This window comes from Dromiciops gliroides, chromosome 2 (assembly GCF_019393635.1).
Source record: "Dromiciops gliroides isolate mDroGli1 chromosome 2, mDroGli1.pri, whole genome shotgun sequence".
NCBI lineage: Eukaryota > Metazoa > Chordata > Mammalia > Microbiotheria > Microbiotheriidae > Dromiciops > Dromiciops gliroides.
The window spans coordinates 163,354,123-164,464,061 of record NC_057862.1 but is presented as its reverse complement, the minus strand read 5'-3'; the positions used below and the strand labels follow the sequence as shown (position 1 = coordinate 164,464,061).

At 37.1% G+C, this 1,109,939-nt stretch overlaps 2 protein-coding genes, 1 non-coding gene and 1 pseudogene across 4 annotated transcripts; 1 reads left to right on the top strand and 3 right to left on the bottom strand.

The window, feature by feature from the left end:
- Window positions 1–142,164: 142,164 nt before the first annotated feature.
- On the top strand, window positions 142,165–858,958 carry UNC13C (unc-13 homolog C). Of its 2 annotated transcripts, XM_043984189.1 has the most exons (34): window positions 142,165–142,866; window positions 186,337–189,571; window positions 320,026–320,048; window positions 320,654–320,715; window positions 390,001–390,079; window positions 391,583–391,588; window positions 393,414–393,485; window positions 410,830–411,049; window positions 438,174–438,401; window positions 443,889–444,030; window positions 480,860–481,029; window positions 487,050–487,165; window positions 490,316–490,479; window positions 523,386–523,542; window positions 537,471–537,539; window positions 539,762–539,851; window positions 542,363–542,491; window positions 607,801–607,934; window positions 633,528–633,613; window positions 706,296–706,422; window positions 707,069–707,165; window positions 708,025–708,168; window positions 718,749–718,826; window positions 728,168–728,245; window positions 728,815–728,844; window positions 756,712–756,800; window positions 762,783–762,932; window positions 775,134–775,257; window positions 778,905–778,961; window positions 791,519–791,599; window positions 801,943–802,090; window positions 849,008–849,100; window positions 851,157–851,316; window positions 854,549–858,958. In XM_043984189.1, the coding sequence occupies exons 2-34, from the start codon at window positions 186,580–186,582 to the stop codon at window positions 854,832–854,834; spliced, it is 6,681 nt and encodes a 2,226-aa protein (XP_043840124.1). In that variant the 5' UTR covers window positions 142,165–142,866; window positions 186,337–186,579; the 3' UTR covers window positions 854,835–858,958. The 2 variants fall into 2 exon arrangements, with proteins under 2 accessions (XP_043840124.1, XP_043840125.1); XM_043984190.1 differs by lacking the exon at window positions 728,815–728,844.
- Window positions 419,843–420,235, bottom strand: LOC122741602 (annotated as a pseudogene).
- A 25,856-nt stretch (window positions 858,959–884,814) lies between the features above and the next one.
- On the bottom strand, window positions 884,815–885,604 carry LOC122739820 (cytidine deaminase-like). The gene has a single exon (XM_043981521.1). It carries the CDS (start codon window positions 885,521–885,523, stop codon window positions 885,059–885,061), a length of 465 nt encoding a protein of 154 aa, XP_043837456.1. The 5' UTR covers window positions 885,524–885,604; the 3' UTR covers window positions 884,815–885,058.
- Window positions 885,605–911,164: 25,560 nt separating this feature from the next.
- LOC122744826 lies at window positions 911,165–911,271 on the bottom strand. The gene has a single exon (XR_006355168.1). It is a non-coding gene; the product is annotated as a U6 spliceosomal RNA (small nuclear RNA).
- Window positions 911,272–1,109,939: the final 198,668 nt, after the last annotated feature.

Sequence of the window (1,109,939 nt, the reverse complement as noted above, 5' to 3'; positions counted from 1 at the left end):
CTACACATAATATTGTTGATACTGTGTAAAATGTTCTCCTGGTTCTGCTCATCTCACTCAGCAGGTTGACGGTAACTTATAAAGGATCTTGAATTCCAGATAATGAGTTTAAACAAATTAAAAGAAGCCGTTGAAGGGTTCCAAGAAAAATAAGGAAAACATAATTACTTGTCCATTGAAGGGAAGGATTGGTATACATCTTTCAAAGTCTTGTAGTTATTAATTTTATCTAAGCTGTAAATTCTACCTTTCATTCATGCTATTTTTCCTGTGTGATATTTCAACATTTGGTGCCATTAATCCCAAGCCTACCTTGGCCTCTTAGAATTTCTTGCTTCAGCTCAAGGGTCATCTCCCACTCCTTAGGCCTTCCTAGACCTTCTCCTAGGTCATTTTCTTCTTAGGTCATTTTCTTCCTAGGTCTTCTCCTAGCTAGGCCTTCCCTAATCCCCTCTGTTGCTAGTGCCCCCTTTCTGTGTAGTTGCTATGAATAAATACATTTTGCATTTACTTTTTTTCCCTCTATTGTATACCCCAATAGAATGTATGATTTTAGAGGGCAAGGATTATGTATTAATTGCATCTTTATCCCCATCTGGTCTAGTGAAGTACCTGAGTAAAAATTTAATGAATGTCTATTTAATCAGTGAATGATGATAATGACAACAACAGTTAACATCTATATGGTATGGTACTTACTGTGTGCCGGGTACATGCTAAGTACTTTACAAATATTTTCTCCTTCTATCTTCACAACAACACTGAGGGGTACATGCTATTGTTATCCTCATTTTCCAGTTGAGGGAGCTGAAGCAAAAGATGTTAAATGACTTGCCTAGAATCCCCCAGCTAATTAGTGTCTGAGGCCAGATTTGAACTCATGTCTTCCTACCTCCAGGTCTGGATTTTTATCCATTGTACCACCTAGAAATTCCAAAACAACATTCTTGCCACCTTCCCATTGTACTCTTCAGTTTCTTCTCTCTTCTATTCAACATACAACTAGCTTGCAGTTCTATCTTTAGGGCACACCCTCTGATTTCCTCCACCTTACCCACTCCTCCCCTCCCCAAATCACTTTTTCTCCCTTCCTTCTCCATAGCCTTCCCTTCCCCCTCCATTCCCTGCCTCCAATCATACTTATCTTTAGAAACCTTATATAGCACAGTGGCTTTTTTCAAAGGGAGATTATAGGGGATTTCAGCTTTAGCCAGTTTTTGTGTGTGAGTAGAACATGTGAATTTCACTCTGAACTTTATTATTCCTCATGTCTGGCACAACTCCAAAGTATTTAAGACTTCAGAACATCTTTTTCACTTGAGAAAGACTGACTTGGAGTTTGTAGGATTATAAACAAATGGAAGTATCTCAATAAATATACTGAACTCCAATTGTTTGTTTTTTATTATTATCTATTAGCCCCGCATTCTTATAGGCAAAAATTACCTGAAGGTTAGAAAGTCTGATTTCACAAATGACTGACAAGCCTTTCACATCTATGCTATCTCTTCACCATGGGTAGGGGCCAAAGATAGAGAAAAAAGGAGGGTGGTTAAAGAAATTGATGACAAAAGAGTAAAGAGCATTGTGACGCTGAAAATCATTATTATAGGGGTGATGTGGGATGGAATTTGGGGTCAAATTGATTGTGAGTTGTTCCAAAAGAATTACAAGACTCAGTGACTCAGTTTCCCAAGTTTTATTGCAATACTGTGAGTGACCACAGGGAGAGAACCAGAATAGTGGAAAGGTAACTCTTGAATAAGGAAAAGGAAAGACAGTTACATTCATAGTATGGATAAATTGATTATCAGTCTCAGTATAATAATCTACACCTTAGGGAGGTACAGGGGAGGGCCTGTCCTAATTTGGAGTTCCTGGGGTCCTAAGCCAACCCCTGAGGCGGGTACCTTTTTCAGTGGAGGTGTGTTTTGGGGGTTTACACGTCATAAGGTGAATCTGGGGGACAAATTTGGCCTTTTCTGCTCAAGTCTCTTTCTGGTTCCCATGGCTAGTTTCGAAACATCTTCATTTTTCATTTATTTCGAGTCTAAGTTTCTATAGTCTGTCAATTCCTTTATTGTTATAGTTTCAGGTTTTCATGGCCTCTTTCCCTCTGTTCCGTTATGGGCACTGATTTCTGTGGGTAAGAGAACCTAGCATCCTGACTTGTAAGTTATCCATTAACTGGGGTCTAACTTCCTTTTGGAGCTAATATCTGAATTAAAGCTTGGGTCTTAGGTTTTTCTGTTAACCCTTTTTTTCACCTCCTACATCAGGGGTAGCTAGGTGGTACAGTGGGTAAATGTCCGGCCCTGGATTCAGGAGGACCTGAGTTCAAATCTGGCCTCAGACACTTGACATTTACTAGCTGTGTAACCCTGGGCAAGTCACTTAACCCTCATTGCCCTGAAAAAAAAGAGAGATTACTATAGACACAAGTTTTGCATAAGCTTACGTTAATTTATCAATATTTTACTAATAAGGGATTGACCACACGTCTCCCTAACTTCTCATGGTCCTAGGCCACATGGTAGAGAAAGCAGGGAGAGTTTTAGCATGCCAGTTAGCATGAGCAGGAAAAAAAGCCCCAAAAGACCCAGGCTATCTCCCAGAGAGATAGCATGTGGTCTCTAGGAGACCGGAGAGCGAGAGTGAGAGAGAGAGATTGAGCGAGCATGTGGTCCCAGAGAGCCAACATGGCTACCTGGTCAAGATTTTTATTCCTTTTGATAAGAGGTGGGTTATTATATATCAATCAAATCTAATTGGTTAGCATTATTCAAATCTAATTGGCTGACATGACTTGAAGGTGGGCTATATTATAATGAAGTCCAAGGCTGACATCAGAAAAAGGAATACCCCCCCCCCCCCCCACACACACACATACACATACACACACAGTCAAGATGGTCTGGGCAAAATCCATTCATCTAGGTGTGGTTTAATCTCAGTAAAAACCTTGGGCTATCTAGACAAAAGAATCTATCTCCATGCAAAGTTCCTTTTGTGAATTTAGGATTTGGGTGGGTTTTACCTAGATGAGATTTGATAGAATCTCTCAAGGAGAGCTGGCCTTTTGAGTGGAGGGGGAGGGAAAACTAAAAAAGTGATGTCTGGGTCCCCCAATATATCAATTATTAATGGCTATTTTCTCACAGCATAAACCTATAACAACAACAACAATATAAGACATGTATATAATATTTTAAGGCTTGCAAAGTATTGTACATATGATATTATATTTGATCCTCTCAACAACCTGGTGAGGTAGGTGTTATTATTTACCACATTTTATGGATGAGGGAACTGAGGCAGACAGAAGTTAAGTGACTTGCCCAGGGTCACACAGCTCATATGAGCCTGAGGCCAGGTTTGACTTCAAGTTTTGAGATGCAAACTTGGGTGTTATTTAACTGTTACCTAAAGCAGAAAGCACTAGACAGGGGTTTCTAGTCTTGGAATCACCACTGATTAGCAGGACATCTGGGGCCAATTCTTTTAAATGATGTGATCTGGAAAAAGTTTGGTGTGAGTGTGGAGAGTTTTCTAATCCTCAAGGAACTATCTATGGAATGTTCTATTCAACATTTTAATCAAAGACTTAGTAAAAAAAACCCATAGATGTCATGCTTGTAAAAAATGCAGATAACAGGAAGTTAAGTATAATTTGGAAAAAAAAATCTTGGGATTTGGTGGACCGATTGCAAATTCACTGAGTCATGACAGTACCCCACCCCTTCACCGAAAAAAGAAAAGCTAATGCAAAGGAAAGCTGCATTAAGAGAATCAGGGTGTATAGGATTAGGGAAGAAATAGTCCCAGTGTACTTTAACTCTCCCCTTGACAGTATTTTTTTTTTTTTTTTTTTTTTTGTGGGGCAATGAGGGTTAATTGGCTTATCTTGGCTTGCACAGCTAGTAAGTGCCAAAGATTTGAATTTAGGTCCTCCTGAATCCAGGACCAGTGTTTTATCCACTGCGCCATCTAGCCGCCTTGTGCAGTATAGTCTTAATTTCTGGAAGTCACATTTTAGAGGACATTGCTGATGAGGAGTCTATCCAAAGGAAGGCAGCAAGAATGGTGAGGGGCCTAAAGATCATGCTATATTATGATCTGTTGAAATAGATAGAATGTTTACTCTGGAGAGGAAAGGACATGAGAGGTGGGAGAGGGGGGTGAGGCATGAGAGTTCCCTTCAATAGTTTTAGGGTTATTGAAAGAAAGAGTAGACTTGTTTAGGGGAAGAGACAACTAGGAGCAATGGGTATACAACAGTGGAATGGGATACCTCAGTAGGTAGTGGGCTCTCTCTCATTTGGAGTTTTAGAGGAACTATTAGATGACTACTTGTTTATATATTGTAGTAAAGATTTTTCAAGGATAAATTGGACTTGTCTCCAGAGGTGCCTTCCAATTCCAAGGCTCTATGATTCTGTGATTTATCTTCTCTGGGACTCATTTTCTTTATCTGTAAAAAGGGTCATGGACCAGACGATTTTAATGTGATTTCATTCAGGTTGTAAAGGCTGTATTCTCTGACTAAAGGACAATTTATCTAGGCAGAAGGAAAATATAATGAGAAAGTCATGGAGGAGGTATGCTAGGACCATCTCATATATGGTAAATTATTTCATGTTTAAATTCAGGGTGCACCCGAAAAGGTTTTGTGCATAGAAAAAAAAAAGATTCTCCCATATGCTTACAGATGCCAGAATTTCCTTTTAGGTTTTATTCTGTTAGCTTAAGACTTTGATCTTTATAACACATACATTCTATTGAAAATTTTCACCTTTAGCTTTTAGCCATTTACACTTTAGAGAGAAATTATGGAATGAGGACTAGGTTTGAATAGTTGGTAGGGGAAATAGAGGAACAGACGGGGAGGGACAAAGTGTAATCTTCACAAAGGTCTCAGATCCCCTCCTTCCCCTCAGGCTAACAAAATCACATGGTTCAAGGAGCCCTGGTCTCAATAAGGTCTGCTCCTGAGTTGTGTCCATATAAGGAAGAATAAGGTCCACTCCTGAGTTATGCCCATATAAGGAAGAACCATTTAGGGATGGGAATACTGTGTTCCAATTAGCTCATTTTTTTGTGTAGATTGTAACCCTTGAGTAATCGGACCGATGATGAAAAAGGGTTCACTGGATTTGAGGGTGGTCTGGAACAGTGTGTGCTGATATACAGGGCCCATATTAGAGTACGGATCCCTCGAGGGGAAAAAAACCTTCAGGTAGGTGTGGTTTTAATCCCTATTCAGAGTCCCAGGTCCCACTTGGTGGAATCTGGGCCAGTCTTAAAAGGTCAGGCAGTTAGGTCTTCCAGTGAGGGTGTTTCTGGGAATCCCAAAACCCCATTATTTTCTCACACTACTAAATGAGTTAAGAGAAGTACACACATGATTTCAGTATAAGGAAATTATTTTTCCACATGACAGTTTCTTTTCTTTTTTTTTTTTTGGCCGGGCAATGAGGGTTAAGTGATTTGCCCAGGGTCACACGGCTAGTTAGTGTCAAGTGTCTGAGGCTGGATTTGAACTCAGGTCCTCCTGAATCCAGGGCCAATGCTTTATCCACTGCACCACCTAGCTGCCCCTACATGACAGTTTCAAACATTTGAAGACTACTCTGATCTGAATAACTGACATATGGAAGATTAATTAAATTTTTTCTACTTGGTCCCAAAGGGAAGAACTAAGCCTAATGAGTAGAAGTTACAAGGAGACCAAATTCTGACAGTTCTTACAAAACTGAAAAGTCCAGAAGGACAAAAATGCAATACAGGCTGACTAAACTCTGCCTCCCCCTTCCCCCCATTTATTAAATGCGAGGTACTTGTGGACTGGCAAAAAAGAACACTAGTTCTAGGGTCAGAGGATCTGAATGCAAGTCCCATCTCTGACACTTTCCACTTGTGTGCCCTTGGACAACTCACTTCAGCTTACTTGGCCTGTTTCCTCATTTATAAAATGAGAGATTTAGACTAAATTGTGTTTTTCAGCTTGAGATTTACTCTTAGAATTGACACAGAGGACTCAGTGAGAGGTAAAATAAAGACTCCAAAGTCAATGTATTTAGAATGTCATGGTTAGGGGATGAAGTAGAGAGAGGAGATACAGGTAGAGAGATAACTATGATCCAAGGTAGAGTGAAAAGGGTGCAAAGGAAAGAGCCAAGTAAAACCACATGAGAAATTGCAGGAAGAAACGGGTACCGAATGTTCATGGTCAAGATCTGGCAGGTTTTTCTATATAGGAACTGCTCAAGCATGATCCTAATGACAGACTATAATTACTTACTGAGGTACTAGCTTACTATGGAGAAGCTTATTATAATCAGTGCAGTAGTAAAGGGTTTGTAATTCACAAATTTCAATAAAGGTTAAGATACAGAAGCTTTATTGTTATAAGACATGAAAGGGAAAGTTTGATCAATAGTGTTCCTTTTTCAATCAAGTAAGCTCTGCATAATCTAATGTTATTAACCTAATAATATTTATAAACTGTCATAAATTAATATAATAATTGAAATAATATAATGCATATGTGCATATGATAGCAGAAAAAATGGAGTATAGTCAATCTGGGGCTACAGTTGACTTTGTTTTTGATTTTTTGTTGTTGTTGGTTTTTGCAGGCAATGGGGGTTAAGTGACTTGCCCAGGGTCACACAGCTAGTAAGTGTCAAGTGTCTGAGGCCAGATTTGAACTCAGGTACTCCTGAATCCAGGGCCAGTGCTTTAACCACTGCGCCATCTAGCTGCCCCTATAGTTGACTTTGGATGAGGGGCAGAGGCTTATTTAGTATAGTTTGCCATCATAGGAGCAGAATAAGCCACCTCTCTTTTGTTCTGTGTCTATCATAACAGGTGCAACTGAGACACAGTGAAAATAAACTCCAGGCTGGGATGGACCTAATCATTCATTTTATTCTAAAATGGAGGCAGGTTTAAAGATGAAGTTACTTGTGCTAGGAACAACAAAGATATAGGGTCTCTTTTCCTTTGCCTCTAAACCCCTAGGCTGGAGTCTCGGTAAAGAATCCTTTGGATATGGAAACCCATTAAAAGAAAAATACAAAGTGATTCTCAATCCTGTGTAGCCTCTGCAGGGATGGTAGCAGAGAAAGAGATAAAGGGTATATTGGGAATGACATTGATTTTAGAACATTTTAGCTCTTGGTACTTTATGAGGGGTGTCTTCTAATGACCAAGAGAACCTTCTACAGTAGAAGTTGAATCATATTCATCTTGACATTTTCACCATCAATAAACCAAGAAGACAAAAGGAAGTTGCAGCTCAATGGCAATATGACCCGTAGGTTCTCCTTGGTAAACTAGTGGGGTTGGCTTTCTCAAACATGTAGAGGCAAGAAGAAATATTTCATGGGTCATTTGGTTAACTCATATTGTAAGATTAATGACAAGCATCTCAATATTCTCATTTTATGTGCCCATATCCCTTTCAGAAGATGAAGAAGTAGAGAAATCCTCTGAAGAACTTGATAAAATCTTCCAAGTTAAATCAACATTTATTTTGGTGACTTGGGGCAAAGATGAGTATAGGGAAAAATACCTTTCAGAAGTGATAAAAAGAAGTCAAGGATAAGAAGAAAATGTTTTTTATCTTTTTTTAGTAACTTATTTTTGTGTTTTTGTTTTTGTTTTTGTTTTTGTGGGGCAATCAGGGTCTGTGTGCCCAGAGTCACATAGCTAGTAAGTGTCAAGTATCTGAGGTTGGATTTGAACTCAGGTTTTCCTGAATCTAGGGCTGGTGATTTATCCACTGCACCATCTAGCTGCCCCACTTATTATTTTTATTTCCCAAGTAATAAATATTTTAATTAATCTGTTCCTATAATTAGCACCTCCTCCATTCAGCAAACTAAAAACAAAAATAGGGGGCAGCTAGGTGGCACAGTGGATAAAGCACTGGCCCTGGATTCAGGAGGATCCGAGCTCAAATCCAGCCTCAGACACTTGACATTTACTAGCTGTGTGACCCTTGACAAGTCACTTAACCCTCATAGCCCTGCAAAAAAAACATTGCTCAATAAATAGTCATATAGTCCAACAAAATAAAATATCCCATTAGCCATAGGTGAATATATCTCTGCATAAATTTTAGGTTCATTACATTGGAAGCAAAGCATCACACCAGGGTAATGAAAATATTAAAGGCATGACCATCTCTGAATGTAGCTAAAGTGGATTGGAAGAATTGGTGGAGGGATTGAGTAGATTGATGAGCTAGGAAGTTAAGAGTATTTGAGAGAATATCACTCTATATGTTGAAATCCCCTAGTATGAGAACAAGGGTCAGGATGGAAAAATAGTAAGATCAGCATTGAATTCATTGAAAAAGGAACAAGATAGATAATGTTCCCCTAGATTTAAATGGGTGATAATGTAAACCTCAAAAGAAGAGAGCTTTTCTAAATGATAATGGTAGAGGAAGAGCCTTGGCAATGGAGAATAAATTCTATCATGCTCTACTCCCGCACCAGTAGTTTCAGAGAAAATGCAGTTGGAAAGGGTGACCAGTGAAGCAACATCATCAGGAGGGTGTCAGGTCTCAGTGAGTGCCAGAGGATAGAAGGGGTGAAAAAGAAAAAGGTTTAAGATGGAATCTAGTTTGTTAATTATGGTGCAGGCATTCCAGAGGTACAACAAAAGGGCTAAGCAGATATTGAGTGGGACATGGGTGGAGTAGGGTCAATTTAGATGGAAATAAGGGAGTGAAGAACTGGGGTAAGGAAAAAGAATTTTTTTCTTCAGCAGCTGGAGATGCAATACTACTGGGAGAGAAAAGGGGGTGGGAGTATAACGATCATTAAGGAATGAGTCCTACCAGAGCATATATATATTAAGAGAGATGATTGATTAAATAGTTCAAAATTGTCCCTCAAGGCATCACCTCATGGAAGGTGATGTTGCAGAGTCTGGGAATCAGATCAATAGGTAAGAGATGGAAGTGTGACGTGGGACCAGCAGGAGTTCCCTAGAAACAGGAAGCTGGTAGCTGGTTATACTCGGTTGACTTTTCCTGGGACAGTCTTGGGTACTCTCCTGGGTGAATCTGCTGCTGGAGGTGGAACCCACACGGAGATGGATGCTGCTATGGATCTAGCTCATTCTTGAGGGCCTCACTAAGGTAGGTCTGGTGCTGGAACTGGAGTTGGGTAAGGAGAAACCAGGAGCTGGAAATAAGAATCTAGAAGCCAGTGGGGATGGGGTGTGGGGGTGTGGGGAGGGCAGCTAGCTCTCCACATAGCTTCATATCTATTAGGTGTTTATGGGGAGGAAAAGGAGGGAGAAAGATGGAAGTGTGGAGAGTGGAATTGAAGGGATAGAGATAATAGGCTATCAAGATATCAGTTACTATTTTTTTTTTTTTAGTGAGGCAATTGGGGTTAAGTGACTTGCCCAGGGTCGCACACCTAGTAAGTGTTAAGTGTCTGAGGCCAGATTTGAACTCAGGTACTCCTGACTCCAGGGCTGGTGCTCTATCCACTGCGCCACCTAGCTGCCCGATATCAGTTACTATTAAACAATTCTTTTGAACATTTTCCCTTATGTTCCAATACCTGTGTTTTTAGCTTTAGGCTTTTTAGATAATATAGTTAAATTTTAAGGCTTGTGTTGAGTAAAAGCTGATCACAAAGTCAGGTCATTCTTTGTTGCACTGGTAAATTGTAGCATATACAGATACACATGTATTTTTTTCCAATTGCCCAATATCTGTTTTGCTTGAGGTTACTAGAGATGTCTGCAGTAATCTGTCATTTACTGAGCTGCTTGATAGCAAGTGTTAATTGATTTTTATAAATATTCATGATTTTGTTTTGTTCTCATGGCACTTCAGGAACAGGAGCAGCTCATTAATATTCCCCTGGCAGGAACTGCTCATTGTGTTCTGTTCTGTTCTGTATGGAATGGAGTGAATCCAAGGAAATTTCCTTATGAACACTCAGGTTTTAGCCCACACATTATGATATATTTCTTTTTCACTTTCAAACATTTCAAAAAGAAGTCCTTGTATTTATATAGCACCTTTCTTCCCACAGCATTTTCAATTTGTTATCTCTTTTTATTCCAACAATATTTCCATTACATGAAAATCAGGTCTTCTTGGATATCTCCATCCATCATATACATTACATCTCTGTTGTCTAAATCTTTCCCCACTGATCCATAGTTGGAAATATGTTTGTTTTTTTCGTTGTCTCACCCACTTTCCACCCATCAATAATTCCTCCCTTTTACTTCTCTCCGCTGCCCTAGGAAAATGGATAGTGAATGACCAAACTTCTCAGTCCTTTTTTTCTCCTGGCTCTGTTCCTGGTTTCTGGACTTATCCTGGAACTTCTCTCAGCACCTGGGGCCTCCTGGACATGGAACATCCAACAGTCCCTGCATCTTTTTAGACCTGGAATATTCCTCTGCAAGGTTCACCCCTTTTCCCATTGATAGGTTCTTCCTAGGGTATCTATTTGGGGGGGGGGACCCAAACCAGTCTTCATTCCCATCCTGACACTGTTCCTAACTCCTGAACTTTAAAACCATGCTACCTTGAGGATACCTTCATCTTCTGCTTCCTTTCCCAATCCTCTTCAGCTCTCTTTTGTCTGCCAACTTTCCCCAATAGAATGTAAGCTCCTTTAGGGTAAGGACTGTCTTTTTGCTTGCATTTGTAATCCCCAATACTGAGCACAGTGCCTTGCACACAGTAAATGCTTAATAAATGCTTATTTCCTTCCTTCTTTTCCCCTAAATCAAAGTGGTTTTAATGCCAAGTTTGTAGATGATGAGGCAAAGATATCCTATAAGTCCAAATCTTTGGTTGTGCCAATTACTGAATTAGTAAATTCCAGAACCTGGGAAAGACTGAAAATCCTGGTGCATTCTCCAGCACAGCACTTATGCTGTCCAATAGCATGCCACATCTGTAGCATTATGGTCTGTTCTATGTACCAAGCATTAGGAAGGGCATAAATAAACTGAGATGGATCTGAACAATAGTAATCAAGGTAGAATAGGACATCAAGATCAAACTATATAAAGACAAATTGAAGCAACTGAGCTAATTAGCCTAGAAGGGGGGAAAAGGCTTAGGGGGCATATAACTGCCTTCAAATGTTTTAAGGGCTTTTATATAAACAAGACATTAGATTTGATGTGCTTGGTTCCAAAGAGACAACTAGGAGAAGTAGAAGGAAATTGTGGAGAGGAGGGTTTCAGCTAAACAGAAGGAACATTTTCTGATAATTAGTTCTGGATATTTAATATAGAAGGGGCTACTTTATGATAGAATGGGTTTCCCCTTACTAGAAGTCTTTAAATGAAGGCCGGATGATCACTTGCTGGGGATATTGTGGAAGCAATAGATGAAATGCCCCCTGAGGTGCCTTCCAATGTTGATATTCTGTGGTTCTTTGAAATTTTCTGTCCTTCCTCTCATCCCTGTTTTGAGCTCTTCTTCCATCCCCAATAGCAATACTAACAAAGGTTGCTCTAGCCAATTTATTTCTCTGCCAAAATTTCCCATTTCCATTTTCTACTGTAGTATAGTAGAAATAGATTCTAAAGTAGAATTAGTTGCACGAATAGGTACAACATGAATTGAGCAGAACCAGGAGAATAATATACACAATGATTAACAACAATGTAAACAGAAATAATTCTCTGAAAGGCAACTAAACTTTTATTAATTAGAAGAGTGAAGCTCAATCCTGAAGAACACATGATGAAATACAAAATAAATCTTTCAATAAATACATTAGGCTCAAGAAACTGGGATTCTAGGGCTGGCTCTGGACTAACTAGGTCTATGAACTTGGGCAAATTGCTCTATCGCTTTGGGCCCCAGTTTTCCCATGTCAAATGTGAGCTTGGGATGTACTTGATCTCTAAGGTCTTTTATAGCTCTAATATCCTATGGCTTTGTACCTCTGGAGGCATCAATCTCCTCATATGTAAAATGAGAGGCTGGACTTACATGATCTCTAAAGACCTTTCTGGTTCTAAATATTATGAGGATGAGATTGCTAAGCTCCATTCCAACTCTAAATTTTATGATCTTATGACCTTTCCAGTTCTGAATTCTTTGATTCTGTGCTTTTAAGAGATGAGTCAAAGATGACTTTGACATTCAAATCTGGATGATCTGTCAGAAAATGCAGTTACCATTCACCCAAATAAGGAAGTAAAAAAGCAAATTAGTTGTGTGGGGGTTTTTTTTGGGGGGGGGAGGAGAAAGGGAATGGCCATTCAAGGATTTGAACTCTGCTCTTCTGTATTCCAGTTAAATTTTTTTTTCTAATTGTTCCCTTTCCCTAATACCCCACATCTAATCAATCACAATTTCCTTTCTCTTTTTCACAATTTATCGCATTTTTCTCTTCCTTTTTCTTCTCACCATTACTAATGTTGCTCCATCCCAACCTACTTTATAATTTCCTGCCTGCACTCATTGTAGTAACATCTTAACTGAACTCCCTCCCCCAGTCCTGTATTCCCTTTCTTTGCTCAGTCTTACACACCGCTACTAGAATAGTCCTAAAATATTGCTTTTATTATATCACTCCCTGATTCAAAAATGTCCAATGACAGTTACCTACTGGGAGAAACTCCTATTGCCTAGGCTGACATATAAGACACTCCATAATCTGTGCCCTTCCTTCTACCCCCAACCTTATATTCTTTTTTTAAAATCATAAAAGTATTTTATTATTTTCCAGTTACATGTAAAGATAATTTTCAACATTTGTTTTCATAGGACTTTTCGTTCCAGATTTTTCTCCCTCCCTCTCTTCCCTCCCTTTTCTCCCCCTCCCCCAAGATGGAAAGCAACCTGATATAGGTTATTTATATACAATCACAATTAAATATATTTCTGCATAAGTCATCTTGTGAAAGAAGAAGCAGAACACAAAGGAAAAACCTCATAAAAGAGAAAAAAAATCTAAGAAGTAGAAACAGTATGGTTCAATCTGCATTTAGAATCTACAATTCTTTTTTCTGGATGTGCTCTTTGAAATTGTTTTGGATCATTGTATTGCTGAGAAGAGCTAAGTCTATCATAGCTGATCATCACACAATGTTGCTGTTTCTTTGTACAATGTTCTCCTGGTTCTGCTCATCTTGCTCAGCATCAGTTCATGTAAGTCCTTCCAGGTTTCTCTGAAATCCTCCTGTACCTCATTATTTCTTACATCACAATAGTATTCCATTATATTCATATACCACAACTTGTTTAGCCATTCCCAAATTGAAGGCATTCTCTTGATTTACAATTCTTTGCCACCACAAAGAGAGCTGCTATAAATATTTTGGTGCATGTGAGTTCTTTTCCCTCTTTTATGATCTCTTTGGGACACAGACCTAGTAGTGGTATTACTGGGTCAAAGGGTATGTACAGGGGCAGCTAGTTGGTGCAGTAGATAGAGCACTGGCCCTGGAGTCAGGAGTACCTGAGTTCAAATCCGGCCTCAGACACTTAACACTTACTAGCTGTGTGACCCTGGGCAAGTCACTTAACCCCAATTGCCTCACTAAAAAAAAAAAGTGGTATGTACAGTCTCATAGCCCTTTGGGCATAGTTCCAAATTGCTCTCTAGAATAGTTGGATCAGTTCACAGCTCCACCGACAATGCATTAGTATTCCAATTTTTCCACAGCTTCTCCAACATTTATTATTTTCCTTTTTTTTCTTATTAGCCAATCTGATAGGTGTTGGGTGGTACCTCAGAGTTGTTTTAATTGGCATTTCTCTCTCTCTCTCTCTCTCTCTCTCTCTCTCTCTCTCTTTTTTGATGAGGCAATTGGGGTTGTGACTTGCCCAGAGTCACACAGCTAGTAAGTGTCAAGCGTCTGAGACTGGATTTGAACTCAGGTACTCCTGATTCCAGGGCCCCAGTGCTCTATCCACTGTTCTACCTAGCTGCTCTGGCATTTCTCTAATTCTCTAATTCTCTAATTCTCCTGAATCCAGGGCCGGTGCTTTATCCACTGCACCACCTAGCTGCCCCCTCTGCCTGCCTTCTAATTTTGGCTGCATTGCTTCTGTTTGTACAAACCCTTTTTAATTTAATGTATCAAAATCCCAATCTTATATTCTAACTTTATATAAAACTACTCTTATATAAAATACTTGCTATAATAAGACTGGTTTATTGACTGCTTTTTGATGACACCATGCCCATTCCTGCCTCCATACCTTTGTTTAGATTGTGCCCCTAACTTAAAATGACCTTCCTCTATTTTTTCTAATGATCTGAATTCTATTCATTCTTCAAGTCCTAGCTCAAGTCCCTTTTCTCTTTTAGACTTTCCTCCTTTTTATTGTGCACACTGATCTCTCTCTTCCCCAAACCACAATAGCATTTAGTGTCTCTATCAATTCAGTTATTATATAAATTATGCTGCCCAGATAGCTCTAACATTGGTACCTTTGGTTATTATATAATTATGAACTTATTATTATTGCTAAAATTTTTACATCTATCATAGCATCATATATCTAAACATGGAATGGAGGGAAGTCATCAAATCCAAAATTCTTGTCTTTCAGGCAAGAAAAATGAGACCCAGATGAGTTAAATAAATTGCTCATGATCACAGAGATAGTGTAGCAAGTGTCAGAGTTGGGATTTGAACCAAGATCCCTTGAACCCATGCACTATATTCTTTCTGCTATTCCAAGGCTTTGTCCCTTTTATTGTAAAATAGAGGTATAACTAGACAATTTTCTTCTTATACCAAGTACCATTAAGTAAACCAGAAAATAAATATTTATTAAGGGCCCATTATGTTCAAGGCAATATGCTAAGAAAGGCAAATGATAGACTATGTCCTGGAGAAGCTCACCAATGACTTGGGAAGGAAACGTGCAAGCAACTTTGAACAAGCAAGCAATTTATAAGATGAATTACAGAAATCACCAAAAGAGGGGAGGCTCTTGCATTAAGAGAGATTGAAAAACACTTCTATAGGAGGTAGGATTTTGATTGGTACTTCATAGAATCAAGGAAAACCAGGAAGAGTGAAAGCATTTCAGACATGGGACAAATAGTAAAAGTGCTCAATGTAGGGAAATGCAGAGTCTTGTTAGAGGATCCAATGTAATACAGTGGAACTGGATTGAAGACCATGTGGGGGAGGTATAAGTTGTAAAAAGATTAGAAAGGTAGGAAGGAGGGGCAGCTAGGTGGCGCAGTGGATAGAGCACTGGCCCTGGAGTCAGGAGTACCTGGGTTCAAATCCGGCCTCAGACACTTAACACTTACTAACTGTGTGACCCTGGGCAAGTCACTTAACCCCAATTGCCTCACTAAAAAAAAAAAAAAAACCAAAGAAAAGAAAAAAAAAGAGAAAGGTAGGAAGGGGCTAGGATATGAAAAAAGCTTTAAATGTCTTACAGAGCATTTTGTATTTCATCCTGGATGCAATAGAGACCAGCTGGAATTTATTTTTAAATTTTTATTAAAAAAATTTTTTTTTGCAGGGCAATGAGGGTTAAGTGACTTGCCCAGAGTCACACAGCTAATAAGTGTCAAGTGTCTGAGGCTGGATTTGAACTCAGGTCCTCCTGAGTCCAGGGACAGTGCTTGATCCACTGCACCACCTAGCTGCCCACAGCTAAAACTTATTAAGTAGAAGTAACATGGTCAGACCCGGCACTTTAGGAAAATCTCTTTAGTAGCTGAATGGAGGAGGATGGACTAGAGAGACTTGGTAGTATTAGAAAGGAGAAAAGATACAGAATAGATAAAATCAACAGGCCTTGGTAATGGATTGGATATGGGATGGGTGGGTTGAGAGAGAGTGAAGCGTAGAAGATGACACCTAGATTGAGAACTTGAAGGTCTGGGAGGGTGATGTTGTACTCTATAGTAATAGGGAAGGTGGAGAGTTTCGTAGGAAAGCATGAGTTTATTTGGGAACATATTGAATTTCAGATATACACTGGACATCCAACACTGGATATCTTAAAGGCAGTTGATGATGTGGGATTGGAGGTTAAGGCAGGCTAGATAGATCAGAAAATCATCAGCATAGTGATAGTAATTAAATCCAGAGGAGGTGATGTTATCACTAAGTGAAGTAGTATAGAGGGACAAGAGGAGAGAGTCTACGATACCCAGAGTTAGAGGATGTGAACTTCATGAGAATCTAGCAAAGGAGACAGAGAAGGAATGCTCATATAGGTAGAAGAACCAAGAGAGAGTGGTGTCCTAAATGGGTGATCAACAGTGTCAAAGGTTGCAAAAAACAAAAATGGAGGAGAATGAGGATTGGGAAAAGATAATTGAATTTGGCAACTAAAAGATAGTGGCAGAAGACACCTCAGTAATGTGGGATAAAGAAGAGAGAAGAGGGCTCTCTCAGTAAATGGCCATACATTTTTCAGTAAAATATGAGTCAAGATTCTCTATATATTTTAAAAATCCAAGTTCATACATAGCAAGTTAAGAATCTCTGTTTTAGAGAGTGTTTTCCTTAAAACAATCCTGTGAGGTTTCTTGTGTATTTTTATCCTTGAGAGCAAAAATTGTTTATTTATTATATTTGGATCCCCAGAACAAAGGACAGTTCCTGGCATCTAGTAGACACTTCATCAATGACTATTGATTGATTAATCTCAATTTTACAGATGAAGAAACTGAAACTCATGGAATTCAAATGGCTTGACCAAAGGTCAAGGTAACCTTACCCATAAGGTAAGTGTCAGGACTGATTTAGTACAAGGTGCTATGTAGTTAGTGATACATATATACATGATTATAAGAAAGGACCTAGATTTATGTGTCCTGAAAATGTATAATACTGAGGGAATCCTGACCTAGGAGTATGTTTCTGGCTGACTTTGTTCTAAGACATTTTGCTTTAAATGAGCTTTCTTTAAGATAAAGTTTTAGCATTTTCCCTTCTTCCGATTTCCATGTATTATATGATCTAAACTTGCCATTACTGGTTTTTTACATGCTATCATATTATAATTTCACCTTCAGGAAATAGATTTAGCTTGATGAAAAACTATATTTTCTCTTTAACACTTTCAAGTGTTTTTTTCTGACTCCTCTAAACAAGTAGCTAAGATCATTGTGTATCAGTCAGGCTTTATTATACTTGGACTTTCTTTTAAAAATATTTCCTTAATTTTTAATTTATGGAATAAAACAAGCATTTCCCTAACACTATAATAAAAAGATTGCACATGAAACTGTAAGTCTATTATATATAAGTTGCTATTCCTTATATATATGTATATGTGTACATATGTATATATATAGTTATCATGTAAAATTATTTTCCCTTTTTTCTCTCTCCCCCCACTCTAGAGATGGCTACCATTAGATACAAATATGTATATATATGGAAAATTATTGTATACATATTTCTATTTGCCAATTCTTTCTCTGGATGCAGATAGCATCTTCTTTCATATGTCCTTTGTAGTTAATTTGGGGATTTATAGTAGTCAAAATGACTTAGTTGCTTAATGTTTTTCTTAAAATAATATTGCTGTTTTTGTATATAATGTTCTCTTGGTTCTGCTCATTTTGTTCTTCATTATTTCATGTAAGTCTATTCATATTTTTTCTAAGATCATCGAGCTCTTCATTTCTTATAGCACAGTCATATACCACAACTTTTTCATCCATTCCCCTAGTTAATGGGTATTCCTACAATTTCCAGTTCCCTGCCACCACAAAGAGAGCTACTATAAATATTTTAGAACATATAGGTTCTTTTCTTTATTTCCTAATCATCTTTGGAAATAGTATTGGAAATATAAATAGTATTGGAAATATAAAATCTAGTATTGGTATTGCTGGATCAAATAACTTTTTTGGGCATAATTCCAGATTGCTCTCCAAAATAGCTGGATCAGTTCATGATTCCACCAACAATGAATTAATAGCCCATTTTCCCACATTCCTTCTAACATTTTTCACTTTACCCATCAATAATTTTAGCCAATCTGATATGTAGAAAATAATATATCAAGGTATTTTAATTTTACATTTCTCTAATCAATAATAATTTGGAGCATTTTTTCAAATGACTTTAAACTGTTTTGATTTCTTCATTGGAAAACTGCCTATGGGGCAGCTAGGTGGCACAGTGGATAGAGCACCAGCCCTGGATTCAGGAGAACCTGAGTTCAAATCTGGCCTCAGACACTCGACACTTACTAGCTGTGTGACCCTGGGCAAGTCACTTAACCCCAATTGCTTCACCAAAAAAAAAATAAAAAAGACTTGGAAAACTGCCTGTTCATATCCTTTGATGATTTATCAATTGGGGAATGATTTACATTCTTATGTATTTTACAAAGTTCTTTATATATTTGAGACATGAGACCTTTATTTAAGAAACTGTCAACTGGAAAAAAATAAGAAACTGTCTACAAAATCCACTCCCCTCCAATTTTCTACTTTTGTTTTGATCTTGGCTACATTTGTTTTATTTGCACAAAACCTTTTTAATTTGGTGTAATTGAAATTATTCATTTTACACTTTATTTTGATCTCTACGTCTTGTTTATTCACAAATTATTCACTTATCCATAAACCTGATAGGTAATATGGTTTATGTTCTTCCATTTTTCTTTTATTATCTTTCTTTATATCTAGGTCATGTATCCATTTTGACCTTACCTTTGACTTTCAATCCCACTTCAATGCTGAAGTGGTCATCTTCAGTATATTTCACTCTAACAACAATACCTTGATAAAATTTGATTCTTCTATCATTCCTGACCATTGATTAAATGGAATTTAGTCTCTTTGCAGTATTTGGGAACTTTGTGACATCATATTAAACACTAAAAGGTTAAGGTATCATTAAAAAGCTAGAAGGACTATGGAAAATGGGTCAATCACTTCTTTAATAGGACTCAAATGTCATGGCTTTTACAAAAAGCTGTTCTGTAAGCCAAGTTATATAATCAGGGGATTTTAAACTTAGCAATAAAACAGTGTCTTGGTTCTAGACAGTTTTATAGTGTAATGATTGGAATGACGCCACCTACTGGAGACTTGCTGTGGAGAGCTCCACCATGAGGAAAATGCCTCAGAGGCATTGTGGCTTTTCCTTGGCGTCAAGAAATGACGTTTGCTCATGGGTGCTGTCTATCAAGTCTACCAGCCAATCAACTGGAGGAGCCTCCTATGGTCTGGGAGGAGACAGGAAGGAGGAAAGCGAGCCTGCGCAGAGAGCGCTGGCCTTTTTGGCTTCCGGACTTGATGGTGGTGGCGGCAGAGGACTTCACAGGAGATTTGAGGAAAGATAGGAATGCCAGACTGTTAGAATTCTGTTCTCAATCTTTTTCTTTCTATTTTCCAATAAACCCTTAAAAAACCTAAACTCGTTTTATCAGTGATTTTTAGTCAGTTTCCCCCAAACTGGGGGAACACATTAGAATCCACATTTAGAATCTTAAATTACACAATAGTATCATTTTAAGCCAGTTCTATCTATTTTAGCATTCCCTTGAGAATAGGAGGAACAGAGTGGGTATGGACTATTAGAGCTTTCATTCATCTCTAGTTCATCCTATTAGAATACACTGGCACATGATTTCTAAGTCTCTGTATTTTGATATACAGCCTGACATTTCTTAGATTCTTGGAGCTTTGAAGAACTGAGAATATCTGGACCTGGATCACTGAGGGACAACATTGCTATGTGGCCCCCTTTGTCCCTAGTTCCATGAGAAAACTGGTGGCTCAGATATACAGCAAGATGTTCAGCCCTCTGATGAAAAGCCCTAGTCACTCTGGGCCCAAATTTATATAATGTTTTTAGACAAGGAGCCAATGTGGAACTACTAGGAGAATGCCCTATAACCAACAAGGTGAGTCAATGTGGTATGGTAGGTGACTGAAATGAGGTAATTTTATGAATTGCCTAAAAACAAATGAGGGATGAGGGGATGGGAATCAGGAAAGTTAACTCTAGCTGTATCATACTATAAAATCGGATGTTGCAGGTGGGGGTGGAGATCTCAAGTCTCCAGGCCAATTTACCCTGAGCATGTTGGTATCTTAGGGACTAGAGTTGAACCATTAAGACTGGGATTCACTGGTTGACATCAGAGGATATTGATGGAGCACACACTGAAGCATGCTATTTTTCACTTTCATGTTTTTCTTTTATTCAAGTTTTCTTATACAAAATGACTAATATGGTAATGTTTTATATATTTGTACATGTATAAAAAGATAATATTAAAACAGTGTCTGACACATGAGGTCCTTAATAAATACTTGGAGTTTCCTTCCTTCTTGCCTTCCATTGGACAACTATTTTATGAACAGTCACTGAATCAAAGACTTTAAGCTGGCAAGGACCTGAGATTTGGAATTTAATTCTCTCATTTCAGAGATGAGGAGAAGGCACTGGGAGGCCAAGTAATTTGTCCAGGGTCACATATTTAGTATATGTCAGAGGCAGGATTTGAACATATATTTTTCCTGATTTCAAGTCCAGTGTCCTCTGCTATACCAAGGAACAGAACAACTGATTAATGCCAATACAGAACAAACCATGCCAATGGATATTCAAATAGACCTGTGATCTCATCGGTGTAGATGTTTTCTCCAATGATGTAGATTGCAGTTCATTGATATCTGTCCATCTTCTATGAATATTGTCCCCAACATCTCCCATGTTTCCCACAGCAACCCACCTGATATGCTGAAAACCTTCTAGCTCTCTCATCATTTTAAGAATAAACATGGAGCACATGGACAATCTGCTGGTTGTCCTTGCTTTGCCACATAACCAGCCCATTTTCTTTCTTCATCATGTTTCTTTTCTTTTTAAATTTTATCAATACTTTAAATTTTGGTATCATAGTCTTTTCTAGAGATTCTTCTCCCCCTTCAGTTATCATCTTTGATGATAATCACTTTAAGTGAGGGAATTAATTTGTGTTGGCACATTTTTGTTAAGTCTGCTATCAAAAAAGAAATAGCACTGTGCTATTCCAGTCATGTTGAGTTCCCTTATTTACCTGATCCAAAGGTAACTATGAGTCATTATTTTGGTGACAGTGGAAAAGGATTTTAGATGGAACATAATTCCTGTTAAGATGAGCTTGGGGGGAGGGGAGGGTAATCCCAAATCTAAATCAATTCTATTATGCCAATAACCCAAGACTTGCTTAGAATCAAGGATTTCTTTTTTTACCCTTTCCCCTATCTGAAAAGGAGCTGCTTTTCATTATTCTTTTGTTTTAAAAAAAGTATCACAAAAAAGTCACAAGATAATCATTATCTTGAACATATTTTGACAGATCATATGTGCAATAAGTTTCAGGAGACTGTTCTTTTAATTCCTCTGCCACCTCTACCTCCCACTCCACTTAGAGAACAGAAAACCTGATTTTCAGGAAACAAGGACTTCATTTGAATGTTAATGAATAATAAATGGGGGAGGGGGTGCTGAGTCTGTGATTTCTGTGAATATACTAGATGAGTGAACAACAAGGACTAAGAGAGAAGAGAATCCTAGGACAGAATAAGATTTGAAACAAAGAAGGAAAAGTCAGCATGGTAGAGTAGCATGTGTATTGGATCTATAATCAGAGGGTCTGAGTTTGGATCCCAGTCAGAGATGTAACTAGAAATTATGGTGTCTGAGGTGAATTCAGATGGGAGCTAGGCAGACAACTGTCCTCCTTAGGTACAGTTGCTCTTGGAGATGAAGTAGATGTTCCCCAAAGAGTACAGCTCCAACCCAAGTGGCACAAAGAAAGGGGCAGGTGAGGGTATAATGTAGGGCAGAGATTGTTAAACATGCCATGCAGGCAGTAGGGCATGAGGTTCATGTGGCCAGCAAGAACCCTTAAGTATTGTGGGAACCAGATTAATTTGGAAATATTTTTTAAAAACAAGTTTAAAAACACATAGAAAACATTACATTTTAAAACCAAAATTTGTCCTAATGTATGGATTAGTGGTCCCTATTTATATTTGAATTTGATATGACTGATGTAGGAGAACACGGGTGCCAGGATGGGGGGGTGTCTTGGGGACAGTTCTTGAGGGTTCTCCAGCAGAGGAACTGGAGGCAGGGGAAAGTCAAGTTTCAAAACTGCTGAAAGGATGAAGTGCAGCTACCTCACTTAGATGCTGGTGCTCTGGGGTAAGTCCTAGCTTTCTTTTTCAGTTATGCCTGATTCTAGCTTTGGTACTTGCAACCCATTTGGCCCTTGTGAAATAATTGGGGGCTTAGTTTTCTTATCAGTCAAATGTTATCTAAAGTCCCCACCAGCTATAAATCATACGATCTTTTCCCATTGTCCCAAATAACTTTAACCCTATCAAAACTCATTGAGCCAGATTTTTAACAGTACCTAAGATACCAAGGTAATGATGAATTTATCAAATTGTGTATTTAGGGAAGGATGAATAAATAAGGATAAATAAAAATTGATCATTTAAAAATAAAAAAACCAAATTCAATTAAATGGTTTATTAAACATTTAAACAATGACTACTATGTACAAGATTTTATGGTTCTGAAGATACAAAGAACACCCCTCCTCCACAAAAAAAAAAAAATCAATCCTGTCCTCAAGGGGCCTATAGCCTATTAAAAGAAATGTGATATATAAAGAGATAAGTGTAATACAAAGGAAATTCTGACATGTACAAAGGAGGTCCAGAAGAAGTGCTCTAGGAAAACTTGGAGAAAAAGATCTTCAACATATTATTTCCTAATGAGTGATGGCTTCATGAAAGAGCACTTTATTAGATTATTTCATTTGTTTATCTGTCATTTGCATTTTAACTTTAGTTCTACTTTTCCGTTCATGTTTTTGGTTAAAAGAAAACTACACAACACATTTATGTAGTTGCTTTAAGATTTACAAAACATTTTCCTTAGAATTGCCCTGTGAGAGAAGGCCAGACAGGGATTATTATTTATCCCTTTTTACAGATAAGGAAATTAAGGTTTGGGGAGCTTGTTCATGGTCACCCATCTAGTCATTGAGAGGGCTGGGAACAGCATTTATGGTCTTCTAACCTAAGTTCAATGTGCTTCTGTTTGTTGTTGTTTGTGATTGTTCAGTCATTTTTGGTCATATCTAATTGCTCATGACCCCATTTGAGGTTTTCTTGGCGAAGATACTGGAATGGTTTACCATTTCCTTGTCTAGCTCATTTTATAGATGAGGAAACTGAGGCAAACAGTATTAAGTGACTTGCCCATATTCATTCACATGGTTCATAAGTGTCTGAGGCCTGATTTGAACTCAGATCCTCTTGACTCCAAGCCCAGCACTCTATCTACTGTGGCACCTAGATGATCATGCTTCTATTATATCACAATAATAATATATGTTAAAACGCAAAGATACAATTATACAATAGAGGTTACAGCTTCATATCACATCTGATTTAAGAAAAATTAATATAATTCTTTAAGAAATATTCCATAGGGAGCAGCTAGGTGGTGCAGTGGATAAAGCACCGGCCCTGGATTCAGGAGAACCTGAGTTCAAATGTGGCCTCAGACACTTGACACTTACTAGCTGTGTGACCCTGGGCAAGTCACTTAACCCTCATTGCCCTGCAAAAAAACCCCAAACAAACAAAAAACAAAAAACATCTAAAAAGCCCCAACCCAAAACAACAACAACAAAAGGAATATTCCATAGGGTCAAAACTCACTTTACCAAATCCATTGTATAATAATCCAGATTTACATAAAAGATGAACTAGAGTTGATTCTCGTCTTCCTCAAATTTATGAAAACTAAAATTATATGCATATTTTTAGAACATGTCTTTGTGCAAAGTTAGATCTATCTTTATATAGGTCAACACAGGTTATGAATTTATTGAGAGCAAAAGCCTACAGTGTTCCCATCACCTGCATTATGGGTTTTGTTGTTGTTGTTGTTGGCCCAGACCTCTGATTTCATCTATATGGGGGGCTCCCAATGAAAAAATTATCTCTACAAATGGATATTGGTCATTGTTTTCAACTTTATCATCTTAGAGAGTTGCCTGGGGCAGAGAGGGGGGAGAAAGAAACTAATAAGTTAAGTAACTTAATCAGGGTCACACAGCTAGCATGTGACAGAGGTGAGACTTGACCTTTGGTCTCCCTGAAAATCACTCTACCCTGGCAAGTCTAGAAGAAGTTATTAAATATTAAATATGCATCGGGTAAGTTTCCCCAAAGATATGTCTGTATCCAGGGATAATAAGCCTTTTATGAATATAGACATCAGAGATGACATATTAACTCTGGTACCTAACACAACTGTATCCCATTCAATAGGATGCAGAGCCAAAATAGAGTGTCCCAAATCCAAAGTTCTCACTCAGAAGGTAATGAAGAGACTTGCTGACTGTGATATAGATTTAAGAAGAGTTGGATGATAAGTTAGCAAAAAAAAACCCCAAACGAAACTTTTAGCCAAATTTCCCTTGTCTTGAAGGATTCATTTCCTAACTATAGACTGTGACTTTGTGGTCTAACGAGGGAGCGACACAAAAATAGGAAAATCTCTCACGGCAGCAAAATATAAAAGATACTTTGGGAATATTTTAATAAAGTTAATTTCTCTATGAATGAATTGGGTAGAAATACAAACTACACGCAAGGCCTGTTTGCAGGAGGAAATAACATTACAAGAAGCACTACAGGGGCAGCTAGGTGGTGCAGTGGATATAACACAGGCCCTGGATTCAGGAGGACCTGAGTTCAAATCTGGCCTCAGATACTTGACGCTAGCTGTGTGACCCTGGGTAAGTCACTTAACCCTCACTGTCCTGCAAAAAACCAACCAAACAAACAAAAGAAGCACTCCACCTTAAGATGCTACTTTTAGGATGAATCAACAATTTCAAATTAACCAACTTCTATAGACATCATTACTGCCTATAGAGAACTGTTTACAGCATTGGAGTAAATATTCAGTTAAGATAGTAAGTTTACTATATCATGATATTGTATTGAGATTTAAATATCCATGTTAGAGCACATATTTAAAGCTGAAAAGGACTTTCAATGTCACATAGGTCCTCCCTCTATTTTATAAATCACACTAAAGTTCAGAGATATTGAATGACTTGCCCAAAGTCAGGTCTCCTGAGTTGAAGTCTGGTCTTCCTTCCACATGCTGCAGGGGATGTGTCCAAAGTTGGAAAATATAAATAGGCCATGGAAGAACATTGAGATTTAAAGGGCAAAACAAGGAAGTGTAGTTAAAGGCCAGGCAAGAACCCAAGTTCCTGGGAATCTAAATGGATGTGATCTCATAAAAAGTGTGATTATATTCCCTTCAAATCCTAGTATTTGAGGTTCATTCTCCTACCTACCCCCTCCATGATCTTATGTAAACTTCATTTGTGGATAGCTTCCTACTGCTGGTGATGTTTCTTACAAGGAAATAGCTTAGTACACGTCTATATCTGTGAACAAGTCCAGGATCGGTAAGATTTTTGGGGTAGCCAAAGTCTGAAGCAGGGGTCATAACAGGTCAGGATGGGATACCAGCATGGATGATGCCTAGATGGTTATGGGGCTTTGTGAAAAGGAACTAGACTCCTGGGATATGAAAGGTAGGATGCACAATTAAGGGAAAATGGGAGGGTATCAAAGATAAATTTTGACTCTTTCCAAGGGAATTGAGTGTAAATCACTCAAGCAAAGATCTTGCCTAGGGTCTAAGGGAAGTTCAACTACATTCTGGAAACTGAGTAGAGGAGGGTAAGGACAGGTTACTTCAGGCAAAAAAATTGAAGCAGAGAATGAAGGTCATTACCAATGTAAACTATTTGCAAATGTGCTCTTATCTTATTTGTATTAGAGGTTGTCTACATTTAGAAGCAAGTCAAACTGCTGTAACCTGTTACTATGTAAGTTAAACACAGATCTAGGGCTTCTACAAAGACAATGACTGTTTAATCCATCATTTCAATCAGGCTTTCACCAGATATCTAGGTCAGATAGCTTTTGCATTATCATAGCATGATTTTATAAATGTGTGCTAAGAAGTAATGGTGGTCTATGTAGTTTACCCATTGACTAATTAGTGTGATGGATGTCATGCTGATGCATAGACCGCTCACCAAAGGTATTTTCTTACTCAGTTTAAATTGTACATTTGTCCTTTATGATGAAGTTTGCTCATTGCTATGAGTAAGATTTCCTGTTCATGAATCTGGTATTGAAGAAATCGCAAGTCTGAATTAGAGATTTAGAAAGGATATAGTCAGTAATGCTTGCTTTTTTCTTTTGGAATAACTGCTGAACTATAATTCTTGGAAAATGATTGAGCCTACATTTGAAAAAAATTCTCAGAAGCTTAATATTGAATAGACAGATAGGCTGAATGTATTGGTCCTAGAACGTTAGCATTAAGCTAAAGACTAGGATGAATAGGACAATAGCAATGCTATTCATGTTAAACCATACAAGATTTGTGCACATGATTCATCTGGTAGTCAAAGCAATGCATTTATCACCCCATATCTACTTTTCCCTACACTTCACAAGTAGTATTTCAGTAAATGGCTATACAGAGTCATGCACTGAGTACAACCACAAATAGTCCATGATACAAGGCATTTGAAAAGAATTCTCTATACAGTTTAACAAAGTTCAATTAAGCAAAGATTTATTAAGCCACTATTCCATAGGTCATAGCACATCATAATGGATACTGTTAGCATAGGAGTCAGGAAGATCTGAGTTCAAACTCTGATAGTTAGCAGATTTATGACCCTGGGGAACTCATTTATCTTCTATGTGCCTCAGGCAACTCACTAGCACTTATCTACTAAATCACTGGAGGGTTGTGTTTCTGTGAAGAAAATTCTTACACTAGGAGTTCCCTAAGCTAATAAAATCACAATTTTCATATAGCCCAGTATGTATAAAAGACTGGAGCTAAAAAAAAATGGACTATGTTCTTACCCTCAAAAAATGTTCGTTCTACTGTAGAGGTATGTTTTTGTGTGTTCAAAGTACAGCTAGGGGCAGCTAGGTGGCGCAGTGGATAGAGCACCGGCCCTGGAGTCAGGAGTACCTGAGTTCAAATCTGGCCTCAGACACTTAACACTTACTAGCTGTGTGACCCTGGGCAAGTCACTTAACCCCAATTGCCCCGCAAAAACAAAACAAAACAAAACACAAAACAAAACAAACAAAGTACAGATAGGTGGCACAGTGGATAGAGCACTGAATCCAAATCCAGCCTCAGAACTGTGTGACCTTGTCACATAACCTCTGAAAAAAATGGCAAACCAGTCCAGTATCTTTCCCAAGAAAACCTCATGGACCTCTCTCCATGGGGTCAGGAAGAGTCAGACACGACTAAAACTACTGAACAACAATAACAAAATATAAAATAATTTCAGAAAAAGAGAGAATAATAGTAACTGGAAACACTCAGGAAAAGGCTTCATTGAGATGTGAGGTGAGGTTTAAAGCAATTCTATTCTGGAAATTCATTTTTGAACAATCCTATAACATATTATTTATTTTCATATTTAAGTTCATAATTCTATATCCTCATAAGCTAAAGGAAGGTGTGCATCTTTTTTCAGATAGTTTTCTTCATTGTCAGGAAACAGAAGCGATTTTGGTTTAATGTTTTTGTTCTGCTAGTATCCATAAAAGGAAACAAAATTGTACCCATGTTAACACTTTAGTTCCAGCCAAATGTTTTGTTTATTTAACTGCTGGACCCTTTAAATATTATCGGTTGGTTGTGTATCTAAACATTCTGAAAGTAGAAAAGAGATGCACTGTTCTAGTATTTACATTGTATACAAGGCTAAATGGTGGAGGGCAGGAGGGAGAGAGGGTTTTTTAAAGTCCTTTTTATGTGTCTCAATGAGGGAAATACAATAAATAAAACATTGGGTTGCTAACCTAAATATTGATGTGGGTACAATTGACCTGGCTATGTAATGGATATTAGTCAATTGTCATATATTATCCATAATCCAGATATCTTATAACAAAACCAAACCAAACCAAACCAAACCTTTCCCTCTCTAAGGTTTCTATTATTTAAATGTAAAATAAGTTGAGAAGTCTCATCTATTTCAATAAAATATTCAGGTACATACTGGACCACTGAATACCTTTTGGATTCCACTGTGTACATTCAGGGAGGACTAACACCTCTGGTATGAGGGCTTGCTGAGCCTTTTTCAGAGCTGCTCATCAACCTTTGGTGTCCACCTGTCACTCAATCTCACTTCTGGCTTCAAGCTGTATCATGAGCAGCAGCCACAACCCAGTAAAAGCATCTTGGCAGAAGGGCTAAACCAGGTTGAGGGTACCCAACAGGCCTCAAACCTGTTGGTGAATTGGAGGGATGTCTACCCCAAACATATGAAGACTTCTGGTAGAATAGGTGGGTGAGAACAATTTGTTCCGGTGGCCACAAAGGTGGCTAAACCCGATACTGTGGAACACTTAGTGCTTAGTCAGACATTGAAGATGTCGAAGTCATCCATTGCATCCTGATCTATCACCAATTATCTTGACTTTTGTCTTGCCACTGAACTTCAATGACTCTGAGGGAGTGAGACTGATGACTTTGTGCAACTCTGCCTCGTTTAAATCTAATTTGTGGGCAAATCAGGACATCACACATCATCTACTATTTTACCCCAATATCTTGATTTTATTGGTCTCATTCGAAAATGAAAGACAAACAACTTAGCTGTGACATTAATTTTTTTGTTTATGTTATAGTAACCAGAGTTCAAACAGATGAGCTAGGCCTGAATAAGAGTTATGTCAGATCTAAAGACACGAAGCCTGATAATTCAACTGATCTAGGGTTAAGGAAAACTGTCAAAGTTATTTTTCCATGCTACTCCAGCTCCTTCATATAAAATATGGTAACATTCTAAGCATGGAGGACTAGCAATTGAGTGGATCAGAGAAGGGAGGAATGAAAATGGAGAAAAGGGCAATGAAGTATTATATCTGGGGCCTTGGACATTTGGTACTAAACAGGTGGTATTGTTGATATCATAACTTTACTTCTTTGTTGTCATTATAATGTTATTTTCCCCCTTTGATGTGTTGAGGCAGCTGTAAGAATGGCAACAGATGGGGGCTGGATCTGTGATTTCATGGTTATAGGGAACTTCTAGGGAAGGGAATTCCCTCTACCAGGGAAAATCAGCACTTTCTCTACAGCTTAGTCTTCCCTAGAGTTCCAAGATGGTGCCCAGGGTACCACTGCCTGTAATGCCAAAGGCAAGACTACATCCCAGGTCTTCTTGGCTCTGAGGACAGCTCTCTAGCCTTATCTGCAACAAATCTGAGTGGGACCTCAAGCCCCCAAAAGAGAATGCAGACCCCTCTGATCCAACCCTTAAGCTCCTTTTCATTATCCAGAATGAGAACACCAGATGCTATGTATGCTGCACTTCAAACATCCTTTTAAAGAGCTGTTTGTGGAGTGATCCAATGCCTTCGTGACAAAAATGATAGATGTGTGCAGAAGCCATGGCTATTTTATGCAAGTGGGGTCAAGATTTCCATGAGATGAGATTTTTATGACAAGCTTCTTTTGTTATTACATAATGTAGAACAGTAATTTGTCAAGGAAGCAGAATTTGTTTTCATGAGTTGCACAAACCCTAGAGCAAAGATCCCAACATGCTCTGTTTGACTTGTTAAGAAGCAGGCTCACCTGATGCAGTTGAAGTGATTTCTTTGACAATTGGTCTTATTAGGACTTTCAACACTCCACTTCTTTTTTGAGCATCTTAGTATTTGGAAGACAAATATGAGCAGCATTGCTGTTTTCTGGTGATATTTCTCTGCTGCTCAGGATCTGCAGCTGTGCTTGGATCCCCTGGGAAAGGATGAGGGTATGCTGGACTTGTTTCTCCCCCTTCCCTCCTCCTGTTCTCTGCTTTGCCGGCTTGCCTGACTATTGTGGAATACTGTGGGGGTTGCTCCTGTAATCACTGCACAGCTGTGTCACTGCATGGGAAAGCCTATCAATCAAACACATCATCAGTGGTCCCTTTTCCAATGGCCAGGGAAAGATAGTTTCTGATACTTCCAAAAATGCATTCAATTCCATTTGATAAGCATTTGTTGTACTGACTAGGAGAAAGGTGGATGGCTAGTTGGCACGGCGGATAGAGCACTGGGCTTGGAATCAGGAAGACTCATCTTGCTGAATTTAAATTTGACTTCAGACACTTTTTAGCTGTGTGACCCTGGGAAAGTCACTTAATCCTGTTTTCCTCAGTTACCTCATCTGTCATATTAGCCAGAGAAGGAGCCCTGTTTGTCACAGTTTCATCATCTGTAAAATGAACTGGGGAATGAAACCACTCCAGTGTCTTTGCCAAGAAAACCCCAAATGAGGTCACGAAGATTTGGACATGACAGAACAACAACAGCATAAGCAAGGCACTGGGGATGTGGAGACAAAAATGAACAGTCTTTGCCATCAGGGGACATATATTCTACTGGGGGATGCCAAATTTCCACGGAGAACTGAGTTACACAGGGACACAAAGTAATTTCAAGAACTAGATGACACTAAAAGTGTGGAGATGGGTAAAGGCCTCTGGTAACTCAGGCGGCACTTGAATTGTGCTTGAAGGAGAGAACATGACATAGTGACTATGAGTCTTCTGGAATCTGCCTCAGAATTAGGAAGATGTAACTTTAAGGCCTGACCCTTTCCTGCATTTCAAAAATACACTGATTGTGCCATCCTGGGGGAAGTCACTAAACTTATTAGTGCCCTTGAGTAGCTCTCTATGACTATAAATTGCAGAAAACTTGTTTATCTGCTTTGGTGAGGAGAATGAATGAATGAATGAATGAATGAATGAATGAATGAATGAATGAATGAATGAAATATTTATTAAGCTCTTACTATGGGTGAAGCATTATACTAACTACTAAAGATACAACTACAAAAGTAAGACAGTCCCAGCTCTCAAAGACCTCATGTTCTAAGAGAGGAGACAACAACATACATGGAAGGGTTTAGCTCCAAGTCACAGGAGTTTCCAAAGTGAGAATTCTCAAAACCAATGAAATCATAGATACAGACCGAAAACAAAGTAATATTAAGAAATGGTCATCACAAACAAATCAGAAGATCATGAAAAACCTCTGTGTTGTAGGAGATGGCACCTGAATTTTGCTTTGAAGAAAGCAAAAAATTAAAGGAAAGGTGAGAGATGGAATATCATATACAGGAAACAACTAGGAGGCCAGCGTGTCTGGAATGGAGAGTCTGTGAAAGAGAAAAATATTAAATAGAGCTAGAAAGGAAGGTAGAAGCCAGATTGTGGAAGTTATAAGTGCCAGGCTTAGCATTTTGCAATTTATCTTAGAGGAAATAGGGAGACATTGAATATTTTAAAATGCAGGAGTAGGTCAGAGCTGCTATTTTTAATTTTTTATTTTTTTAAAGTGAGACGATTGGGGTTAAGTGACTTGCCCAGGGTCACACAGCTAGTAAGTGTTAAGTGTCTGAGGCTGGATTTGAACTCCGGTACTCCTGAATCCAGGCCCGGTGCTCTATCCACTGCACCACCCAGCTGCCCCTGAGCTGCTATTTTTGTACTATCAATTTGTCAGAGCTATTTTGGTGTGGGGGGGTGGGGTGGAGGAAAAAGAGAAAGACTAGAGACAGGAAGCCCAGTTGTAATAGTCCATTTCAAAGGTGACAAGAACCTAAACTCAAGTGGAGATAAGAGGACATTCTGTCTGTCTATGTAGGAAATTATTACACAGTAGAGTTGCCTTTCTAGGTTCCAATTGAGGTTAGATACTCATCAACTCTGCTTTCCTTCTTTCTCATGAAGCTTTTTCTCCTGTGTGAATATTTTTAGCAGCAAATTGAGGTACTTTTAAACATACCAGTGTATTAGTATTTATTAGCAGAGATTCTCCCAGCACTGCAGGGAATTTGGAGAGAGTCTGTGTTCTTCCAACTTCCCATTCACCATCTGTACCCATTTATATCCTCTGATACAGCTTAGGGCAGGGAAGCTACTGGTGCAAAAATCTTCATCCCATCAGAGATCCCTAAAATACCTCCTGTTTCTGTATGTGAAAGATGGAAATCGAAAAAAAAAATAACTGTACCCTGGGGCTACAATACCATTGTTCACTCCACAGTGTGAGTTTACAAGATTCAGCCTTTGTCCATTATCTGTAATAACAACAACAATAATAATCTGTAACAACTTCAGTAATGATAAAGTTACACAAATGCTCTTACAATTCTCCAACCCCTTCCCCTTTCTGCTATAAAGCTGGGTGGTGTTTCCTCTTGGGCTAGCTGTTGGTGGTGTTAGCTAGCAGTGTTTCCTCTTGGGCTAGCTGTTAGTGGTGTTAGCTAGCATCTAGGCCATAAGGAGTTAAGAATTAAGCACTATGGACAACATGTTACCATGATTAGGTAAGTTGGAGAGGAGAAAGAGAGAGAGAGAGAGAGAGAGAGAGAGAGAGAGAGAGAGAGAGAGAGAGAGAGGGAGGGAGGGAGGGATAAGTGACAATCACTGTGTGAGCTGAGTTCCAGAAGTTGCCTCTGACTCAGCTGATACCAAGGTTCTGGAGACCTGATTCTCTGGGGACTGCGGCTGTGTCTGCACAGTATGGTCCGGATCTGCACTCCATTCTCACCCCAGTATGAGACCTTTCCTGCTGATCTTTGGCTGGAAAATGATCCCACCCATCCTTTTGTGGGTTCTGCTGCTCCAGGAATTGTTCTATGGCATTATCTGAATGTATTTGGAGGGATTTGGGGGAGAGCTCTGAGGAGTCATTGCCTGTCCTCTGCCATCTTGGTTCCTCCCAGGAAGTCCTCATTGCTATAATTTTTAAGAACCCAAGGTCATAAAGAGCCTCTGGAGCTGGGTTTCAGTGCAAGATATTGCTACAACATAAAAATATGATGCTGGATCCTCTTTCCCATTGGTGAGTTTATTTTGTGGGCTTCCATTTTGGGAATGGGCCCAGGCCTTCCTTGCCTCATTCCTTTCTCACCCCCATTCATGCTTCTGACACTGGGACTTCTCTTCTCCCTGTAACGATTGGAATGATTCCACCTGCTGGAGACTTACTGTAGAAAAGCTCCGCCATAAGGTGAAGGTCTCTGAGGGCAAGACCATGTGTCTTTTCTTTGGTGTCAGGAAGTGACGTTGACTTGTGGGAGGAAGAAGGGGGAGCCTGGTGTTCTGACTCTCTCTCTCACCTGAGGGCTCTGGTGGAGAAAGGGGCTACAAATGTGCTCTCCCTTTAATAGATAGAGGAATCTAGGCCTTTCTCTCTCTCTTTAAAAAATTCTTATTCTCCTTAATAAATGCTTAAAAGTCTAACTCTTGCTAAAGCTTATAATTTATTGGCGACCACTCAGATATTTTAGACAGACTAGCTAGAATTTTAGCCCTTACACCCTTAAGCCCTTTTAAATTAGTTTTTTGTGTTCTTCCTGCATTAGAACTTAAGTTTCTTGAGGGCAGAGACTTTCTTTTTTGCTTATTGGTACCCCCACTGCTTAATGTGATTTCTGGAACATAGTAAGCACTTAATAAATGCTTGTTGCCTGTTGTGTATGCCATTCATTTTTTTTTTCCTCCTCAAACACTGAGCATGACATACAACCTTGTCTGTAAATATACATTCTTAAAAATTATGTTCCCATTTGGTAGTTGAATTAAGTCCAAACTTTTCTCTCTGGAAGCTTTGTAACTTCTCCTTTGAATACTTCATGGTCACCATCTGAATAGCTGCTGTCTGTAATGTGGCTAAAATTCTATCTAGTCTGTCTAAAAATTCTAATGAATGGTTGCCAATAAATTAGAAGCTTTAGCAAACTCCAGTTGTCACACCTTAATCTACAACATTACACAATATACTACTAAGTACCTATTATGTGCCAGGCAATGTGCTGGTTGGGAATATATGTAAGAAAAATAAAGGCAGTCCCTGCCCTCAAGTAGCTTGCAATCTAATGGATGAAGACAACACACAAAAGGAAGCTGAAAGGGGAGGTAGCTAGGAGGGACAGGTGTCAAGTTAGGGCATGATGCTGGTGGAGTCAGATACAAAGAGTGTAACTGGTGAGAAATCAAGTTGGCTAGACTTCTTTCTTTCTTTCTTTCTTTTTTTTTTTTGTGGGGCAATGGGGGTTAAGTGACTTGCCCAGGGTCACACATCTAGTAAGTGTCAAGTGTCTGAGGCCAGATTTGAACTCAGGTCCTCCTGAATCCAGGGCCAGTGCTCTATCCACTGCACCATTGGCTAGACTTCTAAACTGCCCCATTGGCTAGACTTCTAAACTCTCTTTAAGTGGAAGTTTTGGGAGGAGATTTTTGCTTTGCTATGTAGGCCTCCAATCAGAGGGACAGAGATAACTGAGGGTACTGATGAGGCATGAGGAGCAAAGTTGATGTAATCTCTGTGAAGATGAGTTTCTTGGTCCCATTTTACCAATTGAACTTTATCTCCCATAACTTGGCAACATAAATGAGACAGGCAGACTGATCTTGCCAAGCCCCTAACAATCCAAATTAATTTCCTCCTCTCTGTTTTTGTATGTGGTATTTCTCCCATGTAGAATGGGTTTCTCCCTTCTTTCTATCTTGCCCAAATTCTACTTATCCCATTAGATTCAGGTCATTTTCCATTTTCTATAGGAAGCCTTTTCTAACTACTTCACTTTATATTGGGTTAGTTTTTCCTCTGGGGCAACGAGTGGCAGAGTATAGAGTGCTGGGCTTGGAGTCAAGAAGGTTCTTGTTCCTGAGTTCAAATCTGGCCTTGGACACTTACTGTGCTACTCTGGGCAAGTCAAGTAACTTAACCCTATTTGCCTCAGTTTCCTCATCTGTAAAATGAGCTGAAGAAGGAAATGACCACTCCAGTATCTTTGCCAAGAAAACTCCCAAATGAGGTCACAAAGAGTTGGACAAAACTGAAAATGACTGAACAACAAAGTTCTTTCACTGTACCAATCACTTTGATCCTTAACCACATCATATTCTAATCACTGCCTTGTGTTTATTTCCCCAATAAAATGGTGAGTTCTTTGAGAGAAGGAACTGTGTAATGTATTTTTTTTATTACTAATAGCTATTGTTACAGAACTGACCATGTGCATATCCTCAATGAATAACAGAATAATGTACTGTGCATTTAATTAGTATCCTTACAAGTTATTGTTGTTGTTATTTTTAATACAATTACATGCTGAATATACATTATTGCCATGGACAATGTTTTGATTTCAGTCCTGGTTATCACTCTGTGTGTGTGTGTAAAATTTCTGCCTGTATGACATGCCCCCACATTTTGTGTTAGTTTTTCAGAAATGCTTTCTAAAAGTACCTTCAGGCACTAAAACCATCTCTGAAAAACTGATAGAAAGTCTCTGACAAGCTGTTGTTGAATGCTTAATATCTTCCTTATAAAATTGCAATTTCACTGAAACAATCCCATTAGCAAGGAGGATGTCTAGTGTACAGGTTCTGTATTCAAAAGATTTAGGTTTGAACTCAATGTTGTTACTTTACTGTGCATCCTTGGGCAAATTAAGTTACTTCTCTTCAGTTATCTATTCTTCAAAAAGAGGGGATTAGTCTGGACTAGCAGTTATCAAACTTTTTTGTCTCAGGACTCTTATATAATTGCGAACCCCCAAGAACTTTTGTTTATGTGAATCACATTTATTGATATTTAACACATTTGAAATTAAAATTTATAAAATTTCAAAATTATCCAATTCATTAAAAAGAATAGTAAACATATTAAATGTTGAGAGAAATAACATTTTAAATAGAAAATAAGTATATTTTCCAAAACCAAATGCAGCTAGTGAGAAGAGTGTCATTTTACATATTTTTGCAACTTTTTTGTATCTGGCTTAATAGAAGATGACTAGATTCTTCTATCTGCTTCTGCATTTAGTCTTTTTCTACATGCTATTTTGGTTGAAGTATGTGAAGAATATTCTGCTTTACACAGATAGGGAGTTGGAAAAAGTAAGGGATATATTAATAGACAAATAATATCTTAGTAATATTAGTTTTGACCTCTCGAGCTCCCAGAAAAGATCTCAGGGGATTTTCCTAAAATAATCTCTGTAGTTCCCAGAATATACCTTAAGAACTGCTGGTCTAGATCATCTCAAAGATTCCTTTTAGTCCTTGGTTTGGGGCTCTTCCTTTATTAGAATAAAAAGAATACTAGCTTTGAATTCAGAGGATTTAGGTTCAAATCCTACCGTTGATAATTCCAACCTCTATGACTTTGTACAAATCCCCTTGGTTTAAATTTCTTTATATATAACAGGAGGGTGTTGGGATATATGACCTCTGAGGTCCCTTTGATCTCTCTAGATCTATGGTCTAACAATTCTATGATACGTCTGGTTTTGTGATCTTACTGATGTGAATATTTCTTCACGTTGATCACAAACCATCCATACCTTCCCATCTGGGATAATTGTTTTCCATGTCCTTCCACCTAGGGCAACACAATGGATAGAGTTTGCGGCCTTGAGTCAAGAAAACTTAAGTTCAAATCCATCCTTGGATTTGACTATGTGACTCTGGGCAAGTCACTTAGCCTCTACCTGCCTCAGTTTCCTTGACTATAAAATGGAGATATTAATAGCATATATATCCTAGAGTTCTTGTGAAGATCAAATAAAATATTTGTGGAGTCAAGATGGCGGAGAGGAAGCAGCAAGCTGCCTGAGCTCTCCTTCTGTTCCCTCAAAACGAACATTAAATCAAGCCTCTGGACGGATTCTGAAACTACAGAACCTGCAAAGAGACAGAGAGACACAGTCCTCCAACCAGAGATAATTTAGAAGACTTCAGGAAAAGGTCGGTCTGACTCGGGCAAAAGGGAGGCCCAGCGCAGGGCAGCAACCCAGCGCCGAGGGGGTCGGGGCAAGTCAGCAGGAGCTGCGGGCCACAGCCGAACAACTGAGGCTCCCAGAACCTGGTTCAAAAATCTGGTGACCAAGAAGGACAGTGGAAAAACTTACCTGCACCGGCCGAGAGGGCCACGAACGGCGGGATCAGACGCCGGGGTCTGGCGCCTGGCTGGCCGAGCACAATCATACAGGAAGTGCAGGGCGGGGCATCTCCACACACCATAAAGGCCTCAGAGTAAAAGCCCGGTCACACAGCACCTATACACCTGCACAAGAAGCCCAAAACAGGGACCCTGGTGCCCCCAGAGCAGACCTCAACTTAAAGAATAAATAAATAAGCTGCAATAATGAGTAAGAAGCGAAAAAGAGCCCTCTCCATTGAGAGCTTCTGTATCAATAGGGAAGAAGCCAACACAAACTCAGATGAGGACAATAGCCTCAAATTGTCTACATCTGAAGCCTCACAAGGGAAGGTGAATTGGTCGCAAGAACAAAAAGCCTTCCTGGAAGAGCTCAAAAAGGATTTTAAAAATCAATTGCAAGAGGTAGAAGAAAAAATGGGGAGAGAAATGAAAGCAAAACAAAAAAACTATGAAAAAAGAATCAGCAGCTTGGAAAAGGAAGCTGAAGAAAACAAAGCCTTAAAAAATTCATTTGGCCAAATGGAAAAAAAGCTGCATAATCTCACTGAAGAAAACAATACCTTAAAAAATTCACTTAGCCAAATGGAAAAAAAGGTGCATAATCTCACTGAAGAAAACAGTACCTTAAAAAATTCACTTAGCCAAATGGAAAAAAAGGTGCATAATCTCACTGAAGAAAACAATGCCTTAAAAATTAAAGTGGGACAGTTGGAAGATAAGGAATCCATGAGACACCAAGAATCAGTCAAACAGAATAAAAAAAATGAAAAAATAGAAGAAAATGTGAAATACCTCATTGGAAAGACAACTGATCTGGAAAACAGATCCAGGAGAGACAATTTGAGAATCATTGGACTGCCTGAAAGCCATGACCAGAAAAAGAATCTAGATACCATATTCCAGGAAATTATTAAGGAGAACTGCCCTGATATCATAGAATCAGAGGATAAAATCATCATTGAAAGAATCCATCGATCACCTCCTGAAAGAGACCCCAAAAGGAAAACTCCAAGGAATATTGTAGCCAAATTCCAGAATTATCAGGTGAAGGAGAAAATACTCCAAGCAGCCAGAAAGAAGCAATTTAAATATCATGGAGCCACAGTCAGGATTGCTCAGGACCTGGCAGCTTCAACATTAAAGGACCACAAGGCTTGGAATATGATATTCCGGAAGGCAAAGGAGATTGGATTGCAGCCGAGAATCTATTACCCAGCAATCTATTACCCAGCAAAAATGTGCATTTTCTTTCAGGGGAAAAGATGGACATTTAATGACATCGGGGACTTTCAATCTTTCCTGGTGAAAAGACCAGAACTGAATAGAAAATTTGATCTCAACATACAAGACTCAAGAGAAGTTTAAAAAGGTAAACAGAGGGGAAAAAAAAGTTACCCTATTAGGTTAAACTGTTTATATCCCTACACAGGAAGATAATACTCATAACTCTTAAGAACTGTAAATGTATTTGGGCAGAGAGAAGGACTTTATATAGAGGATATAAATATAAATTGTCTTTGATGTGATGATACAAAAGAATTAAGGGGATAAAAAGGGAGTCTATGGGGAGGAGAGGAAAGGGGAGGTGGAATGGGATGAATTATATCATATGAAGAGGTGGAAAAAAACCTATTATAATAGAGGGAAAGAAAGGAGGGGGGAACATGGTTTCAACCCTATTCTCATTAGATTTGACTCAAAGAGGGAATAACATATACGTTCATTGGGATAAAGAAACTTAACTCATTCTTTAGGGAAACAAAAGGGGAAGGGAAAGGGGGGGACTGATAGAAGGGAGGAGAAAAGCAAGGGAGAAAAGGGTAAAGAAAAGAGAGGGAGGTGATAAAAAGGGAGGGCAGATTGGGGGAGGCAGGGGTAAGAAGTAAAACGTCGATGAGGAGGAATAGGGTGAAAGAAGGGGGAAAAGTACAAAGGGGGTAAATAGAATGGAGGGGAATAGACAGTCAGTAATAATAACTGTGAATGTGAATGGGATGAACTCTGCTATAAAACAGAAGCGAATTGCAGAGTGGATTAAAAACCAGAACCCTACAATATGCTGTTTACAAGAAACACATTTGAAGCAGAGAGATACACACAGAGTAAAGGTAAAAGGCTGGAGCAGAATATATTATGCCTCAGCTAAAGTAAAAAAGGCAGGGGTAGCAATCCTTATCTCAGACAAAGTGCAGGCAAAAATAGATCTCATTAAAAGAGATAAGGAAGGAAATTACATCTTACTTAAAGGTACTATAGATAATGAAGTAATATCAATATTGAATATGTATGCGCCAAGTGGTATAGCATCCAAGTTCTTAGAGGAGAAGTTAAATGAGTTACAAGAGGAATTAGACAGTAATACTATACTAGTGGGGGATCTGACTCTCCCCCTCTCAGAATTAGATAAATCTAGCCAAAAAATAAATAAGAAAGACGTGAAAGAGGTGAATAGATTACTAGAAAAGTTAGACATGATAGATGTCTGGAGAAAATTGAATGGGGATAGAAAGGAATATACCTTTTTCTCAGCAGTACATGGCACATTTTCAAAAATTGACGATGTATTAGGGCACAAAAACATCATAGTCAAATGTAGAAAGGCAGAAATAGTAAATGCATCCTTCTCAGATCATGATGCAATAAAAATTACATGTAAGAAAGAGCCAGGGAAAAGTAGAATGAAAATCAATTGGAAACTAAATAATTTCATTCTAAAGAATGAATGGGCCAAACAAGAAATCATAGAAACAATCAATAACTTTATCCAAGAGAATGACAATAATGAGACAACATACCAAAATCTATGGGATGCAGCCAAAGCAGTGCTTAGGGGAAAATTTATAGCTCTAAATGCTTACATGAATAAGAAAGAGAAAGAGGAGATTAATGAATTGGGCATGCAACTTAAAAAGCTAGAAAAAGAACAAATTAGAAATCCCCAATTAGACACTAAATTAGAGATCCTGAAAATTAAAGGAGAAATCAATAAGATTGAAAACAAAAAAACTATAGAATTAATCAATAAAACTAAGAGCTGGTTTTATGAAAAAACCAATAAAATAGATAAAATATTGGTTAATTTGATTAAAAAAAAGAAAGAAGAAAACCAAATTACCAGTATCAAAAATGAAAAGGGTGATGTTACCACCAATGAAGTGGAAATTAAAGCAATAATTAGGAAATATTTTGCCCAACTGTATGCCAATAAATTTGACAATCTAAATGAAATGGATGAATATTTACAAAAATACAAACTGCCCAGGTTAACTGAAGAGGAAATAAAATCCTTAAATAAACCCATATTAAAAAAAGAAATTGAACAAGCTATTAATGAACTCCCTAAGAAAAAATCCCCAGGGCCAGATGGGTTTACGGGTGAATTTAACCAAACATTTAAAGAACAATTAATTCCAATATTATACAAATTATTTGGAAAAATAGGTGAAGAAGGAGTTCTACCAAATTCGTTTTATGACACAAATATGGTGGTGATACCAAAACCAGGCAAAGCAAAAACAGAGAAAGAAAATTATAGACCAATTTCCCTAATGAATATTGATGCTAAAATCTTACATAAGATATTAGCAAGGAGATTACAGCAAGTGATCACCAGGATAATACACTATGACCAGGTGGGATTTATACCAGGAATGCAGGGCTGGTTCAACATTAGGAAAACTATTAACATAATCAACCACATCAATAAGAAAACCAACCAAAATCATATGATTATCTCAATAGATGCAGAGAAAGCTTTTGACAAAGTACAGCACCCATTCCTAATAAAAACACTAGAGAGTTTAGGAATAGGGGGAGCTTTCCTTAGAATAATAAACAGTTTCTACCTAAAGCCATCAGCAAGTATTATATGCAATGGAGATAAATTAGAGGCCTTCCCAATAAGATCAGGGGTGAAACAGGGATGTCCATTATCACCCCTATTATTTAATATTGTTCTAGAAATGTTAGCTTTAGCAATCAGAGAAGAGAAAGGAATTAAAGGAATTAGAATAGGCAAGGAGGAAACAAAACTATCACTCTTTGCAGATGATATGATGGTATACTTAAGGAATCCTCGAGAATCAAGTCAAAAATTACTTGAAACAATTAACAACTTTAGCAAAGTAGCAGGATATAAAATAAATCCACATAAATCATCAGCATTTCTATACATGACCAACAAAGTCCAGCAGCAAGAGATAGAAAGAGAAATTCCATTTAAAGTAACGGTAGGTAATATAAAATACTTGGGAGTCTACTTGCCAAGACAAACCCAGGAACTCTATGAACACAACTACCAAACACTCTTCACACAAATCAAATCAGATCTAAATCATTGGAAAGATATCAATTGCTCATGGATAGGCAGAGCTAATATAGTAAAAATGACAATACTGCCTAAATTAATTTACTTATTCAGTGGCATACCAATCAGGCTACCTAAAAATTATTTTATACAGCTAGAAAAAATAATAATAAAATTCATCTGGAAAAACAAAAAATCAAGAATATCCAGGGAAATAATGAAAAAAAATTCACAGGAAGGTGGGTTAGCGGTACCAAACCTGGAGCTTTACTATAAAGCGGCAGTCATCAAAACTATCTGGTACTGGCTAAAAAATAGAGTGGTAGATCAATGGAATAGGCTAGGCTCAGGAAATGCAGTAGTAAATGACACTAGTAATGTAGTGTTTGATAAACCCAAAGACTCCAGCTTCTGGGATAGGAACTCAGTATTTGACAAAAACTGCTGGGAAAACTGGAAGATAGTATGGCAGAAATTAGGCTTAGACCAACATCTTACACCTTATACTAAAATAAGGTCAAAATGGATACACAATTTAGACATAAGAGGTGATACCATAGGTAAATTAGGAGAGAAAGGAATAGTGTACCTATCAGATCTTTGGAAAGGAGAACAGTTTTTGACCAAACATGAGATAGAGTATATTATAAAATGCAAAGTGGATGATTTTGATTATATTAAATTAAAAAATTTTTGTACAAACAGAAGCAATGCATCCAAAATTGGAAGGGAGGCAGAAAGCTGGGAAACAATTTTTGAGGCCAGTGCTTCTGATAAAGGCCTCATCTCTAAAATATATAGGGAATTAAATCAAATTTATAAGAATCCAAGTCATTCCCCAATTGAGAAATGGTCAAAGGATATGAACAGGCAGTTTTCTGATGAAGAAACCAAAGCTATCTATTCCCATATGAAAAAATGCTCTAAATCTCTAATGATTAGAGAGATGCAAATTAAAACAACTCTGAGGTACCACCTGACACCTATCAGATTGGCTAAAATGACAAAAAAGGAAGATAATAAATGTTGGAGAGGCTGTGGGAAAATTGGAACACTAATGCATTGTTGGTGGAGCTGTGAGCTGATCCAACCATTCTGGAGAGCAATTTGGAATTATGCCCAAAGGGCGATAAAGCTGTGCATACCCTTTGACCCAGCAATCCCACTTTTAGGTCTTTTGCCCAAAGAAATCATGGAAGGGGGAAAGGGACCCACATGTACAAAAATATTTATAGCGGCTCTTTACGTGGTAGCAAGGAATTGGAAGTTGAGGGGGTGCCCATCAATTGGGGAATGGCTGGACAAGTTGTGGTATATGAATACAATGGAATACTATTGTGCTGTAAGAAATGATGAGCAGGAAGAGTTCAGAGAAACCTGGAGGGTCTTACGTGAGCTGATGATGAGTGAGATGAGCAGAACCAGAAGAACATTGTACACAGTATCATCAACATTGAGTGTTGACCTACTGTGATGGACTATATTCTTCTCACCAATGCAATGGTACAGAAGAGTTCCAGGGAACTCATGATAGAAGAGGATCTCCAAATCCAAGAAAAAAAAAAGAAAGAAAGAACTGTGGAGTATAGATGCTGATTGAACCATATTATTTCTTTTGTTTTGGGTGCTGTTGTTTTTTTTTTTCTATTTTGAGGTTTTGCATCACTGCTCTGATTCTTTCTCTTGTAACAGGATTAATGCAGAAATAGGATTAATGTTATTATGTGTATATATATATGTGTGTTTATATATATATATGTATATGTATAGAGATATATAGATATAACCTATATCAGATTACCTGCTGTCTAGGGGAGGGGGGAGGGAGGGGAGGGAGGGAGAAAAATCTGAAATTGTAAAGCATGTATAAACAAAAGTTGAGAACTATCTTTACATGTAACGGAAAAAATAAAATATCTCATAAAAAAAATATTTGTAAAGTGCCTACCACATTGTCCAGCACATAGTAGGTACTTAATAAATGGTTGTTCCCTTTCTCCTCCCAGCAATCCTTTATATATACTTCATCCAACATACTGGGGGAACTTCTAGATTCTTGAAGTTACATGAAATTACATGAATACTGAGGGAACACATGAACTATCCCTTACTTTAAAAAAATTTTTTTGGCAGGACAATGAGCGTTAAGTGACTTGCCCAGGGTCACACAGCCAGTACGTGTCAAGTGTCTGAGGCCAAATTTCGACTTAGTTCCTCCTGAATCCAGGGTCAGTGCTTTATCCACTGTGCCATCTAATTGCCCCTGTCCTTTACTTTTACCACATCTTCTAGCCACCTCTTTTTCCAATTATACTTGATCATACTTAAAGAGAAGTTTGGACTTAATACCTTGAGATGTCTCTAGAAGTAACACATAAAGTATCTTTGATAATGGAGTGGTAATAACCTAGCTTGTGAAATATTTTACTTTTGCTCTTTAAATGATAACATACATATATAATATATTAATGGCTATGTCAATTTATTAATGATTTAATTTTCTTTATTCTTTGTATGACTAGCACCTAGTACTTAATATATGTTTGTAGAAATTAATTGAGTGTCTCTCATGTTATATTTTCCTGAAATTCACATTTCCTTTCTCCCATTCTCAGAAGAGGGTTAAAGAGGAACTTTACTATATGATTTGATCAACCTTCAGTAAGAATGAATATATGGTCTTTAATCACTGACTCCAAGAAGCATATTCCTTTGAAAAGATAAATGTTCAGCAAAATGATGAAGAAATAAATGGATTTCTCTATCTCTGAATTGTTACTAATAAAGGAATTGAATTTTCAGTATTAATATTAGTTTTTAAAATTCAGTTTTTCTCTCATAAATTATAATACTCCTAGGGAATTTACCCCAAAGATTTATTTGTCTGGCAAGGATCATTTGAATGAAAATTATAAATGCTTTTTTATACATGTCTAGCTTAGGTGACAGATTTTTCTATTGACTATAGGAGTATTAAAAAGTCAGTTTTAATTTGCTGGCTCATAAACTTATTTCTGAGGGATAAAATGTAAATGTTTAGGGTTAGCTGTGAACATACATGGAAGCAACTGCACTATAGCATATTGATGACTGAACCAGGAGTTGAAAGCTGAGTTCAAATCTCAATTTTACCTATTTACTACCGGGAAGGCTCTCACCTATGCATTTCATCTTCACTGAGCTTCAGTTTCATAGAATCTAAGTGTCAAAAGTGATCTCAAAAGTCATCTAGTTCAATCTCTACCTGAACAAGATTTCTCTGCTTGGGGACCCCTAGAGATGGGAGAGGGGGACACTTTCTTATGGCTTTATCCAAATCTTTAATTAAATAGCATAATAGAGATATTCTAGAAGTGAATTTGTATTCACATGTGGCCTCTGAGATACCATGAGGCAGAAAGATTTCCTTCTAGATTCACATTTGTAAAATGGGAGTCACAATATGCCTTCACAAGGTTGTTGTTAGGTGATAATGTGTGCAAAGTGTTTTGTATATCATAGGACTTCTCTCTCTGAGTGTGTGTCTATCTCTGTCTCTCTTAGATATAGATAGATAGGGAGATAGATGATATATAGGGAGATAGATGATAGATAGATAAATAGATAGATAGATAGACAGACGACAGACTTCTATGGTATACAAAACACTTTGCATACATGCACATATATGGTATATCTTATGAAATATTTTACTTTTGCCCTTTAAATGATAAAGTACATATATATTAATACCTGTGCCTTAATTTATTTACTCTTTGTATCCATAGCGCCTTAGTACAGTGTGTTGAGTATAAAGAATACTTGTAAATTTACATACATATTGTTGTTACTATAATATGTAACATATAAAAAATTTGAGAGATACAGTTTCTGGAAAATTAATAATTTTATGAATCATGCTAGTGCATAATTAATAAAGGCACTCTCAAAAGCCAAAGATTCATCATGGAACCCATGGAACCCACTCAATGCTTATGTACTCTTTGAAGAGTTGCTGTTCCTGAGGGTGGAAATTCACTTTGATTGTTAACAAGTAATGAGAGAATGAATAATATAATAAGAGGTGGATTTATTCTAATGAGGGTTTGGGAGACATGACTCTGATCACTCAGTCTTGGTCAAAGAAACTTATCTATACTCATATCACCCTAGTCTAGGTCAGATTAGACAAAAGAGGGAATCCACTTCCATTCAGACCTGTCTGACTAAAACACAATGGGCCAAAATCCACTAGTTCACCTAAACTAGTTTTCTTGGTTGGGTGGGGTCTGAACAAGATGGAGGAGAATGTTAGAGAAGAAGAAAATAGGAAGGGAAAAAATTCTGGATCTCCCCAATAGTAAATGGTTACTAATATAAGAGAAAAATTATCATTTCTCTCAAAGTAATAATAAAAGCACTCCAAATGGGTTGTATCAGCCTGGAACAATGAGTAGTTTTCTTAATGGGGAAGTGACAGAAGGGAGCAAAGAGGCCAGTCATGCTCAGAGTGATATGAAAACAGGTTTCAGGTTCCTAGGTTACAGGATGATCTCAATTCAATGACAAATTGCACATTTATTTATTAAGTCCTGTCTCTAACACTTTAATATATGTATAAGGTTGGGCAAGTCATTCCTTGGGCCTTGGTTTCCTCATTTCACAATGAGAAGGTTTGTCTAGATGTTCCCTTCTGGCTCTAATGATCCTATTCAACTATGGTCTTATGAGTGAGGCACTGTTCTAGGGGATTGGGATAGAAAGAGAAAAAGAAATGATCCTCTGCAAGGTGTTTGCTTACTATTGGGGATATACAATAGGCACACAGAGAATGGAACACCAAATTATACAAAGTAATTTCAAGTAGTAGAGAGACCTAACAATTGAACATGTGCATATAGTGGCAACAATGGTCTCATGTAGGAGATGGTACCTGTGCTATGTTTTAAAGGGAACTAGGGATTCCAAGAGGAAGTACATTTCAAATATGACAGATATTCTTTACAAAGGCACAGATGCTAAAGATAGTATCTTAGCAGTGTTTGGTCTAAGGGGAATGGATTTCAGAGAAAGGAATCCTCTTCTCCAAGTGTAGTGATTTGGGAGTCATCTGCATAGAGTAGATAATTGGATCCATGGGAATTTCTGATAACCCCAAAAAAGAAGGTATATAAAGAGAAGGGGGCCCAGGGAAGAATGTCTGGGGATTGAGAAACCAATACATAGTGGGGCAGAAGCATGATGATGATCCAAAAACCAAAAGGATGATGAAAAGGAAGAATAAGATAGGTAGGAGGAGAAATTGACAAAAGCTAGGTATGGGACCAATGAATAGCTCCTGGCTGCAGCTGAAAATGACACTATGGAAATGAAAAGAAAGGAAAATGGATAACCTTACACATATCCTCAAATTGCCTGCCAATCAGTGAACACTCTCTCAGTAAATTCTAACCTGTTCTCTCCTTCACACTCTTAAGATGATGGAAGAATGGCTAGAGTACCAAGCACTAATCCAAATTCCTGATCCCCTGACAAAATGAAAAGAAAAAAGAAAAGAAAAGAAAATATCATCTTATGCTCCTATTTTACACTTGAGCCCAGTTGTTCAGTAAATGTTTCCATCTCCACAAATACTCTCTTCCTTTGTCCTTTGTGAGAATGTATACTGCAATAAGCATCATTTAAGAAGGGTGAAAAGAAGTCAAGAGATAAATGAAGCTCCAAGCTGAAATGAGAGGAGACCTAACTTCTCAGTGATGATTTTGAACATATTAAGGCCATTAGGGATATAATGGTTCTGGAGTCAGGAAGACTTGAGGTCAGATCTAACCTCAGATACTTACTAGTTGTAGGACCCTGAGCAAGTCATAATCTCAATTTGCCTCAGTTTCCTCAACTATAAAATGAGGATAATATTAACACCCACCTCACTGAGTTGTTGAGAGGTTCAAATGAGATAATTTTTGTAAAGTACTTAGCACAATGCCTGGCATAAAGTAGGTGTTTAATAAATGCTTGTTTATTTCCCCTTTCCTTTCCCCCAACATAGGGCAATGGATGAATTAAGACAAGCTTTTTGCCTTCTGCTATTATTCTATTGTCTTCTACTACTATTGGTTTATGACCAATGACTCCTCTGTGCCTGAGTCAATCCTAGGTGTTATATCAATGTAGTTAAGGAAGTAAACAAACTTTCAAAGGTAGATATTTTCTATCCCATAGAAGGTAGAGACTAAAAGGTACCCATGGAAAAAATGGGATCTATTTGATTTTATAACATTAGCAAAATATGAATAAATGATTGATTTTGCAAAATAATTTAAATATGATAGAGAATGAAAAAATCATATTGTTCTTTTTTTGCTTTGAGTTTTCATTGCCCTGAAAGCAAGAGGACTAAACCAGTATTAAGTATATTTCAATATCAAAAGGATCTGTGGCCTCATTGATTGACTGATCTAGGCATGTGTTCAAGAAATACAGATTGCAACCCATCCTATGCAATTTTTGTTCATCAAATCTCTTTTCTATCAATCTCTCATTGAAGAACAATAGGAATTGAGGCATAAAACAGTGTGATATGCTTAGCAAACTGTATACCAGTGTCATGGAGGGCATCCAAATGGAAGAGCTCTTTCTAGGTTATCCAGATGCTCTTGATTGAAGATGAGATTATACTGATTATGCCAACCCCTCAGACTCCTCAGTGAGAATCATGAGCACCCAGAAGAAATTGGTCTAGGAGGGGAAAAAAAGAAGTGGATGAAGAATGCTTATTGATCATTTTATTTATTCATTGACTTGAATAAATAATCTAATGACAGTTCGTAAGTACACAAATCTTAGAGACTGAACATGGACACTGAGCTGAACCTCAAGTTAAATAGGACCAAGGAGAGTAGAGTACATAACATTTGGGAAAATATATAGCACTTTCAGTTATTTCAGGTAGCTTCCTGCTACCAAAGCACGTTTTTTCAAGATCAATATTCTCCTGTAAAATTTCATGATCTCAGAAGATTCAGAATTACAGGAGACCCAAAAAACAATGGAAAGACATTATGCGAAGTGTTGGTCAGCTGTAGCATGTTACCAATGACAATTTGCTTTTAAAAAGTGGCATAATCCATGACTGGAAAGGAAGGCAGAAGGGTCACATAGAGAGGATCATATAGAGAGAGCTGAAAGATAACCCAGGTACTAGAATTCACTAAACAATAAAAGAGGACAGTTCAATTGAGGATAAGAGAAGGGGCAATTATTTGTGACTCAAGGAAGACAATTAGAAATTGAATACTGGGATCAGAGAGAGATTATCATCAGTCAATGTGTGAAGCAACAGAGCCAAAAAGAAAATCAGATCATTGAAGAATCGAGTTACTGTTCTGGTAGGGATGGCAAAAGAGTAAAAAAAAAAAAAGTCAGTAATATCACATGCACAGGAGTAAGCAGTCTGATAGAGAAATGTGAAAAGAGCAAAGCATCAGGACAGGCCAGAAGGTCAAGAAAGTTGGGGAGAAAGTCAAGTTGGGAGAAGAGCAGTTTGAAAAAAACAAAACAAAAATTGGGCTTTTAAGAATAGCCTTAATGGAATGGTGTGGAGATTCAGATTATAGGTACAAAGTAGATCCATAATACATGAGTGATCTAAGGTGGAGAGACATAGATATACCACAAGTAAGTCCACGTTTCCATGCCATGCTTTATCAGTGGATTATCCCATTGACTGAGCACAGCAAACAGTTGCAGGAAAGGGAAAACTCATACAGCTGCAGTGATACCTTTACCCATAAGCTGAAAGATTACTTGGGTCTGTGCTCTTTACTGCTAAACCAATTCTACTCAAAGGGAACACAATTGTGACTACTATAATTGTCTCCCAACAATAGTTGCTACCTTCTCTTATTAAATCTTCAAGCTAAAGACGAGTGCTATGGTGTAGAATGGTGGATCCATTACTTATGATGTACTTCAGCTGTTCCCCTTGCTTTTGGAGTCCTACTGAGTTCCCCTTAGTTACCAAGTTAACAGGAACTATGAATAGAATGAAAGTTTGCCACAGTACATACTGCAGCATAGTCAGGGCATGCAGGTCACCTTCAATTCTGCCTTCCAACAGGGGAAGAACTGCTAGAAACCAACACACCTGCACAAGTACCAGGAATAACTGATGTTTACAAGGCGGCACAATGGAGAGGGTGTTGGATTTGGAGTTGGGAAGGTATGAATTCAAATCCTGTCTCAGACACTTATTAGCTGTGTAAATCTGGGTGAGTTTCTTAATCTCTTAGTTTCCTCATCAATAAAATGGTGATAATAGTAGCACCTACCTTATAGGGTATTATGAGATTTAGATGAAATAACATATGTGAAGTACTTTGTAACCTTAAAACACTATTGAAATGCTAGCTGTTATTATAGTTGCATTCTGAAAGTAAGTGGTAGTAGTAGTAATAGTAGTAGTAGTAGTAGTAGTAGTAGTAGTAGTAGTAGTAGTAGTAGTAGTAGTAGTAGTAGTAGTAGTAGTAGTAGTAAGTATTGTAGACTTGACAATTTGTGACCTGGTGAAAGGAAAGACTAGTTGTAGTGATTATAAGAGATGAGTGCTAGAAATAGCAGCAGCAACAAACCAGGAGTAATTGCAGAGTTGGTGGCTGGAAACTGTCATGGCAAGTCAGTTTCAGGAATCACAGTATCTTAGAATTTCAGATTTAGAACAGACCTCAAAAGCCACCTAGTCCAACCAGACTTTTCCACTTCTACCATAGCATCCTTACCACCTTGGAAATTTCTTCTCCCCTGCCTCCTTTCTTTCCCATTGGTGTGATCCTGCCCAGGTAATTTATACTTACTTCTCATCTTACTTCATTCCAGACTCTTCGGATTTTTCTATTTTGTGTGGGTATACCCATCCCTGATTTTCAGCTCTGCCAGCAACTCAAACTTAATATGCCCCATAATGTACCTTTTATCATTCCTCCCAAATTTCCCTTTTCCGTAAATTCCTTATTTCTTTTGTTGATGCTTCCTTGTTGCCAGCCACATAGACTCATTACCTTAGAGTCATTTTTGACCTTTCCTTTTCAATCACTCCATATAACTATTAGGTTGCCAAGTCCTCTCAATTCTATCTTTACGGTATCTCACATTCTTTTCCTCTCGATGCCTACTGCGACCAGTCTTGTCCAGGAACTCCTCTTACGCTATTATAATAACCTCCAAACTGGTCTTTATACTTTCCAGTCAATCCCTGCCCACTTATTCTTTTTTTTTCTTTTCTTTTTTTTTTTTGGTGGAGAAATGAGGGTTAAGTGACTTGCCCTGGGTCACACACCTAGTAAGTGTCAAGTGTATGAGACTGAATTTGAACTCAGGCCCTCCTGAATTCAGAGCCAGTGCTTTATCCACTGCCTCACCTAGCTGCTGCCCCCCACCCCCCACTTATTCTTAATGTTACTCCATGAGTACTGAAACATTTTTAATCAAAGTCACTTCTTTCATATCTTTAGTGACTTCCCATCAACAACCAATAAATAAAGTAAGAATCCTTCATCTTTGGATTCAAGGTTCTCTATCACCTGGTTCCCATCTTCACTTCCAGCTTTCTTATAATATACCCAACATTTATCTCACCTCACACACTTATTAGCTGTGTGACCCTGGGCATGCCACTTAACCCCAATTGCCTCAAACATCTAGGGCCATCTCCAGTCATCCTGATGTATGTCTTGCCACTGGACCCAGATGGCTCTGGAGTTAAGAGTGACCCTGATGAATTTGCCTCACTTCAATTAAATCCAATTTAGTGCAAGTCATGACATCACCCCAATGTCATGGTCCTCTTCAAGAATGAAGGACAAGCAACAACAACATTCCATTCTGGCATGTCCTGCTTTTTGTTCATGCCATTTCCTCATTCCTCAGTGGACTTGTTGATCCCATCTTCCATTTTTAGAAAACTCATTTTCTTCAAGCTCCGACTTCCCTGAAGCTTTCCTAGGCTTCTTTTTCTCAGGTGAAAATAATCTCTCCTACCTCAAATTTCTCTTGACACTGCCTAGACCTCTCTCTAGTGCACTAATCTTACTCTCCCTTGTATCATACATGCTAATATAATCCCCTTTATTAAATTGTAAGCTCTCAAAATGGTTTCTATGTCGTCTCTCTCTCACTCTCACTCTCTCTCTCTCTCTTTCTCTCTGAACATAGACTCTTACTTTACTTGTGATTTTTGATGTTTGGTGACCTCCTGGTATTGAAAGTCCCTCCACTGATATAAATCATCAAATTGCCTACAGTTTATAGTCTTATTGCCTAGGGCACTAAGTGGTTAAGTGACTTGCTCATGGTCATACAATTAATATTATACATACTAGGCAGGACTTGAGCCCAAATCTTTCTTACTCATAGGCTGATTCTGTCTATCAATTATGCTATCTTGTCTCTCACACATATGTCTTGTGCATCATATGCACCTACTAAACATGGAATCAGAGTACTGTAGATAGAGAACAACTAGGAACCTTAGAAGTCATCTACTTTAACCCCTTTATTTTGCCAATGGGGGAAGATGAGTCTAAGAGAGATTAAATGACACCTAAGGTCACACAAGTAGTAAGTGGCAGAGTAAGGATTCAAAAACTGATTCCATGACTCCAACTTCAGCACTTTACATTTGTCAAATTGATTCACTTTACCTTTTCAGGGAGGGTACAAAAGGGCTTTATGATTCAGCTAAAGGGTTGGACTATGTGGTGCATGAGGGTCTCTTCCCAATTCCAATGCAGATTTTGTGATTCTATGAATTGCATCTATGATGACATAAGCTAAACTAGAAAGAAATGGATGATGGTGACAACTCATGTGGTCAGGAGAGCTGTGGCAGCTGGAGAATCCATAGTAGCTTGATGATGGACAGAAGATTTAAATAGACATTGTGATAATAAAAGTCCAACAATTCAGCATCCGGAAACTGCAGCATCAGGAGACTACAGCATCAGGAGACTGCAGCATGCATCCTGATGGGAGTGAACTGTCCCTCAGAAAAGTAACCTGCTGTGATAACATCTGCAAACACAATCTTGATTCTGCTGGAAATAAAGCCAAGAAGACTCAATGTCATGTTTGGGTTTCTGAACAGCTTCCTTGAGCCATCACCCAAAGTCATCAAATAAAGCTGCCAAAGACAAATGAACACTAGCAGAACATGCTGATAGAAGAATCTTAGAGCCCCATTTGACAAATGGGAAGACTATGCAAATAGTACAAGGCTTCCGGCCAAGCCCAGATCTCGAGAGATCATCTTATCACATAGAAGACATAACAGAGTGTGGCATCCTACTGCTAAGAAAAGGGCTCCAAAACATCACTCTACATTAGGTGCATCTTTGGTGCTGCCAGTTGAAATCAACCAAAAACACATCCATCACCTGCCACTAGGAGAATTTCAGGCTTTGATATCTCAAGAAAAAAATTCCTTTTAATATTTCACACCATGTGAAACACAGCTGGAGATATTAAATAAAATCAACAAATATTAAATACTCTCTTCTGGGGCGGCTAGGTGGCGCAGTGGATAAAGCACTGGCTCTGGATTCAGGAGTTCCTGAGTTCAAATCTGGCCTCAGACACTTGACACTTACTGGCTGTGTGACCCTGGGCAAGTCACTTAACCCCCATTGCCCTGCAAAAAACAAAAAACTCTCTTCTGTGTGTCATGCATTGTGCTGGGTATTTAAGTAAGGATATAGAAAACTTCAGATCATGAATCCTGTCTTCAAGGATCATTCAATTACACTGGGGGAGTTGGGAAGAAATGCACATAAAAAATAAGTTACATTGGGGGCAGCTAGGAGGCACAGTGGATAAAGTACCAGCCATGGATTCAGGGGGACCTGAGTTCAAATCTGGCATCAGACACGTCACTTGACACTTACTAGCTGTATGACCCTGGGCAAGTCACTTAATCCTCATTGCCCTGCCCCCCCCCAAATAAGTTGCATTACAATACTCAAGTCATTATTGAAGCAGCAATAGAAGAGATGTCACAGTCCAGTCTATTGCTAATATCTAAATGCATGACAATGTGTTAAAAAAATTTAGGATGGGGGCAGCTAGGTGGCGCTGTGGATAGAGCACTGGCCCTGGATTCAGGAGGACCTGAGTTCAAATCTGGCCTCAGACACTTAATACTTACTAGCTGTGTGACCTGGGCAAGTCACTTAACCCCAATTGCCTCACCAAAAAAAATTAAATTAAATTTAAAAAAATTTAGGATAATAACTTCTTCATTTGTAAAATGAGAGTCTTGGTTTGATTTGATTCAACAACTCAAAAACTCAACAAATTTTTTTTTTTTAATTAAACACCTACTATATGTAAGTCTCTATCTTAGAAGCAGGAGAAAGAAAGACAAAATGAAAAACTCTCTCTCCCCTCAAGAAGCTTACACTCTATCATTAATTTCACAGGTCCCTTCCTGGTTTACATTCTATGAATCCTGTGATGATAAAGGCTTTTTGGTGGAAGCTGAACCTTGAAGAATACTATAGTTCTCACTCTTTTTGAATGAGAGCTTTGTGAGAGCAGGAATTTTGCCTTTTTTCTTTTTTTTTTCTTTTCTTTTCTTTTTTTTTTGTTTCCTCAGCCCTTAGCATGGTGTGCTGCCCATGACAGATGCATAGTAAATGTTTATTGACTGACAGACTTCCCTGCAGCATTTGACATTGTTCATCATTCCCTATCTCAATTCCCCCTTCTTCCTTGGATTCCTTCCTCAACACTGAATTGATCTCATTCTCTTTTCTGGCTGTTTTTCTCCTGATTTATTCTCTTCCTCTCCCATCTGTTGAGTGTAGTTGTCCCCACACTCCTTGCCTGTCTTTGTCTCTCTTCTAGACTCTTTCTGTATTCTCTCCCTTGACAATCAATCTCATCCATTCCCATGGCTTCAATTATCCTCTCTATGCAAATCTATGTCTCCAGCCTCAACCTCTCCCCAGAGCTTCAGTCTTGTATTTCCAATGTCTGCTAGATGTCTCTCCTCCTTTTCTCATATTTCTTATGGTAGTGTGTTTGAATATTTGCTTTACACTTAGTACATTTTGCATCATATACATTGTCTTGTGTAGAATAGGATTTGTAAACTCCTCAAGAGCAGTGTCTGTGTTAAATATTTATTTATTATATTCCAGGCATCAGAGGCATATAACTTTCTGCCTCTGATGCCTGGAATATAATAAATGGCTGTTGAATTGAATCACGTAATTTTGCATGTCTGTTATCCCTTGAATTTATTTCCCCCATTTTAGACTGCAAATTACTTGATAACAGCTGACTTTTATGTAGCAGTTTATGATTTACAAAGCACTTTACATATCATCTCATTTGAGCCTCACAAACACCCTGAAAGGTAGATGCCATAGATTTTATCTCCATTTTACAGATAAGGAAACTTAGACTCAGAGAGGTTAAATACCTTGCCCATGGTCACAAAGCTAGTAAATGCCAGAGGCATATTTCAGACCCAGGTATATTTTGTTGACTCTAAGTTTTTCACTAAGGGGCACTGACTCTAATATTTTGGGGGAATAATCCAGTTGTTTAAAATACAGATATTTTAGCGGTGAGTGCTGTTTGAGCATGGGTGGATGACATCCAGCTGTGACTAATTTACATAAAATTGGAAGTGGGGGAGCAACCTGGTGCTTCTGGCCATAAAATTCATACATACATAGGCAAAGAAACAGTCCTGCAGAATACATGAACTCTGTGCAGAACTCAGACCCTCTGGAAGCCTAGGGGAATGGAGAGAAGCTGAGGTATGTGGAGGGAGAAATATCTACATTTTACCCTTCATTGGGGGCACCAAAGAAAGTGTGTGCTGTCTACCTGTGTACCAAGAGACAGAAACCATAACCCAGGAAGGTGATGCTTTATCCTTTTTCATTTCAGCCTCACTTGACTCCAGTCCTGGTAATCACTCTAGTAGCCACCCCCATTCTTCATTCTGCCTTCCTCCCAGGCTACTTACTTTTTATGTGTATATCTTGGAGGTTAGTTGTGTACTGGTGCCATTTTTTACATTTATGTGCTGGTTTCATTTTGTCTACACAACTGTAAATTCCTTGATGGCAGGGATCATGTCTTTGGCAAATCTTCAGTAGATGTAGCACTGGACTCTGTGGTACTATGGGCACCAAGTAACTATTATTTGGCCAGTCAGTTTATATTAACTTTGTTCTTCGGCCTTGACTCTTGGCATCTTGTCATTCTATACTTCTGAACCCTATATGCTCTCCTTACTATTGGGGTTGTAGATGTTAATGTGGTTTTGCTAATCAAATGCTTTTAGATTTTCTCAGGAAAGACCCCATCAGCTGTCTCAGCAAAGATGGGAAACAAAAGAAAAATAAAGAGACAGAAATAATCAAGCTCGTTTGGGGGCTTCAAAAAGGGGCACATGATGACATGTAAAATGGTGATCTTTATCTTGATTGGTTAGTGTAGTCTAGTTACATTTCAATTAGCATGAAAATAGGCACCATATATGACTGATTTCAGAATGGGGGGCATATTACAGTGATGTTTTTTAAACATGAAAATTCCACTGACTCCCAAATGATAAGGGTGATGGTGGTGATGATGACTCAGATTTTTGTAGCATTGTATTCTTTATAAAATGCATTCACATAAATTATTTTGTTTGTTTCTCACCAGTCTGATGTGATATAAAGGGAGTTCAGACCCCATCAACAACTATTTTTCTTTTTTTGCTTCTTCCAGTCAACAACTATTTTTCCCCATGTTCTTGTTCCTTCTCTGACGCCCCCGTCCCCCAAACTCCTGTCATCTCTGCTTTCTAAATGGGAGAATTGCATTTTTTTTTGTAACCAAAAGTGAAAAGAAAAAAGAAAACCATCAAAAATATCTAACTTTTCATGGATACCTCTTGGCAGATTTCCTGTCTCCCAGAAGGGCATCTTTCAATATCTCTGGTAATTCCAGCCCCTGGCTAATATCTCTAGCCCCTGCTTCCTAGGACTCCTGAGCCAATGAGGGACATCAGTGCCCTGTCCTATCTCCTGCTGCTAATATTATACATCATCTGGCCTTTGACAATTGGGACCAAGACTGCTTGTGATTGCATTGCTATTGCTTGGTGATTCTAAGGCCCCTGGGGGGTGTATGGCTGTAATTGGCTAATATCTAAGTCAAACAATAGGAGCAGAAGGGGGTTTATGTAGCTATATTGCTTCTTCCTGCAAGCATCTGCCAGAGGAGTGCTTATATCTTCCCTCGCCACTGATATTGCCCGGCAGCATATAAGTATATGGGCAAAGGTATTTGCCTGGGGTGTTAGTCTATAGCTAGGGGTCTTTTCTTCAGAAAGACTGTGATATTGACAGATGCTAGTCATACTCTTTGAAATTGGGTCTTGGCGATTTTGCTTTGTACCTTCATAGATAGTGATCATAGATTTAGAGTTATGTTAAGTACCATAAAGGTAGGTCATATATAGCTCTGATTTCAGAATAGAGGACATATTATAATAATGCTTTTTAAGCATGTAAATCCCACTAATCCCAAGAAATACATCATGGAAACAACAATAACTTAATTGTGTGCTGTTTTATTCTTTACACAATGCTTTCACATAGATTAACTCATTTGTTCCTCACCAGTATGGTGTGATAGAAAAAGGAGTGGCACTTGGGAGTTGTCAGAGACCTGTGTTTAAATCCCACCTCTTGCAACATGCCCATGGTGAAGTAATTTTACATCTATGAGCTCCAGTTTCTTTTTCTATTGTAAGGGGCTAAAATTCTAGCTAGTCTGTCTAAAATATCTAATGAGTGGTCGCCAATAAATTATAAGCTTTAGCAAGAGTTATACTTTTAAGCATTTATTAAGGAGAATAAGAATTTGGTGAAGAGAAAGAGAAAGGCCTAGATTCATCTATCTATTAAAGGGAGAGCACATTTCTTGCTCCACTCTCCACCAGAGTCCTGATGAAAGGGAGGGAGAGAGCCAGCCTCGCCCTCTCTTCCTCCCACAAGCAAACATCACTTCCTGATGCCAAAGAAAAGCCACATGGCTTACCCTCAGGTGTCTTCTCTTCATGGCGGAGCTTTCCTACAGTAGCTCTCCAGCAGGTGGCGTCATTCCAATCATTACACTATAAAATGGGAATAACTGGGATGAACTATCTCATAGGGTTGTTTTGAGAATTAAATGAACCATTGTACCGTAAGGCATTTTATAGACCTTTGTCAAATACCATCTCCTAATACTATTTTTACAACAACCTGCAAGAGAGGTAGCACATGTATTAGCCACATATTATAGATGAGAAAACTGAGAAAGGAGGGTAGAATATTTTAAGTGTTTTTGTTTTTGTTCTTTCTCCTTCAGTTCTTATATTCTGTTTGGGAGGATAGGGAGCTACAGGAAGTTGTATTGTGCATTTTCATGAGATGGGGACTGAGACCAGGTCTTTTCTAGCCACCCAAATTACCTAAAAATTTTAAGGATGTTCCAAAATTAGAAGGGGCCAACTACCCTGGAGCCTAGGAAGGCCTTACTTTAAACTACTTTTCTATGTATATTTGGTATAATTGTTATAGCTATAATTATCCCTCTACAAGCTGGACATGAATTTTGTTTTATCTAACCTAGTCATCTGTCCTAGGACCTATATCAGTGCTCTTGCACACAGTACATTAAAAAAAAAAATCTTTGTGAAATCTAATTAAGCTTATACTGTCCCCAGCATTGCTTTCTCCAAGCACTCCCCACCACTTTGGATGAGAAGCCATTCCATAAGAGTTAAGAAAAGGTTGAGGATGCCATGTTAGATTTAGTGAAATGTCAAGGGCCTTCAGTGAAATGCTAAGAGCTATAGAGGATGGCTTTGCATTTCTTTTTTTTTTGCAGGGTAATGAGGGCTAAGTGACTTGCCCAGGGTCACACAGCTAATAAGTGTCAAGTGTCTGAGGCCAGATTTGAACTCAGGTCCTCCTGAATCCAGGGCCGGTGCTTTATCCAGTAAGTCGCCTAGCTGCCCTCCTGTCCCATCTACTTGCAACAACAACAATAACAACAACAACAACAGCAACAACCTGTTTGTTGTTGTTCTTCAGTCATTTCAGTCATATCCAACTCTTTGTGACCCCATTTGCTTTTGTTGTTGTTTGTTCCTTTGTTTTTGGCAAAGATATTCAAGTGGTTAGCCAGTTACTTCTCTAGCTTATTTTACAAAAGAGAAAACTGAGGCAAACAGGGTTTAGTGACTTGCCCACAGTCACACAGATAGTTTGAACTCAGGAAGATGAATCTTTCTGTTTCAACATCAGCACTCTATCCATTACACCACTTATCTTCCCAACTAACATTTAGATAACACATTAAGGTTTACTTTACATATATTATCTCATTTCCCCTCAAAACTATCCTGGCAGGTATATATTATTATTATTCTCATTTTAGAGATGAGGAAACTGAAGCAGACAGCATCTAAGTAACACAGCTAATATCTGAGGCAGGATTCAGATTCAAAAGTTTCATAGTCTTATTTTCTTCATTAGAGAAACTTCAAGCTTTTTAAAAAGTGGACAAAAAAAAGCATTTGTTCACAAGTTCTTACCCCCAGATACTTGCCAGGCTTGCTTATTAGTGGTAAGTCAGAGAATGGCAAAAATAACTAGAAAGCATTCATGCATGAAGAACACAGCATGGCCCAGTACCTTCTAAAGTGGGGATGATCATGTTTAAGGTTTTTTTTTTTTTTCTACCATTCTTTGGCATAAGTCTAATTTCAGGGGTCTCTAGACTTGGACTATTATGCCAAAGCTAATTATACAGATAATCCAGTGAATTCAGGCAGGTCTTGACAGTTACTCTTGATAAACACTAATAAGCACACCGGACGAGTATCTGCTATCTCTGAGAGTGGGTGCTGATAGTAGCAGCACCCTTTGCACTGAATATTTTGTGATTTGGATCCCTAAGGACCAATGGAATCAGATACAGAAGGTTAGAGTAAAAGTCTTAAACACAGCTGTTGGTCCTGCAAGAGGCAATCATTTCTATGTGGGGGCCAGGAAAAAAAAAAAAAAGGTCCTCTCTTTCTCTTTTCTAAGAAGGTACATTGCAAGCCTCTTTCTGTATATGTAGAGATTAATAACACTACTGTATTTGTAGCCTGGAATTTCTTAAGAGAAGAGTGTTATATATGTAGTTTTATGCCAAGGTAAAACATTGTTTTTATGATGACTGCTTTTGAATTCAGAAAAGTTAATTCAAATTTTTTTGTTGTCATTGAACTTGTAGGCATCTCTGTATATTGTGTATAAAAAGAAGTTAAACACTTTTAAAAAATCTTTTCTTCCCAGAACACTCCAATCTAATAACATCTTTCTTGTTGATTCTAGGTGGCATAGTGGGGAAAACACAGGACATCAAGAAAGGAAAACATGAGCTCAAATCTTGCCTCAGACAATTGCTTAAACTCTTGGTGCCTCAATTTCCCCATATTTGAAGTGGGAATGATAATAATTGCACCCACCTTACAGGACTATTGGGCCAATCAAATGGGATAATACATGAAAATGGCTTTGCAAACTTTAAAGCGTAATATAAATGCTAGTTATCATCATCAGTCTCATCAACATCATGTTTGTGAATGTCATAACCCATTATAGGCTCTTTCAACACATTATCCCCAGGACTCTGGTAAATCATAAATTGTCTGCCCTCTTACGGCAGTCAGCAGGTAATAGTGAGTGGAACTTGCATTGTTTTTTTATGGGGAGGGGTGGATACAGAGATATATATGATTGAGGAACTGGACGATAATGATCGTTGATATTTAGATAGTGCTTGAAATTTTTTGAAACATCTTGGATACATTCTCTTATTTTGAATCATGGAATGCTACTACTAGAAAGAATCTTTAAAATCATCGAGTCCAACTAATTTTCTAAATGAGAAAACCATGGGCCAAGTAGCTAAATGAGGTGGTTTACCCATGTTCACCTAGCTGGTCAGTGTCAGATATAATATTCTGATGTAGATCTCCTGTTTTTAGAGTCACATTTCTTTCCAATCTACAAGTCTGTCCCTCAGTAAGTTAGTGATTCTCAGAATGAAAACCAAGCCTTTCTGCTTCCTAACCTAGGTTACTTTCAGCTACAGTCTAGTTTCTTAAACTGTGGGTCTTGACCCCATATGGGGTCACATAACTGAATGTGGGGGTCTAGAAAAATTTGACAACAGTAAAAGGTTATGTATACCTATTTTATATATCTATATACCTGGAGTCATGTAAAAATTTATCAGGCAAAAAGGGGTTGTGAGTTTAAAAATTTTAAGAAGCCCTGACCTACAGCATTTTAGTTGGACTTGAACAAGGCAGGATGAGTTTGAAGAGCTTCAACCTTGGCCTTCCTGATCAATGGAAATCTAGAGTCACAGAACCTCATACCTGGTTATATGTCTAGTACAATCCTTACCTTACACATGAACCCTCTCTGTAAATGGCTATTACAACCCTTCCTATTCCCATTAATTCATACAAGAAATTAAGTAGGTGCTCCCTGTGTTCCAATTCCTTTTGGCAATACATTCTATTAATCAACTATGGCAGGAAAAAAATGTGTCCCTTGAAGTGCGTTCTGGATTCCTGGCCTAGTTTCTGCGTCTTCTATGATTAACTGCACCTATAGAAAATTGTCTTCACATTATTCTAGGAGCCTTTTCATCCCTCCTTTGACACTGTGAAGGATGATGCCCTATGGCTTTGGGATTTGATGACTGCAGTAGTTTTCTATGGGTTTAGCTCCTGGGAACATAGCCAGAACACCCTTGCCCTTTGCCTAGTGTCATTCCAGTCTCTTCTCCTTTTGCTGATCTTTAACACAAAGCTGAAGATGTGGAGGCTCCAGTCCTTTTTTGGTCACATAAAACTTGCTTGTCTTTCTAGGACAAGTTCTGTTGCACTGGATTCCTAATGAACATCTCATTTCCCACCCCTTTTATCTGCTGCCATTTTGGTGCCTGGTACTAGCACCCAGCCTTCCTTCTTACTCTTTCTACCACACAATATAGATCACAAGTGCTTGTTTTCTAGGGGTTATTCACAAGGAAAACAATATAATAAGGATTGATAAAGACTAGGTTTATAGTCAATTAAAAGTGCATAGGTGGTGTAGAGTTGTGGAAAGAAGCAGCTTTGGATTCAGAAAATCAAGGTGATCTTGTAAGTTACTTTACTTCTATAAAGCTATTTCCTCATCTGAAAAATGAGAAGGTTGGGCTAGATGATCTCTTATAATTCATCCAGATTCATATCTTAGGGTTCCATGAGAAAGTCACTCAGAGACCCCTACATTTTATTTTTGCAAAAAGATATTTGGATCAAAGATGCTGCCATTTTTTGAGCACATTTTTAGCTTTGGCTTAAGGTGATTTTTATTTGGTGTACATCTTAGGGATGCCTCTCTAATCCTCTTGTCTCATGTACAAAAGCTAAAACCTTAAAAGTCATTTATTCCACATCACAAATTGATGTGACACCAGAGATGGCCTTTGCTCAGAAATCCCGCAAGGAAATATGTCCTTTCTAACCCCCAAGAAACAAAGGTCCATCCTTTTAAACAATATTCTTTTGTTGATGCTATAGGGCTGTGAGTCATGGAATGCTGTAGCATTCAAAGAATAAAAGCTGATGATCACCCAAAGGGCAGTGGAGAGACCCATGGAGGGTGGGAGCTGGCTAACACACATTACCAATTAATAATCTTGTAAGAGAAGTGGTGTAAAGGAAAGGTAGCAAACACACACACACACACACACACACACACACACACACAGCCCACAATACTCCCAAGTGCAGCCTGAAATAGATTAAACTGTAATGGGTAATTATTTAACAAAATAAAGACAAATGTAACAAAGCATAGATAATATTACATTAAAAAAAATTCAACATGTGGCTCACAGGAATCATTATGTGTGATTTAATGGTCCCTATTTCTATGTGGGTTTGATACCACTGGTGAAAAGAACAACATCATACAGATGTAGGTAATGGCAAGGGACAAGTGTTAGGCTGTGCAGTCTGCTGGTGTCTAGGGAACCCTCCAGCATCTGGGGTAGACTTTCTGTTTATTGGAGGACATGGACTGAAGTTGTAAAAGAGGACAGAGAGTGAATGGGTTTCAATCTGCATTGTTGAAGGCAATACATTCATTGAGGAAATCGCACATGTGTTGGAGCATTGCAGTTACCCTCAAGAAAGCCTAAGGCATACTTGGAAATACTTCCACCACAGGCTATTTTGGATTAATGTGATTAATACTTTTCACCTTGTATTGGAAATTATCTATCAGTATGTGCACTTATAGAAGGAACATCACACTTATTCCTATATTATGGCATGGTGGAGATAATACTGGAGGAGGAGGCAAAGAAGCTGCTTTTTAAGCCAATCAGGCAGTCATCTCCTTTTTAACATTAGGTAAATCACTTTGCTTTTTTGGATCTCAGCTTTCTTATCTGTAAGATGGGAGGGTTGGATTAGATGATTTCTAAGAATCAGGTAACTCTCATCTCTGAATCTGTGATCCTTGATGAGCTATGATCAATGCACCATGCACAAGGGTCTGTATGAGTACCTCTCATTGGAAATCTGTTTTGTGCTAAACTTTAAATAACTAGTACTGGATTTTGAAAGAGAACAGTATCTGTTTAATAGGAGAGAAAACACTGTGCAATGTTAATCTGTCAGCCAGTTAGCATTTTTTGTTGTTTTTCAGTCATTTTCAGTTGTGTTTGACTCTTTTTTTTTTCTTTTCAGGGCAATTGGGGTTAAGTGACTTGCCCTGGGTCACACAGCCAGTAAGTGTTAAGTGTCTGAGGCCAAATTTGAACTCAGGTACTCCTGAATCCAGGGCTAGTGCTTTATACACTGCGCCACCTAGCTGCCCCTATGTCTTTGACTCTTTGTGACTCCATCTTGGGTTTTCTTGGCAAAGATACTGAAGTGGATTGCCATTTCCTTCTCCAGCTCATTTTACCAATGAGGAAACTGAGGCAAACAGGGCTAAGTGACTTGCTCAGGGTCACACAGCTAGGTCTGAGGCCAGATTTGAACTAAGGAAAATGAGTCTTTCTGACTCCAGGCTCAGTGGTCTATCCACTGAGCCACCTATTAAATGTATCAGGCATTGTCTGAAATGCTAAAAATACAAAAAAAGACAAAAATGGATCCTGCCTTTAAGAAGCTCACCTTCTAGTTGAAGAGAAATCATGTAAATAACATAACAAGATATGTATAGAATAGATGAAAGGTAATATGAATAGGGAAAGATGACAGCAGTTGGGAGAACTGGAAAAGCCTCCTGTAGAAGTTATGCTTTGAGCTGAATCTTGAAAGAAGCTAAAACAAACAAACAAACAAACAAAAAAACCCCAAACCAACCAGGCAGAGATCTGCTAGTAAATGTCAAGTGTCTGAGGCTGGATTTGAATTCAGATCCTTCTGAATCCAGGGTCAGTACTTTATCCAGTGTGCCACCTAGCTGCTCCCCCTTTTTTTTTCTATTTCAAGGGTGATCCTTGCAACCACTTTGTTAGCTGAATTGGGGCATCTAGGTGGCACAGTGGATAGAGCACTGGCCCTGAAGTTGGGAGGACCTGCGTTCAAATCTCACCTCACTTATTAATTGTATGACCCTGGGCAAGTCACTTAACCCCAATTGCCTCAAACATCCAGGGTCATCTCCAGTAGTCCTGATGTATATCTTGCCACTGGACCCAGATGGCTCTGGAGGAGAGAGTAAGGTTGGTGACCTTGCATAGCCCTCTCTTACTTAAATCCAATTCACTGCAAGTTATGTCATGGTCCTCTTTGAGAATGAAGGACCACAACCAACAATTTTATATTTGGTCATCAATACATCAACCAGTACTGGTTATCTACTATGTGTCGGGTACTGTGGAGATACACAGCAAAAATTAAACAGTCCCTACTCTCAAAGAGTTTAGGATTTAGAATTATCTTATTTGGGGAGACAGTATGTACTGTTAAACAGAAACCTGTCCCCCACAAAAACATAAGCAGAATGAATCATAGTTGTAAAGAAAAGCACCCATTTTGGTTTTTTTCTCCAGCAACCAGTTACAATCATGAAATCTCTCAAGAGATTCCATTGAAATGGGGACAAGATTATTTAAACAATTGAATGGTTTGGGGGAGGGGTTGTGCAGTCTCAGGATCAGGTAGGTCAGGACTGATTAACTCCTAGCTTCCTGGGTTGCAAGAGTATGCTTTTAATTCCATTTGCTCAGATGCAAATGAGTCTTATAGCTCACTCCTGGGGATCAAGCAATAAGATTGAGCACGTGAAGTAGGAAGTTTCTAGAAATATTTGCAGATAAGGATCATACCTTCCCAAATATCTCAGGAGAAGCCTGCTTGGTTTGGGCATCTATTGTTCTCAGGAATGTCTGATTATTTGAATATCAGCCAGGTTCAATCTCTCTTACCATAAGGGACTTTTGATTTGTTACACTAGGTTTTCATATAGTTCCTCTGAAAAAAAAGGGAATTTTAACAAATAATCCCTAATTTATTTATGTGCTAAAAGAAGAAATATACAAAATAAATATACAGAAGAAATACAGGATCATTTTTGAAGGGGGAAGCACTAACAGCTGGAGGAGATAAAAAAAAGGCTAGGGATGCAGAATGGATGGGGTTAAAAGGCAAGTACTACAGTCTGTGGAGAGGAGCCAAAAGCAAGACACTGTTTTGTTTGGGCCCTGGTAAGATTTCTACTCCCAAAGGGCTTGTGTTTGGCAACACAGCCTCTCCCTCCCAAAGGAGAAGGAAGAGATTATACCTGCTTTGTTTTTATTTGTGTTTTTCCTGCAACAATTAGCCTTAGTCTTAAACCTGAAAGGAGCAGGCAGGGACTGTTTTCTTTTTGTCTCTCTATTCCCAGGGCTTAATACCAGGCCTGGCCCATACTAAATTCTTCATAAATGCTTGTTGTTAATATGAACGTATGGATCAACTGGATTTGACGGAGGTGCCTTATTATCCAAAAGTATTTTTATGAAACCCAGAGTTAGTAGGAGCAAAATGTCCTTCAACTGAAGTCCAAAACTGAACCCAGATAGACAGCAGATAAAAGTAGCTACCTGGTGATTTCTTTCATCAGGATAGTAAGTCCCTATTGTGAGAAATATCACTCCAATAATTTCTGGAACTCAGTGTTGGTGATGTGTCAAATGCTCATTTATTGTTGTTCTCGTGAGAATGGGTTACCCCTTGTCCATCTGGTGGGTAACCCAAAAATGAGGGCTCGCAGGCCAGTTTTTATCTCCTCTCATTCCTAATGTGAAATGGCCCCTCCCCTTTTCACCATTATTTCCATTACTCAAGGGTTACAATCTATGCTCCCAAAACTAGCTAATCCGAACTCAGTATTTCTTAGCCAATGGGGGAGGTGATACAGGGAAAATTCTTCCATTCCTTTCTTATATGGACACAGTTCAGGAGCAGACCTAATTGGGACCAGCCCAGGGTTTTCCTGAATCATGTGATTTTGCTTCCCATAGGCTGGGGAAGAGGGGGGGGTCATTGGGGGGGGATAGAGAAGGAGACCTTTTTCTTCAAACAGGTCTGGATGAGTGTAATTTGAATGGTGACTATTATATTCTTTTTTTTTTTTTTTTGGCAGGGCAATGGGGGTTAAGTGACTTGCCCAGGGTCACACAGCTAGTCAGTGTCAAGTGTCTGAGGCTGGATTTGAACTCAGGTCCTCCTGAATCCAGGGCCAGTGCTTTATCCACTGCACCACCTAGCCACCCCCATGACTATTGTATTGTTGAGAGGAGACCAATCCCCATTTCCCCACACCTATTTTATGAGGACATATAGACATCCTCATCCTTGACAAAATCCCATTTGGAATCCTGTAATCTTATCATGGTGCTTCTATATTTCCTCCATACTTGTTATAACTGAAATTCTTAAACTGCATTTGCTTTGGGTTGATTTGTATGATGTTAACGAAGTTAACCTGTAACCCGTGAGCAAAGAAAGTTTAAATACCCTTAGGAAGAGGGAGTCTTTGAGCTCTCTTCTTAGGAGGGGGTCTCCACATGATCATGTTTCTTTCTTCTTGGGACAAATAAGTTGGTATTTTGTTTTTTCTGTCTGTCTTTGATCTGGTTTTTCCTGTAGGAGAAATTATGAAAAATAATTTCTCTGATTTGATCTGCTTTTGTCCTGTAGGAGACAAGTTCTCTGATCAATTTTTTTTGTAGGAGATATTATAAAATTAATTTCTCTGATCTGTTTATTAATTACTTTTTTTACAGGAGACAGGCAGATGAAAACTATATTTAATTTTCAACATTGTTGATTGACCAGGGGTGAGGGTAAATAAAGTTTTCAAGTTTTGGGATAAAGCAAGATAATTGTCTTTGCCTTTTCAATCTCAAGGCAGAGTTCTTGTGCCTTCCTTCAGATCCTCAGTTATAGAGGGCAGGGTTGGCCTTTTTGTTGAATTTCCAGACATAGTTTACTAAGTAAAATTACAGGCTATAAAACAGAGTCTGCCTCATTTAATTTGTGATGCCAGGAGAAACAATCCCCTGTGAAAATGTAAGCGCCACACTGTTATTTACCAGTGGCATTGGATCTCAGCCTAATCTTTGCTAGTGCCAAAAAAATTGCCTTTTAACTCTCATGTCCCTCAGATGTTCCTTGTTCATGTCTCATCAAAGAGCATGTGTATTTCCCGGTGGCTTGTTGTTTTTATTCTGGCTTCTGGCTGTGTGTAACATGGCCTGCAAAGCAAGAAAGATAATAATAACACATGAAGTTTGTCGGGTCAAAGTATCACATATTTAGCCTTATGCCTGAGTAAATTCCATTGGGATTGGTCACAGAGATTGATTCTGTGGAAACAGGTAGATGAATGTGGAAAGGAGTTTGCCACCTAATAGGTAGGATAGTAAAGAAACTCAGAGCTGGAAGAGAACTTTGAGGTCATCAATTCCACTGTCCACATGTTATAGATGAGGAAACAGAGACTTAATCAACTGGTCAATAAGTACTTACAAATCTGGACAACATACTAAAAAGCAGAGACATTACCTTGTCGACAAAGGTCTGGGGGCAGCTAGGTGGCATAGTGGATAAAGCACCGGCCCTTGATTCAAGAGTACCTGAGTTCAAATCTGCCCTCAGACACTTGACACTTACTAGCTGTGTGACCCTGGGCAAGTCACTTAACTCTCATTGCCCTGCAAAAAACAAAACAAAACAAAACAAAGGTATGTATAGTCAAAGCTGTTGATATGGGCCTGGGGTAACTCAAAAGTTTTCTCCCTGAGAATCTAAACTATAGGACAGACACACTTAAGAAGGGGAGATAAGTGGCACCTGGCACAGGGATAACTCCAGAGGTCAGGACCACCACCCCTTATTCAAGCCTTTCCTACCCCACCCTTCATTCAAGCTTTCCCTACCCCCAAAAGGAACTTTCCATTGTCAGGTGGCTGTGCCATCTATCCTCTATAAAAGCTTTGGCCTTTCTTCTGTTCTCAAAGGAGAATGTTTCTAAGTCATCTCCTTCCCTTGAGGTGGACTTCCCTCTCTGTCACTTTTTCTAGTGCCCAAATAAAAGACCATTTTATTCTAATTGGACTGTGTGAGAGTTGTAATTCTTTACAGAGGAATAGCTACAGATCCCCACCACCTATTTCCCTGTGACAGCTTTTGTCTTTCCCATAGTAACATATGGCTGTGAGAATTGGACTATAAGGAAAGCTGAGCACTGCAGAATCAAAGCTCTCAAAATGTGGTGATGGAGAAGAATTTTGAGAGTCCCTTGGACAGCAAGGAAATCAAATCAGACAATGTTTAAGGAAATTAATTGAAGCTGAAACTTAAATACTATGACCAAGAGGGGTGGGAAGAATAGATTCATTGGGGAAAGACCCTGATGTTAGGAAAGATTGAAGGTAAAAGGCAAAGGGGAAAGCAGGAGATGAGATGGAGAGAGAATGTCATAGCAACAATGAATGTGAACTTAGACCTTGAGAGGTAATGTAGGACAGAAGGGCTTTGTGTGCTATGGTCTCCCGGGTCACAAAAATTCAGACATGACTGAATGATTGAATAAGAGCAAGAACAACAACATCCCAAGCATTGTGCTAAGGACTGGGAATACAAAGATGCAAATATATGGTTCCTGCCCTCAAGGAATTAACAATCTAATTGGGGCAAGGGTGGGTGGGAGCAACATGCAAATAAGTATGTAGTTATAGACACTGCAATTGGGAGATAATCTCAGAGGAAAAACACTGTGGGGGGGGCGGGGTAGGGGACTGGCAGAGAGGGGACTGGGTGGAAAAGGTCTTTTGCAGAAGGTGGGAATGGAATTGAGTCTTAAAGGAAGCTAGGATGTGGAGATGAGGAGGAAAAGCATTCCAACCAGTGAAAAGGCAGGAATATGGGCAGGGGAGTAAAATATAAGAATACTGGAAAGATAGGAAAGGATTAGCTTGTGAAAAGCTTTAAAAGCCAAACAAGATTTTACATTGGATGCTAGAGGTAATAGGGAGCTACTAGCGTTTATTGAATAGGGGAGTGACATGGTTAGTTGTGTGCTTTATGGAGATTACTTTGGCAGCCAAATGGGAGATGGACTGGATTGGGAAGAGACTTGAAGCATAGAATCCAACCTAAAAGATATTGTAGTAATTCAGGTGTGAGGTGATGAGGGCCTGCACCAAGGTGGCAGTTGTGTATATAGAGAGAAGGGGTCATACATAAGAGATATTGGGAAAGTAGAAAGGACAAGGTTTAGAAAAATTGTAACTTGCCCTTGGTCTCAGAGCTAGTAAAGGTCTGAGGTAGGATTCAAATCTAGGTCTTCTTGACAAAAGTTCAATCCACAACACAACCAGAGAACCCCTTGGCATATCCACATATTCAGGATTACAAAAGAAATTTTAAAATGGTCTTAGAAATGAGTCAATTTTTCCAAGGCCAGTTATATTTGTATTGACTAAAGCTTGGTGTTCAATAATATATATATATATATGTGTGTGTGTGTGTATACACACAAATACATACATTTATATCTATGTGTATATGTGTGTGTATATGTATATATATATTATATATATAAAATTTTTTAGACTGAGAAATTCCTTTCTATGTAAAAACAACAAACCCCAAACCGAAACCTAAAACATGTGATATGTAAGAGGAGGGGACAGTTTATTAAAAACACTAACTGGAGTCTGACTTACTGAAAAACTTGGGCAGTTGCCGGTGGTGGCTAGAGGAGAAGGTGGTGATGATGATGAATAGATAGATATTTATATGGTGCTTTAAGATTTACAAAGTGCTTTACAAATACAAATCTTCAGAATAACCTTGAGTGGTAGGTGCTATTATTATTATTCCTATTTTACAGATGAGGAAACTGAGGCAGCTGGTGGTAAAGTGACTTGCCCAGGGTCTCACGGCTAGTTAATATCCGAGAATGAATCTGAACTCAGGTCTTCCTGATGCCAGGTCCAACACTCTCTACACTGTATGGATCAGCTACTTCAGCCCAGAAGGTAGCTGGGGAAGTGATATTACTGGGCAAATATGTAACTTGGTCTTATAGTTGAAACCCAATGGAAATGGATGTGTTTGACCAACCAGTCAGGCAAGTTGATATCCCCATGAAAGAGTATTTTTAAGGGGAGAGATAGATGAATCTGGCCTGTCTCTATCTTCCACCAAGCTGTCAGAGTGATTTCCTTAAGTCCAAATCTAACCATTGTTACTTCCCTACCCAATAAACTCCAGTGACACCCCCCCACGCCCCCACCCCACCCCGCCCATGCCCCATCACCTCTGAGACCAAATAGAAACTCCTCTTCTTCCCTTTAAAGGCCCTTCACAGCCTGTCCTCAAATTACTTTTCAAGCTTCATTGTACAGTATTCTCCTTTGCACACTCTGATCCTGCCAATCTGACCCTCTCTTTCTCACATATGGCACTCCAAGCTCTTGCACTAGATCTCCTCCATGCCTGGAATTTACTCCTTCCTCACCTGTGTCATGTGGAATCACCTTCACTTAAGATGAAGGGTAAGCACAACTTTCTATGTGAAGTTTTTCCTGACTTTCCACTGCTAGTGCCCTCCCTCCCTAACCAGCTTTTATTTATTTATATCTATTCTTTTTATACTTTTTCTATACACACATATATATATGTATAGATACATATAAATATATCTAGAAATAGAAAGACATAAATATATTACACATACATGTATGTATATGTGTATAATATAATACAATATAATGATATGATGCAGTACAATACAGTAAAAATAATGCAATACAGTATAAAAATATAACACAATATAATATATTATAAATATGATCTCCTCTCTTAAAATGTAAGCATTTTATAAGTAGGGATTATGTAACTCTTTAATTTGCATCCCCAGCGTCTGTCACAGTGTGGCACATAGGAGGCACTTAGTAAATGCTTATTGATAGATCGAAATTAATCAATTGATGGACATCCATGGATATATTGATAGATATTTGGCACTTAAACATTCAGAATAAGAATTCTACTAATATGTATAATACATATATGATATCTGTGTATATATATATGATACAAAGAACTAGAATCTGTTTCGATTACTTGGGAAAATTTACTTGATTGTACTAGCATTTGGTTTAGTTTTGAGAACAGATATATCACAGTAGATTGTTTCTGGTGGGATTTTTTTAAAAGTCTGTGCTTGACAAGCTATTTTGTTTGTGTAAGGAACTTCTAGTTGGGGGATTTCTTCAATCAAAAAATATCTGCAAATTTTCTTCAATGTGCAGTCTTGGAGAATGGCTAAGTGTGCTGCCAGGAGGAGGAGGTGACATTTTCCCATGGCTGGTATATGTCAGAAACAGGGCTTGAACCCAGGTCTTCCTGTCTTTGAGGCCCATTCAACCCACAGATCCAGAATACTGTACATTTTATGCAAAATCGTTTTGGGGTCAGGTTATCTAATTTGCTGGAAACATTAATGCCAACTTTTCAACCAACTATCATATCCCATGGAATTGATGAAGAGTTTCAATTATTATATGATAAATGAATACAAAAATATCCTTAGTATCAGAAGGGCAATGCGTGATTCTTTTTTTAAAAAAATAAAAATATTTTATTAATTTCCAGTTACATGTAAGATGAGTGATTCCAAGGACTGGTTAGCTACTGTCTTAGAAGCATCATTGCAAATACAACCACCCCCATCACATGCTATTGGAACTGGAATTTTTTTATAATGAATTAATATACAAGATGCCTTGTATAAATGACAAAATAAATAACTTTCCCCCTATTATTATGTTGGCTATGTATCTTTTGGAAAGATGCCAAGCAAAAATTGAGGCTTCTGGGGGGCGGAGCCAAGATGGCGGAGAGGAAACAGCAAGCTGCCTGAGCTCTCCTTCCTGTCCTCTGGACAGATTCTGAAACTACAGAACCTGCAAAGAGACAGAGAGACACAGTCTTCCAACCAGAGATAATTTATAAGACTTCAGGAAAAGGTTGGTCTAACTCAGGCAAAAGGGAGGCCCAGCGCAGGGCAACAGCCCAGTGCCGAGGGGGTCGGGGCAAGTCAGCAGGAGCTGCGGGCCACAGCTGAACAACTGAGGCCCCTGGAACCTGGCTCAAAAAATCTGGTGGCCAAGAAGGACAGTGGAAAAACCTACCTGCATCAGCCGAGAAGGCAAGTTGCCAGCGGTAGGGCTACGAACAGGATAGGCGCGACCAGGCACACAGACGCAGCACGCTTAGACAGGAAGTGCAGGGGGGTGAACTGCACACACTATAAAGGCCTCAGAGTAAAAGCCGGTCACACAGCACCTATACCCCTGCACAAGAAGCCCAAAACAGGGACCCTGGTGCCCCCAGAGCAGACCTCAACTTAAAAAATAAATTAATAAGCTGCAATAATGAGTAAGAAGCAAAAAAGAGCCCTCTCCATTGAGAGCTTCTGTATCAATAGGGAAGAAGCCAACACAAACTCAGATGAGAAATCAATTGAGAGAGGTAGAAGAAAAAATGGGGAGAGAAATGAAAGCAAAACAAGAAAACTATGAAAAAAGAATCAGCAGCTTGGAAAAGGAAGCACAAAGATTGACTGCAGAAAACAATTCCTTAAAAAATTCATCTGGCCAAATGGAAAAAAAAGGGCATAATTTCACTGAAGAAAACAATGCCTTAAAAAATTCATCTGGCCAAATGGAAAAAAAGGTGCATAATCTCACTGAAGAAAACAATGCCTTAAAAATTAAAATTGGACAGTTGGAAGATAAGGAATCCATGAGACACTGGGAATCAGTCAAGCAGAATCAAAAGAATGAAAAAATAGAAGAAAATGTGAAATACCTCATTGGAAAGACAACTGATCTGGAAAACAGATCCAGGAGAGACAATTTGAGAATCATTGGACTGCCTGAAAGCCATGACCAGAAAAAGAATCTAGACACCATATTCCAGGAAATTATTAAGGAGAACTGCCCTGATATCATAGAATCAGAGGAAAAAATCATCATTGAAAGAATCCACCAATCACCTCCTGAAAGAGACTCCAAAAGGAAAACTCCAAGGAATATTGTAGCCAAATTCCAGAATTATCAGGTGAAGGAGAAAATACTCCAAGCAGCCAGAAAGAAGCAATTTAAATATCATGGAGCCACAGTCAGGATTGCTCAGGACCTGGCAGCTTCAACATTAAAGGACCCCAAGGCTTGGAATATGATATTCCGGAAGGCAAAGGAGCTCAGATTGCCTCTAAGAATCTATTACCCAGCAAAAATGATCATTCTCTTTCAGGGGAAAAGATGGACATTTAATGACATTGGGGACTTTCAATCATTCCTGATGAAAAGACCAGAACTGAATAGAAAATTCGATCTTAACATACAAGACTCAAAAGAAGTTTAAAAAGGTAAACAGAGGGGGAGAAAAAAAAAAAAGGTTACCCTATTAGGTTAAACTGTTTATATCCCTACATGGGAAGATAATACTCATAACTCTTAAGAACTGTAAATGTATTTGGGCAGAGAGAAGGACTTTACACAGAGGGTATAAAAAAAATTGTCTTTGATGTGATGATACAAAGAAAACTAAGGGGTTAAAAAGGGAGTCTATGGGGAGGAGAGGAAAGAGGAGGTGGAATGGGGTGAATTATATCATATGAAGAGGTGATAAAAAAACCTATTACAATAGAGGGAAAGAAAGGAGGGGTGAACATTGTTTCAACCCTAATCTCATTAGATTTGATTCAAAGAGGAATAACATATACGTTCATTGGGATAAAGAAACAGCTCATTCTTTAGGGAAGCAAAAGGGGAAGGGAAAGGGGCGTGCTGATAGAAGGGAGGAGAAAAGCAAGGGAAAAAAGGGCAAAGAAAAGAGAGGGGGGTGATAAAAAAGGAGGGCAGATTGGGGGAGTCAGGGGTAAGAAGTAAAACATTGGTGAGGAGGAATAGGGTGAAAGAAGGGGGGAAAAGTACAAAGGGGGTAAATAGAATGGAGGGGAATAGACAGTCAGTAATAATAACTGTGAATGTGAATGGGATGAACTCTGCTATAAAATGGAAGCGAATTGCAGAGTGGATTAAAAACCAGAATACTACAATATGCTGTTTACAAGAAACACATTTGAAGCAGAGAGATGCACACAGAGTAAAGGTAAAAAGCTGGAGCAGAATATATTATGCTTCAGCTAAAGTAAAAAAAGCAGGGGTAGCAATCCTTATCTCAGACAAAGCACAGGCAAAAATAGATCTCATTAAAAGAGATAAGGAAGGAAATTACATCTTGCTAAAAGGTACTATAGATAATGAAGTAATATCAATATTAAATATGTATGCACCACGTGGTACAGCATCCAAATTCTTAGAGGAGAAGTTAAATGAGTTACAAGAGAAATTAGACAGTAATACTATACTAGTGGGGGATCTGAATCTCCCCCTCTCAGAATTAGATAAATCTAGCCAAAAAATAAATAAGAAAGAAGTGAAATAGGTGAATAGATTACTAGAAAAGTTAGACATGATAGATGTCTGGAGAAAATTGAATGGGGATAGAAAGGAATATACCTTTTTCTCAGCAGTACATGGCACATTTTCAAAAATTGACCATGTATTAGGGCACAGAAACATCATAGTCAAATGTAGAAAGGCAGAAATAGTAAATGCATCCTTCTTAGATCATGATGCAATAAAAATTACATGTAAGAAAGAGCCAGGGAAAAGTAGAATGAAAATCAATTGGAAACTAAATAATTTCATTTTAAAGAATGAATGGGCCAAACAACAAATCATAGAAAAAATCAATAACTATATCCAAGAGAATTACAATAATGAGACAATATACCAAAATCTATGGGATGCTGCCAAAGCAGTACTTAGGGGAAAATTTATAGCTCTAAATGCTTACATGAATAAAAAAGAGAAAGAGGAGATTAATGAATTGGGCATGCAACTTAAAAAGCTAGAAAAAGAACAAATTAGAAATCCCCGATTAGATACTAGAGATCCTGAAAATTAAAGGAGAAATTAATAAGATTGAAAGCAAAAAACTATAGAATTAATCAATAAAACTAAGAGCTGGTTTTATGAAAAAACCAATAAAATAGATAAAATATTGATTAATTTGATTAAAAAAAAGAAAGAAGAAAACCTAATTACCAGTATCAATAATGAAAAGGGTGATGTTACCACCAATGAAGTGGAAATTAAATTAATAATTAGGAATTATTTTGCCCAACTGCATGCCAATAAATTTGACAATCTAAATGAAATGGATGAATATTTACAAAAATACAAACTGCCCACGTTAAATGAAGAGGAAATAAAATCCTTAAATAAACTCATATTTGAAAAAGAAATTGAACAAGCCATTAGTGAACTCCCTAAGAAAAAATCCCCAGGGCCAGATAGGTTTACGGGTGAATTTTACCAAACATTTAAAGAACAATTAATTCCAATATTAAACAAATTATTTGGAAAAATAGGTGAAGAAGGAGTTCTACAAAATTCATTTTATGACACAAATATGGTGGTGATACCAAAACTAGGCAAAGCAAAAACAGAGAAAGAAAATTATAGACCAATTTCCCTAATGAATATTGATGCTAAAATCTTAAATAAGATATTAGCAAGGAGATTACAGCAAGTGATCACCAGGATAATACAGTATGACCAGGTGGGATTTATACCAGGAATGCAGGGCTGGTTCAACATTAGGAAAACTATTAACATAATCAACCACATCAATAAGAAAACCAACCAAAATCATATGATTATCTCAATAGATGCAGAGAAAGGTTTTGACAAAATACAGCACCCATTCCTAATAAAAACACTAGAGAGTTTAGGAATAGGGGGAGCTTTCCTTAAAATAATAACCAGTATCTACCTAAAGCCATCAGCAAGTATTATATGAAATGGAGATAAATTAGAGGCCTTCTCAATAAGATCAGGGGTGAAACAGGGATGTCCATTATCACCCCTATTATTTAATGTTGTCCTAGAAATGTTAGCTTTAGCAATCAGAAAAGAGAAAGGAATTAAAGGAATTAGAATAGGCAAGGAGGAAACAAAACTATCACTCTTTGCAGATGATGTGATGGTATACTTAAAGAATCCTAGAGAATCAACTCAAAAATTACTTGAAACAATTGACAACTTTAGCAAAGTAGCAGGATATAAAATAAATCCACATAAATCATCAGCATTTCTATACATGACCAAAGTCCAGCAGCAAGAGATAGAAAGAGAAATTCCATTTAAAGTAACGGTAGATAATATGAAATACTTGGGAGTCTACTTGCCAAGACAAACCCAGGAACTCTATGAACACAACTACCAAACACTCTTCTCACAAATCAAATCAGATCTAAATAATTGGAAAGATATCAATTGCTTGTGGATAGGCAGAGCTAATATAGTAAAAATGACACTACTGCCTAAATTAATTTACTTATTCAGTGCCTTACCAATCAGACTACCTAAAAGTTATTTTATAGAGCTAGAAAAAATGACAAAATTCATCTGGAAAAACAAAAAATCAAGAATATCCAGGGAAATAATGAAAAAAAAATTCACAGGAAGGTGGGTTAGCAGTACCAAACCTGGAGCTCTACTATAAAGCGGCAGTCATCAAAACTATCTGGTACTGGCTAAAAAATAGAGCGGTAGATCAATGGAATAGGCTAGGCTCAGGAAATGCAGTAATAAATGACACTGGTAATGTAGTGTTTGATAAACCCAAAGACTCCTGCTTCTGGGATAGGAACTCAGTATTTGACAAAAACTGCTGGGAAAATTGGAAGATAGTGTGGCAGAAATTAGGCATAGACCAATATCTTACACCTTATACTAAAATAAGGTCAAAATGGACACACGATTTAGACATAAGGGTGATACCATAGGTAAATTTGGAGAGAAAGGAATAGTCTACCTATCAGATCTTTGGAAAGGAAAACAGTTTATGACCAAACAAGAGATAGAGTATATTATAAAATGCAAAATGGATGATTTTGATTACATTAAATTAAAAAATTTTTGTACAAACAGAAGCAATGCACCCAAAATTAGAAGGGAGGCAGAAAGCTGGGAAATAATTTTTGTGGCCAGTACTTCTGATAAAGGCTTCATCTCTAAAATATATAGGGAACTAAATCAAATTTATAAGAATCCAAGTCATTCCCCAATTGAGGAATGGTCAAAGGATATGAATAGGCAGTTTTCTGATGAAGAAACCAAAGCTATCTATTCCCATATGAAAAAATGCTCTAAATCTCTAATGATTAGAAAGATGAGGTACCACCTGACACCTATCAGATTGGCTAAAATGACAAAAAAGGAAAATAATAAATGTTGGAGAAGCTGTGGGAAAATTGGAACACTAATGCATTGTTGGTGGAGCTGTGAACTGATCCAACCATTCTGGAGAGCAATTTGGAATTATGCCCAAAGGGCTGTGAAGCTGTGCATACCCTTTGACCCAGCAATATCACTTTTGGGTCTTTTCCCCAAAGAAATCATGGAAAGGTGAAAGGGACCCACATGTACAAAAATATTTATAGCTGCTCTTTATGTGGTGGCAAGGAATTGGAAGTTGAGGGGATGCCCATCAATTGGGGAATGGCTGGACAAGTTGTGGTATATGAATACAATGGAATACTATTGTGCTGTAAGAAACAATGAGCAGGAGGAGTTCAGAGAAACCTGGAGTGTCTTGGGTGGGCTGATGATGAGTGAGATGAGCAGAGCCAGGAGAACATTGTGCACAGTGTCATCGGCATTGAGTGTTGATCTACTGTGATGGACTATATTTTTCTCACCAATGCAATGGTACAGAGGAGTTCCAGGGAACTCATGATGGAAGAGGATCTCCAAATCCAAGAAAAAAAAACTGTGGAGTATGGATGCTGAATGAATCATACTATTTCTTTTGTTTTTGGTGCTGTTGTTTTTTCTATTTTGAGGTTTTTCATCATTGCTCTGATTTTTCTCTTGTGGCGTGACTAGTGCAGAGATAGGATTAATGTTATTGTGTGTATGTGTATATATATATATATGTGTGTGTGTGTGTGTGTGTGTGTGTGTGTGTATAACCTGTATCAGAGTGCCTGCTGTCTGGGGGAGGGGGGAGGGAGGGGAGGGAGGGAGAAAGATCTGAAATTGTAAGGCTTGTATGGACAAGGGTTGGGAACTATCTTTACATGTGGCAGGAAATAAATAAAATACTTTATTAATTAAAAAAATTGAGGCTTCTGGAAGGTTATGACTACTGGATGATTTAGGAGTTAGTAATTGCAGAAAAGGATATTCAGTTATGTCTGTTGTTTCTAGAAATTAAAGCAATTTCACCAGGCCTGCCACTGGGTGAAAGTGATGTTGCTACTCACCTTGATGAATTTAAGCACCATGTCATTTAATTAAGGAATTCATGTACTCCTATCAAGAAAGAAAAAACAAATTGGTATGTTTTAAATGGAATTTATGTTTTTGATAAGGACACATTCACACCCTAATGATATTTAATGACAGTGACTGCAGCTTAAAGGAGAGGAAAATGTTAGATAATTTAGGCAGATTTTTTTTCTGATTAATTAGAACATTTTCATTAAGCATTGCGGGAGAATATTTTGTTTTTATGTCCTTGTGTCTAATCTCACGCATGTCTTTGTTTGGCACTAATGGGCACAGATTTCTAGGGTCCCCGAACTTCTGATATTTGAGTCGATTACAACCTTAATTGAACATTTTCACTAAAATGAAAAGATACATTTACTGGTGGGTAAATCTAGTTTACAAACAAAAAAAGCTTGGGAGAACTTATGAGAGGCTTGAGATAAAGGCCATCTTAGGTTAGTTTAAGTGTTTTTGAAATAATTGTTTTTGTTATATGTTTACATGCAAGTATATTGGCAAATTATGATTGTTATTTTTTCCAAAAAATTCTTAGAAAAGAGTCAATTTGACCAAGGTCAGTTGTATTTGTGCTGATTTAAGCTTGATGTTGTGTAATATTTTATTTTAATTTTAGTCAGAGAGACTCCTATCTATGTGAAACAGCATGTGATATGTGAGAGGAGGGGGCTAGTTTATTAAAACCCCTGGCTAGTGTTTGACTTATTGCAAAACTTGGGTAGCTAGTGGTGGGGGCTACGGGAGAGGGTAATAATAGTACATGCTTGACTCAGAAAGTCATCTAGTACAATTTCATCATTTTGGAGATGAGAAAACTGAGGCTCATGTGGGTGAAATGATTTGCCCAAGATTATAGAATTTATATGAGCAAATTATATGAGGTCTTGTATCCAGGTCTTCTGACTCCAGAGTCAAGGCTCTGTCCTCTATATTATAATATCAAATTTCTTCAAAAAATAAAACAAACACTATATCCTTATTTATCATAGAGTCACTAGCTTCCATTTGTTCAATCCTAATTCTTAGGCAATTATTTTCATCAGAGAGCTTTAGTATCTTCTTTTCCATTTGTTTTTCAAGCTGTTGACTTTTTTCTCATGACTTTCCTGCATCACCCTCATTTCTCTTTCCATTTTTACCTCTACCTCTCTAACTTTATCTTCAAAGTCCTTTTTGAGTGTCTCTGTGGCCTGAGACCAATTCCTATTTTTCTTGGAAGCTTTAGATGTAGGGGCCCTGATATTGTTATCCTCTTCTGAGGGTGCCCCTCCATCTTCCTATATCCTTATTTATCAACATCAAGCTCTAGTAGCCTTCTTATCCTAGAAGATCCCTCCATGGAAACCTGTTCATGCTGAAAGACTCCTATGTTGGGACATATGTCCAATCATGAGCCTACTATGTCAAATGGTATAAACAGTTTAGATAGTTTTCTCATGTTTCCAAATGGATATCTAGGAAAGTTGACTAATCCACATATAGTATCATGCCTCCTTTCCTACAACCTTTCCAATATTGAATATTCGGTTTTTGGTGATCTTTGCTAATCTTATTTTAAAATCTTATTTTATTGATATCTTTTGTTTTTACTTCATTTCCAAATATAATCAGCAAACCATTACTTGTAGCATTTTTTAAAAATAGAGACAAATGGAGCTGTTCATCAGGATCAACACATCAACCATGTGTGACAGTATGAACAAAATTTCATACCTATAGCATTTACTTAACTTTTCTCTGTGGTGGAGCTTTGTCATTCACAAACATACTTATATAGACATATAGACCTATGCACACACATGTTATGTACATATCTTCATTTATGTGTATAGTGCACACAGTGCATGTTTGTAGACAAACATGTGTATATACATATATGTGCAAATTAATTTATGTATATGCATACATGCATGCATGCATGCATTTAAAAATTTTATGTTGGGGACTTGCTCAACCAATGTCTCGTTTTGGTGGATAGGTTGTACTGGGTTCTTGAAGACTTTACTGAAGGGAATTAATTAAAAAATGGGAGGTCTTACCAATCTTCACCCAGTTATGGGCCTAGTGATAACTTATATGTCTGTCATCTGAAAACCAGTCCAGATCATTTAGGAGAGGCATATCATAGAATGTGATGGGATTTTTTTCTTCTGCTGATTAATTTTTCTCAACTACAGCTAAAAATCATGAAACAACCTTCTCAGGTGTGGAGGAGTTGTTGTCTGCATTGGTAGAAGGAGTAGTATATAAGACTTTAAAAAGTCATAGATCCTTGAAGTATTGATGGCAGTAGTCCTCAGATTTGCTTTATTGAAAAAAAATCCATAGTAAGCCTGCTTTTTCTCTTCATTTACCTCTTCTCAAAAAGGTGGAGTGGAACATGTGTGAGATGCATGACTTCCCGGGCAGTGTAGCATGGCTGTTTTTCTACAGAATTAATTATAGATGACATTTACATAGTGCTACAGAGAAGGCTGAATGAAACCACCTTCTTTACAGAAAATCATCTTCTTTACTGTTACAATTGGTGTTCTTTAATGTGTAAGCACCATTTTCTGTTTTGTTGTTGCATTTTTCCATGATTTCTGCTTTATTAATGCAATGAAACTGCAGGTATCTCTTCATTAGCTTAGACACTCCTCTCACTTGGAGAAGGTTGGTTTGTTCATAGGGAATGAAGGAAGAGTATTCCTCATTATTCCAGAAATATGTTTAAGCTCCAAATCTAGGAGGTTTATTGCCAGCTGCATTTGCATGAGAAAGGCAAGAATTTAGAACAGAAGAAATAAGATGTGAGCGTAAACTTTGGGGAAGCTGAAGTTGACTTTTTTTATTCTTACTTTCCTCAACTCATTTATTTACACAGCAGATCTTCATGACTGAGGAATGCTGCGAGGCCTCTGATCCACATAGCGCTTTGTAGTCTATTGGAATATATCCACCAAAATGGTCTGAGAGGGGATCATAGGTTGACAATCATGACTGCCTAGAGGTAGAGGTGACTTTCTAACCCGAAGTCAAACAGAGACCTTCTACAGGGACTTGGATTGTCAAAGCAGGAAGAAATAAGTTAAAAAAATTAACTAAATGCTTGTGGGTTCTAATTAGCTGGCTGCCTTGTCTACATGGGGTTGATCGTGAGAGCTGCCAGACTACTCTCCTTGCGGAAAGAAAGCGGCTAAAGTATTTTCTTAGTTCAGTGCCTATAAAAGGATTTGCCCTCCTTATTAAAAGAATAGAAGTTTAGCCATTGTGATATAAGCTGAGAGAGAAAAAGAGAGAAGGCAGAGCCATCTTCTCTTGTGGCAAAAGAGGTAGCCCCTCCACTGAAGACTTCAAATGAGGCCCTAGTAGGTGGCAGCAGTGAGAACAGCTTAGTAGACCTTGGGAACAGAAAGTGGAAGTAGTAACTGGAGGTATGTTTACCTGTGGAACTAAAGAGCCCCCAAATACAAGGTAGGGCAGAGAAACATTATGATAAAAATATTTAAAATTGCTTCCAGGAGAGTAGTGTTGATGTGGAAGGATAGTGCCTGGGAGAGGCTATAGGATATGTAGACATCTTATATTCTGAAACTACTTTGGTTCAGTTAAAGAAGAGGCTCTTTGGTTGGCTTGGGAGGCATTCAAAAAGGCATTTCAACTTCAGGTGCTACTTTTGGAAGAGATGAATGAATGAGGAAGGGAATGAAGCCCATGATCTTGTAAATTTGGAAGGTTCAAAGGGTTCCTCTCTATATCCTGGTATTCTCTGGTATACACTCTTGCATCCAGTACAACACCAATGCCTAGTGGAACAAGGAGGGAACTTTGGGAGAGACCCTTTGGACCCTAGCTCAGAAGTAGCTGAAACTTGGGCCCATCTGGAAACCATACTACATCTAGATATGAACTTGGTGGGATCAATGCTATATAGAAATTTTATTTTTAATTTTATTTTTAACCTTTTTTTACTGTATAGAAATTAAATTAAATTTTGATCCTCCCCCTCCAGAGACCTGGATCTATGAAGAGACCTAAAGGGAGTTAGGTAATTCTATTAGATTAAAGCTTTGGGCCTAGAGTCAATAAGACCTGAGTTCTAATCTGGCCTCAGACACTTACTAGCTGTGGAACCCTGAGCAAGTCATTTAACTGTATTTTCCTCAATTTCCTCAACTGTAAAATGGAAATAAAAGTAGCACCAACCTCCCAGGGTTGTGAGAATTAAAGGAGATGATGATGAAGAAGAAGAAGAAGAAGAAGAAGAAGAAGAAGAAGAAGAAGAAGAAGAAGAAAGAAGAAGAAGAAAGAAGAAAGAAGAAAGAAGAAGAAGAAAAAGAAGAAAGAAGAAGAAAGAAGAAGAAGAAGAAGAAGAAGAAGAAGAAGAAAGAAGAAGAAGAAGAAGAAGAAGAAGAAGAAGAAGAAGAAGAAGAAGAAGAAGAAGAAGAAGAAGAAGAAGAAGAAGAAGAAGAAGAAGAAGAAATGCCTGGCACATAGTATGTATTTAATAAGTGCTTATTCCCTTACCCTTCCCTAGGAGATATATGAGAGTATGTCCCTGATGGGTTGAGATCAGGGAGAGTATGATTGTTCTTGCTATATCTTTGAAGTAAATATACCTTTGTAAAAGCCAAATAGAACTGGGGGTGCTAGTCATTGGCCTTCTAAAATGGGGGAAGGGACAGAGATAATGGGGGCTCAAGCTAAGAGCAAAGATATATTAGGTAACCTAGAACCCTGAGGGGCAGAGGTAGCAAGTTTGGCCCTCAGAGAGTGAGCCAAAGACATAGATGTTATGCCATAAAAGCATCAAGGCATACACATAATATGGATCAAATTTCTCATGAAATTTCATTTTTACTATTCTTCTATATTTGTTAATAGTGTGTTAGGAAAATAGCAAAAATATCTCAAGAGAGTGATCCTATTTCCTGGTCTCCACAATTGTCTGGCAATAGAATGAAAAGCTTTGCTATTCTTAGATAAATTTCAGGATGTTTTTGAAATTGTCATTGAAAATAGAAAAAAGATGTCAGAATGCATCAGAAAAGAAATTGTCTGCACAAATGATAACTTGATTTTTGTAAGCAACTAGTGAATGCGACATCCTTAAAAGTTCTAGGACAGGAGTTTTCTTAATTTTTTAATTTAATTTTATTTCATTTTTTGTCATGTACCCCTTTGGTATTCTGATGAAGTCAATGGACTCCTTTGTAGAATAAAGTTTTTTTAAATTCATCAACTAAAATACTCGGGATTATATAAAAAACACCCCACAATTATTCTCTCTGTCTCTGTCTCTCTCTGTCTCTCCCCCTCCCTTCCTCTCCCTCTCTCTTACCACCCCCTCCCCATTTTATATTCATGGACCCTGGTTTAAGAACTACTCCAGGATGATTTAGTTTTAAATGTGGTCACCTACAATTTTATAAATTGCAGTATTAGCATGTCACTATTTTAATCCATCTTTATTCTGTTTAAATTCAGTGGGAACTTGACTTAATCATCACTAATTCCTACCATGATAGCCACTGACAAGCAACAAGGAAAATAAATTGCTTTTATCAGCTTTCAAAAACTGATCAGAACATAATGTGGTCAAAAATGAGTTCACTGAAAAAGTCTCAATATTTTCCTACAAATTTGCGATCTGCTGATTCTTTTTTCCTATAGAGGTATTTGGCTTTCAAATTCCATGTTTAAAGTTTAAAATGCCAAAGCCACTCTTCTGAAAATACACGATCAATTTTTTAAAATACCTAGTAACAAAAGTAAACATCTATTACTTCCGTTATTTGACAGTTTTAAAGAATGGGTCTTTACAAATCTTTATAGAATCTATATGTGTATACATGTGTACACATATCATACCTGTGTACACATACATATATACTTATGTATAGATATATGCATACATGTATATATATGTATGTATGTGTACATACATATATTTTCAATGACCATTTTGTCAGAGATGGCAATACCTAGTGATCTTTTCATTAAGAACCATTCATAGAATATAGATGCTCCAGTTTAGACATGTAGTACTTTTTTTTACAGCTTTACATGATTCAAAGTTTACAAATAATTTAATCAGTGGTCCTTTTTTTTTCTTTTCCTTCTTTTTTTGTTTTTTGGTGGGACAATGAGGGTTAAGTGACTTGCCCAGGGTCACACAACTAGCAAGTATCAAGTGTCTGAGGCTGGATTTGAACTCATGTCCTTCTGAATCCAGAGCTGGTGCTTTATCCACTGTGCCACCTAGCTACCCCATCAGTGGTCTTTTCTGAACCATGCTATATAATTTAGGGTCCCCAACAGAGCAACATTGTGCTGATCTCTATTTTCCTGGGATCATTTTTTTTCATGTTATGTATAGATATGCATTAAAAAATTTTAAGATTAGCACACTGTTTTCTACTTATGCTCTTTTTCACTACAGGAAGATCTGAATCCAAACCAAAGGACAGTGTATTTAATAAAACAACCTTTGAGAGGATTACTTTTGCATTCATGTATGTCTAGGCTAGGAATTCTAAAAGTGTTAGGTCTCAGGTGCTCTTTACACTCTTAAAAATTATGGAAGCCACTTTTACACTCTTAAAATTTAAGAACCCCAAAGAGATTTTGATTATGTGGGACATATATATTGATATTTACCTTATTAGAAATTAAAACTCATAAAATTTCAAAATATTTATGTATTAATTCTTTTAAAATAATAAACCCATTAGATGTTAACATCAAAATTTTTCTCATTCGTTGCTTTTGTTTCAGAAAATATATTGTTCATAAATATTTATTTCCATGAAATATATTAAAAAACAATTTATTTCAAATTATTATATTCATGAAATATTTTAAGAAAATATATTTTCCAAACAAAAATAAGTAGTGAGAAAAATGTTATAGTTTTACATATTTTTGTAAATTTCGTTAATGTCTGGCTTAATAAAATACAGATTCTTCTGTTTTTGCTTTTTAAGTGTTGTGATGTTGTTTCATTGAAGAAAAACTGGCCTCATACAGTTATGTAATTGGAAATGGGAAGAAGATTTTAACAGGCCAATAATATCTTAGAATTATTATGAAAATAGTTTTAAATTCAAAGAACCCTTGAAAAGGACTCACAGATTCACATAGGTCTGCAGACTACACTTTGAGAATTGCTAGTCTAGGCTATATATCTCTACTACATTGTGACTTATTTTGTTTTTCTTTTGCTCTGTACTATATTCTATTCAGTGAATATCACCAGACTAGGGAAGTAGACAGAGCCTTTTGCGAAGATGGCGGGGCGGGGGGTGGGGTGGGGGGAGGATGCAATGTAGATAGATGTCTTCTCCTCTTCCCCATGTAAAAGACTTCTTTTTTTTTTTTTAGTGAGGCAATTGGGGTTAAGTGACTTGCCCAGGGTCACACAGCTGGTAAGTGTTAAGTGTCTGAGGCCGGATTTGAACTCAGGTCCTCCTGACTCCAGGGCAGGTGCTCTATCCACTGCGTCATCTAGCTGCCCCTCAAAAGACAGTTCTTACCTATAAATCTGACAGTCATATGGTGAGGTATAGGAGACTCAGGCACACACATACCTAACCCTACTCTACTCTAGCTTTTCCATCTTTATCGTACCTTCTTCTCCACTGTTGTGTCTGCTGTTTACCATCCTCATTGCTACTTCCATCTTTTCTCTCATCTCCCTACTTTTCTTATATCTTGTCTCTTCTGTCCCTGGTTGCTTTTTCAATGTGTCTTGATTTCATGCAAAGGCTAGCTTTTCATCAGCACTACTACTTAATCTAGTTGCACTCTTGCTTCTACTTTATGACCTAAGCATAGATTGTCAGGTATAATTACCTACACACCAAGAGGAATGGAATTTCTGGCAATAAAAATGTATGCATTTATAAATGAATCTCATAGAAATCCATTGTTGCATTGCTTCCTTTCACCATGTATTATATAGTAGGTGGCTTTTTATCTTGCCTACTCCTCATCCTATCTCAAGGCTGCCTTTTAAAACTTTCTACCCTGGGGCAGCTAGGTGGCACAGTGGATAGAGCACTGGCCCTGGATTCAGGAGTACCCAAGTTCAAATCCGACCTCAGACACTTAACATTTACTAGCTGTGTGACCCTGGGCAAGTCACTTAACCCCAATTGCCTCACTAAAAAAAACAAAAACAAAAACAAAACTTTCTACCCTGACCTCCCAAGGCACAAGTAGACCCTGCCTCTCAGGACTGGTAGCATAAGATAAGGCAGTCTGTGGCATAGGATTCCATTCAGGAAATTTGTACTTATGGCTTTTGTGGAAGGAAGGAGTTTTCAGTGTGGTTCCAGATGCCCCCAAATACTCCAGGGTGGTTATAGCCCATATATGGATATACTGTCAGCTCTCAAGGATAGCCCCTCTTACATGAGGTCTTAGCTCAGACCTGTGAACAGTCCCAATCACAAAGGCAGAAGGCAATTTTGCTATGAGGGTCATCCTATATTCTTTTTTTTTTAAGCAGATAAGCAGGTAGCCTATTTTAGAAGATTCTTCCTTGTGAAGAGTTATTTGCTATGTGTCCCTGAGACTCCATTATAATCAGGCCACATTATGATGGATACTCTGGGTAGAGCCAATCCTAATATATCCACTAGATAAAAAATCATCTTCAGCCATAGCTTTGTCAACAGGATTGATTTGCTGTCTAATTCAGGAGTGAAACCAGATGATTATGTACCAGAGGTGAATGAGCAAGGGCTAGAAGTAAGCAAAAGGCAAAATCTGTGTCAGTACAAGCCAATATAAGGGCTTTGGCCGAAACACAAAGTTTTCCTTGGAAAATACAGTTGTTGGGAGAAGAAAAAAAAAACCCTTCAAACCCATAATGCTAGGTAATTATAATGCCTAAAACTTGGCCCTAAAGATGAGATGAGAAAATCTTTTTGTAGAGATGGAAAAGTATGGTTACAGAAAATCGTGTATACTTTCAAATATGATTTCTGTCTTGCTAAACTGTTTTTCCCCTTATTCTTTCTTTTTACTTATTTATTTTTTGTTGAGGAATAACTATAGTTACAGACTCTGTGTCCCTGGGCAAATCACTTGATTTTTCTCAGCCTCAGTTTCTTCATCTGTAAAAGAGGGATAATTGCAGCAGTCAATAAATATTTATTGTTAATAAATTTATTAAACACCTACAAAGTATCAGGCATTTCACTATAAGCACTGGGGATACTAAGAAAGGCAAAAGGGAGTTCCTGCTTTCAGGGACCTCACAATCTAATGAGGAAGACAACATGAGAACAACTTTATGAAACCATATACAAGATAAATTGGAGATAGTCGATAGGGAAAGGCACTAGCACTTGTTGTTCAGTCATGTCTGACTCTTCATGACTCCATTTGGGATTTTCTTGACAAAGATACTGGAGCAGTTTGCCATTTCCTTCTCCAACTCACTTTACAGATGAGGAAACAAAGGCAAAAAGGATTAAGTGACTTGCCCAGGGTCACACAGCTAGTAATTGTCTGAGTTCAGATTTTAACTCATATCTTCCTGACTCCTGGTCAATGTTCTTTCCGCTGTGCCACCTACCTCCTAGGGTTGTTCTGAAGATTAACTGAGGTAACATATAAAGTTCTGTATATTAAGATGCTATACAACTGGATTCTTCTCACCAATACAAAAGTACAAGAAAGTTCCAAAGGACTCATGATGGAAAAGGTTCTCCAAATCAAGAAAAAAAAAAAAGAACTGTGGAATATGGATGCTGATTGAACCATACTATTTCTTTTGTTTTTGGTGCTGGTTTTTTTTTTTTTAAGTGAGGCATTTGGGGCTAAGTGACTTGCCCAGGGTCACACGGCCAGTAAGTGTTAAGTGTCTGAGGCTGGATCTGAACTCAGGTACTCCTGACTCCAGGGCCGGTGTTCCATGCACTGTGCCACCTAGCTGCCCCTTTGGTGCTGTTTTGCTTTTTTGAGGTTTTTCCTTTTTGCTCTGATTCTTCTCTTATAATATGACTAATGCAGAAATATGTTTAATTTTATTATATATATAAAACCTATATCAGATTACCTGCTGTCTAGGGGAGGGGGGAGGGAGGGAGAAAAATCTGAAATTGGAAATCTTATAAAAACAAATGTTGGGGGGTGGCTAGGTGGCACAGTGTATAAAGCACTGGCCCTGGAATCAGGAGTACCTGAGTTCAAATCAGGCCTCAGACACTTGACACTTACTAGCTGTGTGACCCAGGGCAAGTCACTTAACCCTCATTGCCCTGCGTAAAAAAAACCATCCAAAAACCAAAAAAACCAAAAAAGCCTCCAAATGTTGAAAACTATCTCTACATGTAACTGGAAAATAATAAAATACTTGTATTCAAAAATGCTATAGAAATGCTAATTATTATTATTATTATTGTCATTATTTCTCATTGGTGACATAGTGCAAAGAAATCTACACAGAACCAGGAAGACCTTAAAGTATGGAGTAAATGCTAGCTATTATTATTTATGCTTATTATAATGTTAAAAGGATGGCTCACCAGATCGAGGAAAGGGATATATTCAGTGATGAAGAACATTCAACATAGCCATTTAAATTTTTTAAAAAATTGTAAAAAGAAAAAAGATGATTATGAAGTTACTTTATAACTTTAAAGTGGCATAGGAAGATGTTATTTATTATTCTATTTATTCATTTATTTGAGAAATATTTATTGAGCACTGTTTGAGTATTTGGGGGAATAAAAGAGGGTATGATTACTGTCCTTTAGATGCTTAAGAAATCTTTTGATTGAGTTCTCAAAATATGCTCAGTGTAGAGTAGGGTTAAGGTAGGGTAGTGGAGAAAGCTCAGATTTTTCTCCAGAAGATGCCTCTTGACACAAGCAAACCCCTAGAGATATAAGAGCATCAGGCTTGCCAAGCTAGAGTGTTTAGGGACAGACCACATGGCTGCGTAGCTAGTAAGTGAGGGAGCTGAGACTAGAACTAATGTCTCTTGACTCCCTGTTCTCTTCCCTTCCCACCACACCACCTACCTCTCTATGGGATTTTTCAAATTAATGCAAAACAAAACATCTTTCTGTATTAGTCAAGTATAAAAATAGACATTCAGGTTCAACTCAGTTATATAATTTTTTCCATGTACTGACTGTCTCAGCTGAAGATTTAGCTTAATTGGCTTTGGTGGTGGTTTTATAGATTGCTTCCCTGCATTTTTGTTTTTGTTGTTGTTGTTTGTTTTGTTTTTGCAGGGCAATGAGGGTTAAGTGACTTGCCCAGGGTCACATAGCTAGTAAGTGTCAAGTGTCTGAGGCCAGATTTGAACTCAGGTCCTCCTGAATCCAGGGCCGATGCTTTACCAATGCACCACCTAGCTGCCCTCTGCATCTTTGTTTTTAGAACATTTTGTCAAGTTTTTGACCATTTGTCCTCCTTCATTAGTTGAAATCCTATGGAACTCTTGGCTTTAAAATTATTCCCTATAGACGTATGTTATGAATAATAGCACAGATCAGACTTAAAAAATTAGACTTTTGATTTCATTGGTACAAGGAATTTCTGGTGAAGAAACTACCTTTTCCAGTGATGATTAGAACCTGTTCTGCAGTTTACAGTGTAGAGAGTTATCTGGGGCCAGAGAAGTTAAGTGACACACCCAGAGTCACACAACCACTGGTATCAGAGAGAAAACTTTAATGGTCTTCCTGGTTCTGAGGCCAGAACTCCACTCTATCTACTACCTACCAAATGCTTCTTATTTTATGGGCATGTCAGTTTTAGAGGTGCTCCAAATGCCCCCAAATCAATCATCTCTTACAATTTATGTAGTTAAGATCCAGTTAGAATGCTGCAATAATTGAATTTGTTGAATACCTAAGTAGTTTAGTAGAAAAACTCAACATTAAAAATCTACTTCAACAAAACTGAATGATTTACTAAACTAAACAGAAAATGGTTTGTTTGTTTCTTCCCTTGCGTTTTGAAAAATTTTCTAAAATCTTTTGTTTTACTATGGTCTATGTAGAATTTCAGGTCCAGTTCAAATGATCTCATATGTTCATTAGACAGCATCTCTAGATCCCATCCCCTTCGAGTAGGGAGGGCTTGCTATTATAAAGTGTGTTTGTGTGTGTATGTGTGTGTGTGTGTGTGTGTGTGTGTGTGTGTGTAAATGGCCTCTAGTGTGTTTGACCTTGAAAATCACCATAGTCATGTTTCCATTGATATTTTTGGTATCATTGTCCTCAGTGACAGAGAAGCAAGCAGGGGAAGATGGATCTGCCAATAAACAGCAATGTTTCTAAAAAAATGCCCAGGACACTCTTGGCTCAGTACCCTGTCATTAGACATTTCCAAAGTTTCCTATTGGTAGTCTCAAGAACCAAGGAACTCCACTGCAAAGCAACTCCTGAAAATCAATGGGAAAGAAATAATTCTTTTACTCTGTGTTCCCAGCATGTGATGGAAAGTCAAAATGTCATATTGTTAAAGAATACAAACAAAAACCTGAAGAGGGAAGGTGGATTTCCAATCTTCTCTTCCCACTCTCCCTCTCCCCTTCTCTCTCCCTGTTTCTGGAGAGGAATACCTTTTCTCCCATTCATTACTTTTGCATTTTATTTTATTTTTTATGAAATAATAAATGTATAAAAGATAAAAAGTTAAGCCAAAAGCACTAAAGGACTCTACTTGTAGCAAGCATCACATTTTTAGAGATTCCTTCAAGTTATTTTACACACACAAACACACACACACAGAGACACACACACACGTGTACTTTTATAAACACTGGCTTTTACATTCATCTATGCTTATTTGCTATGATGTTAGGCTATAATGCTGATACTTCAAGAATCTGTGATTTGGAAGATATAGGTCTCAAATTTCCTATATCTTTGTACACAGTTTTCCAAGTCAACAGGTTAACAGGCATTTATTAAGCATTTATGTGCTAGGCATCATACTAAGCACCAGTTACAAAGAAAGTCAAAATGTGTGTGTATGTATTTTTCTCCCTCCTCTTGTATTTTATTCATTCATTCATTCATTCACTTATTTATTTATTCAGTAATTCATTCATCCATTTATTTATTATTTATTTATTTATGTAAGGTTTTTGTTTTGTTTTGTTTTGTTTTAGGTGAGTCAATTGGGGTTAAGTGACTTGCCCAGGGTCATGTGGCTAGTAAGTGCCAAGTGTCTGAGGCTGGATTTGAACTCAGGTCCTCCTGACTCCAGGGCAGGTGCTCTATCCACTGTGCCACCTAGCTGTATTTTAAAGAGAAAATCAGAGCTGCCACCAAGGTTTTGTTTTGTTTTTTTCTTTTTTTTTTTAATTTTCAATCTTAATAGGATTTTATTTTTTTCCCAGTTACATGTAAAGATAGTTTTCAACATTTGTTTTTATAAAATTTTGAGTTCCAAATTTTTCTCCTTCCCTCCTTTCCCTCCCTCCTCCCTAAGACAGAAAACAATCTGATATAGGTTATATATGTATAATCACATAAAACATTTTCCCACATTAGTCATGTTGTGAAAGAAGAATCAGGACAGAAGGGAAAAACCTCAAAAAAGAAAACAAAAACAAAAACAAAAAATTAGAAATGGTATAGTTCAATATGCATTCCGATTCCACAGGTCTTTCTTTTGAATGTGGAGAGCATTTTCCATCATGAGTCCTTTGGAATTGTGTTGGATCATTTTATTGCTGAGATTTGTTTTGTTTTTCCTAAAGAACTTAATTTCTAGTGACTAACTTAAGGTTAGCCCTTTTACTTGAGTAATTCTGTAAGTCATCAAGTTTTTGATAATTCTAAACATGTTCTTTATGCATTTTAGTTATCCCCCTCCCTTGAATTCACATAAGTTCCACTCATTTTCCCCCTACAATCCATGAGAATAGAGGGCAAAGGTAGGGTGGATCGATCTGATCAGTAGACAGCCCAAGTCTCTTATCCCTTCAAGAAGCCAACAAGTATTTACTGAATATGTCCTCTTTGCTAATGTGGCTGGCTACTCTCTGTCTCTCATTTAAGCAAAGAGAACATGGGATGCTGCATTGAGAAAATTATGACTTTTATCCTTACAACCTGGAACTGAAACACAGAACCAGCAAGAGACAACCAGAGACTATGGTTTCTCATTCAGGTCAAACTATTGAAAAAATAGTCGAATCAGGTTGAAGACCATACTTGTCACTTATTGTTAGCTCTTTCACTGTTAATGAACATGTAAATACAGGAAGGATTTGTGATTTTTTAAAAAAACTTGGGTGGGTCTCCCATGTGGGGATTCTATTACATCACCACCTGTCTATGATTTGGTAGATTTGGGAACTGCCAGGGGCCGATAGAGTGACTCTGGGTCAAACAGATAAAATGTTGGAGGTGGGATTTGAGTCTAGGCCTTCTATCTGCTGTCATGTTGTCTCTCAACACTGAATATCTGTATGATTTTTTGGGTGGGGTTGGGCAATGAGGGTTAAGTGACTTTATCCATTGCATCACCTAGCTGCCCCTGTATGATTTTAATTAAGGGATAAACTGCATATTACTGACAGTGTAATTGGAACTTTGAGAAGGAGCAAGAAGTATATGATGGAGTATTTGGGGGAGGCTTCATGGAGAAATGGGACTTGAGCCGTGCTATTGAAAGATAGCTAGGATTGAAATATTTGGAGGAAAGAAGGGAAGGTATTACAAGTGAGGGGAAACAAATGGATGAAAACATGGGAGCTGGAAACACTATGGTGTCCTTGTAACATAGCAGGTTCTTAAAAAGACTCCACTGATAAGACTGGATTTATTAGAAGAGAAGCTGTATGTTGGCCAGTAAGTTTGAAAAGGTCATGTGTAGCAGGAAATAAGCAGGAAAGAGCAGAAAGATTTTGGTGGCAAAGTAACAAAAATGAGGAAATGGGGTTGTTTAAAGAAGTCAAATCAATCAATATTTATTATGCACCTACTATCTGTGAGGCTCTGTGCTAAGTACTGGAGATACAATGAAAGTCAAAAGGGAGTCCCTGCCTTCAAAGACTTCACAATCTAATGGAAGAGACAACATAAAAACAAATACATACAAAGCAAGCTATATACAGGATAAATAGGAAATAAATAAAAGAGGGAAGGCACTGCACTTAAGAGGGGTTGGGCATGGCTTCCCATAGAAGGTAGGATTTGAATTGGGACTTAAAGGAAGCTAGGGAGGTCTGGAGTCAGAGCAGAGGAGGGGGAGCATTCCAGGCATGGGGGACAGACAAAGAAATTCCCCCCAGAGCTAAGAGATGGAATGTCTTAGTTGAACAGACAGGGGGCCAGTGTTACTGGATTGAAGAGTACATATTGGGGGGAAAAAGGATAAGAAGGGGGCAGCTAGGTGGCACTGCAATGGAAGCATTGACCCTGGATTCAGGAGGACCTGAGTTCAAATCCGGCCTCAGACACTTGACACTCCCTAGCTGTGTGACCCTCAGAAAGTCAATTAACCCTCATTGCCCGGCAAAAGAAAAAAAAAAGAAAAAGGAAAAAAAGGATAAGAAGACTAGAAAGGTAGGAAGGAACTAAGTTATGAAGGGTTTGGGATGCCAAACAGCATCTTGTATTTGCTCCTAGAGGCAATAGGAAGCCAGGGGAGCTTATTGAGGAGGGTGACATGATCAGACCTGTGCTTCAGGGAAACCATTCTAGTGGCTGAATGGAGAATGGATTGGAGCGGGGAGAAATCTGAGGCAGGTAGACCCACCAGCAGGTTACTGCAGTAATCTGGGTATAAGATGATAAGGGTCTGTACTAGAGAGGTGGCAGTGTTAGAGGAGAGAAAGGCATATACAAGAGATATTGAAAATGTGAAATCGGTAGGCCTTGGCAACAGCTTGGATATGGGGGGATGACAGATAGCAAGGAATCCAGGATGTCTCAGACTGTGAGCTTGAGGGACTGGGAGGATGGTACTGCCTTTTACGGTAATAGGGGGCTTTCAGGGGGGACTTAGGGGGAAAAGATAATGAGTTCTTTTTTGGATCTATGGAGCTTAAGATGTCACTGGGCATCCAGTTCAAGATGTCTGAGACACAGTTGGAAATGTGAGGTCGGGAAACAGCAGAGAGATTGGGGCAGGAAAAGTAGCTGAATATGATCATTGTAGAGATGATCATGAAATCCAAGGAATCTGAGATCTCCAAGTAATATGGTAAAGAGGGAGGAGAGGACAGAAGTTAGAGGAATACCTGCAGTAAGACAATGGGATCCAGAGGAGGATGGAGCAAAGGAGACAGAGAAGGAATGGTCAGATGGGTAGGAGAAAAGCCAGGGGAGAGTGGTGTCAAGGAGAAATATTTGCTCCCACGGCCATGCAGGTGCTATGGAGCACATAGAGCTTGGTCAGACATGAAAGAAGCCAAGGTCATCCATCCACTGCATCCTGGGCCATTGCCAGTTGTTCTGATTTTTGTCCTGCCACTAGAATTCAATGACTCTGGAAGAGAGAGTGAGGCTGATGACTATGCAACTATGCCTCACTTAAATCCAATTCAAGCACGAGTCAAGACATCACCTGTGATGTCACTGATCTTCAGAAACAAAGATCAAATAATAACATCTATGACTAAAATCTAGAGGAGAAGAGGGATAAATAGTACCAGTTATGCGAGTTTATTTCTCCTATATTGACATTTTCTTCTGATAATTCTTTTCTTTTCTTTTTCTTTCTTTCTTTCTTTCTTTCTTTCTTTCTTTCTTTCTTTCTTTCTTTCTTTCTTTTCTTTTCTTTTCTTTTTCTTTCTTTCTTTTCTTTTCTTTTCTTTTTTTTTTTTTTTGCAGGGCAATAAGAGTTAAGTGACTTGCCCAGGGTCACACAGCTAGTAAGTGTCAAGTGTCTGAGGCCAGATTTGAACTCAGGTCCTCCAGAATCCAGGGCTGGTGCTCTATCCACTGCGCCATCTAGCTGCCCCCCTCTTCTGATAATTTTTTTTTTTTTGGTGAGGCAATTGGGGTTAAGTGACTTGCCCAGGGTCACACAGCTAGTAAGTGTCTGAGGCCGGATTTGAACTCAAGTACTCCTGAATCCAGGGCCGGTGCTTATCCACTGCACCATCTAGCTGCCCCTCTTCTGATAATTCTTGATTTTCAAATATTAGATGTTCACCAGTGGATGTCTGATGCATTGCAACCTCTGTGTTCAACTTTTCATTTAACCTTTGCCTCTACCTCTGTGGCTGCCTCCCAGCTCCCCTCAGAACCTGTTTAGAACCTCTATTTGAGGAAGTCTTTGGACTAGTCTTGTCTACTTTTCTTCAAGATCTGCTCTTAACTCTTGTTTTTTTCTACCTTATCCCTATGGGTATCTTCTCTTCCTCCCTCACTGCTATTCAGCTCCATCTTATGTCTTCTATTTCCTCGTTAGAGGAAAGCTTCTTGAGGGTAGGGACTTTTTTTTTTGCTTGTTTTTGTATTCTTAGGCCTTATCACAGTGCTGGGCACAAGATAAGCACTTAATAAATGCTCCCTGTATTCTATCTTTATGCATCTATCTGTTGTAACTTCTATTTCACGCAAAACTCCCTTTCTTAATTCAACTATTCTACCTTTTTAATCACCTGTAAATGTTTCTGTTGAGCCATGCACAGAGCCAATCACACAACCCAGACTGGGGCATTTCTCTTTTTCTAATTAGCCACATGATAAATGTTGGAATGTTAAGCAAACAAACTTTACAGTGCCCCTATATTCAGTTCCTATGGTCACAGCCTCCTTTCCTCAAGGACAACAATTTACTCCCATTTTAACCATTTCAAAGGAGATTGTGGCTCTTCTTTTTCCCTATTTGAAATTCAAAATGCTATCATTTAAGCACTACCACCTCCTATTAAATATTTTCCTAAGGATTTTTACAGCAGAGATAATAGACACTGACTAAGTCCTCCTAGGCTTTTCCCAAATCTACCACACAGTCATCTCCCCAAAAATGAGCAATCCGTGAAACACTTTTCTTGCACTGAGGTTCAGTGAAAGGAACACTAAAGTCAGTGGACCTGGGTTTAAACCTGATTACTCTACTTAGTACCCTCTAGGACTCTGGGCAAGTCACTTTATATCTCTCAGACTCAGTTTCCCTGTCTGAAATATTAGGTTCCAAACTATGTACCTCTGAAGTTTTTTCTAGATTGTGATCCTATGATCCCCAATGTCCTCTTGTACCATGGCATTTTGAGGGAATAATTTGAAGGAAACTTTCATTTATCTAAATATTTCATCAACCCCACATAACTCTCTGGCTAGCATCTACATGGGAAACACAAAATAAAACAAAAAACCAAAACCCTTGTACAACCATGGCTCCATGTTCCTTCCCTTCTGAGTTGTTGCGCAGTGGTTGCAATCACATCCAATGCTTCATGACCCAATTTGGAATTTTCTTGACAAAGATATTAGAGGACTTCACATTCACTAGGCCACACTTCCCTCTCCTGTACTCTGCATGATGCCTACAGACATGATGCCTTCCCTCCCTCAGATGTCTCCAGGTATCCCACCAATGGTGGTATTTTCCCTCATTATAATATCATTGGTAACACAATTTTACATAGGTCCCTAGTCTCTGGATAGGCCAGCAGGGAAAGGGATTTTCTTTTGAACTAATAATAGTCTTGTGGCACTTGTTGGTTTCTCAGTTTGTTCATCAGTTCATCATCTGATTATTGCAACCTTTTTTTTTAACTTTTAAAATTTTTATTTTTATTGGTATTTCATTTTTCCTATTATATTTAAAGATACTTTTTCACATTAATTTTTACAAAATTTTGAATTTCAAATTTTTCACCCTCCATCTCCTTCCTTCCCCTCTTCCTAAAATGCTAAACAATTTGATATAGGTTATATATGTGCAATCGTGTAATTTTTCCATGTTAGTCATGTTTTGAAAGAAGGAACAGGCCAAAGGAAAAAAACCCCACAAAAATATAAAGTGAAAATATTATACTTCTTGTAACTTGATCTTTTCGTATTCTTATGGTTTGTGTGTGCGTGCATGCGTTTGTGTGTGTCTATTTTCCTCCTGTAAGTGTTTGGCACACCTTATCAATCCTGTTTTTCCTCTCTATCAGGTACTCCTGAGATAATATGATAATATATTCTTAAATGTAGCAATATTATTTCAGATACCATTGACATATCCCATCCATTATGTCACAGACAGCTAAACCAGCCTTCGCAATGGCTTCCCTACCCCCAAGCAGTATTAGTCTTAGGCTCCTGTAACACTGTTAGGTAATCTGACCTGGATAAGCAAGTGGACCTCAGTTTCTTCATTTGTAAAAAAGGAAGCCATTTGTATATCTTCCGAGGCCCCTTCCAGCTCTAGATTTATGATTCTATGATCATGCATCTGTCTTTCTATTTTCTATTTATTGGTCTTAGTTCTGTCCTCTGGTGCTAAAGAGAAACAGTTTATTCTCTCGTCTACATGATGATCCTTCAAATATTTCCAGATAGATCATGTCGTGCCTTATTTTCTTTTCCTCAAGCTAAACATTCCATGTTCTTTCAACCAATGCTATATATATCTGTATGTATATAATCATAATAGAGGACATTATCAGGAATAAGATATGAAAGGATTTTAAATGATTTTTAAAAAATGAAAACAATACTGAAACTTTCAAAAATCGTGCTCAGTGACTCCCAGGAGAAATTTCCTTTTACATTTGGGATGAGACTATGTAACAGGGTGTTACTGAACACTTTATTACATACAAAGGACTGATCAAAATTTGTTTTGAAATAGGTTCTCATAAGTAAAAATTTAGTTCTTGGCAACCTAGACAGAACAAACATAAGGGGCTAGTATAAATAAATATAGTTAATAATGAATGGTGGGGCAGCTAGGTGGCACAGTGGATAAAGCACCAGCCCTGTATTCAAGAGGACCCGAGTTCAAATTTGACCTCAGATATTTGACATTTACTAGCTGTATTACCCTGGACAAGTCACTTAACCCTCATGGCCCCAGAAAAATAAAAAATTTTAAAATTTTAAAAATAATGAATGGTGGTCATATTATCCTGGCTTTTAAGGGTTTGGTTTTCTTTTGTTTGTTTGTTTGTTTTTTAGTGAGGCAATTGGGGTTAAGTGACTTGCCCAGGGTCACACAGCTAGTAAGTGTCAAGTATCTGAGGCCAGATTTGAACTCAGGTATTCCTGACTCCAGGGTCGGTGCTCTATCCACTGCACCACCTAGCTGCTCCCTTTTTTTTTTTGTTTTTACTGTTTCCAGTAGTCTTGTGATGAGGGCAGGGAGAGTTTAAAAAGGTCATAATGCTCGGTAACGCTGAAGTTACTTTCTTTCTCTGGGTGTCAGTTTCTTCATCTTTAAAAGAAGGTTGTCAGACCAGATGATTTCCAAGATTGCTTCTAGTTCTAAAATTCTTATATTTCCATAAATAAGTTTATATAAATCTATGAAAACCATATAAAATTATATAAAAAATGAGAGGTGATATGGTGAAGAGACAGATGGTTGTGGAGTCAGAAAAGTCCTTGGGGGATTCAAGTCCTGACTCTTCCACATACTGCTTGTGTGAACTCAGTCAAGTCTCTTAACCTCTTGATGTTCCAGGCAATTCTCAGTCTATAAGTTATAGATGAGAAGCTGATCTGTATCAGTGGAAGGAATTTCCATAATAGAAGTTCTCAATACTGAAAAAACCAGAGGTTCAGACTTTTAAAAAAGTTTTTAAAACTTTATACATTTATATAAACTTGGTCAGTAACTTACCAATTATAAAGGAAAAGGGCTGAATAGGAATTTCATTCATAATACCTCATAGAAATTGGCTTTCACTGAATTTAACTAAATTAAACATTTACTATATGTTAGGTTATGGAGACATCAAGATAAATGACAAACATATGCTTTCTTTTTATAATCTATTTTCAACTTATGAAATAAAACAAGCATTTTCATAACATAGTACAATAAAAAAGATGACTGTCCATGAAATGGCAAATTATTTAGCAATTCTCTTCAAATATACAACATTATCATGCAAATTTCTATTTTCTTCCCTCCCCCCCCAGGTGTACCAATAAGTGTGTATGCGCGTGTGTGTGTGTGTGTATGTGTGTGTGTGTATTCAAATGTATCTAAAATTATACTATACATACTTCTATTTATCAGTTCTTCCTCTAGATGCACATAGCTTCTTTCTTCAAATGTCCTTTAGAGTTAATTTGGGTATTTTAAAAATAAACAAAATAACTTATTTGCTCATAATTGTTCTTAAAACAATATTGCTGTTACTGTAGAAAATAGTCTCTTGCTTCTTCTCATTTGCTCTTCATTTTTTTTCATGTAAGTCTTTCCATATTTTTCTAAAATCATTGAGATCATCATTTCTTATAGCACAGTAGCATTCCATCACAATCATATACCACAACTTGCTCAGACAGTCTCCATTGATGGGCATTCCTGCAATTTCCAGCTCTTTGCCACCACAAAGGGAGCTGCTATAAACATTTTAGAACATACAGGTTCTTTTCATTTTTCCACAATCATCTTTGGAAATAGACCAAATTGGATATTGCTGGATCAAAGGGTACAGGCAGTTCAAAAACTTTTGGGGCATAATTACAGATTGCTTTCCAAAAAGGTTGGATCATTTTACAATTCTACCAACAATGAATTAATGTCCCAATTAGAGAAATACAGATTAAAACAACCTTGGGATATCATTTTACACCTGCCAGACTGGCTAAAATGATAGAAGTGGAAAGTAACATACTTTTTTTTTTTTGGCAGAGTAATGGGGGGTAAGTGACTTGCCCAGGGTCACACAGCTAGTAAGTGTCAAATGTCTGAGGCCGGATTTGAACTCAGGTACTCCTGAATCCAGGGCCGGTGGATTTATCCACTGTCCCACCTAGCCACCCCCTCATAACATACACTTTTTTTTTTTTTAGTAAGGCAATTGGGGTTAAGTGACTTGCCCAGGGTCACACAGCTAGTAAGTGTTAAGTGTCTGAGGCCAGATTTGAACTCAGGTACTCCTGAATCCAGGGCTGGTGCTCTATCCACTGCGCCATCTAGCTGCCCCCCTATAACATACACTTTTAAAGAAAAATCTTTTTTTTTTTGAGACTATTTTGCACAGCTGAACATTGAGTGGCCACTCACAGGCCAGATGCTACTACTGATTGACATGGAAGCTTTGACCTGCTCTATTTCTAACCTGGATTGAATCCATCCTTAGACAGCCTGGAGACTCATAATGTTGGTGCCAGACTTAATATTCAGTTTTATCTTTAATATAGCTCAGAACTCCCAAGCTCAGGCAATCCACCAGCCTTAGCCTCCCTAGGGCGGGAATTAAAGGTTGTTACTTCATGCCTCTGAGCTTATATTCAAAAAGGGGAATAAGACATTTATAGTAATTATGAAACAGGAGAAAACATGTTCAGTACAAATAGGAGGGCCAGAAATACACAGCAAGAAATTTAAGGAGGGAGATATGTCATAAAAAGGCTTGGGGACAATGCCTTCATGGGGCTAATTTAGGCTTCCTTCTAAATATGGTTTAGACCTTTGATGTGATGTGTGGATTTTGGAATAAAGTTTCAGAATTCCCCTTGTCTTTAGTTAACATAGCAAAATGACCTGAAGTCACATTTTCATCTTATGTGAAGGATCTTCATTGATGTAATGTAAAGTAGACACATTTGGAATGCTAGAGAAATGTAGAGTTGATGGGTCTTAAAAAGAGCATTCCTAACATATGTCGGGTAAAACTGAAACCGGGGTGGGCCAATAGGCATCTGCTGTCTAATGCTCTAGGTGATTTCCTGCAGGAAGATACTAAAAGTCAAAGCAAATTAGTGCTATTTCTCCAGCTATCATAGGAAGTAACCTTAAGGGATACTTTCAGCCAATAGATATTTCTGGATTGGTAAGATTCCAGGCTTGCTGGAGAACTTGACAAGAATAGAAAGAACAAAGTTTTGTAAAAGTTTGATTTCTGAGCTAGAATCAAATGATGGTGCTGGGCTTGATTCAGGTCCAAAGCGTGTTAGTGTGATAAGATGTTGGGGAACAGGGGCAGCTAGGTGGCACTGGCCCTGGAGTCAAGAGGACCTGAGTTCAAATCTGGCCTCAGACACTTAACACTTACTAGCTGTGTTACCCTGGGCAAGTCACTTAACCCCAATTTCCTCACCAAAAAAAAAAAAAGATGTTGGGGAACAATAAGGCCTTCCTTGCCTCCATATGGAAGTGTGTCTGGTCAGGCGAGTAAGGTACAATGACTTCCATGGTACTGGATATTCACAAAGTCTGAAAGATCCTAACCCTGCTTGGGATGGGTCTTTTTACTCCCTTAAGTGAAAAAGGAACCCTGTAACCTGGCCAGAGGATACCAGGAAATCATGTCAAGGGAGAAACAGCATAAGCCTTTGGCCTTTGAGACATTCAAATTCTTGGGACAGTTTTGGTGCCTTTTGGGGAAAAGGTATGTTAACCCATAACATGGGTTGGGGGTGAGCTATAGTAAATAGTGGTCCTCTCCTATCAAGCTTTGTTTTTTGTTTTGTTTTGCGGGGCAATGGGAGTTAAGTGACTTGCCCAAGGGTCACACAGCTAGTACATGTCAAGTATCTGAGGCTGGATTTGAACTCAGGTACTCCAGGGCCAGTGCTTTATCCACTGCGCCACCTAGCTGCCCCCCTATCAAGCTTTTATAATTCTGGTCTAACAGATTTTGAAAGTTAGAAGTAAATGAAACTCACGACCATGGTGTCTATTTAAATATGAAATACATGCCCATTAGGATTTGTCATGACATAATAAAAATCCTGTATAAAGCAAAGCACAAAATCATAGAACTAGAAAAGGACCGTATCTAAGCTACTTCCAAGCAACAATGCATAAACCGTATAGGACAGAGGAATATTTTCCATTTCCTCTTTGATTTTTGATGCCAGGCTAAGGAAGAAGTATAGGAGGAGAGGTCAGCAGCACCTTGAGAGTTAGCCTGCTGATGCTATATTTATTCTAGGTAGTATGTAAAGCACTGGACCTAGACGTAAGAAGTTGTTGGGAGGATCAACTGAGACATTTGCAAATCCCTATGAAAACCTGAAAGCTCTACAAAAATCATTGCAGTAATCGTAGTAGTTGTTGTTATTCTTTACCATGTAGTGGAATTCAGACCAATACATGTCTAATTCATCTTTTAGGCATGAAATATTGAAACTTAGTTGACATTTCAATTTTCAGAGTAATAAAATCTAGGGCCCTTGTACAGAGAATGTTAAACAGGCAGTGATGGCCAATAGGTTTCTTGTTACCACACTCAGGAAGGCAGAACTATTGATCTATATGAGGGAAAAAAAAAGTAGCAGCTGCTGTCAATAGTCTTAACAAGTGTATCAGATACACCTTAAGGAACTTATAAAAACAGGGGCTTTTCTGTTGACAGTGTAGTGATGTTTGCTAGTTGTGACTGGAAAACTGAGGTTTAAAAGCAGGAGACCAAGAGAGATGGGCAAGACATTTCTGTGGCAAAGCGGTGTGGCTCTGGTGAGTGTGAGTACCTAGGTGTCTTTCTTGTAAGGCGGTGTTTGCCTTCAAATATGTTGTAAGTTCCTGAGGAAAGTATCATGCACTGGTCTGTACTTTGAACCACAGGAGTTCTCAATAATCAATAGGTAGCAGAGGGCTGGGTAATAACAATATTGGGTCAAAAAGTTAGCATCAAATGTTTCCTTGGAAACCTTTACAAAGTCCCTGTTTTTTTCTCTTGGGTATGCCTACCTCTGAGGTTGCGGGGCTCTGGCAGTCAGAGATCTTGAAACCCTTATCCTCTGAAGATCTAGACTGTAGAATCTGATAAAACTGCTCAGTCCCAGGGGACTTCGGAAGTAAACCTGGAGGCATTTTGATTGTGTAAGATCACTCCCCCTTATAAAGGGTAAGTAGTAACAAGTGATAGCTTTTCTTTTGAGATAACAAAGACAAGACATTATTTAAATATTTTTGAATCTTTCCTTGTTGGCATCCACATACATGTCCATATTTTTGTATCTAGCACCCAGTACAAATATTGACACACTGGGATAGGGGTTGCACCTGTGATTTCATCGATATTGGAAAAGCCTGGGTAAAGAGACTTCCCTTACCAGCTCAGGTCAGTGACTTCTTTGCAACTCAGAGACTCACAGAGACCGTAGGAGCTCAATAGATTCTTGCTGATTTATTGACTGATGATGTCTGAATATAGATTTCCATTGAATGTAAAACATAGAAATAGATCTTACCATATTCTTTCTTATTCCTGTTTTATAATGACTCTACCAGTGGCTTATTTGTATGTGGTTGTTGGTATGCTGCCCCCTCCATTATACTCTAAGTTCCTTGAGAAAGGAGACTGATTTTTTGTCTCTTCTTGTATCACAAGCACTTAACACAATGCCAGGCTTATAGCAGGTGCTTAATAACTGTTTGTTGTGAGGTTATTTTTATGTAACTGATGACCCCCTTCACTAATAGTTTTTGACCTATCCAGTGTGTTATAGAATTTTAAGGTTCTTAAGATGATGTTAAAATTGTATCAGAGGATTCCTTTTCAGTTTTTTGGTTTATTATTTGAGAGCAGGGATTTCTCATTGTCTGAAATTTGGAGAGTCTCTACACGAGTTCCAAACTAGTATAAAAAATTGGCTTTCAGAACAAAAGGTATTTTTCGTTATAATGAACAAAGTCTGAAACTTTCTTAACTTTAGTTGGATGTCAGTGGGTAGATTGTTTTCACATAAAGAGCTTCATTTTTTGTGATAATTTGCTTTATGAATGGGAGGTAAAAATAAATGGACAGATACTCTTAGCCTATGTTTCTTGTTAAAGGATGATTTACATATATATATATATATTTCAAGCCAAATCTTCTTATATGCAGATAAAAATCATTTTATAATAGAAATAAAAATCCATATAGTGGATACTTCTGGATCTAGTCTGATGGGGGATAGAAAGTAGGCAGGGAATGATTGCTACATCTTAGTGTTACTAGTGTATTTTCCCCCTGCAATATACAGACAATTCAGACCAAAATAAATAGAAAACTGAAGCAGTTTTCCAAGTGATTAAACTTCCCCTATCTCTTACTATTTAATTCACTGTGTTTTTCAGGCAAAAACCAATATTAGTCTGATTTATCAAGAAAATAACTTTAATTTCTTCCTTTAATTTTTTTTTCATGTGTGTGGGTTCTTTTGTGTTTTTTGGTCTGCCCTTAGTCTTTGGGTAACTCTGGGAGAATTTCTTTAATTTTTTTTTACATCATCCATATTTCTCTTTGTATCACTATGCTCTTTCACTCTGAGAGAGTCATCCCTTATAACAAAGAATAAAAATGGAGGGGGAAAGTTTATTAAAATTAACGTATCAAAAACGGTGATTCCATATGCAGTGTCACACATCTATAGTCCCTCAGTTTTATATTTAAAAAAGCAGGAGGGATTTGCTTTCTTATATATTTTCTTTGGGATCAACCTTGGTCATTATAGTTTTGCAGAATTCAATTTTGATAATTTTGCTCTTTTTATCCCTTACATTGTTGTAGTCATTAAGCATATTGTTTTCCTAGTTCTGTTCCTTTATATCCATTCTTATCTTTCTTCCCATATATATCTAGTTTCATCATATTCATTGTTTCATACATCACCATTTATGCCATTACACTTATATACCATCATTTTTTCCTTTTTAGTTATTGTTCAACTGATCGCATCTTTGTTTCCTGGTTCTTTGGTAAAAGTTTTATTATAAATATTTTTCTGTATATTAGGCTTTTCTTCTTTGATTTCTTTGGGGTCTTGGCGTAATAGAGCTGTTACTAAGTCAAAAACTCTACACAGTCAGGTAAATTTGATGGAATGGTTTCAATTGCTTTCCAGAATACTTGATCAATTCACAGTTCCATCAACAGTGCAATAGTATACCTGTTTTCCCATAGCCCCTCCAACATTTGTTATTTTCTTTCTTTTTCTTTTTCTTTCTTTCTTTCTTTGTCATCTTTGCCATTCTGATAGGTATTAATTAGAACATCAAAGTTTCTTTAATTTTCATTTTTCTGAATTACTAGTAATTTATTTATTAGTAATTTAAAGCAGTTTTCATATGGTAGTTGTCGGATTGGATTTTTTTCCTTTGAAAACAACCTGTTCATATCCCTTGATTATGTATCTACAGGGAATTGGCTCCCAGTTTTATAAATTCTTATAAATTCAATCAATTTTCTATGTATCTTGGATATGGGATAACTTTTGTTTCTTTCTTTTTTTTTTTGTGGGGCAATGGGGGTTAAGTGACTTGCCCAGGGTCACACAGGTAGTAAGCGTCAAGTGTCTGAGGCCGGATTTGAACTCAGGTACTCCTGAATCCAGGGCAGGTGCTTTATCCACTGCGCCACCTAGCTGCCCCCTTAACTTTTGTTTCTTAACAGGAAAATTTATGTGAATTTTTCTAACATGTTATAACATTTCTGGGTCTGGCTACAATGGCTTCAACCTTAACTAAGAAAAAAACCACAATAAGAAAAGAACAATATGGAAGTATAGGCAGTACTTTTGTTTACAATGAATTAAAGGATAGAAAAATGGCAGAACAGAGGATGAGCATAAACATGCTTCTCTACTGCTTGGGTTCCTGTTACTTCATTAGAATTAAGAGATTTAAGAAATTAGAAAAACTGGGGGAAAAAAATGACTCCAGTCCAAATGAAGCAAGCAATTCTAATAACCATAATTGGTGGGTATCTAACCAGAGAGGCTTGACTTGTGAAATTCTACCTCTTTAGAATTTAGTTGTAGTCTGAACCTTTTTTAGGATCCACTAAATTGGAGGCAATTGTATTGCTGCCAGACCCAACTGCTCGAAACTATAAATTGAGAGCAATGGAGCAGTATATGGTCCTACCAACTGCTTCTAAAAAAAAAAAAAAAAGGACCAGAGGCATTCATACTTGAGTAAGACCAGGCAGAATTAAGACTGACTTGACAACAATTCCACCTTGCTCCTTTCTACACCTCACAGGCTGAAAGTTTCTCTTTTGTGGCATCATTTCCTATTATGTCCTCCATTTTGTAAACCATCCAAGCTTTCCCTTCCTTTCACAGTGCCCCATGTTTCAACATTATCTTCAGCCAGATCATGTTGTGCATGTAATTAGGAGCAATTTTTTAAACCTGAGGGAGAGAACTATCATGTTGGGGGAGGGCATGGTCTAAGTCACAGTAGAGAGGACAGATAAATGCCATGTCAGGTCAAGCTAGGAGTTATAAGGGAGATCATTCCTAAGGATTAGACTAGAACCATGAAGGAATCAGTAACTACCTGGTCTAAACCTGGGGTGGGAATGAGGGATAGTTTTTGGAAAATATTTCAAATGGAACAAGTCCAGGTGTTAGTGAAATAACTTTATGTAACTTCAGCAAAGTTATTAATCACTTCCTCTATGAAAGCTATGATGCTAGGTCTTGGGGATAAAAGACAAAAATGAAACAGTTTCTATGGTTGAGGAGTTTACATTCTATTATAAACAATATGCTCCCTCTCCACCATTCAAAAGCATCCCACTAGGACACAAGTATCTTCTTCCTTTTTCTTCTATCAAAACTCTCCTCCTACATCACTGAAGCTGACTTGAACTAGATATTTAAAGTAATTTGATTAAATTAATTCACACTAATGAGAGAATGACTGATATTCCCATTATCCTTCTAGAAGTATTACATTTTTAATAAGACCCTCTTGTTGCCTCAATTGAAGTTGTAATTGATAGAATTTCTTCTTTTTTTTTTAATTGATAGAATTTCAAGGACAGAGGTGAGTAGAAAAAGAAAATAGCATACACGAGGGAAGATTTTTTTTTTTAATTTTAATTTTGGCAGGATAGCCATCATGGATGGTTGTAGTCTAGCTTTTCTTAAGAGTTTGTTATACTAGGATGTTTTTGACTTTCATAACTTTTTCCTTCTTTCACCTCTAAATCCAGAGTTTCTCCAAAAGCCTTATTCTCTCCTATACCCTCCTGTGGCTGGGTGTGGTGTGGACAGCAGCTTTTTAATTTCTGAGTAATTTCTAAGTTGGTTGTTTATAAATTAGCACATCCCATTCTTTAAATAGCTTTAAATGGTTGTCAGAACCCAGTAGGACACCATATGGGCATTTAAATATACATGAACTTTGTCTATAACAGGCAGGTTTTTACATATGGACCATAAAGCCTGTACTTCTTTAATTATGACCCAATGGGAACTGTGACTATATGGTAATATTTAATGTATCATTACAAAGTAGTATTATCAGAATAAACCTATTTACATAAGGAACAGGAAATATTTTACTGTGGATATCTGACATTGAGAATTTAGTATTTATAGAGGTGAGAACAGTTATTTTTAAAAGCTATTTATGTTTCTCCTTTGTTTATTTGGGATTCAAAGATACTTTCCCCTTTGACCTTATGTCCCACAGTGTTCAGACTAGCTTGAAAGATCAGCAGAGAAAGAACAAGCAATTCTGTCCCTTGGAGGGGAAATAGAGACATGAGACCTGCAGAGAAGAATGGAGAGGGGTGGGAATGGGAAGTATTTACTTTGGTGGTAGTCACTTCGTATACAGGGAAGAAGCCAGCCATTTGGTAGCTTCCCATTTTAACTCTTTTTGCTAATGTGGCAAAAGGGCTATAATACACAAATTTAGGGCACCAATCAGTTAAAAAAAGATTTATTGTAAGTCAAAGAACTGAGAAATCCATTGACTGACAGCTTTCCTGCGTTGGCCTGAATATAAACAATTTCCTTCCAATCTAGGAAGAAAGGAAAGATGGAGAGCCATCCATTCAATGCTTCTGTTAACCTTGAAGGTGAGGTGTTAGAGCATATTAATTTGTTGTTGGTCCTAGGGAGAGCTGAGCACAGTAACTTTGTTTTGTTTTGTGCCTAGAATAACATGGGGACTTGGGAAGAGTAGAAACATAAACAGTAAACCCAGTACTGTATGTGACTGTTCATTTCATACTGAAGTGGAGACTGGTTTTAAGATGGTCATTCAATTCAGAACAAGTTAATATGTAGTTCCTTGTCCTTTTGCCTCTACACCAATTAATTGCTATTTCATTGTTTCTATTTGTTGAAGATGTACAACTACTGTCAGAACCACCTAAATTTCAGTCCTTTGTGCTGCCCTTTAGTAGCTGTAAATAAGAGTACCAGTCAGTAGGTACTTAATGGCAATCTGTCGTGACATTGAATTGGTAATCCAGAATTCTGTTCAATTACTTATTTGCAATTTAGGGAAATTTCTTCCTTCTATTTTAAGAACACTTTTGGAGTACAAGGTCAACTCTATATTTAAACTGACAGCATGAATTGTGAATACTTAGCTTAGGGCTGTCCAAATTTGTCATCTGGAAGGCTGAGTCCTAGCCTTCACTACAAAGGCGTCTTTCTCTTCCCTATATCAGGTTGATCATATTCTAAGATTCTATTCTCAGTTAACTCCAGAGTGAATTTGGGGTATGATCTAAGAATGGCCATTAATAAAGACAAAGCTATTTGTTGAGAAGGATTACCATTGGTTTTCCCTAGCAGCCATTTTGAAGATGGTGATTCCAAACGTTGATGTTTTCTTCTGAAATGTGTTGGTCATGACAAAGTATCTTCAACTTCAAATTTACTCTAGTGTCACATAATTACTATGGTCATATTGCCTATAGACTAGTTTTTATTTAGCAACTCCTAGATTGGATGATAATGTAGGGGAGGGGAGGGAGACTAGTGGAAACAGAGGTAAAATGGAGTTGGAAATTTGTGATAAGTATAGCATATGTTGTACCATAATACGTGGCTACCAGGGTCTAAGAAGAAAGTCTTCTGCCCACTACACCAAACTGATTCCACCAGAAGCCATCTTCTGTTGAGTCCTAAAAGAATTTTTGCTGAGATTCATAAAAGTACTGTGACATCCCTCCAAGCAAGTGCCCATCATTATATTAAATAAGAGCACAAGAAGGAAACTTTAATGTGTTGAGAATCATATGATCAAAATAGACTAAAGTTTTCCTGAATTCAGGATTCCAACAAGCACCTTCTATGTGTAAGGAAAAGTATGCATTTTTTTTTTCTTTGGTTTTGTTTTGTTCTAAGCCAGTATCAATCGCTGCTCATTTGGTGCACAACCCTATGTCGGACAGTCAGCAGAGAGGATTAGGTGCCCTGTTGAAGGACTATTATCTCCAGACTGAAAGTAGCTCCTGGGAGCTCACAACAGGCTTTCAGACAGTACTGTGGATACCTTCATGCATAGGGCCTCATTATTTACAATATTACCCTACCGAGGTTTCATGGTATTCTTCTGTGTACCCACACTGGAGAATAAGAACTGAATCTTGTCAACAGAAATACTTAGGGGAATAGGGATGACTAGAAGGAGAAAATATAAGGAAGTTATTTTTGGGGGGAGAAACCTTCAACCTAATTCTCCAGTATACATTCAGCTTAAAAGTCTTAAAGGGTACATAAAGTTAATTATCTATCTCATTCCTGCTCACATATGTGAATAAGAAATGCATGTCAAACAAGGCAGAAATTTCTATCCTCCATGAGTTAAGATGGGGAAATAGCACAACTGCTCAGTTTGCTTAATTTTAATACTTCAGGGCTTAAATAATTTTGAAATTCACTTGGGCCATTAAAGTATTATGTATGAGAAATGTATTTGCTGGGGGAGAGAGGGAATGGGGAAGAGAGTACTTAAAAAGGACCAAATAACTATTATTTAGTACAGAATTCTATGTACTATGACTTTTGGGGGGAGGAAGTATTGACACAACATAAAGGTGAAAGTCACTTAGTTGATTTGCTCTGTGGAAGGTAGCCAATTCAGGTTCCTAAGTGAGAATTCTACATCAAGAATTATTCAAGTTAACACTGCACAATCAAATTCCTCAAAGAATTTGTACTATTTTTATTTGGCCAAAATCGAATTCTGACCCTCTCTTTTTAAAAAAAAATGTATATATGTATATATATATATATATGTGTGTGTGTGTGTGTGTGTATAGTAACATATGTATATATTATATAAACATTGTTATATATTACATATACATTATGTACTATATAAAGATGTAAACATGCACACATATGCAAATATATAAATATATATATTTTGGGGTAGTTAAAAAATTTCCCCTTTAATTCATACCATGATTTCCTCTGGGGGGATTTATGGGTTTTCTGTGAGTCAAGTGCATTAGCTTAACTTTTTTCTGTACCTCTTCACAGGTTTATGTAAAAGTAAAATTTTCTAGTCAAGCAGATCGCATATTTCTGAAAGCTCAAAAGTCATCTAGTCCCATTCCTTTCTTTTGTACATAAAGGAAGAGAGGACCAAAGAAGTTAAATTTCATGCTTAAGACAAATACTGGTAACAGAGATCAGAAACATGATTCAAACCTACATCTTCTGACTCTACTTAGTACTATTTTTACGATGTGTGATATTGACTCCTATAAGCAATTCTTCTGGAATTTAGAATTCTCTTAATGCAGATGTGTGGAACATCACAGTGTTCCTGAATGCACCAGAATCAGATTAAAATTTAATTGGGAAATATTTAAAAAATATCTCTATATATCTATATCTATCAAAATGCAAAAGAGAAATAATGTTCACATGGTTTTCTAAGTTAATATGTGACCCACAGGAATCCTTATGTATGATTTAGTGGCCACTGTTTCTGTTTGAATTTAACACCATACTCCTAGTGGTTTCTGCTATCCCTCCTTCCTTTATTCTTGAGGATTTACTCTGATAGCCATTGAAATCTTTTCTGGGACAATCCAAAGAACTGAGCATGGTGCAGTTGAGAAATTGTACATTCTGTTCATCTGACCTGAGCCCCAACCACTTTTTCAGTGATGCCAAGAAATCTCTTGAGCCTTTTGTGTTCAATCATTTCTCATTCAGAAGACCCTTCCCTGGCAACTCAATTTCAGCAATCTGTCTAATAAACTCAGACGCTCTTTGAAGGTGGGAGCCATGTCATTTTTCATCTTCATATCCACAGTTCCTGGCCTATAGGTGCTTCATAAGTATTTATTGAATCTTTCTGAGAATTTTCTGCTCTCAGGGAATTGGGGTGTGTGTGTGTGTGTGTGTGTGTGTGTGTGTGTGTGTGTGTGTGTGTGTGTGCGCGCGCGCGTGCACCAGTGGGGATTCTAACTACTGTTTCTTGTAAAGAATTAATTCCTTACAGTCTATAATAGTCATTATAAGATAATGCTACAATTCTAGGTATGTTAAAAGAAGCAGATGAAAAGAAGCTTGAGTACTAGACTAAGGAAGATTTGGGTTCACCTGGGAGCTGTGTAATGTAACTTCTCACTGCTTCAGTCAGATGCCAAGGATTTATCTAGAAAGGCCACAGATGATCTGAGTTCTGTGTTGATGGAGGGAGTTCAGGTAAATTGAGAAAATTGCAGATTCTTTTCTGTGTTTTCATGTGCATGAGAAAAATTAAGCATATCCATGACTAGATGCCTACTTTTCTCAATGAGGAAATATGGCAAAATCATGCTTTAAATATGCAAGGTCTTCAGCATATGCACAGCATTTAGAAACCCCAAACCCCTTGTTGAGAGAGGTTTGATAGGGAAGAAGAACACATAGAAATCAGAAAAGTGCCCCCCTTTTTTTTTTTTGCTGAGGCAATGAGGGTTAAGTGACTTTCCTAGAGTCACACAGCTTAGTAAGTGTCTAGTGTCTGAGACCCGATCTGAACTCAGGTCCTCCTGAATCCAGGGCCAGTGCTTTATCCACTGCACCACCTAGCTGCCCCTAAAGTGCCTTTTTTATTATCTGCTCCTCTACCTTCCCTTAGTTTTTTTTGTTTATTTTTTGCTACCGTTCAAATGACCAAACTTCAGGAAATCATAAAATCACAGAATCTCTGAATAGGGAAAGACTTGAGAGGACATCTAGTTTATCCAGTACTTGAACTAAAATCTTTTCTAACTTAATGGGTTATATTTTAGTTGTACTTAGTTAGACATTTTCCTTTATAGAAACTTGGCGAATTTGAGGGGGAAGTGAGGAGTAGAGCACCTTCTTCCACTCCTATTTACCAATAAGAAAACTGCTTCCTAGGGAGGTAATGTGATGTCCTAGGTCACTTAGGCAGAGAGCATGAAGCTATGCCAACAACCACTATAGTGTCTTTCCATTAGTTTCAAAATGGGGAAGCTTAAATTTAAAAACAAAACAAAACAGTTTGCTGATTGTTAGTCATTAGTTATTTTAAAAACTATTATTAATTATTATTATTTCAAGCATTATTGTGGATTTAAATTTCTTTAAAATCTGATTAAAAAGAAACTTTATTTCTAAGTATAATGCTATTAGTGCCAGAGACCAAGAATATTTCTGAGAGAACCCTTCTCTGATTTTCATAATCAAGTCAATGGAGAGCTGATTCACTTAACAGCCAGTCTTTTCACAGCAAACTCTGCTGTAACATCTATTCTGTTAAGTGATATACTGATAACAACTTTATAATGCTGAGTTTTCCATCTCCATATTGCAGCATTTATCTGCCATGTGGATGCAGAAAGAATGCTGCATTATTGAATTTCTGCTAAGGGAAAGCGAGTAATAAATTAAATTAAACCTTCCCTCCTCTGGAGCAAGGTTTGCATCCCCTCTCTGCTTAATTTATCCAGTCTTCAAACCAAATCATATGGACACCTCTGCTCTGGTTGATACTAGACTCACCTTAAAGAAGTAGATATTTGAATCCTCAAGGACAGCTACCCTCTTCCCTCTTTGGGTTTGGTGTAATTCTTTTTGCATACAAATCAACTATTGGTGACTTTCCCTGCTTTTGCAAAAGGCTCATAACTTCCATCTGTTTGCTTGACTTTCCCCATATGATGTTCTCTAGGTCAGGATACATCTTGTCTTAATTTTATTTTTTGCTATTTTCATTATAATCTGACAGAAGAAACACTTATATTTTCATGAGTGCTCAAGTTTTCCTGAAATCTGGACTGCATTCTTGAGCACAAACTGCGTTAACCAGCAGGGGGCGTGCATCAGCTACCAGAGCCACTGTCCTCAGATTAAAAAGTTAATTCTTCTGTTTATTTTTAAATAATTCATATTTCAAAAGGTAGTTTCCCCTGCCATTTACTGGGGCTTAAATCCTGAAACTACTTTCCTTAAAGATCACTGAAATGTAAAGAGATATCGGCAAATTTGGGAGTGGCAAACTTAAGGTGAAAGAAACTGAAGCAACCAAATGATTTCTGAACACAAATGGTTATTTGAGAGGTCATCTAATCGACCTAGTGCCTGAACTAGTGACCTAACTCATTAACTCAATCATAAATTTCCATCAAAGGTTCCTAACTTTTTTTAAAGGTCCTGGATCACTTTATCATTCTGGTGAAGCCCCTTTTCAAAATGTCTTTAATGAACAAAATAAAATACACAGAATTAGAAGGGAATCCAATTATGTGAAGCTACTGAAATATCTTTTAAAAAGTTCCTGGACTCTTGCTCTATAGAAATTAAAGAATTTCCTTCTGGGGTGGGGAGGAGAATTTCAATGCTCAAACTGAAGATAGAGAAGGAGTTTTCCTGGCATATCAAAGTGCCAGATACCAATGGAAATAAAACAAGCTGGACAATTTTATTGCTAGAGATAAAATTTGTAATTAAACAATTGGGATAAGACAGGGATTTTCTTCCTGTATTCTTTCTTTCAGGCACACTTCCTTCTTCTTCTTCTTCTTCTTCTTCTTCTTCTTCTTCTTCTTCTTCTTCTTCTTCTTCTTCTTCTTCTTCTTCTTCTTCTTTTTTTTTTTTTTAGGGCAATGAGGGTTAAGTGACTTGCCCAGGGTCCCACAGCTAGTAAGTATCAAGTGTCTGAGGCAGGATTTGAACTCAAGTCCTCCTAAATCCAGGGCCAGTGCTCTATCCACTGTGCCACCTAGCTGCTCCCATCAGGCACACTTCCTTGATGAGAGAATTCAGGGAAGGATTAATCTTCTGGAATTTGGCAGTATTCAGTGTATCTGCGTTTCTGAAGCACAGAATATTCCCTATTGTTCTTGCAGAGTCTGATAGACTCTGAACAGATGATGCAATTTAAGGAGGACAACTGTGTGCTCTTATTACAAGAATAAAACTACCACCAGCAATACTAAAGGGTCACTGTATGATTGTCTGTCATGCCAAACAAGAATTGATTAGAGAATGTAGGAATATGCAGCATTGGGAGATAGTCAATGCTGAGTGACAACTTCTTGGAAAGTTGTGAAGTTGGTCAGTTACTGGTTGACTTTGGTGATTTCTGATGTCCTTTCCTACTATGAGGTTCTGTGAAATAACAAGTTATTATTGACCTTCATATATAATTTAAAAATGCTATATTATTAAATTGCTTTATAATCCTGCCATTTGATCTTGACAACAACCTTGGGAGATAGGGGCTATAGAATTTTTACCTGAATTTTACAGATCAGACTTAAGTGGCTCACTGATGGTTATCCAGTTGACATCAGCCCACCAAAACTATAACTTGACTCTCATATCAAATGCTTTTCAAAAGACACTGATGATGGTGGTTTGGGGGATGCCATCTTTATAATGAAAGTGAAGGATATGAATAGCCAAGGAATACCAATACACACATGAACTTGTGGAGAGTAAACTAAACCAGGTTTTACTCTTTGCATTCCTTTGCATTCCCACTGCCCATGAAGACCTGTGTGACTTTGAACAAGTCACTTCACTTAGCATCAATTTCTTTCTTTCTTTTTTTTTTTTTGTGGGGCAATGGGGGTTAAGTGACTTGCCCAGGGTCACACAGCTAGTTAGTGTCAAGTGTCTAAGACCAGATTTGAACTCAGGTACTCCTGAATCCAAGGCCAGTGCTTAATTCACTGCGCCACCTAGCTGACACCCAGCATCAATTTCCACATCTGTAAAATGAGGGAGTAGGACTCGGAAGACTGAGGTCCTTTCTAGTTCTCTATCCAGAACCCTATGAGGTGCTTCAAGCACTGAGATTGACTTGACCACTATCATACTGATAGCGCGTGTGTGTGTGTGTGTGTGTGTGTGTGTGTGTGTGTGTGTCAAAAGTTGAACTTGGGTCTTTTGTTTTATTCATAATCAATACTGTCTCTTGGCAATAGGAAGATTTGAATTCAAATACAAATCTTGCTACTTAATATATGCAATACTAAACAAGTTTTGTATAGTATATGTTCCTTGGTCAACTTTTGAGAACTCTTCTAGTAATTCATAGATTGTGTTCTGGGTAAGTGGAGGAAATTACCATCTTGGGAGTTCCCTATATTGCTGAAATAGGTTAGTTAGAATAATAAAATGCTCTCAGAAATGTTCTCACTGTGGGAGCGATTTTGTTGCTATTGTTTTTGTGACAGGTACCATCGTTAAAGATGCCTTTTATTTTTATTTTATTTAATTGCAATTTTGGGGGTTAATTTGTATTGCTATCATTTACTACCACTTTGAGTTCTGAATACAGTCCTCACCTGTCCTTTACTCAGTGAGCCATCCCTTGTAACAAAGGCTAAAAAAAAAAGGTGGAGTGGGGAACAGCAAAACTAAACTTTGACCAACCAGGTATACAAAGTGCCTGTGGTCATTCACCTTTACAAAGAAGGGAGAGAGGTACATTTTTCTCATCTCTTCTGGACCGAGCATAGTCATGATAATTACTTGACATTAAGTTGTGGGTTTTTTTCTTTGTTTGTTTTGGTTTGGTTTGGTTCTAGCCATTTACATAGTTGTAGTCATTGCAAATATTGCTTTCCTGATTCTGCTTCATTCTGAATCAGTTTATATACTTTGCCATGCTTCTCAGAATTATTCCCATTAATTTCTTGAGGCCTATAATATTCTCTTATATTCCCTTACATTCACTTATATTCGTACAGCTATTCCCTAATCAGTGGGAATCTTCCTTGTTCCCAGCTTTTTCCTGTGGTGGAGGGGAGTTAAGAGAATCAAAGTGTTTAATGATTATAAAATTTCACAGACTTCCTGGTTATTTTGTTAAGGTCTTGGGTTTAATATGGAACCAAGATGATCTAGATGAAAAATGAGAAAAAATTCACTTAAGCAGGTTAAATTTTTTTTAATAAATCACCTTTTAGTTAATCCAGTCACTCTCAGTATTCCAGAATCATGCATTCATTTCACATTAAAGAGAAATCTTCATGTCCAGCAAACAACACTTAAGCATCCCTCCTATGAAAGTACTCTACAGGTCTAAAAAAAAAAAATAATCCATAGCTGCCTCAGGCAGGAACTTCATTCAATAAAGAATGACCTCACCTCTTTCTTATTCAGTTTTCCAAAAACTAAAAATATGTTCGACATGCCATGTTGTTTTTCTCTCTATCCCCTTCTTCAATCCTCAAAAGGTATTTTTATTTTTAGGAATTGGATTTCATCTATAGCCAAACTTTGGTAGTGTATGAATAATTTGACCAGTAATAAGGAAAAGGTATAATTCTTTAGCATATCAGAGTCCCTGGCATCAGGGTCACTGAGGAGAAGAAATAGAGGAATTTAGAGTTATATTGTCGGCTACAATCAAACACATGTACACATTAAGATGATTTCTGAACCTTCTGGTTTCCTTCCCCCTCCCTCCCCCCTTCCCCTTCCCCTTCCCCCATTCCTCTTCCTCCCCCCTTCCCCCCACCCAATCCGCCATGGAGTCATGTTCCAGGAAAAAAAACATCTTCCCATTGCAGTAAGCAGCCTTTGTCATGTACACAGTCCTTATTTGAAACTGGGTGCTTCTGTATTGAAAGACCTTCACCAAGGCTACCCCAAAGTAAGATCTCATCAGAATGTAGAAGTTTTCTGATAAAGCAGACCCACGTTTGGCTTTGTTCTCACTCTCAATGAGGATCCTCTGGGCAAGATTAACCCAGTGACAGACGAAAACAAAAAAGCAGCTTCCCAGTTGGGGATTTCATGCAGTGATTGTTATTTAGTATACCACTCCCCTTCTTCCAGGTTCTTAGCACATGATTATTGGTCTTAATTTGGAACCAAAGGATGTCGGATCGAATCCTAGCCCTGCCACTTATTATCCTAAGGTATCCAATTCATCCAAGGTAATGTATAGAGAGCTTGAAACAGAAACAGATGGAGTTTTCATTGCTCTTACTAGTAGCCTCCCTCAGCTGAGGCCACTTAAGCACAGTAGAAAGCAGGTTTTACCATCCCTCTACTGCCTTTGTATTCAGAGGCCATACTCTTGTCCCTCCCACTGAGACCCTCAGAAAGTTATTTGTAATAAGAGAAGGACATTCTCTGTGTTATAGAGACTTCCACATTCAGAATAACTGGAACTAACCTGCTTCCTTAGTGCCCTCTCTCTGCCTCCAGGCACAAACTGGCCTGGATCAGTTTGTTTGAGTTTACCTAAAATGGTCAGTGCTCCACAGAAAGCAAGGCAGAAAGAGATTTTTTTAATATTTTATAGAAAACAAGGCAGAAAAAAGTTTAAAATAATCTTTACCATTAAAAAGACTCAAAGCAGCCTAGATACATAAGATTGTAAGTGAATATAGTTTTATTCCAGTGAAATTTATGTTGGATGATTTCAGGTACATACCAAGGCAAATAACTGAGTTAAGAGGAAAACAAGGCAACTTCGGAAAGACATTTCCAGTAAATAAATATTCTTCCATTGGAATGGATCTGTTTTGTAGAAAGGCATTTTCAGTAGATAAAGACGCTTCTATTGGAATGGATTTATTTTGTAAATGCCACAAACTGAAGGGGAAGCTAACATGTTGGCTATCAGGGTGCTGATCTTGACAGACCCAAACAGGAATTGTTAAGCTTTATTGTACCACGGACCCTTTGACTGTCTAGTCAAGCTTATCAACTCATCCTTAAAATACTGTTGTTGATTTTTTTTCTTGATAGTATTTTATTTTTTTCCAGTTACATGTAAAGATAGTTTTCAACATTCGTTTTTATAAGATTTTGAGTTCCAAATGTTTCTGCCTCCCTCCCTTCCCTCCCCCCTCTCCAAGAGAGCAAGCACTTTGATATGTTATATATGTACAATTACATTAAATATATTTCCACATTAGTCATGTTATGAAAGAAGAATCAGAACAAAAGAGAAAAACATCCAGAAAGAAAAAAAATTTAAAAGTGAAAACAGTATAGTTCAATCTGCATTCAGATTCCACAGTTTTTTCCAGATGTGGGGGGCATTTTCCATTGTGAGTCCTTTGGAATTGCCTTGGATGATTGTATTGCTAAGAAGAGCTAAGTCTATCATAGATGATCACACAATATTGCTGTTACTGTAAAATACTGGTTTTAAATTAATAAATAGGATTATGAAGGAAACAAATTATATTGAAATGCAATTTTATATTTATATATACATATATACACAAATATACACACGCACACATGCACACATGCACACATGCACACACATATACACATACAGTTCAAAGAGCCTAGATTAATAATATATGGCTTAGGGGGCGGCTAGGTGGCACAGTGGATAAAGCACCGGCCCTGGATTCAGGAGTACCTGAGTTCAAATCCGGCCTCAGACACTTGACACTTACTAGCTGTGTGACCCTGGGCAAGTCACTTAACCCCCATTGCCCTGAAAAAAATAAAATAAAATAAAATAAAATAATATATGGCTTAGAATAATGCCCTGAATAAGGATAAACTTAGTCTTTGCCATAAGGATTGAACCTGTGATTTCATTGGTATATAGAAACCTACCAGTGCCAAGTCTGTACATTTTCTGTAATTAATAGTTGTAGAGATTTGTCTAAAGCCCTGTTTGGTTATCTGAACTTTTAAGTTGAATATTAACTGATTGGCTTGAATTTTTGAATAATTAACATATACACTAAGTAATTTTAATTAGGGATAGGGATTTGACCTATGCTTTCTTTTGTATTCTCTTGGATCAGAAAACTACCTCTAAGGATGTTTTCTTCTCTGCAACTTAGAGTCTTAGAAAGTTGCCTAGAATGCTGGGTGGATCAGTGACTTGCCCTGGGTCACATAGCTAAAATGTATATATCTTACTTGTAGGTAGTTGTTTCTCCTGTTGAACTCTGAGAAACTTGAGAGTAGGGCCAGTCTTTAGCCTTTTTTTTTTCTTTTCTTTTCTTTTCTTTTCTTTTCTTTTCTTTTCTTTTGTTTTCTTTTCTTTTCTTTTCTTTTCTTTTTTTTTTTTTTTGCAGGGCAATGAGGATTAAGAGACTTGCCCAGGGTCACACAGCTGGTAAGTGTCAAGGGTTTGAGGCTGGATTTGAACTCAAGTCCTCCTGAATCCAGAGCCGGTGCTTTATCCACTGCACCACCTAGCTGCCCCTTTAGCCTTTCTTTATATCCCTAATGCTTAGTACAGGGGCTAGCACATAGTAGCTATTTAATAAATGTTTGTTTATTGACTCTGAGACAGGGCTTGAACCAAGGTTGTCTTGACTCCAAGGCCAGCTTTCTATCCACTGGGCCACAAATCCTTTTGAATGTCACACACATGTTTAGGGGGAAAAAGTTCTTAAATATAGGTTGAAGGGAGGAATAACAGGAAAGACACTGAACTAGAGTTAAAATGAAAACAAAACAAAATAAACAACTAAGGGTTTTAATAGACTATAAGGCTAATACAAATCCATAGTGTGATATGGCAGCTTTAAAACCTAATGTGATGATGAATGCAGAAATATATTTAATGTGATTGTACATATATAAGCTATATCAGATTTCTTGCTTTCTTGGGGAGGGGGAGGGAGAAAAATTTGGAACTAAAAATCTTATGAAAACAAATGTTGAAAACTATCTTTACAGGTAACTGGAAAATAATAAAATACTTTTACGATACAGAAAAAAAGAAAGAAAAAGAAAAAAACCCCTAATGTGAGGGGCACCGCGGTGGCATGAAATGGATAGATCACTGGGCCTGAAGTTAGGAGGACCTGAGTTCAAATGTAACCTCAGACATTTATTAGCTATAAAACCCTGGGCAAGTCACTTAATCCAGATTGTCTCCTGAAAAACAAAGCCTAACTCCGGAGATAATAGCCCCCATTGTACTTTTCATCGTCAGAGTCCTGGATACCATGTTTGAAGGACTGACAAAATCAAGAGAATTTAGAGGGAGTGACCAGCCTGAACTTCAGATCATGACCTGTGAATGTGTGAATGTTTAGAACATGACAGGTATGTTCCAATTCTTTGAAGCACATGGTAACTAGAGAGGAAGTATATAGAGGTCACTGTAGAATCTGGACCTCAGCAGAATGGGGAAGGAGTCAGTTTGCCTTCAGCACTTTCTTGTTTTGCCCTTCTCTTTCTCTCTTTTTTTTTTTCTGTCCTCACTTGTCCAGGCCTGGGTTCTCATGCTCCTCCTTGTCTGCCTAGGGTTCTCACTGATCTTGTCCTGTCCTCTCGGGCAGTGAAAAGTGCTACAGATTTCCTTCTAAATTCCTCTTCTGCTTCCTTCCCCTTCCCCCAAGCAAAACAAGAAAGCCTGACCACACAAAACTATAGCTGTCATGTATCTAATGGGGCCAAAGGTTCTCGATCTTTTTTTTTTTTTGGAGGGGTTTGAGGGTCATAGTACAGTGTTATTCATGGCCTGGAGGAGTCTTGCACAAATTCATGCATTGCAAGAATAATGAGCTTCCTCCCCACCCCAAAAAGAGGGCACATACTTGAAAAACCAGTGCCAGGGAACTGTTTTCTACATCACAATGAAAAAGCTCTGGGCTACCCTAGCCCGGCAATTCAATGCAACAAACATTTATGAAGGGCTTACTATGTGGGAGGCAATAGCATATAGATGCTCAAAAATATTGGAAGTAGATAAACTTATGATACTAACTGACATTTATGTAGGGATTGTACATTTATTAACTTTTTCCATATATTATCTTATTTGATAACCTTTCAGTTCTGACACAGTTGAGGAAAATCAAGGTTCCTAGTACTTAAGTGACTCCTTTAGAGGAACACAGCTAATAAGTATTTTGGAAGGTCATGGAATATAGAACTAGAAATGAACCTTAGAGATCATGTAATCACAGCCCTCATTTTACTTGTGAAGAAGCGGCATTGAAGAGTTTAGGTGACTTGCCTAACCACACAGTTGGTTAGTAGCAGAACAATTTGTATTTTGACCATAAATCCTGTGTCCTTTCTACTGTACCATGTTTTCTGAGATATAAGGGGTGTGGAGGAAGACTAGCCCCTCTAGGGTGAGGGCTTGCTGTGCCCTTTTTGGGGCTTTTCAGGACACCTGATTCCCCCAGCTCTCACCTATGGCTCCAAGAAGCTACAACGTGTGGATTGGCCACAACCCAGTAAACAGGCCAATTGATTAAACTGACAAGCCTCAAACCCGTTGGTGAGTTAGTTTGGGGAATGTCTACCCCAAATATGTGAAGACTTTCCCTGGTGGAATGGGTGGATCAGAACAATTTGTTTCAATGGGCATGAAGGTAGCTGAAGTAGGTGCTAGGGAAGCTTGTTGTTTATCCTTTGTTCTCTAAGAGGACCATGACATCTGAGTGATGTCATGACTTTCAGTGAATTGGATTTTAAGTGAGGAAGGGTGACATAGAAGAGACCAGGGCCATCCATTGCATTCCTGGCAATGATGTGAGTGAGTGAGGACTGCATAAAGCTCTGCCTCACTTAAATCAATTCGTGTGCAAGTCATTATCTGTGAAGTCATTGGTTCTCTTAGAAAACTAAGGACAAACAACACCACTATTCTTTCAGTCATGCTAAAATGTTTGTTTTTTTTAAAGGGGGAAGCTAGGTGGCACAGTGAATAAAGCACCAGCCCTGGATTTAGGAGGAGCTGAATTCAAATGCAGCCTCAGACACTTGACACTTACTAGCTGTGTGACCTTGGGCTAGTCACTTAACCCTCATTGCTCTGCAAAAAAAAAAAAAAAAAAAAAAAGGAATAAACATTTTTATTTATAGTTTTGAGTTCCAATTTTTATCTCTCCTTCCCTTCCTCCCCTCCCCTCCCTGAGGTGGCAAGTAATCACATATGGGTTACACATGTATGATTATGTAAAACATTACCATATTAGTCATTTTGTACAAGAAAACTTGAATGAGGAAAAAAATGAAACAAAGTGAAAAATAACATGCTTCAGTCTGTGTTGAATCAATATCAGTTCTTTCTTTGGAGGTGGATAGTATTTTTCATTGATAGTTCTTTGAGATCATCTTGGTTCATTGTATTGCTGAGAATAGTTAAGTCTTTCACAGTTCTTCATCAAATAATATTGTTGTCTCTGTGTACAATGTTCTCTTGGTTCTGCTCACTTCAATATACATCATTTCATACACATCTTTCTGAAATTCTCCTGATTGTCATTTCTTATAGCATAATAATATTCCATTACCATCATATACCACAGCTTATTTAGCCATTCCCCAATTGATGGGTATTCCTTTGCTTTCCAATTCTTAGGCATCACAAAAAGAGATGCTATAAATATTTTTATACAAATAGGTCTTTTTCTCTTTTGGGGGTTGTCTTTGGGATATAAACCTACATGCTAAAACATTAATAGTTAATAAATAGCTTAATATGGTAGACTTTCTGGGGATATTGCATTTTAACAAGACAGAATTCCTTAATCAAAAAAAAAATGTTTAAAGGTAAGATTTCGGGCCCTAATTTTTTTGGAGAGAGATATTTTCAGGCAGATATTCCTAAAACCATTCCATTTGCATGTAGGCATTTTGGTACTGAAAACAACAAAAATTTTAAAACAACAAAAATTTTGGTACTTGAGATACAGCTGTGGAGTAATCAGTAGGGAATTAAGAGACAGGTCTTGCTTTGGATACTTAATAGATCTGTGATCCTTTAACTTCTTAACTTTAAATCACTAAATCTCTCTGGACCTCAGTTTCCTCATTTGTAAAATCAAAGAGTTGTGTTTAATGGCTTCTCAGGTCTGTTCCAGCTCTAAATCTGTGATGCTATTAAAAAAAAAATCACCTGAAGAAATGAATGAAAAAGTATTTATTAAATGCTTAATTATTTATCAGGCAGTGTGCTGAGAATTCAATTTCAAAAGGGAATGCAATTCCTGCCCTCAGGAAGCTTCTTTACATTTTAATGGGTGAGATAAAAGGAAAGGAAAAAGGAAAGGTAGGGACTGCTAAAGGAGTAGTTTAGTTGTTTAAAAAATTACATGGATGATGGATGAAGGGAGCTTTAGAGGACTAGATACCAAACCCTTTCAAGTAGCAATGGACGCATTGATTTGATTAACCAGGAGGAATTTTTGAGTGTATAGGAACTCAAAGGCATGGTGACAGATGAGTAACACAGACAGGGAATAAAACATAGCCCTAGACAGCTTATTTGTAGAGAGCCATGTGAGCCAGGACATTGGAGGCCCCTGGAAGGAAGTATGGGGTTAAGTTCACTGAGAATGATGACACCACCCTGAAATGAACACTGTATAGAGTAAAGAAACCAGGTTTTTTTTTTTTTTTGAGTCCAGTTCTGCTCATGTGACTTTGAGCAAAGTGCTTGACCTCTCTTGGCCTCAGTTTGTCCATTTATAAAATGGTTGACTTACATAAGATGGTTCATGGAACAAATAATAACTTGCATTGAATAAAATAGCTAACATTTGTATAGCAAAGTTGGGAATTGTGCACTCAAATCCCAGACTTCTGATGCCAAGTCACTTGGTATTGTCACAATGTGTTTGCTATCTGTGTCTCCCTTCCAAAATTATACTCCTAGGATTCTGTTCTATGAATCAAATTTGTCTCCTGCTCCTGGGTACCACACTGAGAAAATTCATTATTTTGTTATCTCAGGGTTGTTCTGGTTTTCAAATTATATTATGAATATAAAATATGACATAACCACAAGCTATTATATTATTACTATTATGTTAATAAGAATAACTGCTATTTCAATAGCACATCAAGTAGGAAAAATCACTTTATATGTCTTTACACATTTGACCCTTGCAATATCCACGAGGTAAGTGCAAAAGGTATTGTTCACATTTTATCCACGAAAAAACTGGGGCTAATTTGCCTGTGGCTATACAGCTGGGGGGAGAGTGTGATATTTAAATCCAGATTTCCTTTGGTCTGTTTAGCACCCAGGTTACTATCCCACAGTACAATGACATCACTTTCTTCTTTATATACACAGAAGAGTTTCCCAGATGAAACCTCTTTTATAAAACAGATGTTCTTGTATTTCAGTACTTTCTCTTGCAGCCATTGACTCCTGACATTGCAAAAAATGTTTAACAGGGCTATGAAATATGGTGGAAAGGGTTCTGAACCAAGTATCTGGAGAGGACTGGGTATGAATCATGCCTCTAACACCAGTTGTGTGGCTATGGACATTGATGAAGCAGAAATAATTATACCTGTAGTATTGGTCTCACGTGGTTTTCATAAGGATAAAATAAAATAATGTAAAAAAGCACATTAACTATTGTAAATTGCTCTGCATACAGGCTATGCAACAGCTAGGTGGCATAGTAGATCGAGCACTGGCCCTGAATTAAAATCTGATCTCAGACACTTACTAGCTGTGTGACCCTGGGCAAGTCACTTAATCCCAATTTCCTTAAACATCCAGGGCCATTTTCAGTCACGCTGATATAAATCCTGCCACCGGACCCAGATGGCTCCAGAAGAGAAAGTGAGGCTGGTGACTTTGCATAGCCCTTGTTCACTTAAATCCAATTCATTGCAAGTCATGATATCTGTGATGGTCCTTTTAAAGAATGAAGGACAAACAACAGCAACAGCAGCAACCACTACCATCACCTCTACAGGGTATTCCAAAAGTTTTAGGGCAATTTTAAAAGCACACTAAGATTTTTGGAATATCTTGTATAACTTTTAATTATATAAGATAAAATAATATTTTAGTATTTTATTCTATTATTTGTAAACATATTTTATTCTGTACTAAGAAATAAACATTGCTATAACATAATAGAATAGGGGCAAAAAGATGATTGCACAAGAAACTGCAAATCTATTTGGTTTAAAGCTGTTGACAAGGCCTATAATGGCCAAATCTCCAGGTCAAATTTATAGAATTCATAGATATGTATATATGTGTATATTTATAGATATATATAATCTGAGGTATATATATGTGTATATGTATTGTGACACTTGAGATATATATATATATATATATATATATATATATATATGTCTCGGTGTCTTTGTTTTCAAAATGGCTATGAGGGCAGAACTTGGAGCAATGGGTGGAAATTTCAGGTAGGTAGCTTTTGACTACATTGAAGAAGAAACACTGCAAAAAAGTGGATATCCGTAAGTGAAACGGGCTGCCTAAAATAGTCATAGATATCCCCTCTCCCTAAAGATCTCTGAGTCAAGGCTGATGACTGCTTTCTGGGGAAATTGTAGAGGAATTTCTCAGTCAGATATAAGTTGTTCTGCATAGCCCATGATGTCCCTGCCAATTAAATAATTCAATTAACACAGGAGGGAGTGACAGCCTAGACAATTACTCTCCTCTGCTTTAAAGTGAATGTCAAGATGATACATACACTCTGATACCTTAACCAGATGAGAACATATATCTTTAGAATCAAACTAGCATACAGTAGACTAAGCACAGAAAAGGCACTTAACCAATTTAGATATTTTTGAAAGCTATTGGATAAAGTGGCGATTCATTGTACAGGAAGCTTGTCCATATGGGTTCAGGAAATTTGGTCACCTCCTGTTGGTTATGGATGAAATAGAGAATCTAGAATTTAAGCAGCAGAGGACAGGGATGAAAGGAGAGGGAGAGGGAGGGGGGGCAGGGGTGGGGAGGGGGGGATGGAGTGAAGGGAGAATGAGAGACAGCCAAAGCCCTGAGAAAAATTTGCTTGTGAAGGGAGAAGAACTTTGGCATCAGCCTCAGTCTTGGCCTCCCATTTCCCCACCTTTACCAGAAGAGGACTTTGCAAACTTTGGAGGACTATAATATCTGGACTTTTGCATCAGCATCCTAGTAGTGTTCCTGGATCAGTTAACAGAATTGCTTGCATTTGGAGCTGAAGGGAGACTGGATGCAATGAGGGAGTACATATTTAGGGCTCCACAAAGCCCAGTAGAGAACTATATAATATCTTAAGGGAACATAGAGGACTGCAGCAAAATGACTTATAGGAGATATGAGTTGCCCCCTTTCTTGCACCTGATGGCTAAGCTTGAGTCCACTTTCTCAAGGACTTAGTTTATACTGGTGAATGAAGGTGTAACAGATTTGGGGGGAGAGGTTTTATGCCAAGTATGTCATCAAAGTAAACTCCAAAGTAAATATCATTTCTGAAAACTAATCAAATATAACAGCATAATTGATATTAACCCATAATAATGGGGGAGAAGTATGTAAGTTAGGGTTTATGAACTCTCATTTTAGAAAGACCCTGTTACCTCAAGGGTAAGGGAGGTGTAGTTGCCTTACTCTGGGTACTCAACCTGCTTGTAAGAGTAGGCTTTGGTAAAGTGAGCCCAGAGAATGTACTACACTGTTAATATTTGTGTTGCATTGAAAGTTGAGCACTTTTAAGATTTTTAAATGCTATACAAAGGTGACACAATAATTATTTATTAATTGCTTTATCACTTGTGCCTTGTATACAGGCAGGAAAACTATAAAGTCTTTGACCAAAGGACATAGTAAAGTGGAGAGAATGCAGAAGCTGGAGTCAAAGACTGGGTTCAAATCCTAATTCTTAACTACTACCTGTACGATCTTAGGCAAAATACTCCTCTCTTGGCCTCGGTTTCTTTGCCTGTAAAGTGTTATTAGATGAGATGAGTTTAGACTCTTTTGAGATAAAGCATATGCTTCTAATGAGCCTGTTTCAGATAGAATTCTGCCTTACAGAATTATGAACCTGCTTTGTCTTTTTTTAATGTTGTCAACTGTACCTGCTCCTAGAAGAAAAAGCAGGTTATCTCTAAATTGAGTGAAAGAGAAGATGCTTCTTTTTAGTCTTCCAGGCAGAACTCCAACGTAGCCAAGGGAAGGAAAGGAGGTTGTGCTTTTCAACTGTCTCATCAGAGACTGTAATTATTGTATCAATTATTACTGCGTTATGTTCCTGGAAGTGTTGAACTAGAAGGTAGACTTTACTACAGGCTTGCAGCTGGCAGGTTCTTTATCACTGAATCATTATAGTACAAAGTACCAACTGTAATTGTGTATAGATATGTTCATGCTTGGTCAGAGAATTGCAATTAACCACCCCTCCCCCTTTCCCTTGTGGAATTGTGTTCCAGGATATGCCCACATATTTGCCCATATATTCCCAATCTCCACATCCTACTCCCATCCCAAGAGAGAATTTGTCAGTCTGCTCTTTAAGTAGCTCAGGTTCTCTAAATGTAAACTATCATAAATCTCTTTGAGTTATAGCATAAAGGATGGAGGGTAAGCCTGGGACTCAGGAAAACTGGGGTTCAATGCTAGTCTAACCCGTACTAGCTGTGTGACCCAGTGAGTCATTTAATGCCTGAGGCCACTTTCTGAAACTATAAGTCACAGATGAGTTGCTAGTCTGTATTGGTGGAAGGAGTTCCATACCTGGAGTTCCTAGCTGATGTATTTCCAGGGACTTCCCTCTCCCTCAATAGCTGTCCTTACCCATAACAGAGTGGGTCAAGAAGGCTTGCTGGAAAGGCTCATCTGACTAAAACAAATGAATCACAAACTTTCCAAGTGTCCTAGTGTCTACCTGAAATTCCCTAATTGAGTCAGATTTATTCCATTGCTTTCTTTTTCCTCCTGGTCAGTACCTTAAACTGATTCACAACAAGAAATTTGTTAGTGCAGATCATGAGATGCTTTATTCTCCTGAGGCAGCAAGAGCAGCCTGACAGGTAGGAGAAGGTGAAAGCCTAAGGAAGGAAGTAGACAGGTCTAGAAAGGAGTTGAGAGGCACTAAAAACAAACTTCATTAACTTCACAATTTAGCTTACAGCCAGATCCTGCTAAAATTCATGCATGCTATGACTTGTCTAAAGCATAGAAACTATTTTCTTTCCTTCCTTCCCTCCCTCCCTCCCTCCTCCTCTCCCTCCCCCTCTCTCTCCCTCCCCCTCTCTCTCCCTCCCCCTCTCTCTCCCTCCCCCTCTCTCCCTCCCCCTCTCTCTCCCTCCCTCCCCCTCTCTCTCCCTCTCCCTCTCCCTCTCCCTCTCCCTCTCCCTCTCCCTCTCCCTCTCCCTCTCCCTCTCCCTCTCCCTCTCCCTCTCCCTCTCCCTCTCCCTCTCCCTCTCCCTGTCCCTCTCCCTCTCCCTCTCCCTCTCCCTCTCCCTCTCCCTCTCCCTCTCCCTCTCCCTCTCCCTCTCCCTCTCCCTCTCCCTCTCCCTCTCTCTCTACCTCCCTCCCTCTCTCTCCCCCACCCACCCTCCCTCTCTCTCCCTCTCCCTCCCATCCTCTTTTTCTCCCTCTTTCTTCTAAAGAGGGCATTGTTGGGCTCTGTGGGTTCAAAAAAGTAGAATTTTTTAACCTAGGAAATGTCAGGAAAAAGATGGAAACATTTACTAATTTGTATAAAATAATTGAATACTCCGAAGAGATTTTTTTGATGCAGGTTATTCAAATCCAGACATTTTCAAGGTTTGTGATTCACTGAGTAGTTGATACATGTAACGTAAAACTTTTGTTCAGAACAGGGGGAAAAAACACGAAAAACCAAAGCTGTGATGAATAAACTATACAGATACAAATGGATTAAATGGCTTACAGTCTAGCAATCTTATTTGATAGAAATTGGAATAATAAAATATCTTCAATGTTGAAAAAAGGGCTGTGTTTTTAGAAGCTTATGAATCTAGGGTTTGGCTCTTCAAAATAGTGAATACATTCAGTTTGTTTTTATTTTTTTCTTAATGTTGGTATTGTCCAGCTCTGTTCTTATGCACAACTCATAAGAGGTTTTACTTCAGTAAAGGTATTTAGATACATAGCACAAAGTTAGGCCTGGAGGTAAATGGGTTTTTCTTTACATAAATACACACATTTTGATTTTCCCTGTTTTTGAAACATCATTCACTTCCTACTGGCCTCTCTTCATCTTCTTCACGTTGTCATTTTTCAGTCATGTCTTTGTGACCCCATTTGGGGTTTTCTTGGGAGAAATACTGGAGTAGTTTGCCATTTCCTTCTCCAGCTTATTTTGTAGATGAGGAAACTGAAGCAAACAGGGTTAAATGACTTGTCCAGGGTCACATAGGTAGTCAGTGTCTTAAGCCAGATTTGAACTCAGGAAGATGAATCTTCCTGAACCTAAGCTTGGAGTTCTATCCACTGCACCACCTAGCTGTCACTAAGAACCCTCCCTTGTACCAAGGAAGTATAAACAAAACAATACATTGGCATCTTCTGACAAGAGGGACATCATTATTATTTCCTATAGTCTACCAGCTTTCTCTCAAGGCAAGGGAGGCCTATGTCATTGTCAGTTCTCTGACGTTGACTTATGACTACATTGATCATTGATGATTTCCAGTGTTGCTTGTAAATTGTTGTCTTAGCTTATCTTTCTATGCATCAATAAATGGTGCCAGGATTCCTAATCTGGGGCCCAAGGACCCTCAAATGGTCTGTGGATAGATTACAGGGAAATTGGATTAGAAAAAAAATTAGAAAAATTAGAAAAATTAGAAAAAAATTAGAAAAAAATTAGAAAAAATTAGAAAAAACAATTCATCTTTATTTCCCCCATCCACTGGAAGTTTCATGTTTCCTTTAGTTATTTAAAAACATTATTGTGAGAAGGGATCCACCTGAGTGCCCCCCTCAGAAGTCCATGATGCAGAAAAAAATGTCAAGAATCTGTAATTAATACAAATACTACTCTTTCCTGTTCTCATTCCTTCCAAAGCCCCAGAGACACCATTAGTGGCAGTTCTGAAGTTCATTGTCCCAAGAGAACAAAGACAGGAGATGTAGCCTTGTGTGTCCAGTAGTGTCTGCCAAACCCACAGAAAATACAAAATATATAAGGATAGAAAGCTGGTATTTCCCAGTACTTCCTTGGCTATGTCAGCAATCCCAGATACTTTTATACACAGACTGCTCTGCTCTTTGTTTTATCTCTGCAGAATAGAGGTGGGATAATTAAAAAAAAAACAACTGCCTCCTAACTGCTTAGGGTCCTGCATTAATACTAAATAGGTAATTACCTCCTTCCTCAGGACTGGAAGTCTTAGCGGGTGTTCTAGCCAAGTGACAGCCTCTTTCTGCTTCCACTCTTCCCAGGCCATACAGCGATGTTGTTACCCTTCCTATCTGCTGCTGACAGAAATTCCATATAGGTCATTTTTACTGTTTTTTTCCCAAGTCAGCAATGCAGTAAGAAACAGCTTTTAAAACACTGGCCTCCTGAATGAAGCTGAGTTATGACATCTCAAAATTGCAGGTAAAATAATGTTTTATTTGGAAGGGAAATTAGAGATCATCTAATCTAAATAGCTTATTTTACAGGTAAAGAAACTTAGGCCAAGGGAGATATATGACTTTCACAAGGTCACACAACTATTTGGTAGCAAACTTATTACTCTTAACAGCTATCCATCACTCTTTACTATTCTCTCTCTTTTTTAAAAAAAACAGAACATTCCTTTAAAGAAAATTGAGGGGGCAGCTAGATGGCACAGTGGTTAAAGCACTGGCCCTGGATTCAGGAGTACCTGAGTTCAAAGCCGGCCTCAGACACTTGACACTTACTAGCTGTGTGACCCTGGGCAAGTCACTTAACCCCCATTGCCCCGCAAAAAAAAAAAAGAAAAAAAAATTGAGTTCCAAATCCTCTTACTAAGTTCAGCCCCTTCCCAACCCATTAAGAAGGTGAGCAATGTGATATCAATTACATATGCAAAATCATGCAAAATATATTTTCATATTAGCCATATTGCAAAAAATCAAGGAAAATAAAGAAAGCAAATATATATATATATATATATATATATATATATATAGTTTGGTTTGCACTCAGAATTCATCAGCTCTCTCTCTCTCTCTCTGGAGGTAGGTAGTAGCATTTTTCATCATGAGTCAGAATAGTCTTGAATCTTTGTATTGATCAGAGTAGCTAAGTCTTTCACAATTGATCATCATTATAATATTGCTGTTTTTGTGTTCAGTGATCTGCTTTCTTTGTTATTGTTGAGTCATTTTGCACTTGTGTCCAACTCTTTGTGACCCCATTTGGGATTTTCTTGGCAAAGATACTGGAGTGATTTGCCATTTTTTTTTTCTGAAACCATCTCCTTTGCCGTTCCATCACAATTATATACCACAACTTGTTCGGCCATTCCCCAGTTGATGGGCATCCCCTTGATTTCCAATTCTTTGCCTCCACAAAAAGAGCTGCTATAAATATATATATTTTTTTAACATATGGGTCCTTTTGCTTTTCCTTTCATCTCTTTGGGAGACAGACCTAGTTACATTACTATTCTTAACTTCCATAGATAGGAAAGGGCGGGGAGCATTCTCAGTATTTTAAAGTAAGGAAATCCTAAGAGCTATTGGTTGCTATACATCTTACCTGGGTCTAAATATGTGATGTTAGGCAGGGGTTCTTAATATAGAGTTTATGAACTCTTTTTTAAAGGGGTTCTTAGGCTTCACCAGCCTGACACTGGATTCCATGACAACCAAAAACTGGTTAAAAGACTCTTCTCTAAGTCATTTCTTCATCAAAACTGTTCATTTGATTTAGAGAAGAGTCTTACATTATGATTGAGTTTAACTACTGTGGTCCAGCATACTTTGGCAAGAAAGGTCTGGTAGAGATCCTATTTAATCAGTGTAAAAATTAAAGATATAATGTATCTTAGTTAAGCAAAAATTTTTCCACTTAGAAGTATTTCCCCCAGTTACACATAAATATAGTTTTCAACATTCATTTTTGCAAGATTTAGAGTTCCAAAATTTTCTCTCACCCTCCCTTCCTCCCCTCCAGAAGCTAACAAGCAATTGGATATAGGTTATACAGTACAATCATGTTAAACATTTTTCCACATTATTCAAGTTGTGAAAGAAAAATCAGAACAAAAGGGAAAAACCATGAGAAAGAAAAAGCAACAAAAAGTGAAAATAGTATGCCTCAATCTTCATTCAGACTCCATGGTTCTTTCTCTGGATGTGGAGAACATTTTCCATCATGGGTCCTTTAGAATTGTCTTGGATCATTGTGTTGCTGAGAAGAGCTAAGTTTATCATAGTTGATCATTGCACAATGTTGCTGTTACTGTGTAGAATGCTAAGCAAAAGTTGAAACCTATCCTTGCAAATCTGAACAGATTAGTTAAATGATAATCTCATGCTCAACAGTGTGAATTGAGAGAAGGTTAGTGAGTGATAGAAGATTCTGGTAGTAAAACATCTAGTGGGTTGTGCAATTTGAAGATGTTTACTAAAAGCATTATTTTAATATTTAATGATTTCCTAAGTTTACAATAAAGGAAAAAGGAATAAGAGCATTCAATAGTTTTCATTGACATTTCTCCAAATGTTGTACTTTCATTGCATTTTAAGGTATCACCATCTCTGATATCCTTCCCCTATCTCTAATTTACACTCAGAGGTCAGGTTCCCTGAAGTATGATTATGGCAGGTTAAATATATTCTGTGGCCTCATAGTCCTATAACGATCTCATGAGCCCCCATTGGTGTGTTTTGCTTAACTCCAGTTAGCCAAAGTACATAATTGGCTTAAAGTAAAGGCATCTACAAAAATGATATAGTAAGAACAGTAGCAATAAAGCATCTACCACATAAACTTGGGGTAAGCTCTCCTACAGATTTCCACAGTATTGATGGAAATAGTAGTAGATAAAAGTTTACAAGCAGAGAGGTACACATGTATGGAACACATGTGGCTAAGTCACATGTCAGGTTAAGTAGCTCATGTTTCTGATGCTGAAGGGGTACAGAGGCATTGATACTGTTTCCCTGTTCCCTTTGACTTTGGTCTTGTAGTATTTGCAGAATGCCATTTTACAGCTTAGCTATAGTCACCACCACTTCTAGGTTTTAATTTAAATGATAGCCCAGACTAGGGTACTGCTAAATTCTTTCAAAAAAGAGATGCTACTGGGGGCAGCTAGGTGGTACAGTGGATAAGCACTAGCCCTGGATTCAGGAGGACCAGGGTTCAAATCTGGCCTCAAACTCTTGACATTTATTAGCTATGTGACCCTGGGCAAATCACTTAAACCTGAGAGAGAGAGAGAGAGAGAGAGAGAGAGAGAGAGAGAGAGAGAGAGAGAGAGTGAGAGAGCGCGCACAAGCATACCTTTATTTGCAGCTCCCCCTCTACAGCACAAATTATGTCAAAGTTGACTCTTCCAACTTTTGGACTCTTTCAAAGAAGATCCACATCTCGGGGTAATTCTGCACTCTGACAATTTTCAACCTAGTTTCCTAATCCTTTCATAAGCAAATGGAGAAGTTAAATTCTGAAAGGGGAATGCTGCAACAATGTGCAAATTAGGACACTGAGAAGCGTGCAACTTTACATCACATTTTTATAACTTTTTTTTTATAACTTTTAAAATAATTTTATCAAGGGGATTTGGTGGATATGATTGATCAGGAATCCCTTGATTGCTTCCTTCCCCACTACACTTAAGGTTTTTCTAAAATTGTATCAGTATTTTAATCTCCTATGTAGGTTGATTGTAACATTGAGTCTAAATGTTATATTAGAGGGGCAGCTAGATGGCGCAGTGGATAAAACACTGACCTTGGATTCAGAAGGACCTGAGTTCAAATCCGACCTTAGACACTTGACACTTACTAGCTGTGTGACCCTGGGCAAGTCACTTAACTCTCATTGCCTTGCAAAAAAACCCAAAAAACAAAAACAGATAGGTAAATGTATTATAAGAAAATGAGAAGGGCAACAGAATGCAATGGTGGATGTGGTAGCACTGTGTGTTTTTTGAGTCAAACATATCACCAGTGTGGGCCTGAAGAGGCCTGCATATCTGATCTGAGGCCTCTCTAGATGAATTCATAGAAGCTCACCAGTAGCTTCACTGAAGAGTAATGAACTCTTTGGTGACAATGACTAGGAAGATAGCACAAAAAGGCATGAAAGGGTTGTGATCTTTATTAGTGAAGGGGTTAGACTATATCTCTCAATAGAATTTAAATTCCTTGAGGACAAGGACTGATTATTTGTTTGTTTGATCTTCATATTCCTAATGCCTTGCGTGCACACACACACACACACACACACACATTTGCGAGGCAAGGGGGTTAAGTGACTTGCCTAGGGTCACACAGCTAGTAAATGTCAAGTGTCTGAGGCCAAATTTGAACTCAGGTCCTCCTGAATCCAGGGCCGGTGTTTTATCCACTGCACCACCTAGCTGCCCCCTATAGATTCTTTATGTACCTCTTGCACCAAGGACCCACATTAATGAAATCACGGAGCCATAGAAATATTATGCTGTTCACCAACTGTATCTTGGTGACCTTCCACTTGACTTAATCACCTTTTCTTATTGAGGAAGATAATCTTTAAAAATATTTGGTATTTAGAAACAGGACAACATTATATACACAGTAACAGCAACATTGTGTAATTATCAACTATGATAGACTTAGCTCTTCTCAGCAACACAATGATCCAAGACAATTCTAAAGGACCCATGATGGAAAATGCCCTTCACATTCAGAAAAAGAACTATAGAATCTGAATGAAGATTGAGACATACTCTTGTCACTTGTTTTTTCTTTCTCATGGTTTTCCCTTTTGTTCTGATGATTTTTTTTTTTTTGTGAGGCAATTGGTGTTAAGTGACTTGCCCAGTGTCACACAGCTGGTAAGTGTCAAGCATCTGAGGTCAAATTTGAACTCAGGTCCTCCTGACTCCAGGGCCAGTGCTCTATCCACTGCGCCACCTAGCTGCTCCTGTTGTGATTATTTTTTCACAGCATGACTAATGTGGAAAAATGTTTAACAGGATTGTATTGTATAACCTCTATCAGATTGCTTACCCTCTTAGGGAGGGAAGGAAGAAAGGGAGAAAAATTTGGAACTCAAAATCTTACAAAAATGAATGTTGAAAATTACATGTGATTGGGGAAAAATAAAATGCTATTAAGTGAATAAGATAAAAAAGAAAGGTAAAAATATTTTTGCTGTTGCTTTTGGTGAGCATTCACAACCATGGCAACCTTCTTCCTTTAGCATCTTAAAAATAATAATTGCAAGCATTTATACAAGGTGTCCCTAAGGTCTTAATGCAGTTTTAAGTTTTGATAGTATAAAATTGCACTACGATATAGGGGACCTCCTGTATATGGAGTTAAGGGTTAAGAACTTTACATATGTTATTTCATTTAATAATTACAACAATATTTTGATGTGAGTGTTATCTCCTTTTTACAAGTGAAAGAGATAAAGGGCCTTGTCATAGGCCACACAATTAGAGTCTGAGGAAGGATTCACACTCAGGATTAAATCCTGCACCTAAAGATATTACAGAATCCAGTATGATTAAGGTATATGTATTTTTTTTTTTGAGTTTCTGCAGTAGCAGTGATAGATTTTCTTGTATTCATCCTTATTCTTTTTTTGTAGGATCCCTCATGGGAACAAATGTTAAAAGGTTTATGAGGGGGCAGCTAGGTGGCACAGTGGATAAAGCACTGGCCCTGGATTCAGGAGCACCTGAGTTCAAATCCAACTTCAGACACTTGACACTTACTAGCTATGTGACCCTGGACAAGTTACTTAACCTTTATTATCCTGCAAAAAAGAAAAAAAAGATTTATGAAATAGCCCCAAATGAAGGGTATCAGCTCTGACCATGTACCTATGAAAACTCTTTCATTCACATAGGGACTGAGCCAGTGACTTTGGTCTTTCTCTCAAACTCCCTGTTTATGTTCTCCAAGCAGATGATCATATACATGATACATTTATGTTTATGTGATTCAAATTTTGTTGCTAAATGCCTTAAGTGACATAAAGCTTCATGTATCAGGATCATTTCAGATTATGACTTTTGAGGTTGAGTGAAAGGGTGGCATGATATTGACATAATTATTTACGTAATTTCATTTGAGCCTCACAATAACCCCGTGAGATGGGCTACACGTTTTACAATCAGGAAACAGGTTCAGAGATGTCAAGCAAATTGCCCATGTTTACTCAATACTAAGTGTCAAAGGCAGTATTCGAACACAGATGTCTCCTGATTCCAGGTCCACCCATCTTCTGCATGACAATGACTATGTTGCATTTCAACTATTTGGCATTAAGACCCTGACAGCTCATAATCCAGAGATGAATTTAGATTGAATGGTCCTAATTTTCTGTCTTTGAAAACTCACATGTAACAGTAAAAATGTTGACCTACAATTTCATCACAAGCATTTGCTTTGAAACCAGCTTAAAGGTATTATTTATTATAGAAATGCATCAGGCAAGCTTTTTCAAGCTGTACCATATGGTTTATTCCCTGACATTTGTCCCCCTTGGGTATCTGTTTACACAGAGCTAGACAAATAGCTGGCTATTTTAGGTGAAGTCATAATTTTTACCTCAATTATCTTGATATGTCATTCCTCCATTACATTTTTTCATGGAAACACATACAGTTAATGATCTGGGTGGGTGATGGGTTCCTTGGAATAGGACCTGGAGTGCTTCAAAATGAGATTTAAATTTGCAAAAGTTTGCTATATCCACTTTTCTGAACTTTTATTTCTTCTTTTTCTTTTTTTTTTTCCAGGGCAATGGGGGTTAAGTGACTTGCCCAGGGTCACACAGCTAGTAAGTGTCTGAGGCTGGGTTTGAACTCAGGTCCTCCTGAATCCAAGGCTGGTGTCTTATCCACTTCGCCACCTAGCCGCCCCTTGAACTTTTATTTCTTAAAACTAGTTGTTGGATTCTGCTACAAAGATTACTTTGACATGATATTCTTTGGACCAGTCCCAACTCATCAACTAATAAAATGACATCTCTGAGAAACCTTGGTATTCTTTTATCCAAACTATAATTGGGCCAGAACACATCCAATCTAATCTAAACATAGACAAATGAAAAAAAATAATCCTGCCTTTAAGGATGTTTGCATTTTCTTGGGTTGATTGAAAATGTTTACAGATAAGTCAGTATGCACATAATTTAAAATGGAAGAAAGTCTAGCAAGTAGAGGGATCAAGCTGATGGTGCGGGTTAGTGGGCATTGGGGAGCATGCAAATGAGGCGGCACAACATTGTCTTTGGTACTCCAGAGAAAGTTAGTGGTGTCATCCAGAGAGGGGAAAATAAATGTCAGAATTTACCAGTATCAATCAATTAATCAATAAGCAATTATTAACATCCACTTTCTCTTCAGTGCTATGCTATGAATGGGAAGCAAGCAGATATCCCTGCTTTTCAGATACATGATAACTAATAAAATGAATCAAAGTTTTTGTAAAGCTCGTTACAAAACTCCCCATTAAAAGATTTATGAAATAGCAGGCCCAAACTGAAGGGTATCAATAGTTGATACAAATTTACAGTAATTGTAGATGTTCTACTACTTATGACTGTGTGTAGCCATAGGATTCAAATCAGATTTTCACCAGATAAATTCTTCTCCACAAAACCAAGTCCTTTGGGGAATTTTAATGACTATAGGTAAGTAGGCAAAATTTCTTCTTTCTGTCAGTGACATGTTTTATTAACAATCAGATGTTATTTAGCACTAACAGTTTCAGTACTTTTTTGAGAAGTAAATAACTTCCATTGTGAAATATGTTGGTGGTTATTACCAGAAGTTTTATTAGCAAAACCAAAAAGTCCCTTTATTAAAATACAGAAATTGTTTTTGAAGAATTTACTTCCTAGGTCTCTTTGTGTTTATTTCCCAATGTGGGGAAATTTAAACTTTTTTTTGATAACCCTTTGTATCACAATTGGAACTTGATCATTATATTCTCTTGGATTTCAGATCTTCAGCCTCATAGTCATGTGTAAGTCATAGGGTCTGCTTATGAAAGGATCTTGTTATCTTTGTTGATTTGTTTTGCATTTCCATCGTAGGTTATATGAACTAAATCCTGAGGTAGCAAATTAATAAAGAGGTAGGATGGTTTAGGAAATAAGAGGGCCAGCCTTAGAGCACAGAAGACTTGGATTTAGGTCCAGTCTCTAACATGCTAGCTCTGGGACCATAAGCAAGTCACTTAATCTCTCACTGCCCCAGGTAAATCTGAAGGTTGGTGGACCCCTGAGGAACCCATGAATTGATTTCAGGGACATCTGTGAACTTCAATAGAAAAAAATACATCTTTAATTTCTAAGACTCATTGGTTTCATTTTGAATCCTATATATCTTTATGCATTTAAAAACATTATTCTCAGAAAGGCTTTACCAGACTGCCAGAGGTGTCCATAATGCAAAAAAAAAAAAAGATTAAGAACTGATCGAAAACTATATTTTAATTATGAATTGCCAATAAGTATTAGTATGGGGATTTTCCAGAATAAGAGCTATCTAAATTGATTAAATTACAAGTCTGGACAGAAAAATGAATAAATCAAATTTGAAAAATATTGATTAAAGACCTACTGGAGGTGTTTCCATCCTATACATATTAAGATATCTAATTGAATGTATCTATGAAGGATGTACATAAAGATTTCTTCAATAATTTGAAGATAAGTAATTTTATAGGTATAATAACATCTCCCAATCCCCAACTCCTATGCAAATGACAACAATAGTACAGATAACTTGGATGGCCTCTGTGAGTTGCTGTGGCCAAGCCATTCATCACCTCTCACATCATGGTCATGAACCTTCCTGAATTTATCTGGGCTGGTGCTTGGACAACATATGTAGTCCATCCATCAAAAGGATTTTACCTGAATCCTTTATAGCTTTTATCTACGATCTTCAGAGCTTGTATTCTTTGTAGTCTTTTGGAATTATTTCCAAGAGCCCATAGTCACTTCTATGACCTTTTGAGGCATCTAATTATTAGTTTAATGAAGGTTACCAAAAAACGTGTGGACCAAAACCCATTCACAATGAAATGACATGGAGGTTGTGACCTGCATCAATGGAGGGAATAAGCACATTGATACATTCATGGAATCCATCTAAATACTTGGGGGCAAAGTGTTACTGATATCCAGAGCTATGTTGTGGCCAGATAACACATCTGCCCTTTGTCTACATTCATAATTTTACAGTATCATCTATGTAGATCTAGAAGGGACCATCTCAAAGGCCTTGTAGTCCAACCCCCTCATTTAGAAATGAGGAAACTGAAACTTAGAAAATATAAATGACTTGCCTCAGGTCACATAAAGTAATAAGACTCATAGGGGGGATTTGACTCATGTCCTTGGTTCTAAATTTAGCACTCTTTCTACTGTACCATGTCAGGTACAGTGTTTATTGAAAGGGCTCTCTTTCATTAATGATACTGGGTGTTCCAAAAGTCTTCGTGCACTTTTAAGCTTTAGTAGTTTAAATGATTATCAAATTTATTTAAATTTGTAATATATTAAGTGATATTATTTAAAACTATTAAAACATTTAAGATTTGTTAGCTCTTTGTTTTTTCCAACTCTTTGTGACCTCATTTGGGGTTTTCTAGGCAAAGATAGTGGAGTGGTTTGCCATTTCCTTCTCCAACTCACCTCACAGATGAGGAAACTGAGGCAAACGGGGTTAAGTGATTTGTCCAGGGTCACAGAGCTAGTAAGTGTCTGAGGTGGGATTTGGACACAGGAAGATGAGTTTTTCCCAACTCTGGGCCTGGCATTCTATCTATTGCCCCACTCAGCTGTCCCTTAGCTTAATACTGAAGATTTTAGAACACCCTATATACTTAAAGATAGAAGCCAATTTGGTTATATGGAAGTTGACCATAATTTTTTATTTCCAAAAGTTGAGGTTTGAATAGATCTAATAGGTCCACCATCTTCCTGCTGTTGTGATTGTGCTGCTGCTCCCAGCAGCCACAGCCAAGGGGCAGCAGAGGTTCCCCTAGTATTCTGCTTAAGTGGCTGCCAGAAGTGGAGAACACACCAGTTCAAATTCTGACCCCCTGTTGCTGCTTGTTAGACCATAAGGAGCTGCTTTAGCACATTAGCAATTGCTTAAGTAGCAGGCCAAGGTAGGTTCTGCTGCTGTTGGGTTTAGGTGCTGCTGAGAACAAGATTGGGTAGGGCTACCTGGCATTTAAATCGATCTCAATTTAGGAGATTTTGTTTTTAACTGTTAAAGGTTTCTCTCTCTCTCTCTCTCTCTCTCTCTCTCTCTCTCTCTCTCTCTCTCTCTCTCTAATTTTTGACATATAGTTTGCACAGTTTGGCTTATGGATTACTGTGAGTTGGAAAAAAAAACCACACACCCACAACAAACCTATGACATGATCGACCTATCAAAAGTTAGCTAGCAACACCTTGGTTTGATTACATAATGAATACTCTTTGGGTAATTGCTCTTTTCAAGGGAAATACAAAAGTAATTCCACTAAAAGTCTAATGATTTATGTGAAATAGGTGAAATGGAGTTTATTTTAACCCCGGAAGGAGAGATTTATTTATCTTTGAATATTCTCGCTATTGTCTGATACTTAGTTGGATTTCTGTACCCTGAAGTATGGTTAGATTTCCCAAACACTGAGAAATATAGTATTTTTCTCCACCCCCACACCCAACCCTTTAGACTAGAGCCAGGGTTTAAATGTGTACCAGAGAGACTTTAAGCTCTATTATAAAAACTAATATATTGTTTTTGCTTTGACTGAATGGGGAAGAAGTCTGGGTAATATGTTTTGTTGTTGTAAGGTGGGAGAGATGGATGACTTTTCCTGGCCAGATATGAGTGGGGCTGGGAAGGGGAACAATGCTAGTGTCATGTGAGAACTTCTTTTTCTTTTCTTTTCTTTTCTTTTCTTTTCTTCTCTTTTCTTCTCTTTTCTTTTCTTTTCTTTTCTTTTCTTTTCTTCTCTTCTCTTCTCTTCTCTTCTCTTCTCTTCTCTTCTCTTCTCTTCTCTTCTCTTCTCTTCTCTTCTCTTCTCTTCTCTTCTCTTCTCTTCTCTTCTCTTCTCTTCTCTTCTCTTTTCCTTCTTTTTTTTTTTGACTTGAGGAAGAAATCACAGAATTCCTAAGTTTTGGCACGGATTCGTAGTTTAAAATACATGTTTCCTATTCGTTTCCCCATTTGCTTGGGTAATTTTTAAACTTAGTAGTCTGGAAAACATGATGAAAGGGTCCCTTAGAATATGTACCAGCAAGATCCCTAGGGATGGGACTTCAGTACCTCCTTTCCCAGACCCTCAGTGTTATCAGCTGCTTCTCAGGGACAATAATTGGAAAATGTACCTCATTTAAATGCATTGTACTTCCCCCCCTCCTCCCCCGGTGAAATGAAAGCCCCGTTAAATTCAGAACGGTGATCATTAAATTATCCACCAGCCCCATTACCGAAATGACCAACTGCTGATGCGACTAAGTAGAAACCGGTAGAGACCACTGCCACCATTGGGGTTATGGGACAGAAAGGTTAGGTTACCAGTGGCCCTAGCAACGGATCTTCCCACCTCAGATGCGAAGCTATGTTCTTCCTCGCCCCCGCCAAGTTATCTGCATGGTGACCAAGGATAACACCTGCCAAAGCTTGGTACCTGCATCACTTGTGATAATCACACAGAGAGAAGGACTTTTTTTTTTTTTAAATTTCTTAGTCTCTCTCCCTGGGTCTGTGTGTGCAGCAGCAGCAGTAGCAGCAGCAGAAGCAGCAGCAGCAGCAGCCACCACTGCCGCGCTGTTAGCTTTCCAGAGGAGGGCTAGGGCGAATGCAGTCAGTGCTGCATTCAGAAGCAGTGGCGGGGGAACAGTGATGTGTGAAGTTGCCAGCCCACAGCGCACCAAGAGCCTTCTGCTACTCAGTTGTTGATGTGGCAGGGTGGTGGTGTCTCCTCCCGAGCAGAGGCGCGGATGGGCTCCCCATCTTGCCCTCCTGGAGCAAGGGAGGAGAAAGGAGCTGCTAGTGGGAGTCGGCAATAGGAGCCAAAGGCAGTTTGGGGCCAGCAGCTAAGTTGTGAAATTGAATTGGATGCTGCCTCCGAGCACGATCGAATCGACAAGAACAGATACCCTTGCAGACTAACAGCATGCCTGATTGCACTTGAGGGGAATCACTGGGGAGCAAGCTTCTTGCTTGGTACTAGCCTTTGTCGCTAAGTAAAGACAAGGAGAAACAAGAGCAGGGTTGTGAGTGATTCCCCTGCAAAGGAGAGAGGAGGGGATACTCTCTTCTGGTATATACCTTTTTTTTTTTGAACAGAAGAATCTCTCAGGTACGTACTCTTCTCCTCCGATCCACTCTACCTCCTTTGCTTGTATTTGTTTGTTTTTATTTGTACTTTGATGTGCTCCCTTCTGTAAGGCATGCATTTGCAGATGCTTCCCTTCCTAACGCTGTCATTCAGTTGATTGCTGTGGCTGGTTTGCTTACTTGTGAATCAGGCTTCATTTCAAAGGTCCCTCACTCATCTACCCTTCTAACGTTGTTTCCTTTTCCCTCAACTTTCCGTAGAATAGCTGCATAGGAACCAGTAGTTTTTTTGGGTGGGTGGGAGTGGGGGGTAGAGGCTATTATGGGCATTACTATGATGACTGAACCACGTTTTAGCTGTGAGACACTTAAAAAAATTAGAGGAAAGCAGAAAAATCAAAGTCAGTGGGCTGCTAAGTCCGGATTAGCAAAGCAAGAGGATGTCATTGGGTTGGGTCACGTCACCCCAGTTCCTAGTTCACAAAAGCATCAGTAACAAATGAAGCTTTTGCAGCTGGTTCTGCATTTCTAGGTTTTGATTAATTGTCCAAGATGAACACTCTGCAGCTTTGTTTTCAGGAAGCAGCCTGTTTCAAGTACATTTTTAAAAGATGTATTTCACAACTAGATCAAGATATTCAAGAAAGCTATCTTTTAAAAAAAAATACGGAAAAAAAAACCCTTCAAAACAAACCCAGACCCAAAACAAAAACAACCAAGGTCCATGTTCCAGCAGTAGGAGTTACCATTAACTTCTGCAGCTGGGTCAGCTATATATTGGGAACACACACACACACACACACACACACACACACACACACACACACACACATATGAACAATCGTGGTAGTATTTCACCCTTAGGTTCTAGGGTTAAAGCTTAAAGTTATGCTTTCTTTCTTTCTTTTTTAAGAAAAACTAGGTAACACGGTGTATGCCAAAGTGAGTTTTTTTTTTTTTGAGATACACAGTGTTGAAATGCTAAGAATTTCAAGATGTCACTTTTGATTGAAAAGTAAATTTGGTGTGGGCTTTTGAATCCAGAGTTTTTAACCTGTCAAATTGGATGCAAAAATCCTGTGATAGACATAAAACTATACAATGAGCAATCTCATAAAATCTTTCTAGAATTTAGTTGTTGATACATATATTTGGGAATGAGGTGGGAAATAATGAAAACACATGAAAGTTTGCTCAATTTTATAATTTTTTTTTCAAGAGCACATGGATCTAACAGGGAAAGAATACTCATGTTCTTAACCAAGATTTAGTAGAATCAAGAGTTAATAGTAGAGCTAAAGAAACTGAATTACTAAGTTCCATTATTCTTAGTCACAGTTTCCCATGAATGGAAAATCCAAGTAGCTCAGATATTTTTTCCCCTAAAACTAAAAAAAAAAAAAGAAATGATAGAACCTTTTGTAGTCTTCATTGTTGTTTATGCAAACCAAATTACTTCCCCACTTGGGGTAAAGTAAAACAAAACACTGATATTTACCAAATGCCAGAGGGTTTTTTTTTTTTTAACACTAAGTGGATTGCATGACAAAATGATGAAATCAGAGCTTCTGACAATCATTCTAATGACAAGAATTGAGCATCTAGTTCAGGAAATGCTAGGCTCCTTGGGAAAGTACCCATAAAGAGTTAGATTGATTGGCAGATGAGGAAAGGTATTTTTATTCAGTGTTGTTTTGGGGGTTGAGGATATGAGAAAGAATATGTATGCCCACAGAGTGTAAGACAAAGGATGTTTGCATTTTGTATTTCTCCCTTCCACATCCCCCTCAATTAAATTAGTCTAAAATGTCTAAATATTGAAAGTGGTGTTTCTCTGTCTTCCTGTTGTTTTTTTTTCCAAACTAGAAGGGCAGTGGATTCCAACTGATGGAAAGGATTAAGGTAGATTGGTGTCTGTGTGTGAGTGTCTGTGTGTGTGCACATGTGTGTCTGTCTGTCTTTCTATAATTTTATTATTCCTACCCCTATCCTTAGCTCTTGAACCTTAGAACCATTAGTCCTTAGAACCATTAGAACCTTAGTCCTTAGAACCATTGGTGGCTAGTTCCTGTGGTCAAATTCTGCCCTAATTTAGGAAATATGATCATAAGAATAATCTTTATAAGTTGAATTGGGGACTATCTTAGGTAAAAGGACTTATATATATATTCAGTGTCAAGAGATATAGAGGAAAATATCCCCACCCCATATAATGTAATTCCTTGTGGTGAGTTTATGGGAAGACATTGACAAGGATGAGTTTTGTGATCTTCATGATTAGATGGAATGCCCACAGATCTGCCAAAGTACAAATTGTTTCCAATTGTGTTGGTCTTAAAATGTGAGAAAGCTAATTATGTTGAGCATATTGCTACTAGTGTATTTCCCCAAATAGAAGTAAATATTTAATACATAGTGACTTTGAGGATTTTCAGCTCACATACTAAGTACCTTGGCCAGGGCAGTCGGGACAGATGGAAGGCAAAACACATTAGCATCCTCCCAGATTAAAGGAAAGAATTACATTCTTTAATATTAACTCACATTTATATAGTGTTTGAAGGTTTGCTAAGTACTTCCTCTGAAAGGACTTTTTGAGGTGGGTAGTGCAAATCTATCTCCATTTTGCAGATAATGAAAGTGGGGCCCTCAGAAGTGATATGACTTGCCCTTGACCATACATTTGAGGTAGAATTCAAACCCAGGTCTTTGCCTCCAAGACTGGCATTCTATTTACTCATTTACTTTTACTTAAGACTTGTCATCTTCAAATAACTCAAAGTATTTTTACACTAATCACAATTATCTTTAATAGTAACGATGAGGATGATGATAGCTAACATATAGTACTTCCTATGTGCCAGGCAGCATGCTAAGTGCTTTGCAATCAGTATATTATTTGAACCTCACAACAACCCTAGGAGGTAGGTGGTATTATCTTAATTTTACTGTTGAGGAAACTGAGGCAAACCAAGGTCAAATGACTTGCCCAGAATCACACAGCTAGTAAGTGTTTGAAGTTGGATTGGAACTCAGGTTTTCTTGTCTATAAGATCAGTGCTTTATGCACTGTACCACCTAGCTGACCCTATATATAGCATAGCCAACTATGCTTTAAGGCCCCCCCCTTCTACCCCCTCTCCTTTGCCTCCCCAAGACTTCTCATTCTCATCCCCAACTACTCTATGGTATTGCTGCTATAAGTCTCCCTTAGTTCCCTTCTCATCCCACCCCCATTCCTACCTCATTAATGGAGGTGTACAATTTCCAGCAATTTTGAGATTAGGGAAAAGATTGCAATTTTTTTCTTGTTTTTAAATTGAATTTTTTTTTTCCTTTTAGAAAAGCAAAATATATGCAGCTCTTTAGAAACAGAAAGTACTCTTGGCAAATCTAAAGTCTCTGTCAGTTTAAGGATATTCAAATGTATTATGTATAGCTTCATTTGCTTATAAATTTAATGTTTGTTTTATTACATGTTTAAAATGTAGTTAAGACTATAAAATGAAATTACAAGCTTACTAATTTAACTTAGTTTTAAAATGATTTAAATTTGAGCCATGAAGTTATAAACTCCTTATGGATCTCAAGGTCAGTAGGACCTTAGACAAGGTCAAGAACCAGGACAATATGGTTTCCAATTTTTTCTTAAAATCCAACAACTTGGATCAAATATATAATATGTATGGCAATAAATGGATACTACTGCCTATATGCCCACTCTGCTTTGTGCTTTAAATCTTATTCAAGAGGAGAGGGATATTTTTGCCAACCATTACATCAAAATTCAACAAAAAGCCCATAAGCAAAGTCTTTCTATTTAAAAAAATAGTAGTGCCCCCTAGAGGCAGAAATTAATTTTGCTTCCACATTTGTACTCTATACTTATTCTCAGGGTATGGGAATTATGCCACATACTATAGATGATACTTTTATATAAAATATCTATTCATAGGATTTATTTCTAGAAATTAAAGGCCAGGAGACAAAACATAATCACCATGCCTCAAACATTTTATCATTCACACAGACCATTAAAAACCTCTATTTTTTAGAAATAGAAGTAAAATATCATTATTAAATCCTTTGTTTCATATTTTCTTTCCTTCCCCTCAAACTTTGACATCTCTATTATGTCTTCTTTTTCCTCCCTTTCTATTCCCCTTGACTATCATCAAATTTCAGAGACAGAAGTACAGTATGCTTAGTTTCTAAATGTTCTTATTGTCAAATAACAAATTATAACATTATTTTGACTATTAATTTCTATTTAAGATTTAGTCTCACATTTTTAATTAAAATAGCATTCTATAAACAGTGAAATCAGGGACTGAGATTATTATTTGTCTTTTATATTAGGGGAGAGTGAGTTAATGGCTAAATGTCTAGTGAAGTTAAACAGTATTCCACTTGAAGTATCAACATCTATATAAAGAGTGAAAAATAAACTCCAGATGTTTAGAAGCATGCATTTGTTAAAAATCACAAAGACAATTTTTTTCTTCATCAAATAGATATGTAGTCAACACAAGGTAGGTCATCATAGAACCTGACCTTTTGAGTCCTAGTTGCAAAGTTGAACCACTAAAGTATGATATGAACTTTAAGATACATTTTTCATACCAAAGTTTTTGATATAAAGTAGATTATATCGAATTCATTCCACTTGAAATTTATCTTGAATAAAGTTCCTAAAATGTCTTTATATGAAAGACCCTGTCTGGTGATAGGTTACAAATACCCAGCCAGTACCTGCCTCCAATGTTTGGTTGTTTCAGTAATGCCTGACTCTTCGTGACCACATTTTGGTGTTTTCTTGGCAGAGATATTGGATTAGTTTGCCATTTCCTTCTCTAGTTTATTTTGAAGATGAGAAACTGAGGCAAAAAGGTTAAGTGACTTGCCCAGTGTCACACAGCTAAGTGTCTAAGGCTGGATTTGAACTTATGAAGATCTCTTCTTGATTCCAAGTCAGTACTGTACCCACTCCACCACTAAGATGCCTTACCTGCCTCCAAGATCATAGTCAAATAAAAGGAAATAAGCAACAAAAATAAGTTCCCTTGGGCAGAAGCTGCACTTTTTTTTGCATCTGTTGGGGAGGGGGTGGAAGACAAATTCCTCCCCTTCCCCAATTTATTCCATGAATAGCCAACTACTTTTTTGTTTTGTTTTGAAGAGTTGCTCACTGAAAAACAGAAAAAAAATCCAATAAGTTTAAAAATCCATAAGTTTAAAAAAATCAAAATTTAGTTCTAGTTCAACAACGTCAGTAAATGTAGGTGAACAATTTATTTTTATCTTCAAGCCACCTGCCACAACAATATAGAGTCATTGGGCAGTTAATGAAAAATAACTTTAGTCCCTGACTCCTTCAATAGCTCTTCTTTCTCCTCCTACATCTTACATGTAGACAGTCCCCAAGGTTTACTCTTGCAGCCTTTTCTCTATAGACTGTCTCCCTTAGAGACTTTCATTCCCTTAAATGGCTTCAAGCATTATCCCCAGGCTGATCACTCCAATATCTCTGTCTTTAGCTCTGTCAGTTTTTTGATGGCATTTCTAATTGGATAGCTTGTCAGTAACTCTAAGTCAACATATCTGAAACTGAACTTCTTGTGTTATTCACCAAACTGACTTCCCTGTTAATGGCCCCATCATTCTCTCAATATCCCAAGCTTAAAATCTGATTTAGATTTGACACTTCCTTCACTCTCACCCCAAATCCTACAAGTCATCAAATTCTGTCATTTTTGATATGTTTACATCTTTTCCTTAATTTATAATTTCTGCCACCAACTTTAAGGTCTTTGATCAATTTAATTAGTCTCCTTCCTGGACTATTGTAATAATTTCCAACTTAGGCTCTAGCCTCCTCTCTTTCCAGTTCATCTTTTATGCCATTGCCAGATTAATCTTTTCAAAGTACTGATTATATTGTGTTACTCATCAGCTCAGAAACCTTCAATGGCTCCCCCATTGAGTGCAAGATAAAATTCAAGCTTCTCAACCTGGCAGAGAAATCCTGAGCTGGCTGCCCTTCCTTCATAAAGACCTCTTGTATCTTTTATGTCACCTTCCCATATCCTTTCAGGTCTGCTATTGGGGTTGATTTATCATTTATGTATATTAAGGAATATAGTTAAACTTGTATTCTCTGAGTTATCAATAGCAATGGACTTAATAAAACTACTAAAGTGTCTTTCTCATCTCCTTCCTTTTTTTTTTTTTTTTGATAACTTTAGAATGTTCATTGAATTGAATGAACATTAACAGATTAAATGTCTAGGACATGTAAAGTAATATTTTTAACATGGGAGACATAAAAAACAGATAAAACCATAGATCTTTTCTTTCTGAGTGTGTAGGAACCAGTTATGGCATGATGAGGGCATATATTTAGAAAACTAATATAGAAATACACATAAGTGTATTTAATATAGAAATACACATAAGTGTATTTCTATATTAAAAAGTAAAATTAAAGTAAGAGAACAAACAAAAGTCATTATTGATTATGGTGATAATGAGTTGGGAAGACAGAGATTATAGAAAATCTCCTTGAATCGTCTTTGAGGTAGGTCTTCAAGGGCAGATAGGAATTCCATAAGCAGCCAGATGATAAGAAGGCTATCCTAGCTATTAGGAGTGATGTGAAATTGTGGTAAACACAAGGTTAATTGTGGAATTTGCCTGGAACATAAAGTTCATGGAGGGAAGTGGTATAAAGCAAAATTTTTAAAAAGGTAGAATAGTGTCAGATTATGGGAAACCTTGAGAGCCAGGCTAAGAAAACTGAACTCTATTGGGTCAAAGTTATAGGAAACTATCAGAGAATTCTGAGCAGCTAAATGAAAGTCAGATATATGTATATCATTAGTATTGTTGCTCTGTGAAGGACTGATCATCCAGGGGCAAAGAATGGCAATGGAAAGTCTTTTGGGAATCATTTAGAATACTCTAGGACTGGGCTTCTTAAACTTTTTCTACTTGTGACCCCTTTTTGCCGAAGACATTTTTCCTCAATCCTAGGTTTATAGGTATATGAAATTGGTATATATAACCTTTTCCTCTTGCCAAATTTTCCATGTACCCCAGATGTCAGTTACGTAATCACATATGGGGTGGTGACCCACAGTTTAAGAAGCTAGGCTCAAGGAGATCATGAGGAGAGAACGGCTATGAAAATCCTCTGATAACAATCAGCAGGACTTGATAGTTGATTAAAAACCTCGATGTTATCTTTGACTTTCACTTCATCTCCAACCATGGAGGATGGTGGTTTGCTGACAGAAGCAGTGGAGGCAGGAAGAAATTAAGTCTATGCAGGAAAGATAATAAGCTCATTTGGGGCTACGGCACACTTGGGGTGCTGGTGAAACATAAAGGTAGAGATATCACAATGGAAATCTCAGGTATAGATCTTAAATTCAGGAATATTTACAATTAGAGATATAGATCTGTTGTTCATTTTTAAAGAAATCAGTTGCATCTATAGCAGTCACTGAGATTAGCAGGGGAGAGAAGGAAGAAAAAAAATGAGAGAAATTCTTGGAAAATAGACACATTAAAAATACATTATAAGGGGCAGCTAGATGGTGCAGTGGTAAAGCACCGGCCCTGGATTCAGGAGGACCTGAGTTCAAATCTGGCCTCAGACACTTCACACTTACTAGCTGTGTGACCCTGGGCAAGTCACTTAACCCTCATTGCCCTAAAAAACAAAACAAAACAAAAAACAACAAGAAAAAATACATTATAGGGGGCAGCTAGGTGGTGCAGTGGATAAAGCACCGGCCCTGGATTCAGGAGTACCTGAGTTCAAATCTGGCCTCAGACACTTGACACTTACTAGTTGTGTGACCCTAGGCAAGTCACTTAACCCCCATTGCCCCGCAAAAAAAAAAATACATTATAAAAAATCAAAGAGAGATTCTTGGGAAACAGACATGTTAATAGTTTGGGAAGAGGATGAATAACCAATGTAATAGGGGGCAGCTAGGTGGCACAGTGGATAAAGCACTTGCCCTGATTCAGGAGGACCTGAGTTCAAATCTCACTTCAGACACTTGACACTTACTAGCTGTGTGACGCTGGGCATTGCCCTGCAAAAAAAAAAAAAAAACCCACCCAAAAACAAAAACAAAAAATCAACAAAACAAGAAAGGAAGGAAAGATTTATGAAATACCTACTATGTGCCAGGCACTGTGCTAAGCACTTTATAAATATTTTCTAATGTGATCCCCATAAAACAACTCTGGGAGGTAAATGCTATTATTATCCTCATTTTATAATTGAGGAAACTGAGGCATACAGAAGTTAAATGATTTGCCCAGTCACAAAGCTAGTAAAAGTCAGTGACTAGATTTGAACTTGGTCTCCCTGACTCCTGTCCCAGTGCTCAATTTACTGGGTAACTAGGAATGATAAGAGATGACAGTAACCCATTTCAATGTGTTTCTGAAGTCAAGGAATGAGTATATTCAGGAGTGGGTAATCAACATTGTCAAATGGTAGAGAAATGAAGAAAGATGAGGACACTGCCTCACAAGGTAGAACTAAGATCTTTCTGGATTTTATAATGAGGGCTGATTTACGGTTGACATAAAGAAAAACTTGCTAGCAGTAGCAACTGCCCAAAACAGGAGCAAAGAAGCTATCTCGGGGGAAGTAAGTTCCTTGTCATGGAATATATTTAAGCAGAGGTTGGTTGATCACTCGGGGCTGTTGTCGATAAGATAAATTATTTGAGTTGCAATTGGACTAGGTGATTTGCAAAGTCTGTCTCAATTCTATAATTCTGTGACTCTAGGAAAAAAGCTATAGTGTTAATACACTTGGTACAGTGCAAGCTGCCTAGTTATTGTCTGTCCTTTGTGTTTTTTTTTTGTTTTTGTTTTTGTTTTTAGTGAGGCAATTGGGGTTAAGTGACTTGCTCAGAGTCACACAGCTAGTAAGTATTAAGTGTCTGAGGCCGGATTTGAACCCAGGTACTCCTGACTCCAGGGCCAGTGCTCTATCCACTGCACCACCTAGCTGCCCCCTGTCCTTTGTTTTTAAAGAGGATCAGTAAAAGTACGATCTGAAGAGAAACCAGAGTATTTGGTACCAACACTTCCTCCTCCCTCAAGAACCTGTTTCCTCTCCAGGCTTCTGTGTCACAGACTTGGGATCTTGGGATGCCGCTGGCCCTGTCATTTTATCCATCTCTGAGGGTTCGGGCCTATCCTGGGGGATGAGGGGGCTTGTCCTTTTCCCTAACAAACCAATGGTGTCCTTTTTCTCCCCCTTTTCTCTCATTCACAAGGGGGTGTCCTGTGTATTTTGTTCATGGGATGACAAATAAGTAATGTACCTGCATGGAAAAAAAAATAGAGGATCAGTGATACCATGGGTAATGTCATCAATTGGTTTTAAGTGAGGCAGAGTTGCACAGTCATTAGCTTCTCTCTTCCTGAGTTATCAAAGTCCATTGGAAAGATGAAAGTCAGGAGAACCAGTGAAGGCTGGGGATGGGGCAGATAACCTTGGCATTTTCAATGCCTGACCAAGCTCTAAGAGCCCCACAGTGCCCGCTTCAGCTGCCTTCATGGCTGTTGGAACAAATTGTTCTCATCTGCCCTTTCTGCCAGGGAAAGGGCTTAATAATGCTTAGTGACTTTGTATATAATGACTATAGCTAAATGCATATGAAAAAGAATAAGAAAAACAATCATGCCCTTAAACTTCATAGGAGTAGAATCATAAGTGGGTGAGAGTGCTTGGAGAACTGGACCAGGAGTCAAGATGCCTGGCTTAGAGTCTTGACTCTGCCAACTAACTAGCTGCTTGACTCATTTTGATTTCAGTTTCCTCAGCTGTAAAATGAGGGTGTTGTGTTAGATTGTCTCTAAGGTCTTTTCCATCCCAGAAGTGCTAAGATTGTAATGCATGGAAACCCTTCAAAACAGACTCTAGGAAAAGGCTTTTGCCTCTTTCTAAGAGACTGAAACAAGGCTAGCTCTCTTTTGGGGAGAGCTGGTGCTCTGAGACTGAAGGTGGCTTGTGTGTCTACCTCGCTGGAATAGAAAGACCTCTGTGGAACCTGATATTGGGAATTAGTCTCTGAGGCATTCCTGGAAATTTCACTGGTCTTAATTGGGGATTTGATGGAAGGGAGGAAGATACAAAGATTAGGCCCTCTGCTATGAAATGAGTGGTAAAAAGGAAGACAGGCTAAATAGAATATCACTTAGCTCCTTTTCAGGAAGCTATAAGGAGGGGTCAGATGGATGGCAGACTCACCATTGTAGTTATCTTTTAGTGTTTCCTTGTAGGGATTTTTGAACACCCAATGAGGAAATACTCTTAAGGAAAAAAAAGGAAGATGGTATCTTTTCTGTAATTTAAGGCTTAGAGTTGTACCTAGAAGCTGAGACTTAAACATATCTTCTTCTTTCCTAGACTGGCTCTCTATCCATTGCATTGTGCTGTCTCTCTCCCCATAGAAATAAAAACACTTAGAAAACCTTAATAACAAAGTTTTTGATATCTATTACATCTTTGCATCAATAGATGCAAATTAATCATTCTAGGCAGCTAATTGGCATAGAGCTCTAGGCCTGGAATCAAGAAGATCTAAATTCAAATACAGCTTCAGTTACTAGCTGTGTGACCCTGGACAAGTCACTTAACCACTGTCTGCCTCAGTTTCCTGACCTGTAAATTAGGCAGCTAGGTTACACAGTTAATAGAGTACTGAGATTGAAGTCAGGAAGACTCATCTCCCTGAGTTCAAATCTGGCCTTCAACATGTACTAGCTGTGTGACCCTGGGCAAGTCACTTAAACCTGTTTGCCTCTGTAAAATGAGCTGGAGAAGGAAATGACAAAACACTTCAGTGTCCTTGCCAAGAAAACTTCAAATAGGGTTATGAAGAGTCAGGTATGGCTGAAACAACTGAACAACAATGGATAATAATGCCTTCCTCCTAGGATTGTTGTGAGCGTCATATGAGATGCTATTTGTCAAATGTTTAGCACAGTGTCTGGCAGTAGAAGCTTAGTAAATGCTTGTTCCCATCTTTTCCTTCCTCATTGTCTGCCCCCTTCCTACCTTTGACCCTAAAGGAAGGTTGTGCTTATTTTAGAAATGGCAAGACTTGGGAGACATTGGAAATTTTCAGTGCTCTTCCCCTCCCCTCCCCTCTTCTCTCTCTCTCTCTCTCTCTCTCTCTCTGGAAGACTTGGGAACCCAGGTGGAAGAGAGAATCTTAAGTCTAGGGTAATAATATGAAAGATCAGCCTATAAACCAACCCTGGACTCCCTAATGAAAAAAAAAATAGAACCCAGGAATCTGAAATGTCTCTGGGAATTTAAAATCCTTGATGGCTGCTTAATGCTGACACCATACTTTCTTTGTCAATAATACTGAATATTGATGATAGTCCATCATAGTTGAAGACCTGAAGAGAGAGAGAGAGAGAGAGAGAGTGAGAGCAAGCAAGCTCGAGCCGAGCAGCCAGAGCACCAGTCAAGTAGTTTGTTGTATGGAAAACCCAGTGACCTTAGAGTCACATGAACAGAGATGGAAGCCAGACACAGGTTACTTTGCATATGACCTTGGACAAGTCACTTAACCATTTTGGATCTCAGTTTTCATCCATAAAATTCTAGGATTGGAGTAGATAACCTTTAAGGCCCCTTCCAGCTTAAAATTTATGATCCTGTGTTCATTATGATTTTAATGCTAAAACAGTTCACAAGGTACTCCATCTCCCATCTGTTGTGTCTTTGCTTTAGCTTCCCTCATACCCAGAATGCACTCCTTCATCAATAAGAAGCTGTCATTTACTTCAAGTCTCAGTTCACACATCACCTTCTTCTATGTGAATTGGTGTTGATTTCTATCCTCCACACCAATCAGCTGCTACCTCCCCTGTACTGCAGAATTACCTTATATATAAAGTTATCTCTTCCACATCACAACTTTCCTCATCATGCTTTTGATATATTACAGGTTGGCATAAGAAATGAAATGGGAACTTTGGGGGAGTTTTGTGGTAGCCACTGATGGCACATGGAGACCAGGAGATGACACAGAAAAAGTTTAGTAACTCTGAAAGAAATAAAATATATGTATACTTACTAGCTGTGTGACCCTGGGCAAGTCACTTGTGTAATTGAAAATCTAAGTGTGGGTTCTAATCTGTCCCCTCAGTTTTGTGGGGAAACTGACTAAAATCACTGATAAATGGGTTTAGTTTTTTTTTTAAGGGTTTATTGAAAGATAGTAAAAGAGAGAGGAAGATTGAGAACAGGTTTTTTATAGCCTGGAAATCCTTGCCTTCTTAAACCTGTCACTTCTGAAGTCCTCTGCCACCAAGCTGATGTCTCGCACCAAAAGAAGGAGAACCGTCTCACCAGTGTCCGCTTCCTCCTTCATGTTCCCCTCCCAGAAATGGGAGGTTCTTCAAGTTGATTGGCTAGCATCATTCAAATTCATTGGTTCACTGGACCCAAAGGTGGTCTCCATGTAAAGTTCAAAGTTTTTAGCTTCAGAGAACAATACATTCTTAAGTACCCTCTTAAGTACCAGTCAGATTGCTTACAATCTAGTTAACTGGAAATAAGCCAGTCGTAGTCAGTCATTCTCACCCAATTCAAACAGTTTTGATCAATCTCCAGGTGGGCCCCTGAGTATCTGCTAAATCTCCTCATCTACCACATTCTATTATCTCGACACACACTTAACCATCATTTCCCCCCACACACAAAAATCCATGTGTAGTATTATATAATATCAACATATTTTCTCTTTTAATACCTTAATAATTCAGACTTCTCTGGTACAAAGGGAGGGTCAAAACAGTTTTATGTGGTTTCCCCAGATCATGGGGATACTGCACCCCTAACCCCCATGATGTGGAAGGGATATAATTATTTCATATTTACTTCCATGTATAAATGTTGTGTCCCCATCAGAATATAAGCCTCTTGATGGTAAAGGTTGTTTCATTGTTGTTGTTTGAGACCCAAGTGCCTGACACAGTGTCTGGTGCGTAGTAGGTCTGTAATAAATGATTGCTCGATTATTCTAATTCTTGGAAAATTGGTAAAGCAAGTAAGTTATATAGGGAAATGGTCAATTCACTGAAATATTCGATTTCCCAATGACTGTCTCTGCTTTTCCACAACTACCTATTATACCGAGAGGGGAAGTCTCAGGTTGACATTTCTCTGCCATGTTCTGAATTCACTGAGTCACTAATATTCATGGCCTATTTCCCATGTGAACAGAAAAGGCCTCATCTTGTTTCAGGCTCAGTTCTTCTACCGACAGACCAAAAAGACAAACAGGGAACCCTGTTCCCTTGAAACACATGCAGATGGGGACTCTGCAGGACTCTTCCTGCAGCTGAGCTTATGGCCAAGTTCAGGCTCCCTAGCTACTGAGCTTATTTCAAGAGCATATTCCTTTCCATGCCCCACACCTCCCCTCCCCGATTTCCAACATGCTCCCTTCTCTCAGCATTAATTCCTTTCCATTACCTCAGTAAACATAGAATGCTTTGCATTCCTCATTCTTGAGTGTCTTTGTGCCAAGGAGCACTTTGCCTTGTGTTCTGTCTGGGGCGGGGCTGCCACTCTCCATTTTGATTCTAACATCAGCAGGCTGGCATCTCTCCTGCTGTTGTGCCAAGTATGGTCCCAAATGATTCCTTTACTCTAAAACTGCTCATAGAATCATTGACACCATTAACTAGAGTACTCCATTCCCTCCCCATCCTTCATTATACAGAAGCTTATTCTATAAATTAAGTTTAGAGCTAGGGACTTGACTTATGCTTTCATTGGCATACGGAAGTTTAGATGAGGAAATTCCCTTCACCAATGTAGTCTGGCACCTTTTTTTTTTTTTTTTGCAGCTTGTCTTAGAGAGATGCTCAAAGCAGGGAAGGGGTTAAATGGCATTCTCAGGGTCACTTGCCAATCACTATGTGTCATGGGTAGGACTTGAACTCTGTTTCTCCTGGTTCCAAGGCTGATTCTCTCTCAATACTATGCCATGCTATTTCTCAAAATAAGTTAAATGTGTAAATAATGTAAATATAGTAAGTTGTCAATTATGCAGGGTAATGGAGTGTGACGATCCCCAAATCAGAGGTATTTGATTATGTAAGGGAAAGAACATTATGAACAGCAAAATGTTCATATCCCATGTGAGGCAGTTAGCTTCCTTCACCCAGAAAGTGATTCTGTCCCAAGGCCACAATGCACCCTGATTACAAACATCCTTCTTGCAGGATGCTCCTGTCTCCATAATGTGTCTCCTATCTAAAGTCTCACTGTGCTCTCTATTCTCACAGCTACCCTTAGTCCAGGCCCTCATTACCTCCTGCCTACATTATTGCAACAACTTCCTAACTTGCCTCCCTTCTCCAAGTCTCTCCTGATTGCAGTCCTTTGAGCTCACTGCTGCCAAAGTGATTTTCTTGACTAGATCATTAGTTTCCTTTTTTTATGTATCTTCCTTTCTTTTATCTTAAAAATATTTCATTTTTTTCCAGTTACATGTAAAGATAGTTTTCAACATGTTTAAAAAAGATTTTGGGGGCAGCTAGGTGGTGCAGTGGATAAAACACTGGCCCTGGATTCAGGAGTACCTGAGTTCAAATCTGGCCTCAGACACTTGACACTTACTAGCTGTGTGACCCTGGGCAAGTCACTTAACCCTCATTGCCCAACCCAAAAAAAAAAAAGATTTTGAATTCCATATTTTTCTCCCTCCCTCCTTTCCCTCCCCCCAATAAACATATTTATGCATTAGTTATGTTGTGAAAGAAGAATCAGAACAAAAGGGAAAAACCTCAAAAAAGAAAAAAAAAAGCAAAAAAGTAGAAACAGTATGGTTCAATTTGTATTCAGATTCCAGAGTTCTTTTTTTCTGGATGTGGAGAGCATTTTCCATCTTGAGTCCTTTGGAATTGTCTTGGTAAATCATTTCTCTTTTCTTTCTCTCTCTCTCTCTCTCTCTCTCTCTCTCTCTCTCTCTCTCTCTCTCTCTCTCTTTCTTTTCTCCTTCTTTCCCTCCTTAGCAACGAGAGTTAAGTGATTTGCCCAGGGTCACACAGCTAGTAAGTGTCAGGTCTTCCTGAATTCAGGGCCAGTGCTTTATCCACTGCTCCACCTAGCTGCCCCAAGATCATTCCTTTTCAATCAATGCTAGTGGTTCCCTCTTGCCCCTAGGATAAAAGCGTTAGCTTTTTTTTTTTTTTTAATAAAAGCTCCTTTGTTGAGCTTTTCAATCCATTCACAACTTTGCCCTAGCCTACCTCTCCAGCTTCATTGGGTATTATTCCCCTGCCTGTACTCTATGATCATCTAAAATGGCCTTGTGTCTGGTGCTCACTCATAGGCCATTTTGCCTCCCATCTCTGTGCCTTTGCCCTGGACATACCTGGTATTTATTATGTGTTCCTTCCTTACTCCTATACCTTCCTTCAAGATGCAACCAAACAAAAAACAAAAAAAAGATGCAGCTCAAGCACCATCCTCTACAGATCTACCCCTAAGTGCCACTATTCTTCCCCCTCAACTACCTTGTATTTAACTACTCTATATTAATTTTTTTCCTATTTATTCTGTACAGGCTTATGTGTATACTTGTCTCCCATATTTGACTTTAAGTTCTTTGTAAAGAGAGGTTTTTTATTCTTGTCATTTGCAATACCTAGCACAGTGTATGTCATGTAGTGGACATTTAATACTTACTGATTGATGGTGAAGGGATGTGTTGAACATGGAGAAATGGATATAACATCAAAGCTCTTCAATCCAACAATTAATAAACACATTTTTATGAGCTAGGGAGGCAGCTAGATGGCTCAGTGGATAGAATGCTGGGACTGGAGTCTGGAAGACCTGAGTTCAAATCCAACCCTAGACACTAGTTGTGTGATCCTAGGTAAATTACTTAACCTCTGTTTACTTTAATCCACTGGAGAAGGAAATGGCAAACCACTCCAGTATCTTTGCCAAGAAAACCGCATGAGTTAGACATGACCAAACAACTGAACAACAACAACATTATGAGCAAGGCAGTGTGATAGATGTTACAGGGGGAAAGACTGGTGAAAAATAGTAGGAGTTCATATTCTATTAGAGTATATGTGTAAACATAAGAAAATTCAAGGTAATTTTTTGGGGAAAAATGCACAAACAACTAGGGTAGATCAGGAAGCTTTCCTGAAGGAGGAAGCATCTGAGCTGAGATTGAAGGAAACAGAATTTTAATCAATCAACAATCAGTGATCAACCATCTCTTCCATGTTAGGAAATTTGCTAAGTGCTGGGGAAATAAAGAGAAAATGAAAATAGTCTTCTTACCTCTGTAGGAAAGACACAATATATGTGAATAAAGTAGATATCATTACAAAGTAATTTTTTTTGGGGGGGGTTGTTACAGTATCAGCTGGGAATGTCTGGGAAGGCTGCATGTAATGTGTGACATTTGAGCTGATTTTTTTTTTTTTTTGGTGAGGCAATTGGGGTTAAGTGACTTGCCCAGGGTCACACAGCTAGTAAGTGTTAAGTGTCTGAGGCCGGATTTGAACTCAGGTCCTTCTGACTCCAGGGCCGGTGCTCTATCCAGTGCACCACCTAGCTGCCCCCTGAGCTGATTTTTGAAGGAGACAAGTAGTTTTCAGAGGCAGCAGGGAAGAGGGAGTGCATTCTAGGAACAAGTTACACAGATTATGCAAAAGCACACAGGTGGGAGATTGCCTAGTTCAGGAACAGCCATTGTAGTCCAAAGCACATATATTGACAGACAAGGAACCGTTTTCACCTTCAGAGGGCACCATGTTTAAACAGTTCTATTGGAAGGGTTAAGTTCTGAAGTTCTTGGGTATATGCAAGCTGGCAGTGTTGAGACACCCAGGAGTGTTTTAAATGGCAGGAGAAAGTCATATTGGGATTTAAAATTTGCCTTAGATAATCCATAATGCAGACAACGTCCTCTTCCCCCCAGCAAGCTGACTATGTTTACATTTTCCCATTTTGCTCTGTTACCTTAGGTACTATGCCTGCTCATTTCTGATTAAGAGGTGGATCTCCTGCCATCTGCGCTGATGCCCCTGTTCTAATTAGTCTCGGGGAAAACACTTTCAGTCTAGGGGATTACTTCTGGGTTAATTACCGAGTTCCTAACAACTTTTGAAGGAAAAATGAAACCACTTGCATCTCAAATTGGGTTCCCAAATCACAGCCTAATCCTCTGTCACCTGTGCTGCGACGCCCCTTTGTCCTGCTGGTGATTGTGTAGGTGCAGGTGCTGAAGAGACCTGGAGGATGGGAGTCACTGGAGTTGGGTGAGGTTAGTCATCAAAGGCTTCCCAAGAGATGAATTTCTCCCAATGTTACGAAGGGCAGGTTGAACAGAGCAGGGAGGGTATTTTAGGCAGTAAAAAGTTAACGCAGGGAGCAGCTAAGTGGCGCGCAGTGGATAAAGCACCGGCCCTGGATTCAGGAGGACCTGAGTTCAAATCTGGCCTCAGACACTTGATACTTACTAGCTGTGTGACCCTAGGCAAGTCACTTAACCCCCATTGCCCCGCAAAAACAAACAAAATTTTAAAAAAAGTTCATGCAGAGATAAAGACAAGAATAAGTAAAACTTATGTGGGGAGGACAAATAGGTTATCTTGTTTAGAGCAGAGATTTGAGTTCCAAGAAGGTCCTTGGAATGGAGTATTCAAAAATGAGGCAGAGAATAGAGACTAGGGTTGGGGAGGAAAACAAGGGAGGCCTGTGAGGAGTTTGCTCCAGCTCTTCCACACCCATCATTGTTTGCTAGAGGTTCTGCCATGGAGATGATACATCCTGGTTTTGTTATGAGCATCTTTATATTCAATGTAAAGGTCATATCCTTCATTGTTGAGATGCTTCTTATAAGTAAATGGAACTTTTTCTTTGTCACCAACAAATATTTATTAAGAATCCATTATCTGTAAGCCACTGGAATATTAAACAGTGGGAATAAGAAGCTCCTGCCCTTTATGGGTTTATTGACTACTTAGGTTGGTAGGACATGTACACAAAAAGATAGATTCTGAGATAAGGTGACATACTCTGAATGTCTTTTTAAAGTGCCCTAACGGCCTGGGGCTGATCAGGGTCCATAACTGGAAGAGAAAAAGGAAGGGGATTGTATCAGTAGGGCAGCAAGAAAATTCTTGGACTCTTGGTACCCTTAGCCTTCCCTTTCCAAGCTGAGCAAATCCAGCATAAGCCAACATAGGTCTGGATAGGACCCTAGAGATAATTAAATCATACTGTCCTCACAATTTTATGAGTGGGAAAAGAAGAAACTGAGAGCCAGTGCAGTGGAGTGACTTGTCCAAATTCAGCAAATTATTAATTATAGCAGAGGATGACTAACATTTATACAGTGCCAAACATTGTGCCAGTCACTGGGGATACAAAGAAAGCCAAAAAACATGGTGCCTGGCCTCTAGGAGCTCACATGCTAATAATGTAGGAGACATCATCTAAAACACTGTACATCCAAGATATTTAGAATGTAAAGGTAAGATCATTTCAAAAGGAAGAGGTCACAAAGTCAGTAAATAGATTCAAATCCTCTTCTCTAGATCTATAGCCTATAGATGCTAGGGCTCTTTCCTCCATAATAATTGATGCCTGTTTACATGGGGAATGATGCTAACCACAGAGTCTTCCACTTTTTAATCAATGAATCAACCAGCATTTATGGAGACCTACTATGAGCGAGGCAGGGCTGTTTACATTACTTTATGGCACTTCAGTAATTCAGTTGAACAAGTCTACAGATGCATCTGAAATAAATCCATTATCATGATTTCTTGTAGGGTTAAATCATCTTTATTAAAAGGCTTATTTTACCCAACTGTAGAAAGGGAGCAGGGGCACATAAAAGAGCACTGGATTTAGAACCAAGGAGAGATGAGGTTCGTGACCTTGGATAAACTATTACAACATTTGAGCCTCAGTTTCCTCGTCTTTAAATTGGGCATGTACTTTGATACTTCAATGGGACCTGTGATCTCATTAGTTAGGATTAGTGGATACGTCATTGGACTTGGAGCTGGAAAGACTTGGGATTAAACCCTACCTTAGATGCTAAGTAATTATGTAGTGCTGGATAATCTTTACTTGTGCCTGTATCCTCAACTGTAAAATGAGGGGGTTGAATTCAGTGACCTCTTTAAGGTCCTTTTGGGTCTAAATTTTTCTGCTGGATTTCTTTATACATTTTTCTGTGTGACTTTTATCTAAAGTTTGGTAAGATCCTACAAAGGAGGTGGTCCAGCCAACCTTCTGGGCCCAGTTTCAGGCTCTGAAATTGGAGATATGATAATATAAAAGGAAAGTGCTTTGTAAATCTTAAGGCGCTCTCTAAAATGTGGATTGCTCTTAACTTTTAAACTTCCTTTTCCTTCTCTATAAACTGAGGGTAATAATATGTGTGTCTTCTACCTCCATAGGGATTTGGTGAGGACTGTGTTTAGTAATCTTTGGCACATTGTTTGAATGAGATTTACTAGTGTCTCTTCAGGTCAGGGAAGTAAAGGAGCATTATATCTTTTCATTTCTCTTGAAGGTAGAGTTGCCCCAGGACCTAACTCAACCTCAAGGGAATTAAAACCAGATCCTTCATAGGGTTATGAATAAGGGCAATAACTCCCATTTATACGATGCTCTAAGGATTCCTCATCCCCATTTTTGAGATTGAAAAAACTGAGGGTTAGAGAACAGTCAGCAATAAGATAAGGATAGAAAAACATAGGGACTTAACCCAAACCCCAAAAGTACAGTTATAAAAGATGAAGGCTGGTTCTTTGCCACAAGGTGCAGATTCTTATTTAAGGATAGTTAAGGGCTACCCCAATATGTAGAAAGTGCAGTATGAAGACATCTATAATAAATGTGTGTCGATCCCTAGCCGACATATCAGCATGATGATTTACACTCTGAATGTCACATCCCGCAAAGTTGTAATCAGAAATAAACTCTGCTGAACTCTAGTAATTCTGCTTGCATTTGTCAATATAGGCAAGGTTATAGGACCCCAATTACAAAGTTAGGAAGCTGTCAACAAAATCTGATTAATAACTACTATTTAATTGTTAAAGACCCAGGCAATCTTTCTTAGTTTATGCATGAAGTGATTGCCCTGTAGAAAACTCAGGCCTAAAAATAGAAAAAAAAAATTAATCTACCCAAATGATTCCTTAAGGCACCAAGGCAGTGACCTTAAAAGAAAATTGCAGTTGGGTACTCCCTAATTTACTATTAAATCAGTAGGTTGTTACTTTGTCACACATGAATGGGTTTCCGTTTTACTTGGTACTTTATGGGAAATAATCCATCTGATTCTTCAACCTGGTCAGAGACCTGGCCAATATTAATCTATGAGAGAAGCTCCCTGGTGGTTTGAGAGGGAGGCGAGGACCAGAATACCTATGCCCCAGTTTTCAAAATGTGTGCTCCTACCAAGTTGTAGGTAAAGTAAATCAGATTTCAAATGCATTACTGATATTCCTGTGTAAAACCAAAACCAAACAGCAACCCTGGATTAAAATTATTTGGGAGGCCAAATAGTTACCCTCAAATTTATCTATTGTGTAAATGAGGCAGTATGGTGGAAGGAGACCTAGACTAAAATTTAGGAGAACTGAGACCTGGAAATTCATCTTGGGACTGTCATTTTCTTTCTGTGTGACCTTGGGCAAGTCATTGAATCCCTTAGGACATTCATTTCCTCATCTGTAAACTGAAAGAAGCCTTCTCCCAAAACTTAGCATGGTACCTGGTACATAGTAATTGATTAATAAATGCTTGTTGATTAACTCATGAGATGATCTGTAAAGTCCCTTCCATGTCTAAAATTGTAAGTGTGGATTTTCCCATATTGTTATACGTGGAATGTATCAGAACTTAGCTGTTCTTTTTCTGTGTGTTCTCTTCTTTGTAGTGTTCTTCTGTGTACTTCTGTGTAGTGTTCTCTTTCTGTGTGTTCTCTTTGTAGTGTTGGACTCTTACAGTAAGCATATTTTTTGACATTCAGTGAAGACACTCTGAATTCGAATCCTGTAACATAGGGGTAGCTATGTGGCACAGTGAACAGAGCACTGGGCTTAGAATCAGGAACATGAGTTCAAATCTGCCCTCAGAGTTACTATTTGTGTGACCCTGGTCAAGCCACTTAATTCTATTTGCCTTAGCTGCTCACCTTTAAAATGAGTTGGAGAAGGAAATAGCAAACCATTTTAGTATCTTTGCCAAGAAAATCCCAAATGGCATCTTGAAGAGTTGGGCACAACTGAACAACAAAACCAACAAACACGGAGGTGACAGGGATCAGATGTTGAGAGCACAAAGGGATGTTCTGCACATCTTGTAGATGTAGAGCTCAAAGTGATGTTCTGGTTCAACTACACAATTTGTAGATGTATAAATTGAGACCAGGTGAGATTAGATGATTTGCCTGGTGATTATCACCACACAGATGGTAAATAGCAGAGTCAGAGTCTGGACCTACTCTTTCAATTCTAAATCTAGAAAGTCTTCATTGTATCACATGGCTTCTCAATGGTCTTAAAGAATCTCTAGAATATTCCTCAAATCATTATTTCCCTATCCCCTAGTTAGTAAGACCAGAAGAGAACACAAAGAGTTAGCTCTGGGAAAAGAATAAAGTAGGTATATATGGTCAGCTCTGGACAAGTCTGGAAAAAACAAACAAACAGAAGTTTATCTCATAGTCTTCTCAACCTTCCTGTTAGGTACTCTCTTTCTCTTGGTGTCCTTCTCTCTAAGTACTCAGCATTCTCCTGTGTCTTCGGAGATTGTGCCTCCAGCTGTCTCCACCCACTTCCCACTTGCAATCTCTACTTTTCCCCTGACTTGTTTCTACTATTAAGATCAGGAAATTCCATTGGCTGTGACTGTGAACGTCCTGGGGAATACTTTCCCCACCCTCCAAGGTATGTCTGGGAGGGATTTTAAGTGACTAGGCATTCATACCTCTAGGATTATGCCCAACAAACAGATCTTAGGTGCACCCTCAAATGCAGCCAAAAAGGGTGTTTAGTTGTGACAGATGAGACCTATGAGGGGCTCTCTGTTACATGCCATTAATCTTGTGAGGTTTGGCCCTTGAGAAGCCCTGGGGTAAAGTTGCTGATTCTGTTGGATTCTTCACTTGAGATCATGGCTGGTGAGTTATTGAAGGGAGAATGGTTGCAAGGGAGGGGAGGTGCGTGGGTCATAGCCCATGACTCCTTTGGTAGAATTTAAGTTCCTTGAGGAAAGGACTTTTTTTTTTTTTCATTTTATCCCTAGTGCCCAGCACACAGTAGTTGCTTAAAAATACTTCCTGTATTGGATTAGCTTTCTGCTCTTAAACTTTCAAATATAGATTGAATAAATCATGAAATGATTCTAATTAGGTACCCTACACATTTATGCCAACTTCATCTGGCCCCTCACTGCTGCACGACTCTCCTTTTATCTACCTCTTTTGGACTCTTTATTACATTGTCCACAAATGTTCCAAAACTTTTTTTTCCCCGACTCTCTAATTGTGTTTCTTTTCTTCCTCAGCAAATGACTTTGACTCTTGTTTTCTTGAAAAGATGGATGCTATCCATTGTTAACTCCTTTAACTGCATTGGCCAGCTCTTCTTAACCAATCCTCTCTCCTCTTTTCTGAAGATGAGGTGACACTCTCTTGCTGAAGTGACACCTTCTCTCTATCCCATTCTCTCTTGTCTTTTCCATGTTTTTGTTCCTTCAGTTCTTCCTTTGGTCTTGTAAAAGGCCAGCTCATCTTTTCTGCCTGCTCCTTCTCTCTAGCTTTAAACACATGCTCCTATTTTCTCCACCATAAAACAATTTTGTCTTGATCCTGCCTGTCCTTCAAATTATTCTTAATCTTTTCTCTCCTCTTTATTAACCAGAATCCTAGAAAGAATAGTTTATTGTTGCTTTCTTGCATATATACCACTGACTCCTCAATCTTTCACAATCTAGCTTCCCTGACAAGAATTTTACTGATAACACTTTCCAGGTCACTAATTACCTCTAATTGCAAAATTGAATGACCTCTCTTCTTCCCTGATTCTCCTTGATGTCCCTGTGACACTGGGAATGTCTAGATACCCTCTTATTCTTCAACTTCTGTGACAATGCATTTGGTTGGTTTGCCTACCAGTTTGGCTATTCTTACTCTATTTTGCTGACTCATCTTTCAGTCTCTTAAATTTGAGTACTTCCCAAAGTTCTCTCCATGTCTCACTCTCCATCTCACTATCAGTCTTTCTCTCTGTGTGTGTGTGTCTTTCTGACACAATCTTATGGCTTCAATTACTTCTGTGAAGATCACTCCTATATGCCTATACTTCCATATTCAACCTATCACCAAAATAACAAATCCTTATTTCCAACTGCTTTCTGAATATCTCCACTTGAATATCCTACTAGCAACTTCAAATTTAACATATCCAAATCAAAACTTATCATTTAATCCCCCAATCCAACTAATAATACCATTACTTCCTTCATATCTTGTGATTGATTTTTGTAGGGAAATCCAAAAAGTACAGTTATACTTGTTCTTATGTTTTGGAAAAATGTTCAAGGTAGTCCTCGTGTGTATTAAGAAAGTTTCAGTAATTTAGGGTTAAGAATAATATTAACTCTGGGAAATAATATAGAAAAAGAAGGAAAAAAAGTCTCTTCGATAAGTGCTCAGGGAGCAAGTGTTCCCAAGTTGAGATAGGGAGAACAAATAATATGGTTATGAGTCGACCATAATTATTAAAGAGAAAAAAATAATGTATGATTTGCTTGGTGTATCTTGATACATACAGCATTTTCATGCTGAAGTATGAAGTTTATTTAACGATTTCCTATGTTCATTTTTTTGTTTTTGTTTTGTGGGACAATGAGGGTTAAGTGACTTGCCCAGCTAGTTAGTGTCAAGTATCTGAGGCTGGATTTGAACTCAGGTTCTCTTGAATAGAGGGTCAGTGTTTTATCCAATTTCTTATATTTATATTCAATAGCATGAATAAATAGAACCATAGTTATCACCTAAAATAATCATTCAAAACTTAAAAGTTCATAGATTTAGAATATTATGGCATTTTTGTTTTTGTTTCATAGATTTAGAATAAAAAGGGATTCCTCAAGTCTCTTCTGAGAACTTTTCCTTATTCCCCCTTAAGGTAGTATCTTCGCTCTATTGATTATTTCTGATTCATCTTAAGTCTTATTGATATTTTTTGTTGGTTTTACTGTCAGAATTTTCCCCAAAGCCCTCCTCCTGCCCATTCAGGGTACCATCCTAAATAACACAGTATTTTATCTCTATACTCTTTTTTTTTTTTTGGTGAGACAATTGGGGTTAAGTGACTTGCCCAGGGTCACACAGCTAGTAATTGTTAAGTGTCTAAGGCCAGATTTGAACTCAGGTCCTCCTGAATCCAGGGCTGGTGCTCTATCTACTGCACCACCTAGCTGCCCTAACACAATATTTTATAAGAAAAATAAAACAAAAAGAAGAAAAAATCAGAGGAACAGATCAGGACATTGAAAACATCTAAAAACATGTGTAAATATATATACTATATCTATGGACCTCTCCACTCTGAAAAGAAGTAGAATAGGGATGTCTTCTCATTTCTCTTCTTTGGGGAGGTCATGGTTTTTTTATTTTTTCATTTTGCAACATTCACTTTTGGTCATTTTGTGGTTGCTTTTTAAATTGTTTCAGTCATTGTATATGTTGATTCTTGCCTCTGCATCAGATCATGCAGATTTTTTCATGCTTCTTTGTATTCATCATATTCACTGTTTCTCATAGCACAGTAATAATCCTTTACATTTATGTGTCACAGTTTGTTGACCCATTTCCCAATTGATGGGGAACAACTTTGTTTCAGACTCTTTGCTGCCATTAAACATGCTACTATAAACATTTTGGTGTAGATGAGGAGTTTGTTCTTATCAATAACCTCTTTGTGGGATAGGTCTAGTAGTGGATCTCTTGGTCACAGGGTGACCCATTTTAATTGTTTTATTTGGATAATCACAAATTGTTTTAAAAAATGGGTGTACTGCAGGTAGCTAGGTGGCACGAGCACCAGCCCTGGATTCAGGAGGACCTGAGTTCAAATCCGGCCTCAGACACTTAAAACGTACTAGCTGTGTGACCCTGGGCAAGTCACTTAACCCCAATTGCCTCACCCGCCCCCCCAAAAAAATGGGTGTACTGCTTCCCAGCTCTACCAGCTCTGTATCAATGTGGCTATTTTCCATAACCCCTCCAACACTGACTATTTCATCTTTGTTCATGTGTGGGGTAGGTTAGGTGAGTTTATAATCGCTTCACAAATTAGGACAAGTTGGATTCAGGGTAGAGTTTCCAAACTGAGCAGAGACAAGGCAATGGTGGTCCAGACTGGAGGATAGAAAGGAGGGAAGGGGCAGCAGCAAGGCTGATACATGGCAACATGCACAAGAGTGGATGTCATCACTGAAGTATAGGGAAAATATTATTAGGGAGCAAGAGCATAAATTGGAAAATATTCAGATAAACAATGATATAAACCAAAGAAGCAGCCCCTGGATGCTAAATGTACCCTTGCTCTCAGATCCATCTTATGTGGGAAAGAGCTTTTTTTTTTTTTAATGGAAATTCCCTACAAACCATAGGCATGAAATTGGAGATGAGGTAAAAATTTCAGCAACTTAGCACACTGAGCTCTTCTTTCTATAAATCAAAGGTGTTTAGCCTCCAAACCTGAAATTTGGGAAGGAGAGGGAATCTTAAACTTTAATTCCACCTTTCAATCATCTTGAAAATCACTTTGTGTTCTTTCATTTCCTGCTCCCTAATATTTTTTGTTTTTTAACATGGTAAAAAGCCAATTTTCTTCATTTATTTCAAGTGGAAATAGTGCATATTTATATATCTGTATCTGTATGTGTATGCTTCTATATATCTCTCTATCTCTATTTTATCTATCTCTACACACATATGCATGGTAGATATAGAGATACAAATAAGTGCATTTAAAAATTTTACAGTTTTAAAATCATGAAAAGTTTTAGAAATATAAGTTTAAATGTATACTGTACCTATTAAATCAGAAACATTTGGGTACAATGAACACATGAGAAATTAAATCTAATATTCATAGATAACTCTTTAATAGAGTCAAGTAAGGACTAAGAAAGATGTAGGATGCAGTTAGTCATCTATTTTCCTTTGAAAAGGACTTGTTTTCTGCCTATCTCCTGTCTCAGGAAGAGAGTTATTGCTGCTTAAGACACACAGAACACTTGCTAGCTCACCTATACTGATAGTCCACCAACAATATCCTCTTTATAATTCCATGATAGTTTCTATTCTGTAAAGCATTTTTCAAGAATATGAAACATTATTGTGTTAGCAGAAAAGGAAGGGCTCCAGTTTCTAGTTAATATTGGCACTGATTGCTGTATAACTTTGGCTGTGTCTTTGTTATTTAGTAAATGTAGGTGAGACTCCTAAGCTTTAATGGATATTTAAAAGGATGGCAAAAGATCAGAATACAAGCATTCACGTAATTATCTTCCTACCCCACCCAATTTTAGAATGAAAACATTGGATTTATTATAATGCTTTGCTCATAATGGGAGATAATTTGAATCTAGATCTTGGACAAAGACCAATGATGGATAATTCAAGACTCTCAATCTTAAATGGTGTGTGTGTGTGTGTGTGTGTGTGTGTGTACGTACAGAGGAGTGTTTTAAGTGAAATTAAGATTAGGATTCCTGAACCACTTAAATTGTCTCCTTCATTAGCATCACTGATCTTTTTTTTTTTTTTTTAAAGAAAATCCATAAAAATGATCAACATTTTAAACTGCCTAATCGCTGAAGTAAACTTGCTTTTGTTAGCATTAAGATGATGCTCTTAATAACATAAAGGATTAAATTGAATACTTTTGATTCTTTATCATGGCATGTACTTCATTAAACATGCAAATCACCTACCTCTGGATTATAGCTAGACCATGATTAGAATGTGTTAAATCTGATTTCATTGAAAAGGGAAAGATAAATGCTAACTAGCAAATGGGCAGGTTGGATTGTAGCCCATGAATGCCTTATACATAAGTAAAGTCATTTTAGGAAATCAATAAGAAATTTTGAAAGAAACCAACACTATTCTGAAGCTCCAAATAATTATGTGAAGAAGGCAGTTTGTCTGATACACATTACTGTTCATCTCTTGCCTAATGTCATATGCATTTATTTCCCAAAATAATTATACAGGGAATTCCTCCCAAAGAATAATAAGCATTTAAATGTGCCCCCTTTGTGTATCAAGCCCTGTATGTATTCACCTTTGGTCAGTATATTCATCTATTCTTTTAGGCACTGGATCCTTTGCGTGTGAAAAGAATGTTGGATTTGGTGTCAGAGAACATGGCTCTGGTCATTGCTATCTGTGTGATTTGAGGCCAATTGCTTAACCTCTTTTTTCCTCAGTCTCCTCATCTATAAATGAGAGGATGGCGGTAGATGACCCCTAAATTCCCTTCTAACTCTATCTTTGACCTTATGATACAATAATCTGTAAGATCACACAAGGAGACTTCTTTTGGGGAAGAGCATTTTTGCAAGTTCAAGGTTTATTTTCTCTTGTAGTTCCAATTGTGCCTCTGAAAATGGGGGCTTCTTGTCCTTAGAGAACATGAAGAAGAGTTCTTGGTTTCAGAATACAAGTGGTAATTGGTTCCAAATTAACTAGCTTTGTGATCTTGGACAAGTAATAAACTTTGAACAGTTTCTTTTGCTATGAAATGGGGAGAGTAATACTTGCATTATTTGCCCCACAGTGTGGCATATAAAAACTTATTTTGTAAACTTTGAAGGGACATACAAAAAAGAATTCTTTTTTAAAAAAGATTACTAGAATCTAGCCTTGGCTAAAAGCATGGGGCGGGGGAGGTTCCTGAACTATGACATCAGAGCAATGTTAATAAGCATTTATTAGTTACTTATTATATATCCCAGGCACTGAGAATATATCCATAGTGTACCTGGATTCTAACAAATCATTTGACAGTTTTTGTGAAGAAAAGATGGAAATGTGGGCTCGATGAAAGCATAGCTAAGTCAATTCATAAATGGTTGAATAATTGGATCCCCAAACTTCTGACTGGAGTGACATCAACCTGTAGGGATGTTCATAGTGGACATCCATAGTAGAGCGCTACAGGCCCTATTCTGCTGGCTTCAACATTATGTAATAAAAAGGAATAGTTTATCATTTTTCAATTCTTTAATGATAGAATCAAAACAAATCCCAATGGCCTAAAGCTCATAAGTTGAAATATTTGGGGAAAATAATAACTCACTTTCACATAGCACTTTAAGGCTTAAAAATACTTTCTTCACAACTCTTCTATAAGGTAGGTAGTGTAAGAAATATTTCTAGTTTATAGATGAAAAAATGGAAGCTGAGAGAAGTTAAGCAACTTCCTAGGGTTACACTACTGACCATTGGTTGTGCTGATATGAGTACAGGACTCTTGATTACAAGTCCAGCACCATTGCCACTGTGATAACTGTCCAAAGGAGTTAGCTATTTCTTCATAATGAGGGTTGCTTTGCAGCATTGAGGGATCAGTTGAAATTAGAGACTGCAAATTTGCTGTGAGCCAAGTAGTCACTTTCTCTAGCTTCTTCTTCTTTTTTTTTTTTTTTGGTGGGGCAATGAGGGTTAAGTGACTTGCCCAGGGTCACACAGCTAGTAAGTGTCAAGTGTTTGAAGCTGGATTTGAAGTCAGGTCCTCCTGAATCTAGGAGTGGTGCTTTATCCACTGCACCACCTAGCTGCCCCTCTAGCTTCTTTAGGGTTGCAAATGGTGAGAATAAACTAGGTTTGGGATTTGGCAGGGTATGAGCAACCATAGAATGGGGAAAAAATACTTCAAAAGTTGAGGAAAGTGAAGAGTTGATTAACCAAAGAGCTGAGATTGAAAAGAAAAGGAAACGAATTTAGAAAGGAGGTGATGGTTTAGGGATATATGGAGGGTCATGGTGAAGATGAAGCTCTATTTAGGTAGAAGACATAGAGAGAGATAAGGAATTTCAGAGTTCTTGGTCATGACAGTGAAATCATTATGGGTGATAACATGGTCAAAGATAGGACTCTCTCAGTGTGTAGTTGTGATGGAGTGGAGGATTAGGTTGTGGTTGTTTAATGGGTTGAAGAACTGGGAGGTTTGGGTATTTAAGAGAAAATCAACACATGTAGAAGTTCCCTAGTGTAAGGGTAGAGGATGTGTTAGAGAAGGGAATTTTGAGCCAGGAACCGAACTTCTTGAGAAAGGGGACAACAGGTGATGAATTTTGATAGACTGAACTGCAAAGGAGAAGAATGATGGGAGAGTATAGAAATCATAATAGAGAGTAAGGAATATTCCGACTCTACTCTAGCACCAGTATACCTGGGATTAAAGAGAAGATATAATCAGAAAGGATGGACACAAATGCAATGTTTTCTGGGGGAAGTCCATTGTTTGAGTCCCAGTAGATGGAAGGGTGATGTGGTTGTCAAAAAAAGCAAACACAAAGCCTGCATTAATTAAAATTTTTAGAGTAAGAAAGAACTTATTCTTTTTTTTTGTTTTTTTATTTTTTGCAGGGCAATGGGGGTTAAGTGACTTGCCCAGGGTCACACAGCTAGTTAAGTGTCAAGCGTCTGAGGCTGGCTTTGAACTCAGGTACTCCTGAATCCAAGGCCAGTGCTTTATCCACTGCGCCACCTAGCTGCCCCCAGAAAGAACTTATTCTTACCATGCTCTCCCCCGGTCAGAACACATTTGAAGTATTAATTTTAGTTTTGGGCACTACATGTTAAGAAGGATATCAACAAACTATAGAGGGCCCAGAAAATGGTAACCATAATGGGCAAAGGGACCCAAAACCATGCTATATAAAGAATAGTTGAGGGACTTGGGTATATGTGGCCTGGAAAAAGGAAGACAAAGGTAAAAGATGGTTATTATCATCAAGTACATGAGGGGATATCATGTAGATGGATAGAGGGTTAGACTTGTTTGTTTGGTCTCAGAGGAAAAAAAAAAAGTAGGAGCAAAGGATGGCAATTGGGAGATATAGGCTTGTGGTAAAATTATTTCCTTGAAGTCCCATTTGAAAGATTAGACTCAGTTTTGTTGGGTAGCTGATTCTTGGTTGGGTGGCAAATTTCAGACTATTATTTTTGTGGAGTGGGAATGGGAAAAGATCAGGAAGGGCTTCTCAGAAATCTTTATCACACATTTCATCAATTCAAAACTCATTTAACATAAGTTATTCCTTGATTATCTTCTCCAGTCTCCTAAAACCTCACTGATAGGCAGCATGGTGTAGTCAAAAGAATATGAACTCCAAGGAGTCCTGGGTTCATATCTTATTGGATCCTGTGATCTAATAAAATAGCATAGATTTAGGGGTGCAAGGGGGTCTCAAAAGTCAGTTAGTTTCTCATTTTACTGATGTGGAAACAGATCTAGAGGATAACTAGTCTAGGGTCACACCTATAGTAAGTTAGCAGAGCAAGAATTTATATTTATGACACAGACTCATTAGATCATAAATTTAGATCTGGCAGGGATCTCTGATGTCATGTGGTTAGACACTGTCATTTTACTGATGAGAAATTTGGGTCCCATCGCCATTCAAGGTGACGAAAGCAATAACTGGCAAAACTGGGACTTGAACCTTGGCTGTCTGAATCCAGATTAGATATTTGTTCACTACATTTGATAGGGTTCTTTCCTTCCTCCTTCTGCCTTACTATACTTTCAATGAGAATTGCATTAACCAAAGATTTACTTTACGATGAAATTTGATTAAAATAGTACCTTAGCGACTTAGGATCACAGCTATAAATATCACATTATCTAACCCTTTCATCTTACACATAAGAAAATTGAGAAATATAATGTTGCCCACATATTAGCTCTCTGACCAGAGACAAATCATTTATCCTTTCTTTGTTTTTTGTTTTTTGTTTTTTGTTTTTTAGTGAGGCAATTGGGGTTAAGTGACTTGCCCAGGGTCACACAGCTAGTAAGTGTTAAGTGTCTGAGGCCGGATTTGAACTCAGGTACTCCTGACTCCAGGGCCGGTGCTCTATCCATTGCGCCATCTAGCTGCCCCCATTTATCCTTTCTTATCCTTCATTTACCCATATGAAAATGGGGACAGTATGTATGACAGCTACCTCATACATAGAGATGCTTTAAGGATCAAGTGGGATGGTGCTAAATTAATAAATAATTTTATTAATCATTAATAAAACAATTTTTATTCATCATTGTAATTTAAATAAAGTGCTTTGCAACCCTTAAATATACAAAAGATATGAGATTTGGGTGGGCTGGCACTAATAAAGGGGGTAATAGGACAGATCTCATGGGGAAGATGTTGTCTAAAATGAGCATTTAAGGAAGGTAGGGATTGTAGGAGCCTGAAGTCAGGAGAGAATTGCACTCCAGGCTTGGGGAAAAGGCAAAGCAAGAGGCAAGGTGAAGGGAGATGGAGCACAATATGTGAAGAACAGTGCCATAAATGAAAGGCCAGTTTGGCAAAAATATGCAATAAGGCCGGGAAGGGAGGACAAGGCTAGGCTGGGAAGGGCTTTAAATACTAAACCCTCATTTACATTTAATTCTAGAGGTTAAATACAGAGCCAATGAAGTTGAATGAGTTGGGGAGTGTCAAGGTTCGCCTTACATTTTAGGAAAACTGCTTTGGTGGCTGTGTGTAGGATGGGTTGGTGAGGAGAGCCAGGATTGGAGAGGCAGGGAGACCAATTAGGAGGCTACAGCAACACTCCAGGAGATAGATGATACAGGCCTGAATATGGTTGGTGGCTGTGTGAGTGGAAAGGAGGAGACAGATGCAAGAGCCCCTGACACTTACTAGGTATGTGACCCTGGGCAAGTGACTTAAGCCCTGTCTACCTAAGTTTCCTCAACTGTAAAAAAAGGAATAATAATAGCAGCCACTTCCTAGGGTAGTAGTGAGAATCAAATTATATAATATTGTGCTTAGCATATCACTTAGCACCTAGCAAGTGCTTAATAAATGTTTGTACCCTTCTTTTCTCCCTTCCCCTCCCCCTTGAAACATTGTATGTCAGCTAAAATAATAATAATAATAATTATTGTTTTCTTGTAAAAAAATCTTTTTTTTTTTTTTGTGGGGCAATGAGGCTTAAGTGACTTGCCCAGGGTCACACAGCTAGTAAGTGTCAAGAGTCTGAGGTCGGATTTGAACTCAGTTCCTCCTGAATCCAGGGTTGGTGATTTATCTACTGTGCTACTTAGCTGCTCCCGATAATATATATATATATTTTTTTTTAGTGAGGCAATTGGGGTTAAGTGACTTGCCCAGGGTCACACAGCTAGTAAGTGTTAAGTGTCTGAGGCCGGATTTGAACTCAGATACTCCTGACTCCAGGGCTGGTGCTCTATCCACTGCGCCACCCAGCTGCCCCGATAATAATTATTTTTATATAATTTTGTTTGTTTCTTTTGACTCCCCTTTATTTCACCTTTGCTTCCCTCTTGCTCATCTGCCCCCTTTCTCCAGGTTTCTACCCATCCCTTGTCCTTTTCTATAAAGGCTTCTTAGTTGCTCCTGCATTCCTGTCATTCCTACATCGGTTCAACCCAGAGGTGTCAAACTCAAGAAGCTGCAAAACTCCCAAGTGCATCTTGAACTAGATTAAGACTCATTTGGGAAATATTTTCCAAAATAAATAAAAGTACAAAACAACATAGATAATGTTATTTTGTGATTTCTTAAGACATATATTTGAATTTGACATCACTCTTCACCAACATGTATAATATGATGTTATGGTTCTAGCATTTATGTTTCTGCTTTTAAAAAATCTGTTAAGTCCATTTGCTGACTAATCAGTGTTTGGCCTTAATTTTAAGTCTTCTTGGTTAAGCAGACCAACCAATCCCAGATTTTTTTGGAAATTTTATTTAAGTTTCTAGTCATTATTCTCAAAATCATTACTTTGGAACTGGAGGGAACCTTAGAAGTCACCTAGTACAGGGCTTCTTAAACTTTTTTCTACTTGTGACCCCTTTTTGCAAAAGAAATTTTTGTGACCCTGGGTATATAGGTATATAAAATAGGTATACATAACCTTGTACTGTTGTAAAGTTCTTTGCAACACCCACATTCAGTTATGAGACCCCATATGGGGTCACAAACCACAGTTTAAGAAACTAGGACTTAGTGCAACTATCATTTCACTGATGAGAAAGTTGAGGGAGATCCAGGGAAGTTGGATGGCTTGCTTAAGGTGCAACACATAGTAGGGAACAGAGGTCTCGGTCCTCAGACTCTAAGTCAATGTTCTTTCCAGTATACCACCAATAGGGTGCTTTTCTTCCACTTGAAACTTCTGTCCTTATATAAATTATGTAATGAAAGAATTTCCTTACCCAACGATTTACTCTATCTATGATGGAATTTGAAGGATATAATACTTTAGGATCATAGAATTGTAATTGGAAGGGGCATCAAATGTTATCTAGTTGATCAAGAAAGAGCTCATCAAAGAAGGCACTGTGCTCTGTGAACAAAGCAGAATTGCAATAGCTCAAAAGAAATGTGAAATGAGCAAATTTAGAAACATCTCCATCCCAAATGTTCATGTGGATTCTTGGTACACAACCTGTGGCATGGCCTTCTGAACTTTTATTGGTCTGATCAGCCACAGTCAGACACACTATACCTTGACTCCAACACAGTGATGTTATTTGGTCCTCTCTGAGAATGAAGGACAAGAACCAACCAACCAGGCAAACAGATGCCTAGAGAGTTCGTGAATTGCTGACGATTAAAAATAAATGACAAAGCTGGGTTTTAAACTTAGGCCCTCTGCCTCTAAATTGTTCTCTTTGTATTTTAAAGGAGAATACCTTCCAAATATTTTAGACAATTGCAATACTTTATATATTTTATAGTTCTTAAAAATTTTAAAGCACTTTCTCATATATCATCTGATTTTTATAAATATCAATGTAGTATGATGATGAGGCCTTTCTGATGAATCCATTTGGTGGAATTAGTCATAGTTAATAGTCCCAGGGAAAGAACATCCAACTATATGATTAAGCAGTAAGATTGCCACAATGGTTTGAGGTAAGGCAGATGCCACACACTGGAGAAAAGCTGGGGAACAGTAGGTGAGAATCAGATTGCCAAAAGTCAGGAATATGAAAAAGCAAAGTCACATTAATAAGGGAAAGTTCCTGATTAAAGTGCAAAGCAAAAAACAGATGAGGGCTGGAAGGGAAGATCACCAATAGGAAAAAAACCAACATCTACCTAGCTGGCTCTGGTGGTGGTATCTTTTGCTTCAGCTGAAGCTATAGGCTAACCCCTCTCCCTCCTCAGACAGTCTTTACAGCAATTTTATGTATGATAAGCAACATAAATAATAATTATTTATTAAATTCATTAAACCAAATCCTAATAATGAAGCAGGAGTAAATTATGATTTGAAGCTTCATTAACTCTTATGTGAGGATACTCACATAGCAAAGTGGGCAACATATAACATTAAGTGATTTTCTATTTAAAATCAGTTTGTTTATTTTTAAAAAAAAATTTTGGCTTTTTTTTTAAGCAACAAACATTTATTTTATTTTTTCCAGTTACATGTAAGGGTAGTTTTCAACATTAATTTTCATGAGATTTAGAGTTCCAAATTTTTCTCCCTCCCTCCCTTTCCTCCCCCCTCCACAAGATCGCAACCAGGTTATATATGTACAATCCACAAGTGTTCTTTTTATCAGTTCTTTCTATGGGGGTGAATAGTAAGCTTCCTCATTAGTTCCTTGGGATTGTCTTGTATCATTGCATTGCTGAGAGTAGTTAAGTCATTCACATTTGCTCACTGAACAATACTGCTGTCACTATGCACAATGTCCTCCCAACTCTGCTCACTTTACTATACATCGATGTTCATTAGTCTTTCCAGGTTTTTCTGGGATTATCCTATTTGTCATTTCCTATAGTTCATGACCATTCCACCACAATCATATACCACAGCTTCTTTGGTCATTCCTCAGTTGATGGACATTCTCTTGATTCTCAATTCTTAGCCTCCACAAAGAGTTGCTATAAATATTTTTTGTAAGATTTTCCCCCTTTTGTCTTTTTCATGATTACTATTGTTAACTGTTTCCCTTCCATCCTATTCCCTTTCCCATGATATTCTATTATCCATCTTCTTTCATCCTATCACTCTTCAAAAGGGATTTGCTTCTGTCTGTCCCCTCCCCCACTCTGCCCTTCCTTCTTTTGCCCCTCTCTCTTTATCCCCTTCCCCTCCTATTTTCCTGCAGGGTTAGAGAGATTACTCCACCCAATTGAGTGATTCCTTCCTTGAGCCAATTCTAATGAGATTGAGGTCTTTCAGCCAATTTTGATGAGTGTTAGGCTCATTTACTGCCCAGATTAAATAGATTACTCCACCCAGTTGGGTGTGTGTTAGTTCCTCCTTGAGCCAACTCTGATGAGTTTAAGGTCTTTGAGCCTTTTCTGTTGAGTGTAAAATTCATTTATTGCCCTGCTCCTCTTCCATCTCTTCCCCCACTCCATAAGCCTTTTCCTGTTTCTTTCTTTTTTCTTTTTTTTGCGGGGCAATTGGGGTTAAGTGACTTGCCCAGGGTCACACAGCTAGTTAGTGTTAAGTGTCTGAGGCTGGCTTTGAACTCAGGTACTCCTGAATCCAGGGTGGGTGCTCTATCCACTGCGCCATCTAGCTGCCCCCTGTTTCTTTCATGTAGGATCTCACCTCTGTCCTTCCCCCTCCCCTAGTGCATTCCCCTCACTCTTCAATTTAACCCTAAGGATGTCATCATGGGGCAGTGGACAACCCCCCCCCCCAACAGTCACCCACTGTATGACCCCAAACTCCAATTTTTTATAGTTCTCTAGGGTCTTGTATTTGAAAGTCAAATTTACCATTCAGTTCAGGTCTTTTCATCACAAATATCTGAAAGTCTTCTTTTTCATTAAAGTCCCATTTTTTTTCTGCTGAAAGATTATGATGAGTTTTGCTGGGTAGGTGATTCTTGGTTGTAATCCCATTTCCTTGGCCCTCTGGAATATCATATTCCATGCCCTTTGGTCCTCTAATGTAGAAGCTGCTAGATCCTGTGCTATCCTGACTGGGGCTCCACAGTACTTGAATTCTTTCTTTTTGGCAGTTTGCAATACAGTTTGTTTCTTTAAAAAAAAAAAAGATCTTTTTGCCTCATTTAGCATCAGTGTTGAGTTCAGTAAACTGGCAGCTCCAAATACGTAGATGACTAAATGGAAGTTACTCCTATAACGTTTTTTTTAATGGTTGTTAAAAAATTTTTGTGGGGCAGTGAGGGTTAAGTGACTTGCCCAAGGTCGCACAGCTATTAAGTGGCAAGTATCTGAGGCTGGATGTGAACTCAGGTCCTCCTGAATCCAAGGCCAGTGCTTTATCCACTGTACCACCTAACTGCCCCACTCCTATAACTTAACAGTCTTGTATTTGGCTTAAGCCCCGTAGCCTGCTACCAAGCATCTCAATGTGCTGCATAGTTTTAGAAAAACTAAGAGAATGGACAAAGTACTGTGCTTGAATTAATATGTGATAACCAGATACAGTTTAATTTAACAAGCATTTATTAAGTGATTACATGCCAAACATTCTGCCAAACGGTGGGGATGCAAGGACAAAAGCATCTTAGTTGCCACCCTTGAGTAATTTATATTCTACTGTAATTGTGCACTGCTTTTTTTAACTTGACTTTTGAAGGTGAGGATGCTAATTTGGTTGGGTTAATACTTTTTGGTAAGTCTAAAACTCCAGGATGCACTTTTTTTTGGTTATACTTTTGAGGAAGAATCAAGCAGATTGAGGGCATAAAAGTTTATATATATATATATATATATGTGTGTGTGTGTGTGTGTGATTTATTTATAACATATAATTACATGTAATTTTATGCACACAAACATATTTATAGGTCAGGAACTGGAGCAATTATTTCATTGGTATAAGGATCAATCACTTGATTATCTTCTGTGTAATTTGTAGTCTTAGGAAGCTACCTAGAGCACCGAGGGGTTAAGGGACTTGCTCAGGGTCATAAAGCCATTATGTGTCAGGGTGGGACTTGAACCCAGAAGCCAAGTCTTCTGGATCCAAGGTCAGTTCTCCATCCATAATAGTAATAGTAATAGTAATACTACTAATAACAGCATTGACATAGTGCCTACCCTGTACCAGACACTCTACTAAGTGCTAAGTATTTCAGTTGTTCCTCACAACAACCCTGGGAGGTAAGTGCTATTATTATTATTATCTCCATTTTACAGATGAGGAAATGGAGACAAACCATGGTTGAATGACTTGACCAAGGTCACACAGCTAGTGTCTGAGGCCAAATTTGAATTCAAGTCTTTCTGATTTCATGCCCAGTGCTCTATCCACTGTGTCTCCAGTGCTCTATCTACTGTGTCTCACATAATCTTTTATAGGATTATAAATTTAGGGCTGGAAGGATCTTAGTCCATCATCCAATCTAACCTTTTTATTCTATGTAAGGACAAAACAAGGTCCCCAGAATAGTCATATACACATAAACAGATATACACATACACATACATATATGTGTTTTGAGTATAAGAGAATCATTTAATGCTATAGGTTGCCAACGTTGCTATGTAAGTATCCTCACATAAAGAGTTAGTGAACCTTCAAATCATAATTTATTCCTCCTTCATGATTAGTATTTTGTTTATTGAATGTAATAATATATGTCTATGTGTATATAGGCTCTACGAGTAATATATAGATATATAGAGACTATACATATTTAGACATGTCTATACCTTGTGCATATATCTACAAATATATGTACCTATATTTCTATTTATATTTGTGTGTATAAATGCCTAAAAGTATATCTATCTATATCTATATATCTATATCTTGTTTATATATAGTTGTTTTCATGTTGTCTCCTCTACTGGATTTTGTGCTCCTTGAGACAGACTGTCTTTTGCCTTTCTTTCCTTATCACATGGCACAGTGACTGGCATGTAGTAGGTGTTCACCGAGTGCTTATTCATTGACTAGCTATATGACCTTCCCAAGGTCAGCTGTCAAGAACTGCCATGTAACCTCACTTCCTCTGATTCCAGATATAGGACTCCTTCCAATACACCACTAATAAGACTCTTTATAGTTGCTTATTTTGGACAGCCTCCCTCTCTCATGGCATTTTTGCCATGGAGCCAAGCTTCCCAAAGTGCCAGTAAAGTAAGTAAATGTAGATGTAAGCACACTGGGATTCTCTTTCAGTAGTCATTCTACCTGCAATTAGCAGTGATGCCAGCTCCAAGTGCCAGGGCTGTAAAGTTTCATTGTATTTTTATTTGTCACTTTTATATAACTGAGAGAAATCTATGGGCAGAAGAAAGATGTATGGCTTAAAAAGAATGTCACTTTATTATTCTTTGATTCCACATCTTTTAACCCATTCCAAATCTACCTAACTGGACTGCACGTATCTCTCTGACTTTTCCAAAAGACATGATGAATAATTTTGCCAAATGCCTCAATGAAGTCATCTGTTCTTAAGACCAAAAATTTTTGAAGTCCTGTGTACCTCGCTCACCAGTGATGTTGGACTTGGTGTTCCAACATATAACATTTCCCTCATCTATAGCGCTCATGGTATTGTTGAGAAAGAAGCATGGTAAGCTAGCATGGGCTAGTTTTGTTCTATCTATGCGGGTTCTAAGCGAACTCCTCATTCCTTGTTAAACGGGGTTGTTTTGTGAGCATTTCATAAAAGATTCTGGAATTTTGCCTACAATTGAAGAGTATGGAAGATTCCATACTTTTTCCTATTTTTTAAGTTGGTAAAACATTTGTCCTCCAGATTTATAGTGTGCCTCAGTCTTCAAAGGTTTTTTTCAATGACAATTGACCATTGATCACTTTTTAAATGATCAATACTGATTAACCACCACTGCTTGCCAGATCTTTCAATACCTTGAGATGAAGCTTATCTCAGCCTTGTGATTTGAAGTCATTCAATTTAACAAATTTTTGAGGACCTACTGTGTTCCAGGAGCTATGCTAAGTGCTGAGACTATAAAGACAAAAGAATATGGTTGTTCTCTCTCTCTCTCTCTCTCTCTCTCTTTTTTTTTTTTTGGTAAGACAATGACGGTTAAGCGATTTTCCCAGGGGTGCTTTATCCAACTGCACCACCTAGCTGCCCCCATGAATAGCATTGTCCTCAAGGAGTCATATTCATTGAAAATAGCCAAAGCATCTTTCTATCCTCTTTCCACTTGTTTGGAGTTTCAGCCATTTTTGTACTATCCTGAACCCTAAAATCATTTCCCTTGGCAGGAAAAATGAAAATGAAGTAAAAATTTTTATCATTTTGCATTCTTTCTGTTATCCAACATTATTCTTTCTCTACTTAAAAAATCTACCTCTTGCTAAAAAACAGCTTTTACCACCTTTAATCTTGTCCTCAGAAATCAAACTAACGGTAGTTTCCTCATCCTCAAGTTCCTTGAAAAGAAGGGCATGTGTTTCCAATAACACGTTCAACTCAAAGAGAGACCAATTGACTAAAACTCTACATACAGCTTCCTGTCTAGCCATCTAGACAGTGTCAGTGACAGGGCTGAGCCTGGGAGTCAGGAAAAACTGAATTCAAAATCAGTGTCCTACAGTTCCTAGCTGTGTGTATAAGGGCAGAGTCACTTATCCTCTGTCTGTCTCACCTACCTCTCAGGACTGTTGTGAGGATCAAATGAGATAATATTTGTAATATACTTTGCAAACCTTGAAGTACTATACATATAATAGCTATTATTATTACTTGACAGACTTTGCTATAAGTTTGTGTTTCCAGAAGCCTCAGTACAAATTAGAATAGATGCTGGCACATTTCCAAGAATATTCAGCCACTAAGAAAGAGTGGTGGATCAATGGAATAGGTTAGGCACAAGAGACACAGTAGTAAATGACTTTAGTAAGGTACTATTTGCTAAATCCCAAAACTCCAGCTTCTGGGATAGAAACTTGGTATTTGACAAAAACTGCTGGGGAAAACTGGAAGAGAGTATGGCAGAAACTAGGCATAGACCAACATCTTACACCTTATACCAAAATAAGGTCAAAATGGGTACATGCTTTAGACATAAAAGGTGATACCATAGGTAAATTAGGACAGAAAGGAATAGTCTATCTTTCAGATCTTTGGAAAGGAGAACAGTTTATGACCAACCAAGAGATAGAGAATATTATGAAATGTAAAATGGATGATTTTGATTACATTAAATTGAAAAGTTTTTGTACAAACAGAAGCAATGCATCCAAAATTAGAAGGGAGGCAGAAAGCTGGGAAACACTTTTTATAGCCAGTATTTCTGATAAAGGCCTCATTTCTAAAATATATTGGGAACTAAATCAAATTTATAAGAATGCAAGTCATTCCCCAATTGAGAAATGGTCAAAGGATATGAACAGGAAGTTTTCTCATGAAGAAATCAAAGCTATCTATTCCCATATGAAAAAATGCTCCAAATCACTATTGATTAGGGAAATACAAATTAAAACAACTCTGAGGTACCACCTGGCACCTATCAGATTGGCTAATATGACAAAAAGGGAAAATAATAATAAATGTTGGAGAAGCTGTAGAAAATTGGAACACTAGTGCATTGTTGGTGGAGCTGTGCATTGATCCAACCATTCTGGAGAGCAATTTGGAACTATGATCAAAGGGCTATAAAGTTGTGCATACCCTTTGACCTATCAATACCACTATTAGGTCTTTTCCCCAAAGAGAACAAAAAACGGAAAAGGACCCACATGTACAAAAATACTTATGGCTGCTCTTTTTGTGGTGGCAAAGAATTGGAATTTGAGGGAATACCCATCAATTGGGGAATGGCTGAATAAGTAGTGGCATATGAATGTAATAGAATACTATTGTGTTGTAAGAAACGATGAGCAGGTGGATTTCAGAGAAGGACTTACATGAACTGATGCTGAGTGAGATGAGCAGAACCAGGAGAATATTCTACACAGTATCAACAACATTGTGTGTTGATCAACTGTGATTGACTTGACTCTACTCAGCAATACAATAGTCTAAGATAGTTCCAAAGGACTAATGATGGAAAATGCTTTCCAAATCCAGAAAAAAAGAACTGTGGAATCTAGATGCAGATTGAACCATACTATTCCTACTTTTTTTGTTTTTGTTTTTTGAGGTTTTTCCCTTTTGCTCTGATTCTTCTTTCACAGCATGACTAATGCAGAAATATGTTTAATGTGATTGTACATATATAACCTATATCAGATTACTTGCTGTCTTGGGGAGGGGGGATGGAGGGGAGGGAGGGAGAACAATTTGAAACAAGAAATCTTATAGAAACAAATGTTAAACTATCTCTACATGTAACTAGAAAATAATAAAATACTTTTATGATAAAAAAGCAAAAAAAAAAAAAGAATGTTCAGCCACCAGGAAATCTACAGATGGACTCCCCCCCCTACCCCCAGGTATAACAACAATAATTCAAATTTACATGGTGCTTTACAGTTTTCAAACAACTTGCATACTAGTTTTTCTTATGCATTCTTAATGTCTTCTAAACAAAATACATGCTTAAATACATTATTTAATTAATATTTGAGAAATTTAAGAAATCAAGCACATACCCCAAAAATAACAGAGCTTGGGAGTTTCCTTTTCTATTTTCCACAAGTTTCAGGGATAGCCATTATGGGCCTCAGTTTGCTTTAGTCATGGTAGCACAATGGGAAGAGCACTGAATTTAGAATCCTAGGCCTAAGCTTGAGTCTAGGCTTTGGCACTTATGTGACTTTGTACAGGCTACTTAACTTCTCCAAGCCTCAGTTTCCTCATCTGTCACATGAGAGGTTTGGATGAGATTTTTGTCTAAGGTCCTTTTCTACTCTAGATTTGTGTTCCAGCTTTCTAGTTGTGTGATTGTGGGCAAGTCACAGCCTGTGTTTGCCTCAGGTTGCTCATCTTCAAAAGGAGGGGTTAGAGTTGATGATCTCCAGCATCCCTTCCAATTTTATATTTTGTTATCCTATGGTTTATATTTCTGTCTCAAGAAAATGAGATTACATAGTCCAAGGAACAACATATACCCAGTGGTGGATGATCATGGCACCTAAACATATCCTTGAATTTTCAACAGTCATTTTGTATTTTTTATTTATATATTTTAGATTTTTATTCACATAAAATGTGAAAATGAACCAAAGTCTTCTGGACTCTAGCTCCCGTAACCTTTCCAACATTATGCAGCCTTTTGATATTTTACTTAAAGTAAACCATTTTTTTATTCATGCAATTTAAGAAATAGATAACTCAGCAAATGATTTAAAATAATAGAAGAAAGGTCTTACAATTCCATAATACCTGGGCCCAGTGGAATGTAAGCTCCATGAGGCCAGGACCATAATATGAACTTGATAGTTGTTGTATTGAATTTAATGAAATAACAACCTTCATGGATCATGTTTTATTTAGCATTATATTTTCCTCTGTACATAGCAATAGTGCCTCTATACATGGTATATAATATTTAAAGAGTTTGTGTTGACTCCAAATTACAAATCTTGGAAGGGAAAGAACCTGAGAAAGTCATAATATTAATTAATAAGTACAGTTATGATAATAATGACAATAGTAGGTTAGCTATAGCCATTTATGTCAGATGTGGGACCAATGATATCCATTTCTTAATATTCTATAGATACTTATTAGTAGTGTCTTCCTTTAGGGGAATGGTTGAATAGTTATTAATAGTTATAAAATAATTTCTTTGTAAAATAATTGGTTATTAGATGATCACTGACCAGTTATTGAACTCATTTCAACTTTGTTTTTCAAAATAAGAGATTATTTGAATTCAATCACTTAAAGACATTTTTCATACTGACATAGACAAAGTATAATGGGTACTTCAATTGTATTTGGTGCAGTACTAAAGTCAACAATCATTTATTCAGTGCCTACCATGTAGCAGGCATTATGTAAGGTAATGGAGATGCTAAGGCCAGAAATGATCCCTACCCTGAAGGAGCTTATATTCTACTGGGAAAATAAAATAAATAAAGATGCATAAACACAAAATACATGCAAATTCATACAGGGGTAGAGAGAGTCTTCATACTATAGAGTCTAAGAGAAGCCTTATGTTGTGTATGCCACTTAAGCTTAATCTTGATTTTAGGGACCCTAAATATAGAGAGTAGAATGAGTTTTTGCTTTTAATATATTCATTTTAACAAAATTCCTTCCCTTTTAGACACTACATCAAGCCATGGAAAGAAGAGAAAGAATAATGTGGCTTCCCTTCAAAATAAATTGTCTTTTATGAATGGAACTTTGCCCTTCTTCATCCAAGGACAAGAAACTTGCAGTACTTACCATCTCAACTATCTTCAAGTGACTGATAAAACACAGTAATGCTTGGGTTGGAGTTTCATATTTCCATCTGGGTATATCATTCGGTTTTTACAAACATGAAGGAACATGTAGATTACCCTCCATGGTGTCTGACCTTTTTAAGAGCCTGATCTTACCTTATCTCCATAAGCTTTGTAAAGGAATGTTTACAAAGAAATTGGGAAATCCTATAAAAAAGAAAGAAAGTTGCCCTAGCAAAAAAGAGCAAGACGCTCTCCTCTCTGGCCAGACCAAACCCCCTAAATTTTCTAGCACTTTGAAGAGCACTGTTAAAAAAATTGCCAAGTGTTCATCTGCTCGCAACTTGTCCACAGAAGACGACGAAGTCAATAGAGAATATTCCCTCTCTCCCACATTCAGTTATCGTGTCGCGATTGCTAACGGACTGCAAAAGAATATTCTTGTGACAAACACCAGTAATGAGGATCTGGTTCAAGAGCTATCATCCATTGAGAGCTCCTACTCAGAATCATTAAGCGAGATCAAGGGCAGCATTGAAATCAAGGAGCACTCTTCATACACGATGCCAGTGAGACGCAATAGAAAGAGTTTGAGCAGCCTTGCTCCTTCTGAGGGAAGTTCAGATGGGGAGCGCACATTACATAGCCTGAAACTAGGAGCTTTACGCAAATTGAGGAAGTGGAAAAAGAGCCAAGAATTTGTCTCCTCTGATTCAGAGTTGAGCACAATGAAAAAAACATGGGGACTTCGAAGCAAATCATTAGACAGAACTGCCCGTCCCCAGAAAACAAATACTCTCGAGCCTGGCTTTAGTTCATCGGGCTGCATTAGCCAAACCCATGATGTTATGGAAATGATATTTAAGGAACTTCAGGGAATCAGCCAAATTGAAACAGAACTTTCTGAATTAAGAGGCCACGTCAACGCGCTCAAACACTCCATTGATGAGATCTCTAGCAGCGTAGAGGTTGTTCAGAGTGAAATAGAACAGCTACGTACTGGCTTTGTCCAGTCTCGAAGGGAAACCAGAGACATTCATGATTATATTAAACAAATTAGTCATACTGGAAGCAAAGCAAGTCTGAGATTTTTAAATGTGCCCGAAGACAGATTTGAATATGTCGACAATGTCGTATACCGGATTCTCATAGATAAAATGGGGTTTTCAGACGCACCCCTTGCTATAAAAATTGAATTTGCTCAAAGAATAGGGCAGCAAAGGGACTGTCCAAATGCAAAACCTCGCCCCATATTGGTATACTTTGAAACACCTCAACAGAGGGATTTCATATTGAAAAAGTCTTATAAACTTAAAGGAACAGGCATTGGGGTATCAACAGATATTCTAACTCATGACATCAGAGAAAGAAAAGACAGAGGCATGCCAACCTCCCAAACCTATGAGAGTATGGACATAAAGCTCTCCACTGTGGAGCCCAAACTCAAAAGGAGCAGTTGGCAGTCACCAGATGATAGTGATAAAGATCTGGATTCTGATCTTAATAAAAACAGTTATGCCATGATATCAAAGTCAGAGTTTCAAACCAAAGCAAGTGGTCCAAAGTCCAATTCAAAATCTCATAATGTTAGAAGTAGGAATAAGACTGCCGACAGCAGCAAATTTTCTAATAAATCAGGCTATGATGAAGAAACCCCACAGTTCCCTGCGTCAGAGAACTTGGAGAAGGAATCTAAGGCCTATTATGCTGACGTGGCTCCACTCTGGCACTCACAAAGTGATTTTCTCACTCCCAAATTGAGCCGTTCTGAATCTGATTTTTCCAAACTATGTCAATCCTATTCAGAAGATTTTTCAGAGAATCAGTTTTTTACCAGGACAAATGGAAGTTCTCTCTTATCTTCTTCCGACAGAGAACTTTGGCAGAGGAGACAGGATGGTACATCCAATTGGTATAGTAGCTCCCAAGACCAGAACCTTAATAGGAGTATTCAAAATGACCAAGGTCCCAATGAAATAGAGAACACTGAAACAGTGGACAGCGGTGTCAGCAATGGAGTAGTGTGTGTCTCAGGAGACAGAAGCAATTACAGTGATTCTCAGCTCTCTTTAAGAGATGATCTCTCACCATGGAAAGATTGGAATCAGTCAGAACAAGGTGCAGATTTGGGCCTCGATTCATCCACACAGGAAGGTTTTGACTATGACACCAACAGCCTATCTGATCCACAGTTGGATGGTGACAACAAAGATCTGGATGACCTAGGAAAGTGCCACAGTGACCTTCCAGATGACTCGGAGAGCTATGATTTTACCTTAGATGACAATTCTTCCCCATGCCCAGGGTTGGATAATGAGACACAAGGTCAGTGGGTTGGTCCATTTGATACTTATGAAGAAGCTAATTCTAATGAACTTTACCAAAATCAAAATCAACTACCAATGCTGTATCGGAGTCAGAGTGAATTACCAAGTGATGCTTCAGAGGATGCTGCACCCAAGTCTTGGCATAGCAGATTGAGCATAGACCTTTCTGATAAGACATTTAGTTTTCCAAAGTTTGGGTCTACCCTTCAACGAGCTAAATCAGCTTTGGAAGTTGTATGGAACAAAAGCACTCAGAGCCTAAGTGGTTATGAGGACAGTGGGTCATCCTTAATGGGGCGATTTAGAACTTTATCCCAGTCTACAGCAAATGAGTCAAGTACCACCCTTGATTCTGATGTCTACACTGAACCATATTACTATAAGGCAGAGGACGAGGAAGACTACAGTGAACCTGGAGTTGAACATGAAACAGATTACGTAGAAGTGATGGAGCAAGTTCTCGCCAAACTAGAGAATAGAACTAGCATTCCTGAAATGGATGATAATGTCCCAGAATATGAACACCTTTCATATGAAACACCTTATGAAACACCACAAGATGAGGGGTATGATGGGCAGGTAGATGACATCATGAGTGAAGAGGGATTGGAACCTTTAAATGGAACAATAACTGAATTGGAAGTAAGGGAAGATGAAAACCAGAATGTCCCTGAAAAGCCTCCAGAAGTACCAAAACCCAAGAGAATTCGTCCCTCTTTTAAAGAAGCTGCCTTAAGGGCATATAGGAAGCAAATGGCAGAGCTGGAGGAGAAGATTCTAGCTGGAGGTACTCAAATTTAAATGCTACATTATAAATGTAATATTTCTATAATGCAGAATGGTGTTTCATCATAGGTATTGTCTATATTTACTTTGGGGAGACATAATTTACCTTTGTCATATAGCCCTGCTTCATCCAGGTGGGATTACATGTTACTCATGCTAAAATTGAGGCCTAAAAAATTAAACCTAAAAAGTTAAAACCATAGCACACTTTAAATGTAGCCTGCTAAGTTAAAATCACCTTTTAGCTCCCAGTTATGTGTTGTGGAAGAATGATGTTTGCTCCAGGCATAAAGAAATGAGTGAAATTATGGGTATCCTCTCCTTGCCCCATAATGGATCTCTAAAACATATTCCTTGGCTGTATTATACTCATTAAGCTAGAAAGAAGGGAGGAATTGATGCTTAATCAACATCCTAGTTGAAGGCAACATAGACTTGGAATATGGGAAAAAAGAAAATCCCCAAAACAGCAGAAATTTTTCAGTACATTTCATGGGTAGTACATACAGTTAGGTGTCCCATTGGTAAAGGAAGGGAAGGGAAAGGAATAAGCATTTATATAGTGCTTGCTATAGTTCAGGTACTGTGCCTTGGCACATAAAGGAATGTTCAGGCTTTGGCTTCTGCAAGAGTGACTTTATACTGTTTAAGGAGGCAATTTGATTTTGTTTCCTTTTTTTTTGATGGGAAAAGTCAAGCCTTCTTAACAGAAAGAAATTTTTAATGATGTAACTTTCCGAATTATGACCTTTCATATAAATTTAACTTCAGCTTATCTTGACCTCGGTGATTTACCCTCCTGACAAATCTCCCACTATTTATCTCAGTGATTTATCTTCGACAAGTGGCTCAGTATTTTTTGTGAGGTTATATATACATGGTGATAGGTTTTTTAAATGAATTAACATTATTCTTTCCACTACTGAATAATGAGCATTTATTAGTCATTGTTATCATGAAGATATTTACTTCATTTAACTGCGTGTTTTGGGGATGATTCATCAGGTCAAATTTTATTGGCAAGTAATTAGAAGGTAATTAATATAATGATTAAATTAAAATAGCTGGCAAAGAGACCTTTTTTCTTTATTACTAGAGCGAGAATTCTACATCATTTTCTGGTTGGCTCAGGCAGATCATTGAGCACTTGGGTGAATTTGCTTCATGACTGATCCCATTCAGTTACTAACATGGTTGAAAAGTGTCAGGGTGCTTTGTGCTGATACATATAAACTAGCTTGACTACTTTAGCCAAATAGCAATAAAAATGAAGGAATTTAATATGTGTGAAGACAGTATGGTGTAGTGACTAGAGAGCTGGAATTGAAGCCAAGATTTAGGTTCAAGTCCCACGTCTGACACAAACTGGATATGTGACTCTGCTCAAGTTATTTAATCTCTCTTCTGTGTACTACATCTCTCTAAAACTTGCAAAGAAAGTGACACAGGAAGTGTTTCCTCCCCTAGGAATTCCCAATAACAGTGAAATCACAGGACCATTCCTTATCCCTCTACCTACCGCAACTCTCTGATAAGATCTGTGATAGCGCATCTATCATCTCCTAAATCTACTCTTTTTATCTAACTATCAAGATCAAGGACTTGCCTGATTGGTTTTCTACTATCCCCAAATTTTCCCAAATCAATACATCTTTGCTCTGAACTTGTAACCCTCACTGTCCTAATTTTATTTAGAAGAGAATAGATAAGCTTTTTATCTATCTGTCTGTCTGCCTGTCTGTCTGTCTATCTATCTATTTAACTTTGCTCCTTGAAACTAGAGAACACTCAATACATACATATATACACAGGTAAACTCAACTACGAAGCATTAAAGGTATCAGAAAAAAATAATGACCCTAGTAGCCTTCCTGACCAGCTAAAATACATTCCAGGGAAGTTCAAAAATCCGAGTCAGGGAAGTTGAATTACTGTCACAGTAAAATTGACAGTAACAGAGCCTAAAGCTCCCTTTCTCACACAATGCAAGTTTGAATATCAATTCTTTGGCCAAGTTCCCAGGATTCTTCCCTGCTACCCGCCTCTAGCATGAATTAGCACCAGTCCTTAGGTACAGAATCCCCTTTCCATCTGCTAATGCCTGCTCCTGCTAAACCAAGGTAAAAACCTTGTTTAAAAACAAACAAAACAAAACAAAAACCTTTGGACTTCATTGGTTTGGCAGAGGATTCCCCATTCACTCAGACATCATAGAGAGGTTCCTTACTCCATCTAATACTCCAGCAGAAGGTCTATTTTCCCTGACCACCTCTTTTATTTTGTGAGTAGCTCCCTCAATAAATCTGACAGCCTTTATTGGATTGTTTGTCCCATGAGTTCCTTGTATTTGACTTTGGCATTCCAAACCTTCCTGTGTCTGCTTTAAGACAACATTCAATCACCAGGTAGTTCTATCTTCACTCTGTGTTTTTCTTCACTAGCTGTCTGACACATCATAGCCTTGGAGGTAGGAGAATCATTCAAGGACTGGATGCTAGATCACATTCAAAGATCTTAGTCTATAGATTTGTGGATTCAATTTGGTAAAATTGGTTAGTGTTGACTCTCACTTTTCTTAGAATCTGCTTTCCCATACTGTGGCTCTGTGTATGGGAGTCCTAGGCTAGTTAGAGGCATACTCCTGCTATGGTCTCTCTCTTTCCCCACCTTCATTTCCCATAAGACACTATTTCTCCTGGGATTCCGGCCTGTAAGGAACTTACTATACTTATCACCCACCTAAGTTAAGTGGCATTCTTGCCTCTTGCAGGGCTCCTTAAATGAGCAAAATCCTGCCCTATATGATCTCTGAAGATTTCAGCTCTTGGAAATAGGCTTTCAGAATCTGGTACTTGTTGCCCTTTAACCCCTTAAGATATTCATTTTAAATCCTGGAACCAGGTGCTCATTCATTTTCTTGTTCTGGTTGGTTAGGGTGAACAAGTCACTTCCACTCTCTGGGTATTAGCTTCAACCTCTGTAATATGAGGTTATTGGAGTCCATAGCCTCTTAGTTTCCCTTTACCTCTATGTTGGCAGGTAGGTGGAATAATGGAGAGCAGGACCTAGAGACAGGAAGACCTGAGTTCAAATCCTGCCTCAGATATCTACTAACTGTCTGATCCTAGGCAAGTCATTAAACTCTGTCTACCTCAGGTTCTTTGTTTAAAAAAAAGGATTACAATAGAACCAACCTCCCAGGATTGTTGTAGCTCAAATGTGATAATATTTTAGAGGACTTTGCAAACTTTAAAGCCCTATATGAATGCTAACATTTATTAGATTAATGGTCCTGTGATCCTAACATCTCTAGTCAAATTACTAATTGCTGTCATGACTTTTTGTGATGTGGTTTCCTTCTCTAGTAGTTGCTATAGATTATTACCAGTGACCACTATTTCCTAGAGTTTATAGGAGCTGGAGCCCATAAAGCAAGGTGTGTGGTTCTTTCTCCTGAATTTAGCATACCATGATTTCCCAGAATGTCATCTCTTCCTGGGGCCAACTTTCTTTTCTCTATTTTGAATCTGTACCCTTTGGTTGATCTCTTGGCTTTTGACTTGCTCACAGACTTAAATAAGACATCTTTAGGTTAGACACTTGTCTCTGGCTAGTGACATACTCCAGGCAGCTTCATCCCTTCAAGTTGAATTGTGCTTCATGTCCTTCTCCTCAGATGAATGGTTTTCCAGAGTCCAGGCTAACAGAGATATTTCTTATACTTAAAGTAAGCAACATTCTCCAAATCTGTGTGCAAAGATATGGCCCTATACTGTTTTAGAAATTTTTGTTATGGATTGGCTTTCTTCTTTGGGAATTTTATGTAAATGTATGGCTGATTTGAAAATATAAGGAAGTCAAAACCCGCCCTGAAACCTACTTGGATCAGATGTTTATCTTATTTTCAGAGTAGGAACTATCTTTTTTGTTTTCAAATTTCAGTTAATGATCGTTACATTTTGTTACATTACCTTGTACAAAAATCAAATGTATATGTATATGTATATGTATATGTATATGTATATATATATATATATATATATATATATGCTTTTTCTAGGTTCTTATTCCTTGATATGAAAACAAGTAGAGAAGCACCATATCTTGGCGTTGTGATAGAAAGTCAGATAACATTGTACAAAATACAAATCAGATGACAGAACAGGGACAGAGTCATGAATTTCATATTCCTTACTTTTAAAAGATGATTCATTTTGGCAAAACATGTTTAAAGAAGAGGCCTTTAGGGGCAGCTAGGTGGCGCAGTAGATAGAGCACTGGCCCTGGAGTCAGGAGGACCTGAGTTCAAATGCAGCCTCAGACACTTGACACTCACTAGCTGTGTGACCCTGGGGAAGTCACTTGACCCCAATTGCCTCACTAAAAAAAAAAAAAAAGAAGAGGCCTTTATCCCACAAGAAAATATTTTAAATTAAGAATTAAAATAATCATACTTTAACATATTGATAACAAATTACTTACAATTTGATTTTTAAATAGTATACATTTCCTTTAATGCAATAATGACAAAAATGTTGTGTTTGCTTCCATGTGCCTATCTCTTCCTTTCCATGTGCCTATATGATGCCTTCTGTGTCCCTTTGGAAAATTACATGAAAAGCACAAACATGCAAGCAGCTGTCAAAAACCAGAATCTTTTAAGAGAGAAAAGCAAATTCTTAGGCTGAGTAACTGCCTTGTTTGCTCTGGATATAGGGAATTGGACTACCTTTAACATTTTAGAGTCTAGATGCTGTAGAAGAACTTTCTCTGGAGTCTGTTTTAAGTGCCTTGAGGGAATTATTCTGAAGTAATTTAGCACATGTATCTATAAGTTAGTCTCGTGTTGATAATGGGTTCACTAGACTGATGACTTAATAGGCTGAAATAGCCTAATTTTCTTTTTTTTTTGTTTGTTTTTGTTTTTTTTCTAGTGAGGCAATGGGGGTTAAGTGACTTGCCCAGGGTCACACAGCTAGTAAGTGTTAAGTGTCCGAGGCCGGATTTGAACTCAGGTTGTCCTGAATCCAGGGCCGGTGCTCTATCCACTGCGCCACCTAGCTGCCCCCAAGTAGCCTAATTTTCAAGAGAACATGCCCCCTTTCAGCCAGGAGCTAGGCAACCTTCCCCATCCTACATTGTCAATATGCCTTGGCTTTTTGGGAGAAAAGCTAGCCAAGGAAAGGTAATGAGTCAGTCTCCAGCTCAGATCTCTGTTCTTCATCTGTGCTGAGAAAGCCCCCAAAATTGCAGTGTATGATGGTTTTTGTAACATGGACATCTGCTTCCTTGGCATTGGCTTGAGGTCATCAGATTTTCTTACTCTGGCCAGCATAAGGCAGTCATGATGTCTTTTATTCATTTCTCTTTCTTTCTTTCTTTCTTTCTTTCTTTCTTTCTTTCTTTCTTTCTTTCTTTCTTTCTTTCTTTCTTTCTTTCTTTCTTTCTTTCTTTCTTTCTTTCTTTCTTTCTGCAGGACAATGAGTGTTAAGTGACTTGCCCAGGGTCACACAGCTAGTAAGTGTCTAGTGTCTGAGGCCAGATTTGAACTTGGGTCCTCCTGAATCTAGGGCTGGTGCTTTATCCACTGAATCACATAGCTGCCCCCATCTTTTATTCATTTCTAACCTAGGTCAAATTGGACCCTGAGAATCTTGCTATGAAATCCTATGACTCAGCATTCCCTGATAGATCTCTGTGGAATTATAGAATAATAGAAATTAGTTACTTCTTTGTTTTCAACTATTTGGGGAAGCTAAGTTAAAAGTGGATCTTAAAGTATTAAAGTGTGCGATATGTTATTTCAGTGCTACACAGTGTTAGCATTCTAAATAATTTATTTAGCAAACTGAAGAGATCCTAGAAATGCTTCTAGCCCCCACACTGGGACCTCTTTTACTCCTTAAAAGATAAGAGATAGAGGAGGGATTGCTCCTGTATGCATGGTAGGAGCTAGATTTCCCTCAAGTCTTAGGATTGTAAATTGGACTATTCTTGCTCTCATAACCTATAGCTACTTCATTGAATATTACAGGTAAAAAGGTGGGGTAGAGGTTACCTTGTTCAACAAACCTGGGGATTACTACTGTCAGATTTAGATATAGACAAAATTCTGAATTAATTGTTTATTTTGGAAGCTCCTCCCACCAACATTCCCTTTACTTTCCATTGCTGTGTTGTTCTTCCTTTCCCTCCACTCCTGGTAGCCTTAAATGCCTAGGGACTTCATACAGCTCATGGTATCCAGTGTACCCATCAAAACTTCTTCAATGATAAATTTTCTTAGGGTTCTATTATCTGAGAGACACTGGGTATTGATAGTAGGACTGCAATGAGCAAGACCTGAGTTCAAATCTGGACTCAGACACTTGCTATCTGTGTGAAACTCAGTCAAGTCACTCATTCTCTGTCTACCTCAGTTTTCTCAACCATAAGATGGGGATGATAACAGTATCTACTTCCCAGGATATTTGTGAGGATTAAATGAGATAATATTTGTAAAGTTTTGAAATAGATTCTTAATAAATACTTGTTTTCTTCTCTGTGAGGGATAATCTAATAAACTAGTTGATGGTAAAGTGTTGGGGTCTGGCAATATCTTAATTTACTTGGCAGAGGAAATATTATATTTTAATAATGACCTTTAATGCCTTATTCCCTAGAGAGACACTGTGGGAATTTAATGAATTGTGTTAGGGCAGTGGAAGGGACAGTTCTGTAGGACTCTCCAAATCGGACCACCAGCTTTGCCTAGAAGCCCTGATCTTACCTCTGTGCCATAGCTAGTGATCCATCTGTCTTCCAGGGAACCTGGAAATATATGTGTTTTGTGATGATTAACACACCATACTCTTTTCAAAATTGTAGAGTTTTCTGAAATCATGGCAATGGGATTTAAATTGATGTCATACCACAAATACATCACTGTTCTGCTGCTTCATTGCTTTGGGCCACCGAATTTTCACTAGTTTTACACCAATGTCATTTTGTTCCTGTTTTGATATGGAATAGATTATTAAAAATTCAGAATGCTGTCTGGAACAGTTTATTCCCACTAAACAAATGTCAACAGGAATTGTAAATGATGAAAAAACCTCGAGTTTTCTAGACACACCAAGATTTTGAAGTAAAAGATTCAATTCTTAATTTTTCCAGATTTAAATCCTAGTCTAGTCAGGGACTCCTAAAATGCTGATAAATGGAGTATTACAGTTGCTTGAATGGTGATGAATTTGATGTTTAGCTTTGATATGCCTAAAATTAGTTTAGTGTTTCTTTCACCTGAATTTTTTCCTAGCAGAAGAATGTACCCCACCTCTTACTCAGAACTCTGCCTCCAGTCCCTATTCATATAGCCTCTGAAATGGTGATATTTCTGAGTAATAATTTATATTGCTAATAGATTAGTTCTCCCACCCATCCACCACTACCAGGCTAGGCATTTTGTTTAAACTATTTTAGTTTGTGTTAGAATGAGCAGTATGCATTGCATTGAAATTGAATGTATCATTATTCACTTTAAGTTGATCTGTTCCCCAGATCTAGTAGCTTACATTCTCTTGTGCAGAAAATAACATGAAGACACTAATAAACATACATTTTTTTCAAAGCAATTCCATTGTTGAATGAGGGCAATAATCATTCAAGAAAATGTATTAAATACTTGTCATGTGCTAAAGCACTGTCCTTATTTCCTGGGAACACAAACAAAAAAGCAAAACCAATCCCAGTTCTCACATTGTAATGCGGAGAGGGGAGACTCACATTCTCTAATAGGTATATACAAGAACATACACTCAGAATGGATAGAAGGTAATCAGAGAGGGGAAGTCATAAACAACTTGGGAGAGCCAGAAATAAGCTTTTTGTACAGATGGTACACCAGCTGAGTTTTGGAGGAACCAAGGATTCTAGAAGTTATACCATAGAGACATCTACTTGATGCAGTGCATTCTTGGAATTATTGTTTAATAGTCTTAAGAAAACTATGTTTAATAAACTTAAATTTACTCCTTTGAGTTTAGGATGGTAATATTTGACTTCTCAAATAAGCTTTGTTACATATTACTTGTGTGACTTGAGGCAAATTATCTAAATGCTCTCATTTTACTGATGAGGTAATGAATGCCCAAAGAAATTGATTATGATTGATCTTAAAGGTCAGGTTCACGCCATTTCTATTTGGTCATTAAAGAAATAGGTGCACATGAAGAAATAAGGGAGTTCCCATTCCTCTGTCCTTGTTCTATCCTTCATTCAAGCTGGACTATATCCCTTGCATTCCTTTAAGGTATAGGGTTTCTAACCTAATCTTTAATTTTGTGCATTTTTTTTTTTTGCACACTCCTAATGGCTGAGAAGATACTTTCCTTCCAGCTTTCCCTTTCTTCACCCAAGAGTAATAGCCTGCCCAAGAATCTGGAAACTATACCATATGACAGTTGTTGCAACACTTTGGTCACACAATGGCTAGAAGAAATGTTTACATCATATAAAAACATGACAAGTTCAGTTGATCTTCTTTGGCTGTCACTTCTACTATCATGACCAAAAGTCTTTGTAGCTTTTCTTTTTAGGGACTATGGCCTTGGGTGTATAGGGAAATGTTGACAGCAAAACACTTTGAGGTAAATTTTTTTGAGCACCTAAAAGGTACTTTACTCCAAGCATGGAAATTGTTCAAATTATGGACTACATACAGGTAAAAGAAAGCTGATAAAAGTTCAGCTACACTCAGAGTAAACAAAATCTTACTTAAAAATTGCTTGTGCTTGGATATAGTTTTTCAAGCCTAACTTGGGTCCCAGATAAGATCTTTCTTAAGCTCATAGAAATCAGAAATCTTTCTCCCTGGTCATCTAATTTCTACTTGGTCATTATGTAAAAGGATATTTCCCCCAATTCCATGTTTGGATTCATGCTGGACTGTGTTCCTAGAATTCTCTTAGGTACAGATTTCTAAACTGTCTTCCATTTTTATAGAAATCTCCACTTTTATCTTTTTTCCCCTCAGTCTTCTAGCTATCAATCCTAATCTTGATATATTCTTAAGAAAAAACAACAACATTCTTCCATGTTTCTAAGACCACATGCAGATTCTGTATCTGGCTAAATGAAAAGAAGGCTTAAAGCATTTCTTGAGATAGGAAAGCAGAGGTTGGGGACACTAAATAGAAGTACCAAGATTCCCCCCTTCAAGTTAATTCATTTAGTTCTAACTACAATAATTTTGTTTCTGCATTTTATTTTCTACATGTAATTCTACATTTTATATTCTATCATACTAATCTGTTATTTAAGAACTCCTCCCCCCATATATATCTGTGAAAGGTACCTTCTTTTGTTCTCTAATTTTATTATGATGTGATCCTTTCTATTTATGTCACATATCAATTTGGATTTTTTTTAGAATATGGTATATGATATTGATCTAAAATGAATGTCCAGTAGAAAGTTTACCAATTTTACTCACGGTTTTTCTTGAATAGGGAATCTGTGTATTGGTAGTTGTTGTTGTGTTTATTGAAGACACAACTAAAGTTTCATTGCTTCTGAGTTGTACTTGTCTAGTCTGTTCCATTGACCAGCTATTCATTAATGCTAGGCTCCTTTATTTACTTTGTTTTACTATTTTTCCTTTCAGATTCTTGACCTTTTCTTTCTCCAGATGAATTGTGCTACTATTTTTTCCTTGGTCTATAAAAATAACCCTTGGTAGTTTGATTGGTAAAGTACTAAATCTGTAAATTGCTTTACAAATATTGCCTATGTGGCACAATACATACAATACTGAACTTGGAGTTAGGAAGACCAGAGTTCAAATCTGCCCTTAAAAATTTACTAAATGTATGATGCTAGGCAAGTAACAGTCTCTCCTTCAATTGTCTCATATTATCGCATCTGTAAAACGAGGATAATAACAGCACTTACCTCCCAGGGTTGTTTTGAGGACAAAAATGAGACAAAATTTGTAAACCAATAAAGTGCTATGCAAATGTTAGTTATCATTATCTTTATCACAAATAACACCATATCTAGGTGGCTTATTGGATAGACTATTGGACTTGCACTTAAGAAGACTAAAGACTCAAAGTTCAAGACCTCTTTGAGTCTCAGTTTCTTTGTCTGTAAAAGAAGGACAAGAATAGTATCTGTCTTAGAGTGTGATGAAGATGAAATGAGGTAACGTAAAATAATTTGCAAACAGTAGATCACTACATTAAAAAAATCACTAGTTGTTTCCCTCAATGGGTATCATAGTTATAGTTATATAAATCCTGGGTACTTCTTGGTAGATCGACTACCAGACAATTTATACATTTTTAATTAGTTAGATCCTGATTTGTGAAAATAATAACTCCTGGTTGAATTTGAGTACATGAGACCTATAGGAAATTAATTATTCCCACTAATCACAACTCAGATTTTTGGATGAAATATTTTTCCTATCTATTCCTACTGTGTTTGGGTATCAACTTTCCTTCTAGTTCTTTACTACTAAAACTATTTTCCCATAAATATTTTCATACATATAAAACCTTTCCAACTTCTGCCTCCTTGAGGAATAGTATATGCCCAGAAGTGCTATAATTTAACCTAAGTTTGGGTATATTTTAATGACAATATAATTATTCCTTTTGAGAATAGTTGCATCAATTTATTACTTCACCTGTAGTGTTTTAATGTGCCTAACTTCCCTCAACCCCTCCAATACTTAACATTTATCTTTTGCCATCTTTCCCAATCTATAGAGTACAGTGATCTTGCTGCTTTCTCTTAAATTACTATAGGACTTAAAATCAGCACCACACAAATTTGCATTTAATTGTGCTTTTTTTTTTTTTAAATGTGGGCTAATTGTTGCTTTGCAATGCAGGCTATGTGCTCTTGAGTACAGGTACCATGCTATAAGAATACTTTTGTATTTTCCACAGCTTCTAGGACAGAGTTGGATAAACAAAAACACTCAATAAGTACTTCAAGTGATTTACTTGATTGAAGAATACATATACAATAGACAGCATTTTATCACCTGTATTTTCAAAGATGACCCATGTTTTTAAGTCTTGTCAACTAGATCAGAACTGGTCTCTAATCTATGAATGGCTGGAGCTGAACAGAACAGGCCAGAGACAGGAAAGTAAGAAATTAAAGTTTTATGAGGAAAAAGGCTTGCAAGCAAGGAGGAGCTATAGACACATATGCTGGGGCCCCACCCCCATGGTGGTGGTTGGGGGGGAAAGGTAGTGTGGAGAGATCTCAGTCCTTATATTAGTGGTTGCCCATTGAGCTATGGCCATGACAATGAGGGAGCAGCAAGCATGTGACAAGTTTGATTCATTGCAGGATGTTCCAACTTTGTCTACTGCTTGTCTTTGATCAAAGAACACCTGGTGGATTGTGTGACTAGTCCAGAGGTTGAGATCATCCAGAGGATAATTGCAAAGGATTGTTGTCCTGCCAAACTCAGGGCAGAGCTTGCTTGCTGAGCCTTAGCTTTGGAAAACAGGAGGTCTGTCTTTTTTTGTCAATCTTCATCTTTTGTTTTCAGTACCATTGAATCAGACTATTAAAGCTTACAATTACTTTAGGAATGATTTAGTCCAACATTTTCATTTATAGAAAGAAGTGGGGCCCTGAGAAGGGAACAGACAGCATAGAGATAAAAAAATAATTCATTAAGATCCTGTTTGAATATGATACTATGCTAGGGAGGGTTTTGAAAGCATAATAAAGACACAGGTCTTCTCCACATGGAAATAAAAAAAATGTAGGGAACTTTCAGAAAGAGTACAAACATTGAATACAAATATATCATATTAATAAGATGTCCATTGTCAATATGGAAACGTTTTGCATAACTATGTATGTATAACACATTGAATTGCTTGCTTTCTTAAAGGGGGGATAGGGAAGGAGGAAGGAAGAGAATTTGGAACACACCGTTTTTAAAAATGGATGTTAAAATTGTTTTTATATGTAATTGGGGAAAATAAAATTCAAAATAAAATAAGATGTTCATAGTTATATATAAATAAAAATTTGGGGTATCCAGAGTAGATGGAGATTCTGTAGGACTCATGCTTTTTTCTGCGGATGTCAATGGAATGGAACAGGGAAGTGTATAATACATATTAATGTGGGCTGAAAATAACTTACAATTGATTTTGAAATGTATCATATAATGCTTTAATAGAACATTCATGTGTCCTTAATATTGAGCTAGGGAAGATATAATTTTGTGTAAGAATTCAGTGAGTGGTAGAAATGGGATTTAGGAAAGAGTCAGGACAAGCCTGAAAAGATTTGTAGTTTTTCTCAAGGATGTTAGCCATCAGCTTTGCAACTGATACAAAAGCAGAAGAACTAATATACTGGTTGTGAGAATCAAGATTCAAAATTAGCTTTATTTATATAGTATTGTTTAACTAAAACCAAACAGATGAAAAGTAACATGGATAAATAGAAAGTCTTGCCTTTACATTAAAAAAATCAGTATATTGATATTGGAATAGGGGAATGCTCATTTGGTAGTTGTTCACATAAGAAGTTTGGGGATCAGTATAGTTTGGGGTTGCAGAAAGGCACACTGATGCATTTTTGGTGAAGCTGTGCATTAGTAATCCCTTTTGGAAAACAATTTTATATTATGCAAATGAAGTAACTAAAATGTTCATACCATTTGACCCAGAAATACCACCCTTAGGTGTACTCCCCAAGGTGTTTATTCAAAAATAGAAAAGCTTCTTATATACCAAAATATTTGCAGTAGCACTTTTTGTGGTAGCAAGGATTTGGGGGAAAATAGACATTAATTGAGGATTGATTAAACAAATTGTGGTACATGAATGTAGTAGATTATTACTCTACAAAATGGTAAATATGATGAATAAAGAGACACATGGAAAGACTTGCATGAACTGATACAAAACAAATAGATCTGGGAAAAATACACAATGACTATGACAAGGTAAATAGAAAGATTAGCCACAAAGCAATGGAAAAGCATATGTTGCAAAATTGCACAGAATAAGCATGCAAAGAACCAGCTCCAAAAAAGTGATGAAAAGACACCCTTCTCCCCTTTAATGCTTTAGGGAAATGGGGAGTCAATTTCTTTGGAACATTGCATCAAATGACATTTTTTTCCCTCCAATATATCAATGATTTTTACTGAACATTTGTTTCTATGCCTTCTTTTTCCTTTCTTTTAAAGAATTCTTTGTTATAAGGAATGGCTCTCTGGAAGGGGAAAGGATAAGGTCATGGGGAAATCTAGGCAATATAAAACGAATGAAATAAATATGGCCAAATATTACAAAAAATACAAAACAAAATGAGTAAAAAAATATTTTAATCAAAAGATCTATGAAGTTTCAGCTCTTCTAAAATCTTAATCTAGGCCAAAAATATATCTGGCAGCTAAGGATGCTAACATAATCTTAGGTTGTAATAATAGTATTATATCTGGAACAAGGGGAAGAAGAGTGTGACTTGATGGTCAAACTATATTTAGAAAATTTTGTTCAGTTTTTAATGCTATTTTTTAGAGACTGACAAGCCAGAAATAGGGTATGGGATCTGGCAACCATATAATATGAAGAATAGTTGAAGGGACTGATGAATTTTTGGTGATAAGAATTAGAGCTGGAATGGATCATAAAGGTCATCCAAAGGTCATTCCAAAGTATAAAGCAGAGACCCAGAGTGGTTTCATCCCACTTACCCACATTCACTCATTACTTAGAAGAGCAAGAGTATAAACCTAGATGCTCAGATTCTGAATCTACCATACCATAGGTGTTTGCAAAAGATAAGACTAAGACTAGTCATGATAATAATTTCCAAATATTTGAAGGGCTTTATTAAGAATAGGGAGTAGTACTCTGTATTATACCAGATAGGACAACTACAATCAAACCTCTAGGTTTGTAAGTAGTAAGAAGAGCTTACTAAGAATTGAGACCTAACAACAGATTTGGTAGCTTTTGATGTAGTGAGTTAGGTATCGCTGGAAGTATCCAAACAAAAGACTGTCTGACCTTCTTTAAGTAGTTAGGTGTCAAAGAGTTATAGCTCTGAATCTGGATTCAGGAATACTAAATACTTCTATATGATGCTGAACAAGCTATTTAACATTTTTTCAGCCTGGGTTTCCTTATATATAAATTTGAGATAATAATAGTACCCACCTTACATGATTGTTGTGAAGATCAAGTAACACAACATATGAAGCATTTTGCAAAGCTTAAAATACTAAATGCTAGCTATCATTATTTCTGGTATGCTGTGGAAGGGACTCCTGGAATGTGTGGGGGGTAGTGCCAGATATATGCACAAGCAAAATAAATTACAGTTTGGGGCCCAGAAATAAAAATAAAACTCCTTAAATTTCAAGTTTTACATAATTAACTAAAAGATGTAAAAACATACTCAAACCATCAAGGACTATATCGATGAAAGATTTTTTTTTTTTTTTTTTTTTTTTTGGTGAGGCAATTTGGGTTAAGTAACTTGCCCAGGTTCACACAGCTAGTGTGAAGTGTCTGAAGTAAGATTTGAACTCAGGTCCTCCTGAATCCAGGGCCGGTGCTCTATCCACTGCACCACCTAGCTTCCCCCATCAAGGACTATATGAAGTTGCTATCCACAATAAGATTCAGTAGATTTTTCAGATATGTAGAAGAGGATTATAGTTCTTTGGGAGTTGTAAGATAACAAACTACCCAAGAGTAAGGCGATTTTCAAAACCTGTAAAAAGTCCAAGATAAACGGTGGGAGGGAACAATGGGGCAAGAAAAATTGTACACAAAAGTCCTATGTGGATCGAAAGTGAGAAACTTCAAAGGTTGTTAGCTATTGATATCAACTGATGCTCTCAAAAATTGACAAAAGTACTTTAAATGTTATGTCCTAAAAACAATGCATAAAGAGCAAGGCATATTAACTCCATTTGGTAAACATCAGAGTGCACAATTCTTTTTGTTTGGATGTACATGAAGAGTTTTTGTATGGGCTATTGGAAATCTACAAAACATTCTTATTTATAGATACTTTTCATGCAAATAGGCTCATTGCAGAAATTTGTTTTAGCCGACCTTTTATTTTATTTTATTTTATTTTTTTGGTGAGGCAGTTGGGGTTGTGATTTGCCCAGGGTCACACAGCTAGTAAGCATCAAGGGTCTGAGGCTGGATTTGAACTTAGGTTCTCCTGAATCCAAGGCCAGTGCTCTATACACTGCGCCACCTAGCTGCCCCTTTAGCCAACTTTTAATCACATTCTAGCCCATATTATGATTTATCCAAAATGCAATATTTTATGATTTATTTTCATCATTCATTTTTAATATTTATTTAGAAAAAATTCTCATATATAGATAATAGGTTCCTAAACTGGACAGAGCTTCAGATTCCAATATATTTTAATTCAGTCTTGACTAGGAGTTGGATTAGATGTCTGTTTTCCTTCCGCTTTTAATAATCTTTGATCCTAAACTAGTAGTACATTGTTAGAGAAATTGGACAGCTTTCTTAATCAGAATGACTATAGGAAAATTACTGCATGTTTTGACTTAGCAAGGACCCAAGTGAAACAGCTTCTAAACTCTCATTTTGAGTGGAGAAAAATCTATAAATGAGTTCAAACTGTTCAGATTAGCTTCTTCAATGAAGGGATATCTTCTAAGGCAGCTGCTAGATACTTCAACCTCCACTAAGTCTGTATTAACCTCATCCCTAAAGAGCCCTGAAATGACCTCTTTGGTTGCAATGTGGATTTAGGTTCAAAGAAGTCTGAAAAAAATTGTTAGGTGACAGATGAAAAAAAAAAACATTTTTATTTCTCCCAGTTAGATTACAGATCACTATAAAACAGTAGCCTGCTCGGAAAACTCCTTTATATTTCTGTTTGTTGGTTTCTATTTAAATTATTTTAAAATGATGTTTTCTAGGAAAATGGGCATAGTCTCTTTAAAAAGAAAGGTAACTGATCCTGTCCGAGGCTGCTGACAAAGTGACCAATTTCATGTAAAGGTAAATTAATCTGTTAGTATAAGCTCAAGCTTCAAAAGGCTAAATATGAGAAGTTGGCAACTAGCTGTGAAACCCCTTTTTAGTGGAACAACATAATCAAATGTGTGTGTGTATGTGTGCATATATATGTATATATATATGTTGTTGATATGCAGATGCCCAATTTGCTTATTACATTTTTTCTTGAGTTTTTCTGTCAAACCAAGTGGAAAAGGAAGTTAGACATCTGAAGAGATGGTAACTAAAATGATATGAGGAATTATTTTTAGCTAAAACAAAGAATTTCTGATAATATAGTCAGAGATAAAAATCTAACCTGTGGGTATTAAGGTTCAAACTCTACATTTTGTGTGTGTGTGTATGTGTGGGGGCAATGGGGATTAAGTGACTTGCCCAGGGTCCCACAGCTAGTGTCAAGTGTCTGAGAGTCGATTTGAAATCAGGTCCTCCTGAATACAGGACTGATGTTGTATCTACTGCAACACCTAGCTTCTCCTAAACTCTACATTTTTTAAAATAAGGAGGGGAAATGTACATTTAATGGAATAGACAATTTAAAGGCATTTCTGTGTGGGTTTTTTTTTTTTTTTTTTGGTGAGGCAATTGGGGTTAAGTGACTTGCCCAGGGTCACAGAGCTGGTAAGTGTCAAATGTCTGAGGCCGGATTTGAACTCAGGTACTCCTGACTCCAGGGCTGGTGCTCTATCCACTGTGCCACCCAGCTGCCCCTAAACTCTACATTTTTAATTGAAATCATAGCCTAATCATATACAGACTTGGGACGTTAACTAGTAAGGACAAAAGTATTAGGATATGAAGTGGTTCTCATTCTTTAGCATAAACTGAAGCTTCTGTCAACCTGATTAGTAGGGCTCTTACAGGGAATAACAGACACTGGACAAGCCTAGAAATGTTCAAGATGAGTATAAAAGGTGAATTGTATTTATGGCTATAGAAGGAATCAATGTTATATTAACAGTGTTTAACAACAATTGAAGATTAATAAACCCAGGTAATAGTGTTTCTTTAAATCTTGATTCAGAGTTGATATCTTAATAAAAGTGATCATATTTATTTTTCAGTCCTTAGTGAGTTCTGTTTTGACAGTAAAAAAATCATAACTTGGTAGAAAAATATGTTACATTCTCTTCAACTTAGAAAACTATAACTCTAAGAAACCTATCTGTTCAGAATAGGAGGCTGGCCTGTGTATCACTGGCTTCATCAAAGGTAGCATTTTACTCAAAATCCAGGGATCGTGTTTAGGAGAAAATGATGGCCTCTGAAATTTTAGATTTGGAGCCCTACACCTATAAAGAAAAAGCAAATATTAAACTTAACAAAAGACAACTGTTATTGAGTAATATTTTCCTGACCCTAAAGGTAAAAATTAATCTAAGAAGAATCTCTGTTTTTTGTTTTTGTTTTTGTTTTGCAGGGCAATGAGGGTTAAGAGACTTGCCCAGGTCACACAACTAGTAAGTGTCAAATGTCTGAGGGTGGATTTGAACTCAGGTCCTCCTGAATCCAGGGCTGATGCTTTATCCACTGCATCACCTATCTGCCCCCAGAATCTATTATTTTAAAAATAGTAGCAAATAAAAGACAGATTGTTCTTTTCTCTAGGGGAAAGTGATTATATTATGTAAAAGCTTGAGAGGATTATGATAAAAAGCCATAAATCCATGTATAGATATAAAACAAATGTGTTACTATTATGAAATATGCATAGTCTTTTTTGGGTGAATAAATATATTTTAAAAGTCCTAGTTGCTCATGATGGCAATCCTATGGCAAATCTTTTTGAATATTAAAAAAATCCCCACTGTATAACTGAAAGAGTACTAACTCTGAAGTCATGATGTGTTCTAATCCCAGCTCTGTCACTAATTTTCTGTGTAAATTTTGGCAAGCCTCTGTTAAGTGACTTGGTCCTCATTTTACTCAGGTAGACTAAATTACCTTGAAGGTCACTTCTAACTATAAATTATTATAATGATCATGTCTATTTTATGCTTGCACTTTCATATATACATATGGATTTAAAGCAATTTCATCATGTTTGAATTTTCATAAACATTATGTATGTATGTATATATGTGCACATAGATGCATGTGTATATATACAATACACATGCATATATGTTTATATGTATGTGTGCATATGCATATATTTATAACATCCATAATGTTAATAACAGAAAAAGTGATTTTAGGAAGTCCAGGTTAAATGTCATGCTTTTAGTTTACTTTTTTTTCTTCTGAAGTGTTTGAAGCCAACTCTAAATAATGTGAATGAATTTATGATGTGGCATTTTAACACAAGGGGGCAAGGGTGTTAGTGGTGGTGTCGATGATGATAGTAATCAAGCCAAGGTGTGTTGTGCCATTTCAATGTATGGTAGAAGAAACTTCAAGGTCAGCTATTCAGTCATTATTAGAAGTTTGTGTCTATATCAGATCATATTATTTCCGGTCACTGTGAAAACGAATGACCATTATTTAAGGCCAAAAAATTACTATCAAATTTTGTGTACAGTTAAAGAAATTTGAGAGTAGGCACTTGATATAATAATGAAAATGTCTGTGATCAGGAAGGAATTATCCAGTTACCGATGAGACTGATGAAAAGGTCAGAAATTTAGTTCATTCATATAAATGATTAATTATGAGAGATGTTAGGAATTGCCTCAGTAAAGAAATGGGCATTTTAGTAAAAGAAAACTTGATCATGAGCAAGAAGTTTAGAAAATTCCAGAGAAAGAACTGATAAATAAAAGTAGGTATAGAATGATTTTACATGTGTGTATACATATTCCCACATTCATATATCTGTATATGTACATACATGTGTGCCTAATAGTAGCCATCTCTAGGATGGGGGATGGGGGGGATTTCCAGTAACAGATAACTTACTACTTACTTAGGTAGCCCATCCTACTTCACAACAGCCTAATCCTAAGTAGACTTTTCTTACATTAGACCAGAATCTGTCTCTGTGCAACTTCTCCTCATTGGTCATACTTTTGCCCAATGGGACCAAATAGAAGAAGTTTCCCCCTCACTCACATGTCAAACCTGAAAGTACTTCAATAAAATTACCATATAAAGCCCCCCTCCCATCTCACCCCCATTCTTCCCAGGTCTAACTGAAACAGAATCTGCAAAAATTTCTCGACACAAACACCATTGTGAATCTGGGGCAATCCCAGGGTGATCTGTTATGTTATGCTCTCATCCTGGCTTGAGACACAAAAAAAGCTACATATTAAAGCACGGAACTAAAATGGGTAATGTACAGCTCTTGGATCTCTAAAACTGGGACTTAGAGAGTGATAAAAAATAGTTTCTTAGCTGACTTGCCCAGAAGTATTTTCTGCATAGGAACTGTGAGTTTTACAAAAAAAAATGTAGTTAATGTTAAAAAGTGACTTGGGTTTTGTATTTTCCATTTCATTTCTAGAGATTTCTACATCCCTATAGAAAACACTGCCAAGTATTTTCTGTCAAGGAGTTTCACGGTGAAGATAAAAAATGACAGTCTGGGACAAGCTGGAAAAGGGTTCCAGTGTTCTGTGAATTATTTTAAAACACCATTCATTTAAAAAATATTTTAATTGAAATCTGCTTTTATTCTACCCAAATTTCAGCTATATGATTTCCCCTTCCCAGAGAGTTATTTCAGATAGGCAAAATTTTTAACAAAACAGGAAGAAGAGAAAACAAATTAGAAAAAAAACCCCAAGGAATATATGCAATGTTCCAGATTTGTGGACCTTTTACCTCTGTAAACATAGATGTCTTCTTATGTCTTTTCTTGAGGGTTATACTTGTTCTTTGTGATTTTGTAAATCTAACTTTTGAAATTTTTATGGCTTTCCTTTACATTTCCATTATTGTAGTCATTGTGTATATTATTTTCTTGAACCTACATATTTCATTCTGTATCAGGTCATTTAGGTATTTCTATGTTTCCATTCATCATACATGAATTTATTTATGTAAAAGAGTAATCATATTTTTCCATTATAACCTAACTTTTGTAAAAAGTCATTACAGCAGTCTTCTTCACTTGTGTATTAGAAGGTCCTCATTAAACAATGCAGTTGTGTGGGTACACAAGAGGAAGAATGATGATATTCCCATTAAATTCCTGTGTTAGGTTGTAATAAAACATAGTGTACAGGTGGCCAGTCTGTCCCTATTACATGTAATTAGGGACAGCCTCTGGTGAATATAGATAGGATTCTGAAGATACTAAAAGTTATACAAATCATACTTCATGTCTTCCCCTCTAATGAAATGTATATTCAATCCAGCAAGCATTTAAGCTATACCTATGGGGAATACACTGTCCTAGGTGCTGGAGATACTAGGACAACATAAATACTCCCTGTCCTCAAGAAGCATGCATTTTGCTGGGGGTGAAGGAAAGCTGTCCAAATATAGAATATAAACATCAGCATACATACTTGAATATTCAAAGAAAAAGTACTAAAAACTAGAGGAATAGAAAAGCTTTCACAATGGACATAGCATGTGGGCAGAGCCTGGGAAAAACAAATAACGGATCTTGGAAGCCTTACATTGCTTGGTGCTTGGTAGATGCTGAGCTAATGCTTGGTGATTGATTTGATTAAAAGGTAGAAGTGAGAAATAAGTGTGTTCTAGACACAGGGCACAGAAGGTTAAATACTGAGTTTGAAGAGTGGCAAGCAGGCCTATTTAGCTGCAACATGAAGTTTGTGAAGAGGAGACATATGAAAAAATTCTCCAAAGGTAGACTGGAGTCAGACTATAAGGTGACTGTTGGAAAAGAGGAGCTCACTTGAAGTTAAGAGGTCATCTAGTGCAATACCCACATTTTACAGATTTTACAGATTGGGAATCAGTTTGATGCAAAGCTTTATTGCCAACAATGGGAAAGAGACAAAAGGGGAAAGAGGACAAGGGACCCAACATGTAACTTGTTTTGTTTTGTTTTTTTAGTGAGGCAATTGGGGTTAAGTGACTTGCCCAGGGTCACACAGCTAGTAAGTGTTAAGTGTCTGAGGCCGGATTTGAACTCAGGTACTCCTGACTCCAGGGCCAGTGCTCTATCCACTGTGCCATCTAGCTGCCCTATTCCTAATCTTCTAATGGGAGAGTTTTATTAGGTAGTTTCTCATAAAGAATGCAGCAAAATGCAGAGACATATAAAATAAAAACTGCTTTACTATAAGATTTTTTTTTTAATTTTAAGAGGGGGCCCTAGATCTAAAGCTAGAAGACTATCTAATCTAAACTGCACATTTTACAGAAGAGGCAACCGAGGCCCATAGAGGTTAAGTGATATGCCTAAGGTCACAAACATGCTTGCAGTTGGCTGTGGGGTGGCAGAGGGCCCCTAATACCAGTTAAATGACCAGGAAGGCAGTCAATATGGTGTGATGCTCCATGGACTTTTGGTTTTTGTGAGGCAATTGAGGTTAAGTGACTTGCTCAGGGTCATACAGCTAGTAAGTGTCAAGTGTCTGAGCATGGATTTGAATTCAGGTCCTCCTGACTCTAGGGCCAGTGCTCTATCCACTGCGCTACCTAGCTGCCCTTCCATGGACTTTTTATTTCATTGATCTTCTCTTGCCTCTTAGAGATATTAGGCAGAACCAAATCCTATAGTTTCTATCCTGCTGACTGCCTTAACTAACAATAGCTTACATTTCCATAATGATATACAGCTTACAAAGTATTTGCACATATATTATCTCATTCAATTTAAACCTTACAATGACTCAGTAAGGCAGAGAGGGGAAGGATATAGGATTGTAGAATTTAGAATTGAAAATGACCTTAGAGTTAGTCTACTGCCAATTCCCTCCCTGCCCTTATAAATATGAGGAAATTGATTTAAAGACTTACCTAGGGTCATAGAAGAAGCAGACAGGTTCAAATCCAGGTTTTCTGACAATAAATACAGTGGTCATTGTACTATGTCACCCTGTGCCCATTTTGTGAATTGAGAAACTGAGTCTAGCTTTGTAAGTGCATTTTCATTTTTGAGAATGCATGAAGTGGGGATAAAGGGAATGGTATGAAATTGGCCATCTAAACATTCTTTATCTCCCTTAGGATTACAGGGTGAGCTAGGGTGCCTGAGTACCATTTACTTCCTACATCTACATCCCAACTTGCTTGGGCATAGTACCACTCACCTGGGGACCCTACTGCCATTCTCTCCCTTCATCTTGTTCCCTTCCTCAGCCACTCCTTTTCTTTTCCTACAACCTCTCTTCCTTTTTCTTCCTAAACCCTTTTTTATTTCTATTTCTTCCCTCTCCCATCAAGGTCTTTACAAATAATTATTACTGATACTTAAAAAATACCTTCTTTATGGTAATACCCCTGATTCTAGATAATAATAATAGCTAGCATTTACATAGTACTTTAAAGTTTGTGCCATGCTTTGTAAATATTATCTCATTTTATCCTCACAACTCTGGGAAGTATTATCCTCATCTTATGGGTGACAAAGCTGTGGGGCAGTCAGAGGTTAAGTGACTTGCCCACATAGCTAGGAAGTATTTGAGGCATGACTTCAACTTGGGTTTTCCTGGCTCTTTTATGTCTAACACTCCAGTTACTGCACCATACAGCTGTCCCTTGAAACTAAGAAAAACAATATGTGATGTGGGAATGACCAATGAGGCCCTACTAGTCCTAGCAACTAGTATAATACATTCTACCTACTGGTAACCCACATGGGGTTTAGGGCACCTGCTTTTGAAAGAGTACTATTGATGTATAATAGAGCACTCCTGCCTCCAATTTAGAGCCCATGCAGGTTTTCTGTGACTTTCACTGTGCAGTAGAAAAAGACCTTTTAATTGGGTTTAATGCAGAGTATACATACAGAAAGGGCACGAAAAGTCAGATTTCATGATTGTTCATGTTGTGGTTTGAGGAATGACAAGTTAACTTGCTATAAGTCTCCTGAAATAGGGGTAAAGGAAGACCTGCTAGAATGTTTGTTAGGAGAGTGAGTTCAGAAAAATGCCAGATTTTCTCGATGGCATCTTAAAAACAAGGAAATCCAACAAAGTGGATTCCTGGGTAGCGAATCTCTCTTGTGGATGGATCCCTGCGAATGGTCCAATGTTTATCCCAGACAAACTTCTACAGAGTGATTCAGGACACATTCTCCCAACTTGCATGCCCATTAGCAGATGGTGTTCTCAGAGCTTAGCTGCCTAAACCTTTCCTTTAAAATTTAGTGGTATCCTGAATGGTAGTGAAGTTTTTCTAATGCTATTTGTTAGCTATTAGCTTGAGCCACCCACCATTCCAGTGAATTCTATGCAATATCATTTGTTATTACTTAGTGCCTCAATATCATATAATCAATTAGATATTAGAAAGGGATAGTTACTGGAAAGACATAGCAAAATACCTCACTGAATTGGAGCACAGATTTGCTTTCTTTCAACTTACTCCTTGAAGCAAGTGACTTAAGTTCATTCTGAGGTAGGTCATGGGTACTAGGTGAGCAGCCTTGATGCTGAAGATATCTTGCCTATCCAGTTAGTCTGCTGCCTGGATGGATTTTTACAGGTTGTTCTTAGGACTGCATTTTCACAGGGTTCAGCTGTGGGAAAACTCTAGTATGGTCTCTAGACTTGTACCTTTTGTTGCTATTTCAATATTTTGAAGCTCACAAGATTGCGGCCTAGGCAGCTGCACCTTAAATACTCATCCACCTAACGGCAGAAAGAGCAAAGAGGCAAAGGAACAGAAGTGCCACGTATTCACAGTCTACATGGAACCTTGGGGAGAGGTATGGGAAGGGTACACAGCTTATCTCCTCCTCCTGGAGGCTTCAATATTTCATCTCTCCATTTCCAACAAAAAAGAGCATAAGGTTCGACCCTTTGCACTGCATTCACTTTAGTTCCAGCATAGCAACCAAATAAGAGTTTTCTTCACCAAGTAGTAGATAGACAGGAAAACAAGAAAAAGTAAAAGAATGTTGATGCATTATCTGACTGTGTACAGTCCCTGCATTACCCATCATCTTATATTTCCCGACAGAATCTCACTACTCCAGTGGGTCAAAGGCAGGCAAAGTTGATTGCCCCTACTCCCAGGTCAGGCCCTTGACTGTCCAGCCCACTGTTACAAATACTGCAGATGCAGCCATTTTATGACAAAGGATGAGGGATATTTAGGCATACGAGTTGAGCCTTGAAGCAAGAGAAGGATTTCAATAAATAGAGATGAAGAGAGGAATGTGTCCTAGGTGGGAGAGATCAACAGCAGAAGTATGTGGAAGAAGTTGTCAGGACAAGATCAGGGAACAATTACTAGTCCAATTTGGTTGAGCAGAATTTGCAAATAAGTCTGGAAAAGTAGGCATTAGGGAGATGGTAGTGGACTTTAAATGTAAGTTTAAAGAACTTGGCTTTTGACTGACATAATAAGACTTCTTCATTAGAAAGATTATCCTGACAGAATTACAAAGGAGGTAGTTGATAAGTATAGAGAGCCAACAATTTAGGCTATCCTGAAGAATTTATTCTCATTTATCATTAGTAATGAAATCGAAGCAGTGCTACTGGAGGCAGGGGAATGAGGATTTTGGATCATTTAGACTTTATCAATCATCTATCAATTAAGTGGATTGGGGAAGGCACAAGGGAATACCAGAAAATTATGTGTAAATGCACGTACTTGAGGCTGGATGTTAGTGATAGGAAAAGGAAAGCTAGCTGCTGTGAAATTGTTTCCTGGGTTGTATAGTGTCTGAACAAGCTATGTTATCTTTAATGAGAAATGAAGTATACAGGATATAGGAGGAAACAGCTGATATTGGATTCCATTTTTACATTTTGGAGAACTACTAAAATAGAAAGAGAAACTGTAAAAGTGAATTTGTCTGTGGAAAAAGTAATATTATAACTATTTGCATGAAAGACTTATTATTAAATACAATTATGCAAAATATGTATAAAATTAATTTTGTTGTAAACTTTATTTTTTCATAACTGCTCATGTATCTATCTTCATGGCTTGTTGCTCAGAAAGCATATGTGGCTGTCTGCTGGAAAGGAACAAAACTGAAATCTCAGCTTTGAATTCTGAGAGGCAATTTGGAGCTTGACCTAGAGGAAGAAAATAAATTCAACCCAAGGTCCACTGTCAAATAATGGCATTATTCTAAGCAGTCTTTCTGAGTTATGAATTCAGTAATTCAGAATCTTGATTTGAATACATTGGTACCTTTGGATCATTTGCCATTTTTCACTTCTAGGGTGAATGATTTACAAAGAAAACCAGGTTGTAGGAAAAGCCTTCATAAGATAGTCATCTCTATGTCAAGCTAAATCAAGTGGGTTTGATAAGAAGAGATTCTCACTGATTATACAGCTGAATAAACATGAGTTTTACTTGGACAGCCTTAGAAGCAAACTTTCCTAAGAACATTTTCTTTAAAATCTCTGGTTGCAAAATGCCTACATGATTTGAAATGTAAATAGACTATTAGGGAGATGTTTACTTATCCTATCTTAGCATGTGACAGATCCAATTTGTAGAGCTTTTGCCATGACCCTACCTTTACTGGAGCAATAGCAGAACACCAAGATACATTGGTTTTATTTGGTATTTAAAGTCACTGACTCTCATAGCCAATAGCAGAAGCACATGATTTGGTGCAATAAATAGAGGCTTCCAGAAAAATAGTTGCTCCCTTAAGTGGAATTTTAAAGGCAATTAGTGAAGAGATTAATCACTTTTAAGCCACCATTTAATTTAGAAAGGGAAACACAGATGCAAACCATTCAATCTTTCTATGTATTTATATTGGGATTGAAATCTGAAAAAAAATTTCCCCAAATTAAAATCACATTAGTATTAAATACTGGAGGAACACACCTGTCTCCTGTTTTTCCCCTAATCTAGATTTATATTCTTCATTGTCCCTCAGAAATACTTAGTGATGCCACAGTTTCTCTTGTAAGTAAATAGTATAATCAGACATGAATCTAGAATTTAAAATCTCCAATGAGAACATTGTCCTGTATATCATGAGAAAATTTAAAGGCAGTGAGAGGAAAGGCAAGGAAAAAGAACCATAAAGCTAGAGCTGGAAGGAACCTCAGAAATCAACTTTTCCAACCCTCTTATTTTATAGTTGTAGAAATTAAGACTCCCAGATGACTTGTTGAAACTCATACATGTAAAGGATTAGAGTCAGGATTTGAATCCAGGTCTTCTGCTGTAACAGACTCCCTCCTGTGTCATCAATTATGCATAACTCATGTCATTTCTGTAGCTTGTGATTTGCTTCTGCCAATAAAACAGCTCCTCTGGTTTCTTTGACTCATTTGGAATGTCCAAATAATAATGATGAACATATTTAGATTGAGGATGAGGTCAGGGCTACCCCTCTGAATTAATTGACATAAGGGACTTCAAGGTTAAAAGACTCCCTCAACTGATAGTTTGGCAAATTCTCTGCAATTTATAGTCTTAGAAAATTTACTTAGAAGACTTAGGGGTTAAGAATCTTGCCCAGTGTCTCATAACCAGTATACATCAGGGGTGTGGCTACTTTTTATCCAAATACTAGGCTGACTCTTTAACACTTAATAAATACCTGATTAAATAATTGCTTGCCTACATGCCTCGACTCTAGCCTCCAGTTTCTGGTTTGAATAACAACATGCTATCAAGTATAGGCTATTATATTTTAAAACTTGTCAAGTGGACAGCTAGGTGGCACAGTGGATAGAGCACTGGCTCTGAAGCCAGCTGGTCAAGTCACTTAACCCCAGTTGCCTTAAACAAAAACACCTGGGGCCATCTTCAGTCATCCTGATATATATCTTGCCATGGGACCCAGATGGCTCTGGAGGAAAGAGTGAGGTTGGTGACCTTGCACAGCCCTCCCTCACTTAAATCCAATTCAGTGCAAGCCATGATATCACCCTGATGTCATGGTTTTCTTTGAGAATGAAGGACAAACAACAAGTGGAATTTATTAAAAATCTTATCCATGAGCCTGAAAAGGGCTTTAGCAAGCCTCCAATTTACCCTTCTGTGATTGCAGATAAAGAAACAGATTCAGAGCAGTAAAATCAGTACACATTTTCTGTTTATAATTTCCTATTTGGGGTTCTTTCCATTATACCACATTGCCTCTTTCTATAACATTTTTTTAAATTTAGAATTTTCCCCAAGTTACATGTAAAAAACCACATTTTTTCACATTGATTTTTAAAAACTTTGTTCTAAATTTTCTTCCTCCCTCCTTAAGAAATCAAACAATTCAATATGGCATACATGTCTTATTTCAAGTATCCTTGAAGGAAGCATGTCAGGAGACAAAGAAGCTTGTTCTTTGGAGTCAGGGTACCTGGATTCGAATCCTGTCTCTTTCCCTTACTACCTGTGTGACTCTGAACAAATTACTTCACCTTTTTGGGCTTCAATTTACTCATTGGTAAAATGACAGAGCTGAATTAAATGACCATTAAAGTCCTCTGTTGCCCTCAGTCAGTTATTAAGTGATCATGAAGGATGGATTTATTGTTGATACTTAAGATGGTTCTTGAATTCATTGACAAATGAAGGCTTGTGTCCTAGCCCTATCTCATGGGAGGTGTAAAGTGATTGTTGCAGATGATGGGGAAGTTTTCCAGTTAAATTATAGCAGCATTTTTAGATGGGAATGGATGAGAGCATAACACTAAACAAAATGGGGAAAGTTTCAAGAATTATCTGAAGTCATCTCTTTCCTCTCTTGCCCCTAAACACACACACACACACACACACACACACACACACACACACACACACACACACACACACAATGCAGCATGTTTTTAGATAGAATGGAAATTAAGTAACAATCAAGCTGAAGGATGATGTCCTTACTATTCAATTTTTTCTTAAAGGGAGTCTGTGATGTCTTATTTTTTATAACCTGATCTAGAAAAGGTTGAGGTTTTTTTAAAACTCTAAAGAATTTTTGTCACTGTTCAAGCCTAGGAGCTGGAACTCTGACCCTAAAACATTGTTAAATGTGGTGTGTTGGTGACCTCCTACCTTTTCCTTTAATGCCCCATACCTACCCAGGTCCTTGTCCTGTGTCAAATTACTATAGGGTTGGTGTTGACTCTGATGTAAGACTTTAGAGAGCATTTGGGATGATCATTTCTAAGCGTGTATAGGAGAATTCAGCTACTTAGGAATTACTTGATTCTGTCTACACAAAATATTATTTGTCAAATTAATTTCTCATTATTTTACTTGACATCATTTGTAGTTCACAAAAAAGGAGTCATCAGAGGAAGGCTTCCAACCTCATTCTCATGTCTCTCTTTGGTCCAGAGGCTTAGTCTTGTCAATGTTACTAGTCATTAGACACAAAGACTTTTGAGTCCTTTGTCCTGTCCATCTCAAGCTAGGGATTGAGGACAATGGACTTGTAATGGTAGAAATCAATATGCTTCTTGTGGCAAGTCAGAGGCAAGTGTTGAACCTTTAAACAAAAATTCCTTTTTACTAATTTAAGTAAAAGGGATGTCAGACAACTTAAGTCTAGATTAAATGTGCTGATTTTTAATTTCTCTGGAGTCCAAAGATCTTGATTTGAATGCTGTCTCTGATAATAATTACAACCCATGTGACCTTGGACATCTCATTTAACTTTCCTGAGGAAGGGAATTAAAACAAACTCTGAGTTTTTTCCCTATTTTTAATAAGAAGGATTTGAACTAGATGACTTTTGAGGTCCCTTTTTGGTCTTTGATCCTAGGAAAAAGAAAACAAATATTTAGAATTGAAAAAGAATATCTATCGAGTTCAATTCAATATGAGTATGATAGGAGGAGGGAGGGAGGTGTGTGTGGGGGAAACACCAAGAGACAAGAGAGAGGCAGTTGAAATGAGGAGAACTTTTATAAAAACATTTGTAGCCGATTTTTGGTATATTACGCTGCCTTAGCCCTTTCCTTCCTCTCTGTCTACCTTTCTTCCCCTTATTTGCCCATTACTTTCTTTTTTTTTTTTGGTGAGGCAATTGGGGTTAAGTGACTTGCCCAGGGTCACACAGCCAGTAAGTGTTAAGTGTCTGAGGCTGGATTTGAACTGAGGTACTCCTGACTCCAGGGCCGGTGCTCTATCCACTGCACCATCTAGCTGCCCCTTCCCATTACTTTCCATTTTTTATGTTGGCCTGAAGAGCACAGAGATATTTTATTGAATACATTCAGTCCACACTAAAATTGTAGTGACTAAATGTGTTATTTCTGACACCAGGAGTATTTTCATTTTTAAAAGAGGTCTCTTAGGAATCATACTTAATTAAAAGGAATTTGTTGTTAATGATGATGCAAAGCAGTTGGTTGATACTTAGATGGCAGGGGACTTACTAGGGTCTTTCAAATTATATGAGGTAGGCAACCATCTATTCTGCCTCATCTTTTACTTGATTTTAAACTCTCCATTGGGGGTGGGGTCTGCTTCTCAGCTCCACTCCTGTTCCCAGCTTCAGAGGGTCCCAGGTGTTTTGGTTTGAGGGAAGGCAGGTTTTGCTCTCACCTGGCCTATTCTCTGGTCTGGAGATAACCTCAAGCCCACTTACTAAACAACCAACCAGCAAAGCTTTCTGTGGTGTTGCAGTCCTGTCTATATAGGCACAGAGAGAGAACATGTGAAGGATAAGCAAGACAGTCAGATTGCCTGGAATGTAGGACATGTGAAAGGAAATGCTGTTACAATGAAAAAGAATGGAAAGATGAATTGATGCCAGGTTGTGAAGGACTTTAAATGATAAAAAAATTATTTGACCCTAGAATCATATGAAATCACTGGAGCTTGAGTATAGAAGAGTGACCTATTCATCTGTGTGCTTTAGGAAGATCATTTAGGGATCTCATGTGGAAGATGGGGTGGAAAGGGAAGGACATTTAGGAGTTTATTAAAATACTCCCAGTCAGGGGCAGCTAGGTGGTGCAGTAGATAAAGCACTGGCCCTGGATTCAGAAAGACCTGAGTTCAAATCCGGCCTCAGACACTTGACACTTACCAGCTGTGTGACCCTAGGCAAGTCACTTAACCCCCATTACCCAGCAAAAATTAAAAAAAAAAGAACAGAGTAAAATACTCCCAGTCAGTATAATGAAGGCCTGAACTAGTGGTGGTTGAGTGTGTAGAAAAGGAGAGAGATGGATGGGATGTTGTGGCCTCGGCAACTGATTGTATATTTGGAGTGAGAGAAAATGAATAGTTGAGGATGACTTCCAGATTAGGAATTTGGGAGAATGGAAGGATCATGGCATCTTCTATAGAAATAAGGAAATTTAGAAGACATATCAGTTTGTGAAGAAAAATAATATGCTCTGTTTTGTGTATGTTAAAACTTTTGAAGTGCCTGCTGGACAACCAGTTTAAAATATCTAACAGACTGTGAGTGAGGATGATAAATCAGACTAAGAAACCTTCCTTGCTTCTGTCTGAGATGCCTTGCAGCAGAAGTTCTGTGTGTTTCCTTCAAAACAGCAAATTAGCATTTGCTAAAGAAAAAATAGAAAACTCAAGGGAATTTAAGCATAATTTAAAAAATCTCTGCACAGTGAGTTTTTCACTTTTATACCTCTCGCTTTGACAATCCGACTGTCTGGCCTTCCTGAACTACCTGAGAGAGAGGAGGGAATTAGTACTCTTGAAGTGACCTGTGGGAAGTGCCAACTTTGAAGTGCAATAGTGGGTTGAAGTAGACCTCCCTTCAACTTATGTGAAGCAGAGGAAGGTAGGGGAATAAAGTTATTCTTTATTCTTACAGATCAAAAATAGTGGCCATATTGCAAACATTTGTATTTGAGAGAGAGAGAGAGAGAAAGAGAGAGAGAGAGAGAGAGAGAGAGAGAGAGAGAGAGAGAGAGAGAGAGAGAGAGAAGGAGAGAGAGAGAGGTATTTCCCAGGAATATTTATATTTTAAAAGAGGCCACCAGAGATGAGGCAAGATTATTAAGTCTCTCATAGTATTTTTGTGGGGAAGATGGAGAAATAGCAGCTAGATGATATCACAGTGAAATGGATTCAGAATTGGTTGAATGTCCTGAGCCAAGGAGTAGTTATTAATGTTTTGATTTCAACTTGGAAGGAGGTTTACAGTGGAGTGACCCAGGTGTCAGGGGAACTCTTTTATATTTTTAAAAAGACTTGAATAAAGTCCTATTTGAAATGCTTCTCAAATTTGGAAAAAAAATGACACAAAGCTAGCTAACATACCACATCATATTCAGAAATATCTTGACAGGCTAGAACATCAGCTCAAACCTAATAATATAAACTTTATATTTAGATTAACAAAATGAAGTTACAAGTTTAAGATAGGGCAGGCATGTCCAGAATATAGTTAAACTGAAAAATAAAACTACAAGGATTTTAGTAAAGTACAAGTTTATTATAAGACAACAGCAAAATTTGACTAAGAAAATGAATGCAAACTTTAACTATGTTGAGAGAGGCAAAGTGTACAGACATAAGCAGCCAAAATGCTATGATACTCTGTCTTGGACAGACCACTTCTGGAGTACCACTTCTATTCTGACCTCAACATTTTTTTTTGGTAGGGCAATGAGGGTTAAGTGACTTGCCCCAGGTCACATAGCTAGTAAGTGTCATGTATCTGACGCTGTATTTGAACTCAGGTCCTCCTGAATCCAGGGCTGGTACTTTATCCACTGTACCACCTAGCTGCCCCATGGCCTCCACATTTTAAGAGAATATAGAAACGTCTATAAAATATTCGGAAGAGGCAATCAGAATGCTGTGGGGCCTTGAGAATATGCCATATGAGTTCTGATTGAAGGGCTTTCCCATATATTACAGCCCTAGAGGGTAGAATTAGAAGCAAATTGGTAGAAAGTACAAAGATATACAGAAAGAGAAAGTTGTTTTTCCTTATAACAATTAGCCATAGTCCAGATTGGAAGGGGATGCCTTGAGAGGTAGCAGTTGCCTTGTCACTGAAGGCTTTTAAGCAAACATCAGGTGTGACAATGTGTCGAGAATCACATAGAGGGATTCCTGTTCTGTAATGGGTTGGACTTGTTGACCCATGAGTTTCCTTCAGACTCTGAGATTCTGTGATCCTGTTAAAAGAGGAATGAAATGCAAATGGGACTTTCATCTTTAGGGAAAGTATTTTGGGGAATGAGAAATATACATAAATATTGAAAACCTTTTATGGTTGGTACCTCTATAATTGTGTCGGGGATTGAAGTGACCCTGCAATTGGATTAGAAGGCAAGAATTCAAGTCCTGGTTCTTGTCACTTACTATATCTGTGACCTTCATCACCTCCTTTAGGGCCATAGGTTTAGATCTATTGGGATCTTGGAGGCCACTGAATCTGACCTCTGATCTTCTAGATAAAGAATTTGAGGTCCAGAGGAGGGAAATAACTTGTCCAAGATCAGATTGGTAGTAAGCAAGTGGGATTTGAAATATAAATTGAACCCAAGTACTCTGAATTCCTGTTCAAAACCCTTTATGCTACGTGCCTTAATTTCCGTGATTCTTAATTTTCTTATCTGTAAAATGATACTGGACAGCTAGGTAGTACAGTGGATAGAGTGCCTAGCCTGGCATCAGGAAGACCTGAATTCAAATCTGGCCCCAGACACTAGCTGTGTGACATTGGCATGTCATTTAACTGTGTTCACTTCAGTTTCTTCATCTGTAAAATGAGTTGGAGAGGGAAATAGCAAACTACTCCAGGATCTTTGCAAGAAAATCCCAAATGGGGTCATAAAGAGTCAGATACAACTGAAATGATTGAACAACAACATATACACCATATTCCTCTTATAGCACTTTGTAATTCTTGTTGGATTGACTTATTGTAGGGTCAAATTAACCAAAGTATATGAATATTATATTATCTTTATTATATTATATTATCATATATTATCTTTATATGGAAGATACTGTCATTATCCATAAGCAAAGCACCTGCCAATTGTCATGTTTAATACTTCAATAGACTAAAAATTTAATCATTTGTGAAAAACCATCTAATATGCTTCATATTTTATGAACAGTTAGGCATACCACATGCAATATATCTTTTGGCCATGCCAAGCACTTTACAGATTCATTCATTTAAACCAATTTTAGTGTACTTTCCTGCTGAATTCACTATATTGTATGCCATGCCTGGTGTGAAGATAGGTTGGGGGTTTGTTCATTTCAGACACAAGAAGGAGACCTTGGTCATAGTCTACATCATATCTACATTGAATAACTGTAAAGTGAAGCAATTCATAATGCTTTTTATAGACTAAATGGAAAGTTACTTCTTTAGGGTTGCTCAGGCCTCCAGAATCACTGCCAAGTTTGGCAGGACTGAGACTAATCTAATTGGTTACAACTCATCTGTACAGCTGTGCCACCTGGCAGGGACTAGGTAATGCCATTTCTAATATGTGCCATAATTAAGGCAGTCTCTGGTAATTGGATGTATTGACTGTTTCAGCGCTTTGTGTAATTTCCCCGTGCCATGTAGATCTGGCCTTAGATAAGACAATGTACAGTATTGTCCACTGATATAGAGGTAATAGAAATGAAGAATGGCGTCTCAGGTTTAGAAACAGCTAGTAATCAAATCTGGTTGGAACACACTTTATGAGAAGAAAGAAAAGATAAGTGGGAGCCAGTCTATGGAAAGTTTATCAAGCTAAGGAGTTTAGATTTTATGTTATAGTCAACAGATAAACATTGAGACTGTCTGAACAAGGGAGTAAAATAGTCACATTTGTGCCTTGGGAAAAATAATTTGCTATCTATGTGGAAGATGGAGTAAGGGAATAAAGACTAGAAACAAGGGTATCAATTATGAGGCTTTCATGAGAAGATGTGATGAGGGCTTGACCTAAGATAGTGACGCTACAAGTTGAGAGGAGAAGATAGAAACACGATGCTATGGAGTTAGAAATGACAATATTTGATAACAAACTGTATGGGACTAGGGAAAGGGACTAATAAATGATGATGTGAAGTCCTGAGTCTTGCAAAATGGAAGCATGCTGGTGCCCTTATCATAAATGTACATATATATTTCTTTATTTATGCAGAAGATGCCTTATAGTTAAAGATGTGGAATGAGGATCAGGAGAAAAATCTCGGTGTCTCTATAAATTTGGGAGTCATTTGCGTAGATATAATACTTAAAAACATCAATGAAATAACATTTATTAAAAACCTATTTTGTGTCAGGCATGGTCTTAGCACTGATAATGGTAAAAAGAGATAGACTTTGTCCTTCAGGATCTTGTATTGCAACTCTGGAGGAACACAATATGTACATTTATGTGTATACAGAAAGCAGATGCTAAATAAAAACAATGTGATTACATTTTTGATTCATAAGCAGGTAGTGGATTTGAGTGAATCTTGGAGTTAAGGAATTTAATGAGAAAGAGATGAAAAACAGTTGTATACTAATACTATAAATATACAATAGAGTCAAATGGCTTCACTTGATTACTTTGAATAATATACCTGGCCTAATCCTCTGATCAGAAGCTGGATAAAGTTATTATAAATACTTAGAGGGAAAATTTTGAATTCAGAGAATTCATTTACCCACTCTGTTACAAAAAAAGAAAGCACTAGAGGTAAGGGTCAATTAAATTCGATGCATTTTTATTGAGGATCTGCTATGTCTGAGGTATTGTGTTGAGTATAACAAAACATGTGTGGAGGGACAAATCATAGCCCCTATACTTCCAGATGTTACTGTGTAGTAGGTGAGATAAGATGAGCTCACAAATAATTATTATATGAGTAGAGTGTGAATGTGTATTAGGAAAGGTATAAACATCGTATAACTTCAGAGGAGGGAGAGATCATACCTCTGATAAAGGGATCGGGGATTTCTTCAGGATGAAGATAGAATCGGAGATGAATTTTGAAGGCTTGGTAGGAAATAGAGGTATGGATCTTAGAAAGGTATTCCAGGGGTGTGATGGAGTAAGAATATGAGCAAAAGTATAAAGGTAGGAAACTGAAGTATTTGGAGGAAGAAGCAAGTATAAATGTCCAGTTTCATTGGAGGCATATTTATATGAAGATGGAATAGAATAGGAGATGGAGATAGTGACAGATACATTTTTCCCTGAGGGAAATGGCAGACAAAAATGGCACTGAGTATAATATGTGAGGAAATCAAAGGCGATATGGACTGTATGACAGCTAAAAAATATTTTGAAAGTGAAGAAAACAATATTTATCATGGTTCCCTGAGTGTTAGATTTCAGTCTTGATAAAATCCATGAAATCTACCATTTTCACTCTATTTCATTAAGACTGTCAAATAGGTTCATATCTTCTCCCCTTTCCCTGCTGCCAAACTCTATTTCCTTTGGCCTGGGTTCCAGGGCTTACTATTTAATTGTCCAGAGGTTGAAGCTGATAAAAAAAGAATGGACATTCAAATGCAAACCTTACTGAAATAGCTCTTTGTAGAATGCAATATGAATACTAACCACTAAATACCACAGGATATCATAGCTATAGGGGTAAATGAATAGGTAGATGGGAATCCCCCCTACACTATCTAGATGAGAGACCATCTAGCTTCTGCTTAAAGAACTTCACTGATGCAGAAACTACTTAAGTTTATGTACTGTAAGATGGTGAAAATTTCCTCAGAGGATCAAGATCATGTAATAAGGCTCCCTGTTTATAAAAGATCTCACCCACAAAACTGTATATTTTTTGATAAATTTTTTCTAGTAATAGTGTGAATGGGTGGAAAGAGCAAAATAAAAGATGTTGACTCAAACATTTGATTCATGACTTCATCAAGAACAGGTCATGCTAGACTAACTTTATTTCCTTTTGGTTTGCTTGTTTGACAGGGCTACTATATTGGTTGGATAGATCAGTAGAATGCTGTAGACATAGATTTTCAGATTTTAGAAAAGCATCTGGCACAATCTTTCATGCTATTCTTGTTCACAACACAGAAGAATTTGTCTAGATGACAGTATAGGAAGATTTGTGAATTGGTTGGATCCTGTATTGGACCAAAAGAGTAGTAGAAGAAGCTGGTTGGCATAATAGAGAGAGAATTGGACCTGGAATCAGGAAGACCTGAATTAAAATCCTGCCCAAGATAACTCCTAGCTGTATGATGCTGAGCAAATTATTTAGCCCATCTCAGCTTTAGCTTCCTTACTTATATATAGGGATAATAGTAACACATACTTCCCAGGTGGTTGTCAGTGTCAAATGAGACATGTAAGCATTTTGAAAACCTTAAATGCTATATAAATATTACCTTATTGATTATGAAGACTGATATTATGTTGAATATTAGTCACTAATAGTTGGTGTCAGCTTTGTAAGGAAATGGCAAGTGAATTGCCCTACAGATGTAAACTTCTTCCAGATTTGTTTGAAATTTTTATCAATTACTTGGATGAAGACAAAAATGGTATGCTTTATCAAATTTAATATGATGAAAGCTGCAAAGGATAGCTAAACTGTTGAATAACAAAGCCAGGATATAAAAAGATATGACAGTCTGGCCGAATCTAATAAGAGGAAACTTGATAGGAATAAATTTCAAGTTTCATGTGAGGGTTCAAATAATTAACTTTCATAAGTAAAAATGAGGAAAGCATAGTTATTGAACAGTTTATCTCAGGAAAAAAAACAGAATCAATGAAATTATTATTACAATACCACCAACTTTGTTTCAATCTTGATTAAGTATTTTTCTGTATTAATCATTTACTTTATTCCTTCCTTCATCCTTCCACTGTCCTACCATTTCCAAATCATTATTTCCCTATTCTTGTGTCCTTGTTGGGTAAAAAAGAATGAAAATAAGGCTTTGACTAAGATACTTTGTTTTCATGCTAACCCCATCATTATACTGAATGAATTATTCTATAGTGAATTGTTGTTTTTTGAGGGGTAAATGGCCAGTTGCCGTGCAATTGATTGGATCAACTAGGTGGGTATCTATGTCACATGTAGTTGTCATAATCAGACCATGGCTCTTTTTGGTCTTATAGATTTGACCCAGATGATATCCCTTACACTACTTCATTTTTTAAAAATAATTTTCAAACTTCTATTTGAGTTTTATTTTTACACATACACATGCACATATAAATAGTAATTCTAAGAAAAACATAGCTATGATACAAGTAAACACATAGATATTTTTAACATATAGACTTTTGCATATATGTTTATACCAGATTGTCTCAGAGACACATGTCAATAGTTCCCTCTAAGATTTCTCCTTTCAAATTGTAGCTAGCATGATTCTTACCTTAATATATTTGCAAATGATTTTAGCAAAATGAACTGCATGGACATGAAGCAATGGCAAGTGATGAGGGAATATGACAAGACAATATAGAATGAAGTTCTAAATTTAATATATTCAAATGTCTAGGATATGATAGAGAAGTAAATATTATTGCAATTCAGGAAAGGAGGGATGTGATGTAAGTTTGGATATATAGGTTATGCATATATTCAGCCTTACACTACTTCTTGCATATAAATCATCACTAGTAATAGCTAGGAACCTCCTCATGCCCACTGCATATCTCTCCATTGCTTTTAGGATCATTTGTCATCTAAAAATTTCCTTGACTATTGTAATTTTCTATAATTTTCTTCCACATAGCATCATTAGGAGAATATAGGTTTAAAACGGGTTTCGAATAGGGAGTGTTAATTAGAATCATTGAGAGTGCTAATAAATAAATAATAGACCAATAAATAAATAAGAACTTTTAAAAAAGAGAGTGATTTTTTACCAAATGCAGTCTATCCTACTTTTCCCCCTATTATTTAATATTGTGATCTACTTATTAATTACATGCTGTCCAAGATATATGCATTAATGGACCATTTCAATGGGTTTACTAAACAATCACATTATGAAATCTGAAAAAATAGGTTCTTTTCATAAATTTGGTTTTTCCTCTGTATGTATGAATGGATAAAGCATTTATCAGTCACTCAGTGGATGAAAAGCACAATGCTAAGGACCGGTATACAAGTAGAAAAGTAAGAGTCCCTACTCTCAAGGAGCTCCTATTCTAATGAGGAGGAAAACATATATGGAAGATTTCACTTGCAAGTCAGATGGAAAGGTCCCATGATCCTTAGAGTAAAGTGGCAAAGGTAATGCCTCTTCTTTAAAGTCAGTTTCACTGATAAAATCATATTAGTTTCTGATGTTGAGACATTTATTTGAAAGTGCCAAGAACTCTGATGATAAGGACTTTTTTCCAGGTCTTTGGTAGATTCAGCTATTGCACCTACAAATCTGTACCTCCACAGGTTTGCTTTCCGGGATGATGGTTCAAGGCACAGGGATGAGGATATTGCCATTCCTTGGGTTCAGGGTCTTGAAATGTCTCCACTGGGGTATGAGGTGAGATTGGGGTCAAAGTGGTTATGGTAGCCTCATCTGCCCAACACATTCTGTATCTTGTCCTTTCCTTGGGGTGCCTTGCTTCTTCAACCAGATTGTTGAGTGGTCTTTTGTTTCATTGAGGAATTCTTTTAGGATTCTAGAGTTTGAAGCAATGAAGACATCATCCTAAACCTGAGGCATTTGTAATATTGTATCATCTATTGGAATATCTGTTACATTAGGACTTATGCAGACCATTCTTCAAGGCAGTCTCCCTGCTTTATGCCTTTCTTGACATTTATAAATAGGAGATTAATAAGTAAAGTTATATCTGTGGTTATATTCATCATCAAAGACTCTTGTATGATGTTAATATATGTATAGGAGATTCTTTGTTGGAGTAGAGGCTGCCTTTAAGGCTGTATTTCATTCTCTTGAGTTACATGCTTCAAAAAATTGTCAATGTAAATAAAATCCAATTGGATTTTACGATATTTACATCAACTGATTTTTCTATTGCAGAAAGTCGTTGTGATAACCTGTCTCCTCATATATATATATATATATATATATATATATATATATATATATATATATATATATTTGGTGAAGCAGTTGGGGTTAAGTGACTTGCCCAAGGTCACACAGTTAGTAAGTGTCAAGTGTCTGAGGTCAGATTTGAACTCGGGTACTCCTGAATCCAGGGCCGGTGCTTTATCCACTCTGCCACCTAGCCGCCCCCAAACCAGTATTTTTTTTTCAGGGCAATGAGGGTTAAGTGACTTGCCCAGGGTCACACAGATAGTGTCAAGTGTCTGAGGCCAGATTTGAACTAAGGTCCTTCTGAATCCAGGGCCCGTGCTTTATCCACTGAGCCACCTAGCTGCCCCTCTCCTTACATTTTTAATAAGGATTTCTCTCCTACATATGTAGATCCTCTTTAAACAGATTTTTAAGAAAGTAGGACTATAGAGTTGTAGTGACCAAAGCACCATGAACTTCTTGTTTTTGGTAATAATACTCTATAATTTTTCTCCTCTTTGGGATGTCTTGAAAATTAATCCCTTATTATTTTTTTAAATTGTTACTTTCAGCATGAATTACTTCACTGTGTATTTGTCAAGGTCCATACACATTTCCCCAGAATATCATTCAGGAAATCTATGGTCAGAAAAGAAGGTGGGTTGCCATGAAGAGACTATTCTCTCTAACATTCTAAATGGCCTCTTAATGGCTAAACCTATTGGCCTTTTCTCAGTTCTCATTTTCTCTGATTATTTAGTAACTTAACCATCTTGTCTAGCCTTTCCTCCTTGATTCTCTTTCCTTCCTGGACTTTTGTAACACTATTACTGTTGTCTCTTGGTTTTATTCCTTCCTGTTTGACTATTCCCCTTTACTGGATTATCATCCTCTAACAGTGGGTATCCCTTGAACATCTGTATTGGGCTCTCTCATTTTTTTTCTATCCACATTCTCTTGCTGATCCTCTTGGCTGCCCTGAATATACCCCATCATATGGAAATGTGTCCAGTATGAAGATAGGATATAGTGAAGGATGTGGTGTCTTGTATGATCTTCAAAAAATACAAATCAGAGAGACCTTGACTGCACATGGTTAGTCAGTAAACTATGTGCCTACAATGTACCATGCATTGAACTAAGTTCTGAGGATATGGTGAAAAGCAAAAGATAATACCTGATCTCAAGGAACTCACAATTTAATTGAGGAACACGCACACGCAAATGATATATACAGGATGGGACTTGTTATGCCTTTAGGTGACCAGGGAGCTGTATCAGGGGAAATGGGACTATTTAATTCCTGAGGACAGCTTTGCCTTCTTTTAGGGAAAGCTAAAATTCCTGAGAAAGACAAAGGGCATGGTCCTAATCTATGTTGTTGTGGATTGGTAATAGTGGGGAGAAGCTATGTCATAGAAATGCTGGGCAATATTAGTCCTATTCCAATTAACTTTGCCAAGCAAATGTGTTTGTGATGTTATAATAAGCATTTTCCTAGTTATTAGTCTATTAAAGTATTTTTTTCATGTGGCCATTGATAACTTGTATTTACCCTACTGAAAAAATGCTAATTCATATCCTTTTTCTCAACTATAGTCTTATTAATTTGAATCAGTTCCCTCTAAATCTTAGAGAATAAACCTATACTGGAGAAATTTACTATACAATATGCCTCCCTCTTCACCTCCACCTTTTATAATCCCTATCTTCCTTCAGGTTTAGCTCAAGCGCCTTCTTTTATGTGAAAACTTCCCTGATCTCCCCATACTTTCTTCCCACAAATGACTTTGTATCTATTTGTTGGTGTCAGCAATTCCATCTGAGAGGCATCTGTTCCATTAGAGCAGAGACTATTCAACTTTTCTTCTCTATATCCCCAGTGCTTAACACAGTACCTTGTACACAGTAGGAATTTAACAAATTCTTGAGAGATAAATGAATGAATAAAAGGATAATAGAAGGATGGCCCACATGTTTCATTACTACTCATGGGATGTAAAAAAAAAACACAGGAAGGTTCTCTATTACTTTGCTAGATCATTCAGCTATTGAGCATTTATGGGAGCATATGAACAAGAATTGTCTTAGATGCAAAAGCATAGATGGTTTCTCTTTTGCATCATTGGAGGTAGTAATGACATCAGTGGGTTGGTGGAACAGTTGTATAAGTTTTGACCTGAATAAGAAGTAGAGTAGTTTTGTGCAGATCAATATAGTATAACATTGCAAAGATCAATATATTACAATGTATATTACAAAACCATCCCAACAAAACAAACTGATTTTATCAAATTAAGTAAGACCACTTGTGAAATTCAGTTGAAATAGTTTCCTTTAGACCAACATGGTGTAAAATATTTAAATGTTCAACTTCTTAATTGGTTGTTTTGGTAAAATGCGAATATAGTCTTTGTAGTATTTTAAATTGGCAGGTTTCTTGTTGGTACTTGGCTCTTGATGAACTGGCTCTTATAGATAGCAATTTCTACGTTTCCTTTTGTCATCTGGTACATATAATATGGTTATATTCATCCACCTTTTTGATCATTCTTTAGTGGTTAAGGAAATAAATTCCTTGAGATCCAACTTTTCACTCCTATGTTCATCTTTTTGACATGTGCTGCTACAAAATTTAAAAAGTAAGTACTATTGTTGGGCAGATGACAGAGATTTATTTGCTACTTTAAGCTGATCTAACTTGGGGAATTTAATTCTGTAACCATGTCTAGACAAAATGCAAATGGAGGTATTCGATATTTCCTTCCAACAGGGTCATTGTGAATTTGGGGAGCTGCTGGAAATTGGCTACTCAACTAATTGTTTTACATTACTCATTATTAAGACTGGAAAATCTTTCCATTTTCCAGAAGGGGTGATGACTCAGGTTTGCCTTTATAGAATGTTTATCCCAACTTATTCTATTAGATAAGAACTATAAAGACTAAATCTATGCCATGATGAAACAAAATTAAGGGGACTCTAGTGAAAGCTGTCAGGTTATAATGTCAATTGGAGAAAAAAGTGTTATCTCTATTATATATTTAAAAGGAGTAGTAAGTTGTACAAAATAGATTTGCAATTTCATGTACAGTCATCTTTTTTTTTTCTATTCTACTATGTTATGGCCATGCTTGTTTTATTTCTTAAGTTCAGAATAAAATAAATAAAAATTTAAAAAATGTTATTGAGACTTGTGCATGACTAACAGAAGATGCTTTACAGAACCCAGGATTCAGGTCACTGGTACATCTAGAAGTTTTGTTGTAGGTTATACTACTTTTGATAATAATTATTTGCTAGTCTTGATATATAAAAAATTCTGTGATTCCAACAGCATGGAGAACTTTCAGTGTGGGGACTTCTACCAGTGCCAATGTGATTTAGTAAATGATGAAGACAATAGCTGACCTCTATATGGCTAATTCAGGTTTTCAAAGCATTTTATATACATTATATTTTGTTTGAGTATCTTGACAATCCTGTGAGGTGAGATCTTTAGGTGTTATTATTTCCATTTGACACGTAAGATGGAAGTCAAGACTCAAATTAAATGATACCTCTCTGGGTCACATAGCAAATAAGAACTAGATGTTTTCTGGGGCACCCATAAGTTAGATGGCTTGCCATGGAATACACAGCTTTATGTCTTTATGCTATAATCAATTAAGAATATGCAAGTCATTTAAGCCCAGACTCTTCACTTGTGAAGGAAGGATGATATATGTCCTACTTACCTTGTTAAGCAATTGTAAGGATTAAATAATAAAGTCAGAATATAACTGTAGAGCAGGAAGGAGACCTTGGAGAACATGTCATCTAACCTGCTCATTTGACAGACAAGGAAACTGATGAGGGAACAGAGTATACAGGAAAGCACATTTGAAAGCTGAAAGCGATATGCAAATTGATTGCTTAAAGCTAGGAGACTTTAAAGAAGCTGTTACATATAACTTTAAGAAAAGGTTTGTAATTGATCAAAGAAGAGAAGACTGCGGCTCTTCTATCTTCAAAGTAAACAATTTGGGTGCATTTGTGCATTGTCTTGAATCAGAGTGCCACCCCCTTGCTGAGAAAGACATTGTGAGAACTAGAGCAGCTCCGCTCTGAGGAGAAAGCATGTGACTAGCATTTGGACATTACATTTATTCATAGAACCACCTGTAAGTCATGTCAATCAGTGCTACCAGCCAATTAGCTTGGAGCTGTGTGTGGGGACCACACCTAAGTGGGCAGTAGGGAGCTTCCACTTGGGGAATACGAAGATCAGGTGTAGGGACCTAGGCTCTTTCCTATTGAACTACATGTGTTCTTCCTCTCTCTTTTGCTAACTTCTAAATACTTTAATAAATGCTTAATGCCTCAAAGACTGGTGCTATGAGCTTCTAATTTAAGGTGACCACTCATTAGATTTTAATCACAATTAGATTTTAAACATCACATATTGTTTATGCCACCCTTGGATGCTGCTACACAGCTAAATGTTGTTACCATAAAGGAAGACATCTTTATAAAGTCTACACTCTTTCATTCAATATGCAGGTGAGAACAGTGATACAATTCAGTATGGCTGATTTCCCAAGGGAAGTTGCTAGCTAGTAACAGAAGTTTACCTGGAAGAATTAAAAGGGATTCTTCTAAACATTGTATTTACTCATCTAATTCTTACCCAACTTTTCCCCCTTATAGCTATCACATTAAAAAATGTAAAATTGCTTAGGTATGTTTTTGGCAACATTCATTGCCAAAAATCTGGAGTAGAATTCCTTGAGTCTTTTTTCCCTTAAGTCCTGTTTTTCTTAAATCCTTTCTCTCTCTCACAAATCCAGCTTGAGTATAGGTATAAGGCTTGATAAAAAATAGGTAAATTCATGAGTATGCCAGCACATCTTTCATTTGCTTTTTGTGAACAGGTTTTAATTAAATATAATTCATGCTTCTTAAGAGGCAGTTATTAATCTAATCTAATAAAACATTCATTAAGTGCCCTTTTTTTCAGGGAATTGTGTTAGGCACTGGAGATGCAAAGACAAAAAGAAAAAACTGTCCATGCCCTCAAGAAACTTATCGTCTATCAGGGAGATACAAAATATAAAAACCATACATGTGAAAATGTGAGAAGGGAAAGGGCCTTAAAAAATATGGAGATCAGGAAAGACTGAAAGGAAGCTATGCATCCTGGGCAGTTGGTCAGGTAACAAGCATTTATGAAATGCCTACTAGGAGTCTTTTGCTGTAGCCAAGGCAAGAAAGTCTGAGCTAGCATGGTGGCTGGGCAAGTGAAGGAAAGCTTCAGATGTTTAAGCTTACTATTTGCTGAGACACTTCAAAATTAGAGGCAAGCTTAAGCACATTGACAAGTGTATACAGGCATATGAAGAATATGTGAAATTATTACAGTTTGCTAATATTACAGTAGTGAAAATAAACTACAATTTTCTCAGATTCTTTCCAATTCACGGTCATGGTGGAAATTTCTTCTACTATTATCCATGTCCCTTGCTATATGTGACATCTGTAATGTCTTCTTCCAAGCATTGAACTGCAAGGGATATTACAATTTGAGACTGCCAGGAACCTATGGAGAAGCATGCAGACAACATACAGGGGTTAACTTCCTAGACATGGTCTGGTGGTTATCAAGTATTTAAACCCCCCAGGCACTAGCCAACCCATTTGAAGATCTCCCCACCACTTTCTTTGAGCCGGAACAGTAATATTTTTATTATCCTATTCTTCCCTGTCTCACATCTCTGGAGTTCCTGACTGTATTCTAAGAAAGCAGGGTTGAAGTAGCCATTTAAACAAGGCTTCAGGTATCTCTCATCCAAGGGCAACAAATAATGGTTACAACAGTGGATGAATCCATTTACATTACTATATCTTTGCATAGTTTGCTATATTTTATTTCTCCTTCAATAGAGGTTAGGGACTTTTCTCCGTAAGGCCACCACACTTTTGGGGGAATTTTCACATCATTGGACCATCAAGATATTGCAAAATAGTCATGACACCCATTCACACTGTAATGATTGGAATAACGCCACCTGCTGGAGACTTACTGTATAAGAGTTCCACCCATGAAGTGAAGGTCTTTGAGGGCAAGACCACGAGTCTTTTCTTTGGCGTCAGGAAGTGACACGGGCTAGTGGGAGGAGGAAGGAAAAGACTGGCGCTCGCTCTCACTCTCTGGCCTTTGGACTCTGGTGGAAAGTGGAGCTAGAAATGTGCTCTCCCTTTAATAGATAGGAATCTAGGCCTTTCTCTTTACCAAATTCTTATTCTCCTTAATAAATGCTTAAAAGTCTAACTCTTGCTAAAGCTTATAATTTATTGGCGACCACTCATTAGCTATTTTAGACAGTTTAGCTAGAATTTTAGCCCTTAACACACAGTTCAGTCAGTTTTGTTGCCTCCTTTGCACAGGCCAAAGATCATTTTCATTGGCAGACAAAATTATTGGAAAATAAGTAGTTTGTACATATACCCTTTTTTCTATCATCCATCATAATCATCCATTTCCTCCACACCAAGCTGGAGTCCTATCCCTCTCTGATCCTCTACTTTCCCTCCAACAAAACTTTGAAACTACCTTTTAAAACTATATTTGGCAGTGGATAAAGCACTGGCCCTGGATTCAGGAGTACCCGAGTTCAAATCTGACCTCAGACACTTGACACTTACCAGTTGTGTGACCCTGGGCAAGTCACTTAACCTCATTGCCCCGCAAAACCAAAACAACAACAACAACAACAACAACAACAAAAAACTATATTTGGTATTTCCCACCAGCATCAGCTAATTATAAGTTATAATGTTCCTAATATTGTTCTTAGAGAGTGGTGCTACACCTTTGTATTCACCTTCTACTATCTTGTCTTGCCTTTCATTTTCTCTACATCTTTAAAACAATATAAGTTTATTGGTGAGTTCCCTGTGTATCCATATTTGTTTTCTTTAGATAACTCCCCCTTTTTCCTCCACAATAAAATTATTTCTCTTTGCAAAATGAATTCCAATTTCATTTGATATGATCATAAATGGAGGAAACAAGTGTAGAAAGTGAATGAATACCAAAATGACCTCTTTCTATCCCTTCCCTCATTCATTCTATTCAAACTCAAAGAGTTAACACAGGTGGCATCTGAGAATAATTTATTCCATTCATAGAGTTATCATTTTACTTCTCTGATGCATCTTTCACATAGTTTCCAAAATAATATTCCTAAAATATTGCTCTGACCACAATATTCCCATGAACCTTCAGTGTCTCCCTTCTTAAAGATAAAATAAAAACTCAGCCTGGTATTTAAGTCCTGCTGCAATGTGGCTCTCATTATACCTTTCCAGTTTTATTTCATATTATTCCCCTTGATATGCTGTATGTTCTAGCTCAATCAGATAATTAACTGTTTCTTGATCTTATCATTGCATTTCAATCTTCTATACATGTGTGTCACAGGTGGGATGGTTCTTGGATATCCTTATTTAAAGAATTAAACTCACACACATAATTGAGATAAAAGTAGGATTTGTTTTTTTTGCAATAAAGCAACTGGTTGGGAGGAGAGATCCTATATCTCAACCTCCTGGAAGCAAAGAAACTGCTAATTTTTTATAAGACAGAGTAAACAAGAGGAATTATGCAAAGGGTCTTCCCTACTGCTTGGGGCCCCCCTCACGTGGCACCTTAGCAGAACGTTTTGTCTAACAAATATCAGGGACTCTGTCCTTGGTCTGGGCTATATATTGGAGCAGATATCAAGATGCTCTATTGGCTCTAAAAGGATCCTTATTCCCCCAGAGGTTGACATATTTCAGCTCTTCCTTACTAAGGGAGAAGGCCCTTTCATGCTATGGAACTGAAAACAAAAACAACCAGGCCAGTCAGGCCAGCACAGCTCTCTCCCTCTCAATGCCATTTTGCTACTTTTTTTTTTTTAGTGAGGAAATTGGGGTTAAGTGACTTGCCCAGGGTCACACAGCTAGTAAGTGTTAAGAGTCTGAGGCTGGATTTGAACTCAGGTGCTCCTGATTCCAGGGCCAGTGCTCTATCCACTGCACCACCTAGCTGCCCCCATTTTGCTACTTCTAATCCTGTCCCCTACCTCATTCTCCCCACTCCTTTAATTTCTTAGGAACAGGGGTAAAGATTAATTATCTGTAACTGCTTCACACTGGTAAGGATGTAGAACTGGCCCTATGAACATCAGCAATAGAAGTTATGATGTACATGACCAAGGGGAATCTTAGTAGCATCAGTAACCATGAGTTGAAGGTTTTGATTCTAGAAGACACAAACTTAACAAGCATGTCAAAGAGGCAAGGGCCAAAAATCAAAAGGACAAGAACCAATATTTACTATAGGGAGAAAGGGGGCCAATCAAGAGAGAATTCAGGAAATTCAGGATCCTGTGTTAATAACAGAAAGAAATTCATTTCAGAAAATTACATCTTATCTTGATGTAACTAGTACTCAGGCTAAGCGGATACTTTTTTCATCCCTAAATTCAATATTGCACAAATGATTTTGCTTAAAAATGCTTAATAACAGGCAACAAAAAGACTTGGGATGAGAAGTATAAATCTAATAATCCTAAATCATTTGAGGGGAACAGATTTGACAATGTTTCATATAATAGCATGTTCCCTTCATAAAATAGCTTAAAATATGTCCTGATTTTAAACTATTCCACTACAAAAGATTTTAAAAGTGGCAGTATATTAACTATATTAACTATATTAAATCTTTTTTTCCCTGGGGCAAGGAGGGTTAAGTGACTTTCCCAGGGTCACATAGCTAGTAAGTGGGATGTGTCTGAGGCTGGATTTGAACTCAGGTCCTCCCGAATCCAGGGCCGGTGCTTTATCCACTGCATCACCTAGCTGCCCCCTATATTAAATTTTATTACATTTAGGAACCAGTTATTATCAGATTCCTTCCTTTCCCTTTAGCACAAAATGCCACATTTGCACCAATTATCTCCCATAACCGATATGTATCATCTTAATTCCATCTCTCAAATTTCTTAATTTCCATTAATTGCTCAGCTTGGATGGCAGGGGGAAGTCATGTCCTCCATGAAGCTATCCCTGACCTCCCGCTTGTAAATACTCTAGTCTTCAAATAATTTTGTATTTATTTAACTTCATATAGGTTATATTCTCTCAATAGAACATAAGACTCTTGAAGGCAGATAATTGTTTTTAGGTTTTGTCTGCGTCTCTAGCTACCAGCACAGTACTTTGTAGGTAATAATTGCTCAATGAATGATTGTTGAATTGAACTGAATCATCACAGAAAAGGTGCTTAGAGTTTCATGTTTTGGTTAGTATTCAGCTGGCTTTTCAGAATAGAATAGGAACTGACTTATTCCTGAGCCCATTTTCTGTTTCTGAAGATTGATGGTTCCTCTGAAAATAGATTTCTCAAATAAATGTGAACTCAGTCTTTTAAAAAGCTTTCATAGTTGAGCCTAAGTTCTCAGTGACTTAAGTAAGAGTTGAGAATAGTTGCATTCTGATCATTCAGATGGTCTTTAACAGCACTGATGTGACAAAGCAGGAGAGTCATGACCATCTTTTATTATAGATGGAGAGTAACCAAAGACATCAACATTGGGGTAAAGATTGGGTATTCTGTATGCTTACAGAATTATTGAAATGCTGGTGGCTTTTAGCAATGGCTACTTTTGCTTCTCATTGATGATAGATAGTTAGAATTCATTGCTGTCTCTCATGATCTTCCAAAGTTAATTTCTTGACCTACATTATTTGTTATTCCTAGCTCCACTTGTGCAACTCAAGAGAACTCAGACATGAAGGCTCATAGAAATCTGGAGCTGGAAGAGACTTAAGATGTCATGTATTTTATTCCTCCCACCCCCATTTTATAATCCTGCAAATTGAAGCAACTTGCCTAAAGTAAGTTAGTAAGGAGCAAAGTCAAGAGTTGCACTCATATAGTGCTGATCACTTCAACTTCATTTTTTCTTCCAGTGTACAATAATGCCTCCCAATGAACAAGAGACCGAGAAATGCTAGCTATGGTGGCTGCTATAGCTGTTGGAGAGTTTCTTCTCTGCTCCATGTCCCAGAAGATGGAGTAGTGTTTTTCTTAGAGGAGAGGCAGTGTGTGGACATTATTGTATCTGTCCAAGAGATTGGTCTGTGCTAGTATGAGGGAGAACTGGGCTCTGTTTTGACTTTGGGCTGACTTGTACCTTGTTATGCTTGTGAAAAGGTACTGTGCTTACTCCCTTTGGTGTCTGTATACTTTCAGTTCATGTTTCCTGCTGACACGGATGTTCTCAGTCAATAATTTTTCTACTACCTTCCTGCTTTGGTCAATTTGATGACAGAACACGTTTTCAATCTTGGTTGAATATTCTTGGAAGCAGCATTAACTTCCAGATAATTGCTTTACCTTAAAGAAGATGAGACTGTTCACACATAAGCGATATTGACAACATAGATCAATGTCTTATTTAAAGGAACTTTTAAAACTGCTTGTTAGCCTGATAAATTGAGAGGCCATGAATAAATCTCTTAACCTCTCTGGGCCTCAATTTCCTCATTTACAAAATGAGAATATTAATACTTATAGTAAAATTGTTGTAAGGCTCAAACGAAATCACATAGTATTTGGCCACTTTAAAGCAGGGGTAGTGTTATAGCACAAAATATAACCTAGTTTGAACCAGATTTAAATATAATTGGGAAATATTCAACAAAATAGGCAAAAATACAATGGAATACAGATAATGATACATGATTTTTTTAAATGAATATGTTGCCTACAGGAATCCTTATTTAGAATTTAGTGGCTCCCAGTTTATATTTGAGGTTGACACCATTACTTTAAAACACTATGCAAATGTCAGCAGTTCTGGTTTCCAGCTTTTAAGATTTGTTTTTGTTAAAGGCTAAAATTCTAGCTAGACTGTCTAAAATATCTAATGAGTGGTCACCAATAAATTATAAACTTTAGCAAGAGTTAGACTTTTAAGCATTTATTAAGGAGAATAAGAATTTGGTAAAGAGAGAGAGAAAGGCCTACATTAATCTATCTATTAAAGGGAGAGCGCATTTCTAACTCCCTTCTCCGCTGGAGTCCTCAGGAAAGCGAGAATCAGAGTGCCAGGCTCCCCCCTTCTTCCTCCCACAAGCAAATGTCACTTCCTGAAGCCAAAGAAAAGACGCATGGTCTTGCCCTCAAAGACCTTCACCTCATGGGCGGAGCTCTTCTATAGTAAGTCTCCAGCAGGTGGCGTTATTCCAATCATTACACTTCAGATTAATATTAAGTATTGAAACAATGACAGTTGTGTGAGAAATACTAAAAACAAACAAGCAGAATACCCAACTCCACAGAGAAAAGATTGTAACATAGAATAAAGATAATTGAAATGCCCTATTTTCTAGCATTGAATTTACATATAATAGATATGAGGACTTTAATATTGAAAGCTAGGAGACCCTAATACTAAAAATTATTTGGAGGCTATGGGACAATTATATTTTACCTAATTTTTGGTATTCTTAAATTGGAAATGGGGCTTGTGATGCAGTTGCAAGAACATATGCTAGTGGGTTGTAGTCTAACAGTTAATGATTTGCTGGATTAAATACTTCTTATTGGTTCTCTCTGGTCTAAGGAATATAGAAGGAATGTTAGCCAAGATAACTTTAGACAATTTTTAAAGTGGCCTAGGAAGGGTAGTTGTCATGCTAATAAAATCAGCATTGGAATTTTGTAATTTTACTGAAATGTGCATGAATCTTCCAAAAAAAAGTTCATAAGAAAAATACACATATGTCTTTCAGTGCTTTCTAGAATATGGTTTGATATTTGATTTGATTCTTCTGAGACTTGACTGGCTAACTTGAAGTTATTCAAGGATTTTTGTTTATTTTACTATTTTTGAAGTTTTTTGTTTTTGTTTTTTTTTGTTTTTTTTTTGCAGGGCAATGAGGGTTAAGTGACTTGCCCAGGGTCACACAGCTAGTAAGTGTCTAGTGTCTGAGGCCGGATTTGAACTCAGGTACTCCTGAATCCAGGGCTGGTGCTTTACCACTGTGCCATCTAGCTGCCTTGAAGGTTTTTTTTTTTTAATACAGTAGAGATAATAGTGACACTGCAATATAGTTTATTTTATTTTTAAATTTTCATTTATTTATTTTCTTATATTTTGGGTTCTAAGCTGTCTCCCTACCTCCCTCCCAAACCCCACTAGAGAAGGCCAACTTTTGACAGAGATATTTATGTGAAACCATACAATGCGTACTTCCACATAGTTCTTTCTCTGAAGATAGATAGCATTTCCTTCATAGTCCTTTATGGTTTATCTGAATATTCATATTGTTCAGCATATCTTAGACATCCACAGTTACTTTTAATAATATTGCTGTTACTGTAGGCAACATTCTCCTGATTCTGCTTGTTTCATTCTTCATTATTTCATGCAAGTCTTTCTATGTTTCCCTAAAATCAACCTGCTCATCATTTCTTAGGGTACAGTATTATTCCTTCACAGTCATATATCGCAACTTATTTAGCCATTCCCCAATGGATGGGCATCCCCCTCAATTTCCAGTTCTTAGCCACAACAAAGAGAGTTGCTATAAATATCTTAAAACATATTGTTTTTTTCCTTTTTTCCCTAATCACCTTGGGAAACAGACCTAAAGGTAGTATTGTTGGGTTAAAGGGCTGTTCTAGGGTTCTTTGGGCATAATTCCAGATTGCTCGTTAAAATGGTTAGATCAATTCACAGTTCCACCAACACTGTGTTAATGTCCCAATTTTTCTAAATCCCCTCCAACATTTGTTAATTTTCCCTTCTATCATTTCAGCCAACCTGATAAGTGTGAGATGGTGTCTCAAAGTTGTTTTAATTTGCATTTCTTTAATCTATAATAATTTAAAACATTTTTTTCATATGACTTTATATAACCTTGGTTTCTTCTTCCAAAAACTACCTGTTCACATCCTTTGACCATTTAACAAGTGGGGAATGGTAATACAATTAAAATCGAGTACTACTAGAACTCCTTCCTTTATATTTTCAGTAATTCCTTTTATATTCCTTTGTTATTCCAACTGAATTGTATTATTATTTTGTCCAACTCAATAAAATATTTTTTGGTAATTTATTTGTGATGGCACCATAAAGTAGATCAGGTAGAATTTTCAATTTTATTATATTGCCTTGGACAACCCATAAACAATGAATATTTCTCCAATTATTTAAAACTGATTTTATTTGTATAAAAAGTATTTTACAATTATGTTCATATAGTTTTTGGGTTTGTCTTGGCAGGTGTACTCTCAGGTATTTTACATTATCTATGGTTATTTTAAATAAAATATCTCTTACTATTTCTTCTTCTGAGGCTTTGTTGGTGATATACAAAAACACTTATGACTTATGTAGGTTTATTTTAAATCCTGCTACTTTGCTAAAATTATTAATTGCTTCAATTAACCTTTTAGCTGAATCTCTAGGATTTTCCAAGTATACCATTATATTATCTGCAAAACCATATAATTTTATTACTTCATTGTGCAGTCTGATTTCTTTATTTTCTTTTTCTTCTCATTGCTATTGCTATCATTTCTAGTATAATACTGAATAATATGGGTGATAATCAGCATCCTTGTTTAATTCCTAGTGTTTTTGGGAAGGCTTTTAGCTTATATCTGTTACAGATAAAGCTTGCAGATGATTTTAGATAGATGTTTCATGTCTTCTTAAGCAAAAATCCATTTATACTTATGCTTTCAAGTGTTTTAATAGGAATGAGCTTTATTTTGTCAAAAGTTTTTTCTTGCATCTATTAATATAATCATATGCTTTTTGTTATTTTTATTATAAATAAAACTAATTCTGTTAATAGTTTTCCTAATTTTGAACCAGTCCTATGTACCTGGCATAAATCGTACTTGATCATGATGTATAATTTTTGTGATATATTACTGTAGTCTAGGTAGTATTTTATTTGGGATTTTTGGATCAACATTCATTATTTTTCTATTTTTTGGAATATGTTTTTCTTATATATTTTTTGTTTTTCCTGGTTTTACTGTGATTTCACCTTTCAATTGTTTTTCAGTTGTCTAACTCATTGTGACCACATTTGGGATTTTCTTGGCAAAGATACTGGAGCAGTTTGCCATTTCCTTCTCCAGCTCATTTTACAGATGTGGAACCCGGGGCACACAGGGTTAAGAGACTTACCCATGGTCCACAGTTAGTAAATTCCTGAGTATAGATTTGAACTCGGGAAGATGAGTCTTTCTGACTCCAAGCCCAGTGCTCCACCTATGTGATTTATTATAAATATATATTTTTAGTAAGGCAATTGGGGTTAAGTGACTTGCCCAGGGTCACACAGCTAGTAAGTGTTAAGTGTCTGAGGCTGGATTTGAACTCAGGTACTCCTGACTCCAAGGCCGGTGCTCTATCCACTGCGCCATCTAGCTGCCCCTATGTGATTTACTTTAACATTATCTACAGGCTTCTTTTATACTATGACTATTCATTTCTTGAAATTGATTTAATTTGTATGACAGAAGAATGTTATATTAGTCCATACTCTCACCTAATACAAATGATCCTATTTAATTGAATCTGATCACATGGAAATGCTGATGAGATTTTTCTGTATACTTCCTTACAGCACTAAAGGGAAGAATAACAACAACAAAAAACAAAAACTTAAAACAGCCAATTTGGTTGATTGGTAAATGTGAAGTACATTGATTGCTGTGGGGCTTAGGAGCAAGAGTTATGAGTAGTGGGAATTGATTCATCGTATTAGGTTTATTCCTAGGACCCTGAGAATAGGTTGTAGCAATATTGCCTCCCACTTTAGACACTTATGATTTGCCAGCACAAGTGAACCAGACCCTTACAAAGAGCAAAACTGGGGAGAAGAAATCAGAGGAGGTAGAGGGAATGTGGAAAATGTCAGGGCCCACATGTCATGGATGAGTTATTCCTTGAAATCTCAAGCCAGACTGACACCAATGCAGAGCTAGTATCCATGTCTTCTGCCATCTCTGTCTAGGAATCTTTCCATTCACACTGCCTTGTTCCTCATTCCAGCAACATATTCTGGTAGAAAAATCAATTAACATCAATGATTGTCAGTGTTAGTATTTGAGAATGAATTTGAATTGTCTTATCTGTTTCAAAATGTTTTCTGCTGTCATGAAAGGAATTTTCCAGACACCCCGCTGGTTGACTGGTTCTGCTTTGCTGTCTTTTTACTACTCTACTACTTCCACAAAGACAACAGAGAAAGACAAAATATTCTGAACATTTAAAAAATCTTGGATCGGGTCTTCATGGATCGATTGTCCCAGGTCTGTTTGAGATTGAAAAACAAAACAAAAAACAAAACAAAAACAAAAGGCAGCCTTCTGGATCTCCTCCCAGAGAACAAGCATTTACTTTTGACTCTGTAAGGATTTTCTCCCTCACTTACCTGTAGGCAAAATTTGAGACAAAGGCAAGTTCGGGACAAAATGAACCCACAATTAGATGTGCCTGGGAAGTGTCTCCATTATTGGAGTTGCTATGTTTCACACCAATTTTTCACTTAAATGGACTAAATAGGGCATGAAAAAGTGAAAATTGTGCATATGGCCAAAGTAGATTGAGAAGTTTGTCTTTTTAGAAACCCTTCCATGGTTTTTGGTTTGTGGATACTATTCAGGGCCTCTCTTCTCTTTTTATTTTAAAGGATGACATGTTTGTGTCTTCGCTTTTATTCTGCAATGATATTTAATGGATGATCCACTTTGTAGTAGAAGGAGGAAATGGAATTTAAAGTAAATGGAATTGAAAGAACCTAGGAATCCTTTACAAGAAAAAGCAACTTCATCCTTATTTCTCCTGGGAATTGTTAATATTCAGTTCTTTGAGCTATAAAAGGACATTTTACTAATAGTTATTTTAATAATGCGTATTGAGTAATGAACTTGTTAAGCCTTGATAGGCTTCCTTACAAACTGCACTGAATTAGACTGGGGTGTAATAATTCCAAAATCACAGCATCTCAGAGTTGCTAAGGTACCTCAGACATCAACTAGTCCAATATGCATCTGAATAGTCTTGAATAATAAACTCAAAAGCTTCCCCAACAGACTTTCCCCAGAAAACTATTGGTGAAATGGAACTTACTGTCACATGGGGCTCAAAATCACAGAATTTTGAGATTTGGATTGGGACTTCATTGACCACCTAGTTTAATCCGTGTACAAAAGAAATTTCTGTTAATACAAATGTTTACCCAGCCTGTTCTCATTTTGTACAGCTCAGTTTTTTAGAAAGTCTTACGATGAGTCAAAATCTACCTCACTGCAGATTGCTCTCATTTTTCATGGTTCTACCCTTTGGGACTGAGCAAGACAATTCCAAGTCCTCCTCTAATTAATACTTACCGGCTACCATTTTGGCATACTATTGGTAGAACCACATCTTTACTAAAAAAATTGGATTAGCAATCCACATGGGAAAAGCAAATAAAGAATTCATATTGCACATATAGTTTACTGGAGAAGTCCATTTAATTAGTTCATTGTTTCAGGTCTCTTGGACAAGCAGTAGAGTTGGGTAAAGATCTGAGCCCAGAATTCAGTAAGTGGAGATTGGATTGACTCATTTAAGGAAGAAATGGTTCAGTTTTCCCAATAATCCCAAATTGCTCCCTCCTGACAAAGCCCCTCATTGTTTTCTCCTTCAATTTTAGGGAACAACTGGAGTCTATAAATGTGATTTAAGGCTGAGGGAGATACACAATTTAGATAACATTGGGATTGTTTCCTTCATGAAGCTTATCAAGGTAAAGAGATCCCCTAATTTGGCCATGTGGATTTGCAGTGTTGACTCGGCAGAAGGATCTGGAACTGTAGAATACCTAGAGGTTCTGGCACATTTTACCTTGACTTATTTGTATGTGCTACCTTTTGAATATTCAGGATCATGCCAGAAAGTCTTTACAGGGATTACTTCAAATTACATATGAGTTACAAAGGGTGTAAATGAAATTATTAGTCCATTGCATTCACCTGAATTTCTATTTAAATAGCTAGTTAGGCAGTATTCATCTGTAAAGTCAAAAACAAGAGAATAAATTATTTTTCTAAATGCATGATACATTGGAAAACACAGTTACCGGACAATAGAAAATTATGTAGCTGAGTTCTCCCTATGAGATGAGTACAACTAGCAGTATAATGTAAGAAACTCTACTACTCCCACACCAATACTGGTACCAGTCGGACCTCTTTACATGACAACTAACTGTTAGATGTACCGTTCAGGCATGTTAGGCTGCTGAATGCAATTTTTTTCATCCTATTCTTTCTCCCTCCTCACCTGTGCCTATCAACTACCCTGGCTTCCTTTAAGATGCACCTCACATCCCACCTTTTACTAGAGATCTTACCTCCTCCTTCACCCATGCCTTTACTTACGAGGTAATTTTCCATTTTCTTTGTATATATGATCTGTGTACTTGAGTTATATACATGTTATCTCCCATTGGAATGGCAGGGACAGTGGTTCTGTATTTCTTTGTATCCTTAGTGCTTGTTGACTGAATGACAAATTCTCAATGCCGCAGGTAAGTCTCTAAGATCATAAGTTGGGAAAAAAGGACCAATATATATAGGTAGATGGAATTCTTCATAGATACCTCCTCTTGCCAATGAAAACAAAGGTCTAGTTTAAAGAAAAAAAGAATGGGACGCCTTTCAAAAGTGGAATATGCCATTTTAATAATATGCTATTTTAGAAGAAGTAAATGAACTTCCCATCACCAACAGTCTCCCAGAGGAGAGACTGAATTGCCACTTTCAGGGATTTTGAAATTCTTTCTCAGAATTATGTGATTTTGTTTTGTTTTGTTTTTTTGGTGAGGCAATTGGGGTTAAGTGACTTGCCCAGGGTCACACAGCCAGTAAGTGTTAAGTGTCTGAGGCCGGATTTGAACTCAGGTACTCCTGAATCCAGGGCCAGTGCTTTATCCACTGCGCCACCTAGCTGCCCCAAATTATGTGATTTTTGATATTCCTTTCAACTCAGATCCTGTTTCACAGTGATATGCTTACAAACCTGGTGCTGCTGAGCTATTCAGACAATAACAGAAACAAAAAAGATAGAGTGGTGATGTGACAAAATAAGGTGAAGGTAAACCAGACAGGTCCATTTAGTAAACAGGATATTTCTCATGTATTTGGTATGTGATTATTGTTATTATGTTTAATTAGATATTGTGGGACCAATAAAGCTGTAACTAACTACTTGTGCCAATTAGTGGGTTAAGACCAAGAATTCAAGTCTTGATGAAGTAAAATGAGCAGGTAAAAACCATGTATTTAAAATACTGGTAGAAAGGAGAATATTGTTAAATACTGTATATACTAAGGCTACAATTCTGCCCTGAATGATTTGAGTAGTCTAAACCAGGATTATGGATAGAAGGAGCCTGGCTCACAAGGGCATGCCTGTCCCTTCTTCCCATGCCCCTTGAAGGCCATTTGAAGACTAGAAGAGAACATATTGGGAATTTCTATGTACGTATAAATATGTACATGCATGTAACACATATTTGCTCTTGCTTGAACACAATATTTCACCTCCCAAATCTAATTCTTGTCTTTTTACTTTGCTATGATCCATGCCTGGAATTATCAGCCTCCTTACCTTTGCCTCAGTTTCCATGGCTTCCTTCAAAATTTAGCCCAAATCCTACCTTCTGTAGAAGGCCTGTTCTGGTCCCCCATGCAGCTAGTGCCTTTCCTTCTGAGATTACCTTCCATTTACCTTAACATCCCTGAAAGTGGTCATCATTCATTCAGTCTCTCTGGAAGACCATTGGTGATGGCAATCTCATTTTCTTCTAAAATAGCATATCCCACTTTTGAAAGGTGTTCAATTATTTATTTTTTAAACCAGATCTGTGTTTTCATTGGTATGCAGAGGTGTCTAGGAGGGATTACCTTTACCAATACATATTGGTCTTTTAAAAAAATTCATAGTCTTAGAGACTTGCCTCGGAAATATAGAATTTGGCATTCAGTCAAAAAGCATAATTAGAGGCTTGCTACATACCAGGCACTATGTTAAGCACTAGGGATACAAAGAAAGATAAAACCACTGTCCCTTCTAATGGGAGATAACATATAAATAGTTAAGTATACAGATCATATATACAGAAAATATGGAAAGTGAGCTCAGAGGTAAAGACATGGGTGGGAGAGAAGGTAAGATCTCTAACAGAAGGTGGGATCTGAGGTACATCTTGAAGGAAGCCGAAAGGCACAGCCGAACAAGGAGATAATTCTAGGCATGGAGGGGACAACCAGTGCAAAGCTACAGAACAGAGAGAGAATGTTAAATTTGAGGAACAGAAAGAAAACCAGTGTAGCTGTGTCAAGAATGTTTGGAGAAGAGGAGAAAAAACAAATGGAAATAAAAAGGCCAAGGTTTTGATCACCGAGGAAAACTACAGAGAATCTAATTTTGGCAATTAGAACTATAGAAAGGTTTAGTGGTCTGCCTGAGGAAGTAGTGAGTTCTCCTGCACCTTTGATAACCTTTAGGTTATCAAATAGGTTTGATGGCCATTTGGGGAGAGGATAATTGTTCTGGTACAGGAAGGATGTTATGGCCTCTGTTCAGTCCCTTTCAATTCTAAAGGCATGGGAGATGGTGAATAGTGCTATGTAGCTAAATGATATGTGGAGAAAAAGAATGAGGTAAGGTGGATGGGTAGAGAGGTACCAGATTTTACAGGGCTTTGAATGCCACATAAATGAACTTGAATTTTGCATGATAGGCAGTGGAGACCCACTAAAGAGGGATATCATGGTCAAATGAAGGAGATAATTATTGCAGTTGTGAAATCTATTGAGGTGGTTCCAATGGGTGATAATATGGGTTTGTACTGGGATGATGACAGTGGCAATTGAAATGAGACACATGAGAGATCACACAAGGGTTTTGTTGACAGTACTTAAGTGATTGAATATGAGGAAAAAAAGATAATGGAAGAGCCCAGGGTAGTGAATAATTCTGCCATTAGTGCATATGGAAGAACGGCACCTTTGAAGGTGGTGAACATAATTTTGACGATACACAAAAGAGATACAGTTAGGATCAAGGGCTGAGGAAGATGCATTAATCTTCTCAAATGGGTCAATGCCGTGTAAAAGAGCAAACTTTGTTTCACTTTAAAAAGGGTAAAGGGCTCTTCTCCCCTTGGTAAGAATGGTACATCCATTTTGGGGAGGGGACCAGGGCAGCAACTTTCATTCCTCTCTGGGCTGTACTTCTGACTTTCCAGATTTCAGTCCCATTCCATTAAATGAGTACCTCCTCTCACTGTTTTGAACCACCTTTGCTATGTTGTCTTACCCTATTAGAATGTAAGCACTTTGAAGGCAGAGACTGGTTTTTGTTATTTGTTTTGGTTTGTTATTTTGCTTGACTTGTATCCCCAGCACTTAGAGCAGTTAATGGCACATAGTAAGTACTTAATAAATTCATGTTGCCTCTATTCTAACTTCTAGTGTTAATCCAGTATATTTGGCCATGTATCTGGGCAGTCAGGTGGTACAGTGGCTAGAATGATCAGCCTGGTGTCAGGAAGACCTGAGTTCAAATTGGTTTCACATACTTCCTAGCTATATGACCCCAGGCAAATCATTTCATCTCTGTCTGCCTCAGTTTTTTCAAGTGTAATTTTCCAGGACTTCAAAGGTCATTGTTATAAATTTACCTTTTAAATATCTGAAATTGTCGGCAAATACTTTTTAAGAGTTGTTCAATCTTTCCCATCTAGTATATAGCTTCTTTTTTCATTTCATCTGAAAAGAAGCCTTTTTAAAAGTTTCCACACTGAAAAAAGGAAGATGTCTCTTGGCTTGGCACAGCCAACAATGGTTTTTAAAAAGTGAGCAATGTTTTAGACTCCTTAAGACATTGACAGTCATGTGACCAACCAACCAGCTTATCAGCAAAATGATATGAACAGGGAGCTAAGATATTTAATAGTTTTTTTCCAGATATGCTGGAAGCTCTTAGATAAACTCTCCCCCCACCCCCATTAATCTAAAGAAAGGAAAAGCTGAAGATTACTTAGAGTGATTAGAATTGTATAGTAATCCCTACCTCAAAACAAGAGAATACACATTTACTTTTTAGAAGTGATAATAGAGTAGTATATAATTACAAAATACATGTATTCTTCATGTATTTAGAACATTACCATTAATCCCCAATATGTATATGTTACTAATTTTCTTACAATGCTTTTGAATAAATGATAGCATTATTTCCATTTCTCCCATAACCTAACTTGATCTTACCTGTATCAGACAAATTTCACTTACCTCCTCTGCTGTTTTAGCAAGGAACACAGTGCTTGAAATGGGAACAGAACAGTAGGCCATGTTCTCCTCCCACAACACTGTCCTTAAGGCCCCTATGTTCCCTGGTGTGATGACAATTCTCACTTCAGGATATATTCTGTGATTTTGGTTGTTTTGCAGCAAGCCATCAATTTAGAATCTTTGAATTTGCGAAGGACACTAGAGGCCTTCTAATCTAGTTCAATGTTTCATTCAAGGCAAACAGTCCTGATAGCAAAGACCTGACAGATGATTATCTAGCTTGTTTGAACACATTGGATTATACCACATCCCCTTCTCAGTCATGATGCATCCCAAGCCGCTGTTAGAAAAGTTATCCCTCTATTGAGCAAAAATCAGCCTCCCTATTAATCCACCCATTTGTAAGACTCTTGTATGTTTTATAACTAAATGTATTCATTTTGTCTTTACTTCTAAACAAATAAATACTAGTTTAAATTTATTTCATGATCAAAGCCACAAAGGTCAACAATTATGGACTCTAATAGATTAAAATCATTGTAGTTCTTATTGACATAAATGTTTAAATTTGCTTGCAGAGAAAAACACCATTGCTGCCAGCCAGTTATTGTTGTTGAAATATCAGTTATTAAGCCTACCATTGCATGTGGAACAAAGTGGTAAAATCAGAGCAGGCATTATCATCAACACTATATTAAGCTCCAGGGACCAAGTAATAAAACTAAGGAGTATAGTCCTTGACCTGAAGAAACTTCCACATGGATAGAGGTGTTCAAGCTATGGAAATATCATGTTTCATCTCTACCAAGCTGACTTCTTTCCATGGTTCAAACTCGTTAGTGATGAAATTATAATATTAAAGCTGAAAGGAACTTTAGAGGTCACTGAGTCCATTTTTATAGTCAAGATGGGAGTGAGAGATGCTAGAGCCTGAATTGGCCAAGTTTGAGGTTTTATGTTTTTGAAAACATAATTTTTATGATTGTTGCCAGTTGTGCAAATAGAACACATATCTTCTGATGTGTTCATATTATTAGGCCCCAAAGGGACTCACCTGAGAAACGAAAGAAGCCTTATGATGTACTAATGTAATAGAATGTGGTGGGTCTCAAGAGGGTATGGTGAGTCTGTCTTTAAGGGGGACATTTGCTTTTAAGTGTTCAGGGGTCTAAGATGGAAATATGTATTCTGAAGATGTACACTTTTGTCCTGATGGATGGCAAGAAGAAAGCTGGCCAAGCCCACGAAGGAGATAAGCAGTGTCCTTTGGACATTCACATTTGCTGACTAAGACTCTCAAGTAATAACTGTGCTACCTTGTAAGGAGATATTGAAACAGTCAATGACCTTGTTCTCTAGGTCAATTGATTGACATGTACAATGTCAGATTCACCTAGAAGCTGACTAAGAGTTGAAAGCTAGATGTGAACATCTATAACCTAGCTAACAATGGGAATATGGTGACATGAGAGTATAGTGAGGCATGTTGGTGTCTGTGGAATTATTGAATTAGTAGATTAGGAAAAGCAGTTTAGGCAATCGAGACAGCAGGGCCCTAAAGAGGATGTTTCTCTAGGGTAGCTAGGGCCTTGGTAAGGCTGTGGAAAAGATGGTTGGGGCGTGTTAAACTTGGAGCCATTGGAACTGAGTTCAAATTTTAGCTCTGTCACTTAGTACCACTGTGATCTTGGGGAAAATTATTTGGTCTCTTTCAGTCTCTCTTTAAAATAAGGAGTTTGGATAAGACAGCTTCTGATTTCCCTTCCACTTAAAGAACAATGATCCTATGGCAAATTGAAACCCCTTAACTCATCTTTTCCACACATACTGTTGCCAAGCAGGTTTCCTCAATACTATATTCACACCCACAGGTAAAACTCAACATTTGTTCCATTATATTTTATCTTATTGGTTCCAGTTCCCCATTCTAGTCAGTTGGGATCATTTTGGGTCTTGCTTCTTGTCATCTAGTGCCTTTGTTTTATTTCCTTGTTTTTGTGACATCTGCAAATTAGGACAATCCATTAGCAAGCATACATGAAGTAACTAATACATGCTAGGCACTATGCCAAGGTCTAGGAATGTGGAGACAAAAGTAAAACTCTCCCTATCTTCAGAGGGCTTACCTTCTAATAAGGGAGATGAAAAATACATTCATACCTATACACAGAGTACATGCACAATAAATACATGATAATTTGGGAAAGATGATTGAGTAGCAAGATAATGAAGAAAACTTTCATGTAGAAGTGGATGCAAGGGATTCTAAAAAGTAGAAGCATGATGATGGAGTGCATTTCAAGCATGTGAAACAGCCAGAGAGCAAAGTTTTAGTGTCAGGACATGGAGGGCTGTGGGCAAGAAGGCAAGTTTAGCTGAACTGGTGTATGAGAAAAAAATAAGGCCGAAAAGGTAGTTTGAAGTCGAGTTGTGAAGGATTTGATGTGCCAGACAGAGAAAATTTAAGTAGTCACTGGAGTTGATTGAGTTTGGTGGTTGGGGAGGAGGATGCAACATGGTAAGAGCTCTGCACTAGGAATATCATTTTGGTAGCTGAGTGTAGTATAGAAGATAGAGAGGAGAGACATGTGGTAAAGAGACCAATTAGAAGCTATTGCAGTATTCCAGGGTAGAGCTGTGATAAGGGGCTAAACTTTGATAGTCACCATGCCACTAGTAAGAAGAGGTTGGATATGAGACATGTTTTGATAAGGCTTAGATCATGCCTTTTGGGAAATATGAAAGCTTTCCAAGAATGCTCAGATCTCTGCTCAAATCTTCTTCAAATATTATTCATTTGCTTGTGAACCCAGTAAAAATTATATAAGTTAATATGGATGTTTATTATGGATGCATGTGATTCTGTTGCTAAAAGATTATATGCTTTCCAAAGTCAATTATAAATATTTTAAATTAACTGTATGTAGGTAAGTGATTGGGCTTACAATTAAAAAACTGAGTACATGAATAGAGGCTGTGAGGGTCTCTAACTCAAATAAAGAATCTGTGGTTTAGTTGGAGCACATTGTCTCCCATACAGCCCCCAAAAATCAACCCTCAAAACTATTGTGAAACCCAAAACCTTTCTTTGTATGTGATTTTACTAGGTCATTGCTGATTTATATTTGGAAACAACGTTTTTTTTTTCTTTTTTGTATTCTCCATGTTGGTCTATCCAGTTTAAGAATTTTCATCCAGGTGTTCAAATACCATTGGCTCTGAAGTCAACCTGAGTTCAAAATTTTCTTTGAAAACTTGCATTTTCCATCATTTGGTGCAAGTCATTTAATTTCTCTGGGTGTTGGTTTCCTAATTTGTAAAATGATGGTGAAGGTGGGGAATGGTTGATAGGTTTGGATTAGATGACTATTAGGGCCCTACCCTGTTTAGAGCCATAATCCATAGCTAGTCTCTGTGGTCCCTTCCATCTCTATATCTGGGGTCCTACAATCTTAAGGGAACACCACACGTATTTTTTTCCTTACAAATTTTCTTTCAGTTAAATAGAAATTTAGAAATAAAATGGATAGTGCAGCTAGGTGGTGCAGTAGATAAAGCACCAGCCCTGAACTCAAGAGGACCTAAATTCAAATTTGGGCTCAGACACTTGACACTTACTAGCTGTGTGACCCTGGGCAAGTCACTTAACCCTCATTGCCGTGTGTGTGTGTGTGTGTGTGTGTGGAGAGAGAGAGAGAGAGAGAGAGAGAGAGAGAGAGAGAGAGAGAGAGAGAGATGAAAATGGAAAACAACAACAATATGATCTTTGTCTATTATGGGGGAAAAAAGATTTCAGTCCTTTGTAACTAAACGTCCAAAAAAACTTTGACCCTTTTACGATTGTATTAATAAAAATCATACTAACAAAGATACATTACTGTTTGCTTTGCTACTGACCTTAAGTACTACAAGGACTTTTTACCTCACTAGCTGTGTGGCCCTGGGTAAGTTATTTCACCCTGTTTGCCTCAGTTTCCTTATCTGTAAAATGAACTGGAGAAGGAAGGGGAAAACTACTCCAGTATCTTTTATCAAGAAAACCCTAAATGGTGTTACAAAGAGTTGAATATAACTGAAAGGATTGGACAACAGCAAAAGCAGCTGACACCTACTGTATCTCTCCCTTACTTGAATGTGAACTCCTTAAGAATGAGAAAAGTCTTGCCCAATCAATCAACTAACATTTTTTAAAGCATTTCCTACCTGTCAGGCCCTGGATTCACCCTTGGGGATACAAAAAAAAAAGGCAAAAGAATTGTCTCTGCTTTCAAGAAGTCCATGTGCTAATGGAGGAGACATATAAATACATGCATATATGTACATATTCATATATGCACATGTATGTGATATATGTGGATATATACACATGTATATAATATATACGGTGCAGATGGAACACCATCTCAGAAGGTGGGCAGCAGTAGTAGGTTGGGGGGCAAAAATGGCTTCTTTCAGAAGGTGGTATTTAAGTTAAATTTTAAAGGAAGTCAGAGAAGTTAAGGGGTAGAAGAGAGAGGGCAAGCATTCCAAGAATCAGGAATATCCATTTCAGAGGCATGGAGCTGGATGAAGGAATGTTATGTCTTTGAAGTAGGCCACAAGGGCAGGATTGCAGGGTGCCTTGGAAGAGAGGGAAATAGTCTTGTTTTATTGTTGCTGTTGTTATTTGTATTCCCAGCACTTAGCACAGTACCTGGAGGATACATAGTGTTTAATAAAAATGCTTTTTAAATTCATTCATTCTTTAGTTGAAGAATGAACATGATGGATTTTGTAGTGATATGTCATTGTTGGTCATAAAGAAATCATGAGTCTTTCCTAGCATACTGGCTGGTAAGAGTGAACTATTTTTGCATGGTAAGGGTGGGGTGAAGATAATCTCTGGATGTAGTAGTTTTACTAACCCCTGGGGACCAGCAGAACAAATACTGGGGACCTGCCCAGTTCTTCCTGTCTTATGGCTTAGGAAATTAGGTGGAGAAAAGTAATGACAATCTCAGTGCTTTGATTCTGGGGCATTCCAGAATGCATTCAAATGCCAGTCTCACTCTTCGAGTTCCTTGCTAAGGAAAATATGATTTTACCATTTTTTTTTTAAATTTGTAGAATTTCTGAGTTAAAGGGGAAAGTTACCATTTTCTGGTTTAACCCCTTTGCTTTCACTTGTGGGAACCCAGGTAACATTCCCTTCCTCCTATTCTCTTCAATATCATTTCCTCCTTTCCATTACTGTTCCCTTCCTTGTTTTCCCCTTTACTATACTACTGTCTTCTTTCCCAAATTACCAGAGGTTCCTTTGTTCCTGAATTAGTATTTAAAGACAGAGCTTAAGTTTTAAATAGAATTCTTTGTGAAAAACTCACAGAAGTTCATGGACAAGAGTTGCACAAGATTAGCAGGTGAGCATGGGCTGCAATCTCTCTCCTTGGATGGTTCTTCTGAATTGATGAGAAGATTGATCTATTTAATTAATGAGTATAAGTTGAATATGTTTATATATCTTTCCTAATAGAATGTCAACTCTTTGAAGGGCCCTCTTTCTTTTTTGTCTTTTTAGGTGCAGCATTTAGCATTTGGTATTTAATAGATTCTTATTGATTGATTATATTTTCTCAGTAAGGCTAGTACAACTAAGCAATACAATTCAACAAATATTCAAGTGCCTACTAGACAGATGATGATCAAAGTGCTAGGGCAGAGAGTATATTCTTAATCTTTATCTGTTAATTTCCCTTTTCTCAAATTATAAATTATTTTTGGTAAAGGTCTTTCTTATTGCCCAATACAGTTCTGTTAATTTCCTACTTAAATACATCACTAGACCATTCTCTTGGAAATAAACAACTACTCTTGTACCATTTACACCGGGATACAAAGTACCAATCATCTCTAGAGTCAAGAGAGAGAAGTACAAAGACATCAGAATAAAACAATTCTGTACAATTCTTCATAGTAAAACAAACAAACAAAAATATAACCCGAACCAAAAAAAACAGCAGAATAAGTAGATCCAGACTTCTCTTAACCCAAAGGACTATCAAAGCCTAGCTGTGATGAGAAATACTACTTTACCACTGACGGTTCAGTCAGAGTTGATTACACGTGGATAATAGTGCATCTGTGCATGGGTTACATGGGAAAATTAGCCTTGCTTTTGATAGAGCGCAGAATCTTGGGATAGCTAGATTTCACATGCTAAGGATATATTGTTCTGGAGTTCATATGTGCCACCTTTGCTAATATTCAAAGAAATCTTATGAAATAGGCTTCAGATATCTTATTCAATATGCACTGACTTGCTAAAGAGTTAGGACATACCAATGACAGGGAAGAGAAACTTGAAAAGAAGATCCCCTTGGAGAGAAAAATAGGATAAAAGGGGAAGAGGGAAACTGTGTTTGCTTATCATAAAGTTTACAATTTAAAACTTAGAAAAATCAGTCAGTCATTTGGATATATAGTCTATGTTTTCCCAAATATTCAGAGATTTTTCCTAGATTTACTATTTTTTAGGTTTCATCTCTCATGGGATTTTGATGCATAGAATATTTGAAAGGGCAGACTAATCATGTAGGATTCTGAGGGAGGTTTGGTAATCCCTCCCTCAGTTGACTGTCAAAGGTACCAAGGAATGCTTCACCTTGAAAAGATATATTCATCTTAGTTCCTTTTGGTCTCATGCTCAAGGTCTCTATGACTTTTTAAATCACAGGTCTCATTTATTATCACAGTTTCAAAATAAATAGTAATATTTTTTGTGGGACAGTGAGTGTTAAATGACTTGCCCAGGGTCACACAGCTAGTAAGTGTCAAGTGTCTGAGGCTGGATTTGAACTCAGGTCCTCCTGAATCCAGGGCCGGTGCTTTATTCACTTAAATAGTAAATTTGAATGGAAATAGACATGTTTGAAAGTTTGAACCTGGTTAGAATACAATGGCTGAGTTCAGTGTTGACTTGAAACTGATGAATAGAAAGGTGCTTTTTAATGAAAGAAAGGCTGTTAGGTTTCCAGGGCCAGTATACCTAATTAAATGTGAGTAGTTTGCTCCAAAGGGGTTTTTGCTTTCCTTAATATGGTTTAATAGGCAATTTTACTTCTCCATCTTCATGGGTATTTTGTTTTCAGAATACTTACCCTGCTTTGGGTTTAGGACATCTGCTGTGTCTACCCAGAAAGATTGGCATCTGAAATGGATACATCAAGACCATTTTTAATTAAATAGAATTCTAGTCCTATGCCTGGTTTTCACATATCTCAGGCAATTATTCAGTTTTTGTTGGGCTTTTTTAGGTCATGTCCAACTCTTCATGGCCCCATTTGAAGGTTTCTTGTTAAAGATACTGAAGTGGTTTACCATTTCCTTCTCCAGATCATTTTGCAGATAAGGAACTGAGGCAAACAAAGTGAATTGACTTCCCCACGGTCATAAAGCTAGTAAGTGTCTGAGGCAAGATTTGAATACATGAAAATAAAGCCCCGTGTTTCTGTCCACTGTGCCCCGCCCCAGGTGCCCTAATCTCAGCCAGTAATAGCATTTGGATAGCAATGGGGCTACAGCATGGGGTAGTGGACAGAAAGCTGGCCTTGGAAGTCAGTAAGACCTGGGATCAAGTCCTCCTTGCACTCAGACTACTTCTGTGACCCTGAGAAAAGCTCTTGAGCTCTCAAATACCCAGGTAATTCTTTAAGACTATATATTGCCCTTTGATCCAGCAATACCACTGCTAAATTTATATCCCAGACATTCCAAAAAAGAGAAAAGCACCAATTTGTACAAAAATATTTACAGCAGCTCTTTTTGCAGTGGCTAAGAATTGGAAAACAAGGGAATGACCATCAATTGGGGAATGGCTAAACAAGCTGTGGGATATGATTGTAATGGAATATTATTATGCTATAAGAAATGACAAGCAGGATTTCAGAAAGGCCTGGGAAGACTTATATGAACTGATGTATAGTGAAGTGAGTAGAACAAGGATAACATTGTATACAGAGACCACAATATTGCTCGATGGAGAATTGCGAATGACTTAACTGTTCTCATCAATACAATGATCCAAGATAATCCTAAAGGACTAATGATGAAGCATACTATTCACCTCCAAAGAAAGAACTGATTTGATTGAACATAGAAGCATGCTATTTTTCACTTTCTTTCATTTGAGTTTTCTTGTACAAAATAGCTACTATGATAATGTTTTACATAATTGCACATGTATAATCTATGTCTGATTGCTTACTGACTCAGGGAGGGGGAAGGAGGGAAGGAAGAAAGGATAGAATTTGGAACTTAAAACTTTAAATAGAAATGTTTATTATTTTTTAAAAAAGACCCTATGTTGTACAGAAGGTGCTTGACTATGTATTGACAGAGGGAATCAACTCATCCAGGAGTTCCTTATACCAATGAAATCACAGGCCCAATCCTTAGTCAACCCACAGTATTCCCAAAGGAAGTGATAATGAATTCTTTCTTACAATTTTCTAAAGTTATTTATTTTTGTTTGTTTTTAACATCTTTTTAAAGTTCACAAATCTCTCCTCTCTTCTTACACCTTTCCCCTATCCACTAAGAAGGCAATCAATATGTCAATCATACATGTGAAGTCATGCAAAACATATTTTTGTATTAGCCACATTGCAAAAGAGAACACATGTAAAGACAGTTGTAAAAGTATGCTTTAAACTGTAATTAGTTCAGGTAGATAGTTTTGTTTTATTTTTTTATCATGAGTCCTTTGGAATTGTCTTACATCATTGTACTTATCAGAGTATCCAAGTCTTTCAAAATTGGTTGTTATTAAAACATTGCTGTTACTTGTGCACAATGATCTCTTGGTTGTTTTCACTTCACTTTGCATTATATAGGTCTTGCCATATATTTTTCTAAAACCATTCCCCTCATCATTTTTTATAGCACAATAGTACTCCATCACAATCATACACCAGTCATTCAGTGATTCTCCAATTGATGCGCATTACCTCCCATTCAAATTCCTTGCCACCACAAAGAGCTATTATAAATATTTTTATACATATAGGCACTTTTTCTTTTTCTTTGATCTCTTTGGGATATAGATCTACTAGTGTTATTGCTGGGCCAAATGGTCTGCACAGTTTTATAGCCTTTTGGGCATAGTTTCAAATTGTTCTCCAGAATGTTTGGACCAGTTCATTGCTCCATCAGCAGTTAATTAATATATTTTCCCCCCACATCCCTTCCAACATATGTTGTTTTTTATAGGTGTGAGGTGGTACTTCAGAGTTGTTTTAATTTGTTTTTTTAATCAATGCACATTTAGAGCATTTTTCATATGACTAAAAAGAGCTTTGATTTCTTTTTCTTCTGAAAAATTCCTGTTTATATCCTTTGACTATTTATCAATTGGGGAAAGGCTCCTATTTTTATAAATTTGACTCAGTTCTATACTCATTACATATGTGAGAAAAGAGAGTTTTATCAGAGAAACATAAAATGTTGATATTAATTACCTGTGGTACTCTTTAGCATAATGTAGTTTCCCTGATTATATCTTTTAAGAGGTCTATTTCTGCTTATGCTTTAGGTCTATCTCTTGTATGGCTTTGTCTGAAATCATGATTGCTACCCATACCTTTTTTTTTTTCTTCAGCTGAAGCATATTAGATTATCTTCCATCCCTTTATTTTAACTCTGTCTTTCCATTTAAGTGTGTCTTTTGTAAACAACATATTATTGGATTCTGGTTTCTAATCCATTTTGCTATCTGCTTCTATTTTATAAGTAAGCTCATCCCATTCACAGTTATGATTATTATGTATTTCCCTCCATTCTATTCTCTCTCTCTCTCCCTCCCTCTCTCCCTCTCTCTCTCCCCTTCCTCACTCCCTCTGAAATCTATTTTACTTCTAATTTCTGAGTTGCTTAATCTGCCCTTTGCCTTCCATTTTATCACTGCCACCACCCCCTGACCTGTTTCTTGTCTTGTTTCCATCTTATTTCCTCTTTGGGTAAGTTATATTTCCATACACAATTGAGTATATGTGGGTATGTATTCATTCTCACTTTGAGCCAATTCTGATAAGAATGAGGTTCAAGCATTTCCTTTCACCCCACACCTATTTTCCCTTTCGTTATAAAAAATCTTCTTGTGTACCTCTTCTATGTGAGAAAAATTTCCCCATTTTACCTCTCCCTCTCCCCTTCTCCTGGTCCATCCCTCTTTCTCAGCCTTCCCCCTCCTCCTACCTTTTTTGAGATCATTCCAACATAATTGACTAATCACCATGCCATCTATGTAAATTCCTAATAACGATAAAGTACTTGGGAATTATATGTACCATCTTCTTATAAAAGAATATAAATAGTTTAACTTTATTATATCCCTTATGATTACTCTTTCATGTTCACCTTTTTATGCTTCTTTTTATGCTTCTGTTTGAATATCAACTTTTCTATTCAGTTCTGGTCATTTCATTATGCATGCTTGAAAGTCCTCTATTTCATTAAATATTTATTTTTCACCTGAAGGATTACAGTTTTGCCTGGTAGATTATAATATTTGCCTTGGTTGTAATCCTAGTTCTTTTGCCTTCTGGAATATCATATTCTAGGTCCTCCATTCCTTTAACATGGAAACTTCTAAATTTTATGTGATCCTAACTGTGTCTCCATGATATTTGAATTATTTCTTTCTGGCTGCTTGAGAGTTCTGGAATTTGGCTATAATATTCCTGGGAGTTTTCATTTTGGGATCACTTTAAGGAAGTGATCAGTGGATTCTATTTTTCTCTCTGGATCCAAGATATCAAGTTAATTTTCCTTGATAATTTTTTGAAATATGATGTCTAGGTTATTTCTGTGATCATGGCTTTCACGTAAACCAATTCTCCTCCTCCTCCTCCTCCTTCTTCTTCTCTTTGTGGGGCAGTGAAGGTTAAGTGACTTTCCTAGGGCCACACAGCTAGTAAGTGTCAAGTGTCTGAGTCTAGATCATTTTTTAGATTTTGTTTTCTTTCTTGATGTCTCATGGAGTCATTAACTTCTCGCCCAATCTTTATTTTGAAGGAATTATTTTCTTCAGTGAGCTTTTATACCTCTCTTTCCATTTGGCCAATTCTGCTTCTTAAGGAGTTCTTCTCTTCAGTGAATTTTTGTGCCCTTTTTACCATTTGGTTAATTCTGGTTTTTAAGGTGTTATTTTCTTCAATACTTTTTGTGCCTCTTTTACCAAGCTGTTAATTTTCTCCTCACAATTTTTATTGCATCACTCTCATCCTCCCCTGTATTTCCTCTTATTGGTCTTTGGTCCAAATAGCATTTTTTCTTTGAGACTTTGCTTGTAGGGCAGCTAGGTGGTGCAGTGGATAGAGCACCAGCCCTGAAGTCAGAAGAATCTGAGTTCAAATCCGGCCTCAGACACTTCACAGCTATTAGCTGTGTGACCCTGGGCAAGTCACTTAACCCCAAATGCCTCACCAAAAAGAAAGAAAGAAAGAAAGAAAGACACTTTGCTTGTAGCTGTTTTCACATTGCTGTCTTCTTCTCAGTTTAGGTCTTGGTATTCCCTGCCACCATAGTAGCTTTTTATGGTCAAATTCTTATTTTGTTGTTTGGTTATTTTCCAGCCTGTTTCTTAACTTTGAACTTTATGTTATAGTTAGGCTCTGCTTACCTGAGGAAGAAGAAACACTGTCCCAAAATTCAGACTTTTTTGTGCTACTGTTTTCAGAGCTAGTTATGGTGGTCTGTAAGTTTTTAGTGCTTTTGAGGTGGCATTATCCTGCGGGAGATCATCTCTGATAACTACTGATCTCCTGTTCTACACTCTGGTTTTTACCCAAGTAGGGTCCCTGGTCCCCTGTAGCTGCAAGTGCTAATGATCCTCTTTGCTTTGAAACTGTAACTAGGACTCCTGCTCCCTTGTGATTGACCACCAGAATTCCTCTCTGCCTTAGAACTATGACCTAAAACTGCATATAGACAGTAGAATTGCTAATCAGTACCAGCTGTACCAAGTATAAGCAGAAGGTTCCCTGTAAATCTCTTTCTGACCAGTCGTGTGAGCCCCTTACTATCTCTGACCCAAGAGCTCCTGAAGTTGCTGCCTATCCTCTAGCTGTGTGTGTAGGTTCCAGATGGGCCCTCCCTCACTGTCACAAACTTCTCCTGCTAATTTCATTAGTTTTCTTAGGCCACAAAAATGTCTCATCCAGACCTTTTGTTAATTCTGTCACTCCACAATTATATAATGAGGCATTATTTTAAACTTGTTTGAAGGGGAATGTTGGGAAAATTCAGCTGGGTGGCTACCCCTAATCTGCCATCTTGCCTCTGTCTCATAATGATTACTCCTTAGGAATAACATCTACGGCTTGTCTTTTCAGCAGGACTATTTAAGATCCTGATGGTGGAAATTATATCAAAGCACACAATTCCATCAAAGGTCATATGTCTACTACAAAAGTGAGTGGATAATGCAACAATTATTTAGATAATTGTAGCAAAAACAATCCACTTGGACTTCATTGTCCAGATATTTCAGGAGTAATGTTATTTTTTAAAGGAAGTTTCCATTAACAGCTGGTTTAAGTCTCTCATTCCCATTTAGTACTATAGGCTATACTCAAAAATGAACCTGGGAATCCTATAATGTGGAATCCACAGTCAGCATTTGTGCAATTCAGAGCCCTAAGTCTTTGGGGGAGGGTTAGGTACAAAGAACTTAAACTTTTTTCTATCTAGCTTGCTTTTTTGTTGTTGTTCTTATTTTTCTCAAATTTGCCAAGTATATTCCTCAATTTTCAGTGTTCTCATAATTGCCTGGAGTTTCCTTTTTTGGCTGTATCCATATTCCTTTTCTTAATAATTTTCCAAAACTTGAAAAAGAGTTATATGGAACTAAATTAAGATTATAGTAAAAGGTGTTGAAGGATTGTTCTCATTAAACGTTCCATCTGTGCTAAGTGCTGGAATGAAAAGCATTAATTGGATAGAAAAACCAAGTGTTCACATGTTGCTATGCAATTCCAAATGTGTTAGGTAATTTGGTATATTAGCCACTTAATTTTCTATGTGTGAATATCACAAACAAGTGTTGTCATAATCACATTCATATGACCCTATAAATCATCAGACTAAGTTGGTTAAAGAATTAAGAATCAGATCTGAGTAAATAATACAAAATGGACAAGACATGGAATAGATTACTCAATAAGCTTTCATTTTCTTTTGTAACCTCTGTAATTTTACTGTATAGGGGAATCTGGGAGTTGTTAAGTTAATATCTGGGGCCATGTGGTTGGCTATGGCCTCAACAAATTTTTTGACATGGATTCTGAAATCTCTTTCTTGGAGAGCTGATTTTTAAATATATCCATTTATTGATTAATTACAAATCATGACACAAATGAGGTCACAATGAATTTTTTTTTGGTGAGGCAACTGGGGTCAAGTGACTTGCCCAGGGTCACACAGCTAGTAAGTGTCAAGTGTCTGTGGTCAGATTTGAACTCAGGTCCTCCTGAATCCAGGGCTGGTGCTCTATCCACTGTGCCACCTAGCTGCCCCCACAATGAATTTTACAAAGAAAATTTAATGTTGTTTACCACTGTCAAAATATTTTGTTAACTAGGTCTAATTTGGGGGGCTGAAGCTGACTGGAGGACTAAACTGGGGACTTTTGACTATTTGGCTCTCTGACTTCGTTAATTTAATGTGGGCTGTTTATAAAGTTCCACCACACTGCTCTCAAACTGATAGACTAAAGATTAAGAAGCCTCTTAACCAAATAATCCAAGCAGAGTTTATTTATGAGATACTATTTCAAATTAGGAATACAGGGAAATAAAGTACAACCTGACTGCTTTCCTGGTCTCTTTCCACTGCCTCTCTTTCCCACCTACTGCTCTTCAAACTTCTTGAATACAATAAGGGCCTTAGCAGCCTCCGGCCTCAGGGCACGTTACACTTTCCCTGATTTGTATTAAGTCCTGTAACCTTGTCAGCCGAGTCTCTCCTTTTCTGAACCGAACTCTCCTCTGTCCTTGTCCACTTTCCCCTCTAATCACCCCTCTCCAATCTTGTCTCTCTATCTAGTCCATCCTATAGTCCTTTTCCTGCTGTCTAACTCCCAGGTCTACATATACCTTTTCTTTTCTCCACTCAAATCTCGGGGATTCCTTCACCCCCACAGACCAAGCTAATCCGCCAGCCAGGGCTGCGGCTGGTTGGGGGGGAGGGGTGCAATCCCACTTCATGTGCCTCAGCACAGGCTATCCAGGATCTTTCAGGTAGCTCTGCTCAGGTTGGAGGGAGCTGGGGGCTTTTTTTCCCCCCAGCTGTCTGGTCTTGTATAGCCCACGGGGCTTTTTCGCTCAGCTGAAGCTGAGGGAGGAGGGGGAGAGACCCTGAGGGCCTAAGGCTTTCTAATCTCAGCCTAAAGGTAGGGTCCCCAAATCAAAATAAATTTCCAAACCACAGAAGTGATTCAATTGAATCCAATAAACATTAGCACCTAAAATTTGCTTATTAAACAGTAAAAACATGAAAAATGCTGTCCTTTCCTGGGGACAGGCGTTTCTAGTCTATTAGGAGGAAAGTGTATACAGAAATAAATAACATAAAAGGAATAATTAATGTGATGTGGACAAAAGTGAGAATCCTTCAAATAATTCTAGGAGAATTTGAGAAAGGAAAAGTCATTTTAATGCAAAGGTTGAGGAAAGAGAAGGTTTCATAGAATAGGAAAAACTTGAGTTGGGCCTTGAAGAAAAGAATCTCAGCAGTCAGAGATGTGGAGAGAGAATATATTTGAACTGTAAGTGATGCTTTCTGTGGTCTCATGTAGAGAAGAGAATGCAAAATATGTCTGAAGAATGGTAAAGTTGGGCTGGAGCATAGTGTATGGAAAGGGGAATGATATTAATTAATCCTGGAAGGCAAAAAAGAGTCAGATTTTAAAGAACCTTAAATATCTACAGAATTTGTATTTTATCCAATATAAAATCAAGTATTTCTAAAAGTTTTGGGGCTGTGAAGTACATGGTCACAACTGTGAGTTGGGAAGTCTATCTTGACATCTATGTGAAAATCGTATTGGAGAAAGGAGAGACTGGAATCAGAAAGACCAGGTAGGGAAAATATAATAGTCTACATGAGAGGTGGTAATAGTCAAGAGTAATAGGGAGTGTGAGGGAAGAAGAGGGTACAAATATGAGAAATCTCAGGCCACTATTGACCAAATATGGTAAATGATTGGACAGTGGGTTTGAGGGTGAGGGAAGCAAAAATGTGCCTCTGAAATTTAAAATTTGGATGGCTGTGGGAAGAAGAAATGGTGATGAAATCAAAGAAATAGGAAACTTGAGAGGAAAAAGTTTAATAATACATTTAGCTTTGGACATGTTGAATTTGAGGTTACCACAATACTTCTACGTGGAGATGTTCATTGAATCATTGAAGATGCAAGACTGTAGGTTTAGGAATCATCCAAATAATGGTAATCGCTGAACTCATGAAAGTGAATGGGGGTGGGGGAAGAAGGGGAGGGAGGAGAGAGAGAGCATCCCAGGGAATATGGATATGAATGTGGATATCTTTGACAAAAGAGAGGGTAAAGATATATAGTCAGGTGGATAGAGGCAAACCAGAAGGTAAGAGCTTCAGGTCAGGAAAAAACAGTCAACTATGTCAAGTGCTACATAGTGGTCAAGATTAAAGAGGACTAACTAAAAAACTATGCAACTTGGCAATTTGGGAATTAGAAATATGTGGGAAAACTGAGGTGAGGAAAATTGACTGAGGAAGGCGAAAGATTTTAGACCACAAAGCATCTTTACACTTTTATACAGGGTGGCCCAAATGTCACAATGTTTTAATCACTTTTTGAAAATTATTTTTTCTTTATTTTTTTTTTACTATTTATGAGATTTGATTTTTCACATATAATATAAATTCATTTCCTATACATATAATGTATATGACTATAGTATTGTAAATTAAAAAAACATAAAATAAAGGAATTATTAAATATTGAAATTCTTTTGTAATTTTTGGCCCTCCCTGTGTAATGAATCCTTTCTTGGAGTAACGAATTTGTAGGTGCTTAAAACAGCAGGCCCAATTAACATAGTGAAATTGAAGTAAATTATGCATTTAAAAAATTAAATTCTATTTTTATTCAACAAAAATATGCCTTTTCTCCCTCCTTTCTATCTCCACCCATCAACTGAGAGAAAAAGGAAGAAAAAGCTCTGTAACAGCTATGCATAGTCAAATAAAAAAAATTCCCATATTGACTATGTCCAAACAAGTATGTCTCCATCTGAACTCTGAGTCTATCACCTCTCTGAAACATGGGTAGCATGTTTTCATCAGAAGTCCTCTGGAATTTTGGTTGGTCATTGCTTAAAAATTGTTTGTCTTACACTATTATTGATATTATGTAAATTGTTCTACTGTTTCTGTTCCCTTCACTCTGTGAATTTTCATTCTGATAATTCACACTTGTCTTTCGAGGCTACTCTGAATTGGTCCCCACCACTATTTCTCATAGCATAGTAGTATCCCATCACATTTATATTCTATAATTTTTTCAGCCATTCCCCAATCAATGAATATGCCCTTAGTTTCCAATTCTTTGCCACCACATAAAAGCTATTTTTGTATATCCTTAGAATTTGTTTTGTTTTGTACTAATCCTTCCTTTAATCTAAACTCCCCCTTACTCTCTCCCTCCCTCTCTTCTACTCTTTTCCTCCCATTTCTCTGTCAAAGAAAATATATGTGCATATTCTTCCTTCCTTTGATCAGGTCAGACCAGAATGAGGTTCAAGTGTTCTCTGCTCCATCGTATTTCTCCTTGTTTATATAAACTCCTACTTATACATTCTAATAATGTAAGATAATTTTCCCCATCCTTCTTCAACCTTTTTCCCCCTAGTGTATTCCTCTTGACTTCTATTTTGATTCTTTTTTCCTTTCTTCTTCTTCTTCTTCTTCTTCTTCTTCTTCTTCTTCTTCTTCTTCTTCTTCTTCTTCTTCTTCTTCTTCTTCTTCTTCTTCTTCTTCTTCTTCTTCTTCTTCTTCTTCTTCTTCTTCTTCTTCTTCTTCTTCTTCTTCTTCTTCTTCTTCTTCTTCTTCTTCTTCTTCTTCTTCTTCTTCTTCTTCTTCTTCTTCTTCTTCTTCTTCTTCTTCTTCTTCTTCTTCTTCTTCTTCTTCTTCTTCTTTTTTGCAGGTCAATGAGGGTTAAGTGAGTTGCCCTGGGTCACACAGCTAGTAAGTGTCAAGTGTCTGAGGTCAAATTTGAAATCAGGTCCTCCTGAATCTAAGGCCAGTGTTTTATCCACACTGCCACCTAGCTGCTCCAATTCTTTTTTTATGATCATCAAAATGGATCAGCCATCAGAATGAAGTCTTTCCCAGACCCTCCATCTAATTAGATCTCCTCTGTGATACATAATGATTATAGGATTCAGAAGGGAGACACGTTTCATCTCCCCATTTTAGAATGTAAACAATTTTATCCTTGTTTAGTATTTTATGATTGTTTGCTTATGTTTCTCTTGACTCCTGTGTTTGTATTCCAAAGTTTCTCTGAAGCTTTGGTGCTTACAAGACATCTATTTCAATAAAGATCCATTTTTTTTTTCAACTTGTAGGATCATAGTTAATATTACTGGTTGAGTTTATCTGGGTTATAGAACTTCATCCTTTGTTTTCTGAAAAGTCTTTTCTTGTAGATATTTTGGAGTCAGCTAGGTTTTTGTCTTAGGTACCCTTGCCACCATGATAGTTTCTCTGGTGAAATTATTGTTGCCCCCACTTATTTACTTGTTCTTCCAGTCTATTTCCTGCCTTTGGACTGTGTTAGGTTTGGGGTCTGCATACTTTTTGGAGGGAATCTTTAGAATGTTTGTTCATTCTTGGGTCCTTCTGTTGCTTTCTAGGGGTTATTAAAGGTCACATTATTCCAGAACCTAAGGGATAAATCAGATTGGGCACCTGAAAAGTTTCAGTGCTCTCTAAGTGCTGTGATCCAGTACAAAGTCTGATAACTGCTGTTCTAGAACCTAGCTTCTTAAACTGCAGGTCTCGACCCCATATGGGGTCATGTAGCTGAACATGGAGATCACGAAAAATTGGGCAATAGTAAAAGTTTATGTTATACCTATTTTACATACATAGCTGGGGTCATGTAAAAATTTCTTCAGGTGAAAAGGGGTCATGAGTGGAAAAAGTTTAAAAAGCCCTGTTCTAAACTGAGTTCTGAAAAAATTTCTTACCTTGTTTTGGGTCTGAGGAACACACCTATTGGCTTAAACTGGTTGGAATTCAAATAGACCGCTGCTGGTTGCAGTCACTATCTGCCAACTGGAAAACTGCTCATCCAGAGTGACAAGTATAGTTTCCTCTTTGGGCTAGCAGTCCTTCCCTGGTTAATCAGTCAGCTTCAGATAGGACTGAGGCAGCTAGGTGGCACAGTGGATAAAGCATGGGCCCTGGATTCAGGAAGACCTGAGTTCAAATCCAGCCTCAGACACTTGACACTTACTAGCTGTGTGACCCTGGGCAAGTCACTTAACCCCCATTTCCCCGCAAAAAAACCCCAAAACAAAAAAAAAACCAGACAGGACTGAGGGTTGGAATTCAAATGCTGGGCTACACACCACACAGCTGCTACTTGTTTCCAAACTTTCTTTTTGCTGAATCCATGGCATGGGGACCATGACCACTTTTCACTCTGGATCATCACCCCTAGGTCACTTTTTTAGTCAGCCTTATATTGTGACTCAAGTGGGTAATGAAAAATAAAGGTGCCATTTGGGACCTATGCCTACATCCTGCATAAATTTAGGCTGCTCTCTAATGGATTTGGGATAGCTTCTTTTTCTGGGATATGGTCATGGCTCTTTTTTATTTCCTGAAAGCCTCTGCTCTATTTGGAAGTTCTATGGAGGAAGTAATGGCAGTACTTATTCTGATAATCTGCCTGCCACCTTGGCTCCAAAATAGGTTGTATTTTGATTGGAAAGGGTTTTATATTAATGTGGTATGTATATCTGAATTAGCTGACCACTGACTTGTCAGAACAAAGATGAGAGTCAGTAAAAAGCCAAGAGAAGGAATGATAATGAGAAAAAGATAGGACATAGGATCAAAGCAGCTCAGTCTTGAATTACTTAAGTAAGTAATAAGATGAGAAATGGACCTCAGAAACAACATTAACCTCAATTATATTATCTTTATGCCAAAATTTAGCTAACACGAATTAGTTGCCAAAGAAGAACAAAAGAATAATTTTACTTATTTGCCATGAGAGATTCACAGGCAACAGTGGCTTCAAATATAAACTCATTTGTAAAATTTCTTGAATAATGATGATTTTGAACAGCACCATCTCATATAGCCAAGAAAGACATTAGAGAGTAACAGCAGTTAATGATAGCTTGGCGAGAGATCCAACCATCTGAAATTATCCTGAGGGTATTTATTGATGAAAATGGCAGGACAGCTAAAAGAAGAAAGATGGGAAAGATTTATCAGTTTCACCAAGAAAGATTTTCCACAATTAAGGGCAGTAGAACCAACAAAATTGGACCTTAATATTGTAGGAGGATCACCTACAGTACACTGGCTGAGTGGCAAATTTATGGGAGGAAAAGTATAAGAATTACAGGAGAGAGACATGTAGAGACAGGCTTTAATCTACATCATTCTAGCTAACTCCCAAATCAATGAGATCGTATATTCATTTGGATATCTGAGTGTTTTTAGGGTAGAGCAGATGAATATGTTTTTTGGCAGTGAGAAAAGAACCAGTAAAGAGAGATTGCAAAAGAAGGGGGGACAAAGTGCCAGAGAAGATATGTGGGAAAAGGATCAAATAGCTTAAGTGAGAGGTTAGAATTAGAAAGGAGAAGGGCTAACATCTCCTGAAGCTTAATAAAAAGAGTGAGAATTTGAAGACGTTTGTTTTGATTTTTTCAGTGAAGTAGGAGGTGAGGTCATACACTGTCAGTGTCAATTTCAAGTTCTAGGCTTAAAGAGAAGGGGAAATTTTGGAGAAACTGTTATCGGAGTAGGCAAAGCAGACAAAGATAGGCGTGTCCCTGGGTTGAAGATTGAGGTAAAAATAGGGAAAGGTCCAGGGGTAAGGGATTCGAAGCAAAGGAGAATGCCTTCTAAACATAACTAAGGGTCAAGACTGAGAAGTTAAAGGGAGTAAAGACAAAATAATTGTGATGGAATTGGACAATAGGGAGGGACTGAAGAATGGGGACTAGATATTGAGATTAAAGTAAAGATTAAAATTAAAAGGAAAGGCAGTGATGGAAGTGATGGAAGGATAGGTAATTGTGATGAGATAGGGGAACAAAATTTCAGAATCTTAGAGGTGTAGTATTTTGAGATATAATGCTTCTTCCTCTGCCCTTTTTTCCCACACCCTCCCCATGACTGGTATTTGTGTCTAATAGTAGCCGTCTCTAGGATGGGGGATGATGGAGGAGGGGAGAAAAAGGGGGAAAAATAAATGTACATAAGAATTTTGTTGTAAATTTGAAAGGAATAGCAAGTTGTGCATAGTACATAGATACTAGAAAGGTTTGCTGGGAATTGTGTCTACAAAGGGAAATCAGATTTCAGTTAATGATGTGGCAACAACTTCCCTTTCCTATTAGAATGAAAAGGATATAAACAGAAATCCTTTACTATCTCAATTTAAATTGGCCTTTTAGCCAGCTGTCTACTCCTCCCTCCTGATTAGTATCCAGAACCTTAATGCCCTTTCCTGACTTCCCATATATTTCTCTGAATTGGTCTCTGTTTCAGTCCTCCCTCTTCCTATATTTATGTAGTGTTATTCTTCCCCAAGGCTTTGCTTACACACTGATAAAACACATGGAGGGAAGTCTTTAGTTTCTGTTTTTAAATCAAGCAAATGAATGTTTCATTGGTTTCTTCCAAGGCTATTTTATAGGATCATAGATATAGAATTAAAAAGGGACATTAGAAGCCATCTAGTCCCCCCCCCCATTTTATAAATGAGGATGTATGCCCAGGGGTTTTACATGACACATACAAGGTCATATAATTAGCATTTAGTCTAGCTATGATTTTTTTAGATGTTTTGCTTTTGCATAACAGAAATTTATAGAATATAACTATTGTATGAGATATTTCTTGTAACAAAGTAACAGTTAAGTAAAACTAATTACCTCATCTGAAAGTGCTTGCAACATTTCACATTGATAGCACCTGCCTATACCTCTCTATCATTTTTAAATGATAAGAAATCATTTTCCCCCCTCCCACTGCTCATCCCTTTGGGGGAAAAAAAGAAAACCCAAATTCCTTATTAGAAATATACATAGTTTTCAACATTTGTTTTCATAAGATTTTTAGTTCCAAATTTTTCTCCCTCCTTCCCTTCCCTCCCCCCTCCCCAAGACAGAAAGCAATCTGATATAGGTTATATATGTACAATCACATTAAACATATTTCTGCATTAGTCATGTTGTGAAAGAAGAATCAGAACAAAAGGGTAAAACCTTAAAAAACAAAAGCAAAAGTAGAAACAGTATGGTTCAATATGAATTCAGAACTATCTTTACATGTAACTGGAAAATAGTAAAATACTTTTATGATTAAAACAAACAAATAAAAAACCAATACAATGATCTAAGACAATCCCAAAGGACTATTGATGAAACATACTATCCACCTCCAAAGAAAGAACTGATATTGATGGAACAGACTGAAGCATGCTATTTTTCACTTTCTTTTTTTCCTTTTAAGCAAGGTTTCTTGTACAAAATGACAAATAGGTTAATGTTTCACATAATCACACATGTATAACCCATATCTGGTTGTTTGCCACCTCAGGGAGGGGAAAGGAGATAAAAAGAGGGATACAAATTGGAACCCAAAACTATAAATAAAAATGTTTATTACAAAAAATTATTGTTAAAAAGTTTTACATGTAATTAAACATGTTTAACAAAATAAATTAAAATATATTTAAAAAGAAGGAAAAAAGAAATATACATCGTTAAGTAAAAAAAAATCCCTTTATAAACAAAGTATATATGTCACATTTTGTTTCCTAAACCCATCACGTCTCTGTCTGTCATTGTTTGTCTGGAATCATGAATTATTATTGCATTGATCATAATCCTTGCAGCTTTCAAGTTTTTTACAATATTGTTCTTATTGTATACATTTTTCTTCTAGATCTCACATTTCATTTTTCATCAGTTTATTAAAGTCATGAAAAGTGTTCATTTTTATCATATTGGTGTGACTATGAATAGTTCTTATTTTGGTAACCTGATTCCGTTCATATTCATTCCATTTCTTCTTTAAACCATTTATTTCCTCAATTCTTATAGAAAATGGTATTTAATTGCAGTCATATACCATTATTTAGCAACTTCTCAACTAATGAGCACACTCTTCTAGTTTCTAGGGTTTTTGATACCACTAAGAGAAGCCATAAAAATTTATTTACATAAAGAATGTTTTCCTCTTTCTATGATCTCTTTTGCAGACTGATGAATAGTGTACCACTGTGCGTGTTTTCCCACAGCCTCTCCAACATTTTTCATTTCCCTTTGTTGTCATCTCTGCCACGTCAATAGGTGTAAGGTAGAATCTCGGAATTGCAATGATTTGTAATTCTCTATTTAGTAGTGATTTGGAGCATTTTTATGTCTATAGATAGTATTGGTTTCTTCCCTTGAGAACTGCCTTTTAATATCCTTAGACTATTTAACAATTAAGAATATCTTTTTTCCTATACATTTGAATTAGTTTCTTATATTTTAGAAATGAAATGATAGGCAGAGAAATTTGATGCAAATTTTTTCCATTAGTTTCTTTGTTAGCCTGCTTTATTCAATTTGTACAGAACCTTTGTGTAATCAAATTTTTATTTTTTAAAATTTTTTTATTTTTTTTTGCGGGGCAATGAGGGTTAAGTGACTTGCCCAGAGTCACACAGCTAGTAAGTGTCAATGTCTGAGGCTGTATTTGAACTCAGGTCCTCTTGAATCCAGAGCTGGTGCTTTATCCATTACACTACCTAGCTGCCCCCAAAATTATCCATTTTTTAATGTGATCTCTATTTCTTGATAAATCATGAGCTTTTCTTCTATCCATGAATCAGGTAATTTTTTCCCTGTTTTTAAATTTTGTTTTTGGTGTGACTAAGAACTTTTTTTTTCCTGAATCTTCAGTGTCTTTGGCTGTAGCACTTGCAGAAGTAGTTACCAAGCTGCATCTTCAGAGGGAATGCTACCTAAGGTATGGCTGAGGGCACTGGACTGGAAGCATTGCTATTCCCTAAACTCTTTGATTCTGGGTCCTGGGCTGTCTTCACAGTGTCTGAGGAGAGATGGTCTTCAAGTTGGTGGTGGTAATGCTTTGACTAGTCTGACAGATGCGTCCTCCTGTTTCTCTCCCAGGGTGCCTTACTTCTTCAATTAGCTTGGCCTTCCTTCTCTGTCTTTTGACAGTTTGTTGGCAGTTGTTGGGTATGGTTGGCCCTTTCTCCATAGTAGCTTCTTACTTAAATGATGTCTGTGAGGGCTGGAAAGCAGGAATGGGAGGAGGGGGGAGAAAAGATGCCTACCCTTGGGACATGATGAAATCCAACAATCAGTTTGAAAATAAAGAGATAACTGGCCTGGGTCCTCTCCTTAAATGGAGGTTTTTGTAAAGTTATTGATTCCACCTTCTTTTAAATGAGGTCTCAGGAGCAGAGGGATGCTAATGAGATGTGAGTACCAAGACTGAAATGGTCTTTCAGTATGATGAGGTTTGTTGGGGTCATGGATGATGTTCACCAAAATAAACTTAATTAAAAGAGATGAAAAAGGAAACTACATTTTGTTGAAAGGTAACAATGAGTTGATTTTAATGTTTAACATATAGGCACTCAATAAATGCAACCATGAAAAAAAACATATAGGCACTCAAAGACAGTTCTAAACACTTAAAGGAATATCTAAATGAATTCTAAGGAAACCTAGACAATAAAAGTACAATAATAGGAGACCTAAATTTATACCTGTCAGTCCTAGATCAATATAACAAAAAAAGAAAGAAGTTAAGCACTTGAGATGTTAGAAAAAATTACATGTTATAGCACTCTGGCTATCATATCTAATTTATAATTATTCAATAGAATTAGAAAGGAGTCTGCATATTTCTTAGCTGTGCATGACACCTATAAAAATTGATGATGCTTTAAGACATGAACTCACAAATAAATGCAGAAAAACAGAAATATCAATATTTTACTGATCACAAGGCAATGGAATTTTATCAGTGTGTAAGGGGCTAAAAATCTAGCTAGTCTGTCTAAAATATCTAATGAGTGGATGCCAATAAATTATGAGCTTTAGCAAGAAGACTTTTAAGCATTTATTGAGAATAAGAATTTGGTAAAGAGAGAGAGAAAGGCCTAGATTCATCTATCTATTAAAGGGAGAGCACATTTCTAGCTCCCTTCTCTACCCGAGTCCTGAGGAAAGAGAGTGAGGGCCAGCCTTGCCCCCTCTTCCTCCCACAAGCAAACGTCACTTCCTGACACCAAAGAAAAGCTGCATGGTCTTGCCCTCAGAGGCCTTCTCCTCATGGTGGAGCTTTCCTACAGTAAGTCTCCAGCAGGTGGCATCATTCCAATCATTACAAGTGAAAGGGCTACTGGGAAAAAAAAGGTATTAAAATCAACTGGAGAGTAAATAATCCCAAAGAATTTTTCAAAGAGCACACCATAAAATAATAGTTGGTTTCATTAAAGAAAATGACAACAGTAAGACAACATTCCAAAATTTGGGGAATGAAGCCATACCAGTCCTGAGGGAAGAAATTATATCTTTCAAAAAGTTGGGGGAGAAGAGGAGGGAGGGAGGGAGGGAGGAAAAGAGGGAGGGAGGGGGAGAGAAGAAAGGAGATTAAGATTGATTGAGATTAACTGGCAATGCAACTAAAAACCTAGCTTGTATTCAATCTGACATTTACAGACTACAAGTCCACTACTCTTCCCACTACATCACACTATCTGTACAAATGGTTGATTCCATCCAAAATAGTGTTTAAACAACTGTTTTATGTAGTGCAGACAAAATGACTGGTAGACTTATTCATTCTCCAAGAGTTTCTTTGAGGCCTATGGAGATGGAATTTTGTAGCTAGAGCAAATGAGTTTGGCTGATCAGGATTCATTCTGAATTGAGACACATTCCTGCCATCTTCCCTTCCTTAAAGGTGCAAATTGGTCATTTGGAGTTAGTGAAAAAAGCTGTTTATAACTTCTTTCAAACTGGGAGTAATCTGGCTAAATACAAATGAACAATTTAATGGGAGTGTATTTTACTTCTTCACATGGATTATTCAATCCATGCTAAAAGGAAGTTTCATCAGTAAGAGTGGATGCTTTTTAAAACCTCTGGGTTGTACTGTACTGTACTGCATTAGGAGAAAGAATAATAAATGCCTTGGAGAAACATCCTCTTGCCTCCATTTAGCTTTTATCTAAGGCCTTCTTAATTCCACACAGTTCTTTTGTTCTATTCAGTGCATTTCTGATGCACTTTTTTCAATTCGGATTAAGGATCTGAAAAACATACAAAAGCCAGAACATTTCTCATTATTTTTGACACCTCCATCACTTACTTGATGTGTGACCTTAGGCAAGTCACTTAACCTCTGTTTGCCTGTTTCCTGAGCTGCAGAATTGGGATAATAGCACCCACATACCCATGTTGCTATGAGAGCAAAATGAGGTATTTTTAAAAACACACTATAAAACCTCAAATCACTATAAACATGCTAGTTACATAATAATAATGATAATAGAATCAATTTGCCTATGATTGCTTCAATACTTCAGTGGATCTGTGATCTCATCAGTATGGGTATTTTTTCTATCACCTGAGATAATAATCCCTCTATGCTTTCTTATCCTTTCAATTCAGCAGACATACATTAACCACTTACTGCATACATAGCCCTGTTAGGACTTGTATACGTATACAAACATAAGACAGTCCCTACCCTCAATGAGGTTACTACTGGAAAGATATATTATGTATGAGTATAAGTAATAGAGAGTATTTTTTCAACTTGATTTATGATTTTGTTGGTATAAGTAATTCCTGGTAAGAAAATTCACTTTACTCATGCAAATTGGCACTTGTTTAGAAGCCTATACAGTTGGCTGGGAGAAACTCAGGGTAAGTTGGTCACATAATGTGTTTCAGAACTAGAACTTCAATCCAGGTATTCCTGACCAGATATCATTTGGCTATAATATGTTGTTTCTCAAATAAGAAAGCATGTATAATGTAAAACAAAGTAATTTTTTGAAGAAAGTACTAACACCTAAAGGATAGGGAAAGGTCTTATGCAAGAGGTGGTACCTGAGCTGTGCTTTGAAAGACCCTAGGAATTTGTAGAGATGTAAGAGAGAAAATTACTTAGGGGATTGAAACTTTGGGGATCCATTTATGCAAATGCATGGAGGTGGGAGATAGATTATTATATACTGGCCTTGAGTTCTATCCACTAATGGATGAGAAATTCAGGTAGAGGTAGGTATCCAGAATCTGGTCGGTAATGGGGGAGTAGATATCAGGAGACATATTATGGCTGGAAATATAGTTTTGGCAGTCATCTGCATATAGGTCCTAAGTGAATTCATAGGAAATCATGAGATTATCCAAAGAAAGAGTGCAGAGAAAGAATAAGAGAGATCCTTGGACAGAGATTCTGGGGATGCCCATACTATATGTGAGGGAGGAGGAAGGTGATCTAGTAGAGAAAGGGAGGCACATCATATAAGATGGGGAATCAAGAAAAATCTGTGCCCGAGAGAATCAGATGGTGGTGGTGCATGAGTTTCCAGAACTGCAGAAAGATACAACAAAAGGAAGACCAAAAAAGGCCACAGGAAATGGTAAAATGTTGATAATCTTAGAAAGAAAAGTTTCATGTGAGTAGATTAGCAATTCTCACTCATGAATTTTTTATCACATGATTTTTTATCAGTTTTCCAAAGAGAATTCATCTAGATCTGCATAAGAACTTCCAGAAAACTAGAATTAAATTCCCACTCATATATAGTACATTATGACAAAGAGTGTCTCTCAAACAACACTTGTTATTTCCATTATGCATTTGCTTTAAAAAAAGTATTTATCTTAGAATCAGATAATCATAGATTTATACATTGAAAAGGTCCTCTTAGGTCATTAATCAAACCCCCTGATTTTACAGACAAGAAAACTTGAGTCACAAAGAGCTTATGTGACTTGCTTGAGGTCATATGGGTAGTAAATTACAGAGCTAGAATTCAACCAAAGGCCCGCAACTCCTTATCTAGCATTCTTTCTGCTACATTAATCTATAACCTCTTAAAGTAAATTAGTTATCACTAGCTCCATTTTACAATCTAGAGAGAGATTTCTGAGTCCATAGAGTTTATAGGGTGCTTTGGGATAACTGAAATTATTGTAACACAGAATTTTTACTCTACTGATTTGGGAGCTAGCATTTTTTCAGCTAGGGCCTAACATCTTAAATGTGGACAATCATTAAGCCTCTAGGCCCTAGGCTTGACCCAGGGGTAAAACTACAGAAATCAAACAATCTTTGTGCTTTCAAAGTTTCCTGTTGTTTTCAAGGGCATCACCATCCTACCAGCTACCCAGGTTTGTCATTCTCAACTCCTCTCTCACATCCCTATATCCAACCTGTTGCCAAATTCTGTCAATTCCACCTATGTCATATCTCTCCTATCTGCTCTCTTCTCTCCTCTAAGACAGGTCCTAAGCCTAGTGCAGACATCTTACCTTATTCCCAGACTATTGTAGTAGCCTGCTGGTGGGGCTCTCTGCCTCAAGTCTTTCCCTACTGCAGTCCATCTCAACTGTCAAAGTGATCTTCCTGAAGAAAAGAATAGAAATTCCTCTTTCCAAGATTACCAATTATCTATGATTTGCCAAATCCTATGGACTTTCCTCAGTCTTCACTCTGGTTCTGCCTGACGAGCAGACTCCAGTTGTCCGCCTATTTCCTGCAAGATCAAATATAAAATCCTCTGGTTTGCATCCAAAGTTCTTATTAAACTGGCTTCCTCCTGCCTTTTTTTTTTTTTTTTTACTATTTTTACACTTTACTGTCCCTATGTATTCTGTGATGCAATGATACTGGCTTCCTCCCATAGGACCCTCCATCTCTAGATACTGTGTTTTAACTGGTTCTCCCCCATGTACAGAATTCTTACCCTCCTCATATCTATCCAGCTTCCTTCAAGTCCATATAAAACTTTACCATCTACAAGTAGATTTTCCCAATTCCCCTTAATTCAGGTGCTGTCTCTATTAATTATCTCCAATTTATTCTGTATATATCTTGTTTGTATAATGTTCTTTGCATGCCATCTCTTCTATTAGACTGTGAGTTCCTTGAGAGCTATTTTTTTGGTCTTTCCTTGTATACTCACTCAGTGTTTAGCCTAGTGTCTGACACACTGTAGGTATTTATTGTTTTGTTTTGTTTTTGTTTTAGTGAGGCAATTGGGGTTAAGTGACTTGCCCAGGGTCACACAGTAAGTGTTAAGTGTCTGAGGCTGGATTTGAACTCAGGTCCTCCTGACTCCAGGGCCGGTGCTCTATCCACTGTACCACCTAGCTGCCCCACACTGTAGGTATTTAATAAATGCTTGTTGACTGTCTGCCTTTATTGGATGAAATGGTATGTATATAAGGAAGTTTAAAGCATATACCGAGTGGATCTAAGTTAAATACCTGGTGCTTAGGGAAGAGCAGAATAGATTTCCTGAAGGAAGTGATGTTTGAGAAAAATTTTGATAGAAGGTAAGAATTATAAGAAGTTGAGATCAAAAGGTAACTCCTAGAGGGGCAGCTAGGTGGTGCAGTGGATAGAGCACTGGCCCTGGATTCAGGAGGACCTGAGTTCAAATCCAGACTCAGACACTTGACACTAGCTGTGTGATCCTAGGCAAATCACTTAACCCCAGTTGCTTCACAAAAAGAGAGAGAGAGAGAACCCCTAGGAACAGGTACTATCTTTGCCCTTCTTCATAACCCCAGCAGTCAGCACAGTTCCTGGTGCATTGTAGGTGCTTAATAATTGCTTTTTGATGGATTAACATGTTACATGTGGGTGGGGCAGTTTGTACTATACATTAAGATGGTAGAAATTTTTGAGAAGCTGGCTTCTACAGAGAGTGTAAACTCTGGAAAATTATCAATCTGGGTTCTTCATTTCATCTTTATGGACCTCCAATTTCTCTCTCTGTAAAAATGGGTTATTGAGGCACAGAATAGGGATCATTGTCTGGGATCATTGTGGTCTTATTTTCTTGAGCTCCTATTTATACTTGTTAGGCTTTGAGAACATCCCAGACACAAGGTTCTGAATCCTAATTCAGGAACAATGGTATAAAGTAATGAAGAGAGCTGAGACTTCTACATGGAGAGCCCTGCCACTTTTGGACATGTTTGCAGTATATTCTTTGCCTCCTGGGAGCTCACTGAGCTGTGCTGTAGTGAAACTAAATCCCAGACAGTATTCAGAGTTCTAGGGGTTTGGAGGAAATTCCTATAGTGTGACGTGGAGAATTGGGCTTGCTGATGTGAGGATAGTAGACTCTTTTAGCACCCTCCTCTCCAGTAGGGCAGGAATAGCTTTTAAAGTGTTCTTTCTAGGTGTACAAGGACTTTGGGAACAAGTTGTAGAGGGTATATCTGCTAGGTAGGTGATCTTAAAATGGAAAAAAATAATACTTCCCAGCTCATCTCCTATGCTTCATGTTGAATCACACATTGCCACAAGGTTACAAGGGTCCCTTTCAATTTGAGATGGTGAGAAGAAATATTGAAATAGTCAAAACAAAGTTACTAAATTTATTGAAGTACTGTGTAAATTCCATCCACCTACAATAATCCAAATTCTTATCCCAGTGAAAGGAATACCTATTGATTTATATTTGCAACCCATAGACATTTGAAGAAAGATGTTTTAGAGTCAAGATGAGGGCATGGTCTTGAATCTGATCTCTGACACAAAGTACTTTTATAAGTGTTAACTCTCTGAGCCTCAGTTTCTTCATCTATAAAACGAGGAGAAAAAGGATGAACTCTGAAAATCCTGCCAGTTTTAAGTTTAAGATTTTATAAGACTGTGGAAATAGCTTTCTGTTCTTAAAGTCAGTAGATCCTGCAGTGATACCATCTTGAATTGTGTATACTGTAGTGGGTGTGTACTCCTCAAGGACTTAATGAATTTGGATGTACTTTATGTTAAAATCAGCATGGGGAGGGAAGCTAGGTGGCACAGTGGATAAAGCACTGGCTCTGGATTTAGGAGGACCTGAGTTCAAATCTAGCCTCAGACACTTGACACTTAACTAGCTGTGTGGCAAGTCACTTAACCCTCATTGCCCTGAAAAAAAAAAAAGATGAAAAAAAGTCAGCATGGGGCTGTGAATATAATGATGCACACTAGTAAATCCTGCTACTAGGGCAGTGTGATGGGTGAAATCTGAAATAAGTGAGGAAACAAAGGTTTGAGCTTCCAAGTTTATTGATTCATTAATTAATTCATGTCAATTGTATAACAAATTAGGATCAGGTGTCCTCAGCTTGACTCTGGACCCTGATTACTGGGGGAAACATATTTTTATGCATTAAAAGCAAGCAATTAACAGGATACAAACAAGGATAGAATATTAGGTAATCTGATTTCTAATTGGAGGAAAAAATTAGGGGTTTTCTGAGTTGGGAGAGGGATGAATGAGTTTCTGGATTTGGGAATGGCAGGGAAAGAGTGAGCAGGTACAATTCCCTGAAATCAGGAAAAGAGGTGTCACACTCCTCCCAAATGTCTGTATTCAATGAAAATAAACATGGAAACAGTAACTGAGTGACCAGCACAGGACCAATTTCAGATAAGACATAGGACTTTTTTGAGATGTATAAGTGTGAGAAAACTCCTTGTATCAGTCTTCAGATGTGATTGAGGTTCTGGTCAACATAATCTAGGTCCTTAGTTAAGGGTCTTTAAGCAACAGGTAAAGGTAGTCCAGCTTCCCAGCAATGCAAAGCTAGGTTCAAAGAGTACAGTAAAGTTTTCTTACAATTCTCATAATTAGTTTTTTTCACAAGAAACAAATTAGCCTAAGACTCATAATTGAATAGGAAGAGAACTAGCTAGATCCAGAATTGAGTTACGAGATAGTCCAATGTGGTTCACTCACAATTACCACAGTAGGCTGAGATTGGTGGATCACTTGTTTGAGAGTGCTGAGCTATAGTGGGGCTAAAGCCAATTGGATGTCATCTTTGAGTTCATCACCAATATAGTAAGCCCCGAGAATTGAGGGAAGGAGAGGGTAATGCCTGGTCATCTTAGGAAGGGCAAACTGTAACAACTCAGGAACAGAAAGACCAAAGCTTCTAGACCAATAAGCAGTGGGTTTGGACCTGTGTGTGATCAATGAGGGTTAAATGACTTGCCCAGGGTCACACAGCTAGTAAGTGTCAAGTGTCTGAGGCTGGATTTGAACTCAGGTCCTCCTGAATCCAGAGCTGGTGCTTTATCCAAATATCCACATAGCTGCCCCTAGGCTGAACTTTTAAGTGATTTTGGATCTCTGTTATACTAGGAGGCTCAGTAGTATTTTATGTCTTTATTTGTTGATGAGTTGACAAGTTGGGGTTTTGATGTTTGTGTATTTTATGTATATGTGTACGTGCCACACAATGCAACATCAAAACTGCAACCCAGTGTTAATTGCTTTAGTTGTATTTGTGTGCATGCAAACTCAACCGCAATATTGTTTTAATTCTTTTCATTTATGTTTATACAAATATAAAAATTAACAGGTAGCCAAGGATGCCAATGACCAGCCTGATTATTATTAGCAAGTTTTTTAGAACCGGTGGTGTAACCATGGGAGAAAACACAGGAGAATAGGTACAGGACATGGAACCCATTGGGTTAGTTTGTGTTTCTCTTTCTCTACTTCACTGTGTAACTGCTGCATTCCCCAAATTGTTCCTTCTTTTCATGCCTTCCTCTTTTTCATTCTAGTTCTTGAATTAGGGACTGGTAGGGCCCAGGTGTTAATTTTAAATCTGCTATGTTTGCTTACAATGGAATAAAAAGAAAAAAAAAAGATGCAGACTGTTAGGTTGAACAAATAATAAGCTGTATTGAATTACAGTTTTTCAATTCATATTACAGCAGGGAAATGGTGTATACTATAAAACCTTTTCCACAGGAACATTTCCAAACATTGTTAGGAAAAAACATTTTGACCCAGGAAATTCAATGCTGGCTATTTTCTTTTTGGGTAATTTGCAAACTATGATCTCCTAATGGTGATCTCGACATTCATCAAATGCCAAGGAATTCCTATAGGGAAACTTTCATTCTGCAGTTCACTCTTAAAGTAGGTCAGCAAGGAGTTTGTAAGCATTGAAGTTTACAATTTGTGGCTATAATTGCCCTGTAGGTCTAGGACAGGAAGTGGAGACCATCATTTCTTTTTTTCTTTTCTTTCATTCAGTTTTTTTTTTGTAGCCTTTAAGATTTGCAATTTTGCCTTGTGGGTTTCATGGACTTAAATGATCCTTCTGGGAGAAGGCTTATCAACAGTTCCACAATCCTTTTGTTTTAAGACAAAATGATTGTGGTGTTTTGGACCTTGCCAAAGAGTTTATTTGATCAAAGCAGGAGCCCATTACATTCCACCCATAGAATGCCTAGTCATTCAGCACTTCAGGAGAATTCCCATGGTCCTCTGACCTCTGGCCACCTTTCTTCCTAGTGAGGGACTATAAAACTTGTGATGGATGAATAATATAACTTGTGAGCACTAGTGCAGAGACATACTGCTGTCTGCTTAAAACCATATAGTGGTTCCGTATTGCCTACCATTGAATGTAAAATCTTCTGCTTGGCTCTCTATTATTTGCTGCTGCCACCCTCTCCCCACCCTGGATGGAGGGGTTCTTTACTTTTTTATGTATCAATCTGGTGAAGCCTATGGAACTCTTCTGAGAATAATGTTTTGTTTCCTACATTCATTATTAAAGAAAATTGGAAAGAAGTTAGTGAAAATGAAGATGTTATTTTTCCCATCCAATTTTAATTCCCTTGGGTTAACCACAAGTTAAGAACTACTGCTTTAGACCTAGCCAAATTATCTCTAGCATCCGTGGATCAGGCCAGTTTCTCTCTCTTCTGATAACAAATCACATTGATTCTGCCTTATTTCATGTTATTTTTCCCTTACAATACTAGTCATAACCTATGATCCTTCAAGGCTATCATCAACTCAGCTCATTTCAGATCAATTCAATTCAATTCTTATCTCCCCAAATGGATTATAATAAGTTTGAAGTCTGGGGCAAATGTTTCACCCTTCTTTTTTATTCCCCAGGGTGCTATAGGACTAGTGTTGATGAACTGCTGGATTTGAATTAATAGGAATGGAGTTCAAACTCAGCTTTACTACTTAACTACTATAATTTTTGGAAGGGAATCTTGGTCTACTATTCTGAAAGGGAACATTGAGAGGGAGGGGAAGATATATAGAAGTCAGGAAAGAAAATATAGCAAGAAATATACAGGGATTGAATTAATGGGTTGGCTCTGCCCAGCAGAGTTTTCTTTTTTGGCTAAGTGGTAGATGGGTTTTGGGAAATGTTTCCCTTCAGAGCATTAGAGCCTAGTTTTCCACTAAGCCTCTGGTCTTTGATTAGGAAGGTTGCTTTTAGAGACAAAATGGAATAAAAAATGAAGTATTAGTTTCTAAAAGGGTACAGAAGGTTTCATGATCTCACTTGAAAACACCAGGACATGATCCTGAATCTCTTAGTCTTTATCTGGATAGACTGGATATGGCTACATCTTTTTTGTGTGTTTTCTTCAGGAGATATGAGTGGGCAAATAGAGGTACTGACTGAACACACACATATGAAAGTATATGTACTATGTGAAGGAATTAATATAGTAGGGAAGAAGAAAGGTATTACATGGGACTAAAAGTAGAAATTCAAGGTCAAGAGAAGTGTGATCGTGTGATTTTTAATGTTATAAGTGTCAAAGTTGTGTGTATGTTTACATACAGGAGGAAGTATAGCATAATGCATAGGTCTTGGAGCTGAGAAGACCAGGACTCAAGTGCTGTCTCTGACACTTTAGCTGTGTGGCAAGTCAGATTAAAAAGGCTCATAGAGCTAGAGCTGGAAGGAGTTACAGTGGCCAACTCATCTACCCATTCACTTTACAGTTGAATAAACAGATATAGAGCAGTTAAGTGACTTGACCGAGACCATTTAGGTAATAATTATCAGGCATTGGATTTGAACCAAGGACTTCTGCATCTAGAGCCAGTGATCTTTTTACAAGACCATACCACTTAATATCTCAGTTCTTATAGGCTACAATCTGAGATAAGTTACAGATATGTTGCTGATTTGCATTAATGGAGAAAGTATCCATGCTTGGAGTATATACACACATACATATATACACATCTACACAAATACACACATATCATACATGTATATATATATATATATTATATAAAATATTATATGTTTGTTGTTTGTGTCTGTTGTGCTTGACTCTCCATGACTCCATTTTGGGGTTTTTTTGGCAAAGATATCAGGATGGTTGGCCATTTCCTTCTTCAACTCATTATACAGATGAACTGAGGCAGTTTTAAGTGATTTGCCCAAGATCACACAGCTAGTAAGTGTCTGAGGCTGGATTTGAACTCATGAAGATGAGTCTTCCTGATAACAAGCCTGTTGCTGAATCCTCTGTGCCTACCTAGCTGCCCCATAATATCATATATCTACATGATAGACATTGGGGTGTCCAATCACAGCCTTCATTTTATTACTCCCCCACTAAAATAAAATCCTACACAAAAACAAGTGTGCATATGTTCATGTACACCCACAACGTGCAACATGGAGCACTCAAATCTTGTTCTGCAGTCCTCAAACCCACAGCAACAACAGTCAACCTTTGGATGGTGTTTTTATTTCCTGGGACATCTCAGAGTCTCATGGTCCTTTTCCCTCACAAGTCTTTGTGAAAGCAGTTGCTTCTGCACAAACTAGGAGAAACTACTCTTAGGATGTTAACTCATAACCTTCAGTTCTGTAAGGTAACATAGAAAAGTTGGCTGGCCCACTGTCCTCCTCCTCTTCTGTCATTTTCTTTTTCACAACACTAAGGGAAAAATTCTATTCATTCATTCATTCATTTGCCTCCCCCCCAAAAGACAAAATGTATTTTTTAAAAAAAGATTTAATCTCCCTATACCTAGAAAGTCTGCATGGTATAGTAGAAAGAATAAGGGAGGAGAGACAGATTCTGGATTCCAATTCTAGCCCTGACACTTACAAGCTATATGAGTCACTTAATCTTTCTAAGTCCTACTTTCCTAATTTATACAGTGAAGACAATTCTTTTACTAATTATCTCACAGGGTTATTATAAGGAAAGTACATTGCAAAGCTCTCAAAAACTTACATGAAAATGAGTTGTTACTATAACAGCCTTGAGGAGACTAGATAACAGATGTAAATTCTTTTCTTTGAGTCCCATGTTCTCGCGGCCTTTAATGTTCACTTTTCTAAATTTTGGGGAGGTACAAAGGAATTAGACATGATTCGTTTCCTCAAAGAACTTTCTAACTGTGTGTCATGGCATAAATCATCATCATCATCAATAGCTAACATTTATATAGCATTTTAAGAATTGCAAAGCTCTAAAAATATTATCTCATTTAATCCTTACTACAACCTTATAAGGTAGGTGCTATTATTATATCCATTTCACAGACAAGGAAATTGAAGCCGAGAGAGTTTAAATATTTTCCCAGGGTAACACAGCTAGCAAGTGTCTGAGGCTGGATTTGAACTCAGGTCTTCTTGACTCTAGGCCTAGTACCCTTACCCACTGCACCAGTACACAAAACTGAAAATCATGAAGCTATTTATGATTAAGAGCTCAATGGTTTTAAAAAGGGAAAAAAAGTCCTTGAAAGAATTGTGTTGTTAACCATATAAAAGAATTTCTGAATGACTAATAATAAGAGAAATATAAACCAAACCAACCTTGATATTTCATTTTACATCTAGCATATTGGTAAGGATGACAAAAGATGGGAACTGTCAGTCTTGGAGGGATTTTAGAAAGACAAGCACACTACTTCATTGTTGGTAAAACTATGAAGCAGCACTAAATTTCTGGAAATCAATTTGGAATTATGCAAATAAGAGGCTAAAACATCCATACCTTTTGAACCCAGACATTTCGTTGCTAAGCATTTGCCCTAGTATGGCCATTGAGAAAAAGAAATATTCTGTGTATATAATGCACTGCTACATTTATAGCAGCAATTTTTTGTGATAAATGTAAACAAAGCAGAGGCTAGTTAATTGAGGAATGGCTAAATAAATTGTGATACATGAGCAAAAATAATATAGGAAGTAGAAAAGCCAGAATTTGAATCCAGGTCCACTAAATCCAGATTCAGCTATTTTTATCCTAACTTTTTAAATGTCTTCCCTATTTGAAAGGGCAAATGAATTCAGCTTTATGGCTAGAGTCTTCCATAGATATAGAATTGGAATTACTTCCAACATACTATTTGTAGTGTCAAAAGCCCTTTATGATAAAAACATTTATTCCATTTGCAGGTGTACTTCCTAACATTTAATTGACTTGACATATAATACTAACACTTTCTTTGTGTAAATATGTGGCACGTCTTCAATTGCCGAATCAGCAGTTTCTTTATGTTTAAAATGAGCTCAGATAATTCCTGAAATTTTCTCTCTGGTTCAGCCAGACTCTGATTTGATAATTATACACTGTGATTAGTATTACTTTATTAGCTTTAATTGCTTTAATAAAGCATCATATTTTTAATTAAAATATAAGCATTGAAAAGTAAAAAAACACTTGGTTTGGTACAGATTATAAATGCAATCTCTAAGTTCAGACTAACATGAAGGTTATTGAAGGCTGCAGAGGTGAGGAAAAGTGTCAAGGAGGAGGTAAGAACTAATCTAGGTATTGAAGAATGAATTGGTTTTTTGTAGTCTGGAGGGAAAACCCATTCCAGGCAGTGGCAACAGGAGTTTGAATCAACTTGCCTCATAGTATGGACATTGCTTCCTTTAGATTTCTATAAAAAGAGAACATTTATTCCCTTTTCAAGGGAATAGATTTAACCTACCAAATTCAGTGCTTATGATAATGGAAATTAATTTTAAATCAGCTTTAGTACTTAATTGAAAAGTCCCATTATGGTTGAATTGAGCAAACAGCATGGTGTCCTGGAAACAAAACTGGATTGGGAGTGAAGAGAAATGAGTTCTAATCTTGTCTGGAATTAACTAGGTTTGTGAATTTGAGGAAGTTACTGTACCTCTGAGACTCAGTTTCCTTATCTATTAAAGGAGTTGTAGATCTTAGGTTTTAATGATCTGTGACTATTTTGCATCTGTTTATATTAAAACCCTTAAAAGGCTAATTTGAGTTAATTTAATGCATTCATTAAAGTAAATCCCATAAGGATCACTACTAGGTAACTCTTTGTTAAATACTGTGTGGATTCAAAATAAGAGGATGACATTTATATTTTAAATAGTCTATAATTCAGGCTGGCTTTTGCTCATTAGTCAAAATTACCAAGTGTTTTTATTACTTACTAGAGCTTTCTTTTTTATGGTACCTTTCATTTGTTGGTAGCTAAGATCTTAATAATGAGGCAAGGGCCCAGTAGCATGGCTAGATCTGACTTCCTATTATAATAGGTCATGATATTCATTTAGCAGAGTTATATTTAAGTAAATTAATGTCTTCATCAAAAGACAATTACATTTGCCTTTTAGAGACTGCAATTATAGGCAGAAAAATGATGCTGAAACTATAATAAACAATAACTAGAATTGTAATGATTGGACAGGATTCATGGACAATGACTTAATTTATTATCTGTAACCTTATACTCCAGAGATTTAATTCTGTAACACTAATGTAAGTATTGATCCCATATAGGTACAGAGCATTTGGGCTAGGGATTTCTTTTTTAGAAGAAAGAATATACCTTTGTCAGAATAAAAATAGAGTTGTTTGGATTACAAAAGAAATCTTCTGGATGTTTGTTCTAAATCTGAGAATAACTTTTTTGATTTTTTTTTTTTAGGATTGACTGATTTACTTAAATGAGTTTTTTTCTTCTTTTACTACTTATTAGTAAAGGTGATACATGTCTATGTTGAGAAAAGTTATTTTAATTCTTTTTCTAATTTAAGTAGAAGCAAGAGTTGCTACATATTCAGTAGCATCCAGGTGGTACAGTAGATAAAGCACCAGGCCTGGATTCAAGAAGATTCATCTTCCTAAGGTCAAATCTGGCCTCAAGCACTTACTAGCCATATGACCCTGGGCAAGTCACTTAGCACTGTGTTCACCTCAGTTTCCTCATTTGTAAAATGAGGTGGAGAAGGAAATATCAATCCACTCCAATATCTTTACCAAGAAAACCCCAGTGGGGTCACAAACAGTCAGACATGACTGAAACAACTGAATAACAACAATGAGAGCCTCCTCTCATGAAAGCTCCATCAGATATGTAAAGATATTTGTATAGTTTTATGTAGTCTTCTTTGCCTTTTTCTTTGTCTTCCTCCTCATCTTTTTCTTCCTTTTCTTCTTCCTCTTCTTCTTTTTCTTTTTTCTCCTCCTCCTCATTTTTTCCTTTTCCTCTTTTTTTCCTCCTCTTCCTTCTCTTCCTTCTTCAATTTTGGTTTGAAAATTCCTTCCACCCATGCAGATGGGTAACCTGAATGAAACTTGAATCCAGGGCCCTGAGCTGTGTGTCCCTTGGTTCACTAAGTTAAACTGCTTCTCTCACACACATTTGTCTAAAATTTTTATCTCTATCTCTATGTATCTGTGTATTTGTTAATTTCTTCATGAGATTTGAATACCTCAGACTGATTTTCTTGGATAGAACTGGGTGGTTAGTGATATCCTAGTCTCCCAGAACATCTACTATCACTGTGTTACTACATACTCAGTAGGATTCCTGAGCAAGATGCTGACATACTGTTTGGTATTTTTCAATTTTGCCTACTCTGGCTGATTGAGAAGCAGAATATCTATTTTGAAAAGATACGGTAACATCAGTGGCAGTGGCAGTTTAGTTCCTGTGGTCAAGGATTGCTAAGTCCTGTCAAAGTACCTCTTCCAACCCTGCAACAATCCATTTTACCCAAACCTCAGTGGTTTCTGGCACTCAGGTGGCCTTGAAGCATATTTTTAAGATGGCATCATGCCACTGGCTAATAACCCTGATTAAATAAGGACTGCAATGGTAGAGGACATGAAGAAATGTTTCATTTAGTGCCCACACAATGACATTGCTTATCTCCAGAACCAAATCTTCTGGCTCCATTCAATGGGACAAATTGGCTCTATAAAGGAAATTCCAGATTCCAACCTGGGTAAACCAATCCTTCCCCCATTTAAAAAAGCAAAACTTCAATGCTGAAACCATAAAGGTGAATATACCTTACCCTGATCTTGTCTATCAGTTAGCCATTGTTTGCAGAATTCTCTGAGCACCTGCGACTTGTCATTATATAAAGTATAAATATTTTGAGTTTGAAACCACTGCCTATACCTTTATATTGTTATATTTGAATTTTTCTCATTGGGAATTAAATTTTGAGTAGCAAAACAGTAACCACTATAAATTTAATTTAATCAAGGAAATACCATTGAAACTATAAACTTGGATTTCAACAAAGTATTTGGCAGTCTAGCTCAACTTCCTTTCTCATAAGATAGAGTGATAGTTAAGTAGAGTCAGAACTGACTGAATGATTAAATCCAAAGAGCATGGAAACATAGGATTCTAGCTATAAAGAAAGAAGGACATTTAAAAGTTAATTCCCATCCCACCATTTCACAGATAAGAAAACCGAGGTTCAGAGAAATTAATTAACTTACCCAAAGTCACACAGGTTGCAAGTGATGTTAATAGAAATAGAACTTCAAATCCAGCACTCTTTCCACTGAATAAATGTCAGTCTGGAGAGATGTCAATACTGGTGTGTGGTAGGGATTTTCCCATTGCCTTTTTCTGTCCTTTTTTCCCCAGTGATTTGAAAGAACAAAATTATAAAATCTCCAAATGTCAGTTAGAATGAGTAGCTAATATGTTGGGCAACCAAGTAAAGAGCCAGAAAAGAACCTGACAAGCTGGAATGATGGGTAAAATATAGCAAGATAAAATTTATCCCCCAAAATTAAAAGAATCAACTATTTAGCTTTAAGGAACCAACTGCTGAAGCACAGAGGAAGAAAGAGAAATGGAGAGAGAGTTCTTTGAAAAATATTAAAAAAAAAAAACGGTAAGCTTTCTATTAGTCGACAATGTGAAATGAAATTTTTTAAAAGATAATGCAATATTAAACCGCATCATTAAAATTATGACATCCATGATAAGGAAGGTGATTATCCTATATTCTGCACTGGTATTATTACATCTGAATTAGTGTGCAGTTCTATATGCCAAAATTTTAGGAGGAATATTGAGAAAGAGAGATGATGGAAGTGAGATAATTAAAAATAAGCTTATAAGAAGACTTATTGATGGAAGTCAGTGCTTACATCATAGAATAGAAAGCGACATATTACCATAGTCTCAAAATAATTAAAGGGTTTTCATGTGTAAAATGGATCTTCCCCACCCCTACCTACTTTGTGGATGGCAGAAATGAGACTAATCAGTAGAAGTTAAAAGCAGGCAGACATTAGATCGATATGAGAAAGAATTATTTAATGGTTGAATTAATAAAAAAAGAGACTGAATTAGAAGGCAGTGAATTTTCCATTGCTAGAGGTGACTGGGTAAACACTTTTGGATGTTACAAAAGAGAGAATGTCTCATGTAGGGGTCAAAGTCACTAACTACTAAGGACTTTCCAACTGTGAGGATCTAGGAGTCTATGAAATATGCACAAAACTATTTTTTCTAGTTAACTGAATATGTATGCCACATTATGGCCTCAGAAAGTAAATTCTAAGAATCCTCTAGGATTGCAGGTCTGAGTAGTTTAGCTCATACCAGTTGTATTCTGATTTCAAATAATTTTTGCATCCACTCTAAGCTTCAAAGGACAGGTAGTAGATGAGGAGAAGCAGTTGGAGAAAAATTACTCCTAACTGAATTGAAAAGAATCTGCTCAAGGAATTCATCCTAGGGATACATAGAGATTGCTGCTCATTTTCTCTTTTGGGCTTAATCAAACTTTATACAACTAAAAATGAGTTTCTTACCACGGAAAAAGACATATAGGAAATCAGTAGAGAGAGCTGAGCACTCATGAACACAATCAGAATACCCAAGATGCTGCTGGGACCATAGATTTAGCAATATCAGAAGCCCTTGTCCAACCTCCTCATGTTACATATGAGGAAACTGAAGTTCAAGGAGCTCATGACTTATTCAAATCACACAGGTAGTGAAGCAGTTTGGTGTAGCATGAGAGGTAATACAGCTTAGTGGACAGAGTAATGGCCTTGAAACCAGGAAGACTTGGGCTTACATTTTGGCTCAGATACTATCTGCGTGATTATAGGTAAGTCATTTCTGTGCAATCTTGGACTTTTTTTTTTCAATTTCTCTGCTCCTTTACCTCCCTACATCTAGTCATTTGCCTAGGTTTTTCCATTCTCGTTCTCATATTTTCCGGCTTTTCACCAATCACAATGCCACCATTCTAATTCAGTCCATAGGACCTATTGCTTAAAGTATTATAATGACCTCTTAACTAGTCTGGTTCTAGTTCCTTTCCACTGTGATGTTTAAAATCTAATTTGTGTCCTTACCTGCCCCAACTCAGTTTTTTGGGGGAAACTAGCTAAGATTTACTTATAAATTCAGCAAAAATTTAGGCTTTTAAGCATTTATTAAAAAGTAAAGATAACACATGTAGTACAGTAAAGCAAGAAAAGCCTATCTCCTTTCCTCTCTCTCTGCCACCAACCCAAAGACCCAGAACCAAAAGGGCGATCCTCAGTGGCTTCTCCCAGAAGTCCCCTGTGAAACAGAAAGCAGGGCAGTCCCCACACATAGCTCCAAGCTAATTGGCTGGTAGCATTGATTGACATGACTTACAGGTGGTCTATGAATAGATGTAACTTCCGGAAGCCAGGCAGCTTCCTGGAAGGTAGTCACGTACTTTCTTTTCAGGGGGGTGTTGTCCTGGTTCTCACAATGTCTTTCTCAGCAGGGGGTGGCACCCTGATTCTCACACTTCTCTCATCTATCCTTTTCATGGCTACCAAAATATTACTCTTAATTCATATGTCTAACAATACTACTTCCCTATTCAAAAGCCTTCTGGGGTTCACCATTGTCTGTAGCAGAGGTCTCCCAACTTTGATTATTTACCCTTATAAATAAAAAAGAGCATGCACTTGCAATATGTACATATTTACTTACTCATGAATTATATATGTACTGCTATATTAATAATTCTATATATCATGACACAAAATAGAAATTGAAGATGTAATAAAGATGAAATATTTGATCCTAGAGTCATTATGAATAACATAGAGTTGAGTGAATAGGGTACTAGGTCAGACACTTTCTTCAGGAAATTCAATTTATCAACTGTGTAGAAGACATTATAGAGGGATACAACTTGAAGCAGGGATTCAAATTAGGAAGTGATAGCAATTTTCTAGAGGAAAGGTGATAAGGGCCTGAAAATAGGGAATTGGTTGTTTGAGTAGGGAATGGAATGAATGTGAAAAATGTGGAGGAAGAACTAGCAATATTTGGCAATTCACTGGATATGGAAGGTCTGGGGCACAAGGGAATGCAAGGAGTTGATGCTAACAGAAGGCTCGTGAGACCCTGGATGACTGGAGTGACAGCGGTTCTTTCAAAGCAATAAAAACATTGGGGGGGGGGGGGTTGGCGGAATGTTTAATGAGTTCTGTATTCCAGATCACAACCCAGCCATCCCTGTTCATCTTGGATTACTCACTCTGTCCCCACCCCAAATGGGAAAGGGTTGGCAGGGCTCTTACTCATATTCACTGCTGCAAAGCACAAAACCTGCTTGTTGAGAGTTGACAGGCAAATCCAAGCGATGATCTGGGAGGCAGAGGATAGGGGATAATTGTCTAATGGTATCTGTAGAGCTACTACATCTTTGGGTACCTGGGATCCCTGAGACAGACCTTTGACTCAAAGCAGGTGGTGGGCCACTGGGAGCTTATACAGCACAGTGAGGGGTCAGATTGTTCCAACATTGGAGGATAAAGGTAGCTGTGGGTGTGTTAAAAAAAAAAAGAGCCCAAGATGTTATTGTAATAATGCCAGGATGTAACCCATCTTCTCATTCTCTTAACGACTGACTCTTGGTCTCATTTCAGGGATTCTCTGGGATAAATAAGACTCAGAGCCCTCACATAGGGTTATACCTCCACTTGGGGGACAACTGATCTATAGAATAAAATACTCTTCAACTTGGCTTTGAAATCCCACATCTTAACCCCCAATTTGGCTTCAAGCTATGTTTCCCACTTTATTTTGCTTTCCTTTCCTTCACATAATTTATATTTCAAGCAAATTAATCTATCTGTTCCTTGATCTCTTCCTGCCCTGCCCTGCCTCTGTGCATCCACATAGGGCAGATTTATACTCCCATCACATTTCTGCCTGAAATAATTTTCCTTCAAGGCCTAGGCCAGATGTCCCCTCTTTCTTTAGATCTTCTGTAATTTCTCCTTCCATATTTTTATTAAGTAAACTTATATTTTTTCTGTTTATATTCTACCTTATACTTGTGTATGGGTCATTTTTTTCTCTATTATATTTTAAGTACTTTAAAGACAGGGACTATGTTGTTTGCTTTTGAGTCACAAGGTCTATAATGATATCTTAGAAATGGGAGGCATTTAATACATATTTATTAAAAAGGAATTTTATTGTAGTTAATTGTGTGTAAGTCTTATTTCTTAGTCTTATCTTAAATTGCATAATTTTCTTAAAACATTATTTTTTGTTAAAGGAAACATCATGGGAAATAGCTTCTTAGGCATACAGTCAATTAGTCAAGGGTTCAAAGCCAGCCTCTTAACTTGATACCTCATGTGACCCTTGCAAATTCCTTAATCTCTTTGTTACTCATGGATTTTTAGTAGAATTTACTAGCATTTATTAAGTTGGAACATTTGGATCTTTGTTGTTGGATAGAGGTCTTACTTTGGGAATTCAATACTTTGAGTAGTCACATGGTTAGGTAACAGATTATATTATCCTGTTAATAAAGTGGTTATATAGAAAAGCAAAATTACTTGAAGTGTATGGTAATCTGAGACTCAACTAAGCCTACTGGGAGTTTTTTTCTTTGGGATCACGTAGCTGTAATCAGTCACCACTATTCACCTGAAATATTAGCACAAGGCCTAGGAAAATAATACTTTATTTAATGCCTATAGTCTTATAAACCTGAGCCTATGAAACAATGGAGAAATTATAGGTTATTTATGAGGGAGAGAATATTGATTTATACAACAAGGTATAGGGCCAGCTAGGTGTCAAAGTGAATTGAATACAGGACTTAAAGTAAGGAAGACCTGAGTTGAAATCCTGTCTCAGACACTTATTATCTGATCCTGAGCAAGTTACTTAACTTCTCTGTCCCTCAGTTTTCTCATCTGAGAAAAAGGCATAAAAATAGCACAACCTACCCCAGGGTTGTGAAGATCAAATGAGATAATGTGTATATAAAGTGCTTTGCAAATCTTAAATGCTAGCTACTATACATGCATGCTGAATAGTGATATAGACTAAGTATCCTGAGGTTTTGTGACCCAAATTTGAAAATATATGCATAAATGTTTCAAATATCACTGTATTTTTTAAAAAGTTTACCTCTTGGGGCAGCTAGGTGGTACAGTGGATAGAGCACCATCCCTGGATTCAGGATGACCTGAGTTCAAATCCTGCCTCAGACACTTGATACTAGCTGTGTGACCCTGGGCAAGTCACTTAACCACAATTGCCTCAAAAAAAAAGTTTACCTCTCAAGGAAAATGACTTGGTTTATTTTTTGTAATTTTAAATGGATTGCTGCTATGTAACTTTGGAGGGAGAGGATTTTTCTTGTTTTTTTTTCCTGACATATAATTTGATATCTTTCAGCATAAGTGATCTTTTGTCTCCTTTACATGGAAGTGGGTTCTTACTCCCCCCCTCCCCCCACTACTACTTTGGGAAACACACCCAGAACAACATAAATTTTCCTATTTTGAAGTTATTTATTCATATCTGTTGAAATCTTCTTTAAAGTTTGAATGGTTGATTCCATTTGGTATGACAGTCATTAAAAATAATATTCAAAAAATTTAATCCCTCTATTTCTATCCTGTTAAAATGATGCTTATCCCATTTACCTTGGGTCATTCACTTTCCAATAGCAATTCCAATAGCAATGATCTTGATTCAGAGACTGTCTCATTTATTAGAATTGTGTGAGTAAAAATGCTTCTGAGACTCATATTTACAGAAATATGAAATAAAATACCAAGAGCATGATCTATGGCTTAGGGTAGGGACATCTGAGAGTAGATAGTTTTCCTCCTGATAGCAATGAATGAGGACATGTCTGAAAGAATCATTGAGAAAAGGAAGTATCAAAATGAGAAATCAAAACCTACAAATGATCATCTAAATATCTCTCATCTCAAACCTTTAATAACTACTGTAAATCAAAATAATTTTCTGCTACAAAATGACCAAGATTTTAGATTTTGTGCTTTCATGATAGAAACCTGTAGCAGGCCATTAACACATTGAAAAATAAATCCCAGAACACATATAAAAAGAATCTATTGATATCTTAGGAGAAAAAGTAGTGTCATGAAAATAGAACTAAGAATAAATAAACCAAGTTGTTTTTTTAATCACAAATGTATTTTATTATTTTCTAGTTACATGTAGAGAGAGTTTTCAACATTTGTACTTATAAAATTTCTAGTTCCAAATTTTTCTCCCTCTCTCCCTTTCCTCCCCCCTCCCCAAGACAGCAAGCAATCTGATATAGGCTATATATGTACCATCACATTAAACATATTTCTGCATTAGTCATGTTGTGAAAGAAGAATCAGAACAAAAGGGAAAAACCTCAAAAAAGAAAAAAGAGAAAGAAAAAAAAGTAGAAATAGTATAGTTCAATCTGCATCTAGATTCCACAGTTCTTTTTTTCTGGATTTGGAGAGCATTTCCCATCATAAGTCCTTTGAAACTATCTTAGACCATTGTATTGCTGAGAAGAGTCAAGTCTATCACAGTTGATCATCACATAATGTTGTTGATACTGTAGCAGCAGCCTGGTGGGCCTGGGTCCAGTTAGGGATGCTCTGGCCCTGAGGGGGACACAATGACCATGGAGCAATGTGGTTGCTCAGCTTTTCTGGGTCAGTTAGAGATTACTCTTTCCTTGGAGAAGCAAAGTAGTTGATTGACCAGGCAGTTGTTGGTCAAACAGATAATAAAGCAGCCACCCAGAAAGCTGGGCTCCTTGAATTTACAACCTGAACTTAGTTGGGAGCCAGTTGTGTTTGCTGTGTGATTAGGACAAGGTAGTGACAATAATCTCAAGTTAGAAATGTGGAATTTTTATTATTAATATATCCAAGTAGCTAACAACATCATTTTCAGATGGCTGTAACTTTTCAGTCTTAGGTCTCTCCCCCCACCCCCTTCTCACCTCTATAAAATTGTCATCTTCTCCATTGTTCTGGGAGTTGAAGTTAAACTTCTTCTCTCAGCCATGCCTCTGTGTGCCAAATAATAAAAAAACCTTTTACTTAAATTCTGATTGGAACGCGTAGGCAAGTAATTCTTTGAAAGAGGAATGTTTTCAAGAACCCAAACTAGCGGTAACAATACTGTGTACAATGTTCTTTTGGTTCTGCTCATCTCACTCAGCATCAGTTCATGTAAGTCCTTCCAGGAAATCAAGTTGTTATCACCCATACCACCACTACTTAAGCTCTTGGAGCCTGTGCTCCTTCAGCTAAAAGCAGTGCATTGAATTTCAAGATATATGTGAATATGATACAGGTTCCACCTGCCCTCAGTGAGTTCAATACCAGGTCCAGATGATCTGCAGTTGGTGGCCTTTTGATTTGCTCTTGTTTTTATAGGAAAATCACTCTACAGATTGGTATTCTCTCTGTAATTTAGAGAGCTGCCTGGAGATACGAGGAGGTTAAGTGACTTGCCTGGGGTCACCCACTCAATATGTGTCAGAGGCAGGGCTTGAACCCAGATTTTCTTGACTTGAAGGCCAGCTCTCTAGCCCCCATACTATGCTGATTCATATTATTGTCATTGCCATCATCATCATCCTCATATCACCATCCTTTTTCTCTTCTTGTTTTTTTCTTCTCTATCTTGTTCCTCATCTCCTTCCTCAACACTCAAAATCCTTCTCAGATGCCTTACCATAGAATGAAGATGACCCTGGATTAAGCAAGTACAATAGAAATGCTGGTTAGTTCTACCACACTCAAAAGGCTTCAAATACAATCACTGCAAGAATCTGACTCCATCTCTTGAGGACTAGCGTAGCTAAGTACTGAGAGGCTGATCAGTTGGAGATAAAATCTTTGGTTGTGTAATCTATGAAAATAAAAAACCCAGGATGATACTAAGTCCTATACATTCCCTTTTGGCTCTCATAATGATCGTGGTAAAGTGGTGTGAAGTGGGGCAGAGGGAGCTAAGAATCACATTTTTAGACCATCTAGAGACTACAGTCTATTTAGCTCTTCATAATCTTGATGAAGACCTCCTTGGTCTTCTTAGCTTTCACTGCTGCCTTCCTTCTCTGAACATTTATGGCACATGTTAATAATACCACTCATCTTGGCACTGATTGTACAGGGTTTTCACTGCTATCACGTTATTTGATGTATGTAATCCCTATTGCCTCAATGGGATGATCAACTCATTTAGAGTAAGCATCCAATTTTTAAAATATCTGCATAAGAAACACTTGGCACACTCTTGGAACATAGTAGTTAAATGTTTAGCAACTAGCTGATGAATTAACAAGAGAAAACAACTAACCAAGGTGGAGAGCAATTGAGGCATAAAGGCAGAAGGCTGAAAAATTTAAACTTTTCTCGATTGATGTATGTCCTTTGCCAAATGTGTTTTGTTTTCTAGTTTCTTTTTATTTGTATTTCACAGAAGGAAGTCTAATGGATAGGAAATGTTATATACATTTGGTTTGCTTGAGTGGTTTCATGTTATTAGAGCAGTAATTGTGTAAATGTGTTCTAGTTCAGGGCCCGAGTCTCATTAGTAAATTGCCTAATCCCTACCAAGTCAGTGGTTGACTTAAGGATGAAAAATTCCAGGGGAAAAATATTACTGAAAGATAAAAATGTTTCTTGTAGAGGCCTATTAAGTAAGGCCTTATTTACATTGTGGAAAGAAACCTTGCCAATTGTGGAACAGTAAAAAGAGCCTTGGATTTGGGGTCAAAGCAACTAGGTTTGAATACTGACTTAGCATTTACTACATACACAGAAAATCATGCTATCATCTTAATTCAATTGGATATCATTGAGGTAGAATATTCTCATAGGGAACATTTGATGATTCTGGAACATAGTTTCCTGATTGGTAAAATGAGGAGAATAGATTGCATCTGTAAATCAAGGCAGCATGGTATAGTGGATCAAGAGTAAGAACTGAAGTCAGGATAACCGAGTTCAAATCTCAATTCAGGTACTTATTAGATGTCCGACTCTAGGAAAGTCATTTAAATTCCCTATGATTCAGTTCCTCATATGTGAAATGGGAGGATTGGATTTAATGGAGTCCAAGATACAGTTTAGATCTAAATCTATGATCTGACGCTGAGGTGATCACAAATGTTGTTTCATGTCCTACATTCTATGATTCTATGAAGGGGAGCTTAGATTGGAAGGGGGAAAGAGATATGGTATAGTGTATATAGCACTTGACTGATAGTCAAGGGACCTGGATTCTAATAACAAACTTCTCTGAGCCTCAGTTTATTGCTGCTCAGCCATTCAGTCGTGTCTTACTCTGTGACCCTGTGGGCCATAGGAAGCCAATACTGTTCATGGGATTTTCTCGGTAAAAGATACTGGACTGTTTTGCCATTTGCTTCTCCAGTTGAATAAGGTAATCGGAGGTTTTGACTTCTTTGAGTCCTCAGCACTTCATTTAATGAGTGACCTAGCTGCCTCCCGAGCTTCAGTTTATTCCTCTGTAAAACAAAGGAATGATCAAAGAGCACTAAATGAATTCTAAAGTTCCCTTCCAGGTGTGATATTCTAATGATTCTAAGATGAATAGAATGTATCACCATGTCTAAAAAAATAGTATTACTTGATTGAATACAAATATGCTGTAGTCAAGGATAGCTTTCAACATTTGCTAGGGCCCAGACAAATAATAGGATAGTAAAGAATGTTTGATGGAGACTTTTGCATCAACATCACAGGTAGGGATACTTGAGTCTACTTGGAAGGAATAATTAATTTCCAAAATGCAAAAAAGAGGTTTTTTTCCCCCATTGCTAAGAAAATAAGCTTCAAGCATAGCAAGAAGGAAAGTGTCAAGAAAAAAAGGAGATCAGCTGCTGTCAGAAAATCACCCTAGGCCCCTTAGGTCCCTCCTAATTTAATTACAGCAGATCCTCTGAGCAAGCCTGTTGGTCTGTTTTCTGTTTATTTAATTACTGTTGACGCACTGGGCAGTTTCTGTGACAGCATACCGTTGGGGTGTGTGTGTGTATGTTTTTGTGTGTATGTTTATGCATGCATGTTTGTGTGCAAGAAGGGAATGGGAAGCAACAAATTATTAGTGTCTGGATTATGGGCGGTTCCATAGATAGTTTCATCCTTTCCTTTTCTAAAAGGAATATGTGCAGCCCTCAGTTATATTTCTAAAATTTAATTAGTTTACTTTGGTGTTTACTTCATCCTAGGACTAATGTTGTAGCATCTAATTTCAAACCACATATTTCAGTTCATTTTATTTATTTGGTGAAAGCAAATGCTTCTCCCTCATTCTGTCTCTTCTAGCTGATAGGCAAATGGTCTTAGGCACTTGCTTGTGTTCCACAAGCTGTGTCTAGAATCATGTTAACTGTTGATAGGAGCTCCTGGGAGAACAGTGTAGTTGAAGGAAAATAGACCAAGAGATAGGTGGCTATTGCAAATCCCACCTTACACAGGCTAATTGTTTGATCTTGGAAAAATCTTATTATTTTTCTCAGACCCAGGATCCTCATCCTTGAAATGTTAATGTCTCAGAAGTTGTAAACAAAGTCCTTTGTAAACCTTGAAATGCTGCTTACATATGAGTGATCATTACTGTTTCAGTTATCAGCTGAATAATAGCCAGGACTCCCTCCCAACTCAAAAAAGCATAGCAAAAAAGTCCATAAATCTCTTCTCCAGGTGAACAAATAACCCCAACAGTAAATGCATCTCCTTAAATATCTGAGGAAGTGTTATGGAGGCAACTAACTAGGATCCAGAAGACCCAAGTTTTCATTTTGCCTCTGCCATTGACTTTTTGACTTTTGGCATGTAAGTTACCATCAGCTCTATGCTTCAGTTTGTCCCTAAATAAAATGAGAGAAGGAGGATGAGGAAGAGGCTGGTGATGGTGGTGATGATGGTGATATATTACCATGGCCCAGACACTGTGCTAAGTGTTTTATAAAGATTATCTCATTTGAACGTCACAACAACCTGGAGAGGTAGGTGTTGTTATTATCCCCATTTTACAGACAAGGAAATTGAGGCAAATGGAGATTAAGTGATTTGTTCAAGGTCACACAGCTAGTAAATATCCGAGGCAGCATTTGAACTCAGATCTTTCTGACTCCAGGCCCAGCATTCTCTCCACTGTGCCACCTAGCTAAAGGCATTTGATTCAGTGGTCTAACTCCTTCAGTCAATTACTGTTCATTTCTAAAGAGCCTACTATGTGTCAGGCACAATGTTAAGTCCTGGGGATACATAGACAAAAAATAAACAATCTCTTCCCTTCAAGGAGCTTACACGCTATACAGGGAAATAACCTGTTGACATAATTAAATACAAATGTAGCAATCTGTTTGAGCTAACTTCCCAACTTCCACAATCCCTGACTGGGTCATTCAACAGATGACTGACTGTTCTCAGGAGTCTCAGAGTTAAAATGAGAGGCTGTGATTTCCAGTGCTAGAGCTTATGAGGCTTCATTTGCCATGCTCTGCATTAGTTACTAGTCAGCCATACCTAATTAGCTTTTAATTGGAAGTATTTATGAAACAGAATAAGAACATGGGACAAATCTAATTCTCCCACAAGCTCGGTATATACTCTCCCACAAGTATATATAGGGTGTAGGGGAAAGTAGACTCAGGCTTAATGAGCCCTTGTGGTAAATAGGTAAAAAAAACTTCAGATTTTTGGAAGTTTTTTTTCTTCTCTTTGTGGAGTCCTCATGAAGTTGCTCTTTGGTGTATCATTTTCTACTGGTCTTTGAGGATTGATGCCCTTGGGGACTGAAATGGCCTTTCCTCAGTATCTCTAGTTTGTCCATAGAGTCCAATACATATACTGATGTCAGTCTCTGCTATTCAGGGATGCTGCTACAAATGCAAATGAGGTGTTTAAATCTTCTGACCTTTTGAAGTTCAGGCGATTGTCCTTTCATCAAGTGATTCTCAAAGACATGTTTGGGGCTCTTCCATCACTAGGTTGGCCTACTATTGTAATGGCCAATTATGAACCAGATTGCTGTCTTATCCAAGTCTCAAAGGGCTTGAAGGACGTGACTCTTCTTGTGGTTATAAGACACAGCCTCCAGTGTGGAAGTGTCATCTGCTCTCATTCATTTCATACCTAGGTACATCTATAGCTGCGGGGAGGTAGTTGGATGGTTCAGCAAAGGAAACTGACAAGCAATAATATAGGTAGAAGAAGCAAGAATATCACTAATACCCAGGAAGAAGTGAGTATCCAGGAGGTGAGGGATAGTTAAATGTCAAATGCTTCAGAGAGGTCCAGATTGGCCATGTATGTCATAAGCATGGTGAAATGGCCCTAAGATCCAGCTGGCAGTGTTGTTCACGGGGAAGAACACAGGTGATCTCCAGTGACAATTTATAATTCATAAAATCTATTAATAGAAAATCAGAAGGTGAAGAGAGAGATGGTATGTTGAATAACAATGAAAAGCTGTAGAATCTCATTCTCTTAAATTTTTAAAAAATGGCAAGCATTTCCATTATTTTAGGATGGTTTGTCAATTCCTGTAAGAAGGAAGGAAGGTGAGCTGTTAAGATTTTTTTTTAGTCCCAGGATTACATGATTTTTAAAAAACTTCCAGTAGCTAACAAAGAAAAAAGAAAAACAAAATTAAAAACCCTCAAAGACCCTACAAAGAGACTTATTTTATTTTTGGATGAAGTTAAAATTTAAATTAGAGATGGGGGGAAAGGTAAATTTAAAGATACAGTACTATGATTCCATTGGTGGGGATGCTATATCTATCAGTGGCCCAGCGACTCCTCGTTTTAGTAGATATAAAAACAGCTTAGTCTGAAAAAGATTCATCTCCCAAAGGCCAGCCCTCTAGTGATGATTTCTGTATGTCAAGGATCAGCAATTTCATAGATGTCTCTGTGCCTTCTATCAATGGGTCAAAACTCATTGACAAGCTAAGATAAGAAAGAAAGCCTTATCTCAGATGGCATTCATAAATTGCTATGTTTGGGGAGGGGAGGGGCGGAGATTACCTTTTCATCCACTTTCTACTTATGGTTCCTTTCAAAGGTAGTCTGGTCCTGAACCATTAACTATCATCATGTCCATAAATGAATTTTTCTTTCAACTTAATTGACTTGCTAAATTAATTGACCTGTTAAAACTTGAATTCTGAGAACCTAAGGTCACCTCCCTATAATGATGCAACATTATAATGAGCAGGACATTAGTGGATGAGGAACTGATATTATAGACATGACAAAAAACCAACAAAACAGAATGACATAATATCTTGTGATTGGGAGAACCCATTACTTGAACATAAGAAAAACAATTTGAGACCAAAAATCATTCAAGGGCATATCAAATGGGTCTATTGTTTTTCTGGCTGTTCTTTCATCTAAAAATGAATTTTTAAACCTAAAATATCTATAGCAAATACTTTTAGATCTTGGTTAGATGCTGCTTATTCTCTTTCATTGTGGGAGTTTTTCCAAATATATTTGAGTATTTTCATTAGACAATGCTATTTTTGGACACGTGAAGAAAAGGAACCTAGACTGAGATGGAATTATATGGTGCAATCTTCTTACTGCCTAAATAGTTTTATGTATTAAAATAATTTGTCCCCCTCAATCTGACTTGCTAATATCAGCATTTATATTTGATATTTTGGGATAAAGAAAGATTTTCTAATTGGGAAGAGAAGAATAATTAAATGTTGGTGGAAGGTTCAAACTGAAGGCAACTACTTTCAAAACAGAAATTTACTAGACCATTCCAAGCTTGAGGGCTTTTAAATAAAAGGAAATCAATATCAGTGTCCAATATCAGAAGCCATGCAAGAAACAGAGTAGTGATATAATTCTGTTGTGTGAGAAGAAATGGTATATCATAATCAATACAAAGCAAGCCTTGAAATCAAGAAGGTCTGTGTTCAAGTCTCATCTCTGACACTGACTTTGTGATCTTTCGAAATTCACTTAATAGAGCAATGCTTTTGACAACCCTTTAAGTCTATAACTTGCTGATCAACATTACTAGAAGGAAGTTCCTCATCCAGGAGGTCCTAACTCCAGTGAAATCACAGGTGCAGCTGCCCTATCCCTATTCCTCTATTTGCTGGAGTGTCAAATCTCTGCAGAAATGTTCTGTGGATTTGATATCTAACTTCAGAAAGTACAACCAGTTCTGGTATATGTAAAAATTGCATCAAAGATATTAGAGCTAACACCATTAAGAGGAACCATGGTAGATAGTGTTGGATTGGGAGTCAAGGGACCTGCAAGTGAAATGAACCTCAGAACACACTTTGTACCTGGGTGATTCTGGGCAACTTAATTTATCAGAAATTCAATTTCTTTTTCTACAAAATCAGACTAAGAATATTTGTATTACCTACTTCACAAGATTACTGAGGTGGAAGAGCTCTACAAACCTTATAGAGTTATATGGATATGAATCATAATTATGCTAACAGCATAGTTATGGGGAATAGTGGGGCCAACGAGAGGGGAACTTGATTTTGCTGCTATTACCAGCATCCAAGTATAACGGTTCATCCAGTAAATATTTAAGGAATGGGAAGAGCCCTGGAGAACTTGGATTTGAATTCTGTTTCTGCTACTTTTATGATGTTGAACATATGTTCTTCGGATTTCAGTTTACCTTGCTGTAAAATGAGCTAGCTGGGTCTGATCATATCACACTCAATAATATCTCCCTATTATCTCTATGAGGGGCAGGTAGGTGGCCCAAGTGAAAGGAGTGCCAGGCCTGGAGTCAGGAAGACCTAAGTTTAAATCCTGCTTCAGATATTTACTAGCTATGTGACCCTGGGCAAATCATCTAACCCTGTGTGCCTCAGTTCCTCATCTGCAAAATGAGCTGAAGAAGGAAATGGTCATCAGGAGTACCTGAGTTCAAATCTGGCCTCAGACACTTAACACTTACTACCTGTGTGACCCTGGGCAAGTCACTTAACCCCAATTGCCTCACTAAAAAAAAAAAAGAAGAAGGAAATGGCCAGCCACATCAGTATCTTTGCCAAGAAAAGCCCAAATGGGGTCACAGAGAGTTGGGTATGGCTGAAATGACTGAACAACAGCAACAATCACCTCTATGATCAAATAGAAACTTTTCTGTTTTGCATGTAAAGCCTTTCCCAAACCTGGCCCCTAACTTTCTAATCTTCTTGCATATTATTCCTCCTATTTTTTCTCCTGCCTGTGCCTCAGATCCCATCTTTTTGCCTTTGTCCTGACTGTTGCTATCTTGCAATGCTCTTCCTTCTCTCTGCCTCCTAGAATCCTTGGTTTCCATTAAGACTTAGCTTAAGCAGGAGGCTCCTTATGGTTCCTTGTGCTGCTGGTATCTCCCCAGTAACGTAACCCTCTATATACTGTGTGTCTTACAGAGGTTATTACTTAGGTCTTCACGAGCTTTTTGTGTTTTGTTTTTGTTTGTTTGTTTCAGGGCAATGAGGGTTAAGTGACTTGCCCAGGGTCACACAGCTATCCACTGTGCCACCTAGCTGCCCCCAGAAAGTAAGCATTTCAAGGGCAGAGCCATTTTTTCCTTTTTTTTTAGACTCTCTATAGTACCCAACATTTTATAAGTCCTCTGATTGAAGAATCCATTGGTTCATTTCAGTTCTCAACTTCTGCTCCCTAATTGTGAGTAATGCTGGTATATTATCAGGCTGGCCATAAGCTTATTGCCTTTGGCCAGATTTGGTTATATACAGAGTGATAATCGGACCTCAGTAAGCCTCATAGGTGGATAATTAGAAGTGATCATCTAGTCAGTGTTACCTTGAAGATATTTAAGATGAGGCCTAGGGAGTTTCCAAGGTCACATAGGTAATAAAATAGGGCATGAATGCCATTGTCTATGTTTCTTAGGAAGTTTCACTTATTAGGGTTATATCTCTGTGTGTTTTCCCCCAGTAGCTTATCTGTGGGAAGGCAGCCAGCACAACGGTGTGTTGTATCCATGTTGCCCACCCAGACCAAGCATCTTGTAAGCTATGGCTGGATTTAGAAATTTACTGCATGATAGAGGATCAATTTGTTGCTATAGGCAAGTCTACAATGACTTAGGTGCTTAGATAACAGTCTTGGCTACATTTCTGATAGAGCAAGAACAGTTATACATTAATTCTACCCATCATCCTATGGGAGTCATTGACAGCCAGACATAATAAATGACAGATTATAGAGTCGATTTTGAAATTATTATTTAAGGTTTCTACTCATTAGGAAAACATATAATTATCTACCATCCAAACAATGAATTCCTAATTCTAGCCACATGTTTAAATGAACATTTTAATTTAAATGAACAACCATTATTTCTTTATTTTTTCCCAAGGCCTACTTAGACAGAGCTGAGGATTGAACTCAAACTTGGTTTGAGTTCTTTTTTTTTCTTGTCTGCTCTTGAATATAGCAAAATTGTCCCCTATTTTAAATGGTTTCCTAGAATGAAGCTGATTAAAGCATTGAATTAATGTCTGAATCTAGCAGCTGGATGGGTGGCTCAGTTGAGCAGTTACTATATGCAGGCTCTTATACCACATTACTCTTACTTTAACTTCAGAGAATACTAATGATTGCAATGTAACTCTGGGAAGTAAGGCTAGCTATCCATTAGTACTTGTTGCAAGACTTACAAGTATTACATGAGTTCACAATCATAGTCCAAAAGAGACATTATTATATATCTTATCACACTGATTTACTTTAATTTTTATAGAGTACAAAACAGACCCGCACCTTGGAAGCTCCAAACCATCCCTCTACACTGTTCCTTCCTGATCCTTTTTGTACACAAGATTTGAGGAAATAAATGAGAATATTGACTTTTGAAACTAACTTGATGCTTACCTAAAGGAAGAGCTTTAAGAAGGGGGGGGGGGAAGTTAGGTGTCACAGTGGATAAAGCACCGGCCTTGGATTCAGGAGTACCTGAGTTCAAATCCGGCCTCAGACACTTGACACTTACTAGTTGTGTGACCCTGGGCAAGTCACTTAACCCCCATTGCCCCGCAAAAAAAACAAAAGGGAGGGGGGGGGTGGGTCTTTATTGTTAAATTGTTTTCAGTTGTGTCTGACTCTTCTTGACCTCATTTGGGGTTTTCTCTACAAAGCTATTGGAATAGTTTGCCATTTCCTTCTCCAGATCATTTTGCAGATGAAGAACTGAGGAAGACAGGGTTAAATGACTTGCCCAGGGTAGCACAGCTAGTAAGTGTTTGAACTCAGGTAGATGAGTTATTCTGACTCCAAGTCCAACAGTCTAACCACTATGCTACCTACCTGCTCAGGAAGAAGTACCCCAATTACAGCGAAATATAAATATCAAGATTTAAAAAAATAAATTTTACTACAGGCATTTTACATGTAGCTAAATTTAACTTAAGAATTATATTTTATTTTAATTGGTGTACTTTGTAATATTTATTTTATTTTATACATTTGAAGAAGGGATTCGTAGGTATCATCAGACTGCCAAAGGGGTCTATGACCCCCCAAAGTTTAAGAATCCTTGTCTTAGATCAATATTAAGGCATCTATAAGGATATGAATTGAGGGATGCCAAAGCTATGGACCCTCCAAAAGATTTTTGATCAACTTGGTAAGTGTTCCAAAATTCTTCCATCAGCATCAAATTGGTTCAACTTTAAGTGGCTAACGTACCTTGGGGGAATCAATATCTGAGCCTCAGTTGAAGATTTGAGATTATAGATTTAGAGGTGGAGCAAAAAAAATAGAAGTCATCTGATCTAAACTCTTTTTTTCCAAATAAGGAAACAGGACCACAGAGTTTCTCAAGGTTCATATAAATAGTAAAGGATGGAGCTCATTTCTCATTTTTAAAATGGCTGAGTTGAGCTGGATGATTTCTAAAGTGCCTATAATCACAGACAAGTCACTTAACTGTTCAGAAATTAAATTTTCTCATCTTAAAGAGGAGAAGATAATGATACAACCTCACAGGATTATGCTGAAAAATAGTTTCTATGTCTTAAAGTACTTATTATTACAGATACGCTATTCATCCTTCAAAGGCCAAGTCAACTGCCCTCTTTTTTAAAATTCTTCCTTCATCCAGGCCAAACTGACCTCTCCCTTCATTAATTGGCTTCTGGAGCCAAGCAGAGCAAGTTAAATCCTGGTTCCAGAGATTTAACTTCTTCAAGTACTTAAAAACAATGATCATATATACCTCATAAATCTACAAGTTAAACATCCCCTGCTCCTAGTATGGAATGATCTCCAGGCCACTTACAGGCCACTTACCATGTTCGTTACTTTCCTTTTATCATTCTCTGGGTTGTATATATATTTACTAAAATGTGGTGCTCAGAAATGAACATAACATTCCAAATATACTCTGATTGTGTAGAGTAAGGTTAGACTATCCCCTTCCTTATTCTGGGCACTGTGTTTCTCTTATCTAGTCTTAGTTGTCATTGGTATTTTTGTTGGCCATATCACATTGTCACAGACAATAATTGCAAGAGAATTAGGGAAGGGAGAGATTACTTTGGACTAGCAGAGATGTTAAATTTCTGAGTTGGAGGGGTGCGGTTAGGGGAATTATATTACAATGTAACTGGGAATGTTTAATAAAATACAATACAACACAGATCATGTTAATCTGTGGTTTTCTGTGCAGCCTACAGGGATCCATTTCCATTTGAGAATGACACCATGGTAGAGGATGGAAGAATTCACAAAAGAAATGATAGTTGACTTCGGGTTTGAAGGATGCATAGAGTATCAGTGATAATAGCTCACATTTTTAGAACACCTTAACAAATGGAAACTATTTTATCACAGACCTATGAGGTTGTACCATTATCCCCTCCTCACTCTCCTTTTATATGAAGAAATTGAACTTTTTATAGGAAGAAATTGAGCAGTTAAGTGCTGGTATGCACTTTACAAGTCACCTAGTTTAGGCAATTCATTTAACAGATAAGAAATGCAAAGTCCTCCAAACCTAAGTCAGGCATTATCATTCCTGTATAGTATGCCTCCAACCTGCTTTTTTAGGTGTTTCCCCTAGTTCTCCCTTTCACACTCTTTTTGAGCTAATTGGACTGATAGTTCTTCCCTGATCTGGTCCTGAATATCCACACTTCCATCTATCCCCAGAATGTTCCATCTCATCATTTATGCTGTTTGAAAACCTTTTCTTCCTTTCAGACTTATCTCAGGTGCTGAAAACTTTACTGGTCGCCCTAGCTAAAAGTGATCTGTCTTCTTAAACATTCCTGTTGCACTTTGTCTGAATCTTTCCTTTGCTTTTATCACACTGTATGTTGTACTGAATATGTTGTGCATACTGGAAGGACCTATGGCATTTTTCATCCCTCTACTGAGTTGGTGCATAACAAATTTTTCTTGGACTTGGATTTCTTAACAGTCTCCTTTATGGCACTTAGAACATAACCTTTTTGATATGATGGAGCCCTACTTAGTTAACCCTACCTAGGCTGCATGGTAGATAGAGTGCCAGACCTGGAATTAGGAAGTTGGTGGTGGTGGTTGTTGTTTCATCGTCACTTTTCAGTTGTGTCTGACTCTTCATAATCCCTTTTGAGGTGTTTTTTGGCAAAGATCCTAGAGTAGTTTGCCATTTCCTTCACCAGCTCAGATGAGGAAACTGAAGCAAACAGTTATATGACTTGCTCATGGTCACATAGCTAGTAAATGTCTAAGGCCAGATTTTAGCTCAAGTCTTCCTGACTCTAGCCTGGGCACTCTATCCACTGTGCCACCTACCTGCCCTGGAGTCAGGAAGACCTGAGTTCAAATATAGCTTGACCCTTGGCAAGTTAGCATCTCTTTGCCTTGGTTTTCTCAACTGTAAAATTGTGATTTAAAATAATGCCTATCTTATACCCAGTTGTGTGTAAAGACCAAATGAAATACTTATAAAGTGCTTAGCATGGTATCTGACCTATAGTAGGCATTCAATAAAAGCTTGTTCCTTTTCCTCTGTTGCCCCTTGGCAATGGAGTGAAGCCTATAAACCTCTTCTCATAATAATGTCTTTATATAAAATGTATCACACTTCAAAAAAGTAATATTATTATCAAAATATTAAAAATGGAAAGTTCACAGGCCACCCCACAATCTTTTTATGGACAGATTACGAAACCCTGCCCTGGTATGTTTCTACACATTCCATTTCTTATTTTCTAATCATTCTTTCTTTTCTCACCTTGCCTTCATCCTTTCCCTCCCCTTTTTCCTCTCCCCTATTTTTTAATTCATAGATATGCTTCAGATAAGCAAAATATAAAATGTAGTTGATTACTTACAATTATGAGTGTTTCTGGGTCTATACCCCAAAGAGAAAAGAGAAAAAGAAAGGTACCCCTATATACAATAATATTTGTAGCAAATCTTTTTGTGGTGGCAAAAAAATAGCAACTGAGGTTTTGCCTTTCAATTAGTGAATGGTTGAAAAAGTGCTGGCATATGAATTTGATAGAATAGTGTTTGGACGATGAAGGGGACAGTTGTAGAGAAACCTGGGAAGATGTATGTGAACTGATATAGAGTGAAGTGAGCAGAACTAGAGGAATATTTTGTATAATGACAATAATATTGTAAAGAAAACAGACTTTGAAAAACTTAGCAACTCTGATCAACCCAATGACCAACCACAGTTCAAGAGAACTCATAACTAAATATACTATTTAACTCCTGATAGAGAGGTAATAGAATCAGTTATAAATTGAAACATTTGTGGGGAGGGGCAGGGAGAGGACATTGTCAGGGTGGAAATTCATTTTGCTTGACTATACATGCTTGTAACAGGAGCTCTTTCCCCTCCTTACTTTCACCTTAGGGGCAAGGGAAGTAGGTAGGAAGAAAGAAGTGTGAATCTGAAAATAAAGTTGAATTTAAAAAAAAAAAAAAGAAAAAAATCAGGAAAAATAATTTAAAGTGCTATAGATGGACCCTAAAAAGACATAGCATGCACTTGGAAAACAGTGTGAGACGGTGAACAGAGAGCTGGCCTCAAAGGCAGGAGTAGGGAGGATTCAAGACCTTCTGCCTCTTATAAAGAGTGGCTGTGTGACACTGAATGTCTCAAATACTTAATGTCTCAGGTAGCTCCTTTAAGACTGCAAGTTGGAAGGGAGATCTTAATCTGCATTGATAAAGGAGTTTCTTCATTGAGACTTCCCTATAGCACTGAAATAATGTCAACTACAAAAAGAAGGGAAAATATTATGCAGTTCTTATTATGTACAACTAGGGAATAATGCTAAAAAAAATCATAGGATTATGGAATTTTGAGTGGGAAGGGCCAAAAGAAACCAAGTCCAGCTTCCTCATTTTGCAAATAAGATCAATATGCTCATTTTCTCTCGCATTAAAAAAATTCCACCTGAGAGACAGAATATTTATTGGCAAAGCCATCTCCTCTCTCCACATTTTACTTCTGTGCTCTACAGGACCTGTGCCTATGGTTAATTAGCAGGAGTAACATCTGTGCCAAGAAATTGTGCGCACAATTTTTTTTCCTTTGGATAACCATTCATTGTCCTGAAAGAAGTAATTTATCAAAGCAGTTTACTCCTGGATGGCAGTTTATTCACCCCTTATACTTTATCATCATGGCCCATTGTTTCTGTGACTGAAGGTTAGGGAAGTTCCAAAAAGGGGGTAAAGAACAGAATTAACAATTGCTAACTTGGATCTGTGTACAGCTGCGACTGACCCCAGTGAGTCTGAAAGATTTCCTGCCTAGATTCAAAGGAGGGTAGTCATGCTAGGGGTAGAGGCTTGGATAGAGAACTGGACTTGGAGTCAGCAGAACCTGAGTAGAATTTTGCTTTAGATACTAGCTTTGGGACCTTGGGCAAATAAATCATTTAGCCTCTCTCAGACCCTGGTATTTTTATCTGTAAAACAGGAATAATAATAATAATAGTATCTACCTTACAGGGTTGGAGTGAGGACCACATGAAATTATCTATGTCTGTCCATCTATCCATCCATCTATCTATTCATCTGTCTATCTTTCTGCCCATCTGTCTATCATAAACCTCAAGGTACTATATAAATACTAGATATTATTGTAAATAATAATAATAATAATTTCGGTCAAGGTAACAGTGGCCTGCCCAAAGAATAATAGATTTAAACCGGGAAGAGACATTAGAGGCAATTTCCAACACTCAGATTTTACATGTAAAGAAACTGAGGCACAGAGGGGTTAAATGATGGTGAAATTGATGGTGCTAAGGGGCAGCTAGGTGATACAGTGGATAAAGCACCAGACCTGGATTGAGGAGGACCTGAGTTCAAATTCAGCCTCAGACACTTGACACTTACTAGCTATGTGACCCTGGGCAAGTCACTTAACCCTCATTGCCCCACAAAAAAAAAATAAAGAAAATAAAAAAAATTGATGGTGCTAGTACGACATAGCAGAATTTCAAACCAGTGCTTCCTCATTCCAAGTCCAGTGCTTTATTCAGTATATAATGCTACCCTGTCTTAAAAGGTCTTATTTACCAAAAGGAGGCCTGAGTCTTTAGGCCCATAGTTTTATTTTCATCCATTCAAAAATTTTTTCAAGTCAGACGTTGGAGGCAACAGAGTACAACAGAGTACAAGGGTCTTTACTGACACCAGAATCTATGAAATTTCTTCATATATCCTTAGGATGATTATTGATCCCTAGACAGAAATGGTCTCCTTTTTCCTCCCTTTATACCATGTAATATTGTTTGATTCTCTCTCAAGATTGGATTATAATTGTCATAGAGTTACTGCATTTTTGTCAGAGACATTTCACTATTGGCAAATTGTATACTTTGAGGATACAGAAATGTGCTCTTCATTATCTTTGTCTTTTCCCCCAGGGGATGGTACAGTGATTTGCACATATCCACCACTGAAGCAATGGTTTTAAATGAATTAATGAATGAAAGAATTTGAGGTTCATTTTCCAGGTTTGAAGCTAAAGGGTCAGTAATGATAGGAGAGATTATATGATAACTGAATTATTTAAGGTAACAAGAAATTCTGTTTTATAATGAAAGGTATGAAGGTGAGAAAGCATCTAAACAGAATTCTTATGCATTTTTTAGGGGGAGAAAGAGACTAAGCATATAGCTCAGATAAACTGTAGAATACTTTCAATTTTTTTGTGAATTGATGCCACTTAACTAAATCAGTGGGGGTACATTAAGGACTACAATATTCAAACTTAATAGCAATAGTACAGGTTCAGGAAGGGAAGAGTAGTGGTTGTCCTGGGATAATTTATTTATTTTTTTGGTGGGGCAATGAGGGTTAAGTTGACTTGCCCAGGGTCACACAGCTAATAAGTGTCAAGTATCTGAGGCCAGATTTGAACTCAGGTTCTCCTGAATCCAGGGCCGGTGCTCTAGCTACTGCGCCACCTAGCTGCCCCCGTCCTGGGATAATTAAATGACATTTCTGTCCATGACAAGCCAGTAGGTAGCCAGGAAATTTCAGTGATAAAGACTGTGCAGTACTTGCATTGAGGGCATGAGAGTTAGACCTCTTATGCATCTACAGACAGAAATTACATAAGAGGAGAGAGAGAGAGAGAGAGAGAGAGAGAGAGAGAGAGAGAGAGAGAGAGAGAGAGAGAGAGAGATGGATGGATGGATGGAGTTAGGATGACTGCAGCAATGGGGCAACATGCTTGTGGTGGTTCATGGACCTACGCATTCCATTGTGTTTTGCTCTGTTGGTACTTGTCCCCTCTGGGAAGGGAAACTATCAAGGGAAATGACAGCACCACCTATGGTTCCATAGTACATTTCTTGCTGTTATGTTGCTACTGTCTCAGCATCAGGTTACAATGAGCACATAAGGAGTAGTCCCTAACGAGTCTGTACTTTCAGGCACAACAGCTTCTATATAAACTGACCACTGTTGTCTATATCTGAAGTTATTTCTGTCCTTTGAAGAATGCTGATGGTAGGGGCTAGCAGTGGTCACAATGTTTTGATTCTACAAATCAACTTCAGTTCTCCTTAGTGTCATAAGAACGTAGGAATAGATATCTTCCAAGAAGTTGGAATCAGAAATTTCACATCTTACCTTTATCCCTTGCTAGATGTAAGATCTTGGGCAACCTCTCTGCATCGGTTTCCTCATTAGTTAAATGGGAAATGTTTTGTATGACAATGGTATCAAGATATTTTGTCCTAAGAATCAGAATTTCAAAATTGGGAGGGATTTAGGAGCCATTTAATGTGATCCTTGCCTGAAAAAGAATTCCTTCTAACAATATATGGCAAGTGTGCTCATAGAACTTTTGCTGAAAGACCAGTGGACTGGGAGACCCCTTTCTTCTGAAGGCAACCCATTGCAATCCTGGATTGCTTTGCTTACTAGGAAGTCTTTCCTGTTGTTGTTCAGTCGTTTCAGATATGCCCAACTCATCATGAACCTAATTGGGATTTTCTTGGCAAAGATACTGGAGTGGCTTGCCATTTCCTTCTCTAGCTCATTTTGCAGGTGAGGAAATTGAGATAAACAGGATTGAACTATTTGCCCAGGGTCACACAGCTAGTAAGTGTCTGAGGTTGGATTTGAACTCAGATCTTTCTGATTCCAGGCCTGGCATTCTATCCACCTAACTGTCCCAGTCTTTCCTGATGTCAAGTCTAAATTTAAGCCTTTTCATCTACTCAGCGTCACTACTAGTTTTTCCCTCTGGGGACAAGCAAGATAAATCTAATTCCACCAGCAACCGTCAGCTATTCAAAGGTAGCTACTAAATCTTCTCTTCTCCAGGCTAAACATTCCCCTCTTCTCCTCTCAATAATCCTCGGGAACTCAGCAGAGAGGTGAAAAAAGGCTTTTTATTTCCTTCTCGTGAGGAGACACCCTAGTGTGCAGCTAATGGGGGCCCCATTTTATCCCCTAGTCCCTAGTGCGAATGGACCCTCCCCTTTTTCATCACTAATTAATTACTCAAGGGTTACAATCTACTAGCAAAGACTAGCTAATCGGGACCTAATTGAGACCAGTTGGACCTGAGACCATCCCGGGCTCCTAGAACCATGTGATTTCGTTTGCCAGAGGGGGAGGAAAAGATCCGAGACCTTTGTCCTACAAGCAGGTCAGGAGGGGTATGATTAACTGTTATATCCTCGCTGAGAGAAGACAACTAACTACCCATTTTCTCACAGTCCATGATAGCAGCCTCAGACAGCTTGGAAATGACACCAAAGATGATTTTTGTCAATATCCTATCCAAGCATTTATTCAAACTGTAATTAATCTAGTGATGATTTCAATCTTTACTGTCTCTTGCCATATTCCTTGTTTATTCCTATCATTGTGTGCCAAAGTAAAGTAATAATTCCTTTATTGTCATAAAACCAAGATCTACTGACTTGTAGTCAAATACTTTTGCTATCACATTACACTGTCCATCTTTAAGTTCTAAGCTATGATTTATATTTTAAGTATTTCAGAATTTGTTGAACACAATTAGGACCACTCTAGACATATGCACCTCTCAATACCTAGAATTCAATTACATTCCCACTGAACCTTCATTTTTTTTGACTACTGAAACTATTATTATTATTATTATTATTATTTTTTTTTTTTTTTTTTTTTTGGTGAGGCAATTGGGGTTAAGTGACTTGCCCAGGGTCACACAGCTAGTAAGTGTCAAGTGTCTGAGGCCGAATTTGAACTCAGGTACTCCTGACTCCAGGGCTGGTGCTCTATCCACTGAGCCATCTAGCTGCCCCTAGTATTATTTTTTAATAATTTGTCCTCAATGGAGCTCCTTTCATCTTTTTTGATCATATAAAGTATTCCTCTCTGAACCTCCTCTAGCTCCTACAAATATTCTTTGACAAAAAGTAAAGCACAATCTTTGATATGAATTATGCTAAAGAACAACACAAATTACTTGCAGGTGACTAATACAAAACATTAGTGTTTTTCAGAGCTCATAATGGCCAACACATTCCATCATCTCCAAAGGCCTTTGATTTGAAAAGATTTAATGGTAGCCTTGGGTGAGAAAGGAACCTAGAATTTATTTTCCTTAGATATTATATTCCTTAAATATTTTTACACATTTAGTCTACATAGAGCACTGTGGTAGTCCCTGAAAGTAAAAATAAAACTTAGATTAGTGATGATCACTTCCCTTATGGAGTTTAAAGTCTGAGAGGGGATTAATACACACAGATAACAATATATTATAAGATTATCTGATAGGTTCACTGGAGAGTTACAGAACAAAGTATTATGTGAAGTCTGAGTGGAAGGTCATTATGAACAAGGTAAAGCAGAGGCAGCTTCATGGTAGAGGTGGTGTTTAAGATGAAATTTAAAGAATGGATGGGAATTCCATTAGCAAAAGAAGACAGGAAGGATATTTCTGGTGGCAGGAACAACATGAGAAAAGTTATGGGGAGGGGCAGAGAAAAGAGTTTACCTTAGGTCATATTCCAAGGGCCAAGAACAGTTTAATTTTGCTGAGGTCAGTGAGTGAGTTAACTTAAATAAGGCTTAAGGGTAGCATGGAATTATATTTTAGGGGACCTTGAATGCCAGGAGAAAGTGTTTAAAATTTACTTGATAAAGGGTGGGGAGTTAGGGAAGGTTTTTGAACAGAGGAGTGACATGATCAGAATATCAGAAGTAATGAATTTTAATCTGGAAGAAACAAAAAAGAATATTTTAGAGCAAAGAGAGAGAATGGAGGTATATATAACTGTTTGAAGAAGCTATTGTAATAATCATGGAAATGGTAATGAGTGTGGTGGCAGTGGAAATAGAGGAGATGGATGTAAGAGATTTTACATAGAATTTTACAAAAGTAGAATCCACAGGGCTCTCTGTTTTGATAGAAGAATTAAGAGAGATGAACAAGTGAAAGAATAAATCCAAGGTTTGAACATAGGAGACAGGGAGAATATCAGAGAATTGACAATGTTTGAAATGAGGAGAAGAAGAAAGTTTGGAGAAAAAGGTGGTTTTTTTCCCCCCAGTTTTGGATGTGTTCAGTTTGCAATGCCAGTAGAAAAGCCAGATGGAGCTGTGACTGTGACTTACTGCCCCTTGCCAGTATCATACATAAACATGATTAATGAAATAGGAATAACCTACTGAAGGGGAAAAAAAAAAAAGGTTGTGATGTTCTTCCCCTCCCCCCACCCCTTTGGAAAAAAGGTAAGCTTTTTTAGAATGTATGTACAATATAGATATGAAATTGCATTTGTTTTGTGTGACAATAATGAGAGAATAAAAATTGCCAAATATAACAAAAAACGTAATGAATATGAAACAGAAAAACAAAAACATGGGATTTTAGAGCTGAAAGGAACCTCAAAAATCCTCTAGAAGGGAAGCATGTTTTAATGGGAAAAAATATCTCCTAATGAAAAAAAACTCATATAATAAATGTCTTTAAAAAAGAAAAATAAAACATTGGAATTGAAATCAGGGAACAGGGACTCTTGTCTGGGATCTGGTACTTATTTATTTACCATGTAACAATGGGCAAGTCAGGGCAGTTGATAGAGTGCCAAGTCAATAGTCAGGAAGACTCATCTTCCTGGGTTCTAATCCAGCCTCAGACACTTACTAAACTGTGTGACCCTGGGGAAATCACTTCACCCTGTTTGCCTCAGTTTCCTTATCTGTAAAATGAGCTGGAAAAAGAAATGGCAAACCACTCCAGTATCTTTGCAAAGAGAATTCCAAATGGGGTTATGAAGTGTTGGACATGACTGAAACAACTGAACAACAATTGGCAAGTCATTTAACCTGTGAACTTCTCTTTTCTCATCTGTAACATAGGGATAATATAGTAGTTACCTTTAGTACAGATTTCAGGGAAGTTTTTTGTTTTTGTTTGGTTTTTTGGTTTTTTTAGACATTAAAGCACTGAATACATAGGAATTCTTATCATGATCTGGTCCACCCATCTTCTTTTGTAGATGACACTGAGGCTTAGGCAGGCTGAACAATATTCTTAAGATCACACTGATAAACGGCAGAAACAGAAGTAGGTCCCAGGTCTCCCAACTCTCCTCCAATGCTTGAAAGCCACACATGTCTATCTATGTGTGTGTATACAATATACATCTGAATCCCTTACTAAAGAGAAAATGATAGTATTCTTTTGTCTTAGAAAATAGAAAGGATAGGTTAAATGTATATAGGATTGAAGATATGAAATTGAATTGTTTTTCTATTATTTTGTGGGATAACAGTTGATGAATAAAAATGGTTATTTATAGTGAAAAATCAGTGACTGGTTTCCCATGCCATCTCCCAATAAGTATGAAATTATATCTGCAGGGTGATGGAAGAATATAGACTATTTACAGATTAAACCATTTATCAGTTATTCTCCTGCATGAAGGAACAAAAGAAATATTTCTTTCTAATCACAAAACTTTTCTGAATATTCTGCCATGCTCATAAAATTCATGTACTGGATAGCAGTTCTAATACTAATTATTTATGTCAAAAAATTCAGCATATGGTCTTCGGCCCCAGAAGATTTACTTATAGGACTACCAGAAGAACCTTGTTCTTCTGTTCATTGGAAAATGATCCAATGAAGTGGACTGAGGCTTCAGTGTTTTTTAACTACATACTATTTAATCTAAAAAGGAGCTATAAGACCTCTGTATTAAACTAAACTTTGTTTAGCATTCTTCTTTTTCATATCAAAATAGAATTCATAAAAAGTAAGATAATGAGGGAGAATTATTTATTTTTTTAAAAAATCAGATTTAGAAAGAGCTGTAAAGGACATTATATAAATCATCTAGTTAGTTCAATTACTTTTTTTTTCTTTTTTTTTTCTTTTCTTGTGAGGCAATCTGAAGTAAGTGACTTGCCTAGGGTCACACAGCTCGTGTTTGAGGCCAGATTTGAATTTTTGAATTCAGGTCCTCCTGACTCCAGGGCTGGTGCTCTATCCACTGTGCCACCCAGCCGCCCCGTCCCCCCGCCCCTCAACTACCTCATTTTACTGATGAAGAAAGCAAGGCCCAAAGAAATTAATTGACTGTCCCCAGAGTCACACACAGCTGGTATGAGGATCAGTGGGACTAGAACCCAGATTCCTAGACTCTTAGAATTGTATTGTGCAATTCTGTAGTTTCCTTGAGCTAGTTACAATTGATTCTTAGGTCCATCACCTTCTGAATCCCCATCTATATGTACCTGTACTGTCTAATGAAATTGATATTTAGAATAGCAACCTTGGCCTATCAGAAAATCATCAAAAATAGACCAAAATACAATTGATATGGAATATAGTTAATAAGTAAAATAAAAGGATTGAGAGATTATTATTATTTTTTTTGCCACAAGGGTCAAATTAAAAAGAGAAAAATTAACTAGAATACCTCTTCCCTTCCCATCTTACCCTATCCATTTGATTAGTTCCACTTTTGTTATTAGCATGAATAAATACAATCACTTTGAAAACAATAGTATAAAATGCTTCTGGGTAAAATAGATAAGTAGACTGTGAATTTGATCATGTTAGAATCAAACATGACCTAAAAATTCAATTTGTTGAAGGTACTCAAATACTGAAACTGTAACCCATGGGGGTGGTTTAATTAGCTGTGGAGAACTGATAATATTGGATTTTAGAGTAAGAAACTCTCAATGTAAATACCGGGTTAATATGGGTCAAGTCACTTCATATCCCTGGGCCTCAGTTTCCCAAAAATTGTATTGCTAATGGCAGGGGTGGGACTAGAACTCATATCCCTTGGTGAAGGGTTGAGCTAGTTTACCTTTGGCACCTTTCATAAATTTCAATCCTTAGTACATAAGTTTACTGTCTGGTGTGAATTTTGTGACACATGCAGAGATGCCCAAAACAGAAAAATCATTTTATTCCCCCAATGTGACAAAACTTTGCAAACATTTGGCATCTTTTCAGGTTCTCATAATATTATCAGTCATATGTACTAGGAGCATGAACCATTCATGTTCCCTGGGATATTATGTAGTAATTTTCACTTTCATTTATTATTTTAAAGGAATGTAACAGTGTAATAGTTTATTCATTTATAAATGCATATATTTAGATTTTTTCTTGGAAATTCTTTCATCTAACATTTATCCCCTCTTTTCCTGATTCTCTTTCAGATAGCAGTTCTGTGGATGAAAAGGTTTCAAAATCACATTTTTTTTTTCCTAAGGGAACTTGTCTATTGTCCTTGTTTGTTTGTGATATATTTGACCTGTTTTTTGGTTCGTTTTAGTTTTGATATCTGCATGTTTCCCAGCTTTCCATCATTTGGTTGTCCTTTGAGTGTCTCTCCAATATGTTGCATTTATTAAGATGTTAGCCTCTCACAGCTGTGCTTCCTTTATTTCATATTTGCCAACTTAGGGGTCTGCTACGGTCAAACATGGAATCTGTTTTTATGTCTGACTAATCATGTCCTTCCTGAATGCATCACAATCTTCACCACATAGTTCAAGATTTGTAACAGAACTACTATGGGGGAGACAAGCTATTGGCCTGGATTTTCCCAGTACTTTTTGTAAATGCTGACAGCCAATTGTCAAAAAACCCCAGGACAAAAAAAACCAAAAAACAAAAAACCACTCTACCACACAAAAGTACAGTAGCTTTGACTTGCAGCTGACCCTGCCTAGCATATGTCATCCTAGGTGTTACATGTATAGTGAAGTTGACCTGTGTTCCCAGGACACAAATATGTACCTGTATAATGCTAAATGTCTTTTCTTTTCTCATTCTTCATTTAAGGCTCGAATAGTAAGTGGGAGTGGTCTGGATGCTTCCCAATTCAGTGCGCTCCAAGCATTTGGGTAAGTGTAAATCCACTGCCTGTCTTATCCTTTCTTATGCTTTTTCCATCTCCTGCACAATCATTATCTTCAATGAGTTTTGCACTCAGAGTTAAAGGATTTTAATTTTTCTTGAGAAAGCAGTTGAAATGCAGACAGTAGTACAGTGAGATGGTTGGTAATCTAATCTTTTATTTTCTTAGATGCATATAATCTAAAGGAGTGGCATGATATTTGTGGTATGTGGATAGGAGAAAAGCCATAAGGACATGGGTTCAAATCCATTCTCTAGCTTATACTAGTTTTGTGACCAAGGGCAAACCATTGAATTCATTGAACATTGATCCCTTAGGCAACTCTCCCAAACTATAAGTTCTGGACTATTTTACAGTTTTTGTCAATGCAAGTGGTAATCACAAGGAGAGTTTCCTACAAGAATGAAATCAAAAGCGTGTGATTTGACTCCCCACAAATACTAAGAGAGTGACAGGGTGGTATGTTGAATCCATCTTGGGACTTGGTCCATGTCCCACCTCAGACTCAGCTCTGTGACCATAGATAAGTAATTTAACATTTCTGAGCCTCAGACAGCTTTCTAATTCTTATCTAAGTTATACAGTGTTTGAAAATTAATAAGTTTTGATAACTGTTTTTTAATTTATTCAACCCATCAGTCAACAAACACTTATTAAATGTTTTCTACATGCAAGGTTTTGTGCTAAGGATATTAGGGATATGAGTCCACATTGGTGGATGGAGTTCTCCCACCTATGGATTCACAGATACTTGACCAAATAATCATTGTCATTCAGGAAAATACCAAATGGCGAGGTGAGTTTTAGCTTATTCCAAAGTTCAATATCTGTATGCAAGATTCTAAATAGATTTAATTATTTAGAGCCTCCTGCTACTCATAAATATATTTTATGGTCAAGTATTAACAAACTGGGGGGCTTGCTCAATTATTTCTTGACTTGGATGTCTTACTGGGATATTTTTCCTTGCACCATGGATACTAATCAAAATGTCAGAATGATAATATCCAGCATGACCAAATGCCTTTGGGGTAAGGCCTCTGTCACTTTGTGGAGTAATGTATTTGCACACCATGCTACTTCTGCTTGAAAGTGGAAAGAATCACCAAACCCTGGTAGGGTTGGGTTGTGCTGCTAACTCAAAAATCTGATGATTTCAGAAAACTAGCAGAGTTCTTTGATCTAACAGGCATTTCAGTTAAACCCTGCAGTTATAAACTCGTTCTAGACTTCAGAATATGAAATAAACTATCCTAAGATCAAATTGAAGAAATCTCCTTTCTAGTTTTATTCATCAGCAGATTAACAAAGTCAGGAACCATTTCCCAAGGTGATTCTAATAAAAAGAGATCTATCTTATATATCTATATTGCCCTGGGCAGAGTAAAATGCTAGAAGAGTAGTAAACTAAGAGTTACTAGGATCTCAGTTGTGCTACTACTACTATGTAACTCTGAGAAGCAGAGGTATCAAATGACTTCTTCCATTTCTTTTCTTTTCTTTTCTTTTCTTTCTTTCTTTCTTTCTTTCTTTCTTTCTTTCTTTCTTTCTTTCTTTCTTTCTTTCTTTCTTCCTTCCTTCCTTCCTTCCTTCCTTCCTTCCTTCCTTCCTTCCTTCCTTCCTTCCTTCCTTCCTTCCTTCCTTCCTTCCTTCCTTCCTTTCTTTCTTTCTTTTTTTGGTGAGGCAATTGGGGTTAAGTGACTTGCCTAGGGTCACACAACTAGTAGGTGTTAAGTGTCTGAGGCCGCATTTGAACTCAGGTCCTCCTGACTCCAGGGCCAGTACTCTATCCACTATGCCACCTAGCTGCCCCTTCCATTTCTCTTCTTGAGAAATATGTAGAATACAAACTTGTCCTGCTCACTCTCATTACATGGAAGAGAGAAGGAGAAGAAAGAAGTGAGTATTTATTAAATGCCTACTATGTGCCAGGCATTTTGTTAAGGGCTTTACAAATATTATCCCATTTGATCCTCACAACAACCCTAGGAGGTAGGAGCTATTATTACCCAGAATTTACAGTAGAAGAAACTGGAGCAGACTAAGGTCATGTAACTTCCCTAGGGTTGCACAGCAACTAAGTGTCTGAGGCTAGATTTTTCCATCTAGCATCATTTTCCATCATTTTTACATCTTCTTGATTATATCAAACTTACTCCAAGCATTACTTGGGAATATGTCACAACCCATCTATACCCACTATACATCTCTCCATTGTTCTTTTGGTGATATGCAACTATAATTCTTCAGACACTGGGGTTCTATCACACATACACACACAGACAGAGACAGAGAGAGAGACAGAGAGACACATACAGAGAGAAAGAATATTACTAGAAAAATATTGGTGATAAAAACTGAGGTTTTGTTTCAGGGGTATGAAGATTCAAATGTGGGCTTTCTTGATTGCTGATGACATCCCCCTTAGAAAGAAGTTGGTAGTATCTACTGCCTCCTGAAACTCCTATTGCAATCTTTGTTTTCTCTCCTTTCCTCCTCATTCCCCGTTTGAGAGTCAAGGCAAAAGTATCTCACCTTTCTGCTTCTTTTGTGACATAGAATCCATAATGTAGACAATACCAGAATCATATAATGGAGCTGTCATGGTGTCTCAACTGAAGCACAGGATTTGGAACCAAAAGACCTTTATTTGAACCTTCAGTTTCCTCATCTATTAACTGAGCAGGTTGGACCAAATGATATCTAAGGTTGTTTCTAGTTTTAGACCCAGTGACTGAATTCCTTGCCTTCCTCCCTGGCCCCCCCCCTTGCCTTTTTTTTTTCTTCTGATTTCTATTCCTTCCAAGGAAATGAATATTTGGGCCAGTGGATTTTGTATTACTTGAATTTTTGGCCTCAGAAATGAATGCCCGGATTTTAATCATTAGTAATTTCCTAGCGATGTTATATGGCTGAGAATCAAAAACTCCTAGTCTCTCAAGAAATAGAGTTATATATTACCCAGAGAACGAAAGTGGAAAGATTCCCAATGAAGTATCACAGGTGAAAAGCAGTGAGTGTATAAGAATTCATTGAAGACATGTATAATTGGAAAGGGAGGAAAGTCAGTCATATAGCAAGAGCAGTAAGAGTTATTTTATTCCATTAGTACCTATATAATGTTAAGAGACAAAGAAAGCACTTAGTATATTGAATGAAAACCCTGTGGAAGACTGAAGGGAAGACATGAACATGAGTCACATAGGATAATGCATGGATTGGTCGTGATCTTTCCTTCGAGGTGAGTGTCCATAACTATAAAATTCTGCATCTGTAGAATTTGGTGTTATGTCGGGAGGGGGGGGGAACTTTCACTGTTGGCTATTATATTAAAAAAGTTTTATCTTGTTCTAGGCATTTGTAAGTCAGTGCCATGCTGAGGAGGGTGTGCACATCTTTCCTAAGCTATATTAAGGTTGTCTATTGAAGACTTCCTCATTTTTTCTACTCTCAAAATAGCAGCCTTGACTACACTAGAATTTAATTATAGAATGAAGTGAATAAAATAAGAAATTGAAACTCAAGAGAAATAAAGAGATGGCAAAAGAGCTCCTGGCTGTCCCCAATTAAATTTAATATACCTGACCCAAAGGAATTAAATCCAACAGGAGTGAAAGAACTGCTCAATAAAATTACTCTGAACTATTGTCCCTAGCTTTTGAAGAATAGCAGATTAGACAAAGTGCAACCACACTGGAAATAAGCAAGCAGTGTTTTGGGAAAGATGGGAGGAAGGAAGAAAGGAGATGTTAAGGGTTTACAATGTGCTGGGCACTGAGCTAAGCTCTAGGATACAAATACAGGTAAAAAGAAAGATAATTCCTGCCCTCAAGGAGCTTGCATTCTAATGTGTATGTGTGGGGAAGACAATATACAAAAAGAAGCTAAGAAAAAAATGGAGTGATAGTGGAGTGGTACTAAGGTATCTGGTTCTGGGGAGTGGTTTTTAAATGGACACAAAGTCAGAAACAGACTCAGGAGGAGAATGAAGACATTCCAGCCTTGATGTTTCCACAAAAATCGAAGTTCTGGGAACTCAACGATGATTGAAAGGGGAAAGAAGGTAGATGCTCCAAACTGAAGACCTGTAAATTTGATATGTTCTTGGAAAAATTCTAGTGAATGCTAGAAAGGAAAGCCATAAACCTTAAGATTACCATGATCTTTCTAAGAACAAGCCACTAATATAATTTTTGATAGAGTTATTTCATGAGCGCTACATCATAGGCAGAGTATTTCAGAAGGCTGTGATTTCAGAAAGGCATTTGACAGTCTTTCCTGAAATCCTTATTAAAAATCTGGTACTATGTTAACCAGGTCATAGGATAATTAGGGTTTTTCAGAACTAACTTAATGACAGGACTTGGGGTTGATGGAGTGTCTCTGTACTCAGTTTTTATTATGTTCTGTTTAACATTTTATCATTAATTTGCATTAAGGCACTTATGACTTGCTTATAAAATTTGGGAAATCCAAGAAGGATAGATATTTAGTTGAATGACAAAATCAGAATCTAAAATGATCTCAGTAAGCTGAAATAATAAGCTAGATCTAATAATATAAAATGTAAAAGGGATAAGTAAAAAAGTCCTACAGTCTTATTAAAACACACACAAGACACACACACACACACACATGCACAACTGTAAAATTACAGGATAGGAAAGGTGTGCCTAGACAGTTGTTTAAGCAGAAAAGACCTGAGAGTCTTAATTGACTATAAGGTAAATATGACATAGTGGCCAAAAAGTTACTCCAATATAAACTCAAATCCAGAATTGAAGTTACATTCCCATTCTTTTGTGCCCTGGTCTGGCCACAATTTGACTATTTTATGGAGACACATTTTTTAGGAAAGATACTGATAAGCTCTGGACTTCCAAAGTGACCAAGCATGGCCTTTTAGGTAGGAGTGGTGGCATGGTTGTTGGAATATGTTGGTTCTGTCTTAGGGGTTATGCTGTGTCCATGGCCTCATTTCCAAAAATAGGACTCTGGTTTTGGCAATGGAAAGTGTGGCCCACTGGGGTGTCCTGCTTCTCCACCCCCATGCAGGGTGGCATTTGGCTTCTTGGAATGGCAAATTGGATGCAAAGCATGTCTTTGCAAGCCTATCTCACTGATTAAGTAGGGTCTTTGATTGTTTAGCCTATTAAATAGTAAGGATTTAGTAAATGGGCCACCATTTTTTTTTTTCTCTTCCGCGGACATCATTTGTTTCTTTGGGATTAGCTGCACAGATCTAGGTATATCAGTTAAAGGTTTTCCCCAGCATCTCCCAGTATTTGTGGAAAGAACATGAAGTCTAGTTGTTTATTTTCTATTTACTTCCTTGTTTCATGGGAGGACACTCTATCTAATGCTCATGGAAAGACAAACCAGAAATATATAAGATAAACAGGTATGTATGGGTTGCAGAAATTACAGACACATTTGAGCTTTTACTTCTTTTTGTTATTGTTCAGTCATTTTTCAGTCATGTTTATGACCCCATTTTGGGGGGCGGGGAACAAAGATGCTATAGTGGCTTGCCGTTTCCTTCAGCTCATTTTATAAATTAGGAACTGAGGCAAACAGGGTTAAATGACTTGCCCAGGGACACACAGCCAGTGTGTCTGAGGTTAGATTTGAACTCAGAAGAGGAATCTTACTGACTCCAAGCCCACCACTCTATCCACTGAATTATCTAGCTTCCCATTTGTTTCTTTAGTCCCTTCTTTTCCTAATTTATTGTTTTTGTTCTAATATATAATATGGTTTAAAAGTATTTACAAAGATTGTGATGGGTTAATTTCCTACAGAACTAAGCAAAAATAAAATCTAGAATTAAATAGATTTCATTCATATAATCCAAAGAAATTAGTTTTTGAAAATACATATTCATAAGTAGAGCTGAAAGGGAATATATAAATAATATATAAGTAATAAATTGGGCTGTTAAATGGCACAGTAGTTAGAGCACCAGGCCTGGAGTCAGGAGGATCTGAGTTCAAATTCAGATTCAGACATCTCATAGCTGCGTGACTCTGAGCAAGTCATTTAACTTTGTTTGACTCACTTTCCTCATCTGTAAAATGAACTGGAGAAGGAAATGACAAACCATTCCAGTATCTTTGCCAAGAAAATCCCAAATGGGAACACAAAAAAACAGACATGACTGAAGTGATTGAACAAAATAAACCAACTTGCATTTTTTTGTAGATGTGGGATGGGAAGGGAAGTCATTCATTAAATACCTGCTATTCCAGGTACTGTAGTAAGTATTTTATAAATAGGGTAAATTGAAGCCAAGAGAAGGGAAATTACTTTCCCATGGTTTCATAGTATTAGCCTTATGTCTTTAACACAAGTTTCCTTCTGTCCAGGCCAGCTCTTTTTTTTTTTGAACTTCAGATTCTCTTAATTTTGTTTTGAGACATTTAAAATTATAAGGCGTTGTGATAGCTAGGTGGTGCAGTGGATAAAGCACAGGCCCTGGATTTAGGAGGACCTGAGTTCAAAATCCAGCCTCAGACACTTGACACTTACTAGCTGTGTGACCCTGGGCAAGTCATTTAACCTTTACTGCCACACTAAAAAAAAAAAATTATATGGGGTTGCCCTATTTCTGTCCTAAGTTTTAGGGAAACATGGCTGGGGGCTTCTCATATATAGCTACTTAGAAATTAGAGGCTACTACACCAGTTTGGGGCATTAAGCATTTATTAAAGCATATTAAATATTAGTAAAGAGATAGGGCACATGACTCAGAAAGATCAGAAGCCTACCTAGGAAAGAGGGGAGAAAGAATAATCTGCACCTGCCTCCTTGACTGTTAAAAACCAAGAGAGTGTGTGAGAGCCCATAAACTTCCAGCAGTCAGGAGCAGAGGCGGCCCTTACACACAGCTCAAAGCTAATTGGCTAGCATCATTCAAATCTATTGGCTTACTGAACTTGAGGGTTGTTCGGTACTGTATGGAGCCTTTTGAGGGGAAAAAGCCTTTAACTAGGTGTGGTTTTGAGTAAGGTAACTTCTATTGTCGGTATTCACAGTCCAAAGTAAAACTCCATTTCCTTTGAAATTCTCCTGACTCTGGACTTGCCTTAAGAAAGGTTTGGCCAGGCTCTCTGGATCTCCTAGAACCCCATTATTTTCTCACAATTTCTTTAGCCTATAACTATATTTGAGGGTGATTGTCCCTATGTAAGAGATTCTGGGGACTGTACATTCAAAACTATTAAAGTATGCTTTACTTCAGTTCAACTAAATAAGATCTGAATCTTCTGATGTTTCTACCTTGACGTAACTATCATAGTCCTTCTTTCCCTCTTTGTATCTTCCTCAGTCTGTTCTTTCCTAAAATTACATCACCCTTGAAAATTTGCTTGCTAAATCTGCTGATACTGGAGTTGCCTTTTCCAAGAAATCATTCCATAGATTAGTTAATAAATATGTATATTATGCCCACCATAAACTGCATTTGGTGGGAGGTCCAGTAGGAAAGTTGCCTAATCTCTTTCAAAACTATTTAACATTCAATAACATCTTATGTTCCTGGTTATGAAGAAGAAAGGGTTAAAGATATAGTGCAAGTTCTCCCTGGCTTTCTGACAATGCAGTGTTCATATTTCATATAACTAAGTCTAAGTTTGGTGGGTAAGAGAATTATAATCTTTCTTCTTGAATGTAAAATCTAAAAATTCCTGTCATTTTTATAGTTAATCTTAATCACATAAAATTCTTTAAAGCATCAAGAAAAAGGTTAAAGAGTAGGAAAGACATTGCAGTTGATCCTATCAAAAAGAAATCAAATAGATGTTAAAATATGTGTAAGATATAAAAGAGAAGTTGGGTCTTAACTAATGCTACTTATGAGCTCTGAGAAAATACAAGGCGCCATGACAGTGGATAGAGCATTGAACTTGGAGCCAGAAAGGAATGAATTCAAACCCACCTCTGATATTTACTACTTTTGTGACATTTGGGAAAGCCACGTAACCTCTCTGTGTCTCATTTTCCAAATTTGTAAAACAGGACTAGCTATATCTGTAGTACTTGTTTCACAGGTTTTGGGGGAGGCTCAAATGCAATATGTATAGTTCCTTGAAAACCGCAAATATGATTAACATTATATAATTATTAATTATAATAATTAGCATACAATAATGATATCATTAATATGATGAAACCATGATATTAAATGAAGTTGTGTTATTGGGGCCCTTAAGTCCATGATCATATTGTTTTAAGTAGTAAAACAAGCACATGACTGAGTAACATTCTGGTTAGTTTCCGACATTATGAATTCAGGTAATAAAATTCATTGATTATGCATTAATAACATTATGGGAAGGTGGAATTCATCAGGGTCATATTTATTGTTATGTAAATGTGACCATGACCAAGATGTATCCTTACTGGTATTTTAGCTGGCTTTAACCTTGCTTCTAATTTACTTTGTTTCTCCAAATCAGCCAATCTCTGGAAGTAGCATTAATGTTATCATGCATATAATTAGGTCTGAAACAGTGCAAAAAGACATGAATCATTGTAGTCCTCTTTAGCATTTGGGAAGCTTGTTGAGTAATGGGGAATTCTATAATATTAATAAACCCTAAAATCTGATATGTGAACTTTAATTTTAAGATAACAAATTTTTATGTTTTTTTCTAAACTAGCTTTTTTTTTTCTCTGTACATTTACCTTCTGTGAATGGGGTGGGGAGAACCTAATCTTTAAGATCTCTTCTAGATATGAAATTAATTCTGTAATCATGGTGTTTGACTCACTTTAGGAAAATGTAGAAGACTCTTTGATCTGACTGAAATGTTAGTTTCTCTCATGTGCGTAGATGAGATATACTCACTCTCTTCCTTGATTACAGCATTTACTCACTGATTCCCACCAGAATGTCTGACTGCAGCAATATTAACCACTCAGCTATAAACTCACTGTTTTGAGACTTATTGCTAGTTTTATAGGGAAAATGTGCTTCCCATACCTATAAAGTACTTTCAGTTTTCTTTAGATGACACTGTATAGGAATTCATTTATTTGGGGAAGATATTTCTTTCCAACAATTTAGTAGACTTTTAGAGACATTGGTTGCTACTCCTTTTGGATGTTAGTTTTATATTTCCTTTTACCATTTCTAGAGATTTTTTTTCTGATTTGTGGTTATTTTGCTGATCACATACCTGAAGTTTGAATTGTGTTTAGCATCATTTCCTAAGAATGATAAAAACTAGTCTCCATGAAAGTCCTATTTCCATGGTGTAGAATGACCCTTAGTTTTTCAAGGGTAATGCCATAAACTTGGGCAGCTTCAACTGTGTTAGAAAGGCATTGACTGTGGTTTCAACCACAGACTTTGTCTGATTTCCAACAACTAGTCTAAGTAACTAGAATCTTAGCACCAAAAGGCTGCCTTCTTTGTGATTGATTCTTTGGTTGTGTCAAACAATAAAGCTAACTATAACACCAAAGGGGCTATACAAATTTGATTTGCTGCTGCAGAGATGATGCTAGAGTGGTAGGAAAAGTAGGCTCAAAAATCACATGATTTTTAGGTGATCTATAAACATTTACTTAACAGTTGGTTCTTTAAATGTGAAACCCTTGTCCCAAAAAGCATTGAATCATTGGGCTACTGGAAGAATTGTAGTATCAATTTTGACATTATTCCTCCTTTAACTGAAACAATACGGTGCAAGGAAGTTGCTGTTAAATGGAAGGATAGACCATAATATCTCCTTGGAGAGGCAAATAAAGGACTAAGTTCCACTGAGTGCTCAAAGGCAATAAGAAACATCACTTCATGCAACATTTGATTATCCCACCTTGAAATCAGGCCACTCACTGCAGCTATAGACTCTCTCTATAAGTTCCTACATTTGGTTGTGTAATGACTGATTATGTGGTAATCCAACATCTGCACTATAGAGAACAAAAAGGAGAAAACCCACATATGAATCTTATATGAACAAAGGAAATTTATTAAAGTGCATTCTTTTCAGCCTGTCAAAATAAAGAATACAATGTTTTGGAGTGCTAAAATGTTAATTCAGATTAGAATGGTGGTGTGGCATCTCCAATGACAACTTCTTGTTTTTTCATATTTTTTTTACAGCAATTTCTCTCTCTGGTGTTTGTAACAGATGTTCTCTTCTTTCCAAGGATTCCAAGATGATTATTGATAGAGAGCTAGTTGTCTTCAATTTCTTCCGGTTCCAGAACAATGTTTTAGATTTTTGAGCATAAGAATTGGTTGAGAGGATTAAGAAGATGAGAGTGGAATGTTTTCCTGTATACTCAAGGTTACATAATTGGGAATGTGTAGAGGATTTAGTCTTTAACATTCTGGTGCTATGAAGTCATTTAGCACATTTGGATACTTAATCTCGAAGTATTACTTGTGCAAATAGGGTGTGGGGTGGGGAGGGGGGTTGGTGGTGCCAAATCTGTTGGTTTTATGGCTGAAAGCAAAATAAAGTGAGAAGCAATTAAAATTGCATAAATCCATAGGATATTAGTCCTATGGATATGTGTCTTCTCATAGAGAAGACTTAATCTTAATATTAAGAAATGTAGAGGATATTGGCTTAAGTCTTCACAGGGAGTTCTGCTTCTGAATTGCCTGATTAGTACCAGAAAAATGGCTTTGTGTTAATGGGCTTCCAAGGAAAAGTCAGACTTTATGGGGTGCTTATATCTTCTCTTTGGACTCTAGACAACTTTAATTCAAATTCTATAGGATGGGGCAGTTTGGTGGCCTGCTGAATAAAGCACTAGCCCTGGATTCAGGACGACCTGAGGTCAAATCTGGCCTCAGACACTTGACACTAGCTGTGTGACCTTGGGCAAGTCACTTAACCCTCATTGCCCCACAAAAACCCCACCCCAAACCAAAAAAACAAAAACACTCCCAAATTCTATAGGAGGAGAGAATAAAATTTCAACATACAGTTAATCTAATCAGGGAGAAAGCCCTTAAGTATTGTAACTGTATAACTATGTAGGCATTTGCCAACAATCAATGTCAATTAACTTTCATTCAATAATAATGTTTACAGTTATGAAATTCTAAGAAACAAACCTATTATTCAGCAAGGTTATAGAAACAATGAGGCAGACAACAGTTTAGAATAAAAATTCCTTTGCCAAATCTTATGGAGGAGGAATATGTAATATTATAAACAACACTGCCTAACAAAATAGTGAGAACTGATAGAAGGAAAACAAATTTGCAGAAAATTTGGTGAGAGTCTAATTTAATTAAGATTATTCATAGAAAAATCGAAAGCTAATATCAGAAGACAACATATGAAAAATATTTGTCAACATTTCTGTAACTATTTTCTTCATCAGTGACAAAAGAACCATCTGCAGTTGGGCTCTAACATCATAGCCATAATATTATGCTTCATAGTGAAGAGCAAATGGCATTTAAAAATGAGAAGAGCAGCTGGACTTGAACAAATATGAACAGGGAATATGTATGTTGGAAACAAAACTATTTTCTGAGTATATTGAAGGATGAATTCTCTAAATATTTGAAAGCAAGGAAAATTCTGAACAACTGGACAAAACTAGTCATTACTACTGTGAAAGGACAGTCTGAGGGCATTGGTATTTCTGGATTGGTATGCTTACTTTCTCACCTTTACAAAATCTTTTTGAGGTAATCTACAAGCATATTTAGGATGCCTTTAACAAAAATTTGAGATGGGAATAGGCAGACTTTCACAAGTTATTTTCTACAACAGACTATATTTTTAATCACATAACTGACTGAAAGGTACAGAGAATATGGAGTTCCAATGATTTCGTTGAGTATTTTTTTGAGTTTTTTTTGTAAGGCAATCAGGGTTAAGTGTCTTGCCCGGGGTCACACAGCTACTAAGTGTTAAGTGTCTGAGGTCAGATTTGAACTCAGGTCCTCCTGACTCTAGGGTCGGCGCTCTATCCACTGCGCCACCTAGCTGCCCCTTGAGTATTTTTTAAAGCATTTGGTTCAGTAGAACAAAATGGAGCCTCACAGTTTGGCTTTTAACGTAGGATGCCCCATGAAAATCTTAAAATCATAAGAGCTCCATGAAAAGGTGAAATGGAGATATTTTTGTTCAATGATCTGATTCTTAATTTTGTTCGGTATAAAACAAGAAATGTTTCTTCATCAAGTAAACTTGCCACTATCATGGAGTATTTCCAGACTTGAGTCCAAATAAAAGAGATTTCCTATAAATGGAGAGGTCCACCAGATATTCTTATTTATAGATGTGGTAATGATTACACATGGTCCCAGAGCATGGTGCAGTCTCCTTAAATGAGATTCACAAACACTCAAGAGTTTGACCTAACAATTCGCAGAAAAAAATCATGTATAAAATATAATTCTTATGTAGACTATAATAAATAGTTGGTCGAGGAACCCAAATACATCTTAGATAGATACTGTTAATGGCCAAAGAATTAGTCTAAGAATTGAACAGGAGAGAGAACGTGGGCCACATTTTGGAAATTGTACACCATATTCAATGATCCCAAGCTTCTCATTAAAACTAAAGTCAGTCTTATTCATGCCAGCATTATTCTTCCAATACTATATAATTGTGCCATAGAATACCACAATTTCTGAAGATCCAAATTTCCAGGTCACCCAAGGGGGCAAGAGCATGATATGTGGTGGGTGTAAATATGTTATAACACATTGTCATGTTAGTTTACTTGTAAGGAGTAGCACAAAGCCTGCCAAAGAATTGTATGACTAAGAAAAGTGAGAAGTCAGTTGTGTAATAAGAGTGATGGTCCCCAGAAAATGCTAAGAACCCTAAATGAAGGCTCCCAGTACATCAGGTGAACCTTTTTATGGAGAAATTTTGGAAGGAAATGGATGAGGATATGCATATATAGTGTCTGATCTCTACCATAGGAAGGAGTAACCACATCAATGAGATCACAGAGCACAAGTAATCATACCAACTATATGTAAAAAGTCCCTTTCTACCATCTCTACCTATACTAATCCTATCCATTCTTCTAGATATAATTCAATTCAATTATATTTTCCTTTATACCTTTCTCCCTGATCCCCATCCCCATGTTGTAGGTAGAGAAAATCACTTATCTCCTCAGAATTCCCATAGTACTTCTAGTCAAGTCTTCTTATGTCATCTCTCCCCAGTTAAAGCTATAAGATCCATGAGGACCATATCTCACTCATCTTTGAATGTTTTGCGTGACTAATAAAATCCTTTACTTGTAGAAGTTGTTTAATGAGTGTCTTGTGAATGAATGAAAATGTCTTCTAATTATATTATAAAATTCATTTTTTCATGAATGTTACCTATAGATTATTAGTCTTATTTGTGGCACATAGATACTTATGTGTTTCAGTTAAAGGAAATGTCCCAATCTTGGGTCAGTGTCCTATTTTTTTTCTTAAAGATTTTCCACAATCCTATTTTACACTTTGGGCTCTAACTTAGTTAGAAACATATGGGTCCTGTTCACTATGACATTCCTGAATATGTCACTTGCAAAAAAAAAAAGAGGTTAACAATAATTGAAAGACAAAAATATTTCATTAAAACGTTCCCAAGGTTCAGACAATAAATTCAGCTTTCAGATTCATGATAAGACCTGAGAGAATGTATATTTTTGAATGTATAATTCTCTCATGAAAGACTGATGTTGAAAAAGAAATTTAAAATTTCCTTTAATGCACAAGTATGATATGGTTTTAATTTTTGAGAACTTTGATATTAAATTTAAAATTAAAGTCATGGTTTAACACAGAGGTATAATTTCCACTTTGCTATTTGGAGCAGAGAGAGGAACTACTAAAACATAGAGAATATCTTAATGTGTTATAAGCATAGAAGCTTTATTATCAGTGGTGTCTCTTGACTGAATTCTCCAAGATAATAATTATTACCTTACTTTAAAATGTCAAAAGATCCTTACTTTTATCAGTGCATGATTTTTGCCAATGTTAATTAAAAGCCTCCCATACCTTCCTATCCTGGGCAATTTTTTTTAGCAGGATACATCACATAAATTCTCTATAGAGGGTCCCCCCAAACATCCTAGAGATCTTCCTCTCATTGTTTTAATATATTAGAGGTACTAGTGGAGTACTAGCCATCTCTTATCTCTCATTCTTACTACATGATCTGTCTGTTTCCTTTCCCCCTCTCATATATTCTATCAGTTGCACTTTTTAATGCCATGGTTCACATGGAAACTGTTAATACTTTTTCTATGTATCTTTCCATGGACCTTTGAAAAACTTAAAATTTTGAATCTTTTAAGATTTTGGTAATTCATGATTCAAAATTATCATGAGGAGAAGAGGATATTAGTATTAAACAAATGGACTTTTGCTTCATCAAATAATTTGGAGTCATTGAAAGTATTGAGCATTTTTGCAAGCAATACCTAGCCTGATTTCTTACTGTGCTCTTCAGGACCTAGTTCATTATGCATCTTCAACATCCATCCAAGATAGTTGAAGGGACTCCTACTCAACTATATGTTATTGTCTGGCTACTGTGAATTTTTAATCTTCTCTAGTTTTCTAGTGTGAATCATTAGGCCAGTCTCTGTTGTACTTCCCTTGATTTCACTCAGTGTTTTGTGGTGTTTTGGAACTTGGTGAAATTGACAATAATGCTATCTGCAAATACATATGCTTAGAGTAACATGCCGTTGATATGGAATCCTTTAATTTGCACAGGATACTTATATAATATTATTGACAAGCACCTTAGGTAAACATATATCTTTTTGTTTTATATTTTCTTTGATGTAAATATTTAGTGGATTATTGACCAAAGTTACATTTGTATTTGTCATTGTATAAATTATGATTTAAACTATATGCATGAAGGACTCCTTGTTTGAAGGGTGCCTTCGAGTATGCCTTTTGTTCTTTCAAGTCAAATTCTTTTTGAAAAATCAACAAATAATAAACACATCAGAAATTTATGTTTTTATATCTTTCATTCCACCTTGTGGCCATAAAAATGTGAACTGATGTAGAAAATCATTTGCAAAAAGCCAGCCTATTCTCACTTCAACATTTTTTTACTGTGATAACTGAACATTTTTTTGTTTTCTTTAAAAAATAAAGCAAATACATAGTTTAGTGTTAGTTTATGCCTTCTCAGTCACCATTAATTTTGATGATCTTTTCCATTTTTGGGGGGGCTTGTGTTCACTGTGCAATATCTTAAAACTGGATTACTGAGTGATTATTTTGCATAGTTCTAAACCTGTGATTTCCTTTCTTCCCAAACTTCAATTTGCTGTTTTCTGAGATGGTATTGCTCATTATACTTTGTCCTTACCATCCTTAATGGTTTTCTAACTTTCTTATACCCTAAGTTACTTAAAATACTTAATATCACTATCTAATTTCCTCAGGTCTCTCCCATGCCCACTTTTACATTAAAGTTAGTGACTATGAATGTATATTATTACATGGTTTGCAGGATATTGTCTGGTGCTTCATATGATTTATCTTTATTTTTGTTCTATGAAATGGAAGTTACCGCATAAATTGATATTGTCTTACTGCATGTGACTACCCTATCCATTAAACTCCAGTGGTTCTCTATTAGCTGCAGGATCAAATACACAATTCTCTGTTTGAGTTTAAAGGCCTTTGTAAGGCATCCCTAATTATCTTTTGAGTTTTTATATATCTTATGTTTCTCCACAAACTCTGATCTCCTTGCTGTTCCTCTCACTCTATCTCTTGATTTCCTGGCTTTTGACCATGCTTGGAATTCTTTCTTTCCTCATCTTTACTTCCTATCTTCTTTAGGTCTTAGCTGAAGTCCCACCTTATATAGAAAACCTTTCCTGGTCCTTATTCTTACTTCCTTCTGAAATTTTCTCCAGGTCAGCCTGTATATCTTGTTTGTACACAGTTGCTTGTATGTTATTTATCTCATTAAGTTGTGAACTCCTTGAGAATAGGGACTAGATTTTTTTTCCTTTTCTATCCCAAATACAATACTTGTTGTTTGTGCATAGTAATGATATTACAAGGTAAGATAACCAGTAGTCTATGACAATATTCTTATTTTTAAATTTTTGCATTTTCTTTTTGGAGGCAATTGGGCTTCAGTAACTTGCTCAGCGTCACCCAGGTAAGTGACTGAGGCTGGATTTTAACTCGGGTCCTCCTCACTCCAGGGTTGGTGCTCTATCCACTGTGCCACCTAGCTGCTATTCTTTTTTGAAAGCTCAATGGAAACCATCTTTACTGAGTCTTTAATCCATGTCTATGAAGAAAACATGTAAGCTATCTTTTCTTTTAGCTGCAACTCCTTTATGTCTTTTAAGGCAATAGATAGAACTCTGGGCTTGGTGTCAGGAATACTCAAATTCAAATCCAGCCTCAGATACTTCCTAGCCGTGTGACATGGGGAAAGTCCCTTCACCTCTGTCTTACTCAGTTTTCTTAACTGTGAAGTGGGGATAATAATAGGGCCTACATCTCAGGGTTTTTATGAGGACTAAATGAGATAACATTTGTAAAGCACTTAGCACTGTCCCTGGCATATAGGAGAAGCTTAAGAAATATTTATTCCATTCCTCTTCCTTTTCCACTTTTATTGATAATAGTATATTTCTAACATTCTTTTTAATTGGAATATCAATGAAGACCTGGATCAGGGCCTCTAGATGTCAACTCTTTGATATCAACCACTAAATGTACCAACAGTTGAATCCACATTGGCAGGTGATCTTTTACACCCTTGATGATTCTTAGCTCCCTCTACCATCTTTCTCACTACTATGCAGTCATCACTGTGAATGAGGAAGAAAATAATACAGGCCTGGAATATAATCTTGTAGTTTTGTTTCTTGGGTCCCTGGAACCAAAAAAAAACTCACCTTGTAGGCAACCTTCTGGTGATTAGCATCTTTATATTGAGCCCAACTTGTCCTCTACCAATTGACAGAATACATCACAGGGTTTCTATTTGAAGCATTTCCAGCTGGATAAGACCTGCCAGATATAGAATATTAGTGGCATAACATTTGAGAAGGCAGAGTCACCTCCATGCCCTGACCAAGCAAACATGAAGGCTTGTAGAGAGGTTATTAAATAGGTCCTCAATTTAAGAACTCCTCCTGTACCTCATCGTGGTACCGAGGTGACCACATTCTCAAAGTCATACCATGGTTCTAGTCAGCAGTGGCATACAAACGAGTCACATTTACACCCAGATCAATTGCATATGCCTAAAATATTGGAGCAGTGTCAAATGATTAAATTATGGGTTACCATGTACTCAAGATGGTCGTTCCAAACCTCTCTCCCCAACCCCCAAATTAATATTTTTCTCAGAACTAAGCATATAAAAATGATAGGTGCATCATCCTCATTCCTTTCCTTTCTCCCCTCTCCCCAAACCAGAGGCATTCTGCAGAGTGATTTTTAAAATGTGATATTACATGAGAGATGGTTTCAGGACTACTTGAGTAGGAGGCATAGAGTAAAATAAGGTACTCAGAATAGATTCTTTGAATCTATACATTGCTATAATAACATAGAGATAGCCAAAAAACAAATAAAAGGAAATTGAATCAGAACCCATCTTCTAGGAGTAAAAATGTATTTTAATGGTGGCTAAACCTCTCGGTCCCAGGCTGGCATCACCAATCATTGACAAACACAGAAACAGAATATGAAAAATGATCTTTACCTGGGGGCACTTTCCATAATTACCCCTACACACACACACATACATATACACACACACATTCAGACTCTTAGTCTGAGTTTGCTATATCTGTATTATATTATTTTGTTTATTAACTGATTGAATTTATATGTTCCTGATAGGTAATTTAAAAAATAATTTTAGATCCATGCAAGCTCAAAAATTCATGATCCTCAAACTTCATCCCCATCATAGAATATATGTTTCTTGAGAGCAGGGCATGTTTAATATTTGTCTTTGTATCCCCAGCACCTTGCCCCATGCTGAGCCATAGTGGATGCTGGATAAATGTGTGTTGAATGATTAATTTCATTTTCAGAACATAACCCAAAAGGCCATGGGCTGACTTATTTTTTATAAAAATCTAGGTGTCACCCTGCCCCAAACACCATATGCCAAAACAAATCAAACTAATAACTTTTAAGGCAGGAGGAGGAGAATGGGGAAGAGAAGAGGGGGAAGAAATGCTTGTAGAAATACAGTAGCATTAAATTACTTGTGCTGGGGGCCAGGGAGAGCCTTACTTTATAGATTAACAATATAATAGTCTTTTACAGTATGTAGTTATGTTTTGGGGAAATCCATTTAATAAGCTATTTTATATCGGAGTTCTACTCCATTAGATTTGAAGGCTGCGACAAGTGGCTATAGAACATGGGCAGTTTGAGGAGACCACAACAATCTAAGAAAAGAGTAGTCACTGCTTATACATGCTCTAACAGAATTAATACAGTACGGCAACTGACTAATTTTATTCCTAGCAATGTGATTCCTCTACCGTAATTCATAAATTTTTACATTCCAATTGGTGCTTTAAGTTTTTTTTTTTTGATTGAGGCAATTAGGGTTAAGTGACTTGCCTAGGGTCACACAGCTAGTAAGTGTTAAGTGTCTGAGGCCAGATTTGAACTCAGGTACTCCTGACTCCAGGGCTGGTGCTCTATCCATTGCACCACCTAGCTTCCCCTGCTTTAATTTTTAACATTAGCGACTTGAAGTCTCTGTAGTGGATCTTGAAACCACAGATTCAGAGTTAGAAAAGACCTTTGAGATCATCTCTGGTTCAATCTCCTATTTTTACAGAAGAGGAAACTGAAGCTCAGATAAATTAAATGTCTTGCTGAATAACCAAGATTTGAATTGGACTCTTCTGACTTTAAATAATTTTTTCTTTCCATAGCACCATTCTTATCACTTTCTTTTATGAGTATAGCAATAATGTGTTCGAGATTGTACAACAACTATTATCCTTATTTAACAAATGGGGAAAATAAAGGCAAATGAAAACCCTGGGAGCCCTGGGATTTGAACCTATTTCTCTTGGGTACAAATTGAGTGTTGTTTTTTCACATGTTATAGTACTTATGGTGTGGTGTCATCTTTTAATCAAATATACTTCTATATCTAGTCATAAGGCAATAATCTGTGATTTTGATTTTTTTCATCTTGCTTTACTTATCTACAGCTTAACAAAGTTAAACTATAACAGCCCTCATGCACATCCAATTAAATGTTTTGTTTTTAACCAAAACATTACATTGGGTTCCAGAGGAAATTAGTCAAGTGCCTCTCTGATAGGAAAATCTCATTGGTTGCTTCATTGTAGTTTAAGTGATGTGAACAAATCCTACTAAGTGGAAGGAATCCCGTGGCTAAGTATCTTAGAGAATACTAGTTTTCAGGCACAGAAGCCAGACCACTATCAGCCATTATGAAAAGGAAATTGAGCCACATTTTTCTTCTTCCCTTGGTGCCTCTAAATCTCTCAGGATTCTAAATATTTTTCATTCAGTGTCCATGGCCCTGCAGTCTACATATTAGACTCGTACTTGATGTGAAAAAAATCTAGTTGTCACGTAAGCTTAAGTGGTTCAAAGCAATGTGGCTTATTAGTTAGGATCCCACATTGATTGGTCAGTTGGTTGCAATGTCGTTAACTAGCATTATCACCTTGTACAAGTTATTTTATTTATCTGGGCTTCAGTTTTCTTGGCTTACAGAAAGGGCATTTGTTGTTCAGTCATATCAAACTCTTTGTGACCCCATTTGGGGATTTCTTAGCAAAGATACTGGAGTGGTTTGCCATTATCTTCTCATTTAACAGATGAGGAAACCGAAGCAAATAGGGTTAAGTGACTTTCCCAGGGTCACACAGCTAGTAAGTGTTGGAGGCCTGGATTTGAACACAGGTCTTCCTGACTTTAGGCCCAGCACTCTATTCACTGTACTACCTAGCTGCTTGGAGAAGATGCATTCATACTCTAGTACTAAAATTCTGAGTCTAGTCTGAGCTGTGCTACTAATTACTAATTGAATATATGCCCTTACAACTCATCTTCAGATGGGGGTTGGACCTGATTGACTCCAATCTCCAAAGTCTTTTCCAGCTTTACAAATAGGATTTGAGTCCATAGTCATTTGTCCTGGGAAAAGTATTTATGTCTTCTTTGTGCTTGGCTGCTATGAGTGTGTATGGCATGGTCTAAATAGAGCCATTAGACCCCAAAAAGTCCAGGTTCATTTGAATACAACCTTTGGTGCATACTGGCTATTTGACCATGAGTAACTCATCTAACCGTTTATTGCTCTGGGCAATTCTCTAAGATTCTGAATTACAAAGAAAATATTGATCTGCATTTTTGTGAAAAAAAAAATTCTACCCTGGGAGTACAGGAAGAAATTACAAGTCTATTCATTTACCTCTTCTCCCCCAATCCTGCCCAAGGGTTTGGCTTCTATTTTTCATGTATTCCATATATTTACATGCATATACCTGAATATTTCCATATAAGAAAATGGAAATTTTATTGAATTGAGATGCATCTTAAATTAGTATTATGCCCCAGAAAAAGCACTAGATGCTGGTAAAATAAAATCATTGCAAAGATGTTTAGCAACAGAGAGCTAGTGAATTTCAGAAACTGAAGTAAATAAGTGACCAAAATGATTCTAGAAGTGATGAAGTATCTGAAATTCCCTACATAAACATGTTAATCATATTCTTTAGAAATATCCCTGAAAAACTATTCATTATCTTAAAAAATAAACTTGTAAAATGTTTCTCTTAGAATGCTCATTGATGACATCCCCCCACATTCCCTTTTCTGAAGGGGTCAATGTATACTCTATGTATTCCCTTCATACACAACATTTAGTCCAATTTATTTTAGCTTTGGGCTTGTTTTCTTTCTAGGGGAAGAAGCACTAATAAGAAAAAAGCAAACGACAGTTTCCTATGCTGACATTGTCAGTGTTTTTCTATTATGATGTATTAGTCCATTTACAATAGTCTATTGTTTAAAGCATTTTCTGAAAGTAAACTGAGCTAATAAAACATATCCTAGAAATATTTTGACAGTTGAAAAATTATTTCTCAAGACACAGAATAACTATGCTCTAAATCATCAGTTTATACTCATCAATCACATGCACTAATGCTCAATACACTTTTTTCTTATTATACAGTCTTATATTTCAGAATTAGTAAAAAAAAAAAACCCAAACCAAATCCCTCCCTTAATTTTAGGGCGCTTGGGTTTCATTTTTTCTAGAAGCAAATAGCTCAGATTACCATTTCATTATGTGTGGATTCAATACAGATTGATCACAGATCTCGGAAAATCAGGTCAAAGATGTCCTGTGGATGATGTGTTTTTGTGTTTGTATATCAATTCGTCTTATTTACAAAAAGGTAAGGTGGTGTGACATGGCGGATAGTCTGCCCAGAGGAGTCAAAAAGAACTGGGTTGGCTTTTGCCTCTGGCACTTCCTAGCTGTGTAAATCACAGCCCGGGCAAATCATTAAACCACTCTGAGTTTCAGGAAAATGACAGACTTCAATTTAGTTATGGATGGGGTGTGAGGGCTAGTAGAGCTAGTTCCTACAGTAATTTGACTTTATTAGCCAATGTTTACTATATTTGACCTTCAAAATTTCCTCTGATGTAGGCAGTGCAAATATAACCTTACCTTGCAGATTAGGGAACTGAGGCCCAAAGAGGTTCAATGTCTTTCCCCAAGTCATTGACCTTACAGACCAGTTTCTTGGGCTGTTTCCTAATATCCCTGCTAACTTTGGGGATATAACCCTGATCATTCTGCTTATTTTATCTGACTGGGCAAGTTTAATTAAGGACTCGTCCACTGACCCATGTAAGTCCCCTTAGTCATCTAGAAAGCTATGGAGGCAGCTAAGTGACTCAGTGGCTAGAGCACTGGCCTTGAAGTTGGAAGGAGCTGAGTTCAAATCCCACCTCAGACACTTAATAGCTTTGTGACCCTGGGCAAGTAACTTGCCTTAAACAATCCATGCAATTTTATATATATATATATACATATATATAATATATATATACATACACATATATGTTATATATACATATATAATATATACACACATATATACATATAACACACATATATACCTATATACATACATATATACATATATACATATATATACACATATATACATATATATATATTCAGTGCACACGCATATATCCAGTTAGTTGTTTTTCAGTCATGTCCTATTCTTTGTGACCCCATTTGGGGTTTACTTGGCAAAGATACTGGAATAGTTTGCCATATCCTTTCTATTTCATTTATACAGATGAGGAAACTGAGGCAAACAGGGTTAAGTGACTTGCCCAGAGTAACTCAACTATTAAGTGTCTGAGTCTTGATTTGCACTTAGGCCTTCTTGACTCAAGACCCAGTACTCTATCCATTGCACCACTTGGCTGCCTCTGTGTATATATAATATAACCTTAAAAGGTAGAGTACTCATATATAGCCTATGAATACATTTACTGATAGCCATTGTTCATTTTATAGTAGGCCTTGCAGACCAGTTTCTTGGGCTAAGTTTCCTCCTATCCTGGCTAAATTTGGGTGTATAATGCTGATAATTCTGCATATTTTACCTGACTGGCTAAGTTTAATTCAGAACTTGTCCACTGACCCATGTAAGTCCCCTCAGTCACCTAGAAAGCTATGGAGGCAGTATTAGACACTATGAGGACAGGTCCTTGTGCAGAAAGAAAATGATGTATCTAACTATAGCTTTCCTTTCACTCCCACACACATTTCTTCTTTCTTCTTTTCATCTGGTCTCCGAGGGTAAAGTATCCCTATTTATTCCTACAGCTAACCCTTCTACCATTTTCATCAGCTCTAGGATATCGTTCTAGTATTTATTAGCCTTCCCTCAGGTATCTTTGATCCTTCTCTCTTCACCAGCACCATACCTCATGCCTACAGACTGGCTTCTATCTGCCTGTAAGCATGTTCAGGTTTCCTGAATCTCTCACCAAACAATTCTTTCCAGTGCCCTTATTATCCATCTAGGTAATATCCTAAATTTCTCTCCTTCATAGACATATTTCTTGGGGGAAATTGTCTATAATGACTTTCATATCCTGACCATTTATTCTTCACTAACATTTTGACTTCTCTTCTTACCACTCTATTAAAATATTTCTCATAAAGGTCACTAACAATATCTTCTTCAGTAAATTCAGTGTTCAGTTAGGCAGCTAGGTGGTACAGCACATAGAACATTGACACCTAGAGTCAAGAAGACCTGACTTCAAAACTAGCCACAGATACTGAATAGCTGTGTGACCCAGGGCAAGTCACTTACCCTCTGTCTACCTCAGTTTTCACAACTATAAAATGGGGGTAAATAAGAACAGCACCTACTTCATAGTGTTGTTGTGAGCATCAAATGAAATAATATTTGTAAAATGCTTAGCAGAGTGCCTGATGCATAGTAAGTACTATAGAAATGTCTTCCCCCTTGCCTCTTGACACTTCTGGAGCATTAGACTGGTAAATAACACCCACTATACATACATCTTTTCTTCTATATACTCCCTAACTTGACTTTGAAGCTATCAATAAGCATTAATTATACTAAGGTTTGGGAATACAAATCCAAAAAAGAAATAATCTCTGCTCTCAGAGTTTAGAAACATCAAAGTCTCCATATTCTCTTCCTACCTCCTTAAATAATTCCATGTTTGTCTCCTTCCATAGTTGCTCATTTTCTTCCCAGTCATTTAAGGTGAATACACAAAAAGTCAGGGCATATGTGTTGTATAGTAAATAGAGTGCCAAGCCTGGAGTCGGGAAGACCTGAATTTAGTTCTGGCTTCAGGCATTTACTACCTCTATGACACTGTGCAAATCGCTTCACCCCCTTTGCCTCACCTTCTTCATTTATAAAATGAGCTAGAGAAGGAAATTGCAAAGAACTCCACCGTCTCTGCCAAGAAAACCCCTAAAAGGGATCATGATGAGTCAGACAACTGTAATTGACTCAACAACAACAAATTCACAAAGTTCTATCCTACACCCCCTTTTTCTCCATTACTCTTTCCTTTTCCTTCTCATTCATTCCAAGGTTTTAAGCACAATCTTTATGTAACTGAATCATAGATCTCTTCTTAACCCTGATCTCTCTCCCAAGCTCTAGGTATACATTTCCATATGATATCAAATCCAGCCTTGAACATTTAGTAGCTGTGTGACCCTGGGCATGTCATCTAACCTCTGTTTGCTTCAGGTTTCTTCATGCATACAGTAGATGTTATAATAGCACCTATCTCTCAGGACTGTTGTAAGAATCAAATATGATACTATTTATATAACACTTAGTATGGTACCTGACATGTAGAATGTACTGTATACAGGTTAGTTATAATTACTACTTTTATTTCTTGATCTAGAAGTATCAATAGTACTCCAAACTCAGAATGTCTAAAACTAAGTTTGTATCTTTTACCAAAAAACTATTACTTGGGGTTTCACTATCTTTTTTAGTAGTACCCTCTTAACCTCTTATGTTAGCACTCAGTTGCTAGTAATGCCTATATTTCAGGGATTCTTTTGTATTTCTTTTGCATATATTTTCTTCATATTTATGTATATGTTATTTACCTCCAATAGAATGTAAGCTTCTTGAGGGCAAGAACAGTTTGTTTCTCCTTCCTTCCTTCCTTCCTTCCTTCCTTCCTTCCTTCCTTCCTTCCTTCCTTCCTTCCTTCCTTCCTTCCTTCCTTCCTTCCTTCCTTCCTTCCTTCCTTTTGTCTTTTTATCCCCAGGTTCATAGTAGGTATTTAAAAATTGTTTGTTGAATGAACGAATGTGACTTTTAAAACTTTTGGGGGGTCCCTTTGGGCATCCTGAGGTCAGAGTTTAAAATAACATTAATTTTTTTTTGTGGGGCAATGAGGGTTAAGTGACTTTCCCAGGGTGTCACATAGCTAGTAATTGTCAAGTGTCTGAGGCTAGATTTGAACTCAGGTCCTCCTGAATCCAGGGCTGGTGCTTTATCCACTGCACCACCTAGCTGCCCTAGCTTTATAAACTTTTAGCTATGTTTGCTGCTCTTTGGGCATTTTCCTCTTCTTTCAACATTACCCTTAAGACACAGAGTTCCACTCACCAATGCAATGACACAAAAGAGTTCCAGGGAACTTGTGATGGAAGAGGATCTCCAAATCCAAGAAAAAATAAAAAAAGAACTGCGGAGTATAGATGCTGAATGAACCATACTATTTCTTTTGTTTTTGATGCTGTTGTTTTTTTCTATTTTGAGGTTTTTCATCAGTGCTCTGATTTTTTCTCTTATAACATGACTAATGCAGAAATATGTTTAATGTTATTATGTGTATGTGTATATATATGTATATGTATATGTGTGTGTGTATATATATATATATATATATATATATATATATATATATATATATATATATATATATATATAAAACCTATATCAGATTACCTGCTGTCTAGGGGAGGGGGGAGGGAGAGGAGAGAGGGAGAAAAATCTGAAATTGTAAAGCTTATATAAACAAAAGTTGAGAACTATCTTTACATGTAACAGAAAAAAATAAAATACTTTATTAATTAAAAAAAAAGACACAGAGTTCCAAATTGGAGAGTAAGCACCATGCTTTCTATAGGAACCAATATAGAACAATGCATGGGTACAATTCAATAATCAAAAATGAGAGGTTTGGGGTAGAATTTATTGTGCTACAGCTGATACATAAAAGGCAGGGTAGCAATTATTATCTCAAAGTTATGTATAAAATAGATTTAATTATAAGAGATGAACAGAGTAACTACATTTTTCTTTTTGGTGAGGCAATTGGGGTTAAGTGACTTGCCCAGGGTCACACAGCTAGTAAGTGTCTGAGGCCGAGTTTAAACTCAGGTCCTCCTGAATCCAGGGCCGGTGCTCTATTCCACTATACCATCTAGCTGCCCCGAGTAACTACATTTTGATAAAAGCTATCATAGACAATGAAACAGTATCAACACAATTTATATGTACCAAATAATATAGCATCTACATTTTTAAAAAGAAAAGGTTAAGTGAATTACAGATGGAGATAGATTGTAGTACTATAATAGTTGGGGACTTTAATATTCCCCTCTCAGACAAATTTAACCAAGAATAAATAAGAAAGAAGTTAAGGAAGCAAATAAAATTTTAGATGAACTAGATATGACAGATATCTTCAGAGACAGAATTGAATGGAAATAGAAAGGAATACACCTTTTCTCAGTGGTGTATAGAACCATTACATATACTCTCTATAGATCTTATTAATTGCTTATACATTTTCTTATCTGTGATGCATGTATTTTCTTTGATTATCATTTTATTTTCTTCATCAACTGTTTATCTCCTTAAGACCAAGGACTTAAAAATCTACAGCACTTAAAAACACAAGACATAGCAGAATGATCTAAAGATGGTAGGCATTTAATAAGTGCTATTGATTGATTCATAGGCAGTTAGGTAGTGCAATGGATAGAATGCTAAGCCGAGAGTCAGGAAGACTCATATTCCTGAGTTCAAACATTATGCCTCAGTGGGCGGCTAGATAGCACAGTGGATAAAGCACCAGCCCTGGATTCAGGAGTACCTGAGTTCAAATCTGGCCCCGGACACTTGATACTAGCTGTGTGACCCTGGGCAAGTCACTTAACCCCCATTGCCCCACACACAAAAAAAAAAACAACAACAAAACAAAAACAAACACTATGCCTCAATTTCCTCATTTGTAAAATGAGCTGGAGAAGGAAATGGAAAACTACTCTAATATCTTTGCCAAGACCCCAAAAGTGGTCAAAAAGATTCAGATACAGCTAAAAAATGACTGAGCAACATTGATTCACATATGATAGGACTGATAGGTAAAGATATCAAAAAGTCCACTTCTGTCCATTCATCTTTTTGGTAATAATATATTTAGATTAAGAAAAACATTGTCCTGTTCATTTAACTCATGGGAAGGTCGTGATTCGTTATATCCTGAAATCTTTTTGTATTTATATATAGTATATTAGTATTACTTTCCCCCTTTTACAAATGAGGAAATTAGGGCACAGAAGTGAATTGATTTAAGATTATATAGCTAAATGCTTCTTACTCTCAGTGCTTTGGGCCAAAGTGATCGTCATTTGCCCACCATCTTAAAGCAAATAGCGTAGCTTAGATGTGAACTCAAAACCTTTGATTTTAAAGTTTTTTTTTAGTGTATCTTTCTGCTTTTCAGTATTTTGAGGCAGGTGATCTATGCAGATATTTCCCTCAAATCACTGTACAAAGATGGATTCTGTCTTCTTAAAAGGCTGGCTATAGAATAGTTAATAGTGAGAAGCCTTTGCACAAAAGCAGTAGTTTGATATTATTTTTTTTAATTCACCATGATGTAGGAGTAAATTTCACCTATCCCAAGATGACCCAAATTAGCTATTTTTCAAAGATAGCAAACCTAAAATTCACTGTGTGGGGAAACATGTAATAAACAATTAACCTTGTGGCTGATTACTGACTTAGTGAACTGAAAATAGACGGTAATGTTTCTATAAATGAAGATTTAATTTGTTCTTGTCAAGAAACAAAATAACAATTTTCATATCATATTTGTTAGGGAACTTTTTCAGCTGATTTCCAGAAGTAGATTAATGAAATATATAATTCACTTTAGGGCAAAAAAAAGTTGACTTTTTCTTTTCCCAGACTTTGCCTTTTCTTGGGTGACAGGCAAGCAGCAGTAGCTAACTTATTCTTTCACTGTGTTAATTTTCACCCTCTGGCAACAGTTAATATGTATATATTTTAGAAGGGGCTGTCCAGTAAAATGGCAGTAGGAAAATGTCTGCATGAAATTATAGTCAAATCTAATGCCAAAGAGTAGATAATTTGTTTTCTTAGAAATGATTATTATAACTATAAAAATCTTCCACTGCTCCATCCCCATGGTAGTATTTATTACTCCAAAACTATAGCTCTTCCAGCTTAGAAATGATGGAGGCTTTCTTTTGACTGTTATTTCAAACTAGTGGTTTGTCTTTTAGTTGTGACAGGCTCATTTTCTACATCACTGTTACTCATTCCTGAAACTCATTATAGACTTTAATGAGTACCTACTATGTACTAGAAAGCACTGTGCTCAATTTTGAAGGATATACAAAGATGAATAATTCACTACCTCTAGCCTTTAGAAGTTCTACAATCTACTAAGAAAGAAGTTATTCTATTCTGATAACTTGGCATTGAATAGAAGTGACTCTAGGTTCTCAAAGGTTACAGCATTTGAACCAAAGCTCAGTAAATTGCTACCAATAGTTATAACTCAATTTATTACGCCCTTTAAAGTTTACAAAGCATCTTTCCAACAAGCTCTCAGAGGTAGATAGTATAAGTATTACTATTCCCCTTTTACAAATGAGAAAATTAGGGCATAGAAGTAAACTGACAATATCATATAGCTAAGTGATGAAATGGAATTAAGTTGCAAAGGCATTGAGTCCTGTGAAAATTGATATAGGAAGGATTTCTTTTCTCATCAGTCACTCTAGAGATCCTGAGCACTGCCAGGATAGGTTGAATCTTATTGAATAAATAGATGTAAATTTCCTCAAGACAAAGGATATTTAATGAGCATATGGTGTTTTGGGGAAATTTCTAACGTTAATTACATGTAGATCTATCAAATTATTTTTATCAGTTGAGAATATAAATTTTAGCAATAACTCCCAAAATATAAGCATACAAACACTCTGCAAATAGGACAAATTTGTATTACAAATATGCCCTCTTTCTGTGGCTCTGTTGGGCTCCAAATCCCAAATATGATGCCTTAAGGAGATAAAGAGAAGAGAGAGAGATTACAATATGGAGGACAGAAATAGAAAAATAAAAGAAAACATATGACAATTCGACCAATGATCTGAGAAATGGTGAGAGAGAGAGATTTGGGTTACATAGAAGGAGTAACATACTGTAGGTGATCTGGCAAAGAGCCTGATTCAGAAGCAGAGCAGAAATCCTATTTCCATTTTCTCTATAACCTCATAGCTACTGAGTTAGTAGGATCATATGTTTAAAACAATAACAAAAAAAAGTACCTTCCTAGTTGCTAAGGTATCCAGTCCCTCCTGTTCAGCTACCCCTGAGGATTGGAGGCAAAATTGGATCTTCTGTCTTCTGTCTTCTATCTGATGTGACTCTGCAAGAGGGCCTGAGGGGAAGTGGAGTCACCCATTTCTGAAGAACAAGTCAGCTAAGAGTTAAAGAAGTCCAACTATGTTGAGGACAGAAAACCAACTCAGTTTAGTCACATGACCTTAACTGATGCCTATTCAGGCTAAATCTGGGGGCAAAGTGAGGAATATTTATATCTACACATACACATACTAGAAGATAATTATTTGTCAATCAAGGGCAATGTTGTCAAGTATAGCTAAGCATATATGCTCTTTTTTTGTTTTGTTTTGTTTTGTTTTTGTTTTGCAGGGCAATGAGGGTTAAGTGACTTGCCCAAGGTCACAAAGTTAGTAAAGGGCTGGTGCTTTATTCTCTGCGCCACCTAGCTTCACCATATAGGTTCTTTTTTTCTGTTTGTTTTGGGTGAGGCAATTGGGGTTAAGTGAGTTACTCAGGGTCACACAGCTAGTAAATGTCAAATGTCTGAGGTCAAATTTGAGCTCAGATCCTCCTGATTCCAGGGCCAGTGCTCTTTCTACTGCACCACCTAGCTGCGCCCCCATTTAGGCTCTTAATAGCAAAGTAATAGACTGCATTTTTTCCTCTGGGTTTGAGGACCAGCTTCATTAAGAGATACACAATACATCAAAAATTGTCTATTAGATTGTAACTATTTTAGACAATGTCAAATCAAAAAGACTGTTAAGTGGTAAGAAAAAGGTTGTAACCTTCATTGGTGGAAGGAATACTAACACAAAGGCACAAATATTTTGTAATGTTTGAAGAAAGAAAGATGAGACAAAAACACAGCTAAGTAGAATGTGAGGAATACCATAAGAGGTTTACAAAAAACTGCCTTGACTGTATGAAGATTCATAGGACTGAGAGACAATGTGAGGTTGAGGTTCTCAGGAAAGGCATCATGAAGGAAGGAAGTATCATTCAGTCTTAAAGGTTAAAGGATCAGTAGATCAAGCTGCTGTAGAGGCAGAGGGAATAGAATGAGAAGAGGAAAGTTAGAGTGAATAGTCCAGTTTTGCAGAGTGAAAGGTGAGTTTTGTGAAGATAGTGGAAGATGAGGGTGGAAAAGTATATGCTTAAATGAGGAGTCTAGATTAGGTGCTTGGCTTAAAGGAATTATTTCTCTACACTTTTCTTGGGAAATGAATGTTCTCTGGATACAAAGTGGAGAATTGCTCTTAATGATGCAAATGTTCAACCTATCTTTTCATATTTTCTTTTTAGTTTTATTTCTTAAAAAGTCCTATGATTATTATAATTAAAGAAACATTTTAATAGTACTTTCAAAAATCTCACAGGGAAATGAATGTCCTAAGTAGTCAACTAAGTAAAAGACATCAGAAAATTTTTAGAGTTTATAAAGGTGAGGATGTCTGCTACTTTTTCTCTTTCTAGTTCTTTTTTTTGGAGCTTTTATTTTATTTATCATTTCACTTCTTCATTTCTTCTGGGCATTCATGTGTGAAAAATAAATTTTTCTCTCGTAATCTGTGTTTACATTTGTTATGGAGATAGATGTGATAATTTTTAATACTGATTGGTATTTTCATTGACTACTCACTCATGTGTCCAGTTTTTGTCCCAGGATTGAGACTTTGTGCCATGGCTAAATTCTGCCCTCCCCATCATTCTTTGAGCTGAGGAGGTTGGCTTACTATTAACCTGGGGCCCCTGGAATCTTGTGCTGTTCCCCACCTTCTAGCTTGGTCACCCTGGTTCTTTGAAGTTCAGAAAGTGAGATCTTGTTTTTTTCTTGTTTTGTTTTTGTTTTTTGGTGGGGGAAATGAGGGTTAAGTGACATTCCCAGGGTCAGACAGCTAGTAAGTGTCGAATGTCTGAGGCCGGATTTGAATTCAGGTCTTCCTGAATCCAGGGCTAGTGCTTTATCCACTGTGTCACCTTGCTGTCCCAGAAACTGAGATCTTAAGGGCTTTCTCTTATATCTGTAGTATGGCAGTGCTCTTTGGTCTGAGCTGTCCTTGCACCACATTGTTCGAGAGCACATTGAACTGCTTAGTGATGCTCCATGGCTTTCCAAGGTCTCCATGCTGAAGCTTTCACTCTCACAGGCAATACGTGTCTCGTTTCTGGTAGTTCTGGTGATTTTTTTTTGCTTGAGGAGTCCCCTTTCCCATTGACCATGTGCTTCTCAATGACTTTTCTGCAGTTCGTGGGTGAGAGATGTTAATTAGGGTAGTTGCTCATTGAATTTCTTGATTTTAACTTGATCTAATATAAATTTCAGGATAAGATGATTCCTGTGGAGACAATCATCTTGGCTAGAAGTATCTCTTCTTCCTCTGCTTTCTTTTCTCTCCTCCCTTTTACTTTGTTTATTTGCAATACTCTTTTGAAACATTTAGTAACTACAAACTCTTGCATTTTGTAAGGAAGTAGCATATCTTTTTTATTTTTTTATTTTTTATTTTTTTGGTGGGGCAATGGGGGTTAAGTGACTTGCCCAGGGTCACACAGCTAGTAATTGTCAAGTGTCTGAGGCGGGATTTGAAGTCAGGTACTCCTGAATCCAGGGCCGGTGCTTATCCACTGCGCCACCTAGCCGCCCCGGAAGTAGCATATCTTAATTTGACTTATGTGAATTGTTTAAAATTACTCATATTTGGGGTTTAGAAGTTCAACTGTTGTTTAAAGACTACCCTAAAATACATATGCCTCTTAGCTATTTTCTTTTTAAAGTTTTGAAAAAAAACTTTTTTGCTCATTTTTATATCAGCTTCATTTCTGAATACATCCCTTCCCCATTCTACTCAGTGAGCCATCCTTTGTTTATTTAATTAAATGTTATTCTTTTCAATTAACTAAAATTAATTTTCTCTATCTCTCCCTATCATTAGAGAAAAAAAACAAGAAAAACAACCCCCTTGTAACAAATATGCAGAATAGAGCCAAACAAATCCTCAGGTTGGTCATGTCTGACAAATACATGTATCAGTTTGCATACTGAGTCCAACACCATTTTTTGTCAAGAGCTGGGTAGCATGCTTCATTTTTTCCCTCTGTAATCATGGATGGTCATTGAATTATCCAGTTGTTTATTTTAACAGATGTATTATTATATATCATATATTACATTATGTTATGTTATATTTATTATTATTATTATATAAATTGTTCTCTATTCTCTCTTGCTTCAATTAAACAAGTCTTCCCAGGTTTCATTGAATCATCCTTTCATCATTTCTAATGATATAGTAATATTACATCATATGTATATACCATAATTTATTGTTATTTCCCCCAGCAGATGGGTATGCTTTTAGTTTCCAGTTCTTTGATACTACAAAAAGAGCTATTATAAATATTTTTGTAAATATAGGTCCTATTCCATTTTCTCTGAATACCTTGGAATATAGGCTAGTAACGGTATTGCTTGATTAAAGATATTAATAATATAATGATACTTTTGGACACATTATTAAGTGGGTGAACCATCCCCTGTTGTGAGGGAAAAGAGAGAAAGAGAGAGGAAAGAAAGCAGTACAAGAAAGGGAGTAGAGAAAGGAGGAGGAAGAATAAAGAAGTTCAACATGGCTAAGCAAAGCATTAGTGGAATCTGATAGTATGTGTGTACAGTGTTCCACAGCTTCTCTTTTCCCACCTGTGAAGGAAAGGAAGGGAGATAATTTTTGACACTTTCTCTCCAGTGCCAAACAATCATAATGAAACAACATTTTGATTTTGTTGTTCTTTCCATTTACATTATAGAAATAATTATATATCACTTTGCTAATTCTGTGTATTCCATTTTGCATCAATCCATATCATCCCATGTTATTTTGAATAGTCCATTATATTCATAAATTCCAGTTTGCTTTTTCCATTTCTCAATCAGTGGAAATCTATGTTTCTTATTATTTCCAACCACAAAAATGATGCTATGAATAGTTTGTCATTTTTAAAAATCTTCTCGGAGGTACATTCCTAGCAATGGTATCTCTGGGTCAAAGGGTTTGGAGATTTTAAATACTTTTTTAAAAAACACAATTAGTTTGGGAGACAAGATAACGGATTAAGAAGTAAATTGCTGTAATTTTCCCATATTCACCTCCAAACAGCCATAAAATAGTGCCCCAAAACAAATCCTGGAAGAGCAGAACCATCAAAAAACAAACAAACAAAACTGAGTGAAACAATCTTTGAGCACAAGAAACTTGGAAGGTCAGCAGGAAAGGTCTGTCTCAATTGTGTAAAAGTGAAGCAAGCCCAACTTCAGCAAACCACGGGTAGATCCTGAGGCTCAGTGCAGTGGAGCAGGTAAAATCCAGCACTTTACTTCCCATGTGCTTCAGCATATCCAGCAACACCCACAGACCACTGGTCCTCCTAACTAATTTCTTAAAACCATTGTCTAGGAAAGCAAGGACTGTGAAGATACAGTCTGTCCACCATTTCTGCAGAAAACCCAGTAAAGAAGGTTCTTCCCACCAAAGTCCTTGGCACCATCAAATGTCAACATCAAAAAATGACTTAGCTTTATCAGTGGAAATGGCACTCAGATGGCCAAGGCGCCTTTATACCTGACCAGCAACTCAAGGCTTTTATGCATGTTCTCTCTCCTATTAGAATGTGAGTTCCTTGCAACCAAGGACTTATCTCTGCTTTCCCTTGGTAAATCTATCACTTAACATAATGTTTGATACACAGTAGTCCCTTAATTATTGCTTTTTCATTCATTTATTTGTTCATTTTTTACTGTCTTTGGAGTTACTTTCCTAGTAATTTGAAGTAATCTTTCATTAACTTGTTGATTATTTTTCTTATTTTGAGAACTCTTGGTTCATATCTTTTGACCACTTTTCTATTGAGGAGTGGTTTTAGGTTCTAATACAGGATATACCAAAAATCTTACTGTAGGTTTAAGCAATTAAAACTTTAAAAGCTTTTAAGCAATTAAAGCTTAAAACTGCACCAAGTGGGGGCAGCTAGGTGGCGCAGTGGATAGAGCACCGGCCCTGGAGTCAGGAGGACCTGAGTTCAAATCCGGTCTCAGACACTTAACACTTACTAGCTGTGTGACCCTGGGTAAGTCACTTAACCCCAATTGCCTCAGTAAAACAAAAACAAAAACAAAAAAAAACTGCACCAAGTGGGGCAGCTAGGTGGCGCAGTGGATAGAGCACTGGCCCTGGATTCAAAAGGACCTGAATTCAAATCTGGCCTCAGACACTTGACACTTACTAGCTGTGTGACCCTGGGCAAGTCACTTAACCCTCATTGCCCCACCAAAACAAACAAACAAACAAACAAAAAACACCACCACAAAACTGCACCAAGACTTTTGGGACTCTATGTATTTATGTTGGTTGTTTCTATATCTTGGATATCAACCCCATATCTGATGATTTTTCCCTAATCAATAACTATCTTTATAATCTTAGTTGCACCAATTTTGTTCATGCAAAAGCTTTCCAACTTCAAATAGTCAAAATTATCAGTTTGACTTTTGTGATTGTCTTCACAGGATATTTAGCTCAGAACTCTTTCCTTAATTGTAACTGTAAAAGATACATGATTGATTTCCTTTATCACATTTTTTTTATGGTGTGACTTTTCATTCCTGTGGCTTACACTTATTGTGGTTTACATGATATATATGATGTAAGAGGTTGGTTGAAAGCTAATTCCTGCCAAACTGGCTTTTCAGTTTTCCCACAGTTTTTCTCAAAGTGGAAATTATTCCCCTAATCATTTATGGTCTGTGGCTTATTGAACACTGAGTGTCAGCAAATGTTTAAATATCTCTTATGCAGCAAACTAAGTTTTGTTGGATAGATAATTCTGCTTTTGTGGCCCATGCTTTTTAATTATGCAATATTCCTATCTTCATGATAAAACCTTGTCTTTCTTGAGGAATGATCATAATTCACATTCTTGCAACACTATGTCTTTCAGTATTCAATTTTTCCTTTTTATAATGTTGAAATTTACAATGTACTGAGGGGATTTGACCCTGCAGAATCAATCCATGTCCATTTTCAATTGTTTTTGTTAATTTGGTGTTGTTTTTCTGATTTACCGGAATATACTGTTCAGATTCTTCTGATTTCTGACATTGTCAGAATATCGTTAACCCTGGGGTGACCATGAGGGCAGCTAGGTGACTCAGTACACAGAGCGCTAGGCCTGAAGTTAGGAAGATTGAAGTTCAAATATGGCCTCAGACACTCACTGGTTGTGAAATTCTTAACAGCTGGCTTAATCTATGTTTGCCTAATCCTTTGGGAGAAGGGAATGCAAAACCTCTCCAGTATCTTTGCCAAGCAAACCCTATATGTGGTCATGAAGAATTAGACACAACTGAAAAATGACTGAACAATAACAACCACCAGCACCACCATCAAATCGACATGACTACATCTTGATCTATCTTTAAGGTCTATTGCTGGAATCATCATGTTTTCAAATTCTTTTGACAATTCAGTGCTTTTCTTAGGTTTTCTTTCAAGTTGGTTAGAATTGTCTACAATCGGTTTGACTCTATAGCAAAATACTTCTTAGAGATCAATTAACTTTGTTTCCTCCAGATATTTCCCAAACATTATTTTTTGTCCTGGCTTCAGTTCCTTCTATCATTAAACTTTTTTATAATTTCTACTTTTATGTGGCCTTGTGGTTTTTTTTATTAGTGTTATTTTTCACTCAATCTTAAAATGTGACCTTTATCTAGTTGAAAATGTTTCTTGTGGTGTCCTGTTATGTTTCTTCCGATTTGTATTTCTCTTGCTCTCAGTTTCAGTTCTTCTGTGGTATTTTAAAGAATTTTTATTGATGTGTTTTTTTATATATCACCGTCATTTCCAAACATTTCTCTCCACAATTCTGCAGACCATTTCTTATAACAAAGAGAAAAAGAGAGCAAGAGAGGAAGAAAAGGCAGCTCAATAAGATTAAACAATATATCAAATGAGTAATACAGTATTTGTAACTTTCCATATATATAATCCCTCATCTCTGCAAAGGAGAGGCACATTTTCTCTTCTCTTCTCTTCTCTTCTCTTCTCTTCTCTTCTCTTCTCTTCTCTTCTCTTCTCTTCTCTTCTCTTCTCTTCTCTTCTCTTCTCTTCTCTTCTCTTCTCTTCTCTTCTCTTCTCTTCTCTTCTCTTCTCTTCTCTTCTCTTCTCTTCTCTTCTCTTCTCTTCTCTTCTCTTCTCTTCTCTTCTCTCCTCTTCTCTCCTCTCCTCTCCTCTCCTCTCCTCTCCTCTCCTCTCCTCTCCTCTCCTCTCCTCTCCTCTCCTCTCCTCTCCTCTCCTCTCCTCTCCTCTCCTCTCCTCTCCTCTCCTCTCCTCTCCTCTCCTCTCCTCTCCTCTCCTCTCCTCTCCTCTCCTCTCCTCTCCTCTCCTCTCCTCTCCTCTCCTCTCCTCTCCTCTCCTCTCCTCTTCCTCCCTCCCTCTTGACAAACTTGCTCATTTCATAGCATTCAGTTTCCTTTTTGTTCTTTCTGTTTATATTGTTGATTGTGTATATAGTTTTTCTGCTTCTGTGTACATCACTCCTCATGAGTTCATACAAGTCCTCCTATTCTCTGAAATTTTCACATGTATTGTGTCTTTTGGTGCTAAACTATTCTATTACATTCATGTATTATAGTTTGCTTTATTGTTCAGTAGTGCTCTACTCTTTATGACCATGTAATTCATACTGTACTTTAGTTTTTTTTGGAAATGATATTGGAGTAATTTATCATTTCTTTATCCAGTGGAGTAAGGCAAATGGAGGTTAAGTGACTTGCTCAAGGTCACACAAGTAGTGTGTCTGAGACCAGATTTGAACTCAAGTTTTCCTTACTCCAGGCCTAGTCCTCTATCCCCTTGGTCATCTGGCTGCCTCCTACAGTTTGTTTTACCATTCCCTATTTAATGGACATCTACTTTGTTTTTCTTCTGTGGTATTAAAAAATCATCACCCTTTATTTGACTTAGTTTTTAATTTTTTCTTTGTTTTCTGTTTTTAAGTCATTGTCCTACCCATTTGTGTTTTTGTCTTTGTCTTTGTATTGGAGAATACAGTAATCTGGCTCCCTTCAGTAATTATTGCACCTTGTCATTTTGACTGGTGTCAACTCTGGTAACAAATGACCAAAGAGTCACAGATCTTTTACAACCACCATTAACTCCAAAAATACTGAAGAACTCACACAGGTTAAAAGCAAAACATTTTCTTTATTCCACTGTGGGAGAGAAATTAGATGCATGTTGGGGCCTCCACTAATAGGAGAACCAAGTTAGTGGGGCTAAACCTTGATTTATATAATTGTGACTAGACAAAGAATCAAAGAATGTAGCAACAGTAGTAAGGCATAACAGCAACAGTGAGGCAAGGTTGTCTAGTAATAAAAAGTCCATTCATAGCAGGGCTTCATATCTAGACCTGTTGCTGCTTACCTGGGCTCAGGAACCATCATTTCTGTGATTTGGTTGTAATAAAATTCATCCAGAAGGTGAACGCAAAGGATTGTTGTTATGCCAAGCTCAGGGCACAACTTGCTTGCTGGGCCATAGCTCTGTAAAACAGGGTATCTCCTAATAGTAAAAAGAGGAGTAAAAAGATTGGGATGGTCTTGGATCCTAACACTGGAAAAGCCCTATTACAACATTTTAGATATCACAGGGATGTAGATGACCTTTTTAAAAAATTAGAACAGTATCCCTGTTGATAATATTTCTCTTTTCCCTCCCTACCTCAAATTCTCTAAAATAGGTTTCCTTTTATTATGTCTCTGACAGACTCACTTTTCCATTGTTATTGGGTATCTCCAAATATAATATTGTAGGTATTTTAAATTCTTCTTTTGCCTTTGCCCCATCTGCCTTACCAAATCCTTTTGATTCTATTTTCTTAGTTCACTTTGGTTTAATAATTCAATTCAACTTGTGTTTACTGAGGGCCTACTCTCTGCTGGGTCAATGCTAACTCTCTTTGACCTTCTTTATTATTTTCCATGTCCCAATTGAAGTGCCAAATATTTAGTAAAACTTTCCCAAGCATCTGGCACCGAATGCTTTATATAAATCATATGAAATTATATCCTTTAGAAAGCATCTTTCAGTACATTCATCTCCCTTTTCAGGTCTTTTAGGTTTTATTAAAGACTAACCTTCCTCACCATATTCAATCACTACAATGCTTGATTCCAATTTATGCAGGACCCTCATAATTTCCCTATAAATCAGCTTAAATACTCATTTAAGTAAAACAAGTTCAGTTGAATACTGGAACTGTTTTTTGGTTTTTTGTGTTTTTTTGTAATAACATTTGAATTATCCGGAGCTTAATCCTTCCATGATAAACTAGCCTTGGCTGCTAACCATTCCTGAAGAACATTAGTATATTAAATTGTTTTATTTGATCAGGAAAGGGATAGTGGTTAATGGAGAAGAAACCATGAATCTCAATTCTAAAGGAATCTTCAATGATTCCTGATTCTAAAGAAATGCATTAGTAGATTCTATGAGTCATAACAAATCTCCAGGCCTAGGTGGTAAAGCATGCACAGGCGTGACCCAGAGTGTGGTAGTGGCAAGAGTAATAAAACCACAGAGAGCAAGACACTGGCAGTATATGGGCCTGTCTAGACTAACCAATAAATTACGCTAGAGATAGTGGTGAGGCTTGTAAGCAGAAGTAATAAAAGGATGGGAACCTTATGATGACAGTAAAATAAAAGACAACACACAGTAAGTTGAAGGAGTCAACTCTCCATGTATTTGGACCATTGTGATCTGGGAAATGATGAAGCAAAATTATAAGCAAAGGACTCTCTCTCCCTCTCCCCCTCCCCTTCCTCTTCCCCTCTCCTCCATCCCCCTCTCTCCTTCCTTCCTGTCATGAATGAAAGAAGTCTAAAAGGTTGTGGCCTCCATTAAATTTATAAATCCCAATACCACGGAAATATGCAATGTGGGGAAAATACAACATCCTAATAGAAAATTATACCCAAGGTGTATCCCTGGATGGCAGCACCAACTTTTGTTCTAAATAAAAGTTATTGAAGGAACTATACCTCACAGGGTCCTAAAGTCCCTTTAGAGTAGATTGTGTCCTTCTCAGCAGTCATATTTTGAAGATTAATGATGATGATAGGCTCAAAAATAAAGGGAATGGGGGCAGCTAGGTGGTGTAGTGGATTGGCTCTGGATTCAGGAGGACCTGAGTTTAAATGTGGCCTCAGACACTTGACACGTACTAGCTGAGTGACCCCGTGCAAGTCACTTAATCCTCATTGCCCGCAAAAATTAATTAATTAATTAAAAATAAATAAAGGGAATGGATGTGCAGAAAAGCATAGAATAAGGTCATTTGCTTATGCTTATAATCACACACACACACATACACACATACACACATACACACACCATGTTTCTGGCATAGTTGGGAAATGAGAGTTTCCATATAAGTATCCTTCTTAATAATCTGGTGTCATCATTATGAATATCATATATTATACAATGTTGTAGCCCAGAGATGAGTTCTGAGACCATGGAAGTATATGCATTCTTTATCTTTACATTAGGTGGTTCTATATTTAAATAAAGATAGAGAGGTACAGAGATACAGGGATACAGAGCTAAAGAGATAGATAGATATTTGTGTGTGTGTGTGTGTGTGTGTGTGTGTGTGTGTGTGTGTGTGTGTGTGTGTGTACTGTTCATCTTTTACAATTTTGAGGGATTTTTCCCCCTCAATAACATTGTCTTCTATTACTTTTTTCTGCTATACATTCATTGCTCATGCTTTAAGCATAATCCCTACCCACCCATTTTATTTTTTTGCATCCAATAATCTTTGGACTGAATGGGAAACCAGATAACCAAGCTTGTTAGAATTGTGACAAAAATAAGAGTAAGGATAAACTTCCTTTGAATACCAAAAAGCACTCTCCCATGAGTAAATGAATGGACTTTGTGATATCTATTTTCACTACCTCAGTGGTGTTTTTTTCTTATTTCTTGTTTCTTAGCCTTGTTCTGAATGGTTGAAGCTCCTAGAAAAGAGACTTTTTGATTAGTTAATAACAAAGTCTATAGTTTAATTCTTTTATTTTTCTTAATGCCCTTCAGAGATTATGGAACTCCAAGGAACAATAATCCCTTCTCCCTGTTTCATGATGTATGTATTTTGTCTAACAGTTCTGAGTCTCAGAATATAAGCTCCTTACAAGGAGGGATTGTTTCATTCTTTGTCTTTGTATCCCCAGACCCTAGAACAGGCCTATCACATTAATAAATGCTTGTGGATTGATTGTTTGGGTAGGCTATATCTATATTGTCTGTCCCACAGTAACCTGTATATTCAAGAAGTCTGTACTTGGTACTCTGGTTCTAATATTTTGGTTAAAATTTTAAATCATATCTTAAAATATTAAGTTTTATTTTGTTGGGTTTTTTTGGTTGCAAACATTTTTTTTTAGTCAGACAATTGGGGTTAAGTGACTTGCCCAGGGTCACACAGCTAGTAAGTGTTAAGTGTCTGAGGCCAGATTTGAACTCAGGTACTCTTGACTCCAGGGCCGGTGCTCTATGCACTGCACCACCTAACTGCCCCCTGCAAACATTTTTTAAAAAGTAAAGATAAATATTTACTAGGACTTATAAATAGATGAACTTTTGGAGTTGGTGAGAACAACCCTAGTATGTCATAAATTTGTAAGGCTATGACCATATGAATGTTTGGTTTTATGGGAGACTACCATTAACTTCATTCTTGAAAACTGGTGTGTCTTTAATGCCTCTAGCATTTGAAGACAGTGGGGTATAGAAAAGATCATAGAAGTGATAGTCATGAGACCTTAGTCTGAATCCTCATTCTGTTACCTGTTTGCCTTGGGCAAGTAACTCTTCTTCTCTGGGCCCCAGTTTCCTTATCTAAAAAAATGAAATAATTGGAATAGGTAATCTCTAATTTCCTTACCACATTTAGATGCTATTTATTCAATATCTGCACAAACTTGGTAACTCAGATTAAAGATAACAGAACAATATCTGGGCTAGATATCCAAGCTTAGCTGAGGAAGTGAAAAAAGGCATTATTGAACTGTATTTTTCTCAATAGTGCATAGATATGGATGGCTTATACTTAGGAATAGCCCTTGGACTATAAGGCACCAAACATATGAGCCTCTCAGTAGAAGTCTGGTTGGATCTTTATGATAACAAAAGGCTTTCCTCAGAAGGCTACTGAATTTGCTACTTGTGTTATCGAGAAGGGCCTGATGTTTCTGTTATATAGCTTCTAGAAGTGTCAGCTTCTATGCAAGTTCTTTGACAATAGACAAAAGCAGCTACCATATAGTAGCAGTTTATGGAGATAATATTGTTGAGGTCATAGTCTGCCATGCATTTATGCATAGCTAAAATCTTTTATGGTACTTTGTAAATTGCATGCCTATTAATTCAATTACTTGGGTACCACTTTCCATGTTGGTAATTTTTGATAAAAAAATACACACATATTTTTCCAATTTGTTGTCTTTTAATTTGGCTCTAATATTTATTATATTATTGCATTTTTAATTTCTATTTCATCCTTTCTTTAGACTCCCCATTACTTTTCTAAGGTTCCTCAGATTTTCTTCCAGGAATTCTTGTGAATTTTTTTTTAATTAAAAAATTAAAAAATTAAAAAAAATTAAAAAAAAGATTCCAATATTCTTGTTTCCTTTGTAATCCTATGTATTATAAATAATGCATTCAAAAACACTATTTTGAGAAGTGGTCCAGAAGTTTCACCAGATTGACAAAGGGGTCCATGACACACTAAAAGGTTAAAGAACCTATATGTTATTGTTTCCTGTTTATTTCACTACTTTTTTTTCTTTCTTTTATTAGGTCTTCTGAAAGCTACTGGAGTTTATATGGCTATTTCATATTCCCCTGAGGTCTTAGTCCTTCCTTCCTTCCTTCCTTCCTTCCTTCCTTCCTTCCTTCCTTCCTTCCTTCCTTCCTTCCTTCCTTCCTTCCTTCCTTCCTTCCTTCCTTCCTCTCTTCCTCTCTCTCTTTATCTCTCTCTCTCTCTCCCCCTTCTCTCCTTTCTTCTCTTTCTTTTCTTTCTTTCCCTCTTTCCATATGGGGAACCATCTCCTTACCTGACAGCACTCTGCCCAAAGGAATACAAATTCCTCTGCAGAAATATCACAGGATTTCTCAGGGTTTACCTGTAAGATGCCTTCTAAGGACCACTCCTTAAACCCAATTAACTCTGGCCCTCAATTATTGGCAACATTAGGTGCCAGCCCAGGCCTCATTTTGCCATTGTTTAGCCTCTTGGTGGCTCAGGGTGTGCCATTAAATAGCAATTTATATCTCTTTAGGTCAGATCAGAAACCTTGAACATCTTCTCCCCTACTGCCCCCCCACCTTATCTTTTTTTAAAAACTAGTTAAAAGAGGTCTTTCTTTGCCTCCTTTCTTACCTAACCATAATCACTTAATGGACTTGTCTCAGACAAACTGAGACCCATGACAAGCCTTAGCTTTAAAGGCCAAGGTCTCCCACTGCATCTGGGTCATCTCCAGTTGTCCTGATGTATATCTTGCCACTGGACCTAAATGGCTCTGGAGGAGAGAGTGAGGCTGGTGACTTTTCACAGTCTTCCCTCAAATCCAATTCATTGCAAGTCATCACATCCATCATGGTCCTCTTCAAGAACAAAGGACAAACAACAGCAAGGGTTCTAGTTGCATTTGTTAAGGAAGTATTCTTTTCTTGAACTTTATTTTGGGGTTCTCAACTTATATTCTTACATTATATCAGAATTTTTCCATTTGGTCATTTCTCCAGTTTCTTTGATGGATTCCCCACCCACCACAGGGAGATTCCAACTATAAGGAGTAGAGAACTGTGGCTGAATATTTTCTTAATGGATTCTCTGATAGGGAATGGTGTAGGAGTGTAGGAGCTGGTGTAGGAGCTTAGTAACTGAAAATAACTGGTGTAGGAGCTTAGTAACTGAAAATAACTCTGGTTATCATTTTTTAAAAAAATTTAAAAAAAAACTTTCTTTTACTCATTTGGTTCTGAAGACACTGTCACATAGAGCTTGACTAAATGGGCCAACAGTTGGGGTTGAAGGTGGTAATTCCTACAACAGACTCTAAAACTGGAGTAGGCCAGTGTTTAGAGCATGAAACCTGTACCTTATAGATGAGGTGAACATAAAGGTCTTTAGAGATTGTTCTCTTTCCTTCTCTTCAAAGCTATTTTTTAAGCTTTTGTTGGTTTAGGAGCTGCTGCTCTAAGGAACCCACTGTGTCACACAACTGTAGAAGTCAAATATGGAGAATGAGCAGAATGTGGCACCAATAATAGACTCTTAAGTGGAGGCAGGAGCAGATGCAAGTGTAGGATCCTGGATCCATTAACACAGTTCATTATGTTTGTTTGTTTTGATTTTCTATGGTATTATTTTGCAGAAATTAATTTCTTTTTATTCTTTTTATTTATTTATTTTTATTAAGTAATTAATTCTTTTATTTTTTTTTTATGATCTCAGCCCTTTTATTTATTTATTTATTTTTTGAGAGACATTATGGTAGGGTAGAATCATTAGATTCAGATTGATCCCAAGCCTGGATTCAAATTCTGTCGCCTATTTTGTAAAGTTTTATTGGCATGTTTTATTTTAAAATTACAAACATTTTCATATTATCCCCACTCAGTGAAAGGTCTCTTGTGACAAAGTAAAAGAATTAAGCTAAATCAACAATACAGTGACCTTATCTAAAAGTGCATGAAATTTTCCATACCAATATTCTATAGCACCCCACCTTTCTATTTTAATTTTGTTTTAATGAACAGAAATTTATTTTCTCTCCCTCCTACCCTATTAAAAAAAGGAGAAAAAATTCCTTGTAATAAATATGTATACTTAAGTAAAACAGATTTCCTCATTGGCTATGCACACACCTACAGATGTGCTTACATCTATGTACATATATGTATAATACCATTCTTTAGCCTCTTCGTGGCTCAGAGTGGGCCTAAACTGCAATTTATATCTCTTTAGGTCAGATCGGAAACCCTGAGGGTCTTCTCCATCACTGCCCCACCTTTTTCAGGTTGTGCATGTGTTTTTCACCCACAATAAAAGAGCTACTATCAATAATTTTGTACACAAAGGAATTTGTCTTCTTCCTTTGTTCTCTTTTGGGTGTAGACCTAATAGTGGTTTAGCTGGGTCAAATGGCATGTACTGTTCAAATACTTTTTGCATTTTCTAGAATGGTTGTACCCATTCACAAGTCCACCAAGAACGAATCCTTGTTTTGGTCATTTTTGCCAATCCAATGTGTAATATGGAATCTCAAAATTCCTTTTGTTTGCATTTCTCTAATTTGTAGCATCTTAGAACATTCCTAGGTGTTTTCATTCAGCATGTAACTGGTGGAGTCTTTCATTTTCACATTGTCCCCTTGTTCCCCTTGTTCTGTCTGGGAAATATCTTTAATTATTTCTTGAAATACGATATCTAAGTTTTTTATTCTTTTTTGTCATGGATTTTAGGCAACCCTGTGATTCTTAAAATAACTCTCTGTCAGTCAGTTGTTTTTCATATCAGATGGCTTACATTTTTCTCCGTTTTCTCAATCTTTTGACTTTAAGAATTGCTGTTTCTTGAAGTCATTACTTTATATTTTATCCATTCTAATTTTTAGGATGTTTGTTACTAAGACAAGGTTTTCTACCTTTTCTGTTAAGCTTTTATTAGTTGTTTTTCAGTTATTATCTTCTTCTTTGTGCCTTGATCACCCTTCACATCATAACAGTCTTTTATTTTGTCATTCTTTATTTATTTTTGTTGCTTAGGTTTCAGGAGTTGATCTCTAACTCTCGCTTACTCTGAAGATGACAAATCAAGCTGAGGCCCTTTCCTTTGTTTCAGGGATCTCCATTTCTTTTGGGTTAAGGTTTTAACCTGACTTTTCCTTTATCATAGACACCAAAGGTATCCTCTTCTGTCATTACACTTAGTCCAAGCCCTTTCCTTTTACTAATGAGAGAGGGAGAAGAGAAAACTGTTCTTAAATCCAAGGTCACTCTCATGTGGAATATACAGAGTTGAGGCCTTTTCCTTGAAGGGGAAGAAAAGGAAGGAGGACTTCACTACTATTTTCCTTCCTTTTCTTCCACAACCATATAAGGCCCACTATTTTCTTGCCATTCCCCTTCCCTTTTTTTGTTTTTATCTTACAACCAAAGTATTTTCATTTCAGTAAGTCAGGGGAAATCCCATGAGGCTTTTAGTGCTAAAATCTCACTTTTGTTTATTACCTTTCTTACTTTGGATTTGTCATTTAACCTCTTTGAGTCTCTGTTTCCTCATCTGTAAAAAGAAAGCAGTTGAACTAGTCCAACATCAGATGGAGTCTGTAATCCAGTGCTTCATTATGATACTTCCCTAGATTCCATATGGTAAATTTTGAACAGAGACAACTCCTACCTTTAGGACTATTAAAGATTTATTTGAAAAATGTGGTGTCGGTAGCAAGGAGATTCAAAAGAGAAGAGGTTAAAATTCTTTTTTGGATAAAAAATGACCGGGGCGGGGGGGGGGAGGGCAACTAGGTAGTGCAATGGATAAAGCACCGGCCCTGGATTCAGCCCTGGATTCAGGAGGACCTGAGTTCAAATCTGGACCTCAGACACTTGACACTTACTAGCTGTGTGACCCTGGGCAAATCACTTAACCCCCATTGCCCTGCCCCCCCCCAAAAAAAGACCAGGGCCTGGAATAAATTGTGCCTAGAGGCTTTAGGAAGAGAACATAGATTTTGAAGATGTTGTGATGATCCAAATTAAAGATGTGCCATGTGAAGGTCACTAATGTCATGTCATAACTCCCTAGGATAGGAATCTAGCAGTGGGAGGAAGAATGTGAGAATAATCTAGTAACTCATTATTTATCCAGTTGAATTTGAATTGATATGGAGACATCTATTTTCTTATACTACATAAATAACTGTATAAAAATGGTCCCAAAAATAAAGTAGATGGGGGCAGCTAGGTGGCACAGTGGATAAAGCACCAGCCCTGATTTCAGGAGGACTTCAGTTCAAATCTGGCCTCAGACACTTGACACTTACTAGCTGTGTGACCCTGGGCAAGATACTTAACTCCCATTGCCCCACAAAAATAAAAATTAAAAAAAAAAGTAGAGGGATATTAGATAGGTTTTTGTCATTGTTGATTGTGGGGAAAATGCAGAGTGGTGTAGAAGACTGTTGACTTTGAAGCCAGGGGTATCTGGATTTAGTCCTGCCTCTTACACATATCGCTGTGCTCTAGACAATTCTTCAAAACTGTAATTGTAAAAAGATGTAAATCTGCATTAATGGAGTTTTTATCGAATAGTTCTCTACACCAATGAAATCATGGTGTCAGTCTCTATTCCCTGTCTCTATCCCTTATATTTTCTTGGTGCCAATATCCAGAAACCCACCTATTTACAGATAAGCATGGAATTTGCAATTGACTAGATGACCAGCTGCCTAACAGCAAAGAACTCTTTAGGGTCATTCAAAACTAACTGCAGCATTAACACTGCTTAGAAAGGTGGCTGAAATTACCTCTAATATGAGCTTAGCAGAATTAAACAAATCTGCTGAAAAGTGAGCTATGTCTGTACACTCCTTCCTCAATTTTCTTGGCAAATTTTAAAAGCTTATGCAGTCTCACAAGTATCTTTTACTGGATTCATGTTGGGTGTTATTTTGCATAGCTCAGCTGAAGAAACTTGACATTTATATTGCTGTTAGCCCTCTATCAAAGTGTGTTGACACTGAATTTGATCACAAGTGGTTTTAAATTAGGAGAATTACTAGGGGCTCATACTTATTACAAAGGACATACTTACCTTGAACTGTTAGGTTTCTGCATTTTGTAGATAGGATGTACTTTACAGGTGATAATTGAGCCCAGGAGAGGGGATGATAGAAGGCATTGCCCTTTGGTGTTCACTTTGTCATTATGTGGGTGACTTAGATATTACTCCTGGCACAATATTGGCAGAGCATTAAGTTTGGTTAGACTGTGAGACCTGTGTAGCTACAGAAAATAGAAGGATAGTCTTTTAGCTTAGCAGAATAGGTTATTTGCTTAAGCTCTGGAAAGAAATTATTGTCCCAGTGATGATAATGATTTTGTTATGGTTCTTCCAGATTTAAGATTTTAATTCAGTAAACATTTATTTGATCTCTAAGTGCCTAGCATCTTACTAAGTGCTGAGAGTACAAAAAAGAAAAAGGAAGACAGTTCCTGCTCTCAAAGAGTTTACAATTTAATGGGAGGAAGTCAACAAACAAAGAAGGTGTAAAAATGGGTGTAGGCTTTGGGGAGCAATGGGGAGAGGGCACTAGAAGGGACTGAGTGTGAGGACATGATGTTTTATGGAGTGTGGAACACGAACAGAGCTGCTGATGGAAAATGGAGAGTTACTTAGAAATTTCTGAGACCTCTATAAAGGAATATATTTCTCCAACCTCAAATCAATGGGGAGAAACAACTGAAGGAGTTTAGAAGATGCTGAGTATTAAAACTGAATCATGGGGTGGAAATTTCATGTCATGAGCTGATCCAGGGATGGGCATAATGTTCTCTGGTACAAACCAGGGCTGCTGATAGAAAATGGAGAGTTATTTTATTCATTTCATTTCATTGGTGTAGCAAATGAATGTCCTGTCTACATATTCTGTCCATCTCTTCAGATCAGCATAGTATGAAAGAATTGTCTGTGACCCTGATAGCTTCCATGGATTGCATGGGGTCATCTGGTCAACAATTGTCACAAGTAGGACTTGAACTCTTGTCTTACCTCTACTATCACATCTCTGGTGGATTTGAGTAAGAATCAGAAGTAACATTTCAGATCCTGAGCTGAAATTAGGAAACTTCTGTGAAAATGATAGAGAGAAAACACCAGGGAACTCCAGTGTCATATGTTTACTCAGTCTTGTGACTACAACGACACTTTAATTAGTTCTTCTTAACGGGAAAACAACAAAAACCCACCATGCTGTGTTTCAAAAGTGTTGGTAATATAAGTCTGACAGTGTACTGGCAGAGTTGATTACACATTAAGCTAAACTTGGAAGGATTTGTCTCTGTTTAAACACCTATAATTAGTTGTGTGTGTGTGTGTGTGTGTGTGTGTGTGTGTGTGTGTGTGTTAAGTTTTACTTCACTTCCAAGAACTGTACCTGAAAATGCAAGTCATTCTCACTAGGCAAAAACAACAGTGAATTTCCTGCTTAAATCCTGATTTATTCTAGGATGCAAAGTGCTCACACAGTAAAAACAGGAAGAAAAGCAATGTACTAGACTGCTTAATAATGAATGACTTGCAGTCTTCCCATGGACTCTTACGAGTACCCTTCATCAAGCCCCAAGCTCAGGGAAAAGAAAGGAGACCTGTTAGTACCTTGGATTCAGTAGACTCACACTTTACAATACATTCTTCTCAGAAAGTAATATTTTAAAACAAAATTATATCATTTGGGGATTTGCTTTCACTGTATTTGTGCTTTGGGATTTAAAGTCCACTCAGATAGTGTGCAGACCTAATTAAGATTAAGAGAATCAGCTTGACATAATGGCTAGAGTCAGAGAGACTTTTAATCAAGTCCTTCCTCAGACTAAGCATTAGAAAAGTCCTATATCTCACTGCCCAGGCACCTCTACAACAGTATTATTTTATAGACTAGTACTTGATGTGCATTGGAGGAAGGAGTTTTCATGGCAGAGAGATTCCTACATCAGTGAAATCACTGATTCAAACTGTATTCTCCTCTTCTTCCTTCCCTTCCCAAAAGAAAAGCTTGGTAATAAAGATAGTGCTGTCATAGATCTCATAGTCTCACAAAACAAATTTCTACATTGGCCATATCCTAAAATGTATTATATACATACACATGCAAACATGTATATGTATATCTATGTGTATAAATGCATATGCACATGTATAAAATGCATAAAGTTCACATATACATAAAATGTATGTATATGAATATGTGCTTTTAATATACTGTGTATATCAAATGTGATATATACATGTAAAAGGATATTGTATTACATTTCCATAATGTTACATATATTCTTTTCTCAGAACCCTTCACTTTTCTCTTTCTTGATCTTTAGTCCTCTAGAGTCATAGTTGGTTATTATTCTGGAGAGTTCTTAAGTCATTCAAAGTTCTTTGTCTTTATTGTGTGATTTGTTTTCCTGGTTCTATTCACTTAACTCCACTTCACTTCATATAAGTCATTCCAGGTTTCTTTGAAACCATCTCCTTCACATTTCTTATAGTACAATAGTATTCTATCACATTTATATACTGTAATTTGTTCAGCAGTTCCTGAATTGATGGTTATGCCCTCAGAATCCCATTCTTTGCCATCTCAAAAAAAGCCATAAATATTTTTGTACATCCTTACAGTTTGTTTTGCTGAGAACTAAATCTCTTTTCCCTCTAATCCTCTTTTTCCTTTCTCCTTTTCCCTTCTATTTCCCTATTGAGTGAAATATGTTCTGGGCTCACCCTATTCTACATCTGCTGTTCTCCTTGGATTTAACTCCAATAAATAAAATACCTCCCAGATTAAGCTCTTCACCTCTAATCTTGTGACTATGCTGTTGCTAATACCACCTCAGTGAAGGTTAGAGTGTGGAATCTCAAACTCCTTCCAATGCCCTCCTTTATGGAGGGTTGAAACTGGACTTTATGGGCTCACTTCAGTCTACATCTGCTGCTATGCCTGGTTTCAACTCCACAAAATGACATGGGTACATGCTGGGTACTCCCTGATGTTCCATCCCCTTTCCCCATCCCCATTTTCTGCCTCTTTTTCTGTGTTGTCTTCCCTTTCAGATTGTAACCTCATTGAGGGCAGGGACTATCTTTCTTTTTATTAATTGTATCTCCAGGATTTAGCACAGTGCGTGGCATGTCATAGGCACTTAATAAATATTTACTGGATTGGATTACTCCCAATTCTATGTGTAAATTTGTTTTTTTGCCTTTTGCTAGCTCAGATGAGAGGAGGTTCAAGTGTCAATTGCTTACCACTTCCTTGTTTGTATGAACTTTTACTTACCCCATTATGTGAAACAATTCTCCCAACCTTCTTTTCTACTCTCTTAACATTCTTCTCTTAAGATCATCTAGACATAACATAACCATTCCCAGACCTTGTCTAATTAGACTTCCTTTGTGAACTCTAATGATAGTTGGGTACAGAGGGAATGTGCATCATCTCACATTTGAATACAAGCAATTTTTCCTTGTTTAGTCCCTTATGATTGTTCATTCATATTTATCTTTTTATGTTTCTCTTAACTCATATGTTTGAACTTCAAAGTTTTTAATGTAGCTCTGCACTTTTCATCAGAATTGTTTGGAAGTCCTCTATTTCGTTATAGGTTTATATTTCCCCTGTAGCATTATACTTAACTTCTCTGCATACATTATTTTTGACTCTAAGCCTTCATTTTCTGCTGTTTGGATTACTAGGTCTGAACTCTCCACTCCTTTATATTTGTGGCTTCTAAATCATGTTATCTTGACTCTAGTGTCTCTATACTTGAATTTTTCTGGAAGCTTGCAGTATTTTTTCATTAACCTGGAAGTTCTGGATTTGGGCTATAATATTGCAGAGATTTTTCATTTAAGGCTTTCTTTCAGGAGATAACCAGTGTACTCTTTCTATTTCGATTTTTCTTCCTGGTTCTAAAAGATAGAAGCACTTAAAATAAGAGCCTACATATTATATTTTTGGTCATGACTTTCAGATGATCTAATGACTCAATTTTTTTTCTTTGATGTGTTTTCCAAGTCAACTGTTTTTGTTGTAACTTTACATTTTCTTCTACTTCTCAGCCTTTTGACTTTATTTTAATATTTCTTGCTTTCTCATGGAGTAGTAGCTTTCATTGGGTGTATACTAATTTTACTTGGGTAAAGTTTTATATCTTTTATGTCAAGCTCTTAATACCCTATTAATATTTCCATATCTTATTTCTTTTCCAGTTTTTCTTCCTCCAGTGATCACATTTCATTTATTAAAAGAAAAGAAACCTTAAAAAACCACCTCCTTAAGCCTCTCATCTTATCTCTTCCCAGAATTCAAATTGAACTTTTAAACAACAGTTATTGAGTGTTCACTGCACTGAAGTCAATGACCTAATATTATGCTATAGCTAAAATGCCCAATACATTTCTGAACGTCATTAGGAAGTGTTGAAAACAGCCTTTTCCTATCTTGGTGTCCTGATCCATAGTTCATTTATACCTGGAATATCATGTTGTTCTGGTTGCTGAACCTCCAGAAAACCGTAATAGGGGTGAACCAGATCAAAAGAAGGGCAGGTAAAATGATCAAGGGGATTGAAAGGCTTCTATTTGAGGAATTTATGGTAAGGTATGGAAGTGAAAAGTTAATATGATTAAAGCAGATAAAACCATGAAGGTTATAAAGTCAACAATAATTTATTAAATAATCCCCAGAGTTCTAGAAAAATGCAACAATTCTCAAGTTTGGAAAAGGTAGCTTTATAACAAATGAAAGGAAGCATCACTTCATATGACAAGTTAGAAGCACTTTTAGAGAACTTGTACCCCCTTGAGTTATGGAGCTCAAAATATACATTTCAATTCAATTCTATATTTACTAAATGTCTTGGGCAGGGTTCATTTTTTCCAGTCATGTCTGACTCTTCATGACCGCATTTTGGGTTTTCTTGGCAAAGATTCTGGAATGGTTTCCCATTTCCATCTCCAGCTTATTTTACAGAGGAGTAAACTGAGGCAAACAGAGCAAAGTAACTTTTTCAGGGTCACATAGGTGGTGTCTGAGACCGGATTGAACCCAGGTCTTCTCAGGCTCAATGCTTTATCCACTGTGCCACCCAGCTGCCCCAGAATACTGAAGGGGACTACAGTGTCTACCTTTTGCAAATCACTATTAGGTGGGTGATGGGGAAAACAAGAAAGGAACATCCTTGCTTTCAAGTAGTTTGTACTCTATATTTGTGTTGGTGGATAGTGGTTTTTGAAGATGATAGTTAGCATTTATATAGTGCAAAACACTTTACAAAATCTCAGTTGATCCTCACAACACCCCAGTGAAGTAGATGCTATTATTTTCCCCATTTTACAAATGAGAAAATTAATGCAAATAAGTTAAGGATCTTTCCTAGGGACATACAGCTAGTGAGTGTTGGAGGCAGATTCAAGTTCACTTTTTCTTGAATCAAAGTCCAACATTATGCATTGTTTCTCATTTGTGGAAGGACAGATAATTAAATGGGAGTAAAAGGGAATGTTTAGTGGATACAGTGATACCTGAGCTGAGCCTTGAAAATCTAAGTATTCTGAGAAATGGGGGGAGGAGGGGATGCATTCCAGCAAGCAAATGCTAGGAACCAGGCAAGCATTTCAACCTTATACAATCTGATATTGGTGGTTTGAAAGGAAGAAGGGATGTTAGAAAGTATAGGGGCATTAAATATGCTGTCAAGTTCTATAGCATTGTATAATTTAAAGAAATCTAAACATTCTGCTTTCAGAAATATATTTTGCCTGTAGTCGAATATTGGATTCTGTTTGTCCAAGTAATACCTAAGTAAAACATTTTTAAAAGTTGACCTTCCATTAGCTTGTGAATGAGCTTATGATTTGAGACTACTTCAAATGGATGCTAAGTTTGTCCAGAGGGAAATAATATGGAAATGAGCTTTAATGCCAAACCAAAATAATATAGGCATTTTCAGCTTACTGTAATTCCATACTTGGCCAGGGTCTTTTTTTTTTTTAATGTTCGCCCTGCTATTTCACAGATTTAGGGAACTAACAGTGGAGAATGGAGGTAGACTGGAAACTCATTTGCAATTTATAGCCTTAGAGAATTTTCTGGTATCTGAGATTTGTTGAGGAGGAAAACAAAAACACCTCCAATTCTCTTTAGCATTAGACCAATTAGGTATTTTTAAATTATATTTCATGTAATCCTAAGGAGAGTTTCATAGGGGCAGCTAGGTGGCACAGTGGGTAAAGCATTGGTCCTGGATTCAGGAGGACTTGAGTTCAAATCCAGCCTCAGATACTTGACACTTCCTGCCTGTAGGACCTTGGGCAAAGTCACTTAACCCTCATTGCCCTGCAAAAGAAAGAAAGAAAGAAAGAAAGAAAGAAAGAAAGAAAGAAAGAAAGAAAGAAAGAAAGAAAGAGAAAGAAAAAGAAAAAAAAGGGAGGGGAGAGTTTCAGACCAGGAAAGTAGTTTACTGTATATCTAAGAAGTTTGAGTAACAGCCATGATTAAGATTATAAATTCTCTAGCTTAACCTGTGTCAGATATTCTTAACTTGGACATTTAAAAATATGTTGATAACTGTATTTCAATATAACTTACTTCCCTTATAATCCTATGTATGCAATGTCCATCTCCAGTCATGCTGATATGTATCTTGCCACTGGACCCAGATGGCTCTGAAGGAGAGAGTGAGGCTGGTGACTTTGTGCAGCCCTGCCTCATTTAAACTAATTCACTACAAGTCATGACATAACCTTCCCCATATTATGTTAACAAACAACAACAATATATCTTATGTATTTTATTTTATTCATTTAAAATATTATTCTGAGGCATCCATAGCCTTTGCCACCTGATTTCTAATGGGGTCCATGATGAAAAAAAATTAAGAACCCCTCATCTAAGTTTTTATTTCTCATTTAACATCCAGATTTAACATGTTAACAATCAAGATAAAATAGTTTGTCTCATAGAAGTAGACTCAAAGACCTTTTTTGTAGTATTAACAAGATAGGCTATAGTACATATTCTCAAGGAACTCCTGATATTAGAACTTAATAGTTACACATTTCTAAAGAAATGGCTTTTGTTTCTTCTTCTCCTCCTCCTCCTCCTTTCCCTTCTCCTTCCCCTTCTCTTTCCCCTTCCCCTCCTCTTCCTCCTCCTCTTTCCCCTCCTCCTTCTTTTCTCCTCCTCCTCCTTTTTAATATAAAACTTTTCTCTTTCATTCTTTCATTCTTCCTTCCTTCCTTCCTTCCTTCCTTCCTTCCTTCCTTCCTTCCTTCCTTCCTTCCTTCCTTCCTTCCTTCCTTCCTTCCTTCCTTCCTTCCTTCCTTCCTTCCTTTTCTTACCATTCTTCTCCTTCCCTCTCTTCTAGGGCAAACACAAAGTAGCTTGACTACACCTAATTTGTTTCCTCAATTTCTTAATGTCTACACAGATTTTATGACTTGCCCATGGTCATCACAGACACAAACTTTGTTCCTGTGTTTATGATTTATCCACTAAGCAATGTTATTTTTCAGGGTGTATCTTAGGAGGAAAAGACCAAGATTTTATTTTGCCACTATATTTATAGGGAAAGAATTCATGTGTATGAAGTAATTAGAAGGTAGATGTGGCTCTTTTCTCCCCCTTTGATCAGAGGTAAATGTAAGTTCCTTTGAAAGTTATAGTACTTTGTTTTAAGATCTATGAATCTTCCTTTGTATCTGCAAGTAAGCTCTTTGAAGGCTATTTGAAACTCTTTGTTTTTGTTTTTTCCATTTTTACTATTTCTTAAGCATCTACAACAGCACCTTGCATATTGTGTTTAATGTTTGTTTACTTGAAGTGAATTGAGTTGAAACTAATACTCTTGAGAGGAATTTTAAAGAATTATTTTTTTCTTTGCCTTAACACTCAGAATAAAACCAATACCTGAACAGGATTAGTTAATTTTATTTGCTTTGTCAGAAAAATGCAGACATTGAATGATAAGTGGAATTTTGCCCCCCTACTGGAGGAGTAAAATTTTAATGTCTTTTCCCCAACCACCCACCAACCCATCCACCTTTAATCCTTAGCTGTTATAACAGTCCTCTTGGAAGCAAGAGCTTACTGCACATATGAGGATTCATTCTGGAGAGAGACCCTTTGAATGTAATGAATGTGGGAAATCGTTTAGGTAGAGGCAGTAACTTACTGTGCATAAGAGAGTTCATACTGGAGAGAAACCCCTTTGAAGAGAATGAAGGTGCTAAAGTCTTTAGCTAACATTAAGACCTTACCAAACATAAGAAAATTCCGATCAGAGAATCATTTGAGTGTGTTAAGTGTGAGATCTTTTAATTGGAGTATGCACCTTACTGAACCTTTTGGCCAGACTGGATTGAAACTCCACTACTGAATGTAAACAGTCCTTTAGCTTACATCAGGGCCTTTCTCAGAATGAGAGTATTCATGGGGGCAGCTAGGTGGCGCAGTGGATAAAGCACTGGCCTTGGATTCGGAAGGACCCTGAGTTCAAATCCAGCCTCAGACACTTGACACTTAACACTTAACTAGCTGTGTGACCCTGGGCAAGTTACTTAACCCTCATTGCCCTGCCAAAAAAAAAAAAAAAAGAATGAGAGTATTCATATGAAAGGGAAAATTATTCTGGAGAACATCAATGTTATTGGATTATACATCACCTTGAAATGACTATGTATAATACCATCTTTTAATGCCACATATAAGGTGTTAATAACACTTTTTTGTTGCTGTTGGACAGATACTGTGATTTCATTTGTCTAGGAAACTTCTTCAGTAGTCCCAATCCATACCTGTTCTGCAATTTAAGTCTTAAAAAGTTTCCTGAGGAACACAGAAATGTCTTAGCCTAACTAGAGTTACAGCTCATACATCAAAAGTCATACTTGAACTTAATTCTCACTGGATTTTGAGGTCAAGTCTTTGTCCCACTCTGAGTGAAGAAGAAAAGTAGGTTTGAGGGTTCAATGGCCATTTTGTGGCCATGTTGAAATTGAAATGCTTATGAATAAAGTGCACTCCAAAAAAAGCAAGACTATTCCTTTGCTCAAGGGGCTTATTATATTCTAAAAGAGAGAACATATATAGGAGTGTTGAACTGTAAGGTGAAGGAAAAGTTCAGTGGTCTTTAGCTTCTAGCAGCAGTGTGGATAGATAATCAAGATGTAGCTGCCTAGCAGACAGCAATGCATGAAAGTTTAAATGTTGTAGTTGTAGGGAATAAGGTAAAGTCCAGTGGTCCTTCAGGAATAGTAAAAGGGCAAATGGCTGCCATCTTTTCAGAAAAAATTGTAGTAGCTGTTCCTGGGCCCAGGACCATTGGGAAGGCAGGAATGGCCTGAGTATTAAAGTTGAATTGACACTCTGGTTTCTTTCCCATGATCAGTGGGATAGAGGATTGGCATCCAGTTAGGAAAAAGGGAAGGATTTTGTCAGGAAGGTCAGGAGGGAGAAGTGATGCCAGTGGAAACTAAAGAAAGGGTTCTATGCCTTCCAGTTCAAAATAACCAATTTTGGTGATGAGAGACTAGAGTTCAGGAGAGGGATCAGGGATAGATACATAGATCTGGGAATGATCTTCAGAGATGTGTTGAATGAGATCCCTATTATGAAATTCAAGGTATGAAATTTTCATACAAATGCTATTTAAGCTTCACTTGACCATCACAGTCAAGAAACATAGGCCCTGGAATTCAGTATGTTTGGGTAAGAACTAGATAAATTTTCAGATATTTTCAAGCACTCAAATTATATGATTTATTGACTACACCAAGTAAGGCTAGGGCACCTACTTTGCTCTAGGATCAGTAAGAAAGTTTTCTATCATTATGTAGTTTTCACAGTTTTATTTTGATGACTACTTCAGAATCAAAGCAATATCCCCAATTTCCTTTTGTTCTCAGTATAGAGTTTGAGGGGGAGAAAGGAAACATTCATTTAACAGATATTTATTGAGCACCTACTATGTGTAAGGTTCCATTAGAAATATAAAGATGAATAAGATATAGTGCCTTCTTTCCAGGAATTTATAATCTAATGAAGAGATAAGCCTTATATGTAGACAGATGTCTTCACTATAAGAGCTAGTATTCATATAGCATCTACTGCATGCAAGGAATTGAGCTAGGCACTTTACAAATAACTCATTTGATGTTTACAACAACTCTTTGAGGTAAGTGCTATTATTTTCATCAGAGATTTAGAGCAGGAAGGCAACTCAGAAGCCATTTAGAGAAAGGTATATTCCTTTGTCAGTGCTGTATGGATTAGATTCGAGTGGAAAGAGACTGAATGCTGCTTCTCAGATGAATTATCCAAGTAGACTAAAATGATAGTTTAGTGTTCATCAGCCTTAGCAACCTACTCTAAAAATGATGGCTGCACTTGCCTACAATGAATTGAAGACCCAGGAGGTTTGGGGCATCTCTTCTGTAAGCATTACTAGTATGGTGGGGCTTGCCAGACAGTTTGCTAAACACCATAGCAGTGATAGATTGTAAGAAATGGCAGGACGTATATTTTATCTTGGGAACAGCCAAGGAAGAAATCCTTTCATATTCATCTTTGTGAATGATGTACTCACCAGACAGCAAGAACCAAAATAATTTCCTAACTATTTGTTTGAATCATTTTGAAATGACTCAAAATCCTTAGTATATAAAATCTTCAAGGGAATGATGGGCAATTCAGAAGTCATATGTTTCTTGGCAATAGTGTAGTATTAACTCCAGTAAGACTCTATTCTTAGATGGAATTATCTCTTGAATTTATCATGTAATGCATGATATAAAAATAACTATTATTATAGTTATTATAGTTAATATTTTAGATCTAGAACTGGAATGTACTTCAAGGTCCACTTAGGCTATTGTCTTTAATTTACAGATGAGAAAACTGAAACCCAGAGTGATTAAATAGCTTGTCCAAAGTCACATAGGTAGTAAATATCATATATAGGCTTTGAACCCATGTCCCTTGACAGCCAGAGTTTTTATCCCCTAATTCAAATTAGTACAAGTAGATAAAATTCTGGGACTGGAGGGAGCCTTAAGTTAAAATCAGCCTCTGACAATTACTAGCTATGCGACCCTGGACAAGTCACTTAGCCTTTGCCTCAGTTTCCTCAAGGGGAATTTAAATATTGGCATTTACGTCCTTGGGCTGTTGTCAGGATCACATGAGAAAAAGAAATTGTAAAGTGCTTAGCACATTGCCTGGTACCTAGTTGGTGCTTAATAAATGTTTTTCCTTGAGAGTAAATTCCTTGAGAGTAGTGTCCATGTGTAATCTAAACTTTGTATCTCTACCATAAACTAGTATAATCTTCTGTACACAATAGGCATTTAATAAATGTTCTCTACTTAACTGATTGCATTTGCCTTTCAATATTAGAGTCATAAGATGACTAGAGATATCTAGTCAATCAATATGCATCCATTTATTAAGAATCTTTGAAAAACAGTCAATTTGTGTCATGTTGGGAGGATTGGAATTTACTCCTACATCATGGTGAATTTTTTTTTAAAAATAGTATAGTAATTATAGAGATACACAAATAGGAAATAGTGTCTGGCTGCAAGCAGGTTCCATTCTATTGGGAGAAATGATCTTCAAATCTACAAATACATGTAAATGTTATATATGTGTATATGTATATACATACATATATTACATATACACATACGTATATGCATATGTATGTATATGAAGAGTAATGTCAGGTGAGCATTAGCATTTCTGCTGGTGGCTGTTAAGGAACAGCCTCATGTGGGAGGTATCACTTGAGCTGAGGTTTGAAGGGAGAGAGGGTTTCTTTGAGGTGAAGGTGAGGAGGGAAGGCATTCCTTGCATGGAAGATAACCTGTGCAAAAGCATGAAATGAGATGGGATATTGTTTACAAGGAATAACAAATAGATCAGTGTGCCTAGATTGTAAAATGCAGAATAGAGCAATATGTAATAAGACTTAGAAGTTAAGCTGGAGCCAGTGTCTAAAGGATTTTGAATATCAAACACAGGAGTTTGTATTTGATCCTAGAGAGAATGGGAAACCACAAGGACTCTGACTAGAAGTATGACATGTACTCCAGGAATATCACTTTGGCTGCTCTGTGGATGACAGATTGGCATGAGGAAAGATTTGAGGCAGAGAGTCCCATCAGGAGACTCTTGTAATAGTCCAGGAGAAATGTGATAAGGGCCTAAATGAAGGTGGTTTTCATGGAGTGAAGCAATTCCATTTCTTTTTCTCTTTAAGGTTCCTTATGGCTAATCACTATATAGTGTTTTCCTATTTATTTTCATGTTGTCCTTCCCCTCTCCACCCTAATCTAGTAATGTAAATTCTTTGAGGACCCAGAAAGTTGTTACTTTATCTTCCTATTCCCAGCATTTAGCATGGTTCCTGCCATGTGGTAATTACTTAACAAATACTTTATTGACTGAAAAGGGAGGAAATAGAGGGGGTGCCATTGAGGTCATTTGTCCATTGATTGAATTGGGTGGTGGTGGTGGGATAAAGCAGAGTAATGAGTTAAAGATGATTGCATTTACAGAACTGGGTCACTGGAAGGATGATGGTATCTGCAATGCAAAAGAAAGAAGGATGGATTGAGGGAAAATATGGTGTATTTATTCTTTTTTTGATACATTAATTTTTGGTTGCCTATGGAACATCAGTGGGATGAGTCCAATAATAATTTTTAATAAAAGCTAGCATTTAAATGGTGCTTTAAGATTTGAACAGTGCTTTATGTATGTTTTCTCCTTTGATCCTCACAACAACTCTGTGAGGGAGAGGCTATTGTTATTTTCATTTTACAGATGAAGAAACTGAAATAGAAAAAGGTTAGGTGATTTTCTCCAGGGTCTCAAAGCTAGGAAATGTCCAATTCAGGATTTGAACTCAGGTCTTCCCGATTACAAGTTGAATACATTATCCACTACATGAAAGGTGTCAAACACCCAGCCAGTAGCTGTATCCCAGTCCACCACACTCCTAATTGCAGCTCAAACCATATTAAAATTTAATCAGGAAAATATTTAACAAGATAAATAAAAATACAATAACAAACAATGTTAATTTGTTTTCTAAGTCCATATGTGGCCCCAAGAGATCTTTATGTATGGTTTAGTGGTCCCTATTTCTTTTTGAGCTTGATACTACTGCATTACATCATCTATCTACAGTAGGGAGTTAGTGGTGCAGGACTGAAGCTCAGAAGAGAGTCCAACCAGAGTTTGTATATCTGAGAATCATTTTCATGGGTATGATCATTGGAACCATGGGAGCTGAGGAGATAACCAACAGAGAGTATGAAGAGGACCAAGGACAGAGCTACTTACTCATTGTCTTGCAGCTTGGCAAACCATGGAAACTTTTAATCCTTAGTTTTCTCATATGTAAAATTAAAGGACTAGATAATGTCTAGTTCCTTTTCATCTCTAAACTCATAATCAAACGATTATCACCATGTATAATCCCCTTCCATCGTATCCTCTATTTCAAATTCAGTTTAAATCCCATAAAAATCTAACCATGTGAAAATGTTTTTTCAGTTGCCTTTTTATTTCAAAATGGCACACTGCATCAGAAATTATGCTGGTTATATCTCAGAAGACTTTAATACTATATAACAAATTGTTCGAAACAATCAGCTTTTTTGAAAGTTCTTGTAGAAAAGGGGCAACTAGGTGGCACAGTGGCTAGAGCTTGAGGCCTAGATTCTGGAAGTCTCATACTCATAAGTTCAAATCTGGCCCCAGGCACTTACTAGCTGTGTGACCCTAGGCAAGTCACTTAACCCTGTTAGCATGAGTTTTCTCATCTATAAAATGAACTGGAGAAGGAAATGGCAAAACACTACAGTACCTTCGTCAAAAACCAAACAAACAAATAGAGTCAAGAAGAGTTGGATGTGACTGAAATGACTAACAACAAAGCAACAATAACAAAAACCCTCTAAATCTGTTTCCTCGTTTGTAAACTGAGATTTGACTAGATGGTCTCCAAGATTTCCTTCCATTTCTAAATTGAATTAGTTTCTTAAGCTTATTCTTAAAAACATAAGGGTCATCTTATTATAAAGTAGTTCTGCATATGTCTATAGACTTCTTAAAACTACTAAATATTCCAAAGACTACTAAGCAACCATTGCAATCAATAAGTCTTAGTCTGAAAAGATAGGCTGGAGTCACATTGTTAAAGTTTTAAATAGTGTGTTAGAAATACTTTTACATGATTTAGTAGACAGATACATTCTGCTATTTTGACATTATAAAAACTGTTTTGTATGAATCCTTGGTAACACGTGAAGCTTGATTCAGTCAGCACAATGTCATTGGAAAAGAGAAGCATCTGTATAGGGATCCATGTCTGGATCTAGATACATTCATAAAAATACATATTTAACATCAATATGCCTATTAGGTTGGCTGAAATGATTAAAGTGGAAAGTGAAAAAATTGGAGGGGATGTCAAAAAATTGGGGCATTAATTCATTGTTGGTGGAATTGTGAACGGCTCCAACCATTTTGGAGAGCAATCTGGAATTATACCCAAAAGAGTTATTGAACTGCCTTTACCCTTTAACCTAGCAATATTAAATCTATTTCCAAAGATTATTAGGGAAAAAAGAAAAGAGCTTAGATGTTCTAAAATATTTCTAACAACTCTCTTTGTGGTAACAAAAACTAGAAATTGCAGGGATACCTGTCAACTGTGGAATGGCTAAAAAAGTTTGGGTATATCACTCTGATGGAATACCACTGTGCTATGAGAAATTATGTGTTCAGTGATCTTAGAAAAATATGAAAAGACTTGGAAAAATAGTAAAGAGTGAAATGAGCAGAACCAAGAGAGCATTATATACAGTAACAGCAATACTGGGGTTTTTTGTTTTGTTTTATTTTGTTTTTTTAGTGAGGCAATTGGGGTCAAGTGACTTGCCCAGGGTCACACAGATAGTAAGCGTTAAATGTCTGAGGCCGGATTTGAACTCAAGTACTCCTGACTCCAGGGCCGGTACTCCATCCACTGCGCCACCTAGCTGCCCCAGCAATACTGTTTTAAGATCAATTGTAAGCAACTAAATAATTTTTACTATTATAAATACCCAAAGTCACTAAAAAGGACCTATGAAGGAAGATGTTATCAGCATCCAGAGAAAGAACAGATGAAGAGACGTATTGTCAATAGTAACAGTTGTTTCTTGCTTCATCACATGATAAGTTGGAAAAAAACAAGGTAGCTTGGTATAGTAGATAGAACACTGAGCCTGGAATTAGAGAGATTTACTTTTTCTACCTTTGCTATTTATTAGCTGTTTGACCCTGGGCATGTCACCTAATATCTCTCTGTCTCAGTTTTCTCATCCATAAAATTAGAGGGAAGTGGGATTATACTTGATTACTTCTAAGAATCATTCTGGTCAACTAGATGCCACAGTGGACAGAGTGGAAGACCTGGAGTTAGGAAGAATAATTTTCCTGAGTTCAAATCTGCCCTTAGATATTTATGAGTTGTGTTGACCCTGGACAAGTCACTTAACCCTCTTTTCCTCAGTTTCTTCATCTGTAAAAATGAGCCAAAGAAATAAATGACAAACCACTCTAGCATCTTTGCCAAGATAACCCCAAAAGGGGTCATGAAGAGTCAGATACAACTGAAAATGACTGAACAACAAAGATTCTTTCCAGTTCTACATTATCGTGTTCCAATGTATTCTAGCACCCAGTATATTTAGATGGGAGGGGGGAAGACAATGAAAAGTAAATTACTGGCTCAACTAAGACATTGTGTGGTCTTTTGCAAGCATGCTATCAATACTTTTATGAAGGCAGTGTATTTATTTCTCTTCTTAATAATATCCTTACTACTGAGATTTCTGGATTAAAAGGAATGATCAGTTTTTAAACTTATTCAAGCATATTTCTAGCTCTCTATCCAAAAAATTTGCACCAGGGTGTAGCCCTAATCAACTGTAATAGAATGCTTTTCCCCTGAAGTCCCAATTATATTTAATTTTATCCCTTTTAGATTTTATATTTTTGCTCATCTGTTGTATACAAGTTTTTATACTAAAGTTGTTTAATTTGTATTTTTATCACTAGTAACTTTTAAGTGGTTACTAACAACTTGTAGGGTTTTTTTCCTCTGAAAATCGCTTGTTCTTATCTTTGACCATTCTTTCCTTTGGAAAACAGGTATTGTATTTGTAGATACTCTATGTATAGTATTGATTTCCAGAGTCTCTTCTAGATCTAAAATCCTATGAAGATGAATTCACTATAAATTTGCAGTTAAAAAAATTCTCCAATACCTCCCCCCTTTTTTCTGACTTAGTGAATTCTAGCTTGCAAAGTTCTCCCTGCCCCTATTCTCCCCCCCAATATATTTTGTTCCCATGAATTTCTTCCATGCATTGAATGTATATTTTTTCCTTTATATGATTGAGCTGTTGCTTTTTCTTCCATAATAAATGATTTTATTGAATATTTATAGCACCAACCCAATTAGTTTATTTTTAGCATCTGGTATAAAATGAATCTAAGATTATTTTTTGGAAACAGTGCTATCCAATTCTTTTCAATATTTTTACTGGATGAGTCCTTTTTCAATATTTCTAACCATGAGTTTATAAAACATTAATCTCTTGAATATATTAGGAGTTATCACTTACTTTAGCAAATCTTATAAATCCTTTATCATACACCACAAATAATGAATGTTATACCTCTAGGCATATTTGGACTTTATTTGGCATATTTAAATTAAGGATCTTTTTAGCTTAAGATAATCAGACATCCCAAGTTTGGTTTGATTTATTAAATTCGACCAAGGCTACTGGTAAGTCAAGGTCTTTTTTGGAAAAAAATATTGTTTATGAATTGTTAATATTCTTTTCTTTTTAAATTTTGAGTTCCAGATTCTCTCCTTCCCTCTTTCCCACCCCTCCCCTACTCACTGATGAGGCAAGCAAAATGATACCAATTAGACATGTGAAATCATGCAAAACATATTTCTACCTTAGCAACGTCATAAATGAGCATCAAAAAGCAAGAAAATTATACTTTAATTTATACTTGGAATTTTTCAGTTTTCTCTCTGTAGGTGGACATTTTTTTTTATCATGAGTCCTTTGAAATTATTGTCTTATATCATCATATTGATCAAAGGAGCCAAATCTTTCACAGTTGATCATTATAATATTTTTGTTACTGTGCACAATGATCTCCCAGTTCTTTTCTTTTCACTTTGCATGAGTTCATATAGGTTTTGCCATGATTTTTTTTCCTTCTGAAATCAAGCCCTACCACCATTTCTTCTAGCAAAATAGTATTCCATCATAATAATATGCCACAACTTGTTCAGAGAAAGAATGTAATACCACTACCCAAAATACTTGATACTTTTCTATATAGGTGTAGGTCAATCTTATCAGTAATGTCCTTGGGCTATCTAGACAAAAGGATCTGTCTTCCCTCAGGACTCCTTTATGATGCTGGGTCTGGTTTGACCCAGATGAATCTTACTTTCAACCAGAACTTAGAACTTGAGTGTGGGAGGAAGAAATGGCTAAAAAAGAGGGGGAAGATCACTGGGTCCCCCAAGATATCTATTATTAATAATTATTTTTGCATAGGTGTGAATCTTTAATCAATAGTGATTTAGAACATTTTATGTGACTATAGATAGCTTTGATTTATTTTTCTTAAAATTCTGTTCTTATCGTTTGACCATTTAACACTTAGGGAATGGCTCTTATTTTTATGAATTTAACTCAGTTCTCTATATATTTGAGAAATTAAACTTTTATCAGAGAAACTTGCTGTAATTTTTTTTATATTGCTTCATTGTTTATGGTACCTTTTAGCAAAATGTAGTTTCCCTGATTATCTCTGTTAATTGGGTCTATTTTTGCTTTTCCTTTATCTGAGATCAATGATTGCTACCCTTTTTTAACCTCAGCTGAAGAATAATAGATTCCACTCCAGCACTTTAATTTAAATCTGTGTGTGTGTTTCTGTTTCAATTGTTTCTCTTGTAAACATTGCAGTGTTGGATTACCTATTTTGGTATCTGCTTCCATTTTATGGCTGAGCTTATTCAATTTGCACTGACAGTTAATCATGAATTTTCTTCCTTCTAATTTTCTTCTGTTTATCATGCTTTCTCTTTATATAATGTCTTTCCTCAAAAACCTGTTTTGCTTTTGACTGCTGCCTTTTTTTTTTTGGTGAGGCAATGAAGGTTAAGTGACTTTCCCAAGGTCACACAGCAAGTACATGTCAAATGTCTGAGGCTGGATTTGAACTCAGTTCCTCCTGAATCCGGGGCAAATGCTTTATTCAGTACACCACTGCTGTCTTTCTTAATCCAACCTCCCTTTTTTCATTTCCCTTCCCTCTACCGTCCCCCTATACCCGATAGATATCCCTTATCCCCTTTCACTCCTTTTTTTTTCCTGTTGGGTGAAGTAGATTTCTACACCCAACTGAGCATGTATATTTATTCTTCCCTCTAAACCAGTAGAGATGATAGTGAGGTTCAAGCATTGCCTTACCATTCCTCCTATTTCCCCCTCCATTATTAAAAAACAAAACAAAACAAAACAAAAAACTTCTTTGCAAGCCTCATTTATGTGAGAGAAATCTCCCCATTCTTCCTCTTCTTTCTTCCCTTTCCCAATTCAACCCTCTTTCTCACTTCATTTTTTAATCATAAAAGTATTTTATTATTTTCCAGTTACATGTAAAGATAGTTTTCAACACTTGTTTTCAAGAGATTTTTAGTTCCAAATTTTTCTCCCACCCTCCCTTCCCTTCCCCTTCCCCAAGACAGCAAGCAATCTGACATAGGTTATATATGTACGATCACATTCAACATATTTCTGCATTAGTCATAATGTGAAAGTAGAATCAGAACAAAAGGGGGAAAACCTCAGAAAAGAAAACAGTGTCAAGTTCTTTTTGATGTTGCTGTTGATCATTTTTCAGTCTATTTCTTGACTTTGAAATTTATGTTAAAGTTTGACCCTGCTCACCTTGGTGTAGGGAGTCCCAAGCTTCAAGCTTTTACAAGCTATTGTTTATAAAGCTAGTTTGGGGCAGGGCGGGGGGCAGTCTGTGAATTTTCAGTGCTTCCAAAGTGCTGTGATCCAGGGAGAAGTGTGGTTACTGCTCACCTAGTCTATGCTTTGATCTTTAAACAGTAAAGGCCCCATATATCCTGCAACCATAAGCACAAGAACTTGGTCCTGGAATGGTGACCAGGTTGCCTACTCCCTTATGATGTACCGCAAGCATTACTCTCTGTCCTGGAACTATGAATGAGCAATAGAGCTGCCAATCAACACCAGAAAAAGGTCCCTTGTAATCTCCTTCTAACAAGTTTTTCAACTCCCTTATCCTCTCTGGTCTGAGCACCCATGCCAGTGGCAGAAATCTCTCCTACATCTTGACCTAGATCAGGTACTGTACCCAAGTTAAACCATTTTCCAGAAAATATTCTATAGCTCAGTCTTGTTTCTCTACCACACTTCAACTTTCCATAAGTTTTCCTAGCATTTCTTCTCACAGTAGTTGCAGTATGTTGTAATCTCATCATATTCTTCCCACTTCTTGCTTATAGTGGGTGGAGAGCACTCTAGAGTCTGATTGAATGGTTGCCAGATATTACAATGTTAGTTGTGGAAGAAGCAAGTGATTGATGGTGTAGTGTATCTGCTTCTTTAATTACTGAAGAAATCAGCATCCGTTTCAGGGAATTTTTAAAACTTAAAATGTAAATTTATTTATTAGGTTATGAGTAAATGTTTGCCTGGCTTGATTGAGGGGATTGTGAGGGCCAAAATTTGATATACGGAGCGTTATTTGGGTGACTCACCTTAATATTGGGGTCCCGGAAATATGAGGGACCTTTTAGATTTAACCCTCCCCTCTGAACTGCCCTTTTTAGATATTTCTCCCAGGCCAATAAGGAAGGAGCCTCTAAACTTTAGTTCAAAAGACGATCAGATTTTATTACTCAGGAATTAAACAACAAAGGTGAAACTAATAAAAATCAAAGATAAGGAAATAGGAAAATAGAAATATAGATAGATATTCTTAACTCTAAATTTAGCCTATGCAATCCCCAGACCGTTTTCCCATTAATCTAGTTCAAAGGAATTTAGGGTTTTCCGTCATTAACTCACCAAACACCTGAACAGCCCGCCAGTCTAAGGCTGTTCCTGCACCACCAGGACAGCAGTCCCCGGACAGAGAGCTAACTAGCATTCCGGAAGTGCCCTCCATCCTCCCTTCAGGGAGTGTTCAATCCTTTCTCCTCCGAAAGGGAAGGTCCTTCAAAAACTGCCTATACCACAAATAATTTTTACCACAGGATAAAGTGGATATTGCCTGATACTTCAGTTCCCAACTTGGTGATTAAGGACATTTCTTGAACTCTTTTTAAAAAAGTAATAAATGATAGAGCTTTTGTTTTTGCTAAAAGGGCCCTTAGAACTCCAACCTTTTTTCCCCTTTATTCCTGTCTCTATTCTTTTCTACCTCTAATTTTCTCCATCCACCTTCTCATATCTCCTTGTTCATCTTATCTCCATATCTCTGTTAACCTCTTTTCCTGTTTTTTAAATCTTTTTACCTCTACCTTTCTAACTTCTGAATTGCCTAACTTTGAAATAATAGTTTATTTGCTAGGAGTGTATAAATGGAATCTGTCTGTCACTGCCTAGGGAAAGCCAACTAAGAAATGCATATGTGTGTGTATACAGACACATACACATACGCATATGCATACACACATGCACACACACATACACACACACATACATGTATGGGGCAGCTAGGTGGCACAGTGCATAGAGCACTGTCCCTGGAGTCAAGAGGACATAAATTCAAATCCAGTCTCAGGTACTTGGTACTTACTAGCTGTGTGAACTGGGGCAAGTCACTTTACCCCATTTGCCTCAAACATCCAGGTCTAACCTCCAGTCATCCTGATATATAGTTTGCCATGGGACCCAGATGGTTCTTGAGGAGAAAGTGAGACTGGTGACTTTGCACAGTCCTCCCTCATTTAAATGCAATTCACGGCAAGTAATGATATTTCCTCCTTATGTCATGGTTTGCCTTGAGAAAGAAAGAAAAACAACAACAATATGCATACACACACATATATACACATAAACATACATATATACATACAAACATCTATATATGCATATATATTTACTATATTCTAAGCACTCTCCTTTCTTCCCACCATCTACATTGTAGACAAACTGGCAAACAGGTATCAAAAGGCATTATTACAACCTCATTAGTACATGTAGAAGCTAGACAGGGCAAATTTTATAATTCCTACCCTGTTACAGTGCCTTCATAAAACAGACTTCATGAAGGATTTAACTATCTTCTTTGTGTGATACTTCTAAAGTAATTTCCACAAAAAAACTTGAGCAAATTATATCCATCCTATTTTATTTTACTTTATCCAGACTTGTGACTTTAAGGGTGTGGAGAACTTCTAGGTGTAAAAACTCTGCCCAGTGATGCACATATACAATAATGATTTCATAATGTTGCTTCTAAGAGAGTTAATGGGGCCCTGGGAGGTTAAGCAACTTGTCTATGGTCATACAGCTACTAAATGACAAAAATAGGATTTGACCCAGATCTTAATAATTCTGGGGCCTACCATATATCCATTATGCCATATAAATTATTTTTTAAAATAAATGATATATGCCTATTCAAGATGAGTTTTAAAAGTTTTAACACTGGTGGAAGAGCAAGGGTAGGAGGGAAGTAATTTCTAAACAATTGATAATCTTCTTATAGTTGCTGATAATTTAGGCCTAGACCAAAAGCATTGTTCACTTTGGTTTCAAAAACAACAAAATGTTTTCTGCTCAGTATGATTTTGTTTCATAAAGAGTGACTCAATCCAAGAAGAACATGATTTATAATCCCAAAGTGTTAGATTACTTCATGCATCAGTTGAGTAATTTGGGGAAGCTGGAAAGGAAAAGCAGTGGATCTTTATATTAATATCTTATTTCCCTCGTCCAAGTTCAGTGTTGTTGTTTTTTAAATGTGTGACATTTCTTGCCACCAGAGCTAAAATTATACTTCTGATGGAACATTGTTTCGCCTGCTAAAATAATGTCTTTTTTACAGGGTTGGGAAAGGACTGTATGGTATTGACAGCATGCCTGACCTCCGCAGGAAAAAAACCTTGCCCATTGTCCGAGATGTGGTAAGTAACTTCTGGGCAATTATCCTATTACATGTATTGTTTCCTATTTCATTTTTTAAAATTGCCTTTTGGATTAACTTTTTAGCCTACAACTGTTGCATGGATAAAAATATCCAAGATGGTGGATTCATCTAAGTGTTCCATTTATATTTTCTTCCTTCTCCTCAGTGAAGGTATACATTCTACATATTTAGATGTGCTAGTAACCCAACTTTATGCCTGCTATTGATGCAACTTGAAATTATGAACTGAAGCAAAAATCATCCTACAGTTAAGTAAGAAAGTATTCAGCAGAGTGCCATATGAACTGAGGTGAACAGGTGTATTTTGGTCCTTTTAAAATGGAATTGTCTGCATTAAGGGGGAAAAAATCATCATGAGTTTAATATACAAGATTTAAAGACTTATTCAAGTTTTCAATACACTCAGCATTCATTTATTACTGTGGAGCCAGGTAATAGTAATTGAGGTAAAGAAATCAGTTCAGGTAGGGCATATGAGAATTCTGACTCTTCTGGTGAGGTCTGTTCTAGACAAAATTAACTAGAAATTGTCTTTCACTGAAGAATATTAATTACCACTGGAAATTCCTGTGGTACTCTAGTCATTCAAATGCTCATTAGGCCATGCACATTACAGAGCTTCACAGTGATTAGTAATCTCCTACAATTTTCAATGAGAGCTGAGTAGTGGGAAAAGTAAACAGAATAGGAATCTGAAAATGCCAGCTTAAACTTAGGACATATGCAAGGAAAGTATAGTAAAAGGAATCATCTACTTGTATACTGCTCACTTTGTGAGTAATATACCTCCTTCCCTATCCCTCTTTTTCTTTCTTCCTCTTCTTCCCTCCCTCCTTTCCTCTCCCTCTCAGTCTCTTCCTCCCCTTCTTCTACTCTGTTTCCATCCATTGTTATGTTTACTCCTTATTAAACTTCCCTTAATATCTTTGAAATGTGATTAAATGTTAATTAATGAAATAATAAATAACTAAGGTAAGAAATCAACTTCAAAACCAGAATAAAATATGTTCCAGATTAAAGAGTATAGAAATACACTATTTAATATTATCTGTATGTTTCCTTCTTCCAGAATATCAGAAATCTTCATTAAAATAAAATATAAGTTAATAAGTTATAAATTATTATGTATTTTTTCATGTCTGACAAAATATTTTCACATTTTTCCTATGTATTTGTTAGAATACACCATTTATTTCTGGTAATGTATAAAAATTTGCCGTTAATATCAGGGATTTTTATTTCTGCTAATGATAATCTTTGTAAAAGTTATCACTATAGTTATAAGGTAGAAAAAAATGAGTTCAAAATGCTTATATTATAAAAGAGGTGGTTGTGTGTACATAAAAATAATTATCTCACATTCCTATAATAGAATGTGGAATTTTACAAATGTTTTATGTTTAATATCATTATACGTTTTTCCACCTTTAAATAGCTAATTATTCATACTCTGTTTCTTCTCACTGCTGGAATTTTTCAGGCCATGGTAAGTGTTTTTTTTTAATTCATTCAATTAATGTTTGTTGAGATCCCAAGGGTACATCATGAGGGAAAACTAGATTGTAATATAAGGCAGAGTTAATAAAAGAATCTATCACCTCATTCAAAAACAACAAAGAAATGGATAAAGACTAAGTGTAATTTTTGAGAAGGAGTGGCAAACCATTCCAGTATCTTGGCCAAGTAAAACCCATATGGGGTCACAAAGAGTTGGACCCAGTTGAAGAATGACTGATCAACAACATAATTTTGTGACCAAGAATAGACAAATCAACCCCTGTAAATTTGGGGGGAGGTGTCTTCAGGGATAGTAGATCAAGCTGCTGGAAAAAAAAACTTTGAAGGTAAGCTTGCTTTGGTTTTTACTCAGGGAATCTTTCTTCTTTAGATAATATAGTAGAAGCCATAGATCACCAAAGGGAAATTATGTTTGCAGTAGAGCTTGGTTCAAATAGTGATTCTCCTGCTTTTCCTGTGTTTGATGGCCACTTTTAAGGTAGTTATAGTTGTCATTTTCTGTCATTAAAACAAATACACACACACACACACACACACACACACAAAAAAAAAACTTTGCATGCCTTATATATCCTAAATCTTCATAGGTGTCTCATTTTGACAATCAAGCCAATCGGGCTATATCCTCATAATGGCAAATAAAAAATGCAACCCTGGTATTTTGACACATAATCTTGACTCATTCCTTATTAAATCAGGCTATTTTTGAAAAAGTATTAAAGCATTTTTCAGGTTGGATCTAAATGACCATTCAAATGAGGTTATAAAATAAAATTTAAAAAGTCCCAAATCAATGCTCCATATCCATCATCTATTAACATGAGCTTAGTTTGCAAAAAATTCATATAATATATCAATTTCATGTAATAAATCAAGTTTTATCTAACAAAATGATTATTTTAAGGGATTCTTTAAAAAAAAAGCTATAAATACCATTAAGTTGTGGTATAATCTTGGGCACATCAGTTAGTAGTATTTACACCTTACTTATTCTATGCCGTTGTTCTATGCTTTGGCATAGAACATTATACCCTTCCATTTAATTTCAATCCCATTATGTCATTTGATACTCAACTCTTGGTGTTAAGCAAAACAGGGATTTTCATCTCTATTGTACATGAAAGGAAACAGGCTTATAGGGGTAAAGTGGTTTTACCCAAGGTCACATTGATAGTAGGCATTAGAATTGGAACTCAAGTCTCTTGACTAGTTCTTCCCTAATATCATGGGCCCCATTGCTCTCCTCTGGAAGCTCTTAGGGAAATGGTCTAGATGGTGGTAGCTAGGTGTCTCAGTGGATAGAATGCTGGGCTTGGAATTAGGAAGACTCATATTCCTGAGTTCAAATCTGGCCTCAGACCAACACTTACTAGCTGTGTGACACTGAGCAGGTCATTTAACCCTGTTTGCCTCAGTTTCTTCATCTGTAAAATAAGCTAGAGGAAGAAATGTCAAACTACTTCAGTGTCTTTGTAAAATAAACCCCAAATAAGGATCACAGAGAGTCAGACATGAATCAAATGACTGAACAACAACTAAATGCTTTCAATTGCCCCCATTTATCTATAATATTGTATCATTCTGTATTTATAAATGTATAAGTAAAGGTCTTATAAAGATCTTGTTAAAATAAATAAACGGCCACTCTGCCTAATGCTACCAAAGGAAATAGAAATGGAGATGGCACATGTTAGTGTCCTCCTTTTAAGGTCAGGAACTATTAATATTTCACATATTGTAATCTGCTCTTCTTGCTCTATTTATTAGTAATGGTTTTCTGATATTTGCTTTAGACATTAGCTGCCCGAAAATCTGGAATCTCCTTGGCCATGGTTATTAGGACATCTCTGAACAATGAAGAATTGGTAAGTGTGATCTAATGGAAAAATGAATTAAGTTATCCAAGGGCTTACTAAGAGGGAGGGAGTAGGACAGAATCCTACAGAAAGTTTATCTCTTTAAGTTTTGATGATCATGTTCGCCAATGTATAACTGAGATGAAAAATAAACAAGGCTTCACTGGGGCATTCTTCCCTGAGATGAATTATATGCAACACATCATATGTAAATGATATAGCACCGTTTCTCATTAGTCCCTCAACTTTCTTGAGTAGTAATTTTTAGGTACTGTCCCTGCATGCACTTGTGGATTATAAGCACCTTCGTGACAAGTCATAACAGGTCCTCCCTACATAAAGTCCTCTGCATGGAGTGTGGCTGGCACCACTCTCTCTGTCCCCTCAGATCAGGATCTCATTTTGGATAATCACAAGCTATCAGCAACATCCAGTCTGAGCACTTCTCTGTCCCTTTTTATTGTCACAGATAAACATTTGTTTTTCATATAAGCCATATTGGTCCTATACAGCCTCAAGCCCTGCGCCTCTCCAAACTTGCCTTTTCTCCTCTGTTTCTTTGTTTCTCTGTCTCTCTCACTCTCTCTCTGTCTCTGTCTCTCTGTCTCTCCACACCCCCCCCATCTGTCTCATTGGACACAGGAACATAGATACTTTTACCACTTTTAGTGGTTACAAACTCTTTTGGGTGGGGGGAAGAGGAAGATAAAGAAGGGTGGATCTAGACTTGTCATTTTATTTGTAAAGGGAATTCTGGGTTATAGAAGTCCTGCTACTAAGGAAGATAAGAAAGTCTTCTATAACATGGTTTAAGAAAGTTTTCTCAGGGTGTGATAACATAAGGGATAGAAGCCAAGTCTCTACCACAAGTCTGGTTCTCTGTTTATTAATAATAATAACAAAAATAATAACTTAAATTTCTATTATTTAATAATATGCTCTTATGCATTATTATAATTATTATTAGAATTAATATTTATATAGCAATTTAAGGTATATAAAGAAGCAGTTTACTTACATTAACAAATTTGATCCTCATAACCACTATGTGAGGTAAGTTCTATTATTATTCCCATTTTCACCCATGTATAAACTGAAGCTAGAAGAGGTCAAGTAACATTCCCAGGGTCATGCAGCTAGTGTTGAAGGAAGAATTTGAGCTCAAGTCTTCCTGTATCTTGTTCTAGAATTTTATCCACTTTAGCAACTGCCTGACTCTTCTCTATAGCAAATTTAGGTACTGAGCAATATGGCAAAAATATGCCCAGGGAGCTGGAGTATAGACAGTGTAGATGACTAGGGGCCTACGAGGCTAGAAGGGAAGTCTTAAGACAATTTTGGCCCAAGGACTGAGGGTGGGGTGGGAGCTGGAGTAGGTAAAGGAAGAAGGATTTGGGGGCAGCTAGGTGGCTCAGTGGATAAAGCACCGGTCCTGGATTCAGGAGGACCTGAGTTCAAATCCGGCCTCAGACGCTTCACACTTACTAGCTGTGTGACCCTGGGCAAGTCACTTAACCCTCATTGCCCAACCAAAAATTTTGAAAAAAAGGAAGAAGGATTTGGTGCATGAAAGTATGGGTGCTCTCTGACATTTCTATTATTCTTCCCCAGGATTAGGGGATAGGAGACTTCCCCATCCCTCCCTAGTGCTACTTCCTTCATCAGTTGTAAAACAAGAATATCCTTCACCTGGGTTTTGGGGAACTCCTTTATATTGTCTTTGGAAATAGGGAGTTTGATTTTTATGCTAGACGTGTGTTCTCATGAAGGTTAAGGAAAAAAGAAAGGAAAATGCAAAGACTATTAAATTTAAGCTTCACGTTTGCTAATTTCATGATTTTATTCATTTTTTTTTGTCACAGCTATGCTTTAGCCTAGAAATGACCACTCAGCTTTGTGATGTGGCTGAAGGCATGAGGAAAAGCTTCTGGTTTGTGGGGTGGTAGAGGTGAGGTCAGAGACCACAGAACACCCTTTCAAAAGCCTCAGATGTCCATTTCCTAAGGGCACATGTATGGCGATGTAAATGAAATGTGACTTCTGTAACACAGCCCTATTTCAGCGTCAGACTTGACAAGCTGTCACATTCAGTTGTTACATGAAAACCAACGATAAATGTAAAATAGAATAAAATGAGTTCTTCGTTGTCAGAACTCTTCAGTGGCATCCTCAGGGTGAAAAGAGCTAGCTAAAAGTATTTGCTTTTATATAAATGATAAAGGGCTGACCAGGTGAAAAAATAGCAAGATGTTGATTTTCTGTTTTCATAAAAGCAAAGCACTGTTTAAAAAAACAACAACAACAACAAGTTATACCTTCCAAAGAAATTGAAGATTTCAATGATTGATCCAAAATCACAGGTCATATTTTACGGTCAACTTCTTCATTGAAATTGTGTCAGGCGTGAAAAAAAGTAAGGCCAAGTGCTGCCTTCTACCAAATAATTCTTCCCCTTTATGAATGAAAAGGGTTAATTTAAGTTTGGGATAAGTGAATGAATTGTATTCTCCAAAGATGTTCTGGACTAAAATTTAATGTTAAGATAATATACAGGGGGCGTCTAGGTGACTCAGTGGATAAAGCACTGGCTCTGGATTCAGGAGGACCTGAGTTCAAATCCGACCTGAGACACTTGACACTTACTAGCTATGTGACCCTGGGCAAGTCACTTAACCCTCATTGCCCTGCCAAAAAAAAAAGAAAAAAAAAGATAATGCACAGAGGCATGATTTTTTCTCACTTAGCCAGTATGGTAAACCAGTTCAGAGACAGAAAGAACATGATTTAAGTTCTGATTGACACATACTAACTGTATGACTCCAGACAAGTTGCTATAGGTTGGTCTCTTAAAGAGGCTAAGTTACAGAGGAGTTGGCAATCTGATTTAATGGAAGCAGTTTCCACTTTGAATTCCTTACACCAATTGTAATCACAGGTCTGAATATCAGTAACAAAACATCTGAACAGGAATTGGTAAGGAGAGTAAAATTTTATTTTTCATAGACATTATTTTCTTTTTTAACTTTAATATTTTTAAAAAAAATTGATTTCCAGTGCTCTCCCTCCAACCTTTCCCCCACTCATTGAAAAGGCAAGCTATCCAGAGCAACTAGGTGGCAGAGTGGATAGAGCACTGGCTCTGGATTCAGGAGGACCTGAGTTCAAATGTGGCCTCAGACACTTGACACTTACTAGCTGTGTGACCCTGGGCAAGTCACTTAACCCCTCCCCCCCAAAAAAAAGAAAAAGAAAAGGCAAGCAATATGATGCCCATTATACAGGTGAAATCATGCAAACTATATTTCCATATTAGCAACATTATTTACTTTCACTTTAGACATTACTATGTGCAGCTCATTACTATGTCTGAATAGGTAGTTGTCACCATTCCTGCAATATACAATTGGTAAGATTTTTTTCATATCTTTAATATAAAGTATTTGGAAGATGTGCTTGAATTCAACTCACTCAGCAAGGGTTTGTTAAATGCCTACTATGTGCTAGGTGCTGAGCTAAGTAGTAGGGATGCAAAGAAAGGCAAAAGCAAAAATTGTCCTCAAGGAGTTCATATTCCCCACCCTGACTCCTGTCCTCCCAGACCCATGCCTGAGACTATAAAGAGTAGAATTTGTACATTGCTTCAGTATTGGCAGATTCTCAGAGGAAGGGCAGGAAGATAGACCCTCTGTGGGTATGATGTTCTGTATCCATGTGAACTACAAGTCACCCTGTGCCTCAGTCAATCACAGGGCTTCCCAGTGACTCCTGCAGCTAAACACAAAGTCTATTTCCTGTGCTGATAAAATCAGCTATTATTGGTACAAGTACAGTGTCAGCAGCTGACTGACTAGGAGACATTCTAATCATAAATGCTGTTGGCTTTACTCATCTATTACCACTAGCCACCCTTATTTCATAATTATGCATCTGGGTTATGTGAAGACAAATAGAAGGTTATATTTCCTCTATTGTATCCCTGGGGAAAAGGAAAGAATCTCTCCCTACGCTTCCTATCCCTGCTATACTTGCACCTAGGAGTAGATCTCTGGAGGACTTGGCTTGTGCATGTGTTTTTGTATATGTGTGTATACATACATATATGCATGTGTACATATGTGTGTGTAGTAGCCCAGGCTCTGGGAATAAAATAAAACCCTACATTTATATGATTTAAAATTAATACGGGGACAGCGAAGTGGTGCAGTGGATAAAGCACCGGTCCTGGATTCAGGAGGGCCTGAGTTCAAATCTGGCCTCAGACACTTAACACTCACTTAAATCTCATTGCTCCACAAATATATGTGTGTGTGTGTGTGTGTGTGTGTGTGTGTGTGTGTGTGTGTATAAACTTGCTCCAATGGAGTAGATGTCCAAAGATACCAAAGAGCACAATTTCTTTTTTTAAAGATACACACACACACACACACACACACACACACACACACACACACACACACATATATGTATAGAGAGGCGGGGGAGAGTTATATCACCATTTTATTTTCAAGACAATCCTAGTGTCACTTCTCGATATCACTAATCTGGATCTTTTTTAAAAAATAAGTATTTTTATTTAAAGTTTTGAGTTTCTAATTCTGTCCCTCCTTCGCTATTTCCCCCCTTCCTCAGGCAGTAAGAAATCAGATATAGGTTATACATGTAGTGCCCTATTTCTAAACTCTGAATATGCATATTTTTTCATTGAAAGTTTGAATTTGAAGGGGGGGAACCTCACCACAGTAAAGCGTTTGGGGGTGGGGGACATATCAGACCTTTTAGGAAATCCATTTTCAAATTATGTTTTTGACCATGACTAAAAGTAGGTATCACTTCCTGATATATAATAGATGATTAATAAATATTTATTGATTAGTTTATTGAATAATGAAGATTAGGGCATACTCCTAGCCCAACATGGCTGTACTTGTAACACTGAATGAGATCATCTACCTTACCTTTCATTCTGTCTTACATATCTTGAACTCCCACATAATTATTATTTTTTTAGTAATTTTGACTTATGGTCACTGTAGAACAATGCTGGGATATATATATATATTTTTTTGTCTGCCATGATTTTGGATATAGTTTTTAGAGTCACTCTTCGTATTGACTGCTTCAAAAGTCATAGCTAAGAGTATTTTAGACACTGTCCTTAAATCAACAGAGTGATGGGTTGACTTAATGGCTTCTTTTATGAAAGAAGCTCTGAAATATTACCTTTTTTGACACTCTGAAATTCACTTTCTTTCATGTTTTGATCTTGATAACTTCATTTAAAGGTCACATTATACATAGTCTTTACTCTGAGTCTTGTATAGCCTTTGGCCAAGAGCAGTACGGTCCTGACCTGAACTGTCGGCCATGCAATCATTTACAGATGTTTCTTTCACACTCTCTGCTCGTCTTTCCCCCCACTTCCCCACCAGCCTTATAATAATAAAACCAGGCTATGAAAACAAAAACTAAGCTATTAAACCAAAGCTCTAGAATGAGCTATCTTGTTTATACCAGAATCTTAGAAACTTGTTACTAGGAATTCAGGAAAAGAAATGATCAAGTAAATGTAAAAATATAGAATATAATTAAATAAACAAACAAATAAATGAATAAATGAATGGATAAATAAACGAATGAAGGAATAAATAAATAAACAAGCAAGCAAGCAATCAAATAAATGATGACGATGATGATGATAAATTTACAGAGGGCTTTCCTCACTGTAACCTTATGAAGCAGGTTGTACAAATATTATTACCTTTCTATTGATGAGGAAACCTGCTCAGAGAATTTGAATGGCTTATATGTCCTCATTCACAACTAGTAAGTGTTAGAGCTAGAATGTGAATCTAGGAGTCTCCTGACACCAAGTTCAGTGCTCTGTAGTATACTGGTATTTTATATGTCATAAAGAAGAAAGGGGAGCACTATTAAATGAGTTGGAAGAACAGGAATGCTGAATTACAAAGGATACTGTCTTCATTTCAATGACAATTCTTAACATTTGGAAGATTGGCTAGTGACCCTAATATGATATAAAAGAGCACATTATTACCCTTAGTAAAAATCCTTCTTGGGGCAGCTAGGTGGTGCAGTGGATAGAGCACCAGCCCTGGAGTCAGGAGTACCTGAGTTCAAATCTGACCTCAGACACTTAACACGTACTAGCTGTGTGACCCTGGGCAAGTCACTTAGCCCCAATTGCCTCACTTAAAAAAAAATCCTTCTTGATTCATGCTCTTTATTATACAAATAGGGTGACAGTGCATAAATTATTGTATTTGGAGTCAGGACCATCTAGGTTTAAATCCCAACTCAGGCACTTTAGAGCTTTATAACCCTGGGGAAAATCACTTAATCTCTCTGAACCTCAGATTCTTTATCTGTATGCTACTGCTACTGCTTGTGTAATTTAAGATTCTAAATGTGGGTTCTAATCTGTTCCCCCTGTTTTGGGGGAAACTGACTAAAATCACTGATAAAACAAGTTTAGGTTTTTAAGGGTTTATTGAAAGATAGAAAGAGAAAGATTGAGAACAGAATTTCAGCAGCCTGGCATTTCTATCTTTCCTCAAATTTCCTGTGAAGTCCTCTGCCACCACCACCACCATCAAGTCAGGAACCAAAAAGACAAAGAGCTCTCTGCGCAGGCCCTCCTTCCTCCTTCCTGTCCCCTCCCAGAAAATAGGAGGCTCCTCAAGTTGATTGGCTGGTAGCCTTGATAGACAGCACCCATGAGCAAACATCACTTCCTGACGCCAGGGAAAAGCCGCATGGCCTTGCCCTCTGAGGCATTCTCCTCATGGTGGAGCTTTCCTATAGTAAGTCTCCAGTAGGTGGTGTCATTCCAATCATTACAGTCCCCCCTGGGGAAAATCACTTAATCTCTCTGAACTTCAGATTCTTTATCTGTATGCTACTGCTACTGCTACTATTTTGATTGTTTAGATGGGAAGACTAACAAATTAATTATGCCATAAGAGGGGCAGCTAGGTAGTGCAGTGGATAAAGCACTGGCCCTGGATTCAGGAGTACCTGAGTTCAAATCTGGCCTCAGACACTTGACACTTACTAGCTGTGTGACCCTGGGCAAGTCACTTAACCCCCATTGCCCAGCAAAAAAAATAAAATAAAATAAAATAAAATAAAATAAAATAAAATAAAATAAAATACACATAAGAGGGGGCAGCTAGATGGCACAGTGGTTAGAGGACTGGCCCTGGAGTCAGGAGTACCTGAGTTCAAATCCGGCCTCAGACACTTAATACTTACTAGCTGTGTGACCCTGGGCAAGTCACTTAACTCCAATTGCCTCACTAAAAAAAAAAAGTATAAAAAAAAATACACATAAGATACAACCTATTTATAATTTAGGAGAGTCCTAGGGAGTTGGTACAAGAATGAAGAAGTTAAGGGACTTGGTTATAGTCACACAGGTAACATACATCTCTGAGACAAGATGTAAACCCAAGTCTTTCCGACTCCAGTACCCCTTTTAATAACACGTTGTGTTTAATTGAAATTATAATTAGAGTGCATAACTAGATGAAAAAATGGACCTGTGGCAAGTAAAACTATATGTGGTCGCCTTATTACGGTCCCAAGAATAGGGAAAATAAGCTGGGGTTTATGATATATTTGTTACTTTAGAAATTAGAGGCTACTGTACCAGTTTGGGGGCATTAATCATTTATTAAAGCATATTAAATATTAGTAAAGAGAGTGCACATGGCTCTGAAAGATAGGAAAGCTTAGTTAGGAAAGAGAAGAGAGAGAAAAGAGAAAATGGGGAACCTTAGTGGGCTGTGTCTGCTCTCACCAAGTTCCCTGGGCCCAAGAGAGAGATCAGGGAGTATAAGCTCTCTGAGGGAAGGGGCAGAGCCCACCCTAACACACTGTTTAAAGCTAATTGGCTAGCATCATTCAAATCTATTGGTTCACTGGATTTGAGGGTGCTTAGGCACAGTTGTGTTGATGTCAGAGCCCAGAGAACAGATCTTCTGGTGGGAACAAGGCTTTTAGGTGGGTGTGGTTTTGAATGAGGTAACTTCCTGACTCTGGGCTGACCTTAAGAAAGGTCGGGCTGGGGCAGCTAGGTGATGCAGTAGATAGAGCAACAGCCCTGGATTCAGGAGGACCTGAGTTAAAATCCAGCCTCAGACACTTGACACTTATTAGCTGTGTGACCCTGGGCAAGTCACTTATCCCCAATTGCCTCACCAAAAAAAAAAAAAAAAAAGGTCAGGCTAGGCTCTCTCGGCAGGAGCCTCTGGGAGTCCCAAAAGCCCTGCTATTAATAATTTTCTCACAGACCCCTCACTTATCATGAGTCAAAGACAATTGGTACATAGTTACAGTGCTTCCCAATGAGTATGAAGAGAAAATGAGAAAAAGATTCCTAGCTCATTAGTAGATCTCTTGTGGCAAATTTATAGAAAGGCATGGGTGAGAGTCATATGAGATGAGGAGGAATTATTGAATTATGATTTGTATTATTTAAGAGAATGTTCATTTTCAATGAGAAGGCTGGTCCATTGGTGTATTGACATAAAAATGTTTAAAACATTCTGTGATTCCCCCGCAATTCGAGCATATAAGACCTTGTGGATCACTTCTACCCTCAGAGACCAATAAACTTACACTAATTACCCTTAGCTGTTTGAATATCTATCTCAACAGGTACCATATGACTCTAAACCAGTTTTATCTCTTTTAAAATGAATATACCTGAACAGTATCAGAATAAATATCATTCCCTTTGTAATATCACCTTAGAAGGTCATGAAAATACTTCAGTAATACTGTCACTGACTGTTCAGAATATTTTTGAGATACTCTCTAGAGTTTCAAAGCATATTTATTTAAATAATTCAAATGATGATAAAATAGCCAAGTCATTTGGAGTCAATTCTAGTAAATTAGATGGGTAAAACCATTCATGGTCACAAAGTGCTTATTGATACTGGAATACTTTTCTTGGATTATATGTTAATAGATCTCGGACCCTTTTCTAGAAAGGTAGCAAGATATAGCAGAAAGAGTAATGGGCTTAGAATTAGGAAGACCAGAATTCAACTACAATCTCAGACCCTGACTGGCTATGTGACCACAGGGAAATAACTTAAGCTTCTATGTCTCAATTTCCTTTTCTGTACATGAGGATAATAATGGCTGAAGCAATTATCTCAGAGACATGTTTTGAGACACAAATGAAGTAATACTTAAAGACTTTGCACACTTGGAAATATTAAATAAATGCCAGGTTGTTGTTTTTTATCACAATTGATTCACATCTCATCCTGTCTTATAATTTTTTTATGGTTTTTTTTTTCTCCCATAAGCCCTCTGAGAGGAGGGAAGGCAACAATCATTTATTAACTAACCCCTGGCACCTTACAAATATCATCTCATTTAATCCTCACAGTTATACTGGGAGGTAGGTGCTTTTATTATAGCCATTTCACAGTTGAGGAAACTGAGGCAGACAGAGGTTAAGTGACTTTTCCAGGGTCAGACAGCTAGTAAAATTTTGAGGCTGAATTTTAATTCAGGTCTTCCTGAATCCAGCCTAAGTGCTCTATTCACTGCATCCCCTAACTGCCTATATAATGGAACTATGAAATATATTATAGAACTTACTCTGGATCCTTTTTTATGAACTCCAGTATACCACTTGAACTATTCATCTTTTATTACATGACTGGTCACCTCATTTTTCTGGGAATATAAGTCATAGAGGTTATCTTGCATGCCACTTGTCATTTATAAATCACCACTAGGGTTATGCTGCTTCCAATTTACACAAGTCATTTATAAGGCCATTGGGGTCTCTAATAATTTAGAGAACCCACAGATTACACTGTCTCATGATTCAGAGGCATATGGTATCATAGGGATTTTTGACTATAGGTAAGTAGTTCAGGATTTTTGGAAGTGCTGCTCATTTCCCAAGTGAAATACAACCTGGTATACTCCTCCTGTTCAATCCTATGTACAATTTATTTTCTTTTTTGGAGAACCTATCCAATATTTAGTGTTCTGAAAGTCTTAGTGATGTTTCAATGCACTAAAGCTACTTATGCTATCAATCAGGTTAAACTTGACATGGCACTAAAACTTTAGGGACAGGCTTTATATATTTTTATGGACTAACATGGTGTTCATACCATAGTCTTATTGATTTGCATTCTTCACTTATTTGGTAGCATGTAGGGATTATGAATATAAACTCATTTGACTGACTATGGTCTCACTGATATTGTCGTGTGTCAGTGTCAATGAAAGCATTGTAAAACTTCTCACATGTAATCTAAATTCCTCCTATTTATTTCTGCACCCACTGTCATACATTTGAAATGCAGTGTTTATTAAATATGTGCACATGTGTGTAATGTATACTGTATGCATATGTGTACATGCTTAAATATACATATATAGATAGATGACAAGTATTATCCCCATTTCACAGATGAGAAAAAGGAGGTATAGAGATATTACTTTCCTGTGGTCATATTGAAACTTAGGTTATGACTCGAAGTTCAACATCTGAGCTACTGTACCATCCAATCTTTCTAGTGGAGAAAAAAGCCCATATAGCTTCATAAGCTTTACATGCAGATAGATTTGTAGTTATTATACATAACATATGTGTATATACATAGAGAGACATATTTATACTCATATGCATGCGTATGTGGGCATACAATGCATACATATATGTGTGCATTATACATGCACATATGTAGATACACAAGTACATACATGCATATAGACACCTACATACATTCATACACACATAGAACAGATCTATGAGCCATCCACCCAGGTATTTATCATAGTCTGGGCAATAAGGATTCTTTTCCCACTTCTTTTTTTCTCCTGTACAACTACTTAGCTTGAGCTCTTTTCAGTGATTGTAGAACTGAATAGGGAGGTTCTTCAATATTTGGGGATTAATACAGTTGATGCAATGTCACTTACAAATAGGACCTCATTGCCTATAGGGAATTGATTTTTAATTTGAACTCTGCACTAGATCCTCTAGGACAGTAGGAAATATCTTTGGCGAGTATACCCTCTTTTTCTTCTTTTTTTTTTGTGGGGAAATGAGGGTTAAATAACTTGCCCAGGGTCACACAGCTAGTAAGTGTCAAGTGTCTGATGCCAGATTTGAACTCAGGTCCTCCTGAATCCAGGGCTAGTGCTTTATGCACTGTGCCACCTAGCTGCCCCGAAACTCTCTTTATCTTCTTATTCTTACATCAAAAAAGTGAGTTTTGCATACTTTAACATTTGAATATAGATACCTTGTTGGAGGATTACCTTTAAGGTTGAATTTTGCTCTAACAAATCAAATTCTTTAAAAAAAGGATCAACAAACAATAGGATGTTGTAGGATTCTTCAGAGAGTTGCATGACTGTTAAAATGTAGTTGCTCTACAATATTGTTTTTTGAAAGTCTGCCTATAGGAATAGTCATTCTTCTATCTTCAAGGATGTTCTCAATACATGTGCAGATTAAATGGGCTAATTCTTATTCATATATTCTGGATCATCTTTTTTGTTGGTGGTAATTCATGATTTTTGCAAGTAGGATAGATATTTTAGGAATTGATTCATTAATGTCCTCACAATGGTTGCCCTCAGAGTAGATACTTGCTGTCCATATTTTTAGCATATATTTCAATCAGACGAGCCATTCTCATTTTTTTAAACTTTATTTCTTCTTTGTGTAGCACAGTTGTCTCAAATAGAATTACTTGTTGCTTTAATAATTAGACTAGAACTTTTCCATTTTTCACCTATTTCTTGTCATTCAGATTTCATCCTAAAGTTCTCTGGGAATGATCTTGATTGAGTCTTCTGTCAAGCTTTCTGTAACTGTCTTTACCTCTCTGTTGCTTCTGCTTTATGAGATGGTACAGTTCACGTTATTCCACCACCTTCTATAATAAGATTTTATGAGTGAGTTTAAATTCCCAAAACATTGCTGTCCTGTGTGTAAACTTGGCCAGGAGATCAAATATTTGCTAAGCAAGGCCATGTTGGATTCTTTTGTTCTTCTCTTTGTAGTATCTGATTTATTTCAGTTAATGTACTTTGGAAATGGTGATGGTCTGGATAAATGATTGTATTTTTCAGAAATTCATTTCCCAATTTTGTCATCAATAGTTGTTTTTTTAAAAATAGGTCATTGGAGTTATTTCAATCACACTCTATAGCTTCTCATTTTTATTTTCCTAATTTGATATTGATTTTTATTTTTGCTCTAACAAGTTAATGGTCTGACTATACATATAGATAATTCAGACATGAATCCTATATTTATAACCAATATTTTTCTATTAAGTTATAATCAATTTTAATTGTTATGTTATATCATATTATGTTATATACACATATTACATATGTGTATATTTGCTATGTACAGTGGCTCTAAACTATCTTTTTGATTAAAACATTCAGGATGAATACACATGAGCTTTCTTTGCAAACTACCAACCTTTGCCCTCCTTTGTTTACTTTTTCACTCTTCTGACATATTTTCCAGCATGTTTAATTGCTGTACCCCATGCCTATCTTTGATCAAAGCCATCAAATATTAAAACATGTACATTTACTTTTGAGGGCTTAATTAGATTCTTCATATAATTGCTACCTCCTGATGGTCTTCAATGAGCCTTGGACCATAAGATGTCATCATCTTCATTGAGGAGTTTCTATAAATGGTCACCAGGAATATATCAATGAAAAATAACCAATTATAAAGCTGTTTGTTATTACCTTTGGATACATGACAAAAATAACTTCCTCAACCTTTATTTGTTTTACTGGGGAAGACTTGAGAGCTATCTTTTAATTTAACTGCAAATTATTTTTTCTACTAGTTTTTTTTTATGGAATAAATGCCAATATTAACAAGATTCAATCCTTTTACTATTATCACTACTTATTGATCAGTGGATCTCACATTTAGAGTAATTTCACATTTACTGGAAATGTCAAAACTGTGATTATTAGCACCATCTCTTGCCTTTTGCAAAATTCTTCCATGGCTAGTACTCCAGAAGTAGAAATGGATTGCATATAAATAAGGCAATTTTTAAAATATGTCTGGTTTCATGAGTTGCTATGACCAAGCAACTTATCATTAAGTAATTAGCCAAGTAGTAATGAGTCGTACCATGCCTAGCTCTACTTTTCCTTGGGAAGCAAACATAATCTGTTACCAGGAATACCAGCAGTCTTTATAGCATGTAGAACTTGCCACAGCTTGCATTCCGATGCTTTTACCCAGTATTACCTCTATGCCACAATAAAGACATTGAGTTGCCTGACCTTTTATACATCTCATATTACCTACTTTTTCTATTACACTGGAGTACCACACATCTCTCCAAGACATCTGTTTTCAACTGAAGCTTCAGCTTTGGCTAATTAATGCTTATAATTTCCCAAACTTAAAAGCAGAAAAAAGATTTTTTAGATTATCCATCTCTCTTGCCACTGTGGATGAATTTTTTTTCAATTAATTGTCTAACATTTTTCTCTCTAGCGTCAGTACTTTTAAATGTTGAGATTTGCTTTAATGTCCCATTCAATTGATTTTCAATGTACTATCCAGCAGATTTTCCATGTTCCTTTTAAAAATTAACTTGACTCTCTTAGATATAAAGGGTCATGGCACTTAAACAAAAGAAAATATAAGAAGTGAACAATAGCACATTAGTCTCTTATTTAGAATTACTTTTTATTCTTTTTCCTATCACCTGTGATGATGTAACAATTGCTGCTGTTGTTAAATGAGGATTCTATTATAAAGTAATTGCTTTATTGAAAAGGTAAATATCTATTATTAAATAAAATTTATCTGCAAAGCATGCAAAATAATATGTTACTTAATCTTTTTTTTTTTTGGTGGGGCAATGAAGGTTAAGTGACTTGCCCAGGGTCACACAGCTACTGAGCATTAACTGTCTGAGGCCAGATTTGAACTCAGGTCCTCCTGAATCCAGGACTCGTGCTTTATCCACTGTCCCACCTAGCTGCCCCCTGTGTTACTTAATCTTAAAAGAAGAGGCAAGGCCCTTTAGATAACTAAGAACATCTCTTTATCTATTATGGTTCTTTAGATATTTGAACTAATGGCAATCCATGTCCAACTGTTCTTCCATAGGTTTTGCTGCTGCCTCTGCTTTATGCCCACTGGGCGTGCTATAGCAATACATTTTGAGATTGCTATGGTGGTATTTTTTTCCCCAAACTATCACAATGATTTTCTGCCAGACCGTTCTAGACAGAGTTTGACTCCATTCTTATCTCTTAGAGCAAAATAGCTAAATTCCAAAAAAAAGTAATAGCATAAAGAAGATTTTGTTGAAGACTGGCTGAAACCCTATGGCACAATGTTTAAATGAAAAGCTTGATGACATTTTACACTCTAGCAGGTGAAAAGGTTTTCTCTAAGACAAGATCAACACAATTGGCTGAAAAGTTAAGCATGGCATATTCATTAAACAAACATCATGTCTATAATATGAATAGAACTCTGTTAGGAATTGAGAAATCAATCCACAAGCATCTATTAGAAATAATTTATTGTTCTAGGCACTATTGTGGGGCTTAAAATTGTATAACCTACAATAAAAGAGACTGAGGCAGAGCTATGAGTCAGTGGCACTTTATTAAAGGATCCACTGCTCTCCTCTAATGAAGTGGACTACAGATCTTCCTCATGATTCAAGATGCCCCCTTCTTCTGGGGCCTTATCTTTATAAGGTTTGATACCAGATCTATTGCCTGGATGTTCTAAAGTGGCTATACAAAGAACAGGATTCCATCGCTTGACATCTCATGCATGAGCTAAAATATGCAAAAATGGTATGGCAGCAGGGTCATGGGTTGGATGAAACAGGGGGTATCTCCACGGACTAGATAGTTATGAGATAACCACTTGCTCATGTTGAACAGAAGAGAATGGTCCAGAGGTACGAAAATAAGTTGGAAGACTTTCCATGTACTTGAGTCACCTCCACCACACTGGGTTTGGTCACCATGACTAGGAAAAACAAGGGTACAGGGCTTCTAGTTAGCTTCCTATGCTTAAGCAAGTGAACTTACAACTTGTAATTCTTAGCTCTGGGGTCTAATTCATACAACTTATAATCACTACACCTATGAAACCATATCAAACTGATTAAAACTGATTGGAATAGAGTAGTGATGCAAATGAATTATTTCTCACACTGTGTTAGATGCTAGTTATACAAAAATAGTAGTCCCTGCCCTCAAAAGGCTTACATTCTGTAGGGAGAAAATGTGTACACCTATGTGGATGAAAAATAATTTCATTGGAGAATCCCTGGTAGCTGGGAGGATCAAGAAGGATCATGTGGGAGTTACTACTGATGCTTGAGAAAGATTAGGGAAACAAACTTGAATCCTATTCTCAGGGAGTTTATAGTTTTGTAGGGAAAATAGAATGTACACACATATGTTATTTTAATTTTTATCATTTCGTCATGAAAATATATAGCAAGACATATATACAATTTTGCAAAGCATGTGTAAGAAGCCTGAAAGGGAAGCCAAAGCCAGATGGTAAAGGACTTTAAATGCCTTACAGGGGAGTTTGTACTTTGTCTCAGAGTCAATAGGGAATCACTAGAACTTCTTAAATAGGAGGTGTGACATAGTTTGGCCATGCTTTAGGAGTCTCACTTTAGCAACAGTGTGAATAATGGATTAAAGGACATAACTCCCCAAACATCTCTTCCATCTGTTGGAGGGAATGGCAGCGTCAGAGAGCTCATTGCTCCTTTGAAATGTTGAAATATTATATTGAAAGGCATAATTTAATTCATCAAGCATATATTATCTGCTATAGTTTTGGGGCATACAAAGATAAAGGCCTAATCCTTGCTTTCAAGGCATTCACATTTTACTGGAATAATATATGCAAGACTGGGAGAAGATTCATATAATAAGAAAATTACATCTCTGTGTACAAAACTGAAGTTTATATGGCAAACAGATTCCCCAGCAGAATCAAAAATGGACATAATCTGAATTTGTACAATGAACAGAAAGAAATTTGTAGCTACCGTCATTGTAGAAAAATTTGGTTGGTATAATCATTTAAACTCGGTCGTTCAAAAATTTCTATAACTAAGTATGTGCTGCCAAAGGGAATAAAAAATATAGAAGGGGAAAAAAGGTGCCGGAAACACCAAATTATTCCATAGAATGTTTTGTTACAAAAAAAAAATGAACTGAAAAATGTTGATGCCCACTGACATGGGAATGGCCTGATAAATTATGATATGTGAATATAATGGAATATTACAGTTCAACATAAAATAGTGAATATGGAGGATATAGTAATGCTTGGAAAGATTTATGTGACTTGATACAGAGTGAAGTGAGCAGAAGTAGGACAAGATGGACAACTACAACATTGTAAATGGAAACAAACAAACAAAAACCCAAAATGAGTACTATGTAACTCTACTGATCAAGATTGTTCCTGAAGAAGAGATATGAAAATCATTTCTCTCCCTTCTTTGTAGAGGTGGGGGATAGGTTTGAATTTAATTACAGAATATCTTCTATGTAGTATTATTATTTAAGGAGCACCAGGACAGCCCCTTTAAAAATATCTTTCCTTCACTATAATGTGCTGAGGGTAAAAATTCTATCATCAGAAATAATTTCCCTTAGATTATTAATGAATATACCCATTGAATTGCCAATAGTGCTTGTAGAAGTGATAGAATAAATCTTGGCAGTTATTCACTTCTGTGATTAAATTGATTAGAGTTTTTCTAAATGACGACTTGTTGAGAGCAGCTTCCTAAAAATTCAGTGAATTTTGATAGGTGAGAGGACAGCCAAATTTAGAATTAGAAAGTACAGGCCTGAGTAGGTTTTACAGTAGGGCTTTTCTAGACAATCACGGAATATTATGAAGGTCCTTGGAATTCATGGAAAAAGAGAGATTGCTATGAAGAGAACAAGAGATGACCTACAAGACAGACTTATTCTGTTTCATAGTTTGGGCCATGTATGGAAATAATTATATGAATATATTTTCAAATGATAAGTGAGTTTGGGTCCCTGGCAAATATACAAGAATAAGACAGTGTATGGTCATCCTATTCCTGTGATCGTTATGTGTGAGACTCGTGAAGAAGTATGATTTCTATCAGAGCAACAATTCTGAACCAAAGTGGGAAATTGGTCTGTTGTAATGCTTTATTTGTCGTCTCTGTGCAACATCATTTTGCAAATTTCCTCCAAAAGATTGATTTCTTTTGTTTTGTTTTGTTTTTTCCTTTTTCCTCCCACTCAACAGAAAATGCACGTCTTCAAAAAGACTCTACAGGCATTGATCTACCCAATGTCATCCACCACTCCTCATAATTTTGAGGTGTGGACAGCTACCACCCCAACTTACTGCTATGAATGTGAAGGTCTTCTGTGGGGGATAGCAAGACAAGGCATGAAGTGCATGGAATGTGGTGTCAAATGTCACGAAAAATGCCAGGACCTTCTTAATGCTGACTGTTTGCAGAGTGAGTATTCAGCCAAATGTTCTTCATTTTCAAGCAATATGGTGCCCATACGCTTTCTAGCCTTGACAATTCTTATATTTTATTTAGATTGGTCGATTAAACAGTCACTGAGTGAATATTTGGTATTTTCCATGAGGTGTTCAAGTAGTTTTATATTGTCATTCCCACAGAAGGGCAAAGTTATAATTAGCTTGAGATAAGGCAGACTCTATCCCATCTCACTTGGATTTAGAGGGCACTGAATACACTTGCATTTCTTCAATAAGTATAAAGAACTGAGCTTATTGCCTGGGCTTGGCCTTTCCCTGCTTCCTCCCCTTTAAGAAGCCTCCTTTGTAGCAACCTTACTTTTCTCTTAGATTCCCAGCCTGCAGAGGCTTTTGTCCCAAGTTCTCTTTCTCTTATGTCCCAGAATCTCGCCACAACCAACTGATTTTGTCTTAAAAAGCTTGTTTGAAGGACCACTTTCCACCTCTCCTGAGCACCAAACCATAGTGATGGTTCTGTGACAGCATCCTGGTTTTATAATAGAAAAGGGCAACCATAATGTGAAAAGTGGTTATAAAGGATTTTGGCCTCAATTCAATGAGGTAGGCATTCTTAAAGCAAAATGACCCCAGAACCAACTGTTTAGCCATGTGCTGTCACTGTCACTGAGGGAGATATTTCAATATCTTAAATTTACATAATTTTTTTATTATTTTTTTTTGTGGGGCAATGAGGGTTAAGTGACTTGCCCAGGGTCACACAGCTAGTAAGTGTCAAGTGTCTGCGGCCGAATTTGAACTCAGATCCTCCTGAATCCAGGGCCGGTGCTCGATCTACTGAGCCACCTAACTGCCCCAAACTTACATAATGTTTTATACTTTTTCTCCTCCAAAGTATATTAACCTCATTTATGTCATCTTAATCCAATAGCCCTATGAGGAAGTAGATAGGTAGGTAGCATACACAGTCCATTATCAGTGGCCAAGTTATTCCCATGGAATTGTAGCAGCATAAATTCTTGCCTGAGCTTCCAGATTGAGGACAAAGGAACGATTTCCACAGTCTCACCTGGCAGCTATGATCCTGCCATGGACAGCTCTTCTAGTGATGCATGAGTACCTGCTGTGGCCTTTTCTAACAGATTACCTAGAATTGTGTACTTTAGAGAATTCATGCAGCACTCTCTTTGCCTTAGTTAACCTTTGTCTAGCTACTGAACCACCACAATTCTGCACTATGAGATATGTTATATTTTTTAAAAATTTTCTGATGAGATGCTCAGTTGCATCTGTATGCAAAACAAAAGGACCTTTCTAATCTAAAACGCTAACAAAACTGTTTCCAGGACTTCTTTTTAAACGCTGATATGCATTTATAAATCGTGCTTTCTTTGACCCATTTGCTCATGACCTGTTCCATTTCTGTTTACACAGAATGTCTAACACAGAGTTTGGGTGAATTGAGCAGATTCCTTTGTGGGAAACACAGGGAAATGTCAAAGGGAAGATGAAGTCAGAGATAGGGCCAGTGCCTGTCATAATCTCAGCCATATACATTCCATAACCTTTTTACCTGATTAAAATTCTCTCTGCATGACCACGCAGAAGCTATGTTAATGGTAATGAATACATATGAATATATTTTCAGCTAAAGGAATAGAATTGTTCTTTTGAAAAATCTGCCATTTGGTGTGCCAGCTTATAAAGGAAACAAAGCCCCTTTACAATTGATGTTATTTGTCCAGTTTATTTGGAGGAACAAAGACTCAATTAAAATCTGATCCACTGAATAAAAATAATTAATTGTATATAGTTCTAAGAAATACTCCAATCAGAATGATAGGGTGGGTTAAAGTCAATGGGGGGTATGTATTTGCAGCATATAATAAATGATTAGTGTCCTTAGAGGAAGATGGTGAAGATCGCACATAAATAATTACTTTACTCCCCTTTTCTTCTTTTGTGTAGAATAGATGATACGCTGCTCATTAAATATCAAAAAGCTCTATATATTTTCCTAATATTCACTGTTTGTAAGTGGATAATATTTTATATTGGTTTAATAAATTGTGCAATTCTTTAAAAGACTAGTGGAATGGGGACAGCTAGGTGGCACAGTGGATAGAGCACCAGCCCTGGATTCAGGAAGACCTGAGTTCAAATCTGAACTCAGACCAATGACATTTACTAGCTGTGTGACCCTGGGCAAGTCACTTAACCCCAATTGACTCACCAAAAAACCCCCAAAAGACTAGTGGAATGAACTCAGATTATTGGAGGAGGAGGAGGAGGAGGAGGAGGAGGAGATTTTCATGTTTAAATGTATATATGAAACTCAAGAATAAAAGAGAATTCATGCTCTTGGAGGCCTGTGCTGAAAGTCTCAGTTCTAGCTCTGCCACTAGTCTATTGTGGCTCATTCCTTGGTAAGTCACTACCCTTCTCTGCTTCAGTTTCCTCTTATATTAAATAAGTATAATAATATATCCCCCATATCTCTTATAGGAAATGATAAGAATAAAAAAAGAGTAAAGAGAATAAATATTTTTATTATATTGATCTATACATATGCATATAATACACACACACACACACACACATATATATATATATATGTAAAGAAAGAATATATATAAGGGAGAAGAGACAGAGAGGTCAAAGGTGTGTGAGGGGAATGAGTGCTCTTTAATTGTATGTGTATATATGTATATGTGTATGTATGCTTATATGCATGCATGCATGTACACAGGTAGGTAGGTGTATATATAGCAGCCAGCTAGGTGGTATAGTGGATAGAGCATAGGGCCTGAATTCAGGAGGACCTAATTTCAAATCCAGTTTCAGACACTAGTTGTGTGACCCTGTACAAGGCCCTTAACTCTTTTTGCCTCAGTTTCCTTATCTGTAAAATGAGCTGGATGAGGAGTTGCAAAACACTCCGGCATCTTTTCCAACAAAACCCCAAATGGCTCACAAAGAGCCAAACATGACTGAAACAAATGAATGACAACACCACGTGTTTTTCTGTCTGTCTATCTATCTTTCCATCTAGATATATATGTATATAGATATAAATATATATATATAATATCTATAGATTTTTCTCTTAGTTTTCCATATGCACTTTATAAGCAGTCTCATCTCACTAAAGAACAAAAAACAGTGAAAGGAACAACTAGCCTGAAGAAATTTTCTTCTGAAACTTACTTGTCAGTTCTTCCCAAGGTTGCTTATAGCTGAAACTGAAAGAGTAACAAATACATATGAAGGGAAACAGATCTGCCAAAATATTTATAGAAATTTAATCCCTTAGAACCCAATATGTTGTGTGAGAATGTGGAGTTAATAATCAATTATAGGAGGGGCAGAGCCAAAATCGTGGAGAAGAGGCAGTGACTTTCCCGACCTTTCCCTATGAATAACCAAGTATAATCTAGAAAAGTGGCTAGACTTATTTGAATCTGTACTAGAGAAATATGTTTTTGAGGGACATAAGAGGACAAAGGCATTATGTTTCAAGTTTTTTCAAAGAATGAAACAAATGAACAACATCACAGATGATATTGTTAAAATACCACAGATGATATTATTTGGTTGCTCTTCAGGCATCCTAAAATAGACTGGAAATTGCCAACTCATATACCTATTTCTCATCTCCACAGAATCTTTATTAGAAAGGTGAGAGGGTTTTCTTAGGTAACACAGGTAAGTGAACAGGCAGATTTCCACAGATGGTTTTCTACAGCAGACCACAAACCGAAAAAGGATATCTCTATGATTTCTGTCAATTAATAAACATTTATCAAACATCTAATATGTGCTAGGTATGGTGCTGAGTACTGAAGATAAATAGAAAGGTAAAAAGCCCCTTCCCTCAAGGAGCTTGCTAACTAATGGGAGAGATGACATGCAACCAAATATTTACAGATAAGCTACAGACAAGATAAATTAAAAATAATCGACAGAGGAAAGACACTAGAATAGAGATTGGCAAAGTCTTCCTGTAGAAGGTAAGGGTTTTAGTTGAGACTTAAAGGAAGCCTAGAAAGCCAGAAAGCAGAGATGAAGAGCATTCCTGGGGGCAGCTAGGTGGTGCAGTGGATAAAGCACCACCCCTGGATTCAGGAGGACCTGAGTTCAAATCCAATCTCAGACACTTGACACTTACTAGCTGTGTGACCCTGGGCAAGTCACTTAAGTTTCATTGTCCCCCCCTAAAAAGAGCATTCCTTGCATGGAGGACAACCAATGAAAATGTCTGGAGGCAGAAGATAGAGTATCATGTTTGAAGAAAAGCAAGTGTCATTGAATCACAGAGTACATGGTGGGATGTGAAGTATAAGAAGATTAGAAATTAGACAGGAGGCAGGTCATAAAAATCTTAGAATGCCAAAAAGAGGATATTTTATTAGATTTTGGAGGGTATACAGAGGCACTGGAATTTATTGAGAAGGAGGGTGGCATGGGAAGGCCTGCAGTTTAGGAAGATGAACTTGACAGGTGATTTGAAGATTAACTGGAGTGAAGAGAGACTTGACCAGATGGGAAATAGTGGGAGCCTGTAAAAGGGTGGTGGCCATGGAAGAAGAGAAGAGTGTATAAGAAATGTTACAAAAGGACAATCAACAGTCCTTGGCAACAGATTGCCTATGAGGATGAGAGAGAAAGAGGAGTGAAGAATGATACCTAGGTATCCAGTATGGGCGGCTGGTAGGATGCTGGTGTTCTCAACAATAATAGGAAAGTTAGGAAGAAGGGATGTTTTGGAGGGAAAGATAGTGAGTCCAGTTTTTGACATGTTGAGTTTAAAATGCCTATGAGACATACAGCTTGAGGTGTCTAATAGGTAGGTGGATATTTGAGATTAGAGGTCAGAAAAAAGGTTAGGGATGGATAAGTACTTTGGGAATTATCAATGTTGAGATGATTATTCAATTCATGGGAGGGGATGAGATCCCCAAGTGATATAGTATAGAGAAAAAAGAGACGAGGCCCCAGGACAAAAGCCCTATGGGACACCCATGGTTAATGGGGGAGGGGGTGTGACCTTGATGAAGAACCACAGAAGGATACAAAGTAGCAGATAGGAGGGGAACCTGGAGAGAGTAGAACCTAGACAGAAAAGAGTATGAAGAAGAAAAGGTGAACAGCAGTGACAAAGGCTACAAAGTTGTCAAAAAGCATTAAAGTTAAAAAAAAAAGGCCAAGCAATTTGGCAGTTAAGAGACCATTAGGAGCTTTGAAGAAAGAAGTTTCAATAGAATGGTGAGCTCAGAATCCAGTCCATAGAGGCTTAAAAGTGAGCAAGAGGAAAGGAAATGGAGATAATCCATTCAAGGCAGGCTTCTCCGGTTCAGTAACAAAAGCAGGGAAACTTTTTGCATTGACACTTGTCTGATATCTGTCCTCTTGGCAATGAGCTTGATGATTTGTAAATGAACTCTAGTGAGAATGAAAGGGAGCACTCAGGTAGTGGGGAAGCCAAGAACGAGTAAAATCACAAAAACCCAGAGAGTGTCAGAGAGATGGGGTAATAGCTTTTGGAGATGAATAGATCAAATTTATTATGGAAACAGCACATTCTTGTGACCTGCTTAACAATAGGGCTTCTCATAGCAAGCATGGTCATTGGGATCCCAAACTTCTTAAATTCACAATGTCAGGAATTATCCACCAGCACAGTATGGTTGTGTCCTTTAATATACAGGGTAGACCAAAAGTCATGAAGGGGTTTCAATATTTAATAACTCCATTATTTTTCATTTTAATTTATACTACCATAGCTTTATATATAGTATATATTGGAAATGAATTTCCATTAGATGTGAAAAATCAAATTTCATAAATGGAAAAAATAAAGAGAAAATAATTTTCAAAAATTTATCAAAACATCATGACTTTTGGCCCACTCTGCATATACATATGTATATGCTTACATGTATATATATATATTCACATATATTTGTCCCTCCATATATATATATATATGTATGTATGTATGTATATATATATATATATCCTCACCTAAGTCCAAATAATATCATTATTAACTACAAAACAATAATAATGTAAGAATAATAACAAAACAATAGCTACCACAACAGTAAGAATATGAATAATGAGAAAAAACATGGCATAGTAAATAGAAGACCTGCCTTGGAATTAGAAAACTTAGTTGCAAATCCTTCCTCTAGCACATCATATCTGTGCAACAGTGGGGCAAGTCACTGAACCCCTCAGCACCCCCAGACAACTCTAAGTCTTCTGTTGCAAGTCAGTGGCCAATTTGCATCAGTAGAAATTCTATCCTAGGAGATCTTTACAGTAAAGAAATCACATGTCCAGCCCAACAGCTAGAAGTGAAATAAAATCTCTCATGTAAATGGTGTTTTGGGATTCAAAAGCACTTTCCAGACAATGACTTTGTGAGGTAGGTTATTCCCATTTTATAAATGAGAAAGTTGAGGCCCATAGAGGTGAGGTGACTTGCTCAATGTCACTTGGCAGAGCTGGAGCTCAAACTAAGCTCTCTTGGAACCTCATAATTTATTTCCCCCACACCATATTGCCACTTGGTGTACCCATGCCAAATGGCCATCTGCTTCATTAAGGACAATTTTGGCAAATACAATGACAAAGAAAATAATAATAGCTAACATTAATATAGCACTTACTATGTGGCAGGAACTATGCTATGATCTCATGTGATTCTCACAACAACCATGGGAGGTAGGTGCTATTATTATCTCCATTTTACAGATGAGGAAACTGAGGCAAACAGAGGTTTAAGTGACTTCCCCATGGTCACACAGCTAGTAAGTATCTGAGGCTAGATTTGAACTTGGGTCCTTCTGACTCCAGACCCAGCACTCTATTGAGTGTGCCACCTAGTGGCCCCCAGAATTTTTGCCAAGAGGTTTAACCAAACAACCATCTGATGGTTCCCCTGATAAATCTGATTTTGTCTTAGTTACCTATGATATATTTTAAAATATAAATTTTAAAAAGAGGCAACATTCAGGGGCAGCTAGGTGGCGTAGTGGATAAAGCACTAGCCCTGGATTCAGGAGGACCTGAGTTCAAATCCAGCCTCAGACACTTGACACTTAACTAGCTGTATGACCTGGGCAAGTCACTTAACCCTCATTGCCCTGCAAAAAAAAGTAAAAAAAGAAGCAACATTCATTGCTTTCATGCTAATATTCAAAGTCTATTATGGTAGATCTCCTTGTTGATAGGAATATTGTTTCCTTGTCCTCTACCCTACCTTTAAAATAGCTGTACATAGTTTTAGGTTAGCCAAATGGCACAGTAGATAGAGCACCAGGCCTGGAGTCAGAAAGATTCATCTTGCTGAGTTCAAATCTAGCCTCAGACAGCTGTGTGAGCCTAGGCAAGTCACTTGACTCTGCCTCATTTTCCTCATCTGTTAAATGAGCTTGAGAAGGAAATGGCAAACTACTCCAGTATCTCAGTCGAGAAGACCCCAAATTGATTCACAAAGAGTTAGACAAAACTGAAACAACTGAATAATCACAGATAAATTTATTTTTTATTTTTTATTTTTTTGGTGAGGCAATCGGGGTTAAGTGATTTGCCCAGGGTCACACAGCTAGTAAGTGTCAAGTGTCTGAGGCCGGATTTGAACTCAGGTACTCCTGACTCCAGGGCCGGTACTCTATGCACTGCACCACCTAGCTTCCCCTATCACAGATAATTTCAAGAAACGTTTCTTAAAAACTGATAAAAACAAAGCTTGCTTTTAGGCAAAGGAACTTGAGAAACTAACCAACTAACTAACTAGAGAAACTAACAAAGAGCTAACTTGAGAAAAACTCTAGGATGAGGACTAATATTAAATGTAATTAAAAAAAAAAAGCTAAATGGACTATATCAAAGTACATGACACACCCAAGAGATTCATGGGCTACTTTATTTAGATCTGCATTTATTCATTTATTCATGCATACATACATGAATGTATTCATCCAGCTAAGTTGTATTGTGCACCTACTATGCATAAGCTAATAGTACTGATTAATGATGGGGTTCAAATATATATATATGTGTGTGTTTGTGTGTGTGTGTGTACACATAAATGTATATATATGGTTCCTATATTAAAAAGACTTAGAATATAATGGGGGTAGAGGGTAAGATAAGTAAATAAATAACCAATACTAGTCTGTTTACTTGTTTACATTCCCATAGTGTTCTCTCTGGGGAAGAGAATCAAGCCTAGATAATAAGGGTTGGAGGGCACCTAGAGACTAGATTTCATCTTGCATCCTCCCTACACTTGTTTACAGCCAACAGGGAGGCAGCATAAGCGCAGCTGGAAGTGGTCTGAGCTCTCACTTTCATTTCAAAGCCTTCTTTTGTGCTTGGTAATTGCTGTTCAGAGAAAATAGTAGGATAGAAAAGGGAACATGAATGAAAATGACAGTGTGGCTGACATCCCTATAATCTGTCAGTTAAGCAGTATTAGTGTTTATATTTGACTGTTTCCGAGATGAAGAAGGGCTAGGGAAGAGCATTGCAAGGATCACAAACCTCATTCCACAATGTAAATCTCACCTCCGTGACCTGGGACTGCCTAAGAACTAAGAGAGGTTCTTCCCTGAAAGTCCTTAGGTCAATTAAACACGTATCTTATTTCTAAATGTGATATTAATATAAAGAAGAATAGAACTGGAAAGTCAGATTTATCCCAGCAACCAGAGGGACAAATCATTTTCCATGATTTAATTAATTAATTTTTTGCATTTTTGATAAACATTTTATTTACTGACCAACAGAGTAGTTCTTAAACCGTAGCTTCTGGAAAAACCACTTGTTGGTTGGCCTTGACCTTGGCCTCCCTTCTTGTCTTCCATTTTAGTGCAGGGTCACAGAACACATCCTTGTTGACAACTGTTCTGTCCAATGGGATATCCACAGAGTATCTGGTGGGCATGAGGTGGTTGTAGTTATAAACTTTCATGAAGGATTTGATTTTCGATCTCTTGGCAATCTTCTTTTTGCCCATTGCTGCTGTCACCTTTCGAGGGTAGCGGTCGATGTCTGACACCAAGGCATGGCTGTAGGACCTGTCAGGTGTCCCATCATCAATGTTCTTGATGATGATGGCAGCTTTGCGCCCTTAGTACCGCCCGCCCAGGACCAGCACCACCTTCCCAGGTTTCATGAACTTGCCCATTTCGACATGAAGCAGGACGCTCCTACAGTCAAAAGCTCCATGCTTTATTTTTTTTTAAAAAGCCTGTTTTATATCCTTTTCATTCTTAATATAGGAATAAAGCATTCTCTGATTTTTAAATGTTTGTAGAAGCATTAAAAAGTAGAAATAAAGTACCTTCCCTTTCAGAAATGCCTGAGCACCTCTATCTTCTTAAATCATCAGGATAGGGGCAGCTATGTGGTACAGTGGATAAAGCTCCAGCCCTAGATTCAGGAGGACTTGAATTCAAATCTGACCTCAGACACTTGACACTAGCTTACCCTGGGCAAGTCACTTAACCCTCATTGCCCCACAAAACAAAACAAAAAACATCAGGATATTAGGTGTCCTCTTACCTCTCTCTCTCTCTAAGGCCTGTCTTTCCCTATATGACATATGAAATGGTATGGGGGTTCTAAGAAAAGATAAGAAAAAGAAATTAAGTGGGAGGGAGTCTTCTTCCTTTCCAAAATCCTACTGGATAAAGATGCTTTTTCATAAGATCATTATTTTCAGAAGTATTGTTGTTGTTTGGGGCAGGTAGGCGGTACAGCAGATAGAGCACTGGGCCTAGAGTCAGGAAGACCTGAATTGAAATTCAGCCTCAGACACATTAGCTGTGTGACCCTGGGCAAGTTGCTTAATCGTATTTGCCTCAGTTTCCTTATTTATTAAATGAGTGAAAAAAGGAAATGTCAAACCACTTCAGTATATTTGTCAAGAAAACTTCAAATGGGGTCATGAAGAGTCAGGCATGACTGAAACTACTGAACAATAATAATATCAATAGCAATAACTCCTTCTCTAAGGCTTGTCTTTCCTTTCTCCAACTGGAGGAAGCTATACAAGAGAGATGGGCTGGTATGGGGGTTCTAAGAAAAGATGGAAAAAAAAAAGAAATAAGTGGGAGGGGATTTTTCTTTCCAGAGTCTTATAGGGTAAGAATGATTTTTTCAGAAATTGACACCAAATGATATTTTATTTCTGTTTAATTTAAGAGCACAATTTCATTTTGTAAGCACCTCTGTGTCTTCACAAAATTAAGAGTGAGGGAAGAAAAAGGACCTGGCACATCTCCCTTCAGGAATTCTTCTCATCCCTTGTTTCATTCAAGGAATGAACAGTTAGAGAGAACTTCTATGAAGATGTAGTATGACTATGTCACCATTAAGGAGCTAGAGTGAGGATGAGCAAATGAAAGTTGGGAGGGGTATCTAGTCTAGCTTTCCAGTATATGTATCCCTCCCATGAAGACATAATCATCTGGTTAATGCTTTAAAATTTTCTGTAGCAGTGGACCTGGTATCTCATGAAATAGTTCTACTATTGGACAACCTTGATTAATTGTTCTAATATTAAACCAAGATTTTCCTTTAAATTCCTTTAACTTATTGGTCCTAGTTCTCACTTCTAGAACAACAGAGAGCAAATCTAATGACTCTTTTACATGGTATTTTTAATGTTTAGGTGATATATGTCATATCTCTCCTTGTTCTCCTTTCTTCATGTTAAATATCCCTACTTTTTTTATCCATTCCTTTATGACCTAATTTCTAGACCTTTTAACATCTAGATAATTATCCTGTAGAGTCTTAGTTTTCACTGACCTTAAAATTAGGTTTCCAGAAATAAATAAAAAATTATGTTTTCTGATCAACAAAGAGGAGAGAATATGAGGAAGAGTTTTGTGAAATGATTTTAAGGTACAGTTTACATTTAAGAATCATTTTCTTTCATAGTGTTGGGTTTGGGATTTAAGTACCTTTGACAGAAGAAAAAGCAGCAGGAAGATGTTCTGAAGGCATTCATTGTTCTGGTGTCTCCATGAAGTGTCAAAGATACATTGGAAATGGGAACACTCTTCCAAGGAATCACCATCAATTTTTTCCTTGGAGGACTCTGCTTAGCAGTAGTTTCTATAGTTCTCTGCCTTCCACACTCGGTCCAATAACCTAAAGCAGAGTGAGCAATCTGTAGCATCCTCAGCATGTGCAATTCTTTCTTGAGCATATTTGAGGCTTATTGTGCCAATTTTTAAAAAAATCTGTACTGCTTTGTTAATTCTTGAATTAGCATGAGTAGAATTCCCTATTTAGGATAGTGTATCATTTTCCTGGTAGGTAAGTAGAACTCAAGCCTAGAACTTTTATGCTTTAAACCCTCCACCACTTAAATTGTTACGAATGCCCTAATGGGTTATAACATGTGGCTCTCTTTTCCTTAGGCAATATTCCCTTTCCCCATTCTCTTCCAGTCTTTCAGTAACTCCCCCCTTTTTCTGTCTCTGAAGGTCTCACTTAACTAACAGATTAAATTTATTGTAGGCACATGTTAACTGGAGAAGGCTATTCAAATCCTCAGAGCCCATACTTCAGTTCTTAGGCAATATATTCATTATGACAAGGATCTCTTGGAAAGGACAAATAGCCTTTCTATGATATCAATGTTGGTAAATTTAATCAAATAATACAAATCTGTAAACCACTATAAATAAAACGGGCATAAAATTTCTTGAAATCTGTGTGTGGTGGTATGTGTGTGTCTGCATGTACGCAAACATTATTGGAGAAAACTTGTATGAAAGCATAGCATATATTTGTCAGCATTAATGAGGAAAAGTGAGCATGACCATGAACAGAGGCAGAATACATAGTAAATTCAGAGTCATTACAACCTGGCTTCAAATTCTATCTTTGACCCTTATTATCTGAGTTGTTTTAGACAAGGCTATTTTATCCCTCTATATGACAGGAATGGGGGTGGGGGTGGGGGTGGAGAGGGGCAATAAGTATTTATATAGTGCCTCCTATGTACCATGTACCGTGCTATGTGCTTTACACATATGATCTCATTTGCTTCTCATAGGAATCCTGTGAGATTGGTGCTATTATAATCCCCATTTTACAGTTGAGGAAACTGAGGCAAACAGCAATTCAGTGACTTGCCCAGAGAACCAAAAAGTTATTCCAAAGTAGAAGAACAGTTAAAAACAAAAAGAATAGGGAAAACATCACTATATTCTTTAAATCATGTCCCAAGCTGTAGACATGATCTTAAAAAACCTCAAGAATAGCTTATTATTGGGGCAGCTAGATGGCGCAGTGGATAGAGCACCGGCCCTGGAGTCAGGAGGACCTGAGTTCAAATCCGGCCTCAGACACTTAACACTTACTAGCTGTGTGACCCTGGGCAAGTCACTTAACCCCAACTGCCTCACTAAAAAAAAAAAAGAATAGCTAATTATTTCAAGGAAGAAAATTGTCTGTTTGACAGGTCAAAGAGATTATGTGGGAAAACATTTTTTTCTTTACTTTCTTCCTCAATGGGGGAAGGGAAAAATATATCAGAAAGAAGCATATGTAAATTATTGATCAAAGATCTGTAGCTAGAAAGGCCCTTATGTCTTCTAGGTTAACCTTTTCATTTTATAGATGAGGAAACTAAGGAAGGTTAAGTGATTTGTCCCAAGTCATACAGGTGGTAATTGTCCTACTTGGGATTTGAACTCAGGTGCCCTGAATTCAAGGCCTGTGCTCATTCCTCTGTAACATATTGGCATCTTTATGCTGGCTAACTGAGTTGTCTATTTTTTTTTTAATCTGGCTCAAAAAGATTTCACAGGCTCCTTGATTGCACGTCCCAAGGACTCTAAGGCGCAAGAACCTGCCTATAGCTAGAAATAATTCCATCAAAGATATGGGAACAAGATTTCTTTCTCAATTTATATACTCCCTCCTATCTTAATCTTACAAAGCACTTAACATATATCTCATATAATATTCCTATAAAATAGATTATCTTATGTAATACCATGTAATGTGTAATATTCAGTATATATTACCTAATGCACTTAACACTTAATTGAATTAATGAAATCTGTTTGATATTCTCTTTTTTATAAATCAGAGATAAGGTTCAATTTATTTTTACTTCCCTGGTTTTTATGTATTGCAGCAGCACCACTTTAAGTCCATCAAGCAGTACTTATTGGGGATCATAAGTTTTTATAGTGAGGTAGCATACAAACAATTCATAGTTAGCAAGGATAGGAATCTTGGCTCTAATGTGTAGTTCAACAAGAAGATAAGGGAGACATGGATAGAGATGGAGATGAGCTCAAAAGGAATTTAGAAAGTCACATGCATCCATGTACATTGGCACAAGGTTATGCACTGAAGTACCAAGTATTGGGAAGATAGAAAAGAAGGAGGATAAAGGATGGAGAAAGATAATTGGAGTGACTGGAAATAGAGCATCATAGAGCTAGGGCTGAATGGGATTTCAGAAGTCCAACTCCTCACCTCAGAAGGATTTGCTCTGGAGCCCAGAAAATTCCTATTTGCCATTCTGCTAAAATGCATCATTACCTTTTTGTTCTGTAGGCCAGTTCTCCTTACAAACTCTATTCAAAAGTCATCCCTTTTGGGGCAGCTAGGTGGTGCAGTGGATAGAGAATTGGCCCTGGAGTCAGGAGGACCTGAGTTCAAATTTGGCCTCTAACACTTACTAGCTGTGTGACCCTGGGCAAGTCACTTAACCCCAATTGCCTCACCAAAAAAAAAAAAGTCATCTCTTTTAAATGGATGATGCCTAGCTACTTAGCATGGCACAGTGGAAACAGGAGACCTACGGTCAAGACCCACCTCTGCTGCTGGCTATCTACGTCTCCTTAATTGAGTCCCTTCATTTCCTGACATCTCCCTTTGGAGATGAGAAAACTCTGGGCTTGCAGGAATGCCTTCCCTCCTCCTCATCACCACCTCCTGGTTCCCCTGGCTTGCTCCAAGTCCCAGCTAACATACCACCTTCTACGTGAAGCCTTTCCTGACTCTAGCCCCCACTTAATTTTGGTAACCTCTCTTTCTTGATTAGCTTCCATTTATCCTTTATGTACATTGCTTGAAAATAGTTGTTTGCATGTTGTCTCCCTAATTAGAGAAGGGGCCTGTTTTTGACTCTTTTTATGGTCTGAATGGTTAGCACGGTGCCTGACACACCATAGGTATCTAATAAATGTTGACAGACTGACAAAAAGAAGGAAAAAAAAGAAAGAAAACTATGGGCCCAGCTAATGAAGTGATATGGATTGCATAGGCACTAAGCACCAATGGTGAGATTTGATCTCAGGTCCTTTGATTGTCCAGCCAGTACTTCATCTTCTGTGTCATGCTGAGTAGGAAGTTTTACCTATTACAGAGAAGGCGTGTTTTGAGAAAGTGTGAGCAGAGAGCAGTCAGTTTGACAATGTGGGGAGAGTAATAAGGCATCTCAGCAGAACTATAAGTAACAATTCTGGTTTACTTGGAAATGTGGCATCTAATGCTCTGTTTGGCATTCAAAGCCCTTTATAATCTAACCCTCTCTTTCCTTTCCAGTCTTCTCATGTCTTACTAGAGTGATTCTGGTTTCCTGGCTCTTTATTGAACAAAAGACTTGATCCCTTGACTCTGGGGATTTTCTCTGGCTCTCCCCCATGCCTACATTGCACTTCCTCCTCCACTCTAACAACTGATCTCCATGGATTCCTTTAAGTGCTAACTCAAATCCTACTTTCTATAGGAAACATTCTTGGGCAAAGACCCTGGTCAACCCATCCTGGTTATGGCTTTACATTTTATGTTGGGCAAATTGTGTGAACTGGCTGAGAGTGTGAGAGGTAACAGTATACCATATTGTTTATGAAGCCCTCTCTCATCACTCTCCCTCTCCTTGTTAATTATCTATCCCATTTAACTTCACATAATGCATGATTTTGCTGTTCCTTAACATGTTTATAATATGATGATGTGTTACAGTTTTCTGCTTGTCACATTTTCCCTCTGCTTGACTGTCAGCTCCTTGAGGGTAGGATCTTTATTTTTTCGAACCTATTAAGTACCCCAGTGCTCAGAACCCAGTAGGTATTCAAGAATTCTTTATTGTACAAAATTTTACAAACGGGATTGCTTTTCTGGAGCAAGAAATTGAACTCTAGTTTCAAGGGATGAACCAGTAACTTTCATTTGGTGGATGTCCCCTGATGATCAGTACTCCTTTTGATGTTATGGACAAGGCTCTAAGCCAAAGCTTCTTAAACTGTGGGTTGCAACCCTATGTGGGGTTGCATAACTGAATGTGGGGGTCGCAAAAAATTTAGCAGTAAATGTTTGATTTGTATGCCTGTTTTATATACATCCTATATACCCAGGGTCATAAAGATTTCTCAGGCAACAAGGGGTCTCAAGTGACAAAAGTTTAAGAAGCCCTGCTCTAAGCCACTCAACCCAACATTCCCTGGATCAGGAAGACTCTTCCTCACCCAGCCATTTCCCACTTTGACAAAAGACCTCCCATGCCCTTCTAACCCCTATCAATGACAAATGTAATCAAATCAACATTACTATTATAGTATTGCCTTTTAGTTGTTCTCGCTATATTTTTAACTTGAGACTCTAACTCCCTCCCTGAGCTATAGTTCTTCTATATGTGTATACACACAAACACACACACACACACACACACACACACACATAGACACACACACACACCCCATCTTACCCTGTCTACCATTAAAATGTAAAGTAGGCTTGACCCACTGAGCATATACTAGCTCCATGACCTTGGTTAATTCCCTTAAGCTCTCATTGCCCCAGACAACTCTCTCAAGACTATAAATTGTATAGCAGGTTCAGGTCTGCAATGGTATGTATGAGATGTTTCATCATAGCCATTTTCCTATATCAATGAAATATAATACCCTCTCCCCTAAATGAGAGGCAGTGACTGCCCCCCTTCTCAGAGCTCAGCAAAATGTGCAGCACACAGCATACACCCTTAATGAAAGCTTTTTATTCATTGTAATCATTATCTGATTGATATGCTATGGTGATGTTAAACAGGCTCTATTGACTTCTGCTGTTCTGGGAAGACATATAAGATAAAAGCACTGTCATATTGTCATGCTTGCAAAAAAAAAAGTCTGCAAGAAATGCCACCTTACTATATTATTAATATTCTCTTTTATAGTCATTGTTTCAGTGAATTACTAGTTCAGAGTTTTGCTTCCATTGCATGCTTTGTTAACATTTCAAACACAATTTTAGCTCAGCTCAGTGTGGATAACATTTTCCAGAATAAAATATTGTTACCTTCAGTGTTTTTTTAAAAAATGGACAAAAATTAAGGAAAGTTATGGGTTGATTAGTCTAAGGAAATGGAGAACAGTCCCCTAAATATAATATTATCTGTTGATTTCCAGAGAGATCATGTTTTTACAATACCTGCATTTGGCATAAGATTTGGCAATTTCCAAAGTGCTTTCAGATATAGAATCTCATTTGATATCTCAATAATCCTGTTAAGTAGGCAGACCAGGTATAAATTACTCTGATTTACAGAAATGTAAAGTGAGATGCAGAGGTTACATGACTTTCCAAAGGTCACACAGCTACTGCTGCAGCTAATAACAGTAATAATAATAATAATAATAATAGGCAACATTTAAGGTTTACAAAACACTTTTCACTATTAGCTTATTTGATTTTCACAGAAACCCTATAAAATAGGCTATTATTTTCCTTATGTTACAACTATTCATTAGAGGTTGACCTTGAACTCAGGAGTATTTTTGAGTGTGTGTCTAATACACTAAGGAATATTAGTACAGCCACATGGAAAAAAATGCCTAAACTATTGAGCTATACAGAAGTAGCAGGTTCTGCATCACTTGAAGTCCTCAAATGAAAGCCAGATGATAATTTCTTGGGGTCTTTTCTCCAAGACTCCTAATCACTTATGGATTAAGTGGATATAGTGTTGGACTTTGAGTCAGGAAGATATGAGTATGAATTATGCCTGAGATATTTACTGTGTGATCCTAAGTAAATTACTTAACCTTTTTCAGGTATTAGTATTTTATTATTATGATATAGGCATTTTCTTATTGCTCTCCTATTTCCCTTTTGGTAATAATTTTCACCTGGTAACTCAATACTCAGGCAGCCCATAACAGACATTCAGAGGTCTCCTCCCAATATGCAAACCTTTCAAGGCCTATGCAACCTAGGCTGCTCCACAAATTCTAGACTTCTTTCTCCTTCATGAAAGCTGACTTATCATGTATACTAATTGGCTCTATTTATTTACTTTTATTGGGTGGAAAACAGCCTAATAAAGAGGATACAGTTCCTTAATAAAAAGGAATATAAAATTTCTTTCCCCAATTCCTATAATTTTTCATAACATTGAGTTATCTGAGTCCTCTTTTTAAAAAATAACAATCATTCCAAGCCCTGCCACCTATATGACCTGGAACAACTCACCTATTTTGAGTCTCATTTTATTCATCTGTAAAATGAAGCAATTGAACTGGATCGCTTCTACTAAGGTCTCTTTCTATGCTCCTACAATATTTTGGAAATTTAGGAGTTCAAAGATTACAGTTAAAGTGACTCCCAAATCTCTGGATTATTATATCAAAGAAATAAAAAAAAATCTCAGCATTAAATGTGATACCAGGGATAATGATGATATCAACTAGCATTTATATAACACTTTTTGTTTCACAAGGTAACATTTATATATGTTACCTCATTTGATAATAACTGTGAGTCAGGTGCTATTATCTTCATTTTACCAATGAGGAAACATGCTGAAATAGTTTAAATGATTTTCTCCAGATCACAGTAAGGCAGGATTCATATTCATGGCTTCCTGAATCAAGGTTCAACATCAAATTCACTTAATCCATAAGTGAATGGGAATCTTAGAGAAAAGACTTTAAGAAATGGTCAAATAGCTTTCATTTGAGAACTTTTAGTGATGCAGAACTCACCACTTCTGCATAGCTTAACAGGTTAGGCAATTTTTCCTTGGATTGAACCTAGATATCTTCCTCCTCGTATTGCCCCCACCCCCCCTTTTTTTTTCTTTGTGACCAGAGATAACAAATCTAATTCCTCTTCCATCTCATAGTCCTACAAATATTAAGTGTTCTCCAGGCCAGTATTCTCTCATTTCTTCAAGGAAACCCATACATTATCTCTCCCGTCTCTCTTCTCTTTCTTCTCTTTTCTTTGTTTTCTCTGTTCAGTTTCTGTCTCTGTCTTCATTCTTCTCTTTCTTCTCTTCCCTTTCCTCATAAGGGAAGTAAAGTTAGTCTAGCACGACCTATTTTATCTCTATAAATTCAGGCTGGTTTTTACTGATCACTTTTCCCCCTTTCAAAATATTTTCATCATTTCTAACTTATAATATTGTAAGGCTACATGTCATAACTATAATCCCCTAAAAATTCAAGTTGATTATCACTCAAAGAGCAATGAAGAGGGTTCTGGTGGGTTGAAATAAACTGTAACCAATTATAAAGTTACAGATTATTATAATTGTAAATTGCAAATTATAAATTGTAATTATCAAAATTACAAAGGGGAAACATTGTAAAGGATGTCATCAAATCAATGCATGAGCTCTAAAGAAAAGTCATACTGCACAAGTAAGGATAATTGATGGATGATGTGTGAAATACATCAGTATCCTTTTATTTTCATAAAATCAGGGGAGGCCTCAAACATGTTGAGTGATGACAGGAGGACATGGACAAAAATCACATAGGATGGGCCAGCACAGATGGGTTGTAATATTCATTAGCAGAAAGAATGTCCACATGAAGGATATCATAGAAAAGTCAGAGAACTAGAGTAACAGACATTCTTGACCATTTTTGTGTTGTGGAATCCTTTTCAGAATAATGATTTTGAGTGCATTAAGTAAAGTGCATGGGATTATCAAGCAAACCAATTATATTAAAATTCATATATCAAAATACTTTTTAAAGTAGTTCATGGACCCCAGATTTAAACCAATGATCTTTAGAAATGTGATAAGTTCTTGAGATGGAGCTATTACTTTGGCTGACAATATTGAAAAGGCATTTGAAGCTTTGTACTACTTTATGTTCAGATGATTTTCCAAGTACCTTAACATTGTTGACATTTTGTCATATAATCATAAAATAGTTAGAACAGTAACACATTGGTGATTGGGAGGGAAAGGTATTTTTGTTCTGTTTTATTTTTATTTTTCTGTGGAGGGAGGATAGTGTTTATTAACACTGAATTTGTTTGGCTGAAATGAATGATTTGTTAATGGACCAATAACTGGCCAATAATTTCTTTTGCATTTGACAGGATTAGATAGTACCATATGTCCTTGTGGGTCATAGTGTCTAAGTACCCTGCTTCTTTTAAACACACATTCACCCTCGTGACAGAATTGGAGTCTTCTATTGTTTTCAAGAAAATGTGTGGGGGCTTTTTTGCTTTGATTTCGTGAGGAAGAGGAGGAGGGGGAGGATGAATTTGGGAATGGGGGAGTTGTAATTCTGTTCCTTGGAAGAATTTGAAGACAAGTTAAAGGGGGAGTGGATGAGATCATTTGTATGTGAAGCAATTAAAGTAAAGGGGAGAAAACACCAAGCATTCACCCACCTACAGCCTTTCACAAGAAATGAGAAAAAAAAGCAAAAAGATGCTTAAAAACATTGTGCCTTAAATAAGAAAAAAACACAGTATGTGAATGATATGATGATCTGAGATCCACCATGTATGTAGGGCAATGTTGCTTTCTACTTTCTGTCAAACTGAAATGTAAGTAAGGCTCCAAAACAAAAAAGAACCTTTCCCCCCTCCAATTTCTTCACATGTTAAATCTCCAAATTTTAAATTATTAATTTAATGTAAATTTATTCCATACCTACTATGTTTCAGGAAGTATTTTTAAGAGTTCTAAAAGACTTGGAGTAATTATAAGGATAAACGCCTTGAAATTTTTTTTTCAATTTGAGCCTCTCTACACCTTCCCCCTTCTGCTCCTCCCTCCCCTTCCTGAGTTTGCTTGTCTAAAAGTAGTTCGTTTTTTAATGCAGCTCCTCTTAATTGCACTAAACATCAGGCTGGTTCTAAGCATTTGTACTTTCTTTTCTTTTCTTTTTTTTTAATACATGCTGCATATGAGCCAAGTTTTGCTTTCTAGTCATGTGTGCATGACCTCTTTTTTCTTGAAAGATACAAATCTAAAGCCAATGGCCAGATTTATAGCAATTTTCAATAGTATTAGGTCAGAGAAACTCCATAGGGTAGTGAATAGAGAGCTGGCCTAGAAGTCAAGAAGACTTGGGTTCAAATGTGACCATACCAGATATGAGGTCATTTTTGTGCAAGTTATTTAACCTGTGAATATCATCCAGGAACTCTCTAAAGTTTGGAACAGTCATTGCAAATGAGTATTGATAGATTGAGTTTCCTTCTGTGGAATTCCCCATACCATTTAATTCATAGGTCCATTAAAATAATTTTACTAATTCAACAGTGTCACTTTAAATTGAAACTGGCGTTAATTACAGAATAAAGGCACATAACCATAGTTTAAAAGAATCTGATCATTTCTCTGTGTTAGCCATGACTTTGATTTGTCTGTTGATCTAGGATGGCCACAGAGCCAGTTCTAAGATTTTGCCCCAGGAAATTGAAATCTAGAGCTATGGTAGCACTACCTTGAGGCATACTTCTCTCCCTCAATGCCCACAATCCCAATAATACCATCCTTCCCTTCATACATACATGACCTCCCTAGCAATAGCCAGACCTTTAGCAGCATAGAAACTTCATCTGGATATATACATTCTCCTCATATGCTGGCTTATGGCTTTAGTTTATCATGTGATGAGTTATGTCACAAAAGGTGGTATAGGATGTTTTTTCTATCCCTATCATTTCAATATTTCTTTAGCCACAGCTCTGTGTAATTTATTTTTATTTTGCATTGCCTCTTTTGCTGTTGGATTATAATATCTTTACACTTTTTTGTCAAGATGAATTTCACTTTCTTATACTTCCTTTTATTAACACCTGGAGAAGGTTTCTAGATGTGTATGGACCTGAGCTTTTGCCATCTGAGAATCAGATGAAAGAATTGTGTATTTTTAGCCTAGAGAAGAGAAGACTTGGGGGGTAACATGATAGCTAGTCTCAAAGATTTGAAGTACTGCATTGTGTGAAAAAATAGATTGGACTTGTCTTATTTGCTCCCATGTAGCTTATATAGTAAAAATGGATAGAAGTTGTAAAGTTGTAGATTTTTAAAATCTGGTATGAGGTTGGGGGGGGGGCCTTCTGACAATTAAGAATTATCCGAAAGTATGATTGCATCAGAGAATCGTAGAGGTCTTCAGGTGTTGACTGGATGACCACTTGTCAGTTACATTATAGAACAGATACTTATTAAGATAAGGGGTTAGACCAGTTGAATTCTGAGTTCACTCAGAACTCTGCTATTCAATGCTTCTGTAACATTCTTTAAAAAAACAAAAACCCAATACAAGAAGGTTTCTACAGACCACTACTGAGTAGTGTGGTCTCTTCAGAGGTATTCATTCATCTAAAGCAATGTCATGTACAATTTGTTTTGTAGAAGAAGTATTTCTGGAAATGTTCTTCCTAACTCACTTTGTTGAGTCATTTCAGTCATATATGACTCTTTGTGATCCCCTTTGGGGTTTTCTTGGCAAAGACACTGGAGTGATCTGCCATTTTGTTCTCCAGCTCATTTTATAATTGAGAAACTGAGGCAAATAGGGTTAAGTGACTTGCTGAGAGTCACACAGCTAGTAAGTGTCTGAGGCCAGATTTAAATTCATGAAGATGAGTCTTCCTGGTTCCAAGCTCAGTTCTCTATCCACTGTGCCACCTAACTGCCCCACCAGATTCTTATTTAATCCAAGATGGGAATCTTGCCATATTTTTTTAATATAATTTCCTATAGCTTTCCTTTTTACCAATAATCAGTGAAAAGCTACCTTTGGTCATATGACTATGCTCAAGACACGCATCTATCAGTCATTTACTCTGTGGAAATCACAATGACCCAGGTCCTAAAAGGGTATAAAAATGAAATGGGGGCAGCTAGGTGGCAGAGTGGATAGAGCACCGGCCCTGGAGTCAGGAGGACCTGAGTTCAAATCCGGCCTCAGACACTTAACACTTACTAGCTGTGTGACCCTGGGCAAGTCACTTAACCCCAATTGCCTCATTTTAAAAAAAATGGATCTCATGTAAGTAAACCAGCATATTCGTTTCTAATTCATTTTGGCAGTGCTGAAAGAACAAAGGATTTGGAATTAGAAAAGTTGGTTTTGAATGCCAGCTCTGCTACTTATTACTTGTGTGTGGCTGGCCACTTCATTTTATCTCAGGACCCAAGTTTCCTCATCTGTAAAAGAAAAGCACCAGACAAAATGGCCTTTGAGGTCGCCTGTTGCTTGAAATCCATGATCATATGATGTCTGGATATTGAATTCTACTTTTCCATTGACTTACATTACAATACAAGAGATGTAGTCCTCTGGAAATTTGGGGGGCACTAAGAAATATGGGAAACCTTATATATATATATATATATATGTGTGTGTGTATGCGTATATATATCTCTATATATTTATGTGTGTGTGTGTGTGTATATATATATACACATGTGTGTGTATGCATATATATATCTTTATATATTTATGTGTGTGTATATATATGTATGTGTGTGTATGCGTATATATATCTCTCTATATATTTATGTGTGTGTGTGTGTATATATATATATATATATATATATATATATATATGTACATAAAGGGATAATACTGATGGCAATAGTAATTTACAAATTGCCTGTGGAAATTAAGTACAGTTTTAAAAAAATATTTGACACAGTTGTTTAATTTGAATGTGTTATTGAACTTATTTCACATAACATGATAACATGCTTTTTTTTTTTAAGAATTCAAGAAAATTTCTAGTATGGGCACAACAATGACCACAATATTATATAGCTATAGATCACTACCCATGAGCATGATCAGGAAGGAAAGAAATATCTTTTAATACTAGTGTTCTGGAGCCAATATTGATTGATCATTGCATTGGATCTAAATTCTATTGGCTTTATTGATGTATTCATTTTCACTATTAGAGTCTTTCTGCGTATTGTACTAATTCTGTTTTCTAAACTATGCATCAGTTTTTTAGATTTTACCAACTTTTAAAATTCCTTATATTCATCATTATTTATGATTTATTAATATTCAGTAATTCTCATATGCCATAATTTGTTCATCCAGTCTACAGTCAATGGGTACCTTCTTTATTTTTAGTTTTTTTGTTGCTACAAAAGGTTCTGTTGTTACTACTTTGTAAAAATGCCTCTTTATCATCTATGATGGATTTCCTTGGTATATAGGGCTAATAGTGGGATCATTTGCAGTTTAGTAACTTCTTTATGATCCCAAATTGTTTTCCAGAGTTGTTGGGCCAATTTAGAACTTTAGCAGTGGCACAATTGGTTTGGAGTGAGGAGAAATTGTAATTAAAACCCTGCTCTTGTATTTAGAATACAAAGGAGAGCTAAGCCATCCCCTATATTCAATTTTCATTGTTTTTTATATCATTTGGTGTCCATATTGAGATATTTTATAGTAATGGAATACATAAAAGAAATATATATATAAAAGTAAGAATTACTGGTTGGAGCTTCAAAATGGGTTCCAGATGCTTCCAAATGAAAGGATACTCACAATTCCCTAGCGTAATTACATTCCTGACCCTAGATAATATCCCTATTCAACCAAAATTCATGTGCCATAATCACAAGCATTTGTTACTACATTTAGAAAGGGGGTAACTTGATCTTTGTCTTTCATCAAAAGACAAAAATATAATAGGCCAGGCCTTAATAGGACTAATCTCACACCTCAGATTCAAATTTGGAATGAGATGTTACACCTATAGAACACTTAGTGTTTAATGAAAGAAGGCTGCTTAGTTACAGCTGGGGAAGAAAATTCAGTGAGGATACAGAATTGATTTATTTGAACGTAGCTATATTGTGCCAGTGTTGGTCATGATGTTTCCTGATCTACTGGTCAGAAGACTCAGGAAGCTGCTACAACTCCCTGTATCCTGAACTTTTTTGTATTTGAATGACAAAGAATTTAAACGTTCATTATTGCATTAGGAAGGACTCCAGTTCCTGAAGGTAACCATATCCTAAAAATGTCTTAAGTAAAACATGATGAAAGCTATCATCTGATGTTCAGTAGGAAGCCAGAAGGAATCAAAGATTTATCTTCTTTGTTTTAAAGTTTGAAAAGCCCATTGATGGGTCACAGCTAGACTGCAATTGAATCACTAAATACATTAACATATTAACATAGAGGGGAAAATATAGTTAAGTAAAAGTTATTTCTAGTAAAACTAGAGCTTCAAAAATATTTAAACATTTTCCTTAAATAAGGGTAAAGTTTAGGAACAAGTACCATTAATCCTTGTGGTAGAAGGAACATGTACCAGGGTACTGTTTTATATTATAAGTTAGGCTACTACTTTCCATTAAAGTCTTGAAACCATCCTTGTTATTTAAGGAATTCTGGGATTCAGAGATTTGGAACATTAACATAGCTTTCATTTATCTCTCCATATGCTTCACTTTTCCTAAACCTATTCTTTGATATTCCTGTGACCTCCAGTTCCTCCATCCCTAATTATTCCTAAAGACTACTATGATTACATTGATCTGCCTTCCCGATTTTGACCTTGTATTGACCCTGTTGAATATTTAACTGTCCTTCATTCTCAAATTCCTTGCCTTCTCTGTGGAGGTATGTCCATTTTGTTAAGTCATTTACACTACAAATTGAGGTTATCCTATGCCACATATGACCTCACTGCAGGAAGGAAATCATTTTTCTTCTCCAAAATCATTCTCAGCCCACTTTTTTGTGTGTGTGAGGCAATTGTGGTTAAGTGATTTGCCCAGGGTCACACAGTTAGTAAGTGTCAAGTGTCTGAGGCCGGATTTCAACTCAGGTCCTCCTGAATCCAGGGCTGGTGCTTTATCCACTGTGCCACCTAGATGCCCCTAGCCCACTCTTTATATAATCTAAATCTTCACTATTGTCCTCAAGGTTCCCTCCTCCACCCTTTCAGTTGAACCTTAGCTTCTTCTTGTTCTTCCTTCTCAAAGATGACCAAAGACAATAGGAATGTGATGTCTTGATTTGCAAACTTACTGGGAAAATAAATTCAGTTTGCTCTGCCTCTTCTCCCACTCCACATTTCGAAACTTCTTAATAGCATCTTTCATTCATACTTCTTTACTCCAGTCTCTGGTGAAGAGATGGCCCTTTTCTTCACCACTTATTTGTATAATCTTATATGTGTATAAGTTGTGAATGCTTCTACCCTCTATAGAATGTAAGCTTCTTAAGGGACAAGACTGTTTCATTTTTGCCTTTGCATCCTAAGAACCTAGCATAATTCCTGACAATTTCCAGGTGCTTGAGGCCGTAAACATTTTAATTCTTACAACATTCCAGAAACCATGTCAAATGCTTGGAATACAAATATAAGCAAAAGGAAAGACAGTCTTTTCTCTCAAGGAGTTTATACTCTAATAAAGGGAGATAACACATAAAAGGAAACTGAAAAGTAGGGTAGGGGTGGAGAAGTTACCTGCATATAGACATGGTGGAGAAAAAAGTCAAGAAGTAAGAGTGGGGCCTAAAGAGGAACTAAGGAGTAGACATAGGGAGCCTGGGCACTTCCCTTAAAAAGGAAATTCTGGGGGCAGCTAGGTGGCACAGTGGATAAAGCACTGACCCTGGATTCAGGAGTACCTGAGTTCAAATCTGACCTCGGACACTTGACACTTACTAGCTGTGTGACCCTGGGCAAGTCACTTAACACACAATGCCCCACGTTAAAAAAAAGAAAAAAGGAAATGAGACTCAGATCAAGTGCCTCATTCAAGGTTGATAATTCAATGAAAAAAAAACATTTATTAAGACTGCATATATGTCAGCAACTGTGTTAGGCAATTAAAAAAACAAAGACAAACCTTACTCTCAAGGAGCTTACCTTCTATTAGAGAAGGCACATCAATAAGTTCATATAGGATAAATATGAAATAAGCATAATAAAAAAATTCAAGGAGAGAGGGACCTTGTGAAAAATCTGGCACTTATGCTGAATCTCCAAGAAAGCAAATGATTCTGGATTCTAAGGCAAGTTGGTTATGCTTTTGAGTTTCCTGAGTCCTAGGCTGTTACTCTTTCCATTGCATCATGTTGCCCTCTCATATCTCTGTACTTCATTGTCTCTATTATTTCATTGACATCTGTATAGACAAAACCTACTTATGCCACCCCATCCTGCATAACTGTTATCCATATTTTTTCCATAAATGCTGGCATACACCCAATGACCTGGGTACCAACCTTGAACTCTCACAATATCAAGTATTAAATGGATACAAATACAGCAAGTGACCTATTGTCAACCAGTTATCTGTTACTTTTACTATGTGACTGATGTGAGGGTCATAAATCTCCATCAGTCAGTAAACATTGATTAAGTGCCTTCTTTGAGAAACACATTATGCTAAGTACTGAAGAGACAAAGAAAGGTGCAACACAGTCCCTGCCCTTGAGGATCTTATAATCTCTCTCAAATGATATCATTAACATTGTTAGAATATTCCTTGTCAAAAAAAAGAATATTCCCCATCTCTTCACAATAGGGTAATCATCTTATTTATACATCCATGATGACTTCTACCATCAATCCAATCCAATCAAAATTTATTGAGTGCTTCCTGCATGCTAAGCACTGGGGATACAATTAATAAAAGCTCCTCCAGGATCTTACAATCTAATGGTGGGGGGAGGCAACACACACACACACACACACACACACAAAACCAGGAAGGGGGGAGATGGGACACCAGAGGGTACTTGATGCAAAGGTGTCATGTTTGATGGAATAGAAACCATGCAGAGCAAAGTAGATATACAACCATCAAAAACCAAATACTGATAATGCTTAACTCTTTATTCTAGGAGCTGCAGAGAAGAGTTCTAAGCATGGTGCGGAAGATAAGACTCAGACCATTATTACAGCCATGAAAGAACGGATGAAGATAAGAGAGAAAAATAGACCAGAAGTGTTTGAAGTGATTCAGGAAATGTTCCAGGTTTCCAAAGAAGACTTTGTACAATATACAAAAGCTGCCAAACAGAGTGTGTTGGATGGGACATCTAAGTGGTCAGCAAAAATAACCATCACAGGTGAGAAGATCCAATCAAATAGATCTCATTTTCTATTTGAATTTGGGAAGGCTAGAGTTCAAATCCTGTGTTGAAAATTTACTAGATGTGTGACTTAACCTTTGTCACCCTCAATTTTTCTCATTTGTAAAATAGAGATAATAAAAGAGATAATAAAAACACTTATCTCATAGGTTGTGAGAATCAAATGAGATAATATATATAAAGTACTTTTCAAACTTTAAAGTGCTATGTAAATGTTAGTTTTTTATTATTGTTATTTCATAATGAGATTTTTTTTATCCCAAAGTTTAGAATTACACAAAAAATAGCTTATAGTAGATAAAACTATTGCAAATAACAACATCAACAGCAATAATAATACAATCCAGATTAAGGAAGAACATTTTGCCACTGTGCTCTCCCTCAGAGGAGAGAAGGAGGCATATCGGAGGGATATTGCAAGGTAAAATTAATAGGCCTTGGCAACAGATTGGATATAGAGAAGCAAGAGATAGTGAGGAATCCAGAATGGCTCTAGGGTTGTGAGCCTGAGGTACTGAGAGGGTAGTCTTGTCTTCTAATACATAAGTTAGGAAGAGTGAAGGTTTATGGGGAAAGACAATGAGTTCTGGCATTTTGTGATTCTGAAATGCTGTGGTTTTAAAATTAAAACCTAAAATATGCATGGTTAGCACAATACATCAAACAGAAGCTTTCTGTTATTATCAAATTCTAACACAAACCATATGTAAAGACAAGAAAGTGACTCTTTCTATCCCTCTGGCCTGAAGATAGTCTGTTTTGTATTTGAGGCTATTTGCTTTTTTTTTCCATTTTAAAAATCCTCCTCTACCTATTCTGAGTACCAGATAAATTGTAAAAGATGCTACCTTTTTTTTTTTTTGCTGGCCATTGCTAAATTGCAAGAATAACTGATATTTTCAATGGGTTTCCTGATAAAACAAAGATCACCTCCATGTAGCACTTGAACATAGAAGTTCAAGATTCTCTATCTGTTCTTACTTCTTGAGTTTGTTTAGAATCTTTTCCATTTTCCTGTGTCACTAAGAACAACTGCTGTTGCATCTTGAAAATGCTAATCAAGGTTCTTGAGTCACTTCTGTTGACTTTACATAGTGGGAAATAACATGAAGATTTGCTCTTACCTGATTAATTTGATCAAAGAGAGCAAAGCCATTTAATTCACAGATATAGGAGAATCATAAGAGTTAGAGCTGGAAAGAGGTTTTAGTGACCATTGGGTCCCTCATTTACATATTATAAAAATTGGCCCAGAGAAATTAAATTTTGCTGAATGTCATATAGATAATTAGGTTCAGAGCTGGAGGTTGAATGCAAATCTTTTAACTCCTTTTTCAGTGCACTGTCCACCATTCCCCTTTAATTCACTACCTTATTAATAAAAACTTGAATGGATTTGTGATCTCATCAGTCATATTCCCTGAAATGATAGACTGATCCATGCCTGAATATCTTGTAGTTACTCTTATCCATGTCTGAGGACAGATTTGAACTCAGGTCCTCCTGACTCCAGGGTTGGTGATCTATCCATTGCACAACCTAGCTACCCCTGGGGAGTACTTTGTTGAAATTTCCTGATATAAGAAGGATGAAAATCCTTAACTATTCCATCATTTTTATTATCATTTTTATGATATATTGTACACTAGTTCTTTGTAGTTCCTTATTTGCTATATTGGGCCAGCTAGGTGGGTTTGCATTCAAGAAGACTCATTTTCATTTTAAGTATAAATCTGGCCTTAGACACTAACTGTGTGACCTTGGACAAGTCAGTTAACCCTATTTGCCTCAATTTCCTCATCTGTAAAATGAGCTGGAGAAAGAAGTGAAAAATACTCTAGTATCTTTGTCAAGAAAACTCCAAATGGGGTCATGAAGAGTTGAACACAATTGAAAAACAGCTCAACAACATTTGTTATGTGTTGTCACCTAGCAATTTCTACCACTCACCTTTATGTTGCCTTCTGGGTGATTCTCAAATTTAGTTCCTTAGAGATACTAGTGGTCAATGACTTTTTACCTTAGAACACTAATAGATATTAAGATAGCAAAGTTGGGCCTTTCTTTTCTGGGATAAGTTTAGGAGCATTGATGGAAATTTGCAATTCCCCAAAGGCAATCCAATCCTCTCTCCTCCTCCTATTCAATTCTAGGCCCAACCCATTGTCCATTTTTAGTGTCAGTGCAAGACATACGTACTGATAGATAATTCCCACAGGTCAAACCAGCTAACAACATGCCATAATCTGGACAATAGGAATTCTTCAACCCTGTGATAGTTTTCATATGTGTATGGTTAGACCAAAATCCTTTGAATGTTTCCAAATCTTACACAGGAGGCTCTGAAATATTCTAAGACTTGATATAACAAGCACACTGTCACCCACATACAGAAGTTTTGGGAGGGATCCACAACCATAGAGAAACTTTTCAGTATGGATTGTGTACTGTGTACATACTGTGATAATGGCAGATACTATTAGAGAAATACAGCTCTCCTTTTTGAATGCTTCCTCTTATATTTGCATCAATGTTACTTCTTTTTTCATATCTTGCAAAGACCCTTGTGTAAGTTTGATATATTTTGACATTTTATTAAAAGAGAGCCTTTAATGTGCTCCTCTAAAGAAAATTCCTTTTTTATATCACCAATTCACAATAAGCACAGTGGGATCTTGCATTCTCTACATCTTTCTGTCAGTTGTGTAATGTCAAAGATAATGAAGCTTAGATGGTACAATGGATAGAGAGCACTGGGCTTGGAATCAGGAAGGCTCATCTTCAAATCCAGCCTGAGCCACTTATTAGCTATGTGACTGGACAAAAGTCACTTAATCCTGCTTGCCTCAGTTTCCTCATCTGTAAAATGAAATGGAGAAGGAAACTGTGAACCCCTCCAATCTCTTTGGAAGAAAACCCCAAATGGGGTCATGAAGAGTCAGACATGACTGAAATAACTGACAACAAAAGAACTACTGTGAAATATCATCTGTGAAAATCTGCCTGTTTTCTATTAATATCCATTTTTTGTATCAGGAGCTTATTATAATACCTGAAAATGACATTGTTTTAATTGCTTGCCACATATTTTTCTCATTTTTTATTGATCTATCTTTGTATTAATTTTTTATCTTTGAACCAAGTCAGTGGTCTGACTATATATATATATATATATATATATGATTCTGGTATGATTCCCAATTATAATGAGTCATTTCCTATCTCCTAAAATAATATTAATTTTATTTTTTAGTGATTTTATTCAATACTCATTGAATACCTTATACCTTCTAACTCTCCCTCTTGATAGAAATATTTGTCGTGGACCATATAGCCACAAGACTTATTGTAGTCTACAAGTCTGGCCCTTCTCATTACTTATTCCTGATCCACATTTTATTACATTTTTTCAAATTCCTTATTTTTCCTATTTTTCTACATAAAGGTAGAAGCCCCTGAAAATCAAGCATTTTGGAAAGTTGTTTTTAGAATTTTTTTATCTCTGAATCCTCTGCAACATGTCATACGATAGGCAGCAATTATTTTCATGGTGGTCTTTTTGCATATACTTAGGAATACTGCAATAGGAGATGACCAGATGCCCTATGGAACATTCCTTGTTGCCACTGGGCACAGGGCCAAGGCAACCATGCCAAGGAAAACCTATGAGCCATCCTTCCATTTTGCTGCAATGTACTCTGATTTTTCTTATAAGGAAGATGCCAAGACTCATAAGACGACCTATAAAAAAAGAGAGAGAATTCCTTGCATATTCTATGTTAAAATATTTTTTCCTATATATACATCTATAGAGGCAGGGTTGACATAAGCATGTATAGGTGATGCACAACAAGAGACTAATAGCAAGCCTTGCCAGAGGAGATTTCTAATGTTTACTATTAACCACTCACTTGAGATATGCATGAACCATTGAGTTCATGAATTTGTTTTGACTGAGTAAATTAAACTGGCTCAAGGGAAAGGAGGTCATTGTATTCTGGAATATTCTGAATATTAAATAGCCCCTTCAAGTCAATGTTATATATTAACTTGTTGATCATTAGTTGTAATAATACACATTTACTTTATTATTAAGGTTTTCACTGAACTAATAACAATTGGATCAAATTTAGAATCCAGAGATAGCTTTTTCTTTTTTTATATATATATATATATATATATGGAAAAAACCACACACTGATTTCTTATTTAAAATACTGCTCTGTACATCTCTTGAGTTAGATTTAGTTCCCTGTTTATCATTGCCATCACATTGGAAGGAGTTGAAAGCCATGGATTTTCATAGAAAATAATGAAATTAATAATATTAATTATTATGATCATTATCGCTATGTTATAGCTAATCTTTATATAGTGATTTCAGGTTTGCAAAGTGCTTTGCTCATATTATCTCTTTGGACTCATAACAAACCTGTGAAGTAATTGCTACAGGTAAGAAAACCTGTGAAATTATGCTTGATGGAAAGCCTGAAAATATTTAGGTGGCAAGGCCTAGGCTAATGGGGACTTCATGGATATTATGGTGATCTTGAGTATTGGTGTCACTTGTGAGTGCTTCATTGGGTCCATATTGTGGTTTCAGATATCTAGAACTTTTTCTCCTTATAAGGTTATAAGCTCTAAATGAAGTCTACAAGCCATCTAAATTTTACTCCTATAGCTAATTAAAGATAGACAGCTGTTATTAAGCCCACTCCTTTCCCAAATGGAAGAACTATAAATCCCTTTGGATTTGAGGCCAAATTAGGAATTTGCTGCGAAGGCATTTTAATTTGGAGTATGAGATTGGGTATCAATGAAGAATTTTGAGTTGATAAGTGATGTGATCAGATATGTACTTGAACAAGATCAGTTTGAGAGGAATAGAGAGGAAAAATTGGAATGGAAAGAAAAAGTAGAATGGAAGACCAAATGGGAGTTTATGGTAATAGCATATTCAGGATGTAATAAGGGCTTACACTATGGTGGTAATAGTGGGGAAGAGAGGAAGGAATGGACAGTGAGACACACGAGGGAGGATTTGGTAAACCACCTGGATATGAGAAGTGAGGGATAGTGAACAGGATAGTGAACAGTCAATGACAATGTTGTTTCCAATATGAGACTAAGTGAATAGTTGGAACACTAACCCAAAATAGTAAAGCCAGAAAGAAAAATGGGTTTAGGAAATGTATTGAGTTTGAAAAACCAGTGGGGCACCACCTGGTTCTTCTTCATCTATCCTTTGAATAGATGAAGCTATACTGTGTTCTAGGGTAAGTAACATTACTTAGAAATAAAATAAGGGAGTACAACAGGATAACTACGTCTAGCTAAATAGCCATTTTACAAGCCTCCATGTACCTACATTCTTCTTTTCAGTGAATCGTTGGGATACTGTGTGTTGTCATAATCCTCTGAATTTCTTAATAGTAAAAGGCCTTCATTTTGGTTTCATTTCAGTGGTTTCTGCCCAAGGCTTACAGGCTAAGGACAAAACAGGATCAAGTGATCCATATGTTACAGTTCAAGTTGGGAAGAACAAGAGAAGAACCAAAACTATTTTTGGAAACTTAAATCCAGTCTGGGATGAAAAATTTTATTTGTGAGTATGCAATATGAAACAAAATTATTTTGGAGGGCACAAATTAGACAAAGACAGAAGACAAAAAAATTCATTTTCTTTTTAAAAGTACTCAGTAAAAATAGTAATAGGAACTTATTTTGTTGGTTTCCTGATACAAAAATTTTAGCTGTAATAAGTAAAGATTTTTTTTAATTTGTAAAAGTGTGATATGATAATATTTATAGGGAATTTTAGGATATTATGTGGTCCAAAACTTGGATAACCCTGCAGGATACATCAATAAACTGGACCAAAGTAAAATAATTAAATGAATTGCTGTATGCATTCAATCATATAATTCTAACAGCTTAAAAAAAAACCCTAATATGTAGTATTTCCTACCTCTGTGACAAACGTGTTTTACATGTAGCATTGTGTACACAAGATTTTGACAGTTTTTGTTTAATTCTTCTTCATGAAACTACATATCACATTGGTTGTTTTACATATTTCTGTACTGTCCATATTTCTAAATCTAGCCTTCCATATAATAAATAGGCTATTGGAGCTCCTAGGGAATTGAAAAATGCTTTTCTCCAGCCCTTACCTAAGATTCCTTACCTTTTTGTGGCATGTTGCAAAGTTATGCTACTGTGTGGAGCAGTCTTCTGAGAGTCAGAAAGTGGTGCTGATGTTATTAGGTCTTTGATTCTCACTGGCCATTCTCAGTTTTATAGTTTTTACTCATATTCTTGCCTGAGAAAAGATGTCAAGTTTTTATTATACTGTGTGGAGTTGGGAATTCAAAGAGGGAACTGGAGAGAGAGACAAAGAGACAGACAGACAGAGACAGAGAAAGACAGACAGAGACAGAGACAGAGACCGACAGACAGACAGAGAGCTCCAGTGAAGCTATACTTGTTCCTATTGGTGACACCTTGTTAATCCTTTTCCTCCCTCTCTGTTTTCACTCCCATTATTACTCCATAATACTTTACCCTTTACCTGCCCTCCTTCATGCCATGGAGTTACCAGAACCACTTTCTGATCTAGAGATGGGAACTACATCAACACATCGATATATTCATCAGATTTCATCATTCCCTTGGTGGGGTCAAGATTTCTATGACTACAGGAAATTTTAAAAGTCCCCCAAACATGTTCAGAAGTGAATGTTTAACAATCTGATAAAAATATGCAGATCTTAGAGACTTCTTCTTTCAACAGTCGTTTGTGGTGTAGTCTTGAATTTAAAAAGTGATTTTTGTCAGTTTTTTAGTACTCCAGTCCTTGTATTGCTTTACTCCCTTGACAAGTTTCTTTTTTCTTCATAGAAATGGTTATTATTGTTGTTGTTTTCTGATTCTCACTGTTTTTCCCACTTCGAAGCCCAGCCGCTAGGTTCCTCTGAATGGATTTGCTTGCTTTAAGTTTAAATAGGCTGTTCAGTTTTTGGTGTTGGTTTCTCACTTCACTTTGAGTTTTGATGTGACTGATTCTATTTCATTGTGGGTTTGAATGTTCCTTGAAACACTTGGCTTCCCTCCCCCAACATCTGCAGTATTTCTACTAGCAACTGAAATAACTTTTTAAAAGCTACAACCTTTGCACTCTTCCTTGGACTAATATCCACTCTTAAAAACCACAGAATTAAAAACACAGTTTTTTAAAAAAGGCAATAGAATGTGTTCATGGCAAATAATCCAGCACTCCACTGACAGAGAACTACATAAAGGTGAGCAATTCAGATCAATCTTGTTTATCTGGTCAAGGTCAGAGTTTGTGATTCAGCTTAGAATCATCAGAGGAACTCCCTCTTCCTCTCCCCTTCTCTTTCAATTTCTTTCTCTCCCTTTCCTTCTCCCCCTCACTCTCCCGCTCTCACATTGGAAGTATGCCTCTATGCAGCCTTTGCATGAAAGTAATGGAGAAGAATGTGTTCCCAAAGAGTCTTGAGAATGAAAGGTACCTCAGGAAGTCAGCCTTTCCATCACATCCAGCTGACCCACACCTGCACCAACATAGACTGAGGAGATGTCTAGATTGTTTTTAATCATCTCTGAAAAGAGATTGTCCAGTTTCTCTGTAACCTATTAAATTCACAGAAGGTTTTTGTTAGAGAATTCTTTCTTAAATATAACTTATCTTGTAATGCTCCTACGGCCAGCAGCTGGAATAATTTTTCTCAAGGGTTCTTTACTCTGTTCCTTTGCTGAAAAGAATATTTAAAAAAATGACTACCAGTAACATATTAGGGAGAACAGAAAAAGAAAATGTTCATCATAGATTTAAGACTCTACAAAAACTGTTTCTCATGGCTCATATCCTTCACACAAGTCTAGATGACCTGTTTACTATTTCCGGCTTATATCTAGCTTTCTCCTTTCTATGCCTATATCCATCCACCATACCCACTACTCACCCCCAGAGATTATTCTTGTCTCTTTCATGAAACTACTCATGACTACCATTACAGTTACTGTAGCTATCTTTTAGCATTCATGGTTGTTACATGTGTTTTTCTTTCATGATTCTCACTTGTGTATTTCGTCTTAGCTTTTTGCTATGCATTCCTGAAAATCTTTGTTGTTGTTGTTTTTGTTTGTTTGTTTCTCTTGTTACTTTCATTACTCTGTAAGTAGTTGAAGGGTAGGTCTTGTCTTTTGCTGTCTTTTATTTTTAGTCCTCAGTTAAATATTGTTGACTCTTGCAGCTATATTAACAATTCTTTATTACTTGTAGTATTTTGCCTGTATTCCTTATGATGATAAAGTTCTAAACACCCAGGAAAAAAATGTCACTTCATTCTCCCACACCTAGAAGCTTCATTTTGGAAGTACAGACCTATGTAAAGTAGTATAGTATAAATTAGACTCCCCTTGCATGTGCATATTCATAATCAACTTTTGTCCTATTGAGTTATTGCTTATCCTCTGATAATGTATGGTATGGAAGACATATGAAAATCTACTATGGATGGAAAAGTCCATACCGATCTTCCTTAGGGTTTATCCAAACTTCGTGGGCTCCCCCCCCCCCCCCCGCCCCAATTAAGACTGAATTCAGTTTCACCATGTGGGATTGAACTAAACCAGAGCTATAATTTGGAAGAACAAGGGTTTTTTTTCTTCTTCTTCTTGTTTTTTCCTGGTGCCTGATATTTGGGAAGATATTTTCTTTCCCCTGCTTTCCTGCCAAGCTGCTTCTCATTCCTTTTGCTTCCCCTAGGCTACAGAATTGCTATTTACAGCTCTGAAGTAGTCTAGGTGTGGGAAAGGCACAAGTGAGGCAATACTGGAATTTACTAGACCAATTCCTCTCTGGGTGAGTTGGAAAGAATATTAAAAATCATTCCTTGCAGTTAAGTAGAAAAATAAAAATGAATAAGATTGCCAAATCATCTCAATTAGGAAAGGGAAGAGTTTCTACTTAGTCAAAGTCTTAGATTCAACCCTTTATCCCATCCCCATTCTTTAGATGATTTTTATGGGAATAAATAGTGAAAATATGAATAATTTGTGTCTGTGTATCTTGGTTGAGATGGATGCCACTGTGTTTTTGTTTTCTTTTTACTAAAGGGTTCTAAATTATATTGACATTGCCTATGTACCCCATTTTGTACAATTTCAGTGGCATTCTTTATATAGTTTTTATATAGTATATATATACAGTTTTTATTTAGTATATATATTATACTTTATGTACTTTTTATATAGTTCAACAAAGCAGCGGGAATTCCAATTTAAAACAGTGGTACCCTGTCATCCATGTAGAATCCTGTAGATAAAACAGATATGCAAGAAAAAAGTCTCTGGTTTAAAATGTTAGTGTTTTATTTGGTTTCCCTTATGGAAATTATCCAGAGAGTTACTAAAATCATACTTATTTTTGCAAGTTTTATTTTCATTTTCTTTTTCATTGTGATCACTGTCTCTGAGTTATAAGAAAATCTTGAGAGAGAATCATTTCACTCATTCCGCTAGCAACATGATCTAGTTGGAGAAAGTGCATGGAGAGAGTGATGAACTTAAACCCAGGAAAACCTGAATTAAGATCACACCCCTGAACCTTACAACCCTCAGCTAAACCACTGTGTGTGTTTAACTGATTAGGACCTGTTGTTAAGTTAGAATCAGTCTAAAGTTGGTGGAATGAGATCTCATTTCAGGATTTCACCTCTAAATAAGTCACATATCCTTTGCATATTTGCATTTTTTTCTAACTAGGATATTCCCAATGGATGCCATTATTATCTCTTAACTTGCTTAACTTTTTGTCATATCTTTTTGTAAATTCTAGGGCATTGTAATGATCACAAAAACTTAAGTTACTTTCATAACTGATCTATTGATGTAGGTGTTCATTTTCCCTATAAAATGACATGGGATATAACAAATTTATCTCTCTCATTCCAAGGGGTTTCTTCTTTAAGCAGAGGAAATTAATTCATGTTGGGTTATTTTAAAATATTTTTTTTCTCAAACACACTCGTGTTACTGGCAACCTATTCCAGTCCTAAAAAAAAAAACACTAATCTAGAAATCCTGTCCTGGGTTATTAGGGGTATGCTTGGGTTTCTAGGTTGCTCCAGGCAAGACAAACCCAAGATCTCCTCACATTTCATCCACTGTCATCCATGACAAACTCCGGACTAAACACAGCAGTAATATGTTTATCAAGCCAAAAATATCACATGATACAGAGGGACTATGTAACTGTGAAGTACTATTGAAATGCTAAGTTATAATTGGGCCAGGGTAGAAGGAAATAAGAATGTTTGAGGTAATTTCAAACATGGCCTTTGAAAAGGCTTTGGCCTTCCTTTGTCTTTGTAAAAACTTTAGGTAAAGTCAACCTGCCTTGCCTTTGGGAAAACTCTATTTGTATGCATATCACAGTGGATCATAAAACTAATCAGATGGAGGGGTCATTTAAACAGTCTGTGGAATTTACATTTAAAGTTTGAGTTGAAATCTCACCTTGTACAGATGACATACCAATACTCTTTTCATAGAAGAGGTAAAATATTCAGTGGCATGTAATATTGTCCTCTGTATCTTAGCATGAATAAAGAAAAGTGGCATGATTTCTTTTAACATTAGCTCGTTCTCTGTGTTCTCTCTATTTCTAATCACTTAACCATGTAGGCCTGCCTTGATTCTACAGTGCATAATTCATTTCCAATCAAAGTTAGTTACAATGTTAGAATATAAACAATCTATTATATATTCATCAGATTTGCCAGCATTCTGGAGAATCCCTTGTAAGTGTTTCAAATGCTTATGACATGTTTCTTAATTTGCTGCTAAAGACACAAGGAATTATGCAGTTGTCTATTAGAGAGAAAAGATCAGCATCTGTGTTGTTCTTTGAAATGGATAATGGTAATTTCGTAGTCTTGGTAGGAAGGGAAATTTTAATCAGCTCAGTTATCACAGCCAGAAGATGAGAGAGTTGGCCAGTGGAGCTTGATGGGATGATCTGTGTATAAAACGGTGATTAAAGAGCACTCTCCATGTTGACTCTCTAGGGCTCCCAGGACTGCCTATAATTTCAATATGGAATCCATATTGCTATGGTATAGTCTCTTCTCTGCTTTCCTTCTTCAGTCCTGGGCAAATAATGAGTATTGTGGCATTGTGGGAAGGCCCCTGGAGTAGGAGTTAGAAGACCTTGGTTTTCATTCTCCTCCAATACCATTATTTGTGTTTTCTTAGTCAAGTCCCTTAACATCTCTGGGTCTCCATTTCCTTATCTATAAAACCATGTTTGCTTTGCCCATCCAACAGGACTTAGAAAAGGGAGAGAAAACAAGGAATAATAATTTGGATTTGTTTTGTTCAATAAGGCCAGAGATAGTATTGTATGGATTTAAGGGGCTGTGTTTTGTGGTAAGTTAGAGAAGAATTGTAAATATGAATAATGTTTCTTTGCCTTTTCTAATAAAATCCTGTGAAGGAATAATAAAATAACAAGTGAAAGTACTTTGAACAATATCAAGTACTATCCAGATATAAAGCATTATTTTTTTTATCTTTGATCCCAGTACAGAATTTTAAAAGTACATCATTTCTTAATTAATTATAATCCCCCCCCCATATTTAACTAGTACTGATATCTGATACTCTGGACATAGGCTGTTTCTTTAGAAGCAATGGAACTCATTGTTTCCTTATGCGTGCTAGAGAGACTCATTTTGGCATTCAAGTAAAACAGTTTGGGAATTAGAAGGATTGGATTATATATTTACATTGTCATAGAGCATATACAAGAGAAGTGAATTCAAGGTGGTTTAGAAAAAGATAGTGTCCATTAACAGCTAGGAGCTGGATGGGTAGGAATCAGGCAGGGCTTCAGAGAGGAGCTTGCTAGCATCCTCAGCTAAAATCAGAGATTCTGAGAACTAAGAGCAGAGAGTGCATTTCAAGCATGGAGACAGCTTTTGTAAATTCACTGAAACACCAGTGATATCTGCTTGTTAGTTCCACTTGAAGCATGTGCCAGTCACACCCCTGTAATAGCTTTGGCATTTTGTGAGTACGGTGTAGATGCTTAGGTCTGTAGCCTTATTCACAAAGGTGAAACAATGTACATCCGCATAAGTACTCTCGGAATGGCCAACCCCTTGTGGTTTTATCTTACTCCAACCTATGGGGAAAAAAAAGTGGAGCCGACTATGAATCAAGCACATAGTAATCTTTGTTGCAGAGTGCATATACTATGGTTTTGCTTACATCTCAATACATTCAAGACTAAGATTAAAATGGCAATGTAAATGAAATCAAGGATTTAAATCAGTTAAATCCTGCATCGAGAGGAAGTGCAATATAGTGCAGAAACAGGTGGATTAAAAACTAGGAAAAGGTCTTTTCAAATGCTGATACGTAATACATGTGACCCTTAACAAGTCACTTAAACTCTCAGGGTTCTAGAAAACTCTCTAAAAATACAAATTGCAGAAAAGGTCTTGACCTGCATTGCTACAGGGGTCTTCCTCACCTTAGAATACCATCATATTCTCTGTCTCTAAATTCTAAATTGGGAGCATGGAAGTTTGTGATATAGTAGTTGGAGTTCTGGGCACAAAGTCAACAGGACCTGAGTTCAAATCCAGTTTAGTCACTTATTCTTTGTATGACTCTGAGCAAGTCACTTAACTTCTGTCTCCTTCAATTTCCTCAAATGTAGAATGGGGATTATAACAGCATCTACCTCCCAAGGTTATTTGGTGTATGAAAGAAATAGAAATTTTTAAGTGCTTAGCACAGTGCCAGCACATAGTAGATGCTTAATAAATGGTTGTCCCCTTCCCTCTTCTTCTTTGTCATATAGTAGGCCTCCACCAGTCATGGACAACCATGGATCAGCTCCCTGAAGAGCCACAGGCCACAGTGTGGCTGTGCAGTCCTATATGGGAGCCGCAGCTCCTGAGTGACTTATAACCGGTAACTGCCAGTTATATCCCATGGTTGTATCTACCCCATGAGGAGTAGCTGGAGTGTCCTCTCCAGGGCATTGGCCTGGGCGGATCAATATGGAAAACAAGCTGTTGCCCATGCAGTAGGTTTTCCCTCTCCCTGACATTGGTGGATCCAAAGGAGAGGCAGAGCCAATACAGTTTGGCATCAGTGCCGCCGCAAGAGTTGCCAGAAGGATGTGATGTCCAACATCCAACTGCCTAAGGGACTCTGACTCCTGATTTTTCCTCGGGGTTAACTCCCGAAGCCTTTCCCATATATGGGTATAGCCTCAAGGCAGCGGGGATTTAAAATCAGGGTTCCTTCCCCTAGGTGGGTTGCCTGCCATGGCTAACAAGCCACACCTGCCCGAAGCGACTGGTTTTAATGTGCCAGTGGCTCCCCTTCACCCCTTCTCCTGTTGGTGGAAACAGTTCCTCCATGAGAAGGCCAGGAGTTGGGTTTCAGTTGTCAGAGGCTATTTGAGACTCACGCCATTGGAGCATTTTATAGAGAGTGGGAGCTTATCCCCACTCCCACCTCGGCATGACAAACCTTTGGAATCAATTTTTTTTTTTTTGGTGAGGCAACTGGGGTTAAGTGACTTTCCCAGGGTCACACAGCTAGTAAGTGTCAAGTGTCTGAGGCCAGATTTTAACTCAGGTCCTCCTGAATCCATATCGAAAGTGAAAATGTTTTTAAGTCATCTGCATCAAGTCATAATGATCCCATTAATACCATCCAGTCATTTCTCATACAAGATTGTACTACATATGTCTGCAGTGACACTAGACTATAGAGGATATTAATCACACTTGATTAGGTTGGAAAGCTTGAAAATGATTTTTCTAGGAATGTGCCACATAAAGCATATAATCACATGGATTGCTCTTGAATGTAGTAAAAAAAATTAATGAGTTACACTTGTACCCAAAATATACCTTATGGAATATCAGTCATTTCTTTTCTTTTCTTTTCTTTTCTTTTTTTGTGGGGCAATGAGGATTAAGTGACTTGCCTAGGGTCACACAGCTAGTAAGTGTCAAGTGTCTGAGGTCAGATTTGAATCTAGGGCCAGTGCTTTATTCACTGCGCCACCTAGCTGCCCCCAGAATATCGGTCATTTCATCGGTCATTTCAATAAATAGAGACATTGTTGATTTGAGAAGCAATATGGTATAGTAGCAAGAAAATTGTGGTAGAAGTCAGGAGATCTGGGTTCTAGGTTCAGGACTCACCAAGTAGACCTGCACTAAATCATGGTTATAATCACAGAAGAGATCACAGCTGAAACCCTCACAAAAATTGACTGTGACGATCCTTCATTAGTCCTTTGGGTCACTGTTGGACACATACACGCACACATTGTCAGAAGTGTGGTCATCATTGAGTAAAACTATCTGAAGGGTCATTCATTTGTCTATTTAAGTGTCTGTTATGGGAAGAGGAGCATGCTATGTGTAGAGTGTGATCACATGATTTAGAAAAGATGCTATTCGGGGCCTCACACATCTTATAATACAGAAAGATGAAAAGATAAACAGCAAACTTTCATAATGACATCGTTAGACATGAGAGACCATCTGAGCAGAGGTACAGAGGTAGAACATAAAATATTGTGAATGGAGGAGAGTTGCAGGGTAGTTTGCAACAGAGACCATGTGAATGGGAATAATAGGAAATGAAACTCAAAAAAGTAGGAGGGAGTCATTATGGAAAACTGTAAATTCCCAGCTGAAGAAACAACATGGCTTAATGATTGGATAAGATACCCAGACTTGGAAACAGAAATACCTGTGTTCAATCAATGTCTTTGACACATGGTATCTGCCTGACTACAAGAAGGTTACTGAACTGAACCTCTTAGTCCCCCAAGCAACTGTTTAAGGTTATAATGGGCTAGTTACCAATCTATATCAGTACAGTTCCTTACATTATGAAGTACCCTCCTCCACTACACATAAACATACACACATATACACATTCATATGCTTTCTCACACACATACACATACATACACACACACACATACACACACACACACACAATCCTAGAAGCAATTGAGAGCCACTAAAGAATTTTTAAAGTGAAAGGTGATATTTTCAGAACTGAATCTTAAAAATATTACTCTGGCAGCTGTATGAAGGATGTTTGTAATATTGAATAAATTTTCCATTTACACCTCATAAATATATTCATTACCTCAAAGTAATTTAGACACCATCTAGGTCACTGCCTAAATTAAGACTATACAGAATTATATTAATTAAAGCATAATGATAGTTCTGAAAATTCTCTCAAGTTTATTCCATAACTCATTTTTTTTCCAAAGTAGTGATTCTAAGAGAAAATGATCTTTTGAAAATCCACTGAGATGCTTGGAGAGTATCACATAATTGGCCTTGTAAACAGAAATTATTTTTTGTAAGGCTTACAGTTTTTTGGGTGTTTGTATGAGCCATTAGTATATGATAAGCTCAGAACTCAATTGTATGCTTAATTGTTTCTTGTGTTATATCCCATTTAAACTGAAATTTCTGAGAGTACAAGTTCTTAACCTAGCATCCATGGAGAGATTTCTAAGGATCCTTGAAGCTGGATGGGGGAAAAAAATTGCTTCATCATTTTCTCTAATTTCTAATTAAAATTTTCCTTTCCTTTTGATCACAAAAGTTGATAAGAAATCATAATTCTGAAGTGTCCATAAGCTTTATCAGATGGCCAAAGAACTCCATCTCTCTCTCTCTCTCTCTCTCTCTCTCTCTCTCTCTCTCTCTCTCACACACACACACACACACACACACACACACGAGAAAAAAAAAACATCAAGAACTCTTGTCTTAACACATGGCAACCACATCTTATTCTATTTTGGTTCAGATAGCCCCTAGTACAACAGAGGGCACATTATGGGCCCTTGATTCACTTTCATTCTTGGTTAAAAATAGACTTTTGATTCTTGTTCAGTTGTTCAGTTATGTTCAACTCTTCATGACCCCATCTGGGGTTTTCTTGGCAAAGATACTGAGGTGATTTATCATTTCCTTCTCCAACTCATTTAACAGATGAAGAAACTGAGGCAAATAGAATTAAGTGATTTGCCCAATTACACAGATAATATATGTCTGAAGCCAGATTTGAACTCAGGAAGATGAGTCTTCCTGACTCTAGGCCTGACACTGTATCCACTGTGCCACCTAGCTACCCCTAAAATGTACTGTCAAGTTAATTTTATATCCTACCAGCCCATGATTTGCTTTGCACTTCTAAACATTTTTTGTTTTCTTTTTATTTAATATTTTATTTTTTCCCAATTACATGTAAAATAATTTTTACATATGTATACTGTAAGGGGCTAAAATTCTAGCTAGTCTGTCTAAAATATCTGAGTGGTCGCCAATAAATTATAAGCTTTAGCAAGAGTTAGACTTTTAAAAAATTTATTTATTTATTTATTTGCAGGGCAATGAGGGTTAAGTGACTTGCCCAAGGTCACACAGCTAGTAAGTATCAAGTGTCTGAGCCCGTATTTGAACTTGGGTCCTCCTGAATCTAGGGCTGGTGCCTTTTCTACTGTGCCATCTAGCTGCCCCAAGAGTTAGACTTTTAAGCATTTATTAAGGAAAATAAAAATTTGGTGAAGAGAGAGATGCCTAGATTCATCTATCTATCAAAGGGAGAGTGCATTTCTAGCTCCACTCTCCACCAGAGTCCTCAGGAAAGAGACCAAGAGCTCCAGCCTCACCCCCTCTTCCTCTCACAAGCAAACGTCACTTCCTGACACCAAAGAAAAGCTGCATGGCCTTGCCCTCAGAGGCCTTCTCCTCATGGCGGAGCTTTCCTGTAGTAAGTCTCCAGCAGGTGGCATCATTCCAATCGTTACAATGCGCACGCACACACACACACACACACACACACACACACACACACACACACACATATATATATATATATATATATATATATATATATATATATATATATATATATATATATATTTAGAGAGAGGGAGGGGAAGGGGGAAGGGAGAGGAGCTCCAAATTCTTGCCTCACTCTCTTTCTTCCCTCTTCTTTAACAACGCAAGCACTTTGATATGAGTTATACATGTGCAGTCATGCAATACATATTTCTATATTAGTCAAGTGTACTTAATAATTAAATTGTTCTTGTTCTTCTCTTAAAAAGCCCTACTGCTATTTGCTTACTTGCTGTAACTCTTCATAACACTCTCTTCTAAGAAATCTCAATGACCAGCTTTATATACCCCTGCTTCATCACTGGTGCAATGTTTTAAGAAGTGCAGTTGTTTTTGTATGAGTGGAAACTTTTTTCCCCTTGAGATTCTGATGATGCTTTCTTCCCTTATGTGATATTTGTAATTCTGTTCTGATACATTAGCTTACCAGTAAACTTTGATGCTGTTATTGATTAGAATTGAACCCCTTGGAGAAATAAAAAGCTAGGGGCAGGAAGAGAAGCTTTTCTAAATATACTTGAAGAACTAAGATAAATAATAAAAAGTAAACTTTTCTCCTTTATTCTAGCTGGATCCACATGCTTTAAGTATTGCTAAACATATAGTTAATATGTGTGCTATACACCAGTGCTGTCAAACTCAAATGGAAATGATCCCTTTGAGTGTCATATAGACTAGAAAACCACAAATTAATATAATTTAGATTGTATTTTATTTTACTAAACATTTCCCAGGTATATTTTAATCTGGTTCAGTTGTAACCAGGAGTTTTGCTGGTCTCAAGTTTGACGCTTCTTTATACTAAAACCAAAAAAAGTAACTAGCTGTCAGACAGTATGGAAAGTTGCCCTTATTGTCAACCAATCAAAAGACTTTTTGGGGAAAATTTCATAATTTTTTTTTCAAATCAAGTCTAAAGGGTCCAGTTACTCTATAGGGAATTATCTTCCTCTCTTGGCTTTTATCAACCTTGGAAACCTGGGACAATACATGTGGGGTACTCTCCCACTATAATGAGAACAAGTCCCCACATATTAAGCACAGAGAAAGAATTCACTATCAAAGTTATAATACACACACCCACATGAATATATGTGTATATATATTAAAGTCAATGGACATGAGATTAAGAAACCCTGCCTGCTCTAGAATCTTCCAGTCTTTTGATGACATCTCTCCAGTGCAAGATAAGGGCAAAAACTTCCACAGATTTAGTCTTCTCTGGCTTCCACTGTTCTTTCTCCCTGGGCTTTTTGTCTTCTCTGCCTTAGAATAATAGTTCTAGAACTGAAAGAAACCTTAGGTGTCATCTCATTGAAACTCAATTTTAAAAAAGAAACTGAAGCCTTGAATAATTAGGTGACTTTCCTAAGGTCACACAGATAATAAGTAACAAAAATCAGGCTTTCTGACTCCAGACCCAAATATCTTTCCCCTATAAGGCACTGCCTCTATCTCAGTTATCAGCCCATCTGTCATCTGCATTATATTTCTTGTGACAGAAACACTTTATTTTCTCCAGTTATTCATGAGGAAAAGAGCGAAAATTTCCAGCACTCAGTAAAAACAATCCCGGAGACAGTCTACATAAGGGCAATGCATATTCTTGTTCCTCAAAAGGACTTTAAAATGATTAAATTGCTATATCTTCAAAAAGTATAGCCAAATATCCTATAGAAATTCAGAAAACATAAGTCACTAAACATCACAAAGTGAACAATTTTGTCCACAAATGCTTAATATGGGGAATATGTCTATACAAGGCCAGAAAAGAAAGTGATGGGGCTGGTGGACACATTTACATCTGGCTGTTCATGCCCTGGTTCCTTTCCTTTCTGACTACTGTATTGTCAATTGATTGACATGTCCTTTCTGGGATAGTGGAGCAGGTTAATGCTGAACTGGAAAAGGGGGAAGATAGAAATGACAATGGTTGGAAGATGGTCGAAGTGTAGTGTGATGAGTGTGTGGGTGCCTAGAGATGTGGTGAGTTAAGAACATGGGTCCTAAGTCAGGAGGAGCTAAAGTACCAGGTCCCTATATGAGGAAGACATGGGTGAAGCTCAGCAATATGGAAGGGAGGAGTTGTTCCATTCAAAATATGCTATAATGTTGAAAGAAAAAAAGGTTTGAAATGGTTTCTGGCAAGTTATGTCTTACTGCCTGTGTTACTTTGGACAAGTTAGCCTACTTCTCTGGACCTGTTTTCTCACCTACAAAATGAGTGGGGAGAACTACATGCCCTTTGCTGTCCTCCCCAGTTCTAAATTGGAGCCTCTGAAAGTTATCTGAATATAGGCTTGAAAGGGAACACTTTGAATCCTATAACCTCAATTATGGTTTTCTAATAAAATATCATATGAGAAGAGTTTAAAAAAATAAAAAGCAGACTGACTAATTCTTGATGAGAAATTATTACCTTTCTTAGAAGATAGGAGTAAGTAGAGAACTCTTGATCTGGAGGGATCAGTTAATGGAAGAGAGAAGTTGGAATTTTGAGAGGAAATGATCCTATCATTTTAGACCTCATTATAGTGAAAAAGGGGAGTGCTAGGCATAATCAGCCATGTATCTTATACTTTTTTTTAAAAGCAAGTTTCAATAAAATGAGACAAAAGATACTCATCATTTGGCCTAATACTCAGAAAGGGAAGATGGTCAAATGAACCAGATGAGGAAAAGAAAAAGAAAGGAAAGGCATATAAAATCAACATTATCTTACAGGGAGTTTTCTAATCCATTTAAAAATGACATGTATAAAAGATGGAAGCAGAGATGCTCAACCAAAGAAGAATACCAAAGACCAGCATGGATAAGTCAGAATGCTGTCATATCATAAAGAACAAGTTGTAGAATAAGCTACAGGTAATAAAAATTATAAATGTTATGCCATAAATTCCAGGCTTTATATGCATTATGCTGATTGATCCCCATAAAAAACAACCCTAGATTAGAATTTTCAGATTGTGGATTTATAGGGGAAAGTGGTAAACACTAGAAGCCAATAGGGTTCGTTAAAAACAAATCATACAAAAATGACTTCATTTCCTTTTCTTTCAGAGTTACTAGAATGACAATAAGGGAAATTCATAAAAGTGAGTTTCATTTAAAAAAGCACTTGATAGTCTTTTAAGAAGTTAGTTCAAAAACTTAGTTTTTTGAGACAGTTTGTTAACAGTGGTTAGGGTATTTGATTTAGAATCAGAGGACTAAGGTTCAAATCCTCACTCAGTTACATAATTTTTTTTTGAAATGTTGGGTAAGGGACTCATCTCTGATAAAAGACTCACTTTCTCCAGTTACTCATGGGAAAAAAGAGCAAAAATTTCCAGCAGTCAGTCAAAGCAGTGATGGAGAATAGTCTATGCTACAGTAATGAATACTCTTTGTTGTTGTGTCCAACTCTCTGTGACTCCATCTGCGGTTTTCTTGGGAAAGGTACTGGAATGGTTTGTCATTTCCTTCTCCAATTCATTTTACAGATAAGGAAACTTGCCCAGGATCACAAAGCTAGTAGATGTTTAAGGCTGAATTTGAACTCAGGACTTCCTGACTCAAGGCCCAGTGTACTATTCACTGTGCCACTTAGCTTCCCCTATGCATACTCTTGCCCCTCCTCAAAAGAATTTTAAAATGGTTAAACTGATATTTTCAAATAATACATCCAAACCAATCAATTAAAAAATATATTACCAAAATTAACAAAGTAACCAATTTTAGCCACAAATGCTTAATTTTGGGAATATGTATATATAAGACCAAAAATAAGATAACATCAAGGGGTTGGATTAAATCAATAGATTAGCATATTTCTGGCCTTCAGACCACATTACACTCTTTTTTTGGGGGGGGGGCAATGAGAATTAAGTGGCTTGCCCAGGGTCACACAGCTAATGAGTGTGAAGTGTCCGAGGCTGGATTTGAACTCGGGTCCTCCTGAATCCAGGGCTGGTGCTTTATCTATTGCACCACCAGCTGCCCTTACTGCGCCCCTAGCTGCCCCACATTACCCTCTTAAAAATGCTTGGAGATGCTCCAAAGAGCTTTTCTTTATGTAGTTTATGCCTATTAATTCTTATTGTATTATAATTTAAATATCTTACTATTGTTACCAAAGTAATTTTGATCTTTATAACTTATCTGGAATGTATGTGACTATGCTCAAGATAGATTGTGGAAAAACAAGTCAAGAATATGCTAGAATTAATTGAAAACACCCCATGGAGAAATATTTGGGACCCTCCTGTGATTGCACCACACTTTGAGAATTGTTGGAATAGATGATCACTAAGACTTCCTCCACTTCTAAATCTATGAACCTAGGGTGTTGGAGAAATTTTGGTTGGATGATAATATGGTAAGATAGATTCATACCTGGTTAAATGACTGGCACCAAAGAGTGTTAAATGGGAGATTGATTTCAATGTGGAGGGGGCAGGGTTATCTATTTGTGAGAGGACATAATATGATAAATGGTGCCTAATACACCCAATTTCTCCACTATGTGAGTGTGTGTTTGTAGTCCCACACCATTAGTACTTCTTTTCTCTCTCTCAGTTTTGTTAATGTTATTGTGTGAAATTCAGTAAACTTCAAGAACACGGTGAAGGTGGCCCAAGATTCTTTTTCTATCCCTCTTCTATCCAATTTTTAAAAAATGATTTGGAAAAGGCATAAATTTAATATTTGTCAAATTGGGTGAGTGTTGAAAAGAATGGTAAATACAGTGAATGTCAGAATTAGGATAGAAAAAAATTTTCCAACAGGCTATAAATATAGGTCTAATCTAATAAGATGAATTTTAATTGGGTAAAAGGCAAAATCCTGCACTTGGATTGAAAGGTCATTGGCATGAGTACAGGAACAGGGAGACTTGACTAGCAAGCAGGTACTGTGAAATAGTCTTTGGGGTTTTAATGAACTGTAAGCTTGATATGGCTGCCAAAAAAAGGGTAATGCAGTCTTAGCATATGCTAATGGAGGAAGGATGCAAGGAACCTCTACTTACAGGAGAAAAACAGAAAAATGAAGCAAGCCTCTTAAAATAAGGAAGATAATCATCTCAACCTACTGTGACAAGCCATACAAGAACTAGGACATTGTGGTCTGTGATGGATGTCATATTTTAAGGGGGACATTGACAAAAATGCAATACAACCAATTAGGACAAGATGGTAAGTGATCTCTAATCAATATTATATGAGGAACATTTGAAAAGATTGAAGATGATGACTGCAGAAGAAAAAAATAAAAACAATATAATTGCTGTCTTCAAAAATTTGAAGATCCAATATGTGAAAGAGGAATTAGACTTGTTCTTTTTTAAAAATTTGTTTGTGCCAATGAGGGTAAAGTGACTCGCTTATGGTCACATAGATGTATCTGAGTCTGGCTTCGAACTCAGGTCCTCCTGACTTCAGGGCTGGTGCTCTATCCATTGTACCACCTAGCTGCCCCTAGACTTGTTCTGTATGGCTCCAAAGAGGAGAATTAGAATTAAAGGGTGAACGTTATATGAAGGTAGTTATTTCAAAATAATGAACTATTTTCTTACTATTTGAACTGTCTTAAAAAAGGGGAAAGAATTGCCATATGATGTAGTAAGTTCTCCATCACTGGAAGTATTCATGTACAATTGTTTGAAATTAAATACTGGTCAGGGAAATAGATGGGTCACACAGACTGCCCAAATTATAGCAGGAGAGTTGGTCATGAGGATGATCCAGGGAATCAGATAAGTAGATGGAAGGGACCAGAGATCAGTCTCCAAGCTGGGAGGCTGGGGAAGGTGCTCAGTGAATGTAGAGGCTGACAGCCAGGGTAGACAATAGGCATATATTAATCATTCCTTCTGTTCCAGGCACTGTGCTAAGCACTGGAAATACAAATTCAAACAAAAAGAAAGACTGTAACTGCCCTCAGGAAGGTTACATTCTAAAGGGGTGGGAGGTAAGAAATAATACCTACAAATGAAGAGAGTAGAAGAGAGTACCCTTTTGAAGGTATGGCATTGAAGTCCAGAAAGTCAGAGGCACAGCTGGGAGGGGAATAAAGGTTAGGTGGCTTGGGTCCCTCCCCAAATGGAGGAGCTTTCTAATGGGGGAAATGATGTTCCAGATGAGATGTTCAAAGGAGAAAGATGGGTGTTCCAGGGTGAGGAGGTCCCAGGTGCTGGGCAAAACTGAGAATGCTTTTGAGGTGGGGTGCTAAGTCCCAAAAGTCAAAAGCGTACCCAGAAGGAGACAGAGTGGTCAGGGAATCTGTCTTATAGCAGAACAAATGCTAAAGAATATCATGTCTCCTTGAGAATAAAGAAAACCTAAAAGAGTCCTGATGGGTCTAGAGGGCTGACCTACAATGGGGGAGACAGGTAATGCCAGATGTTGAATAAATACTCCAAGGTGCAGATAGTTAGGTCAGAGAGGCCAGCTTATGATAACAGGCAGAAGTTAACCACTTAGATGGACAAGTCAGAGAAGGAATCTAACATCGCTGAATGGGAAATGAGTCAGGAATCTTTTGTTCAGTTTAGAGAACCTTGTTTATTCAAAAGTCCCTAAGCAATTTTATTGAGAGGAGTGGCCTGGTTATCCAGGAAAGTGCTGTTTCAGAATTGAAGTTAAATGCTTTGAGCTAAGGGTCATGCCCCTATCCCTTGTGCAATACCAGTGCTTCTAACTTTGGCCAGGAGTGGTAGGGGAGGTGTCCATCATCCCAACATTGTAACAGCGATCACCCCCTTTTTTCCAAATAAGACATTAAAGAGATTTGTGTGGACAATGCCTCCTTCTGACTCGGGAAGAATCTCTAGACTCTCTGAGCTGGGATAGCATTGCCTGTTTCTTTTCTGTCTACTTGACTCTTTGGCTATACAGTTGCCTTGTAAATCTGTAGATTGAGTCTGTCTGGAATAGTGGTTAATTCCATATTACTCCAAATTAGATACTAGCATTTTCTCATTTGATTTTCCATTTTAACAATCAGCCTAAAATTGTGTTATAAGGAAGAAAAAGCATTTTAAACAAAAAAATAAATAAATAATCATCAGATTATGGCAAAATGAATGAGCTGATTTTTAAAAAACTAGAAACTAGTGTGGGAATGTTAAAAAGGATGACAAAGCACTTTGAATGTCTCCTTGTGACCTTCTCCCTCTAACTAGCAAGACTTTGACTTGTTGGTTGTATTAGGGTATAATTGCTAGCTTTTGGTGATTTCTTCATGGCAGGGGCATCAAAATTGTGAGAGCTGTGTCAAAGGTAAAAAAAATATTCATGTATCAAATTAACTTTCTCTAATTACTACATGCATTCTTTTTGTTCAGTCATTTATCAGTCATGTCTGACTCTTCATGGCCCCATTTGGAGTTTTCTTAGTAAAGATACTGAAGTGGTTTGCTATTTCTTTCTCCAGAATTACTGCACATAGAAATCCTGAAATTAAATATTTTAAAATCATGATATGAGTATACCCTACCTGATAGAAGAAGGATAATTATCCATTGAGTTGATGAAGGAGTATATAGTACAGGGTTCTTAGCTTTTTTTTTTTTTTTTTTTTTGCAGGGCAATGGGGGTTAAGTGACTTGCCCAGGGTCACACAGCTAGTAAGTGTTAAGTGTCTGAGGCTGGATTTGAACTCAGCTACTCCTGAATCCAGAGCCAGTACTTTATCCACTGCTCCACTTAGGTGCCCCCAGGGTTCTTAGCTTTTCATTGTTGCATGGGCCTTTTTGATAGATTGGTCAAATCCATGGTCCCCTTCTTGGAAAAAAAATGCTTTTAAATGCATGAAACAAAATATGTAGTATTACAAAGGAAATCAATTATATGATTATCAGAATTTTTTTTTAAGTTCACAGATTCCAGGTTAAGATGATAATAGTACTTTTACATAGTACTTTATAAATATCAACTCAAGACAACTCTGGGAGGCAGGCACTATTATTATCCCCACTTTACATATGATGGAACTGAGAAAGATAAAGTTAGGTGACTTGCCCAAGGTCACACAGCTAGTAAAACCAGATTGAAACTCATCTTCCTGATTTGAGCTCCAACACTGTATCCACATAGCCACTTAGCTGATATGATCAAGAACCCCTGGTAATTTAAGAATTGCTGATACAATCAGACTCCTTTACTAAATATTAAATTGGATTTTTTTGGTGCCTTGGTCACTTCAGAATTTATATTAACTTTTCTAGGTCATGTCTAACTGAATTAGTGTATACTGGACTAGTTTTAGCAGACCAATTCCCTCATAGGTTGAGTTTGGTACTGGAGCAGAATGCAACACTCACAGGTCATTTAATAGTTATCAAAAAGAGATTTGTTTAGTCAGAGCAGGAGAAAGATACTCAACAAGGATTGGCATTGAGGACAACTTGAGTGAAATTAGTTGAGGGAAGCTCCCTTGCCTTGATTATCCATTGTGACCCACCAGCCAAGAACCAGAGCCCCTGGCCTAGAGCTCCTCATGCCTGCTTTGTACTCGGGTGATGAGAAAATGTCAACAGTCTGAGCCTTCTGAACCTTGAGTCAGCCAAATGATGAATGTCTCAATGCCTTTTAGGGAAAGATTAACATAACTTGCATGGGAGATGAGGTTAGGCTATTGCTCCTTCCATAGCTAGTAAGTTGATAGGGAAAGCATAATATTGTGGCAAATTGACAACTCTTGGAATCAGGAGATATTCATTCAGATCCTCTCACGTTTTCATACTATGTGATCTTGGCCAAATTACTTAAACCCTGAGAATCTCAGCTTCCTTATCTTTAAAATATAAATAATAATACTTGGATTGCCCACCTCATAAGAGATGGTAGATAGAGAGTTGGCCTTATAGTTAAAAAGGCCTGGGTTCAAGTTCAGCTTATATAGCATCTTATGCCTAAGTCTGGACAGATGCAGGGTGATAGCAAAGATCTGGGACTTGAATTGTGTTGCACAGCAATCATCCCCTATGTAGAAATGCGACACAGAAAGCTAAGAGGAAGCAGAAATACAGTGGACATTTAGCCCAACACACACACACACACACACACACACACACACGCACGCACATATACACACATATACACAAGCACATACGCATGCATGCATGCACACACACACATATACACAGTATTTTCAATTATCACTTTGAAGATCCAGTTCTTTCTCCTTTCTGTTTTTTCCATTAGTCTTTTGCTGAGTATTTTAAGGAATTTTAATTTCTGCCATTGCCTCTGAAGAAGTCATGTTATAGAAATAGAGGTTCTAAATTCTGCTTGAAATATTGTTAAACTTCAATGTTCAAATAGAAGCAGTAGCTAAAGCTTGAAATTCTACAAGTTTTTTTCAGTCAAAAGTTCAGTGGGTCAGGCAGTAAATTTTCATATGCATGTCCTGGTTTCATTTCCTCTCTAATGGGTCAATGCTATATTTAGGAGGGAGAGAGAGACAGAGAGGCAAAGACAGAGAAAGAGACAGAGAAAGACAGAGACAGAGAGACAGACAGAGAGACAGAAAGTGAGACAAAGAGACAGAGACACAGAGAAGACAGAGATAGAGAGACACAGAGAGACAGTGGCAGAGAGAGACTACAGAGAGCTGTGTTCTTTTTTAGAAACTGTTTTGTGGCCCCCCTCATTTTCCTCCTAAATTCTATTTATAGTATATTCCACAGGATCCCTTTCTACTCTGAAGACAGGTTTTTTTTCTGTTACCCATTAACATTTTGTAGCAAAATGTAAGTTTCTATTGATTTCTCTCCCATACTACTACTGCTGCCCTACAAAGACTTGGAGATGCAATCCTTCCTAAGCCACAAGCTCAGGACCACAGTCCTTTGTACCTTGTGATGCTATCTATAGGAGGTCCCTACTAGACTGTAATGTGTGTGAAGGCAAGGACCATTTCTTATCTAAGCTATGTAACCTATTCAGGCCCTACCACAGTACTCTGCCCAGGGTAGATTTTAATAACTTTAGAATTGTACTGTATTGCTCTCAGACCCAGGCTGACCTCCTGTACCCCTGTTTCCACTTATTCCCAGACTTGACAACACCCCCAGGACTGGCTTGGTTTTCACTGACCCCCACCTCAGCACCATTTCTCTCATTTCTTGATTCTCTTCTTCACTCAGTCCTCCTGCAGAATATGACATCAATATTAAACATCTTCTCCTATGTTATTCTGTCTTAAGAGTAAGCCCTCAACCCTCCTTTCAGTTTTTAAGAGTTTTGTCTCATTGTCAAACTGTTTATTTGATCGTCTTTTTGGTTTTTTCTTTATAATTGTTCTTTTTCTCCTCCTGCCCCATTCACCTGTATTCAAGTTAGACTACTTTCAATTATTCTGCTGCATCTTCTCTTCTAAGCATTCTATTTGCCTTTCTCTCTCTCCTAACCTTTCCCTAACATTACCATATGCAGGTGTAAAAATTTAATAGAATTCAGAAAGGATGGTATCATGTCTGCGAAATTGCTAAGAAAGATAGAGAGATAAAGCTATTTCATCAAAAGCATTTCTTTTTTATTTGGAAGCAGAAAAATGCAAAATTCTAATGGATCCACTTTGTGAAAACTCAGGCTTTTACATTTTTAATATTAGAAAATTATGAGTTTAATAATTGTTCATTGACAATCCACTTAGAATAAACACTATGCTAGTGCAATTCAAGTGAATGAAGTGGCCAGCACCTCCACCCTCTTCTTCCTACCCACTCTTGCCTCTAGAGATTTAATTTTCCATTCCCTATTACAATTAGTTTGTATTCGTTAAAGACGTGTGTACGTGTGTGTGTGCATATGTGTATTTCTGTGTGGTTTGAGTGGGTAATGAGATAGTCTATGACCTTACAGAATAATAATATAAATCTAGAACTAGAAACTATCTCAGAAGCTATCTTGTCCAACCCCTTCAATTTCCAGATGAGGAAATAGAGGCTTGGGGCATTGAAATGACTCATCCAAAGTCATACAAGTAGTTGGCATCAAAAGCAAAATTTGAACTGACTACTGAACCTGTGTTTTTTCAATTAAGACATATTATCTTTCTATAATCTAATGGGATATGGGTTGGGGAGTGGGTAGAAAAGAAAGACTATAAGGGCAAGGGAATAGATTGGATGATGTTTCACAATGCGTTACAGCCTTTTGCATCTGTTCCAGAGTGTTACAAGGTGCCATAAAGCTTTGCAGCATCCTTCAGATGCTATTTTTAATGCTACTGGTCTTTGTCAGAAAATGATCCTAATCATGAAATTCAATACCTATTTCTATTCATTTATTCATTGTGTCTTCTCTCTCTCTGACATGGGGTTATTTCTACATGGTACAGCCCCAAACCACAAAGAAAACCTCATCAAAAGTAAATTGTTGGGGACTGTTTGTAAGCCTCGGTTATCCTATTTGTACAGGGTGTCATTATTGAATGAAACCACGTTTGTCTCCAGGATTTTAACCGAACATCTGCTTGTGTCCTGTAATCAAATTTAAAGATTTAGCATTTTGGACTCAATAATAAGTTGGATGCCAATATTCTAATTGAAATGGGCTACTTGCTTCATAATTAATCAATAACAGGAAATATGAAAGTTGAGTATCTCACAGTATTTCCATTTGGTAGGTCAGAGTTGGAGGGATTAAGTTGTAATGAAAGAATTGAATTGCTATATAAAAGGCTGATGCTGTTTTGAATCCGGATGGCTCCTTCCACTGGGACTATGATGATAATGTCTTCCTCTATGGATAACTTCCTTCCTCCAGGCTAAGATCAAAGGACATCTATTATGTCCAGGAACAGTTGCTCAAATGTGCTTGAATGTATGGTGTGTGTTTGTTTAATAAAGCTAGCATAAAGGAATGACTTCTCATTCCTGGAGGGGCATTGTGGAACAACAGATAAATTTCCAATTGATTCAGGAAGATTTAGGTTCAAGTCCTGCTCTGACACATACTGGCTACTTGACCTTGGGCAAATCTTTAAGACTACAAGGTACAAAGCAGGTCCAATCTGTCTTGGTAGAGGGAGTTACTTTCCTGGGAACTCCATGCCTGGATGAAATTACAGAACACAAGAAAATAAAAATTTAGGCATGAATTAAGGTCAGGATCAAAAAAAAGTCACTGCTTGCTTAGTCTGGTTTAAGTTATAAGAGAGAAGAAGAATGAATAGATTACCTTAGATATATGGCAAGAGAAAGGAGTATGATATCCTTGGTCTTATGAGATCCTTCAAGTGTTCAATTTGTCTCTGAGATACCTGAATTAGCCCTGTTTTGGAGGGGATCTTTTTGCAGTAATAGGAAGACAAAGTTTTCAAGCTTGTGTTCTAAAAATAGCAAAAAAGATTTGTACCATGCATAAGTTAGATATTCAGGTACACTTTATTAAAATTGACTCATCTTCATTTACACAGCCAATTTCCATGGTGTGAGGTCAATTAAAAGAACAAGCTAAGTCATTCTAAAACTCAGTCAGTCAGAGGCCCTGTTTCTTAAGTCTTGAACTTCATTTCTGTGGGGTTGGGGTTGCTGTTAACTTTTGATTTGGGGGGCAGTTGTTTTAGGGATTTTTGAAATAAAGGATTGAGATGAGAAGGCTAGGGTTTGGGGGAAAGGTTAGAAGTGTAGGTATCAAGAAAGAAGAATGTTCTGTAAGTATTGAGGACAAATAAAAGGGTTTTAAAGCTTTAGGTGTGGGAATTCTGGGTATGTGGTGTAGGATTGACATAGTCATTCAGCCAATAAACATGTATTGTGTGCTAGTTACTACATAAGCACTGGGGATACAGAAAAGGTCAAATGACAGTCCCTGTTCTCAAGGAACTCAAAGTCTAATAGAGAAGACAATATGCAAACAATTGGGTATTCTTTTTCTTTCTTTCTTTCTTTTTTTTCATGGGCAATGAGGCTTAAGTGATTTGCCCAGGATCATACAGATAGTAAGTGTCAAGTGTCTGAGGACAGATTTGAGCTCAGGTCCTCCTGAATCCAGGGCCAGTGCTTTATCCACTGTGCCTCCTAGCTGCCTCCAATTGGGCATTATTTTTTTTTAAGCTATAACAGGATGAATTTGAAATAATAAAAAGAGGGAATGAAATAGAATAAAAAGGGACCCAGGAAAGGTTTGCTGTAGAAGGGGATATTTTAACTGCAACATGAAAGAAGTCAGGGAAACCAGAAAGCAGAGATAGGGAAAGAGGCCATATAGGACTGTGGACTTTGGAGGAAGGTTTAAGACTGGGTATAAGTCATTGGGGGAAAGTGAGGATTGTGAGCAAAAATGAAGGAGATAGCTATGGGAAAAAAGATAAAGTTTGGGGGTAAGGATGGGAGTGTAGGGGCAGAGGAGTAAATGTTGGGGTTAGGGGAAAGGAAATAAGGATTGGATTCAAGGTATGAGATTTGGGCTAGAAGGGAGAAATGAAATATGAGGATGCAGAGAGAAATGGTTTTGATGGGATTAAGATTGAGGTGTAAGAGGGGAAGAGTGTGGCTATTGAAGGATAAGAAAGAGTTTAAGATATTTGGTTTATAGGAAATATTCAGATAAAGGGGAAAATCTATGAGTGCTTAGAGAGTAAGGAAGGGTATCAGGCTGTGAGAATTCGGCATAGAGCAGTTGGGTATGAAGTTTGTGCTGTGAGAATAGAGGGAAGGATATGAAGATTGTTCTATAAGAGAGTGGAAATTTTCATCTTAGGGAAAGGGGATAGGCTGTAGCTTAAGTGGTAATAAAGTGAAAGGGGTAGGAAATTGGTATTAGATTTGGGTTTTTTCGTCATTACTGGGGCTTTTGAACATTGATGTATGACCAGAACATGGAATATGGAAGGGTAGGAGATAGATTCTGTCAAGTTGAGGTAAGATAATGTAAAAAATAATAGAATGAAGGAAAAGCATTTGTGGAGATTGGAAATAAGGGAGATACAGTGTGGTGTGTTAGAAAGAAAAAAAAGACTTGGAGATAGATCTAGCATTTCTGTAGCATGGTATGGTCTTCAAAATACTATGAGTGGGTATGTTATCTCATTGGATCTTTACAACAACTTTGAGAGGTAGGTGACAGCAAGAAAGGACCTTAGAATTCATCTAGGCCAACTTTCTTCTTGCACAAAAGAAAGAATTGAAGCCCAGGGTCCAACCCTGGACTTCGTGTCAGGAGGCCTTTGTCTGAATCATGCTTCAGGCATTTACTAGTTGTGTAAGACTCAATTCCCCTGTATGTAAAATGGAATAATATTTCTACTAATTACTTCATATCATCATTGTGAAAAAATTCTTTGTAGACTTTAAAGAAACCATAAATGTGAGAAGTTATGGGGGTATATGGGAACACATTCTAAACTTAAGTTTGAGAATAAACATGAGTTTTTTAAGAATTGGAAGACATTTTCTTGACCTGTCGTGGTTCTATACTGCAATATAAATTGGGGTTCTTATCATTTCCACGGTGTGCCAATTTAGACCCTTTTTCTAACAACAATGAAGGGAACATGTTTTTGGGGTTTCTTGTTGTTTGTTTTTTTCAGCTCCTGAAGAAACCAATACTTACTTCAAATGGTTTAACAAATCAAATCCCTGAGATCAAGGCCTTTAGTGAAAAGCAGAGCTATTACTAGGGTGGATTGATACAGTTTTGTCCTTGGTTTAGAGGGCATTAGCATTTGTACCCCTTTCAAAGGTAGAAACAAATTTAGTACTTACAAGAATAATTAGTTGAAAAAAGAAGTTAGCCTCTGTTTCATTTGCCTTGGGGACTTGGGTATTGAGCTCCTAGGTCTCTTCACAAAGTCTCTCTTCCCTTTGCTTCAGATATGATTTTGATCCTCACCCTAGAATACCCAGAATTTCTAGTTACTGTTTTAGAAAGGAGACATAGGATAGCTGTTGGAAGGTGGACATACTGGGATAGTGAAGAAGGACACTTTATCCAGGAAAGTAACTACATAATAAGAAAGAACTCTGTCATTACATTTTAAAATTTGATATAAGATTTTGCTTGTTTTAACTCCATGTTGATACAATTTTGTGGTATTTTAAAATCTTCCCAAGAAAGGCAACATGAAGGTTTTTATGTGTTTTGTTTCATTAGCTAGAAGGGTTTCATTTAAACACAAAGACATAAAACTCAATTTGAATTCAAAATTTTCTTACTTGAACCTAAGTCACAATAAGTAAACCAACCTGAATGAAATGTGCTGTGCAGAAATTGGCATTTAGAGAAATTATAAGGCATACAAATGATCCTTTTAATAGCATCCATAAAGATAAATTGACCCTCAATAAGAAATTTATAAGGTATACCAAGGAAATAGCTTAGCAACCCTTACCAGAGTTCTTAAATAAGGAAATAAATATAAGATTATATGTGATCAAAATGCCATTAATAATAAAATAGCTAGCATTTATAGTTATTCTTTATAAAGTATTTTATACATGTTATCTTGTTTGATCCTCCCAATAATCCTTTGACATATGTGTTATGATTATTTTCATTTCATAAATGAAGAAATCGAGGTTGAAGAAAGTTCAATGACTCACCCAGGATCACATGGCTAGTAAATGTCTGTGGCAGGACTTGAACCCAGGTTTTCCTGACTCCAAGTCCAGCACTCTGTCCACTGTGACACCTGGCTGCTAAAAATCTATTGGTTTTTTGTTGTTTTTATTTATCTATCCTTTTATCTATCTATTTATTATTACTTTGGTTTTCCATGGTCTACTCCATGTCCATGTCTTTGTATGACCACAGGTAGACAGGCATGGATAGGTTGTAGTCTGCATTGCTGGAGGGAGTACTCACATCCATGAAATCATAGATCCATTCACCTATCATAATATGAAATTTGTGTTAGAGATTGGGAATTTTAACTTAAGTTGCCGAATTTAAAAACACAAACAGGTATGCAATCCTTTTTTCCTTAGATCTCTCAAGAACACATAGTTTCTGGTATAATATCTTAAATTTCACACTAGTATTTATACTTTGCTATTTTTCATATTCTTACTGCTTACTTTAAATATTTCCATCCAGACCTTTATGTAGGGTACTCCCCTGTAGAAATTCTCTCAAATGATGTAAATAAATGATTCATTCATAATTCAAAGTTGCCAATGGCACTGAGAGCTTAAATAAATGGTTTTTGTTGTTGTTGTTGTTGTTTGTTTGTTTGTTTGTTTTTTGTCATCCTACAGCTAGTAGGTATGCATCAGAGGTAAGAATTAAGCCTGAGACTTGTAGTTTCCAAAACCAACTCATTGACCTACTTTACCATGCTACCTTCTCATTACAAAATTACCATGATTCCTTCAACATGAGAGGCAACATGGCACAGTAAATTGAGAACTGGCTTCCAAATCAGAAGGAAGTGGGCTCAAGTTCCCACTCTGACACATGCTGGCTCTGTGATCCCTCGGCAACTAACTTAACCTCTCAGTGTCTCCAGACTAGTCCCCAAGACTCTGAGGGTTTCATTTAAACATATGTGTATCTACATTGATAGAGTTCATTTCCTCACTGTGGAAGTTCTTTATTTCAGTGAAGTAATAGGTCCAGTCCCAACCCCCTCCTTCATTAAACACAGGATGAACAAATCTGTTGTATCCTTAAATGATATTTGTCTTACATCTTGGTATGGACCCATTATCTTTTGGAAGTAGAGGAGATCCATAGGAAAATGAAAGCCAAATAGACACCAACATATTAAATGGTAGGAATGTCCCATTATAGGCCCAACATAGACATGTCTACTTCTCTTTAAAGTCTCCAAGTGTTTTATATACATTACCTCATTTGAATCTCACAATAAGCCAGGGAAGTAGGTATGGTTTAATCTCTATTTTACTCTTGGGGGAGGCTGAGTCAAGGAGAAGTTTAGTGACTGAAGGTCACTCAGCTAGCATCTGAGGCCGGATGTGAACACAGATCTGGAATTGAAGTTCACTATTATCTCCATTATACCACATTGCTTCTCTGAAGTTAGAGAAAGGATTTGGGTTAGCAGGGCAGCAAGTTGGAGCTAAAAAGAGAATTCTGTAACCACCAGTGATGATCAATATAGCTTCTAGCAGTTTCCTGTTTCACTGTCCCCACAATCTGATCTTGCTTAGGGGAATGGGACGAGTCATGCTGAGACTTTCCAGGTAGTGTCTCATCTTTTCTATTAAGTGAGGGATAGATATATATGTATATGTCAGTATCAATGGTCAAATTACTTCAGAGACAATATAAATGCTTTTGGAATAATAAAAGGAAGAAATAAATCTAGTACTACCTGCTTCAAAAGTGATCTTATAATTTTACATGACAAAGGATTTTATTATTACAGGAAAAAAAGCTATTTGTTAGAGACAAAATTGTATCAGATTGTTAAATATAATAGTGAATGCTCCAGAGTAGAAATGTAACAAAGGATATATTTTTTCAGTTTTAGAGGAACAAAGATGACATGACCTAATTCTTAGTGGGTTTTTTCAGTCTACTTTAATAAAATGAACATACACATTAACAATAGACAAATTCTGGCTGCAGCTATAAAAATTATCATCTTATACTCACCTGTCTACATATCCAAATCTCTTTAATCGGACATCTTATTATTTAGTTAAATATTATTTTTTAATTACTTAATTATTTAGTGAATAAAATATTAAAGGGTTTTTGGGGGAAAAGGGAGGGAAATGTGTAGATATATGAATTAATGGCATGGAGAACTCCCAGTGGGGCAATTCTTTCTACCAATGAAGATCAGCAACTCATGTGCAACTTATGGTTATTGATCATTGTCTGGGACCTAAAGAGATTAGGGAACTTGTCTGTGGTCATACAGTAACTATCAGAGGCTGGGTTTGAACCCAGATCTTTGTGACTACAAATATACTTTCCTGTACACTATTCCAGGCATATTAGTTACAAGCCAGTTTCCATTTCCAAGGCTTGGCTCAGTGCCCAGCACACAGTAAGTAAGCACTTAATAAATGCTTGATGACTAACTGATGGCTAACCTATAATTTGATCCAAAATTAGCAAGCCAGTTGTACATTTAACACTTCTGTCCCTTGAGGTTATATTCATATAAATCTACCCATTTAAGACTAAGTATGTGGCAGCTAAGTGCCACAGTGAATAGAATGTTGGGTCTGGAGTCAGAAAAACTGATCTCTGTGAGTTCAAATCCAGCTTCAGACACTTGACTAGCTGTGTGACCCTAGGTAAGTCATTTAACCTTATTTGCCTCAGATCTTCTTCTGTAGAATGAGCTAGAGAAGGAAAGAGCTATATTTTTTAAATCTCTCTAGCTCCCACCCAGAAGTTCTGGGAAAATTACCCTATGGCACCATACATTGATGACAACAGGTCTCCTTGTAAGTACATAGATCTTTATACTCAAAGGCAAAGTGTCTTATTAACAGGCCAAGGACAATAAAATACAGTTCACGATAGAGCTCTTGGAAAATGAAAATATCTCTCAGCCCTCTTACTCCCAAGAGATCTGTCCAGTGTCTCCTTGCAGTCATGAACTAGGTAAGGAATGGGCTAGGTTTCTCCTCTAACACTATGTGACTCTTGGCAGATGCCATTGTCATCCTTCTTCAAGAGATCCTAAAACCATATGAGGAAAACTTCAGAGTTTCCCCTTCTTGACAGATTCAATTTGTTCTGCATCATGCTCTTAATGCACTGCCTGATGAATGACCACTGCTTGGCAGTTTTGTCCTTGTTTTTGATGGTGTTGATTTTTGGGGTTTTTTTTGTTAAACCATGCATTATATTTCTTGCAGGCACCTGACTTCCTAGAAATTTCAAAAATATAGCATCCCTGTCCTAGCAAGTCAGAGTCCCCCACAGCAGGTTCAGGTATTGTAACCCCAAAGCGTGAAGATCACTCTCTTTACTGTTCTTTGGTGACCCTTGAATAAGTTTCCGACTTATCTTTTTTTTCCTTTTTTCATCTGTTTGGAGAAAGCTTATATTGCGCATGTCCACACTGTGCAAAGAGTAATTGACTAGAATGAATTCTGTTTTGAACCTGGTTATTTATGCTGTCAAGGCTATAAAGAAATAGGAGGAGGGGGCGGCTAGGTGGCGCAGTGGATAAAGCACCGGCCTGGGATTCAGGAGTTCCTGAGTTCAAATCCGGCCTCAGACACTTGACACTTATTGGCTGTGTGACCCTGGGCAAGTCACTTAACCCCCATTGCCCTGCCAAAAAAAAAAAAAGTAAAGAAATAGGAGGAAGAAGATGGTTTAGATCTGACAATCTGATGAGTTCTGTCTTCAACAAAGAGCTCTCTTCTCTAAGATGGAATCACTTTGAGGTGCCCCGTCCTTGTCACATTTTATACAAGTGAAACAACATCGAGACCAGTCTTAGTTGGTATCATAATACAGGAGAATCAGCAGGAAGAAGTTGCCAGTTAGGAGAAAATGTCTCAACTGGGGAGAATGAAGCTTAAGGCAAGGAGAGTGAAGGCCTTGCTACTCTGGCCTTAGAAACACCAAGATGATGTTTGTCTATGGATTTTATATGAATGTTTCACATCACTACTAGTGCTTGCTTTCACCACTCACCCAAAGAGTCACTGTTCAGTCCTAACCACCCAGTGTCTTTTAAGAGCATATATCACAGGGGCAGCTAGGTGGCACAGTGGATAAATCAGCCGCCCTGGATTCAGGAGGACCTGAGTTCAAATCCAGCTTCAGACACTTAACACTTACTAGCTGTGTGACCCTGAGGAAGTCACTTAACCTTCATTGCCTTGCCCCCCAAAAAAAAAACAAAAAAGAGTACATATTACAACCACATGTCTTTGAAACTGAAAATGGGAACATAATTACTCTTAATTAAAAATACATAGAAAACTGTTGTACCTTATCTTTCCATTTCAAACTATTCATTCAGGTTTGGTTTTGAATCTTTAGTCACCCTAAGAATGAATACCTAGAGAAAGAATAGTTCATGTTTCTTTAATTAACCAAGTCCCTATTTGGTTGTGTTGAAAATAGATACTAAAAAGTAAGAAGAAGCAATGATCACAGCAGGTCATATTTTAAAATATTCTTTCCTTGTAGTAGTCTTCTCTGAGGATTCTTGGAATATGATCTAAGATAAACATACATGCAAAAATATACACATTTACATACAGACATATTTCTATGTCTATGTGTACCTACATACTGTATGGTGTGTTTACACACATGTATATTATGTGTATATGCCTCTACATACATACACACAGACAGACAGTTTTCTCCCCTTCATGATTCCCAGAATCTGCACAGCATTAGCCACTGCTGATTGCAAACTTCAGGTTAACTAGAGTCACAGATATTCAGAGTTGATAATAGGTACTTGAGTAACCTTTTTTCCCATTAGATACATGATAAAGACTGTATAGCATGGAGCCCAGAGGAGGCAGAGGGTTGGGGGTTGACACATAGAAAAATGTCAATTAAGAGAGAAGAACAAAATTGTAGAGAAATGTATTCTCTACATAGCTCATGGATTAATTTCAGGCATCAGAATTTTACAGATGCCACTATGTCCTATCAACAGACACTAAATAGAGGCAGTATCTGTTGATAGGACATAGTGGCATCTGTAAAATTCTGATGCCTGAAATTAATCCATGAGCTATGTAGAGAATACATTTCTCTATAATTTAGTTCTCTCTTAATTGACATTTCTCTATGACTCTAGGTGAATTTCTTATTGTTCTGGGTGTCCTAGGGGGGAAGAGATCCTTGGAGATGGAAACACTGTCATGGCAGAATCCCTCCTCCAACAGCTTTTTCCATAGAATATTGAGGACAGAAGTCATATTGCAAGGCATTGAGGAACAAATGGGTGTTGAGGACCCAAAAAATGTGCCCCAAGATTACAGAGGCAGTTTCCAGTTTCTGAACATCCCCCCCACCACCCTCTATCAGTCATCTTATGGGTTCTTGTCACATGTTGTTACAGCTCCAGTACCTTATGTTTCCATCAATGTCAGGCAGCAGTAATTTTGATAAAACCTCAGAATATTTCTATATGTGGAGTCATCCATCTCAGGCTAGGTTAAGCTGTACTTTCTTGTGCTAGAATGAAAGAGGAAATTGGATCATGTTATATAACAGAAAACACCTGAATCTTAGAAAATCAATTTGGTTTTGTGTGTTTGTACTTGCATAGGATCAACCATGGAGCTGATTCATTGATTATAAAAACAAACAAAAAAAGCCCAATAGTTTGAGTAGCCATTTATTTATTTATTTGTGTGTGTGTTTGTATAAACACAGATATCTATCTTATTAAAAGCTTAAGCTGCACTGAGACATTTGGGACATCGTGTGTGTGGGTTACACAAATACATGTATATAAACACACATATATACATATATAATTTCAAATGGAAGACATTAATTTTAGGAAAGATATGAACACTGAAAGGTAAAGTGTTTTTCTTGGTTCCCCCAAATAGTTCTTTAGAAATAAGGAAAGAAGAGACTATGATTAAGGGAAATTGGTTAAAATATAACTCAAAAGAATTACAGAAACCTGGACTTTCTATAATAAAATGACAGAGATTATAATTTTTCCATTATCAACAGAGATTTTCCCTTAAACCTTTTAGATGTTGTTATTCAGTCATTTCAGTCATGTATGACTCTTGGTGACCCCATCTGGGGTTTTCTTGGCAAAGATACTGGAGTGGTTTGCCATTTCCTTCTCCATCTCATTTTATAGATGAGGAAACTGAGGCAGAGTTAAGTGACTTGTCGAGGGTTACAAAGCTAATAAGTGTCCAAGGCAGATTTGAACTCAGGAAGATGAGTCTTTCTGACCTCAGGCCTGGCACTCTATCCACTGCACCACATAATTGTCATTGGATCTGAGTAGGGACTAGCTTTTTTAGTGGAAGGTTATTACAAACAGCTTATTTCTAAGAATTCTTTTTCTTTCTTTTCTTTTTTTGATCTCCAGTTTCTTATCTCGTTCAGGCTCAAAGTGGAAAGATTACTCATGTTTCTCTGTCCAACCTGGACTGCTTCATCTTTCCTTAGATAATCTGGTGGTCCCTTATTCTTGTGGACCACGATATTGATGCTGTACTTAAGGACCACACCCAATTGGCTTAGCCCACTGCAATTTAGAGCTCCCTAGCTCAATAGATCCACCAGCCTCAGTCTCCTGGTAGCAGGACAAGGCCCACCATAGCCAGTGAGAACAAATTGTTTAAAAACCCAAAATTTATAATGAAACTGAAAGGAGGAAACAGCATTTATTCAGCAAGTTTGCTTTGCCATTGTCACAGAAGAATTAAGAATTCTCTTTACTCCAAGAAGGCAACATCCACTGTGATAGACCAGAGTTTTTTTCAGTTGTTTAACGTAACTCTGATTAATGCTCTTTTTTTTCTTTAATTGTTATTCCTTGGACTCTTATATAGTACACTGTTAACTCCCCAGCAAATATTGTTGCTTTGTTACTAAAGGACTGGAAGGTTGCTGCCTCTGGAACCAGCTAATAAAACTTCCTTTCTGCTCATTGTGTTCTGTGAACCAGATCAAAGGTTTGTTTTCATCTGGACCTAATTAGAGGTAGTGTCTGTTGATAGGACATAGTGGCATCTGTAAAATTCTGATGCCTGAAATTAATCCGTGAGCTATTTAAATGATTTGTACGTGGAGTAGAGCAGTGGACTTGGAGGCAGAGGTCCCAGACTATTGTCTTAAATGTGACACTAACTAACTATGGAACCTTGGGCAGCTCCACCTCCCTGGGCTTCAATTTCCTGACCTTTAAAATGAGAGGATTGGCCTAGAAGTTCTCTAGGATCCCTTGCACTTCTAAAAACTCTAGAGAAATTGCTATATCCAATGGGGTATTTGCATTTTTTAACCATTGGAGAATGATACCAAATGTTAAATGCTCAGTCTTGAATGCATTGTGAATATATATTAAGTTGTCTTAGAAATAGTACTTTGAAAAATTCACCTTAGAAAACCTTTTTTTAAACTTTCAATTCTATTTTCTTCTGTGTTTTCCAGATGTTTCATAGCAGACATACAATTATAAATCTGGAGCTAGCTTTTCTCAAGGTGGATATTGGACTTATTACATTATTACTTTAGTGGTCTGCAATTTCATGGGTGTAGCTACTCTGTCTGAGAATAGCCATTGATTCCCTCCTATACTTTGGCAGACAGTCCCTCAAAGTTAATAGTCTCTTGGATTTTTAGAGCTGGGAGGAATGATAGAGGTAGGAGTGCGCTGGAGCCAGGCCAAACTGACTTATAAGATGATTGCTAAATTTTCAATGTGAGCATTTATACCTTGAAAATAATGTTTTTTGTTTTGTTTTTGGTTTTTACTACATATCAGGAACTGATTTACTGTTTTGTTTCTTGAAAGTAATAGGAAAATGCCAATGATGCAAATTATTAAAAGTATGTCATATTTGGGGGCAGCTAGGTGGCGCAGTAGATAAAGCACTATCCCTGGATTCAGGAATACCTGAGTTCAAATCCAGCCTCAGACACTTGACACTAGCTGTGTGACCCTGGGGAAGTCACTTAACCCCTGTTGCCCCACCAAAAAAAAAAAAAAAAAAGTATGTCATGTTTACTTTTTTTTTTCCTTCTAGAGAGCTAGTGGTTAAACATTTACCACCATCAAACTGGTTGTTGTTATTCAGTTGATTCAGTTGGATCCAACTCTTTATGACCCCATTTGGGATTTTCTTGACAGAGATACTGGAGTGGATTGCCATTGCCTTCTCTAACTCGTTCTATAGATGAGGAACTCTAACAAACAGGGTTAAGTGACTTGCTGAGGGTCACACTGCTAGTAAATATCTGAGGCTGTATTTGAACTCAGGTCCTCCTGAGTTCAGCGATGACACTCTATAAACTGTACGACCTACCTGCTATCTAATTCAGTCTTTTCATTTTATATATGAGGAAATTGAGATTTAGAACTAAAATCACTTGGGATTCAATAGAATGATCAAGAGAATTTCCTTTTCTGATGGACTGGGGCATCTCCCTTTTAGGTGAGGATGTTCTCTTCTGACTCTTATAAGGATGGAGATACATACACACATATATACATAGATATATAAACACACATATATCTGTTCATGTATGTATGCATGTATAATATATGCTATATGTGTGCACATACATGACTGTACATATCTCCACAGAGCATTATTCCTGCTTCATGTCAGTAATAAAAAGAACCTTTATTTGACTTTGGGCTCACCTTTAGGATTTTTGCTTCTTTATCATGTTGTTATATCTGTTAACAAAATCCATTACCTGTTGGCCAACTTTCTGGAAATTAATCTCTTCAAATTTAGTCTGGTCCTAAGTTGACAGATATCTCACTTCCTTTCTTCATGCTCTCTTTCGATCTGTCTTTCTTATTCCTTTCTCCTGCAACTGGATGGATGGATGGATGGATGGATAGATGGATGGATATAGATATTCTTGCATATATAATATAGGTATTTACAAGGTGGCCCTCCCCATTGGAACTTGATCTTTTTGAAGGCAGGAACTGTTTTTATCTTCAATTTTATCCCTAACACATGGCATAATTACTAGAACATAGGAAATGCCTAATAAATGTTTTTTGACTAACTGAGACGGGCAGTCTGGTGTCAGGTCTCACTTCAAATGTTTTCAACCTTTTAGCATCTGCTGGAGCAGCTTTAAAAAATACATTCACTTTTAGGTCCCAATGAGGTAGGAATCAAATTAAACCTTTGATGGCTGTTGGTTTAACATATCCTCTATGAATTAAAAATGTCACAAGCTAAATAATGATAATTATAAGAGTTAACCCAAATAGCACTTTGAACTTTGCAATGCATTTTACACAATGCTATCTTATTCAATCCTCACGATGGCCTTGTGAAGTGGGAGCTACTACTATTTCTGTTTTACATATGAGGAAACTGAGGCAAAGAGAGGGGTTTTTTAAAATTGATTTATTTACATAACTGGTAAGTATCTGAGGCAAGATCAAAGTATATGTTTTTCCTGGTTCTAAAAATAGTCTTTTATCTACTTTGCTACCTTGCTGTCGAAAAGAAAGTTTCTGAATTCTATTTGATTATATATGGTTCAACTATGTAAGGTGATATATTATGGTGGTCAAGTTAGAAGATGTATCTCTAAGTCAAAGAACCTGTTTGGTTCTATGACAATTATGCTACTAATATAGGGGACAAAAAATCTTAGTGTAGCTTTAAGGTATTAAAAGCTAATATGTATGATTATGATTTGCTATGTATCTTCATATTACCATGAATGGAATCAGCCTAGTTGAAAACCTCCTAGGCTATGGAATTTAATACTTCTTCAAGAGTCATATGGATGTAAAATAAATTTTTCCCCCAGAATCCTTTTGAAGCTATGAAGAATGGTTGTTAACCTACATATTTATTTTTAGTGAATGCCATAATTCTACTGACCGCATCAAAGTCAGAGTGTGGGATGAAGATGATGACATTAAATCAAGAGTCAAGCAACATTTCAAAAAGGAATCAGATGATTTTTTGGGACAGACAATTGTTGAAGTAAGGACACTGAGTGGAGAAATGGATGTCTGGTACAATCTAGGTAACTATCTTTATAAGTTTCATGAATTACACAAGGGTCCCTAACTGGAGACATGTACCAAAATTTCCATAGGTGAACAACTATGTGATATCCCCTAATGTCAACTGCTCTTGGATTTTTGAGTTTCAGTCTGTGTTTGGAGACAAAGCAAAGTAATTTAACTGGAAAGTAAAGGTGATGACTTTCCTGTTCTTTCAGAGGAAGGGGAAATGGGGTTATAACTCAAGGAAAGACTTAAACGTAATACATAATAAAACCACTGGTGGTGTTCTAGGATCTGTGATTTCATTTAATTTAAGGGACTTCCTATGCAGACAATGTTTCTATTTATGTACATCTGTAGTTTATAGTATTAGAGGCATGTTGCCTAGGGTGCCAAGCCCTGTGCTAAACCAACAAGGATATAAAGAAAGGCAAAAATAATACCTGTCCTCGAGGAGTTAATATTCTAATAGGGGAGACAACATGTATATAGATATGTACATACAAAGTTCAGTAGCTGAGGGAGCTCAGGCCAGGCTTCCCCCAGAAAATGTATTAGAAACTGGTCTTTTAGACTCCAAAGCTCACCCTCTCTCTATTCGCTATGCCAAGCTATATTTCAGGGCAAGTTTAAAATAATTATATCATTTTTTTAAAAAATACCTCCAAGAAGTAAAATGCATTGGCAAAGATGTGGGTCAAATTCCAGGAAAACAAGTATCAACAAATGTGCTCTTGCAGGTTGGGACTGATTTGACTGTGGTTTTCTAAATGGAACTTGATGACACTTTTAAAAAATGTATTTTCGATTTGTATTTTTACCTATATATCAGGAAATAAATTTTTGTATGCTTGAGGACAACCATCCTTTGGGCATCATAAAGAGGTCTAATAGACTTCAAGTTCTTTTCTTGAGTAGTAATAAAGACATTTGAGAGGCTTGTGAAAGCTAGAGTTCTGTATGTGAATTCAGGGTGACTTGGGTCTGAACCTTGTCACTGACCCTCAAAAGCTTTGTGGCGGTGGGCAAGTCAGTTAACGTGCAAGCATCTCAGTTTCATTATCTTAAAGTGAGGATAAAAATAACTGTAGTATGTATACCTTAGGGTTATTGTGAGACCTTAATGAAATAACTGATATAAAGCACTTTATAAAGTACAAAACTTTAAGTAGTCCAGTGGATTAAGTGATAGACTTGGAGACGGAAACATCTGACTTCAAAGTTGAACTCACTAGCTGTGACCATGGGCAAGTTATTTAACCTGCATCAGTTTCCTCCCTCATCTGTGAAATAGAGATAATAATGATATCTACTAACTAGAGTTATCATAAAGATAAAATGAGATTATATCTGCAAATCCCTATACAAATGCTACTTATGATTTCAGTTAGTATTATTATTGATACTATTTTCAGTTTCTCTTTAATTTATAATCTTAGAGAGATACTTGGGACACTAACAGGTCAAATGACTTGCCCAGAGTCACAAAGCCAATGTTTTAGAGGTATGAATAAGTCTTTCTAACTTTAAGTCCAGCTCTCTATACATGATATCATCTGTATTGGCAGAAAATGGACCTTTTGATACCAATGAAATCACACATCCACCCTACTCCCCCACCCCGAAAGAAAAATTAGGTCACTTGTTAAGCAAAAATTGAGGAAACAAAACACAAATCTAAATTATATGTGGATAGCTTTTCCTTTGACCACTGGCAAAAATTGAGAGGTGATACCTATGCAAAAAGTTGTTTTAATGTCCCATAGGACAATTAAAAAGGACATCTCAATTCGCCAAAGCTCCTGTTGAAGAACTGATCCTAGGGACTTATATTTATCCAAAGCATTTGTTTGTTTTAATTATATTGCTCTCAGTTAGCCTTCAGTGAATCATTATCCAATAAGAAATAACAGTGTCCTAAAGTGTACTTATTAGTCTATTAATACAATTGCAGCAAATGAAAGAATGCTTTTTTTCTTCTTGAAAAATTTCATGCTGGATGTAATTTCACATTTGACAAATTTAAAGGAAAGCCATTGGAATGAGTGAGAGTCTATATTAGAAAGGTGATTTTAGAAGTTTCAGGCACATGCTATAACTCAAAGTAGGTTTGAGTTAAGTTCCCTAGCAAAAATTTTCAGGGTACCTAGTTTGAAGAATAGTTTTGGAAAAGACTTTACAATATTTCTTTGTATATAAAGATACTTTCAAAATACTTATGGTTACTTGACAATTTTTCCCTCTTTTTCAGTTAATAGAATGCCCTCTGTTCCCCCAACCTCTTTTTTAAAAATAATACTATTGGGTGCAGCTAGGTGGCACAGTGGCTAGAGCACTGGCCCTGGATTCAGGAGTACCTGAGTTCAAATCCAGCCTCAGACACTTGACACTTACTAGCTGTGTGACCCTGGGCAAGTCACTTAACCCCCATTGCCCCGCCCCCCCCCCAAATACTATTAATTTTCTCTGTACTTTGGGGATGAGTTTGCAAAAACAAGAGTGAACTTTAGCTCAAGCACTATCCAATTATCTGGAATTACTGAAATCTGAGTAATTGAATGTTTAGAGTATTTTTCTTTCTATGTGACAAAACTGCTTGACTGTCTTTAAATGCATTCCAATATGGTTGTGATTTAGAATGTGGGTTTCCTCAGTTTGCTATTTGGATTCATTGCCCGTATGAAGAATAAACTACAGTTATGTAGAGCTTTGCTGAAGAACCTGAGAGTGCTCTTAATAACAATAGATTCTCATACTCCAAACTAGAGTTTGCTCTTTAACTGGAGAATACAAAGGATCACAGCAGAGGAAACTTTTGTGTCCTCCATTAACATACTTTCTTACCCTTGTTTCCTAATGTTCTTAAGAGTTATTTCTTTTTTTTAAAAGAAAAAAAAAGGGATTTTTGACTAGATGGCACAGTGAATAGAGGGCAGAATCCTGGAAAACCTGACTTCAAATCCAGACTTTGACACTTACTGGCATTGTGGCTCAGTAAACCTCTGCCTCAGTTTGCCCCAGTAATTACTTAACAGGGTTTAGCATGAGGATAATGTAAAACAATATTCGTAGAGTGTTTTGAAAACCTTGAAGTGTTGTAAATGCTACTTATCATTATGATTACTCATATTCTTCTTATTATTATTTCAATAAATAAAATTCCTTGAAACACTGAATCCACACAAATACTTTATCCTTAATCCATATACTTTTCATTCAGCACCCATGCCACTATACTGAATAGAAGTCCTAAAAAACTCACAAACAACAAAAAAATTAAAAAACAAGAACAGTGCTTTCAAAAATAGAATTTACTTCTGTAAAAGGTGGAAGGTGGAATGGGTACAAAGGGGATTGGAATAATGATGATTGAAATCAAAAAACTGAAAACAGCTCTCAGGCTCTGAGAGGAGTATCTAGTGACTAATCTATCTCAAGTTGTTTGATTTTTTTTTTTGCCTTCAAAATTCCCAGAAGAGACTTCAGACTTAGGCTGGAGACAAAATAAAATAAAATAAAAGGTTTTCTTTTTAGCAATCAAGATCTTTCATGCTATTGATATACCTCAAGGGAAGTGTCAGTGAAATGTAATTCCCTTTTTAAAGTTCAAATAAAAAGTAGGAAGTAATAATTATGCAGAATCTCAAGATAAATGGTTAGGGACTCCCTCCACCTATGAATTTCAGAGCTTTCTTGGCTACTTAGTCTTAGAGAACTGTCTAGGGCACTGAGAGGTTAAGTAAATTGCTCAGGGTCACACAATTAGTATTTATTAAGGCAGAGTTTGACTCACAGAACAATTTTCTCTTCACTACACCATGATACTTCTTGTGACTATGGCTAGGTCCCAATTAGTGCCAATAATAACTACACCTGAACTGGTCATGTTATTTCAATTTGCACTGTATGTTTCCATTGTTGGAATCAGTTATCATATTATACATAATTATAACTTTAAATATTATGAATTGTAATGTGCACAATTACTTCAGGGAATTCATAATTCACTCTAATTGGAATATATAGCAGGAAATCTACTTAGGTTTAGGCAAAGATGGAGAAAGTCAGTGAAGAAAACATCCTACCACTGACTTTGTCATTTCACCTTTTTTGCGGGGTCCTATTTTCTAATTTGTAGTGAGGCTATCATGATTTTACTTCTATCCCTCCTTTCACACAGGATACTAGAATTCACATTCAGAGAGGGAAGAGGGAGGGAAAGAGTGAGTGTGTATATATGGAAAAGAGAAAGAGAGACAGATGGAGAGAAAGGGGGGAGAGAGAGAGAGAGAGAGAAGGAATGTATGATTTATATTGAATTGCTTGATATATTAGGAGGGTTGAGGAGGAAGGGAGGAAGAAAATTTGTAACAGAATTTTTAAAATTCATGTGAAAAAATTGGGGTTTTTTTAACATGTAACTTGGGGAAAATTCTTAATAAGATATTGATGAAACAGGGAAAAAAAGAAGGAATGCCAAATCTAGAATATGAAACCCAGGTTTCAGTTTCTTTTCTGCCAGTCTACTAGTTTTATATAGTTCTATAGCAAATTATTTTAACCTATCTGAGTAAAATGCAGAATTTAATCTGGATGATCACTAGCTCCCTTCCATTTGTTTTTTGTTTGTTTTGGGGGGGGGCAGGACAATGAGGGTTAAGTGACTTGCCCAGGGTCACACAGCTAGTAAGTGTCAAGTGCCTGAGGTTGGATTTGAACTCAGGTCCTCCTGAATCCAGGGCCAGTGCTTTATCCACTGCACCACCTAGCTGCCCCCTCCCTTCCACTTTTAAATCTGTGAATGTAACTGGCAGTTTGTTTGATTGAACTGAATATTACAGAATTCTACAGTTTTAATCTGGTTGTCTTCTTTGTAAGCCCAGGCTATGTGTTTGAATAAAACTCAGTTCCCTGACAAAAATGCTGTGAAAGTTCAATTATTGGTGGATAATTATTTACTATGTGTATTTTCCATTTTCTTTTCTTGATCTCCCTTCTGCTTTCCCTTTTAACTTTAATTATAAAAGCTTCTATCTAAGTGCCTGCTATCTTCCAAGAACATTGAAACAGGGGCCAGGAAGAGAGAGAGAGAGAGAGAGAGAGAGAGAAAGAGAGAGAGAGAGAGAGAGAGAGAGAGAGAGAGAGAGAGAGAGAGAGAGAGAGAGAGAGAGAGAGAAAGTCCCACTCATTAATTTTATTTGCTGAAGCTTTAAAGAACAAAATGAATCTTCTTTTTTGTCCATAAACATCAATAATCTTGCCTTCGTTGGCCCCATTAGCATGGATGACTTTCCTTATTATCCAAAGTATCACCTTTGTCAGGAATCCTAAACATGATAAATATACCTATATCTGCAGAAGTGCCTGACATTGTTAAATAAACTTAGGTTAACTTGTATTAATGATAGTATTACTTCAGTAGTTAAAGCATCTGTGATTTCATTGGTGAGGAACACCTATGGTGACTTCTCTGCACCCTAGTTGAGGATATTTACCAATAGTATGGCTAAAAAATTAAATTCATTAACTGTTGGCCTACCTTATCCTTCATGATGAATTTCTCTGACATGATTTTGACCTTGACCTGAACTGAAGAAGAGTCTCTTGTAGCTGGAGGACTATGGGTATGGGACTATACAGGTACTGTCAGACTCAGTTGATATGTTGGTTAGTTTTGTTGAACCTCTTTTTTTCCTTTCTCTTTTTTTGTTCTTTGTTACAAGGTATGACTCTCTAGGTAGAGAAAGGGGAGGTATAGATTTGAAAATGAAGGTGATGCAAAAACAAAATATATCAATTTTAGAAGCATTTAGATATTAAAGGGGATCTTAGAGATCTTCCTACCACAAATCACAGAAACAGAGGGATTTCATTTTAGAATCTGACTTCTGTGAATCATGATTACTCAATTGACATATCCGACAGAGTTAGAAATATTCACTTTTAATATCCATTGTTTGCTTTGAGCTTATGAGCTCTTGTGACAGAATTATGGTACTGTTGAAAATTACTGACCAATTTCTTTTCCGTTCATCAGAGAAACGGACAGATAAATCAGCTGTGTCTGGTGCCATTAGATTGAAAATCAATGTTGAAATAAAAGGAGAAGAGAAGGTTGCACCATATCATATACAGTACACATGTCTGCATGAGGTAAGTAAATCAAATAATAACGATAATAAAGTTCAGATAAATCTAACTTAATTGAATATCATATGTGAACCTTCAGGCCATTGTGTTTATTGAACATCTACATTGTGTAGAATATGGTGGTAGGTAATGGGAACTATAAAGGAAGAATTAGCTTTTTCCTAGCACTACCTTCTCCTGGATTCCTTTGATGCTCAACCCAGGCCTGAGTGCTCCTCCCTTCTCCAAATCACTTTTTATTTACTTATATATGAATTATTTCCACCAACATAGTATAATCCCATTGACCCCCAAAACATTGCTATTTTTGTCTTTCTACCTCTTGTGCCTAGTATAGAGACTGCCACATAGTAGGTGCCTAATAAATCCTGGATGCATGAATGGATGAATAATGAGGCATAGCATTTTGCTAAGAGAGCTTGCAGCATAATAAGGGAAATTTAACTAGCATAAGAGTCAACTATTAATGAAGGTTTTTTAATCTTTTAGGGACGGAAAGGGATTATAGAGAGCCTGAAATTTACTTGGTTTATAGAACTGCTGATATTGATAATCCTTCCACCAATGCAGATAAGCAACTCTTCTGTCATTTATGATGTTAAAGAGTTTCTTGCAACACTAGGAAGACCTAAAACACTAGCAATGTGCCAATGGTATCACATAGGTCAGAGGCAGAAATAAGTCTTCCTGGTTACACAGTTGGCCCTCTATTTACCCTACACTTTCTCATGAAAAGAATTATGAAACTGAAAACTATTAAAACATATTAATATATTTGGAAGACGTCATGGAAGTGGTGAATCTTGAGTAGTCTTTTGAAGGAAAAAAGTAACAGTGGTATAACTAATGGTAGTTAGGAGAGGAGCCAGTTGATGAAAGTCCTTGAAGTTCAAAATTTATAGTTTGGAATCAATTCAGAAGTCAATTGGAAGACCTTGTATAGAACTAGAATAATAAAATGTTCATAAATTTATTAATGACTCATTTCACAACTTTTCAATAGAACAGTGCCTCTCTACTGGAACCTACTTGCTGGAAAATTTCTTTAATATATAGTTTTTCTTCTCTTCCAAAAGTCTGAAGTAACTCATAAATATTGAGTTAAAGTCAGTCACTAAACATTTATTAAGCACCTTCTACGTAACAGGCACCGTGCTCTTATATTCACCCTAACTCTTTTCTTATAATTGAGGAATGACTGTCACTTTTGTGAGAGGTTCTCCAGTGCTACTGGTGTCTCAAAGGGGTCGATTTGTATACACTGGGCCTTCTCTTCCAAGTGTTTTGCAGATCAGGGCAAACCTACAGATGGAGTAAACCATTTTTGAACATATATAAGCATGTAGTCAGCATGTAAATGTGGTAAGGGTCAAGAATGGACAGAGGCACCTATCAAGATGTCATCACCTTTAGATAGGCACACAGCTAGTAGCTTCCTAGACACGTAAAGAAACTTAAAAGAATGGTGTCTATATTTTTTTCTGACAATAACTTTGGGAAATGTAGAGGATCACAGATTTAGAAGGTAAAGGTCATTTAGCACAACCACCGCTTTTTTTATTTTTTAATAAATGAGGATGTTGAGCTCAAAGAGATTAAACGATTTCCCTAAAGTCACCCAAGAAGCAAGTGGGCAGAGGCAGGATTCTAACCCAGATCCTTCTGCTGACTCCAAGTGGAGCAGCTTTTTAACTTGTCTAAAACCAATCTCTTGCTATTCTACAGAATTTAAATGATTTAACTTACAAAGTTACTTAAGAATGGAGCCTAGATTTCAAGTCATACTATTCACAGCAATAATACCAACAATAATAGTAGCAATAAATCATGTTTATATAGTACTTTAAGGTTTCCAAAGTTGATTATATATATATATGTATGTACATATATATATATATATAAAATCTCAACCTTATTATGTAAGTGTTGTCATGATCTTCATTTTGTAGATGATGACACTGTGATTCAGAAAGAGATTAAGTGATTTGCCTAAGGTCTCACTGATTACATATGTTTAAGGCAAGATTTGAACCCAGATCTTATTGACTCCAAATCTAATGATCTTGTCCTATTGGACAAGCGGTTCTTAAACTGTTTTTTGTGTTGTAAACCCCTTTGGCAGTCTTGTAAAGCCTGTGGACCCTTTCTCAGAATAAATGTTTTAAAGTACATAATAAGGATATATATATGACTATAAAGGAAATCAATTATATTAAAATGCAGTTATAAAAGTTTATTATTTTTTTTAAAGTTCATGGAAATCCCCACTCCTTCCCCACACCAAGCCAAGGGCTTCTATCTAAACCATGGTGCCTTTCTCTTCCAGAAATTTAAATCGGTTGCTTTTTTTTTTTTTAAACTTCCCAAAAGTACTTCAACTTGCATGAGGTCAAAGGAATTCTAACACCAAAATATAGGAAGGGAAGAAGCAGACTAAATGGAACCATTTATATAGAGTTCATTTTTTTATTCCTTCATGCTGGTCCCAGAACCAGAAGAAGATATGATCCTAGATGGCAGTCTCCAGCTGAAAGCCTGTCTACACTAAAACCCCTGAATATGATGGAATATGGTAGAGTACTTGACTGAGTGATTAATAAGAATCCAGAATATTTACTATTAGTCTTGCCCGGACTGTTTTGCCACCACTGTACAGTATTTACATAACTATCTTCTATATCAATAAAGCCATAAATGCCAAATTGTTCCCCCAGGCTCAGTAATTGACTGGGAGCTCAAGGAAGTCAAACCAGTGAATCAACTTGTGCTTAGCAATGCAAAAGTGTATACCTTGTCAGTAATTCTCAGTTGCAGCAAATTTCATTTGTAGTAGTCTTCCTGTTCTACTGAAGATGTTTTTCTTGCAGGGAAGGTTGATATCAAAAAACATTTTTGAATAAACCATTTGAGCAAGTAGTTCCATGTAGATGGTTAGAATTGAAAGTCAGAATGGTTCTCAGGGAAAGGAAAGAGTGGATTAAGAACATGCTATGCTCTTGCTGCTATTTCCCCAGGGGATGTAGAAGCCAGGCATTTGGTAAGAAACCTTTAGAAGCAAAGATAAGATGAGTGGATTTCACTATGAGTTATATTTAAACAGTTCTGGCCTCCATTGAGGAATCCCTGAACAATTGAAAACCCTCTTATCTTTAGAACCTGTTCCATTACTTGACTGAAGTTAAATTTAATGGTGGAGTGAAAATCCCAGAAGTCAAAGGAGATGAAGCCTGGAAGGTTTTCTTTGATGATGCATCCCAAGAAATAGTAGATGAATTTGCAATGCGTTATGGAGTTGAGTCTATTTATCAAGCAATGACGTGAGTACAACACATTGTTTTTGGGTCTGTTTTTTAAGCTCTGTGAGAATCTAAAGGAAAAGAAAGAAGGCTCACATCTCTATTGCCCCTTTTCTAATGAAATTCTGATCTGAGTTGATAATGTCATATCAACTACAATTTGAAAAAATAGAGAGAGATACAGAATCTGGTAGTCTCATCCAGCCAGCTCACATCCTTCATTTGTTTTTCTCCTTGTGGCACCAGTTGTTACAGGATGGAGACATGTAAGCCTTTTTAGAACCTATATTGAATATCTTTAAATTAGCATTGGGACATTAGACTTGGTTTCCTAGTTATTGTTACTTTCAGCTTTTTTTTTTAAAGAATGTTTTGAAATTCTAGAAATCTGTAAAACCTAGTTTAATCTGAAAGTACATTTTAATTTCAAATATAACATATATGAAATGTTTACTTACCAAAAGCATAACTTGAGCATTTATTTTTATTTATTGGGGGGGGGAGGAAATGAGGGTTAAGTGACTTGCCATGGGTCACACAGCTATTGTCAAGTGTCTGAGACCAGATTTGAACTCAGGTCCTCCTGAATCCAGGGACAGTGTTCTATCCACTGCACCACCTAGCTGCCACCCTGAGGATTTATTTTGATATCCACAGGCCATATTTTGTTTTGTTTTTAAACATGACTCCTGAAAAGATCCTTCCTCTGATGATCTATTCATTGAGTCTATCTGAATGCTGTGGGGTTCTGCAATGCTGAAAAATTAGTCTAGCTTCAATCACTGGCATCAACCTCAAAGATTGCCTGAATTTATAGAGCTGCCATTTTTTTTCTTTGAAAAACAAATTTTACTAATGTCTTTTACCATAAGATTTTTTAAGAAAAAAAAAAAAGAAAGGAATAAAATAGTAAAACAAACACAGTTGGCAGTGACTGAAACTAAAGGCATTTATAATGTTCTACTGCTGTACAATTCCCCACCTCCCCCTGCTTCACAAATGGAAGGATAACTGTTCTTTTCCACTGGGATTGGTCATTGCATTTCACCTGAGTTCAGCTGGATTTTAATCTTATTTTCATTTGCAATATTGTAGTCATTGTTTGATTGTATTCCTGTTTCTGCTTTTTGCATTTTGTGTCACTTCTTATGAGCTTTTCTATGTTTTTTAAGGAATAATGTTCCATCATATTAATATAAGGATGACATCTTAAAATGCAAATGTTGATTCCCTCTCCCTCCATTTGATCTATCTTATTTCTTTTAAATAAAGGATGTAAATAATTAAAAGTTAGTACCTCCTCCTACCTTGCTCCATTCTTTAGCAATGGGATGTGCATATCATAGTTACTAAACTCCTGTATAATAATATTTTAATTAATTAATTAATCTATCCATCATTTATCTATCTATCTAAAGTTCTGAGTTTTAATTCTATCCCTTTCTCATTCCCTCCCTCCCTCCCTTCCCCCTCCCCAAGGTTATAAGCAATCAATATATGTTATACATGTGCAATTATGTAAAACATTACCATATTAGTAATTTTACATAAAAAGACTCAAGTAAAAAAAAAAGAAAGCATAAAATAGCATGCTTCAGTCTGTGTTCAATCAATATCAGTTCTTTCTCTGGAGGTGGATAGTATGCTTCATTATTAGCCCTTTAGGATTGTCTTGGATTGCTGAGAGTAGTTAAGTCATTCATAATTGCTCATAGAGCTATAATGCTATCACTGTGTACAATGTTCTCCTGGTTCTGCTCACTTCAGTATACATCAGTTCATATGAGACTTTCCAGGTTTTTTCTGAAATTATCCTGTTTGTCATTTCTTATAGCACAATAATATTCCATTACAATCAAATACCACAGCTTGTTCAGTCATTTCCCAATTGATGGACTTTCCTTTCAATTTCCAATTCTTAGCCACCAAAAAGAGTTACTATAAATTTTTTGTACAATTTTTTTCCTTTTCTCTTTTTCACAATGACTATTATTAACTGTCCCCCTCCATCCTATTCCTTTTCCCATGATATTTATTCTATTATCTATTTTCTTTCACCCTATCACTCCTCAAAAGGGATTTGCTTCTGACTGCCCCCTTCCCCAATCTGCCCTCCCTTCTCTTACCACTCCCTCCTTATCCCCTTCCCCTCCTACTTTCCTGCAGGGTTAGATAGATTACTCCTACAAATTGAGTGTGTATGTTAATCCCTCCTTGCACCAACTCTGATGAGATTAATGTCTTTGAGCCTATTCTGATGAATGTAAGGTTTATTCATTTCCCTGCTTCTCCCCCATCTCTCTACCTACTCTATAAGCCCTTTCCTGTTTCTTTCATGTGAGATTTCACCCCACTCTACCTCTTCGCTTGCCCCTCCCCCAGTGTATTCCTCTCATCTCTCAATTATACCCTAAAGATGTCATCATGGGGCAGCTAGGTGACACAGTTGACAAAGCACCCACCGTGGACCCAGGAGGACCTGAGCCCAAATCCAACCTTAGACACAAGACACTTGCCCACTGTATGACCCCAGGCATGTCACCCAACTCCAACCACACCACAAAAAACAAAGATACACAAAATATACTTCACAGATACCATCCCTTCATATTCAGTTCAGACCTATATCCTCTGTTTAAGGATATTTCTTTCAGCTGCCCTAATACTGAGAAAGTTCTTATGAGTTAGAATATTCATTTTCCCATGTAGAAATGTAAACAGTTTAAACTTTTAACATCCCTCTTAATTTCTTTTTCTTGTTTACCTTTTTATGCTTCTCTAGGGTCTTGAATTTTATTTTATTTTTTTAGCAACAAACATTTATTTTATTTTCCATTTACGTATAAGGGTAGTTTTCAACATTCATTTTCATAAGATTTAGAGTTCCAAATTTTTCTCCCTTCCTCCCTCCCTCCCTTTCCTTCCCCCTCCACAAGATTGCAATTAGGTTATATATGTACAATCCACAAGTGTTCTTTTTATCAGTTCTTTCTATAGGGGTGCATAGTAAGCTTCCTCATTAGTTCCTTGTGATTGTCTTGGATCATTGCACTGCTGAGAGTATTGCTCATTAAACAATACTGCTGTCACTATGCACAATGTCCTCTCAGCTCTGCTCACTTCACTATACATTGATGTTCATTAGTCTTTCAAGGTTTTTCTGGGATCATCCTGTTTGTCATTTCCTATAGCACAAGACCATTCCACTACAATCATATAACATAGCTTTTTCCATCATTCCTCAGTTGATGGACATTCCCTTGATTCTCAATTCTTAGCCTACACCAAGTGTTGCTATAAATATTTTTTGTACAATTTTTCTCCCTTTTCTCTTTTTCATGATTACTATTGTTAACTGTTTCCCTTCTATCCTATTCCCTTCCCATGTTATTTATTCTATTATCCATCTTCTTTCATCCTATCACTCTTCAAAAGGGATTTGCTTCTGTCTGTCCCCTCCCCCACTTTGCCCTTCCTTGTCTCGCGTTTTAAAGTCAAATTTTCTTTTCAGTTCAGGTCTTTTCATAATACCTGAAATTCCTCTTTTTCATTAAAGTCCAATTTTTTTCTCCTAAAAGAGAGTTTTGCTGGATAGGTGATTCTTGGTTGAAATACCAATTTCTTTTCCCTCTGGAATATCATATTCTAATGCTCTCTGATCCTTTAATGTAGAAGCTGCTAGATCTTGTGCTATCCTGACGGTGGCTCCACAGTACTTGAAATGTTTCTTTTTGGCTTCTTACAATATTTTCTCCTTGAACTGGGAGCTCTGAAATTTGGCTATAATATTCCTGAGAGTTTTCATTTTGGGATCTTTTTCAGGAGGTGATCAGTGGATTTTTTCCATTTCTATTTTACCTTCTGCTTCTAGAATATCAGGAAAATTTTCCCCGACAATTTCCTGGAGGATGATGTATAAGCTCTTTCCTTGATCATGCTTTTCAGGTAGTCTAATAATTTTCAAATTATCTCTCCTGGATCTATTTTCCAGGTCAGCTATTTTTCCAAGGAGACATTTCACATTGTCCTCTATTTTTTTTTATTCATTTGGATTTGTTTTATTGTGTTATGATTTCTCATAAAGTCATTAGCTTCTATTTGCTCAATCCTAATTTTTAAGCAATGATTTTCTTCAGAGAGCTTTTGTACCTACTTTTCCATTTGGCCAATTTGGCTTTTTTTCATGTTGACTTTTTTTCATGACCCTTCTGCATCACTCTCATTTCTCTTTCCATTTTTTCATCTACCTCTCTTACTTTATCTTCAAAGTCTTTTTAGAGTGTCTCTATGGCCTGAGACCAATTCATATTTTTCTTGGAAGCTTTAGATATAGGGGCCCTGATGTTGCTATCCTCTTCTGAGGGTGCACCTCAATCTTACTTGTCAGTAAAGAAGCTTTCTATGGTCCTCACCTTTCTCTGTCTGCTCATCTTAGCTATCTTTTACTTGACTTTTAGCTCCTTAAAGTGGGGCACTGTTTCCAGGCTGCACTTTCCCAAGCTTTAGGGTGTCCCAGATGGTATGATTTAAGGAGGGGCAGGTTCTTCATTAGCCTGGCCTATTCTCTGGTCTGTAGATAACCCCAGGACAACTTGCTAATTAACCCTGACAACAGAACTTTATGTTCTGTGTTTGTTAGCTCCAAAAAGCCTGTGCCCCGGGCAGCTAGGTGGCGCAGTGGATAGAGCACCGGCCCTGGAGTCAGGAGTACCTGGGTTCAAATCCGGTCTCAGACACTTAACACTTACTAGCTGTGTGACCCTGGGCAAGTCACTTAACCCCAATTGCCTCACCAAAAAAAAAAAAAAAAAAAAGCCTGTGTGCCCCTCCCCCACCTGGGCCACTGCCACTCCAGCCTACTTTCTGGTGCCCAGCAAAGGTGAAAAATCCAAGTTCTACCTCAGCACCAGCAGAGACCCCTGTAATATCCCCCGGCCAATCTCTCAGTTCTATCACTAGATTATCAGTTTATTTCCAGATGATACTGGCACTGCAGCTGATTCAGAGGCTCTGTGGGTCTCTTTCTCTGGTGAGGCCTGACTGGGACTGGATCTATATCAGCATGACTGTGGAGTTGGTCTCCACTCCTGCCCCAGCACAGCAAGCCATCTTTGGCTGGAAATTGATCTCAGCCCATTCTTTTGTGGGTTTTGCTGGTCCAGGAATTGTCCTATGGAATTATTTGGAGGTTTTTGGGGAGTGATCATGTTGTGGGTTCTGAGAGCTTACTACATTTCCTCCACCATCTTGGCTCCAATATTTGTATTTTATAAGTGGGGGAATCCTACATGGAAAATTTTATTATAGATCTCAAAGGGTAAAGACCATTCCACCTCAGAGTTTAAGATAGAGGATAGGAAATTTGGCTACAATCTGACAGGTACTCTAGATTTTAGGAAATCAGATTTCAGTGGATCCATAGGAAATATAGGTAGAAATAAAACATTCCAGGAGACATTGGTATAGAACAGATAGATGAGAGATGCTCCAAAAAAAATATTCTGAAAACACTAAGAGAAAGTTATGAGGAGGGGAAAAATAATTTGTCTGAAGAGACCAATATATATGTAAAAGAAAATTATCAACAAATTTAGATTTGAAAATATATATATATATGTCCAGAAGAAAAAAGCAAGACTATTTAGCACAGTAAAAAAATATGATACTTTAGTTGTGGTTCTTGTTCAGTTTTTTAGTTGTGCCTGATTCTTTGTGACCCCGTATGGGGTCTTGGCAAAGATACTGGAATGGTTAGCTATTTCCTTCTGCAGTAGATTAAAGCAAAGAGAGATTAAGTGACTTGCCCAGGGTCACACAGCTAGAGAGTGTCTGAGCCCAGATGACTTCCTGACTGGTGTCCTACAAAAATAATGTCAGGAGTTGTTAATACACAGAAAACTGAGTTTGGTGAGGAATAAATGACAATGAGAAAAAGGAACACTTTTTTTTTATTTTGAGAAATATACTGTAAAAGAAAGCGATCTTTATACTTGAAATTACAGAACAAAAATGACTAACAGGAAGGTAATATCAGAGATATGAAAGGAAATAGCAAGAGAAAGTATAAGTGCCTTGAAGAATTCAAGTCACCTGGTTTAGGTAACTTATATCCCTGGCTCCTGAAAAACCTTGTAGCTACGATTGAACTTCTATCAGTTGCATTTGAAAGATCATCCAAAAACAGGAGAGGTACCACAAGACTGGAGAAGGGCAAATATTGTTAGGGTTTTCAAAAAAGTGAAGCAAACAGAGTTGGCAAAGTCTAGGCCACTGAACTGGACTTTGATTCCTGGGGAAAGTCTAGAATGAATCATTAAAGTAATATTTGGTGAACATCCAGAAAGTTGATTACAAAGAGCTAGAATACTTTGATGAAGAAGGTCATGCCAAGGAACTTAATTTTCCTTTTTGACAGGATTGCTAAACCTTTACATATGAGGACAATACTGTAAATATAATTGACCTAGGGGGCAGCTAGGTAGCATAGTAGATAGAGCACCAACCCTGGATTCAGGAGGACCTGAGTTCAAATCTAGCCTCAGACACTTGACATTTACTAGCTGTGTGACCCTGGGCAAGTCACTTAATCCTCATTGCCTTGCCCCACCCCCAACAAAAGAATATAATTGAGCTAGTTTTTAGCAAAGCTTTTGATAAATTTGCTTCCTCTTATTCTTATTAAAAAATGGAAAGATGTGGATAAGATTATAATCTAGTCAAATGGATTCAGAATTGGTCATTTATGTATAGACTCAAAGAATGGTGGTCAAATGGTTCAATGACAATATGACCTGAGTTCTCCATTAGCATCTCCCTATAATCTGTAAGTGGACCTGTTCTGTTCAATATTTTTCTTAATGACTTTGATAAAGGCATAGAGAATATGCTCATCCGATGAGATAAAGCTGGCAAAGATATCAGTTGTGGGATGCCAAAGATAGGACAAAGACAAAATGACATTGAAAGCTAGCACATTGGGCTGAATCAAATAGTATGAAACAATTGGATAAATGAAAAGTTTTGCTCTTCAGCACAAAAAATAAGCTTTACAGGCATAATATAGGGAATATTTGAGTGGTATTGCACTGAACAAATAGATTAACAGATAGAATTGTCATTTTTATTATATTGCCTCATCCTACCCTTGAATATGTGTGAAGTGTTTTATAATTGTGTTCATGTAGTTCCTGGGTTTGTCTTGGCAGGTAGATTTCCAAGTATTTTATATTATTTATATTTAGTTAACATGTAATTTTATCTTTCTATCCTTATCTCTCTCTTTTTTGTGAGGCAATTGGGGTTGTGACTTGTCCAGTGTCACACAGCTAGTAAGTGTCAGGTGTCTGATGTCGCATTTGAACTCAGGTCCTCCTGATTCCAGGGCCAGTGCTTTATCCACTGTGTCACCTAGCTGCTCCTCCCCCTTATCTCTTTTTATTGGATTTATTTTTTATTTTTGCTTTGTCTAATATCATGATTGATCCAACTTTTTTTTTTTTGCTTCATCTGTAGCCCCTTACTTTTACACTGTATTTGCCTCTGTGCTTCAAATGTGCTTCTCGTAAATAACATATTGTAGGATTCTGGTTTTTAATCCATTCCACTATTCCCTTCCGTTTTATGGAAGGTATAGATAGACAGTCATTGTTCTTAATAAAATTTAGACTTTTGAGTGGACTTCAAGCCTAATATGAGTTAAAGAAAAGTGACTTCCGGAAGTGTTTATATAATTTTGGGATGTAGGAAAAGGCAAAACCAGTAGTAATACAGAGGTAACAATTCCTTTCTACTCTACTATCATTCATCTTGAGTATTGTGTTTTGTTCTAAGCACCAAGGTTTAAGAAGGATACTGATAAATTGTGTCCAGAAAAGGGCAGTCAGAATCTTTTTTTTTTTTTTTTCAGTGAGGCAATTGGGGTTAAGTGACTTGCCTAGGGTCACACAGCTAGTAAGTGTTAAGTGTCTGAGGCTGGATTTGAACTCAGGTACTCCTGACTCCAGGGCCGGTGCTCTATCCACTGCGCCATCTAGTTGCCCCCAGAATCTTTTAAGGCATTGATCCCATGGTATATGTGGCTCAATTGAAGGAACTGGGTATATTGAATGGGGAGAAGATGCAGGAGTGACATGAAGCCATCTTCAAGGGAGAAAGAATTAGACCGGTTCTGGTTTCTTACAAAGGATCAAACCAGGAACCATAGGTGGAAGGTGACAAGGAGGTTAAAATTTAGGAAGTTGACAATTTACTTTAAAAGTCAAGAAAATGGGGCAGCTAGATGGCGCAGTGGATAGAGCACCGGCCCTGAAGTCAGGAGTACCTGAGTTCAAATCCGGCCTCAGACACTTAACACTTACTAGCTGTGTGACCCTGGGCAAGTCACTTAACCCCAATTGCCTCACTAAACCCCCCCCAAACCCCCCCCCCAAAAAAAGTCAAGAAAATTCCCTGATGAAATGAGCTATCTGAAATGGAAAAATCTCCCTTGAGGGGTCGTGGGTTTTGCCTCTTTGATATCTCCAAACTGAAGCTGAACAGTCATTCATTCTGTTTGTTATAATGGGCTTTCCATTTGTGTATGGGTTGGATTAGATTGCTTCTGAGTCCCCTTCCATTTCTCAAATTTTGTGAGTCCGGGATATGACACAATTTATTCAGCCACTAAGCAATCAGAGGACACTCATGTTTTCCCAGATTTTTCCCACCATAAAGAAGTGTCAAACTATTTTTTAATTTGCTCTTTTCCACAGATTTCTGGCTATAGGTTTCCTTTCTTGCTCTGTAGCATAGCTCTAACATAAGCCTCATACTGCGCTCAGCATTTATGCTCCCCTTGTAATTTAGAATAACGTACTATACGGGTAGGTGTTTTCTGTTATTGCTAGAAGATGGGTACACTTTTCTAGTTCATGAGATCTGGTAATGATAATGTACTGTGCTCTTGAATTCTGCCTTTCACTATGCCAATTATTATAGCTCTGCATATTGCTAATGGTAGAATTTGAATGCAATTAAAGTAAAAGAATAACTGATGGTTTAGAGTAAACATCTTCCTGCTGATATAACTGAATAAAAAAAAAAACTGCTTCAAAAAAGGCTCCCAGGGACAGCTGTTGGCTAAACAGTTTTTTAAAATCAGGTTGGCTATATTGTTTTCATTGCTATTCTTAACTACTCACATAGAAACATCAAAATTCACCCCTCTTCACATAGATTAAGATAAGTAGTCAAGTTAAAAGGAAGAGATATAACTCTCAGTTCCATATAGTATTTTTTTTAAGTGAGGCAATTGGGGTTAAGTGACTTGCCCAGGGTCACACAGCTAGTAAGTGTTAAGTATCTGAGGCTGGATTTGAACTCAGGTACTCCTGGCTCCAGGGCCGGTGCTCTATCCACTGTGCCACCTAGTTGCCCCTCCATATAGTATTTTTATCACAGACTCTCTTGACTTTCGATTTCTGCCTAGCAGGAGCAGTGAACACTTACTGATGCCCACAGGGTACAAAGTACAGGGCTGGGTGCCCTCAGGCTGACATAATTTTGATTATACATAGTCCCTCCCTTCATGGAGATAACAATTGAGGAGAGAGGAAAGTTCATAGGCAAAAATGTAAAAGGTCATATCTACTAATCAGAAAATCTGTATCAACAGTCTATAAAGTAGAAATATGGTTTTGTTTGTTTGTTTGTTTGTTTGTTTGTTTGTTTAAGTGAGGCAGTTGGGGTTAAGTGACTTGCCCAGGGTCACACAGCTAGTAAGTATTAAGTGTCTGAGGCCGGATTTGAACTCAGGTACTCCTGACTCCAGGGCCGGTGCTCTATCCACTGCGCCACCTAGCTACCCCTAAAGTAGACATGTTGATGCCTCTGTTTTGTTTTTTGTTTTGGTTTTTGTGTGTGTTTTTTTGTTTTTTTGTTTTTGTTTTTGTTTTTTGCAGGCAATGAGAGTTAAGTTACTTGCCCAGGGTCACACATGTAGTAAGTATCAAGTGTCTGAGGTCACATTTGAACTCAGGTCCCCCTTAATCCAGGGCTGGTGCTTTATCTACTGTGCCACCTAGCTGCCCCTGACACCTTTGTTCTTAAACTGTTTCCTTATTTTCCTATTCTCATAACCCTGAGGTGAAATATGCTAATATGAGCAGAGGGCTATTTATTACAGTTTGTCACTTTACCAAGTAGCCTCACCATGATTATGGGTGATAAGTTTGTCCAATAGGCTATCAAGTTAAAAACAGAAGGCACAGCTTCTAAGTTTTTGAATCATGTTCAAACAGTGATGAAAAATTTATGTAGTATGAAAGTCATACTCTCATGCTTCATCTCAATGTGGAGGTAATCATGACTTCTTGATGGTTGAGTCAACAGAATGCAATATCTAGCAGGTTCTACCATACTGGAAAAGTTTTGAGTATTGTCCTAGTAATGGACAGGTTATTTCTTCTTTCTAAGGACCATCCCAGCCAAATACAAAGAAAAGTTTCTCACTAGTAGGTGAGGCAATAGATGATACATTTGTTGACTATGGTAATCCATTAAACAAAGAAAAATACAAAAAGGTCCACGGTCTGTCCAAAGCATCTTTACTTCTTCAGTAATGGTGGAATAGTGTTCTAAGATTCACATATTTTATACATCATTTATAGATCTGTAGACAATACATCTGGCACTATCAAGGAAATATCCTTGTCCAGTTTAAGTAGAAATGTCCCTAGAGGACGTGAATCATCATCCTTGAAATTCTTGCTGTATATGAAAACAGAAGATAAAAATAAGTTTTAGGTAAATGGTTTACAATTTCACCTTGGAGAGACAAATGGAAGGGTTAGTATTTTGGTTCTCCTGTGCTTTCAGAGGCAAAAAGAAATCTCATTTCAAGGGATATGTTACCACATTTTAGTGTAGTGTTCATGTTAAATATCAGCAAAAAGATTGCCATGAAGGTAATTACAATTTGTGCTCCAAAATCTATTTTAGAAGTGGAAAATTCTACAAATAACTTGACAAGATTCTACAAATTAAATCAATGTATATTTAATTCTCGCTGATTTCAGTGCACGAATGAATATAGTGAAAGATGTTTGCAGATGATTGTGTACTCAATGCAGCCTCAGAGGCTGAGATGCAACAGTGTATAGATTAATTTTCTGCTGCTTGTGCTAATTTTGGCCTGACAACTAATACCAAGAAAACAGAGGCTCTCCAACTAGCCATCACCATTACCATTCATACACAGAACCATTGGTTACAACAAAAGGAGAGATTGTCAGTCCTGTGGATAAGTTCATTTACTATAGCAATATACTTTCTAGGGATGTCTCCATAGGTGATAAGTTTCATGCACACATTGCCAGAGCTAACTTTGTTTGGGTGGCTCTGAAGGAAAGTATTGGAGAGAAGAAGCTGCCTACCAAACTGAAGGTCTATAGAGCTATTGTGCTGACCTTGTTATATTTCTGTGAAACCTGGACAGTATACCAGTGCCATGAATGTGAACTGCTTCCATTTGAATTGTCTTAGGAAGATTTTGAAGATCACCTGTGTGCTGCTTAAAATCTATATTGTGTGATCACCTTAAATTAGAAGTTTCAGCACCAGTCTTTGGGCATTAAACATTTATTAAAGCATCCAGGTATTAACATGGAGTTCAGAAAGTTGAGAAAAGGTCTATCCAGCCTAGAGTTCCAGCCTGGTTGGGTTCTTCTTCAAGTCCTCCTCCCAGGAGCCTGCTTTAATCAGGAACTCTCCAGCAAGCTGATTGTGGAAGCTTTTTATAGGTCTGGAACAGAGGTGGTCCTTACATACTGCTTCAAGCTGATTGGTTGGCGTCATCCAAATCCATTGGTTTTGAAGGTGTTCTCAAGTTGAGTTTACAATCTAGCTTCTGAGAACAATATCTTCTTAAAGGATAGCCAGGTGTGATTACAATCCAGTTAATTTGAAGTAGGCTAATCAGCAGTCAATCACTCTCACTTGATTCAATCAGTCTAGATTAATCTCCAGGTGGGTCTTTAAGTATTTGCGAAATTCCATTATTTCATCACACCTGTCAAGATAGATACACTGAAGTACCTTCTCCAGCTGAACTGATTGGCATTCAAACTCTACTGCAGAAAACACAACTCCAATAGGTTGGCCATGTTGTTTGAATGTCAAACATATGTTTGCCTAGAAGACAATTTTACAGAGAACTCACACAAAGTAAGCACTCACAGAGAGATCAGAAGAAGTAATACAAGGACACTCAAAGTCTTTGAAGAAATTTGGAATTGGTGGTGAGACATGGCAGACACTAGCACAGAATCACCCAACATTCTGTGCCTGCATCAAAGGCACCATGCTCAATGAGCAAAGGAGAATTATGGTAGCTGGGGTGGGGGGAAATGTGTGATGTGGAAATTTAGAGCCATCTCCATTTCAAATGTTCAGATGAATTATTTGTGCCCAACTTCAGGTAGAACCTTTCAAGCTCATATTGGTCTGATCACTGTCAAAAACACTGAACCTTGACCCCAACATAGTGATGTCATTTTGGTTTTCTTTGAGAATGAATGCCAACCACCAACCAACAGTTATATTATTGATTATAATTTTAGAGAATGTAGTATCCCACTGCCCTTGTTATTTTTTTTAACGGAGATGTGTGTTTGTCAAAAGTGTTTGCCCCCATTGTGGAGGACCTAAAATACAGTCAGAATTGTCCCGGAAATGTCTAGGGATTCCCTAGAGATGGTGAATGTAACCAGATGCTTGTGTTTGCATGTCACATTATAATGATCACATCAAGCCATGAAACATTTTACATAGTCCTCCATTGAGTATGACTTAAAAAAACCACATAGGAAAAACCAAATTGATGGAGGTTATACATGTTCCATATTGCAATAGTCAATTCCATCAGTACCTATATCCTGGACATACACCACAGAAGGAAAATTTACTTGGCTCAAAAAGAAATAGGAAAAGAGAGCAGGCTAGATTGCATTTAGAAAATGCTATTGTGAATGAAGTCAACAAAGCCAAGTTTCTCTCTGAAACCCTAAAATCATATTTAAAAATATCAGTACTCTAAGTTGAATACCCCTAAACAACAAAAGATATAATCACAAATATAGAAACTTACTCCCCTAGCTGTGGGAGGCATAATCCTTCTACCCCTTATCACTAATTATTAGCTCAGTTTCTATATAGTCTTGTCCCAATTCCAAATCCAAAATCCCTCTCAGACTCGAGTCTCTGGCATCCTGGATTCTCTCTTCTTCCCAATCGGATTGTCTGACTGAAACATCCTTCCTAGAATATTGTCTACAAGGTTTGCCATGGCTCATACTCTCAATTCCGGGTTCTTTTGAGGATCATTGCTGCCAGCACTGGAAACTGAGGAAAGATAACATAGAATAGAAATATACGCCCTCAGACTCATTTCTCAGAGCCCAGAAGCTAGAATGATATCTCACCAGTTTTAAAGACAAACCTTCTGATCAAAGAAGGCAGCCAATCAAAGGAGGCTAACCCCACCTCCTCCATGTAGTAAGCAATCTGGAAAACTGAAACTAATTCCATTTGCTAATAGAAGATCAGATTAAGTTGGGAAAAGTTAGTTATCCTGATTCTTCATACCTCATAGTAAGGAAATCTGGAATCATCAATATAGATGCATTTATTTTATTTCTCATACTGGGCTAAGATTTGTTTACCATATAACATGAGGGTTTTTTTTTCAATTCTTCAATGTAGTCCATTGTGATTATAATTACACAAAGACTTTGTTTTAATTTTAATATGTATTGGTAAAATATTTAGTGAAAACATTTTGAGAATTTAGTCTTATGCTCATTGATAGTCATAGAACATTTAATATAACTACCTTTCATATGGTCTTTTTTTTCTAGTCAAATGACTTAGCTATCATTCCCTATGAATGACATTCCCTATCTTGCCTCTATTCCTTTCCTGAGGCTTTCACCCATGTCTAGATTGTACTTACCTCTGTCTCTTAGATTCCCTAATCTCCTACAAAGTACAGCTCCTGTGTTACTATTTACATGCGGCTTTTCCTGATCTGTCTACTAGAATGTAAGCTCCTTGAGGGCAGGAATTGTTTGATTTTCATTTTTTACTTTATGTCTGGCACCTTTCATAGTGACTTGGGCATATTAGATGCTTAATAAGTGTTTATTGCATTTAATTTAATTAATTTAAATTTCATTTAATTTAATTGATTTAATTAATTTTAGAGCAGTGGTGCCAAATTCAAATAGAAATGAGTGGAGAAGGCCTTAAACCATAGTAAGGATTCCTGTGAATTGCATATTGACATAGAAAACCATGTACTGATGTTTTCTATGTTTTGTTATATTTTTGTTTTGTTTTATATTTCCTAATTATATTTTAATGTAGCTCCAATGGCACTGTGTACCCGACATGCCCCACAGGCCACGTATTTGACACCCCATTTTAGAATACTGGTATTTTTCTATTAAATGTTAGAATTTCCTTTGCTGAGATGCCTTTGATTATATATAAACAACAAAGCAGTTTTGAAAATGCAGCATAAGTATTATTCCCAGTATCCTTGGACTAAGAGTAAATCAGTATGCATGAATGAATCACAGGATCATAGACTTAGAATGTGAAACATGTTAGGAGATATCAAATCCAAATAGCCTCACATAATAAATGAGAAAACTGAGAACTCAAGAGGTTAAGGGACTGGCCTAAGGTCACATAGATATTAAATAAAAGAGTGTGGATTTAAATCCAGGCTTTCAGACTAGAAGTCCAGCATGGATTCCACTATGCCATGCATAGCGGTTGAATAATTAATCAAATAAAGTTTCTCATGTTGTCTTGAAGATTTTTTTTTTCTGGCAAAGATAGACCCAGAGAGTGAACAAGTCCAGGTCAGATATATAGCAGGTCAAAGCTTCCATGTTAATCAACAATGGGATTGTGTCTATGAGTGGCTGCTACACTTCCAAGCTGGATAAGATAGGGCTACCTGGTCTCAAAAAAAAAAAAAAAATAGGGGCAGCTAGATGGTGCAGTGGATAGAGCACTGGTCCTGGATTCAGGAGGACCTGAGTTCAAATCCAGCCTCAGACATTTAACACTTACTAGCTGTGTGACCATGGGCAAGTCACTTAACCCCAATTGCCTCACCAAAAAAAAAAAAAAAAAAATAGACCCAGAGGAAATGCATCCTGCTTAGGTTACTTATTTTTCAAAGTTAATCCATCTTTTTTTTTCTTTTTCTTTTTTTATTGATTTTTGTATGTGAGAGGCAATTGTGGTTAAGTGACTTGCTCAGGGTCACACAGCTAGTAAGTGTCAAGTGTCTGAGGCCGCATTTGAACTCAGGTGTCCGCTGCTCTATTCACTGTACTACCTAGCTGCCCCTAGTTAATCCATCTTTAAAGAAGATGGCAAGCCTGTGGTTACAGACCTATGCATCAATCCAAGAGTCACCTTCATATGAACATGGACAGAAATAGATTGTTTGGACTTCGGTGAAAGGCTGCTCATTTACATAGCACCACTTTGATACAAGACCTGCCCCTTTAGGTCTTTAAAATATCATGTAATAAATGAAAGATCTTCTCTTTGGTTATCATTCCAATTCTTTCTTTACCATCATGTAGTGGCTATGATCTTCTACCCCTTTATTAAAGCTTTCTTGTGCTTCACTCCAAACATGTAATTATCACATTTTCATGTTTTCAAAGGATTGGGGCAAGAAAGGAAGAATAGGATAGTACTTATTAGAAGAAAAATTCTTAAGGTAAATGATTAAATTTCCTTTCTGTATGTTTGTCATAAAGAAAAGGAGAACAATCTATTTGCTAGTAAACAACCTGAACACTAACAACATACTTCCTAGTTACCTAGGGTCCCTCAAGTTTACTGTAAATGGACTGCCCTTTCCCCACAAAACATTCCCTCTGGGGCCCCAATTTATTAGCTCTATCTATTACATGAGAAACATATTTTTTGTTCTGGAACATTTATAATAACAGAGAAAATGTGTGTGATTTCCCTGTTTGGACAAGTGATTGATCAAAGACTGCAAAGATTAGTTCCCACATGACAACTACAATTATCAATCTGCAATAAAAACAATTTTCTAATTAAAGAAAGAATAAAAAGTCTAATCCTCTTTGCCAAGAGGAGTGCCATTGATTGTAAATATTTTATGTCCTGAGGTCAGGCATGGAGCCTATTTCTATTACAGAGTTTTTGGGACCCCCTTACACTTTTTGTGATACCAAAAGGACAAACCAGAAAATCTGAAATGTATTGTGTCTCTGCAAGAAAAAAAAGCTTATCATATGTAAGTATGTACCAAGTAAATCTTCTCTTGCCTTTGTCAGAGACAAAGGACTGAACAAAATTTTTTAAATCATCTAGAGGCACAAATTGGAACTATGCCCAATGGGCTGTAAAACTGTGCATACCTGGGAGCAGCTAGGTGGCACAGTGAATAGAGCACCAGCCCTGGATTCAGGAGGATCTGAGTTCAAATCGGGCCTCAGACACTTAATACTTACTTATTAGCTGTGTGACCCTGGGAAAGTCACTTAACTTTCATTGCCCTGCCCCCCCCCCCAAAAAAAGGAAAAAAATTTGTGCATACCCTTTGATCCATCCATACCATTGCTAGGTTTATATCCCAAAGACATCCCCCCAAAGGAAAAGCACCTATTTGTACAAAAATATTTATAGCAGCTCTTTTTGTGGTGGCTAAGAATCAGAAATCAAAGGAATGCTCATCAATTGGAGAATGGCTAAACAGGCTGTGGTATAAGATAGTGATAGAATATTATTGTGCTATAAGAAATGACAAGCAGGATGATTTCAGAAAGGCTTGGAATGACTTGTATGAGCTGATGTATAGGGAAGTGAGCAGAATCAAGATAACATTGTACATAGAGACAGCAATATTGTTTGATGAAGAACTGTGACTTAACTAGTCTCAATAATACAATGATCCAAGACAATCTGAAAGGACTAATGATGAAACATACTATCCACTTCCAAAGAAAGGACTGATATTGATGGAACACAAACTGAAACATGCCATTTTCCACTTTATTTCATTTTTTATTTGTTTTCATATTCAAAATGACTAATATGTTAATGTTTTACATAATCATACATGTATGACACATATCTGATTGCTTACCACCTCAGGGAGAAGGGAGGAGAGGGAGGGAAGGAGGAATAAAAATTGGAACCCCAAACTATAAATAAAAATGTTTATTACTTTAAAAAGTAAATAAAATCATATAGAGGCAATTCATTATTTAATGTTAAAATATCCTTGATAAAGATAAAAAGGAGTTCAAGTTTCTTCACAAAATTTGATTTTTTCTTAGATGAGCTACAAATAGGGGAGACTGACCAGAGCTTTGGGCCAAGGTAGTCAATTGAGAGGACACTGAGAGCACTTTAGCAGGAGAGAACCAGCATGGTTTAGCACCATGTTAGCAAAAAAAATTATACTTAAAATAGAAACATACCATCTGATGCGCTCCTCCCCTGCCCTGAGCCACCTTTAGGAGAGGGATTTTTTTCTTATCTCTTTCCTTAGATATTGTTCATGGAACTTCACATGAGTTTTAAAATGCTTACTCATCTCTCTATTAGGTTATGGCCTTACCTGTAGAACAAAATAAATGAGTAAATGGAGAAAAACAAAAGTATCTGTTCACTCTGCTTAACTTTGATTTGCTTAACAACTATCTTCCATTCCTGAGGGTTGGTAAATTGAATCAAACTAATGTTTTTCTTTGGAAAATATAAGGAAGGTTCACTGACAAAGGTAATCCTTCTTAGCTGATTGTACAAAAGACATTTATTATGGCACATTGCAAAGGATTAATGGGAAAAGTGTTAAGAGTCCTACTTTATTGCCTTTGTGGCTAATATTGCCTATTCATGCTGCCATGTTCCATGATGCCTCCCTTTGTCTCACAGCCAGGAGCCTAACCTTCCCACCTGTTTGCAAATTGGCTTCATCTGGTTCTATAAGCAGCCACAATGCTTGCTGAACAAGGAGAAAGGGTCTGGGAATTCTACACAACTTCTCAGGTGTCTAAAACGGATGCAATATTATGCATAGAATGTTCTATAGGCTTTGTAAAAAATGGCAATGCATAAATATTCAGTGTTTCTATTGCTAATCATTACAGCTAATTTTTCCTTTCATCTACACAAGTTTTCCCCTAGAGTGTCTTCTAAGACAGACTAGAGACTCATTGATCTCTCTTCAGTGCTTCTATCTTATTATGTTCATTTTCCCAAATATTTACTTCTCATTACCTTCTGAAGCAAAAGAAAGCCAATCTCTTGACTCATTATGCAATTGGTGACAAGCTCATGTGGGAAATCTTGTGAGCTCGATTATAATCAGAGAGGCAGCATAACATAAAGAAAAGAAAACTCTTGAGTTTGGTTCCATTTCCAGTTCTGGTACAAAGTAGCTGTTTGACCTTGGGCAAATCACTTTATCTTTCTGGGTTTTATTCGCTTCACATGTAAGGTAAGGCAGTTGGTAAGGTCTGAAAGTTTTGATTACTAGTGTTCTCCATCTTGCTAGCTATTAATCATTAGGGAAATTAGAAGTCATATATGCTTTCCAATTTGCAAAAAGTGTTGGCAGAATTTTCTAAGTGCTTTCCAAGATTCACAGAAAATCCTAGAATTGAAAAGGACATCTGAGGCTCTATATTCCAATCTGTGCCTGAACTAGAATACCCCCTGCAACCTGCCTAAGTTATAACCCAGCTTTTGCTTTGATACCCCAAATAAGAAGAACTAACTTCCTCCACAGATGTGCCTTTTTACTTTTGGATATCTCTCATTGTTAGAAAGGGTTTCCTTGATTCAAGTTCAAGTTTGCCTCTCCAGCCCTTCCAGACAAGGCTCCTAGTTCCACCCTCTTGGCAAAAGAAAAAATGATTCCTTTTTTACTGTACAACCCATCTTATTCTTGGATATCGCTGTCTTACATTCCTTAAATCATTTCTTCCTCAGGACAAACAACTGATATTTCCATGGCATGTTTTTAAGATTCTTCACATTATCAGACTGTCCGTATTATCATTGTATTTCCTGAAATCTATTGCCCAATTCTGATCACAAGGTTCTAACTTGAGAGTATGTATCTCTTTCAACATGTACAGGAAAGGAATCTCCACTATGAATAATACTCTACAAACATTTTCTAACCAAGTTAGAGTACAGTGCAACTGTCAGTTCCATAGTCTTTCAAACTACTAGTTACTGCAGGTGGTTATCTCATTAGATTTCTTGTCTGCCACATTACATCAGTGACTCAAATTGAACATTTGTTGTACTTTTTGGCACTAGATCTTTTTGTTGTTTAGTTATTCGAGTCAGGTCCTTACTCTTCATGACCTGTTTGAGGTTTTCTTGGCAAAGATACTGGAATGGTTTGTCATTTCCTTCTCCAGCTCACTTTACAGATGAGGAAACTGAGGCAAATGAGGTTAATTGACTTGCCCAGGGCCACACAGCTAGTAATTGTCTGAGCCTCATTTATTTTAGATAAAGCACTGTCTGGTCAGGTCAACTGCACCTATTCTTATGATGCTGGGCCCAATTTTCTATCTTGTTGAAATCTCTTTACAATCTGACCAACATGTTAACTCTCCTTTCTAGCTTTGTGATACCTGCAAATTTGATAAGCATTCCACCTATGCTTTTGTCCATGTCATTGATAAAAATGTTAAATGACACAGGTCCAAGCACAGATCTCTAGGAAGCTGAATTAAGAAACATGACTGCAAGGTGATATAGAAATAGTAATGACTGCTTTTTGGTCTTGCCCACTCAACCAGTTCCAAAGTTATGTCTAGAACATATCTTTACAACTTTTCCGCAAGGATAGCATGTGGGATTTTACACAATACTTCATAAATTATATGGTGTTTTCTTGATCTGCCAATCTAGAGAATCATTCCAAAAAGGAACTAGACTAAGTAGCATGAAGCTATGCTGACTGTTATAAATTTGCTTTTCTATATAAAAATCTGATTGACTAAGAGGCCCCATAAGATATTGGGACAAGTGAAGTTTCCATCTTTACTATATGTAGTCTCCTTGCTAGACTTTTGGGCTGTTTGCCAAATTCTGCATGTTTTCTTTCTTTTTTTTTTTTTAGGCAATGGGGTTTAAGTGACTTGCCCAAGGTCACACAGCTAGTAAGTGTCAAGTGTCTGAGGCTGGACTTGAACTCAGGTACTCCTAACTCCAGGGCCGGTGCTTTAACCACTGCGCCATCTAGCTGCCCCTGCATGTTTTCTTTTTATCCACACAGCCTAGAGTATGCTTTGTTAACAAAAGCACTTTTTTTTCTTCTGCCTCAGTTGATTTTTTACCCAAATCCTTTAGCTACCCCAGTTAGTTAGATTTTCTCACTTGAATATATATTCTGGATGAACAGTCTTATTCTGGCTCCTCTTTTTGCTATCCTGCTTCTTTTAAATAAGGTATGGATATTACAAAACCATGTTCCAAGTCATAGATCTCATGCTGTGAGGCTTTAGTAACATAGGGGAGGTCAAATTTGTCTCCTTGCAGTAGGAGTTCCCTTTCTTCTGGCTCATTACCAATATGTCTTACATTGCATATAAACACCGGATCCTTTTTGTTTCATCACTGGCTCCTCTCTTGGATTTATTGCCTTAGACTTTCTTATCTCCTCTGCTGTTATTCTCTTTCTTACTTTGTCACTAATCTCTATATTGTTTAGCTAGGTGGATTTATAAAAGCAGTTTTCTCACTCTCCCTTCCTTTTTTAGTTTAAATGCTTTTTGATTGCATTTTCAAGACTCTTAGCAAATGTGTTTACCTTTCTTTGTTAGGGGTACTCTATCCTTGGTCAAGAATCCATCATTCTCGTATTTTATCAGTGGCTAAGAAATCCAAATTCTTTTTTCAGATAACATCATCTTTACAAGTTATTTCCCAGCCCTCTCTTTCTGGGATAAAACCCTTGCATTCAGTCAATAGAAATGATGAAAGTAGTATGCCGTCAAGTCTTTCATTTTTGTTTTTCTTTGCCCCCACAACTAAATAATGCTCTGTGATATTTTCTGAGTTCCACAAGAACAGGAACTATTTTTAACCTTTTTTGTATCCCCTCATGCCTAGCACAGTTCCTTGCATCTTTTAGGTCTCTTACAAAATTGCTTGTTGCCTTACAGACCAATCCCTTCTGACAGTATTATTTGATTCCATATGAATTACCAGAAATGGGTAATGCTCCTAGGACATTTGTTGGCATATCTTAGACACATATCCAGTGAAGACAGCAGATCCTTATAGAATCAAGCTGGAAAATCTCTAATTCAGGAACTTCAGCAGGGAATTCCCAACCACTGCTATTCATCTCCTCTTCCTCTGAACCTTACTGAATGAATGTCTTACTGGCCATTCCCTATAGTCTCCCATCATCAGTAGATGATCTGAATCTGTTTTTTGTCCAAGAAGTCCCTTTCTCATCTCTTCTAGAATTTTTTACTCTTTAGTATTTGCGTTACTAACATCAGTTCCAATACTCATGATTCTTGAGAATATTGAATTTTTAAAGGTAGCAATTGCAGCTGTTTTTCTGAACAGCAAAAATGCCTCTAAACCCTTTCATTAATAATGATTTAAAAATCATCTTTGTTATAATTTTGTGAAACTGGAATTTCATTTGTTAATTTGTTTTGAGACTAATTTTATTGTAAAACTGAAGCCAAAGTGTTTTAATACCCTCAATTCATTGTCTTTTAGTCATGTCTCATAAGGGGTAGGACAGAGATTTTAAATTTTCCTGAGAGTCTAAGGAAGAGATTTGCAGAACAGATTACTTCACTGCTTACTTTGCAATCATCAGGGTATAATATTCTTATTCTGGGTCTCACAAAAGATTTCTTATGCAGGTACACAGCATGGTTCTCCCTACTCTCACCATCCCCAAAGTTAAATCATCTTTGATGGAGCTGAGTAAGAAATAACAAATTTGGGGCAGCTAGGTGGTGCAGTGGATAGAGGACCAGCCCTGGAGTCAGGAGTACCTGAGGTCAAATCTGGCCTCAGACACTTAACACTTACTAGCTCTGTGACCCTGGGCAAGTCACTTAACCCCAATTGCCTCACTAAAAAAAAAAAAAAGAAAGAAATAACAAATTTTCCTCAGGCTTGGCCTCACAACTCAGAGCTCATACACTTATTCCATTATAAAACTCAGTAGCTCACAGCTCTCAGATGAGAAAATATAGTTTGCTTTGTTTTGTTTGGTTTTTAACAGCCTATCCCCTTTCTTTTTGCTACCTCATTCTAGGCTCCAATATAATTGAATGATGACATTAAAACACCAAGCTAGAGAAAGACCATTACCTTACTTTCTTAGATAATTAGAAGTAAAAATGACCTGAGAGATTTCTTTGTCTAAAATTTGTACAAATGAGGAAAATGAAGCCATAAGGGGTCATGTGACTTATAAAATGTCACCCAGTATATTGGATTGATCTACTAACTCTTGCTTCATTCTTTCTATCTTGGGGCAATGAGGGTTAAGTGACTTGCTCAGGGTCACACAGCTAGTAAGTGTCAAGTGTCTAAGGCCGGATTTGAACTCAGGTCTTCCTGAATCCAGGGTTGCTGCTTCATCCACTGTGCCACCTAGCTGCCCCACTTCATTCATATTTTAATAATTCTAGGTCACCTAAAACAAAAATCAGGATGGCTACAGGAAATCCAGGAAATGAGAGAGCTTCTAATTAGCCATCCTCTAACAATGCAGAAAATCCTCAGGCATGTTTCTTCAGAGTTATTCCAGAAATATACACACTGACAACCCCATAGAGTTACAGAATCTCTGAGTTACAGAATTTGAGAATTGAATGGGCTCTTTGGTAATTGTCTAGTCTGACACATACACAAAAGGAATTCCCACTATAACATACCCATCAAGTAATCATTCATCTGCTTGAAGGCCTTCACCATGTCACAGGGCATCCCAATCCACTTTTGGACAATTCTAATTCTCAGGAAGTTTTTCCTGACAGTAAGCTTAAATTTTCTTCCACCCAAACCTCCTATTCCTACCAGTGAGAACCTGGCTGTTGGTAAGTGTTCTTGGCAAGCTCTGTCTCTCTCTTCAATCATCTGAGATTGTCTTACAATTGCCACCTATAGTTAGCCATATCAGTTCGTTATTTTACATTGTGCGATGTCAGGGAAATTGAACTTTTTTGTCTGGCAAGTGCCAGCCTGGGGCCATTAGTCTGCTCCTGGGAAGCTATTTTGACTCTTAGACATCCCATATATACTTCCCAGTTTCTAGAAATAAAAGTACTATTGAGAAAGAGCAATGGTACTTGTTATTTTGCTATTATCTTTAACATTCCCCTTCAGCCATTAGATTATACCCAAAAGTCTTTGTGCAATTTTAAGCTATTGAACCTTGAAACTGCACTAAGACTTTTATTATAATGTGCATATGATTCATAACAAAATGTTCTTTCTTATGAATTACTAGAGCCATAAATCAAAATTCTGGAACCTAGGAAAATAGGTCTGGGGGAAGACCTCATGAATGATGACAGAATTTAGTATCAGTGGAAAAGAAGGACTTTAGGATACTTACTGCATTCAGGGACAGAGAACGAGACTGTGGATCACTGTGAGGCCACTGCTAGTGAGTCTTAAGTCCAGTGAAAAGTTTCACTGATGTGCTACCACTCAGGGGTCAAAGCAAAAGTGAGAAAATGCACCATCTCATAATTTTGCATTTTAATGAATTATTCTTGGGTCAGTGTGTGTGAAGTTCAATTATTTTTACTTACTTAAGGAAATACTATGAGCCTTTTAAATTTTAGAGCCTTGAGGCAAAGTTTCATTCTCCCACACTGGAAGAAATGACTAATCCTAGTAAGGACTGTTCACACTATTTGTTTTATGCCCTATTTAATATTTCTCTTTAGTCCTTAATGTAAAAACAATAGTAAATGAAATAGTTCATTTAGTTTTCTCAAAAGAAAGTGTCAAAAAATTTCACATACCATCTAGTTCCCTGGAAATTCAAATGCTAATCACAAAAATACTTGATTATATATAGGTTACCATTAACACTCAAAAGCATAAAATATATTACAGCATTAACTACTATATATGCCTACTAAATGTTTATAGGAAAATTGGATGATATGATAAACTATCACACTAAAAGCAGCTAAGTAAGTATTCTGGATATGTTAGCAGTAAATAAACATCTGCTTATGACCCCTTGGATTTAATATTGAAATATGAAAAAACCATAGTAGAAAAAAAGCTAAAACTACAGTAGTAAATACATTTTGTGATAATGTATTGGTTATGACATTGAAATTACCACTTTTTTTTTTTTTTAGTGAGGCAATTGGTGTTAAGTGACTTGCCCAGGGTCACACAGCTAGTAAGTGATAAGTGTCTGAGGTCGGATTTGAACTCAGGTACTCTTGACTCCAGGGCCAGTGCTCTATCCACTGTGCCACCTAGCTGCCCCACAAAACTACCAGTTTTAAAAAAGAAAAGAAAGAGATTGAAATTCTTTTGGGATTTTTTTTCTTGCTATTTTTTCCATGCATCCACATGTATTTTACTTGTGATAAAGGAAAATTCTATGCTACATATTAAACTGAATGATCAGTAATTATTTCTATTTTCATTTTTCTATGTCCAATTCATAAGGTTTCCTAAATCAGCTTATTAAGTCCCACACCACCAGATGTAAGTCTAAGGAGAGATATAGGAGGTTAAGCTTTTTACTGAATTCTTAAAAATTGCCGGAGCAGCTGGGTGGCACATTGGATAAAGCACCGGCTCTGGAGTCAGGAGGACCTGAGTTCAAATGCGGCCTCAGACACTTGACACTTACTAGCTGTGTGACCCTGGGAAAGTCATTTAACCCCAATTGACCTCACCAAAAAAGAAAGAAAGAAAGGGAGAAAGAAAGAAAGAAAGAAAGAAAGGAAAAGAAAAGAAAAGAAAAATTGCTGCAGGATGCCATAACCATTATCTCCTAGGATCTTTTCATCACAAAATTAAAGACTAGAGCATCTTTAGTCAAACATCATGAGCCACAATTTCCTTTCGAATTCCTTCCAATCTTATAGTATAAGATTATAGTGTCATGTATCTAGAGTTGGAAAGAACACCAGAGGTCATCTGGTATAACCCCCACCCTATTTTATATAGATAAGGAAACTGATATCTAGGAAGGTTAAGTGACTTTCTTCTTCCTCTTCTTTTTCTTCTTCTTCATCATTAGTCATCGTCTTTATCTAGTGCTTTAAGGTTTGCAAAGTTCTTTATATATCTTCACAACAACCCTTGGAGGAAGGTGCTATTATTGTTCCCATATTTGGCAATGAGAAAACTGAGCCTGAAAGTGGTTTGCCTAAGGCTAGATAGCTATTATCTGAGACAGGATTTCAGTTCAATTTTCCTAATTCAAAGTCTAAACTTCTATCCATTGTATTACCCACTTGTCTCATAAGTGGGATTTGAACTCAGGTCCTCTAACTTTAAAGCCATTTTTCTTTCCATTGCTCCACAATGTATGGAAGTAAAAAATGAAGCCATTATTTATTTTCTAAGTAAGCAATTTTATGAAGTTTGTGTAGTACTCCCTTGTTACTTCTATATTCTTAAAATCTAGTTCTGGCTCTGTCTACTCAAAATAATGATCATGATGACCCTACCCTACTAATCTCTCTGAATTTGTTTCTTATGACCAAGATATTTACTCTGTTATATGACATAAATGACATAACATAATAGTGGTGAAAATGGATGATACTCATGTATGCATATATAGATATGTGTATACACACATGCCTACATAAACATACACACACAGGTATATGCACATGTGTGCACGCACACACACCCTCAGTAGATATATTCATTGTTCGGTCATTTTTTCAGTCATGTTAGATTCTTAATGATCCCATTTGAGATTTTGTTGGAAAAGACACTGGAATGGCTTGCCATTTCCTTCTCCAGCTCATTTTATGGATGAGGAAACTGAGTCAAACAGTTAAGTAACTTGCCCAGGATCACATAGCTACTAAGTATCTGAGGCTGGATTTGAACTCAGGCCTTCCGGACTCCAGGCCAACTCTCTATCCACTATGCCACCTAGCTGCCCTTCCAATAGAAATATAGCATGGTGTAAATAACAAGGAATACAACTCTACCCATTTCCTAGACTACAATTACATTATTCTGCAATTCCCAGGAGAAGAGAAAACTAGAGCTGGTAAGTGACAAGGGTCTGAGACCAGATTTGAACTCAGATCCTCCTGAATCCAGGGCCAGTGCTTTATCCACTATGCCACCTAGCTGCCCCCATATTTATCTTTTCACTGTTATTAGTATGTTTTCAATGTTGGAATCTTTGGTTGTAGTTCAAATAGAATGGATTTCTTTGTAAGGAGTCCTAGAATTAACTCTTTGGGTCTTTGATGCCTGAAGACAATGCTATTTGAGGTTCTGAAAGAAATGGATTTTAAGCATATAGCTGAAATAACACTGGTTGTCTTCCCTATTTAATCAGCAATCTCATGTTCGCCTAATTAAATCCTGGTTGTGACAAAATGCTTAGCAAACAGAACTGCATGTGTAGGAATCTTCCACTCTGGGGAAAGCTTTCACACCTGGGTTAGAGTGAGATTCTTCTGTTGACTTGACCAATTGAGATGCAACACTGATTATCATAGATAATGAGAGAAGCTGCTGTCATATTTAATGTCAGGATGATGAAAATGCTTCAGAAAAAGATGTACACAGCATAACTTATCAATAATTAAGATATAAATATGTGTATATATAATTATTATTTTTTACTTATTTAGTAGTTTACTTATTTACTCATTTATTCATCTTTCTGTTATCTATCCATTTACAAAGCATAGGCTTATTAACTATTTCAGGGACAATTCATAAAAACAATTTTGCTAACCACAGTCCTCTGCTCTTCATTCTTGCTGTTACTCTGATAGCAAAATGTGTTGGTTATATTTGCACCAGAATTTAACAAACTGAGATACATAAGTCAGAACCAAGTTTAAAAAGCAAAAAAAAGTCATATCTCTGGGCAAAAATCCTGAAACAAGCAGTCCCTAGTTTATGGAGTATATTTTTCTTTGATGAACCTTATTGAAAACCTTACCCTATATCTATCAGCACAAACCCTAAGGGATGTGACTACCTAGTATAAAAATAGAAAATGGAAAACACCAAGGTATTAATTATGGTCATTCAGCATAGATAATGAAGCCTATCACTGATATTACTATGTTTTAATTATCAGATTAACCAATATCATATAAAGGTCAATTATCAAGATACTTTTAAGAAGATTCCAAAATATTTTAAAATATGATAAATAATGCCTTTACCAAAGAGAAACAAAAGCAGGAAAGACTTATCAATACAATAACTGCCAGCTTATATCAACTTTTGATATCTAAAATTAAAAAATATAATTTTATATGAGTAGTCTATCAATGTTTCAAGAAGTCTTGATGAAAACATGAAAATGGTACAGGGAAGTTGTTATAAAAATATTTCAGAAAGGGACTAAATTTTTCCAGTTACCCGATTAACTGGCATGTATAGGGAATAAAATATCAAGAAAGTCCTGAATGTAATCATAAAGTATTGTTTTATGCAGGTGTCAAGTAATTTTCCTATCACTGCACCACAAATGTGAGACTTTATACTTAATCACCTCTGTGAGGATTATATGACCTTCTTTGACCATTCAATAAAGGCAATTGATAGCTCACAAGAAAAAAAAATATATATATATATATAATTTGCTGGGTAATGAGGGTTAAGTGACTTGCCCAGGGTCACACAGCCAGTAAGTGTCAAGTATCTGAGGCCGAATTTGAACTCAGATCATCCTGAATCCAGGACCGGTGCTTTATCCACTATGCCACCTAGCTGCCCCCAAGAATATATATTTTGATCAATTCAGTAACACTTATTAAGTACCTACTATGTATCAGGCAATGTGCTAAGCATTTGGGATACAGAAAAGAAAAAGAAAGACAGTCCTTGCCCTGAAGGAGCATACAATATAACATAGGAAGTCAACACACAAAAGGAAACAGGAAAGTTAGGGTAAAGGGATGAAGATTGAGAGAATCCATCAGCCTTTGAACCAGTATATAAAAGCAATAAGCAACTCAATAGTTAGGGATTCCACGCTTGGGAGAACTTTATGTAGACATAGCCTATATTAGAGGACAGCAAAGTTACTGTTGGAGGAGAGTGACTTCACCTCTTCTCTATCAGTCATGTAATCAAAGGTACTGAATATGTGAAAGATAAGGCATCCACCACCTGAGCAGAGAGATACAATGAAGACAAAAACAGATGAGGAAAAAGTCACTAGAGGAAAGAGGCAGCTTCTGATAGCATGATGCCTCTTGGCCGTGGACTCAAGAATGAAGCTGACTCTTGGGGGTCAGATAGGTAGCCTGTTCATTAAAATGCTGCTTTCAAAGGATGCTATGTGAGGACTATGCAAAGAAGGAAAGAAATTCCAGTACCAGGATATGTGATTCCAACCCATGTATTCATTGCACTATAAAGTCAACTCCACTCTTCCTATGTATTTGTTGGAAAGTATGTCCTCAGGTTACTGAGAGGAATGCTTTGTGTAAATTCTTATTATGCCGTCTTGGTAAATGCCTTTGCAGGAAATTAATAGCGTCTACTGGCTGATAGTTAATGAAAGCAAACTGCTTGGAGCTTTAGAGCTATAGGAGTAGGAGCAACAACCCATAGAATTACTCTAGAACCTACGAATAGCAGAACCCTTCTGGAAATACAACTAGTTAATGAAAGTACAAATTGAGGGGAGTGGCCCCAGAAGAGATATTATACAAAATAATGATATTTGTTTGTTTAGTGATTTTAAAAAGTCATTTGATATAGCAGAAAAAAATGTGACCTAAAGACATTTTTCCCCATACCATGGAGAGGAAGAGTTGGGCCCATGATTTTATACATATTGGGAACTCCCATTGTAGAAAATTCCTTTACTCATGCAGATTGAAAATTAGTCATTCATCTTTAAATTGTCCTTATTAAATGCATGCATAAAAATCACATTTTTCAAATGAACAATTGTTAATTTCATATATAAAATAAATGCTTCAGTCACTCCAAAAATACATCTACATATTGCTTACTGGACAAAGATTGCACAGTTAGATCTTCAACTTGGGAATCAGAACACATGGTCTGTCTTTTTTTTCCTTGTATTTGTCAAACAATTGACATCACTGGAAAGGCATATGGGTAGACAGGTATAGGTACTATGAAGAAAACAGAGGAGGTAATGAGAACAACATCAACAGTAATTGCATGTACATAGTACTTTATTGTCCGCAAAACACTTTACAAATATTACCTGGTGTGATCCTTATAACCACTCTAGGAAGTATGTGCTATTATCCCCCCCTTCAGTTTCATCCACTGTAAAATTGGGATCATAATAGGTGTGTAATTTAAGATTCTAAATGTGGATTCTAATCTGTTCCCCCAGTTTTGGGGGAAACTGACTAAAATCACTGTTAAAACAAGTTTAGGTTTTTAAGGGTTTATTAGAAAATAGAAAGAAAAAGATCGAGAACAGAATTCCAACAGCCTGGCATTCCTATCTTTCCTCAAATTTCCTGTGAAGTCCTCTGCCACCACCACTATCCAGTCAGGAACCCAAAAAGCCCCAAGAGCTCTCCGCACAGGCTCCCTTTCCTCCTTCCTGTCTCCTCCCAGAAAATAGGAAGCTCCTCAAGTTGATTGGCTGGTAGCCTTGATAGACAGCACCCATGAGCAAATGTCATTTCCTGACGCCAAGGAAAAGGCACAATGTCTCTGAGGCATTTTCCTCATGGTGGAAGTTTCCCACAGCAAGTCTCCAGTAGGTGGCATTATTCCAATCATTACATAGGGTAATGATACCCACAATTAGTATGAGGATCAAATGAGTTAATATCTGTAATGATAATATTTGTTATATTTCTGTCTGTAACATAGTAGGTGCTTTATAAATGTTCCCTTCCTTCCCCCCTTTAGAAATGAGGAAACTGAGGCAAGCAAAGATTTAATTACTTGCCCAGGATCACATAACTTGTAAATGTCTGAAGCAGGATTTGAATTCATTGCTGACTTCAGGTCCATTGCTATATCCATTGTACTACCTACTTGCCTCTAAGAACAATGCCCTTAGGCACTATAATGTAAAGCAAGTACTTGTACCTCTTCCTAAAATGTCAAAATCCCAAATTATGGACTGGGTCCCATTAACCATACTTTCTTTAGTCTCTTAACTTTGTACTTCCCTTTTCTACCATGATACAGACAGCACTATAATGGGGCAAGGCACATCAGAATGGGAACACAAACAAAATAGTTCTATTCTTGCTGTTTTGCAGTAACAAAATCTGATTGGGAGAAAAGTGGTCAGAGGATGCTAAGAATCTCACAGTTCCTAAACTGTCAACAAATATTAATTTACTTTTTTTCAGTGACTATTGGACACCAATGAAAACCACTGACAGTGGCCTCCTTGTTCCTCACACATAACATTCCATCTCCCAAATCTGGAGATTTTCATTGGCTCTCCTTTATGCCTAAAATGCTCTTCCTCTTCACCTCTGCCTCCTAGTTTTCCTATTTTCCTTCAATTCTCCTTTAAAAGTGCACTTTGTACACAAGACCTTTTCCCAATCCTTTTTTTTTTTTTGGTGAGGCAATTGGGGTTAAGTGACTTGCCCAGGGTCACACAGCTAGTAAGTGTCAAGGGTCTGAGCTGGATTTGAACTCGGGTCCTCCTGAATCCAGTGCCACTGCTCTATCCACTGCACTACCTAGCTGCCCGCCCCCCCAATCCTTCTTAATCTTAGTTCCCTCCTTCTGAGATTATCCTCAATTTATCTTGTACATATTCTGTTTGTACATAGTTTTTTGCATGTTATCTCTCATTAGACTGTGAGCTCCCTGAGAGCAGGGTTTATGTTTGATTTGGAGTTTGTTTGTTTGCCTTTCCTTGTACCCTCAGTGCTTAACACACTGACTGGTTACTTAATAAATGCTAGTTCACTGACCAACAAGTTGGATGTGCTGAGCCAGGTTCATTTCAGTATTTTAACATCAATGAAACAAAAAGAAGTTGCAACTAACTGGGAAAATAGCTTGTTCACCTAAGTGAATAAAGTTTGTTGGCTTAGTTGTTTTCCCAGGATATCTAATGGTAACAAAAAGGATCATTTCATTGGATGGTTTGTCTTGCACAGCTCATGACCTGTATAGCAAACAAACCACCACATACGTAATCACATTTTATATGCCAATACCAGTTGCAGAGGATAAGAAAGTCACTACATCTATGAAAATCTTTGTGAGAACCTTCAAATTAAGAAAATATGTACCTTGATAATTGGTAACTTTAGTGTTAAAGTGGGCACAAGGGAATTCTTGGGAAAATGATTGGAAGGGACCAGATAAAGCACCTACCCTGCATTCAGGAGGACCTGAGTTCAAATCCAGCCTCAGACACTTGACATTTACTAACTCTGTGACCCTGGGCAAGTCACTTAACCCTCACTGCCCTGTCAAAAGAAAAGGAAAGGAAAGGGGAAAAAAAAGAAAATGTATTGGAAAACATGTATTGGGCTCAAGAATGTCTGTGGACTACTCTGGAACTTTGTACCTTTAATGGCATGAATATTTTTTTCAAGAGAGTATCACAAGGCAGTGGATACAGAGAAGGCTGGTGATCATTTTTTTAAAAAAATGAAATTGCTTGTATCTTAAGTTACTTGAAAATCATCTCTCTGTATACAGCAGACCAGTTATAGTATTTGAATCAAAGGTTAAAAATCAATTGCCAGTTAGAAGAGAAAAAAAAAAAAAGAAGGCACTGAATCAATTTATCAAGCACAACCTTTGAGTATTTAGACTAACCTCTGTGCCTACCAAGTAGAACAAGTTAAGGAGCACAAATAGGGCTTTTGCGGGGAATGGTCATTTTACTCCAAATCAGCATCATGTACAAGAGTTGAAGAAAAGATGGCCAGGTTGAATATAATGGTCACATTTGTACAAAAGATGCTATCTTCTAAATAAATGTATTGAGTTTTTATTTTTTTCACTTGACCAGTGATAGTGTGCTTTAGTGAATAAAGAAATGGCTTCAAATCTAAGAAAGCCTGGGTTCAAGTCATGCCTTTGGCACATACTGGCTATATGCTCCTGCTCAGGTCACTCAAACTTAGTGCTCCTGGCAATTCTCTAAGACTATAAACTGTCAAAAAGGTGCCAACCTATTTTGGGAAATAGTTTACTCATTTGGGAGTTTTCTATAGCAAGGAAATCACAGGTTTAGTCCTGACCCCTAAAGCTTAATTATGCTGAATGGTTAAAGTAGCAGAATAAGTATATGGGGGGAGACCATTGAGAGGATGGCATTCAAGGAGCAGAAGTTAAAGAAAGACCTCAATCTTTTTGACAATCCCTGTATGTCTATAGAGATTGGCCCTTTTGCTTTTTGAATACTTAATTCTAACCCTTCTCTCAAATAGAAATGAATCATGTAGTATTCAGAGAAACAGAGCATGGCACTAATTAGTTATCTTGAACTTGAGACAAGAGAATTTGAAAAGGTCAGATTTGATAAAGAAATTCTTCTTTGTCTAAGAAATGGTAGTTCTATATATTTTATCTTTCTTTTGTGTGTGTGTGTGGGGGGGCTATGTTGGAAAAACTATTTTCTAGCTTTGGGTCTAATATTGACATCCTTTGTTCAATAAACCTGCCATGTATTAAGAGCTTTTAATCCCTTTGTGTTGCAGGCACTTTTCATGTCTGTCTTCCAAGTACATGTGCCCTGGTGTCCCAGCAGTGATGAGTACCCTATTGGCAAACATAAATGCTTTTTATGCCCACCCAACTGTCTCAACTAACGTGCAGGTGTCTGCCTCAGATCGGTTTGCTGCTACCAACTTTGGTGTGAGTATTTTTTAGTACATTACAATGACTGGCTTTTCTGAATTGATTTTCCCATTGTTATCTATATTATTACTTCCTATGGGGCTATAAGAGGTGGACCTGACAACACCACCTTGTGAGAATTGAAATACCACCCCCTGCTAGAGAGATACTGTAGGGAAGCCCCACCATGACGAGAAGCCTAGTGAGGACAAGTCAGGTGGTCTTTGGCGTCTGGAAGCTGGTTGGCTTGCATTTGTAGAGCCACCTATTAGTTCTGTCAATCGGGGCTGCCAGCCAATTAAATTATCTTGGGGCTGTGTGTGGATGGCCCTATTTCCTGTGGGAGAGGGGGTTTTTGGGAGAAAGTGGGGGAGGAGAGGGAGCACTCTGGCACATGAGGGAGATGGAGAGAGAGAGATGCTATGCAGCTGGTTCTCCTTGAAACTGTGGATTCCATGTGGTGGTGAGTTTGCAGGTCATATTTTTTTCCTTCCCCTGTTCCATTTTTCATTGTCCCTAGCTCTATTAACCTCACTTGTGTTTTAAATTTGTTCCCATTAATTAACCTTGTTTTGTTTATTGAAAAGAATCTTTAATCTCCTTTCTTACCCCAATATTACAGTGAGCCTCCCAATTAACTCCCCCCATACTAAATTTGGCCCTTACAACCTGTTAGTGGTAAGTTGTGAGTTATTGAACAATTAACAAAAGGATGTTTACTTTGCCCTAAACCACCAAGGATATACAGCAAGCATTTAGTTTCTGTCCATGGTACCCACTCACCTTCATATAGAAATTCATCTGATCAGAAAAGGAAGGTTTAGTGTCACTACTTATGTGGTCATTAGATATCCATTAAGTTGAAGGAGTCCTAACACTGTATGAGTGGGAATTTTTCAGTCCTTAGGTCATCAAATAGCTTTTCAAGCTAGGCAGGGTCCAGGGTCCAGGAATAGCAGTGTTGCTTCTTAGGGAAAACTAAACCCTCTTTGCATGTATTTAGGGGAAAGCTTGATGCTGGTCCTATTCCCAGGGCCTTAGGATGTTAGTTGTTTCCAGAATATCTTTATAGAATTCTCATGCCTGTTCCTATCTAGCATATAGAAGTTTAACACTTATTTGAATATTTTTAGTGAGATTCACTTATGGAGAAAATTTTTGATGAGTCAGAGAAGAGTCTAAATTTAATTAAATCTAAGCCTTTAGAATGGCCTTTGATTCCATTTTCAAAAAATGCATTTTTTGTATTCTCATTTTTAAAAAAGTGAAATATGTAATTGTTTACTAATGCCTATTACTGCATCCACCACAACTGTTGCCCTTGTGGCAACTCTGAGTATATTCAGATGTCCTAGATTCCTCTTCCCCCAAATCCATATATATGAGCATTTTCAGGTATTAGAGATTTTAGTCAGATTAGCTTCTGATTAAGGCCTTCCTTATTTGCAACTAGTCAGAGGCTTTCTACCTCTCCTGAGCAGAATAATTTTTTTTTTTGTAGGCAATGGGGGTTAAGTGACTTGCCCAGGGTCACACAGCTAGTAAGTGTCAAGTGTCTGAGTCCGGATTTGAACTCAGGTACTCCTGAATCCAGGGCCGGCGCTTTAACCACTGCGCCATCTAGCTGCCCCCTGAACAGAATAATTTAAAGAGCATTGAAGAGAATTTGGGGGAAGCTTAGCACCACGATCAAGAGAATGTTGGGCCTGAAGTCAGAAAAACATGTCTTCCTGAGTTCAAATACGACCATCCTTACTAGCCATGTGACCCTGGGCAGGTTACTTAACTCTATTTGGAACAGTTTCCTCATCTGTAAAATGAACTGGAAAAGGAAATGACAGACTCCAGTATCTTTGCCAAAAGAACCCCAAGTGGAGTCAAGATGAGTAGGACATGACTGAAAAGCAACTGAGAATAACACAAGAGATTTTATAGCTAAAAAGGGAATTTGATCCATTTTCATCCTAATTATTATTACTTCTATTGTCTGGACTTTTGATTTCATCAGTGTAGGACAATTCCCATATACTGATCCACAGAATTGAAATCTGTGAACCTGAGAGGTTAAGGGACTTGCTACTATGTATCAGAGACAAAATTTGAACCCAGGCCATCTTATTTCCAAGGCTGGCATTCTATTAAATCACACTACCTCTCTTCTGGACTATACTTGAAGGTATACCAGTCACTGAATAGCTATGAATAAAGCCCTCATGTGTCAAGGTCATTTAGCTATCTCACTAAAGTTAAAAATAATAGTTTTAGGAGGGCATGAGATAGAGGTTAAGGGGAGGGATGCAGGAAGAAAAACTTATAGTAATGTTTTCCTTCTATTCCCACATATATAAAAGGTTAGTGACAATTCCAGCTATTAAATAGCAGGCAACCAGCACTGAATTCATGACATGTTTATTGGGCACCTTGTTAGGCATATTGAGCTTTGACCTATAACACACTTCGCTCTAGAAATGTAAAAGTAATTCAAAGTCCTTTCCAGTCCTGGAAAGTGAAGTGAAGCTATAAATGGAGTTATCTGTATCGTTCAACCCAAACAGGTTGATTTGGTGACTGAAGTAAAAGTGTGCTTGCAGCTTAAATTAGCTGGGTAATTGATTAAATTCCCTTTTTATTGCCATGCCTATACCAACACCTAATTCAACAGGGAACTCTTTTCTATTCTTGAACATCAAATATCCAATTAAAGCAACCTTTGTGTGTTGAATTATTAGAATACTTGATTATGCAAATTGTGTTCCTGTGTTTTTTATTTTTTTTAACTGAATGATGGGATAATTCATTTTCAAGTGAAAACAAACTGTATCTTTGAAAACTTTGCTTCATTATCATCCATTTTAATATAGAGAAGAGTAAATACCTGAAGTGATAGATAAGAAAAATAGGGACATGGTTGTTAGAAGTGAGATTTTGGACAGATACCACTATATAATTTCAATAGATAGTAAATTGTTTAAATACATGCTGCATGGCCATATTAAAAGATTTTACAATTTAATATTGTGTTAAAGGCCATATGTTTGTAGAGATGTGTGTCTACCCTATATCTGGTTTTAAAAAATCCTCTTTACAGTCTCTCTCTCTCTCTTTACATATATATATATATATATATATATATATATATATATACACACACACACACACACACACATATATACGTGTGTATATATATATGTATGTATGTGTATATGTATGTGTGTGTATTTATGTATGTGTGTGTATTTATGTATGTGTGTGTATGTGTGTGTGTATGTGTGTAATAGAGTGAATGAGGAAGTGAAGTCTGAATCTGAACCCAGTATATATGAAGTAGGGATATGATATAGCCCTAGTCTGTTTTCTCCCTTTTTTGGGAGGGAAGGTGGCAGGGCAATGAGGGTTAAGTCACTTGCCCAGGGTCACACAGCTAGTAAGTGTCAAATGTCTGGAACACAAGTCCTCCTGAATCCAGGGCCAGTGTTTTATCCTAGCTTGCCCCCATTTTCTCTTCTTAATGTTCTTGTATATATGTTTAGGTGTCAGCAATCAGAGTTTATAGGATTTAGGGCAGGGGTGGGGTTTCTGTTGAGAATGTCTGGAAAGGGGGAGGGGCATAAAGTAGTAGAAAGGGGCAAAGCTTAGATAGACTTCCACAATAGGAGAAAAGTCCTATAAATCAAAGGAAGGGAACATAGCACTGGGATTCATTAGATCTGTTTATTTTAATAATGAGCTATGTGACCTAGGTGAGTCAGTTAATTCCTCTGTGTTTCAGTTGCCCTGACTGCCAAATTGGAAGGGGTAAGTTCCTTATCTAGCCTATAGTTTTATGATCCAGATCAAATAAAATAATAGAAATGGAAACCTTTTAAATGTAAAATTGTTAAAACATATGCAAAGCATCCTCATCCTTTGAACTCAGGTTAGCTCTCTTCTGGTCTTTGGATCACACCATACAAACAGCCACGGGCCAGTAGTTTAGTTATATGTATTGACTCTTGCATGGCCAGGGACCAGAGAATTGGCTGTAGCTATATCAACATAGTACAGTTATTTATGGTCATCCACTGGAACCCAGCTGAGCTTTGTTATACAAACCCTATGTTTGGAATGGTATCAAGGGATTTTACCTGTCATGTGAAGCAGGCTATGTTTTATGCCCGTTCTATTTCTAATATTGTGCCTGGCTATGCTATAAGGAATAGCTTAACCTTGTGGAACACTAGGCCTTTCTCCCTTTAGAGAGAAAGGCTGTTAATGTTATCATCAACCATGAAACCTACTTATATGGAAGTCAGGTGAAGAGTCCCTTCATTCAGCATAACCTGAAAGAGAATGCAGAATGGATTTCAATAGAGCCCAGTGCTTTAGCTGAAATGTGAATGGGAAAAAAAAATGTTCTTTCAGAGGAAATAACAAACCAGGCAGGAAATAGAAACTCAATTCATTTTAAAAATTCAATCCTGGTTTGTTCTTATTAGTTGATTATTCCACTCTCCCATTGTTGAAGAAAATGTGTTTTATTTGTGAAATTTTATTGATACCTTTTGTTTTTTACATCATATTCATTTCTAAATATATTGCTTTTAACTCTTCTACTCAGAGTCCAGCCCTAACAGTTTTATAAAGAGAAAACAGTGTTACCCAAAGTAATATACATATTGAGCAATCTGACAATATGTGTGTGTGTTTAGACACACACACACACACACACACACACACACAGTATTTTATGTCCTTAGACCCTACCAATTCAATGAAAAAGAGAGAAGAGCATAAAAAATACATTTTTTAATGGGATGAAACTTTTTCTGCAAGTAATCTAAGACAAGCAAGAATTTCTTAGGCATTTGACGCACTTAAGAAACACAAGAGTACTGGACTTGGAGTCATGAAGAGAATTCAAATTTAGCCTCAGGCACTTGTTTATCCTTTGTTCAGAAAGAGGGACAATGACTTCAAGAGACTGATGACTTGAAAGGGAATTGGATTTAGGTGAGGCAGGGCTGTGCAAAGTCATCAGCCTCTCTCTCTCTTCTCCAGGGTCAACTTGCTAAGTGACTGTGACTGTAGGCAAGTGACTATGCATAGGTTTCTTCATCTGTTAAGTGGGGCTAATGATAGCATTATATTGCTTATACTGGGGAAATCCCAAGTAGGGGTTGGGGGAATTTCAGCATTCCAGCTTGTCTTCATGTTATATGACTTGAAGTTGTCTGTTTCATTTGGGACCAAGCTACCTCATTACAGTAGTCCTCAAATGTTGGCTAAACCAGACAGAATGGTTTCCACATTTTCAAACTGGCACAAATCTGACAGGGGCTTCTAACTCCTTTTGATGGAAAATATCTGGAACTCATGTGATTTCCTGAGCAAAGGAGACTGCCTCCACACAATGTGTCCATCATAGTTGAACATTACAACAATGTTGCTGTTATTGTATACAATGTTCTCCTGGTTCTGCTCACTTCACTCAGCATCCATTCACCTAAGTCTTTCCAGGTTTTTCTGAAATCTCCCTGTTCATCATTTCTTATAGCACAATAGTATTCCATTACCCAATTTATGGTCATTCCCTGAATTTCTAATTGTTTGGCCACCACAAAAGAGCAGCTATAAATATTTTTGTACATGTGGGTCCTTTTCCCTTTTTTATGGTATCTTTAGGATGCAGACCTAGTAGTGGTATTGCTGAATCAAAGGGTATGCATAGTTGTATAGCCTTTTTGGCATAGTTCCAAATTTCTCTCCAGAATGGTTAGATCAATTTACAACTCCACCAACAATGCATTAGTATTCCAATTTTCCCATACCTCCACATCTATCATTTTCCTTTTCTGTCATATTAGCCAATCTGATAAGTGTGAGTGGTACCTCAGAGTTGTTTTGATTTGCCTTTCTCTAATCAGTAGGGATTTAGAGTATTTTTTCATATAACCATAGATAGCTTTGAATTCTTTATCAGAAAACTGCTTGTTCATATTCTTTGACCATTTACCAATTGGAGAATAACTTGTATTCTTATGAATTTGACTCATTATTTTATATATTTGAAGAATAAGACCTTTATCAGAAACAATGGCTGTCAAAATTGTTCCTCAGCTTTCTGCTTTCCTTCTAATCTTGGTTGTATATTGGTTTTCTTTGCCTCCACACAATCCCTTAAGGAGATGCCTGAGGCATATAAGGGTTATGTGACTGGTTCACAATCCAGAGCTACTAAAAGTGGGAGGCAAATTTGACACCAGGTCTTCCTGACTGAAAGCCCAGCACTCTATAAATTACAGTGTGATGCTCTTTTGCTAATTGTAAAACAACTATGAAGACATTTCAAGAGAATAGGAGCATGAATGACAAAGGAAAACCAGGAAAGGCCTTGGGATTAGCTAGTACCTGATAGACATAAGGAGGGAATGCTTTTGGGACAAGGAAGGAACAGATAGCCTGTGTAAAGCAACGAAAACCAGAAGGTAAAAGGTCATATAGGAAACAATCAGCTAGTCAACATTACTGAAACAAAAGTGATATGAAATAAAATCATAAAGGTAGATGGGAGCAAGATTGTGAAGGACACTAAATGTCAGATTGAAGATTTTGTATTTTATCTTAGAGGTAATAGGAACCCTGATGATTTTTTAGTTTGGGAGCAACAGTCAGATCTAAATTTAGGAAAGTCAACTTAGCATCTATGTATAGGATGAATTTGAGAGGAGAGAAACTTGAAGCAGAAAGACCAGTTAGGATGCTGTTGCAATATCGCAGCTGAGAGACATTGAGCTGGGTACCAACTGAGTGGAGAAACGAGAGAAAGGGACAGGCTGGAGAGATGTTGTGGAGCTAAAAATTGGTTAAAGACTTAGAAAATTATTGGATATTTGATATGATGGAAAGATTCACTTATAAAAAGGGGAAGGATACCTCAGTTTTTATAGACAGAAAATATATGAAATGTGAGTTATTATTGTCTCTATTTGAAACAGTAACATGATTGATAAAGAAAAACGGTAAAATAATATGGGCAAATTCAGGTATCTTGGCAGGACCAATCTAGGGAAACAGAAATTGAGTAGCCATTGTTCTTAACCTGGAGTCCATAAAATTTTCTTTTTAAAAAATATGTATATTTCAGGGGGCGGCTAGGTGGCACAGTGGATAGAACACCAGCCCTGGAGTCAGGTATACCTGAGTTCAAATCCGGCCTCAGACACTTAACACTTACTAGCTGTGTGACCCTGGACAAGTCACTTAACCCCAATTGCCTCACTAAAAAAAAATAAATAAATTTGAAAAATATGTATATTTTAATAATTAGATTTCTTTGTAATCCCATGTATTTATTTTTATTAATTTAAAAACATGATTCAGAGAAGGGATCCTACAGACTTCACCAGACTGCCAGAAGTGTCCATGGCAAAAAAATTTTAAAACTCCTGAGTTAGAGGGAAATTTGGTACCCCTAAAATTAGGCTATGTAGGTAGGTAGTTGCTGAATCTACCTTTGCAAAACAGTTCCTACTTTTTAATTAGAAACAAATACTCTGTCAATCAAAATTAAACTCACCTGGTATTTGTATATTCACTAGGAAAATTCAATCAGAAAACTACTTTTAATTTCACAGGTTCTAAGACTATTGGGAGCACAGTATCAATCTTCATAGTTTAGAAAACTAAGCATTGCTTTTCTACAGTATTGCTGTCTCTTCCTTTAGAGCACTTGTCTATCATTCTCTAAACACTGAGGAAGAACCAATACTTAGATTAAAATTGTGTCTACAATGCCAAGATGGGCATGGTCTATGGACTGGTCAATTTCAGCCATTCCAGTTATCTTGTTGATTTGTGTCAATCACTGAGGTCAAATAAATCATGTGATGGTCTGCACTGGGAGGCAGCAGGGTGTAATGGTAAGAAAAGAGTTCTTAGAATCAGAATATTTGGATTTCAGTCCCAGTCCCAGCCCACTCAGCTATGTGGCCTAGGAAAAATTGTTTAAAAAAACCTTTTGAATCTGTTTCCTCATCTGTAAAAAGGGAAATATATGTACTACCTAACTCATATGAAAAACCTTATGACATAATGGATAGAGAATTGGCCTAATGGGAACACCTAGGTTCAGATCTCCCCACTAACAAATTACAAATCTAGGCAAGTCACTTGACATGTATCTTAAACCACACTCTAAGACAATAAGTTGCAAGCTAGTTGCCTCTATGAATCGGTGTATGAAGTTTTCACTTTGGGAGTTAGCTACACAGATGAAACCATAGGTCCAAAAATATATTTTTTTTAACCTGCTTCATAGGGCTGGTGCAAGGAAAGCATTTTCTAAACTTATAATCTCCATATAACTATAAACTACTATTATTTATTATTATTATTATATTAATCATTACAATTGGTCATGTCCTTAAAACATTTATTCCAGGCATAAATGGAAGATTGTATGTAGGTTAGAGTCCAGTTTTTGTTTTTCTGTTGAGGCCATAACTTGTAGAAAGAAATAATTAAAATGTGATATATCTATATAATTAGTGTAGATATAAAGATATGTGTGTATAAGTATATATATACATGTATACACAATGTATAGTATAATATATAACATATATATAATTTTAATTTCATATACAGATGACATTTAAATTATTTTATGTTGTATATGGATGACATTCAAATTATTTTATGTCATATGTCATCTATCTATATAACATTAAAATGTTTTTTCCTAGGGGTTTAATGGCCTTGAAAGAAAATAAGAAAATAATAAAACCTATGAACTTATCCTATACATCTTGATCTAATTATGTCTGGAATGTGTGTGTTTTTGTGTATATGTGTGTATACAAATATATATACTTCCCCCATACACATCAGGATCTAATTATGTTGTATTCATTCTCATTTTCTCTCTCTCTCTCACACACACACACACACAGAGGATTTATATGTGTGCATGTGTATATATATACACACACACATACATATGCACATACAGCTGGTTTAGTTGTTTGTTTTTCTATTTCAATTAAAAATACTTATTGGGGGCGGCTAGGTGGCACAGTGGATAAAGCACCAGCCCTGGATTCAAGAGTACCTGAGTTCAAATCTGGCCTCAGACACTTGACACTTACTAGCTGTGTGACCCATGGCAAGTCACTTAACCCCCATTGCCCCACAAAAAAAAAATACTTATGGAATGTCTATTGTGGTTGACATTAATCTGCAGCTAGAGTATTTTGAGCAGATATTCCTATCAGTAAATTGTTGAAGCTGTACTCACAATATATGTATAAGTATTTATAATTATATACAGGCACTACTGTGCCATTTACTCTGTGTAACACAAAACCAAAAAACAAAAAGTGTGGTAGTAAAGAGACTGCAATCTTACTCACCTGTGACTTCCCTGGAATACAGAGCATACACTTCAAGAGACACAGCCAGGTGGTAAAGTGAAGAGGGAGAGGGGGGTACACAAGGTTGGATATGCAGGAAATGGGGGCGGGGGGGGGTTCCCAGTAGTAGATACATAGATGCTATGGCAGTGGGTTGCCTTATAGAAGTTAGCTTATAATTGTGCTGAAGGGGTGACTGGAAAGAAATGAGGAGGTTAGACAGTCTCACAGCAATGGAAGAAGGAGGAATGGAGTACACTGGTAAGAGAACAGGGGATTTGTTAAGAGATGCTTGATGAAAATAGGTGTGGTTGTATTAGAAGCAAATCCCACATTAGTCCTTGAAGAGGAAGAGCCAAATTTGGACCCATCTTCTGATTGGTTAATTTACACAACTCTTGGGGTCTTGCTACAGCCACCCTGGGATAATGACACTTAATTGAAGAGCAGTGAATAATGATTAGTCATTTTATAAATCTATGTTGCTGGTGACACTCATTCAGTCAACAAACATTTACTAAACACCTACTATTATGCCCAAGGCAATCTACTAGGCACTGTGTATACAAAGACAAAAAAGAAATAATACTTATTCAACAGGACCTTCCATTCCTCATTATAGTGAGGAAATGACATGAATACAGATTGGATTAAACAAAACACAGATAAAGTAATTACAAAGTAATAATAAACTGTTTCAAAATATTCATAACTTGTGTTTTGTGTGTTTGTGGAATCTTAGAATAGTGGAACTAGAAGGAAACTTAGAAATGATCTAATTTAATCCCCTTAAAAATGAAATGTCTCTGAGATCCAGTGAATTTGAGTGATTTATTGTTTGCTCATTGGTGGCTTTATATTTTCTTTGTTCTTGTTTAATATATGTAATACCAGCCTAGGATGTAACTGCTATATGCTGCGAGTACCATCCTCTTATATGTGGAAAATTTCTTATTTACTATTTTCACGCTCTGTGTAAGTGTATGGATGTAGGGACCTATTCAATTTGGATACAGCCACAGGAGGATTTTGGAAGTGAGAGGAGGCTAATTTAAAGTAAAATCCTTGGGATTAAAGCGTGAGCACTCATTTAAGGAAATGTTGCTCTTTCAGAGAATTGACATTTAGTAACTGTGTTAACCAAAGAGGTTCGACATTACTAACAGTTACAACAAAGCACATTATTTGATATGGTCAGTGACAAAAAGACAGAAGTTGCTGTTACCTCTACAGAAAGAAGTAGGTTAAAATTTGAACTTGTTAAGGGAATGTTGATTTTTCTTTCTGCAGTGGTGATTTTACTAAAAATACTCTTGTGCTAATAATAAACTGTTCTGAAGAGCTGGACAAAAAGGGCACTGAGTCACTTTACTACCATAGGATCATAGGGATGTGGGACCTTGAAGGCCATCTTATCCAAACCTTCTCATTTAACAGCTGAGGATCTGGAGGCCATGAGAGGTTAAGTGATTTGCTTAAAGTCTCAGGCAGAAAAATAGGCAAGTTCTGTAAAGGGGGAAAATGGGGTATGGGTTGGGGTCAGGGGGGTTGGGGTTCTTAGAATTCCTCTTAAAGAATTATACCCTCTTGCACACAAAAGTAGTTAGAATAAGGTGGTAGTTTATTTAGGAGCAAGGGAAGGGAAGGGTGGGGGGAGGGGAAACCATGAAGAAATCCTTGGACTTCTCGTGGGGAGATAGGCACAAAACACGTGGTTCAGAGGTACCAGTCTCCTCAAAAAGGAGACTGGAAGGTATCTGGAGGACTGATGGGGGGTGGACCATCTGCCTGTGAAAGTTCCTTTAGTGAGGGAGGACCATCCCCCACTGGGGTAGCTGGGGGAATTGGGTGAGGAAGTGGAGGACCATCCCCCACTGTAGTGACTAGAGGAATTGGGTGAGGGGTGGCTCTCTCTTCAGGACCCAAAGGCTGCAGCCACACCCAAGGGAGACAGAATGAAGGGTAGGAATCCAAAGCTAGCTCAGTCTGATTTGGTTTCCACTTATCTCTCTAGGCGTTATCTGTCCTCTGTTATTTTTTTTCTCAAGGAGAAGATTCCCGGTGTGCCCCAGAGAAAATCTGGGGTGCTCTCTACCCCATGACAATTCCAAAAGCAACCTAAAGCCTTTTTTAAGTGGTGAGGGGGGAGAGGGCAGAAGAGACTTCTGGCAGGTTTTTCATTTGTTTATTTTGACACAATCTTGGCATTCTGTCAATGATTTGCAACCATTGTGTCAAATAAATCAATGGTGAATTCTCATGTTGTCCTTCTGTACAAGAAGCAACAGATTCCACACTACTGGTACAGTTTCCCACTTGGAAAAAATCACTCTAGAAGAAGAAACTCTTATTGGACAGACTGAAGAATTTTGGTAACTCTCTAGAATTCTAATAGAGAAAATTCATTGGATACAATTCGGTCAAACCTAATGAACAGCCTACATGGTGTATGCATAATGGCTTTACAGCATAACACTCCAGCCAGAAAATCACTTATTTACTCAGTGAATCTTCAGTGGAGTTTGGTGTTTATCAGTGGGTCATTGTTGCTAAGAGTATTTTGATTTATGGAATATAAACTCTTCCAGAGCAGGGTCTCCATCAATCTATTTACAGGCACAGGACTGCCCAGCATGACATGACACGTAAAAGAAAGTTCTGTGCCCTATGAGCAAAGGAGGAATTTCAGTGGCTCAAAAGAAATGGCGAAATGTGCCAATTTAGAGACATGTCCACTCCAAATGTTCATATCTACTATTTGTGCTCAATCTCTAGTAGAGTCTTTTGAGCTCTTATTGGTCTGATTGGCCATAGTTGGACACACAGTTCCTTGACCCCCACCTAGTGATGTCATTTTGGTCATCTTCAAGACCGAAGGACAACAACCAACATATCTAATACTAGCACAGTGCTTCATTTATACATATACCACCTTTCTTGATAGAATTCAGAATTTCTTTGATGGTGACAACTTCTGTTTTTTGTCTTTTCATCCTCTGCTCCTGGCACAAGCCATAGTAGAGCCTTAATAAACACTTGTTGAATGACTAATCATTGGGATTAAGTTTGTTGAATCAAATGATACATTATCAGACTCAACTGATCCATAAAGACCAAGTCAGTCTGTAATAATGGTCAAGGTACTCAGGGAGGTAGTGTATGAACTCCAGAGATTTAATTTATGAAATAACTCTTGGTGGTCTTAAAGTGTCATTTATGCTTAGGGAAATAGCTTTCTCTCCAATGAGAGCTCATATTTAGCTGAAGGGGCAGGGATTTAGAAAGTTCTGTCTTTTTTTTCCCCCTTTGGGCATCTTGAGGTCAGAGTTTAAATAACATTCAAATAATTTTTTTTTGACAGGGCAATGGGGGTTAAGTGACTTGCCCAGGGTCACACAGCTAGTAAGTGTCAAGTGCCTGAGGTCACATTTGAACTCAGGTCCTCTTGAATCCAAGGCTGGTGTTTTATCCACTTTGCTACCTAGCTGCCCCCCAAATACACTTTTGAGAGAAAGAAAAAATTTGTGAGTCCTGTTAACCTGGAAATTAAGGAAATAATCAATATAGGAGAAATAAGGTCTTTAATCAGGGCAGAGGAACTATAGTTCCTGGTATTGCAAAGCTCAGAAGCTAGGAATACCCAAAGATGGGAACAGAGGACAGGGTTTTTAATGGGGTAACAGAACAAAAAGGGAACCAAAAGATTGCTCCAGAGTGACATATAGCTAATTAATGTAAACGAACCTGTGACAAAAGAAATAATAGAACAGCTCCTAAATTAAGTATGGACCTTACTGACTCTGAATAGAAACTATTTAATGTAGGTGGACCCTTTTTACATAATAACATAAAGTCCAGGGAGTAAGGTGGGGGAACATAGGGAGGGGATAAGTTGCTTGGGGGAAGGTCCATAAGTCCATCAAGAGTCTGGAAATGACAAAGACAGTCAGCCCCAGGCAACTCATTTGTCTGGGAAAGAGGGGACTGGGTGGGGAATCAGTTCTCAGTAAATTTTGTAGTTCTCGATCCATAAGAGTTTTAGGACAATCCTCTGGACTTTAATTGGAAATGAAATTATCATTTATTCAGGTGGTTCAAAACCTTTGTTTTTTCAACATTTGCATGTTTTCCCCTTCCCAAGGAGATTATGCTTGTTTACCTCACAATGGGCTGGTTAGTGAGATAAAGAACAGAAGAGGAGGAGAAAGGAAGCTCTTGGTGCTTGCTAATGCATTCTAATCTGAAGGCTACTGGCTGGGCACCAGGAGTATTTGTACTGCATTAGGAGAATGGTGAAGTATGGCAGCAGGCATAAATGGAGCTCAACAAAACACGTTTTGCAATTTCTGATACACTTCCTATTATCTCCTAGCAATGCTTGTATGACTATAAATTGAAAACAGTGTGCATTGCAAACAGATCCCAAGAGGAAGGCAGTCAATCCATGCTTTATGTTAGGCATTTTCTATGGCACATTTACCCTTGATAGGATTAAAAAAAAATTATTCATTCAAATTCCAATGAACATGTGTTCTTTTTCTTTTTTGCTTTACACAGAGAGAAAAGTTCATAAAACTACTGGATCAGTTGCACAACTCTTTGAGGATTGATTTATCAAAGTACAGGGTATGTACAAAACTATCTTCCTAAGAGGAAAATACAGAATTGGGGCTAACTGGCTGCTTGTCATATTATAGAGTAATCACTTATAGAGTAGAATCTTAAAGCCTCCAACTAATTTGAGGAGTTTGGTATTTTCTAAAGTTAGAAACAGATCTCTTTTTTATCAATTTTTTGTTGTTGTTGTTTATTTGTTTTATAAACATCCCTTAAATCTCCAGTTATTAAAAATCCTAATTGGATTTAGCTAAGTTTTTTGGTGGGTTTTAGCAACTATAAGCATTGGAGAGTCCACATAGAATGGTGTAAAGGGATCTGGCCTTGGACCAGAAAGACCTGAATTTGCCCTACTTTTGATACCTAAGCTATAAGGTACAAAAAAAAAAAGGTGCTGGTTTGCGTTTGTAGAGATTCCTCATCTGAGGCTCCATAAGCAGCCAATGAAATCACAGGTCTAGTTCCTGTGCCCTTCTGGTAAATTGAGCTGGTCCACAGTTTGTCTTCCAATGCTTATCCATTTCCAAAACAACTCTCTCAGGTACCCAGAGTCAACCATAGCCCTCATGAGGCCTGTCTCACTGGCTCTACCATCTTTGATTGAACATCTCCATGATGTTCTCTTCTCAGCAAGAGATGATTGCTACTCTGTCCTCTACTTCATGCCCACTAACACACCTGACCTATTGAACATCGTCCTAGTACCAGACTCTATACTTGACAGGTATACAATTAGCCAAGCATGTAAACTAGTCAGTGATGATAAGAGAAGACTAGAAGAGACCCAGGAACCTTCTTCAATATTCTAGTAATATAAGTAATTTTAATAACAATTACTAGCTTATATTGAGTCAACTAGTAACACAATGGGCAGAGTGCTGAGCTGGGAGTCAGGAAACCCTGAATTCAAATCCATCCTCAGGCATACTAGTTGGATGACCCCAGGCAAGTTACTTAACAGCGATTTTCTCATGTTCTTCAAATGTAAAATGGGGCATCAAATCAGATATTTGTAAAAAGCACTTAGCACAGTGATTGTTGCTTAGTAGGTGCTATGTAAATGCTTATTCTTTCTCCCTTTTCTTCCATATAGCGTTACAAATATTATGTCATTTTGTCTTCATAGCAACCCTAGGAGATGAATGCTATTTTTATCTCCATTTTTGCTCACGAGATACCCACAACAAACAGAGGTCAAGTGACTTGTCCAGGATTACACAGCTTATATGTGTCTGAGGCTGAATTTGAGCATCAGGTCTTTTTGACTCCAAGCCCAGAGCTCTAGCCACTGTGAAACCCACATAATACCCCCAAATGGGGACATATTGCCCCAAAAGAAATGATTCTTAATGGACCTGATAGCACAGCTACCTCTCCTTCCTCTCACCCTTATTCCTGGGAGTAGACCCCTAAATGCAAAATATATTGCACACTGAAAAAATTCTTTGCATTTCATCTCCAAAGAAGTCAGCATTTTTTGGCATTTCTCAGACTATATTAAAAAAATAACAATCCTAAGCATCTACATGAAAATTATAAATGAAGTGTACAAATAACTGGCTTTTCTGAATTATCAGTATAATCTTTTATTTCTGATTTATGTTTTTTATGCTTTGATTATTTCTTTGTGAGTTTGATAGCCTACATAGTGATATATAAAGTCTATTTAAAAAGTCTATAGTCTGTAAAGACTATAGGGTAGAAGAGGAGGGTGGATTTTTTTTCCTATCATTGTTGGTCACAATGACTCATGATTACTAAGAATTGGGGAGGATTCAAATTTACATTTGTAAAGGGAGTATCCACTCTTTTTAAATCATAGAAGCAAAGATTAAGAGCTAGAAGAGTTTTTAAAGGTTATCCAATTTTACTCTTTCATTTTACAGATAAGGGAAATGTGGCCCAGGGAAGTTGTGTGACTTGTCTAGGATCACACAGATAGCAAGTGGCAAAATCAAGACTAATACAAGTCTTTTGATTCCAAATCCATCTCTTTTTCAAGAGGACCACAATAATACATGAATCTTTTTGAAGTTTTTTTCTTCTAAATTGAAGTCATATATAAATATTGAAATATTTAATGGAAAAACATTTTAATCTTAATATCTCAGTCTTTTTTTTAAAAGGACGCCAAATTTATACTTTCCTTTAAAAAAAAAAGTTTCTCTTTCTTTAGAGTTTGATGCTGATAACTTTACCCTACACATTTCCCCTTCTCTCTAATTAACTAGGACAACTTTCCTGCTAGCAATTCAGAGAGACTTCAAGATCTGAAATCAACTGTTGACCTCCTAACAAGCATCACCTTTTTTCGAATGAAGGTATCTCATTTTATTTCTGTCATTGTCTTGGTGAGACAGGGAGCACATTTATTTTTTCAGGAAAAGTCATGTTTTACCATCTCTTCCTGCTCTCACACTACTCAGCCTCAGTGATTAAGGTGCCAACCTCTGCCTTAACTTGATGAATCTTCCAATAAAGTTTGATTTGAGGAAGCAAATGTCCTTACCGCTTACGGCTTTCTGATATATTCAGGCTGACTTAGTTTTAAATCAAGTCCATCTTGAGCAAGGTTCTCTGAAAAATCTAAGCAGATGTGAATCTTCTGAGAAAGAAATTAAAGTCAAATTGCAGTTCTTTCCTGGCAATGGTTGAACTCAAAGGGCATCACTGACATTCACCCCCAAGAAAGAGAGGGCAGCTCCTCCAGTTTCAACCCATGTTCTTCAATATTTAGACCGTATTTCTTGGTTTAGTATTTGTCACACTGACCGCTGCAAACTCTGGCCTTGATTATAGACAAATGAAACAGTACAGTCTTCTTACCCAGAAGGCTTGTTTCCCATCAGCTAGTGCTTTTGTTCCTGATGTATTCTGACATTTTACTTTTAGGTTTTTGTCTCCTTATCTTACCCTACTTTCTAGTAATTACTTGGTGCGATGATGATTTTGGTGATGGTACAGCTCATGCAGTGCCTGAAAAAAAATCTTTTTAAATGATTTTCAAGGACACAGATTAAAAAACGTTGCCTCTTGATCAATATCATACTAGTTCTATTGCTAAATCTGAAGAATACTGTAAAGTTTTTTTGGTTTTCTTTCTGGATACTTAGGTCTTATATTCACCGGAAAAATTAGAAATTATCATGGAGGGGGAAATTACAAGGCTTTTAAAAAACTGGATTAAAAATTCTGCTTCTACATTAAAAGTCAGAAGTACAATGGGTGACTAAGTTAAACAGTTGCAGAGTCTACTAGACAGAAAGCATTTAGGAAACCGATAACCCTATTAGTCATTGTAACAGGAATTATTTGAGATAACTATGATATATTTCTTATAATGTTACTATTGTGGGTTTTAAAAAAATCTACCCTATAATAAGTCCCAAAGAAAATTCCATGTTAAAAAAAAAATTCTGATTCCTTTAATTCAAAGAACTAAAACTCAATTTGAACATTGTGATTATATGTAAACAATTAAAATATATGTATGTATACATACATACACAAAAATAAATACTCATACATACACATTCCCTTCTTCATTGCCCTTTGGGTGATCTTTAATTTCATTTCTTTAGAGAATGCCACATACTGTGCCTTATAATTGTGATGATTAAAAAATTTAAGAGACAGTTTCTGGGCATTTTAATGATTTTATTAATAAAGCCAGCATGTTATCAATAAAAGGATGATCATTTGGCCATCTCTCTTAGACCAAAGACAATCATGGTGACAGGCTCAGAGCTTATATGTTTTTGTGGAAAAGGAGTAGCAGCCAACTCTGATTGGTTAACTCAATAGGAGATGAGCTATATTAAAATGAGGGACTGAGAGTGATATATCACCCTTAGACAGAGAAACTATAGTCAGACCACCCTCAGCCTTGGCTGATCTAGATAAAAGGATTTTTTCCACCTAAGCTTGATTCACTGGAATTCACCTGAGACTAGATTCCTTGTAGGGTTGAGTTGGGTCATATAAAAGAGTTCAATCCCATCAATAATGTCATTCAAGAGACAGAACTTTACACTTTTTTAAAATCAAGACTTTAGAAGAAGGGGGGAACTCTGAATCTCCTAGACTCATTGGTTATTAATAATCATTTCTCTCACAGATTAACAACATCATCAAAAAGGGCAATGGAATTGCATATGGTAGCCAGGATGAAGTGCTTGAAAAGTAGTCATTGCAAAGAATAGGATCACAGAGACACAAATCTAGAAGAAAAAAAAAAAAAGAACGAGGTGATCACATACTGAGAGCAAGAAATGACCTATGGAGAGCTAGATATTGGTACCAGGGAAATGTCAAGTGATCTAGAGGAAGGCTACCAGGATATTGGGTGGATCTGTTATGTGGAATTTTCAGGAAGACAAGGACAGGAAGATACATAAGAAGGGATGGTTCATGATCTGCATCTCTGGAAAGGGTATCCATATGAGTGAGACCATAGATCTATTCAAGTATCTAAAACTGATGTAGATAAATTTTATTTATTGTTAACATGATAGACACTATAAATAAATGTTGTATATTTCTTATTATACTATATTTTACATGTTTGTATAACTTAGATGGCATTATGATGGGATAGAGTTGGCTGCAGAATCATAAAGACATAGGTTTAAGACCCATCTCTGGAAGATAGTAGCTCTGTTAATGTGGGCAAATCACTTAATCTCTGTGTCCTAGGAAGGTAAGACTACCAATGAAAATATAGGTACACTTTTTATTGAGTATTAATAGTATATTTAAAAGGATGGATGATTATTATTCATAATTCTTCAAGTTCCAGGATGTTCAATTGATGAAAATCTTCTCTTTCTCAGGTTTTAGAACTCCAAAGTCCACCAAGAGCCAGCACTGTTGTGAAGGACTGTGTCAGGGCTTGTTTAGACTCCACATACAAGTATATTTTTGACAACTGCCATGAACTCTACACACAGCTAATAGATCCGGTAAGAGCAAACGTATGCTATTTGTTATTTATCTGCTTCCTTGGATTTAAAATAGAATTAAAATAGAATGAAGGTTTTGTTAATTTTACATCAATCAAGATCTTAGAATTATATCATGTTATTCACAGAGGAGAAAGAATAGTAGGGGAAAATGAAACCTTTGTTCCTCTTAGGAAAGGTTAATCAAGCTACCTCATATTAAAGCAAGATAAATTAAATTAAGTAGTAGTGTTAATCAGATGTTTTGCCATATGCCATGCACTTGGGGGTGAAGATTAGATTAGATAAAAACATATATTAAAGATTCACTATGTGCCAAGCTCTGAGAATAAAAAAGTAAAGAAATGAGAGTCTTTACCTTAAGAGAACAGGAGGTAGGGGGACAGGGAATCAGAAAGTAGTCTAAAGAGTTGGGAGCTGAGTCAAGTGGGAACTGAGCATGGTTAACATGGGTAAGTCTTCAAATGGAGGTTTTAAAGAGGAACTAACAAACCAAAGAAGAAGCCCAAAGAGAAAAGCATTATCAAGTGAAAGGTCAGTGGGTAGAGGTAAAACGTTGTAGTTCTTGTGAAGATATAGTTTTTTAAACTATTAAGCTCCAAAAAAATTACAACCAGAAGGTATTTTAATTAACATGCATTCTACATAACTTCAATATAACTATTCCCAAGCTCCTGGGGAAGGGTGGCTAAATAAGAAAGATTTATTTTATTTTTTGTTGTTTGGCTTTTTTACTTGTAATGACAGAGTCTTAGAGTTTGTGCCTATTCTGGATCATATCAACAACGTCAGTCGAAAACAAAAATCAGTCCAAATCAAACTAGTTGTTTGATAACCTGGAGATCAGGAAAATTGTGTGACTGAGTCTTCCAAAAATATTTTTAAGTTATTGTTGGGTCCCATATAGATGTCAATATAACCTTCTGAAGAGAACCTGAAGACAGATAAAAAAAATATTTCCCCCCTTAACGATGCTTGTTTATTAAGATGAAATACACAGGCCTTATAGCCAGTTTTGGACCATTACCTGATACTTTAGCATATGTTCAGATGAATGTTACTGGGTAGGGGTTAGAAAAGAGCATGATTCTAGCTGTATCTCACATTTCACCAGAAAAGACTCACTACTGGTTGTTGATTGATAGGAACTGGTCACATAGGTGAGACTACTTGTGTCTTTTAGTACTTATGCTCTTGGGTATCTCTGCTGTTGTGTTGCCTCTGTTTCTGTTGTCCATGCCTAAATAACTGCTAGGTTCTGACCCATTGACTGTCATTCAGGAAGTTTATTTGTTTTCTGGGGCAAGACAGATATTTTTAAATAGGGTGGAACTAGGTGTGAAGGTAAGGTGCCACTATAACTAACTATACCCTAAAACCATAATTCATCCATGAAATCAGTCTAGGCATTCATTCCATTAGTGAATATTGCAACACATACATTTTTTTCTGATTCTGTTTCGTTTCTCCATGAGGGGAGGGGAACAAAGTAGGATAGAATGGGTGATAATAGAGAATGTTTACTATGTCAAGGGAATCTTTTGTCATGGAACAGGGTATGAGAGAAGGCTTGTGATTGAAAAACTCTGTTTGCATAGGAAAGTAGGAGGTATGGTCCGCTGCTGATAGAAGGAAGGAATGGGAAGGGGGTTGAAGAGAGAGAATAAGTATTGAAAGGGCTGTTGCAGCAAAGCATGACAGTCAGTATTCAACTTTATTAAATTATATATAATAATATACAAATATACATATACTACTTATACAAATATTTTACATCTTAAATTGTATAGCAGAAGTTCATTTTCTTTTAGTCTCTGTTCTTTGCACTTGAAAAATTTGATTATTAAATTCATAATAAAAAATGTAAAGACTATTTTAATTTAAAACAAACATGATGAAGAATAAAAATATTGTTCTGTAATAATAATGACACTATGGATATTAGGATACCAAGAATTTGTATGTCTTCCCTTGGGAAGAAGCTAAAATTTGAATACATCCAAGGTTGGGAGTTGTATGAATAGTTGTAGATCAAACAGGCAGAGAATTAAGGCAGAAGGATAGTGTGTAGTTGACCTCATCAACTATAGGGTCACAACTTTGGAGAGGCAAAAAAGGACCAGCATAAAACTGATATTGTAGGGAAATAGGAAGGGAAGAGGTACTTGAGGTTGTAGTGGAAAAGATAAAATTGAGTTCAGAAGAAGCAGAACAGTAGGGGAAAAGGAAGACTGGAATACTCAGTCACTTAACATCTCCAGGTCTTGGTGTCACCATCTATAAAATAAGGAAGGAAATTGAATTAGATGACCTCCAAAGTCCCTTGTAGCTCCAAATTTAGCCTCCTTTGATGTCATGATTGAAGGGAAGAATTTTAGAATTCAAGATAATGGATGGTGGTGAGATCCAAGGTAGAATTACACTTGTGGGTGGCTGAGGTAGAATGTGTGTATGTATGTGTATATGTACGTATGCATTTGTGTACTGTAGAGAATTGATAGGGACTCCTGATCAGTTGAGTCCTCTACTTCCCCATTCTACCTGTTGAAAGTACAAAAGGAATGGATAATCAAGACAATAAGGCCTTGTTTCCCTCTTTGTTTCAGTGTCTGAATTCATAGTTTGTTAAGTGTGTGAAACTTTCACTTGCCCATAGGCTGAGTGGCCTCAGATTGTAGAGTGGAAAGGCAAAGGAAAGAAGTAGTTCTCTCCCAATTTTCTATGGGTTCTAAGGGCTTATCTTCCTACCCTTCTTAAATAACCAGAAGGAAATGGGATCTTCCTGTGCTTTGGAGAATAATTTTCTTGATCCCTAGAGTTTGTTTCAGATTCTACACATAGCTACACAAACCTAAATGCTAATTGGCTTTGACCCATTGATTGGAATATGTGTAGCTTTAAAAAACAAATCTGTCTTTGCTTCTGTCTTCTGTTGTTGTTGTTTTTCAGTAGGAAACTTATGTAAAGAAAATAGATAGGTGGAAACAAAGTAAAAACAACCAATAACTGAATCTTGTCCAATATGTCTTCTTGGTGCTTTCCCCTGCTCCTGGGGAAGGTGGCTAAATAACAAAGATTTATTTTATTTTTGTTGTTTGGCTTTTTTTACTTTAATGACAGAGTACTTAGAGTGTGCCTATTCTGGATCATTTCAACAATTTCAGTGGAAAACAAAAATCAGTCAAATCAAACTAGTTGTTTGATAACCTGGAGATCAGGAGTGAAGAAAACCTGAATACAGATGAAAAAAAATTTTCTCCCTTAAAGATGCCTGTTTATTAGGATGAAATGCACTGCTAAATTTTAAGCCCTATACTCTGTATACTAAGGAGTTCTATGGTCTGCAGATAGACACGCTTTACCTTCCTACATATACTTTTATATACAGTGATACACTTACAAAGTTGAAAATCACATTTAAAGTTGAAACTCACAATTAAGCCTAATTTTACACCTAGTTGGAATTTTTTAACACATAAAGAAAAACCCACCCACAAATTAAATGGAATACTTTGGGATTTATGTAATTGGTTGTTTTGAGAATTGGTTCCTTAAATATACACTATGTTTTTAGAAGGTGGCATGACTGACAGATGAATACAGTGGGAAATGAGTTCCCTAGCAACAGGGGTAAAACTATGAAATCAGAGTAAGCACATTTTCCCCTTTATTTTCCAAGGTTGGAATTTTTATACACCACAATGGCTAAAAGTTAGATAAGACAAGCATTCTTTGTTATGGTTTATAAAAGACTGAAGAAAGAAAATATTCTAGTTAGGAAATGTTAACTGCAAAGGAATAAGTGTTTGTGTACTGTATGTGTGGGGCAACTAAGTGATGTAGTGGATAAAACACCAGGCCTGGAATCAGAATGACTCATCTTCATAAGTTCAAATCTGGCCTCAGGCACTAGCTGTGTGACCCTGGCCAAATCACTTAACCCCTTTTGCCTCAGTTTCCTCATCTGTTCAGTGAGCCAGAGAAGGAAATCACAAACCACTCAAGTATCTCTGCCAAGAAAACTCTAAATGGTATCATGAAGAGTTTGAAAAGACTGAAAAACAACTGAACAGCAACAAACTGTACATATGTACTTGAGCGCATATATAATACATAAGCTTAAGTCTCAAGGATCTTGGAGGATAAAAAGATAGAGTTGGAGGAATATTCTAAAAAGGTTCCTTCAACAAATCCTTATATGTCATGTACACAAAGTCCTTAGAATCCTGGCTGTCCTCATTGGGACACTCTCTTGCTTATCAATGTCCTTCCTAAAATGTGCTATCTAGGACTGAACGCAGGACTGCAGATGACATTTGACAAAGGCTGAATGGGACTCTTACTTTCTGATTCCTGAATAAAATACAGTGCTTTATGGAAACTATTACTGAATCAACTTTCTTGTCTACCATAACATACTATATTCTCATTTTGAGATTGTAGGCAGGCAAAATTCCTATCATCTTAGAGATAAGCTACTGCCTGTCTCTGCCTCTCCTGTCTCATCCAAATAAAGTTGAACTTTTGAACCCATGTTTAAGACTTGATGGGAGCTAGGTGGCTCAGTGAATAGAGTTTCAGGCCTGGATTCTGGAAGACTCATCTTCAGGAGTTCAAATCTGTCCTCAGGCACTTACTAGCTATGTGACCCTGGGTCACTTAGCCCTGTTTGCCTCAGTTTCCTCATCTGTAAAATGAGCCAGGGAAGGAAATGACAAACCACTCCAGCATCTTTGCCAAGAAAACCCAAAATGGGGTCAGGAAGAGTTGGACATGATTGATATGACTGAGTAACAACAAAATAACAAAAAGACCCTCTAAATCTGTTTCATTTGTAAACTGAGGAGATTTGACTAGATGTTCTCTAAGATTTCCTTCAATCTCTAAATTGAATTAGTTTCATAAATCTATTCTTCAAAACATAGGGGTCATCTTATTATAGAATAGTTCTACATATGCCTAAAGACTTCTTAAAACTATTAAATATTCCAAAGACCACTAAGCAACCACTGTAATAGTGGTCTGGGAAGATAGGCTGGAGTTACACTGTCAAAATTTTAAATAGCATGTTAGAAATTCTTTCATGGGGGCAGCTAGGTGACACAGTAGATAAAGCACCAGCCCTGGATTCAGAGGACCTGAGTTCAAATCTGGTCTCAGACACTTGACACTTACTAGCTGTGTGACCTTGGGCAAATCAGTTAACCCTCATTGCCCTGCAAACAAACAAACAAGCAAATGTTTTCACATTATTTTGTAGACTTAAATACATTCTTCTATTTGACATTATAAAATCTGTTTTATAGTCACCTTTGGTAACATTTGAAGCTTGATTCAGACAACACAATTGTCATTGGAAAACAGGAATATCTGTATAGGGATCTATGTCTAGATCTAGATGCCCTTATTAATATTTAATATCAATATGCCTATGAGATTAGCTAAAAATGATTGAAGGGGATATAGAAAAATTGGGACTGAATTGGGACTGAATTGGTCCAACCATTTTGGACAGCAATCTGAAATTAAGCCCAAAACAGTTATTGAACTGCCTGTATTCTTTGGCATGACAATATCATTACTGGGTCTATTTCCAAAGATGATCACAAGAAAAGGAAAAGAATGTATATGTTCTATAATATTTCTAGCTGCTCTCTTTGTGGTGGAAAAGAACTAGAAATTGCCAGGATTCACATTAGTTAGGAATGCCTGAACAATTTGTGGTATATGATTGTTGTTTTGTTTTGTTTTTTGAATAATAAGCATCCCTTTATTTGTTGATCAGTACATGCAAGAAGTCTGACATTATATAATGGGTTCCACATCCATAATCCTCCTACTCTGGGAGCAGGTAGGTGACACAGTGGATAAAGCACCAGCCCTGGATTCAGGAGGACCTGAGTTCAAATCTGGCCTCAGATACTTGACACTTAATAGCTGTGTGACCCTGGGCAAGTCACTTAACCCTCATTGTCCTGCAAAAACAAACAAAAACAAAAAAAAACTGAATCATAATCCTTCTACTTTGCAAAGAAGGCTGGGAGGTGCCTTCTCTTGTGTCTTTGGGATGAATATTGGTCATACCTATTTCACATTTGTCACATAATATTGATTATTTTATTGTTCTTTCCATTGATAAAATTTTGGGTTTTGGGGTGGCAGGGCAATGAGGGTTAAGTGACTTGCCCAGGGTCACATAGCTAGTAAGTGTCAAGTGTCTGAACCTGGATTTGAATTCAGGTCCTCCTGAATCTAGGGCTTGTGCTTTATCCACTGTACCACCTAGCTGCCCCTGTGGTATATGATTGTGATGGAATATGATGATGACCTCAATGATCTTGGAAAAACATGGAAAGACTTGCAAAAATAATGAAGAGTGAAATGAGAAGAACCAAGAGAACATTGTATACAGTAACAGCAATGCTGTTTTGGTAACAACTGTGAGTAAATTAAATCATTTTGACTATTATAAATACCCAAATTAACAAAGGACATATTGTGAGATTAAAATTGGATATTAGATCATAAATCTCCCCTACTTAACCTTTCCCTTAATTTATCTCCCAGACTAGTAAATGGAAGAAGCTTCTGGTTTTCTAGATAGAGCTTTATATTGTATGGTAGTCACAAGGTGATGTTGATTAGAAGGATAGGAAAGTAGAAATACAATACAAATCATCTTAAGTCTAGGCTTAGTCTATATTCCGCATAAAACTCACCAAAAACGGAAGGCCACCTTTGGGGCGAGAGACCGAGTCAAGCACGTGCTATTAACTGAGAGCTGGGCCGAGTCAAACTCCAGTCTGCGTCTGTCTGTGCAATGCAGCCAGGAGACCAGCGGAGCAGGAAAAAAGGCCCCACTTCTGTTCTCTCCTTGCCTTTTAAGCTTGCACCCCGGAAGTCAAGTGCTCAGCAGGCAATCTGGCCTGCGTTGCAGATGGACTGGTGTGCATAGCTCATGCTGTTGGTCTCCTCCCCAAAAGGGTGGTCCTAAAAAAAAAAAAAACTGGTGTCTCTCCATTATCTAACCGACTGTTAAAACTTTTTACCACAATATGAATGAAGATGCTATATACATCCAAAGAAAGAACTGATAAATCCAAGTATGTACCGAATGATTTTTACACACACATACACAAACATTTAATTGTGTCTAATGATAGCCATCTCTACGGTGGGGGAGGGGAGAAAAAGGAAAAAAAGAAAAAAATTTACATGATAACTTTATAATATATTTAAAAGGAATAGCAAGTTGTACATAGTACCTTTACAGTTCCGTGGACAATCATCTTCTTAAAAAGTTTTTTTTTATTATACTGTGTTATGGAAATGCTTGTTTTATGACATAAATAGAAAATAAAATAACATTCAAAGATGTAATATTAGGCAACCTATGGTAGTAGATAGAGTGTTGTCTTCCAAGTCTAGAAGTTCTAGGTTCAAGTGTTGCTTCTGACACATGCCACTGGCTTTAGCAAGTCATTTAATTTCTCATTTAATCTCTTTATATAACTATAAGTTGCAGAGCATGCATAGAGGGGTTTTCTTATATAAATGAAAATGCAGTCTAGTTAAAAAAAAGAGATAAAAAACCCCGCCAATCCATAAATATACATCTTCTCTAGTAAAGTTCTACTCTGATGCTTGCTTCAGCACAGCACAGCACAGCACAGCAAGAAGCTATATTTGAGAAGGTCCTGCCAGCAGACTACAGACTCCAAAGCAGAGCTTTAAGGATGGCTCTAGTGTCACACTGGATCTTTGAGGTAGACCATGTTGTCCGAGATATATATGACAGATTTAATTACTAGAGGGTTGGTCCTCATGGGCTTCATTTGTTCAGTTACAACTTATGAAGACTGTCTACTAAGATATAGAAGACGTTGACATTTGCATTTGTGGATCTTTGTGAAATACCCATCAAGATGGAATAATAAATCCTTAATGTGTACATATATACATACATGTATATGTCCACATACAGGTGAGTAGGTACATCTATACACAGCCTAAATGCAGACACAAGTATATACATATACATACAACCTCTGTCTCTCTCTCTGTCTCTCTCTCTCTGTCTCTCTCTGTCTCTCTGTCTCTCTCTCTCTCTCTATATATATATATATACATAAAAATTCATACATACATAGAGTACATACTGAGAAAGGAAAGAATATTTGTTGTTCAGTCTTGCCCAACTCTTTATGACCCCAATTGGTGTTTTCTTAGTAAAGATACTGGAGTTGTTTGCCTTTTTCTTCTCCAGAATAAACAATAAAGGAGGTAAGAAAAATATTTTGAATATTCCGCATCCTTAGAAAAGCTGTTGTTCTATTTCAAAAACTATATACCTATACACACTTATTTTTTTAAAAATCAAATTAAACCTTCAGGGAGGAAGTATATTGTTATTGACTTCAATTTATAATCAATTATGACATCCTAATTCAATCTGCCTTTTGAGTTTTGAATCTAAAATTGGTTGAATTGGTTTGGACCAGTGTTTATTCCTGAATTGCTTTGTCAGTCTCTGGCACTAGTTAATGACAGGAAGAGTGGCAAAACTGCATTCTTATTCAGTCCCTGCCTGAGAGAATGAAATGGTTAGCTATCCTTTTGTCTTGGGCCAGGGACCTTTATAGGGATCTATTATTGTAAGAGTGAGGGTCATAGGGGCGAGAAGAACTGGCTAAGGATAGTCTCAGGCATACCATTTACTAGTTAGGCAACTCAAATGACCAAATGAGATAATATGTAAAAGTGGTTTTTGGTAAACATTGCACTCTGTCATTTTAAGTTAATTTTAGACAAAACAAATAATGGTGAAATTATTCTGACTTTTGAAAATCCACGTAGATTATTTGATTCTGCCCAATGTATATCACACTTCTCCCAAGGAAGAGAAGTTGTATGACATGAGACTTCTTTTCCTTTGTTCTAGTTTTGTGCTTTTCTAAGTCCTCCATGATTTCTTTTGTTCACAAAAGATGACAGGTTAAAAAGAATGGATTCATTTTATTTTTGCCTTTTGGCATTTTAACCACCCTTAATTAAGATGTTTGTAACACTTCATTTTTCCCCTGAAGGCTAAGGCATCCCTGAACAAATCTTGCATTGGTTACATTTCTGCAATGGTTGAAGGCACTTGGGGCATTGATGGATTCTTAAAGTAAGGAGGATGTTTCAAGTAAAGTTCTTTAGGTAATAAATCAACCAAACATGAATGGTGAAATTTTAATTAAGCCACTCTCATAGTATGTCAATCTAGACAATTCACAATAGTTATCCCTTCCACATTTCAACTTTCCCCATTGTGGTTTCCATATGTCACAGATCCACAAAAGAAATTAAATGGGAATTTTGGGGATGTTTTGCAGAAACCAGACAGACAAAAGCCAGCAGACAACACAGAGCCTGTGACCAAATACTTAACCCATATTTTATAGTAGTACTGTAAACATCCCATGAAAGAAAAATAAAAGAAAATTCAGACTTTTTCTCTGGTACAAAGGGAGGGCCAAAAAATTTTACACAGATTTCCAGATCACAGTGCACTGTGCTCTTAACTCCCACCCCCAACTTCAGGATGTGGAAGGGATAACTGTATTTATAAATTCGAATATAATCAACATGTATAGGGAGGTAGTGTCATGCTGTGGAAAGAACATTGGCTCTGGACTCAGAGAATCCAAATTCTTTTTTATTTATTTAATTTTTTTTGCGGGGCAATGGGGGTTAAGTGACTTGCCCAGGGTCACACAGCTAGTAAGTGTCAAGTGTCTGAGGCCGGATTTGAACTTAGGTACTCCTGAATCCAGGGCCAGTGCTTATCCACTGCGCCACCTAGCTGCCCCAAGAGCATCCAAATTCTAATCCTGCTTCTGATGTTTACTGCCTGAATGACCATGGGCAAGTCATTTAACCTTCTTGGGCCTCAGATTCCTTATAGAAAAAAATGAGAGGATTGGACAAGGTATCCTTTGGGCTCCTTTCTATCTCTGGAGCTATGATACTTACGGAAAGATATTGATTCAGAAAATAATTATAGCTAAGATTGTGACATTAATGACATCAATGGTTTTAGGTTGAATTTGAATCTCAGAGGGAGTTTTTCTATAGGGGCAACAAGAACTACAATTGCCTTTTCATTAATATTAAATACTAGATTGTCATTAGCAGGAGATAGTCCATTAAAACTAAAAACAAACTGTAGAATTCCCCCCTCCCATTGTTTTATTTTCCCAAATTACATGTAAATACAAATTTTGACATCATTAAAAAAAGAAAAAACACAACTTTGTGTTCCTCTTCAAAAAGTCTTTTTTTTTTTTTGGTGGGGGGTGGGGCAGGGCAATGAGGGTTACGTGACTTGCCCAAGGTCACATAGCTAGTAAGTGTAAAGTGTCTGATGCTGGATTTGAACTCAGGTCCTCCTGATTCCAGGGCCAGTGCTCTATCCACTGCTCCACCTAGCTGCCCCATATATAGATATTCATAAAGTCTTAATGAATTCCTTGGGTTAGTCCCTTATTCTATGTACCTTAGTTTCCTCATCTATGAGCTGAGGGAGGGTAGATTAGATGACCTCCTATGTCCCTTCTGGTCATAAATCAATGGTCCTATGACATATGATCCAATTAATTGCTTAGGCAAAAAAGGAATCCTGATGATGAAAACTTTTCAAATTTAGTTACATGTTAGATGTTCATATTTAATTGACTTTTTTTCACTAATAAAGCATCCTTCTTACTTCCCCCACTTCACTGGGGGGTGAGGGGGTGAAGAAAAACAAACAACCTCTGTCACAAGTATATAGAGTCAAGCAAAAAGAATGATGATATTGTCCATGTCCAAAAAGGAATGTCTCTGTCAGGAGGTGATAGCATTCTTCATTAGTCCTCTGGAATCAATTTGATCAAAGTTCCTAAGTCTTTCAAAATTTTTTTGTTTTTACAACATTTTTATTACAAATATTAATTATTCTTCTGGTGTTGTTCACTTCACTCCGTGTTAGTTCACACAACTCTGAAGATTTTTCTGAAACATTTTCCTTTATTTCTTACAGCACTAAAGTACACCAATTGGTTGACACCCCCATTATTTCCATTTTTGCTCCAACAAATATGTTGTACATATAATATTTTTCCTCTTTGATCTCTTTAAAATATAGAGTTGGTACTGGTATTGATGAACTGAAGAATATAAAAAGGTTAGGAACTCTTTGGCCACAGTTTCAAATTGCTTTCCAGAATGGCTGTGCCAGTTCCCAGTTCTACCAAAAATGCATCAATATGACCATTTAACTTCAGCTCCACAAACATTTGGTATTAGCCCCTTTTTTGTCACCTTTATGTCGCCAAGATGATGAGAGTAAGGGAATTTCAGAATTATATTATGTTTAATAATGATTTTTTTCATATGACTCGAGATAGTTTGAATTTCTTCCCTTCATATTTGTCTGTTCATATCCTTTAACCATTTTTCAATTAGGGAATGGCACTTAATTTTATAAATTTGAATCATTTCTTTGTATATTTTTAAAATGAGACCTTCATAAGAGAACCTTTCTGAAAAGATTTTTTCACTAGTTAACTGTTTCCCTCCTAATATTATTTGCATTGAATTTGTACAAAAAATATAATACTTTCTGTAAACAGCTATACTGATTCACAAATGATAGTTTTGCCCAAGCAATAATCAAAGCTTTTTCAGTTTATTATACAGTTAGTATCTGTGCTCTCTTTCTGTGGTCTTGGAAGATAACCCAGTTTTGCTGTTATAACATAATATGGCATCAGACAAATAACTAATATAAAATGGATTACTTAGTATGAAAGAGCTAGAGGATCTGAATATGCTAGAACCCAGACCCAGTGGTATGGAGAACTCTGTCACAAGGAGACACCTCTTACCCCTGTAAGTTGTCTTGTTGTCTAAAATTTATAGTTTTAAAGTATTGAGCCCTGAGCTCTTAGAGTCTTGAGTCCTGCAAAGTTAAATGACTCGTTCAGAATCACATAGTGTCTGTCAAAGGTGGGTCTTGAACTCCACTATTCCTGTATTAGATCCAGCTCTCGGTCTACTATACCTGCTCTTGAATGTGTTAAGATTTCAAAAGAAGGTCAAATATTTACATATGGAGAAGTGGGAAAAATAATTTTCTCATAAGAAAAATGCTATTTGTTTTAGATCTTGTGGAAGGCGGGGCAGCTAAGTGGTGCAGTGGATAGAGCACCGGCCCTGGATTTAGGAGGACCTGAGTTCAAATCCGGCCTCAAACACTTAACACTTACTAGCTGTGTGACCCTGGGCAAGTCACTTAACCCCAATTGCCCCACCAAAAAAAAAAAAAAAGATCTTGTGGAAGGTCAAATTTCCATGGGCAGACATGGAAATGGAAATGCATTCCAAGTATAGTGAACAGAATGGCTAGACATGGGGTTGGGAAAAGTATTAATCAAATGGTGATTTATCCGATTTGTCTGTACTATAGACTACATGAAGGGGAGGACTAGAAGATAAGATTGGAAACGTACATTGGAGTCAGAGTATTTACAATATTTAATACCAAGCTAAGGAGTTTAGACTATATTCAGGCAATGAGGAACAATTGAATGTCTCTAAGTAATGGTGTAACATGCATAGATCTGTACATTAGGAAGATTAATTTGAAATTTGTATATAGGACAGATTAGAAGGATGGGTGCATTGGAATTTTAGGTTGAAAACTAACTATTAATAGTCTAATACAGTGTTGTAAAACAAAGATGGAAACCCTTTCTACTAGAAAAGAGGCAATCTTAAAATTGAAGAGACAACAGAGAATGCAATAAAGGAGTGAGCTGATATTTTAAATGTGCATTTAAATTCCTTGTGTCTTGTTTTTATGTGTATTAATTAAATATTTATATTTTTAATTTGCACCCTTAGTTCATTTATTATACAGGGAAATTTTTTATAAATGAAAACACTTAGCAAATACAGAATAACAATGAATTCGTGCCATATGCTATTGACACTAGGAGGAATGCTTAACAAAGTACATTAAGTTATGCTCTTCTATGTTACTGTTATGTTGGGTTTTTTTTTCTCTAGAAGATACGAAATAACTGATACAAGTAAAATGTGTGTCACAAATCCTTCCCTTTCATATGGTAGTACATTACCCCCTTTTCTTTTCCCTAGGTGTTGAGAGGTAATCTTGCATAATTTGAATAATATCACTCAGCTACTCCATGGGGGATCTTGTGAGATTGAGACACTTGGGGAGAGAACAGAGTGTACTCTTGAGCACCTAGATCCATGAAAAGTACTCATACAGGCAAGGAGTACTCCAACTAGGGAAGAGAGGTTATCAAGCTGTGACAGTCAAAAGAAACCAAAGTAGAACTGTAAATGTAAATGTAAAATTGTCAGGTGTGTGAACTCATTGTTTCTTAAAACCCTGGGGAGGACTCTTGTGAAATCAGCAAGTCACCACCATTGCTTAAGCACCTACTATATGCCAGGCACTGTTCTAAGAAGTGGTGATACAGAGAAAGATCGAAGGCTCTCAAGGAGCTCAGTCTAATAAGTGAGGCAGCATTCAAACAACTATATATAAACAAGACAAGTTGTTTTGGATCGTTTTTAGTTGTGTCTGACTCTGTGATCCTTTTGAGAGTTTTCTTGGCAAAGATACTGGAATGGTTTGCTGGGCAGCTAGGTAGCACAGTGGATAGAGCACTGGCCCTGGATTCAGGAGGACCTGAGTTCAAATCCAGCCTCAGACACTTAACACTTAGTAGCTGTGTGACCCTGGGCAAGTCACTTAACCCCAATCGCCTCACCAAAAAAAAAAAAAAAGATACTAGAGTGGTTTGCCATTTCTTTCTCCAACTCATTTTGCATAAGAGGAAACTAAAGCAAATAAGGTTAAGTCACTTGCTCAGGGTCACACAATTAATAAGTGTTTGAGGCCAGATTTGTACTCGGGTCTTACATATTTCAGGCCTGGTGCTCTATCTACTGATCCATGTAGCTGCCAAAAAATATAAAGAGGATTGATTGGAGATAATCAACAAAGGGATGGCACTTAAATTAAGGGGGATGGAGAAAGGCTTCTTGCAGGTCAGATTTCAGCTGGGAATTTAGGGAATCCAGGGAATCTGAGGGTCAGAGATGAGAAGGGGAAGGATTCCAGGCCGAGGGAGTATCACATGTAAGGAACAACTAGGAATCCAATTGTCACTGGTTCACAGAGTATTTGAGGAAGATAAGGTATAAGAAGACTGAAAAGTAGGAGGGAGGTCAGGTTATTCAGGACTTTAAAAATAAGAAGATTTTATATTTGATCCTGGAAGTGATAAGGAGCCACTGGAGTTTATCGAACAGGAGGTCTACATGGTCAGATATGTGCTTTAGGAAGATGAGTTTGTTAGCTGAGTGGAGGGGAGAGAGTCTTGAAACAGGGACACTAACCAGTAGCCTCTTGCAATAGAACAGGCATGAGGGATGATGGTCTGTGCCAGGACAGTGACAGTGTCAGAGGAGATAAGGGGAGTATGCAGGAAAAGTTGTGAAGGTAGAGCTAACAGTACTTGGCAAGGGATTGGATATGGAGAAGGATATGAGAGAGTGAGGAGTTGAGGATGATACCTGAGAGGAAAATTACCCCTGCTCAATAATTCTCTGGAACTCTGCAGCGATGTGTCACAGGTTCATTTATTTTCATTCTGTTAAGAATGGGCACCTCGGTCAGTGTGCAGCAGGCAGGTGCAAAGGATAGGGACTAACAGGCCCCATTTTAATCCCTAGTCCTTTACACAAAATGGACCCTCTCTTTGTTGATCATTGGCAGATTACTTAAGGGTTATAATCTTTGTCTGAAAGCTAGCTAACCAGAAGTCAGTATTCTTAACCCTATTTTTCATAATTATTCTTTGAGTTCTTAGGTAATTGGCAGGGGACATAGGGACATTCCTTCAATCCTCCTAGGAGAGGACCTGGTTGAGAGCAGCTCAGGGCTACTTGAACCATGTGATCTCTCTGCCAGAGGGAGGGCAAATTGAGACCTAAATCCTCAAAACAGGTCTGGAAGAGTGTAATTTGAATGGTGCTGGCTATGTCCTACTGAGAGGAGACCATTTTTCCTTTCCTCACAATACCCATGTTGCAAGCCTATGTGACTGGGAGGATGATGGTACCCTCTACAGTAATAGAAAAGCTAGGAAGAGAGGAAAGTTTTGAGGGAAAGATGAGCTCAATTTTTTGCATATTGAGTTTAACATGTCCATGAGCCATTCAGTTTGAAATATCCAATAGGTGACTGGTAATCCAAGACTGAAAGTCAGCAAAGAGACAAGGGCGGGACAAATAAATCTGGGAATCACCTGCAGAGAGATGATAGCTAAACTTAGGATCTAGTTATGAGCCCAGAATTCATTTCCTCCTCTTCTTCCTTTTCTTCCTCCTCCTTTTCTTCTTCCTCTTCCTCCACTTCCTCCTTGATCACCACCACCACCACCACCACCTTGATTTTTCTTTCTTGAGAAATGTCAGCCTTGAGAAGCCAGAATCTTGACTATGCCTGTGCTTGTACCATGGACATCTGGGGTTATGGGGATTTGGGTATAAAAGGAGCTTTTAAAAATATGCCTGCGACTGTGTTTTCAGTCTTGGGCCAGAGTATATGGAATTACAGAGCTGACTAAAAGAAGGAATTACCAGCATCTACTGGGAGCCAAGGAGAACTATGGGAAGTATACCTAGGTAGAATGATGGAGGTGAGAGAATCATGACATGGAATAAATAGCATGGCAGAATTTCAGGGTTTCAAAAGGGATTGTAATGGAGAGCAGCAATATGTGACAACTGCAGGAATAATAGATGTGTGACCTTTATAATGGGGACTTTTGTTAGAGTCCCATCCAGACTAGTACTGAAAGTGCTTAAAGGGGCAGCTAGGTGGTGCAGTGGATAAAGCACCAGCCCTGGATTCAGGAGTTCATGAGTTCAAATCCAGCCTCAGACACTTGACACTTACTAGCTGTGTGACCCTGGGCACGTCTCTTAACCCCCATTGCCCTGCAAAAAAAATAAATTAAAAATTTTTTTTAAAAAACATGCTTAAAACTGGAGAAGCCTTTGTGTGGAAAGTTCCCTTTAGAATACCATCTTTGTAAACACTCTCTGTGGATTAGGCATGCCCCAGCCCTCTGTCCTGGGTTCAGTTCTTCTCTGTTTCTCTGTCTCTATCTCCATCTCTTTGTGTGTATGTATTTCCCTCTCTCCTCATTAGCTCTCATGGGTTTGATTATTATCTCTATGCAGATGACTCCCATATCTATATATCCAGTCCCAGTCAATCTCCTGTCCTCCAATCCTATTACCAACTACTTATATTTCTAGCTAAATATCCCATAGATATTTTCAAATGCAACATGTCTAAAATAGAACTCAAAAGTTAAAAAAATAAAAAACAAACAAACCTCAAAACAGAACTCTCTTTCTGTTGAAGGTACAATCAATCTTCCACTCAAGTTTGAAAGGTTGGAGTTATTTTTGGCTTTTCCTTCTTTCCTCACATCCATGCAGTTGCCAAGTCTTGTCTATTCTACCTGGAAAAATACATCTTGCAACTATCCTCTTCTCTCCACTTACAATGCCATCTCTCTAGTTCAAGATTTCAACTCCTCTTTAGTAGACTATTGTACTCTCCTCCATATTGATTCCCCAGTCTCCTGTATTTCCCACCTCCAAGACATCATGTCTGGATTATTGCAAAAGCCTGCTGACTTGTCTTCCTGCCTCAAGTTTCTCACCACTCCATGACATCCTTTATTTAGCTGTCAAATTGCTATTCCTGAAGCATGGGTCTTACTATTTCACCTTCCTATTGTGGGGACCAATTTTTAATTGGGGAATATTAGCTAAGTGGCTCGCCGCAATATTGGGGCAAGGAAGGAGACCCGCAGCCTCCCTCAAAACAGAGCAGGATTTATTTAACAAGAACGAACTTAAAAAAAAAACAAAACACAAACAGTATCAGTAGGATCAAGGGAAAGGAAATAAAATGGGGAAAAGGGAAATGATACAACCTGAATAACACCACTACTCAGGAATCAGCTGAGAACATATAACAGTGTCCTATCACCTTCCAGCTTCAAGCTAGAATGGCAAATCTCCTCCCTTCTTCCCAGCAGTTCCCAGACAGCCCCCAGACAATTGGCTGGCCACTCTGACAGTCACATGACTTCCCTCACTAGGCTTCCAATCATTATAATTTTGCCAGGCCCATGTAGGCTTTGGCAAGTGGTGATGACCTGAGGTGCCAGCGCCATGGTGACAGCTACAACCAGTGGGTGGAGCACCATGCCATTTGCAGAGCCCCAGAGGCCAGTGTGCACGCCGAGGTTTTTTTTTTTTTAATTCTAGGCAAAAGATGGGGTCATAAAAACCTAAAATAACAATTAATTCTTTACATTCTCCCTTTTGTTTCGTCAAGTAACATGGGGTGTTTCCTTGATGGAACAATAAATAATAAACAATAAATAAATTAAAAAATAACAGAATATCATAACCAATGCTAACAAACAATATACTAATAACAATATAGGAAAGGGAAAATATTACAGATGATGTATATAGTAACAGAAGGAAAAACAAAAATGTCCATTTAAAGTCCTTAAAACCTTGTCTTCAAAGGAGGGTTGAGATGTCATCAGGGGAACTGGACTCTGGTCTGGATTCTGGCTGTCTTTGGATTCTGGTTGTCTCTGGAACTGCTGGGTTTTTATTAATCTTTAGCATAGCATTGTCCAAAAATGTTCAAATTAAATAATGAAAGTTCTTCAAAATATACAAAATAAATATAAACTTGATATATACAGCATATTGGAGTCCCCCCTTTGGAGGATACTCATATCCATACGCAATACAAAATTGAGAGAGTTATGACATTACTAACACTTAAAGGTTCATTCAACTGGTGAATGATTACATTCAGTTGGTTATGTTTGGCAAAGGCTACACTATCCAATAAACTCTAATGGCTTCCTATCACCTTCATGATTAAATATGAACTCTTTTTTGACATTCAAAATCTTTCATAACATGCCTCCCTGACTCCTACCTTTTCAATCTTCTTACATATTATTCTTCCCCACATAGTCAATGATCTAGTGACTGTGGTCTCCTTTATTATCCCTCACACAAGACACTCAACCCTGACTCCCGTGCATTTCCCTGGATGTTTCCTGAGACTGGAATACTCTTTGTCCTTATCTCCACCTCCTGACTTGCCTAGATTCCTTCAAGTCCCAGCTAAAATCTCATCTCCTACAGGAAGCCTTTCTCGATACACTATTAATTCTTGTGCTTTCTCTCTGTTAATTACCTTGAATTTATCTTGTACATGTGTTGTCTGTTGATATTTGTTTGCATGTTTTCTCTATTGGTACACTGTGAGGTCCTTGGGAAGCTCATAGGGACTGTCTTTTGGTTTTCTTTGCATCCACAGTATTAAAAACAGAGCCTGACACATAGTAAATGCCTGATCAATATTTATTGACTGATATTCTCCACACAGCTGCCAAATTGATATTCACATAGCATAGATCTAATCATCTCTCTCCCCACCTCAGAGTCTCAGGTTGAGCAACGTGCTCAAGATCATATCTGAATCAGTGGCAGGCCTGGAATTTGAACAATGGACCTCCAAATTCAAATCCATCAAACTTTGTATTGGGCTTAGATCTTTTAGGTAGTATGTTCTTCATCAAACTATTTAAAGTCTTAATTAATCATTTAAGTTAGTAATTATCAAATTCAGACAGGAAGCATGGTGCCTGAAGTATAACGGAATTTCGAAGGCTTTGTTTGGACATGATTCTTTCTGTAAAGGAGACATTTTTTTCCACTTAAAAATAGCATTTTTTCTTTCTGAATCCACTCCAGTGTAGAGTTATGAAATTTGAAATATCTAAATAGAGTTAACAAATTGGCCAAACCAATAGAATTCTAGGTTCATATAGAGTTTTATTATTATTCAAATATCACTTCTATAGCTCACTCCCTAAAAATAGATTGTCTACAATGGTAACATGGAACATAATTGAGTTAAATTTGCTGTCCTCTGAAACTAGTCAAAAAGAAAATAGAATCCCTCTGTTTTTGCTGCCTTATATTTTTCTGTGCTACTTCATATCTTAGTTCTTCCACCATTTTCTTCTGTTTCATGTTTGAAAATGTAGTGACTACATAATTCTTTAGTGTCTCTTTTTCTTGGCCCAGTATAAGTTCTGAGATTTTGAGTAGTAGCTTTCCTAGAAAATACAAAAAAGGAAGTAATCGATTTAAGGAGAAATAACCCAAGCTACATAGAACAATTTCCCACTTGAATCTTACTCTCATGCTTCAATGTGGCACGGAGGTGACTTAAGGTTTTTGAAGGTTATGCCTGCAAGATGTAAACTCTGACAGATGCTACCTATGTGGAAAGATTTCAAGTATAGGCCTGGATGTCTGCTTTCCAAGTGGCTCCTCTCCAGGCTGGTCATAGGATAATGTACTCTTGGGCTTCTGGAAGACTGTGTACGAAGTGGTAGATGTGGCGTAGTCAGCAGTGATTGAAAATAATTGCCCAGGGGGCAGCTAGATGGCGCAGTGGATAGAGCACTGGCCCTGGATTCAGGAGTACCTGAGTTCAAATCTGGCCTCAGACACTTAACACTTACTAGCTGTGTGACCCTGGGCAAGTCACTTAACCCCAATTGCCCCGCAAAAAAAAAAAAAAATTAGAAAATAATTGCCCATACAGATGAAACCATATGTGTCTGAGCTATCATAAGGTCAGAGTTAGAGCTGGAAGGACATTAATCATCATCCAATCCAAGCCCTTCATTTTACAAATGACCAAACTAAGGCCCAGAATAATTAAAATGTTTATCCAAGATCATATAGAAGATAATGCAAAGACCTGGGATTCCATGCCAGGTCTTGATATGCCAAAGCAGTCTTTACAAAGTACTAGGCCAGGGGCATCTAGACGTCTCAATGGATAAAGTACCGGCCCTAGATTCAGGAGGACCTGAGTTCAAATCTGGCCTCAGACACTTGACACTTACTAGCTGTGTGACCCTGGGCAAGTTACTTAACCCTCATTGCCCCACCCCACCCCCCAAAAAAAAGTACTAGGCCACTTCATTTCTGACTCAGAAAACGGAAATGAGAGTCACTATAGACTATACCCCAGAGATATCGGTTCAATATGCTACCTGAAGGCCAATTAGTCAATAAGCATTTATTAAGTACTTATTGTATGTCACATATTATATAATCTCTGTTGATACAAGCAAAAACAAAAAAAAACCCTGCATACCCTTTGATCTAGCAATATCATTACTAGGTCTATATCCTAAAGAGATAAAAAGGGGGGGACTATTTATAAAAAAAAAATATTTATAGCAGTTCTTTTTTTTTTTGTGGGGCAATGAGGATTAAGTAACTTGCCCAGGGTCACACAGCCAGTAAGTGTCAAGTGTCTGAGGTCGGATTTGAACTCAGGTCCTCTTGAATCCAGGGCTGGTGCTTTATCCACTGCACCACCTAGCTGCCCCCTATAGTAGTTCTTTTTAAGGTGACTAAGAATTCAAAATTGAGGATATGTCAATTGAGATATCAATTTAGGAATGCCTGAACAAGTTGTAGTTTATAATCATGATGGAATATTATTGTGGTATAAGATTTCAGAAAAATCTGAAAATGTTTACAAGAACTGATGCAAAGTGAAGTGCGCAGAATCAGGAGAACATTATACATAGCAACAGAAATACAATACAATAAATACCTGTGAATGACTTAGCTATTCTTAGCAATACAAGGATCTAAGACAATCCCAAAGGACTCAAGATAAAATGTTATCTGCCTCCAGAAAAAGAACTGATATTTACTGAATGCAGACTGAATTATAATATACTTTCTCTCTCTCTCTCTCTCTCTCTCTCTCTCTCTCTCTCTCTCTCTCTCTCACACACACACACACACACACACACACACACACACACACACATTCTTTTTGTTTGTCTTATTGTACAAAATGACTAATATGGAAATGTTCTACATGATTGCACATGTATAATCTATATCAGATTGGATACCATCTCAGAGGAGGGAAGGGAAAGAGGGATAGAATTTGGAACTCAAAACTTCAAAAAATGTTAATTGTTTTAATATGGAATTTGGGGGAAAATATTATTTAAAAATAGCAACAACAAAAATCCCTACTCTCAAGGATCTCAATTCTTTTGTTTTTTTTTTTTTTGGCGGGGCAATGAGGTTTATGTGACTTGCCCAGGGTCACACAGCGCTAGTAAGTGTCAAGTGTCTGAGGCCAGATTTGAACTCTGATTCTCCTGAATCCAGGGCCAGTGCTTTATCCACTATACCACCTAGCTGCCCCCAAGGATCTCAGTTCTAATGAAAGATACATGCACATAAATGGACATATAGAGCAAGTAGAAACTTAACTTAGAGGAGAGAACTGCTGGCTTGGGAGATTAGCATAGGTCTCCTGCATAAAGTATCACTTGAACAGAGTCATGAAGGAAATTAGGGATTCTAAGAGGCAAAAATGAAGAAAAGGAACATTCCAAGCATATGGAGAACAGATAGTACCAAGCCACACAAATAAAAAGTTGTGTGTGAAGATCAGTTAGTCCAGTTTAACTGAATTTTAGAGGATGTAGAGGGCAGTAATGTGTAAAAAAGATTAGGAAATCAGGACAGGTCAAGAATATAAAGAATTTTAAATAGAGAAAAGAAATATTATCCTAGGCATAATATGATTGTATGAATGGAACATTTAATAATGCCCACCTACCATGTGCCAGGCACTGTGCTAAGTACTTTATAAATATTATCTTATTTGATCCTCACAACAACTGGGGAGGGGGGTGTTGCGGTGCAGGAGTGCAGGAGTGCAGGAGTAGGCACTATTATTATTCCCATATAATAGTTGAAGAAACTGATTCATATGGCAGTTAAATGACTTACTCAGGGGCATATATCTACTGAGTATCTGAGGCAGGACTTGAAGTTAGGTCTTCAAATCTGACTCTAGATCCAGTATTCGAAGTTAGTTCTTCTGACTGCAAGTTCAGCTTTCTATATAATGAGCCTAGGAAGAGGAATGATATAATCAGATTTATGCTTTAAGAAATTTATTTTGTTAATTATGTGGATAACAGGGGCGACTCCGTGGCGCAGTGGATAAAGCACCGGCCCTGGATTCAGGAGTACCCGAGTTCAAATCCGTTCTCAGACACTTGACATTTACTAGCTGTGTGACCCTGGGAAAGTCACTTAACCCCCATTGCCCTGCAAAAAAAAAAAAAAGAATTATTTATATAAAAAAATTATGTGGATAACAGATTAGGGAGGAGAGAGAAACCAGGAGATGAGTTAGAGGCCAATTACCATAATCCAGGCAAGGATTAATATGGGCCAACCTAGGTGAGTAGAAGGAACATGGTGCTCTTGACAGTAATAGAGAAGTTTGGAGGATGGATGTATTTAGGGGGAAATGAGCATGAGGTCTGTTTTGGACAAGTTGATTTTTATATGCCTATTGGACATCCAGTCGGAAATGTCCAAAAGGCAGTTGGTGATACAGAACTGTCAGAATTGAGGTTGGATATATAGATATGGGAATAATCTACACAAAGCTGATAGTCCAACCCATGGGAGCTAATGGGATCACTAATTGAGAGAGGATAGAAAGAAAAGAGGGAAAAGTTCCAGGACAAAGTATAAGCAGATATCCACAGTTAGTGGATGTGACCTAGATGAAGATTCAGAGTATTGAGGAACATCCAAACAGAAGAAGAACCAAGAGAGGACCATGTCCTAATACGCCAGAGAGGAGAGAATAGGAGGTAGGGAAAGTCAGTCATGGAAAATGTTACAAGGAGGTCAAGAAGGATTAAAATGATAATAATAATAATAAAATGTCAAGCATTATCAGGAAGAGTATTGGCAACAAAACAAAACCAAAAAATCCTGTCCTTGAACAAAGCCATACTATAGCCACACTGGTTTTTAAAAAAGTGTGTGTGTGTGTGTGTGTGTGTGTGTGTGTGTGTGTGTGTGTGTGTGTAACAGCTGTGGCACTTAGAAAATTATCTAGCTGGACATTGTACAGACTAGGTCAATTAAAATGGTCAAGGGAGCTGGGGTTGTTGACATCGGACTGAAAAGGTTTTGGTGCTTACTTTGAAGGAACCCCAAACTAATCAATGTGAGTATTCCCACCTATTGCTTTATATCACAGCCATCTGTGAGCTCTCATTCCCTTTCATTTCTTTATACACACACATACATACATACATACATCCCTCGGAGAGGATCTGCCAAAAATAATGGAGGCTTTCCTTGGGTTCTTTTAATATTTTGAAAATAGCACGATATTCATAATCCATACAAAGCCAGTCAACTTCCTTCTTTGGTCACATGTGTCTTTTTATTCATCTTCACACATTTGCACATGCCATCCTTGGTACTATTCTGCAGGCTTCTTACATCCACCAGATACCTTTTCATCACCTGTTAGGTAACCTCTAATTTTACTTTCCACTCTTCCCAACCATTGCTAGTGCCTCCCCCCTCTAAGATTACCATGCATTTACTATACAACTTATTAATGATCAAATTGAGATATCACATATGTGCATAGTCAATGTGCTCCCCATTACAATACAAAATATCTGAGGGAAGGGATTGTCTTTTTGCCTTTCTTTGTATTCCTAGCATTTAACACAGTGCCTGGCACATAGTAAGAGTTTGATGGATGGTTACTTACTAACTGAGTGATTTGTCTGAGATCATAGCTCCATGATTCAGCACTATAAAACATTAATGGGCAAATAAAGATATGACTAGGGACTGGACTTCTGATTTTACCTGTATAGGGAACCTCCAATGAGAGAAAAAAATCATTCTACCAATGCAAATCAGCAACTACTCAGCAACTTAAGGTCTTAGAATTGCCTGAAGCAAGAAGCTAATTGATGACTTGTTCAGGGTCACATAGACTGAATATGTCAGAGAAGACTTGAACACAAGTATTACTGGCCGTCTAGCCATTATGCCATGGTGTGTCTTGAAACTATAATATTAGTGGGTTGTTTTTTTTTTTTAAAGACAGGCTTTTATGCCATAGAGGAGCTTGGGACCAGTGAAAATGCTATGTGGTTCTTTAATGTCATCCAGCATGATCTCCTCCTATTCACTTCTGGAACCACTTCATCATCTATCCTCAGTGCCTTTTTAAGTGATGGACTAACTTAATGTGTAGCCCATCTGACTGTGTAATCTGTCTGGACAGCATGCATTCAATAAAAGATACTGATATTATATGCAAGACATTGTTCTTGGTAGTCAGAGGGAAATGAAAAAAAGGTAAAAAGTGTTTTTGTGAACTCAAAGAGTTCATAATCTGTATGGGAACACATGAAACATTAAATAAAAAGTCAGGTTCAAGGCAATAGTTGGAAATAAATTATAAAGCAATACTCACCACATTGCTAAGAAAATTATGTAAATAGTTAGAATTCCAGAGGAGTTCACAGGAAAAAAAAGATCACTTCAGCAAACAGTTTTTTAGAGGAAGGAATATTTGGGTTAATGGAAAGAAGAGTCAGATTTAGGTTAATGGAAGGAAGAGTCAGCTTTGGGTTAATGGAAGGAAGAGTCAAAGTGAGATAGCTGTAGAGAAGAGGGAATTGATGCAAAGAAGTGACAGGATTTGAAAAATGAAATTAAAACACAAAAAATTAGTGTGAAAATAGTCATCAATAATGTTCAGTTCTCCATGCAGGAAAAAAGCAAGAAAACAAATGTCAACGATATCATTGTAATGGTGGCATGGTAAAGAATCTATGAAGAAAATTATCAATACATTAAAATCTAATTGTTTCATTACTCACATATATTTGATTTTTAAAAGAAAAATATGAGGGAGAATATTTAAATGACTATACAAATAAGTTCACTTTCCACTCACCAAAAATGTAATAGCCCCATTAGATTAATTTATTTTTTATGATCCTTTCTAGATTTAAAAAATATCCAAAAGTTTCTGTTACTGCATAGAACAGTACTAAAAAGAAATGACAACATTTATGCACACATACTGTTTCTTATTCCTAACCTGAACTTTTCAGAGACTGGCTTGTTTCTCTCTCTCACTTAGGGACTGCCCAGGTAATTTCCACTGGTCATTCCTCTTATCTTTTCCAATCTATACTTAATTTTTCAGGGCAAGGATTTAAGTAAATAATTGGTACCTATTGACTGTTCATTCTCAACACTCAATGCTCTCCTTATTTTCTCCCAGTTGGCCATCTCTCCAGCCAATCAATTCTCCTCTGTTCCAAATGGTCTCTTATCTCATTTGCATTAGCCTTCATTTTAAGCCCTTGGAACTTGCATGAATTTTTTGAGGGTAAAGCATGCAATTGTACTACCTTTTCCCCAGCTGTTCCTAATTCTATCATTCAAGACTGTTCTTTTTAGCTGAAGGTTAATGAAATTTAGTCGTTGTTTTTTTTTAAAGGAGTCCAGGCTCTAATTCTTTCCCCATAGTTTAAATTCAAATACAATGTTGCTTTTAAACAGATGCATTTTGGTATTTTTTTGCAGCATGAATTAGTAGGCACAAGTTTGATGAACTCATCTCAGGTGATTACTCCGGGAAGTACCCCTTAAACTTGAGAAGGGTATATTAAAGACTGCTAAAAGGAAACAAAACTTTGCTAGAGAGGATAGTAAACATATGGAAGCATTTTCTCAAGAGTTAGATGAAAATGTAATTTTTTAAAAAACAAAAGAATTGATGATGAGATGAGAGCTTGTTCATAATGTAATATTAGGGAATAAAATGTAATATTAAGGAAAACTAGGATGTTTGTTTGAGGTTGCATGACTAATCTTTGAGGTTGATGTCAAGATAATTTTATCTTTCCCCATAATGGGCTCCTTGGTATCATTGTCATATAATAAATCTGACCTAGAATGATGATTCTCTTGTTCTTAAGAGTTAATGATGCATCAATACATCGAGGATCTTTCATTTCCTCGGTGTGAGAACTTTCTCTACAAAGTCAGGTTACAACCCATATATAACTTCATAAATTGTGTCAGACAGTTGCCTGAGTCTCAGAGAAGTTAGGAGGCTTTCCCATAGTCACACAACTGGTAAGCTGAGAGAGGAAACTTGAACCCACTTCTTGATTCCAACACTGGCACACTCTGTCTCCTATGCCATTCTGCCTTACCATTTGAATCCATGATTTGGTTGAATTTTCCAACTTAAGGATTTTATAACAGCTATATCTGTCCTAGGATTTCTTGAGTCATAAATGAATAATGAAACAGACATTGACTTTATGCTCATACATTTATTTGTCCTACAGAAGTTCAGAAAGTTGAAAAAATAGCAATGTTAGAAGGTATAACAAGTGAACCGAGTAGGCATTTTTAATCAGAAGGTCAATCTGAACTTATCACTGACTTAGACCAAATGAATCTCAATATGGCTTTTTAGCTAAAGTAAAATTAATGCTCTCTTCTTGTGTGCCTTTGTGAAGTCTCCAGATTCCACTGATGCTGATGCTGTAGATAACTGACCTCTATGAAATAATCATAACAAGTACCTTTTTATTGATATTATCTTATAACGAGATTCATTGAAAATAGTCTTCCCTCACTTTCACTCCCCACTCCCACACTTCATTTTCTCTTTGCAACATCTACAAAATTGAAATTGATTTTTATTACATTTTTAACAAAAGGAGAAATGTAATCTTTTTTTATAGAATGCATAATAACTTGAGAACAAATTTTCCCATATAGCCATCAAATAAAACATCTGTTGTAAATGGTGCTACATAGTTTTCTTCTGTGATAAAACAAATTTTATGTCATTTTGAAAAAGGTAGAATTTTAATTATTATTAATACTAATTATTAAGCAATTATTTTCTTCAGAGAGCTTTTCCATTTGGCTTTTCAAGCTGTTGGCTTTTTTTTCATGATGACTTTCCTGTATCACTCTCATTTTTCTTTCCATTGTTTCCTCTACCTCTCTTACTTTATCTTCAAGTCCTTTTTGAGTGCTTCTATGGCCTGAGATCAGTTCATGTTTTTCCTTGGAAGCTTTGGATGTAGGAGCTTTGATTTTGTTATCTTCTTCTGATGGTGTATTTTGATCTTCCTTGTCACCAATGAAACTTTCTATGGTCCACATCTTTTTCTGTATTCTCATTTCATCAGCCTATTTCTTGACTTTTAACTACTTCTCAAAGTGGGGCACTGCTTCCAGGATGCACTGTCCCAAGCAAGCTTCAGGGGGTCCCAGGTGGTACAATTTAAGGAGAGGCAGGTTTTCCACTCCCCTGCCCTGTACTCTGAATTTTAAATTTTAAACATACAATATTTTAATGTAAGACATAATGGATAATTCCCATTATATTTCCAAATAAATTGAAAGGATTATTTCCTTTCTTTTTCCCCTCTCTGAGCCAAAATTCTGATTTCTTTGGCTTAGGGTATTCTTGATGCAAAGACTCCCTTCACTGAGGAAGCTCAATTGCCTTTCAGTAACTTATTGTGTTAAAGTTGGGGCGCTGAGACATTAAGTTGACTTCTCTATTTTTACAAAACTAATATCTTTCAGAGGTAGAATTTGACTCCAGGTCTTCTTGACTTTGACTTTACTTTGAAGATGGTATTCCATTCACTATGTCATATTATATTGCTATTTCCATTGAAACATAATGCATAATTGTTAAAAGCTTAATAATAAACATTATAAAGATTTACCCCCAAGAATTCCTATAAAAGAAAACCAATCAAAATTCATTCGTTTAGAACAGATAGCCCTATAGTTGATTTCCCTTTGTCATGATACTGTATAATTAGGTATCCATCAGGTTGCATAGGCATTGATCACACCCTAGATAAGTCATAAACTGTAAGTCATATACTGAGTTGGCCTTTGTAGATAATATTGTCATATATATTTTATACCCACTCTGTTCTCCATTACACCTAGCCATATGTACAAATCAAGTAGACAAAAATGGAGGCAGCTGGGTGGCTCAGTGGATAAAGCACCAGGCCTAGAGTCAGAAGACCAGAGCTCAAATACTGCCTCAGGCACTTACTAGCTGTGTGACCCTGGCCAAGTCACATAACCAGGTTTGCCTCAGTATCCTCGTCTGTAAAATGAGCTAAAGAAGGAAATGATAAGCCTCTCCAGTATCTTTGCCAAGAAAATCCCACAGGGTTCCACAGAAAGCTAGACATGCTGAAAAAAATGACTAAACAACAAAAGCACCTTAAAACCCTATTATAAATGACTAGTTTCATTATTCCATGATCAGTGCTTTATTTACTACTCTTTATCTCATTAGAAAGACTATTGGATTTAAATTTGTTCAGGAGTGTGCTAGAGGTAGTTTGTAACATCTCTGATAGATAATTGTTAAATTTTCAATGTGAACTTTATAGCTCAGGTGTCAGCAACTATTAAAATCAGGACTTGACATTTGTTTTTGTTGATTGCCTAGACTTAAGAAAATGATGAAGAAAATATTAATAATGTAGATTAAATTTAAAAGTGTCAGGTATACTCCTGGAGACCTGGTTGTTAGATTTACCAGCACATCCCTGCTCATATTTTCATTAAAGAGGTATTGTATTAAACTGAGAAGTAGCTAACAATTGGATAAATGATCCACTTAATAATAACTTTCGTGAATTAATAATTTATTATGATAACATTGCTCATAATCATTTGGCCAAAGTTGAACAGAGGCAGTAGGGGGCAACATGATTTGAGGACAAGATCATTATCTGTCATTGGGAAAGTCAAAATTTGTTATATGGTAAGAGGATTCCAAAAGTCATTTTGACAGACCATTTATTATTCTTTTCTGATGATACAGTGTTCAACTTGAATCTATTCACCAAACATATATGGAACACTTACAATGTACCTGGCACATAATAAATGCAAAAATGCTTATTTTTTTCCTTTCCTCCCTCACTCCTTCCCTTCCTTCCTTCTTTGTTTCCTCTCTCCCTTCTTTCTTTCCTTCCTTCTAAAGAATCACCTGGGAAATTTGTTTTTCAATTAAAAAATTTAAAATTGGAAAGGTAGTTTGAAATCTGCTTATGGAGTGTTTTTTTTTGTTGTTGTTTTTGTTTTTGTTTTTGTTTTAGTGAGGCAATTGGGGTTAAGTAACTTGCCCAGGGTCACACAGCTAGTAAGTGTGTGTTAAGTGTCTGAGGCCGGATTTGAACTCAGGTACTCCTGACTCCAGGGCCGGTGCTCTATCCACTGCGCCACCTAGCTGCCCCTATGGAGTGTTTTTATGCCAGACTAAAACTTTTAAACTTTATTCTATAACTGAAGGTGTGTCACTGAAGGCTTTTGATTACATGAAATGACCTGAAGTGTATATTAGAATGATTGATCCAGCATTTATGAAGTGTAAGCAGATGTAGGTAAGATCTGTTATGCAGGATTCAGGAGTCTAGGCAAGGGTAATGAGGGCCTAAACTAGGATTTTGGCAAGGAAGTAGAAAGGACAGAATAAATGCAAAAGATATGGTGGAAGTAGAATTGATAGGGCTTGGGAAAATACTTCTTAGATCAAGGATCTCAAATGCATGGTACCTCCCTATGTGTTGCCTTTAGTTCCTGAAGGACTAAAGGACCTATTATCTCAAATGAAAGAATATTTGTAAAGTGCTTAGCTCAGTGCAGGTTAAAGACATGTTAAGCACATGGGATGGATTCTTAATAATGCTTATTCCTTCCCCTTCCCCTCCTCATAAAATTAATAAGAATTTATGAAAAGAAACAGACCCTTAGAGATAGGTACAGACTGAGGGCAGCTAGGTGGCACAGTGGATAAAGCACTGGCCCTGGATTCAGGAGGACCTGAGTTCAAATCCCACCTCAGACACTTGACATTTACTAGCTGTGTGACCTTCAGCAAGTCACTTAACCCCCATATCCCCGCAAAAAAAAAGAAAAAGATAAATAGGTAAAGATAGTCCTCTAAACTTAAAACAAACACAGAATTTGAATTTTTGACATCTTTACACACATATATACCTATACATACATATACTTTTGAAGTAGGAGGAAATGGAAAGAGAATTTTGAATGTCAGTTCCTTTGGAGAAGGGATTTTTTTGTTGATTGTAGTTATATCCCTAAAATCTAATAAAGTATCTGGGACATAGAAGCTGCTTTAATAAAGATTGATTGATGGGTTATAAAAAATACAAGGTTTTAAGTTAAAAAGAGAGGGTTTGAAGGGGCTTGTGGGATGTGTCATCTTCCTCAATAAAGTAGGAGGTAAGACCTGGCATTGATGAAAGGATAGATGAGTTTGGAGATCTAAAGAGAGGTTTGGAGCAGATAAAATGGGGAATGTCACAGGGAGTTCATAAGGAAAGGAAAGGCAATAAATATTTATTAAAGTTTTTTTAATATATATTCCAGACACTATGCTAAGAACTGAGAATACAAATTTAAGCAAAAATATATAGTCTCAGATCTCAAGGTACTTATGGAGGAAGGAAACACAGATAAAAGAACTGGGAAGCACAAAAGGAAATAGGGAATGGTAGTAAAACACCCTCAGAAGCAGAGATAGGCTGGTTGCCCTGGGGAGAAATTACTGAAGGAAAAAGGGGACTGGAAAGATGAGATGTTCCAGGTGCTGAGGGAATTTCCAGGAGGAGAAGAGAGTGCCGGCATAGTAAAAGAGTCCTATGAGTCATAGTCCAAGCTAGAATGAGAATTAAAGATGAGTAAAATTGAGCATCGTTGTTGACTTAGCTGAGTACAAGGAGTGTGGGCTGGTAGTGGCCTGAATCTCCTACAATTGTTTGCTTGTTTTTTTATGAATATCTTTGTGATGCTCAGCTGCCAGGGAGCAGGGAAAGCAGATGGTAGAGGTTATTTTGGGTGAGAGATCAGCAGGACGAGAATAGTTCACTGTGAATCTGGTATCCTTGCCAATGTGGACTGGAGATCTTTTCCCCCAGAGCAACATTATTGATGATCTGTTGTGTCTTTCACCACAAAGACTGCTCCATTTCAGATGAAAGAGAGGTTGCTGAAATTTATCCATTTCAATACACAAAAAGGCACTACAGCTGAGCTGCTGACTACCTACTTGAAGCATCATTACATTCTGCTTGATGCCTAGGGAGCTTAAGGTTCTGATAGTGGTTCACCTGTGTCAAGGAAAAGTGAAGATGATGAGGCCTGAATTATGCTCACACATGAGTTTTTCTGTGTTCTCACATTTTCCATTTCACTAAATCTCTTAGGAGTTTCTCATGTAGCAACAGGTGTGGCACAGCAATTATGTTTGGGGGGTTGGGGGTTGTTTGTCACCACCAGAGGCAGTATGAGGGTTAACCCTATGAAGTCAGGTTGGAAGATAATGTAGATAAAGTGCTTTACAAAACTGAAAATGCAATATAAAGGTGAGATCCCAGTATTATTATAAAAGCTCATCAATCAACAAGTATTGTGTCAGGTACCACACTAGGTACTGGAAATATAATGTAATAATGAAATAATGCTATTTCTCAAGGAGATTATGTTCTTATGGCAGAGGTTATATATGTGTGTATATATGAATACATGAATGTGTGCCCAAACATGTATGCATGTACATGCATGTACATGCATGTATACATGTGTGTATGTATATATAAAAAGAAATTTATTTGGGGGAGATAGTTGAATTCCAGTGCAATATCCAGCACATGGTAAGGGCTTAATAAATACTTGTTGACTGAGTTGTCAAGGGGATCTGAAGAGACCTCATTAAAAGATGACATCTGAGTTGAGCTTCAAAGGAACCTATAGATTCTAAGAAGTAGATATGAAGAAAAATCACCTTACAAGTGTGAGGAACAACCGATGCAAAGGTGCAGAGATGGGAGATGAGATGTCGTGTGAGGGACATGACAGGGTGGCCAGCTTGGTGGATTAGAGAGTGCTTGAAGGGGAATCAAAACCTAATACTACAGTGGATAAAGCATGGGCTCTGTATTCAGGAGGACCTGAGTTCAAATTCCGCCTCAGACACTTGACACTTACTAGCCATGTGACCCTGGGCAAGTCACTTAATCATCATTGTGCAACAAAACAAAACAAAACAAAAAAACCCACCTTAATACTAGAAAGATAACTTGCAGCCAGACTGTGAAAAACTTAAAAAACTAATCACAGGAGGCACAGTGCAAGAATTTTGTTTGACTTTCAAGATCTTAACAAGGCATTGGAGTTTATCAAGCAAAGGAGTGATATGTTAGACCTGCGCTGTAGGAAAAATAAAATTCTTTTGCAGTATGATGGAAAATGAATTATAGAGGGGAGCAACTTAAATGTATATAGATCAATCAGGAGACTGTAGTAATAATCCAGGTAAAAGGTGATAAGTATCTGAACTATATTTACAGTCATGTGAATAGAGAGGAGACAGATGTGATAGATGCAGTTAGAAATGAAAAACTTGGCAAATGATTGGAAACATGGGTTGAGGGAGAGTGAAGAATTGAGATAAACTATGAGGCTGCAAACCTGGGAGACTAAAAAGGTAGTGGTATCTTCATTCATAATATAGATGCCCTGAAGAGGGAAAGGTTTCAGGGATAGATAGAGTACTGTTTTGGACACACTGAATATGAGATACAGGCAGGACATTCAGTTTGAAGTCTCCGTTATGCTATTGGTGATGCAGGACTGGAGAATCAGAGAGAGATTGGGGTTGAATAGATGAGCAATTATAGGATAAGAGGAAGGGAGGTGGCATTTTAGATAGAGAATGGAACCTGTACTCAGAAAGAGTGGAGTTCAAATCCATCCTCAGATGCTTGTGACCCTGAGCAAGTAACTTAAGCCCTGTTTGCCTCAGTTTTCTTATCTTTAAAACAAAGGTAATAATAGCATCTATGTCTCTAAGTTGCTGTGTGGATAAATGAAATACTTGTAAGGTACTTTGAAACTTTAAAAGATTATACAAATGTTCTTTTCTTGATATTTATCATTATTATTATGATATAGGTTTGGGCATTGTTGTAATAAAAATAATAATCAAACCCATGAAATTATGAGGTCACCAAGAGAGAAAGGTTGAGACAAGAAATAGTCAAGGAAAACCTTGGGGTATACTCATGTCTATGGGGTATTCTATGTATAATAATCCAGAAAAGTAGACTATGAGGCTAGTCAGATTAGTAAAAGAACTAAGAGAAGCAGGATGCCCTAGAGACTAAAAGGCTGACTTGAAGTGTTGCCTCTAACACTTACACCTGGGAGGAAAGCTCTTGAAACTCATTACACGATCACTCCAAAAAACCTCCAAATAAAGCCATAGGACAATTCCTGGAGCAGCAAAACCCACAAAAGAATGGGCTGAGATAATTTTCCAGACAAAGACAGCTTAGAAGGTCAGCAAGAGGGGGCTTCTGTTCTGGGGCAGGAGTGGAGCCCAACCCCAGAGTCACACTGACACAGATACATCCCAGGAAGGCCTCACCAGAAAAGGAGACCCCCCCCCCAGAGCCTCTGAATCAGCTGCAGTGCCAGCATCTTCTGGAACTAAGCTCACAGTCTGGTTAGAGGGCTGAGCAGTTGGACGGGGAGAGATTACAGTGGTCTCTGCTATTGCTAAGGCAGAACTTGGGTGCTTCACCCCTGGTGGGAATCAAGAAGTAGGCTGGGGGAGGGGTGCAGGCTCATCAGAGCTAACAACCACAGAACACAAAGTTTTGCTGTCTGGTTAATTATCACGTTGTCCTGGGGTTATCTACAGACCAGAGAACAGGCCAGACAAATTAAGAACCTGCCCCTCCTTAAATCATACTACCTAGAACCCCCTGAAGCTTGGGACAGTGCAGCCTGAAAACAGTGCCCCACTTTAAGAAGTTAAAAGTCAAATAAAAAACAGACAAGATGGGGGCAGCTAGATAGAGCACCGGCCCTGGAGTCAGGAGTACCTGAGTTCAAATCTGGCCTCAGACACTTAACACTTAGTAGCTGTGTGACCCTGGGCAAATCACTTAACCCCAATTGCCTCACTAAAAAAAACAAAAACAAAAAAAACCAGGCAAGATGAGAGCAGACAGAGAAAGATATGGACCATGGAAAGTTTCTTTAGTGACAAGGAAGATCAAAGTGTACCTTCAGAAGAGGATAGCAACAATATCAGGGCTCCGACATCCATCCTAGCTGCCCCCCCAAATTTATAATAAATAGGTAGCACTGTGAAGTAGCTTAACTGTGCACATCCCATGGCAGAGCACCTCCAGTTTTGGATGAATACTGGCATGATAACCATTTCACCTTATGCTAAGTCTTTCTGTGTTCCACCCTTCCTCCAAGGTTCTCCAGTATCTTTACAGTAAAGATGTCAAACATATGACCCATGGGCTATACATGGCCAGAAAAGCTCCCAAATACACCCTAAATAAGATTAAAATGTAAATTGGTAAATGTTTGACTAACTACAAATACAGCACAATATAGATAATGGTCATTTGTGATTTTCTAAGTTAGTCTGCAGACCACATGGATCCATTTCTATTTGCGTTTGAAACTACTGCCTTAGAGGATTGGGGAGGCAAGACTGGGTCATTTCCTTGAGTTCTTTCCTATGGAATCACCCAGTTTTAGAGACATAGTGTCTATCATCCCAGTTCTATTTGGCCACAACATAAAAGGTTTTACAAAGGACTGTTTAGTTCAGATATAAAGTAGAAACAAACAGAAAAACAGATCTTGGATTCAGGGTTCTAATTGGTCTCCAATCAGAATTGTTTGTTTTTGCAATGCAACGAGGGTTAAGTGACTTGCTCAGGGTCACACACCTAGTAAGTAAGTGTCGAGTATCTGAGGCCTGATTTGAACTCAGGCCCTCCTGAATCCAGAGCTGGCGCTTTATCCACTGTACCATCTAGCTTCCACCTCTCCATCAGAATTGAAGAGAGATAGTAGTCATTGTGGTCATTTGACTTACCTGTCACATGTTGCCTCCTAACTCCCATCATGGTGACTTGCTGTTTCAGCTAAGTTGGCTTGCTTGTCCATATCCGTTATATATTGCTGCCTAGTCACACCCACAATGCATCTCTCCATCGTCCTTGCAATGATATTCATTTTTAATCCTTCATTGCTAACAGTTATATAATGCTTGTAAAATATTGCCATCAAAAAGGTAATTCATTATTTGTTAGATATTTGGTATCACTAAAGGAGCATGTCACTTTCTCAATGGCAATCCAACTCAGTCTCAACCTCTTGTTTAATCTTTGACCCAACTTATTGTCTACTTGATATGTATCCTGATAGATAAGCATTATGAATTTCCTATTCTATTCGACATCATAATTTAGACAATAAGCATTCTCCATCCACTTGATTTTTCCTTTATCTATCTAGCTGTCTATCTAATCTATATTCATCGAAATATCTCATCTATATCTCTATCTCTCTATCTATAGCTATATGGTTAAGCTGAACTTTTAGAATGGTTGCAAATCTCAAGCAGTATGCAACCAAACATTATTCCATTCATTCACATGAGTATCTGGAGAGCCTCACCACCCCTAATGAGTTTCACTTCAACTTAGACCAGGCATTGGATTTCTGTGTAATCTTTTAAGTCTTTAGCTTCTTTCATACCTTATTCATTTTCCGTATTGTCCAACACATTTCTCAAAGTCATCACATATAACCATTATTGCTTTAAAGTTACTAAGTATCAAAGTATATCTCAATATAATTTTTATTCCCTCATTGAGCTCTTTGTAGAATTTGTGCGTCTATCTATTCATACTCCACAGTGGACATTGGTGCAAAAGTGACAATTATTTATTTTAATAGTGTTCTTTAAAAAAATCCCCTAAGCAATACAACATGAGATAAATTCCATGAAATCATATGTTGTCTTTGGATGCATTATACAACAAGTTCCTTTATTTGCCTCTCCAAGGAGAACCTATGAGCTACCCTATACCTATTGGCCACCTTATATCTTCCATGTAACTACAAATTCTCCTATTCCTTTGGTTTTTACAGCAGTGTGTTCAATCAGTCATTGGACAAAGGATGCCATTTTTAGAGTGTTGTCATTCAGTCATGTCCTACTCTTTGTGACTCCATTTTGGGAGCTTTCTTGGCAAAGATACAGGAGTGGTTTGCCATTTCCTTCTCTGACTCATTATACAGATGAGGAACTGAGGCAAACAGGATTAAATGACTTGCTCAGGGTCACACAGCTAGTAAGTGTCTGAGCCTGGATTAGAATTCATGAAGATGTCTTCCTGATTCCAAGCCCAGTGCTCTATCCACTGTGGCATCTAACTGCCCCGTGTTTAGAGTAGTAACTAAGATTTTTAAATGGTCTAAAAATGGTATGATTTTTAGCATTTTTGGTTACTATTTTGCCCATATCACTGCAACTTTAGTATGCTGCTCTTTGGTCCTGAATGTGATTTTGTAATGAACTTTATTTTATGGAGTGTCATGGCCAATGACTAGTCAACTGGTAATGATACTCTATATACTTAAGTTGATTCTGATAATATAAACTGTCTGTTGCCAGAACTATACTAAAACCCTGGCCTGGTAGAACCTGGCAGAATATTCACTCCACTGGAAATGCAAAATCACCTCTTGACTAAGATGATTCGGAACAGGACTTCAGAGAGCCTCTTGCCCAGAATGATATCAGGGAAATTTAGGGTTTGGTATCCAACCTCTTCTCTCAGGCTAGTGACAGAAGACCTACATAGAGGGATTCCATATGTTGCCTTAAATTTGTGTCTCTTGAAATGGAAATAGCCAGTCAAGAGGTAACACATGAAACCACTCAGTCATTTCCATTTTTTTTTTTTTGGTGGGGCAATGAGGGTTAAGTGACTTGCCCAGGATCACATAGCTAGTAAGTGTCAAGTGTTTGATACTTGATTTGAACTCAGGTCCTCCTGAATCCAGGGCCAGTGCTTTATCCACTGTGCCACCTAGCTGCCCCCCATTTTTTTTAGTGAGACAATTGGGGTTAAGTGACTTTCCCAGTGTCACACAGCTAGTAAGTGTTAAGTATCTGAGGCCAGATTTGAACTCAGGTACTCCTGACTCCAGCACCGGTGCTCTATTCACTGCGCCACCTAACTGCCCCCCCCATTTTGTTTTAAATAAACTCACCATATTTTTCCTAAGACCTACGTTTGATAACAGAGAAACTAGAGAGGAAATAAAAATACTGAGGCATCTTTTTAATTTAATATTTTAATTTTCCCTAATTACTTATAAAACCAGTTTTAGATACTGAGCATCTTAAGAGATGCATGAGGTTCAACAAAGGGAGGAGAAAGGAATAGAAAGGTAAAATCTGAGGTACCAAAAGTGAACCTCATGTACTTCTAGTTTTGCAGTTTTATGAACTTGAAAATATATTCATACATGAGTAAAAAAGTTAAATTTTAAAATCAATAATTTGTATGCATCAAAGTGAAAAAATCAATTACATCTAATCATCATTCAAGGCATTCTTTATTGAAATACAAAGATAAGTAATTTGCATAGTGTCTTCCCATGAGGGGCTTATAGTTAGGGCAATAAAACATGTATCAATAACTATACTACAAGTTTAAATGTCATAAATACTTAGAAGTCAAAATCATGAAAGATTGGGAGGGAGAGATCAAGTCTAGCTGAAGAGGAAAATGTCAAGGAAGAATGGAGAAGAGGGCACCTAAACTGATTTTTTGAAAGAGAATTATTATAAAAGGTACAGAGATAAAGGGAGGCTTTTTCTGGGCATGATGTTAAGATTGAAAACTCTGGGGATGTCAAATAGCTCTGTGGGGGAAAACAATGTTTTGCACAGCTTTCTGCAATCTCTTGCATTAGAAAAGTTCTCCTGATGTTAATAAAAGAGAGTGGTTTGAAGTAGTATTGAGATATGGCCCCTGGGTGTGTTTATAGAGTGTGGAACAGTTATTGAGTAAGTGAAGTAGAACAAGATAGAGAATGGAATGTGTATCAGTTGAGTGCAGAAGTGAAATACTGGGCAATGAATGTATGGAAGGCAGGGGTGTATGAAACCATTAAAAATAATGAAGGAAACCCTAGATGGAAGAGCAACTCTCGAAACAATTTCATGTTTAGAGTTACTGTGAAGTAGGATGTCTAACCCAATCCTCATGTTGGGTTCATAAAAAGTATATTATAGAACAAAGAAAGACAACCCCAGCTTATGTAGTTGACTGGAAAGGTTGCAGTCCTTGGGTGCTGATCCCCACTGAAGTTACACAATATTTTGGGATCTGCAATGATGAATCCCTGGGTGATATATGCTTGCCATGGTCCTAAACATGTGATTTTCACATAGGAAAAGGGATTTTTTAAGAAGCCAATATGTGTCTGAATTTGAATATAATAGTGGCCAATATTAAATGCTTTTGAAAGTCCAGATGGGCTCCTTCACTTAGAAGGTAGCCTGGACAAATGTTGAGCAGTGGGGAATGACAGAATGAGATCTGCAAATAATTGGTCCCTTTTGCTTTAACGTAGAGGGTATTGTGGGGGTGCACAATAAAACTGGGAAAACTGGTTAAAGCAGATGGTGGAGGATCTTTGCCAAACTTCTTCAGTTGTATATTGTCACATAGGGAGTGGAGAATTCCTAAATACTGTTAATTGGGGAATGTCAGGATCACATCTGTACATTAGGAATATTGTTTCAAAACCAGTGGAAAGGATAGATTGTTATTCTTCAGTCATTTCTGACTCTTTGTGAACCTTTTTTGTGGTTTTCTTGGCAAAGATATTGGAGTGGCTTGCCATTTGAGACAAACGAGGTTAGGTGTAAGTGTCTGAGGCCAGATTTGAACTCAGGAAGATGAGTCTTCCTGACTCCAGGACCAGCACTCTATCCACTGCACCAACTAGCTGCCATTTTTATCAATTATAAAAGATGGATGTAAGGAAGGCCTGAATTAATGGAATCTATAAGACTAGGAAGATAGACAAAGAGGAAAGAGACATTTTGGAGTTAGAGCTGATGGTATGTGGGAACTAATTAGCTTGGAGAAGAGTGTGGGGAAGAGGATGAATTAGAGATATCTCTAAATTTTTAAAAAAAAATAATAAACATTTTTATTTAAAGTTTTGAATTCCAAATTTTATCCCTCCTTCCCTCCCTCTCTTCCCCACTCCTTGAGGTGGCAAGCAATCATATGTGGGTTATACATGTACAATTATGTAAAACATTACCACATTAGCCATTTTATATTAAAAAACTTGAATAAAAGGAAAAATGAAAGAATATGAAAAAATAGCAAACTTCAGTCTGTGTTCAATCAGTATCAGTTTTTTCTTTGGAGGTGGATAGTATCGTTCATCATTAATCCTCTGGGATTGTCTTGGATCATCGTATTGCTGAGAATAGTCTTTCACAGTTCTTAGTCAAACGGTAGTGGCATCTCTGTGAACAACGTTCTCCTGGTTCTGCTCACTTCACTATACATCAGTTCCTACAACTCCTTCCAGGCCTTTCTTAAATCATCCTGCTTGTCATTTCTTATAGCACAATGATATTTCATCACCATTATATACCAATGACTTGTTTATCCATTCCCCAATTGATGGACATTCCTTTGATTTCCAATTTTTAGCCATCACAAAAAGAGCTGCTATAAATACTTTTTGTATAAATAGGTCCTTTTCTCTCTTTTTGGGATGTCTTTGGGATATAAAATCTAACGGTGGTATTGCTGGATCAAAGGGTATACACAATTTGATAGCCATTTGGGCACAGTAACAACAGGATAGTGATATAGTCAATACAAATGGGTAAGTTAATATGAAGGACAGGTCTAGGTGGAATGAAGGATAGTTCACTTTATCTTCTGATAAAAAACATAATATAAATGATATATATGACAATTACAGGATAATATATTTTTAAATGGAAGGGACCTTAGAAGCCACCTAGCCCACCCCACCCTGGCATCTTACAGAAGACAATGAACTCTGAGGCCCAGAGAGTGGGACCAAGTCACTTTTCCAAGGTCACACAGAGAGTAGAGACCAAGCTAGGATTTCCAATCAGGTTTTTGGCTCCAAATCCAGTATTCTTTTCACTCTACTATACTCCATTTTACATGTGGTATAATCAACTTTATTGAACAATAGGTTTTTAGATAAATTTTCAAATAGGCTCCATCTTCTTGTCAAGCCATAATTTTTAAAATGACCTTTCCTAACTTGTCAGTACAAGTTGAGTAAGAATAGTATATCTATTCAAAGAAAAATCTGATTTGACCATACGAAATATTAAGTATACTTTGTGGTGAAATAGGTGGGGTTATGAAATAAATTATACAATGAAACAAATTTCATTGTTTCAGTGACCAATCAAATATCCATGGAAAATGAACACAATTCAAGCAAACATGTTTTTGTTTGGCCAATACAGACCCATTGTGGATACAATATTAAGAGATGCATTGGATTAGCACAGTTGCCAGTTCCAGGTAACCATGGCCAGAACTGTATTTATGTTTTGATTTTTTCTCCACTGCCTTTTACTGGCATCATCTTCACCTTCAGATGAAATTGAAATCAGTTGTTTTTAACTGACGAATATCTGGTCATCATTCTGTCAGGCTAGGACTGGATTGAGAAGGACAATAAGATTTTAGTTTATATAGCTGTAAGTACATTTTATGGAAAAATTCTGAATAACTTTACACACTAGATAAAGCAATTTAAACTTTGAAGAAGCTAATAATGGGGAAAAATTGGCCTGATATTTTGACATAAACAGTAAGGTCAGCAGTATTCACTGAACCATTTAATATGGAGCACAAAAATGAGAACAAGGTCTGTCCTCAAGCTTCCAGCAGCCTGAAATATTAATGCTGAATGGATTAAAGATCCAACATGCCTCTCACCATTGCAGAGGTCCTACTTATGCTTTCAATGTATTTGTTGGTTTTAAAATGATTCAGAAGTAATTGTTGATCAGCCATTTGTATATAATCACTTTTGCTAGCCATTCTCTGGATTGTAGAAGAGATTTTGTTCCATAATATGACAAGATGAATGAAGAGAGAAGTGAAAAGCTCAGAGTACTTATGCTTAGCATGCCCAGATTTCTCTTGTGGCTTTCCAGCTGTAGACTTTAATCATGCCATATATTTTACCTAAGATTCTTTTTTATAATCCTAAACCAGCTCCTTGAATTGGAAAATGTGCTCATCCTAAAAAAAAAGTTCATCTGGTTGTACTTCCCAACCCCCCATAATCCTAGAAAACACAAACACACACTCACTCATTCTGCTCTATGCAGATATTTAAAGCACTCATCAACTAATTTTTAATATTTGTGTCCATGTACAATGTCAGTTTACCATGTTGCTGTTGTAAATATCACCTGTTGATTTATTTGAAAATTTAGATTAAATGAATGTCCCGGAAATCTGGCTGAAATTGAGGAAAGTATTGTTTATTGGAAGGAAAAATGTTTCTGACATATTGATGGAAAGAGAAGGCTTTTCTGTGGTATTTTTATAATATATCATCTTGGAGATGAACATTGCCCCCACTGAAGCAATGTTGTCAGCTTTCTCTTAGCTATTTCATTTAAAATGCTTAACAGAAGATATTTTTCTTCATTTTTTTTGTGGAAAAAATGTCTAACCCTTACCTATCTATAATGTTTATTCAGTTAACTCTGAATTTTCCATTTAAACAAAAGTTTGAATAAAAGTGTGTTATATATATATATTTTCACTGTGTGGATCTCAACTGTGGCAAGCACTCAGAGAGATAGGGGTACCAGATCATCTTAACTGTCTTCTGAGGAGCCTGTATGTCTCATCAAGAAGCAATAGTTAGAACCAAATATGAAACAACTGGTTACTTTAAGACTTGAAAAGGAATATGACAAAGCTGTATATTGTCACCTTATTTATTTAACTTATATGCAGAGTGAATTATGCAAAGTGTGAGGTTGGATCAATCAAAACCTGGAATTAAGGTTGTCCTGAGAAATAACAATCTCAGACATACAGATGATCTTATTCAGATGGCAGAAAGAGAAGGATAATTAAGAAGCCTCTTAATTAGGGTAAAAGAGGAAAGTATAAAAACTGGCTTGACTCTTAACATAAAAAAAAATTAAGATCTTGGCAACTGGTCCCATCTCTTCATAACAAATAGAGGGAAATGAAGTGGAACAGTGTCAGATTTTATATTCTTGGGCTCAAAGATCACTACAGATGGTGACTGCAGCCCTGAAATTAAAAGACGCTTCTTCCTTAGAAGTAAAGCTATGGCAAATCTGGACAGCATACTAAAAAGCAGAAACATCACCTTTCTAACAAAGGTCTGTATAGTCAAAGGTATGTTTTTTCCAGTAGCAATGTATGGTTGTGAGAGTTCGACAATAAGGAAAGCTGAACACTACAGAATCAATGTTTTCAAATTTTGGTGCTCAAGAAGACTTTTGAGAGTCCTTTGGACAACAAGGAGATCAAATCATTCAATCATTTTTTTTTTTTTTTTAGTGAGGCAATTGGGGTTAAGTGACTTGCCCAGGGTCACACAGCTAGTAAGTGTTAAGTGTCTGAGGTCGGATTTGAACTCAGGTACTCCTGACTCCAGGGCCGGTGCTCTATCCACTGCGCCACCTAGCTGCCCCTCAATTGATTCTTAAGGAAAGTAATTCAGGCTATTTGTTGGAAGGCCAAAGACTGAAGCTACAACTTAAATACTTTGGTCACATAAGGAGAAGATAGGACTCATTGGAAAAGATACTGGTATTGGGAAAGGTTGAAGGCAAAAGTAAAAGGGGATGGCTGACAAATACATGGATAGATAGTCGTGGGAACAATGAACATGAAATTGGTCAGACTTCAGGAGATAGTGGAGGATAGAAGGTCCTGATATGTGATGGTCCATTGGTTCATGAAGAGGTAGACAAAACTGAGCAACAACACATTATATTTCATTAAATAAGATCTTTATGTAATACATTTAGTTCCCTTATGGAAGTAATGTTCACCTCCCTTACTGGCATTAAAACTAGGAATATGACCTAATCAGAAGTCTATTTAAGTTCCACATAGGGACAGCTAGGTGATGAAATGGACAAAGCACTGGCCCTGGATTCAGGAGGACCTGAGTTCAAATCCAGCTTCAGACACTTGACACTTAACTAGCTGTGTGACCCTGGGCAAGTCACTTAACCCTCATTGCTCCAACAAAAAAAGAAAAAAAGAAGAAGAAAATAGGGGCAGCTAGGTGGCACAGTGGATAGAGCACTGGCCCTGGATTCAGGAGGACCTGAGTTCAAATCCAGCCTCAGACACTTGACACTTACTAGCTGTGTGACCCTAGGCAAGTCACTTAACCCCAATTTCCTCACCAAAAAAAAAAAGTTCCACATAGATCAGAATTTGGGTCCTGTTTCAAATAAACCTCCCAATTAAATTAGATATTATTTTAAAAAGAAGGATGCATTTTGTTTTGTTTGTGTGGTTTGTTTTTTGGGGGCAAAATGAGTACAAGAAAGAAACGGCAAACCACTCAGATATCTTTGCCAAGAAAACCCTAAATGATGCCACAGAGTCAGACACTACTGAATTTTGACTGAAGAAGGGACACTTTCCCAGGGTGAAAATCTGATTTACCTAACAAACATGTTTTGTAAATCAATGGCATGGAGAGGGAACAATCCTGGGTGGGCTTGTATTTTTTGACTCCTCTAGGAAACAAAAAAATTGCCTTTTGGAGGTTATTTCCGAAGCTTCAGACCCTCAAAGATGATGGAGATGCTGTTTAGAAAGAGTCACTTGCTGTAGATCACCCTTGGAAGCCAATCACATTCTGTGTGTATTGCATTGAGTACTGAAGTTTTCAAAAACAACGATTTTTTTAAAAATCATATTATCAACGATACCTAAAAACTAAGTATTGGTACATACCAGTAATTCAGTGAGTCAGTTGATAACCATTTAATAAGCACATACTATATGCCAGGGGGATAGATAGATGGTATAGGGTTTGAAATCAGGAAGACTCATCTTTCTGAGATGAAATCTGGCTTCACAGACAAAGATATTCAGGTATTTTATCAAGAAAGCCCCAACTGGGGTAAAAAAAAAAAGTTGGGCATGATTGAAAATGATTGAAGAAGCAAGTATATGACAGGGAATATGCTTAATGCTGAGGATACAAAGAAAGGCAAAAAATAGGCCCTTATCTCAGGGAGCTTACAGTCTAATGGCACAGAAAACATGCAAACAACTATATGCAAGCAAGGTATATAAAGGATAGATTGGAGATAATCAACAGAGATCTATTAAATATTAGAATTAAGGGGGATTCATAAATGCTTTCTGTACCTGGGACTTGAAGGAAGTAAGAAAGCCAGAAGGTGGGATGAGATGGGAGAGAACATTCCAGACATGGGGACAGTAAGTGAAAATGCTTTGTTCAGGGAACAGCAAGGATATCAGTGTAACTGGATCACTTGGTGTTGTGGTTGTTTTTCACTCCTGCCTGACTCTTTATAACCCTATTCAGGGTTTTCTTGGCAAAGATACTAGAGTGGTTTGCCATTTCCTTCCCGAGGTTTTATTACAGACAAGGAACTAAGGCAAACAGGGTTAAGTGACTTGCCCAGGGACACACAACTAGTAAGTATCTGAGGCCAGATTTGAACTCAGGAAAATCTCTTCCTGACTCCAGGCCCATCACTCCATCCATTATGCCACCTAGCTGTACATGAGGGTATGAGACTTAAGAAGACTATAAAGATGGGGAGGGGGCAGGTGATGAAGGACTTTGCCTAACAAAAGAGTTTATTTTTAATCCTGATGATGATAGGGAACCACTGGAGTTTATTGAGTATATTTTATTTGGGAGGTGGGGGAGCTGAGGGGTGAGATGGTCAGAGCTATTCAATAGGAAGATCACTTTGACATTGAGTGAAGGATGGAGTAGCATGGGGAGAAACATAGCAGGGACACCGACCAGCAGGCCATTGCAATGGTCTAGGCATGAGGTGATGACAGGCCTAAATTAGAGTTTGGGCAGTGTCAGAGTAGAAAAGGGGGCATATTCAAAAGATGTCATGAAGAGAAAATAGACAAGACTTGGCAAGAGAATTGGATAAGGGGTGAGAGAAAGTGTGAGGAGTTGGGAAGGAGTCCTAGGTTGCAAGCCTGAGGGACTGGGAAGATGGTGGTACCCTCAGCAGTAACAGGGAAATTGGGAGGAAGGGAGGGTTTGGGTAGAAAGATGAGTTCATATATTTCCCAGAAGGAAGAAGAAAATTGTGAAGAATAAATAGGGCAAGGAGGAATTAAGAGGGAAGAGAGCTACCTGCAAACTAGAGGTTGATCCTCAGCTTAGAATGCTAAAACTGCTTAGAAGGCAATAGAGCCCAGGATATAGCATGAAGTTATCTGGCTTCCCAAGAACATAAGGCACAGTGGAACTTCCTAGTTTGAGGTCTTTACTATTTGTTTACTTGGATATATCTCTGACATTGAATTTCTTTCTCTGAAGATCTTTTAGAGTACAATGAATTGCTACCTGCCTGGAAGAAGTGAGCTGGGTGGGGAGAAGTCTTTTAAACATTAATTCCAGTTCTCAAAATTTCCAGATTTATTAAATAAAAGAGTATTCTCTACATGCTATGTAGTTAATACAATACTTAACTACCATATGCATCCGTTTTTTCATAATCTGATACTAAATGTTCTTTCCCTAGCAGAACTATCAAATCAGTAATTGTCTATTTAGATCATTATTCCCCATGTAACCCTAAACTTCAAAATAATGACTCAGGAGTTAATAAGAAGTCACACAATTTTAAAGCATGCCCCATAAATTTTATGCCTGCAGAATGGATTGATAATCCCTGAGGAAAACTGACTACAGTCTAGGCTGGGAGACTAACTGGGCTGTATCACAATACTACCAACAATTCTTGATTATTTACAGAGTGGCTAGTGACTTTATGAGGCAGCTAGGTGGCCCAGTGGATAGAGTCCTGAGTCTGAAGGCAGGAAGGCTCATCTTCCTCAATTCAAATCTGGACTCAGACACTTCTTAGTTGTGTCACTTAACCCTGTTTGCCTCGGTTTCCTGTTCTGTAAAAATAAGCTGGTGAAGGAAAGGGCAAACCACTCTTTAAAAGTATCTTTTATTTTTTTAAAGTATCTTTAGCAAGAAAACCCTAAATGGGGTCAAAAAGGCCAAACATTACTGACAATAATTGTTTGTGGATTATCCCTGTCCCTTACTTCCCCCTTTTCCTCTTATTTACTGCTTTCTAGATATTTCTTTGTTTTATAACCCCTACCAAAGGGATGAAAAGCAAAGAGAGGAGTGACCCGAAGTTGGGTCGGTCAATCTTTATAGGGAACTCTTCCAGGTGATTTGGTAGTGGAGAGAGTTGAGAGTAAGAAAGTTTTTTAGATGATGTACACTTTTCATGTTATCTGTGCTATTTCTTTTCCCCATTATGGTGGATAAGCAAGAACTTTGTTGGAAATTTTAGAATTTGTAGGTGAGATACAAATTATACATTCTATAGGTTACTAAATAATGTCCCAGATGGTAGACCATGGATAATGGAAATTTTATCCCAGTTTAATTTATTATTACAACACCTCATATTTACATAGAAGTTAAATGTTTGCAAAGTGATTTTCACACAATAGTTCTAAGAAGTAAATAATAGGCTTATGATCCCTATTTTAAAAATGAGGTCATTTAATCAACATAATAGCTAATATTAGCTAACATTTTTATAGTGTCTTAATGTTTGCAAAGCACTTTACACAGATCATCTTATTTTTATCCTCACAACAAACTTGAGAAGTAGTGTTGTTATTATCCTCATTTTACAGATGAAGAAACTGAGGCAGACAGAAGTTAAGTATGAAACTGAGGCTCATCTGGTAATGTTGAGTTTGAATTTAGATAATCCTGACTCTAGGTCCGGGCCCCCTATCCATTGTGAGATAACTGACTGATTAAGCTATTTATTAAGTAGTGATTATATTCCAAGGGTATTGAGGTTACAAAGACAAAAGAGGAATAGTCCCTACCTGCCCTTAAGGAGCTTACATTAAAAAAAATGTAAGTAGGAGACAATATGTACATAAAATATATATTTGTTGTTGTTCAGTCATTTTATTCATGTCTGACACTTCATGACCCCATTTGGGGTTTCCTTGTCAAAGATACTGGAGTAGTTTGCCATTTCCTTCTCCAGCTCATTTTACAGATGAGGAAACTGAGGAAAAGAGGGTTGTAACTTTCCCCAGGTCACATAGCTAGTAAGTATCTGAGGGTGGATTTAAAGTCAGGTCTTCTTGATTCAAGGCCTGTCACTCTATCTACTGAGCCACCTGGCTGCCACCTAGTATATACATACTGAAGTGTTACCAGTCATAGAGGAAAATCAGGATAGGCTTCATTTAGCAGGTGATACATGGGAATCTTGAGGGAAACAAGGAATTCCAATACACAGAAATGAGGAGGGAGTGGATTCTAGGCTGGAAGGACTATTGTGTACAAGTGCATAGAGATAATTGGTATAAGTGATAATTACATGTGATTGCACAAAGAAGCTTGATTCTTTACCCTAACCTTATTCTTTATGCTGTAATACTATACTGGCTCTTTGCTCAGTATTTGTTACATAGCCCTACTATTGTTTCACACAACAAAGGCTTTTCCCTCCATACAAATAAGTAGCATATTTCTTTGTTATCATTTGATCATTGAGAGATACCATGGTATAGTAGATAAAGAGCCAGCCTCAAAGCTAATAATAACTATAATAACAACAAAAGCCTTTTACAACACTTTAAAGTTGGCAAGGCATTTAAAAATATTACCTTATTTTATCCTCACAACCACCCTGGGATGTAGGTGATATTGTTACCTTAATTTTACAGAAGGGGAAACTGAGGCAGGGAGCAGTCATGACATTTGCCTGGAGTCACACAGCTAAGAAAGCAAGTGAGGCCAGACTTATACTCAGGTCTTCCAAACTCTGGGCTCAGTTCTCTATCCACTTGAATTTGGTTCAAGTCTCATTCCTGTCACATACTCACATATTTGCTGTGTTAACTTCTTTAGGCAAGTCACTTAAACTCTCAGTACTCTTTGTAACTCTCTATGAGTGTGAGTTATACAGATAGTGCCAACTTGCAGTAAATGAAGGATTTTTTTCTCCTCTATAAGTTCCTTATGTCACCAAAATCACAGCTTCAGCATCTATCTATCACTCATTTGTTTAGACACTGTACAATTCATAGATGCTGTTTGTTCAGTATTTTTACAACCTTTAATATTTCGTTAACTACATAGTCACTTAACTGGGCAGAGAGGAAGAAAGTGTAGTCATGCATGGCTTGGTCAAGGTTATACAGCAATCAAAGTCAAAGAGTTGTTACCAAATTATCCTGAAACCCTCACTAACCCCAGTGAACTGAAGTCTGAAGTTTCTGCCTATCAAAGAATTTGAAAGGGATGCATTAAAAGAGAAGTCAAGACCCTGACATTGGCCATTTCTGAGAGTGTGAGTTAAACCTTCAAATCCCCTTGTCCCTCTAGCTCATTTTAAGCAATTAATTGACTGAAATCAGTAAATAATTTCTTATGAAAATCACAAAATTATGCACATAGCCAGAGTCTGCCTACTTGAATCAGGTCAAAGGAGATGATGGTGGTGGTGGTGGTGGTGGTGGTGGTGGTGGTAATGATGATTCCTGGCATCATTTAATGCATATTCTACTAAGTTTGGCAATGCATATATCATGGTGTTCTTTCCTCTACCTTGAGTGTAAGAGGTATGGGTCTGGTCTATTGGGAGAAATTGCTTTATTTCCTTTTCTGTGACTTCTCCCCTGATTTCTTATGATATTTAGGTTTGCAAGGCTAGTGCTGGAGAAATAGTTTATTTCTAGATATAATTAGAAAAAAAAGGTTACCAAAATGGTACCAGGTTTTATTCTCTTAACTTGAATATCTAGGCTTCCCATTGGTATGGTTAACTAAAATGAGAGAAAATTATATACTTTTCTACCTAATTACTGGTAAGGCATTTTTGTATAATATATAGCATGCTGGCCTTAGAATCTATGACTTGCATTCATATCTTGCTTCTTATACTTTCTAGCTGTATGACTATGGAAGTTACTTAACCTCCATGAGGCCCTGTTTCCTAGTTTATAAAAAAGCACGTAATAGTAGCTACCTTATAAGTTTGTTGTGAGACAGAATGTATGTAAAGTGTGTCAGTTATTCACTATGCATTTCAATTTACAATATAGCTATTAAATCAAGTAATCAAACTGTATAAGCATTTGTCAGTCTCTAATGATTATATTTTAAAATATATGATTTAGAACATGTAAAGTAATCCAAACACTTTGGTACAATTAGTTATCTTTATTACTAATTTTTAGCTGTCATCATCACTACTTAAGTCAAATTCCAGGTTTTCATATACCTTTCTTGTTTGTAAGTACTACAAAAAGTACTATACCCAATTTAGGTTTGTTTTTTTAATTTTTTTTTTTTTAGTGAGGCAATTGGGGTTAAGTGACTTGCCCAGGGTCACACAGCTAGTAAGTGTTAAGTGTCTGAAGCCAGATTTGAACTCGGGTACTCCTGACTCCAGGGCCGGTGCTCTATCCACTGCGCCACCCAGCTGCCCCACCCAATTTAGTTTTTATACAGCCATTCTTGGATTATATCCCCAGCTCTTAGAAACAAGGCTCTATGCAAAGTTGGCCTTCGCTAACTTTTGATTCTTTTGGATTGATAATTGTTTATTACAAAGGATGTCCTACCTATTTTGCATAATAAAGTCCTGTGATATAAGGAATTATAGTTTCATCTTTACTTAGCATTCTTCAGCAGATTTAGGTATAGGCATCGAATGATAAAATCTTCGATTTGGAAGGGACCTCAGAGATCATCTTTAGAAAACCCCTACATCATCTGTGACTGACTTCAAGAAGCCTTTACTTGAAAATATCTAGTCATAAGGAACTCATTACTCATTGAGATAGTTCTGTACAATGCTGGACAGCTCCAATCATTATCATTAGAAAGGGTTTTTTTTTTTCCTGTATTGAAATGAAAGTAGACTCCTTCAAACTTGTTCCTTCTATTTTTGCTGTTTAAAGAAACAGTTTATTCCTTCTTTCCTATATAATAACCCTTTACACAGTTGAAGATAATTATAAAAACCTCTTCTCATTGTTTTACTCTCTAAGTTAAATAGTCACGGTTCATTTAATCCTTCTTCTCCTCATGGTTATCAGAATGCTCTTAAAAACAAAACAGGGGGGGCAGCTAGATAGCACAGTGGTAAAGCACCAGCCCTGGATTCAGGAGTACCTGAGTTCAAATCCGGCCTCAGATACTTGACACTTACTAGCTGTGTGACCCTGGGCAAGTCACTTAACCCTCATTGCCCTACAAAAAACAAAACCAAAACAAAAAACAAAACAGGGGGGCAGCTAGATGGAGCAGTGGATAAGCACCAGCCCTGGATTCAGGAGTACCTGAGTTCAAATTGGGCCTCAGACACTTACTAGCTGTGTGACCCTGGGCAAGTCACTTAACCCCAATTGCCTCACCAAAAAAATTTAAAAAAATAAAAAAAATTTTTTAAAAAGTAAAAACAAAAACACAACTACCTGGCCATGCTTCTCCTAAATATATTAATATATTAACTTTTCATTTTTTAAATTTTATTTTTATTTGTGATATATAATATAATTATATTTTATACATATATAAGAGATACATATATAGAATTAATATAATATTTTATATAATATATAATAGATACATATACATATGACATATAATGTAAATTTTCTACATTATTACATTTAGATATAGCTAGATATATTCTAATACATGCAACTTAATATTTTAAATCTTTAAATAACTGTTTTATAAGTAACTTGTACAGGGGCAGCTAGGTGGCGCAGTGGATAGAGCACCGGCCCTGGAGTCAGGAGGACCTGAGTTCAGATTTGGCCTCAGATACTTAACACTTACTAGCTGTATGACCCTGAGCAAGTCACTTAACCCCAATTGCCTCATCAAAAAAAATTTTTTTAATTAAAAAAGTATCGTGTACATATCAATTTATATAAATAATATATATGACAAATTTTAAATAATTATTATATAAAAAGACCTAAATAACTCATATGTATAACATATATATTTATTTGTGTGTGTATATAAATACATATTTACCTCCTAAACCCTTCCCAGCTCACTCCTCCCCCATCTTTAAATTTTTTTTTTCCATATTAAACATTTTTTTTTTTTAGATTTTTCTGTTCCAATCTCTATCCTTCCCTCCTCCCCAAGGTGGCAAACAATCCTATATCGGTTATACATATATTTGGGTTTTGATTTTTGTTTGTGTATCACCAGCAGCTGATGGCCTGTCTGGCACAAAGAAAGCATTTAATAAATGCTTTTTATTTAATTAATTGATTACTTCATTCATGCCTATAAAGTTTAGTCTCTTGATACCTCTTTCAAAATGTAGCAACCTAAATTTAACTCAATACTTCACAGAAAACCAATTCTTTAAGTATTCACACATACAAAAAATAGAGAGTAGAATCACTGAAGATCGATGTAGTATGGTACTGTGGAAAGGGCTCTGGATTTGAGGTCAGAGGACTTGTGTTCAAATTAGAAGTTGATATCTGTGTGAACTATCCAGGCCCTCAGTTTCCCCATCTTTAAAATAAGGAGGTTGGACTAGATGGTATCTAAATTTTCTTCCAATTCAATTTATAAACCTCTAACTAAAACTCTCTCTCTCTCTCTCTCTCTCTCTCTCTCTCTCTCTCTCTCTCTCTCTCTCTCTCTCTCTCTCTCTCCCCCTTCCTCCCTTCCTTCCTCCCTTCCTCCCTCTCTCTTTCCCCTTCTCTTGTGTGTATATAGACACACATATATGTGTGTGTGTATGTTTGTGTGTGTGTATACACACACATCTCCCAGTAATACAAGATATACTTGTAAATATTAGTCTTTAAAGCTGATATGTTTACATCTGCAGATATATGATTAACATACCTTCCCTATCCATAAAACCAGTTAGTCACTCCAAATAAACTGGTATCAACACATTTTGAAATACACATATTAGAAAATAAATAAATATATTAGCAATGGAAATGTTACATTTGCCTCTGACTCATGATCATCAGGAGCCAATAAAACCATGAACATTTCATCAGACATTGCTTTTAGAACTTTGGTTTAACGATTTCGAATGGTAGAGAGGCATGAGAAGTAAGACTAACTTAGGCAAGAATGTATTTATCTTGCTTCGTTTGTTCTAAAAGCCATGGTCTTAATAGTTTTGAAAGACTCTGAAAGACTTTTGGAATTTGGATGAGACCTATGTGCAAATAAGCATATTTTCATTTTTGTGTACAGGAAAAAAATCCTGTAAGCCAATTGAGCATTTAAGAAGGTTTTTATAATCCCTGTAATTACCCAAAATTGTTTCTTGTACCAAGATTTTCTCCTTAAAGGTTCTTTAATTCTTCATATTATAATATAAGGAAATTTCCCATTTTTCTCTCCAAATAACCTTTTTTAAAGGTTTTCAGACATTATTGTGATTTGAGAACAATGTTTTCACAATTCTTTTCAGTTGGGAGAAAATACTATTTATTCAATTAAGTATTCTGGTAACATGCCATGTTTATAAATTAGCATAAAATCCATTATTAGACTTCTGTCTAGTTAGTCTAATGACAGTGGCCAAAAAGGTTCCTATATTACTATTCCATAAGGTTTCTGTTGCTTTTTTTCAACTTTAACAAGCCAGAATACTCATTTTTATGCTTAAAACTAGAGGACAACATGCTATTTGCAAGAAGTTAGGTGTGAAGCTGAAATATAGGGTGAACTTGATCCTGAGAGATTAATGTAGCCAGTAAATTTCCAGTGTTGGCACCCAAAAGGGGAATAATTATCTTCTTTAATGGGCACACAATATTTACATGAAATAATGGCAAGTTGGTGCTTTGTTATGAGGGTAGTTTCTGCAGAGAAACATATTTGTTTCTCTTGTTAAATAAGAGTCTCGATGACAACTCCTTGGATAATCAATAGGAGCAATAAAATATATATTCTCAGCATGACTCTTAAATTCAAGAAAATCTGGGTTCAAGTTCCAGCTCTATTACTTATGAGAATTGTGGGGTTTTTTCTTAATTTCCCCTCTTTGGGTTTCAGTTTCTTCAAACTTACAATATTAATGGCCAACATATAGTGCTTTAAGATTTGCAGAGTACTTTACATATCATTTGATTCTCACAACAGACCCAGGGGAATAGGTACTATTATTATCTCTATTTTATTGATAACAAAACTGACATTGCAAGAAGTTGAGCAACTTTCCCAGGAAGTCATACAACCAGGAAGTATCTGAGGCAGGATTTCAATCCAGACCTTCCTAATTACAGGTCCAACACTCTATCCATTGTAACACCAAGCTACCTATAATCGTCTGTAAAATATGTTTTGTTGTTGTTCTTGTTGAGACATTTTTCAGCTGTGTCCGACACTCTGTGATCCTATTTGGGGTTTTCTTGACAGAGTTACTGGAGTGGTTTGCTATTTCCTTCTTCAGCTCATTTTACAGATGAGGAACTGAGGCAAACTGGGTTAAATGACTTGGCTAGGGTCAAAAACCAAAGTCACTGTCTGAGCCTGGATTCAAACTCACAGAGTTGAGTCTTCCGGACTCCAGGCCTAGCACTCTATCCACTATGCCACCTAGCTTCCTTGTAAAATTGATAGGTTGGAACAAATGTTCTCTAAAGTGCTTTCCAGTTGTAATGATCTATGATGTGATATCTTTATTCCAAGAATCCAAGAGGTGGAAGGAATTTTAGAAGTTACCCAGTATAACTCATATCCGAACAAGAATCTCCCCTATACTATCTCTAATAAGTGGTGGAATTTTTTTTTTCTTGAAGACTTCCGATCAAAGGGAATCCAAATTCTTATAAGGCATTCTGTTCCACTTTGGCCCTGTTCTAACTTAGCAAGTTTTTCATTACACCAAGGTTAAAACTTCTCCTCTGTAATTTCCATTCATTGTTCCTAGTTCTACTAAACAAAACTAGTACACGCACTCTTTTATGTAACAGCTCATCAGAAATGTGAAGGCAGCTACCATCCCTTTTTACCCCCAAATCTTCTCTTATCCTGGATAAATATCCCCAGTTCCTTCATGACACTGTCTCTAGTTCTTTCAACCACCTGGTTATCTTCACCTATATTTACTCTGTCTTTTGTACATCCTTACTAAAGTGGATCAACCAGAACTTAACATAATATTATACATGCCATCTGACCAAGGCAGAGGAATACACAGCTTGACCTTCTTTGTTCTTGGCTCTGTGCTTCTCTCTCTCTGACTCTGTGTGTGTGTGTGTGTGTGTACATATATGTAAAATAATGTTTGCATTCTAATTTTTTGTTTTCAGCTATATTGTTATATTACTGACTTATGGAGAGTCTTTGGTTCCCTAAAATTCCCAGATAATCCACTATTTAGCCATTCCTCACTCATTCTGTCCTTGAAAAATTGTTGTTGTTTTTTTAATTTAGGTGTAAAAGTTTACATTTATCCTTTAAAATGTTATTTGTTGTGTTATTCTTCCATACCATATCCTTCTTGATTCGGATTCTGTCCTCTAGTGTGTTCTTTACCCTTCCAAACTCTGTGCTATTTTCACATTCAGCTTGTGGGCCAACTATGATTTGATCCAAATCATTGATAAAAAGTGGTGAAATATTTAAAAATCACAGGCAGACATATCTTGAGCATTCTACTGTTGGCCTCCAAGATGGCCTTGACACATTAGCAACTATTCTAAGTCCGGTCTTTCAATAGATGCTTAATGCACATAACTGCTCTAGCTCACCCTTCTCTATTTCTCCATATTTTCCATAAGAACATGACTATATTCAATTGTAAGCTCCTAGAGAGCAGGGACTATTTTGCTTCTGTTTGTGTCTCCGGAGTTTAGCACAGTGCCTGGCACATAGGAGGTAATAAAGATTGATTGATATCATTTGCACTAGCCACCCCTCCCCCATCCATGAAATGCACTCTCTCCTCTCCCCAATGTCATAGAATTCTAACTTTCCTTCAAAATTCAGATTAGGCAACACCTTCTTCATTAAGCATTTCTCAATATCTATTCCTGAGAATTATATCCCTTTGTAACTCCCTTGGTATATCTTACATTTATTCTGTTTTATTATATATAATATATATCAAATTTTATATATATATATATGTGTGTGTGTGTGTGTGTGTGTGTGTGTGTGTGTGTGTGTGTGTGTGTGTGTGTGGAGAGAGAGAGAGAGAGACAGAGAGAGACAGAGAGACAGAGAGAGAGAGAGAGAGAGAGAGAGATCAGAATGTAAGCTCCTTGAGAATAGGAAACATTACATTCTTTGTATTCCTATGGCTTCAGTGCCTGGCACCTGGGCACTAAATAAATGTTTATTGATTGATTACCCTCAAGGACCTTACATTTTCCTGAAAGTTTGGGGGAGGGGGAATCAGCATGTCCACAGATCAATGCAGAATATATGCAAAATGATTTGGAATGGAGGGCAGGTATACATTAGCTATTGAAGGAATCAAGAAAAACATTTTGAAGGAGCTAGTATTTTAATTGAGCCTTGAAAATGGTTAGGAGTTCTAAAGGCATAAGGGTCAGAGATAGAGTGTTATTTATAAGACATTGAGTAGGTAAGTTTAGCTAGAAGATAGGGTGTCTGAGGAGGACTAATATGCATCCAGCCTAGAAAGATGGATTAGAACCAGATTGTGAAGGACCTTAATCCCCAAACAGGATTTGGCATTTTGTCCCAGATACACTTGAAAATGGAATGAAATAATCAGACATAGGTTTTGGGAATATAAATTTGATAGCCATGTGGAAGATGGATTAGAGAAGAGACTGGATAAAGGAGAGATGAATTAGGAGGTTCTTTCAATTGTCCCAGTGAAAGGTCATGAAGGTCTCAACTACTAGGATTGTGGCATAAGTGGTAAGAAAATGGATGCAAGAAATGTCGAGCAAGTGAAAATGACAAGCCTTAGCATCTGAAAGAATAAAGAGATAGGCATGACTAGTAGATTGTTTGCCTCAGTGACTAGGAAAATGGAGTTTTTGCTTGACAAAAATAGGGAAGTTAAGAGGAGACAGTCTAGAGGGAAAAACACAATTCAATTTTTGACATGTTGAGTTGTCTATGGGACTTCCTAGTGGAGATATTCAGCAGGAATTTGTAATACAAGATTAGGATAGATATAGATTTAAGATCGATCTGTACAAAGATTTTGTATGGATCTATAAGAGTTGAGAAAATCACAGAGAAAATGTGTGAGAAGAGAGAAGGGACTAGGATAGAACCCTTGGCTAAACACAAACACAGAGGTAAGATTTGGATGGTGATCCCACAAAGGTACCTTAGGATTACTCAGATAAGAAGAAAACTGACAGCACAATGCCATAAAAACCCTGGGAGTATAGATTGTCCAAGAGAGAGTGGTCACCATTACCAAATGCTGCCAAGAAGTTAAGAAGGATAAGGGTTCGAAAAAATGTTATTGTATTTAGCAATTGAGAGATGCTGGTGACCTTGTGGTGGGAAAGAAAAAACAGTTTTCAAGGGTTGTAAAGCAAGCATGAAATAAGAAGCAACAGTCAATGAGAAAAAACAGCTTTTTCTAGGAGACTTCCTATAATAGGGAGGAAAGATATCAGATAATAACATGAGGGATGATAGAGTCCAATGAAAGTTTTATTTTGTTTGTTTGAGGAAAGAGGAGAACTGGCTATGGTTATAGGCAACAGGGAAGAAGCAAATGAACAGGAAAGAATGAAAATGAAGGAGAGGAAGGAGATAATTTTGGAACTGATCTGGAGGAGAGCATGACATGATTGAGTGTACAAGCTTGCATAGGCAAGAAAAGCCACCTCTGAAAATAAAGGAGGGAAGGGTAAATAGAAGTTGATGTTAAGGTGATTTGAAGTTGTAAAGTTAGAGAAAAGAGGAAATTCTGGATGGGTGACTTTCATATTTTTTTTTCTCCTTTGCTGAGAGAAATAGATGAAAGAGTAATGTGGGTGGCTTGAGGAGAAAAGCGTTTTGCAACAGTATCTATGGGGAATGAAACAGAGATTAAAAAGCCTATTTTAATAGTTGTTATATTATCATAAATGTAATTCAAACCCAGGACTTTATGGCTCTAAAAAACACTGTACACGCTCTTGTAATGTTACTCTTTTCTATCCAAGAATTTCATTAAAGAGGGCTTTATTTTCCAACAAAATTCTACATTTTGTTTGTTGAAACTATTGTTCTTTTTTTGGGGGGGGGAGGTGCAATTAGGGATAAGTGACTTGCGCAGGGTCACACAGCTAGTAAGTGTCAAGTGTCTGAGACCAGATTTGAACTCAGGTCCTAAAGGGCTGGTGCTTTATTCACTGTACCACCCAGCTGCCCCTCCATTGCGCCACTTAGCTGCCCTGAAGCTGTTGTTCTTATAGCCAAAGTATAGCATTAGCTTTTCACTTGATTGAAGCACTGCCTTGTCTTTAAGACAAAATTGGAGAACCAGCTAAAGCTGATGTCAGTATTGCTTCCTTCTTCACTGATTTGCCATTTCCACTTCAGTCAAATAGTTGGAAAATGATGGTACCATAAAGCTGCAGTCACATTAACAGGTTCCATCTCTGTGGGCATTAATAACTGTTCTAGAGATTTCTCTAAAGGGTTAACACCTGGGGCCCTGAGATGTTAATGAAACCACAGAAATAACCAAGGAAACCCTTGGACCTAGAATAAGTACATAGAAACTATTGATGGCTAGCCAACTTTTAACCAAATAGTCCTCAATCTGGCAACAATAGCTTAGCATCTTGAAGGTCTTTTGAAATCAGTGGGAGTATTTTAAAAGTTAAACAGATGCACAATGACGTAAATCTATATTGTTTTCCCTTACATTTTTAAGGCTGGTAAGATGACATTGGCCCTACTGGAGAGAGGCAGTGATTCTTCTAATTCATGCCTATAAACACTACAGTTGACTTTGGTATTAATTATGTCAAAGAAACACAGACTATTATCTAAAATGTGGTATCTCTGTACGTAATATAAGTTTAAGATGGGGTGACAAGAAATAAGGTGCAAATGTGTTGTTGGTCTGAGGGAGATGGGAGTGAGGTGAAAAGTGATCAGACAATAAGATAAGCAGTTAGGGTTGAGGGGTAGGAAGAAGAAGAGAATATATTTCTGTTAATTAAAAAAATAGATGTGAAATGATGCAGACACTTTTAGATGAGGTCACTGTACTGTTCATTTTAATTAACTGTTTTATTTTGTTACAAGAGACCTCTCATGAAGTAGGAGTATGTATGTAATGTAAAACAAAACACATCAGTAAAACTGAAAGTGACAAAAAAATTAGTTGTCCAACAACAACAATCGCAAAAAGGCAAGTGAAGAGCCAGGGCTCATTAATGTCAGAAAGGAAAATTATTCTATATAAGATGCCACAATAAGTCACCTTGAAAAAGAGGAAGAACATTCAGAAAAATATATCTATTTCTCACAGAATATGCTTGTGTATAGGAAAGAGAAAATATCTCCTATTCCAACATAATTAAACCCCAAGCTTCAGATCTCAACAAGAGCTAATATAATGGGGAGAGAAAAGTGAAGAGGTATTTCTGGACACCACCAGAGAACTCCACTTTTGACCTTGTTTCCCATATAAAAAGGAGAGGGGGGGGAGAGGGAGAGAAAGAGAGGGAGGGAGGGAGGAAAGGAGAGGGAGGGAAGGAAGAAGGAAGGAAGGAGAAAGAAAGAAAACTAAACTATATGTTAAGAACCAATTATATGCAAGGCACTAGAGATACAAATATGAAAACGAGAAAGTCCCTGACATTAAGAAGATTACTTTTTTTTTTTTTTTTTGCGGGGCAATGGGGGTTAAGTGACTTGCCCAGGGTCACACAGCTGGTAAGTGTCAAGTGTCTGAGGCCGGATTTGAACTCAGGTACTCCTGAATCCAGGGCCGGTGCTTTATCCACTGAGCCACCTAGCCGCCCCCAGAAGATTACATTTTAGTAGTGGGTAGAGATATACATAGAGGAACAGTTGTGACCAAGGAAAGGGGTGTTGTTCTGGGCAGTGAAATGGATAGCGAGTAGAACCACAGGGCAATTGATTGCCATAAACTTTCCAGAAGCAGCAGTTGTACTAATTTGATTGATGTTTCTAGAGTTATAGGTAGAAAACATGGGGATAGAAGGGCACATATGGTGGCAGGGAGGAACCTGGCTAGGTATAGTAGGATAGCTCAACCTCAGTGTCAAGTTCCAATGATGAGTGGATTAACTCCCCTGGGGATTGGGGTGTATCCTAGGGGTCTGATAAGAAGGGCTATTCCAGGCAGGGAAAAGAGGGCCTGCTGTGTGGCAGAAGGCAAGATGCTCAGGACATATTGCTATATAAGGTAATGAGTGAAGTCAATGAATATTTATTAAATAGCTATAATGTACTAGGCAATGCTAAGTGATGGATCAGAAGACTTCTTTTCACATCTTTAGGCAATAGTCTCCTTACTGTTTGGGACAAACTGCCTCAGTTTACTCAAATAACTCGAGGAAACCACCAAGTCAAGCAGAGACAGATTTATTACATCCTCATGAGGACAGGCAAAACCCAATTACACATTGAAGTCTTGCAAAGATAGGCCCAATCCTCTAGGTTTTTATAGTAATCTTGAAAAGGATTGTCCCCACGTACACCCAGGGTGGATGAGCTCACAATCTAACATCCAATCCTGTCTCACCCAAGGTGCATACCGAGCTCGTGATCCATGTATGGAGACATGTCCAAGAACAAAGGGGAGAAGGGGAAGGGGTACAAGTATGAGGAATGTCTAAGAGAGAGGGAGGCAGAAATCACTCCCTTATCTGACTGCAATTAATCCATGACAGGGAGTGGGGTTTTGACATGTGAGAGAGGAGTAAGCCGACTAGTTTATTACAAGCCATAAACTAAGGTATAGTTGGCATGTGGGAATTAAGCAGAAGTAAATAGTATTAATTGGTAGAACTGTGACAAGTAATAAAACTTATTGGGGGACTGGATATCTTCTAGACCCCATTCCCAAAGTTTACAAAACTGTCCCAAGTCCATTATCTCAACAATAAAACTTAAAGGAGACAGTGAGAATTTAACAAGCAATTAACTTTTAGGCAAAGCGAGAGGCTAGCTATTGGGGGGGGGGGCGTGCGGGGCTAGGTATCTTTCATACTCCATCCTCAGAGTTTAATCTGAGTCAAATCCATAATTGTCCCATACATTACTATTACTATTTACAACATTTTTAGAGGGAGGGGCATGAGGGTTCTCTTATCTCAGAAATCCTAGGCATTTATTTTACCATTAAGGTTCTAGTGAGAGCAAGGAAATATATTAAAGTACTGTTTAGTTACAAAACACTATGTAAAGCAAGCAGGTGTTATTGCCATGGATTAATTGCAGTCAGATATTATTGTCAATAGAAACATAGGGGCAGCTAGGTGGCTCAGTGGATAAAACAAAGGCCCTGGATTAAGGAGTTCCTGAGTTCAAATCTGGCCTCAGACATTTGACAATTACTAGCTGTGTGACCCTGGGCAAGTCACTTAACCCCCATTGCCCCACCGAAAAACAAAAAGAATAAAAAAAATAGAAATGTAAACAGTTATGAATGAATGTAGTTAACCCAAAGTAGGGAACTTAGTACTTGTTTTATCAGAGAGATATTTATATTATTGATTAGGTGGCTTTGTGTATGACTTGTCCATCTTTATGTGAACTTTAAAAAAATCATCAGCTTACAGACATCAACAAGCATGAACATTTTCTTGAAAAAAACAGGATTGTATAAGACAGTCGGTTATATTTAGAGAAAAGGTGTCACACTGAAATAGAAATGGGTACTTCTTAACAATTTAGAAGGATCTTTGCTGGCTGTGTATTGATAGAAATGTCATATTAACATCACCTATGTTCTATTGTATTCGTATTTATTTTGGTAATTATTTCCCAATTACATTTTAATCTGGTTCAGACCACACTTGGTAATGTTGCTACAGGCCACATGTTTGATACTTCTTTTATACAACATGGTTTCATTTAAATCTGTAATAGATTTAACATTAGTACTAACACCAAATTCTTTGTCTTTGTCCCCTTTTGAATATTTTTTATGTTCTGTGCATTTTTTTAAAAATCTTTCATTGGTCTCCTTTTCTTTCTTTTCTGTTTTTTGGTGGTCTTTTACTTATTGGGTTCTTGTATTTACAATTCTCCCTGTCTTATTTTCTTTGTGCTATATATACCAAGTTCCACTCTCTTCTGACCATCCAGAATACTTAGTTCATAGGACCAAGGGATCATAGATTTAGAATTGGAATAAACCTTACAGGGCAATTAGTCTAATACTCTAATTTTGCACATGAGGAAACAAAGGCTCAAAGAGGTGTAAGGTCTTGCCCAAGTTCACAGGTGAAGTAATTAGCAAAATCAGATTTTGAATTCAGGTCCTCTGACACTTTCTACTCAAAATGTTTTCAGTCATTTCCTGCCGTATTGGCTAGTTCCTTTAGGAACTGATCTACAAGCTTTGCCAAGTTATTTTCTATTTACCCATCTTGCTATTGTCAGCCTCCTGATAACTTCCATCAAGAGGTCTTTAATGGGGTAGTCTAAGGTATGACCACTCTTTGTATGATTGAGGTAGATTGGAGATAGAGGTCCTAGAAGTTGAAGTTGAGGAAGCTGGAGGAGAAGGTATTCAAAGAGAATTAAGGTAAGAATGAGGAAGATGACTGTAAGAAAGACACTAAATTTATTGAGGAAGAGGAAGAATGACTTGGAAATTTCTAAATGGCAGCAGTTACAGATCTGATTGGTACTGACAGGAACTTTAAAGGAGAAGGGGTCCTTCCTGAGTAATGGTGGCAGTGGAAATATATGTAAAGGGAAATAGGGAGCAAGGAGTATGCCAGCTTCTCTTCTTGTCCCTGTGTTCTAGGAAATGTCAGAAGTTAAAATAGCCTGATGTAGATGGTATCAAGGGGTATCAATTTCTTCAGGAAAAACCTAGGTTGAAATGAGTACTAACAACAAAATGTAAGGAATGTGAAAAAAAGATCTTAGTTGAAAAGGAATTCATTTAAAATGGAATAGAGTACAGAGAGCATAGTGGCAAAGTAGAGCATGGGATGAATAGGAACTGGAGAAGGCCATGGATGTGTTTATTATGGGGGAAGCATCTTTGCCATAGTTCCCATAGTTATTTGGGGCATCCTACATAGCATGATAGAAAAGTGAGCCTTGAGAGATGTGACAATCAAATATCCTAAGAACCAGCTGAGAAAATGTGCTGATTGGGCATTTAGCAGATATACTTCCCCAAATGTCAGTGCCCAGTGTGTGTGGGCAATTCCTCCACTAATGCCATCACGACTCTCATCTCTTTAATAGATAGTTTCATTTATGGCCCTCCAAAAATTAATCACCCACTGGCCAACCTTCTCCTGATCAGTCTTTCCAAAATTGTTGAGACGGGTCTTTAAAAAGAAAACACATGGAGCAGCTAGGTGGCACAGTGGATAGAGTACCAGCCCTGGATTCAGGAGGACCTGAGCTCAAATTTGGCCTCAGACACTTGAAACCTATTAGTTGTGTGACCCTGGGCAAGTCACTTAACCCCAGTCACCTCACCAAAAAAAAAAAAAGAAGAAGAAGAAAAAAAAAAAAGAAAACACAGTCTGCCATTGCGTCCATACCCAAAGACTCTCTGCCCTTGTAAGACTTGACAAAGCTGTTGCTCCAGTTGCATTGAGTTCAAATCCAGTCACTTAACCCCAATTGCCTCAGCCCGCCCCCCAAAAAAAAGAGAAGTCCTGAGTGACAATTTTGAAAAATTCATCTATACATCATTTTAAGGCAGTGAGATGAACATATGTCTTATGTAATCTATAATCATCCCTCCCCATTTCCCCATAAAGGTAAAGCCTCTATGGACTCTATACATAAATAAATTTCCTTGGGAAATTGTCTTTCTCCAGAGCCCAGTCACAATTTCCCATAAGCTTAATTGAATTCCACCCCATCTCTAATCTTAAAGATGATGTTGTTATTATATATATAAGGAAGTTACTGATTAGGAACCTGATTCATCAGAATCTTTGCTCTAGGAGGTGTAAACAACTCTAATGGGTAAAAATACTTTTCAGTTAACCCTGATAAAATAAAAAAACATTCAGAATCTGAAGTGCAACATTGGCACCAAAAACAAATCCCTTGTGTCATGGAGCATATAAGACTAATGGGTATGTAATCTGTAACATCTTTCAGACTTTTGAATTAACGTATATTTAAATACATTTGATTCTTTCTCTTCCTGCAAGTCTCCTGTTTGCCAGATGATAAGTTGGCTGTGATATTAGTCATACTATCAACTGCAATTTCCTTTCATTTAACCATGATACTTACAACCAGTACCTTTTTTTTAAGTTAAGCTGCATGCATAACAGGGTGGTGATTAATGAGAGTACTCTATTATTGTCTCCTGGAACTATCAGAACTAATTTTATTTACACCTTGTTAAAATTCCCAGGGTTCTTTGGTTTCCTAAACTCTCAGGAAAGAGAAGATGTAATTGAAGATAATAGAAAATGCAATCAATTAATCATGACAAAATTTAATGGAGACCTGTTTAAAGTATTAGTGATTCAATATCAGTGAAGACAACTCAAAAAATAAGTTAAGGTACAGAGATACAAATCTCCTGGATAGGGTTTGACTATGAAAAATCCAGTGATATGTCTTGAAGCCAGTGGTTTAAATGTATGATCACAGTTCTGGGACTACCTGAGGCTACCAATCTGTCATTAATTTCACAGAGTCAGCCAGAATTCTCTGATTAAATAGTTAAATGCTTGTACATTTTTCAGCAGAAAGTTTTTCTTGTCTGTTTGTCCTAATTGTAAAAGGTCAATAAATGCCCAAGTAGTCCTGCAGGGAGATTACTTACTGAATGAAAAACCCATTGATCTTCCTCTGTGTGTTTGAAAGAAGTTGTTTGTGAGTAGTGGTGCATGGTTTGAAGGAGCCTCTGTGCTGAGTATGAACTTTCAGAGTCAGTCCCATTCCAGCACACCCTCAAACCTATAATGGAGAGTTCTGGAATATAGCCAGTGTGCCAGTTTGAGAGGTTCTAATAGGATGGAAGATTCAAATTCATGTTTATACAGATCTGATTACAGAGACAGAGGAAGGGATTCAGGGAAACGGCATCTGGAATGATGGGTTCTTGATCATTCAGCCAAAATTGTGTGCCAATGCATGAGATTTTTTGAATTGCATATATTTAACCAAAGAGTTCATTACTTCAGCATCCATATGCCCTCAGACCCTAATACTTTAATTTAAGGTCTTCACAGTGACATTCATGGTTCTTTTTCTGTGGTTCTACAAGTTCTCATCAAAGACATTGACCAAAGACATTCTGAAAGAAATAATCTCTTCTCTTAAAGGATACCAAATCATTAATCACACCAGTCAGTGCAGAGCTGTAACTAGCAATTTTGACATTTATCATAAGTAACAAGACATGAACCCTCAAAGCAACTATAATTTATGATTAGAAAGTAATAAAAAGAAATGCTTAATACAAATTCAATAGAGGTGTGTATTAATTACTATACTGATTTCTAGACTGCTGAAGGAGTAGGATTGTTATATTTTTGTACTTTCTAAATTTCTATACCCAGGGACAAGGACACCTTCCATTTCCCTTCCCATTCATTAATCAACCCTACTAGGTCACTTTCAGATCAGAAAGATTTTTTTTTCCAATGAGTCCTTGTCACTATCAATCTACAAATGGTTGCTCAACTAAGAAGGGGAATTTTATTTAGCTTCATTTTATTTAAATAATCACAAATCTTTTTTCACATTTTTCTCTTTCAGTTACACTGAAATGTAACTAAAATTATTCAATTTGGCTTTTTTTGTATGTTGTGTGATCCTTTAAACAGAGTAAGAAACAGGACATTCCTCGGGAAGATCAGGGTCCAACCACCAAGAATTTGGATTTTTGGCCCCAGCTCATCACTCTGATGGTCACAATTATTGATGAGGATAAAACTGCATACACTCCTGTCCTGAATCAGTAAGTATTCTGCTTTGGAAATGAATGGATGTGATTCCATTCAAGTGCATCAGCCAAATAAAATAACCCTTTATCAATATCACCACAAGACGATGTTAGTTAAAATAGTTTAAAATTGTCTGCAAATGAAATTTAGAGCTTTTCTATATGTTTTCACTACTTGAATTTGCATTAAAATAAAATTAACTAATTTAAGATATTTGACTCTCTGGATATAGTCAGTGCCTGGCATTATCATTGAATTTGGGATTAACTGGATATCAAGACAAAGCTTTTCTGACTACCTTTAAAAAAAAACAGATGCTTTCCCATTCTTTCTCACATTTCGTTGCACTTTCTTATTTATGCAGTTAGAATTTTCACAATAAAATAGAAAGGGAACTTAACAATCTGACTTTGGAAAGTATGTCCAATGATAGGATATTGGCATATTAGTAGATGTGAACATGATAGACTTAAACAGGTGTGTTTAGGGTAGGGTTGTTGTTTTGATAGCTACCAAATGAGCTTCTTAAATAAAACATCTGTTGAAGAAAAATATTTTATAAAATATCCATGTTCAGTAAAATGTAAGATCTTTGAGGGTAGGCACTATTATTTTTTTCTCTTTATGTTTCACTTAGAGAAGTATTGTGGTATAGAGAGTAAGGACTTGGCATCAGATTGAGAACTGCTTTCAAGACTTACCTCTGACATTTTTGGATTTTTTCTTTACTTTGGGCAAGTTACTTACCTCTTGGTGTTCCCCACATAACTTTCTGAGACTGTTAATTGCAGAGTGAGTAAAGCTCTCCATTGGTAGAGAGAATTTCTTCACTGGGAGTTCCCTATATCGATGAATTCACAAGCCAAGTCCAAAATAGAAAAGGAAAAGGAAGACAGAAGGAAAAGAGGAAGAGAAAGAAGGTCCCCAAAACATAGCACAATGTTTTTTCATGTAAACACAAGTGTTAAATTAAGGGTTATTTCTAATCAAGGTTAGCATCATTCATTCCAGAATTTTGCTATCAGGGAATATACCTCCTAAAATGATTGGTTATGTCTTTATTCAGAAACCAACACAGGACTGTTGTTATTTGGCCATTTTTTTGGTTTTGTCTCATTCTTTGTGAGCCCATTTCAGGTTTTCTTGTCAAAGATACCAGAGTGGTTTTGCCATTTTCTTCTCCAGTCCTTTTTATAGATGAGGAAACTGGGTCAAACAGGATTAAGTGATTTACCTGGGGTCACACAACCAGTAATTGTCTGAGGCAAGATTTGATTTTAGGAAAATGAGTCACCTAGCTGTCCACAACATAGGACCAGTAAAATGTTTATTATAAAATGGTAGTATATTAACTTTCTTCATAATTCTTTTTTTATTCACCTTATTACCCAGAGATAGCTAGTTTCTCAGTTAATAGTACATGCTTATGATCTATATTGTGTATTATGCTTGTGAAATTGAATCTTTAAATCGGCATCCCCTATGGAATTGTGCTCAAGGTTTTGCTTATTAGGAGCGATAGCATATAATTAGTGTGATTGCTGAAGCTGGGATGGGAAGATGTCATATTTACATTTCAGTTTATTTTAAAGTAATCTCTGACATGAAGAAAAGAGATTGTGAAAGAAATGTCATGGCTTATGATACCTGTTGTCCCTTGAAGTGAAGCCTAAAAATAAGCAAGCATTTCTTCCTGTTGTCTGACCCTGGGGCTTTATGTCTTTAATTAAAGTCTGGACTTTGGTTTATTCTGATACTGACTTAATAGGCTAAAATTGTCTTATAGAGAAGGTTGTATCAATGCTTTTGGATCCTTCATTCTTCTTTGTTTTAAGATTCTCCCATCTTCCTACATGGTATAAAAAAATCTACCTAAAGACAGGTACTGCTTGGTTCTGTTAGTCTCTCTAGGACCAAGCTTCATTGGGTTTGGTTGCTTATTTTGTAAGATTTCAAAGGAATTTGTATCACTAGTTTTTCTTTTGTTGTTAATTTCCATAGCTCCTTAGATGAGAAGATAGCTAGTGTCTGGGTACATGTGATTTCTAATAGTAGAAATAGAAAAAAATTCTAAAGCACAATAAACTACATCTATAGGTTCTTGGGCTTGAGGCAGTAAGGACAAAAGAGAACACCTTGTTAGTTATAGCCCAGTAACATAACTATTAATTCCATGGCCACATGTGTGAATTATCCCCTCCAAAACAGAAGACAGTTTAGAGCTTTCAGAATCATTTGGTGTCAACATACATTGAAAGAGTGCTATTAATAATAATTTTTTAAAAAACAGATAAGTTAAATACTGCCTTGCCACTGAAAGAGGTGTGATAGTTAACTAAAGAAATATTTCCATCCTGCTATAAGAAGGGGCATATATTATAGTCCAGTGGGTTGTGGAGGATGGTCATATGACAAAGAAGAAATGTTACATTAGAGTCCAAAGCAGTCTGTTTTGACCCTTCAATCAATAAACATTTATTAATAATGTAAAGAGGCTATCACTTTCTTCCCTGCTAAGTGGCTCAGTAGATGCTGAGCCTAGAAACAGGAAGACCTGATTTCAAAATGTACCCTATAACACTTAATATTTGGGGAGAAATTTCTAGTTATTTGACGTAAATAATTTTCAGCAACCATACACTTCATGTATGCATTTTCCCATAGCCTCTTCACCATTTGTCATTTTCCTCTTTGATCATCTTTTCCAGTTTAATGGTGTGAAGTAGAACCTCAAAATTGCTTTAATATGCATTATTTGTAATTAATTTCTTTCATGGAAAATATGAGAGAGAGATTTATTGATTGAATGATTGATTGATTGACTTTGGGAAGGAGAGAGAGCAAGCAAAAGAGATTGGGGAGAAAAGATACTGGGATGGAGGGAGAGGTGGGCAGAGCTCAGAGAGGTCATAAGTTCTGAGCCTGAAAGGCCTGATCAATACTCACTGGGCATATTGCTTAACCAAACAATTTTGTAAGATGGTCAGATACAGAACCATTTCTAATCTGTATTGGTTCATGAATATTCTCTACTGGAAGATCTCCATTCTAATAAAATCAACGTTCTGGTCAAACAAACAAAAAGTCTTTTGCCTCTCTCACTGTTGCTTGATATAAGCAACTATTTACATTTTATACCCAACCAAAGCAACAGGTCTCTAGGCACAAAGCTTGTTGTTGCTTCTCCATGTCAATGTCAGAACAAAATACTTTTCAAAATGTATGCTTCCTTTATCAACAAATAACACTATCTCTCCATCAAAGAATTGCTTTAATTAAAAAACCCAAAACAAATTGGAATACAACTTACTGGTGGTGTGGTGATGAGTCTCCCAAACCTCCTGATTTCCAACTATTATAAATCTAGTACTGTAGTATTTGTGATTATTCAGACTGGTTTTAGTAGAAGTTATGTTATTTATGAATAAGGCTTTCCACAAATACATGCCTTTATCGAGCACGTACTGAGTCAGGAAGACTCATTTTCACGAGTTCAAATCTTTCCTCAGACACTGCAAGTCACTTAATCCTGCTTGCTTTAGTTTCCTCATCTTTAAAATGAGCTAGAAAATGAAATGTCAAACCACTCCAGTGTCTTTGCCAAGAAAACCCCAAATGGGGCCACAAAGAGGCAGACACAACTGCAAAACAACTGAACAAAAACAACAAAAAAAACCCCTGAGATCCTAGGCACTGGGGATAAGCCCAAATTTTAAACATTCTATACCCTTAAAGTACCTATATTCTACTGAGATTCTATTAATAAATTAAAGACTAAGTGTAATACTAAATATAATAATGTAATGACTTATATTTGCAGGGATTTGTTTTTAACCTAGTTAAGAAAAGCAAGCTGTCTCCAAACCTTGCCATGTAGCCATAGAATTATATAGTTAACTGCCACCCCAGTAAGCAGAGCAGCATAGAAGCCAGAAATTAAAAGACAGTAAGTAGGGAGAGCCTTTAACTGGAAACTCAAAAGACCTGAACTCAAAAGCACCACCCTCTGAGCCCACTAGGCAGAGGAAGAAAACTTTAGATGTTACTTTGAAATATGGTGGGAGGGGGAAGGTGATATTGTGAAAGAACCATGATTTCATCAGAACATGATGCATTTGAAATATTTTACATATGTTAATTGCAGTATGCTAATGTTTACATTTGTTAATTAAATCATCAAGAACCTTAACTTAAAGCATTCTGCTCCTGCCAAGTAAGAAAGTACTGAAAAAGCTTTGTTGTTTGGGCAGTGTAGGAGTACAGACTAAATAAACCAAGAATTCTACTTCGTTCAGATGTGAGAATTGTAATAATTATCTAAAATGAGTATGAAAAGAAGGACTTAGGAAATTTCTGGTGTCTGAGAAATGTTATAAAAAATACTCAAGGACTTGTCTCTTATTCTGCTTACGTGTTCACCCTACTACCTTTGCCAGTCCTTCAAAAAAAAAAAAACCACCCAAAACTGGATGTCACTTGATATTTTGGTGTCCCTGAAATACCGAGATAGTAAGAGGGAAAACCCTTTCCTTTGGGAGAATCATCTATGAAGATTTTTATGGAAAGACATAATCAAGAACCTTGAGATTATTTTTTTCAATTTGCAATGGAGGAGGAGATGCCAACACTGGTAACATCAGGGATCCAAGTGTCATGACCTAGGTAGTTGTCCATTTTCTGAAAACTCTAAAACTTTAAGATTTCTGCATCCACTTTCACTTGCTTGTATCATCTCACACGGCTCTATTTTTTGGTTTACTACCTAATGCTATTTCCAGATTTATCTTAAATTTTATGAGGTTTTTCAGTTGAGTATTTGTGAATGGCACATCATCAGCCAAAACCATTTTGAGAGAGAATTAGTGAGGCAAGTCCTCACATTCCAATTTTGAGGCATTCTTGTGGCAAGCAGTTTCACAGCATGACTATGGCTAACTTTCTTAGACCATACATTGTTACATTTTATAATCCTTCATCTTCTTCTCTGCCTGTAACTGAGTTGTTGCTTTTTTTAAAAAATGTTTTGTTTCATTAATTATTTCCTAATTATTTCAAAAATTCAACATTCACTTTTAAAAATTTCGAGTCCTAAGTTCTCTCCCTCCCTTCCAACTTCCCTTGAGAAAACATGCAATATGATATTGATTCTATAGAACTGATAGGTAAATTCTTTTATGCTTCTCTAATTTACTTATGATATAACCCTTTATGTCTGAATCTGTTCCATTCACCTTATCTTTGTATATTGTGTGACATTTATGTCTATTTGCTGCCAAACTGTTTTACAATTTTCCCAGAAATTTTTGTTGAATGATTTCTTGCCCTGAAAGCTTGGATCTTTGAGTTTATCACACACTAGATTACTATGGTTATTTGCTACTGTGTATTATGTACCCAGTCTATTCCACTGATTCACAACTCTATTTCTTTTTTTTTGTTTTTGTTTTTGTTTTTTAGTGCAATGAAGGTTAAGTGAATTGCCCAGGGTCACACAGCTAGTAAGTGTCAAGTGTTTGAGGCTGGATTTGAACTCAGGTCCTCTTGAATCCAGGGCCACTGCTTTATCTGATACACTACCTATCTGCCCCCCACAACTCTATTTCTTAGCCAGTACTAGATTGTTTTAGTGATTACCACTTTGAAATATACTTTGAAACCTGGAAATGCAAGGCTACCTTCTTCCACATTTTTCCATTGATTCCTTTCACCTTTTGTTCTTTTAGATTAATTTTGTTATCATTTTTTCTAGCTCTATGAAATAATCCTTTGGTAATTTGATTGGTATGACATTAATAAGTAAATTAACTTAGGTAGATTGTAATTTTTCTTATTTTTATGATATTTTTATTTAAAGTTTGAGTTCCAAATTCTATCCTTCCTTCTTTCCTCCCTCTTCCCCTTCCTGAGGCAGTAAGCAATCAGATATAGGTTATACATAGGAAAACAAATAAAAGAAAAAAGAATGAATAAAAGAAAGCGAGAAATCGCATGCTCCAGTCTGTGGTCAATCAATATCAGTTCTTTCTTTGGAGGTGGATAGTATACTTCATCATTAGTCCTTTGGGATTGTCTTGGATCATTTTATGAATTAGAGTAATTAAATCTTTCACAGTTCTTCATCAAACAATATTGCTGTCTCTGTGCACAATTTTCTCCTGGTTTTGTTCACTTCACTATACTTCAGTTCATATAAGTCTTCCAGGCCTTTCTGAAATCATCCTGCTTGTAATTTCTTATACCACAATAGTATTCCATCATCATCATATATCACAGCTTCTTTAGCCATTCCCCATTGATGGGCATTCCCTTGATTTCCAATTCTTAGCCACCACAAAAAGAGCAGCTATAAATATTTTTTATGCAAATAGGTCTTTTTCTTTTTTGCAGGGATGTCTTTGGGATATAAAACTAGCAGTGGCATTGCTGGATCAAAGGGTTTGATATCCCTTTGGGCATAGTTTCAAATTGCTCTCCAGAATGGTTGGATCTGTTCACAACTCCACCAACAGTGGATTGGTGTCCCTGTTTTCCCACATCTCCAACATCTAACATTTTCCTTTTTGTTATATTAGCTACTCTGGTAGGTATGAGGTGATATTTCACAGTTGTTTTACTTTTCATTTCTCTGATCAATAGTGATTTAGAACATTTTTTCATATGATTCTAGATAGCTTTGATTTCTTTGTCTGAAAACTGCCTGTTCATATCCTTTGATCATTTATCAATTGGCGAATGACCTGTATTTTTATAAATTTGACTCAGTTCTCTATATATTTGAGAAATGAGACCTTTATCAGTTATACTTGGTACAAAAATTCTTTCCCAGTTTTTTGCTTTCCTTATAATTTTGATTACATTGGTTTTGTTTGTATAAAAGTTTTTTTAAATTTTCCATAACAAAAATTATGTATTTTACATTTTATAATGCTCTCTAGAACTTCTTTGGTTCTATAGTCTTCCCCATCCATAAATCTGATAGATAAAGTATTCCATGCTCTCTTAATTTGCTTATGGTATCACCCTTTATGTATAAATCATGTACCCAATTTTACCTTATTTTAGTATATGGTATGAAATGTTGATCTATACCTAGTTTCTGCCATACTATTTTCTAGTTTTCCCAGCATTTTTGTCTAATAATGAGGTATTTGTTTTTTCAAAAACCTTGGATCTTTGGGTTTATCATATACTAGACTATTATAGTCATTTTCTATAGTGTAATTCAAACGTATCCTATTGCACTGATCCACCACTTTATTTCTCAGCCAGTACTAGATTGTTTTGATAATTACCACTTTTTAATACAGTTTGAGATCAGTAGTGACCCCCTTTTCCACATTTTTTCATTGATTCCTTGATATTCTTAAGTTTTTGTTCTTCCAGATGAATTTTATTAATCTTTTTTCTAGTTTTATATGTCAATTTATTATGTTTGCTTAGCCTACCCATGGGCAATTAGCATTTCTCCAGCTATTTAGATCTGGTGTGTGTGTGTGTGTGTGTGTGTGTGTGTGTGTGTGTGTGTGTGTGTGAAGAATGTTTTATAATTGTGTTCATATAGACCCTTGGTTTGTCTTGGCAGGTAGGCTCCCAAGTATTTTATATTATCTACAGTTATTTTCAATGGAATTTCTCTTTCTCTCTCTTCCTATTGAGTTTTATTGATAGTACATAGAAATGCTGATGGTTTCCGTGGGTTTATTTTATATCCTGAAACTTATTATTTTTAGTGTGTACATGAAAGATCCTTATGAAAGATTGTGCTGAGCATCATATCTAGAATACCTACATTTGAGGGCCTCCTCTGACACTCATTAACTAAGACTTATTTATAGTCTCATCTATAAAATGGGAAACTGTTGAAGATGATAAATGTAATACCTGCCATGAAGGCTTGTGAGATTAAAATGAAATAGTACATACTTTAAAGTGTCATGTGAATGTTGGATATTATCACCAGTAGGGTATCTTATCTGTTTATTAAAATTAACATGACACAACTAGTTAGCTGCACATTGCCAAGGTGGCAGGAATTATATACAAATATATTACATACACACACTTATACACACAAAGAGACATACACACACATATATTTGAGGTTGACTTAATGACTTCTGAGGTCTATAGAGGCTGTAGGTGGTGTAGTATATAGAGTGCTGGGCCAAAGTCAGGAAGACTTGAGTTCAAATCTAGTCTCAGATACTTACAGCGTGACCCTGGGCAAGTCACTTAAGCTCTATTGGCTTTAGTTTTCTTAACTGCAAAATGGGGATAATAGTACCTGCCTCACAGGATTATTGTGAGGAGGATTATATGAGATGGTATTTCTAAAAAAAAGTCTTTAGTATGGTGCCTGGAACATTATAGGTGCTATATAAATACTTATACCTTCCTCCTTCCCTTCCCCTTTTCAAATTCTAAATCTGTGTTCCTATGTCACAGATGTGTGTCTGTGTCTTTGTGTGTGTATGTGGTCCAATCAATATGGCTATGTTTATAAGAGACACAGTACATTTTTCCATTTCTGTATTCATATATATATTCTCCCCAGGGATGTTTAAGACAACTCTTTGAATTTACATAGAGCTAACATATGGTGAAAATATTTAAATAAGGTGCTAGAAGTAAGCATGGTACCAGGATTCAAATTTCAGTTATTCTCTCACTACATTTGTGACCAAGATAAGTAACTTAACCTATTTAGGGGCCATCTGAAAACTGAATGGACAAAGAAGGACTAGATGACCTCTGTTGTCCCTTCTAACTCCACTTATTTTATAGCTGATATTTCAGTGCTAAACTAGATCAATCTGGTTGTTTTTATCACAATTATTCCTTTTTTAAACATTGAAAGTCTTGGTTCTACCATGCTTTATCCAAAATGTCTATTTTATAGATATAGCATATTGGTCTATAGGGTTGTGATAAATGTGTCCATTAGGCTTAACTAGCTCCTTAATGACAATTTCTCATTGTGTTAAATATTGGAATGAAGCCCTTCCCTTCAGGACTTTGAGTCATACCTGAATGACCTATGTGAGTTTTGGAAATAATTTCCTGAAATCATCAAACCTTCATAATGATAACATCTCTTTCCACATTTGCCTATATCTTGAGTCCCACTAACCCAGCAAGCTAGCCCCACTTTCTTAGACTGTACTTGTGTTAATGAACTAGAACATCAACTGTGAAGAGCATATATAAAATTCCCTTAAAGAACTAAAAATTATAAAAGGGACAATTAGAATACATATTAATTAAGGCATTTTAGGATCTTTGCCTAGCTTTCTATTTCTTATTGTAGCCTGCTAAGTGTAGACTTATATATTAGATAGAATAAGTTTTGAGTCAGGAAATCTGGGTTCAAATCTGCCTCTGAAAATTACTATTTTATAACATTGGGCAAGTCACTTACATCTGACATAGAAAATAACCTGGACTTACTTCTCAGCCAAAGACTTGGTATTGAAGGAAATTCCAATGTCACAGATCCTTTTGATTATTATGGCATGCACAATGAATATTTTGACTATTACTCCAGATCCACTTCCACCATATTACCTCTATTTTACTAATTTAAAAGTTGACCACAGGCTAATTACAGCTGGAAAATTTAGACTATTGTAAAAAAATTAATTATTAATAACTATATCTAATCTAACTTGGAAAAATTATATAATTGGATTTATGAAAAATTGTGATTATATGAAAAATTATAAGTTTAAAAAAATTATAATTGGGCCATAAGTCCTGCCGCGGTTGCCATTCAAATGTGAAAATATTTTGAATGACTAGCCTAATTTGGGAGGCTAATCTGACTGGGAGACTAATTCTGGGACTTTTGACTATTTGGCTATCTGACTGCGTTTAATTTAATATGGGCCGTTTATAAAGTTCCACCATACTGCTCCACTCCCAAATTGATAAGCAAAATATTAAGAAGCCTCTTAACTAAATAATCAAAGCAGATTTTATTTATGAGATACTATTTAAAATTAAGGATACAGGGAAATAAAATGTACAACCTGACTGCATTGTGGTGAGTCTCTTTCCCACCTGCTGTGCCTCGAACTTTAATACAATAAGGGCCTCAGCCGCCTCCTGCCTCAGGGCATGTTACACTTTCCCTGCTCAGCTACTTTCTTCTAACTCCTCCTTCACTTTCTCTAACCTGTACCCTGTGCTGCCCGCTTCTGTGCTCTCCGCTGCCTCCTGGTCGGTCTGTCTGCTCCGTCAGTCTGCCCTTCGGCCGCCTTTGTTGCCCCTCTAATCTTGTCCGCCATCTCGTCTTCTTGTCCAAACCTCTCTAATGGCGTCAGCCACTGCTTGACCTCTTCTCCACTCGTTGGTCCAAACCTTTTCTCCTGTCTAACTCCCAGGTCTATATATACCTTTTCTTCTCTCCACTCAAATCTCGGGGCTTCCTGTGCCCCTGCAGACCAAGCTAATCTGCCAGCCAGGGTTGTGGCTCAAGCCTCACGTGCTATACTAGAGCCCAGCCTGGACAAGCCCAGGATCTCTCGAATAGCTCAGCTCAGGGCAGAGGGAGCTGCGGGCTTTTTTCCCCCAGCTGTCTGACCTGGAGTTTTTTTGGCTTTTTGGCTCAGCTGAAGCTGAGGGGGAGGGGCACCAGCACCTCCCACACAGAAGAGACTCTGAGGGCCTAAGGCTTTCTAATCTCAGCCCAAAGGTAGGGTCCCCAAATCAAAATAAATTTCCACAGGACAATGAATAGGAGAAATGGTTTTGGCATTGATTCTGACTTGTTTCATTATATACACTCACTGTCTGAAGTTAAGCAATTTTTAAAATTTATTTTTAAAATAAAAATATTTTATTATTTTCCAGCTACATATAAGGATAGTTTTCAACATTTGTTTTCATAGGATTTTTAGTTCCAAATTTTTCTCCCACCCTCCTTTCCCTCCCTCCTTCCCAAGATGGAAAGCAATCTGATATATATTATATATGTGCAATCACATTAAACATATTTCTGCATTAGTCATCTTGTAAAAGAAGAATCAGAGCACAAGGGAAAAACCTCGAAAAAAAGAAGGAAAAAAAACAGCTCCAAAGTAGAAACAGTGTGGTTCAATCTGCATTCATAATCCACAGTTCTTTTTTCTGGATATTGAGAGCATTTTCTATCATGAGTTCTTTGAAATTGTTTTGGATTGTTGCACTGCTGAGAAGAGTCAATTCTATCACCATTGTTCATCACACAATATTGCTGTTGCTGTGTACAATGTTCTATTGGTTCTGCTCCTCTGTCAGCATCAGTTCATGTAAGTCAAGAAGCAAATTTTTAAAGAAAAGTATTCAGCATATGCTGTTTAATTAGAAGAGTTCCCAGATAAGTGGTACAGTGGCTAAAGAACTGGACGTGAATAGAGGAAGTTATGACCTCAAATATGACCTCAAGCACATATGGCGTGAATATGGTCAAGTCACTTAACGTTTGTCTGCCTCAGTTTTCTAAACTGTAAAATAGGTGTCATAATAACACGTACCTCCCAATCCAATCCAATAAACATTTATTAAGTGCCTACTTTGTGCTAGGCCCCATGTTAGGTGCTGGAGATGCAGTTAATAAAAAGAAAGACGGCCCTTATCCTCTAGGAGTTTACAATCTAAAAGGTGAGACAGCACACAAAAACAGGTAGGAAAGCCAAGATGGTGGGAGAGGAAGGGAGTATACCTGACATGGAAACATCCTGTTCTGTAGAGTCCAAACCAGGCAGAGCATCAGGTGCAAAATGGAATAAGCTGAGAGACCAGATTTGGTCTTCTATATAAGAAGGCATTGGGAGGAATTGATATTCCTCCCTCCAGCCTTCATTGAGTAAGGCAAGGAGGCTGAGGGAGCTGGTGTCCATCAAAGCTTGAGTTAGCAGCATGGTGGTGAGATTAGAAATGAGGAGCTTATCCTCGGAGTAGCATCTGAGGTAAAACCAGGCACAGCAGCCAGCACAAAGTATAATATCTCCTATTATTGTTGTGAGGATAAATGAGATATTTGGAAAGCACTTTGAAAACCTTAAAATGCATGTACATGGTAGCTGTTATTATTATTCATACTGTTAGAAAGAAACTTTTTCACTTTTAATCACATTAAACCTTTCTTATGTTTCCTCTTATCATTGCTTCAAAGCCTAGCCCTAGTCATTCTATAATTTGCTAGAAACACATTTTGCTGTTAACAGTTACTTTTTGGCTATTTTCCTTCCTTTCAAAAAATTGTAGCTAATTGCAGTAATGTTTGTCAAGCTTTGAGAGCAGAATGAATTAACAGAAGCTGCAATTCTTATAGTGTGAAAGGGCTACAAATCTCTCTTGAATTCCAGCAATGAAAATGCAGCCCTAATTGTGTAACTGACACACAATAATGTACAACCACTGCTTGTGGAATTATAATAATGAACATTATTTTCTTCAAAGGCAAACTTTGCATATCAAAATAATACTTTACATCTAATGAAGTTTAATTTTCTCTGTTGTGACTCATGAATCAGCATTATCACATTCAGCAGGGTAAGATTGTTTTCTTCATTTCACCAAGAGATCTGGATGATAAGAAATTGAATTCTCAGGTTATTTGTTACTCGTGGAATTTAATGTATAACACATTCATGTGTTTTCTTAAATACTATATATTAATAAGTACAGATATACTCATAATGCTGTAGTAGGCCAGTTATTTCATTAAGCCTTGTTTATAAGTGATAGATAGGAGAGGAACCATAGGTTGGTGAGTGAGAATTACTTCTTTACATGATAGCATTAAGTTGTATACAATTAATGCTCACTGATTCATACTAATTTGGGAGATGGCCTGTTTAAATTAGTAGCTATGAATAAGGACTGGACCTCTGATTTCCTTGTCATAGGGAACTTCTGCTTTACCAAAGGTTTGGCATCTTCTGTGTAACTTACAGTTCAGAGCATTGCCTAGAGTAATGGATTTGCATAAGGTCACACAGGTGTCATGTGTCAAAGGCAGGACTAAATTATTAAAAAGCATGAATTATCAAATATTTTAAAAGAAATACTGAATTTTAGTTATTACATTTTTTATTCCAAGGATATGCTGTAATACTTACTTGGATTAAAAGAAATTGTCTAATAATTTTTTTTATTATCTGCTCTAGTGAGTATCTAAACATAGAATTTGATTCAATTTATTCATCCATCCATTCATTACCTAATGTATGTAGCATATTATTCTAGATGATACAGAAATCATAGTTCCATAGCAGGAAGGGGACTTCAGAGAATATCTAGTTCAACTTCCTCATTTTATGAATGAGGAAACTGAGGACCAGGGAGGTTAAATAACTTGCCCAACATGGCACCACTGTAGTGGTGTGATGATGACATCAACATCAGAGGTGGAGTATGAGCCCAAGTCTTCTGAATCCAGAATTGGTGGTTTTTCCACTATACTAATATATGTATATTAGTATACTAGTTAGTATACTAATATATGTACCTCAGTACCTACAGAAATCAGTGGGACATGACAACTTGTTTTCAAGAAACTTACTTGTAATCTAGTAAGAGAGGTAAAACATGGATAGCAGGGGCTTCCCTGGCAAGCCAGAAATCACTCTATACCTACTCATAAGCCTATCTCTGAAAGGGATCACTAACTCTTATACAAGTGGAAGAGGAGTCTAGGGGCTAGCTAAGGATGTAGGCTGTAATCTTTCCTAGCCTTGGAAGACATTGAGCTACTGAGATGGAGTGGAGAGTTTTGGCCCCAGTGAGAAACTTAAAAATCTTTAAAATTTCAGATCAAAGGAGAACATATACAAATATATGTGTATGTGTGTATGCATACATATATACACGTAAAAAAATATATGTATATGTACACACATACATATATGGCACCTAGGTAGTGCAGTGGATAGGCTGCTGAACCTGGAGGCAGGAAAACCTGAGTTCGACTCTGGCCTCAGACTCTTACTAACTGTATGATCCCGGGCTGGTCACTTAACCCTGTTTGCCTTAGTTTCCTCATCTGTAAAATGAGCTTGAGAAGGAAATGGCAAACCACTACAGTATCAGTGCCAAAGAAAACCTTGAATGGAGTGACAAAGAGTAGGACATGTTGAATGACTGAACAACAATATATTGATTTTTTAAAATTTGTATGCACATGCACATACAAATGAAAGAGTATACAAACAAATGCAAAGTTGTTTAATATGAGATAGAAAAGGGAGGGCAGTAGCAGTTTGAGGGGATCATGAAAAGTTTGCAGAAAATGTAGTGCTTGAGAGGTAGCCTGAAACAAGCTTATGAAGAACCTACCTTCTTACTCAGGAGTTTAAATTTTGCTCTGCATTCCATGAAGAATCATGGGAGTAGTAGATTGACAGCCAGTCAGCTAAATCAATAAACTTTTATTAAGCACCTACAGTGTGCTAGGCACTGTGAGTGTAGGATCAGGGATATACATTAGGAAGATTGATCTGACAATTGTGAAGACTAGTTGGAAAAAGGGAGAGTTGTTGGAAACTGTTGAAGTTGACTAGGCAACAAATGGTATAGGGACTGAACACAAGGTTAATGGCATTTAGAAATAGTTTAGCAGGTACAGATTCATGAGGTATTATAGAGAAGGCTTGAAAATGGAAGAAAAGAGATGAACAGAATGTGTTAAAGTCCTAAAGGATTTGGGAGACAATAGGATGTGCAAGGGCACAAGGGAGATTAACCCTTGCTCACCAGAAGCACTTCATTCTTCAAAGACAGGAGGTGATAAGGAAGCAACTGGGTTTAAGACCACATAAGGCTTTAAGGGAGGAATTTAAGGAGGAGGAATTTGAGGGAGCTTAAATCAGTTACCAATAGTCTTTCAAAAACTAATAGGAGGGGCGCAGCTAGATGGTGCAGTGGAGTAAAGCACAAGCCTCAAGACGACTGAGTTCAATGTGGCCTCAGACACTTGACACTTACTAGCTGTGTGACCCTGGGCAAGTCACTTAACCCTTATTGCTCTGCAAAATATAATAAATAATAGGAGCTGAAGTCATATGCTTAAAGGGGATGGGCAGAGATGGAGTCAGGGGGAATGAGTACAGAACGGAAAGTTTGCAACAGTCAAAAATGAGCTGGAGCTGACTGGAAACATTTGTTAAATTTTCAATGCAAGCATCAATACTTGGAAATCAGCAAAGGTTAACAATCAAGCTTGATATGTTGTTTTGTTAATCAACTAAACATAAGAGATGAAGAAAATGTTAGTAACGCATATTAAATGTATAAAGTATGTGACATTTACACCTTGTCTTAGAGAACAAGTTAAAATTTTATCAGCATACATCTGATAGCTATTATAATTGAGTTTAATTGGGAGGTCAACAAAGATGGATGTTAACAATGAATGGGGGCAGCTAGGTGGACACAGTGGATAAAGCACTGGCCTGGAGTCAGAGTACCTGAGTTCAAATCCAGCCTCAGACAACTTAACACTTATAGCTGTGTGACCCTGGGCAAGTCACTTAACCCCAATTGCCTCACTAAAAAAAAACAAAAAAACAAAAAAAACAAAAAACAAACAACAATGAATGGAAATCAGCAGCTTCCTAATGTTGTCCAGCAGGGGTTAGTGATCTAGGTTTAGAGGAATGTAGAAAGGAATAGGTGGGGTTACCCAGCTTTTAGAGGTTATCAGAGTAGAAGAAGGTGGAGGGGAAGACAGAACCTAAGAGGGTGGTGAGTACCCCATTGAAATGCCTGAATGTGAAGTTCAAAACTAAGAGGATCCACAACAGGGATGATAGAAGGGGATAATAATTGTTAATGACAATAAGTCCGTCAACAAGCATTTATTAAGTGTTATGTACTAAGTACTGGCATAGAAAGAAAGGCAAAAACATGGTCTCTGTCCCCAAGGAACTCACATTCTAATGGGGGAAGAATAAATGTACATAATTCAGTAGATATTGCAGAGTAGATTGAGGTCATCTATAAGGGAAGACACCAGCATTTGGGGGGTGACAGGGAAAGGAGAAGGAAGAGAGAAAGGCCTCTGGTACAAGGTGAGAGTTGAAAAAAATTAACAAAAAATAAAAACAAGGTGAGAGTTGAGCTGATACTTTTTTTGCACTTTTTTGTTGTTGTAGATTTTTTGTTTTCTTTTTGTTTTTTGCAGGGCAGTGAGGGTTAAGTTACTTGCCTAGGGTCACACAGCTAGTAAGTCTCAAGTGTCTGAGGCCAGCTTTAAACTCAGGTCCTCCTGAATCAGGGCCGGTGCTTTCTCCCACTTTGCCACCTAGCTGTCCCCCTTATTTTTTTTAATAATGAACATTTATATAAAGTTTTGCATTCCAAATTCTATCCCTCCTTCTCTCTCTCTCCCCGCCCTACTCCATGAGGCAGTAAGCATCAGTTATAGGCTATACATGTGCAATTATGTATATTAGTCATTTTGTATAAGAGAACTTGGATAAAGAAAAGAGATGAAAGAAAGTAAAAAAAAAAAAAAAGCATGATTTAGTCTGTCCAATCAATATCAGTTCTTCTTTGGAGGTAGTTTGCTTCATCATTAGTCCTTTGGGATTGTCTTGGATCATTGTATTTCAGAGAATAATTAAGTCATTTCACAATTCTTCATCAAACAATATTGCTGTCACTGTGCACAATGTTCTCCTGGTTCTGCTCATTTCACTATACATAAGTTCATACAAGTCTTTCTAGGCCTTTCTGAAATCATCCTGCTTGTCATTTCTTATAGCATAATAGTATTTCATCACATCATAGACCACAGCTAATTTAGCCATTCCCCAATTATTGGGCATTCCTTTTGACTTCCAAATTTAGCCAGCACTAAAAGAACTTCTATAAAATATTTTGTACTAATAGGTCTTTTTCTCTTTTGGGGGATTTCTTTGGGATATAAACCTAGCAGTTGTGTGGCTGGATCAAAGGGTATGCACAATCCTATTGCCCTTTGGGCATAGTTCCAAAATTGCCTCTCCAGAATGGTTGGATCTGTTCCCAACTCCACCAACAGAGAGGCAGCTAGGTGGTGCAGAGGATAAGCACTGGCCCTGAATTCAGGAGGACCTGAGTTCAAATCCGGCCTCAGGACACTTGACACTTACTAGCCTGTGTGACTCTGGGCAAGTCACCTTAACCCTCAATTGCCCTGCAAAACACACACACACACACACAAACAACTTCACCAACAGTGGATTAGCATTGCAGTTTTCCCATGTTCTTTATCTGTTTCTTAAAGGAAGCCAGGATTCAGAGGTAAGGAGAAAGAACATTCCAGGCATAGAGAACAGCCACTGAAGGGCATCAAGTTAGAGTTGGGAGATGTGAAGTTTTTGTTCAAAGAACAGAAAGATGAATATTGCTGGATTGTAGATCATATGGAGAGGAATAAAGCATAAACCAGAAAAGGAATAGAACAGGGAGAGATATTTAAAAGCTGATTGCACCTGTGGAAGTGGTTATTGATTGTGAACAGCAAAACAATGGTATGGAAAAGGGAGAGAAGGACAAGGAATATGTCAGCCACTCCACCTTACCCTGAGACCAGGAGGGTGGGTATGGGAGAAGGAGATGCTTCCTTGCCACAGGAATAATCAGATTTCAGTTATTCCTAGGAATAATAAGAAGACATTGAAGAATATGCTAACAATTTTTTTTTTCATAAACAGGGATTTCAAAGTGTATAAAAGTATTTAGGAAAAAGGATAGACAGAAGTGGAGAATGCCTAGGGAAAGTTAGGGCTGAATTTAATAGGAAATAAAAGCATAAAAATAAGTTAAGGAAAAAGTAATTTTCCCCAGTAGTAGTCCAGAAAATAGAAATCCAAAAAGCAGGACCCCGGGAAGCAGTCTAGAGATGAATTCTGAGAATATAGAGATGAATTAATAATGGTAAGTTGTTTTTTTTTTAACTAACCAGTCCCGGAAAACCCATTAGAAAGTTGGGACATCTTGTCATCACTATATGGCATCCCCTAATATTCACTCAATATGACACCAGACTCTGGGCTTACAGTAGGCAAAAGATGGGGAGACAAGTTATTTCCACACAGGGGTATCTCTAGGTATCAACCCAGCTAATGTTAAGGTTATGGTTTTACAGGACTTGTAAGGTGCTTGAAATTACTTTGTTCTTCTAAACACATTAAACATGGCTTCTGCAATCTAGTTTGTACAATTAACTTATGTTACAAATCCCAAACCCATTTATCATAGATAGCACAAAAGGAAGCCAGTCTGGGCTTTGTCTGAAATACGTTCTAAAATAGCAGAATTGACAGTAATCATATTTTTGTTAGTTTTTCCAGGCTTTTTAAATTTGTAATTACAATTAGAATGTAATTGCCAAGGGCCCTGAGGGGAAGCAGGAAATGCATAGGAAATAATTCAACCTGGGAAAGGTAACCCAACCATTTCTGATAAATGATTTAACATATCATTGGATCTCAAATGCTCATCCAGCAAATGTGCAGATAAATTGTGATGCTCTGTCAGAATAAGGAAAGCCCAGAAGTGCTACTCTCTGGGGGTGGGGTGGGGGAGCAGTTCTTCCTCTTGAATCAAAATTTGGTTATTATAGTTGCCTGAAGCCTAGAACAATTTATGCCTAAATGAGGTTGATGTTAGTAGCAGCCAAAAGAAAGTTTGATACAATTAGGAAAGACTGGAGAAAGACAGGAATACAATTACAAACCTAATAGCTCAGCCAATAATTAATCCAAAATTTGGCAAATTCTCCTTTTAATAGAAACAATGGGCATTACTCCTAGACCTCAAGGTGCCTGTTCAAATGTTTTAGACTGGGACAGCTTTGCCCTGGGAGCAGAAGCCCTTCCTTCTTCCATTTTAGTGCTATAAATCAGTATAGGATAGCAAAGTCTGAGGAAGGTTTTTATTTAGGGAATATTCACATCCTTCCATTCCAGATCCTGGAAAATGCTTGTACTTTTATAATTAACTGGATTTTAAAAAATTATTTACTTAAATGGATATATAAAAAATAATTATTCTCTGATGGTACTTTAAAGAAGACAGAAGTAAAAGTTTCCTTGCATCATGGTGTCCACAGACCAGGTAGAGAGAAAACAAACCAGAAAAGAGGTAGCTAAGTGGCTCAGCAGATAGAGAGCTGGGTCGAGTTCAAATCTAGCCTCAGACACTTACTAGCTCTTTGACCTGGAGGTCACTTAACTTCTGAATACCTCTGTTTCCTCACTGTCCATTGGAGATAAAAATAGAACAGGATTGCTGTGAGGATCAAATGAGATGATTTTTCTTTTTGTATTTGCAGGGCAATGAGAGTTAAGTGACTTACCCAGGGTCACACACCTAGTAAGTGTCAAGTGTCTGACGTCAGATTTGAACTAAGATCCTCCTGAATCCAGGGCCAGTGCTTTATCCACTGTGCCAACTAGCTGCCCCCAGAGATGATTTTTTTTTGTTGAGTGAGGCAATGGGGGTTATAAGTGACTTCCCCAGGGTCACACAGCTAGTAAGTGTTAAGTGTCTGAGGTCGAATTTGAACTCAGGGTTCTCCTGATTCCAGGGCTGGTGCTCTATCTACCGCGCCACTAGGCTGCCCCCAGAGATTGAAATTTTTAAAGTGTTAAATATAGTGCATGGAAACATACTTTGTGCTTAATAAATGTTTAATTTACTTCTTTCCTAGAACCATCATCAACAACAACAAACAAATTTATTGATTGCCGTGCTTATTTTTCCTTAACTCTAATGGAAAAAGTCTACAAACATCATTTAATGTTGTATCAACCAATGGCTAAAGATGTTTTATCAGAATAAGTAGGGCATAAGAAAATGTACAAATCAACTTTTTCTATTCACGTGTTCCTAGAAAATAACTAAAAGGAAATGTTTTGCTTCTTTCTCTATATCAATGCACTGAATATGTATTATAAAAACAGTTTTGTATTTAATAATTCTTTGTTACCTCACAATGACCTAGTGAGATAGATAATACAAACATTAATATCCCCATTTCACAGATAATAAAACTGAGAATCAGCAAGGCTAAGTGACTATTCCATGGGTGTATAGAGTGTCATAGCCATATGTCTTCTGTATTCCAAGGCTAGCACATTTTTTTTTTTACTACTATAAGTTGGTTTTCAAGGTATTGAGTGCCTATCCTATGTTCAGCACTGTATTAGCTACAGAAGGGATTTTTTGGAGCTAAAGTTTTCATACACAATCATCCCTGGCCTTTTTCAGTACTGGACTACACCTTCACTGATTCTCTTTGGCTGAGGGGTAGCAGAGAGAAAATTGGAATACTCCTTTTTCCCCATTACCACTTCAGATTCTCCCTTCCTCCATCACTCAGTAATCTCTTCTCTTTAGAGGTTCATGCCATTCATATCTGCCACCCAGTCAAAACACATAATGCCTGAATTACTACAATAATCTGCTGTTCAGTCTGTCAGTTTCATTTGTCCCCCCTCCCCTCCAATCCATTCTTCATCAGCTACTCTCAAGTGATTTTTCCAAAACTCAGGGATAATCATGTCACACCCACCTACCCTCACCCCACTCCGAACTCAATAAACTCCAGTGGCTTCCTATTCCCTCTGGGCATAACACAAAAATTTGCTGCTTGCCATGTAAAGCCTTTCCTTCCTTCCAGTATTCTTATACCTTACTTCCTGACATGTATACTTTCAATCCAGTGACAGTGGCCTCCTAGCTCTTCCATAACACAACCACTCCATCTCTCTGTCCCCCATGCCCAGAATGCCCTCCCTCCTCTGTTCTAATTCCTTGTCTCCTTGTCTTCCTCTAAGTCCCAACTCAAATCCTGCCTTCAACAGGAAGCCTTCCCTAAACCCTCTTAATTCCAGTGCATTCCCTCTCTTAATTTCTTCCTATTTATCCTATATATAGCTTTCTTTTTATATATTTCATTTGCATGTTATCTCCCCCCATGAGATTGTGAGCTCCTTGCAGGCTCCTTTTGCCTCTTTGTCTATCCCCAGCACTTAGCATGGTGCCTAGGGTAGGTGTCTAATAAATGTTTATTGATTGATAGATTGATACATGAGACCAAGACTAAAAGCATGAGTATGGTTGCACTCTTAGTATCATTAAGTAGAACAGGTGTTCTACTTTCCACAATCAAAAACTGAAATTATTTTTCAGAACATTAACACCTCTGGTCATTCCATATCTCCCTATTTCTTACTTCTCTTAAACTCTAGTCTTTGTCCTCATTGTGATCTTCCTTTATTCCTCAATACTTTCAAGACTATCAGCTCTTCTCTAACTTCAAGGTCCTCCCTTCCTAATCTCAACACTATATTTTCCAGTTCGATTCTTTGTATATTCTTTAAAACTTCTTGGCTAAACACCATGCCTAGATTACTCCCACATTTATGTCTTCTGCCCCATTCATGTGCTTCCAAACAAGACTAGAGAAAACCATGCAAATGAGCCAAGTAGTTAAAGGGTCAATGATAAATTTATGTTATCTTATTTTCATTTGGGCCCTCACTGCAGCAAGGTACTCTCTTTCTTTCTTTCTTTTTTTTTAGTGAGGCAAATGGGGTTAAGTGACTTGCCCAGGGTCACACAGCTAGTAAGTGGTCTGAGGCCGGATTTGAACTCAGGTACTCCTGACTCCAGGGCCAGTGCTCTCTCCACTGTACCACCTAGCTGCCCCTATTTATTTCTAATCAATGTATATTGATTGATAAAGGTGCATATTAATACATTATTAGTGAACATAGTTAAATTCTATAAAATTTCACAAGAAGGCAATATTAATTCAGGTATGAGGAAGGCAAAATAGAAGAAAATAACCTGGCAAAAGAACTAGAACTTCAGGTGGTTATTGACTAATTGGAAAATTGAAACTATATCCTTCCCAATTCCTCAATATGACCAGCCAAAGCATTTCTGTCTGTGACCTTCTCTGCCAAAACACACCCACAAAAGCAATGTGCACAGTTTTGGAAAAGAGTAGAATCAACAAATGTGTCCACATGGGTCTGATTGCCAGTTTCCTTTCGCTCTGTCAAATGTCCATATATATATGTACCCACTATATACATTTCTGAATTCTTCTTGGTATTTTCCTTCTATATGGGCAGATTAGTGTTGTAGGAACAGCACAAGACTTCAGAGTTGTGAGATCTGATAGATTTCAGCCACTTGCTTGCTTTGTGACCTAGAGTGACTTACAACCTCTCTGAGCCTCAGTTGTTTCTAAAAATGGGGGGGGCTTGGATAATTTCTGAGGTCTTTTTTTCAGCTTTAAAGGTCTGTTATTTTGCTGGCTAGGAGGAAATGAAGCTGCCTTTAGGCAATATAAAGGATTTGAGCTATATCAGAGAACTGTGAGTGAGTGAGTGAGTGAAAGAAAAAACTCTTTTCCTCTGTACCCAAGAAGATGGATAGATAGAATTATCTACTTATAAGAGGAGAACCAAGCCTGGGTAAATTTTATTTTTTCTTATAGTAATGACTGCATACAAGATCTAATTATTTCAGGTAAACTGAACGACAATTCTGCCTTTGAGTTTTATAGCTCAGTGACCCTGGGCAAGTTGCTTACATTTTTTCAACCTCAGTTTCTTATCTATAAAATGGGAATGATAATAATATTTGCCTTGTAGGGTTGTTGTGGTGAATACATGAGTTAATATATGTAAAGTGTTTTGCCAACCATAAAGAGATATATAAATACTAGCTATTATTATTATTGTTACCAATAAAAGAATAATTAAAGTATTCCAAGTTAAACTGTCCCTAGAATAGCATTTCCCAAACAGTGGACATGATGTGAGTACGTGTAGTAAATTTTTGTTGCTAGCAATATTTTTCTCTGTAATATGGAGTATTATACCTAGCAATTTACAGTATGAAAATAAAACCAATTTCCTCAGTTTCACTCCATGTCTAGCAACTTGTTCATAATGATTCTTATAATAGCAAGCATTTATGTAGTGCTCTGAGGTTTGCAAATACTTTACATGTGTTATCTTATGGATCTTCACAATAACCCTGTGATGTAGTGTCGGGGCAAACTATCTAGCGGCATGGTCCCACTGCAAAGAAAAGATAGTGTGATATGGGTGAAAAAGAGGGCTCATGCTAGCATGATAGTAAATAGGTTTACTTACAAGGCCAGTCACAGGACTCGTAGTAGGCCTCCACCCACACCAGGTCTAGCCAAATGTTATATAAGGGCAGAACAGAGAAGGCTTAGTGCTAAAAGATGGTACATGGTCACATGTGAGTTGTCCCATGGAAATAGAGCCGTTTTGCTGTTTTTCAGTAACTCTGATACCCAAGGTCACATTTCCATACTCTTGTTCCCATCATAGACCTAGGTACTGTTATCATCACCATTTTCCAGATGGGGAAACAGACTGAAAGAAGTCAAATGACTGATCCTGGATTAGAGAGCTAGCAAATGTCTGAAATAGGATTCAAAGACGGGTCAGACTTTATCCTGGTACTATTATTTTACCAAACATTTATTAATTCTATCAGTATATTCAAAGCTTAAAAGGTATTCTTTCCCCAAATTATTTTGGGAAATATAATCCTAGTTTGCTCTTATTAGTTCATATGGTAGAAAGGAAAAATGATAGAAGGGGAAAAAAGAAGCAATGTTGCAGAAAGTTTATACAACGGTCAGAAATTGAAATTTTTAGTCTTTTGTACTTATAGCATAAAGGTCAGCATCTTAAAAGATAATAGTAAGCATAGCAAGAACTGGAACTCCTTCTTTATATTACATTATATTGAGCCAAAAATCTAATCTAACACATTGTTTTAAAAAAAATTACTGCTTTATGCATAAGAGTACATCTTCTACAAATGGTTGTCATTAGGATTCAAAATTCATCCAGTATAAAAAAGAATATTGCATATAATACAAAACCAATAACCCAAGCTGTAAATCTTTTAAGGTAAAACCAATAGACCGATGCAATAACAGATTAGCTGTGGAGACATTCTTAATGCTTGGGAACATTTTTGATTCGCTGCCTTATAAAAAATGCATAGAGGGGCAGCTAGGTGGCGCAGTGGATAGAGCACCAGCCCTGGAGTCAGGAGTACCTGAGTTCAAATCCGGCCTCAGACACTTAATACTTACTAGCTGTGTGACCCTGGGGCAAGTCACTTAACCCCAATTGCCTCACTAAAAAAAAAAAGCATAGAGAAGAAATGTGGTCTAGAAGATAGAATATTGGATGGGAAGGTCAAGAGGCATGGGATCCATTCCCATTTCCGACATTGACCAAATTCATAATATGGGAAGACTATTGGGGACAAAGAAAGCTAGATCTATTTCTGAATTTTTAAAATAGCCAACTATATACATATCAACCTTTTTGTCAAAGTGCTTTTTTGAAGATTCATTTTTGAAATAAATTTTATTGCTACGTCCTACATTGCTTAATTTTTCCCTTGAATTCATCTCCCTTTCTCCCTCCCAGAGAATCATCTTTTATAACAAGGAATTGAAAAAATAAAATACCTCATACATTAAAAAAAAAAAACAAGCAATTGTATATTCATTTAATGAGGTTTTTTTTTTTACATATATGGATATCTGACTTAAATGCCTTCAATTTCAATGTTTCTTTATTTTATACACAGGCAAATACATACAAGTACATGTAAGGTGACTTGTAGGTACCTATAACCAGTAGAATCAGGCAAGACTTCATGTAAAAGGTGATGGTGGAACTGAGTCTTGAAAAAATCAGGGGCTGTACAAGATAGAGCTGAAAGGGAGATGAGTTTCATACGAAGGCACAGAGATGGAAAATGACATGCTGTATGGAGAAGGTTTGCAATAAAAGTTCAACTTCATAAAGAGGGTGAAATGCAAAGTTTGGAATTTAGAAATTCATTTACTATTCCTGACTCAGGAAAAAAAAAACTCTTCCAAAGTGCTAACTCCAATTTATGTTGTGAAGATGGATGAATAGATGAGTAGACTTTTATGGTATTCCCTTTCTATAGCAATTATCACATCTCAAAGTAAAAATTTTATACATTCAGTAAAACTCAAATTCATGAGCTTCCCTCTCCCCTTTTATACTTGGGTGTTATTAATTCAGTTACATTAATGGGGCTAGGACAAGGAAAGGAAGCAAACAGTAATGGAGAGTATATATAGCCTGGACAGCTCAAGAGCTTAGGTGAATTACAAAATCATTGTGATGGCTTCAATATTTTATTATTTTATTTACTATATTTTATTATTAATGCCTTAAGGTGACAGAAGACAAAGATTAATAAGTATCTTAAATCTAGATCTGGACTGAACCACCAGGACCATTTTGTCCAAACTTTTCATTTAACAGATGAGGAAATTGAGACCTAGGGAAATTAAGTGACTTATCTGAGGTCATACAGGAAATAATCATGAAAGGAAACATTGGAACCCAGGTCCTCTGATGTTATGTTCAGTGCTAAGATCACTAGTGCATGATTTTGGTATTCTGTGTCATAACACTGAAATGATCATCGATGTTATAAAAAATTTCATACTTACATTTCTGGTACTTCATCTTAAATGGTATTTCTCACCTGGTGACCTAGAAAAATGTCTTTGGTTACAGGTTTCCTCAAGAACTAAACATGGGAAAAGTCAGTGCTGAGATCATGTGGACCCTCTTTGCACAGGATATTAAGTATGCACTGGAAGGTAACAAAAGTCAAATCTATTTATTGGAATTGTCGGTATAAAATAACAAGAGTTGAAACAGATATTATTGATGTTCCAGCTGGTATTCCAGCTTACAATGAAGTTAGAAAGAATTTGTATTAAAGGTTGCATATGACCTCAGAGGATTTAGGAACATTGAAGAAGCCCTCATGTTTTTTAATCAAACCATTCCTGTTCCAGGATTTAGACGAGTGTCTCTTCAAGAGGATTGTGGGGGGCAGCTATGTGGCGCAGTGGATAAAGCACTGGCCCTGGATTCAGGAGGATCTGAGTTCAAATCTGGCCTCAGACATTTGACACTTACTAGCTGTGTGACCCTGGGCAAGTCACAACCCCCATTGCCCCGTGCAAAAAAAAAAAAAAAAAAAAAGAGAGAGGATTGTGTCCTAGTCCTTCCCAACATGAGTCATTTTTAATATATATATTTTTTCAACTCTTACTATATAATTTGGTTGGTGGCAGTCAGGACTATAAATAAGGATGATTTGGGCAGAGATGTGATGGGGGCTTTTCCCTAGACTGGGCGATTGAGAACATACTAATGGCAAAGTATGGAGGGTCCTTCTCCTGCCTACCCTCCTACCACACTGACAGTGGTGACAGTCTATTCTCAGGAGTACTTTCTCCAACAATGAGCGGTTTAGAAACCTAACAATATCTCACTTTCTTTTTCTTGTCCTTGGCTGCTGTTCTTTAGTTGAGCCCTTCCTCCACACTGCCACTACCCCTGGCATTTACTCAAGAGGCAGAAATTGCTAGCTATGGCTCTGACTGTAGAGCCAGGTATCTATCAGAACAGATCTAGAGAAGGTATTTAGAACAAGGTAGATTAGATATCTGCTGTAATGCATTAGCCAGGAAATTGCCTCAGTAGGACACAATGATTCATCATGTAGCAAATCCAGTATCTTTACTTGAAATAGATTTCATTTGGGAGCAGCTACGTGGCACAGTGGATAGAGAACCAGCCCTGGATTCAGGAGGACCTGAGTTCAAATCTGACCTCAGACACTTGATGCTTACTATCTGTGTAACCCTGGGCAAGTCACTTAACCCTCATTGCCCCACAAAAAAAAAGAAAAAAAAAAGAAATAGATTTCATTTATAATGTTGACATTGCCTGGGTCTTCCTATTCACTCTCCCCACCCCCCACCCCATGCTTGACCATCCCTTATACATTTTTAATGGAAGAAAGAGGTGTCAATTTATGCAATGAAAAAATATTATATGCCACATTTCACACAGTGTCCCCCAACCCCTGCCAAGGTATTTCTCTGATCAAGTCACAAATAGTTGCCACATAAAATTTCACTCAGTACTCTTTCTTCTCCCATCATTAAGTTTAGGAGTCCTCAAAGGTTTATCTTTGACTTCGCTTCTACTTCTTCTTGTTCCACCATTCCTCTCCTTTTGTAATCTCATCCAAATTAATTGCCTCTGTTTAGATGATCCCCAAATATATGTGCAAAGTCTTAACTTCTCTGAGCTTCCATCCCCCATTTCTGCCTACTAGGTCAGCTCAAACTCAACATGCCTCATATTAAACTTAATATCTTTACCCCTCAAAAATGTGCTCTTCCTCCTGACTTTCATATTTTTTTATTGGTAGGATCACCTTTCTACTAGTCATTAAAGTTTGACAACTTGAAGGCTGCCAACTACTTGTAAATCTTATCAATTAAAGAAAGCATTTGTAAATCTAATATAAACAACTTAGTTATTTTTTTTAATTGTTAATATACCTCTGTACTGTCTATCTGTTGACTTGCTGCTCTTTGTTACCACAGCTACCACCCTAGTTTAGGTCCTTGTCACTTTTTTAGACTGATGTAATAATTTTTTTTTTGTGTGGGGCAATAAGAGTTAAGTGACTTGCCCAGGGTCACACAGCTAGTAAGTGTCAAGTGTCTGAGGCCAGATTTGAACTCAGGTCCTCCTGACTCCAGGGCCGGTACTCTATCCACTGCACCACCTAGCTGCCCCCAATAATTTCTTAACTACTCTCTATGTTTTCAGTTTTTCCCTTTTTTAATGCTTCAGTTTTTCCTCATGCCCAGGTCACTTGCCTACTCAAAACCTTTAGTGTTTTCCTTTACCTGTAAAGAATAAAAGTAAAATGCATTAACTTGATAATTAAGACACTTCCTAAAATGTCTCCATTTTTGTGACTTATTTCAACAACCACCCCTTTATCTCTATGCTCTAATCAAAATCCATTACTCATCATACCCTAATGATGTGTTGTCTTCCTCCACTTTCACATACTTATATATATATATATATATATATTCTCACTTCCCATTCTCCACTTTGGTTTGTGTGTGTGTGTGTGATTTAATTGTTGAGGGCACAAGTTGAAATATCTGTTCCCTGTTTATGGGTCTTCACTTTAGAATCTCTTAACTTTTTATTTGGTCATATTCTAGCTTACGGAGTGGATCCTTGGCATAAAGTCTTGCCCTGTATGATCTTAGCAAAACTTTCTAATAAAGAATGGGGATCTTGTTAGGAATATGGCAGAGCAAATGAAACTACAATAGATGTGTGTGTATGTGTATGTGTGTGTGTTTCTTCCCGGGAATAGCTCCCTGCCCAAGGGATTAAAAGAATTGTTACCTAAACAAGAGCACATAGAAGTAAAAAGAGAAAGGAAAGGGGAGGGGAGGGAAGAAGAGAAAAAAAACTGTTCAAGAGATATTCATCTATTTTTCCATTTCTTTATTCTTACCATTGTAGATGTTTGTAGTATGAATTGTTGAGAGGTGGCTTTTTATTCTGCCATCTCTAGTCCAGCCTGGTTTTATAAACATTTTTCTTATCTCCAAAAACATGAGTTAAATAGTTGCATAAATAAAAGAGTAACAACATCCTGTAGTGAATAGAAAGCAGGCCTCATAGCCACAAAGACCTGGGTTCAAGTCCCGCATCTAAAACATACTGGCTTTTTGACTGTGACCAAGTAACTTGACATTTCAGTGTCACAAGAAATTTTCTAAGAGAATAAGTTGCAGAGAAGATACCAACACAAATCTACATTGGTATAAGGAGCTTCCTTGCCTGGGAGATCAATATAATTATGAAATTCAAGTCCAAAGAAAAATCATTATAGAGTAGTGCTTTAAGGGCCAGAACTTTGGGGGGAAATCCTCTTTCAAGGATACTCCCATGATGATTTTGTTTAGCTAAGCCTGGGTCTAAGAATTAGAGACCTACCTTCCATAGTTTTCTGGAGTCTAGATCCTAAAAAAATGTTGGAATCAAAGTAGTCAATTGATGCAAAATGATTTATTACCTTTTAAGGGGTATAATAATCCTGTGGTCAACCAGGTGAGGATCATCCCTTCCAATGAAGGGAAAGCATTTGGATATTTAGAAAAGTTCTACTTCCACATTTGAGAATCTGCTTCTATGACCTTTCACACTGTTCCCCTATAGGCACCTGGAATATATTGAATAACCATTGTAAAGACTTCATTATATCTTATGTAAGAGGTCTAATAGGCTGCCTTTTATCAGTTCACCACCATCTCCTTTCTTTGGTGGGCAGTTAATTCAATAGCAAGCCCAAAACATCAATAATAATTTCTATCACCAATTTGGTCATGTAATATTAGCGAGTCTACATCTCAGGCAATTGATCCATAATATGAAACCAGGACCAGGATAAAATCCCAAGCAAATAGCAAGAAGCAATTGTAGCAGCAGTGGGTTTTCTATTATAAACATAAAGTTCTACTCTTTCCAATATCATAAAGGATTCAAATTCTTTACAGGGATAGTATGTAGCTGGCTAGCTATATTACTCTCTAAATCAGTGATAACCAGAGACCTGTTTGTTACTGGTTTGTGTCTATTAAACTGTTGGTGAAATATGTCCACATCTTTCAGCTTTACATCTTGTTCATACAGAATATATCACATTCACCATAATCTAATGCAAATCAAAGACAGAAACATCAAATAAATTAATAACAGTAATAAAAATATGCTTCATGGCATATATCAATGTTGGGTATATAGAATTTTAAATAAATTCAAAATGTTCCAACAGAGAAAAATTATGGAAATATCCCTCCAAGAAAAGGGAAGAAAAATAGGAATAATAGCTAATGCTGATATAGTAGTTTATAAAGTTTAAAAAGTGCTTCCCACCCATTGTTTCCCTGTATTCTCATAACAACCTTTTAAGTTGGCACTACATACATTACCATATTACTCTAATTTTATAGATGAGGACACTGAGATCAAAGAGACTTGTATGAGTCAATGCATAATGAAGGGACCAGAACCAGGAAAATGATTTATGTAATAACATCAAGCAACTTTGTTGAGACAAACAACTTTGAAAAATTTTAAAACTCTGACCAATGCAATGACCATTTACAATTCCAGAGAACTAATGAACCACTTCCTGGCAAAAAGGTGATGTACTCAACATGCAGAATGAGCTATGTGTTTTTGGACATAGCCAATGCTATTTGTTTTGACTGACTATGCATATTTGTTGAATAGGCTTTTTTTTTTCCTTTTTTTTCTCAAGGTGGATAGAGAAGCTGGTAGGACAAGAAAAAATTATTATTAATTTTAAATGAAATTTAATTTTAAAAGGGAATAAAAATCCTTAAGAAATAAATTATATCTACCAACATCTCCAAGATTGGTATACATAGTTGAGAACTCATTTCTTTGGCAGGCTCTATGACCTTCTACATAGCAATGTTTTTGTTCTTTAGTTTTCCTGAATGCCCTGAAGTATGTTGTTAAAATTAATCGACTATACTATAGTAGTGCTTGAGATTGCTGACCTATAAAGCCCTGAGTTGTGATTATATAATTTGTACTCCATAGCCAGTCTTGTGATTAAAGGATCTAAGTCAACACATTGAATAATAATAAAGTCAAGCTAACAGCAGAAAACAGCAGCTAAAAGTGCATGGGCCTGGGGCATTTGAATATAATTTATTACTCTGCGGTATATATTCAACAGTTATTACAGGAAAGGATAATATAACTGGCAACAAATGAGACAGTTATTAGTATTTCATTCTACCTGTTTGTGCCAACTTGTTTTCAGAAAATGTAAGACTCTAATTGGGTCTACATTTGACATTTATCTACCATCTTCCCTGCATGATAAACAGCAATTGGTTTGGCCACTAGGGAGAGAAACTTAATTTGGATGGAATCAGAGAAAACATTCTTATAGCTTAAGAATAAAACCCACTTTGGGTGGCTAAAGGAGTGTAGGAGAAAGAAGGAAGTCTTAAGTAAACTGTCACTTCTATTAATGGATTGCTGAGATTTTATTTTGGAGAATTTTTGCCAGAAAGCAATAATCCTATTTTCAGGAAAATGCCAAAGGCTGCAATTTTGGGGGTACAATGTTTTGAGAAAGGTCATGAAACTTTTCATGAATCTGCCGAATTGAACACTTGAAACTTTTAAATTCTCTTTACAAATGTCCTGTGGCCCACTAGTGGTCTAGTAGATAGAACCATGAGATCTGGGATTAGGAAGGTCCAGTTTTGAATCTCACCTTAAATACCTGTGACCATAATCAAGTAATTGTAACTCAGCCTCAGTTTACTCATGTATAAAATGTGAAAAATAATAACTCTAGCAATTACCTCATAGTACTAAAGTGAGACTCATGGGATTATAGCTCTAGAGTTGGAAGGGAGCAAATGAAATCATATATGTAAAGCACTTTGTTAACCTAAAGTTCTATATAAATTACAGTAATAATAAAATAACTATATTTATACAGTGTTTTATGGTTCTCAAAATGCTTTATATATGTGTATGTATAATAACTATATTATGTAATGATATACTATAATAGATGAGCAAGAATATATTTAATATTATAACAATAAAACGTAGGTGATATAATCTTAAATATTAAACAACAATAATAAATTATACATTCTATTATATAATTATAATAAAATAACATATAAGGATAATACATAAAATGATAATATATAATATTTTGTATGTATGTCTACACACATATCACATTCAGTCCTCACAACCATCCCATGAGGGAGGTGCTATTATTGTTCCCATTTTGCATATGAGGAAATAGAGGCTTAGAGAGGTTAAGTGATTTGCCCAGTTACATAGCTAGTAAGGGTCTGAGACGGGATTCAAACTCAGATCCTGATTTTAAGCCTGGACATCACCTAGTAATCCTCAATGGGGGAATTGAATGTTTATGTTAAGCACATTGCTTTTCAAGAAAATAATATTACCTTTGTACTCTTCAGAGGGCATGTTCTTTTTCACCGAGAATGATTATTTTCATTTTCATGGTTAAACTTAATTGCCATACATCTTCTTAGCCTGGTAATGATAAGTAATAACTTACTGACCATGCCAAGAAGATGTATGGCCCTTTTCAAGCACAGAAATGTAGTAAGAAAGGCCTACTTTTAAAATATAAAAATACACTTAAACTTATGAAGCACCTTTAAAAACAAATTGCCAATTTTGTCTGATTCATAATAAATTAGACCTACATTGTTTAGAAATGAAATAACTATACCTAGATTTCCCAAGTCACTTTTTAATTTTTTTCATCTTGTAGCCAAACCTCTGTTAGTGGAAATCAATTTCCTCAGCTTTTCACACTGTGCTTTGAATCTTTATTTATTACTCTGAGTAGATCCTAATGTGAAGAACTTAATGCTGCTTTTAAAATTTGGATTGCTATACAAGCCTAATGTTACTGAAGACAGAAAATGTGCTACTGAGTGACTTACTTTGCCATTTGGATTACAGAAATTATGTTGCTGATCTTGTCAATGTGGTGCCATGCTTGCTTTTTGGCAAAATTTTAGATAAAATTATTTTCAGTATTAATGTGTTCACTAAAATTCATTACTAGCTTTTTCACATTAGGGGAATGTACATGGTAATCTTTTAAAAAATATTTTATGGGGACAGCTAGGTGGCACAGTAGATAAAACACCGGTCCTGGAGTCAGGAGGACCTGAGTTCAAATCTAGCCTCAGACATTTGATACTTACTAGCTATGTGACTCTGGGTAAGTCACTTAACTCCAATTGCCTCACCAAAACAAAACAAACAAACAAACAAAAAATTTTATGGATAGCTTTTATTTTTATATTTCCCAAATTTCTTTCTATATATCTCCTCCTTTTTCCTCCCAGAGAACCATCCCATATACTGTACAATATGTATTTTTAAAAAGAGAAAATAATCACATAACCAAATAATGCATCTAAAAATATCTGACAATATATCCTGTGTTCCACTCACCATCCACACACCCTCCATCTCTTCAAAGGAGTGTGAAAGGTGTTTTCTCATAGCTCTTATTTGGGGCCAATCTTGTTCTTTGTAATTCTGTGGCATTCATTTTAATTTTTGTAACTGTTATTCATTCTATTTACATTGTTGCAGTCATTGTGTATTATTTTCTTGAGTCTGCTTATTTTACTCTGCATCAGTTCATGTAAATCTTTATGTGCTTCTCCACATTCATCATATTTATAATTTCATACAGCATAGTAACATTCTATTACATTTGACACAACTTTTATGTTGTGTTAAGCTATTATGGTTACTTTTTCTTTCTATATCTTTGTTATGATAAAAGTGGTATAAATATCTTAGTGTATATGAAGACTTTTTATCTGTGGGGTGTGTGTGTGTGTGTATGTGTGTGTGCGTGTGTGTGGTCCTAGAAGTAGAAGCCCTGGGTTCAAGGTTGTGGACATTTTGGGGACTTTCTTCATTTAATTCTAAGGTGATTTTTAACATAATGGATTGCTTGTATAGTCACTTTTTCAGTTGCTTAGAAATAGAATGTTTGAAGAAAAGTAAAAATATACCCCAAAATATACTTTGTGTACATCTTTTAATTTAGGATTTCTATAACTATTCTAATAGTCAAATGTACCTTTTTTCCTTCTGTATTAGATGGAAAAAATTGCTTAAAGGCTCATGTAATCAATGTATATGTGTGTGTGTATATATATGTATACTCTCTCTATATATATATGTATATATATATATATTCCTTTTTAAAATAAGTTTTTGTTGGTATTTTATATCTCTTACATCAGCATAGTTAGTTACCTAGAGTACCCTCATCCCCCTCTCAAAAAGCCAACCCCTAAAACAAATAGTATTTTTAGAGAGGGAAAAAAATCAGCATAGTTGATCAATATATTGAAAAAATCAGGAAATTTTTATGGACCTCACAGGTCCATAAAGGTTGTAAATTAGGAGATATCCTCTCACCTCTTCATTTAAGTTCTGCTGGATCTTTATAATTTTATTATGTTTACTTTTGATTTTTCTGGTGTGGAGTTTTTCTTTCTGTTTACATTGTTGTAATTACTGTTTTCTTGACTGCTTACTTTCTCCTCCACCAGTCTTCTCTGGAATCATAACACATCATTTCTTAAAACACAGTAATATTCCATTGCACTCATGTACCACAATTTGTTTAGCCATTCCTCAGTTGATAAGTACCTACTTTGTTTCCAATTCTCAGGTAACACAAAAAGGGTTTGAGTTTCTTCTTATCATTGACTTCCTTGGGATATAAACCCTGTAACGGAGTCTCTGGTTCAAAGAATATGTACATTTTGGTCATTTTATTTGTATAATTCCAAATTGCTTTCCAAAATGGTTATATTATTTCACGATTCCATCAACATGGTATAAGTGTGTTTATCATTTTATAGCTCTTCCAATTGTGACCATTGCTATTTTTAGGAAGCCTTTTTTTGGGTTTTTTGTGGGGCACTGAGGGTTAAGTGACTTGCCCAGAGTCACACAGCTACTAAGTGTCAAGTGTTCGAGGCCGCATTTAAACTCAGGTCCTCCTGAATCCAGGCCCGGTGCTTTATCCACTGTGCCACCTACCTGCCCTAGTCCATTGCTATTTTGGGTCATTCATTCATTCATTCATTCATTCATTCATTCATTTATTTATTTGTTTATTTACCAATTTTCAAGGTGTAAGGTGAAACCTAAGGATTGTTGTGATTTTAATTTCTCTTAAGGTACATTTTGTGTTACAAAGGTTAAATTAGTTCAGTAAAGCTCACTGATCGCATATGATCAATTCAGTAAAACCTATCATTCACTACAGGGAGAAGAAGAGACAAATTTTGGTTGACTGAATTTTCTGGTGAAGATATTTTGTTTGTTTCAGTTAACTTGGAATATCTTTCTAAAGTGTATTAGCTTTTCTGATTTAATCAGTACCATGAGAATAAAGTAACTCAGTTGACTTCTCACCTTGCCTCCATACCTTCCATGCCCTCCATGCATAAAACTATGATCTTAAGAGTTATCATTAAAATCTGTTCCTCATGACAATCCTTCAAAATACTTAAAGATGGCTATCTCATCCTCCCTATATTTTCTCTTCTTTAAACAAAATATTCTCAGTTTGTTGTTTTTTTAAATTAAATCCTGGGGGCAGCTAGGTGGCGCAGTGGATAGAGCACTGGCCCTGGAGTCAGGAGTACCTGAGTTCAAATCCGGCCTCAGACACTTAACACTTACAAGCTGTGTGACCCTGGGCAAGTCACTTAACCCCAATTGCCTCACTTAAAAAAACAAACAAACAACAAAAAAAAAATCCCTAAATCCTTATATGAAATGATCTCAAGCCTTTCTTCATCTTAGCTGGTCTCCTCTGGAAGACAGTTAATTTTCCTAAAGTGTGGTAGCCCAAATGGCAGCTATATTGCTATTAGCAACTATGTATACAATGTATACATTGTATAAGAACAGGTGAATTTTCAGTGTAAGCAGCACAGTTTGATGGAATGTACTGACATATGCACACCCCCCACTCCTTGGAGTAAGGTCAATAAGATTAGAATGGACACAAGAGCTCTGTAGCCATTACAGTGTTGGGATCTCCTTGAAAAAGATCTGCTTTTCTGTAAGGATGATTGAATTTAATGATTTTTAAAGTGTATTTTTAAACTACCTATCGAAATAAATTGGCAAAATGGGCATCCCATGGGAACCAGATATTATCAAGAAACATTAAGAACTTTAAAGTTTTAAAACTATCTCATTATGCTTTCTACAACTTGGTATTTACTTATCTTTAGTGAGCTGGCATTTTGTTCTGTGTTTCTAAGTATTGAGACAGAGTGATTCATTAATATGGGAAAAGTCCATCCAGGTTCCATCCAGGTTCAAAAACATTTGACATCTACAGCAATTGTCTCTTTTCTGACTTGCTACTTGTGAAAGGTAAGTTAATAGGCTGATGTAAGTGGGGATTTTGACAAAGCCTTTTCCAGAAAAGTTGTGCTTATTCTGAAAATGATGCTCTTTGCCACGCATTCACACATGAGTTGGTCTTGATGGGAAATTCACCCAACACTTGATTACTGCATACAAAGTTATTTCTTGTAAGTGGAAAAAAAAAAGTCTTTTCCCCTGTGAAAATGCATTCCAAGTATATTCCAATGTCCAAAAAATGTCTTTATGCCTCTAAAAATAACCATGTCTTGTCTATCCATGGTTTAACATGATTATAACAAATGATTGAGGCCCACATTAAATTCTTTGCTAGTCCTAGTTTTTTTCTCTCACACATATATCATGAATATATCTGCACAGGTGACAGGATTTTTGTTTATTTCCCTCATAGTTAATTTATGTAGTTTGTAGGTCATGGACAACATGTTTGCATATTTTAAAGTGCTATCAGAATGTGAGCAATAGTCTCTACAATAGACATTCATTATTTGTAGCATAGGAGTAAAAAGCAATGCAGGGAATAAGATGCATAGTATGTGAAGTCATTGCCCCTGCCAAGATCTGGGGGGCTTTAATGAGTTTCATAATAAGTAGTGTGATGTTTAAAATCTAATGTGTGTGGTTGCCTTATCTGCAGCTCCCGCCCCCTGCCCCAGTGTGTGTGTGTGGAGGGGTAGAACTAGCTAAGTTTACTGATAAATTAAGCAACAATTTAGGCTTTTAAGCATTAATTAAAGTATATTAGGGGTTAACCAAGAGAGAGGGAGAAAGCCACCTTCACCTAGCAATCCATGCTTCTAAAGAGAACAGGTGTAGTTCTGACAGTTAGGAGATCTGTCTACCCTGCCTGCTTCTCCCGCCACAGGCCATTCCGAATGAAAAGGCTGATCTTCCGTGTATTCCAGTGGAAGTTTCCTACAGACCGGAAGAGGGGCGGTCCCCACACACAGAGCTCCAAGCTAATTGGCTGGTCCATTGATTGACATGAGTTACAGGTGGTCTATTAATAGACGTAACTTCCAGACGCCAGGCAGATTCCAGACGCTAGTCACATGCTTTCTTTTCAGGGGGTCGTCGCCCTGGTTCTCACAATGTCTTTCTCAGCAGAGGGTGGCACCCTGATTCTCACAGTAGGAAACAATACATACCCACAAATTGATTATAATCTAATAGGCAAGCAAGGATGGACACAAATGAATAAAAACAGAACCATAAAGACTAATTTTTGGTAGAACAGTAATTAATTGGAAAATGAGGAAAAAATAATGAAAAGTTTGTTAACTAAGTAAGCTTTGAACATTGAGCAGTTGATTAATTTCAGTTGCTTGGGGTTGATATATATAGAATGACACAAGAGAGTATAGTATATGCAAAAAACACTGAGTAAGTAAATCTAGGGTCCTATTCTTTGCTCCACCACTAACAAGCTATGTGATTGATGCTGGAAAAGAGCTCTAACTTCTCTGTGTTCAATTCAACATATCAAAAATGAAACTTGTTCTGTTTCTTCTTTACCCATCTTTCTTCCTAATTTCCATGCTAAGAACACTACCATCCTTGGAGTCCATCATTCATCCAGGTCTGTCAACTCAGGGTAATTTTTTACTCTTCACTCCTCATCCTCCTTTCTGATCCATATACAGTGTTACCAAGACCTATTAATTCTACATCCACAAAATCTATAGAATCTTTCCCCTTTTCTTTACTCGTCTTGGCTCTGCCCTCCTCATTCCTTGCCTCAATTGTTATAAAAGCCAAGTTGCCTGGCTTCCAGGCTCTTTAATTTATCCTCCACAAAGTTGCCAAATTTATATTCCTAAAACACAGGATTGACTATATCACTCCTCTGTTTAAGAAGCTCCAGTGTCTCCCCACTGTCTCTAAGAGAAAATACAGGTTCTTTTTTGGTTTTGAAAGTTTTTGACAATGTCTCCAACCTATCATTTTGGACTGAATTTGCATCACTCTGTATCATCTACCCTTTGTTTCAGCTATATTGGTCTATATGCTGATCCCTTTACACAACAATCTTTTCCCCAGTATTGTACCTTTGTAATTGATATCCCCTATGCCTACAATTCTCTTTCTTCTCTTCCTTGCCTTTTGGAATTCCTGATTCCTTTTATGGTTCAATCCTGAGGAGAAAAAAGTCAACAAAGCTGATCAATACATCTAAGATGTATAAAATATGTACATTATACTATACCCATGATTTCCCATTTCTGCAAAGGAGTGCATTGGGAATGTATTCTCATAGCCCTTCTTTGGAGCCATGTTTTTCTTTGTAATTTTACAACATTCAGTTTTAATTGTTTTGTTATTGTTCTTTCCATTTGCATTGTGTTGTCAATATGTGTGTTGTTTTCTTGGCTTTGCTTATTTTACGTGGCAGCAGTTCACTTGCTTGTTATTTCTGTTAGTGCAGTAATATTCCATTAGGTTCATGGGACACAATTTGTTTAGCCATTCCTCAATCAATGGATGTCTACTTGGTTTCTAATTATTTGCAATCACAAAAAGTGCTGCTATATTTTGACATATACCCTGTTGTTGGTGGATATACACACACACACACATACATTATTCTTCTTATCAGTGACTACTTTGGGGTATATGCCTAGTAATGGAAACTTGGGGCTAAGGGTATAAGTATTTTTTGTCATTTTGTTTGTAGAACTCCGAGTTGTTTTCCAAAATGATTTTGCTGATTCACAGCTCCACCAATGATACACTAGTCTGCCTTTTTTTCCCACAACCACTCCAAGATTGAATATTCCCATCTTTTTCCATCTTTGCCAATTGGCAGGATGTGAGGTGCAACTTCAAGGTTTTTTTATTTGCTTTTCACTTATTATGAGTGATTTGGAGCATTTCTTCTTATAGTTGTTAATAGTTTGCATTTCTTCTTTTGATAACTCTGTTCATTTCCTTGGATCATTTAATTGTTCATAAATTAGAGAATCTATCTATCTATCTAGTCTATATCTATAATTATAATATTATATACAGAAATATATATGTATGTTAATTTATATTTATATCCATAAACATCATATATATACAAACATATAACTATATATTTATATGTGCAGATATATAATATATGTTAGTTGTCTATGTAACTTGTATAATAAATTCTTTACAGAAAAATTCGATGCATTTTTTTTTCTCGCTCAAGCACCTGAACTCATGTCTTCCTGACTCCAGGTCCAGCACTCCTTCACTGTGCCTCCTAGTTATCTTTTTTTTTTTAATTAATAAAGTATTTTATTTTTTTCCATTACATGAAAAGATAGTTCTCAACTTTTGTTTATACAAGCTTTACAATTTCAGATTTTTCTCCCTCCCTCCCCTCCCTCCTCCCTCCCCTAGACAGCAGGTAATCTGATATAGGTTATATATATATATATATATATATATATATATATACATACCTCCTAGTTATCTTTATGATTATTCTTTATGATTGCTGTTTTATAATATATTTGGGGTCTGAAAATCTTTTGTTTTTCCAAATGAATTTTGTTATTATTTTGTTAAGTTCTATAATGTATCCCTTTCATAGTTTGATCATGTGAAAGTGCATTTAACAGTCCACTTCTATGGACTTGATTTTTAAAGTTTGGTTTGTTTTTGTTTTTTAATGAACAGAAATTGTTCCTCTCCCTCTTATTCTCCACTACACTGAAAAAGAAGAAAAACAAAATCCTTTTTTTTTTTTAAGTGAGGCAATTGGGGTTAAGTGACTTGCCCAGGGTCACACAGCTAGTAAGTGTTAAGTGTCTGAGGCCGGATTTAAACTCACGTACTCCTGACTCCAGGGCCCGTGCTTTATCCACTGGGCCACCTAGCCGCCCCAACAAAATCCTTTTAACAAATTTGCATACTAAAGCAAAACAAATGATTATGAGTCTGCATACAAAAAAAAAATAGTATGTCTCATTCTGCCCACAAAAGCTATGACTTCTGTCTTCAGGTAGATATGTTTCAACATCAGGCTTCTGGAATCTGGATTGCCATTTTGTTTATTAGAGTTCTTGCTTCTTTCAAGCTTGTCTTTTCAGTTTTCTTGTTGCTGCTACATAAATTGTTCTCCTGGTTCTTCCCATTTCATTCTTCATCACTTTATAAAAGCCTTTAAAATTGTTCTTTTTTATGATATTGATATGATACTGTCATAGTCATTTTAGCTCTGGTTGCTTTGCTCTGCATCAGTTCATATGAATATGTCCTTATCTCTTTGAAATAATCTATTTCCCATATTTAATAAACACATATTTATTAAATACATATTCCCTCATATTTTAATAAATAAGTAATTTCTTCAGCATGATAGTAGCCCATCACACCCATATATTACCATTTATTCAGCCATTCCACAGTTGATAGGCATCCCTTTATTTTCCAAGGTAATATTATTTTTGCCATCACAAAAACAAACAGAAAAGTTCTGTAAATATTTTTGTACTGTGACATTTAAAATTTAATGTGTGGTCACCTTAAATTAGAAGCTTTAGCATGAGTCTTTGGGCAATAAGAATTTATTAAAGCATACCAGGTATTAGAAAAAAAAAAAAAGAACATGTGGAGTTAAGAAAAGGCTTATCTAGCCTAGAGTTCCAGCCTGGTCTGGTTCTTTCTCAAGTCCACCACCACGAGCCTGCTTCAACCATGAACTCCCCTCAAACTGAGTGTGGAAGCTTTTTATAGGTCTGAAGCAGAGGCAGTCCCCACACACTGCTTCAAGCTGATTGGTAGGCATCATCCAAATCCATTGGTTCACTGGACTTGAAGGTGGTCTCAAGTTGAGTTCAAAGTCCTTAGCTTCTGAAAACAATATCCCCTTAAGGGCCAGCCAGGTGTGGTTACAATCTAATTAACTTGAAGGAGGCTAATCAGCAAAGTCAATAACTCTCACTTAATTCAATCAGTTTAGATTAATCTCCAGGTGAGCCTTTGAGTATCTGCCAAATCCCATTATTTTATCACAGTACACATAGGTTCTTTTCCTTTTTGCTTGCTCTCCCTTTGGCATAGACTTAGCTTGCAGTGATATAGCTGGATCCAAATTCATGTACTTTTAGTAACATTTTTAGCATAATTCCAAATTTGCTTTCCAAGATAGTTATAAAAATTAATAGGTCCACTAGCAGGGCATTAATATGCCTGTTTTCCCACAGCCCTTTGAACATTTGTCATTTTCCTTTTTAAAATCATCTTTGCCGGCCTATGTGTGAAGTAATTATTTTCATTTGGATTTTTCTAATTAGTAATGATTTAGAGTATTTTTTTAAGAATATCACTATAGAAAGCCTGGGTTTCTACTCTTAAGAACTATTGCCTTATGCTATCAATTAGAGAATCACTCTTATTCTTATAAATTTGAATCAGATCTTGACATATTTTGGAAATGAGACTTTTATCAGGGAAAAACTAAAAGATTTTTCCCAGCTAATTGTTTCCTTTTCAATATTAACTTTATTGGATTTGTTTTTGTAAAACCATTTTAATTTTATGGAATCAAAATTATCCATTTGATCTGTGCTTCTCAATATATATGTATATATACATGTGTATATATATAGGACTTGATATGACAAATATTGACTTGAAAAGAGAAAAGTTTCAGTAGGCATGAACTTTTCTCCCATCCATAGATCCATTAGACAATATTTTCTAATGTGTTTATGATGTGACATTTAATGGCTAGGTCACATTTCTATTTAGAGTTTATCTTGGTATAAGTTTTGATGTTGGTCTAAATCTAATTTTTTCCTATAGCTGTCCATTTTTATTATCCCAGGTTCTTTGTATTTGTTGAATACTAAAAATACTTTCTCCTGTATTTTGTGTCTCTAATCTGTTCCGCTGATTTCTCTATTTTTAGCCAGCACTAAATTGTTTTGATGATTTCTGCTTTATACTATAGTTAGAAATCTGACACTGCTATGCCCCTTTCACTTCCTATTTTTCTTTATTTCCCTTAATATTCTTGACTTTTTTGAATCCAAATGAATTTTCTTATTTTTTTAGTTCTTTAACCCTTTGATGACTTGATTGGTACAACATTGAATAAACAAGTTAATTAAAATAATTTTTGTTATACATTGGCATGATAGGCTCATAAGAAATTAATATTTTTCCATTATTTAGATCTATTTCTGAGAACATTTGGTAGCATTGTTTTATAGCTGTACTTACATAATTCTTATGTGTACCTAGGTAGGGAGAGTCAGAAGTGTTTTATATATTCTATAGTTATCTTAAGTGGAATTTCTTTATATTTTTTTCCTACTGAATTTTATCTATATTATATAGAAAGGCTGATGATTTGTGCAAGTTTCTTTTATATCCTGAAAGTCTGCTGAAGTCAATGTTCAAAGTAACTTTACTTGATTCTTTAGAGTTATATACACTATCATATTACCTGCATAAAAAAAATGATTGTTTCTTCTTTAGCTATGCTTACTTGTGTTATTACTATAGCCAGAATTTCTAGTACTGCACAAAATAGTAGTGGTGAATATAGACATCCTTATTCCACCTCTGTTTTTAGTGGAAAGGATTTTAGTTTGTCCCTATACATTAATGATAGCTCTTGGTTTTAAGTATATATCATTTATCATTTTAAGGAAAGGTCATTTATTCCTATGCTTTCCAGTCTTTTTTAATAGAAATAGTGTTGTATTTTGGTAATAGCATTTTCTGCATCTGTTGATATAATAATATGATTTTTGTTGATTTTGTTATGAATATGACTAAATTTATATTTTCCCTGATAATAGATTATTTTGCATTCCTGATATAAATCCAACTGGGTCTTAGTATACAGTATTTGAAAGGGCAAAGTTTGCTAGTAAATATTTTAATTTTTCATCAATAATCATTAGAGATATTGGTCCATAGTTTTCATTTTCTGCAATTTATTCAGATCTATATTTTTCCTTTTGTTTATCTTTGTTAGCTTTATCTAAATCTAAGAGAGGCACATTAAAATCTCTTGCTATTATTACTGTCTTTGTCTACTTTAATTCAGTAATTTTTCCTTTACGAATTTAGGTTTTAAGCCATTGGGAGTGTATATATGATATTGATATTGGTTCCAGTTTTAGCCAAGCCTGTTAAGACTGTGTCAGCTTCATGGTTATTGAGTACCCTTTTTGTGACAAGAAATAGCCTCTTTATATTTCCCTGGTTCTATCAACAGATGTTTCATTTTTTAAAAAATCTTTTATGTAATGAATTTTTATTTTTGCTTTGTCTAGTAGCCTTATGACAGCTCCTTTTTAGTCACTCAATTGATAATAACCTGTGACTTATTTCTATTATGTGTACGATTTTGCTTTTTAACTGTGTTTCTTTGTAAGTAACAGATTGTGGGGTTTTGTTTTCTTATCCATTGTGTTACTCTTTTTTTTTTCATTTTCTTGGTTTGATTAATTTATACTGAAAGTCATGAGAATTAAGTTTATATTTCCCCAATTTGTCTCTAATATTTTTCTTTAGAATTTTCCCCCTTCTGTAAAGAAGGTACTTTGCCTCTTCAGTTATTTTTGTTTAATCGTCTCTCTTAAATTCCTCCTCGCTATTTATTACCCATTTTCCTAATTTGCAACTATTTTTAGTTTTATTCCCTTTTCATTCTTCCTTTTATCTAGTTATCTAGAAAATTATTTTCCTCTTTTATTCTCTCAATTAAAATAACCTTTAAAAAACCCCTTTGTTTTCTTCCCCTTCAATTTAATTTGTTAGGTTTATTTTTTTCTTTTTTCTATAAAAGATTTTTCTCTCATTATCTTCATTATTTATGATCCCTTTATGTCTATTCTAGACTTTTATTCTTTGATTCATGGTCCTTATGTTTATTCTTTGTCTAGTCTGTTTTCCTCATAGAATTAAAGCTTCTTCTAAGTTGCCTATTTTGAATTCCCTTTTCTAAACATTTTCTACATTATTATTTTGTGTATATTACCCTCTCCTTTTTATGTTGTACTTAAATCTTAGGCATACCAATTCCTAAAGAATATATGATAGCATTATCCCATGGTGGAAATTTTCCTACATCCCTGATTTCCTACATCCCCTTACCCCTGCCCATGAATTTTTCCCCTCATCTCACAGTCTATGACTCTCAGTTTGCTGGATGCCAGTTATCCTCAGGAGTTTTGGTTCCTCTTCTCCTGAGTCAGGATGCGGTCCATGAAGACATAACATTCTGTCAGATGATGTCTCTCTGAGCACCATATTCCTGTATATTTATGCACATTGTAAGATCCCTGTCTCCCAATATAGAATTTATCTATCTTCCCACGGGAGCACATTTGGTGAAAACCCCTATCATCCATGAATCAAGATTTATATTTCCAGTTTCATTCCCTCACTTGGTAACCTCACTTCTTCTCCTTTAGACCCTCTCCATCCTGAGAGTCTATAAGAGTTTCTCTTCATTGGTTATACATTCTTTTTCTTCCTCTCCCCTCTTTTATGCATCCTGTCATTCTGTAGTTTAGTCACACACACACACACACACACACACACACAGAGATTCACTTGTACACAGGTTATTATGAGATTTAATCTTTGATGTTTCTGACCTGTTCCTTTGCCATGGAGAGGTGGAGTTGGGTAGAATAATTTAATAATCACCTACTATGTCCCAGGCACTGTGCTAAGTGCTTTATGAATATTATCTCATTTGAACCTTACAACCACCCTGCAAAGTTGCTCCTATTATTACTTCCATTCAGATGAGGAAACTGAGATTAAATGACTAGTTTAGGATCACAAAGTTAGTAACTCTCTGTGGCTGAATTTGAACTCAGATCTTACTGACTCTAGGCCTAGTATTCGTTCTATTCTGCTACCAGGGATAAGCAGGCATTGTTTCTTATTATTTCTTGGAAATTCGTGTTTTAGCCAAGACTATTAAGTCTGTGTCAGCTTCGTGGTTATTGAGTGCTCTTTTTGTGACAAGAAATAGCCTCTTTATATTTGCCTGGTTCTTTCAACAGTTCTGCTTTTCTACCGAGCTAAGTTGAGGGGCCCCTCCATTATTTCAGGGTCAGAGAATGAATGAACACATTGATGGCAATAGGAACGGAAATTTCAGGTAGCAAGCAATGACCCCTCTGCTTTGCCTGGGGAGTCAAAACTATTGGTTGTGGGATCAATATGCTTCACTGCTTTCTCCTCTTCAGCTGCCTCCCTCACACAATTTACTCATGTATAAAATGTAGGTGTAAGCCTAGATGACTTATTTTTAAATTGTTTCAATTAACAAGCAGTTATTTTCTCTTCCTCCCACCTCCATCAACCTCTAAAATTCTGTGGCAGTAGGAATAAAGTGGTTTTTCACTTTATAATGAAAAATTCTCATTTGAGCACATCCTAAATGATTCAGGACCTTAGGAATCAGCTTGTGGCAGGTAAAGGAAAAGGATTATGACTCTACAGGATTTTACATCCCATGGAGAAGAAAAAGAAAATGTTGGTTGTAAGATCAGCCTGCTTTTACTAGAATCCTGGGGCTGGAAGAACAAGATAAAAGTTGTGTAGGTGAAGTAATGAAGGTAGCCTGCTCCTGCTTTTCACTTTCTCTGACTAGAATTTGTGATTTTTTGTTTCACCTCATCCAAACTCTGTAGGATGAAAGCTTCTGTGTTAATCCAAATGACCTGAATAGGAGGTATAAATAATTACTTGACAACTGTGAAAAATGCCTTTCTACAGTTTCCTGGCTTTTCTCTTCCCCCCCCCCCCCCCCCCCCCCCCCCCCCCCCGCGTAATTAAGTTAAAACTCCTCAATCCATACTGTAACGATTGGAATGACGCCACCTGCTGGATACTTACTGTAGAAGAGTTCTGCCCATGAAGGGAAGGTCTTTGAGGGCAAGACCAGGAGTCAGGAAGTGACGCGGGCTAGTGGGAGGAGGAAGGAAGAGACTGGCGCTCAGTCTCGCGCTCTTGCCTTTGGACTCTGGTGGAGAGCGGAGCTAGAAATGTGCTCTCCCTTTAATAGATAGGAATCTAGGCCTTTCTCTCTCTCTTTACCAAATTCTTCTTTTCCTTAATAAATGCTTAAAAGTCTAACTCTTGCTAAAGCTTATAATTTATTGGCGACCACTCATTAGATATTTTAGACAGACTAGCTAGAATTTTAGCCCTTAACAATACTTATAGAGTACACCGAGCATACGAATTGTGTGTTAAATTCATTTAGAAACATGCTGATGAAAATATTTGTCTTCTAAGAAGCAGAAAAGAAAATAGGCATGTATATAGTCTTTCTGACTTCAGACCCAGTTCTCTACTGAGCTACCAGCTGCCTTTGATTCATGTAAAACACTTTGCAAACCTTAAAGTGCTATATAAATGCCAGGCCTTATTATACTATACTATTATATTTGCTTTTCTTTCTTTTAAATAAAATCCCAACTAGACATTTGTACTTAAATAATATTAAGAACTGATTAAATTTTTCAATTGGCATTCAGTGCTGTGATGTGTTTATCAGTGTAGCAGTCGATACCCCACTATGCAGAAGTATGCTAATACTGAAATGTACATGGGTTGTTTTTTTCAAAATTATTAGTTTAGCTTCTGTTAATGATGCCAACTAAAAGCACTTAAATTGAGACTAATATTTCCTAGTTCACAAGCTTTATTACTTTAAAAAAGTGATTCCTTGGGATACAGAAAGCCTATCTTATTCGACCAGGAAAAAGGCGTCTTTGTTTCAGTTCCTCAGATGGCATTTAAAAGGTTGAAATATGTCTCCCACTCTGAAGGGTATACTCACTTCAACTGCTGTTTATTGTTTAATCTCTCAATTGTTGCAAGTTGAAATACTTTCATTCCCTCTTATTCTGTACCATTCTTGCTCTAGTTCTTCCATAAATCTTTCATTGAGTATTATGGAATGCACTAAATATTTAGAAGGTATTGTTGAAGGACTCATCCTTTTCATTTGTTATTTTGTGTTCCTAACATTTGGCTGGTAATCATCATTTCTAAACATACATTTCCTCCATGATATCTCTTATATCACTCAAGCATAGATCATGCCTGGAAATGTACTTCTTCTTATTGTCTTTCCATTGTTCTATGGGTTATTTTAATTCCTTTGAGTTTTATAGGTGCCAAATATCACTGGGAGAACAAGTTCAGTAAAATGCCATTATAAACAAAAGTAAAATGCTGTCTCGTAATTATCTAGATGAACTATGAGGCACCTTACATTTCTAAAAGTGGTGTGTGTGTGTGTGTGTGTGTGTGTGTGTGTGTGTACACTTTTACTTCCTTTTGACAAAGAAACCTAAAACTTAAGATACTTTTGTTGAGATCAGCATTCTAGTGCATTTCTAGTATACATGCATATTGATGATTGCAGAAGAGCTATAATAGGATTTTGCTGCTGCATTTTCAGAGTGGTTGATGTTAAGTAGGAAAAATAATAAGTGATGAACTCCTTTTGAGGGGTAAGAAGGTTTTCTCAGTGTTTTACCTTTGTATCTCCTTTGTCTTTTTCCATCCCTCCTAGCCTCTTGCCAGTCACATGGAGTTTTTATGGCAAGGATACTGGAGTGGTTTGCCATTTCCTTCTCCAGTGGCTTAAGACAAATAGAGGTTAAGTGACTTGCCCAGGGTCACACAGCTAATATCATAGGCTGGATTTGAACTAGGGTCTTCAAGACTCCAGGCCCAGCACTCTATCCACTGAACCACCTAGCTGCCTCTTGTGATATCCAAATAGAAACACATAATTTGGTGAAGATACTGAACTTTTTAGGAGGATCAGACAAAACTTTATATAGAAGATGAAATTTGAGCCTAATTTTGAAGAAGAATTGGGATTTGAAGAAATGTACGTAGGGAGTGGATTCAAGGCATAAAAGGAAGCCCAACAAAAAGTCATGGAAGTGGGAGATAGAGTATTATGAATGATGAACTGTAAGGAAAGTTTGGTAATGTTGTTGTTTGTCCTTCATTCCCAAGAGCACTATGACAGCAGGGTGATATCATGACTTGCACTGAATTGGATTTAAGTAAGGGAAGGCTATGCAATCACCAATTTCATTCTGTCCTCCAGAGTCATCTGGGTCCAGTGTCAAGATATATATATATATATATATATACACACACACACACACACACACTTAGTAAGTATAGGAAGTGAGATTTGAACTCATGTCCTTCTGGTCCAACTTCAGGGTCAATGCTTTAATCACTCAGCAACCTAGCTGCCCTTGGTCATGAAAGAAAGTTAATGAAAGGAAGTCACATATAGTAAGGCTGGAAAAAGTAGGTTTAGGTCAAGTGGACACTGGAGTCAGGAAGACTAGAATTCAAGTCTTCCCTTTAATTAGGTTGTGTCACCTTAGTCAATCTACAAACATTTACTAAATGTATACCAGTCACTGTGCTAAGTGCGAGGAATGCAAATAGAAGCAGAAAAAAATCTTTTCTCTGAAGGAGTTTATATTCTAAATCACTTAACTTCTTCATGTCCCAGGTTACACTGGAAGACAATAAATTGTCTATCGCTTGCTACTCTGCACTGGTAGAAGGGATTTCTTCATCAGCAATCCCTTATACCAATGAAATCATACATTTAGATTCTATGCTCACCATTCCCCCAAAACTTCATTTTAGTAACAGCTAAGGTAGTGATACAAAAATAACAATAGACTTTTAATTAAGTAAAACTTTGATTTAAGATTAAATATGATCATGAGAAAATTGATGAAATATTCCAGTACCTAACATTATCTGAATTTTTAAAGGTATAGCTCATAAGAATCAGATATTTACCCTCAAGAATTCTTTAAATTTGAGTCTAATTAACAATTTCATAGTAAATTATTAGGATCCTTGGGCCAGATATGGAAAGGATTCTTCTGTCATTTAGAAAACCCATTTGATTAACTAAGATAACTGCATTTGACGATGAGTGGTCAAAAAGAAAGTATGGCGATTCTTTGAATTATACATAATTTCAACATAATGTACACTACCTCCTTTGATGGAAATTATAGCCCATCCATTCTCTTCTTCTCTGATTCTCACTCAGATGTTTATAGAAATCTTTCAGAGAGGAGCTATGCAATGTCCTTGAAGTCTTCCTGTTATATTTTGCGTATTTGGGGTACAAATAACCGTTTAAGCTATCCATCTCTTTTTTCTCATTCCCATTCTGACTGAACTAATTATTTTATTTACCTCCTCTTACTATAAACAAGTCATTTTTGTTCACATGCCACAGATACCTTATATCCTAGATTTTTCTTGTCATTGCTCTTTGGATCATTTATAACTTGATTCTTCTGAGATGTTTTACTATTACACGACTGTAGCCATATAGCATTACTAGGAGAATACTGATGCTAAAGGGATAAATAAAGCTTTTCAACAGAAACTAATTTGATATCCTCAAAAACACTGCTGTTTCCCAAATGTGATCTAGTCCTCTTACTCAATTTTGGGACCTCTCTGGGAATTCTGGAAATTATTGTCTGTCTTTAATACATGTCTATATTATATATGTTGATAGAATAACTAGACAGGTTTCCTATCCAATTATATACTATAACTTGGGCAATTTCCATTTTCAAATATTTCTACACACACACACACACACACACACACACACACACTCACATTATACCAGGGTATGGTATAGTCAGAATTTTAAAAAAGTAGGAATTTGGCAAAGACTGCAGAATGTTAAGAATGATTGTGTGACCAGATTCATGGTGGCTTAAGTCATTTGACTTGAACTTATTTAAGATAATAATCTAGCCCATCTTTTTGTATCCCTTTTTCCTTAAGCATTTCACATTTTTTGCATTACATTAATAGAATATCATCAAAAGATAAGCAAAAGAAGTAGTAAAACTCTACTTAGACAAGTATTCATTGTTAGCAGCTTTTGCAAAATGTTCCAAGAATGAAAAAACTGAAAATACTGCTAAAATGAAATGTTTGTATGAGCCTCTAATTAAATTGAAAATTGACTTCCTATAGCAGTCTCAAATACTAATTGTTACCGTATTTCTCTTTCTGCTATGTGTTAAGCAGGTTACTTGAATGTCAAGATGATCTAATGCAAAGAGCACAAGTCTCGAGATCTTGAGATCAAACTTTGGCTCTGTTACTTTCTTCTGTGACTTCTTTTTGGGTGTTGGTTTCTCATTTGTCAAATGAGAAGAATTGGACTAGATCCCAAAGTTCTTTTCATCTCAAAATCTTATGAGTTTATTACCTAGACCAGTGGAAATTTCAGAAGTGTCAACATAACTTTTAGATTTTCTGAATAGCTTTTATTCAATGATAACTTTCTTAAGTCAACTCTTTCAAATGTGAGCCTACAATTTCAAGTATTTGTCTTTTTAAAGGATATTTTGATGTTTTACAAAGTGAAAGTGCTAAGTTCTCTGATATTGTGGATAATTAATGAATCACTTAGTCAATATTGTAGTCATAATAACTCTCATTTAATGTTTTAAGATTTACAAAGTTCTTTAGCTCTTTTCTCATATTAATACTGTGAGGTAGGCACTGAAAGAACTATTATTCACATATTTAATTGTATATTATACATATTATATTTGTGTATAACAAATGTTAATTTTACATGTCAATGAAATAAAGATACGCAAAAAGCTATTTAGTTAGTTACATAGGGGAAAAAGGATATGGCACTTAACAGTGCATGAAACTCACCTCATTATATAGCAGCATGGGGTTGTGTTTTTTTGTTTTGTTTTGGCAAAGAATTGTAAACAAAGTTGATACTTATTGAATGGGTGATGTCAAAGAAGTTGTATTATCTGAAAGCAATGGAATATTAATGCACTATATAATATAGTAAAAATCAAGAGTTAAGAGATTCATTGAAGGACCTATATAAACTGGCAAAAAGTGAAGTAAGTAGAACTAGGAAAACAAAATACACAATTAAAACAATGTAGATAAAAAGAATATAAGAAATAAAATCATACACTATGAAATCATAATGACAAGGTTTGATCTTGGGGGGAAAAGGTGAAAAAGGATACCTTCCATCACTGGAAAAGTTGGAAACTATAAATGTGAAACATCACATACACTGTTAGCTAAGTTTGATTGGCTATTTTTGATAAGCTACTTTTTTTACCTCTCTGTGTTTTTTTCATCTTAATTAGAAAGAATAACTTGAGAAAGACATAGAATATACATAGAAATAAAGGGGAAATGGCTAGACATACTGTTAAGGGCTAAAATTCTAGCTAAACTGTCTAAAATATCTAGTGAGTGGTCGCCAATAAATTATAAGCTTTAGCAAGAGTTAGACTTTTAAGCATTTATTAAGGAGAATAAGAATTTGATAAAGAGAGAGAAAGGCCTAGATTCCTATCTATTAAAGGGAGAGCACATTTCTAGCTCCGCTCTCCACCAGAGTCCAGAGGAAAGAGAGCGAGACTGATCGCCAGTCTCTTCCTTCCTCCTCCCACTAGCCCACGTCACTTCCTGACGCCAAAGAAAAGACTCCTGGTCTTGCCCTCAAAGACTTTCGCTTCATGGGCGGAACTCTTCTACAGTAAGTCTCCAGCAGGTGGCGTCATTCCAATCGTTACAATACATATTTTGTTATGCAAAAGTAGTGAAATATTATTGATTTACAAGAAATTATGGAAAAATGGATTTAGATAAATCTGGTTTACTTATATGAACTGATGCATCATGAAGTGACAAGAATCAGGAGCAGATAACACAATACTAAAGAAAAACAATTTTAAAAGACTCAAGACTGATCAATGAAATGACCAATCATAACTCCACAAGACAAATATTGAAACAAATATTGAAATATTGGTAGGAAAAAAAGAAATATTGGTAGTAATATGATGGGTTATAGGTGCAGAATGAATCATTCATTTTCAGACATGTTCAATAAAAATTTGTATTTAAAGAAAAAATGAACTGATCCAACAATTCTGGAGATCAATTTAGAACTATGTCCAAAGGGCTATGGGACTGTTCATACCCTTTGATCCAGTGGTATCACTGCTAGGTCTGTATTCCAAAGAGATCACAGAAGAGGGAAAAGGACCCACATGTTCCAAAATATTTATAGCAGCCCATCAATTGGGGAATGGCTTAACAAGTTGTGGTATATGAATGTAATGGAATACTATTGTGCTGTAAGAATCAATGAGCGGGAAGAATTCAGAGAAACCTGGAAGGACTTACATAAACTGATGCTGACTGAGAGGAGAAGAACCAGAAGAACATTGTACAGTATCAACAACATTGTGTGATGAACAATGGTAATAGACTTGACTCTTCTCAGCAGTGCAATGATCCAAAACAGTTTCAAAGAACTCATGATAGAAAATGTTCTCAACATCCAGAAAAAAGAAATATAGATTATGAATACAGATTGAAACATACTGTTTCTATGTTTGAGCTGGTTTTTTTCCTTCTTTTTTGAGGTTTTTCCCTTGTACTCTGATTCTTCTTTCACAAGATGACTAATGCAGAAATATGTTTAATGTGATTGCACATATATGATATATATCAGAATACTTCCCATCTTGGGGAGAAGGAAAGGAAGGTAGGGTGAGAGAAAAATTTGGAACTAAAAATGCTATGAAAACAAATGTTGACAGCTATCCTTATATGTAACTGGAAAATAATAAAATACTTTTATTTATTAAAAAAAAGAAAAGACATGGAAGTGATCTAAAAGGGGGGGGAGTATTAATTCAAGGCAGCTAGGTGGCACAGGAAGACCCAAGTTTAATTCCTCTTTTAGATGACCATCAGCTATGTAATCCTGGGCAAGTTGCTTCACCTCTTTGTATCTCAGTTTACTCATCTGTAAATGAATACTAGCTCCTACTTCTCAGGGTCTTTATGAGGGTCAGATGAGCTTAATATACATAAAATACTTTGCAAACTTCAAAGCATGCTATAATAATACTAGCTGTCATTTGTTGTTATTAAATACAGGAGAAGTTGCTTCACCACATTGCCATTTAGTTCTTTTTTTTTTTTGGCAACAAACATTTATTTTATTTTTTCCATTTACATGTAAGGGTAGTTTTCAACATTCATTTTCATAAGATTTAGAGTTCCAAATTTTTCTCCCTCCCTCCATTTCCTCCCCCCTCCACAAGTCAGCAACAAGGTTATATATATACAAGCCATTTAGTTCTAAGTCTTATCTAAGATGATAAGTTTTAGAAATAGAAGAGATGAAAGACATAATATCAACAAGTCTGTTCTTCACATTATATAGGTGAGGTGATAAGCTCAGCAAGGTGAAGGAACTTGTTCAAGGTAATACAAACAGGAAATAAGAGATAATTTTTGAACATGGATCTCTTGATTCAACTAACTATTTCATAGTTTCTATTCAGGCTGTTAAGGCTAAAATTCTAGCTAGACTGTCTAAAATCTAATGAGTGGTCACCAATAAATGATAAGCTTTAGCAAGAGTTAGACTTTTAAGCATTTATTAAGGAGAATAAGAATTTGGTAAAGGGAGAAAGGCCTAGATTCCTATCTATTAAAGGGAGAGCACATTTCTAGCTCCCTTCTCCACCAGCGTCCTCAGGAAAGAGAGAGAATCAGAGCGCCTGGCTCCCCCTTCCTCCTCCCACCAGCCAACGTCACTTTCTGACACCAAAGAAAAGACTCCTGGTCTTGCCCTCAAAGACCTTCACTTCATGGCAGAACTTTCCTATAGTAAGTCTCCAGTAGGTGGTGTCATTCCAATCATTACAAGGCTAAGGTGATAGGAGTATAACTATATCTGAAGCATTTCAATATAATTAAATGAACATGGATTTTCCATACAATTTTCCTGTGATTAATCATAATTAAATTCAAAATTATAAAATCAGAATTTTGAGAGTTGGAAGGAATCTCAGAGGCTACCTAACCTCACCTACACTTGAACAAAGATCCTCTCTGTAACATACACAAAAGTGGACATCTAACATGTTGCAAAGTGAAAGGAAACTCATTGTATCCTGAAGTTGTCCATTCCAATCTTGATATCTCTGTCTGTTAAGACATTTTACTTAGACCCAACATCAGTTTGAGTCTTTGCAACTTCTATCCATTTCTCATAGTCCTGCCATTGGGGACCAAACAGAACAGATCTAATCCATTTCCCATATGACACTCCTTCAAATACTAAATGAATGTTATCTTGATCCTCTCTTTCTCCAAATATTCTCCTCTGTGGGCTAAATACCTCCAGCTTCATCTTTAGATCTTCATATAGATTGATTTTGAGGTTCTTCACTATTGTAATCACTTCTGGATGCACTCTAGCTTATGAATGTCTTTTCTAAAGTATGGCAAACTAGAATTGAATACAATACTCCCCTGTCAGCTGGGTAGAATAAAAGGAAAACTTTCTTCAATTTAGACTGGACTTTCTTCATGGCAGTGACCACCACCTTTAGCACCTTTTCCTGTTTTTACCACATGAAATTTCCTCATGATACTAATTGCCTGCTCACTGGGAAAAATTATCTTTAATGTTATATCTTTTAAGGTATTTTGTATAAGTGACATATGCATGAGAAATTATTTATTGGAAATGAGCTGCTAAATCATTTTCCTCTAGAGAATTACAAACTTTTTATATTAAGCACGGCAGATTTTCTGTTCTATGCACTTTTCAATTGTCACTATTATCTTTGTTGTTGTTATTTTGCTGAGACCAGGGATTTTTCCTTGGTGTAGGGAGCTTCCAATGTGGAACTTCCCCAATTAGTTAAACAGTTAACAAGCATTCCCTAAGCACCTACTATTTGCAAGACACTGAGGTAAATGCAGAGGATACAAAGGAAAGCAAAAACAAAACAAAATAACAACAAAAACCCACTGTCTCTGCCCTCAAGGAGCTCACAGTCTAATGGAGGAGATAACTACTATGTATAAATAAGATGCCAAATATACATATATATTTAATGCAGTGCATGGAGCATCAGGCCTGGAGTCAGGAAGATCTGGTCTCAGACACTTATTAGCTATGTGGCTCTGGGCAAATTACTTAATCCTTTTTGCCTCAGTTGCTCATCTGCAGAATCAGCTAGAGAAAGAAATGGCAAAGCACTCCAGCATATCCGGCAAGAAAACCCCAAATTTGGGTCACAAAGAGTCAGACATATGTGAATAAAGTATACAAAATAAGTTGGAGGTAATCTCAGAGGAAAGTTATTAGCAGTAAGGGGAATCAGGATTTTCTACCTTCTTGGTGATTTATAATCTGAGAGAGTTTCCCAGGGGCTCTCAGAAATTGCGATGTCACAGAGCTTGATGTCAGAGGGCCAGTATGATTTAGAGTTGGGACTTAAAGCTAGATCTTCCTGGAAACAAGGCAAGCTATCTATGCTCCTTGCCACTTTACCTACAGACAGGTTTGTGACTCTAAAATGTGATAGAATGTAATATGCAAAAGCCTTCCAGTTTTCTTCTCATATCTTCATCAAAGATACTTTTTTTGAAATTTTCTCAATTCCTTGTACAGAATTAACACTCATTTTTAAAAATTTTGAGCTCTAAGTTCTCTCCCTCCATCCCTCTCTTTCCTCTCCTTAAGAAAACAAGCAATTTGATATAGATTATGCATGTGTATTCTTGCAAAACATTTCCATTTTAGCCATGTTGCAAAAGAAAACACAGACAAAAAAACACAAGAAAAATAAAGTTTTTAAAAAATATGCTTCCATCTGCATTCAGACTCTATCAGTTCTTTCTTTAGAGACTGATAGCATTTTTCATCATAAATGTTTTTGGAATTGTCTTGGATCATTGTATTTCTGAGAATAGCTAAGTCATTTATAATAGATCATTGTACAATATTGCTGTTAATGTGTATACTGTTCTCCTGGTTCTGTTCATTTCAATTTTCATAGTTCCTGTGAGTCTTCCCAGGTTTTTCTGAAAGCATCCTGCTCTCATTTTTTATAGTACAATAATATCCATATTACAACAATATTCCATCAGAATCATATACCACAATGTATTCAGCCATTCCTAATTGATGGGCATCCCTTCAATTTGAAATTCTTTGTCACCACAAAAAAGAGCTGCTATGAATATTTTTCTACATATAAATCCTTTTCATTTTCCTTTGATGTCTTTGAGATATGGACCTAGTAATGGTATTGCTAGATCAAAGAGCACGCACAGTATGGGCATAGTTCCAAATAGTTCTCCAAAATGAATGGGTCAGTTCACAACTCCACAGTGCGTTACTGCCCTTATTTTTCCATACTCCCTCCAACATTTGTCATTTTCCTTTTCTGTCATATTTGTAAATCTCATAAGTATGAGGTAGTACTTCAGAGTTGTTTTAATTTACATTTCTCTAATCAATAGAGATTGACAACATTTTTATATGACTATAGAGAACTTTGATTTCTTCTTACGAAAATTACCTTTTCATTTCCTTTGACCACTTATCAATTTATCAACTTGTATTCTTATATATTTGACTTGGTTCTCTAAATATTTGAGAAATGAGGCATTTATCATATACATGGACCTTCCCTGTACATATTTTGATCAGTACAGCTACTGTTTCCAGCTTATTTTTTTGTGTCCTTTCTAAGTCCTCGTGTTATTATTAATCATTATATGTTCAGTTTTGCATTAACTTTTTTCTTTTCATATTTGAATTTAAGCATGTGTGAAGTAAATAGGTGTCAAATAATATTAGTAGAAATTAAAGTTCAGGGAAGTTAAATAGAATGTCAAAATAGATTTCCTATCCCTTAGTTTAAAATTTGTTCTCTTTCTTAAATCAGTGTTTATTTAATAAAGCTGTTTGCAAGGGAATCAAATGACATTTTCTTTCCATTTACATGGTAGAATGACCCCTGAGATTGAGAACTGAAGTAAATACTGTCTCTGTAGTTTCAACAAGCAGAATCATCCTGATGAATAACAAACTTCCCTGCTGGGCAATGGAAAGCCTTCATTCATTCATTCCTCTGAAAGGATCTGAAATTTGGCAACCAAATGGAATGTAATTGCTAATAGAGCAGTGTGAACAGTTGGTGTGTGGGCTTGGACAGATTTTGCCTAGATAATAATCCAAGTTAACCCATATGTATTCTCCTGGGAAATTTCAACTATTGCAAATCATGTAGTAAATCCTCTTTAAAAGAAACTTCTGCAAGACGTTAGGAACTTCAGAAGTCCTCAATTACTGTTGCATTCCCCACCACCATTCTTTTCAATTTCACCACTCAGCATTATTTCTGTACTTGAATAATCATTTTAATTCAAAGCCCTAAGTTTAATTTTGTTTTTGTTGGTTTGGGTTTTCACAACATAACCTACATTATTAAAGCAAGTTATAAAGCTAATTTAATTTTGTCTAGAATTCATTTCCCTACACCAAACTAAAAAAAAAAAATTAAAAAGGTTCCTAAAGGGGCAGCTAGGTGATGCAGTGGATAGAGCATCAGCCCTGTATTCAGGAGGACCTGAGTTCAAATCCAGCCTCAGCCACTTGACTGACACTTACTGGCTTGTGACCCTGGGCAAGTCACTTAACCCTCATTGCTCTGAAAAAAAAAATAAGGTTTATAGAAATAGAGAGGTTATAAGGAACCACCCTTGCACTGACCTCCTGATCCTTGAAAGTACCAGGTCCTAGACCACAGGTGTTTTCCCCATTCTTAGAGAACGCTTTCATTATAAATTCCTCCAACTTAGCTTTCTATCTCTTTTGGTCTGGACATTTGTCGTGTCTAATACTAGTTTGTAATGTTACTAATTTTGCCCAGAAATTCCCACCATTTTACAGAGGATAGTCCAGGAAAAAAAAAAGATTTCAAGAACTAAATTTCTGCTAATTGCATTAGTGCCCTAAATTTTCAATTATGTGAGATTTAAATACTGTGAAACCAGTCTGCTTAAAATGAGAACAATTATAATAATAGTAATTTAAAATGAATCAGCTGCCAGTGTAAGTAATTTTTTTAAAGAATTACTGTCAGCTCTATATTCTCTTGATTTTTTTTCTTAGAGAATCAGCTTCATATAACATTCATTTTTAGTACCGTAGACTACTCAATATGTGATTCTATATAATCCTTAGAAAAGACTTTGACACAAAGGTTTCTGATTGAAGTTAACATAAAAAGGATTTTTAAATAAACTTATTACTTAAAATTAATAAATACGACAGCTTTAAAGGTAAAAGGAAGACAATTTGAAAAAACACATTTACATAAAAATTGTTCTCCTTTTGGGGAGCTAAGAATGGGGTAGAGGGTCTAGACCTGTGACTTCATAGGTATGGGGAATTCCCAGGGTGGAAACTCCTTCCACTGATGTTGATAAAAGTTTATTTGTAATTTAATCTTAGAGTTTGCTTGGAAGCACTGGTAAATTAAATAATCTGACCATAGTCATACAGGTATAATCTGTTAGAGGCATCAGTTGAAGGTCTGCCTTTCTAACTCCAAGGTACAAAAGTCATCTGTCTATTACATCATGCTCTGTTCGTTATACAAATAATGAAGGCTTTGAGTTCCTAAACATGTTTTTCATTGAGAGTGAAATAAAGGCCATACCAGGTATCTTTAACCCAAGACCTTGTGCCTGCAGAAAGTATAACACTGTTCTCCCTCTGATTGCCTCTACCCTGATGGTAGATAGATTGGATCATTCAGTATATAGAATCCCCTATATGTTTTATGTGAGCTCATCAGACTTTAGTCATATTTTTATAGCCTTGGCTTATTGGGTAACCAGTATGTTTGACAATTACAAAATTAGTTTCCTCTTGAAAAATTGGCTTTCACTGGACACCACCACTTAGTTTCCACTATTCTTAGGCTGCTGGAAGGTATCCAGATGTCCCAATATAGGAAATGCAAGAAGTACATCTTTAGCCATTTGATTATGTCCATGATATTTTAGTCACGAAACAGGTTCCAGCTGGCAAGCTTGACATAAATATTCAGTAGCATCTAAATATTGTTGTTGTATCTATTACATAAGCTGCAAAGAAACTCACACAACAGATGCTCCCAAATTTATGAAACTTGTAATTCTCGTAGCATTTGGCATTTTCATCACAAAATCTGTGTCTGGGCTCACATAGCTATGTAATTGATTGGATTGCTCACATTATAGTCCTCTCCTTGGTTGAATGTGTCTGCAGACAATTGGATTATTCTAGATGCTCAGTATCTCTTTCTGGTATTTGTATGGCTCCTAGGTGCTCCTTTTTTATCCAGAACTTAGAAGATTTTAGGAAAAATAAGCAACTCTAGGACTAAAGAAAGGGCTTGATAGGGTCAGACTTTGAAGACAGATTCTTGGGTTTTATTTGTTTGGTTAGATTTTTTTTGTTTTGTTTTGCTTTACTTTGCTTTCCTCCTCCCCTTCCTCAGACTAGTTATTTAATTGGTGCAAGGAATTCCTAGTATTACAAATTCCTCTATTAATAAGGATTGGCAATTCCTCTGTAACTTCTAGTCTTAGAGGCTGATAGGTTAAGTCATTTACTCATGGGAATAAGTAGGTTAAATCATTTTATCAGTGAAATTTTGTGCATTCTGCATATGAAAAGACAGATGACTATAAAAGGAAATGGGTTGGTCTTGAAGTAAGAATGAGAGGTATAAATTTACAGAGAAAGTGTTGTATGGGTATTCATATAACAGAAAGTCTCCAGTGCATGGGATAAATCTTTTGTGGAAGATATAGGGAAAGAAAAGTACAAGAATTGGAGCAGGATAAGGAAAGAGAAGAAGAGGTTCTGAAAGAGTAACCAGAACTTAAAGGGAAAGTTCCTAGGCCTAGGGGAGATAGAATTTCCATAGGGGAAATTCTTGTCCTCTAAAGAAAAAGGAGTACAAGCCATGGGGATTGAGGTTACATTCCCTCTACCCTTTCCAAGTGGGTAGCTTAGAATAGAAATGTTTTTCGTTTGTTTCATGTGTAACGTAATGCCTCACACTGGTAAAGTGGTATGTCTCTTCCTTCTAAGAAATAGCAAACTTTCCAGCACAGGGGACTTGTTTCCTCCTCAGACCTAATTATTTTCCCATACCTCTCAGGCCAGCACCAGGTATCAGCAACTTCTGTAAGTCTGGTACTCTCATTGTGAGGATAGGGGGGAAAGGAAAAGTCTTAGAGTTCAATTTGACTGAACCAGAACCAGAATTGCCAATAGACATCCTTGTTCTGTATTCAATGCTTTCATTTCTTTTGTAATTTCCTTGCTTATTTCAGGTAAATTATTTATGACGTTCCGTTACTTAGGTTTAGGACATCTTCCTGAGCCACAAGTATGGATACTACCATAGAAGTGTCCAGATCAGAAATTATAACATAAAACTGACTCCAATGAGGAATAGAATTGTTATCAAGTCTACCTCGCCATTCTTTCTCCAATTAGATGGCAAATCTGACAATATTGGGAAAATAAAAATACACTACAAATAAAAAGTCCTCCTTTTGTCCTATGTATCAAAACTCTACAGATTTGCCAAAGCATTCACTTAGAGTAGTTAACAAGTGAGTTTTTCTTTTTATGTATCTCCTCTAATCACCCAGTGAGGAGTTTTAAATTAGTAGTTAAGTGGCCCAAGAATTAGTAACAATAGGTATGAGGACAAAGAGAAATACTCTACCAGTCCCAGGCTTTTCATAACAATCATTTTAGCCTTGATATTGAAATTATATAACATGGTAGCATCTACTATGATCTTGTATTCTCTATGTGTCTCGAAATCTTTATAGCTATTAATTTGAAGCCTGTTATAGAAATTTAACATGATAGTTCCAACATTTCCCTGCTTTTCTGTGTTCCCTTATAAACTTACATCTGCTCTCTTTTATTTTTAATGGTTTTGTGGTGAATTTTCCATCTTTATCACTAAATTCTCAAAAAATAAAAAAAATAATTTTTCCCTTATAACAAATAACTATAGTCTTACAAAACAAATCCATTCATAGGCTGTATGTGAAAAAGAATGTCTCATTCTGCCTTTCTGTTTCATTATGTTTCCTCCAAGAAGTAGGGAAAATGATTCATCATCAGTCTGCTGGAGTTATGATTTGCCTAACTGGCAGCTAAGTGGCATAGTGGATAAAGAGCTGGGTCCGTTTGCCTTGGTTTCATAAACTATAAAATGGATATAATAATAGCACGTACTTCCCAGGGTTATTGTGAGGATCAAAGGAGCTAATATTTCTAAAGCACTTAGAACAGTGCCTAGCACACAGTAAACATGTAACAACTGCTTTGCTTTCTTCCTTCTTTATGTCTTTCATAGTTGTTTTTCTTTAAAAAGTTATCATTGCATATCTTATTTCATGGTTCTGATCACTTCAATACATCAGTTTATACAAATTCTCAGATTCTCCAGATCTTCCCCTTATATCATATATGTGTAATGTGTATACATACATATATATTTATAGATATATGAAAATGAAAGATACTTGGCAGACAGGAAATGACTTATTGCTTCAAGGAGAATAAGTTCAGAACTCAACTGACCATGTAGTCACATCTACAACTATTTGAAATAATAGTTGTCAATTACAGATTGGAAGAAAGGGTATAAACATCAAAGAATAAGAGAAATATCCCCAAAGATTTTACTTTTTAAAAAAGGGGGAAGACTCATATACCCCCCAAAAACTATCACAATTTTTTTGTTTTTGTAGCAAGCTTGAATCAAAGTGGGTGCCTGTCGATTGGGGAATAGCTGAATAAATTATTATATAATAATGGAGTAGAACATTTTTGTCCTAAGAAATGATCTTCATGGTACTCTTTATCCTGTGTTCATGTTTCTGAATACCCCTCACCCCCTGCCTTAAATATACCTCATGTTTACCTCATTTAATTATTCTCTTCCTTCAAGTTTGAACTTAAACATTACCTTCTGCATGAAACTTGTTGCCTAATTGATTGAACTGCTTTTAATGTACCACTTTGAAGAAACTTTATTCTTTTTTGCTGTAATTGCTTTGTGTTCTCTCATTTATGATAAGAATATCATTATAAATATTTTCAGTTTTTCTGGTAGTGTATTGACCCAGTTGTTATATAGATTTCTCTAATTTAGAGTAGGAAAAATTGAATGAGTACTCTTAAGTTTAAAAAATCTATGGCTTCTTATCATCCTTCGACTAACCTGATTAATTGCAATTTATAATTACAATCCCAGCTGGTATTTGGAAAAATTATGTGTTACAATAAAATAGGAATAGGAAATAAGTTGAAACAAGTTATTTCTAGATATACAGAGACATTCTTGAAGTTTTAAGTTATCCCTATCTTTCTACTCATAAGTATACACAATTGTTATGAATTTGGAAGTAACTATATAGTTTGTCATTTTTTACTGTTCTAATAGGTTACTGTTTATTAGAAAGTAACCTTTATAATGCCAATTAGAGAGAAGGCACTGGAACTTTTTAATCTTTCCTTTTATAATCATATAAAAGCATGAACAGGGGTTTAAAATCAAGAAAATCAGTAAAATTGATTTCTGAATATGAGTTGTAAAAAAATCAAATTATTATAACTAAAGCTATGAAAAAAATGTGTTTATTGTTGACTTGAAAATAATATTAAAAATACACGTTGTCTTTCTCTTGACCAGATATTTTAATCTGGAATAAGAAAAAGTATTAATGGAAACATAAAATAAATTACCCTGAGGCTATTGCTACATTGGTATATTTTATTGAATTATTCATAAAATGTCAAAGAATATAATCTTTTATGGACATACTGAATTATTTGGGAAGGTCATAGAATGGATCATAGATCTAGAGCTGAAAGTAACTTTAGAGGTGAACTTTAGGCCAACACTCTCTATTCACAGATGAGCAAAGTGAGGACCAGAGAGCTTAAATGATACATCCAAGGTCATGTAAGAAGTTAATGACAAGAAATTGAGGGGCTGCCCCTCAATTGGGGAATGGCTGAACAAGTTATGGTATATGAATGTAATGGAATTCTATTGTGCTATAAGAAACAGTGAGCAGGAGGAGTTCAGAGAAACCTGGAAAGACTTGCATGAACTGATGATGAGTGAGATGAGCAGAACCAGAACATTGTACACAGTATTGAAGAAATATTTTAAATTGACTGGAGCTAATTTGACTGGAGGACTAATCTGGGGACTTTGGTCTATTTGGCTATCTGACTGCTATTAACTTAGCATGGGCCATTTATAAAGTTCCACCACATTGCTCCACTCCCAAATTGATAAGCAAAATATTAAGAAGCCTCTTAACTAAATAATCAAAGCAGAGTTTATTTATGAGATACTATTTAAAATTAAGAATACAGGGAAATAAAATGTACAACCTGACTGCATTCCCGGTCTGGTGCTTCCACCTGCTGCCCCTGGAACCTTTTTAATACAATAAGGGCCTTAGCTGCCTCTTACCTCAGGGTATGTTCCACTTTCACTACTCAGGTCCTTTATTCTAACTCTGAGCCCCTTTCACTTTGTAAATCCCCCTGCTTCTAACTTTCCTCTCCTTACTGCCATTGCTGAACCCCTGTGTTTCTCTCTCACCAACCTCTCCTTCTGTTTCCCTAGTGCTCCAGTCTTTCTGATCTCTTAGTCTCATCAGCCTCCCTCAGTCTTGTCTTCAGGTCTCCTTATCTTGTCCTTAGACCGCCTTTTCTCCTAATCTTGTCAGTGCCCCCTCCTCTGCCGGCCCCCAGTCCTCTTGTCCGCCCTCCATACCAATGGACCTTCTTCTAACTGGAAAGTCCTTTCTCACTTTCTCTAGTGTCCTTGTAGCAGCCTCCCTGTCTGTCTTCTCCAACCTTTGCCATCCCTCTAATCTTGTCAGCCAGCCTCCAGTCCTCTTCTCAGCCCCCCCCCTTGCTGTCTCACTCCCAGGTCTATATATATCTTTTTTATCTCCACTCAAATCTCGGGGCCTTTTGCACCCCCACAGACCAAGCTAATCCACCAGCCAGGACTGTGGCTGGGGCTGGGGGCATGCTTGAGCATCACGTGCCTCAGCACAGGCTATGTCAGAGCCTGGCCCGGATGAGCCCAGGATCTCTCAGATTGCTCCGCTCAGGGTGGAGGGAGCTAGTGCTCCCTCCCCTCAGCTGTCTGATCTGGCATCTTGTACAGCCCACCGGGCTTTTTGGCTCAGCTGAAGCAGAGGGGGAGGGGCACCAGCACCTCCCACACAGAAGAGACCCTGAGGGCCTAAGGCTTTCTAATCTCAGCCTAAAGGTAGGGTCCCCAAATCAAAATAAATTTCCACATTATCATCAACATTATGTGTTGATCAACTGTGATAGACTTGATTCTTCTCACCAATATAATTGTACAAGAAAGTTCCAAAGGACTCATGATGGAAAAGGCTCTCTAAATCCAGAAAAAAAAAAAAGAACTGTGGAATATGGATGCTGATTGAACCATACTATTTCTTTTGTTTTTGGTGCTGTTGTTTTTCTTTTTTGAGGTTTTTCCTTTTTGCTCTGATTCTTCTCTTATAACATGACTAATGCAGAAATATGTTTAATGTTATTGTACATATATAACCTGTATCAGATTACCTGCTGTCTTGGGGAGGGGAGAGGGGAGGGAAGGAAGAGAGGGAGAAAAAATTGAAATTAGAAAACTATCTCTACATGTAACTGGAAAATAATAAAATACTTTTATAATTTAAAAAAAGTTAATGTCAGATACAAAATCTGAACTCAAATCCTATGAGTCCAAGGTAGCCACTCTTTTCATTGTAGCATGTTACCAGATCTAAGCTTTTTTTTTTTCACTTGACTATTGAAATTAAACTTTAGTTCATTAAGTGAGCTGATAGATACATGAGGCCCCTTTTTAAACTTTAAAAAAAATTTTTTAATCTTTTTTGGGGGGAAGACTTTGCTTCCCAAAAAAGCTCTCATATGAAACAAATACATATAGTCAAACAAAATAAGTTAATATCTTATTTTATCTGAAAATATATCATTCTGTACCTAGATTCTACCCTCTTTCTGTCAAAAGATAGGAGGTATGCTTCATCATAGGTTTGATCATCAGTCTTTCAAGTCATGATCTATGTAAGTATTTCTTGATCTAAACAAGTATTTCTATAACATCTATGCATTGATCAGAAATATCCTATTACATTTATATACTACAGTTTGATCAGCCATTCCCCAATAATTGGACACACACTTTATTTCCAGTTCTTGACTACAACAAAAAGTATGACACTAAATGTTTTTGAACATCTGTGTTCTTTTCCTCTGTCTTTGCCTTCATTGGGATATATGTCCCGTCTCAAAATTATCAAATAATTTAGTGATTTAGAATTAGTGGGGTAGTTCCAAATTGTGCTTTTTTTTTCAGAAGTGATCGTTCATAATTTCACTAAGACTGTTTTATCTTTATGCCCCCTCCAATATTTGCCAATTTTATCTTTTGCCATCTTGGCCAATTGGTAAAGTGGAATGTTAGAGTGGTTTAAATTTGGATTTCTCTTACTTCAAGTGATTAGGGGCATTTTTCATATGGTTGCTGTTAACTTTTCTTTCTTCCTTTGACAATTGCCTATTCTTGTCCTTTGACTATTTATTTGTTAGGGGGTTGTTCTAAAATATTTGTATCATTTTCCTACATATCCTACATGCCAAACCTTTTCAGAGATATTACTGCCAAGACTTATTCCTAGTTAACTGCTTTTTTAACTGTTTACTTTTTAATTCTATTTTTTAAAAGATCTTTAATGTTATATAATTGTAATTTCCCATTTTGTCTCCTATTATCATCTCTATCCCTTGTTTAGTTATTTCTCCCAGCCATAATTATAAATGGCATTTATATCACTTTCCTCTAATTTTATGACATTACCTTTTATATATAGTTCCTGTGTACATTTGGAACTTATTGTGAACATGATGTAAGATATTGCTTAATACAAAGTATTTTGTTTGTTTTTGTGAGCAATGAGGGTTAAGTGACTTGCCCAGGGTCCCACAGCTAGTAAGTGTCAAGTGTCTGACATCAGATTTGAATTCAGATCCTCCTGAATCCAGGGCCAGTGCTTTATCCACTGTGCCACCCAGCTGCCCCTTAACACAAGGTATTTTACTAAATTTTTTTTTCAGTTATTGAAAATCCTCTTCCTCTTTCAAAGAAAAATTGTTACAAACATGTATAATCAAGAAAAACAAATTCCTGGATTTACCATGTCTAAAAAAATGTCTGGTCTATACCCTGAATTGATTACCTCTATATCAGAAGGTGGTTAGTATGTTTTTCATGAGTCCTCTGGGATCATGGTTTGTCACTTCATTGTTTGAAGTTCTTGGGGCTTTTATAGTTGTTTGTCTTTAAAATAATGTTACTGTATAAATTGTCCTTATTCTGCTTATTTCACTATGCATTAATTCATACAATTCTTCCCAGGTTGCTTGGAAATCATCTCTTTCAACATGTCTTACAATAATATTCCATCACATTCTTATACCTAACTTCCTCAGCCATTCTAAAATTTATGAACATAATCTTCACTTCCTAATTCTTTGCTATTACAAAAAATAACTACTATAAATTTTGTTGTACAAATGGGCCACTTTCCTCTTTCTTTAATATATTTAGGAGTTAAGACTTACTAGTGTTATTTCTGGGTCACAGGGCATGCAAAGTTTAATGACTTTGGGGGCATGGTTCCAAATTACTTTCCAGAATAGCTGGATTGGTTCATAGCTCCACCAGTAATGAAGATTACTATTTTCCCACAGCATTTTTTAAAATTTATTTTTATTTTATTTTTAATTTATGGAATAAAACAAATATTTCTATAACAGAATGTGATAAAAAAGAAGAGTGCACATGAAATTGCCTCCCTTAATTTATTGTATCTCTCATTGCCTCCTCTCTATTCTCCCTTTTCTTTCTTATTTCCTTGTTGAGTGAAATGCATTTCTGTACCCGACTCTTTATATGGGTATACTTCCCTCCTTTGACCAGTTCAGATGAGACCGAGGATCATGTTCTAACCAGTCCCTCCACCCCCTTTTTCTTTGGTTTTATGACCTTCTGCTTGTATACCAAAATTATATAAAATAATTTTTTCTCACTTTCCTCACACTATTATTCTTGCCCTCCATTTTCAGTCTTTTAAGATTATCAAAATACAACCAAATCATTCCCAGGCTGTCTGTCTTATAAAATTCCCTTTATGATAATAGGATTCAGAGGGAATGCAAATATCTTCTCTCTACATTAGAATGTAGTCTATCCTCATTTAGTCACTTAGGATTGCTTGCCCACATTAACTTTCTTATGTTTGTCTTGATTTTAATTTTTTTTTAATTTCATGGAAGCTGGTATTTTTCCAATAAGGAATACTTAGACGTGCTCTATTTCATTAGCAATTCACTTTTGCTCACTAACATTATATTCATTTTTGCTAGGTAAGTTATTCTTGGATATAAGCCTTCTAGAATGTGTTATTTCAAACTCACTCATTTATCATAATAGTGACATTATATTCTTTGAGTCTAATTATGGTTCCTTGGTACTTGAATTTTTTCTATCTGCTTGTAATATACTTTTCTTTGATATGGAAATCTAGGAGTTTAGATATAGTATTCCTGGAAGATTTCATTTTGGGGTTTCTTTCAGGTATTATCTGATGGATTCCTTCAATTTTCATTTCTCTCTGTTGTTTTACCAGATTTGACATTTCCTTTTGTGATTTATTGAAATATGATGTCCAGGCTCTTTTCAGGGATAATGGCTCTCAAGTATTCCAGCAATTCTTAAATTATCTTTCCTTGTTCTGTTTTCCAGGTCATTTATTTTTGCTGTGAAATAGGTTATATTTTCATCTTTTTTTTAGTCTTTTAAATTTAATATTTTCTTAGCATCTTAAGGAATAATTATCTTCCATTTTATACATTATAATTTTCAGGAAATTTGTTAATTAGGTAAGATTTTGTATGTATAATGCCAATCTGTTAATTCTCTTGCCAATTCTTTCTTCCATAGTTCTAATTTCTCCACATTTTTTGCTCTTGGACATTCATTTCATTGATTAAAAATAGTTTTCTACTTTTAAAAAAACTCATTTCATGTTTTCAAAGAATTTCTTCTTTTACTTGTATGCAATCAATGTTTTACTTTGTGGTTTTCTTTGTCAATATTTTGAAGTCTTTCTCTTCTTTTTGTCTTGATCATCCCTGTCACCATATCAGTTCTTTAAGGTAGGGTTCTTTTGTCTTCTCTATTTGTTTATTCTTCCTGACTTCTTGTCTTCAAACTTTGTGTTATGACCAAGCTCTGCAATTTTCTTAAGGGAATTTCTAGATAGAGCTTTTGTCCTCTTGTGTTCTGTTCCTTCTTTCTTAGGATATTGAGTGTTGTGTCACTCAAGGATTTCAGGGATAGCTTGGTCTTGAGACTTGCAAGGCTTTATTCCTTCTAAAGTGATCTTTTCCAAGATAATGCAAGGTGCCAAATGATATGAGCTCTGCAAGTTACTGACCTGGATTTGCATCTGAGCAAGATATCTGTGTACTTCTTCTCCCTGGCTAGAATTCCAGTAGACTGCTGCTAGACTCAGCCATTATCAGCCAGCTTAAAATCTCTGTTAATGGGGCAGCTAGATGGCACAGTGGATAGAGCACCGGCCCTGGAGTCAGGAGTACCTGAGTTCAAATCCGGCCTCAGACACTTAACACTTACTAGCTGTGTGACCCTAGGCAAGTCACTTAACCCCAATTGCCTCACTAAAAAAAAAAAAAATCTCTGTTAATTCAGAATGAAAGAGCTACAAGTTTCTCTTTATCTGGATTTCCTGCCTTTGGTATTCCATTGCAGATTCCAGTCTGTGATGAAGACTAAAACTGATACCATAAGACATTGTGGTGATAAAGCAGCAATGCTATTGGCTAACTGGAACTTACTCAATGATTTGGCTTAGGATCCATCACTACTCCTTACCCTGAAAATGCCACATTTAGGCAAAGTTTTTTCTTCAATCCACCCTGAATTTGTGATCCAGAACTTGATAGTGAGCAAAAGAGCAGCCATTTGGCACCTGTTCTGCACCTGATATCAGGCTTTTTTTTTCTTTTTTTTTTAAATTTGCATATGTATCTACTTCTTGAATTACAAAATAGCACATTTGTTATAGTGTTCATGGACAGACATGCATCAAAAAGAGATATTGGGGAAAGAGTGAATCTTTCCTTGGACTTCCCTTAGCACGGATCCTACTCTTCCCAATGCCCATAGAGCCCAGGACTCTTCTCAGTATCTCCCTTCTCTACTCTAGCTAAATCTTCCATTGTTCCATGCTTGATCCAATCTCCAGATTTTGAGATAGCATCTCTCTTTTATATAAAGAGATCAGAGAATGACTCAGTTGCTCCACAAAACCCTTTTTTGATTCAGGGATACATACACACACACACACACACACACACACACACACACCCTATTTACATTCAGTTCAAATTATTTGATTCAATCCATATAAAGAAGTTGTTCCTACTCAAGGTGCCAGATCCAAATGAGGCAGTTTGATTCTATCCTTATATTTATGTGGGGAAAAATGAAAAAGAAAGTTATCCTTGGGGGGTTGGGGGGGCGGGGCAATGAGGGTTAAGTGACTTGTCCAGGGTTACACAGCTGGTGTCAAGTGTCTGAGGCCAAATTTGAACTCAGGTCCTCCTGAATCCAGGGCCAGTGGTTTAACCACTGGTGCTTTATCCACTGTGCCACATAGCTGCCCCTAAAAGAAAGTTATCTTGATGAGATCTGAAGGGGAAAAGCCATTGTTGATAAGTCAGGAAGATCTAGGTCTTAATCTTATTTTGGAAACTTCCTAGCTATATCATTTTGAGCAATACACTTAAACTTTATGAGCTTCAGTTTCCTCATTTATGCAATAAGTGCATTGGACTAGTTGACTTCAAATACCCTGTCCAGTTCTAAATCTCTTGCCCTATAATTCTATTCCAGACATTTACTTTGTAACCATGGATAAGTCATTATCGTTCTCATCCTTAATTTCCTTATCTGAAATTGTGATATTAATAACAGTATCAATTGCTTCACATACTTATCTTTGAAGATCAAATAAGATGCATAGATATAAAATTCTTTTCAAATCTTAAATCACTCTCTAAGTGCCAGTGACTGTTATGATAAGCATTTGGAATTACTTAAAGGCTCTTTCTTAGAATTAAGTACTGTATTGCTAGAGAAGGATAAACACAAATGCCAATAATGTTAAAATATAGCATAGTGCATGGTGTAATTATGATGTTTCCCCCATTTAGACTTTTTCAAAATGGAATTTAATCCACATTGCTGTTCTATTGTAACATCAACAAGAATATATCATATTTAAATAGTGATTCCGAGTTTGCAAAGCATTTCCCTTTCTCCATCTAGTTCCAAATGTCTAGACATAGCAATAGACCCAGAGGCTACTATTCTGATAAGTTGGCCTTAATTTGCTTCTACTTATATGGCATTCTCTATAGCAAACAAGCAAGGAGCAATTAAGAATTATCCTTGGGAAAAGTAGAGTGTAACACAACTGGAAATGCTAATGCCTGCAACAAAAGGGATGGAAACCAAATTTTACATTTGTTTTATCAAAAAAAGTTATCCATTTGGTAGTCACAATAAGAAGCTGTATCTTACTTGCATGTCCTTAATAATTAAAAGTTATGCCTCACAAACCAATTGGATTTTCACCAGGCCTATATTTCACATTGAAGCCAGGGTTAACAAACTAGGCCTTTGTGCAAATAGCCCCACTAAGGGCATAATTCCTTAATTAAAATAGCAAGTAATTAGTTTAGGATCATAGGATAGAAGCATAAACAAAAGAATAAATAAGGAATCAGCTCTGTTCAGTACTATACTGGCCATAAACCAGTATTTGGTATGTTCTTTGCAAACTTTCAGTATGTTGTTTTCTTTATTTAAAAAAAAAGGTTATTGAAGTATTTCATTTTTACATCATGTGCATTTCCCAATATATTTTGACCCTCTCCTTTCCCAAACCTGCCCTTAATAACAAAATAAACATATTAATAAGAGAAAGAAGAAAAAGTTTGAGAATACATCTGAGATTATGCAGTGTTTCATGCCTATAGTCCCCCATCTCTACAGAAGCAAAAAGCTGGTAGTTATGCCTTCTTATAGCCATTCATTACAGCCAGGTTTGGTGATTGTAATTTTCATAGCAGTTGATTTTTGATATTTGTATTGATATTATTGATTACTATTGATAGTTGTATTAGTATCATTTAGGTCATTATGGACATTATACTTTCTTTATAAAACTTTTTGCAACAAACATTTTAATTTTTCTAGTTACATGTAAGGGTAGTTTTCATCATTCATTTTCATGAGATTTAAAATTCATATAGGTTTTATATGTACAATCTATAAGTGCTCTTTTTATCAATTCTTTCTATGAGGATGGATAGTATGCTTTGTCATTAGTCCATTAGGATTGTCTTGGATCATTGTATGGGACATTATACTTTCACAGCTGAATGAGTTGTTTCCTAAAAGATTATTTTTAAGTTTCTTGTTTGGAACGCTTCACTTTCCCTTAAAGATAATGTCATCAATTAGGGTTAGATTCTCAGGTATGTCACCACAAAAGACTAACATCAAATATACATAAAGTTTGTGTGTGTGTGTGTGTGTATACATGCACATATATGTATAGATGTACAAATATGTATGTATTTATATATATGTGTGTATATATATATATATGTATATATATATATATACACACACGTATATTTAAAGTAAATGTGTAGGGGCAGCTAGGTGATGCTGCAGTAGATAAAGCACTGGTCCTGGATTCAGGAGGACCTGAGTTCAAATCCAGTCTCAAACACTTGACAGTTATTAGCTGTGTGACCTGGGCAAGTCACTTAACCCTCATAGCCCCACAAATACAAACAGATGATAGCTAGATGATAAATAGATAAATGAAGTGAACGTGTGTATGTATGTATACACAGAGAAAGTACATATATGTATATGTATATATGTGTGTATATATATGTATGTGTGTGTATGTGTGTGTATGTGTGTGTATGTGTGTGTATGTGTATGTATGTATATATATATACATATACCTGTATGTACATACACACATATAGTGGTTCTTCATGTTGAAGAGGATTGAAATCACGTCACTATGTCAGGGTCGAGGTAAGATTTGTCTGACTGAGGCTGATCAGACCAATACGAGCTTGGAAGATTGGACACAAATAGTCTATATGAACATTTGGAGTAGAGATGGCTCTACATTTGCATATTTCATGTTACTTTTGAGCTACTAAAATGTTGTTTTGTTCAAAGAGCACAGTGCCTTCTTTGATACAGGCATGCCATTCTGGGTGGTTCTGTGCCACTGTCTCTCATATCACATAATTGGTTCCAAAGTTCTTCATAGAGACCTTGAGAGTATCATTGTATTGTATTTTCTGATCTTCTCGTGAGTGCCTGCCTTCTTTAAACTAGTCTTTTAGGCAAATGTACATTTGAACATCATGGCCAGCCCAAACTCTCTGGAGTAGAGTTTTGAATACTTGGTATTTCAGTATTCAAATATCCTCAGTATCCAGTATCTTATCTTGCCAGGTTATCGTCACAATCTTCCCAAGACAATTCAGATGGAACCAATTCGATTTCCTGGCATGGCACTGGCAAACTGTTTGGGTTTCACAGGTATTCAATAATAAGGTCAACACAGTGTCTTTGTAGACCTTCAGTGTGATAAGCAGCGTAATGCCTCTTCTCTCCTATACTTTGCCTTGGAGTCTCCCCAACACTGGGCTCACCCTGGCAATGCATGCATCAACCTCATTATCTATCTGTACATCCCCGGAAAGTATACTGCCAAGGAAAGTGAACTGATCCACAGAATTCAGAATTGTTCCATTTGCTATAACTGATGTTCCACATATGGATGGTGCAGTGCTGGCTGGTGGAGAATCTCTGTTTTCTTGATATTAATTGTCAGGCCAAAATGAGCACAACCAGCAGTGAATTGATCTATACCCTTGCATCAGCCTCAAAGACTACATTGGATACATAGATATCTGTGAACAAGTCATGCACCAACTCTCCTTCCACTTTCATCTTGGCTTATAACCTTTTCAAGTTATACAATTTACCATCAGTATGATAGTTGACCTTGATGCCATTTTCATACTGATTGAAGGCATCTGACAACATTGCTGAAAACACCATGCTAAAAGGCATGGGAGAAAGAACACATCCCTGCTTCACTCCCTTAGTGAACGGGAAAGTGCAAGAGAACCATTGATTATCCAGAACCTATACAAGTATGCCATCATGGAACTGGCATATAATACTGATGAACTTCTCCAGACAACCAAATTTTGCCATGATCTTCTGCAAGTTCTCAAGACTGACAGTATCAAAGGGCTTCATCATATCTACAAACATTGTGTACAGACCTCAGTTCTGCTCCTGGCATTTTTCCTGGATTTGTTGGGCAGCAAACACCATTATTAACTATCTGTTGGCCTTTTCTGAAGTCACACTGGCTCTCAGGTAGACGATCATCTTCCAGGTGAAGAACCAGCCTGTTAAAGAGTACTCTGACAAGAATCTTGCCAGCAATGACTGAGAGAAAACCTTCTGTGAGTATTACAGGACAACCTATTTCCATTTCCTTTATAGAAACAGACAGTGGAGGTGTCCTTCAACTCTTGGGGGATAACCTCCTCTTGCCATATAACCTGGAAGATTTTGGTTAGTTTTTATATGAGCAGTGGATCCTCTGCCAGGTAAATCTCAACTGGAATAGAATTACCACTGGGCATTTTGCCACTTGTGAGGAGTCTGACATTCAAAACCTCTTCTTCAGTTGGAAGTTTTGCTAGAAAGGGATTGACTTTAACTTTGAGGTATACAGTCAGTGGCTTCAGTATTGGTTGATAACAGTCTGTTAAGAAAGCCATGGAAAATCTGAAATTGTAAAGCTTGTATAAACAAAAGTTGAGAACTATCTTTACATGTAACGGAAAAAATAAAATACCTTATACATTAAAAAAAAAAAAAGAAAGAAAGCCATGGGAGTGTTCAGCCTATCTCTCTAGGATCATATCCTTATCACTAAGCAATGTGGTTCCATCAGGGCTGATGTACCTTTTACCCACAACTAACTTTGAGGGCATCATAAAAGCACTTTAGATTGTTACTATCAGCATAAAACTGAATTTTATCTGCCTTCTTACTGAGCCCCAAATCTTGCATCTCTTTAAGCTTTGCTTATACTTTACTTTTGATGGAGTTAAATGCTACATTCTTAGAGATGGACAAACTATCCTGCTGTTAAATCCTGTAGAGTTCACATTTTTCATTTAGCAGCTTCTAAATTTCCCCATCATCAAACAAATCTTGATGTTTGCAAATGTTCTGACCCAGATGAGTAAATGCAACGTCCTACATCAAATCTGTGAAAACTGCCTATTCCTTTTCTGCTCTAGCTATTATCAACCATGTGTTGGCTCAGCTTTCCTTCCAAGTTAACAACAGACTATTCATGCTCAGAGAAGCCCTCTAATCTATTGATATTAAGGGAACTAGGGCAGCTCCACCCTGAGGAGAAAGCATGTGACTTGGCGTCCTCATGTGGCTTGGCATAGGGAAGTGACGTCTATAGAACCGCCTGTAGTCATGTCAATCAAAGCTAACAGCCAATTAGCTTGGAACTGTGTGTGTGGATAGCCCTGCTTCCTGTTTCACAGAGAGCTTCTGGGAGAAGCTTCTGAGGATCTTTTTCTTTTCATCTGAAACTGGCTTGGTGGCGGCAGAGGCGGGGCGGGGCGGAGAGGGGCTCTTAGTCATTCAGACACCGGCTTGGTGGTGAGATATTTCATGTGGGCTGTTATGAAAGGAAATAGCTTTCTTTCTCTCTGGCTATACCAAATTAGATCTGAGCTAGGATTTCCATGCTATAAGGAATCTGTTCTCAATCTCTCTCTCTTCACTAACATATATTTTAATAAATTTTTAAAAGCCTAAACTCTTATCAGTGATTTTAGCCAGCTTCCCCCCAAGACTGGGGTGTGGAGGCAGATTAGAACCCACATTTAGATTTTTTAAACAACACACGTATTAGTCATTTTGTATAACACGGGGCTGCCACTTTTGTTGAATGTGAATATTTAGCTGCGTGAGGATAAGTCTATGACTGGCCCAGCCAATCTGTGCCACACATCACCTTCCTTACTCCATATACATACCAACGGAATCATCTTCACAACAGCTTTTGTACATTTTTTGTGTTTCAACTGCATGATAGGATCCCTACCTGTCCCAATAAGGAGGCCAGGGTCAGGTTAGGTTAAACTGACAATTTTAGGGCACCTTTTCTAGCCCCTTCCTCATGCCAGGAGGCATGCAGTGAGCTCTTTAAAAAAGGCTTCTCAGACACAAGGGACTGCTGAATCCCATTACTGCTTCAACCCAGTGATAAAATGACCCTACAGTATAGGCCACTTGTGTGCAGGGTTGTGACTACGGCTCCCAGTATATCCATACCTGTTGCTTCATTACTTTTCCATCACCACAGGACTTTGAGGTAGGTAAAAATTATAAAATGGTATGGGTGACATCTTTTGAATCACACATAAATTGGATTTAAGTGAGGCAGAGTTGCATGAAGTCATTGGCCTCATGCTGTCTTTCAAAGTCATTAAAGTCCACTAGCAGGACAAAAGTTAAGACAATTGGCAATGGATTAGGGTACAGTGGATGACCTTGACATCTTTGGTGTCTAACCAAACTCTAAGAACTTCATTCACAATGCCTATTTCAGCTGCCTTCGTGGCCTTTAGAACAAATTGTTCTCATCCACCCATTCCAACAGGGTAAAACTTCACGTGTTTGGAGTTGACAGCCCCCTAATTCACCAACAGGTTTGAGATCTCTTGGTTACCCTCAACCTCAGCCTGTTTAATAGTTCTTAACCATGAAGAAAAACACAGTCTGTGATTTTCCCATTTCTCATCTGTATTTAAGTGGTAGCTAATCAGGAAGATAGGTCAGGCAAGTGATCCATGGATCCAGAAGCAACAATTGTTGTCAGGAATTCTGATGAAGGTATCAGCTTCTCACTTTCTAATTATGAGTGTATTTAGCCTAGAAAGAAGAGCAATATCAGGATTCTGTGCCAAAATTTCAAAACTGGCCTTCATACTATGGTAAAATCTCTTTTGGCAGAAGGCAGGACAAATGAAATATTTTAGACATTATTGTGTCATAGATGTGTAACTGTGGAGCATATGGTTAACTGGAGGACTTTGCCTTTGTGTTTGAATTCTTCTGTATTTTTACATGTCCCTGGGGAAATTGCACTGTAGCAAGTTGTGTTTCAAGTTGTTAGTGGTGTCAAGAAAAAGCATGTATTAAAGGACTTGGACAGTGAAGATGCCATGACATTGATTCATTTATTCTTGCCTAAGTGAGATAGGAAAACCCACAGGAAGGGAAATAGGGATAGAAAGAGAGAGGAAGGAAGGAAGGAAAGAAGGAAGGAAGGAAAAATAGATCAAGGTAAGTACTAGAAATACTTATATGTTGATATCATGAGTTTATTAGCAGAGAGGCAGGATGCCATAATAGATAGGATTTTGAACCTTTGAGTTAGGAAGACCTGGGTTCAGGTCCTGCTCTTCTAGCTATCTAACTTTAGACAAATCACTTAATCTCTCTGAGCCAGAGTTTCCTTAATCTATAAAACACAGAAATAATAAGGAATTATACTCCCTATTTTAAAGGGGTATGAGATGTGCTTTGCAAGCTTTCAAGCTCTATATTTACATGTTATTACTAGGAATATTAGTGCCTTTCTTCAGAGTCATTTCATCCCTTTCAGCCTTGGTTTACCTATTTGTAAAATGAAGGGGTTGGACTAGATAATCTCTAAATTCTAATGGTCTATATTGTTATGAATGCACCATCTTGAATTTAACTACTTAGTATATCTTTGTATTAATTGACTTTTTATTATTGTGGTACATATTTAAATATGTATTTGTCTCCTCATTAGAATATAAACTTGGATATCAGGATTGTTTCATTCCTTGTACTTGTATCCCCAGCTCCCTAGCATAGTTCCTGACCCACAGACACATACTAAATAGTTGTTGATTGATTGATGTTACTCTTATCATAGTAGCTATTTGCATCAGGGAAAAGAGAAGTTTCTTGATTTATGATGTTTTGTTTTGTTTTTAACAAATATTGATTTTTATAACCTTTAGAAAATTTACCTTGCTGAGTTCCATATGTGAAGCTATTGAAAAAAGACTTCTTCAAATTATGAGTGTAGTTATACAATAGATAATATTCCAATAGTGAAATTTTTTGGATTGTTAAGTTGAACAGGGAGTGAATTAATGTGAGATACAGAATTATTGACTTTTTCTCACTGGTATAAAGAGATCTTAAAGGCTTAAATACTTACATGTTGTTTAAAAGGATGAATACCTATAGAGCTACTTTACAAATTGATTTTTTCCAGACCTCAGAAGTTTAGTAATAGTATGCTTCACTGGACTTTTTATTTATTGTATAATACTATAGTTAGTGCATGGTGAGTAGCCATAATAATGAAATAGGCTTTTTTATGTGCGATAAATGGCTACATATGAGATTGTAACATTCATTAAAATAGTCTTTTCACATATGTTGTTATTGAAATTGGTTTTTGGAATATTCCTGCTAATTTACTCTGGTTTGCAAGAAGCTCTCTTTCTTTAACTTGTCTAAGAATTCTTGTTTGGCTTGTATCCAATCTACATTTTTCTTTGAGGCTTTGCTTGTAGATGTTGTCAAGTCATAGTCTTCTATGTGTCTGTCTTGAACTTCCCAATCACCATAGTAAGTTCTGTGATTAGTTTGTTTTTTAGTTTTTAGTCTTTTGTTTGTTTGTTTGCTCATTTACCTAGTCTACTTATTAACTCTGGAGTTTATGTTAGTATTGGACTCTGCTCATTTTGGTGTTTGACCTGAGCTTCTTTAAAGACCTGCTGTTTTTACAAACTAATCTGGGAACCTGTAAGTTTTTGGTGCTTCCAAAGTGGTATATTTATAAATGTTCAATAAAAGCAGCATAAGTAAAGTTGTGCCAACATAATAAAAACTGTATCTCAGTGAGAAAACAAAAGAATAGATTTATCAAGTAAGACCTCTTGGAAGGAGAACATTTTGTACTTGGTCCTGAGAGAAGCTGGAGGCAAATAAGTGGGGATTGATGCCAGATGTAGGAATAATTATGAAAAAAGGCAGAGAAGTAGAAATACATAATGCAGGGTGGGAAAAGATGAATATGGAGAGATAATAGAGACCAGTTACAGAACCTTGACTTATACAATGTATTTGATTCAAAGAACAATGGAGAACTATTGATTGTTGTAAAATGGGGAAATTATTTGATGAAAATTTCATAATTTTTAGGATTTGTGTATACATTGGACTGGGCTTGGAGACTATTCAAAAAAACTAGGAAAGATAATCACAGAATCTCAGAGTCAGAAGAAATTTATCTAATCCACTTGGAAACTGAATAGAGATCCCTTCTATATTCATCATGGCAAAAAATCTGTCTCTCTCCAACTTCCACCCAAAGAGGAAGAGAAACACACTGAAAGCTTTTATAAGACTTGTGACTGCTTGGTTGTGTTAGGAATTGGAAAATTGAAAAGAAGAAATCAGGTGTGTGTACACAAACACACACACACAAGACTAGAAAAATGGCAGTGCCATTGAAAATGATAAAGAAGATGGTGAAAGAGATGTTGATTCAGATGATGGAGGTAATGAATTAAAGTCCAATTAATTTAATTGTTAACTAAGCATAGGTATAGAAAACTAGAAATATAGGATTCAAATGACAGAAATTAGGTCCTTGGGTACATGTGTCATTTGAGAACAATAGATAAAGAAATAGTTCATTCTACACACACACACACACACACACACACACACACACACACAGCACTTGGGCATATGAGCTGCAGAGATGAATAAGACACAATGTCTGCCCTCATGAAGTTTTCAACCTAGAAGGAAACATGCACAAAAATATCACTACTATAAGGCTTAATATGATCAAGTGTCATTGGGGAGACACAAATATAGTGTTATTAAAATTCAGAAAGATAAAGATTCACCTCTGGTTGGAATAATAAGAAAGGTTTCATGCAGAATCTAGACCTTGCCAAATTTTGTCAGGTAAAAATCAAGGGGAGGATTAGTTAGGTTGTTCCAAGAAAAGAATTATATAATCAAAGATGTGTAACAATTGGAATGATGCCACCTGCTGGAGACTTACTGTAGAAAAGCTCTGCCATGAGGAGAAGGCCTCTGAGGGCAAGTCATGTGGTCAAGGTCCTTAGCATCAGGAAGCGATGTTTGCTCATGGGTACTGTCTATCAAGGCTACCAGCCAATCAACTTGAGGAGCCTCCCATTTCTGGGAGGAGGACAGGAAGGAGGAAGCAGATGCTGGTGGAGGGGTGCTCACTCTTTTGGTTCCTGACCTTGCTGTGGTCAGTTGGATGATAGGGTCTCTTAGAAATAGTTAGATTTTTATCTTTCTCTCTGATCCTAATGCTCTTTAATAAATACTTAAACACTTAAATACTCTTGCTAAAGCTTATAATGTATTGGCGACCACTCATTAGATTTTAGATGGTATAGCTAGAATTTTAGCCCCTTACAGATGGACAGCCTCAATGAAGCTTAGGGATATGATCAGAAACAGCAAATAGTCCTTCTTAGTTAGCAAGTATGAGTCCACCAACAAACTGTGTATTAGGCATTGTGCTAAGTACTGGGAACACAAAGACAAAAACAAAGTAATCCCTATCCTCAAGGGAAATTCATTCTATCAAGAGAAATAGCATGTACACATTTAAGCATATACAAAATAAACACAATATAATTTTTGTGGGGAGATGGCCTTAGTATTGGGAGAGATCAGGAAAGGCTTCATATAGAAGGTAGACTGTTAGCTGAGCTTTTGAGGAAATGAAGGTCTCTAAGAGGGGAGAACAGGAGTATATTCTAGAGATAAAGGACAACCTGTACAAAAGCACCAAGACAAGAGATTGAATGGCCGATGTCCCTGGGGAAGAACAAGAAGGCTAGTTTGACTGGACTATAAAGTACTATAATAAGTCTATAAAAGTAAGTTAGAACCAGTTTGGGAAGGCTTTCAATGCCAAATAGAGAATTTTGTGTTTTATCCTAGAGCTAATAGTGAGCCACTGAAATTTGTTAAACAGGAAAGTAAAATGGTATCTATAAGAGATTGTAGAAGTTGAGGCCCACAATGGAAGTTGAGGAGACTTTAATACCAAAGCAAATGTGTTTGTACTTGATTGGGTAGTCAATACAAAGCAATGAGATGTTTTAGGCAGCAGTAGAATATGTTATTAAAGATTGTCATTTTAGGGAGTGACCTTAAAGGTTCTTTTTAGCAATAGTTCTTATGATAAAAGAGAGGGAAGTTAGAGTTGGGAAGAATAGTTGAGGATTATTTCAGTTATCCAGGAAGAGAGAATATTCTAGCACAATGGCAGTTGCAATGAAAAGGAAATGATGGGTTTCAGAGACAGTAGAATGTGAAGAACTTGGTTAATAATTGGAATTGGACAATGATGAAGAGAAAGGATTGTAATGTAATTATAATATTTCAAGTTTGGAATAATGGTTCCATCATTCATTCATAAGTTCTTTCGATAGAGCTTTATGAATTGTCTACTATGAATAATGCCTTCTTAATCCCTGACCCTGGTTAGCCCAAACTGTAGCTCATAGGCCCTTGGGAGGGATCTTAGAGATCATGTAGCAATCTATCTCAGAAAGAATACTGAAGTGTCTTACGGGTTGCCTACCCACTTGTCAAGACTCTTCCTTCCCATATAAACCTTAAAGTAGTTAATAGAACTATTGAATTCCATTTATTGTTTTAAAATTTTATTTAATTTATTCTAAACAAGAAATGAAACAAGCATTTCTCTATCATATTACAATAGAAAAAAGATGATTGCACATGAAATTGAAAATCTATTATGTATAACTTGCTATTCCTTTTAAATATATAATAAATAAATCATGAACATTTTCCCCTTTTTCCCTTCCTTGCCCCTATAACTACCACTAGACACAAATATTTATGCACATATAGAAAATCATTCTATACATACTTCTATTTATCAGTTCTTTCTCTGCATGCAGATAGTGTCTTCATATGTATTTTGTAGTTAATTTGGGTGTTTATAATAGTCAAAATGACTTAGTCACTCAAAGTTGTTCTTAAAATAATTTTGCTGTTACTGTATACAATGTTCTCTTTCTTTTGCTCATTATGCCCTTTGTTATTTTGTGCATCTATCCTTATTTTTTTAAGATTATAGAGCTCAACATTTCTTATAGCATAGTAGTATTCTATCAGAATCATATACTTTTTCATCCACCAGAGACTCAAGAAGAATTGGATTCAAGAGTTGAATTCATATTTTCTGCAGAATGACTTGAACTCTCAGTATCCCTAGTCAACTGTCTAAGTCTATAAATTGGAAAACAGTTTCTAATCTGCATTGATAGTGAGTGTTCACTATACCAACTAAATCACAATTCCTTAAACACAGGAACAACTACAAAAAAGGATGTATGGTTATGCTTGGGGAAAGAGGAAGTGGAATTTGTATATGTGCCTTAAGAAGAGTGATAAAGACTGGGAGTAGCCTCTTGGATATTTGAGGCAACAAAACTTATTCAAAGTATTATAGAACAAGAGTGACTGCTCAGTTGAGGTTAGAAAACATGAATTAATACTGAATACAATCAGCAGTATTTAATACTGCAGCGTCACTTAGACTGGGAACAGCAAGGAGGTGCAGCTACACCTGATGGTTACCAAAGGCCCAAGATCAGTAAGTTAGAAAGTTAGAAAGAAGTGGTGGTTGAACACAATTCCACATGTCAGTGGTTGCTTCATTGGGTAGTCCTATGGTGAGGTACAGGATGGATAAAGAGACAAGAAAGGAAATCATAAAATTGAGGTAGGTAAGTGGATTTGAAAAAGTGAAGAATTTGGGAGGCCGGGGTTTTAGAAGTATCATCAAGATAAATGTCAGTTGCAAGAATAGTGAGCTTTCAGAGGGAATTAAAAGAAGCAAAAGAGCAAAACAAACCCCCCAAAATGCAGAAGTTAAAAGGATAAACCTTTGGAAACCCACATAGTGATGGCTTGATAGAGGGTCAGTCAATATAGATATTATGTCAAGACCCACCTCAGGTTCTGGTTTTGTTAGACTTTATGTTAAATATGAAGGGTTCTGGGTATATTCATTTATATCCTTTCCTATTTCTCTGCCTTTTATTTTCTAAAGGCTATTATTTTAAAGAAAATGTAGGGTGGTAGGTTTTTTTTTACTTTTCTTATTTGAGGACCTTAAATTATATTTATAAAACATTTAAAATGTTTAATAAAATATGTTTTTGTTATTTGATTAATATAAACTAGAAATCTATACTTTGTTGCATAATAATTGTAATTTATTTTGTTGATATATATTTGTTAGTATCTGAGAATTCTTTTAAAATTTTTATTTTACAATAGATTTTAATGAATTTTTTTGCTTTCTATCATCTAGACTTTTTGTAATATATCAGTTTCATCCCCTCTCCCAGAGTCATTTCTTATCTAAAAGGGGGAGGGAGAGAAAAACATTAATAAAACTGATCAATATATCCAAAAAAATTTTTACATAAGATACTTGTATATACCCACACACAAAAGAGTGGTGGGAGAGGTGTCTTGACATATTTCTTCTTTGGAGCCAAGTTGTTCTTATAATTTCACAACATTCATTTTCTTTTTTCCCCATATAAATTATTATTTTCCAGTTACATTTAGAGATAATTTTCAACATTTGCTTTTATAAGATTTCTAGTTTCAAATTTTTCTCCATCCCTCCCCCCCTCCCCAAGACAGCAAGTAATCTGATATAGTTTATATATGTACAATCACATTAAACATATTTCTGCATTAGTCATGTAATGAGAGAAGAATCAGAGCAAAAAGGATAAACCTTAAAAAAGAAAAAACAACAACAAAAACAATAGAAATAGTATGGTTCAATCTGCATCCAGATTCAACAATTCTTTTTTTTTCTTCTGGATTTGGAGAGCATTTTCCATCATGAGTCCTTTGGAACTATCTTGGACCATTGTATAGCTGAGAAGAATCAAGTCTATCACAGTTGATCAACACACAATGTTGTTGATACTATGTAGAATGTTCTTCTAGTTCTGCTCATCTCACTCACCATCATACAAATCCTTTCAGGTTTCTCTGAAATCTGCCTGCTCATCATTTCTTACAGCACAAGAGTATTCCATTACATTCATATACCACAACTTGTTCAGCCATTCCCCAATTGATGGGCAACCCCTCAATTTCCAATTCCTTGCCACCACAAAAAAAATAGCTATAAATATTTTTGTACATGTGGGTCCTTTTCCCTTTTTTATGTTCTCTTTGGAGAAAAGACCTAATAGTTGTATTGCTAGGTCAAAGGGTATGCACAGCTTTATAGTCCTTTGGTCATAGCTCCAAATTGCTCTCCAGAATGGTTGGACCAGTTCACAGCTCCACCAACAATGCACTAGTGTTCTAATTTTTCCACAGGTCCTCCAACATTTATTATTTTCCTTTTTTGTCATATTAGCCAATCTGATAGGTGTCAGGTGGTACCTCAGAGTTGTTTTAATTTGTATCTCTCTAACCAATAATGATTTAGAGCATTTTTTCATATTGGAATAGATAGCTTTGATTTCTTCATCAGAAAACTGCCTGTTCATATACTTTGACCATTTCTCAATTGGGGAATTACTTGGATTCTTATTAATTTGATGTAGTTCTTGATATATTTTAGAAATGAGGCCTTTATCAGAAGTACTGGCTATAAAAATTGTTTCCCAGTTTTCTGCCTCCCTTCTAATTTTGGATGCATTGCTTCTGTTTGTACAAAACCTTTTTAATTTAATGTAATCAAAATCATCCATTTTATATTTCATACTATTCTCTATCTCTTGTTTGGTCATAAACTGTTTTCCTTTCCAAAGATCTGAGAGGTAAACTATTCTTTCCTCTCCTAATTTACCTATGGTATCACCTTTTATGTCTAAATCATGTACCCATTTTGACCTTATTTTAGTATGTGATAAAATAATGAGATTTAGCAGATACTCAAAGACCCACCTGGAGATTAATCTAAACTGATTGAATTAAGTGAGAGTGATTGACTGCTTATTAACCTACTTCAAGTTAACTAGATTGTAAGCACACCTGGCTAGTCCTTAAGAAGGTATTGTTCCCAGAAGCTAAGGACTTTGAACTTAATTCGAGTGGATTGGATGACACTAACCAATCCAGTTTGAAGCAGTGTGTAAAGACCGCCCATGCTCTGGACCTATAAAAAACATCCACAATCAGTTTGCTGGGGAGTTTGTGATTGAAGAAGGCTCATGGCAGAGGACTTGAGGAAGAACCCGACCAGGCTGGAATTCTAGGCTAGATAGGCCTTTTCTTAACTTTCTGAACTCCATGTGAATACCTGTATGCTTTAATAAATGTTTAATGCCCAAAGACTGGTGCTAAAGCTTCTGATTTAAGGTGATCACACAATTTAGATTTTAAACATCACAAGTATAAGGTGTAAGACACAACATTCATTTTCAATGATTCTATGGTTGTTTCCATTTCTTCATTTGTAGTCTTTGTGTATATTATTTTCCTTATTCTGGTTCTTTCTCTTTGTATAAGTTCAAGTAAATTGTTCCATGCTTCTCTATAGTCATCATATCCATCACTTCTTACAGCACAGTAATAAAACTCCTTTAATTTCTAACTCATTGAAGTCTCAATTTTCACCAAGACTCTCCTCTTTACTATTTTAAATTATGAACAAGTTATCATAAGCCTTTGGAAACTCATATTATGTGACAACATGACCACTTAATTAGTTAACCATGTATCCCTTGTGATGAAGTCAACTGTCTTCACTCTTTTCTATCAGAAACTTTCTTCCCAATCAGTAGGCAAATACTAAGAGATACCAAACTTGTGGAAGAATTGGGTTCCTTAATCCTTGATTTTATTTTTTGGTTTTGGTTTTGGTTTTTTGTTAATCCTTGATTTTAGACATGGATAGTTGATATCAGGTTGCAGAAGGGATTGATCCATAATCTCATTGCACTATGGAGAATTGGAGTTAGGTTTTTCTATGTACCCTATCATCTTATTGAAGTAACATGATGCAAGGAGTTTTGGTGGTACTAAAAAGTCCAGACCAAGGACTATTAAACCTCAGGGAAAGTTTTGTCTAGCTAATTGCAAATCCACTGTAGCATGTAATCCACATTTTATAAAAATTATTAGAGAAATAAAAGGGAACAGAGGAAAAATTTTGTTAGTGAGAACAGAGCATCAAAATTCAGTTTTATTTTTAATTTCAGCCAAATCTCGCTGCTTCTTTTCTCTCTCAACTAACCTCTATTTCTGTTCATTGTAATTCATCTACCCTGTATCTTCCTTGGGACATTCTTTTTTTTTATAGTCTACAAGTATTTCTTAAATGTTTCATATGTGAGACACTAGGCTAAACCTAGGGATACAAAAAGATTCAAAAGAAAGACAATGTCTGCCCTCAAGGAGCTTACATTATAATGTTCTAATGGGGGAAGACACCACATAAAAGAAAGATGATAAGGAGAAGATGGAAAAGGGGAGGTGTACCCTTGCACATTGTGTCAAAAGAAGTGTGTCCTAGAGAGGAGTGAAGGAGTGAACGTGACTGGCTTGGGGGTCCTTCCTTAAAAAGTAGGTTTCAGGAGGAAACAACCAATCAGAAGAAGGAGCTACAGGGTTGGAGGGATCTTCCACGGAAAGAAAGATTATAGAGCAGGATTAGAAGGCTGCTGCAACATGTGGAAGGAAGAAGTTCAGAGAAGAGCATGGACATCTTCAGTTGGTGGTCTGTTATAAGGAATAGCCCTCAGAATATTCATATTCACTTCATTCCTTAGGACCCACAACTGATTTTCCTGACTTCTTTTGCTGCCACATGCATGGATGTCCTTCCCTTCTATCTTCAGCTTTCTTTTACGTATTATCTTTACCCATTTAAAAATTAGAAGGTCAGTTTCTTGAGGGCAATAATTGTCTTTGCTTTGCTTCAAGTTCATATAACCAGAGGCATTTCTTTTGTTGGTATTTTTTGTTTTAAGATTAACCCTCAGTCCAAGCAAATTCCAAATGAAAACTTGTTCCTATGTTCCCATAGCATGTAGTAGGCCTTTAATAACTGACAAATATGACGGTCTCTCCTCTTTAATGTTACACATTTTTTTTTGTTTTGAAAAAAAATCATGTGTTTAATTGTCTAATCAAACATTATAATTCTATCATTTCAAATTTTTTCTGATGTTACATTTTTATACCTTAATACACCAAATAAGTTAGGAATAGTGCTATTATTCATATATTAAATAACATATTTACATAAAAAAAAAAAGATTAGTCCTCAGGCTCAGCTAGGTAGTACAATGGATAAAGCACCATCCCTGGATTCAGAATGATCTGAGTTCAAATCCAGCTTCAGACACTTAACACCAGCTCTGTGATCCTGGGCAAGTCACGTAACCCTCATTGCCCCACCCACCCCCCAAAAAAAGATTAGCTCATTATACCCAACAGATATTTTTAGAAACTTGATTTTCTACCTCACAAAGTTTTTCTTAAGAAAACATTTTGCAAATTTTTAAATGCTATAGGATGTGTTAATAGTATTTGGAATTTAATTATTTGAGTATTAGTCAAAAGAATAAGGTTTACTTTGTTCTCTAAATCCCATCCCAATTTGTGTTCTCAGATTTCATATGCTTCAATGGTAATCTACGTTAAAATGAATTTAACATTTATTACCCACTTGTTCTACCCAGAGTTGTGAGACAGACCTAGTCAACCCAAAGCATAATTATGAAGTAAATGTTATTTTTAATGCTCCCCACTTTCTACCATACAGGTCTACTTCTTGACATTTAGTACCCCCTAGCAGGCACCCTATTCTCACTAGCTGCCCAGGGTCTTCTTGTTTGCCTCTGCACCCAAAGCTGCCTTTCTCCACACTCTACTTTTCAACTTTCACAATGTCTCTTTTGCCCAACAACCCACCTCCCAATTAGAAATATACTGTAAGAGGCTAATGTCCTTGCAGTTCATATCTCCCTGGCTTTCTCAAGAGGGGAAACTGCTGTATAGGCACTGACAAGTTAGGTCCTGCCTTGTTAAAGCCATACCTGTTTGTGTTTCCCTGAAAGCTCCCTTTCTCAGTGATCTCTTCCCTGAATTTCTATAGTATTTATTATCCACAACTCCAATTTGTCACTTATCATATGCCACAAACTAATACTGTTTATCCTTCCATGTAGGTACCTTGTCCCCTTAACTTGATTGTAGGATCCTCTTGTATGGGAGAGATCATGTCTTTACATACAAGGGCTTCTTATGCCTTTTCCACTCATGACCTCTTTTCTCTTGAGAAATTTCTACACAACCCCAGGTATGTAGATATATAAAATAGGTATACATAACCTTTTACTTGTTGCCAAATTTTTTGCAACCCCCACATTGTTACACAACTCTATGTGGGGTTGCAACCCATGGTTTAAGAAGCTTTGTCTTATACTACACACTGTATGCACTCAATTGTTTCTTACATTGTTATTGTTGATGAGAATGATAAGGAATCCAATTTAATTCAACAAGCATGTATCAAATGTCAGCTGCATATAAGACATCATGCTGAGTGCTGGTAATACAGAGTCAAAAATTAAACAGTCTCTGCCCCCAAGGAGCTGTAATATTCCTTGAATGAAGGAATAAATGAATGAAAAATGAAGGAATGAATCATTCAGATGACAAAAAATGGGTATAGAGAAAATCAATATTTCAGCCTAAAATCCCTATTTGGTTATTTTTTTTAAAATAAAAGCATCTCGTCTTTCAGGTTTACTGAAGAAAAAATTCTAACAACAACAACAATAATAATAATAACCAATTGCTGAGTCATTTTAGTGTTGAGTTTTTAAAAACACTATGGTTGGTTGCTACTGCTCTTCTCATTGGTAGCTTTCCATGTAGTTTTATTTTTAAATGAAATAATAATTGGCCTTCACAGAGGGCTTTGAACTTTGGCAAACTTCTGCTAGGCATAAAATGTATACCTATTCTAGGATAACGCACTGAAACATGGAGTGTCCTTATTTTAGAGGCAGCTAGATTTGAGTCATGGTTTATGACATACAGTCATCTCTCATCTGTCACTAACAGAAGGAAGCAATGGTCTAAGGTGATGAGTAACCAAAAAAAAATCATCAATATTTGGCTTTATTTAATGAGTTTGATTGGTAAGTGCTTTGGATCTGAGAGTTCTATATACTGAAAGCAAACTATTAAAACAATAACTTAAAATGCTTTAGCTGAAGTAATAAGGAGTTAATAGTCCCTCTGTACTGTACTCCTATAGGAACTCATTTGGTTCATTCTGTTCATTTCTGGCCACCACCATCTTTAAGAAGGGCAGAGATAAGCTAAAGACTGTCCCAGAGGGTGAATGGCCTTGATGGTGTCCTATGAGGATCTGTTTAAGGAAATGGGGTTGTTTGAATTAGAGAAAAGAAAACTTGAGGGTGGGGTACATTATAACTGTCAATAAATGATAGAAGAGATATTATGTAGAGAAAGAATTAGATGTGTCCAGCTCCAAAGGGAAATACCAGGAGTAATAGGTGGAAAATGTAAAAAATAAAAAATAAGTGGATGAAGGGCAATTTCAGATTGTTTACAAGCAAAACTTCCTAATAATTGGAGCTCTCCAAAAATGATGTGCACTGCCTCAAGAGATGGTAGGATCCCACCCCACTCCTTGAAGTGCTTTAAGCAGAAACTAGACATCCTCTTGTGGGGTATAGGTTCCTTTGTATAGGTTGAACTAAATGGATACTTGTGGTGTCTTCCAGCTCTAAATCTGTCATTTTTATCACTCTTCCTCCTGATTCCAGGCTGAGAATAGACAAGATCAATAAATAGAGTAGCAAGGTGCCAGCCTAAAACCAAGCTCTTTCTTCAAACTTGGAGATTCCTATAGACTCCACTGGGAAGTTATTGCAGTTATTGCTATCCATCCTGACAGGCAACATAAATAAAAATCTCATTGCATCAAAAAATACTTCATTAAGCAAGAAAAAAAATACTATAGCCTTTTTACATTTGTGTGTTCACATCAATTATTATTTTAATTGAGTCCCAACTTTGTCCCTTCTTAGGTCTATTCTTTAAGTTAGTAATGCCTTTCATCATCTAGATTTCCAAGTGTCATCCTTCTCTTTAAAAGATCTGTTGAAATAACCCCTTTCATGGACATTTCTCTAAATGGCAAATTGGCAACAATTCTTCTCCTTCACAAGTCCATGAAACTACTTACAAGGCAAAATCCAAGGAAATTTATGGGGTTTATGTGTTGTAACTATGTGCTTACGTATCTACATGCGTGTGTCTTGAATATCAAACTGTCTTTAGTGTGTGATTGTGTTTATCCTATTGTACAAATTCAATTCAATTAACTTTTTAAACACCAATTATGTGCAAAGCATTATACTAGACACTAAGGTTATGAAGACAAAAATGAATTGGTCTCTGCCCTTAAGGAACTTAAATTCTTGTGTTCATTTTTAAATGCTAATTTATAATCATAGAAATTTTGAACCTGAAAGAAACCTTAAAATCTTCTATTCCAACCCCCTTATTTTATAGATGAGGCGAGAAAGATTCAGAAAATGAAACTTGTGAGGAAATGGGGAATGGTCTCCTCTCAATAAGGATATAACAGTCACCATTCAAATTACACTCCTCCAAGGACAAAGGTCTCAGTCCCCCTCCTTCCCCTCCAGCAAACAAGATCACATGTTTCAAGGAGCCCTGAGCTGGTCTCAACTACGTCTTCTCATGGGCTGTGTTCATATAAAGGAAGATTGAAGAAATGTCCCTGTGTCACCTCACCCATTGGCTAAGAACCCAAAGAATAATTATGGAAATTAGCGTTAGGAATAGAGCATTCGAGTTAACTAGTTTTTGTGCGTAGATTGTAACCCTTCAGTAATCAATCAGTGATGAAAAAGGGGAAGATCCATTCGTGTTAGGGACCAGAAGTTAAAACAGGGCCTGTTTTTATACAAAAAAAATCTGTTTAAAAGTGGGTACACTTAAATTTTAGAGGAAGAATATGCATTTATTTCCAAATGAATACTAAGAAAAACACCCTCCTACTGTAAAATATTCTCATTCTAATGCAGCATTAGGCTTTCTTCCTTTCATAATTTTAATGAAGCATTTTTATTCTAGTGGTAAAATATTCATACTGCTCATTGGAATTCAAGAGATTAAATTTTGTACAAAATTATTATACTGCAGTTTGGGGAACTAATTAAAGGTTTTTTTTAGAGTTAATGAGATAGAGGGAACTTAGTTGTCATAATTAAATAAGAAGGAGGATTGATGGCTAAGTAAATTCCAAAGAATCATTCACTTTGGATAAGATAGATTCAATTTTGTCAATTTAGTCTTCCACTGAGTGAAAAATAATGAATAGAAATAAAGGCAATTAGTAGTCTGTTTTGGAATATGATTTAGGAATTTTGTTCATTCTGTTGTTAAGTACCAAAGATTTATTTAAAATATCAATGGGGAAGTGTTAATGAACTTACTTGAACTTTAAAATTTATTATGTAATATGTGGTTCCATTCTTTGTGAGTGATTTGTAGAGATCTGGGGAAAGCAAGTATATGGATGTTGGTATAATTAACACCTTGCTTATCAGGAATTGCTTATCTGATAACATCAATAATGAAAAAATACAGCTTGAAAATCATGAAGAAAGTAAAAAAAACCAAAAAAACCCTCAAAGCAGCTGTCCTAAAATCTATATCTCAAAGCTCATGAACTTTATTCATGGAAAGTCCCTCTGGCCCTTCCTAGCTATCTATTTATTTTGATAACTCAACAAGTTGAGCAAACTCATTACCACATCATCATATTAGAAGTATTAAATCATCAAGAAGGTGACAGTTCTACTATTTTCATTTTAATAATGTTTAAATAACTCAAAGTCAGATCTTAAATTGTAAGCCATATCTTTTTTCTCAACATAATTCAATTGGTTATTATACATTTTGATCATAACTGTGATCCTAGTCTGACTGTACACCTGACTATTCAGTCTTGTGACTTGTTCTTTGCTTTTAAAATAAAGGTTTAGGAATAAACAGCCTCTAAGGTCTCTGCTGTGTCTATATGTATCATCTTACACTGCATATAACTCCCATGTCATCAGTAAATGGTCTTTTTTTTCTATCTTTGAAAATATATCTGGCTTCAGTCTTTGTGATGTTATTTAGTGCTTTCATGTCCAGTGCCAACTAATGCTTTCTTTTTAAAAACAAAGAAATTGTTCATTATGTAGATATGTAAAGATTCTGTATAGTCAAAAAACATTTATCTTTTCTCATTTCTATCTCTTGAACCACTTTTCCACATATATTTCTCCTCTTGTTTACCTTTTCCCACCTATGCAATCAAGCCACTAAGTATCAGAGTATATGTTGAATTATATTTGTCAAGTTTCTTCAAGCTCTTCAGAGAATTTCTCTTCCATTTCATCTTCAGGATCTGATTGATGTTGGTGTATAAACCTCTATTATTTCCATGGTGATAATTTTGTAAATATTTCTTAATAATGTAATATGTGATGACTCCATGTCCCATGAATTAATGATTCTTATAGTCTTTGGGCCTACCCACCAACTCCTTTTTTCATTTCTCCAGTAAATACTATTACTATACATGCAGAGAAAACCAGCAGGAAGGAAATTTGAGATTTACCATGTAAAAGATAGGTTGGGGCAGCTAGGTGGTGCAGTGGATAGAGCACTAGCCCTGGAGTCAGGAGGACCTAAGTTCAGATCTGGCCTCAGACACTTAACATTTACTAGCTGTGTGACCCTGGGCAAGTCACTTAACCCCAATTGCCTTACCAAAAAAAAAAAAGATAGGCTGAGACTACCAAAAATATATTAGAAATGCTCCCATATCCTTTATCATCTGACTTTAAACATTGCTTATAGGAAGAAATCTTATGATAATGCAAGGATGTCTATGTACCCAAACTTGCCATTTAGGGTATATTCACATTCTGCCTTTTTTTCTAAGCTTCCAGGGGATAGGGCATTTAATTCCCATTTTTAGCACTTATTTTAATGTGGGTCAATTTTCATTGTCTGACTACAGAGGATTACCTTAGTGAGGGTGCCTTTTCTACATACCTCTCTCTACATAAGTCTATATATACATACTTTTTTGTTGGTACAGAAGTTGTACCTATGGAGAAGGCTTTAATTGTCACTTTTTTTTGTTCCCTCTAGCTTACTCTATGATCATTTTTAAAAAAAATTCTGTCCTGCTTACTCTCTGTGTCTTTGTACTGGTTCCCTCTCTATATTCCTGGAATTCACTCCCTCCTCATGACTACTCAGAATCAGCTCAAATAACTTTCCTGAACTTTTCTGAACCCCTCACCTTGTTAGTGTCTCTCTACCTACTAGGACCTTGCAATTTATTTCATATGTATTTTGAATATGATTGTGTAAGAGGGCTTGACCTGCTTGTGCCCAGATCTCCTAACATGGAGGCAGCCCACAAGACCCCTTATAATTATTATTTAAGCATGCCTTCTTGGACAGAAAGTAAGTTCCTGGAGGACAGGGACTGTTTGATCATTCTTTCTGTGTCGCCATCAGCTAGCACAATACTTACAGGTTGTGCGCAATGCTTGTTTTATTGTTGTTGTTGTTGTTTGTTTGTTTGTTTTGGGTGAGGCAATTGGGGTTAAGTGACTTGCCCAGGGTCACACAGCTAGTAAGTGTTAAGTGTGTGAAGCGAGATTTGAATTCAGGTTCTCCTGACTCCAGGGCTGGTGCTCTATCCACTCTACCATCTAGCTGACCCTCAATGCTTGTTTTTTGATAGATTTTGTATATTCCTTATGAATATCAGAGACACATAAATAATTACTTTTCAATAATTAAAAAAAACTGATCAAATGGTACCTTCCCACATGTAAATATAATGGTTTATGGAGTTTTGGAAGTCTTTGTTAATACTGCGGGATATCCTTTGTTGAATTAGCAAAAACTGGAAGTAGATAGAATTGCTCTCTTGGGCTACCACTGGAGTCTGTGGTGTCTGAAATTGTTATTAATAACAATTTATGGAAATTGGTAGTTTCTGGGAAACATAAGAGCTAAAGGGAAAGTCTAATTCTTAATGGTTCCCAGGAGCCTATCTGTGAAAGGAGGGCCCAGTAGAATTGTTTTTATGTTAAATCCAAGGTTTATTAAACACAATCTGACCTAGCAAAAGTGCTACTAGAATCTTTGTTGACCTGATTACTCACATCTCAGGGATAGGAAACTTCTTAGGAACTGACTCTGATTGGTCTACAGGAAGGAAATGTTTTCTAGATGAGCTCAAAGAAGGATTGGTCCACCCTACTTTTCCTCTCTTTTTATCCTCAGGGAGGGGGGGAACAAAACAAAACAAAACAAAACAAAACACCAGGATAACATTAAGGGCCTCTTTATATATCTCTAAAATGGGGCTTCTTAACCACTTGATCTGGGGGTTGTGAACTTTTTATATAACTATTTCAATCTGATTCATTGCCTTTGTAATCCTTTGTTTTTATTGTATTTTGTTAATTTTAGAATGTTAATCTGAGAAGAGAACTAGGTTTCTAATTGGTAGTTGAAGTCAGAAAGACCATTGTTTAAACATGCTTAAATCACTAGCTGTGTGACCCTGGGCAATTCATCTAACCTCTACCTCAATTTCTTTATCTGTAAAATAAGGATAATCATAGCACTTACATTCAGAAGTTGATAATGATGGAATAATAATTGTAAAGCACTTTATAAATCTTAAAACAGTATATAAATGTTCTGCTATCATTTATAATTATAATATTACTATTATTATGGAGTCCATAAGCTTTACCAGACTGTCAAAGAGATCAATAATACAAAAAAAGCTTAATAACCCCTACCTGAAAATTTTTTGACCTACAGTCATCCCTTCACTTCATGACCTTCCCCATTGCAGTTTTGATATGTTGCAGGTTGGCAAAAGAAATTAAGTGGGAATTTTGGGGAAGTTTTATAGAAGCTGCAGACAACAGATGCTACAGAAAAAGTTTAGAAACTCAGAAATACATTATATATATATATAAATGTATGTATATATATATAATATATGTATATATATATATAAATACACACACATACATATTCTATTGTACAGTATCAACATAGTTTATCTTTTAATACCATAACAACTCAGACTTTTGCTCTGGTACAAAGGAAGGACCAAAAACTTTTGTGCAGGTTGTCCAGATCACAAGGGCACTGCACTACACCCCCCATAATGTGGAAGAGATAACTATACTATTGTTGTCTTTCATGGTCCTTTGTTCCTGAGGAACAATGACCAAGAACATGCATAGATGAGGAGCAGGAATTAGAAAAAGGCCAGAGGTCTAGGCTAGGAATTGGCATGCCTCATTTCAAAGCAAGGTTATGTTCATTTTACTAGAATAATCAGAGGCATGATTTGAAAGGCCCCTAGAATATATTTCCCAATAATACCTAAAGTTCCTCCATTACTATTTCATTCTTTTATGTTTCTCACTAGGGCAAAGACACAAAATGTTCTTTTGAAGTATAAAACACATTAAGTCACTAACACTGGGAGCTAAGGTATATCAAAGTAAACCTAATAAGGAAAGTGAGAGGGCAGAAGGGAGAGGCTCAATGGAAAAGTGATTTTTAAAAAAATCAACAAATCTGTAATGGAGAAAAGCTAGAAGCCTTCTCAATACAGACATTATGCCAAGACCTACCTCAGGTTCTTGTTTTGTTAGACTTTATGTTAAATATGAAGGGTTCTGGGTATATTCATTTATATCCTTTCCTATTTCTCTGCCTTTTACTTTCCAAAGACTACTATTTTAAAGAAAATATAGAGTGGTGGGTTTTTTTACTTTGGAGTCAGAAAGACCATTGTTTAAACATGCTTAAATCACTAGCTGTGTGACCCTGGGCAATTCATCTAACCTCTACCTCAATTTCTTTATCTGTAAAATAAGGATAATCATAGCACTTACATTCAGAAGTTGATAATGATGAAATAATAATTGTAAAGCACTTCATAAATCTTAAAACAGTATATAAATGTTCTGCTATCATTTATAATTATAATATACTTATTTGGGGACCTTAAATTATATTTATAAAACATTTAAAATGTTTAATAAAATACTTTTTTGTTATTTGATTAATATAAACTAGGAAGCTATACTTTGTGCATAATAATTGTAATTTATTTTGCTGATATATATTTGTTAGTATCTGAGAATTCTTTTAAAATTTTTATTTTACAATAGATTTTAATTAATTTTTTTGCTTTCTATCATCTAGACTTTTTCTAATATATCAGTTTCATCCCCTCTCCCAGAGTCATTTCTTATCTAAAAGGGGGTGGGAGGGAAAGAGGGAGAGAAAAACATTAATAAAAACTGATCAATATATCCAAAAAAATTTTTACATAAGATACTTGTATAGAACCACACACATATACAAAAGAGTGGTGGGGGAGGTGTCGACATATTTCTTCTTTGAAAATAAGGATGCTCATTATCACCGCTATTATTCAATATTATGCTGGAAGTGCTAGCTATAGCAATAAGAGAAGAAAAAGTAATTGATGAAATTCGAATAGAAAATGAGAAAGAAAAACTACTCTTGGCAGATGATATAATGGTATACCTGGAATTCAGAACTCAAATTTTTAAAAAAGAAATGTTAAAAACTGTTTTTACATATAATTGGGAACTTATTAAAATATTATTCATAGGAAAAAAATCAACCTGTAATTCTACCATTTTATTTTTTTGCTTTATAGTGGGCTTTGGTGGCAAATTCTATTATCTTGGTGTTTCTGCTCTGCGGTATTAGTTGGTTTTATAAACTGACTTGGATTGAACTTTGTTTTGATCATTAAAATGAAGATTTAAATTGATAATACTTAGATCTCCTTATTTAACACTGAAATGTAGTTTATTCTCTAAATTACGTAGTCTCATAAAATTTAGCTGGAAGTGAGTGGAAGGCTAAGATTCAGTCCAGTCAGTCAACAAGCATCTATTACACACTCTGTGAAAGGCACTAGGCTAGGTGCTGGGAATACAATGAATTGAAAACATCCCATCTTCAAAGAGTTCACATTTTAATAGGGAGGACAGCATGCAAACAATTATGTTCATGCAAGCTATATATATATATACTGTAAATGGGTCTCAAAGGAAAAGCACTAGCAATGGGTAAGACCTGAAAAGGCATCTTGCAGGAAGGAGGGAGAAATAAGCATTGGTATAGCTCCTACTGTGTGCCAGTCACCATGATAAGCACTTTCTTTTTTTTTTTAGAAAACAAATATTTTCTCACTTAATCCTCACAATAATTCCATCAGGTAGGGGCTATTATTATTCCCATATTACACTTGAGAAAAGTGAGGCAAACAGAGACTAGAGTCATACAGCTTGTCAGTGTCTTGAGTCTCGATTTCATCTCAGGTCTTACTGATCAGAGGCCCAGTACTTTTTTGCACTACTAGCTGCCTCTGGCATTTAAAGGGAGACTTGAAGGAAACTAGAGAAGCCAACCTGCAGAGGCAAGGAGGGAGACTTTCCATTCTATTGAACAAGTATTTAAGGGACAACAATTTGTCTGGGAGCATCTGGTGTTAGGGATAAAAAGACAAAAATAAGCCCCTCCTTGCCCTTAAGGAGTTTAGATTCTATTTCCTTTTCTAATTAACAAAACAAAAAAGTGGATTGGGTTTATTTTTATTTTTGTTTTTTGTTTTGTTTTGTATTTTCTCAAGAAAACATTCTATTTCCTCAATACACAATCCTGGAGGCAAACCCCAAACAACCCAGAATTTCTTAGTGACACATGCCTCAGCCCAAGAACCTGGTACGGGCTACTTTGCTGGTGGAAGCAGCATAGGTTTATGGCCATGAGAAGTATAGGTATTATACTGAGAGGTACATGCAACCCACCATCATACTATCTCCAACATCTTTTTTTTTTTCACTTTTAGAACACACCTTTTTTTAAACTGAACTGGCACCATAATTTGCATGATCATTAACCTGAATATAAATTGAACTCTGAATCTAAAGACAACAAAGCCTTCTCCCAGAATCCTATGATAACCTAGAAATCCCATAGAAATTGGCTGAGGTCCCAAGATACGGACAAGTGACCTTTCCAATCCATTTGGAGCAAATGTCACAAGCAGGAGTTGCTTCTGGCTTACATGTGACCATCATAGGATTTTCTAATGGCACCTTTCATAGTTTCCTGTTTAGGAAGTATTGAAATGATATATAACCAAGATCTTAGTTCAGGAAAAAAAAAAAAACATTCCAAATAGCATCTTAGAAGAGTATTTCAGATGGTAAAAATGAGAATTAAAGGTAATTGCAATTTTGAAAATTCTATAATTGTAGAATATTTTTGGCTTAGCCTAAAGTATGAAAGAGAAATAGTATGGCTTAAGAGTTAGATAGATTTCTTTTAAACTACCATAGTGTTTAGGTGTTAAATAACCCACTCTATAAATGCAGCCTACTTATTCCCATCTCCAATTTCTATCAATGATTATGGCTTCTAGGTTGGTTCATGTTTTATTCATGATTATACATTTAACTCTGGTCTAATGTGCATTGTACCAAGATACTTTGTACCAGTCTAAAAGGCATGAAAAAACCCAGAAGCCCAGGGATAAATATAAAAGGCTTAGGGTTTTCCTGCTCTTCTTTACTCTTACCACCCTTCATGGCCAGCATTTTGAGAGACTGGAGTATTTGAGTTATGGCACATCAGTGTTAGATGTGCCTTACCTTCAGATCATTTCAGCATTTTGCAAACACTTTGGTTCTGTCTTTAACAATTTCTCTTGTCCTTACATCAAATATAGGAGTTTGCTTCTTTTCAAATGCTGGATAAGGAGGCAGTGATAGATAGAGATGGTGACATAGAAGCATTATTTGCAACCTAAACTTTATTAAATGTTTGATTTTATCTGTTATAGAACATGAAAAGCAGCGGTTATGCAAGAGTACAGATTATATGAATTTGCATTTCAAAGTTAAATGGTTTTATAATGAATACGTGCGAGAGCTCTCTGCCTTCAAGGATGCTGTTCCTGAATACTCTTTGTAAGTAGTGATTTTTCACCACTAAGTTTTGTTCTCGGTACACAGAGCTCGAGTTCACTTGAGTTCTCCAGAACTAACAGTCCTTTCTCATAGTCTTCTTGTGATTGGAGAGATTTCAAAGCCAAATATTAGCAACTATTTGATTGTCTTTCATAGTTATTTCTGCTTTGTCTTTTTCATTCTTATCTTTTTTTTTTCTTAGAGAATGTGTCCAATTTAAATGTCATGATCTCACTAATGGGGAAAACTGGATTGCAGTACTAGCAATATGAATTTAATTCCTAAAGAGCTAGAATTTAGGTTATTTTGGAGTTGGAGAAGGCACATACTAAATCCTTTATATTATCAGATTGTTTCCATGTCCTTGCCATATACCAAGGTACTTAGAAAATCAAACTTTTTCACAGTAATTAAAAAATGGACCATCCAGAAAATCCCATTAAAACTTTGCCATGGGGAGAAGGGGTAGAGTGGTATTTAATAAATTTACTGTGTTTTCAATTTGATACAATTGCCATTTTGAGTGTGCTCACTTTAAAAACACACTTAAACACACTAAAAAAAAAACAACCTTAAAGTTTAATTATGTACAAATGAATTGTTTCTTGTGAGCCACAATGTTAATCAAATGAAGGGTCTTTTTTAGATGGTTTGAGCCTTTTGTCATTCAGTGGCTCGATGAAAATGAAGATGTGTCAATGGAGTTTCTTCATGGTGCACTAGGAAGAGACAAAAAAGATGGAGTAAGTTTAACTTCCTGTCTTCAAATTGGTTATTGTCAAGAAAAGCTTTTAAAAAAATATTCCTGTGATTTGATTGATACAGAGATGTCCCAGGGAGGAAAATTCCTCTACCGATAATGAAGAATTAAAATTAAATGATTAGTGATGAGTTTGAACTCCTATTATTTTAAAATTAACTAACACAAGGTAGTGGGGAATAGTAAATAGAGAGCTAGTCTCAGAGTCAGAAAAAAAAATTTATTCAGGCTCTGCTTCTAACACATGCTGGCTGGATGACCCGGAGTGAGTCACTTAACCACTTAGTGCCTAAGGTAACTCTCTAAGACTATCAGTTGTAGAAGAGGTCCTATAATTTCTATGAACATTAACATGAATATTAGTTGAACACTAAAGCTAAAGGCAACATTGTGTTACCACGGCCTTATCCCAGAACCCTATGATAACCTAGAAATCTCATAGAACTTGGCTGAGGTTCCAAGATGTATACAAGTGGCCTTTTCAATCCATTTGGAGCAAGTATCATGAGCATGAGTTGCCTCTGGCTTATATGTGACCATTGAAGAACATGCTAGGATATTCTAATACGGCCCTTCATAGCCCCCTGTCCAGGAAGTAATGAAATGATATATAACCAAGATCTCAGTGCAGCAAAAAGATATTTCAAATAGGATAAACCTTCCTTATTTTGTTGGATCCACAGCAAATTCAAGTGGAAGGGATTGACTGCTTTGAAACAAGCATATTATTACTGTGGGATGGAGTTGGATGATATGAGATTCAGCAGTTAATGAATAATGATGAATCAACTGTCTCAAATGTGCCAGCTCATTGGAATGGTTTCTGCTTTCTCCTTTTTCAGTTCCAGCAGACTTCAGACCATGCCCTCTTCTCCTGCTCTGTGGTAGATGTCTTTGCACAGCTTAATCAAAGCTTCGAGATTATCAAGAAATTGGAGTGCCCTAATCCTGAAGCATTATCCCATTTAATGAGAAGATTTGCAAAGGTAGATTAAAAATGGTCAATCTCTTTCTCATTTCTGGGTCTGTGAAATTTCCTCATTTTCTTGTCTACTGCCTAAATAATTCTGTTGTGTTGTAATCTTTTAGGCCATTGTAAAATTTCAATTTCTTTCACATGACATAGTATCAACAACTTCAGTAATCTTCAGTTTTGCCCCTCAGCTTCACAAAGTCATATTTCTGTGCTATATACTTGCCATTTAAAAATTATTCATGTTCATATTACTGAAGAGATTAGAGAGAATAACTACATTTTTCAGAGGTGCGACTTCCCACATAAAAGAAAGTTTTAACAGTTCTGCCTCAATGCAAAACATGCTTATTAAAAGGATCATTGAGTGTACTACTTCACAGAAAAGACTGGAGGAGTTGGGGGACAAATCTTAGCTCTGTTAGAATCAGATAATTTGGCTTCCCTAAGTCAATAGAAATGTGATTTGAACCCATTCTATTCAATACTCTTTTTACTCCTCCATAAATGTTCTCTAAGAAGGAAAGTCATTGAGTTTGTTCCCTGAGTTTCCTTATTTGTAAAATCGAAGAGATTAGATCTGTAAGGTTTCTATCCAGCTTACATTTTGCTCTTTGCTGTAGAAAGCAAACACACACACACACACACACACACACATGAAAAATTGAAATGATCGTGACATGTATGGAATTGGCTCCCCTTGAGCTGAATGTGTTGGGGAATAGCATACTTTAATACTAGAAGGAACAGGTATGTCAACTGATGCAAAATTGTGCTCGGTCCTTCAAAGCAATGGTGTCAAAGTGAAATAGAAACAGGGGCCACTAAATTGTACACAAAGAATCCTGAGAGCCATATATTGACCTAGAAAACCTCATGTCTATTATATATATATATATATATATAATATATATCCAAATATATGTGTATATATACAAAAATTAATATATTGGCACATTAAAAACAGAAAGGAAATATTTTAACCTGTTTCCAGCCCCACTTGGAAGAAGCATGGGCTATATGCAAACAATGGTTTGATACCTCTACTTAAAAGCATTCTTAAATAAGGATTACAAACAACCTTCCAACATTTTTTTTTGCGGGGCAATTGGGGTTAAGTGACTTGTCCAGGGTCACACAGCTAGTAAGTGTCAAGTGTCTGAGGCCAGATTTGAAATCAGGTCCTCCTGAATCCAGGGCTGGTGCTTCTTTACCCATCTTCCAACATCATCTTATCTGATTTTTGCAACAAACATGGGAGAAAAATACAACAGATATTATTATCCCCATTTGAGAGATGAGGAAACTGAGGCTCATAGAGAAGTTAAGTGAATTGGCCAAGGTCACTAAGAATTGGAAGTTGATCCCAGTTCCCTCCTAGCTCCTTGCCTAGTGACTTTTCTATTATATCATACTGGAAAATTGGATTGAAGAGCTAAAGTGGATGTAAATGATGGAAGACATTGACAAACACATTTAGAAACTTGAATTTGAGATAGAGGAGAGATACAGAGGAAAGAGCACTGATTGCTATAATCCCATCCCACTCTACCACTTTGTTAGGTGGGTGACCTTGGACAAATCCTTAGAGCTCTCTGATTCTCAGACTTCTCATCTCTAAATAGTGGTTATGATACTTATCAATACTACTTACCTTATAGGCTTGCTATGAAATTAAATGACATGGATATAAAGGATTTTTATTAACCATACAAGTATTTTATGAATGTAAACTACTACTACTATTTTATAGACATTTGGGAGTCATTAGACACAGTGAGGGACTGACACATTGAATGGATAGTATTAGAATTGCAGGCTTCATCGACCTTTTCCTGACTCCAGGGGCATAGTGTAGTTCTCTGAGATAGCCAATGGTTGAGGATCTCATAAAATCTTCAGGGAGTTTTCATCTGAAGCCTACTTCTTAATCTGATAAGAAGCCCTTTGTCCCTCAGTTTTTATGCCTGTAAAATGAGAAGGATGCTCCTCTGCTCTTATCCACTAGCCCCAAGCATTTATTTAGATCCAATTTTGGAAAGGCTTTCTAGGCAGAAAAGATTTCCTGATTTGTAACGCACAGATGTTTGTGCCACTCCTGCAAGATAAACACCAGGGGAAAGGATCATTCAAAAAAAATCTGAAAGTAAGTCCCCTTCTGATCAGCAGCTGGTTTCAGGCTGTCTGCCAGGAAGAGAAAGAAATGGAGTAGTTGCATGTCAATCTGTCTACTCCAGGGGAAAGAGCACCTAACCAGGAATTAAGGGACCAACACTCTTGACCTGGCTCTGCTGTTCAGTGCTTTGATCACCTTGGGCAAGTCATCTGACCTCTCAAGGAATCAGTCTCTTCAAACATAAAATAAAATAATTTATTAGATTATTCTTCAGGTACTTTCCCATTCTATTATATGAAGTTCAGAAAGTTATTGGATCCATCAACAACATTTATTAAGTATTTATGAGCTGTGCAGGGAAATTCAAGGACAAAAGTGAGATGGCTTGTGCCCTCCAAGAGCTTGCATTCTATGAAGGGGATAAAACTTGTTTACAGATAAGTAAATAGAGGCTACAAAGCAGAAGAATGTCACATGCTAGTCCCATATTCTTGTATTATGCTTGGTTGGAACAAATTTATATTTCCAAACAAATAAAGTTATATTTATTATATAGTATATTTAATATAGTATATCCTCTCAGTATTCAACAGATTCAGCTCAGTAAATGTTTTGTAAATCCCTATTGTGTTTATTCCTCTGTGATAAGCTTTGGATGTGAAATTTAGATTTAGATTCAGTCTGGGAGCCACAGATTTCTGAAAGGAGAAGCGACATGGCCAGAAATATATATAAAGATTATATTTTTAAAGTAATTAAAATGGCACCTAAACCTCACACAATGTAGGAGACTGGCAATGGGTTATGTAGAGCTGACCAGGATGTTTTAACAAGATTTATTTTTATAATGACACCACCTATTTTGTTCAAGCTTCCTGTACCAAGAAGAATTTTGCTCAATGCAGAGTTTCTATTCATTTATCTGAGATCATTTCCCATATATACAGGATGTACTACTTAATAACTACACTGAGAAAATAGGCATACCTCATGTCAGCCCCCAAAGAGAAGGGATCATAGCAGAAGTTATTTATTTCCTTTTATATATTTTGCATTCCAGCAACAGTGACCTTCTTGCTATTACTCACACCCAATGCTCTCTCTCTTCACTAATTCATTGCCTTTTTAGAGATTTTCTCCCATATCTGGAATGCTCTAACTATTCTTCCCTTCCTTCAAGACAGTTCAAATCCTACCTTCTACAAGAGGCCCTTGATAGTACCCTCTGTTGCTCATGCCATCCCTCTGGTTTTTTCACTTGTTTATACTGCATATATCATGTGTGGATGTATGTATTTGTTTGTATGTTGGGTCTTCTTTTACAATGTGAAGTCCTTGAGAACAGGGATGATTTACTTGATTTTCCCTATATCTCCAGTGCTTACAGTGCCTGGCACAAAAAAAAAAAAAAAAGCACTTAATAAATGCTTGTTGACCGAATAACTAAAGTTGAAAAGGACTTTAGGTGTCATCTTATCCAACTCTCATGTTGTAGACGAGGAAACTAAGCTCCAGAAAAATGACATGATTTACCTATGATTATACCAGCAGGAAAATGGAGAACTAGTATTTAAACAACCCAGATCTCTTGATTGAAAAATCCCATACTCTTTGTGCTTTATTTATTTATTCCCTATTGCCTGCTTTCTTATTCCTATCCCTTTCAAAACAAGTGTCCTAAACTCCCACTCTGAGCCTACTTACCCCTTCCCCTGACCTTTCTGAGATACCTGCTCTATGGGTAACAAATTTGCTTTTTACCTTAAACCTTTTCCTTTCCTGTCTTCTGGCTTTCACTGAAAACGTGGTTCCTTGGTGATGACACAGCCTTCCTATCCATTCTTTCTACTGCTGATTGCACTTTTGACTCATCTGCCTCCTCCACCCCAAATCACTGGATAAGGTGGGAGTATTGGAAAACTAACTGCATACTCCCCATTGCCATTTCTAGGCTTTCCCTCCACCAACATTACTCAGTAACTGCTTCTCTTTTGTTTGTTTTTTGTTTTTGTTTTTTTTGACAGGGCAATGGGGGTTAAGTGACTTGCCCAGGGTCACACAGCTAGTAAGTGTCAAGTGTCTGAGGTCGGATTTGAACTCAGGTACTCCTGAATCCAGGGCCAGCGCTTTAACCACTGTGCCATCTAGCTGCCCCACTGCTTCTCCTTTAAACCCAATCACAATTCTCGTAGCTGTTGGATTCTAACCCCCAGGACATTTCCCTGCTTTTCTTAATAAGTTTAGTGCCTGGTTCAGGGACCTCAATATATTATTAAATATTTCTTCTAGGCTCCCAGTTTCTCAACTTACTCATTTCACATGACCTACTCTTCTACCCCACCTCAACTAAACACAGAAATGGTCCTACCCTTAATATTGCCATCATCCTTAAATGCCCCAGTTCCACATTCATGAACTCTGAAATTCCCTTTACCTGATCACCATCTGTTGTCATTCCATCTCTTCCTCTTCTTTAAAATCTCAAATTCTGTTTTTCATCTCACTGTGACTTTCAATCCCTTGACCCTTCAGCTTTTTTTCAAGCCATCTCACTCTACTGGCTACATTCTTCTTCCTTTACCACCTTGATGAACTAGTGCAAATTCACACTGTCCTCTTCACAAATCCCTTACCAGTTTATGCTATTACCAGTATTGCATTGCCAAACCTCAACATTCTGCCATTGCCATCTACTGCCTTTGCTTTTATTTAAGAGATATTGAAAAAAGCTGGGAAAAGTCATCCAATCAAGCTGGCTGAATTCATCACAAAATGATGTCCTATAATCTCAAATAGTCCTTCTCCAGCTCTTTTTTTTTTCCAGGGCAATGGGGATTAAGTGACTTGCCCAGGGTCATACAGCTAGTGTCTGAGGCTGGGTTTGAACTCAGGTCCTCCTGAATCCAAGGCTGGTGCCTTATCCACTGCGCCACCTAACTGCCCCTCCAGTTCATTTTACAGTTGAGGAAACTGAGGCAAAGAGGGTTAAGTGACTTTGCCCAGCTTCACCCAGAGAGTGTCTGAGCCTAAATTTGAGCTCAGGTCTTCTTGACTCCAAGCACAGCACTCTGTCCACTGAGCCACCTAGCTGCACCTGGCTTTTCTTAAATGAGAATTAAATGTATGGCAAGCAAAGGGTTGGGGGGTGAGGGTGAGGAATGCATACATCTTTGGTCCTTTCTGGAAATGAGAATTGACTTGATTTAGAGAAGCAGTGTGCCATAGTGGAACAGATAGCTGAGATCAAAATCAGGAATACCTGGGTTCATATCTTCCCATCTCTGAGATATACTGGCTGTTTGTCAGTGAACAAAGCACTTATCCTCTCAGTCTTCAGGGCAACTCTTGAAGACAAAAGAAAGTGCCAATCTACATTGGTAGAGGAAGTTTTCTCATCCAGAAGTTCTCTATACCAATGAAATCATAGGGTTAGTCTTCATCCCTATCTTATTCTTCCATAAGAATAAACACTCTTGTTTGGAGCCTGGGGGAAGCCTATTCATTACATAAGAGACCAAGTACCCAACTCCAAGATTTGTGCTAGCTGTTTTTCTACATCTGGGCATAGAAAAAGATTTCTCAGGGGAGTCAAGAAGATACCAGTGTCTTTGTTATTATTGAGCTAATTCTATGTAGCTTCATTGACTTCTTAACACTATAATTTTCTGTTCATCTAATTTTAACTGAATAGTTAGACTGTGGCCCAAAGACCCTATCTCACTGATTGTAATTTAAAAAAAAAAAAGAAGTAGCAGACAGATTAGCTATTGGAAATATCAGGACCACACTCAGTCCATTCCTTAAAACATGTTATTGACCCAAAGCAGAAGAAAGATGTTGTTGCTGTTGTTACTTTTGTTAACCTGGAAATAAATGAAACAATCAACATAGGAGAAATAATGTCTTTAATTGGGGCAGAGGAGTTATAACTCAGAGTATCTCAAAACGAGAATGCTAGGAATACTCAAAGATGGGGACTGAGGACAGGGTTTATATGGGGTAACAGAACATAGGGAGCTCTTTGACTACCCTGGAGAAAAGTAAGTTTCTCACCAATAGAAACTATCTAATGTAAATGAAGCTTTTTATATAATCACCTAAAGTCCAGGAAGTAAGCTTGGGAATCTTTGAGAGGGGATTGGGAGACAACCAACAGTCTGGAATTGACAAAGATTGGTTAACCCCAGGCAATTCATTGGTCTGGGAATGGGGAGTATGTGGAGATCAGTCAGTTCTCAGTAAATTTGAGGTTATCACTTTAAAAATTGAAAACTGCTCCTCACCCCACACTTTGGCTGCAGCTCCACTGAGGCAGCTAGGGCATAATAGTACATTCATTTCTATATCACTTCTCCAATTTCTATTGACAGTTTGCTTGGATAAATGGATTCACTCACTATTTCTTATTTGTGATAGATTGTCTTTGGTGTAATCCCTATTTGGAAGTAAAAACTTAAGCTGGTGAATATAAAGCTCACCCTGCTTCTTAATATCAACCAGGAATAAAAAAAAAAAAAGATCAACCAAGGGAAGTGGCTTTCTTTCTGTTATGGGGGAAAATTGGGGTATGGGGTTTGGTTTAGGGATTGGGGTTCTTAGGCATTCCTCTTTAAAGAATTACACCCTCTTGCACACAAAAGCAGTTAGAATAAGATAGTAGTTTATTTAGGGGCAAGAGAAGGGAAGTGGAGGGGAGGGAAACCATGAAAGAAATTCTTGGACTTTTCATGGGGAGAGAGGTATGGAACAAAGCACGTGGCTCTGAGGTACCAATCTCCTTAATCAGGAGGCTGGAAGGTACTTTTATAGAGGACTGATGGGGGTGACCATCTGCCTGTGGAAAGTTACTTTAGTGAGGGAGAACTATCCCCCACTGGTGGTGGCTAGAGGAATTGGGTGAGGGGTGGCTATGGATCTCTCAAGCCATCTCTCTCTCTTCAGGACACAAAGGCCTCAGCCACACCCAAACTTATCTCCCCAGGGGTAAGGGAGATCAGAATGAAGGGTGGAGGTCCAGAAACTGGCTCAGTCTGATCTGGTTCCAATTATCTCTCTAGGTGTATCTGTCCTCTGGTTTAGTTTCTCAAGGAGAAGATTCTTTGATGTGCCCCAGAGAACTTCTGGGGTACTTTGGGCCCCATGAAACTTTCTAAATTGACCCCTAGAGCAGAAATATTTCAGAGGGTGCAGATTGACATAATTCTACCCCACTATTCTTCTCAAAGACTGGAACAAAGAATGCTTAAGACAAGAATGTAAATTTGCATTTTCTGAAGTCATTTTATATAGATAAAATAAAATCCTCTCAAATTCTCAGAAATATAAGAAAACATTTCACTTCTCTCCTTTAGGGTGGGTGGACAAGTATGGAACATTGCATATAGTATCATTTCAGGATGAGGGATATATTGAATGATTTTGCTAATTTTTTTTCTCCTTTGCTTTCTTTTTAAAAAAAAATTCTTAATTACAAAGAAAGTATGAAGAGTGGGAGGTATGTAGGGTAAAATCTAGGCAATGTAAAACAAATTATATCAGACATGATCTATTATTTAAAATTAAAGGAAATTAGAATGGTTCTTATCTTGTCTTCTACCTCATGACTTTGTCTTTTCTTAACTGCCCATTTCTTCTTCCTTCCCCTCCATCTGCTATTCTTAATAGGGGTCAAATCATGAAAAGGACACAGTTTTCTTTACTGTCCTACTACACCTGCATTCAAACCTTTGCTTTTCAAATGCTACTCTTATAAGACTAATCAGAAAGAAGTGAATGAGTGCATTTCCAAAGAAGATCAATGGTGTGACTTGCAAAGAAATGAATATCTTTTCCAGGTGTTCTGGCAAGAAAGCATTCAGAAATTGTGATGTCTTTTGTGATATCGCTAGGGGACAGATCTGGAGATAAAACCAAAGTGAGGTTTACAGAAAAGATTAGTTCATAGTCACATACCCTCTCCCTCCCTAATAAGTCAATCTAAAAAGAATTTATCCAGTGCTTGCTATTTGAGTGTCAGTAAGGAAACAAAGACAAAATTGAAAATTGGTCCCTGCTTTCAAAAAGCTTGCCTTCTACTAAGAGATGAGATGAAATGAGTAAACACTTAAATAAATACATGATAATTTGAGAGGGGAGGGAGGAAGGGAGGAAGGGAGGGAGAGGGAGAGGGAGGGGGAGAGAGAGAGAGAGAGAGAAATATGAATACAAAGACAGAAGAAAGAATTCGGATAAGAAATAGCATAAGAGTTGGACGTTGAGTGAAGTAGAGAGCTGGGTGAGTAATGTGTAGCCAGGATGAGAATAGCTCACAAAACATCATGGGAGCAGAAGAAGGAACTTTGGATTCAGGGGATCAAAATGTTATGGTGGAAAAATGGGGTATGAGGTTGGGGTTAGGGGTGGGGGTTCTTAGGAATTCCTATTTAAAGAATTACACCCTCTTGCACACAAAAGCAGTTAGAATAAGATGGTAGTTTATTTAGGGACAAGGGAAGGGAAGAAGGGGGGGAAGGGAAACCATGAAAGAAATCCTTGGACTTTTCATGGGGAGAGAGGTATGGAACAAAGCACTTGGCTCTGAGGTACCAATCTCCTCAAGCAGGAGGCTGGAAGGTACTTTTATAGGGGACTGAGAGGTGGCTATGGATCTCTCAAACCATCTCTCTCTCTCTCTCTCTCTCTCTCTCTCTGTCTCTCTCTCCTCCGGACACAAAGGCCACAACCACACCCAAATTTATCTCCCCAGGGGTAAGGGAGATCAAAATGAAGGGTGGAGGTACAGAAGCTGGCTCAGTCCGATCTGGTTCCAATTATCTCTCTAGGTATATCTGTCCTCTGGTTTAGTTTCTCAAGGAGAAGATTCCTTGATATGCCCCAGAGAACTTCTGGGGTACTCTGGGCCCAGAACAAGTAGATCAGTTTGGATAGAAGATAATAAAAAAATATAATCCCAGAAAGGTGAGATGGAATAATCGAGATGACATTTGCCCGGCATTGCCACAGACTTTGCATCACTGAAGATTTTTGTGTTGATCAAGTTTTAACCTCCTAATGATTGAGCTACAACAGACTCTTAAAATCAGGATGATTTGTCTTTTTTTTTTTTCAAGTGGAGAGAGCTAAAATGAAATTACTTCTAAAACCTCCATTCTCATTATGAAATAGTGATTTGGGAACTAACTCCATAGGTAAATCCCATAATAATTTTCAGCATTATGCTTAAAGTGAAGTTTGAATAGCAGCATTTGTGAGTTATTTTGTTATGATCAGCCATCTGTTTTCCTGGATTTATTAGACTATTTCTTGAGGAGATTTTATGTTTTACAAAACCAAATTTCTACTTGAATTAACATGTTATTATAAACCTCTATGTTTCTCCACAAAGCATATTTTCTATCTGCATTTTTATATCTAGTCCTAGGTTCTCAGTATGACTTTTTAAAATCTATAAACCATGGTAACAGTCACATATATGTTTGTGAATAGGGAGTAAACTAAGTCCCTTCCTTTCTGTTTATATTTTGCCATTTTCTTAGTTCCATGGATAGTTGCTATGGTAGATTTTGAGCCCAAGAAGCAAATGCTGGTGAAAATAAATGAATAGCATTACTCTATCTCTCTCTGTCTCAATCTCTCTCTTTCAAAGTCCTTTGCTTATTTTTGATGGGTAAAGGAGTCAAGAACTAAGAATTAGGATGGCAATGATATAGAAAACATGATTTGAAAATTCAAGAGAGGAAACATAAGTATAAAAGTTGAAAAAACTTATTACAAAAATGATTGAAGTAAAATTCTTGGCAGAAAAATTTCAGGAACCTTAATGGTAGTATTCAATAAAATTGGTTCTTACACAATTTTAGGAAATATATCCCTTTAGTATTTAACATAAATGGGAAGTCATTACTTCTAATTAGTACTGAATAATGGAATCATGGGAAAAAATTGAGAGAAGTTCAGAAAAGAATAATAGGAAGTAAAACCTATTAGGAAATGTTAAAAAGAAGTGATGCTCTGTCTGAACAAAAGTCTGAAGGAAGATTTAATAATAACTTTCAAGTATTAAGAGCTCTTTGCATAAAGGATGATGGCTGGATGTTCACTATCTCTTCTGAGAACCACCAAAATTAAGTATCCTTAAGATACATGCAGCAAGAGGGATTTAGGTTAGCCAAAATGATTTTCTCACAGAGGAGATTGATTGTTTCACTTTGGAATAAGAGGTCACTGAGGAAGATTGTAAAACCTCCTTCTCTGGGGTCCCTTGGGGGGAAAAAGGGGTCTGTTCTCATCCCTCTGATTTTCTTTTTAATGGCAGCCCTTCCTTAGGCAATGGGATAGATAAAATAATTTCTCAATGTCCTCTTCAACCAGAAAATTTAATGAAAATATCATTAAGATTGCAATTATTTGGACAATATGTTTATATAAAGGTGTATATTCAATTGTGCAGATAAAGTAAATTCTTTGTTCTTTTTCAGACCATCAGTAAAGTTCTACTCCAGTATGCTGCAATTGTCTCTAATGATTTCAGTTCATATTGTGATAAAGAAAATGTGGTGAGTAAAAATATCAACATTTCAAAAGCATTTCAGCTATTCTTTTAAAATAATAGTTAAAACTTAACTGTGCACAGAGGAGAATTTTTCTACCTTTCTCCTCATATCCCTCCCCTCTTCCAAGTATTTTCATTTGTTCCTTTGATTATCACTTGGGAGTTTAAAAATCAAGAATGTAAGAATGTGGGTGGCTGGGTTGGGGTGGGGGGGATGTGTTAGTAAAAACAACAACAACAACAACAGCTGACATAAATGGAGCATTTTAAGGTTTACCAAATTCTTTACATATATACTCTCATTTATTCCTCTTAGCAAACCTGTGAGATAAATATGACTGGCATTATTATGCTCATTTTACAGTGGGGAAGTAAACATTCAGAGGGTTTAAGTGATTTCTTCAAGACTACTGGTCTGAGTCTAGAATCAAAACCAGGTCACACTTGACTCCAACTTCAGTCCTCTTTCCGTTCACCAAGAAGAATAGTTGAAAGTAGATCACAGCAATTCAATTTGGTGGACTGAGAAGAAGGCTGAACTTGGGGGTCAGCTGACCTCTAGATGCAAATCCAGAGTCAAACACTGGTTGGCTCTGTGACCCTGGATAAGTAAATTAATATTTCTGTTTATTTCATTATCTGTAAAATCTGTAAAAGGGGAAATAACAATACCTTTAGTACCTATACCTCTCAAGTTTGTTATCAGAAACAAATAGAATCACATATTAATATATATTACATAATATGTATTATCTATTAAAGATAAGCAACTGTTTTTCACATCTAATCTCCAAAATCTTAGCACAGTTTGTTTCTTTTCTTTGGGGTTTTTTGGTGAGGCAATTGGGGTTAAGTGACTTGCTGAGAGTCACACAGCTAGTAAGTGTCAAGGGTCTGAGGCCCAATTTGAACTCAGGTCCTCCTGAATGGAGGGCTGGTGCTCTATCCACTGCAGCAGTTAGCTGCCCCTTAACACAGTTTTAAACTATATATGTAGTCCTTTACAAACCATAAAATGTTTTATAAGTCTCAGCTGAGAGACTATAACCAGTAACAAAGAAGACAGCCTTTAAGTCATGATGAACTGGATTCAAATCCTCTTCCTTACATATGCGGGCTATGTGATTCTGGTCAAGTCACTCAATCTCTCAGTGCCCCCAGGCTACTTTCTTAGAAGATAAATTACCAAGTGGATCCAGATCTGCATTGATCAATGCAGTTTCCTTATGAGGAAACTTCTATCAGGAACTTGGCAAACTTTATATGGAAACAACAACAAAGTCTCCTATTATTATTTGGTTTTTGTTTTTTGTTTTTTGCAGGGCAATGAGGGTTAAGTGACTTGTCCAGGGTCACACAGCTAGTTAAGTGTCAAGTGTCTAAGGCTGGATTTGAACTCAGGTCCTCCTGAATCCAAGGCCAGTGCTTTATCCACTGCACCACCCAGCTGCCCCCATCTCCTATTATTATTAAAAAGCATACATATTTAAAGTTACAATGCTTAAAGTTATATTTTCCCCTTTTTTCTCTATTTTTTCAATTAGGAAAGTTTTCCTCTTTCTCTGTAAAGATAATACTTTGTTTCTTCAGATATTTTTGTTAAATCTGCTTTAAGGCAACTCTTCCAACAGGCTCTCTTCTTACCTTCAAGTCACTTCCTCCTCTTGTTTGTCACCCTATTTCCTAGTTTTGGAATTTTGATTAAGTTGTTCATTATTATTTTTTCTTTCTTCCTTTAATCTAGCAATCTAATTCTCTTCTTCTCTTTTCCTCTAAAGGAGGAAAAGCAAACCCTTCCTTCTCCTTCCTTTTGACTGGTTTTGTTTGCTAGTTTTTTGTTTCATTTTCTGAACCTCTATTAAAAAAAAGGATTTCTTTCCCTTATTCTCTTCATTATTTCTTTTTCTTTCTGTCTAGTCTAGATTTTATTTTTATATTCATTGTTCCTATACTTATTTATTCCATCTTTAGTCTCTGTATTCCTCATGGAATTAAAGCTTCTAAGATTCCTATTTTAAGTTCCCTCCACTAGTTTGTGCATTATTGTCCTGTACATCTGTCCCCGGCCCCTCTTTTCCTGTTTTCCCTCACTTTTAAAAATACTAATTCCTGTAGGAGACAGGATGGAAATACTGCCTGACAGTAGGAATTTTCCTACTGTCATTTCCTATATACCACTAATTGTGCAGTTCATTACCATTCATTGCCTTTCCCTTCATCATTTCCCCCATTTGTCACAAAATCTCATCTCTAGATCCAAGGACCCTCCACTTTACTGGGTGTCAGTTATCACCCCCCCACCCCCTAAAAAAGTTCTGATTTACCTTCTCCAGAGGAAGTATCCTGTCCATGGTGGCATAACACTTTCCCTGAGGTAGTAATCTCTGTAAGCACCAAATCTCTACAGATTTGGCTGGGGGAGGAATACTGGGAGATATTTAGTGATATAAAAGAACAAATATTTTAAATGATAAAAAATGATTTAAAATATATACAAATGTAGCCATTTCATGACAGTCATCTCAAGATTTTTAATGGTGATGAGAAAATAGGGAGAGCATAAATAATTGAAAGCCAAATATAGCCCCCAGACAAAAATATTTCTGATATAAATTGCATGCATAACCCAGGCTTGAGAAGAAGGGATTTTGGATTTGAGACATAAAGCAAAAACAAAATAAAACAAAATTCTCTACTCTGGTTTCTACATTAAGCCCAGCTCATGGTTCTCAGTACCAAGAAACCTGACTTTCCAAGTAAATATGATTCAATTCTTCTCTTTTTATGAATGAAATTGGTAGTAAATTTTAAAAGATTTTATCCCTGAACAATCTTTAGTAGAACTAAGCCTTTTAAATTGATTGAGAAAATGTCTATAAGATCCAAAACAATCTCAAGAATTAATGAAAGGTCTTGGCATTTCCTATATAAGATCAACTATGAGGATTTGAAATGAAATCATCCTTATTAAACCAAAAACGCATAGCTAGCATAGTGAAAGAGAAGTCTTGGCACTTGAACATGTTCCAAAGTAGTCACTTGAAAAAGAACCAATAGAAATGAAAATTTTCCATAAGCATTAGGTATCTTGTTCCACAAATTGGTTTTTAATTCCAGGAAAGGGGAAGAAGAGCTGTAGTCTTTTTTATTGAAAATTCAATAACATCTCATTAATACTTCACCAAGATGGTTCAGTCTTAATGGTTCTTGGAAATTCTAAAAGAATCTCTTTTTTTTGGCGGGCGGGGGGCAATTTGGGTTAAATGACTTGCCCAGGGTCACACAGCTAGTAAGTGTCAAGTATCTGAGGCTGGATTTGAACTTAGGTCCTCCTGAATCTAGGGCCAGTGCTCTATCCACTGTGCCACCTAGCTGTCCCAGGAATCTCTTTTTAAATGAAATCAAACCCTCAGACTCTCTCTAAATTCCCTAGCTGTCCTGAGATATGCCCCTTGCATGGGCAGGGAGTCATCTGCAATGAACCTGCTGGAAAGAAGGTGGAACACCAGGACTTAAGATCTGCCCAGCTACTATATTCTAAGGCCCCACTGACCTTACCATATATTCTGCCACTGTGCTCTCCAGTTGCTTGGCCGTTGCCATATGACCTACAGATGTACCATAGGGACTTGTGGGCTTGATATCCACCACACCACTGGACCTTTAGGACTTCTAGATCTTTACATCTGCCTTAGAGATGACTTCCTCCCTAAATGAATTGTCTTCACCAATGACAGTAGGATCTCTTTAAGTTCAAGGACTGACTCACTTTTTTCTATTTGTTTTCCCAGAACTTAGTACTGCTCTTGGTAGCAGTTAATTTAGAAACATCCTATAAGTGCTATTTTTATCCATTCATTCATTGATTCCCCTAATAGTGTAGATGGTATCAAAGACCTTCATAACCTAGTTACATCCTACCTTTCTAGTCTTACTACACCTAATGCTCCACCATATACTCTTCAATCCAGTGACCCTGGCAGCCTGACTATTCCACAAAGAAAATACTCCCTCTCTCAGTTCATTTCTCTATGTATGTCAAAAACCCTGGAATGCTCTCCTTCCTCTGCTCTAACCACTAACCTTGCTGGTTTCCTTTTAGTACCTACTAAAATTGTACATTCTACAGGAAACTTTCCCCAACATTTCTTAATTCCAATCTTTTCCCTCTGTTAATTATTTCCTATTTACCTTGTATATAGCTTACTTGGTATATATTTGTTTGCATTTTGTCTCCCCATTAGACTGTAAACTCCTTAAGGGCAGGGATTGTCTTTTGTCTCTTTTTGTATCCCAGCATTTAGTACACAGTACCTGATACATAGTAGGTGCTTAATAAATGCATATTGGTATTGATTGATTGAATTAATGGAATTTTATGAAGAATTTTAGGAATCTCAACAATGAATAGCAGGCTATATTGACAACAGCTCCATAAGGATGAAATAGTGCTATTTAATGAAAAAAAGTAAATATTTTTGATATGTTACTAATATTTTTATTATTTCAATATTTTAAGGATCTGTCATCTCATATTATGGGCACATTAATGAAGATTTCAGACTCTTGTATACTTTAATATTAGCCTTGAAAAGGCAAAAAAAAAAATTCATAACCCTATGGCCAGCCTAGGAATGAGACTGTCTGAATTTACTTATATTGGTCTATGTTACAACAGACATCACTGGGCACATGCATGAAGCCTTTGTAGCTTGATATGAACTGGGAATGTGTACACTTACCTAACTCACTGGTATAGTCTTTAGGAACCTAGGGTCAACCACACACAACATTAGCATCAGAATGATTTTATTAAATGAGTTAAGATAGATATATGTTTTAATAATAATAATGGTAGTAGCTATCATTAAAATAGAACTTTAAGATTCACAAAGCATTTTCCTTGCAACAATCTTATAAAAAATATTATCCCTTTTATATAATTTATTCAATAAACAATTATTAAGCATCTTTTGTATGTGCAGAACACTATGACATAGAAGTTTTATGCAAGTCTTATCCACATTTTGCATACATATGCATTTATTCTAAAGATATATAACCCAAGTAGAAAGAGTTAAAAATTTATTTGAAATTCAAAATAAACTCTCAGAACATCCTTATTCTAATTTTATCAGACAGCTGAAAGATTCCAAACTGAAATAGAAAGTGAGGCTATGTATAACAGTACTAATTTTGGTAAGCTACAAATGAAACCTAATTTTACTCATTTAGACTTACCCCACCATGTATAGTTAATAGAGTCCTGGTGTCACCATCTTGGCATATTCATGAAAAGGTTGAGTGATTTGACCTCTAGAATTCCTTCTTGGTCAAAATGATGTCATGACATCCCATTCCTTTCCATTCCCCTCCTTCTACCCATCTGCCCCCTCCCTCTCCATTTTTATTCAGGTCTAGTTGTGATGATGTACCTGACATCTATATATAGATACATTGAGCTTGAAATAGTACACATACCAGAAACTCCAACACAAAACTCCCCAGAGACTGCATCATGCTGCATAAGTTAGCAATTTGGCTTAAGCAAACTAAAGAGTTTTCCTCACTTAGGTTTAATTTTTTGATTATCAATATTATTGTTTATCCCCATTTGCCTTAATAGCAATGTAATGATGGTAATAGTAAATTGGCCTGAAACCTTCCAGTGATAAGTATCCTCTCTGAGATTACCAGAACTCACAGATATTACAGTACCTTGCACAGAAACTGGAAGATAGTAGGCACTTAATAAATTCTTGTTGACTGAGTGAGAGATTTCAGTTGGTTCAAAATTGTTCAAGACTCTAGGGTACCACATCCAGAGAAAGAGCAGATGGAGTCTGAATGCAGGTAGCATCCTATTTTCACTTTCTTTGTTGTTTTCTTTCATGGAATTTTCCTTTTGTTCTGTTTCTTCTTTCACAACCTAACTAATGTAAAAATATATTCAACATGATTGCACATGTATAACTTATATAAGACTGTTTGCCATATTGGAGAGGAAAAGGGAGATAGAGGGAGGGAAAAAAATTGGAACTCAAAAATCTTACTAAAATGAATGCTAAAAAACTATCTTTACGTGGAATTGGAAGACAAATAATATTTATATAAAAATAAGGATTTTCTATTTCAAAAAAAGAATATAGAGTACGCCAACTTCTTTAATAATAACAGGATGTTTCTACTTTAATATGTTATTTTTAGATTTAACTCAATTGTCTGTCCACCTAACAGGAAGTTCAATGTTCATCTCAAGATAATTATCCTATCCCAATGTTGAGCAATGGAATTCCAGTCAGTTCAAACAGAATACGCATCCATAATGATAGATCTTTATTAATGTGCTTCATCAGATCAACAAGTATTTATCAAGCCCCTATTTTGCATCAGAAACTGTACTAATGTCCAAGGACACAAAGAAATGTAAGCACAGTCCCTGCTCTTGGGCAGCTCACGTTCTAATGGAGAAGACAACATGCAAACGACTATGCAAATATAACATATAGACAGGATACACTGAAGGTTATCTTAGAAAGGGATCAGTAGCAATAAGGGGAACTGAAAAAGGCTTCTTGCAGAAGGAAATATTTGAGCAGAGACTTGAAGGAATCTAGGGAATCCAGGAGGCAGGGAAAAGAACCAAATGACCTTTGCTACAGCAATATAAAGATGGTCCAAATGTGGCATACATTGCCATTGCCCTTTCCTAACTTCCCCACCATGATTATTCCTGAGTTCTAGAAGCATTCCAAAACCTAAACTTTGTTATTTAGATATAAGCCCCATTATGATATTATTAGAGATGAGAATAAAAAATAAAGCAAAATGGGATTACAACTAGACTCCAAAGATAGATCACTTATTTATTAATAATCTTCTAGATGTTTCTCTAGCTTAATCCATCAATTGATATGAGCCCTTTAAATTAGATTAATATTCCCTTTCCTGTTTTTCTCATTTGATATAAAGAGGATTAGAGAGAAAGCTGTTTTATGATTGAGGTTAAGGTAGATTTGAGTTATTCAATTCCTCTCAGTGCGGAATCATTAATTTAATTAAATAAAAATGAATGCAAATGCTTCAAAGTCAGGCAGTACATTTTATTTTTTAAATATTTCTTTTTAATGTTAAAGACTGGGTCTTCTTATCTTGCTCAAGCTAGAAGTACAGGAACTATTCACAGGTCAGTTTCTTCTCTAAATCAGAGTTTTGACCCACTCCATTTCCAGTCTAGATCTGTAGGCATCCCAGTGGCACCCCTTACCAAATGTTTAATGCCAAACCAATACAGACAGCATAGTTCATTGTAACTCAGAACTCCTGAACCCAAGGGAGCCACCAGCCTCAGTCTCTCTGGCAGCTAAGATTACAATATTATACTCCTCTACTTGTTAGGCAGTGCATTTTAAAAGAAGATCTGTCAGTTGCATTGATCTCCATGCCTCTGATAGATACTGGCTATGTGACCCTACAAAAACCACTGTTAGCCCTATCTGAGCCTAGAAAAAGATCAATTCCAGGACCCCTTATCTTCCTTTTGGGTGTGAGTTGATTTAGATGGATGCTGAAGGGTCCTCTGTGTATGTGTACATAGAAACACACATACTTTGTTTTCCTATCTCTACCATTCTATCACTACTCATGTCATGCCCACTTCTTCTCCACTGATAAATTGGTCTTTGCCACTGGAGTCATCCTTGGCTATGACAGGGCAGTTTGGGTATAATTATCCAATCCCCTGGACTCAGATTTCTACAGATATTTTTTGGCTATTGGTGTACCTTGTTCCCTACCCTTTCCAACTTCCCTTTATGTGCTGTGTTCACCCATTAGAATGTAAACTTCTTGAGGGCAAGAACCATATTTTTTGCTTATATTTGTATCCCCAGGCACTTAGCACAGTGCCTGGTACATAAGAGCTTGATGAATTCCTTATCTAAATAACTATTTATCTATTTACCTATCTATGCATATGCTATTTTTAGCTAATCAATCTGTATTTCTTGAGCACCTCCTAATTTTGAAACACTGTTCTGTGATAGGTACAAAGAAGTATCAGAAATCATCCCTATCTTTAAAAAACAACAACTAAAAATGTGCATGGGGAGTTCATAAATAAACATAGAAAAGAAAACTTATAGTTTAAAGCAGCATATGCTAAATATCACCTCATAGGACAAAAAGTATGAGAAAACAGTATGGGCCTCACTAATAAGAGAAAATTTCATATAATGAGAGACACATGCTGAGTCTGCAAGGATGGGTAGAATTCAGACAGAAAGAAATAGGTGGAAGATTATTCTAGTTGAAAAGAGCAATGGGAACAGGTTGATGTTTTGTTCCTAAAGGGTTTGATGTTTGTGTTGTTGAATAGTCTATAAAATCTCATTGCATACAAAAAGGAAAGAAGGAAGGAGGGAAGGTAGGGCAGACAATGTGAGTAGTGATACAGAAATGGGACTACATAAGGTGTGTTGGAGGGATAGTAAACAGACCAGTCCAACTAAAATGGGGGATTCATTAACAATGGGAGATAAAGATGGATATAGGTTGGGAACAGTTTGTGGAAAGGCCTTGAATATATACTCTGTTCTGTAGCCAGTGAAGACTCATGAAGAGTTTTGGGTTTTTTTGTTTTTTAAATTCAGATGATGTTATAAGAGATATACCACATCTCGTATTTTACATTTTCACTAGCTATCCCACAGGCCTGGAATTCTTTCTCTCCTCATTTCTGGCTTTAAGTATCAGCTAAAGTTTCACCTTCTAAAGAAAAAAAAATCTATCCTACTCCTTCTTAGTCTTAGTGCCCTTTCTCTGAGATTATCTCCAATATATTCTGTCTAGATCATGTTTGTTCATAGTTATTTGCATGCTATCTCCTCCATTAGACTGTGAGTTGCTTGAGGGTAGGGACTCCCAGTGCTATGCAGTACCTCACACATACTAGACATAATAAGTAATTGCTGATTTCACTTACATATATTTCTCTTATGTCTGTCCCCCTCTCATAAACAGAATGTTATTGGTTAATTAATGTCTAGGTAAGGGATATTCTAATGCTGTGACCACAAGAAATGTTGGTAGCAAGTTTCTCTTGGTCTAAGGATGTTCGAGGATATTCTGTCATTCTCCTAATATATCTATGCATTATATTGTTTCTCTTACAATCTTTATCTTAAGACCTACTGTGAAAATACATTGATGAGAGATGATAGGTTAGAAAGCAATTTGTTCATTTTGCTGAGTACTGAATGGCAACTTGCCTGTCCTTACTAAATTCACTAATTTAATGTAATTTATAAATGGTTTCTTACGCCCTTTTTTTCTTCTTCTTTGTAGCCCTGTATTTTGATGAACAACATTCAACAATTGCGAGTCCAGCTAGAAAAAATGTTTGAATCCATGGGAGGGAAAGAGGTCAGTAATCCACCCCACCCCCACCCCTGCTGTATTCTATTTAGAGATCATTAGCAACATAGCTCTTTACAAAGGAAAGAGTATCATAAAGTGTTCAGTTAGCTTAGCAGGAAAAGAAACAAATATATGTAAGAAACTGCAATTCTGGTGTTTGTTTTTAAACACATGTAATTCAGTATTACCTTTAAAAGTCATCTCATAGAAAACCAATTTTAGGTCATTGGTAGTTCCAGGTCCAGTAGCAGGGTAGGGGTCTTGTGGAAGGACTTGTAGCTTTCTGGTGTATATATGCATGTATACAAACACATTAACTCACATGCTAATTATCTGTAAAGTTTTCTCTTATTATGGATGTTTAATGTTGTACTCTGTCGTACCAGCTTGATATTAATGTTGTTATTGTATTCTGATTTGTGATGGCAGTGTGTGTGTGTGTGTGTGTGTGTATGTTTAATGTGCCAGTATAATTTGTTTACATATGAAATTCTCTGTCCCAAATGTGCTTTGTGCTTTGTCTGTAATTTGTCATGTCTTTGTCCAATACTTTTGACTTGCAATACCCTGAGCAGAAGAAAGAAGGAGAAAGATTCTCTTATGAGGTTTGTGATAGTAAGCATCTTGACCATTTTTTCCCTAAAACAAAAAACCATTGCATTCCCTATTTCTTGTTATTTGCTCATGTAGCTCAGGCAGATCATTTAAAACTAGCTGCATACCTTCCCCTTCCTGCCACCAGCATCACCCTCCCCAGCTTAAAAATGGGAAGGCTAATGTTCATCTGGGGGTTGGAAGAGTTTGTGCACAGAGAGAGAGCCATGAGGGAAGTGGCTCTGTTCCCTCTACATCGACGACCAGGCAGGGGCCTCAGCTATGTGGCCATCACTCAAAAACAAAATTAAATCATTTCTTGCAATAACGAGTACATGAAATGTTTGAAAACTGAATTTAAACTCTAATATAGGCAGCTAATCTTTTATAAATTAAAGAGGCTATAAAAGTCTTTTTACAAGATCTCATCTCTTCTTATTGGATATTGTTTCTAATCACAAGTGGCACTTATGTTCATTCCCATCTCAATATCTTCTCCCTCGCCTCCATGAAATATCTGGCTAAGTGCTGGGCAGTGGCATTTGATAATTAGAATCGAATAGTTGAGAAGCATTGATTTCGGCATGTCATGGGGCAAAACTTTACAAATGGACTTTTATGAACTACATTTCCCCTGCAGTGTCTGTTCAATTTAGATAAAATAAGGCTCCATTCCCCAAAGTGTTAAAATTTTGCAAGCTTTGAGAACATAAATCTGATCCTCGAATTCTCTTGCTGAATTAGATATTCACAAGCACTTGAAGATCATAACTGTAAGATTTCCTTTTTCATTGTAGTGATCTGTTTTACAGGAAGGGTTTAAATATCTTCATTATTTTGGAATGTCTTGGAGAAATTACTGATTTCTTATGGGAAATCCTATCCTCTCCTTCATGAATTTTTAGGGCCACAGATCTTTTAAGGTTTAAGCTATATTTTAAATGCCATCCTTGCTCCTCGGAGCTGCTGTTTATTTGTTAACCTCAGGGTTCAGCCCCAGCATAAATAACATTCCACAGGGCCATGTATAATCATGAGAATGTGCTAGAGGGAAAAATCCCTAATTTATTAAACCTATACTTGCCAAAAAAGTCACCAGGTGTAGAGTAATAAGTGCTAGAACAGTATCAGGATTTTGTTTTTGTTTGGTTGGTTTTTTTCAGTCATTTCAGTTATGACTGATTCTTCATGAACCCATTTGGGATTTTTCTTGGCAAAGCTCCTAGAGTAGTTTGCCATTTCCTTCTCCAGCTCATTTTACAAATGAGGAAACTGATTCAAACAGGGTTAAGGGACTTGCCCAGGGTCACACAGTTGGTAAATGTCTGAGGCTGGATTTGAACTCAAGAAGATGAGTCTTCCTAATTCCAAGCCCAATGCACTGCCCACCTGCCCCAGTGTTAGAATACCTGAATTCTATTCCTGGCTCTAGCACTCATTACTTTAACCAACCAAAAATCATTTTTTAAGCATTTACCATGCACCAGGCATTGTTCTAGTTACTGGGGATATGAAGTAAAAATGAAATAGTCGGGGCAGCAAGGTGAAACAGTGGATAGAGCACCGGCCCTGGGTTCAGTAGGACCTGAGTTCAAATGCGGCCTCAGACACTTAACACTTACTAGCTGCATGACCCTGGGTAAGTCACTTAACCCCAATTGCCTCACCAAAAAAAAAGAAAAGAAAAGAAAAAAAGAGAAAAAACAAGAAATAGTCCTTCTCTGCTCTCAAAGAGCTTACATTCTCTCTAAGAGGTACTGACTCTATTGGCCCATGATCCCATTGAGCAAGTCATTTAACCTCTAATCTTCATTTCCTGATTTGAAAAATATAAGCATTGAACTAGATAACTTCTAAGGTCTTCTCCAGCTCTCATATTTTATGGTTCTAGTGATTCTTTGCATTTAAAGTCAGAGATTATAAAACTATTTGCATATATTACTTCATTTCACCTCAGTAACCAGTTTGTTACATAAGTAATAAATATTCTTATGGAATTTAAAATTTACAAAACACCTTCCTTGTGACACCCCTGTAAGAGAGTTAATTCCAGTATTATCTTCTTCATTGTTTATATCAAGACCTTGAGGAACAGAGAGGTTAAGTGACTTGGCTCAGGTCACTCAGTCAATAAGTTTCATAACCAAAACTTGAGCTCAAGTCTTCTGATTCCAAGGCCAGTATTCTTTCTAATTTGCCAGCTATTATGGTGTAGAAAGCTACACCATCCCTGACCCATCATCATCAATAGCAATCAATATAGAATGTCCATCATTGTAACCCATAGACTCTGGGATTTCAATGATGCAGAAAGCACAGTGTTGCACCTCAAATAGCTAATTTAGGAAGTATTCATAAGAAGATACAATGCAATAGATAATATGTGCCAAATTACAATAAATACTTTAGGAGTTTAAAGGAGAGAGGACTCACTGAGTGTTAAATGAGCTACCAAAGGTTTTATAAAGGAATGGGACCTGAGTCTGACATCAAAGTCCAAATGAGTGGAAATGATGGAGTAGAAATAACATGTAAGGTAAGAGAATATGAATTAAGCTAGAACATACAGATGTTATAAGGGTGGGTTTTTTTTTGGGGGGGGGGGAAGAGTAGTTAGTAGTTACCAGCTTGGCTGGAGCAGAGGTTTATGTAGAGGAGTAATGGTAAGTAAGTAGGACTAATGTATTGTGTGGGGCCAGATTATGGAGATCTTCAAATGCTATGCTGAGTTTTATTTTATGGGCAGTGAAGGCCTGCTGCAAGTTTTAGAGCTGGGGAGGTCCATGTAAGCCAGCAGTAATATGTAGCATGGATTAGAAAGCAAGAGGAGAGGGGCAGCTAGGTGGCGCAGTGGATAGAGCACCAGCCTTGAATTCAGTAGTACCTGAGTTCAAATCCAGCCTCAGACACTTAACACTTACTAGCTGTGTGACCCTAGGCAAGTCACTTAACCCCAATTGCCTCACTTAAAAAAAAAGAAAAAGAAAGCAATAGGAGAGAAGCAAAAGACCCAGTTAAAAGACTTTAGAAATTATACTTCACAATTTACGCTAAGTGAAGATTCCAACTCTATCTTAGAAGCACAATAGGAAAGTTTTATTCCTTGAATTTTTTGCATCTTTCAGCTAAAATAGGAAGAGGACCATATGGGGATATTTCCTTTTTTTAAAGTTAGGAATTGAGTACTTTATGCAAATTATTTATTTGCTGGAGGGAAAATTAGCTCAGAGTCTAAAATGAGATAAAATCATCATACAACACTTCTCAATTCATCTACAGTTTCATGCAATCTCCCCTTGGCCCAGAAGAAAAGCCTGTGCAGAAATGTTTTAATTGAAAAAAAAATATATATATATATCCAAAAATGCATTTCTCACTGATGAGAAAGGTGCTTTTCACATTTATATGGGCATTAAGAATTCTTGAAATAATGTCCAAGTAGGGGCAACTAGGTGACACAGTGGGTAAAGAACTGGCCCTGGATTCAGGAGGACCTGAGTTCAAATCTGACCTCAGACACTTGGCACTTACTAGCTGTGTGCCCCTGGGAAAGTCACTTAACCCTTATTGCCAAGAAAGAAAGAAAGAAAGAAAGAAAGGAAGGAAGGAAGGAAGGAAGGAAGGAAGGAAGGAAGGAAGGAAGGAAGGAAGGAAGGAAGGAAGGAAGGAAGGAAGGAAGGAAGGAAGGAAGGAAGGAAGGAAAGAGAGTGAGTGAGTTAGAATCAGGCAAGATCTGAGTTTAAATCCTGCCTCAGTCAACCAACCCACTGAGCCTGTTTCCTCATCAGTAAACTGGGACTTGGGTGAGGCTTGGGTGGATAGTATTTTGTGAACTTTAAAAATATACTTCATAAATATTAGTGATGTCAGTGAGATGATGACTATAACTTCTCTGATTCTTCCCTTATGACTCTACAAAGCACAAATCACTGGGCCACCCATAGCACAGAAGGAAAGAATCTTATATGAATCCCTTCACAACAAATCACCTCCAGGCAGTAAGTGAGCTCTGCTTAATGAGAAGCTGTCAGAATGTGTATTCAGTGGTCCCAGCTTTACATTTGTGCTGTCTGCAACCCCAAACAGAACTCCACAGCAGTGTTCACATATATACAATCCCACCCAACATGCCATTGAGTTGAGTACCTACTGTATATCAGGGGAGAGGTAGTAATAACATGATCAGTGCAGAAACATTCTAGGAGTAAGGAAGTCCTGGGTTCAAGTTAGGTACCTCTGACACTTATGGCATGATCCTGGAAAAGTCACTTAATTTTCATTATGCTAGATATTTCTGTTCCCCTCTCCCCACCAGATGTTTAAGGCACTGTTCTAGATGCCATGAACACAAAAAGATTAAAGACAAAATGAAAAGCAAGCATTCCCTGCCCTCAAAAAGTGTACACTCTCTCAGGGAGAGACACTGCATTTACACAGATGATAGAGTGAATTTTGTGGAAGAGAGCACCAAGTGTTGGGAGGGTCAGGAAAGATCTGCAGTCGCTTAGAGCCACTGCTGTGACCTTTGAAAGCAGCTAAGTCTCCCAAGAGGCAGAAATGGGGAGGGAATGCATTCTAGGCTCATGCAAAGGGTGAGAGACCCAAGATGAAGTGCCAGTAGGAATGGAAGCAGCAATTAGGACAGTGAGTTAGAATATGGAGTGCCTGGAGGGGAACAGTATATAATATGCCTGGAAAAGTACTCTGGAGCCAGATTAATGACCTTCACATTTTAATGCTAGCCTGTCTGGAACAGGTCCAGAAATCCACCACATATATTATTAGAAAAACTTCAATGGGTCAATCAACAACCATGTGTAAGTGCCTATTTTCTTCCAGGTATTGTCTTAGGTAATGAAGATCCAAGTATGAATGTGAGGCAAACTTCAGGATCAGTCTGTTACTGTGTTCTTTTGATTGAAAATGTTTCTACATTTTTCAAAATGAATAGTGAAAATTTAGTTCTGTTTCCTGCTACCTAACAGTATAAAATAAATGTTTTTTTCTTTATATCCTTGTTACTGCTCTATTAATATAGGCAATTCTTTTTAACTAAGCCCACCAATCTTTCAATTTAACTCCTTACAATTTCCTTTAGTTGGAATTTAATATGTGCATAAATAATTGTTTTACTCCTCAAATTTTTTCACAGCATTCCTCAGCTTTGAAGATTGAATAGGAATGCTTTAGTTACACACACACACACACACAAACACACACACACACACACACACGAAGAAAGGCAATAGTTTGTATAAATTATTTATTCTCATCATTTATATAATACATTCAATAACAGGTTTTGAAAAAAAATTTACCACCATCCCTACTCCATACTGGGCTAGTCATGATTCTGAACTGGACCTAGAAGGAATTATAAACCATTGGCATCAGGGCAGCTAGGTGTTGCAGTGGATAAAGCACCAACCCTGGATTCAGGAGGACCTGAGTTCAAATCTGGTCTCAGATAGTTGACACATATTAGCTGTGTGACCTTGGGCAAGTCACTTAACCCTCATTGCCCTGAAAAATAAAATAAAGTAAAATAAACCATTGGCATCATAATTTATTCAGCAACACTTCTAAATTTAATTAATTGAAGCATTGGCCAATGAAAGTCTTTGTACACACATTAAAAGTCAATGGCCGATAAACAGGAAGTTCAGTTACTTAGATCTCCGTTCCTACAAAGCTCCACTTGCCCCTTTATAGTCCAGAAGTACATGCAAAGACCTTCACTATAGTATAATTTGCTTGTCTTTCATATGTCACTGAATGACTCACAGATCATATAGCCCCTTATGAACAAGTGATGCATTGTAATCTCAACTCTCAGGCCTCATTACATCATCTTAATTGTTTGTTTGTTTGGGGATTTTTTGGTGGCAGATAGGTGGTGCAGTGGATAGAGGGCCAGGCCTCGAGTCAGAAAGACTCATCTTCCTGAGTTCAAATCTGGGCCTTAGACCACTAGCTGTGTGACCCTGGGCAAGTCACTTCACCCTGTTTGCCTCAGTTTCCTCATCTGCAAAATGAGCTGGAGAAGGAAATGGCAAACCACTCCAATATTTTTTCCAGGAATATCCCAAATGAGCCCCCCAAAGAGTTGGATACCACTGGAACAACTGAACAACAATAATAACAGTGATAGTAGTGGCAAACAAACAAAAAACAAGTAATTTTGTTTCTCTTAATTCACTAAATGTATTGCCACTGGTCAGGGAAAAAATTAGATTCAATCTACATGGTCTACAAATTAATCTTTAGTATAAGGAAAAAATCCTCCAAAATGAAATTTATTTTCAGAAAGTTATGATGTATTATTTACAAAAGTTCCTTAAGAATTATTTTAGTAGCTGATTTATGACAATTATGAATGTGTTGTGTATGCAGAATCCATAGACATAAAACAAAAACCCTATTTCTTCATTCAAATATATGTTTATTATCTTTCATAATAATGCATTTGAATAATCACCTTAAAATTATGGGACACTCAATTATCTATAATCCTGAAAAAATAAAACCATGTATATACAGTAACCATAACACTAAAAATAATTTTTAATTAAAAAAATTTAATACCTGAGATGCTTTCATATGAACTCACAGGGTCCTTGGCCCCTTGATGAACATAGAATCATAGAGTTAGTTCAACCCCAGATGAGAATTTCAGGTACCAGAGAAGTTAGGTGACTTGCCTAGGTTGTATATTGTTATTGTCCAGTTGTGTCTGACTCTTTGCGATCCCACTGGAGTTTTCTTGGCAAAGATCCTAGAGTGGTTTGCCATTTTCTTGTCCAGCTCGTTTTATAGATGAGGAAACTGAGGCAAACAGGGTTAAGTGACTTGCCCAGGCCCACACAGCAAGGAAATGTCTCAGGCCAGATTTCAACTCAGAAAGATGAGTCTTCCTGACCACAGATCTGGCACTTTATTCACTGACCCATATTGCTACCTCTAGGCTGGTATAGGCAATGTCAAGTAAGATCTGAACTCAGTCCTTCTGACTCCAGAATTGGTGTTCTCTCTGATATACCATATTGCCTCCCTTTCCCAATTTTTGCACATACTGTACAGTCTATAAGTTGTCCACTTTTGTGCTTATTTCTTCCTTTTCCTTTCCCCATCAGGAATGTCCTTGGTGTTCCTTTTAGCCACTATACACTTATATAAAAATTAGGATTATTCACTTTCTCTGATTATTTTTAACCAGAAGGGAGAATACTGGGGCAGTCCTAACCAATGCATACTCAGCACCGTGGTAAGCAATCAACTCAAAATATATATATACACCAAAGACAGAGAAAGCCATGATGAAAGAGAATTGTTGAGAGCTACTCCTTGGCTTCTTGTTTATCCTTTAACTGCCCCTGTTTCTAGGTGATATGACTATACATGTATATTATAACCATACTACCATATAGAACAGAGGTTCATAGTACTTGGATGAACTTGAAGAAATCAATCAATAAATATTGAGTAAGTACCTATTATGTGCCAGACTCTTAGCTAAGCTCTGTGGTTACAAAAGGAGACAAAAGATGGTCCCTGCCCTCAATGAGCTCACAATCTGATAGCATAGATAGCAAGCAAGTAAATACATACAAACAAACTATGTAAATAGGAAATAAGTAATGGAGGGAAGGCACTAGAATTCAGAGGGGTTGGGAAAGACTTCCAATAGAAGATGGGATTTTAATTGAGATCTAAAGGAAGTCAAGGAAGTCAGTGGATAGATTTGAGAAGGGAAAATAAATGTTCAGTTCATGGGGGAGAGTCAGAGAAAATACCCACAGCTGAGAAATGCATTGTCTTTTCAATGGAAAAAGCAAGGAGGCCAAGTGTCACTGGATCAAAGAGTATGTGGTGGAAAGTAAGATGTAAAATGACTGGAAAGATAGGAGGGGGCTAGGTCAGAAAGGGCTTTGAATGCCAAAGGAAGATTTTGTATTTGATTCTGGAGGCAATGGGGAGCCACAGGAGTTTACTGAGTAGGGAAGTGACAGGGTCCAACCTGTGCTTTAGGAAATCACTTTGGCTGAGTGGGGGATGGTTTGGATGGATGGACTTGAGGCAGATAGATCCACCAGCAGGCTGCTGTAATAGTTCAGAGGTAAAGTGTTGAAGGCCTATGTCATAGTGGCAGTAGAGTCAGAGGACAGAAGTGAGGTATATTCCAAATCATTAGGAAAGATAGTGAGAAGTCAAGGATGACTATTTGGGCGGATGGTTTTTCCCTCTTCAGTAATAAGGAAGGGGAAACTTTAGGGCAAAGCCATTCAGATTGGGACTATTGTTTCCCCTTATGAATTTTCAGTGATAATCATTCCACTTTTTTTTTCTTTTATCCCTTTTGAAGGTACCTGCATGGGGCATATTTACAAGAGAATAACCCTTTAACACACCACCACACATTCTGTCATTTAACAGTCTGTTCTCTAGGGGATTCTTTTAAGATTAAAAGGTACCAAGCAGGTGGTCATTTCCTCTTAGAAATTCTGAAGGAAATCCCAAGTCTAGTAAAAAAAAAAAACACAATCTCATGTAACACAGATTTATAGTCTTTATTTTTTCAACTCTAATTTGTACCTTCTGAAATGAATTCATAAAACCCAAAGTTCTTTGCAAATATCGTTTAGCTTTTTAAAATGAGATCTCTTTTATGTTAATAAAATATAAATAAACATTAAACAATGTTTTATAAACATTAAATTTTGTAGATATTATAAATAATATAATATAAATATAAAATTTTGATAATGTGTTAATAGCTCATGTGAGTAAAGTATTTTAATATTTGTAAAATACATTCTATTAATTCTAACAGTACTCTACCACATACATACTATTATTAGCTTTATTTCACAGATGAGTAGATTGAGATGTAGAGAAATTAAGTGGCTTGTCCATTATCAAATAGCTAGTAAGTATCTGAGGCAGGATATGAGTCCAAGTCTAGCTCCCCATTGAAATCAAGTGGCTTGGGGGTAACTAGGTAGCACAGTGCATAAAGCACTGGCCCTGGATTCAGGAGGACCAGAGTTTAAATCTGGCTTCAGACACTTGACACTTACTAGCTGTGTGACCCTGGGAAACTCACTTAATCCTCATTGCCCCACAAAAAGAAAGAAAGAAATCAAGTGGCTTGTCCATGATTATATAGATAGTAAATATCTGATTCAGGATATGAGTCCAAGTCTACCTACCTCCCCATTGACTAATCTATCCCTCCTCTCAGAACTAGCATATTTGTAGACTCACCATTCTTTTTTTTTTTTTTTTAGTGAGTCAATGGGGGTTAAGTGACTTGCCCAAGGGTCACACAGCTAGTAAATGTCAAGTGTCTGAGGCCGGATTTGAACTCAGGTACTCCTGAATCCAGGACTGGTGCTTTATCTACTGTGCCACCTAGCTGCCCTGTAGACTCACCATTCTACACAAGTCTACATTATAACTTTCTTATCAATGGCATTTTTAAGGATCACTAAAGGTTTACATGCTGTTGGTCTTTATACATTCTGCAATGTACAAACTTTAAACTACACATTTTAAACTAAAACAGCATACATTTTAAATTAAAAGTTCACTGATCCTTAAAATGTTCATGCCCTTGGGGGCAGCTAGGTGGCACAGTTGATAAAGCACTGGACCTGGATTCAGGAGGACCTGAATTCAAATCCGGCCTCAGACTCTTGACATTTACTAGCTGTGTGATGCTGGGCAAGTCATTTAACCCTCATTACCCGGTAAAAAAAAAAAAATGTTCATGCCCCCAAAATGGTGAGAGGGAGGATGATTTGCAAACACATTTCAAATCTCAAGGGTTGTGGTTTTTTTTTAAAAAAAGTGATTCTGGCTTTTATTATTCCTCTTTTGTATATTGCTAAATGTATGGAGAGTCATTTTAGTAGTGACAGGAAGCTGACAGGCGGTTTTTCAGGTCAAGTTTCAGTATTTAATATTGCTTACTCATTTCATTTTTCTTAACATGAATATTATATGATTCAACACATAAAAGCTAAATTAATGTAGAATGTGTTATTGACTCATAATAAAATAACAACGTTTCATCTATCACTTTTTTCCTTTTTTAACTCTAAAAATAATTTGTTGAAGTGGCTGTCCTCTGTGGGAGAAGACTGCTTGCTTTTTTTTTTAAGTAATAATAACCTTTCATTCGCCGTTGAAAGATGAGCTCAGAATGCCCAGTAGTCCTGGCCTTGACCTGACCTCATCAGAGACTAGAGAATGCCCCATGGTCAGCACTCTCAGGCTTAGTATAACTCAAAGAACAGCAGGTTAAAAATACCTTATGATGCTAGATACCTAAAAAGGACAGATGCTTCTTGGTTTTCCTCATCTGTCAAATGAAGGGATTGGACAAAGAAACCCATGAGGTTCCTTTCAGCCCTGTCTATGACTTTATGAGGCTGTTAACCCATTTGCCAAATCATAAGCATCATTTTACTGAATTAAGGGAAAAAAGCACATATGTTTATTATATGATATTATTATTTGACTGAAATTGTTGCTTTTTCAACTGTTTTGGCACCACAGAACAATCATAAAGAATGCATAGTATCCAGAGTATCTCCTTTTCCTAGCCTGCCTCCTCCTCCTATCTCCCATTACACATCTAACTTCCAATGACTCAAAGATCTCTTTTCTATGCATATTCCCTCTTAAAATGTAAATGAGAATCTATCTCTGTCTTCCCATTAAACTGTACCCAAAGATGATACCTAATAGGAACTCAGAATTATTCAATTTTAAAATCAATTAATTGAAGCAGTTAAGTGATGCAATAGAGTGCCTGGTCTGAAGTAAAAAAGACTCAACTTCCTGAGTTCATATCTGGCCTCAGACATTTACCAGCTATGTGACCCTGGGCAAGTCACATAACCCTGTTTGCCTTAGTTTCCTCATCTGTAAAATAAACTGGAGAAGGAAATGGTAAACCACTCTAGGATCTTTGCCAAGAAAACCCCAAATGGGGTCAGAAACAACAACATCATAATTTATTAAGTCCCTACTATGTGTAAGACACTGAGATAGGAACTGTGGAGAGATTTTTGGGGTGGGAGGAAGGGGGAGCCATTAAAGCGATTGAATAGCTGTGATTAGAAACTAGCCACTATAACCACCTTGAGTTAAATCTAGTCAGTAATCTCATTATAGGAGAATAGCAATGAAAATGTCAAGAGTTTTTTTGTTTGCTTTTGTTCTACCAGATAATCCCCATCAAACAGAAGGGTCGACCCAGGCAGGTGATACTCTTTAACTTCATTCCCCACAAGGCACTCAAATTCATTTTTTCAATTAGTTTTTTTCTGTCCCTAATGAACAAAGTACACACATCAAGGAAATCTTCAGAAGATAGGAAAGGAAGAAGAGGCTCTACTTTACGTAGCTCAAGCCTGCTGGGATGTATAATACTTCCCACCCCTAGAGGAGGAGTATAGTATAATGGAAAGAGTATGAGAAGCAGAGACCTTAAATTCAAACATTCTTCTGTCACTTACAACTTATGTGACCTTGAACAACTCACTTGACATCTTTGTTCTTTCATCTAAAAAAATGAGGGATTTAGATAGGGGACAATAAGTGGCTAAAGCACCAGGCCTGGAGTCAGAAAGACCTGAGTTGAAATTCGGCCCCAGACACTTCTTACTACCAGTGTGATCCTGGGCAAGTCACTTAACCTCTGTCTGCCTCAGTTTTCTCAGCTGTAAGATGGAAATAATAATGGCCCCTACTTCCCAGGGTTGTTGTGAGGATCAAATGAGATAATACTTCTAAAGCAGTACCTGGAATATAGTAGGTGCTTCATAAATGTTTGTTTTCTTTTCTCTTAGATAATCTTTAAGGTTCCTTCTAGCTCTGAATGATGCTTCTTTTCATTCTATTACTTATTTCCCATTCTGAACACTCTGATTATACCTTCTCATACTCATAAAGAAATCAGAAGCTAATGAAATCTTACTTCACTGCTTACTAAGCCAGCTAACTCATAACCATTCTTTCTTGGTGGGGTAGCCTTGAGGCATACCATATAAAAGAATACTTTGTAAGGATTTTTCTGTTTGAGAGAAGTGCAGCAGTGATAATAGGTAGTATTTATGCTGCTTTGAGATTTGCAGAGTATTTTTATATAAGTTTTAGCCACCAATATGGCAAGATAGCCTTCCCTGTCCCAACCCCCCCTCCCATTAAACACACACACACTTTTGCCTTATCTTCATATGATTAAAAAAATAATAGGACCCTATACAAAATTTTTACTCAGTAGAAACTTGGGAAGGGGGAGAAGGGAGGAGACCCTTCATTTACCAGCATAGAAATAGTCCCATTGTTTTCACAAAGAGGTAGAAATGCAGATGAATTGAATGGGTGTTTTTCTTAAATAAAAACTAATAATCGTGTTCTACAGTTTTTAATGGTATCATTAGGCTCTGAAGAAACCCTAGAACTGGCTTGAGAACTTGAAAAAACTCGCTAATCTTGTCAGAAAACATAGGTAACACTAATTTTCATCTACAGAATTAACCCATATGCAATAAATGGATTATAGAAGAGCTAGAAGCATAGTGACTACATCACTATGGTCTGTAAAATATTCCTAGCATGTGAGGTTATAATGAAATGCTACAAAAAAGGAAATGTGAAGTGACTGTCTTTCTCTTTCATTCACAGTCACACACACAGAGCATAATTGTGTTGTGTTTGTATTTTTTTGGAGGGGGGGGTGGAAGGGGTCCTGACACATGAAAACTGGTGAAGCTTAAAATTTCATGGGCTTCAAAATCCCAGAAGCAGGAGTTTCTTATTAATCTAACTTTCTTTTTTTTCTTTTTTTGGTGAGGCAATTGGGGTTAAGTGACTTGCCCAGGGTCACACAGCTAGTGAGTGTCAAGTGTCTGAGGCTGGATTTGAACTCAGGTCCTCCTGAATCCAGGGCCGGTGCTCTATCCACTGTGCCACCCACCTAGCTGCCCCTAACTTTCTTAATAATTAATCTGACTTCCTACTAAGCATCATCTCTTCTGGCCCTTCATTTCTGTGGTTATTGCCTGCATAGCATTGGTATGTGGAATACCATTGCTACCACAGAGAACCATCATGATGTCTAAAATCTCTATAGGTTTAAAGATTTATCAGGCCCTTTAGATCATGAGCTCCTCAAGGACAGGGGATGTTTTTTGTCTCTTTGTGCCCACAGTGCTTGGCACATAGTAATTGTTGCAGTTTATCTTTCATTCTTAAAGAGGACTATGACATCCAGAGGTGATGTCATGACTGTCAGTGAATTAGAGGGAAGTGAGAGAGGGCTGTGCAAGGTCACAAACCTCACTTCCTCCCCCAGAGCCATGTGGGTCCAGTGGCAAGATATAGATGAGGACAACCGGCAATGGTTCTAAATGTTTGAGACAATTAGGGTTAAATGACTTGTCCAGAGTGTCTGAGATCAAATTTGAACTCAGGTCCTCCTGACTCCAGGGCCAATAGTAGCTGCTTAATAAATATTTATTGAGTGAGTCACTGACTTTACATCTACTATTTTGGCTAGGATAGACCTCAGTTGAATTCAAGTTCCTTGAAATGAGTGATGATCTCTGTTTTGTATTTGTATTCCCAACTCTGACACTATATGTGTGTGTGTACACATATATATGTGTGTATAAATATAGATATATGCATATGCTTGTATATCTATATTATATATATTTATACACTTATTTTTTTGGGGGGGGTGAGTACAGAAAGACTTCATGAAATCTACTCATTAAACTCCTATAAGTCACTCAAAATACAGTTGGATCTTATTTCTTAAAAGAGACACCTACTCCACAGTTTATGGTGTTATTTTGTTTTGGTTTTGGTGAGGCAATTGGGGTTAAGTGACTTGCCTAGGGTCACACAGCTAGTAAGTGTCAAGTGTCTGAGGCCAAATTTGAACTTAAGTCCTCCTGAATCCAGAGCTGGTACTCTATCCACTGCGCTGCCTAGCTGCCCCTGTGGTGTTATTTTTAATAGATATTTCTACATTTGTTCATTCAGTGAGCCTTATGATGTTTTTACCAAGGCCTAATCCTCTAATATTTTTTTTTACTATTTACTTTTTTGAACTCTAGTTCATTTTTTTTTTAACTTGGTACCATCCCTGTCTTGACTGGTTAGCATCATAAAAAGAAAATCTTTCAATAAATATTTTATAAGATAATATAGTTCTTTCTTATTTTCAAGGAGCACCCTCTCAATTCCTGTGTGATTGCCCCTGCAAGAACATAAAGCTTTGCAACCCATTTTTCTTTATTAAGTTGACATGAACAAACTAGCAGCTGTAAGACTGTGAGAACAGCTAGCAATGAGCTTGTGGAAGACATAAAACAGGAACAAAATTTTGCAGAATAAATAGTAGCAATTATAAACACATTAGCTGTCTGCATTACAGAAAACATTTATTTCCATCTATGGAAAGTATTTAAATATACATATATTTTCCATATACTTTATGAGTCTCCTCACTCAGTATAGCAATTGGAATCAAATTTTATTCTTAATAATAAAAAGGAACATCATATCATTTTTCTACAAACAAGCATAAGATGACCTTTATTGAAAAATGCCCTACAGTTATGCATTAATTTAAAAGGTCAAGAATAAGAAATATTACCTTTAACATGATACAGTTCAACTTTTCATCACTGACCTTTTTTTTGTTGTTGTTATTGTTGGGTTTTGGGGGGATTTTTCTTGGTAGGGCAATGGGGGTTAAGTGACTTGCCCAGGGTCACACAGCTAGTAAGTGTGAAACGTCTGAGGTTGGATTTGAACTCAGGTCCTCCTGAATCCAGGGCTGGTGCTTTATCCACTGGGCCACCTAGCTGCCCCCCATCACTGACTATTAATTAAAAGAAGCAGGGCAGCCCAGTGGAAAAGACAATGCACTAGGAAGTACATTACTCTAGAGCAAGGATTGTTTTCTTTTGTCTTTGTTTTTTGTTGCTTAGCACAATGCCTTGCACACAGTGAACACTTGACAAATGTCTATGGAATTGAGAGTCAGAAGACCTCAGTGTTAGTCCTAATTCTGGTACTCTTTGTGTTTTTGAACAAATCACTCACTACTTGGTTTCCTAAGTTTTCTCACCTCTAAAAAGAGGAAAACCCATGAAATTATTTTTGTTTCCCACCAGTTCCAAAAGTTTATGATTCTAAGACCAAACCCTGTTATAAAAGTTTTGTGTTTTTATGGGGTACAAGCCAAAAACTATTAAAATGCTTATATTGACAATATAAAATAATAAAATATAAACATTTTGTTTTAATAAGATTAAAAGGTTTGCTTCATTTAATTCCCATAGAAAAAAGTCTATTTCAAATGTCCAAATTTTGCTAGCCTCAAGTACTTCCCTAAGTCTGTTGAAAGAGATAAGTACATCTTTCTTTTCTTTGCTTGTCTAGACTGTTACTTATCTTGAAGTCAATGAGTACCGTTAGAGCTGAAAATGACAACTTTCTTATACTTTTGTTTCCTGTGCATTATCTTTAATCAGTATGGAAGATGCAAATATTGATGCTTTTAGGTTTCTGAAACCACAAAGTGAGGAGCATGAATTTACATAACAGATGCCTTTAGGACAGCAGCTCATGAAAATCTCAAAGGAAGAAAAGCAATTCCATAGACCACTATCCAAAATGATGATTACTTGACTATATGAAATTCTTAGACATTGTTTCCTTAAGGCAATTAGAATAACATCTCAATAGGACTCTTCCAGGTAGAGAGCATCTCTAATGTTCCTTCCAGTTTTAAGATTCTTCTAAACTGTTGTACCTTATATTCTAAGATGGGATACATTGATATGGACTCATATCTATAAAACACAAAAGCATAGATTTAAAACACTATAGGGACAGAGAATAATATGTAGGTCAAGGTTAAGTGCATGTAGGAATTAGGGGAAAATCTCTAAAAATGAAGAAAAGAATGAAACAGTCCCTTCTCTGAAGCAGACTTTCTGCTGAGGAGCTGTAAGGGGAAAGGAGAAATGGGAAAGGGAAAGAAAAAAGCATTTATTAGGCTCCTACTATGTAACAGGGTCTGTGCTAAGCACTTTAAAAATATTTCATTAGGGGACAGCTAGGTGGTGCAGTGGATAGAGCACCAGCCCTGGAGTCAGGAGGACCTGAGTTCAAATCCAGCCTCAGACACTTAACACTTACTAGCTGTGTGACCCTGGGCAAGTCACTTAACCCCAATTGCCTCACCAAATATATATATATATATATATATATATATATATATATATATATATATATATATATATATATATATATACACACACACACACACACACATATATTTCATTTGATCCTCACAACAACCCTGCAAAGTAGGTGCTATTATTATCCATATTTTACATTTGAGGAAAATGAGGCAAAGAGAGATTAAGTGACTTACCCTGGGTCATACTACTAGTAAGTATCTGAGGCCAGAAATGAACTCTGATCTCCCTCAATCCGGGTCCAGTATTCTATCTGTTGCATCACCTAACTGCTATGACATGAACATGTGTAAGGAGATACAGTGTAATTTCAAGACAGAGGAAATGCTAACAATGGGGAAAGGAATGAGATCTCACTTATGAGGTGGCACTCTTCTGCCCAAAAAACTTCAGTGACTCTCTATTGCCTCTAGAATAAAAAAAAATATGTTTCCAACTGGGATTTAACCAGGGCCTTGTGCTATCTGGTTTCACATTATTTTTCAACCTTATCTCACATTATTCCTTTTTGATCTGCTCCAGCAAAATTAGACAGCTATGTGTTTCCCAAAGTTTGTATGTTGTTCTTCATGCCTAGAAGAATATTATGCTAACTTACACACATATATGTGTGTGTATGTATACGTATATATATTTGTTAATATAATATATATAATAGCTAACTGTTCTTACATTATTACAGTTGCTAGTTTGTCCACATCAACTTAAGCAAGAAAAACGGATTGCAAAGCATTATGTTCTTGTAGGGACAATCTTTCATGGGAACATTGACATAGGGTGTTAAGGTTTGCAAAGTACTTTACAGACTTAGTTCATTTGATCCTCATAACAACCCTTTAAAGCAGATGATACTTAGAATTAATACTTTTATAATCATAGAATTTTACAGATAAGGAAACAGAGGCTAAGTGATTTATCAAGCATCACCAGGCTAAGGCATGATTCAAATTAAGATTGTTTTGACTCAAAGTCCAGCACTCAATGGGCTGTGTGGTTAGAGTGCAGTGGATAGAGCCCTGGACCTGGTGTAAAGAAGATTGGAGTTCAAATCTGGCCTCAGAAATGTTGGCTATGTCAATTAACCTCTGTTCACCTCAATTTCCTGTAAAATGACGATAGTAATGGCACTTAAACTCCCAGGGTTGTTGTGAGGATCAAATGAGATGATATTTATAAGGCACTTAGCACAGGATCTGGCACATAGTAGGAGATTAACAAATGCTTGTTTCCTTCCTTTTTTTCTGTTTACCACCTGCCTTGCCTGCCTTTTCACCCCTTCCTCATCTCCTCTGTCATTTTCCTTCAAGATATGACTTACCACTTCATTTCTTGATACCCATAGTTGTCAATGTTCTCTCTATCCTCAAATTATCATGCATACATTTGTGTTCATGGTGTATTTCCCTAGTAAACTGAAAGCTACTTGAGGGCAGGAACTATTTTGCTCATCTTTGAATCTCCAGTATGCAGCAGAGTGTCTAGGATCTAATGGATACTTAATTAATGTTTATGGAATTGAATATAGGAATGATGAACTCTCAGCAAGGGCTAGGGTACAGGTAACAAGGGCTTATTTTTAAAAAAGTATTTGCCTGGAGTCATGCAAATCTAATCAAAAAGGCTTTACAGTGCAAAAAGAGTGATGGAGAAAACTCCCCCTATACATCTACTAAGCTAGAGATTAGATTTATAATGTAAGAAAGAGAATAGAAGTAGAAATGCCCAGTAATCCTCAGGAAATGAAATACAAGAAAGCAACCAGGAATAAAATTCATGGTCTCAGAAAGCTATACACAAAAGAATAAAGGATGGATAAAAAGCCAGAGGAGTTGGTGATTAGCTCACTTCCTGACTCATAGCTGGTACTTAATCAATATTAATTGATTGCCTGGCTAAAGAGCCTAATATATAGAGAAATTTGACCTAAGATCGGTATAAGTCGGCAGCTAGGTTGCACAGTAGATAGAACTCCATGGCTGGACTCAAGAAGACTCATCTTCCTGACTTCAAATCTGTTCTCAGATACTTACTAGCTGTGTGGCCCTGGGCAAGTCACTTAACCCTGTTTGCCTCAGTTTCCTCATCTGTAAAATGAGCTGAAGAAGGAAATAGCAAACCTGTATTTTTGCCAAGAAAACCCCAAATTGGGTCATAAAGAGTTGGACATGACAAAAAAATCACGCAGAAAAAATCCAACACTAGGTGTCAGTGAAATTTGCTGTGGAATGGGATTCCAGAAGATAATACCTCATCAGGATAATACTTCATCAGGAAAGATTAAGGAAAAATCTGGAGGAAAGGAAAGTAGGGCATAGGATAATTGTGTAATAAAATGAGATGCTTATATGAGGAAATCTAGGTATTGGAGAGGAAGAAACTAGAGTGAGAAATAATTGGGTGAAGATCAATGAAGGCTGAAATTAAACCAATATTGATATCACAGTATGGTACAGACCACCAGGACAGAAGGAAAATAGATTAGGAGTCTGTGAAACAGATAATAAGCCAGATAATATGTTGACAAAATATAATAGTTGTAAGGGAATTGAGTTATCCACACATCTGAGAACACTCTCCTCCAAAAGCAGAAGAGCTAATATTTTCTTGACTTTCCTTAGTGAAAATTTAATCCTTCAAAAAATGGAAGAAGCCATAAGGGGAACTTCTAAGATCTCACCAGCTTGGAGGAATCCATTGATGAAGCAGAAATGATGGGAAAATTTGAGAGTATGGTTTACTAAGGCTCTGGTCTTAAAAAGATATGGATTTAAATCTTGCCTTAGTCACTTGTTCACTGTATATCTTCTTTGTTCCTTCAGTTTCCTGATGTGGGTGGTGGGGGAAGAGGGGAAGGAGATATATTCAGAGACCTCTAATATCCTTTCCAGCACAAAATCTATGATTCTCTGGTCCTATGAATTTGTGATAGAAGAGAGACAAAATCTGACACTTATCTTATTTGGGAAAGCAAATTTCAAAAGGTTAAGAAATGGATAAGTAAGATTTCAGAGGCTAAAGTCCCAGGAAAAAGAAATTTCTCAAGTATCAGGTTCTGAAGGGACAAAATGATATGATTTCATAGCATGAGAAGATCTCAGTGACTATGTAGTCCAACTGGTATCTGAAAATGAATTCCCTCTACAGCATATCTGACAAGTAGTTATCTATTCTCATCTATGCTTGAAGGCCTCAGGTGAGGACCCAATGCTGTTTAAGATATTTTCCAGTGATTTCAATAAAGACAATGATGTCATGTCTGTCAAATTCACTGGAGACACAAATCTAGGAGAGCTAGCTTAGCCATTGAATCACAGAATCAGTATCCCCCCCCAAAAAAAAACCCCTTTTTTTTGACAGACTAAAATATCAAGTAGAGTCTAAAAGGATATGATTTAATGGGAATAAATGCAAAATACTTCTTTGGATCAAAAAATCAATTCTATAGGTAAAAATATAAGACATTTTGTTGTTAAATAAAAGCCCCTTTGCAAAAATTCTATGGGTTTCACTGTCTGCAAGCTCAAAATGAGTCAATAGTGCAACATGTTATCCCCGGAAAATCTAGTGCTGTTATCCTAGACTGTACTAAGGTACTAACCCTAACCCTAATCCCCCAGGATTGAAAAATCTTCAGGATTTTAGAGGTGATGGCCCCACTTTAATTTGTGCTTCGCAGACCCCATCTGAGGTATTAGGTTGGTTTCTGTGTACCGCATCTTAAAAAGGACATTGATAAGATGGAGAATACATAGGGAATGGAGACCTGTGTGAAGTGCCTCAAGTCTCTACCCTGTGAATTTAAGATGTTTAGGCTAAAAAGAAGAAGAGTAGGAGGTATGGGGGTGGAGTTTGAATTGGAGATGATTTCTGGCTTCAAATATTTGAAAGCTTGACATGTGGGGAATGCATTGATGAGACAGTTTATGCCATTTCCCCCCTGCACATCTTCCTTAATATTATTTTTCTTTGATTTTGGTGACACCAGACTCCTAGTTTTTTTCTCCTACCTCTCTAATTAATCCTCTTCTTTCTTACTGTCTCTGATTCATGTATTGGTACATTTAACATGGATATTCTCCCAAGGCTCTGTCCTTGGCTTTTTCTTCTTGCTACATCATCTCCTCCAGTGATTTCAGTCATTTCTGTGATTTTTAACCTTTCTGCCACTGTCCCAGGCTCATATTCTAGCCGCCTTCTGAACTTCTCCACCTGGAAGTCCCATGAATATCTTCAGTATATCTAAATGTGAACCCATCAGGTTTTCTTTTATTCACTTTTCTACCTGACTTTCTTTTTTTGTCAATTGAACTACTTTTTTTCCTCTGTCATCTTTGATTCAGTCTAACCTGAGTCATCTTCATTCCCTTCTCCATCATTGGCTTAATTTTCTTCTCCTGCATCACATACATTTGCTCCATTTTCAAGACTTGTTCATTTTAATTCTTCAATACCTTTGGCAACTGTCCCTTTCTTACTGCCATCATTCTCAATCACACCACCTTTACCTTTGACCTAGGCAACTTCATTAGCTTCCCCAGCAATATACAACCACCAGATTCTTCTTCCTGGAGCTCAGTTATATTGCTCTAGTACTCAGAAACATTTTGGTAAGTGGAGCTAAAGAGAAAGGCTCCTCATTGTTCCTTCCTTAGTCTGATATTCTGATAGTTAAGGATCTGTGGGTTTAGACTTAGCTTTTTCACTTTATGAAGCACAACTCCCCCTCATGTACTCTGCGCTACTGCCAAACTAGATTGCTAGCTGTCCCCTAAACACTCCTTGTGCTTTCTTACCTCTGCACCTTTGCTCATGCTGTTCTTCTACAATGCCTGGAATGCCTGCCTTATCCCTACCCCACCAATCTATGCTTATTGGTATCCAATCTACCCTTCAAGGTCCAATTCAAACACCACTTCCTCCATAAAGAATTCCCTGATTCCTCTAGCTGAAAATAATGTTTCCCCCTCATGTGACTTCATAGATCTTATCCTCCTTGCATACATTTATTACATTCTAATTTTTATTATATTTATTTGTGTAGCTGTCTTACTTAATAAGCTGTATTTTAAGCTCTGTGATGGTAAGAACGTGCCTTATTTATCTTTGTATTTCTCCCGGTCCTTAACACAATACATTGCTCACAGTAGGCGATTAAATGTTTATTGAATGAAAGTTAAAAACCATTAGCTACCTGCATGACGTTGAACAAGTCACTCTCTCTAGGCCTCATTTTCCTTATTTGTAAAAGGAGGGAGTTGACTTAGATGACCTTGAAGTACTAAACCAATGACTTGAGACTATTGGTTTGGGAGATCCAATAGAGTAACCATACAAGTTCTAGAACTAGACCAAGTGATGCCTAGAACATCAGCTTAATCTAGAAGGTAGAGTTTTAAATAGATGACACAAAAAGATGACTTCCAACAAAGGTCCATGAAAATGAGGTCATGTAAGGCTGATAACTTTGAAAGTGCTATTTACATGTGGAATGTTATCAGGTAAGAATAGGGCAACTAACTGAATGAAGTCAGCTTTCAAATGATAGAGGCTGCCTAAGATTTCAGAGGAAGTAGATAGACTAAGGCACTCTGGAAAAGCACAAGATCTTGGCCTTAATCCATGGAATCTTGTGTCCTTCACATGATTCACATGCCGTTTTCAAGTGTGGTGAATACAAAAGCAAGAAGTGTTCAGCTTCAGTCCAATGGTCACTCTAGCTTTTGGTGCCACGCCAAGCCACAGTAATCCACCAAACCTTGTAATAATTTCTTTTATTAGCAACCTCTCACCAATACTGGAAAAGAAACCTGAAGCACATTATATTTATGGATCAAGATAAGTCCCATTTATATTATACTTTTCCTCTCAAAAAACACTTTCCTCAGAATAAATCAGAGGCCTGTCTTCAATACAAAAGCTCTTTGCCAAGGAGCAGTTCAAAATACCTATGCCTTTGTGAGAGTCCTTATTTAGGCATTCATTTCTTATACATTTTAGGAAAAGAACAGAAATGATGCAGAGAAGTGCTGATTACCTCTCCCTAACATGTGTACCTGACCCTAGCTGCTGGGTTTTTCTTTAGTGGTGAGAAAACTAAGAAAACTAGCCCTGCTCCATGGTTTAGTCTGAGCAATTGGATCACACTCAATTTGTCTGCCCTTGGGTATTAAAACTCCCACACGTTGCCCACAATGCAGTTGGAAATCTGATTTAGGTATCATGAAGACCAGAATTGACTCAGCATTTCTATTTTTTTTTATTACTGAAATTATTCTTTTCAAGTCCCTCTCCTCCTTCTTCCCCCTTTCCTCTTTTTTTGTTTTTATTCCCCCAGAGGGTTAGGTGTATAAAACTAAACGGTCTTTTACAAGAAATAAATTTACAGAGGTAAATCTTTTAAAAATTTACATTTTTTACTTTGTAATTGGTGCATATAAAGATGAAAGATTTGTTATTTGTTGATTTGTTATTCAGTATATACTTGTCAAACGCCTATTATGTGCAAAGAGAAAAGGGAGGAAAATACAAAGAAATTTAAGATGCAGTGTCTGCCTTTGTGGGATTACTAATCTTTGAGAGACAAATAGACATTTACACAAATAACTTCAGCCCAAGGTAGATTGTGATATGCCATACCGCTTAAAGTAATTGATCAGCTAAGGACATATTTTAAACTTTTTGTGCAAGAATGCATTTGCTATCTCTTTGCTGTTATAAACTTTTAAATAGATAATAATACTGTGAAAATGTGCTATTATTGCCAGTAATCTGGACAGTGAAATTTTCTCTTATTTTTTAAAGACTCAAAATTGTATTTTGCCATTTGTGAATATTAGAGGTAGCTAGCTGGAGCAGTATACAGACTGGACTTGGAGTCAGGAAGATCTACTTCAAATCCTGTTTGCCCAGGTACCCCAGACAAATTTCTTGAGCTCTCCAAACATGTTTCTTCATCTGTAAAATCAGGTTAATAATAGCACATGCCTCACAGGATAACATAGCTAAAGTGCTTTGCATACCTTAAAGCACTTTATAAATGATAGCTTTTATTTTTATTATTATTGTTGATGATATTGTTGTTGTTGTCATCATTGTTATCATTATTATTATTACTGTCATTGATTCAAGTGACTGTAGAGGAGAAGGTACTCAATACCAGTGGACTGAAGCAGGAATTTGGTATAATGGAAGACAGAGAGCTATATTCTAGTGCTCTGCTCTAGTATAGTCTAGTTCTGGAAGACATTAGTTGTGTGACCTTGGGCAAATCATTTTGACCCTGTCTTATTTTCTTCATCTATAGGCTAGGTGATTTTTAAGGTCCCTTCTAACTCTAACATTCTGTGATCTAATGTCATTGACAAAGATAATAAATGATCATCTGTAAATATTATTTTACAATTAAAAGTCTTAATTTTTATATTGCTTTTCTCATTTTTGCAAGTTACAACTAACTTCAGTCATCTAAACTTGCTTAAAATACTTTTGCCACTACTTAAGATACATTTTTAATCAGATAAACATATGCAACTGTAACTAAGGATTTCTAAGTATCTAATTAAATTAAAGTTGGAAGTGTTCTACAATAAAATGAATTCAATTTACTTGTTTAGAAATGTCCCCTCCTGAGAAGTAAACATAGCCACTCAGCCTAGATCAACATAATTTTACATTTTGTAAAGGAGATTTTAAAATTTATGCTAATATATTCCATAATAATTTTATAAGCAAATACTATAAGTATTGTTGTTGTTCAGTTATGTCTGACTCTTTGTGACCCCATGGACCATATGATTTTCTTGACAAAGACACTGGAATGTTTGCCATTTCCTTCTCCAGTAGATTAAGACAAACAAGTTAAGTGACTTGCCCAGGGTCACACAACAGCTAGTGTCTGAGGCCTGATTTGAACTTAAGTCTTTCTGACTCCAGGCCTAGTACTCTATCCACTGAACCATGTAGCTGCCTCCTATTACTAGTCTACCCCCACTTAAATAGATAATAGGATATCATAGCAGTTTGTATTACTTTAAAATCTATAATGCAATACTATCTTGTAGTGTACATGAAATAGATAAAAATCAATAATACAATTATTTTAAAAGACAGAAAATGGGATATTTTAAAATGTATTTTATAAGAATTATCCCTAGGTGGGGATGGGTAGTCTTGTGGGAAAATGCCCTCTGGAATCAAAGTACAAAGACCAGGATTACAACTATGGCTCTGTGACCCGTGTGACTAACAATTCTAACTTTAACTCAGAGTCACAGTTTCTTCATCTCTAAAATGAGGACTTTGGACTAAATAATTCCTAAAGCCATTTGTAGGTTCCTCTCTTGGGGTCCTGCCTTTTCTATCCCATTATGTTTTTATAAAGTGAAATTAAATGAATTGAAAGGGGGGAAAGGATCACAAAGCATGGGATCTAAAAGGATTAAATGGAATAGAGGAGAGGAAGCCTCATTCACTTTGACTTGGTAGCAGTAATTGGTTTATAGTTGATTATACTTATGAATGTCAGTCTTTTGTTTTTAGTACTAACTGGTAGTTTTCTTGAGTCACAATGGTTAGTACCCTAACTACATCTAGATGAACCCTGCAGAGTGCAGGACCCAGAGTGACTACCCAGAATGATAACTCCCTCTCCTCCCCATAACTCTACCTATACTGGTGAACATCAATTAGCAGGAGTGAGCTCTAGTCAATCAAATCATAAACACAGCTTTAAAAAAAAGAGGAAATTGGGGCAGCTAGATGGCGCAGTGGTTAAGGAACTGGCCCTGAATTCAGGACTACCTGAGTTCAAATCTGGCCTCAGACACTTGACACTGACTAGCTGTGTGACCTTGGGCAAGTCACTTAACCCCCATTGCCTACAAAACCAAAAAACCAAAAAAAAAAAAGAGGAAATTCAATCAAATCAGATTACAATCTTAAAGGAGTAGAAATCAACCACTCTAAACAAAAATCAACCTGGTCTTAGCCAAATGACTAATTGAATAAAATATGGAATTAAAGGATGAATTAAATATGACTTATGCTCATCAGAAACCAAATTAAATCTTCAACTCCCATCCAAACTTTTTATAAACATATAAACATATAAATAAAATGTCAAAGTCAACCACTATATACCATGCAAATAAATGGTCCATTTCATCAGTTACTATGAGAGACATTCTTAATAGTTTATAGTCTGAGAATATTACTTATTGATCACCAAAAATGAATAACAAATAGGATAAAATTTTATATCAATAGATTTACACAATATTTGGTAAAGCATATTTTGATCCCTTTGATGATTTTAAGAAGTTCTCTAAAGATATTTCTTTTTTCTAACCACCATCCTATTAAGAACATTTTGTTTTAAAGTTTGGACCACAATGAACAATATAAAAAATGTCCTTGATGTTTCCATAAATTCTGATTATTAATTGATTAATAATTAATTAACAGCTTTCTCTGTTGTCTAATTCGAGGGCAATAAAGACTTCTATATTAAAGTTTTTGGAATGAATTTATCAAAGAGGAAAAATATCTTATGAAAAATGTAGGTTCTTGACCTTGAGAAAGTGATTTTCTTCAGGCCTTCAATTTTCTTCTCTGGGGAAGGAGGGAAGAAGATGCTCAGTAGGGTTCTTTATAGCCAAAGGGCTGATGGGAAAGTGATCCTATAATCTTCTTGCTTCCTTTCCCCTTCCTTTTGTTTTTTTTTTTTAAGGTGGAAAGTGAATGGATACAGGAAGGGACCTGGGTTCTAAATGTAAATCCATTGCTAGTTGATTGTGTGATCCTGGGCCAATGATTTCAATGTTTTTGTTTCCCCATTTTCTCATTTATAAAATCAATATAATGATATCTCTCCTGACTATTTTACTGGGATTTTTGAAGGTCAAATAAGACATTGAGGGCGAAAAACCTGCAGACCTTTTAAGAATTAAAAAGTTATAGATTATAAGGTTATAGAAATTTAAATTTTTATCTAAAATAAGAAACAGATGGAGTTAATTTTAATGTCATAAACCTCCATATATGCATATATACATATTATTATAAATAACCTTATGTAAATATGTCAACTCAAATTCAGCATTTTTAATTTTATTATTCTGCTTTAGCAAATGTATTACTGATAATTTCAAATTTTTAAGGATAAAGAAAACAGCAGGGGCAGCTAGATGGCGCAGTGGATAGAGCACCAGCCCTGGAGTCAGGAGTACCTGAGCTCAATTCCAGCCTCAGGCACTTAACACTTAATAACTGTGTGACTCTGGGCAAGTCACTTAACCCCGATTGCTTCAATTAAAAAAAAAGTGTAAAAAAAAAAAAAGAAAACAGCAAGTATTTTCAAAATATTAATTTTCCACAAAGAATCATTCAAATCTGAGTTTTTTTTTTTGTAAGCAGCTTCCATTGATTTGTTATGAGTTACTTTGTACAAAAACAAACAAAAAAACCTGCTTGATTGGGTCTCCTATTACTCAACTAACAAATTATTGACTCTAAGAATTTAAAAAAACTGAATTCAGTTTCCAGAGCATATATCATCTATCTAAGGAATGTCACTGCCTTCTTAGATATACTAAGGTTAAAAAATTATACCCCTTTCATGAAGTCATTTCATGGTAATGTCATGTCAGATATTTGATTTAACTGTTGAGAGTTGAGGAAAAAGGGGAAAATTCATTTCATTTGAAATATAGATTTTTGCCTTGGAAAAGATTGTGGGTAGAGGAAACTTTGCTGTGTTGTGCAGAATTCTCCTTATCCTATTGAAAAAGAACCTGACCTCTGCTATGAGCTCCTTTTCTATGCAGAACCAAGTGCTGCCAGAGTCAGTTCCAGGAGCTTTTTTTTCCAAGGGAGGTCAAGTTGCTGAACTTGATGTAGGTAAGAACCCACTTCTGAGTAGCCCAGTGGCATTCAGAAAGTGAGACCGAGTGTAGGCCGATCCTGTCACAGCCTGTAGAAACATTTGGAGGGTTTGGTTCCTTTTGCTTCATTTGTTTACTTTTGATTCCATTAATGGAAAAATATGAAAACACCTTCAAAGAGGAGACATACTACTCCTTAATAAAAGGAATTTTTTTTAATCAAAAAATTGAATTGTATATGGATTCAGCTTTTGAAAATGGTGCTTTTTCCCATTAGTACCGAGAGGCCCTATTTGCTCACAGCATTGTTGAGGATCCTAGTATATACTGAAGCAGCATTCATTGATCTAGTATGTCATTTTCTCAGTTTTCTAGCTTAGAGGTCTACTATGGTCCATAAGATATTATCCTACTTGCCTCAAATCCCATTGAAGTGGCATGCAAAGGCTTTGCTTTTTAGCTTTAGAAGTCTGTTATGTTTCTCTGCATGCTGTGGATTTTAAATCATTCTTTCATATATAAGGACCCTCATGGTTTGTTTTAAAATTTCCTTATCTTGGTGGTGGTTTTCATATTTGATTTCCAAAAATAAATGTGTGAGTCATATTATGGGTAGTTTATTTTATAATAATCACAGTACTTGCAAAACAAATGTTACCATGTTAACCTGACACCCCAATCAATATTATTTCTGGTCTCTTTGCAGCTAGATCCTGAAGCCGGTAGTGCTCTCAAAGAACTTCAGGTAAAACTCAACGGGGTTCTGGATGAACTCAGCGTAACCTACGGAGAAAGGTAATGAACCCAACTGATAAGTACCTAAAACAATGATTTTCATAGTGATAGGTGTTAAACTAGAAGGGACCCTAGAAGTTACCTAGTCAAGCACTCTCATTTTACAGTTGAGGAAACTAACCTGTATCACAAGAAATAATCAGCAGAGTCGGGATTTTAACCCATGCCCTCTGATTCCAAATCTGTCCCTCTTTCATGATAACTAAAGATGCTTCCCTAGAGATGTTGTATATGCATTTGACTCTGGGTTGGGAATTAAGAAGCGGAAAGCAAAATTACTTTAAACTAGCTCTTGAGTGTACAAGAAGTTAAAATTCAGTATTCAACTAGGATTTATTAAGCACCTACTGTATGTAAGACTTTCACAAAATCTTCCTCTCATGCAAGCTACTGTGCTAGCTGCCAGGAAGACAAAAAGAAAATAAAAATAATGGCCACTGTCTTCAGGGTCCTTACATTCTCCTTGGGAAAAAGGCATTATTGTGTATACATTTAAATAAAACCTGATACAAGAAGTTATGAGAGCACAGGAAAGAATGTATTGTTGGGACTTGATATGCCAAGGTTGGAGAACAGATAATACTGGAAGGTAGAGTATATGAAGGGGAATAATATGAAATAAAACTGAAAAGATAAGGTGCATCCAGATTGCCGATGGCCTTAAATGCTAGGCTGAGAAGTCTGAATTTTACCCTTGAGCAAATGTTCTTAAGCAGGTATCTATGGATCATAAATAAATTTCAAGATATACGTATGTATGCATGTATGTATTTGTATATGTGTGTGTACATACACATGTGCACACGCACACACACACACACACACACACACACACACACACACACATAGATGCACACCTATTATATGCCAGGCACTGTGCTAGGTATTGAGAATACAATGATTCCCATTGGGCAATTTATATTCCATTGGGCCAGGGGGAAACAACATATATTCATATAAATATATAAATATATATATGTATGTATATGTGTATATATATATATACTGAATATATGTATGTGCACACATACTCACAGACACATATATACACATATATACCTATGCATACATTTATATTTATATATGTGTGTGTGTGTGTGTGTGTGTATATATATATAAAACACATACTGAAAAGAAGGCATTATGTACAGGAGATAATGAGTTAACCATGTAAGCAGGTTCAAAGCCTACCTTTGATGCATACTTCCTTTGTGACTCTAGTTTAAGTCACTTAAGCTTTCAATGCTCCAGGCAAAGTTCAGATTGAAAGTCATTGAGGTGCTGGCCATTTGGTAGATGAAATCTCCTCACCCAAGAGTTCCACATAGTAATAAAATCAGTCCAGTCCCTGTTATCCCTATAAACAAACAAACAAAAGTCAAGGTAAATAGGGAGCAGAGTTCATACCTTCTGCCACGCACCACCCCCCATTTTATTTATTTATTTATTTGTTTATTTATTTTTTTTGTACCCCCCCCTATTTTAAATAGGAGGAAAGTAAGATCTGAAGAATGTACTGTAATTTGCCAAGGGTCAACAGGTAGCAAGTTACAAAGACAGAGACTGAATCAAGGAACTCTGATTCTAAATCCCAGGCTCATTCCTTTGCCCTAAAAGAAATAAGGCAGTTTGGAAAATGGTGCAGGTAAAATTAGGGAATGGATAAAATTCAGTTTTGAACATGTTGAGATAAGGTGGTCATAGAACACCCTGTGGAGAGAGACATCCAACAAGTGGTGAATTGGGCCTGGATTGGGGGAAGGGGAAGGAGAGAACTGGTACTGCATATATATAGATTTTGGAATTTTATGAACAGAGATGATAATTCCCATGAGAACAGAAGTAAATGCTAAGGAATAGTGTGGGGAGAAAAGACCCAGGATATTATGTATTTGTCATATATTTGTGTATACATATACATATATAGACACAGATACACATATGTACGTGTATCTATGTGTGTGTGTGAATGTAAATACCAATTGAACTCCAAATTAGATTCCACCCAAAACTTCATTTTCTTGTGATGGTATTTGAGAGCAGGTATAATTCTCCAAGAGGAAACTGCCTTTCAGCAAATTATCAAAGGTAGTCCAAGACAAAGATAGACCAGAAACTGCTTATTTGGAAAGGTTAATTGATTTATTATGAAGTTTGCTTCATATATTCACATAAGGAACTTTTAATCTATGCTTGTATGTGAACTAAGTGCATAGTTCCCTGTTAAACTTTTAAAGTCCTAGATGTCAGAAATATTTTAAACTTCTCTATACCTCCACAGAGAGTGTCTTGAATACAACAGGTTCACAATAATCACTTGTTTATTTGACTTGATGTGTCTACCTGTGTTTCAGATGGGTTAACAAATATCTTTTTTTCTTGTAATTCTTATTTATTTATTTATTTATTTGTTTGTTTATTTATTTATTTATTTTTGGGTGAGGCTATTGGGATTAAGTGACTTGCTCAGGGTCACACAGCTAGTAAGTGTTAAGTGTCTGAGGCCCGATTTGAACTCAGGTACTCCTGAATCCAGGGCCGGTGCTTTATCCGCTGTGCCATCTAGCTGCCCCAAATATCTTTTTTTTTTAAAGCCTTCTGGCTGCTAAACAGAGGTATGTGGCAAAGTAGAGGAAATAGAATACTTAATACTCTTTCTCGAGCTCTGTCTTCTCTTCATGTCTTCACTCTCCACATGCAAAAGCATCCTTTAACCTTCAGCTTTGAGGCAGCATAGTATGTTAAAGGACCAGCCTTGGGGTCAGGAAAAACTGACTTCACGCTCTGCTATTGAAGTCAAAGAAAAACAATTATAGAATTCCTAAAAGGAATCCAGAAGACTCCCTTCTTCCCATTTAATTTTGGGTCTAAGTTGTTACTCATTTTTATCATCTCCCCCAGATATACCAGTGGACAATGTCTCTACAGATTTTGGTAAAATGTACCCAAACCAGCTCACTGAATTCTTTCTTATTTTAAAAAAGGAAACTTTCAAGTTACAGAATCTGAAATATGAAATGGACTTTGAAAAAATGATAAGAAACAGGTTATTAGTGTGAAAAAATATAATCTCCCAACATGAATGTTATGTATTAGTGGAGAGTGATTTTTAAGTGAGATCCTTCTCATATTGATCGATAAAGCTACCTTACATGCATATATTATTTGTTTAGTGGTTTGTCTGAGATTAGCTAAAATAATGCTAATCTAGTTTTATGGTCATGAGAAAAGCGGCAAAGCACCCTCTACTTGTTTCTAACCAAAGATGACATACTCAAAACTTGAGAAATTAACCCTTGGACATATATCTTTACCTCCATCACTGTGGCTCTATGGACACCAAACAAGGTAGACAAGACTCATTCAGCCAAATGATTAATTCATGCTTTGATTTCTGTTTGACTCATGTAAGCCCCAAAGTCTTTATTCATTGGGGTTCCAAATTAGCCAATTTGGCTGTTTCCATTGAATAAATTAAGTATATAATTGCATGAAAATCAATTTTGCTTTAAGTTTTAAAGCTTAAGATTCAATAATTCCGTCATTTGCTATTTTTATTGCTGTATCTTTATAGGGAATCCAGGGCATATTTGAGAAAGACAATTAAAAGCCTGATTCTTTATCGACAAACACAGCACTTACTGGAGAGCTCAGACCCAAGCACTGTCTCTCAGGAAGCTGCACAAGCAACTACATGACTAAGGGTGGTTCTTTTATGTTTCTGCTAAATGTGCACTTGGCACCTGAGGCTGGCCTGATATGATTTTGAATAAATAAAGCAAATTAAATACATTTCCTAGGAACTCTTGTGTAATTTTTTGGTTCCTTGGGAGCTCATGAAGTCCAAGATTGTTTGGTAGTATTTGTTCATTTCAAGTGAGCACGAAATAATAACCCCTTTAATTGCAAAATGATTGGAAGGGAGAAAAAAAATCAATCCTTGAAAGCAGACCTGCATGGTGTATCCCAAGTGTGGATTCACCATCATTTAATTCCAGAGTAGAATGATCTTTTCAGTTGTGCTTTCATTATCTTTGTTGATGATACCCAGAATCTTGGCTAGTGTAGTGAAATGGATCAATAATTCCAGTATATGGCCTATAGCAGTGGTCCCTGAGGGGATTTCATCATCAGAATGACTTTTCGCTTCCCTGAAGTAAAAATATCACTCCTCAGGGGAGTGGGTTGGAAGAGGATTTCTCTTCCATGAGAGCAAAAATATATCCCTCTTTTCTCCTATCCCTGTCCCTCCTTCACAATGACTTGACCACCCATAGGGAGGTAGTGGATTACTTTAAAGACTAAACAGTAGTTCATCTGATTAAATATCTATAGAACCGGGGCAGCTCGGTGGCGCAGTGGATAGAGCACCGGCTCTGGAGTCAGGATTACCTGAGTTCAAATCCGGCCTCACACACTTAACACTTACCAGCTGTGTGACCCTGGGCAAGTCACTTAACCCCAATTGCCTCACTAAAAAAACAAAACAAAACAAAACAAAATATCTATAGAACCCTTTATTTAGATTTATTTCTTCACAAACCATTGAAGACATTTTTTTTTTATTTAGGCATCAAAAATAAAGGAGAAGAGATTGAATTAAAATATGTGATAAAGAGCTATCTTCTTATAGAATTATAAGTTTTTGTTAAGGAGTGTGGTCTATTGAACCACACTTTCGATTCAAAGTCTGAGGTTATGGGTACCTTAATCAAGATAATACATTTTTCTGGGTTCAATTTCTTTATCTGTTAAAATGGGGAATAAGTTCCCCTCCATTTCTATCCTATGATATGATCAAACTCAAAAATTAAAGAGGCATATTTATCTTTCTATTATTTCATTGCTTTGAGATATTAATGATGGTGATAATTTGAAAGAATCATTAGAGTGATAATTACCTTGCTTAAATATAGCAATCCCATGAATCTATTAGTATTATTTACTTTTTGTTATTATCATTAACCAGAATGAGTAGTGGAGGGAAAAGACTGAGCCAGCAATGGGACAATATTATCTTTACACTCTATTTTGACTGTATCATTAAAGTTAATTTTCCCTGTTTTCTCAGTACCACAATGGTATGAATATTTTGCACCAAAGTCAACAGCGCCAATGCCATTTCAACAATGTGGTTATATCCACAACTACTACCCAGAAAAAAATTCTGCCACCAAAGTCCTTGGCTCTGTCAAATGGCTAAGCATCCAAAACTGTTAAGATTTTATCAATAAAATGGCATTAAAAAGGTGGTATTACCATCTGCTTTGCCAATGTACCCTATGAACATTCCATTTGACTGGCTGCTGAAACCTTCCATACACATGTTCTCTCCCCCAATAGAATATGAGGTCCTTGAGAGCAGGGGCTGTCATATATGTATGTGTACATATACATATATGTGTATGTGTATATATACACATATGCACATGTTTGTTTATATATTATCTATTGTTTAATGTGTTACATATTATAATATAGAATTTCTATTAATTATTTTCATATATTTATATATCTTATCTGTAAGTATCCCTAGTGTTTAGCACAGTGCCTTGTACATAGTAAGCATATAATAACTGCTTTTTTAATTCATTCAGTAGCCATTTATTAAACACCTACTATGTGCCAGGCATTGTATCCTAGGCATACAAAGAAAAAAATGGCAAATGATGTCTCCCTTCAAGGAACTTAAATTGTAGACAAAAACATGCCCAAGTAATTTGGACAGGGAGAGAGCACGAACAGTTAAGGATCTAGTCTGTGTTGGAATCACACACACAGGTATTGAGCATGCTCACTTGCTTATTTCCATGTATCACCATGTTAATGGAGCACTGTAAGTAATGGAACCTGATCTGACCCTTTCCCAAACCCAACCACCAACAAGCTAGTTAAGATAAGATATTTGATGGAGGAGGTTGAACATGGTCAAATTTCACTCCAGAATTCCTTTTTTTGGGGGGCGGGGTTGTCCATGTTTAGTTTCCAGCTCATAATTGAAGAGTGTGTGAAGCAAATGAGTTTAGAATTGAATCAAATGAAAGGAAATGGAAATGCCACCTCCAACAAGAACAATGCAGCTATGGATGCAGAGATTGTATTAAGACCTCTTATGGACTTCTTGGACAAAACGTAAGTACTTCAAGTATTTAACTACTATCCTGGGAATCATTTAATTTTGATTCTGTTTTTCATGAAACCAGAACGTCAACTCCTTGAGGCAAAGATATGTCAAATTGAATCTTTTTTTCTCTACCTTTCTGCCAGGTGCAATGCCCTTTATGGATTCAGTGCTTAATAAGTGTTTGAGTTGAATCGAATTAAGTTAATTTTCTTTTCATTGTTCTGTCCAATTTACTATTCTGAATTTAGTTGCTACATGTTTTGTTTGCTTTTTTCAACAATTTAACAAGGATTTATTAAATGTATCCTAGGGGTGTAGCAGTATGCTAAGAAATGATGATACAAATATTTAATTGGAAAGTTTTGGGTTTTTTTTAAAGCACCATCCTTCAAGGAATCTAATAGGGTGTTTAAGACACATACATATATAATTATATCACAGGGTAGAATGTGATAAGGACAAAGAAGGAGTTCTAGGCAAAATGATCTAAGAAATATTCATCAGAAAAGATTCCCTTTACCTGGGAGAATCAGAGAAGGCTTCCTTGAGGAGGTGGCACCTGAGTTCAGTCTAAGTGTGAAGGGGAAAGCATTTTAGGTACATAAGATGTTTTTTGAAAATCCATGGATATTCAGGTCAAAACAATTCTGGGTACTATTTCATACCTATTGTATTGGAAAGGACAGCAAAGGAAAATGACAAATGTTGTGAGGGATATGGGGAAAATGAGACATTAATACACTCTTGGTAAAGTTGTAAACTGATTCAAACATTCTGTAGAGCAATTTGGAATGATGACTAAAGGGCTATAAAACCACGCATACTCTTTGACCTAGCAATACCACTACTAGGTTGGTATCCTAAAAGAGATTAAAAAAACACCAGTTGAATTCAAAATTGGGGTGATGGCCATCAATTGGGGAATGGCTGAACAAATTGTGGGATGAGATTAGGATGGAACACTATTGTGCTGTAAGAAATGATGAGCAGGATGCTATTAGAAGGACTTATGAAAAATACATCTACAGAGAAAGAACTGATGATATCTGAATACAGATTGAAGTATAATTTTTTTTGCTAGTTCCTCTAGCTAAACATTTTTTGTCTGTTTCTTTCACAACCTGAACAATGTGGAAATTTTTTGTATGACTGCACATATATAATTTATATTGAATTGCTTGAATTCTTAAGGGGCGGTGGGGAGGGAGAGAGGAAGAGAATTTGGAACACCAAGTTTTAAAAATTGATGTGAAAATTTGTTTATATATGTAACAGAAAATTCTAAATAAATAAATGTGGGGAAAAAGAAAATGCATGGAGGGAGGTAGGAGAGTGTATTATGAGACTGGATAATAATCAATAAAACAGTGTTTATAAATAATATTTTTTCTGTGTGATACAATTTTAAAAGAACTGCTATATTTGACTGTTAATTAGTAAACTTAGTTGAATACACAATAAGAATGTCAGAGCTGAAAGGGACCTCACTGGCCATCTAGACTAAACCATACTTAAAAACATCTCTTCTACAACATAGCTGACAAATGGTTATGGAGCCACTACTTGAAGCCCTCTGTGATGGATAAAGTGTCTGTTTTATATTGACTTGTCTGCTTTCCTTTTTTTGTTTTGTTTTGTTTAGTTTTGTTTTTTTGCGGGGCAATGAGCGTTAAGTGACTTGCCTAGGGTCATACAGCTAGTAAGTGTCAAGTGTCTGAGGCCGGTTTTGAACTCAGGTACTCCTGAATCCAGGACTGGTGCTTTATCCACTGTGCCACCTAGCTGCCCCCTGCTTTCCTTTTAAGAGAACAAGGAACAAGAGATTAGAGTTCAAATCATTGTGTTGGTGTTGCTTCCTTGTTACTGGAGGCATAAAAAATGACTCAGCTGTGAGAAGATGATGTAGTGGAAGTTTAGCAGAATTCCTACTGTCCTGTGGGATGTCCTTCTGGATCAATTACCTCAGGGAATAATGAGGAGGGGAGTAACATCATTTGAATTAATAATTGTATCTACAAGGATGTCGTTGCCTTCCATTCTTTAGCCTGAATCATTGGACTGGCCCAAGTTAGGCTTGGCTCAGAGCAATGTGGGTTAAGTCAGCAGTTCTTGAGGCAACCTGTGGTACATTGAGATAGCTCTAAGAAGGTGGATTCCCCCAGGCCCCTTAAACATGCCTATTTATCAATTCTACCAACTTCTCCTAGTTCTGCTCTCTGGGGCTGAGAAGAACAGGCCTAATTCCTCTTTCATAATATGACAGTCCTTCAGACCCTCAAGATAATTATCATAGCATCCAGTCTTCTTTTGAGCAGGCTAAGTCTTCCCATTTCCTTCATCTGACCACGACATGATACAAATTTGAAGTCCTCCACCACCCCCTTCTCATTCTTTCTCTGTTTCATTGTTTATCAATCATATGACCTCTGTCTGCCAAAGTTTCCTCATCTGTAAAATGGGAATAACAATAGTATTCACCTCACAGGGTTGTTGTAACGATCAAATTTTTTTAAAAATGAAGTGCTTTTCAAACTTTAAAGTGCTATCTAAATGCTAGCTATTGTTGTTATTACCTCTACCACCACTGCTATAGCCCAAGATAACATTGAGCCTTTCCAGGGAAATATAGACCCTTAGATTTCTGTGATCATGAAACATTTCTACCCTATGTTGTGTCTGCAAAAACAAATATGAAGTGATAGCCCTGTAAAAAAGTACATAAGACACTTTAGGATATGTTTATAAAGTCAAGTCAACAAGCATTTATAAAGCACTTACTATTTGCTAGACATTGTGCTAAGTGCTAAAGATACAAAGAAAGGCAAAAGACAGCCCTTGCTTTTAAGGAGTTCACCAGGAGGCTGTTTGCAAACAACCATGTACTAACAAGATAGACACAGGATCAATTGGAATTAATGGAGGGAGGGCTTCAGCATTAAGGGGGATAGGAAAAAGCTGGTACCTGAAATAAGCCTTAAAGACCAAGAGATAAGGACAGAGAATTCAAGCCATGGAGTTAAGCCAATGGAATTTCCTAGAGTTGGGAGATAGAATGTTGTTCATGAGGAACAGCAAGGAAGTCAATATAGCTAGAAAATAAAGTATAAAAAGACTAGAAAGGTAGAAAGGGGCTGGGGTGTGATGGAATTTAGAAGCATGCTAGAGACTTTAAATCTGATCCTAATGGTATTAGAGAATTACTTCTTTATGTGAATGGGGTGGGGTGAGAGAGGATGACATGATTGGAGCTCTGCTATTTGCAGTAGTCCAAGTGTGAGTGGTGATGAGGGCCTGCAATGGAATATACAAGGGATGTGATATGAAAATAGAAATGATATAACTCAGTACCAGATTGGCAATGGAGGATGAGAGAGTGAGAAATTGAGGTTTACACCTCAGTTGACACACTCAGATGACTAGGAGGTTGGTGATGCTTTCCACGTTAATAGGGAAGTTACAAAGAAAGGAAGGTTTGTGGGGAAAGATGAGTACTATTATTTGACATATTGCTTTTAAGATGTCTATAAGGGACATTCAATTGGAGAAGTCCTATAGGCTGTTAGAGATGTGAGACTGAAGGTCTGATGTGAGGTAGTTGTTGTTCACTTCTTTCTGTCATGTCTGACACTGTGTGACTCCATTTGGGGTTTGCTTGGCAAGTGATTTGCCATTTCTTTCTCCAACTCCTTTTACAGAGGAGGAAACTAAAGGAAATGGGGTTAAGTGACTTGCCCAGGGTCACACAGCTAGTACGTGTCTGAGGCCAGATTTGAACTCAGGAAGATAAGTCTTCCTGACTCCAGAGTCAGCACTTTATGCACTGAGCTACATCAGAGCTGGATAAATAGATGTGATAATTATCTTCCTACCAATAATTGAATCTATAGGAGCTAATGAGATCACTAAATGAAATTATATAGAGAAAGAAGACATGAGCGCCCATGAGATAAGCCTTGGGAGACACCCAAGATTAGTGGTTATTTCAAATATGTTTATATCTACAACACTGTATGTTTTTTAATCAAACCTGTGATTTCATTAATATAGAGAACTAATGAGGAAAACCTCTCTACCAATTGACACCAGTATCTGCTCAGCAACTTATCTCAGAAAATTTCCTGAGTGCTTACAGGTTAAATGACTTTTCCAAGGTCACTCAGTGAGTACATGTTCAGTACTTAAAATCAGTCTTGCTGACTCTGAGGGCAGCTATCTACCATTCCACACTTGATCTCTTGTTCACAATGAGAGAAAAGAGAATTATTGTACATTGAATTAGGTTTATTGGGGGAATACATGAGGCCTTTTAAGTCAGAACTATTTAATGAATTTTTCCTCTACTGTCTCAGATAGCCTACAAACAATGCTTCATCTTCCAAAGTGCCCAATTAACAATTGGAGAGTAATTGAATTATTCAACAATATTGTATTCTTATAATCTTATCACTTTAGCTGGAGCATCATTCCTAACATTTTAATCTATTTTGCTTTTAATTATGTAAATAGGCCCTCTTGAGTCTGTTTTCCATGGTATACAAGGTAATATGTTACTATCAGTCACTATTATTGACAAGTAAAGAAGGTCTATGGTTAGTTAATAATATCCCAGATTCAAGCCTTCAGTTGCCTGACTCTAAATTCAATGATCTTTCCACTGTATATGCATGCTGTTCCATCAGAAGTCTTTCACAATAGTATTAAAGAGAATCTGCTGTATTTTAAAATCCTGCACTAGTTATATCCATCTAGAATGAGTTATTAATCAATTACCTGATTAATCTATCCAACATGGACAGCCAGTATCATTAAAACAGGTTGAAAATAGATCACTTGAGCTAAACACTTGACCTACTATAAGGTTTAAAGGTCTACACAGCCTGCATTAACCAAATTACTTATTCATTTCCCCTCTGTCTTGTTTTACATAAAATTATTACTGGAATAGAGAAAGTATGCAATAAGATACAGTGAAAAGAGTGATGAATTTGGATTTACAGATCTGATGGCTGACTACTTGTGTGACCTGGGTGAGGAGGGATTTGTCCTCTATGATCTCTTCTACTGACATATCCGTGATCAGTTTGCAATTTTTGTTTGCTTGTGCATATACACACACACACACACACACACACACACACACACACACACACACACACACACACACACACACACACACGACTCAATGCTCAATGTAGGTTAGCCCTCTCCCTCTAGACTGTCAGTGACTTGATGAAGTCCATATGAATGAAGTATGTGATTTATGTTTTAGCTATGTCATGAATAGCTTACCATTTTATAAGCCTTTCTATTAAAATTCAGTTTGTACCTTGTATATATTTTATGAACACCTCCAACTCTATTCCCATGATTGTATTTCTTAGTCCTGTGTCCAGAGTTATTCTGTTGCTCTTAGAGTACTGATCCCCAAAAGAATACCAATTCCTAATTAGAAATAAAATAAACATCTGTGTAAAATTGGTGAATTCTCTAATACCTGAGAACTTCATAAGAGCATGACTCATTTGTAGGCTGTTATGGTTTAGAAATCATATATCCTGGCTGCAGCATTACCCCCCAGTACATGACACAATTGTCACCTGAGAGCAGAGGTTCTTAACCTGGATAGACCAATGGGTTTTACTGGGTCTATCAAGTTGGATGGAAAAATGTCATACTTATTTTCATTAACTTTAATTTCCTTTGTAATCCTATTTATTGTATTTTGTGAATTTAAAAATATGATTCTGAGGGGGCAGCTAGGTGGCGCAGTGGATAAAGTACTGGCCTTGGATTCAGAAGGACCCGAGTTCAAATCCAACATCAGACACTTGACACTTACTAGCTGTGTGACCCTGGGCAAGTCACTTAACCCTCATTGCCTCTCAAAAAAAATATGATTCTGAGAAGGGGGTCCACTGTGTTCACCAGAATGCCAAACAGGGCCATGACATATGTACAAAAAAAGGTGGAGAATTCCTGCTCTAGAGTAATCGCTAGGAGTCTTGGAATTTTAAAATTGCGTGACCTTGACAACTGCATCAGAGACAGGCATAACATGGCAGGGAATACTAGCTGTGACACCGGAATACCTGGTATCAGATACCACCTCTGATGTTTAGTTGGGTAAGTGTCTTGATCTTTCAGACCCTAAGTTTCTTCATTTGTAACACAAAGGAATATGGACCAGCTGTTCTCTCAGTTTCCTTCCAATACTGAATCTGTCATCCTATAACCAGGCTCTGAATAATGATACATTAATCCAACTCTGGTCCAACACGAAAAGTACACAAAAGTTCTTGGCACCAACACGGAAATTACTCAGGTCACCCTGCTAAGCCCACTCTCTTCTTGGAACTAAATAGATACAATGAAAAAGAATGTTAGCTATCAGTAATCTATCACTCTCATTCCATAACCTGACCTTTTTTTTTTGATAGCCATACATTTCTTTAATATGTTCATACCACTTTTTCTGAATTATTTCTCATTTTAATCTATGTCAGCTTGGTAATGTCTACCATGAAATTCCCCATTGCCCTGTGAGTGATCCTCACTTTCATTTCCTTGGAAATTGTTGTCTAGGTGATATTTATTTGAACACTGGTTTTCTATGAGTATAGCTTTAAATATATACTGATATATTGTCCAGTTATAGTGTCAGAGAGAGAGGGAGAGAAAGACTGAAATTGAGTCTGAGACTGATAGGTTGTCCATCCAAGTATATGTCTTGTCTTATTCTGAATTAATGCTTAATTCAGTAAGCAATAAAAATATCCTGACAGATCTTTTCCATTTTTCATGTGTTTGTCTTCCAGTTTTATTCTCAAAAGCTTTCTAGATGTTTATCTGGATCCCTCTCCAAGCTTTCCTTGAGTTTGTTTTTTTTCCCCTCTACTGTTTCTTATTGTTTCTCAGGCAATAATGCTTATAATCTTCCATCATTCTTCTCTGTAACATTTTACAAATCAAGTTACTTATTAAACTAGTGTTACCTTTGATGTTCACATCTCTGTTTGACAAGGAGATCTAGTATTTGCTGGCTGAAACAATTTTTAGGTTTCATTAGTCTCATTCTGACATTTTTTTTTACATTGGTTATATTTCTTTAGGAAATGATTATAATTTATGAAAATGCATGTTCTTTCACCTGTCTCCCATTTGGGAGAGAGGTCAACAGCCTATTTAAATAATCAGGTTGAAGTTTTAATTGAAGACCATATGTTTTCTCATTTTATATTACTTTTTATCTTAACTGTAGGTTTGCCATACACAGGAAACTGATTTAGGAATTTTTCCACATAAGTAATGAAGTTTTTCCCCTGTGCAGAAAAAATAATCAATTTTGTTTTAATTATATTTTTACTATTCACTGTGTACAGCATCCCATGATTTTTTTTCCCTGAAAGCATTGATATTCTATATGCATAAGACTTCTCTGTGGTAAGCCTTTGGTCTCTCTCAATTCAAACGCCTGAGTTTTATTCTTCAATATATTTCTTACCATTTTCCCCTTTAAATTGAAGCCACTGGGTATCAAGGTAGAAGCTGATTTAATTTGGAGAGTCTTACTGAGTTCTTTTGTTGAATTTTATTGCTGTTTTATCCTTTGCAAAAGATGTTGCCACCCAAATTACATTCTTTTTCATGTTGTTCTTTTTTACAAATAGATATCATAAGTACTACAATATGAGATGAACAATTGTCCCATGAAATGATATTTCTTGTTGCTTTTGGACACGTGATAAAACTTTACTTGTCTTTCCAATGAGAACTTTTGAGTTATCTTTATATTTAACTTCAACTTCCTGTTATCTTCTGGATTAATGTGTAGTGAGGATGTCAACCTTGGAACAATTCGTGTTTATTCATTAGTCATTCAACAAAGATCCCAAAGCACTCTGGTCCAGGTCATTATCTCTTCTGGCCTGGACTAAAACAGTAACTTCTTCACTGACCTTTCTGCTTTCGGTATTTCCTTCCTGATTTACCTTAGGACCTTTATTATATAGTATTGCCATCCTCACATTTTGCAGTCCAGCCAAAATGACTTTCTCTTTGTGTTCCTTCACACGTCATTCTCTAACCCCATCTCTTGTATCATCTGGCCTCTGAGACTGGAATGGAATTCCTCCTCACCTCTATCCCTCTGAATCCACATTTTCCTTCAGACTTCAACTCAAGCTCCAACTTCTACATAAGGGCTTTCCAAATCGTCACCTGTTAAAGCCTTCCTTTCTCCTTGCTCCAGTCACCTGGATGTCTATTTTGTATATAGATACATATATAAATAAGTGTTCTGGCTAGCCTGTAAGTTCCTTGAGGTCAGAGATAAGTTTCACTTGCCTTTCTCCAACTCCCAACAAAGCACCTAGAATATTGGTGTTATCAGGCATTCAGTCATGCCCAACTCTTTGTGACCCCTGAACCTTAGCCCAACAATGCTGTTCATGAGTTTTTCTTGGCAAAAATAATGGAGTGGTTTGCCATTTACTTTTCCAGCTCATTTTAGAGATAATGAAACTGAGGCAAAGAAGGTTAGGTGACTTGCACAGGGTCATACAGCTAGTCAGTGTCTGAAGCCAGATTTAAATTTAAACTCAGGTCTTCCTGACTCCAGGCCCATACTATATTCACCAAGCCACCTAGAATATAGTCAGCACCAAATAAATTTTGATTGTTTAATCAGTGGTCTAAAAACTTGGGGTATTTTTGGTAAATATATAATTAATCTTTACATCGTAGTTGTTAGATATCACAAACTTCACAATCATTTTAATTCTTCCTCCCCAAAGTGGAGCCATCCCTTGACAAAAAAGAACAATTAGGAAAAACCATCCAAACCATTCAAGATCATGGCTGTATCTAACAATGTATACATTATTCTGTTGTGGTAGGTAGTCCCTTACTTCTCTATTGTGAGTCCTCTGCCTTTCTTTGCATGGTATAGGGTAAAATCTCAGAGATCTTTTCCACTTGCATTTCTTTTTCTTTTAGTATTTCTTGATATATATATATATATATATATATTTTGCAGGGCAATGGGGGTTAAGTGACTTGCCCAGGGTCACACAGCTAGTAAGTGTCAAGTGTCTGAGGCCAGATTTGAACTCAGGTACTTCTCAATCCAGGGCTGGTGCTTTATCCACTGTGCCACCTAGCTGCCCTCTTGATGCTTTCATTTGGTCATTTACAGTTTGCAACTTCCTTTGAAAACCGTTCATATCAATTGACTGCTTAACATTGGTCCTTCATGTAATATATTTGGGTCAATTGTCTATATATTCAAACTGTCAGATTTTTAGCAGTAGTATTTGATACAACTCTCTTTTTTCACTCAATTGTTTGTTAGTACCTCTTCCCACCTTTTTTTTTATAATTAACATAATCACTTCGTAAAGGGGAGGAAATAAGACTGAGCATTATTCTCAGTCTATTTTTGTTGTTGTTGTTATTGTTGTTCTATGGTCTGCTGTAGCCAAAGAATTTATTACCAGTTATAATGAGCCTCTCCATGGTTAGCTAGGCTGGTTCTCAGAATACATGCACAGTCTGTTGCCAATACCATATTTCAATCCTTTCCAGAAGAAATTGCTCAAGCTTATAGTCCCCTGGCACAGCCACGACAAGCTCAGGGTCACCTCTATGTGTCAATGAGGTAAGAGAACATAACATTGTAAAAGAATAGCTTTATGTAGGTGTAAATTGTTATTGTTCTTTTTGTTACTGCTAGATATGGGCCATGGTCTCTTGTGACTGCGTTGTACACCCTTTTTAACTTAATAATGATGTTTAAGTGAATCTCCTCTTAAATAGAGTTTATAATTTAATAATTTAAACAAACATTATCTGGTGAATCTGGTGAAATCATACATAGCGTTTCCATATGTAGGAGATGTTTAGTTATAATTTGTTTCCAAGGAGTAAAAACCCCTAAGTATGGTATTGGTTTAATAACAGATAGTGACGAAAATGGAAATTGCTTAGTGCTTTCCACTGTATCATGGATGTATGTCACTTAATTGTTGCCAGTTGAGAATGATGTTGGGCATTATTTTCTATGGGAACCTTGATCTGTTACTCTTTAAACATATGCATGCTGTTCAATGGTGTAAGCTACATGGGGCTGAAAGATCCCAGACCTCTCCTTTCAACTCCCATTTCCAATTTGTTCATTACATATTGATCTGAGGCATTGATTTTAGATCAACTAAGGGGAAACAGATATTGAAAAATCTTTTGTTTTTTAATGAATGCTTACCTTGTTCAATCTTTAAATATAGCCATGTTGATGACTCACCCTGTGTCTGTGTCATATGAGCATCAGTTGAAGAACCTGGGAAGGTTAAGTCTGAGTAAGAAAAGATTTATGGTAGAGAAGAGAGCTGTGTTCAAGTATTTGAAAGGCTTTCTACTATGGAAAATGGATTAGACGTATTTGTCCCAGTAGGTAGAAACAAGAATAATGAATAGAAGATGGGATGAAGTAAATTTATGCTTGACATCAGTGAAACAAAATTCTAATAAGAATGGGAGTAAAATGAGTTTCCTTGGGATGTGATAGGTTTCCACTCTGTGGAAGTCTCTAAACAAAGTCCAGATGACTATTTGTCAGTATGTTTAATGCATATTCCTTTCAGGTATGGATTAGACTAGATGGTTACTGGGGCCCCTTTCAACTTGAAAATTATAGGATCCTCCTTTGGTTTGTAGAAATATTTTAAAATTGACTAGCCTAATTTTGGGGGCCTGAGGCTGACTGGAGGACTAATCTGGGGACTTGTGACTATTTGGCTGACTTCGTTAATTTAATGTGGGCCGTTTATAAAGTTCCACCACATTGTTCCACTCCCAAATTGATAGACTAAAGATTAAGAAGCCTCTTAACCAAATAATCAAAGCAGAGTTTACTTATGAGATACTATTTAAAATTAGGAATACAGGGAAATAAAGTGTACAACCTGACTGCTTTCCTGTGATCTCTTTCCATTGCGTCTCTTTCGCACCCTCTGTGCTTCGAATTTCTTGAATACAGTAAGGGCCTTAGCCGCCTCCGGCCTCAGGGCACGTTACACTTTCCCTGGTTTGTATTAAGGCCTGTAACCCTGTCAGACCCGGCTCTCCTTTTCTGAACCGAACTCTCCTCTGTCCTTGTCTGGGCTCCTTCCAGTCTCCTTCCTATCCTAGTCAGCCGTTCTCTCCTTAATCTCGTCTCTCTATCTAGTCTGTCCTTACTCCTTTTTCTAGTCCATCTCCCTCTAGTATCCTTCAGCCGAACTCCTTGCTCTAGTCAGCCGTCCTTCTCTAGTCAGCCTTCCTCCTTTTTCTATCTAACTCCCAGGTCTATATATACCTTTTCTTCTCTCCACTCAAATCTCGGGGCTTCCCTCACCCCCGCAGACCAAGCTAATCTGCCAGCCAGAGCTGCGGCTGGGGGGGGGGGGGGCGGGAAAGGTGCGCTCCAAGTTTCACGTGTCTCAGCACAGGCTATCCGGGATCCGCTCAGGTCAGAGGGAGCTGGGGGCTTTTTTTTTCCCCCCAGCTGTCTGACCTGGGGTCTTGTACAGCCCACGGGGCTTTTTCGCTCAGCTGAAGCTGAGGAGGAGGGGGGAGACCCTGAGGGCCTAAGGCTTTCTAATCTCAGCCTAAAGGTAGGGTCCCCAAATCAAAAAAAATTTCCACAGGTTTTTGAAGTCTAACTATCCATTACTGAAGCAATGAATGGTGAGAGAATGTATAATGAATTTATATTATACTAACCACACGGTATAATGAATTAGTTTATTCATTACATAAAAGTATTGTGCAGTGAACCCAGTGGGACTGAAATCTGAAGATCCAGACTCAAGGCTTCACACTGTTACTTATCACCTGTCTGAACTTAGGGGCAGAGAAATGGAAAGAGCACTGAATCTAGGGTCAGAGGATCTGGGTTTCATTCCTCCCTCTGTCGCCTACTACTTGTCCAGCCTTGGACAAATCACTTCCTGAATCTTGGTTTCTTCATCTGTAAGATCAAGAAAAATGAATTAGGTGCACTTTGAGATTTCTTTTAACCTTAAACTTATGATCCCATGAACATCATGAAAACCTGATACATTGATGGGTCATGAGAAATTGGGTGGATAATACCCCAAAGTCCTGATTATAGAGAGACTTGGATGTCTTGACTTGAAATTTCAAAAATGAATGTCTCTTTAATTTCATTTCAGTTTAAGCCTTTCTGCAAAAATCTGTGAAAAGACAGTGCTGAAGCGGGTTTTGAAAGAGCTGTGGAAGCTTGTCCTCAACAAAATAGAAAAGCAGATTGTTCTTCCTCCTTTGACAGATCAAACAGTAAGGAATTTGGTTCTGGTGTATACACATTTCAAACATTGCTTTTAACTGTTTTGCTTAATTAAATAATTTGGAATTTGAAGAAGCCTTTATGAACTAGCCTCCTGAAAATGCTCTAATCCAGGGAATTTTTCCCCCTAACAAATAGTGATGATTCAAATGGCCCTTTCCCTTGGGGATCTAATATAATTGATGTCCAATTGAAGAGAAACTGTGTGCTTATAATTCCCCAAAGTACATCCCTTTAATTAGAATGTTGTTCAAAGATTCATTGTCATTAGATGCCCCCACAAACTGAGTAAATGCTATCAAATTACTTTAAAAATGTCTTTTCCCACATTTTTCTCCACATAACCTTAGGTAAGTTATTTCACCTCCATGTCTGTTTCCTTATCCAGGAAATGGGGGTTCTAATCATACATGTACTACCTATCTCATAGCATATTTGTGAGGCTCAAATAAATATCCTATGTAAAGTGCTTTGCAGACTTTAAAGTGCTATTCAGATGTTGGCTATTATTTATTAAACACTCACAAGGACACAAATTTGGTTTAAAAAATGTTATACCACCAACCCCTTCCCTCTAAGAGTAGAAATTCTAAATATATATATATATATTTGTATATATATAATCATACAACCACATACACACACACACACACACACACACACATATATATATATATATATATATATATATATATATATATATATATATATATATATATATATATACACATGAGCTTTGCTTTGAGATGTGTATTTTCTTTACCCTTCCTGTGCCCTTGGCTGTTTCTGAATAATTAAATTTTCCTGAAACATCTTCACTCTTTGGTTAATAATGTAGACTTGTTTGGTGAAGTTGAGAAATATAATACTTTCACTTTAAAGCGCATCAAAAAGTGGGAGTGAGGCAGTTACCTATTGCCAGCAAAGATGCACATGGTGCAGGGGTAGAGTAAGAGACACCTCTGATGGGAAACAGTAGTCACAGGCACTGGGCTGAGCAAGTGACCAAAAATACAAGTCATAAATCCCTTGAACAAAAACTTTCTTGATATGAAAAATGCAAAACAGGAGATTCTACTACTATCAGATTCTTTTTGTAGAATATAGCTTGTATACTTGGCATCCATCCTGTAGCTAGATGTTAATAAAGGTCCGACACAGTGCCTGGCACTTAAATTATAAGGGTAGTAATAAAAGAAAAGGATAACATTTAGATAGTTTTAATATTTGCACTAATATTGTACAAATATTCTTATATTTAATCCTCACAACTCTGTGAGGTTCTTATTGCAGGTATTACATTCATTTTATAGATAAGGAATCTGAAATTTGGAGATAATTAAAGAGTTTGCTTAAGGTCAGAGATGATAAAAGAGTTTGCTCATGGTCATGTGGCTAATAAATGCTAAAAGCAGTATTTGAACCCAAGTCTTGCCTATTTCCAGGAACAAAGCCTCCCATTATTTGAAAAAAAGTTGTTTTCCAAGCCACAAATGTGAAAATGCTTTGGTTTCTACTTTTTCATGAGGCAATGATGCCTTTTATGAGATAGTTTTTTATAAAAATTATTGACAGGCAATTTTGAGCATTCTTTATTTCTGGACCATGATGAGTTTTGAAGAGTTGTATGATGGCTTTATCCAGCAGTGTGCTGGAACCAGCTCTAACCAGCTGGAACTGGTTTTAAAATTTTAATTGTGAGCATTTATGCCTCAGAAATCTGGAAATCAAAACTTGATTTATTGTTTGTCTTGGCCACAGCCAATACACGAGCTAAAAGTATTTTTTTTTTTGCATTTTAAAAGAAAATTGTATTTTCTTTAAAAATGTAAAAAATTATTATTAGTTCAGTACTAAAATAGGCTATGGGAAGGATTTGGCCTGCGGGTAATTTGCTGACCTTTGATAACTTATGTGTTTTTTAAATTAATTACTCTTGTAATATATCAGTTTTGGCAGTAAGCATATATTAATTTTTTTAATATAATATATCAGTAGGGAATTGACCATAAGTCTCCCCCAACTTCTCATGGTCTCAGGACATGTGGTAGAGAAAGCAGAGAGAGAGCATCAGCATGGCAGTTAGTTTTAGCAGGAGGAAATATCTAGAAGCAAGAGAAACCTCCAAGAGCACACCCAACTAGAGAGCTTGTGGCCTTTTCCATAGAGGCAGGTCACATACATTGACTAAAGCTAACTGGTTAGAATCATTCCATTCCATTGGTTGGCATGATTTGAAGGTGCTCTAAATTAAAATGAATTCTCTAGATTACATCAGGAAAAAGAATGCAAAAGACCCCCACTGAAGTTGCTCAAGGAAAAGTTCATTATTTAGGTGTGGTTTGATCCTATCAGTCCTTGACAGAGGTAGACAAGAGTCTTTCTCTATTACTTTTGTTCCCTTGGATTTGTCCCAAATAAGATTTGCTGAAGTTTCTCAAAAACTGGACTTTCTGGAGTATGTGAGTAGGGGGGGGGGAGGGAAGCACTGAGAAACTAATCCCTGGATTCCCCAAGAAATCCATTATTAGTAATTATTATCTCACAATCCCCCATCTGATTTGTTAAGACACTACTGTTTCCTTAATGAATCAATAACTAATATTACAAATACTTTACAAAAATTTCTTAACTATGGGGCTTATGATGGTTAACAATGTGAAGGGGAAAAATAAAAAAAAAATAATAAAAATTAGGAGGTAGGTCTTACAGATAGTGTACCTAAAAGGGAAAAGGAAACAAAAAAAGGGAAATGTCCATTGAAGTCTCATCTCCTACAGATGATTCTTGGGACATCATCTTGATGCAGCTCTGTATTCTGGTGTGATTGTTTCTTGAGAACTGGACTTTCTGAATTGGGATGGGGGAGGAGAAAGTATTGAGAAACTGGTCCCTGGATTCCCTCAAGAAATCCATTATTAATAATTATTTTCTCACACTTATGAAAGCAATGAAGATTTTCATTCAGAATAAAAGCAGCCACATGCATTTTATGTTGTTCAGCATTTAGAAACTCACTCCTACCTTTATTCTCCTGTTAAAAATCTGAGCAAATCTCTCCTCCAAAATATAATTGGCATGTTTCTCTCGTGTAGCTCCTATATGACTAGAACCGTGTTCCAAACTCAAAACTTGGTCAAACAACAGTCTTTCCATTGTAACACACTGCTACTCTAAATTTAATAATTCACATTGACATAACCCTGTAAACTTTAGAACTTTTAAAATTGAGACAAAACATGATTGTTCTCCCATCATTGGCCACATTTTTTTGTGTGTTGTTTTTTGGGGTTTTTTTGTTTTGTTTTGTTTTGGGTTTTTTTTGTTTGTTTTTGTGGGGCAATGGGGATTAAGGGACTTGCCCAGGGTCACACAGCTAGTAAGTGTCAAGTGTTTGAGGCCGGATTTGAACTCAGGTACTCCTGAATCCAGGGCCAGTGCTTTATCCACTGCGCCACCTAGCTGCCTCTATTGGCCACATTTTTACTGTATTAAGAAGAGCAGTTTCTTTTTTTTCTTTTTTAATTTTTAATTTTTTTTTGCAGTTTCTTTTTTTAATCATAAAAGCATTTTATTATTTTCCAGTTACATGTAAAGATAAAGAGCAGTTTCTTAATATTTCTCCTTTTCTTTTCAGGGACCTCAAATAATTTTCAGTGCAGCTAAGGATCTTGGACAACTATCTAAACTGAAGGTAAGAACCTTAAGTGAATATCTGACTATACCTATAATAACATAGAAAAAAAGAAATTATTAAGCACTTATATGTGCAGAGTCTTGCTATTGGGGTTGGAGGGGGTAAGGATACAAATTTAGATAAGACCTAAACCCTGTCCTCGAAAACATTACAGTATGGGAGAGAGATAAGATGCTCTTATAGAGAAATATAGCATATGATGCTATATAATGTTAATTACTAATTATATAATAATGTGTAATAGAATTGTATTTGAGATTTATAACACAAAGGGCTATATGAAGTCAGAGGAGGAAGTAATCACTCACTATGGGAACCAGGAAAGGCTTCTTGGAGAAGGTAGCATTAGAGCTGAGCATTAAAGATTGAGCAGAAATTTGACAGGTGATGTCACCAAAATTTCTAAGTTTGATGAAGAAAAAGAAACAGCAAAGGCTCCAAACCATAGATATCGAGAGAGGGATCCTGTCTCACAATACAGCCAATCTCTGACAGGTCTAGGACCTGAGCCTAGGGATCCAGGGGTTTTTATGCCCCTACAGGGCTGCAAAGTATTTATACACTACTATTTTTGGACCAATTGCAATTTAGACCATTGCATCCTAGGTTTATTGCAAATAGTACAGAAATGCAACATTGAAACATAGTCACCATCAACAAATCATGAGCATGGTCCTATATGAAGTGACCATAGGTCAAAGTTTTGCCTGGCAGCTAGCCAATTCAGTGATTTACTCAGAATTTTATTGTAAAATGTCTTGTTAATGGATCTCTAATGCTGATTGTTTCCTTTAGCTTAGGCAATACTATTTTTAGTACCTGGGTTAAACATTTAACCACAATGGAAAGGTGATGGTCAAGAAATGAGTTTTCAATAAAGTTAGTACATAAGAACATGTCACATAATTTCTAACCTACTTAATTCATTGGCTTAAGCCACTAAAGAATATTCAGAGAACATAAGAACAAATTAATATCTATACTAACTTAAGAGACTAGAGTATACTTAAACATATTAAATCACCATTTGTATCATATTATACTGATTATTATCAGTTAAATCAATTATATCTAAGGGGTGGGCAAAATCTCACTCACAGTGGAGACAGAGCAGGAGGACATTTCAGGCACAGAAACATTTTTTAAAATGTATGGTGCATAGAGGCAGCTATGTGACACAGCGGCCCTGGAGCCAGGAGGACCTTAGTTCAAATCCTACCTCAGACACTTGACACTAGCTGTGTGATCCTGGGAAAGTCACTTAACCCCAATTGCCTCACCAAACACACACACACACACACACACACACACACACACACACACACACACACACACCAAAAAACAAACAAACAAAATATATGGTGCATAAATGGGGAGTGATCTGTGATAAGACTGGTAATTCCAGGTGACACTAGATTACTGAGGACTTTTAATATCAGACTTTGAACTTCACTCTGTAGGCAATAGGCTCCCTCTGAAATTCTTCAGCAGAAGAGGTGCATGCATGTAAAAGATAATTTGTTCATTTGTAAGAACTGATGCAGAATGAAATAAGCAGAATGAAGAGTCCTTTATACAATGATTACAGGAAGCTGTACTCTGAGAAAAATGAATGATCCTGGGAAACAGAAAATGAAACATACCTTCCTGATGGCAAAGTGAGGGGACCGCTCAGGCTGAATGTTGTATAAATGAGTCATGGTACCTGGTATTTTTTACCAATTTATTCCCCTTGAGTCAGTCTGAAGGGATGGAGTGGGGGAGGTTTTCCCATCTTGAGAAATGTTATGATGTACATGGCAAAAGGAATTAGTACATTGTTGTCATTGTTTCAGAGAGAATTCTGGCAGTGGTATTCAGTATGGGTTGGATGGGAAAAAGGGTGAAGCAAGAGTGGGGAGTAAATAGTGGATTAGTCTTCATGAGGGGTAAGGCTATATCTCCCGTGTGACAATGCAGAAAGAAGAAAAAGATGGTGTTTGTGGATGTTGAGAAAGTTTGATGAATGGACAGAGCACCAGGTACCCTCTGTCTTCTCAGGCAAGTGGGTAATGCGGTCTTCTGCTAAAGATATGTAGAGTGTGTGGAGATATGGTGGTCAAAAGAGAAAAATATAGAATATTCCCAGTGTAGGATAGAGGAAATGGAGATATAAAATAGGATTGTCAAGCAGCAGCAAGGGCAAAATTGAGGTTATTATTCAGGAAATAATTGTTGAAAGCAGTTGGATTTCATGATTTTTTTTTCAAGTAATCCTCACTCAGCAGCTTTGGGATAGAAGTTGCAAAATGCAATTTTTATTGTCATCTAGGAATGAGGATCCCCACATTAGGAATGGCAAAGGCCATTCCTGTTATTACATGAATTCTTCTAGAGATACTGTTGCAGTTAGGGAAATGTTAGATTGGAAAACTTGACAAGACATACTAAGGGGCAAATGAAATCATAGTGGGAGAGAGAGACTGGAAAACTAGGAATGGATAAAGGGATTGAAGGTCACAATAAGGGCAAAGAATAGGAGGAACATCAGGGAGAGATTGGGAGAGTTTGTGGTTGAATTGTGGCATTTCAGAGTCTAGAGAGTGGGTAATTATGAGACATGGTAAGAGCTACTATATAAAAGCACCATGTCACTGTGTGGCTAGCATGGGGTTGAGGTTTTTGGAACTGAGAAAAATGAAGTATTCTATAGTAACATTGCCAAGGGAGTTATCAGTAGGAGTACTGAAGCCCCCAAAGACTGTGCCAGGGAATACACAGAAGGGGAAGACTATGAGCTGGATAAAAAAGGGTTTTTTTTGTTGTTTTTTTTTAAAAGTCCTTCCTAGTCTTGTGTAAACTGATGCAAGTGAAGGAGTCAGTCAACAAATATTAGTGCTTTTTATATTGTTGATGTCATGCTAGATGCTGTAAATAAAAAAACAAAATTAAATAGTCCCTGTCCTACAGGAAGGGATGTAATATCAATACATGAAGATATTTTTAAATGAATACAGAATAGGTTCATGATAATGGAATAGAGAGAGAAGCAAGAAGGAGAATAATTAACATCATAACCACAAGAATGTCAAGGAATATTGAAATACATCAGAAAATGTTGATGCATGTTCCTGCCTATCAGCTGAGAGGTGGTGGGTTAGAGTAGATGAATAAGGTATACATTGTCAGACTTGGCCAATGAATTGATTAATTTTCTTCAACTGCTTCTTTATTAAAAAGGACAGAGGGGGGCAGCTAGGTGGTGCAGTGGATAGAGCACCGGCCTTGGAGTCAGGAGTACCTGAGTTCAAATCCGGCCTCAAACACTTAACACTTACTAGCTGTGTGACCCTGGGCAAGTCACTTAACCCCAATTGCCTCACTTAAAAAAACAACAAAACAAAAAGGAGAGAGGGAGAGTGATTGACAAGTGATAGCCATGTTTTTTTTTTTTTAAAAAGCATCATTAAACTTTTTTTTGGGGGGGGGGTAGAAGTCTCTGTGAGAGAAATGATGAGAATTTGGGGGAATGAGAAAATGAGAGAAATTGCTAGTTCTTGAAGTAAGCCCTTTTTCCTCAACAGTGTTAATACATATCATAAGAAGACAAGGAGCATATGTCTCTACAAGGTCATTACTACTTCTGGACATGAGACAGGTTACCAGTGAGGTGTCAGACATCTTGTTACTTTGGAATCAGTGAAGATAATTAGATAGTGTTGCATTGTTTTTGTTTTTTTTTTCGGGGGGGGGGGTTGGGTTTTTTTTTGTTGGGTTTTGTTGGGTTTTGTTGTTGTTATTGTTGTTTTGCAGGGCAATGGGGGTTAAGTGACTTGCCCAGAGTCACACAGCTAGTAAGTGTCGAGTGTCTGAGGCTGGATTTGAACTCAGGTACTCCTGAATCCAGGGCCGGTGCTTTATCCACTGTGCCACCTAGCCGCCCCCCATTGCATTGGTTTTTGGAAACTTGTTAGAGAATATGTCCATATCTGTCACACTGGTATTCGTAGTTTGAACCTCCATTTCCTCTCAAGCATTTCTCCATTGCCTCACTGGAATTTCTGAGCCTCAATTTTAGAACTTTCTCATTCTGATCCTTTGGTTTTGATATTCACCACTTCGGGGAACCATCATTGTCAAAGTTAGAGAATTATAGAATGTTAGAGCTAGAAGGAGCTAGAAGGAGCCAGAAGGAGCCAGAAGGAGCTAGCAGTCATCTAGCCCAACCACTTCATTTTCAGATAAAGAACCTAGAGCTCAGAGAAGTTAATTAATTACTTTAAAGTCACATGTATAGTCAGTAGCAAGGCTGGAACTAGAAACTAGTGTTGTGGTTGAAAAGTCAGAGAAGATCTGAGTTCAAATTCTGTTACCACCTGTGGGAACTTGGGCAACTCACTCAACCACTATGGATCTTGTTTTCCTCATCTGCAAAGCAAAGGGGTTGAACTAGATGATATCTGAGGTTCCTTCCAAATTTAAATCCTACAAATACATGAACTGTCTCTTTGCACCATAACAAACTTTACAACACTGCCTTACCCACCCCCCCCCACACACATATGCACACACCCTCTTTGTAAGTAGTGAGTATGCTCAGTTCTCCAATCTAATTTTAATTCACATTTAACAGGTGAATGGAGAGTCTATGGTTTGCTAAACTGAGGTACCTCCCACAGAGCTGGGCATGTGTCCTGACTCCTTCTTGAGGAAGATGCATCTTGCTAGGATAACACAGGGGACTCCTTATTAGTCTTCAGTAACAAGAGTATATCCTTTGATTTTTTCTTTTGGTGAGGCAATTGGGGTTAAGTGACTTGCCCAGGGTCACACAGCTAGTAAGTGTTAAGTGTCTGAGGCCAGATTTGAACTCAGGTACTCCTGAATCCAGGGTCGGTGCTTTATCCACTGCACCATCTAGCTGCCCCAAGAGTATATACTTTGACTTAGTAGCCAATCAAACTCAGCACAGACCTAGTCAATAGGAACCAATCAGGAGTTTACTCTGTTGTCCTAGCAATGTATACGTCTCTAAATAAGGAGCTAGAACGCATGACTTAGTCTATAGACATTGCACAGGCCAACAAACCAGGAATTCCCTTCATCATCCCTGCTATACACAATTACAAGGATGCCCAACCTTACTTTTAGCTTTTAAAAAAAAAGTTAATTATAGCTGCACATTGGAGTCATGTCCTCAGGAAATAAGCCACAGTGATTCCTAGGGCCCTTTCCTGGTTCATAAACAATAGAGCCCTTCATTTGACAGAGAGAAAGAGGAAGAGAGAGATAGAGATGGGGGGTGGGGGGGGGTGAGGGAGACAGAGAGAGATCAAACTAGCTATTCCTAAATGCATTACATTGTAGTTGGTGCCTTTGTTAAAATTTATGTGGCCCACTCAATCTTTTATCTTCTTGTAATGTTGTCTCCCCCATTAGACAGTATACTCTTGAAAAAAAAGGGATTTTAAAAAAAATTTCTTTGTATTCCTAGTATTTAGCATAGTCCCTAGCACATAGCAGGCACTTAATAAAGGCCTGTTGATTTGACCTATGCAGCAATTTCTCTCTATTAATTTGTCTCTTTACTGGCCAGAAGAGTTTAGCATCACCTGTAAACTGAGTTGTTTCAATGTATTATCTCTCTAATGTCATTTATTTATTTATTCATTCATTCATTCATTCATTTATTTAACTATTTATCTATCTATCTATCTATCTATCTATCTATCTATCGATCTATCGATCTATCGATCTATCTATCTATCTATTTTTGGTGAGGCAATTGGGGTTAAGTGACTTGCCCAGAGTCAAATAGCTAGTAAGTGTTAATTGTCTGAGGTTGGATTTGAACTCAGGTTCTCCTGAATCCAGGGCCAGTGCTCTATCCACTGTGCCACCTATCTGCCCCTAATGTCATTTATAATGATAGCAAACCTGACCAGTCCTAGTACCAATCTCTGAGGGATCTTATTCATTATCCATTATCCCTCTCTAGCCAGAGAAGCAGTTTAACAACAGAAGGGCTTCTGCTACCTTTTCAAATAAAGCAGCTTACTAATTCAGCCTGACCTCTTCTAGACAGTCTCTATGGATTCAAAGGACCCTTTAGTGGTTTCTGAACAGGCTCCATCATCTCTGAATTCTTTGGCAGGGGAAACTTCTTTGGAATAAAAAGGAAAATTCAAATGTAAGACCCGTGTGTTAATCTGTAAATGAGGATTTGAGGAAATAGAGACAAAGAAGGCAGCCCTTGACTAGTTTGCAAGCTAAGCTCTTGCTCCAAGGATTGGGTAAGAGGTACTAGTTACAGGGAACCTAATGGCTGTGTGTGTTGTTGGGTTTTTTTTTAATTTCCTTAGTATAACTTAGTTGAATTTTTAGAATTGGCACTATCTATTACAACAATGTCTAGGGGAGTTTTATTCATGTGAAACAAATGCAAATCAAAACTGTCTTCTGCCATGCATGGAAATTTTCCTCTTCCTTGAGAATGTCTTGTTATTATAAGCCTACTGACTTAGTTATATCTTTGACAGACTCCAAAAATTTCAGTTGTGAAAAAATATGCCACATTGACATGGCCATATCTAGTTGGAGTGAAAGTAGGGAGGTCATAACTCCTATGCCTGGGGAAATTCATCATATGTGTTTGGAGCCGAACCTCTTAAGCATGATAGAATTGTGGGTTGGACTAGTATCATGAGATTTAAAGCTGAAGAGATCTTGAGGATTATATTCTCATCTGCTCATTATTTAAAGGAAGAAATTGAACTCCTAAGCAGGGCAGTGACATCTTCCTAGGTGACAAGCTAGGAAGTAGGAGATATGGGATTTGAATTCAGATCCTTTCATTCCAGGTATAGTGTTTCAGGGCAGCTAAGTGGTGTTGTGGATGGAGTGCCTGTCCTGGAGTAAAGGAGACTCCTTAGTGAGTTCAAATCTGGTCTCAGACACTTACTAGCTGTGTGACCTCAGACAAGTCACTTAACCCTGTTTGTCTCGGTTTCCTCATCTGTAAAATGAGCTGAACAAGGACATGGTAAACCACTCCAGCATCTTTACCAAGAAAACCTCAAGTGGGATCACAGAGTTGGACATTACTAAAACAACTGAAAAACTAGTGTTTCTGCTTAACAATCTCCTAGATTCTTAAGGTCATTAACAATTTATTTGCTCTTTTGTTTTTTGTTTTGTTTCATTTTGTGTTTTTAAAATAGTATTAGGGGAAGCTAGGTGGCACAGTAGAGAGAGCACCGGCCCTGGAGTCAGGAGGACCTGAGTTCAAATTTGTCCTCAGACACTGACTACCTGTGTGACTCTGGGCAAGTCACTTAACCCCAATTGCCTCACCAAAACAAAAATTTTTTAATAGTATTAGATCATATTTTACGTCAAATAGATGTTTGCAAGAGCAACACTGACAATGATTGGCAATAATAGGTTGGGTTTTTTTTAAGATGATAAATTTGCTTCACAGCGCAACATTTAGTTACTAATACATATAGCTGTGACTTGCTCCCTGCTCCCACTTCTTTGGGGGAGAAAATGCTATGAAATAATTAATAAAGGCCATTTTAAGTTGTCAGAATTAGTCTCTCACCCTTAGAGCTTCTCAATTCCACAAATATATATGATGCTTCTACTGTATAAAAGGTATTATGCTTGCCACTGAGGACACAGAAAATGAACAAGACAGATTCCTTTCACAAAGCTGACGATCCCCTTCCACCTTTTAGAATCCCTCTCTTCTGTCATTCTGCCACTCAAGCAACCCTTCCTTCAACCTTTCCTGATCCTTTTAACAGTGACCCTGCCAAAGTCCCTTGTGTTTATATTCTGAAATTACTTATTATGTATATACTTATATGTGTACATGTCTCCCAGAACAGAATGCAGGCTCTTGGAGAATAGCTATTGGTGGTTATCAGTTGTCTCATTATTTGCATCCTTAGCACAAAGCATGATGCCTGGAATATATTAGGGAATTAGAAAATGCTTGTGGATTGGTTAAATTAATGCAGTATGGAAGATGAGACAAATACACATATACATATGGCACATACACACATACATAATACAAGTTAAAACTTTAGTGCATTAGAGAGGTCCAAGTCAAGCAGGGCAGGGAATTTGAGAAAGGCATTTTATAGGTAGGAGGTTCAGGAAAGCGTTCCAAAAAGTCTTTATTTTTATTGTGCTATGGTTAGAGAAAGGCTTGTTTTATTCCATAAGGTAAAAACATTTTTTTTAAAAAATCATTCAAAGAGGAAGTGGGAGCTGATCAGAGAAGACTATTCTAAAAGAGGTCAGTCAGTCAACACATCATTATTAAGTACTTACTATACACAAGTTACTATGCTAAGTACTTGGGATGCCAACTAGTGTACATCAAGGGATAGAGGTGGAAAGTCCCAAAGAGACTAGATAACTGGATTTAGAAGGAGAATAACATGCAATGAGACTGGAAAAGTCAAAAGGAGCCAGAATCCTGAGGCCCTTGAGTGTCAACTCATACATCTTTTGTTAATCATTTGGCAACAAGGGCATTTTATCAGGGGGATGGCATGATCAAATTTGTGCCTTAAGAAGGTGATTCTGGCAGCTGTCTGAAGGATGATTGTTGAGGGGGTAAGTACTAAACAAGGGGACTAGCTTAGGAGAAAATACAATAGTCTAGTTGAAGTGTAATAAGGACCTGCAGTGGAGTGGTTAGCAGTGAGATTTGAAAGGAAAAAAAAAAGAATTGAGAGTGATGTTCCACGGCTATAACCCCAGCATCCAGGGAGGCTGAGGTTGGTACATCTCCTGAGTTTGGGAGTTCTGAGCTAAACTAGTACAGATTTAATCTCATCAAGTGTCTGCACTAACTTTAGCATTAATATGGTGAGGCACAGTGAACAGGGGGCTACCACTGCTCTCCATTACATATATTGTCTTCCTCTGCTAGAATGTAAACCCCTTGAGGGCAGGAACTGTGCTATTTTTTGTATTTATATTCCCACTGCTTAGCACAGTACCTGACACTTAGTAAGCATCTAATAAGTGCTTTCAGTACCACATTCAGTACAACAGAGGATATTGAGGAGGGTGAATAGTCAATGGTGTCAAACATTGCAGCCCCCAAAAATAAAATCTAAAAAAAAAACCAATAAGATTTAGCTCTTACATTGAACTCTCTCTGCTTAATTATTAGATTAACATACTTAATGTCAGTTAGACTGACTCCTAGAAGGAAACTAAGGAATGATTGCATTTAAGTTATATCACTCTGTATCTTCATACATATGAGAATCATTCATGTTTCAGAATAACTATTAAAGATTCAAACAGTAAAATTTTTTCTATATACTTGCTTAACTTAGTGGTTCCAAACTCAAAAAAGAAGGGACAAGTTCTGATCAACTTTCCTAAAAAGGGCAAGAAAATTATGTTTAAGACATATTAAAAAAGTTGGAGGAAAAATGATCATTCTTTAGAAGAGACTTGAACATAATGTTGCAGAAGAATTTTTAATCTAGTTCTGTCTCATAAATACTGCAGCACTAAAATACATCATAAAGAAGCAAGTCTCTATCTTAAAAAGGGGTGGGGTTTTTTTTTAGCTTTTTTACACCCTAGTCATTTCCCAGTACAATGGCAAATAGTTAAACAAAACTCTCCACCACAGTCACCGCCAGAGACTATGCCTCAATCCACAGCTGGAGTCTATCTCTGCTCATGGAGAGGATGGAAGTTTGCTTCATTATCTGTCCTCTAAAAGCAGGACTGGTCATTGAGTTTAATCTGAAAGCTCTTGCCACTTAGTGTTGTTTTTGTTCACATTTGGATACTGTTTTTGTATACTATCCCCTAAGCAAGTCTCTGAAGAAATATTGCTTTATCTCCTTTGCAGATGAGTTTAGTTATTAGGAGCCTGGAGGTATGGAGGGTAGCAGTAACAACCTACATGAGCTTCTTGGGTCAGGTTTTTATTAGACCAATAATTCACTTCTAAGCCTCTTCTTCAGAGGCTTCTTATTTGACTGTGCTATGTACAAACTCAATAATTTTTTTTTAGCAAGTATCATGCTGGTCAACAACACCAAAGTAAATTATTGATATATATTTGCGGGAAATGCAAACTCAGTTAAGTTTGATAGAAAGAAGGGAATCAACTCAAAAACTACTTGGATTAGGGGATAGAGACAGGGACTAGATCTATAGTTTCTTTGGTTGATGTAGAGAACTCCTGAATGAAAATACTCCTTGAACCAGAGCAGATCTATGAATTTCTGTCACTTAGAGTCATGGGCAGTTGTTTAGAGGGTTACTTAGTATTACAAGCAAGGTTTGAACACAGGTCCTCCTGGTTCCAAAGCTGACACTGTGTGCAAGGGGATTAACTCACTTATGAACTTTGAGTTAATCTAACCCAAAGCACTTTTCATTTTTATTCTGATACATCCCTCACACTCTTTAATATGTCTTAAATATGTAATTTGCTTTCCTTTTTAGTAAAGTTGATCAGAATTTGACCCTTCTTCTTTAAGTTTGGAACCACTGAGTTAAGAAAGTATATTGAAGATATATGCATCTTAAATGACCATTCTGAAACATTATTATTTCCTGATCTGTGAAATACAAAGTGATATGCTTTAAGCAAAATATTTCTCTTCATTAAGAGATCTGCTGAAATAAAGACAGACTTCCTTTTTTCTTTTATCTCCTTATTGTAACTCCAGCACTCAGTTAACCCTTTGAGAATTTTCATTAAAGTTAATTGTGATGTGGAATTCAGAAAAGAGAATAAAGATGAATATTGTTTATGTACCAACTTATTAGTTATGGTATCTGGCATAAATCAGTCACTTAGCTCCTTTCCAAAGGACTTTAACCTCCCCGTGCCTCAGTTTCCTCATTTGTAAAATGAGGGCTTTAATATCTCTAAATTTTAGCTAACCCATATATAAAAAGCAGAGATTAGACTAGATGATCTTTAGGTCCCTTCTAGGCCTAAATCCTATGAAATTACAACTCAGTTTCGCTGACATGACAACATATTTACCCTAAAATTAGCCAGAGGAACTTTTAAGATAATTTTTTCAGAATTGAAATTAAATGTCAAATAAAAATAAAACCATGTATTTAAAAGCACTGCTTTGTAAAATTACATCTGTACCTTGAAATTATTTTCTATTCAAAAAAGAATAATTGGGGGCAGCTAGATGGCGCAGTGGATAGAGCACTGGCCCTGGATTCAGGAGGACCTGAGTTGAAATCCAGCCTCAGACATTTATCACTTACTAGCTGTGTGACCCTGGGCAAGTCACTTAACCCCAATTGCCTAAAAAAAAACACACAGACAAACAAAAAAAAGAATAATCAACCTTATATAAATAATATCAAATAATTAATATATGCAACCATTTGCCCACATGAAGAAAGTATAATAATAATAATCTGTTATATTTTTATAGATACAACATAGCAAAGTAGATCAAGTATTTTGACTTACAGGCAGGAACACCTGTATTCAAATCCCATACCTTATATTTGATGGATGTTTAAACACAGGTAAATCATTCTCTGAACTTCAGGCAACAAGGTCTAATACTCTAAGTTATAGTAGTTTGGGGAACATCCCCATTAGAGTTCTCATGAAGATGAAAACAGAAGTCCTTGATGTATGTTTGCAGTTTCCAAAATACTTGTATACATTTGATCCTCATAGCTACCTAGTGGGCTAGGTAAGAAGCACTGTTGTTTATCACCCTCATTTTATAGATGAAGAAACTAAGAGTCCAGGAGAATAAATTGTGCAATGACCAAGATTCATCTTTCTTTAAAATAAAGTTCTTAAATGAGTAATCAAGCATTTACTAAATATGTATTATGTGCCCTGCACAGTGGTAAATCCTGTAGGGATAAATGCAAGCATGTACAACAGTCCATGCCATCATGAACCTTGTTTTTTAATGGATGATTGAACTTATAAATCACATACAAGATATATACAGAATAGATGGCAGGTGATATGACAGGGGAAGGATCTAGCAACTGGAAAGACCAGGAAAGGCCTCCTGAAGAAGATAGGCTTTGAACTGAGTTGTTAAGGAAGCCCGAGAAACCAAGAGGTGGAGGTGAAGGGACAGAGTATTCAGCCATGGAGAAGAGATAGTGACAAAATATGGGGACAGTAACTGGAGTGGCAAGTGGTGGGAACTGCAAACAGGCTGATGTAGCTGGTTAGCAGAATGTATGGTGAAGAAAAAAAGTATTAAAAAATTAGAAAGGTCAGAAGGGACCAGAGATCCTGGAAGAAAAAGGAAGTCACTCAAGCTCATGGAGGAAGGAGATAATGTGGTCAGATGTACATATTAGCAGTCACCTGCCAAGGTAATTTATCTGGGGGGGGGGAGGAATGAGAGACTTGAGGAAGGAGAGGGTTTAAAAGATTATTGTAGTAGGTTAGATGAGAGTTGTCAGTGACAGCCTGAACTGGGGTTGTGGCTATATGTACAAAGAGAAAGAGAAATGTTCACCAGATGTATGAAACTGGTCACCTCAGAGCAAAATCTTAACCTGTTTTTCAGGATCACATGATTCGAGAGGAAGCCAAGGGTCTGACCTTAAGACAATGTGCTGTCATGGAAGTCGTCTTGGCCACAATCAAGGTACAGTTTTCTATTTCTCTACACACACATTATATCTATGGCTACATTGTAGGAAGATAACTGGATTCGCATAGTATTATTTCCTTAAAAGTACAGTATTTTCCATCTTCTACCCCTCTCCACACATCCCCTGTCACCCTTGGTCCTTCAGCCTTCATGATACTGCATGAAACATGGGTGAAGCCTATAGATTAAGAATAAAAACATATATATGACCAAAATATTCAGAGCAATAAATGTTCTGGCTGATTGAATATTCTGGTTAACTTTTTGTTTTCATCCTTGGATGCTGGAAATCTTCCCAAATTCACCAGTCCACTCTCCTGCTCTTGTAATTACAATATACCAAATGTAATTAAAGTACTGTATCATAAATACCTTTTTTGTTGTGAAAGGGGCTGAGTTAAACATACACTGATGTCAGTCACTAAACATTTATTAAATGCCTATAGCTAGGTGGCACAGTAGATAGAGTGCCAGACCTGAGGTAAGCAGACTCCTCTCCTTGAGTTCATAATCTGGCCTCAGACACTGCCTGTGTGACCCTGGAGAAGTTGCTTAACCCTGTTTGCCTCAGTTTCCCCATCTGTAAAATGAGCTGGAGAAGGAAATGGCAAACCACTCCAGTATCTTTGCCAAGAAAACCCCAAATGGGGTCATGAAGAATTGGGCATGACTGAAATGAATGGACAACTGTTTGGCAGGTACTGTGCTAAGTTCTGGTGATTTAAAAAAAGGCAGAAGACAGTTGCTGTTCTCAAGGAGTTCTCATTCTTTTTGTTTGTTTGTTGAGGGTTTTTTGTTTGTTTTTTGGTGAGGCAATTGGGGTTGAGTGACTTGCCCAGGGTCAAACAGCTAGTAAGTTGTCAAGTTATCTGAAGCCTGATTTGAACTCAGGTCCTCCTGACTCCAGGGCCAGTGCTCTATCCACTGTACAACCTAGGAGCTCACATTCTAATGGGAGAGATTACATACAAACCAGCTGTATATAGAAGAAATTGGAGCTAATCAACAGAAGGAAGGCACCAGCATTGGAGAGGAACAGGAAAGGCTTTCTGTAGAGGGCAGCATATTAACTGGAACTTGAAGGAAGACAGAGAAATCAGGAGCCAGAAATGAAGAGAGAGGGTGGGGGGAAGAGGGAGAAGGAGAGGGAGTGGGGGAGAAGGGGAGAGGGGGAGAGGGGGAGAGGGGGAGAGGGGGGGAGAGGGAGGGAGAGAGGGAGGGAGGGAGGGAGGGAGGGAGGGAGGGAAGGAGGGAGGGAGGGAGGGAGGGGGAGGATTCTGGGCATCTGGGACAGTCAGAGAAAATACAGAGCCAGAAGATGGAGCATCATATGTATAACAGAAAGGAGGCCAGTGTTAGTGGATCACAGAGTGCATGGGGAGAGGATTATAAGGTGCAAAGAAACTGGAAAGTTGGGGAGGAGGAGGAGAAGTTAAAAAGGGCTTCGACTTCCAAACAGAGGTGTTTATATTTGATGCTGGAGGTGTTAATAAAGTTTATTGAGTAGGACAGTGACATGGTCAGAGCTATGCTTTAGGAAGATCACTTTGACAGCTGAGTGGAAGATAGACTAGAGTGGAGAGAGACTTAGGGCAAGCAGGATATTGCAGTAGTGCAGATGTGAGGTGATGAGGGCCCGCACCAGAGTGTTGGCAGTTCAGAGGTGAGGAGGAGGCATATGTGGGAGATGTTATGAAGGCAAAATTGACAGACCTTGGCAACACATTGGATATGAGGAGGGAGGGAGGGAGACAGAGACAGAGACAGAGACAGACAGACAGACAGACAGACAGACACCTAGACGGAGACACCAAGACCCTTGGCATGTGAGCCTGGGGGACTGGGAGGATGATGGTGCTTTTACTTAACAGTAATAGGGGCATTAGAAAGAGGGTAGGGTTTTCATGGAAATTGTTCTAACTTCGAAATATCAATGTATCTATAATCTCATCTATGTTGGTACTTACTTTAAAGCTGTAAATTGCAACCCATCCATCCCTTTTTATCCTTTGGGATTCCTTATTTCCTGATAAGCCTCCACAGAGGATAGACAGAGTATACTGGAAAGAGCTCTTCAAATAACCTGTCAATCATTGTTGGTTGAACAAAGGTTTCACATTTGGACTGCCAAGAATTAAGGCAAGAAAAGGTTTATAGATATTTGAAGAACTTTCTGAGCACCTTCTGCCCCTCCTTTTTCTCCATTCCATCAGTAACTCTGGGGAAACAGAAGGTGACTCCACTAGACTTTAAAAATTGATTTTTGCATTGGCCTAGCCAAAGATTTTGTCTCCTAATGTCTAGCCAATTGCTGATAAGCTTCTCCATACTTAGCTACATTGATATGCAGATAGTAAATGAAATCAGTTGCCACACTTGGAATCTTTTCCATCATTGTGGAATGAGAGGAGCTTACATTCCACTGGTACACTCTTCAAGAGTCCTGGGCCATCACGGCAAGATAAAGCATCAGAGTAGGACTTGGTGAAAGAAGATAGATATTTTTTAAACTAAATCTTAAATATCAACTTGATTATTATGATTTTACTTTTTATTTTCTCCTGAGAGAAGAATTGAGGAAAGAATATTTTAAAATCAATTTAAATTAATATAAACTTTTAATTAAAAGTAAACAAGAAGGTTTACTCTTGTATACAGTCCAGATCCATATTTTCATTATTATGAGGAACTCTAGAGGAAAAATATCCTCTGCTAGTGGAGATAAGCACCTGTTCTGCAATTTAGAGTTGGGGTTATTTTTTGGTCCTTTTGCTAGGCCATTGAAATCCATGCCTCTGGATTCCTCAGAAGAATGTTTTAAATGCATTAAATAAAATAAAAAACATAGGGATACAAAAGAAAATGATTATACTGAAATATAGTTATAATTTTTTAAAGTTCACAGACCCCAGGATAAGAACAGAGAGAGTTGTCTTAGAGAGTTGCCTGAGTCCCTAAGAAATTAAGTGATTTGTCTAGGGGCACACAGCCAGTTATATGTCCAAAGCAAGACTTGAACCCAAGTCTTATTGACTCTAAGACTGCCTCTTTTATACAATATAGTATATATTATAGATTTGTATAGGTTATATATTATTAATTCATGGTGTTTATTATTTATGATTTATTGATACTACTAAATTATTAATATATGTATATATTTTGTTGATATATCATATATAACATATGTGTACAGATATGTAAACATATATATAATGTCTATATATTCCTATTTGAATATACATATGATCATATACAAGCACACTTTCGGGAAAGTCTTTTCTTTGAAAATTAAATTTTTTCCCCTATATTTTTACAGTGTAGCAGTTTGTCTATTGTTACCTGGTAAAAGAATCTATTGTGCAGGATTTATGACCAGATATCAAAATTCTGTTCCAGCTAATAGAAATAGCCTTGCTTTGTAGAAAGAGATATCCATTAGGTATGTGTTACAATAGGCATCAATGAATATTACAATTGGACTCTGTCACAGAGTTGCTGTCATCTTTGTAGCTTCGGTTTTGTCCTTTGCACACATAAGAGCCTGCTTTTTGCCCTTAAGTGCAACAACAAACAAAGTTACAGGTGGCAGCTTTGTGATGTGTGGTGGCAGTGATACAATATGTGATGAAATATGTAGATCCTGTATCTCGAATTACAATTTTACCTGTATAATATGAATGATTAAAAGTCTCATTTGGTCAGGGGAAGTAGTTTTCCTAAGACTAAGTCTTCCTATTCTGCCCAGGCTGGAAGAACAGCAACCATCCACAGGCCAGACACCACCACTATTCCGTAAAAAAGTTTTAACACTCTTTGTTAATAACCTGGGCATCTCATTAGGCAGCCTGGAGGATTTTTGCTCTAAAAACCTCACCATAAGGGTGTTAGACATAGAGAATGCACCTGATTGTGTGCTTTGAGCCACTGCAGCTCACAACTCCTGAATTCAATCTCCCAGCCTTAGCATCTCCCAATAAACAGGGATTATGGGCATATATACAACCTCATATAGTGGGAAAGGAAAAGAATTTCAAACACAAGGAAACATAAGGTGAAGAAATTACTTTAAAGCAAATTTTTTTGTTTGATTTTTTTGGAAGTGTATAAACAAGAAATTAATTGCCTTCAAACATAGAAGTATTTATTCCTAAAAACAGAACTGTAAGAGTTCTGAACTATACTGTGAAGGAAAATGGAAGTGCGGACAATGTTATTTCACAGAATTATAGATCTGGATCCAGAAGAGACCTCAGAGGATAAGTTAATTCCATATGAGGTCACAGCGGCTCAAGGAGATTGAATAACTTGCTGAGAGTCATGTAAGGAATGTCAGTAACGACAAAGGAACCCAAGTCTCTTGACTCCAGAGTCACTTGACATTGACATTGACACAAATATCACCATTTCCTAAGTTGAACAGACTGAAAACAATTCCTGGAATGAATGCACTAGAAGAGCTTAGAAGCCACCCTTAGTCAAAAAAAAGTCAGGATGACTGGTGGTGAGCTGGGATGCAATGGATGACCACGGCATCTTCTTTGACCTTATAGACAAGGGGAGAGATGTGGAGGACAAAGACAGCATGAGTTTAGGATATCAATATTTATTTAAATATTATCAAGGATAGTAAAAGATTATGGAATACTATTTAATTACAAACAGTTTGCTGAAAGCTCGTCAAGAGACACAACTAAATCAGGTCATTTCTTTAGCATGGTGAGGTAGCATGACTTGGCAGATTGGCATTAGTGCCAAGACCTGGATCAAAGTCCCTCTATACTAGCTGCATGACTGTGGGCCAGTCATTTAGGCCCTAGCCTCTCTAACACAAAAACATTTACCAATTTGCATTTTCAGAGGAAGCTTCTTCACTAAGAGCTCCCTACACCAATGAAACTACAGGTTAAGTAAAAAAAAAATCATAAAATAACATTTGTAGGGGTCAACAGTATTCCACATAAAATTAAATTGTAGGTTAATGGTATAAAAGATTGTAGTAACCATATTATTAATAATAATAAAAACATTTATTGGGCACTTAATATTGCCAAACACTCTGTAAACAAATAGAAAAGTGAAGACAGTCTTTGCCCTTTAGGAACTTAGATTCTACAAAGGGCAGATCACATAAAAGGGAGAATTGTAGTCAGGAAGGAACACTTTGGTCCATAAATTTATTGGGCTAGTAAATGGAACCATAGGAAAGAAGATTGACACAACTCACCTAGGAATATTATAGATTTGATTTGATCACTTCACATGATTCTAGACTGGGAAGGAATGAAATGGGGAAATGTGGAGAGAAGTGAAGCTTGGCTTCTGGGTTTTTCTTGAAATAGTGGCCCTGGTAAGGCAATCACCAGTCAAAAGAACAATAAATATATGAGGACAAAATTCTCCGACTCAACAAGATTATGTAAAGCTATAGAAGTTAACCTGAGTGCAAACATTTATATAGTAATTTAGTCTACAAAGTACTTTATAATAATGATCACATTAAATTCCCCAAACAACTTGTGAGGTAGGTGCTGAAGCAGGCAAGGTGGAACAATTAGGGCTTGGACAGACATTGAGGATGCTATGCTCATCCACTGCATCCAGGGCCATCACCAGTTATCTTGACATCAATGACTCTGGAAGAGAGAGGGAAGCTAATGACTTTGTGCAGCTCTGTCTCACTTTAATCCAATTCACAAATGAGTCAAGACATCAGTCATAATGTCATTCATCCTCTTCTAAAATAAAGGACAAACAACAAAAACAAATTATTACCTCCATTTTACAGTTAAGGAAGCTGAGGCTGGAAGGTTAAGTAATTTGGTATGGTTATTTATGAAGGTGATCCCTTGTCAAAAAAAGTAAAATGAGTAGCCAAACTAAGGAGCTGAGATGACTATCTGAATTAGCCAGAAATGAGATGTGCCATTTGATGATTTCCTCTGTCTAAATATACCCTCAATATAACATAAATAAAGCATCAGAAAAATTCAGTGGAGTGCCTTGTTTCATATTGTAGGGAGAAAATCTACAGGTAATGAATGCCCATCAATGAGATAAGACAATGGTCTGAATGTTCTCTTGTCTGTGACACTAAGATAACAGAACTTTTGGGGGAAGGGTCTTTTCCCATTATATGGAGCTTTGATATTTTAGAATCCTATTTAGCTTTTGTTTGTATAACTTCAGTATACCTTATGCAGTAGATATATCTTATAACTTGTTCTTTCTCTGGACACCTATTGCACTCTTAAGAAAGAAAAGGCATTCCTGTTCTTAAAGGTCTCCTATTCATTAAGTTGACAAAAAAGAGCACTTCAGAATGCTGTCTTAGTGAAAATTAGTCAAATGTTTTTACGTGCTGAAAAGGAGAAAACCAGTTTGCTGTTAAATCAATAAGCAGTGGTTAAGCACTTTCTAGGTGCCAGGCAGGCACTATACTACCAAACTCAAGAGAAAGCCTGACTCCAATACAGACTAATGTCCTGTTTAATTTTTACTCTTTGATTATCATTATTTTTATTATTATGCTTTTGGGGGGGGCAATAAGGTTTAGGTGACTCACCCAGGGTCACACAGCTAGTGTCAAGTATCTGAGGTGGGATTTGAACTCAGGTCCTCCTGAATCCAGACCCGGTGCTTTATCCACTGCTCCACCCAGCTGCCCCTATTATTATGCTTAATAGCTATCTCCAATAACTGAGGGACTTTTATCCCCTCCATTTTCTGTAGGTTGTTTTAAAGTAGAAACTTAAGAATTAATAAAAGCAATTAATAAATGAATGAAAACTGAATAATGATATTAATAATTATTCTTGTTCTCAGCCCCACTAATTCCAGGCTCCTAAAAAAGTGCGACTTACTAATCTTTCTGTAAGCTGTCTATAATTGTACCTATCTGTTATCTATTGTTTAGTCACGTCCAACTCTTAGTGACCCCATTTTGGGGTTTTCTTGGCAAAGATATTGGAGAGGTTTGCCATTTCCTTCTCCATCTCTTTTTACAGATGAGGAAACTGAGGCAACCAAGGTCAAGTGATTTGCACAGGGTCACACAGCTAATAAGTGTCTGGGGCCAGATTTGAACTTGGGAAGATGAGTCTTCCTAACTCTAGGTTCAGCACTCTTTCCATTGCACCAGCTAGTTTCCCATCCTTTATCTGTCTTATAGTTAAATGACAACATAACATTTGTATTCAAGGCATAGCTCAAGATTTCCATTCTCCATAAATCCCATCCATGACCTCCTGCTCCTGTACTTCTCTCTTGCCTTCTCTGAGTTCACATTGCCTGCATCACCTGCTACATAGTGAAGTCTTCATTATTTTCCAATTGTCTCTCAGCAGTCCTATCTCTCCAACTAGACTGGGAGCTCCTTGAGGGAAAAGACAATCTCATGTTGGAATCTCTCATGCCTACTATAATGTTGTACTCATGGTAGCCAGTAAAGAAATGTTTGACTGACTGATGAGTGTTAAAGCATGTTGAGTTTCTTCTAAGAAATGTCAAGTGTGATGGCAGGGTTTTTGTTTTTATTTGTTTGTTTATTTTAGAATTGACTCGTGTCTCCTTTAAGAATAAGAGCAATCATTTCCCCTCCTCCCCATTCCCCCTTCTTCATTCAGAACTATGCCTGCTAGTTACAACAGCTTCTTTTCCTACTACTGTATATGCTTCTATGCCTGGCCAAGGCTCACTTTTAAATGAATGTAGATTTCTGCCCAGGGGAGTTGCCTGAAGCCTAACAGCCAAGCAGAAGCATTGCAGCTTCAGCGCTGCATGCTTCCTTCGGGAGTGCTCTAGGCCCCTCCTCTGGATCATGACCTATTTTTAGATGCTAGACATAGTATGGGGGATGTGTCACCTGTATTTTTCAACATATACCTGCCCTTTCTATCCTATAGAACCATTCCTTAAAAGAAAGAATGAAAAAAAAGGAAAAAAACAGTTCAGAAAAATTAACCAACACTTCAAAAAAGTCTGTAACATTATAATGTTAGCTCCTGGAAGGTGGAGACAACCTTCACTTTTTTCTTTGTAACCCCAGAGTTTAATAAAGTGCTTAACACATAATCAGAATTTAATGTTGATTGACATTATATGGAATGTTTCTTGCCCCTAGTACCCCACCTTTACAAAGTTGGGGAAGGTTCCTTCTTGTTTCTCCTTTTTGAACCAAAATTGTTTATTAGAGCCAGTGTGTAAAATGTAACTAGTATGTGCAGAGGTTACCTAGTCACTGAGACCACAGTAGACTTTTAAAAACTATCCTCCAAAACTTCGTTTTTTACTATTTTACCTGGGGCAGCTAGGTGGCGCAGTGGATAAAATGCCAGACCTGGAGTCAGAAAGATTCATCTTCATGAGTTCAAATCAGACACTAGCTGTGTGACCCTGGCAAGTCCCTTAACCCTATATGCCTCACTTTTCTCATCTGTAAAATGAGCTGGACAAGGAAATGACAAAGCACCCCAAGAAAACCCCAAAGAGTTGGACGAGACTGAAATGACTGAATATCAACAAAGTGGGAGGTTAGATTTCACTGCCAGAGTCTGTTTGTGTTGCAATGTGATGTATATATCCCTGGGGAGACTTTCATGCCATCACCACCTTAAGGCAAATCATACATCAAAGAGCTAGGCAGATAGGGTAACAATGGCATCCCTGAAAGCACCATTTAAGTTCTTCCATTTCCCCTTGAGTGGACCTGTGCCAAGTATAACAGGACATGAAAACTATACTACAAGGTGCTTAAGCATTTTCCTGATGATCTGAGATATAATCTTTATCTTTAGAGATGATGGTGGAAAGAGCAGCTGTGGTCTCTGTTGTCAATTATGAGAACTTCCAGTGATAACTTGGGCTCATGGGGCTAGATTCCAAACATCTTTTGTAGAAATTGCTCCGTCCTAAGTAAAGGAAGAAGCGTTGCCTTCTTTATGATTATCTTACATTGAGGATGCTATGGAAAAGAGGAAAGGAGAAACAGCTGTGCTCCTGAGGCTGAGGCAGACACAGCTGTCATCAATTGCCCAGGCTTGTGTTAGGGTGTCACAAAGTGTCTGCAAAGATGATGGTCGGGTCATTGAAGTTTGAGAGGCTAGCCCAGAAAGAGGAAATGTGAGAGTATGAATAGGGAGCTAGTAGACACTAGCTAAGAGGGAATTACACTGAGAGAGCATTTGGTATGTAAAGAAAAGTTTGAGTAATCTTGGAAAAAGTAAGAGTGTACAAAATCATTGGAGGATGCAGAAGAGTGCAGAAACAGCAATTCTGGGAACATAGAGAGAAGGACTTTTTGATTCAATGAGTAAGGAAATGGAGTGAGTCATTGAGAGTCAGGGCAAATTCAGAGCTAGTGAGCCTCAGTCTTTGTGGGATATAACCTATGTCCTGTGGACCCATTCTCCTGCAAAATGTGTATGTTAGCACAAATAAAACAGTGAGGAAAGGCTGCTAGATTCTGCCTTAAATGAGAAGGGGATAAGGCTTTTTCTGAGCTTTTCTTAATCATGTTTTGTGAAGTAGCTAGAGGAGCCTAGATCCTTCCATAACAGTGAATGATAGTTTCATGGCAATGTCTTCCCATGGTAACTGTTGTACATTCCAAACCCAGAAAGGGCTTAGCAGATTAATTTTTATTTATTATTTAAAGCCTCTGATCACAGAAATCATCATGACATTTGCATAATAAAATTTAAGGATGAGAGGACTCTAGCTCAGAATCATAAAATAATCTGGAGTCCAGGGTATTCTCAAGTTCTACAGGGTTCCAATTATGTAACAATGACTCAAAGTTGTGTATAGCAGGCACTCAATTAAAATTTATTAAGTGAATCAATAAGTGAGATTCCTTTTAGCTCAAATAGTCTTTGATTAGTAATGTATTATGATAGCAGAGATGATTTCATTTTTCCTTGATATCACCAGTGCTTACACATCGTGCCTTGTACATGATTTACACTTAATCTGTATTAATTGAATTGAATTCTATCACATGGTTTATAACACCAGCAGTTTGTGTGCCAAGACGTAGCTTTCTAGAGGGCAAAAAGCACTAGGTTTGAATGTGAAAGACATGGACTTAACCAACTTCCAGCTATGTAACTATAAGCAAGTTATATAGCCACAATGGACCTAATCAATTAAAAAGAGTCAGAATAGATGATCTTTGATGTTCCCTCTGGCACTGAATCTGTGATCCCGTTTAGTATCCTGGATTTTATAATTCCAATTTAGCTTTCACATCAGAAGTATGAATTTGCTTCTATCCAATGAGAATTTCTTGGTTGGGGTGTCTGTGCTTATGTTCTTTCTTACTTCTTTTTTGTTAATAGCAATACTTTCATGCTGGAGGAAATGGGCTGAAAAAGAACTTCTTGGAGAAGAGCCCCGATCTTCAGTCTCTTAGATATGCTCTCAGTCTTTATACCCAAACCACCGATGCCCTGATAAAGAAATTCATAGACACTCAAACCTCTCAGAGTAAGTAAGATACCAGGGCTAAAAATAAATACACCTCAGAGGTATGGTAAGTTGTTATTGTTAACATTGTTTGAAATCATCATTACAAATCAAACTAATTAATGGATATATCATTGCTGTAACTTTTTTGTTTGTTTTCTACATAGGGGTTGAGATATTCTGGTTATAAACAAGTAGATTCACTTTCGTGCATGATTAGTTTTGAGATAATTATAATGCAGTAAAATGCATTAAACACTAAACCATACTGAATATAACAAACTTTTTAAAGTATTCCAAAAGTCCCTTGAGAGATATTACATTAACTAAAAGCCTTGTAGTGTCATTTCCAATTTATGAAAAATATCAACAACAGTATAGAACAAGAACCCACAGAGACTCCAGGGCTTACCTAGTTTGATTCTTCTTTCCTTGGAGGGGGGCGGAGGGAACCCTCTGGACAATAAAAATGAATAAACACTGACAGTTTCTAATAAATGTGACCTAGCATCTTTGAAGACTCTAGCTTCGTATAAACCAGATCTAACTCCAGGGATTTGTCACCAAGTCTCATTGTGTCATTGTTCCCACTTGAGGTTCTCTAGGAAAATCACTAACTATGCTCACATTATAGCTCCATGTTTGTTCAGATAGAAGTAACAATGTACCTCAAATACTACACAGGAACTAAGTTGCAATATGGGGACTGGTTTGGGATTTTTTTCCATCCCCACAGAAAATGCTTAAAATGCCTATGAATAGCAATAGCAAAGAAGATTTCTCCTCCATCTCTTCCCCCATGATGTTACTCTAGTCCTCCAGTTATAGAGGCCATCCATGTTAACCATTCTCTTCTTCCTCCAAGAAGCAAGTTGTTGAGCAAAATTCTGCCTGTCCAAAGTCAATGACTAAACTATTGTGATACAGTCTACAAGATAAGCCCCTAAGAGGGGAAGGTCTACTTTCCTAAATGCATTTGTATCTCTATGACATGCTTCTACAGGGATACCATCAGTGCCCAGTTTCTGAAATAAAGTACGTGCTCAGAAATTCTAGTTTCTGACTTTTGTTCAGAAAAGAAAATAGGCAGAAGACACTGGGAATTTAAGGTACAGGGATCCCGAAGTACATAATCACATGTAGCTCACTGTCTACTTTTACTGCAATGCTCCAGTAACTGCTTTGGATGCAGAAAGAAATCTCCCTCTTTCATTGCCTCCAACACACATGTTCTCCTTGCTGTGACCTGGAAGACCATGGAAAGAGAATGGGAAAGGGAAAGGGAATGGCTTGTTCAAGAAAAGCCTAATCTTTAAAAAAAAAAAAAAAGGAGCCTAATCTGTACTTCTCAGTTGCCAATTATCTAAGAGATGGCCACGGTCACAGAGACTCAATCCAAGTAGTTGTCTGAATCTTCTCAGCAAGGTACCAGTGCACATATTTAACTCCATGAGAGGTTCATAAGATCCTAGTTCTAGATCTAGATCGCACCTTAGAGAGTATATATTCCAACCCTCTCACTTTAGAGATGAAAAAATAAGGCACAGAGGTATTAATTGACTTTACCAAGGACAGGATATTATTCCTACAATTTTTTTTGCCAAATTTCTTTTTTAACACTTAAAAAAAATTACTATCATGAATACATTCAGTGTAATACCTGAAGTTCGGATCAAACACTAGGAAGTTGATTTTGCATTTCAACACACTTCTACTCCTGGAATAAAGAAATTTCAGGAAACCATTTTCATTCATAGGTAAGGAGCTCTAAAGATCCCAGTGAACTAACAGAGATCTGTGAATATTCTCCAGTTGTCAATGTATCTCTACAAAGCTCATCTTTTATTGAACCTCTTCCAAATCCAATTGCAAAAAATGAGAAAGTCCCTTAAGTGCAAGTGTTTTCTTTTATAGCTCTCTTTAACCCCTGATGGCTTCTAATTACTTCCAGTTAAGGTAGGCTTTCTAACTTCTCTTTTAACAATGATGGGGTGCCCCAGGCAGAAGTAGGGTTAAAGCAGATGTTAAAATTATAGCTAGAGCAGCGTCAGGGAACACCAGAAAGCACGGGATTAAATTTAAATATATGTAATGTTGACTTACTATCTAGAATTTACAATCTATTCATCTGACAATGCTGAAAATCACTAAAAAAGCACTTTTTGGAATTGTTCTGCTGACTTGTCACTTTCAGCTACTAAATCTTTCATTCCCTCTTGCTCTTATGTAAAATCAGGGTGTTTTTTTCCTAACCAATTTTGGAGTGCTAAATTGTAGAGGAAAAAGAAAGAAAGAAAATCTGTCTCACTGTCCTCCTTTTTGAAACAGTTTCCAGGAATGCATTGTTGCAAACACACACACACACACACACACACACACACACGATATATAGATGGCTGTGGCTATAAAATGAATTATTGACCATTCTGATTGTAAATTAATTTTCATAATATATAAATATAGAAAGATGTATTTTTCTGTTTAGATATTTGAAATTAAAATAATACTTAGGCCATATCGTCATTTGTAAAGTAAATAAGTTGACAATTTGAAAAATGGGCAAAAAAAATCTTAAAATATCTAGATAAATCTAGGGAGTGTTTTATTTACCTAAATCTTTCAGCTTTTGAATTGACTGTTTTGGATAAATATAATATTAGAGTCTAGGACAGTATAGAAGTTTGATAATATCTAAGGCATTTCATACCACAGGTTGGTGACTAAAACATCAGTTTTGCTTCTCTATAGATATCCTATTAATGAGTCTAAATACTTAAATTCTGAGTTGAATTTACTCTACTCAATCCTCCCTCCCACTCCATTTCTTACATGACATTTTAAAAACTGTGACAGAATTAATGAAAGAAATTGCAACCTAGATATAATCTTATTCCATTTCTTCTTTGGAAAAATCCCTGCCCCCCCCCCTTTTAAAAAGTACCAAGAGGTTAACAAAATACTACATCATCGCTCTTTAATTTTTCATTTAATTTCCAGCTGTTGTTCTGTGGGGGAATTATTGCTTGCAATTTATAAGAACTTTGTTCAGATATTATCTCATGAAATGGAATGTTGTTCAAGGAGCTTTATGTCTGGACTTCAATGCTGCCTGTGGTTCACTTAATTTCTATGAGTTTCATTTTCCTCACGTAGAGAATCAGGATAATAATGTTTGTTCTGCCTACCTCACATAGTTATTATTAGCAGGGGCTTTGTAAATCTCAAAGTGGTATAGAAGTGAATGATACTGTTAAAGTTAACTCTTTAGAAATGGGGGGGGGATTGTCACTCCCACTTTTCACAGCTAATCTTCCTCATTTCCTTTCTATTTATTCTCTATTTTTCTGTCACTTTCCCTCCTCCTACTTTTAAAAAAAAATTTTGCTTGAGCCCATTTTCTCTTACTGTTTGAAAATCGACTGAATTTGGCCCAAGGAAATATTGAATAAAAGAGTAAGATTTTAAGAGCTAGGGATACAAATGCAAGCAAAGCAAGCCAATCCCTGCCCTCAAGTACATTACATTCAAATAAGGGAGGTATCATAGTAGGTATAAATAAGATCTATGTAGAATAGATTCAAAGTAATCTTAGAAAATAAGGTACTAGAAGCTGAAGAGACTGGGAAAGGCTTCCTGCAGAGGGTGGGCTTTGATCACAGCCCTGAAGGAAATCAGAGGGCTAAGTAACTAGGCAGAACATTCTAAGGGTCAAGGAACAGTGGACATGTCCAGGCCAAGACAGAGCAAGAGCAAGGAGGTAGCAGATAGAGTATCCTGTTTGAGGAACTGCAAGTAGGCCAACATACCTGGATCATAGAGGCATGGAGGTAAGGAAAGTATAAGGAGAGTGGAAATTAAGAAAGGGTCCACATTATACAGACCTTTAAATGCCTAACAGAGGACTCTGTATAGGTAACCACTAGGGCTTCATGAGCAGGGCGGGGTGACATAGACTGACACTTGAAAAATATCACTTAGGCACCTGAGAGCACTGATAGGTTAAGCAAGCATCAGGCAACCAGTGTACATCACAGGCAGGACTTGAATCCAGGTCTTCTTATTTTCAGTCAGTTCTCCCCACCCTAACCCTGCTCCATTAACACACACTTCTTTATTTCTTAGATAAGTGTATATCCATAGTGACGTTTGTTAGTTGATTGATGATTGTATCTTTTATTTTTTTGACCTTTATTTATCTTTTGTCCTCTCTCTGTCTCTTTAGTTTTGTTTCTTTCTCACCTTTTCAAATTGGATTTTACCTTTTTTTTTTTCTGGTACCAAACAGGACACAAACCACCAAGGATGAAAATTCATTAGAAATTTAGGAGTCACAGAGTTCAAATGATTTTTTATCAACTTGGCAAGATATTAGCATCTCTTTTATTTCAAATATGGGAAAATATCCAAACAAAGGTCCTTGAAGAATCTTTTTTTTCAAGTAAAACTAAAAGTATAAATTATTTGAAATAGTAATATCTCAATTGCCTTTATGTTGAAAGGGTCCATAATTGACCATTAAACTGGATTCTTAATGGTAGGACTGTTTATCATGAGCACCCTCTAAGACAGGGGCATCAAACAAATAGAAATGAAAGCCATTAAAACACAGGTAAGGTTCCTTGCAGACTGCATATTAACTTAGTTTTCAATGTATGTTTATTTATTCTGTCAAATATTTTAATCTGATCTGGCCAGCACTCTGGAGTATTGAGGCTATAGGTTGACAATTCTGCAATGAGAAGTAAATTTATTTTACTTGGGTTGGAATTGGATTTACACCTATTTCCTGAGCCTGGGATTGAGAAGGATTTCACTATCTGTCCTCTAACTCTAGATTCAGTGCTCTTTTCACTGTTGTAGATATAATGCTACCTAAGTGAGGGCAAAAATTGCAAGGAGAAAAAGTACTGATTTGGGAAATTTACTTCCTTTAAGGGGAAATATTTTCAGAACAAGACTGATAGATGAAATAAGCAAAAAGCTCTCATGGGCTTGATGAACAAAATTTGAAAAAAGTAAAGGGGGTGGGACATCTTAGAACTTATATATGGGAGCCCAGTATTAATGAGACTCTAATGAATCTGTGAAATTTTATTTTATCATTTTATTCATGTGTGTATATATATATATGTTCATGTATATTCATGCATATATATGCATGTATATATATTTAACATATGGAATGAGCTTTTAAAAGAATATGAAAGCTGCTTGTTATCTTCCTTAAGCATCACAAGTAAGGAAGATAAAGCTCTGGGGTTTCTTCTAGCACACAAAACCATGTAGCAGGATCCTCAATCCAGAGAGGAGAGACTTGATAGTGAGAAAATCAGAAGGCCAAGTAAGTGAATCTTGCAGTGCCTGGTGAAAAAAAAAAAGAGTAGATTTCAGGATCATAGAAGATCCAGGCCACTGTGATCCTCTGATGGCAAATTATTTGCTGCAGAGGCAGGCTAATAAACACTAAACTATAATATTGCTGAGATGGGAATTGCTGTAGAGCTGACTTCTTGTCTTCTGTATACTATGACCTTGGGGTAAATTGATTGGTGTCCTGATGTATTTGAACTGTTTATTAGGGATACTTTATTAGGAGTACTTATGTGAGCATACTACCATAGTAAAGGCACTAAGAAGATCAATTGGCCATCTAATTGGTTCCTGGTATTTAAGGTAAGTGTGAGGGACTGGAAAAAACAATCCCCTGAAGGTCAAAGATGGGATTTTTCTGAGATTTCATTGCCCTTCCTTAAAGGTTAGTTGATTTAATCTGGTTGATCATAGCCATGGCTATTAAACAAAATGTTAGCTAAATAAAAATATTGGGGATATCCCATTATTCTCATTCCCACCCACCCACCCTAAAGGAGGATGTAGAAAACATCACAGAATGTTTACATTTTTTTAAAAATCACAGAATGTTTACATAAAAATGAAAAGGAAAGCTAAAAAGCTATTATAGAAATTCAATTAAATTTGCTTTCATAAAAGATCACAGAGTTGGAACTGGAAAAGACCTTAGATGTAAGCCATTCTCCATTTTAAGGATGAGGGAATTGTAGAAGGCAGAGTGAGGTTAAATGATGTCCATTATCAACCAACTAGGAAGTATCTAAGGCAGGATTTGAACCTAGGTCCTCCTGACCCCAAATCCAGTGCCCTAACCACTGTACTGTGTAGCATCTTTCTTCCTCAAGATCCTTAGGTGAAGAATTGGGGGTATTCTACCCTAGAATCAGAAAGAACCATTTTACCTCTGAGGATTTATCAACTGAGGGATTAGTGAGAAGAGAATCCTTTGGGGGAGTGGGAGAGAAAAGTGGGAGGGTGATATATGTTTTACAGAAATTTGCACACATAAATAGTAGACAACTATTAAGTGGCTGATGTAAGCACACAAATATTCAATCCAAGAACCCAAGATAATAGCAAATCTCATTTTTAAATCACAGAGACTATAGCCTTTCATGCAAATGATAGCTCCTTGTTTTAAAGCTATTAAAATACATTATACTCTTATTCTTTCAACAACACCACACACACACCCATACACACACATACACGTACATACATAACCATGATGGCTTTCTGTAGAGTAGACATTTCTATCCTAGAGTTCATATAATGATTATATCTAATTGAAATGTTTTTGCTATGCCTTGTATTACCTACATGGAAAGAATGCAGAGATCTATAGCAATTACCAAAGAATTATCTTTCCAAGTCATACATACAGTTTACATTGATCAGCTTGTGTGAAAAAATTAACCCCTCTTGGGTATATCTTCCATCCCATGTGTTAGAGTTTTAGAAATTAAAATATCTACTTTTTTATCACAGTATTCATGGTTTTTCTTAACAGCTCCTTCATTCTTCTAGTGGTATATTTTATATTTCTTAGGCAGACAGTGAAAAATGTTGGAAGTATTAACTTAATAATATAGATTTTTATTTCAAGAAATGGATAACACAGTTTGGACTTAGGTGCAGCATGATTAATCATCTTAAGTTTTATATTCAGTTTCCTTAACAGAGCTTTCATTATGGTGCAGGGAGCCTAAATTGTATAGGTGGTTGCATAAAAGAGGCTATTTCATATCAATGAAAATGTTCAGTTACAACTAAATCATAAAGCCAGCTTTCATAGTTAATGACTTCATGAATTAATTTTGAGCTAAAGTGTTTTTCCTATTATATTCTTCTTTTCCTTTTTTATTAGTAACATTTCAAAGTTGCTACTTATTTCAAATGTCCTAAATATTTAAATGAGCTACTTTAATAGCTTAGCTACTGCTAAAGAATACTGTAGCCATGTTTGTTTTCAAGTAGGAAAGATGATTCCAATTTTTGCCTCATTTTAATAATCAATGGAATTACTTTGTTCATAGATATAGATATTATATTAGTGATGTCAGGCGATGTTTAATTTTTACAGAAAAACTTCAACATTCTATGTTGAAAAAATAGAGGCATTTAAAAAATTATCTTAAAAATCACATAAGGGGTGGCTAGGTGGTGCAGTGGATAAAGCACTGGCCCTGGATTCAGGAGTACCAGAGTTCAAATCCGGCCTCAGACACTTGACACTTACTAGCTGTGTGACCCTGGGCAAGTCACTTAATCCCCATTGCCCCGCAAAAAAAAAAAAATCACATAAGTATGGGTTTCAAACTGAGAAGACCTTAAAAATTATTTGGTCCCAGCCCCTCATTTTAGAGATGAGGAAGCTGAGGCCAAGAGAAGGGATATAAATTAGATTAACTACAATGATCTGTCCAAACATTTCATCATAAGAACTCAAAGTTGGAGTGATTTATTATTTTTTTTATTCTTTTTTTTTTAAGTGAGGCAATTGGGGTTAAGTGACTTGCCCAGGGTCACACAGCTAGTAACTGTTAAGTGTCTGAGGCCATATTTGAACTCAGGTACTCCTGACTCCAGGGCCGGTGCTCTATCCACTGTGCCATCTAGCTGCCCCTGGAGTGATTTGTTTTTAATATTTTATTTTCCCCCAATTAAATGTAAAAATAATTTATAACATTATTTTTTAAGTTCCAATATTATCCCTCCCCTCTGCCAGATAAAGTAAGCAATCTGATATAGATTATATATGTGCAATCATGTAAAAAGATTTCCATATTAGTATTTTGTGCAAGAAAACTTGAACAAAACAAAATAAAAGTGAAAATAGTATGCTTCAGACAACATCAGGTTCTTTCTCTGGACATGTATAGTAGTTTTCATCTTGAGTCTTTTGGGATTGTCTTGGATCATTGTATTGCTGAGAATAGCTAACTTATTCACAGTTGATCATCATACAATATGCTGTCATGTACAATTTTCTCCTAGTTCTGTCACTTCACTTTGCATCAGTTCGAGTAAGTCTTTCCAAGGTTTTTTTTTTTTTCTGAAATCATCCTGATTGTCATTTCTTATAATACAATAATATTCTATTATAATCATGTACTACAATTTGTTCCCTAATTGATGGGTATTTCCTCAATTTCCAATTTTTAGCCATTAAAAAAAAGAACCAACTATAATATTTTTGTACAAATAGGTTCTTTTCCATTTTAAAAAATCTCTTTGGGATATAGACCTAGTAATGGTATTGTTGGATCAAAGGGTATGCACAGTTTTATAGCCTTTTTGACATAGTTCCAAATTGCTCTCCAGAATGGTTGGATCAGTTCACAATTTCATTAAGAGTACAATTAGTGTCCAGTTTTTGTGAGAGTGATTTTTAATAATATTTTTATCTTGTAGCTGCAAACTAGAAGGAATCTTCTATTTCAAAATTTCAAAAGCAATTCATTTTCAAATTAGTAAACTGAGGCCCAGAGACATGAAGTGACATATATCTAGTCATTTTTATTATTCATTACTATTATTTGTGTCTCGCCTGTGGAACAAAAGGAGAGGAGTTATGTACAATAAAAAAAGAAAACTTTTTTTTGATTCACTATTACAAGGGACTATGAATTCCAGGTTCCTGGCTACAGTAAGGGGAATTTATGCTTATATGAGAAATGAAGACCCTTACCATTTAGGAAACTTGTGTCTGGTAGAAACAACATGGTAAAAATCAAGAAATGCACTTTCTGAAACCAATGGTCATTATTACTTGATTTTGTTTAAAAACATAGGTTGATAGGTAGGTAGACAGATCACATCTATTATAGTTCATATAGGTTTGCCTATATGAACACACACACATATGCCTATGTGTAGGCTTGCCGGTGTGTGCATGTATGTATGCACATTTGCATGTATGTATATGTGCATATGGATACATGTATGTGAATGTCTATAAGCATATGTAACATGTTAGCCATGATTACTACTGCTATTAAGGGATGAATACATTATTCCATCTGCCAATTTAGAAAAAACAAGTATATTATGAAATCCAAAATGGCAATCTATAGCATGAATATAATCCATAATTATCAACTATTTCAAATTAATTCGCATACTTTTCCCTATGTAACTGTATTTCCATATTTTTCTCCCCCAACTTTGATCTTTAGATCATGTTTCCTTCCTCCACAGCCCTCTTCCACCCCTCCCCTCTCCCAACACCTACTTCCTTGTTCTTTACTTAAATAGAACTAAGGCTCTTTTCTGAGCAGGAGAGACTTTTGTAGTTTCAACCTCTGCTTTTATAGGCACAGAGTTAGTAACTGGCCTCTCCCATCACTTTGCTTGCTGGTTTTTCTCCTTCCAGTTGTCTTTTATCTAGATTGTAACCACTAGGTCTGCATCAGGAGTTAGGGTATTTGATCTTGAATTGAAAGCTTAGACCCCCAGGGGAGCCAGGGTGAATGATTTAAGGCAATACTTCTCAATTCAAATAAAAAATCTATCTCCAGGGGCCGCTAGGTGTGCAGTGGATAGGAGCACTGGCCCTGGAGTCAGGAGGACCTGTGGTCAAATCCTAGACTCAGGCCACTTGACAACTTACTAGCTGTGTGACCCAGGGACAAGTCACTTAACCCCAAATTGCCTCACTAAAAAAAAATAAGTTATACATGCGTAGTCATGGAAAACATTCCCACATTAGCTAGGTTGTGAGAGATAACAGTCCAAAATACTCCCAAAACTTCAGGACTGAGGAATTGTCAAAGAGAAAAAAAAAAGTGGGTGGGGGTTGGGACATGGAGGAGGGAGTTGGGAACCCAATTTTTTTAAAAAATTGATGTTAAAATTTGTTTTTACATATGTTTTGGAAAATAAATTCTATTCAATAATTAAAAAAAAAATCATCCTCCCTAATGGCCACAGCCATGTACATGATTCTTCTTGGCTTTAGGTGTTAAAATATTCTACCCAAAGAGGGACAAGGTTTTATGCAAGTAAATAAAATCAAATCATAAAGTAATAAGACATAGGAGATTAATCTGTGTTGAAAGCCCATTCTTTATAGAGTTCAGAAATTAGACAGTCTTAATTTTGTGTGTGTGTATGCCGCACATGTTTTGTTTTTGTTTTCACACATGTTTTTTAAATAGATGTTGAAAAACACTGATCATATTAGGATACATAGGAAATCAGAGGCAGATAAACCACTGGCCACCTTCATGATGTTTTATTTCTCCGTTATCTTATACATAAAAGCCACTAGTCAAATAAAGAATGTCATTATACTCTTGTTAGCTCAGTGAGACGTTTCCAATGAATGGGTATCAGGATTCTTTATCATGGTGAAATGCCTTACTTATTTAACTTTGCCTTGGTTCATGGGCATTGCTGCCATTTGTCTGGTCACATGTCATTATCATGAAATAATGAGGGCAGGACATCAGGAAATTTCTCTATTCACTGAGTTCAGGTACTTTCATGACTAAACAGTCCCAACATGAACAAAAGAGTGTTATAGCTTTTCATGTCTTTGAATATTATCCTTTAACTAGCTGCTTAAAGAGATAAACAGCATTGTGGAATAATAGATAACATGTTGGACAAAGAGTCAGGAAGAGCTGGAATCAAACCCCATCTCAGATAGATTTGATTCTTGGATAGTCAATTAATCTCTCTGGGACTCAGGAAAATGAAGGGGTTGAACTCAATGGTATCTATGGTTCCTCCAGCTCTAAATCTGATCTGATGCCTCACATAAAACTAATGCCTAGCACCATTAGTTAGGAAAACAAAGTCCTAACATTATTCAACCTACTTTTGGAAGGTATATCTACTTAAATAATACATCATGAAAAAAATACAATATTTTGGGGGCCGCTAGGTGGCACAGGGGATAAAGAACTGGCCCTGGATTCAGGAGGACTGAGTTCAAAATCCAGACTCAGGACACTTGACAACTTACTAGCTGTGTGACGCTGGGCAAGTCCACTTAACCCCCAAATGCCTGCAAAAAAAAAAAAAAAGAAAGAAAGAAAAAGAAAAAAATACAATATTTTAAGACACTTAGTGTGAGGCTTATCTGTATTGATTCACCCTTCTGTTCATGTATCTTCCAGAGTTGAAATATGTAATTTTCCCCAAGCTTCCTATGGGAGAACACTCAGGTGGCATAGTAGAATGGGCAAAGGCATTGGTTGTGGTGCAGGAAGATCTGGACTCAAATCTAGTCTATAACCCTTACTGCCTGTGTGATCTTGCACAAATAACTGAAATTTCCTGGAACTTTGTTTACTTATCTATAAAGTGAAGAGGTTGGTTTAGAGGATTTCTAAGGTCCCTTCCAGCTTTAAATCTATATGTAACTGCCTCATGGGCTAAGGAGCTTTTGATACTCACCACCATGATGTAGCACCCCATAGGGATTGAGTTAGCAGACAGAAACCCTAGGTAAGTAGAATTACTCCTGACTTCGTAATTGATTCCCAAAGGCATTACAGAAGCCAAACCCTTACTCTATAAATTTTTACTGTTCATTATTGCTGTACATACTGTATGGCATAAAATGACTCATAAAATCATAGAGTAAAGGAACCTGTAACATAATTAAGCAACTCTTTTCCTATCCCAAGTCCCCAATACAGTAGATTTAAAATAACTCAACTGGAAAAGACATAAAAAATAAAAAAATCTAATAGGGAGTTGTTAGCCAGGTGGCCCACTGGATAGAGTGTCATCCCTAGAGTCAGGAAGACTCATCTTCATGAGTTCAAATCTGTCCTCAGATACTTACTAGCTGTGCGACCCTTGGCAAATCACTTAACCCTGTTTGCCTCAGTTTCCTCAATTATAAAATGAGTTGGATAAGGAAATACCAAGCAACTCCAGTATCTTTGCCAAGAAAACCCCAAATGGGGTTATAAAGAATCTGACATAAATGAAAAACAACTGAACAACAATGACAGCAATAGAGAGTTTATATTTAAAATAAGCAGAAAGATGGTGACAGAGCACTGAGTTGACCTTAAAGTATTCAATTCTCCAGGCCCAGATGAATGACATCCCAGGGTACTGGCAAGTTTGATTGCCTAAATCATTATGAAAAATCATGTTGAGCAGAGTGGTGCCAGTGGATTGGAAGAGAGAGAATAGGAAAAATGCATATAGGCCCACAAGCTGAACTTCAATTCTTGGGAAATTCTCAAATATATTATCATCGGTATCATTAGTGAACATCTTGAAAAGAACATGGTGATCTCAAAGAATTAGCCAGGCTTCCTCCAAAATAGGTCACAGCAGAACTACATTTCCATTTTTTACAGGTCAACTAGACTGGTAAGTCAGGAGCATGCTATGGATATAGGTGACTAGATCTGAAAAAAGCATTTGACAAAATATCTCAACCTTTTCTATGGGGGAAGATAGATGATAGTAAATAAAGTTGAGTTGATCAGGACTGGAATGAATGTCAGAGCTGTCATTCATAGTTTGTTTTCTTCTTGAAAGAAGGTCTCCAGGATATGCTTCAAGATTCTGTGTTTAAACCCTATGCTTTTGAAGAACTTTATCTTCAATAATAGCATAAATTTCAAGCTCATCAAACTTTCAGAGGAACAAAAGAGATTTAACACAATGGATCAGAGTCAGGATCCAAAAAGACAGATTAGAACATGGGGCTAAATAAAATGAGGCATATTGAAGGGCTAGTGACTAGACCTGGGAGTTTATTGATAAAAGGAATTCCTGTATGATAATGAAAACTTCTTCCAATTCAGATTATTGCCTTTTCTGCAACATATAGTCTTGGGGAAATAGCCTAAGAGCATTTGGAGGTGACCTAACTTCGTCCAGGGGCAAACAGCCAGTATGTATCAAAGACAAGACTGGACTTGGTCTTTTGTCCTTCACATCTCTCTGATTCAAGATGAAATTTAATAGAGCTAAATGTAAAGTATGACTAATCATAGAATCAGTCACAGCTGAAAGGCACCTTAGACCAATCTCTTCATTTTACAGACAAAAGAAACTGAGGCCAGAGAGGGTAAGTGATGTGTCCAAGATCCCAAGGTTGTAAATGACAGATTTAGGATCTGAATGCAGGAAAACTGAATGTTCTTTCCACTGCACTCTGCTGCCTCCCTATGTTCAGTTTTATGCTTAAGATAAAGATAAAATGAACTTCAGAGGGTTAGACAGTAGTTTCTCTGGGAAAAGATTTCTTATCCTTAAATCCTTGGGTTGTATCTAAATACATAAACCGATCATCTTCCCACTCCTACAAAGCTCCTATCCCTTAATTTTTTAAAAGTACTTTATTATTTTCCAGTTACATGTAAGGGTAGTTTTCAACATTTTGTTTTCATAGGATTTTTAGTTACCAAATTTTCTCCCTCCTCCCCAAGACAGAAAGCAGTCTGATATAAGTTATCTAGTACAATCACATTAAACATATATCTACATAGTCCTCTTGTGCAAGAAAAATCAGAGCACAGGAAAAAAACCTCAAAAAAAGAAGGGAAAAAAACAGTCCAAAAGTAAAAACAGTATGATTCAATCTGCATTCATAATCCACAATTCTTTTTTCTGGATGTTTAGAGCATTTTCTATCATGAGTTCTTTGAAACTGTTTTGGACTATCCCCTTAATTTAAAAAAAAAAAAAACAACTAGGCATATGGTAAGCAAATCTGTCCAATCATAATTTGTTCTAGTTGATGTCATTATGTCATGGGGTTTATACACAGCCTCCTTGGAGGCACAGCCCAAAGCATTTTATGCAATGGCAAAGACACTGTAAGCTCAGAGAAATAAATATTACAGATAATAAAAAGTCAATAACAAGGTACATGAAGCTCATTGCCAATAATGTTAACTAATGCAAGATATGATGTAAAAAACATCAGCCAGAATTATATGGCCAAAAATGAAGGCCTGGAAATTTGATGATGAGAAAAAAAAATACATGTGAAAATATGGACAGTTTGATCATTACACTTATAGCCACAAACTATCACAATATTTGGAAGATGGAACCAGCATATTATTTTTGATTCTTTATGGATGACTTTGGAGACAGGTAGGTGGCACAATAGCTATATTGTCAGGCTTGGAGTTAGGAAGGCCGAGTTCAACTCTAATCTGAGACAGTTACTCATTATGTAACCAGAAGATAGTTACTTAACCCTGTCTTGTCTCCCGTTATGTCATCTGTAAAATGAGCTGGAGAAGGAAATAGCAAATCATTCCAGTATCTTGCTAAGGAAACCCAAATTGGGTCACAAAGAGTCAGACATGACTGAACAACAAAAAGGTATGGCTGATGTATGTGGGAAGACAAGAGTTGAATTGGATAAGAAAGCTTGGATGCCTTGCAATAAGTACAAAGAGGACCTCACCATAGAGAAGATTTCCAGGTAAAAATATCAAAGACATTGAAAGATTTTTATTGTGGCAAACTGCTAAACTTAATCATCTTAATTAATTTTTAGAGACAAGTTAAATTTCTTTTGTTGGAACTAAGGGAGTTTGAATAGATTATAAAGAACATTTTTTTTCTTGGATTTGTAGTTCATTTTTATGTAGGGCACATACCCTTATAGATCAAAGGTGGCTGGTTTGTTTACAACTGATAAAAGTATCAAGTGAGATTAAAGGCAGTTGTAGGGTTGTTGTTTTTAATTTTAATAAACTGAGGACTAGGGAGAAGTCTGAAAAAAGTTGTTTTTTTCCTAATGATTGAGTCAAGAACAGAAAGTCTAATGTTTTCCTAAACTTACTGAAGTAATGACCACTTCTTTGTTTATTGAAAACAGGTGAGAATTCTGTAGGATCAGCACATATTTGATTGATTGACTAGATTAAAAATTAAATAGCATTGGCTTATTAAATGTAAATGCTCCCCAAAATTAGGGAGCCTTTTGACAGTTTTCCCAGTAGTTTATCATTTAAAATTATATGTTATGCTTTTCTATTAAAATAGTAATTCATTTTGGGTTTTGGGGGGGGGGTTAAGTGACTTGCCCAGGGTCACACAGCTAATTAAGTGTTAAGTGTCTGAGGCCGGATTTGAACTCAGGTACTCCTGACTCCAGGGCTGGTGCTCTATCCACTGCGCCACCTAGCTGCCCCAGTAATTCATTTTGAATCAAGCCAAATGATTAGAACTCATAGTTGTTAGATAATGAAGACCCAAGTTCTGTAAACTCTTCCAAATGAAGTTCTCTATCTTTTTTTTGGGGGGGGGGGCAGGGCATGAGGGTTAAAGTGACTTGCCCAGGGTCACAAGCTAGTAACGCGTCAAGTGTCTGAGGCTGGATCTTGAATCCACGAATCCGGAATCCCAAGGCCAGTGCTTTATCCACTGCACCACCTAGCTGCCCTGTTCTCTATCTTTTCATGTTTTGGGGAATGATGGGAAGAAACATCCCATGCAATAGTATTCCTAAAGTCAGCCTTTAGCATGTAGCTTTATAAAGGGGCATAACAGAGATGATTTTGGGCCATGAGTATGTTCATGACTATTGACTGGTAAACATGCCTGCCCCTGATCCCCTCTCAGGGTCATACTACTCTCTTTCCCACCCAAGTCAGACATTGATTGCAACTGGACTTATGTATTTATGGTCTAGATTGAAGTTTCTCAAGCAGAAAGAAAAGCCCTGCTCCAAGAGGGGCAACAAACACTGGGTTAATCATGCAGAGCCAAGGATAAGATACTAGGTATCCTCAACAATTTATGGATATCAGATGGGCTGAAAATAGGATGCAGGATCCAAATCATAGGCTTAAGTTAGTATCAGAAGATCACAGTTAGGGCTAGATAAAAAGAGAAGGTTAAGGATTTAATACAAGGTTCTTATACAGTGAGTATTAGAAGGACTCAAGATTATAAATGAGCCTGAGACAATTTGACAAACTCAGTATCTTGTAGGTTTACTTGTATTTTGGGGGCAATGTCCAAAAATATGAAGTCAGCTCTGCTTCCCATTTTGTACTAAACAGGCATCAGCTGGACAGCTCTCTGTGAGGTAATGTGGTACATCTAAAGACCACTAAATTTGTTGGCATCAGACAAGTACAAATACTGGTGGTGCTGTTTACTCCTTTTATGATTCTTGGCCAGTTAGTTTGCTTTTCTGGACCTCAGTTTCCCATCTATAAAATGAGGGGGCTACACTAGATAATCTCTGAGGTCCTTTTCAACTGTGAATTCACAATCCTACTACTGATAGAATTAACTTCACAGAATCTACCATCTCTAAATAGAATTGGGAGCACTCAAAAACCCATCATCATTAGCAGCTGAGTAGTTAGCTGCTTGACCTCATGAGAATCACATAGGGAAAGTTCCTGTCCCCATTTGGCACCAGTGAATCCATTTTGGTCAATCCAAAGATATTCATCCAAACAGCATTTTTGTTTATGTTTTTGTTTTTGTTTTTTCAGGGCAATGAGGGTTAAGTGACTTGCCCAGGGTCACACAGCTAGTTAAGTGTCAAGTGTCTGAGGCTGGATTTGAACTCAGGTCCTCCTGAATCCAAGGCCAGTGCTTTATTCACTGCGCCACCTAGCTGCCCCCCCAACCAGCATTTTATGAAAAGCTCTATGTACTAAAGTATTCAAAGCAGCATAAGTCAGGATCCCTACCCCAAGAAGCTTCCAATCTAACTGGAGAGACAAGATAGCATGCAAAGTGAGACAAATTAATGGAACAGGAAATAACTATTAATGGGGTTAGCAGAATTAAGGCATTCCTGGGATGTTTGTTCATTAACATATGGTTTAGATTTACCTAAGCAAAGAAAGTTTTTCATGTAAGAGAACTATTGCAAGCAAAATTAGAGAAGCAGGAATTTGAGTAGTGTGTATTTAGGGGACAGTGAGTAGACCCTTCTGGCTGGTGACAGTGGAGGGAGATGAGGGCAGAAAGTAATGTTGTAGTGATACTGTGGAGGGCTTTGAATATCAGGTTCAGACTTTAGTCTATGAACTATCTATCTATCTATGTATATGTATATATGCGTGTATATATACATATACATACATATACACATATATGTATGTATGTATGTGTGTGTGTATGTATGTCAGCCAATGGGGGCTTTGGAGCAGCCATGAAACATGAGTAGAGGGAAATTTTTAGGAGATAAGCCTGTTGGTAGTATGTTGAATAAAAGAACTTTGTAGTCTCCTTCCAGCTATATTTGACCCTTTTCCATTTTTCAAACCTCATTAAAATTTTGGTAATGATATATAGGAACAAATGGTTGATATAAAAATTTGAGTCCTCAATCTCCATTCACTTATAAAAAAGAGGCTGTGCTACAAGTGAATTGTGAAAATCTATAGATGATATATTTAGAAAAATTTTAGGATTAAGGAATGAGTGGGTGGAGGAAGTGGAAATAGTGAGGGTAGACTACTCTTTCTAAGAATTTCACAAACGAAAGGGAATTGAGATGTAGACATCCTTGAGGGATTGTACAAAGGAACATCAACTTAACATGTGGCATAATGAAAAGTGCACTAGTTTTGAGGTATGAAAACATGGGCTCTAATTTTGCCTTTACTATTATGTCCTATATGACCTCCTCAAGACCTCAATCTCCTCTATAAAATCATGTTAGATTTGATGATCTCTGAAGTCCTTTTCAACTTGAAATTGATGATCCTCTGATCCCTCCTAGATTAAAGTTCCAATGAAATATATTTTCTTTAGCTCCAAATGTATTTCCCTCAGTCTTTCATCTGTGTTAAGTTGGTTGGCCATTTTTGTCACAATTGCATATTTTAAAGGTATATGGCTCAAGTGTAGTTTTAAGCAATTCAAGAACCAGGATTTGGGGTACAGCCTGTATATAAAATTAAATATATACAAAATAATTTTGAGGAGACATTAGCAGGGGTTTTGTGGATGCTTCATGCTAACACAATGTTTAAGTTGAACCTTCAAAGAAACTAGGGATTTTAAGAGAGAGAAGTAAAGAGGAAAAGCATTTCAAGCATGGATGAGTGACAGCCAGTGAAAAGTAAAGAGGAGATGTAGAGTTATACTTGAGCAGAAGTAAGAAGACCACTTTGGCTGGACTGTATGGAGCACAGAGACCAGGCCTATGATTTTGTTGGTATGGGGAACTCCCCAGGCAAGGACCCCTCCCTCTACCAAGGTATTCAATATCTTCACCATATCTTTATAGTCTTATATAGTTGCCTGTAGAACCAAAAGGTCTAGTGACTTGCCCAAATCATATAGCAAGTATGTGTGTGTGATATGAAATGAGGTTTACAGCTGTTAATATCAAACCTTTACATCTATATAAGACTTTTAAAAATGTTGTCATTCATACTCATTTCTCATTCTCTTTTCCCTTGTGTAACATTAATTCAGAGCCACAAGGGGTGGAAGTTTTCCATTGGTTAGGGGCTTAATTATTGTTTCAAGCAAGAAATAATAGGTGGGAGAATTGTGAAGGAGAAATAAATGCATCCTACTATTCCTCCTAGCCCTCTTGAAGTCATCTACAATGTAAAGAGACTATGAAGAAATGACTAGAGTACATGTGATCATAAACACACACACATACACACACACACACACACACACACACACACAATTCCTCAGCAGGTTCATCTGTTATCTGTTATTCAGGATAGGAATAGGACCTTGGACAGAGATATGAGTGAGACCTTAAGATTTAGTGTTTTTATTCTGAAAACTGAGAGTATTGTGAGGGAACTTACCACGCATTGGATGGTTTCAAAGAGTAAACTACTATTCAAAATGCAATTTTTAGTCTGTAAATTGAAGAGAATATGTTAACAAACAAGGATTTATATGTTTTATCATGAGGAAACATAATCATCAGGTTTAGGTTCCAATCCTGTCTGTAGAAGGAATTATCATAACCCATATGGATTCACTGGATCTAAGCTGACTGGAAAAGTGAAGGTCTTTTGTCTTCTGCATTTTGACAGGTAATTTACTGGCTAAATTAAAGTTATATAGGTGTACCTGAATATCAGAAAAGCTGAATAAGGGAATGTACCATATAAAATGTAGTACTGGAATATGGTATAGAATTTACTCAGTATAATAATCATATATAGTAGTAGAAGAGATTTAATAGATTTTAATTTAACTCACTCATTTTACAGGTTAAGAAACTAAGCCCTAGGACATAAAAGACTTGCCAAAGATCCTACAAGTAGAACAGCAGAACCAAAATAAGCACACAAATCCTTGACTCATATTGAATATTCTCTTTGAAGGGCAGCATGGGGTAGTAGAAAAACACTGAATTTGGAGCCAGAAGACCTGAGTTTGAAACTTGATTTTATTTATTACTATATTGTGACCTTTGGAAAATAATGTAATCTCTTTGGGCTTCAGTTTCAGATGAGCATATAAATGAGACGACTTCTAAAGTCCCTTATACTTCCAAGTACTATAAAATAAGTGAATGTTCTGTCCAAATAAGGTGAGAAATCCCCCCATCACTCACAATATCTCAGGAAGAGCCCTCACATACTGCCTGGTCCAATTAATACTTAACCAAGAATTCTCTTTCTAATATTAATGACAAGTAAATCAACAACCTCTTCTTAAAGATTTCCAGTGAGCAGGAACCCACTAACTCTTTTTTTTTTTTAGTGAGGCAATTGGGGTTAAGTGACTTGCCCAGGGTCACACAGCTAGTAAGTGTTAAGTGTCTGAGGCCAGATTTGAACTCAGGTACTCCTGACTCCAGGGCCGGTGCTCTATCCACTGCGCCATCTAGCTGCCCCAACCCACTAACTCTCGAGGTAGCACATTGCATTTTTGGAGAACTCTAATGATAAGAAAGTATTTCCTTACAACAAGCCTAAATCTACTTTTCTGAAGTTTTCCTTCATTTCTTCAACTTCTATCCTGTGGAACCAAGCAGCACATATCCAATCCCTCTTTAACATGACAGTCTTTATTTGAGGATTGCCACCGATTTCTCTCAACTCTCATATTATCTCTTTTCCAAGCCAAACATGCTCATTTTTCAAATCCTCAGGTGCTATGGTTTCAAATACTCTCATCATCTGGGTCATCTTCTGGGAGTAGTTAATGTCCTTCCCAAAATGTGGCTCTAGAGACTAAACACAGTACTTGAGTTGTTTATGCAATGCACAGTACAACTATCACCTCCCTTGTTCTGAATACTGTACAATTCAATGCAGCCTATGATATCATTAACTTCTTGGTTGCCAATGTTAATTGACTGATTAATAGCAATGACTAATATGGAGTTTCCTATTTAGTAACCCCCCCATATATTATTCACATCACCTATTTTCTATCCATTCCTTCCCTAGTCTGTATTCATGAAGCAAATTTTGTGAACCCATGTAGAGAATTTTAGGTTTGGCCCATCAAGTCTCATATTCTGGGATCTGTCACATTGTTCAGCCCTGTGAAGGTATTTTGGAATCTTAATTGCTAACCAATATATTGACTATCTCTCCAAAATTTATATCACTTGAAAATTTGAGAAGCATACTCTCTCTACTGTCATCCAATTCATTGATTAAAAAAAAGATAGAATAGCATTGTACTAAAATGAGATCCTTAAAGCATTCAATTAAAGATATCACCGCCAGTTGATGATGATCCACTTCTATTTTAATACATTCATTCAACTAGTTATAATCCAAGTAATATCATGGAGCTCCCATCATTAAATGCCTTACTGAAATCCAAATATATAATGGCTATAGCATTCACCTGATCCACTAGTCTGTTTACTTCAACAAAAGAAGAAATGAGGTTAATTTAGCATGTCCTTTTGTTAAGAAAGCCATGCATGCTTTCAGTGATCACTGCTGAAAGTGTTCACAAACTATCCCTTTAATGATGTTTTTATAGAGTTTGCTAGGAATGGAAGTTAAACTTACTAGCCTATAATTTGCAGGCTCTATATTCTTCCCATTTTTTTTTCAAAATTGAGCCAACTTTTTCCAGGTTTGTGGTACTTTTTCCAACCAGTATGTTTTCACAGATAATGCCCATTAAGTTGTTTCAATACCCTAGAATACAGTTCCTCAGAATCTGATACCTGAACTCAATGAAGATGACAAAGTAATCTTTTCATTTTCCCATTTATCTTTTATTTTACATCCCTATTAAGCATTTTTTTCTCTCTTTCCCAGGCCAAAGATCATTCTCCTTGAAAAAGAAAATAGAAAAAAGTAAATAGTTTTACCTTTGCACCACCATCTTATCATCATCCCATCTTCCCTAAGTATAACTCTTTTTTTTGTTTTTTTTTTGTTTGTTTTGTTTTGTTTTGTTTTTGCAGGGCAATGGGGGTTAAGTGACTTGCCCAGGGTCACATAGCTAGTAAGTGTCTGAGGCTGGGTTTGAACTCAGGTCTTCTTGAGTCCAAGGCTAGTGCCTTATCCACTGTGCCACCTAGCTGCCCCCCTAAGTATAACTCTTATCCCTTCTCTAATCTTCCTTTTGTCCCCACCATAGTTCTAATTTTTCCTTGTTGATGTCATTAGTGTTTTTCATTAACCTTAGTTCATTTGGACTTTTAGCCCTCCTGATTTTATTTGCAGAACTGTGCTACTCTTTTCTAAGGGCAATTAGGTGGCCTGAAGTCAGAAAGATCTGAAAACAAAACTAGCCTCAGACACATACTAGCTATGTGAACTTGGGCAAATCACTTAACCCTCTGTTTGCCTAGGTTTTCAGAACTGTAAACTGAGAATAATAATAGCACCTACTTCCTAGATTTGTTGTAAGGATCAAATGAGATAAAAATTGTAAAGTGTTTAGCACAGTGTCTGGCACATAGAAAGTGCTATATCAATTTTTCATATTAGCTATCTAAAACTATTGTCATTGTCATTATTATTCAGTTTTAGCTATTTTTGCTAGATTACATCTTCTAGATGGGTCTTTCAAAAAACTGAGTCCAGAATAGCATTTCCTCTTGTTATTTCCTCATCCTTTTTGTTTGTTTTTGTTGAGGCAATGAGGGTTAAGTGACTTGCCCAGGGTGACACAGCTAGTAAGTGTCAAGTGGCTGAAGCCGGATTTGAACTCAGGTCCTCCTGAATTCAAGGCTGGTGCTTTATCCACTGTGCCACCTAGCTGCCCCCTTCCTCAGCCTTTTAGAGAATGGAATTATCATTAAAACAAGTTGCCCACCTCATACCTGCTTTTGGAAGAGATGACACTCTAGTGTATATCCAGATAAACAAAGTCTCTCATCTTATATCATATTTCCATGCTGGGTATGTGGTATGTTTCCTGAACTTCTAATTCCTACTTCCGTTCAAGGGGCTTGTTTTATACTCCATGATGATGTCACTTTTGTTCTTCCTTCTATTGCTTCCCTTATTGGGTTTCTGGATTTCCTTACATGGATTTCAGGTATTTTAAATATATGATAGAGCTCTATCACCCATTTGATCTTTTCTATTCTTTTCTAATTCCAAAACCATATTCTCCCTGTGAACCCCATCCTACTAAATCTCAAGGTCAGTGAGGCCAGGTTTTCCTCCTTATAACAATTAGGATCCATACTAAACCCTCTTTGTTAGCTATCATTATGCATTTGGGTATAAATATCTACTCAGGTTTTTTTGTTTGTTTTGTTTTTTGTTTTGGGGGGTTGTTGTTTTTTTGGTGAGGCAATTAGGGTTAAGTGACTTGCCCAAGGTCACACAGCTAGTAAGTAAGTGTCAAGTGTCTGAGGTCGCATTGTAACTGAGGTCCTCCTGACTCCAGGGCCGGCACTCTATCCACTGCACCACCTAGCTGCCCCCTGGGTATAAATATCTAGCACCCTAACTTTTCTTTCTCTCTTCTTACAAGTTGTCTGCTGTGGATTTTCCTTGTTCTTTTCTCTCTTCCTGTAATTCTCTATGATATCATTCTTTGCAGATATATGTGGGTAATTTTTCCCTTTCTCCTTCCTCTTCAGTTTAAAGCCTTCCAGCTCAGATTTGTAAGATACCAAGCTAATAAATCTTTACTGATCCTAGTTAGGCACACTTAATGTATTCATATCCAAGAGCTCATCATTTCTATATTAAGTTAGATACTCAGATGTTGTTGTTCAGTCATTTTTTTCAGTAGTGTCTGACTCTTCGTGACCACATTTGGGATTTTCTTGGAAAAGATGCTGGAGTTATTTGCCATTTCCTTCTCCAGCTCATTTTACAGATGAGGAACTGAGGCAAATAGGGTTAAATGATTTTCCCAGGGGTACACAGTTAATAAGGGCCTTAGGCCAGATTTAAATTCTGAAAGATGATCATTCCTGACTCTAGGCCTAACCCAATCCACTGAGCTACCTAGTTGCTACACCTTCTTATTCAGTCATTTCCTAAATATGTCTTTCTACTCTGAATCCCTTATATTTAATTGATTGTAATGAAAATGATACCAACTTTGTTCCCAAGGTTTAACATATGATGGGAGCAGCAGTTATTATGTCCTAGATACATGCCCAGGAAGACAGCAAAGTTCTCTGTTGTTTTATCAGGTCAACAAATAGTCTTCAGAACTCCTTAACATGGTGATAACCATTGCCATTTGTGTCTTTTTTTTCCTTTGAATATGATAGTCCCTCTAGACCCGTATTAGCATTCCTTACTATGCAAAGAGCAGCTTTCTCCTGAGATATTCCAGCTTATACCCATTATCAAACACAAGCTAATATAGGAGCAGCTTCCTATTTCTTCCAGTAGCTCCAAGAGTTTAGTTATCCTTCTTCCCTTCTTTCTCTGTTACCCTTTGCATTCTCCAACCTACTGATTTAGGATTCCTCTATTGATTATCTTTCATTTGTCCTGTCTACATATAGTTTGTAATAATTGTTTTTTTATGCTATCTTCCCCATTTCACTTTGAGCTTGCTATCTTCCTTAAGCATCACAAGTAAGGAAGATAAAGCTCTGGGGTTTCTTCCAGCACACAAAACCATGTAGCAGGAATCTCAATCCAGAGAGGAGAGACTTTGATAGTGAGATTTTGTTTTTGTTTGGTTTGGTTGGTTGTTTTTCCTTCCTTTGTATCCCTGGTTCTTAATTATTTATTTATTTAGGGTAGGGAAATGAGGGTTAAGTGACTTGCCCATGGTCACACAGCTAGTAAGTGTCAAGTGTCTAAGGCTGGCTTTGAACTCAGGTCCTCCTGAATCCAGGGCTGGTGCTTTATCCACTGTACCATCTAGCGGCTCCCCCCCCCACCTGGTTCTTAATAAATGTTTGGTGACTGATTCTTTTGTATCTTCCCTTTTTTCTTCTAAGTTCTTCCATTCTCTGGAAGGATATATCCTTCTCCCTGGTACTTTGCAGAGTAGGGAAACATTCTTTCAAGTCTCTGGCATTCTTTAGGAAGGAAACAAATTACCACTTCGTTCATGTGTAGATGTCACTCAGTAATGGCAAAAGCATAAACATTATGCACTTTCTGTAAATCTTTACAAACCTCTCCTTGCCCTTCATACTTGCTCGAAGCAAGATCCACAGTCCTTTACTCTCTTTTGGTAGTTTTGTTTTGGGGTGGTTTAAAATTTTATTTATTTAGCTAATGCTCTGCCAACTAATATTGCATATTTCCTGACTGCCAGGGCTGTTAATTGAGTTGGTGTCATCTGGGTCAAGGATGATTTATTTCTGGTGAGCTTCCCCTTCAAAGTCATCTGCTTTTGTTCTATTAATTGACAATAAGCACTAGCTCCATAGTCTTCAAACCTGTCTGTGAGTTATGGGGACGTCTACCCCAAGCATATGAAGACTTCCCTCTAGCAGAATGGGCACGATGAGAACAATTTGTCCCAAATGCCATGAAGGCAGCTGCCAGCAGGTGCTGTGGAATGCTTAGAGCTTGAGTCAGCCATCAGGTACGCCCAAGGTCACTCCGCTGCATCCTGGGCTATGGGAGTCATCCAGACTTTTGTCCTGCCCACTGGATTTTGTGGACTCTGGAAGAGAGAGAGTGAGGTTAATGACTTTGGTGCAACTCTGTTTAATGTAAATCTAATTCACTTGGAAACCAAGACATAAAGATATCATGGTCCTATTCAAAAATGAAGGACAAACAAACAGTTCCAGAGGTAGAAATCAGTTATCCAAATAGATCTAATCATCTATCTTGTTTCTTTTTGTCCACTGACCTTCCTTTGTAGAAAGGAATTAGGTTATGCATAGTCCCTCAGTTCACCTTCCTCTTAAGGTCATTGGTCTAGCAGAACAGGGAAGGCAGAGTATTGGCCCAAATAGTAATTCACTATATTAAGAAGAACTGAGGCCCACTGAGGTTGTGACTTGCCTAATATCATATAGGGAAATAAGCATCTCAGATGCAGGATTTAACTTTGTTCTTGTGACTCTAAGTTCAGCTCTCTCTCTGCTGCACCAGTTTTCCATTCTTTTTTTTAGGAAACATGGCCCAAGTGCTTTAAAACTTCCCTTGTTCCCTCTATTCTCTTTCAACAGATTCAAAGAGATGATCATCAAAAAGTTCTTTGGGAAGGAACAAGTTCTAATGCCCTCAGCTTCTTGATTTACTTTAACTTGGCACTCTGAGACAGGATCAGATGAAGGACGGGTCAATTCCTAGAGTGAAGGCCTAGGAAGTGGTTTTGCCATAGAGTCAGAAATTGTGCTCAGTGAACAATGTCATCACACACCTGAGGTCAGGGCAGATGGAAAGGCTCAGAGGATTGGCAGAAAATATTAACTATTTTGCTTGTAGCTGAGTAGAAAAGGGTCTACTTGGTTTATGGGACTCTTTGGAGGGACTGGAATTATAAGAAAGTCATAAGTCAGTATTTGTTATTGTGGCTATTTGGTCATTTTCCCATCCTGTCTGACTCTCATTTGTTGAACTAGTTGGACCACCCCATTTGGCAAAGATACCAGAGTAGTTTTACCATTTCCTTCTCTAGCACATTTTACAAAACAGGTTAAGTGGACTTGCTCAGAATCACAAGGTACAAAGTGTCTGAGCCCAGGATTGAACTCATGAAGATGAGCCTTCTGACTCCAGGTCCCCATACTCTATCCACTAAGCCATACTGCATATTAACTTTCCTTTCCTCTTACCCACAGGATTAGACCTTGAATGTAACTTGGAAGATTATTCCATCATTTATAGATAAGAAAACCAAGGCCTAGACAGAGAAAGAGACTGACCAAACTTCCTAAAAATAGTAGAAGGAAACAGGCTAGCATGTAGGTCCCTAACTCCAGACCCCCTCTTTTTACTACACTTCTTACTTCCCCTTCCTCCTTTTGCTCTTTTCTTTCTCCACTCATTTATTTTTTTCTCTATCCTCTTATTCTTCTCTTTCTCAATCTTCCTCACTAATTAACAAAATACACCTGAAGTATTTTATGTGCATCTATTTAGATTTAGCAATTAAATGTATTCATTTTATTAAACTTGTATTCCTTATATTTAAATTTTAAAATTAAAGGAATTGAACTTTGTTTTCCTATTCTCTCCTTGAAGAAACAAAAAAAAAAGTGTAAATTTCCTTTTACTCTTATATGGCCCTTGTTCAATTTTTCTGTGGGTGAGTGGTCCCCTGGTTAAAACACGTTCCCTATCCCTGATGTACATGGTGACAGTCTTGCCACAAGTTACTGTATTCATTAAAATCTACTCAAAATACATTCCTTTGGTTAACACATCCTGTTATCTTCTCTTTATAGCTATGACTAGATATGTTGAGATTCAGGGAGAGTGAGGATAAACATGCCCATTAATTCTTTGTTTTTTGATCAACCCCCCCCACCCCCACATACACACACATACACACACACAACACACAATTACATATAGTTTAATGATACTGAAACACAACACTGAAGTTTTTTGCGGGACTCTTCCGAAAAGATGATCAATCTAGCCATAACAAAGATGGGAACTGGGCCTTTTTCAGAGATAAGGAATTATAGACAGTGATTAAAGTACTTGGCTCCTCCAAAGAAGAAGGCAGGGGAGAAGTGGAACCTGGTAATAAAGTGGTAAGATTTCTTTGGGAGTATATATTCTGATCAGTTTAAAGGATTTAATGATGGTTTTGTTGCTGGTTGTTGTTGAAAGAGAGCTTATAGGCTTTGTTTATCAGGCTAAGGTTCAGCTTGCCCTAGGTCTTGTGGAGGGTAAATAGAGACTCTGGCTTTTGAAGTGTCTGATATCTATCCAGTTGTAGTATGGAGCAAGTCTAGGACCCTCCTACCCTGCTGGGTTCTGCTCCTTGAAATATATAAAAATGAGGATAAAGATGTCCAAAAAGAATAGCCAAGAGGCTATTTCCCTGCTCATTTGGTCAGGAGACATAGCGTTAGTGCTTGGGAAGAACTAGTTGACATTCCTGAGAGAATTTTGACCATATCTCAAAAAATCAAATTTTTGCTTTTCAATTGCCTAACTGGGAACCAAGAGACCCAGGTCCTAGTTCCTACTGTGATCCTAACTCTTGGCCCCCTCCACAATAACAAGGTTGGGTAAGATAATTACTATGTCTCCTTCCAGGACTAATAGCCTATGATTTTCTTTTTTTTTTTTTTGGTGAGGCAATTGGGGTTAAGTGACTTGCCCAGAGTCACACAGCTAGTAAGTGTCAAGTGTCTGAGGCCGGATTTGAACTCAGGTCGACCTGACTCAAGGGCCAGTGCTCTATCCACTGTGCTACTAGCTGCCCCTAGCCTATGATTTTCTAAGACTTGGATTCTATATGACTCTATCACAGCTCATTTCATGTTGGTAAGAGTTGACTGAAGCTTCCTCTGTGACTTTGGGTAAGTTTCCTCCTAAGTAAAATGAAAGAGTTGAACAAGATCACCCTTAAAGTCCCTTCCAGCTCTAACATTTAGGTGCATGAGCCTCAAGCCCTTTTTCAGTCCCTACCCAAATATACCCCTACATTTGTTATAGGGGTTTGTTTACCATTACACTCTCCATATCACTGTAAAGAAAGATTTGACCTCAGTGTCTAGTTATCAAAAATAATCAATCAAAATAGAAAGTGATGAGATGGCATGCTTCTCTTCAGGGCAATCCCAGCTACTATCCTAAACTGACCCCTTCCCCTCCCTAAAAGTTGTGATCAATACCTTCTTCCCACTCTCCTTACAAATGAGAATGTGTTTAATACCAGTTGCCCTGGGCATAGTTTTAGGATAACTTCCTAGGTGCAAAAATTCCTAGTTATGTCTCTGGACCATTCTGTGTCTTCACAAAGAGCTTCCTCCTATAGCATTCAAATGTCTTCTTTTTATCACACATTTACATCAGCTACCAGCTTTCAGAGTCAATAGCTTATCTTTTATACCATCTACCTCCCTAAGATTTCCTGATAGGTCATGAATTATTTTCCAATAGTGAAACATATATGGTATCTTTTAGTACTAAATATATACCTTTAAGGTATGTTCTATTTAAATCCAAGTATTAAACTCATTTAAATTCCTTAGTAAAAAGATTTAATTTAATCATTGCCCACCACCATCATCACCACTATATATGCATATATATATAAATGACAAATCATTTTTTCAGTGACCACATAAATGTATTTGTCATTTATATATGCATATATATTGGTGATGATGGTGGGGGCAATACCACATTTTCATTATAATACAAATCTCAACATTTTGTCGTCGAATTTATATTATAATTCTTTTCAAAGTACTCCCCTCATAAATTATGCCATCTGTTTATACCAACATTTTGTGAAATAGGCAAGACTAGTATTATTACTATTTTAGTATGGCTTCATGCAAAAAGTCTCATGGAGGCACAAGGGAAATGGATCCAATATCAAAATTGCAAAAATCTCAGCTGGAGAAGAAACCAAACTCAGAGGGAATCTAATCCAATCCATACCAAAGTTATAAGTCCCTCTACAGCATTAATAACAATTGAACATCCATCCTCCCTGCAAAGATCTCCCATGATGGAGAATGTTATACCTCCTAAGGAAGCCTATAGCATTTTGACATAATTTTTAATTTATGGAAAAGTTTATTTCCTTAAATTAAATCTAAACCCACTATTTTGACCTCTTTCTTCTATTTTTTTTCCCCATCAAGGCGGGGAGGTAATTTATCTCCATTGAATGTCATCTTATTAGATTCAGCCCATAATTCTAGCCAGTCAAACCTCTATTAGCTCTCTCTCCCATCTTTTCATCATTTTCAAATTGGATAAGTATGCCTTCTACATCTTGATCCAAGTCTTTGATAAAAATTTTGGACAGCATAAAATTTTAATCTCAGATGTCTATAATCAATATGTGTAAAATTTTCCAAGATAACTTTGCAAACATTCCTTTTTTCCCCCTAAAGCATTCAGAAAAACATTTTCTGAGAAATTCACAATGATGGTGCTGCCTCCACTTCTAATTTTTAAAACTACCAGTTACTTGTTTACCAATTCAGAAAAATTAACTGCACTAGGAAGTAAACTCTCAATACTGAAAATAACAGACACGTTGTTCTATTAAATTAAATTAATAGTCGTGTGTATTATATATATTTACCCGAAACATGCTCCTATTATACCTATGTATAGATATTTTAGCACAGCTTTTAAAATGTTTGCCTTTTTGTTATAAATGCAAATTATAGTTATAAATGCATGATTTATAACAAAAACTAAATTGGATAGTTTAATCAGTTCAATTTGACCAAACAAAATATGGGTTAAGGAGTGACCTTAATTGTTTAAAGTTATTTATAGACTTGAATAGAAGATTTTGGACATTAGACTTTTTTAGCCTTCCAACAATTTCTCAAAGTTTAAAATTCTTAAGTGCAAAAGAACAAAGAATTATGTTATACCTACAAAAGGAGCTAGTACTATTATGATATAATGAACACTATCTTGACCTACACCTTAGGAGACTTGAATCCTAGTTCCAGGTCTGCCTCTGATTCACTTCTGTGATCTTGTACCAATCTTACCTGTCTCACAAGTCTGTTGTTAAAAGAAAATCAATTAACATATGTAAGAGTACTTTGTACAAGTTAAGTAGTTCTATAAATATGATTAAATGTTATGAATTCTTCATGTAATTGTTTTGATATTTCAATGGGTATCCTGGTTTTATTGATATAAGATCTTCCTCCACCAGGACAGATTATAGCCTGTGAGAAAAAAATATTACTAATCAATTTTGGGGGGACCCAGGAATCAGTCCTTTCTCTCCCCCACTTTCTGGGGAAAGTCAGTTCTCCTGGAGAAACTTCATCAAATCTCCTCTGAAACAAACCCAAGGGAACAAAAGGAAATTTTTGTCTAGTTGGCTGAAGACTGATGATCAATGTATAATGACCCACCTCATCAAAAGTATAAAAATCCTTGGAAAATGCTAAGGGAGGGCTTCTGGGGCATCTTCTGTTTCTCATTGTTTTCTGAGACCACATGCAGTCTCTCTGGGAGACCACAATGGGTCTTTGAAGGGCTTTTATCCTGGTGAGCTAAGTGGCATGCTGAAGCTCTCTTCTGCTTTTTTTTGAGACCATGAGAAGTTAGGTAGACATGCAGCAATCCTTCCTGGTATAATACTGATAAATTAATAATATACTTCCCAAAAAACTGTGTCTATAGAATTCATTTTCAAACAACATAAGCCCCTTCAGGCTCGCACACCCTTGAAAAATTTTAACTTGGGGATTCCAAGAAAAAATTCATCCACGATGCACTGATAGCACTGGGGACCAACCTTGGATCTTTTATATTTTTATAAATAGCTAGTATACCACTCAGGCTGCCCAACTGCTTTGCTTGACTCTCCTTACATGATCAGATCAACCTTTTTACAGGCCCTCAAGGATCTTTTTGCTCAGCTCTCATGCAATAGGTCATCCATTACAATATGTGCCATGTCATCTTAGACTATGACTCTTCTGAGATTGTGGTGTTCCATAATTCAAATCATATAGCATCAGCAGGAGAATATTAACATTAAAGAGTTGTGCTTTGGTAACATGGAGTAGCTGTGGCTTCTGTAAAATCCTAGGCCAATTTCTCCAATACAATTCAGCCTGACTAGCTACCTGAAATGCCTATCTTAGATAAAATGACTTAATGCACTAATTCACTGGGTTGCCCAGTCAATTTCATGCCATAATCAGGACAACATACACTCTATATCTATAAAGATTGCTATGAGGATTTATCTTGAGTGCTATAGATCTCATTTAGGAGACCCTCTGGTGTGACAGGGCTCAGTACAATCAGCATGCTGTCATCTGTGAATAGGAGGTTCTGAAGAACTTCATTTAGAGGGAATCTCTCCTCTATTTGCAATTTACCAAGCCCACATCTTCCTATTTAATTCATGTGTTGGTCATTATCTTTCAACAAGGTTATCTCTGTGATGCTTTTGATGGAATTTTGTGTGGTCTAAGGGCTATGGACTGGAACAGTGTTATAAGGCAGGGTTTCTTAAATTTTTCCCACTAGCAACCTCTTTTCACCCAATAAATTTTTACAGGACCCTGGATACTGGTATATAAATAGGTATACAAAATTTACTGCCAAATTTCTCACAACCCCCACATTCAGTTGCATGTTGCCATATGGAGTTGTAAGAAGCTTTTGGTATAAGGAAATCCCAGGTAAGGGGGAAAGTTTCCCTATATACTGCATGTTAGCACCTTATAGACTTTGCAACTTTGCCTCAGCAGATAGGGTACCAGACCTGGAGTCAGGAAGATTCATCAGCCTGAGTTCAATCTGCTCTCAGCTGCTTACTAGCTGTGTGACCCCTGGACAAGTCACTTCACCCTAATTTCCTTAGTTTCTCAACTGTAAAATGAGTTGGAGAAGAAAATGACAAACCACTGCAGGATCTTTGCAAGAAAACCCCAATGGGTCAAGCAGAGTCAGACATGACTGAAAAACAACTGAACAACAAGAAACATAGTCCTTAGAGAATTTCCTAGAGCACTGACAATAGGTATACCCTTTAGGCTAAGAGACAGTCTGGCGTCACACAACTACTATGTGTCAGGGGTAAAAATTGAACCCAAGTTTATCTGGCTTTGAGGTCATTCTACCTACTATATCTCACAGCCCTCTCGTATGCAAATGGGAAATACTAAGGAGAATTTTTTAGACACTACCTCTACCCACACATAATAAGCATTTTGAGGCCTTATGTTATCTTCATGGTCAAACGTGTGACTGTGAAGGTGTTATCTATTGTAGAAAATCATTTGCCCAAACCTTCCCTTTTCCTTCACATTTTCATCCAGGATACATTTTACTTTTCTTTTGAGGGATCTAATTCATTTCTTCCTCCTTCCTTCAGAGTATCTGCCTCAATGTGACTGTTAGAAAAGTAGTTTGTCCTTAGTTCATTATTTCTGGAATCTTGGCATGACCATATGTTATAACTACCAAGTTAACCTTTTTTTTTTTTAGCTTCTCTTAGGAACATTTGCTCATTGTCAGCAATAAAGCTAACCATTTTAGGGAGGGTTTTTCAGTTCATTAGGGCTTTTGTAGCTATTTCTTAGAAATATTCTGTTGTGTCTGCTCCTCCTGATGATCAATTGTTTTCTCTTAGAAGGAACTGTTCCATCTTCTCTTGTCATGCATGCACCTATTACTGGATCATGGTGGACATAGCTCCATCCATCATTCAGGCTACCAATTTTCTTGTCAACTTTTACACATTGTTCAATTACTTCCTCTTTCAATGTATTCAGCAATTTGTTCATGATCTCTGCTCTGTGGGGTGGACGTGTGTCCTGGTCATAATTGATATATGTCACTAAACTGTTGTCTTTAACTACAGAGAAAGAGGAAATTGCTGTATAAACAAGCAGAGTTTGGAGGTGTTTTTAACCATTTTTTCCCTGTAATATTCTTGTTCTTATTATAAACTCAACTGCCATTTCTGGATAATGAAACAATTCTGAATGGCAGAGCAAGATGACGCTTTTGTGATAATCCTATATATTTAGGATATGTGTGTGTGTGTGTATTCCTAAATTTATCTGGTTTGATGATTTGAAAGATTCATGAGTTCATTGCTTTAGATACTGATCTCAGTTCCTTCAATACTTCTTATCCTCTTCTTGCCCACTTTCCCTAACAAGTTATCATTTAACCAATGGGCTTAAAGGCTTTCTTTCTTGGATTTTTTTTCCACTTTGAGTATCATAACATCATAGATTTAGGGTTGAGTAAGTTATCTTGCCCAAAACCCCTTCATTTTAACAAATGAGAACATTGAGACCCAGATAAATGATTTGCCCAGGTTATTCAGTAAATGACTTAGGGTTGAAATGCTACCCATGTACTCTTATTTCTCATTCTTATTAGATAATATGAATATCCCTTCTTTTTCCAGTCAGATATTAACTTAACATCCAACTAAATTAACTCTTGAATTTTAGCTTCTTGCGATTAGGATCTATAATAGTACCTTGTACATAGTAGTAAGTGCCTACATTAATGTTGACTTAGTTGAATTGTATACTCTATGATTTGTAGTCACACTGGAGAACACTGGTGTTGAGGAGATTGAACCCTGAAGAAGCCAACTATCTTGGATCACTAAAAAATATCGAAAAGCCTTTTATTTCATTAATTTGAGATAATCCTTGCAGAATGCAAATCATAGCCCATCTCTACCTATGCATCCTGAGTAACCTGTCCATGCCAACCACACTCACTATAGACTAGAGGCCTTCATCACTTGTCCAGATATCAAGTTGGCTAACAGCATAGCATACAACTGTCCACTTCTCAGCCACAGCCTTTTCTATGTAACTGGCCCACTTTCCTTTTCTATGTTTTGTTTCTATGAAATTCTTTTGTTTTGTTATAGCCTGTTGACATCTACCATTTACCTCTCTTTGTGATACTCAGAAATTCTTCACCACTGATCCTGTTCCATGCCTCACACGCTGTAGAATAGCACTCCCCAAAATGTAGCTCTTAAATAGATAGGCCTTGTGAATTCTGGAATCATTAAAGGAGCTTTTGAGCTCCTGAAGACAATGGAGCCTTTTCCTGTTTGATCCTGGTCCCTACTCAAACCTTTGTTCTGTTGGTCTCCAGATCGATGTGATGTACAAGTTCTAATGATTGTTCTCCAACTGTATATCATAATCTGGGCAATGATCATTCTTCATCTATATTGTTTTTACTCTAAGGATGGCCAGTCTCTCAGTGCACTTAGAATTTTTTTTTTTGCTTCCAGCATATAATTATTCTATGTATATTTGCCCTTAATTTTTCTTTCTTTACTTCTCTTTTCGATATTCCCTACCTTCCTTATAACCACATTCAGGACTGTCATCTTAGTTTATTTCTATTGTTCAGTCATTTTTTAGTGATTGACTGCCTCTTTGTGACCCCTATTTGGGTTTCCTTGGCACAAATACTGGAGTGGTTTGACATTACCTTCTCCAGCTTATTATATAGTTGAGGAAACTGAGGCAAATAGGGTTGATTTGCCAGAGTCTCACAGAACGTTTCTGATTGAGGTAGATTTGAACTCAGGAAGAGAAGTTCCCTGATTCCAGTCCTGGCATTCTATTATCCCCTGTGTCACCTAGCTGCCCCCCAGTTTCTGTGTGTAGTCTGTTATAAAATAAATTAATTTCTTCTTTTTGTTGTTGTTGTTATTTGGTGCTCACCACATCTAACACCTACCAATTCTTTTCTCAGAATATTCATGACATAGAGGTGTAAAGCTTTAATTTATTCTATAAGTCTTTAATGACTCATTCATTATACCTTATCCATGTTTTGCAATATATATCTTCACTATTCATTTATATACCTACCTTTGCTTTGAAGTCTCTACATAGTGTATGTTGATTTGATTTGGAGGATATAGGTGAGTTCTTTGTAGAATTTCTCTACCTCTTCATCCTATATAATAGAAAACAGTTTTACTTGGACTTGACTGACATCTGCCATCATGCTAGTGAATAATATTGATTAATATAGCTTCCTATTTAAAGTAATTCCTGTTGTCATATCTGCCTCAGATTTACCCAGAGACTCTAGGCTGTGTTTTTGCATTACTAAGGGAAATAGTTTCTTGAAATTAATAAACAATAAATCTAGCAGTGTTTTGTTTGCTTTATTCTCACCCTATCTCATATATATATATATATATATAACATATGTATATATCATATATGTGAGAATAAAGAATTTATATATGCATGTATTAAATAGATACTGAAAAATGTAGTATGCACTAGAAAAACACTATAAAATTTGACTGCTTTCCTCTAATTGAACATCATGAGATTGTGAGATGTGTTTAGCTGAAAGTAACCTCAGAGATTACCACAGAATTTTAGGAATAAAAGCAATCTCAGGAACCATTTATTTAATGAATCTCATACTACCCCAATAAGTTGTATACCATTTTCATAAGGAGCTGAGGACAATAAAAGGTCTTTCCATACAAAGATATTAATGCAGTTCCCACAACAGCATTAATGTTACTCAATTGGTACAAAAAATCATGACCAGACCACCAGAAGCTATCTCATTTGCAATCTGGAACAGCAAAAACATGTTTATTTTCTCTTTCACACGATAGCCCTTGAAGGCAGCTATCATGTCCCACACAACTAACTTAACACATTCAGAAATCTGACCCAAAAGCCCACAGTCTAAGACAATGCTCCATTCTTCAGAATAATCAAGGTATTAGATACAACTCACCTGAATGAGTGACTAATCACTTATTAAGCATTTACTATATAGACAGCACTAAAGATCCCATATGCTAAGATGCATCTCATTCACCATTTTCAAGGCAATTACTTCTAAGAAGATATATAGGCTACGAACTTTAAATTTTTCTTCTTTTATTTGTACTTTTGCATCCTTTCCTACCCATCAGTGAACATTAAAGTACCTACTATACATAAGGTTTTGTGAGAGTTTCTCAGGATAGATTACATAGTTATTTTTTTTAAAAGGAGTTAATATTCTACATACTTGCCTGCCATATACCCAGGTGAAAAAATATTGTTAAAATATTACTGGGCAACTAGGTGGTACAGTGGATAAAGCACTGGCCCTGGATTCAGGAAGACCTGAGTTCAAATCTGGAAGGACACTTACTAGCTGTGTGACCTTGGGCAAGTCACCTTAATCCTCATTGCCATGCAAAAATAAACAAACAAAAAGAAAAAAATATTACTACATAAGATGTTAAGTAGCCTGCTGCCTTTATAGGTTTTCCTTTTAACTGGTTTCATGATTCATGCATCTAATTTCATATATGCCATCTTCCAATTTTTCTAATCATCCATCTTCCTTAAGAAGTCTGCTGTGAATCTATTGATATTCCTTGGCATAGCATTTTTATATTCTTATGAATTGTAGTATTTTTGTCTTGTCATTATAATTCTGGAATTTGACTATCATGTTACTTTCATTGTATGTAGATTCTGACTATATGTTGTTGGTTATTTTTATAATACTTGAATTGTCTTTGAATAAACCTTATAGCATAATGTTTAAACACTATTTGTTCTTTCTAAAGCACCTGAGACTGTCAGTGATACTCTGGATCCTAGGTCTTGAAATGTCCTAAAGGTGTGTCACTTGAGTCTTCATATTTCCAGTTTTTTCAGTAGTTTGTTCTCTAAGCTTGTTTTTCTACTTTCGTTTACTTTGTCTACATTTACACTTTTGCTGTAGTCTGTTTGCTTCTTTTTTTTAAAGTCCATTAGACTGTCTATTGGTCATTTAAAAAATAATTTTCTAAACACATTCCCAATAGTTTCAGTTCCCACTATGATTTTCAAATTTCCTAAAATGTTTTGTATTTGTCCTATTGCTTTCTTACCAGTGTTTTAAAATTCTTTCATAGTGCTATATCTTTGAACAGACTTCTAATTTCACATTGCTTCTTTTACATCCAATTTGTTTCTGGTATTGAGCTGTTTCAGTTTATCTTTTTTATTAGAACTCTTATTTTCATGTAATGGGTTTCAGCTGTTCGTAAACATCTAAGTGAGTATTTTCTGTAGGCAGTAGAAATTGGAGTTCAGGTAAGAGGGGGAAGGAAGGGAAAGAGAATAAGCTTTTATCTAGTATCTACTAGGCTCCCGGAATTTTGTATTTTACAAACATTATCTCAATTGATAAGTTATCAGGTCTAGAAATTTAAATTAGATAATAGCCAACAGAAAGGTGAAACGAGCAAGTCACTGAAAGAAATAATATAGAAAAAGGAGAGGAGACAAGGAATGAGGCCTGGAAACATCCATAGATAGACCAGAAAGAGGAATAAGCAAAGGAAACAGCTGTCTTAGAAAGAACAGCAATATCCAAACAGAGAGACAGCTTCAGGAAGAAGGAGGAGGTCGTTTCCTAAGCTAAACAGAGGACAGTGGCAATGAGATCTAAGAAAAAACAACTTAATTTGGTAGGAGAGGAGGAGATTGAAAAGCTTTTAAAGGCAGTTTGGGCATAGTTTTGAGGACTTATTTCAGGTTGCAAGAAGTTGAAGGTAAACTAGGTAGTGAGGAAGTGGGGGCAGCAAGTATAGAACAAAGCAAGCAAGACAGCAGACAAGGGTCCTGATAGATCAAATTAAACATGTTCCTACATATGGATAGATTTTTCATTAGACTTTATGAATTAATCAATAGAGGAACCTTGGAAAGACTTATAAGATTGGCCTCTAATAGAGTATATGTATTTAGCCATTGACTTTTTGTATCCTGTTTGTAAACAGTTTTCTAAAACAGTTTTGTTGTTGATCAGTTGTTTCAGTCATGTGTGACTCTTCATAAACCCCAGTTGGGATTTTCTTGATAAAAAATACTAGAGTGGTTTGTCATTTCCTTCTCCACCTCATTTTATAGATGAAGAAACTGAGGTGAACAGGGGTTAAGTGACTTGTACAGGGTCACACAACTGCTATCTGAGGGAGATTTGCACTCAGGAAAGATGGAGTCTTCTTGGACTCCAAGCCTAGTGCTCTATGCATTGCACAACCTAGATGCCCCATAGTTGTTGTCATTCAGTCATGTCCGACTCTTTATGACCCCATGAACAGTAGTTTTCTGTTTTGTTTTGCTTGTTTTGTGGAGCAATGAGGGTTAAGTGACTTGCCAGAGTCACACAGCTAGTAAGTGTCTGAGGCCAGACTTGAATTCAGGTCCTCCTGAATCTAGGGCCAGTGCTTTATCCTCTGCACCACCTAGCTGCCCCCCCTCCCCAAAGAGATTTTTTAGGAGAGAGAAATCACCTTGGTGATTGTCCTGACAGTAGTTTTCTTTCTTTCTTTCACGGCAATTGGGGTTAAGTGACTTGCCTAGGGTCACACAGCTAGTAAGTGTCAAGTGTCTGAGGCCCAATTTGAACTCAGGTCCTCCTGAATCCAGAGCCAGTGCTTTATCCACTGCCGCCACCTAGCTGCCCCCTGAAGTAGTTTTCTAAAATGATAACAGAGAAATAATTTCTAAATCATGTCATTGAAAAAGGAAGTCCCTGTTCCATGATAATCTTTGAGTTTAGCTCATTTTTAATTGAACTATGTTTGTACAGACTTCTTTTTAAAATTAAATGAATAAATCTGATAAAAATCTGATTTAAGCAAACATTTTAAAATATTTTTATACAGATCTTGCCTTCTTATCAAGGAGGCTAGACTTACATAGGAGGAGTTTGCGCCCCTTCCCATAGACCACTGCCAACAATTAAAAAAAGATTTAAGGCTATGTCTACATAAAATATTTTTTAAAGTTAGTGATTATCTGGATATTAAAAAAAACCAAAACATTTGGCATTGATACATAAGATTTTTGGTTGACTTTTTCCCCCATTTTCATCAACATGTTTGGTATTAATCTAGCAAAATAATCAAATAGCCATAACTTTTCACGGATGAGAATTTTAAAATAATTTTGAGAAGTGTACAAAAGAATGAGGAGTTATCACAACAGAGAATATGCTGTTCTCATTGCAAAATATTCATTAGAAATTTTAAAATAACTTATTTTGAGGATACTCATTTATTTAAAAGTACTTATTAAGTGCCTATTATGAGTGAAATAGTCTGCTTGATGCTGGGGGTGCAGAGACCAATACCAATCAATACCAGTATCAATACTTGTCCCCCAAGAGCTTGTATTCTTTGGGGAAACCACATTTTCCATATAAGAAAATACAAGATCATTTCTAGGTGCAATTGCAGAACTCATGTAGGAGGTGGCACTTGAGCTGAGCTCTGAAGGAAGTTAGGTGTTAGAGGCAGAGGTGAAGACAGAGTACATTCAGCTATGAGGGACATTGCCCAATTCTTGGAGGTGAAATGTAGTATATAACAAAAAGCAATTCTGAAGACTGCATGAAGGTGAGCAATGGGTGATAAGCAGGAAAGAGGCTCTGGAGCCCATCTGTGAAAGGTTTAGATGCCAAAGTAATTAGTTTGCATTTTATCCTAGAATCAATAAGGAAACACTGGAACTTTTTGACTAGCAGAATGACATGTCAGACTTATGCTTTAAGAATAGGATTTTGCAACTATTGGAAATGAAATGGAGAGAGGAGAATCTTAAGTCTGGGATCCAGTTAGATGTGCATTGAAATAGTCAATGAGGGTCTAATTAAGATGGTAGCCATGGGTATGGAAAGAAGTTAATGACTGCCAGAGATGTGGAGATAAAATCAATAAGACTTGTCAACTAGTATTAACTTCTTAATTTTGTGATTTTTTTGATAATATGTTACAAAAGATTGCCACCAACCTCAAAAAGCACTTTGCATATGGCACCTAGGTGGTACAGTGGATATAGTACTAGACCTGGAGTCAGGGAAATGAGTTCAAATCTAGCCTCAGATACTTCTTAGTCATGTGGACTGGGTAAATCACTAATTTCTGTCTACCTTAGTTTCCTCCTCTGTAAAATGAGGGTAATATAGTACCTACCTCCCATAGTTGTTTTGAGGATTGAGATAATATTTGTAAAGCAATTTGCCAGCCTTTAAAGCATTATGTAAATGCTGACTTTTGTAGTTAATATTGTACTTATCTGAAGCTCTTAGTACATTCCATTTTGCTTCAGTTTGTTACACACACACACACACACACACACACACACACACATATAGAGAGTTGTTGCACTCTTATTATATAGTATTACATATCTGCAAGTGTGACATATTCCTACTTACTAGATGATAACATAGTAGTAGGGACCATGTTATTTATCCTTGTCTATCTCCCAATGCCTTAGGCTTCATAATAGCAGAAACTTAAGTCATGAATGAATAAATGCATGGACAAAGAGAGGGAGAAGATAGATCACATGAGCCTTAGACCATCCTGTTCCCCAGACTAGGTTCCTACTAGAAGGTACTTCATACCTTCTGGTCAATGTTGGCATAATACTAGCTAGTGAGTTGAGTATGGATTACATTCTGAGAAAAGAAGGTGAAAGAAGTTGAAAAGTACCCTGGATGTATAATGAGGAGAAAAGAATCAGGAAAATAACTTACCCTTAACAGAAAAATTGTAAAGACAATTTTGAAAGACTTATTGAAACAGTAACTAGTTATCATTCCCAAGGACTAATAATGAAGAATGCATGTTATCCACCTCCTGAGAGAGCAAGAGGATTCAAGGCAATGTACTCAAGATTTTTAAAAATGAGATATACATTTTTGGGATATGGGTAATGTTGGATTTTTTTCTGCTTAGGTATGCATATTTGTTACAAGAAGGATTTTTTTTTAACCCCAATGGAGGTGGGATGAAAAGGAGCGAAAAATAATGCTTATTGTTTTGTTTAAAAGCAGAAAGAAAGTAGCCTGGAGTTATATAACAAAACAGTACAAAAGTGACATCTCTAGAGTAAACCACTTTGTTCCTGACTTCCTGATCCTCATTCCTGGAATTAATCAGTTATAATTTAAGAAATAGAAGTGCCTTTATCACAGACATCACTAAAAAGTTCTTGAGATAATTGATATATCAAATGTTAAAATATTATACTATAGAAGAAAAGTATGAACCATGATTCAGTATTCTCCAGAGTATTTCAAAAGACTTTGGGAATATTTATCAAGTATACACTGAGGTATAATTTCCATTGCCAAAGGACAGTGGAAAGACACATGATAAGCATAAGAAGACCACAGCATTTAGCAATGAAGACTTGTCATTGGAGAAGTGGAAAAAAATCATCAAGGACACATATGACTGGAAAAGGAGTGTAGATGATCACAACAGGCTTTGAGAGACCACAGACAGTCCAAGTCCTACAGTGGCACTTCCCAAGATATTGACAAAACCAGAGGTAGAAGCCTAGTACATTGGTGGTTTGGCTTTGAATGATTTACAGAAATACATTGACAAGGAAAGAGTATGATGCAGTGGAAAGTGGAAGTGGTGGCAAAGGAGGGTTATTGTGATTTGGGAAGGCATAGGGATGCTGAGTGGAGTTACAGGGATGGATATCTGTCTGTGCATGTGGCCACTTTACATTACAGAACACCGGAGATCATGCCCTGGTGAACTTAATCCACTCAGTTTTAGCCCTCCTGCTTAGGCACCAAGCTATCCTGATTTTTGAGTAGCTCAAGTTAACATTTGTATGGATTGGCTCGTGGTTCCCAGAAAAAGGAATGGAAAGAGGTTGAGGAAGGGGACTAAGCAAAGGGGAGTAGCAGAATCCATGACAAGAAGATAACTAGCAGGGACAACTAGATGGAATTTGCAATATGATCTGTTGTGGAGCCCAGTACATTTAATGTATTATGTAAATTTGACTTACTAACTCGGGAAGCAGTACAGCACAGCTCCAGGGCAGGAGGTACCAAAACTTTTTGGGGGGCATTCATTCAATAAATATTAAGCACTTTCAGTACAAAACCCTGTGCTAAGCATTGGTGATACAAAAAGAGGCCAAAAAACAAAAAAACAAAAAACCCTTGCCTCAAGTTTATTATCTAATGCATCAAGTCCAGTGGTCTGGATTGATACTGTAGCAGTACAGATGGCCAGAAGGTGGCCATCTCTGTAATCATGCAGAAACTAAAAAATTACATTAACAATGGGCAAGAGAATCTTCTGTAAATAAAACTACTGACATGATATCATAATTACAGTGTCTTCCATCCCTCCAGCCTCTGTCATGATGTGTTTATAAGCATTATTGTACATTAGAAGAAAGAATTCTCACCCTGTCTAGAGAAAAGGATTTCTGGTAGAGATTTTTAAAATTCTAGCCAAAATTATCAAGTCAATACAAGCCTTTCGCTGCCATTTGGTAAGAGAGCAACGTTCAGTCTTGATGTGTTAAATAGTGTTTGCTATCCGTGGCAGAACAGAGTGAATGGGAGCCAAATCCTGAATCTAGTGACATAAGCCTAGGTTTAAAACATTCATTCTCCTAAAAAGAAAGACCAAAACAAAGCTTATTGTGGTTTATAATTGTACCTTAGGTTCTTTGTTTTGTTTCATCCTCAGGAGAAAGTAAAGATTTTCTCCTTCCTTTTTTCACCATTTTTACTTTCCTTATACAGACTAGTTCCTCCTGTATTTTTAGTTCAATTGGAAAATACTACTGTCTATTTTGGGTTTTATTCCATGACAGATAATTCACTGTCATTACAATGAACAAATGCCACAGATCTAAAGGACAGGCTGTCATGAATCCATGGGAAAAAGCCCTCAGAGGATTCAATAGACAATTTATATCTCCCCTTTCTAGGGAGACATCTTCTACAGCCATAAAACTCAGGTCACTTAGGATATGGACTTTTTAAAGAATTTTTAAAGCTTTTGCCAAATACTGTCTTAAATTTTCATCACTCCCTACCCCACAATATCCTAAATCAGGAAGCATTGTCCAAAGGGATAGGGCTAGGTGGAGAGTTTTTTTGTAAGGAAGCAGTTGCCAAAATTAAACAACCTAAGAGTTCTAGCTTCTGAAGGTACCAACAGGATGTATAAGGAAATGAGATTAGTAATGGCAGATGGGGAAAAAACTAATCTGTTCATTTCACTAGAGATGATATTCCCTGAGACAAAGAAGTGATCCACAAGGAAAACAGACTACAAGAAAGGCCCAACAAATTAATGATGTATCCAAGGAGGGGGACTTTACTCCCTCTGCCCCTCATAGAGGTTCTACAGTTCCCAAAGTCAGTTATCTCATATAAATCACTAAAGGACTGTGACCAAAACCAAGCTAGATTCACTGCAGACCCTTACAGAGAAGTGACAGTTTTTGGTTCACCTATATATAATTTCCTTGCACATCTCTTAGGCTGTGACATGTTTCGATAGTGATAGGTTTGACCTAAAGATCCAGTGTCCAACACAATCCATGTGGCAGAGACCAACACTGCTGGGTTTCTACTGCTTAATACCACCATGGAGATTTAAGGCAATCAATCAACCAAAATGCATTTATTAAGCACCTCCTCTGGGGTACTTGGCAGGGCACCAGAGAAACAAATGCAAAAGTGGAATAGCCTCTGCTCTTAAGGAGCTGAAATTCTCCTTGGCAATCAGAACTCCTAATCTCTTACAGTTTAGACCAGTTTTTCCATTCTGTCTGTAACACTATCTTTCAAAATCCCTTGCAGAATAGTAGATCTGGAGGACTCTTTACTAGGACTTAGCGCAGGCTCTGTCTTAGGGCCAAATCACCAAGACTATATAGAGAAAGTTCTGCCTTGCTTATTTGAAAATGGGGAGAATCAGGCAGACTCCTGATGTTTCCTACTGAGGCATAAATCTACTGGAAGTACAGTATATAGAAAACAAATTCCTATTTCCATTGACACATTTTAAGGGATCATATCATTTAAATTCTTGATGGATTAACTGACCAAACATATATCTTTTGTATAGCTTAGGAAGCTGCTTCAATAATCTAGTTTTTCTTATATAGATGTTCATTATTTGAATCTTCTTGTCTGAATTTTAATTCCTTTACCTTCTGTGGTAGGCTAGATCTGACTCAAACCAATCTGGTGGCAGAGATTTGATATTGGAATGAAATTAGACATCTAATAATTAAGAGAAGTTTGCTTAGCCATAGAATGGAAAGGGATGTTCAGCAAAAATACAACATTGATTTAGGTAGATATAACCTTTTTCATAAAAAATATATATGTATATATGTGTGTGGGTGCGTGTATATATATATATATATATATATATATATTTATATATAAGCATATATGGTCATCAGGGGGAGATATGGTGACTCTAAGGGCTGAGGGATATCTATCAAGGGTGCTTGTTCCCTATGGGACTCATATCTTGGAGTGACTTGGAGTGACTTGGTCTATTAAGTCTTAAGGATAGTTTCACTATCTTTTTAGGAAAAAACTAATATAGCCTTTGAGATATAGGACTATAGGAAACCTAACCCAAACTACATGACAGAGTCTATTTAAATATTCTTCCTCCATGCCTTCCAACCAAATACAACAGTATCAGAGCTACTGTTTATATGGAATTCTAAGGGATCATTATGAAGAAGAATACTATTAAGACATAACAAAAATGTTCCTTTTGAAAAAAAAAACCAAAAAACCCCTTATTTTCAGTGGGAGAATTGGTCTGCTTCACTTTGGGGTATATGGCATAAAGAGCAGCTTATTCTCAAGGGCTACCTCTGACTCAACTGAGCAGTGAATTTCCACATCTTGGCATGTCAAGAAGAAGGAAACATGTATTTTGCAGTCTAGTAAATGCTTCTACCCCAGGGGTTTGCTGTCAAGTATTCAGCCAATGCTGAGAACATAATTATGGATTATTCCTATCTGACCCTATATATCACTATGAAGACATAACATTCTGAGTATACTCTAGATGAAAAATCGAGTGGAGTCATTTGGGGAAAAAAAAAGAAAAAATGAGGAAAATTATGTTTTTAACAAGCATCTTAATCATTTCCTATTAAAAGATTCTGGGCATGTTTCCTTAGATTTTAGTTGTTAAAATAACATAAATCTCATTTCTCTTTAAGTTAAGGAGCCAAGCACAAACTGATGTATTTCCCTAATTTGAAACTTGCATTTTTAAACTCCCTCATAGTCAAAGACAAGATAAATGAATTCTCTAAATTTTGATAATGACCAGAAAATCAACAAAGGTTCCAACCAAAAACATATTCTGGTTAACCCTCTTTTATCCAGAAAATGTAACAAGGGCATTCCCTTCTACAAATAAACCAATTTTGATGTGTACATCACTTGGGAGAGAGAATAAGGAAGGACTTCCTTAAAAGGGAGCTAGCAAAAGTTAACCTCTACTCTGAGCTGTCCAGACAAGCTTTGTGGAGGAAATATTTCCAGATACATTTAGGTCATGGAAAGGAAATGGTTTGGTAAGATGGGGAGTGGGGGTGGGAAGAGATATTTCAGGAATCCATACAACTAAGTAAAAAAATCTAAACAAAGTTACTTCATTAAGGAAGCTTTAAGTATATGTGACAAAGAATAATGGTAGTACTAACCCAAAGCCTGGGAGAGCTAGCTCAGGGCGGTATATTTCAGGTTAACCTGAATAAAGTCTTTGAAACCAAAATGTCTGTGATATTAGATGTGAGAAGTGTGATGAGGAGCTACCATTAGGCCTTATGGAAGCAGATGGCCTCCATCTGAGCAAGGATTGAAAAGACTTTATACCCAAGAACACCAAAATAAGTCAGATTCAATACAATTTAGTGCCTTACCCAACTACTTTTCAAGTAAGCTTCAGGAATGGTGGAAATAGTCCCAAACCAGGAACGAAGACACCTGGATTATAGCCCTGACTCTGCTACTGGTTACCCATCTGTCCTTGGACAAGGTACTTTATAGGTTTTCTGCCTTGATTTTCTCATCTTTAAAGAAAGAGTTGGAGTGGATGGGGATGGTTGATAAATTCCTTTCCATTTCTAAATTGTAATTGTTGAGTTTCTTGATGTTAGCCCTACGCCATGTAGTGAATGTCACTGTACATTAGGATCTAATAATGATTTTGTTTAACAAAACATTTGACAAATTCCTTCATGCTATCATTGTGGCCTCATTTTTAATTCTACTGAAAATGTAGTATTCCATGACTCATATCCATATAACACTGGCAAAATATTAAAATTTTACTATAAAGCTGTGAATACCCTATGATCCAGCAATAGCACTACTAGATCTGTATCCCAAAGATTTTTTTAAAGGGAGAAAGAACCTATTTGTACAAAAATATTTATAGCATCTCTTTGTGGTGACTAAGAATTGGCAAGTGAGGGGGTGTCCATTAATTGGTCAATAGATAAGCTATGGTATATGATTGTAATGGAATATTATTGTGCTATAAGAAATAACAAGAAGGATAATTTCAGAAAAACACTGGAAAGACTTACATGAATTGATACAAAATATAGTGAGCAGAACCAGGAAAACATTGTACACAGTAACAGCAGTAAAGTATGATAAAGAATTGTGAATGATTTAGCTATTCTCAACAATACAATGATCCAAGACAATCCCAAAGGACTCATGATGAAAAATATTATCAGAAAGAACTGATGTCATCTGAATATAGACTGAAGCATACTATTGATGTTATTTTCAGATCGCTCCCGGAATGATTCAGTGGGACAGATATCCGTTCATGTGGATATCTCAACTATTCCAGGAACTGGAGAGCACAAAGTGACTGTAAAAGGTAAATCTGAAGTCTAAGCAACCCCAAAATCTAATTAGAATGTTAGATAGCAACTACTGAAATTAAAGTATGAATTTTCTTTGAATCTCTATCCAAAATCAAATGTCTTTGAAATTGGACTTTTGGACCGTTTGTGTGATAGTAAAATTTTAGTGTAGAACTTAAAAAATTCAGCACTCAGAAAAAACAATTATTTTAATTTTTTTTCTCTTTTTGAGATTTTCTAATGACTTTTTTATATCATAATACTGCCTTGATTTTCCCACATACACAATGTGTGCTACATTCTCTAGTAACACAAAAAATGCTATTAACCAGCACAAAATAGCCATTAACCAATAACTATTAACCAATCAATATGGCATACTAGTCATATTGTTACATTCTGCACTCCTAGTTTCCCAACTTTTCTCTCTTTCATGAGGAGGGAAATGTTTTTCACCATCTTTTCCCCCAGTCAATGAATGATGAGTCAATGAATAGGTCATTGAGTAGTCAACAAGTATTTATGCACCATTCCTTTCATCCTAGTATTATGTGGTAGGTTCAATGAATTTTCTTACAAATATGTAGACACTTTAAGAATGATTATAGTGAGGGGTACCAGTGGACTGCGGGGGAAGGATTCGACTGTTCCACCCCAGCAGGCAACCAGAAAGAAATCCTGAGTGGCTGAAGGCCCAGGTTGGGGAGAGGAGCAGGGGAGCAGGCTCATCGGAAGCTAGGAACCACACCACAGAAAGCTTTGCTGTTTGGTTTCTTAGTAAGTAGGCCTGAAGTTATCTCCGGACCTGAGAATAGGTCAGATGAGATTAAAACCTGCCCCACCTCAACCCAAAACACCTGGGACCCTCTGAAGCTGGGAACAGGAGCAGAGCTGAGAAGCAGCTTCTTTAAAAAAGAAACATTGAACTATTTAGTGATTTTGTGAAAACACAATCTGAATACACACTAATGTGAATTTGGGCTCCAAAATTATTTGATAGCTGAACATTAAAGGACAGCTACATCTTGCTTAGCAGAACAGTAATTTGTTTCGCAATAGTTTTGTTTCTTCCTTTTTTTTTTTAAAGAAAAGAAGCATGTAGGGACCTGGGATTTCATTTGTCTAGGGAACTCCTAAAGAGGAAACTCCCTCTATCAATGAAGGTCTGTAACATGCAGTTTTGCTGCAGTACTAAGAAGTTAAAAATAAGTTGTCTCTATGTATTGGAGGTAAGGCTTAAATCTACCTCCTTAATCCGAGGCCAGCTCTCTATCCACTCTGCCTCTTGGTATTAATTTCTTAATTTCAGTCATTTCTGACTTTTTGTGTTCCCATTTGGAATTTTCTTGATAATGATACTGAAGTAGTTTGCTCTTCCCTTCTCCAGTTCATTTTACAGTTAGGGAAACTGAAGCAAACAGGGTTAAGTGACTCGCCCAGGGTCACACAGTTAGGAAGTGACTGAGGCCAGATCTGAACTCAGGAAGATAAGTCGTCCTGACTCAAGGCCTAGCACTCTATCTACTATGCCACCTAGCTGCCCCCAGTATTGATTTACATATTTATATTAACTATCAGCTAATTATTATAGTTTATATACTCCTTGAGGATAAGAACTACTTAGATTTTGTCTTTGCACTCTTGCATACTACCACAATTTTTTACTGAATCTAATTGAAGTGAACCAGGATATTAATAACCCAACTAAGAACCTTCCCCCTTTTAAAGAAAAAACTTGTTGACTTTGATTAAAGATAAATATTGATTCTAACTTAATCTATATATCACAATAAGAGGATTCAGAAAACTTAGAAATTATCCTTCCTGATTAGTGGCAAGTAGCATTTCAATCCAGCCAAAGCCCCTCATAGTTACACTGAAGTTGGACCCTCCATGGCAAGATTACCCTCCTGGAAGCCATCCAGTTTTCCTTAAGAAGTATTTCCTTAACTGCCAAACTGAACCAATCACTTAGAATTGAACCGCTCATTAATAACAAAATGAAAAAATTTTATCTTTCGGCACATTTTCATGCTAATCTGTTATAATTACTTCTCTTTCCTATTTTAGTCATTGCCATCAATGACCTACACTGGCAAACCACAGCAATGTTTCGTCCCTTTGTGGAGGTTTTTATCCTGGGACCCAACCTTGCTGACAAGAAAAGGAAACAAGGTACCAAGACCAAAAGCAACACCTGGTCGCCCAAGTACAATGAAACTTTCCAGTTGTGAGTATTAGTTCAATCTCATTTAATTGGCTATCAGTCATTGCTCAGTTAAGTCTGTCAAACAATTAGAGATAGAAATGATACTAGCAAATAAAACATAACGTACCTCTTCTTTGTCCCATAATCTCAAGGCTCTATTCTCTCTTAGGTGATAGTGGGAATCATAATAACAATGATTATAGCTATTACAATTTTATTTGTATTGCCATATAATGAGTTTATACTGAAAATTATATATATATATATATACATATTTATGTATATATAATGTATATATGTGTGTGTGTATTTATATATAGCACTTAATACATGTGTGTCTTTTGCAATTATAATTTCATTTGACTCTCCAAATCACCTTCCCTGTGAGATAAACACTGCAAGTAGCCTTCTCCCCATTTTATAGATGAAGAAAGTTTCATAGAGTTGAAGAGATTTTACCTAAGCTCACACAACTAGTAAATAATGGAGCTATCCTCTGAACTTAATGATATTGCCCTTTCTCTTGTAGTACATCATTCCAATGGGTTTCTAAAGGAAACTAAATCTTGATATATTTCCCAGAAATAGAAGGTCTTAATCCAGTTTAAATGTATATGTTGTGCATGTATGTGGAAGATCCTATGAAGTGAAATTAACACGAGCTATAAGGGCAATTCTTTTGGAGATAGCATTGCATTTGGTTTCCTTCCTTTCCTGTCCCAATAGCACAGGCTGGTTCTAAGTATATTCTAACATTTCTCAATCTCCACCTTGCTTTATGTCTCATGTTAAGTCACTAAATCCTTTACTGTTGCTTTAGTCTATCTCAAAAATGCACCCTCACCTTAGTTAACAGTTTTCCTACAGGAGGAAATGTTAGAGTCTGCAAAATGTTTGATTAGAAAAAATCAGGAGTGAAAAGCAAGTTGGACATTTTTACTGTTGGGGCAAATATAGTGTATTCATTAAGGGCCCAGAATATCTGAAAATGAATCAAAAGAAGTTTGAGGGAAGGAATGTTCCTGGAACATCACTAGTCAGCCTTCTTCATTATGTTCTGTTCTGCACTGCCAAGTTGTCTCAGGTTATTAGTAGAAGCCATCATCAGCCACACACTTGACAGGTCTAACTGTTGCCATAGGAAAGAATTGGCATTTAGCTCTGTTGTGGTGCAGAGAATTTGTATTCAATTTAGATGTTTGAGACGAGTCCTTGATAGTCTGTGCAGGGTATTCCTCTGAGAAAATCAATGGGGTGGGGGGGCAGCTAGGTGGTGCAGTGGATAAACTTCTGACCCTGGATTCAGGAGGACCTGAGTTCAAATCCAGACACTTGACACTTACTAGATGTGTTACCCTGGGCCAGTCACTTAACCCTCATTGCTTCAGAAGGAAAGAAGGAAGTAGAGAGAGAGAAAGGAAGGAAGGGAGAGAAAAGAAAAGAAAATCAACAGAGATATAATTCCTTAGTCAAGGTTTCAGCAGGGGGAGAAGGGAAAAGGGGGGAAACAGGGAACCATGGTATGTGGTACTAAGAATGCAAAACAATCCCATGAGTCTCTAGGCATGGATCACCAGCTTGTTCTGATCTTTGCATCACTGCAGAGAACCTGTTCTGAATTGCAAGAGATACATTGTTGTTTGGCCTTCATCCTCGAACACGACCATGATATCAGAGCAAGGGAGGGCTGTGCAAGATCACCAACCTTATTCTCTCCTCCAGAGCCATCTGGGTCTGGTGACAAGACAGAGATCAGGATCACTGGAGATGACCCCAGATGCTTAAAGTCAATTAGGGTTAAGGGACTTGCCCAGGGTCATACAGCTAGTAAGTGTCTGAGGTGAGATTTTAAATCAGGTCCTCCCAACTTCAGGGCCAACAATGAAGGGCACCCAAGGAGAAGTGGGAGAATAGACTAGATGGGCAAAAGGACAGCTTTATCAAAGATGTTGAATGCTAGAATAAGGAGTTTAAATATTGTCTAATGGAAAGATACTGTGGGTTTGGGATACCATGTTGCACAGTCCTAAAATCAGGAAGACCTGAGTTCAAATCCAATTTCATAAACCTACTGTTGTAGGTTTGTGTGACCCTGGGCAAGTAATTTAACCCTGTTTGCCTCAGTTTCCTCATTTGTATAATAAACTGGGGAAGGAAATGGTAAACCACTCTAGTATCCTTGCCAAGAAAACCCCAAATGGGGTCATATAGTGAGGTGTGACTGAAAAATGGGAAAAAAAGCACAAAAATTGTGGGTTTATGAATAAGGTGAATTATGGAAATCATAAGATCAATGATTTAGTACCTAAAGGGAACCTAGAGACCATGAACTACAACCCCATCAGTATATTGCATCACTATATCACACAGTGTCATATTTGAGGAAGAATAGTCTGGGTAAAATTCAGCTAACAGAGAAGTGGGAGAGCCACCCCCATAAGATGAGAATAATATAGAATGACCCTGATCATCTTAGGGTTTTGAGCTGGAATCAGCTCGGCAAGTCCTCTTATGCGATAGATGAGGAAACAGCACCAGAGTAGTTAAGTAATCTGTCTAATGCCCCACAAGTAAGTAAGTAGCTAAGTCAGTATTTGAACCCAAATCTTTTGAGAACAAATCCAGTACTTTTTCAACTGCAGCCCCTGCTACTCACAGTCCAACTAGCTACAGTTAAAACTACCGGAAATAAACATATTGAAACAAAGTTTAAGTGTGTAGTCCAACAAAAAGTTATGTGTACAATGAGAGAATTATGAGAAAGCAATACAAAATGTTTATCTGAATGTCCCTGGATATTTGTTGTTGTTGTTGTTTTTGGTTTTTTTAGTGAGGCAATTGGGGTTAAGTGACTTTACCAGGGTCACACAGCTAGTAATTGTTAAGTGTCTGAGGCCACATTTGAACTCAGGTACTCCTGACTCCAGGGCTGGTGCTCTATTCACTGCGCCACCTAGCTGCCCCTCCTGGACATTTGTTGTAAGCTATATTCCGTCTAGAAAAATCAATGGAATTTATAGGATAGATTGGTAAATAGCCAAGTAGCTGGATAACTACTTAAAAAAAAAAAAGCTCAGATAATTTTAACAGATGAGAATATCAGTCTTGAATCAGATGCTCTTCAGTTACTCAAGTACAAACATATCTGAACAATGTATAAAATCTTCAACAAAATTTCAGAATTGGTTAGAGGATCAGAGGGTGGGAAAGAATTAATATCCTTGATCAAAATTCCTATTTTTAATACCCACAGCATCCTGAGTAATGAAAACCGTCCAGGAGCCTATGAGCTTCACCTCTCTGTTAAGGATTACTGCTTTGCACGAGAAGATCGAGTTATAGGAATGACAGTGATTCAACTCCAAAATATAGTGGAGAAAGGGAGCTCTGGGGCATGGTATCCACTATTGAAAAACATCTTTATGGATGAAACTGGCTTGACAATCCTTAGAATACTTTCTCAAAGGACCAATGATGATGTGGCTAAAGAATTTGTAAGACTGAAATCTGACACAAGATCTGCAGAAGAGATTGCCTGAAACCAATGTTGCAAGGTAGCATCTCCAAGAACCTAGATAAGCTGTTGTTGTTTGACTAGTGCATGTGTGTGAAAATCAGTGGGAATGCATAATCTACTGTGTTTGTGTTTATCAGTACTCTGGTGTGTGAAAGACCTGTATGACTTTTGATGCCTATTGGGATTTGAAAAGTTAGTAGTTCCATGAAGTGCCAAAATGAAGATTAAAGATGCATTATCGAGAGTATCTTTTCAGATGTCAATTTCATTTCATGACCAAACTTCCATCTCCTCAACTCATTCATAGATTAGTTGTCCTTTGAATTTGTTTATTAGTAGTTTTCCTTAAATCACTGTTATGTCTTTTAATAAGTCAGCTGCCTATCTGTGCATTAGAAAGTAATTCGTATTCATAACCTTTATATGTTACTTCACCATCATTTAGATGTCTGACCAATAACTTTTTCTACCATAGCTAGAAATGCAGTTACTTCTAGAAAGTGTTTGTAATTTTATAATTACTGATGTAATGTGATGATTTTTGCATACAAATGAAAATAGAAATGGTGGGAAATATTTTATGCTGACCACTTTCCAACCTTTCTGAACTATCACTGTGAAGAAATGCTATTAAAGCAATCTTATACAAAGCAATGTTCACTAGTTTGTTTTAAAAAAAAAGTTTGATATACTGAAAAAAAAACTTTTGTTCTTCAAAACTGCCACGGTCACAACACATTTGTACAAGAAGGTAAGTTAATGTATTTGCTGTGCGGCATAATGCTTCTACCAAATTATTTTTTAGAAAGTGATGTCGTCAGGGTAAATTATTTAGAAGTAGGAAGGCAAATTTGTTTCTCAAAGTCATCTATTATGTGTAATGATACTGTTAGTGTTTTCCTTCTGACAGTTACAAAGATCACTTTACATACTTAGCTGTATAATCAGTTAAGTGCTTTATTTTTTCTTTAAAAAATATTCAGCACTTTGTACTGAATGCAACATGACTATGTATTGCGCTGAAGCAAAAAAAAAACTGTCTTCATATATTCAGTGAAAAAAACATATAATAAAGTCTGACGAAACTGCTTTCAGTTTTGTAATTTATGTTACCTGTGTGCCCACAAAGTACCAAGTATAATTAATATTGAACTTGAAAGAGAGAGAAGATGGAAGTGCTTGTAAAATATTTTCTATTAAAAAGCCAACTAGGCTGGATTATTGACTGAATTATACTTGGTCCATAATGATCTTACCAAGTTGATGTTTATATGTAAACTATCATAACATACTCATCTTTTACATTCCTGTGGTCCCATACTTTCCCAGGTGAATGTCTACACTCAGGTATACAATGGTACTTTCCAAATGTAGTGAATGAATCACTTGTAGTAGGCTATCTACATAATGGATTCAATAGTACTGATTCTCCAAACCTGACTCAGACTGGTGTTGCTGATTGATTAGATCAGATATTTTAGGTATGATAGTTCTCACAATTTTTCTGTTGCTCTCTATACTGAAAATAATATAACTATACAAAATAATGGGAAAGAGAACCTCTGTGGCATGGTATCCTCTTTGGAAAACAATGTTTTATGCATAAAACTGGCTTGACAAGCCTTAGATTGTTTTCTTAAAGCATCTTCAATGTTGCATCTTGTCAGGCAATTGCTGGATCAGTAATTGCTTACAATGCATGACATAACAGTATTTTGGCACATGCATTAATAATAAATACTTGTGTATGGAAAATTTAACAACCTTTTATAGTATTTCCTGCCTTCCTCTTTCACTGATTGAGCATCAGTTCCTTGTTTAGAAATGAAAAACTCAGGTTCTTTTGACTCTAAGTACCAATGAAATACGTTTGTGATGTTAAAAAAAAATGTTACATCTTGAGAACATTTTTCTACATAATTGTAGTTACAGAAATTACCGAAGACAATAAGCAACATATTTTTTAAATTGTTGTATTGCTCAGAATATATTCTGCACAGCATATAGTTGTTTGCCCAACTAAGGAAACCTGATATACAAAAATGAGATCTTGAAAAAAATTAGGGGATAATTTTCACTCTACTTAGATATTTGCTATAGGATTTCCTATAGAAAGATCCCTTGGTATATTTAAGAGGCAATGTGGTATTGTAGTTATAGTATCAGACTTGGAGTCAGACAATTAATTATGGTCTTTACTAGCTGTGTGAAGGCATTAGTAAGATGCCTCAACTCTCTGAGCCTCAATTCTTTATCTGTAAGATGTAAGGCTTGTACTGACTACCTCACAGGAAAACGCTTTGTAAACCTTAAAGGGTTATAGAAATGTGAGTTATTTAAAACGGTTCCATTTCTAAAGCTTTGATGTACACTTTTCAGAAATACATCCATAAATATAAACGCATTTATGTGCCACTCAATAATAAAAGCAAATCAGGCTTAATTTTGTTTTCCTTTTTCTTTGAATGGGGAGGACTCAGGGAGCAGACATGCATATCTGTTCTGTAACTTAGATTCCAAGAGGGTTATCTAGGGCCATTGCAAGTTTAAGTGACTTGGCCTAGGTCATGTCTCACTGACCCCAGGGCCCGCTCTCCATGTACTATAGCAGGCTTCCTCTGAAGGCTTAATTTTCATTTGTGATACTGAAACTAGGTTGAAGAAGAATTCAGTACTTTTCTATCACCTTGAAAGCATAATCTCATACCATCAGTGCTCCATCACCATTGTTTAGAAACCTGAGTTTCAATCCTCAATAACATTACTTAATTCTGTGACCATAGGCAAGTCATTTCACCTTTTCTGAACCTGCTTTTTCATCTGTGTGAAGACTAGAGTATGGGACTTGGACTAAAGAAGAGGAAGGTGGAAGGGAAAGGAATATTAAATTATATAGTGCCTACTATGTGCGGAGCACTGGGCTAAGTGCTTTATAAATATTATCTCCTTTGCTCCTCTAAACAACCCAGCAAGGTGGGAACTGTTCTCATCCTCGTTTTACAGTTGAGGAAAACCATTAACTATATGACCCTGAATTGTATGACTTCATTGCTTTCAGCCAAACTATCTATTTGTTGTTCAGGAGTTTCAGTTGTGCATACTGCAATGGTTTGCCATTCTCTGGTTCATTTTACAGATGATGAACTAAGGCAAACAGGGTTAAGTGACTTGCCTAGGATCACACAGCTGGTAAGTGTCTGAGGCTGGATTTGAACTCAGGAAAGATAAGTCTTCCTGACTCCAGGCCCAGCACTCTATCCATTGCACCACCCAGCTGCCTCTTCATCCATAACATGGGGTTAATCATAGAACCCACTTCCCAAATCCATTGTGAGGATCAAATGAGATAACATGCAAGTACTTTGCAAAGCTTAAAGCACCATATAAATGCTAGCTATTATTGTTATTTCTTCATAGAATTGTAAGAAAGCAATGGTAAATGTTAAAACATTGCAAAAATTCAATTTAACAAATATTTGTCAAGTGCCTCAAAGTACAAGGCACTGCACTTAAGTGTTAGATGGGCAATGGGGTAGAGAAGAATGAGTGCTAGGCCTAGAGTCTGAGGACCTAGATGCAAAACCTGACTCTGCTTCTTTCACTACTTGTGTTACCTTATTCAAGTCATTAAGCTCTCGGAGTTTCTCCCCACCTGAATTCATCCTCCATTCTGTTGTCAAATGGATGTTCCCAAAGCCCAGGTCTGCTCCCTACCCAATAGAATCCAATGGTTCCCTGTCATCTCCATGATCAAATACAAATTCCTATTGGCTGTTCAAAGTCCTTCATGATGTGGCCCTTTCCAGTTTTCTTACACCTTGTCCCCTTGTATTTTGCAGTTCTGTTATACCAGCCTCCTTCCTATTTGTCAGACAATGTATCTCCCAACTCTGTGAATTTTCACTGGCTCTCTTTCCCTCATGCCTTGAATTCTCTCCTTCCTCACCTCTGTCTCCTCACTTCCTTCAAATATCAGCTAAAATCCTATCTTCTGCAAGATGCCTTTCCCTAGCCTCCTTGAAGTTAGTGCCTTCCCTCTGCTGTTTATCTCTCATTTTTCTTGTATATTGCATGTTTGTACACAGTTGTTTGCATGCTGTCTCCCTTTTAGACTGTGAACTCCTTAGGAGCAGACTGTCTTTTGCCTTTCTTTGTATCTGCAGTGCCTCGCACACAGTAGACACTTAATAAATGCTTACTGATTCATGGACTCTGTTACCTTATTATTTATCATAGATCTACATCTCAATGGACCCTCATTCATCAAGTTTTATGTAAAATGAAGAGCTACACTAGGTATTCTTTGGTTACCCTTGTAGCTCTAAAATCCGTGAGAGAAGGAAAGAAAAAGGAAGACAGGGACAATAAAAGTCTCAGCTCCCCAGAAGCTGATAGTCACCTGAGAGATACATGTAAACGAACAGAAAAATACAAAATAATTTGAGGAGGGAGACAAGACTAAAAACTTGGGGAGGGGGAGGAATCAAGAAAGGTTTCCTGTAGGAGATGGCCCCTCAGCTGAGCCTTGAAGGAAATCAGGGACTCTGAGTGGTGGAGGTGAGGAGGAAGTATGTAATATGACCTGATACTAACAGCGTTTGTAACATAAAGTACTACACTCATGTCAGTTCTCATTTCATATGATCCTCACAATAACCCCATTATGGTTATAATATAATGCAATATATTATCATATTACATTATATCTTATATGAAGTCATATACATATAATACTGCAAGAATAATTATCCCTATTGTACAAATGAAAAGACTGAGGTTAAAAGAGCTTAAATGATTTGTTCAGCTTCACACAACTGGTAATTGGCAGAGTCGGGACTTAAACCCAGTATTCTTTCCACTTTACCAGGCTGGTATTGGCTCCCTGATAGCTGATGTTTTGCCACCATATTCAATTTAATTAGATCCATACATTCTAGGTTTTTTGGATACAGTACATAGCAATGACTAAGTATGGTAATATGAATTATGTCAGACTAAAGTGTATCACCACCGGAAAGTACAGGTAGTAATTTTGAAGGTACCATTAATCCTAAAGTCTTAGTGTTCCTTAAACACAGGAGTATTTCCATGGTCTTTGGATCTAAGCCATGTATCTAAGTCTCTATAGCTAAGATGCTTTCATTCTAATTAATGTAACATCTTTCACTATCCTCTTAAGTCTATGATGTGACCGAACTAATCATGGCAAGGTAATGTTGGAATTCATAAAATTTGTCTTGATAGTGAGCTGTCCACACACATAATCTAGGTGAAAATACATACTGGACCTTAGTTTAGCTGAATTAATTGGACTTAATTGTGGACCCTTAGGGGGATACTATATTGAAATCATGTTACATTAGACAGCTAGATGGCTTAGAAAATGGAGCACTAGGCATGAGTTCAAATCCAGCTTTGGACACTCACTAGCTATGTGACCCAGGGCAAGTCACTTAACCTCTGTTTGCCTTAATCCACTGGAGAAAGAAATGGTAAACCACTCTAGTATCTTTACCAAGAAAAGCCCTTGGACAGTATGATCCACAGGGTCATAAAGAGTCAGATATAACTGATCAATTCAATGACAACAACACAGAAACCACTAGTCTTGAATAGAAGTTGTTCAATGTAAATAACAATAATATTAACCTATATACATTTTTCAGGCTGTTTGCATAATACAAAACAAGCCAAGTCAATTCATTAGTTCATTACTGGAGGAGTTGGAAAGAAAAAGGGATTGATAATCAAATGGATAATAAAATAGAAGAAACAAGAAGTTGAATTGATTTTTTTCCAACTGCAACTTGGTATCAAGGTTTTCATAGAATCTTCAGGTCCACCTAATCAAAGCTATACCTTACCAATAATTCCTTCCACTACATTCCCCAAAGTGTTCATTCGGCCTTCCCTAGGTAACTCAATGTACTCTGTTAGGAAGTTTTTCTTTACATGGATCTACAACTCCTACCCATCAATCCTAGTTTTGCCCTCAAAGCCAAGCAAAGCAAGTCTAATCTAAGCCTTTTAGATAATACAGGAAGCTGTCTTGTCTTTTATTAAATATTTTATTCTCCAGGCTAAATATCTCCCAGGTATTTCAACTGAACCCCATATAATATGATCTCAAGGTTTCATAATCCTGGTCACCCCTCTGGACTTATTTTGGGTTTTTAAATTTTCTTTCCTAATATGAGATGTCAATAACTGGATATAGGTATACCAACCAGATCAAAAATACCATGGAAATAATCTCCTTTTCAAGATACGCCACCTTTTAAAAAAAATTCATCTAAGATAACATCACTTTGGGGAGGTGGCAGTGAGGAAAGGGTGGCTGTCCCATTGTTGTCATATTGAGTTTTCAGTTCACTAAAAGCCCCAGAAAATAGTTTTATAGCAACACTACTCCATACATTTGTGAGGTTGATTTTTTGAACCCAAGTATAGGACTTTACGTTTACGAACATATGACCTGTCTACATGGAAAGAAATCACATTACCTACTCTTACTTCTCTATAGAGGAAGGTAGTTCTTTTCTATGAAATATTAATGAAAAATTAGCCTCAGAGCTAGAAGGCAGAAATCAGAGTGATTAGGTTAGAAATGAGAATTTTCCAAATAGGAATGTAGGTATTCCCTACTTTTCCTCACATAATTATTTCCCTATTTTTCATCACTAATACACATTTTATTGATAGGTTCTGCACAAAGGCATCCCCAGCCAAGAGGTTGTCAGGTGCCTATATTTACAATTTCCTAGTGAAAAAAATGTTTTAAAACTCGTTTTTTTAAAAAAAGTGCTGATGACCTGGTTGATTTTTCTCATAGCTTCTCCATGAAGTGAGAAGTACTCTGATAGGATGTAAAAAAAAAAAAAAGCCAAGTACTGTGAGAGCCACTAACAGGTGTTTTTATCTCACTGTTCCTGACTACTTTCCATATTATGTTATCAAGAAATACACTCACTGTAGCAAACACATTTCTGGTAGATCCAAGGCAAGAGCCAAATACTTTGGCACCCAGGGCAACCTTCAAAAAATATAGCTGACATTTTAAGATAAACTCCATTTAGAGGAATGGTGACACAACTCTTATGAGAGAAGACTCTACTATAGGGGAGAGGAAAATGGAGGAAGACAGAGTCAGAAGGGAAGTTCAACTGGAGTCCAACTGACAGCCCAAAGTGGGATGCTTCCTGCTAAGTTGAAGAGGAAGTTGCTATAGTAGATTCACAGGCAATGAGTGTCATGAAGAGATAGTTGCAATCCCAACTCTGACATAAACAATATTACCTGGGAAAGTCACTTAAACTCTCAGAGAGTCCAGGAAGACTTCTAATACGATAAATTGGAGAGTGGTTGCCATTTATAGAAAAAATTTCCCTATAAGAATGCCCTGTAATAATTAAGTCATAATTCTCCCTGGAAGAGAGGGAGGGAGGGAGGGAGAGGGAGAGGGAGAGAAGGAGAAACAAACACTGATTTCAATTGGTTTTGCTCTATTGAAAGAAAATAAGTGCTTTCAGTAGCCTCTAAATTTTGGAGCTCTGGAGCACAGCCCAATTCACCATGCCCTAGTTAAAGCTATGCTAAAGGTAATCTTTTTTTACTTTTATTTTCTAAGGAGGCATGAAGTGTAGGTACAAGAAAAAAGAAACACTTCTTCCCTTGAGTTTCTGGAAGTGTGATATGGTAAGAATATCTTATAAGGGGGAAATAGATTATAGCCTCCTTTAGATGATAACTCTCTTTAACAAGACTAGCAGAATAAGAGTACTCTATTAGCCCAGCTAGTTGTAACACTTAGGGGATGGGGGGTGGGGAATCTTAATAATTCTTTTTCTATTCCATTCCTGTGAGCTACCATTTAACACATAGATTATGAACACTGTATAGATTAGAATAAGACAAGGAGGTGGTTGGACAATGGAAAGGGGCAAATTTGGGGAATAGTCCAAAAATAATAGAAAGAATAGGCAAGGTATGCAAGCACAGGGACAGGGAAATGTAACAAGGGACAAGATCAATATTTCTTTTTTTAATAAATGTACACAGTTTTAATGCCAGAAAATCTTATTCTCTATAGCATATTGGCATTTATTTTCTGCTTAGCCATTCTCATGTATTTAAATGAAGACACAAAGCCTCTGGTAGACTTTGAGATAGAGAGAGCACCAAATTTCAAACCTTGCCCAATGTATATAGATGCCTCATCACAACTCATTATTAGACTTTAGCATAAAAAAAATATGTTTCAGGAGGAAAAACAACATCAATCATCATCAAATCAATAAGAATATAATTTATTGACCTCTTACTACTATGAACTAAGCTCACAGGTCAATAGAATGATTCAAAAAGCTGTTAACTACAGAGCAATTTATGAAGTGAAGGCATCAGTCCAAAATTTTGGGGATAGCTTTTTAAAAGAAAGATCCAAATCATTCCCCCGACCATGTCCAGTTATACCTAAATTCTACAGAAGTGGGTAGAGTCGATGTTAATTAAATATTTGATATTTATTATAACTAGTATATATATTTCATGTCAGATTTATCAAATCAAGCAGCATAAGCTTTTAAACTTAAACTAAATATAAGCATGGGATTTAGAATCATAAGACCTTGGGTTCGAATTTGGCTCCGCCCCTTAAATACCTTTATAACTTTGGGCAAGTCATTTGTGACTCTCAACTTTAGTCCCTCATTTGTAAAATGAAGTTGTACTAGATGGTCTCTTTTATCATCATTGTTGTTATTTTTCAGTCATGTCTGACGCTCTGTGACCCCATTTGGTGTTTTCCTGGCAAAGATACTAAAGTGGTTTGAATTTCCTTCTCCAGCTTATTTTACAGATAAGGAAACTGAGGCAAACAGGGTTAAGTGATTTGCCCAGGGTCACATAGCTAGTAAAGTGTCTGAGGCCAGATTTGAACTCAGGAAGAGTTTTGCCAACTCTAGGCCTGAAACTCTATCCACTGTGTCACCCAGTGGCATAAAGCTCTAAATCACATGATCCTAATCACATCCAGGTCTTTAAAAAAAAAAAATTGCATATGGAGTTTTCTTAACTTGGGGCATACCTGTGGTTCTAATTCTTCACTCTGTATTCCACAGTATTCATCACAATAGCAACAATGATAAGCAGCAATGCATACTGGATACCAGACTGTCCTTTCAGTCAGAAAGACCAAGATTAAAAATCCCACTTCAAAATCAGCTTGGCTATGTGACCACGGGTAGGTCACCTAAGTTCTCTACAGCCAAGAAAACTCATTAAGAATTTGAAGTTACAGGGGCAGCTAGGTGGCGCAGTGGATAGAGCACCAGCCCTGGAGTCAGGAGGACCTGAGTTCAAATCCGACCTCAGACACAACACTCACTGTGTAACCCTGGACAAGTCAATTAAGCCCAATTGCCTTACCAAAAACAAAACCAAAAAACCAAATTTTGAAGTTACAGATATGTTATTGACCTATATTGATGGAAGGAGTTCCCACATTGCACATTTCCTACACCCCAATAAACACACACATCAGGCTCAGTACTGCTTTGGCTACTAATGATGGTAGCTTGTGGTAATGATTACGATGATGATAACTAGTATTTTGTTGTTCACTCGATTCAGTCATGTCTGACTCTTTGTGACCACATTTGGGGTCCTCTTAGCAAATATACTGGAATAGCTTGCCATTTCATTCTGCGGTTCATTTCACATATGAGGAAACAGGCAAACTGGATTAAGTGATTTGCCCAGGGTCACTCAGCTAGTAAGTGTCTGAGATTGAATTTGAACTCATTAAGATGAGTCTTCCTGATTCCAAACCCAGTTCTTTACCCACTGTGCCACCTAGCTGCTCCTAACTAGACATTTAGAACATTTTAAAGTTTGCAAAGCACTGTAGGCACATTCTTTAATATGATCCTATAAGTTATTTCTGCTACTATTACCTACATTTTACAAATGATAAAACTAAGAGGGATTAAGTGATTTGTCCACAGTCCCACAATTGGTAAATGCCAAAGGCAGGATTCCCACGGAACTCTGGATTCCAAATCCTAGGTTACCTTTCCACTATACCATGTAACCTCCTTAGGGGGGGAAAAATGTTTGGGTCTCAACTTGCCTCAGGACTTTTTGTGCCTGAGACAAGGGGAAGATGAAGAGAGATGAAGCTTATCTGGAATGTGCTATGTAGAGCAGGAAAAAAAGACTACAAAATGTTGAAAGGTACTATTGCTAGGGAGGTTGGGAAGAAGGAAAAAAGGTACTATCAGAAACTACTAAATATGAGTACCCTGTGGAAAAGCCCCAGTTGCCCTGCCCTAGTTACAGCTCTGATTTCAAACAAAAGTTTGCCTCCTTCTTACCTGTCTACATTCTATAAAGATTCTTTAACTGTGGTATAGCAATTGCTTAATCTCAACACTAAAATAATGAACTACAACAATACTATAGATGATTCTTCTATTTACCTCTGGGAGGGTGACAGCAACAAGAGTCTCCCTGCATATAGTGGAAAAGATGCCCTCCATTTCCCAAGTTTGCACAAACACATACACACACATGTGCACATACACACACACACACACGCGCGCACGCACACACGCACGCGCATACATACAGACACATATACCCACACCAAGTCAAACAGTTGTTATCACAATTAATTATATCATTAAAACACCAATTTTAAATTCTTTGGGGTTTGTGTGGTAATTGATGGAAAGCTTGGATTTTACCTGTTTTTCTATCAGCAAATCCAAGATTCCATTACAAGCTTCAAATTGCCATTACTTTTCTTTGTTTCCTGAAATTCCCTCATCCCAAACCCCTGAGGAGAGAAAGCCATGGGTTTTCTATCACTACAATCCTTCTCCTGGTCCACTAACAATGTTATTTTAGGAGGAATATTCAAAAGGTGAATAATGAATAATGGGAAGTGACCAAGATGGCAAAGAGGGGAAGGAGAAGGGAATAAGCATTTATTAAGCACCTCGTCTGTTCCAGGTACTATACTCAAGTCTTTACAAATACGACCTCATTTCATCCTCACAACAACTTCAAGATCATGCCATGGGGGGATCTGTGGAAGGAACCGGGAGTGTTTAGCTTAGAAAAACCTTAGAAGTGGCATGAGAGCACAGCCTGAACTAGCTATAACCGCACCTGATATAAATTCGCTTGGGGAAAACACCAAGGATAGCTCTACCACAGGTGTAGTTGAAGCAGATGGTAATGACACATTCCTCACTGTCCAGAAATTGTTCCTGGGGAGAAGGACGACTGCATTGTGTGCCACCAGAGAATCATGTAGCAAGGCGTGTATAGATTCCCTGGGCCAAAGTCCCATTTGTCTTTCATCAGTTATGATTGCATAATGGCTGTCCTGGAGTATTTGAAAGGCTTGTACAAGGAAAAGCAATTAGTCTGTTTATTTTGGAGGATAGAACTAGGAGAAATAATTGGAATGTGCAGAGGACAACTGAAGCTTGACATGAAGAAAACAAAAGTTCTTACAGTAACAAAACAAGCTTGCCATTACAGAGATTGCATAGGTTGCTGAAGAAGATAATGGGTCCTTCCTCACTTAATTACAGGGTAGATTAGGTGGTGTCTCTGCATTCTTATTCAACTCTGAGTTTAGGTGACTCAGTAAGGTTATAAAGCAACAAACACTGTGGAAAGAGGCAAAAGGAGAGTATGGTTGCCAGTAAAAAGATGAAATGGTCATAGTTTGCAAAGGTTCTTCTAGCTAAAGAGTCCTTAGCTAAGAGTCTGTAAATTTGGTGCACGGGTTATGGGTATGCAGTCTGTGGATCATCCTTTAGAATAATGTTTTCAGGGGCAGCTAGGTGGCACAGTAGATAGAGCACTGGTCCTGGATTCAGGAGGACCTGAGTTCAAAGCCAGCCTCAGACACTTGACACTTACTAGCTGCGTGACCCTGGGCAAGTCACTTAACCCCAATTGCCTCATCAAAAAACAAACAAAAGAATAATGTTTTCAAATGAATAAAATAAAATATATAGGATTACAATGGAAAACAATCATTGAGATGGTTATCAATATATACTGATAATTATTTCAATGTAATTGTTTATATATACTGATAACTATTTCAATATAATTATTTTCAGTGGTAATCCTAATTGTGTTTATGTATATCTACTTTTCATATATGAGTATAATTTGTTTTTGATAATATTTTTCCAATTACATGTAAAGATAGTTTTCAACATTCATCTTTTTAAGATTTTGAATTCCAAGTTTTTCCCCTCCCTTCCCTCGCCCCTCCCAAAGCCAACAAGCAATTTGATATAGGTTATACATTACAATCATGGATGATGTTGTCTGTTGGAATACATGTGTTTTATTTTATTCATTTAAAAACTTTGTTCTAAAATCTGACATCAGACACTCAACACTGACTGTCTGTGTGACCTTAACTTAACCCTCATTGCCCCACCAAAAAAAAAAAAGTTCTAAGAGAGGATCCTCATGCTTTACCAGGGTGCCAGAGGACCATAACAGAAAAAGGTTTAAGAGCCCCTGATCTATTGGTTGGTATCTTCCTATAAATGTTCTGGGTGGCAGGAAGAGGAAGAGGAAGGTCCCTTCTCTATCTCTTCTGACATTGCCTGGCTGCCACTAGAGCACATGGTCTTTCCATCAATTATCCTTTGCTCTGCCTCTATGACCACTTTCTTTGCCAGCTAAGCACCTCTCAGCTGGTTTATGCTTCTTCTTGCAAACAAGTCTCCATAGCAATAAACTACAGGCTATTTACAACCACCTTCCACTAAGTCTCTTAGTTGACTCAGTGATCCACAGTTAAAATGCTGGGAGAATTCAGGATCCTTAATTTGCTGCCTGAATTACTAGGAGAATAGTTTTGTTTTGTTTTGTCTCAGTAGGGTTTTATTTCAGGCATAAAATATGTAAGTTCAGATGTATACAGAGTACCTTTGTTTCCTCTGCCCATCCCTCCCTTCAGACAGCCATGGAACCAACAAATATGCCCCAGGAAATCAGCAGCTGCACACAAGGGTTCCAGCTTTCTCCTGTCCTGTCACAATCCATTCAACACTTTTAACACTCCATAGTCCATATCCAGCTGAGGGTAAACCCCATCACAACAAAGCTGGGTAGCACTGTCCTGTCTGTGCGCAGCAGGCACATGGAGGAAGGGAGGGGAGACAGCATATGAAAGGAGGACTTTTTCACATCTTTCTAGGGGATGTCACGCTGCCAATGCCAACATGGAGTCAGGGCTTCCATCCCCCTCCACTGGAGGGACTGAATTGAATTCTTTTTAAAGCACTTGATGGAGCAGGGGGTATATAAATCAATTTAAGGAGAATGGTCCCTTCTTCTAGCACTTAACTAACTAAAATTGGGCATAAAGTTGGCCAGCCCAAATCACTTCTCAGTTTGCCTTTTTTAGTGCCTTTCTGAGTCTTATAAAGTGAAGGACATGATGCTGTTCTATTATTTTACTCTGCTGAGTAAGGCCTCCAATGTAAGCATTTATAATTTAAAACCACCAAAAAGGGATGAAATAGACAAGCAGATTTGCTTCTGTAGCAAACAATAATGTTTGGTTTAGAGCATTATATTTCACAGAACAAAATGCCAGCACCTAGATCATCCAGAATGTCAGGCTTGCAAGGGACTGCAGAGGCCATTTGATTCAACCCACACATGAACAAGAATCCTAAAAACATAACCTAAAAGTCAGATCATACATTTAGGACTAAAATTGACCCCTGAGATCACCAAGTTCATCAAGAGAAAGTTTTCAGGGTCACATCAATTAAAAAAACAAACAAACTCGTGTGCCAGACACCATGTTAAGCACTAAGAATACAAATACAATCAGGAAAAGACAAACAAAAAAAAGGTCCCTCTCCTCAAGGAACTAACATTCTTTTTTTTTTTTTTTTGTGGGGCAATGAGGGTTAAGTGACTTGCCCAGGGTCACACAGCTAGTAAGTGTAAAGTGTCTGAGGCCGGATTTGAACTCAGGTACTCCTGAATCCAGGGCCGGTGCTTTATCCACTGCACCATCTAGCTGCCCCAAGGAACTAACATTCTAATGGTGGCAGACAATACATAAAGATGAAAAGGGGGGGATGGAGGGAGGAGATTCTAGCAAGGTGATGAAAATATAAAGAGCCAGGAGAAAAATGACAGAGAGAAATGGAGACATATCTGGCCTGGACCCTTTCCTCCAGAAGGTACTGGGAGGAACTAAGCCCCAGGGCTGAAAGAACTTCAAAAGTAAGAAGGCCAAAGGTTGAGTGAACTTGCACAGTGAGAAGATTGCTATGACACAATGGAGAAAGTCTAGAGAGTTAGGAGTGGAACCAGAAAAAAAGATGTTTTTCCCCTAAGACGGAATGAAACTTTGGCTGCATTATCAGAATGCTTATAAAACATTGAGATAATAAGCGATGATTTATTAGGGAAAAAAAGGAACACTATCCATCAATGAGACTTTTTAAATATGACTAACAGAAAACTCTACACCCCACCTGCCCTCATATTAGATGTCCCTGGAATAAACAATACAAATTTTTAAGTGGCAGAAAATGACCGGTTATCAATGGATGAATCATCCCTCAGTTATCTGTGTACACATTAATGTATTGACTTATTAGGATAAAAAACAAAATCAATACTAAATGAGAATAAAGAAAAAATAAGGTAATGTGTACATTTGAGACAATACCTACCTGATCCATTTTAATAAACTCTTTTTTGTTGTTTTTTTTTTGGGGGGGGGTTGTGAGGCAATGAGGGTAAAGTGATTTGCCCAGGGTCACACAGCTAGTAAGTGTCAACTGTCTGAGGCAGGATTTGAACTCAGGTTCTCCTGAATCCAGGGCTGGTGCTTTATCCACTGTGCCACCTAGCTGCCCTAAAATAATAGATTTTGATACAGTTACCATTTACTAAGGAAGTTTAGCCCATGGAAAAACAATCAGAAAATGAGAATTAAAACAACTAGAAATAGCCTCATCTAGCAATACATGATCTCCTTATAAAACAAGTGTGTCATACAAAAGAAAAACCAGTTTATAATTTTATAATTTGTTTTTAAAATATTACAGCAAAAGATAGTGGGAAAATATGAGCAATGCCATACATCACAAACCAGTAAAAAATGTAGAAAGGAAAATTAGTTTACAAAAAAACTTGGCAAGGGACTCAATTAAGTAAGATCATCCTAAGAGCATTTAAGAATAAAACAGGGGGCAGCTAGATGGCGCAGTGGATAGAGCACCGGCCCTGGAGTCAGGAGTACCTGAGTTCAAATCCGGCCTCAGACACTTAACACTTACTAGCTGTGTGACCCTGGGCAAGTCACTTGGTCCCAATTGCCTCACTAAAAAAAAAAGAAAAAGAAGAAGAAAGACGTAAAAGATGAAGAAGGGTAAAAGACGAAAAATGGAAAATCTCTAAAAATATTTTTTGTCTAACAAACTCTTCCCTCAATCAATCTTAGTGGAGCCACTACATTTGAACACATTTTATGATGTGTTGCATAAGGAACTGGAAACAAAATAATAATAATAGCAATAATAACAGCTAGCATTTATGTAGTGCAATAATGTTTACAATGTGCTTTATGTAAGTTGTCTCACTTGATCTTTCCAAGAACCCTGTGAAGCAGGTGCTATTATTATTCCCATTTTACATATAAGGAAATGGAGGATGAAAAAAAGGACAAGTGACTTGCCCAGCATCATACAGCTAATGTGCTTGAGGCAAAATTTAAACTCAGGTCTTCCTGCTTCCAAATCCAACACTAGATTCACTAATATATCTAGAATGAAGAAAACAAAGATAGAAAGAGGAGGGACATAAAAGGCCTATGCTGGAAATGATATAACTTTGAAAGCATTAATGGAATGATTCTACAGATATTTGAAAGAGGGAAAGATATAAAAGGCTTGGGGAAAATATGATGACTTGATAACAGGAAAAAATATTGACCATGAAAAATTTTAAAAACTAAAATATATTCAGTATGAATGAAAATGGAAGAAAAATATAATGGCATTGCATCTGAGCAGCATGAGTAGCCCCAACTGATTTTTTTCCCACCATCTTCTGTGCCATGCCTTGCTGCTATCACAGGAAAAAGTCCTTAGTAGAGAAATTCTTCAATGCAGTCTTTCTATCCCATATCTATTTCGTATCAAAATCATAGGAGAAAAGGGAAATTATTTCACTATCTCTAGCTTCACTTTCATGTGTTATTCTTATAAAAGGCTGAGTGTTCACTCAACTCATAACTCCCCCCTAAGCAAATCTGCTAATCGATAACTCAGCTATTTGTCCTGGAAAGTCCAAATATCCACAAGCAATCAGCATCATGTATATTTTCCAGGGGTCACAGACCTCCCCTGTAACACACAAACACACACACACACACACACACACACACACCCATGTCCCAAAAGAATATGCATAATTAAAGACTCATAGACCTACCACCACAAATCTTTTATGAGAATAATCTGCGAAGATATCAAGGGCATCCTTGACGGAAGTTGCAAAGAGAACAAGCAGGCATGCATAAATGATATTCCACAGGAGACAACATCTTCAATAAGGTGCAATTTCCTGAAAGGTATAGAAAATGTAAGATCCCAGTCTTTTTATTGTTATTTGATATTTTTTTTAATTGACGCACTTGTACAAAATGATATCTCAAAGGTTCTTCTCCAACAAGGAGTCTTTCATGAATACTTTGAGATAATATAAGTTTCCTTGAAAGATAAAAAACAGAGGTGACTTTGTTCAATGACCTTCTGTTGATTGGCATCAACAGACATGGAAAGCTATATGTCTGGTCTCTATTAATGTTTTTCCCCTATCATAGTGAATACCTTGGGAAGAATCCAATATAAATTATGAAATCATCCAGATATTCCTGTTTGCAGATGACATTTGTAATGATTGCATTAGCCTCTGAAATGTTGAAGAGTTTACAAAATGAGGTTCATAATTACCCAAAAGATTTCAGCCTAACTATCCATGCAGGAAAAACAACTCACAGAGATGACCCATCAATACATTTTTTTGGATAGACATTGTCCATGGACAATGACATTGACCTAGAACTGAACAAAAAGAAGAGCAGGATGAATTAATTGCCTTGGGAATTTCCCCCTGAAACCAAAATCTATCTTTTTAACACTGATAATCTTCCAGTAATTCTTTGTGAATATGTGCCATATGATATCAGTCTAAGAAGAATTAAAACTGAGAACTGCCAAAGGGCAATGGAGATGTAGGAAGTGTATATTCATATGCTACCATACATTACCAATTAAGAATTAGGCAAGAGAAGTGATAAAAACAGACATCAACTGAAAAAAATGTATGATTAGAAAAAGGTTGACAAAAGCAAAGAGAGCCAGCAGGAGTGCCACATAATTTTTAAAAATCTGCCCCACCCACCCCAGAATGCAGTATGGATCCCCTATGGAGAATTTAAAGGAGAATATGGACTAGATTCACATGATCTAAAAGGACATAGGTATAAATTGTGATCTGTGTTTTTATTTTTTTTTAATTTTGAAAATTATTATTATTATTTTTTTTTGGTGAGGCAATTGGGGTTAAGTGACTTGCCCAGGATCACACAGCTAGTAAGTATCAAGGGCCTGAGGCTAGATTTGAACTCAGGTCCTCTTGAATACAGGGCTGGTGCTTTATCCACTACCCCACCTAGCTGACCCATGAGCTGTGTTTTTAAAGAAAATACCCACATCTATGAGATGACAGATTTTCTCAAAGTATCTGCTTACTGCCCAGATTCCAGATTCCAGGGTCAGTAACTAAATGTAGTTCATATACTAATTAGTTTGGGGTGGGGTTCCCCACTCAGGAACTAGCTTGCTTTGGGTAGCCTTTCTGAAGCTTGGAAAACTCACTTATTGACTGAAAGTAAACACAAGCATTACTCCTTTCCCTTGGAGGTATACAGAAGCCCTGAGCTTCACAATAAATTTTGAGGCAATAGTTAGGCAATATACTCCAGTTTTCAAAAATGAAAATACTTTTATGGTGTGATTTTTTTTAAAGTAAACCCAAGTTGAGGAACTGCAGGATTGTGGAAAAATTCAAACTATAACTGCTTAAAACAATATTTGGCAGTTCATAAATACTTTAAAATGTTTTTCGATTCAGTGTTCATTTTCATTTTGATGTAAAGTTATTATTGCTTATTTGTATTTGTGGTGGTTGTTGTTTAGTCATGTCCAACTCATCATGATCCCATTTGGAGTTTTCTCTGCAGATATTGGAGTGGTTTGCCATTTGATTCTCCAGCTCATTTTACAGATGAGGAAATTGAGGCAAACAAGGTTAAGTAACTTGTCCTGGGTCACACAACTAGTAAGTGTTTGAGGTCAGATTTGACCTCAATAAGATGAGTCTTCCTGACTCCAGGTTGGGCATTCTATCCATTGGGCCATCTAGCTACCCAAGCTTATTTGCATATTTACCTTGAAAAGCTAGAATACTTAGAGCAATGGGTAATTTGTATGTAGGTCCATATGCCCTGGAGCAGCAGTTAGAGGGACAGAGACTGCTTACCAGAGCAGCTTCTGGAAGCCACCCATGAAGGGACCTGCCACTGATAAGAAGAAATAGAATATAAGCTTGGGACATTACTGTTTCTTCACCATCCCCTAATAAACTGTCCTTGAGAAAAAGGTCATTTCCCACTAGGCTTTCATTACACTACCTACCTAGAAAAAAACAACAACAACAACAACACACACCTTCCCAGAAGCCAAGTAGTAAAGGGTAAGAAATTCAGAGCAGGGATTCAGATCAGCTGGCCATAATCTCTACAGCTGGAAGTACGTCCAAAATTATCCACAAAGTTTTTAACCTTGTTTGTGTCCCAGACCCCTTTAGCAGTCTGGTGAAGCCTATGAGCTCTCTCTCAGGAAAATGTTTTAAAATGTGTAAAATAAAACACAAAGGATTGAAAAGAAAACCAATTATGTTGAAATAGAACTATCAAAATGTGTGTGTGGTTTCGGTTTTTTTTTGTTTGTTTGTTTTGTGAGGTGAGGCAATTGGAGTTAAGTGACTTGACTAAGGTCACACAGCTGGTAATTGTTAAGTGTCTAAGGTGGAATTTGAACTCAGGTCCTCCTGAATCCAGGGCTGGTGCTCTATCCACTGTACCACCTAGCTGCCCCCAAAATTTTTTTTGTTTTTTAAAAACAAGATTAGTATATTGCCAAGTTTGGATCCCTGATTTCTAGTATCACTCTCTCAATTTAGAGATGAGAAAAATCAAGGCCTTAAAAGAATAGATGACTTGCTCAAATATGCCTAAATAGTTTTGGAGTCAGGATTCAAATCCTTGTCTCCTGACTACAAATTTATTACTCTTTATACTACAGAAAATCAATATAAATACCTTGGACTGTAACACAGCCCTTAGATTCCCAGTGGAATAGGTGGCCCAGTAGACAAGGTTATGTAAGCTATGAAAATTCCTAACAATCAGCAACATATTAAAAGAAATAGTGCCTCTGGTTAGGATGTGAAATTGGCAAAAGAGCTGACTTTTACTGAGATAATTGAAAGCTTTACAATTAAATTTGAAAAATGTGGAAAATGACCAAGCTATATCCGTAATAATGGGACAGCTACCCATTTGGATTATTGACATAAAAATAATGCCAAGGCAGTGAGATCACACACAATTACACATACAGACATGGAGATAGATAGATAGATAGATAGATAGATAGATAGATAGATAGATAGATAGATAGATAGATAGACAGACAGACAGACAGAGAGACAGAGAGACAGAGAGACAGAGAGACAGAGAGACAGAGAGACAGAGAGATAGAGAGATAGAGAGATAGAGAGATAGATAGATAGATAGATAGATAGATAGATAGATAGATAGATAGATAGATAGATAGATGATAGATAGATATAGATAGATAGATAGATGCATGCATACATGTATATGTACACGCATACGTGTGAATATCAGCCAGGTGTCACAGTACAAAGAGTGCCAAGCCTGGAGTCAGGAAGACTGATCTTCATGAGTTCAAATCTGGCCTCAGACACTTGCTAGCTGTGTGACTCTGGGCAAGTTACTTAACCCTATTTGACTCAGTTCCTCATCTATAAAATGAGCTGGAAAAGGAAATGGCAAACCACTCCACTATCTTTGCCAAGAAAACTCCAAATGGGCTCACAAAAGAGAGACAACTAAAATTACTGAACAACAACAAAAATAAATATCTATATCTATATATGTCTATATTTTTATATATGTATATATACTCAATATATACATATATTTAGAAGTTAGAAAAGTATCCTTATGCAAAGGGATTAGCTGCATTCCTTTCTTGAATATAAAGAATTAATTCATTCTCAAAAAGCCCTTTTAAAATATTGAATTCAAGAAAAAATACTTCTAGAATATTAGATCATAAATTCCAAGCAAGCCCTCTTCTCTGTTGAAGTCTAAACTCATAGAGGTATGCCCATTAACACAAGTGTTCTAGCTAGCCACTTCCAATAAACTTGATTTATTATAGTCTCTAGGCCTTGGGTTCAAAGGTTTTTTTATTGGGGAGGGGAGACATAAGAGGAGAGAGAAAGACAAAGCAGGCTCCTTCGGGTCAGAAAGAAAAGTCTGTACAGTCATGAGGGGTAATAAATAAGATGAAGTGGATCTTCCAGGTCTCAGACGAGAGGCTCACTCCACCAAATGTTGTTAATTTCATGACATCCTGATGTTAGGTGATACAACATCACAGGGGACAGTTGAACATAGGAACAGAACTAGAAATAGGTAGAATTTTACGCTTATGGAAAGGTTTACTTTCCTGGCTTCCCTCAAGTCCAACATCCCACTTTCTACAGAAAGACTTTCCCAATTCTCCTTCACTCTATTGCTGCCTCTGTGTTGCTTATTTTCAGTTTACCTGGTACATGGCTCATTTGTACATAGTTGACTGAACATTGTTTCCCCTGTGCTCCACAATCAATTCCTTGAGAGCCTGGCTTATCTTTTGCCTTTCTTTGTATCCCTAGCACTTAGAACACTGTCTGGCACATAAAAGTTTATGGACTGATTAATAATGGCATTGCAGAACAACAAATGTGGTGCTCATACCTGAGGCATTCCTATAGTAGAAAAGAATCATATTATGGTAGAAAGCACAAAAGATTTTGAATCAGAGGACCCCCCCCCAAAAAAAAAGAATCAGAGGACCTGGGTTCAAATCCTGATTCTGCTGTTTACTGGTCATATGGTTTTAGACAAGATACTTATTTTCCTTGTGCCTCAGTTTCCTCATCTTTAAAATAAGGATTTTAGACTCTATGATCTTTAGCATACGTTACAGCTTTAAATCTATAATCCTGTGATATTACTCTACGTCTATCACATGAACTGCATGGTATGCAAGGAGTAGATCATCTTGGAAATCATGAACAAGATGCCCTATACTAGTGGTCATGAGAAGGTGGACTGTAATGCTGGCTGTGTGACCTTGGGCAAGTCATCTCAACTTCTGGTCCTCACTTGTGTTATCTGAAAATTGAAGTGGCTGAGTTACATCATCTTTAAGTCTCTTTCCAACTAGGAAAGTATAAGTATAAGAATTTCATCTTAAAGTCAAACTTCATGTAAGCATCAATGAAATAGTGTGAAGTCCTCTCCACCCTATCCTTCCTTGATACAGTGTTAAGACACCACAGAGCTTAATTTATGTAAAATACTGATTATACATTATTAAGATTAGTTCTATTTAAGATTGGATAATACTTTATTCTTTTAGCATCATCCATTTAGCTAAAAATGGCCAAGAAAAATCAGATCATGCCCAACTAAACTGGGGAATCTAGATTTTTTTTTACTCTTTAGGGATTCAGGTCAAGTGAGTAAAAAACCAACCTAATGATATAGCTTCCTATTCTTTGATAAAATTTGTGTTTAATTGGAGTTAGAGGGAGAAGGGAGGAGAAGGGAGTGTAAGAAACCAGAAGCTAATGAGTAAAGTCCACAGTTGGGCAATTAGGTGGCTCAGTAGGTAGAGTGCTGGGCCTAGAGTCAGGGAGACTCATTTTCCTGAGTTCAAATCTGGCCTCAGACTCTTAGTAGCTATGTGATTCTGGGCAGTTCACTTAACCCTGTTTGCCTCAGTTTCCTCATTTGTAAAATTAGTTGGAGAAGGAAATGGCAAACCAATCCAGTATCTATGCCAAGAAAACCCCAAAAGGGGTCACAAAGAGTCAGACACAACTAAAACAACTAAACAAGGTCCACAGTTATTTGATTAGACTAGTATAAAACATATACAACTCAAGGCCAGAAATAGGCAGCTCAAGATAGCCTTAGTACAATCAGGTCCTGTTTCATCCAATTTGATCAACAGGAGAGAGTTAGAGGGAGAAGAAGAGGAAGGGAAGAAAAAGAAGGCAGAGAAAAAAAAAATGGAGAGGATGGGTGAGATTCCTCCAGATGAGAAGAATGCCATTGATTTAATGCAGACACTGAATTTCAACCTCTATTTAGTCCTTTTTACCAGGTTTTGTCTGAAAATAACCCTAACTGAAGAGTTCCATACCTGAACCTTTCCCCAGGGACCTGTTATTTTTACTCTGAAGTGTTTGTAGCTCTCTGAATAGTCTCGTTATCTTGCCAGATGTGGGTTCACAGTCCTTAGACTGTGGTTGCTTGCTGATTCCTGAACTTAAATCTGTTTCTACTGCATCTCCCTCTCATTACTAGGAGGGTAGCCATAGGGGCCTTCATCTGCAAGCTAAAGAACATAAAAAGAAAAAAATTCTTCTGAATCTACCACTGTGGCATTACAGAAACTCTAGTGAGAGGTGAAGCCCTTTTCTACGACCAAACATCCTATGAGCATGACTATATGGAGTTTTATTGAGTTCGAATATGTGGCCTTGTTGATTCTTGCCCCTTCTCCTCTGATGCTTCAAGGACACAGAATATCATGTACTCCTAGATATTTAGCATTGAGCAGCTTCCTTATTCTGCTCCATAAAGCCAAGCCTGACTAAAAGGAACAGCCCTAATGGGCTCAGAAGCAAATAACTTCCAAAGAAAGAAGGCTCCCCTTGATTTCCCATTTATCCAGTGTTTTCTTTCGGTCCCAGCATCCTTCTGAAGCTTTATGTCCCCTCATATTAAACCCCAACAGTCCTCATATTACTTGAAAATTTCAGGAAATAATAATAATCATTATTATTAATTATTATTATTATTACTATCATCATCATAACCCAATTAAATTCAATACATATTTATTAACTATGAATTATTGAATCTAAGACATGTCCAACAAACCAAGAAACCAATCTCTCAGTTGGAGGTGAAAACTGCAGAATTGTCCCATGGCTTTAGGGAAATAAACCTTAGGACAAGAGGATGAGGCTGAAAATAATTCAGGGTATAGAGGTAAGGAGAGAAACTCACCCCAGCCAGTAACCTGGTAGAATCTTCTGTTAACTAATTATGCCTGCTAACTAGGAGCTAAATTCTGCCATTTCTATTCTGCTAAAGGATTTCAAGTGCTGTCAGTACCCTTTAAGTTTAGAACCCTTTAAATGTTGTGCTTCAGTTGCCCCACCCTAGTCATGGCTCTGATTATGTTTAAGTCTCTGCTTACTCTTGGGGACACAAAAAGAAAATGAAAAATGGCTCCTGTCCTCAAAAGCTTATGTTCTAGTGAGAATGCCATTACTAAAGGCAAAGTCCTTTCTGATGATGACCTGATGAAAGAAGCAAATGAAATTATTTTGTTGTTGGATGAACAAACTACAGCATATTAATATAATGTAAAATCATTGGGCAGAGAGATATGACAAACAAGAATTCAGAGACACATGGGAAGATTTGTATAATGGATGAAGGGAAATGGGCAGATCCAGAAGAACAACATATAAAGAAGCTATAAAAATGTGTATGAAAAGATCACTAAAAACAAGGTAAACTCTGAGTAATCAAAAAATCACTAATGGGCAAATTAAAGAAGGTGGAATGAGAGCCAGCACTTTTACCTAGTTCTCCCAACACACCTCTTCCAGAGGAATCCAGAAAATGTACCAAAATAAATTCTCATCATGAAAGTCAAGAAAAACTCACAGCAAGACATTTTTCCACCCCAGGGAAGCTTACTGAGTCAGAAGGGTGTGCAGACAGAGGGACTGGGGCTGGCCAAAAACATAGGGCAACAGGAAGTAGAAGAGGGCAATGGAGAGGGCAACAATGGTGAGGAGAAGCCCAGCATGCAAGGATAGTAAGTGAATATCACCAGGCACAGGAATAGCTGCCATTTGGCAGTTCTGTCACTCATTACCTAGTTCCAGATCATAGTTCAAGGGTGGGAAGGAGTAGTTATAGTCATGAGAGAGCAGGTGTTCTTGCCTGTGTAAGTAGCAAGGAATAAGTTCCAGAAACATAGCTGTGTAGCTCTGAGTTCAAGATCAGAGGACTCAGTCCTAACCTTTATCCAAACATAAGCCTACAGCACATAAATGAGGGCAGGAAATCAAAACCAAGAAGGAGACAATAGTTTACTTGCTCTGAACCTGCAGAATTTCCCATCAGGCTAACTTTTACTAAGTCCATCAACATGTCTTTTGAAACTCAACCACACACATCAATAGACTCATCAGGAATTTGCAGAACATTGACCAAGATGTCAGTGAATAGACCTCTCCTCAAAGCACATCATTTTGGGATCATAAAAACTTACAGGCACCCAGACTGACTGGTGAAACCAGCAGAACATAAAACACAGAAGCTCAGGCCAGATATTCCTCCAGGGGTAAGCAGAGTGCTACACAACATAAAATCCAAAGTCAAGAAATTGGCTGGGAAAATGAATGAACAAACAAAAAAAGAACTTAACCATAAAAAACTACTACAGTGACAGGGAAGCTCAAGATATGCACACAGGAAAAGGCAGTGTCTTGAAAACATATAAAAGTGAAGCCTCAAAGAAAAAAAATGAAATGGGACACAAGCCCAACAAGAATTCCTGAATGACTTTGAAAAAAAATAAAATATGAGTGGCAGAAAATAAATGAGAACTATACAAGAAAAAATTTAAGAGAATTAACAGCTTGGTAAAAAGAGGTACAAAAATGCTAAAGAAAATAATTTTTTAAAATAGAATTTGCCAAATGGAAACCAAAAAACCTCCAAACCATTAATGATCCTAGAGAATAGATCATGAAATATGCCTTCCTCATTTTGAGATGGTGTCAAGGAATAATTATAAGAACAAAATGGCTTTATGTGTTTAGCCAAAGCCACTGTATCAATTGTTTTTGCTTACCTGTTTTTCTTTACTACAAGGAAATATGCAATCTAGAGAGCTTGAAGCATAAAGGGAAATAGGAACTTCCATATCTAACTGTGACTTAAAAAATAAAAGTCATCTATGAAACGTTTTAAAGTCAAGGAAATGAAAATTTTCACAGATTAGTACTTTTTTAAATGGTCCAGATTAAAATTTTCTGCTCATAAAGGGTCTCTAAATAGCTGAAAAATACATTTATACACAATAACTTATTTCTTGAATATGGCAGATGACCCAGTTATCCTTGTCTTAGCACTGGAATGAAGGAGAATGTTCTTAACCATGCCCATGAGCATAGTGAAAGGTGTTTTGGTAATTCCTGTAAAAGGAGCAGAAATATGACCACAATATGTTTTGCCAACATTGTCAGGAATGCATAAAGCAACACTGCTTTATATTGGTTGGGTGATTTATTTAAAAAAATATATGTCTTGTTTCTGCATTGACTTTCCCATTGTTGAAGCAGAAATATGCTTGCTGTCAACCAGTTGACAAGATTCCTCTGACCTAAGAAAAATTAGCTCTTGACTCCATGGTGATGTATTACTTTGTCAATCAAATTGAGTTTCCCTAACCAGATCAGTAAATAGTTTTATTTAGACTTTCCAACCATTTTTTACCCAGAAGCTATAAACCATTCTGCCTGACATAAAGCTGACTGATCCAAACAAGATAGATGTCTGTCATGTATACACAGAAAGGATTTTGTAGCAATTTCCTTTGAAGGGTTGGATGTCTCAGTGGATAAAACTGAAGAAATGCGTGTATGGGTAACAATATATTTCTAGCTTATGTAGAGAGAGCATGTAGGACCCAAAAGATTCACAAGGAGAGTCATTGACAGTTTTCATGCAATTCAATAAATTCAAGTGCTTACTATGTGCAAAGCATTGTTGTAGACACTGAGGATACCAAGAAAAAAAAAGTATCCCTTCCCTCAGTGAGCTTACATGCTACAACCAAAGAACTATAGAAACACTACAAGGATAAAAAATAATGTTCAAATAGCAGACTCAGATAATACCTAAACGGACATGAAGGAGCATTGATGTGGGAAGCATTGTTATCCTTGTTAAATAATATGGCTTTATTCCAGAAACTTTGTTTTTGGTATGTTTACCTAAATCCTCGATTCATACTGTTCATACATTCAGGCACTCACAAACTTATTCCACTCTTGGGTTAGCCCAACTGGTGACTATCTCTGCTGCTACTGACACTGGTGATTACTGACCCCAAACTGGAGTTGACTGAAGACAAGAGTCAAAAAGGTTAGAATGGTAAAGCTAACAGAGAACCAGAAGGACAGAAGTTGGTTGGTGGTAGAAGGCTTTAGACAAAATCAGCCTATAGGTATTGGAAGTTGGAGGTGCAGGAGGTGTGAAGTTCTTCATGTACACAGTGAGTGGGAGAATGGAAGTTTAAGGTGACATTTAGTGGCTTTGACAAACTAAGTTCCTAGACTAGGAAAAGGAATTAAGACAATGACCCACCAACAGTCCAACAATACTCCATTACATCCAAATATCATGTTTTGTTCAGCTATTCTTCAGTTGATGGGTATCTACTTTAGTTTTCATCATTAAAAAGTTACTATAAATATCTTTTTAACACATTGCTTCTTTTTCTTATGCCTTTAATAAGAATATTGGTGAATCAATGGATATGTATGGTTCATTGATTTTTTTTTTTTGGTGAGGCAATTGGGGTTAAGTGACTTGCCCAGGGTCACACAGCTAGTAAGTTGTCATGTGTCTGAGTCTGGATTTGAACTCAGGTCCTCCTGACTCCAGGGCCGGTGCACTATCCACTGCACCATCTAGCTGCCCCAGGTTCATTGATTTTTAAGGGCATAATTCCAAATTCCTTCCAGCATAATCAAGGATTCTTTCCACTGCCATCAAGGACCTACAAAATGTCTTCTTCCCTGATATAGAGAAGTTACCAGCTCAGAAGGACTATTTAGAGACAATACAGAGCTGGACAAGAAAGGACAATATTCAATTTCTGGGTATTATGGGATGTTATTCCCTAAGCTGGAGACGAATACTACTTTGGTCCTGATAAGTTATGCCTGGAACATATATGGTAGATGCTCAATAAATGTTTATGAATTGTTTGAATGATTGACATGTAAGGATATCTGAGCAGTTTATATTTGAAGTTATCTGTCTTAGAAGAACAAAAGCTGTGTGAGGACAAGGAATATGTCTTATTTACTCTTAAATTGTTGAATTTTTCTACTTACTTTCAAATAGTTTGTGTTTAATTAGTGCTTTTAAATGGGGGAATGAATATTTTAGTGGGATAAGTCACTAGAGATGACTGAAATGTGCTCTGTATATACGTTTTTGAAATGGGAATTGGTTCAGAATACAGAGTCCATTTGGTGATGTGGGAAGAGTATCAGATTCTATAAGTCAGGGGCTCTGGTGTCATCCCTAGAACTGATTCATATAGTAAATGAATGACTGAAAAACATCTAGATGTGTATTACATCTACTACTGTGCTAAAGACCAGGGATACAAAAACAAAAGTAAAATTACTGTTTATGAGAGCCTTATATTCTAATAGGGAATTGATGACTATGAAAGGGTGTTTTTGTCTGGGAAGTCACAGGGATTTTAAGTGGAGTCATAAGGAAATCGACTGCCATTTACTTTCCAGAAAAGGTTGTATCAATTTGATTTCCATACTCAGAAGAAGGGATAGAAGGAATGAGAAAGAGAAAATGACAAATGTGGGTTGTATATGCCAGAATGTCATAAAGATGACAGGGGAGCAGTGTACTAGGGTCAGAGTTGGGTTATATAAGAATACTCACCTCTCTGGAATCTAACACCACAGAGAAGAAGTTGAGGTCCCAGTTTATATCCAAGGCAGAAGCAGAGGATAGAGCATGGTATGGCATAAAGATGACTAGAGAATAGTGTACTGGGGTATGAATATGGCTAGATATAGGTGATCTTTGTCATTGATAAAATGTTAACAATTTTCTGTATCTATTTTCTGACTAGGACAAATTCTATATTTACCAGTTCAGCCTCCTAGTATGATCAAATGAAACAATATATACTATAATACCTTCACTGGGACTACTCCTACTCCCACTTTGTAGGCAAAGACTTCAGAGAAGGGATTTATTACCTCTCCCCTCAAGGTTAAAGAGGTTACCCTAAATGGCTACAGGTACCTATTACTGTCATTCGTGAGTCTCTATCCTATATATTCCTTATTGATTATCAATTATCCAGCCAGAATTAGTGTTTAGAAACTGGTATTTACTAAAGCAGGATAGCGTACTAATATTTGGTAATTCTTTCCCCCCTCAAAGAAAAAAAAAAAACTAGGAGCACACTCTCTCCTTTCACACAAGATGCCAGGGGATAGTGTACTCAATCTTAAAGGGTTAACATGGTTAAAGGGGTCATGTAGTGGGGTGCCTAGGAGAGCTAGGGTACTAAACTGGCCCAGGTTGGAAATGAAGCCTATCAAAAGGGAATGGCTGCTACATTTTCAGCCTAAGCAAGATAGGGAGATCCTGCAATCTGTGCTTCCATTTCATTTCTTCCCCCTCTTTTCTTTTTTTTTTTTTTTTTTTTTTTTTTTTTTTTTTTTTTTTTTAAGTCATAAAAGTATTTTATTATTTTCCAGTTACATGTAAAGATAGTTTTCAACATGTTTTCAAAAGTTTTTTAGTCCCAATTTTTTTCTCCCTCTCTCCCCTCCCTCCCCCTTCCCCAAGACAGAAAGCAATCTGATAGAGGTTATATATGTACAATCACATTAAACATATTTCTGCATTAGTCAAGGACATACAATTCTGATGTTTGTCACTAAGCTGGCAGAGCTGTATGTTTCTGGGTTGTTGTGTGATGTTTTGGGTTGTTTCAGTGACATTGAGGGGTGGGGAGCCACACCTCCTGGTTTTGTGGGATGGCGCTCATCGAATACAACTCAAGCCATGAATACACAGTGACTTTGACCCCCCATAGCTCCAACTAAAGCATTGGAAGGTTGGCCACCAAAGGGCAATTATTTTGGCTCCAGCCATGTAGGATTAATATAGTAACTGGATAATTCCTTTCCATTACTTCCTGACCACATCCACAATAAAGGTGGAGACAGAAAAAAATCTTGGCTGTCAGCAGATTCCTGATTAGCACCTGTGTTCAGTGAAAGCTCCAGTTCCCAGGGAGGGTCTGAGAACAATAGAAACCTGAGAATAGAACATTAGAGCTGAGCCACAACACATAGAATGGATCTTAACACACAGCATGTTTGAGTTGGAAAGAACCTCCAAGACTATCTAGGGCAGAGGTTCTTAACCTGGGCTCTGTGAACTTGTTTCTGCTGTTTCATTAGTACTTAAATAGAATTGATTTCCTTTGTGATCCTGTGTATTCTTCTGAGAAGGGGTTCCACAGGCTTCACCAGACTTTCCAGGACAAAAACAAGATTAAGAACCCCAGATTTAGGTGAACGTTCTGACTTGACAGAAAAGGGTTGGAGAGGCTAAATAATTAATGTAAGGTCACACAAGAAGTTGGAGGCAGAAATGGGAATAGAATAAAGGTCTCTCAACTCCCAGGCTAGTGTCCTTTTCACTATCATCATGTAATATGTTGAAGGCACTTCAAATATAAATGGCAAAGACATCCACAGACTAAATAGGAGATGAAGAAGCAGCAACCTAAGCCAGGGCTTTGGACCTAGTCAGCACTGGGGTTGATTCATATCAATATTGCTCTGGGGATGATGCTACTGGACAATACTGAGAGTGAATCTTCTAGGTGGTTGAAAAGGCTTTCAATCGGACAATTCCATTGTCAGGGTTCACTTGGACTTCTGCAGGTCCTCGGGTCCGAACGATGCAGGCAGTAGTTCATGGACTGTCCTGACATCATACGTACCATCTGCTTTTGTCATGTAGACATACCAATGTTTTCCAAACTCTCTCATTACTTGTCTACAGGCTCCACATGGTGTGATAAAGTCATTCTTCAAGTTACTGGTAATAGCAATGGCCCGGAACTCTTTGTACCCTTCTGAGATGGCCTTCTGAATGGCAGTGCGTTCTGCACAGATGCCTAATGGGTAGGCAGCATTTTCTATGTTGCATCCTGAAAAAATCTTGCCATCCAGGGTCAGGAGAGCTGCCCCCACTGGGAAGTTACTGTAGGGGCAGTAGGCAAACTTCTTGGCTTCTTGGCTCCTGCAAATGAGCTTCTGAATCTGAGCTGGATCTAAAGGCTCCCAGGAGTTTGGGCACGGGGCCAGGGCAGCAGGCACTTGAGCCATTGCCTTGACCCTCAGGAGCTCTTCTCTCAGGTCAGCAGTAGGCAGGGAGCCGGCAGACGGCAGCGACTGCCGGGCTGGGGATGGAAGATGGGCCTCTTCCCCCTCTTTTCTTAACCCTTTGCAGCTTGTCTCTCTACCTCATCATTCATCTGAAATTGCTCTCTCCAAATTTGCCAGTGACCTCTTTATCACCAAATCCAGTGGTTTCTTCTCAATCCTCAGCATTCTTGACCTCTCTGCAGCCTTTGACACTGTCCTTCATACTCACCTCTCTGTAGCTTTTTGTGACTACTACCTCCCAGTTCTCCTCCTACCTATCTGGAAAGCAAAGGGGAAAGCAAAGAGGAAGGAATGGGAAAGAAAAAGGGACAGGAAAGAGGACGGGTAGGGAAAGAGGACAGGTCAGGATAGAATAGGAAGGGAAGGAAAGGAGGGAAGGAAGAATGAATGAAAATTTAAATTTCAGAGAAACTGCTGATCTTATGTTAGAGAACATTTCCTCACTGGCAGTTTTCTATGCTGATGAAATAATAGGTGTAGTCAGGGGAAAAGCACTATAATATTGCCAAAACATTATAAGTTAAATTCAAAGTGTATATTATAGCTCTTCACTTCCATTTACTTTGTTTACCCACAAGTTTAATATTATCTCAAGGGAAGTTTAATAATACTGTGTTTTACTGATATTCTGAAATATTTTATTTTCAATCTTTAAACACCAGGAGTTTGTGGTAATCACAGGTCTTTAGTGGTATTATTTACATGTTTAGTTGTTTATATTCCTTACCCAGATATCTCTGTTTGCACAGCTAATTAGCTTCTGATAAAATAACCACTTAATTTTAGTATGGGTTTATAAAACATATGATTTTCAGTTAAATACAAAAATGCAAAAGCCGCAACAGTCACAAACTGGAATGTGTTTCTATATATTAAATGATTCATTATAATGACCAAGGTACTTTGCAAAAGTATGAAGAGAAATTCCCCCCCCCCCCCCGTTTTGTTAACAAGGCTGTATTCAGGAGGACCCGAGTTCAAATCTGGACTTCAGACATTTGACTCTTACTATTTGTGTGACCTTGGGCAAGTCACTTAACCCTCATTGCCCTGCACAAAAAACAAACAAACAAAAAAACAAGAAGAATTATTTTAGCCAAAAGAATTAACTAAATCTGCATCCAAATGCTGACTCATCTCATTAACATGCCAACACTCCTGGTGGTTAAAAAAAAGAATTAATATCTAACCTTTCAGATTGAAGAGATAAAATAAAGAAGTCTTATGTTCTCACTCCTCCTGTATTGTTTGTTCCCCTATTGCTCAAAGCATTTCTCCCCACTAGCGTCCCTCACCAAGATCACTTGTGTAACGATTGGAATGACACCACCTGCTGGAGACTTACTGTAGAAGATCTCCGCCCATGAGGTGAAGGTCTTTGAGGGCAAGACCATGCGTCTTTTCTTTGGTGTCAGGAAGTGACGTTTGCTTGTGGGAGGAAGAAGGGGGAGCCTGGCGCTCTGACTCTCACTTTTTCCTGAGGACGCTGGTGGAGAAGGGAGCTAGAAATGTGCTCTCACTTTAATAGATAGATGAATGTAGGCCTTTCTCTCTTTACCAAATTCTTATTCTCCTTAATAAATACTTAAAACCCTAACTCTTGCTAAAGCTTATAATTTATTGGCGACCACTCATTAGATATTTTAGACAGACTAGCTAGAATTTTAGCCCTTAACACTTGTCAATGTTGCCGTTGGGAAAAATCTCTAATCTACGTCTTGCTGTTTAACTTTTTCTTTCTTCCAACCTTCACTGCTATTATCCCATGACTTATACCCCCAAGAGTCAGGCTCTCCTCAAAATTAGTGGTGGTGGTGGCAGTGGTGGTGGCAGTGGCAGTTCAATCATATCTGACTCTTTGTGATCACATTTGAAGTTTTCTTGGCAGAGAAACTGGAGTCATTTGCCATTTCCTTCTCCAGCTCATTTTATAGATGAGGAACTGAGGCAAACAGGGTTAAGTGACTTACCCAGAGTCACACAACTATTTTCTGAGGCCGGATTTGAACTCACAAAGATGAATCTTCCTTACTTCAAGTCTATCATTCTACTCACTCCACCATCTACCTGCCCTTTCCCCAAAATAGCAATTAACTAATCTGAAATGGTAATTGACTAATGAGAGAAAGCTATAAAAGTAATTTAGATACCCCAACCAGGTCTTAGGCTTTGTGAGCACTGTAGTAAAAAACTTTACTCAGCAATAAGTATTTGATCTTTCTAGTGTATTATATTAGTATGTATGCATTAAAATAGTGAAAATGTATAAATGAGTACTGGACTGTACAGATGGAGTTGATATGATGTCTCTGTCATCAACTGAGATCTATACACATATAATACATATTTATATGTGTAACTTATATCTCTTCAAAAATTATATTCTAAAACTTATTTTCAAGAAGTTGTTTGTTTTTCCTCCCCAAAGGTATACTGCATCCTGGACTGGAAACCATTAAGGTCTAATTTGAAAATTTTTATGAGTCTATGAGACAGAATTTTAAAATCTGTTGTTCCCAAGTCCAGATTAGCAAAGCCAAATGATTTGCAAAAAGTTGTCATCTTAATATTCTGTGTTGGAGTTCTTACTAAAGTTTATTAAGTCTTTTGCTATGTTAAAAATTCCAGAATCCTATAGAATATACAGTGATATGTCTCTACATTACAAATACTTTTCCAGGAATAGGGGTGAAAGGTAATGATTATTATTAACACTAAACTACTTCTCCAAAAATATGAATAAATATATCTTAGAAAGGAAAGGGCAATGCACAGATGCAAGAGTAATTTTTGAATCAGTTCTTCATTGTCAGTGCCTTTTTAGGGCAGAGATGGAAATCAGCACCAAATTAGAAGAAAAAAGATAAAACAATGTTCATGCATGCAAGTAAAATGCTTTCCCTATTAAAATGAGCTATTCTTATAATTTAATTGCCACCATGAGGAGCCTCAAAACTGCCTTAGCCACCAAACACTTGATCCCTTTATCAAGTATTTAGCATAGCACCTGGCATATAGTAGGCACTTAACAAATGATTGATTGATTGTAGTAGAGACACTGGGGCAGCTAAGTGGTACAGTGGATAGAATGCCAGGTTTGGAGTCAGGAAGACTCATCTTTCTGAATTCAAATCTGGCCTCAGACACTTACTAATGTGTGACTCTGGGTAAATCACAACCCTGTTTGCCTCAACTTCCTTATCTGTAAAACAAGCTGGAGAAAGAAATGGCAAACCACTCTGACATCTTTCCCAAGAAAGCCTCAAATGGGGTCATGAAGGGTCACCCATGACTGAAAAAACTAAACATTTTTTAAAAAGTGGAGACATTTGGCTGCTAAGGGTTATATCACTTGAGAATATAACATTTTCAAATGAGGATGGTGGAAAATTATGGATAGTCAAGAGGGAAAAAAAAGGTAGAAAAAATCTTGGAATCGGAGCCAATTAAGCCAGATCATCCCAAGAACATTTAAAGTTTAAATTGGAAAGATGGCAATAAAAAAGACCTGTCATCATTTTTATAACAAGCTACTTCCTTCATCGATAAAAATGAAGCCACCACATTTATAGTCTATCACATAGTCTCCAATGGGTTTATTAAGATGTGGAATTGGCACTTTAATAAAGATGGGAAGAGAGCAAATTGAAATAGAAGAGGTCTGTGTAAGATGTTGGGGGAAAAGTTTGATGGCAATGAAGGATAGATTTCTCAAAATATCTCAAATAAAGGAAGATATTACATGATCAGTATGGGGGGAACTACTTAATGGGGGAAATACTATTGAAAGAACATCAGTAATTATCAAGCCTACATAATAAATTCCAAATTGACATTTAACCTAAATGACAAAATGTATTTCTCCCCCCCCCCCTTTTTTTTCCAGGGCAATGAGGGTTAAGTGACTTGCCCAGGGTCACACAGCTAGTAGGTATCAATTGTCTGAGGCCGGATTTGAACTCAGGTACTCCTGAATCCAGGGCCAGTTCTTTATCCACTGCACCACCTAGCTGCCCCCTGTTTCTTTTTTTTTTTTAATAGAAGAAAATGGAAGGAAATATTTTTCACAAGTATGACTAAAGGAAGAACATGTAAATCCCGCCCCCCCCACACACACAAAGGAATAGATGATCCTAGGAGATAAAAAAGACAACTAACATCATAAAATTCCCAAACTTTTGCCTGAAATAACCTTTGAATCAAATATCTCTGACAAAAGTCTGATACCGATTATACATGGGGAATTAATTAAAATTTAAAGAACCGGGAGACACTTCTAAATATTTAAATGGTCACAGTATATGTTCAATTATTAAATATAGAGTTACAAACTATTAATGAAGATTTGAAAGACTGTTCCAACTGCTAATACTTAAGAGAAGTGCAAATGAGAACAATCAAGGTTTCACCTGATAATAAAAAAGTTGCAATGATAGAAAAAGGCAAAAGTAGTTGATGCTAAAAAGTCCAAGAAAACCATCTGAAACAATCAATAAACATTTATGAAGCACCTACTATTTGTCAGGCACTTTGCTAAAGAAGAAAGGCAAAAAGATAGTCCCTGCCCTCAAGGACCTCACACAATTGACAGGTGAAGAAAGTGCATGATCTCAAAGTACTTAACTGCTTGTTGATATAGACAAACACTTGATTTGGGGGGAATTGAGGGGATTAGGAGCAAAATACAGCCTTAAAAGTTGTCTTCCCATTTTTTCACTGACCCGGTGAGGCGGGGAGGCAAGCCCCCAAGGGGCTCTTGTTTCTGGAAAAAGAAAAAAAAAAAGTTGTCTTCCAACCAGATAAATTTCATGCATATTTTAAGATGATGCAAAATTCCTTAACAAATATAACACAACAGCAAAGATAACTCTAAAGACTGATTATGAATATCAAGCTAGCTATTAAGCAAAAAGAAATATGCTCACCAAAGTGTTTCACACTACCCTGGAAATTAGTGCATATAACTTGGAGAAAAGAAAATTAATTGGGACCAAACTAAATCAGAAAAAGAGAACAGGTTGGATTGCCTTTGAGAAATGAAGTGGCACCTTCATTAACCACAAGTTTATCCTGAAAAGAAATACTCATCTTTTAAACACCAATATTCTTGCAGTGATGGGAATCATAGAATATTATAATCTCTGAAGGAACAAAATAGCAGGTCACCTAAAGGGCTAAGGCAAGAAATATGGTGGGCATAAATAAGGTAAGGCATAGGGTCAAAAACAAACTACATATAAGAAGTGACCTAGGGGCAGCTAGATGGCGCAGTGGATAGAGCACCAGCCCTGGAGTCAGGAGTACCTGAGTTCAAATCCGGCCTCAGACACTTAATACTTAACTAGCTATGTGACCCTGGGCAAGTCACTTAACCCCAATTGCCTCACTAAAAAAAAAAAAAAAAAATTAAAAAAAAAAAAGAAGTGACCTAGAGCACATAAGAAAGAAATGGAGGAATTCCTGAAGAGGTGGTAGAATTCTCCTTGGTACTCCTTCAGCCTGAGGCTAGGTGCCTACTTATAAATTATAATAAAGGCTCTTTTCAGGTTTGACTGCATGAAGGCAGCTAGGTGGTACAGTGGATAAAGTGCCAGGCCTGGAATGAGGAAGATCTGAATTGAAACCTGGCCTCAGACACTAGCTGTGTGACCCTGGGCAAGTCACTTAACCCTGTTTGCCTCAGTTTCCTCATCTGTAAAATGAGCTGGAGAAGGAAATGGCAAACCACTCCAGTCTCTCTGCCAAAAAAACCCAAATGGGGTCACGAAGAGTCAGGCACAACTGAAAAATGACTACGGAACGACTTGACTAGATGGCCACTAAAGACTTTTCTGACACTCAAATTTTGTGACATGATTGAGCAGAAAAGCAGGCAAGCCAGCCTGAGGTAATAGATGGACAGCCAGTTGCCTCTGCTTCTACCTATGTAATGTTAAAAGCTAAAGGGGAGATTTGGTACCTCTGAGCCATGTGCTTTTTGCCAAATCTCCCCATGAAAAGTCCAAGGATTTCTTTCATGGTTTCCCTCCCCCCACCCTTCCCTTCCCTTGTTCCTAAATAAACTATCAGCCTATTCTAACTATGTTTTGTGTGCAAGAGGGTGTAATTCTTTAAAGAGGAATTCCTAAGAACCCCAACTCCTACCCCAACCCGTACCCCATTTTCCTACCATATCATCTGGCGCCTGAACGTTGCAGGGAGGCCGGATTTTCCTCTTTCCTTTTAGCACACAAAACTGTGGGGTAGGAACCTCCCTTTTGGGTTTCCTTTCTCCCTCTCCTGCCTGACTCAACCTCCCGTTTGAGTCACAGAGAGGTAGAGAGAGGGTCAGCTTTCGCACGGGACAGTGGAGAGCAGCCTGAGTCTCCCTCCCTCGCTGAAAGCTCAAACAGACATCTGGACCACGCTTGGCACAGAACCTGGAGGTAAGACCCTACCTTCTGGGTTTCTCTTCTCCCTCTACCACCGGACTCAACCTCCGGTTTGAGTCACAGAGAGGTAGAGACGGTCGGCGTCTGCAGGACAGCAGAGAGCAGCCTGGGATTGCTAGATGTCCTATCCACGCTAGGACCCTCAGACTACACATTTCTGGCAGGTTATCTCAGATTAAAGAGAAATTGGGGAGCTACTCAGAGAACCCTACAAAGTTCATAGATGGCTTTAAGTCTGTGACACTGGAGTTTGACCTTTCCTGGACCGATTTGCAAATTATTCTTGCCAGCTGTTGTACCCCTGACGAGAAAAAACAGATTTGGGACCTGGCGGTACAAGTTGGGGATGAACACTCGCAGGCTCAAGGATTCATGACACTGTGCCTACGTGTTGCCTCTGGACTCTCTGGGCCCCTCACAACTCCGCGCATTCCAGGCCTTCTCCACTTCTCTCCCCTCCCCCCTCCCTTGCGCCGTGATTTCTTCGACCCCTGGTCAGCATGAAGCAGTTTCAGAAGAATCTTCGTCCCCTTTCCTTATATATAGAGAGAAGTGGAGAATGTCATGGGGCGTAGAGCACCCCAGAATTTCTCTGGGGCACACCAAGGAATCTTCTCCTTAAACCAGAGGACAGATAACACCTAGAGAGATAAGCTAAACCAAATCGGACAGAGCTAGCTTGGGATTCCTACCCTTCATTCTGGTCTCCCTTACCCTGGGGAGATAAATTTGGGTGTGGCTTCGGCCTTTGTGTTCTGAAGAGGGATCTGTAGCCACCCCTCACCCAATTCCTTTAGTCACTACCAGTGGGGGATGGTCCTCCACTGCTTACACAATTCCCCCAGCTACCACCAGTGGGGGATGGTCCTCCCTCACTAAAGGAACTTTCCACAGGAAGATGGTCCACCCCCATCAGTCCTCTATAAAAGTACCTTCCGGTCTCCTGTTGGAGGAGATTTGGTACCTCTGAGCCATGTGCTTTATGCCAAATCTCCCCATGAAAAGTCCAAGGATTTCTTTCATGGTTTCCCTCCCCCCACCCTTCCCTTCCCTTGCTCCTAAATAAACTATCACCTTATTCTAACTAAAAAAAACAAATCAAAACAAAACAAAAAAACCTAAAGGAAGGGGGCAGCTAGATGGCTCAGTGGATAGAGCACCAGCCCTAGAGTCAGGAATAACTGAGTTCAAATCCAGCCTCAGACACTTAACACTTACTAGCTGTGTGACCCTGGGCAAGTCACTTAACCCCAATTGCCTCACTAAAAAAACAAACAAACAAACAAAAAACAAACAAAAAAACTAAAGGAAGACTTCAAGAATATCAACTAGACTTCCCTGTAGAGGATTTAGGAATGATATTGAAGGAGGTGTGGATCATTTGTATTCTGTACAACTAAAGGGACTGAGCACATTGATGAGACAAATGATCTATTAGAGTGTGGATAATAGCTATCATTTATATACTGCTTTAAGTTTTGCAAAGCACTTTACATGTCTTATTGTATCAGATCCTCACAACAACCCTGGGACATAAATCCTGTTATTATCTCTATTTTGCAGATGAGGAAATTGAGGCAGGCAGAGGTTATGTGATTTGCCGTGGGTCTCACAACTTGTAAGAGTCTGAAACTAGATATAAACTCAGGTCCTCCTGACTCTAGGGAAAAGAGGGAAACTGAGGCTGAGAGAAGCTGACTGACATGTCCAGTCACACGGCTTATAATTGTCTAAGGTAGTCTTTGAACTCAGGTTTTTCTGACTCCAAAGACCACAACTCCATCCACTGTGCCCCCCTAGCTGCCTTTAAGCTATGAAATCTAACCAAATGAAAGTTCTGTTCACTAGAGAAATGACTATTTCCTTCCCCTGTTAGGAAAATTAAGGCAGTAGAAAAGAAAGATTAATGAGATTATAGACTTTTGGTTTTTTATAATTTAGTTTCCAATATATAAATATCAGAAAAGGAGCTTGCTATATATCCATTTCCAGACAGAGGTGCATTTTTGTTGTTTTTCCTGTTGGAATTCACACACCTTTATTGCCTGTCAGGGAGAAGAGGCATTAATGTCATCTTGCAAGGGATCCTAGGAGCTAATGCAGACATGCTCTTCATTAAGGCACGGCAGCCTTCTTGGCCTGGTTAATTTGTTAGTTCTCTATCACTGCTCAGGGAAATTACTTGGTTTTGCAAGCTGTATTCCCATTAAACAATCCTGTGGCTGCCTCCACATCAGCCTACTCAGTGTGTCACCGAGGACCCCGCAAAATATTTAATGGATATTAAATAACTCCACCCCCTGCTTTGAAACAGATCAAACTCCTTTCTCAATGCAAACTTGATATGAGAGGTAAAGTTCACTATTTAAATCCTTTCTATACTCCTTTGGAAATACTTTCTATCATGGAGAGTGAACTCCATGTATTCAGGACACCTCCAAATTCATGGGGAGAAAAAGTCCTGTAGCTTGTCACACTAGAATTAGTTCACCTGCTGCAAGAAAAGGGGGGCAATTCTACCATCATACCTTTTATTTTATTTTTAAATCATGCAAGATTCCTTAACAGATATAACACAAGAGCAGAGATAACTTTAAAGACTATCTGGCTATTCACATCAAGCTAGCTATTAAGTAGAGAGAAATATGCTCACTAAGGTGTTTACCACTGTCATGGGTCAGCAAATTGGAGAGAGGGGAAGAAGGAAAGGGAATGGGAGAGATTGGAGATGGATAGGGAGAAGGACAGGAGGAGCAAGAGAAGAGCTCAGGAGATCACAAGGGCAATAGGTGTCTGGGGAGTAGTAGCTATGCCAATTCAGTCTTGGAAGAGTGAAGTTAAAAGACAGTTAGTTGTCATTAGGAAGATCACCACTCCCCACACTTGCCCCCGCTCCCCTCCTCCCAAATTAGCATCCTGTATCAAAACCCTGGTCACCTAATGCTGTTTATGGCCCTATATCATACCAAATATTTCACTGACCAAGGGGCTTTCTACTTCTAGTTTACAAATATTAGGGGAATCCATTTATCTTATGCAATGGAGCACCTCCCTTGGAGTTAGGCATGCACACCTTGACTCCTTGGGGTAAAACACACTTTCTGGCTCTTTGCTAAGGGATATATGAGAACCAAACAGGAGTTGCTGGTCAGTAAAATCCTTTAGTAAGGGCTAAAACATGTCTCCTCCCCAGAAGTTTCTGGCATTGTCAGATTACACACAAGCAGCCTTCAGTATTATGGTTCAGTGATTTCAAAACAATTAAAAGGGAGTGCTCCTATAACAAAATGGATTCTTGAAATGCATTTTTTTTTGTAGGAACACTCAGATAAAGAAGGATTTTTAATATCTCTAAGTAAGAAAGAACAAGAAGTGATGATTGGTTTAAATTTTTATATAAGGGGGGGGCGGAGCCAAGATGGCGGAGAAGAAGCAGCAAGCTGCCTGAGCTCTCTTTCTGTTCCCTCAAAAAGAACATTAAATCAAGCCTCTGGACAGATTCTGAAACTACAGAACCTGCAAAGGGACAGAGAGACACAGTCCTCCAACCAGAGATAATTTAGAAGACTTCAGGAAAAAGGCGGTCTGACTCAGGCAAAAGGGAGGCCCAGCGCAGGGCAGCAACCCAGCGCCGAGGGGGTCAGGGCAAGTCAGCAGGAGCTGCGGGCCACAGCCAAACAACTGAGGCCTCTGGAACCTGGTTCAAAAATCTGGTGGCCAAGAAGGACAGTGGAAAAAACCTACCTGTGCCGGCCAGGAGGGCCACAAACGGGTCAGGAAGGAATGGACACCTGGAGCGGGAGCCTGGCTGGCCAAGCGCACCCAGACGGGAAGTGCAGGGTGGGGGATCTCCACACACCATAAAAGCCTCAGAGTAAAAAGCCGGTCTCACAGCACCTATACCCCTACACAAGAAGCCCAAAACAGGGACCCTGGTGCCCCTAGAGCAGACCTCAACTTAAAAAATAAATAAATAAGCTGCAATAATGAGTAAGAAGCAAAAAAGATCCCTCTCCATTGAGAGCTTCTGTATCATTATGGAAGAAGCCAACGCAAACTCAGATGAGGACAATACCCTCAAATTGCCTACATCTGAAGCCTCACGAGGGAAGGTGAATTGGTCTCAAGAACAAAAAGTCTTCCTGGAAGAGCTCAAAAAGGATATTAAAAATCAATTGAGAGAGGTAGAAGAAAAAATGGGGAGAGAAATGAAAGCAAAACAAGAAAACCATGAAAAAAGAATCAGCAGCTTGGAAAAGGAAGCACAAAGATTGACTGCAGAAAACACTGCCTTAAAAAATTCACTTAGCCAAATGGAAAAAAAGGTACATAATCTCACTGAAGAAAATAATGCCTTAAAAATTAAAATTGGACACTTGGAAGATAAGGAATGCATGAGACACCAGGAATCAGTCAAGCAGAATCAAAAGAATGAAAAAATAGAAGAAAATGTGAAATACCTCATTGGAAAGACAACTGATCTGGAAAACAGATCGAGGAGAGACAATTTGAGAATCATTGGACTGCCTGAAAGCCATGACCAGAAAAAGAATCTAGACACCATATTCCAGGAAATTATTAAGGAGAACTGCCCTGATATCATAGAATCAGAGGATAAAATCATCATTGAAAGAATCCACCGATCACCTCCTGAAAGAGACCCCAAAAGGAAAACTCTAAGGAATAATGTAGCCAAATTCCAGAATTATCAGGTGAAGGAGAAAATACTCCAAGCAGCCAGAAAGAAGCAATTTAAATATCATGGAGCCACAGTCAGGATTGCTCAGGACATGGCAGCTTCAACATTAAAGGACTGCGAGGCTTGGAATATGATATTCCGGAAGGCAAAGGAGATTGGATTGCAGCCAAGAATCTATTACCCAGCAAAAATGTGCATTTTCTTTCAGGGGAAAAGATGGACATTTAATGACATTGGGGACTTTCAATCTTTCCTGGTGAAAAGACCAGAACTGAATAAAAAATTTGATCTCAACACACAAGACTCAAGAGAAGTTTAAAAAGGTAAACAAAGGGGGAAAAAAAAATGTTACCCTATTAGGTTAAACTGTTTATATCCCTACATGGGAAGATATTACTCATAACTCTTAAGAACTGTAAATGTATTTGGGCAGAGAGAAGGACTTTATACAGAGGGTATAAATATAAATTGTCTTTGATGTGATGATACAAAAAAAATTTAAGGGGTTAAAAAGGGAGTCTCTGGGGAGGAGAGGAAAGGGGAGGTAGAAGGGGATGAATTATATCATATGAAGAGGTGAAAAAAAAACTATTACAATAGAGGGAAAGAAAGGAGGGGTGAACATTGTTTCAACCCTATTCTCATTAGATTTGATTCAAAGAGGGAATAACATATACGTTCATTGGGATAAAGAAACTTAACTCATTCTTTAGGGAAACAAAAGGGGAAGGGGAAGGGGGGGACTGATAGAAGGGAGGACAAAAGCAAGGGAGAAAAGGGTAAAGAAAAGAGAGGGGGGTGATAAAAAGGGAGGGCAGATTGGGGGAGGCAGGGGTAAGAAGTAAAACCTCAGTGAGGAGGAATAGGGTGAAAGAAGGGGGGGAAAGTACAAAGGGGGTAAATAGAATGGAAGGGAATAGACAGTCAGTAATAATAACTGTGAATGTGAATGGGATGAACTCTGCTATAAAACGGAATCGAATTGCAGAGTGGATTAAAAACCAGAATCCTACAATATGCTGTTTACAAGAAACACATTTGAAGCAGAGAGATACACACAGAGGAAAGGTAAAAGGCTGGAACAGAATATATTATGCTTCAGCTAAAGTAAAAAAAGCAGGGGTAGCAATCCTTATCTCAGACAAAGCGCAGGCAAAAATAGATCTCATTAAAAGAGATAAGGAAGGAAATTACATCTTGCTTAAAGGGTACTATAGATAATGAAGTAATATAAATATTGAATATGTATGCACCAAGTGGTATAGCATCCAAGTTCTTAAAGGAGAAGTTAAATGAGTTACCAGAGGAATTAGACAGTAATACTATACTAGTGGGGGATCTGAATCTCCCCCTCTCAGAATTAGATAAATCTAGCCGAAAAATAAATAAGAAAGAAGTGAAAGAGGTGAATAGATTACTAGAAAAGTTAGACATGATAGATGTCTGGAGAAAATTGCATGGGGATAGAAAGGAATATACCTTTTTCTCAGCAGTACATGGCACATTTTCAAAAATTGACCATGTATTAGGGCACAAAAACATCATAGTTAAATGTAGAAAGGCAGAAATAGTAAATGCATCCTTTTCAGATCATGATGCAATAAAAATTACATGTAAGAAAGAGCCAGGGAAAAGTAGAATGAAAATCAATTGGAAACTAAATAATTTCATTCTAAAGAATGAATGGGCCAAACAACAAATCATAGAAACAATCAATAACTATATCCAAGAGAATGACAATAATAAGACAACATACCAAAATCTATGGGATGCAGCCAAAGCAGTGCTTAGGGGAAAATTTATAGCTCTAAATGCTTACACGAATAAAAAAGAGAAAGAGGAGATTAATGAATTGGGCATGCAACTTAAAAAGCTAGAAAAAGAACAAATTAGAAATCCCCAATTAGATACTAAATTAGAAATCCTGAAAATCAAAGGAGAAATTAATAAGATTGAAAGCAAAATAACTATAGAATTAATCAATAAAACTAAGAGCTGGTTTTATGAAAAAACCAATAAAATAGATTAAATATTGGTTAATTTGATTTAAAAAAAGAAAGAACAAAACCAAATTACCAGTATCAAAAATGAAAAAGGGGATGTTACCACCAATGAAGTGGAAATTAAATCAATAATTAGGAATTATTTTGCCCAACTGTATGCCAATAAATTTGACAATCTAAATGAAATGGATGAATATTTACAAAAATACAAACTGCCCAGGTTAACTGAAGAGGAAATAAAATCCTTAAATAAACCCATATTAGAAAAAGAAATTGAACAAGCCATTAATGAACTCCCTAAGAAAAAATCCCCAGGGCCAGATGGGTTTACTGGTGAATTTTACCAAACATTTAAAGAACAATTAATTCCAATATTACACAAATTATTTGGAAAAATAGGTGAAGAAGGAGTTCTACCAAATTCGTTTTATGACACAAATGGGTGGTGATACCAAAACCAGGCAAAGCAAAAACAGAGAAAGAAAATTATAGACCAATTTCCCTAATGATTATTGATGCTAAAATCTTAAATAAGATATTAGCAAGGAGATTACAGCAAGTGATCACCAGGCTAATACACTATGACCAGGTGGGATTTATACCAGGAATGCAGGGCTGGTTCAACATTAGGAAAACTATTAACATAATCAACCACATCAATAAGAAAACCAACCAAAATCATATGATTATCTCAATAGATGCAGAGAAAGCTTTTGACAAAATACAACACCCATTCCTAATAAAAAACACTGGAGAGTTTAGGAATAGGGGGAGCTTTCTTTAAAATAATAAACAGTATCTACCTAAAGTCATCAGCAAGTATTATATGCAATGGAGATAAATTAGAGGCCTTCCCAATAAGATCAGGGGTGAAACAGGGATGTCCATTATCACCCGTATTATTTAATATTGTACTAGAAATGTTAGCTTTAGCAATCAGAGAAGAGAAAGGAATTAAAGGAATTAGAATAGGCAAGGAGGAAGCAAAACTATCACTCTTTGCAGATGATATGATGGTATACTTAAGGAATCCTCGAGAATCAAGTCAAAAATTACTTGAAACAATTAACAACTTTAGCAAAGTAGCAGGATATAAAATAAATCCACATAAATCATCAGCATTTCTATACATGACCAACAAAGTCCAGCAGCAAGAGATAGAAAGAGAAATTCCATTTAAAGTAACAGTAGATAATATAAAATACTTGGGAGTCTACTTGCCAAGACAAACCCAGGAACTCTATGAACACAACCACCAAACACTCTTCACACAAATCAAATCAGATCTAAATAATTGGAAAGATATCAATTGCTCATAGATAGGCAGAGCTAATATAGTAAAAATGACAATACTGCCTAAATTAATTTACTTATTCAGTGCCATACCAATCAGACTACCTAAAAATTATTTTATAGAGCTAGAAAAAATAATAACAAAATTCATCTGGAAAAACAAAAAATCAAGAATATCCAGGGAAATAATGAAAAAAAATTCACAGGAAGGTGGGTTAGCGGTACCAAACCTGGAGCTTTACTATAAAGCGGCAGTCATCAAAACTATCTGGTACTGGCTAAAAAATAGAGTGGTAGATCAATGGAATAGGCTAGGCTCAGGAAATGCAGTAGTAAATGACACTAGTAATGTAGTGTTTTATAAACCCAAAGACTCCAGCTTCTGGGATAGGAACTCAGTATTTGACAAAAACTGCTGGGAAAACTGGAAGATAGTATGGCAGAAATTAGGCATAGACCAACATCTTACACCTTATACTAAAATAAGGTCAAAATGGATACACAATTTAGATATAAGAGGTGATATCTTAGGTAAATTAGGAGAGAAAGGAATAGTCTACCTATCAGATCTTTGGAAAGGAAAACAGTTTTTGACCAAACAAGAGATAGAGTATATTATAAAATGCAAAATGGATGATTTTGATTACATCAAATTAAAAAAATTTTGTACAAACAGAAGCAATGCATCCAAAATTAGAAGGGAGGCAGAAAGCTGGGAAACAATTTTTGAGGCCAGTGCTTCTGATAAAGGCCTCATCTCTAAAATATATAGGGAATTAAATCAAATTTATAAGAATCCAAGTCATTCCCCAATTGAGAAATGGTCAAAGGATATGAACAGGCAGTTTTCTGATGAAGAAACCAAAGCTGTCTATTCCCATATGAAAAAATGCTCTAAATCTCTAATGATTAGAGAGATGCAAATAAAAACAACTCTGAGGTACCACCTGACACCTATCAGATTGGCTAAAATGACAAAAAAGGAAAATAATAAATGTTGGAGAAGCTGTGGGAAAATTGGAACAGTAATCCATTGTTGGTGGAGCTGTGAGCTGATCCAACCATTCTGGAGAGCAATTTGGAATTATGCCCAAAGGGTAATAAAGCAGTGCATACCCTTTGACCCAGCAATACCACTTTTGGGTCTTTTGCCCAAAGAAATCATGGAAGGGGGAAAGGGACCCACATATACAAAAATATTTATAGCTGCTCTTTATGTGGTGGCAAGGAATTGGAAGTTGAGGAGGTGCCCATCAATTGGTGAATGGCTGGACAAGTTGTGGTATATGAATACAATGGAATACTATTGTGCTATAAGAAATGATGAGCAGGACGAGTTCAGAGAAACCTGGAGGGTCTTGTGTGAGCTGATGATGAGTGAGATGAGCAGAACCAGAAGAACATTGTACACAGTATCATCAACATTGAGTGTTGATCTACTGTGATGGACTATATTCTTCTCACCAATGCAATGGCACAGAAGAGTTCCAGGGAACTCGTGATGGAAGAGGATCTCCAAATCCAAGAAAAAAAAAAAAAGAACTGTGGAGTATAGATGCTGAATGAACCATACTATTTCTTTTGTTTTTGATGCTGTTGTTTTTTTTCTATTTTGAGGTTTTTCATCATTTCTCTGATTTTTTCTCTTATAACATGACTAATGCAGAAATAGGATTAATGTTATTATGTGTGTGTGTGTGTATATATATATATATATATATATATATATATATATATATATATATATATATATATAACCTATATCAGATTACCTGCTGTCTAGGGGAGGGGGGAGGGAGGGGAGGGAGGGAGAAAAATCTGAAATTGTAAAGCTTGTATAAACAAAAGTTGAGAACTATATTTACATGTAACAGAAACAAATAAAATACTTTATTAATTTTTTAAAAAATTATATAACCTAGAAAACCACATTAGCTGGAAGTAAAAATACTAAATATTAAAGCCTGAGTTTAATATCCAGAATATTGCATAAATTAGAGATGCTCATGCCACTCTCCTATTCCAGAATCTTCAGTAATAGGGGCAGCTAAGTGTTGCAGTGGATAGAGTGCCAGCCCTGGATTCAGGAGGACCTGAGTTCACATCCAGCTTCAGATAATTGACATTTACTAACTGTGTGACCCTGGGCAAGTCACTTAATCCCAATTGCCCCACCCCACCCCCCCCCACACACAAAGAATCTTCAGTAATTCCCTATTGCCTCTAGGATAGAATACAAAATCCTAAAATCTCATGTAAAGGATACCCCAATTTCGCTCCCAGTCTTATTTCATGTTACTCCTTTTCATTCACTCCTACTTTCCAGTCAAACTGTCTTACCAGCTATAATGCACACAAGGCATTCAGTCTCCTACCTCTCTGCCCTTAAATAGACTGTCTTTGAAGTCCCAAATTCACTCTGTCCTCACCTCCACCTCAAAGAATGCCAAGTTTGCTCCAAGGTACAGTTCAAGTGCTACCTCATACAGTAATTTTTTCCCAATGTCCCCAGTTGTTACTTTTCTCAACCTTTTCAAATTTTTATGGACCATTTTGCATAGACTTTTACATTTACTTATCTGTTTACATGTTATATTTCCTAATAGAACATAAGCTCCTTAGGGTCAGAGATATGTCAGTTTTGTCTTTGCATGCTCACAATCTAGCACACAGTAGGTACTTAATGGATTGTTAAATTGAACTGATTGCCTTCTAGTTTTTTATTAGCTGTTCATTACCATTGTTGTATACCCACAAAACTATTTAGCAGTGACCTGATGTTCTGTACTTCTCAAGTACTGTTAGGTGAAGCATTTGATAATAACCCAATTTACCAGTGGATTAATGATTTCATTCATGTGGATCCTTCCTCCAAATATGAAGATCATAAACCATCTACATTTGCCAATTTGTGGGACTTTTGTCCATGTCCTCCCATGAATTTTTCCATATATAATCTACCTAATGTACTGGAAGCCTTTTTGTTTCCTTGACATGATATATATTCTAAGGGGTGTTAAATGGTGCAGTGGATAGAGTACCCAGCCTGGATTCAGAAAGACTCATCTTCCCAAGTTCAAATCTGTCTTCGGACACTAGCTGAGTGACTCTGTGCAAGTCACTTAACCCTGTTTGCCTCAGTTTCCTCATCTATAAAATGAACCAGAGAAGGAAATGACAAACCACTCCAGTATCTTTGCCAAGAAAATCCCACAAGGGGTCAAACAGCGTTGAACATGACTTAACAATGACTAAAAACAAAGAATTGTTTGTGATGTCTACCCCTTGTTCTTGCCGAGCCTATCTTTTTTTTCCTACACACATATCTGGATATCACTTCTACTATATAATTCATAGATTTAGGATCATAAGATCAGAGATTTAGGAATAGAAAGGACCTTAGTGGTCATCAAGTACAAGCCGTTCCCTTTAAAAATGAGGAAACTGAGGCCCAGAGAGATTTAGTTTTGGGACTACCTTTTGCTTCTTTTTGTAATCCCAGAATTGAACACAGTGCCTGACACATAGTAGGCACTTAATAAATGGGGTTTTATGGATGGATTCCCCAGGGTCACACAGCTACTAAGTATCTGAGGCAGGATATAAATTCAGGCCTTTCTGAATCCAAGTCCAGTATTGTATCACTACCTACATTCATCCAGTACATACTTCTGCCTCTCACTTATAATGAGATCGTATTACAATCTGCTCACACCCTCCATTCACTCTTCCGTTGCTTCTTAGGTAATACTTAATCTCAGTTCTTAATAATTCTTAGCCACACATCACTAAAAGAACACATATATCTCCCATATGAATAATACATTTCAAACATGTTATAATGATGTTCTCAAATGCCTCCCTGCCCATATGTCTTTATTATTTCACTGACTACTATAGCAGAGTCTAATTCATAGAAATAACTAAAAATGACATCCTTTCTTAAATTCCATATTCCAATTAATAGCATCACTATTATCCCCAAGTCCCAGTCTATAAGCCATGGAGTCCTGTCATCTATATGACCTTGGAAAAGTCAATTCACTCTCTGTCTTGGTTTCCTCATATGTAAAATGACAGGGTTGGACTTAGTGATCTTGATGATCCCTTTCAATTCTAACTTCTATGATCTCTGTTTGATTCTTTTATCCACCCCTTATATTCAATACATCAATAATCCATGTCTATTCTTCAGAGTGGCACCATTTCCTCTCTCTCTCCTATGGCCTAAGATCAAACTCTCAACAACTCATGCCCAGGTGACTGCACAGACTCCCAACTCATTTCTTTACCAGGCTAAATTCTTCTTGACTTCACCATGCCCCCAGAACCTAGTCCTCATGTCAACTCTGAAGCTCATACCTCTTCAATACTACCTGACCCAGTGACCCCTCCCTCCCTCTAACTGGAGAGAGCTGCTCCCAGATCCTCCATTTAAAGGCTGCTATTTTATCATTTCTCATCTAATTTGATGGTGAATTGTCATCATTCACCCTTTGCCAGGGAGCTTCTTTCCCCCACCCTATTTTATTCAGCTTTCCTTTCTATTGTCTATTAGACTGATCTCCTCTGAGAGCTTTTTTCTGTATTTTGCTTTTTTCTGTATTCCTGGTACCTAGCATGGTGTCTGGCACACAGTAAGCCCTTCATATTTACTGACTAACTGACTTCTCAGTGGTCTAGCTGCCTCTAGTTTCACTGGCTTCCAATCCATCCTGCTTACTACTTACAGAATAATCTACTTAAGATCTCAAATAAAAATATAAATTCAGTTTTGTTATTCCCTAGATCAGGAACATTACAACGTAAAGACAGGGGGAGGATGAGGAGAGGGGAGATGGGAGCACGAAATGCAGAAATAGCTGTCTCTAAAGAAAGTCATCAGACATGAATTATGACTCAAGGGTCATAAGTTAGGATGGTAGTTATAAGGACTTCTCTCCCAAAGGGTAAAGACATTGCTCCTGTTGAACTCTGATTCATCCACCAATATTTCTGGCCCAAAAGCAAGGTATTGTGGGAATGTCCAACATAGCAACAAGCAGGAGAATAACCCAAATGGCCTGGAGTAAGTTGTTGGACTAGTTAACCTGTCTCTGCAGTGAGAACATTCTATCTTATTTTGGCTATGGAGACATAACTCTACCACATACCCATAAGTCAATCAGTTCATCACCAACTGGAAATTTGGAAGCACTAAGCATTTGTTCTTGTATACACTTCTGCCCCAGCTTCTTCCTTCCATTGGCAAGTTGCTGCCTGGAACCTCCAACTGATGAAGTGCCTGAGCCAACTTCACTTTTCTCTCATTTCTACTCCTGATGCCCCAGACTTTTTCAGCCCTCCTATATCTGCTTTTCAATACTGTTTTATGGGTCATCTTTCCCCATAGAGTGTAAGTTCCTTGAGGGCAAATACTAGTCTCCCTTTTTCTTGTATTTGTATTCTCAGCAATTAGCACAATGCCTGGCTCATGGTGCATTTAATAAATGCCTTATCTATCAAAGAATTATTCATCGTTTTGACCTCACTCTTTCTAACTAACATCATGGTGTATATTTGGCTACAGTGGAATCCTCAGTCAGCTGTGTCACCAATCTAGTCAGGGCTAGTGCTGCTGTTTTTATTTCTATTGGGGGGACTTATTATTCTACTCATTTTCTAGCTGTATGATTTTATTCACAACAACTTGAATAACAATACTAGATCAGAAATTCCCAGGACACAATGCAAAAAGTCCCAGTCAACAGTAATTTAGCTTTAATGAGAAGTGAAAGAACTGCCTGGTGACCCAGTAAACTGCAAATTAAAATGCACAGCTAACATCCTGGACTAGCACACTTCCCCAGTATAGATAGATGAGAGGACTTTTTAGCTTCCACCACTCTGGACAGATTTCAAATCAAGCTTGCTTCTCACATTCTGGCTGAGTCAGCTACATCTCACATTGAACCCTCCATTGAATGTTGATCCTTTGAGGTTATTTCTAGAATTAAATAGCCCTGTCATAGAAATTACCCTGCCCCACTCACCCACCTTCACTGCAAAGCACGAACAAATACATTTGCCTCATGTGATTAATACAGCACCCAAATAAGTGGATAATAATACTAGCAAACATTTGTATAACAATGTAAGATTTGATCTTCAAAACAATTCTGTGAAATAGGTGCTATTATTATCCTTATTTTATATATAGATAAGAAAACTGAGGCTAAGAGAGATTGAGTAACTTATCCAGGATCATACCACTTGTAGGTGTTTGAGGTAGGATTTGAACTGAGGCCTTCCTGATTCAAAAGCCACCATATCATCCATAAGAGAGGTATTTCAGAAAAAAACTGTCCCCTAGATGGTATTGAATCTGAGGGAAATAGAGCACTGGATCAGAGATTAGCTCCAAAGAACCCAGGAAACAAATCTACAGAGACAATAAGAGTTGCTAAGAAGGTTGAATCCTTGAGTGAATGCTGGCATGTATGAGGATGGAGAGAGATGAGCCTTTACATTTTAAAGTTTTGGGTTCCTGGACCACTGATGCCCTTTAAAGTTTTAATTCTCTCTGCATTGCACAAAGACACATCTTTTTCATCTAACGTTCATTTTCCCAAACCAACCCTAGTTTAATTTTGCAAGTAGACTCTTAATTATTTGTTGAAATTTAATAACTCGGCTAATGAGTGAATTCCATCATCCCAGCATGGAGCTGTACTTTGGAAGAAGAAATTGTTCCTCAATTGTGAAAAAAAGATGGGCCTCATCACATTTATTTTCTGGATGTAGTTGGTTCATCCTGATGTTTCCCTACTCTCAGAAACTGACAGAATTTAAACAAAGATTCATCCACAAAGATAAACTTTTCTGAATTTTCCACTATAGACCAAATATGCAAAAGACCATCAGAAGGCAAAGAATGGTATAGAGCCAAAAACTAAAAGCAACAGTATTAAGAAACAGATGTACAGTCTGGATGTTACTCTACCACCCAAAGTGTAAAAGAAGCAAAGGAAGACCTCTGGGTCATTGGGTATACCATGGAATAATGGAAAGAGATCTGAACTGGGAGTCAGAAGACCTGAGTTCAAATCATCTCCACCCTTTATTAGCTAGAAGACTTTTAAGGAAAGAAAATAACTTTTCAGGTTTTTAATTATAATTTTAACATAAAATTTTTTAAATATCATTTAAATGTAAAATTATTAGATTGTACTAAGTGATATCTAAGCTCCCTCTTAGTTTTTCTATTCTGTGATTTATAGAAAAGTCAGGTGATATAATGGATAAAGAGCCAGGCCTGGAGTCAGGTAAACTCTCTTCCTGAGTTTAAATCCAGCTGCAAAAACTTATTATCTTCATGACCTTGAGCAAATCACTTAACCTTGTTTGCCTCAGTTTCCTCATCTACAAAATGAGCTGAAGAAGGAAATGGCAAACCACTCCAGTATCTTTGCCAAGAAAACCTCCAAATGGGGTCATGAAGAGTCAGACAAGACCGGAAAAAATTACTGAACAATAAAGACAATAGAACATGGCCAAGAATCTTGTAGGTTAGGGTGCAAACTGGTTATAATTGTCCCTGTTTGAGAGAATACCTACACCAATATGATTACTCAAATAGACCTGTGATCTCATTAACATCCCTCCATTAATGTAGATAACCCACCCATGATTTGCTATACCCTGCAACTTTTATCCATCTTCCCACAAATCCACAGCCAGGAATCTACCCAAAGTTCTGGAAACATTCCTATCTTAGTTTTCTCCTGATTTTAGAAGCACATCCATAAAGCAATTCAGCAGTTATTCTTTGCTCTCACCCTACATCCAGCCCATCTTCTTATTTTCAATTTCTTTGGTGATATATTTTAATCCAGTTATTCATAGTTCCTGATTTTAATGTAATATATTATTCAAGTCTTGTGAGTGATACTTAATTTTGTTGATTTTTTATTTTTTGAAAAACCTGGTATTCCATGACTTTGAGTCATGAAATTAAACTTGAAAAATATTTATATTAAATAGAAAAGATAGGCCTTCTTTTAAAGGAAAAGTTAAGTCATTAAAGGAAAGCTACAATTTTACACAGGAAATCCAGTTCACTCCCCTTTTCTATTTAATTCTGGGTTCAATCTGTTGTGTCTGTCTAAGTGCTAGATAGACACAGAGATAGACAGAAGTGATAGACAGATATATAAGAGACAGATGAACTCTATTAGTTGTCCACAAAATTGCATGTCTCAGCCTAGACAAAAGGCAATTTTCATTTACTTGGTTCTTCCTGTATGGATGTTTTATATGTATCTATGCTCATTTTAGTGGTTGTCAATCACATCCAGGAGGTTTTGCAGTGTTCCAGGAATTGATGTACCTAAAACATTGTCATTAGCAAGAGGAGAACCTGCAGGACCTTACCATCTGTAGGGAATCCCTCTTCAGCTTGGACTCTAAACTCAAACTCCTCCATGAGAGTGGCAGATATACTTGCTAAGCATATGCATCTCTGTTTTCTGCCTCACTTGATGTCAATGATCAAAGGATTAGCCCTTTATATATTTCAAGGAATCTTGAGTAATTTTGATGAATGCCTGGGAGATGCCCCATTGAAAAGGTTTTTAATGTGGTGTTTTGCTCTATCAAATCAATAATTTTTAATGATCAACAAATAATCACAATGGAACCTTGTATTCTCAACATATTTCAGTTTCAGGAGGTAAAGATATGTTCTGCTGTCAAATATTAGTTGCAAACAATTGTCTTCTCCCTACTAACACCCTTCTTGAAGATGTTCTCAATGTACATGTAGCAGTACCCTCTGATTTATTCTACCAGCTTGTATTCACACTAAAGAGGTGGGTTTCCAAAGATTTTTAAATTTGTAAATTTGTAATATTAGTTGCCATGAGCAAAGAATCTATCATCTGAATGGTCAAATTATATAAACAAACAGTTCTGCAAACAAGAATTTCAAACTTTTGACAAACACATCAAAGAATGTTCCAAATAGCTATTAATAAGCCAAATATGAATCAAAACAACCCTGAGGTTTTAATTCAATAGAGTAATAAATGTTGGCAGAGTTGTGGGAAAATATGCCCACTGATGTATTCTTGGTAGAGCTGTAGATCAGGATATCCACTTTAGAAAATAATTTGTAATTAGTCAAATAAAGGGATTAAAATGTCTGTGCTCTTTGACCTAGAGAGTTATTACATTTTTACCCCAAAGAAATAAATGATAAAAACCAGTGTATGTGTGTGTATGTATGAATGAAAATATTTATAGCAGCACTTTTTTGTGATAGTGAAGAATTAGAAAAAAATAGAAACCCACTAAGAGAATAGCTGAAGAAATTGTGGTACTTATGTCTAATGGAAAATTACTGTACTGCAAGAAATTATGATTGCAATGAGTACAAAGAAGCATAGAAAAGCCTACATGAACTGACACAGGGTTAAATTAGCAGAGTCAAATATGTGTATGTGTGTGTCTGTGTGTGTGTGTATACAAACAGTGACCAAAACAATATAAATGAGAACCACAAAAAAAATCAAGTCAATGTTGTGAAATTATATAGAATAAGCATGGCTTAAAAGAAGAGATATAAGAAGATATTCTCACCCCTTTGTAGAGGTGAGAGATCCGTAATTGTATACTGTACATATTTTCAGACTTTGTTGATAAATCAATCAGTTGTGCTGATTTTTTGCTCTTCTTTTTTGTCTTAAAAATATGATTTCTTAAATGGGATGGCTCTCTAGAAAGGAGGAAGGGAGGGATACTGGGGAAAATTATGGTGATATAAATAAAATACACCATAGAAGCTTATTTTTAAAAAGAATTTGTCATGAAGTGGCCAGAATACTGGTAAATAAGCCTTTCTGTATTTAGACTGGCTCTGAGAAAGCAGACCTGTATTCTTACCAAGACTGTTCTTGAAGCCTTTTTGACATGGTAACCATAACTTGTGCATGTTTGCCATTGTCTTTAAGAATGCAGCGTTACCACTCAAGTGGGTATAGTAATAATCCTTACCCTTTGGGGAAGTGGGAGGGTAGAAGGAAGGGAAGGCAGTGTAGTGAGACTCTAATGGGTTAACTTGGAATAGCAGTGAGACTGATAAACAGGCTCCTCTTCCTTGACGCAAAGGAGGCTCCTCTTCCCCTTTTTCCCATACATTCCTCTTCCTCTTATCTCTGGGTCCGGATTGTAACAAGCAGGTCACTCTGACTTCACATACGTGCATTTTTCTCTTGGATAAACCATTATAACAGTACATCCTGCTTTTGTACATTTTTGTGCTAATGTAAGATAAAGATAAACCACTGATGCATGAATTTCTTTGTTTAAGATGACTATATAAAGGAGAAAAAAACTTGCAATAAACGGCACTTGCTTCACATATGCTTGTGTCCATTTTCTCTGTTCCTTTCAGATTCATCGCCAATCGCGACAGGGCAGATTGGGGGAGGCACAGTCAGAAGCAAAACACTTTTGAGGAGGGAAAGGGTAAAAGAAGATAGAAATAGAGTAAATATCTTGGGGAATGAATAGGATGGAGGGAAACAGCAATAGTAACAAGAAAAAATTTGAAGCAGAGGCAAGAGCAATGTAAGATGGTGGTGGTGGTGGTGGTGGTGGTGATGGTGATAGTGGTGATGATGGTACTTACTTAGCTGGACTATTGTGAAGAAAATTCTTTGTCAGGTATAAGGTATTATATAAACTTTAGCTATTATTCTTGTTGTAATAACCTCATGGCTGTTTTGTAAGGAAATCTCCCTCTAAAGTACTATATAAATGTAGTTTACTATTAAAAAAAAGATGATCAGGATGCTATCAGAAAAACCTGGAAAGACTTACAGGAGCTGATACAAAACGAAATGTACTGTATACAAAATAACAGCAATATTGTAAGATGATCTGATGTGAATGACTTAGTTATTTTCAACAATGCAATAATCCAAGACAACTCTGAAGGACTTATGAAAAATGCAATTAATCTACAGAGAAAAAACTGATGGTATTTGAATAAGGATGGAAGTATATTTTGTTGTTAGTTCCTTTTCTAAAGTTTTTTGTCTATGTTTTGCACAACTGCACGTGTATAACTTATATTGAATTGCTTGAGTTCTTAAGAGGGGAATAGGGAGGAAGGAAGAGAATGTGGAACATAAAGTTTTTGCGTATCATCCTTGCGCAGGGGCCATGCTAATCTTCTCTGTATCGTTCCAATTTTAGTATATGTGCTGCCAAAGCGAGCACGGAACATAAAGTTTTAAAAAATCAATGTTACAATTTGTTTTTACATGTAAACTGGGGAAAAATTCTAAATGAATGAATGAACAAACAAATAAATAAATGGATAGATAGGTGAATGAATGAATGAATGAATGAATGAATGAATGAAAAGAATCCAGGGTTACGTCAGTGCCTTGATGAGTAGGATTTCATGAAGGAATGACATTACAATTCCATTTAAGTACATAGTGGGCCAAAAATCATGAAGTAGTTTCAATATTTAATAACTCCTTTATTTTTGTTTTTATTTTAAAATACCAAGAATCATATGCTGTATATAGAGAAAATATATAGGAAATAAAAATAATTTTCAAAAAGTTATTAAAACATCTGACCCCTTCATGACTTTTAGCCCACCCTGTATCTCACACACTATGTGGTAGAAACTTTGTCTCTATATATTTTGAATAAAAACCATGACCTCTTCAGTTAACAGTATTAGTCAACCAATAAACCAATCAATCAAGCATTTATCAAGCATATGCTATGTGTCAGATACTGTATTAGGTGCTAGGGATCCAAATTTAATGAATAAAATATAAGTAGAGAAAGAATCTCTACTTAAAAAGAACTTACATTATAATGGGGAAGACAAGAAATACATATGTAATTATAAACAGAATACTATAATGAGAACAAATGCAAGGTAGTTTTGGAGGGAGGGTTCCAAGAGTGGGGGAGTGGTGGAAGAAGATCAGGAAAAGCTTCACATATAAAGTGGCATTTTAGCTTCATATTGAAGGAAGAGAGGGATTCTATGACTCAGAGGTAAAGAAATTCAGTTCAGGCATGTGAGACAGCCACTGCAAAGGCATGCAGATGGTAGATGGGGAGCCTTGTGTGAGGAAGATAATCCAGTTTGGCTAGATGGCAGAGCGTGGGAGGAAAGAAAATATTCAATGGAAAGGTAGGTTGAGAATAGGCAGTAGAGGGCTTTAAAAAACTAAGTATTTAATCCTGGAAGCAACAGGAAGCCAATGCTTATTAAGAAGGGAAATTCCATGGTTGTATTTGCTTTTAAGGAAAATCACTGACAGCAATGTATAGGACAGCCAGGAATAGTGAGATATTTAGTTAGAAAGATCATCCAGGAGGCTGTGATGATAATATAGGCAAGAAGTGGTAAAGCCTGAAGTAAGATAGTAAATATGTTACTGACTAAATGTACTAAGATTTGTTTTCAGTTTGATGCATTTAAGTTTTTGTGGCAGTACATTATATTGGAAAGATTAAGAATAAAGATCTGGGTTCTTGCCTCTGTCAATTTCATTTTAGAACTTAAGCTGCCCATACAATACAAATTATTCTCAAAAATTGAGAGATCACCCTACCAAAATTTTTTTATGTGACACATATAGCTCTAATACCTAAATGAGAGAAGGATAAATAAGTAAATGTCTACATTTCAACCACTGATGCCAGAGAGGCCAAAGTTGATCAGTTCTATGAGGTTATTTCTTCTAGAAATAACACCAAAAAGAAATTTTTTAAAAGATGTAACATTCATCACAGGAGATTGGAATGCTAAAGTGGGAAGTCAAAAGATAACTGGAATAACAGGTAAGTTTGGTCTTGGAGGATAAAATGAAGAAGGGCAGAGACTAATAGAATTTTGTCAGGATAACTTCCTGGTCATAACAAACACTCTTTTCCAATAACCCAAAAGGAAATTCTACAGATGGACATCACCAGATGGCCAATATTGAAATCATATTGATTATATATTTTGCAGCCAAAGGTGGAGAAGCTCTGTGCCATCAGTTAAAATAATACCTGCAGCTGACTGTGGCTCAGATAATGAAATTCTTGTTGCAAAATTCAAATTGTAGATTGAAGAAAGTAGGGAGGAAAATCAGACTATATATGAATATGAAATGGAGGTGATGAATAGATTTAAGGAATTAGACCTTATTGTTAGCAATGCCTCCTAAGGCCCACTTGACTTCATTTTTTCAGGATGTATGGCTCTAGATCAAAGCTTCTTAAACTGTGGGTCACTATCTCATATGAGGTCAAGTAACTGTATTTGGGAGTCATGAAAAGTTTTGCAACAGGAAAAGTTATGTATACCTATTTAATTTACTTTATATACCTGGGATCACATAAAAATTTCTCAGGCCAAAAGGGGTTGCGAGTAGAAAAAGTTTAAGAATCCCTTCTCTAGATCAATAAGCACACCACTGTGGTTATCAATGATATTAAGATCTTCCTTGTATAGTTCTTCTGCATATTTTTGCCACTTCTCCTTAATTTCTTCTACTTCTGTTAAAATTCTACCATTTTTGTCCTTTATAACTTCTCATTTCTTCATGAAATACTCCTTTGATATCACTACTTTTCTTGAAGAGATCTCTTACCAGTTCCATTCTATTGTTTTCTTATATTTCTTTGTATTGCTCACTTAAAGTCTTTTTCTTTCCATGTTATTCTCTGGAATTCTACATTCAGTTGGGTATAATTTTCCCTCTCTCCCTTTTCTTTTCCTTTCTTTCTTTCCTCAGATAAAGTCTCATCAGATAGTCATTTGGCTTTCTTGCTGTTCTTTTTCTTTGGGATTTTGTTGTTGCTGTTGTTGTTACTACCTCCTGTATATTATTACAAACCTCTGTCCATAGTTCTTCGGGCACTTCACCAGATCTAATTCCATAAATACATTTATCACATCCACTTCATATTCATATTTAGGTTCTAACTATAATGTCTGATGGTTTCTTCCACCTTTGTCTACAAAGTATACATTACTCTGATTTTGATATCGAGCATCTGGTGATGTTCATGTGTAGAGTCACTTTGGGGTTTATTGAAAAAGAGTGTTTGCTATGATCAGCAAGTTATCTCGACAAAATTTTATTAGTCTTTACCCTCCTTTATTTTGTACCCCAAGGCCAAACTTAACGTATTACAATTATCTTTTGATTTTCCCAGAATAAATAAATGTCAAGTCTGTCTGGAAAGCATAGATATCATCTTGCTGACAAAGACGTGTATAGCCAAAGTTATTGTTTCTCCAGTAGCAATGTATGGCTGTGAGAGTTGAACTATGTGGAAAGCTGAATACCCCAGAATTGATGCTTTTGAATTGTGGTGCTAGAGAAGATCTTTGAGAATCCCTGGGACACCAAGGAGATCAAATCTGTGAATACTTAAAGAAATTATTTCAGACAATTTATTGGAAGGACAAATACTGAAACTAAAGCTAAAAAACACTGGCTACATAATGAGAAGACAGAACTCATTGAAAAAGACCCTGATTTGGGAAAAATTGAGAAACGGGATGGCAGAGGATGAGACAGTGTCATGGAGGCAATGAATATGAGCTTGGACAGATTTTAGGAGATAATTGAGATTAGAGGGGCTTGGAGTGCTATGATCCATGGGATCACAAAAAGTCTGACATGACTGAACAACAACAAGAACACAAAATAAGCAACCCAAAATCAAACATACTTTTATATTATAATAATAATTGAAAATAATAAAATACAAGAAGCAATAATAGAAAAAGAAATCACATTTCAGATAACTAAAAAAATTTAAAAAAAACTCTTGGGATCCATCTACCAAAGCACACAAGAGAGTTTTATAGATTCAACTACAAAGAGCTCCTTAAAAAATAAACAACTTGGGGCAGCTAGGTGGCGCAGTGGATAGAACACTGGCCCTGGAATCAGGAGGACCTGAGTTCAAATCTCAGACGCTTGACACTTACTAGCTGTGTGACCCTGGGCAAGTCACTTAACCCCAATTGCCACACCAAAAAAATTAAATTAAATTAAAATTAAAAAAAATAAAGAACTTAAATAATTGGAAGTATATTTGGTGCTCGTGGTTGGACTGTGTAAATTTAATTAAAAAGGCAATCTCACAAAAATTAAGTTACATTTTTAATACTATTCATATCAAATTACTGGGGTAGCTAGGTGGCATTGTAAATAAGAGTGTTGGGTCTGAAGTCAGAAAGACTCTTCTTCCTGAGTTAAAATCTGGTCTCAGACACTTACTAGCTGTTTGACCCTGGGTGAGTCACTTAACCCTGTTTGCCTCAGTTCCTCATCTGTAAAATGAACTGGAAAAGGAAAGAATAAATAACAACAGTATCTTTGCCAAGAAAACTCCAAATGGGACGACAAAAAGTTGGACATGGCTGAAATAGCTGAACAGCAACAGCAAAATCAAACTATTAAATGTATGCTATAGATATTGATAAAAAGTAAATAAATTAATAAAATAATAAAATTAATTTATAAAAACAAAAGATCTAAAAAGTCAAGGGAAATGATCAAAGGAAAAAAAGCTGAGACAAAGGGGGAATAGCACTTCCAGACCTCAAACTATATTATCATTAAAATTATCTGGCATTGTTTAAAAAAATAGGTAGATCAATGGAACAGAATAAACAAAGGAGAATCAGAAACAATAGAATGCAATAACCCAGTGTTTGATAAATAAGAAAACATAAAATAATTAGCAATGTCCCTATTTCAAACAAACTACTAGGAAAAATCAGATAGTAGTCTAATAGAAATTGGGCTTATGTTTGAAGGAAACCATTAATAAGATGAATGTGCCATACACACCAAAGTATTTATGGCAGTCTTTTTGTAATAATGAAAAGTTGGAAAAATATAGATGCCCATTGATTGGGAAATGACTAAAGAAATTTTGGTAGATGTGCTGTAAGAAATAATAAATGTGATGAATACAGATAGGCATGGAAAGATTTGCATAAACTGTGAACAGAGTGAAGCAAGCAGAGCTGGGAAAAAAACCCAAATACCCACAACAATAACAATGGAAATGGAAACAACAACCACACACACACACACACACACACACACAAATTAAAAGCATCAAGCAGGATTCAAATGAAGAAATGTAAGAAGAAAGCCCCAACCCACTCCTTCATGAGGTGGGAAGACCACAGGTCTTGCACACTGCACATTTTCAGACTTTTTCAATGTATTTATTAGATATTCTTATTTTTTCTTCTTTTTCTTTTATATTTTTGCCTTCAAAAATATGATTTGTTACATGGGATGGTTCTCTAGGAGGGTGAACATGATGGGGATGTTTACTGGGGGAAATTATTTTGATGTTTAAAAAAAGACGAACAAAATCTTATTTTAAAAACTTTTTTTAAAAGTTGCTTAATCTCCCTAGGTCTTATTTTTCTCATATGTCGAATGAAAGAATTGTTCTCCCTAATCTCTAAGTCCTTTCCAAAGCTAAAATTCTAGGATTCTGCCCATTCTGTCATGACTTTCATGAAGTATATATTTTTTAAAATAAATTTGCTATACTACCTTATATTTGATTTGTGGTTTTTTCCACTACCAGGAAACAAAATTTCTGATTGTAGATGTTTTCCGTTGTATCTGCCAGTATTTTAACAGGTTTCAAAGCAATCTGTTAAGTAGGGAAAACTTAGAAATGCTTTATGATGTTGAATAAATGTTATAGTTTACAATACTCTCTAGTTATACTAGAAGTATCATCTTGTTCACCTAAAAACCACAGAATGGAATAAGGAGCAACCCCTCACAGAAAGCATTAGAAGACTGAATTTTCTTTCTAATTCTTTTCTAAGGGGCCTAAATTCCATAAAGGTCATTTCAGAGGAGAATACCTGTAGAAGAGAAATAAAATTGTTTTAAAGAAATAAAGACCTCAGGGATGTCATGTTCTGATATATTTTCATAACTGAACTCTAAGGGCCTCTCTGAGCAATTTCATAAAATACTATGATAAAGATGGCATAAAAATATGAGGCAGGAAAATGAAATAAAAGTCTCTTAGGAAACTCATTTTTCCTTTAGGAAAAGTACTATTCTCCACACCATCTCTCCACTCATATTGTCTTCTACATAAGGATAATAACTAGCACTTGTATGGTGTATTAAGTATAACATCCCCATGATATAAGAAGCAGAAACAATATCATTCACATTTTACAGATGAAGAAACTAGGGCTCTGAGAGGTTAAGTGACTTGCCCATGGTCACATAATTAAGGTTTCAGGAAGAATTCCAATCCAACTCTCTTAATTCCAAGCCCTATCAGCCACTGAGGAAACTAGGCTGTACAATTAATTGGAGGTCTGGGCAGCCAGGTGGCACAGTGAATAGAGCACTTAGCTTGGAAACAGGGAGACTCATCTTAATGAGTTGGAATCTAGCCTCAGACACTTACTAGCTGTATAACCTGGGGCAAGTCCCTTAAGCCTGTTTGCCTCAGTTTCCTTAAGTATAAAATAAGCTGTAAAAGAATTGACAAATCACTCCAGTGTCTTTGCCAAGAAAACCCCAAATGGGATCACAAAGAATCAAACACAAATGAAAAATGACTGAACAATAACAACAAAAGTAATATAAGGAAGACAGTATGGCACAATGGAAAAAGCATTAGAGTTGGAGTCCAAGTATCTGAGTTTGAATCATGGCTCTGTTCACTGTGTCATCTATGGGACCTTAATGAATCACTTCATTGTCCTCACTTTCCTTATCTGAAAAATAAGAGTTCAACTAGACGAACTTTAGGGGGTCCTTCTCTGGCTCCTACTAACACAATATTTCTCCAAGATTGACCTATGCAATTTTCTAGGTAAGTTTATCACTGACATGAAGCCATCCTTGTCAATCAATTAACTAACATTCATTAAGTGCCTAATATGTGCTTGGGAAGTGAGGTAAGAACTAGACATACAAAGAAAAGCAAAAAATCAACAACAACAACAAAAACACAGTCCCTGGGGACTACAAATGCAATCCCTAAGGGAGACAACATACAAATAACTGTTTACAAATAGGATAAGTACAAGATAAATTGAGAGCAAGGAAGTCACTAGAATTAGGGAGGAATGGAAATGACCTTGCAGAAGGTAGGACTTTGGCTAAGTCTTTTGGAAAGCTCCAGCAGTCAGGAGGTAGATATGAGGAGTGGGAGTGATACAGGCAGCTTGTTGAGGACAGAAACTATATTTTTGCCTCTTATTATATCCCAAGCACTTAGAACAGTGCCCGGCACATAGAAGACACAATAAATGTTTATTGGTTGACTTGGAATTGCTTGGAATTGGGAGATAGCAAGCTTTCTATGTTGTTTTGTCAAGTTGAGGTTTTAATAATGTGAATATTGCTTTGTTTTCTAGTTGTGTGTTATGCTTCCCCATTTAAATTATCAACTTCTTAAGGGAAGAAACTTTACATTCTATCCTTTGTGCTTTCTGGATGGCCTGTTACTATTTAAGGAATGGTTGTTCAATGAAAGGTTTTTGAATAAAGCAGAATATGTATGGGCTCATAAAACAAGGTAGAAGAAATATTAGAGATTATATATCTGCTTGATCCTCCTCCTATAATAAATGAGAACATTATGGCCCAGAAAGATTAAGTGATTTGCCTGAGGCCACATAGTAAATTTCTAGCAAAGCTGGGACTAGAACCCTCAATCCAATGATTTTGTTTTTCTTCATTTAACTTAGGTTTAGGATAGATTCATGGATATGTGTTCATAAGAGAAAGGAGCTAATGATCCACAAGGGACAGTTAGTTGACACTATGGATAAAGTGCTAGGTCTGAAGTCAGAAAGATTCATCTTCCTGACTTCAAATCTGGTCTCTGACACTTACTAGCTGCTTGACCTCAGGCAAACCATTTAACCCTGTTTGCCTCAGTTTCGCAATTGCCTCAATGAGCTGGAGAAGAAATTGGGAAGCCATTCTAGTATCTTTGCCAAGAAAACCCCAAATGGGTTCATAAAGAATCAGACATGATTGAAAAAATGACTCAACGACCAAGAAAAAAAAAGAGTTGGAAAAGGAAATGACAAACCACTTATAACTTTGCCAAGAAATTATCAAATGGAGTCACAAAGAATCAGACACAACTGAAACAACAAATATTCTACAAAGCAAATTAATGGATAAAGAGTTAAATAAGTACAAACATAACTTCTCTGATTTTAATTTGCCCTGATAAATACCCCATATACTTGAATTTAAATAGTATTTTAGATGGGAAAAGAATTTTAAGTGAGAACAGTTCACATTTATATAACCATGAAGGTTATAGAACCTTTTCATCTACATTTGATCCTCACATCACTTCTCTGAGATACGATGCAACTGTTATAACCCGTGCACTCAAAACCTTTTCCAACTAAGAAAATTTACTTAGAAAATTAATTCATAACACAAGGCTACTTTTAATAGATAATGTTAGTCAAGTCCGATTAACTGATATACCCACTACTACTATTAATCAATCAACAAGTATTTATTAAGAGCCTACTATGTGTCAAGCACTGTGCTTTCAAAGAAGAAAATGGAAATAGTCCCTGACCTTAAAGAATTGACATTCTACCAGGGAGGATGGTTTTCTTGGCTATGAGAATTGCAAATAAGATCATGGCTGGGACATGATCCTGTAAGGAAGAACACAAAAGAAGGAAAAGACAATCAGCAAGAAATTAAATCTGGCAAGACATGGCTGCTTGGTTTGCCACAATCTCAATGGGTGAGTCTGTGTGTGAGGCTTGGGGTAAGTGCAATTAAATGTAACAGAACAAAATAGCAACCCCAGAAAGAAAGACTCTTTATTACCAATTCTAGGTAAGGTGTAATTCTGCCTAATACAGAATTCCTATCTATGAACAAAACAGTTGTTTACAGTACATAGAGAGTGATAAAGATATCTGTCTTTTGCGTAATATGAAAAGAATATTGAGTATATATACCTATATATAGAAAAAAACTACAAAATAAATGCAAAGTTTAGGAAAGGAAAGGAAAGGAGGGTACTAAAAGTTGGGAGGATCAGTAAAATGTAGTGCTTGAACAGAGTCTTTAAAGAAATGAGATCATACAAAGCCATGAGAATGGCCAAACCATAAGTCCCTACTGTCTGTCAGTGGGTCAGGTACCTCCTTCTCTTCCCACTTACCCCCACCAATGCTGAGGTGGCACTGACCAATTTTTACCTTTTTTTCTGGACCTGTTACAAATTCTTCTATGACAGCATGCTGTCACAGAAAGAGCATAGTCATGAGACTAGGAGAAAGGATCTCCTGATTCAAGATGTGTGTGTCATCTTCCCCCACTAAATTATATGATCTTTTAGAACAGAGACTTTCTTTTTTTCTTATTTGCATACCCATTGCATAGCACAGTGTCTGGTATATAACTGCTGTTTAATAAATGTTTATTTAATTGAATTGAAAAGGCTGTGAACATGCTTACCATTTGAATTACAATATCATTGCTATTATTATTCACAATTAATTATAATATTACATATCATTATAATATATAATTATATATAATTATAATATGTAATTAATTACTCTTTAGATTTGTGTGAAACCCTTAGGTCTTATAGTAAAACGATTAACATGCTATTCATTCTGGAACTAGATAATCTTCCTTATTTTGTTGATTTGATTAGCTTCAACTTGCTTTTAAGACCTTGTTTCTACTTTAAGGGGTATCTCCTGCAAGGGGTTTGCAGCCCTCAATTCACTGACTATAAAAGAGTACTTCATCTCTGTAATTGCACATTTTGAACAGGACAAGAACTAGAGTCAATATGCTAACAAGCCCTTGTCCTTGTGATAGAAATCACCAGTGATCAATTAAGCGGATGTTCTTTCCATCACTAAGTATGGCCGTTCCACGGTTACTTAATTTCTATTAAGAGAGAAAAGAGAAACTAAAAGTTTTTTCACTTCCCCCTTTTCTGAATCCATCTGTTCTTCCCTCTTGACTTTGTTCTGAGGGTCATGTGAAGCCTGAATGATTCACAAAAGGGTCTTAGATAAAATCCCAAGTGACATTTACTTCAAGGAGCTCTTTAGCTTGAGTCTGGTGCCTATTATCAGGTCTCCCTGGATTCATTTTCTGAGAATGGCAGACTACCATGGAATCAGAAGTTGGGTAGCTATCCAAGTGTCTTTTTTAGGCTATCAGGAGACCATCATTTATCATGTCAATAGGCATTTAATTTTTTTCTTGGCTTCCTAAGCAGTCCAAATGAAGGAGCACTGTGAAGATAACCTTCAAAATAGCTACCAGCACATACCCAGCACTAATTCTGGTGATCCCAGGGTCATTTTTATTTAGATTAAATATCCCCAAGTGATCAACCATTCAAAACACGCCAGCTCTCATCTCTGTGCCTTTGCACAGATGTCCCCCAAGTACATACTCTCCTCACCTCTGCCTCTTAGAATCTCCAGCTTCCCTCAAATCTGCCCAAGTGCTCCCACTGGAGGCCTTTCCTGATCACCCAGTTACTAGTACATTTCCCTGTCCTCTGAAATTACATATATTTTATTTACAAAGTATAGAGCCTAACTTGGTGGATAGGAGAGAGTATGAAATAGGTTCATGTTCTGTCTCTCACAGTGTTGACTGTGTCACCCTGGTTAAGTCACTTAACCTCTGTGCTCAGAAACAATAGGTTTTAGGGTAGATACTAAACTGCATTAGTATTTCATCACAAGCCCCACACACTGATGAAATTACCCGTCTGGTTTGGGTGGAAAACAGAGAGAGCAAGAGCAAGAGCAAGCACACCCCTATGCTTCATTTCTCAACCAACTCTATGGAACTTTCTAGGGTAAATACTGTCCCTTCTTGGCATGACTTTACCTATCATGAGACTCTTCTCTATACTACTTTATCCCCCAACAACCAAAATTGCCCCAGATGCAGTTTCAGGTCATTATAAATTGGATTCTCAATCCTGGGTTTTCCAATGTACCATGCTTTCAGTTCTAGTCATTTGGAGGTTAAAAACCAATGAAGATGGGGCAGCTAGGTGGCACAGTGGATAAAGCATCAGCCCTGGATTCAGGAGGAGCTGAGTTCAAATTTAACCTTGTACACTTGACACTTACTAGCTGTGTGACCCTAGGCAAGTCACTTAACCCCCATTGCCCTGAGAAAGAAAGAAAGAAAGAAAGAAAGAAAGAAAGAAAGAAAGAAAGAAAGAAAGAAAGAAAACAATGAAGATAACTGGAATCATTTCTTTTCCTTTAACACTTTTAACCCCTGTTATTTAGTAGCTGTCAATCAGCAAAATGAAATTTGGTGTTAACTTGCTTTTTTTTGTTCAAGTCTTCAGCCTGCTTAAACCCATGGTAGAATTTTTCAGTTATCTCTTTAGTTAGTGTAGCCATTAAGGTATAGTCACTGAACATCTGTAAAAACAGTTTTCAGAAACCTGCAATGAGATCCCTTACTGAATACACAATGATGTTTCTAATGCCCTGATAGAGAAATTAACCTTTTTTTTTTTTCCCAGGCTTCATCTGTTAGGGGATAGATCCATTCATTATTTTTGTGACTAGCCCAAGAGTTTAATACCTACATACAAATAATAATGAATTCTATCATTTCATCTTTGTAAATTCCAGGTTATGACATCCTCACTTAATCTTTGACATCTTAACTTTGCTTAGCAATAAAATACATTTGGCCACTCTGCCATTATCCCTCCTTAATTTGTCATAATATAGGCTCCCCGCTGCCAACCACAACTGTCTGGTACTGTTAACTTTCCAGATAGAAGCTATGTTTTTCTTGCAAAATGAAAGTTATCCTAAAAAAAATCTCCATATATGCAGATGAGACAGATGCCCTGAATGGCTTCCATTTCCTTTTCACTTTGCAGTGATAAGGCTCTAGCCAGTGAACAAAAAAGATTTATTTCAGGAAGAGGGCTTTGTCTGAGTCTAAGAGCAATGCCTAGCATTATCTGCTATTATTAAGAGTTATATCAAAGGTTATCAAATCATGATGAACTCATATTCTTTTGTGAAGAAATCTTACTTTTCTGGCTTGTAGTCTTTAACTGAAAAAATTAGAAATCACTACTAGATAATGCCTCCTTTGGGTTTTTTAATTAATATTTTATTTTTCCAAATACATATAAAAACCCAATTTTTCACATTCATTTTTTAAATTTTGAGTTCCAAGTTCTCTCCATCCCTCTCTTTCTTCCCCCCACCCCTGCAATTTGATATAGGTAATACATGTGTAGTGATATAAAAGTTATTACCATAAAAGTCATGTGAAAGAAAATGCAGACCAAAAAAAAAACATACCAAAAAAATTTGTCCACATTCAGACTCCATTGATTCTTTCTCTGGAAATGGATATCATTTTTCATTATAAGTCTTTTGTAATTGCTGAGAATAACTAAGTCATTAACAGTTGATCATTGTTATGATATTGCTGTTACTATGTATACCTTTCTCCTGGTTCTGCTCACTTCATTTTGCATCAGGTAAGACTTTCCAGGCTTTTCTGAGAGCATCCTGCTCATAATTTCTCATAGCACAATAGTATCCCATCACAATCATATACTACAACTTGTTTAGCCATTCCCCAATAGATGGGTGTCTCCTCAGTTTCCAATTCTTTGCCAACACAGAAAGAGATTCTCTTAAGTATTTTTATACATATAAGTTCTTTTCCTAGTTGTGCTCACTTCACTTTGCATCATTTCATGTAACACTTTCCAGATCTTTCTGAAAGAATCCTGCTCATCATTTCTTATAGCATAATAAAATTCTATTATATTCATATATCAGTTTGTTCAGCCATTCCCCAAGTGATAGGTATCCCCTCAATTCCTAATTCTTTGCCATCACAAAAAGAGCTGTATAAAGATTTTTGTACATACATGGTTTTTTTTCATTCTTTAAATCTCTTTAGGATACAGACCTACTAGTGGTATTGCTGGGTCAAAGAGTATGCAGTTGTATAGCCCTTTGGGCAAAGTTCCAAATTTCTCTCTAGAATGATTGGATTAGTTCTCACCTCCACCAACAGTGCATTACTGTTCCCCCATCACTTCCAACATTTGTCATTTTCTTTTTTTGTCATTTTAGTCATTTTGATAGGTGTGAGGTGGTACCTCAAAGTTATTTTAATTTGTACTTCTCTAATCAATAGTTATTTCAAGCATTTTTCATAGTTATGGATAGCATTGATTTCTTCATCTAAAAACTGCCTATTATATCCTTTGACCATTTATCAATTGGGGAATTACTTGTAGTCTTATAAATTTCACTCTGTTCTGTATATGTTTGAGAAATAAAGTCTTTCTCAGAGAAATTTGCTATGAAAATTTCCCCCAGTTTTCTGATTTCCTATTGATCTTGGTTGCATTGATTTAGTTTGTGTAAAACCTTTTCTAATTTAATGTAATCAGAATATCCATTTTGCATGCCACAGTGATCTCTCTTTTTTGGTCATAAAATTTTCATTTATCCATATATTTGACAGATAAAAAATTCCATGCTCTTCTAATTTGTTTATGATATTACCCCTTATATCTAAATCATGTACCCATTCTGACCTTATTTTGATATATGGTGTGAGATTTTGGTCTATACCTACTTTCTACAGAACCACTTTGCTGTTTCCCCAGAAGTTTTTGTCAAATAGTGAGTTCTTGTCCCAAAAGTTGGATCCTTTGGGTTTATCAAACACTAGACTAGTATGATTATTATATGTAGTATATTGTGTATCCAATCTATTCCACTGATCCAACACCACCCTCTTAGCTAGTACCAGATTGTTTTGATGATTACCACTTTGTAATATAGTTTGAGATCTGTAACTATAAGCAAATAAAGTGACTAGAAAAGATTCCCTCTCACCCCTGGCACACTTGGAGTTCTTTCCCCAACAGGTGGCCATACAGAAGACAATGCAGTTACTAGGAAACATGTATGAAGGGCACATACTTTAGGAACCTATGTGGATGGAGCACACATGGAAGAAATACACATGCAGGACATTCCTGGCTATGGTATATGTGTATCTGGAGAAATTCATGTGTCCAATTCTATAAGGCTTATATCCTCTAATGGTGACATTGTCCTACCCTCTCCTTCTCTGTGCTAGATGCCATGTTTCTCTTCTCCACTGAATATCTCATTCTTCCTCTGCTAGAAATCTCCACTTCTTTCTCCATTGGCTTTTTGGGCTCAAAGCTGCTTTCTGCTTTCATTTACTACCACCTTCTGAGCTTTAGCTCTTCAGGACCATCTGTTAAGCTATATGCTTCCATCTACTAAGGTACAGGAATTATGAAACTCCCCAATCACAAGGGTAGACCGACATTCTTTTCAGCACACAGCTGCTAATATAATAGAATACCACATAGCTGCTAATATAATAGCCAAGGTATCATAATTAGCCAGGTAGACAACAAAAACCTCTAATTTGCTCTTAGGCTAAGATGAAGTCTATTCTTTGTAAAAAAAAAAAAAATCAGAAACAGTCCTTGGTTCCAGACAACCAATTTAGGGTTAGAAAATCCCTCAATGCCTTTTTAACTCCTATCCTATCCCTGATCAGAATCTTTTATTCTTAAAACTCATTTTACATACTCTCCTCAAAGAATTCCATAGAAGCTAAACAGAATCAAAGGGAATGGAACCCATCTTGCTCTAAAAGCATAAAAATAGTTTTTACAAAAGTCCAGGTGAGGGGGCGGCTAGGTGGCACAGTGGATAGAGCACCGGCCCTGGAGTCAGGAGTACCTGAGTTCAAATCCGGCCTCAGACACTTAACACTTACTAGCTGTGTGACCCTGGGCAAGTCACTTAACCCCCAGTTGCCTCACTAAAAAAAAAAAAAAGTCCAGGTGAAAGCCATTTTCCATCTTTTGTTATGCCTATCTACCAGTACCAAAAACATAATCCTCTTGCAATCTGCCTCTATCTAGAACTCAAGTATGGGCTCTCTACACAATCTAAGATTTCTAGGGACTAATTTCTGTGCACAACTAACCAAACATATGCCATTCCCACTCAAAATATATTAAGACAATTCCTAAGCTAAATCCTACAAATAATAAAAAGGTTGGATACTCAATGAAATGGTGAAAAACTGCCAATACACTTCAAGCTTCCTGAGGCTCTCTGTGACTTTCATCTAATTCAACTACTTTCTAAACTTGTAGCTAGAAAATTTCTGGGTGGCCTTAGGAACCAATGCAAGCTTAGTCTACTATATACTACAAGTATCTCTACCTTCTTCCTCTGTGAGACAGAGAACATGAAGGATCAGCTCACTTTGTTATTTTTTTATTCTTCTGGGGTTGGGGTCAGGAAAGGGAGACTTTAAGAAAATCTATTAACAGATATCTAAATTAAAACATCAGACATACATGTACAAGTTCACATATACAATACTAAAAGTGCTAAGTTCACCCCAACACAGCAAAATATTTACAGCCAGCACTTTTTGTAGTAGCAAAAGAACTGGCAACAGTAGATAATTATCAGTTGTACAATGGCCAAAACAATAGCAGCAGAGGAACAAACCAGAATGTTACTGCCCTGTAAGAAATTATAACTGGGGGGCAGCTAGGTGGCGCAGTGGATAGAGCACCAGCCCTGCATTCAGGAGGACCTGAGTTCAAATCCGACCTCAGACACTTGACACCAGCTATGTGACCCTGGGCAAGTCACTTAACCCCCATTGCCCCGCAAAATACAAAAACAAAAAAAATTATAACTGGAGAATATGAAGAAGAATGGGGAAACATATGAGCTGATGCAAATTGAAGCAGACAAAATAAGGGAAACAACATGCACAATGACCACAATAATGTAAATGAAAATTCAAACAACCAAATTGAAACTAAATGATGCATGATTATCATGACCAGAATTGTCCCTGAAGAAGAGGGATAAGAATGTCTCCTTTCTTACCAAAGACAGTGAACTATAGGGGAAAATACTGTCAGATTTTATTAGTATGCTAGTTAATCTGGGGGAACTATTTTTTCCTCTTTTTAATTTTTTTCATATATCGGACAACTATGGGTAGGGGAAGAAAGGGATATATTAGGAAATAAAGGTGATTTAAGAAACAAAAAATATGATTAAAGATTTTTTAAAATAGGAAGTTCAGATTGCAAATAATGCTTCAGACATACATGGAATGGAATCTGTGCTATGGGGCCATTCTATTGTATAAGTGTGTTTGTTTAGAATTCTGCAAAGCTGAAAGAGACAATGAAACATAAGGTAGAGACCTTTCCAAGCACTAAGTGTTCTATACCTTGTAGGAAACAGATTTTGAAAAGTTGAACAGCACATGAAAAGTCCATCAGAGATAAGGAACTGTCCCCCTGCTGCCTTTGAATTATTACTACATTTGTCTCAAGCCATTCATTTGTACTGGACCCAATAGTAATCCAGTAAACATACTAAAGTCATCACCATAAATTAGAATGTGGTTCCTCATTGAGGTAAGACACTTCTGAACCATGAAGAATTGGCAAACAGGAGAAGCAATGCTTCTCCCACCTGCAGACTGGGAGTTAAGAAAACTTAGAGATACTAAGCCTTGAAGAAACAGAGATGGAAAAGGCTTCTGTAAATCTTGGTCTAAAGGTCTTGGCTCTTTCTGAAAGCATGTCAACTGAAAAGAGCACTGAAGTGAGTGAGCTCCCAAAGGGTACTACAACCTATTAACACAATCAAAACTAGGTGGGGATGATGATGGCTTTGTTCCAGGGCACTGAAATTCAGAAGGAGGCACTTGCTCTCATTCAGCAGCATGGAAACAGGTAAACAGTGTTCACTTAACCAAATTCTTAGTTAAAATAAAGCTACTGGGCAACACGCTTCCTCTCTCCAGGAGCTCCTGATCCATTTTGCCCTTTTCCACTCCATATTATACACTCCTTAGTGGTTTCCTCAATAGCAACCACAATTGTGCCAAAAAAAAAAAATCTCTATTCTCCTCTCAACTGAATCGTTTTAAAAATTAATCTGAGGGGGCAGCTAGGTGGCACAGTGGCCCTGAATTCAGAAGGACCTAAGTTCAAATCCAGCCTCAGACACTTGACATTTACTAGCTGTGTGACCCTGGGCAAGTCACTTAACTCTCATTGCCTTGCAAAAAAAAAAAAAAGTTTATCTGAGGTTTTTTACCACATGCTCCCTGTGCAAAAATGGCTAATTAAGGTTCTGGTTACTGGGAGGGGGAAAGCATTAAAGAATTCTGACTTTGAACACTTGTTCACTGAACTATGGTACCTAATAAATAAACTATAGATTCTACTGGGTTCTAAATTCTCTATCTCACATGCTTCAAAATGTAGAAATAAATCCTGACTCAGTGGTTTTCCTAATCCTTCACAATTTGATGTGGCATTATTAGACATCTCATTGAACACAAAACAAAAACTAGTTTCACTGAATGCAAAAGCAAAGCATGTAATATTTGGAGACAAAACAACATAAAATTTACATAATTACATATAAATATTATTTATTATTAATAATAACTAGCATGTACATAACACTTTAAGGTTTGCAAAAACTTTACATGTTATCCTCAAAACAGCCCTCTGAGATAGGTGCTATTATATCCCCACTTTACAGTTGAGGAAACTGAGGTCCAGAGTGGTCAATTGACTTGCCCAGGGTCACACAACTAATAAATGTGTAAGGCAGGATTTGAACTAGTCTTTCCTATTGACTTCAAGTCCTGTGTTCTACCCACCATGCCTCCTACCTGAACATACATACACACATATGTACTTATGTGTATGTCTATAAACATATCCATATCCATGTATCCATACATATGAATACTTACATATATACATGTGTGTATGTTCACATAACTGATGGTCAGGGAGGGTGTTTTGGTTTTGAAAACCCCAGGGATAAAAAAAAAAAATCCCAGGGATGATGAATGAAAACCAGAGTTGAATAGATTGGCATACCCTCTTCCAGGAGGAATAAGAGTATAGATTAGATTATGGTTCCAGAACTGAAAAATAGCAAGGAATGAAAAGGGAGGGGGAGAGAATCCCATAGTGACAGGGAAAGAAAATGGCTGACATGTAAAGAGAAGCATGGCAGGAGACTATCTGGGAGGCATTCAGCAATATACATGGTTTTTAGAATGGAGGGTTCATAAGCAGGGCTTCAATCAACAAGATGATCAAAATAAAACAGGTTTATACATATATATATATATATATATATGTATATATATACCCATACATACATAAATACGTACTCAGTATATAATGACATTGATATATTATTTTATGTACATATATACATTGAATGTGTAATGGTTAATGCTCTAATGACTGATGAATTGAGAGGATGTCCATCAATTGGGGAATGGCTGAACAAATTATGGTATGTGATTATGATGGAATACTATTGTGCTATAAGAAATGATGAGCAGGATGCTCTCAGAAAAACCAAGAAAGACTTACATGACTTGATGCAAAGTGAAATGTATGCTACAGAAACTAACAGCAATATTGTAAGATGATCAGCTATGAAGGACTTAGCTACTCTCAGCCATACAGTGATCCAAGCCAGCTCTGAAGGACTTATGGTGAAAAATGCTATCCATCCCCAGAGAAAGAACTGATGGTGTCCAAATATAGATTGAAGCGTATTTTTTAAACTTTATTTTTCTTGAGTTTTTTGTCTGTTTTCTTTCACAACATGAGTAATATGGAAATTTTTTGCATGACTACACATGTGTAAGATGTAGAATTGATTGCCTTCTTGATGGGGGAGTGGGAAGGGAGGAAGGGAGAGAATTTGAAACTCAACATTTTTTAAATGAATATTAAAATTGTTTTTATATGTAATTGGGGGAAAATAAAATATTAAACAAATACATAGCTAAATAAGCTACAAATAGAGTGTTGATGAAAGAGAACTTTTGAGGAGAAAGGGCAATTACTGGGGGTGGGGTTCCAGACTGGGAAATATCTCCTGTGAAGGATAACACTTGAACTGAACTTTGAAAGGAAGCCAGAAATTCTAAGAGGTAGAAATGAGGTGAGAGACCATTCCAGACATCAGACACAGGGGACAGTCAATGCAATGGAACGGAGAAAGGAAATGAAGTTAGTCAGTACAGCTATATCATAATTAACAGGGGAGAAAATTGTTTGGAGGCTGAAAGGGCTCAGGTTGTGAAAAGCTTTGAACACTAAACAAAGACCTTTCTATTTCATTCTAGAAATAATAAGAAACCGCTGGAGAAGTGGGGGGCGGTGGTGGGGGTATTGGTGGGTTGTACTGATAAGTTATATATATATATATATATATATATATATCTTTTAGGAAAATCTGGAGAATATATTAGAGTGAAGAGAAACTGGAGGCTGCCTTGAGGCAAGGAGACCTATTAGAAGACAGCAGGACTTCAATAGCTTCAGGCAAGACCTCAACTAGAGTGCTAGCTGTATAAGTGAAGGGATGGGGATTTGAGAAATGTTTTGTAGCTAGAAATAACGAGATTTGGCAACCAAATCTATATATGGGGAGAGTGAGAGTGAACCTAGGTGACTGGTTAATAGCATTCATATCTTTGTGAGGTAGATAATATTATTAGCCCCATTTTATAGATGATGATTGAGATCTAGAAAGATAAAGTGATTTGTTCAAAATTCTACTGCTAAGAAAGTATTGAGGCCAGAATTTTAATGAGATTTATTTTCCATTGCTTTTCAGTTGTATTCAAACTCTTTGTGACCCCATTTGGAGTTTTTTTCAGCAAAGGTACTGGAGTCGTTTCCCATTTCCTTCTTCAGGTCATTTTGCAGATAAGGAAATGGAGGCAAACAGACTTGCCCATGGTCACACAGTTAAGAAGTGTCCGAGGGCAGATTTTGAACTCAGAAAGAAGAGTCTTCCTGACTCCAGGTGCTACACTCTATCCATGGTACCACCTAGCTGCCCCATTACTTTCCATTACACCATTACTATCTCATTTTTCAGTTGTCAAAATCATCATCTCTGCTACCTAACTACATTTTATGTGTGTGCATTTATGTGTGCAGATGTGGCCCAAACTCACAGAAGAGCCCTATACCTCTCCTTACACATGTTCATGTAAAGCATTTAAATATAATAATTCATATAAAGAGGTAACCTATGTGTATCACTCAATGACATAACCTGATAAAAAGAGAAAAGTTCAGTCATCCAGATGTTTCCACATCTAGTTCCAAGTATAGATATATTTAGAAATATATCCTATTACTTTATATAGATACTTAGAACTATCCAATACATTTTCTCATGCAGGATTCTATTAGAATACAAGGAAGATTCCTTCTAGAGGTCACTATGGATATGTAAATTCTATATTATATTAGTATTGAAGAGGAAAGACATAGGAACAAGTCAAAGAGAGAAAGGAGACTTGCAAGGCTAGGAAAAGGGTAAGAAAAGGAGAGGGACTGAGTGGAATAAAATGAAAAGGCTGAGAAGGGAAAGAGATCATGCTAAAACCTAAACTGATAAGACTGAATTGAATGATGGGATATCAAGATTTATAATCTTTCAAATTAGCCCCCCTATTTTAATTTAAGCATCAATATGCATGTTAAAGGCAGAACTATGATGATTTTTCAGAGTTCTGACAACTGTCACTAGAATGCTAAGAAAAAAATTTGGAGTATGAATCTCCTACTCTTCCCTGACCCCTATATGCCTAGTGTACTGGTACTTTCCTTTGGCTATCCAATATCCCCTACCTTACCTAGGCCTTCCTCCCTGTGATATGCCTACCCTGAAAAATTATTCATCACCTTTTTGATTCATCAAAACCTTTGCTCCAATAGTTTGATGCAATTCAAATGTTTGTTGATCTTCTACCTTATACAAGGTTCCATGCTTGTTACCAAGATACTAGATTATAAACTCCTTGAGCAACCAGTCTCTAAATGATCTTTTAGTTCTCTTAATTCTCTTGATCTCTTATTCTAGTCCTACTTTTCCTCTGCAACTGAACATTCTCCTCCTCTTCTCACTCCTTCAAAATCTTAACTCCAAATATCATATAAGAGAATAGTGTTATCTTCTCTTCCTCTTCTCTTGCTCAGTCAGGGAGAGGGAACACACAATTGGGAGGCAAATCAGGAACATCCCCCCTTCATATAGACATACTTTAGGAGGAGAAGGGGAAATGTTTTCTTCATTTCCTCTGTTTCTCAACCTGAGTGATTCAGAGTGTGATAAGAAAAATGAAGAATTTGAGGAGGATGGGTGGGAGGCTAGGATTGGGGAAGGGGAGTCTTGCCTTAAGAGTAGAAACTATAAAAGAGTAGTGAAATACATTCACATGAAAGGGGGCTCATAATGGATTCTAATTGGAGGTGGGAAACTCAAGAGACCCCCATTTTTTGCACAACAATTGTTCTTGCCAAGATTTTACCCCACCCACAGGTATGTGGGCCCTGAAGGTGTTCCATCATCCAAGTGATGTAGAGGAGATACAAAGCCATAAGGATATAGTGGTCTCAGGATTGACAGGTTGTAAATCAAACAATCATAGAGCACAGATGAGTCGAATGTCTAAATAGAGTAAGTTCTACTACAATAAATTGTTTACTTCATGAATTAATATTAGGAGGAGTAAGGCTACCCAGAAAAATTGCAATCACAAAATAAAACTAGACCAACAAACAAAAAGGTGGGAGTGGGTGAGTTCTGCCATATTACTTATAGTTCTTGGAGAAAAAATAAGAATCACTGGTCTACTTGAATGCTATGATCAAAACAAAAAAATTTATGTAAAACATTACCATATTCGTCATTTTGTACAAGAAAACTTGATTAAAAGGAAAAACAATGAAAGAAAGGGAAAAATAGCATGCTTCAGTCTCTTCCATCAATATCAGTTATTTCTTTGGAGGTGGATAGTATGTTTCATCAATAGTCCTTTGGGATTGCCTTGTATCATTGTATTGTTGAGAACAGTCAAGTCATTCACAGTTCTTCATCAAACAATATTGCTGTCTCTGTGCACAATGTTCTCTTGGTTCTGCTCACTTTGCTATACATCATTTCAGATATGTCTTTCCAGGTCATTCTGAAATCATCCTGTTTGTCATTTCTTATAGCACAATAATATTCCATCACCATCATATACCACAGTTTGTTCAGCCATTTGCCAATTGATGGGCATCCCTTTGATTTCTAATGCTTAGCCACCACAAAAAGAGCTGCTATAAATATTTTTGTACAAATAAGTCTTTTTCTCTTTTGGGGGGTGTCTTTGGGATATAAACCTAGCAGTGATATTGCTGGATCAAAGGGTATCCATAGTTCTACAGCCATTTGGGCATAGTTCCAAATTGCTCTCCAGAATGGTTGGATCTTTTCACAACTCCACCAATAGTGTATTAGCATCCAGGGCTTCTCACACTCCCCCCCAACATCCAATATTTTCCATTTTATTATATTGAGTCTAAGTTTAAAATATAATATTTCAAGAAATCTTAAAATACATATATTTCTTAAAAACAGATGACAAAAGGGGAAAAGAAAGAAGTTGCCACTTACCTGCTGAAAAAAAAAAAACAAGAAAATTCTCAGGAATATTATAGACCAATCCAGAACTTTCAGGTGAAAGAAAAAAATAATACAATTAGCCAGAAAGAGTTCAAGTACTGAAAAGCCACAGGCAAGATCACATATGATTTAGCAGCCACCATAATAAAGGGATTTTGGAATACTATATTCCAGAAAGCAAAGGATAAAGGTTTACAAGCAAAAATAGCTCATCCAGTAAAACTGAGTATAATGCTACAATGGGGAAAAATGGATCTTTAATAAAATAGAGGACATCTGATGATTTCTGATGATAAACACCAGAATTGTATTTAAACTATGAGTTAAGAGAAACATAATAAGGTTAAAATGAAAAATGATTAGAGAGCAATCAAAGATAAACTGTTTACTATTGGTAAAACTTATTGCATATATACATGGGGAGCTGATACATGTAATCCCTCTAAACCAGGGCCTCTGAAATTTTTCCACTCTTGACTCTTTTTTGCCTGAGAAATTTTATGTGGCCTCAGAGATATAGACATATAAAATAGGTATACATAACCTTTTACTGTTGCCAAATTCATCACAACCCCCACATTCAGTTATGTGACACCATATGGAGATGTGATCCATGATTTAAGAAAGTTTGTTCTAAAGCCAATCATCATCAAAGGCCATACAGGTAGCCTAATTAGACAGAAAGCCTAGGAGTGATTTTGTTATATCTTGGTAATCCCAAAAAGAAAAATGGAAAAAGACAGGGAAGAGGAATATACTAGGGGCAGAAGGGAAAGGAAGGTTATAGAATATTATTTCTCATGTTTGTGGTGTACAAATAGAGGTCTATATAAACAAGAATGAAGGGATGGAGAAATGATTGATGCTTGAACCTCATTCTCCTCTGAACTAGTCAAAGAAAAGAATAAACACATACATAGACACAATTCAGAAAAGAAATACATTTCACTCAATGAGGAAAAATATGGAAAGGGGGAGAAGGAAGAAGAAAGGACTAGAAAAGTACTTTAAGGTAAGGATTAGTCCTAAGTGAAACAGTCTCTAGATAAGTATGGCAAAGCATTGAAATCTGAAGGGGTGTCCATAAACTGGGGAACACTGGAACACCATATGAATATGCTCTATGCTACACAAATATGATGGAATACATTTTTTAAAGCAGATCAATGGCATCATGGGTGTTCGTGTATTTGTGTGTATGCAAATATATGTCTGTGTATGTGTGTATCCGTGTGTAACTGTATAACATATATATGTATATATGGTTTACCATATATATTACATTTACACACTTTTTTTTTCTTTTGGACATGGCAATGTAGAAATTTGTTTTGCTGGAATGTTTTCTTGACTACATTTGCTTTATTACAAGACTTCTGTTTCCCTTTCATTCTCATTGGGTTGGGGGAAGAGGGAGAGAACAAAAAGGCAGATTTTTGCCAATTTAAAAAATAAAATTTATTTTTTAAAAATAGTCTAAATTGTTCTGTGTTATCTGTGAATCCAAATCAGTCTCTTTAGACAATTCTCGTTTTACATTCTAATGAGAAATATTTCTCTTTGTGGCTTCAGAATTTCATGTCTGAGAACTTTCCATTCAATTAGGCTTATTTTGCTTAATATTCTCACAACGTTAATCTTATTTATTCAGGTCAATTCCATGTAATAAAAAATTATCTCTTTTATCCTTTATGATTACCTCTTGTCAATTGTTTGACTAAGGATGTTCCTCTATCACAGCTGGGACTATTTCAATTCTCTACTTTTTAAAAATGATGTGACCTTTTATATATATATATATATATATATATATATATATATATATTTTGCATGGCAATGAGGATTAAGTGACTTGCCCAAGGTCACATAGTGACCTTTTATATTTAAGGAATTTATCTACTTGAAGCTTACTGAGGTATTCAGTATAAGTTGATGTTCTCACCTTAATTTCTACCAAACTATCTTTTTTTTTTCTTTTTAGTGAAGCAATTGTGGTTAAGTGACTTGCCCAGGGTCACACAGCTAGTAAGTGTTAAGTGTCTGAGGCCGGATTTGAACTCAGGTATTCCTGACTCCAGGGCCGGTGCTCTATCCACTGCACCACCTAGCTGCCCCTTAGCCTAAAATTCTTAAAGATAGTTTGGTAGAGGGGGCAGCTAGGTGGTGCAGTGGATAGAGCACCGGCCCTGGAGTCAGGAATACCTGAGTTCAAATCCGGCCTCAGACACTTAACACTTACTAGCTGTGTGACCCTGGGCAAGTCACTTAACCACAATTGCTTCACTAAAAAGAAAAAAAAAAAGAATTTTAGGCTATTGGGGGCAGCTAGGTGGTACAGTGGATAAAGCACCCACCCTGAATTCAGGAGGACCTGAGTTCAAATTCGGTCTCAGACACTTGACACTTACTAGCTGTGTTACCCTGGGCAAGTCACTTAACCCTCATTGCCCAGCCCAAAAAAAAGAGAGACAGAGAATTTTAGGCTATCAAATCCTAACTCTCTTCTCCTGCTTCCACTGAAATCTGTTTTCCCGAAATATAGATTAAATGTCAGACTGGAAGGTTTTCCTTTCATCACGGATTCCAAAATGAAGAGATTACTATATATTCTCTCTCTTTCTCTCACTCACTCACTCACTCGCAAACACTTTATGGATATAGAAACAGGCAGAGGTTAAGTGGCTTTCTCGGTGTCATAGGATTTGAACTCAGGTCTTCCTGTCTCCAAGCCTGGCACTCTATCTGCTGCGCCACTCCTGTTGTGTGTTTTTTTATTGCTTTTTGTTCTTGTTTTTTTAACCACAAGACTATTTGTAATTTACTTTTTTTTAATAAATAGGAGGCATGGCTGTGTGTTTTCCCCAACTATAGTTCTTTATTTGGCTATTCTACTCTTACACAAGTGAGCCATATCCCTTTGCTTTCCTTTAGTGGCTTCCTACACTAGCTAAAATACTACCCTAAGTGAAAAGCATGTGGCTAGTGGTTAGCCCCATCTTTCACTGGCCCAATTTCTACTGCACAGGCGCAGTCCACAGTACAAGCTCCAAACCCATCCACTGCTTTTACTGAACTTACTAATGCTCTACAATATCTCTTTAACAAAGTCACAGTGGCTTTGATGGCCCCTGGAGGAGCCGTGTTCTGCTCAGTTGAATCACCATGAAGTCCTTGGAGCAATTCTCTTCCCTTTTTTTTCCCCTGGTAACAGCCTCTGAAATAAATCCAGTTTCAGGGTGGCTAGGTGGCACAGTGGATAAAGCACCAGCCCTGGAGTCAGGAGTACCTGAGTTCAAATCTGACCTCAGACACTTAACAGTTACCAGCTGTGTGACCCTGGGCAAGTCACTTAACCCCAATTGCCTCACTAAAAAACAAAAACAAAAAAAGAAATCCAGTTTCTTTGCTAAGCTAGAGCTTACATCAACCCCTTCCTCGTTGCCATTTGAATTTCCTCATATATATATATATATATATATATGTGTGTGTGTGTGTGTGTATGTATATGTATATATATGTATATGTATATATGTATGTATGTATATATATATATGTATATGTATATATATACACACACACACATACACATATATTTTCCTTGAGTTCATCCCAACTGAATTAGTATGTGAGGTCACCACCACTTAATAGTTTACTAAACAGTGATTTTCATTCTTTGTAATACCTATTTTAAATACAAAATCCTTCCTCAAAATGTTCTTCCTGCCTTCTTTCCCCCCTCAGATTTTTTTCATTTTGTTTTGTTTTCTTTCAAATTATTCTGCCTTTCTAGGTATCTAGGTGATGCAATGGATACAGTGCTGGTCTTGGAGTGATGAAGACCTGAATTTAAATCCTACCTAAGACCTTTACTAGCTATGTGACCCTGGCAAGTCAAAACCTCTCAGACTCAATTTTTTTCATCTGTCAAATGAAGATCTTAATTGTACCTCCCTTACAAGGGTGTTTTGAGAATCAAATGAGACAATATATGTCAAGTGCTTGCCAAACCTTAAAGCTATACATATACATGTATGTGTATATATGTGTGTGTGTGTGTATATATGATATATTACTATATCATATATATGATATATTACTATATAATCATAATATAAATCTATATAAATGATAGCTGTTATTATTGTTTTTCTTCTTCTCCTATAGCCTCAAAAGAATGCAAACAAGACAAAACTAACGTCTGCCTTTTTTCCTTTCTCTTTCCTATCCTTCATTTCTTTCTCAGTTTCTACCTTCTGCTCTAATATTTCATCTTTTTCCTCTTGAACCATTTCTTTATTTCCCTATGTGGACTCACATTAACATGTCTCAGCTTCAGTTTCCTAATCTGTAAAATAGGAATAATTGTACTTACACCACACGGTTACCGTGAGGATCAAATTATATAACTTATGCACAGTACTTTGTAAGCCTTCAAATCACTAAAAAAAGGCTAGTTATTATCATTTTCATCATCAATAATGACAGTTCCCATGTTCCTGTATCCCACCACACCATTTTTTCCAAAAAGAAAATTCCCCCTTTTTTTTGCTCCTTCTACTATTTATTGCTTTTGTAGGTTTCTTTTCTCTCTCAAACTCAATAGCTTGAGGCCACACTAAGCTCCCACTGTCTCCCTGCTCTGCCATCTCACCCTCTTCCATCAGTCCTTACCACACTTCTTCACAAAAAAGCAGCATTATTCATAAGCGATGCTCATTTCATTTTTGCAGTACCACTACTAGGCAGAAGGGGCAAGTATTATCATCCTAATTTGACATATAGAGAAACTAAGGTATAGAACACTTTAAATAAGTTTTCAGACATGAAAATCAGGGGCAGAGGCAAGATTATTTCTTCCAGAGAGACTCTATTATGCTCTAGAAATTGTATGATTCTGTGTAGATGATTTACTTTATCCATTTGATAGAGTTTTCTAAGGTAGCACTGTCTTGGTTATACCGACTTCAAGTATTACTGAAGATACTCCTGGTGAATGCCTATTAGTTTCAAGCCAAGATCTCCCAGTATTTACCCTCTTGCACATCCAGAGAATTCTGCCTGTTAATCTCTGAGGCTGGCAGGAATCCTGACTTCAACTAACAAGCTCACTCCATATATCATTTGTGGGAATGAGGAGAAAGGAAGCCACAAGAGGCATTAGAAGTTACATAGGGGAGGTAGAAAGAGTGAAGCTAATATATAAGTAAAAGAAGAGCTAGTTGCAGCTGTGAGTTCACCACACCAAGACTCCTGAGCCCCAAGGAGTAGAGAGTGAAATCCTGCATGGCTAAAACCAACAAGCTGGCAGAATCAAGATTATGATGAATCATTTTCCTTCCCTCCATCTTTTCCATAAGGTTGTAATGTTTCCCTGCAGAGTTTAATCTCTATTTCTTAAAAAAAAAAAAAATGCTTGGGGCGGCTAGGTGGCACAGTGGATAAAGCGCTGGCCCTGGATTCAGGAGTACCTGAGTTCAAATCCGGCCTCAGACACTTAACACTTACTAGCTGTGTGACCCTGGGCAAGTCACTTAACCCCAATTGTCTCACTAAAAAAAAAAAAATGCTTACCTTATTGTCTCTAATGGGGGACTGGGCACTGAGCCCTGTCTTTTTGGGAATGAACAGAATACCACTGATCCGATTCCCTACATGGATGAGAAGGGCCTCCTTCTGGAAGAGTCATGATGGCATGCAATGAAAAGGCCTTGAAGAGACCATGCAGCACACAGAGATATTTTTATATTTGGGTCTGTTAACAATGTGGTTGAGGAAGAGCCTTTATGATTGGCTGGGGATGCATGCAAAAGGTCTAGCCAAGGAGGATGGTTGACTTCTCAGCTAACTTCCAGCTGGATGGCAACTGATAAAAGATAGTTGGGGGGTGGGGCGGAGAGAAGAAGAAAGAAGAAGGAAGCAGGAAGCAGAAGCAGAAGAAGCAGAAAGGAGAGGAGAGGGAGAGGAAGAGGAAGAGGATTTGGGCTGTTTTCTTATCTGTTGACAACACATGGCCCCTGAAAACAGACTCCGTTGTCTGCCTCAGTTTGTTCTTTTATTTTAGCTGGGGAGTAATCTCAAGGCTACTACCTTCAGATCCAATAGTGATGAGAACAAGCCATCCAAGACCCCAGAATCCTGGGAAATAAGTCCATCACAAGTTTCAGAGTCATCCCAGCATCTATACTGTGGGGACCAATTTTTAATTGGGGAGTGTTAGCTAAGATGCTCGCCGCAATATTGGGGCAAGGAAGGAGACTGGCAGCCTCCCTCAAAACAGAACAGGATTTATTTTAACAAGAACAAACTTAAAAAAAAAAAAACCAAACAAACAGGATCAGTAGAATCAAGGGAAAGGAAATAAAATGGGGAAAGGGAAATTATACAACCTGAAAAAATACCACTGCCCAGGAATCAGCTGAGAATACACCGCAGCACTCCTGTCGCCTTCCAGCTTCCAGCTAGAATGGCAAATTCTCCTCCCCCTTCCCAGAAGCCCCACACAGCCCCCAGTCAATTAACTGGCTGATCTGACAGTCACATGACTACCCTCACTAGGCTTCCAATCATTATAATTTTGCCAGGCCTATGTAGGCATCGGCAAGTGGTGATGACGTGAGGTGCCGGTGCCAGTGCCATAGCAACGGCTACAACCAGTGGGCGGAGCACCTTGTGGTTTGCGGAGCCCCAGGCCAGCGTGCAACAAGGCATAAAAACCTCAAATAACAACTAATTCTTTACAATACCTCAAAGAACAAGTGACTTAGGGAACCAGACAAGTGGCTAGCTAGCTAAGACAAGGATTCATCTATGCATCTAGAGGAGCCAAAGTTATGTACAAAAAACACTTAGTCAGAACCTAGCACTCCCCCCAGAGACCTAGGTGCTATAGGGGAGAGTGTGACCCCATCATGTTTGGGGAGGGACACATACTTCTGTTCTTATCTTTGAAGTAATAGCCTAAGGGCTATTATATGGTTAAGTGGAAACAGAGGCTAGTCACTTTGGGATTAGAGTGAAGGCAACAACAGCTTGGAATGGACCTGAGCCAATAGCATTAGAGAGCAGACATCCCAATTCTTGGTGGGATGAAGGGGGGGGGGAGGAGGGGAGGGGGAGGAAGGTGGCACTGGTTTTGAAAGGAAAGTCACATCTCTAGAACAGAGGAGCCCACCGAGCAACTGGAGAAAAGGAAATTCTCTAAAGGGAAAGAGTATCCAGGCCCACAAAAAGGTGAGGACATGACAGCCCTGCCTAAATTAGAAGTTATCACCTGCTACATGTATTCAAATAGTAATTATAATAACAATGATAACATAGAGAGAACAATATCCTGTAGAATATAAACTCCTTGAGGACATGGGCTATTTTGATTTTGTCTTTGTAACCTCACTGCTTAGCATAGTACTTTGTTTATAGTAAATGCTAAATAAAAAACTCTTGTTGGATTGAACTGCAGATATACAGGCTGTCCCCCCCCAAAAAAATCTTAGTGTAGCATAAATCTTTATTGGTTATTAATAATAATTAATAAGTATGCTTTATAGATTAATAAACAATTGAATACTGGTAATAATATTTAATAACTATTCAAGCTTTTAAAAACTACAGTAAGGAGGGGACAACCAGGTGGTACAGTGGATAAAGCACCGGCCCTGGATTCAGGAGGACCTGAGTTCAAATCTGTCCTCAGACACTTGACACTTACTAGCAGTGTGACCCTGGGCAAGTTATTTAACCCTTATTGCCCCACAAAAACAAACACAAAACTACACTAAGGCTTTTGAGATACTCAACAGGGCACTTTCCAGTTTACAAAGTTCTTTCCTCAAGAACCCTTCACAATTTAACAAAGCAAAGCAATCTAATGACACAAGATTAGTCTGAGAGACAGGGTCAGGTGGGTAAGGAGGGGAGTAGATGTCATGTCAAGAAGGACGTGGGTTCAAGTTCTGGTCTGACATACATTAGGTGTGTCCCTGATATTGTCACTAAAACCTCTCAGTGTCCCCAGAAAAACCTCTAAGAGTATAAATTATAGATTGCAATCACATACCAGGAGTCCCACCACTACCACCACCTCCCTGAAAATGGATAAAATCATAGATTCAGAATCTCCACTAACACCACACCCAACAAAAACATTTGTCTAATTATAATTTAGGAGACTCCAGGTGTTTTATTGGTGGTTGCTTTTTTACTAATTTTCTCACCAATATTCAATATTATTTTGCAGCAGGTATTAGCCAATATAATACTGGGTAATTTTCACATCTGGACACAAATGATAGTGATGTAGTTTTTTAAAGCAGAATCAAAATTCCTCCCTATGATTCAGAATTCCAGCATGGAAATTAAAATCATTTGCTGTTTCTTGCCCCAGTCCAACATTTATACCAAAAACTTGATGGATCTTAGCATCAAGCCTGTCACCTGCTTGCAGGAGATCCCCCACAGACAGGAACACATTCTTGTCCATTGATTCTAATCTCATTGCATGCATTTCATCAGTTGCTGTCAGGCCTAAGTTTTGGGTACGTGCACACTTCAGCTGTCATCACTAGGGCTGCTCAGTGAAAATTAGATCCTGCCATATCTAGCACCATTTGTCTTCATTAGTCTTCACTCTTGCACCATTTGGCCTATAAGCAGTATGTGACTTGAATAACTTACTAGCTCCAGTGTGCTCAGTAACAAGCAGAAGCAGAAAGATGAAGGGTAGAAATAACCTCAAAGCACTTTTGCTTTTGACCTAAGTAATATTGAATAAACTCTTTTTTTCTATTAAACTATTTTCTTTTGTTATTATTTAAATTTTTTGATGGGGGACAATACTGGCCTTATAGTATATTACATGGAATCCAAATAACATAGGCTGACCTGGACAGAGTCTTGTAATTTAAAAAAGGCTCAGAAACTTAAATTCAATTGGGATTTATTGATCCCACGTAATATGTTATACTGAGCTAAATACTATTGGAAGACAGAATCAGAAAATCACAGAATTTAAGAGCTGAAAAGGACCTTGGAGAGTCCTACCCCATCATATTAAACATGAGCAAAGTGAGACCCAGAGAAGCTAACTTCTCCAAGGTTATATGTGACAACACAGGCTCTAGAACTCAAGCTCATAACCCTCAATCCACTGCCAAGATTCACAAAACCCCAGCACTCATTCCCACAGATATTTGCCTTTTACATATGACTCTAGTTTTGAAACATAAATATTTAAGTAGTGAATGACAGGGTCTCAACTCTCAAAGGGTCTCCTTGGGATGACAAGAATTATCTGGGGGGCAGCTAGGTGGCACAGTGGATAAAGCATCAGTCCTGGATTCAGGAGGACCCGAGTTCAAATCTGACATTTGACACTTACTAGCTATGTGACGCTGGACAAGTCACTTAACCTTCATTGCCCTGCAAAATAACAAAAACAGAAACAAAACCAAAAACAAATTTTCTGCTATGCAGATACTCAGTCAAATTCTCCAAAGATAAACATTTGAGTTCAATCATAAAGTACTAGAAATATGGCTGTGAGGCTGAAAATTCAGGACACATCATCACCCCTCAAATCCCTTCTTTGATGTCCTGGGAGGCAAGGAATTTGCAGAATTTAAATGTAAACATGGGGTGAATAAAGGGTCTTTTTCAATTTCTAGTTGTAATAGCAACCTTTGACACCGGAGAGCAGAATTACATACTGCACCTTCCCAGCCAGGTAGTGGTTTGAATTTGGCCAGGTGAATTCCCTTATCTGTGACTGCCTATAAATCTATGTGACTCCCAGGGGCAAGCTGACTAAAATGGAACATCTTAATTAGGCTCCTTGAAGTGTCTGTCAGATAGAAGCAGTGATGCCAGAAGCTTCTCTTTTTACTCTGCTGTTTCACAGATTACTTCCAAGGTTTTCCCCTCATACTGGAAATATGAATTTGTCTGCTGGAAAAATGGAGTTAGTTTGCTATCATTTATTTGGTTCTCATGTCCTATTGTGTCCCTGAATTTGAATCCAGGCCCCCTCCACAGGCTACCACTACACTCTGTGTTCTGCCTTTGGAGGTGCATAGAGTCAGACTATGAAACACATATACATACTGAAAGCAAGGGAGTAAAGACTAATGAACACAAGTTCATGACTGTTTTCTCCCCTGGTACAACAGCCAGAGCCACTAACAGTAACACTAAGGGAGATCAGAGGGAAAATTCAGACCACCACAGTCAAGCCACTACAATTTCTCTAGGACTCTCCCAGCAATTCAACCCCACACTTTCTTGCACACTATACTGTGAACTGACCAAAAGTTGGACTGGTCTAACAACCCCAGCCCCAAAGACAACATGATATTAATAGAAATACAAATTCTTTCCTAAAACCAGGTGATGGACCCTCTCAAGTTAATCTTTAGTTCATGCATTTAGGTTCACTCATCTGTCCCAAACCCAGTTCCTAAGTTTTACCCCCTTTTAAAAATCATTTCCCCAACCCCTTTCCTTGAAAAGGAAGCCAAAGCCTGTAATTTATTCATCATGAAATCCCTGACTACTACGGACACATGTATTTCTTCTGCCTCTTTCCCACATACAACACTCAAAGATCATATCTTTTCTATGCAACTCTGAAATTGGTAATCCAGAACTCCTCTTACCCCATATTCTTCCTGTCAACCAGTGCTAAGGGGGACTGACTACTTCCATTGTTATTTCAAATATTCTTGGGGTTTCTTTGTTTTTTGGTTTTTGTTTTTGTTTTTTTTAGTGAGGTAATTGGGGTTAAGTGACTTGCCCAGGGTCACACAGCTAGTAAGTGTTAAGTGTCTGAGGCTGGATTTGAACTCAGGTACTCCTGACTCCAGGGCCGGTGCTCTATCCACTGTGCCACCTAGCTGCCCTCAAATATTCTTATGGATGAAATTTAGGTAAATGATAGCCATTTGCTGGGCTGTTAAGTATTTTATAGTTAGTAGATTGTTATATAGTTTGGCAATAGTAAAGGGTACAAATTAATGCTCATTGAGGGTGCAAAAGGACCTTCATACCCATAACTGTGCATAGTCTAGGAAGATCTGAACTCATGGTTCTAACATGGGAACCTCTTCTCTATATTGGTTCTCCAGTCATCATATTTGCCTCCATGACCAGACCAGAGCTTTCTGTGTTGTATTCCCAACTATAAATTAAGTTTCTCTGTTCCCAGAGTAGACAATTAATTGTTGCATCTCTGGAATGTTTCCAGGCACTGATATGGATTTCAAGGATATATGAAATGGAATGGAGTTCACTTGGGCACTAATAGGGTCAGAGTATGGCAGATAACAAACTATTAGCAAGTATCACACCCAATCCCACTGAATATATATGATGTAGCAGTACAGTAAGTGCTTTCCCTCTATCCATTTCCATTTGACAGTTTAGCCTGCAGGCAGTAATGGTCTCCGTACAAGTAATGGGATTCCTCATCTGAAGGCCTTCTGAAATTTTGTTGTAATTTACAGCCCATTTTCTGACACTGTGTTAAAGGTCCATATAATTTGACTATATATTTTTTTTGAAACTACCAACTTCTTTGGTAGGCAGAGGGCAACTTCAGGCTGAGAAATGGATGTGTCACCTTCATGAAAAGTGGTTTCTCCATTACAAAGACAGTCAGGGAATCTAAGGATGGGCACGGAGCAGTCAGGAAGTCTATACCTTTTCAGAACCAATACTGCAATAGAACCAGGAAAGGTTGTAGTCAATATTCCATGACTTTTGGTGACATTGCTCCACACGTTAGTATCAGAGATAACACCCACAATCCGACCACCAAGAGTGATGGTGGCAGATTAGTTCTCTTGCCAGGGTCTCCCCGTGAATGCCCCATTAACATGGTGAAATGATGAATTTCCATGACCTTTCAGCATTATGAGGACACCATCATTCACTGGATGAAAGCTTCAGCTTGCCCTTTCAACATGACTGATGCAAATATTGTTTTTCTTCTCTAAAAGCTGCTATAGGTCCATGTTCTAGAATGCATCTGCCAGGGTATTCTTGATTCTTAATAAATTAATTACCCAAAGACAAATATGGAATAATTCTGAAGTGCCTTTCTTTAAAATATATCTATTTCAGGGACAGCTAGGTGGCACAGTGGTTAAAGCACCAGCCCTGGATTCAGGAGGACCTGAGTTTAAATCCAGCCTCAGACACTTGACATGTACTAGCTGCGCGACCCTGGGCAAGTCACTTAACCCTCATTGCCCCACCCCCCCAAAATCTATTTCTATACTTAGATGAATCCCCAATCTCATTTATATAGATAATCCCTCCAAGATGGTTTTGTTTTGTTTTGTTTTTGCCAGGCAATGAGAGCCAAATGACTTGCCCAGGGTCACACAGCTAGTAAGTGTCAGGTGTCTAAGGTCAGATTTGAACTCAGGTCCTCCTGACTCCAGGGCCGGTGCTCTATCCACTGCACCACCTAGCTGCCCTCTCCACAATGGTAAATCATTACCTTTCTATACTACAACCTTGCAGCATTCTATCCATTATGACACATTGCCTTACCAAGTACTAGGCTGACTCCCTCATTCTGGGGACACTAGTCAATTTGTGGCAAGAAAAAAAAAAAAACCTCAACTAAAGACTGGTTAAGGTTCAGGAAAGAAAAAAGGGAACTCTTTAAGGGAATGGACATTGAGATACATAGATTAGTGCCTAGAATGTGTTGTTATCCCTAGTACAGAAAAAGAGACAAGAAAGGGAAGACAATTAGGGGCTTTTCTTTTCAAAACTGATATATGCATGGGTTATACTAAATACTTGCAATGAGGACTCAAATGGCGAGAGAATCATGAGAAGGATGAGAACGAAGCACCAGTGGATGCCAAAATGAAATAGTCTGAAAATGAATCCTAGAGGAATAAAGAGGGGAAGGAAGTAATGATGTGCCCAGTAGGGTGGTTACCCAAACAATACTGCTTTAACTCAGACAAGGCAAAGCAAATTATGGTAGGTATGACTGAGAGGGAGGTTGATATTACAAGGTTGATATTTGAGTGATATTTAAGGCTAGGAAAAGGAAGAACAACTACATTTGTGAAAGTCAAGAATTATAAAGAGAATGAGTGGGTAAGCTGATAAGATCACGCATGCAGGAACAGATGGGACTATGCATAGTCACAGCAAGACCATGTGCCATCTAGTTTAGATGTCACTATATAAATTTAATTAAGACCTTAGATAAATCTAGGTTTACTCTAATTATTCTGTGGCCTCAGGCCATACTATCAAGCAGAAGGAAATCATGAGTAAAAAGCCTGATTCCCCCAAATGTGTAAGAACTCTATTTTCCCCTCCCCAGGATCCCAAAGCATTGCTACTAAGAGCTAAACTTACCAAAGCAATTCTTATGCCCACTGAAGTTTCCATACTAATTTGTGGTGTATTCTGCCACACCTCCAGACCAACTTGCTTTTTCTTAGGTTCATTTCCCTGCCCTTCTTCCAGCTCCTTGTTCCTGGCCTGACTTTGCCCACAATCTGAAACTGATTGATTAGGTCCTCCATACCAAAAACAAACAAACAAACAAAACCACCTGTGTGCCATGCTCTATATTTCTGCAGCCTGGACAGCCAAAGCCTCTGGATGCATCCAATTTGCCTTGGCATCTGAGTTTTCTCACTATTTCCTTGACATCTGATGTCTCTGAAGGAAACATGTTGTTCCAAATAATTTTAAGTTGCATTATTATGTCGATGAGGTCTACTAAATCCTAGGGTACTACATAGCTGTTCAGTAAGCTTCAAGGTTACAACTTATACCTTTTGAAATTCCTAATCAATACTGCTTCTTGTCAGTCCAAAATATCTCACAGGTTCCAAAATTTGTTAATATCGTCACGTAACAACTGGTTACCTTGCCTTAACTAACTTTAAAGACTAATAAAGACTTCTTCTGTATATGCCCAAAGATTACAAGGAAGTTAGATGGGGGCAGCTAGGTGGAGCAGTAGAGTTCAAATCTGACCTCAGACACTTGACACTTACTAGCTGTGTGACCCTGGGCAAGTCACTTAACCCTCATTGCCCCACAAAACAAAAAAACAAAACAAAACAAAAACAAGGAAGTTAGCCATGAACAAAAATGAACTTCCTTCTTCCATTAGCAGTAGGTCAAGTGAATTCTATACTCATTTAATGAGTATAAGGTGAACAGTAGATAGAATGTTGGGGCTGGAGTCGGGAAGACTCATCTTAATGAGTTCAAATCTGGCCTCACTAATTATGTGATCACTTAACCATGTTTGCCTCAGTTTCCTCATTTGAAAAATGAGCTGGGGAAGGAAATGGCAAACCACTCCAGTAACTTTAACAAAATAACTCCAAATGGGGTCACAAAGAGGAAGACATGACTAAACAACAATGACAAATGTTTAAAACACTATGCTAAGCTATAGGAAGACAAAGAAATGCAAGAATTTGATCTTTGTTCTTGAGCTTACATTCCAACAGGGGAGACAAGATACAAACAAGTATACACATACAAGATCCAGTCAGAGTAAATTGGAGGTAATCTCAGAGGAAAGGCATAGTAGTAGAGGTGTAATGATTGAAATGATGCCACCTGCTTGAGATTTACTGTAGGAAAGCTCCGCCATGAGGGGAAGGCCTCTGAGGATAAGCCATGTGGTCAAGGTACTTGGCGTCAGGAAGTGATGTTTGCTCATGGGTACTGTCTATCAAGGCTACCAGCCAATCAACTTGAGGAGCCTCCCATTTCTGGGAGGAGGACATGAAGTAGGAAGTGGACACTGGCAGAGGGTTTTTTCCTCTTTTGGTTCCTGACCTCACCATGGTTGGTCGGATGATGGGGTCTCTTAGAAATAGTTAGATTTTTACCTTTCTCTCTGAGCCTAATGCTCTTTAATAAAAACTTAAACACTTAAATACTCTTGCTAAAGCTTATAATTTATTGGCAACCACTCATTAGATTTTAGATAGTATAGCTAGAATTTTAGCCCCTTACAGAGGGGACTAGAAGAGGTCTTTTGCAGAAGATATGAGTTGAGACTTGAGGAAGCCAAGGGGAGGAGATGAAAAAGAAACACATTCTAGGCATGGGGGACAGTCAGTGAAAAAGGCATGGAGTCTGGAGATGGAGCTATGTTCAAGTGAAGTTCACTTTTACTAAATTATAGAGTGTTTGGAGAGGAGAAAAGTAGAACAGAAACAGAGGAAGGTACCAAGTTGTGAAGGGCTTTAAAAGACAAAGAGAGAGTTGGGTGTGGTGTTGCAGCCAGTAATCCCTGCTCCTGGGAAGGCTGAGCCTGGTGGATCACTTGAGTTCTGGAGTTCTGAGCTACAATTGGACTAAAGGCCAGCAGGTGTTTGCATCAAGTAGTGCACTAGTATGTGCAGGAGAGAGGCACCACAAGGTGTCTGAGAAGGGCCAGGTTGGAATTAGGCCTTCTACAATCTAATATCACCTTTCCATACTTATTTCAGACTATTCATTATAACACTCTATGCTCCACCATAATTGGACTTCCGGCTTTTCCCTGACTATCTCTGATTTCAGATTTCTATGAGCATGCTCATTTTTTTCACCACCACCCATGCGTGGAACTTGGAACTTCCTCCATGTTCCCTCTTACTAAAACTCTTATTTTCCTTCAAGGTCCAGCTTAGATGCTGCCTTCTCCACAAAACCTAACCTAAAAACCCTAGCTGAGAAAGATCTCTCCTTCTTCAAATTCCTTATAGCATCCTCTGTGGACCTCTTCTTTGCACTGATCCCATCCTTTCTTATATTTAGCTTACTTGCATGCATGTTATAAAGCCACCACCACACCACCTATGCAGGGAGATTGCAAAACTCTCATTGAAGGTAGAGTTGAGGAGTTCTGGCAAGATAAATGGCTGTATTTAAACCCAGTTCCCTTTCATCACTACATAGCCGCAAGAAATTCAGCAAAGAGAATCAAGGAACAATGGAAAAAAGAGGGTGAGCGAAAGCAAGCTTTCCAAGAAATACTCCACAAAAGAACGAAAAGGGAGGATGAATAATCAAAACAAAACAAAACAAAAAAAAGAAAACCAAAAAGATCTAATGCAAAGAAGAAATACAACAGGCTAAAAAACAAAACAAAACAAAATGGGAGGAGAAATCTCCAGAAAGAAGAGAACAGTCCTGCAGTAATTACAACTAAATTCTAAGAAATGAAATTGGAATGACTCCAAAACCCCCCAGAGACAGTAAGTAGCTTGGAATTCAGGTCTGATTCTGAATTCCCAGAAGCTTTCACTGTGCTTTGTACATAGAGAAACTTAATAAATGTTTGTTAAATTTAACATAGTAGTGTGACCCAAGAAATAGTCTGGTTTCTAAAGGAATTAGAGAAGTTCTTTAAAACAAACAAAAAACAGAAACCAATTATCTGTTTTCTACTATTGTTTCAATGCCCCAATTTCTAGATTTCTCAGTATTATCTTCATTCTTTACCTGTAACTTGGTCATTTGTTCTTCCAAAAATGTTTTATGATGGTACCGGTAGTCATTATCTAACTCAAATTAGCTAGTACTAATTCAATTCAACAAATGTGGACTTATTCTATTATATAAAGACACAAACACAAAACCAAAATAATCCCTACCCTCAAAAACCTTGGTGGGAGGAGGCACATAATGTACACAGATAATTAATATAAAGTGTAGACAAAGTAATTTTTGGTGGAGCAGGATGGGGTAAAAACTAAAAACTGAGAAGACTAGTAAAGCCCTCACATAGAAGGTGATGGTGGTTGTTTAGTTGATTAGTCCTCTCCCATTCTTTAGGCCCCCAATTGAGGTTTTCTTGACAAAAATACTGGAGTGGTTCATCATTTCCTTCTTCAGATCATTTTACAGATGAGGAAACTGAGGCAAACTGAGGGCTATGTGACTTGCCCAGTGTAGCAGAGTGTTGCCACAGAGTGCAAGAAATTTTTAAGTATCTTACTGGAATAATCTACCTGATTGAAGTATTGTGTGGCTCAAAGATAAAGTATAGCAAGTACTTTGAAATCTTCTAAAATCACAGGAAACTAAGTGGCACAGTGGATAGAGCACCAGCCCTGGATTCAGGAGGACCTGAGTTCAAATCCAGCCTCAGACCCTTCACACTTACTAGCTGTGTGACCCTGGACAAGTCACTTAACCCCAAATGCCTCACAAAACAAAACAAAAATCACTATATAAATTTCAATTTTTATTATTCATTTCAATATTATTTTATATTAAAAACGAGGCAATGATGCCTCCCAGCTTTCAACTGAAAGAAATTCTGTGTATTTCTAAAACAGGTCTGACCATATCACACATACCCACAATCAATCAACTCCAGTGAGTGGCTCCTGTTATATCCAGGATCACATGTAGAATGCACTGTCTCTTAAAGCCCTTCACAACCTGACATCTTCCTTTCTTTCCAGTCTTCTCACACTTTACTCCTTCCATTTATTCTGTCATCTGTCTACACTGGTTTACTTGCTATTCCTCATACAGGACAATCAATCCTTCTCCTGACTCTATGTTTTGTTTTTGCCTGTCTACTATGCCTGGAGTGTTCTCCCTTCTCACTACTGTACCCCAGCTTCCCAGCTTCCTTCAATTCTCAGTACAAATCCCATCTTCTGCAAGAAGCCTTTCTGCCCTCCTTTCTTCTGTTCCATCCCACCCCCCCCCCAAGCTAATGCTCTAGGATTTCTTTCCATTTACACTGTATATATCTTGAATGTACTTTACTAATTGCATGTTCTCTCCCCAACTAGAATGTGAGCTTCTTGAGGTCAGGGATTATGTATTCCCCTTTCATTGTACCCCCAGGTTTAGCACATTAAATGTTCAATAAATTCTTTTTGATTGAACCACTACTATAAAGTATATTTCTGCATGGAGAAGAAAGTGAATATGAGATATATTATAATTTATTGAAAGTCAACTTAAATGTGAGATCAATGGACAGTATTTTAATGAATGGGGGTGTGAGGGAAAAGATGACAAATACTTCCCATTTTTAGCACACAGGGTTGAGATGCCATAAGCTGCCATGCTACTTAAATTTCCCAAATAATTCAGGATAAGACCTTAATATTAATGTAAAGAGATGGTTATACTAGACGACCTAGGTTTAAAATCCAATGATTCTATGAGCAATATTTACAAAAACATTAAATTCTAGAAAGCAAGAGAAATCATATATTCAGAAAATGTAAAGTTGCAGAATAGGGTAAAAGATTTATTTTCCTATAATATAGTTAGTCAATAAACATTTATTAAGCATATACAATGTGCCAGGCACTGGTGCCCAAATATAAAGCATAGTGAATTCTGATGTTTATTTCTTACATTTTGTTGCTCATTCCAAGGCAAATTACAGCAATTGAGAGTAGGAATTCTAGGACTTAAAGGAAAAGCTTATTTAGGTAATAAGGGAATCATTGTGTGGAAAAGAAAATGAGATTCTAGCTGGGATCCTAGGTTTAGAATTCTAGGCAATTTCAGGTTATCTTGTTAAATCCCTCATTTTTCAAAAGAGAAAACAAAGGCCCAAAGCATTTATTCATGATTGCCCAAGCTTACACAGGTAGTAACTGCCAAAACCAGGAATCAAACCCAAGTCTTCCAATTCCCAGCTTTTGTGGAATAAAGTTCGGGGAAAGGAATAAGAAAAGAGAGAAGAGGGGGCAGCTAGGTGGTGCAGTGGATAGAGCACTGGCCCTGGAGTCAGGAGTATCTGAGTACAAATCCAGCCTCAGACACTTAACACTTACTAGCTGTGTGACCCTGAGCAAGTCACTTAACCCCAATTGCCTCACTAAAAAAAAAAAGAGAGAGAAGAATTGGAATCCAAAGAAAAGAAAACCATGTAGATGAATTAGAAAGAATTCATCTGGTGAAGAAGATCCTGAGGGATTGGATTTGGGGAGGAGAAACTCAGGGGAAAAGATGAGGAAAATTTAAAGAGCAATAACCAGGTCTAGAGACTATTCCAGATTCTCTTTCTATTTTGAAAGAGAAGAAAAATCAAGGACAAATTTGATGATATAAAAAGAGTAAGGAAGATTAGGGAGCACAATCTGAAAAGGTAAATTCAAGAAGGTAGAGGTTGTTGTTAAGATAATGTAAAGCAAGTGAAGCAATTAGTAGGTTAAGCAAATTGGTGACAGTGGTTTGGTGAATGGGGCAAGCTGGTGAAATAGTCAAGAGATTGGCAAAAGGCTGAGTTAGAGATAGGTGTGGTTGTGGTTGTGGAGTTGTTCAGATGAAGGAAATAAATCAAATGGGGTTGTAGTTCTACCAGAACTGAGTGACTGATTCCAAAAGTCTTGTGAAATATGTGGTCCATCTACGGACAGAGAACTGATGCTATTTGAATGCAGATTGAAACTTAATTATTTGTGTTAGTTACTTTATCAGAAACAACAAAAAAAAATGATGAGCAGGATACTATCAGAAATCCTAGAAGAACATACATGAACTGATGCAGAGTGAAATGTACTATATACAAAATAACAGCAATAATGTAAGACGATTTGCTGTGAATGACTTGGTTATTTTCAGCACTGCAAAGATCCAAGATAATTCTGAAAGGCTTATGAAAATTGCAGTACATCTACAGAGAAAGAACTGATGGTATCTGAAAACATATTGAAGCATAATTTTTTTGATAGTTCCTTAATCTGAAGTTTTGTATTTGTAGTTCCTCAAAATTACCCTGGTGATAAATGTTGTTATTATACCTAGTTTACAGAAGAGAAAACCAAGGCAGAGTTTAAGAGATTTGCCCAAGCTTGCACAACTAGTAATTGTATAAGGCAGAATTTGAACTCATGTCTTTCTGACTCCAGGCCTAGCAATGTATCCTATGCCATTTGGTCACCTCATTGTTAGACTTTTAGTATTATTTATACTTATTATCATTTTCTATACACAAATTCCTAAAGTTTAGGAAGCAAACAAAAGAAACTAAAGGTCCCAATGTAAAAGGATAAATTTTATCTTATAGGTATCATTGAGTCTTGATGGAAAGAAATCTAGGATTACATTAATGTCCTGTATAGAAATAACATTCAAAGAACCAGAATAAGTAAAAGACAGTGGAGGTGAAGAACACTACATATTAAGAAGTTAGACTCAAGTGAGAAAATTCAGGAACTAAAGGAAAAAATGAGATCAAGAGTATTTTTCCCTCAAAGGAGGGAAAAAGAAAAAGTAGAGTGCCTAAGCACCTTGAAATGCCCTAGTGATAATTTATTTTCAAAAAATAGAGAAACCAACAAGTAAAAAAGTTCTATTCTGGATCTTACTGTTACTAATAAGGAAGAAACAGTTTCTGGTATGGAAATGACAGGGACCTTGAGGGGAAGTGACCACTCTATTCTAAAATTTGCAACAGAAAAGGAAAATGAATCTGGGAAGTCAGGTATTTACCTGAGAGTTGGGGAAACAGGTTTCAAAGAGGTCTGAGGAAAGATAACATGTAGGATCCCATGGTCTAAAATGCTTAAAGGGAATTTCACTCAGAAGATGAGTGGAATGAAAAGTCTTTCTTAAAGAGAAAAAAGGAAATAAGTTCAATGAGAAGGAAAAATGGGATTTGTCTAAAGAGACCGGTGGGTTTACACAGAAAACTCATCAAGCAAAGTCAATTTTAGAAGAAATGTAACAAAAATGGAAACAAGCCCAAGTAACATTAGATGAATTTAAGAACAAAACAGTCTCAGAAATATTGAAGATCAGGATGATCCAAGGCTAGCCAGGGAAACTAAGGACAATAAAAAGAATATATTTAGCTATATTTTGAGAAGAGTTCAAAAAAAGTCATTAGGCCTTTACTTGGGATGAAATGATAACTGACAAGAGACAGAAGGTAAAATTTTTCCATCCTTATTTTATATCTGCTTTCTCTACAAATGAGAATAATTATTACACTGAAAATACCCACAAAATGACTAAGATTTGACATCCCAAGATAAATAAGAGTTAATTAAAAAAGTACCTACTTACTCTTAAATTCAAGTCACCTGGCTCAGATAAACTACATCCTTTAATCCTAAAACAGCTTAACTTTGATTCTGGGGAAAATATTAAGTTGACTCATTAAGACTTCTGTTATTTGTCCTTTGTTTTCAAAGAGGACCAATGGATTTAAGTAAGCAAAGTTGCACCATATTATCGGCCTTACTCTCTCTTCCAAAGTCATCAAAGTCCAGTGGCAAGACAGAAGTCAGAATGACTGGTAAAGGCCAGGAATGCAGGGGATAACCTTGGCATCTTCATTGTTTGACCAAACTCTAAGTGCTCCATAGCACCTGCTTCAGATGCCTTCAACTTAAACATATTTAAAAAAAAAAACATCAATAAGTCATTAAAGCTAGTTGTCAAACATCTGGAAAGGGACATGATAAATACAAAGAGCCCATATGGCTTCATTAAGAACAAGTCATTGCCAGACTCAACTAATTTCCTTTTAGTTGTTTGTTTATATTGGATTACTAAAAACAGTAGAATAGGAGTTTGCTATGGATATAGTTGACCTAGATCTTAGCAAATCTTTTGATAAAGTATCTCATAATATTGTGGAGAAGACAGAGATAGGGTCTAGAAGATGATATATTCAGATGTATAGATTCATGTGGCTCAACTCAAAAAGTAGTTGTTATTAGTTGCATATCAGCATGGCAGGAGGTCTCCATTGATGTACTTCAGGGGCCAAGGCTTGGCCTTATCTTCTTTAAGATTTTTGCCAATGACTTGGATAAAGGCTCAGATTTTCAGATGATATCAAGATGGGAGGGATACTCATAGGGATGAGCTGGAGCCAGTTCAAAACTGTTCATGAGAGCCAATTATTAAATTTTCAGTGTGATTATTTATACCTCAGAAATCAGTATTGCTACAAATAAGGATTTGATTTAATATTTTGTTGACTATCCAGACATAATAAGGCAATGTAGAAAATTTTAATAATGCAGATTAAACTTGTGTATCATGTGTACATTTTTTTAAAGAGCCAATTGTTAAACACTTACCAACATACCGTTGTATATTTAATATAATGGATGATCAGTGAAGATCTAAGATCTTGATGATCTAAAGTATTTAGGATGAATCTAATTACATGAAATTCAATGGGATAGATGTCAGGTCTTACAAAAAAATAAATTTCAACAGCATGACAATAGAAATGGCTAGTACTAATAAAGTACTTTAATATTTGCAAAACACTTTTGAAATATTTTATCATCATAATTACTCTAAGAAGTAGGTACTATTATTATCTTCATTTTATTGATAAGGAAACTGAGGCAGACAGAAGTTATGTGACTTGCCTAGAGACACACAACTAGTAAGTATCTAAGGTCAGATTTGAAATCAGGTCTTCATTTCAAGTCTAAGTGCTTTATCCACTGTGTCACCTCTGTCTATCAGTGAGTCATGATCAGATAGTAGCTGTCTGAAAAAGACCTAAGGTTTATAACACCTTGGAATCTCAATGACACATGAAGCAACAGCCAAATAAAGTTAGTGTGACCTCTGGCAAACGCATGCACATATTCAGTGGCTGGACAAGGGTCATCATCACACAATTAATCAACAAGCACCTGTAATTAACTAAGCAACAACTTTGTGCTAGGTACTGTGCTAGGTTATAGGGAAACAACTTTTTAAAATGAACACATTCCTGTTTTCTAGAAGCATAGACTCTGAATGTAGCAGAATTGAGGGAAGAGAAGAGAGTATGTATAAATGAAAATGTATGCCAAAAAAAAAAATAAAGGCCACAAGGCAAATCAGGAAAGTTTTCTTTATCACATCAGAGCTGAGTGTTGAAGGAAACAAAGGATTCTTTGATGCAGAGGGGACAAGGGAGCCCATTCTAGGTATAGTTAACAGTTAACACAGAGATTAAGAGATGAGAGGAGGACTATAATGTATGAGAAACAGCAAGAAAGTCAATCTAGCTAAAGCACAGAGGGAATGAAGGAGATTAATATATAACATAGTTGGAAAGGTAGGTTGGAAGTAGGCTAGGAATCTCTTTAAAAGCAAACGAATTTAAATTTGATTCCAAAGTCAATAGGAAGCCATTGGAGTTTTTCAGGTAGAGAAGCCACAGACTTTCAGGTCAGACTTTCACTTTAGCAGCCATGTGGAGGGTGAATTAGAGTTAACGGAGACTTGAGGTACAAAGATCGATTAAGAAGTTATTGAAATAATCCAAGAGCAAGGTGATAAGGGTCTGAACTAGGAGTGTTTATGTGTGAGAAAGGAGATGGGTGGGGGCAGCCAGGTGGCGCAATGGATAAAGCACTGGCACTGGATTCAGGAGGACATGAGTTCAAATTCAGATACTTGACACTTACTAGCTGTGTGACCCTGGGCAAGGCACTTAACCCTCATTGCCCTACCAAAAAAACAAAACAAAACAAAAAAGAAAGGAGATGGGTGTGGAAAATGTGGTATAAATATATACATATATCTGTATACATATGTATGTGTAAATGAATGGATATATAAATAAATTAGATGAATGGTTGGATAAAAAGAGGCATGACAAGATTCAACAACTTATTAGATAGATATGTGAAATGCCAGAGAGGAAAGAATCAAGAATAATGATATGGTAGTAAACCCAAGTGATTGAAAAGATGGTGGTGCCCTCATCAGAAATAGGACAGGTTAGAAGGGTTTAGGGCAAAGAAGATGAGTTCAATTTTGAATATAGTGAATTTAATATTGAGTTTGGAAAACCTATTAGGGAGTTGAATATATACAACTAGAGTTCAAGGGAGAAGAGGGCTAAATATACAGAATTTCATAAAGGTGACAAATCCATGGTAGATAATGAGGTCGATAAGTGGCAAGAGTTCCAACAAAGAGCTTTTGGGTACATGCACAGCTGGCAAGAGGGTGGGATTAATATGGATAATGGAGTAGCAAAGGAAATGGATGAGCATTCAGTAAGTTACAAGGAGAACCAAGAGAAAATGGTGCCATGAAAACCTTAGAAGAGAGTATCCACTAGAACAGAATAATCAACAGTGTTAAATACCTTAAAAAGGTAAAAAAGAATTAAGAAAAAGGTATCAGATATGTCAACTACAAGATTACTGGTACTCAAACAAAAAGCAACCATTAAATACAATGGAGATGCCCTAGAAGCTTTCCCAGTAATTACAGGAATCAAGTAAAGGTGCCCATTTTCTTGACTATTCTTTCATTTAGATCTAGAAACACTAGTACCAATAATAAGTGGGAGAAAGAAATTAAAGATCTAAGGATGAGCAATGAGAAAATAATCTTTGGGGTTCTCATTTTGTTTTGTTTTGTTTTGTTTTGTTTTGTTTTGTTTTGTTTTGTTTTGTTTGCGGGGCAATGGGGATTAAGTGACTTGCCCAGGGTCACAAAGCTAGTAAGTGTCAAGTGTCTGAGGCCTAATTTAAACTCAGGTCCTCCTGAATCCAGGGCCGGTGCTTTATCCACTGTGCCACCTAGCTGCCCCAAGAAAATAATCTTTATTGATAATATGATATTTATATTTGAAACCCCAGGAACTAGCAAAAATATCAATTGACACAACAACTTCAGCAAAGTTTCAGGCTACAAATTAAATCCTATTTAATAATACAAAATATAAGAGGCAAAAATAAAAAAGGAAATTGCATTCAAAATAACAACAAAATGGATAAAATGCTTGTGAATCAATCTACCAAAGCACACAAAATATTTTCATAAATTAAATTACCAAGGGCTCCCTAAAGAAATAAAGAGCAACTTAAATGCTAGAAAAATAATCAGTGTTCATGGTTGGGTCATGCCAATATAATAAAAATGACATTACCATAAAAGTAAATTTACAGTTTTAATGCTTTGCTAATTAATCTTTTAAATAAATACTTTACAGAACTTGATCAAATAAAAACAAAATTAATCTGGAGAAACAAAAAAATTCTAGAATATCAAAGGAATATTAAAAAGACATAGGCAAGGGGCAGCTAGGTGGCACAGTGGATAGAGCACCACTAGCCCTGGAGTCAGGAGGACCTGAGTTCAAATCTGGCCTCAGACACTTGACACTTACTAGCTGTGTGACCCTGGGCAAGTCACTTAACCCTCATTGCCTCACCAAAAAAAAAAAAGACATAGGCAAAAAGGAAGAGGAAATAGCACTTCTAAACTTTAAACTATATTATGAAGCAGCAGCCATCAAAACCATTTGATATTAGTTTAAAATTAAAGAAGCAAGTCAATAGAATAGACCAGACAAGTGAGACTAGAAACTGCTGAATTCAATAGCCCAGTGTCCAGTATAGCCCAAAATACCATCTACTTAGGGAAGAACTCCCTAGATGCTAAATAACTAGATAAATAAAACCAATTACTGTCAAAACTGGAAAGAAAATCTGGCAGAGATGAGGTTTAGACTAACTCCTTAAGCCATATTCCACAATAATTTCAAAATATTTATGTGACCTTAAGGTCATACCACAAAAAATTTAGAAGAAGAGATCACATACCTTTTGTAACTATGAGGAGATTAATTCTTAACCAAACAAAATATAAGGTGAATTAAAAAAGATAAAATAGATCATTATGATTACACGAAATTGAAAAGCTTCTACACAAACAAAATTAGTGCATCTCATTAAGAAAGAGGTTAAATGGGAGAAATTTTTGTATAAAACTTCTCAATAATGATGTGGTATCCAAGATAGATGAACAATTAACATATAGTCAGCTAGCGATAGCATCAGTGATATATGTGTAATATATCTGAAAGTCATTCTCTCATACATACATAAATGGTAAAAAGATCCAAATATATATAATATATATAAACTATTAATAAACATATGAAAAAATGTTCCAAATAGAGAAATACAAATCAAAATAATCCTAAGGTTTTACCTCCCACCTAGCAAATTGGTAAAGATGAAAATAGATGGGAACAATCTAAGTTGTAAGATATGTGCATTTACTGTATTGTTGGTGGAACAACAAATCAGTAAAATCAATTTGGAAAACAATTTGGAACTTTGCAAATAAGACAAAAATGACTTTTAGTTCAGAGATTCCTCTATTAGGTATATTTACAAGAAGAAAGTTCCCATATACAGCACATTAGTAGACAACAATTTGCTTAGCCATTCACCAATTGATGGGTATCATTTTTTCCTAGTTCTTTGCTACCACAAAAAAATACTTCCCTCAAAAAGCTTATATTAGTCTTCTCTCACTCAGAAATAACACAAGGAATTTGTGATCCATAGGCAAAGTTTCAGCACTGTGACAAAAAGGCATTTTGAAAGTTTCTTTTAGATATGGCCAGCCCACCATTTTAGAAACCAGATAACAGATATGACCATGTCACTTCTCTTCTTAAAAATCTTCATTGGCTAGGCTTCACCTAATCATCTTGTCAATGGCCATCTACTCCAACATAGAGGCATTGCTTTCCCGTTGCCAAACTGCTTGTGTCTAAGATCTCCAGACCTCTCAAATTCATGAGGTCATTTCCAATCCTGGACATATCCATCTTGGGATATTTACTCAAACACCTAACACCATGAAAAAAAAAACCACAGAAGAGTCAGCTCAACACCAGGCTCAATCTTTCTTGTGCCTTGCTGCTATGTTCTTGTGGCATCATACAAGCGGGTAGGTAATAATGCCAGGCACCCCTCTCCTACCCCACTCTATCATGTAGCTCAAAAACTATCCAGAAAGGGGCAGCTAGGTGGCACAGTGGATAGAGCACCACCGGCCCTGGAGTCAGGAGGACCTGAGTTCAAATCCAGCCTCAGACACTTGACACTTACTAGCTGTGTGACCCTGGGCAAGTCACTTAACCCTCATTGCCTCACCATAAAAAACAACAACAAAAAAACTATCCAGAAGGATACAAAAACTGAAAGGGAGAACTGAGGCAGCTCCCTTTTCTGCATCTACTGAATCATTTATTCCTCTGGCATTTCAGACAATAAGAGGATGCAGGGCACATTGTTATCTCATGGTGCAGGCCTCTCAGTAATGAGATTAATTACACACATACAGAAGCATATCCTCCAAGCTTCCTTACAATTTCCTGGTACCAGGAACACTGACTGTGACCAAGCTTCAAGGAGGACAGAGAGAGAGGCAGGAGTTATGGCCCCATTACTTGTGTATTTCCTTGTTCATGCCATCTCTACTAAACTCCATGAAGATAGACACCAGATCTTATCTAAACTACATATTTCTCCATCTAAGCTATGTCTTTTTCCATACTTATCACTGTTCCCTGAACATAGTAGGCATCTGAATTGAATACTAATAAATTACACATTTAAACAATTAGTCTTAATTAAAAGCATTGAGTTGGACTATTTTAATAATAATCACATTTTAATTACACTTTACAATCACAAAGAAGTTTATATACATTATTCATTTATTTATTCTTCCAATAGCCATTTATTCTGTGGAAGATAAAATATAAGGAAAACATAGTAACTGCCCTGTGTAATAGGGTAGAGAATGTATAATCATCCTCATTATATACATGAAGAAAGTGATGGTCAGAGAGACTTAGATGAACCTGCCCAAAATCACTTCACTAAAAAAGTAGGGTCAGAACTAGATGGCAAGTCTTTTGACTCCCAGTTCATTGTTATTACCATTAATGTATACTAGGAGTCAGCCCTCCAAATGTAGGAATCAGAAAAATTGGGGGGGTTTTAGGGTTTGAGAGCCAGAATAGCTTAAGATATCACCATTTAATAGCATAAATGAACCATATATATATATATATGTGTGTGTGTGTGTGTGTGTGTGTGTACATACATATACACACATACACATACTTATACATATATATAAAAGCTAAGTCCCTGAATATATATACACACATAAATATATATATACACACATACATACACATACACACATTTATTTATGTTTATGTATCTATTTATATATATATATACATACATACATACACATATATATAATATATGGGGATATTTTGTCTCTCAGATTGAGGGTCCTTTTAACCTACTGTGATCAATAATTGAAGAAGAGAAACATCTTTTCTCTTTGGGAGAGTATCATCTTAATTATCAGAATGACAAAAGGGAATAAAGGAACCAGCATGCACCTATGCCTGGAGATGTCCACCTAAATAATTTCTTCATTTCCACCCTTCCTGACATGGGGAAGAGATGAAGTAGCCAGTTACTTCCAAGCCTGAATCCAACCAAGAACCTTGAATTCTAAACCTAGGATCCCAGCTAGAATCTCATTTTCTTTTCTTGATGTCTTTACTCTCCGTGATACTTCCTTCTTTTTTGGTGTCGGGTTCAATGGAAGATGCAGGTTCCGGTCATCACACCATGAGTCTCAGCAAAGTTCAACAGTGACTTCTGGGTAAGTAATACCTTTGACAAAATAAGCATCCACCTAATACATGCAGGCTATTCAGAGGCCATTATTATCAAGCACCAGAAATACTTCTTTTTATTTTATTAAGAATGCACACAAAAGCTATTTGTGCCTTAACTAATCCTTGTTCTCTTCTAATATATTTCAGAGGGTTTGACAACTTTCCACTTATTGTCTAGGGGCTACTATTGGTCTAGTCATTCCAATTAGACACTGGAAACACAAAAGCAAATCATCAAGGCCTTCAACTGCGTCTACTCATAAAAGGGATGCCAACTTCATCCCAAAGGGTGGGAAATATTCCAGGTAGATAACCCAGACCCCAACACTAATGACCTCACTTTTTCTATTTATGTCATATCTGGAGAAAACATTGATTCTCAGAAGTTACAATTCTATTTAGTGAGGCTAAATGCTTAATTTCCTGAGTATTATCAGGCTAGAGGAAGACTCAATCACCACCCCTTGCTCCTTAATACTAAATCCTCTTTTGCTACTTATTCTTTCTGTTTTTCAACCGATCTTTCAGTCTTTTTTTTGGCTCATCATCTATCATAAATCTTCTAGGCATGGGTGATCCCCAAGACCCTACTTTTTTTTTTTTTTGGGTGAGGCAATTGTGGTTAAGTGACTTGCCCAGGGTCACACAGCTATTAAGTGTTAAGTGTCTGAGGCCGGATTTGAACTCAGGTCCTCCTGAATCCAGGGCCAGTGCTTTATCTACTGTGCCACCTAGTTGCCCCCCAAGACCCTACTTTTGACTCTCTTCTTTTTTCTCTGTACTCTAAACTAGTGATCTCATTTATTTCCAAAGGCCATAAAGTTTCACATGGATAACATATTGAATTGCTTGAGTTCTCAAGGGGGGGATAGAAAGGAAGGAAGAGAATTTGGAACACAAAATTTAAGTAATTAATGTTACAATTTGTTTTTACATGTAAGGTGGGGAAAAATTCTAAATAAATATATATATATATATTTTTTAAGATGTAATTTTAGCTATGTTTTAGCTATGGTCATTGGTTTATTTTATTAAATATTTCCCAATTATATTTTAATCTGGTCCTTCCATAGGTAGAGTATTTGATACCTCTGGCCAAAAGCACTAAAGGTTAAGTTACTTGCCAAGGATCAAACAACCAATATGTGTCAGAGGTAAGACCAGTGAGATATATGAACAACAACAACAACAACAAAAACCATAGGCTGGTCACATATAGTGAGCATACACTAACCAATGGGTAGTCTGCAGGCTCCATTGATATACCCATGCAATATCATGTGATCTAGGGCAATGTCCCCAATATGTCAGGTAGATCATTTGAGGACATGTTGCCTTGTTGTTATTATTCAGTCATTTTAGTCATCAGTTGTGTTTAATTCTTCATGACCCTATTTGGGGTTTTCTTGGCAAAGATACTAGAGTGGTTTGCCATTTCCTTCTCTAGGTCATTTTATAGATGAGGAAACTGAGACAAACAGGGTTAAGTGACTTGCCCAGAGTCACACGGCTAGTAACTGAGGCCTGTTTGAATTTGGGTCTTTCTGACTCCAAGCCTGGTGTTCTATCCACTGCACCACCTCGTTGCCCCCGAACAAGAGTAGGACATCATGCAAAGGTGCGGATAGGTCATAATATGCATTGGTCAAACAACAAGAGGGAACAGCCATTTTATTGAGATCATGAATCCATTACACTACGGAAGCATTTAACTCATTAGTTTGTTGTAAAGGAAACTATAAATCCTAAGGCAGTCTACAAATGATATTTAAAGCCTTCCTGATTAAACCCTATAGCCCCATGCCAACATAACTGATGTCAACTACATATTTTTAATTTTCAGCAAGCTTTCATTGATTTAATTTAATTGATATGACTACAGTGGACATTTTTTTTTCCAAGGCATTGCAACCCAATAATCAGCACAAATTAGAAAATGAACCTGCATTGTTCTATTTTCAGTCTGGAATTCTCAGCATGTGAATGCTCAACTCTTTGCTTATCCCAGCATATATTAACTGTACCTTTAGTTAAGATGCTATATATCCTCATTTGGGTTACTTACATTCTATCATTTGGCCATTCACACAGAATATTAGTCTTGCCTTCGTCTCATTGCAAAGCTGCCTGGATTTACTCAAAATAATAAATGGTAGAATTTACAGAAGCCCCGAAGCATATGTTCCTTACTAAGAATAATTTATGGCATAGTTTAAATGCACAATGGCTTAAAACCTCCCTTCTGTTCTGCAAAACAGCTATAGTAGAGAGCTCCACAAATGTGTGCATGCATGTGCGCGCACGCGCGTGCACACACACACACACACACTCTCATTTCATCTTTCCTTGTTAGAAAGGTGCAAGATCCACATTCTCCTAGATGGAAGGAGAGATAGGAAACCAAAGATATGAATCACTCCTTGAGTCATCAATCACTATAGTGATGAGGGGTTCACATATTAATCTATTCTTTTGTGACTACAATATCTAGCTAGATTTATACACAAAAGTGAGCCAGGTAGAATTCTATTTTTTTTTTTTGGGTGAGGCAATTGGGGTTAAGTGACTTGCCCAGGGTCACACAGCTAGTAAGTGTTAAGTGTCTGAAGTCAGATTTGAACTCAGGTCCTCCTGAATCCAAGGCCAGTACTCTATCCACTGCACCACCTAGCTGCCCCACAGAATTCTATTATTTTAAGATGAACTTAGGGGGCAGCTAGGTGGTGCAGTGGATAAAGCACCGGCCCTGGATTCAGGAGGACCTGAGTTCAAATGCAGCCTAGGACACTTAACACTTACTAGCTGTGTGATCCTGGGCAAGTCACTTAACCCCCATTGTCCCGCAAAACAAAGAAAACAACAAACACACACACACACACACACACACACACACACACACACACACAAAGATGAACTTAATATCAAGATAAGTTAAAATGGATACATGATCTGAACATAAAAGGTCAAAATACAAAAACAATATTTATAGCAGGCTTTTTGTGGTAGCAAAGAATTGGAAAGCAAGGGGACACCGATCAATTAGGGAATGGGTGAACAATCTATGGCAAATGAATCATAAGCAAATTAGGGAAGTATGGAAGAAGTTAACTGTTAGATCTATGGAGAGGGAAAGAGTTCACAACCACAACCAAAGAAGAAACAGAGGGGCAAAATTTTTATTATATAATTTTGTTTTTGAAAAAAAAAAACACCAAAGCAACCAAAATTAGAAGAAAAGCAGGAAACTGAAAGATTAGAGCAAGTTTCTTTGATAAAGGTATTATTTTTCAAATATATAAAGAAGTCAAATTAATAAAAATAAGATCCATTCTGTAATTGATAAATGGGCAAAGGATATGAAGAGCCAGTTTTCAAAAGAAATCAAAGTTGTCAGTGTTCATATGAAAAAAAGTGCTCTAAATCACTAATAATCAGAGAAAAGCAAATTAAAACTACTCTGAGGTAGTACTATCTCATACATCCAACAGATTGGCTAAGATGGTAGAAAAAGAAAATGATGAATGCTGGGGATATAAGGAAATAGGTACACTATTACACTGTTGGTAGAGCTGTGAACCAGTCCAATTGTGATATATGATTAATTGGATCCCTATTTTATTCTAATTAGTATTTATCAGTTTTTTTATGATTCCACATGGATGGTGATTATAAATTCTATATATTAAGCCCCAGTGCTATGAACTGCAGATTGAAAGTTCACATGTTTAATCACAGGAATTTAACTAGAGAATCTCTATCCTTTTTTTCCTTGTTATAGTGACCAATACCAGCATGGTGAAAGTGACTCAATTAATTACATGGAAAGCCCCCAGCTATTGTTGTTGCTCTGTCCCTTGTCATCCCTCTATAGCCCACCATGGGAAAATGACTATGAGCATTTATGAGTGACCCTGGTTGCCAGACTTTGGCCTGTCTTTATACCAGCCTGATGGCCCATGTGGAAGTTTTGATATCTGCTTATCAGCCCAACCCTGTGAGCCTGCTCATCAGCTTGGTAGAAACTCTTGAAAGGTCAAGGTAGGTTTGTTAAGGTATTCTCACTATACTGTTTTTCAACTAGTAGGAGTCTGTATTTTGTGTAGACCCTCCTCTACAGAAATGGGCAATTTCTATCAATCAATGAGATTCTGTATTTTTGGTCTATATCAACTGTATTGTCCAGCTTGATTCAAGCACTATAAAACTAAAGCCCTGGAGTAAGGGGGTATCTCAGACTGTGAGGAAGATCTGAGGTCCATTTCATTGAAGGGTACCATGGACACTTTAAGTGCCACTGGGTCAGAGCTCTGACTCAGTGGTTTTTCTTGCAGATTGGACAATTTTGAATATCCCAACACAACTGTTCTCTAATACTTTTGTACAGTAAGAAATAATGAAGAGTATAGTTTCAGAAAAGCCTAGGAATTTCATATAAATCTTATATGAACTGATGCAAAGTGAAGTGAGCAGTACCAGTAGAACAATCTAGACAGTAACAGGAGTATTGTAAAGATAATCAACTATGAAAGACTTAGTAACACTGATCAATACAATGATCCACCACAACTCCAAAGGACTCATGAGGTAAAATATTATTTGCCTCCAGATAGAGAATGAAGATTGAAATATTTTTTCCAGGGAAAAGGACCCACATGTACAAAAATATTTGTAACTGCTCTTTTTGTGGTGGCAAAGAACTGGAAATTTAGGGGATGTCTATCAATTGGGGAATGGCTAAACAAGTTGTGATATATGAATTTTATGGAATACTATTGTGCTGTAAGAAATGATGAGGAGGTGGATTTCAGAAAAACCTGGAAAGGCTTACATGAACTAATGCTGAGTGAAATGAGCAGAATGAGAACAGTGTACACAGTATCAACAACATTGTGTGATGATCAACTGTGATCGATTTGACTCTTCTCAGCAATACAATGATCCAAGATAATTCCAAAGGACTCATGATGGAAAATGCTCTCCATATCCAGAAAAAAAGAACTGTGGAATTGGGATACAAATTGAACCATACTGTTTCTACTTTTTTTGGTTTTGTTTTTTCTTTTGTTTCCCTAGGTTTTTCCCTTTTGTTCTGATTCTTCTTTCACAATATGACTAATGCATAAATATGTTTAATGTAATTGTACATATATACCCTAGATCAGATTGCTTTCTATCTTGGGAGGGAATGGAGGGAGAAAAATTTGTAACTAGAAATCATAAAAACAAATGTTGAAAACTATCTTTGACATGTAACTAGAAAATAATAGAATAGTTTTATGCTAAAAATATATATATTTTAAATATATTTTTCCTTTATTTTTGTTGGGGGAGGAGGAAGGAAGGGTGACTAATACAGAAATATGATTTGAATGATTTCCTATATATAAAAGGTATGGTATTTCTTTCCTTCACAATGGGTGGGGGAATGGTAGAGGGAAGGGGAGAATATTTGGAAATGAAAATTAAAAAATCAATTTTAAATAAATAAATAAAGATGGACTTAACTCCAACCTATAAAATGAAGGCAGTAGTCAAGAAATGCATGTGGCCTCAGATTCCTAACTTTTGGTACATCAGTTTGTTACCTATTGTCCACTAACTAGTATATGAAAAGACCACTGGAATAGGAGTATGATCTCATCACCAGGCCCTCACTGCCTGAGTCCATTCTCTTCTCTCCCCCCTCTCCTCACAATTGTCAAGATATTTTTTTCTTTTTCTTTTTCTTTTTTTTTGCAGGGCAATGGGGGTTACGTGACTTGCCCAGGATCACACAGCCAGTAAGTGTCAAGTGTCTGAGGCCAAATTTGAACGCAGGTCCTCCTGAATCCAGGGCCGGTGCTTTATCCACTGTGCCACCTAGCTGCCCCCAAGATGATATCTTTCTTTCTTTCTTTCTTTCTATCTTTCTTTCTTTCTTTCTTTTTTGCAGGGCAATGGGGGTTAAGTGACTTGGCCAGGGTCACATAGCTAGTGTCAAGTGTCTGAGGCTGGATTTGAACTCAGGTACTCCTGAATCTAGGGCCAGTGCTTTATCCAGTGCACCACCTAGCCTCCCCCAAGATGATATTTCTAAAGCTCAAGTTTGATCATATCACTCTCCCTCCCTACTGAATAAACCCTGGTAACTCTCTTCTGCCTCTAGGATAAAATACAAACTCATCTGCCATTTAAAACCCTGTGCAACCAGGAGTCAACCTACATTTTCAGCCTTATCATGCATGACTTCCCTTCACACACCCTGGTACAACCAAACTAGACTTCCTGCTTTTTTTCTCACACACAACAATCCATCTCCCATCCCTGCACCTTTGGCTATCATCCATGTCTGTAATGTACTCCCTCTTCACCTCTGAATCATTGGATTCCATCAAAGCTCAGCTCAGACACCAACTTTTATATCAGGGCTTCTTAAATTTTTTCCACTTGCAACTTCTTTTTGTTCAAGAATTTTTTATACAACCTCAGGTATATAGGTATATAAAATAGGTATGTATAACTTTTTACTGTTGCCAAATTTTTCACAACCCCCACACTCAGTTAAGCTACTCCATATGTGGCCATAATCTACAGTTTAAGAAGTTTTGTTCTATATGAGATTTTTATTGACTTCTCCCTATTCCTAGCTGCTAGTTTCTTACCACAAAATTACCTTTAATTTATTTGGTTAATTCAAATAATTGATTTTATTAAATTACCTTTAATTTTTTTTTCTTAATTATTTTCTGACAATACTTAGATGTATGCATATTATCTCCCCAGACTGAATATAACTATTGATCCTCACCTATTCTCCATTCCCAGGCCAATGAATTGCCTGGGGCTAACCAATCTTTGTCAATCCAGACTCTAGTCTTAAGGATCTTCCCCAAACAAACTATCCCCTCCCAAAGATTCCCCAGCATACTCCATGGATTTTGGATTATTATGTAAAAGGACCCATTACATTAAGTAGTTTCTATTTAAAGTAGCTTCTATACTGAACTCAAGGGCAGTCTCATAGTTCCTTTTGTTAAAGGTTCATTTAGATTAAATTCTCTTTGTTCTGTTACCCCACATAAACCCTGTCCTCAGTCCCCATCTTTGGGTATTCCTAGCATTCTTGCTTTGCAACTCCTCTGCCCCATTAAAGACCTTATTTCTCCTATATTGATTATTTAATTAATTTTCAGGTTGATACCACAGATAAGGACTGCTTCATATTTTTCTTTGTATCCCTAGCTCCTAACATGGTGTCCAGCCTCTTACTAAGTATTAAGTGATCAAGTCCAAATTCTTGAGTTTCACTTTCAGCTCTATGGCTAGTTAGCTTTTTGAACTTAGACAAAGCAATTGAACTATCTAGGTTTCAGTTTCTTCATCTATAAAACTAATGCATGGAATTAGATGATTTTTAAGGTTCCTTCCAAGTGCACCATTCTATGTTTGCATCACTTTCAGTTGGTCAGTCAATAAACATTTCTTAAGCACCAAATATGTACCAGGCACTATAGATACAAAGCAAAATAAATGGCACTTCCTGATCATAAGGAGTCCACGATTTGATCAGAAAGACAAGAAGTCAGTAATTATGAACAAATAAGCTATATGCAAGATAAGTTAGAAATAATCAAGAAGGAAGGCACTAGAATTAAGGAACATTGGGAAAAGCTTCCTGTAGATTTTAGTGGGGACTTGAAGGAAGTCAATATTACAAGTGGTGGACTACTTATGAATGATGAAATGCTTGGCATCCAATCAGTGACACATTTATCTCTTAGAGGCTATTTTTACTTCTGTCACAGCAAGGCTCTCTGTTTTCTTTCCGGTTCTGTGTGGCATAGTGGAGAAAGGACAAGCCTTGAAGTCAAGAAGACCTGGGTTCAATTAGTCGTGCTGGAGGCAATGCTCTAAGACTGTACTAATCATAATACCTCAATTACATATTGCTTTAAGGTTAGAAAAGTGATCTACATCAAGGGAGGAAAATTGCCCCCACCCTGATGAAATTACAGGTCTAGACGCTACCCCATCCCTCAAAAAAGGGCCTTTTCTCAAGAGGTTGGATGACTTAGGGAACATGAAGACTAAATCCACATAAAGAGAAGGAGTGTTTCATTCAGCAGACATAAGATTAGCCAAACTGTCTTTATGCAAGCCTCTCTTCTTAAATCTCAGAGAACCACAATAATTTTAGAAAGCCCAGCCTACCCCCAATATTTAAAAAAACCCACAAGGGTAGGTATTGGACCCATTGTTTCATTGGTGGATGAGTCTCCTGATGATGAAATTCTTTTTTACCATCACTGGCCCTTATAGCATTAGAGAGTTAGGTGAACTGTTCAAGGTCTCCCAGCCTATATGCTTAAGAGGCAGAAGGTTCCTGACTTTGAAGCAAGCTCTTTGTCCATTATGTTCATTTAGAGCAGGAAGGGACCTAGGAGGCCCACCCATTCATCTTGGTTCTGGAAGAATAAATCTAATTCCTCCCCCATGTAGGAGCCTTTGAAGTACTTGAAGACAGCAAGCATATTCTCTCTTCTTCAGTCTTAAATATCCCTCTCCACCAATCCTTTCATAAGATGATTCTTATTCTTCTCCCTCCCTCTCTCTCACACACATACCACATATGCATGTATATGTGGTCTCATATACATGTTACATATGTACATATACATATATGTTATGTGTATATATATATCTTTTAAAAAACAACTTTGGCAAAAGATATGAACAATTCTGGGGAAAAAAGAGTTGCAAACTATTAACAACTATGTGAGAATAAGTGCTAGGAGATATTTATAATGAATAAATAAATCACTAATAAGAGAAATTCAAATCAAAACAACTCTTAAGTTTTAACCTATTATCCAGCAAATTATCCAAGACAACAATAAATGGAAATAGCTAATGTCAGAGGACCTTCAGAAAGATAGGAACACAAATACACTATTTGTAAAGTTTTGCAGTGGTCCAACCATTCTAGAAAGAAATTTGGAATTCTGTTTTTTAAAAAATTAATTTAATAAAAATTTTAATAGAATCTCTATACTCTATGATCTCACTTTCATCCCACTGATAGGCATATACTCCAAGGAAATCAGAAAAAAATAAAGGTCACATGCCCACCAAAAATTACAAAGCAGCACTTTTTGTGGAAATAAATTAGGTGACCATCAATTAGGGATTAGCTTAACAAATTATACTATATGAAATTAATGGAATACTACTGTATATGGAAAAAATAATATATATAATGACAATATGAGAGTTGAAAGAACTATAAAATAGAAACTGAATGTTGTGTAATTTAATAGTAAAACTTGGTCCTGGAGAAGAGAGGAGAAAATGAATCTCCCCCTCTTTTTTGCAGAAGCTCTGGGTATAGAATGCTGCATATGCTGTCAAACTTGGTTAATTTCTTGGTTATTTTAACTATTCTTTGTTTCAAGGGATGACTCCAGAGGTAGAAAGGGAATGAAGAGGAGGACATTTGGAAATGATAGTGATAGAACAAAAGGTAGCAAGGAAAATTTTTGAAATCTCATTTCCTTGATAAATTCACTGGATGTCCACACTAATTTCTTTGTGGCTCAACATTTTCTTCTCATTGGAATTTTCTGTATTCTGTCTATAGAACTTTATTCTTGAGATGTACCTATTGTTCCTAGGTTAATTTACCTATAAATTTTTAGGCCATAAGATGCCATCGATGCTTTCTCTGAACCCTATGAAATCTCCATTTCCAAAACATCAAATTATTTCAAGCTGTTCTCCTCTTGTCTGTTCCTTCCACCTGAAGTTCATATCATTTTCAACTACACATGATTTTCTCTGGGCCAGCAAAGCAATTTGGTTTTGAGTTCTCTAAGATGTATTGTTTAGAACTTCACCTAATGAACCACTATACCCATTTAATGAAAGCCAGAGTACTTCCAGGCTAAGATTAAATCTTTCTGATTCTCATAACTGCACAGAGATCAAAGCCCTCTTTTATAGGTAAACATCTATTTTAGGATTACATTCATGTAGGATTCTACCTAGTTTAAGTATACAAAGGGATTTATGGCAAGGTCAATGATCTCCTCCCACATAGCCAACATTCTTGTCTTTATTATGCAAATCTGACTGTAGCAGAAGGGCAGCTAAATGGTACAGTTGACATTTTACCTGGCCTGGAGTACAGAAGATTGACTTTCCTGAGTTCAAATCTAGTCTCAGATACTTTCTAGCTGTGTGACCCTGGGCAAGTCACTTAACCCTGTTTGTCTCAGTTCCTCATCTATAAAATAAACTGGAGAAGGAAACACCAAATTACTCCAGGATCTTTGTCAAGAAAATCCTAAATGGGGTCGTGAAGAGTCAGACATGAGTGAAACCACTGAAACATGAAAGTCTGTAGCAGTCTAGCTGTTTTGCTGATGTATTTTGGTCTATAAAAACAAAAAACAAAAATTACACCACACTCTCCCTACATAATAACAATAACCATTACTTTTTTCAGATTATTATTTGTTAACAATAAAAATGATTAATATTACTTGTTAATAATAATACTGTTATTATTTCTGGCTTATGAGTTTAAAACCTATTCTTTAAAATAAGTTTCAGTCATGCAATTAAGGCTGTGAAAGTATGATGAGCTTTGTAGAAGAGTCAGGAACATAATAAAAATTAATTGCATGTTACATGGTTCACTTAGCTTAATACCCAAAAAGTTTAATCAGCAGATGCAAATATGGGGTAAATCAGTTGATAAAAATCTGGAAAAGCACAGGGCACTTGGTTAGGGAAGGGCCTGGGCTGCTTAGAAGCCTTTGGATAACTACTGAGATACCAATAGAAGATGGGATACCTCAGTTTAATCAGAATGAGCACAAGAAGCAAAAAGATACAGCCTATGGAATCACAGAATACAAGTTAGCAGGGGATCTCAGCAGCCATCTTGTACAACCAACATTAAAAGGAAGTCCTGGGGGGCAGCTAGATGGCACAGTGGATAAAGCACCAGCCCTAGATTCAGGAGTACCTGAGTTCAAATCTGGCCTCAGACACTTGACACTTGCTAGCTGTGTGACCCTAGGCAAGTCACTTAACCCCCATTGCCCCACAAAACAAATTTAAAAAAACAAAAAAGGAAGCCCTGGGGCAGCTAGGTGGTGCATTGGATAGAGCATTGGATTCAGGAGGACCTGAGTTCAAATCCAGTCTCAGACATTTGACACTTACTAGCTGTGTGACTCTGGGCAAGTCACTTAATCCCCATTGCCCCGCCAAAAAAAAAAAATAAACATAAAAGGAAGTCCTACTAAAACACTGCTGACAAATGGCCAGCCAGTCTATGTTTGAAGAACCCCAAGGTTGGGACAATCCACCAACATTCAGTTAGCCCTTTCTACTTTTGAACAGCTCTATCAGCAAGCTTTCCCTAATATCAATCCTAAAATGGTATCTTTGCAATATCTATCAGTTTGTGCTGGTTCTGCTCATTGGGGCCAAACAGAACAATTGTAATCCCCCTCCCACATGATAGTCCTTGTGTGGGGGATAAAGTGCTGGACTTGGAGTCAGGAAAACCTGGGTTCATATCTCAGATGGGTTACTGCAGGGACATCACTTAACTTCTTTGACCCTCAATTTTCTCTTGGGTAAAATGAGGAAAAAAGAAAAATAATTTAAGCACCTACCATGTCAAGCACAGTGTAAGGTAATGGGGAAGACCCTGAAGGAGCTTACATGTGAATAGGGAGAGAAAATCAATGCAGAAGTGTTGTGGCTATAGAAAAGAATTTTGGAACAGGGAATCAAAAGGATGGTAAGTGAAATTTTTGGAGGAGAAAGGGAAGGAAAGGAGATAGGCATTTCTATAGCATCTACTAGGTGCCAGGCACTAGGTTAAGAGGTTTTTGGTTTTTTGGGGTTTTTTGGTTTGGTTTGGTTTTGGTTTTAGGGTTTGTTTTTTGTTTTTCTTTTTGTTTTTGTTTTTTTACAAATATCTCATTTTTATCTTCACAACAATTCTGGAAAGTAGGTGCTATTATTATCCACATTTTAAAATTATAGAGACAAACAGAGGTTAAATGACTTGCCCAGGATCACATACCTACTAAGTCACAAAAAGGATATAAGGTTAGTCTACCATGTTGTCTTCATTATGATGCCATGCTCTTTGGAATCATCACTTTGTTTTTTGGTTGTTTTCTAATTGTCTCTTTAATTATTATTTCTCATTTTCTCAGAAATCAAAGTCAAATTCACTGGCATATAGTTTGCAAATTATGTCCTCATCCCCTTTTTTTGGAAACCAGAAAATTTTACTTTCTTTAGTCCTTCCATATCTCTCTCTTTCTTCAAGATTTTCTTTTCTTTCTTTTCTTTTCTTTTTTTTTAAAGAGGCAATCAAGGTTAAGTGACTTGCCCAGAGTCAACTGTCTGAGGCTGGATTTGAACTCAGGTCCTCTGGAATCCATAGATGGTGCTTTATCCACTATGCCACCTAGCTGCCCCCTATTTTATATTTACTTAAATGTATACATGTTTTATCCTGTCCAGGCCCCAGTAGAAGGCACATTCCTAAGGGCAGGATTGTTTTGCACTCCCAGCTGTCTCCCCTCCCCCCTTTAAAAATCTATATCCTCAGCATCTAGCATAGTACATAACTCATGCAAGGTACTTTGTAAATGTTTGTTGAATTGTACCGAATTTAACAGAACTGAAACACAATGGGGATGGAGTGCAATCCTACTGTCAATGGGATGCAGGCTTATTTGCATGCTTGTTTGTTTTCATTTTCTAGCCCTGTGCTACTTGGAGGGATGCTTCTTTGGGTCCTTTCAAACAATAAAGTCATCATTTCCATTGCAAAATTCTGAGCCTAATAGGAATACTGGGGATGTTGATAGAGCTCTTCAATTCTACCAGAAACAGGGCTTTGTAAAACAGCAGAATAATGTCACAGAACAGTTTGACAAGGGAGCTGTCACCATATTCATCCCAGGGAGAGAGGGGGGTATATGAAGAACACCTTATTAGAAAAGATTTTTCTACCACCTCCCAGCTATTACAGATGCACCCCAGTTTCTGAATCAACCACTTAATCTGTTGATTTCCAATGTACCTAGAATCAATAAAAAATCTGAGCAGGAATAGGCTTCCTTTTGCAATATGTGAATAACTGATTTGCATGGATTCTGGAAGAGAAGCACTGCGGGAATTCTCTCTCTGCTTTTCCCACACTTATTCACCACAGGCAACTATCTAAGAGGAGAAACCATTCTAAATCCATTAATCAACCTGGTTTTCTCCTTCCAGCTTTTCAGGGCACATCAGGAGAAAAAACAAATCCTTTAGGCAAGAAAGTGTGTAAAAGAGGAAACCATGTATCTGCTGGTCCTATAAGGGGAAAACCTCATAATCTCTGGATTTTATATGACTTTTTTTCAAAAACTTTTTAAAATACAGTCATAGATCCTATTTAACCTCAAAGTATCTCAATTAGTTAGAATTGAAGGTACTATATTATACCCATTTTGTGGTTATGGTATTTGAGGCCTAGAGGAATAAAATGACTTCCCAATGTAGTAGAACAATTTTAGGCCAGAGCTTTGGTTGGCATTCAGGGCTCAAGAATGCCAGCCTGATGATCTCTCTCATTGACCCCTACTTAGACCACCATTCTCACCTCTGCCAATGAAGGGCTTTGTGAGGCAAACTTCTGCCCTCTCCCCTGTGCTCTATAGGTGAGAGAAAGATAAGTGAATTTAAGCAAGCGAGTAAGACCAGGCACATAACATTAAAACACTGACTGAAAATTGGCCAATTAGGAGTTCATTGACCATAATACTAGAAAAGACTTTAAATGGAAATCATCTAGTAGAGCACCCTCTTTTTTTTATCAGATGAAGCAGTGGAGGCCCAGAGAGGTGAAGCAACTTTCCCCACAATAACCCAGCCATTAGAGACACTAACTTCCTGGTTCCCTAAATACTCCTCAGTTTAAGTCATTCTGATGATATCTCTCAGATGCCAAATAGCTGATTTAATTGCTTTACTTGTGCTTCTCCTTTTTACCAATACTACCTCCCAAAAAAACAATGTTAATTACTTTTTTTTGACAGATAACAGCTGCTGATCTTTCATCATTTAGGGACACAACAACATTTACTCCCCTTTCATTACCTTTGAAACATTCCACTCATCCTTGGCTAGTCTTCATTTTTCTACTGCTTATATCTTGTATGATTGTTTAAAAGAAAGTCTTGTAGAAACTTTGATTTTTAAAAAATCATCTTCAATATTTCTGAAACTCAGAATTAAATCTGAAAAGCAAATCCTTAACCAGTGAGAAGAGTCCAAGAGAAAAAGGAAAGAATGACAAATAATAATTTCTTTACCTCTACCACTGTTTAGCCCAGCATCTCAATATGATTTTTCCACTAGACTTAAGGTTAATCCAGTTTCATAATGTTAGATTGTGCCTATATTAATTTTTCAGAATCCCAGCATTTTATACTGAGTTATTAAAATCACTTTCATCTTAAGGGCAGAAGCAAAAATGAACTGCATTATAAACCTGTTTGAATGTTAATATACATTCCCTCATAGCAGAGTTTCACAAATTCTGTGTATCAGGAAAAGGTTTTTGTTTAGCTCTTTCATGAAGGACATTTCTTTTCCTGTGCTGCCTGAAGTACAAATAGTTAAAGTGGAATGTTTGAGGTCTGTCATGAAAATAATTAAGCAGTCATGCCTACTATGCGCAAGGCACAATGCCTAGGCACTAGGGAGACAAAGAAAGACAAAAGCATAGTCCCTGCTCTCAAAGAAGCAGTGAAAATGAATGGAATTGGGAGATGGAATGTCTTATATGAAGAGCAGTTAGTATGTAGCTGGATCATAGAATGCATAGAAGGGAGTCATGTGTTTAAGAAACTAGAAAAGTAGAAATGGTCAGGTTGTGAAAGGCTTTAAATGCCAAAGGACTTTTTGTTTGATTCTGAAGTTATTAGGGAGCTTCTAGAGTTGAATAAGGAGTACCATGGTTAGACCTGAACATTAAGGACATCACTTCAGTCAATGACTGCAAGATGAATTAGAGCAAAGAGAGACTTGACACAGAGAGACCAAGGACAAATTGTGAGTGATAAATAAGTACTTATTTATTGGTATGATCAGAAATGCATAATATAGGAAATTGATGAAAGCAATTATGTCATGGGAAGTCAAGAAATATCTCAATAAATGAAGGAGATGGGAATGGTTTCCTGAAGCACATGACCCTGATGGATTGCCAGGATCTGGATAGTCAGAAACCAGGAAGGACATTCCAAATTAGGATGAAAGCATGAGCAAAGGCTTTCTCACCTAGGTAGCCAAAGAGTTACTGCAAGGAGAGTACATCCAGTTTTACTTTTTCCTCAATCAATAATAACAGCATGACCTCTCTCATGAGAGTTCACACAAATATTTCATGTTAAAATGAGAACACATACTTCAAAACTTTGGGAAACATTGGCTTAGAGGGAGAGGCATAGTGTACGTAAAAGGCAAAGTGGGGGGCAGCTAGGTGACACAGTGGATAAAGCACTGGCCCTGGATTCAGGAGGACCTGAGTTTAAATCCAGCCTCATATACTTGACACTTACTATCTGTGTGACCCTGGGCAAGTCACTTAACCCTCAATGCCCCGCAAAAAAAAAAAAAAAAAGGCAAAGTGATTTGCATGGCTAAAGCAAAAGGTGGAAGGGAAGGGAGAAGGTGGCTAGTTAGTACTGTAGACAGAATATTGTACTTGGAGTTAGAAAGAACCAAGGATAAATCCTGCCTTAGACACTTAATAGCTGTATGACCCTAGGCAAGTCACAATTTTCCTCATTCTTAGTCTCCCCATTTATAAACTGGGAACCATAGCGCCTGCCAGGGTTGATTTGGCGATCAAATGATATAGGGAAGGCCCTTTGCAAACTCAAATGCAAATATTACTATTATTAATAAGTATGAGATAAGGTAAGGTAAGTAAATTAAGGCCAAATTACTCTCTAAATGCCTGAAATATAATAATGAGTTTATTCAGCATTCTATACACAATTATTAAGCACCTACTATATGCAAATTGGCACAGTGAATTAAAAAGCCAGACCTGGTGTCAGGGAGACCAGAGTTCAAATTCGACCATAGACACTGACTAACAGTATGACCCTAGGCAAATCTCCTCACCCTGTTTGCCTCAGTTTTCTCATCTGCAAAATGAGCTAGAGGAAAAAATGTCAAACTATTCTAATATCTTTTTTCGGGGGGGGGCAGGGCAATGAGGGTTAAGTGACTTGCCCAAGGTCACACAGTTAGTAAGTGTCAAGTGTCTGAGGTCAGATTTGAACTCAGGTCCTCCTGAATCCAGGGCCAGTGCTTTATCTACTGAACCACCTAACTGCCCCTTACTATTCTAATATCTTTGCCAAGAAAACCCTAAATGTTTGTTTTTGATTTTTTAAACAAATAAACAACAAAACAGTCAAATTCAAAAGTATAGTGGCATAGTGTTTATAGAGCTGGCTTCAGAGTCAGGAAAAAGTGGTTCAAGTCATACCTCTAATATAATTGACTGTGTGATCCTGGGAAAGTCATTTAACTTCTTACTACCCCCTAGCAACTCTCTAAGACTAGAAATCAGAAGGCAAGTGCCAATATGCCTTGTGGGGGAAAGTTTCCTTTTTCCATGAAACCATAAGCCCCCTCCACCAATAAATGTTCAAAAAACCATTCAGGAAGATATAAAGAAAAATAAGGCAGCTGTATTCCCCTCAAAGAGCTTATAATTTACTATGAGACACATGATAACCACTCAAACTACTATATTGCAAAACGGAATATACTTGGAAGTTCTGGGGGAGGGCAAGATAACCTCAGGCTAGAATCTAATATAAAAAATCCTATCAAGGAACACGTATAAATATGAGATACAGGCTGTCATTCCTATGTGGTATAATATCCCTGCCATTTATCTGGTTGAGGTAAGCATGGTTGTCAAATTTATTTTCAATGTTTTTTACTACCTCTATTCCTATGCACCTACTTTACCTAAACACCTGCTCCCCATTGCTTAAAGAAACTCTGTCACAAGAGCAGAAAATCAATCAATGTAAACTCTAAAATCAAACAATGGTTTTAGTAAAAAATAAAAGAGAAAGAGAGAGAATAGGGGAGAAAATAAGCATGATTAAATTCCTTGGAAATGTTAGAATTACCATTTAATGTTTCTAACCAATTACTATCCTATGTCCTCTTCTATTAACAGTGAGAGAGAAGAAACAGGGGTGATTCATGTCCAATTACATTGTGATAAATTCTTTTTATTCAGCCAGTTATATCAGACCAACCATTAATACACACAGAATAAATATACGCATATAAACATGCCAGGCTTAAAAGACAGAAAACACGATCTCCTATTAACTGATGATACATTGAGAAAAACAAATCAAGTTTATTACTAGTTCAAAGTGTATGAGCAATCCAATGACTGCTAATCATTGAATTCCAAGCGGAAGTCAACAATTATAGGTATAATATTAGCAGCAGACACTTATAACTGAGCAAATAGTTAATTCTTGAAAGAAAAGGATATAAATGTTTCCCCTCAGGGGACTAGTCTAAAATTATGCTTTTTTAACAACCTGAAATGTGACATTGCTTCCCTCTCAATATATTTTGTTCAAATGCAATTTACCAGAAGATTTGAGTCATGGACCTCTACTTGTTAACTGTATGACCTTGTCAGTTACCTCTATGGCCCTCATTGTCCTCATTTATGGAATGAAGAGGTTAGACTAAATAATCTAAAAGGTCCCTTATAGCTCTAAATCTATGGATGGTGTTTTCTGGAAACCAGAAAACTCTCTCCATTGCAACCACTCTTATTGAAAATCTGTTTAAAATATATCAGAGCACTTTCTTACTTTAATGAGCAGAGTCTACTGAACATGAGAAAATCTTTCTTGGGTGATTGAGATTTTACAACACTTTACTATAAAAGGTCTGAACACCATCATTAACTGTGTACGAGTCAGGAAATGTGGAATGTGCAGAGTAGCTTACCGTACTGTTCTTATAGTATGTGAAGTACATTGAAAACCTTGAAGTGCCGCATTAATTCTAGCCATCATCATCACCATCACTATTATTATTATTATTATTATTATTATTATTATTATTATTATCTTTAACTTCAAGGAAATCCCTTAACCTCTCTAGATCTGTTTCCTCATTGGAAAAAATGAAGGGTGGTATTAGATAACGTTATAGATTCCCCTCTAGGTCTAAATCTATGATTCTGTGAGCATTTTGTTTTTTTCTTTTAAAATAAACCTTTTGGGGCAGATAGGTGGCTCAGTGGATAAAGCACTGGCCCTGGATTCAGGAGGACCTGAGTTCAAATCCAGCCTCAGACACTTGACACTTACTAGCTGTGTGACCCCGGGCAAGTCACTTAACTCTCATTGCCCTGCCAAAAACAAATAAAAAACAACAACAACAACAACAACAACAAATAAACCTTTTCCCCAAAATGTATTTGTCACATATTGTTTTCTCAGAATCAAAGAACCACAAAAAGTCCCAATTAATGGCAAGTTCTAGTTAGTTGGTTTTCATTTGAAAGACAAAGTGGCAGGAGGCAGCTAGATGGCACAGGGAATAAAGCACAGGCCCTGGATTCAGGAGCACCTGAGTTCAAATCCTGCCTAAGACACTTGACACTTACTAGCTGTATGACCCTGGGCAAGTTACTTAACCCTCATTACCCCACCAAAAAAAAGACAGAGAGAGAGCACTAGATTTAGAATCAGGAAGGTGTGAAATAGAATCCTACTTCAGATGTTTTTTGTTACTGTTGTTCATTTCGTTCAGTCATGTCCAATTCTTCATGACCCCACTAAGAGTTTTCTTGGCAGAGATATTGGAGTGGTTCGTCATTTCCTTCTCCAGCTCATTTTATGGATAAGGAAACCGAGGCAATCAGAGTTAAGTGATTTGCCCAGGGTCACACAGCTGGTAAGTGACTGAGTCCAGATCTGAACTCAGGAAGATGATTGCTCCTGACTTCAGGTCTGGCATTCTATCCACTATACCACTATACCACCTAGTTGCCCACTTGAGATGCTTATGAGCTTATAATTCTGAGCAAGTCACTAGCCCTATGAGATTCGATTTCTCCATCTGTAAAGTAAGAATAACAATAATACCTACTTCACAATATAGCTATGGAAATCAAACTAGATAAGATATGTAAAATGTTTTGCAAACCTTAAATCAGTGTGCTGACTCAAGGTTTTAATGTAGTTTGGAGCTTTGGAATGAAATCAAATCATATCTAATTAGCATCTCTATCAATAGTTTCAACTTGTGCAGTCTCCAAGGCCATGTTCATTTAACTGGAGAGATTAGAAAAAAATATGTTTTTCTCCAGAAAAAAAATGAATCTTTTGTAGCTTAAAACTGAAATAATGTCTTTAAGCTATAGAAATTCAAGTGTTGAATTTCCAGGCACACAATTAAACTTCCTGATGTCTTGGTGGATGCAATTCCTAAAATTCCATTTCTGCAGCACAGCCAACCCAGATTGAAAAGTGCAGACCAAATAAATAGTTTTTAGCTACATTGGAAAACTTTATTTGTCCATGGTCAGTCTTCCTCATACTACGTATTCTCTCATGCACAATGGCAAGCTCTGTTTAAGACATTTTTTCTCCTAAGAGCTTTTCCTTCCATTCCTACATTATATTTATGTACACAACATTCTCCCCTACAGTATTGCCCCCCCCATAAAATATACCCCCTCCCCATTGTAGTATTGGTAATTTTGGAATGACCTTACCATCAGGTTACAATAAATGGAGGTTCCTAGCATAAACACAGCATCATGGTTTGCTTAGGGAAAAGTTAGATTCTCCATTAGTACTTGTGAGTAACTAGTTCCTAGAGTTTTCACTGAAAATTAGAAACCTCTTTGCTATAGAATCTTTGTAGTAAAAGAAAGGAGTGAAATGAGTGAAAGGGGTTGGGAGAAGAGTGAAAACTAATAATAGTTTACTCTACCTGCTAGTAACCACCACACAGAAATGGGAACTATTGTTCTGCCTTTTTTTAATATAAGCAGGAGGTATTTGAAAAATAAGGAATATTTTCCAAAGGGAATTGTCAGGGTTCCTTCTTTGCCATTATATAAGTGGCTCACTCCTCCTGCCCTACCTTATTAATCTCTTATTCATCCATGCACATACACGTAGCCAGGTAGCTTTCTATTACCTAAAGCAGGGGTTACTGCTTATCTGTCAATGTAAGTAGACTATTCGGTAGCTAGGGGGTGAAGGGGATAGAGTATTGGCCCTGGAGTCAGAAGGACGCAAGTTCAAATCCACTTTTTAGCTGTGTGACCTTGAGCAAGTCACTTACCCCCAATTGCCTCCCCCCCAAAAAAAGAAAAGAAAAAAAAAACAAGTAAAATATAAGCTTTTTGATGACACGAACTGAATCATTTTTGTCTTTTTATCCCCCATACCTAGCTGACAGAGTAAATGCTTAGTGATTGATGTTTAAGTATACACTAAATCTAAAACATTAAACTAGGCAAAAGGGAAAAAATATATACTGTTGTTTGGTTGATAAGTCATGTCCAACTATTCATGATCCCATTTGAGGTCCTCTTAGCAGAGTAATTGGAATAATTTGCCATTTCCTTCTCCACCTCATTTTACAGATGAGGAAGCTGAGGTAAACAGGGTTAAGTGACTTACCCAGGGTCATATAGCTAGTGTCTGAGGCCACATTTGAACTCAGGTCCTGCTGAGTCTAGGACCAGAGCTCTATCCAGTGTACCACCTAGCTGCCCCTCTAAGGGGAAAATAACAGAAAAGAAGTAGCATGGTATAGAGCACTGAAATGAGAGGCAGAAGCCTGGCATCTGACTTACAAAGCCATTGGAGTATTTACTCTTTCGGGGCTTTAATTTCCTCATCTGTAAAATGGAAATAATAACATATGTAAGATAGCTCAAAGGTGTAGATCTTTGTTGTAAGCCCCATTTTCATGGAGGGGGTGGGAAAGACAAGTTTATGGGTCAGGAGAATAGAGGAAAATGATCTTGCTCGCTTGACTTGGCTTTGGTGTTTGTTCATATTCATGTACATTCTAGAAGGGGCATCTATTAAGGGACCACTGTGGCTGGGACACACACCTGGAAAAGCAATTCACACCTCTAATGTTTCTGGACTGTTGACATCAGGTGATGTCATCACATGGCCCTTACTAGCCCATTCCCCCTTGGGCATCAGACTGTTCAAGGGTATATCTAAGGGACAGCTGAAAAAAAGAAAAGCTGCATAGGGTTTCTTCAGGCTAAGATTAAGTCTGTTCTTTGGACTTTTGTATTTAGGGCTGAATTGAAACTCATTTTCTTAAACAACTATGGCATTTAACTACTTTTTTACCCATTATATGATCCTAACTTCCCAAAATTCATTCAGTTTCTGACCAGAAGATCTGTTGGGACAGTGGGTTACGAAACACTGCTAAGAGATAGGGTGTCTTGTTCTCAGACAAGAGAAGAGGTCAGTGTCACTGGATCAAAGAGTATTTGGTGAAGAGTAAGGTTCCAGAAGACTGGAAAGGTAGGATGACTTTGAATGCCAAACAGAGGATTTTGTATTTGAGCCTGAGGGGCAATAGGAAGGCACTAGTTTGAGCTGGGAGGAGACATGGTTGGATCAACTCTTTAGGAAAAACACTTTAGTGGCTGAGTGAAGGACAGATTGGAGTAGGGAGAGCAGGCTATTGCAATAGTCCAGGTCTGAGGTGATGAGGGCCTGAACCAGAGTAGTGGCAGGGTCAGAGGAGATCAGAAGAGAGAAAAGGGCATATATGAGAGACGTTGCAAAGGTGAAATCAACAGACCTTGGCAACAGCTTGAACATGGGGAATGAGACCTAGTGAGGAGTTGGGGATAATTCCTAGTTTGTGAACCTGAGGAACTGGGAGGATGGTGTTGCCCTCCACAATAGGGAAGGTAGGACAGGGGAGGGGGGAGAAATTTAGGGGCAAAGATAATGAATTCCATTTTGAAGACGTTTAGTTTAAGATGTCTTCTAGACATTCAGTTGGAGATGTCTGAAAAGCAGTTGGAGATGCAAGATTGAAAGTCAACAGAGAATTTGGGGCAGGACGCGTACATCTGAGGGTCATCTGTATAGAGATGGTAACTTAAATCTCTGGGAGCTGATGAGATCACTAAATGAAGTAGTATAGAGGGAAAGGGGAAGAAAGCCCAGGACAGAACCCTGTGGGACATCTATGATTAGAAGGTGAACTATTATTACTATTTTTACCAGACCAATGATTTCATCAGGGTGGGGGCTTCTAGAGAAGAATTTTACCTTTTCTGCAACATATTAGTATAAGAGAGTTGCTTGGATTCACTGAGAGGTTAAATGGCTTGGTGGTTCTTGAACATAGGTCTTCCAGACAAAAACCAGCTCTCTTTCCACTACACCACACTGCCTCACTGAGTTTTTATTATTATGAAGAAAGAGAAGGCAAAGAACCCTCAAAGTACTTACAGTCTAACTGGAGAGATAATATACAATCTAGAAACAAATGAAGGATATTTTCAGAACACAAGTCTACAAATTATCATAATGTAAGCAGGGGGCAGCTAGATGGCGCAGTGGATAGAGCACCGGCCCTGGAGTCAGGAGGACCTGAGTTCAAATCCAGCCTCAGACACTTAATACTTACTAGCTGTGTAACCCTAGGCAAGTCACTTAACCCCAATTGCCTCACTAAAAAAAAAAAAAAATACAAAATAAATAATGTAAGCAGAATAAGGAAATCCAAAGGTGACACAAAGTAAAAGTAAAGAAGGAAGAGTATAATTACAGGAAAACTTCCTAGGGGGAGGGGTTTGTTGTTGTTTTGTAGCAGATCTTGAGACAGGAAGGCTTCATAGGGTTCATCAGAGATGGCACCAGGTAGGTTGCCAGCAGGGCAAAGACCATACAAAGAAGGCATAGAGGATGGTACAAGCAACTTGGGAAGGTAGAATGACAAGATCAATTTGACTGATGCCAAAAGTCCCTGCTAAGAAAGAACAAGAAGTGAAATTGGTCAAACATAAAAGTACAATCCGATCGATAGAAGATCTTGAGAACTAGGCACAGGAATTTGAGGTGTATTTGACAGAAGCCACTGTATAGCACTTTGAAGAGGAAGATGACAAAATGAAAATGGTGTTAGGAGAAAGATTTGTTTCCAGCAGATCTAAAGAGTATTGACTCAAGTTTAGAGAAACTAGAGATGGGGCAGTTAGGTGGCAGAGTGGATAAAGTGCTGGGCCTGGAATCTAAAAGATCTGAGTTCAAATGTGGTCTCAGACACTAACTAGCTATGTGACCCTGAGCAAGTCACTTAACCCTGTTTGTTTCAGTTTCTTCATCTGTAAAATGATCTGTAGAAGGAAATGGTAAACCACTCCAGGATTTTTGCCAAGAAAATGCCAAAAGGGGTCACAAAGTATTGAACATGACTGAAAAAAGTGACTGAACAACAGGAAACTGGAAGATCTTATATATGACAAGTATTGAAGTTGTTGTTGCTTAATTCTCTTTCCCTTCTTACTCCTTTCCATTTTTCTCTCTTCTGTCTATTCATCCCTTCTCTTCTTTTTTTTCTTTCTCTGTCTTCCTTCCTCCCCAGACCCTACCTTCTCTCCACTGCTGAACAAACTGGTCTAAAATGCAAATCATTTGGGGTAAAGAGATAAATTACTTTGAAAATCCTCCCCCTTTTAAAAACTGATTTAAATTCATCATTTTCATTCCCATTGATATTCAACTTTGCTAAAATTGTTCTGCCTTCCACTGCTATGTTGTTGTTGTTGTTTTTTAACATTAGGTACATTTTAATTAGTCTGATCATTCTATGTCCTTAGTCCCCGAGGGTAGTTTTGTGAAGGGAAACATTTTTAAAGTAACATATTCGACCAACAAACAAGAGCACTGAAATTTTAAAAATGCAAACGAAATACCACAACTTCTTTGCAGAGATTGTTTTCAAAGGGTATTTTTGAGATAATTACTTCTGCAGAACAACATTGTGGAACTGTCATTTCTAAGGCTGGTGTCAGATGATCACAGATTTTGAACTGGGAGGAATATTAGAGGTCATCCATCCCAGATTCCTAATTTTGCAGATGAGAAAACAGAGGTCAAGAGTGATGTGCTTAAAGTCACAGAGGAAGTAAGTAACAGAAGCAAATTAGACTCCAGGTCCTCTAGCTCCGAATCCCCATTGGAACTTGGGGTAGGAAATTATTGGACACTCCCTGATGTAACACACTGTGGTTCCTTAAGATGCAATTCAGTGGCTCAAAGCACCTTCCTTCAAACTGCTTTCAAAATAGAACCACAGAAAGACAGAGGGAAGGAACTAAGTGAGGGAACCAAGCCTAGAAGTAAAGTCTCATAATTTCAATTTGAATGTTCTTTCCACTACACCAGACTTTATAGCCTAAGCATGTATGTATACATATGTGTGTTTTTGTATATGTATGTACATAACAGACACATATATACATAATATATAAACATATACACACATATGTGTGTATAGATATAGATATATTACTCCCACAGTTTATATTCCAGCCAAACTGGTCTATTAATTGACTCCCATACCTGATTTCTCTCTCCAGTCTCTACCATCTGCATCATCTGTACACACACAAACACACATGATTACAATATTCTCCTTCCTCAGCTCCATGCCTCAGAATCTCTAGTTTCCTTAAAAATTCAACTCGGTTGTCATTTACTAAAGGATGCATTTCTTAACCACTACCCTCCCCCACATAGGTACAAGTGCTTTCCCCAACCCACCTCCAGAAACAGTTTGACATTTATTTCATATATTCTGGTTGCCTTTATGCTGTACACCTTCAATAGAATGTAAGGTCCTCAAGGGCAGAGAGTATTTTGTTTTAGTCTTTAGGTCTGTAGGATCTACCTTGAGATATGTAAGGATGGAACTAGGGGAACAAGAAGTAAATAAAAGATGGGGAAAAAATGTGAAAACATTCTAATAACAAATTCTTTTTTGCCACCAAGGACATTGAATCCACCACATTTGGACTTGAACATTAAAGTCCCAGATGTTCTTGTAGAAGAAATACAAAGAGAACCAAAATAAAACCTCTTTTAAAAAGCAGTGCAGGGGGTAGCTAGGTGGTGCAGTGGATAAAGCACCAGCCCTGGATTCAGGAGGACCTGAGTTCAAATCCGACCTCAGATACTTGATACTTATCAGCTGTGTGACCCTGGGCAAGTCACTTAACCCTCATTGCCACACCAAAAAAAAAAAAAAAAGAAAGAAAGAAAAGCAGTGCAACTAGACAAAGTATAAAAAGAAGTGATCAATGACAGAAGTGATGCAGTGTTGAGGGTGGGGGAATTACCAAAGGCATAAGGAAAAAACAAATTTCAGAATTCATTAATGCCACAGAAACAGTGACTAGAACAGTGGGAGCTACTGTCCATATGCTGTCATATAAAAACATTTTAATGAGAATAATCTTCCCAAGCTTCAAGAGTGTTCTTGATGAGAACATTATAAGGGCAAGCTTTTTTCAGGCAAAATTAGACAGTAAACCATATCTTTACCATTACACAACCGACTAGGGAAATGTTGAGAACATAAAGGTCTCACTGCTGGCTATAGAAAAAAAATATTTGATTTAGTAGAACCAAATGCCACTTAAAGGCTCAACAAATTGTCTCTTGTGCATATGTAAAAAATTTTACAAGATTGCTAAGAAGATATAATACTAGAGATTATTTTGTACCATAACCTTCTAATAATTAATATCAAGCAAGGCATAAAGCATGTGTGTGCATCTGCAAGTGCATGTGCATGTGTGTGTGTGTATGAGAAAGATATTTGTCAGGAATGGAAAAGATCCCACTTGGAGTACAGGTTAAGGAGGGCTTTACTATACATGGTGAAGACTTCCTGGTCTTCTTGTTTCCACAGTATATTATGCTTTTTATTAAGTCTAAAAACATTGTTAAGTCGACTAAATGAGATCTACAATCACCCCAAAGAGTTTGGCCTAACTATTCATCAAGGAAAAAAAATGTATGAAGAATGTCCATGGTCCAGACTATGATGTGCAGTTGAATTGATAATCTACAAAGCTGGTCCAACAGTATGGACAGACACTTCAAATGGACAGTATGTTGGATCCACAATTGAACAAGAAAACTTGGAAAGTAGGTTGGATTGATTTGGGGGAAATACCATTAATTAGTTATTAAGATGAATAGATCCAATCTCCCTTAAACAAAGGTCAAAGTAGCATTGGAGGAAATATTCATATAAAAGAGATCATAGATCCATTTCAATGCATATTCTCTATTCCTCGCATATGGTAAACAGGTAGTAAATGCTTGTTGAATGAAGCTGCATTAAATCATTAAATAATATCAGTGCTATGACTGCTTTATAAAGCTGACCAAGACTAACCCTTTACATGGCTAATAGTCAGCATGTATATCTTGCATCAATGTTTGTAGTTGGGGATGGGCCTGGAGATGTTTGAGAAATATAGCAACTATATCATATTCAGTAGCAAAAATGTATAAAATTACTCTCTACAGGGATTCATGCTTAGGCCTAGGGAGATCAAAAGACAGGTATGAGACAGTCCTTATCAAAGATTTTACCATGATGGAAGATGGAATAAACAGCCAATGTACCCGTGTGGATGGGCAAATACAGAGGAACCGTTCTAAATATATGTACAGAGGCCATTCTTTCCTCCAGTACTGCAAATGTCTTCTAATCTTTGTGGTACTCTGTGCTGGACCTGCTCCCTGACATCTCTGCTTCATCTCTCTGGGTGTTGCTCTCTGCTAATCCTACTAGTCATTATTTTCCCACATAAGTCGATTTTCAGATTATCACCAATTTTCATGAGTACTCAACATTCTTGTCAACCCTCCATTGGGGATGTTATGGTTGGTAAGCCTCTTTATTGAAAAGGAGGGCTATAGCTTTTTCAACAATTCCTCCAATGCAGCCACTGTACCACTTTACCCAAGCCAGGCTGCACATGAAGGCACATGCACAGCAGATGCCTAGGCTAAAACTCTTATCCATTTGTTAAATTCTTCTCTGACTCCCTTAATCCAATTCTGATTTGACTTATGGTCAGAAATCCATCTTATTTCTTAGTTCTTACCATGCCTCTCTAGCTAAGACAAGTAATTCTAGAGATTTACTTTGTTGGAAAGAAAAGGAGCCATGAAAGTATGGTAATTAAGCTGCTTTCAACTTCTTTCTTCAATCACAAGGCCTGTTCTGGTTGTTATCAACTGAAAAGGTTAATGACATTTGTTGTCCTTCCTTCCAGCAACAAATCACAGACTGGTCTCTCTGCTTTTTCTGCACTTATAACTGACAAATGAATTCAGATCACCAGAAATGTAGTCTTAACAGCTTGACCCTGTGTCATAAGGGAGATACCAGTACTGTTCTACAATGATGTTGGGATAATTTGAACCACAGATTATCCAATCCCAGCCAGAAGTCAAAAGTATTCCTCCTCAAAAATTTGTACATAGGATCCCAGCACATATTTCCTTGCCATAAAGCTAAACTATATGAAAAGTAAAGAAAAGAGCAAGGCTGGCCCTATTAATATACAGAATAGGAATCCAACAAAACTGTAGGGTCTGAGAAGTATGGTAGAGAAGAAAAAAAACAAGACTCAGAGAATGAATAAGCACTTTGAGATCAAGGATGGTTTTTTGTTTTGTGTCTGTATCCCCAGTGCCTTATGCAAAGAATTATAGATAATAAACATGTAAGGAAATAAACACTTATTAAGTACCCCTTATGTGGCAGGCATCATGCTAAGAAATTAAGATTATCTCATTTGATTCTCACAACAAACCTTAAAGGTAGGTGCTATTATTATCCCCTTGAGGGATAAGAAAACTGAGGCCAACAGTGACTAAATGACTAGGCTGGGATCACGTAGCTAGTAAGTGTCTAAGTCTATATTTGATCTCAAGTCTTCCTGACTCTAGGTCCAGAGCTCTATACATTAATGGTACTACCTAGGTGACTATATATAATAAGCACCTAATAAATACTGTAGGATTAGAATGGAGTCAAAGAAACCAGGTTCTAGTCTAAATTTTGTTAATTACTTGTTATAGGCATACCTCAGAGATAATTGGTTTATTTCCAGACCACTAAAAAGTGAGTCACACAATATTTTTTGTTTCCCAGTGTATATAAAGGTTATGTTTATACTACACTGTAGTCTATTAAGTGTGCAATATTGTCATGTCCAAAAATATATGCTTTAATTTAAAAATACTTTATTGCTAAAAATTTCTAACCATCATCTGAGCCTTTAGCAAGTCACAGTTTTTTTGCTGGTGTAGAGTCTTGCCTTGATGCTGATGGCTACTGACTTAACAGGGTGGTAGTTGCTAAAGGTTGGGGTGGCTGGGGCAATTTCTTAAAATAAGACAACAATACAGTTTGCTGGATCTACTGACTCTTCCTTTCATTTGAACACTTGAAGGCCATTATAGAACAATTAACTGGCCTAATTTCAATATTGTTGTGTCTCAGTGAATAGGGAGGCCCAAGAAGAAGGAGACAGAGAATGGCCACTTAGTAGAGCAGCCAGAACACATACATTTATCGGTTAAGTTTGCCATCTTGTATGGTAATGATTTATGGTAACCTCCCCCCCCCCCCCGCCCCAAATCACAATAGTAGCCTCAAAAATACTGATCACAGGCCGCCATAACAGATATAATAATAATAAAAGTTTGAAATATTGTGAGAATTACCAAAATATGACACAGACATGATGTAAACATACACTGTTAGAAAAATGGTGCCAATAGATATGTTTGATAGAGGGTTGACACAAAACTTCAATTTGTAAAAAACGTAATATTAGCAAAGCTCAATAAAGCTCAGCACAATAAAATAAGGTATGCCTATAAACAACCCAAGCAAATCACCTCACCTAAAATTTGTTTTCTTTATCCATGGACTAAGGACAACACCTGCCCTTCCTGCCTCACAGAATTATTGTGAGAATGAGTGGAAAAGTACTATTCGAATTGTCAATCACTATATAATTATAATGGTGGTAGTAGTTGTAGTAGCAGCAGTGCACATTTATATAGAGCTTACTGTAGCCAGGCACTGTACTAAGTGCTTTACAATTATTATCTCATTTGATCCTTACAACAACCCTAGGAGGTAGGTAATATTAATATTCCCATGAGGAAACTGAAGGAAACAGAGGATAGGCAAACGTGCCCAGGGTCACAGAGCTAGGAAGTATCTGAAAAAAGACTTGAATTCAGGTCTTCCTGACCTGATGGGAGGCCCTGATGCTCTAGCCATTTTGCCACCTACCACTACCTTTTGGAGATCTTTGTAGACTTTATCATTCAATCCAAAACAGAAATATCAGGAGAATAATGCCATGGCAAGTTTGGGCGGGGGTGGGGGTGGGGTGGGGGTGGTGGCTAGCTTTGTACTGGCATCTTCAAATAATGATCATTATCTTACATTTGTTAAGTGGAACTAAAACTGAGGTTCTTAACCCTAGACCCCTGTGGCAGTCTGGTGAAGCTTATAGACCTCTTCCTTAGGGTATTTTTAAATGCATAAAATAAAATACAAAGGCTGACAAAGGCAACCAATTATACAAAAGTAGTTATCCAAAAATACAGGGTGTCCCCCAAAATCTTAATGTAGTTTTCAGCTACTAAATCTTAAAACTGCAGTGTGATAATTAAAAAGTTTTGAGAGACACAGTTTCTAGATAATTTAATAATTTTTAATTGTTTAAAAATTTTTTTTCTCAATTTTCTGCTTTCCTTCTTTTTCTTTTCTTTTCTTTTCTTTTTTCTTTTCTTTTTTTTTTTTGTGGGCCAATGAGGGTTAAGTGACTTGCCCAGGGTCACACAGTTAGTAAGTGTCAAGTGTCTGAGGCCAGATTTGAACTCCCATCCTCCTGAATCCAGGGCCAGTGCCTTATCTGATGCACCACCTAGCTGCCCCCTAATCATTTTATTAATAAGCCCAGCACATTATTATTTTTTTTTTTAGTGAGGCAATTGGGGTTAAGTGACTTGCCCAGGGTCACACAGCTAGTTAAGTATTAAGTGTCTGAGGTCGGATTTGAACTCAGGTACTCCTGATTCCAGGGCCGGTGCTCTATCCACTGCACCATCTAGCTGCCCCAGCCCAGCACATTATTAATAAAGGATGGCCATCTGGCTATTTCTCATAGACCAAAGACAGTAATGGTGGCCTAGCTTACAGTTTATATACCCTTCAAAGAGTTGATGTTCAATGAGGGGCTGAGAGTGACATCATGTTACCCTTGGACAGAGAAACTATCTCTATACTCAGACCACACCCAACCTTGGGATATGTAGACAAAAGTATCTGTGTCTACCCAAACTTGAATGGGACACAATGGGTTTTCCCACCTTAGATTAAATTCCCTGTAAAGTTGGGTGATTTTGACCAAGATTAAGGAGAGTTAATTCAACCTCATTATCACTAATGTCCTTCAAGAGACTGAACTTAAAATCAGGATTTCAGAAGGGGAGAGCTCTAAATCTCCCCCAAATATTGGTTATTCATAATTATTTTTTCTCAGCACTAAGACTTTTTGAATTCTCTGTATTTTTTAAAGTCACAAACCCCAGGTTAAGAATCTCTGGACCAACTGTCACAGAAGGGACGTTAGAGATAAAGAACTTTGGATGAAGAGAAACCTTTCCTGGTAACCTTTATTAGTTTATGAGCTAGCTTAGTCACCTCAGAAAATAAAAGGAGGCCAGTGGAAAAAATACACATAACAATTACAAGAAATTGTGTGTGGGGTGGGGTTAGGATTAGGGTAAGAAGGGCAGGGAGAGTAGGAGTATAGGACAAGTGCCTGGTATAGAAAACGCTGAATGAGAATAATAATAGGAAAGAGAAATAGGGAACCTCCTTAGGAGCTAACAATGACAAAGAAAGGTATAGGTTTCTCCTGGAGTGAGATATTTAGCAAATAGATGTTTCTATCTATGAAGTTCCACTGACTAGTGATGAGCTAATATGGACAAAGAACTTAGATTGGCATTCCAAAGAGGGAGATTTCTACAGTATGAATGCTGATGGGGTTCTCTGTAAATATCACCAAAACAGTATCTTAAATTCATATTCCAGGCCCCCAAATAATAATTTCAGAAAGAACAGTGACTTGGTGTTAAATAGAAAAGAGATTATCTTTCCTTAGAGAGCCTTCCACATAGATTTATCTGCAATGCAGAGGCTCTACTTGGAGGCTGAGAGTAGGGATTGTGAATAAGACCAATAGGTCCAGGGACTACACAGAGAAAACACAGAAAATAAACAGCATTCACTGCCTAATGATTTTCTAACAACTGCTCTGGGAAGAGAAAAATAAACAAAACATTACATTCACTTAAATGCATTACCTTTTTTATAAATTGGATTAGGTCTGACAAATTGAGTCTCACCACCCACCTCTTGGCTCTATCCCAAAGGCAAGCTCTAAATATGAGAGAAATTAACACAGTTGCCCTAATGCAATTCAAATATCAATAATTCATAACATAAGAATTGGAATTGGTAAACCACATTTTAATTATACTGGCTCATTCTGGCATGTTACTTCTGGGCTGTTTAAAAAAAATTCTTTCAGATAGTAACTATCTGATAGCAAGCTACATTGGAAAGCTTATTGAACCTGGAGTCAGAAGTTCTGTGTTTCAGTCTTAGATCAGTTACTTACTGAGTCACATTAGGTAAGTGACTTTGCCTCTGTGAATGAATGAATAAAAAATTTTTATTAAGCACTTATTATGAGCCAATTACTATGCTAAGTAGGCAGCTAGGTGGTGAAGTGGATAGAGTGCCTGGCCTGGAGTCAAGAGAACTAATCTTCCCAAGTTCAGATTTTGCCTCAGATTTTGGCCTCAGACACTAACTAGCTGAGTGACTCTGGGGCAAGCCTCTTAATGCTGTTCACTCAGTTTGCTTATCTGTAAAATGAGCCAGAGAAGGAAATGGCAAACCACTCCATTATCTCCCCTCCCCCCCAAAAAAAAAAACAAAACCAAATAAGGTCACAAAGATTTGGGCATGTCTGGAAGAAAACCTGAGTAAGAACATTGTGCTAAGTGCTAGGGATACAAATAGAAAGGCAAGTTAATATCTTCTCTCAAAGAGCCAAGTCTAGCTGGGGAAACAATACCCAAAAGAACATTCAGCTTGCTGAGCAGATGGAGAGACCCAGAAGTCCTATGCATTGAGTGGCAAGGAGGATGGCAAGGTTCTGAAGTCCTTAGCTTACATTAATAGATCAAGGTGCACTGGAGGTGGAAGGGGCCAGAGGCAAAACAGATAAGGCCTGGAGGACCTTACGGGGCAATATCAGGGGATGTGGTAAGTCCTGGTAGTTCTCCATCTCATCAGAAGACTACAATTGCTGACTCCCATATTATCAGAAGGGCAGCTAGGTAAAACAATGGATAGAGCACTGGGTCTGAAGTCAGGAAGACATCTTTAAGAGTTCAAATTTGGCCCCAGACACTTACTAGCTGTGTGACCCTGGGGAAGTCACTCAACCCTGTTTTCCTCAGTTTTTTTCATCTATAAAATATGCTGGAGAAGGAAATCGCTCCAGTATTGTTGCCAAGATAGCCAGAAATGGGATCATGGACAGTAGTAAATGGAAGAACAACAAAAATACTATCTAAACCCTATAAACAGGGAAGCCTTGGAAAAGAAGGGATACAAGGGGGGAGGGGCAGAGGTAGATATTCCTCTGACCCCATTTCCTCAACTATAAAATGGGGATAATAATCTTTGCACTAATTCAATCGGTAATTATGAGTAAACAGTTATTAAATGTGGTCCATTAGTCTTAATCTAAGAAAGATACTTTTTTTGGGGGGTGTCAATGAGGGTTAAGTGATTTGCCCAGGGTCACACAGCTAGTTAGTGTCAAGTGTCTGAGGCCGGATTTGAACTCAGATCCTCCTGAATCCAGGGCCAGTGCTTTATCCACTATGCCACCTAGCTGCCCCCTAAGAAAGATATTCTTAAGAAAAAATTATCTAACACAAATAAGACTTTAGCTTCTTTTTCTTCTCAGGTATATTGTTCTTTTATTGATCCATCTAGGAAAAAAACTCAAAGAATTTGCAAATTTCCTTCACTATAAAGAAAACTTGGACACTATGAATTATGTCTCTTGGAGTCATGGATAGAGTAAATCATTTCCAAGATTCTCCAGGTTCCATAAATGTTTTGGCTGATACAAATGTAGCATGGTGCTACATTGAAGAGGAGTTACTCTACATACAGGTTAACATGCCAGAGTATTGTTGTATTTGACAGATTTTAAATCCACTGCAAAGCTTCTATAAACTGTAAGAACCACTTTATAGCATGTTAAAATTCAAAGCAGATTTTTCTTCGATGATTTTAGGAGACCAAGTGCTTCCAAACAGACTAAAGATGGTTTATTTCTAGAAAATAAAGCTCTAAATAAATATGAGATTTTTGAAAAAAAAAAACAACTAAGAGCATTAAAGATCAGAGGGGGAAGCATCTTATCTCATTAAATGCTTTCTGGCAGAACTAGGTTGTGGTTTGAGTTTTTACTTTTTTTTTCCTATAGCTATCATATGATTCTACCATATTAATATGAACATGAGCTAGACTTTGTCTCAAATCCGCCTTGTAGAAAATCTTAGGGAGGCATATGCTGACACTCAGATTGGCTTTTTTTTTTAACCTCACTCTTAGCCTTTCCCAGGAAATGGCAGGGTAAATAGCTTGGTATTTGCAGTCAATTCCCACTGATCTCTCTTTTCTCTTTCTTCTGCCTGAATGTTGGTCTTTCAAAATGGCAATGGTGCTGCCACCACTGTAGCTGCTAAGGTCTCTCTCCTCAACCTCAACCAGAGAAGCTTCAGACTGATTACTCTCCAATCATTTAATCATCTAACTTTTAAAGTCAAGTTTTAACATATGGTAATTTTATACAGTTACTGTCTAGAGAAACAGCATAGTGTACTGGACAGAGGGCTGACCTCAAAGTTGCCTCTGACACATATTGGCTGTGTAACTGGGAGTAAGACATTTAGCCTCCCTAAGATTATAAACTGCAGAGGTGCCTATCCACATTGACACAGAGTGTTTTGTTATCTAGAAATTCCCCACATCGAAGAAATTATGGATCCAGTCCCCACTCCTATTTTCTAGTGATTAATTTTGACCCAACATTCTAGAGGTTCTCTTCTTTAAGATACTGGTGACTCCCTTCGTTTGTTATTAGGCATGATAATTCTTTCAGGACACTTGGGACCCAAGTAGTATTACAGTGATTAGTTATAATTGTCTAGGAATGGTTTGTATTTGTTCTGATTGAACCATTACATGTAAATACTAACAATTGTAAAAACAAATTAAATACCCTATAGGTTTCAGAGTCTTCAACAGGTTATCCAACTTAAACAAACTTTCAGAATAATATCCTTATCAATCACATGTTTGGAAATGGACTACATCTTCCCCTGTGGAAATCATTATAAATGATGGTTAGCCCACCATCATTGATTTTATACACAAAGTATACAAAAGAACACTAATTGAGCTCATCTGAATTCTGGCTCCTGAACATGAGTGCAACCCTGCCTCATTTTCCCCAGACGTAAAAAAAAATGGTGACAAAAAAAATATATTTCTATAATAACCCACCACCTTGTTTGCACCTCTCTCCTACCTCTCTATAGGCCCCTAGCTCTTACATGCTTATGAGATGTGTATCTCAAAAATGGGAATAGGGAAGTCATAGACATTTGCTATCAAACACTCCCACTAGCAGAAGCTGCAGCCTCTCTCATTGCTGCCTAATACTTTGGGGAGTCATATTTGGCTTCAGTGATTCTGGTTCTCTCCCTTGACCACAGATGGGCACAAGTGTATGGACCATTGACCAGAGTAATTCTGTCTTTCCTAGCTACCCACATACGTAGAACAATTTTCCCTAGGACAAGGACCAGTAACAAAAGATACCAGAGAAGACAAATGAAACTCTCACAAAGAGACTAACAGGCAAAGGGTCTCCTAAAAGAATCCCTATGATTTATAGAGATTCTTCTCAAGGCTACAGTTCTGAGGGATTATAAGGCCAGCAATACACATGACAATCATACTACAAATAACTCCCCCAGCAAGCAATCATAAGGAAAAGACCTTTGCCAACCTTTATGTCCTAAGTAGAAATTAGATGTCCATGAGAAATATGGAGAATTAAAGTGACAACAACTGTAACATTATGGGGGGAAACTGCAGCACCTGTTGTAGTTTTATCTATTGCCTATGTGGGACCCAGCTGAGCAGTGTGAGTTGATACTTCTCACCCCTCCTGCACCTGCCTTGTGGAATTACTTGCTGTGATAAGCCATCGACTGCAATACTCCAACCCAAGTCTGTACTGTTCTCCAAAAGTACTCCATATTCTAAAATTACCTTATTGCCTCCTATCCCAATCAAACCTTTTATTTCTTCAGCAGACACTGGGTGCAAAGCAATCTAAGAAATCATTTTGGCATCAAAATTGGGAGTGATTGATGTTTCTCCTTAATTCCCCAAGAATATTTGCCTTGTTAAAAAAGAAATGCTTATGAACCCAAGTGAATCTCTACAGATGGACTTTCAGGCAGCATGGGGAGAGAGATTTGGGGGCAGAGGTGAAACCACAAATGCAAAACCAGTTCTGTTCAGGATTATACCTCTGATATCTCCTCTAAACTGCTTTCTTTCTTTCTTTCTTTCTTTCTTTCTTTCTTTCTTTCTTTCTTTCTTTCTTTCTTTCTTTCTTTCTTTCTTTCTTTCTTTCTTTCTTTCTTTCTTTTTTTTTAGCGAGGCAATTGGGGTTAAGTGACTTGCCCAGGGTCACACAGCTAGTAAGTGTTAAGTGTCTGAGGCTGGATTTGAACTCAAGTACTCCTGACTCCAGGGCCGGTGCTCTATCCACTGCGCCACCTAGTTGCCCCTAAACTGTTTTCTTTTCCAGGCTTCTTCCTTTCCTCAACTTCTGAATGGTTCCCATGGTAGTAGCCACAGAAAAGATGTCTAGTTAGCTCTCACCTTCTCTCCACCTCCTACAGGCTAACTTCCCAACTGGAGTAATCTATCTAACCCAGCAGGAAAATAAGAGGGGAAGGGGATAAGGAGGGAGGGGCAAAAGAAGGGAGGGCAGATTGGGGGAGGGGGCAGTCAGAAGCAAATCCTTTTTGAGGAGGAATAGGGTGAAAGAAGATAGATAATAGAGTAAATGTCATGGGGAGGGGAATAGAATGGAGTGAAAGTTAACAATAATAATTGGGGGGGGAAATTGTACAAAAATATTTATAGCAACTCTTTGTGGTGGCTAAGAATTGGAAATCAAAGGAATGTCCTTCAATTGGGGAATGACTGAAGAAGCTGTGGTATATGATCGTAATGGAATATTATTGTCCTATAAGAAATGACAAGCAGGATGATTTCAGAAAAACCTGGAAAGATTCACAAACTGATGTATAGTGAAGTGAGCAGAACCAGGAGGACATTGTGCACAGTGACAGCAGTATCGTTCTATGAGCAATTGTGAATGACTTAACTACTCACAGCAATACAATGATCCAAGACAATCCCAAAGGGCTAATGATGAAGCATACTATTCACTTCCAGAGAAAGAACTGATATTGATTGAACACAGACTTAAAAAAAAAAAGAGTACTTGTGGATTGTACATATATAACCAATAACCTGATTGGTTGCTCTTTTGTTTTGTTTTTTTTTAATGTATGAGGTATTTTATTTTTTCCATTACATGTAAAGATAGTTCTCAACTTTTGTTTATACATGCTTTACAATTTCAGATTTTTCTCCCTCCCACCCCTCCCTCCCCCCTCCCCTAGACAGCAGGTAATCTGATATAGGTTATATCTATATATCTCTATACATATACATATACATATATATATATATATATACACACACACACACACATATATACACATAATAACATTAATCCTATTTCTGCATTAATCCTGTTACAAGAGAAAGAATCAGAGCAGTGATGCAAAACCTCAAAATAGAAAGAAAAAAAAAAACCAACAGCACCCAAAACAAAAGAAATAATATGGTTCAATCAGCATCTATACTCCACAGTTCTTTCTTTCTTTTTTTTTTCTTGGATTTGGAGATCCTCTTCTATCATGAGTTCCCTGGAACTCTTCTGTACCATTGCATTGGTGAGAAGAATATAGTCCATCACAGTAGGTCAACACTCAATGTTGATGATACTGTGTACAATGTTCTTCTGGTTCTGCTCATCTCACTCATCATCAGCTCACATAAGACCCTCCAGGTTTCTCTGAACTCTTCCTGCTCATCATTTCTTACAGCACAATAGTATTCCATTGTATTCATATACCACAACTTGTCCAGCCATTCCCCAATTGATGGGCACCCCCTCAACTTCCAATTCCTTGCTACCACGTAAAGAGCAGCTATAAATATTTTTGTACATGTGGGTCCCTTTCCCCCTTCCATGATTTCTTTGGGCAAAAGACCTAAAAGTGGGATTGCTGGGTCAAAGGGTATGGTTGCTCTTTTGTGGAGTGGGGAGGAAAGGGAGCAAGGGAGAAAATTTTGGAACTCTAAATCTTATAAAAATGAATGTTGAAAACTACCTTTACATGTAACTGGAAAAAATCAAAATATAATATTCAAAAGAAGGATGTATGTTTAACTTAGCTATAATTTATAATTTTATATATAATTTATAATATATTAATAATTTATAATTTATAATTCTTTTAATTTCTTAAACTCCTTAGGGGCAGGGACCATCTCATGCATCTTTTTGCATCCCCAGAGCTTAGCACAGTGCCTGGCACCTAGTAGGTCCTAAATATCATTGGAAGGGAATAGGATGGAGGGAAATAGTTATGATGACCGACTACAATGGCAAAATGTATGGTACCCACTCTGCTGGGCTATTGTGAAGAAAATTCTTTATCAAGTTTAAGGTACTATATAAAAGTTATGATGAACAGGATGCAATCAGAAAAAACTGGAAAGACCCACATGAACTGAGGCAGAGAGAAATGTACTGTATTACAAAATAACAGTAATAGTGTAAGATGATCTCCTGGGAAGCACATGGTTATTTTCAGCAAGGCAATGATCCAATATAACTCTGAAGGACTTATGAAAATTGCAATACAGCTACAGAGAAAGAACTGATGGTATGTGAAAACAGACTGAAACACATTTTTTTTTTGTACAACTCCTTAATCTGGTCTTGTTTTTTATCTGTTTTCTCTCACAACCTAGCTAATGTAAAGATGTTTTTCATGATTACTCACGTATAACTTACACTGAATTGCTTGAGTTCTTGGGGTGGGGGGTGGGAAGGGAGGGAGGAAGAGAAGTTGGATCCCAAAGTTTTTAAAAATTGATGTCAAAATTTGCTTTTACATGTAATTTGGAAAAAAAAACTCTTTGGGATATAGAAAAAAAAATTAAGTAGGATCCCTTCTGAAAAAAAGTGTTTATTGATTGATTGATTAATGTACTATCAGAACCCAGATGTAGATGTAGATCAAATGAATGGCATTCTAACTCCATACTTTTTTATTATTAAATTTTGGTTCTAATTTATGGAATAAAACCAGCATTTCCATTATATGGTACAATAAAAAAATGATTGCACATGAAATTGCAAATCTACTATGTACAACTTGCTATTCTTTTCAAATATACAACAAAATTATCATATAAATTTCTTTTTTTTTCTTCTCTCCCCCACCCCTGCCCTAGAAATAGCTGCCATTTGACACAAATAGGGGTATATATATGTAAAATTATTCTATGCATACTTCTATATATCAGTTCTCTGGATGTAAATAGTGCCTTTCTTCACATACATGCTTATGTTTATTGACTGGGAAGGGTGGGGAGGAGGCAGAGGCTGGAAAACAGACCAGAAAAAAAATCTAGAGAAACATACACTGCTATAATTTCCATTCTACCACCCACCCCCTCTTCAGCCAATCTGCCTAAAAAGACATTTGGTTTTGTGGAGGAGGCAAGGATCCTTCTTTCTCCCATTCATTTCTTGATCATGGATCGAGCATGGCCGGCAGCCCAGAGCAGAGGACAGTCAGCCCCCAAATCAGGAAGACCTGGGTTTAAGAGCCACCTCTGATGTACACTTTCAGTATTTCCCTGGGTAATTCACTTAGTCCCATACAATTCTGACAAACCGTAAGTTGCAGCTCTGCATTGGCAGACGGAGTTTCCCTACTGAGAATTCCCTATATCAACTGCATCACGGGTCTTCTACAAAACTAAAATTTTTGTCCCTTCCCTCAAGAAGCTTACATTTTAATGGGAGAAGATATCACACAAAAGAGAACTAAAAGGAGCAGGGCAGGGGTGGCAGGGTGGGGAGGAGTAATAAAAGAGTAAAAAAAAAAAATGTCCAGAGAATCAGAGCAGAGTCAAGAGAGGTGACCTGTGGCTGACCTGAATCCTTCTTCAAATGGAGTGTCCAAGCAGAAACTAATCAATGAGAATGGGAGGCTGCAGAGGCAGAGATATCACTCCAGGGAGTCAGTGAGAGGTTCTGGAGAGTCAGGAGCACCACCTATTACATCTAAGATCAAATATAAATTCTTCTGTTTAGCTTTTAAATTCCTTAAAAACTTCACTCCAACCTATCTTTCCAGACTCATTGGACATTAGTCCCTTCTGCACTCTATGATCTAACAATATATCCCATTTCCTACCTCTATGCCTTTGCACTGGTCATCCCCCATGCCTGGAATACATTCCTTCCCCACCTCTACCTCATATAGTCCTTCTTTTCATTCATGATGTAGCTCAAGCGCAAACTTCTGTATAAAGTCTTTCCTGACTCCTACAACTTCTGGTGCCCATCCTCCCTTGATTTTGTTTGTATTTATTCTGCATAAACCTATATATTAATTCATCTTCCTCATTGGAATCTAAGTTCCTCGAATGTTCGGATCGTTTCATTCTTTGTATTTGTATTCCTTTCATTTAGCATATGCCTGACTGATAGCAGGCACCAATTAAATGGTTTTTGATTGATCAACTGACTTTATTCTACAATTAATGAGAACCCACAGAAGGTTTTGAAAAGAGGAATGGGATAACATGATCGAAACCTTACTTTAATGAAATGAATCTGATGTCAACAAAGAAGATTAATTTGAAGGAGAAATTAGAGTTGGGGGACTCAAAGGAGGTAAGGAGAGAAGATTAAATGGGCCATTTTGGTTAATAATCCCATGCCAAAAGTTGCTCCTGTTTGCCTTTTTCTTCTCATTCCTAATGCTCACCCTTCTATAGATCCTTATCACTTCACATCTGAATTATTGGAATACTATCTATGTATGTTCCCTTTATTATGACATTCCATCTGTTTCTTCAGTTCCTTAGCAGAGCTTGTCCCCTATACCTGTAATAGATTCCTTTCTAAGAATATTCCTCTAAGAATCCCTAACATCCTTCAAAGTACAGCTCAGGTACCATCTGCAAAAGGGGTCTTTTTTTTTTTTTTTTGCAGGGCAATGAGGGTTAAGTGACTTGCCCAGGGTCACACAGCTAGTAAGTGTCAAGTGTCTGAGGCCAGATTTGAACTCAGGTACTCCTGAATCCAGGGCCGGTGCTTTACCACTGCGCCATCTAGCTGCCCCAAAAGGGGTCTTCTTGATCTTCCAACTAGTAAGACTCTATTCTCTTGAAATTACTTTGCACATATACTTTCTATTTGCTTATTCCCACACATATTGTTATCACCTAATAGAGCATAAGCTTATTAAAGGCCCAGACAAATTTTCCTTTAGTTTTTTTTTAATTGGCAGGAGTGATACAGCATCTTATACATATTAAGGATTTAATAAATGTTTCTTGAATTAAATTGAATTGACTTATTGGTTGTTTTCTCCCTTGTTACCTAAAACCACTAACTGGAAGCATCTAAACCAGTCCTGCCCCACCGGTCCTCATGACTAATACTGAGCACTATGCAGATATAAAGGAATGGAAGAAATGATCACTGTGCTCAAGGAATTTATAATCTAGTTGGCCACAAAATTCACAGACACATAAAAAGATTATAACATAAAACAGTATTTGAAAAGTGCTAAGTCCCATAGATGCCATAGATGTTCAAAGAAGTTGGTTATCTCCCTATCCTTTTCAGAAACCTTTGAGACCAGAAAATGTCTTGAGAATTAGGGGTAAAACAAAACAAAACAAAAAAAACTTTAGGGGCAGCTAGGTGGTGCAGTGGATGAAGCACCAGCCTTGGATTCAGGAGTACCTGAGTTCAAATCCGACCTCAGACACTTGACACTTACTAGCTGTGTGACCCTGGGCAAGTCACTTAACCCCCATTGCCCTGAGGAAAAAAAAAAACAAAAAACTTTAGTTCCTTATCAAAAGAATGACTAAATCAGTTGGGAAGAATTTTTTAGGGTGCCTGGCCTTTGATTCTTTCCAAATACCTACATGCTAATGTTGTATTATTCCAAAATTTTTTAATTGTGTTGGGAGGGATCAATTATAGTCACATAAGCATGATGAAATTAAGAAATCTCTTGTGATAACTAAAATGGAAAAGAATAATCTATCATTTGGCAGCAATTAGCTTTTTAGCCATTATCATATCCCCACTGGAATGGAAAACAAACATTCAGGGCCCCTGAATCTCCTAACACTAGCTTGCCATAACAAAAGACTCAGAGTAGGTAATTAAGTGGAAAATATCTGATGGACAATATTGAATCCCCACAATTCAAGGTGCTTTGTTTGTCTCACCCACTTTCCAGACCCTTCTGTGGGAATATGAAATGATATGGGCTGTTCTATTCTTGAAGCATTATGTTCAAGAAGTTCCTTTTATAATATCACTTATCCCATAAAGTCATTCCAGTGAACACCTACTTCGTGGTTCAGTGGATATTTCTCACTAGAAGCTCTTGGGGTCTGTGAATTAAAATCCTTTGGATTGTTCTGTGTCCTTGAGGAGTCACCTCATCTCATTCTTCTTGGACATATGAGTTACCCAGACCACAAGGAAAGAATCTTTCCATGTAATTTTAAGACAAATTACAAACTTTGAGGGAAAAGATACTAGTGAAGTCATGGAAGAAGGGCAATAGATAAAATTACGTTAATTCTAAACTGCAGCCCATCAATAAATTAGCATTTCTTAAGTCCCTGATGTATGTCAGGTACTGTGCTAGATACTAGAATTAGAAAAATATAAATGAGAGAACCCCTGCTCTCAAGAGGCTTACATTCCAAGATGCAACATGCACACATATAAAAATAAATAAAATGTAGAAAAAATAAATTAAATTCTATGAGCCTGCACATTGCTGAAAATTCGGTGATATAATCCAATGGTTTGGCTGTTTGGAGAAAAGTAGAAACTTCCATCACAGGGTTTTTTCAACTCTAGTATTTGAGAGGTGTGCTCTGATCATGTGCAACTGTGACGAAGCCCAACAAATAAAAGATGAATGAGAAAAGGAAAGTGATGGGGTCAGAACCCAGAAACTCACCTGTTAAGAAAGGCTATTTCAGACAAACAAATTCTCTCAGCCTCATGCCCAAGACAACTAAACTCCAGTGTGCTTGGTGAAAAGAACCCCACGTTCAGTCATCCAATCACAAGTGCCTGGTATTTGCCCTGAAGATGACCTTGTGCAGTAGGAAATGCTAAAGATATAGAAAACATTCCCTCCCATAGAGGCACTTTAAAATCTTATGGGGAAAAACTTTTAAATTTTATATAAATTAAAATTATCCATTTCAATTTCTTGGTTAGCAGTGTTACTTCACTGGCGCTGGAGATGATGCCCAGGTCGGTGAGGCTGAAACTCAGAAAATAATTTCAACTGAGATAGGCTGTTCTATATATACTATTCAAAGGGATAAAGGATTAGATCTGTTAAGCAACTGTGAAAAATGTTTGGGAGGTGCCTTATGGATCACCGGCTTCTTTACCATGCACTTGGACTATTGGTAAAACCTTCTTTCAAAAATCATTGTACCTCTACTCTTTTTCTTTGTAACACTCTCAGAATGTATGTCATTCTCCTGCTCAAAAATATTCCCTGACTCCCTCTTGACTACTTTGTAAGTTCAAACTCCATTGCCTGGCATTTGAAGCCATCCACACTCTTTCACCTCCCTACCTTTATAGCCTTATCACATGATCCTCCCCTTCATCCAAATTATACAACTTTCACTTCCTAAACATGCTCTGCATTATTGTTTCTCTGCCTTTGCTCATGATATTCCCTTTTCCTGTTATACCCTTCCTCCATTTCTTCATTTGCCTAATTGCTACTCATCCTTTAAAGCCCAATTGGCATGCCATTTCCCAGATAAAGCCATTTCCCTTATCTACCTCATTAGGCTTGGTATAGTGCTTTGTTTTGCAATGCATTTATGCAATATTAGGTGATCTATTTGGGGGGGTTTAGTCATCCTCCTACTAGATAGTAAGTTCTCTGAGGTCAGAGACTATATCTAAACTAGTGTACATTCCCACAGCACCTAAAATAGTGTTCTGCACAGAGTAGGCATTTAATTTATATTGTTGAATGGACAAGAATTCCTTCCATGTCATCTTAGACTTGTGGCCATTCAACTACCACTTAAAGACCTTTAGTGATGGAGAATCCACTGCTAACTAAAGCAGCCAAACCTATATTGGGTATAATCAAATTGCTCAGAAGTTTTTCTCTATTGTGACTCAAAATCTACCACTGAGACTTTTCTTCCAAGACCTTCTGAGCTAATCAATATTATGTAGGACAAATGATAGGGACTTGGCCCATGATTGTTTGTTTAGGGAACTCCCAAGTGAGGAAACCCCCTCTGCTAATGTTTGAAGTTTCCCTGAAACTAAGACTTGGAGAGTTGTCTAGAGCACTGAGAAGCTTAAAGGACTTTTCCAGGATCATACTACCAGTTTGTATCATGAACCTAGGTCTTTCCTATCTCAGATACCGGTTAGTTATTTTTGTTTTGCAGGGCAATGAGGGTTAAGTGACTTGCCCAAGGTCACACAGCTAGTAAGTGTCAAGTGTCTGAGGCCGGATTTGAAGTCAGGTCCTCCTGAATTCAGAGCCTGTGTTTTATCCACAGTGCCACCTAGCTGCCCCCCTCCCTTCGGTTAGTTCTTTATCCTATCCTATCCCTTTATCATCCTACTATTTAGCCAATGGGTACTAAGTGATAACAGTCTTGAAGCACTTTGTCTCCCTTTCACTCTGCTTCAATTAAATTGAATAAACATTTTATCAAATATCTTTTAAGTACAGAGTACTATGTTGATCCCTTTCCTGCTCTTAGGCAGCATATAGGGCAGGTAGGTAGTTCAGTGGATAGAGCTCTAGGCCTGAATCAGGAAGACCTGAATTCAAATATGGCAACAGATACTTAGTAGCTGTGTAACCCTGAGTAAGGCACTTACTTAACCTCTGTTTGACTCAATCTATAAAATGGGGAGACCTCCCAATATTGTTGTGAGGATCAAATGAGATAATAAATATAAAATGCTTAGAACATAGAAAGTGCCATACATAAATGTTAGCTGTTCTTTATTAATAGTAGCATTAGTATTGTACAGCAGGGTAATATAGCACACACATAAATTAAAACTTTTTTCTTCCTATGTATATCTATCTCTCCCTATTCCTCCATTTCTCTCATTCCTTGTCTCTATATATACTCTTTTTGTTTTTTGTGTTTGGGCAAGGCAATAAGGGTTAAGTGACTTGGAGAGTTGTCTAGAGCACTGAGAAGCTTAAAGGACTTTTTCCAGGATCATACTACCAGTTTGTCACAGCTTGTAAGTGTCAAGTGTCTAAGGTCGGATTTGAACTCGGGCCCTCCTGAATCCAGGGCAGGTGCTTTATCCACTGTGCCACCTAGCTGCCCCTTATATATATACTCTTTAATAGACTATAATATGGAAATGAAGCATTTAGAAAATATTCACTGTACTTATTGAACTGGAATTGTTACTTATTTTTAACTTTAGAAAATCAAATAAATATATGTGTTTTTCCAAGTAGGAAAAAAAATCGCTGCTTTTGTGCCTGGTTTATCATTGATTCTTTTTGTCTTGTGATTCAGTGGCCCTCAATAGGAAATGGGTTTCCAACCCTGTAACAGAAACTATGAATAAATGCTAAAGCCAGGAAGTAATTGGTGAGGTGTGATTAGGGAAGACAGCCTTAAATTAGATTGTACAGGAGATGATTGGAATGGATTGACCAAGAACCATGCCCCTACAGCTGTGGTTATGAATGTTGGCCCTGTTTTTTTGCTTCCTCCCAATTCAATTCAACAAACATTGATTTAAAGCTTTCTATGTATAAAGCACACTATACTAAGCCCTGAGGATATAGAAGTATAAGAGTCCCTTCTTTCAAGGAGCTTAGCACTCTATTGTACGGATACATGCACACTGATAAATCTATGCAAAACATTCAGAAAATAATATAAAATAATTTCAAGAAACACCCCAAAATGAGGATGGGTCTCCAGTAGGAGGTAATTCCTGAGCTATACTTTGAAGGAATGTGATGATGTTCCTACTGCTCCCTGATCTCTCTGCTAATTGTTGCAACAGTTATCAAATGGAAATGAAGAGAAGAACCACCAAGTATCCCTACAGTTTGTATTTTCATCCCAATCCAAAACCCTCATTCTGTTCCAGGGATCAGCAACTGAGAATCCATGCTTATTCCAGCTGAGATCAACATTTCTCCAAGAATATTGAATAAAGATTTATCTATAGCAGGCTGCCACACACAACTATATCATACGCATATATGTCTTGTTCCACACAATAGCTAATAGCTAACATTTACATAGCACTTCAAAGTTTGTAAAAAACACTTTGCATCTGTTATCTCACTTGATCCTCACAACACTGTAGAGAAAGTGCTGTTATTATCCTTACTTTACATACTGAAGAAACTAAAGCTGAGAGAGGTTCAATGATTTGCCCAGAGATGAGCAAGTTAAAGGACACATAGCTAATAAATATCTTAAGTCAGGATTTGAACTCGCATCTCCCTGATTCCAAGGTCTCCACTCTATCCACTATACCAAGACAGATATTTCAGAAAAAACTGTGTGCCAATCAATATTTATGCAAATGTAATTGTATTTTAATGATTTAGGATCAAAATTTAAAGTATATTTCAATACCTAGGTAGAGCTATGATCTGTCTGACTTGAGGACTCCCCCCTCCAACAATAAAGATCATTGTCTACCTTCATATTCTCATCCTCTGTTATGCTTGTCCAAGTAGCTATAAATCTTCCACAAAGGGTCTATCCTACATGTTTGGGTTCTTCTAGGTTTCTTAGCATTGTATGATATCAAGGAGCACATGGGCTATGAATCAATTATCCTTCACTTTCTCTATAAGACTAGCCCACTATCTTTTCCTGTTGTTGATTTCCCTGCCACCATCCTGCACCTTTTCACGCATAATTCATTAGTAAGGTTGTTGTACCCACTGAGCATCTCTTCATTGTCCTTTGAGTGGCTTCAGTTACATCTTTGTAGACTGTGGTAATCCATACCTTAGATCCCAATTCTCTAGTTCTCAAAATCTTTTTGGATCCTGACTGTCATCCACTGTGCCCAGTGGTGTTTTGGTAAACATTTAATAATAGGCCTTCTGGTTTAAAAAAAAAAAAGGGAATGCATACATGACATACCTTAAAGTTTAACGTGACTTGTCAACATTTTCTCCATCATTTTCTTAAGACTGGACAATCAACAAAATAATAAATCACACCTTGATTTGTAGCATTTGCGGATTTCTAATGGTCACAATGAAAACTTAAAAATCAACTATTATGAGCCAGCACCAGCACACCCCTCCATAAAGTATGGAATGTAAAGGAAGAATGTAAAAATAATAATTAAAAAAAGAATACAGGGTCACCTGCATACAGCACAGAACTTAGCTCTTAGTAAATACTTGTTAACTGAGTTTAATGTTTTGGGTTTTTTTTGGTGAGGCAATTGGGGTTAAGTGACTTGCCCAGGGTCACACAGCTACTAAGTGTCAAGCATCTGAGGCCGGATTTGAACTCAGGTACTCCTGATTCCAGGGCCAGTGCTCTATCCACTGCACCACCTAGCTGCGCCTAACTGAGTTTAAAAAAAAACAAAAACAGAGGAGACAGGGAGACACAAATTAGGATTGTGATTTTCTTTGAAAAGGAAAGAATAGTCTGAAAGCACAATGCTTAGAGAACCTATATGACTGTGAGGTTACTGTCCACTGGACTAAACATTTTAACCTCCCCTGCCCCAGCCTGTGGTTCCACAACAAATGAACACCACCTGCTTCCCTTAATTTCAAGTCCAGAACTCTATCCTCTATGCCACGTTATCATGTACCAGTGTTGGACGCCCCTGTTTTAGGAAAGGGAAAATTAGTCCAGTAGGTGAAATGAAGATACACAGCCCTCAAGCTGAAACTATATATCATATCATTATTCAGAACACCATTTGGGGTCCCCCCATAAGCTGGTTTTGGAGCAATAAAGGTTCAGGCTGCAGGCATACAAAGATACCTAAGGAACCCTCTCACCACAGGTGCTTCTGATGGCCTCCCATTACACATCAGCCAGTTGCCCATAATAGACACACATGTCACAAATCTACCATTGTTACACCCTCTGAGTCTTACCTGACCTTCAACTATACTGATCCTAGTAGATACAAAATCAGGGTCACTTGGTCTGATGACTATACCAGTTCAGCACTAACTTTGGGTCCACCTGTTGCTCTGGTGCTAAGAGACTTGCCATTGGATGCAAACCAATACACCAATATGTGTATCGTGGCAAGGTGCTTTGCTAGTAGAGATACATAATACATGGGTCCTGGAATTTAATAAGGAAAAGAGATCAGACTAGATAGAATTTGGGAAACTACATGGTGTTTTTAATGACCCCAATCTGCCCAGTGCTGCAAAAGCCATCTAATTAATGTCAATGTCATCTCAGTGATATTAAACCACTGCAAATCATGGAACAAAAATGATAATAGAAGAACAATAATTACAAACTTGAGAAGCAATGGAATGACAGATGGCGATATGTAAGAAAATATATATAGCAGCTCTTTTTGTTATAATAAAGAACTAGAAACTAAGTAAGTATCCTTAAATTGGGGTATGGCTGAACAAATGATGGTATGTGAATGGAATGGAATGCTATTGTGCTATAAGAAATGATAAAAGGAATGGTTTTAGAGACATGTGAGAAGATGAATGATGCAGTTCAGTAAGCAAATCCAATAGAACATTCTACACAATAAAAACAACACTGTTTGAAATGACTTATACAATAATTAACCATAATTCCAAAGGATCAATGATGGAGCCTGTTTCTCACTTCCTGACAGAGAAGTGATAGACTCAAGTGGCAGAATGAGACATACATTTTCAGACACTGTCAATGTAGAAATTTGTTTTGCTTGACTATATATGTTTGTAATAAAAGTTTCTTTTTTTCTTTTTAATTGGGATGGAAAGCTGGAAGACAGACGGGTGGGAAGTAAAAGGTTGCCAAGAAAACAGAAAGAAAAAAGGGTCATTGGCATAATTTTTAATGCATGGAAGAAAATAGGAGAAAAGCCAGAAGGAATCACAAACAAGCAGGACAATTTTGGAAGTTGTACCACGAATTTATTGTGTACTTTAAAAAGAAAGGCAAGCTGTACATAATAGAGATCTGCAGTTTCATGTACATAATAGAGATTTGCAGTTCCATATACACAGTTTCAATTGTGTATATAGAAGTACTCATTTTAATGTTGGTATTTGCTAAATGCAGATTTTTAAAATTTTTTTTAAAGTCTGGATACAACCAGGTTGTAGATAATGCTAAGGACCTTTATTATAATACTTAGCACATTCTGTCCAATATTATGATGATTTGTCTACATAACTTATGTCCCTTACTATATTATAAGCCCTTTCAGGTCAGGAACCATGTTTCAATTCATCTTTTTATCCCCCTGCAGTGCTAGCACAGTAGCTTTACACATGGGAGAAATTCAGCAAATATGTAGTGAATTGGAATCATGTTGGCAAAGAGCAATCCTTCTAACTACTGTCTCAGATAGAATGGTCTGGCTTGTTTTTTTCCAAAGAAATAATTCAGAAGCCGTATCCATACGTTCAAGGATCTCCAACTGTGAGAAGTAGGGTTTTGCTTTCTAGTATATAAGTGCAATCCCTTCTGCAGCTATCCATCCCATCAAAGGCCCTCAGCAGCCATTTTCTAACACCCTTTACTCTTTGCATTCAGCCCTTTTATATGCGTTCTGTGCTTGCTTAATAATTAGTTACAAGGCTTCACCTTTCTTACTCTCCTTTCTGCTCAGTGGATTTTAGACTCTCCTACTATATAGCAGCTCAGAATGGCTGTGCATCTCTGAGTGGAAGCAGCCAAGGGTAGTCCCTGAAGTGCTACATTCCAAGGCTGAAGAGAACAGAATTTTGGTTCATTTCATGTTGAATGCCTGGCTGCAGGAGCACAGAAAGCAGCTTAAGCTGCATTTCCTACCACCCCTTTCATTGTTACATCTCTCCTATCCCATAAGTCCTTCTGCCATTACAACCAGTTCTCTAATTGTTTTCTGAGAGTGTTTTCTCTTCTGAAATAGAGAGTAAGCTCCCAGAGGGAAAGAACAAATTCTTTGTGATTGTTTTGTACCCTTCATAGTCCCTCTAACAACTCCGGCAATTTTGGGCAGGGGGGGAGGGCTGCGTGTGATGATGGGTAAGAAGACCTGATATTTCATAGATGTAAAAAACTCCCAATAAGTTCCCTCTACCAAAACTGTTGTTAAGTGTTCTGCAATTTATAGTCCTAACCTATTGCAGAGGGATACTGAGAAGTGAAGCAACTTGTTAAGTTGATATGTCATAAGTGAGACTTGAGCCTGGTTTCTCTGATTCCAAGGCCAGGCTATGCTACAACATGCTAGAAATAAAAAAGCTGCTTAATAAATGTTAGTAAGGAGGGGTTATCATGCGCTGGCCTGTTTCATACCCTCTTTGTTAGGAACAAAAGTCTAGCTTTGTTCCTCAAAAAAAGATGAGATAAAACAGTTGCTTAGGTGAAGTTGCTTCATGTGTGGGTGTAGTAAGGGTTTGTGCTGGAAAGTCTGAAAAACTATTTCCCCACTCTCACCCCGACCCAAGTTACATAGTTCACATGATCTCAGAAGTATCAAGAACCAAATGGCATCCACACAGGAAAAGTAAAAGTACTTTTAACCATCAAATGAAGTTTTGATCACATACCTATCCAGTCATCCAAATTAATTTTCTTTTCTTTTATCTAATTTCCATTTTAATGTCTCCAAAGCCATAAAAATAATTTTTCATTAAGAAATTATTTCTGTGCCAATTAACACCTCAAATTGTGATTAAACATTTACAAATTAAATGCCTCTCTTGGGAAAGAGAACCATCTGGGGGGACATATCAATTCTGCTAACACCTGGAGGTAGATTAATGTATGTCAATTCATTATCTAAATTTAGAGTGTTTTTATTAATCCATAATTCTCAAGAAGTGCTGTGTATATAGTAGACACTTTATAAATGTTTGTGGAATTGAATATAGACTCTATCCTGCAGCCACTAGTGCCAATCCCCCAAAATATCAGGTATTATTTTGCATAGCTTTATACATGTCCATGCTATCTACTCTGATAGAGTATAAGCCTCTTGAGGCAATAGCTAACATAAAAACACTTACTATTATTCTCATTTAATCTTCACAACAAGTCTGGGGTTTTGTGGTTGCTTTTTGTTCAGTTTTATGCCACTCTTCATGGACCTATTTGGGGTTTTCTTCACAGAGATACTGGAGTGGTTTACCATTTCCTTCTCCACCTCATTTTGCAGATGAGGCAACTGAGGTATACCGGGTTAAGTGACTTGCTCAGGGTCACACAGCTAGTAGGTGTCTGAGTCCAGATCTGAACTCATGAAGAGGAGTCTTTCTGACTCCAGGCCCTGAGCTCTATCCACTGCCCCACCTAGCTGTACCAGCCCTGGGGTAGGTACTATTATTATCCCCATTTTGCAGTTAAGGAAACTGAGGCAAACAGAGATTAAATGACTTGTCCAACCAATCATCTGCCAAACTGTATAGAGTCTCTATCCCTCCAAAGTATTCCTTCCATCTCCTCACCCATTCTTTCCCTTCCATTCACAGTGCCACTGCTACAATTTAGTCCTTTACCACCTCAAATCTGGATTTCTGTAATAGCTTAACTGGCCTTCATGACTCCAGTCTTTTCCCCCTTTTAATCTAGTCTTTCGACAACTCCACAAAAACAATCCATCTAATGATCAATCACTGTGTTGAGTGACCATCAGTTGCCTTCTCAAAAAGCTTTAGTGGCTGCCTATTGTCTATAAGATAAAACGCAGCTCCTTGGCCTGGAATGTCAAGTTCTAAATAAGTTAGCTCTGATCTTTCTAGCTTTGTTTCACACAATTGAGTCTACATTCCAGCCCAAATGGACTACTTACACTGTTTTCTTAACAATAATTCTGATCTCACATCTTACCCCAGTGTATTCATCTCTCATACCTGAAATGCACATCTGACCTATAGAAATCCCTCTCTCCAAGACCTAGCTCACGTCCCACCTCCTCCATGAAGCCTTTTTTTTTTTATCCTCCTCCCTCGGCTCCCCCCTCCCAAATGATCACTCCCTTATTGAACTTTCTTAGATCAATATAATAATAACTTATATTTATATAGCACTTACCATGTGCCAAACTGGGAAGCTAGGAAGCACATTGGATAGTGCACTGGCCCTGAAGTTTGGAGACCTGAGTTCAAATTTGGCCTCAGACACTAGCTGTGTGACCCTGGGCAAGTCATGTAACCCCAATTACCTTAAACATCTGGGGCCATCTCCAGTCATCCTGATGTATATCTTGCCACTGGACCCAGAATGCTCTGGAGGAGAGAGTGAGGTTGGTGACCTTGCACAGCACCCCCTCATTTAAATCCAATTCAGTGCAAGATATGACCTAGATATCACGGTCTTCTTTGAGAACAAAGGACAAACAGGAATACCACGTGCTAGGCTCTATAATAAGCTCTTTATAAGTATTATCTCATTTGATCCTAACAACAACCCTAGGAAGTAGGTGCTATTATTATCTTCATTTTACAGATGAGGAAACTGAGGCAAACAGGGTCCCGGTCACATAGCTAGTGTCTGAGGTCATATTTGAATCCAGGTCTTCTTGACTTGAGGCCAAGCACTCTGTGCACTAGGGCGCCACCTAGTGGCCCCAGTGTGTCCGCATCTTTCCTTTTCTTCTCTATTTTTTAATCGTATTGACTTAGATTGTTTCTCTTCCATCGAATGTAATTTTCTTACAAGTAGGAATTGTTCCATTTGTCATTTTTTGTATTCCCTGTTTTTAACACAGTACCTTGAACATAGTCTGCACTTCATGTTTAGTAGGTGAATAGAGAGTTTCTACTATTTCTGTTTTACAAAGGGTCAGAAATGTATAGTTTGGAGGGATTTTAGAGGCCCTAGAGTCCAACTCCATCATTTTGTAGATGAGAAAGTAGACACCGACAATTTAAGGACTTGATCAGGACACACAAAATTAGTAAAAGTCTCAGGGAGGAATTGAAACTAGGTTTTTCTGATTCCAACTCCAGTGCCCTCTGTTTCTCAATTAATAAGTTTATCATCATTTGACCCATAATATAAAAGTTGTATTAGCTAAAAGAAAAAAGTTCGGGAAGCCATGTTCTTCACTAAAAATTACCCACATTTGGGGTAACTAGGTGGTACAGTGGATAGAGCACGGGCCCTGGATTCAGGAGGACCTGAGTTCAAATTTGACCTTAGGGGCAGCTGGGTGGCGCAGTGGATAGAGCACCAGCCCTGGAGTCAGGAGTTCAAATCCGGCCTCAGACACTTAACACTTACTAGCTGTGTGACCCTGGGCAAGTCACTTAACCTCAATTGTCTCACTAAAAAAAAAAAAAAAAATTTGACCTTAGAAACTCACTAGCTGAGTAACTCTGGACAAATCACCTAATCCCAATTGCCTCAAAAACAAAGCAAAAAAAAATTATCCCCATTTGTGATTTCAGCTTAGATCATGCATACATTTTTTATAAATGAAATATTCTTCCACCCAAAGCACTGTGTAGGCTTCCAAGCATTAGGTTTTAATATTTTCAGTGATTGTGTACCAATATTTTGTTCCAGGGCCTCATACCAAAGTAATGCAGAATTTTTTTTTTAAGATTCAGTTCTAGGGACCACTCATTTCTTTAGAACATATAAAATTGTATCATATTATATAAAGTACACATAAAATTGTATCCCAATTGCCCATCAATTGGGGAATGGCTAAACAAGTTGTGGTATATGAATGTAATGGAATACTATTGTTCTATAAGAAACGATGACCAGGTGGATTTCAGAGAAACCTGGAGGACTTACATGAACTGATGCTAGGTGATAGGAGCAGAACCAGGAGAACATTGTACACAGTATCAACAACACTGTGAGTTGATCAACTGTGATAGACTTGACTCTTCTCAGCAATACAATGGTCCAAGATCATTCCAAAGGACCCATGATGTAAATTGGTCTCCACATCCAGAAAAAAGAATTGTGGAATCTAGATGCAGACTGAAACATACTGTTTCTACTTTTTTTGTTTTTCTTTTTTGAGGTTTTTCCCTTTTGTTCTGATTCTTCTTTCACAACATGACTAATGCAGAAAAGAAATTGTATCCCATCAACTAGTTGGTATTGTTTAAACCACCTCTTTGCTAAAGCCAAATTATTCAGAGAAACTGATGAAGTGACAAAGGGCCTCACTTATAATGCTTCCATTGAGGGTTTTGTGGTCTTTGCCAAAGTCTGCTTCCTGTAGCAGAAATGATTAACCGGGGGAGGGAGGGGAGAGGGGAGACAAGTGCTAGGCAGCTGTTTTTCCTTCAAACCAGCCTCATAGGGAAATACAATAGAGGGAACCTGCTGTTCCTGCCAGAAAGAACAGATACAGAAAAAGTGATGACTGTCAATTTGCACATATCATTTAGTACAGTTCCACACTGCATAGTTAATAACTTAAGGCAGTGCTCTATTTACATATATGGATGTCTCACATATGTGCATTTTTAAGCTCCCCCACTGGGTGCCATCTTGCTTGTAGCATCGCTTACAGCTATAAAAAAAACCACAATTGTTGTTCCCAAAAACACCCCCAAAGGGTCCTGTCCAATGAAATGGGCTTCAATCTGTGGTGGTGTTTGATATATTTGTGCTCCTAACACAAGATCATAGAAGCTGATGGTTCATTTAAGTAAGTGCTAGTGTGGGGATTGTACAGGAGAATTCTACGTCCATGGGCTGCCTGAAGACAAAGACAAAAAAAAAATGATCCTTGAAGTGAATTTTAGGATTCTATCCTGGAACCATCATTTGTCCTCCAGGGGAACATCTCCAAAATTGTGATGAACATCTTGAACTGAATGATACCTTAGATTCCCATCTAAAGGGACCAGATTTGCTTAAATATACATACACAAACAGACATGTTTTGACCATATTGTTAGGCCTTTTAAAATTCAGAATCTAATGTTCATAAATAGTGAGTAGCTATCTGGTAATAACATTACCTAATATTTGTAAAGCATTTTAAAATTGCTCTCATATCTCTTTTCTCCTCTGATCCTTATCACAATGAGAGATATCCTAGTGCAGTGGAGAAAGTACGAGACTTGGAGTAAGACAGAATAAATCCCATCTTTCATACCTACTAGCTCTGTGACCCTGGGCAAGTCATCTATAAAATAAGGATAATACTTCCCAGGAGTCTTGTGAGTCTCTGATGAGATAAAGTATGTAAAGCACTTTGTAAACAACTTTGACATCACATTCCTCATAAATAAAATGGTTAGCATGTTTTGTTGTTGTTGTTCATCCTTCATTATCTGAAAGGACCAGTGATCTTATAGGGTGATGTCTTGACTTGCCCATGAATTGGATTTAAGTGAGACAAAGTTGCACGACATTGTCTGCCTCACTCCCTCCTCCTAAGTCATCAAAGTCCAATACAGAACAAAAATCAGGAAGACTAGAGATGAAACGGGATGCAGTAGACAACCTTGGTGTCTTCAAAGTCTGACCAAGTTCTAAACACTCCATTGCATCTGCTTCAGCCACCTTCATAGCCATTAAAACAAATTGTTCTCATCCACCCCTCAGTGGCAGAGAAGTCTTGACATGCTCGGTGCAGGCAAATCCTGACTTCACCAATGGGTCTGGGGCCTGTTAGTTACCCTCAAGCTGGTTTGGACCATCTGCTAAATGGTTTTACCTCAGTGAGGCCTCTGCACATACTATAGCTTCTTAGAGCCACTGGTGAGAGTAGGGTGATATGTGGATACCAAAGGTGAATGAACATCCTTGAAAAGGACTTGGGAAGCCCTTACACCAAAGATGCTAGTCCTCCCTAAACACCCCATACACCCCAGTTATTATTTATATAGAAATTTAAGGTTTGCAAAGAGCTTTAAATATTCTCTTACTTTATCTTTGCAACAATCCTAATGCCATTATTATCTTCATTTTAGAGATCGGGAAATTGAAGCAGACTAAGGTTAAGTGACTTGTCCAGGGTCACCCAGATAGTAAGTGTATGAGACTGGATTCAAATTCATATCTTCCCAGCTCCAGGTCCAGAGCTCTATCAACTGAATCATCTAGCTCCCTATGATAATATTCCCAGACTTGTGAGATTTAAATGAGATATTATATTTAAAAGCCTTTGTTAGCATTAAAGTACTTCCCCCTTTTAAGACAAGTCTGTGATTTACTCCAGAGGAAACTAGGAAACAGAAATGTGACTAATATGTAAGAGCACACTGAGTTAGTGGCATTGATGGTACCAAAACCTAGACCTTCCTGACTTTTTCCACTATGCTATGATGAGTTAATGAAACCCTGTCAAATGAACATTTTAAAACTAAAGACCATAGTAGCAGATTGAGGGCCTGAGAATTAGAGGGCACTGTCATTTTGCTTCATCTAATTATTCTTGAATTTAGTCAAGTTGAAAATCAAGGTTAAGCTGCTTATAAGAAAGGATAAATGAAAAGCAGTACATGGTCAAAGTGAATCACTCCACACTGATTTTTTAAAATCTTATGATGACTTCATAATAAACTATTTTTAAAAATCATTATTATTGAAGTAACAACAATAATAAAAAACTGAATTGAATCCAAAAAATGTTTTTATAGCACATATTATTAAAAAGTACAGTGCCAGCTACTTAGGGAGGGGAGATGATGGGCTGGGACAACCAAGAATTAGTCAAAGATTCTGTCCTCGTGCAGCTTACGGTCTAGTAAAGGAGATTAAACCCATAAAAATAATTCTAAAAGGAGATACAATGTGAAGATGGGATAACAAAGAGCCCCAAAAGACTGTACATGAAAATTCATTCTCAGGACAGCTAAAACTGGTTACTCTACAACCAACGCTAAACTACATTCATATTTCTAGTGTTGTTTCTAATAGGAGTTCATCATTTACCAGGTGCAATTGCATGATTTCCTTCTAGAAAGCAGATTGTTCCCCTAAAGGTTTCTTTGCTTAAGACTTTTCCTTTTCCTATGAGGCAGCATGGAGTAGTAAATCGAAGGCTGGACTTGGACCCAGGAAACTCTGGGTTCAGATCATGCCTCAAACACTGTGGCTCCAGGCAAATCATTTAATCTCTTTGAGAGAGCCTCATTTATAAAATATGTTGGACTCATTCTCTCTCCTAGCTTTAAATCTATGTTCTTAAACCTACCCCTTGCTCTGAGGGTTGGAGCACTGAAAAAACTGAAATGTCTTTACCATTGCCCCATTAACTTCATCAGGGTGTAAGTGGTACCTATTCTGTTAAGGATTGAATTTGACTAATTAATCATATTTCTATTAAACACCTATTGTTAACCCTGTCCTTTGTATTCCTGTGTGTCCCTTTATTCCAAGCACGATGATATAAGAGACAGTCACATTGGAGGGAATTATTTTTCCCAGGTTATGATGACTAGGATTTCTGACCCTCAAGCACATTTTTAGAGAGTTTTGCTCCCTGATTAGGGGCATGAAGACTAGCCATTTAATAATTACGTTTCCAAGGGCAGATTTACTATGAACTCAGGCCATTTTACAATCTTTCTCATCAGACACAAGCCTAAACTAGTGACTAAGGAATTACACATGAAGGAATGAAGAATTTTTCCATTCGTTCTCAGTAATTCACAAGGAATACCAGCTAAAGAAGACTGTGTGACCCTATTTTGCTGAAGAGAAAGCCCACCCCTGCAGAATCACCAATCTTTGATATATTAAGAGCACTTTAGAAGATGAATCTGACCCACAGTGAGAGATCACTATAGTTATAAAATTCTAGTAGAATAAATAGCTAAATTTCCTTCATTCCCACCCACAACAACCAATAATAGGCATGAAAGAAATTATTCTTAAATAACAAACTGTTAATATTGGGGAAATCCATGATTTTTTCTCTTCCTTATTTGGAGATTAGGTAAAAGCTTAGTTCTCTGAAAGGCAAGGCAGATGATCAGATGAAATCTTGGAATTGTTATACAACCCAACTGGAGAACCCTACAAAGAATTTAATCTAAGGTGAATCCAACCCACTCTCATGTCCCCAGCCCCTCATTTGAATAAGCCCACCTGTCATTATAATATTCATGCTTCTCATTAATTGTTAACCAACAGCTTTGTTGTGATTCAGATTCTGTACAAAGTTGGACATTGCTGCAAACTTAGCCACAGTGATGTTTTTGGAAATTGTGATTGGTGTGAATTTTAAAATGCAAAAATTTCGAATTCCAGGAAGGTTGCCACCCTTAGAACACCCACTCTTCCAAGAGTATATAAGCATTGAGTGGGTTCCATGAGGGGTCTTTAGCACTTGAGAGTGCCACTGACCCTTATTATTAATTATCTGCTAGTATGATTAATAAAATGATGAATTACCTAGCAACTATATCTCTGGGACTTTATATACATCACAGAAGAAAACAGTCATGGAAGATAGCCAGAAAATGACCAGTGACTTGACCAATTACTTTCACAACTGTAGCAGTGGAGAGAAGTTCTTATAGATGTTTTAACTGTAAAGTTTAGGAGGGAAGGTGAAGGAAGGGAGATTATTAAACAATACATTGGGGCATAAGAAGAGGGTTAGATAGAGTTATTAGAGATTTACCTCTGAGTCATCTTGTTGCACTCAGTAATTGGAGCGGCTGGTTTCAAGGTATCATAGTCCATCAGTCAATAAACATTTATTAAGCATCTACTACATGCCAGGCACTGAGCTAAGAGATACAAATAAAAATTTTAAAAGACAGTCCCTGCTCTCAAGGGGTCCACAGTATAATGGGAGAGACAACATGAAAACCGCTATATACGAAACATGCTACATACAGAATAAATTAAAACACTCAACAGAGGAGAAGCACTAGAATGAAGAGAGATCTAGAAAGACTTCCTACAGAAAGTGAGATTTGAGCTGTGACTTGAAAGAAGCCAGGAAGCACAGATGTGGAAGGAGAACACTTCAAGAAAGAAGGACAACCCATGAAAATACTCAGCTGGGAGATGGATTGTCTTGGTCAAAAAACAGCAAGTATCATAAGAGTAGATGGGCGTGGTTAGCACAGGAATGTGTAAGGTATAAGAGAACTGAAAAGTGGGGGGGGGGCAACAGATGAGGGCTTTGAATGCCAAAAAAGAGAATTTTATATTTGATCCTGCAGGTGATAGGAGCCATTGAAGTTTATTGAGTGGGGAGTGCCATGGTCAGACATGAACTTTGGGAAGATTGCTATGACAGCTGAATGGAGGATGGACTAACATGGGGAGGAACTTGAAGCATACAGACCCATTAGCAAGTTACTGCAATATTCCAGGCATGAGGTGATGATACCAGGTTGGTAGCAGTGTCAGAGTAGAGAAGGGACCATATGTGAAAGATGCTAAAAGGTAAAATCAACTGACTTTGGTAACATATTGGAAATGGAGGGGTAAGAGAGAGAAAGTGTGTGTTCTAGACCTGGTTGGCAAAATAAATATCAGTAAATCTCAGGCCCTTGATGACATCTATTCAAAAGTTTTGAGAGAATGCAAAGATGAAATTTTAGAACCATTTACCCAAACATTTAAACTATTATTAAGCTAAGAGTTGGGGTTCCTTTGGGGCTGCTTCCCCAATTTCTACTCACATTGGTGGAAAATTTTTTTAAATTAATAAACATTTATTAAATACCTACTATGTACCAGGGACTGGGCTAAGGGCTGAAGATAAGCTAACCATTATATGGTACTTAAAGGTTTTCAAAGCACTTCACAAGTATTTCATTTTGGTTTTTGAGGCAACCAGGATTAAGTGACTTGTCCAAGGTCACAAAACTAGTATCAGATTGAATTTGAACTCAGGTCCTCCTGATTCCAGATCTGGTACTCTATTCACTGTGCCACCTAGCTGCCTCATATAAAATACACATACATTAAGTGTCTTCATCTGGAATATTGTATACATTTCTAGTACATTCTGAAGTTTAGGAAGAATCCTGTGAGGTCCCCATTCTATGAAGGAAACTAAGACTAAAGAAAGATTATAGTTCATAAATGTCCAAGCCCAGATTGAAACCCAATTTTCCTAATTATAAGAGCAATGCTTTTTCCACTACACAAGACAAAAGGGGTCAAGAATAAAGTGTTTTCAGAGAATAGGCTAAAACTTCTGGGAATGCTTGAGGCTGAAATGAAAAAGGAGAAGAGGGAAAAGGATCCAATTTTACAAAATCACAAAGGATATAGATAGGGTAAAAACAGACACTGTCACAGAAATCCCATACTTGAAGATTGAAATTGATCATTTTAGGTTAAATAAAAGGTATGCCTTTACATAATAGATGCTTCTTAAACTGAACCGAATTACATAGCAGATAATAAATGTATGGAAATGATTACTATTAAAGATGGCAGGGCCTGAAATATGTGAAAGTACAAGAAGAGTGCAGACAAATTAATGAATAATTTATAAAAGGATTAAGGAAAATGAGAGATTTTTGAGGGTACAGCCCTAATCTACTGAGGTTGATATTACAAGAGACCAACCATCCCTTCCCACAAAACTACCCATTAGCTCTATATTCAGAGATGGATACCAAACCACTTGAAATACTGCCCTGCTCCGGTATGGCATTTCTTAAGTTCTTAAGTTAAAGATCCAGCACAGGAATTTGAAAGTCTAAACAGTAAATAAGATCCTTTTCACCGTTTTCGTATATCTACCATTATCGTATTCAAAATATACAAATCTGGGGAAAAATGTATATTTGGCTGACATTCTCTTTTTTTGATGAAGTTGCAAACCTATAGAGCTTTTGTTTCACATTTGAACCATGAGATGAATAGATGATTTTTGAGAAAAAATGTTATTTTATCAGAGAGCATCTGAAAATATCTAGGGAAGTTTTTTTCCCAGTAATTGATTTTAGGTTTGCTATGGCGTAATACCTAGCATTCCTTAGGTGGATTCCAAATTTCAACCCACCTTCACTAAAATCATAGCTCATTAATTTATTCACTAGACACACATTATTCACCTACAAGATATAGATTCAGAATCATTCAGGACTAAAAGGGGCCTTAGAAGCTATTTAGTTGGGGCCAGCTAGGTGGTGCAGTGGACAAAGTACCAGCCCTGGATTCAGGAGGACTTGAGTTCAGATGCAGCCTCAGACACTTGACGCTTACTAGCTGTGTGACCCTGAGCAAGTCACTTAACCCTCATTGCCCCACAAAAAAGAAAAGAAAAGAAAAGAAAAAAGCTATTTAGTTCAATCAACCCCGTATTGTATATGTAAGGAAACTGAGACCCAGAGGAGATTCTGTGATTTGCCCAAGGTCATACAATTAGTAAATGACAGGTGGGGTTTAAGCCTGAGTTATCTGACTACAAATCTATTCCTGTTTTGGTCATGGTCCTTGCCCTGAAAGAGCTTATAGTCTAGTAGAGGAGGTTATCTATCAATGATAGTATTAAAAACTTAGAGATAGGAGGGACCTTGGAAATCTTCTAGTTCCATTCTATCATTTTATAGACAAGACTGAGCCCCCCAAGTGGTGATGTATGCTAAGTCACACCAGCAGTTAGTGGCAGAGCCCAAATTTAAGGCTAGATGCTGGGGCCCAAAGCCATTGTACCATGAGCATTCTAAAGCTAGACACGATGGGGGATACAAAAATGAATAAGGCATAGTTCCCGCCCAAATAAAATTTAGCAGGGAAGATTATTAATTTAACCAATCAAGAAGCATTTATTAAGCACCTCATATGGGCTAAGCACTGTACTATGGGCTAGGGATAGTAGGACAAAAATGAAGCAATTCCTACCCTTAAGATAGAATGCAAAAGATCAGTAAGAGCAAGAATACAAAATACTATTTGGAACATGGGAAGGAAGATAAGTTTTCTTTACAGCCATATGGATTAGGGAATGAGCCCTATATTTAATCTGAATTTTAAAAGATAAGTAGAAATGGGATAGGGAAAAAGGATGCTTTTGGGAGATAGAACAGTATGAACAAAAGGATAGAAGAAGAACACGTCTGTTTAGGGAACAATGGAGTGGTCTGGTTTGGCAAGGGAAAGAGACAGCATGGCATAGTGAACTCGGATTCAGGAAGACCTGGGTTCAAATCCCACTTATAAATTTACTTGCTACATAACCCTGGACAAGACACTTAACTCCCTGGCTCAGTGTCCCCATCCATAAAATCAGGGGCTTAGGCTCAATGGCCTCTAAGGTCCCTTCTAGTTCTATGATCACGTGATATTTATGTAACATGTATTCTCTGTCCCCATACTCTCAGGGTCAGGCTTGTTTTGTCATCCATCAGGGCTGCAGGGAATCCTGAGAGACTTGGGGTATTTCTTTTCCCTTCTAGCAGCTCTGTCCTTCCTATTTTGAGATCCAGTGACTTTTATCCCAGTTCCATTTACCAATTGAACATTGATTGACTTTTCCCAAAGAATATTTGTTTCACAGATATATCAAGAAGAAACATATATTTTCCTCCCACACTGAGGTGGCATAATGTCCCCTACATCACTTCAGTCTGGGGTGGGGGTAGGGGAGTGGGAAGGGAGATTAGAGTCACAATTTAAGTCAGTTCCTATATAAAGAGAACAGTGAGGGAGGGAGTCACATTATTACCCCCAGGTGAATAGGTCCCAATTCAGACAGTTTTGAAGACATCAACATCTCCAGCAATTGAGTTGTTGAGGGGGAAAATGCTACTCCTACCACATGGTAGGCCAACAGAAAATGTCCATATTTGTATGTGTCTATCCTCCTGATTCTCACAGAATCTGCCTCCTAGCATTCTCCATATGGATGATGCCATTTTAGCAAACTAATGGCAGCTGCACATTTGCCAAACCTCCATCACATATAAAAAGGAAGAATTGGAAATGATTCTATGAAGGTAGTTTGGAGCCAAAACTCTGAGACCCTTGAATGTCAGAAAATGAATTTATATATTATTCAGGAAGCAATGAAGGCTTTTTTTCAGGAGGGTGACATGAGAATAGTTATACTTCAGGAAGATTAATCTGGCAGCTTTGTGTAGGATAGGTTAGAAAGGAAGAGACTGTTAACAAGTTAGGAGATTATTGCAATAGTTCAGGCAAAAAGTAGGACTAAATTGCAGAATTGGAAATAGAGAGAAAGGGAGAAAACAACAGACACTAAAAAGTCAGAATGGATTGGATAGAAAAAGAAGGAAAAGTAAAGAATTAAGGATAAGTCTGGGGTTTCAAGTTTGGATGACTGGGTGTTCGTAGCATTAAGAAAAAGGAGATATATATTTGTGGAATGGATATGAAATTTCTTTTTTTGTACAAGATGAATTTTTCTTCATGCAAGACAAAAAAAGCAAATAGTTTGAAATGATGGTATTGACTAGGGTAATAAACTTGGAAGCCATTCAAATAGAGGTAATGTAACACATAAACATATTTTAGTGAGTGCATATACATATATGTGTATATATAACATTCTATTTAAATATACATGTATGTGTATATGCATGTGTGTGTATATGATATTTAGAAAGTAGAACTGTGATTTCAGTAATATACAAAACTTTAGTAAAGGGAGTTTCAAAGCAGATCAGCACCTTCTCTGCAACTCATAGTCTTAGAGAGTTGCCAATCAATGACATTTTGAGCTCAAGTGACTTGCCCACGGTTACACAGATAATATAGAACTTAAACCAAGGTCTTCCTGAATCCAAGGTCAGCTTTCTATTTACTACCCTACTGTATGTATGTATGTGTGTGTGTATGCATGTGACATATTATACATGCAAAATATGTATGTCTACACACATATTATATATATATATATACATATAAATACAAAGGAACATTTAATCATTTGTCAAACTACGTGATGCAAGTTAGCTGATACAAGAAAATGTAGATCATTATTTCTCCCCTTCTCTTTGCTTAGCAGGTAGGAACCAGCATTATTATGTGTAGGCATTTCTCACTTGACATGAATTAATGTCCCCTCTCCCCCCCCCAAATAAAAACACTAGGCAGAGAAATACCATAAAGGTTATAAATGGGCAAATCGTTGAACAATGTTATAGTACTTGCGTAATTTCTGTGGGATTTTAGTGATAACTTATTAATGACTTTAATGCAGGATAGCATTGGATGGGATAACCCAAACATCTGGAAAGTAATCAAGTGTGCAATTTTCCCATCTCTGTCCCTTCCAAAAGCCTAATACAAATTTGGTTTTTCTTAAAAGATCACTTTTCCCCGAGGATATTTAGAAAGTCAGAACATCTCAGGCAAGTGAGGAATACTATCTATTCAGCATACTACTGTTTCCAGCCATTTTATCAGCAGTGTTTCTTTTTTACCACTAGAACAATGTTCATCATTCTACTTGTATCTTCATTAGACTGCATTATTTATTACCTTTTTAAATGTTATCCTCCTGTTCCTAATGGCATTGCCTTTTCTTCATCAATAAATAATGCTTGCACTTACAAAAGTCTCCTAAGGTGTTTATCAACGGCCTGGTACATGCCAAGGAGCCAAATAAAATAAAATAAAATAAAATAAAATAAAATAAAATAAAAGGTGATACACTAACAAGTTAAGAAAAAGGTAAATTGTCTTGGCTTTATGCACTTTAGTTCTTCCTTAAAGCACCAGGAAAGCAATTGACATAATCTATCATCACAAACCTCAGTCTGATTTTTCTTTCTCTTGTTTAAAAAAAGAATGATCATTGTTTTTGCTTAATACACTAGCGATAGAACCTAAGTTAATCTGTCTCTAATTCATCCCATCCAAATAGCCTCTATTTAGCACCTGTCAGTGAAAGGTATTATGGGGAATTCTGGGGATACAAAAGTAAAAAAGATTCCCTGATCTCAAGGAGCTTAATATCTACTGGGGGAAACAGGCACAGAACAATTATATGATACTCTAAAGCCCAACAATAATAACATAGAAACTTAAATGGCACCTTCCAGAACTATGGAAAAACAGGCAAACTAATACATTGTTGGTGGAACTGTGAATTAGTTCAGCCATTCTGGAACGTAAGTTGTGACTATAAGAGTAACTAAGATCTCCATGCCCATTGATACAGAGATTCCACTGTTAGGCATATACTCCAAAGATGAAGTCAGAGACAGAAAGCAAGGTCCAAAAATATACCAAAGAGCATCACCTATGGTGGCAACGAAGAATAGTAAACAAAGGAGGTGCCCACCAATTGGGGAATGGCAAAATAAATGCAATGAAAGCAGTAGACTACTTCTATGTTGTAAGAAATGACAAGGATGAAGAATTTAGAGAAGCCTGGGAATACATAGGGCAGCTAGGTGGCACCATAATGCACAGTGTGTTGGGCCTGGAGTCAAAAAACACTCATCTTCCTGCATTCAAATCTGGCCTCAGACATTTAACAGCTGTATGACCCTGGGCAAGTCACCTAACCCTGTTTGCCTTAGTTTCCTCATCTGTAAAACTAGTTAGAGAAAGAAATGGCAAACCACTCCAGTATTTCTGCCAAGAAATCCCCAAATGGGGTCACAAAGAGTCAGACACAACTGAAAAACAACTCAAAAAGATATATGAACTGATTAAGAAAGGTAGTAAAAACAGGAAAGCAGTTTATACAATGACTACAAGCAAATGAAAGCAAATGAAATTGAAATATGCATAATACTAATGACCACACATGTCTCTGAAGAAGAGTTGAAGTAACTTATCCCCCTCTTTTCAGTACAACGGTAGATGTGGAATACTTTATCACATATAATGTGAGATACAATTAATGTTCAGTTGATTTTGTTGAACTTTTTCCTCTCATGTTTTATTCTTTGTTTCAGGAGATGGGTTGCAAGGTAGGAGAAAAAAGGAAATTAAAATATCGATAAAAATAAATTTCAAAAACAGCACCCTCCATACAGAAAATAGTTAAGACTCAAGGACATGAACACATCTTGAAAACCTAGGATACCTAGAATACAGGAATAGTTCTCTTGTAGGTCAAACAAGTCAGAACCCTGGTAAATCTTGGTCTGTACAAAACTAAGAGAGATTGCTAGCATAGGATATGACTTACTATTTTACTTGTGAGACCTACCAGTAGAATTGGGTCATTTAAAACAAAGCATCCACATACAAGAGTTAGTTTGTCAGGTTATACTCTGAGGTAGGTGGCAGTTTTATCCTCCATTCTCCAACACTGTAGCTGGTGCTTTCTCCCTTTATACCTGGGTCATTCCTTAATTTGCTTATTTGAAAAATAAGAACTACAATCCTCTGATCTCAAGAACAAGGGGAAATGTTTACAAGAAGTCAAAACATATAATGGGGTGGGGGGGGCAGGGCAATGGGGGTTAAGTGACTTGCCCAGGGTCACACAGCTAGCAAGTGTTAAGTGTCTGAGGCCGGATTTGAACTCAGGTACTCCTGACTCCAGGGCCGGTGCTCTATCCACTGCGCCACCTAGCTGCCCCTGAGGTCAAATTTGAACTCAGGTCCTCCTGAATCCAGAGCCAGTGCTCTCTATCTACTGTGCCACCTAGCTGCCCCCAAAACATATAATTTTAAATAAAGGAAATGAGAAAAATAAAATTTTCATACTTATTTAACTCCAAAAAAAATGCAAAGCCTGTGAGGAATATGAGCATTTCCAAAATAAATCAATTATTTTATAAAGAAAACCATTGATGTGGTCTTTGTGTTTTTTTAAGTAATCAACCAAAAATCCATTGCACTAGTATCTGCCAACCCATGGTCTTCTTGCTATCCCAGAATTGCCCATCAATCAATCAATCTATTAATCAACAAGCATCTTTAAGCACCTACTATATGCCAAGCTTTATGGTAGGTAGCAGAAATACAATGACAAAAATGAGATGGTCCCTGCTCTCAGGATTATATTCACAAAGGGGAGATAATATGTACATAAAAATGTATATGTATAATAAATATACAGTACAACTACATGGTAGTTAGGGAGAGTGGGTACTAACATGGGGTAGGGCACAACATTAGGACAGGCTTCATAATGAGATGAATTTTAATTTCAGGAGGCAGAGGTAAGAAAGGAAGTTCATTTAGGTCATGAGGGATTGTCAGTACAAAGGCACAAAGGGAAAAGACAGTACCCCGTGTGAGGAACAATTAAACAAGCATTTTATTAAACTAAGGAGCTTGTCTGCTGTCCTAGAGATCAGATACCTGCAACTGGACTAAACTCCAGAAGACAATCTGCCAAACAAAAGTTGCTGCAAAAACTTTGTTGTTATGATTTCACACATGTTATTGACACTTTTCTGCTAAAAATTAACTCCCAAAAAGACTGTGGTTCAACATGTGACTTCCTCTAATAAGCCTCTCCTAAATCCCCCTCCTCAAATTGTATTGTATTGACTTATCTACTAACTGATTAGACGATTAGATTATAACCCCCTTGAGGACAGGGATTATTGTTTTCTTGTCTTTATATCCCCAGTGCCTGGCCCTTATTTCCTAAGAATCTATGATTTCCTCGATATGAGGAACTTCACATATAACAGCTTCCTAAGGAATACAACTCATCTATGACCTAGTAGATGAATCCCAGGGCACCTGAGGCACATATAAGTTAAGTGACTTGGGCCAGGATCACAAAACCAATCAGCAAGTCAGTCAACAAGCATTTATCAAGTACTTACTATGTGTCAGGAGAATATTTTGAATATTCTGAATCCAAGTTTCCCTAACTCTAACTTTATCCACTAGATTCTGTTGCATTGTGTGTAGCAAGAGCTTAATAATTATTTGCCAGATTGAATTGATTTTTAAATTAGTTAATTTGTATGATTGTTTCAAAGCTGTTCAACTGAATTCCAGGGCTTATTTACTAATATGGCTCATATCTCTGCATTAGTTAATATTTCAACAATGTTATTTTTCATTATTCATCTTTCATTATTTGGTCATAAGAAACATGAAAAAGCTATTAATCAATAAATAATTTTCCAGTGTCAGCAAGGGGCAACATTAAGACTAAAGAGGGTACCCTGAGTGTGGTCTATTACTTTCCAATTCACAGTATAAATTAATTGAGCCTCATATCACATTTCTCAGGACCACATAGACTTTATTGTTAGTCTTCTCCATAGGTAAGGGCTAAGTCATGAACTAATATATTCAAGGGTAGCAGGGTGGTGTAGTAAATAAGGCCTGGAGTCAGGAAGACTCATCTTCCTGAGTTCAAATCTGGCTTCAGACACTTTAATAGCTCTGTGACCCTGGGTAAGTCACTTGACCCTTTTTTTCTCAGTTTCTTCATCTGCAAAATGAGCTAGGAAAAAAAAAAAGGCAAACCACTCTGGTAACTTTGCCAAGAAAATTTCAAATGGAGTCACAAAGAGTCAGATACAACTAAAAACAATTGAACAACAACAATCTATTCAAGGCCTCAGGAATGGATCCTGCCAAATTTTGGATACGAAAGTCCCAAAGGTCTGAATTTCATTTCTCAGCTTTGACAACAACTACCCCAATGAAATAGTTTTAAATTTGAGTATAATAAGAATGCTAGAAATTAAAAATCAGTATATGTGTTATAATATTGTACTTAATAAATATCAATTATTAAAGTGGTCCAAATGGAAGGGTGTCAGCAACTAGTTATATGGGCCCAGAGTCCCATCTTCTTACCATATGTTCATTCTAGTAAAAGAATATTTTAGTCCTTGTTGTAGCTAAGACCCTTAGTCTTTCTTCCTAAAACTCTTCTCAATCCTCATACATCTAAAATAAAGACCTCTTCAAGTTACATCTCTGCTCTAAAACCTTCAGTGCCTTTGTAATGCCTTTGGGCAATTAATTCACCTCAGTCTTACTTCTCAATCAACTTCTCAAGTCTTGCATATCCATCAGAATGGGTCCTCCAATCATTGTACCCCACCTTAACCTTTAGAACTGTGTTTCCCTCCTTTTTGGGGTGGCAAATGGTAAGATATACTGAAAATTGAAGCATACCAATGATTCAAGTCCTAGCTATGCTGCTTATTAACCATGTAACCTCAGGCAAGTCAATTTACCTCTTTTTTTTTTTTTTTTTAGTGAGGCAATTGGGGTTAAGTGACTTGCCCAGGGTCACATAGCTAGTAAGTATTAAGTGTCTGAGGCCGGATTTGAACTCAGGTACTCCTGAATCCAGGGCCAGTGCTCTATCCACTGCGCCACCTAGCCGCTCCCAATTCACCTCTTAAGGCCTCAGTTTCCTCAACTGCAAAATGAGAGCACTGGACTAGGTGGCCTTTAAGGTCCCTTACAGCTCTAAGTCTATGAACATATGATCTTGTGAATTTCCTTCAACATCATCCTAGAAAGTCTCCTACCTTTTTCTCTTCCAAAAGATTTTTTGTGCAGCAGAAAAAGATCATAGGGAGGTAATGGCATAGTGGAAAGAAGACTCACTGTGAAACCAGAGGATTTGTGTTCAACTCATATCTATGGTGTTTGCCACCTATGTGGCAAGTCTCTTGATCTCCCTGGGCTTCAGTATTCACATCTGTAGAATAAGGACATTGGACTAAGTGGCATCAGCGGTCCTGTCTAGCTGTAAATATATGGTCCTGTGATCCTTCGAAGTTCCTTTGTTTATCTTTCAATAAGGATAGCTTGGGTAGCTATGAGTCAGCTAGCTAAATTTGAAGTGAAGAAGAACTGAGGTCAAATCTTGGCAACCACACTCACTAGCTGTGTTACCCCAAATAAGTTCCTTAACCTCTCTGGGCCTCAGTTTCACCATATGTAAAATGAGGGAAATTAATAAAATTTCTCTCATGTGGTGGTTGGGGGAATCAAATGGGATAATGTATCCATAGCACTTTGTGTAAACCTTAAAGGATTATATAAAAGTCAGCTATTATAAGGTACAGGGCAGCGAGGTGATACAGTGGATAGAGCACAGGGCCTGGAGTCAGGAAGACATGAGTTCAAATCCATCCTCAGACATTTACTAGCTGGCTGTGTGATCTTGGGCAAGTCACTTACCCTGTTTGCATCAGTTTCCCATCTATAAAATGAGCTGGAGAAGCAAATGGTAAACCATTCTCATATTTGCCAAGAAAACCCCAAAAGGGGTCACAACAGAAATGACTGAACAACAACAACAATTATAAGGTTAGTTTGAGATATTTTCAGCATTATGTCCTGTGATTTGTTTATTCAAGAATTCCTGAATTCAAAACTAGCCTCAGACACTTACTAGTTTTACAACCATGGGTAAGACAAAGAACCTCTCTATGCCCCAGTTTCCTCACCTGTAAAATAAGCATAATAACAGCAGCTACCTGCCAAGGTTGTTGCGAGGTTAAAATGAGAATATTTGTAAAACGCTTTATAAGCCTTAAGGTGCCATATGAAAGCTAGCTTTTATTGTTATTTTTATTAAGGTGGAAAATTAGTTAGGAATGACAATAATAGTAATGAATCTGTATCTATACCCATTTAGGCACCAACAACATAGAATTGGTGGACAGGATTGTTGACACTGCCCACCCCCAAAGCAAAGTAGTCCTCAAAGAGTTAATTTATAATGGGTATTTCTGAGCATCAGCCTGGTATTTTAGATGCCAATAAGGTCCACAGGAATATGTAGATGACTAGAGAAGGTCTTATAGAAGGCAAAGTTCATGAAGTATTCTTGGAATCAAGAACCTTGAACATTGCTAACCTGGTTGTCCATTTTATCTGACTCTCAGAACCAATGGCTCATTCCAAGCCTGGGGTTTTTTTGCATCTTATCTCTCCAGTCAACTTCCTCTTTTGACAAACAACTTGGGCATCTGCCTTTATCCATTTATCACTATTCCCAAACCACACATTATATATTTCAAGCACTTCTTGAAATTCTCCATCGTATCTCTGTTCAAAACAATTTCAAATACTCCATGATCTGTATGGAAAGGCATCCTGTTAGTATATATAGGGAAACAGAATCTGAAGCAGTTGGTTGACTTGGCAAAACCAATATATGTTTAGTTTTATGAGGCCTTTGGGTATTGGGGCTAGGTTGTCAGAAGGTTTATAATAGGAATCCCTTTACAACTTCTCCACATGACATGCTCTGAATCATTTTGGGCTGATCTGACCTGGGTCTTCACATTACTTCCTTGTCACATTGTAGCTCAATCTTAGATATATTCACAATGAACCAAATAAGATGTGCATCTATATTATTTTAAGCACAAATCTCCAGTCTAAAGGAATAATATCATTTTGCATTCTCCCCCTGAATATCTGAAGTATACTTCAGGTATTCATTAGCAGTCTTCCTTTAGGCATGTAGATCCAGGTAAAATCACATTGCATGTCCCTACAATCATTTTTAAATGGGGAAATCAGGTTAAAATGAAAAAAAAAAAAACAAAAGCTAGAATGAACTCAAAGAAATCAAAGCAAACTGACCTATAGCTTTAAGGGGTATATGTAAAAGAGAACTAGAGCTTTATCTTGAGGGTGGCCCAGCTCTATCCCTAGAGATTGATATGATGCAAATAATCTCATAACCCTCTGGCTATAGTTTAGTTTTTGCTAGAGAATCATCCTCTTGACCCCTGGACTGCCTTTAAGAGCCACTTAGTGACTCTTCAGACTGAATAGCATAGTTTAGGGAGATGGGGATGGCAAAAAGGGGAGGAGAGGGAATGGTAATTTACCCAAGAATCTGGCTCTCTAGTCACTAGATTCACAGGATTTAGAGTTTGAAGGAAGCTTTTAGAATATCTAAACCAGCCATCTCATTTAACAGATGAGGAAACTGAGAAACATAGAGGTTAGGTGACTTGCCCAGGGTCACATATAGAGAGAGACAAAATTAGGTCAAAAGCCAGTTTTTCTGATTCCAAATGCAATATTCTTTCCAATGCTTTGTGCTGCTTTATTTAACTGTCTATACCAACCAAATTTTTAATGTAAATGGTAGATCCTCTACTTAACTTTACCTCTGAACTCTTTTTTAGTGAAACACAGATTCACAGAATTTAAGAGTTGGACAAGACCTTAGAGGCCATCTAGATCAGCCCATATCTGAACAAGAATCCTCTCTATGATACATTTGACAAATGGTCATCTGACCTTTGCTTGAGGACCAGTAAGAACAATTCACTAATTCCCAAGGCAGCCAATTTCACTTTAGTATAGCTCTAATTGTAAGGTAGTTGTGTATGGTCACATCCATAATAAGTAAGTCAGAATTTTTAACCCAAATTAAGTAGTTGACTCCAAAACCAGTTCTCTTTCCATTGTGCCATTCTTTCTCCCTTGGAAGATATTTTGAGAGGGTCTTAGAAAGATTGAAAGCTACCAAATACAGGGGATTCTGAATTCTTTTGAAGATAGCTACTCAGAGATCAGCTTTATTCTCTGTGCATTTGTAGATAGCATGAAGCTGATCTCTATGTATCCTTACTGCTTAAGGAATGGAGTTCTCTTGGGGAAATAGGTGTGGATATCCCTGGTATTCTATAGTCTTTCTCTTTCTTTGGTAGCAGGAAAAAATCAAACTTTTCCAAACAAGTCCAGGTCTTAGGAATGATCACTGTAAGACACAGCTCTGTGTTAGGGATAAGGTTAGAGATAATCCTCCAACCTCTTGCCACATTCTCAGCTGGAAAACTCAGTCATCCCTTCCTCTATGCAGATGGATTCCAAATTGATATTTCCAACCCTAACTTCTCTATTTCCTATAGTACATGTTCACATGCACATCTCATAACACCTTAAGTGCAGCATTTCTAAAACTGATATCTTTCCCTTAAACCTCCATATGCATCATTTCTATCAGGGAAACAACCCTTCTCCCAGTCTTCCATACTCAAAACCACAGTGTTATATTTAATTTCTCCCACACCTGTCATATGCAAGCAGTAACCAACTCTTGACAATTCCACTTTAGCAAAATCTTACACATCCACTCTCAACTTTCCATTCCCCTTGTCACAGTCATTATTTTAGATTCTCGTTGTCAACTTCCTAGAGTATTTTGATAGTTTCTGAACACACCTGATCTCAAATCTATTTTCATACTACTGCTAGATCCCCCTCAAATATCTTCAGTGGCTCCCTCATATATGCTAAGGTCCAAATTCCTTTGTCCAGCATTTAACTTGACAGCACCCTATCTTCCCTGTGTTATCTATCCTATCACATTGTTCTCTTCCTCATAATCTAATTCAATTCAGCATAAATTTCTTAAGCATCTATTACATACCAGACATCATGCTAAGCACTAGGAATACAAATAAGAAAAACAGTTCCAGTCCTCAAGTAGATTCCAATCTAATTGGGGAAGACAATATACAAAAGGAAGCTGAAAGGAGGCAAACCACCATGGAGGAACCATCTTTTTCTGTGGAGTTGAAACCAAGTGGAGCTTCTGGTAGAAAACTGAATAAGCAGCAGCCCAGTTTCTGCTCTCTATAAAGGAAAACTTTGAGTGAAGTTTAGTATTCCACCCTCCAGACCTCTAAACAGAGGGGCAAGGAGGCTAAGGGAGATAGAAAGGTATAGAATATCCCAAGGCTGAGTTACCTGAATGGTAATGGGATTTGAAGTGGTCAGCTTGTTCTGGGAGGGGCATCTTGTTCTGGAGAGTTGAAACCAAATAAAGTTGCTGATGAAAAGTGGAATGCTCAAGACTATTCAATCGATTAACAAACATTTTTCAAATACAATGGTTCCTATGAGTCAGACACTGTACTAACCACAGTGGGATACATAAAGCTAAAAATTAAAACAATTCCTACTCTCAAGGGGATTATGTTCTATCAAGGGAGGTAACATATACATATAGAGAGTATATACAAAGATATGCAAAATAAATACAAACAAATGAATATGTGACCATGACATACAAAGTAGTTAAGGAGGTTGGGCAGAGAGATCAGAAAAGACTTCCTAGAGAAGGTGGTCGTCATTTTCCCTTCCTTCTTGAAGAGGACCAATGACATCAGGTGATGTCTTGGCTTGCAAATGGATTGGATTTAAATGAGACAAAGATGTGTACAGTCATCAGCCTTGCTCTCTCCTCCAGCCTCACCAGAGTCCAGTGGCAAGATATAAGTCAAGATGACTGGTGATGGCCCCAGATGCAGTGAAAGACCTTGACCTTTTTAAGCTGAGCTCTCAGTTTGTCTGAGGCAATGCTCATTCAATAATTAAAGGCTAGGTAAGAATTGAGGCAAAAGATCACCTAGTTTGCCTTCATTAAAGAATCATCGTTGTATGCCTTGCAGTTAATCATATTTAAGTGAGGGAGGGCTGTGCAAGGTCACTAGCTTCACACACTCTGAGCCATCAAAATCCAAATAAATGAATACAAATCCAATGAATACAAAATCCAAACAAATGAGCAAGTGAGGCTTGGACTAGGATCTATTATTGGCTTAATCTAATTCTTGAAGAAATTGGGGGATTCTGTGAAGCAGCCATGAGGAGAGAATACTTTCCAAGAATAGAGTACAGTCAGTGTAGACATATAGAGATGAAAGATATAGTGTTGTGCATAAATGATAGAAGCCCAGGTTGGAAGGATAGTAGGGTGTGGGAAGCATAGTAATATATAATTAGGTTGAAAAATATGGGTTGGAACCAGACTGTGAAGGGCATTAAAAGGGGGGCTGCAGATTGGGAAATGACAGCAATAAAAACATCAGTAAAACATTTTTAAAAGAGAAAAAAAACAAATGGGAGAGGTTGTGTCTATGAGAAAAGTAAGAGACAATTAGAAAGATAAATTGAGGCCAGGTTGTCGATTACTTCAGTTCACATATTTAAAAAGTAAGAACAATATCCCCATCACCTTCTCCTCCCAATATATTTCTTCTCCTTTTATTTCTCTTTCATTCTGGCTGAGGAGCCAAAGGGAGAGCTGATGGGCAACTAATGGGAATATGGTTGTTTTTCTTTTTTCTCTTTCTTCAGTACTGCTGTAGGATTCTTAATATAGTCTGGAGAAGGACACACACTTCTGCAAGACAGGACCCATGCCTTATGTTCCTCCTTACATCTGCCACAGTGCCTACTGTTTGGCCTTAAGCAATGAATATTTGTCAAATGAATGAATTATCTGACTTTACAGATGCAGTAACTCATAGATCTACTACTACTATATGAAAATAGTCATTTTTTAGTGTTGATATCATCATGTACAAGCCTGTGTCTTATGGAAATTTACTGGTTCTTTCACTTAATTATTTCCAAGTGCTTTTCTCAGGTTTGAGTTGATTTGTCTGCCTGTTTTTAATGCTTTTCATTTCATCTTAAATGGAGAATTGGCTCAATATGATTCCTTCATCTTCCAATGACATTTAAAGATTGGATTTAATCTAGGAATCTCTGATTTATGCAGCTCTGATACACCATGACATTTCCCAAATGAGTCTATAAAAAATGCATAGATGATGGATGCTGCTGATAGTCTAGTTATCAGGGGACCATTCTGGCTCTAAAGAAATATGCAGATTTTCCCTTTTGCAGTCATTATTGGACACCTTTGCATCAAGGATTCTTGATGCCAGATAGCAATGAGAAGCATTGCAAAAAAAAATGATACTCTTCATAATGTTTAAATAATTATATTGCTAAGATCCTAAACAATATCTCATGGTCACTCACCTTATAATAGAAAAATTGCCTTAATTGAAATATTTTATAAGGATTTTTTCAGGAGCAGATAGCCATCAATATAGATTAATGCTAGCTTCAACTTATAATAATCCATGAACATTTAATTAATTTCCCTAATATTTTTATATGTCCATGTACATATTTTGTGAAATTTGTTTACTGTGAATTGATCTCATATTTGCTATTTGCATTCATTCTACAAGTAATCATCTGAAAACATTCCAGAATTAAAGGCCCAGACAAAACTGATAAAAGGTTCATTCTGTACTCTTGCCACCTATAAATGGATTGTTTTATTTTGCTTTTTTCCAGGTCACACACAATATATTCCATCATTATACATGTCTGTATCCAACAAACACATTTCACCATCGATATTTTACGAGACAAGTTTTTAGTTTGACAACAGATGTCCACTGAAATCAGCAACTATGCATATTTCCAAGAGCAAAAAATATGCTGCACTTGAATAATTCCATTCATTCAAGGATATGAATATGCCATTAACAGGCAATCAAACTTCTTTACAAAAAAATGGGGCAATGATGTTAAATGGTTTGACTGTATTTGCACAGCAAACTGGGAAAGGCTGAGCTGATCACAGAATTTTACAGCTTTAAGGGACCCTGACGATTACCTTATTCACCTACTTCATTTTGTAAAGAATTCCATTTTGGATTTTGTTCTAAACATCAGTCATTTACCAATATATTTCCCACCAGTGAAGCTTATGACAAAGGGAGTTTAGCAAAACCAACAAAGCACCCCAGACTGGCAGGGAATGTTAATTTCATACCCACAGTTCCTCATCTCTCTAAGAGAATTGGATATTACATCATTTCTTTTATAGAACCCAAATTATTCATTGTAATTAATCTAAATTCAGTGAACTTTTTAGTTTTGTCTTCATTTATATAGTGGAGTCATTGGGTATATTTTTCTCTTACTTCTGCTTTCTTTGCTCTGCATCATTTATTACACAATTCCCCATATTTATCCTAATTTCTCATATATTTCTTAAGATACAATAATATTCTGTTACACCAAGCTATCATAATTCCATTCTTCAATCAATAAGCTCCCCTTTGGTTACCAGTTTTTTCCTACCACAAAGAATGCTGATATGGATATTTAGTTTTATGAAGTTATAAATTTTCTCATACATACATACAGAGAAAGAGAGAGAGAGAGAGAGTCAGTTTCAAAAGTCTTAGTGCAGGTTTCCGTTTTAATGGCTTAAGTTTTAATAGCTTAAGTTAAGCTATTACAATTGATAACTGCACTAAGACTTTTGGAAGGCCTATATATAGGACATTTCTTTCCTGATAGGTCTTTAATAAATTCTTGTTGATTGAGTCCTAATCCCAAAGTCCCATTCCACACACCAACAATGACCTAAGAACTGGGCCAAATCCCTTTGAAAAAGTTGGGGTGGGGTTGGGAGAGAATCTTTTAAAGACTTCTTTAAACAATCTTTACTCATCTCTGTCATTATTGACATTTTACTCCTTCAGGTTAACTGATCTTTCTCCTCCATAAGCCTGTGTTTACATAGTGAATTAGTTCTTGTCTTCTCTTTTTGAGTTCTCCTGAACCTATAGCTATCATAAGCTTTCTTCTAGTCTCCACAACGGCTTGGGGTTAAAAATGCGAATAATCTGATTGGGTGATATTTTTTCTTATTCCAACAAAGAACATCTCACCTCAATTTGTTTGTTTCTAATTGGCTTTGAAAATATGTTATTGTAAATGCCACTTTTAAGGCAAATGCCATGCAGAAATGATTGATTAAGAGCCTAGACATTTTAAATATTTAGCAGTGTAAATTCTAAGAAATATAAATGCAGGGATTACATTTGTAGCTTCATATTTAAAAGACACTGCTTACTCTGCTTTCCATATATATTTCCTCTCTACAACTATGACACCTGAAGGCTTAATTAGTAAGAAAATTTCAGTCTCCCCTAGAAAGAGGTGGGAAACCAGCTAGCAAACATATACCTTCTCTGGACTGAGAGCTACTCAGCTCATAGGATGGACAAATTTATTCTTGAAAACTGAAAAAAAAAAAAAAGCAACTTAACTCCAGTATATCCTGTAGTCTGTAGTACTTATGTTAGACTATAGAAAAGAACACCACTTTCAATGTCCAAGGAAGGTTATATTCCTTCCTTTAGAGTAACTAGAATGGGATTAAGTAGTGTCAGAGAAAGACTGAAGTACCAAAACTTTGCAACACCAAAAATATCTCCAGCAGAGAGAAGTACTGGGGGCCTTGAGCACCAAACACTACTTCCCCTTCCATTGTGCTTCATCTGACTCAGGCTCACTGCCTCTTCCTCCTCCTTCCATGGTGTCCTCTGACCATTACTCTGCCATCATGCTGGCCCCAAACTGACAATGAGTCACTTACTTTCCCACCCTGAGATCCTATACTTCTGATTGATGAAAATTCACCATATGTAGACTGCTCTATACCCATCTTGCTGTTCTCCAGGCATCTTCATTCCATACTAGTCTATATACCTAACTCTACAAACAGTAATCTAATAAATATTTTCATTCCTTGAGAAGACACATCAATCAATTGCCCTATAACTCCACTTATTAACCTTGCAACTTCCCAGACTAAAATACTATTCCCAGGCCACCATTCTATATTAGAATGTAAACTCACTGAGGATGTTTTGGAGGGATTTATATCTCAAACATTTAATTTAAAGCCTAGAATATTGTTAGGACTTAATTCTTTTTTTTAATTCATTCATTCAATAGCACACTAGCTGGGTCAACATTCTCATGACTCAAAAATACACGTTCATTCCTAATTCAATAACCATAATGCTATTCCCCTTGCCTGAAATGTCCTTTGGTCCCCTTCTACTCAAATCATTTTTGTTTTGTTTTTCGCAGGGCAATGGGGGTTAAGTGACTTGCCCATGGTCATGGACACACAGCTAGTAAGTGTCAAGCGTGCAAGGCCGGATTTGAACTCAGGTCCTCCTGAATCCAGGGCTGGTGCTTTATCCACTGAGCCACCCAGCTGCCCCATATTCAAATCATTTTTATAGGTCAAGCTAAATTCCCACCTCCTTGAAGTCTCCCCTGACTACAGCAGTCCTCAATGTTGACATTTGTAATGGTCTAAAAACCACTGGAAGATTTAAATGGAAGATTTTCTAATACATTAGACAAAAATTATTTTAAGTATTCCTACACGGTAATTTTCATCAGTGATACACATCCATCATGTTTAATAAAATCTTAGTGATTAAATGCTTTTCTAACTGGTGGCTTCATGCTATCATAAGCCAATATCTCAAGGCACATGATATATACTTAGGACTAGACTTATTGTCAATGATAATGGATATAACTACATGTTTTAAGTTGTATTCTTGTTCATTTATAATTTTTTTTTACTAACCTCATCAGACCTAATTAGAGCATCATTGTTTCTACCTTATAATGTAACTGACGAAGAGCTGAGGAGTAGGAGTAATGTCAGCTCTGTTCTTGTTCTTGTAGTTCCCTGGCACTTACATGATTATCTTCAATCCACAGTTTCTTTCCAGGAATCTTTTTAAATTGCTTGTCCATTTTGAGAAAGTGGTTCAGTTAAAATTAGATAATCTAAGATGTAATTCCACTTAACTGTGGCCAAGTAAACTATAATATGACAAATGAAACCGACTAAGGCAGTAGGATAGAAGGAAACATTGCAGCTTGACTCTCCTCCAATGTGACACAATTCAGTTACAACAAAACTCACCCCTCTTGGTTAATGGATGGTCTAAATGCAGACAGCCTGAGTGATGTGTGAAGGGTTTCAGCATGGAGGAAAAGAGAGAAAAGGGGTGGGGGGGGTGGAGAAGGAATTGTAGTAGGTTACATAAGAAAAGGGCCTTAGCTCAGAGTGTGATTCAAGGAGTAAGAGCAAACAGACTCAGTTGCGAGATGAATTAAAAGTGTTCTTCCCAGATTACTAGGCTTCATAGTAACAAAGTACCTCAAGAAAGTTGAACTAAGACTTAGACCCCAAGAAAGGATCAAGCCCTTAGCATCAAAAATGAATAAACAAAAATAAGTAAGTAGGCGACAAACAGAGAGACAAAGACAGAAAGAGAGACAAAGAGACAAAGACAGAGACAGAGAGAGACAGAAACATACAGAGAGAGACAGAGAAATATACATGACTTTTATGATTCCAGTGAGGCTTAAGACACAAAACCAGAAGAGAAGAATAACCAGAAATACTTACAACTAAAACACCAGAAGTGGCCACAAGATCAATTAGAATTCCTAGAAGAAACAATGCAAGAGTTGTAAATAAATAAACAAATAAATAAATAAAATAAAGAGTAAAAAATGATATTATAAATGAAATGAGAATAATAAAAGAAAAATTGGAAAAGAAATGAGAATAGAGTAGAGACTTAGAAAAAAGAATAAACTTAAGAGGTATAAAACTTTACCCTAGTAATAGACTCCCTCAAAATTAGAATGGATCAAATAGAAGTTAATGACTGTGGAAGACTAAAAAGAGTATTTTTTTTTTTTTTGCAGGCAATGGGGGTTAAGTGACTTGCCCAGGGTCACACAGTTAGTAAGTGTCAAGTGTCTGAGGCCGGATTTGAACTTAGGTACTCCTGAATCCAGGGCCGGTGTTTTAACCACTGTGCCATCTAGTTGCCCCTAAGAATATTTTTTTAAAGCCAAAATATTGAAAAAAATAAAGTATCTCATATCAAAAATAACTGACCTGGAAGAGATTAAAGAGAAATAACTTAAGAATCATCGGACCAACCATTCTGGAGAGCCATTTGGAACTATGACCAAAAGGCTATAAAATTGTTCATACCCTTTGATCCAGCAGGACCACTGCTAAATCTGTATCCCAAAGACATCCAAAACAAGGAAAAATTACTTATTTGTTTAAAAAAACTATTAATAGCAGCTCTTTTTGTGGTAACTAAGAATTAGAAATTGAAGGAATACCAATCAATTGGTGGATGGCTAAACAAACTGTGGTATATGATTGTAATAGAATATTATTATGCTATAATAAATTATGCTAAAGCAGGATGATTTCAGAAAAACCTGGGGAAACTTACATTAACTGATACTCAGTGAAGTAAACAAAACTAGGAAAATGTACACAGTAATAACAATAATGTTTGATGAAGAACTGTGAATGACTTACTTATTCTCAGCAATACAATAGTCCAAAATAATCCTAAAAGACTAAAAATGAAGGCTACTCTCCACCTCCAGAGAAAAAACTGATATTGTTTGAATATAGACTAAAGCATTCTATTTTTCACTTTCTTCTTTTTTTTCTTTTTTTCTGAATCTTCTTACATAAAATACTTAATGTGGAAATGTTTTACATAATTGCATACGTATAATTGCTTACTATCTCAGGGAGGAGCCAGGGAAGGGAATGAGAGAATGATAGAATTTGGAACGCAAAACTAAATTAAGAAGTTAAAAAAGAATCATTGGACTACCTGAAATCCATGACCAAAAAAAAGAATATTGATATAATATTTCAAGAAACACTACCCAAACATATTAGATCAAGAGAGCAAAGTGAAAATAGAAAAAAAATCACCTATCACCTTCTGAAAGAAACCTCAGAAATAAAAAACTCAGAATTATGTCATTGCTAAAATCTAGAGCTTCCAGCTCAACAGAAAAAATATTGCAGGCAACCAGAAAGAAAGAATTCAAATACTAAGTACCCATAGTCAGAATCACACAAGATTTACTAACTACCACTTCTAAGTGGAATGAGAGACATTAAATGTGATCTTCCAAAAGGCAAAAGATATAGAGCCACAATCAAGAAAAGCAAAACTAAATATAATCATAATGGTGTGTGTGGGGGGAAGTAATGTTTTTTCAGTGATATAAAAGATTTCCAAACATTACTATGAAAAGACTAGAGCTTAATAAGAACTTCAAAGTACAAATATAGGATCCAAGAGAAAAATTGTGAAATACAAGTGAACAATCAAAAAGGACTTTATAAGGATGGGAAAGGGTATGATAAAAGATCCTTTCAGGACATTAAGTTCATCAGGGGCCATAGAGATAGTCAAACATGACTAAGGACCTAGATATGGTTTTGTTATGTTTTGATAATGTTAAAAGAAAGAAGGGGAAAATGTAGTGAAGGACATGGGAACTTACCTTATATAATTAGGATTGCCAAGTAGATTTGTATATGAACATGGAAACAGTAGGGGTAGGGGGATGCAAATTATCACTTGAATTTCACTTTCATCTAAATGGGTAAAAAGAAAGAAGACAGAGAGTTTGCTATAGAAATATTTTCAACCCAGCAGGGATATAATAAGGAAAGGAATAGGGGAGAGGAAGGAAAGAGAGGGAAGGTAGTTTCAGGAAGAGATCAGTCATAAGCAAAACAAACTCTAAGGATGGATAGAATATCATGAAGAATGGTTTAAAATAAAGGTTGAGAACTTGTGATAAAGAGAAAGTAAGGAGTATAGGGAAGAAAAAAATATAGGTGAACATGATGGGGGAAATATATAATTAACTATAAAATATAAATGGCATATGCTTAGCCATAAAACATAAGAGAATAGAAGGATGAATTAGAAAATGGAATCAGCAATATATTATTTATAAGAAACAAATTTGATGACCCAGCAATACCACTACTAGGTCTGTATCCAAAAAATACCATAAAAAAGGAAACAGGGCCAACATGTACAAAAATATTTATAGCAGCTCTTTGTGGTGGCAAAGAATTGGACATTGAAGGGATGCCCATCAATTGGGGAATGGCTGATGTGAGAATCAGAGCACCACCCTGAGGAAAAACATGTGATTAGCATCCAAACAGTTACATCTCTTCATAGAAACGCCTGTTAAGTCATGTCAATCACTGCTACCAGCCAATTAGCTTGGAGCTGTGTGTGTAGGAACTGCACCTAGGCAGGCCGCAGAGAGCTTCCTCTCCAGAGGACTTTGAGAAGTCCTTTCTGTTGGAGGTCGTTAGAGGAGCAGCTGCAGGTGCAGGAAGGGTTTTTCCTTTCTTTCTACACGTGTTCCTTTTACTAACCCCTAATACACTTTAACAAATACTTAATGGTGGGCAGCTAGGTGGCACAGTGGATAGAGCACCAGCCCTGGAATCAGGAGGACCTGAGTTCAAATCCGACCTCAGACACTTAACACTTACTATCTGTGTGACCCTGGGCAAGTCACTTAACCCCAATTGCCTCACCAAAAACAAACAAACAAATATATAAATAAATAAATATATAAATACTTACTGCCCAAAGATTGGTGCTATATGTTTCTAATTTAAGGTGACCACTCATTAGATTTTTAGACATCACAGTTAGATTTTTAAGCTTCACACCAAACAAGTTGTGGCATATGAATGTAATGGAATACTGTTGGGCTATAAGAAATGATGAGCAGGCAGATTTCAGAAAAACCTGGAAAGACTTACATGAATTGATGCTGAGTGAAGTGAGCAGAACCAGAAATACACAGTAACAGCAATACTGTGTGATCAACTATGATGGACTTAGCTCTTCTCAGCAATAAAATGATCCAAGACAATTCCAAAAGACTCATGATGGAAAATGTTCTCCACATGATAAAAAGAACTAGGGAGTCCAAATGCAGATCAAAGCATACTATTTTTGGGCAGCTAGGTGGCGCAGTGGATAGAGTACCGATCCTGGAGTCAGGAGTACCTGAGTTCAAATCCGACCTCAGACACTTAACACTTACTAGCTGTGTGACCCTGGGCACGTCACTTAACCCCAATTGCCTCACTTAAAAAAAAAGGATACTATTTTCACCTTTTGTTGTTTTTTTGTTTGTTTTCTTTCTTGTGGTTTTTTTCCTTTTGTTCTGATTCTTCTTTCATGACATGACTAATATGGAAATATGTCTAACAGGATTGTACATATATAACCTATATCAGATTGCTTGCTGTCTTAAAGAGGGGAACAGGAAGGGAGAGAGAGAAAGAAAAATTTGGAACTCAAAAATCTTATAAAAATGAATGTTTAAAACTATCTTTACATGTAAATGGGGAAAAACAAAATACTATGAAGAAGAAAAAGAAAGAAAGAAACTCGAAACATAAATATTCACTTAAAAATTAAAATCAGGGATTGGAGGAAAATCAATTATTCCTCATCTGAACTAAAAAATCCAAGGGATAACCATTGTGATTTCAAATAAGACAGTAGGAAATACAGACTTAATTTAAAAAGATAAAAAAGGAAACTAAATTTTGCCAAAAGATACCATCGACAAAGAATTATATTCAATTATGTATGTGTAAACATAAAAATACACACACCTACACCAAATGTTGTATAATCTAAGTACATAAAGGAAAGTCTAAATGAGTCACAAGAGGGAATAGAAAATATAATTAAAATAAGCAGTACAAATACAAAAGTCAGTGTTTCTTTTTCACCCATAAACAAATTTAACTAAAAAAAAATAAGAAAAAAGTTAAGAACTTGAATATATTTTTAAAATTAGATATGTTAGATCTTTGGTGATGACTGAACAGGAATAGAAAGGAGGACACATATTTCTCAGCCATGTGTGGCATCTTTACAAAATTGGAACATGCATTTACGTATAAAAACTTAACAGAGAAGTGCAGAAAAGCAGAAATGTTCACCAGATCCTTAATGACCACAAAGCAATAAAATTATATTAAATAAATAGCTACTCAAAAAAGTATTTTAAAAACCAACTACAGACTAAATAATTCAAACCTAGAGAATTGGTAGGTCAAAGAACAAATTGTAGAAATAATATGTAATTTTACTAAAGAGAATTACAACCATAAGACATGCATATATTTTGAGATATCACCAAAGCATTCCTTAAGGGGAAATTTATATAGGTCAAACACATTCATTAACAAAAAAGGAGAAGGAATAGATTAATGAGTTGGGGATGCAACTAAAAAAAAAAACTAGAAAAAACAACAAATTAAATCTCCAATTAAATACCAACAGAAAGATACTAAAAATCAAGGAAAAGATTAACAAAACTAAAAGTAGAATAACAACAATGACAATAATTAAAGTAGGAGCTTGTTTAAAAATATATTTTTAAATGATTTGATTAAAAAGAAAATAAAGGAAAATTTTTAAAATAACAAAATGATTAAATTAGAATTTACATCAAAAGAAGAAAACTAAATTATATCATTAGAAAATTTTGGGCCCAACAATAAGTCAGCAAAACTGGCAACTTAAATAAAATGAACAAATATTTACAAACATAAACTGCCCAGATTAACAGAACATGAAATAAAGAATTTAAATAACCCAATATCAGAAAAAAAATATTGAACAAGTCATAAATGAACTCCCAAAGAAAAATAACTTTAGCAACAGAGGGATTCATAAGTGAATTTTCTTTCTTTCCTTTCATTGAGTAGGTGAAGGTGAGAAAAAGTACAATGAATTTTTATATTTAAAAATATTAAAAATAATGAAATAACATGAACAAATTCCACTCTTCCCTCAGTATATCTCTTATACTGCATAAAATAGTCACTGTCTGACATATAAATTCAGTGAGAGTACTAGTGTCAATTTGTGTATTTTGTATTAGCAAAACTTAATATATTTTTAGTTATGAAATAAAAATAAATAGGAACTTTCTTTTTTCCTGCACCTGCAATGGATTATCATGTGCACTCCCACTCAAAGCAAGAGGTACATGCCTCCCACTTTGGAGAGCATCTTATTGGAGCAATATAAAGTCTCCTTGAGATCAATCAATAAACATTTATTAAGCACCCACTATATTCCAAGTACTGTGCTATATTCTAGGGATACAAATATAATGAAAGAAATAGTTCTTGTTTTCAAGGAAAATACAATCTATTGGGGAAAAAACAACATACAAAAGGAATTCCCACAGCAATGCAAAGCTAACTGTTCATACTGGGGGAAAAGTGGGTAAAAAATTCACATATCTTAGATTATGGCATAAAGCTGAATGGACACCTCAGTGTGTTTGTGTGTGTGTTTGTGTGTGTGTGTGTGTGCATACACACACACACACACACACATATATATATATATATATATGTAAAACAAATCTTTTTTTTTCCTTTTAGACAAAGAACTGGGCACAAAGATGAGTATAAAGGGAGACTGGACTAGATTACATTTCAGAAACTATGCACTGCTTTCAGTGATCCCAAACAGCTTACCAATGCAGATTTCCATCACTTGAATGTCAATATTTTCTTGACAGTTCTCTAAAGCTGTGAATCAGAGATGCCATAATTTTTAAATTACCAGTATTATAAATAACCAAAAGGGCAACAAAGAGGCATGGTGACTATATGTAGGATCCAGAATATAATCAATAATGATGATGTAAAATTTAAAAATTAAGGCTATAAATGAGCTGAAAAAGAGATGATAATGAGAGAGGGAGGGAAAGATGGAAAAGGAGAAGAAAGAGGAGGAAAAAAACAAGGACCAGAGAAATTATTTGTTCAGGCAAAATAAAAGGGCCAGAAAGAAGAAAAACTTAAGAAAGAAATTCTTCTGTTTCAGTGTTCTGAGGAATTTGTGATCTTATTAAAATGGGTACTCCTAAATCACCATCTATACGTGCCTTTGAATCCTTGGTAACTCTTATACATGTCTTCACATAACTCTTCCAATTGCTGAACACCTGCCTTAAGGTCTTGTTGTGGCATTGTGGTTGGTATGTTTTGTTTTGTGGTGGGTTGGTTTTTTTACATTTTGTATTGATAGCTTCTATTTTATATCACTTTCATTTTCAATATATCCTTCTCTCTTATCCAAAGATTAATCCTCTGTGACAGTTTCTAAAAAAAAAAAAAAAGAAAAACTAGTTCATCAAAGCTAACCAACATATTAATTGGCAGTATATGCTATATGCCATACCCACAATCCTCCAGGTTCCTCAAAGAAGTAAGAAAGATGAATTTTCTCAACTCTTTATGACTAAGCATCACAGAAAAATTTCCTGCTCTTCGAATTTTGGTGTTAGAGAGATGCCTGAGGATACTGAGAGGTTATATGATTTGCCCAGAGTCACAGAACCAGGATTTTATTTAATATTTACAATAACAGAAGAATATGTTGTAGAGAGCACTGGACTGTGGGGTCAGGAGATCGGGGTTTTAGTTCTACCTTTGCCAAAGACTATCTGTGTGAATTTGGGTAATCCCTTTAAGTTTTATCAGCTTTAGTTTCCTTGGCTATAAGAAGAGTATTGGGCTAGATCAGGGGTTCTTAACCTTTTTTATTTCATGGACCTCTTTGGCATTCTGGTGAAGTCTACCAGTCACTTCCAAGAATAAATGTCTTTAAAAACATAAAATGTATAGAATTACAAAAGAAATCAATTATACTGAAATACTAAAAATATTTTTAAAGCCAAGTTCATGGCCACAGGTAGAGAACCTCTAGACTAGATAGGTTCACTCCAGCTTTAAAATTCTGAGGTCCTGTGACTACCTTTGATCCTTTCTCTATAATATATCTTCCTGTTTTGAGCACTGACAATAATATACTCAAGTAAGTAATTAAATCTTCTAACATGGCATTAAGAATAAAGTGCTTTTGAAATTACTTTGTGGAAACTATGCCTTCTTGTTGACTGGTGGGTCAAAGCAACTGGAAAAACAAAAAAAAATGGAAAAACAATTTAGAAGATGAAAATAATATCTATGTCAGAGCCAGGGAGGTATGATGAGCCTGGGGAATTGGTTTGTTACAGAGGACAAAAAAAGAACAAAAGAAGGAAAGTCAAATTGAAAAGAAAAATAGATGTTATTACTATGGGTGACTGGTTTTCTTTATCAAACCTTGACAGAGCTGTTCTTTCCCCTCTAACTATGCTCCTTAGGGGATTTGGTTGCCTTTACCAGAATGAATCAGGAAACCCTGACTGGGCACCCTTCACTATTCAGTTATTGCCCTTCTGACCAGGGATTGCATGTCAGATGAGAATCTGGTTTGACTCTAGTTTCTATTTTGATTTCTATCTCTATGCAAATGCTTTTGTTTGATATAATAATGAAGACACACACACACACACACACACACACACACACATACTACATCCTTTTCACTGAGCTCCCGTGGTATTTGTCCAGTTCCTGTGCTATTTGTCCTCAAAGAAATTACCAAATATTAGATGACTCATAAATTAAGGGGCAAAATGTTTGTACTTCCACTAAAATCCTCATCCCATGACTTTCCTGATGTGAAAGTGACCATAAGCTTTCAAAGGCAATGCCAGAATAGCCCAAGATTGGGGCAGCTAGGTGGCACAGTGGATAAAGCACCAGCCCTGGATTCAGGAGGACCTGAGTTCAAATCCAGCCCCAGACACTTGACAATTACTAGCTGTATGACCCTGGGCAAGTCACTTAACCCCCATTGACCCACAAAAAACAAAACAAAAATAATAATAAAAGAAGAGCCCAAGATTTAGCAAGTCCTTTCAAGTTGGAAAGGTTTTAATTGTAGGCCCAGTTACAAATCACATCTGTTACTTGGTTGCCTAACTCTAGGCATTATACCTTAGGAAGTACAGTAATAAAGCTTGATAATATCCATAGAAGGGCAACTATACTCATAAAGGTCTTTAGTTTAATCCTTGCCCTATGAGTATTAATTAAAGGAACTGGGAATGTTTAACCTGGAAAGAGATGGCTCAAGCAGGACATGATAGATATCTCCAAATACCTGAAATACCTGTTGCTGGGCAATGTAGGTGACACAATAGATAGAATTCCTGGCCTGGAGTCAGGAAGACCTGAATTCAAATCTGGATTCAGGTACTTCCTATCTGTGTGATCCTGGACAAGTTTTTGAACCTCTATGCCTCAAGTTTCCTCGTCCGTAAAAGGGGGATAATAATAACATCTACCTCCACAGTTGTTATGAGGATCAAATGAAATAACATTTGTAAAGCACTTGGCACAGTGCCTGGCACATAATAGACACTGTATAAATGTTAGTTATTATTAGCATCAGAGAAGAATCACATTTATCCTGATTATCCCAAGAGGAAATAACTACAAGCAGTGGATAGTAGTTGCAAAGAAACAACTTTAGCCTTAATATCAACCAACACTTCCCAATCATAAGAAAGGTGTTAAAAGTGGAAAGAGTCTGTGAACTGATCCAACCATTCTGGAGAGCAATTTGGAATTATGCCCAAAGGGCAATAAAGCTGTCCATACCCTTTGACCCAGCAATACCACTTTTGGGTCTTTTTCCCAAAGAAATCATGGAAAGGGGAAAGGGACCCACAGGTGCAAAAATATTTATAGCTGCTCTTTATGTGGTGGCAAGGAATTGGAAGATGAGGGGATGCCCATCAATTGGGGAATGGCTAGACAAGTTGTGGTATATGAATACAATGGAATACTATTGTGCTATAAGAAATGATGAGCAGGAGGAGTTCAGAGAAGCCTGGAGGAAAAAAAAAAGAAAAAAGTGGAAAGAGTAACTTGTGAAGTAATGAGTCTCCTCCCTCCCTTACTGGATTCTTTTAAGGAAAGGCTGGATCAATAATTAAGAATTTATGATAATATAATAACAAGAATTTATTAAGCATCTACTATGTTTCGAGAACTGGGGATACACATACCTTGAAGGAAATAATCTCTGCTGCGAGGAATTTATAATCTAAAAGGAGAGATGACAAGGACATATATAAGTGGATACAAAAGAAATATAAAGAGAATAAAAACAAAAGGAATATAAGGAACCAAATAAAAAGTCATTTAAGAGGAAGGGTACTTGCAGCTGTCAAAATTGAAAAAGAATTTATATAGAAAATAAAGTGGTACTTGAGTTGAACCTTGACATAAGAGAGATATTTTATGAGGGGACAGTGAAGAGGTAGCACATTCCAGGAATAGGGGATAGCCAATACAAAGGCAGAGAGAGAGAGGGGAAATAGAGTGTTGTGGTTTAGGGACAGAGGCGAGTTTAACTAGATGACAGAGTACAGGAGGAGAAATAATGACCAGTGAGGAAAGGAAAGATTGGTTGGAACTAGGTTGTAAATATCTCTAAAAGCTGAACCAAGTTTAGCTTTGATTCTAGAAGCAGTAAGAAGTTGCTGAAGTTTATCAAGGAAGGGAATGATATGGTCAAATCTATATTTAAGGAAAATCACTTCAGTAGCAATGTGGAAGATAGACTTAAGTCTGTCAACACTTGAGGCAAGGAGACCATTCGGGAAGCTGTTGCAATAATCTAGGCAAGATATAATAACAACCAGAACTAAGGTGGTATCTATGTGAGTAGAGAAAAGAAGCTGAGTACAAGATATTTTGTGGAGGTAGAAATGGCAAGTTTTGGCAACTGGTTGGATATCTGGAGTGAAATAGAGAAAGGAGTCAAAAGTCAGAAACCCAAAAGACTGAAAGAGGAATGGTACCTTCAACAGAAACATGGAAGTTTGGAAGAGGGGTAGAGTGAAGGCCCAATTAAAGGTAGATAATTAATTTATATATTCTTCCAGTTCTGCCTATAGAATGTGAGTAAGATTGGAAGAGGAAGAGAATAGGAGTAATCAAGACTGAGATTAGCAAGGTATGATATTTGTACAATGGGGCAAGGAATTTGAGAACAGAGAACAGGGTGGATTTGAAATGACTAACCATAGGGTCAAGACTGGAAAAGGAAGGAGGTGAAGTCAGAGTAAAAGTAATAACCAGAGAAAGTATTGAGGGGTTGAGGGAGGAGAGGTTTCAATGAAAGAAAACCATGGGTTTAAGGGAAGTAGAATACAGTGAGAAATTAAATGATAGGTTATAGTTAAATAGAAAAAATGATAGTTTTGGTGGTGGTGGTGGTAGGAAAGGAAGAGGAATACTTGTAAGTATGGAATGGTGGATGGAGAACTGCACCTAAAGTCAGGAAGACCTGCGTTCAAACCCTACTTCAGACACAGCAACTGTGTGACCTTGGGCAAACAACCTCTTGGCCTCAGTTTCCTCATCTGTAAAATAAGGGGGTTGGACTTGATGGACTTGAAGCTCCCTTCTAGTTCTAAATCTATGATCCTATAATCTAATGTGTTAACATTCCTGTGTAGGATTGAGGTAGAGTGAAGGAGTTGGTCATGGGGTTTGTAAGAATCAAGAATTGGGAGACTAGGAAGATTGTAAGAGAATCATTATAGATATTGAAGTCACCTAATAGAAGTCAAGAAGGAGTCAAGAAGGAGTCAAGTTCTATACTCCTTGAGAAAGAAGGGAGGATGATCTAGGGTTGGTATACAACAGCTACCATAATGTAGAATGAGTGGACATTTTTGACACTATGAACTTCAAAGGAAGCTAAGCAGTAAAAATAAAGGATGGGGCTGGAAGTGGGTGAAGGTACAACTAATGGTAGAGAGGAAGGTCAGGGTTATGGTGTTGTCAGAGGGGAGCCAGGTCTCAATAAGGGTTAGCAGAAGGAAGTAGAGTGAGAAAACTGGGGCAGGGGAAGGGGAACTGGAAATTAAGGGAAGTTTATTCATTATAAGGGGTGGGCTAAAAGTCATGAAGGGGTTTCAATATTTAATAACTCCTTTATTTTTTGTTTTTAAGTTACAATACCACAGTATCATATACAGTATATACAGGAAATGAAGTTACATTATGTGTGAAAAATCAAATATCATAAGTGGTAAAAAAAATAAAGAAAAATAATCGTCAAAAAGTTATCAGAACATTGTGACTTTGGGCCCACCCTGTAGAATAGTTGTGATTCCAAAGGGCACAGTGGAGGGGATAAGCAGGTTAGAAGTGGAACATGAGTAGAGGAGGATAAGAGACTAAAAGTTACAGGTTGGAGAGAGTTTTCTCTTATGTGGCCAGTGATTAATTAATACAGGGATACGGAGAACAGGTGTTAACCAGAGGGACAGTAATGGGCGGTGGATGAAAAATAAAGTGCACAATCTTCAAAAGAAATTGTTGCAAAGGCCAGAAGTATAGGACCTTAGTCATTCCTTCCTGCTTTTCCTGTAAATGGGGGTGGGAAAGAGGCAAAGGGAAGGATTTTGCTTCTTAAGGGTGGCTGGGGCACAGTTGGAACAAGGGTATTAGGTGAGTGTTGCTTGTGCAACCAACACGCCAAACTAGCAAAGAGTTCTGGGAAAAGCCTGGGTCTTGAGAGAGCCCAGACTGATATTTCTACTGCTACTGTTTTGTGATACAGATTCTTTTGGGGGTTGAGATTGGACTTGCTGGCTGATGAGGTGCCCTCCAACTTTGAAATTCTGAGGTTCTATGATCTAAGGACTGACCTATATAAATTTAAAGAGGGTGGTCCCCAGATGATTAACTATTACATGATTTTTTTCTAACCCCAGCCTTTCTCATGAATGGCCATTTACTGAAGTGAGGAAGGTTTACAATCTGAATTGGTGAAGGAAACTCCCACACCAATTAACTCACAGGTTCCTAAGATAGGAATTGAAGTTAATAAGATAACTGACATTTATTTTTAGACACAGGCTCCCAACTGGAAACTTCTTATTTGAAATAGAGATAGGATAGCATTAATATGGGGCAATAGGATGGAACTTGGCTCAATAAATACTTTTTTAAAAGACACCTAATGCTGGTAGACTATGAATTTTTAAATATTCTAAATTAGCAAATTGATGTGAGTTTTATAGTGAGCAGGTGATTTTTGTCCTTGAACTTCTAATTCTGGATAATAGCTATGATGCTCTTTGCCTCACTTTAGAACCAGAGCTGAGATTGATTGGATGGGATAACCAAATTTATTATCTTTGCTATAGCTTTAATTGAAGCTCCTATAGATGGTGAGCCAACTTTTTGCAAACATCAAGGAGGAATTAAGTTCACTTTAAACCATGTTGGTTCATCCACTATGAACTAATATGGGGAAAACACCATGTGTCCAAATACTAGCAACATGGCTTTCCCATTTATATTTGGGGGGAGGAAGGTTGGAGGCAATTGGGGTTAAGTGACTTGCCCAGGGTCACACAGCTAGTAAATGTCAAGTGTCTGAGTTCAGATTTGAACTCAGGTCTTCTTGACTTCAGGGCCGGTGCTCTATCCACTGTGCCACCTATCTGCTCCTGTCACTTATATTTAGAACTAGCAGGACATCAGAGGATATCTAGTCCACTCCCCTCCCCATTATAAACGAGAAAAACAAGGCACAGAATGACTTGCTCAGGCTTACATAGATAGATAACTAAGGTAGAATTTGAACCCAGAGTGTCAAAGTCATTGCTCTTTCCACTGTGCCACGCCAAGTCAGTGCTTTGTAAACTGGTGCATTTGCCTAGAGGGAAGTTGGTTAGAACATGGCTGGTGCTGGGTCAGTGAGATCACTAATCATATTCATGAATTTGTGAAGAGAATGTTTCAAATTGCAAACCCAGATTATGTCACTAAAACCTCCCAAATAGTTTAAGGGATTAGAAACAAAGAAAGGAGAATATTCCTTGACATATATTAGCCATTTTAAAATGTGTAACTATAACTCTAGTAAATAACAAGTCTCTAACACTGAGTTAGAACAGAGTTGGGAGCTAGAAGAGAAACAAACTATCAGCTTCTCGCTAATTCTGAAATACCTATAGTTTTCTTAACACTTAACAACATTCAGCTAAAAATGATGAAAGCACATGGAAAAATCTTGCCTCCATCTGAGACAAACTATGTGATGAAAAGAAACTGAAATGTAGGCAAGCTAAGCAGTGTGCTCAAGCAAAATTTTATAATAATGGACCTGCAGATAAGGGCAGAATTCAGGCGCAAGATTCTGTGGACTGAGGTGCCAAAATCTGTGAAACAAGGATATTGTATCTGACGCTTTCTGAGTTAGATCATCTCTATCTCTGAAATACTACACTTTTTACTACTACATTTTATATAATCTCAATCACTGCTTTCTGGAGCAAACACACACTAACCAATCAGTATACAGGAGTCATGGAATGACATGGTTAATCAACTGACTTTTCACATCCCTTTTCTCCCTATAATTTCCTGGTCAAAGATAAATGCAGAATATTTTTTAGTACTGAACAGATAATGACTTTATTATGAAATGAATCTTGAGCAGCTGAAATAAACTTTACTACTGGTTATGCTGGGAAAAAACACAATGATCCTAAGAGATGCCCTGCCATAGCTTACATCTATATTTCTTCTAGCACCTTCAAAGATCTTTTTCTTTGAAAATTGAAAAGGATGTGTCCCATGTAGTTGAAATTGAAACATATCATTGTATGAATTTTAGGAAATATTTGTATTTGCATGTGACTTATTTGGGATCCATAGTGTTTTCTTAAATAATTTATTTGAAGAGAATAATCAAATTCGTTTATTTCTCTAGTTTCCAGAATCTCAGTGATTCTGATATTATGTCCTAATCTATCATTTATATCTGCATGATTTCAAATCTCTTTGAAGTTATTTTACATTTTTGCTACTATTGAATTGTCTGTGATCTTCTATTCAATGAGGTTAATCCTGTTCTTTAGCCTTTCCACTATATTTTAGAATTTATTTTATATTCTCCATCATGGTGAGGTTTTTTCATTATTTATTAGTCCATCTTTTTAAAAGTATAGTTTAGTTTAAGCAAATATTTACTGTGTGCCTATTAGACAAAAGTCTTTGTAGTAGACACTAAGGATACAAAGATTGGAAGAAAACAATTCTTGCCTTTCGGGAACTTGCATTATTACACTTGGATGTCCATCCCAGCATATCACTTCATTTTGGTCTGTTACTTCTCTAAGTTCTTCTTTTGATTGCCTCCTCTAATTTCCTTGCTAGAGTTCATTTTCATTTAAATCTTTAAATGTATCATTTATCTGCTTAAGGATATCCTGATATAACTCACATTGATTCTGGAGGCTGCTTCAACTGAGAGAGACAAGAGACACAGAGAGAAAGAGAGAGGTGGTTGCTGTTATTGTTGTTGTTCAGTCATTTCCGTCATACCCAACTCTTCATGACACCATTTGGGATACTCTTGGCAAATATACTAAAGTGAGGTTTGACATTTCCTTCTCCAGGTCATTTTATAGATGAGGAAGTTGTGACTTGCCCAGAGTCACACAGCTAATAAGTGTCTGAAGCCAGGTTTGAACTCAGGAAGATGAGTCTTCCTGACTTCAGACCCAGAAGTCTGTACATGGTGCCACCAAGATATCCCAATATAGATATAAACACAAATATACTTATATGTGTATTAATATGTATGTGTGTTTGGATATATAATATCAGAGTTCTTAAGTGTGTTCATTTGATTTTGTCGTTAGGGTACTAGATCTTTGATTTCATTGGTATAGGGAATATCTGGTTCCCTGTGAGGTGAGGTAAGGAAACTCCCTCTCCAAATGTAGCTTGGCACCTTCTCTGTAACATATAATCTTACAGAGTTCCCTAGAGCAGAGATGTTAATTAACTTTCCAGGGTCAAATGGGTAGCATGTGTCAGAAGCAGAACTTAAACTGAGGTCCTCCTGGCTTCATAGCCAACTTTTATCCAATACACCTTATTTTTATGGCTAATCTAAAATATTTTGTGGATTTTGTCAGTTTTTCTTTCTTCTTAGCATTTTTTTCTTTTTAGCATCTCTGTTATTTTTGATGAAGACTTAAGGATATGGATTCCTAGCAACCTGTTACTCTGATAGCTTCCCAGAAGTCTTATAGTTAGTTGTGTGTGGTGTCTAGGTGGTTCAGTGGATAGAGTGCTGACCCTGGAGTTAAGAGGACCTGAGTTCAAATCTCACCCCAGCCACTTACTAGCTTTGTGACCCTGGATAAATCATTTAACCCCAATTGTCTTAAACATCTGGGGCCATCTCAGTATATCTTGCTACAGTACCCAAATAGCTCTGGAAGAGAGAGTGAGATTGTTGACCTTGCACAGCCCTCCCTCACTTAAATCCAATTCAGTGCAAGTCATGACATCACTTGATGTCATGGTCCTCTTCAAGAATGAAGGACGAACAACAAGAAGTTAGTTGTGTACATACCTTACCTAAGCTCCATGAGAACAAAGATTGTAACTTGGACTTTGTATATTTCACAGTATCTAGCAAAATGATATACATATATATTTGATGAATTTTTCATGAACATAGTATATAATAATTGAGAAACAGAAGGAATATAATGGAAAGAACACAGAACTGAGAAGCATGGACTCTAATGCTCTCCTGTCACCCTAGGGCCATGATGGCCATGTGATTTAACCTTTTTCAACCTGTTTCTTCATCTGTAACATGGACATTGTCAATGCCTGTACTAAGCTTTTCACACAGTTGTGAGAATTAAATGAGATAGTAGGTGTAACGTGCTTCATAAGCCATAGAGTGAGAAATAAATGTCAGAGCTATTAAAAGCCACAATATAGTTCATCTATCTGAAGATCATACCCTGATGGGTCTATTACAAATAAAGTCTATACTCTTCCTCTTTCAAGATGCTTCTATAGTCTTCTAAGCCCCAACTAATATTCTAAACCTTGTCTCTCACTACGTTATATATATTCAAGCCAAACTGGATTGCTCACAGCTCCCTAAACTATATTGTCTTTGGGTCTGATTCTGTTGTTCACTCTGCCTATAATGTCCAAGTCCTACCTGGGAGTGAAGCCCTCTACAGATTTACAAGACTGGGGACAAATTGGAGAAAGGAAGACTATTCAGTCCCAGTGAGAGTCCCATTTCAGGCTATGGATGTAAGGAAAGCTGGCAATGAACCATTTAGCCTTGATATTCCCCAGTAGTGCTGTCCGCAAATGCCCACTTTGGCAGGTTCACAGGGTCAGCTCTAGGTAAACTTGTACAGTTGAGAGAATTTATTTCTGCTGCATCCCCAGTTAACTGATATATGAACCTTTTATTAACATCAGACAAATTCCTTTCCCAACTTTTCACCATAAAATCCTCTTCCCCAAGAGCCTTTCCTGCCCTCCTATTCCCATTCATCTCTGTTAAGGTGTTAGGTGATGAGAATGGAGGGGATGGAATGGAGAGGTAGTTAGGATAACACATTTGAGGTCTGGTGCAGCCTCATATCCTTTCTTACTACCAGGGTCAGATTTACTGGCTACTAAGATTTCAGAACTCCTTAGAGACTTATTATCCAGTGGGCAGTGTATAGCTAAGTAATTCTCTGGGGATAAATTGGACCTAACTCAAGAATCTGAAAGGAGTTTGCCTTCTGTTTGTACCATGAATCAGAAATCCAAGAAAATACAGATCTCCTTTGGTACCATGGATAGAGGCAAAGGCACAGGCAATTGTTCTTAAAAGTGTGGTGGGAGTCTTTTGGAGGCTTATGAGGTTAAAATTATTTTTATAATAATACTAACATGTTCTAATTTCTAATGGGGTAAAATTTAATAGGCATATAACAAAAGCTGTGGGGAGAAGGAAGTTCTCAAAAATTTTAAACATCACCAAGAAGTTTCCAGTGTCCATGAAATCATAGCTCTAGACCCTATCCTTATTCCTTATATGGTGGGGGTTTTTAAACCCATGAAAATACATGGGAAAATACAGAACATACTGAAAATCAAGTGTCACTTAGCTTCACATCCTCCCTCTGAAGCTTACTAGCTATATGGGCAAATCACTTAACTTCTCTAACTCTCAGTTTCCTCATCTATAAAATAAGGATAATTCTGGTAGTATCTACTTGATGGTTTTGTTGTTAGGAATACACACACACATGCACATATATGTGTATATATACACATAAATACATATGTTGTATATATAGACATATAGTGTGTATATATAATAGCTAACTATAATACATAGCTAATCATAGACATATATAAATATAGCTAACATTTATGTAACACCTTAAAGTTTACAAAATGTATTATATGTGATCACATATATGTCTGTATGTATGTTATTATATATAATACATATCTACATATGTAACCATATATAATGCATTTTGTAAACTTTAAGGTATGTTAATATTAGCTATTAGTATTATATACTACAAGCAAGATACTGTGCTAGATGCTAGGGTATAAAAACAAAATCAAAATATTCCCCACCTTCAAGTTTTCTACTAGGAAGTAGGGGATGCCTACTGGTGAATATTTTGATGAGGATCAGTAGAGGCAGAAAAAGAAGCCATATTGTCATCAGGGTATACCTTGATACTACCTGGGCAAAAACAGAAAATAGAGTACAGTGATAAGAAGCACACCTACAGAAGATGTCAGCCAGAAGGAAATTCTCAAGACTAGAAGAGAAACAAGGATAAAATATCAACTTACATAAATATTATTAATAATGGAGTCATGGTTGGGAATGGATCATAGAGGTTACCTATTCCAATCTTCTTTCCAATACAAAAATCACCTACCTCCACAAAGGAAGCATGGTGATATTATGAAAAGAATGCTGGATCTGGAGTCAGAAGACCTTAGTTTTATTCCCAATTCTGCCACTTATGTGATTTTGGGCAAGTAATTTTCTTCCCTCTGGGTCTCAGTGTCCTTATCTATAAAATAAGAGAGTTGGATCAAATTATTTTTTAAAAACCCCTCTCTAGCTCCAAATGGATTATTCTCAGTAGTAGTAATCCAGATTTTTTTTCATACTTCTGATGATGAGGGACTCACTACTTAATATTCTTTTTTTCTGGTAACCCTAATTGCTACAAAGTTCTTCACTGTAATTGAACTAATGTCTCCCTCCCTATAATGTTTATCCTTAAGTAAAAATTCTTCTTTCTGTGGTCAATTAAAGTAAGCTCAATCCCTCTTCCACATTACAAACCTTCAAATATTAGAAGATGCCTATTCTGTCAAATCTCCATCCCTAAGTTTTCTCTTCTCCAGGTCAAACATATCCCCTTTATACAATCATAATGTGACATGCTTTCAAGTCCCCTCTATAGAGGCAAAAAGAATTATTCAGAGGTAGGGGTGGTATGAGGATAGAAATGATAATAGCTTCATCATGAGACTATTAACCTAAAGCTTTCCTTTCTGATCTCTCCTTGCCTGTCACTATTTGGGTAGTCTTTTTCTTTTGACTCTTAGCTAACTCAATTTTTCTTGTGTTTCTTCATCTAGATTTTTAAAATAGGAATTGACTTATGAAAATATTCCCAGTGACAGTTACTGATTCTAAAACCACAATTCACATTGCTCCTGTTCCTATGATAGAAATCATATTGTAATGTTAAAGTTTTACTGTTCCCTAAAACATGTACTTGTTTCTTGGTGGTTTTTTCTTGTACTGCCTACTAAACAGCCACAGACTTCTGTATTTCAGATTCAAATGTTCAAAAACAGACAAATGCAATTTTTCTTATGATATATATTTTAATGAGGGGTCTTATCCTCTTCCTTAATTAAGGATTACTTCCCCATATCTCTATATCCTAAAACCATAACATCAAGTTCTCTTCTTTCAGTTTCCTTGGGATATTCCCAAGTCAGCCATGTCTTGATTCTTCTCAGGACTCCACTGCTGATACTCTGAACTTTGTCTATCATGCCCCTATTCAGGTAACTTCTCCCTCCCCCCTCCCCTTTTCCACTTCCTTTTATGTATTCTCTCTTCTATTAGAATGTAATCTCCTAGAGGGCAGGCATATCTTTCTGCTGGTATTCATATTCCTATTATAGTATCTTGCACACAGTAACTGTTTAATAAATGCTTGTTGACTTAGTGACTTATTGCCTTACACAAAGAGACGGTTGAATCAGATATCCTCAGGAGCTAGACTCCTAGTTGTATAGTGGTTAAAAAAAAAAAAGAAAAGGGAAGGAAAAAAAAAGAAAAACAAGAAGAAAATATTTTTCAAAATGCCTTTCTTTGGAATCTTAGCCCTCACAATCTAAATGCTGCAAGTTATACCTCTTCTATTTGGATTTTGTGGTATTCTTATTTTTATTAATAAGAAATAAACAAAATAATGTAATGCTTTTATATTGGGGGGGTGGGGTTCTGTCACTGTGAGACCTTAATTCTTTATATAGTAATTTTACATAAAATAACTTTGGATCACCGTCTTATATACTATATGACAAGAAGCTACAAAAGGATTTGGCCAAAATGTAAAATGCAATAATAAAACCAAGGGAAAATTAAAAAGTTATCTTCAAATCTATATTTAGGGGGATACTTCTTAACCAAACAGAGGGTAATCATTAAAAAATAAAGTAAGCGATTTCAATTACATTAAATTCAAAAGCTCTTCCATGAACAAAATCAATGCAGTTAAAATGGTTACCAGTCAAATGACTACATCAAATATCTCTAATAAGCGTCAGATATCATACACATGTGTGTATACTAGTTTCATGATGCCACACTCACACAGGTTCTAGGTGAAGGACAATACTCTCACTCATTCCCAGGAACTGTGGAGGGAATCCGGGCTGTGAGCTTGCTCCCATGCTTTTTAGCATGATGTTTTCCACAATTCTGTCAGATGCTTTCAACAAGGACCAAAATGGCATCAAGGTCAGCTACTGCACTGATGGCAAACTATTCAACTTGAAGAGGCTACAAGCCAAAACCAAAATAAAGGGAGAGTTGATACGCAACTTTTTGTTCACAGATGAGTATGCATTATTTAATGAAGCTCCTGAGGCTGAGATGCAATAGAGTATGGATTAATTCTCTGTTCTTTGTGCTAATTTTGACCTGACAATTAACACCAAGAAAACAGAGATCCTCTACCAGTTAGCATTGTACCATCCATACATGGAACCATTGGTCACAGTAAATGAAGAAATTTTGAATGCTGTGAATGAATTCATTTATATTGGCAGTGTGCTTTCCAGTGATGTTTATATAGATTATGAGGTTAATCCATGTATTGCCAGAGCTAGCTTAGTGTTGAGCAGCTCTGAAAGAAAGTATGGGAGAGAAGATATATTAGGCTGCATACAAAATTGAAGGTCTTCAGAGCCATTGTACTAACTTAACTCTTTTATGCCTGTGAAACATGGACAGTCTATCAGCACCATGCAGTAAAATGAGGTGCTTCTACTTGAATTGTCTTAGGAAGATTCTGAAGATCACCTGGCATAATAAGATATTGGACACTGAGATCCCCTCTCCAGCTGAACTGCCAAACATTCAAACTCTACTGCAGAGAGTATAGTACCACAGATCAAATGTCAAACACATACTTACCTAAAAAACTATTTTATAGAGAAATCTCACTAATCGAGCATTCACATGAAAGTCAGAAGAAGAGGTACAAAGACACTCTCAAGGTCTTTCTGAAGAACTTAAGTATTGATTAAGAGACATGGGACCCCCCAGCATGGCATACCCATATCGAAGAAGTTGCTGTACTCCATGAGCAAAGCAGAATTCCAGTAGCACAAAGGAAACATGAGCTGTGAAAATCCAGAGACATCTCCATCCCAAATATTCTAACAGGAAGCAGCTAGGTGGCACAGAGGATAAAGCACTGGCCATAGATTCAAGAAGACCTGAGTTCAAATCCAGCCTCAGACACTTGAAAATTACTAGCTCTGTGACCCTGGGCAAGTCACTTAACCCTCATTGCCCTGACTAAAAAAGAAAAAGAAAGAAAGAAACTAAGTTTTTGTTACTGAGAATTATTTATATCATCTGTAAAAATGTTCATATCTCCATAAATATAAATAAATTCTATCTTTTACTTTTAAATTGGGAAACAATCTTTTAACCTTTTAGAAAATGAAGAATTTCAGTGAGTTTTCAACCCACTTGTTCAAAATGTAAAAATTCAACACCTTCTAATTAGTTTATAAGAACAACTTGTTGACATCAGAAAGGATGGAAATTTCCTAGCAGAATTTCAACAAAAACCTTTGCATAAAATGTAGACTGCTGTGCTAGGAAATACTACTAGACAAATCATACTTGCCACTGTATTTGATGGGTTTTAGCAGTAAACTACTAAAAGAGAGGGGTTTAGTTCACATGAACAACAGTGGTTATGCAAGTGAGAGAAGGGTTAGGAGAATGAAATAGACAGTTTAAATGGAACTCAAATAAGAGTAAGAATTTGGAGTTTGTAAACCATGAAAAAGTCAAATTATATTCCATGACATATGGTGCTTATGGCCTGCCTGACATCATTCTTTGAGTCCTTCCTTCATTTTGTACATTGATTTCCACACCACCCCTTTCCCCCTCCCCATTCTTTAGGGAGAGGGTAGAAGAATGAAAAAGGCAAAAACAGTTTGTTTCATAGTTAATTGGATTCCATCAAACATCAGGACCTCTTCCAAGCATGGAATCTGAGAGATGCATCAGAGATGCATAAGTGAAATCCAGGGCTGCCCTGGAAAATTGGGGAATATCATTTTAAAGCCAGAGAAAGCAAAATGTTTGAAGATTCACAGCAAATGGATGTGTGTGACATGACAAAGTATTTCACTGTCACAGATAGTATAATTTATGCTAAGTAGTTGTAAAGTATGTCTGAAACTCTTTAACTTGCCAGTTTTTAAAAAGTAGGTCAAACCTTCAGTAGGAAATCATCAATCCAATTTATTAATCCAGAGAGTTCATCAGTTCTTTGAAATAGATGGATATAATATTTAACCAGATTTCTTCAGGTCTCTTCTGCTACTCCCTTTTTATTTCATATATATATATATATATGTAAGAATTAGTTACAAATTCTACACTTTAAGATTTCAATGGAGCTATGACTTCATCAGTGTAATTATTCCCTCCCTTCTCATCATTACCCCTCAAGCAATGCAAACAGAAAATTTACCATTAGACCCTCGTTTCCAGTCAGTCAAATATTCTCATTCTACTTCCTAGATACAAATCATTAATAGTAATATTTTGTAGCTTATTTACATTCATGTATCTTTCCATTCACCCTTGGATAGCATGCTGATATGATTCTTCATATCATCATTTCATATCATTTTATGATATTGAGACTTCAACTCATATGAGTTGAAGTCCCAACAGCATCATAAGGAATAATAATGTTTTAAAAAGACAGGATTTTGTAGAAGGGAATAGATTGTGACCACAGAACACACTGCAGTTTCCCAAATCTCATTCAGTTCAAACTCCTCCTATTCAATTCTGGGCTCAGTTTATTATCTGTCTGCAGTCTTTCCAAAATATAAGTGTTTAACAACAGACAGAGAACTACTATTGGGTCTTGGGAGACCCAGATACTCATGTTCTCTCAATGTGACTAAGGGGGCCCTCCCAGGTCTGGACCCATGCAAGCAGACCAGATTTAGTTCTAAGAAAAACCTATCCTCTGATTTGAGGGTTCAGGCTTCTTTTCTTATACTCTCTGGAAGTTTACACCTCTCCACTGGAGAAAATCACTTAAAGCTTAGCTTGGCTCAGGTTTAAGGTTTCCCTAAATCGGGAAAGAAGAAAGGTATTCAATGTACAGTGTAAATCAGGGAAGCTATTTATTTCCTTCATACAAAAGAAATGCTTATCACAAAATACACACAAGAATACATAGCTCACAAGCAAAGTGGCAAAACTACTGTTATACTCTTCCTGGGAGGTTGATAGTTATGTAACTGAGTTCACAAATGTTTATCTCCTTGACCTTTGGAGAGCCAGGAGATGATGAGTAAAAACTCAACCTCTCCTCTCCCTAATGGAGAGAAGAAGAACAAGAGATTTCTTAGATGAAGGAAGGTTGTCAAAATAAGAAGCATGGGTAGGGGTGTGGTTATTTTCCTAAAGGAGGATCCATTACCACTATAATGAAGACAGAGATTGAATACATGACAATGTAATGGCTGCTACTTGCCCCTGATATACTCTTTGAGCCTAAAAAGTTTCAATAATGAAGCCACAGCCTTCACACCAAAGTGGCTTCAACTGAAGGGGGTCTGGGCTGAGGTGCTTGGGAAAGACTATAGTCAAAGCAAAAAGGTAGTGACTATTTCTGGCACTGAGAATAAAATGGGTCAAACACCATCTCTTACCTTTTTTACCACTGGCTTGCTCATGTTGACCATATTATCACATTCTTCATTTCTTTTTTTTTTTTTAAGCCAATTTCTTTCTGTATTCACCAGGTATTCTCAAAAGAAACCAGTTTCTCTAAGATTGTGTTGTGGGGTGTGTGTGTGTGTGTGTGTGTGTGTGTGTGTGTGTGTGTGTTTCTTGGGGGGTAAGTTATAAAGAGTGCAATAGGAATATATGGTTTCCTAGGGACAGAGAGAAAGAGGAGATTTTTCTTTCAAATTGCTGGGGTTTTTCCACATCTGGGGACTCAAGATGAACCAAAGAGATTATTTCAATACAAATTATTTTGGCTCTACAAAAGCAGAGAAGAGAAATTAAATTAATGCACTCAGTAAATAAACATTTCTTAAACATCTGCTATGTGCTAGTCACTGTGCTAAGTGCTGGAAATATGGTGGGAGTGAAGGATGAGGGGAGGGCAAAGAGAGGCAAAAAACAGTCCCCTGCAATCTTGAGATTACAATCTTAGTGGGAAAGGGAGGTAACAACATGCAAACAAGTAAGTATAAGCAAGCTATATACAGGATAAATAGGAAATAATTGACACTGTAAGGTGCTAGAATTAAGAAGAATTGGGAAACGTTTCCTGTTGAAGGTCAAAATAAGGGAAACCAGGAGGTAGAGATGGGGAATAAGAGCATGCCATGTATGAGGGACAGACAGTGAAAATGCCTGGAGTCAGGACAAAGAGTGTCTTGTTTGAGAAACAGCAAGGCCTCTGTAAGTGAATCAGTGGATGTATGGGTGAAGGAAAGAATGTAAAATGTAAGAAGACAGGAAAGGTGGAGAGGATGTATAATGCAGGCTTTGAATGTTAAACAGATGATCCTATATTTGATTGTGGAAGTCCCAGGGAGCTACATACACCTCAGCATTGCTGTTCAGTCACTTACACATAGGAAAAAAACAAACCTTAAGAAACTATCTTAAGAGAGCAGCTAGGTGGCACAGTAGATAGAGCACTGGCCTTGGAGTCAGGAGGACCTGAGTTCAAATCCAGATTTAGACATTCACTAGCTTTATGACCAGTCACTAAAATGGTAAGTCCCTTAACCCTTATTGCCACAAAAGAAAAGAAAAGAGAAGAAAGAAAAACACTCTTAGGCCCATGATCAGGTCCTCTCAAGCAAAACATGTACTTTATTCCATGCATTCTTAGTCACCATAATGCCAGGGTGGAGGAGGGTAAACTGTCCCTCCCCTGTACTTTAAGAAAGAAACTATCAAATTCTGACATGCTGAGCAGATGGAAATAGAAAGATACTTAGAAGGAGGTCACTCCCTTTAAGAACCACCCAGTGAGCTTAGTGGCTGATGGCTTAATGACTAATCCTCTTGAAGGGGATACTCTTGGTCACCATATCAACCAAAGGGTATATCATGCCTACATTATTTCAGTAGCCTGCTGGTGAGTCTGCCTGTCTCAACTCTTCCCAATCCAATCCATCCTCCATTCAGCAACTGACTTGATTTTCCTCAAAGGCAGATCCAGTCATGTCAACACACACACACACACACACACACACACACACACACACACACACACACAAATTAATTCCAGTGGCTTCCTATTGCCTCCAGGCTCACATACAAAATGCTCTGTTTGGATTTCAAAGCCTTTTCAAACCTATCCCCCTCCTACCTTTCCAGTCTTCTTACACATCATTCCCTGACACATACTCTTTAATCCAGTGACCCTGGCCTCCTTGTTGTTCCATGAACAAGATCTCTCAACTCCAGACATTTTCTCTGGCTGTCCCCCATGCCTGGAATGTTCTCCCTCCTCTATTCTGACTACTGACCTCCCTGCCTTCCTTTTAAGTCACAGCTAAAATCCTATCTTTTACTGGAAGTTTTCCCCAACCCCTCTTAATTCTAGTGCCTTCCTTCTGTTAATTATTTCCTATTTATTCTATATGTAGCTTGCCTCATATGTATTGGTGTGCATGTTGTTTCTTTCCCCCATTAGATGGTAAGCTCCTTGAGGGAAGGAACTGTCTTTTTGTCTCTTTTTGTATCCCCTGTGCTTAACACAGTGCCTGACGCATTGTAGACACATTCTAAGTGTTTATTCATTGATCGGTGTTCGTATCTGTGATATAGTCCTAATTCATCTGAGCACAACTCTTCTGTGTCAGCATTTGTCTTCCTGAGGGTCTGTAATCAGAGGAGCAAAGGAGGAGACCAGGAAATCACATCATGGTCTCCTGAGCCAATTACATTTCCAGGACTGTTTCAAGACCTTTTAAGAAAACAAAACAAAACACAGAGTATCTTTACATTTTCCAAACCTACAAAAGAAGGGTTAGCTATCACCTCCTCTCATCATCCCACCATCCAAAATGGTCCTGAAAAAATCAAAATGGCATTTTGATGAGATTTGTTATTTACTTTCCAAGGGAAAATAAATGCCTTTTTGTGGGTCATGTCCAGTTGTGTGGTAAAGGCTAATGATTTTTTAGTCAACATGGTGAAGTGAACAGTGCTAGATTTGGAATCAGGAAGAAGAGGTTCAAACCTTGTTTCAATCACTTAATAACTATGCAACCCTGGACAAGTCACTTAACCTTCATAGGTCTCAATTCCTCATCCGTAAAATGAGGGCACTGGATTTACTAGTTTCTAAGGTCCCTCCCAACTCTAACTCTATGTTCCTATGCATTCCAGGCCACCAGACGTAGCTTCTGGTCAGTGTGAAATGCAAACATTCCCACATGTGCTACATGCAGTATAGCCAAAATGTGATAACTTATACACAGATAGTCCATGCAAAATGTTTGTGAATAATTTGAATCCTTTAGGCAGTTTCTAACTAACAAGAACTCATAAGGAATTATTTTAAAGCTCCCATTGTAGCACAATGCTCCCTGGAATACAGATGCATTACATCAAGGAGAGATTTACTGATAAAATGTTTCCTTACTGTCACATAGTGGGAATGCACTGCCAGCCTATTCCTCTGCAAGGATGAAAAATGCTGTTAGCAGGAAGGACAGAGACCACCCTGCCTTCAGATGAGCACCTACTAATGCCATCTGATTCTTGTTAGACAAGAAACAGTGACAGGGACACAGGTATTTTGACCTCAGATAGAAAACCATTTTTCTGAGTAGACATGCCCCAAAAGATGTGAGCCAGGAATCATGTTCACCTGCTGTTTATTCTCATTCAGGTCATTCATCACCCATAGGAAAAAATAATTTAGAATCAATTGACATATAAGGTACAATGGATTTTTTTTTTAGTAGAAGCAGCCAATAAATAGGGAACTTGGCATAACACAAAATTGAGTTCACCATCTTTTAAATAAATAAAGTGACATGTCATGGTGGAGACCTGACCTTGGAGTCTAGAAGACTTGGGTCCAAGTCTTACTTGTGACCCAATTGACAAGCATTTGTTAACCACTTACTATGTACCAGGCACTGTGCTGTGCAATGTGAACACTGTGCAAAGAAAAATCAAAACCAGTTCTTGTCCTGAGGGAGCTTATATTTGAATGGGGGAAATAACATGCATATAAATAGGCACATAGAATAATATATATGGAGTAGCTGGAAGGCAACCCTAGAGGCACAATCAACACAAGGTAACATTTGAGTTAATTCTTGAAGGAAGCCAGGGTATTCTAAGAAGCAGAGTTGAGAAGAGAGAGCTTTCCAAGCATGGGACAGCCAACTAGTATAAAGACAAACTTTAAGAGATGAAACATCACTTTTTTATATCTTTCAAGTGCCTCACAAAATTCTTACATTAAAATTCATATTGTACTGAATGGTGAGAGAGACTCAACACATATTTTCCTTTATTTTAGACATACTTATGACATGCTTGGTTATCTGGTTTGCTTACCCATGGCAAATGAGAAGAGAAAGCAGGCATATAGTAACATCAGCTAAAAATCATAACTGACAATAAAGAAGGCCATAGAAAAATTAAAAAAGCATAGCAGGTTGGAGCCATTTTGTGTTGGGGGAAAGAGCCCTATATACTTTAATAGTACCAGTGAAGCAAGAATAGAAAGAAAGCAACTCTGCCTTTTCACCCTCTAATCAGTGGGTGAAGGAGAGTTAATAGCATAAGCACTTGACAACAGGACTCTAGGTAACACAACAGAAACTGCCCAATCCAAAAGGGCAAATAGAGAAGGCATTTGTCATGGGTGTTAGAGCACAGAGATTGCCAAGAGAGAGAGGGGTTCCCTTTGGAGGAGAAATAGCAGCTGTGGCAATGAAGATAGGGCATTCCTCCTTCCCGAATACCACCTTCTCTCCCTTAAAGGTTATTGGTGCTATTCATCTACATACTGGGCTGGCTCTCTGCCTTAGGCAAATCCTTGTAAATAGGAAAACTATGCAAAAGAGTTGGGCTGAAACCCTATAGATAACTCTGCCTACAGTAGTCTAACAATTCTGTTCCTTTTTACTTCATTTTTTAGTTTTTGTCCCTTCCTGAATTCCTGAGCAACAGTTTTGGCCCTAAATTTGTGGATTATGCCATTGTTCTATGTGAACAAAGGTCAAACCTGATTTGGTCAAATTGCTAAATGAGGCAGCCAAGGATGAAATATAGCCCTAACTTAGGGTAATTAAATATGTGTGTGAATTATTAATGTTTTATATTTATATATAGCAATTTAAGTTTATAATGAGGGCAACTAGATGGCATAGCACTTAAAATGCTAGACCTGCAATCAGGAAGACTCATCTTCCTGAATCCAAATGTGATTTCAGTCACTTACTAGCTGTGTGATCCTGGGCAAGTCATTTAACCCTGTTAGCCTCAGTTTTTCATCTGTAAAATGAGCTAGAGAAGGAAATAACATACCACTCTAGTTGATCTTTGACCCCAAAGGGGGTCTTGAAGAGTAAAACACAACTGAAGTGAATGAACTACAACAGAAAGGTTTATAAAGTGATTTCTTTTTATATATATAAAGTGCTTTATAAGGCTTATAGGCTATAAAGTTGAAAGGTTTATAAAGTACTTTTCTTTTTTATCTATTTAGACAAATATTTATCATATATGCCTCCCATTAAACCTCTTATTGATTTTTCTAAAAGGAAAGAGGAAAAAAGAAAGCAGAAAATAAAGGAAAGAAATTAACAAAACTCTCATTACAAATGTGCATAATCCAGCAAAACAAATACTCAGATTGGCCATACACAAAAATGTATATTGCTCTCTGAATTTTAAGTTCACTACCTCTGGCAAGAGGTGAATGTCATATTTCATCTTCCATCTTCTGGACATAGTGGTTTGCCATTGTATTGATCAGATCTGTAAAGTCTTTCAAAGTTGTTTTTTCTGTAATTCTATTTTACATAAATTATTCTCTCCATTCTGCTCTTTGTATCAGTTCCCAGAGATTTTCCCAGTTTCCTTTGAAAGTATGCATTTCATCCCTTCTTTTGGCACAATAATATTTCATTATATTCATATACTGTTTTTGTATTCCCCAGTAGAAAGACAGTCTCTTAGTTTCCAATCTTGGGCTACTACCCCAAAAAAACCCAAAACCCTACTATAAAAGTTTTGTACACATAGTATGGTTTCACTCTGGCCTCATTCTCTAAGGGCCAGATGTGTTACATTTTATCACGACCATCCCAGGGGATATTTAAGGAGGTCTTGAAATCTCCCATTGGCGCAAGCCCCAAGCAATGGTGTTCCCCCATTTTAAGGGCCTCATCACTAGTTTTATTTAAGCACTCGATGACGAATTCACTTTTACAAATGAATATTTACTTCAAAGACTAGGAAGAAAAAAAATATTAGTACACAATCACAACTATACCAACCTGGTGTCTGGGACTTGGGGGATTAGGCTCATAGTTTAGCTTAATTCCTACATAGCATTAGTTCTTACAAATTCAAGTCCAAAGCCCTGCTGGGCTACCATCCCCCAACTTCTCACCCCAAGGCTTCATTGTTGACCTGACTTCAATACCTTGCATGAATTCCTGGACTCTAAGGTACAAGATTTCATTTCTTGCTCCAAGAATGGAAAAGGACTTACACCAACAAAACCAAACCTTAAGCACATTTCTCAGGACCACAGGGCCTAAGGAAGGGGGTAGAGGAGAAGGTTGCTTTTAGGCTCTTCTCTTTTGCTTTGTGGTAAAGATTCCTTCATCCTCAGATATAAATTTAGGAAAATACCTAGACTATGCTTAGTGTGGCCATTCAAAGATGCAGAAAAGTCCAGCTATGTAATCACTAGAAAAAGGCTATTTCCAACCACATGGTAGAACAAAGCAGAATGCCCATGAAATCACCAACTCTACTATCCTTCATCAAAGCACATTCCCCTAAAGATCTTCCACGTGGGTGACATCATTTTAGGTTCCTTAGAGCAACCCAAAGGACTCTTGAATATTTACAAGAGTCTGTCCTAAACAGGGTCAGAAGGAAGCAGTTCTTTTTTTTCCTTCACACTATTGCATTGAGCTTCCACCTCTTATATAAGAGTTCATCTTGGACTGAGAGTCAGAGAAGAAACATAATATGAATACATTATCTTACTCTCAGGTAAAACCAAACTGCAGAATTTTTTTCATCTAGAGAATGGAAGAGCTCAGTATTTAAAGTACATAGTGGGCACATAGTAGGCACTTAATAAATGTTTATTGGATTTACTTTATTGGAATGTCTGAACAAACTGTGGTACATGATTAAATTAAAAAATTATTGGGCTATAAAAAAGTAATGGATATGATGAATGCATAGAAACATGGAAATACATATGAAATAATGCAAAGTGACAAAGTTAAACTAGGAAACACACTATATACAATGAATACAAACAATGTAAATGAAAGAACAACTAAATATTTAAAACTAAGACTGAGAAAGCATAATCACCATGATTGGCCTCAAGGAAAGAGATATAAGAACTTCTCTCTGCTTCTTTGAAGGAGAGAAGAGATGTAGAACAGTACATACATGGGAGTTTTTTTATTTGTTTGGATCATTTTCCTGAACACCTCCCCCCGCTTTTTTTTATTCATTATTATGAGGGATAGCTCTCTGGAAAGGGGAGAGGAAAATTAAGTGTGATATAAAAACCAAAAAAAATCAATAAAAAATTTACTTCAAAAAATAAAAGTCTTACTACTTTGTTATAGGGGCTACAGGGCAGGTAAATAGTTCTTTGATGAAGGTCTTATTTGCTAGGCCTCCTTAACCATGCTCTTATGGGCAACCACAGTATCCATAATCCTCTTCTCAAGAGATAGTCATTTTTTTCTTTAGCTCCTCATGTTAGCTGTTCAGAGTGAGAGCTTCACACCACTTTTGAATTTTTATTTTTAAAACTATACTAAGGGCAGCTAGATGGCACAGTGGATAAAGCACCGGTCCTGGATTCAGGAGTACCTGAGTTCAAATCCGGCCTCAGTCCCTTGACACTTACTAGCTGTGTGACTCTGGGCAAGTCACTTAACCCCAACTGCCTCACTAAAAAAAAAAAAAAAAAAAAAAAAAAAAAAAAAAAAAAAGGGGCAGCTAGATGGCGCAGTGGATAGAGCACCGGCCCTGGATTCAGGAGAACCTGAGTTCAAATCCGACCTCAGACACTTAATACTTAGAAGCTGTGTGACCCTGGGCAAGTCACTTAACCTCAATTGCCTTACCCAAAAAAACAAAACAAAACAAAACAAACAAACAAAAAAAAACTATACTAAGCCAGCCATGGTGGTGCACACCTACAATCTCTGCTACTGGGGAGACTAAAGTTAGTAGAGCTCAGGAATTATGAACTATAGTAAGCTAAGCCTGTGAAAAAATAATTTTTAGTAACCAATTTCTTGGGGGATCAAGAGATCTCTTTTTCATCCCCTCCACAAAGTCTAGTTCTCCTTGAGAGATTTCCTCAAATCTCATCTGTGACAAACCCAAAGGAACAAAAGGAATGGAGATAGATTATTTTTTTATATGGATTGTTGAAGGACTAATGGGATTAAACCACACCTAAATAATGGACTTTTCCTTGAGCAACTTGAGTGAGGGGTTTTTGCATTCTTTTCTCTGATGTCATCCCTAGAGTTCATTATAATATAGACCACTTTTGGGCAGCTAGATGGCGCAGTGGTTAAAGCACCAGTCCTGGATTCAGGAGTACCTGAGTTCAAATCCGGCCTCAGACCCTTGACACTTACTAGCTGTGTGACTCTGGGCAAGTCACTTAACCCCAATTGCCTCACTAAAAAAAAAAAAATATAGACCACTTTCAAATCATGTCAACCAATAGATATAAATAATGCTAACCAATTAGATGTGTTTAATGTATAATAACCTGCCTCTATAAAAAAAAAAAAAGGATTAAAAACTCTTGGAAAATGCCATGTGATGCTTTTAGGAAAGCTTTTCTCCTGCTCATGCTGTCATGCTGAAGTTCTCACTCTGCCTCTCTAACATGCATCCTGGGACCATGAGAAATTAGAGAGACATGTGGTCAATGCCTTACTAGTATAATATTGATGAATTAATAATAGGCTTACCCAAAACTGTTGTCTATAGTAATTATTTTCAATACCACAAGTCAAATGGATATCCCCATAAGTCTGGCACCAGTGCAGTGAGCCCCTGGGGTGAAGGGGGCCAATGAGCTGCCTAAGAAGGAAGTAAAGTAACCCAGATTGGAGATGTAGATGGTCAAAGCTCATACACCAATCAGTTGTAAGATTGGGCCAAGGTGTGGCTACTACACTTCCAACCTGGGCAATATGGAGAGACTTAGTCTCCAAATAATAATAAACATACATACACAGTTCCTCAAAGCTCCACTTTCACAAGGCCTATGCTCAAACACTGAATTCAAAACCAAAGGAAAAAAATATTTTCCAAACCTAAGAAGATGGTATAAGGAAATGATGTCAATTTCCCACTTCCAAACTCCTAATTTAAATATTACATTTTCAATAATAGTGATTAAGTTCCTGCTTTCTTTATTGCTTCACAAAGGCTGGGAGTCAAGGTTATTTATTCTTCAGTAATATCAGTGAGGATGGATTCAAGCCAAGAAGTATAGGGAGTATATCCTGGATGACAAGAAACTAGATAAATTATGGGTTCCTATCTTTTACATTTACCTATGTGACCCTAGGTACCCTACTTGAACCTCAATATTTTTATCTGTAAAATGAAAAGGTTAGACTAACCTTCCCTCTGTGGTCCTTTCTAACTCTAGTTCCATGAACATGTGTTTTGCAGGGGTGCTTAACCTGGGGTTCATGAATTTTTAAAAATAATACAACTATTTCTTTTTTCTTATTTTTGTTCAAATCACTTTTGTTTTCATCTTTACAGAATATATTCAATATATTCAATATAATTGGTTTTCTTTTAAATTTTGTCTATTTCATCTTATGCATTTAAAAACATTATTCTGAGAAAGGGGCCCATAGGCTTCACTGGGACGCCAAAAGGGTCTATGATACAAAAATAGATTAAGAATCTCACCTCTAGAGGCAGAGTGATGTATTGAAGAGAGCACCAGCCTGAAAGTCAGATCTTCATTCTAGTTGCAGTTCGTTCTTTCTGGCTGTGTGGTCCAAGGCAAGTGACACAGAGGCTCTCTGAGTCTCTGTAAAATGGGGATGATAATGGATAGTTTTTACATAGAGTTTTAAGGTTTGCAAAGTATTTAATATACATTGTTCAGTTGTTTCAGTCATGTGCAACCCTTCAGGACCTCATTTGGGGTTTTCTTGGCAGAGATACTGGAGTGGTTTTGCCATTTCTTTCTCCAGATCATTTTACAGATGAAAAACCTAAGGCCAACAGGGTGAAGTAACTTGCCCAGGGTCACAGGGCTAGTAAGTGTCTGAGGCCAAATTCGAACTCAGGTCTTCCTCATTCCAGGCTCAATACTCTATCCACTATGCCATTCATAACAATCCTTGAAGTACTCTCAATGGTTAGTTCATGGATTCCCTGAAGTACTGGTAACAATAACAGCTCTGCCTCCCTCTCTGAGTTGTTGTGAAAACCAAATGATATTGAGGATGGTAAAGTTCTTAATAAACTGGAAGAGTGCTATACAAATGTAAGATACTGCTGTTACCTAACCACTCACTCTAATGGCATTACATGCAAGTTTTGGCCAGCAGCCTAGAAACTGTTCAGCCTTCTAAAAAGATCTCTATTTCTCTCCTCCATGTGCACCTATTTATTCAAAATTTGATAATGCTTACATAATTCTGTCATGACTATTTTATTAACCAACTGGATGGAAATTGGGACATAGGCAGTAAAGCTTTTAAAATTTCTTTGACATCATTCTTTGATATAATCAACAGATTATGTATATGAAGAAAGAAATTATGCATATGAAGTATAAAACACAAAGCAATTTTGAAATGCAACCTGTTACAATTATAGGAGATGGGGCAGTTAGGTGGCACAGTGGATAGAGCACCAGCCCTGGATTCAGGAGGACCTGAGTTCAAATCCGACCTCAGACACTTAACACTTACTATCTGTGTGACCCTGGGCAAGTCACTTAACCCCAATTGCCCCGAAAAAAAAAATTATAAGAGACTACTACAATTCAATGAATCTATAGTCTTCACAAGTTCATGAATTTAGAGATGGAAAGGAACTTAGAGAGACAGAGTCCAACTCCCTCATTTTACAGACAAGGAAACTGGAATGAAGCAACTTGCTTCACACATTAAGTAGGAGAGACAGAACTAGAACTTCAAAATTCTCACTGTAAATCCAAGACTCTTTCCTTTGTACAACACTACCTCTTACTGACCCAAGCTCTCCTCCTACAAGGGCAGATCAAAATCAGTATAGACCTTCCTATCCAATGTAATCCTTGTTTGTGTCTTTCCATAGTCATTTTCTCTATTTGCTATAAGTGATGGTTCCACAAATGGATGGTGCGGTGCTGGCTGATGGAGAACCTGTGGTTTCTTGGTGTTAATTGTTAGGCCAAAATTAGCATAAGCAGCAGAGAATTGATCCACGTTTTGTTGCATCTCTGCTTCAGAAGTTACATTTGAGTACACAATCATCTGCAAAGAAAAAATCACACACCAACTCTCCCTCCACTTTAATCTTACTTGTAGCCTTTTCAAGTTAAATAATTTGCCATTATTGGGGTAACTGACCTTGATGCTGTGTTCATCCTTATTGAAGGCATCTGACAACATTGCTGAAAACAACATGCTAAAAAGCATGAGAGCAAGCACACAATCTTTTCACTCCATTGGTGACTGGGAAAGTGCAAAGGCATCCTCCATTATTTAGAACCCAGGCAAGTATGCCATCACGAACCAACCATAGTCATTTAGTCAAAAGGCATTGTGTTTACTATATTCCATGCACTAAACTCAGGGCTAGGGTCAGTAGGAAGAAAAATATCAAGTTTCTCCAATTGTGTCTTTTCTGTCCTCTCTAAGTTTGGGCTTTGGAATAGACCAAAAGTCCTTTTCTTCACCAGGCAGTTATCTGACAGGAAAGAGTCACAAAATACCTAGGTGTATTCTAAAGTAGAATTATATGTGTCTCTACTACATACATATCATCTCAGGTTTCCAAAAGCAAATTCCTCAAGGTGCCACATGGGCTGGTATCAGGCAGAAGACCCTTCACAAACTCAGAATCTCCAGTTGCCTGTCCCAAAATCCCACTCTGTTACATCTCACTCAACTCTACCTCTCTTTCTCCCCTAATATCCCACTCCAGATCTTCCCACCTTTTCCACTGTGTTCTCTGGAATACCTGCTGAATAGTTTAAAAACTTGACTTCATCCTAATTTTTTTCCTTTCTTGTGCTATCTTTTGGCAGCCACCAAGACCAGGCTCTTTCCTGATGACATTGCACCCCTAGATACCCTTTTGCATACTAATTGTACCTTCATCATACTACTAACTTGCTGCTCATGGTAGAGAAGTTTGAATAATCCTTGCTCCCCATTGTCATTTTACAATTTTTTCATTTATGCAAAAAAACAAGCATTTCCACAACAGTATAATACACATATAATTGCAAATTTATTATGTAGAACTTATTATTCCTTTTAAATATATAGTAAAGTTATCATCTAAATTTCTTTTTTTCCTTTTTTTTTCTTCCCTCTCTCCCTATCCTAGATATGGCTACCATTAGACACACACATATATGTGTATTTAAGTATGTATGTATATGTATGTATATTACATATACACCCATCTATGTAAAATTATTTCATATACACTTTTATTAATCAGATCTTTCTCTGGATGAAGATGCCATCTTTCTTCATATATCATTTCCAGACTTTCATTGTCAATTTCAGACTTTTGTCTTATCACCATCATTCAGTAACCTCTTCACTTTTGAGGTTCATTTAATCCATGTTTATCATTTGAGATGCTGGTAGCTATTTTCTGTTAACCTTCAGGACACTGTCCTTCCTTCCTCAATGAGTTCAGTACTTACTTGCCTCAAAGTGTTTTTCCCCATCCCAAATCTTACCATTATTCTATGGAACTTCAACATGCCCTCTGATACTCCCCCAAATAACCCAACTTCCCACTTCCTCAATTTACTCATTTTCATCACCTCCTTTGACCTCAGCTACACCATAGGGCTGGTCATTCCTTTGACCTCTTATTGTTCATGAACTCTGAAATTCCTTTAGCTGATCTTATCATTTTATCTTCTGTCTGCCTTATGTCCCCTAATTCTGTTTTTCAGCCTGACTGTCACCTCCAGTCTCTACACAACTCATTTCCTTCCCAGGCCATCAACCCTTCACCAACTACACTCTCCTTCCCTCCCTATATTGAGCACCCTGATGTTGATCTTCATTATTTTATGCCTAGACTATTGTAATATCCTTTTGCTTGGCCTCCTTGCCTCAATTTTCTCATTGAATAAACTCCAGCAGTTCATCATTACCTCCAGGATCAAAAATAAAATCCTCTGTGTTCTAAAGCCCTTTACAACCTGACCCCTTCCTACCATTCCAATCTTTTTCTGCTTTACTCCCCTTCATATTCTCCAGCATGATCCAGCAAAGCTAGCCTCCCTGATATTCCTTGGACATGGCAATCCATTTCTTTTGCCTTTTCACTAGCTTCCCTTCATGCCTCGAATGGTCTCCCTCCTGGTTTCTACCTCCTAACTTCTGTACCGATTGGAATGACACCACCTGCTGGAGACTTACTGTAGGAAAGCTCCAACATGAGGAGAGGGCCTCTGAGGGCAGGACCATGCGTCTTTTATTTGGCATCAGGAAGTGACATTTGCTTTTGGGAGGAGGAAGGGGGAGGTTGGCATGCTGGCTTGCTCTCTTCCGCATGGAGTCTGGCAGAGAGCAGAGCTAGGAATGCTCTCTCCCTTTAATAGATAGATGAATGTAGGCCTTTCTCTCTCTCTTTACCAAATTCTTATTCTCAATAATAAATGCTTAAAAGTCTAACTCTTGCTAAAGCTTATAATTTATTGGCAACCACTCATTAGATATTTTAGGCAGTATAGTTAGAATTTTAGCCCTTACGCTTCCTTCTGTGGAAATTTATTTTGATTTTGGGACCCTACCTTTAGGCTGAGATTAGAAAGCCTTAGGCCCTCAGGGTCTCTTCCCCTCCTCCTCAGCTTCAGCTGAGCCAAAAAGCCCCATGGGCTGTACAAGATGCCAGGTCAGACAGCTGGGGGGAAAAAGCTCCAGCTCCCTCTGACCTGAGCGGAGGGATCCGAGAGATACCAGGCTTGTCCAGGCTGGGCTGTGCTGAGACACGGGCTGCTCAAGCACACCCCCCCACCCCAGCCCCAGCCGAAGCCCTGACTGGCAGATTAGTTTGGTGTGTGGGTGCAGGAAGCCCTGAGATTTGAGTGGAGAGAAGAAAAGGTATATATAGACCTGGGAGCTAGAGAGCAAGGGGGTCGGACAAGAACGGAGGAGAGAGGCTGAGAAGAGGTTCGGACAAGGAGACCGGGGACGAGATGAACAGTAATGCAGGACTAGGAGCAAGGAGGAAAGGCCAGCAGACAAGATTAAGAGAGGCAGACAAGATTAGACGGGCAGCAAAGGCGGCAGAGGGCAGACTGATGGAGCAGACAGACAGGAGGTCGGTGAGAGAGAAACACAGGGGTTCAGTGGTGGCAGTAAGGAGGAGATGAAAGTTAGAAGCAGGGGATTTACAAAGTGAAAGGGGCTCGGAGTTAGAATAAAGGACCTGAGTGCCCTGAAGAGGGGCTCGGCTAAGGTCCTTATTGTATTAAAAAGGTTACAGGCCTTATTACAAACCAGGGAAAGTATAACGTGCCCTGAGGCTGGAGGCAGCTAAGGCCCTTATTGTATTCAAGAAGTTCAAAGTGCAGCAGGTGGGAAAGAGACCGCAGGAAAGCAGTCAGGTTGTACATTTTATTTCCATGTATTATTAATTTTCAATAGTATCTCATAAATAAACTCTACTTTGATTATTTAGATAAGAACCTTCTTAATATTTTGCTTATCAATTTGGGAGTAGAGCAGTGTGGTGGAACTTTAAAAACGGCCCATATTAAATTAACGAAGTCAGATAGCCAGCTAGTCACAAGTCCCAGAATTAGTACCCTAGTCAGCTTTAGCCCCCCCCCCAAATTAGGCTAGTCATCAAAAATATTTTTACACTTCATGATTCAGTTCAAATTTCACCTTTTGCAAGAGACTTTTCTTAGGCCCTTTCCCACATCACCACTGTTAATGTTTTCCTTTGAGATTACTTTCAATTTACCCTTTATATATCTTAAATATACATAGCTATTTGTATGTTGTCTTAATATTAGAATGTGAGATATTTGAAAACAAGAGCTATTATTGCATTTCTTTCTATTCCCATCATTTATACTGGTGCCTCATACATAGTAAACACTTAAATGTTTACTGAATGCCTGAGAACTGGACCCTAATTAGCCAGACACCCCCCCCCCATTATATTGACATGTTACCTCCTTCATTAAATTGTAAACTTCTTGAGAGCAGGTACTTTTTTTCTTTAACCTTTGTTTACCCAGTTTTTATTACAGTGTTTGACACATAGTAAATCCTTAATAATTTTTTTTTCAATTTTTTGATTCATGACCAATCTAACAACCCTGGATAAAAAGGAAATGGGGTTAGTGTGACATAACTTGATGTTGATGCATCTATGAACTGTGAACAGATGAGTTTGGTAAAAACAAACCATGAGATAGTACACATCGTTAAGTCCTGTGAGTTAGAATATATTTAAGTTTGAAAGAACTGAGGTGCAGACTCCTGGCCACATTTAAGGGAGCATCCATTCAATGCCAATGGAATCTTAAAGATTAGGTAGTGATATAAATGGCCCCAGGCATATATCCCTGAGCTAGAGTACAGCAATGGCCTCAGTAATATGGTGCTCACAGTACTGGACACTGAGCCTGGCTCTGTCAGAATATAAAGGTGACTGAAGATTGTTGTGACTCCTAAGATAGATGAGCCCAAATTATCTACCTGGCAAAATAACTGAGGTCTCTGGACCCAATCCCCATAGTGATAAGTACTTAACACTGTGGTAATGATAATGATGATGATGAACCCAAGACAGATGTAACAGCTGCTTTGGAAGAATTCTGAGTCCCTAAGAGGTTAGAAAAGAAGAAAAGAAAAAAGAGAAGCCCATGAATTCAACCAGTTTTAAAAAAAAAAAACATTAATTTAATAGTGCCAGGCATTCCAAGATAAAAATGAAACAAATAGACCCTACCCTCAAGTAGCTCACATTCTATCAGGATGTGACTGGGACACTGACTTCTTACAGCATCATTTCGCATTTTTATATTGCCCCCTGTTACCTACCCTTGCTTCCATCTCCTATACATGTCTTTAAAAAATTAACCTCTCTATATATTCTTATCAGGCACTTTGAACACTTTCTCCCTTTTTCTCATCATTGAAATTGCTTCTGATTCAATCTTTAGAAAATCCAGTTTTCCATTCTCCCATGAGGCTTTTTCCTTTAGAACTTTAGGTTAAAGGTTCTTACATTTCCATTCTCTGTTCTTTTGAAATATGCTCTCTTAAAATCAAGGATATATATCAGGCTATACATGGCTTTCCTCTCCTTTTTCACAAATTATGAGATGAAATGGTCACCTCCCTCTTTATTAGCAAATAGGTCCTCCAAGCTGGTTAGAACCAAATCCAGAATAGCATTTCCCTCATTTGCTTCCTTAACCTTTTTTTTTCTTTTTTTTTTTAGGATTAATTATTATTAAGGCAAGTGAGGTAACCTACTCTACCTTTGAAAACTGGAGTTTTTCAGCAGATGTCCAGATACCTGAAATCTCCTCTACAGTAAGCTTATGATCTCTTTCCTGAAATCATCTAGTTCTTCCCTCCATCTTGTGGTATCTGTAACATACTTGTGAGACAATATCATTTCAACTTATCTTCATCCAAATGTTGTCCATCAGGTTTTCTCTCTATGATTCCTGTATTTCCTCATAGGAGTGTAGTAGTACCATTATTGTTTTTTGCTCCCCACCCCCTCTTATCTATTCAATTCCTTTTGAATAAAGTATACCCTTCCTATTCCAGTCACGATGATCATTCCACCAAATCTCTGTTGATACATGAGGTCAAATTTGTTCCTTTGCATTAGGATCTCTAGTTCACCTTGCTTGTTGCCCATATATTGTGTATGTGCATATAGACATCTGAGGCCAATGATTTAATGTCTTGCATCTTAATTAGGAGCTAGGCAATTCAATTTAACAGGTATTTATTAAGCACCTAATAACAAGACACTGTGCTGGGTAGTAGAGAGAGAAAAAAAATAAATTAAAAATAATCTCAGTCCTCAATAAGCTTACATCCTATCAAGGGCATGAAGTATTTATGGAGGTGACTAAGGTAAAGATAGCTTAAGGGTTTCCTGTCTACATTCTAAAAATTTTCCAGTTTCATACATATAGATGAGTGGTTGCCCCTCCTTTTCAGTTTAAATCCCTTTTCATTACATTTATAAGACTTTAAGCAAATCTACATAACCTGACAGATATTACTATAAATCATTTTGGATGCCTATTCCTATTGAAAAACTCTTAGCTCTAAGTTATTATTTTTAAAAATCATATATTTATGAGTAAAGAAAAAAGACTTTTTAAATTACCTCCTTAACAGACAACTATAACAACTTTATAAACATCATTTATAATAAAAATTAATAAAACCACTATAAAACTCTAAAAGGCAGTGATCTCCAAGGTGGGGGAGGGAATATTTTTTTTCGGGGCAATGAGGTTTAAGTGACTTGCCCAGTGTCACACAGCTAGTAAGTGTCAAGTGTCTGAGGCCAGATTTGAACTCGGGTCCTCCTGAATCCAGAGGCAGTACTTTATCCACTGTACCACCTAGCTGCCCCAGGAATAAGTATTTATTAAGCACTTACTATATGCCAGGAATTAAGCTAAGAGCTTTACAGTTATTATTTTATTTGATCCCCACAACAACCTTGTGAGGTAGGTGCCATTATTATCCCCTTATCACAGTTGAGGAAATGAAGAAAAATAGAAGTTATGTGACTTGCCCAGGGTCACACAGTTAGTAAGTATCTGAGGCCTGATTTGAACCTAGGTCTTCCTGACTCCAGGCCCAGCACTCTATGTATTATATCACCTAAGGGTTCTACAGTCTGGTATCTATGAACAGAAACCCTGGTGGTCACTGGGAAGAGATAAGCAAAAGGCAAAATCCTAGGCTAAAAAATGTTTCCCCTGTTTTACCTAAACTTTAATGATAAGACAACACCATAAACCTTTCATATTCTAAAATGGAAAAAGGACTTCATGTCTCTGCACATTATAAAACTGTATTTTGTTTGAAATATATGGAGACTGTTCTACCCCAATACTAGAAGGACTCAAGACACCCATTTGTATTATGATTACAATGTAATGCTCCTTCATTTGTAAACTAGGAGTAAAAATAAGTTCCTTTTGTCTCACATTCATCTTATGTTACATTTCTATTATCCCCATTTGCATAAAGGGACAGAATTAATCTTGAACTGAAAACCATTTAACGTCCCAACCATCATTCAGACTGTTCCCAAATGAGCAAGAAATTGGTTTTCGATAGGCTGAAACATTCCATACATTAAATCAAATCTCCTGGTGCCTCGTGTATTTCAAACTGTCTCAGAGAATGACTGCACACTGCTGGATTACCTTTAAGCAAAGAATGATAATAATTCTTCAGCAGGGTGATCTAGGGTTATGATTTTCTGTCATTGACATCACAGTTTCCCAAGATAATTTACATGGAGACCTGGGAAAACGTTCTAAAACCATATCATTTTGTGTCTGCTATCCAATTTTTTTGAGTCATAGTTATCATAATCAGATGGCATTTACTGGGTGCACATGGCTTGTAGAGGGCATCAGAGCAAGCACCACAGGGATTTCTTGAAGGTGAAAAGGGGTTTCTCTCTATCTTAGAACAACTCACAGTCAAAGGCATATAACTGTACTATTTCAAAAGCCTCCCCTTGAACCTTCTACATTATTTGCTACTGTCCTACCCTTCAAAGCTCTGCACAAGCACCTCTCCTGTTTGTCCAGATGTTTTACATCTGTCCTGATCCTCAACCCAAGTGTTAATGTTTCTCAAAAATTTCCTTGTATTGATTTTGCATATATATATTTATTTACACTTATATATGTATATGTTGCCTCCCCAATGGAATATAAAGTACTTAAATGCAGGAATTGTTTTGTGTTCTGTTTTACATCCCCAGAAACATACTTGACATATAGTAGGCCATTAATAAATACTTGTTGACTGATTTCTTTAACTGCATTGCTAAATTTCTTACAAAGGTTGTCTACACCCAACGTTTCAACTTTCTCACTACCCACTCTTCAATCTCTTCCAATCAGATTTTCATCCTTATTATTCTTCTGAAACTGCTTTCCTTTTGATTTTTAAAATTTTATTTTTATTTGTAGTGACAAATTCTTCTCCTCTCTTTGCCCTCTCCCCCACCCATTAATATAGTAAGACATATAATACCCACAATTCATGTGAAGTCATGAAAAATACATTTCCACATTAGCCATCTTCTGGAGGTGGAGAGTATTTCTTATCATAAGTCTTTTGTAGTGCTAGTGGATCACTGTATTATTCACAGTTACTGTCTTTTATATTATTTATGTTGTTTATCTTTACAATTCTGCTGCTACTGTACTTTGTACATTGTTCTCCTGGTTCAGCTCATTTCACTTTGCATCAAATCAAAGAAGTCTTCCAGGTTTTTCTAAAACCATCCCATTCACCATTTCTTACAGCACAGAAGTATTTCATCAGACTCATACCTTGTTCAGCCATTCCCCAAATGATGGGCTTTCCCTTAGTTTCCAATTCTTTGCCACCACAAAAATAGCTGCTATAAATATTTGCAAATATATTCTCACACAGGTATTCATTACCACTTGCCTGATTTGCCTTTCGTAATAGATTTCATTTTTTTAAATTTTTTGTTAAAGGAAAGTGATTACAAACTCATATGGAGAGAATGAACTTATAAAAAAACTTTTGTTTTTATATCACATGCTTTTCTCAATATAGTCCCCTTCATAAAGGGAGATAGAACATGGATATATAATATTGTTGTTCTTTTAAGAAAAAAATTCAGGGTGGCACAGTGGATAGAGCACTGGCCCTGGATTCAGGAGGACCTGAGTTCAAATCTGGCCTCAGACACCTAACACTTACTAGCTGTGTGACTCTGGGCAATTGCCTCACCAAAAAAGAAAGAAAAGAAAAGAAAAGAAAAAAATTCAGGAAAGCTATCAAGTACATTATTCAAGTCCAATACTATGTGCTTAAATTTTTCTTTGCATCAGGTCTTAATTTTCCTCTTTCACATCCTACCCTTTGCTCTAGTCAAAAACCCAAGTCTAACCCTTCTTCCACATGTCTACCTTTCCAATAGTGTTATACAGCTATCATATCCCCGCTAAGTCTTTTCTTTTCTGAGCAAAATATCTCCCAGTTCAATCTTCAAATGGAAAAAAATTTAAGCCTTTCACCAATATGACTGCCCTTCTCTGCACACACACACATATACACACAGTTTATAAATGTTCTAAAATGGGATGCCTATAACTGAACACAATATTCCAGATGTGTTCTGACCACAGCAGAGTCTAAAAGGATTTTTATATTCTCATTTTCAGAGGCTGTCCTCTTCAGCATAGCTTAAGAATTAGAATTCTTGGTAGCCTTACCAGAGTTGGTCCATATTCAGCTGAAAGTTCATGAAAATCTATGTATCATCCTCAAAATAATTTCCATCTACTGCCTCCCATATTATTCTTGTTAAGGTGATTTTTATGCCAAATAGATGAATATTCAAGCCTGTGAAAATATTTTTGAATTCTTTATCTGTGATCCAGTGTGTTAGCCTTCCATCCCAATTTTTATAATCTACCAATCTACTAAGAATGGCATCTCTTCCATTATCTAACTCAATGTTCATAATGCTAAATAGTACAGGGCCAAGGATAGCTAGCTGCCTCATTGATGACTATGGTTTGAGTCTGGCCGTTCTTGGAAATCCATATAATTTTTATCATCTAGCCCTCATATCTCCATCTTTTTTTCAATGATGGCATGACAGTCATTATTCAATGCTTTGCTAAAATCTAGGTTAAACATATTTATAACATTTTCCTTCTCTACAAGGATAGAAATTCTATCCAAAAAAGGAAGGAGGTTAGTATGACATGGCCCGAAGAAAAGTCATGCTAGCTCTTTGTGATCACTGTTTTCTTTCTTAACACATTCAAGAATTTTGCCAGGAATTGAAGTCATGCTCACTGGGATATAGTTATAGGCTTTATTCTCTTCCCTCTTCTGAAAGAATGGGGGAGTAATCTGTAGTAACTTTCCTATTATCTTAAATCTTTCAAAGGGTAGCTGAAAGCAGCTCAGTAACCACACCTGCCAGTTCTTTTTACCTAAGAATCTAGTTAGCTCACCTGGCCCAGGTGAGTTGAACTCATCAAGAGCAGCTAGGTGCTCCCTAATTATCTCCTTACTTATCTTGAGTGTCAATTCCTTTTTGACCATTTTTGTTCTGACCTTTCTGATCCAAAAAAAAATCATTCCACTACCGAGAAAGATACCACTCTCAAGAGAAGAAAATTTCAAACATTATTACAGTGAACTCTAAGGTTCTACTAAATATCTCCAGTGGCTACCTGAAAGACAATCATATTTAAGTGTGTCTCTCTGCCATACCTAAAGACATCACCAATACTATTATTGTTGTTGAGTCATTTTAATCACATCCACCTCTTTGTGACCCCATTTGGAGTTTTCTCAGCAAAGGTAACTAAAGTGGTTTGCCATTTCCTTCTCCAGTTCATTTTATAGATGAGGAAACTGAGGCAAACAGGGTTAAGTAATTTGCCCAGGCTGACACATCTAGTAAATGTCTGAGGCTGAATTTGAACTCATGTCTTCCTGACACCAGGCCTGGTGCTCTATCCACTGCATCACTTGCCTGCCCAAGACCAGCACTATATCAGTTTCCAAATGTTTCAAAACCATTGATCTTCAATACACCTGTATTTTCAAGTATCAAATCAAAATCAACCAAGGTCAAGACCACTGAAAGACTACTGAACTAGAGCTAGAAACAGAATATTAGAGCTAGAAGGGATCTTTGAAACCATCTAACCTCATTATTTTACAGATGAGAAACGTGAAGTACAAAGGACATGATAACAGTTGATTATAAAGGGCTATTTATTAATCACTAAATCTGTGCATAGGTGCAAGTGCTAATGTAAAGGGGCAACAGGAAAGGATTAAATAATGACTTTATGAGGTAAAGACATGAAGGTCCAGCCCTAAGCACTGGAAGTATAAGAAGCCACCCCATGAAAATAGACAGTGTCAATATTGCCATGTGAAAGAAGTATAAGGGGTCAAATAAGGTTTTTGATTAACAAAGAAAGGTGAAAATTAAGGACCAGTAAGGAAAGGATTGTAACAAAAGCCAATTGAAGAGAGGTAGCTAGGTGGCACAGTGGATAAAGCACCAGCCCTGGATTCAGTTTTTTGTTTGTTTGTTTGTTTGTTTGTTTGTTTTAGGTGAGGCTATTGGGGTTAAGTGACTTGCCCAGGTCACACAGCTAATAAGTGTCAAGTGTCTGAGGCTGGATTTGAACTCAGGTCCTCCTGAATCCAGGGTGGGTGCTTTATCAACTGCACCACCTAGCTGCCCCTGCAGCCCTGGATTCAGGAGGACCTGAGTTTAAATCCAGCCTCAGACACAACATTTACTAGCCAAAAAAAAAAAAAGCCAATTGATTGAAGGTGTCTAATTGGAGAGGCTTAAGATGAAAGAAGATGGGAATAGGAAAGGCAGGGCTCCCTAGAGGGTAATGACCTGGTTTTAGAGGTCATAAAGCCATTACAAATTCAGTCAAAAGCATTTATTAAGCCCCTACTATGTACCAGGCACTGCGATGAGCACTGGACATACAAAGAAAGGCAAAAGATAGTCTCTGCTGGCAAGTAGCTGAGTCTAATAGTGATAAAAAGGCCAGGAGGAATGAGCGCAATAGGAGCAAGCCTACATGCTAGTACTGGGAGAAAGAGTGAGAACAAATGGGGGAACAAGTATGGAGGCTGAAATCCCAAAGTCTACTAAATACCTGAGGGCTACAAAAAACAGGGAGAAAATAGGCCCTGGGCCCTGGAAAGGAGGAGGAGCCCAGAAAAGAGGAACACAGCCTGCCCAGGGAAGGGGTCCCAAGTTCTAAAGTGGCAGGATGTAGCAAACTGGGGATAAAGTATATCCTATGCCAAGGTTTAATCAAGTCCCTATTCATGGTGATAAGGGGAAAAAGACTCAGGCAAAGTAAGAATAATTCTGCCTTTCTCCTTAAGTTTTCTTTCCACCTCAGAAACTCAAATCTGTTCTTTTTTTCCTTGTCTTCATCTGTTTCTCCTCACTCTTTTCAGTTTCACCTCTTGGCCTTTTTATCTTTCATTCTCTTTATTCCAGTGTATCTCACCTCTTTCTACTTTTTCCTCCTCTCTTTCCCCCAAATATTTTTGAAATAAACAAAATAATTTAATTCTATTTGCATTTTACTGTGTCCATATCACAACAGGGAGAAAGGAATGAAGGAGATTTGTCAAAGATGATGGAGAAGAAGAAAGAAAAGAGTCAAAATAACACAAAACATGATATTCCTACCCAATCTAGTAAACTGAAATAGTGAAAGTAATTTTACATGAAGCTTTTTTCTTCCCACAAACTTTTTCTTTAAAAGACAGAATGGCCAGGAGAGGAAAAATTGCTGAAGTTTTTGTCTTCATAACCCTTTTTCTTAAGACTGGCTCTTGGACACACAACACAATAATCTATTGAATGTCATGACTTTTTACTGGCTTTCAAACGTCTTTCAAGCAAACAACTAGAAGCAGTTTCCCAGGCAACCTATAATGTAGACTCCTTGACAGAGACAGACATGTCTCTGGGCTGAAGAGCTATATGAATTCACAACACAGTTCACAACATAGTTAATCTTACTTAAAGCATTTTAATGATTTATTTTAATCCTTCCTTAGAATCTGGCAGCCTAATAGAGCAATGCAACTATGAACATTTAATCAGCTTCCTTAACCAACTCAAAAGTCTGTGAGCAACCTAACACGGGTGCATATTACATTGAGAAAATTAGGTTCTCCTGTCCCAGGAAGCCTAAGAAAGGGAATTTTATTCTGCCTGCACCTCTAAAATAAAGACATTTTTATCATACCCTCTGGAGCTATCATAGAGCTGAGTCTCTTCAAACCATATAGTTCCCAAATGCTACGTGTCGAAGTATCAATGCCATCTATACAAGACAAATATACCCAGGAATTTTGTTTCAATGTATTTTATAAGTTAAATTGCCCAATTGTAACTAACTGCAAATGATTTGACTCAAATGCCTGAAATCTGATTTGTTGTTACCTTTAAACTTAAAAGAAAGCGTATTTCGGGACGTCTCTCTATCTCATGCTTATATAACACTTTCAAGTTATCAAATATCACTTTCTAAAGAATAAAATGCATTTCACTGTTAAAAGCTAACACTATGACTCTGAAAGTATTATAAAGATGAGTAATGCTATGATGCATTCCTGCCACTACTGTCATAAATGTTCACATATTTAAAAAAAAAAAACACTAAGAAGCAATTCTTAGCTCAAAATGCAAATTTCCCTTAACACAAATTTCATTTTAAATGCCATTATAATGAAAAAAACACCTTGAGAGTTGGTAAGTTCCCCCTCCTCAGAGGTTTTTAAGAAGAGTCTAGATAACCACATGTTGCATACATTAGAGTATTCCTTTTGTGTATGGATTGGACAAGGTGGTCACGAAGTCCCTTTCCCCTCTCAACTCCTGTGATCCTGTGCTTGTCAAGTTCCAACAAAGTAAAACCCACTCTAACCAACACAAATATTTTACTATGTTTTGAAATTTACCATAAGAGAATTTGAAATGTTTTAAGCCATCAAAGTTTAAATGCATAAGAATTGAATAAATCAGAATTACTTTAGTTAGGATCAGTACAACTTCCTGAGAAGTTACTTTATGGCTTATGTTTTTAATATATATGTACCTATGTATTTGTGTATCTGTATATGTATATATATACATGTGTCTGTATAAATAAACATGTATATGAGGATTTATATATATACACAAACTATATATATACATATACATTCTATATATAAATAAATATATATATATATATTATACGTACATAAATATATACAGAAAGAGAGAGAGACATATAATCACCCTGCTTTCCCCATAAGATAATATATGAAATTCAAGGTATAAAACTGCAATGTACTGTCCAAATCTAAAAGTATTGCTTACCTTGTGAACAATGACTCTTTCCTTAGACATTCAATGAAAAGGTTAGAGTCAATCTCTAAAATTCCTTCCAACTCTAAATTTTCATGACCCCAATTCTTATTACACCATCACATAACTTCTCATCTGTTGCTGTCTGGGAAGGTGTTAACTGTGGCCCAGATGATTTCAGCAGCTCTGTTCTTGCTACACCACCTACCACTGGCTTTCCTGTCCTCCATGTATACTGTCCTAAGAGAATACAAAGACTTTGACATGTCCTGTATACTTACCATTGAACTGTGTTCATTGACTGCTTCCCCCTATTTTGACCCTATTCCTCATGTACTCTTAGACTACTATCTAAAGTGATGTAGGGAAAGGGTTAGATATGTGTGTAATAGTTATTGGAGCAGAGGAAGGCATGATTTTTTACCTATGTTGATCAAATAATCTAAGTAAAATATATAAAACGAGTGTTTCGTGCAGACCAAGAAATCAATTTCCAAAAAAGTAAAGCATCCACAAATTATAATAAATGTCCTTCAGGGAGTATATATTATATATTCATAGTATTATGTATTCAGGTAGTTAATACTAAAGAGTATTTGGATAACTGTAGCATAAATAGTCTCTGGACTTCATCTCCCAACATATATACTAACAGATTGGATTCCCAGAGAATAGCTAAGCACATCTCCCTCTCAAAGTTCTAAAGGTATCTATGAAGGACAGGGGGCTTCTTTCTAATGCTTCAGGCTCAAAGTGCCATATGGTACATTCCCCATTATCAATATATAATTTATCTCTTTAATATCATCTAACCAGTGATTAATGCTCAAATATGATTTTGATCACTTGGTATTTACTTGATATCATTGATAAAATCATTAGTTTTTATAGAGATATCTACCGAAAAAAACATTTGGCAAGAACCAAAGTGCAAAATTTCCTCTCAAATCAGGGAATTCTCTCTCTTCTACTACCTTATTCCTGGGGAGAATGAATTCAAACTTTAAGTGGTAGTTTCATACAATTTCCCTCATCAAGTTCATATCTAATCCACACATCTGGTGACTAAGTTCATGTTGCTTTTAGGGCAGCTGGGTCAACTCACTATAAGACTGGGGCAAACATGTCAATCTGCATGGCTGGCTCCTCACTGTTATTGAATTCTGGCAAATTGCTAGGATCCCAATTCCTGAATCTCTGTCAGTACTTCTAACTTTGGGGGGGAGTTTACAAGGTAGAGACCTGTTCTATTCCATCTCCAATACCCATTCATCTAATGTCAGGAAAGACCAAAAATGAAAGAGACAAAGTAATAGATAAGCTGTAATAGATAAACTCTATGTTTATGACTACATGTTAACCTAGGTGGCAGAGAGAGCCCATGATACCCCTACAGCTCTTCTTTCTACTCCGTACTGGAAAGCCTCCAGAAAGAAAGAGAAATTTCATCCATTGGTGGTTTTTGTATACACAATGAGTTCTGGATCCATATGAAAAAGAGGGAAGAAGCATTTATATAGAACATAGTATGTGTAAGCACTGTGCTAAGTGCTTTACAAATATTATCTCATTTTTTCCTCTGAACCCTGTGAAATAGGTGCTGTTTTTAATCTCCATTTTACAGTTGAGAAAACTGAGGTAAACAAAGATTAAGCGACTTGCCCTGGATCATATACTGAGTAAGTATCTGAGACTAGATTTGAACTCAAGTTTGAAATTAGTCACAGCACTACTGCATGTAGTAGTCAATCAAAATGCTTTTCTTCACAACACAATAAACAAACAGGAAATGGTCATAGAATACTTACGCAACTTTGAATTGAGGGCAGAACTCTCTCATTATACATCCCCAAAGTTCTGGAAGCAGGTTCACCAAACCTCTACTTCTGGGTTGGTGGCAGGCAGTAAATGCTCTGAGGACTAGGTCAGCCCTGCATTTATACTATTAATAACAAAATGTCTTATATGGAACTATTTACTCTAAAAAAATAGTTCCTCATCTCCATTTTCTCATTTGATCTTCATAACAACTATGTGAGGTAATACCAAATTGTAATTCCATTTACCCAATATATGTAAACCCAGACAAAGTTAAGGGATTTTCCCAAGATTGCATGACCTGATCAATAGTAGAAATGAGACCAGAACCCAGGTCTCCCAATATCTAGTCCCACCACAGCAAAGGATTTGTATAAAGCCACAGAGTTCCCAATTCTGATTAGGATGGGTTAAATTTTTCCAGACATTCTTCCAGGAAATCTTACTTACCTAACCACATAAAAGATTGGCAGGGATCTTTGAATACGACTATACTGTGAGGCCCAGATCTTATTTAACTAAAAAATGAAAAATTATAAAAGTTCTTGCTTATAAGTAGATATGCCAATCACCATGACATAAAAGACTGTGCAAGATAGAATCTTAGAACTTCCCCCATTTTGACTGTGATTTGAACATACAAATGATTAACTTTGCATTTCATCATTGTCTATGGTCTCAAAGGCCACCGAGCACAGAAAGGTGAGTGGCTCACAAATATAATATCTGCCTGCCCCAGCTGATGGATTTTTGTCAAACTTCATCTCCAAGGACATTTTTGTGACTTGTAGATTAATTAACAATTCATATCTCATGCCAGAAGTTCATTGGAAGAATACTGGCACTTACGGGTAGATAAGGGATAACACTCAAACAAATCATATTGCAATAGAAAATATGCTTGAATTATTTGCCTGCTTTGATGTTCACTTCTGTGGATTACATAGATCTCAGTTTGAGGTCTTTTAATTTCAAATCACACAACATCATAGAATTTAGACCTAGAAGGGCTATTAGGGATCATTTAATCCAATTCCCTCATTTTATAGATGAAGAAATTAAGGTTTAGGGGGACAAAGAGTGACTTCTCAAAGGTCACACAAAAGCAGTGAGTGATTGAGACTGGATTTGAAAGCCTGTCCTCTGACTCTAATCCATTGATCTTCCCCTCACTTTCCAGCCATAGTCTCTGAAGCAATTCAAATAGGGACCCAGAGTCATCCAGTGTAATCAAACAGAATTGGTTTTTGAGGCAACATGGTGTAGTGGAGTAATGAACTTAGAGACTGAACACCCTTAGTTCAAGTCCCACTTCTGGCACTAGCTGCATGATCTTAGGTAAATCACTTAATCTCTCTAAGCCTGTTTCCTTATCAGTAAAATGAGGGAGATGCATTCAGTAAAACTTTAAGGTTCCTACTGTGTCATTTGAAAATTTATGGGAGTGCTTGTCTCTGTTATAGGTTTTAGGGAACTTAGTTGGGGTTTCTAATATATTGCTACTTTAAAATTAGTGGCTACTGCACCAGTTTTAGCATTAAGCATTATTCTTAATTTGATTGCGTGTAAACCCAGCATAAAATTCAAGGATGGAGAAAGGAACAGTGAGAAGAGCAGGGGAGGGAAGAGAGCAACCCAAGGGGCAGAGCCAAGATGGCAGAGAGAAATCAGTGAGTTGCTTGAGCTCTGCTTCTGTTCCCTCAAAAAGAACATTAAATCAAGCCCCTGGATGGATTCTGAAACCACAGAACCTGCAAAGAGACAGAGAGACACAGTCTTCTGACCAGAGATAATTTAGAAGACTTCAGGAAAAGGTTGGTCTCACTGCAGCTTAGTGCAGAGAGGGTTGGGACAAGTCAGCAAGAAACTGTGGGCCACAGCCAAGCAACTGAGGCCCCTGGATTCTGGCTCAACAAGCTGGTGGTGCAGCAGGACAGTAATGAAACCCACCTGCACCAGCTGAAAGGGCAGGTTGCCACCTGGAGGGCCAATCATAGTACAGGCGTGACCAAGCCTACTGATCCCAGCATGCAGCCAGCAAGCCCAGGGTGATGAGAAATCCACAAGCCATAGAGACCTCAGTGTAGAAAGCCAGTGACACAGCCTCTATACCCCAGCACAAGAAGCTTGAAACAGGGACCCTGGTGCCCCCAGAGCAGACCTCAACTTAAAACAAAAATAAAATAAGCTGCAGTATGAGTAAGAAACACAAAAGAGCTCTCACCATTGAGAGCTTCGGTATTGCCAGGGAAGAGGAAAACACAAACTCAGATGAGGACAATACTCTCAAATTGCCTACATGTGACACCTCAAGAGGGAAGATGAATTGGTCTCAAGAACAAAAAGCCTTTTTGGAAGAGCTCAAAAAGGATTTTAAAATAAGTTGAGAGAAATGGGGAGAGAAATGAAAGCAACACAAGAAAATTATGAAAAAAGAATCAGCAGCTTGGAAAAGGAAACACAAAGATTGACTGAAGAAAACAATTCCTTAAAAAATTAATTTGGCCAAATGGAAAAAAAAGTGCATAATCTCACTGAAGAAAGCATGCCTTAAAAATTAAAATTGGACAGTTGGAAGATAATGACTTGATGAGACACCAGGAATCAGTCAAAAAGAATCAAAAGAATGAAAAAATAGAAGAAAATGTGAAATACCTCTTTGGAAAGACAACTGACTTGGAAAACAGATCCAGAAGAGACAATTTGAGAATCACTGGACTGCCTGAAAGTCATGATCAGAAAAAGAGTCTAGACACCATATTCCAGGAATTTTTTTTTTGTGGTAGGGATAAACATGTTTTTTCACTTTTATTTGCATATTAATGCCACATTTACTCCTGTGCCATAAGCTTTTGTTTCTTCAGTTTCTTTTGGGATATCTTTTTCTTTTGAGCAATCTCCTCTTCTGGTTTAGGAACAATTTGTTCCTTTTCAGTCAGTATCATCACAATATGGCAAGGGGAACTCATGTATGGGTTGATTCGGCCATGAGCCCTGCAAGTACGCCGTCACATTTTGGGGGCCTTGTTAACCTGGATTTGCTCAATGACAAGAGAATCCACATCCAAACCCTTCAGTTCAGCGTTACTTTCTGCATTTTTAAGCATATGCAGCAAGAACTCAACACTCTTTTTGGGCCAATGACCCTGTGTCCAACCTCACTGCTTAGCCTGGGCACACCCGCCAACTTCATCATTGTATTGACAGAAGGGAACACATTGTTTCTTCAATGTGACATCTTTCAAATACTTGGTAGCTTTTCAGATGTTCATGCCCTTGTTAGCTTGGGCTGTTTCACAGGTATTCTTGAAGTGGACCCGGAAATTTGAACCCCTTGACTTGCATGATTTTGTGGAGTTCTCTGGATCAAGAGAGTACCTCACCATTTTAAATGATTACCTAGGATGGCTCAAGGGAAGAGGCCCAGGAAATTATTAAGGAGAACTGCCCCGATATTATAGAATCAGAGGATAAAATCGTCATTGAGAGAATCCACTGATCACCTCCTGAAAGATACCCCAAAAAGAAAACTCCAAGGAATATTATAGACAAATTCCAGAAGATAGTGACGCCCCCTCACCCCAAGATTTTTATCCTCTCTCAGGTAGAGGTGGGTCACTGCACATTGATCCAAGCTAATTGGCCAGTCCATTGACTGAAATGACTTGGGGGAGGGGGTCACCTAGGTGAGTTAACTTCCTTTAGGTACTCAGGAAATCCATCTACATTTCTTTTGCAATTCAACTGACTCTGGGGCTTGCCTTAAAAGAGGTCAGGCAAGGCTCCTTCAAGTGGAGGGGCCCCAAAACCATTGATTTCTCACACCTCAAACTCTAAAACTATTATCCTATCATGGTATGATATGAGAGTATAGTTATAAACTCTGATATGCAAAGCTGTTTGTTCCTAATGAAGGACCTCCATTTTTGTTCTCTATTATATCACTTGCAACAATTTGATAGAAAGAATAAGGAACTCAGACTTGAACTGTTGATGTGGCTTCCTGGTCCCCTAAGTACAAAAGCCTAGCATGAGTCTAGAGTTCCTCAGGCTTGAAACATACTTCTGACCAGGAAAGCTACCATGGTAAATGTGGAGGCAGGGAACCTGTGCCCAATTGAATCAGTGCTAAATATGTTTTCAGGAAAGAGTAGAGGATACAGAGCAGGAAAATAGGAAATTTTTTTCTCTATCAGTTCCCTAACCATTGAAATAGCAGATACTTTATAGTCCCTCTTCTTTTGAAGCCCAGTAGTATTCCATAACAAGAAACAAAGGAAGGAAGGAAGGGTTGGCTGACTGAAAAAAGGACACAGATGAAAATAGCACAAAATAAAAAGCAAAACAACAGACAAAAGAGTTTTTCATGAAATTGTTTCAGGAACAACATAAGACAGACCAAAAAACAAGAAATCAGAGGTTAAGGGTTAAAATCCCTCCTCAGATGCTTATTATCTGTGTGACCTTAGGGAAGCCATTTAAACTTCCTAAACCTCAATTTCATCATTCATAAAATGAGGGCATAGAATGAGATGACCAGTGAGGTCCATTCTAGCTCTAGATCTGTATTCCTATGACCTGGGTTGGAACCAATGTGCTAAGCCAAGGAGTAAGAAATGAGCAGTTAAGAGGAGGATACCACCCTTTGAGAAGTAAGTGGGATGAGGAAGGTTTTCACTGAAGGGAGGAGAGCTATGGGGCTAGATGGTCACTGCTTAGTTATCTTCAGTGAGCCTTTCAGTGTCATTTCCAAAGGCCTTTGGGAGAAAGGTGAATTAATTTACCAGCACAATGGAAAAAAGATATTGATGCTATTTTAAAAGGAAAAAGGATAGCTATTAGAAACTAGAGGCCATTAACATTACTAAATATTGATTACAAGACCATTTCAGGAATTGGGCTGCAGAAGCTGGTAAAAATAGCAGATGGTGTGATCCAGAAGGCCCAGAAGTATGCCATTAAGAGGCAGAAAATAGTAACTGAACAGAAGGAAAATCACAGAGAAGTAGAGGAGGTATAAAAGATATTTAGCAAGTTTCAGTAAAGAAAAATCTTTTGATCGATTTGTATTGGCTTTGGTTTACTAGTATGTAAAATAAAGTGATGGGCCTGAATAATTTTGAAGGTCCCATCAGGGGCCCTGGTCACACTTCCAAGGCAAAAAGTACTTGTGGCTGCAACAAAGCAGAGGACCTGGTCACAGTTCAAGCACCAAGAGGAGTACTAGTGCTTTCAGCTTCAGGAGATCAGGGGTCCTTCCTGAGTAAAGACTAGAGCACAGATCAAGAAAGCAGTGACCACACTTCTCCCTAGATCACATATCTTTGTACAGGTGGGTCCTTTTCCCTTTTCTATGATCCCTTTGGGATACAGACCCTGTAGTGGTATTACTGGGTCAAAGAGTACACACAGTGCCATAGCCCTTTAGGCATAGTTCCAAATTGCTCTCCAGAATGGTTGGATCAGTTCACAACTCCACCAACAATATATTTGTGTTCCAATTTTTCCACAGCTTCTCCAACATTTATTATTTTTCTGTTGTGTCGTATTAGCCAGTCAGATAAGTGTGAGGTAGTACCTCAGAGTTGTTGTAATTTGCATTTCTCTAATCAATAGTTATTTAGAGCATTTTTTCATATGGCAATAAATAGTTTTTATTTCTTCATCTGAAAACTGCCTGTTCATATCCTTTGACCATTTCTCAATTGGGCAGTGATTTGCATTATTATAAATTTTATTTAGTTCCCTATATATTTTAGAAATGAGGCCTTTATCAGAAGTACTGGCCATAAAAATCATTTCCCAGCTTTCTGCTTCCTTTCTAATTTTGGCTGTATTGCATATGTTTGTACAAAACCTTTTTAATATAATATAATCAAAACCATCCATTTTGCATTTCATAATATTCTCTATCTCTTGTTTGGTCATAAATTGTTCTCCTCTCCATAGATCTGAGAGGTAAACTATTCCTTCCTCTCCTTTAGACACCATATTTCAAATAATTATTAAAGAAAACTACAGATATACTAGAAGCAGATGATAAAATAGAAATTGAAAGAATCTACAAATACCACCTGAAAGAGATCCCAAAATGAATAAGAATATTATAGCCAAATCAAAAAAATGCTATAAGCAGCCATAAAGAAACAATTTAATTATCATGGAGCCATAGTGAAGATAATACAAAATTTAGCAGCTTTTACATTAAAAGTTTGGAGGGCTTGTAATATGATATTCCAGAGGGAAAAGGATCTAGAATTATAATCAAGAATAACCTGAGAAAAACTGAGGGGAAATAGATATTTAATGAAATAGAGAACTTTCAAGAATTTCTGGTGAAAAGACCAGAGCTGAATAGAAAATTTCATTTTAAAATACAAGATTCAAGAACAGAATAAAAAGGTAAACAGCAAAGGGAAATCATAAGTGATTTCTACATTCCTACATAGGAAGATGTACTTGTAACTCCTAAGAACTTTATTATTTTTAGGGCAGTCAGAAGAAGTATACAAAGACAGAGGGCATGGGTATGAATTGACTATGATAGGATGACATCCAAAACAAAAAATTAAGGGGTGAAAAAGAGGAATGCACTGGGGGAAGGGGGAAGGGAGAGGTAGAATGGGATAAATTTATCTCACATAAAAGAGATGTGAAAGAGTTTTTACAATGGGGGGGTTGGATGCTTAAAACTTACTGAAAGATGGAATAACATACACATTCAATTAGATATAGAGATCTACCTTAACCTACAAGGAAATAGTAGAGGAGTAGGATAAGAAAAAAGAGGGCACTGATAGAAAGGGAGGCACTTTGGGGGAGATGGTGGTCAGAAGCAAAACACTTTTAAGGAGGGACAGGGTGAAAGGAGATAGAATAAGTTAAACAAGGGAAATGGGATGGATGGAAACACAGTCTTCATAACTGTGAATATGAATGGAATGAACTCACCCTTAAAATGGAAGTAGCTAGTGCAGTGGATTAAAAAACAGAATCCTACAATATAATGTTTAAAAGAAACAAACTTGAAGCAGAGAGACACAGAATAAAGGTAAGGGCTGTAGAAGAATCCATTGTGCTTTAGTTGAAGTAAAAAACTAGGCGTAGTGATCATGATCTTAGACAAAGAAGAAGCAAAAACAGATCTGATTAAAAGAGATAAGCAGAGAAATTATATCTTGCTAAAAGGTACCCTAGACAGTGAAGTAATATCAATATTAAACATATGCACCAAATGGTATGGCATCTAAACTTTTAAAGAAGTTAAATGAGTTACAAGAGAAAATAAACAATAAAACTATACTAGTGGGGGACTTAACTTTTCCCCTAACAAAACTAAATAGATGTAACCAAAAAATAAACAAGAAAGAAGTTAAGAAGTTGAATAGAATTCTAGGGAATTTAGATATGATAGGTCTGGGGAAAAATCAAATGGGAATAGAAAGGAATATACCTTTTCTCAGAAGTACATGGCACCTACACAAAAACTGACCATTGGGGCATAAAAACCTCACAGATAAATGCAAAAAAGAAGAAATAGTAAATTAATCCTTTTCAAACCATGATGGGACAAAAATCATGTTCAATAAAGAGCCAAAGAAACATGGATTAAAAATTAATTGGAAACAAAATAATTTAATCCTAAAAATGAGTGGGTCAAAGAACAAATCATAGAAATAATCTATAATTTAATTTCATTAAAAAGAATATAAAAAATGAGACAACATACCAAAATTCATGGGAAGAAGACAAAGTAGTACTTATGGGGAAATTTTATATCTCTAAGTGTTTACATCAATAAAATAGAGAAAGAGCAGATCAGTTAATTGGGCACACATTTTTTAAAAAATAGAGAACAAATTAAAAATCCTTAATTAAATACCAAATTGGAAATCCTGAAAATCAAAGAAGAGGTAAATTAAATTGAAAGTAAGAAAACTAATAAATAACTTGAACTGATAAATAAACTAATTGAAGTAATAAATAATTTTGAACTAATAAATAAAACTTAAAAAAAACAAAAAAATAAACCATTGGTTAATTTGATTTTTAAAAAGAAAAGGAAATCAAATTACCATATCAAAAATAAAAGGGGGTGAATTCACCAATGAAGAGGATATTAAAATAACTATCATGAGATATTTTGCCCAATTATATCCCAATAAATCTGACAACCTAAATGAAATGGATTAACATTTATAAAATATAAATTGCCCAGATTAACAGAAAAGGAAATAGAATACTTCAATAACTCCATCTTAGAAAAAGAAATCAAACAAGCCATCAATGTACTTCCTAAGAAAAAATCCTTAGGGCCAGATCTCCCAGTCATCTTCTCACTTGTTATCTTATCATCAGGCCTATACTCTCTATAATTAGCCTATCCCCAATTCCTCTTTCAGTTCTATTATAATAATTAAATCAATATTGCCATTTCTACTCTAGCAATCAATCACCAATCATTTATTAGGTGACTACAATGTGCCAACCACTGCACTAAATGCTAAGGTTCCACTCACCAACTCTGGAACTTCCTAAAAATATCCCTCCTTAGCCATTTCCTTACATGTATAGTTTTGCTCTTTTAGAAGGTAAGCTCCTTGAAGGCACAGGCACTCAGTTTGTGTGTGTGTGTGTGTGCGCGCGCGCGCAGAGGGGGGTGTTTCTCCAGCACTTGGTATAGTGCTTCATAAGTAATTAATAAATGCTTTCACTCAATCTACTTTCTCCACTATCTATCTTCTATATGTGCTAAATTCAACACCCAAAGCAGCTAGATGGCACAGTGGATAGAGCTCTGATCCTGAAATCAGGAAGACTCATCTTCTAGAGTTCAAATCTGGGTTCAAATACTTACAAGCTGTGTGACCCTGGACAAGTCACTTAACCCTGTTTGCCTCAGTTCCTCAGTAAAATGAGCTGGAGAAGGAAATAGCAAACCACTCCAGTATCCTTGCCAAAAAAATAAAAACCCAAATGGGGTCACGAAGAGCCAGACACAACTAAAACAACTTGAACAACACTTCAACTTCATTAACTCCTTTTTTTCCTGCTTCAGTTCTCTTTCATTTCTTTACTTAATTTTCCATCCCATTCCTCTGTTTTGTCCTTTATCCAACTGCCACTTTCTGTCACCCATAAAATTGAGATAGGAGTTAAAAGGAATTTTCAGACCTTAACTCAGACAGAATTTAGACTCAAAGAGTCCAAATTACAGAAGAGAAGCAAAGCCATTCAAAAAAACACTCTCACTCTGAGGGCCTCTGCAGGGTTTTCCTTGCTTCCCAGTTGGTTGCGGTTACAACTACCCCTGGTTCTATGGCTGAAAGAAATGTACCCTTTGTTTATAGAGGAAAAGATGCATAGCAGCTACTGTTCAGTAGAAGATCAAACACAGTGGAGAAAAACAATAGCCCAGTGGAAATATCCAACAGATAATAGTTAGAAATGCATAGCACAGAGTCTCAGCAGAGGATCCCAGCTCAGTGGAGAAGGCAAAAAGGCAAATGATATCAGCAGCATACAACTGTGGCACAAATAGTAGCATTTAAAGTGTAAGGTGGCAAGGACATGTGTGTTTACTACTTGTGTGCCCCTCTCTACATGTTCTCCAAACATACATGTTCCCTGGTTCATGCATGTGCTTTGTACACCTTTCCTATATATGTTTCCTGGCTATCAGTTCACCCTGTGTGTATTCTCTCATTTGTGGTGTGGATAACCTGTAGGGAAGTATGGATTTTATTTGGGGGGGGTATTATCATTTATATTGTTATGATGTTTAATTTATTTCTTTGTAGTGAATTAATGTGACCTCTGGTTGACTGATATAAAAGAAACACATTGATAAGGACTTGTGAATTATGTTTTAGAGTGAATGCTGATTCACAAAATGTCTCAAAAACATATATATAGGGAGCAGCTAGGTGGTGCAGTGGATAAAGCACTGGCCTTGGATTCAGGAGTAACTGAGTTTGAATCCAGCCTCAGACACTTGACAGTTACTAGGTGTGTGACCCTGGGCAAGTCACTTAACCCTCATTGCCCCACCAAAAAAAACCCCCATATATATATATATTCATACACATATAAATAAATATATATATACACATATTAGAATAGAATGTTTTCAGTCAGAAATCCATCAAACTTCCATATATTTCTGTGTGTGTGTGTATATATATTTGTACATATGTATATATATACTCACATATATACATACATACACATATATATGGAAGTTTCAGATATATGCTTGTATGTACTTAGAGCAGCTAGGTATCACAGTGGATAGAGCACTGAGCCTGAAATCAAGAAGACTCATCTTCCAGAGTTCAAATCCAGCCTCAGAAACTTACTAGCTGTGTGACCCTGGGCAAGTCACTTAACTCAATTGCCTCAAACATCCAGGGCCATTTCCAGTTCTCTTGCCATTGGACCCAGATGGTCTGGAGAAGAAAGTGAGGCTAGTGACTTTGCACAGCCTTCCCTCACTTTAAATTCACTGTAAGTCACGATATCACCTCCCATTGTCATGCTCCTCTTTGAGAATGAAGGACAAACAACAACAATAAATATACTCACATATATGCTTATTAAGTTCTATTTTGATTCATCAAACATTTATCAAGTATTTATTATGGACAGATCCCTATGCCTGGTCCTGAGAAAGATATAAAGGCTTAATGAGATAGTTCATGACTTCATGGGAGCTGGCAGCAAAGTATAAGACTCAAACACCAATCATTAGTACAAACAACACAGCATAGTAAACACATTAGAGAGGCAGAAAACAAAATGATATGTGAGGTCCAGGGAGGGAAGACTCTTGTTTACTTGAGAGCATCAGAGAACCAACATGGAAAAAGTGTCATTAAAGAATGTGTTCTCCAATGATTAAAGCTAATTCTAAGCAAAACTGTAATGGGTTGGCATCCCCACTTTTCCCCATATATGATTCTCCTCTTCCTCAGTTTTCAGTTCTCTCTCCACTTACCAAATCTTGCTATCATGAAAGAATTGATTTAACTGTTTATAAGGAGATATGATTCATATTACTTAACCCTTTAATATATTATTTGCCTTTCAATGGATGCTGAAGTCTTACACCAATCCATAATTATATATTTCTAGTCAGTAAGGGCCACCCTTAAAATCTTGCAAACCAACTTCATCTCAGGCTGCCACATTAACAATGATCAAAATAAAATTTTTATCAATTAGTCACCAACTCATCATTCTAGATGGAAACCGTTATAATTAAAACAAATAAACTAAAGGAGACTGTATAAAGACATAATGACAGCTTTTTTTGTTTTTAAATATAACTGAAATACATTTTCTAGATTCTAATCCAAGGCTGAAGAAATACAACTTCAGAGTTTCATAAAGACTAAGAAGATATATCAAGTGAAGCATGTTTTTCATCAGTGACAAGCTCCCAGCTTCATAAATATATATGAATTGGGAGGTGCCCTTTCTAATTGCATTTTCACAGCCTTTCATTTCCTAACTGGGCATATGCAGCTTACATTCCTGTTCTTTAGAGAATTACATGCATAATGTGGAGAAAGTGGTGTGTGTTTTTTTCATTCAAGATTTTATTTCAATTCCATAAAACAAATATGAAACTTTCCTTCATCACAGATTGAATTTGACTCTTATAAGATCTCCATGGAATCTGTGTAGTTATTTCCATAATGAACTTCAAAAAGTTTTGTATACTTTGATATCAATTGTGTTTAGACTCATACCAGTAAGCAGTTCCAACTCTTAAAATGAGATTTAAAGGACCCTCCTAAGCAAGATTTAAAGGTCATAGGTATTGTTAAGGGTTAAAATTCTAGCTAAACTGTCCAAAACATCTAATGAGTGGTCGCCAATAAGTTATAAGCTTTAGCAAGAGTTAGACTTTTAAGCATTTATCAAGGAGAATAAGAATTTGGTAAAGAGAGAGAAAGGCCTAGATTCCTATCTATTAAAGGGAGAACACATTTCTAGCTCCGCTCTTCACCAGAGTCCCAAGGAAAGAGAGCGAGACCGAGCCACCAGTCTCTTCCTTCCTCCTCTCACTAGACCGCGTCACTTCCTGACGCCAAAGAAAAGACTCCTGGTCTTGCCCTCAAAGACCTTCGCTTCATGGGCGGAACTCTTCTACAGTAAGTCTCCAGCAGGTGGCGTCATGGCAATAGTTACAGTATATTACCTGAAAGCCACCATAATTATGAAACAATTATTCCAAAAATTTAAGAAAATCCATGGAGAATTTCTCAGAGAGAAAATAATTATTATAACTAAATGTTCCAAGTTGCCCCATTTCCTGTTATTGTTACTAATCTATCGGTGCCTAGAACTCTAGCTGTTTCTCCAGCTCTTCAGATTTTCTCAGATTTCCCTTCTGAAATGTTGCCTCATCTCCCACCTTCTCCCAAGCCCTTTACTTATTCTGGACTGATGTCCATGTTAAGAGCCTGATCTGAATTTAACCCAACCTCAACCAAGGCTATCACCTGCAGACCTACAATTGCCAATCCCAGCCCACCATCACACAACACTTGTGCTGCAAAAGTATGAACAAGGCTAGAATAAAATAAATGCAAGTATACTCTGCCTACTGACCTAACAATATCATTCTGCAGCAGCAAATCCCATCATAATATGTTCTAAAATCCTCTGTGAGACAGTTGGGGAAACTCCCTGAGATACAAATAAAATATTACATAAAGCACATTATAAATCATAATTCACGCTATATAAACACTACCTATTATTATGCAGGTCTGATGTTTTGAACACTATAATGTTGTTTCACTGAAAATCTTTAAAAAAAAAAAACAGAAACAACTAGAGATCCCAAGCAGAGTATGCCCGGGCAATCAAATTAGGTGGATATCTTTTGGGGGGTTTTTTGGGTTTTTGGGGTTTTTTTTGTGGGGCAATGGGGGTTAAGTGACTTGCCCAGAGTCACACAGCTAGTAAGTGTCAAGTGTCTGAGGCCGGATTTGAACTCAGGTCCTCCTGAATCCAGGGCCGGTGCTTTATCCACTGCACCACCTAGCCGCCCAGTGGATATCTTTTTAAAACCTATACTTTAAATATGCATTTTATAGAAAGGTGATCAGAATTTGAACTAAAAGAGACCATGTAATGAAATCAAACAAGCAAACATAATTTTCATATCACCTTATACCAACAGGGTTTAAAGATTTGACACTAAGATTCCAAGGGCCCTTCCAAAAAAGATGGTTTATAACAGGACTTTCAAAGACAGATGCTATAAATTGATTTCAGCACAAATAGTGGAGAAAAATTCATAAATCAATTTCTGTACAAAAAAGTACTTTTACACAAAGCTGAAGCTTTTATCAAATAATTACAGGTGGCTAAGTTCAATACAGACAGTATCTACCAGCTGCATATATTTCCCCATTTCTTCCTTGCTACGTACTATCCAGTAAAGGGTATGAATATGTGAGATTTGCATCATTATGGGATATAAAATTGTGGTTAAGCCACTTTAAATATCCGTTTTAAAACCTCATATTGCTTAACATTAATTTTTAAAGATTTTAAAGTTCTATGCAAATAAATATTAGCTCTAACCCAAAGTAGTTTGGGTCAGAACCAAGTTTATGACAAAAGTTATGAATAAGGGAAGTCATTATTTCAAAATGTTGTTAAGGGATATTTGACTCAAATTCTTTCCAAAGTTAAAAAGAAGAAAGTAGAAACAGAGAGGGGAAGAGAAATCTAGACTGGTCATAAGCACTTTTTTTCTTCACATGTTCATTTTCTTTTTTTGGTAGGTGCAAGAAGACTTGAAGCTCAGAAGCTAGAAAAGGATATTGAAAAGGTGGGCTAAGACTTGTAGAGTAACCAAGCAAGAAAGCAACTGGCTTATGAGGCAAGAGATGTGGGTTTGAGTCCCAGTCCTACTACTTATTCACTTTGTAACCTTAGGCAAATCATTCAAAATCACAAAGCCTCAGTGTCCTTATGTATAAAATGAAAATGATAGATTAGATAATTTCTATAGTTTGTCTGTTTTAAAAGCCTATCATTCTGTAGGAGTTAAAGAATGGTATTTTAGGTAGAGAAAATCTACCAACAGTTCAGGACAAACCATCTGGAAGGGTTTTGGTACCAATCTGACTAATTCCATAAGCTATCCCAGAAGACATCTGCTCACAAGATATAGATTCAGAATAAGAACTATGCAGTTTACACGACACAAGCTTTTCCCTCCCCTTACTCCGCCCCCCCCCAAAGGAGAAAGAAATATAAATTAAGCAGTTATTGATAACCGTTAAAGGTAGTGTAAAAGCTAAAATTCTAGCTAAACTATCTAAAATATGTAATGAGTGGTCACCAATAAATTATAAGCTTTAGCAAGAGTTAGACTTTTAAGCATTTATTAAGGAGAATAAGAATTTGGTAAAGAGAGAAAGAAAGGCCTAGATTCCTATCGATTAAAGGGAGAGCGCATTTCTAGCTCCCTTCTCCACCACCGTCCTCAGGAAAAAGCCCCAGTCAGAGCGCCAGGCTCCCCCCTTCTTCCTCCCACAAGCAAATGTCACTTCCTGATGCCAAAGAAAAGACTCCTGGTCTTGCCCTCAAAGACCTTCACTTCATGGCGAAGCCTTTCTGTAGTAAGTCTCCAGTAGGTGGCGTCATTCCAATCATTACAATAGCAAGTTCAATGCAGGTTTTTCTTTAAATCTTTCCCTGAGCATATATCATGTTTTAAAGAAATGAGTAGAAAGAAATCCTAATATCATTTTCAGTTAATCACACTTATGCCTAAAACCTGGACATTATTCAGACACAAGGCCACGCCCAAAGAACTGCTATTTACCTGGTAGGAGTTTATCTCATTTGAAGAGAAAGTAATTTAGGAGAAATAAATAACCTCCAGTGCTGAATTATGACAGTAACATCATAACACATTTCCTTCCTAAGGTAGTTCCACTGGAATGATCATTGCCACTCTCTGAAGATTGCTTGCAGAGATTACAATGTGGTCACGCACAAGATGCTGATACCACTTAATAAATACTTGATGATTTGACTTGTTGAGTAGGCAACTCAGCCATAAATGCTTAGATTCAGTGCATTAGTTTTGTACTGCATAATGACAATGAAGCATAAGTAATGAATGACAGTGGCAAGAACTAAGCTTACAGATATCCAGACAAATGCAGTCACACGCTGATGTAACAAACACACAAACATTGGAAATAAATCATTAACTAGTCAACAAGTACATCTTTCCAACTATGATTTACTGAGTACACACCACGTTTTTACTCTCTCTCTGCTCCATCTTTGGCCTTCTTTTTGTCTCTCTCTACATACTCTCTCTCTAATGACTTTTTCTACTCCCATAGCTTCCATTGTGATTATATCTATGTGTCTGTGCCAATTTCCAGACTTGCATTTCTAGCTACATTTTGGGGATATATAGATATGTGTGTATCTATGTATATCTACATACACATACATGTATGTTTGTGCATACACATATAAGCCATTCAAACCGAATATAATGAAAATGAAATTCATTATCTTTCCTCCAAAACCTATTCCTCTTCCTGACTTCCCTATCCCTGTCAATGATGCCATTGCTCCTATTCCTTTAGGTTCATAATTGGCCAGTAATCTTTGACTGTTCCCTCTCCTTCACCTTCCATCACTTCATAAATTCAAAGCTATCTTCAAAGTTGGATAGGAGAACATATTCAACTCCCTTCTTACCATTCCTGTGGTCACTTTCATAATTCAAGCCCTCACTACTTCTCACTTAGACCACCAAGATTTTTCCCCCTTGCTTTCAGCCTCTCTCCCATCCAATTTATCTTACTAATATCTGAGTAATATAAAATATTAGCACACATCACTTCATTGCCTAAAATCTTTCCGTGCCTCCTCATTACCCAAATATTCATTTGTTTGTTTAAATGAATGAATGAGTAGTGAGTGTGTGAGTGAGTATGCTACAGTTCCTACCATCTGGGAATTCACAATCTAGTCAACAAGTTAAGAAACATGAATAAAACAGGTATCAAGATCATAATATATATATATATATGATCTATATATATAGATCATAAGATAGATAGATGATGAATGGATGATAGACAGACATAGATAGATAATTGATAGAGATGATGGATGGCAGATAGTGATATGATAAATAAGGTTGACAGGCTAATGTATTATTATAATGAAGTGCTATATTATACAACATAGGGCCAATTTTTAAATGTTGCCAAACAGCAGCAGAGGTCATAAGTACAAAAGTACTTAGAAATGTGAATGATCAATATGAGCTGATGGTCATCAATTATGGTTTCACCGAGGAGGTTAGATTTGAGCTCGAAAAGGATAGATTGATAGGAACAGATGGAAAGGATAACATCTATTTTCTATCATAAATCCCAAAATCAGCATCATACATCACTACTTACTAGGGGCATGGATTTAACCCCTGTTGAATCATAATCAAGAATTTGTGCAACTAGGATGAGAAATGGGAAAAGAGCTCTCACTTTTTTTGGTTTTGCCTTCAGTTAAGACTCATATGGTAAAGCAGGCCCTTAATAAATGCTTATTAATTAATTGATTGTTGAGGAGTAAACAGAGAGACTTAGGGACACCGGGACAAATGATAAAGAGAGACTTGGTTCCTTAGATCTTCTGGTATTTTCAAATTCAGCTAACATGTATTAAGTACTTCTTTGTGCAAGGTATTGTGAATACAAAGACAAAAAAAGAAAATCAGCTCATACACTTAGGGAGTATACATTTGTCTGGGTTGCAGTGGTATGATACAACATTTATCCAGATAAGTAAGTGTAGGATAATGAGGAGGGAGAGAACACTAATAACAAGGGGAAGTCAAGAAGGTGGCATACAAGTTGAGACACTGATTTATGATTCAATCCATTATGCATACACACACACACATACACACACTCGCTAATATAGCACTACACATTCCACTTTGGAACAGCTCTCCTTGTTAGGAAGTTTCTCCTCGCAACTTTCACCCACTGATCCCAGTTGTGCCCTTTGGAGCAAAAGAGAATAAGCCTCTTCCCCATTATGGCAGTCAGCATCCTGAGTTGGCTTTTCTAAAACCTAAATAAATATCATCACTTCCTTCAGCTGAGCCTCATATAGCATGGCTCTTCAATATCCTTCTCACCCTGCTTGAGATGCTCCCTAACTTATCAATATTCTTCCTAAAATATGGTGCCCAGATCTAGATATAAGATCCCAGAGGTAATGTGACCACAGAGAGTACAACAGGTTTATCACCTCCAAGTTCCTAAAAGTAATGTCTACTTTGATATGATCCAAGATCACATTAGTTTTTTGACTACAATATCACACTATTGACATGTATTGAGATACCATTCCACCAAAATCCCCAATCCCTTTCTGAAAAACTAAAAAGAGAACTCCTCTAACCATGAATCTCTGA

Bases quoted from the DNA above. Each gene is read 5' to 3' on its own strand.
- LOC122739820 (XM_043981521.1), bottom strand. From the start codon at position 885,523: ATGGCTCAAGTGCCTGCTGCCCTGGCCCCGTGCCCAAACTCCTGGGAG.
- UNC13C (XM_043984189.1), top strand. From the start codon at position 186,580: ATGGTGTCTGACCTTTTTAAGAGCCTGATCTTACCTTATCTCCATAAG. The intron at 778,962-791,518 runs GTAAGAACCTTA...CCTGTTTTTCAG, and splicing joins GACAACTATCTAAACTGAAG to GATCACATGATTCGAGAGGA. The intron at 849,101-851,156 runs GTAAATCTGAAG...TTCCTATTTTAG, and splicing joins GCACAAAGTGACTGTAAAAG to TCATTGCCATCAATGACCTA.